Source organism: Rhinopithecus roxellana, chromosome 8 (assembly GCF_007565055.1).
Source record: "Rhinopithecus roxellana isolate Shanxi Qingling chromosome 8, ASM756505v1, whole genome shotgun sequence".
Taxonomy (NCBI): domain Eukaryota; kingdom Metazoa; phylum Chordata; class Mammalia; order Primates; family Cercopithecidae; genus Rhinopithecus; species Rhinopithecus roxellana.
The window spans coordinates 124,108,933-125,262,365 of record NC_044556.1 but is presented as its reverse complement, the minus strand read 5'-3'; the positions used below and the strand labels follow the sequence as shown (position 1 = coordinate 125,262,365).

Here is a 1,153,433-nt window from a genome sequence, read left to right as displayed (position 1 = left end):
TGGTGCTTTTCACTTCCCGTAGTGTTTCCAATGTTCACCCATATTGCAGCATGTACTTGATTCCTTTTTACGGCTGGTTAGTATTCCATTACACAGATATTCCACATTTTCTCTAGTCACTCAACAATTGATGGTCATATGAGTTGTTTCCACTTTTTGGCTATTATGAATAATGCTCCCATGAACATTTATGTATAAGGTTTTTATGTAGAGATAAGTTTTTCTTTCTCTTGGAAACATACCGAGGAGTGGAACTGGTGGGTTATATAGCAGCTAACAATGTTTCCAAAGTACTTGCACTATTTTACACCACCAGCAATGAACGAAGGTTTCAATTTCTATACATACTCAGCAACTTTCCTTATTGCCCTGCGTTTTTTATAATTGCCATAGTAGTGGGTGCAAAGTGGCATCTCATTGTAGAAATTTACATTTTCCTAATGACCAATGATGTCGAGTGTCTTTTCATGTGTTTACTGAGCACTTGTATATCTTCTTTGGAGAAAGACATATTAAATTATTTGCCCATTATTAATTGGGTTATTTGGTTTTTTGTTGCTGCACTGTAAGTTCTTTATATTCTCTCCATATTCTCATTCATACCTTTATCAAATACACTATTTGCAAACATTTTCTTTCATTCTGTGGGTTGCTTTTTTGCTTTCTTGATAGTTAGGTTTGAAGCACAAAAGTTTTTAATTTTGATGAAGTTCAATTTACTTTATGTTAGTTGCTTGTACTTTTGGTATAGATTTTGTCAAATGCTTTTTCTGCAACTATTGAGATAATCATGGGACTTTTCTGCAACTATTGAGATGATCATGTGATTTTGTCCTTTATTACCTTGATGAATTTTCATGTGTTGAAACAAGTCTGCCTTCATGGGATAAATCCCAGTTGATCATAGTGTATAACCCCTCTGTATATGTTGCTAGATTCACTTTGCTAGTATTTTCTTGAGAATTTTTATATCTATTATCTATTCATAAGGGACATTGGCCTGTGGATTTTTTGTGTGTGTCTGTGATGTCTTTGTTATGTTTTGGTATTAGAGTGATACCAGTGTCACAGAAAAAACTGGAAAGCATTTTCTCATATTTTTATTTTGGAACAGTTTGTGAAGAACTGATATTAATTATTCTTTAAACATTTGGTAGAATTCATGAGTAACTTATATGGGCCTGGCATTTTCTTTGTAGGAAGGTTTTTATTACTAATTCGATCTCTTGACTTGTTATATATCTATTGAGATGTTTTATTTCTTCTTTAGCCAGTTTCAGTAGTTTGTGTGTTTCCAGGAACTTTTCCATTTCATCTAGGCTATTGAATTTGTTGGCATACATTTTTCACAATATTGTCCTAGAATCTTTTTTACTCTTGTAAGACCAGTAGCAATGCTTTCTCTTTAATTCCACATTTCAGTAATTTGAGTCTTCTCTATTTTTTCTCAGTCTGGCTTAAAGTTTGTCAATATTGTTGATATTTTCAAAGAAGAAACTTTTAGTCTCATTGATTTTCTAAATTTTTTTATTCCATATTTCATTTATTTCTGCTCTACCCTTTATTATTTTCTTCCTATTCCTGGTCTGGGGTTTTATTTGCTTTCCTTTTCTTGATTCTCCAGGTGAAGTTTAAGTTGTTGATTTTAGATCTTATTATTATTTAGTATAGGCATTCACCACTGAAAATTCCCTCTAAACACTGTATTAGCTGCATCTTTCAAGTTCTGGTATGTTGTGTTTTCATTTCCATCCAATTCAAAGTATTTTCTAATTCCCTTTGTGATTAGGTCTTTAAACTTACAAGGGATGTAAAGGACCTCTTCAAGGAGAACTACAAACCACTGCTCAGTGAGATAAAAGAAGACACAAACAAATGGAAGAACATACCATGCTCATGGATAGGAAGAATCAATATCGTGAAAATGGCCATACTGCCCAAGGTTATTTATAGATTCGATGCCATCCCCATCAAGCTACCAATGAGTTTCTTCACAGAATTGGAAAAAACTGCTTTAAAGTTCATATGGAACCAAAAAAGAGCCCACATTGCCAAGACAATCCTAAGTCAAAAGAACAAAGCTGGAGGCATCACACTACCTGACTTCAAACTATACTACAAGGCTACAGTAACCAAAACAGCATGGTACTGGTACCAAAACAGATATATAGACCAATGGAACAGAACAGAGTCCTCAGAAATAATACCACACATCTACAGCCATCTGATCTTTGACAAACCTGAGAGAAACAAGAAATGGGGAAAGGATTCCCTATTTAATAAATGGTGCTGGGAAAATTGGCTAGCCATAAGTAGAAAGCTGAAACTGGATCCTTTCCTTACTCCTTATACGAAAATTAATTCAAGATGGATTAGAGACTTAAATGTTAGACCTAATACCATAAAAACCCTAGAAGAAAACCTAGGTAATACCATTCAGGACATAGGCATGGGCAAGGACTTCATGTCTAAAACACCAAAAGCAACGGCAGCAAAACCAAAATTGACAAATGGGATCTCATTAAACTAAAGAGCTTCTGCACAGCAAAAGAAACTACCATCAGAGTGAACAGGCAACCTACAGAATGGGAGAAAATTTTTGCAATCTACTCATCTGACAAAGGGCTAATATCCAGAATCTACAAAGAACTCAAACAAATTTACAAGAAAAAAACAAACAACCCCGTCAAAAAGTAGGCAAAGGATATGAACAGACATTTCTCAAAAGAAGACATTCATACAGCCAACAGACACATGAAAAAATGCTCATCATCACTCGCCATCAGAGAAATGCAAATCAAAACCACAATGAGATACCATCTCACACCAGTTAGAATGGCAATCATTAAAAAATCAGGAAACAACAGGTGTTGGAGAGGATGTGGAGAAATAGGAACACTTTTACACTGTTGCTGGGATTGTAAACTAGTTCAACCATTATGGAAAACAGTATGGCAATTCCTCAAGGATCTAGAACTAGATGTACCATATGACCCAGCCATCCCACTACTGGGTATATACCCAAAGGATTATAAATCATGCTGCTATAAAGACACATGCACACGTATGTTTATTGCAGCACTATTCACAATAGCAAAGACTTGGAATCAACCCAAATGTCCATCTGTGACAGACTGGATTAAGAAAATGTGGCACATACACACCATGGAGTACTATGCAGCCATAAAAAAGGATGAGTTTGTGTCCTTTGTAGGGACATGGATGCAGCTGGAAACCATCATTCTTAGCAAACTATCACAAGAATAGAAAACCAAACACCGCATGTTCTCACTCATAGGTGGGAACTGAACAATGAGATCACCTGGACTCGGGAAGGGGAACATCACACACCAGGGCCTATCATGGGGAGGGGGGACGGGGGAGGGATTGCATTGGGAGTTATACCTGATATAAATGACGAATTGATGGGTGCTGACGAGTTGATGGGTGCAGCACACCAACATGGCACAAGTATACATATGTAACAAACCTGCACGTTATGCACATGCACCCTAGAACTTAAAGTATAATAATAAATAAATAAATAAATAAATAAATAAACTATCGACTATTTAAGAATATGTTGTTTAATTCTCATGAATTTGTGAGTTTCCCAAATTTCTTTCTGTTTATTGATTTCAGCTGTAGACAGGGAATACATTTTATAAGATTTAAAACCTTTTAAATCTATTAAGACTTGTTCTGTGGCCTGGAGAATATTCCATGTACCCTTGAGATACTGACTTTTCTGCTGATTTTGGATGGAATGCTCTATAGGCATCTGTTAGACCTAGTTGTTTCACAATGTTTTCAAGTCTTCTGTTTCTTTCTTGATCTTCTTACTGGTTGTTCTATGCATTATTGAAAATGGGGTATGGAATTCTACAATTATTGTTAAATTGTCTCTTTCTCCTTTCAATTATATTATTTTGTGATTCTGGGCTCTGTTGTTAGGTGCACATATATTTATAATTGTTCTATTTTCTTCATGGATTAACCCTTTTGTCATTATAAAATATCTTTGTCACCAGTAGCAATTTTTGCCATAAAGTCTATTTTGTCTGATATTAATGTAGACTCTTCAGCTTTCTTTTGAGAGATTAGTTTGCATGGTACAGCTTTTCTCATTCTTTTACTTTTAGCCTATTTTTGTCTGTGAATCAAAAACATGTCTCTTACAGACAGCTTGTTACATCATTTTTAAAAAGCTATCCCACCAATTTTTTCCTTTGAATTAGGGTGTTTAATCTTTTATATTTATAAAACTACAGATAAGGTAGGACTTGCCTATCCCATTTTATTCTTTTCTACATGTCTTCATGTCTTATATCTTTTTGTTCTTCTATTTCTTTCTTTTTTTCTTTCTGTTTTTGTTTTTGTTTGTTTTTGTTTGTTTGTTTGTTTGTTTGTTTTTGTAGATGGAGTTTCAATCTTGTTGCCCAGGCTGATCTCGGCTCACCACAACCTCCACCTCCCAGGTTCAAGCTCAGCCTCCTGAGTACCTGGGATTATAGCTACTCAGCCTCCTGAGTAGCTGGGATTACAGGAACCCACCACCACGCCGGGATAATTTCATATTTTTAGTAGAGATGAGGTTTCTCCATGTTGGTCAGGCTAATCTTGAACTCCTGACCTCAGGTGATCCACCTGCCTAGGCCTCCCAAAGTGCTAGGATTATAGGCAGGAGCCACCGCAACCTGCCACTTATTTCTTTTACTACATTTTTTAAGCTATTTTCTTTATAGTTTCCCTGGGGAAAGGAGCCTAAAATGAGAAGGTACTGGGAGAAGAGGAAAACTTGGGACGGTGTGCTATCCTAAAACCCAAGTAAAGAAAACATTCAAAGAAGAGGGAGTGATCAATTGTGTTGAATACTGCTGAGAGAAGACGTAAGGTAAGAAGTTTATTCGTGACCTTGACAGAGGACTGATAGTAGTGGTGTGAAAACCTGACTAGAGCGAGTGAAACCCCTAGAGAAATATGGGGAGCAGCAGGATGGGGGTCTATGTTCAAGAGAAACCAAAAAGAAGTCAGATTGAAAAAGGAAAGGCATTTCAGATTCTCTGCCTCTTCTTTCTCTAACAAATCAAATCAAAGTGGAAAAAAATGTGTGTGTATAAAGGAGGAAATGGATTCTGAGGATATTCTCAATAGTCTGAGTTCTCTCTTCTTTGTCTGAGAAGCAGTCATACGGACCTCTGCAAATATTTGGGCATTTTATTTCAGGATGTATAATAGTTTGCGGAAACTATTTGGAAGGCCTTATAAGTATACAGTTGGCTTGGTCACAATATTCAGCTACAGAACTGGAAGCCAGAAAATCACTGACTACCTAATAATTCAGGGACACTATAATACTTTGATGTTGTCCACCTACATAACAAACAGAGACTCTCTTAAAAGAAAAACAGTATTTTGGGGAGGATACCACTTTACAATTGGAATACACATGCCATAGTAAACTATGTGCATAGTTGGGAAGGTAAAGGAAGACAAAGATCTTTAAAGGAAAAGTGAGGAGGATTACATAATTGTTTTTGAGATTATTATCCTTGACTACAAGGATCAGCAACAAGGGTGGTGACAATTCAAGGTTAAACAGGTAGTTGCTGGGCAGTGTTCCTACAGAAGTATTTTTCTGTGTGTGCGTTTAAGATTACAATGGCCTTTGTGCCATGTTGTGATTTTTGCAGTCTTTTGTGAAAGTTTTTGTTTCAGCCTTTTATGCATGAGAACCTACCCATCATGGCCTTCCTTGGCTTTGTCAGTATTTTGTTTATTTGTTTGTTTGTTTAACACAAGGGACTTTATTTTGATTCTGAAAGCTTTCACATTTCCCCTTTTTGACCAAGATCTTTCTCCAAAAGCACCAGTGATCAATCATCCTGTAGTTAGGTTTTCATTGTCCCTGGATGCTGGGATGGACCTATCCCAGATTGTTGGCCTGGTCCCTCATGGGAAGGAGTGAATGGCACCTAGGAGCTGTGTCAAAATCCTTTTGACCACATTTGAGCAACAAGGGAGATTTGAAGGGAGTAGCTCTCAGGCTACATCTACCCCAAGTTCATTATTAAGTTCAATTTTGTCTGTTCCATAGTCTTTTGCCAACATCTCAAAATGCTGGGCCTGCATTATTTTCTCAGGAGTTATATGTCTGAAAATTTTAACAAGCAACAGATACAAAGTTTTAAAAATAAAAATACAAAGTAAAATTAATTGTAATATGCCAATCCCAGTTTGCATAACAGTTTTGAGCCATGAACCTAGGCTTAAAAAGGCAACCAATTAAATAAATCATATAACCATTATCCTGCCAAATGAAAAAGGTAGAAATTAAGAGGGGTAAGAGTCTCATTATGATAGGGAATCTTGTTCTAGTATCTTGGGAAAAGCTGTCACAGCATAAAAACATCAACTTCTTTTACTGGTTTGCAGTTCGAATATCTTTGTTTATGGCATCAGACAGTTTGATGAACTTTGTATGACTTGTACATCAACCCTGAGACTTGTTCCTTAAAATGTATCTATTAATAACTTCAGTGTATAGGACTTCCAGAACAGAGCATTTCTTATTTTTGGTAATTCTGTGGAAGAAAATTCAACTAGAGGAAACTAGAAGAGTTTGGGATTTAGTCCAGTCTATAGATAGATAACAAGAATTTGGAAACAATGCATACAGCTACAGTTTAATACCAAGAGTATTCTAGTGTTTTTAAAACATAGAAAGTACATAGGAACTCAAATCTGAATTTCCTATGTAATCAACATATAGATAAAAAGTGATAAAAAGAAATAAAAGCCTCAAAACTTCTTCAGGCTAGAAAGCCACATCAAGGAAGACTTTAGATTTCACTTGGAGTCTGAAGGTTCTTGGGCCTGCCAGGAAGTGACAGTTCTTATTCACTCACTGTAAGTGTGAGACTCTTTGAAGTCAGGCATTCTATGCACATTCTCAAATACGACATTTCAGTCAAAGCCTTGGTAATATAACCAATGATTTCTATTGTATCTGGTTATATTTTTTGCTGGTTTTATAAAATTTTTATTTGATGTAAAAATAGGTAACTTGGTTTCTTTCATTGCATGGATGCCTTGGATAATCCATTTAAAGAAGATCACTTAGTCCAATTTAATGAAACCTATATCCTTTACCTACTGATGGAAACACCAGTGGCACCTATTTGAGGCCACATTTCTGGATCAGACTATGCCAATTTGAGCAGATGCAGCAAGAGTGCAAACCCTGGCTGAATTTTCTCCAGAAGAGCTGCTGGTGACCCATCTTGCTTTCAGGAGTATAATGAGGCAAAGGCATATCCTGCATAAAGAGAGTAGATTCTTACTGAATTTCTGCAAGTAACCATATTGCAAAAAATAACAAGAAGAAGAAGAATACTCACAAATAGTTTTCAAATTTTGGAGGGATCAAATAAGAAGAAAAGCAAATGTTTTCACCTTTGTTCACAGAATACCAAATAGCTGTAAACTATAGATAGCTTAAGAGATAAAATTTCCTTAAATCTGAAAAATAAAGCATTCAAGTAAAGAACCAATGATGTTTCAAATAAAAGTCATAAAAACATTATTTTTGGCCTGGTGCAGTGGTTCACATCTGTAATCCGAGCACTTTGGGAGGCTGAGGAGTGTGGATCACTTGAAGACAGAAGTTATAGACCAGCCTGGCCAACATGGCAAAACCCCATCTCTACTAAAAATACAAAAAGTAGCCAGGCTTAATGATGTGTGCCTGTAGTCCCAGCTACTCGGGAGGCTGAGACATGAGAATAGCTTGAACCTTGCAGGCAGAGATTGCAGTGAGCTGAGACCAAGCCACTGCACTTCAGCCTGGGCACAGAGTGAGACTCCATCTCAAGGAAAAAGAAAACAAAACAAACGTTTTTTCCAACAGTTTTCCAATATCATTGATTTTGTTCAGCTTTGTCTTGATTAGGATCTTCATGAATCCATCAGTATTTTTATTATAATTCTAGGAAATTTTTATTTAGTCCATTGACTTTAAAGCTATTGGAAACCTGTATTTAAGAATACTTGTTAGTATCTTTTCCATGAATCTGATTACAAATGCTTTTAGAGAAAAATCAAGACAACAACTGTGGATGACAGACTTAAAATAGCCATGTTAAAAATCTGATGAAAGTTCATTACAATCAGCAATTGACAAGGGAATTTGTTTTTGTTTTTGTTTTTTTTTTCGTGGCATGCAATATAATAACCAGAACTATTACAGATGACATATTACACTTTTAAGAATTTTATAGGGAAGGGCGCGGTGGCTTATGCCTGTAATCTCAGCGCTTTGGGAGGCCAAGGCAGGCGGATCACCTGAGGTCAGGAGTTTGAAACCAGCTTGGCCAACATGGTGAAATCCCGTCTTTACTAAAAATACAAAAATTAGCCTGGCATAGTGACAGGCATCTGTAATCCCAGCTACTTGGGAGGCTGAGGCAGGAGAATCTCTTGAACCTGGGAGGCAGAGTTTACAATGAGCCGAGATCACACCATTGCACTCCAGCCTGGGGGACAAAAACGAGATTTCGTCTCAAAAAAAAAAAAAAGAATTTCATATACAGTTTTGAAACATTTTTATTAGTGACATACCCATAAATGTAACTGGAAAAAGATCTAGTATCACTTCTCATTTGACAATGTTTCCCATATAATTTACCAAATAAGCCTAATCATTTAATATCTCTACAAGATGAGGAATACATCCTTTGAAGCTCTCCAGGGATACAACTGAAAAATCTAAAAGTTAATTTTAGGTCAAAATTACTTAATTTAGAATTTTGATATGGGGAAGTCTGTCAAAGATACCCAAAGGTTTAAAATACTTGATCAAAACAGGATCACAGGTCATTGTGATAATCACTAGGGTGATAATCAAAAGACTTCAAAAGCAATACAGAAAGTTACATGGATGCAAAACCCTTAACCTCATCAAAACCCAGTTTCCCTAAGTAATCAAAAACCTAATAAATACAACATGAAATTATCTTAATAAAATACACAATCTTTGTTTCTCAGGCCAGTTAACAAAAGGATTTTGTTTTTATTAAAATCTTCTGGCAGTATGATTGCTTCTTTTTATGGGAAACCCATTTAGATATCCTGTAGTCAAACCTGATGAAAAGGCACTTGAATTTAATCAGACACAGGAAGAACGTGGTCAAAGCTATGAGTGTACACCGCATTACAGAGGAACATAAACAGGAAAACCAACACCTTGAGCAAGGTAATCCATGGCTTTTAGTAATAGCATGGAAAGTTTTCTGGCTACATGAAAAAATTAAGACACATCAAGAAAAGCCAAGAATAGAAAGTCAAGTTATACTGGAGGAAAACATTGCTTTGCTAGGCCTTCAAGGGAAACATTTCAGTGCCAGACCCTAACAGTAGGGACAGAAATAGAGAAAACGTTATAGGAGCCGGCCAAAATGTTTAAGGAGAGAGTTCTCATTCTAGACCTTCTCAAGGAGAGAAAGGAGGAGATCAGAAGGCAATGATATGTGACCTACAAATCCCATGCAAAGAGATACAGCAAAAGCTGAACTTCGGATACACGAATCTGAGAATCTTCAAGAGGAAAACTTTACCTTGATAAGTGAAATTACCATTCTAAATGAGGAAAATAGCATTTCTAACCAGAAACTAGGAAAAACTAAATGAATCTCAGGAAGAAATGTGGCAGAAACATAAACTGTACAACAGGAAGAAACTGCAGTTCAGAAGATAATTGAAAACTTAAAAAACAGATTTCAGAATCAAAAATCAAAACATCTTGCAACTTCTACTAAGAGAAGATCAATACTTCGAAAGAAACTTGGTTGTGCTAACACAGGGAACCAAAAATTTTTAGTTATATATCAAAGTTCAATCTTTTTAATTTTTCATATCAAAAGCTTAATTTTTATATCAAAGTTCAATCTTTAGAAAGACATAATTTCCTTCTAATTATAGCCAACTTGATCACAGACAAAATTTCTTTCCTAAATTCATCCTTCACAAAACTTACCACAACTTACTCAGACTGTCAATGGCATGCTTCAGCCTTTTGCTTTGTCCTGTGTTTCCTCTTTCTTAAATAACTAGTCATTTTACTTTAGGAAAAAATTCACTACACAAAAGTCTTTCCCATGCAAAATTTTCTTTTGTTCTTTTTTAAAATCTTCCTTACCAAAAATACATCTTCATACCTATACTTTTCTTCACATCTCTCACTCTCCTACTTACTGGTTCCTTTCTATCTTGTTCTATGTCTTCTCTAAATTTACTTCTGGAAACAAGCCTCTAGATTGAGACAAAATTATTTTTTTCTCAATGAGGAATACATTTTTATGGCTCTTATAATTTTTCTCATTAAAAACACATCTTATTTTGTACACTTTCTGAACAGAATTATATATTACTTAGAATTTTTGACTCTTAGTAACCTCAATTTCTAGTGAAAACCTAGGAAACAAGAAATTTTGAACTGTCTGCTACATCTTGGTATTTTATCTTACTTGTAAATGACCTAGATGTTAATACCTATCACTTAATTTAACATAATTTTAAGACTTTAAATTACATGAAAAGTTCATTTATAAACATGTATTTGACTTATTTTCTATTTTTTTTATTTTTTCTTTTCATTATTGCATTATTTAAATTATACTTTAAGTTCTGGGATACATGTGCAGAATGTGCAGGTTTGTTACATAGGTATACACGTGCCATGGTGGTTTGCTGTACCAATCAACCCGTCATCTACATTAGGAATTTCTCCTAATGCTATCTGTCCCGTAGCCCCACACCCCCCAACAGGTCCTGGTCTGTGATGTTCCCCTCCCTGTATCCATGTGTTCTCATTGTTCAACTCCCACTTATGAGTGAGAACTTGCAGTGCTTGGTTTTCAGTTCTGTGTTAGTTTGCTGAGAATGATGGTTTCCAGCTTCATCCATGTCCCTGCAAAGGACATGAACTCATTCTTTTATATGGCTACATAGTATTCCAGGGTGTGTATGTGTGGGTTGCCTCCAAGTCTTTGCTATTGTGAATAGTGTGGCAATAAACATACGTGTGCATGTGTCTTTATAGTAGAATGATTGATAATCCTTTGGGTATATACCTAGTGATGGGATTGCTGGGCCAAATGGTATTTCTGGTTCTAGATCCTTGAGGAATTGCCACAGTCTTCCACAATGGTTGAACTAATTTACCTTCCCACCAACAGTGTAAAAGCATTCCTATTTCTCCACATCCTCTCCAGCATCTGTTGTTTCCTGACTTTTTAATGATTGCCATTCTAACTGGCATGAGATGGTATCTCACTGTGGACTTGATTTGTATTTCTCTAATGACCAGTGATGATAGCTTTTTTTCATATGTTTATTGGCCGCATAAATGTCTTCTTTTGAGAAGTGTCTGTTCATATCCTTCACCCACTTTTTGATGGGGTTATTTTTTTCTTGTAAATTTGTCTCAGTTCTTTGTAGATTCAGGATAATAACCCTTTGTCAGATGGATAGATTGCAAAAATCATTCTGTAAGTTGCCTGTTCACTCTGATGATCCTTTCTTTTGCTATGCAGAAGTTCTTTAGTTTAATTAGATCCCATTTGTCAATTTTGGCCTTTGTTGTCATTGCTTTTGGTGTTTTAGTCATGAAGTCTTTGCTCATGCCTGTGTCTTGCATGGTATTGTCTAGGTTTTCCTCTAGGGTTTTTATGGCTTTAGGTCTTATGTTTAACTCTTTAATCCATCTTGAGTCAAATTTTGTAAGGAAGAAGTCCAGTTTCGGTTTTCTGAATATGGCTAGCCAGTTTTCCCAACACCATATATTTAATAGGGAATCCTTTCCCCATTGCTTGCTTTTGTCAGGTTTGTCAAAGATCAGATGGTTGTAGATGTGTAGCATTATTTCTGAGGTCTCTGTTCTGTTCCATTGGTCTATATATCTGTTTTGGTACCAGTACCATGCTGTTTTGGTTGCTGTAGCCTTACAGTATAGTTTGAAGTCAGGTAGCATGATACCTCCAGCTTTGTTCATTTTGCTTAGGATTGTCTTGGCTATACAGACTCTTTTTTGGTTCTGTATGAAATTTAAAGTAGTTTTTTTCTAATTCTGTGAAGAAAGTCAATGGTAGCTTGATAGTGATAGCATTGAATACATAAATTACTTTTGGCAATATGGCCATGTTCACAATATTGATTCTTCCTATCCATGACCATAGAATGTTTTCCCATTTGTTTGTGTCCTCTCTTTTCCTTGAGCAGTGGTTTGTAGTTCTCCTTGAAGAGGTCTACCACATCCCTTGTAAATTGGTTTCCTAGGTATTTTATTCTCTTTGTACCAATTGTGAATGGGATTTCACTCATGATTTGGCTCTCTGTTTGTCTATTATTGGTGTATAGGAATGCTTGTGATTTTTGCACATTGTTTTTGTATCCTGAGGCTTTGCTGAAGGTGCTTATCAGCTTAAGGAGATTTTGGGCTGAGATGACAGGGTTTTCTAAATGTACAATCTTGTCATCTGCAAACAGAGACAATTTGACTTCCTCTCTTTCTATCTGAATACCTTTATTTCTTTCTCTTGCCTGACTGCTCTGGCCAGAACTTCCAATACTATGTTGAATACGAGTAGTGAGAGAGGGCATCCTTGTCTGGTGCCAGTTTTCAAAGAGAATGCTTCCAGCTTTTGCCTATTCAGTACGGTATTGGCTGTGGGTTTGTCATAAATAGCTCTTATTATTTTGAGATACTTTCCATCAATAACTAGTTTATTGAGAGTTTTTAGCATGAAGGGGTGTTGAATTTTATCAAAGGCCCTTTCTGCATCTATTGAGATAATCATGCGGTTTTTACCATTGGTTCTATTTACGTGATGGATTACATTTATTGATTTGCATATGTTGAACTAGCCTTGCATCCCAGGAATGAAGCCGACGTGATCATGGTAGATAAGCTTTTTGATGTGCTGCCGGATTCAGTTTGCCAGTATTTAATGAGGATTTTCACTTCGGTGTTCATCAGGGATATTGGCCTGAAATTTTTTGTTGTTGTTGTGTCTCTGCCAGGTTTTGGTATCAGGGTGATGCTGGACTCATAAAAGGAGTTAGGAAGCATTCCGTCTTTTTCTATTGTTTGGAATAGTTTTAGAAGGAATGGTACCAGCTCCTCTTTGTACTTCTGGTAGAATTCAGCTTCGAATCTGTCTGGTCCTGGGGTTTTTTGATAGACTATTAATTACTGCCTCAATTTCAGAACTTGTTATTTGCCTGTTCAGGGATTTGACTTCTTGATTTGGTCTTGGGAGGGCATATGAGTCCAGAAATTTATCCATTTCTTCTAGATTTTCTAGTTTATTTGCATAGAGGTGTTTATAGTATATTCTCTGATGCTAGTTTGTATTTCTGTGGGATCAGTGGTGATATCCCCTTTATTGAACACCACTTTTTATTATGTCTACTTGATTCTTCTCTGTTTTCTTCTTTGTTAGTCTGGCTAGTGGCCTATCTATTTTGTTAATCTTTTCAAAAAACCAGCTCCTGGATTCATTGATTCATTGATTTTTTGAAGGTTTTTTGTGTCTCTATCTCCTTCAGTTCTGCTCTGATCTTAGTTATTTATTGTCTTCTGCTAGCTTTCAAATTTGTTGCTCTTGCTTCTCTAGTTCTTTTAATTCTGATGTTAGGTTGTCGATTTCAGATCTTTCCCACTTTCTCCTGTAGGCATTTAATGCTATAAATTTCCCTCTAAACACTGCTCTACCTATGTCCCAGAGATTCTGGTATGTGTGTCTTTGTTCTCATTGGTTTCAAATAACTTATTTATTTCTGCCTTAATTTTGTTATTTACTCATTTTTTTACCTAAATTATTTATTTTTTAAAAATTTACTTAGACCACTTATGAAAACTGAGATATTGAACAAAGCAAGTCATCATTTCAATTTATTTCCCTGTTAATCATTTTTATAGGCCGTGAATATTTGGTGTTCATCTCAACATCAGCAGAAAAGTTAGAAGTAGGCTGGAAAAAATAAATAAATAACGCAAGAACTTAGAAGGCTGTATATATTAACTTTGTAGTTGCAGTTTTTAATTCAGCTCCAAGAAAAACAGACTTGACGAGTTCAAATGATCTCCACGATGGCCATGAATTTAGAAATGTGTATGAGAAAAGCCATGTAGTCTGTTGGGGCCACAGAAAAACTGGCACAGAAAAACTCAAGGAATTTTGAGAATTCTTCTCTTTCTTATCAGTTTTTCCAGAGTAAAGAAAATCCTATAACTTTGATAGAGGAATACCAGGAGTTTGGACTGGTGTTTATATGGTGGTGACTGTCTTAGTGGCTTTTAACTGGCCATCTTGCATCCACCATTTAGAATGTTCTTTTTTGCTCTCAGAAAATTTTCAGAGATAAGCAAGGGAAGAGTCAAATCATTTGTAGACACACCTAACCAAGCCAAAATGAAACCGAAATCAGTGTGTTCACAAATATTTTAAATCAGGCATACAGTACAGACCACACACAATATTAAATTAGGCACACAGAACCAAGATGAATTCACCAGAAAAGATATGCCTCATAGAGAATGTAAATCCTGTAGAAACCAAGCTACTCAGACCAGGACACTTGTCTTTATACAAGAAAGCACTTTCAAAGAACAAAACAAAAACCAAAAAAGAAAAACTTTCATGGTCCCAAGAGAGATAGAGGCAAGGTTTTTTATTTAAGACAGCCTTATAACAAAACCAAATCCCAAATAAATTCAAAAAGCCTGTGCCAAAAAGAAGGGGGTTTGACTTGAGAGAAGACTCCTAATGCAGAAAAGGTGAGCCATGAAGGAGAGAGCCCACAGGGCTCAGGTGAGTACTGCATATCAGTTCCAGGAATCACCAATTCCTTCCAAAAGTGATCTTATGTCAGATACCACTGCTGGACACCATTTCTATCAGAGAGTCTGTACAGAAGAAATGATGTTTATTTGGGGATACAGCATTGCAATGGGAACACACACACTGTAGTAAATTACCCTTGACTACAAGGATCAAGAACAAGCAAAGCACTAGCTCAAGATTGGACAGGCAGTTGCGGGGCAGCTGTCCTCATAGGAGTGTTTTTTTCATAAGATTATAATGGCCTTTGTGCAAAGTTTTTTTTTTTTTTTCAGTCTTTTGTGATATTCTTGTTATCAGTCATTTATGCACGAGAACTTTCTCTTCATGGCCTTCCCTGGATTTATTTGTCAAGATGTTTTTTTTAACACAAGTGACTCTATTTTGATTCTGACAACTTTCACTGTCCACCTAAGAGAGAATTTTCTTTTCCTTTCACTTCGGATACTATCATACTTATTCAATCCTTAAAATATTCAGAGGCAATCAGCAACATTTGAATCCTTTTCTGTTCCTAATGAAAACTGTCTTCCCAATTTCCTGAGTGGGAATTGAGGCCAAATAGAAGACAGTTTTCCACAGGGAAGGTCTTCCGATAGACCAGAAATGGGGAAAAGTATATGTAATAGACTTAATACTTGCCTGCCTCTCCAACATCTATTCCCTTTATTCTTGCTAAATTCCCCCAAATTCATTCAGATATACACACCTTCCCCTAGGGCAGTTTCTCAATCTTGGCACTACTGACATTCTGAGCCAGTTAATTCTTTGTTTACGGGTGGAGGGATGGACCGTCCTGTGCACCATAGCATTGCTAGATGTTTAGCATCTTCCCTGGCCTCTACCCACTAGATACCAGTAGCACACCTCCCTTCCTTCAGTTGTTCCACGGAGGCAAAATATTTCCCCTTGAAAACCACTGCTGCAGGGATAGAACACAGTTGTTCAGGCCTAAGTCAATTATTACAATCCCATTCTGGCCCACAGTTATCTTTTCAAGGGAAAACACACATCCCAATTCAGTTCAAGAGTATTACAGCAAATGTTTCTTTGTTAGCTTCACGAAATGAAATTCTCACTCTCTCTAAATTTTGTAGTGTATGAACGAAACTCTAAGAACCAGTGCTTTCATTTGCCCTGCACTAGGGAAAGAAGCCAGGCTTAGAATGAAAAAAGCCAGGCTTAGAATGAAGCTGACACCACATGAAGCTAAACAGAAACACTGAAAGAAACTGAGTTCTGATTACATTTTCAAATTGCTAAGTCAGTTCTGACCCGGAATCATAAATGTATCTCCTTTTTTTGTTTGTTTGTTTAAGACAGTTTCAGTTGGGTTTTCTGTTATTTGGTACTGTTAAAAGGAAAGCTTTAGACAAATTAGATTTAGAAGTTTAATTGAGCAAAAAAAAAATTCGTGAATCCCTCAGAAGCAGCAGAGGTTCAGAGAGCTCTGCTCCACAACGTGGGCAGGAAGCATTTATGGACAGAAAACAGAAGTGAGGTACAGAAACAGCCTTATTGGTTACAGCTCTGCGTTTACCTTTTTCTAACATCACCTGATCCGTGGGCTGCCTGCAATTGACAGAAGCTCCACTGTTGTGATAGGCTGAGCCTCAGCCATTTGTGACAGAAATTAGGCTTTGAGTTAGTTTATGTACTAAGTTAGGTTGCAGTTCATTATGTAAGGATTCAAAGTATGGAGGCATCCTCAGGCCAAATTTAGTTTAATTGAACACTATTAAAGGCATCTTACCTTGTAAAATATGGTAAGTGTATTTATGACACTTAGACATCAGGAAAATTTTGACCCGTTCTAAAAAGAAAAACTCTATTATTAACTTCTAGTTCTGAAAAAAAAGTTAAGGAGAGTTGAACGTAATTTCTGTCTGTCTTTGAACTCACTGCATCCATTCCAGTCATGTCAGTTGTGCAGTCAAATGAGTTATGTCAAAAGAACTCCACCATATAGAGCCCATTAAAATGCCCTGATTACCATTTCAGGCAGAACGGTCCCAAGAGACCTTATGGCAGAAAAGAAAGATGAGGACCACATGGATTTTAGGTGTTTCTATTATTGCCTTGTTGACATCAGCAAAATCACCCCTCTGGGTCAACATTTGTCAAACTGTAGTCCATGGATCCTTAGGAGTCCATGAGGCCTTTTCAGGGGACCCACAAAATCTACATTATTTTTATAATAATATTAGGGAAAAATTTCATCACACATTGACAGTTGCACCAATGGTTAGCAAAACTGCAGGGGTCTTTGCACAAATCAAGGCAGTGGCAGCAAACTGTACTCACAGTAATTATATTTTTTACTCCCAGTAAAACAAACAAACAAAAAAAAATCACTTAAGAATGTCCTTGACAAAAGAGTAGAAATTATTAACTTTAGTACATCTTGATCGTGCTTGCATGTCTTTTTAATTCTGTGTGACTAAATGGAAAGAATGCTTAAAGCACTTCTGCGGCATATGCAAGTACAATGATCGTCTTGAGGAAAAGACCTTGTGTGATTGTTCGAATCACCAGCTGAACTAGTTGCTTTTTTCATGAAATGCCATTTTTACTTGAAAGAACAACTGACAAACTATAGTTTTCTCAGACTTGGATGTCTGGCAGACATTTCCTCGAAAATGAGCAAGTGAACCTGTCACTTCAAGGAAAACAATCTTGATAAAATTTGAGCTCTCAAGAGAAAATTATAATTTTGAAAAACTTGTATCTACCACAGTAAGCTTGACAGCTTCCCAGCATTTAAGATCTTTTCTGATGAGATCAGTAGTGATGTTAAAAATGTAATTTTTTGATATTGTATAATAAGATATGTCAGATTTGAAAGATCTGCATAACTCATTGAACCATTTTTCTGTTAGGCTGTTTGTCATTTTCTTATTGGTTTTAGGAGTTTTTTAATATATTCTAGATAGGAAGCATTTTTCAGTCATGTGCATTTAGATCTTATCTTGTACTATTTGCTTGTCTTTCCACCCTCTTTATGATGTCTTCAATAAAGAGATTTTTTTGGTTTTTATGTAGTCAAATTTATCAATCTTTTCCTTAATGGTTAGTGTTTGTTGGCCTTGTTTTCTGATCCTGAGACACGAATATATTCTCCCATTTTATCTTCAGAAACGTTATAGTTTTACCTTTCACATTTAGGTTTTTAATCTACCCAGAATTTTTTGTTAGGTTGAATTAGATTATTATTAGGTTTCATTAGGTTGAATAAAATTGCCTATACTTGACAGCTTTTGACCTACAAAATTGCAATTCTATATCATTCAACACAATATATGATGTGAGGCTGGAATATATTTTTCTTTCTTCCCATATGAGTAGCAAATTTCCCCATTACTATTTATTTACAGGTCTGTCTTGCCCACTGATCCATAGTGCCATCGTTCTAATGTAGTTCTTTTTGTTGATCTCTGTTCCAATACTACACCATCTCAATTATTATGGTTTTAAAATAATTATTAATATCTTTAGGGCAAGACCTCCCACCTTGTTCTTTCTTGTCAGTGAATTTGGCTATTCTTGACTCTGCCTTTCCAAATAAGTTCTTTAATCAGCTTGTAAGTTTTCAACAACAACAACAAACAAACAAACAGTGAGAATTTTAATTGGAATTGCACTAACTCTATACATCAACTTGGAAGAACAGGCCTCTTCACAATGTTGGGTCCTCCAGTCAATGAACACTGAATACCTCTCAATTTATGTCTTATTTAATATCTTTCAATAAAAAGTTATAATTTTCATCTAAGAGGTTTTACATGTCTCTTATTAGATTCCCTGCCAGGTACTATTTTGGGTCTGAGATTTAATTTTATACTACTTACAAGCTAATAAGTTGACCTATTATTGTTTCACGAATGCTGGCAGAAGACACAAGCCTCCTGAAGAGATGAAAACTCTATTACTTACGGCATAACAAGCAGCATGTGCATTGGTTTTCCTCAGCCCGAGTCCCGTGAAGGAGCACAGGTGGATGCTATGCACAGAGGGGGTTTGCCTGACAGCTGAGGAACACTGAGCTTGGGAAAGCCATTATTCCATTGCAAGCAAGAAGCAGGCTTGCTCTCTTCTCCAGAGGAAGACATTATCTTGTCCTGCAAGATTTTTCACTGCAAAAGCAACCCCTTATGGCCTGTATGAAGAATTGTTGGGACCTTGCATTCTTGGCATACACAGCAAGAAATGTAAGAGTATAAAAGACTCATGGGAAAGTATCCCCAAATTTCACAGTCGAATAATCTTATAAATGATTACCTTTGTAAAAATTTCATTTTCTAACTCTCTGTTGCTGATAGAAATATAATTTAATTTTGTATACTAATCTTTTAATATACATACCAAACTCATTAATTCTAATCATTTATTCTTCCATTCTTTTTTTTTTTTTTTTTTCTAGAGAGAGAGTCTCACTCATTCTATCGCCCAAGCTAGAGTGCAGTAGTGCCATCTTGGCTCATTGCAACGTTCATATCCTGGGTTCAAGCAATTCTCCTGTCTTAGCCTTTTGAGTAGCTGGGATTACAACCATGTGCGATCACACCCAGCTAATTTTTGTATTTTTAGTAAAGACGAGGTTTTACCATGTTGGCCAGGTGGTCTCAAACTCCTGACCTCAAGTGATCCGCCTGCCTCGGCCTCCTAAAGTGCTGGGATTACAGGTGCGAGCCACTGTGCCTGGCCTATCCTTCCATTCTAGAAAATAATATCTTGTATGTTTTCTTTAAAAAAAAAAAAAAAGTAAATTGCGTCAGTGAAAATAGTATGTAAATCATATTTTAAATAATCAAGTGTTTTTTCTTTGGTCCTAAACATTGCATCTTTTATTCTTTTTTCCTGCTTTATTTCATTGGTTAAAATCTCCACAGCAATGTAAGTGGTGAGAGGTAGCACTCTCATCTCATTTTCTTTTAATCTCAAAGAGAAAGTTTTCAAAATTGTATCATTATAAATGATGTTTTCTCTTCTTCTCTCCCCTTTTATTTTTATAGATACCTTCTATTAAATTAAATAATTCTTTTCTACTTTCACTTTGCTAAATGTTTAAAATGCTTAGATGTACATTCATTTTAATTTTTTTCTTGGAATTTGTGGAGTTTTGAATCTATAGTTTTTACTCTAGCAGTTATCAAAAATTATCGTCTATTATCTCTTGAAATATTTTTCACATCTTATTCTCATCATTCCTTCTGAATTCCAATGAGATGCTTGTTAGATCTTCACAATCTGTTCTCCTTGTCTCTGGATATCTCTTTCTTATTTTTAATATTTTGTGTTTCTGTGCTATATTCTGCATAATTTAATCTGATGTTAAATCCATCCATTAGGTTTTTAAATTTTATTATTATAATTTTTATTCCTAGAAATTATATTTGATTCTTCAGATCTGCCTAGGCCTTCATTATAATTTTGTGTTTCCTACAGATATTTTAAGGTTGTCTTTTGTTTCTTTAAACATAGTAATCATGTTCATTTTGGATGATGAACCTGATTATTACAATGTCTACTTCTAAAGCACAAATCTAGTTTGAGACTAGCCTGGCCAATGTGGCAAAACTCTGTCTCTACCAAAAAGTACAAAAATTAGTCAGATGTGGTGGCACAAGCCTGTAGTCCCAGTTACTCGGGAGGCTGATGCACAGGAATCGCTTGAACCTGGGAGGTGGAGGTTGCAGGGAGCCGAGATCGTGCCACTGCACTCCAGCCTGGGTGACAGAGCAAGACTCTTTCTCAAATAAATAAATAAATAAAGTCTAAATCTAAAGTCTAAATATCTAATATCTAGAGTATATCTATAACGAATAAACTAATATCTAAAGTTTATGAAGATCTGTTTCTTCTATGTATATACTTAGTAAATTTTCCTTGTTAGCTTCAGTTTTTCCTTTTCCTTATGAGAATTCTTTGAGGCCTTGGATGAAAGTGAATTTCTTCAGAGAGGATTTGTGCTTACTTTTACCAGATGCTTGGGCATTGCCATTCTGGGAATACTTTAAAATTTGACTTGAAGATTTTTGGACTACCCAGGTCACATGAATTTTATTAACATGTTCAGATGAAGATCAGCTTAAGATTTTAACTATCAGGGAGAGTTTTGGGGGTTTTCCCCCCCTGTTTTGTGTGGTGTTTCAGCTACTTGCCTTGAAATTTCCTGTGTGTGGAAAGGTTGAAGTTGGGTTTAGATCTCACTCACATTTACGCTTAGCTTGTGACACATTGGGTTTATAGAATTTGGGAATCGACTCTGAACTTTGTTTTCTGTCTCCGTCTCTTTCTCTCTTTTACACATACACACATGCACACACACACACCATACACACAGAGGCACTTGTCCTAAAACAATGTGAAAATTGAAGCTCGGGTTCATCATATTCAGCAACAGCCCTCAGGGTAAAACCTGTTTCAGAGTTTTGCTTACTTCTCTTCGTTCCTGCCTTGCCTTAGATGTTGGACTGATAAATCCTTGCTGCTATGTTTTACTAGTTCTTGGATGTCTTTAGGAAGTTTTTAATATATGCATTAACTCACTTTTTTAATACTAGCAAGAAGATTGTTGCAGGTACCTAGCCATTATATTACCAGAAACAAAGCAATGCATTTCTGAACAAGCATGTTTACAGCAAGAGTATTCACTGTGAATTCCAACTAAACAGGACAAAACAGAGATCTGTGACTTGACAGTTTTTCAAAGGAAACTTAGAGAAATATGATAGTATTACTTTTACACACACACATATATATACTAAACTAGAAGTTTCAGGCTGGTGGGGATTCTAGGTTCAACCTCTGTCTGTGAGGCCCAGCCAAACTAGTTCTTCTTTAAAAAGACAGATTTCATTAATTCAACAAATATTTATAGTGCAACTATTCCACATACTGGGGATATAGCAGTGAAAGAAAACCAAGTCCCCATCCTCATTGAATATAAATTCATATGGAGATTCATGTCTGTGACTTTTTCAGTACTATGTTCTAAACAGCAGAGTTATGCAGCACAGTTGGGATAGAACTATCAGTGTCATGTTTCCTGAGGCCAACTTAGCAGGTGAAAAAAAGAAACACTACAGTGAAAAGGAGTTTTTTTTTTTTCCTTTAACAGCCCGTGCTCAATAAATGATCCATTATTTTTCATTCCTCTGAGTTAAGTCTTCTTAAATCTCTGCCCTTCCACCCTGGGCATAATTGAGAGCAAGGAGGATATTCTTTGTCCATTTACATGGCAAACCCTGCTGTAGTCAGTTGTGCTTAGGTCTGGAAAATCAGGTTTCTTTTCCTCCTTTATAGTCCGTGTAAAATCACTGTAGAGGTCTCACTCTTAAGCTTGGGAAGTGAATGGGATGTTGGATATGCTTTTTAGTGGAAAAGTATATCTCAAAGCATTACTTGGGAAATACCCAAGTAAATTAAATTTATTTCAGGATTAGGAGGTCTTGGCCTTAATTTCAAGGCCTGACAATCTGCTTCTACAAGAGTACACAAGAGCAGAGACTATGTACCAAGACGCCATCTGCTAGCTCAGGGCAGGGATTCCTACCTTCTCGCTTGCTGCTGGATCATCTCAGGTTCACACTTACAGACCCCAGAGACTAACGGAGAGAATGTGCTTCTACACAAAGCCTTGTCTTCAAAGTCCCAGGATAGCATAGAAGAAAGCAGGGAAGAAAATTGCACATGCCTTGTACTTATCATGATGTAAATCACTTGGATGTGCAAATAGAGCAGAAGGCAGCATTTTGCAGCATGTGTTCCTCAATATCCCTTGAAATGTTCCCAGGGGGAAAAATGTAGTCGTTTATCCTTTTCTTGAATCTTCTTAAAGTGCATTACCATACTAAAGATTTTGAGAAGTTATGCAACAAAGTAAAGAAAGCTGTGTAATATTATCAGAACATTTCTCAAATTTCTGAAATCATTTTATGATGGAGCCTTTTTTTGTCCACATGACATCCAGTGTTTTATGAAATCCTTTTGGGAGGGTGCCCTGAGGGAAACATAATGGTCAGTACTTTTGTGTTCAAGCGATAAGGTTATGGGGCCTTTTTCTTCCTTTCCAAGCATGTTGTAATCCAAATTGTTTTGATGATTTTGTTGGTTTATTTATTTTGGTGTCAGGGTTCTTAGTTGCAAACTTGTTACTGGAAAAGGGTTCCAATCCAGACCCCAAGAGAGAGTTCTTGGATCTTGTGCAAGAAAGAACTTGAGTCCACAGATTACAGTGAAAGCAAGTTTATTAAGAAAGTAAATGAATACAAGAATAGACAGAGCAGGGTGTTCCCAAAAATAAAAGGAGGAATGCACCCACCTTAGGTACAATACTTGTTTATTTATCAGATAACCAAAATCATGAGGGAGATGTACTCTATTACAAGGATTTGGGATAAAGGATTGCTGATCTTTGTGTAACTACCACCATTCGCAAGAGTCTATATTATTATCTTTAAAGCAAAACTTATTCTTAAACTAGGAATGGTTAGTTCTCAACGTATCGGGACATCAGGACATTTCCTGGGTCTGTTAGGTCTTGGGTATGTTTCTGTTTCCTTATGCAAAAATATCTTGTGGCTAAGAATGCCTAACCTTTCAGAAGTGCTGCCCAGCAGGCCTTGGCCTCATTTTACTCAGTCCCTATTCAAGATGGAGTTGCTCTAGTTCGAATGCCTTTGACATTTCCCCCCTTCCTTTTACAAGGAAAACCTTAATCCTAAAAGTGGCAGAGAGATGAATATCCATCTTCTGTAGCTTATTCGTGCTGAACAGAGGCAGTGATGTTCCCATCTAATCATTAGGGTCTCTTGTCTTCAGGGTGTGGAGGAGCTCAGTCAGAAAGCGTTGGTATGGTGAGGGTCTTTCACAACTCTGAGTCCTGATAACAGGTGAAATCTGGAAGATTAATAAGTATCCAATTTATGAAAGCATTGAGTAAGCTTATCTTGAATTTCTACACAAAGAGTACCACTGCACGATATTCCACAACAGCAAGGCAATATAAGTAAAAGTATTCCAAGTAAACTAAGCAAGAAGGCTTTCCAAGAACTGGACAATTGCTGGAATCAAGCCAATATGGGGTCAACCAGCGGCACATCAGTGGCAGACATGTGAATGTCTAAAGCCTTTATAGCTTGGCTGATAGTATGTGAGTAGTTTGTAACATATACAGAACATTCAGTTTTGATCAAAGCACAAGTTCTCCCTTGAGCTGCTATTAAAATGTCCAAACCCATGCAGTTTTGTAAGGCTAATTTGAGAAGTTTCCTCAGTTAGGAGGGTAAAGGCATGATGTGTATTATTGAAAGCTGCAAGTGTGAGTTTGGTGAGTTCAATATCAATCGTGGCTGCCTGTGGGGAAACTATAGCCATCAGGTAAAACCACAAAGATGCTTTCTTTTGTCATCTATGGTGAGCCTTTCCAATTTCCCAGTTAGATGGCAGAGAGTCCAATTTAGTGAGCATATGTCCTGGGAGATAAGGACAACCCCATGTACACCTTCCAATCCAATTTTAAGGTAAGTATGGCTAGCCATGAGTTCCACAAGCCCATAACCATCCCCAAGGATAAGGGTAGACACCTATTTTTGGTGAATTATGTTGCCATCCCATCCACATTTGGTCTGTTAAAGAAGGGTCTGATTACATTGTTGAGGTGGCAACCATCCCATGTCATGGGTCCCTGTCTGGTGGTGACTGTTATTGCACCTTTCAAGACATAGAGACACTTTGCTTGATACCTGTCATCCACCCAAGTCCATCCTGTACAGTATAACCTAAGTTGGGATGGAATTTAGCTGTTTCCTAGTTAGACTAAAAAAAAAAAAAATACCTTTTTGTCTCTCTGTATGAGAGGAAAGGGGCTTAGGCCTGTGTGGCTATACTGTATAGGGAAAGAGGGTGTATGTTTATTATTTTCAGTTTCCCAATCGTAATACAGTCCCCATAAACTTAGGTTGGCTGGTTGAATATGCCAGGGCAATCTGGAAGTGGAGGAAAGTGGTAATTTTCCACATACCCAACATTTGGTCTGATTATGCAGGGAGGCTAAGGTCTGTGCCCACTCAGCAAATAAGTTATTCTCTGTGTGATTCTAACTTATACCCAAAAGTAGAATGCCAATCCATATTTTTATGTTATCCATCCCTTTCATTTCTTCTGAATAGGAGCCAGACGTCACTGGTTGGCTCACAGGAATAAGTAGGATCAGTCTCAGTCTCCAGTGGCCTGTGGGGCTTCATAAGGGACAGGTTTAGTTCAAGATAACTGGACCCAGCTATTTATTTCTAGAAGTTTAACTGCAATTGGGGTACTAAGGAGGACTTCATAGGATCCCTTCCATTTTAGGGAAAGTTGATCTGCTGTGAATACTTTTTTCCAAGTTTTTAATAGGACCCAATCTCCCCACTAGGTTATAATAAGATTCTCTTCCTAAGCAGGGAAAAGAAGTCTTTGATTTCCATATTTAAGGAGTGCTTTTTGCATTTGTCCTAAGTTTATTATATAATTTTGGAGCTTGAAAGTATCTATGTCCATTAGGAAATCTGTAGTTAAGAAAAGGCTTCCAAACATTATTTTAAAAGGGCTGAAGTGTAGGTTTCCTTTAAGGGCAGCTCAAACCCGCAACAAGGCCATAGGCAATAGAGTCAGCCAGGCTTCTGATGTTTCCTGGCAGAGTTAAGCAACCATCCTTTTCAGAGTTCGATTGGCTCTTTCTACTTTCTCTGAAGACATGGCCTCCATGCTGAATGAAAGCAGTACTGAATTCCTAGGGCTAAAGATATGTTTTGGGTTATTGTTGCAGTTAAATGTGGGCCATTATCACTCTGCAAGCTTTAAGGCAGCCCAAACCTAGGAATTATTACATTTAATAAGAGTTTAGAAATCTTGATTGCCTTTTCAGACCAGGTAGGAAAAGTCTCAATCCAACTAGAAAAGGTATCAACAAATATTAATAGATATTTAAACCCATTTCATGGGGGCATCTGAGTATAATCTATTTGCCAGTCTTCACTGGGAAATGTTTCCCTATGCTGAACAGGACTTATTGAAGGAGAAGGTAAAGCTGGGTTATTTGGATTATTTCAGGCACCAAGTTCACAGGCTCAAGTTACCTGCTTTACAGTTTTACATAAGCCTTTTACTATAAAAAGATGAGACATTTATTGAAACAAGGAATCTCTTCCCAAGTGAGTAGAGTCATGCAAATGTTTATTTTCCTTTAATTAGCATTTGGTATCAGTAGTCTTCTATCACTAATCAGCCAGCCAGAAGGATCTTGAATTAAGCCATGACAGTCAGCCTATTCTTGTTCCTCTTTAGCATATCTCAGTTCTGTTACTACTGGGGAAGTGGACACTAACATACCTACAAGTTTAACTGGCTCCTTTAATGCAGTGACTTTAGCTACAGCATCCGCAAAGGAGTTTCCCTTTGTCACACTGGAGTTCCCTTTCAGATGCCCTCTGCAATGGATTACAACTACTCCCTTGGACCGCAAAATGGCATCTAATAGATTCGGAATTTCCAAGTGATGTTTTATAATGGAAACCTTAGCAGTTAGGAGTTCTCATTCCTTCCAGATAGCAGCATAAGCATGAAGCACCAGAAAGGCATACTTAGAATCAGTGGAAATGCTAACTCTTCCCAACTGTAGGGCTCTAATAAGAGCCACTAATTCAGCCTCTTGAGCTGAGGTAGAAGCCAGTAAGAGCTGAGATTCAATTATCTCATGTTGACTGATGATAGCATACCCATCTTTTCTGTTTCCCTGGTGCACAAAGCTACTTCCACGTGTAAACCACTCTACCTCAGGATTATCTATAGGCTCATCCTTTAAGTACAACCAGTTGGAATAAACTTGCTCCATAACTTGTATGCAAGAATGATCTAGGGTGCCTATGAATTCAGGCAGATAAGTAGTGGGGTTTAAAGTCTGGCAAACTTTAAGAGTTACATCAGGAGTGTCTAGCAACAAAACCTGATACTTTAATACATGTTCTCCAGTCATCGTCTGGTGTTCTTTAGCTTCTAGTACTCCTTGTACTTGGTGTGGAGTGAAAACCTCCAGATGTTATCCCAAAGCCAGTTTATTGGCTTCATTTACCAAAAGAGCCATTGCTGCAACTGCCTTGAGACATCTGGGACATCCCAAAGCTACATGGTCTAATTACTTAGAAAAATGTGGTACTGGTCAGGGATGCCTCCCAGTTTCTGGACAAGTACTTCCAGAGTGTTCCTTGTTTTTCAGCCACATAAAGGAAAATGACTTATCAAGATTGGGGATCCCTAGGGCTGGAGCTATTCCCAATTTCTCCTTGAGGGTATTAAAAGCATGTTTTACAATTGCTACTGCATTCAAAAGGATCTAAGTGTGCTCCTTTTAGAGACTTACATAAAGACTTGGCCATATGCCAAAATCCAGGCACTCATTAAGAGCAGAATCTTTGCATCCTTAGGAAAGCCCACAACTGCTTTCCTGGGGTTCCAGGATTCCCAAGATCACTTCCTTTTTTTCTGGGGGCTATTGCCCAGGTGCCAGGGGTTAAGACATATCTTAAATATTTAACTTCTTGAGCTTAAACATGGGCCTTATGCAGTGACACCCTATACCTATTAGTGCCCAGAAAATTTAGCAACTTAATGGCATTTTTATTTGAGCCTCTTTTGGTTGGGCTAGTTACCAACAAATCATTCACATACCGAATAATTGTGGCCCTCTTCAATTTTAACGTCTTTAATTCTCTAGCCAATGCATATCCAAATAAATGTGGGCTGTCCCTAAACTCCTGGGGAAAAACTGTCCAAGTTAATTGAGAAACCAAATAACTATCAAGGGTCAGTCCCTCCAAAAGCAAAGATAAATTTTGAATCAGGGTATACTCAAATGCAGAAAAAAATAAATCCCTGAGATCTAAGACTGTAAACCAACTGGTATCTCCAAGGACCTGGGCTAACAGCATGTAGGGATTGGGTGCTACAGGATGTTTGGGAATGACAGCATTGTTGACAGCTTGAAGATCTTGAACAAATCTATAGTCTCCATTTGGCTTTTTAATTGGCAATATTAGAGTATTGCAAGAAAACTCAAAGGGTTTTAACAAACCAAATTGCAGAAACTTAGTTCTTAATGGATGGATCCCTCTTTATGCCTCTGGCTTTAGGGGATCTTATCTCTTTCAGGAGTACAGGGCATCAGGCTTAAGCTAAATGCAAACCAGAGGAACATTTAATGCTTTGCCTGGAACCTCAATGTCAAATGCTTTAGGATTTATTTGAGAGGTTACTTCAATAGGCAAGCTAGATAAGTCCCTATTGACTTTCCTCTCCTATCACGGAAAAGGAGAAGAAGCAATCCCTTATCTGCCTTGTTATCTCCAAAAGATGCCACTGTTTGCAGCTGAGTCAACAAATTCCTTCCTAACAAAGCAGTGGGACATTCAGGCATGATAAGAAAAGGCATATGAGAAAGCTGAAGCCCCTAAAGAGCAGCTTAACAGATAGGTAAAATGGTATCTGTGAGTTTGTCCATCTATCCCCATGACCACACAGTTTTAAGGTGACAGTGGCCCATTATAATGGTTCAAAACAGAGTAAGTAGCCCCTGTATCCAGAAGAAAGTTAATAGTCTTATCTGCCACTTCAAGGGTTACCTGAGGCTCCTCCAAAAGAATGGTTAGTTGTCCAATGGGACTGGTGGCTGAAGGTCTGAGGCCCCATCACTCATGGACTTGCTTGGCTATTTTGGCCATCATTTCTTCAGGTGCCAATGGCTCCCTTCAGAACACTGGGAATTCCCTCTTCCAATGACCAGTTTTCTGACAGTGTGCACACTGATTTGTGCCCAAGGCACAGTGACTTGGAAGCCCAACTCAGGGCTTTTCACCTTCTAGCTTCCCTTGTCCAGGCCAATAGCCATAAGGGCAACCCATGCAGGAGGTGCAACCAAAAGCTGCACTTTGTGGAAGTTTCTTTTAGCTCTTTCTGCTTCCTTTGTTTTGTCCTTGTTATTAAAAATTATCAATGCCATATCCAAATGCTGATTCATAGGAGTCCAGGGACCCAAGGCTGCTTTTTGTAATTTCCTATTAATATCAGGGGCAGATAGGGTTATAAAATACACTCCCAATAAAGTCTGTTATTTATTTGAGGCAAGATCAGTGTTACATATTTCCTGATTGTCTTAACTTGACACAACACTGGATTCTCATCTTCACCCTGAATATTTTTCTTAACCTTTTCATAATTAACAGGCTTTTTCATATACTTCAGTCCTTCCAACAAACAAATTACCATGTGATCTCTCTTCCTCAAGTCCTCACTGCCCCTTTGATTGTTCCATCCTGGATCTTGATCAGGGACTGCTGTACCTACTGCCTGGTAGATATTATGATTAGGGTTATGGGCCAATATCTCATTTTCATAGGTCTGAGCCATTCCCAGAATGCATTGCTTCCCTTCCACTGTACACCAAACAGACAACAAAACATACAGATCCTGCCAGGTCAAGTTATAGGTCAGAGTTAATTTCTCAAACTCATCTATGAATTTCCCTGGATCTTCAGAGAAATGACCAACTTTCTCTACACAAAGCCAAATCAGACATAGAAAAGGGGACATGTACCCTTACAGTGTCTTCTTCACCATTTGCCACTGCTCTAAGCAGACAAAAATTTCCCTTTGGGAGTTGATAAGAGGCTCCACTACAAGTAGTACTAGCAGGACTAGGTTTCTTAGGGAGTGGCAGGTATAGAGTGGGATTAGACAGGTAGGGAGGAGGGGACAAAGGAATCTCAATAGGACTTCCAGATAGGCTAGAAGAGGCCAATAGACCTGAAGCATCAGACCTGACATGTTTCACTCAAAAGTACCTGTCGAACTGGTTGGCAGGGAGGGGTCTTGCATCAAGTGATCATCTAATATGTCTAATTATTTTTCTTCCTTTCCTTTCATTAAACATGCACATACCTATTGCAGAGTTTTATTCTGACTGGGCAATAAAAATGCTTGAACATATTGGTTTCATCCCATTTTCCCTCACACTTACAAAACAAATCAAGTTGAAGTATAGTATTAAAGGCCATATTTCTGGTAGGTGATGATTTTTCTTATTTTTCCAAGTACAGTAATTTGAGGCTAGACAGTATTATATGAAACTACCAATTTTCTTTTCTTAAGCCCATTTGGTTTAAACTTGTCCCAATGTTCAAGAATACATCCTAGTGGTGAGTCCTCTGGGATCGATGCTGTATTCCCCATAAAGGAGGCAGATGACATTGAAAGAAAAGTTCCAAACCTGCAAGACTGTATTGCCATTGGCCAAGTTCCATTAAAAAGGACAAGAGAGTTTTTAAGGCACGCTGCATTATGATGGAAAATCTGCTGAAATTTTTTTTTATATTTTATATATCCTTTATTTATATTGGCCAGATAATTTAAACAGGCTGAGCCACGGGCCCTAGATAAACCATGACATGGAAGCTGACAAAAGAAATATCAAATAAGGCAAAGGAAATGAGAAGGATTTAGGTGGAGATGACCAGAGAGAGCAGGTTCCAGGCAATAGTGGCAGCATGGATTGGACAAAGCCGATTTGCCTGAATTCAAGAAAGAAAAGAAGTTTTGTTAGTGTACAAATGAAACAAAACAGCAAGGAAAATTCCCTGATTTCCATCCTGGTACTTAAAATCCCAAGACCAGTTACATGAGGTCTCCTGAAAGTGACAGTGAAACAAAGACAGTAACCAGGAAATTGATTCAGGAAGCAAAGAGGACAAGGTGAATTAATCCAAAGTTAATAGTGATAAACATCCTGTAGAGTCAGATCTATTTTTAACCAAGAGGTGGCTTACCAAGGGGGATCTCTAATGCCCTATGTCTTAGGAGGGACTCTAACCCCCCTAAGTTGGGCCTTTAACCCAATTTTGGACAACCATCATTGCTCTTTACCAAGAGGAGTCTTTAAGCCCCTATGTTTTAGGAGGAGCTCCAGCCCTTCCAGGTTGGGTCTCTAACCCAATTTCATTCCTCACCTGGGATAGAATATACCCCCACCACTTACCCAGAATTGGCCAATTGGTGCTGCAGTTTATTTCCTTTGGGTCAGGGGTCTCTTCAGTAGTCCCTTTGTGGTTCACCAGCAGGATGTTACCAGAAAGTGGTCCCATTGAGACCCCAAGAGAGGGTTCTTGGATCTCGTGCAGGAAAGAATTCAGACCAAGTCCACAGAGGAAAGTGAATACAAGTTTATTTGAAAAGTAAAAGAATGTAAGAATAGATACTCCATAGACAGAGCAGGGTGTTCCTGAAAGTAAGCACAGGAATGCACCCACCTTAGGTACAATGCTTGTTTGTATATAACAAAAATCATGGGAGAGATGGGCTCTACCACAAGGATTTGGAATAAAGGATTGCTAATCTTTGTGTAACTACTATCTTTCACAAGAGTCTATATTATTATCTTTAAAGCAAAACTTGTTTTTAAACTACGAATGCTTTTGTTCTCAAGATAGCAGGACATCAGCATATTGTCTGAGTCTGTTTCTGTTCCCTTAGCTGTGAATACCTTGTGACTAAGATACTTAGCCTCCTGGGAATGTGGCCCAGCGAGTCTCAAACTCGTTTTTCCCACTCCCATTCGAGATGGAGTTGCTCTGGTTCAAATACCTCTGACAAGCTGAGTGATTAAGGCAAAAAGGGAATTATTGAAAGATATTGTGTTACTCATGGAAGTTCCACGAGTGTCAGAATCAACTTAAATGCCTCCCATCCAAGGAAAACATTCAAAATTATCAAAATTCCCTCATATAACTGATTCTGTGAAGGCACAGCTGTTGATTTTACCAGGCACAGACTCAACTGCTTGTCCCACTGACAACACTGATGCTGGACACTGGACCCTGCTAGCTGCTGGAACCATTACCATGAACCCTGGAAACTGGATCTAGCCACCACAGACACCATTAACCTCATCATGATAGCTTTCTGGTGGCCCTGGCTCTTTGGACTCCTACCTTCTAAGTTACAATCTACCTTGGATGGAACTGATGGATCATCATGTATCTTGAGTCATATGCCTATAATCTAGCTCTAAGGAAGGTTAGAATGGCATGTGACTTCTACTGAGTGAAAAGGATTCTGCTCTCTGCCAAAAAGGAGAATGTCTCAAAGACAAAAGGTGAAGAGTTGAGTAGTCAGCCAAAAATAATGACAAGTGTCCACTTTTCCAAAACATTTTTTATCCTCTCCAACTTCCTTACTTCATATTCAGTTAGACTTTGCTCTCTCATCCTCCTACAACACATACATTCCACCTCCTCTGTCTAGTACAAATGTTAAGGCAAAATGAAAAGTTTCAGAAACTAATCTACAAATAGCTGAGACTCTCCAGCAAACATTATAATAGCATGTTATTTAATGAGCTAAACTCACTCAAACCTGTGGAGCTACCACTGCTGGCAATGGCTCAGGTTTGAAAGTTACAATCAAAACTTCATGTGTGTTTTTTGTTTTTTTTTTTTTTTTTTTTTGGGTTTTGAATGCCCACTTCACCACCCCCACCCCAAGTAGCCATTCTACGCATTAATATCCATGTTTACATTTTTAAAGATAATTTTATTAGTTTTCTCACACTTAAATAAAAAATGTGCCTCCTATCCTAACCTCCCACGAACCCCCACACACAGCTGGCTAGGTCAGTGTTGTGAAATGAGGCAACACTTTCTTCAAGAAATTCTTGGAATTCCTTGAGCACGTTTAGGGAGCTTCTTAACTGCCCAGAAATACTAAAGGACTCTAAAGTAGCTGCCCAATAACAGCCCTGCTATGCCTAATGGCCAAGAACAAAACAAACATATAAGTGAGGTTAGTGGTAGAACAGGCCTGGGATTTGGAGGAGCAAAGGTTCCACGGGAGTGTGATGTGGAGTCTGACATCACCCAACCAAACTCCTCTTAGCTGAGCTGTCCACTCTGGGAAGGCATGGGCTGTAAGGCAAAGGAGAGACTCTGTTACTGAAGTTCAACAGCTGTGCTCTGCAAAACACTCCAGAAAAAGCTTATTAGAAGAGAAACACATTCCCCATGGACCCAGAAGGAGAAGCATCCTGAATTCATCAACCCAGCTGGAAGAATACACAGCTTCCCTGGCTGACCAGTGGCTGTGGAAGTCAGAACTGCTGGCAGAGGCTCTGCTGACAACTGTGAGAAACTGCTAGCCCCCCACAAATTCCAACTAGCATAACCCCAGGAAACCAAGGGAACATTTGAGACGCACAAACATCTGTGAGAGCGGCCCCAGAAATATTTAGGAAGAGAAACTCCTGGAAACTAAGGGATCTCTGCCTGTCAAGGATAGCTGGGCTCTGAGCATTGATATTTGGGGTATTACCGTAAATCTGATTTGACTTCATAGCCAAAGATGAGTAAGATCTGGGTCTTTCAGTTACAAGTGTTGAGGTTCCTTGTTTAAATTTTGATACACTCTTTGAGCACCCAGCAGATCAGGAGTATCACCTAACTCATGCACCCCAGTGTATAATTCCTTTGTAGGAAGTATGCTATTGTGAAATACATATTTGGTCTTCATCCTATTTCCTGACATTCATCTCCTAAAACCCTTGGAAATCTCTGGTGTGGTGAGTGTCTTTTGTATGCTGAGATGCCTGGTAGCTGGGGGCACCTAGAGAGCTTCAGGATGGGGGCTGGTCACCTGAAAGACCATGGCATAATTAGAAAGTCAGTCCCCTTAATCTCTGGGAAGAGGAGGGAGCACTGAAGGTTGAATTGGTGACCAGTGGCCAATGATCTAATCAATCATGCCTACTTAATGAAGCCTACATTAAAAACCCAAAAGGACTGGTTTCAGAGATCTTCAGGATAGCTGAACACATGAAGCTTCTTGGAGGGTGGCACATCCAGAGAGGGCCTGGGAGCAATGGTCAGTGCCCCTTCTTCTAAACTTTGCCTGTGCATCTCTCTACTAGCTGTTTATCTGTATCCCTTGTAATACTCTTTATAATAAACGGGTAACATGAGTAAAGTGTTTCCCTGAGTTCTGTGAGCCACTCTAGCACTCAAAGAGGGGATTATGGGAATCCCTATTGAAAGCCAGGTGATTAGAAGCAAGAGGCCGTGCTAGTATCTCAAGGGTGGAGGCAGTCTTGTGGGACTGAGCCCTCAACCTGTGAGATCTGGCGCTATCTCCAGGTAGATAATCAGAATTTAGTTAAACTGTAGGGCACCCATCTGGTGTCTACTGGAGAATCTACTACAGAATTGCTTGGTTGTATGTGAAGAGAAATCCCCACACATTTTGATAAACAGAGGTGCTGTGTTGTATTGAATGTGAAAGTGGAGAGTAGGAAAAACTGTTTGTTTGTTTGTTTGTTTGTTTGTTTGTTTGTTTGTTTACTATCCTTTGGGCAGGGAGCGTTATAACAAACTCCAAAAACAAGCTTCAGATGGAGCCTCCAATTCACCCTCTCTTTGCATATGAGGCACAGCTACACTATTTGAAAGCAATCCTGTAGGTTGAGAGTTCACAACCCATACCACTTTGGAAAAACTGAGGTAACACTTAGGTTAAATGAGGGACAATGTCAAGGCAAAACAATACACTTCCTAGGAGACCCCACCCCACTTTAGTCCTCCCATGTATGGCTGATTTGGATAGAAGACCCTCCAGAAGAAGAACGTTCTCTAGCCCTTTTTATCTTGTACCAGTGCTACTTGGGCTCATGAACCATCCCTTTGCTATAAACTTCTTGAGAGCATGATACATATTTGCTCCATGTTTTATCTCTGTAACTCCTAGGATATAGTTTTTCCTTCTCTGCAGTTTTGCTCTCCATGGCTTCAGTATTACCCATGATCTGAAAATATTAAATGGAAAATCCCAAAAATAGATAATTCATAAGTTTTAAATCACATGCCATTCTGAGTAGAGGGATGGAATCTAGCCTTGTCTCCCTCCATCCCACTCAGGACATGAGTCCTCCCTTTGTCCAGTGTATCTACACTGTGCATACTACCTGACCATTAGTCCACTTAGTAGCTGTCTCAGTGATAAGATTAACTGTCTCAGTATCACAGTGCTTGGGTTTAGGTCATTCTTATTTTACTTATAATGGCCCCAAAGTGCAAGAGTAGTGATGCTGTCATACTGTTATAATTGTCCTATTTTATTATTGTTGTTGTTAATCTCTTACTGTGACTAATTTATAAATTTAACTTTATAATAGGCATACATGTACAGTAAAATAAACATTGTATATATGAAAGTCCCTTCTATCCACAGTTTTAGGCATCCATTGGGAGCTTTGGGACTATCCCTGGTGAACAAAGGGGAGACTACTGTATTTGAATAAATGAATGAGCAATAAATAATGACAGATATTTGGAGCAGTAAGGTCATACCACCCAAAGTTTCAGTGACAGATGAATAGCACCTAGTCTATTACAGGGAAGCTCTTACTTTTCTAGCTGAAGTTCTTTACCCATGCTGAGAGATTATTTAAATGACAAGGTAATGCAACACATTCTTCCCCTGGTCAGTTTAGGACTCATCCCATGTCAGCTTTCACGTTAAAAAAATAAAAAGAAAAACAAAAACAAAAACATGAAAATAACCAATCTAAAGAATGCAAGAATAAGATTGGCCAGGGTTCATGAATCCCTAGAAATGCTCTCATGAATTTGTTGTGGAAACCCAATATTTTGTGTGTAAGTGGTCTCCTGGGTGAAAACGCAGTTCTCTCCTATGTGTGACTTAGAGCATGAATGAAGTGTTAGCTTCAGTTCAGAGATGGGCATTAAGAAACAGCTAGTTTCAGCTGACTAATTGCTGGGTTCCAAGTACACTGAAATCTGGCTTCCGAATACCAGCTACTCCAACAAACTGCTTCAACTAAGGTCACTCACAACTTCCTTACAGGTAAAAATCAATGGCCCCCTTATAGTCCTTACTTCATGTAATTTCTCTGCAGCTGTTGGCACCTCCCAGGTACCTTCTCTTTCAAAATCCCTTCTGTATCTTCTAGTTGCCATGTTCACTTGTATTTCTTATTACTCCTTCATCCCTTTGTAGTTTCCTCTTGCCCTGCCCATCTCTAAACTATTAGTGTCCCCTAGCAGTTATCCTTGGCCCTCTTCCAGTTTCATCTACTCCCCAGACAATACAGACAATGACTTCAAACTCTATTTCCCACTGTATTGATCAGCCCTTCTCAGTTGCTTCTGCAAGGACATTAAGCTCCAGTGCCCTTAGGTATGACTTGTATATCATTAACGGACTTCTCTCCTATGTATCTAGAATGTGAGTAGTTATCAATCATTCTGGGAAATAATTGAGAAAAATCGTCATGCAAATAATTTTATGTAGGACTTAATTCTTTCTAAGAACTCTTCTTCAGGCTGGTTGGCACTGGACCCATAAAGCAAACTGCCTAGTAGACATCTCCACTTGGTTGTTTCACAGATATCTCAAAACCCACAATTCAACAATACATCTTATTACAGCCCTCATAATTCCTCTCCCCTGTGTTTCCTATCTTGATAAAGACCATCACTATATTACTACTTCCTGATTTTTCCATTATTAGATGTAACCTATTGATTTTCTACTGTAGGAGATGAGGATAGGATGTTCTCTTTCACATATATCCCTGTTCCTAGCATATACTTTCCATGCCTCCATCCTACTTGTAATTTAGAATTTTGGTAGCATAAATATTACTTGCTTATATCACGATGACTATGTAAACGTGTTTTGTAACTGAGCCATGTAATGTACTATAATGACTTCTCCTTTCTTGCACAACTTTCTGGTTTCTTTGGAGTTAGTTGTCTTTTGTTTATTTGCTTAGATTTTTATGAGCACATCTTTAGTTTTTTCTGTATACTTACCAGTAATTCAGCTGATTGGAATCTCTATGTCTAGGAGTAGACTCATGGTCTTCATTCATATTTCCACCAATTGTATAAACCCTCTTGGTATATTAGGTGTCCTATCAATTTTCTATCAATTTCTCTTTCTTGAAGAAACCATCCTGAAGCCTTCGAACCAGCTCCATCCTGAGCTTCCAGCTCTCCAACTATATTACAAGACTGTTCATCCTGTTAACTCTGCTCACTATCATCATGGGGATGCCACTCATCTCTCTTTGTTGCTGGATCCTTTTTAGCAGGTTTTTTAAATGTTTCATGTCTCAAAATGTCTTTATTTTACCCTAAGTAGGAATTTGGCTGGTATAGAGTTTTAAGTTGTACTGCTGTCCCTCTGTATTTTGGAGGCATCATTCCATTGCCTTCCAATTTTCAGTGTTGATAAGGAGAAGTCTGATGTAATTCCAAATCTTGATCTGTTGTATGACATCTTTTCCCCATCTCAAAAATTGTAGATTTTCATTTTCTATTTGTGTTATTCTGAAATTGCACAGTGATGACTTTCTGTGTAGTTTTATTTTCATTCATTGCACAGAACTCTGGTACTCATGTCTTTTGGTTCTAAGAAATTTTCTGATTTAATTATTGATACTTTCCTTCTCTTCAGTTTATCTTTTCTCTCTGTCTGGAAATTTTTATTCGGATGATGGATAGTTTTTAAAATCTTTTCTCTCCTATTTCCTTTTGCTTTTATGTTCTTCTTTCTGGGAGAGTTCATTAACCTTATGTTCCAAAGCTTCTATTGAAATTTTTATTTCTACTTTTGCATCTTTAATTTCCAAGAGCTCTCTTTTTGTTCTCTGGGTGTTATTTTTATAGCATCATATTCCTGTTTCTTTGAAGCAGTACCCTCTTTTGCCTCTCCATGGATATTAATAATAGTATATTATTTAAGTTTTTCTTCCTTTGTTCTCTACCTTGTCTAAGCTGCTTATTTCTGTTTGTTTTTATCTCTATCTTTTATATTTGTAACTTTTCTCAGCCAATCCTTGGTGTTCGAAGAAGTTGATTGGGAGCTCTCAGTCTATGGATGAACTTATAATCTTCATTTTTGGTATCTCACTGGGATCCCTGGGGAAGCCCTGATGTTAGTAACTTTAGATCATTTTTCTTGGGTTAGTCATATTTCCAGAGAAGGCTATTTTAATCTCCTTCTCAAGTATAAAGATATCACTATTAAAATTCTAAGAGCCTGTTAGGAGATGAAGACTTAGGGTGTCTCAATTTCAATATGTAAACTTTTGCTAACTCACCACATTTTCCATATGATATTCCCATACCCAACTCTGCATGGCATCTAATTTATTCCCTTGAGAAAATAATCCTCCAGTCTTCTGTCCAAGTGGAAGTGAGAAGTCATCTTATTATACAAAGGAGAAATGATTTGGGAGTCCAAATCTTTCTTTATAAGAATTTGAGGCCAGGTGTGGTGGTTCATGCCTCTATTCCCTCCCTTTGATAGGATGAGGCAAGAGAATCCCTTGAGCCCAGTAGTGCAAGACCAGCCTTGGAAACAGTGAAACCCCATCTGTAAAAAAAAAATTAAAAATTACAGGGTCATTTTCAAGATGGCCATATAGGAACAGCTCCAGTCTACAGCTCCCAGCAAGATCAACAGAGAAGATGGGTGATTTCTGCATTTCCAACTAAGGTACCTGGTTCATCTCACTGGGACTGGTTGGACAGTGGGTGCAGCCCACACAGGGTGAGCTGAAGCAGGGTGGGGCATCGCCTCACCTGAGAAGCACAAGGGGTTGGGGGATTTCCCTTTCCTAGCCAAGGGAAGCCATGAGTGACTGTACCTGGAGGAACAGTACACTTCTACCCAAATACTGCATTTTTCTCATGGTCATCACAACTGGTAGAACAAGAGATTTGCTTCAGTGCCTGGCTTGGTGGGTCCCATGCCCACAGAGCCTTGCTCACTGCCAATGCAGCAGTCTGAGATCGACCTGGGATACTGGAGCTTGGCAGTGGGAGGGGCATCCACCATTGCTCAGGCTTGAGTAGGTGGTTCTATGCTCACAGTGTAAACAAAGCGGCAGGGAAGCTCAAACTGGGCGGAGCCTACTGCAGCTCAGCAAGGTCTGTTGCCTTTCTAGATTCCACCTCTGAGGGAAGGGTGTATCTGAGCAAAAGGCAGCAGACAATTTCTGCAGAATTAAACTTCCCTGCCTGACAGCTCTGAAGAGAGCAGTGGTTCTCCCAGTATGCATGCTGTTCGAACTCCGATAACAGACAGACTGCCTCCTGAAGTGGGTCCCTGACCCTCATGTAGCCTGACTGGGAGGCACCTCCCAGTAGGAGCCAACAGACACCTCATACAGGCAGGTACCCCTCTGGGACGAAGCTTCCAGAGGAAGGATCAGGCAACAATATTTGCTATTCTGCAGCCTCCACTGGTGATACCCAGGCAAATAGGGTCTGGAGTGGACCTCTAGCAAACTCCAACAGACCTGCAGCTGTGGGGCCTGTCTGTTAGAAGGAAAACTAGCAAACAGAAAGGAATAGCATCATCAACAACAAGGACATCCCCACCAAAACCCCAACCATACATCACCAACATCAGAGACCAAAGCTAGATAAAACCACAAAGATGGGGAGAAACCAGAGAAGAAAGGCTGAAAATTCCAAAAACCAGAACACCTCCTCTGCTCCAAAGAAACACAACTCCTCTCCAGCAAGGGAACAAAACTGGATGGAGAATGAGTTTGATGAGCTGACAGAAATAGGCTTCAGAAGGTCAGTAATAACGAACTTCTCCAAGCTAAAGGAGCATGTTCTAATGCACCATAAGGAAGCTAAAAACCTTGTAAAAAGGTTAGACAAATGGCTAACTAGAATAACCAGTGTAAAGAAGAGCTTAAATGACATGATGGGGCTGAAAACCACAGTACAAGAAATTTCTTGAAGCAAACACGAGCTTCAATAGCTGATTCGATCAAGCAGAAGAAAGGATATCAGTGACTGAAGATCAAATTAAATGAAATAAAGCAAGAAGACAAGATTAGAGAAAAAAGAGTGAAAATAAATGAACAAAACCTCCAAGAAATATGCGACTATGTGAAAAGACCAAATCTACATTTGATTGGTGTACCTGAAAGTGATGGAGAGAATGGAACCAAATTAGAAAACACTCTTCAGGATATTATCCAGGAGAACTTCCCCAAACTAGCAAGGCAGGCCATTATTCAAGTTCAGGAAATACAGAGAACACCACAAAGATACTCCTTGAGAAGAGCAACCCCAAGATACATAATTATCAGATTCACCAAGGTTGAAATAAGGAATAAATGTTAAGGAAAGCCAGAGAGCAAGGTCGGGTTAACCACAAAGGGAAGCCCATCACACTAACAGCGAATCTTGTTGGAAGCAAGCCACCCAAAATCTGGCCATAAACTGGCCCCAACACTGGCCATAAACAAAATCTCTGCAGCACTGTAACATGTTCATAATGGCCCTAACACCTGTGCTGGAAGGTTGTGGGTTTATGGAAATCAGGGCAAGGAATACCTGGCCCGCCCAGTGGGGAAGACCACTTAAAGGCATTCTTAAGCCACAAACAATAGCATAAGCGATCTGTGCCTTAAGGACGTGTTCCTGCTCCAGTTAACTAGCCCAACCTATTTCTTATATCGGCCCATCCCTTCATTTCCCATAAGGGATACTTTTAGTTAATTTAATATCTATAGAAACAATGCTAATGACTGGTTTGCTGTTAATAAATATGTGGGTAAATCTCTGTTCAGGGCTCTCAGCTCTGAAGGCTGTGAGACCTCTGGTTTCCCACTTCACACCTCTATATTTCCATGTGTGTGTCTTTATTGCCCCTAGCGCCACTGGGTTAGGGTCTCCCCAACCAAGCTGGTCTCGGCAAGTGGCGTCCATTCGTGGGGGCTCAAATCCAGGTTGAAGGGTCGCCGGAGCGATGGTTGGAATGGAAAACTAGCTGGAGGATACCCAGTACTCTTAAAGCAATCCCCATGGTGAGTAAGAAGGGGAGCTTGGAAACATCAGGGTAGCAGTGGGACAGGTATGGGGACTGGTTCATTTCACCTTGCAACTTTTTCACACTGATAATGAGGAGGAACAAGAGCATAGCAAAGTAACAGAAGAGGTTACAGAGTATGTTTATTTACCAGCTAAAGCTAAAGTGGCAAAGGAAGGAGAGGTTCACCCCTACCCTTCTGCACCACCTCATTATTATTTTGAAGAAAATAACCCCCCAGATCTTTCTTTTCTGGAGGACACTGGGTGAAAAGTAGTTGCCCCAGTGACTGTTCGAGCAGCACCTCGAGCGACCGCTCTTAGTTTTATTCAGGCAGGAATTCAGCAAGCTAGACAAGAGGGTTATTTAGAGGCTTGGCAGTTCCCTGTTAGAATACACCCCCCAGATCAACAGGGAAATATTTCAGCTACATTTGAGACTTTTCCTTTTAAATTACTCAAAGAATTAAAACAAGCTATAAGTGAGTATGGACCAGGTTCTCCTTTTGTAATGGGACTGTTAAAGAATCTTACTGTTTCCAGTCAGATGATTCCTACTGACTGGGATGCTCTTACTCGAGCTTGTCTAACTCCTGCTCAGTTCTTACCATTTAAAACTTGGTGGGCAGATGAAACTTCCATTCAGGCTGCTCGCAATGCCCAGGCCCAGCCTCAAATTAATGTAACTGCAGACCAACTTTTGGGGGTTGGTGACTGGGCTGGTTTAGATGTACAACTTCAGGTGGAGAACAATACCCTTCCTTTAGTGCTATAAAACAGGGATCCAGAGAACCATACATTGATTTTACAGCTCAGTTACAGGAGTCTCTTAAAAAGATGATTGCAGATTCGGCTGCTCAGGATATAGTGTTGCAGTTATTAGCTTTCGACAATGCTAATCCCAATTGCCAGGCTGCTCTGCAACCTATCAGAGGGAAAGCACATTTACTTGATTATATCAAGGCCTGTGATGGTATCGGAGGTAGTCTGCATAAAGCCACTTTGTTGGCACAGGCAATGGCAGGACTGAGAGTGGATAAAGGAAATACCCCATTTCCTGGAGCTTGTTTTAACTGTGGGAAGCATGGTCATACTAAAAAAGAATGTAGAAAAAAATCAGCAAGTGAGGTCGCCAGATTGGGGAAAAAAGAAAACTGATCATCCTGAAATATGTCCAAAATGTAAAAAAGGAAAACGTTGGGCTAGTCAGTGTCACTCTAAGTTTGATAAAGATGAGAACCTGATTTTGGGAAACGCCATGAGGAGCTCATCCCAGGCTCCATTCTAAACTGCAGCATTTCCAGCTCAGGCCATTCCCTCACCCCTGTACAATATCTGTCCCCTGCCACAGTCAGTAATGCCACAGTAGATTTATGCTGCACAAAAGCTGTGAGCCTTCTGTCTGGGGAACCCCTGCAAAAGGTCCCAACAGAGTCTGTGGACCCTTGCCAGCAGGAACAATAGGATTACTTTTAGGAAGGTCTAGTTTGAGTTTAAAAGGGGTACAAATACATGCAGGAGTCATTGATTCAGATTACAATGGGGAAATTCAAATTGTTGTATCTACTTCTGTTCCCCAGCAAGCAGAGCCAGGAGAACGCATAGTACAGCTCCTGACTGTGCTGTACGTGGGAATGGGAAAAAGTGAAATTAAATGAACAGAAGGATTTGGAAGCGCAAATAAACAAGGCAAAGCAGCTTATTGGGTAAATCAAATTACTGAAAAATATCCTACCTATGAAATAACTATTCAAGGAAAGAAATTTAAAGGTTTGGTAGATACAGGAGTGGATATTTCAATCATTTCTCTACAGCACTGGCCATCCACGTGGCCAATTCAATCTGCTCCGTTTAACATACTTGGAGTTGGTAAAGCCCCTGAAGTATATCAAAATAGTTATATTTTGCATTGTGAAGGGCAGGATGGGCAACCTGGCACTATTCAACCAATTATAACTTCTGTACCTATAAATTTATGGGGAAGAGATTTAATACAACAATAGGGAGCACAAGTTCTAATTCCAGAACAATTATCTAGCCCTCAAAGGCAAAATACAATGTATGAAATGGGGTATGTCCCTGGTATGGGACTAGAAAAAAAAATTTGCAAGGTTTGAAAGAACCACTTCAAGCAGAAAAAGAAAGCTCCCGCCAAAGAGTAGGAAATAATTTTTGATGGCGGCCATTGTTAAGCCTCCAGAACCTATACCTTTAAAATGGTTAACACATAAGCCAATTTACATAGAACAATGGCCAGTAAGTAAAGAGAAACTGGAGGCTTTAGAGAAATTAGTTACTGAACAATTAGAAAATGGACACATAGTTCCAACATTTTCTCCTTGGAATTCTCCAGTTTTTGTAATTAAGAAAAAATCAGGAAAATGGAGAAAGTTAACTGACTTAAGAGCCATCAATTCAGTTATACAACCTATGGGAGCATTACAGCCAGGATTGCCTTCTCCTGCTATAATTTCAAAAAAAAAAATAGCCTTTAATAGTCATAGATTTAAGACTGTTTCTTTACTATCCCTTTAGCTGAGCAAGACTGCAAATGGTTTGTATTTACAATTCCTGCAGTAAACAACCTGCAGCCTGCTAAGCATTTTCATTGTTTTACAGATGGGTCTAGTAATGGTAAAGCTTCTTATTCTGGATCAAAAAGTAAAGTTTTCCAGACACCTTATACTTTAGCTCAAAAAGTGGAGCTTGTAGCTGTAATTGAGGTATTGACTGCTTTTGATATGTCTATTAATGTGATTTCTGATTCTTCATACATGGTTCACTCCACACAGCTAATTGAAAATTCTCAGTTATGATTTCATACAGATGAACAACTGATGACTTTATTTACCCAATTGCAAAGAGAAGTTAAGAGTAGAATGCACCCTTTTTACATCACTCACATTAGAGCTCATAAACCTCTTCCAGGACCTTTGACTGAAGGGGATCAAATGGCTGATCATCTAGTTGCTCACGCAATATCTAATGCCAGACACTTTCACAATTTAACCTATGTTAATGCCTCTGGTCTCAAACGCAGATACAGCATTACCTGGAAAGAAGTTAAAGCTATTATCCAGTGATGCCTAACTTGCCAAATGGTACCTTCCTCATCTTTTATAGGAGGAGTTAGTCCTCGAGGATTGGAACCTAACTCTATTTGGCAAACGGATGTTACACATGTTCCCTCGTTTGGGAGACTAGCTTATGTACGTGTATGTGTGGACACCTTTTCTCACTTTGTCTGGGCTACACGCCAAACAGGAAAGTCTTCTGTCTGTGTTAAAGATAATCTTTTGCAGTGTTTTGTGGTGATGGGCATTCCAGCTTTTATTAAAACAGATAATACCCCAGGCTATACTAGCCAAGCTATAGCTACATTTTTCTCTATGTGGAATATTAAACACATTACTCGAATCCCATACAATTCTCAAGGACAAGACATAGTGGAAAGAATGAAGTTCTCCCTAAAACAACAGTTGCAAAAGCAGAAGGAAGAGAGAGAATATGGAACCCCACAGATGCAACTGAACCTAGCATGATTAACTTTAAATTTTTTTAGCCTGCCCAAAGGCCAGATGCTATCAGCACCTGAATAGCATCTACAGAAACCAGCTGCAAAGACAGAAACAGAACACCTGATTTGGTGAAGAGATCCAATAACAAAAAGTTGGGAAATAGGTAAAATAATAACTTGGGGTAGAGGTTGTATTTCTCCAGGCCAAAATCAACAGCCGATTTGGATACATCAAGACACCTGAAACCTTATCATGAGCCAGATGCTGAGGAAGAGACTCTGGGAGGATCCTGAGGACCCCCCAGTTGCAGCTATGTCAAGACTGGCACTGAGGAGGACCCCAACTGTCACAAACAACACCCGTTGAACATAGCCACCCACCTGGGGACAGATCAAGAAGCTGTCACAGATGGTGGAACAAAACTTGAGGGGAGCAGGATAACCAGTCACAATGAATAATTTAATGGTAGCTATGATAATGGTTATCACCACTGCCGTGAGTATTCCTTCAATAAGGGCTGGTAATAATGCCAGATGCAATCACTCTATGACACAGTTACACATGCTTTCTGATCTCAGTATTTACTATAATAAATCTGCTCCTATAATTGAGGCATACCACTATCAAAAACCTATTTATAAACAGGATTGGACCCAGTTAGAAAAAATAAACATACTTGTTTAGGAAAAATGCTTTGTAGAACAGGCAGAGGTGCTGCACAATGATCCTATGGAATCATTAATAATTGGTCCCCTAAGGGGATGTTGAGTTTGAATTGAACCTCTCAGTCTGCCTGCCATGGTCACACTATGTTCAGCTGATCTGAACAAAATGGTCAGAAGGTAGATATAATAAGAAGTATGGCAAAAGTTCCTATTATCTGGAACCATGGCTGTATAGTGGCACCTCAACCTCAGATGATATGGCCCACTCTAGGAGCTTAACATAAGGATTTGTGGAAACTATTAAATGTTCTCAATAAGATCAAAATTTGGGAAAGAATAAAAAAGCATTTAGAAGGACACACTACAAACTTGGTTTTGGACATAGCAAAGTTAAAGAACAAATATTTAAAGCATCCCAGGCACACCTGACATTAATGCCAGGAACTGGAGTGCTTAAAGGAGCTGCAGACAAATTAGCAGCTAGTAACCCATTAAAATGGATAAAAACACTTGGAAGCTCTGTGATTTCAAAGATGACTGTGCTTTTAATCTATATTGTTTGTCTTTGTATAGTCTGCAGATGCAGATCCCAACTCCTGTGAGAAGTAGCTAACCGTGACAAAACTGCCCTTTTATCTCTTTGCTAATCAGAGAAGGGGGACATGTTGGGAGCAAGACCCCAAAAATCTGGCCATAAACTGGCCCCAACACTGACCATAAAAAAAAATCTCTGCAGCACTGTGACATGTTCATAATGGCCTTAACGCCCATGCTGGAAGGTTGTGGGTTTACGGGAATGAGGGCAAGGAACACCTGGCCTGCCTAGGGTGGAAAACTGCTTAAAGGCATTCTTAAGTCACAAACAATAGCATGAGCGATCTGTGCCTTAAGGGTGTGTTCTTGCTCCAGTTAACTAGCCCAATCTATTCCTTTAATTCAGCCTATTCCTTCATTTCCCATAAGGGATACTTTTAGTTAATTTAATATCTATAGAAACAATGCTAATGACGGGTTTGATGTCAATAAATATGTGGGTAAATCTCTGTACAGGGCTCTCAGCTCTGAGGGCTGTGAGACCCCTGATTTCCCACTTCACACCTCTATATTTCCATGTGTGTGTCTTTAATTCCTCTAGCACCACTGGGTTAGGGTCTCCCCTACTGAACTGAAATCCGCAGGATCTCTCTGCAGAAACCCTACAAGCCAGAAGAGAGTGGGGACCAATATTCAACATTCTTAAAGAAAAGAATTTTCAACCCAGAATTTTATATCCAGCTAAACTAAGCTTCATAAGTGAGGGAGAAATAAAATCCTTTACAGACAAGCAAATGCTGAGAGATTTTGTGACCACCAGGCCTGCCTTACAAGAGCTCCTGAAGGAAGCACTAAACATGGAACAACCAGTACCAGCCACTGTAACAACATGCCAAATTGTAAAGACCACTGATGCTATGAAGAAACTGCATCAATTAATGGGTGAAACAATCAGCTAACATCATAATGACAGGACCAAATTCACACATGACAATAATAACCTTAAATGTAAATGGACTAAATTCCCAATTAAAAGATACAGACTTGCAAATTGGATAAAGAGTCAAGACCCTTCATCCATCTTGAGATAATTTTTGTGTAAGGTGTAAGGAAGAGATCCAGCTTCAGCTTTCTACATACGGCTAGCCAGTTTTCCAAATACCATTTATTAAATAGGGAATCCTTTCCCCCATTACTTGTTTTTGTCAGGTATGTGTGCTGTATTCAGGAGTCCCATCTCACATGCAAAGACACACATAGGCTCAAAATAAAGGTATGGGGGAAGATCTCCCAAACAAATGGAAAGAAAAAAAAAAAAAAAAAGCAGGGGTTGTAATCCTGGTCTCTGATAAAACAGACTTTAAACCAACAAAGATCAAAAGAGACGAAGAAGGCCATTACATAATGGTAAAGGGATTAATTCAACAAGAAGAGCTAACTGCCCTAAATATATATGCACCGAATACAACAGCACCTAGATTCATAATGAAAGTTCTTAGAGACCTACAAAGAGACTTAGACTCCCACACAATAATAATGGGAGACTTTAACACCCCACTGTCAATATTAGACAGATTAGTGAAACAGAAAATTAACAAGGCTATCCAGGACTTCAACTCAGCTCTGAACCAAGCAGACCTAATAGACATCTACAGAACTATCCACCCCAAATCAACAGAATATACATTCTTCTCAGAACCACATCACATTTATTCTAAAATTGGCCACATAATTGGAAGTAAAACACTCCTCAGCAAATGTAAAAGAACAGAAATTATAACAAACTGTCTCTCAGACCACAGTGCAATCAAATTAGAACTCAAGTTTAAGAAACTCACTCAAAACTGTGCAACTACATGGAAACTGAATAACCTGTTCCTGAATGACTCCTGGGTAAATAACAAAATGAAGGCAGAAATAAAGGTGTTCTTTGAAATCAATGAGAACAAAGACACAACATACTAGAACCTCTGGGACACACTTAAAGTAGTGTGTGGAGGGAAATTTGTAGCACTGAATGCCCACAAGAGAAAGTGGAAAAGATCTAAAATTGACACCCTACCATCGTAATTAAAAGAACTAGAGAAGCAAGAGCAAATAAATTCAAAAGCTAGCAGAAGACAAGAAATAACTAAGATCAGAGCAGAACTGAAGGAGATAGAGATACAAAAAACCCTTCAAAAAGTCAATGAATCCAGGAGTTGGTTTTTTAAAAGATCAACAAAATAGATAGACTGCTAGCCAGACTAACAAAGAAGAAAAGAGAGAAGAATCAAATAGACACAATAAAAAATGATAAAGGGGATATCACCACCGATCCCACAGAAATATGAACTACCATCAGAGAATATTATAAACACCTCTACACAAATAAACTAGAAAATGTAGAAGAAATGGATAAATTCCTGGACACATACCCCTTCCCAAGACTAAACCACAAAGAATTTGAATCTCTGAATAGACCAATAACAGGTTCTGAAATTGAGGCAATAATTAATAGCCTACCAACCAAAAATGTCCAGGACCAGAGAGATTCACAGCCAAATTCTATCAGAGGTAGAAAGAGGAACTGGTACCATTCCTTCTGAAACTATTCCAATCAACAGAAAAAGAGAGAATCTTCCCTAACTCATTTTTTGAGTCCAAAATCACCCTGATACCAAAACCCGGCAGAGACACAACAAAAAAGAATTTTAGGCCAATATCCCTGATGAACATCGATGTGAAAATCCTCAATAAAATACTGGCAAACAGAATCCAGCAGCGCATCAAAAAGCTTATCCACCAAAATCAAGTGGGTTTCATCCCTGGGATGTAAGCCTGGTTCAGCATATGCAAATCAATAAATGTAATCCATCACATAAACAGAACCAACGACAAAAACCACATGATTATCTCAATAGATGCAGAAAGGGCCTTCGACAAAATTCAACAGCTTTTCATGCTAAAAACACTCAATAAATTCGGTATTGATGGAACATATCTCAAAATAATAAGAGCTATTTATGACAAACCCACAGCCAATATCATACTGAATGGGCAAAAATTGGAAGCATTCCCTTTGAAAACTGGTACCAGACAAGGATGCCGCCTCTCATCACTCCTATTAAATATAATATTGGAAGTTCTGGCCAGGGCAATCAGGCAAGAGAAAGAAATAAAGGGTATTCAGTTAGGAAAAAAGAAAGTCGAATTGTCTCTGTTTGCAGATGACATGATTGTATATTTAGAAAACCCCATCGTCTCAGCCCAAAATCTCCTTAAGCTGATAAGCACCTTCAGCAAAGTCTCAGAATGCAAAATCAATGTGCAAAACTCACAAGCATTCCTATACACCAAGAAAAGACAAACAAAGAGCCAAAGCATGAGTGAACTCCCATTCACAATTGCTTCAAAGAGAATAAAATAGCTAGGAATCCAACTTACAAGGGATGTGAAGGGCCTCTTCAAGGAGAACTACAAACCACTGCTCAAGGAAATAAGAGAGAATGCAAACAAATGGAAAAACGTTCCATGCACATGGATAGGAAGAATCAATATTGTGAAAATGGCCATACTGCCCAAGGTAATTTATAGATTCAATGCTATCTTCATTAAGCTACCATTGACTTTCTTCACAGAACTGGAAAAATCTACTTTAAATTTCATACAGAACCAAAAAGAGAGCCCGTATAGCCAAGACAATCCTAAGCAAAAAGAACAAAGCTGGAGGCATCACGCTACCTGACTTCAAACTATACTACAAGGCTACAGTAACCAAAACAGCATGGTACTGGTACCAAAACTGACATATAGACCATTGGAACAGAACAGAGACCTCAGAAATAAGACCACACATCTACAACCATCTGATCTTTAACAAACCTGACAAAAGCAAGCAATGGGGAAAGGATTCCCTATTTAATAAATGGCGTTGGGAAAACTGGCTAGATATATGTAGAAAGCTGAAACTGGATCCCTTCCTTATACCTTACACAAAAATTAACTCAGATGGATGAAAGACTTAAATGTAAGATCTAAAACCATAAAAACCCTAGAAGAAAATCTAGACAATACCAATCAGGACATAGGCATGGGCAAAGACTTCATGACTAAAACACCAAAAACAATGGCAACAAAAGCCAAAATTGACAAATGGGATCTAATTAAACTAAAGGCCTTCTGCAAAGCAAAAGAAACTAGCATCAGAGTGAACAGGCAACCTACAGGATGGGAGAAAATTTTTGCAACCTATCCATCTGACAAAGTGCTAATATCCAGAATCTACAAAGAACTCAAACAAATTTACAAGAAAAAAAAAAAAAACCATCAAAAAGTGGGCAAAGGATATGAACAGACACTTCTCAAAAGAAGACATTTATGCAGCCAACAGACATATGAAAAAGTGCTCATCATCACTGGTCATCAGATAAATGCAAATCAAAACCAGAATGAGATACCATCTCATGCCAGTTAAAATGGCAATCATTAAAAAGTCAGGAAACAACAGATGCTGGAGAGGATGTGAAGAAATAGGAAAACTTTTACGCTGTTGGTGAGAGTGTAAATTAGTTCAACCATTGTGGAAGACAGTGTGGTGATTCCTCAAAGATCTAGAATTAGAAATGCCATTTGACCCAGCAATCCCATTACTGGGTATATAGCCAATGGATTATAAATCATGCTACTATAAAAACACATGCACCCGTATGTTTATTGCAGCACTATTCACAATAGCAAAGACTTGGAACCAACCCAAATGTCCATCAATAACAGACCGGATAAAGAAAATGTGGCATATATACACCACAAAATACTATGCAGCCATAAAAAAGGATGAGTTCATGTCCTTTGCAGGGACATGGATGAAGCTGAAAACCATCATTCTCAGCAAAATATCACAAGGACAGAAAACCAAACACCACATGTTCTCACTCATAAGTGGGAGCTGAACAATGAGACCAAGTGGATACTGGGAGGGGAACATCACGCACCAGGACCTGTTGCAGGGTGGAGGGTTGGGGGAGGAATAGCATTAGGAGAAATATCAAATGTAAATGACGAGGTGATGGGTGCACCAAACCAACATGGCACATGTATACCTATGTAACAAACCTGTACGTTGTGCACATGTACCCTAGAACTTAAAGTATAATAATAAAAAAAATTAAAGATTAGCAGACTGTGGTGTCATGTGCCTGAGGCCCCAGCTACTTGGGAGGCTAGATGGGAGGATCACTTGAGCTGAAAAGGTCAAGACTGCAGTGAGCCATGACTGTGCCACTGTACTCCAGTTTGTGCAACAGAGTGACAGAGTGAGACTCAGTCTCTCAAAAACAAACAAACAAAAGAAGGAATTTGAAATAATCTTCCTGGTTTTACATCTTCCTTTAGATCTAGTTCCACAGTGTCCATTATCTCTGTTTCTTGAGATTTTTGCAGGGCAATCCCTGGTTCAAATCAGCTTCCCACTTAGTTTGTCCACTGCTTACTTAAGGTTCAAATTCCACTTTCTACAGTATGCCAAATCAGTTGACAGTCTTCCATTTATGGCTTAGCTTCTAAAAATTTGGTTACTATTGTCTTTTTCCTGTTTGTTCCTATATTTATATATTTTCTAAAAAATCACACTATTGGCCTGGTGGGATGACTCATGCCTGTATTCCCAGCACTTTGGGAGGCCGAGGCAGGCAATTCACAAGGTCAGGAGTTTGAGACCAGCCTGGCCAACATGGTGAAACCCCGTCTCTACTAAAAATACAAAAATTAGCCAGGCATGGTGGCACACACCTGTAATCCCAGCTACTCGGGAGGCTGTGGCAGGAGAATTGCATGAACCCGGGAGGCGGAGGTTGCAGTGAGCAGAGATCATGCCACTGCACTCCACCCTGAGTGATAGAGCAAGACTCCATCTCGAGAAAAAAAAAAAATCCTATAATCATCACTTTAATAGAGTTTTGTCAGGGATGAAAGATAATGCATGTGTTCAAATTTTATTCAATCTCTTGATGCCCTTCCGAACACACTCAACTTGCAGTTTTCAAAATGTGTTAGATTCTCCTTTGCACTTGCACTCTCCCTCCCTCTCTCTCTCTGTCTATCTCTCTCTCTCTCTCTCTCTCTCACACACACACACACACACACACACACACACACACACACTTGCCCTTCTGAACCTCTCCCCCATTCCCATCTATGCCTGAGGAACTCCTACTCATCTCTTACCAGGAGCTCTCACCTCCATTTGGACACTTCCAAGACCCCCTCCTGTGATCCCACAGCTCCTTGGATAACTCCCTATCACAGCATATGTCTTCCTAGATAATAACTGCTTGTTTACTTTTTTAATCTTACCCACCGGACTATAAAGGCACACTTACTGCTCTCTCACGAAGTCTTCCTCCTCCAGGGATGCTTCTGGAAAAGAAGTCTTTTCAGTAAATCTTTTCACTAAGGAAACTAGAGACTGTATAAGATGCTCCTCTAAGGCAATGTTCCAGACCAAGAGAAGGCTCCAGTCCAAATCATGAAATAACCATTATTATTATTTATATTATTACTGTAAAAATCTCTTTCCCAAATTGGTCCTCATAGTTAGACCAGATATTAACTGCCTTAAAATTATGCTTAGTGCTTTGTTTAGTCAGACACTTTAGCATTAATTAATTAATGATGGTAATTTATGATGGTATTAATTAATGATGGTAAATTACCATCATTAATTAGCTAATTAAATTTGAAACTAAACCTCCAGAGGAGAAATGCCAACTTGGAACTCACTCCAGGCAGATGTCCATAGGCCCAGCTCCTTATTTCTTGACCTTCCACTTAAAAAAAACAGTGAGCTCTGGGATGAAGCTGGGTCAAGAAATGATCCCATGGGACCCTCTTCCTCATTATGCAGTCCAAACCCAGTGCCAATCCTCTCCAGAGCTTTCACAACAAACAGCTGTGAGAGTGTCCTCACAGGTGTCATACACATCCAACATTCTTATTTTCAGCCCAAAACAAGAGGCTATTTCTAATACAAACAACATACCAAATGTAGAGCTCCTCTGGCCCTTACTATTGTCATGAAAAGAGTAATAAAATGGCTATAGCTGTAAACAAAGCAAGTCCTGCAGTGTTTAGGGGCTGCTTAAGAAGAGGTTGCAGTGGACTGAAGGCTCATGTCTTCCCAAAATTCATATGTTGAAATCCTAACTCCCAATGTTATGGTATTGAGAAATGGAGCCTTTGAAAGGGAAATAGTTAAAACTTTCACAAATGGGATTAGTGTCCTTATAAAAAGGACCCTGAACCACAAAGAGCTCTCTCACTCTCTTCCCATCCTATGAGGATACAACAAGAAGAAGGCAGTCTACAACCTAGAAAAGGGCCCTCACCAGAACCCAATCATGCAAACACTCAGGTCTTGAGCTTCCCAGCTTCCAAAACTGTGAAAAATAAATTTCTGTTGTGTATATGCCACGCAGTCTGTGCTACTTTGTTATAGCAGCCTAAAAAGACTGACAGTGGTCTTGTCCAGGGGAGCAGGGAGGACAGAGCTACTTTGTTATAGCAGCTTGAAAAGACTTACAGTGGTCTTGTCCAGGCGAGCACGGAGGACAGAAACAATGAAATGGAAGAAAGCCCTTTAAAAATCTCTACTTAGGGAACTGCTGCTTTCAGCAATACAGTGCAGTTGGGCTCCTAGATATATTTCTTTTCCATGCATCAAAGACATGACCATTCACCTGAAATTTGTGAGCTCTCCACTTCTCAAAGCAAAGGAAAATGGAGGGAAAAGTTACCTGGTTTGTGTTGCAACCCTACATATGTGTGTGAAATGCTGGAAATACTCTCATGGAACATTAGCCCCAAAAGCAATCTGATGAGCCCCCTTTCGCTTGTCAGGAGATGTTGCTTTCATATTCCATTGAACTCCCTTCATTCCAAACTATAGCCAGCCTGACTTTTTGTCGTGCCCTTAGGAGAAAGGGGAGGTACAAATGTCTCAGGATGCAGTAACTTTCCTGGAAACAGAGAAAGACTTGAAAGCAGTCTCACTGCAGATTGCTTATGATGAAGTCTGATTATGGTGCTGTTATTCTTATATAACATGTAATAGTAATAAATAGAATAGTAATAATAATAATTTTCAGGTGTTTTTATATTTTATGTTAGAAATTCTACCTTATAAAGTATTTTTATAAGGAGTTAGGCTCTTGGAAAGAAAATAACTTATTCAAGGTTGCAAAGCTAGTTGGTGATACAGTTGAGATTTCAACCCTGGTTGTTTGATGCCATTTATGGCAGAGTGAATCTCAGTCACTCTATATTTGTTGGGATGCTTTTGGCTGCTAATAAAAGAAACCCCAGATAAAATCTGAGGGAAGAGCAGTCCTGCATTTGGTTGATTTGGTGCCTCAGTGACATCAAGAACCCAGGTCTTTTCCCTTTTTCTTCTCTACTACTCACATTGTATTAAATATATTCTCATGGTTCCAAGTTCCAGGCATCACCTGTAGTAGGCAAAGTCCAGAGAAAGAGAAGGGAATATCTCTGTAATGTGTGCCATTTTGAAAGCATAAGCAACATCCTTTCATGTCTCATTGGCCACAATTTCACCATATGCTCTCAGTTCAACAGTCATTTGGCAAGTGACTATATTAACTAGCTTAGATCAACTAAGATTCAGTGCCCTAAGGCTAAGAAGATCTCAGCCTCTGCTGAAGGAAGCAGATTCTCAGAGGAAGACAAAATGTGTAGGCAAAGAAGAAAGAGTAAATGTTCTAGGACTGGCAACCAACAATGAGTCACTCCCACCAATATGGGAGACCATTTACTTTCTACAACATTTTGCTATCAAATAATGAAACAAAGCATCTTGTAAATATATAATCATAATGAATACAAAAGGTTAGTGGAGTATTTCAGAAAAGTCAAAGTTCAATATACTTAAATACATGTGGTGCTAGGTACATAACACTGTAGAGGGAGCCCCACTGACTGGGGATGAAGAGACCTGAGATCTCTTCCAACACTAACTGACTGAGTTCTACCTCCAACACTAACTAGCTGGATGGTCTCAACCTGCCTAATATTGATTTCTTCCTTTTTTACATTGAATCACAATGCTGCCTTTATAAACTCCATAAAATTTTTACTTAATATCCAATGATTACTAAACATTATTGACATGAACCTGAAGTTAATGTTTCAATGAATAGATGCAATAGGGAAGATTTCTGATTTTGAAGGCATTTTGAGTGTTTATCTTGCTGTGTCCTATCAGGGGAACCTGCCCCCAGTAGTTAATGTGGGTTCTTTTCTATATCCCTAAGCATCTCGGCTGGTTTTAGAAATAAAGGGAAAGAGTACAAGAGAGAGAAATTTTAAAGCTGGGTGTCCGGGGGAGACATCACATGTCGGCAGGTTCTGTGATGCTCCCTGAGCCATAATACCAGCAAGTTTTTATTAGCAATTTTCAAAAGGGGAGGGAGTGCACGAATAGGGTGTGGGTCACAGAGATCATGTGCTTCACAAGGTAATAGAATATCACAAAGCAAGTGGAGGCAGGGCGAGATCACAGGACCACAGGATGGGGCAAAATTAAAATTGTTAATGAAGTTTTGGGCACACATTGTCATTGATAACATCTTATCAGGAGACAGGGTTTGAGAGCAGACAACCTGTCTGATCAAGATTTATTAGGCAGGAATTTCCTCACCCTAATAAGCCTGGGAGTGCTACAGGAGACCAGGGCTTATTTCATCCTTTAGGCTTCGACCATAAAAGATGGCTGCCTCCAAGGGGGCCGCTTATAGACCTACCCTCAGGGTGCATTCTCTTTCTCAGGGATGTTCCTTGCTAAGAAAAAGAATTCAGTGATATTTCTCCTATTTGTTTTTGAAAGAAGAGAAATATGGCTCTGTTCCATCCAGCTCACCAGCAGTTAGAGTTTAAAGTCTTAAAATCTTATCTCCATTGTTCCCTGAACATTGCTGTTATCCTGTTCTTTTTTCAAGGTGCCCAGATTTCATATTGTTCAAGCACACATGCTCTACAAACAATTTGTGCAGTTAACGCAATCATCACGGGGTCCTGAGGCGACATACATCCTCCTCAGCTTACGAAGATGACAGGATTAAGAGACTACCAAGTAAAGACAGGCATAGGAAATCACAAGGGTATTGATTGGGGAAGTGATAAGTGTCCATGAAATCTTCACAATTTATTTTCAGAGACTGCAGTAAAGACAGATGTAAGAAATTATAAAAGTATTAATTTGGGGAACTAATAAATATCCATGAAATCTTCACAATTTATGTTCTTCTGCCGTGGCTTCAGCTGGTCCCTCCATTCAGGGTCCCTGATTCCCCGCAACAGTGTCCTCCTCAGCTTTTTCTTCCCCTCCCAAGTTCTCAGACAACACTGAGACCTGTGTTGTGGATCCTCTACTCCTGGTTTTCTGGCCTTAAACCAAAGACTGTCAGTCAACATCTGAATGGCTCTTCAGAATGCTCTATAATGGGTTTACAAATGAACTCCTTTTCTGTCTTTGCATTTTAGAGAAACTAAGTGATTTAAGGGGAATGTCAAGGATCACAGTGACAATATGTTCTTCAAAAAAAGCTAGGAGACTGAGAGGGAACTGATAGAGGCCTGACAGGGCTCTGACTCCTTCTGCTCCTTTGCAGTATAAGGGATGCTTCATTAAGGGCTTTCAGTCGCACAGGATTCCTAAGTATTCCATTGATCTTCCCTCTCTCTGGTCACATTCTTTGGACTGAGATTCATTCCCTGATTTTACCTTGGCTCTGCTTCTCTTACTCACTGAGTCACTGAGTCAAACTTAACTGCTAGATCCATCCTATTGAGAGCCCACATTTCTTGATTTTTTTCTTATTTAGTACAGTAGTTCTTGTCATTGTTTTTCCTTCGCTCTTATAATACAAAGTTTTTAGCTGATTGCTTGTGAAAGAGTATATTATAAAACCAGGTTTAATTCAACTGGAAGAGACATGGAGATCATCTAGATCCTCACTATTCAGAGTGTGGTCCACAGAACAGTAGCACTGGCCTCACCTCATTAGAATCTCAGACCAGTCCCAGACTCTACTGAATCAAAATCCACATTTTAACAAAAATCTTCAGGTGACTCATATGCATATTAAAGTTTGAGAAGTGCTGAACTAGAACAGCCACCCCATTTCACAGAGAAGCTAAGTGACTTTTCTATGGTCCCTAAGCAAATAGGCTGTCCCCAAGTCTCCTGATTATTAAAACTGCATTCACTACCTCTGAAATACCATTGATTGATTTTTATACTTAGCTGGTTTATCCAACTTTATTTCCAAATAACGTGTTGAGCACTGACATAAGGTATGCCAGTATTTGGCATTCAAATTCACTTATCTGACCCACTGCTGCCTATTATTCTAATAACATAGCTTCATAGTTGTCTGCAACCTTCTCTTTCATTTCTTGATTTAATTATCTCACCAGGGCATGCTCTAGTCCAAACAATGAAGTGAGTAGAGCTTGTCTTTAATGTCTTTGTACTCACCTCTTTATTCCCACGCCTTTTTGGATTTCCTTAGCAGATTACAAAGTGACCCTCCATCTGCTAATATTTTATTTACAATCCCTATACTTCTATCTATAAATGGAAATAGTCTAAAGCTTTCTTTTTATTTTAGTTCTTGGTTAAAACCTGAGGTTAAAATTATGGTTGCTTCACAAAATGGATAAGAGAGTTTGATCATTGCTTTAAAAACCTACAGACCTTCTCAGTGAGGGATTAATTGTGTGGGTCATAATCCATGACTTATCTATATTGTTAACACTTTTACAAGATTATCATAGTTACAGAATCACAACTTCTGAAAATCAAAGCAGAATATTTTCTTAGACAAAATACGCTGCCATGTTTGCACCATTGAGATTTCTGGTACCTCTTAAGAAGACTGGGGCAAGAAAGGGTGCAGAAGGGGAAATATGTCCCTCAAACCTCCAACTCTACCTCTCCTTCACTGCCCCAGTCCTGAAGAACACAGCCCCATGTATCTATAACTCTGTTCCTCTAACCACAGCTTACATACACAATGCCTCCATTGGCATTCTTCTGATCCCTTTTATTTAACACCAAACAGCTAAGTACACGAGGCCTAGGAACACTAGAACCCACTGCAATACATTCTTGGGATTTTCCATTTCAATGCTCTAACAGTAGGAAAAGAGCATTTAGACAGCTCACACTCAGGACAACTGACAGAGCACATCTGGGAGCATTTTGGGGTGACTCTGAGGCCCTCCCTAATCTGGAAAGGTTTGGTCATGACTCATGTTTCTGTAGCCAATGACAAGAAGAAGAATAGTATCTGTCACTTATTGGCAAGTGTCCTTGCTGTTCTTGTCCTCACAAACTGTCTTTCCTAGTTTAGAATTTTTTCTTAACCTCAGGAACAGCCTGTGTGTGTAAGTTCCTGGGTAATGAAAAAAAAAAGAAATCTATAATTTTATCAATACCACCCCACCCCCTCAGTTTGAAGTCTTTGTGATTGGAAGAAGTTAAGGAATTTATAGGAAGTCTGAAGAATCTTAAAACTTACTCGTCAAAGATAAATGTTACCCTATTCTGATTAACAGGTCAAATAGGCAATTGCCTCTGTAATGTGGCCTGAAGACATGAATCAACAAAAGGCCTGCCTACCCCATATAGTTCCATCTCTCTGGCCTAAAGTTCTGCCACTGATTCACTGATGATGGTCCCTTCTTTTCTCTCTGTGTTGCAGGGAGAAAAGGAACAAAGGACAGTGCATTTAAATCTGTGTATTCCACAGTGTGCCCAGGGCTAGCTTTCTTCTACATTTTTCACATATGGCCAGTTGAGTACAGAGGCTTCCAGGTGGGTATTTGGGAAACAGCATTTCCCAAATGGATGGTGGAGGGAAAGTAGCATTCATGGAGAAAGGAGCGTTTCTAAACTGGAAAAGACATTCATGCAATGGGCTATAAAATCCAGGAAGAAGCAAAGTTCTCAGGAGTCACTGCTTTGTTTCTCAGTCTCCTCCAGCTCTAAGAATTTCCTTCTTTTGACAGGGGATCTCTTCATTCAGCAGTTCTGAGGTAACGAGAGTGGGAGAATAAGGGGGGGAAGAAAATAAAGAAAATCAGAAAATAATGTCCTCTATGTTAGCTTGAAAATGAACCAAACAGTTTATGTATGTATGTGTTCATGTTATACAAATAATCCCAGAATCACAAGTTGTTTTTACTATTTCTTGCAATGTGGACCCATGGAGAAATCTTTCTATATTCCAACACCAGAACAATGACAAAACAATCTAAGAATTACAATAGAATGGGATATATGGGAACTATAACAAGGTAATCTCAGATGTATCTGTAGACACAGTTCTTAGTTCACTCTACAAGCTCTGAGTTGAAGGAACAGAGAAGCCCAATCTATAGTCAAATCCAGGAAACTGAACTCCCTAGAGGATATACTTATTCATCTATGTATTCATTCAACAAATATGGAATCCTTACTCTGGGCTAATCACTGGTAACCCAGATAGTAATAAGACTATTCTTAAATGACAGAGTCCTATGATAGAATTGTAAAATGGCATCCAACTTAGAGAATTAGATAGACAAAGTGGTGTGTGTGTATTCATGTTGTGAGACATAATACTTTATGCATAGTGTATTAGGGTTCCCTAGAAGGACAGGACTAATAGGATATATATATATATGTGACATATATATATGACATATGTATCAGATATGTATACGTATATACACACACACACCAGATTAAGGGTGGGTCTGCCTTCCCCAACCCACTGACTCAAATGTTAATCTCCTTTGGCAACGCCCTCACAGACACAACCAAGGTCAATACTTTGCATCTTTCAATCCAATCAAGTTGACACTCTGTATTAACCATCACAAGTTCACCCGTTTTAACTTGAACCCATACACATCTCCTGAGATCATACATAATCTTCAAATAAAGACAATAAGAAGGTCATAATTATGCCTAACATAATACAACTATCCTTCATACAACCGGAAACTCACCAACCCTAACCCAAATACTATTACATAAAGTTAACAATATTTAAATGCTGATATTAAGTCAATAAATCTTATGTCACATGATAAAGGAAGAGGAAATAGAATGAAGATATTTTCTTAGTACAAGTGTATACACGCACTTTTGTTTTTAACTAAAAAAGGAGGAAATACTCATGACAGTTATAGTCCTTGTGTCTGCAGCTGTTCGCGAGGTCATAGCTGGTATTGATGACCACCTTCTTCTACTACGCATTCTGTATTCCCTTTGCCTTCAGCAAGCACCTTAGCAGGTCGTGGTTTTTTTCCTAGTGGAGTTATCCAAACCTTCATTCTTGAGGGAGCTGGACCATTTATAGTCCTGCCTGGATTGGACTGTTGTAGTATCCCACTGACCTTAATCACAGGGCATGGTAATACTAAGAGATGTCCTGACGGATCTCCTGTATTCCATGTATACTCTTCCTTACCTCCGTTATGGAGTAGTAGACTGATTTCATCTTGATAGACCAGGTCAATCACCCCAGCCAACACTGTAACTCCCTTCTTAGCCTGTTGACTTAAAAGTAGGAGGAGCTCAAAGTGTCCAGTTGGCAACCTTAACTTCCAGTTTAATGGAATCATCATCATGTCTCCTGGTGGCAGTGTTCATTCCTCTGGAACTAAGACCTCTAGGCCAGCAGAATGTAATGTAGCAGGAACAGGAAGCAAAAATTTTGCTAGTGGATCACTGGAAGTGATGGTGAGTGGTGCCACTTCCACTTCGACCCCTTGATTCCTGGACCCATGAATCCTGGCTATGGGAGAAAGAGTACCATATATTGGATGCTGATTCAGAACATGCACGGCCTTCTGGAGAACTTTGCCCCAGGCTGGCAAAGTATTGTCACCTAGTTGGCATTGTAATTGTGACTTCAAAAAGCCATTCCACCATTCTATCAATCCAGCTGCTTCAGGATGACAGGGAACATGGTAAGACCAGTGAATTCCACGAGCATGAGCCCAGTGCTGCACTGCCTTAGCTGTAAAGTGAGTGCCTTAGTCAGACGCAATGCTGTATGAAATACCATGACGGTGGATGAGGCATTTTGTGAGTCCACAGATGGTAGTCTTGGCAGAAGCATTGTGTGCAGGATAGGCAAACCCATATCCGGAGTAAGTGTCTATTGCAGTGAGGACAAAGCTCTGCCCTTTCCATGATGGAAGATATCCAATATAATCAACTTGCCACCAGGTAGCTGGCTGATCACCCCGAGGAATGGTGCCATATGGAGGGCTCAGTGTTGGTCTCTGCTGCTGGCAAATTGGGCACTCAGCAGTGGACGTAGCCAGGTCAGCCTTGGTGAGTAGAAGTCCAGGTTGCTAAGTCCATGTGTAACCTCCATCCCTGTCACCATGGCCACTTTGTTCATGGGCCCATTGGGCAATGACAGGGGTGGCTGGGGAAAGAGACTGAGTGGTGACTACAAAACAGGTCACCCTGTCCACTTCATTATTAAAATCCTCCTCTGCTGAGGTCACCCATTGGTGAGCACTCACAGGGGACAAAAATATCTTCACAGTTTTTGACCATTAGGAGAGGTCCATCCACATACTTCTTCCCCAAATTTCTTTGTCACCAATTTTCCAATCATGCTTCTTCCAAGTCCCTGAACATCCAACCAAACCATTGGCTACAGCCCATGACTCAGTATATAATCACACATCTGGCCATTTCTCCTTCCATGCAAAGTGCACAACCAGGTGCACTGCTCGAAGTTCTGCCCACTGGGAAGATTGACCTTCACTGCTGTCCTGCAGGAATGTCCTAGAAAGGAGCTGTAGTGCTGCAGTTGTCCACTTTCAGGTGGTGCCTGCATATCGTGCTGAACCATCTGTGCATCAGGCCCTAGTCTTCTCTTCCTCTATCAACTGATCATAGGGAACTCCCCATGAGTGCAGGCTGGGTAAGAGAAGGCAGGGTGGCAGGGGTGACCATGGATGGGCATTTGAGCCACTTCCTCATGTAACTGACTTGTGCCTTCAGGAGCTGCTTAAGCCCGATCACATATACACTACTCCCATTTGATGATGAAATGCTACTGTGCCTGACCCACTTTATGGCTAGATGGGTCAGAAAGCACCCAGTTCATGATAGGCAATTCAGGTTACATGGTGACTTGATGATCCATAGTCAAATGTTCCATTTCCACCAAAGCCCAGTAACAGGCCGAAAGCTGTCTCTCAAAAGAAGAGTAGTTATCTACAGATAACAGGGCCTTGCTCCAAAATCCTAGAGGCCTCCACTGTTATTCACCTATGGGAGTCTACCAAAGGCTTCAAACAGCATCCCTATCTGCCACTGACACCTCAAGCACCATTGGATCTGCTGGGTCATATGGCCCAAGTGGCAGAGCAGCTTGCACAGCAGCCTGTGCCTGTTGCAGAGCCTTCTCCTGTTCTGGACAGCACTCTAAACTGGCAGCCTTTCAGGTTGCTTGATAAGTGCATCAGAGTAATGCACCCAAATGAGGAATGTGTTGCCTTCAAAATCCAAATGGGGTGCCTTTTTCTTGGTTATAGGAGGGGCCAAATGCAACAACTTATCCTTCGCCTTAGAAAGAATATCTCGACAGGCCCCACACCACTGGACTCCTAGAAATTTTACTGACGTAGAAGATTCCTGAATTTCAGTCAGATTTATTTCCCATCCTCTGGCACACAAATGTCTCACCAGTAAGTCCAGTGTGTATGCTACCTCTTGCTCACTGGATCCAATCAGCTTAATGTCATCAATGTAATGGACAAGTGTGATATTTTGCAGAAGCAAAAAGTGATCAAGGTCTCTTGGAATAAGATTACAACACAAAGCCAGAGAGTTGATACATCCCTTAGGTAGGCCAGTAAAGGTATATTGCTGGCCTTGCCAGCTGAAGGCAAATTGCTTCTGGTAGACCTTATGAACAGAAATGGAGAAAAAGGCATTTGCCAAGTCAATGGTGGCATACCAGGTACCAGGAGATGTGTTAGTTTGCTCAAGCAATGAAACCAACTCTGGTACAGCAGCTGCAATAGGAGTCACCACTTGGTTAAGCTTATGATAATCCACTGTCATTCCCAAAGATCCATCTGTCTTCTACGCAGCCCAAATGGGAGAGTTGAACTGGGATGTGGTGGGAATCACCACCCTGTCCTTGATGGTGGCACTAATCTCCACAATCCCTCCAGGGATGTGATTTTTTTTTTTTAATTTACTGCTTTTCTAGGTACAGGCAGCTCTAATGGCTTCCATTTGGTCTTTCCCACCATAGTAGCACTCACCCTACCAGTCAGGAAGCCAATGTGGAGGTTCTGCCAGCTGCTAAGTATGTCTATGCCAATTATGCATTCTGGCACTGGGAAAATGACCATAGGATGAGTCTGGGGACCCACTATAAGTCAGATCTGAGCTAAAACTGCACTAATTGCCTGACCTCCATAAGCCCCTACTTTAACTGGAGGACCACAATGACGTTTTGGGTCCCCTGGAACCAACGTCAGCTCAGAGAGCCAGTGTCCAGTAGTTCCTGAAATGTCTGGTCATTTCCTATTCCCCAATGCAGTTACCCTGGTAAAAGGCTGGAGGTCTCCTTGGGGAAGGATGGGAGAAAGATTCACTGCATAAATTGTCAGTAATGTAGTGGGGTCCTTGCTCAAGGGGACCTGGGCTCCCCTTCATTCAAGCAGTTCTGGGTCTGTTAACTGGCTCAAGTCTGGAAATTGATTGAGGGGCTGTGATTCTCTATTTTTATAATTCAAATTAGTCTTTTGTGTATTTGACCTAGAAGTTTTTTGTTTGTATAATTTAAGTAGGAATGCAGTAGGCTTCCTATCAATTTCATTTCTAGGATGTGATTAGCCAATGTCAGAGCTCTACATGAGTCATACTATTCTGATTTCCACTTTGCCTCTGTTCTCCATTACATAGCTATGCCCACCTTACCTTTGACAGTTGAGTGCTGCCACTTGGCCCGTGCCACCACAGGATCCAATTATTCCCATTGTACTTAAATTTTGTAGTTGAGTGACTGCCGTTCCAACCATTAGATCTGACATACAAAGAAGAGCAATTACAGGGCTCTTCAAAGATGCAGGTGCTGCCCTCAAAAATCCACTTCACAAGGTATTGGTCAAGGGTATATCTTCTGGACCCTCCCAGCTGGCATGAGTAGTTTTAAAGTGACTAATCTACTCCACCATCCCAATCTCCTTAAGCCTTCAGATCCCTTCCTCTACGTTAAACTAAGGGAGATCAGGTATTTCAGCTCACTCACAGTGGGCCATCTTTTAATCCTTATTTCAGCTAACCAAGCAAATAAACTATTAGAACCTTTTTTAACTCCCCAAGCTGCAACATTAAATACAGAGTCCCTACTTAGTGGACCCAAATCAATAAATTCACCCTGATCCAACTCTATGTTCTTTCCCCCATTATCCCATACCCTTAATATCCATTCCAATGCATGTTCTCCAGATTTCTGTTTATGCAAATTAGAGAACTCAAGCACTTCTTTTCCAGTGTAGTGCACTTTCTCATGGGTGACACTGTAAACCTCACCTCTAGGGACCCGCCAGGACTTTAGTCTAGTTCTAAGTCTAGAAGCAAACAGGGGTTTTGGGGGTGGCTCCTGAGGAGAATCAACATTATTTTGCCTGGCAACTGCCTCAGGTGAGGCTATCACTGTTGACTCAGGCAGCACTTGGGTTTATCTCCTCAGACAAAGGTAGAAAGGCTGATGGCAGCATGGATCAGGGAGAGGGTGTTGCCACTACTGGGGATGGGGAAGCTGTTCTTTCTGGCAAAAAAGGTTCATCAGAGTTTAAAAACTCAGTGTCCCCTGCTTCATCAGGGTCCTCCCACACATCTCCATTCTAAGTTGCAGGGTCCCATTTTTTTTCCAATCAACGCACTCACTTTAACAGTAGACACCTGGAGAGGCTGTCCATGCACCTTTCATTATAGATCAGCCACTCACATGATAAGAGCTTGGGTCTGTTTTTCAACAATTTCAGCTCTTTCTCTACAGGAGATAAGATTCTTACTCAGGGCAATCTTAGCAGATTTGAGGCTCAGTATCTGCTCCTGAACCTGGGAGAAAGAATCCCTGAGTCCATCATCTTCTTTCATCACTTTGCCCACTGAACTTAGGAGCAACCAACCAGTTTCATTATGTTCCTTGATTCTCCACGTATGGTTGAAGGTATTATGTATAGTATCACTAAACTCCTTGCCTCTCATGAGCAGTGAATCAAGAGTGTCAAATGCATTTATTTTGCGTATGTCTCACAACAGTTTATGCTAAGGACTATCAATGTTCTCCACACTATTAAAAGTAGAATCCTTAGCATTTTGGGGTCTAATCATATTAAGCACTCAACTCCAGAAACCCCCAAATCAATGAAAGAATCCATCTTTAATACTTTTTTCCTCTAGAACCACTCCTGTTACCAAAATCTATTTGATTTTGTATTACATATAGATTATATTAGTAATAGATCATATTACTATTGGATTTTGTATTACATATAGATTTTGTATTACATATATATTACATATAGATTTACATATATATTACATATAGATTTTGTATTACATATAGATTACATTAGGGTTCCATGGAGGGACAGAACTAATAGGATATATATATACACATACATATAAGGGGTAGTTTATTAAGTATTAACTTACACTATCACAAGGTCTCACAATAGGCTGTCTGCAAGCTTGAGGAACAAGGAGAGCCAATCTGAGCCTCAAAACTGAAGAAAATGGAATCAGATGTTTGAGGGCAGGAAGCATCCAGCGTGGAAGAAAGATGTAGGCTGTGAAGCTAGGCCAGTCTCGCCTCTTCACGTTTTTCTGCCTGCTTTATATTCATTGGCAGCTGATTAGATTGTGCCCACCAGATTAAGGGTGGCTCTGCTTACAGAAAAAAAGTAGTCAGAAAGATGTTAATAAAATGTGAGGAAAATGGAGTGATCAAGGGACAGGAAGTGCATATAAGGTCAAAGTGTAATGAAAGAATATTTTAAGGACCGGACACTGGGATCAGAGGGAAGGATCCTGGAGTACTGCCCAAGTAGAGGTTGGTTGATGGGGAAAGAAATAAAATATACTGGAGTCAACAATGTCTGGCAGTTTGGAGACTGGGTTGTTGGATTGTCTGACAAATGTTAAAATATCCTAGGACTATGTCTGAAATAAATGGGGACAATGACTGACAGACATTCCAAAATCATCTATGAAGGAAAGGAACTGTAATGGTTAATACAGAGTGTGAACTTGATTGGATTGAAGGATACAAAGTATTGATCCAGGCTGTGTCTGTGAGGGTGTTGCCAAAAGATATTAACATTTGAGTCAGTGGGCCAGGGAAGGCAGACCCACCCTTAGTCTGGTGGGCACAATCTAATCAGCTGCCAGTGAATATAAAGTAGGCAGAAAAACATGAAAAGGAGAGACAGGCCTAGCCTCCCAGCCTACATCTTTCTCCATGCTGAATGCTTCCTTCCCTCGAACACTGGACTCCAGGTTCTTTAGTTTTGGGACTCAAACTGGCTCTCCTTGCTCCTCAGCTTACAGACAGCCTATTGTGGGACCTTGTTCCTCAGCTTGCAGAGAGGAGGCTGCAGAGGAAATTGGGTCTTCAAGAAGATCTAGGTCTCAGTTAAGAAAAAGGAGTTGCGAAACCCCGTCTCTACTAAAAATACAAAAACTTGCCAGGCGTGGTGGTGCAGACCTGTAATCCCAGCTACTCCAGAGGCTGAGGCAGGAGAATCGCTTGAACCCAGGGGATGGAGGTTGCAGTGAGCCAAGATTGTGCCACCTCACTCCAGCCTGGGCATAAGGATGAAACTCCCTCTCAAAAGTTTAAAAAAAAAGAAAAGAAAAACGGATTGAAGAGTCTCACTCTTCGGGGACATAGAGGAGTGTATGTTAACAATGGAAGAAGGGCTAAAGGTCACCAACACCCCTGAAGAATTCTCAGGTCCTTGGTAGGGGTAAATGACAGTCTGACTCAAACTCAGTTTATGTTTCAATAAATATAAGAATCCTCCATCTACTGAAGGAGGATTTCAATGTGACCATGACATCTACACCCTATAAAACATTAACAGTATCAATACTAATGCAAGGAAAGCTTTTTATGCCAGAATAAATAAAAATAAAGGTATGAGTTTACATATGAGACAATGTGACTCTCAGCAGGAATGCATAAGTTTCCTCTAAACTTGCTCTGGCTCACTCATAGTCTTTCATTTGCGTTTCTGGTTTCTTTTCTCATTATCGAAACTATTTACTTGACAGATGATAGAACCCCAGCTGAAGGTGGAGTACAATTAGCATATAAACAAGATTTTTAAAGTGCTGGAACAGAGATGGACTTTAGAGCCTTATGCTCTCTGGAGACTTGATCCCAAAATAATCAAGAGAGATTGTGCTTGGGCGATCCCCAGCCAGCCCTAAAAATGCCTGTGCCTTGCCTTGGGTGATCTAGGGTGCATCATCATATAACTTGGCTGCAAGGTGCTACCAGATCTTTCATTTGGCTTTAATACTCTAAATAAAGACTTAGTAACAAGTACATAGTCCTTGAAATAAATGTGGTAGAGTGGAAAAAATGAAGATATTAAAACTCAGATAAGCCTGGTTCTGAACGTCAGTTACCATGCCCAACTTTACTTCCCTTGGCAAGTTACTTCAACTCTGAATAATAATAGCAGAAGTCACCATGTAAGATAAGTCAGCAATGGTCCAAGTATTTTATGTGCAAAATCAGAATATCCCCTACTCTACTAGTATCCTGAGGTCAGCCTCCCCTAACAAAATAGCCTGAGCCCCTAGGCAACATGACACATCAGAGAAGTCTAATATTTTCTCCAGTATTTCTTTTTTTTTTTTTTTTTTTATACTTTAAGTTCTAGGGTACATGTGCATAACGTGCAGGTTTGTTACATATGTATATTTGTGCCATGTTGGTGTGCTGCACCCATCAACTCGTCAGCACCCATCAATTCATCATTTATATCATGTATAACTCCCCAATGCAATCCCTCCCCCCTTACCCCTCCCCATGATAGGCCCCAGTGTGTGATGTTCCCCTTCCTGAGTCCAAGTGATCTCATTGTTCAGTTCCCACCTATGAGTGAGAACATGTGGTGTTTGGTTTTCTCTTCTTGTGACAGTTTGCTAAGAATGATGGTTTCCAGCTGCATCCATGTCCCTACAAAGGACGCAAACTCATCCTTTTTTATGGCTGCATAGTATTCCATGGTGTATATGTGCCACATTTTCTTAATCTAGTCTGTCACAGATGGACATTTGGGTTGATTCCAAGTCTTTGCTATTGTGAATAGTGCTGCAATAAACATACGTGTGCGTGTGTCTTTGTAGTAGAATAATTTATAATCCTTTGGGTATATACCCAGTAGTGGGATGGCTGGGTCATATGGTACATCTAGTTCTAGATCCTTGAGGAATTGCCATACTGTTTTCCATAATGGTTGAACTAGTTTACAATCCCACCAACAGTGTAAAAGTGTTCCTATTTCTCCACATCCTCTCCAACACCTGTTGTTTCCTGATTTTTTAATGATTGCCATTCTAACTGGTGTGAAATGGTATCTCATTGTGGTTTTGATTTGCATTTCTCTGATGGCGAGTGATGATGAGCATTTATTCATCTGTCTGTTGGCTGTATGAATGCCTTCTTTTGAGAAATGTCTGTTCATATCCTTTGCCCACTTTTTGATGGGGTTGTTTGTTTTTTTTCTTGTAAATTTGTTTGAGTTCTTTGTAGATTCTGGATATTAGCCCTTTGTCAGATGAGTAGATTGCAAAAATTTTCTCCCATTCTGTAGGTTGCCTGTTCACTCTGATGGTAGTTTCTTTTGCTGTGCAGAAGCTCTTTAGTTTAATGAGATCCCATTTGTCAATTTTGGCTTTTGCTGCCGTTGCTTTTGGTGTTTTAGACATGAAGTCCGTGCCCATGCCTATGTCCTGAATGGTACTACCTAGATTTTCTTCTAGGGTTTTTATGGTATTAGGTCTAACATTTAAGTCTCTAATCCATCTTGAATTAATCTTCATATAAGGAGTAAGGAAAGGATCCAGTTTCAGCTTTCTACTTATGGCTAGCCAATTTTCCCAGCACCATTTATTAAATAGGGAATCCTTTCCCCATTTCTTGTTTCTCTCAGGTTTGTCAAAGATCAGATGGCTGTAGATGTGTGGTATTATCTCTGAGGACTCTGTTCTGTTCCATTGGTCTATATCTCTGTTTTGGTACCAGTACCCTGCTGTTTTGGTTACTGTAGCCTTGTAGTATAGTTTGAAGTCAGGTAGCGTGATGCCTCCAGCTTTGTCCTTTTGACTTAGGATTGTCTTGGCAATGCGGGCTCTTTTTTGGTTCCATATGAACTTTAAAGCAGTTTTTTCCAATTCTGTGAAGAAACTCATTGGTAGCTTGATGGGGATGGCATTGAATGTATAAATAACCTTGGGGAGTATGGCCATTTTCACAATATTGATTCTTCCTATCCATGAGCATGGTATGTTCTTCCATTTGTTTGTGTCCTCTTTGATTTCACTGAGCAGTCGTTTGTAGTTCTCCTTGAAGAGGTCCTTTACATCCTTTGTAAGTTGGATTCCTAGGTATTTTATTCTCTTTGAAGCAATTGGAAATGGAAGTTCATTCCTGATTTGGCTCTCTGCTTGTCTGTTACTGTTGTATAAGAATGCTTGTGATTTTTGCACATTAATTTTGTATCCTGAGACTTTGCTGAAGTTGCTTATCAGCTTAAGGAGATTTTGGGCTGAGACAATGGGGTTTTCTAAATATACAATCATGTCATCTGCAAACAGGGACAATTTGACTTCTTCTTTTCCTAATTGAATACCCTTGATTTCTTTCTCTTGCCTGATTGCCCTAGCCAGAACTTCCAACACTATGTTGAATAGGAGTGGTGAGAGAGGGCATCCCTGTCTTGTACCAGTTTTCAAAGGGAATTTTTCCAGTTTTTGCCCATTCAGTATGATATTAGCTGTGGATTTATCATAAATAGCTCTTATTATTTTGAGGTACGTTCCATCAATACCGAATTTATTGAGCGTTTTTAGCATGAAGGGCTGTTGAATTTTGTCAAAAGCCTTTTCTGCATCTATTGAGATAATCATGTGGTTCTTGACTTTGGTTCTGTTTATATGCTGGATTACGTTTATTGATTTGCGAATGTTGAACCAGCCTTGCATCCCAGGGATGAAGCCCACTTGATCATGGTGGATAAGCTTTTTGATGTGCTGCTGAATCCGGTTTGCCAGTATTTTATTGAGGATTTTTGCATCGATGTTCATCAGGGATATTGGTCTAAAATTCTCTTTTTTTCTTGTGTCTCTGCCAGGCTTTGGTATCAGGATGATGTTGGCCTCATAAAATGAGTTAGGGAGGATTCCCTCTTTTTCTATTGATTGGAATAGTTTCAGAAGGAATGGTACCAGCTCCTCCTTGTACCTCTGGTAGAATTCAGCTGTGAATCCATCTGGTCCTGGACTTTTTTTGGTGGGTAGGCTATTAATTGTTGCCTCAATTTCAGAGCCTGCTATTGGTCTATTCAGGGATTCAACTTCTTCCTGGTTTAGTCTTGGGAGAGTGTAAGTGTCCAGGAAATTATCCATTTCTTCTAGATTTTCTAGTTGATTTGCGTAGAGGTGTTTATAGTATTATCTGATGGTAGTTTGTATTTCTGTGGGGTCGGTGGTGATATCCCCTTTATCATTTTTTATTGCATCTATTTGATTCCTCTCTCTTTTCTTCTTTATTAGTCTTGCTAGCGGTCTGTCAATTTTGTTGATCTTTTCAAAAAACCAACTCCTGGATTCATTGATTTTTTGGAGGGTTTTTTGTGTCTCTGTCTCCTTCAGTTCTGCTCTGATCTTAGTTATTTCTTGCCTTCTGCTAGCTTTTGAATGTGTTTGCTCTTGCTTCTCCAGTTCTTTTAATTGTGATGTTAGAGTGTCAATTTTAGATCTTTCCTGCTTTCTCTTGTGGGCATTTAGTGCTATAAATTTCCCTCTACACACTGCTTTAAATGTGTCCCAGAGATTCTGGTACGTTGTATCTTTGTTCTCATTGGTTTCAAAGAACATCTTTATTTCTGCTTTCATTTCGGTATGTACCCAGTAGTCATTCAGGAGCAGGTTGTTCAGTTTCCATGTAGTTGAGCAGTTTTGATTGTGTTTCTTAGTCCTGAGTTCTAGTTTGATTGCACTGTGGTGTGAGAGACAGTTTGTTATAATTTCTGTTCTTTTACATTTGCTGAGGAGTGCTTTACTTCCAATTATGTGGTCAATTTTGGAATAAGTGTGATGTGGTGCTGAGAAGAAGGTATATTCTGTTGATTTGGGGTGGAGAGTTCTATAGATGTCTATTAGGTCCACTTGGTGCAGAGATGAGTTCAATTCCTGGATATCCTTGTTAACTTTCTGTCTCGTTGATCTGTCTAATGTTGACAGTGGAGTGTTGAAGTCTCCCATTATTATTGTATGGGAGTCTAAGTCTCTTTGTAAGTCTCTAAGGACTTGCTTTATGAATCTGGGTGCTCCTGTATTGGGTGCATATATATTTAGGATAGTTAGCTCTTCCTGTTGAATTGATCCCTTTACCATTATGTAATGGCCTTCTTTGTCTCTTTTGATCTTTGATGGTTTAAAGTCTGTTTTATCAGAGATTAGGATTGCAACCCCTGTTTTTTTTTTTTTTGTTCTCCATTTGCTTGGTAGATCTTCCTCCATCCCTTTATTTTGAGCCTATGTATTTCTCTGCGTGTGAGATGGGTCTCCTGAATACAGCAGACTGATGGGTCTTGACTCTTTATCCAGTTTGCCAGTATGTGTCTTTTCATTGGAGCATTTAGTCCATTAACATTTAAGGTTAATATTGTTATGTGTGAACTTGATCCTGTCATTATGATATTAACTGGTTATTTTGCTCGTTAGTTGATGCAGTTTCTTCCTAGCCTCAATGGTCTTTACATTTTGGCATGTTTTTGCAATGGCTGGTACCGGTTGTTCCTTTCCATGTTTAGGGCTTCCTTCAGGGTCTCTTGTAAGGCAGGCCTGGTGGTGACAAAATCTCTAAGCATTTGCTTATCTGTAAAGGATTTTATTTCTCCTTCACTGATGAAACTTAGTTTGGCTGGATATGAAATTCTGGGTTGAAAATTCTTTTCTTTAAGAATGTTGAATATTGGCCCCCACTCTCTTCTGGCTTGTAGAGTTTCTGCCGAGAGATCTGCTGTTAGTCTGATGGGCTTCCCTTTGTGGGTAACCTGACCTTTCTCTCTGGCTGCCCTTAAGATTTTTTCCTTCATTTCAACTTTGGTGAATCTGGCAATTATGTGTCTTGGAGTTGCTCTTCTGGAGGAGTATCTTTGTGGCGTTCTCTGTATTTCCTGAATTTGAATGTTGGCCTGCCCTACTAGGTTGGGGAAGTTCTCCTGGATGATATCCTGAAGAGTGTTTTCCAACTTGGTTCCATTTTCCCCCTCACTTTCAGGCACCCCAATCAGACGTAGATTTGGTCTTTTTACATAATCCCATACTTCTTGTAGGCTTTGTTCATTTCTTTTTCTTCTTTTTTCTTTTGGTTTCTCTTCTCGCTTCATTTCATTCATTTGATCCTCAATCGCTGATACTCTTTCTTCCAGTTGATTGAGTCGGTTACTGAAGCTTGTGCATTTGTCACGTATTTCTCGTGTCATGGTTTTCATCTCTGTCATTTCGTTTATGACCTTCTCTGCATTAATTAGTCTAGCTGTCAATTCTTCCACTCTTTTTTCAAGATTTTTAGTTTCTTTGCGCTGGGTACGTAATTCCTCCTTTAGCTCTGAGAAGTTTGATGGACTGAAGCCTTCTTCTCTCATCTCGTCAAACTCATTCTCTGACCAGCTTCGATCCGTTGCTGGCGATGGGCTGCGCTCCTTTGCAGGGGGAGATGCGCTCTTATTTTTTGAATTTCCAGCTTTTCTGCCCTGCTTTTTCCCCATCTTTGTGGTTTTATCTGTCTCTGGTCTTTGATGATGGTGACGTACTGATGGGGTTTTGGTATAGGTGTCCTTCCTGTTTGATAGTTTTCCTTCTGACAGTCAGGACCCTCAGCTATAGGTCTGTTGGAGATTGCTTGAGGTCCACTCCAGACCCTGTTTGCCTGAGTATCAGCAGCAGAGGTTGCAGAAGATAGAATATTGCTGAACAGCGAGTGCACCTGTCTGATTCTTACTTTGGAAGCTTCCTCTCAGGGGTGTACTCCACCCTGTGAGGTGTGGGGTGTCAGACTGCCCCTAGTGGGGGATGTCTCCCAGTTAGGCTACTCAGGGGTCAGTGACCCACTTGAGCAGGCAGTCTGTCTGTTCTCAGATCTCAACCTCCGTGTTGGGAGATCCACTGCTCTCTTCAAAGCTGTCAGACAGTGTCGTTTGCGTCTGCTCAGGCCTCTCCTGCTTCCCCTGTTGTTTTTTTAGCTAAGCCCTGCCCCCAGAGGTGGAGTCTATAGAGACAGGCAGGTTTCCTTGAGCTGCTATGAGCTCCACCCATTTCGAGCTTCCCAGCGGCTTTGTTTACCTACTGGTAAACAAATGGCGGGCACCCCTCCCCCAGCCTCTCTGCTGCCTCGCGGTTAGATCGCAGCAGACTGCTGGGTTAACAATGAGGGAGGCTCCGTGGGCGTGGGACCCTCCCGGCCAGGTGAGGGATATATTCTTCTGGTGTGCCCGTTTGCTTAAAGCGCGGTATTGGGGTGGTAGTTACCCGATTTTCCAGGTGTTGTGTGTCTCAGTTCCCCTGGCTAGGAAAAGGGATTCCCTTCCCCCTTGCACTTTCCAGGTGAGGCGATGCCTCGCCCTGCTTCAGCTCTCACTGGTCAGGCTGCAGTAGCTGACCAGCACCGATTGTCTGGCACTCCCTAGTGAGATGACCCCAGTACCTCAGTTGAAAATGCAGAAATCACCGGTCTTCTGTGTCGCTCGCGCTGGGAGTTGGAGACTGGAGCTGTTCCTATTCGGCCATCTTGCTCCACCCATTCTTCTCCAGTATTTCTAAGATGGGCCCAAACGTTCTTCAAATTTCTGCTGTCAGTTCACCTCTTACCTTCTCTCTCCCTCTTCCTCCTGAGATGTTGTCCTCTCTCCTCTCCTTTTTCATTGAAGGTTAAATAAGGCTCCTTCTCCTTAGGCCTCCACATAATACAACACAAAGTTTTTCCCAATGGTTTGGTGATATGGAAGCAATTACAGAAAAGGAAACAGGCTGGAGTTTAATATCACAGTCTTGCCAACCCTGCTACCGCTTCTAGAACCTAGGCCTAAGGCTGCCATGTACCTGGGATCTCAACCTCCCACTGTGAGCTTTCTCTCATTCTCTCAGCTACAGGGCTAGAAAACAGAAATTTTCTGTTACTTTGTTATGCAGGGCACTTTTAGACCCCCTTAGTCTTATTTCATGCTCCTGGGCTTTGCCTTCAATAACCACAAACAGCCCTTTAATGTGAGTTTTCTAGGCTGAATGATATGAAGCTTTGAAATGGCAATTTTTCTTGCACTTCTGATCAGAAACCCCTTTCTTATCAATAGTTCTTGTAAGTGGAAAGGAAGTAAATAGAAAAGTAATTCTCACCCTGTCCCTAGCATAGGGGTCATGAAGTTCTGGGATTCCATTCTCCTCTTATACAGATATCACTTTAAACCTATGAGTAAGTTTAAGCCTAGAGAATTGAAATAATTTTCCCAGTGTCATAAAGCTAGTAGGTAATATTTTGGAACTCAGTGCGTAGACTTCTGCTCCCTCTTGGAAGTCAGTTGCCATGTAAAAAGTCCAACCACCTTGAGACCACCATGATGTAAGGAAGCCCAGTTAGCCATGTGGAGAAAAAAAAAAAAAAGCCTTGTAGAGAGCATTGAGGAACCAGACATACGAATGAAGCCTTCTTGGATCTCCCAGCCCATGTTAGGCACCAGCTGAATGCAGATGAATGAGTGACAACAGCCAGTGTCATATGAAACAGAACTATCTGGCCAAACCATATCCAAATTGCTAACTATTCCTGTTTATAAACCCAAAAGATTAAAGAAACAATAGATTAAAGACTATTTGATTTGACAAACAGTTGCATTCCTTCATTTATTCATGTACAACACATTCATTAAGCATCTACTATGTGCCGGGCACTGCTCTAGGACCAGTGGATTCCACCACGGAAGGGGTAAACAAGGCCTTTTCTCAAGGAACTTCAATTCTAATGCTAGGAAGACAGACAACACATAAAGAAACAAATCAATAAAGTATAAAATGTTGGGGGTAGGTCGGGCACAGTGGCTCATGCCTGTAATCCCAGCACTTTGGGAAGCCGAGGCGGGCGGATCACAAGGTCAGGAGATCGAGACCATCCTGGCTAACATGGTGATACCCCGTCTCTACTAAAAATACAAAAAAAAAAAAAAAAAAAAAAAAAATTAGCCGGGCATGGTAGCAGGTGCCTGTAGTCCCAGCTACTTGGGAGGCTGAGGCAGGAGAATGGTGTGAACCCAGTAGGCAGAGCTTGCAATGAGCCGAGATTGCGCCACTACACTCCAGCCTGGGCAATTGAGCAAGACTCTGTCTCAAAAAAAAAAAAAAAAATGTGGGGGGTAATGGTAAAAATTATGAAGAAAAATAGTGTGATCCAGGGATACAGGTGGGAGCAGGGAAGGATGTTGGTCAGGAAGCAGTGTCTATTTTTAAAGTCCTCTCTGAAAAAGTGACTTTTGAGCAGTTTTGAATGAATCGAGAGGGTGAACTATGTGAAGGAATGAGGGAAGAACATTCTAAGAAGAAGGAAAAACAAATAAAAGCCCTGAGGAAGAAACAAGCTTGGTTACTCAAGGAAGAGCAAGAAGGGCAGTGTGGCTGGAGTGACAAGAGAAAGGGGTAAGATTGGAGAGACTCACAGGGGTCACACACTGGAGGGTCCACATGCCTCAGTGGGGAGTGTGGATTTTATTCTAGTGTGCTCTCGGAAGGCACTGGAGGTCTTTGAGCCATCCATCCTGGCTGCTGCATGAAGCACAGACAACAGAGGGGAAAGCGTGTAAGCAGAGAAATTGGGAGGTTATTGTAATTGTCCAGATGAGCAATGATAGTGGCCTGAACCTGGGTGGTAAGAAGTGATAAGACACGGGATTTAGTCTGAACAGAGTACCTCAATTTCACATAAAATTATTATTCAGAGTGAATCCTCAGCTCTGAGGTTTGGAAGCATTTCCATTTTTTTAAACTGATGATTGAAAGAGCTGAGCTGAGTACTTCATCAATGCCCTAGGAGGCAATGCTTGGCATTCCAAGCCTGTCCTTTGAGTGCAGAGAGGCCCAAATCACCAAGACAGCACTCAGGTGGGCAGAGCAGAGATTTTATTGGATCCAAAGGGAAAGCCCCATGTAAGCATGCATCAAAGTGGCCCCTGCTTCTCTTCCTAGGTGAGAGATCAGCTAACTTTTCAGTCAGTCATACAACTATCTATTGTGGCTGTCCTCTCTGACACCTTAGAGGAGATCTTAGTTGTTTGGCACGTTCCTTGGAGAACAATGGAATTAAACCTTTTGTAGCCTAACAAATATTCCTCAATATGCAGAGCTGATTTCTGGGGAAAAGAAGGATCAATTGGCATATGGCATTCGGAATCTTCTGGAAAGGAAGTAAGCTAGACTCCTACTCCTTTCTACCCAACATTTAAAATTACAGAAGCAGGAGTGGCCTGATCATGTTTTGTTGGCAGGAAGGATCCTAAAGGCCCCAAAGACAAGAGGGGTGAAGGGATGCCATGCTGGGGACTCAGGCTTATCACTGGGGCCTGAGGCTTGTGGGTTTGAATCAGCTCTGGGACAGTGTATGGCTGAGGCAGAAAGAGGCTCACAGTGAAGCAATCAGAATTCAGGGTATTCCTTTGGGAGCAATGTTTAAGAGTGAGAGTGTGAAACTTAGGGAGCTGTACCCTTGCAGCCTAAGTGTGGGTTCAACATACTGACAATAGCCTAGAACTTTGAAGATGCCATGGGATTGGCAAATAGTTTTCAACAGGGATACCATGTGGCAACAGGAAAAATAAGCTGCATTGGATCAGACCCTGCTTTGTCACCTATTGTGTTTGAGCCAAAAGTCTGGCTCCCTTTGGACTGAGTGACTCCCTGGTGTTCAGAATAACGGAAGAGAAAAGGGCATCTCATGAGATCTTGGATTTCCTACAAATAAGGATAAAAGTGCACCCTGGTGATTAACTGAAGAAATGAAAAGCACCATCTACTTGGTAGTGGCCACATATGCAGTATGGTATATGGTACAGCATATATATGATAAATAATATATATACCTGATATGTATGGATAAGACATGCTGCCTTACAATCATGAAAATTTGGCACAAGCTGTCTTTTCTGGTAGGACAATGGGTGTTTTTATTTATCTTTTTAATTGTATGGACTTTCAAATACTCTAAAAATTTTCTACATGCATTACTTTTTCCAAAAAAAGTAAATCAAATATAAAAGAAGGGAATGTTTAGCCCTCATCCTGCCAGACAAATGCCCCTGCGGGTGACCCCAGGAACTTATCACCAATGATAACTTCCACGTCCTTTTGTGGCTCCTGTGATAGCCATAGGTGGTGATTCCTAGGCCAGTGAGTGGCCAGGACCTGTGCTCCCCTCAGCAGGAATCCTGGCCGGCCTGTCTTCCCCAGCCCAGAATAGGACAAATAGGAGGACCTTCCTGGCCTCCTGTTACTGATCAGGCTCCTTCCCTCTACCGTTCTGGGGACGCTAATGAGGTGACCACTCATGGGTGTCAAGAAGGGGTTTCCCACACAGGCTCCTTTGTACCACATGTGGCTTTGCAGAGTTTCACTTCAGGTGCCAGGTGGCACACCCACACAGAGACAAACAGACCCTCTCTCATGTGATTTGCATGACCCGGCCTATCCTCCTGGGGTCACTTCATTGTCACTAACATTTATATATGGCACTCACCTGGCCAGAGCTCTGTGCTGAAGGCTGAGAGGCACGCAAAGATGAAAGCTCCGACTGTCTTCAACACATCTTCAATCTAGGTGGGACCTGGGGGACATAGAAGAAAGAGTCGCTGACACAAAGTAGAACATGCTGAGGGTTAAAATAGGGATAATCTCCTGATTGACTTCCTCCCATGCCAACCAAAAGTACTCCTGTTATCAGGTTCTGCCCTCCAAACCTCTCCAATGAGTGCCTTCGTATCCATTCCCTTCGTATCCATTCCCACCGCCTCTGCAATGGTTCAGTCCTCATCCAGCTGTTACCAAGGCTCTTGTACTGGCCTCTGACCACCATTCTTCCTTCATGCATTTGCATTGCCAGAAGGCAATCCTTCATTGCTGTGTTAGTCAGCATTCTTCAGGGAGATAGAACCAATGGGCTATATAGGGTGAGTGTGTGTGAGTGTGTGTGTGTGTGTGTGTGTGTGTGTGTGTGTGTGTGTGTCCTGTCCTTAAAAACATTGAATAGCCCCCCATTACCTTCACAAGAAGTTTTAACTCCTTAGCACAACACTTTCTTCTATGTCCCCCAGGTCCCATCTAGATGCCTTTCCCAATGTAACTGTAACCTATCTTTCCCATCTGAGCTCTGTCTTTAAATTTTGTCTTCTCACGCTCCAGCCCCAAGAAGAAGGCCCCTATAGCCATCCCCCTCCCCACTTCTCTCCCCACAAACACAGCACTTTGGGAAGCCAAGTCGGGTGGATCACCTGAGGTCAGGAGTTTGAGACCAGCCTGGCCAACATGGTGAAATCTCATCTCTACTAAAATACAAAAATTAGCCAGGCGTGGTGGTGGGCTCCTGTAATCCTAGTTATTCAGGAGGCTGAGGCATGAGAATTGCTTGAACCCAGGAGGCGGAGGTTGCAGTGAGCCGAAATCACGCCACTGCGCTCCAGCCTTGGTGATAGCGCAAGACTGTCTCGAAAACAAACAACAACAACAAAAATACTCTAACAAGACCAGATTTATCAACATTCCTCAAATTCGACACAGCCTGAAATATCCTTTTCTTTAACTTCTGCTTTTCTTTTTTCTTTTTCTTTTTTCTTTTTTGAGATGGAGTCTCACTCTGCTGCCCAGGCTGGAGTGCAGTGGTGCGATCTCAGCTCACTATAACCTCTGCCTCCCAGGTTCAAGCAATTCTTCCTTAGCCTTACGAGTAGCTGGAATTACAGGCACAAGCCACCACAATCAGCTGATTTTTGAATATTTAGTAGAGATGGGGTTTCACCATGTTGACAAGCTGGTCTCGAACTCCTGACCTCAAGTGATCTGCCCTCCTCAGCCTCCCAAAGTGCTGGGATTACAGGCTGAACCACCTAAATTCTGCTTTTCAAAATTCTGTTCATTCTTCAGGGTATAATTCAAATGTTTTCTTTTCCATGGAGACTTTTTCAGACTCCAGCTGGGAATTAATCCCACCTCAGACCACAACACTTGGCTTATGTCTTCTTAAACGCATTCATTGTGTTATGCTTTGCCATCATCAACTTAACCTTGAGCTCCCAGAAAACAAATACCACATACCACATGTCATTTCCCTTTGTGTCCTCAACAACACAGGGCATTGCACACAGCAGACACTTCTCCTCCTCTTTGAATCAAGAAGCAAGTCATTCTTATCTTATTTTCAATACAAGAAATATTTAAGAAGCCCCATGACTAAGGGCATGGTCCACAGATGCCAGGTGACTGAGAGGTACTAATTGATCCAAGGATGGATATCAATCTTCATAAATTAATTTTGTTCAGTGAATTTACTTACATTGGTGTCTCTTTCCCTCCCCAGTACTCCCTCTCTCTCTGTACACACACACACAAACACACACTCACGCTCACACACATCTCCTATATATCCCATTGGTTCTGTTTCCCTGGAGAATCCTAATATGGCAACGAACTCTTAATGGGCCAGAAAATTAAGCCACTCCTGCCAGCATAGAGAGCCTGGTCCCAAGAGAAGTTGCATGTCAATACGATACAGTTTTTCATATAGGAACATGTTTTCCCTGGCTCTGACATTTCTCCCACGTGAAGGGACGTCCGTTCATGTGACATTCCTGGCCCTTCCCACCCTTCACCTGGTTGGTGAGTTGGAGGGAAGCACCAGACAGAGTCATCCAGCCCCTTCCTCTGTTTCTTCTTATTCCCTTCTGCCTTCTTATGCTCAAAGTCTTACCTGGAAAAATGTCCCCTGCTGGGACAGGGTAGGCAGGTCTGCCCAATCCTGTGCTCAAATAGCAGGGTCATTTGTTTCTCACTGTAAGTTGCTTCTTCCCATGTAGCTTCTAGCAGTAATAAAGATAATATTTTTGTCTCCCTCTTTACTGTTGTGTCTCCTGTTCAGAATCCCAGGCAGGGTGGAGGCCCCCAGGCAATGCATGTATCTTGACTTCACATCTTCTGAAGTGTGCCTACCTAATGAATAGCCCAAGGTGGGCCCTTGGACAATGCCCAAGAACGCTGGAGTGATGGAGCTGAAGTGGTCTCAAAGGTGTCAAGTCCAGCCCCGCTTGGTACTGAGGAGGATTATTACACTTGCTTCTACCACATGGAAGGTCATGAGGAGCAAATAAGAACATATATGTAAAAATTACTGTAAAGTCCATTCTGGTATAAAATGCAAGGCGGAATTACTATTGTGGCTGACATAATCCTGTTGATGTGGGATCCCAGATACCCACCCCACCAAGCTCCACCCAAGTCCCCCTAAGGCCATTACATTCATGCCCTCAACAAAGACAGTTTTCCCAATCTTATACTTGGTTCCTGGCCAAACCGCTTCCAAACCTGACTTTGAGGCTTCCCTCCCTCTCCTTCCTACTCCTCTCCTCCATCCCCTCCCTCTCCTTCCTTCCCTCCTTTACTTATCCAGGACAAGGAGATGAGGTTAGAGGGGCGAGATGTGGAGAAAGGCACAAGCATGACCCAACCTGAGGGTATTTTTCCTCCACTGCTCAAGCAGATAATGTATTTTATAGTCTGCCAGTCCCCAGAGAAAGTTGGGAGCTTTTTGGTTTTATGCCATACTTGGGTGCTGTCACCTCCTTTGGGGAAAAGGAAAACATTCTAGCAGCACAGAGCAGTCCTGCCTGCACAGAAAGTCCTGCAGCCTTAACTCACAAGCCCTCAGAATTCCTGTAGGTGGGGCCAGGAGACTGGTGAGTCTGAAAGGGACGGTCCACCTTGCTGCTGCCCGCTTAAGCTCTCTGCCAGAGAGCAACTCTGCTTCCGAGATGGCAGCAGCAATCCCACCTCTAGCTCCCAGCTCCCATTTGGTGGAAAACTATCTGAGCAAAAATCTCACCCTGAGCCAGCTGGTTTCCTTCTCTCTAGGTCAACCTCTAGAGAGAAGGGTGAGGGAAGAGGACCGAGGAGGAGAGGGGTATTTAGAACAAGAAAAGGGTCAAGAAGGGTTTTGTTCTCTTCCCAAAAGGACTGTGCTGCAGAGCCTAAGAATTCCTCTTTACAAGCTAGGAGGATTGAGGCCACGGCCGACCAAGGGATGCCATGCATTTGGCACTGATCATCCCTCATCTGGACCATAAGAGGCCTGTGATGCCTCAACCTCACCCCTGCTGCCAGAACATATGTGGCAAATGCTGTGACTGCAAATTCCTAAGGAACAGGGCTTTGGAGCAAGTGAGGCCCTTACTCTGGGTGGAGGCACCCTGGGACTAGGAGCCTGTGTCAGGGCACAGTTTGATGTTATACTTTCTCCCTTCCCAGCTGTCTTCCCCACTTTGACAGAAACAAAATATCAAGCACTATGAATGAATATTAGTCCACAAACTTGGTTGTACAAGAAATAGAAATGTCCTACAGCTTTATTTACTTTCATTTTAATGTGCCTCTGAGTTCCATTCCCTCCAGTCTGGTGGGAAATCCAGTCCGGTCATTACTGCAGCCCCCACCTACCCACTAGGGTTATGCAAAGGGCCTGGGCATCAGGTTCTCTAAGCAAGCTTGGGCTGCATGAGAAACTTCCTTCCTGTGGAGCTTGCAGGAAAAGCAATGCAACCAAGTAGAAGAGGGGACACACTGTCACTCTGGGAAATGTTTTTAGGATCTTAATTATCATGGTTTTGTGATAACTCAGCAAAGGAAGTTTTTGAAAGAAGGATTTTGTCTTTCATTTAGAGATCCAATTCTAGTCTCCCAAATATGGTATAGATTTTGCTTATCCATTCATTCAGCAGATGCTCTTCTAGGTGCTGGGGATGCATCAGCAATACCTGCTTTCATGAAGCTCGTATTCTAGCAGGTGATGACAGAAAATAAATAATAAAGCATAATAAATCAACTAGATGGTATGGTAGAAGGAGATAAATGCTTTAGAAAGAAAATGTAGAACAAAATAAGAGAGATCAGCAGTATTGGCAAGAGAACCAGTCACACTTTTAATAGGGAGATCAGACAGTTGAGTAAACACTGAAAGAAGTGAGGGAGATGAACGACCCAGACAGAAGTAACAGCCAACGCAAAGACCCTGAAGTGGGAGTGTGCCTGGGTGTTATAAGAACAGCAAAGAGGCCAGTGTGTCTGGGGATGTCAGAGGGAACACAGGATAAAATAAGGGGAGTTGGAGTGGAGAAGTAACAGGGTCCAAGTCAGATAGGGTCTTGTAAGCCTTTTTCCCAATTTGTAATCCACCACCTGGAATAGCAATTGCCATAAGCTCCACTTTCATTTCTGTATCCCCAATCCCTGGCATATTACCTGCCCCCAGTAAATACTTGTCAAGTGGATCATTGCAGGTGCAACACACTCATGATGTCCTACTGCATGCATCAGTGCTGAGTCATCACTGCCAACCAACAGGGGATGCCATTTCCCCTCCCCAACACTTCCATGTCCCCCTCCAACCCTGCAAGCATCCCTGATGCAATATAAGACTTAGTGTAGTCACAGCCTGTGTCTTCACCCACTCTGAAGGGGGACACCCCAGTTCTCCAGAAACCATTTTATATTAGATTCTTGTAGAAAAGGGCTGAGAATGCAGGTCGTGAGACCAAAGAAACAGGTCAGCATTCTTAATCGTCATAAGTTAACTTATCTTCTGGCCCTGTACTTCCACCTTTTATGGCTCTGCATCAGCGTCCCCCTTCCTCCCTCCCTCTTCCAGAGACCATTCAAAGAGCACTAAAGATTTCCCCAGGAAGGAATTCCTGTGCAGAGTCAAAGCATGTATAAGACACACTAATAAGCAAGGGAGATGAGGTGTACTTAGTCTATTTTCACTTGAGACAGCGCAAGTCAGCATACCAAATTTATCTTGGGGCCCAGCCCTGTCAGCCAACAATTGAAAGAAGAAAGGAAATATCACGATCCACCCCCCTTCTACTTTACCTCACGACCTGACAAGACCTTGCTTCTTGCCCCTCAAAAGTCAGGGCTCTACATTTCTGGGAGAGACCAGGGATCAGATTAGGTCAGCATATCCTTACAGGACATTTCCTCCCAGAAAAAAACTAAAGCATCACCTTTGGGCGCCAGGGCTGTTGCACCTGGGAATTAGGTATGATGAAACTAGGCACCTTCTAATAAAGCTTTGAAATGCTTTTCAAATTTTCAGGCCCCACCAACGTTTTTATTTGACTCTCAGTGCGGCATTAATCTTGTCTCTCCCCACACGTTCTAAAAGTGCTCTTGCATTCTCTCTCAGTCACTGCTTCCTGGGGCAGGTGCCACCTCACAAGACTAAGAAGGCAGGCCTCTGCCAGCCCCGCAAGGACTCACAGACAAAGGAGAACAATGGGAATGAGTATAAAGGTGCTCTAGAAAGGTAAAAGCTTTAGACAAATGTTACTCAGAGGTCAGTGCAAGTCGCTATGCTCTTTAAAATATACATCTGTTTGGCTCAAACCCCTATATTATGTCCAAGGGAAAAAATCTAATGCCTCCCTTGAGATTTCTGCAAATTAAAAGGGAGCTTATATTCTCCTCTCACCTCTGGCCCCAATTTCCTGCCCTTGCTGAATTCTTATTCTCTGTTCTCCATAATTCTGCACCTTCTTCATCCAACCCTATCCTCTCACCTAAAAGCAATCATTTTTACAAGCATTGCACGTTAGCAGAATTTTTGTTGATGGTTTGTAGGTCATGAGGGATGGGTTACATTTTCTCACCACACAGCAAACAACCTAACATCTGATACTAGATGTCCCATTTCTTGAACATTCTCCGGGGATTTCTCACTGGCCATGCCTTAATGTGCAACACCACAGCTCCTCTCTCCTTCTCTCCCCTGAGAATTCTTCCTACTTCTGGCTGAGAGCATGGTAGTTCTCTCCCCTGCCTTGCATATCTGAAGCGCATCTAGGTGTGCAATGGAACCAAAATCCTTTGGCTCCTTTAGAAGCATCAGCTTTCAAAGACAGCTGCTTTCAATGTTGATCCTTTTTCTTCATTTTGCCAATATAATGACGACTTTAATTCTAATTCATTAGAAAGCAAAGAAAGAGTCTTTCATTTCATTTATAAGCCCACTCTCTGATTTGTAGCATTCTCTGCCCTACTATCCTTTAGGCACTGAGCCTCTAATTACATTCAAGGCTAATCAAGTGAACTTTCTACCACAATCTACCTGCCCAAACAGCATCAGCACACTGCATCTTGTAAGTAATCCAAGACATTATTACTATGTTATAACTGCTGCAAATGTTTCTGCCACCAAGTGGTCTTAACCTGGGGTCATGGAAACCCTAAGGAAGCTAGGCACAACTTCAGGATGTCTGTGACTCTCCTAAAACTGTAGGCATTTAAGTGCATTTTTTTAAGGACAGGGCTTGTAACTTTAATAAGATATTTACAAGCATCTTCAACCTAATAAGATATTCATAGGCATTTCCAACCCCCTCTCCACCCTTAAAAGGCTTTATCCACTATTGATAGCCAGTGAGCAGGACTGTGTCGAGCTCTGCATGAACATTACAGCCTAAGGTGGTAATGTAGCCTTAAACCAGGTCACTCTTTAATTGGCAATCTGGGAAAAGGAAGAAATCATTATGAAAAGATCTAAATTTTCAAAAATGCCTGCTATGGAAGTTGTGGAAAATCAATAGGAGTTAAAAGCAGGGAAAATAAAAATATTACAAAAATGTTAAGACAGATCTTTTAAAAAATGTAATTCAATAAGCTGATGCCCAAGAGCTAATGCCTTTTCTCAGACATTGACAGAGTAATTCTGGAATGCAGAGACTTACTCCTGTATTTCACACTCTGAAGAGTCTGGTTTTATAACTTAAAAATATTAACCATAAAAACAAAGATGAACCAGATACAAAGATTTATTGTATCCATTGGAGATGGGCTTAGCTCATATAAAACAATCGACACAAAGGTAAGGATAGATGGAAGCCTAGAGCCAATTAAAACTAAATGAGAAGGAGATTTAAGTCTGAAAACTGGAGATAAGGGCTGGCAATTATCCTGTCATCTAGCCAAACACACAACTGCTACTATTCTGGGTGACTTGATGTACTTTTAATTATCATATCATGCGTTTGAATCTAGCTTTAAAAAATTGACTGTTAAAAAATATTAAGCTCTTTTCCCAATGAATTTGGGGGAGAAATATTCCTTTCTGTCCACATGGTTTCTTTACACAGAGACACAGTGGTGCAGTGCCATTAAAACTGTATCATAAACTACAGAGAAAGAACTCTCACCATCTCCTGATCTGTGTTTACCTAATATTAATTCTCAGTTGAATGTGGAAATGGTTAGTTTTGCCTCATTTATACTGTTGATAGTCTTATACCAGATTATAAGAAAATAGATGAGAAAGAAGGCCCTTAAATGGTAAGTAGTTTAAAAGTCTTAATCAAACTTGCCAGTGGGATACAGCACTACCTTTATGTTCTGGGCAAGAGAGTCCCTGCCCCAGACCTATGTGTTAGAGGGTCTCCCATTTCTCACATTATACACACATACACTTATTGAAGATAATATGAACACCTCTGTCACTTGGGATCTGGTGCTTGACTCTGATGCAGAGCAACCCACAACCCTAAACATTCACTCTTGTTTCTAGGACTCTTTGGGCCTCAGGGAAACATTTCGCATCTCTTGCCCATATCCTTGAAACAGAAGGCAACTGCATCTGAATGTCATGAAGGTTTGTAGGGTTTGTCCTGCGGTGAACCATAGGGACAGTTTGAGCAGCAGAAGCACTTAGGTGTAAAAGACAGATTAACTTGTCAAATTCTTCCTTTCAGTTTAAATGCAATACTTCTTGCATGGCAAATCATTGTTTCCTAATAGTGCCAGATGTCTATTTTCTTCCTTCTCTTTATATTCTAATTTGAGGTTCCAGAAATATTCACAAATTAACACAGTATTTGCAACAGATGCAGGTAGAAACTGAGGTGTATTTTGCAATATTAAACAAATCATATTGCCCTTAAATTTGTATGTAGGAGTGATCTATATGCTACCAATATTTTTATTGTCAACTAAACAGATTTTGAATACTAAAACTATAAATTGTTTTATTTCTATAAAAACACTTAAAATATATAATTAAACTGTTTAAAGTTAAGTTAAAATTCAGCTTCATACAAAATTTTTATTTAAAGTATTTGCATTCAATACTTCTACTTCCAGGAAGATGGAATAGACATACGTAGACATATCTACATCTCCCATTAAATACAACCAAAAACCTTGGAAATTACATATAAAATGAAGGTAAGAAGATACTGAAAAGTACAGTGAGGAAAGCAGACTGGCTAAAGACTCCAAAGCCCAAGGAATAACAGAGCAGTGAGTTCTCTGGATTTCTTTTTGCCTCATGTATCTCAGATTTGGAGCTAAACAAAACAACAACCCAGAAACATCAAAAGGCATGGACCAAAAAAAAAAAAAAAACCCACAAAAGGAGCAGTGTAGCATGACAGGAAAATTTTACATAATAACCACTCCTCTCTCACCAAACACCACAGAAAATAAACAAACAAACAAACAAAAGCCTGTGGCCCACTCCTACCTGTGACAGCAAAGTCCAAGTAGGAGCCATTTCTCTACTGTTGAGAGACTGTAATGAGATGTCTAACACATCTACTGGAGTGGTGTCAGAGAAGGTCACATAGGCAGCTGAGACTTTCATCTCCACTTGCCAGTAACAAGCTTCCCAATCCACCTCTCACCATGGTGTCCATGGAGACAACATTGGAAGCCTGAACTTCTACCCCCTCATCCAGAAGTTACCAAGAAGCTCTTTTCCTCTCCTCTGAGGTGGTGCTGGTGGAGGCCACATAAAGAGTCCAAACTTTCATGACTACCCAGCAGTGAAAGAAAGCACCTTTACTGCAGAATCAATGGAGATGACATGGGGAGCCAGAGCTCCAATCCTCACCTCACAGTAATGAGAAGCAGCCCCCTCAGGTGTCAGTTGTCAACAGAGAACAAAGTAAAGAACATGGTCTTTACCTTCATTTTGCAATAATAAGGTGGTGACCCTCACCCCTGTCCCCTGTACAGTGGTACCAAAAAGGCCAACAAAACAAGAAAGTTTAAATGAAATAGAGTCTAAGACCATGATATGAAAATGTTCAGGTTTCTATTGAAAATCTTTCCTCATACCAACAGCCAGGAACATCTCAAACTGACTGAAGAAAGATAGTCATCAATAAATGCCAATGCTGAGATGAAATAGATATTAGAATGGTCCTACAAAGATTTTGGAGCAAATTGAAAAGTAAGAAGTTAAATTATCCTTGTTTGCAGACAATAAGATCTTATATTTGGAAAAACCTAGACTCCACAAAAAAACTATTATAACTGATAAATAAATTCAGTTTGCAAAACCAGGATACAAACTCAACATATAAAAATCAGTAGGATTTCTATATGCCAACAGTGAACAATGTGAAACATAAATTTAAAAAGTAATCCCATTTACAAAAACCACACATAAAATTAAAAACCTAGTAATTAACCAAACAAGTGAAAGATCTCTATAATGAAAACTATAAAACACTGATGAAAGAAATTGAACAGGACACTTCATGGATTGGAAGAATCGATATTGTTAAAATGTTCATACTACCCAAAGCAATTTACAGATTCAATGCAATCCCTATCAAAATACCAAAGACATTCTACAAAGAAATAGGAAAAACAATCTGAAAATGTATATGGAACCAGAAAAGACCCAGAATAGCCAATTTATACCAAGCCAAGGAAAAAAAAAAAAATGCAAATCACATTACCTGACTTAAAATTATGGTACAGAGCTATAGTAACCAAAACAGTGTGGTGCTGGCATAAAAATCAACACATAGACCAATGGAACAGAATACAGAACCCAGAAACAAATCCACACACCTACAGTGAACTTATTTTCAACAAAGGAGCCAAGAATATATGTTGGGGAAAAGGCAGTCTTTTCAATAAATGGTGCTGGGAAAACTGGATATCCATATGACCCATATGCAGAAGTTGAAACTAGACCCCTCTCTCTCACCATATACAAAAATCAAGTCAAAATGGATTAAAGACTTAAGTTGATGACCTCAAACTATGAAACTACTACAAAATATTGGGGAAAATCTCCAGGATATTGATCTGGGCAAAAATCTCTTGAGCAATGCTCCATAAACACAGGCAACTAAAGCAAAAATAAACAAATGAGATTGCACCAAGTTAAAAAGCTTCTGCTCAGAAAAGGATACAATCAACAAAGTAAAGAGACAACTCACAGAACTGGAGAAAAGATTTGCAAACTACCCATCTGACAAGGGACTAATAATCAGAATACATAAGGAGCTCAAACAACCCTGTAGGGGGAAAAAAAATCTAATAATTAGATTTAAAAATGGGCAAAAGATTTGAACACACATATATAAAAAGAAGACATACAGATGGCAGACAGGCATATAAAAAGGTGCTCAACATCATTGATCATCAGAGAACTGGAAATTAAAACTACAATAAGATATCATCTCACCCGTTAAAATGGCTTATACCCAAAAGACAGGCAATAACAAATGCCAGTGAGGATGTGGAGAAAAGAGAACTCTTGTATGCGGTTGGTGGGAATCTAAGTTAGTACAACCACTATGGAGAAAGGTTTGGAAGTTCCTCAATAGACTAAAAATTGAGCTACCATTTGATCCAGCAATCTCATTACTGGGTATACACTCAAAAGAAAGGAAATCAGTATATAGAAGAAATATCTCCACTCGTGTTTGTTGTAGCATTGTTCAGAATATCTAAGATTCAGAAGCAATCTAAATGACCATCAACATAATTTGTATGTATTTTTAAACTTTAATATAGAATTGTAAATTCTTTAGAAGAAAACTTTTCAATAATGTACCTGAAATATAATGTTAACTCTGCCCCGTAACCTGTACATTGATCTTGGTACCTAGCAGTTGCTTCTGTGTCTTTCTTCCTCTTCAAATCTGCAAATGACTTGGGGGTTATTAGACATCTGTGTATTATACATCTTTGCATTTCCAGTACTTTAAACACTGCCTGGCACATAATAGGTAGTTAATAAATATTTGTGGAATGGCTGAATATCCAGCTTAAATGATTCTTCCAGTCTGTTGATTTCCTTGCTCTCCCCTTTTCTCATCCTTCCTCCTATATATTTAATTTCTTACTCTCCTGAAGTCCCTTAGACTTTTTTCACATAACTAATATGGAATTAATATATCATCTTGCAGTCAGCTCTGTGCATACTTGCCTAAGAGTTCCTCACAGGTGAGTAGTGTGCATTTTTTAGGCACTTTCTAGACACATCAAAGGGCACAAAATTGATTGACAAATGAATTAACAAATGAATGACCATGCAATGCCTTATATATTATACAGTATTGATAATTTTTTTGCTTTATTCCAGGGCCTTTTATACATATACACAGACATACAAAGAAAGAGACAGTAAGACAAATAGAAACCACATAACCCACAAGGAAGAGCCCTGTTTAAGCAAAAGCACAAACAAAATAGAATGAATATACGGTTGGAACCATTGTACAGCTTTTGAGTTTGGGGTTAGTTCCTGCAGATTATTCTTTGGGACTGATAGAAGGAGGGGGAGGTGTGAAATCTTCATATCATGCTGCTTAGAGAGAAACCCCAGTATGAGTCCTATTTTTCACATACCGGGAGAAAAAGAGACACAAACATATGTTAAAATCACCAAATGACACATTTTAGTTTTATTCACAGTCCCAGCCTTGACAAATTTACAATCTACTTTCAGCTGTAATCATTTCAAACATTTGCCTTTAATAAAATTTGGCTAGTTCAATGTAATAAGAAAATAATATGTGGGAAAGAGTGTGAGCTTTGCTTCAGATGGGCCTGAATTCAAGCCCTGGGTGGTCCTTTCTAGTTATAGGAACCTGCCATCTCTGAATCTGTTTTCTTAGCTGTAAAATGTAATATTAGAACATCAACCTGTGGGATGGGTGTGAGAATTAAATAAGATAATGTATGTAAATTGTGAAGCATAATGCCTGGCACATAGTAGGCCAATAAATTATAACTGTCCCTTTCCCTGTCAAAGGCACCAATCTCTGGGTTATCAATTCCAAAACACCTTCACATGAAACATTTTTCTCATTTAAACCATATGAGAAACCAAAGTTATAACACCAGGAAAATACTTAAGAAAAGTATGATATGCTTAAAAAATGTTATGTTAGATACCCCACAGGGCTCTCAGTAAATACTTGTTGACTGACAAATGTGTAGTCAGAGCATAAAATCACATAGATAGAAAGAGATAAAAAGTAATTTGGAATCTGCACAGGATAATGATTATACTTCAATAAGTATTTGATTTTTTTGAAGCAAAGTAAAGGAAACGGAAAATCATTTTTTAAAAATCAAGTTTTCTTTTATAGCCACAAGTTTATATAAACACCTATAGGCACAGTACCGAAAATACTGGCACCTTATTGGAAAAAACTGCTGCATTAGAAGCAAAAGTGTTCCAAATACAGAGGGACATGTGTATTCACGACATGTGACCACCTCTTTCCAAGTGACACTGAAAGCACCACCCTATGCACCCATGACTAAAGAGCCTGCTAGAACATTTCCTAGAACATCATTGCCCTGAAGACAGGGTTTACCTAACAAATAGTTATTAAGATTCCAGGTACCATGCTAGGCTCTGGAACACCATGATGGACAGGTCATGATCCCTGTTCTCAATTAGAGAGATAGTCCAATAAATAAATAATTGACAACAGAGAGTGATTAATTGTTCCGAAGGCATGTATGACGACACATGGTGGCACAAAGAAAAGAGTGGTCTGTTTTACCTGAAGGATTAAGAAATATTTCGCAAACACAGTAACAATTGAGCTGGACCTTCTTAAAAGATAAGAAACTTGCCATGCCAACAGAAGGAAAGGGTAGTCCATGCAGGGAGAACCTCTTGGAAAAGGCTGAAATTATGGGGTAAAATCGGGGAACTGTGGATAGTGCCATAATAATTGGGACATTTATAAAGCATACATTATGTATGTGTATATATTGTCTAACATGTATAGTATAAACATATCTTAATATACTTGTGCACTCAACAGCAAATAATTATTCTCATTTTGTTGATGCATGCACCATACCCTTTCCCTCCCTATTCTGTGATTCACCTAATCACTCATCAGATTCACCTTATCATGTTAGTTTTAACACCTGAAATGTAACCAGTTATAGATCATTAAATGGCCCTCAGTCATCAATACCTTGTTTTTCACAGGTTCTTAAATTCTTATGGGACAGACCACCCATAATTATGATGACCATGGGAAGGGATGGGAAGGAAGGGGGCTGAAAGATAAAGGGATACAACTTCCCAAAGTGTGCATCTCCATGGCCCAAAAAAGCAACCCAATGTCCTAAAGGAATACAGATTTTGGAATTGTTAATAAAATGATAGAGCTACGAGTAGTATGTAAGTCAGCTATGTACACAGTGAAACCTAAGACATAGGTTGTTTATTCCACAAAACAGAAATAGAAAAATTTCCTCCAAGATTAAAAATAAAGACAGTATATGACAATTTGTGGGGAGACCCAAAACACCCTAGGGTTTTGTGCTACTACAGATTACCTGACATATGCTGCAGGAATAGCCAGCGTGTTATGCATGGGCCTCCACTGTGGAAGACATCACTAGATGATCTCAGTTGTTTCCCCACTGAACCTGAGAGAAGGGGATACTCGAGATCAAAGCAAAGAGTGAAATTATTCATTGTGCTCTTAAAAATAGTGCTTTTTAGGTGTCAACCTAGGCCCTGTGGTTGAGTTTAAATTACCACTTCAAAATATCATCTACTCAATTTTATGTCCCACATCTACCACAAAGTGGCTATGTGACCTTTCTCAAGGTCATATAATTTATCTGGGCTTCTCATTCCTCTTCTGTAAAAGGAAGAAATGAACCAGGTAACCTTGAAAGTCAGCTCCCTTTTTGACAGTTTGCCATTCTTTCCTTTTTCCCTTTATATCTAGTTATCTCAAGGCTTGGTCTGTATCAAGAATCAATTGTCTTGGGCAAAAGAAACCCAACTCTACATGAGTGGATTTTTGGCCCAAATGGTATAGTTCAGCTGAAGTGCTCCATGAGCCTAGAAGGTCTGTGCCTTTGCCCCCAAGCTTGGGCAAATGTGTGCTAGATGTACAGCTGCCAAAATACTGACTGCTGCCCCAAAGTGGTAACTTGAAAATCAAGACCTCACTTGTACCCTGTGGTTTCATTTCCTGCCCGGAAATGGAGCTCAGTGTTGCAGATGTGGCCTTAGAAGATAAACACTTCTAAGCTAGGTTCTGCATTCAGCATGGTTTCCTTTGCTTGGAGATATTGGTAAACGTTCACAGAGCCTCTTCTTTTCATGGGGTCAGGCAGAAAGGACAATTTCAGTTACCCTCACCTTGGATTCCCTACTTGTGGATGAATGAAATGAGTGTGAAGCACACCCTGGAATGTGAAGGGCACCCTGGTGTTGTGGTGTTGGCTGGGGATCCCCCAACAGTGGTTTCAGGCTCCGAATGGGGAAAAGAGCTCTTTAAGTGTTCCAGCCAGCAGGCAACAGGTGCAAGGAGCACAGCTGCACTGAGTGCCCCTCCAGGAAGACCACAGGGTTGCCCTGGGCAGAGACCTCCCCCAGCTCAGCAGCACTGGGGATGGCCTTCCAGGGCAGTGAACTCTGTACATTTGTAAGAACATATACAGCAATGTTTAAAAGCATGAATTATAAAGCCAGAGACCTGAATGCAGGTCCTGCCACTTACAACCTCTAAGATTTGAGTTTTCCAAGCCTCAGTTTCCTCATCCACTAATAGTAGAATCTAAACACAAGAATCATTGTGAGGATTAAATAAGACAATGAACATAAACCCGCAAGGTATAGTCTCCAGCACACAGTGCCGTGCTGAGCCTTACTGGACCCTGAGACGAAAGGAAAGTTCCATAATAATGATCCAATCTTTCTTTAAGATTTTGATATTTTGTTCAGCATGAAATTTTTGCATTTTTAAAAAATATTTTTCTTTTTTAAAATATTGCATTAAAATATTACTTATCTTGATTACTGAGGCGGTTTTTTATGCTCTTTAAATTTTGCACACTTGCTAAACAAGTAAGGTAGTAAATGTCAGTTGTTACCATTTTACAACCACCACACAATAACTACATGACACAATTTAGCATTTAATTATCTAATGTCTTGTATTAGCTATTGTTCCAAATTCTTAGGTCTTGTTTTCCCAACTAATTTGTACACTGATTAATGGCAGAAATTATGACACGTGTCTTTTATCCCTAAAACTGCTGAGTACATAAGAGGCTCAAGTGAGTACTTATCCAGTGATTGCTTATAGCACATGGTAGACAATTTATGACTCTACTGTTCTCTAATTGCTTCATGTGTTTGAAGGTTTTGGTTTACGATCCTTGAGGGCAGGAATGACATCTGGCATTTTTCCTGGGCTATGTCTGACACAAAGCTGGGGGCACAGAATCAAAGAACTGGCAGGGACCTTTCTGTTCACCTAATCCCCCCTGCTCATTTTACAGATAAATCATCTAATGCTCAAAGAGGTTGCATCATATGGCCAAACCAATCAGTGAATGAGCTGGGGTGAGCAATTAGATCTCCCAGGATATTTCTCTTCCAGTATCTTGTTAATTTTCTTTGATTTCTCTATGCCCTTGATTATCAAGCAGAGGGTTCTGCATGTAGAAAAAATTTTTTTAAATGATGTAGATTATTGAATTTTGGAACTTAAGTAATCTTTGCTTAAAAGGGGTAGAGGGAGTCATTGCTTGGAAAAGTGTGTGTATATTTACCAACTATCCAAATATCCTGGTTCTGTGTGACAAGGTGGTGAAGAGAACACTGGGTTTGGAGTTGTTAGAGGGTTCTGTGTTCAAGTCCTGGCTTCCCTATTTCCTATTTATGTGACCTTGGATGAAATTAAGTTTTTAATTTAATTTTCCTCATCCAAATCATGAACATAATAACGGTACCTGCCACACAGAGTTATGAAAAATTATACAAAATAAAAACATGTAAATAATATAGTAGACTACCTAACACATAGTAAAAGCTCAACAAACATTAGCAAGTATCACTATTCTAAAAGTAAGCCCTAAGAGTTAGGTGGACTACAAGGCAGATGGATAGATTTATATGTATGATTCAATAATACGTCCACATTTTGCTATTACTATGTATGGTTCTATAATACGCTCACATCTTTTGATAATGGTTGGGAGTGGAGCGTTAAATTATCAGTCAAGCCAGCACTTACGAATTATGCTATATCTATTTCTTGAAGTCTCATAAATAACTCTTATTAGAGTTATTCTGTGGGATCTCGGTGCCTTATAACCAGGAACTCCCAGCCACCTAGCTCCTGAAATTTTTCAGATTTCCCAAAGCACCAAGAGTCCAGGTCAGTAGAGTATAAAGAGGGACCTGCCATAGACTCAAGAATATTTAACCATAATTTCATTTTTAAATGCCTCTCAAGAGAATATAAACTATGTTAGCAAGGATGCCCACTTAATAAGCAGAAGCCCAGACAAATATAATAAGACGTTTCATGACTTGGAATATTGCCAGTGCAAAGTCAGGGCCAAGAACAATGGATTGGGTAACTCAGAGAAACCAATTGCACAAATGAGATCACACCACACCTCACCTGCTTTAATTCTCTTTTGGCCTCAGCACAAACCAAGGGTCCAAGTCCAAACTTATATGACTCCACAGGAAGATGTAAAGAGGAAGTCTGTGTGAAAAGCATCCTGTTGTTTTAAGACTTGGAACTTGAGGAAAAGAAATAGACCTGGATATACCAAATTTCCAAAGACCACAATGTTTTGCACTTTTGCAGCTTCTTGATTCCAAAGTCTTCAAATCATTTCAACCTTATTAATAATAACAATAAATTATTGTTAATATTATTAATTGATTATTATAATTATTTATTATTAATTCAACCTTCAACCTTCAACATTAACATGTCAATGAAACAGCTAAGAGCCCATTGGTGTCACAAAGCTTTAAAAAGCACTTAATATTCAAAGCTCTTTGGTAAAGAAGACAAGAGAATATTATAAATAAAACTTGTTTTTCATCCTGAGTCAAACCCTCCAGTGGCAATCTGAATGTTCTCTTAAAATGCAAAGTGTCCCAAAAGCAATGTGGTATCCTAAATTGAGTCCTAAAATATCAAAAAAGGATATAAATGGATAAATTGTTTAAATCTAAAAAACGACCATAGTTTAGATCATAGTTTAGTTAACAGTGTTATGTCATGCTAATTTCTCAGTTTTGACAAATGCACCATTGGTTACATTGGATGGTAATATTAGGGGAAGCTGAATGAAAGGTAGACAGGATCTGCACCCATCTTTGCAACTTTTCTATAAATCTACAAGTATTCCAAAGTTTAATTGATTGTTTATTTTTAAAATCACACAAAAAATAGTAAGTTAAGGTTTCTTTGCTGAAGAACTTTTATTTGGTGAGTGGGAGGGATGGGAATTATAATTATTTCTCTCTAGAAAAAAGTATATTAAAAGGACAACTAGCTTCAGCTTTTTACTAGACGTTAAAAAAAAGATGGTGGCCAACTTCTTTTCCCATCAAGATATTATGTTGGGAACGTAAAGAGAATTGGGAATTGGGCTCCCCAGTCTGTAAAATGGGGATAGTAATACCTCTCACCAGCGCTACTGTGGAGAATCAAAGAAAGAGTGAACATAGAGCACTCCACACATCTGGAGCTAGGTAAGGGGCCTTTCCCTTTGCTCCTTCTCAGGCCAACCCCACAGACCCTCCTGCCAGCCTCTCAAGGGAGTTTTATAAATCAAAAATTAAATTCTATACCCCCTAGTCATCTGAACAGACCCTCCCCTCAGCCAAGGGCATTCCAAAGTTAATCTGAAAAACTAGTTCAGGCCTTAATGGGAAGGGGGAGCCAGACATATCTCATTATACCCTCCTCCCTTTTAGAATTACTGATAGAGCAAACTCTTTAATTCTGATAAGAAACATTTATAATTTATTCTCTCCGAAGCCTGCTACCTGGAGGCTTCATCTGCATGATAAAACTTTGGTCTCCACAACACCTTATCATAACCCAGATATTCCTTTCTATTGATAACAACTTTTTTTATTTTATTTTATTTTATTTTATTTTATTTTATTTGAGACGGAGTTTTGCTCTTGTTGCCCAGGATGGAGTGCAATGGCGCAATCTCAGCTTGCTGCAACCTCCACCACCCAGGTTCAAGCGATTCTTCTGCTTCAGCCTCCTGAGTAGCTGGGCATATACCACCATGCCCAGCTAATGTTTTTTATTTAGTAGAGATGAGGTTTCACCATGTTGGTCAGGCTGGTCTCGAACTCCTGACCTCAGATGATCCACCCTCCTCAGCCTTCCAAAGTGCTGGGATTACAGGCATGAACTACCGTACTTGGCTGATAATAACGGTTTCAACCAATTAACAATCAGAAAACCTCTGAATCTGCCTATGATCTGGAAGCTTACTTTCCCCACCCCCATTTCCAGTTGTCCCATCTTTCCAGATCAAATCAAATGTACATCTTATGTATATCAAGGGATGTCTTATGTCTCCATAAAATGTATAAAACCAAGTTGTAGCCTGACCACCTTGGGTGCATGCTCTCAGGATCTCCTGAGGGCTGTGTCACAGGCCATTGGTAAATCATATTTGGCTTGGGATAAATCTCTTCAAATGTTTTACAGAGTTTGACTCTTCATTGACAGCGCTCATAGGTGGGCCCTCTGGGCGCAGCAACTGCTCCTCTGTCTCATCAGGCAGGGTCCCCTGTGTTCCTGACCTCCTAGGGAACTGCTGGATGGCTTAGCCTCTTGACAGTGAGTAGTGGCCTCTCAATAACACTTCTAGGGACCAGCTTGCACTCTGCTGGCTCCTGCCAAGCCTGCTGGCAGCAGCTCTGTCCTTGCACCACTTTTTAAAGAACAGCCCACCCATCACTCTGCTGAGATAGGGAGACAGAAAAACCTACCACATACTTGCTCATTTACTTTAGTTGAAAGTGAGAAGGAAAACAATGAGCCATGAGCTGAGGCTAGGGCCCAGCCCCTGCTCACTGAGTGTTACTTTCTCTACAGTACTACACAGCGGCTCATTTCCAGAACAACACTTGCTCCCCTTGGCTCAGCACAAACGTTAAGTGCATCCACATTGACTCACTGTCCTTTGCTTCAAGGAAACTCTTAAATTAATTAGGCCTTGTCATTTTGTGACAGTGTAGAGCCCATCTGCTCTTCTTGGCTTTGTCTGGTCTTGTGGATAGAGAATATTTAGTGAAAGTGCCAAGTTTCTTTGTCCTACCTCCATGCAGTGTGAATTTTCTTGAATAATCTCTATTCCAAATATTCTGCCTTATTGTTACTAGAAACAATCCAAATGTCCCAAAAATTAAAAATATTTCAGCATGTAAAGTATGGTCTCCCAGACAGTCTCATCTACCTAATGGTGGCCACATATTCTATACTAGCCCACAGGCATTTTCTAAAATGGTCAAGATACCCATTGGGTCCGTGGGTTCTGTCAAGAATGTTTGTCATGCTTTTTGGCCACTTGGCATCTGAACCCCCTTCCTATGTTTGGGGAGTCCCTCTCCCTGTTAGATAGAGCTGATCTCCCTCTATGGAGGCTAGCAATCACAGATACTTGTTTCACCACTTTCCCTTGCAGCTGGAGGGCTGACCATGAGCTAGGCACCACCAATCAAATGCACCTAACCAAGACTTTAAATTGGTAACTAGTGATACATCAAAGCAGGAGTCACTCTGGCAATGGGAACAACTCCATCCAGCTTGCTGATGCATCAGTGGCAGCAGATTCAAGGCTCGTTTCCAGCATCTACTCTCAGTGTGGCATGAGGACAAGCTTCCGTATCTGCACCCAGCAGGAGCAGCACTGGGTTTTCACCAGGTCAGTTCTCCAGGACAATTTGCATATTGTTCGTGGCTTCATAGCCCCTGAGCCGGGCCCCTGGACCTTTCTGGAAATTCTGTGAGCCAGGGCCAGCTTCATAGCTACGCAACCTGTGCCATCACACAGGGCCCCAGGTTCAGCAGGGCCCTGTGCTTGGTTTAATGCTCTGCTGTTGCCATCTTGCAATTCTTACAGTTCTTTTAACAAGAAGCCTCACCTTTCCATTTTGCTTGGATCTTGAAAATTGTGTAACCAATCCTGCTATGAGCTAGCTAATATGCTTTAAGTCAAGGAGTTCTTAACTTCTTATGCTCATGAGCCCTTGGTAGTCTGGTGAAACCTATAAAGCTTAGGAAGAATGTTTTTACATGCACAAAATGAAATATATAGGAAACCAGTTATATTAAAATATAGTTTAAAATTAACAAAAACAAATATAGCATCATGTGTGCCTTTTTGTATTAATGCTTTAAAGAAATCTAATGGCAGATTCAACAACTTCTGTTACTACAAAGTAGTAATGAGCATAAACAATATTGGGAATGTCTACAACAAGTGAAATATGACTTGAAAATATCTATGATGTCCAAAGATGACAAAGTCACAGGTACCTGAATTGTTGTATACTTTCATAACTTAAGGAAATGTTAAAAACAGTGAAAGACTATTGAGACAAAAAAAAAGGATCCATCCAAGTCACAGAGACCCTACATTTTAAGCAAGAAAAGCAAGAGCCTGGATTCAAATGAATTTCTTTTCCATTTATATCATCCAACGCTGTTATTTTCTGGCTTACAATCAAGAACCCTGTCAGATACAGGGCACCAGGCACCAGGACCAGCCTAGATATGGCCTGATTCTCCATGCAAACACAATAGTGATAGTGGGCTCCGGGTGATTCAAAGACATAGCCAACACAGCCCTGCCCTCAGCTGTTAGGATCCTAGAGGGGAGATTAAGTGTCAGTGACTCCACTGACTCCAAGTTTCCAGACTCCAAGACGATGTCTGGAAAACATGTCATAGGTACAACATGTGTGGTATGAACTGAGTAATCTAGAAGGCTGAGCAAGTGGAGGTCCCTTCCAGCTGGGACAATCAACTATTAATAATGGCAGTACACAATGAAATGGGAAATAAGACACATAGCAATATAACTGTTACTCCAAAGCCCACAGCAAGCTAACAGAATGTTGAATATTTCCCCTGCTCTAATCCAGGATCATTTATTAAGGCCTCAGTCACCTCTCAGGTATTTCTTTTTATTTTGGGGGGGAGGGGAAGGGGCTTGCTTTTTTTGTTTTTTTTTGTTTGTTTGTTTGTTTGGTTGGTTGGTTGGTTTTGGTTTTCGGGGTTTTTTTTTAGATACAGAGTCTCACTCTGTTCCCCAGGCTGGAGTGCAGTGGCCTGATCTCGGCTCACTATAACCTCCTCCTCCTAGGTTTAAGCAATTCTCCTGCCTCAGCCTCTCAAGTAGCTGGGATTACAGGTGTGCACCACCACACCCAGCCAATTTTTGTATTTTTAGTAGAGATGGGGTTTTGCCATGTTGCCTGACTGGTCTCGAATTCCTGACCTCAAAGGATCCACCTGCCTTGGCCTCCCAAAGTGCTGGGATTATAGGCGTGAGCCACTGCGCCCGGCCAATTCTCAGGTGTTTCAACATGAGTTTGTTTCTAGCATATTTCATGGAAATATCAAAATATGCTTCCCCAGGTACTATTTTCTTCTCCCCCTTCTACTCTTCCTTTTGGGAGAGAGGGAGTAAAGAGCCCTCTGGGGCAAAGGAAGTATCTATCTTTTGGACACACTTGAGAAACTCAGATTTAGCGAAAGTAGACAATAATCCATCCACTTATACCTTGAACTTCTCAAAGTTGTTTCATATCCATTATCACACTTGCGTTCTAGGCATATGTTGTTATCCCTATTTTATAGACGAGGAAACTGAGGTTGAAAGAAGTTGTGACTTGCTCAAGGTCGCAAAGCCAGGTAACAAAACTGGAAGAAAAACTGAGGCTTCTTGCCTGTTAGCTCAGTGCCCTCTCCTCTGGCCTTGCCTCCCCTGTGAATACATCATAAGTAAGCGGAAGGCCGCATCTGAAAGGGAAGTACATCCAAGCAGATCCTCTAAAAACCAAGAAACACACACGCTGCTTTCTGGACAGCAGGTATCAGCTAGGAGAGGAGAGGCTCAAAAAAGAAAACAGATCACCAAATCCTCTGGCCCCTAATGACTCAATTAGATCCCTCGACATAAGATAGAATGCACTTGGCCAGTGACCAGTGCAGTCAATCCCCTTCCTGCCTGGGATTACACTCATAACAACAGCAACAGCAGGAAAAGGGCTTCATGAACATAAAATAAATAAACTTTTCTATTTTTAGCAGGGCCGCAGCTGGGAGAGCTTCATTCTTTGCTCTTTAGCTGCAGCATTCTAAGGGAGGCAAGGGTTGAGGGGTTGGGGGATGAGGAAAAGTAGGGGCAGTCACGCTGGGAGCCACATTTTCTGTTGCCGAACTAGTTACATGCAGGCCACAGAAACCAATGTCCAGCCTGGAAGTCTCTGGAGTCTGCAGATCTGGAAAAACTGGAGAGCGTCAACCAGGAAGCCAGCCCCTGTGACTGGGCTATTTTCTGGCCATATATAGAAATAAATAATATTTTGCCCGCACGGTTTTTAGCACCACTGAAAACTGTTGCCTAATGACTCTGTTGGAGTGGTGGAAGATAAGCTTGTAGATTTTTTCCCCTCTTCACTTAGGCTCTAGTTGGAACCTGTGTGATTCTCACAGGAACTCAGATCCAGCATTTTCAGACTTACACTCTGTGTCCAGAATTCCTGATGAGCCTGCAGCAATTATTCCCTGCCCAGCCCTTGCCAACAGCTGGCAACATCAGGAGCCCAAGACAGAACACTGCAATGCTGGAAGTGGGGAATAATAGCAGCTGCAGTGTCTTCTTTCTGTTTGTCTGAAACAGGATTGGATGTTTCAAGAAGGGAGTTCCAAGGCAAAGAAGCAGCAGAGAGGTTCTTTCCTAGAATTGGCACAGAGGCTTTAGGAAAAGTGTGCACCTGATCTGGTTTCAGAAGTGCCTCTTAGCCTTGCCCTTGCCATACTCTGAGCCCATGTCACCTTTAATTATGTACTTTTCCCTCTCATGATTTTTTTTTCATGCATAATTCCAATTATACTTTCCGTCTTTCATGAGGACACAGAACTGCAGACCCCAGAGCCATACTGAGGAAGGAAAGAACTCAATGCTTTGGCCCCTCACAAGGAGGTAAGTGCACAAAGAAGAGCACCATGCTCATCCCTGCTCAGAGAAAGCTTCTAAAGCTCCCAGATCTGGCCTTGTGGCCAAGAGTCTTCATTCACTAACAAATGTTGACCAACAGCTTACCATCTGCCGGACACTCCCTGCTCACAAGAGCTCACAGTGCAGTGTGGGAGACAGAGAAACAGGCAATTTCATTACTGTGGGGCAGGCTTCATGCTGGGTCAGCACAGAGTCCTGTGGGAATACAAAGGAGAGGCTTCTACCTCCGTCTTGGGAAGTCAAGGAGGTGGTGGCTGAGCTGGGACTCAGGCAGGTAGAGACTGGATAGAGGTGAGAGCTTCTCCTTAAATGTTTCCCATGTAAGGGCAGCTCCCAAATAATAACACAGCAGTGCTAAAATCCATATGAGCTTAACCCAAGCCCCTCAAAGTTAGTTGATTTCTAGTGCCCAACAACATTTACTATGTTACCCAATAATATGTAGTAAGCAAAGCAATTGCTGTCAAATCATAAGAAAGAGGAGAGAACTCATAATTTATTTGAATATGAAATTTCCACAGCTAACAATATAAGCCCTGGAATCTTGGGATTGAAAGAGGTCATATGGACTACTGAATCCTCTCTCCAGGTACGGCAGTCCCCTCCACAGCACCCCTCCAGGCGGTCATCCAATCTCCGTGTGAATTGCTTCAGTGATGGAGAACTCATCATTGATCAAGGCAACTAGTGAGTTAGCTAGTTAGTTTTAAAGGCAGGAGCTAGAGTATATGGTGGCCTTTTACTAGGTTGAAGTTTCTGACTTCAGTCTCCCAGTCGCTCCCTACTCTAATAAATCCTGCAAAAGGCTACCAGATGAACTGTCTTTGAGACTGGTCAGCCCACTATTCAAACTTTGCAGTGGTCAAAATTACCTACGTACAAATTCTGATCTATTTCTAAAAGACAAAAATAGCCCATACCAAAATGCTACATTTTAGTTACCAGAATTATGGATGTTTTGCTTTTCTCCATTGTTTTGAGTTTTTCCCTAGTTTTCTGCATAGACAAGAAAGAGGTGGGTGAAGAGAAGAGGAGAGAGAGAGAGAATGAATCATCAAATAATTAACATTACTTACCAAAAGAGTCCTACCATGTTTATTCCTTCTCCACACCTTTGTTCAGGCTGTGGTCAACTAGAAACTATTCTATCTTTCCCTATCTTCAAATTCTTCCGCACCTCCCACATTCTGGTCAACTCACCTCCACCAGGAAGGTTTCCATGAATGCTCCAGCCCTCACTGCACTCAAATCCAAATGACACAGTTTAGCACTTCATTATAAGCAGTTTCTACTACTGCTAATCATTTCAATGGTCAGTTCCACATTAGATTGTAAATTCCTCAGGAGCTTCTATATCCTATCATATCGTATCATAGTGCCTACCCAGCACAGTGCAGAGGTTGTGGCAGGTTCTTCATAAATATTTTTCAGTGGATGGATGGATGGATGGATGGATGGATGGATGGATGGATGGATGAAATTCTATGGCTGTATTTATTAGTTCAGTTGGTTAGGGCACAGTTCTAATGCAGTTTCATAGGTCATCTGATACTATGCTTCTCACACTGTGGTGCACACATCCCCAGAGGTGTATGAAAATGTGTGTCAAGTGTATGTGAAGCCACAAGATATCAAATAATGTCTTCCTAAGGCAACAATTTCCTATCTTTTAGGGATACTTCAGTGTGGAATTTGAAGCACTTTTATAGCCATTTTATAGCTTTCCCAAGTGGAAGAATTCCCTCCAAGGCTAATGTCCATACTCTGCATGAGTTCAACAGTCTGAGCTTTGATTCCAGTTACTTTCTGATGACCATTTCAGTATACTACCAAGAGATATTCCTGGAATGTGTCTCTCCAGATACATTCCTGCATTCTGCAAGTAGAGATTTTTGGATTAGAAACCAGACCCCCTGGTTTTAGTCCGGTCATGCAACTACCATGGGCAGCAGCCTCTCCAGGCCCCAGCTCCTCACTGACCTTGCTCCCTTAACAAAGGTTGGATCAAAGTAAATAATCTACGTGAAACATCTCTGAAAACTTACAAAGCTCCAGGTATTATGATTGTCATCATAATGTCATTATTATTATTATCATCCCAGAATCAGTAATTTAATTCTGCCCCATGGACATCCCACACCCGTCCAGCTGATTAAGGTGAGTAGCAATCAGGCTCTGAATTCAGAAAATTCTGAGTTGAAACTTTAGTTTCACTAGACCAGAGTCCCATTCATTTTTGCAAATCTAATATTTTGCATAGTACTGGGAACATATCTGTGCTGAATAAAAGTATTTCTCACTACTATTTATTGAAATCTCTGTCTGCCACTTACTGATCTTTAACAAATTTTTAAATTTTCCAAATCTCAGTTTCCACACCTATTAGATTGGTATTATAACAGTACCTCACAGTGTTGTTAGAAATTTAAAGGCAATATGTATAAGCAGTTTAGCTCAGTGCCTGGCACAGAGAAAGTCAATAGTAATTAAAACACAGAGAGTCAGTGTACTTTTGCAACTTGATAAATGAAGGCTATCCCATTGTTCTGTGATGTTTTTGTCAGTCCTTCCTTTGAGCTGTTATGAACAAGCCAGTCTTGGAAGAGGAAGTTTGTTTGTGGCAACTTTGATGTTCTGAGTCACTGAACTAGTTAAGGAAGTAAATTTCAAAGCCATATTACTTTGTGGGCCCTCAGGGCAAGAGGAATGAACAATTTCAGCCTTCACAGAAACTTCTGCCAGAATGAATGCACTGGGCAGGGCAAGCTGGGGTTTCCCAGGAATCTGTTTGACAAAGTGACAAGAAGTGTTCTACCCAGACCATGTAAATGCTACTACATGAAACCCACATGATGGGCTCGCTCAACAAGTTGATATGTAAACCCATCCCCAAGGGAAAGGCAGATGACAAGGGAAACCACAAAGAGAGGCAAAATGAGAACTCTGTGAGGCTCTCCCCCTGGCCCGAGACCCCAGCCACAAAATGGAATCCAGAGGCCTGTTGTTTACATCTGAACAAAGCCGATGCTGAATCCCAACAAAGGGTCCTGAAGAGTAGCCCTGGCCAGTTTATGACTGCCAGTGATAGTGCTATAAAAATAGCTTTAAAGACACAACTTGGGGCGGGTGGCTGTGAGCCAGAAACAGAAAATGGAAACTGAGCCCTTTCGTGCCCCAGAAGTATAAACAAAGGGCTTTCTAAGCCACCAGCCCACCCTGACGCCCATACTGGAAGAGGTGGAGCATGGTGCACTATCTCTAGAACTTATAGGAGTGCTCAAGAAAGCACAGAGTGCACGGAGCAGTGGGTCATGTGTGTGGAGGAAGACAGGTAGATTATTAGAGGAGACATTCAAGAGCTTCCTAAAATTCCTCCAGTGCCAAGATTTGGAGCTACAGCTGAAAAGTAACACTTTGCCAGGCATCCTGGATGTAGCATTGAAGACATTTTGGATGCCGCATTAAAAAAACAGGCTCCCAAGGAAAGTATATTGTTAACTCCGGGTTTTTTTTGTTTTTTTTTTTAAGGTTTCATAATTAGAGTAACTTATGTCAGAATTAGATAATTTAGGAGGAAGACCTGGACAGAAATCTAATTGTAAGAGCTAAATATGATAACCAGTGGAAGCAGACACTCAAATCTGTTTAGAAGTTGAAAGTCAAAATAAAGAAGCAAAGCATTTTAAATGGGCTGTAAGACTCAGGTAAAAAGAACATGGCTTTCCTGCCTTAAGGCAAAAGCCACAGAGGCTGAAGAATTAGGGAGGTAGTGTTTGTGCCGCCCATCAGCTCCAATCCAAGCCCTGTGGAGGCCAGGACTCTTTTGACCACAAAGACCCCCAGGTACACACTGTGTAAGGCCCCATTGGGTCACCCTGAACTCCCCACCACATGGAGTATATCTCTGCTTCCTGCAGCTTTCTTTATGCCTCTGCCATTCACCCTTCTGGAATCCATTTATGTTGCCAGTTTGTACCACCTCTGAGAGATAATTCATTCCATACATTTATTACCTGCTACATGAAGTAGTATTTCCGCTGACTTGTCCTGAACTTGCCCCACTTGTGGTTCCAAAGCACTGCTACATTTCAGGATCTGATGAACAAGTCTGTGCTCATCGTATCCACACCATTTATAGTCTGATCATTTCCTCCTAACAGGCTTCTCCTTGTCAGCAGCCCTGTGACTTCTACTCAGTTCCTCAGAGCATCCAGGTTGCTGTCTGGGGACTTTCCCTATCCCCGTTTTAACCTTCTAGACCCTCTCACAGTGTTGCAGGCAAGAACACACCACAGCTATTGGTAAGAGTAAAATAATGTTCCCAACTTAAAATTTCCCATGCCTGAAGAATGTGTCCAATTTTGTGCAGCACTGTCCTGGGTGCAACCACATTATAAAAGACATAGTTTCTAGACTCTGAGTTTGCTAACTCACAGGTAACTGTCTCCAGGCAGCACAGGTGGATCAGTACTGGCCAATACTGCAAGTTAACCTGTCTGAAATAGGGGATTGCCAAGAAAGAAATCCAAGTGTAGTCAGTCTTAGCTTCAAAGCAGACTAAGTTCAATACTTAGCACTCCACTGATTTTCACAGTATCTGAGAGGGAGGCAACACCTGTTTTCTGCAACATATTGATGTGAAACCAGAGATCAGAAGGTGCTAAAGCTAGTGAGCAGTGGTCAAAAGGGGTTTCCAATTTCCAGTCTCAGTGCACAGATCTGCTTATTTTGGCTTCTTTTTTTTTAAAAAAAAAAAAAAAAGTTAATATTTTATTCCACTCCATTTAGTGCCCACTAAGCTCTTGACCACCTTCAAATATCCTTACTGAAAACAAGAAAAATAATAAGGATTAAGCAAAACGTAATAGCCCTGTTACTGCCTGGGGCTGTCCATGAGTTCATAGGAGTTGGGATTTTACTGCCAAGAGAATAAAATAGTAGGTGGGTGCTCCAACCTGCTTTTTCATAAGGAACGCATCATTCATCCAGGGTGAAAACATCCTGGCCAGATGCCCACTTCTTTTCTTCTGCATAATTACATCTTCTAGTAGTGTCAATACAGCAACAGACTTTGCAGCCTTGGCAGTCTAGTGTGAGTAAATCCACCATCCAGCCCACCTATAAGTCCCTGATTTCTCTGCCACAGAAGTTGCTGGTTTTCAGCACTAGACTTTTCTCCTTACGAATTGAGATAGCTAGAGATACCATCTTATGGATTGCCCCTGGTTTCCTTTCTACTATCAGACAACCATGTCCATGAAGCCCTGAGCTCAACTCGATTGCCCCTGTTTTTCTCATTTAGTTTCTTCCTCTTTTCTCTTAAAAGCAATCCTACATACCCATCACCCTGGCCAAAACCAATCTGTAATGTTGCTCCGGACTTCCAGGAAAGTATTTTCTATGGCCTCCCCGCAATAGGCATCATTCAAGACCTGCACACTCTCCCTGCTCAAGTGTGGAATTCCTTCACAGAAGGCAAGTTCCTCCTCTACTAGGTGATATGGTGGTAAAAGGATGCACTGGGGGCGGGGGGGTGGGGGGGGGGTTGGAAACACCTGGATTCAAGCCTGGCTCTACCATTTATTAGCTATGTGACCTTGAGGAACTTCCTTAGCTTCTTCTCAACCACAATTTCCTCACCTATACAATGAGGATAATACTACATCTCATAAATGTGTTGTGAAAGGTTGAATGATACACTGTGTATCAAAGTGTCATTACAGATTTGATCTTCTCCCAGCTTGCAAATCTAGTCTTCCTCAGTAAAAAAAAGAAAGAAAAAAAACTTTTATTTTCCTCTTTTTCTAACCATTTTTGGCATTTCAGGCTGGATGGTGGGTTTTCTCTTTGGCCTTTCAACTCAGAACCACGTGGTTTCTACTGAATAAACAGAAAGGAATCTCTTGAATCTCAGTTGTGACAGCTGGTTGCGGTAGGCATTTTAATGCCCACTTACAGAAGCCAAAGGACCCCCATACTCAGGCGCAGTGGATTAGGGGCAAGTCCCGGCTCAGCACCTGGCACCTGGTACCTGTGTACCCGACAAATACAGTCGAGGGAACAGCATCTCAGGCCCTTGTCAGGGAGGACCTCCCAGGATGACACTGAGGAGGCCCCTGAGATGCTCCAGAGCCAGGTCCTGGCATCCCCCTCTTTTCCCACCCACAGTATCCCTGGAGGCACTGAACAAGCCGTGAATCATCAGAGCTTTGTGTCTGCAGTCCCCTATTCAACCGGGCGCAGGCCTTTTCATTTCCTAGCATCCCATGTGCTAGGAACTAGAGCCAAGAGATCTGAATAAAAAGTAGATGGAGAGCAGCTGAGGATGAGAGGAAGGAACCCCTGAGAACTTTTTGAAGTCAGCTTTCCCCTCCATCATTGCTTGTGACAGCTCCTGGAGCCCAGTTTTCCTTAACGCCTCCAGGCGTTAAGACTCTTCAGAGACTCTTCTGAGATGACTCAGAAAGACTCTTCTGAGATGTCATCTGCACCCCCTGGAGCAACCGGTGTTGGTTAGAGGGGACTGTCATGCTCATTTGTCCCGATAAGACATCGGAGCCTTCACCCAACCTGCCGCTTGGTATTCCTCTCCAACGCCTCCCACCCCTTCCAGGAAGGCCGCTCTATTTAGGAAGCTGTTTTCCCTGAAGCCGGGTTTGCCCTGAGTTCCATGTCCCGTTCCTGGAACACTGGTGCGTCTGTGAAAGACACTGGGGCTGGCTCCGCAGCGGCTGTGCCCTGAAGGAGGCGTGTTCCGGGGCTGATGGGGCAAGGACACGTAATGACGGGGGGCGGGGAGTGGGGAGCCACTGGCGGGAAGACGGGAGGGACAGCGCGTCTGGGGAGTGTGCGCCCAAGGCCAGAGGCACCCGAGGTGGGCTGGCCCGGGGTGGAAAGCTGGGCCGAGCCCCTGGAGCCGGCGGAACGGCGAACCAGATTCAGGAAGTTGTGCCTGTGACATCAGGGGCAGGACAGAGTTGGAGCGAAACCTCAACTATGCCAGGCATCGGCCCGCAGGAGGGCAGGGAACACAGAGGGCGCTGTCCTCGGCTGCAGCGGCAGGTACGCGCGGGGGCGGGGCGGGGCGGGCTGCTCCCACGACCTCGGCTGACGCCGGGGCCCTACACGCCAGACCTGGCTAGGAGTGGGAGTGCAGAGGCAACCAAAAAGGAACCCACACCTCGCTCCAGGGCCCGGGGCGCTGTCAGACGGGGCAGCACCCAGGAGATTCCCTGGGCAACCACGCCTGCAGGAAGCCCCTCCGCGGACCGAAAGGTGAGTTTCAGGACTTTCTGTTATGTTTTTTAAAAATACATTTTTAAGCTCCTTCTGTTTGGAAGGGGACGCCCACTCAACTGCTGTCTTTAGAAGGATGAGACCTGCCCCAGAGATACAAGGAATTATTCCTAAGTAGCCTCTTGCGCCTTCACAACTTTGGTTCTGGTGTGTTTCCCTCCTTCTTGAGGACTCGCAGGAGTCTTCCCCTCTGCGCCTGGGCTGAGCCCACATGAGCTCCTCGGAGGTCGGCGGTGGAGTTACCTTACTCCAGCTGCCGGTAGGAGCGCTTTGAAGGGGACACATGGATATTCTGTTTTTTACCGAGAAAGGCCAAGGCCTGAGACCCTCTGGAAAGCATCGCGGGCTTAGGTGTTTCTAAACCATTCTAGGTGAAGCCAGATTTTCTCTGGGGCTAAGGAACTAGCCAAAACGAAAATATGGCCTGGAGCCAGGGGCGGAGAGGAAACCTGTTTGCTATTCTGAGTTTCCGGGGAGCTTGCTGTGACACAGATTACTTTCTAACTTCTCTGACTCTCAATGGTCCCACTCCCAGACCCCCCATCCCACCCATGAAAGTAGAATGGGGGACATATTAGGACCTGTTTCCCTAACATTATGAAGAGCTTTACGGGGATTCTTCATATAATAGAGTTAAGTAAACTACAGATGATAGCTAGTGGGAAGACCAGTCCTGTCTAACCGAAAGGGAAACTGAAGCACAGACAAGCACTCATCCTAATTTAACAGAGAACACTGGCAGCCAGCATGCCATGCTAGGTAGTGGGATTGTGCCACCGATTGTGTTGTACGAGGAAGGGAAGGAAAAGACCACTGGAGCATCTTGGAAGCACCTCCCTTCTAAAGCAGTTGCATTTCATTTGCTCAGCTACAGCTCATAAGGACCTGAAGCGAATTTTAAGGTACCCTCATTCTGAAGTTCTGTTAGATAATGGGAGAGCCTTGAGTTACAAAGAGCAGGACTTAAAAATAGCATTGATGTAACCTGTTCCTAACCCTTTTGCAAATGGTTTGCAAGTTCTACCTAAAGACTTCTGCAAGGGTCTTACCAGCCTTTAAGCTGGATCAGTTGCATCAACCACTTAGTGTGATGTGCCTGCCCTTCACCCAGTGCTGGGTTGTAGAGGCAGCTGTACAGGAAAATCTGACCAAGTCTTTCCTTTTGTCTGAAATTCTGCCTCTGTGTCCCCACCCCAGATACAATTTTAGGAAAGAGATGTATTGTAAAACAAATGTTTCTTTGGCCTCCATACATTGTCAATATTTAGCCTGTGGAATGAGGATGACTTCTATCCTCTTCCCTGAGACTAAACCCAAGAGAATAATAAACACTCAACAAGCTAAGTTATTGATTTCACCAAAGAGGGAGGTACATCCATTCCATACATTCATTCAACATTTACCAAACCTACTGTGTGCTGGCCAGTATACCAGGTCCTTGGAGTCCAAAGATAATGAGATGGTTTCTGCTTTTGAGGAGCTTCGGTCTGGTAAGTGAGACAGATACAGAAATAAACTACAGTTCAGGATAATATACATTATAATAGCAGTAGCTACAGGGCACTGACTAATCCAGGGGAGAGGACAGGAGATTCTTCCCCAGAATTATCTGTGAAGTCCACACCACAGAAGTGATGGATGAGCAGGTCCTGAAAATGACTAGGAGTTCCCAGGGAAAGGTGTTTTGAACAAAGGAAAGAGGGTATGCAAAGTCAATGGCAGGTAGGAACAGCATGTAATAGGAATTACACTGCTAGACTGAGAAGGGTGAACTCCCTCCTATGGGAAGCAATTTTAGTTTTTAAGCAGAGGAAGGATCCCGTCAGATTTGTGTTTGGAGAAAGAATCATTGGCCAGGTGGGGGCTGGCTTAGAGAGATGGGAAGCAGAGATAATTAAGATCTCAGCTAAGACAACAGCAGTGGGAACTGAGGAAAAGGAATGGATTTTAGGAAGTAGAATCTAAAGTACCTGGTGACCAAGTGAATGTGGTAAAGGAGGAATGAGTTGAACAGAGGGTGATTATAAGGTGTTGAGTGGGATAGGCAGGAGAAGGTACCTGGTGGAGCCATTAATAAAAATCATGTAAGGTAGAGAAGGAGTGGACTTGGGAAGCAGATTGTGGAGAAGGCAGTGATGAACATTTAGACATATTAAAGTTGAATATGCCCAGGAAATGTCCAGATGGAGATAAGCAGTTGGGTATACAGGTCTGGAACGTAGGTGGAGGTGGAAGGCAGTTAAAGAGGCCTGTGGTAGCACCACATTGGTGCTGAAGAGTCTTGTATTTGTCAGTAGTGGCCTATAGATATTATTTGCATATCATATGGTGACTTCCAAATTACTTTCTCCAAATGCTCAAGGCTTTCTCAGGATACCTTCGAGGATAATTCCTAAAATGAAGGAGAGAATTCTGGGTTCATGGCACATAGACAGTAAAGATGCATTTAATTATCACTCCCCCATGTGAAAAATTAATGCTTAGTTCAGTTGTAAGATCTGTGAAGACCTTTCCAGAACTCACATTCCAAGTCTTTAGTTACCTACCCCTGTGTGGGAGAGTCCTGACTTCATAAAAACAAGAAGGATGACCTGCTTTGACTAATTTCAGACCGTTACAGAGTAGGTCTGGCTGCCAATGCTCAGCTCACGATCTTGTGTGACCTGCATGGAAGAAAAAACCTTGAGCTTGGAGCTAGACATTCATGGGTTCAGGTCCTGGCTTAACCACTTATTAGCTGACCTTGAATAAGTTCTTGAATCTCTCAACTTCATTTCCCTTATATTTAAAATGAGGATAATTATTACTCACCAGGGCAATGGTTAGAATCAGAATCAAATTGAAAAAGAAAGTGCATTTAATGTTCTGCATAAATTATAAGACTCTATAAAAATGTGAGGAGTTTTATTATTATTTCTAATCTTGCCTCTTGAAACTACCAAAATTAGATAGACTGTGTAGGTATAGGCTCTGGGCAGCATCTTCATCTCAAAATTGCAGTTTTCTTATTGTATGACATATTTTAAAGCAGTAATTATAAGTCTCCTTCCATCATATCAATGACATGCATCTACTCTGGCCTCTTTTGTCCTCCTTAGCTAAAGTGGTCAGAGCCCAAAGAAGTCAATGCTCTGCTATTGCTTATGCAGGTTGTGTACTGCACAAGGACTCCTGGGAGTCTATGAAGCTGAAAGCACCAGTATTCCACCTGCTAGACCTTAGACCCACCCCACTTGCAGTTGAGTCCACATGGAGGGAATGCTTTTTTCTAATTCTCACCAAGGTGCTGGTTTAGCCCATTTAATCCAATGGCCCTGAATCTGAGCATCAGTTAATGGTTTGGATATATTTGTGATTTTTCCCTGTCCCGACCAGGGAAGCCTGACTTATTCCAACCCCGTGAAGTTGGAATGATATGCCAACATCAAAAACCTTCAAGTAAACAGAGTTCTAATAGAGGCTAAACTGTTGATGAAAAAAGGAAGTAACCACAGATTCAGAGACTTCAAATGGAAAAACACGTGTGAGAGGAGCCAGCCCCACCCCTTCACTTCACAGATGTGCAAACTACAGTTCAGGGAGGGGAAGTGTGAGCCCAGTCACACAGCTGGTTAATGGAGGGACCAGAATTCTATCTGCCTCTGCCCAGGAATACCCAATACCATCCTGGGTCTCTATTCCCTTTTGTATCTCGCACACAAGGACACAGCTAGGCATTCAAATGCCTGCGGAAAGGTAAAATGAAAGGATTGTACCTGAAGTTCGAATCCTCCCCCAGTGGCCTCCGGGGCGAACTAGGAGCAGACCCTCAAGGGATGCAGGTAGTTTTCCACTTTTAAGGCAACCTCTGAACCACCCTTGTCTCTTCTGTTTCCTCAGTTTCAATCCTTAAAGTTTTCTCAGGAGTTCCCAAAGACCCCTCAAGAAGATAAACAACACCGGGTGCCTTAATTAACTAAAATCCTTTCAGCGTTTCCTCAAACTTGTCAGGAAGAGTGTTTGCCTCAGAGATAAGAATGAGCTAGAGACCAGTGGATGAGTCGGAATTACACATCCAATATTGATATGTCATTTACCATTCAGTGAGAAGGGTTCCAGGTAAATAATAGGCATTCAGGAGACTCGTCACAGGCACAGTAAGGGAGCTAAAGACAGTGGCATGATAGACTTTTTCCCTCCCTGGACAGCAAAAGGAAAATTGAGTGCAAATTCTTTGAAAGACAATCCCGAAGGCCAGAGCCCAGGCCAGGTTTCTGGCTTTTCCCCCACATCAGTCCGAGCCATCTGAACAGAGCATCATCTGGGGACATGAGTGGACATTTAGTGGAGACCAGGAAAGGGCAACTAAGTTCCCAAATGAACCTCACACAAACACAAGATTTCTTTCTCAGGGGCAACTCCCAAGGGACATGGTGGCATCCAAACCCAATCCCCACCCCTGGGAAGAGACTTTCTGCCACGATTGTGAGCAAGCTGCTCCATGGAGTTTGTCACTAAGAAATAAAACAAAACCTAACCATTGCTGTAGTTCTTCGTCAAAACTGAAGAGATGATCGTATTTTGAAGCCACTGCAGACATGCCCTTGCTCTTGACTATAGCTTCCTCCCAGTGGGATGTTTTTCAGTTACGTTTTACTTTCCTCAAATACAACCCTAATTTCAAGCTGGATCGTCTTCAGAAAAGCCCTGCAGCATTTTTTTTTAGTTTCCCAGGCAAGTCATAAAAAGAAAATTGGCAGAAGAGAGGAAAATAATATACAAATATAACAATAAGGATAGTTGCATGTGATAGTGTGTTTAGTCTTCAAATTGTCCTGACAGGGAAAAGAGCTGTGGGCCACAGGTTCAGAGGTGGTGTAGGGGCAGGGAAAGAGGGGCAGGGTCAGGGAAGGAGGCAGTGGGAACAGGGAAGTCCCATGAGCTTAGTATTATGGAAACAGAATAGTACAGTGGATATGCTGTGTATTAACCTGAATGACATGTGACAGTGGCCACCATAAACAAGAGAAAAGAACGCTGCACTCTGAGTCAAGAGCTTCTTGTTCCTCCCCAAGCCAAGTAAGATACTGAGTGTGCATCCATCTGTTCATGGTTTCTAACCTGTGATTCCTCTGCAGCCCCATGGGCCAAAGTGCCAGCTTTCAAAAGCCCCTCTGCATGTGATCATCATGTACCAAAACCCTTGCTGTAGCCTTCACGCTCCAGTCAGCCACTCACGCACACTGGCCTGAAACCACCCAGGAACTAACGCTGGGGTCAAAGTGCCCTTCCCAGTGATTTGGAACCCAGAGTAAACAAATGTCCATCCAAACTTTCTTGGCTCCCACAAATTTTCAGTGTGCATGCTAGGCTCTCAGTAACCACTTGTTAACTGGTGGTGCTAAGAATGTAAGGCATACATTCCTGCCCACCCCCACCAGAAACATATGTAGTTTTTTCAACATTATGTTAGGGAAATGTGTCAATAACAAAAGAGAGTAAGTTACTCTTAAGGCCAGTCCTGCAGACTTAGCTTATCTATGAAACCCCTTTCTTGTAAATGACTGATGGCTTCCACCCTCCCTTCTCTTTCCCCACCTTCCACTCCTGACCTGAAACTTCCCTCCTGCCCAAGGCGCACAGTCTGCTGAGTAGCAGTTGCCAGCACAGCACAACAGTGGCCTAGATAAAAGCCTCCCAGCTCATTACATGGGTGACCCACACCGTTCCATAATGAAACCTCCACTGGGAAAAGGGAACACACTTGCATACCACCCCACCAGGTGCATCCTGCTCAGAGCTTTCCTAGTTTCCAAATTAGAAACTCAGATCTTGCCCTGCAAGATACTTGGACCAAAGCCTTCACGAGTACAGGAAGAAAGCAATGCGTTACCGGGTGCCTTGCTGATTTCCAAAGACTGTGCTTCTCTTGGTTTTGCATAAGGACATCATTGACCCCTTTGAGGAAAGAGCTGGGTTTTGACTATTTTCAGTGGGTGGATAGCACAACTTCCCAAAGCTGGCCATGGAAAGAACACCTCATTTCCAGACAGAAGCACTGCAGTCCTCCACACTGTCTGGAACAAGGGAGGAGACACAGTCACAAAGCATGTGTCACAGGGGAAGAAGGTCAGATGCTCCTGACTGACATTTTCCAGGAATAAGATTTTGGTGGCTTATAAAATATTATTCCTTCAAGGTAGGGCCTGAGGGTAAGGGGAAAAGTACTTAAACCACTGGGCATGTGGTCATTCAACACTTGGCATTGGAATTGATGAATAAATACACACTGAAGAGATCACAGACAACATTTTATATTTCTCAAACCATTAATAAGTGAAACTCTGCCATTCTTTCCCATGTGACATCTATTAGTTTTCCAGAAATTTTGTTATTTCCTCTTGCATTTTTTTAATTGAGGTGAAATTTATGTTACATAAAATTAACCAATTTAAAGTGAATAGCTTAGTGGCATTTAGTACATTCAGAATGTTGTGCAATCGCCCCTCCATCTAGTTTCCAAACATTTTCATCACCCCAGAATAAAACCCCATCCTCATTAAGCAATTTCTTCCTATTGCTCCCTTTTCCCAGCCCCAAGCAACCACCAGTCTGCATCCTACCTCTATGGAGTTGCTTATTCTAGATATTTAATATTAATAGAATTATACAATATGTGACCTTTTGCTACTGGCCTTTTCCACTTAACATGTTTTCAGGGTTGATGTATGTTGTAGCATGTATTGGTACTTCATTCCTTTTTATGGCTGAATCATATTCCATTGTGTGCATATACCATAATAGTTTATCTATTTATTTGTTGACCAACATCTGAGTTGTTTCCACCTTGTGGCTATTGTGAATAGTGTGCTGTGAACAAGGATTTGTTTGAATACCTATTTTCAGTTCTTTTGGGCATAAACCTAGGAATGGAATTGGTGGATCATATGGTAATTCTTACCTTTACCTTTTTTGAAGAGTTGCGAAACTGCTTTCCTTTCCCCCACATTTTTATCAACATACTTATAAATTCATTTTCCTTTCTTGAAGATAATACACATATTAAGTGGCATATCTTTTCCTGTCTGGTCTCTTATTTGATGCATTTGACCTTATGCTTTAATAAAAGATATTAAATACTGCCTCTCATTGCCCTAGAGATTTGGGAGTATTTGGATGTTCAAGATAGAAAATATTTGGGGGTAAACTAAAGCCCCAGAAAATATTTGGGGGTAAACTAAAGCCCCTTCTTGGTATAACTGAGTAGGAAGCAACAGCTAGCAACAGCAATATTTATGGGGTACTTTATCTGTGCTGGGGATAACATTAAGTGCTTTACCTATTTTCCCTTATTTAACCCTCACGTCAACTCAACAAAATAGGTACTACTACAGGTTGAGTATTTCTTATCCAAAATGCTTGGGACTATACATGTTTTGGATTTCAGATTTTAGAATATTTTTATTTTACTGGAATTACCAGTTCAGCATCCCTATTCAAAGTCCAATGTGCATTTCAGTGTCCTATCAGCACTCAAAAACTTTTAGATTTTGGAGCATTTGGGGTTTTGGATTTTCAGATTAGGGATGTTCAACCTATAACGTCCCTATTTTATAGAAGAAGAAATTGAGGTCTCCACCAAGAGCTAAGTGCTCTTCCCCAGCTCCTACAAGGGAACTCTGCAGCTGCCACCACTGATGAATAAGAAGCCATTCTGTTTCTCAGGGGATTGCAGTCATTTTGGCAGACAGATAGGTCAAGAGGCAGTTATAACGCAGTGTTACAAAAGCTATGATAGGCATCATGACAGGGACACAGAGGTAGAGCACTTATGCTGGCCCTAAGCTGTAGAATTTTCAAAGGAGATGAAATCTAAGTCTCTTATTTTCTTGATAACCCCGTGGGACCCTAGGTAATGTTTGACCCTCCCCAGGCGCCCTTTGACTTCATTACTCCATCATTGCATTGCCAGTGCACAGTGTCTGGTACACAGTTGCCACTTATTAAACATAGGTTCATAAACATGTGTGCTTCTGTAAAAGGAACTCCCAGCCCTGTCACACTGTCATGGAACTCCTATGCCTGGGTCCTATAATTCAAAACTCATAGGCTTTCTCAAAACAGATGTGTCCTGGGATGGGGAAAGGAGACGAGAAAAGGCCTCCAATGGCTTTGGCTGTCCTTTATCTCTGAACAGACACTGTGTGCATGAGAATAAGACAAGGGAAGAGAGAGAAGAAGGGTAGGGAGCGGGGCAGGAGGCCTTCCAGTGGCACTGTGTGAGGTCGGCCCATGCCCAGGGGAGGAGACCCTGTAATGTGACATGAAGTCCCAGAGAAGAAATGAACTGGGAAACCTCTTCCCTAAACTCTAATTTCTCCTTTTCAATTCAAGGTTTATTATTGCCTCAAAGATTCGTAGTGTATGGCTATACATATATTTGCCAATTCATCTCAGCTGGCAGGTACAAGAAGCAGTAACTTCATGGGAAGGTCTAGACTCTGTCCAGTTGGTAATTCTCACTCCTCTCTCCCAGGCACTGTCAGGGTGTATCACTTACTTTTGGTCAGTCATCTGCAACTCCTCTTTGCATAAAGAGAATTTCAAGGACTCCTAAGAGGCCTGGTAGCTTTACTTTACATGGCAGAAGCTGCCCGGACATGACTCTGGCTGCTTCCATTTTTTTCCCATACACAGTTCCCAAGCTCTTCTGTGTGTACCTGACACTATACTAGAGGCTGTGGAGAATTTTTAAAAAACAAAACAAAATGCAGGCACAGATTCCACCCTCAAGGACCTGCCACCTACCACCCAGGAGCCTGCAAGCACCTTGCTGCAAGCCATGCCCCTCTCATGGAGAGCTGTGAGAAAAGCCCGTTCCTGGGATTAGTCTATCCTGGGATCTCTGCTCGCTAGTGCGGCCATCTCTTCACCCACTGCTCAGGCTGTGGCTGTGCCATTCTGGAATCCCTGAGTCCTGCTTCACCCTTGTTCAGCTGGCTCCCCAGATGTCCGACCAACTTACCTGAGCCATAAGCTGCTGCTGTGAGCTGCAACCCCAACTGTGAAAGTTCAGCCCATTGCAAGATCTTCCTGCTCTGCCCAGGCCCGAGTCCTGGCCCCCTTACCCTGCTGGAGGCCTACCCTGCTATCCCACCCCATCACCTGACTCTGCAGGGGCCTACAAGAAGCTTGCATAGGTATGAGAGCTTGGGGTGCCAGAAGTGAATGTGGGCTTCCTGGCCCATGGAGATAGCATAGCCGTCATAGAGATACTCTTCACTCTGGTTCTTTCTCATCCCCCCAGACCATAACCAGTCAGTCAGTTACTTAATCAAAAAGCATTTATTGTACATCTAATATGTGCCAACACTGAACCAGACCCTGGGGATACCCAAAGGAGAAAGCTCTGTAATAGCTTAATGTCGAGTGGGAAAGCAGACAGGAGCAGCCTCTGTACTATCAGTGAGCAAGCATTGTCAGGGAGGTGAGGTGGTAGAAAAGGAAAGAAATTTTCAACTATGATATCTCTGCGCTACACATGATTCCAGCAAATGGCCCCGGGGCTAACAAATCCTCCTTTTTCTCGCCTATTTAGAGGGTGCTTTGTCTCAGTTTTATAGGCCTGAGCATTCCTCACTCGCTCTGAAATATTGAAACAGTGGTGTCTTTCCATGATGCACACAGGATTCATCACTGTCATCCCTTTTGCATACACAAGCTCCTCAGCTTTGGGTCCCAGCAGAGGTCACAAGCTCAGATGCCTACAGGGTGCCTGACAGGTAAAGCCAACATGCACTGAAGATGTGCTCTGTGCCAGGCACTGTTTCAACCACGTCCACGTCACACAGAGTATTTAACTCCTCTGATTCCCACAACAATCCTACGAGAGAGGGTCTATTCTTATCCCCCTTTTATAGTTGAGGAAACTAAGGCACAGAGAGGGAAAGGGGCTTTCCATGTTCAGAAGCCAGTGTGTGGTAGGACCAGGCTTTGACCCAGGCTAGTCCATCTGAGAGGGTCACACAAGCTGGGTGAGAGCATAGACTGAGAGCTGCAGATCAAACACAATCCGCTCTCTGGTGGGAGCTGCCTCCTGGGCTTCCATTGTACAACCTCTGACCATGGGCCGATCTAGGCTTGACTCTTAGGGCAAAATGTCATTTGGTTTCCACAAACTTTGTGCTAAATGTTGGCAGGCTGAGTGTGGGGGAGGAGGCAGGGAAAGAGGGATCCCTTTGAATGTGAGCCAAGTGGAACTGGCTTTGGTTACCCAGGGCCTTGTGACACCCGATTTGAAGTCAGAATTATCATCAAATGTAAGGATATGCTGTATGAAGAGATAAAATGTGGTTGGGGTGAGGGTGAGGGACAGGGAGGAGGCAAAAAACTCACTATACACTCAAGTTTCCTTAACACAGTAATCTGCCTTCATAGTCAAATGTGAAAACAATTTGAAATTGTAGCCCTGAATGTCCTTAAGCCCAGTATGTCATCAGTCACTCCTGTCCACGGCCCTATCCCCGGACACTCAAGTCATAACATGTTATGAGGTATGGAGGGAGAGAACATCAGAAGCAGCCTCCTCGTAGGGCCAGAACCTTGAAGAATCCCCTTCAGGTGCTGGGCTGGTCCCTGGAATGCCATGGCAATTAAAGCAGTGGCTGCGAGAAGACCCTGGTAGAGGGGGTCAGGTGGAGCGAGCTGTTTTAGTGTTGCGGCCATAACATCAGGAGGTTGGAGGCCTCTAGAGCTGAGTTGGAACATGGGCCACTTTGACTGGATTCTTTCCCTGAGCCAGCTCAGTTTCTTGAGCAGCCTGGAATCACCTTTCTTTCCCATCTATGCACCTTGCAGGTGCCAACTCAAATCACACTCTCATCGAAATCTGCCCTGGATTCCTCATTGGAATTAACGGCTCCCTCCTTGCTGCTTCCATAAGCATTTGTTTGAATTTCCCTTGGGACACTGAACCAGTCATGCCTTATGGTACTTTGCATGTGCTTGCCCAGTTCCCCAACAAAAAAACTAAATTCCTTGACTTTATTCCTAAAGTCTCTATCAAAACAAGAAAAGTTCAATTTTGATTTCCTTACGCAGATAGCTGGCAAGTTTTTTACTTCTCACTAGGCAGCATTATCTGGGAATGCACATAGTAGGTACTCAACAAATGTGAGTTGAGTTGAATAATTTGCTGCTGTACAGCAGAGAATGGAAATGGAAGTTTTTGGCTTCCTCGGCCACAATGGTGTCAATAACCCAGAATCAGTGAAGGAAGAAAAAGCCAGCAAAGGAAGTTCCTCCCTCCAGGAAAAAGCAGGGAGGTCTTTTTACAGTAATAACAGGGAGGTAGTGAGCCCCCCTACGTATACACATACTCTACTCAGTTGACTTTGCAGCCAGAAATTACCAAATGAAATCATATCAATTGAAGAACACACAGAGGCCAAGCACAGTGTCTCACGCCGGTACTCCCAGCACTTTGGGAGGCTGAAGCAGGAGGATAACTTAAGGCCAGGAGTTCAAGACCAGCCTGGGCAACATAGGAAGACCCTGTCTCTACCAAAATAATAATAATAATAATACATTAGCCAGGTGTGGTGGTGCATGCCTGTAGTCCCAGCTACTTGGGAGGCTGAGGCAGGAGGATTGCCTGAGCCCAGGAATTCAAAGTTACAGTGATCGTGCCACTGCACACTAGCCTGGGTAACAGAGTGAGACCCTGTATCTTTTTAAAAAGTAAAAAATTAAGAACACCAAGAAGTCAGAAACACAGCCAGTCAGGGCTTTCTAACAACATGGGGGTAGTCTCACTTCCAAGTGATGTAATCTTGATATTCAACATGGCACCCCATGAAAACAAAGCTTGATGTCCATTTGAGACCAATGTTCTCTGGAAGTCGAGCCTCAGCTGCTCTCATCTGTTTCTTAGTCCTGACAGCCTCACTGGAGATTAAAAAGTAGCCAGTCTCCGAAAGAGATCTGAGACTCAGGAGCACCCAAGAATACCTGGTATTTGAGCATACTGCCCAGGCTGAAAGAGCTCTCCAAACCCAAAATATTGACATTTCAACTGGCAGACTTTATTTTCCTGGGTATCTCCTTCTAACTGACCAGCATGATCTGTGTGAACCTAGAAACTAGTGTGGCAGAGCAGAAGGAAAACTGGCTATTTAGAGGTAGAGGAATTGGCACATGATCTTTTCTTAGGTATGAGACCTTAGACGAGTCATTTAATTTCAGTGAACCTCAGAGCTTCTTCATCTATAAACATGTTCATTTGTTAATGCAGCACATATTTCCCAAGGGCAAAATATGTCGCAGATGCAGAGGATGCCATGATGGGAATAGATTCCATCTAGAAAGGAAGAACAATGATTAAACAATTATCCTACCACAGATTATGGGTGGTAGCGACAATATAGATATGGCGAAGGGCACAGAGCAGGGGCTCTGACCTGTAATGAGGTCAAGGAAGGTTTCCCCAGGGAAACAATGTTGAATAGAGGCCAGGAGATGGGGTAGGGGGCAGTGGATGGGGGTGGGGCGAGAGACAGCTACGGTTGCATAAGGATCCAAAGCTAAAGGGGAACCCCATATCTCACAGAGTTTGAGAAATGGGAGGCTTTGTAAACTGTGAAGGGGATTGGTTGCCACTGCTTGCTGCCCTAGTTGTTGCATTTTAGGAGTTACTTTAGTGCAGAAAGCATCTCACTGGGGAAGTGGAAAACTAGAGCCCTGTGTGCCATTGGCTACTAACCAGCTTTACAATTTTGAACAAATTTGGAACAAACTTTTACTGTGAAAAGACTATTCATCTGTGAAATAGGGCAAGAGATCCCTCCCCTCTACAAATTACAGTAGATTGAAGGAAGCAATGTTTTCAGGAGCCTTCAAAAAACTAAACTAAGTTATCAGTGTAGGATATTGATCGGACTTTCACCAATCATAAATAAACCCAAGCCCATCTGGGTGCCAGTTTGAAGGAGGGAGAACTGATTGCATCCTGTTTTTAATCCCTCGCCCCCTATTCCCAAGGGATCAAGAGATAAATAGCCATTTCCTTCTGATTGGTTTCGTGATATTTCATTTCAGTTTGTAATTAGATTTTTGTCTAAGGGAGAACGGATGCTATTAATAAAAGTTTTTTTTAATTGTGGTATCTGTGATTACCCTGCCTGACTAGTTAGGGCAGATTGCCAGTGAGCCCATGACTAGGAGCTTAATCCTGCATAATCCCGAGCTCTGGTAGGGTGTACTTTCCATCACAAGCAAGATCAGGTAAGAGAATGTGGCCACTGAAACAGTGAGGCTGTTAAGTCTCCTCTGCTCACAACTTTCAGGGCCTCCTTGAGGCTGTTGCACCAGCCCCATGTTAGGCTTTCAAAGCCCCCTGTGATCTCACCAAGCTTGCCTGTGCCGCCTCAGTTCTCACCCTTCCTTAGAAGGCTTCTTCGCTGCCATCCCCATCTCGAACTCTGTACCTGTTGGCCTCTGTACCTCTGTTCTGGCTTTTCCAACCTATGTAGCTCACCTCAACTCACCCTTTTCCCCACCAGAATGTCCAGCCCTCCATGTAATCACACAGCCCAGGAGCTGGCACAGCCTCCCTCTCCTCCATGATGTCCCCTGCCCCCTGTCCCCTGCTCTGATAAAACCTAAGCCAGCATTGATCTCTCTCCTTTCTAACGGTATCTGCATTTTGTCACTTTCTGATATTTAGTTTAGTATTTAATTACTATTATTTTTGAAAATTCAACTTTGCAGGACGTTTTCAGTTTACAAAGAGCTCTCATATATGTTATCATTTGACTTTCACAACCACACTGAATAGTGAGGGCAATTGATGTTATCATCATTGTCTTCCCGCCTTAGAGACCAGGAGCCTGAGGCTCATGAAGCTCTGTGACTTGCCCTAGCACTTGGCTAAGCAGAGCAGAACTTCAGTGCTCTAAGGTTCATGAAGAAACTCTTTTAGGATAAGAACCAGTTGGTACAGTTCTTTTTCCCCCTCCAGCACTATGTCAGTTAACTAGTAAATACTTAACTAATACTTCTTGACCATGAAATCCACATGCAACTACAGGAAGCATCATTCAAATGGCATATTTTATTGATGCAAACAGTTGTTATTAGTGCTATTAGCCTCTTCATGTATAAAGAACAATATGCTTGCAGCATTATTTTTATTATAGGGACTCAGTAAACAACCTAAGGGAGACTCACACACATTTTATACAAAGCTCTCCCCAGCCTCAGAGGCCAAGCAAAAGGCAGCCACAAATGTAGGTACCATTCCCTCTGCTCACACTGAAGGTGCTGCCCCCTGCCTCCTGGCAGTGGATGGAATGTGCTTGTCTGAACTTGCTCGGCAGAGTGGACATGCTGACTAGCCCTTGGAAATCTGGGGTCATTTGTACACATGGAGGATACAAGTTACCCAGCAACGGCCTCAGCTCCACTACACAAGTAGGTGAAGGGGCTGGCCTGGTTGTGGAGGGGGTTTAGGAGTGGTCTCCATCCAACCATTCTGGGTTGGAGGCAGGAAGACCTCCCAACATTGGACCAAATTTCCCAAGAATTTCAGGCCACTTTGACTACCTGGCGGAATTGAGGAGTGACTTTTTTTTTTTTTTTCTTTTTTGCCATACCCCTGCAACTGCTGGGAATAATACCAATTATGACTCTAAATATTTGTACAGTTCCTAACAGCCCAGACACGCATTACATGCACTATGTGCTTTTACCTAAGGACCCTGTGAGCAGGTACTCACTTCCAGTTGTTGGTTTAATTTAGAAAGTGTATGCATGTGATCAGACATTCGGAATGGTACCAAAGGAATGAGAGAAAAAGCCAGTCTCCCTTCCAGGGCTGCCCCCAATTTCCCTCCAAAGGGGCAGTACATGCTATCATTTTCTTGTGTATTCGTCTAGATTTTTCCCCATTTTGGAGGTGAAGAAACTGAGACTCAAAGCAGCTGAGTGACCTTCCCAAGGACACACACTGAGTGAGTCATAACTGCTTCTCATTCCTCAATCCATTAGCTTCCTGTGCACTCAAACTACCCTTGAGCCAAGAATTTGGCTCCTAGGGCAAGTTACGAGAATGTGAATAAGTAAAATCAGATAAAAGTCAAAGCCAGAACAGGGGGCCTAGGCCCCACAGATTCTCCATTGAGAAGCATAACTGCCTTCCCCTATGAGGCACTACAAGGACATTCACTTTCTTCTCTGGCTGCTCTAGGCCAACTGCCATCCCTAGGGCATCTTCTGCCTTCTAACTGTCATGGGTAGAGTCTAACATTCAGAATATCTTGCTCTATCAAAGCATTCCCACCTAACGTGTTACTTATTCAAGACCCTGATACTTTGAGGGTTGGTCTGATAAAACATATGTCTGGGCTGCTAAGGGGAGATAAAGCCTAAAGTCTGGTGGGCAGCCTGCAGATAGCTCAGCCCTGAGGCCACACCATGGAGGGCTCAGAGACAAGGGCTGAGTTCCCTGGCCTCTCTGACCATCCCCACCAACTTCCAGTGGCCTTAAGTGCTTTCCAGAGGTTCTCCCACAAAGCCTTGAGGTCTCCAGGCATGGATGGAGCAGAGGTGGTGGACGGGAAGGAATGAGGGGATGAAGCTGAGGGAACCCTGTGTCGAGAGTGGGGAATATGGGACACCCCCCTGCAATCCCCAGCTTAAGCAGTTTCTTCCATACATACTCCCAATTCAAGAATTTGCAGTACCTGCCATCTCCTTTGGGAAGGGCATTTCAAGGATGGAGAGGAAAACGTTTGGGCATGCTGAGGGCATCAGGGAAGAGGTGACGGCTGTTCTCAGGGACAAAAATATCTGCACTCAGGCAACTAAAGCTGCACGTGATGAGACTAAGCATATGTCATCTGTATCAAAGAAAGAAGGCGCTGAAGCAAAAAAAAAAAAAAAAAGTACGCTACTTAACCTGATACTGGATGGGTATTCAACAAGTATTTTAGCTCACTTATATATATTCTCTGCATTCATCAACCATTATTTATCAAAACCATTAAAAAAGAACACTCCCTGCAACGTTAGGAATGCAGATTTAAGCCCTTGCAGAGAGGAAATAAAGATTTCTCCTCAGACACATGAACTCCTCTGCACAGCCCACCCTCTGGGGCGGAAGCTGCACCCCAAAGCCTGGCAAATCTGAAATCCACCACACTGAACATTCCACAGAGGTGAGTTATTTGTAATGAGAATATTTATGCTCACTCCCTCTATGATTTGATCTTTGCATTTTAAGACTTAATATTGCAGTAAGGTAGCTTTTGGCTTTTAATTGCCCAGAAATTTTGTTAACATTAAACAAAGGGACAAAATGGAAAGGAAAATAGAACCATATCTGTATCGCTTTTGAGTTGCATAATTGTATATTTTTGCCACTCCATTAGTTTTCAGCTATTCCAGCCTGTAAATGTCTCCCCCACCACCACTAACGAAAAGAAATATGTCAGTCATTCTGTTATTGCCACAAAGTTTGCAGAACTCTTAAGTTCCCGTCTCTAGTATTAAAGAGAATTATGCAACTTTTAATTACCACCTGTGTGGGAGACCCTGAATGACACAAGTGTTTGGTTGTTCTCATGCTTTTTCAAAAAACACCTTTTCCTTCCAAGAGGATATGACATTTGAACACTTAAGCATCAGTTATTGGAGTCGGCCAGAAGCAGAGGTTTCCCTTTATTTGTGGAACAGAAAAGGCAACGCCCAGCTAAACCGCTTCTAACTCACAAATGACCTCAGAGCCTCGGCTTCTGGCTCTCCAAAAACAAAACTTCACCTAGACACTTTACCACACCCACAAACATTGGCTCCAAAATCCTTTACCAAACTATTTTGAAAAATGAAAATGAGAACTGTATAGCCAAGATAGTTCACTGTAACCATGGCTACAGGTTTTATTAGCACTAATACCAGGATGTGGTCAGATCATGTGTGTTTGTATGTGTGTGTGTGTGTGTGTGTGTGTGTGTATATATATATATATACACAGATGACGAACAGAAGTGTGAGTGGTATTAGAGTTCCCCTATGAATTCTACATTGGAAATGTAGCTTCTAATAACTACAGACTGGGGGGAAGAGAGGGGATAGGAGGGTGGAGGACTGCATCAGTAAGAGAAGTTCAGTTTTCTACTTTGAACTTTAATTCAGCCTTTTAATATAATCCCCTGTAATACCACTACCCTGCATTGAGGTTGCAATTTTCCCTGCTCAGTGTTCTTCCACATGTCTTGTCTGTTCTTCACAATAATCTTGAGAGATATCCAGGTTGAGTGATAACCTCATTTCTCAGATGAGGAAAGGGCTCGGAAAGCTTAACTGATTTTGCCCAAGGTCAAAGGCCTGGAGGACAACTGAACTGGGACTAGGAGAGGGTCCTCTGACTCCTCGCTTAATTGCACCCTTGGGCCAACTGTTTGTATTGTGCCCAGGGGCGTTTTGATATGCATTAATTCCTCTTGCACATATCCCTCATCCTTATCATTTGTCTGATTAACCACAGATCAGGATCAGTCTATCAAACCAGAGGTTAAATCTGCTATGTGAGGCTTGCCTTTTGTCCTCATTTATATTTTTTAAGCCCCCTGCATGGCTCTTCTCTACACAGATGACAGCACAGAGAACATGTACCATAGTCCCTACTCCTGAGTGAGTTAAATCCAGGGGAGGTGAGCTTAAAATGCTTCCAGGGACCAGGTGGGTGAACAGGACTGGGTGAAGCAGGCAGGATGGGGACTGGGGTGTGGGGTTGGGGAATGGAGAGAACACAGGCCCTTTTAAAGCTCCAGCAGATTGTGGCCATGTGGGAGGTTAATGTGGCCAAATCTTAGGACAAGCTGAAGATTGAGAATTTGGTATGAAACCAAAGGAAGCAGAAAAATAATACAAAGTAAAAGTGCCTGTGGGTTGGATATAGCTCCCAGACTGCCAGTGAGTGCTACGCCTATTTAGTGGAGTTTCATGCCTTGGGGCTCCAGCATATATGGGGTGGTACATGTTATGTGGGATGTTGTATTGCACTTCTATTCAACATGTTTGGTCCTATTAAAACATGAGCTCCTTGAGGTCACAGAAGGCATCGTAATCAAGAGTGCACCCACAGGGTGTGACGCACGTGGCAGGCTTTTACATGTTGATGGATGAATAGTTGGATGAACACCCCATCATCTTAGAAGATCCAGAAATTAAAGTCCTCAGCATTCTGAGAATGGTGGTTACAGCAGGATCTTTGGACTCAGAGAGGACTAGAGTCAAACCTCTTTCTGTGCTTGAGTAGTTCCATGTCTTTGGGCGAATCACTTAATCTCTCTCAGCCTCAGTTTCCTCATCTGTAGAATGGGCATAGGAAAAGCCTACCTCTTGAGTTGTTGAATGAGAACATGTCTGTAAACCCTTGATTCCACACACAGAGTTGCACACTTAGTAAGAACTCAGCAAATGGTGGCGTTTTGATTCAACAGATCATTTTCCGTTCCTGTGAAAGGTGATAAGACTTTTGTCAACCCTCTGTTTTGAGATTTTGGCCTCCTGAAGTATTTAAGTCAAAAGAGGACTATCAAAAGAAAACAAATGAGCATTCTAGCTGAAATGAAGAGGAGAAAACTGATAGTGATGGACAACACAAGGCTGCCTGAGAAGTGCGATCCTGGAGGTCAGGAGGGCTGAGAGAGGGAGAAGCAACTAGGAGTGAATGGAAATAAAGTTAGCAGGAAAGCAGGGGAGAGGCAAAGGTGGCTGCCCTGATTGACTAGGGGCTGATTAACTCATTCTCTACGCCAATTCAGTGAAAAGCTGATCAAACTCTAATTAGAGCAAAATAATTCTTTCACAAATGGATGTTTTCACCTTTCACACAATGTGAATAGTATAATAATAAATATAGTGTTTTGCAGTTGTCAAGGCAATTTTAAGGCACCCACTGTGTGAAATATACTTACACAACATGCTTCACACACATTATCTCATTTACTCTGCCCAGCAATGCATTAATTCAGTCATCCATTCAGCGAGTACTTACTGCCAGTCCACTTTCTACCAGGCCCTGTGCCAGATACTGAGAGTAAAATGATGTAACACAGTGAATAAAACACCTAGCCCTCTGAGAAAGATGGTAATATCTTTGTTTACAGAAGAATAAATGGAAAAAACACTTAAGTGAATGTTCCCCAGACCCTACACCATGTTAGTGGTGGAGACAGGTTTTTTTTTTTTGGTTTGTTTTTTATTTTAGAGACAAAGTCTCACTCTGTCACCTGGGCTGGAGTGCAGTGGTGCAATCACTGTAACCTCAAACTCCCGGGCTCAAGTGATCCTCCTGCCTCAGCCTCCTGAGTAACTGGAACTATAGGCTTGTGCTACCACACTTGGCTAATTTTTTTAATTTTAATTTTTGTAGAGATAGGTTCTTGCTATGTTGCCCAGGCTGGTAAAATTCTTGACTACAAGTTATCTGGCATATGAGAAGAAAATTTAGGAAATTTCCTTGATCTTGAGGAGGTAAATATGAGGAAGTTGACTTGCTAACAGACTGGAGAAACTATATTTACTCACATTTAGTACAGCTGGAATTTTCAGGGAATCAGACATAATTTCACATGATTAATCCTAAGGGTAACATGAGGAGAACTAACTATTCTTAGAGTATATACTCTGGACCCTTTGGAGAAAGATAATTAGGGATGAAAAGAGAGAAAAGGAAGGAAAGAGGAAAGGGAAAAGAGTAAAGAAGTATAAAGGAACTGGAGATTCTAGACCTTCCATAATAGAAAATCAAAGAAAGTCCACATGAAGCCTTTTTAAAATTCTTTTCATTGTTCTTAAATCATTCTCTAATTATTTCCCTGGTATCATCCTGGAGACAAGAGAGGATGTCTTTTACCTCCCCCGTATTTCCTAGCATGTCTTAATTAATACTTGATTGACTGAAAGATTGACTCATTTGAACCCAAAGTGAAATGGAGCTTTTTAATTTTCTTTTCTGCTGAACCTGAAATAGAGCGTATAGTAATTAGGAAAGAATCCCTTGTTATCAGAAAGTCCCAGCTACAATGGGCTCTTTGTAACTGAGCAAAAAGAAGGTAGGTGATTATTTAGGAGCTGATAAAACACTCACCCCTGCCCCCACTTTCTATTGCTCTCAGTGATAGGAGATTTTCTTGATCATTATTTCTCCCTCCAGTGAGTTTTTGTGGCTGGAAGATCTGGCTGGACAGCACAATCTGCGGGTGGGTAATTATCATCAGAGTCCAGGCACAGTGTGACTGATGGTCACTTTTCTATGCCCTTTGGTGCTTCTACTCTTTCTCCCCAGTGACCTGGTTTGCCTGACAGATGATTATTCAAGATCTTATTTTTTTGGAACCCTTGAATACACTTCACTCATTCATTCATTCATTCATTCAGCTACATGCCAGACTCTGGGCATCCAAACACAACAGGACAGGCAGGGCCCTGCTCTCATGGAGCTAATATTCTAATGGAGGAAGACAGGCAGTAAACGTGGAAACCAGCATGACAGCAGCATTGTAAGTGACAGAGAAATTTCAAAGTGAGGACTATCACCAAGGCAGTAGGGCAGGATGGTGAGATGGGGTTGGCTGGGGGTTGGGCGACATTAGATTACCATACTCCATTAGAAAAGGCCTCCTGATGAGGTAACGCGGGAGGAAATTTGTATGAAAATGTATTTGAGCTGACACAATTGTTGTGAAGCAATCACACCAAGATCTGAGGTAAACCATACCAGGCAAAGGGACAAATAGGGTCCTGAGCGAGCTGACAGTCCAGGAGTAGGTGCGTCTAGCCCACAGTGAATGGGAGAGAAGAGAATACCAGATGAGGTCCAGAGGGGGCAGGGGCCAGATGATGGCAGGGCCTGGGGATATGAGAAAGAGTTTAGATGTCATCCTTCTAGTGACAGGAAGCCATGAGGCGTGAGCAGGGCCTGGGGGTGATATGATCTGGCTCTAGTGGGGAGAACAGGCCACAGGGAGGGAGGAGCAGAACCAGAGAGATTGGTTAGAAGCTGCTGCAGTAATCCAGGTGAGAGGTAGCAATGGCCTCACCATGGAAATGGTGAGAAGTGAATGGAGTCAGGACACAGAGAGAGAGCAGGTAGGACCAGCTGATGAGATAGGGGTGGGGAAGTAAAGCCCAGGAGAGAAGCTTAGTCCAAGTGTTGAAGGAATTCATTTATTTGTCCCATGTTGATTAGCACCTATGATGTGATAAACAGCTAGGGTGGTGGGGGTGGTGGAGGAAGGCGAGGCTGGGGTAATAGGAGAGTCGGATCATCAGCGAGTCTTCCTTGCTAAGGAGGTGTGATTATCATACAAGTCGTGAGCAGCCAAGCGAGGGGTGCGCAGGGAGTGCACATTACATCCAGATTTTAGAAAGGCGAATTGAAAGAAGGAAAAACTAGAGGTCATTTGAAGGCCTGGACAAATGAGGTAACAATGGGGATAAAGCGGAAGGCACCTTTCTGTGCCTTTCCATACCCACAGGGCCCAAGTCCCCCTCACTGAAGCCCTGCTTTACTTACGATGCTCACCATGGTTCCGCCGCACTGGCTGCCCTCTCTCACGGATGTGCCATGCTCTTTCCCACTTCAGAGCCCTCACCCTTAATGTTCCTGCTACCCATGGTCCTGCCCTTAGCGCTATGGACACTTGGTCCTCGGCACCCTGAGATCTCAGTTCAGAGTCACCTCTGCAGAGGCCACTCCAATTATTTCCTTTATTGCACTAACATGTATACTTTCTACCTGGAGAAGAGAGATAATAAGAAGTGCACAAGCAAAATGTCTGTCTTATGCATGACTATACCCACGGTACCAGGACAAGAACTGACACATCCTAGGAGCTCATTAAATACATTGGGGGAAGGAAAGAAGGGAAAGTAGGAAAAAGACAAAAGGGCAGTTTGGTGTGGGGGTAAGGAAGGAGGTTTCTGTGTCCTACTCCACACAATCTTGGGAGAGCCCTGCCGAGAGGGGAAGGAACTGTATCTAAACCCTTATAATTCAGCTCCTGAGTGGTGCTTATCCATATTTTCATTCTGAAATGGTCGCCTTGAAAGAGAATGACGAATGAACTAATTTAGTCTACCGCAGGAAAACTAGAGAAAAGAGAAAATATCTTATAAAGGAGACCTACATAATCAAAGTCATGACTCCAGAACTATCTCACATTTGAAAAAGACAAACAAAACCATCATTAGCTAAGGAGTCAAGGGATGTTTACTTTGGCCAGCCTATTTGTTTGGGATCAAACAATCAGGACTAACTTTTATTGCCAGGCAAGGCTCTGAGGCACTCTACTTCTACTGACTCGTTTCATTCTCACAACATCCTATTATTGTCAATGCCATTCTACAAATGAGAAAACAGAACCCCAGAGAGAGAGGTTAACTTGCCCAATGTGATACAGCTAGTGAGTGGGAGAGCCAGAATTTGGACCCAGGATATCTGGTCCCCGAACCACTGCTCAAAAGCACTAAGGTAAACCCCTCTTGGGCAAAAGCTGCCCTATAGAAGAATTGTTGAACACATTGCACATTTGTTATAAGCAAATCATTCTAGGGATTATATATGCAATGGTAATTAATCATTACCAACATTAGCTTTTTTGTCACTTGTATTAGGCAGGATAGGCTAACTGCTATAGCAGAAAATCCCCAAATCTCAGTGGCTTCACCCAACAAAAGTTTATTCTAACCCATTTCATTTTTCACTGTGGTCAGCAGGGGTGCTCTGCTCCATGCAGTCATTCAGGAACACCTCCCATCTCTGCCATCCCCGGGGCTCTTGGAGTCCTCCCCTGGATGCTCTGCATCTGGCCAGCCAGTGAGCAAGCAGAGAGAGAACAGGGAGGTCCCACGAGAAGATTTCGGGAGCCATGTTTCCTTGGCTGGAACTCAGTCACATGGCCCCACAGAGATGTAAGGGGCTGAGAAGTATGGTCACACTTGTGCTCAGAAAGAGAATATGGTGGGCATCTTGCAAAGCACTGTGTCAACGCTTATTTTTAAGGATGTTTGTAGAAGAGAACTGGCAGGAAGGTAACCTGGGCCTCAGAAGACATTGGTTCTGGCCCTGGCTCTACCAGCCACTAGCTGGGTAATCTCCCGCAAGATGCAGTCTCTTTGGTCCCAGATTTCCCATCAGTAAAGTAAAGTAATCAACCAGATGGCCCATTTCAGGAGCCTTCTAATCCAGAATGTTTACACAGTAAAGCATCATTTTATTAAATAACCATGGTGCCTTAATCATTTTTCTATTGATGCTCTATTTGTGCTTTTGTTCAAAATTGCAACCATAGTTGTAACATCAATTCTGAGGGAAAATTCTATCTGTTTTCCTTTAATACTCAATATCTAGTTACGCATCATATATACTCTGGTGGGAAAAAAAAGCTTCCGACTTTGTATTAGGACTAGTTATTTGAAGCAATTCATTAAATTAGGGAAAATGTAGATACCTGTTTCAAAATGCTTAGAGCTGGGTCTAAGTAGTAAATGTAATGTTCTACAAGCAGATCATTTACCGTGATCAGACCATTTTTGTACAAAACAGTACTTACATCTATTAGAGGGCACCTGAGCATGCCGGGTTAGCAAGGTGAGAACCATCAAGCAAATATATATCCAGAACAGCCGAGTTAATAACTACTGACTGAGGTTCCACTTTGTGCCCTCGCTGCCAGAGATCCTTGGTTTCTGAAGTGTGTGATATTATCGTAACCACAGGAATTTTGCAAGGCAGTATGGTTTAAGGGCTGGGGCAAGGTTTGAACAGGCAGGGTGGAGAGGCCTGGGGTTGAATAAGATGTTTTAAACTCCCAGGAAAGATGGTGAGGAGTCAGGTAGAGACTGATGGTTTTCCTGTTTTGGAAAGAAAAAAAAAAGAATATCCATATACAGTCCAGACTCAGAGCCCTCATAGGAGACTAGGGTTAGAAGAAGGAAAGTTGGGCCCACCCAGGGACACCTCCTCTCGTGTCCCTCTGCCTGAGAGTTCTCCCACCCACGTCTGCTGGAAAACACCTGAGCTACACCATCATCCCACCCTTTCCGGCCACCATCACCCTCGGCCCAGCGGTCACTTTCCCTGGACAACTGTGATCATTTCCTCCCCCTACACCCTCTCCCATCTGTCCTCTCACACCTCAGAGAGAGTGTTCTTTATTAAATACACATCAATTATGTCCCCTCCTTGCTTTAAACCCTGTGGCTCTCACAGCAAACTCTAGCCCTCCACGTGGCTTACAAGGTCCTGTGGTGCGGGGCTGCCATTCATGGGCCCTGCCATCCACGCTCACCCCACTACTGCTGCTGTCAGCTACACTGTCCCTTTGGGTCCTTTTCAGGGACAGCAATGGGTCTAATTTGTTCATCTAATAAAAAGCACAATACACATATTATTTGCCTATGTTTCTAGACTTTGGGGGGACACTTTACGGTGTATTAACAATTGAACTCATTTCTTTAAATGTAGAGAACTTCACCTGAAAAGGTACTGGAGGATTGAAGAAAAGCCTATCAAGCATATTACTTGGAAATGCTTTAAAATAAGTTTATTTTGTGTTTCAAGATTTTTCAGACACCCTAGCCGTGTGTTTGCTGTTTTTGTCATTCAGATCTTAGCTCAGTCATCCCTCATCAGAGCCTTCCTAACATCCCTGTTACCCCTTTCGTAGCATCATGGGGTCTCGTTCGTGGCACTCACCATAATTACACTTTCACACCTGCCTGTATGGTTCTTTGATGAATGTTTGGTTTGGTTCCCACACTAGACTTGGAGCACAGAAAGGACAGGGATCTGGTTTGCTTGTTCTGGATACACAGTTCCCAGCTGGAGTAGGTGCTCAGTAATTAGACAGTGCATGATGCCTGCTCAGACACCCATCCTGATGGTCATTTCTTTTCATCACCTTCCCTCAACCCTCTCCAGGCAGCACTGCTGGCTGCTTCTGCCATGCTGCTCCCATGTCCCCCCTACACAGAACTTGACCACAGAACTCATCACACTATACTTCTGTTTTTGTTTCTCCCCCTTGCTAGACTGGGCAGTGATCAGGATCTGAATGCACAGGGCTGGTGTTCAGCAATTGTTTACTACGTTGAACGTGACCTCCAGAAAAGCAGTTCTGGCTGAGATCCCCTGACAACACAGAAGAAGAAGTAACGTGGAAGGAGGCTCCCCAAGCTGGCCATTGTGCTGCTGTGTGTGGAGGTAAACTTCTTCCCCCCTCTCCTCACCCATGATTCATTCCCTCATCTAGCACATGGCTCCTGTGCTCATAAATGAAGGTCGGCTGCTCAACTTGCTTATGCAATGGGTCTCAAACCTGCCAATTGTCCAGAAACACTCGGGCTGCTTGCTACAAACATAAATTCCTGGGCCCATCCTAGACCCGACTGAATCAGGGTCTCCAGGAGCAGGATGCAGGAATCTGTATTTTTAACTGCTTAAATGACTCTTCGTAGCCAACAGTCCATCCTGCTGTCACCTGGGATCCTGGGCAGAGGAGCTAAAGCAAGCACAGTGATCAGCGCAACCCAAGGCAGAAAGCTCAATGGAGCCATTTGAGCAAAGGCCCAAGGGGAGGTCTTTGCTCCCAACTGTCAGTTATAAAATGGCCCCCCACACAAATCCAGGAGTCAGCAGCCGCAGAAGAGAGGCCTCTTAAGGTTCTCATAGAGAACTGAACCTCCCACCTCCCCCTACAAGAAGGGTGACAATTTGTACCATTTGGAGGTCACTCTGGAGTTGGTCTCAGGGATTCTAATTGGGTGCCAATGTGATCCTTATTATTAACCTTTCCAGAAAGTATTTACTGTCTCACAGACACTGTTCTAGAGCTTTACATGTATTATTTTATCTAACAAACAAGAACAGTGAGAGGCTGATGCAGAATAGAATGTCCTGCTCCCTTCTTGGAGAGCATGGGAAAGAACAGTAGTGTCAGGGCCAGCCCTGAACATAGCCTGCAGTAGCTTTTGGCTCTCAGAGATTGAAGCAGACCTCCCTGTGGAATGACCCACCCCTGTAACACTTCCAAGGGTCCCAAAGCCTGGGAGGGAGGCTGGGGCCTGTAGATGGCCAGCTGTTCTCCTCCACCTCACCTATGAACTCAGCAATCCTCCAGGCACCTTCAAATGTTCCCCAAGCGACCGCTCTCCATCCTATTTCTGGATGCCAGAGTCTAGAGCAACAGCCGCAGACCTACAGACCAGCCATATCAGGGAGATTACTTGTGAAGACCTTTTCATTTCAGTGATGTGGGGGCCCATGATTCTTTGGCAATAGGGATTGACTTGGAGGTGAGGAAGGAGGAAGAAAAGCCCTGCGCTAGAATTAGTCCATTATTATTTCAAGATAACTCACTTTTTATGGATTATATTTGTTTAAATATTTTACAGTTTACAGAATGCATTAAATATATTGAACCCTTTTGATCCCCACAATGTCTCATTACAAGGGAAGCTCATTAGCTTCATTTTGTAGCTGAGGTCTGGTAACTCGCCGAGGTCTTGCAGGTTGACCCAAGGCACAAAACCAGACTTTCTGGCTCTGGGATCACTGTTTCCCATTGACACCTCATACGTGGGTGGATAGAAGCTTGTGACAGAGGATATAGAGGTAAATAATATTTGGTTTCAAAGAAATTTAAAGTAACTTTTCCCCTCTTCTCTCTCCTCTCACCCACCCCCACAGTCACAATCAGACAGATGAGGTTGGTTGGCACCTATTGTTGGTCTTACAAAAACAGATGAATTACTTTTCAAACAGTGTCAGTGCTATTCAAAAGCCAACAAAAGGCTAGAGTGTACTTCCAGGGGCCGAAGTGTGTCTTCTTTTGCATTCCATGGAAGTTCTCACTTTTAATTCATGCCACTGAGGAGATATTTGATTGTTTTCTGGAAATGCTAATAATGCAAGACTCATAAATACTAATGAAACGCTATAGATTAGCAGAGCTCAGCAAGTAACCTAGGGGGTGCCTAGAAAAGAATTCTTAGATTAAAAAATATAAAGAATACCTTTTAATCGAATTTTCCCCAGACTGGCTTCCCAAATGTTAATGAATACTCTTTGGCTGTATGGAGAGCAGCCTCAGATAAGTCCCTTAGGAATCCAGAAGTGAATTATTGACTTAGCTTTAGCTTGAAAAGAAATCTATTTATTCAAAGGCCATTTTAGGTGCCAAGGGATGGATGAGTTTAAGGCAAAAGTTGGGAGGGGTGGGAGGGCCCGAGACATTTAGATAAACATATAATTCAAATACATGCTTCTACTTCAGCCAACTAAGCAATCTAGTTTGGAATTTTCTTATTATACTTGGCTTTTCTGACTTGATCTATCAATAGTAATAACTCCCCTGGAATGGTCGAGGCTCCCCGATGTCCGAAACCATATCTTTGTCATTCACTATTGAATCCTTAACACCCAACAGTGCATGCAACATATTAGGTGCTCAGTGAGTGTTTGATAAACAGATAAGGAGTTTTAAAGAACCTTCTTAACACATTTTCCAGAGTTCTTCAGATCTTGTTATCTTTTCCTGAAAGGCAGCTCTGATCACAACATTCTCCTGTTATAAAACCCCCAAATAAGCGCAAACGCTATGACAGCCTCTCTACCCTGGCCATGCCTACCTCCTCTCTTCTCCCTTCTCATCCTCTCTCCCCCCACTCTGAACTCCAGGCTCACCAGAAGACACCCTGTTCTCCTGCTCATGTTCTAGAAGTTTCTCTGCCTGGAATGTTTGAACATCTTTTTCACTTATATCTTTCTGTCAAAATACTACGCATCTTCAAGGTCTTCCCCAAGTGGCTCCACCTTCATGAAAACTGTCCTGATGTTCTCCATGGGCTTGCCCTCCTTCCTCACTGGCTGAACGCAGAGGGGCCCCGATACCTGTCTGCTCCCTGCAGGAACAGCACGACCCCTGGCACAGAACAGTTGGTGAACATTTGTGGTGGTGGTGTTATCTAACATGAATAGGAAAGCTGTGAGTAGGATCAAATTAGAGAAAAGCACCCAAAGCCTTTCCACAACAGAGCAGAAAGATCCCAACAGACAGGGTCAAAAACCCACCCAAGACTGAGGTAAAAGCAAAGGTCATGGCAAAGGGAGAAGGAAAATCCAGAAGAGAGATGAGTGGCCTGAGATACAGTGTCACCAGGGCTTAGAAGCATGCTAAGGGCTGCTTTTCTCTACAGAGAACCTGGCAGCTGGATGGTGTGTGGGCAGATCCATGGCATGGGCTGTTCCCAGGCCTCAGAGGGGCTTGAGCAGAGCCTTGGATGAGAGGACATGACTCCTCAGGATACTTTTCTTTGTTGCATGTTAAGTTTAAGTTCGGGCAGCCATATGCTTTCTATAAACCTGCACTTGGGCAGGACTTGGTTTTTATTTTATGTATCTTCATGCATTTGGGAAATATTTAACAATGAGAAATAAATCTTTTTGCAGTCTTTCCTATAATAGACTGGGATAAGCATTTAAGTCAATCTGGGGAATAGCCAAATATTGTAAGATTCTGTAAATCCCGGGCTGCTTGCCAAAAATGGGTTAATTCCACACAAAGGAATAGAAGGCCACAGAGCAACGCCTGTGAACAGCTCACTCCTTGGGGATCTGGAGCCAAACTCTCCAGAATGAGGGAGACCGGCTCTGGCACTCACTCACTATGTGGCCTGAGCCTCCATCTCTTCAGCTGCAGGATGGGGGAATCACAGTACCTACTTCATAAGGGTGTCATGAAGATGAATGAGTTAATAGAGTGCCTAGAACAGTGCCTGGTATATAATTAGTGCTAACTAAAAGTTGGCTAAAGTTATTATTGTCATCCTATAGCATTTCTTCAGGCTCCATGGACCAAATGGCTCAGTAGTAGGTGCCAATTTCTACACTTGTAAAAACTATGTAAATAATGTCATGAGAGGGTGGGATTACATGCCAGCAGACCAGGACTGAGGTCAGCTGGGGCTTAGATGGGCACATGGGCACTGGGATCATGAGACATTGATAGAGCATGCTATCCAAGGAATTAGAACTCTGAGGACAATTGCTGGGGCATCAGGTAGAAAACATCACCCAGGAGGGCTGCACATGTATGCAACGAAGCCTGAGCTGATCTTGAATTCCAGGCCCAGGTCCCCAGTGTTCCCATCCCTAGGCACGGCACCATCCTGTTTCTCACACAGAAGATTAAATGCAAATGGAAATGATTAGAAAAGTATCAAGTGAAATGCAAGTATAAAGTGACATCATTATCATCCTTAGTTTCTCTGCTCGCCTGGCAGCCTGGGGAGAGTGCTGAACCCATTGTCGAGGTCTGGGTGGGTCTGGGTGGGCCTGTCTGGCCTGGGTGGGTCTCCGTGGCCTCAGACATGTCACCTCACTGCTCTGGACCTCAGATTCTTCATACTTAAGTGAAAGAGTTGGTTGTGATGATTTCTAGAGTGTCCATCCTGAAAATCAACCACTCCTTAATATTTGGGTCCTGGGGAATGTCTTACACCAACAGGCCTCTTAAATTTCCTTGAATCATGCCTATCCTTGAAGTCTTATTTGTACATAAGAACCTGTAATTCCAGAACTGAAGGCAGCCTCTAAGACCTTATGCTTGAGAGCTGAGCTTTAAGATATATGTGGAGGGGTGACCAGGGAAGAGGGGTAGCTCTGTACAAGCAACCAGGAGAATGGCCCCAGCTATATGCTGAGTTCAGAACAGGAGCAGGGAGGCACCCAGGAACCTCACCCTGGTTTCTAAGCACCATCACTAAGCAGCCTGCAAGGACTCCTTTCCCATGGAGAAGAAAGAGAGCAGGAGACTTTGGAGTATTTGGTCGAGGAATAGAAAACAGAGACAAGGGTAATGAGGGAGAGGAAGGTGGAAAGTGGAAAGGCAGCAAACGGTCACCTCTGGTTCTCTCAGCCTTGGAAGGAGAGGACTTTTCAGGCACAGGAATGGGATGTAAGGAGGGGAGGAGACATGGAGCAGGGAAGAGATCATGAGGGGACAGCAAAGAAAGCAGGCATGGGGCAGGATGAGGAGTGATGACCTCTTAGACCAGAGGAGACCCAAGTCCGCTACTACAAACAGCAAGACATAGACATCTCACCTCGTGCTTAAGCTTCAATAAGCTTTGAAAATGGCAAGTGATGTTAATAACAGGTTACATACAGATCTGTCCCGTGGGGAGTGTGTGTTCAACATCTGTCAGTTGAGCTGCAGTGGAAAAAAGATTGAGAACTGCTGTTGCAGAAGGGTTCAGGGAAGCAACCCCACATCAGAACACTGAACACACACATTGATTCATTTATTCAACAACTGCTGAGAACTTCCTACGTGCCAGACCTGATATACTATTCATTTTTATATCCTAAGCCCAATATAATGTGTGTACATAGCAAGAATTAGTTGATGCTTATTGATTACATGCATGCATTTATCTTGTTTATTGAGTCTCAGTACAAGTTTACTGAACCCTGGAAATCTTCAATTCCTTCTCCTTTCCTAAGCCTAAAATCTATGAAACTATTAAAATTGTAGGCCAGTCTCTCTGCATTTCTCTTCAGTTGTCTGTTTTAATCCTTCAGGTGCTGTCAGTGGCATGCCCAAACCCAAAGCTGGAAGAGGAATAAATTACAAGTGGTCAAGGTTGCATCCTTTTGAGCCCAGGACGTGCTAGTAAGCCGAGAGGGTTCTCTGGCCCTAATCTAGCCAAGCACCATGGAGAGAATCAGCGCCTTCTTCAGCTCTGTCTGGGACACCATCTTGACCAAACACCAAGAAGGCATCTACAACACCATCTGCCTGGGAGTCCTCCTGGGCCTGCCACTCTTGGTGATCATCACACTCCTCTTCATGTGTTGCCATTGCTGCTGGAGCCCACCAGGCAAGAGGGGCCAGCAGCCAGAGAAGAACAAGAAGAAAAAGAAGAAGAAGAAGAAGAAGAATGAAGAAGACCTCTGGATCTCTGCTCAACCCAAGCTTCTCCAGATGGAGAAGAGACCATCACTGCCTGTTTAGTTAGGCAGGAAGCAGAGGTGTTTCCTTTCTGGGGCTAAGCCTCCTTCTGACCACACACAGACATTTCAGGAACCCCTGAAATGATGCACTTTGTCCACAGAGTAACTACTCAACCAAGGAACAAACCTCAGACTAAGTGTCCCAGTGGAGGGCAGTCCCAGGGACCACATGGACAATTCTTGGATACTGTCTTGGCAGCTATGTGTCCAATAGCAGTGCTCCTTACTGCAGACCCAGGCATGCCTCCCACCTGTCTCTGGCATACCCCATATGCAAAAGCACAAAGAACATTTATCCATACATCTTGATATGGTTTCCAAGTGTGTGCACATGCACATAACACACACACACAAATTCAGGCAACAGGTACATGGGCAAGTATATTCTGCTCATCAAATGGTCATTGGCTATGTACTTTGTTCAGGGAAGTACATTATCTATAATCACAAAAATGTCTCACGGGAAAGCCTTGCCAGATTCAGACACATGTATACAAATTCATAACCAGCAAGGCCCCCATACACCATCTATTCCATAAACCACTCAGGTTAGATATGCATGCTTTCCTATTTCTGTCTCTACACATAAACTTTTACTAGAAGTACTCATAATTGGACATTCCAGCAACCTGCTACAGTCCCCACCCCTGTATGTCTTGATACAGACACACCAAGTTTATGTGCCTCTGACCCCTCACTTGTGCCAAGATGTTTAAAGTGTGATGGTTCAAAATTCATTGAAAGCTCTTTTCTTGTAACTCATGACAAGGTCCGTCCTCATTGTCACTGAGAGGTGTTTAATGTGGTCCAAGACCTCTCTTTGAAACATGACCCCCCGAAACCACTCAGCAAAGTGCCTTTCTCCAAGCAAGAACAAACAGCTCTTGGTAGTGACTACTAGAAAGCTATGGAAGCCCACTCATTTATGTCAGTGGACTGCAATTGTGTACCTGTGCAATGTATGTTTTACAGATGGAAAGGGTAAGGAGATGCTACACCTGAGCTAGGTATCTCCTATATAACCAAAGTTTCCAGCAGGGAAGGAACTAGACAATCATCAGGACAGTCTCACAGAAGGCAACACTGGAAGTGATGTCATAAGGTTGTAATGCGTGCATGGTATGGCACAGGTGGGATGCAGAGGTAATGGAGTTTAAATGAAAGTAGGATGAAGCTATAAAGAGGTTTATTTATATTTATCTTGAAGCTCAGGCAAGTGCCTTGCACACAGTAGGTACTTATAACTGTCTGTGGTTACTGTTGGATATGTGATGTTGTTAAGGGTAAGCTTGTAATACCTCACCAATTCTCCCCAAGTGATCTTCTCTTCTAAGTGAGCCCACTAATTGCTGCAATGAATGAAATTGGGTGTTTAATGCTGCAGGAGGGTACATGTAGGTGACACGTGTGCCCTGAGGTATGTGAGGACATGTAAATTAGATCCACAGTGAGCTGAGGAGGGCTTTGCCCACCAGAGAGAGGCTGGGAAGCAGAGTTAATCCGCTTATAGGATGAACTGGTTGGTATTTTGATTGTATTGTGACTGTATTGCAAAGATGGACAATTCACTCCTTGGGAGCAAGTTGTGCTCTAGAAGTTTATTTGCAAATATGCTGGGAAGCTCTCTTGAAGTATTTTCCCAAGGAAGCTATTCTACACAGTGGCAAAATTGCTATCTAATTAATAATGTAGCTACACTATGATATTTATAGTAGCAAAAAACTAAATTCTATAAGATTGCATTAAAGGAAAGATATATTCTATTTGCTCACTTGGGCTGCCTGGTACTCACCTGCACTCCAGGTGTACTTTAGGCCCGTGGAGGGTGGGCATTTAGTGGTGACCCTTGCACCAGGGTTTTCTAACAGATGACCCTGTGAATCATCATTCAAACCTGCATATATTTTACAGCCAGTCGCATTTGCCCTCTCACCATATATGGCTGTAAACTGCCTGAGCGCTCAGGCCTCCCACTCATCAACCCCTTTGACCACAGAGAGAAGCACTCTGGTTCTCTATCCCCTTGTCATATAGAGAGGTTTTCATGGAGCCTCTGGCTGTGCCCTTCACATAACAGAATGACTTGCCATCTGCCTGCACCAAACCCAGGGATGTGGGAGATGTCTCCCCACATCTCCCACTGCTCACCAGGACAAGCTGCCCTTCCTGTCTCCACCTCTCAGTCCCCCTAAAATGGATGGCTGGGGAGACGTGGAGGCTGACAGCTGAGACATGGTGTCAGATATGATCTAGGAGGGCGGATCACCGGGATCCGGGACCATACAAGTAACATGGTTTCCATGGCAACTGCTTGCTCCTTTGAATTAAGACAGCAGTCAGTTGTCATTGCCATGACAAGGCCTCTATCTCCAGGCACAGTGTCCCTGCTATCTTCTAATCCAATGGACTTGCTGTCACCCCAGGCATGAAACACCCAGGACCTCACTTCTCAGTCACTTCCACAGCCTGTGACTCAGAAGAGCCAAACCCAGAATGGGGCCTCTCTTTTCCTCACCACAGCCTCCCCTGACGACATTTCGTGGTGTGACTAGAGGAGTCCCAGCGCAGGATCGGCCTTAAAGGTTTTGTTAAATAAACAGGTGCATGAAAGGAGCCTAAGGCCATTTGTGGTGTCCACTCTCTTCTTTCCACTTCCTTCTCATCGTTTTCTCCATCTTTTATGCTTCTCTGATTCCCTCTTCTGCCTGCACCAGGCCAGCCCCAGCCCTTTATTCCTCTCCATTTTCACTCCTTCCAGCCTCTGTCCCTGAACTGCCACTGGCAACCCACGGGACCTCAGAACCAGAGACTGCTTGACTCATCTGGGAAGGTTAAGTTCACGGGGGACAAAAAAAGGGTTCCTAAAGAAGAGGCTTCCTAGACCAGCACAGGCTCGAGAGATCCCCTAGGCCTGGACTTCTCCGGCCGGCGGCCAGAGGAGGCCTTTCCCCATTGCTCAATGGATTCCATGTTTTTATTTCTCAGGGGGAGCAGGGAGGGAGAAAGGTAGAAAAATGGCAGTCAACTTTCCAAGAAAAATATAAATGGTCCAAGCTGTATAGTATTTGTCAGTATTTTTTTTCTGTAAAATTCAAACACACACAAAAGAAAAATTTATTTAAATAAAACACTTTGAAAATGAAAAGTCTTGATGGAGTCAGATGGTTACTTTCTCAACATTAGGTATTACCCCCACTCAGACATCACTCAGAAATGATCGATGCAGGGACTCTCTGTGACATAAATGTCCCAGCCCTCCCTGGTCACTGCCTTCACCATGGTAGAGTCATAGGTCTGAGGACCAGGAATGTGGCTGTCTCACCCTTGCTTGCAAAACAGATGGCCTTGGAGACCAGACTCCCTCAGAGGTGCCAGCTACAGGAAAAATACACTGATGTTCCTTGGCAACACTTAGAGAACTTTCCGTCAATGAGGTCCATCAATGGCTTCTTAAAGGAAAAGGGGGGGAAATAGCAGAAACCTGAGGAAAAATGGATCTTTGAGTTAAATCCAGTGTTGGGAAGGAAGGGATCAAAAACCTCTATAGTAGCCACTAGGGCAAAACATGTGTGTGTATGTGTGTGTACACTGTCCAATATGGTTCAATATGGTACCACTAGCCACATGTGACTATTTAAATTCATTGAAATGAAATAAAGGTACACTAGCTCAGCTACGTCTGCCATATTTTTTTTTTTCCTGAGATGGAGTCTTGCTCTGTCACCCAGGCTGGAATACAGTGGTATGATCTCAGCTCACTGCAACTTCCACCTCCTGAGTTCAAGGAATACTCATGTCTCAGCTACCTGAGTAGCTGGGATGACAGGCATGTGACACCATGTCTAGCTAATTTTTTTTTTTATTTTAGTAGAGATGGGGTTTCACCATACTGGCCAGGCTGGTCTTGAACTCCTGGCCTCAAGCGATCCACCTGCCTCAGCCTCCCAAAGTACTGGGATTATAGGCATGGGCAACTGCGCTTGGCCATGCCAGCTACAACTCAAGTGCTCAGTAGCCACACGTGGCTAGCGGCTGCCATCCTGAACAGCATAGGTCTATGATCTTGTTGGGGGCAGGGTCAAACACCTGGGTAAAACACCCATGCTGACTGGATTTCAAGGAGGGCTTAGGAAGGAAGGCCTAGAGCACAGGTGGACTCTTTGCCTTATCTCCCCCAAGGCAGATTATGTCTGTAGTTCCAGATGAGTTCATTGCTGGGCTCTTCCCCATCACCACACAGTCATGACAACCAGAGAACAGAGACTCCTCATTCAGCTCCCTGTTCATCCACCCAGAACATTGCTAAACTTTTCAGTGCAGAGGAGGAACTGATGCTCAGAAACCATCTGAGAGGGGAGCAGCTGCTGCACACCTGAGGGGATGCTGGTGCTCAATGCCCGCAGCCCCACCCGCCCTGGCTCCATCCTGGCCTTGGGGTATAATATGGATTTGGACAATGCCATCACGCCATTAGCATTCTCAACTCCACAGCACTCTGCGCTGGCCCCTTGCCCTTTGACCTTAGTAGTATTTCCTAATTCAAAGCCACAGGTTTACAAGACTGAAAAAAAAATCCCTTCAACCTGCTTTCTGTCTGTCATAGAAACAGACACTCAAAGGGGTGTTTTCAAACACCTGTGTGTGCAATGCCACACTATATTTATTCAGGAATGGCTGTGACTGTGTACCTCCATGAGGCTGTTCATCCGATTAACATTTCTGACTGTTTACTATATGCCAAGCACACTAGGTGCCAGTGATACTAAGTTGTCCTAGAGGGGCTCAGAACCTGGTAGGGGGGCACAGACAAGCAAACAGACCATTACAAGACTGTGGTCATTCCTTCCTTAGAGGGAAGCTCCCAGGCTGGCTTCAGGACAGGCCAGGGGAGATCGCCAAGGAGGTGTCTAGAGACTTGCACAGGAAGAAACTGAGAAAGGAGGGCCCCAGGTGCACAGTCTACAAAGTGCAAGTGCACCCTGGAGTAGTGATGCAGGCAGACAGGGGGACCCTTCAGAAGCCATCGGGGCTCTCTGGAGGCCATAGGTGCAGTGGGCTAGGACTCAGGACTAGGGTTGTCCCAACCCTGATGCTAACTCCAATTCTCACTAGTTATGTAATTGGGACCCATGGCTTAATCTCTCTGTAAGACTTACCTGCTAAATAAAGCTAATGAGAGTAACTACCTCATAGAGAGCATTACATGATCGTGTGTATAAAGCATTTAGCACAGGACCTGGCTTATATTAAGTGCCCAATAAATGTTACTTATTATTATTAAGGATTGAAGGAAAATCATGAGACAGCTGTGTCCTAGGAGTCAAAGGAAAAGAAATTTCCAAGAAGAAAGCAACAGTCCATCGAGTCAAATGACGCAGTAAATCGAATGAGATAGGGATCGAAAATAATTTGCATTTTCTATTCCCCATGCTGTGATGTGTTCCCTAATTTCACCACATACTGCACTATCTACAGGATTACCAATACTGCATGGATTAAGGTCTCCAGATTTGCAGTGACAGGCGAGGCTGCCTAATTATCTGTCCCGCCTCTGCCCACAACCAAGTCGCCCTAGCGTGACAGTGCCATCTGGTGGCCAGATCAGGAGAAAGCGTGAGTCAACATCTTATTCACCTTAGAAGTGTTTCCTACATCCATCTAGCTAGTTCACTTGTTCTCAAATTAAATGTGCAAAAGAGTCACGGGGCTTTATGTGAAATTCACAAATCTGTCAGGGTCTGGAATGCCGTGCTCATGTGACATATGGGGGATTTCCAAAAATCATAGGTCTCAATTGTCGTTACAAACATATTTTGGTGAAGTGTTCCCTATATAGCCTCACTACAGTAAAGCTCCCTAACCACACACGTCTTGCCCATTGCAGTAAGACCAGACCACATTATAATTGTGTGTTTCTTCTATTCCCAGCACCTCACCCCTATTTTGACCCCCATTAGAAATAGCCTTTATGAGATTATAACTGTCTTATTCACTATTATATCTTCAACACCTCGCATGGAGCCTGGTACATACTATATGCTAAATAAATGTGTTGATTGGGGGAAAATAAACACTGAGGTGTTTCTTAAAAATGCAAACTCCCTGTTTCTCCTGCCCTTCTGGCTGATTATTAAGTCTAGGGTGATGCTAGACAACCTGCTCTAATAAACGCTAGGTCAATGCAGGTGGTCCCTGAACCACACCTTGAGAAATACTATCTAGATATTCAAAACAACAAAAGAAACGTATACGGTCAAATAAGTTTGCAAGTACTGCATAGTATAACTTTCCGACTTCACGCCCTTGGGATCTGCAATGCATTTATCACATTAAAGTTTCTAGCAGGTGATATAATAATTTGGTTTAACTCCACTTAAAATTTCCCCAAATTTATTTAACCATAAGCCTTTTTTTTTTTTTTTTTTTAGCACATCTGGAGGAACAAAGGTTCCAGGGGGCACCATTTGGGAAATGGTGCCACGGAGGGCTAGTGCCCACTCCAGGCATTTTCTGCTCCTGTCTACCATGGAGGGCTGGTGCGCACTCCACGCGTCCTCTGCTCCTGTCTACCATGGAGGGCTGGTGCGCACTCCACGCGTCCTCTGCTCCCGTCTTCCATGGAGGGCTAGTGCACCTCCGGCGTCCTCTGCTCCCGTCTTCCATGGAGCGCTAGTGCACACTCCAGGAATTCTCTGCTCCAGACTTCCATGGAGCGCTAGTGCGCACTCCACGCGTCCTCTGCTCCCGTCTTCCATGGAGGGCTAGTGCCCACTCCATGCATTCTCTGCTCCTGTCTACCACGGAGGGCTGGTGCGCACTCCACGCGTCCTCTGCTCTCGACTTCCTTGGAGGGCTAGTGCTCCTCCGGCATCCTCTGCTCCGGACTTCCACTACAGCCTCAGTTAATATCATCTCCAGAGGAAACTCTTTCTGCAATGTACACAGATTTTCACTAACCTTTATGAACCTTTCTCTTTTACTCTTCCCTTTCTCTTTCTTCCATTTGCAACCCATAATAATCCTGTTGGTGACTGTTCATAGCAAATATGCTTTAGAGCTGCTAAAGAGACATCTCCATCAAAAGGAAAAAAGAGAAAAAGATTTAAATGAAAATATGAAGACTGAAAATCCGAGCCCACTATTCTACCATTCCAGAGTGCCTTCATACATAAAAACCACTTTAATTATTTCACCTGATTCTCGCTTTATAAGTGAAGAAAACAAGGCTCAGAGAAGGTAAGCCAGTTTACCCAAAACTGGAATAGAAACCCACGCCTTCAGACTCCTACCCCAGTGTTCCTTCTGCATATCAGGCATCGAGATCCAGGTCAATCTGATCCTGGCTCTTAAAAGACTGTTGAACTTGTAGACGCATCTCCCTTGCGTTGGAAACTTACAGAACACAATCAAGGGCCTGCCCATAAGCCTTGAAAGTGCCCAAATGTCTCCTTTATATGTCACACAGCAAGCCTCATCTGCCTCTTTCTCCTTCTCTAATTAAACCTAACTTTCTTCACTCACCAAAATAAAGAACTGTTTCCATTCCATTTTGTTTCTTTCTTTTATTTAAATTACAGTACCACAATACTATTCTTTTCTATTTTTCATTATATATACACAGCAACTCATCTATGTTGTAGAGTAAACAGAGTTTTATGGGCTAACCTGAGAACCTACCTTCTTTATATAGTATTAGAATTGGAACTCAAATCATTTCACCCACAGAAACAGCCAACTTACAGAAGGAATTGGAGAAGTGAATTCATTTGCAAATTAGGAGCTGCCTGAAATCCCTCCCAGGGGTGCTCCCCTTCACCTTTCATCAGGCCGACAACCTCCATCCGCCTTTCCTCCCCAGTAGCCCACTACGCCGGGTCTGGGGATAGTCCAATCTCACCAGGCAATCTCCTCAAGGTTGTTGGCAGTTATTTTTTGCGCATTAGTCCAGCAAGAACCCTGCCTAGAAACCACCAAGTGCAGGCCCAATGCTAAGCTGTACCTCACCGATTGACTCTCCAGATAGCATCACCCAGGAAAAGAGAAAAGTGGGGACCTAGCCCCCAGACCTCCTCTTTATAGAAGAGAGAAGTGGCGCTGAAATGAGAGGCTCCCGACAGCACAACACTGCCATCTCCTGGCCATGCTGAATATAGCAAGCCTCTTGCGCTAAGCTGCACAATACCGTCCCAACGGTATTGATCAGCTCCGTATTGACATGAACTCTCTCCTGATCCCCTCCACCACCCTAGCGATGAGCTTGAGGTAATGACTTATAATTTTTATTTTTTTTTTGAGACGGAGTTTCGCTCTGGTTGCCCAGACTGGAGTGCAATGGCTCAATCTCAGCTCACTGCAACCTCTGCCTCCTGGGTTCAAGCCTTCTCCCGCATCAGCCTCCCCAGTAGCTGGGATTAGTGGAGGGCCTTTTCCATCAGCTGGCTAAATTTCACCAAGAGTTTCTCGCTGTTATACTTGTTTTTCCTTCTGCCACGCCATCCCTTCATCTGCATGTTCCCTGTCCACATCTCTTCACACACCACACCTGGCCTTTTTCCTTCCGTGATCACAATTTCTGGAGGCATTTTCTATCTTTCTCCTCAGCTCGTTCAGCATTTCCTGGCTTTAATCATCTTGAAATCCCTGAGAATTCAAATTTTGAACGCAGAGCTTTTGATCTCATTTGACAAACATTAAACTCTGGGGCCCTATTCCCAGAGGAAGCCACTGTCAGGAACAACCAGTTCTAAGCTCTGACATGAAAAGACCCATCTCTTGTCTGTACCACCCATCCTCCTCCAAGCCCCCCATTCCTTCTTCCTGGATATCTCACCAACCTAGGCCCTCCTCCCCTTCTCACCACTTCTGCCACAGGCCAAGGAAGTTATGACCACTTGCCTGAACTATCACAGTAGCACTCAACTTGCCTGTGCGTCCTTATCCTTCCTCCAAAACTTCCCTCAACACCCCCAGCCCTGTTCTCTATCCTATCACCAGACTGATATCTCCAAAATATGCATCTGACCTTGTCACTCTGAGGTTTAAAAACCTGTGTGTTCCCCACTCTCCACATGCTTTCGTCTGAGCAGTGGCTCTCAACCGTGGTCTATGTTGGAATCCTTGGGGGCACTTTAGGAAGCTCAGGTGCACAGAACTCACCTGAGACCCACTGGAGCAGAGCCTGCGGAGGGGAGGCGAGCTTCTGTACCCATGGAGGCCCCCCCACTGACAGGCAGTGGGCACTGAGAACCACAGTACTGGCCTGGCAAAGGAAGAATCCCCACCCATCTCACCAGCCTGTCTCCCCACCAAGCTCTCCTCACCCCAGTAAGAAACCACTTTGCCCCCCTCAGACACGCCACACTCCACACTTTCTCTTCCTTGTTGCCAAGTTTCCTGTACCCGATGGGCCCCACCCCCTTGGGCCTCTGGTTTCCACCCCCCGGAACTCATCCTTCCAGACTTAAAGCCGACATCACATCCCCGTGAAGCTCTCTCCCTTGGCACCCCTGGCACGATGAGTCACCCTGACTCTGCCCACAGTGTTCAGTCCACCTCCCTGTGGATTCACTCTCCCCAGTTTGTTTCCACGGCTGCCTCTGCCACCACTCCAAGAGCTGCTGGAGGGCTGCATTCGTGTTCTGTTCATCACTGTCTTGCTCGTGTCCTGCATAAAAGGCAACACTTTGGAAACTTTACCAAGACTTCTGTCTTTGCATCTACCCTAGTGCCTGGCTTGCAGCCTGTCCCTTCTATGAGAGCTTTTGTTTGCTTTAGTTTGTCCTAAAGGGTAGAAATCGTTCCTATTAAGCTTCAAAACCTTGATGGCTCATAAGGTTTCACCTGGTTCTAAGAAAATGGACTCTCTCTAAAAAGCAGGTCTATCCAGAAACTCATTCCACGGGCCCATATTCAGCTACCAGATGGGAAGTTGTGAGCACTGGTCACGTCAAAATGAGGTTAGGCATGGAAGTTTCCAGTTGGAATGTTCTCCCCAGTCAGACAAAGTCCCCTTGAAAATGAGTTTCTCCCAACTTCCTTCCTGGTCCCCAGCAGAACCTTTGAAAGGTCAGCTGAGGTTTTCGTCACCCGCTCCTTTGTGCACCATGGGTCCTACAGGCAAAACAATGTAAGAAATAGCTCCTGTTTCCCAAAAGTCCTCCTCTTGGCCAGTGGTGGAGAAACCCTGGGGTCAATGAACACAGGGGTGTGCATTTTGTAATTTGCTACCATCACAGACTCCTCCAAAGCAAAAAGACCACCAGCAGCTCCCTCACGCCAGAGCTACTCAGAGTGGACACCACTCCAGCAGCAGCCCTCAGCCCAGACCCACTTAACTAGAATGTCTGGGGAAGGGACCCCATAATCCCTGTGTTAACAAGCATGTTCAAAGTTGAGAAGGATTGCCAACAACCACCATCCTTGGCGCAAAGTTGATCTCTGGGATTTGATCCATTTTGCAAAGGAGGCAGTTTTCTAAAAAGCCTGGACCACTGTGATGAGCCCAAAGCTTCGGAATCACGAAGTTGAGTACCCTACATGCAAACAGGATCATGGAACAGCAGAAGGGAATTCCAGCCAGGTGCGGCGGCTAGCACCTAAAGTCCCAGCAACTTCCCGAGTCGAAGCTGGAGGATCATTTGAAGCCAGGAGTTCAAGACCAGCCTGGGCAACATAGCGAGAGCTGCTATATATCTATAGAGACAGATATAGATAGATATAGATATAGATATAGATATAGATATAGATATAGATATAGACGTATAGTTGGGCATGGTGGCACTCACCTGCAGTCCCAGCTACTTGGGAGGCTGAGGTGGGAGGATTGCTTGATTCCAGGAATTCAAGGTTACAATGAGCTATGACCACTCGCCTTTTTAAAAATTCCCTTTATTCTTCCTTACAACACCAGAAATTAAAAGGGAGAGATTTACACTGCTTTCCTCACACAGCCTGGGTGACAGTGAGACTCCATTTCTATTAAATAAAACCATAAAAAACTAAAAAAATGTTTTTAAAAGAAGAGAATTTGAGGAGAAGACTTGGAACTGGCAAGTTGTGCAGACAGACCTTTAAGACAGATGAGGAGACCAGCCTGGGTAAGATAGCAAGACTCCATCTCTACAAAAAAGTTAAAAAATTAACTGGGCACAGTAGCATGTGCCTGTAGTCCCAGCTACTCAGGAGGCTGAGGCGGAAGGATTGCTGGATCCCAGGAGTTCAAAGCTTGCAGTGAGTCTTGGTCATGTGACTACACACAGCAGCCTGCATGACAGAGGGAGACCCTATTCAAAAACAAAAAAAGACAGACAAGGAAATTAGCTCAGGCTTAGGCCCTGACAAAGCTAGATCAAGACTAGGAGAAATCTGGTCAATCTCTGTAAACATCTCCTCCTCAGAGAGGCTTCATAGTCCAACACCATGCAACACCCTCATCTTCTCATCCTACTTTTTCTTTCATGACACTTCCTACTCCTTGTAACTACACATTTTTTTTCCTTTTTGGATGGAGTTTCACTCTTGTTGCCCAGGCTGGAGTGCAATGGCGCGATCTCGGCTCACCACAACCTCTGCCTCCCAAGTTCAAGTGATTCTCCTGCTTCAGCCTCCCTAGTAGCTGGGATTACAGGCATGTGCCACCACGCCCGGCTAATTTTGTATTTTTAGTAGAGATGGGGTTTCTCCATGTTGGTCAGGCTGGTCTCAAACTGCCAACCTCAGGTGATCCGCCCACCGAGGCATCCCAAAGTGCTGGGATTACAGGCATGAGCCACCACGCCCAGCCGTAACGACACATTTATTTGTTGTTTAATGTCAGCCTCCACCACGAGAATATTAGCACAAGGACGGGATTATGATGTTATGTCCTTGATTAACACCAATGCTTAGAATGGAACTTGGCACATAATAGGGCTTCATCTCTATTTGTTGAATGAGTGAATGTAAACAAATGAATGAATGACAGCACACAAGCTCCATTAATACAAGGATAGTGTCTATCTTGCTCACCTCTGTTTCCCCAGGCACGCTGCCTGATACAAAGCAGACAAACACTTAATAAACTCTTGTTGAATCAATTAATAACATGCAGGTACATTTTTTCATTGTCAGCATCAACACTAAAACTGTATTTCACTGAGACCACTCATTGTCAGAGCAAGCAGTCACCATGGCACTGCTCAATGTGTGTGTCTGGGGGAGGAAGGCAACAGAGTGGGTGCTGAAGACTTTAAAGGTTGACAGACACGGTTTCAGGAGTATGGTTTGACAGTTACCCAGAGGTTAAAACGTGGAGACACCTAGGCAATAGACTACACCCTTGTCCTGGAGGGGTATGGCAGCTTTCAGGGCATTGCCTTCCTTCCCATTCACTCACTTCTGTATTCTAAATACCATTATTTCCCATCATGCAAATCAGAGTCCACAGGCAACCAAATTCCATTACAATGCACAAATTGTACCTTCACTTGCACTTAGGTTCAATTTAGAATTCAAGGGCACTTATGTGGGGGGAAATAACACAAGGCAATTTTTTTTTTTAATCAAGGGGTTTATTATTTTTTTCTTCAATAGGAATTTAAGTTACTTCATTGATCACTTACTTTGCTACAGAAAACCCTCCAAAATGATAGAAAATAAGCAAAAAGGATCTGATCTTGCCAACTGCTTGATCAAACAGTAAGACTCACGGTGCTGAGCACTCCCAGAAAACCCAGGGCTCCAATAGTGTGGGGCGGGGAAAAGAGAGAGTCTGAAGCCTGGTAGGCATGAACGGGAGTTGCAGAAGAGTCTTTGGGAGGAATCAATTATCAAGAGAGTCAAATTATTCAAAGTTGAAATGAGTGAGAATTTATTCACAACATATGCAGTTCGATGGGTGCAATTATGCAAATGACTGAAAAGAGGGCGTTTAAAAATAGCAGTAAGGCGGCAGCTTTGGTCTCCAGCATGCTGGATACTAGTCAGAACTTAGCTAAACGTGAGCCCATCTTAGCCCCTTTTATTCCCTTTATTCTTCCTCATAACACCGGAAATTAAAAGGGGGAGGTTCACACTGTTTTCCTAAAAACCCAGTGGGAAAGGAGTTGACAAACGTCCGGTTGCCTCAGCCCCAACCCCTGGGTCATGAGAACCCCTCCTCTATGCTTCTTTCCAGGGAAAAGATTTGCATTAGCAGAGCTTTAAATACATAAATGTAAATTTCCAGAGATTTCCAATTGGTGAAGTGCTGGGTGATTCCTTCTCTTGCCCTAATCCAGTATATTTGTTGCCGAAGATAAGCTGAGAAACCTTGCCGTTCCAGTACTGTCTTTCCTACGCATACTGTGTAACTACTGTTTTGATTTTCAAGACCCTCATAAAGACGGGCAAAAGTGCAGGTGAGAGGGAAGGAACCTCCATGGCTTGAAGCTTGGTGACATGATTTGTTCTCTGGGTTATCAGGCGATTCCAGAACCCAGAGGCTCTGAGCACTCCCAGACTCCAGTCACGACTACCCACCCCGCCCCAAGCTCCCATAGCTGGTGGTGTCTCCGGCGAGGACTGCTCACATGGGCCATCAGAACGTTCGCAGCCTTCCTCCCAGCGTCCGCTTCTTTCTGCCCAGGACAGGCTCCTTGCTGTAGCCATGAGGGCGGATTTTCAACTCCACGTAAGGAATGGAGAATTCATGTCCTTTCCAAGGTTCCCAGTTCACCCCCTACATAAAATAAATAAATAAATAAATAAATAAATAAATAAATAAAGCCACATCAAGAAGAGGCTCTTGGGAGGAGGGCAGGGTGGGTTATGGTACAAAGGAATTAATTATTTACCAGTGAAACCACTCCCTCTCTGCTCAGGGGAAAGAGACAGGGATGATAAGGGAAGGGAGGGCAGGAGCCAAACACATGCGCCCTCTGCTGGGCAGCTGGGGTTAGACTGGTTGAGGACTTGGACGATTTGGAAGCTGGCGGTCTCTACGGTGGGAGCAAGGGGGTGTGAGCCCAGGAGGTGGGTGAGGCCAGAGCAGCCACAAAGACAACACAGGGGTCAACCGGGCCGGCAACGGGCAAATTATCTTTGCTTCTCCCTTTTCCTTTCCAAAAAATTAAAGGCAAAAATAAACATATTAATTGGCCAATTGTGTAAAATCATTTTCAATTTAGGCTGTTTAGATACTAGCTCTGGAGTAACAAATAGCCTGCTGAACACTAAATTTCATTTTATGTCTTTTGACTGGTGAGTGCAATAATATTTAATTCACTTAATAACCTTGCAACCTGGCCAATAAAAAGCCCAAGTGACCAATTTTATGTATTTTAATTTGTGAGGTAAATAATAAACAAGAAGCTAAATGCCTTGCAGACTGTGAAAAGCGCATTAACCAGATGAATGTCTTTTATTAGCAAATATGGGATGGTTCAGGGCATCCTGGTTGCTCATTTCCAATATTTGATCTCCTATCCCAGGCTTCCCTGAGTCAGCCCACACGCTGCCACCATGATTCATGGGCCAACCTTCCCCAGCTTCCCTGGGGGCAAATTTCTTCTTCCCTTTGAAAAATCACATAAAGATTGGAAGTCCCTGCAGCCTGGTCAGAGCCAAAGTAATCAAAATGTACCTGGACTTTGGATGTGCTAATATTTACAGTAATATTGGTACAAGGTGAGTTCTGAAGAGGTGGCTTCCTGGAGGCTTAGGATCAGGGCTGTGGATGGGAAATTAGAAACCTAGGATGGGGACTCAGGGTTTGTGGAGGGGAGAGGATTAATGATGAGCAGAGACAAAGATGCAATTTTCAAGAAACTGTGAGGGAGCAGGCAGGAAGTGCCCTGCAGCTGTCAAAGAGTCAGGATGATGCACTGGAGCAGAGGAGGCTTGAGAAATAGCAGGTGGGACAGTTTCAGAGCAATGTGGGGAGAGGACCCCTCCTGGACCCCTGGGCCCTGGGTACACACTTCCAATGTGGAGAGACTGGGCAGGCTTTGGGTGAAGTGAACCCAAGAGTAGGTCTGACCTAAGGCACAAAATACTGTTTTCGTGGTGATCAAAGGACTTGAGACAAACAGTTTTTTTTTTTTTTTTTTTTTTTTTTTTTTTTGAGACAGGGTCTTGTTCTGCCACCTGGGCTGGAGTGCAGTGGCTTCATCATGTCTCACTGCAGTCTCAACCTCCCAGGCTCAAGTGATCTTCCCATCTCAGCCTCCCTAGAAGCTGGGACTACAAGTGCACACCATGATGCCCAGCTAATTTCTATACCTTTTGTAGAGATGGGGTTTCACGATGATACCCAGGCTGGTCTCAAATTCCTGAGCTCAAGCAATCAGCCCACCTTAGCCTCCCAGAGTGCTGGGATTACAGGCATGAACCACCGTGCTCGGCCAAAAGAAATAGCTCTTGTTCAACTAGGAGAAAAACTAGAAAAAAGTAGGCAGTGTTTGTTATAAACTGAATGTTTACATCTCTTCAAAATTCATGTAGTAAAGCCCTAACCACCCCCTACCAACATGATGGTATGTAGAGGGGGCCTCTGGGAGGTAATAAGGTTTACATGAGACCATGAGGTGGAGCCCCCATGATGGTACACATGCCCCTATATGAAGCAGAGATCAGAGCTCCTTTCTGTCCACCATATGAGGACGCACAGCCACAGTCAACCATCCACAAGCCAGCAAGGTCCACCAACAAGAACCAAATCTGCCAGCACCCTGATCTTGGACTTCCCAGCCTCCAGAACTGTGAGAAATAAATGTCTATTGTTGAAGCCACCTGGTCTGTGGTATTTTGCTAGAGCAGCCGGAGCTGACAGTGTCCATGTGTGAACTAGTGAAATGAGACAGTGTGTGGAGCACATCATCTGTCATTACATGGCAGTGGGCAGCCCAAGCTTTCTCTGCACCTGCCCCTAGGCAAGTGTGCAGCACTGGGAATGCAAAACAAGAGGGCCGTGGCCATCAGGAAGGGGAGGCCACAACCTCAAGGCCATGGAGCCTGGAGGAGAAGCTCTACTGCTTTGACTGGAAGCTTCAGAAGGAGAGGGGCTGCCAGACTGGCCTGGAGGGTGTCCCTTTGGAAGCTGAATGTGGGCACACCCTGGGACAGAAAAGACATTCACCTGTCACCTACCTCACTGTGCTTGGTCTCCCCATATCTGCCATTGGGGTTGGCCAAGTGGCAGTTCTTATACCACCAGCCACCATGATGTGTCAGGGCACAGTTGCTGAGTGCAATATCGTTGTCTCTGTCAAAAGTTGTAAACTTCCATCCATTGTGGTAAGTAAGAGCATCCCCTGCAGAAGAGAAGAGACAGAGGTGAGAGCCCAGGGTTAGCCACCAAGGAGATGATCAAAAGAGGACCCAGCAGGAAGATATCTAGGCATGAAAATGCCAAGGATGCAGCTAGTCACGTCACAGGTAGTCATTGCTCTCTCAAAACAGCCCAAATGGGAACATGACACATGTGAACAGGCTCTTTTTCCTGGCCTGTACCCCAACTTCAGGCCTGTTTCTCCAACAGTCCTCATAGCGTTTTTACTTGGAAGCTCCACAGTCAGATCAAACATCCAAACATAACAACTCTCCCCAAGTCCCTGACCACGCCACACACAAGAGCACCACTCTCCACTCTCCCCCCTCTGCCTTGGGTCCACTCTTCTCCCCACCACCCAGACCTGGAACCTGGAGCCATGTTTGACAATCCCTTCATACCCTTTCTCAAGCCCTCCCTCCTGCAGATCACTCACATACACCCCTACGTCTCTGCTCCCATGACACCCACCCTCGGCCTTCTCTCATCCTGGGTCTGTGTTAACAAAACAGCCTTCTCTCTGGCTTCTTGCCTGCCAGCCCCTCTGGAGTTTAGACGTCCATTTTCATCACCTCAGGCCTAACAGTCTACTTCGTACCACAAGGAGGTGAATTCCTCTTCCGTGCCTTGCAGGCCTGTAGGTTGGCTGTGCCCTGTGCACAATCTTGCATCCCACCATCTCCACCACGCACCCTCCAGTATGGACCAGCCCACCTTCCAGGGGATTTCTCTCTGCCCTCATCTGTCCAAATCCTAACCATCCTTCAAAGCCTAGCTCAGGCCCACTTGTAAGGAAGATTCTCCTTGTTGGTCCTCCCATGCACCCTCCTAACACACACACAAACACACGCACACACACACACACACCCCTACACACAAACATCCCTGAACTTCCAGAGCCCTTCTGGAGACACATGTACAATTCAGTCCTTCATTACATCCCATCCGGAAAACTGCTTTAATTATTTTGCTTGTGTGTCTCCTGTTTCCCTATCATATCTGTCATCCTTTTATAAACTTCCTTTTCCTGCTCATAAAAGGCAATAAGGGCCCACATCAATCACAAGCTTCATCAAGCTTTGTTCCTGCAATAAGGATTCTTACATTTGTATCTCAGCTCTGAGTTTCGCAGTCTTCTTCACATGTGCATTCTCATTTCACTCTCACAGCAAACCTGTGAGGTGGGCAGGGCAGCTCTTGGTCCCATGAGGAAACAAATTCAAAAAGGTTTGACTCTAGGAACTTATTAAGGTCCCACAGTCCACAAACAGCAGAGCTGGGACTCAAATCTCTGTCCTGAGATTCCATGTCCAGGGTTCTTTCTGACACACCAATCCACCTATGGCTTCCTTGTTTCACTGGGGGGCTTCATCTATCAACGGTTGTTCAAGTGGGGTTCCCAGACCAGCAGCGTCCACATCCCCTGGGAACTTGTTAGAAATGCAAATTGGCCAGGCACAGTGACTCACACCTGTAATCCCAGCACTTTGTAATCCCTGCAAGGCCGAGGCAGGCCCATCCCAAGGTCAGGAGTTGGAGACCAGCCTGGCCAATATGGTGAAACGCTGTCTCTACTAAAAATACAAAAATTAGCCGGGTGTGGTGGTGCATGCCTGTAGTCCCAGCTACTCTGGAGGCTGAGGCAGAAGAATCACTTGAACCCGGGAGGTGGAGGTTGCAGTGAGCCGAGACCATGCCACCACACTCTGGCCTGGGTGACAGAGCGAGACTCCATCTCAAAAAAAGAAAAAAAAAAAAAAAAAGGAGAAAAGAAAAGAAAAATGCAAATTATTTGGCCCCAGCCCAGACCTACAGAACAGGAAACTACAGGGTGGGCCCTGGCAATCTATACCTTGATAAGCCCTTCAGATGATCTGACGCAGTACAGTGTGAGAACCTCTGTTCTACAACTTCACTCATTTGATTTTAGGGAACATTTTCTGAACACCTGCTATGGAGCAGCACATGCTTGGCTCTGTGAACACAAAAATGAGGAGGTCCTTGCTCTCAAAAACGTTTTTGCAGTGAGTTGGGTGAATATGCAGAGTTGGTAGTATATGTTAAAAGGGAAGGTCCTAATTTGCCCCTCCAAGTCTGCAATCTCACCAGCAGCTCACTTATACCTCACCCAGAAAAAGCATGAGAATTCCCAGGCCACAGAGGCCACTTCCACGCAGACACAGCAGATGGGTCTGTCTCCAGTAGTTTTCTCCAGTCCAAGAAAGTTATATTGTCATGCTAGTCATACACATTTCCTCCTCCCTCCAGACTTCCTACAGAAAGTTACCCACAGCTTGAAATAATGTGCAGTGTCTCCCTTAGTAACCTTCTTTAAATGAGCACAGCTTACCCAATTTACATAGAAGGTTCCCAGGGCCGCTTTCTAAGAATCTGTGCGGAGGCTCTCTTAAAGACATGTTTGTGATTATCTAAATCTGGGCACTGGGATAAAGAAATGTAAAGCAAGTGTTCACCCAAATGTGGGAGATCTTTTTCTGCAGAAGGATTTTCTACCTTTTAGAAACTGAAGCCATCCTAATGTTCAGAGTGTAGAGAGTGAGAATGAGGACTGGAGGGGTTCGTGGCAGGCCCATGAAGGGTCTGCACCCAAACTCAGAGGGGATCAAGCTGGTCACCATCCATCTCATCAAGATGTCCCTCTGAGACCCACTCTCCCCCTCTAGGATTCACCAGGATGGGAAAGATGGCCCAGGCAGCTGCATCTTCAAAGATCAGAAGAAGCCATTAACATCACATCCTCTGTCAGTCACACACAGACACAGTACTGTGTGTCTGAACCTTGAATGTCTTTTATTTCAGGATTAAGAAAGGATGATTACAAATGATTTGTGCCATTTCTAGCTTTCCCTTTTGTCCATGTACCCATTTTTTTTATTATTATTTTTCAAGTGCCAGCATTTAAAAATCCATCCCTGGCCCCAACCCACTAAATGTTTCCAGAGCTCCCCAGTCACATTTCCAAGTGCCCCCAGGGTGGGACCCATCCCTGGTTGTGCTCCCACTGTGGCCCATGCAGGTGGGACTTGAAATCAGCTGTAAATAATTGGTTAGCCCTAGAATTCATTCTGCACCATTCTGAATGCCTAGCTCTTTATGTTTTCATTATGATTTCTAAATAGATGAATAGCATCTTAAAGGTGGAGCTCATAAGATGCTCCCCGCCCCCACTCAAAGACTCAGAATCAGGAACTAAATTTACACATCATTACCTTGCTGGAATTTGCTTCATGAAGGGAAAATGGGCTTTCTGATAAGACTTGAGTGGAAGTCAAAAGTTGAGGGCCCACCTGGACAGTCTCAGCCTTAAGCCACACATTCCTGCCAGGCTGCATGCATGTCAGTTCTAATCAGAGCTAAAATGATGATAGAGGCTGGGGAGAGCTGGTGCGTGCAGGGAGGTATCAAAATGTTCACCTTCCATTTGAACGCCATGTCCTCTAAACAGTGCCTCAGCACTCAAGACATGAGTAGCCAGGAGCTTTCTAAATTCTGAAACCCTCCTCACAGACGATCAGCGTACATAAGGAATGTTAAGACTTCACTAATGCTACCATTGTAATTCAGAATTTAAAAGCGGGAATGACAGTACACATGGGAAGATTAGATCGCTGCCTAAATGCTGTGTGAAAGTCTCCTATTAAAAAATAAATTCTATTAAAAAATACATCCTCTACTGGCTGGCACTGTTGGCCTGAACAACCTTAGAACAGGAATTATCCCCTCACTGCAGGTAACATGCAGATTACCTGGGAGGAGAATTAAAACAATTCCCAAACATGTTGACTCCCTTTCAGTCTCTTTCCCATTGCCATCAGTTCATTTGCTGGATCATTTTAGCACAGGCTTCAGAAAAGGCAAATGGTAATGGCCAAGGGAAAGGAAATGTGCAGCCTGGAGGACAGGCCTGAGTGAGGCTCATGACCAGGAGGCCAGGGAGGGCACTGGGTTTCAGGGAGAGATGTGGAGCACAGGGGCCAAAGAAAAACACCCAACTTCATATTTTGTACAGGGAGGGTCCCACACTCGGAGCTTATGTAGACTTCTTTAACCTGAGAAGGAAAAGCTGAGGCTAACTGATGGCCATGATGAAGGGCAGACAACAGGGTACTGGAAACCAAAGAAATGATCAGATGGACTCCATGCTGACTGAAGAGGCCCAAGGGTTCTGGGACAGACTGGAATGTGTATACTCTGTTATACCAGAGGGTTGGAAGAACCTGGAATAAGCTGTCAGGAACATAGTCTGATCTCATTTAGAGATGGGGTGGGAGGATATGGGCAGTGTGCTTAGTCATACAAAAGAGCATCTTTAAATCCCCTCTCATTCAGTTAATATCCTCATAATCATATGAATGTCCATCTATGTTTCCCAATTGTATTATAACTGTCTTTTTCTATACCTGACTTTCATGTTTTATACAGTCATGCCCTGCATAAGAACATTTCAGTTAACAAGGGGCTGCATATACGACAGTGGTCCCATAAGATCGCAATAAACCTGAAAATTACCCAGTGACATCACAGCTGTCGTAAGGTCACAGACCAATGCATCACTCATGTGTTTGTGGTGATGTTGGTGTAAACAAACCTACCAGTCATACAAAAGTCTTGCACATATAATTATGTACAGTAAATAATACTTGATAATGATAAAACAATTATGTTACTGGTTTATGTGAATAATACTACACTTTTTATTGTTATTTTAGAGTGTATGACTACTTATCAAAAAAAAAAATCCTGTAAAACAGCCTCAGACAGGTCCTTTGGGACGTATTCCAGAAGAAGGCATTGTTATTACAGGAGATGACAGCTCCATGTGTGCTATTGCCCCTGAAGACCTTCCAGCGGGACAAGATGTGGAGGTGGAAAACAGTGATATTGATGATCCTGACCCTGTGCAGGCCTAGGCTAATGTGTGTGTTTGTGTTTTAGTTTTTAACACAAAGGTTTAAAAAGTAAAAAATAAAAATAAAAAATGTTTAAATAGAAAAAAAACTTACAGAATACGAACATAAAGAAATAAAATATTTTTGTACAGCTGTACAATGTGCTTGTGTTTTAAGCGAAGTGTTACTCCAAAAGAGTCAAAAAATTGAAAAACATGTTAAAGTTTATAAAGTAAAACAGTTACAATAAGCTAAGGTTAGTTTTTACTAACGAAGAAAGAATATTTTTAAATACATTTAGTGTAGCCTATGGGCACTGTTTCTAAATTCGACAGGAGTGTACAGTCATGTCCTGGGCCTTCACATTCGCTCACCACTCACTGACTCACCCAGAGCAGCTTCCAGTCCTGCAAGCTCCATTCATGGTAAGTACTCTGTACAGACTGACCATTTTTTATCTTTTATACCATATTCTCACTGTGCCTTTTCTATGTTTACATATATTTAGATCCATAAGTATTTACCATGGTGTTACAATTGCCTACAATATTTAGTAACAAGCCATACAGGTTTGTAGCCTAGTAGCAATAGGCTACACCATATACCTAGGGCTATAGCAGGCTCTGCCATCTACGTCTGTGTAAGTGAATTCCATGTTTGCACAATGATGAAATGCCTATCAATGCAGTTCTCAGAATGTATCCCTATCGTTAAGCAACACATGACTATGTTATGCTTCAAGTGCATGTAGCACAGCCTGTCTCCAGCCCATGGAGACCTAGGACTACTGAGGACAGAAGTGACAGTATCCAAAGGCAGCAGGGATCTTCTAGCTGCAATGCTTGTTTTTCAAGGATTGTCTTTTCCCTGAAATAATTCTTTGCATGCTTTTTCTCACCCAACCCCTACTCAGAATCCTGGAACAGTTTCCTCATGTCTGTAGCCAAAATGCCTCATACTCTGGTAGGTGCCTACCCCTCCCTCTTTGTCTCCTCCCATGTCACCATGTCACCAAACTCACACTTTCATTCACCCCTATGGAACCTATTTGGGTCTCAGGGACTATTATGTAAGATACTAAACATCCGTAAGATTATGTATATAGAAAAGTCCTGCTAGCAATTTCATTTTTTAACTCTCCTACTCTGTACCAGGCTCTGAGATAGGCCCTGGGAAGTAAGAACAAATGCAAAATTCATTTGACTATTGTTTAAATGAAATTATAAGATCTCAAAGAAAGGTTTGCATTCACAGTTGGCCACCCCAGATCATGGCCCCAGACACTCAGAAGTTCTGTTCACGGTCTTCTGCCATCAGGGCTCCTTGAGTAGACAATCTTGAGAAGTCCAGCAAGGCTGTGAGATAAACTCCAGCGTTCTTTCCTCCACTCAGTTCCCACTCACCCCGAAGCCCCCAGGCCTGGAGAGCCCTCTCTTTCCTCCCACTCAAGTTACCCCCGTTTTGCAGATCCAACTCCCTCCAGTTGTTTCATCCTCCGTGTGCCCACCTTCTCCACACTCCTGTAGCTCTTTATGTTTCTTAACCCTTATGTGACTGTCTGCAAAAGTTACTTTCTTTTGTTTTCACCTATCTACATTTAAGTCTAAGGAGAGAGACCGCCATGTCTTATACAGTCAGTCAATCTGGCTGGTAACACATTCCTCTATAAATACACCAAAGTCAAAAACATGCAAATGTCAAAACACAGACTTACTTGTTAGGGTTTAAAAACCATAAATACAGCTTTTAAAATATTAGTATTAAAACAATAACCACACCTCCCCCTCTTACACAAAATATTTAATTTACTGGTATCATTCCAGCATTTCAGTCATGTTGCTTAATTTTGTTCTTTTTCTTCACAACCAAACACACCAGCAACTGGCTTAGCCCCAATGAGCAGCTACTAGAGGATAAAAGTTCCCCTACTTTCCACTGAACTGCTCATTTCTGTGTTGTCACAATTGAATTAAGTTAATGAGACCCATACTTATTATTTGAATCATCACTTTCATTGTTCTGTTTTTATAGCAAAGTGCCACCAAAGGCTCAAATAATCACACACACACACACACACACACACACACTACTGTGCAAAGATGACAGCCACACTGCTAAAGCTGAATGAAAGACTGACAAGCATCAATAAATTGTTCAGAATATGGGCTCATCAGCTAATGTACAACAGCCTGAATAAGAGGAGCACAAGAGGAGGGTTTTTATTGGGCGGGGGGGGAGGGGGTTGTGACATATAACATACACAATTTCCAATTTTATGGTGGTCAAGGATTGCTTTAACTGCTTGCTCACTCCTGACCCCCTGCAGAGAGTAGGGCCTCCACTGTCAATGAGAACAATTCACCTCCACAGAATAATATTCCACCCCCCAGATCAGTGGCATACAGCAAACCAACCCTTATACAACAGACAGCAAGAGACCTTTGCAGTAAGAAAACATTTTTTCTCACCTGCTGTGCCTCTGTATTTCCCAACTGTCAGCTTATACCGCTCCTTGCTGGAGGCCACTTGGAAGAAATCATATATAGCATAGGCGGATTCATTGGCAGTCTGTAAATCCACTCTCACCTCATACCGCGTTGGAGTGCCGGTGGTGAGGTTGTGTAGCTTGTCAAGTCCTAAAAATAAAAAACGGAATTCCAACACCCAATCCACCCATGTGTGCGACTGAGTACTCAACATGTGCGTCTGAGGCTTTCAGGACCTAAAGTCACTTTAGTCTTTACCTTCTCTGCTAATAAGGGGCAGTCTCAGCACTTTCTCTTTCGGGGACTCGTAGTCACGCTAAGGAGTGTGGAGACCATGTTCTATGGAAGGAAGCAGTGAGGGGTCAGGGTAACCCCAGAAGGAATCTGCCTCCATTGGCTCCATCCCTCTAAAACAGAAGCAGTTGTATTTATCATCCATTTATCTCACCAAGTAGGAGGGCGGGTCAACGACTCATCCTAAGATCCCCTAAGAGATTTTATACTGAACAAACCACAACATCATCTACTCTATTAGACACTGGGTATCTGAATCATGACTTTTTCATTCCTAATTTCCCAATTCATGCTTTTGGCTATTTCCCTCTCTGTGAACATCTGCTCCAGAGGAGAGCAGAGGGAAAAGGGGGAAAACATTGCCCATAATGCCTGGCCACACCAACAGAATTTTAGAGACTGCTACAGTGACCTTCCAGTAATGACCCAGCATCCCAATCCCTGAACTTTTTTTCTACTACTGTGCCTTCTAAGATCTTCAGGCTGCAGGCAGGTCCTGCAGCGCTTAAATCAGCATAAAACCCCTGTGACCACCCTACCTTTCAGCAAGTTCAGAGTGCAGGAGAGCCTTCCCATCAACACGCCCACCAAGACCCTGCTCGGCACAGTCCTCTGTCTCCCTGCCACTGGGGCCTCTCTGTGAAGGTGGTGAGCTTCCCTAAGCCTCCTAGCTAGCTTGTCCTGGGAGAAATCACCCCCTACAGCCCCAGCCTCCTGGATTCTGAGATCATACCAAGCCAGAACTCCTTCGTGGGGTCCCCAAAGCCTTCCACATAGGTCCTCCATCGCTTGAAGAAATCCAGCTGCCCAGTGTTCCGCCTCTGGAAGACCTGAGAAGGGAGATGAACACTTCACTCCGACCCTCCAAACAGATATACGTGCTGGGAGACAAGAGAAAACCAAGAACTTGCTCATACACTGCCTTCCTCCAGCTAGCATGCCTTTCTTTTTAGAGAGGCTTTTTATTTATATGTCAGTAGATTCACTATATTAATAAGTATTATTTATATGTACAGTAGTATGTCAGGTACTAAGGCGTGTAGAGCAAAAGCAGAGAAGCTTCCTGCCCTCAAGAAATTTCAGTTCTTTCCATTATTTGTGTGATTCAGTTGCTAGTGTGGATTGCCTAGGGCAAGACATTCCAGACCTCAGCCAATTCTCACATGTAACTTTCAACACCCATTTGACTCAATTGGGGCACATCACATTTATAGCATCTTTTTTCCCCTTTTCTCAAATAGTTTGAGAGTAGGAATTATTTTTTAATTCGCCTGATTCTTAGCACAGCAATTAATACTTATGGAGAAAAAAGTTCACACAACAAGTATTTACTGATCATCTACTATGCACTAGGCAATATGCAAGATAGCGTGCAAAGTGAATAAATCAGAAACGGTCCTTTCCCTCCTGGAGCTAATAGTTCAGTAAATACAATTACTAAATTAAATAATTTTAAAATGCAGTTAAAATTGTAATAAGGGCTATGAGGGAAAGATGCAACAGAACTGCAAGAGCGTAAAACAGGAGGACCTGACCAAGGAGCCAAGAAACCACCCTCAGGACATGGCTGAGCTGCAGGATGAGTAGGAGTGGTCAGGCAAGAGCACGGGGAGCAATGTTGGGGCTGCTGGGGGCTGAGGAAGGGATGGAAACGGAGGCTGAGAAGATGGCAAGAGTCAGTCCTGGTAAGCTTTTAAAAGAGATTGTTGAAGACATTGGTCCAGGTAAGAACGATGGAAATTATTGCAGAGTTTTAAGCAGGAAATGAGATCCGATCAGATTCATCTCTAGCTGTGGTGTATGGAATGGACTGGTCAGGGGTAAGAGTGGAAGTGAGATGACTAGTTAGGAGACCACTGTAGAGTGCAGATGAAGGGGGACAGTAGCTTGGATGAGGGATGCCCTGAGGATAGACGGAAGTGGATAGAAGGTAAAGTTGACAGGGCTGGTGACAGAATGTGGAACTGAAAGAGGAGGAAGTCAAGGTAAGATAAGTTTCTTATAGTTTGGGCTTGCAGATGACTCTTCCCTCAGCTATTCACTGAGACAGGGGATTCAGAGAGGACAGGCTGTAGCTTTTGGGGTTTTTGTTGTTGTTGTTTGTTTGTTTTTTGAGACGGAGTCTCACTTCACTGCCCAGGCTGGAGTGTAGTGGTATGATCTTGGCTTACTGCAACCTCCACCTCCCAGGTTCAAGTGACTCTCCTGCCTCAGCCTCCCGAGTAGCTGGGATTACAGGCACATGCCATCATACCCAGCAACTTTTTATATTTTTAGTAGTGACAGGGTTTCACCATATTGGCCAGGCTGGTCTTGAACTCCTGACTTCATGATCCACACACCTCGGCCTCCCAAAGTGAAAGTGTGAGCCACCGTGCCCGGCCGAGTACAGGTTTTATGAGTGGGTCATGAGCTCATTTGGGGATGTGGTAAGTGTGAGTTATTTCTGAGGTATGCTGGTGAATGAAAATATCACAGAGCAATTGGATGTAAGGGCTGGAGTTCTAAAGAGAGGTCTAGGCTAGACTTATTAAGGTAGAGTGTGTCTCAGGCAATGCTAGGAGTTCACCGAGTCCCAGTTCACTTTCTTCTTCCCAGGAACACAGGAGGATGTCCATTTACAGCTTCCCCTGCATTCAAGTTGGAGCCATGTGACTGTTTGCAGCCAAAAGGCTGTCGGTGGGAGCCTTTTCTGTGTGGGTGGGTTCTCCACACTCTCTCTTCTACTGCCATGCACCACAGGGCCATGGGAAAGGCCACACACTGAAACAGCAGAACTATGAGATGGAAACAGCCTGAATCCATGAGTCACACTTGTAACTGGCTGCCAAACCTGCACAACACATTGCACACATGAGGAAAATACATTGTGTTTGTTCAATTGCTGGAATTTAGAGTTGGTTTGTTACTGCAGCATAGCCCATTCTATCCTAGTTAGTGCAGAGAAGCATGGGACCCAGAGGAGGGTAAAATGAAGTCATGGGAAAAGATGAGACCACGTAGGAAGAAAATGGGAACTGAAAAGATAAAGTGGCCTAGAATCAAGCCTTGAGAACATCCAATATGTATAACGAAGAAGGACAAATCCATCAAGGAAAGAGAAGAAGGGGCAACAGAAGTGGAGAAAAAGAAACTAGAAAAATATGGAATCACAAAAGCCACAAAGAGAAAGGTGTGGTCAGTAGAGTAAAGTACCGATGAGAGGTCAAGGAACAGGAGGTCAAAACCATCCCTAGAATTTAGTGGCACAGAAATCACTGGTGATTTTACCTAGGGCTGTGTCAGTGTGAGATATGGACAGAAGCCAAACTGAAACGGACCAAAGAATGAGTGAGAAGCAAGAAAATGGAGGCAGAGTTGGGTGCCATTCACCAAAGTGTGGACTGCTTTCTTTTCAAAAATTCCTCTGTTTGGAGAAGGAAGGCACTGTTCCAGTCACAGTAAATTGGATTCTTTTATAGGAAGTAAATCTGAAAAGTACCTACACACACCTGTGTACACTATTGAAATTGATAACACATGTAATTCCACATGACCTTGAGAACCAAGCTGAACGCCATCCTAGCTAACCTCAGGAACGATTCCCACTAACCAAAGACTGGAATTGCATTTCTCTCTCTGCCTATTTTTCTTTGCATTCATTCAGATGCAGAAGCCCCAACACAAAATCTAATCTCCCTCCTTTCCACTAGACTTCACAGCATGTGCCCTGAAGTAAAACACATTATCTTGAATTTATAAGGTAAACTGCCTGACATTTGTGCATTCTTTATATTTTTCTCCGGAAAGAGAAAGGGAGGGAGGAGAGAGTAGGTTACCCTGCAGCAATGCTGAAAGCTCCACATGGGAATTTATATTTAACTCCTTCCAAAGCACCCATCCATGTTTGCTGGCCAAGGAGTGGGGCACCATGGATGCAGAAGGCTCCAGGCTCCAAGTCAGACCACAGCCACTTCCTGGGCAGGGGACGGGTGGGGATTGCTGAGGCAGCCTCTTCTATTCCTGACCCTCGGCCAGCTCATGGTAAAACAGGAATGGACGGGAAGAGAAGAGCCGACCTCATAAGACTGCTGGGAGGACTAAATGAGACACCACATAAAATGTTCTATAAATGGGCAAGAGCTGCCGAACAGAATATAGGAACGATCACGGCAAACAGTTAACGCCGCGTTAACATTGTTGCTCTCTTTCCCCTTTGCTCAAGGATCCATCTTTTAAAGATGCCCTATTTCCTTCTTGGCTTCCTCACTTTTTTTCACTCATTTATTCACTTAGGCGACAATCATTTTGTGAGCATCTGTTGAGTGCTGGCCCTGGAGCAAGTATTTATGATGCCATTTGACAGATGTGAAAGTCCAGAAAAGTGAGTATCCAGAGTGCTACAGCTAATCACTGATACAGAGACCACACATAAACCTTATCTTTCTGTCAGAACGTTCAAAAATACCAGCCCTACTGAATCTGTTTCGCAAACAGCATTTCCAAAGACTCTGAGAACTTGCTAATTTCCTAACAAGGTGCCTGATCCCACCCCTTCCTTGAGACTCTTGTTGTACCGTGGACAGTGGAAATTTAGGACAGATGTAGCACTGATGTATGGCTCCACATACATCAGGTCAAATCACGTTCCCACCACAAGGTCAGGCTCAAATCCAATCCAGCCCTCCTAGGATGCATTACAAAGGTATTTGGTCTCTATCTCCAATCAATGAACCCAGTGCCCAAGCTTGATAGGAGCTTTCCAGCGATGTGTGTGTGTGTGTGTGTGTGTGTGTGTGTGTGTGTGTGTAACAATACTTCATCTGGGCCAGGGAAGTTTCCAAAAATGATTCTGGTGCTCTTTGCATCACTGTTTTGAACCAGAACCAGCTCTATACTTACTAGCTGTGTCCTTGGGCAACCTTGACAAGCCTCACTTTTCCAAACTGTTAGATTACCATGTTAACAGCCTCTCTGTCACAAGCTTAAATCAAGGCTTCAGCAAGGTCATTAATCATAGTAAATCATAAAGTAGTTAAGCCAGACCGTGGCACATAGAGATATAAGAAGTTGTTATGATCTCTCAATAAATGTTGGTTTGCATTTTATTATATCCGTTTCCAAATGAACGAACCCACAGGGACCATTGATGCATCTGGATCAGGCAGCCTTAACTGACTCACTCAGAATCTAAGCCACTCTCATTTGATGAGATGAAAACACCCTATAATGAACTATTAGGGTATTATCATAAAACCCCCTTACTAAATAAGTTTCAAAGGGGGAAAAAACCCTCTTCATGTCTGGTTCTATACTAGAGTGGTCATTGCATTTTAGAACTTATTCAATGCCCTGAACGACTAAATACAGAGAAAAAAAGTCAAACTTGCATTGAAATGTCTGTGGAAAGAGCCTCTAATGCAGCCCTTAAGACTTTCAAGATGGAAAACAAAGATGGAAATATTTGAGACATTAAGTGTTCCCTGATGTTCTTTCCAGCCTCCCACCAGCGGCAGAGTTTACCTCAGGGCACAGTTCTTCTGGTCTGTTCTTCAAATTGAGTTCCTGCTGCTTGGGATGGAAGAATTACCATAAAAGGATTTTAAAAGTTCAATAAAACAGAGAAACTGACTATGGGTCATCCTTCAGTGACAAAGGACTCTTGAAATCCCCCCAAAAAACTATGACAACTGTGAGTAAAATGTTTTGTGGGGAAGTTTTCAGGACTCCATGTTTTCTGGAGCATGGTGCCTTTAAGTAAAACCCTGCAGAACCTCAGTTCATGCATGACCCCAGGAGTCTGGCTCAGAAAACAAGACTTGGGGTGGGGTTGGGGCTGGGGAGGGTCAGAATGCACAGTGGTTTTATTATTTCTGGAACCAATCTCTGTGTTTGAGGAGGGGTCATTTCCATGAGCAGGATATAAATGGCAAGCTCCTTGGGGGCAGGGATTTCCATTGGTTTGGTTCACTGCTGGATCTTGAGTACATGAAACAGTGCCTGACACATAGTAGGCACTCAATAAATATTTGTGCAGTAAGCCATGACTATTTCAGGGCAGACAGACTGACAGATCTCTTTCTAAATGTTGCCCCAGATAAATGCCTCTTTCTCTGTGAGAGCTTGGCTTACAAAAAGGCCACACTAGACAATACAAACATCCTGCCAAAGGTCAATTATGGGCACAAAGGCAGGAAATTGGGTTGCAGGCCTGAAGGGACAGAATGCTTAGCCTTACAATGGTGCTGATGAAAAGCAGCAGGTACAGCCCTATGGGTCTGGTCGGGCAGAGGACCTCCCAAGTTACATTCTGTTCTGTTGTTTTTTACATCAATCGGGAATTTCCCCCAACCAATCCAATTACTGCCTTTCAACCGTCAGATGCCGCTGTGCAGATAATAAGTTTTCTTCATTGAAGCTCATCAGATGGCATCTTTTTATTCATGGCTGCTCAAGTGTCTTTTGTTTCCCAGGCCCCTGACTGAATGCGTAAATGAATAAGGTTTGAGCACGATGAGATCATGCTCTCTCTTTCCCACAGTGAGTTGCGGAGGCACAGCAGGTTAAGGCTGCTGCAAGGTAGCTTGGAGCAGTGAGAGTCTTTATCATTCAGGCACAGGAAGAAAAGGGGCAAGGGGAGATGGAAGGATCAGATTGCAACCCTCAAAAGCAGCTCATCATACAACTGGATCAGGCTGCTGCAATCAAAGAAGCTGCCATGTGGTTTAGGCAGACAATGGCCCGAGAGAATAAAACGTCTACACAGAAGAGGGACAATTAGAGCATTGCTCGAGTTTCCGTCTTTCAGGCTTTAGTCTTTCCAATCAAAATTTCAAAGGCCTTGTTGCTGTACTGTGGAGCCAGGGTATAGAACTTGGACAACAGACTCCAGTTCAGAGGACTGAACTCCCCAGACAGGCTATGCATTTGCATTTTGGATGACCTGAGATGAACTCACTGAGAAGACCAATGAGTTAGGAGGCTGGAGTCTTGAAATCTGGTCCCAGCTTTGTCATTCTTGTATGACTTAGGTCAAGCACTTCTTTCTGTGGGCCTCACTGTCCCTATCTGTAAAATAGGAAAAACAATCCTCTCTCACTTACTCTAAAGCTGTTGTGTGAGGGTCATGTGTTCAAAGTGCTTTGAAGAAGGTAAAATATAGGTAATACATACATGTAAGGCATTACTAGATGATGATCAACCCACAAGCCTTCATAGTCATCAGCCTTAGTCTAACCAAGCCTGTTCTAGGACAGGGAATAAGTACTAGGCTCTATCCTTACAGTGGGTTGGTGTCAGAGGCATTTGAACCAGAGCCATCTTGAGTGAGTGCTAAGACAATGAGGCTGGGACTTGCTGGGCTGCAGTCCCAGAAAGTTAGGTATTCCGAGCCTCCAGATGTTTATGGTTAAGGGAACAGATTGACAGTGTTTACTAAACAGACCCAGACTTAGGAATGTCCTGATATCCTGATATCTTGAGAACAGAAGCACTCCTAATTTTGCTTTAAATATAATAATATTGATTCTTGCAAAATACAGTAATTAAGAAAATTAATCCTCTATCACAAACCCTTGTAACAGAGCACATCTCCTCAAGATCTTTTTTTATCCTATATATAAACAAGTATCGTACCTAGGGTGCATGCATTCCTCCTTACTTTCAGAAACACCCTACTCTGTCTATGGAGTAGCTGTACTGTCACCACTTTACTTTCTTAATAAATCTGCTTTTGCTTTGCACTGTGGACTCGCCCTGAATTCTTTCTTGCATGAGATCCAAGAACCTTCTCTTGGGATCCGGATGGGGACTGCTTTCCTGTAACATTGAGATCTCTCTAAAAACAGCAACAAGCCACCAAAACTCCTCTCTTCCATGGGTGGAGAAGAAATAGGGCTCCAAACACTCTGTGGAGCATCCATGACCGGCATCCTGGGCTGAGAAGCAAGGCCCTACACAGAGCTCCCCCAGGTTCTGCGTGACTCACAATCCAGCCACCTCCGTCCGTGTCCATGTCGCAGTACACCTGCAGGGGCCGGCTGGCATCGCCGTGCAGGTAGATGGTGTACAGACCACTGGCGGCATTGCTGTTCTGCTGAACCTGACTGCAGTCCGAAGGGTGTGGGAAACGGGCACCAACTGGGAGCCAAGCAGAGAGAGTGTTGTTAGGAGCAGGGCAAGGAGGAAAGAGGTGGAGTTTCTCCCTATGTTAAGGCAATTTATTTTGTTTGGAAATCATTTCATAACTTCCTACTTTAGCTTCTTCCAACTCTTCACTCATATCTTATTTTTCTCTTCAACTCCCCAAATGTACCAGGAAAAAGTCAAGTTCACATCACCTCCTTCCCCAACTCAACTGCCCCACAAAATAACACTCTCTTTCACTCCTCTCTTTAGCCTCCCCACTGTGGGATGGATTTCTTTTGAACACATAACCCCATTTCCACTTCCCCATGCCTAGAGAAATCAATAGTTCTGCATCCACTTGCTCCTCCCTGGACTGCTTTGCTAGCCTCTCCAATGCTGGTTCTCACTGCATGGTTGTTCAGAGCACAGGATTCTACATTACCTGTGGAGAGGGTGGTAGATACATTTCTGCTCCGGAGACCACCCTTAAAGGCAACAAGGGAAACAGGGTAGGTGGCACCTTGCTCCAGGCCTTGCAACTCAAACCTCTGGTCTTCTCGTCCCAGCTGCATCTCCTACCAAACAAGGCAGAGAGTAGACAGCTAGTGACTCCGTTTATCACCCACTAGCACCCTAGGTGTCAACAGCATTCCCGGGTACTAATGACAGAAGCTCTCTGAGGGCACAGTCTTTTGTCTCTCTGAAGCCTCAGTGGCAGCCCAGAATCACAGTGCGTCCCAGCCACTTCTCTGGAGAGCCATGCCATGGAGAATCAGCATCACTGGGAGCATCAACTGAGAGCCAGTACCCAGGACTGCAGCTTCAGGATTACCGGCCAAGTTTCTGGGAGACTTTGGCCTTCAGATACACACAGGGGCTCTAACTATAGCCATCGTTGGCAGCAACAGGCCGGCAATGCTGGGCTAAGAAGAAATTAATAGGGGAGGTGAAACTGGCCACTGATATCTGAGACAAGGAGATAGTTGGTATTTCAATAAGCTTCCTTCTGAACCAGTCTTACTTCCTCTATAAACATAGGGCTAATCTTCCTAGTGGTGCTGTCATAAGCACTAATTAAGATAACAAATAAACCTAAGTGTCCTTCCTGTTTTTCCTTCCTCCCTTCTTTCTTCATCGGCAAGGAGGGAGAATAATAATTTTCCATTGGGACAGGTTTTGAAAATTTGCTGGCCTGGCCGGGGGCGGTGGCTCAAGCCTATAATCCCAGCACTTTGGGAGGCCGAGACAGGCGGATCACGAGGTCAGGAGATCGAGACCATCCTGGCTAACACGGTGAAACCCGGTCTCTACTAAAAAATACATAAAAAGCTAGCCGGGCGAGGTGGCGGGCGCCTGTAGTCCCAGCTACTCGGGAGGCTGAGGCAGGAGAACGGCGTAAACCCGGGAGGCGAAGCTTGCAGTGAGCTGAGATCCGGCCACTGCACTCCAGCCCGGGTGACAGAGCGAGACTCCGTCTCAAAAAAAAAAAAAAAAGAAAAGAAAAAGAAAATTTGCTGGCCTTCAGATTCTAAGGGGAGCTATAACCCTTGAAATAAGGGTTAATCAATTCGTTCAATAAATATATATCAAACACCTACCATGCGCTAAGCACTGTCCTATGCACTTTAGATATGGTGATAAATGAAACAAACATAGAGCTTACATTTATTAAGGAAGACTAACAATAAACAAAATAACCCGGAGCAGACGTACAAGCAGCAATGTGATCAATAAAGATCAGCAAGCTGCCATGAGGCCAGCAAATGAGCGGATTGGCCCAAGTTAGTTGCTTCACACAGAAGAGAAGGCACCAGGAGAAAAGACAAGGAATCCCCCGTACCTTAACTGTGCCGTCTGGGAACTGGTAGGTCAGAATGTAGCCATGGATCTGAGCAGAGGGGGGTGTCCAGGTCAACACGCCACCAGACTGCGTTACAGCAGATGGATGAAGGTTTCTGGGAGGGTCAATTTCTGTACATAGAAAGTCAGGTTATTGTTATTACTAAGATACAACTGAGGCAAGGTAATTTTTGAGACACCAGTTTATATTTTCCCCTTTCAAACCCTCCCATTTCTCCTCCTTCTTTCAAGCAGTTTGCAGACTCTCTTCCTCCCTGCCACAGGGCCTTTCTGACGTTTGTTTCTAACAGTACAGACCCATTAGAGACAAGAAGAACAGGGCATTGGGTGGGTCCCAGAGGAAGGGAAAGAGAAAGAAAGAAAAAGAGAGAGAGAGAGAGAAGGAAGGAAGGAAGGAAGGAAGGAAGGAAGTAAGGAAGGAAGGAAGGACGGAGGAAGGTGGTAGGACAGGGACGTACGGACGGAGTAGAAACGGAAGGATTACCCGGATTGCGTCACCGCTCCGTAAGGTCAGGCCGTCCCTACCTTTCATTCTGCTCTCCTTCCTTCCTCTCTCCCTTTCTCCCTTTCTCCTTCCTCCCCTCCCTCCCTCCTCCCTCCCCGCCCTCCCTTCCCCTCCGGCCCCTCCGCCCTCCTCCCTCCGCCCTCCCGCCCCCTCCCCCCGCCCTCCCCCGCCCTCCCCCCCTCCCTCTCCCGCCTCGCCCTGACGCCCCGCCGGCCCCTCCTTCCGCCTCTTGTGGTGGAGGGAGGCGGGAAAGTGAAGGTATATAGGAAGAGCAGAGCTTTTCTTCTATGTACTTCCTCACCCAAACACTAGAGGGAAAGCAAGTGTGTAAGCAAGTGTGCACTGTAGACCAGGAAAACGAAAGCTCAGTAAAAATACTAGTCAACATCATAACTGGTCAGAAGGCTCTTTTTTTTTTAAACAAAGAAGATATGAATGGAAATTTCTCTTTTGAAAAAGCATTATCACAGAAGGTTATTTTAATTTAGAACTTCCCAAAAAGACGCCTCCAGGCTATTTTCTACCCAGTAGCATTTCAGTGAGAACTGAATTGCAGTATTTTAATAGAAATCAGACAGCTGTTGTTTTGAATTAGTATGTTTTGACAAATTTTGAGTTTCTGTAATATTAACTTGGTTTGATTTTCTAAAGCATAACATCTGGCATGGATTTTATTCTAGTCATCTCACAGAAAAACTGAATTTCCTGATTTCATAATCAAGGCAAAACTGTGGCTATTTTAATATCTTAAGCAATCTCCTGCCACCTCTTTGCCCACCACCCCCTGGTTATGGACTAGAGATGTCTGTCTTAGTTACTTTCACATTTCTATGGAGCAGGAAAATAAGAATTTTTTTTTATTGCTGTCTTCAAAAATGGAGAAGGTGAAACCAAGAGAAGATAAAGAAGAAAGAGGAGAAGAAAGGAATAAGGGAGAAAGGAACAGAGAAAGGAAGGGGAGAAGGAGGTAGGAAGTGGGAAAAAGGAAAGGAGGGAGAACTGGCTACTGTTGGCATCTGGAGAGCAACACTGCGTACTAGGGAGTCCAGGACAGAGAGAAGAATTGTTTGTTTGTTTGTTCTTGAGATGGAGTCTCGCTCTTGTTGCCCAGGCTGGAGTGCAAGGGTGCAATCTTGGCTCACTGAAACCTCCTCCTCCTGGGTTCAAGCAATTCTCCTGTCTCAGCCTCCCAAGTAGCTGGGATTACAGGCACCTGCCACCACACCTGGCTAATTTTTGTATTTTTAGTAGAGACGGGGTTTCTCCATGTTGGTCAGGCTGGTCTCAAACTCCTGGCCTCAGACGATCCACCCGCCTCAATCTCCCAAAGTGCCGGGATGATAGGCATGAGCCTCCGTGCCCAGACATTTTTTTTTTTTAACACATCTCTGTTTAGTTTGAAAATATTTACTACAAGCATATATTACTTTTTAGATTAAAAATGCAAGTTAATTTTAACTAATAAAGATCATAGAGAAATTCAAGACATCTCTAGGTCCCGTGGCAACATTTGGTGCATTCAACCATGGATGGAATGGACAGACCTTGCCCGCACTGCCTGAAGAGGCCCACAGACCTCAGGGTGGGCACAGTGCTGTCTTCCAAGTGCTTCTGGGTTCTGACCTCCCTGATGCTCCGCCAAGACCAGAGGCCCCATCACACACACAAAATACATGCAGTTCAGGTGCCTTTCCTCATCAACTGAGGATGGAATGGAGAAAGATGCACCCCCTTTGACTCCATTGTGGAAGATGGAAACAGAAGAGGCTCCTGCCTCTATCTTCTCCCAACTGCAGCTAAGGCCCAACCATTTTCTCCATAGCAAGTGTGGAGAGTCTGAGCGCTGGGCCAGGTGGAGGGGTGAGGGAGGCCGCCTTTGACACCAGCACTCCCTCTACACTCTCTTAGCTGCGCTGTTGGGTCAACTTAATTATCTCAAAGACATAAAAAAGGAACCACTTTGAAGAATGCCCTCGGGTAAAGCAACCACCCTCCTGCTCCCTTCCCCAGCCCATGGAGGAAGGTTCTCTCCTGGTAAGTGTAAGGGGTTCCCCTGGCCTGGTCCCTCTCAGTACCTGTCTGGGCCTTGGTGTCGGCCTTCTTGCTCTCCTGGTCCCCCTTCTGGGCCCACACGTGCACCATGTACTCCATGCCTGGTCTCAGGCCCGTCAGGACGGTGCTGCTGTGCTCCTTCCCCACGGGAACCTCCCTGGTCTCTCCGTCCGCAGAGGTATAGCGCACCACATACTTGTCAATGGTGGCCTGCACCGGGTCCCAGGAGACAGTGGCCATATTCTCTGTCACCCGGTCAGTCACCAGGTTTTTGGGGCTGTCAATTTCTTTTTAAAAAGATTTAGAAAAGACTGAACTTTAGAACAAAGGAGGGCATCCCATCTTACCACTCCATCACCAGGAGCTCTCCATCATGTTATCATTAATAATGGTAGAATTCCACTTAAAACACGAGTCAAAGGCCCCTGGTCTCCATTTCCAAGGAAACAAACCACTGGACAGAAAACTGGAAGGAATCAGATCTTCTCCCAGTTTTTATATATAAAAAACTTCTGTCCTTGTAATTCTCATGAAAATAACAATAAAACTTGCTAAGCAACAAGACGAGCCACCAAAACTGCTGTGGATATAACCTCTTTTCTGATCTCCCTGGTATCTAGTTACTTTGAGAGCCGAGGTCATATCCTCCAACCTTTCTGACTTATACAACGGGAGGAGAGTGCAGGCCCAGGGAAATGGAGGGTACAGGCTAAGTTCCTGTTGACATCTTATGTTAAAGCCAAGACTCTTCACTCTGAATTTTGGGCCCTCCCACCCTCTCAAGGACTTTGCTGTGGATCTGCCCTTTCTCTCCTGTGTCATCAGTCTCTTCTTCTCTGTCATCAGTCCCAGACAAGCAAGGTCTAGAATCCCCCATCCTCCCCCATATCATTCCATTTCTCTGCAACCCTAAACTGACAGATTGTCTCAAGATAAATGTCTACATAACTTAACTTCACTGCTTACTCTCCAATCAATCGTGTTTGCATCTTTCTATGCCACACAACTAAATCTGCTAGTCTAAGTCACCAACAACATCCGTATTGCCACCTCTAATGGATACTTGCCATTCTCAACTTTACACTGCTTCTGGGTGGCATTTAGCAGAGCTGATCCACGCCCTCCTTCTTGAAACACTCTCAACCCTTGGCTTCCATGACTATACACTCCCTTGATTTTCCTAACTCACTGGCTCTTCTTCAGTCGTTTGTCAGCAACCTTCAAACATTGGAGCACCCAAAGCTCCCTTTCTTTGTTGTTTGCTTTGTTTTGTTTTGTTGATACAGAGTCTCGCTCTTTCACCCAAGCTGGAGAGCAGTGGTGCCATGATAGCTCACTGCAGCCTTGTCCTCCCAGGCTCAAACAATCCCCCCACCTCAGCCTCCTGAGTAGCTGGGAATACAGGTGCATGCCACCACACTCAGCCAATTTTTGTATTTTTTTTGTAAAGACAGGATTTCACCAGGCTGGTCTTAAACTCCTGAGCTCAAGCAATTCACCTACTTCAGCCTCCCAAAATTCTGGGATTACAGGTGAGAGCCACTGCACCTGTCCCAAAGCTCCCTCTTTTCCTCTCTCTGCTTTTCCGCCTAGGTGATCTCACTCATGCCCGTGGCTTTAAATACCAACTAGATGCTAATTGCTCCACAATATCTATTAATTCTGAGCCCCTCACTAGTTTATACAACTGCATCTCCACCACAGTGCCTGGCCTGTATTAGACACTCAATACATATTTATGTAATCAATAAATGAATCACTCAATTAACAAGGAATCTCACAAATATCTTGAACTTAAATATTTAAAAGTCTTGATGTTCCTCCCCAAACTTTTTATTTCTCAGTCTCCCCTCTCAAGAAATGGTAGTTCAATCTCCCATGTTGCTCAAATAAATAACACAGGTCATACCTGAGTCCTCATTTTCTTCCTACCTCAAATCTATCAACAGGTATTATCATCCATACCTCAAAAATATATTCCAGACATCCCCTCTTCTCTATCTCTTTTGCCATCACACTTACCTAGACAATCAGCATTTTTCACCCAGACTTTTCTAGCAGCTTCTCTACGAATCTCCCCACTTCTATCCTTGTCATTTTATCCATTTACTCTCCTCACTGTGGCCTGGAAAGTGTTTTTTAAATGAACACTGCATCATATCACTCTTCTAGTATTAATAAATATAGCCCACTTTGTCCTCTAAGCACCGCACGGTCCTGGCTGACCTGCCCCTGCTCCTCCCTCCTCATCTCAGGCTACTTGCTCTCCCACCCACTATGCTCCAACAAAACCAGCCTCTTCTCATTTTCCAACCATCCCTAGTACTGTTCCAGCTGAGGGACATCACATATACCCTTCCCTCTGCCAGAAATGGCTAGTTTTCGCCAACATCCATTCTCCCCCTTCTTCTATAAGCATACTCACTGTCCAACAGATCTCTCTGCAATGATGAAAGTATTCTATAATCGGCACAGTCCAATACTGTAGCCATTAGTCACATGTGGCTACTGACCATTTGAAATGTGGCTAATCCAAATAAGAAAATTTTTTATTTTAATTATTTTTAATTAATTAAAATTTAGGCTGGGCATGGTGACCCATGCCTGTAATCCCAGCACTTTGGGAAGCCAAGGCAGGAGGATCACTTGAGCCCAGGAGTTCAACATAGTGAGACCCCATCTCTAAAAATAATTAAAAATTAGCTAGGCTTAGTGGCATGTGCCCATGGTCCCAGTTACTTGGGAAGCTGAGGTGGGAGGATGGCTTGAGCCCAGGAGGTCAAGCCTGCAGTGAACAGTGATAATACCACTGTACTCCAGCCTAGCTAACAGAATGAGACCCTGTCTCTGAAAATAAAATAAAAATAAAAATAATTTTAATAGCCACATGTAGCTAGCAGCTGCTGTGTTGGACAGGATAGCATAACTGAAGTAAAGCTGGGCACAGGGCCATCCAGCTAAAGACCTCATTTCCTAGCCTTTTGTGCAGTGAGGTCTGTCTGGGATCTGGCAATGGAACATGAGAAGGGCTGATGTGTACAATGTCCCAGTGATGCCCTGACCTTCAGCATGCCTCTTCCCACTGGCTACACTGCAGACAGGGTGGTGACTAGGTAAAGGAAGGCAACTTGCTAGGGATGACTAAGCAACAATCACAGAAGAAGCCTGGGTCTCCTGGATGAGGAGCGACCATATCAGCCCTGGCCATTCTTCAGAGAGGAATACACTCCTTTCCTGCTGAAGCAACTGTTGTTTGAGTGTTTCTGTCAATGTATAGCAATAGCATAGCAATCCTATTACTACTCACCCTTCCCATCTACAAGACATCCTTACCCTGTAATTCTCTATACCTATACCACGTTCATCTCCTTCACAGAACTTAGCACAATTTATGGGTTTAAATGTGTTTTCTTATTTATTGTCTATCTTCACACTAGACTTCAAGAGAGTAGAGATATTTGTTTTGTTCACCACTGGTCCCCAGGCCTAGCACTTAGACGATGCTCATTAAAAGTCAGTTGCCTCCTGCAAGGAAACAGGGCTCCAGCCACCCAGGTGAATACTTGCTCCTTTCTATCACACAGCGTCTATTCAGTCAAACCTACACAAAACAGCTTGCCACAAAACAGGTTTTTAATCAGTGGTTTTGAGAATTTTATATTGGTTTTACATTATTTTCTATAATTGTCTATAGCTGAGAGACACAATGACTGAAAACACAGGCTTTGGAAAGAGTTCTAAGACATTCGTGGGAAAAGACATTCGTGGGACTGCTCCCACTGGGTCCATTATTATAGTTTTTCAGACACGCTTGAACCAGAGCAACTCCATCTTGAACAGGAACTGGGTCAAATAAGGGTGAAACCTACTGGGCTGCATTCCCAGACAGTTAAGGCATTCTAAGTCACAGGATGAGACAGGAGGTCGGCACAAGATACAGGTCATAAAGACCTTGCTGATAAAACAGGCTGCAGTAAAGAAGGCAGCCAAGACCCACCAAAACCAAGATGGCAATGAGAGTGACCTCTGGTCATCCTGATTACTACACTCCCACCAGCGCTATGACACTTTACAAATGCCATGACAATGTCAGAAAGTCACCTGTATGGTCTAACAAGGGGAGGTATGAATAATCCACCTCTTATTTAGCATATCATCAAGAAATAACCATAAAAATGGACAACTAGAAGCCCTCGGGGCTGCGCTGCCTATGGCTAGTAGCGATTCTTTGATTCCTTTACTTTCCTAATAAACTTGTTTTCACTTTACTCTATGGACTCGCCCTGAACTCTTTCTTGCATGAGATCCAAGAACCCTTTCTACGGGTCTGGATTGGGACCCCTTTCCTGTATCCTGTAACACTTTGTTCTTTCTTTAGGTGAATGAAAGTTTTTGTTTTGTTTTTTGTTTTTTGTTTTTTTACAGCAAACTCTCCTAAAACACTCTGCAGCCCTGCGGTTACAGATACCAAAAGCAGCTGCATCACCACTCAGCTGCAATAGATCAACCTGCATTAACTACCCCGGTTTGCTCTTCTCTTCACTCCTATTACCTGTCTGGGCCTTGGTGTCAGCCTTCTTGCTCTCCTGGTTCCCCTTCTGGGCCCACACGTGCACCGTGTACTCCACGCCCGGCCTCAGGCCCATCAGGACGGTGCTGCTCTGCTCCTTCCCCACTGGAACCTCCCTGGTCTCTCCATTGGCAGATGTGTAGCGCACCATATACCTGTCAATGGTGGCCTGCACCAGGTCCCAGGAGACAGTGGCTGTATTCTCTGTCACCCGGTCAGTGACCAGGTTTTTGGGGCTGTCAATGTCTGGAAAAAAAAAATGCTGATCAATATGCACTATGAACAGGTCCCGGAGTGCAGAAACTCAAGACCATTTTGCGTGGGGTGAAACCCTTTCATGTTTTATGGGGTTTCCGCCTCATATGCTCTTGTTTCGTTTTTAGCTGTTTCATGGACATCATCTTATCCCCCGAGATACACCTGGCTCCTCAAGTAGAAAGCAAAATAGATCAGAACCTGAAAATCCAGGCTGTTACCTCTACCAAGTCTTTAGCAAAACAAATCTTTTTTTTTTTTTTTTTTTTTTTTTTTTTTTTTTTTTTTTTGAGACAGAGTCTCACTCTGTCGCCCAGGCTGGAGTGCAGTGGCCGGATCTCAGCTCACTGAAAGCTCCGCCTCCCGGGTTTACGCCATTCTGCCATTCTCCTGCCTCAGCCTCCCGAGTAGCTGGGACTACAGGCACCTGCCACCTCACCTGGCTAGTTTTTTTGTATTTTTTTTTTTTTTTTTTTTTTAGTAGAGACGGGATGTCACTGTGTTAGCCAGGATGGTCTCGATCTCCTGACCTCATGATCCGCCCGTCTCGGCCTCCCAAAGTGCTGGGATTACAGGCTTGAGCCACTGCGCCCGGCCAGCAAAACAAATCTTTTATTCATCTAGAAAGGGTATATCAAGCCCCAACTCTGTGCACGAAATGTTCTAGACAGTGTGCAGAATTCAGAGTTGGGAAATACATGGTCTCTGCTCACAACGAACTAACAATTTTGTGTCTGGCATCATGTCAGTAAAGACCTCCTATTTCATACTAGAAGATTCTAAAAGCCACCCCTAAATGTAAGCCCCTGGAGGAAAAGGGCAGCATCCTATTCTCCTGTGTTCCCAGTGCCTAGTAGTGGGCAGGACACATGGAAAGTGCTTACTATATATTATTAAATAAATCAGCAAAAAGTAAAACCCTGGCTGAATATTCTCTAGTATATCATAGATTCACTCATCATGCTGGTTTGCTGATTAAATCACTGTACAAAATATGGTTAGATATCACTTCCACTAAAATAAGAATATAACGCAAGAGCTGTCCTTATCCTCAAAACTCTGGCCAACGTATACTCGGCTGTTCCACAGAGGGGAACATGCTCTTTTCTTGTTTAAGCAACAGTTATTTGGTTGTTTTGGTCATGTGTATCCTATTGCTATTTACCCATCCTATCTGAGAAACATCACTACTTCATTATTCTCTATATCTCCACCGTGTCATCTCCTTCATAGAACTTATCATAATTTCTAGTTATAAATTTGTTTTATAGTTATAATATGATTCATTTGTCATAAACCAAATGATATACGTCTCCTTGCTATGGCAGATGTGACGTCTACATTCTTAAAGTCAAATTTTCAGCATACTATTATTATTGACAAAATTTGATTTTCATTTTCTGTTTCCACTCACAGACTCACTAAGAGACCCTTGATACTGTCTACAGCAAAAGATCCATGCAATCAGAAGAGGAACTGATGGACATGACCATGTAATCATAGCTTGGAGACTGCCATGTGGCCCTGACTTGCAAGGAAACTAGTTAAAGGAAAATGAGGGATGGTGTGTTCAACCTGTCATGAAAGAATGGACGCCATCCCACTCTTCCATTAATCATTGATTCCTGCCAATGTCGGAGAAGGAAAACAAAACTTGTCATCCATTGACTTAGCATGAAAGCTCTTATATTCCCAAAGAACAATGCTCCTTACCTGTCTGGGCCTTGGTGTCAGCCTTCTTGCTCTCCTGGGCCCCCTTCTGGGCCCACACGTGCACCGTGTACTCCACACCAGGCCTCAGGCCTGTCAGGACAGTGCTGTTCTGCTCCTTCCCCACCGGAACCTCCCTGGTCTCTCCATCCTTGGCAGAGGTGTAGCGCACCACATACCTGTCAATAGTGGCCTGCACTGGGTCCCAGGAGACAGTGGCCATATTCTCTGTCACCCAGTCAGTCACCAGGTTTTGGGGGCTGTCAATGTCTGAAAAAAAAATTGCTGATCAATAAACACTATTAACAGGTAGCAAAGAGTGAGATCTGGGCATTTCACTTGTGGTGAGGCAGTTTCCTGTTCTTATGGTTTCTCCATATCACATGCTGGTTTTTAGTCGTTTCATGGATGTAGACCTTACCCCCACAGCTGGATTCTTGGATTTTCAATAAAGCAGCACAGGAGAGTGGTATGAGTACTAAATCCAAAGTCAGAAGAACTGGGTTCTAGTTCCAGCCCAGAGAGGCAGAGTAGAGGTGCAGGGTGGAGCCAGGTTACTAGCAGTCTAATCCCAGCTCTGCCATCTGCCAGCTGTGGCCCTGGACAGTTCAGTTGCTGCTGGCTGGGCCTCAGCTTCTTCATCTGTAAAATCTGAGGTTTGGGTTTGATAAACTTTTAAGATTCCTTCAAGCATGAATATTCCATGCATGTAACTAATTTCATAACTTACTAACTTGTTTTTGTGACTTTGGGCAAATTGCTTTACTTTACTTCTGTATTTGTTAAAAGCGGTTGTTAATGATTATTGCACTTACCACTCTGAGTAGCTCTGTAAACCAAGAGAAAAAAATGTTATGTAGCAAAGGGGCTTTGAAAATGTTAAAGTATTACAGTGTTTACCACTCTGAAGCCACAGAATATTTACTCTATAATTTAAAACATAATTAAGGGCAAACTTACCTCTCTGCCTCAATTTTCTCCACAAAAGAAAAAAAGGCAGGGAAAAATAATATTAGTACATATTCTACAGAATTACTGTGAGTATTATATGAGTTAATAACATGTTTCCTAGTGTGACGTCAGCAAGATGGCCAATTAGAAATCCCTGACACTCATCTTCTGCACAAAAACAACTACAAGAAAGAATAAACAACAATATTTTTAAAAAACTAAAGGAGAGTGCAGGATTGTGTCAAAGGAGAAACAGAAACTCTGGTAAGCACAGAAACTCAGGATAGCCACATAGAGAACACAAGGAAACCCTGGGATCCCAGCACTCCATTGCCCAGCTAAGGGCAGCTGGAAACCAGGAAGAACTTCTCCCTACAGCAAAAGGTAAGCAAGAAGATCCCAGTAGCCCCTATCAGCACCTTGTACATCTACCATCATCATCATTGGGACCTCCTACAGCTCTCACAGGCACTAAGCCCAGCTGAGGGAGCTGCCTACAGGCACACAACTATGCTCCTTAGAGATGGAGCCAACACTGTGCCCCATCCTCTGTGGCCTGCATGGCTACTGTGCTACACCGTCTTGGCATCTTGGAACCGGGACTACTGTTGGAATGTGTCTTGCTCTGGGGGTGAGTAGCCATTCACCCCTTCATCCCTGAGGGTAAACTGCTGCTGAGACATCACCACTCAGTGACCTGACATCTCCAAGCAGAGCTGTGAGCAACTGTTACACCTTTCCCCATGGGGCCAAGCAGCAGTGGAACCACTCCACATCCCCATCGCCTACCCACTCATTCCAGAGCTGAAGCTGTACACTCTTTCCTGGAGAATCAGTACTTTGGTAAAACAGCTCCACCCACTTCTCTCACACTAGGCAGCATCCTACCCATAGGGGCCTGAGCTGAAACTGCACTAGTTTCAGTTCCTAAGTGAACAATGCTTTTGGCAGAGCCCTATATCCCAGGAAAATGGTGTTGAGGCTATCCAGAATAGTCACATCCCTCAGGACTGAGCTGGAGTGGCACATTGCCTGGTGGGGAATCAGTGCCTCAGCCAAGCTGAGCAGCTGCATGTCCTAGGGCTGTGCTGACATAGTACCCTAGGTCCCAGGGAAATACAGCAGTGGCTGGCTGAGACACCCCACCCTACTGGCCAGACAGCTTTAGTATTCTGCTTCTTTAGAGCTGGACTAGGCCCCTTGAGTCTGAGCTCCTGAGACACTCTTCTCCCAGGGAGTAGAGTCATTGCTGTGCTGCTCCCTGCCCTGGTACAGACCAAAAAACAGTGTGCTTGATTATTTTGGGGAGCTTGCTGCTGCTGCATCTGGCCTCACAGAGACTGGGATACTGTCAAGTCCCACCATTGCAGAGTCTAGAATCACCACTACAGAATTCCTCACCCCTAGGGATCCAAGTTGCCACTGAGCTCTATTGGTGCAGGTTCCAAAATTACAGCCATATCCTGCACACTGGTTTCACACTTCCAGAGCCCTTCTTTCTCTTCCAAGTTAAACCAGGGCTGCACCCTGCCCACCAGGGGTAGAATTACAGTTACAACCTGACCCCCTGAAGCCAAGCTGCTAGGCACCATGGGCAACCTATATCCAGCCCTGACACAGAGACCACTCTGCATCCCAAGACTGAAGTGCTACTATAGGTTCACAAGACCCTGAGCCTAAGTAAGAACTTGCCCCACAGTTGCTTTGAGCACCAGTACTTGAAACCCAGTGCCATGGCAGCTGATTCTATGCCATGTCAGGCCTGACACCGAGAGAGCCCTTCAGCTAAGTCTTCCTATTATGGGGAAAATAAGAATAGAATAGCCCTTGCCACAACAGCCCTTGCCACCAAGGACATTAACAACCTATGCTGCCACCACCACTACCACAAACTTCTGTAGTCTAGGCCACTGATATGTTCATAGTTATTGCTGATGTCAAACACAGCCAAAGAAGCTGCACAAAGACTATACCACTGAACTTACACGAACCACCCTTCCCAACTGGCGCATTAAAATTCAACCAAAGTAAAAGTATTTCTCTAAGAAAGTCACTCTAGAAAGTTTGGAAGAGGCAATTGTTCCACCAGACACACAGACCTCAATGCAGGGACACACGGAACATGAAGAAAGCAAGAAAATATGACACCACCAAAGGAACATAATAACTCTCTAGAAACAGACCCCAATTAAAAAGAAATCAATACATTGTCAGAAAATGAATTCAAAATAATTATATTAAGGAAACTTAATGAAATTCAAAAAATACAGATAGACAATTTGATGAAATCAGAAAAATAATACATGATATGAATGAGAAATTCAATGAAGAAATAGATATCACAAAAAAGAAACACAGCTAACAAATTCAATGAATGAAATTTAAAAATATAATGAAGAGTTGCAACAGCAGATTTGATCTAGCAGAAAAAAGGAATCTCTGAACTTGAAGATAAATTGTTTGACATTACCCAGTGAGAGAAAAAAAGAAATAAAAATGAAAAAGAGTAAAGAAAGCCTACAAAACCTATGGGATACTATTAAGTGAATAAATATTCATATTATAGGAGCTCCAGAAAGAAAAAAGATGTAAAAAGGTATAGAAAACCTACTTAATGAAATAATAGCTGAAAACATCCCAAGTCTGGGGAGAGATATGAATATTCAGATCCAGGAAGCTCAAGTCCCTAAACAGATCCAACCCAAAAAAGGTCCTTCCTGAAGTATATTATAGTCAAGTTGTTAATAGTCAAAGACAAAGAGAAAATTCTCAAAACAGTAAAAGAAAAGTGTTAGGTCACATATAAGGGAATTCCCACTAGACTAACTATAAATTTCTAGCAGAAATCTTATAGACCAGGAGAGAAAGGGATGATATAGTCCATGTACCTGAAAGGGGGGAAAAAAACTGTCAACTGAGAATACCATACCCAACAAGTCTATTCTTCAGAAATGAGGGAGAAACAAAGTCTTTCCCAGAAAAGCAAAAACTGAGGGAACCCCTCACCACTAAACTGGCTGTACAAGAAATGCTCAAGGGAGTCCTACATCTGGAAGCAAAAAGATGATAATCACAATCATGAGAACACAGAAAAGTATAAACTCACTGGCAGAGCAGATACACAAAGGAGAGAGAAAAGGATCAAGTCTCAATACTATAAAAACCTACCAAACCACAATAATAAACAATAATAGAAGAAGAAATTAACAAAAGATATACAAAATAATCTAGAAAACAATTTACAAATGACAAGAGTCACTCCCGTCCTATCAATAACAACCTTGAATGTAATGAATTAAATTCCCCACTTAAAAGATAGACTGGCTGAGGCCGGGCACAGGGTTCATGCCTGTAATCCCAGCACTTTGGGAGGCCGAGGCAGGCGGATCACTTGAAGGTCAAGAGTTTGAGACCAGCCTAGCCAACATGGTGAAATCCCATCTCCACTAAAAATACACACACAGAAAAAAATTAGCCAGACGTGGTGGCACACGCCTATAGTTCCAGCTACTTGAGGGGTTGAGGTGGAAGAATCACTTGAACCTGAGAGGCAGAGGTTGCAGTGAGCCGAGATTACACCACTGCATTCTAGCCTGGGCAACAGAGTGAGGTTTTGCCTAAAAAAAAAAAAAAAAAAAAAAAAAAAAAGACTGGCTGAATGGGTCTTTAAAAAATGACCCACTTGTGTGAATCTTCCTTCACCTGTGGAAACACATACAGATGCAAAGTGAAGGGATGGAAAAAGATATTCCATGTAAACAGAAACCAAAAGCAAACAGGAGTAGCTATGCTTACATGAGATTAAACAGATTTTTTAAGTCAAAAGTATACAAAGAGGCAAAAGGGGGTTATTATGTAAAGAAAAAGAGATCAATTCAGCAAGAGGATACAAGTGAGATTTATCCCAGGGATGCAAGAATAGTTCAACATACACAAATCAATAAATGTGACACACCACATAAACAGAATAAAGAATAAAAATAATACGATCATCTCAACAGATGTAAAAAGCATTTGATAAAATTCAACAAGGTTTCATGACAAAAACCCTTAACAAGTTGGATATAAAAGAAGCATACCTCAACACGCTAAAGTCCATATAAGACAAACCCACAGCTAACAATACACTGATTGGGGAAAAACTGAAAGCTTTTCTCTAAGAACCAGAACAAGACAAGGATGACCACTCTTACCACTCTTATTCAACATAGTACTGGCAGTCCTAGCCAGAGCAATTAGGCAACAGAAGGGAATAAAGAATATCCAAATTGAAAAACAGGAAGCCAAATTGTCCCTGTTTGCAGATAATATGATCTTACATACAGAAAACCCTAAAAAGCTCTACCAAAACACTCTTAGAACTGATAAATTCAATAAAGTTTCACGATACAAAATTAACATGTAAAAATCAATAGTGTTTCTATACACCAGCAAAGAACTAGCAAAAAAAAAAAAAAAAAAAAAAAAAAAAAAATCAAAGAAGCAATCCCTTTTACAATAGCTACTTTTAAAAACACACCCATAAATAAATTTAACCAAAGAGGTGAAAGATCTCTACAAGGAAAAACTATAAAACACTGATGAAAGAAATTGAAGACGTCACCAAAAAATGGAAATATATCCTATGTTCATGAATGGGAAGAATATTGTAAAAATAACTGTACTACCAAAAGCAATCTATAGATTCAATGCAATCTGTATCAAAATATCAATGACATTCTTTAGAAAAAACAATTCTTTTTTTTTTTTTTTTTTTTGAGACAGAGTAAGACTCCCAGGCTGCAGTGGAGTGGCATGATCTCAGCTCACTGCAACAACCATCTCTCCTGGGTTCAAGTGATTCTCCTGCCTCAGCCTCCCCAGTAGCTGGGATTACAGGCGTACACCATCATGCCCAGCTAATTTTTTTGTTTTTGTTTTGAGGCAGAGTTTTGCTCTTGTTGCCCAGGCTGGAGTGCAATGGCATGATCTTGGCTCACTGCAACCTCTGTCTCCCAGATTCAAGCAATTCTCCTGCCTCAGCCTCCCAAGTAGCTGGGATTACAGGCACCTGCCACCACACTCAGCTAATTTTTGTATTTATTGTAGAGACGGGGTTTTGCCATGTTGGCTAGGCTGGTCTCGAACTTCTGACCTCAGGTGATCCACCCACCTTGGCCTCCCAAAGTACTGGGATTACAGGCATGAGGTACCGTGGGAAGCCTTTTCTTTTCTTTTTTGTATTCTTAATAGAAACGGGGTTTTGCCATATTGGCCAGGCTGGTCTTGAACTCCTGACCTCAAATGATTCGCCCTCCTTGACCTCCCAAACTGGTGGGATTACAGGCATTAGCCACTGCACCCAGCCTAAAAAAAAATTCTAAAATTCATATGGAACCACAGAAGACCCCAAATAGCCAAAGAGCAAAAATATCCTGAGCAAAAATAACAAAGCTAGAGGCATCACATGAGCTGACTTTAATATGTACTACAAAGCTATAGTAAACAAAACAGTATGGTACTGACATAAAAGCAGACACATAGACACAATGGAACAGAATAGAGAACCCAGAAATAAATCCGCATGTTTAGAGCCAACTGATTTTTGACAAGTAACCAAGAACATTCAGTGGGGAAAGAACAGGCTCTTCAATAAGGAGTTCTAGGAAAACTGAATATCTATATGCAGAAGAATAAAACTAGACCTCTATTTCTCACCTTATTCAAAAATTAAATTAAAATGGCTTAAAGAATTAAATGTAAGATCTGAAACTATGAAACTACAGAAGAAAACATTGGGGAAACACTTTAGAACATTGGTCTAGGCAGATATTTTGGGTAAGACTGCAACAGCACAGGCAACAAAAGCAAAAATAGACAAATGGAAATACATCAAGCTAAAAAGCTTTTGCACAGCAAAGGAAATAATCGAAATAATGCAGAGACAACCTACATAATGGGAGAAACTATTTGCAAGCTGTCTGTATGATAAGGTATTAATAAACAGAATACATAAGGGATTCAAACAACTCAACAGCAAAATAATAACAACAATCATCATCATCATCTTATTTTAAAATGGGCAAATGATCTAAAAAGACATTTCTCAAAAGAAGACATACAAATGGCCAACAAACATTTATGAAAAAATGTTCAACATCACTAATCATCAGGGAAATGCAAATCAAAACCACATTGAGATATCATCTCATCCCAGTTAAAACTGCTATTATCAAAAAGACAAACAATAACAGGTACTGGTGAGGATGTGGAGAAAGGGGAATACTAGTTCACTGCTGGTGGGAATGGCAATTAGCACAGCCACTATGAATAAAAGCTATGGAGTTTCCTCAAAAAACTAAAAGTAGATGTACCATATGATCCAGCAACCTCATTGCTGAGTATACATCCAAAAAAAAAAAGGAAATCAGTATATCAAAGAGCTATCTGCATGCCCATGTTTACTGCAGCACTATTCATAATAGCCAAAATACTGAATTAACCTAACTGTCCACTAGTGGATGGATAAAGAAATTGTGATATATATATATATATGTATGTGTGTGTATATATATATAAAATATATATATACATATATATGTTATAATATATATTTATATATTATATAATATATATAATATAATATATATTATATATAATATATATTATATATATAATATATAAATATATTTTATATATAAAATATATATATACACCCCCACACACATACATACACAATGGAATACTATTCAGCCATAAAAAGGAATAAAATCTTTTCCTTTGCAGCAACATAGATCGAACTAGAGGTGATTATGTTAAGTGAAATAAGCGAGGCACAGAAACACAAACATTGCATGTTCTTACTCATATGTGGGAGCTAAAAAAATTGATCTCATGGAAGTTGTGAATAAAATGATGGTTACCACAGGCTAGGAAGTATAGGGGTAAGGGGAATGAACACAGGTTGGCTTAAGGGTTTAAAAATACAGTTGGATAGAAGAAATACATTCTAGTGTTTGATAGCACAGTAGGATACTGTTAACAACAATTTATTGTACATTTCAAAATAGCTAGAAGAGAAGATTTGACATGTTTCTAACTCAAAGAAATGCTAAATGTTGAGCTGATGGATATCCTGATTACCCTGATTTGATCATCACACATGGCAACCATGTATTAAAATATCACATGTACCTATAAATATGTATATTATTATGTATCAATTTTTTTAAAAAAGACAAGTCTATTACGAGTTCTTAGCACTGAGTAGATGCCCAATGATCATAAGCTATCATTATTAACACCAGCTTGTTGATACATTATAAATACAAGAAATTATGCTCATCCATACCACATACACAGAAGATATTTAAAAATACATTCACCAAAAAAAAAAAAAAAAAACCTAGCATTTCTTTGTTCTAAATAATTCATTACAGAAGTCATTTTCCCAAAGTCACTTGCTCATACATCCTATCACACTTGTTGGTTTAGGCTGTAACCCCAAGAAAATGGATATCTACATTCCAACCTGAGGGACCACAGTCAAAGCAAGATCAACAACAGTTTTGTGACCCTTGGCTGACCAACAATTTTCACCCTATAAAAGATGTTGGAGAAGTCAATGAGGTGGCACTTGAAGAAGGGATTTATTTGGAAAAAGATACACTGTGAGTCCCATGGGTGAGGCCCAAGCCTTGAATAAGCAGTTTTCAATAGAATCCCTTACAGACTTTGTTTTGTATACCCTAGAGCAGCGGTTCTCAACCAGGGGCAATCAGCAATGTTTGGAGACACTTTTGGTTGTCACAACTCAGTGTGGGATAGGGGGAGACATCAGGGATGCTGCTAAACATCTTACAATGCACAAGATAGACCCCTGCAACAAAGAATTATCCACCCCAAAATAGCAATAGTGCCAAGGGCGAGAAGCCCTGCCCAAAGCTTGGGGATCCATATGGGCTGGTGTCTGACATATGCTAAAATATCTAAGAGGTAAGGAAATAGCTGGTTGCTGCCACACAGAGCCAAGACAGGCTGTAGCACTGCAAGAGTTGCGCATCTGGTTGAATGGACAAAGGATGCATGCAGGTTCTCCATGGACCAGACTTGGGCCCAGCACAGCAGGGTAGGCCTGGGGTTGTGTTAGAAGCTGTCCAAGAGGATCACCTAGAGGGGCAGGGCAACCCCACTAGAGAGACGCTGGGGGAACCTCTGATGTATTGGCAGAGGAAAGGAAGTAAGAGACCAGTGGAAGACAGGCATTTGCCTACAGTGAGAGACCCACAGCGGAAGAGGAGCACAGAAGTGCTTCATGACGGAGTCAGCTTTAGCACTCGTCAGGCTCCAGGGCAGGCCCAAATACCTGTTACAGTCAGGCATGATCTTCCACGACCCCCGGCTCCCTCCTCCCTAACCCCTGGCCTCTATTCTCTCTTGACCCCTCACTTCTCTTCCTCCTGACCCCTCACTTCTCTTCATCCTGACCCTTCACCTCTTCCCCTCCTGACTCCCTTAACTCTTCCCCTCCTGACCCATCATCTCTCCCGTCCTGACCCCCTCACCTATCCTCCTCCTGACCCCTCACCTCTCCTTCCCCTTGACCCTTCACTTCTCCTCCTTCCTGACCCTTCACCTCTCCCCATCCTCACCCCTCACCTCTCATCAGTTTACCTCTCCCCCTCCTGAACCCTCACCTCTCACTAACCCCTCACTTCTCCCCCTCCTGATCCCTCACCTCTCCCCCTCCTGACCTCTCACTTCTCCTCCTCCTAACCTCTCACCTCTCCTCCTCCTGACCCCTCACCTCTCCTTCTCCTGACCCCTCACCTCTCCTCCTCCTGAGCCCTCATCTCTCCTCTTCCGGGACCCTCACCTTTCCTCTTACTGACCTCTCACTTCTCTTCCTCCTGACCCCTCACCTATCCTCCTCCTGACCCCTCACCTCTCCTTCCCCTTGACCCTTCACTTCTCTTCTTTCCTGACCCTTCACCTCTCCCCATCCTCACCCCTCACCTCTCATCAGTTTACCTCTCCAAGTAAGGCCAAAGATAAACGGGTGAGAAACTGCATACAGCAAGCTAGAATAGCAGTGCTTGAGGTACACAGCAGAAAATACAAGAGAAACTGTGCATGTCCCCTGCCTGGAGCAGGCAGCTGGCCCACAGGTGGCCCAAGCCGAGAGAGAGGAGATTTCATGTAGGGAAGTAGGGACTATTGCATGAAAATGACATAATTATCAAAATGATATATCTGGGGGACTAAAAATGACTGGATATTTGTTTATTTTTAGCTAATGAAACACTGTTATTATTTCTACCTAAAACATTCATTCGGAGGGCAGGAACAAAAACAAGCTTGCAAAGGGTTTAAACAGGTGAGGAATGTTTTTTTTAAGGTGTTTTTAAAATCTCAATCCCTAAGTCTGGCTCCCTCAGCATGATAGTTACTTCTTAATATTTATTCCTTGTCAAGGTGAAGCAGTTAGTGTGTTAATGACAAAGGTACTCAGGCAAAGAAAGAACAAAGAACTAAGCGCAGTGGTCAGCCATCTTTAAAGACCAGAGTTTGGAGACCACCCCTTAGGCATTCTAAGAGAGGCCAGTAAAAGGAAGTGAGGGGTACACAATGTATCATGGGAGGATACCAACCTGCTCTTCCATAAACCCCCCCTTTATGCCAAGATTAGAGAAGAAAACCCCATGTAGACAGACCCTGAGCATGGCACCGGTACAGCGATAATGCACACTCCTTACCTGTCTGGGCCTTGGTGTCGGTCTTCTTGCTCTCCTGGTCCCCCTTCTGGGCCCACACGTGCACCATGTACTCCATGCCCGGTCTCAGGCCCGTCAGGACGGTGCTGCTGTGCTCCTTCCCCACCGGAACCTCCCTGGTCTCGCCGTCCACAGAGGTGTAGCGCACCACATACTTGTCAATGGTGGCCTGCACCGGGTCCCAGGAGACAGTGGCCATATTCTCTGTCACCCGGTCAGTCACTAGGTTTTTGGGGCTGTCAATGTCTGGAAGGAAAATATTTGGAAAGGTTTAAGCTCTGAAGCCATGGAAGACATATCCATCCCTTCATCTTCATCATTTTCATGTTCCCGAGCTCTTTTAGAACAAGGCAATGGCATTCTCATCCTGAGTCTCCGCTGGGAATCTAAGGAGAAAGTAGCCCTTGGTTCTGAAGTTCAAAGGAGGAATCATTATAAATGAGGCATTCTTTCTCAGCTTTCAGTTCCCTAAAATGTGGGAGGAACGATGTCCTCTCAGCAGCACATGGCACATCACAACCTCCAATTAAACAGATGCCATGATGTTTAGGGTTCCTAACTTAACATTTAATCAAGGGCTGCTGCACTGATGAGCATTCTAAAAGTATTATCACAAGCATTGCAATGACCAGATCCTGTACACATCTTCTGCTAAAAGCATTGTTACTATAAGACTTTACTTCTCCCTTCCAGTGGGCCAAGTGGTCTCATGAACAGCTCATCACTGTCAGGGAAGATCAGCCCACTGCCATCACCACGAGAGCTCAGTCTTTCTTTCATCTTTAAGACTTCTAATTGCAAAGTCTCTCTGCTCAGGCCACATCCTTTGATACCATACCCATTCAAATCCACAAGCTCAAAACTCAATTCCAACTGACCATCTCTCTTTTGTTACCTGTTGGGGCGTTGGTGTTGGCCTTCTTGCTCTCTCGGTCCCCCTTCTGGGCCCAGACGTGCACTGTGTACTCCACACCTGGCCTCAGGCCTGTCAGGACAGTGCTGCTCTGCTCCTTCCCCACCGGAACCTCTCTGGTCTCTTGGTTGTCAGCAGAGATGTAGCGCACCACGTACTTGTCAATGGTGGCCTGCACCGGGTCCCAGGAGATGGTGGCAGTATTCTCAGTCACCCGGTCAGTCACCAGGTTTGCTGGGCTGTCAATTTCTTTAAGAGAGAGATGAAAGAAGAAGGTAGACTTTACCACCCTCTAATTCCATAAAGATAGCACATACACAGTCAAAATCATAACCTCAACAAATGTCAGTCTCTAATATGTCAATGATTGAGTTAACGTAAAGGTCTAATTAAGCAAATGGTCTGAAATTCCAGTAATAGGCTAATAACATTTAATAAGAAGTGGAGTTTTCAAACAAAGCCAGCATCTTTATCAACTCTATAAACTTTTCCCTTAAGTTGCTTTGGAATAAAAAGAATTGGTCTTCACATTCAAATTTCTCCTTTACCCTGGATTTATATAATATATTCTTCTAGTTCCTGACTCCTTGTACTAGAAAGCAATTATACTGAATAAACCTCTGCATCTGCTCTAATATGTTCTTTGAGAAGAAAAATATCCTAGAAGTAGTAGCCATCAGTTCTTTCCATATAAAACATTATATCTGTGGCCAGGGAACCAGGAGACTTTTTAACTGATAGTATCCGAGGTCTGGGCTAATAAAAAGAATCAAACTTGTAGAATCTGTCTGGGTTTCTCTGTGATTAAACTGGGTTAGAACCTGGGCTCCATCTCTTCCTGGTGGCTAACTTTGGACAAGCCATGTAATTTAAGTGTCTGTCTCCTCAACTCTATGAAGAAAGAAATACCAGTACCTACCTCATAGGTTATGGTGAATAGTAAATGAGATATTGCATAGCAAATGCTTAAATATAAGTTGCTATTATTAATGGCATTTGAGGCATGAAATACCACTTTCTCCTCAAAATGTACATCTTTTGGGAGTCAAAAATCCAAGCAATTATGTGTGTGGTTAGCATGCCTTTATTATCCTCTTTCAGAAACTACTTCCTCAAAAAAGGCTGTAGTTTTTGTGACAGTACCTGCATTTCATATCTGCACAGGACCACTTGCCAAGGGGGACAGGCCAGCATGGTGGAATGCACAGCCATGTGAGGTGACTCACCCTAGGGAGCAGAGTTCAGCAAGCACCACAGACATCTGACATGAGGACAAATGATTTGGCGCCCAGGATTCTGAGCTGGCTTCACCCTTCACTAGTGCACCAAACACACAGACCAGCCCACCATAAAAACCCCTTGAGATGGACCTAACCTGTCATATTCTCACACCTTAGCCTCTGCATATGCTGCCTCCCCTGCTAACTCCCACCCATCCTTCCAGGCTTTGTTCAGGTGTCACCTCCTCCCACAACCTGCATGACCCCTATCCTGTCCCAGTCTGTGGTAGGTCCCCTTTCTTCAGTTCCCCATAGCTCCAGGGACCTTTGTTTCCTCTAGAACATAACTCACTGTCCTTTATCTTTTTTACTTGTCTTCTCTACCCAGAGGATTGTGAATGTCATACGGGCATGAAACATGTCCTTCATGTTTGTGACCCCAGAGCTCAGCTCTGGTCTGACCCCTTCCCAGTGGCAATGCCACCCCCCAGAGGTTACCTGCTGCTCACACCATCCCTGCCTAAGAAAAGGGAAGGTTCTTCTCTATTCCAACTTCCTCTGTTTCAAAAATGGGCCGGGCGCGGTGGCTCACTCCTGTATTTCCTAGTACTTTGGGAGGCCAAGGCAGGTGGATTGCCTGAGCTCAGGTGTTCGAGACAAGCCTTGGGAACACAATGAAAACCTGTCTCTATTAAAAATACAAAACTTAGCTGGGCGTGGCAGTGGACGCCTATAATCCCAGCTACTTGGGAAGCTGAGGCAGGAGAATTGCTTGAACCCAGGAGGTGGAGGTTACAGTGAGCCGAGATCGCGCCATTGCACTCCAGCCTGGGCGAGAGAGCAAGACTCCATCTCAAACAAACAAACAAACAAACAAACAAAAAGTGCCAACCCAAGTGCTCTTTCTTTTCATGACACTCAAAATCCTAGTAAAAAAAGAGAGTCAAGTGTAACGTGAACCAGGAGCGGCAATCTACAACCCACAGGCCAAATCTGATCCGCTGCCAATCTTTATCAATAAAGTCTCATTGGAACACAGTCACACCAGTCCATTTACACATCATTGTCTGTGGCTGTTTTCACGCTCCAATGGTAGAGTTAAGTAATTGCAATAGAAACTGTTGGACCCCCAAAGCCGAAAATATTTACTATCTGGCCCTTTACAGAAATTTGCTGACTTTGACTTTAAACAGATTTAGATATCACCATCCTTACTGTCAATATCTTCTCTGCTCCCCTGAAGAAAAGGTCAACTATTGAGGCCCACATGGATCTAGGAGACTGTGCACCACGAAATCTTTCAAGGGCCCAATACTGACTAACATTCTAAAAAATCATTGCTCTCACTTACGCCATAAGAAACAGCAACGGAAGTAAAGTAACTTGCCCAAAGCCACTCAGCTAGTCAAAGGCAGAACTGGGGTTAAAACCTGGACAGTCAAGCTTCTGAAACTATATTCCTAACCACCTCTCTGCTTCTCTGAGAGTCTCTGTACTCAGTGACTGTCCAGAACAGAATGCAAACAATAAGTGAGGCCTTTCCCTCTGATTTTCTGCCAGGTGTTTTGGAACCTCATATGGGCTCCAGGATCAGGCTGCTCTAAATTCAGAGAAGCACCAGGAGAAGATTTAAGCAGAAAGAATGGCTGGGCTATGTCCCAGTATAGTCCCAGGACCCCTTCAGGCCCAAACTGAGCAGAATGACTGGGTGAAGTATGAGAACCCTCGCAGCTTCTGAAAGCTTAAAGGAAGAATTGGTCCATTTAGTAAATGTTGACTCAGGATGCAAACTATTTCCACGGTCTAAAAGAGAGCTCCAGATTATATGCAAAGTGCCTGTACAGCCACTGCAAACTGAGATAAGCATTCAAATACACTGTCAGCCCAATGTTTTGAGTTTTCACGCTAAAAAATGAAAATTGGAAAGTGTTACCCTATTCTGAGGGGGTTGCATACAGAATTCCAACTCAAATAAGTATGACCTTCTGCATCAAGTGAAAAGGCTGATCTCTTTTGTTTGATGTCAAAAAAGAAAAAGAATATATAATTATGAAAATCAAAATTGGTTTTGCAACCCTCCTCCCCACTCCTGCAAACAAAAGAGCTGAGGCCAGGTGAGCAATGACCTCCTGATTCAAAAATCAACCTTCTCCCTGCCATGAGAAAACTTTATGTTCCCGTCCTTCTGTTACCTGTGAGGGCATTGGTGTCAGCTTTCTTGCTTCCCTGGTTGCCCCTTTCAGCCCATACGTAGACCTTGTATGCCTCTCCTGGCTTCAGGCCCGTCAGGACAGTGCTGCTCTCATCCTTGTGCACTGCTGTTTCCTTGGTGTCCCCATCAGCAGAGGTGTAGCGCACCACATACTTGTCTATGACAGCCTGCACTGGTTCCCAGGAGACAGTTGCTGTGTCTTCAGTCACTCGATCAGTGACAACATTGGTTGGACTGTCAATTTCTTCATAAAAATACATGAGAAAGAAAAATCAAAGAAACCAGTTGGTTGGTCAAGGTCACAGATTGTTAAAGATCTAGTTCACCTGGGTGACCTAGTTCAATGGTCTGTGCAAGGCAAGGGGGTCTCTCTATCATCAGTGACAGGTGGACAACTGGCTTCTGCTTGAACCCTAAACTGAGAAAGGACTCTCCAATGGATAACACAATCCATTCCATTTTCCATTTTCAGACTACTAAACATATTAGAGAAAACTCCTTCAAATGTAACTCCTTCCAATAGAATACATCTAATTCCCCTTCCAGGAGACCAAGCATTCAAAAAGAGTCATCATTCCCCTCCCTAGTTCTCCTCAAATCAAAACAACATCACCTCCCGTATTCATTTCTTCCAATTACGGTTTCCAGACCTGGCACTTATATCTACACATGCTCCTCTCTCTCTTTTCGAATACAAATCTCCAAAACTCAGTTCATTCACTCAACAGCACTTCACTGAACATCCATTATGTGCCAGGGAATGTAATGACATTTAGGAGTTATCAATGAGCAAAACAGTCAGAAATCCCTGCCAATGTGGAGTTTATATTCAAAAAGAACTAACCCAGAACAATACGCCAGCTATGTCCTAGACTCTGCGCTTCCCAAGAACATATCCTTAGCCCATGACCTTAGAAAGTCCCTCATTTTTTCTTTTACACATGTCCCTGCTAACCCAACGTCCTGCTTCATGTATTCAGGAAACAGCAAGGATGCCAGTGCATCTAGACAGAATTAAGTCAAGCGGCTGGAGGGGAGGCCAGGAAAGTGAGGGGGACAGTGGACTATGGATGGCCTTGAAGGCCATTGTAATGACATTGTCTTTTACACTAAGTAACATGAGAAGTCTCTGGGGGCTTTGAAAAGAAGAATGACCTTATCTGACTTGAGCTATCAAAGGATCCCTCTGGATTCTGGGGAGAATACTGACTCTAGTGAACCAAGAGTGAAGGTCACCTAGGAGGCTGCTTCAATGGTATATATGCAAGATGGCAGGGGTGCAGGCAACTGTGGCAGTAATGAAGGTCATGGAGAAGGCTGGCTTTGGAGCTTTCATAGGTAAAACTGTCATAATCTGCTTATGGATTCAATGTGGGATACAATGAATGATTTGTTGGCTTGTGGCCTGAGTAATTTGCAAAATGGGGTGGCCATTTATAGAGACATCTATATCTCTATAGATACAGATATCTGAGGGATAGCTGAGGGAGGGAAGTGGTTGCAGTAGGGAGTCGGGAGAGGAAGAGGACCAAGAGTTTGCTTTTGGATACATTAAGTGGTAGAGCCAAGATTTGAACTCATTCTTATCTAACAAAGACTATACATTTCCACTTTTTACCTCTATGTCCTAAGCAGCACTATCAATAGCATTTTCCTTTGAAACTAATAATAATAATAAATTATAAATAAAGTGTGATCTGAAAGGTTACTGTGACCTGAAATCCAGCAGCAGTAATGGACAGGAACTAGAGAGAGAAACTGGTCTCGAACTATTGCCTTGTGAGACAATAGTCTCACTGTGACTGTGAGCTCAGAGCCAATAGTCTCACAATAGTCTGCCACTCGTGGGCCTCCAGGAATGACAGGGCGGACAATTAGGATGCAGGCACCCACCGTCTGACCCCATGGCCAGGGCCTCTGGAGGCTCCAGCAGGCTCTAAGAGGAGAGTCAAGGAAAACAGTGCAACGATAGAGAGAACTCTCTCCGCATCCTGTTACAACTTTCGGTGCAAGATATGATCCTGCATGTCATAGGGAAGAGATGACAAGAGCCATCCAAAACCAACATCTCAATCTGGGGAAATTAGTGACAAGGTGGAAATGGAAAACTAAGGGTACAGGAAGAACATCCTAGTAGTCCTGCTCTTGAAGTTCATGGCCCTCACCTTCTCAAAAGTGTCCACATCTGTACAACCCCATGTCCCAGCAGTGCCTCCCACCCCATCTCCGTGCCCCAGATCTGTGCTTGCTACCATTGTTTCTGGGACCCACAGCAGAGGTCTGTGGCTTTGTGGGGTTGGTGCTGCCTGTGTGTGTTGAAAGATATATCACAGCCAGGCACAACAGCTCATACCTGCAATTCCAGCACTTTGGGAGGTCGAGCTGGGTGGATCACTTGAGGCCAGGAGTTGGAGACTAGCCTGGCCAACATGGCAAAACCCTGTCTCTACTAAAAATACAAAAAATTAGCCAGGCAGGGTGGTGCACACCTATAATCCTAGCTACTCGGGAGGCTGAGGCACCAGAATGGCTTGAACCTGGAAGGCAGAGGTTGCAGTGAGCCGAGATCACACACCACACTCCAGCCTAGGTGACACAGCAAGACTCGGTCTAAAAATAATAATAATAAATAAAAATAATAAATAAAAGTCAATAAATAAAGGAAAGATCCATCACGTCCACATGGGTGGAAAGAGGAAGCAGCAACCAGCCCTGTAGCTCCTTTCTCCCCCACCAGTCCCAGAGCTCTCAAGGGATGGAGAAGAACCAGGAAACAGCATCTTGGGCATGAAGAGTAGGAAGGTAAAACTGAATCATATTATGCTTAAGGTTATAGGAGACCTGGAGGTTTAAGGAGGTTTAAGAGAGGAGATGTGACTTCTCCAAGCTCACAGTGCCAGTACAGCTCTCAGCCCCCTGCCTTCCCTTTTCTCTCAGCTCCCTGCCTTCCCTTTTCTCTCAGTTCCCTAACCACAGTAACTCAACTGAGAGGGGGTCTTCACAGAGCTTGCTCTCCTCAACCATTCCAATGATTGGGATCAGGTGCTGAGACACAGGAATGGGAGGAAGGCCTCAGAGATGGGACCCCCATGACAGGACACATTGCTGGAAGAGGCCAGCTTTGCAGGACTGAAACCTCTCTCTACCAAAAAGGGATCTGGAGATTATGAAATAGTTTTTCCATGCAAGAAAGCCTTTCAGCAGCTGCAGCAGCTGGCTAAATCACAGATGAGCCATAGCTGTAGCCTCTACTACAAGACAGGCTCTCCCAACCCCAGCCCAACATCCTCCCCAGGCTGTAACTTCCCAAATGCTGGACACCAGCAGCCCTGGTGGGACCTTTCTCAGGGCCATTCAGGGTCAGAGAGATGTAAGGTAAGGTTTATAAAACTGGATAGGTGGAACTCGCCTATGAATACATACGTTGGTTAGAATAAAGGTGCACTTTACTTCAAAGAGATCTAATTTGCAAAACCTAAACACAGTATATGGAGGAGGTTAATTAGGAGCTCTGTTCACATCAGGAAAGCTTATTCCACTTTATAACACGATTCGCCACAGGGTTGGGTAGGGAATGGCTGTCTTCAGTCTAGGCTGTAACATCCAACAGCCCATGTCCACCCTTGAGTATGTAGTCACAGGCATTAGGAACAGGTTTCTCCACTCACAATGGCCACCTGTGAATCTCCCAGCTGGTGCAGTAGAAGATGGCACCGACGGGATGTAAAATCTATGAGAAACGAGCCTGGGGGAGGAAGACGCAGGGGCAGCACCTGTGTCATTGATTTGAAGGTGGGTTCATGGAAGAGGTGCTTTGAAACCACAATACCTACAAGTTCTGCACTCCTGTTTACACATACCTCCTCTAATATCTTTCCATTGTGGCAACAAAATTATCCAGAAGGCACCGTTTGTATAAAATGCACTCAGAGAGGGCAACCCTTCTTCCTGCTGTCCTCCAGCTTTTCTTCTAAAAACGTTATTGACTTTGATTTCAAGTGAACCTGAGTTGTGCCAGCTAGCTATTCACTAGCTCACCCTGAATCTCCTAAACTTTGTAGGCCTCAATGTTCTCACATGTAAAATGGAAATAATAATGCTTGCAATCCTATTGATATTATAAGGACCAGACATCATATTTACAAAGTCTCACAGTGTACAGAAGCCCACTAGAATACAGTGGTCACGCAAATGATAGAGATTGTTGCTGTTGTCCAGATGCTGAATGTGTGTGTTGGTGGCTGTGTGTGAGACAGGAGTTCTGAATAGTGACAGGAGCTTAGCTTAGGACATGAAGGAGTTTCCAAAGTTTTAGGGGCTAAGCCATTTCAAACGGAACACTGTGTTTGGAAATCCGTAAGAAGTGAAAAAGATATTAAGAAAAGCAAAACTGCTATTTCACAGCATAGTCTAAGGAGGAAAGTTCTGAGAAAATGGATGACAAGTGAATATTCTAGGCTATAAGCTCTGCTGTGCATGGGAGCCTGTGAAATTATAACAAAGCAAGCATGCTTTGTTTTATACACACCAGGGAAAAGCATGAAGCTATTAACAGAATACCATCATCGTAAGAAAAGAGAAAGGACTTTAAACTCAATTTAAACTCAACTTAGTCCAATTCTTCATTTTACAGATAGAGGACAAAAGAATGACATCACCTCTCAGTTGGTAGCCTCCCTCTCTTCTCATTCGATGGGAAGCATAGCTGTCAGGGTATGATGCAGAAATCCAGGGACCTTCCCCCTCACAACCCCCCACAGATACCGGCCTGGCCTATGCTTGCTGCTCCTGAAGCTGACGTGCTTCTGAGGCCAGCCTTTCTGGAAGGTGTTCCAGTGCACTTTGAGTGTGTTCGGTTAACAGGGTGAGGAATTTCAGTCAACCATTTCCCTGTCATGGTATTAGTTACACTGGGTGCCTCATTAAATGAAAAATCCCTGAATTGTGTCGTTTCTCCCCTGCACATGCTTAGGCTGTTCTTAAGTTCCAGCATCCTTTTCCACCTGGTGGGATGCAAAAGGTTTGGAGAAAACAGCGACTCTTCTTTTCCCTTAAATTACTTAACAGTCTAGCCAGGTTTAAGAGTGTTTCCTGACCCTGTAAATTACAGTGTCTTTTTCTTTTTTATGCTGGTAAAACACATGACACAAATTTATTTGCAATCCAATAAAATATTCTATCCTGGTTTTAGGATATAATTGACAATAAAAACACTTTTGAGTAGTAACATTCCAGTATACGTGAAAGGCTAGCTAGCAATTCAAGGCCATATGTGATTAAATGCTCTCAGTCCTCAGAGGCAAATCTGGCTGACATTTAATGAGGTCATAGAAGGCTGCAGTGGAGAAACTCAGCACAGCCTGGAAGGATACCTCACGTTATTGCTGTGATCCCCTGAAGGACAAGGACCATGGCTTATCAGCTCTGGAAATTTCTAAAGGGACCAGGTCTCTTTGGCCCAGATACATCCTGCAATAAACATTTGTTGAATTAAATTAATTTGTGGCTAGAAATAATAGCAAGGGTTTTCTAGGCTGAGTAACAACAGAAACCCACTTGCAGAGATAAGTCTTCTGTTAGGAAACCCCAAGAACAGTCTGGCTACAGGAAGGCTTTCCCTGGGGAAGCAATGAGAATAACAATGGCCCAGGCTGCATGGACCATGGAGGCCAAGATAAAAGCATTATGCTTCCTCCTCAGTCCGTGAGGAATCATAGAAAATTTTTCAGTTAGGAAGCAAACAGTATGAAAATTAACCAGAAATAATGGGCAAGAAGGATGGGAGGTGTGGTATTATGATTTATAACAAGAAACACATTTGGTCTTGGTTCCCTGATTCCTGGCACACAGCTCCTAAAAGCCTTGGAATCTCCAAAGTGAGGTGTCTTTTGTATGTTAATGAGATGACTGCTGTAAGGGGTTGGAGGGTGCTCCTGGATAGCCTTAGAAAGGAGGTGGTTGCCAGGGAACCAACCTTGTGATTAGCGGATTGGAACATCCAGCCCCACCTGCCCACGCTGCTAACAAGGGGGAGGAGAGAGGCACTCACAGTTGCTAAAGGTTGAGTTAATCACCAGTGGTCAATGATGTAATCAATCATTCCTATATAATGAGGTCTCCATGAAAACCCAAAAGGACTGGGTTCAGAGAGCATCCTGGTTGCTGAACATGTGGAGGTTTGGGGAGGGTGGCACACCCACAGAGGCCATGGAAGCACATACCTTGACCTATGCATCTCTTCCATCTGGTTCTTCACCTGGATCTTTGTAATATTCTTTATTATAATAAATAAGTAAATGTAAGTAAAGTGTTTCCCTGCGTTCTATGAGCCGTTCTAGCAAATTAATGGAACCTAAAGAAGGGAGTCATAAAAACCCCCAATTTATAGCCAAATGGTCAGAAGTACAGGTCATAACCTGGGGACTGTGACAGGCATCTGAAGTGAGGAAAGTCTTGTGGTCTGGGCCCTTAACTTGTGGGATCTGATGCTATTTCCAGGGAGGAATGTCACATATGAATTGAATTATAGAACACCCAGTTGGTGTCTGATGGAAAACTCCCTGGTATATGGGGAAAAATCACTTCCAGAGGTGAAATATTCTGTGTTGTGTTGACTGTGTAAGAGAAGAAAAAGTGTTTATCTCTTACAGGAGGGTAAAAGTGGGAAGCACTTTAGCTTTGTAACGTGAAAGGAAAATAAAAAACTCGGGACCCCAAATCACTGTGCCAAGAGGAAAAAATAAAGCTGAAAGCTGAGTTATGCAAGAAGCTGCCTTTCCTTTTGTTCCTACACAGGCTACAGATAAAAGGTTAAATATCTCCACACGTAGCTACTCCGTGTTCACCTTATCCTATGAAAAGTGCAAATTTACTTAACACACAATTGACTATCCCCCTACCTGCTACTTTTCTCTTCCAACATGGGAGTTAACATACCCTCCCTATTTCCTTTCCAGCCCACTTTTCCCATTTAAATACTGAAGCCCTCAAAATCATCTCTGGAGAAAGGTACAGACCATAGATAGTTTCTGTGATTCCATGTTTCTTTCTCCCAGGCATGTCCTTCCTTAACCTTAGAAAAATAAACTTCTAAGTTGATTAAGGCCTATCTCAGATACTTTTTGCTTTACAGTAGCTAAGCCCAAAGGCTTACACTTGGGTATCCTGGGTTCAAATCCCAGCTCTGTCCTTTCCTGGCTGGGCAATCTTGAGCTTACCTTCTCCAGTTTTCTTATATATGGCAGAGAAATAATAATAGTATCTACTTCATTGGATTGCTGTGAGAACTAAATGAGATATTCATAAAAAGTGTGTAGTGATTATAATGCCTGGCACTCAGTAAGCTCTCAATTAATTCACAGCTACAGGGAATGCCACTGGAGGCACAGGAGTACTTACCATTTTCCAGCTCATTAAAACAGTTCACTAGTCCACTATTCAAGCAGGCTGTACAGTCCACATTGTCTAGTTTGTAAATTAAGTTATATGTTCTCCACTATAATTGCCCAACTCTTTCATACTGCATATAAGCAATCTGTTAGGCAGCTGAAATAGTGAATTCAATTCTCACAGCATCTCACCCCTTATTCTCTCCACCATAACCAGCTATTTCCAGGACTGAATTGGAAAGAACTAAAAAACTTTTCAAGAAAGACTCAAAACTCAAAGACTCCTTCTTTACCAGCTCCAAGGACTGATCTCCCCAAGTGGCGCTATGTTCTAGATCACGGGTTTCCAGCATGGGGAAGGCAGCGGCACAGAGTTAATGAGGAAGTTCACAATTTAATATGGAATCAATTATTGTTCAAAAACTAAAAGTTACCTAGGATGTCTCGTGTGTATGCGTACCATGTTTTCAAATTGTTCTGATTAATGAATTACAAACTTATTGTCAAATATGACTGATTTGTAACCTTTTATCACTATATATTTTCTGAATACACAGATGACAACATACCGCTATTCCCATGTGAGGGTTTTTATTATCTTTTGACATTTTAGAGGAGTCTACTAAGTGTGGTCATCAAGAAAAAACACAGATGTGGCAAGAAGAAAATTATAGATCACTTGTCTTTAGGGAAAAAGGAGCTATGTGCCTATATCCTAGATAATAAATGACTTAAAAACAATACAGCGATAGAAGCTATTAAAATAAGCAGAAGGGTGTCAGATACGGTCTTGTCCTTTGACTCCAAGACCCTGGGAGAGATTTTCAATGGCAAGAAAAATTTGAAATATGAAAAGTTTGCATCCCTTTCCCTGCCTAAAAATAGACATCAGTAATAAAGGGATAGACTCTCTCTACATGCAAATCCCAGAAGTTTTTTTTTTTTTTTGAGATGGACTTTCACTCTTGTTGCCCAGGCTGGGGTGCAATGGCACGATCTCGGCTCACCACAACCTCTGCCTCCCAGGCTCAAGCAATTCTCCTGCCTCAGTCTCCAAGTAGCTGGGATTACAGGCATGTACCACCATGCCCAACTAATTTTGTATTTTTAGTAGAGACAGGGTTTCTCCACATTGGTCAGGCTGGTCTTGAACTCCCGACATCAGGTGATCCGCCCACCTTGGCCTCCCAAAGTACTGGGATTATAGACGTGAGCCACCCCGCCTGTCTGAAAATCCCACAATTCTTATCCAGAGAGGAGTCAGCAAAGAAAAATGTGAGAATGCAAACATGATTAAACGTCCATAGTGCCTCCAAGTAGCTCTCACCTGTCCTGCCATTCAGGAGGATCGGCTTGCCTTCCAGCATTCCTCGCATGGGCACCACTGTGATCTTATATTCGGTCCCCGGGTGCAGACCTGGAAACAAGCAGGCAGTGCAGGACATGAGTGCAGGCTCCAGACCCCTCTCCCCAGCACGGCTCCTCCCCAGGATTTCTCCCATGAGGGAAGATGAGGGGTTATGCTTCCTCCTCCAAAGACGAATCTGTATCTGCAGGCGGCAAATAAAGCCCCGCAGGAGCAGTGGAACATGAGGAGTCACTGAGGAGGCTTACTGGCTGGGGACAGGAGTAGGGCATCAGAGCAAATGAGAAGACGCCAATTGAAATGCATTTCAAATGCTCTCTGGTTCTTCATTGGGCCACCTAGCACTTATTTCCCAATTTTATTTATAGGTCCAAATGTGTTTCTGCTCCCAGCATCCCTTTTCCTTCCAAAGTATCTCTCCTTCTCAATGTAATATTTAGCCTAATTTTTTCCTATTTATTTATTAGAGACAGGGCCTCACTGTGTCACTCAGGCTAGAGTGCAGTGGTGCAAACACGGCTCATGGTAACCTCAACCTCCTAGGCTCAAAGGATCCTCCCACCTCAGCCTCTTAAGTAGCTGGGACCACAGCCCTTTAAAAAAATAAAATTATTTCTCTGTAGAAGCAACTAGAATTATTGTTCCTTGGGCACAAATATTCAGACTCTAATGGTAAAAGGCAGACAAACAGCAGCTTGTGTGAGGCACACACCCTCATTCTTCACTCCGCAAACACTAAGAACCCCAAAATGTCCTGTCAACACAGAACTCAAGGAGTGGACAGCAGAACAAGGCTCCAGGAGGGAATTCACTAGGAAGCTAATAAACCCCACACTTTCGTGGGTCCATTCCAAGGCCTTGTACCTGATTGGGTATTCATGATTGTGTATTACTTTTCTTAAAAAAGAGCCCTGGAATTGTACAAACTTCAGGCACTGCCAAACTTGATCCATCCCTGCAGCCTTGTCTCCTTAGCAGCCATTTGAGCTCCAGCTCTTGGCAGCATTAGCTCAGAAATCTGAAACAGGGAGCCATCCCTGCTCACTGCACCCTGCCCTCCTCCACGCCTCCCAACACAACCCCTTCTGTGCATCATGCTCAACAAACCAATCTCAGTTTCTCTCTCTCTCTCTCTCTCTCTCTCTCTCTCTCTCTTTCTCTCCCCTCCTGCCCGCAACACCCAAATACACAAGTTCCTCCAAAAGGAATATCTATACACCATCAAATCCATTCTGAGACACAGACAGGGTATTCAAGAGAGTTTGCTGACTTGGAGAACATCTCACAAATATAATCTGTTGACAAGGTGCTCTGGGATCGAGTTCTGGAATGCTGGGACAGAGTCTACAGGCCTCCCGGGTGGGCTTACATCTGGCAGATTCAAGGATCAGATTCAAGTGTGATTCCTAAGGCCCCTGGACTCTCTGTGCACACTTGAGCAGTGCAGATGCCAGTGCTCTCTGCACACACTATCCCCACCTCTGCATCTACAGCAAACACCCCACACTCCAGTGATGGCTCTTACCAGTGATGTCATATCGGCTCTTGGGGTCATTGCTCTTCGGCACAGTGACCTCAGTTATCTCCTGCCCTGTCATGGGGCCGTATCGCAGCTTGTAGTAGTCCACCTCGGTCGAGGGGTTTTCCCACTCCACGTCGAGGGAGTGCTCAGTCTCCTCTGTCACCCACGCAGTGCCAAGCGCAGCAAGGTCTAGGGCAGGGATGAGGGAGGCAAGAGAAAGTGGTGAAGAGCAGAGGTTCTGAGATGCTGTGACAGGCTGTTGGTTATCAAGTCAGCTCCCTTTCTTGACATCTCAAGAGCTGGCTTCAGTCCCAGGACACAGTTCTTAACAGGTGTCTTTGAGCTACCAAGCTGCTCTTTTTCACATACTCCACAGACAGACTGTCTTTTGGGAAAGCCTCCACTTCCCCATCCCACCAGAGGCCATGTGGTCTTCCCTGTCCACATTGACTTTGGTCAAGCCCAGACTGTACCTCTCAGGCTGGCCACCCAAATCACTCAGTCCAGAGCTCAGACAGCTATAGCCCTGAACTAACGGCCCACTCTTCAGCTGCAGAGCCCCTGCCCTCTAAGACGACCTCAGGATAAGAAGCTCAGGCACTTCCATGGAAAGTGGAGAGAATCCATTTCAAACTTTCTTGAGAACAACATTGATGATCCAACAAGCTCCTTCCTTCATCTCCCAAATTGCAGCCCTTGCCTCTCAGATTCTCCTCTAAGGATGAACCCTAGGCAAAACTATAAAGTAGGTGAATTTTAACTAGGTCCATCTGAGTGTCCTTCCTGCTCTTTCTACCAAATTTTAGCACTTCCATCAGGTACCTGGTATTCTCATGCTGCCCAATCTGTCTGTCCTGTGAAGGAAGAGAGTTATTGCATATATTTATTTATAGTGAAGTATTAACGGCTAAATGTTTACTCTTCTACTCAGAAAAAAAAAACATGAAATTACAGTGATTAATACAAAGGAATGGCTCATTGCTATGGCTCTAAGGGGAGAGCTTTCCTAGGGGATGGGAGGACTGGGATCTTTGAGAAGCAGTTTGAATTCCAACAGCCACATCCCAGGCTGAGGGAGCCTGGCCTTCTAAGCTTGGAACAGAAAAGCCAAGGCCCCCCCAGTTCTCAGGCTTCCCCTCTTCATCAGTCACGCCCCCACCTTCACCTCCCTGGAGGTATCTCCACCCAAGCCAACTGATGGATGATGCAGGACAGAGAATTAGTGCATCAGGCCAGGTGTGAACTCAGTGATCTCAAGGTTCCCGGGCTCTGAACATCCCCGATTCACTCAGTTATGGATAAATAGCCTCACAGAGCCTTTTCTCTGAAGCTTTTCCTCTCACCCACGGGCTTCCATCTGCCAGGTGCTGTTTTTAGACTTCCATTAAAGATGGAATTCCCTGAAGGACAGGTCAAGAGGCAAGTAATAAACGTGACTTGAGGCTTATAGAAGAGTTCCCACATGGTGTAAAAGAATTGGGAGGGAGTCACAAAAGAAAAAGCAAGGACTTAATGAGAATGTTCCCGATTATGGTGGGGATGAATACCTCTTGTCTTAGGCTCCCCTGAGGAGCAAATAAGAATGTGTTTAAGCTGAATCAGATTAGAAGGAAAGAGAAACTTCACACTAGCAGAATTTTACAAATCCCGAGAGCAAGATGTCGCGACGAGTTGCTAGGACTTTCAGAACAGACATCTCTATGCTGCACTGGGGAGGCTTTGGACATAGTGCTAGCTGTACCAGAGGTAGCCATAGACAAAATGGGGAAAAAGAGAAAAGCAGAGTCTGCCAGCCACAGCAGGCCTGGCTCTCGCAGTGAGGACTTGGTGTCTCCTATTGAACATAAACCACTTCACAGGACATCACTGTCAGGTCACTCTTGACCATGTAGATCAAGACAAAAGCAAGACCCTTAGATGATCAACTCTGAACACAGACAAAAATATGACCATTGTCCCAACCACACAAATAGCTAAACACCCACTCTCCAGACTACTATGAGTAATGACCACTTCTGTTACAATCACCAACTTTAGCCTCTCAGAGGGGAGAGGTTCTCCCCACTTCTTGACAGCACCCAATCCCTGCTTCCTTACACCTTCCCCCAAATTACATAACACAGGCCCAAATTCTCTAACCAGTCCTTTCCAACACTGTCTACTGAGACACCCCTGTGGTCTCCCATAGTGTGCAGTCATCCATGCTAGAACAATCAAGACACCCAAGTTGTTTAACTACAGGGGTGCTCCTGGGGGTCTTTAGCTTGAGGGCACTGACAAAGGCAATCACATGTGGTGCCCTCATGATGACCAAGTCTCTCACAGTCCTTTCCAACACTGACCCATCCCCACTTTCACCCTAGTCCCACCGCCAAAAAGGACAGGCAGCTTGATGTCTCTGCAAACACAACTGCATGCCAAAGTTCCATCCATCTGTATCTTCCTAGATATTTCCCTAGAAGTTTAGGGCAGGATGGAGGCAGTACATTTTTATCAGTACCTAGAACAGTGCCCGACAAATGGTAAGTGTTCAATAAAAATGTACTGCGTGAAGGAATGATTCAGTCATTCAACCAACTACGTTTCTCCAAATCCTTGAAGATCTAAGCTGCTTTAAGAATGTTCACAAGGAAACAAGAATGTTTAAAGAGTAAGCAGTGATGCTTATCCTTCTAAACATTCTGGTGGCATTTGCTGGTGCACAGGAGGTTCTGTTTCTCCATACCAAGCCTCCACCATCCTCCATCTTGTTCTGTACCCCAGGCTATGATCTCTGTGAATTGAGTCAGCCATTTTCCCTGACCCTCTGGCTTCCAGGTTCAGCTAGCAGGAATCATCAGCAGATCAGAGGGCAGAAGACAGAATTCTGTGGAGACACGGTAGATTGCCTGCATCCCTCTACCAAAACCATCCCACCAGGCAGCTCTTTTCTACAGTTCTCTCTGGATCCAAGTACCAACGTCTATCCCTTGCCCCTTCAGGCAGGAGTGTATCCTTATTGATGCAGGTCTTCGTGTTTCACTATCCAACCCCCACCCACACCTTTGTGAACAACTTGTTAGTTAAACTTTGAAATTTAAATTACCCCATTGGTGTCATGTCTTTCCCACCGAGATGAATCTAACTGATACAGGTGGCTTCAGCAGCCTCTCATCCATACCAACTTGAACTTTCTGAATGGCTCTGGGGGTTCAGTGAGGGACTGGGGATGCAGGTCTACCCTTTGACTGCTTATGAGAAGGTGCAGACCCTACTAATCTCAGGGACAGAGAAGACCCCATGATCCCCCATCTAGCAGGTCTTCATGGGCTTAGAGGACCCAGTAATCAGGGAGCAAGGAAAGAAGAGAGAGAACTGGGACTCTTCAGAACCTAGGATTGTGGCAGCTGTGTTTTTCAAACTTCAAGTCAAGGCAACTGCCTGACGGGTATTTGTGGGAATAATGAAAGAAAACATTTAGAATGGGGCCTCTCCTGGGAACCCTGGGGCATCAGGTGGCTTCCTCACCTGTGGTGGCAAGCAGATGCTGTGGGCTGCTAAAAATGTCTTTCTTGACGTTACGCAGGGTGACTATGTACTTGGTTCCAGGCAGCAAACCGAGAATCTCGTAGCTGTGCTGCTCCTTGGGCACTCGGATCTGCTTCCCAGAGAGCTCCTTCCCCAGGGGGTAGTAGTTGAGGAAATAGTGATCCACCTGGCTGGAGGGCTCCCAGCTCACCAGCAGAGAATCCTCCGTGCTCTTGAGCAGCTGCAGGCCCTGTGGGGCGACCACTGCAGGCAGAACAGGAACAGGGAAGACAGGGAAGAGAGGGTGAGCAAGGGAGGCAATCCAGACCCAGTCAGTATTCCCTGAGCACTATAAGGGTGGGTGTGCAGGAGGCAGACCTGTGTAAGGCGCCATTCCTGACCCGCAGAAGTTATTATCCGAACGACAGGTAATTAATACTAACCCCCTCACCGCACGCACACACTCACACACAGCCATTAGATCACAAGACCAGCGGTCCTCAAGGTTAGGGCCTCAAACCAGCAGCATCAGCATCACCTGGGAACTTGTTAGAAATGCAAATTCTTAGGCCCCATCGCAGAATCAGAAACTCTGGGATTGGGACTCAGTAACCTGGGTAGGCTAAAGGAAGACACTCCCAAAGGGAACAACGTGTAATTGACAGTTAAATGCTGCATTGGAAAGAAGAGTCCGGCGGCCCAAGGGCACATCTCCGCTCTCACCCTGGGCACAGTCCAGGCCTGTGAAGCCCTCCTCGCAGTAGCACTCGCCCGTGTCGCAGAAGCCGTGGCCGCTGCAGTCGCCTGGACAGCGTCGCTCGCTGCAGTCCTCAGACGTGAAGTCTTCGTGGCACTGGCACACGCCGCGCACGCACTCGCCGTGCCCGCTGCAGTTCTCAGGGCAGGCCGGGTAGCCGCAGTCGGCACCCACGTAGGGCTCGTGGCACAGGCAGCGCCCGTCCACGCAACGCCCGTGGCCGCTGCACGCCCCGGGGCAAGCCAGCTGCTCGCAGGCGGGGCCCTCCCTGCCCTCCTCGCAGTGGCAGCTGCAGGTTTCCAGGGAGAAGGTCCCGTGGCCGCTGCAGCGGCGGCTCAGATCTGGGAGGGAGAGGTAAAACAGTAGGCTGGGTTGAAGGGTTGTGTGAGGGGATCTCCTTCCTTTGAGATCAGCCACACAAGACCCAGAAATCACTAGCCCCACTCTTAAGGGTCTGGTGATTCTGGGTCTTGCACGGCTCTTTTTTGGAGGATGGGGGAGCTCCACAAGGTAGAAAAGGTGTTGGCCCTTTCCAGCCTGGGCCAGGCTTTCTAATCTGTGACATCTGCAAACGTCTCCTCCTTTCTCTGCCTGCAAAGGCTGCAGGACCCACCCTTCTTTCCTTTTCCTTCCCATGTGAATTCCCCCTGTTCCTTCCTCTCTACATGGTGGTCATTATTTAGTGCCTTCCTATGGAGGGGCCTTAAATGCTCCACCCTGGCCAGCTGTCACTGTGGGGCAGGACTCCTGGGGGAAAGTGAGATCCAGGCAGGTTGGAGTTTGCTGGAACTAGCAAGGCTGGGACCTTGTGAAATGAGTCCAGATTGAAGCCTGGAAAAACGAAACTGCAGAAGCCACAAAATAGCCTACTCTTAACTATGGGTACTGTGGAGAAGGGAATTAACCAGGCTCCCCTCTCTGACCCTACACAGCAAGAGGCAGCTGGAGGGCAGACCGGTCAGTGCAATCTCCTCTGCTTCTCAGAACACCTTCTCTCCTTCCTAAAAACGCTTCCAAAGTGGGGGCTCCTCAGAGGCAAGTCCATGCTGGTTATTCATGGCAGTGTCCCTGGCCGAGTTCTGTATCTGGATCTGAAGGTTAAGGTGCTCTTAACCGTAGCAATTCCTTCAGGCATGAAATCCTATGCCAAAGTACTGTTCATTATCATTGGATCAGCCTGGGCAGTTTATGTTTAAAAGTGACGGGGGATGGGTGGGGGGAGAACCTTCATTATTTGGAAAATTAAATTGTAATTATTTTACAATTGTAATTGTAATTATTTACTAATAAGATAATTATAATTTACTGATTTGTAAATTCCACTAAGGACCAGGAATCTTCTATGCATCATCTCTAGTTCTCAGAACTATACTAGTTGATAGAATTATCCTTGTTGGACAGTTGAGGAAACGTAAGGGATTTGCCCAAAGTCACACAGCTAAAAAGTGGTAGAACTGGGATTTGTAAACTGTCCTGTCTAGCTCCAAGGCCCTATCTTTCCTGTGTATCTCATCGCTTCCTCTTTGAATAGAGCTTTGATTCACAGGCATGACAGCCCCTAGAAGCATTCCCATCTGGAAGCAATAGGCCAGGAGTCTAGACTCTCTGCAAGAGATGCTGGTCCCTCCCTGCTCAGCTTCCAAATGCTCCCTGGAGCTAGTACCAGTGAATAAATGAATAAATAGCAGGGATGGGCCCCCTAGAGAAATCCTAGAATGAGAAGTAGGAGCATGCCAGAGTCACAAAGTGCTCATGAGGCTAGTGGAACCCCTGGCACATAATAGGTGCTCATCAAATGTTTGTTGAATGAATACCAGGTGGTGAGCTCACCAGTAGCTCCCTGGCAGCAGCGCTGGGCACTACACTGTTCCTTCATCTCCACCATCTCTTCCTCCAGCTTTTTCACCCGGGCCAGGAGGTCCTGGACACTGCCTGCCAACTCGCAGTCCTTCTGTGGCGTCTGAAGGCGGATGTTGTGCCTGAAGACGATGTTCTGTTCCTCCCCAGCCTCACCCAGGGCCAAGAGTGAAGCCCCATCGTCACTGAGGGGCTGAGGGTCAGCCTCCACCTGAACCAAGGCAGACTTGGGCACATCGATCTTGTAGGTGTGGCTGACAGTGACCTGTTGCTCCTTGTTGCTGCAGCTGGGAGGCTCCAGAGTTGCTGGGGCGGAAGCCACCAGGAGCACAGAGCCAAGCAGGAGCCCCAAGGGGAAGCGGAACATCTCCTGGAGACTCATCCTTGGAAAGACAGGGAGCAGACCCTCCAGGATGCCTGTATTTAGAAACATTGCAAAAGAAAGCCATGGAGATGTGCTGAGGGAAGCTGGCTTTTTTACCAGATTCTAAGAGCCCACAGGAAGCTGAGAAACCAGCAGAAAGAACTCATTCTATTTCTCCCAAGGATCCAAACCAAATTAACTTTCTGTTCCTGCCTCACAGATTGCATATTCCTGCCTCCTGTCTTTGCTTATTGTTCACACTGCCCAGGATGCCCTTCTCTTCACCTCTCATTCTAGGCTCACCTGCACTTACTAATATGAAGAGCAGCTCTCTTATGTTGACAGCCTATTGTGTGTCACGCTTTGATCCCCCTAATTCTGGATCTTTACAGCAACCCTAATATTATCCTCCCTCTTAACAACATCAACAATAAGAGCTGCACATAGAGCACTTGCTGTGTGATAGGCACTATTCTAAATGTTCTAAGTGTTTCACATTTATTAACTCATTCCATTCTCACAATTGTTTGTGGAATATACTATGATTACCCCCATCTTATAGATATGGATACGGAAGCACTACTACTTTAAATGACTTGCCAACCAGGATTTGAACCTAGGCAATCTGACCCCAGAGTCCACGCTCATCCCCACAATACCATGCTGCTTTGCACAGATGAGGAAGCTGAGCAAGTTGTCCTGAGTCCCACAGCCAGGAAGAGCAGAACCTGTACTCAGACGTAAGTCCACTGACTGCAGGGCCAGCGTCCTGCTCATGACACCCACTTGTGTACCAGTAAAATATAAGAATTTCTAATAAAATTACCTGCTCCACAAAGTCTTCTCTCCTGTCCCCCTGCCTCATCCAGCTAGAGACTAGCCTCGCTTCTGCTAAGCATTCAGAGAAATGGACCTGTCCCTCACTGCTGGTCTCTTGAGTGTTGACCTGGTATTACAGTTACTCTTGTATGCAGCTTGTCTCCCCACTAGGCTGTGAGCCTGTTAAGGACAGGACTGATTCATCTTGGGGCCCTCCTGGGGCAGGAGCACAACCACACATGCTGAGAGGTTTGGTCACTGTTTCTCAAATCTATCCGTGCATGGGTGGCCCGGTTTGTCAGTCAAGCAGATGACCTGAGATGGGGCTGGTGGTTAGGTTTTGCCTCCTCCCTCACCAGGAGGTGGTGTCTTTACCACTGTCAATGGGCAGAATAACTCCTCTCTCCAGCCATTTCCCCTTGCGCCCCCAACCCCCATCTGGGATGTCCCATTCTTTGCACACTAACAAGTTGAGGCAGGACAGACCACAAGAGACCCCACTTTCACCTCGCATTTTGCTTACAGGAACCTCAGTCACTTGACACATCCCAGTTGGCCTTGCGTAGCAGCAGTTATCTAGAAACTGATCTGCAGAGCTGTCTCTTGACAATGGGTTTCTGTAACCAACCTAAGACCTGCAATTATTTATGCCAAAGTTTGAAGTCAGGAAACACAGTCCTTTCCTGTGGTCTGTGTTTTGCTTGAGCCCAGGCTCTCTCTGCCTGTATGGAAAGGCACCTCAGACAGGCTCTAGGATGTGCATCTCTAAAAGTGCTCCTCATCCTGAGCCTCCGCCTCCTCGTCTGTAACGTGGGAATGACAGCACATCACCCCTCTTGGATGTGGACAGCAGTGAGCACCATGTCTGGCACGTGAGGAGGGCTCAGTCAATATTTTGAGATTTATTTTGTTTTCAATCAAGTACTGAATGTGACTTCCTTTTCTTCCTTATGTTTTTTACTATAAAGAATAATGCTGGCCAGGCATGGTGGCTCACGCTTGTAATCCCAACACTTTGGGAGGCCAAGGCGGGCAGATCGCTTGAGGCCAGGAGTTCAAGTCCAGCCTGGCCAACATGGTGAAACTCTTTCTCTGCTAAAAACACAAAAATTAGCCAGATGTGGCAGTGCACTCCTGTAATCCCAGCTTCTCAGGAGGCTGAGATACAGAATCGCTTAAACCCGGGAGGCAGAGGCTGCAGTGAGCTGAGATCGTGCCACTACACTCCAGCCTGGGCAACAGAGCAAGACTCAATCTCTAATAATAATAATAATAATAACGCCTAGGTTGAAAGGCATCTTTCAACTATATTGATCATAAAAGGAAGAAATATTTCTAGCCACTAAGCCAAATTCTGGTAATATGTAAAATATTTTACTTTTAATAGTCATAATTCATTTAGTATCAGGAAGTTGAGGAAACAGGGGGCAAAGAGCCCTGGGAGAATAAAAGAAGAGGAAGAATCTCAATAGTATTAGATGCTAAATGTTATTTATTGAGTTGCTGCTACGTGCTAGGCATTGGCTAGGTGCATTAATCCGTGTAATTAATCCCCAGAGCTGCCATGTAAGCTCAGTGTTCCTCTCCTCACTCAAAAGGTAAGGAAACCAGATCTGAGAGGTAAAGTCATTTGCCAGCGGGTGCCCAACTAAAAGTGGCAGAGCCAGGATTCAAACGCAGACCCATCTGATTGTAAGCCTATGCTTGCTCTGCGTCAGTATGACGTTCTGATACAAATGACAAAAGAGAGCAGTTAGATACATGTCCCTATGCAATGCTTTCATCTGTTATACATGTTGTACCCAAGGGATGTGCCACCACTGTGAATTAAACAGAATAGTACCTATGAAGAGATTTTCTTTGTATTACCCCTTTGCCCTCCCACTCCTTCTTGGCTCTTCCTATCACCAAAAGCATGTATTGTTGATAATAATAAGAGCTCACTTCTTCTGAGCACTGAGTGCATTTCAGGCACTGGACTCAACACCCAGCAGATGGAATGAAATAGTCAATGGGACACTTCTTGCTGTCTTGCAACTTGGACTATGGGTAATAAGTGCCTGCACATTTCTTTCCTTTTCTCTTTTTTTTTTTTTTTTTTGAGACAGGGTCCCATTCTGTCACCCAAGCTGGAGTGCATTGGCGCAATTACGGCTTACTGCAACATCCACCTCCTGGGCTCCAGTGATCCTCCCACCTCAGCCTCCTGAGTAGCTGGGACTACAGGTATATGTCACTGTGCCTGGCTAATTTTTGTGGGTTTTTTGTAGAGATGGGGTTTCACCATGTTGCCCAACCTGGTCTCGAACTCCTGGGCTCAAGCAGTCTGTCCACCTCAGCTCCCCACCATGAGCCACCACACCTGGCAGTGCCCACACATTTCAAAGAGAGTGTGCTACTGGAGGTTTGGGGTTTGGGGGTGAGGTCGGGGTGAATTAGGTGGAGTGGCAGGCAAAAAGACCAGTGCCTGATTCTGGCCCAGAGGAATTCACAGAGGGAAGCGTGGCTGGAACAGGCTGCATGGCAGACAGAGGAAGGGGGCTGCAGTGTGAGAGGCCTGAAACTCAGACTTTGGCAAGGCCAAGTTGATGTCACAGAAATGAGGCATGTTAGAGCTGCCAAGAGGGCAGTTGAGGGCCCGAGCTGAGGTGCATGTCCACCGTTCAGCAGGAGTGTGCCACCCCAAGGGGGCGACTGCAGGAGGACATGCTCAGTGGGTGGGAAGGGGAATATCTAAAGATCCCACAGAAGCTCCCCACAAAGGAGGGGTGGCCCAGCACTGGGAGCATTCGCCATAACAAGGGCATCCAACGAAGGGAACCACAACAGCCCCAGTAAAGTAAAAATGCCTCTTCTTCTTTTCTAATCCCCACCTTGCCCCAGGCAGCAGCAACCTGGTGAAGCCAGAAGCAGCCATGCATGTTAGGGAGAGAGAAATGGAGGGAGGAAAGCACCAAGCCCCTTCCCTCCAGCTTCTCTGCAGGTTCCAGCGTCAGGTCTGAGCTGAGAAAGAAAAGATGTGACCTGGATGACAGACTGAGGCTCAATACTGAAATGGACTTGCCTTCCTTCATAAAAGCAATTCTCTTCTAAGACCAAAAGCTACCAGAAAAGCTCTGGAAGCTGCTTGAGATTTGTGTCAGAGGATGGAGGGAGTGGGAAGCCAGGAGAATGAATTGGAAGGCAGGTGTAGGATAAAAATAATGATATTTCACAATGGCCATCCTTAAACGTTCATTGCAAAGATAAAAGCCACACACTTTTCTCCACTTGATCCCCAGGATAGGAACTGAGGCTCAGTGGCATCGAGCAACATGTCCTGATTATGCAATTGATGAGCACACGGCCACAGATGCAACCCCAGGTGCACAGTTTCCAGCAATGGAGCCATTAACCCCTGTGCACTTCTGCCGTTCCCCAGTAACAACTCATATTGATCTCTGAAGCACCTACTGTGTCCATGGCAGCATATGAGTTTCCACTATCCAAAAATCTTCTTCCTGGGCAAAAATAGGGCTGAAAAAGCAGACTTCCCTGCCCATGCTTTCTATCCCACCCCCCACCCCCAGCCTGAGACACAAATGAAGTGCAGATGGTTTTCTGAAGAAGTTCTCAACGAACGCAACAACAAAAAAAAGCCATGGACTCTTGCCATAAACCACAGCAAGGCTGCCCAGAGCCCAGGTCTACAGCATTTGTTTTTGTAGCCTGGAATATGAGAAACCCCAGAAGTCCCTGTTGGAGCCCTTGGTGTTGCCTGTCCTTCTGATTTGTAACAAGATGTCCTCATTAATTACTGCCTCTCAGATTCCAAAAGTTGCACTCAGATTTTCCTGGGTAGGTTGATTGTTCGAAAGGAGATGAGAGCAAGGGAAATCCTCAACCTAACACTCTGTCAAGAGTAATGAGAAACAATAGAAGCCTGCTGGCTCTCACTTCAACACGTGGCAGGAGAGAGACTCCTTGTTTAACAGCAGAAGGGAAGGATGACTTCATCAACTCTTTCAGTATGCACAGCAAACCACAGGCTGAGCTCTGCGACGGTGGGGAGGGGGCAGAGAGGGCAGAAGATTTTTGTGAGCAAAATGCAGGATGATACATTTCCAAATAGGGAGGATTATTCTACTGAGGGGTATTTTCCCATGGAAAGTTGGGTAAATTCTTCAGGGATGCATGAAGCAAAGGGCATTTACATGCAGGAAATGTGTATGCAGGAACCACAGAAAACCAGTTGTCCCCAAGAATCATTGTCTTACAGAGGCTAGTCATGTCTTTAATTCTAACTGCAGGAGAGGTGTTGGGTGGTGTGGGAAGCTGGGAGGAAGGGATACATTAGACTCAGGAACAAATGCTTCATTGTATTGCTTTTACCAGAAAGGCTCTTTGAGGGGTACATGACTGACCACAGATGGTCCCCCTACTTCTGCCTTCAGATGTTGCAGGGCTCTATGCTTCTGTTGTGTTCTCTCTTGGTATCTGCATCTACCCCTGTGGCTTTAATTTCTAGCCAAATATTGACAGCCACCAAATCTGTATGCATGTTCCTAGCCCAGGCATCCTTGTGAGTTCAGAGATGACAGAGATGGCCATGACTGTGTTGATCCCCTCTGTATCACCAGCCTCATAGCACAGTCCTGTGAAAGTAATATTTTGTGAAGTAAATAGTAATAGCCACTGGATTTGTGTGTGTGTGTGTGTGTGTGCTTATTAGATAACGGACATTGTGCCAAACGCTATAAAAATTATCCTCATTTAATCCTCAAAATCCTGAGAGTCAGTTGATATCATTATTTGTGACAGGTCCTCAGAGAAGTTAAGTTATTTGCCAAAGGACACACAGCTAAAAAGCAGCAGAGCTGGGATCATACACCAGGTCTGTCCACTACCCACATCTGTGTTCTTTATCTCTCTGTTATATGTCCTGTATATATAAAAAACAAACAAATAAACAAACAAAAACACCAAATGTCCTCCGTTCTGCCACGTGTTTTTAAGAGAGTGCCTTCTTTCCTTCTCTCCAGGAAAAATGATACCAGTATTGATACTCTATTTTTCCTGAAAATAAAAGAAACCCAAGGTATAAATTGGGTTTTCAGTTAAAAATTAATAAATCAATAACTAAATCCTGTGCCTGTACTTCCTCTGAGTGGTGCCAAGGATGATGCACTGGGAACATGAATTGTATTTCCTTCATATGGAGGTTAAGTCCCAGTCACTTCTCATGAAAAGCTGGAGAATTCCCTTCCTAGGAAACACCAAAGTGCACGGAGACTTCTGTCTGCAGGGGCAGATGGCATCTAAGCCTTGGCCAAGGAAGGAGGATAGCCCCTGAATCCTGATGGTCCTCTCGGACCCCAGGGGTGGATGGTCTCTGTGTCACCTCATTTTCCCCAAAGAAGGACACACACCCTGGGTCAGGAAAAAAAATACTACTTACGCCAAAGAAGAGAGGCAGCCAATTTCTAGCCACTGTTACAGACCTTTATACTTAAATTCAGGGCTTTCTCTGGTTCCCTTATTATCTCATCCTGCCTTGACAGTTAACCACAAGAAAATGAAAGCACTGCTTTGGGTTTTAGAAAGAGTGTATCATCGTGGATTTCTAGCAGAGTCACTTAAGAAGATATTCTGTCCCCAAATAACAGGGTGGATATCATTAAACTATGAAGGAAAATGAGGGAGATGAGTGGCTAGGGATGCATCAATGTCACAAACACGGGCAAACTTGTCACTGCTTTCTTAACTCTCTTAGGCATATTTTGCTAATGATCTTCAGCTTGGGCCCTGGGTGACTCAGGGGTCTTCCTTGTACTTCCCAAGTAACCTGGTCCAGGACAGCAAGTTCTCAGCTGGCTGAGGAATCTACCCTGGTTCAACTCACCGTGAACTGGAGGCTTAGGCAACAGATTTCACCTCTGTATCTCTTTCTCCTTCAGATCCAAGAACATGGATATACAAGGGAGGTCTGTCTCTCCTAGGTTAAACTCCAGGGGAAGCAAGTACATACAAACGTTTTTATTTCTAGTCTCTGTGACGTTGAACTCTGTGCAAGCACTGCATATAGGATACAAGACAGCTAGGTGTGGACAAGAACGGAAATTTGGTTTTATGTGATAGGGCTTAGTACGGTCACATTCTGGGCATCACTCTGTCCCCCCATTCTCCTAGTTCTGTGGGACACCCAGAGAGTGCCCAGGAAGTCCTTGGAGATGACTCTCACACCAGCGTGCTAGAACCCTTTTCCTGAAGAGCCATCCCATCAAGTCTGCCCACCCACCTGAGGTTTGAAAAGATCAAGGATGGTGTCCTGACCCAGCCTCAGCGCTCAATCACTTTTTCAGGGGTGCCACAGGCTAATTTTGTTTTCTTTTGACAACTGACTCTTAATCTGCCTTGTAAAGGCTTAAATGGGTGATGATAATGGTAGCTACCATTTTCTATGCATTTATTACATGCTAGGCTCTGGGCAAAACACTTTAAAATCGCCTCTTAAACATCAGGCAAAGATGTTCACTTACCCCCAGAGGATGAATCACTTTTTCACAGCAAGAACTTCCTTTAGCTTTTGTGGGACCAACGTCGTGCACAATAACAAGATAAAATAGACCCAGGACCTAAATTCAGGAACCTTTCTCTCCCATATTCAACCAAACAGCCAGTTTCCAGAATGACTAAGTATTACTTTGTATACAATTAGCCCTAATATCCGTGGGTGTGAGAGGCATCAGATTAAAACAAAACAAAACAAAAACTCTGCAATTTCTTTCTTTAGCTGTGGTTTTTTTCCACATATTGAAGTAACTTTAAAGTTCCAGCCTTCTAGCAAGGAGGAGAGTGTTTGCTAATTTCCAAGCATTTGCACTGTTCCACTCACACGGGCTGGGTACAGATTCAAACGGTGGCTGGGCAGCATTAGCAGTGAGTCCACTGTGGCAGAAACAGCAAAGTCCCTGTCCATCCAGGGATCAGGCCTGAGATCTTAGCATCCTCAGCTCACAGACTGGTGGCTCCAGATGCTGCTACAGGACCTAAACCATGATCTCATGTCTGTATCCAGATCCTATAGGAGCCAAGGCTCTGGAATGAGCAGTGAATGGACAAAAGTTTCCACTGGGCCTGGGCACAATTTCTTCAGGCATCTTCTCAGAAACAGAGCTCTGCCCACCCTACATTTCAAACCACAGAGCAGCACTGGACTGGAAAACCAGAAGCCACAGGATGATTTGAAATTTGTTCTATTTTCCCTCCTTCGGGAGTCAGCCGCAGCCTACAAATTGGGGACAAAGCAGTACTTAGAGTTGTATGAAAGAATGCCAGGTGCCTTCTTTCCTTCTCTCCAGGAAAAATGATACCAGTATTGATACTCTATTTTTTCCTGTGTCTGACACTGTCATCTTGATTCTGAGTCTGCAACAAATGTCTGAATGTCAAGAGGCCAGCTATCAATATGTAGCCCTGACCGAGCAAGGTACCATCTGATGCCTTGGTGACACCTCAGCTTTTCCAAGAACCAGTGGATTTTAGGCACTATGGCTAATCTGTGTCCAGATGTGGGTAGTTTGTTACTTTTATGTTGGAACTTGTTCTTTTCTTTTAATGCTTATATAAGCAACACAGGTTTCATGCTTTTAAGTGAAACCCTGCCTGTTCTCATTCATTCTTTCTCCATCCTTCCCCCAGATCTCTCCCAAGCACAAAAATTAATAAATAAGTAAAAAGTAAGACCTCCAAAAACTAGTGTGGTTTTTTGTTTGTTTGTTTGTTTTGTTTTGTTTTGTTTTGTTTTGTGACGGAGTTTTGCTCTTGTTGCCCAGGCTGGAGTGCAATGGTTCGATCTCGGCTCACCGCAACCTCCGCCTCCCGGGTTCAAGCAATTCTCCTGCCTCAGCCTCCCGAGTAGCTGGGATTACAGGCATGTGCCATCACGCCCGGCTAATATTTTGTATTTTTAGTAGAGATGGGGTTTCTCCATGTTTGTCAGGCTGGTCTCGAAATCTCAGCCTCACGTGATCTGCCCACCTCAGCCTCCCAAAGTTCTGGGATTACAGGCGTGAGCCACCGTGCCTGGCCAAGTTTTTGAGATATCTTGAAATGTTTTCTTTGAGGTATTGTGAGGGTAATAGTATGGGGATTTGAGAAGTTGTCGTCTAAACAAATAATAATTAAAACCTGTAAAATTAAACATCTGGATATACTTCAAAACTGTTCAAATGTGTTTGCAAACATCCCCTTAACTGATTCACACAAAATCCAGAAAATGGGAAAGTTATCCCAGCTTCCTAATCCTAACTAAAATAACCATTCTGTTTTAGGATTTAAAAGAATAATGAGATATAACAAATACTAAATTATCCAAAAAGAGAGAGAGAGAAAGTTTTGACATTGTAAATAAGTTAAAAAGAAAAAAAGATGAGAAGGAACATCTTAAAGGAAACATTTTATACAAAAATGTTACTCCAGGTAGAAACTGATACAACACAGACTGCATCTGGCCAGGAAAGAAGATAACTATGCTTAGCCCTGACTGAGATTGGAGTATAATACTAAGGACGCAGCACATGGGTCCTGAAAGGTACCTCCCAATTCATTTCAACTCTTCGTGGAGTGGATAAGAGACTAATTACACTGCCCAGATTTTCAGGCTCGGGAATGGAGACACCTGAGCCACCACTTTTGAGCTCATCCGCATTGGCCACCTTCCTCCCTCCAGTAAGTAAAGCTTGGGCAACTGGCACTCTTACCTGGGAGGCTGCTGGGTGCCTCTTCCAATGCTGCTGCTCCTGTGAGCTGGTCTCCTCCTGCCGCAGACCTTGGTACTTGCTGGTCGTCCCTCGTTCTCGTCTCTCCTTGGCTTCCCTCCCTGGGTTTAAATCCTGTCTAGGCCAGAGGAGGAGCAAACGGAGACTCCTGGTGTTTTCCTCCCTTCCCAGCAGGGACTCTGCTAAAAGATAATGGGCAATTCCTTCTCTTATTCTAACTAGGAAAGAAAAATATATACATTTCCTTCTTCTTTTTCACTTTGATTACACAGCAGCTAAAAATACTGGAGGCTGTTTCCATTTAAGTGAATCCAGAATAAGGATATTAAAAGAGTTTGCTGTCTCCTGGCCAGGAGCTGGGTCTTGGGGTTCAAAAGTGCATTTATAAAGTTTCTCTTTTTCTTGTTTCAGGCATTCTGGGACTTATTGCCTACTGCTTTCAAAATGGGAAAAAGTCTTTAGCACAGAAAGAAATGAGCGGAGACCCTCAGGGACAGAAGCTCTTCTGACTTCCCTCCTCCTTCATCCATCGTCTCACACTTGTGAGTGGCAGGGCTCTGAAGTGGGGGCAGGAGTAGCAGACTGGGGACATTCGGTCCCACAAGTCCACTCCGACCCTCACCCCATCCCAAATGCCTCCCACATGCCAACAGCACAAGAGTTCCAAAACCAGGAAAGAATAGTCGTGCCCCTTTCTGGCTGCCCTTCCTCTTTTGCCCTCAGATGGACAGGCCTTCATCCTTCCAATGAGCCAGAATCATTTCAATAGGGCATGGGCTGACACCTGCTGCCCTTCCTTACACCCCATCCCTCTCCTGCTCTGTGGGAAGTAGATTCTGGAGTGCAGATCCACAACAAAATGAAGGAGACCATATGTTTCCAGTTCACCTATGTCAGCATCAAATGCTGCTGGAGGGAAAGGAGACGGAGAGACGGGGGACCAAAAAGTGGCCCCCAGAAATTGGAGGGGGTGCCCCGAGTCAGCTTGCCTGTATCTGAAGCTTGTGTCTGCTACTTGCAAATGACCTTTGACAACTTCTCTGTGGCTCAGCTTACTCATCTGTAAAATAGGAAGAGTGTCTTATGGTTATTGTGAGGTTCAAATGAGTAGATGGGGTAAAGAACTTAGACTAGTCCCAAGACATAGTGAGGACTCGGTAAAGATTACCTGCTACCATGATTATTGTAATTTTTAAATTCTCCTTATGTATCCCACTAAATCATATTTGATCATCTCCACCTCAGTCCAGGTGGGTTCATAGTTCTCTGCCCTTCACTTACAACCATAAATAGTTCTGCTATCTGGCCCTGGAATCCAGGCCAGCCATACACAGAGGTGACCAGTGGGGTATGAACCAAGGTCACCAGAAAATTCTCCAACTCCCAAACATCTCTTTTCTCCCTTGGACTTTTTTCTCTGCTCCTTAAAAGGGAAAATCTCTTCTAGAGGATCCTAAGACTCTATTGCACCCTCAAGGTGCTCTCCTATTCTTAATTTCCTTTCACCAATTCTCCCCAAATGAGTGGTCTTCACCAACTCTCTCCATGACCCCATTTTCCATGCCTTCAATAGGAATAACTAAACCAGTGCACCACGCTCCCAAGAAGCCACCTTCTTCTAGCCTCTCCTTATTACAGTCGGTATTAGTTAGTTCCCTGTATTAGTTAGGACATGTAGCTGTAGCAAAGAGACGCTCCAATGCAGTGGCTTAACAACATAGATGATTTCTCTCACATAACAGTAGAAGACAGTGGCCCAGGGCTGGTAGGGAAGTGCCGCCATCCACAGCACACACCCACTACGCTCTAGGGCCATCGTCTCTCAGCCAATAGGAAGGGCAAAGGGATGAGGGCAGATGGAAGTGCATGCTCATTCCTTACAAATACAAAAACAAAAACTTTTTATACTTACTTCAGACTTGCAGAAAAATTGCAAGAATATTAAAAGAATCCCTGTATAACCTTCACTCACATTCTCCAAGCATTAGCATTTTATCATATTTGCTTTATCATTCATTCTCTCTTAATAATTTTCCCCAAAAACATTTGAAAGCAAATTAAAGACATGATTTATCTCTTTACCCCCTTATGTCTAAAAAACTGCAGTATGGGGTGTTTCCCAACAACAAGGGCATACTCTCCCATAACCTCAATACAATGATCGAAGTCAGGAATTGATATTGACATAATACTATTGTCTAATTTACAGACTATATTCAGATTACATTGATTGTTTCTCTAATGTCTTTTATAGCAAAAGAAGAATAATTTACTGGCCCAGGATTCAATTCAGGATAATTAATTGCATTTGGTTGTCCTGTCTTTAAAATTTCCTTAAATTGGAATAGTTCTTCAGTCTTTGTCTTACATGACCTTAACATTTCTTAAAGAGAAAACGTCAGTTATTTTGAAGAACGTCCTCAGTTTGCATTTGTGTGGTGTTTCTTCAGGCCTAGATTTAGGCAATGCATTTTTGGCAGGCAGCGGCAGAAGCGTGTCTTTTGATCCATCACACCAGGGGACACTTGATGGCAGTCTGTCCTCATGTTGGTGATGTTACCTTGGACCACTTGGTTAGGGTGATATCTGCCAGGTTTCTCCACAGTAAATATTTGCCCCCTTTTATTTAACAGGTATATTGTGGGATGATGTTTTTAAACCATGTAAATATTCTGCTTCTTTTCCTGTTTTCACCCACTAGTTTTAACATCCATTGTTGATTCTTGCCTGGAATGATTACTACTATGGTGGCTGCCAAATGATGATTTTCCTAATTTCATCTTTCCTTTTATGTTTATTAGATAGAATTCTATTATAAAAACTAATTTTTCTTTCCCCACCTTTATTTTATCAATTACTTTATATTCAAAGTGACTCATATTCTTTTTTTTATTCTATGGGTTATATTCCTGTACTATCATTATTTTGTTGCTCAAATTACCCCAGATTTGGCCAGGGGAACCCTTCAAGCTGGTTCCTGTGTGCTTTTAACACACTCCCATCATTCTTTGAGTGTTTCTTTACTTTTGGCACAGCAAGATATTCCAGGCTTATCTTGCACTTCTCCTACCCAGTCCTTTAAAAGCAGCCATTTCTCCAAGAAGCTTTATTTATTTCTATTAGAGAATTATGCACTTTTTGGATAACCCTAGAAAAGGTACACATCACTTCTCCTGCATCCCATTGGCCAGAATTTAGCCAGTGTGCACATAGAGCTGCCAGAGAGGCTGGCACAGTGGTTGTGTTCAACTAAACCTCAGGAGCTCTGAGTAAAGAAAAGGAAGAAAGAATAGGGGTTGATGGGCATCTTGAAGTCTGCCACAGAGCCTACCCAATCACTACTGGCAAAATGTTCTCCCTGAATTCCAAAATCTAATCATATCATTTCCCTGCCCCAAAGAGTTCCCTGTCCAGAAACTCTCACTTACAGGATTAAGCTTCTAAAGTTCTCTGTAACTGCCCCATCATGCCCCTTCCTATGCACCTCCATATCCAAATTATTCCCCTGCTATTTACAAATACAAACCATCAGGTTTTTTATTTTTTAGTTATTTTGTGAGACAGAGTCTCACTCTGTTGCCCAGGCTGGAGTGCAGTGGTGAGATCTCAGCTCACTGCAACCTCCAACTCCAGGTTCAAGTGATTTTCCTGTCTTAGCCTCTCGAGTAGCTGGGATTACAGGCACCCACCACCACACCTGGCTAATTTTAATTTTTTCAGTAGAGGCGGGGTTTCTTCATGCTGCCCAGGCTGGCCTCGAACTCCTGACCTCAGGTGGTCCACCTGCCTCGGCCTCCGAAAGTGCTAGGATTACAGGCGTGAGCCACCACACCTGGCCCAAACCATCAGTTTTAACCAACTCAGCCTCCTCTCAGTCCCTGGTAAACATGATGCTCCTCCCCTTTTCCAGACGCTGGTCATGCAGCCCCGACTTCTTGAAGTCAATCCCATCTCCACATCCAAGAGATCTGCTCAGATTTCCCCACTACAATCGCCCAAATCAATGTGAAATGTTTACTTTTTTAACACCTGACTTCAGAGTTTTTCTTAGAGAGATAACTCTCTTTGTTCAGGAAAATACTTAGGATCCTCAGGACAAGTTTGCAATGAAACAAACAAACAAACAAAAAAAAAAAAAAAAAAAGCAAAACTGCTTTGCATGAAATAAATAGGAACTGGCAGTGGGAAAACAGAAAAGATTGTTGAGATTATGAAGGTCGTGAGGCTAAGGCCTGGGGAGGAGTGGGGCAGGTGAAATAGGAAAATCACCTTTAAGAACAAGAATGTCTACTCAATATTACATGGTTTGCTTTGCTTTTTTTTTTTTTTTTTTTTTTTTTTGAGACAGGGTCTCACTCTGTGGCCTAAGCTGGAGTGTAGTGACGCAATTTTGGCTCACTGCAACTTCTGCCTCCCAGGTTCAGTGATACTCCTGCCTCAGCCTCCCAAATAACTGGGACCACAGATGCAAGCCACCATGCCTGACTAATTTTTGTATTTTTAGTAGCGACAGGGTTTCACCATGTTGGCCAGGCTGGTCTCAAACTCCTGGCCTCAAGTGATCCACCTGCCTTGGCCTCGCAAAGTGCTGGGATTACAGGCTTGAGTCACCACCCCTGGCTTGTTTGCTTTGTTTTCTATAAATCCCTCTTCCTGGTTCCAAACCTTAAGTTAAGTATTCCACCCACACAAATACTTTTTTAACTCATGTGATGGGGAAAGACAAACCAAAAGACAGGAGTTACATCACACATCTGGGTCAGCACTGCACAAGGAAATGTCCGTAAGATGTGAGGCATAGTGCAACAGACTTCAGAGAAAGCAGGAATTCGGGTCCAGGCATGACCCCTGGGATGTAAGCCCTTCAACCTGCCCAGGACAGAATCCAGAGGAGTTGGTGATGGATGTGGGAATGAGGAGATCTTGGATTTCTCACAAGTTGTAGGATTGAGATTGGAGCCAATTTTATTTAATTCCCTAAGAAAGCTGATCTTGGCTGACACCTGAGCTATAGGATTTCTTCTCAGAATTCTTCATTTAGAGACTTTCAGTAGTGGCTAGCTGTTAGTTGTGTCCACGCAGAGGCTCCTTAACTTCAGTATGAGCTCATGGAGAATGAGGACTGTTTTCTTTTATTGCCTTCACTGCCTATGGTATTGTAAAGTAAATAACAAGCTACCCGAAATTCCATCATGACAGATTTATTCCTCAAGATGCCCAAGAACAAGGCAAATTCCCCAAACATATGGGGCCTACACCATGGTAGCAGGTTCTATTTTGCCTGCCACCCTGACAGCCTTGCCCTCCTTCTTCTTCCCCAAGAACCCTAATTTTATTTTGATGTCTACTCACTGCCTCCTGATCTTGGTTGGGTTCAAGGAAGGGCTCTGACTGATCTAAGCCAATCAGGGTAATTTCATCACCCTTGCCAGTGACTAATTTAGGCAAGAACATGCAGTGAATTTGGGGGTTGGTGAGACATAAATGGAGGACATCAATGGAGATTCAAGGAAAGGTTCCTTCACTCAAAAAAAAAAAAAAAAAAAAAAAAAAAAAAAAAGACCAGGCGTGGTGGCTTACACCTGCCATCCTGGCACTTTGGGAGGCCAAGGTAGACAGATTGCTTGAGCCCATGATTTTGAGACCAGCTTGGGCAACATGATGAAGCCCCGTCTTAAAACAAACAAACAACAACAACAACAACAAAACCCACGACAACAAACACAAAACACATACACAAAAATTAGCTGGGCATAGTGGTGTGAACCTGTAGTCTCAGCTACTCTCGAGGCTGAAGTAGGAGGATCACCTGAGCTCAGGAGGTCAAGGCTGCAGGGTGCTGTGAACATGACTCTGGACTCCAGCCTGGGCAACAGAGTGAGACCCTGTCTCAAAACAAAACAAAACAAAAAAATTCAAAAGAATTGGATATTGTCACATCTACAAAGAACACCTGGAACTGTGGCAGACACCTTATAACCAACCGTAAGGGGTGCTAGCCAAAGACAAAGAAAACACACCAAGGATGTCGGAACAGAAAATGGAAGAAATCCCATTTTTTTATGATGATGCTATCCTGCTGAATTAACCACTTCTCAAGTTTTCCTACTTCAGAACCCTCTTGAATCAGGAATTTGTTTTTTAGAGCTGCTAGCATTCTAAGGGATTCAGATTTTTTTTTTTTTCTTAGTAACATGTAAACGGAAAAATGATACAACAGCCTATACTCAAACTAGGGGAATAGTTTAACATGAAACTAATTTCAACTCATTTTGTCCAAATAGTATATACCCCATTCCAGAACAACCCGGAAAAAAGTCACTGATTCTAATGATGGTTCAACCAACATGTTATTATGTTTTATTTTATTTGAGAAACATGTAGGAGAAAGCATTCCAACTTCAGTCATCTGTGGTCATCTCTAATTGTATTCATCCTAAGAAATCATCAAAAACCCAATAGGCCAATGTGCTGGCTCTAACGGAACCTGAATCCGTTGTCTAGTTTGGAGACCTAGAGCTGCTCTCAGCTGGTTTTGATCTGTTTGAGCTGGCTGGAAGATATGTCTTCGTATCTTTAATTAGGATTCTGCTGAATCTAAAAGAACTGAAACCAAAGCTGAACAGACATCTAGGGTCAAGATCTTGTGTTGGCTCTGTCTCTCTCTGTTTTTCTCTCTCTGTATGTGTGCGTGTGTGTGTGCGCACGTGCGCCATAAATTATATTTATTATGCACCCATAGGATCATTTTCTTCTTATTCATTCTTTGTAATGGATACTGAATTCAAATCTCTAATAGTGCTTACAGAGATGCGCCATCTTTGACTTTAGATGTGTGTGCCTGTAAAAACAGAGAAGAGAATGTGGGATTCAGCAAAGAAGGTTTATTACTCCCTTCAAGGCAATGGAAGACCTTGATTCTTTTCCCATCAATATTTCCTTCTCTTGGGTCAATATATTTTGATATCCGTCTCAGTAGAAGTCAATATCTTCTCATTCCAAACCTCTTTTAGCAATAGCAGTTGCTGTGAGCCAATGACCTGGTGTGTGAAATTAGAAATCTGCATTTGCAGCTAGGGACCCGGAACCTAGGGGATGACATTTCGATCCTTAGAAGGCTCTTCATGCATTACTTGCCCATATGTTGCTATTTTGTAAATATCATTATTTTCATGATAAAAGTAACTTATTATTGTAGACTAACCAGAAAATGTATAAAAATATAAAAAATTAACATTTTCTGTAATTTTCACAACCAGAAATAACCAGTAATTTTTTTCAACAAATGTTTTCATATAAGGAGGGACATATAATATCTGTGCACATACATAAAAACAAGATTAAACAATTAAGATTATATTATATAGGGAATTTTTTCTGCTGTTTGTTCTTTATATAGTAACTTTTTTCTCCATTTTCTTACATTTGCTTTAAAAGACATGCTTTTTAATGTTGCTCAGCATTCTAGTATATACATCAAAGGTACGGGGTAAGGGATTGGTTGCAGAGGGACACAAAGAAATTTAGGGGAGTACTGGAAATGTTGTATATCTTGATCGTGGTGGTTGTCATAGGACTTTATACTTTGCCAAAACTCATTGAACTGTACATTTTACAAGTATAAGTTTTAATATACATAAAAATTATATCTCAATAAACCTGACTTAAGAAGAAACAAATGAAAAGACTTGCTGAAGGATCCCCACATAATCTGACTCAGTGTTGCCCAGGTCTTGGTCTACCCTATAATTCTCTCAGTCTTGGCAGCACATGGTAATCACTTGGGAAGTTTTAATAAAAGAAATTGGCAGTGTTGGGGTGGGGAAGAGAACCAGAGATTTAATTGGCCATGGGTCAAACCCAAGAACTGCATTTTGTAAACGTTTCCCTCGTGGTTCTAAAATGCGCAAGTGCGTAGCCAGAGTTCAGAACTACTGATCTACACTATAAGTCATTTAGATCAGGGAGGCAGGAGGATAAAAAATGGAGGAAGTAAATTTCACAACCATAATATCATTTTATATAATAAATTTCATAAATTAAACATTTCTTAGTTCACTGATTTTCTGTCTTATTTTCCCCAAAGCCCTGAGATAGTCATATATATATATGTTTGTTTGTTTGCTTGTTTTTCAGACAGTTTTGCTCTTGGCTCTTGTTGCCCAGGCTGAAGTGCTGTGGTGAGATCTCGGCTCACTGCAACCTCCGCCTCCCGGGTTCAAACGATTCTCCTGCCTCAGCCTCCCAAGTTGCTGGGGTTACAGGCACAGTCCACCACACCCAGCTAATTTTTTGTACTTTTAGTGGAAACAGGGTTTCACCATGTTAGCCAGGCTGGTCTCGAACTCCTGACCTCAATTGATCCACCTGCCTTGGCCTCCCAAAGTGCTGGGATTACAGGCATGAGTCACTGTGCCAGCCATTATATATGTTTTGAGATTTACTTCATATACCATAAAATGTATGCTTTTAATATTTTGATCTAACAGTTCTTAGTGTGTTCACAAGGTTGAAGAGCCATCAGCATTATCTAATTTGGGAACATTTTTATCAACTCAAAAAGAAACTCCACACCTATTAGCAGTCACTTCCCACTTCCCCCTCCCCCAGGCCATGACAACCACTCATCTACTTTCTATCTCTATGGATTTGTCTGTTCCGGACATTTCATATAAATTGAATCATGCAATATGTGGCCTTTAGTGTCTGGCTTCTCTCACTGAGTGTAATGTTTTCAAGATATATCCATGTTGTAGCATATATAAGAATTTCATTCCTTTTCATGGCTAAATAATATTTTATCATATGGATATACCACATTTTGTTTACCTATTCATCAATGGATGAAGATTTGGGTTGTTTCAACTTTTTGGCTTTTATTAATAATGGTGCTAAGAACATTTGTGTTGAAGTTTTTATGCAGATAAATGATTTTATTTGTCTTTGATATTTGGATATTTAACTAGGAGTTTCTGGGGAATGTGGTCTCTCTATATTTAATTTTTTGAGAACTGCCAAATGGTTTTCCAAAGTGGCTGCACCATTTTATATTCCCACCAACAATGCATAAAAATTCCAATTTTTCTGTGTCCCCACCAACACTTATTATTATTTGTCTTTTTTTTATAGTGGGTCTGAAATGCTATGTTACAGTTTTTATTTTCCTTTCTCTAATGATTAATGATGCTGAACATCTATTCATGTGCTTATTGAACATTTGTATATCTTCTTTGGATAATTCTTTGCCCATTGTTTCATTTGGGTTTTGGTTTTTGTTTTTGTTTTTTGGTTTTTATTGTTGAGTTGTAAGAGTTCTTCATATATTCAGGATACTAGACTTTTAATAGATAGATGGTTTGCAAACATGTTCTCCCATTCCTAGATTATCTTTTCACTTTCTTTTTTTTATTATTATACTTTATGTTCTAGGGTACATGTGCACAACGTGCAAGTTTGTTACATATGTATACATGTGACATGTTGGTGTGCTGCACCCATTAACTTGTCATTTACATTAGGTATATCTCCTAATGCTACCCCTCCCCCCATCCCCACCCCACAACAGGCCTTGGTGTGTGATGTTCCCCTTCCTGTGTCCAAGTGTTCTCATTGTTCAATTCCCACCTATGAGTGAGAAAATGCGGTGTTTGGTTTTCTGTTCTTGCGATAGTTTGCTGAGAATGAAGGTTTCCAGCTTCATCCATGTCCCTACAAAGGACATGAACTCATCCATTTTTATGGCTGCATAGTAGTCCACGGTGTTTATGTGCCACATTTTCTTAATCCAGTCTGTCATTGATGGACATTTGGGTTGGTTCCAAGTCTTTGCTATTGTGAATAGTGCCGCAATAAACGTAAGTGTGCATGTGTCTTTATAGCAGCATGATTTATAATCCTTTGAGTATATACCCAGTAATGGAATGGCTGGGTCAAATGGTATTCCTAGTTCTAGATCCTTGAGGAATTGCTACACTGTCTTCCACAATGGTTGAACTAGTTTACAGTCCCACCAACAGTGTAAAAGTGTTCCTATTTCTCCACATCCTCTCCAGCACCTGTTGTTTCCTGACTTTTTAAAGATCACCATTCTAACTAGTGTGAGATGGTTTCTTGTTGTGGTTTTGATTTGCATTTCTCAGATGGCTAGTGATGATGAGCATTTTTTTATGTGTCTGTTGGCTGCATAAAAGTCTTCCTTAGAGAAGTGTCTGTTCATATCCTTCACCCACTTTTTGATGGAGTTGTTTTTTTCTTGTAAATTTGTTTGAGTTCTTCGTAGGTTCCTGATACTAGCCCTTTGTCAGATGAGTAGATTGCAAAAATTTTCTCCCATTCTGTAGGTTGCCTGTTCACTCTGATGGTAGCTTCTTTTGCTATGCAGAAGCTCTCTAGTTTAGTTAGATCCCATTTGTCCATTTTGGCTTTTGTTGCCATTGCTTTTGGTGTTTTGCCCATGCCTATATCCTGCATGGTATTGCCTAGGTTTTCTTCTAAGGTTTTTATGGCTTTAGGTCTAACATTTAAGTCTTTAACCCATCTTGAATTAATTTTTGTATAAGGTGTAAGGAAGGGATCCAGTTTCAGCTTTCTACATATGGCTAGCCAGTTTTCCCAGCACCATTTATTAAACAGGGAATCCTTTCCCCATTGCTTGTATTTGTCAGGTTTGTCAAAGATCAAATGGTTGTAGATGTGTGGTATTATTTCTGAGGGCTTTGTTCTGTTCCATTGATCTATATCTCTGTTTTGGTACCACTACCATGCTGTATTGGTTACTGTAGCCTTGTAGTATAGTTTGAAGTCAGATAGTGTGATGCCTCCAGCTTTGTTCTTTTGGCTTAGGATTGTCTTGGCAATGCGGGCTCTTTTTTGGTTCCATATGAACTTTAAAGTAGTTTTTTCCAATTCTGTGAAGAAAGTCATTGGTAGCTTAACGGGGATGGCATTGAATCTATAAATTACCTTGGGCAGTATGGCCATTTTCATGATATTGATTCTTCCTATCCATGAGCATGGACTGTTCTTCCATTTGTTTGTGTCCTCTTTTACTTCGTTGAGCAGTGGTGTGTAGTTCTCCTTGAAGAGGTCCTTCATATCCCTTGTAAGTTGGATTCCTAGGTATTTTATTCTCTTTGAAGCAATTGTGAATGGGAGTTCACTCATGATTTGGTTCTCTGTTTGTCTGTTACTGGTGTATAAGAATGCTTGTGATTTTTGCACATTGATTTTGTATCCTGAGACTCTGCTGAAGTTGCTTATCAGCTGAAGGAGATTTTGGGCTGAGACGATGGGGTTTTCTAAATATACAGTCATGTCATCTGCAAACAGGGACAATTTGATTTCCTCTTTTCCTAATTGAATACCCTTTATTTCTTTCTCTTGTCTGATTGCCCTGGCCAGAACTTCCAACACTATGTTGAATAGGAGTGACAAGAGAGGGCATCACTGTCCTGTGCCAGTTTTCAAGGGGAATGCTTCCAGTTTTTGCCCATTCAGTATGATATTGGCTGTGGGTTTGTCATAAATAGCTGTTATTATTTTGAGATACATCTCATCAATACTGAATTTATTGAGAGTTTTTAGCATGAAGGGTTGTTGAATTTTGTCAAAGGCCTTTTCTGCATCTACTGAGATAATCATGTGGTTTTTGTCTTTGGTTCTGTTTATATGCTGGATTACGTTTATTGATTTGCATATGTTGAACCAGCCTTGCATCCCAGGGATGAAGCCCACTTTATCACAGTGGATAAGCTTTTTGATGTGCTGCTGGATTCGGTTTGCCAGTATTTTACTGAGAATTTTTGCATCGATGTTCATCAGGGATATTGGTCTAAAATTCTCTTTTTTTTGTTGTGTCTCTGCCAGGCTTTAGTATCAGGACGATGTTGGCCTCATAAAATGAGTTAGGGAGGATTCCCTCTTTTTCTATTGATTGGAATAGTTTCAGAAGGAATGGTACCAGCTCCTCCTTGTACCTCTGGTAGATTTCGGCTGTGAATCCATCTGATCCTGGACTTTTTTTGTTTGGTAGGCTATTAATTGTTGCCTCAATTTCACAGCCTGTTATTGGTCTATTCAGGGATTCAACTTCTTCATGGTTTAGTCTGGGGAGAGTGTATGTGTCCAGGAATGTATCCATTTCTTCGAGGTTTTCTAGTTTATTTGCATAGAGGTGTTTATAGTATTCTCTGATGGTAGTTTGTATTTCTGTGGGATCAGTGGTGAGATCCCCTTTATCATTTTTTATTGTGTCTATTTGATTCTTCTCTCTTTTCTTCTTTATTAGTCTTGCTAGAGGTCTACCAATTTTGTTGATCTTTTCAAAAAACCAGCTCTTGGATTCATTGATTTTTTGAAGGGTTTTTTGTGTCTCCGTCTCCTTCAGTTCTCTGATCTTAGTTATTCCTTGCCTTCTGCTAGCTTTTGAATGTGTTTGCTCTTACTTCTCTAGTTCTTTTAATTGTGATGTTAGGGTGTCAATTTTAGATCTTTCCTGCTTTCTCTTGTGGGCATTTAGTGCTATAAATTTCCCTCTACACACTGCTTTAAATGTGTCCCAGAGATTCTGGTATGTTGTATCTTTGTTTTCATTGGTTTCAAAGAACATCTTTATTTCTGCCTTCATTTCGTTATGTACCCACTAGTCATTCAGGAGCAGGTTGTTCAGTTTCCATGTAGCTGAGCGGTTTTGAGTGAGTTTCTTAATCCTGAGTTCTAGTTTGATTGCACTGTGGTGTGAGAGACAGTTTGTTATAATTTCTGTTCTTTTATATTTGTTGAGGAGTGCTTTACTTCCAACTATGTGATCAATTTTGCAGTAAGTGTGATGTGGTGCTGAGAAGAATGTACATTCTGTTGACTTGGGGTGGAGAGTTCTATAGATGTCTATTAGGTCCGCTTGGTGCAGAGCTGAGTTCAATTCCTGGATATCCTTGTTAACTTCCTGTCTCATTGATCTGTCTAATGTTAATCTATCTAATAATGGGTGTTAAAGTCTCCCATTATTATTGTATGGGAGTCTAAGTCTCTTTGTCTCTAAGGACTTGCTTTATGAATCTGGGTGCTCCTGTACTGGGTGCATATATATTTAGGATAGTTAGCTCTTCTTGTTGAATTGATCCCTTTACCATTATGTAATGACCTTCTTTGTCTCTTTTGATCTTTGTTGGTTTAAAGTCTGTTTTATCAGAAACTAGGATTGCAACCCCTGCCTTTTTTTGTTTTCCATTTGCTTGGTAGATCTTCCTTCATCCCTCTATTTTGAGCCTATGTGTGCCTCTGCAAGTGAGCTGGGTCTCCTGAACACAGCACACTGATGGGTCTTGACTCTTTATCCAATTTGCCAGTCTGTGTCTTTTAATTGGAGCATTTAGCCCATTTACCTTTAAGGTTAATATTGTTATGTGTGAACTTGATCCTGTCATTATGATGTTAGCTTGTTATTTTGCTCATTAGTTGATGCGGTTTCTTCCTAGCATTGATGGTCTTTACATTTTGGCATGTTTTTGCAATGGCTGGTACCGATTTTTCCTTTCCATGTTTAGTGCTTCCTTCAGGAGCTCTTGTAGGGCAGGCCTGGTGGTGACAAAATCTCTCAGCATTTGCTTGTCTGTAAAGGATTTTATCTCTCCTTCACTTATGAAACTTAGTTTGGCTGGATATGAAATTCTGGGTTGAAAATTCTTTCCTTTAAGAATGTTGAATATTGGCCCCATTCTCTTCTGGCTTGTAGAGTTTCTGCTGAGAGATCCACTGTTAGTCTGATGGGCTTCCCTTTGTGGGTAACCCGAGCTTTATCTCTGGCTGCCCTTAACATTTTTTCCTTCATTTCAACTTTGGTGAATCTGACAATTATGTGTCTTGGAGTTGCTCTTCTTGAGGAGTATCTTTGTTGCATTCTCTGTATTTCCTGAATTTGAATGTTGCCCTGCCTTGCTAGGTTGAAGTTCTCCTGGATAATATCCTGCAGAGTGTTTTACAACTTGGTTCCATTCTCCCCGTCACTTTCAGGTACACCAATCAGACGTAGATTTGGTCTTTTCACATAGTACCATATTTCTTGGAGGCTTTGTTCGTTTCTTTTTACTCTTTTTTCTCTAAACTTCTCACTTCATTTCATTCATTTGATCTTCAATCACTGATACCTTTTCTTTGAGTTGATTGAGCCAGTTACTGAAGCTTGTGCATTTGTCACATAGTTCTCATGTCATGGTTTTCATCTCTATCAGGTCATTTAAGGGCTTCTCCACATTAATTATTCTAGTTAGTCATTCATCAAATCTTTTTTCAAGGATTTTAGTTTTTTTGTGCTGGGTTCATACTTCTTCCTTTAGCTGGGAGAATTTTGATCCTCTGAAGCCTTCTCTCAACTTGTCAAAGTCACTCTCCATCGAGCTTTGTTCCGTTGCTGGTGAGGAGCTACATTCCTTTGGAGGGGGAGAGGCACTCTGATTTTTATAATTTTTCACTTTTCTGCACTGCTTTTTCCCCATCTTTGTGGTTTTATCTACCTTTGGTCTTTGATGATGGTGATGTACAGATTGGGTTTTGGTGTGGATGTCCTTTCTATTTATTTTTCCTTCTAACAGTCAGGACCCTTAGCTGCAGGTCTGTTGGAGTTTGCTCAAGGTCCACTCCAGATGCTGTTCGCCTGGGTATCAGCAGCAGAGGCTGCAGAAGAGTGAATGAATATTGCTGAACAGCAAGTGTTGCTGTCTGATTGTTCCTCTGGAAGCTTCGTGTCAGAGGTGTACCCAGCCGTGTGAGATGTGAGGTGTCAGTCTGCCCCTAGTGGGGGATGTCTCCCAGTTAGGCTACTTGTGGGTCAGGGACCCACTTGAGTCTGTCCATTCTCAGATCTTAAACTCCATGCTGGGAGAACCACTACTCTCTTCAAAGCTGTCAGACAGGGACATTTACATCTGTAGAGGTTTCTGCTGCTTTTTGTTTGGCTATGCCCTGTCCCCAGAGGTGCAGTCTACAGAGGCAGGCAGGCCTCCTTGAGCTGCAGTGGGCTCCACACAGTTCTAACTTCCAGTCCACTTTGTTTACCTACTTAAGCCTTCCCAATGGTGGGCGCCCCTCCCCCAGCCTCGCTGCTGCCTTGAAGTTCAATCTCAGGCTGCTGTGCTAGCAAAGAGGGAGGCTCCATGGGCGTGGGACCCTCTGAGCCAGGCATGTGATATAATCTCCTGGTGTGCCCTTTGCTAACACCCTTAGTAAAGCGCAGTATTAGGGTGGGAGTGACCCGATTTTCCAAGGGTTGTGTGTCACGGTTTCCCTTGGCTAGGAAAGGGAATTCTCTTCCCCATTGCGCTTCCTGGGTGAGGTGATGCCTCACCCTGCTTCGGCTCTCACTCATTGGGCTGCACCCACTGTCCTGCACCCACTGTCCGACATGCCCCAGTGAGATGAACCCAGTACCTCAGTTGGAAAATGCAGAAATAACCTGTCTTCTGTGTCTCTCACACTGGGAGCTAGAGGCTGGAGCTTTTCCTATTCGGCCATCTTGGCACCAAGTCTCACTTTCTTGATAACATCTTTTAAAGCACAATAATTTTTAATTTAATAAGGTAAAATTTTTTTTTCTTTTGTTCGCTGTGGTTTAGGTGTCATATATAACAAACCATTGACTAATCTAGGGTCATGAAATTTACAAGTTTGTTATAGTTTTAGCTTTAACACTTAAGCCAGTGATCCACTTTGAGTTAATTTTTGTGTATGACATGGGAAAAGAGTCCAACTCTATCCTTTTGTATGTGGATATCCAATTGTCCCAGGAGCATTTTTGGGAAAGACTCTTCTTTCCACATCAAATTGTCCTGGCATTCTTTCCTGTTGAAAATCATAGTCACACGCATATTTTTAAGTATTTAATTTACACTCCCATCACAATAGTGTAAAAGCGTTCCTATTTCTCCACATCCTCTCCAGCATCTGTTGTTTCCTGACTTTTTAATGATCACCATTCTAACTGGCATGAGAAGGTATCTCACTGTGGTTTTGATTTGCATTTCTCTAATGACCAGTGATGATAAGCTTTTTTTCATATGTTCGTTGGCCACATAAATGTCTTCATTTGAGATGTGCCTGTTCATATCCTTCACCTACTTTTTGATGGGGTTGTTTTTTCTTGTAAATTTGTTTAAGTTCCTTGTAGATTGTGGATATTCATCCTTTGTCAGATGGATAGATTGCAAAAATTTCCTCCCATTCTGTAGGTTGCCTGTTCGTTATGATGCTAGTTTCTTTTGCTCTGCAGAAGCTCTTTACTTTAATAACATCCCATTTGTCAATTTTGGCTTTTGTTGCAATTGCTTTTGGTATTTTAGTCATGAAGTCTTTGCCCATGCCTATGTCCTGAATGGTACTGCCTAGGTTTTCTTGTAGTGTTTTCATGGTTTTAGGTCTTACGTTTAAGTCTTCAATCCATCTTGAGTTAATTTTTGTATAAGGTGTAAGGAAGAGATTCAGTTTCAGTTTTCTGCATATAGCTAACCAGTTTTCCCAACACCATTTATTAAATAGGGAATCCTTTCCCCATTGCTTGTTTTTGTCAGGTTTGTCAAAGATCAAATGGGTGTAGATGTGTGGTGTTATTTCTGAGTTCTGTGTTCTGTTCCGTTGGTCTATATATCTGTTTGGGTACCAGTACCATGCTGTTTTGGTTACTGTGGCCTTGTAGTATAGTTTGAAGTCAGGTAGCATGATGCCTCCAGCTTTGTTCTTTTTACTAGATAGTGTGGTGATTCCTCAAGGATCTAGAACCAGAAATACCATTTGACCCAGCAATCCCATTACTGGGTATATACCCAAAGGATTATAAATCATTCTACTATAAAGACATATGTACATGTATGTTTATTGCAGCACTATTCACAATAGCAAAGACTTGGAACCAACCCAAATGTCCATCAATAATAGACAGGATAAAGAAAATGTGGCACATATATACCATGGAATACTATACAGTCATAAAAAAGAATGCGTTCACGTCCTTTCCATGTATATGGATGAAGCTGGAAACCATCATTCTCAGCAAACTAACACAAGAAGAGAAAACCAAACACTACATGTTCTCATTCATAAGTGGGAGTTCAACAATGAGAACATATGGACACAGGGAAGGGAACATCACACACCAGGGCCTGTCGGCAAGTCAGGGGCCAAGGGGAGGGATAGTATTAGAATAAATACCTAATGTAGATGATGGGTTGATGGGTGCAGCAAACCACCATGGCATATGTATACTTATGTAACAAACCTGCATGTTCTGCACATGTATTCCAGAACTTAAAGTATAAAAAAAATAAAAATTAAAAAATTAAAGTATTTACCTCTGCTCACCTGAAAGAAATGTTTATGTATTCTATCTGTTGGTTAGAGCTCTAAGTCCAATTATTTATGTCTATACACCAGTGGGCCTGCTTCCTACTAGTCATGGCTTCTACGTGTCAAGTTCCCATAGCTCCTAAATAAGTACTTTTTAAATAAATTGATCTTGAGGTCAATGAATTTAGTAAACATAGCATAATTTATTTTTGATCAAGTTGATTATTCTGATTCAAGTGGATCTCTATAATCAGCCAAAAGGACCAAACCAACTTGTCAAGTTGACAGCCTTAGAATTGAAATAGTGGAAGAATTCTTGGGAGGACAGTTGCTTACCAAGCAGGACCACAATTTTGTATGGTTGTTTATGCCTCTTCCATGTGACTTGTATTAAATCCTGATTTATTCTAAGCCAATCATAGTAATTCTAGCCTCCCTGACATTGTTTGATGTAGAAAAGAATGTTTGACCCAATTCTGTCAAATGAGGCTTCTGGAACAGTTTTCCAGTATAGGAAAAGTTGGTCCTTCTCCTTCCATTGGTGGTTGTCATCCTTGCCTGGAATATGGCAGCCATTTTACAACTATGAGGGGAGCTAAACATGACAAAGGATGACAGAGAAGAAATATGGGAGGAATCTGGGTCCTTAATGACATACTTAATCCTCTAAGTTAATCAATCTTGGTGCTTTCTTACCTTGGGAGTTTTCATTCCCTGAGTATTTATTTCTTCATCATTTAAGCAAATTGGGTAAGGGTGCTGTCTTACTTGTACTCAAATCATTCTAACCAACATGGACCCCCTAAGTTTTCACAGAAAATGCCCTTCAGACTGCAAAACTTCAAGAGGATGGTAAACTGGACACAGTGACATGGAAATTTGAAATTCTCCAAGAGTAGAGTTTCCAAACTTAGCCCCAGATGAAGCTTCCCTGAGATTTGCAAACAGTCCTGCCCTCTAGACTGAGGATGATGGGAGAAGTATCATACATAGGTTGAATTTCTTGCACTGAGAAGGAGCTGAGAGAGGCCACAGATATAGAGGTCTCCTCCCTGACAGTGGCCATCCTCCCTGCTGAGACCTCTTGCTGGGGAGCTCAGCATCCTGCAATGAAGGAAGCTCCAGCAGTATGTTGCAGCCAGCATGTATGGCTTTCCAAAGATGATTATGCTCCGTGATGTCACACTGGTAGCTTAAAAATCTGCCATTGTGGGAGTATTCATACCATGGAAATCAGCAAATGCATTCTCCCCCTGGAAAGCCAACTGTTAAATATTACCAACACACCACTAGAAATTCCCTCTACATCGCTTCTGGGGATCAGAGGTTTCCTGACACAACCAAGGCATCCTAACATCTCCCAAATTTCATGGGTGTAAATCAAAAAGATGAAAGACCCCACTGTCCCTTCCTGAAGATGACTAACTGCTTAAAAATGACGGGAAAATCCACTTACTTTCCTTTCCTACTGAGTGGTAGTGGTAGTGTCCTGTCTCAAATTTTCCTCCTAAGGCCATGCTGTTCAGGCTTTAAAAAACAAAACAAAACAAAACACAAGTTTGATTCACCCTAATAGCCTAACTGCCAATGTTTAGGCTTTATTTTTCAGTTTTCTTAATTGTTTTCTCGGCGGATGGTATTACAGCAAGTCTACTGTGTGGGCGACTGTTCCATTCCATAAAAGGGCAAAGCCACGCGTAATGACAAGGTCCTCTTGTGGAAGTGCTGAGGTCACCCATTTCAGGCCATCTGTGGTCCCTGAGAAATGAGTATATAGGCAGCTTAGAGTGACTGGGGAACAGGATTCCCACAGGCACCTCTGCAGACCACCATCCCTCTGCCTCCTGCCTTCCCATCTCCCTCCAGCTCTACTCTCCTGTGGCCATTCCTAGCTTGACCTCACAGTCTCTTCTTCTGCCCACACTCTTGCCAAGTACAGGTCTGGAAAATGTTGGGAAGGGGGCAAAATTCGTTGTCAACACAGCGTCATCCCCACTGGAGCCTAAAGCTCAAGACAGATATTTTTTTAAATTATGGAATATTTCAGGCAAACAAAAAGATATACAAAAGGGTGTTATAAACCCTCTTGTATCTTGTAAGCTGGGTAGCCCAGCTTAGGAAAGAAAACACATTACAAACACTTCCTGTGTATGCTTCTCTGATACTTCCCTCTCTCCAAGAAAGAAACAGTTTCCTGAAATTGGGATTATCATTCCAGTACATATCTTTATATTTTTATTGCATATGTCTGTAGGTAGATTTAAACAGCACATAGAATTGGTCTGAGTGCTTTTAAGCTTTATGTAAATAGTACCATCATATGTCTCTTGATGCAACTTGCTTTATTTCTGTCAATATTATGGAATTTTTTGTTTTGGTTTGGTTTTTGGTTTTGTGTTTTTGTTTTTTGTTGTTGTCTGTTTGTTTGTTTGTTTGAGACAAAGTCTCACTTTGTTGCTCAGGTTGGAGTGCAGTGTTGTGATCATGTCTACTGCATCCTCAACCTCCCTTGCTCAAGCGATTCTCTCGCCTCAGCCTCCTGAGTAACTGAGACCACAGGTGTGCACCACCATACCCAGCTAATTTTTTTTTTTTAATTAGATGGGGTCTCCCCATGTTACCTAGGCTGGTCTCGAACTCTTGGCCTCAAGTGATCCTCCGGCTTTGGCCTCCCAAAGTGTTGGGATTACAGGCATGAGCCATTGCACCTGGCTTATGTTTTTATCCATGTTTGTGTTTATTTCTTATTGCTGCATAACAAACTGCTACAAATGTGGTGGCTTAAAACAACACACATTTATTGTCTCACAGTTTGTGTGGCTCAGAAGCCCAGGTGTGGCTTAGCTTGGTCCCCTGCTCAGGATCTCACAGCTGCAGTCAAGGTGCTGCCTGGGCTCCATTCTCATCTGGAGAAGGTGGCTGGGGAAGAATTCACTTCCAAGACATTCAGGGTTTTGGCATAACTCATTTCCTTGAATCTGTGTGGCTCAGGGTCTCAGCTTCTAGAAGTTGCTCACAGTTCCTTGCCACGTGGCCCTCTTTCTAGGCAGTTCATGTCACAGCAGCGTGCTTTTTCAAGGCCATAAGAAGTCTCTCTTGGCCGGGCGCGGTGGCTCAAGCCTGTAATCCCAGCACTTTGGGAGGCCGAGACGGGCGGATCACAAGGTCGGGAGATCGAGACCATCCTGGCTAACAGGGTGAAACCCCGTCTCTACTAAAAAATACAAAAAAACTAGCCGGGCGAGGTGGCGGGCGCTTGTAGTCCCAGCTACTCGGGAGGCTGAAGCAGGAGAATGGCGTAAACCCGGGAGGCGGAGCTTGCAGTGAGCTGAGATCCGGCCACTGCACTCCAGCCAGGGCGACAGAGCGAGACTCCGTCTCAAAAAAAAAAAAAAAAAAAAAAAAAAAAAAAAAAAAAAAAAAAAAAAGTCTCTCACTCTAGTCTGCTACAACGGAGTCTTATATAATATAAAGACCTATCCCATCACTTTTGTCATATTCTACGGATGAGCATCAGCTTACAGATTCTGCCCATGCTCAAAGGGAGGGGATTACAAAAAGTATGGACACCAGCAGGTAGGAGTCATTGGGTTCTGTCTATCTGCCTGGATCTGTCTGTCAGCCTAAGATCTGTCTGCCACACTGTTGATACATGTGACTCTAGTCAATTTATTCCTGTTGCTATGTTCTCAGCATGGAGCAAAGACCAGGTGAGGACAAAGAAAGTAGCTGGCCATCTACATGCCAAGGAGAGGCTTCCAAGGGAATCAACCCTACCGACACCTTTATCTCAGACTTCCAGCCTCCAGAAGTGCAAGAAAATAAATTTGTGATGTTTAAGTCACACAACCTGTGGTACTTTGTTATGGCCTCTCGTACAAACGAATACGGAGAACACTGGTGTATCAGTCAGAACACTGAGTTTTCTTATCTGCAAATGTGGGCTATCTCTCCTTTTATTCTTTATTATATCTCCATTTAATATTGTTTATTATTTTCTACTGGCAAGGTTCTATAATTTTCTCCATAAGCATCTTAATATATCTTTTGTTAGATTTATTCTAAGTTATCTTATATTTTGTTACCTTATATTTTTATTATCTTACTAATTCTAATAACTTTTTAATAGATTTTCACAAGTTTCTCTAAAAAATAATAACATGTGAAAATGACAGTTTGATTCCCTTCTTTTCTATTCTTACATTTTTGCACAAAATTGAATAGGAATACTGAAAGCTGCTATCCTTATTTTGATCTTGATCTTCAAGGGTATGCTTCTAAAGTTTCAAGGTCATATGTTTTTCTGAAGGGACTTTTGCCCCCTAATATTCTGCAGCAGATGCTGAGTAAATCCACCCCTATTTCCCCCTTTCTCTGACCCCTTCTCTCTCCTCGACCTCCATTACAATCTATCTGTTCCGAGCTACACATCTTGAAAATAAAGTTAATTGATGTGGCAATTGACACTGAGATGCTTTTGGCTGATCAATGATCAAATGACACATACACATTTAGAGGGGGAAGTCTAGATCCAGGAGATAACTACTGCTGGGGCCTAAGTATAAACATCTCAGATCATAGCAGTCATGGAAAATACCCACAGACCCACTTTACAACTACCTCTTAAAGTTATCATTTCTTTGGCACTTACTCTCTGGGCAGCCAGATCAGACTAGCTCAGATGGAACCAGGAGAAATTCCAGAAGATGGAAACTTAATTTCTCCCTTAATTTTGATCAGACTACCCAGATTCACACTCCAGTCCCACCATTTATTGATGTGGCCTTGGACAAGGTTCTTCTCTCCTGCCCCAGTAGCCTGACCTGTCAAGTGGGGATCATAGTAGTACCTTTCTACCCACAGGTGTTGTGAGGATGAAAAGAATATTAATACAACTCACTTGGAACAGTGCTGGGCACACAGTAAACCCTCAGGAAACGTTAGCTAAACCCATGGGATGGCCACCTCTGCACCTCTTCAGTTACTTAGTAGATTATATATTTCTTTCCTTTTTCCTGAAAATCTCAAAATATAGTATTTAAATGTTATTCTATCCCCTATATGTTCCACCCTGCAGCCTGGCATAGAATACTACTCTAGTCTTTCTGTAAAATTCATCCAACCCCACCTTTCAACAGTCACATTACCACTCTCCGTGCCTTCTTTTTTTCCTTTTTCTAATACATTTAAGGTTGGATGCCATGAGCTTTTAGGCCAGCTTTCTGCAGTAAATGAAGTGCGGAGCAAGAAGAAAGCAATCCTGAAAGGACCATGCTGACCTTGACAATAGTCACGGAGGCTACAGACGCTGGCATGCTGGAGGGAACCCCAGACAGGGCCTGGTTCACAGCCCTGTCTTCTAGAAACTCTAGGGGGCTCAGTAGACATGGTGACTTCAATGCTATCTGGGCCAGGGTCACAGAGAGTAATGGTGGAATGGGGAATGTCCAGCCTTACTTCTTTTCAGTAAGACCCATCAGATATTGAACTTGCTAGACTGTAACCTCTTGGTGGGCAGAGAGCTGCCATGCTCATTCACCACATTATCTCAACATCTAGCACCATGCCTGGTACTTAATAGGCACTTAGCAGTTGGACACAAGTTTATAGTAATTTCCCCTGGCATCCAACCCCATCAAAGCCTAATGCAGTTCTAGCAACACAATAGATGGTTAATAAGTATCGGTGAGTTCTTCAAGCGGTGGTTGATTGTGCCGCAAAATTAGTGCTATTACTTTGGTGAGCTGAGTTACTGGCAGGTATTCACCTGTCTTGCAACACTCTTCTGTTATATTGCACAAGTGCACACATCCTCAGTAAGCCACTGTAGAGGAGAAAGTTAAGTCACTAGAAAGATGCAGCTCTGTCCACTAAGACAGGCATTTTGCTGACAGTAATGAAGTATTGGATGTTACTGTCTTTCTCAGCAGCAGCAGATATGTATTGAGGAACAAAGCCAGGCAAAGCACTGTGCCAAATAAGTAGATAAAAAGAGGGATAGGACACAGCCCTAGCCCATAAGGGAGTTCAGATGAGGCATCAAGAGAAAGAAGCACTAACACAGAATGAGATAGAAAGGAACAAAGGCACAATGGTCAGACCTCAGATTTGCCTCTTTTAGAAAATCCAGAGTTTCTAGAACTGCAGAAAGCCACCACTGATGATTCCAGCTGTCAACAACAGCAAAGCAGAAAAATTTCAGAGGAAACCCCTGCCACACACGTGCCTCCTCAACCAGAAGAGAGATGAAATGCTTCTGCTGCCTTTCTCACTTCAAATCTCAGGTGAATGCCTCTCATTGGTGGAATCTAACTGGGAACACTGCCAGCAAAGTATTCAGGGACATGTGGTCCTCCAGCTTTCAACCCCTGAGATATGGGTGGAGTGCAAAAGGAACGGCATGATGTTGTCCACAGACAATTATGCACAAAAGACTTCTAAGTGTAACTATAGAAAAAAAAAAAAATCTAAGGCAGCTACCCTTTGCTGAGGATCTGAGGAGCAATACAATCTGTGCTTAAAGATAGGTGTTGTCATGAGAGTTGGGGCCTTTGAAAAAGGCTTTGGGTAGAGTCAGGACCTAAGACAAGGCTTTGTTAAGTAGGGAAGGAAAAAGAAGAGTGCATGGAGATGAATACTCAAGCATTTATTCTGTCGCTCACTCATGCAATTAGCCTGACATTCAGCAAACATTTACTGCTAAGCATTAGACTAGGTAACTGGAATCCTAGAGAGTGAGAACTCACTGAGGCTTTTTAAGAAAGGAAATAATTTGATGAGATTTTGAGTGTAGAAAGATCATTTTAAAAATGTATATGAGCTTAGAAAAAGCTGAAAGGACGTGCACCACGATGTTACAATGCTTGTCTCTGAATGGGAAAATTGTGAGTAAATGTTACTTTCTTTCCTGCATGTCTCATATTTTTTAAATATCATACAGTGAGTGTGCATTACTTTCTAACAGAAGAAAAAAATTTTTTCAAGTAAGAAGATAGAAAGATCAAACTTTTCACAGCATGGAGGAGGCTCATCACACATTTTGTCAACTGATGGTTCCACAGACTTGGATACCCTACCCTTCTCCTCACCTTCTCCTTCTCCTAATTGCCTCTTACTCATTCCTCAGTTTTCAACTGAAACTTTGCTTCACTGAAAAGCTTTGCTTGACCCCTAAGGCTAAGTTAGCTCTCCAGGTTTTTGCATTCTTGGTCCCTGGGGTTCTCGCACCATTTGTGATACTTACAAGTATGGATTGTCTGTCTTTCCCACCAGAACATAAGCCCCATGAGGGCGAGATCCGAAGCACAGTGGTCCCTCCATTAAATATCATTGGAATGAATCAATATGGCTTTACAGGGTATAAGACTGGAGACAGACAGACCAATAGGAAGGCAGTTATGGTCATCTTAACAAGGGATGGAGAGTATCTATACTGAATAAAGGGCAGAGCAATGGAGGGGAGGAAGAGCTGTGGAGATGTCACAGAAAAGAATCTGCAGAACTGTGGGGTGCGGTGGCTCACGCCTGTAATCCCAGCACTTTGGGAGGTCAAGGCGGGCAGATCACTAGATCAGGAGATCGAGATTACAGTGAAACCCCGTCTCTACTAAAACCACAAAAAATTAGCCGGGCGCTGTGGCGGGCGCCTGTAGTCCCAGCTACTCGGGAGCTGAGGCAGGAGAATGGCGTGAACCCAGGAGGCGGAGCTTGCAGTAAGCCTAGATCGCCTACTGCACTCCAGCCTGGGAGACAGAGGGAGACTCCGTCTCAAAAAAAAAAAAAAAAAAAAAAATCTGCAGAACCTAGTGACTACTTGGATTCATTCAACAAGAAACAGAGGTTTGGGGAAAATTTTGGAGATAGAACTGATAGGGCTTGCTGATGGATTAGATGCTAGAATGACAGCAAAAGAGAGAGATAAGGAGACTTCAAGAGTTTTGTCTTGAGCAGCTGGATGTACGGTGATAAAATTTTCTGAGATAGAGATGGTAATTGTTAGAGGGAGGGATAAGAGTTGCAATTTCAGATGAGAAGTAAGGAGTGGGAAGAAATGCAGGGTGAATCCCAGATTTTGACTTATGGGTCATTCTTTTAGGCTAAAAATACAGAAAGTGAACTAAGCTCAAGGAAAAAAACTGAATTCAGGTTTGGACAAGTTGAGTTCGAAGTGTCCATTGAGACATCAAAAATATATGCAATTATCCAGGTCTAGAATTCAGTAGAGATTTCTAGATGTAGATAAAGATATGGACTTGGTGATTATAGTAAAGTCATCCAGATAAATAAGAACATACATAAGATGAGAAGGGCAGAAAAAGACCAACATCAAAACTTTTGGGAAACTGATATTTATGAGGAAGAGGTGCCCTAAAAGGAAATTGAGAAGGAATTGTCAGAAAGGTAAGAATATTGGGAAATTATATGAAACCAGAAGCATCATTTTAATCAAAGCAAGAGTTATAAGAAGTGAGCAATATATTGAGTGACAAGTAGGAGCCAGATGCTGGAGGTCCTTAAATGCCAGGGAACAATCATCCACTGAAAATAAAGGGATGAAAAAAGATACATGTCAATGGAAACAAAAAAAAGAGCAGGAGTTGCTATACTTCTATCAGACAAAATAGATTTCAAGAAAAAAACAACTATAAGAAGAGACAAAGGTCACTATACAATGATAAAGAGGTCTCAGGAAGTGGAGGTTGCAATGAGCTGAGATTGCACCACTGCAATCCAACCTGGGTAACAGAATGAGACTCTGTCTCAAAAAAAAAAAAAGATAAATAATCAATTCAGCAAGAGGAGATAACAATTTTGAATATATATGCACCCCACACTGGAGCACCCAGATATATAAAGTAAATATTATTAGAGCTAAAGAGAGAGATAGACCCAGATACAATAATAGCTGAAAACTTCAACACCTCACTTTCAGCATTGGACAGATCTTCCAGGCAGAAAATAAACAAAGAAACAGCAGACTTAATTGGCACTATAGACCAAATGGATCTCATAGATATTTACAGAATATTTCATCCAATGGCTGTAGAATACACATCCTCCTCAGAACGTGGATCATTCTCAAGGATAGATCACATGTTAGGTCACAAAACAAGTCTTAAAACATCTAAAAAATTGAAATAATATCAAGCATCTTCTCTGACCACAATGGAATGAAACTAGAAATCAATAACAAGAAGAATTTTGGAAACTATACAAACACATGCAAATTAAACAATACGTTCCTGAATGACCAGTGGGTCAATGAAGAAATTAAAAATGAATTCGAAAATTTCTTGAAACAAATGATAATGAAAACACAGCATACCAAAACTATGGGATATAGTAAAAGCACTACTAAGAGGAAATTTTATAGCTAAAAGTGCCTACATCGAAAAAGAAGTAAAACTTCAAATAAACAACCTAACAATGCATCTTAAAGAACTAGAAAAGCAAGAGCAAAACAAACCCAAAATTAGTAGCAGAAATGAAATAATAAAGATCAGAGAAGAAATAAAATTAAAATGAAGAAAACAATACAAAAGACAAATGAAACAAAAAGTTGGTTTTTTGAAAAGTTAAACAAAATAGAGGCTGGGTGTGGTGGCTCATGCCTGTAATCCCAGCACTTTGGGAACCCAAGGCAGGAGGATCACTTGAGGTCAGGAGGTTGAGGCAAGCTTGGGCAACATGGTGAAACACTGTCTCCATAAAATATACAAAAATAAGGCCGGGCGCGGTGGCTCAAGCCTGTAATCCCAGCACTTTGGGAGGCCGAGACGGGCGGATCACGAGGTCAGGAGATCGAGACCATCCTGGCTAACACAGTGAAACCCCGTCTCTACTAAAAATACAAAAACTAGCCGGGCGAGGTGGCGGGCGCCTGTAGTCCCAGCTACTCGGGAGGCTGAGGCGGGAGAATGGCGCAAACCCGGGAGGCGGAGCTTGCAGTGAGCTGAGATCGGGCCACTGCACTCCAGTCCGGGCGACAGAGCGAGACTCCGCCTCAAAAAAAAAAAAAAAAAAAAAAAAAAAAAAAAAAAAAAAAAAAATATATACAAAAATAAGCTGGGCGGGGTGGTCCATGCCTGTAATCCCAGCTACTTGGGAGGCTAAGGCAAGAAATTCACTTGAACCTGGGAGGCAGAGGTTGCAGCAAGCCAAGATCACGCCACTGCACTTCAGCCTGGGTGACAGAACAAAACTCTGTTTAAAAAAAAAAAAAAAAAAAAGGCAAACTTTTAGCCAGATTAAGAAAAAGAGAGAAGATATCCTAACAAATAAAATCAGAAATGAAAAAGGAGGTATTACAACTGATACCACAGAAATTCAAAAGATTATTAGTGGCTATTATGAACAACTATATGCCAATAAATTGGAAAATCTAGAAGAAATGGACAAATTCCTAGACACATACAACCTCCCTAGGTTGAACCATGAAGAAATCCAAAACCTGAACAGACCAATAACAAGCAACAAGATCAAAACCATAATAAAAAGTCTCCCAGTAAAGAAAAGCCCAGGAGTTGATGGTTTCACTGTGGAAGTCTATCAAACATTTAAAGAAGAAATAATACCAATCCTATTCAAACTATTCCAAAAATAGAGGAGGAGAGAATACTTACAAACTCATTCTGAGGTTAGTATGATACCAAAACCAAACAAAGACACATTAGAAAAAGAAAACTACATGCCAATATCTGATTAATATTGGTGCAATAGTCCTCAACAAACTACTACCATACCAAATTCAACAATACATTAAAAAGATCATTCATTGGCTGCGTGTGGTGGCTCACACCTATAATTCCAACACTTTGGGAGGCTGAGGTGGGCAGATCACGAGGTCAGGAGATCAAGACCATCCTGGCTAACATGGTGAAACCCCATCTCTACTAATAATACAAAAAATTAGCCGGGCATGGTGGTGGGCACCTGTAGTCCCAGCCACTCGGGAGGGTGAGGCAGGAGAATGGCATGAACCCAGGAGGCAGAGCTTACAGTGAGCCGAGATCGCACCACTGCACTCCAGCCTGGACAACAGAGAGAGACTCCTTCTAAAAAAAAAAAAAATCATTTACCATGACCAAGTGGAATTTATCCCTGGGATGCAAGGATAGTTCAACATACACAAATCAATCAATGTGATACATCATATTAACAGAATGAAGAACAAAAATGATATGATCATTTTAATTGATGCTGAAAAAGCATTTGATAAAATTCAACATCCCTTCATGATAAAAACCCTCAGAAAACTAGATATAGAAAGAACATACCTCAACATAATAAAAGCCATGGACAACAGACCCACAACTAGTATCATACTGAATGGGGAAAAACCAAAAGCCTTTCCTGCAAGACCTGGAGAACGACGTGGATGCCCACTGTCATCGTTGTTATTCCACATAGTACTGGAAGTCCTATCTAGAGCAATCAGACAAGAGAAAGAAACAAAAGACATCCAAATTGGAAAGGAAGAAGTCAAATTACCTTTGCTTGCAGATGATGTGATCTTACATTTGGAAAAACCTGAAGACTTCACCAAAAAACTATTAGAACTGATAAATTCAGTAAAGCTACAGCACAGAAAATCAATATACAAAAATTTGCATTTTAGGAGCATTTCTATACGCCAACAGTGAACAATCTGAGAAAGAAATTTAAAAAGTAATCCCACCTAATGGTAGCTACAAATAATATCAAATACCTAAGAATTAACCGAAGAAGTGAAAGATATCTATAATAAAAACTATAAAACACTGATTAAAGAAATTGAAGAAGACACCAAAAAATGGGAAGATAGTCTATGTTCATGAATGGGAAAAATCAACATTGTTAAAATGTGCATACCACCCAAAGCAACCTACAGATTCAATACAATCCCTATCAAAATACCAAAGACAGGTGCAGTTCCAAGATGGCCAAATAGGAACAGCTCCAATCTACAGCTCCCAGCATGAGTGACACAGAAGACGGGTGATTTCTGCACTTCCAACTGAGGTACCGGGTTCATCTCACTGGGGCTTGTCGGACAGTGGGTGCAGGACAGTGGGTGCAGCCCACTGAGCGAGAGCCAAAGCAGGGCGAGGCATTGCCTCACCCGGGAAGTGCAAGGGGTCAGGGAATTCCCTTTCCTAGACAAGGGAAGCTGTGACAGACAGCACCTGGAAAATCGGGTCACTCCCACCCTAATACTGCGCTTTTTCAAGGGTCTTAGGAAACGGCACACCAGGAGATTATATCCCACGCCTGGCTTAGAGGGTCCCACACCCAGGGAGCCTCGCTCATTGCTACCCAGCAGTCTGAGATCAAACTTCAAGGCGGCAGTGAGGCTGGGGGAGGGGCGCTCACCATTGCTGAGGCTTGAGTAGGTAAACAAAGCGGCCTGGAAGCTCGAACTGGGTGGAGCCCACCACAGCTCAAGGAGGCCTGCCTGCTTCTGTAGACTACACCTCTGGGGGCAGGGCATAGCCGAACAAAAGGCAGTAGAAACCTCTGCAGACTTAAATGTCCCTGTCTGACAGCTTTGAAGAGAGTAGTCGTTCTCCCAGCACAGAGTTTGAGATCTGAGAACGGACAGACTGCCTCTCAAGTGGGTTCCTGACCCCTGAGTAGCCTAACTGGGAGGCACCACCCAGTAGGGGCAGACTGACACCTCACACGGCAGGATACCCCTCTGAGACGAAACTTTCAGAGAAATGATCAGGCAGCAACATTTGCTGTTCAGCAATATTCGCTGTTCTGCAGCCTCCGCTGCTGATACCCAGGCAAAGAGGGTCTGGAGTGGACCTCCAGCAAAATCCAACAGACCTGCAGCTGAGGGTCCTGACTGTTAGAAGGAAAACTAACAAACAGAAAGGACATCCACACCAAAACCCCATCTGTATGTCACCATCACCAAAGACCAAAGGTAGATAAAACCACAAAGATGGAGAAAAAACAGAGCAGAAAAGCTGAAAATTCTAAAAATTGGAGCACCTCTCCCCCTCCAAAGGAACGCAGCTTCTCGCCAGCAATGGACCAAAGCTGGATGGAGAATGACTTTGACAAGTTGAGAAAAGAAGGCTTCAGATGATCAAACTTCTCCTAGTTAAAGGAGGAAGTTCGAACCCATCGCAAAGAAGCTAAAAACCTTGAAAAAAGATTAGATGAATGGCTAACTAGAATAACCAGTGTAGAGAAGTCCTTTAATGACCTGATGGAGCTGAAAACCATGGTATTAGAACTACATCATGCATGCACAAGCTTCAGTAGCCGATTTGATCAACTGGAAGAAAGGGTATCAGTGATTGAAGATCAAATGAATGAAATGAAGTGAGAAGAGAAGTTTAGAGAAAAAAGAGTAAAAAGAAATGAACAAAGCCTCCAAGAAATATGGGACTATGTGAAAATTCCAAATCTATGCCCGATTCGTGTACCTGAAACTGATGGGGAGAATGGAACCAAGTTGGAAAACACTCTGCAGGATATTATCCAGGAGAACTTCCCCAACCTAGCAAGGCAGGCCAAATTCAAGAAATACAGAGAATGCCACAAAGATACTCCTCGAGAAGAGCAGCTCCAAGACACATAATTGTCAGATTCACCAAAGTTGAAATGAAGGAAAAAATGTTAAGGGCAGTCAGAGAGAAAGGTTGGGTTACCCACAAAGGGAAGCCCATCAGACTAACAGCAGATCTCTCAGCAGAAACTCTACAAGCCAGAAGGTGGGGGAGGGTGAGGCGGGGGCAATATTCAACATTCTTAAAGAAAAGAATTTTCAACCCAGAATTTCATATCCAGCCAAACTAAGTTTCATAAGTGAAGGGGAAATAAAATCCTTTACAGACAAGCAAATGCTGAGAGATTGTGCCACCACCAGGCCTGCCCTACAAGAGCTCCTGAAGGAAGCACTAAACATGGAAAAGAACAACCGGTATCAGCCACTGCAAAAACATGCCAAAATGTAAAGACCATCGATGCTAGGAAGAAACTGCATCAACTAATGAGCAAAATAACCAGCTAACGTCACAATGACAGGATCAAATTCACACATAATAATATTTATTAACCTTAAATGTAAATGGGCCTAATGCTCCAATTAAAAGACACAGACTGGCAAATTGGATACAGAGTCAAGACCCATCAGTGTGCTGTATTCAGGAGACTCATCTCACATGCAGAGACACACATAAGCTCAAAATAAAGGGATGGAGGAAGACCTAACAAGCAAATGGAAAACAAAAAAAGGCAGGGGTTGCAATCCTAGTTTCTGATAAAACAGACTTTAAACCAACAAAGATCAAAAGAGACAAAGAAGGCCATTACATAATGATAAAGGGATCAATTCAACAAGAAGAGCTAACTATCCTAAATATATATGCACCCAATACACTGGCACCCAGATTCATAAAGCAAGTCCTCAGAGACTTACATAGAGACTTAGACTCCCACACAATAATAATGGGAGAATTTAACACCCATTATTAGACCAACATTAGACAGATCAACGAGACAGAAAGTTAACAAGGATATCCAGGAATTGAACTCATCTCTGCACCAAGTGAACCTAATAGACATCTACAGAACTCTCTACCCCAAATCAACAGAATCTACATTCTTCTCAGCACCACATCACACTTATTCCAAAATTGACCACAATATTAGAAGTAAAGCACTCCTCAGCAAATGTAAAAGAACAGAAATTATAACTGTCTCTCAGACCACAATGCAATAAAACTAGATCTCAGGATTAAGAAACTCACTCAAAACCACTCAACTACATGGAAACTGTACAACCTGCTCCTGAATGACTAGTGGGTACATAACGAAATGAAGGCAGAAATAAAGATGTTCTTTGAAACCAATGAGAACAAAGACAAACATACCAGAATCTCTGGGACACATTTAAAGCAGTGTGTAGAGGGAAATTTATAGCACTAAATGCCCACAAGAGAAAGCAGGAAAAATCTAAAATTGACATGCTAACATCACAATTAAAAGAACTAGAGAAGCAAGAGCAAACACATTCAAAAGCTAGCAGAAGGCAAGGAATAACTAAGATCAGAGCAGAACTGAAGGAGATAGAGACACAAAAAAACCTTCAAAAAATCAATGAATCCAGGAGCTGATTTCTTGAAAAGATCAACAAAATTGATAGACCTCTAGCAAGACTAATAAAGAAGAAAAGAGAGAAGTATCAAATAGATGCAATAAAAAATGATAAAGGGGATATCACCACCGATCCCACAGAAATACAAACTACCATCAGAGAATACTATAAACACCTCTATGCATATAAACTAGAAAATCTAGAAGAAATGGATAAATTCCTGGACACATACACCTTCCCAAGACTAAACCATGAAGAAGTTGAATCCCTTAATAGACCAATAGCAGGCTCTGAATTGAGGCAATAATTAATAGCCTACCAACCAAAAATAGTCCATGACCAGATGGATTCACAGCCAAATTCTACCAGAGGTACAAGGAGGAGCTGGTACCATTCCTTCTGAAACTATTCCAATCAATAGAAAAAGAGGGAATCCTCCCTAACTCATTTTATGAGGCCAACATCATCCTGATACCAAAGCCTGGCAGAGACACAACAAAAAAAGAGAATTTTAGACCAATATCCCTGATGAACATTGATGCAAAAATCCTCAGTAAAATACTGGCAAACCGAATCCAGCGGCACATCAAAAAGCTTATCCACCGTGATCAAGTGGGCTTCATCCCTGGGATGCAAGGCTGGTTCAACATACGCAAATCAATAAATGTAATCCAGCATATAAACAGAACCAAAGACAAAAACCACATGATTATCTCAATAGATGCAGAAAAGGCCTTTGACAAAATTCAACAGCCCTTCTTGCTAAAAACTCTCAATAAATTTGGTATTGATGGGATGTATCTCAAAACAATAACAGCTATTTATGACAAACCCACAGCCAATATCATACCAAATGGGCAAACACTGGAAGCATGCCCTTTGAAAACTGGCACAGGACAGGGATGCCCTCTCTCACCACTCCTATGCAACATAGTGTTGGAAGTTCTGGCCTGGGCAATCAGGCAAGGGAAAGAAATAAAGGGTATTCAATTAGGAAAAGAGGAAATCAAATTCTCCTTGTTTGCAGATTACATGATTGTATATTTAGGAAATCCCATCATCTCAGCCCAAAATCTCCTTCAGCTGATAAGCAACTTCAGCAAAGTCTCAGGATACAAAATCAATGTGCAAAAATCACAAGCATTCTTATACACCAATAACAGACAAACAGAGAGCCAAATCATAAGTGAACTCCCATTCACAATTGCTTCAAAGAGAATAAAATACCTAGGAATCCAACTTACAAAGGATGTAAAGGACCTCTTCAAGGAGAACTACAAACCACTGCTCAGTGAAATAAAAGAGGACACAAACAAATGGAAGAACATTCCATGCTCATGGATAGGAAGAATCAATATCATGAAAATGGCCATACTGCCCAAGGTAATTTATAGATTCAATGCCATCCCCATTAAGCTATCAATGACTTTCTTCACAGAATTGGAAAAAACTACTTTAAAGTTCATATGGAACCAAAACAGAGCCCGCATTGCCAAGACAATCCTAAGCCAAAAGAACAAAGCTGGAGGCATCACGCTACCTAACTTCAAACTTAACTACAAGGCTACCATAATTAAAACAGCATGGTACTACTACCAAAACAGAGATATAGACCTATGGAACAGAACAGAGACCTCAGAAATAACACCACACATCTACAACCATCTGATCTTTGATAAACCTGACAAAAACAAGAAATGGGGAAAGGATTCCCTATTTAATAAATGGTGCTGGGAAAACTGGCTAGCCACATGTAGAAAGCTGAAACTGGATCCCTTCCTTACACCTTATACAAAAATTAATTCAAGGTGGAATAGAGATTTAAATGTTAGACCTAAAGCCATAAAAACCCTAGAAGAAAACCTAGGCAATACCATTCAGGACATAGGCATGGGCAAGGACTTCATGTCTAAAACACCAAAAGCAATGCAACAAAAGCCAAAATGGACAAATGGGATCTAATTAAACCAAAGAGCTTCTGCACAGCAAAAGAACTACTATCAGAGTGAACAGGCAGCCTACAGAATGGAAGAATATTTTTGCAATCTACTCATCTGACAAAAGACTAACATCCAGAATCTACAAAGAACTCAAACAAATTTACAAGAAAAAACAAACAACCCTATCAAAAAGTGGGTGAAGGATGCGAACAGACACTTCTCTAAAGAAGACATTTACGCAGCCAACAGACACATGAAAAAATGCTCATCATCACTGATCATCAGAGAAATGCAAATCAAAACCACAGTGAGATACCATCTCACACCAGTTGGAACGGCAATCTTTAAAAAGTCAGGAAACAATAGGTGCTGGAGAGGATGTGGAGAAATAACACTTTTACACTGTTGGTGGGACTGTAAACTAGTTCAACCATTGTGGAAGACAGTGTGGTGATTCCTCAAGGATCTAGAACTAGAAATACCATTTGACCCAGCAATCCCATTACTGGGTATATACCCAAAGGATTATAAATCATGCCGCTATAAAGACACATGCACACGTATGTTTATTGCAGCACTATTCATAATAGCAAAGACTTGGAACCAACCCAAATGTCCATCAATGACAGACTGGATTAAGAAAATGTGGCACATATACACCATAGAATACTATGCAGCCATAAAAAAGGATGAGTTCATGTCCTTTGTAGGGACATGGATGAAGCTGGAAACCATCATTCTCAGCAAACTATCACAAGGACAAAAAACCAAATACCGCATGTTCTCACTCATAGGTGGGAATTGAACATTGAGAACACTTGAACACAGGAAGGGGAACATCACATACCAGGGCCTGTTATGGGATGGGGGGAAGGGGAAGGGATAGCATTAGGAGACATACCTAATGTAAACGACAAGTTAATGAGTACAGCACACCAACATGGCACATGTATACATACATGTTGTACACATGTACCCTAGAACTTAAAGTATAATAAAAAAATTAAAGATTTTAAAATAAACACTGAGTTGAAAAAGACCAAGAAAGAAAGCAAAAACAAAAATCCTTATGTGGAGAACTGCAGTCAAGAGCATGTAGGAAAATGCAAAAGAAATGAAGATACAGCTTGATTTAAGGGATAAGACCTAGTGTTTGATAGTAATAAGACCTAGTGTTTGAAAGATCAGTAGGGTGACTATAGTTTACAATAATCTATTTTATATTTTAAAATAGCTAAAAGAGAATAATTCAGGTGTTATAAGGAAAAGATAATATTTAAGGTGATAGATATTCCAATTATACCTATTTGATCTCTAAAAATTATATGAATGAATTAAATGATTACATGTATCCCCAAGTATGTACAACTATTATGCATAAATAAAAAATAAACTTACTTCAAAAATCAGAAAAAAAACCAAAGACATTCTTCACAGAAACAGAAAAAACAATCATACGCTTTATAAGCAACCACAAAAGACCCAGAATAGCTGAACTATCCAAAATAAAAGGAACAAATCTGGAGGAATCACATTACCTGCCTAAAAATTATACTACAAAGCTAAAGTAACAAAAACTGCACGGTATTGGCACAAAACCAGACACATAGATGAATGGAACAGAATAGAGAACCCAGAAACAAACTGACACACCCACAGTGAACTCATTTTTTACAAAAGTACAAAGAACATACTGGGGAAAAGACAGCCTCTTCAATAAATGGTGCTGGGAGAACTGGATATCCACATACAGAAGAATGAAACTAGATCCCTATCTCTTGCCGTACACAAAACTCAATTCAAAATAGTTTAAAGACTTAAATCTAAGACCTCAAGCTATGAAACTACTACTACAAAAATAAATAAATTAATTAATTAAATAAAATAAAACACTAGGGAAAATGTCCAGGACATTGTATTGGGAAAAGACTTCTTAAATAATATCCCACAAGCACAGATAAACAAAGCAAACATGGACAAATGGGATCACATCAAGTTAAAAAGCTTCTGTGCAGCAAAGGAAGCAATCAATAAAGTAAAGAGACAACCCAAAGAATGGGAGAAAACATTTGCAAACAACCCATCTGACAAGGGATTAATACTTGGAATATATAAGGAGCTCAGACAAGTCTATAGGAAAAGATCTAATAATCCAATTTTAAAAAGGGCAAAAGAGCTGAATAGACATTTCTCAGAAGAAGACATATAAACGGCAAACAGGCATATGAAAAGGTGCTCAACATCACTGATCATCAGAGAAATGCGAATCAAAACTATAACGAAACATCATCTCACCTCAGTTAAAATGGCTTATATCCAAAAGACAGGCAATAACAAATGCTGACAAGGATATGGAAGGAAGAGACCCTTGTACATGGTTGGTGGGAATGTAATTTAGTACAACCACTATGGATAACAGTTTGGAGTTTCCTCAAAAAACTAAAAATAGAGCTTACCACTGCTGGGTAGATGCCCTAAAGAAAGGAAATCAGTATTTCAAAAAGGCATCTGCACTCCTATGTTTACTACAGCACTGTTGACAATACCTAAGACTTGGAAGCAATCTAAGTGTCCATCCAACAGAATGAATAAAGGAAATATGGTACATATATGGAGTACTTCAGCCATAATAAAAGAATGAAATTCTGTTATTTGCAACAACGTGGATGGAACTGGAGGTCATTAAATTAAGTGAAATAAGCCAGGCACAGAAAAACAGACATTGCAAGTTCTCACTTATTTGTGGGATCTAAAAATCAGAGGATGATTAATGGGTACAAAAAAGTTAGAAAGAATGAATAAAGTTGAGTGCAGTGGCTCACACCTGTAATTCCAGCACTTTGGGAGGCCGAGGTGGGCAGATCACTTGAGGCCAGGAGTTTGAGACCAGCCTAGCCAACATGGCGAAACCCCGTCTCTACTAAAAATACAAAAATTAGCCAAATGTGGTGGTAAACACCTGTAATCCCAACTACTATGGAGGCTGAAACACGAGAATCACTTGAACTCAGGAGGCAGAGGTTGCAGTGAGCCAAAATCACACCACTGCACTCCAGCCTGGGCAACAGAGAAAAAAAAAAGGATAAGACCTAGTATTCGATAGCACAACAGGATGACTACAGTCAATAACAATTTAATTGTACATTTTCATATAACTGAAAGAGTATAATTGGATTGTTTGTAACACAAAGGATAAACATGTGAGAGGATGGATACCCCATTTTTCATGATGTGACTATTATGTATCATATGCCTGTATCGAAACATCTTATGTACCCTATAAATATATATGCCTACTAAAACCCACAAAAAATAAAATAAAAATATTTTTAAATTAAAAAAAAATAAAATAAATCCCAGGGAAGAGGCTGACTCTTTACCCAGCTCCTCCATGATGAGTAGTGATGATGGATGTATTGGATGTGCTGGCTATTGCCAGCTGAGCCTCCCAGCCCAGTAGGGGAATTAAAAAACAATGTGGACCAAGGGTCCAGAATCTGAGATTTGGAGGAAGGAAGTAGAGAATGACCTTTTAAGAATATATTTCTCATCAAAAAATATGTCATATAAACCAAATCACCACTGACTTGGATAAGCTGAAGAGTAAAACCCAGAATTTCAAGATCTGTCATTATTTTGCTTGGTTCTTCTAATCAGACCTTCAGCAATGACAGAGGACAAAAAACATCCCCCAGGAATCCTGCTGGTCTAGCCAAGTCCAAAACCAACCGCAGTTCATCCAATAGCCTCTACCATGAGCCCCTGTCATAGAGCTTTGGCACCACATGGACCATGGAGCTTTTCATTTTTGTTCCAGAAGGAGCCGTCAGGCCAAGTGCGGAAAAAGATCCATCCACCTTTCCATTACAATGTTCCACAAGAAGAAGATGGCCTGAGGCAAGGGGAAAGCAGACATCATGACTCTCTTAAACTTTGGCAGCCTTTACCTTCTACCATGCCACTGTGGTTTTGGGAGAGGTTTAAAGCTAAGTTTCAAAAACAATTACAAAGGAAGGATCTGGCTAAACATAACCACAGAGGGAGACAGAGATGAGGCAGGTCTGTGCAGAAGACATTGGGGTGCATGGCGAGTGTGTGAACATGAACGTGGGGGAAAGCACCTCGGCTGACGGCTTAGTGGATAACGTGTATTAGGGAGTCTGCATGTCACCAGAGTATGTGCCTCTCAGTTTGAATTGGAAAAGCAAATAGCAATTCAGACTGACAGAAAGATGGTTGGTAACTGGCAGCGTGTTTATAAACATCTGCATGAAACTGTGCTTGGCATAAACACGTAGCAGACACACAATGTGTGGTTGCTTTCAAACAGTTCTAAAGTTCCAACCACTGACAGAAGCCAGAAGCTGCAGAGACTCAACCGAGGGAATGACTGGATCCATCTGCTGCCCCAGGAATGGTGGCCTGAGAAGTCTGTGCTTGAGAATCTGGCTGGGGAGACAGGGAAGAAGGAGCAAGGTAAACACAGCTGATGGGGAAGTTCTTTGATCAAAGCTTTGGCCAACTTTCCACCATGGCCCCCAATTTCACTCCATACTGGGTTCCTCTTCCCAGTGGAAAGTGAGTGAATAGGCAGAGAAATCTTAAAGAGAGAGACCACCTCCAGGGATGCAAAAGCCAGAGCTTGCACAGCCTTGATGTCCTGAAGCTCAAGAAGCTGTGGGTGAACTGAGCCTTCTACACTTCCTTCCCAGTGGGAGAACATAGACCTCTTATTTCTCTTGGCTTGGCAGTGAGGCTTAGTGTCTCCAGTGGGATCAAAGAGGCAAAGAAAGAAGGTCACAGGTGAAGAGGAACCAAGAAGGGTTCAAGGATAACAATTAGTCCTAAAAGTAAGGTAGGTCTAAGGCTAAAGGTGTGGCACCAAAACCAATGGAAGAAGAGGAAGATCCACACCAGAGACAACCTCTGCTAGTTCTGTCCAGTCCTGCCGTGTCCAGCGAACTATTGCTGGGTGCTACAAAAGCTAAGAAGTCATGATTCATAAGCTCGTGAAGCTCACTGGTTTCTAGACAGCGGGTGATTACAAAGCCTAATAATATATGAGTGCCAGAGGTGAGTGCAGGGTGCTAGGAGCAAACAGAGGAGCAATCCTAACCTTGCCTGGAGTCCCGAGAAAGGCTTCCTGGAGAAGACGGGTATAGGTTCTTTGAGGGCAGAAACAATATTGTGTACTTGCATGCACACGCATGTACACGTGTGTGATATGCACCCTTCACATCCCTGCACAATATTTTGCATATGGCAGATACTTAATAAAGGCAAATCCTAATTCTTGAGTGAATTCAAGAATTAATTATTTTTTCTACTATGTCTGTGAACACTCCTCTGCTTTCTTCCTAAGTCTTGTTCCTCTTCTTTTCCTTTGCTGGAAATATCCAAAGAGCTTCATTTGGGGGTAAAATCCAGCAATCTGAATGTCAAAAAGTTATAGAAATGGCCATTTTATGACATGAGACAAAATGAGAGAAAAGTATACTTGTTGCCCCCAGTTAGAATGGGAAATCACAATCGTTATGCTCATCATAGAGCATTTGTTGAATACGCACTGTGTGCCAGTTACTATTCTAAGTGCTTTAAGTATGAATTGTGCTAAGTCCTTTAATCCCCACAGCAGCCCAGTGAGGTGGGGAGTATTGCAGATTTAGACTCTTTTTTTTTTTTTTTTTTTTTTTTTTTAAGTAGAGACGGGGTTTCACCGTATTAGCCAGGATGGTCTCGATCTCCTGACCTCGTGATCCGCCCGTCTCGGCCTCCCAAAGTGCTGGGATTACAGGCTTGAGCCACCGCGCCCGGCCGATTTAGACTCTTAAACACAGAGGGGTCGTGTAACTTGCTCAAGGTCCCAGGGCAAGCAGATGGTGGAGCCAACATAGTCTGGCTCCAGAGTCTGTAACTTGTACTACATCCCACCCTCATGACTGAAAACTTGAAAATTCAAGCATCTGGAATTTACACTCTAATGTATAGACCAGAGATCGCTCGTTATTTAAAAACCTTTTGAGGTCGCATAATCTCCACCAGTTCATTTTTCTCTAACGCCCTCTGTTTCCCTGTAGGGACTGACAAGTCCTAAATTCAAAGAGCTTTATAGTTGGTCTCCTTTGCCTAGGCTTTTATTCCAGTGATAATAAATGTACAGCATAAAAAAAGATACTGTTAGAACCATGGGACTCATCCTTTTCTTCATCAGATAGTAGAGACAAGTCAAAATCCTACTGCATTCTGGTAATAAGAGGTCAAGAAGGCCTGGGTACGAGGATAACAGATCGTAATAGCAGAATAGGCTGTCTTGGCCCCAGGTAAGTGTTTGTGCTTTGGTCTCACCATCTGAAAAATAGAGCTGATGATCTTTCAGCCTCAGTGTACTGCAAGGTTAAAGAACCCATGTTTATATCTGAGAGGTCTATATGTTCTCAGAGGAAACGAAGATGACTAAGATGTAGTAACCCAAAAAAACATCATTAACAGTGACTAGTGTCAATCTTCTTTGATTCTTTCTAAGTATCAAAATCAACATGGGCCAGGCACAGTGACTCACACCTGCAATCCCAGCACTTTGGGAGGCTGAAGTAGACAGATGACTTGAGCCCAGGGGTTCGAGACCAGCCTGGGCAACATGTAGAAACCCTGTCTCTACAAAAAAATATACAAAAGTTAGCCAGGCATGTCCCATCTACTTGGGAGACTGAGGTGGAAGGATCACCTGAGCCTAGGGAGATTGAAGCTGCAGTGAGCCGTGATCATGCCGTTGCACTTCAGCCTGGGTGACACAGTGAGACTCTGTCAATAAATAAAATCAACATGAATCAAAACTCAAATTATTACTATAGAGGGGTAAAGAATAACTAAGTGAGGCAAAGGGGAGAAAGAGGATACTGTGAAAGGCCTCTGTGGTAGCTATGGACATCCACATACACAAATGTATTCAGTAGGGAAGTATCCACGTGTGGGTCTGTTCCCTCATCTCCATTACATCAACTTTTCCTATGGGTCACCATTTCCCTTCATTACTGAAACACTTCTTCTCTTCCAGAAGCAGACCCTGTGGTTACCTAAAGCATGGGGCTGAGGTTTTGTACAGAATCCCAGCTCAAACCCAAGTGGGAGTCACAGTCTGATGTCAAATGCCAAGGACAGATTTCAGACATATGAGATGAGTCTAATTTCTACTTTGCTGATTACCATAATCTGTAAGATTATACCACACATAACATAAATCCTATTCAGTCTTTCCACAAATATTTATTGAGTGTGCATACCATGTGCTAGGGATTGTTCTATGAACTGTGAATACAGAACTGAACAAAATAGCATAGACTTTTCATCATCATCCCTGCCCTTATGGAGTTTACATTTCTAGAGGGAGAGACAAATTAGCACTCCCTGCAATAGAAGGTAATATGGTTTGGCTGTGTCCGCATCCAAATCTTATCTTGAATTGTAGTTCCCATAATCCCCATGTGTCACGAGAGTGACCCGGTGGGAGGTAACTGAATCACAGGGGTGGTTACCCTCATGTTGTTTTCGTGATAGTGAGTGAGTTCTCATGAGATCCGATGATTTTATAAGGGGCTTTTCCCCCTTTTGCTCGGCACTTCTTCTTGCCATCATGTGAAGAAGGACGTATTTGCTTCCCCTTCTACCATGATTGTAAGTTTCCTGAGGCCTCCCCAGCCCTGCAGTACTATGAGTCAATTAAAGCTCTTTCCTTTATAATTACCCAGTCTTGGGCAGTCCTTTATAGCAGCATGAGAATGGACTAATACAGAAGGAAGTCAATATTAACAAAGTATTGATCTGTAGTTCTATGAGAGGAGTAAATGCATTCACGATAGTTTGTCTTCTTCATGTATCAACACTAGATTTCTCAGTGCTGTACAGGATTCTAATGAACATTAAAACATGACCCTGCGGCTTGTGTCATAAGGAAATTGAGTGATATAGGTAGTTACCATCATATTTTTTTCCTCTCTTCTCCTCCTCATGTAGAACAAAGACACCAAGGGTATCAGTTCACTGTGAATTATATCCAAGGGAGGGGGAAAAAAAAGAAACCCAAATGGAATACTGAAAGCAGAGGTCCCAGCAAGTAGAACTCAATCCTGTAACTTAATCATTTGATCAAAAAGGGGTTTAATGAATGCTGAATGCCTACTGTGTGCCTAAGGCTTGTGCTGTGTACTGTGAGAAACCCCAGAAAGTGTCATGGTATGAATTCCACTCTCAGAGACAAAACAGGAAACAATTAGTGAATAACACAGAAAAATTATTTTAGCTCTCTATGACAGCACAAAGCAAAGGATACAAAAATGCATCTAGAGAGAGTTTTCATTTCCTTTTCTAAAGTAAATCGGGACAAAATGCTAATTCACCTGGTTTGACTGACAACTGATACTCCCAGCAGACCAGCCATATTCAGGGACATTTTTCTTACTCTAACAGCAGTTAGCCTGAAGGCAAGGGATGGGTGGAACTTAAGGATCTCTGGGTTTTCTAGATCAGGCCCTGGGAGAAAGCTGTGGAGAGGGTCTTTTTGGCAAATGTGGAATATAAACGGAGCATGCTGTCCCTGGCCCTTCCCAGGCCCCAGCATAGACTACAGACATAATAACACGGTACACACTTCTACTGCTCTAAGGCTGCCAGGTGACCTGCAGGCTCGCCTGCACTCTGTATCCTCTGCAGAAAAGGGACATCAGCTTTGTGCTGGTATTATCAGGATGTGCCCTGTAGCTTTGCAGAAGTTTTCTACCCTTGAATCCTATTAACTTATGGCTCTTTGATATTTTTGTCCCCATGGCTACTAAAAGCAATGCATTTAAGCTAAATTGCTATTAGTAAGAGTTTCCCTTTTCATTAGATGGGGTTGGAATTTAGAAAAACCAGGAAGAGGAAAAAGAAAAGAGAATAAGGAGAAATGATGTGAAAGAAAAGGCTGCTTTCCTAACAACTCTTTATTTTCCCCAAATGAAAATTTGTTAAGGATATTGCAAAGAAAATGGGTGTGACCTCATCCCTGAAACCACATGAAACACTGTGTTTCGGCCTGGGCCACAGGCAGCTGGGAGGGAGAGCCTTGAAGGTCACTGAGTCAGATTCAAAACCTCAGAGTAAGTGTAGGCTTACCTCAGGCAAGGGATGAGAGAGGCATCCACACAATGGGAGAGGCAGAAGTGAGCAACAGAATCAGCTGGACACTCAGACCATTGTCTTGAGCACCGAGGCAGCAAGAAAAGAGAGCGCTGCTGGGGCTCTCCTGGAGCTCAGCTGATACAGGAGGTCTGGAATCCACAAAGGCCAGGTAGCCCTGGAGGTCCTCATCTACTCAGGTAGCAGGCAAGGGCTCTCTTGGGCCTTCCAGAGGACTGAGAGTGAGCATGTCTGCTTGGCTTTCAGCCCGCTGTTGAAGATGTTGGTGAACATCACCTTACAGACATCATCCAAAGTTTGCCGGGTGTTGGTCCTGGGCAGGGCAGCATCCTTGATGTTAGAAACACAGAAGCTGGGCTTCACCTCTGGCCTCTGGACTTGCCTTTCTTACTAGAGGGACAAGACATATGCTTTACAACTGTGCTTTATTTATTTTTATTTATTTATTTATTTTTTTGAGACAAAGTCTCATTCTGTCACCCAGGCTGGAGTATAGTGGCGCAATCTCGGCTCACTGCAACCTCTGCCTCCCTAGTTCAAGTGATTCTCCTGCCTCAGCCTCTCAAGTAGCTGGGACTACAGGTATGTGTAATTTTTGTACAATGCTAATTTTTTTTTTTTTGTATTTTTAGTAGAGACAGAGTTTCACCATGTTGGCCAGGCTGGTCTTGAACTCCTGACCGACCTCAAGTGATCCACCCGCCTCGGCCTCCCATAGTGCTGGGATTACAGGCGTGAGCCACCATGCCCGGCCACAGCTGTGTTTTAGAGAGGCTCATGAAAGCCCTTCACGCCCCCTGTTGTCTTCTTGAGAATGCTCTTGTTCCTCTCCTCTGGAAGACAGAAAAAGTTATCCCCATCATCACTGTAAGTGTGGTCTTTGCCATTCCTGAGAAAAGTGAGATCAAAGTGCATTTTCTTCTACAATACTAGACTAGCAGGTTGTATCCATAGAGGCTGGACTTGAGGCGCAAGTCCATGAGCAATGAAGAGAGAATTTTGTGCCATTCCAGTCCTTTCCCATTTATTTGGCAATGTTTGGTTAGGACACAGTTAAAGGTAAGAAGCTGACTCATCTCATTCTAATTTATGAGCACCTACTACATACCAGACACGCTGCTAGGAACTTGCATATTAAGTTGAAAACCACACATTTCCTTAGGGAACTTTCAAATGGGTAGAGGAAATTAATACAAATACTAAAATAATTGTATATGAATAGATCAGTCCCTCCTTTCCTGACTTTGACTTCCCTCTAATTCTACATGAAATTCTAATAAATATGTGCTTACCTTTGTACATCTCTTTGGAAATGCAGAATAGTCAAATCTTGTGCACACAAATTATAAGTCATTCTTAAAGGGGTAAATGAGGAAAAGAGGAACAGGGAGTTGAAAATAGGAAAAGGAGGTAAAACAGGGGGTGTAAGAAGTAGATGTGCTTGCATCGAAGTCTTGATAAAGTTAAAGTAGATGAGTGTGGTGGGGTGAATGGCATCGACTCCAAAGTCATGTCACTTACAGCCTCAGAATGTGACCTTATTTGAAAATCAGGTCATCAAAACATGATGAAGGTAAAGATTGAAATATGATCATGCTGGATTAGGATGGGCCCTAAATGAGAAAGTTCTATTCAGAGACAGGAAAGAACACAGAGTCACACACAAGAAAGCAGGCTAGGTGAGGACAGAAGCACAGATTGGATGCTGCTGCCACAAGTGAAGGAACATCAACTGTCACCAGAGGCTGGAGGAGGAAGAGGCAAGACAGGGTTCTCTGCCAGAGCCATTGGAGGGACTGCAGCCCTGCTGATAACCTGGCTTTGGACTTCTGACCTCCAGAAATGTGAGAGGATACGTTTCGTGACAATTTGTTATTGTAGCTGCAGGAATCACAAGGAGGAAGGGTAACCAGGTCCTTAGCACTGGGAATTGGTCTGAGAGGAAGGAGGTTGCTAAGATGGGAAAGAAGAGTTGACAGGTTTGTTTCTGCACACAGATACCAGGGCCATGCCTGAGGCGATAAACCCTGGGAGATGGGTAGAAGGGCTGACAATTACCCGTTGAGCTGGGCCTCACTGGTTAAATAAGATTATCCTAAACCTTTCTATCTCAAGCACCAACTTACTTAACATCTCTGAATCACGACAGAATTATAAAAATGTAATGCAGCCACAAGCCAGGGAGTCCAACCTGGCAAACCTCATGGGCTGAGAGTCAGAACCATGTGCCCCCTTGGCCAGTCACAGTCCTTTGATCCCAACCTGCACACTGTAGCCAGTGGCCCAGCGGGCAGAACTAGAGGGGTGGAAAATCAACAATCCTAAGTCTGCAAGTCAAGAAGACATTGAATATGTGGATGGAAAATGAGACTCAGAAAAGGAAAACCTCTCTGCATGCATATTATCTGCAACAAATCAAAACAAATAAGCAAGCATCTCCTTGAATCTGCTGGGAAGAAAATTTAACACTTCTTTTTTTGAAGCAGGAATGGTAAGTGAAAATTGAGTGCTTTATCCACTACTAGTAATTTAAAATGTGCAAAATCTCAATCACATTGTCTTTATTTAGACATCAGCTTTGATGATTAATATAAAGATGACTTTCCATAAATTTACCCCCCCTTAGGATCTTATTTTTCCACACGATCTCAAGTTCTGCAAAAGAAAAATGTCCTTTCTCCTTACCAAAACCCCTGCAGTGATTCTAGCCTGATGAAAAAGTATATTCAGGTCCCTAAACTGGGGCAAACTAACTAAAACATTTACATGGGACTGTGTTGACATGTGACATATTCTGCAACACTACCTTTCCCTATCTTGTCACCTGCTCCTCACCTCCTTGGGTGACAGGAACTGGTATGTGCCTACGTTCAATTAAGCATTTGATAAACTAAAGCGGACTGAATGGAAAGGTTGGCAGAAAGAAAGGCTTCGAGAGGAAGAACCACTGAAGGGGAAATGACAGATGAACAATCCAAGGTGGTCAGAGGTGTTTCTGGGGAGAGACGGAAAATCACGATGCTGCAGGCATTGACAGCGATCATAACATCATGTTAAGGGGTTTAAACTTTATTTTGTAGGTGATAAGGAGGTACCAGAAATGAGTAGTTGTAGTGTCTTAGAAACTTCACTCTGGTAGCAGAAAAGGATGAATGCTTTTGTGGGAGAGATGATGGGTTAAGTTTAAAAAAAAAAAAAGTGGGGGGGGTGGGGGAGAGGCAAAAGAGCAGGTAGGAGTCCAGTTGGTCCTAGTACAGAGAAGAGATGAAGAGGGTCTGAAGGGGAGTAGGAGCAGGAATGGGAAAAATTAAATAAACAATTTGAAGTAGAATCAACAAGATTTGGATGATCAGTGGGAAGGGATATTTTTTATCTGAGCCTGATTTATTCCCACCACCCACAAAAGGAGAATCCAGGACAGAGGTGTATGTGCAATTTATTTATTGGGAGCAAGAGTGAGGGATCAGGGCAGTGGAACAAGAACGAATGAGAAAGAGAAACAAGGACGCCACTAAGTGACTACTAAGTTAGCCACTGCTGCGGGTGACTGGAGCTTGATGTCTCGCTAAGGCCTTCCGAGGAGCCTTATGAAATGTGTTATCCCTAGGCTTCCATCTCCATGGGTTCAGGGTGTCCCCACAGGCATCACTCCCCCTGCACTTGAAGCTATGCATACATGAGAGCTGAACAGGCTCCTGGCTCCTCAGGTGTCCACACTAACACCAGAGAAGCTCCAGGGCAAGACATGAGAGGTTCCTGGTGTGAACCCAAGGTACGTGTCACTGCAGCTGGACTAAGCTGGTAGCACCCTGCCCGGAAGTGGTCAGCCAGGCAGTAGCTGCAGCAAGAAGTCGGGCTAAAGACATGAGAGAAAAGGAGCCGAAGGTGACTCCCATTCCCAGTGAGTCCATTCATCAAGACATAAGGCCTTTAGAAGAGAGGAGGCAATCTAGCGGAGACCGTTTTTACTGAAGCTTATGTGGGAATGCAAGGCCTTACATGGGCTCCCCCTGCACCCCCACTGTTTTGACCTCACCTACCTTCTTCCTCTCACTCACTTGGCTCCAGCTGCTGCCTCCCTGTTCCCCCTCAGACACACCATGCACACCCCACTCACAGCCTTCATAGCTGCCATTCCTTTTGCCTGGAGGTCCTTCCCCCAGAACCTCCTAGCTCACTCCCTCACACCCTTAACGTCTCTGTTCAAATGCTGGCTCATCAGAGAGCCCTTCTCTGACCACATTAGGTAACAATATCTGCTACCATAATGCTCTTTTGACTCTGCTTTTCTCTTCATAGCGTGTCTCCATTTGACACATATTTATTGATTTGCGAATGGTTCTTCCCCTTTCTCCACTACAGTGTAAGCTCCATGAGGGCAGGGACTGTGTACCCTGCTGCAACCCCAGCTCCTAGAAGAGTATCTGACATGTAACAGGAATGCTCAATAAATGTTTGCTGAAGGAATGGATGCTCACTAGCTCAGACTGGTACATGTGGGGTTGAAGGAGCTCTGGCCCCTGGTGAAAACACTCATTGGAGATATAAGTGTGGACTGGGAAAATGCAAGTGGCTGAGATCATGAGAGCCTGTGACCTGGGCTGGCTTTGCAGGCATGTCACTCGTGTGTCACACAGCCCCTGCCGTTCTTACTTGTGTGTTTGTGTGTGTCTGTGCATGTATCCCCGTGCATTCAGGAGAGCCCTGTGCTTGGTTTAATGCTCTACTGTCACTATCTTGAAATTCTGAATCACTATGTTTTTGAATTTGTGTCTGTAAGTGAGGTCCAATGGGACAATGGAACATCCGCATGAGCAGAGGGGACACATGCACCCATCGTTCCTTGCTGCTCCCTTTGCATGATGCCCCATCCACATGGAATTCTGGTCCCCCATGATATATGGGGGATGAATGGGACTCAAAGTGAGTCCAAGGTAAGAGTACTATGTTGATGACTGAGTCAGCTGGGGCACTGGCAGTCCCAAGAGGCCACTAGCATTTGCTTCCTATACATGAAGGCATTGACATTCTAAAGGGACAATAGTTCCTTTTCCTTTCAGTCCTCTCTTACTCATGAGTAAGCCAAAGGCAGAAGGTGCTGGTAGAATGTGCATGGATCAAGAAGTAAAATAAAAGCAACTGAGTTAGTTTTATGCAATATTTTCACTGTTCGGGTAAGAACAAAACACATAGTCATATAGAAGCAACAAAATGCAAATTGTATAACTTCACTGATTCTGCCTATGAGTTAAATGCTCTTACATTTGCACTGTGAACTGGCATTCCTCAATATGATGGTGAGTGGTAAAATTGATGCTAATGATTTAAAAGTACATTTAACGATTTTGTTTTTCTTGACTTAGAACATTAATAGCAAATAAAAAAATCCTATAACAAGTCAAGAGTCCAGGAAAGAAAGGAAAAGGCTTTATATTTTACTACCTTTAACAGCACTTTTTTCCCTGCTTTTTGAACAAGAGGTCCTACATTTTCCTTTTGCACTGGGCCCTACAAATCACATAGCCTGTGCTGCCTTTGACCCCCACGAAGGAGGCAAATTCAGTCTCAAACACAGGTCTCACTTGATGACAGGCAAAGTGTCACTATTTTATTTGTGGGACAGCTCTGTGTGTGTGTGTCCAGTTTGCATCAGGCCCTGTGTGTGGGAACCAAGGACAGTTGGGTGTAGGAACGCAGATGTAGTAATACTGCCATCTTGTGTTCAGCATGGTGCACAGCACATAGCTCCATGGGAGGCTCACAGGCATGGGACCTGTGGCTGCTTCCAGAAGTGCTAAGGCCATCCACATTCTATGACCAAACTGGTAAACCAAAAGGATTGCCATTCCGCTGGTGGCCTTTAATGAAGGCAGATGTGTAATGAGAACAGAGGTTTCACCCACTATCCATCACACAATTTCAGAGCCAGGGTTGAAATGCGTATTTGTAGGCCGGGCGCAGTGGCTCAAGCCTGTAATCCCAGCACTTTGGGAGGCCGAGACGGGCGGATCACGAGGTCAGGAGATCGAGACCATCCTGGCTAACACGGTGAAACCCCGTCTCTACTAAAAAAAAATACAAAAAACTAGCCGGGCGACGTGGCGGGCGCCTGTAGTCCCAGCTACTCGGGAGGCTGAGGCAGGAGAATGGCGTAAACCCGGGAGGCGGAGCTTGCAGTGAGCCGAGATCCGGTCACTACACTCCAGCCTGGGAGACAGCGAGCCTCCGCCTCAAAAAAAAAAAAAAAAAAAAAAAGAAATGCATATTTGTGTGTGTGTGTTGTGTGTGTGTGTGTGCATGTCGTGCGTGTGTCCCCGTGTGTGTGTGCGCGTGTGGCGCATGTGTCCCCGTGCCTTTCGCTCTCCTTCCACAGGTTCTTTTCCTTTATTCTCACTTTCTTCCTCTTTGTATTTCCCTCTCACAGCCCAAGAAGTCTGGTTCTTTTGAGCCATATCCAACTCTCACGTGGAAGGCCCATGATGAGGCACCAGGGCAGTGCATTGGGGTGGGTGTTCAGGCCCAAGGATGCCGGTGACTCAGCCTAGGCCAGCTCAGAATAAGCACACACCAAGTAAACATTCTTACTGTGTGGCACCAGGGGCTGCAGTCAAGTTAGTTCTGTAACTTACCAGTTATAAAATAATGAAAAGGAATAATTAATTAGTCCTCTCAGAAAACACAGAAGTTAAGGAAATAATCATTCCTGTATTAGGTACAGATTAGACACCAAAAGGACAGTCTACGTGATGGCATACACAGAAGCCAGAGAAATGAAGACAAAGGGAAGAGTGAATGGCTTGGTACTAAATATGAATGAAGCAAGCATCCCTGAATTCTTAATTTCTTGCTGCTTTGGTCAGGGTTCAGCCTGTGCCTGTCCCCAAGGATAAGCAAAAGATACTGATGGGGACCAGGAATGAACCCTTCCTATATGCCCCTTGAAAAACAGATTTTTCAAATAGTTTGGGTGAAATAATATAAATATAAAAAGACGAGAGCAGGTTACTATTTTTAAATCAACGTCAACACATATGTGAATCTAATAATATAAATTATAGAGAAATTGGAAAATTTTAAAGACCATAAGAAAAACTAGTAATCTGCTCGCTCATCTCCACTCTTAATATTTGAGGGTATTCCCTTCTAGTCCTTTTTAATCTATCTATCTATCTATCTATCTATCTATCTAATCTATACCTACACCTGTATCTGTAAATACATATACATTTTAAAATGAGAAACCCATCAGATTTTTAAATTTAGGATTATAACTTGATTTCTTAATTCATTGAACTCTCCCCGCTCTGTTATTTATTTGTTGTTATAGATAAGCCAATGATAAATGACCTTTTATATAAATTTTAGAGTTTCTCAGTATTTCCTTGGAATAGATTCCTCAAAGTGGCATAACTGGGTCAATAGTTACAAACTTTGAAAAGACTTGCCAAATTGCTTTGCAGACAAGTTATGCCAATTTATATTCTTATCACTCGACTATGAAATTACCTATTTCCTCACACCTCCGACAATGCTGAGTTTTTTTTAACCTTTGCTAATTTTCTAGCTTAAATAGATCTCATTATTTTAATTTGCATTTTCTTGGAAACTAGTGAGGTTGAACACATCTAATGTAGTTGGACAGTCTGAAAATTGTCTACTAAGATTTAAAAATGTAAAAAACAGATTCAGCTAGGCATGGTGACTCACATCTGTAATCCCAGCACTTTGGGAGGCCAAGGCAGGCAAAATGCTTGAGCTCAGGAGTTCAAGACCAGCCTGGGCAACATGGTGAAATCCCATCTCTACAAAAAATACAAAAATTACCAGGGTGTGGTAGCCCACACCTGTAGTCCCAGCTACTTAGAAGGCTGAGGTAGAATCACCTTACTAGGCTGAGGTAGAATCACCTGGAGCCCAGGAGGCAGAGACTGCCGTAAGCCGATATCGTACCACTGCACTCCACCATGGGTGACAGAGCCCATCTCAAAAAATAAAAATAAAATAAAACAATAAAAATTAAAAATATATTCATTTTTATTTTCTTCTGTTTTTTAAGCCTTTGCTAGTCTTTAACTCTTCATCTAAAATTTGATATGTGGTAAGAGATGAAGACATAATTTTTAGTTTTCCCAAATCTTTACCCAGTTGTTCCATTACCACTTGTTCAACAATTTTTATGCTTCCTTTAATACACAACCAAATTCTAACTGCACTGGAGTTTCTCTCTGGCCGATCTATTCTATTTCACGTACCTGTCTGTTGATTTTGGTGCCAGTACCACATAAGCTCAATCACTATGGCTCTATAATGTATGAAATATTACGATCTGGTAGGGTAAGACCATTCGGTATTTTTTTGTTTTCAAAAATTTCATGGGGTGTGGTAGCTCACACCTGTAATCCCAGCAATTTGGGAGGCTGAGGCAGGACGATCTCTTGAGCTCAAGGAGTTTAAGACCAGCCTGAGCAATATGGCAAGATGAGACTCCATCTCTACAAAATATACAAAAAAATTAGCCAGGTGTGGTGGCGCCAGCCTACAGTCCCAGCTACTCCAGAGGATGAGATAGGAGGATTGCTTGCACTTGGGAGGTTGAGGGTTCAGTGAGCTGTGATCCAGCCATTAAATCCAGCTTGGGTGATAGAGCCAGACTCTGTCTCAAAAAATACAATAAAATTCATGGTTTTCTATGAGGGAGTTTCTACCTCTCTTCCATCCACTCATCCTTATATATATTAATAAATATACAAATATTTAATATAAATATATATTTATTAAATATATAAGAATATATATAGATTAAAATATATATTTATCTATTTCAGTATTTCCTTGGAAAAATTCCTCAAAGTGGCACAATTGGGCAAATATATATCCTTATTAAATATAGAAAGGATATATATTTAATATATATTTATAAATATAATATATATATTTATACAGACTATATATTAATAGATTATATAGTACATATATTTAATATATATTTATTTTGAGTAATATACTATATACTATATATTTATAAAATGTTTATTTATATATTAAATAAATATGTATTTCTATATTACAGTATATATTATGTATTAATAAATATATTTATAAATATATATTTATATTTAACCTATATATAACTTAAATATATATTTATATATTTATTACAAATACATATTTATATAATATATAGAAATATTATTATATATATTGAAGTATTCATTAGAATGGCATGAAATCCATACATTAATCAATTGATATATTTTATAAGTAAGAATTCTGTGACAACAGTCAGGCCTTTATCCTGAGCCATCACTCCTCCATAGGACAACATGGAGAGAGGATTAAGAGCATCTGCCTTAATGTAGGCCGAGGCGGGCGGATCACAAGGTCAGGAGATCAAGAACATCCTGGCTAACACAGTGAAACCCTGTCTCTACCAAAAAATTCAAAAAAACTAGCCTGGCAAGGTGGCGGGCACCTGTAGTCCTAGCTACTCAGGAGGCTGAGGCAGGAGAATGGCGAGAACCCAGGAGGCGGAGCTTGCAGTGAGCCGAGATCGCGCCACTGCACTCCAGCCTGGGTGACAAAGCGAGACTCCACCTCAAAAAAAAAAAAAAAAAAAAAAAAAAAGAGCACTGCCTTAATGTTCTTAGCTCAGCTGGCTTAGCAAGTTACCTAACCTCTCTATGCCTCAATTTCATTATCTATGCAATCATTTTTATAATTTAATTAGGACTAGAAAATAGCAACTATAAACATCTCTCACAATCACACTTAAAAATAATTAACTCTTAAATTTTATTTTATCCACCCAAAAAGTACTTTTAAGCCTCCAAAGGAAAGAATATAAGGAAAAAGCAAAGGTAATATAACCGTCCTTGGTAGATAGCTCCACTCGTGTCTCAATCTATAATCCCCAGTGGAATTACAAGTATCAGAAGGGCTGGGATGTTTTTTCAGTCTCCGACCTGACACATACTTACACACTCGTACATAATAGGCATTTAGTAAATACTTTCTGAATGATTAAGTGAATTATGATGGTTCTCCTGATTCTAATACTCCAGGACAGTAAAGACAACAGCCTTTCCCACATCCTGTTAAGTGGCCAGAGAGAATCAGAGACTCCTTGGGAAAATTCAAGGTAAACCGAGACTTCTTTAGGCCCTGCCAAGTGGCCCACACACTAAGGGAGGAGTGCACATTGTGGGATCTGGGGGGAAATCTTAGGCTGTTTTAAAACACCAATTCAATTAGTTAAAGAAGACCCTGGAGTCTTGTCTCAGCATCTCAGAGTTTCCTGCCTCACTCACACCATTAGGTTGTTTTAATCTCTTCTTAAAGCGAAAAATGGCCTAACAAGATCTGAGTGCTATTTAAGGTATTTTTTCATAGCATTATTCACAACAGCTAAAAGGTGTAGGAAAAGCAAGTGTTAATGACAGAGAAACAAAATGTAGTGTAGCCAAACAATGGAATATTACTGAGCCATAAAAAGGAATGAAGTACTGAGACGTGGTGCAGCATGGATAAACCCTGAAGATGTTATAAGTGAAAGAAGCCAGTCACAAAAAGACAAAACACTGCATGATTCCACTTATATGAGCTATGTAGAGTAGCTGAATTTATAGGGACAAAAAGTAGAATGGTGGCTGCCAGGAGCTGAAGGGAAGGGGGAATGGGGAGTTATTGTTTAATGGTACAGTGTTTTAGTTTTGGAAGATACAAAGTTTTGGAGATGGGCGGTGATGACGGTTGCGCAGCAGTGTGAAGGTACTTAATGCCACTGAATTGTACACTTAAAATGGTGAAGATGGGAAAATTTATGTTATGTATATTGTATCACAATTTTTAGAAAAAAGTTAGTAATGCTGTTTAAAGATGTTTTCAGAAGTTGTAGATAGCTGAATATGTGGAGGTTTCTGGAGGGTGGCCCCACCAGGAAAGGGCATTGAAGCTCCAAGTCCCATCCCCTGTACCTTCTCCTACACATCTCTTCCAACTGACTGTTCATCTGTATTCTTTTTAGTACTTTTTTTTTTTTTTTGTCTTGCTGTGTTGCCAAGGCTGGAGTGTAGTGATGCAATCTCGGCTCACTGCAACCTCTGCCTCCTGGGTTCAAGAGATTCTCCTGCCTCAGTCTCCCAAGTTGGTGGGATTACAGGCACCTGCCACTGCACCTGGCTAATTTTTGTATTTTTAGTAGACACTGGGTTTCACCCATGTTGGCCAGGCTGGGCTTGAACTTCTGACCTCAAGTGATCCACTTGCCTCAGCCTCCCAAAGTGGTGGAATTACAGGTGTGAGCCACCATGCTCAGCCCATTTTTAATATGTCATAAAACCAGTAAAAAGCCAGCAGGGGGGCACCAGCAGCTTCCAGGGCATGAACATCTCCACCACCCAGAAGAGTTCTGGATCCTGGGCTACCTCTTCATCCAACGGTATTTTGCCATCTTTGAAAGGGCAAACCATCAGATTGGCCTAACTCCCGTGGCTTAAGTCTAAGTCTTTCTGACCACTTTCCAGGAAGATCTGGCCTAAGTCCTGTGCCCACTGTAGATGTCTATAATTCTCCTGTTCTTCCTATGAGATTGTAGAGGTGGACTCTTGCCCCTGTTCCTGGTCACACCAAAAAGGTAGAATTAAATCATAACCTACAACAGCAACAAAAAAGATGCTTTCAGAACTAGTTTTCCAGAAAGGAAGAAAAGACCAGAGTGCACAGAGCTAGCTCACCTATTTCATGACCTAATTATAGAAGATGAGCCCAGCTGTGGGGAGGGAGAGACGGGTATTACACCTGCTTGAATTATGAACAGATGCCTACCTGAGGCCAGTCTAGTTTTCTGATTCTATCACAACAGGGACTCATGTTATGTTTACCCACCAGCTGGCCTGTCAGAGCCTCCCCATCCATTAGATATGATCCAATACATTTAAACCTCTAAAGAAAAGAGTATACATTCAGCTCTCCTTCCTCCCAGAAGGCTCCTGGGTAGCAATGCAGATGTAATTAGCACATAGGCATCGCTCCACTTCATCCACCAACACATCGAAGATACGGGTACTTGCCAAGCTAATATATGCTCCTCCACACTCTTCTATCAGAACGGTAGGTGCGTGGTACTTGCCTTACATCCACACAGAGGAAAGTGGCCCCTCTAAGGGTTCATCCCAGAGGAAGGACAGCGGCTCTAAAGATGACCTGAAGGTTAGTTTCCTGCACAACAAAGTGAAAACAGCAGTTTTTAAATGGCAATGCCTCTACCAAGGACAAACATAATGTTTACATCCTTTTAACCTAAAATCCCAATACAGATAATATATATACCCAGATATACCAATGAACTATCTTTATCATTGCCATCGTCAACATCATCACCACACCACCATTATAGTTGGAGAAAAGGGAGAGATTTGCAGGATCTATAGGAGAGATGGCAGAGGAGGAGGAGGTGGCAATAATTTCTAGGTTTCTACCCTAAACCGAGTGGAGTATATAGGAGGTGCATGTTGAGCGGAACCGAGAATGCAGTGGAAGAGAAATTGGTGACAGCCGACTAGGTAAAGGCGGAAGGAAAGGAGGAGGGCAGAGACACAGGTAGTTTAAGTGGGTGTGTAAAACGCAAGGAAGGGCTGCAACACAAGAGGAACGTCGGCTGCGCCATCACCATCAACGCGACGCCTTCGGATTTGTCATTTGCCCAAGTACCATGAAATATCGCGAGAGCTCAGATCCCAAAACTAACTCCACTTTCCTGTAGGCCGCATTCCCACCCGCCTCCTCTCCTCGCCCCGCCGCGCCCCGCCGCGCCCCGCCGCGCCCCGCCGCGCCCCGCCGCGCCCCGCCGCGCCCCGCCGCGCCCCGCCGCGCCCCGCCCCGCGCGACCCAGGCCCCGCCCCTCGTGTCCTAGGCTATTCGGTAGTGTCAATAAAGTTGCAGCGCTTTGTAGTTTGCGGCGGACAACATGGCGGCCTTCATGCTGGGTTCGTTGCTTCGGACGTTGAAGCAGGTCAGGCTCCTACCTTTATCCACACCGCTACCCCTCACCCCTGAATCTCGTAACCCTCGGGTCCCCCACGACTCTGCTACCTGTAGTGCTCAGTGAGGACCAGTCCAGGGGTTCTCCCTCCGCCCTCTTCCCCGGTTGGGCTTGGTTCAGGGGAGGTCCGAGCTGCAGATGTCAGTTTGGTTTTCGTAAGCATATAACTAACTGGTATTAAAAGATGTGAGCTTGACTCCGATTTAGAAGAGAGTGAGTAGATGGGAGACGAGGTACGAGGATTGAGCTTTCAGAGACTTCTAACGTTAAGAGATGAGACCCGTGCAGAGGAGATTGAAAGGGGCTGTCAGCTAGGGAGGTGGAAAACTAGGGGAGTGGGATAGCCGGGAAGCAAAGGATGACAGAATTTCAAAGTGTAAGGAGTGGGCAACTCTGCTCAAAGTTGATAAATCAATTAAAAAGAAGTGCTGAGAATTGGCTGACGAGTTTAGCAGTGTTGGAACCTTAATCACAGGTGCGACGAGTTTAGTTGTTGGAACCTTAATCACAGGTGTGACGAGTTTAGTTGTTGGAACCTTAATCACAGGTGTGACGAGTTTAGTTGTTGGAACCTTAATCACAGGTGCGACGAGTTTAGTTGTTGGAACCTTAATCACAGGTGTTCTGAAGATGTTATGGGGACGAAACCCTTATAGAGAATAGGAGGAAAGAAATTGGAGTATAGATAAGCCTTTAAAGGAGGTTTGCTGTAAAGGAGAGCAAAAAAACTGGGTCAATAACTGGGGCGGCGGGGGGGTTGTTTTAACATGGCAGGGAAAACAGCATGTTTGTGTATGAAAGGGAAAGATCCTGTAGTATTAAAAATTGATGATATAGAAGAGGGAAGAATTGCTAGAGCTGTACCTTTAGGCAAGAGGCAATGGAGGCTGGTTAGACTGCAGTGGTGTTTAAAACTAATTGATCACAACCAGATACAGATTTATTTGTTCCTTCTCCACTCCCACTGCTTCACTTGACTAGCCCTAAAAATACCAAAAACATTAAAAAAAAAAGAAAAAAAAAAAGTCGATGGGGTCTTGTGCATGAAGTCATGAAGTTTGGTCTTAGGAACCTGGACAGTTCATCTGTAGCAGTTTTGTCCATAGAAATATAATGTGAACCACATGTGTAATTTAAAATTTTTCTAGTAGCCACATTTAAAAAGTAAGAAGTAGATGAAATTAAGTTTAATATAATATTTAACCAGGTATATCTAAAATATTGTGGTTCTAACATGGAATCAATATAACAATGACATATGAAATAGTTACATTCTTTTTTTCATACTAGATTTTCAAACACTGAAAGCATATCTCAGTTTGGATGATAAATTTCCCATAATTAAAATGGAAAATATAGTTCTACCAAAATAATAAAGTTGTTTAATGTTTACAATGCTTTGGTTTTTAATTTTAAATTAATTAAAATAATTACATTCCCCAGTTGTACTAGTTATATTACAAGTGTTTAATACCCCTATGTGGTTAGCGGCTACTCTATTGGACAGAGTGGATCTCTGATAACAGAAGGGAATGTAGAACATATGGTACAGATGCTAGTAAGTGAGTCACTGTGATGGTGAGCATTTATAGAAATGCTCTTTTGATTTCTTCTAATTTTATAATTAAGGAGAAGGTGAAGTCATCAGCTGAGTGTGAGGATGTGGGAGCAAGTGTCAGAGATTTAAGGGGAAAGAGACCATGTAAAAGAGTTGGAAATGGACAGAAGGAATGGTCAGGAGAATTGGAGTAAGTACAGAGAAGTGAGAGAGGGGCCAGAGAGTTGATGGTGTATTCAAGAGAACATTGTATTTATAGAACAAAGGAATTCAGGCTGGGTGAGAGAGGACGAAAGGAAATCAAAAGCTGAGTGAAAAAAGTGAAAAATGGTAGGATCAATGGATTGAAAGTCCCAGAAGCATTGTTATTGGGGTGTTACAAGGAGCAAGCTAGAAAGAAGTGATAGAGAATGAGATATACAAAGTGAGATAATAGAGAACTTGCACTTATTAATAATAAAATACCCACGACATGGGCATGGAATTGAATAGTTAAACAAGAGTGACAAAAATCATTGAAGGAGAGGCGTTAAGACAGAGTGATTAGGGTATAATTTCATGTATATTGAAATCACCAGGAATTAAGATAGCAAGAATATTGGAGAGAGTGACAGTAAGCCAGGATCCAAAATCGTGGAAAAATGAAAGGGAGTAGTAGGGGCTTTGGTAGATGACTGTAATGATGAGAGGTAGTGGAAGGTAGTAAGCCCAATGGCATGAGTCAAAGCCAGGAGCTTTCAGGAAGGAAGGAGAACTGGAAGTTGCAATGAAGAGCAAGGAAGACACTTACCTATCCCATCTCTAGGCCCAGTTATGGAAGAAAAAGGAGCTACAGGAAAAGCTGTGAGGAGGGATTTAAAATTTGGCCAGAGCGAAAGGTGAAGGAGATGTTAAGAGAAGTTGAGAATTTAAAAGATTTTGATGGTAGACCATGGATTTGGAGGGCCCAGTGGAAAGGTTTTAGGAGCTGAAGAGGGGTAAGAGATTGGGGCAGGATAAGATGTGTACAGAGCAGAATAGATGCAGCCTTAATCTATAAAGCACCATTATAAGCTGGTAAGGAAATACACCACAGTAGAAATGCAAAGGACATAAAAGCATTCACAGAAGAAATAATGTAATAGGCCAATAAATATTTTATTTTAAAAGTGTATTACTTCCCGATTTCAAGACCAGCCTGACCAACATGGAGAAACCACATCTCTACTAAAAATACAAAATTAGCCAAACGTGGTGGCGGGCGCCTATAATCACAGCTACTCGGGAGGCTGAGGCAGGAGAATCGGTTGAACCTGGGAGGCAGAGGTTGCAGTGAGCTGAGGTCATGCCATTGCACTCCAGCCTGGGCAACAAGAACAAAACTCCCATCTCAAAAAAAAAAAAAAAAAGTGTTATTACTTTTCTAGTAAGAAAACAAGGTATGCAAAATAGAATGAAAGACTGTTTTTAAAAACTAATAGAAGTGTTCTAGGAGAATTTGATTAGGAATACTTTGAAAAAGAATTCAAAGACGAAATGCTTAATCTTGTTTTCTAAATCCCCTGTACCCTCAATTTCATAGGTAAAAGCAAACCTCACATTGCCCCTCAAGGTGAATGGTTTCTTTCAGCCAGAATGATTTCTCCTTGATCTTATGAATGTATATTCTTTTCTATGTTTTGTTTGGACAAACTAGCTTTTCTCCCCTCCCCTGTCCCCACTTTAGTAAAAATTCTATCAACATTTCAAAGCCCGTCTTTCTGGGACAAGCGTTTCCAGCCATGGTTACCAAGGCATTCACTGGACTCAGTCATATGCCACATCAATATTCACATTCTATTCCTGCTTATCTTTTTTCCAAAAGGTGATTGCAGAATTGTTATATTTCCCCATGGAACTTTTGTTTAGTAATGTGAGCACTGAAGATGTTCAGTTTATCTTTTGTCAATAGACTGAAAAAATGTTGGCTTTCTATTTATAGTATTCTTATTTTCAGTTTTATATTTTGCTATACATATAAGTTTACAAACATCACTTATCAGAAGCCATCATTTTTCTATAGGGGCAATTTAATTAACATGTAATATTTCCTCTGGTTTGAGAGAGACTTACGTTTCTTGCGATCTATACTCCCTTTGCCTGTACTGTGAGTCAAAACTGTAAATTATCACCACGAAAATATGAGACTACAAGGAATATACTGTCTTATTACTGGACAACTAGTGCTGAGAAGTATTAGGTCAGTGATAGTTTTAAAGTACCCTTTGACCTAGCAGTTTTGCTCCCAATAATTTATCCTCGTTGGGTACAGTGGCTCATTCCTATAATCTCAGCACTTTGGGAGGCCGAGATGGATGGATCACTTGAGGTCAGGAGTTCAAGACCAGCCTGGCCAACATGGTGAAACCCCGTCTGTACTAAAAATACAAAAAACAAAAAACAGCCAGATGTGGTGGCAGGCACCTGTAGTCTGAGCTACTTAGGAGGCTGAGGCATGAGAATTGCTTGAACCCGGGAGGCGTATGTTGCAGTGAGCCGAGATTGCACCACTGCACTCCAGCCTGGGTGACAGAGCTAGATTCCATCTCAAAAAAGTAAAATAAATAAATAATAATGTATCTTTAAGATATATAGAAATACATATGAAATGATTTCTAAGACATTATTCACTGCAGCATTGTTTATAATGATAAATAGTGAGGTCTGTCCAGCAATATGTGGCAGGTTAAATTATGATGCTTCTATATAGTGGATTATGCAATATGAAGAAAATGGGGAAGCTTTTTACATTCAGATATTGAAAGATCTCTAACGTATATTGTTAACTGAAAAGAGGGAATGAAAAATGGGAGGGGAGTGTATACAGACAAAAATCTCTGAAAGATAAAAAAGAAACTGGAAACAGTGGATACCTGTGGGGCATAGGAGTCACTGGGCAGGTGAGGAATGAGGTGTGGGGAGACTTTTCACTGTGTGTCTTTTTATACCTTTTTGATTTTTGAACCATGTGACTATTGGCCTAAGTACAGGTCGAACAGAATAATAAAAATTTCTGAAAATCTGTCTTTCACCTTCCAATACATATGTTATTGCATTATATTATGATTTTGACTTAATATACATCCATAAAACTTATTTATTCTGAATTAGGAAGTCTATTATCTTAAATTATTAAACTGATCTAAAACAACTCTTAAAAGAATACTAGATCATAAATGGTGGCAGAAAGAGAATTGCAGGATTGAGGAACACTCAGAATATGGGCCTGGCTATCCTTCACTGGTCCCTTGTCTCTGTCTTTCAGATGGTTCCTTCATCAGCTTCAGGCCAAGTTCGAAGTCACTACGTAGACTGGAGAATGTGGCGCGATGTGAAGAGACGAAAAATGGCCTATGAATACGCAGATGAGAGGCTACGTATTAATTCACTCAGGAAGAATACCATTTTGCCAAAAACTCTTCAGGTTAGCTAATTAAGATGAGTCCCTTTGTACCACAAGATCCTTAACTCACATCAGATCGCTTTTGATACTGTTTGTTGTGACTTGGTATCAATATAATTTCTGGAGAATAAGATCCACATCAATGTAAACAAATAGCCTTGAAACTGATTTTGGTGAGTTTCAAATTAAAGACTATTCACTCCTAACTAGCCTTTCAACTGTTTCATTATGCCAGCCTTAGAAAGTACTGGTAAACTGGGTATTATTTTCACCTAAGGTCTCTCCCTGACTTCATCCCAATCTTGTTTTTTTTTTTTTTTTTTTTTTTTTTTGAGATGGTGTCTTGCTCTGTCCCCTGGGCTGGAGTGCAATGGTGCAATCTCGGCTCACCGCAACCTCTGCCTCCCAGGTTAAAGCAATTCTCCTGCCTCAGTCTCCTGAGTAACTGGGATTACAGGCGCATGCCACCATGCCCAGCTAATTTTTGTATTTTTAGTAGAGACGGGGCTTCACCATGTTAGCCAGGCTGGTCTCGAACTCCTGACCTCGTGATCCACCCATCTGGGCCTCCCAAAGTGCTAGGATTACAGGCGTGAGCCACTGTGCCCAGCCTCATCGCAATCTTTTAACTGACAAGGCATTGGGAGGCATTGCTGATGTTGATACTGTTCCTTACCCAGTACCATTCTGAGCCTGTCTCCCTGAACTCCCTTGCCCACCTCTGTGTGCTGAAGTGCCTTTCCATTAAGGCTTACTTTCTTGTCACACTGCTTGGGTTGAATAAGAGGATGTCCACCTTGCTTGGCTTTCTGAAGCATAAAGCCCTGCACCTAAGTGGTGATGTAGCATATCTGCGTTAAACAGGCTTATTAGGGAGCTATAAATTAAACTCAAGGCCACTCAACTTATTGAGAACTCAGATTTTTTAAAAACTACATTTAGAGAAGTTGACAGAATGATATACATCCTATTTATTACTATGGTTTCTTTTTAGTCTTGTCTAGATTAAGCCAGATGAGCAGAAAACTGAGGGCCTTGGACCACTGGGTTATGGCTTACACTAAAGTGGCATTAAGCTACTTTCGTACATTTAGGGAGTAATAAGAAGTGGCAGGCCAGGCACAGTGGCTCATGCCTGTTATCCCAACACTTTGGGAAGCTGAGGCGGACAGATCACCTGAGGTCAGGAGTTCAAGACCAACCTGGCCAAACCCTGTCTCTACTGAAAATACAAAACTTAAATGAGTGCAAATGGCACATACCTGTAATCCCAGCTATTCGGGAGGCTGAGGCAGGAGAATTGCTTGAACTCGGGGGGCAGAGGTTGCAGTGAACCGAGATCATGCCACTACACTCCAGCCTGGGTGACAGAGCAAGACTGTGTCTCAAAAAAAAAAAAAAAAAAAAAAAAAAAAAAAAAATTGTGGGGCCCGGGAGAAACTGAGCTCAAGACGTTGTTCATAGAGGCAGGGAAGCAGGATGGTGGCTGCTTGGAGCTAGGAGGACTAGGGTGTATGGGGGGTATGGGGGGCAGGGGGAAATCAGGAGATACTGGTCAAAGGGTGTACTTTGTTGTAAGATGAATCAGTTCTGTGGAGCTAATGCACAGCACCGTGACTATAGTCAATAGTACTGTATTGTGTACTTGAAATTGCTAAGAGAGTAGATCTGAAGTGTTCTTAACACACCCACACACACACACACACACAAAAGGTAATCTTGTGAGGTGAAGGATGCATTCATTAGCTTCATTGTGGTAATCATTTCACAATGTATATGTTCAACAAATCATGACATCGTATGCCTTAAATATATGCAATTTTTATTTGTCAATTATACCTTAATACAGCTGGGGGTGTGTTGTTTGAGTACCTTTATGAAGACACCCAGAAGAAGTGTCTCTGGTATGACTAGCAGCAATAACTGTGCAGAGTCTGAATCATGTAAACTGATCATGGTTCTCTGCTGCCTGCTAAGTTTCTTACAAGTCAAATTTATGTCCCAGTTCTAACAAACTCAGGCTTTTACAGCATGCACTTTTGTGTTCCTGAGGCTTTTATCTTTTCTACTGTCATTTCTCTTTGCCCCAGTTTCCTCATTTGTAAACTGCCTTAAATCTTTCAGGGAACAAGGAGGGGTATGTATCAACCAATCAATCAATCAGTAATTTCTAGCCATTCTTTAAAGTCCACCTCCATGAAACCTGGCTTCAATCTTCCTGCCCAGTCATTTCTTCTCTCCAGTTCCTTTTATAGCATTTATTGTTTACTACTCAATGGCTCAGTCATGTTGTTTTTTCATTTTGTTTTGTTTTTGAGATGGGGTTTTGCTCTTGTTGCCCAGGCTGGAGTGCAGTGGCACGATCTCGGCTCACCACATCTGCCTCCTGGGTTCAAGCAATTCTCTTGCCTTAGCCTCCCAGCCAGCTGGGATTACAGGCATGCACCACCACACCCAGCTAATTTTGTCTTTTTAGTAGAAACGGGGTTTCTCTATGTTGGTCAGGCCGGTCGCAAACTACCGACCTCAGGTGATCCGCCCACCTCAGCCTCCCAAAGTGCTGGGATTACAGGCATGAGCCACTGCACCTGGCAATCATATTGTTTTATATAATTCTGTTAGTTCATAATGGTAACACATGCAATAAGCTTTTGTGTTAATTTTTGGTTTGTATATACTTTCATTTAATTTGTGTTCTCTTAATGTGTTATTTTGCTTGCATGACAGTCTAGCACAGGGTCCATCATACTTGTCAGGACACTTATCAGATTAAAGTGAATATTATGAACACTCACACTCTTGAACACATACATAGGAAGAAATCTCTACTGACAAAACCTGAGCCCTAGCTACTGCTGTAATCCCTCCTTTTGTCCCCTCAACCACTTTGCCCTTACCTGATTCATCCTCTACCTTGCAAATGATTTTTTAAAAATATAAACCTCATCTGATCTCTCCCCTTTACTTCTCCAGTTGTCAGAATCTTTACCATAGACATCAGGGCTCCATGTGATACTCTCCTTCCTCCTTCTCTAGTCTTATCTCAAGCCACATTCCTTCCTATTTGATCATCAGCCCAGAGGTTTCAAACTTCTGTGATTCAAAACACGTGAGGAGGCAACAGAAATACATTCACATACTTTACCAATGACTTAAACAAAAGTATGTAGCTGTACTATTCATATTCGCTCAAATCGGAAGATGACCCAGATGACCATCAAAGGTAGGATGGATAAATGAATTATGGTACTCATGCAATGAAAATTACCTGCCAGTGGCCGGGTGCTGTAGCTCACACCTGTAATCCTAGCACTTTGGGAAGCCGAGACAGGCGGATTGCCAGAGCTCAGGAGTTTGAGACCAGCCTGGGCAACGTGGCAAAACCCCGTCTCTACTAAAAATACAAAAAATTAGCTGAGTGTGCTAGTGCACACCTGTAATCTCAGCTACTTGGGAGGCTGAGGCAGGAGAATCACTTGAACCCAGGAGGCAGAGGTTGCAGTGAGCCGAGATTGTGTCATTGCACAATCTGTCACCCATAGCCTGGGTGACAGAGCAAGACTCTGTCTCAAAAAAAAAAAGTAAGTTACCTGCCAGTGAGAAGGAGCAAAATACATGTACAACAATGTAATGCGATCTGTGTAATAATGTGATTTCCCTTAGGACGTGGCCGATGAAGAAATCGCTGCCCTCCCACGGGATAGCTGTCCTGTTAGAATCAGAAATCGGTGTGTTATGACGTCCCGTCCGCGTGGTGTGAAGCGGCGCTGGAGGCTTAGTCGTATAGTCTTCCGTCACTTAGCTGACCACGGGCAACTTTCTGGGATCCAGCGAGCAATCTGGTAAATGAGCTCCAGAACCTATTGAGCTTGCAGGGAAGCCAGTTCCAGCAAGAAAAGATTTTTTTAATAGACCAAACCCTACTCTACAGGGGCCCAGTGCAGTTGTTTGGCCTACCTGATGCTATCTCTAAACTACTTTTAAAATGAAGAAATTTGGGTGTTTCATGTCAGTGAATTATCTTTTCTCTTGGACTTAATAAACATACTGTTCCATACATAGTGCAAAGAGTAGTATAATAAATATTTTCTGTGAATATGTTTTTTATACCCTCCTTTTAAGTTTAATCTTTTAGTAACATATAAGGGTTTTTGTTTTTAAGAGCATTATTTCATAAAATGTTATACATAATCCAACTAATTGACATGTAGCTCATTTATGGCAGTTTGTAATCCTGGGCTAGCTTTCCCGACCTGCAGAGCTCCCCTTCCTATTACTGTTGGATAAACAGTAGATTGGATAGCAAGGCTGCTATTCTGGATTATCTAATGCTCCACTTCTTTGTGTGATGGCTGAAGAAAAGAACCACTAAATGTTTTCTTGTCCATCCTTAAGGGACTTTAAAACAAATTATGCCTCTTTAAGTCCTTGAAGGTTTCTATCCAAAGAGGAAAAGTTTTGTTGGAACAGTATATATTCCCTATTTTTATGTTTATTTAATTCATAACAGAAATAAGTAAGGCTAGCACAAAGTTCTCATTCAGTAACTCAACAGTGTGATCAGCCCAGTGATAAAAATACACATATTGAAGTACCTACTTAACATCAGGAAAATATTCCTGGAGAACTTACTAATAAATGAGGAGGTGAGGGGTGAGATTTTTTTCTGCACACAGAGGAAACAAAAGCACAAAGAAGCAAAGGCACTCTAGCATCAGAGAACCACAGTCACTTCAGTGGATCAGATATATGAAGCACAAGACAAGGCTCATATAGTGGAGGATCTCACAAATCATGTGAAGGAATTAAGACTGACATACCAGGTATTAGATAGTTTTAAGCACAGGAATGACATCATCAGTTTGTAACACAGGTAAGTGACGGCTGTGTGGCAGATGGCCATGAGAGGAAAAGGCTACAGGCAAGACAACCAGTTAGGAGGATGTCTTAATTGTTGAGGAAGATGAAGGCCTGAACTAACATTGTGGTATTTGCTAGAGAAGACAGGACAGATTTTTAAAGTTTTAGAAAAGAAAATTGGGCAAGACTTACAAGACTGATTATATCTAAGAGGTAAAGATGGCTCTCTGAGTTCCTGATAAAAGTGTCTAGATAGATGGTAGAGGGCAACTCCAAGATAGAAAATTTGAAAAAAGAACAGATTTAGGGGAAACAGAAGATAAGGAAGTTCAGGTTCCAGTCATGCAGTGTTGGAGACGCCTGTGTCATCTGATGAAGACTAGTATGCAGCTGGATAGCAGAGCCCGAAACTCAGGTAGAGGTGAAGTTATGAGGGAATTATCACAATCTAGTTTGGATTCATATTTCTTAAATATGTATGACAACTTACCAACTGGAATGTTCTAGCTAATAACTAGTAACTAGTGTTAATCAAATCAGATTTACTGATTTCTGGCATATCATTGAAAGGACATCCCACATCTTTTTGGTTTGTTTGAATGAGTCCAAGTATGATCCATGTATTTCATTTGGTTGCTACATCTCTTAAATCCCTTTTGTTCTATAAACCTCTTCACTCCTTTATGTCATTCATTTGTGGGAGGAACCGGGCCATTTTTCCTGTAGAATGTCCAACATTTAGCCGTTTGCTTCTTTCGTGTGTTTTTAAATTTATTCCTGTCACACAAATTCCCTATAAACTGGTAGTTACATTGAGACTGACCTAGATTCAGGCTCCATGTTTTGGAGATGAATTTTCATCAGTGGTGCTGTGTACTGTTAAACCAGAAGGCACGTTATCTGTCTGTCCAACTTTGAATGCTGCTTGACCAGTGGGTGCAGGTGGGATCAGCCTGGTCCCTGCATTTGAAGTTAACCATTCATTAACCTGCCACTCAATGGTTTTTGCTTTTTTTTGTTTTACAGCATTTTAATACGCTTCACAAATTTGCATGTCATCCTTGCACAGGGGCCATGCTAATCTCTGTATTATTCAATTTTAATATATGTGCTGCTGAAGCAAGCAAAGTTTTTGCTTTTCATTGGTGATTGTTACTCTGTTGTTTTATTGAGGTTTGCAATTGTAGTTTTCTAATTCCATAATTTTTCTGTATTGGCTAGAATTTTTCTGTCAAGAACTTTTCCTTATCAGTAATTTATTTTCCTGAAATATATTTCTTCAAGATAAATGCATGATTCTTTAACAATTTTTAGAGTAAATGAGTTGGTGCTCTAGCCAATGAAAATGGTAACAAATCATTTATTTTTCACTGTAGTGAACTTGCAAATTTTGTGTATATTGTTTCAATCTATTCCATTCATTATTTCTTGATGCTCAAATTGTCCCATTACCAGTGAGAGCCCCTTAAGTTGTTTCCTGTATCCTACTGAATTGGTACAGTATTATTCAGTATTTCCTTGCTTTCTGACATAAGCTAACCCAGGTCTACTTTGTGCATTTCTTGCCTCAGACATTTTTTCCAAGGGTTCATGGACCTTTTTGTAGGAAATAGTGTTTAGTTTAGAGACCACACTGAGCACTAGGCAGTGCTGATGGCTATTATCATCATTGCATTTAGGTCCTTTCAGCGGGTCTGCCTAGGCAAGTCTTTTTTTAAAAGGTAAAAACAGACCGGGTGCGGTGGCTCACGCCTGTAATCCCAGCACCTTGGGAGGTTGAGGCGGGTGGATCATTTGAGGTCAGGAGTTCGAGACCCAGCCTGGCCAACATGGTGAAACCGTCTCTACCAAAAAATACAAAAATTAGCTGGGTGTGGTGGCGCACACCTATAGTCCCAGCTCCTCGGGAGGCTGAGGCTGGAGAATCCCTTTGAACCTGGAGGCAGAGGTTGCAGTGAGCTGATACTGCACCACTGTACCCCAGCCTGGGCAACAGAGCAAGACCCCATCTCAAAAAAAAAAAAGGTGAGTTTTTATTGATTTTAGAATGTATTTAATACAAAAATCTTAGCTCCTAATGACATCAGCCTGTTTACCTTTATCATAAATTATATTTAAAGTTTCAATATAATTTTACTAACACTAGTGATTATAGTTTTAGATTCACTTGTGGTTTTGTACTTAGAATCCATCTCACTACCAATGGGCAAACACTTGTGTTCTAAAGTTATTTGAAAGTAGTTTATACTACCAACTTGATGTATATATATGCTGTAGTTTGAACATTTGTGTACTTCTGAAATTCACATTGCGATCTAATCCACAATGCGTTGACATTAAGAGGTGGGGCCCTTAGCGGGTGATTAGGCCAGGATGGCTCCACACTCATGGATGGGATCAGTGCCTTTCTAAGAGGGCTTGAGGGAGAGTTTATCCCTTTTACCCTTCCGATACTGCAAGAAGGCACCATACTGGAAGCAGAAAGCAAGCCCTTACTAGACACCAATCTACTGGTGCCAAATCTTAGACCTCCCCAGCCTCCAGAAGTGCAAGAAATAAATATTATTTATAAATTCTTAGTCTGTGGCATTTTGTTACAGCAGCAGGAACAGACTGAGACAATGTGTTGGTAGGTTTAGGGTCATTTTTTACTTTTTCAATCATGTTAAATTTTAGATAGTTCTAACGTCAAAACTCTAGAAAAAAGTTACATTCACAGAGTAGCTTCCATCCTCATCTCCTTCCTTCCCCTGCTAACAATTTTTATTAGCTTTGGGTTTACTCGAGTTTTTTTTTGAAACATAAGCAAATACACCTATGTGCATACATTCACATTTCTCACCCTTCTTACACAGACCCAGTGGGTATACCATAAATGTTCTGCACTTTGCTTTTCCCCTTACTCTATCCTGGTGACCATTTTACATTATACAGAAATCTTCATTGTTTTGTGACTCCCTCATGTGGATGAACCGTAATACATTCCTGTTTAATACACTTGGGTATTTCTGGTCTTTTGCATATAGCATTCCAAATTTTCGTAAATGCACCTTTCAGAGCCCAGAAAGAAGTTAAAATTCTGAGTCAGAGGATAAATGCATATGTAATTCTGATGGTTATTACCAAATACTCTTTTTGAGACAAGAGTCTTACTCTGTCACCCAGGCTGGAGTGCAGTGGCACAGTCTCAGCTCACTGCAAACTGTGCCTCCTGGGTCCAAGTGATTCTTGTCCCTCAGCCTCCCAGGTTCAGGTGATTGTTGTCCCTTGGCCTCCCAGGTTCAAGTGATTCTTGTCCCTCAGCTTCCTGAGTAGCTGGAATTACAGGCATCTGCCACCATGCCCAGCTAGTTTTTTTAATTTTCAGTAGACAGGATTTCGCCATATTGGCCAGGATGGTCTCAAACTCCTGACCTCAAGTGATCTGCCCGCCTTGGCCTCCCAAATGTTGGCATTACAGGTGTGAGCCACCGCACCCACCCAAATACTCTTGAGTGTTAACCAGAGTTTTACTTTTTCATTCCATTCCCAAATATGTGTCCTTATTTCTCCACAGCCTCAACACTCAATATATTTGTTTTTAAACTTTTTCCAGTGAAAGGTAAAAAGAAACTGTGGTTTATTCTCTTCTGAACAAGGTAAGCATCTTTACAGGTTAAAGATCATTTACATTTCTTTTTGTATGAAGTATTCTTAATTATTGGAATCCTCTCAATACATTGTTTGCTTTGGGTTGTGGTGGGGTTTTTCTTGTCCTATAAACATTTTTATGTAGTTAAAACTGATCAAGTTTTGTTTCTTCTAGGTTTTAAGTCACATATAATGTAGTTTTGCCCCATTTTCTTCTAGTATTTGTATGCTTTCATTTTTTTTTTTTTTTTTGAGACGGAGTCTTGCTGTACTGGCCAGGCTGGAGTGCAGTGGCCTGATCTCAGCTCACTGCAAGCTCCACCTCCCGGGCTTATGCCATTCTTCTGCCTCAGCCTCCCGAGTAGCTGGGATTACAGACGCCCACAACCTCTCCCGGCTAGTTTTTTGTATTTTTTAGTAGAGACACGGTTTCACCGTGTTAGCCAGTATGGTCTCGATCTCCTGACTTCGTGATCCGCCCGTCTCGGCCTCCCAAAGTGCTGGGATTACAGGCTTGAGCCACCGCGCCCAGCCCATATGCTTTCATTTTTACAATTAGATCTTCAGTCTGCTTGGAATGTATCTATATGCCTATTTTCAGTTATCTTACTGTCATTAAAAACCCATCTTTATCCCACTTTTACCATATTCTGTAACTTTCATATGCATTGTGTCTGCTATTCTGTTCATGTATAAACACCAATTACAGAGGCATAATGTGTTTCAGTATTTAGTTACAGCTATCCTATACATAAGCTGTTTCTGTATTGTATGTCCTACCACTTTTTCCAAATTCCCATATTAATTGTAGCTTTAGTTTACCCTTCTGGATTTTTCCTGTGTGTCTAATGGCTTTTTTTTTTTTTTTTTTTAATGAGACAGGCTCTCAATCTGTTACCCAAGCTGGAGTACAGTGGCATGATCATAGCTCACTGCAGCCTTAAACTCCTGGGTTCAAGTGATCCTCCAGCCTTAGCTTCCTGGGTAGCTGGGATTATGGGCACCAGCCTACATGCCTGGCTTCAATTGCTTTCTCTGATCTAACTGTGTTGGTTAATACCTCCAGTAAAATATAGTAATGGAGATCACAGGCACTGGTCCTGACTTCAGGGACAATAGGAATAATTCCTACTAGAAGCCTGGTTTTTCTGACATACTCCTAGACAAATAAATCATAAAACTGTTCTAATGAAGAAAAACTTCACTTTATTGAGCATAGGAATAGACGGGCTTTCAGATTATTTTTTGCTTTATGGTTATTACTTTCATAAACCATCTGATCCACAGCAAAACTAATTGGTACCATACAAAGATGTGTGTCTATTACTGTCATGTTTAGATTTAGTTTCTATTCCATATTCATTGACATATTTCAATCTAGATAGAAACACCTGTGATTGAATTAATGCATGGTAATGCATGGCACACACATTGCTTAAGGTGGTAATAAGGGGTCAGATGCTCTACAGTAACCTTCAAGCACAGGTACCGATCTGCATTTTATGCAAAACTTCAGGTTTTACTCAATTTTTACACTGGTGGAAGCTGATGTCAGTAACTTAAAGGCAAGCAAATACTTCTCCAATTCTTAGCTGAACAAAAAATACACACAATGTAGCGTTTTTATTGGGCAAGACTTGCTTTTTATATTTCACATGAGAATGCAATTATAACCCTTCCTTGAACAAAATGACCAGGGTACTAATAAAACCATCTTTGCAGGAGTGTTTAATAAGCATATTTTATTTAAATAAATCCTCCAGTAGGAAATGGAGAATTCACTGCCTTTACTTAGAAGGCTATGTAAATAGCTATCTGTCAAATTTATATATGCAGCTCACCAATATTCCCTTACTGGAAACATCAGTATTTCCACATCACATCACAGTTCCCAAAAGGACCTTAAAGTCTCAAAATTCCGTGTCTCCTTTGGCTTGCTTCTCTCTTGATTCCACCCATGCTTTATTAATGGTTCTCTTCATATCATCATCTCCATCTTCATAAATTTTCTTTAGAACATTCATCAATCCCTCACTAGGATCTGTTTCAGTGTCATAGGAGGGCTTCCTTTAAAAAGAAAACATATACAACAATGGAGAAATGAAGGCACGGGGGAAGATACTATAATTCAGGTTGTTAACACTGGCAGGAAGTAGAGGGATAAGAGGGAAGACAGTGTATCCATAGAGATTCACAATCAAAACGGCACGCCTAAGTTCATCTTAATGAAAACAACACACACCTACCAAGCATGCACACACTTGGTGCATGAAAGAGGTCATCAAAATAGTAAGGGGCCATTTTTAGGCACAGGGATTTCCCATGATTTTTTTTTTTTTTTTAGACAGTCTTGCTCTGTCACCCAGGCTGGAGTGCAGTGGTGCAATCTTGGCTCACTGCAACCTCCGCCTCCCAGGTTCAAGCAATTCTGTCTGCCTCAGCATCCCAAGTAGCTGGGATTACAGGCACGTGCCACCATGCTCGGCTAATTTTTGTATTTTTAGTAGAGACGGAGTTTCACCACGTCAGCCAAGCTGGTCTCAAACTCCTGACCTCAGGTGATCCACCACCTCAGCCTCCCAAAATGCTAGGATTACAGGCATGAGCCACCCCGCCTGGCCTCATTTTTAACAGGTAAAATAAGTAAGGATTTGATTTTCTAACTTTTCATTTTTTAAAAGCATGTTTCCTCATAATTTGGAAAAAAAAAATTGATGGAAAATCACAAACATTACACATGGATGTACCCTGAAGCTCATGTATTTTATAATTAGAAAAGCTCTCCTCTTAAGCCTGAGATACACAGATCTGGACCTGAGTCTTCAATTAGTACCTCTAGAAGATGAACCGACCTAGAATGCAAGTATCATTGAATAAACATTTTTAAAAGGTCATTATTAAGAAGGATAAAAATATTTTATCTTTTTCACTCTAAACCAGTGACAATGAAAACAACTACTATCACAAACATCTGAGAAATTTAAAACATACAGGGGTATCTGAGCCTCTCTCGAACTACCGAAACAGAGTATCTGGGAACGGGCACAGTATTTGTATAGAAGTGCCTAGGGTTAAGAACCACACTAAAGAGCCAACTGTTAACTACAAGACCTTAAAAAGCAACTGGCTGGACGCGCCCTCTTCAGGTAGTTTCTGACAGTTGAAAGCAGAAATATATTATCCATAAAGAAAAACTTAAAAATCCATGATCTCAAACAATACACTAGAATTCTTTAAAAAATGAAAGTAGACTCACTCTTTTTCTTTGCACTCTTTTTCAACCTGGGTCAGGTAATCCCACCTTGTGTTTTCCACTTTCTTTCTACACAGTATAAGAACTGTATCAGTCTTGACCTGGAAGAAAAGCGGGAAAACAAATACAGCTTAGAAGACATGAAGATTAGCATGAATATTTAGAAAACAATTATTTAATTAATCAAGTCCCTAGTATGTATAGACTTATTTGGGGTGCTAGTAATACTTGTATGAATAGGCCAAAATCTGAACATTCATGGCGTGAAAAGACCATAAATAAGTAAAACTTGAATACCGTCATATCCTAGAAAGTGCTGGCAAGACAAAGCAGGTGTTAATGGGGGTGGGAGCAGGAACTTCATTAGGAAGGCCTCCCTGAGGCAAAATCTGAGCTGAAGCCTAAGGTCAGGAGAAGGCAGTTGGCAGAGCCATGTAGACTGGCTCCAAGATGGGATGATCTTGGTGTGTTTGAGAAGCAGGAGGAGTGGCTGGATTTTAGTGACAAAGAGATAGTAATATAATAAGAGGGGTCGAGGATAGGCAAGAAACCAAGTCACATAAGGCAGTATGGAGCAAGGTGAGGCATTTGGAAAGTGTGAAAGAAGGGCAACGTACAGGTCTTTAAACAATGATCAATACGACTTCTAGGGATCTTTTGGTACTCTATGTACGGGACTAGTGGATGCAGAAGGGTGCAGGAAGACGGCGAATCCAACTATATTTGAGTATCACCTGTAAGCTGTTAATTATGTATTATAAAAACAGATGGCAGAATGGCATGTCTATATACCTAATGCATTAAACTTCATTTATTCAAATTAGGCAGAAAAGAGGGACTATCTGATTTAGTAAAAATTATAAAGGGTAGTTTTTAAAAGACAGTTTCCTTATTTTTATAGCTGCTTCTAACTCCAAGGAGGCTAAGTGCTTAAGACCTCCTTTTATGTATAGGAGTATTATGCACAATGCTAACACTACCATTAATTTAAGCACTTTACATATGGTATTGCACTTCAGTGTATCATTTCAACTTTGTGAAATAAATTATTACTATTGCATAAATGCAGAAACTGAGGCACAGAGTGATTAAGCTGCCAAAGGTCACAAACAATAAGCAGTAAACCTGGCATAAAACTCAAGTCTCACTCTTAACTACCTTCAAACGTTTACTTCCTTCCTGATCTTAATGGAATATTCTTACAATAGCCTATTCTTCTACAAAAGGAGTTGGCAAATGTTCTCTGTCAAGGACCACACAGTAAATATTTAGGTTTCATTTAGGGCATTATGTGGTCTGCTGCAGCCACTTAACTCTGCCATTGTAGCACAAAAGCAGCCACAAACAACACACAAACAAATAAGCCTGGCTATGTCCCAATAAAACATTCACAAAACAGGCAGTGGTCCCTGTTACAGGACAAATTCATTCCAGTTCATCTCAATTCTAAATCAGCTAGGTTCAATCTGGTAAGGTTTCAGAATATTACGACCAAAAAAAGCACACTCACTTTTTTTGAACTGCCTTCCACAGAGATGGGTTTCAAGAGATTGTTCACAATCATGGAGTAACTCTTCCCATTTAGATTCTTTACCAAAAGATCAAATGACCTGCAACACAATGGTGAATACATCATCTTTCTAGTTCTATGAAAGGTATTCTTACTCCGTAAGAGTGGAAAAAAAGCTGCTGGCTTTATTTCAGGGTGTGCATTTGGCCAGTTAATGCTCACCTCTTGAAAGTAGTTGTAAAGGATAATTAATTCTAAATTTAAGAAGAATTTTAAAAACTGCTAAGAAAAAGTCTCAAGATAAGGCAATGTTGACTGTTAACGATCACCGTCTTTCCCAACATAATGAGAACTCACCTCTCTGTGAAATGCACCTGCACATTCTCAGTGGGAACTTGATGCACTCCACTTAAGGTAATGTAGATTTTCACAAACTTATCTGACTGATCCCATCCTGGCAATGACAACAAAAGATGGGACATAAGTAAGTCTCTGAAACTATCTCTAGAACAGCAAACGCACATGGCTCATAACTCAGGAAAGTAAAATTATGAAAATCCAGTCATAAAAAAATTTGAAACCCAAGAAATTTTCTAGGTTGAGAAATGGAGCCTCAAAGCAGTTAAGTACTCTACCCAAAGTTAGGCATCTAACAAGTGATAGAATTCAGATTCAAATCCAGGTTTCTGAATACAAAGCCTATGTTCTTTTTGTCCCTCAGAATAAAAATATGATCACTAAATACATAAGATTAGTTCATTTACTGCTTTTATGGAAACAGTTTTGTCCTACATCTAAATATCGGTAGCTCTCCACTAAGGTGGATGGCTAAGTATCAATACTGTCTAATTCCATAACCATTTCTACTTCTCTAAGTAGTATAACAAACGGAATCCTAGCGCTCTTACTTCCTTTCCAGGGCAAAGCAGAATGTAAATGACTCCAATTCTTCATCCAAATCTGACAAACCTACTGATATCTATTAAATGCCATTTCAGTATGTATTATCAAACTACCAGCAAGTCTCTAACCTAGAAGAACTCTGTCAACATACAAGACATACACACTTCACAAAATACCATCATATTTGTAGAAAATAAAAAACATCACAAAAAGCATCTTCTGTTTATCAAGAATATATACATACATACATATCCCTGACTCTTCCTCACTTAGTCCTATGGAATAGAAACATGCCCCATCCTCCATGACGTGTTTTCACACTGCATGCCTGTATCAAAACATCTCATGTACCCCATAAATACATACACCTACTATATACCCACGAAAATTAAAAAGAAACATAGTGTTGATCAAAAAAATGCCCTAGAGGGTTCCAGAGAACTTCATTTATTAATAGTTTCTTTCCAGTCAGTACATCCTCCGGATTGACAAGTTTCTCCCTCAACACAAATCTATGTTCCTGGTTAAAATGCCATAATCCTAAACATCTTCAGACCAGTTTCCCATACTCAACTGAGTACACGGTGCAATTTCATATAGTACTATATAGTACATCTCTTAAGCACGACATACACATGCTTTTCACTATAACAATACTCAAAATAGATCATGCCTTCCAAGTCTCTATTCATGTCCTCTGCTCATGCTGTTCCCTTCCTTTTTGACTTGCTGAACATATAACTCACCCTTCACACTCAAATCTCTCTAATTCTCCCTGTTCTTCACCTCCAGAATTATTTCCTCAGCTATGTTACCTATTATGTGCTAGACATTATTAGCACAAAGAAAAACCAGCCTGTCCTTGCTCCAGTGAGAGCTCATCACTCTCATTCAAGTTGCACTGCCGCTAAAACAAAAAAACTATATACACCATTGAAGGAAAACAGTTTTTGCTCATACTGTTTTGCTAATACATTGTTATGTTAGGAGTTATACGTCTATGTCCCAACCACACCATGAGAAAGGATTGGGTCTTTGTCACTGTTGTGTATCCGTAAGTCTAAGCACAATAGTGATATACATTAGGTGCTCAAAAATATTTCCTGAATTTAACTGGATTCCTCTCCTCAGTTAATTGTAGTGGTTGGCAAAGTGAAACATAAAACATGATTAAACACCACCACCACCACCAAAGCGGTACCTCATATATACTGAATAATTTCAGAATAAATTCCTTCCTTGTTGCTACTCCTCATCTTTGTAGTAAATCACCTTACTCTTGTTAACAGCTTCTAGAATGTATCCTTTCCTATTTAAAGAAAGTTTTATTAAATAAAAACTGATGGGTCTTCCTCCAAGCCACCAAACACACAGACTCAAAACTCATTTAAAGATGAATTTGTTAGATCACTATGAGGAATAGGTTGCTCGGAGGCAAAACTGGCTATAGGGAAGCAAGTCATACCATAATTACTGATTTTCACTGTATAGCCCGTTGTAATGGGAGCAACCACAGCAGCTGGTTTTTCATTATCAAGAAGTTCTGCTTTCTTCTGTGATTTCTGTTGCATCTTGTTCTTGATTTCTGTCTCAATCTTGGACTTTTCAGCTGTAAGGGCATCACGTACTCTTTTCCTAGTAGCCTTTTCCAGCAATACCTTTACCTCTTCTAGATCTTTCTGTAGCTGTGTTAAGACAAAAAATAAGTTAGCTATGATCAATAAGGAAATGGCTTGATATTGTGCTTATCACTCTTTTCAACTTGCTGAAATAAGCACTAAGAATTAAGAGGTTCATCTAAATTTTCTAGGATTGAGTTGCAACTTCAGTTCTTCCCTCTGGCTTATTAACTGTAATTAACTCAAGCTTCCTTTTTTTTCCAAAAGGAAAACTTTGAACAATCTTGAACAAACAATAAATAGGTAATCAAACCCAAATTTTCCAGTTTATATTTGCTTTAAAATATTTACAAGAAACATCTGCGACTTAAAAAGTAAAACAAAGACTTTTTTTTTGACAAGGGATTCATAGATTTCCTTTAACATCTAATCCGAGTGTCATTAGATGTTAGACACTTTTAAAATATTTAAGAGATGAGAGAACACGCAGTGACCATGGCAAAATGCTATATGGCAAACTTTACTGAGGTAATGAATGCTCCATTTTCTGTCACTGATTGGTCTTCATTGATCTTCCCACCTCAAATACCTCAAATAAAAAAAGTCCGAATTTTTAAGACAAAATATTTTTAAAAAAACAAACAAAAAAAACCAAATTTCTGCTTTTGAGGAAAAGTCTTGCTCTGAAGCTGGGTCAGTCTTACAGTCAGAAGTGTAGGAGTTGGTTGCATAGAAGGTGACAAAAGACCCAAAATGCAACCTACTCTTGGAAATTATCTTTTGAAAAAGCCACCACGTTCTCATTTTCTTCTCATGCCAATCCATCATCTAGTAAAGTCTACTTCTTTTTACTTTCTAGAGATAGAGGCAACATTTTATGAAATTCAAGAAGACAATGTTAGAAAATTATTGAGCCTAAGTTTTTTTCCCCCAATTACCCTCTTGACATACTGCAAATACACAAGATCTTTCCAAACAGCTGTTTCACTTCTTACAGTAACTTTACACTCTAGCTTGATACTAGCAACTTGACCAAAAAAATCTTGTGTCACAGCTTGATTATATCAAAAGCTCAATTTAAAAGTCTTTTAGTGCTTTATAATTCAGAATATCAGACGCACAACAGAGTCTGAAAGCCTTTGTTTCTTAATAGTCTTATAAAATGCAATAACAGAACTAATTCTTTTCTTTTACTACAAGTCTTTTATTATCTCATTTAACTCAGATGCCCTAGTTTTGCCTATCTATAACAGATGACATGGTATAAAAAGTTCAACTCTGGCCCGATGCAGTGGCTCACACCTGTAGTCCCGGCACTTTGGGAGGCCAAACGGGTGGATCACTTGAGGTTAGGGGTTCGAGACCAACCTGACCAACATGGCAAAAGCCTGTCTCTACTTAAAATTCAAAAATTAGGCGGCCATGGTGCCATGTGCCTGTAATCCCAGCTACTCAGGAAGCTGAGGCAGGAGAATTGCTTGAACCCCGGAGGCAGAGGTTGCAGTGACCCAAGATTGCGCCATTGCACTCTAGCCTGGGCAACAAGAGCAAAACTCAGTATCAAAAAACAAAAAAGTTCAACTCTGCCCAACCCTCTTGTCCACACTCTCCCCTTCCAAGAACAGCTCATATTACTATGACAAAAACTCTTGCAAACTCGTCTTTTGAGCATAGAACCAAGATGTTTCAGTTCAAAATAATACTTTTATTTTAATGGTTTCAAAAAAAACGCTGATTCTACAACTCCTAATTCATAAAATACTGAAATATAAAATGAAATATAATAAGTCTAAGCACGAGGTTTTGCTTTTTGACTGAAATAGGAATGCTTTAGCAGAAAAAGAAAAGTAATTCAAATTAGGCAAGGGATTCCCCCAGTGGCTGAATTCCCAAGCCCTCTTTATTGCCAGTTTTGGCTCTAAATTACTCTTTTCATTATAAAGTATCCACTGAAAAAACTTAAAACTGAGACATTTCCTCAGTTCTGTTGTTGGCAGACTTGAAACCAGCAAAGATCTGCTTTTTCTGCACAAATACTGTAAGATGTCCTAGATAGTTTCTTATCTAATTTATCATGTAATTTTCCTTGCCTTCTTGGCATGTATTTGTTTTACGTATATAAAAATTTTATTTCCCTTTTATCCCTACCCATAACGCATTCAAGCTCTATCTTCCTATTTCCTAATTTTTCACTAGGAGGCATTAACACCAATGTGCCTCAAAAATGGGCAAAGGAATTCAACACACGTTTCTCCAAAGATACAGAAATGGACACCAAGAACGTTAAAGATGCTCAACATCTTCATCATTGGGTAAACGCGTATCAAATTCCCAAGATACCACTTCACACCCAGCAGGATGGTGTTATAAACCAAAAAAGAAAAATAGAACTCAAATGTTGATAAGGATGTGGAGAAACTGGAAGCTTCAAACACTTCTTGTGGGAATATGATGCAACCACTCTGGAAACAGTCTAACAGTTTCTCAAAAAGTTACCATATGAACCAGTAATTCCACTCCTAGATACATACCCCAGAGAACTGAAAACACATCCACACAAAAAACTTGTACACAGCACTCGCAGCAGCATTATTTTTATGTTAGTCAGGAAGTGGAAATAAGGCAGGGCGCCATGGCTCACACCTGTAATTCCAGCACTTTCAGAGGCCAAGGCGGGCGGGCAGATCACTTGAGATCAGGAGTTCGAGACCAGCCTGGCCAGCGTTGTGAAACCCCGTCGCTACTAAAAATACAAAAATTAGCCGGGCATGGTGGCGCGCGCCTGTAATCCCAGCTACTCAGGAGGCTGAGGCAGGAGAATCCTTTGAACCCGGGAGACGAAGATTGCAGTGAGCCGAGACTGCGCCACTGCACTTCAGCCTGGGCGACAGAGCGAGACTCCATCTCAAAAAAAGAAGTGGAAATAAATGTCCATAAACGGATGAAAGGATAAACACAATGTGCCATACGCATATAATAGAATATTATTTAGCCATAAAGAGCATGTGTACTAATACACACTACACCATGGATGAACCTGAAAATGTTAGTGCTAAGTTGAAGGAGCCAAAAAACAAAAGGCCACATACAGCGTGACTCCATTGATATGAAATGCCTAGAATAGGCAAATTCACAGAAAGTATAAGATGAATAGTTGTCAGGGGCTGAGGGGGGAATGGGAAGCAATTGTTTAAAAGACACTAAATGGTTTCTTTTTGGAGTGATGAAAATGTTCTGAAACTAGACAGTGGCGATGGCTGCACTACACTGAATATACTTAAAACAATACCTGAATTATACACTTTAAAATGGTTAAAAACTTAAATTTTATCTCAAACAAAACAAAAATGAAGTGCCCTTAAATGTCTACTTCTAAGTACCTAAACTGAGAACATTCCCTACTCTCAAGAGGACTAATACTGAGCTATCCACCTGCATGACTGTGAAGTTCTCTCCTAGGGGCGCATGTACCCAAGACCTACCTTAAAAGACTTGTCACAAGATACCTAGATTAAGACTATAACACACAAATCTCATAGTTTTTCCTCATTATAAAGAAAAGATTTTGAGTTAAAAAAAAAAAAAAGGCTTGGGATTTCCCACTACTTGTTTTCATAAAGCAAATCTAGTTAATGCACACCCAACACTTAGCTGTGAATAACTGTCCCGTCTTCACCTCCCACTTAGGCCAGGAAATGAGCAATACAAGTACTATCATTCCCATTTTCTAACTGAGCAAACTAAGTCTCCATAAAATTTAATTCTCCAACGTTCAGAGTTTACGGAGCTTTAACACAGGCCATTGGGTTTCTTACTATTAATTACAACTAACTTTCCAAGTTATTTATTTTAAAAATCACATACAGCAGATTGCTATTTGCCAATCACTGGTTGAAACACCTAGAAATCATACTTTTCAACAACCCTATGAAATGGATGCTACTGCGACACTGAAAAGCTAAACAACTTGCCCAGAGTAACACAGCTCCTCGTGTGTAGAGAAAACATGACTAAGAGAATTCAAGTGCTAGCACCGAAAACTTCTCACCCTCCAACCGCCCTCTACCATAAACGACACTCATGTTTGCACCCAGCTTTGCTTGAATGAAGCGTCCTGTCTTCTGCCTGGGAAACCAGCGCAGAAAGGGCCTGAGGAACACGCGCAGGGGGCCGCTCGCTCAGACCCACTCCCCGCATCGCCTGCACGGAGAATCGCCGCACACCCCTGCTCCGGCCCGGCAGGCGGGTGGGGTGCGAGGCCGAGATGAAGAGCGGGGAGCCGACCGCGCAGGAAGGGGCGAGTGAGGCGTCCCCAGGGAAGGCGGCGCGCCGACTGCCGCGGCAGCGGGTCGCCGCAGGGCGGCTCAGCCCACGGAAACAGCGGTGGGGCGGGAGGATGGCGCTGCAGCTCCAGCCGGGGAGCATGAGGAAGATGGGGCCGAACCATTTACCTCTTCTGAAGCCATGGGAGGCTGGATCAGGCCGAAGGCCCGAGCTGCAGCCGCGCAGAGGAGGGAACAGGAAACGCCACGCCGAGCCCTCAAACCGAGCGCAGAAGCCCACTCGCACGAGTCGCGGCGCCGCAGCCCGCGCGCACACCGACCTTGCGCGAGATCGCGGCCCGCCTCCCGCACGCGACGGATCTGGAACCTTCGCGAGGCCGCCGCCGCCACCGCCCACCGCGAGCACGCTCCACCCGCCAAGCCTGGCCCCACCCCTCCCCGCCTCACAGAGTCTGGCCCCGCCCCTCCCCGCCCCGCCGAGTCTGGCTCCGCCCGCCTGGCGAATCTCCTAGCAACGCTCAAGTCTCGCGAGCGAGCCGGCAGTCCGAGAAGCGTAATGTCTTCCTCTCCGCCCCGACAACTTTATGTATTGTAATTTGACCGCGCTAGGCCAGGCTGCGCAGTCGCAGCTCGGAACCGCTGCCTTAACCCACCCCGGAAATAACGTACCAATTTTCGGAGTCCAAGTCGGAAGTTGAGTAGAGAGTCACCTGCTTCCGTCCGCTCTAGGACACCAGACACACCAGGCAGCCATGTTGTGTAAGGCTAGTCTCTCAGCCTCCGCGAGAAGGCAAAAAATGGGGAGAAGGAGCAGCCTGATTATGTTCAAACGAGAAAGAATGGATATGTTAAGCGTGGAGGACTCCTAATGGTAGCGGTTTGATTTTCAGTGAGTCCGCCGCAGTGGAGACGTCACCGCGGTCTATCCGCTCCGACCTGGTGGCGTCATCACTGGCCGCGGTAGGAGGTGGAGCTGCGTTGGCCACGTGACCCGGCCCCGTGGCGGAAGCCCAGGTCAAGGCCCTAACCATAGGGCCGTGTTTGGCCCCATTTTCAGACCCTCCCTTCTGTTCTGTCGTGGACTGTTGAAGCATAATTTCCTGGTGCTTTCGCCCCTTTCACCGACCATTTCAAGAGTCCGTAGCTCTCGCCTGGGTTTGGATTCGGTATAAATGAGCCTGTTTACCGTCAAAGAAAATGGTGAAATGTTTTCTGGGAACAATGTTCTCTTCTGGTTCTAACGCTATCCCTTGGCGAGACCCCAGAGAAGCCTAGTTTTCGGGTTATTCTAGTCCTTGGCAGGCTCAAGATGTCAACAACACGGTTGGAAACAACCCCTGAGAGATCACATAGCCCGCGCTCGGCTTTATTGATCGTCCAAGGCGGCGACCCCTGAGAGGTCACTTAGCGAGCACTCAGCTTTATAGATCGCCCAAGGCAGCGATTAGAATCAGCAACTCGGAGAGGAAAAAAAAGCTCTTAGCAAAATGGAGGCTGACCATTATCTGTAATAAAGAATCGGAAGTCCAGTAAAAAAATAAATTACCCAAGCGCAACATGCGTGGATTTCACACAAAAAATGACATTAAGGGAAAGAAGCCAGACACAGAAGAGTTCATATTGTGTGGTTCCATTTAAATGAAGTCTAAAAACTAGCCCATGGTGTTAATGAGCATAGTGGGAAGGACAATGACATGGAAGAGCCACCAGGGGGCTTTTGAGGTTCCGGTGATGTTACTTGATTTAGACACGGATTATAGATAGGTGGGTTCACTTTAGAAATTAAGTTGTAAACGTATTTTTATGTACGTAGTTTCTTCTATAGATTATACTTAAGGCCCGGCGGGGGTGGGGGGGGGGGAATTTGCCAAGGTAATAGAAATATTACACCCATACATACAATTGTTAAAGTTCATGGGATGAACTCCTAAGAGCTGTGTATTTTATCGTATTTTTTTTAAAGTGGCCAACCAATAGCCTGGAATTATTAAGTACATAATTAAATAAAAACAAATATCGCACTGTACCGAGTGAAAGCTTGACCTAATGCAGTGAACAGTCACCTCATTCTCTTAATTGCTCAGGCTAAGGAGTCACAGGTGAGTCTTCTATCTCAGGCCTTACATCTTATCATATAGCAAGCCTTACTGGCTTAATCTTCAAAATATGTAGCGAATTAAACGACTTCTCACAACCTCTGTTTCTACCACCTGACGAGGTTTGGGGCATGCTACCCACAAATATGGCACCTAGACGTATTGAATACTTTAAACTGAAGGAATTTGAGAAAGAACATATGCAGGAATGTCTCTAACTTTCTTGCACCCTTCTGCCCTGAAGCAGGACGTAATACCCTCATGTGAGAGTTGCCCTGTCTATACCTAGAATAAAAGTAATATCTTTATCTCTGAAAACACAGGAACGTAGAGATGAACCTGAACATCAGGCCTTGCTAAGTTTCCCCCAGTTTATTACCCTTAGATCACAGTCTTTTAGCCCCATCACATTTTCCCACAAGTCTTCATTCTTCTTCAAACCTACTCTAAAGAACACTAAGGTTAACTATTTATTTGGGTCTTCATTTCTTTATGAAGTTTCCATGTTATGTCAAACTAACAATATTTATGCTTTTCTCTTGTTAATTTGTCTTTTGTTACAGCATCCCAAGCCAATGAGCCTAAAATGGGTAGAAGGAAAAAATACTTCTTACCCTACACACCCAGGTCCAAGCCATCATTATTTTGTCTGAAATTTTAGCTTCCTAACTGGTTACTCTGCTTCCCCATTGTGCCTTTAGTTTTCCACAGAGCAGCTTGCAATATATTTTCAGGTCATTATATCCCTTTGCTTAAAAACCTCTAACAGCTTCCTATTAGGCTTAGAATAAAGTACAAACTCCTTACTGTGAACTTGAGTGTTTTACGTATCTTATCTCACCTTTATGAGCTTGACATCCGAACCCATCTCTCACCACTCTTCCTTCCCCCCTCCCTCATTTAAACAGTCTGGCATTTTTCTTATTCATTGAACCCACTGGGTTTGCTCTTGCCTCCAAGTCTGTACCCAGCTTTCTCTCCACTTGTAATCGTCTTCCTCCAGTTCATCACACAGATCATTTCTTCACTCTATTTAGGTCTTTCAGAAGTAACACTAAGGGAGGCTTTTCCAGACAATATTATGCAAATATAAATGGACATGTGATAAATACTTTATTCAACTCATTTGTTGAGAGTGTATTTGAGTCGCCAGGTATTTATAGGCAATTTAACAATGTAATGTTAGTATAAGGTGGGAAGGTTAGATACAAACCTGTTAATGTGTCACAGGGTAATAAACTAACTGTTGGTGTTATCTGTTCCACTGGAAAGGAAGTAGGCATTTGCATTCTTATTGGACAGAAATCTAGAAGCTACTGTATAGATTCAGTATAGGACTTTTAAATCAATAGTAAACAATGAAATGAACAAAGTACAATCCCCTAGTCCTTGGTTTGACACTGAAAGGACATGCCACTCACCTTTTTGCCTTGTTTCCAAAGCTTGGAATAATTTTCTTTCCAAAATGAAATTATTTCTCATTCAGTTGTCCTATTGCAGGCAGCCTTTCTGCTTCCCCCAGTTATTGTACCTGTCAAGCTTACTCCTGATTTCCTAACTGCCAAATTCAATGGATATTTTGAATTTTTAATTTTTTTTGCTATGACTTATACTGTTTTCTTGGGGCTTGTCAGCAGATAAAGAAATGACCTTCTGGAGACTGTGCAAAATATGGAATGCTTAATTAACTTGTGTGTCATTCTTGTGCAGGGGACATGCCAATCTTCTCTGTAGATTACAGTTTTAGTGTATATGCTGTTGAAGTGAGCACTTCTGAATAATTTTTATGTAAAATTTCACATTGTTTAAAATACCAGAGGGGGCCAGACATGGTGGCTGATGCCTGTAATCCCAGCACTTTGGGAGGCTGAGGCAAGTGGATTGCTTGAGCTCAGGAGTTTGAGACCAGCCTGGCCACATGGCAAAACCTTGTCTCTGTAAAAAATAGAAATATTAGCCAGGCTTGGTGGTGCTTGCCTGTGGTCCCAGCTACTTGGGAGGCTGAAGTGGGAGGCACTTGAGCCTGGGAGGTGGAGATTGCAGTGAACTGAGATCATGCCACTGCATTCCAGCCTGGGTGACAGAGCAAGACCATCTCAGAAAACAAACAGAAAACACCACATGGCCAAACGAAAGATGTCTGTGGTCTGAATTTGGACCAAAATCTGTAATCTTACAGTCTTTTATTATTTTTTAATACATGCCGAATTCCAAGAGGAGCTGACCAATCTCTTGGTATTTCACTTGGGTTCCGTGGATTCCCAGAACAAAATGCAAGTGCAAATGAGATATGATTGGGATTCTCTGCACACAATCTCCACTTTCATAAGTGCCTCTGAAGTTTAGTTTGAATTATGTATCTCCTACCTTGCTGTACCTTAAAGGACCAACAGCAGCTACCTAACCCAGGATTAGCCAATCATATTTTTTTCCAGAATTTGTGATTGGAACAATTGAGATGGCAGTCTTCTGCTGGTAGTTTGAAGAGAGGATATGTAAACTTGGTAGCTGTGTACTTAGAAGCAGAGAAAGCCTGTTTTCAGAGAGAAGAATGAAGCAGGTAAGTGTCATCTGGAAGGACAAGCAGAAGCACAATTATGGGAACAATTGCTTTCAGGGTCCTGATAGCATTCCAGCCCCTTGTCCTAGTGCCAGTTCAGGCCCAAGTGTTTGGCCTTTGGGACCTATGATACAGATATCCTATTTCCTTTTGGTTAATTGCCTCTTAAAATTACTATTATTAAGCTAGCTTGCAAGGATTTCTGTTACTTGGAATCAAGGAACCTCAGTAGAGATGAAAATAAGGCACTTTGTGGTGGTGCTGCACAGGATATCATTTTTGCAGAGTATAGTTTTCTAAGTTGACTGGAGTCTAGTGTCAGGTGTAAAAAGTGTTACATAAACATTGGGTTCAAATGAGTCAGAATAAAGTCAACTAAAAAAATTAAAAAGACATACATGGACTTCAGAACAAATGTTTATTACTGCTTAATGGGGCCAAAGGGGCAACACAAAGCATTGAAAACATCACTGGCTCACAAAAACAGTCACCTTGTTAACCTTCTCAGTTGCATTTGTTTATTTCACAAGGCTTCATTCACACATAAAAACAAAATACTAATCCAATTCAAGTTCATAACAATTATAAAAGTAAACATTTGTTGGGACAATGTACAATAAATTGCACCTTTTAGACAAGCATTACATTTACATTTATAGAGTGTACTATACATAATACATGGAATTATGGAAACATCTAATTGGTCATCGTTTATAGAGGAAGAGGCTGATCACTAACTTTTTTGTAGTTAATTAGTACTGTTCAGACTAATCAACTCCTTTATTCTAGAACCTGTTTTCATTAGAGATGCCATGGACAAAATAATAGAATTCATAAAAATAGATAATTCAGAATCTCTACTACCTCCTCTGCAAGGGAAAGGTAGGAGTTGGAAAGAAAGAAGTGGGGCTGACTGAGAAACTGTGTCCCTCATTTGAACTAAGGATCCATGCATTATGCAAAATACCAAAAACAGAGAAACTGATACAAAAGGCTTTTAGGACATCTTGGATCTGGGACCATCTCCAGCCTTATTCTTGTGCTTTCATGACACCAGAGTCTCTCGATGCATTTATATTCTCACAATTCAGTCCATATATTTTATCCCATATATAATATATAGTTATTAAAAGTTATACAGTTTAATGGAAAAGATTTTACATGTTAACCAATTGCCAGTGAAAAAGGAAAATAACTTAAAATGTTCACTTTCTACTCAATGATTCTTTTTTCTTAAGCTTTTCAGAATACCACTGATGACAAACCAGAGATGGAGGTAGGAAGAATGGGATATGTTAATGAAATGTTTTTATAGCAGGCAGCAAATTCAGGTGGAGATAAGCTTGACATATTGTAGTCTTCTAGATGCAAACTGAGAACGGAATGCCAGAGAGCTGATTGCACTCACTAAAATCTATATGTCCACTGTTCTCATTACAACTCAAGATGAGCATCTCTATTGAGGAGCAACCAAGGTTGCTTCAACTTCAAGGTTGAAGTCCTCATTTTGGTCACTTTTGAAAGATAAAGAATTTGCTAAGGTAAAGGGCTTTGCCTGTGTTAAATGGAAGCCACTATGAGAGAGGAAGTATGTGTTGGGACAGTTCTAGTTCAGTGTGACTATCAGCATGGTAATGAGAAAGAGTTTCATATCTGGTGGTAGGAAACAGGCTGCAGAGCTGTGGTCTGGCCTTCTGGCTTTCATCATTATTTCCTGAAATCTCAATGTGTATTTGGTTGTGTGGTACCCAGGGAAACAAAAGAAGCAGAGATACTCTATATAAAATTCTTCCAATTAAACACATATACAAACCTAATAGTGTTCAAATCATAAAACAGAATTTCTTCACTCTCTCACTTGTAATTGGAGCAAAGGAGTCAGTATTTTGGAGTGTTATCAAGGGCAAGTTATACAATATAATCATCTTGCTAATCAAGTAAAAGTATTCTTTCCCAGAAGATGAAACAAAACCAAGACATTTAATTTTTAAAAAGTTTTTTTTCCCCCTTCAAGGGGCCCCCTACTAATCAGGCAGCTACCTAAGTGTTTGATGCAAAGGTTGGTGGAAGAGTTAGTAGACTGATTTTAGTGAAAGTAAAAGAAGGCTTAAACCCCTACATCAGTTACACATGTGATTCTCCTTCTGGGTGACTGGCTGACTCCTTTAAGGATCTAACTCTATCTCCTCTGCCCAAATCTGTGTTGTTTTCTCTTGGTTTTCTCACTTCAGCTGGGAAATACAGCAACTAACTATTAACTGGAAAATATTTTAAGAAAATGGAGCAGGCATTGGAGAAAAATAAATATTAATACACCCTAGAAAAAAATGAAACAAGATACATAGTATTAAATATCCCCACATCCATACAAAGGTCACTTTTCTACTTTACTCAGGACATTTCAGAAAGCCAATGAAGAAGAAAGTACTAATTTAACAGCTGGGAGAGGGGCAGGAGAAGACACCGGTTGAATGGCATTCCTATTAGTGTTCCTGATAGGCACTCATAAATAAACAGAACATTAAGTAACTGAGAATTTCTTTGCATTAAATTATATGTAACTAAATATAACCAAATTTTGACATGGTTCAGGATGTGGGAAGCTAGCAAACATATGCACTGCAAAATCCAGCTTGGTTTCTTTCAGATTTAAAGAATGTGTTAAGATTCTCAAGATATAAAAGCTGATGAACTGAATTATGAAGTTGAATTTCATTCATTCATTTTTTCTACAGAATTTTTTTTTTTTTTTTTTTTTTTTTTTTTTTTTTTGTTGAGACGGAGTCTTGCTCTGTCGCCCAGGCTGGAGTGCAGTGGCCGGATCTCAGCTCACTGCAAGCTCCGCCTCCCGGGTTTACGCCATTCTCCTGCCTCAGCCTCCTGAGTAGCTGGGACTACAGGCGCCCGCCACCTCGCCCGGCTAGATTTTTGTATTTTTAGTAGAGACGGGGTTTCACCATGTTAGCCAGGATGGTCTCGAACTCCTGACCTCGTGATCCACCCGTCTCGGCCTCCCAAAGTGCTGGGATTACAGGCTTGAGCCACCGCGCCCGGCCCAGAATTTAATGAAAATAGAAATGCACAATTCTTAGATATTACAAATACTAGATTTTCAGAGGAATGTTTTATACAGAGCACATCCTAGGAAAGGATGAAAAACACTAGAATATTTTGAAACTTTCCTGGATATTTGGCTGGTTCATCTCTTCTAAATGAAATTCAATAGAAGAGATGCAATTCTCAAATATATCTCAAAATAAGTGAAATTAAAACTAGTAGTTAACTTCATGCTGGGATGCATGAGTTTTCAAACAATAGACAGTGAAGGACATATTGTTTGGAATATTGCTATTATAACATATTGTATGAACAATCATATCACATACCAAATTCTGAATTTTCTTTGTTTCTAGTCTTTACTATTGCTGCTGACTCAAAGGCATGGCAGTGAGGGAGAGTTTAGGCTTATGGTACCAACAGGCATATCCAAGTATGATATGGGGCTGGAGAATAAAAAAAAAAACAACTATGTATTGCCCTTACAATCTTTTGAAAGAGCTAAAAGAAAACTCAAAAGATGGACTTATCAAACTTGAGAGGTATGTACCTTGTGATTTTTCTTTTTTGAGACAGAATTTTGCTCTTGTTGCCCAGCCTGGAGTGCAATGGCGTAATCTTGGCCCACTACAACCTCTGCCTCCTGGATTCAAGCAATTCTCCTGCCTCCACCTCCCGAATAAGCTGGGATTACAGGTGCCCGCCACCACACCCGGCTAATTTTTGTATTTTTAGTAGAGACAGGGTTTCACCATGTTGGCCAGGCTGGCCTCAAACTCGTGACCTTAGGTGATCCACTCACCTTGGCCTCCCAAAGTGCTGGGATTACAGACGTGAGCCACCATGCTTGGCTGGGGGAGGATTTTTCTCTTCAAAAGGAAAGGGACTATGAAGTTGAACAAGGTCTCCAGATAAGGGATTAACCTAGAGCCATTATGTTTCTCCCTCACCTACTATTATTTAAAGAAAATTATGCACTTTAGGCATTCTGTGGAATGTACTTATTTTTGTAAGTTGAAACAAGCTCTGTACAGAACTATGAAATTCACAACACAAAAGAGCATCTTTAATTTAGCTGGCCATTTGATAAGGCAACTGCACAGGGCTTCTTGGAATCAAAGCGTAAAGTACCAGTAAAGCTAACAGCCTATACTAAATGATTTACAAAAACAAGTGCCAAGATAACATTTTCTAGCTACTATATTTTACAAAAAAAAAAAAAAAAAAAAAAAAAAAAAAATTAGCTTCTCTAGACCACCATGTAGAGAATATTAAAGTCAACATAGACACCTGGAATGCTGGGTTATGTTCCTTTTTGGTAAGAAAATAAATTTTGTAATGAAAGATGTCAGAACAACAAAAGATTTATGTAAGAAAAGTATTATCTGATGAGTATAACATAATAATCACATCAGTTTTATGGGCTGTAGATAATATAAACACAGAAAAAGGGGATTTCACTTTTTAGAACATAAAAGATCATTTTAGAGGAAAAGATCCACCGTGAGCAACTTTGTGTATCCTACTGGGGTGGAGATGGCTCTTATTTGATTTTTCTAAGGGTGTGTTACTTTTAATTGCAACATATGGCACAGATGAAAATCATTCTGGCACTACAGAGTTTAAGATTCTTTGCAAATAATATGTTCAACAACGAGGCCAATGATGTATATCGACAAATGTTATTGTACATATCTAATAGTAGTTTGGTTAGTGTGAAAGGAACAGAGGCCTCCAAAATAGTTTATAAAATAAAAATAGTTTTGCTCTTATCAAATAATTTCCTGCAAGGACTATTTTTATAGGCATGTTAAATATAATTGAAAAAATATTTCCACTAATTTTTAAACAATAGCTTTACCTTTCCATGAGATAAGTATTTCTGTAAAGGTTTTATATTCAATCAAAAATGTTACAAATGCATTTGTATCTCTTTATGGGTAGGAAGGACACATTTTCAGGGAACTACAGAAATCGGAAAAAGTTGCCCAACATTGAGCTAAGATGATGTGAGCCTGACCTCTATTTCCCATTTCAATACTATGTCCTTTAACAAAGTTACAGTATTGTTAGTGTTTCCTTAGCAAGTATATATCAACGTTAAATGAAATACTCTGTTCCTGGTTCTGTATTCCACTCTATTCAGCACAATGGCTGAACCTGGGACTTTTTAGGCGTCTCTGGTAAAGGCTCCCTAAGTCTGTAAGGCTCAATATCCACCTTTTACTTTGTAAGTGCCAGAAGTCACATCTGTGTCCATACTTAGGCATACTTAGGAACTCATAAGTCCCATGTGGAGTTCTTAAAAGGATCTGTTAGAATACCACAGCCCAAATGATCCTAACTTACACTTATTAAAATCTCAGTTCCTTTTACCTAATGTATAATCTGAATAGCCCATCTATTCCTGGCACTTCATTTCCAGATAATGAAAGTAAACCAATGATCGCTGATTGGTTCTTTCCTTTGGACAGGATTATCACTCCCCTGGGAATCAGGCTCAGGAGGAAACCTGAGAGTGGTCATGCCTGGCCCCACAGTGTGCTTTATCTGAATAAATCCTGAAAAGCTAAGAGGTTTAGGTTTCAATGTTTTTTTTCCTGTGACAAAGATCTTCCTATCACTTCACTTCAACCTTGGAATAACAGATGTCTCCATTTTTATGTAAGATAAAAATAATTATGAATAATTAGTTCTAAATAAAAGAGCATTTAGTTCTGAATTACTTATTTCCAACTAAACATCAGGCAAACAAAATAATGTGTTAATACTATGATGGATCTGAACATGGCCTTCCATGAAGAAGCTGGAAAATAGGTATTCAACATAGAACAGGTCAGTTTAAATAACATCCCTTTGAAAAGTGTCATACAAGAAAGAGAGCTACTGAAAGATTCTGGCTTGTTTTCTGGCCTCCTTGACTTTCCTTCAAAGGGACACCAGGAAGAATCCTCCCAGATTTCCACGGTTTTGAACATTGTGCTCTTGTGCTTGGGTAAGGCTGGAACTATGTGCTTTCCTTGGGTGGCTGGGTGACTGGCGCTGGCTGCAATGGCTGGGTGCCCGTGGCCGTTTTGATGGAGTTCAGGGTTTTGCTAAACCAAGAGTTTTTTGCAGCTTGGATTTCATTCATAAGGGCTCCTCTCTGATGTTCAAGTTCCTAATTAAAGCAAGAAAATAATCTGAGTTAAATAAATGTTTTCTTTTTGCCAATAAATAAATACATTCATTAATTAATTTTTTAAAATGTGCAGCTTTTTGGAGTCTCAAGGTATGTGCTGCCAATTTTCCTCCCACAAAACCCAGGAGAGATTGAATTGGTTAGTACAAGGATAAAGTTAAGAGCTAAAAGATTTATCAAAAAACTGGAATCTGTACTTTCTCTCAACAGAGAAAGAAAACCTCATTTTATTCTTTTTTTCCCTGCAAGTTAGGTCCAAATTTAGGTTTAGGTTGCAACCCAAGATAACAGGTTTAAAAACCACAAATAAATGTAAACATATGGATGAATTTTTACTGATAGTATAAGCATGAATGAATTCCAGTTCCAAAGAAATAGGCTTTGCCCTAAGAATGTCCAGGCTCAATGGACATGGTGGAAGCTGGCTGGTGTAGTGGAGGCTGGTGACATGGCAGCCATGGCGCTGGTAGGGATCACTGGGAAAATGAAATGAAGAAGAGTCTATCAGAAGCCAGGACTATTTCTAATTATATTATGCTCCAATATGGAGAAAGATAATGGGGAAAGGGGTTTGACAAAATGAGCTAAAGATAAAAAGAAGCTCCAAAGAAAAGAACGGGTGTCAGCCAATGTGTGGCTCTCAGGGTAGACACAGCAGAGGGGGTTTGGTTTTTCATTTTCAGAATCAGCCACTGAAGTGACCACATTCTGTGAGAAAGGATGTAAGCAAAAAATCTCAGGGTAAAAAAAAAAAAAAAGCATACGCTTAATTAAGTTCTCGTAAGATATACTTTTAATTATTAAAATTTCATTTAAAATTATGTATTTGTTTATATCAGTGTTAAGAATACATGATATAAAATGTGATTATGCAGGACACATTAGCAGACAGAAAACGTATTCATCATGCAATTCTGACCTAGATAGGTATATTCTGAAGTACCAGAGTATCTTGGACCATTAATTGTTTATTCTTTCTTCCTGTTCTTTTATCAAATCACCAACCTGAATTTTACATTTGGCCTCCACCAACTGCAGTTTGGTTTGTGCCAGTTCCAGTTCCATCTCTCTCAGCTGCTTCTTAAGTGAGTCTTTCTCATCGTCCGTTTCAATTCCCTGGTCCTCTCTGCTTGTGGCTGCTAGTTTCAAAGCACCCTCCTTGCTGAAAATGTCACTGCAGTGTTTGCATGCCATCATCTTACCCTAAAGTATCCAAAAGAGATAACCAACATCAAACTGTATTCCATAGGCTAAATCACTTTCTGAAACAATATATTACTTTTTTAGATGCTGTTTATTGTCATGAATGCAGGCCCATTTCTGAAGGTTATTTTTCTTGTGCTGCAATCAAAATCATTAATCAGCCCGAACCCAACTATCCAAGACGGGTGCTCCTTTTTCCTGAAGTATCTCTAGAAATACCCTAGAAATAGGAAGTATTGTAGCATCTCTTTGAAATCTGTTCTAGAAATTTTATGCTATCATTATTCTTACTAGATGCCAAGCACCACACCAAATGCTTTACTTGTAGTATTTCACTAATCCTAGAGCAACTGTATAACTAAGCACTATCATCATCCTCATTTCATAAAGAAAGAAACTCAGAGTTTAAAGAATTTGCCTATAGTAGACTGAGGACGGTCATCATGACTAACCTAAATCTACCCTTGCAACAAAGCACATGTTCTGTTGTTGAGTTTTAAGCAAAGAGGACCCCTATTGTTTAAAGTAATAAAAGTAACTCCGGCCTGGCGCAGTGGCTCATGCCTGTAATCCCAGCACTTTGAGAGGTTGAGGCGGGCGGATCACAAAGTCAGGAGATTGAGACCAGCCTGGCTAACATGGTGAAACCCCATCTCTACTAAAAATACAAAAAATTAACCAGGTGTGGTAGCATGCGCCTATAGTCCCAGCTACTCGGGAAGCTGAGGCAGGAGAATCACTTGAACCCGGGAGGTGGAGGTTGCAGTGAGCTGAGATTGCACTACTGCACTCCAGCCTGGGCGACAGAATGAGACTCCATCTAAAAAAAAAAAAAAAAAGTAACTACCACATGCCCAGATTGCCAGTTGGGCACATAGCACTTAACAACAGCAACTGTTTTCCAGACAGTAGTGCTGTTGTTTTCTTCAAGTATTTTAAAAAATAATTCAGTAGAGGTAAAAGATACTACACGCTATTTCTACTTTGATGCCCTACTGCTACAACAAGCTCCATGTGTCCATCACCATGCCCATCCTCCTCTCTTCACACACAAAAAGCAACTCTCCACCACACTTCTGTGCCACTGGGTATGTCTCCACCATTTGGGCCTGAAGACTTTGGATCATCTTTTCATTAGCTTCTCTTTCATCCTATGTCCAGCTGACCATTAATTTCTTCCTCTTGGGCTGGGTGCGGTGGCTCACGCCTCTAATACCAGAACTTTGGGAGGCCGAGGTGAGTGGATCACAAGGTTGAGATCCAGACCATCCTGGACAACATGGTGAAACCCCGGCTCTACTAAAACTACAAAAATTAGCTGGGCATGATGGTGCACACCTATAGTCCCAACTACTTGGGAGGCTGAGGCAGGAGAATCGTGTGAACCCAGGAGGCGAGAATTGCAGTGAGCCGAGATCGCGCCACTGCACTACAGCCTGGCGACAGAGCAAGACTCCGTCTCAAAAAGAAAAAAAAAAAAAAAATTTTCTCCTCTGACATGTCTGAGCTCTTGCCATTCCAGGCCGAATCCCTAAGGGTCACCTTCTCAGTACTCACTGGCTTCCTTCTCATCCCATCCATAATCCACTCTTCGTATTCCTGTTCATTAATATTCATTAGACATGAAAAAACAAAACTTGTCATTCTCTTACTTAAGAACCTCTGAGAATAATTAGCCCAGTATAGGCATATTGTAAATATTTGTTGTGTGTTTACTGTTGACTAAAAATGTTAAATAGCTTTTGATCTGAGTCTTAAATGATTAAAAGTTTACTGAGCTGGCTAAGTAATTTTATTAGGTTGAAGCACATGAAGAAACAGATTGATCACATAAGAGGGAGGATGACATTTCAGCAAAGAGACCACCTCTATGTGCAAAGACATAGCACCTTCAGATAACTTCAAAGAATTCAAAATGGCTTAAGCAGAAAGTGATACAACAATGAGCGAGATGAGAGATCTCTGTGCCCGGGTCATAAAGGTCCTTAAATACCATGTTGCTGAATTCTGATTTTATCCTACAGAAAATGCATTCATTTACTCTACCGAGCCCAGTGCTACATGTCAAAGATAGAGCAGTAAGTTTGACAGAGCTGCAGTTTGGCAGACCTGCTAAAATGTGGTGGATACTGCTGATTCTCACCCAATATCCATTTATCCTTCTTTCTAACAGACCCTGAGTTTATTTGAGCTGGCAGTGTGTCTAGATAAAAGGTGACACTCCCTAAATTCCCTCAAAGCTGCTATGTAAGCAGAAGTTTAGAGGGGAGCTTCTAAGAAGGCTGCTTAGAAAGAGCTCACCCAGGGGAATGAGGCCTTTATATCCTGCATCTCCTTTTGGACTAAAATTCTGCCCTAGAGTATGGGTGTGATGGTGGGAGCTCTAGTTGAAAGGATTGGTTTTGGGCTGGGCGTGGTAGCTCACGCCTGTAATCCCAGCACTTTGGGAGGCCGAGGTGGGTGCGACACAAGGTCAGGAGTTCAAGATCAGCTTGGCCAACATGGTGAACCATGTATTTTGTATTTTTCTACTAAAAATAAAAAAATTAGCTGAGTGTGGAGGTGCGTGCCTGTAATCCCAGCTACTCGGGAGGCTGAGGCAGGAGAATCTCTTGAACCCGGGAGGCAGAGGTTGCAGTGAGCTGAGATTGTGCCATTGTACTCCAGACTGGGTGACAGGGCAAGACTCCGTCTCAAAAAAAAAAAAAAAGAAAAAAAGAAACAAAAAAAAAAAAAAAAGAGAGAAAGGATTGGTTTCTAGGTGACTTTGAGGATAGAAGTCCACATGAAGATGTGGGTCACTAATGACTGATTAGCTTGGGTTACTAATGACACCAAGGGTATACCTTTCTAGTCCTAGGCTGCTTTTATGTAAAATAATCAACACCTTTTATGGTTAAGCCAATGCTATTCTGGGTTCCCTATATGTGGCCAATCTAATTCTGCATTGATACACAGAATGATAGTCAAATATCACTTTATATTTGGGAACACTCATTCTGATTATAGTGTAAAGGATGAACTGGGGTGTGATCATGACAAAAGAAGGTTATTATAGGAAACTGAAAAAACCAAAAGCTATTTATCATACCAAATGAGATAGGAAGAAGCACTAGAGAAAGGGGAGGTGGTATAGTCTAACGGCTAATGTTACTGACTTTAGAGTCTGACTTCCAGGCTTAAATACTGGTTCTACTAGCTGTGTAACCTTGATCAAATGAATTACCTGTTTGTGGCTTTATCATCAATAAAAAAGAAAATATACTGTCTTTTTTATTTTTTTTAGTCTTGTACCAGGGTCTTACTGTCACCCAGGCTGGAATGCCATGGTATGCTCACAGTTCACTGCAGCTTCAGCCTCCTGGGCTCAAGCAATCCTCCCACCTCAGCCTCCTGAGGAGCTAGGACTACAGGTGCATGCCATCACATCCAGCTAATTTTTGTATTTTTTGTAGAGATGGGGTTTCACCAAGTTGCCCAGGCTGGTCTTGAACTCCTGGATTCAAGTGATCCGCCCACCTAGGCCTCCCCAAAGTGTTGGAATGACAGGCGTGAGCCTAGTTGTTCTTTATTCTGGCTAAGACAAGTTTATATTCCTCTTCTTGAATGTCATGGACTTTCATTAGGCAGTCTCACCTACTTAGCCAATATTTTCCTCTGTTCCTTAATACACATTCTAACCACATCAGTCTCTGTAATGAGACACTGAAACACTCATTCCTAAAATGAGTATTAATACTCATTTATAATTAAATGATTAATGATAATCATTTATCATTAATATAATTTTTTTAAAAAGACAGTATATCTTCTTTTTTATTGATGATAAAGCCACACTCATTCCTATGTTTGGGTCTTCACTCACATCATTTCTTCTATAATGTTCTTTTTAAACACTTCTCTCTAACTAATTTCTATCCACCCTGCTTTTTTGGTCTATAGTTCTCATGATTTTGTTTTCTCTACGACGCTGATTGTCAGTGTGATCCAGCTTAGCACTTTTTTTTGTTTTTTGTTTTTTTGAGATGGAATCTCACTCTGCTGCTCAGGCTGGAGTACAGTGGCACAATCTTGGCTCACTGCAACCTCCGCCTCCTGGGTTCAAGTGATTCTCGTGCCTCAGCCTCCCTAGTAGCTGAGATTATAGGTGTGAGCCACTATGCCTGGCTAATATTTGTTATTTTTAGTAGAGACAGGGTTTCACCATGATGGCTAGGCTGGTCTTGAACTCCTGACCTCAGGTGATCTGCCCATCTCAGCTTCCCAAAGTGCTGGGATTACCGGTGTGAGCCACTGCACCTGGCCCAGCTGAGCTCCCTTGAACTGCTTCCTAAGTTCTTAATTTGCATGTGTAACTTGTCCTACAGGAAAATTTTAAGCTCCTTTTCATGTGTAATTTCTATAACAAAATGGTAGTCTAATAGCTATGCACATAGTATATGCTCAATAAAACCTTCAGTGAGTAATCAATATAAATTCTCATTTTGTTATTTCCATAAAGATTTCAGTTCAACATTGAGAACACATGGGCACAGACGAGGGGAACAACACTCACCAGCGCCTGTTGTTGGGGATGAGGACTGAAGGGAGGGAACTTAGAGGACGGGTTAACAGGCACAGCAAACCACCATGGCACACGTATACCTATGTAACAAACCTGCACCTTCTGCACGTGTATCCCCCTTTGCTTTTTTTTTTTTTTAAGAAGAAATAAAGAAAAAAAAATCACTTCAGGCTAGTTAACCCCTTTACACCACGACACTTCATCAACTGAATCTTGGTCAGTATGCCTATAATGTACAAAGAGTGATAAGTGCTAACTAGAAAGAAGTGCAAAGGTAGACCAGAAAGGGAAGATACAAACATGAAATTTTATCTCATCAGAGAGGGAGACCACCAAACCCTATACTCACTAAATCTCTGATTGATATTTTGTAACATGAGTAAGAAGAAAATACTTTTGGAATACAAGGTTTTGTATGTCAGGTACTAATCTAAGCACTTTATATACACCATATACTTTATAGTCATTATCTTATTTAACATTCAGAATGATTTTATGAGGCAGGTAATGTTATCTCCATTTTATAGAACACAAAATGAAGCTTAGAAAGGTTAAATCACTTTTCAAGATTGTTAAATTATATGCTAAATTACTTAATACACATTTATTTACTACTATGAAACCTGAACATATTCAAATAAGATGATGTCAGGTTTCTGTAACACTGGTCCCAAAAGTTGACTGTGACAACACTGCCTCTTAAGAATACCAATTCATTGGTTTACTGTTGTTTCTATGGAATAAGCAATCCGTTTTTTTCAAATAGAGCAGCAACATAATGCATTTTACCACCAGGGGGCAGCAAGTAAACAAATGCCACAGGTTTTCTTAAAAAATAAACCTCTAAAACTTAGTGCAAGAATCAGTTACCCAACACATGTTTTTCCAGCTAAGTTCTACATTGCCCATGGTGTTTACTTATAAAGAGAGTGACGGGATGATCCTACTGAGTCCCATACTGAAGCCACATCAATGCAGGCTCAGTCAGATGTGGGCTGCTGAGGGTTCTCAGGTTCACACCACCAAAGAAATCTGCATGGCTCATCTCAAGCTCTGGGGCTTCTTGTGACAATGTCAAATTCCACCTCCTTTCATGTTAGCTGCCTCTGACAGTCCACATGATTTATAGCAGCATCATAACCTTTCAGCTGGCAGGGAAGACAATCACACCCAGTCAGAAGAGAGGTACCCTAGTCTCCATAATTCCTATTAATAAATCCTTTAATACAAAATGGTGGTGTTGGGGATTCTTTCGGGTACTTACAAGCCTGTGGGACTTTGAAATAAATGTTATCACAGGACGATTTCAATCCTTACCTTTACCACTTCCAGCTCCTCCTTGCTGGCTGCTTGCTGTTTCTCCAGCCTGGTACTCAACTGTGAACAGATCTAAGGATGAGAAAAGAGTCTTTTACTAGAAAACAGAACTCTTGCAGCATGTACACATAACTACTTATCAATTCATATGTTACTCTAGCACATCTGATCCTAGAAGGAATTTTGCAAATGAATAGCACTATAAATGCCAGTCATTTTGGAAATGAGCAGCAGAAAGCTGGAACGTTCCATATGTAAAGCATATTCTACCTTAATTAGTAGAAACATACAGTGGGTAGATTTGGTTTCTTTCTGTCACTAGCCTTCTGTGACTGGTTCAAGTGAATTCCTGGCTTCACTTTTGGAATTAACCTATAGAATCTTTGCTGAGTATTCACTTTCTACAAGTTAGTATGCTGAGAAAATCTTGATGAATTCTAGACAGAAATGTCTCCTGTCTACTGTCACAGAAAGAACTCGTTTTCAATCACAAAAGTTTCCTTAAGAAGTGGCAGAGTGATGTCCTCACTCATAAGTGGGAGTTGAACAATGAGAACACATAGACATAGGGAGGGGAACATCGCACACCGGGGCCTGGTGGAGGGGTAGGGGACTAGGGGAGGCATAACATTAGGAAAAATACCTTAATACAGACTAAAACTCTTATTAAGTAGGTTTGGCAACACAGCATAGAAATTAAAAGCTTAGCTGCTGGAGTGAAATGTGAGTTTAAGGCAAACGCCATTTCTTTATAGCTTTGTGAGCTTGGGCAAAGTCATTAATCTTTCCAAGACTCAGTTTTCTCATGATTAAAAAGTGCTGTGCTATAGCAGTCAAGTGGAAAAAAAGTATGCAAAGGGGTTAGCATAGCACCTGGCCAATAGTAAGCGTATATTAAATAAAATCTACTATTATTATTTTCGATTCTGAAATAAGGTGCTAACAAGTATTAGAAATGATAGAAAAAAAACGAAATGGTAGAAATAGGCGCTTTTAAAGGAAAAAATCTAGATAAATAAGTATTGGATGTTCAAATCCATTGCCTGAAATAAGAATCTTTTATTTTAGAAAAGTGGATGAAAGGTGGGAGGATAGCTTGAGCCCAGGAGGTCAAGGCTGCAGTGAGCTGTGTTCAGGCCACTGCATCACTGCATTCCAGCCTGGGTGACAGAGCAAGACCTTGTCTCACAAAAAACAAAACAAAACAAAACAAAACAAAAAAACACGATGGAAAAACAGGGCATGTGAAATTTTAAAGTACAATTTTGGCTAAAAACATATATGGTTTACCTCTATTATCAAAACATACATTAAAAAAAAATCCCAATTTACTCAAAAATAGCTCTGGAGATGAGGGCTTGCTTGCTGAGTTTAGTTTGTTGAGTTTCATTCCAATTCTCCAGATCCAAGCCTGAGGAACCATTAGTAGGACTGTACTGACTGATGTTAAAAAGAAGAGATTACCCTGGTAGATTCTGCAAACCTTAAACCCTTTTAAATAAACCAAAACATTATGCACAGAGCCAGTAATAGCTATATTCCAACTATAGAATGCATTTAGATTGTGTCTTATATACTAATTATCTTCAAACAGATGGGTCTGTTGCCTTTTGCATTATTTCAAGGGCTTGCCAGATAATATTCAAGAATAGTCCCCAGGATTACTTTTGGAGAGGGTTGCATTTGGTGGCCATCCATGGCATAATCTAGCAATGAAAAACATGCAGCATTTGTAGTGATGGGAAATTCCACAACACATGGTCTTTAATGTTCCTTATATTGGTCAGTGTCTACCACCTCTTCTCCTAGATGCCCCACATTCAACATCTCAGATCACCTTCAAGGTTTTCTCTTGTCTAGCAAAACAAAAACAAAAACAAAACAAAACAAAAAAAAAAACACTGTCTTTTGTGATTTCAGGGACCTGGTTTTTCTTACTTGGACTCTGGTATTTGTGGTCTCTCCCCTTGGTTCCACATTTCTTACTGGGACAGATTAGTGCCAATAATACGTCTTTGATTATGCCACTTTACTGCTCAAAAATGTCCTACCACAAACAAAATAAAATCCAAGGTCCCAAGCCTAGCCCCAGATCTTTCCTTGATCTGGACCCTAACGTCCCTTTGCTTCTCTTTTGTACTGGAATCTCTTACCAAATGAATTATTTTTCTCTTCACTAATCTACTTCCATGCCTTTGCACATCCTGTTCCCTCTTTTCTACCATTTCCATCCTCTTCTTTGTCTTCTTTATCTCTACAGATCCAAGTCTCACCTAGCCTTTGAAGCACAGCTCAAAAGGATTCATTTCCCACACGTCATAAGTTTCCTTTCCTCTTATTTCTACATAGGTATTATCTCCACATTATATGATAAGCTTCTAGAGAGGAAAAGTTGAATTCATTCATCTTTTTGTCTGTCAAAGTATTAAGCCTCACAGAGAGCAGGCATTAAATAAACATATGTTGATCATCACAGAAGAGTAAAATAGCTCTAAAGTTTTATTTCTCAGTCTTCCGCGAATATGCAGATTCCTTATGGAAAGATGTTCATAATGTATTAAGTGAACTAAAGCTAGTTACAAAAAAATAGGATAAACAATACAATTCATCCTGTTTATATATATTATAAATTTATTTATAAAGCATTTGTATAGCAACAATGCATATTCAATATATTACAATGATTATCTCTAGCTAGAAAGATTGAGGGAGATTTGTTTTCTTTGTGCTTCTCTGCACTATTCTAATTTTCCACAAGAACACAAATTTAATTTATAAGCAAAAAACCACATTTTAAAAAAAAAGTATCAGACTTTCGAGTCCTATGTGAAGTAGAAGACCCCAGGGAAATCCTTAGATGAGAAGATGGCATATGGTACTTTAATTAATTCTAGAAACCTGGAATTTGAACAGATCACTCAGAGTCTCAGCAATGAGAGGAGTCCTTGCCATGTCCAGCCAACAGGAAGGACAGGAAGGTACCAGCAGATACCAGGAAAGGGGGCTTTCTGACACCATTCTGGTGATGGGGCCAGAAACATCCTCAAGAAGATGAGCCCTTTGTTAAAAGCATTTTAAGGTTCACAATAGAAACCTTCCTGCTAGCACTGGCCTGCAGAGGGGAAGGCCACATAGCCATGTGGGAAAAAGAGTGCCCACTACATTCTGTACTATGGTAGCAAAGGATACACTGATCCCCCTGCTACTGCCATTTAATACAATAACTAAACTTTGCAAAGAGGCAGATGTTCCGAGTGTCATCTACTGGAAATTAGCATCTGAGTAAGGCAGAAACAGGATCTCAGTAGTCATCAAAAGGTTTTCCATTCCTCTAAATCTACCCAACATTGTAAACAACCAATAGATTGTTTTGGTCAGTGAGACCTTCCAAGTTAAGAGTTATAAGTAATAAGCTATAAGTAGTAAGTATGTCCAACCACTGCTTCAAAGGAGAGAGTGAGTCACTAAATTTAATAAATCTGGAAAACTATTCTGGAAACTTTAAAAACAAAAATATTTCTTCCCCAAAGAAAAACAACAATATTTATTTATTTATTTATTTTAGAGATAGGGTCTTGTTCTGTTGCCCAGGCTGTAGCGCAGTGGTGCAGTCATAGTTCACTGCACCCTCAAACTCCTAGGTACAAGTGATCCTCCTGCCTCAGCCTTCCAGGTAGCTGGGACTATGGGCACACGCCACTATGCCTGGCTAATTAAAAAATTTTTTTCTTTGTAGAGATGGGATCCTGCTATGCTGCTCAGGCTAGTTTCAAACTCCTGGCCTCAAGCAAAAAAAAAAAAAAAAAATTACTTTTATAGCAGCAAACTATAACTAGCTCTACGTGCCACAGAGGTACATTACCTGTTTATACTCAGCAATGATAGCTGTAGTCTTCTTTATTTCATATTCTGCCTTCTCTAGCTGTTTTCTGAAGACTTCTTTTAGCTAGAAAGAACAGAATGAGAAATATCAGGATTCAGCCAAAATCTTAATAAATTTTCATAAACATCTATATTCAAGTCTGTCTGATTCATAGTAACAATGGTAACAATGTTAACTATGTAAATTATCTTCAAGCTGCATCTTAATAATCTGAAAAAGTCAATCATCTCCAGAGATGCAGAAACCTTACTTTCTTTTCTGTAAAATATGAGACATATGAGCAACACCATTATAAAATTGCTTATGCTACTTCTAAACATATTGCCAAATAAGTGTCCATTCTGAAGCTATCTTTATCCTTATAAGAGTCTAAAACAAAACATCAAGGCAATACTGCATGCTAAATTTGTTACTCTTGACGTTATAAATTACTGAAAAAAATCATTGTAGGCCTCCTTATTTAGAGTCTACCTTTACTGCCGTTACCTCTCTGGAGACAGAAACAAGAGGCTTTGGGGACTAGAGTTAGAAAAGACAGAAGAAGATAAGAGCTTTTAAGAAGGACAGGAGATTCGGGGACTAAAGAAACTGACTTTAGAAGGAGCTAAAGTGACACATAATGAAAGGTACTTGTTACAGTCACTGAAATGTTAAATTATGAATGTTATAGTTATAACCACAGTTATTTTTGTGGCCCAGAAGCTCTAGAATTCTAGGCATAGAGGAAAATGAAGGTGATGGAAAAGCTCAGGTGCTACCAGATACAAAGGAAATAATTAAATTCTGCAAGTTGTTGAACAAACAACTAATGAAACAAACAAAAAACAACTCTGCTTAAACTTTAAGTGCATAAATCAGAATAAAGAGATGCACTCTGCAGTACAGCATCGCAAATTATTTATGGCGTATACTCTCTAATTGCTAGTTCATAAATTATTGCAATTTATGACTGCACTCCTCATTAGACTTCTGAATTTCTTCATATCTGTTAGATTCTAAAATTCTAAAAGCAATTGGTAAGTTACACTGATCTAAACTCCGTTGTTTATATTGATCTTTATTCTCTATCTGACCCAATTTAAGGACATAAACAATAACCTTCTTGCCTCCCACAATAAGGCCCCATTGATGTTAGGAGAGACTTGGCTGGCTGAGAGTCTCTGAGCAAGGGTCACTAAATTTATCTAAGCCATAGTTTCCTCCTCTGAAAAGGAGAATAATCCCTATTTTACAAGGGTACCATAATGATTAAAACAGTTACACACACACAGACAGACACACACACATACAGACACACACATGGAGGGGAGGGAGTGTGCAAAGCATCTTGCATTGCTCTTGCCACATACTAGGTGAGTATTCAAATGTCACATTCCTTCCCATTTTAGGTATCAATTGCCTACAGGCTAGTATATGTCTATGGAACCATGGAGCAGGTAGAACCTGGGTTAAGTTCATTTGCCAAGAGCTTTACTCCTCATCTAGAGTAGCTTAAGTGGTCCAAAGATGGCAGGAAGTAAAGAAAAAACAAAACCCATTAAAGAATCTAAATAATCTAAAACTGGGTAATCAGCCCCTGAAAATTTTTGAGTAGGTAAAAAATATGTATCTTGGACCGTTGTAAATGCCAAAGACTCACTAAATCAGATTCCAAGGAAAAAGAAACCATGGAACACTTTTTATAAAGTCTGGAAGGTGCTAAATGACACATTCCTCCACATGTAACTTTAGTGGAACTTTTTTTCTGGTTGCTTGGATGTAGATCTTTGAAATGTTTTATGCTGTGCTTTAAATTTAGTATTACTGATGTCTCAGAATGAAACTCATTAAAATAAGCTAATCACGATTTGAGATGCTTCCTTACTTTATAAGTTAGCTACATTAGTAAAATTGAAACACACTCTTGGCAGAAGACTTCAATTGTTTGTGATGAAACTGACTCATAATCTAATCTGTGTCAGGTCCCTGGCTGGGACTGACAGGGGTAGAAAACATTGATGAAGCGGCATGTTCTTCCTTGGGGAAGCGGAAAGCTCCAGTTCCTTGGGCCGATAGGCCTCTCTGCCCCTGTGCTACACTGCTTTGCACTGGTGGCATTTTCTGGCTAATTAGCCTTACAGCTCCCATGAAGAGTGTAGGGTGCTAACTTCAAGGCTGCTTCTCAAAACGTTTCTTTATATTCCCCCAGGAAATAGGTTTGAAAGCTTTGCCAGGAATACTGATGCTCCTTAAGGTGTGAATCAGGAAAATGAAGTGTGACTGATCGAGGCAGGGGCTGTGTGGCAACTCCCAGCAGAGGTCTCTGTAGGCTTTCGGTTTAACAATGCTCATAAACTACTTCAGAGAAGTCTTTGTCTTGGAGATACAACACAAAATTTGCAGATTTGTCAAAGCTCTTGGATCATAATTCCACGTTACTAAACTTAGAGAAAACTCAACACTCTTGCTAAATATCTCAGTAAAGGCAAATTCCTAAAAGCTGTTCAAGGGTGGAAATACTGCCTCCTCTTTTAACACCTTTCAAAAAAAAAAAGATGTCAGAAATGTTGAACAAAAATGTTGAGTAAGTACACTCAATTACTTACATTACTGCTTTAACATCACCTTTGATTTAGAAGAAATTTAATTTTCCTGATTTTTTTATAGTATTAATCAATTCCCTACCAACATACCTTTACAAAGAAAAGCCTACATATTCCTTTTACCTGGGCAGTCTCTTCCTCTTGCTTCCTCTTTTCCTCTTCAGTCTCCACCAGCCTCTGTTTGGTCAAGAGGAGTTCCTTATTCAACACATCTGCCTTGTCTTCTGCCTGCAAATCATGGTACATCACAGTCATACATAGGGCAAAGAAAGTTGTGGAAATTTTCTCCAAACCCAATCTTCAGTTGCTGTTCCAAAATTATTGCAAGTCATTCTTTTCCCTCCTAGCTCAACCAAGGGATGACTGCTTTCACTGAATACCAACTATGTGCCAACTAGTTGGGGCACATTATTTCTAATCCACACACCAACAATAATTTTACAGATAATGACAGTGAGGTTTGGAAAGATCCAACAAACTGTCTGGGGTCACACATTTAATAGAGTCATGATCTGAATTCAGATTTGAATAACATCAAAGTCCATCCTCTTTCTAAATGCTTCTTACAGCGTTTTAGATGTTACAACAGCACTCACTCTGTGCAGATGGATCTGATGAAGGGGTAGAGCCTCACACAGAAACCTTCAACTGGTGGAGAATAAGGGTTGACTCAGAGAGGAGGAACAGACAGGCTGGTCTGAGGACAACAATTAGGTGATAAATTCAAGGACTAGTTGAGGTAAACCTGCCCACATGGCCACTCACACAGGGCAGTGAGTCTAGTAGGGAGAACTTAAGACCAAAAATCCATAATAGAGAGAGCCATGAAGAAAATGGAAATATGGACCAGGAATCCAGGAAGAAAAGATCGTATTTCTAGAATGATGATGTCTATTTAACATGCTGGGCTCTCACCTTTTAGGCCACGACTTCAAGTTCACATGGCAATGAAGCATGCCCTCAGTCCTGGCTCACTCACACCCATCTAAGTTAGCTCCCCTATCTAAATCTCTCATATTTCCCTTGATAGGACTGTAATGACAACTTACGCATGGGATTTATTTGTCTTGCTCACTAGGCGTTAAGCTCCAGGAGGCAAGAACCGTATCTCTTTTGCTCATCACTCTATCCCAAGCACCAAGCCCAATGCCAAGTACAGAATAGGTGCTCCCTAAGTACTTGTTGAATGAAGAGGTGTGGCTAAATCATTGCAGATGTAGACTGCATGTGGTGGAGATGGCAGAAGCACAGGATGAGTTCAGCAGAGAGAACCCAGACACAGAGGAGAGGCAATTATGTGAAGAAGCTATCCCTGGCTGACAGCAGCAAAATGTTATCCAAGTAATGGTGAAAACTGGCTGGGTGGCCTTCTGTCTGTCTTCTGCCATATCTCCCATATGTCCAGATGGGCCAGGCCAGCCCAGTCTGCTGAGGACTGGCCAAGCGGCCTTCTGTCTGTTTTCTGCCATATCTCCTACACGTCCAGATGGCCAGGCCAGCACAGTCTGCTGGTGACTGTAGAGAAACTGCATTCCAGCTGCTTTGCTTGCCCTGTCTTCTGGCTCCTGATGGCTCATAGCCCAGTGGTTAGAGCTCTGTTTGCAGATAATTTGAAACCGTTGGGTAGTTAAGGCGAAAAAGTCCCTTAAAAGTCTTTAAGACACTAAAAATTGCTCTGATGCATTAGATTTTAGGGGGGAAAATCTAACAGCAAATTAACATACTAAAATGAGAGGTAGACCTCGAGAATGCAATAAGAACACTGCAAGTTAAGTTTTCAGTTAAGCTGTAAGACACTTGATGTACATCATGGAAGTATCTGGCATAAAGTATGGCATTTTAAAAGAGAACAAAAAGAGAAAAATAAATAAATAAACCATGGAAGCACAAAACTTCCATTTTAGAGCCCCAAGCCAGATGACTGACTGAGGTTACTCACAAAGCAGGGAGACCCTCCCCAAAGTCTCTGACAGATGGGCACAGAGTGGCACTTTAAGAGCAGCTGTACTGCTCATTTCAGTGTTCTTAAAAACTGAACCAACTCTCTCCCTGTAACTGCAGCCCACTGGTTCAGGTTCTACCCCAGAATGTTTGAGCCCTGCTAATAAAGAAGACTACAACTAAGCCTTCCTCTTAACAGGACGCACAGCAATTTCTACTTTGTGAAGAGACTGAGCCTTTCATAATGTTCATCATGATACTAAAACAAATGCTTTTTTTTTTTTTTTTTTTCCAGTTTGGTCTCTTGGAGAGCCATCTAAAATTTTAACATTTTGCAAAAATGTTATAAAGTAAACGCTGGCCAGGCGCGGTGGCTCACGCCTATAATCCAGCACTGTGGGAGGCCGAGACGGGTGGGTCACCTGAAGCCAGGAGTTCGGGATCAGCCTGGCCAACATGGTGAAACCCCGTCTCTATTAAAAATACAAAAATCAGCCAGGCATGGTTGTGGGCACCTGTAATTCCAGCTACTTGGGAGACAGAGGCAGGATAATTGCCTGAAACCAGGAGGTGGAGGTTGCAGTGAGCCAAGATCGTGCTTATTGCACTCCAGCCTGGGCTACAGAGGTAGACTCTGTCTCAAAAAAAAAAAAAAAAAAGAAAAAAAAAGAAAGAAAGAAGGAGATAGAAAAGGGGGAAAAGCACTTCCCTGAGGAATTTTTTTCAAAAACACCTAAATGTTTATGCTAAGAAGACTTATTATTTTCATTTGCACATTTTCTGCCAAACAGTCTTCATTAGGTCAAGATTAAGGCAACTTCACTTATTTCTACTGTTACCACATACAATATCTAGAGCAAAAGGCAAATAAACCCCAATGAGGAGGAAACTGCAATAGAGACTCGGTTTTACCGGGTTCCCCAGGCTGGTCTCGAACTCCTAAGCTCAGGCAATTCACCTACCTCGGCTTCCCAAAGTGCTGGGATTACAGGCATGAGCCACCGCGCCCGACAGCCTTCACCATAATTTGACAAGATTGAGAGAGACATTGTCATTATCAAGTCTAAACACTTACCAACATCTTATAATGTCTCATTGATATTGAAAGTTCTAATTGCAATCAAGGCTTCTGCTACACATATATGAGAGAAACAAGCATTGCAATGTGTGATTTAATAATGAATCAACCAATAACCTCAGCAAAGACTCAGCCCTAATATCAGGTCCTATAGGGAAGAGTCCAGTTTTCCAGGAAGCTTAATCGACAGTTTCTCCTATTATGTTGAACAGAAAAGTAGGAGCAATTGTTCTGTTCATCAAATTATGGCCAGATCTGAAATAACCTGAGTATCCCTCTAACAGTGGTCTTTTGAATCTTTGTACAGTCAACTACTATACCTCACATAAGTAGGAATTAGCTTTAATGTTAATGAATGAAATGCTAAACACATGGATACTCAAATTCTACCTTTGAGCCCAAATGATAAAGCCTTTCAAATTCTACCTTTGAGCCCAAATTATAAAGTCTTTACCAAAATTTTTTTTTTTTTTGAGACGGAGTCTCACTCTGTCGCCGGGGCTGGAGTGCAGTGGCCGGATCTCAGCTCACTGCAAGCTCCGCCTCCCGGGTTTACGCCATTCTCCTGCCTCAGCCTCCTGAGTAGCTGGGACTACAGGCGCCCGCCACCTTGCCCGGCTAGTTTTTTGTATTTTTTAGTAGAGACGGGGTTTCACAGTGTTAGCCAGGATGGTCTCGATCTCCTGACCTCGTGATCCGCCCGTCTCGGCCTCCCAAAGTGCTGGGATTACAGGCTTGAGCCACCGCGCCCGGCCTAATTTTTTTTTTTTTTTTTTGAGACACAGTCTCCGTCTGTCACCCAGGCTGGAGTGCAATGGTGTGATCTCAGCTCACTACAACCTCCACTTCCCAGGTTCAAGAGATTCTCCTGTCTCAGCCTCCCCAGTAGCTGGGATTACGGGTGTGTGCCGCCATGCCTGGCTAATTTCTTGTATTATTTTTTTGAGATAGAGTCTCGCTCTGTCGCCCAGGCTGGAGTGCAGTGGCGTGATCTCAGCTCACTGCAAGCTCTGCCTCCCGGGTTCAGGCCATTCTCCTGTCTCAGCCTCCCGAGTAGCTGCGACTACAGATGCCTGTCACCATGCCCAGCTAATTTTTTGTATTTTTAGTAGAGACGGGGTTTCACCGTGTTAGCCAGGATGGTCTCGATCTCCTGACCTCGTGATACACCCACCTTGGCCTCCTAAAAAGTGCTGGGATTACAGGTGTGAGCCACCGCGCCTGGCAATTTTTTGTATTTTTAATAGAGACTCGGTTTCACTGTGTTCCCCAGGCTGGTGTCAAACTCCTAAGCTCAGGCAATTTCACCTACCTCGGCTTCCCAAAGGGCTGGGATTACAGGCATGAGCCACCGCGCCCGACAGCCTTCACCATAATTTGACAAGATTGAGAGAAACCTTGTCATTATCAACTCTAAACACTTACCAACATCTTATAATGTCTCACTGATATTGAAAGTTCTAATTGCAATCAAGGCTTCTGCTACACATATATGAGAGAAACGAGCATTGCAATGTGTGATTTAATCATGAATCAACAATAACCTCAGCAAAGACTCAGCCCTAATATCAGAAATGAGGATCTTTGAGAAATGATTTCTGAAAGAACTAACCAGGCCAGTCGTTCAACTTAAAACAAAACAAAATAATTTTCCATTTAGTCCATGTAGCTTCTGGTCTAAGAAAACTTGCTATGGTGAGAGGGAACCTAGACCCCTGGTCCTCAGCAGGACAGTACTAATCATGTCTCTTCTCTTTTGTTCCTTGCAAATAGGGAAGGACAGGAAAGGCTTGAAAGCAGATAGCAAACAGAAACTGAAATGGAGATGTTGTACGTTTTTTCACTTCTAATCACTGAGAAATCTTTCTTTAAGGAATCTGAAAGAGGGCAAGTTCTCAGAGAGGAAGGCTCTGTCAGAGGCAAAAGCTGAAGAGCCTTTGGTGTCCAGGAAGCCCAAAATCAGCACTCAAATGGTCAGAGTAAGGAATGATTTATTTTTGCAAAGTAGCTAATTTCCTAATTTGTGTTTGTTTGCTTACATATTGTCTTAAATACAATCTGCTTTCATATTTGTTTAAAGTTTGCCAGTGTTTTGCTATTTTAATTAAAAGATCTGATTTTCACAAACTGGGAATGGGAAAGTACTGGGCAAACTGGGTGAAGGCCTGCAAAGCCACTCTCAGGCTAGGGCCTTTCCTAGAAGACTGGTGGGACAGGTCACTTCAACTGTAGGGATAGCTTTTTGGTAGGCAAATAAACCCCAATAAGGAGGAAACTGCAAAATCAGAAGTTAGGAGGAAATATGCATGAAATAGCAGTTTTTATTCTTTCATCTAGATTCTTTCATTTAGATAAAAAGCTCCAAAAGGGAGGGCCCAGGTCATATTTACTTTTCTTAAAAGAGAGGGAGAGTCAAGGAGGGAAGAGGGGAGAGGAAGAATGAAGGTCTGATGGAACCTTTTCTTCAGGGGCTGTTCTAGCACTCACAGATGAGCTACCCCGGTACTCAATAACCAATTACTTCAGGAATACCTAATAATGGCAGTCACTCCAGACTGACTCACATAAAGGATTTTCTTGGTGAAGAAATGATTTTTAAGATAATTTTTTTGATTAAAGTTATATATATTATTTAGTAGTATATTCATATATAATATGCATATTATAATGTTCATTATTTTTCTGATTTTTAAAAGTTCTAATCCTCATTTTTACTTAACCTATGTTGGTTAAGTAATTTAAGGCCTTTGTATAAATTTTAAATGGGAAAAAAACGATAAAGATGAATATAAAAATCAGATTTAATCTTATCACCCAGAGATACCTGGCAGTAACATTTTGATGTACTTCCTTATGGGCTTCTTCCCTATCTAGGTATACTATGGTCCCCTTCCCAATAGGATGACCCAGTGCCAGCCAGTAATCCTTGAAATTTAGATGCAAACATTATAAATGTTTATTGTTTACAGAAAAAAAGTATTTTTAAAAAACTACTTTATCATTATTTTCCCATTAAAAAAAAATTATTCCAGAAAGACATTTTACAGTCAAACTGTCATTCTCCCCTACTAGTGAACATAGATATTATAATATTTCTTTTTCATTCTTATAAGTAACACTGCAGTAAACAACCTTGTATATACATTTTTTTACCAAATCTTTTTTTTTTACCTTTACAAGTCAGAGGATCTCTAGTTTCCTCATCTATATAGTTTTCTCATTTATGAAATGGAAGATTAAAATAATAACTGCTTCCTGGAGTCATTAGGGAGATTAAATGAGATGATGTTTATACATTGCTTTATTTAGTGCTTGGCACATAGTGGGTACATAGTAAAATTTAATTTTATTATTGCTTAAACCTTTTAAAGTCTTAACACATATTACCAACTACATTTCCCAAACAACTTTGAAATTCTCCTTAGCTCATTTCACTGCATCCTCACTGAATCCAACTGTTTAAAAATTGTTTCATTTAGTCAGCCATTATAAGAAAATCATTAATGGATAAAAGATTCAAAATGGCAGAATCAAGCCCATTTGGAAAGTTAACATAGAACCAAGACTTTCATTATAGCACTGACTTATCTCAACAGTCTCGAATACAAAAATACGACCGCTGAGGTAAGGCTGAGTTTACCCTGACTGAATGGAAATCCTGCTACCTTCTTTGGTTCTGACTCTCCTAGTCACATATTTCTTATATCACTTCTCACAGCTTCCAAATGGGCGGGCTAAAGGAGGTTTGTAGTTAACAGCGCCACAACTTTTTAAAAAAAACATTCTCTGGGCTGCTTTTTCTACCTTCCATATCGTGTCTCAAGCAACACAGTTCTTGTTTTTGTTTTCGAACTCCTTTAATGCCAGTTCTCTCAGTGTCCTCCTCTCCCAGATACAGCACTGTTTTCCTGAACATGGGTCTTACCTCCAACTTTACTATGGTTAGAACTTTTGAGCCACAAAATTGGCTATCTATATGGGAAAAAAGGAATTGTGGCAGGGGCCATTTTCAGCTGTCCTTTAATTTTAAACATTTAAGCAGATTTATGTTATGAATGAATTTGTATTTTTTAATATTGTCAATGCAAACTTACACCACAGGTAATGACTCTTTCACAGACTCAACAGTCTGAGAGTCAGTTTTTCTGACCCTCCACTATCTGTTGGGAATATTTACTTTGCAGAAGTCAGAAAATAGAGTGGTAATTTTAAATCTGCACAAGACTACTTCCATATTGCCAATTATTTCTGAAAATGCTAGCAAGAAAAAACAGGAAGTCCTAAGACTGTCAGCTTAGTTGGAAAGAACAAGGGAATGCTAAATAGTTTAAGGTCTTCCTAGCAACAGCTAACATTTAATGAACACATACTATTGAAGTGCTTTACTTATTTGTTATATCATCTCTATGAGATAGATACCTTTTTATATCTATAGACAGCTTAAGAACTGCCCGGGGTCATATGGTTCACAAGTGGTGGTGCCAGCCTTCACAACAGGGCAGTCTGGCTCTCAGCCACTCAGATGCCTATCAATTTAACAATCCAACTCTTAATGTAGGTACTTCATGTAAAAGTTCACATTTATTCTGGAGAAGAATTCTTACTGGAACAAAGAGTAAGGTGCCTACTGTTAGAGTGGCATTAGTACAGGTATATTCTTGGTGACTGATGTTCTCAGATAATTATGCTGACAGCCATTGGTTCAGGAAAGGTATCAACAAAGACATAACAGAGTTTAGAGGTATAAAGTAAGTTATGTCACACACGCTATTTAGAAATGACCCAAACCTTTCTCAAAGGCTTGTGTTTTCCACTCTCTCCAATTAACACAAACTGTCCCTGCCACTCCTCCATTCATCAAGCACAAAGTCAAAAACAAAGCAAGCTTGTGAGGGCAGCGGTGAGGGCAAATTGGTCTTTGCCCTGAGGAAGTCATCACAGTCTCATTTCTAAAGTTTACCTGATCCAAGTCATTCCGTAGAGCAATTTTGCTTGTTACTAGTTCATGGGCGAGGTCATCATTCTCTTGTTCCAACCTCATGCTGGCCTCCTGTAATCTTCGGTTCTCCCTCTGCAGAAAAAGAACAACAGCCGGAGGTGGGCATTAGTGTCTGGACATACAGAAATGAATAGAACTAGTGAGGAAAAACAAGCAACAAAGTGAACTTTCAAAGGTGTAAAAAGGAGAAGGCGCAAGTGGCACAGGAAGGCAGGATTGCTGTATGGGAAACAACAGTGAGTTTAGCTAGCAATGCAGATGCGGTTCTCTACCCGGTGAAACTTGTCCCTTAAACTCTCAAGATGGAACTTCATTATAAAACATGTGCCACAAAGAGCAAACTTTCTGAACATACCCCCCCAATCCTGTGAGGTTTTTACATAGATCTAGAACACAGACACAAGCAATTCTTTATTTGAAACATGCACGGTAGTCTCACCCTTGACCTCAAGAGAAACCACAAGACACAGTAGGAATGAAACAGGGGAAAACCACTAGACATTTCTTCAAATTGTTTTTCTAAGACAGGGTTCATATTGAGTATATTTAAGAGCATTAAATCAAGAATCACGACACATGGGTTCATGACTTTGCTAACAGTCGACATTTTTATTCTTTGAGTAAGAATATATTTACTTTTCTGAACACCTACTTCTGGGTGACAGCAATAGTCATATCTAGTTTTGTTGTTTTTTTAAAAAAACTTCAGATTAAAACATTCCAGGTAAAATAAATTACTGAGGATTTCTGCCCCCCACCTTGAAAAATCTGAAACAAAGTTACATGATAAAAAAACAAAAACAAACAAACAAACGAAAGAAAAAGAAAAAAAAAACCAAGTCACTAATTCTTATGAAGTAAGGTCTTTCCTTAACTAAACACTGTGAACTTGGTATGTTCACAACTATTTTCAGAATAGTTATTTCATGTCTTCCATTCCAAAGTATCAAAATTACTTTCTTTGCTACTGTTAACAGTTATAGGAGATTCAAAAGACAGCTGACAGGAAAGACTTATGTCACGAGACCTTCCTGTTTTTCAGATTTACTCTCCTAACAGTGTTTTCTGCAAAGGTAGCAAAAACCTTTTTTTTTTTTTTTTGTCAAAAACCTTTGACAAAGCAGTGATACAAAACTAGAAGACAAATATATGTTTTGGAAGATAGTTTATCATAGCATACCAGGCAATGTGAAGTTAATTTTATCTTCTATATAACAACCTGGTGTTTGCTATATTGAAAGAGAAGACAATTTCTTTCTTTTTCCTGTTTTTTAAAAGAAGGGCTAAGAAACATTGCACCTTGATTAACCAGCCACCAGGGCCCATTTCTGTCTCTTTTTTTTTTTTTGGAAAAAAATTAGAAAAGTTGGAGAATGTTAAAACATTATTGAAAAACATATCAGCCGGGCACGGTGGCTCACGCCTGTAATCCCAGCACTTTGGGAGGCCGAGCGGGGCGGATCACGAGGTCAGGAGATGGAGAGCATCCTGGCTAACACCGTGAAACCCTGTCTCTACTAAAAATACGAAAAATTAGCTGGGTGTGGTGGCGGGGGCCTGTAGTCCCAGCTACTCGGGAGGCTGAGGCAGGAGAATGGCATGAACCCAGGAGGCGGAGCTTGCAGTGAGCCCAGCTCGCGCCACCGCACTCCAGCCTGGGGGAGAGAGCGAGACTCCGTCTCAGAAAAAAAAAAAAAAGAAAAAAGAAAAACGTATCTACCAAAAAAGATAAAAACAATCCCAAATCTCTTTCATACTTTAAATAAATTCACAATAGAATTCGACTCAGTGTTAAAATACTGGAGAAGGCTGGATGCAGTGGCTGGTGCCTGTAATCCCAACACTTTGGGAGCCTGAGACTGGAGGATTGCTCGAGCCCAGGAGTTCAAGACCAGCCTTGGCAACATGGCAATACCGCATCTCTACAAAAAAATTTTTTTTAATTAGCTGGGTACAGCCGGGTGCAATGGCTCATGCCTGTAATCCCAGCACTTTGGGTGGCTGAGGTGGGCGGACCACTTAAGGTCAGTTCAAGACCAGCCTTGCCAACACGGTGAAATCTCATCTCTACTAAAACAAAATAAAAAATTAGGCGGGTGTGGTGATACACACCTGTAATCCCAGCTACTCGGGAGGCTGAGGCAGGAGAATTGCTTGAACCTGAAAGACAGAGCTCGCAGTGAGCCAAAATTGCACCACTGCACTTCAGCCTGGACGACAGAGTGAGTGAGACTCCATCTAAAAAAAAAAAAAAAAAATTAGCTGGGTGGTGTGGTGTGCACACATGATCCCAGCTACTGGGGAGGCTGAGGTTGGAGGATCACTTGAACCCAGGAAGTCAAGGCTGCAGTGAACTGTGATCATGCCACTGCATTCTCACCTGGGTGACAGAGTGAGAACCTGTTTTAAAAAAAAAAAAAGAAAGAAAGAAATACACAATAACAGGAAATGCTTACACTGCCTTGTAGGGGGAAAAAAAAACCCAATAAATAACTGGAGAATCTCATTATAACAATATAAATAATAAATATTGACTGTAGGTAGTGAATTTTCTTTACTGTTGTCCTTTTCCTTTTAAAAATGTTTTCAAGTTTTCTACAATGAATATATATTTGTAATAGGATTTAAAAAATAGTTTTATTAAGGAAAAAAAAATTCAGAATTTTAATTCCATTGGAAGGGATAAGATGCCAAAATGAGAAAAAAAAATTTAAGTCCACTTCTGTTAGAAGGTCATATTCTACACAAAACCATATTGGATCCTCCTTTTTGACCAAGATATAATGTAACCCCTCAGAAGTGGTGCCTTGCTAGGAACTCTTCCCCAGATGTTCCTGAGAAGACTGTGTATGCTCTTGTAGAGGCAACTTGTACTCATCAGATTCTGTCTGTTCCCTCAATCTACAGAAGTTCCACCCTCCCACAGAAACTTAATAAATGTAGAGACTAAAAAACAGATTTCTAAAAAGCCAGAGCTTCTACAATGAAATCTTTCAATCTTTGCCTAAGTAACACAATTTCTAGCAGGGGCTGAAGAGTTAGCCTTTATTTCTGATATATCTATTACTCTTTTTCATGAAAAAAAAAAAACTTAAATACTTATAGGAAACTTAGATTAAAAAAAAGATTTGAGAAGCTTTTTCAATAAATTTCCTACTAGCCAGGAAAGAGTAACAATACCAGCACAATTTCAACATGACATATTTCACAATGCAGCTGCTTAGCGAGGGAAGAGATTTTTCTCATTTCTTGATAAATCTCTTCAAGAAACTAAGATAAGACTACTTCAATAGCTATTCCCGAGTTAAGTGTCCTATTGCTATTGAAATTGTACTTGTATAACCCCAAAGTACAAAAACCTCCCTCGACTATTATGTACATTACATCCATTTGGCACAAGTGAAAATGTTGTCACTACCAGTTTTTCAGGTTACAATTATATGCTTAGAATTGAGTTAAAGTAACCTCCAGGTAAAGTCATAGGATGTTCGTGGAAAAATACTTTGTTCAAGTATTTAGAAATCATGCCAGGTAGCTACTTCACTGTTGATTAGAGATAAATGTCTGATGGATTATCTGTTATATAAGAAAGAGGTGTGAGTTCAGCTGAAATTCTGACTAGTAACTTCTCATTACAGTGACTGTTGCAACTGAAACCCTTCCTTACAGACACACAGTTAAAGGGGCAAGGGCAAGGGTGGGAAAAGATTTGGGAGAAACTGAGAGTCTCGGTCCCTGCAAAGCAAAATAGCCTAGAGGGCACGCCTACTGGCTTTTGCTTTAGCAAGAAGCTTCAATTTAGTGTCTGCAAAGCAAGCAGCACAGTGGGAAGTGTCAGACTCCTGCTCTGCACTCACAGACAAGTGGGAAAGCAAGCTACAGGGCCAAAAATGCAGTATCATCCTCCAAAGTATGAACCCAGGGTGAGTGCTACTGAGCACTACAGTGAGACCCTGCTACTGAGATGGAGATTTTCTACAAAGAACTTGCCCACACTTACCTACTGAGGGCTAAACAGAGCTTATATTACTTGGCTGTCTTTTACAGTTCTTCTCAAGGAGCCAAAACTGTTTTCAATACTGACCCATTCCAGAAAAAGTTTGCCTGTATTCTAGAATGGAGAAGAGAGTTTGGTTTTGATGGTCTTGGGAAAGGTAGTAACCCTGCTTGGTTCATTTTGAAATGTTAACAAGGGTTGCCCATGGGAGACAGACTCAAAGTCAGCCCCAATAACCTTAGTCAGCCCAGAGAAATTCATATGCTCTAAGTTTGCACAAGCAGATGTGCTGACTGCTCAAAGCCTGTAAACAAAACAGGCAAACTGGTTCCCTCTTGCCTTTCAGAAAAGATTATAGGAGACACTGCTTACATAACTCTTAACACTCACATCACACTGTCTGAAACATATACTCCCCATCTCACACAACTGACACCACTTGAATAAAAAGCAGATAACAACTGTCCTCATAGTTTCACCCCTCATGGATACGAGATGTACAGCTGGGAAAGTTTGGTTAGTAACTTTTGGGAGGAGGATACTGCATTTTTCAAAGAGACAGACACCGATGTTACAGACATACATAGATTAAAAAAAGAAACTTACCTCCTCAAAAGTCATAGACCAACTACCGTTTTCAATCATAGGTACAAAGACAATTAAAAAAAAAAGAATATCCAATGAAATTGAACACCTACTAAAATATTTATGAAATGGCAATAACAAAAACAGACACTTCTTAATGCTCTTTTGCTTTTCCTTCGAGTGTCATATAACTCTAAGTTCTCTCTGTGACTGCAAACATTGAATGGAACAAAGTATACTTGAGGCAGCTAGTGGGCAAGTCTCAACTTAGGAAGACTCATATCCTCAAACTCCTCCCTCTCCACACTGCTGTTTACAGTTTGCATGAACGACTAAAATGCTGTACGTGGAACTATTAAGGAACTACGGTGTGAGGTGTTGATACTGTGTTGTTAAAGCTGGGTGGAAGGAACTTCCTTATATGACAAGGTCAGAAATCTTGCAAAACAGTTCATCTTCAGACAAAAGAATGAAATTGCTGGGCAGGGTAATGCAAAAAAAAAAAAAAAAAAGGATCCTGGATCTCACGTGTACCTGGGGGCTGAAGTCTGGGTGAAGCAGTTCAAGGGATTGTGAATGTCATTTATTCCAAGATGAGAAACCAGAGAAATGTGAACTTGTAATTAAAAGTAAAGAAACTAAGCTTTAAAGGAAAAAATGACGAGGAGGGAGGTGGCTTTATAAACCCTAGCTCAATATTTTGGGTGTTGTCTGCTGCTATGATGAATTCTTGGCACATGGTTTTAAAGCCTTTTAAGGGTCAGGAGAAAATGTTTTCCTAAAAGACTCAGTGCAAATTTATTAGCAACACCACACTCAACGCTCACATATTTTCTTTTGGATACCTCTTTTAAAAGAGTTGACAGCTATCATATTCAAGTTTTCAAATGCCTACAGATAAAATGTTTAAATATCTATGTTGTCCTTAAATGAAGATCTGAGAAAGAAAATATGGATATTTGAAGCTTTTTACTTTACTCATCACATCCAATTTTATCTTTGTAGTGGAAAATTTCAAAATTTTAAATGTCAAACTAAAAACAAAATCTTGTCAGTAATAAATGACAGCTGGCCAAACAGACTGCATTTCTTTTAGCACTTAAAAAACTATCTTAGATTATACTCTTGCATAGAGGTCAGCAAACTTCTAGTGTAAATTGCCAGACAGTAAATATATTAGACTTTGCAGGTCGCATGGTCTACGTTGAAATTTCTCAACTCTACCAGTGTCATACAAAACCAGCCATACATAATAAATAAATAGGTGTGGCTGTATTCCAATAAAACTTGGTTTACAAAAACTGGTAGTGAGCCAGATTTGGCCTATAAACCACAGTTTGCAGATCCCTGCTCTACTCTAGCACACAAATCAAATTTTCAAAAAGCAAATGCATTCTAGATGATATAGAAACATATTAGTGTCAGGTAATTTTCTCAGTAATACTTAAACGGAAAAGAAAACTTTCTAAAAATTAATGATTCTTGAAAACTCTGACGATCATCACTAAACATACTAGAAATTCTTAGTGTGCCGAATGCATATTCTTCCCCCAAGGGTTAAGTACAAGGAACTAAAAGACCAGCATTGTTAGAAATCGCCCACTCCTGATTAGCTATATTGCTTGAGAAGCCAAAAGGATTTAGTTTCGCATCTTCACCATCCTACAACAATGAACTCTCTGGGTTATCCAAGCTCAAAGAGAAAGTGGAAGCCTTCTGAAGTTTATCATTAAGTTATCATAGGCATATAGAAAACAACCTCATGTCTATTACTATTCCTTAAAAGCACATTATTTCATAACATAATATTTCCAAAAGCCAACACAGTCTCTGTGATGTGAAAAAATAATAAAATGTAAGTTTATTTGCTCTGGCAGAAAAACGTGTTTTTTTTTTTTTTTTCTGTTTGTTTTTTTTTAGATGGAGTCTTGCTCTGTCACCCAGGCTGGAGTGCAGTGGTGCGATCTCAGCCCACTGCAACCTCTGCCTCCCAGGTTCAAGAGATTATCCCGCCTCAGCCTACTGAATAGCTAAGACTACAGGTGTGTGCCACCACACCCAGCTAATTTTTGTATTTTAAGTAGAGAAAGGGTTTTTACCACGTTGGCCAGGTTGGTCTCGAACTCCTGACCTCAAGTGATCCACTCGCCTCAGCCTCCCAAACTGTTGGGATTACAGGTGTGAGCCAACGTGTCTAGCCAGAAAAATAATTTTCAAAGATGGATTCACTTATCTTGACTCCCCTGAGTAAGAAAGGGTCCAACACCAAAAAGGGCCCAACAGTTTTTAAAAAAATCTACTCCCTCATTTTTATAGGTTAGAAATGTATCCTAATTTAAACTTTTCTTCATTTGTCAAGTTTAAAAGAAATGTGGTAATTGCTCTAAATTACTACATTAGATATGTAAGGATGGCAAAAAAGTACAATTAAGCTTTATTTCAAATATTTCATTTGTATTATTTTTACTATGCATAATAGCTTACTTTGAAATTACATGTAGGACCAACTGCTCTACAAAAACTAGTATGTGCAAGAAAAAAACTGGAAACATAGAAGAATCATTTCCTTTGTTTAAATTACATTTTGATTTTAAAAATTACTATGTTTAATCTCAAGAACGAGGTTAAACATTCTAAATTTAATTGTACTGAACATGGATAAGACACTTCAATTAGAAATTATGTATTCATAATACTATCTGTGTCCCAAACCCACGACAGTGTAAGCATTCCAGATTCTTTTAGTATTTTCCCATCTAGAACAGGTAACCTTTATTATGCTTTGGGAGATTCACTGAATTTAATTAATTAGCTGTGTGTGTGTGTGTGTGTGTGTGTGTGTGTGTGTGTGTGTGTGTGTGTATTTATTTATTTATTTATTTTTGAGATGGAGTCTCGCTCTGTCGCCCAGGCTGGAGTGCAGTGGCGTGATCTCGGCTCAATGTAAGCTCCGCCTCTCGGGTTCGCACCATTCTCCTGCCTCAGCCTCCCAAGTAGCTGGGACTACAGGTGCCAGCCACCACACCCAGCTAATTTTTTTTTTTTTTTTTTTTTTTTAGTAGAAATGGGGTTTCACCGTGTTAGCCAGGATGGTCTCGATCTCCTGACCTCGTGATCTGCCTGCCTCCGCCTCCCAAAGTGCTGGGATTACAGGCATGAGCCACCGCGCCCGGCCTTTTTTTTTTTTTTTTTTTTTCCTTGAGACAGAGTCTGGCTCTGTTGCCCAGGCTGGAGTGCAGTGGCATGATCTTGGCTCACTGTAACTCCCCCTCCCAGGCTCAAGCGATTCTCATGCCTCAGCCTCTCGAGTAGCTGGGACTACTGGTGCTTGCCAGCACACTCAGCTAATTTTTGTATTTTTTAGTAGAAGCAGGGTTTCACTGTATTGGCCAGGCTGGTCTGGAACTCCTGACCTAAGTGATCCACCCACCTCAGCCTCCCAAAGTGCTGGCATTACAAGCGAGAGCCACCATGCCCAGTCAATTAGCTGTGTTTTTTAAGGCTTAGTTCACATTTGTGCAAATAGTTCTTTAATTAAACCAGAAAAGCATATCATTCTCCAAAGGTAGATGAAGGCTAAAGATCTCCAAAAAGTACCATCAACTGACACCATCACTAGAAAACTTTCCTCACAATAGAAACAATTCATCTCTTTAAGATAGAAAATATTTTAATTTCTGAAATTGGTAACTTTGCTTATTAAGGGCTTAGTTACTAGTTTCTAAAATACACTAAAAACAGCTACACATATTGATGAATGTGTGTTTTCTGGGGAACCTGTATAAAAATGAAAACATGCTTACTTCTACAGCCAAATCTTTATCCTAATTTCAGCTTACTAGAAATCAATCACTAAATTTACAAACCAAAATATTAGAGTAGACAAAGAATTTTACACAAATCTGGTCAGGTCCAAGTTAAGAAGGAAGATAAAAGAGATTTGAAATAAATATTCTACATTGTTCTTCCAAAAAAGTTTCCTTTCTGTCTCTTGGAATCTAGTCATGAAGAGAAACAGAAAGAATAAAGGCTATAAAGCAGTCATTATGGTGTTCACTGAGATTAAAATATAAACTGATGCCAAGCCCAGGTAGCACAGGCAGTGCATGTATATGTGTGTATGACCTACGTATATATGTTTATATCTGTGTGTATACATACAATGTACAACATATGTTCTATCTGGAAATTAATGGGCTTCACTAAAAACTAATGTACCACCCACTGTGTTGGCTTTTATTCTACAAATATGAACACATATAAGATCAACAGTCTCTAATTAGCTCTAATTTCAACAGGAAGCTCTCCCTCCTGCAAGGCTTCTAAACAGGTACCTCTGGTGTGACTTAGGGTTCATGAAAGGAAAAGGGTAGCCTAAATGACAATCCTCCTGGAACATTCTGCTTTTTTTTTTGGAGATGTAATTAACACATACTATAAAAGTCATGTTTTTAAAATGTGCAATGTAATGATTTTAGTATATTCACAAAGTTGTGCAATCATCACTACTTCCTAATTCCAGAAGATTTTCATGATATGTCAAGTTTTAAAATTTAAATTTATACTAACATTATTTCATTTCTTTCTTTGTGGTTGAGATTTAAGTGTTGAATAAAGGTGACTATAGCGATATAACCTGAGCATGAAGATATTTACATATGTCATAAAAATAGACATCAAACACATGTTTACATAGATATAGCAAGAAATATGACTGTTGAGAGCTACATCTACATTGTTGGATCTTTAATCCCACCTCCAGGTTCCCTGTGATAGCCCTTTTACATATGCCACCATGTCTAAGAGAAATAGTATTGAACTGAAATACCTCTTAAAATATCTTATTATATAACATATGTGGGCTTTAAAAAATAAATTTCCAGGCTGGGCGCGATGGCTCAAGCCTGCAATCCCAGCACTTTGGGAGGCCGAGACGGGCGGATCACAAGGTCAGGAGATCGAGACCATCCTGGCTAATACGGTGAAACCCCGTCTCTACTAAAGAATAAAAAAAACTAGCTGGGCGACAAGGCGGGCGCCTGTAGTCCCAGCTACTTGGGAGGCGGAGGCAGGAGAATGGCGTAAACCTGGGAGGCGGAGCTTGCAGTGAGCTGAGATGCTGCCACCGCACTCTAGCCTGGGCGACAGAGCCAGACTCCGTCTCAAAAAAAATAATAATAAATAAAAATAAAAATATAAATAAATAAATAAATAAATAAATAAATAAATAAATAAATAAATAAATTTCCCACAACCTTCCTAACTCTCTTGTCATATGGCAAGCTAGGGTGTGGAAATGACTTTTCAAGCAATATAGATTCTAATGTTGAGGAGGGGTTGTCACTGAACTGGTGCAAGTTCTCACTCAATGCCCTTCAAGATGTTCCCAAGTCAGTCTTTAAGAGTTTACATTAACTGGGTTCCCAGTCCAAGATCTATGAATTATAAAGTGCTCATTCCCAGGACAGAGATCTTATTCTTCACAGGATTAAATTTAGAAGATGTAAAAGGTATTTTCTAACTTTGCTACTTTAATTAAGATAATTATAATATGGCTTCTTAAACTACATGTTGATCATCTTTAAAACCAAATATGTTGATGGTTAGAAACTTATGTTGTTGACTGCCACCTTGAAGGTGTAATTGTAATCTAAGAACTATAAATTTGCCAAGTGTATTACCAGGACAAATGCCTAGACATTATTAAAAGAGTATAGAGACATTAGATGAATGTACTGACAAGTTACCACAATAATCTAAAAGAAATAGCGATAGAGGGTATCAGATAAGTGCAAATAAGAAGCAACAATACTTGAACTTAAAAAGTAATGCCTGCTTTCAAAACAAAAAGTTTAATCCTACTTTAATCTCTCAATAAAAACTATACACATTGATAATCTTACATGCTATAAGTAATTTAAAAATAATATACATCTTACTATTAATGTATACATACCTGCTTTGGCACAAAAAATGATTTAAGACACAATAACAAGTTCAATTCCAGCCTGATTTTAAATGTACAAGTTTGGTCTTCCATTTCTCTCTTATTTTAAAGCATTCTTCACAGAATTTATTCACAACAATGGTAGTAATAAGAAAATCAGAATGATGTTAGCAAAAGGAGAGCTTCATTTTGGATGCTTAATAATAGTTTATAATTACTACCTTCCAGCCTTTCTAAAGCAGCATGCCATGTGATTTACATTAAAAGTTGGTTTTATTGAGGGGATGTTGGTGGTGAAAATTAGCTTCAAATGTTATCTGTAAACACCTTATCTGTTAATAATTACCTGCTATAGAAGTATGTGGGATTTTATCATCAGATCTTGAACCACTTCTATAAGCAAGGGGAGATTATTAGTTGGCAATACTTGAGAGAAATGGGAACAATCAATAAGGGACTAGAGGGGAAGACCCACATAAGTTGGCATTATTCTAGTAATAATTGCATAATCTGTAGTAGTAGGCTTCATAAAATAACAGCCATTTATTGAATGCAACTATAAGCTGAGTCCTTAACATACAGCATCCCTCATCCTTGTAATAATCCACCAAGGAAGCAGATACACTATATCTTTTACAGATAAGGAAGAGGTTCAATAACTAGTCCAAGATGCTGAATGGTGGCATAGGGATTAAAACCCTCAATATAGAGTCCAAATCCTGTGCTCTAAAAAAATGAGCAGGATTTGAGTTCAGGTCTGTCTGACTACAAAATCTACATACTCCTACCATGTTCCTCTGTACACATCCTGTGTTATTCAGTTCAGCAACAGAGATAAGATATTCTGTGTGACTATGCTGCCTATGTCCAGCTCTGACCACATAAAGATAACTCTAGTTACAAAAGTGGAAGTCATCCCAATGTGGGTGATTTAATTAATAATGTCACACAGTCCATTTATTGGCAGGACATTTCGGCACTGCTGCTTAGTGCTGAAAATACAGTATTCTTTTATCTTAGTATACTGATGTGGAGGGAGAAGGAGCTATTATGTATCTGTATGAGTCTGAAAAATTAAAGCATGTTGAAGAGAGACAATATTTTACTTGGAAAAAAATAAGTTGGAAATAAGTGTTTCCCAACATTGCATCCTGGGAACAGTGTTGCTAATTACCACTGAAGAGATTCACAATTAATGAACGTATTAAAATGAAATTCTTTTGATTCTGAAACTTCATACTATAAGTCAAATATCACTGTTGTTCAAAAATTCATCTGTGGAAATAAATGTTGCAACAAACACCATTACTGTGCTCAATATACCTTTGTGATTTTTATTTTTCCTTCCAAGTGAGTTGGTATTTTTAACATGTGCTACAGATAGAGGCAAGTTTGAAACATCCTTGTGTCAGTCTTGGAACGGTTCACCTGCTACAAGTCTCTGTGGACATGGCCATGCACAGCTAAAACAGTACTTTGCCATTTTTCCTTTTTGTTTCATTTTTGAAAGTAGAAAGCCACTTTCTTTTTCCCTCTCTTTCTCTCAGCTTCTTATGAAGATTCCCAGTATAAATGCAACAGCTGGAGTTACCTACAAATATACAAACTGAAAGAAAAGAAATATTATGGTTGGCTATTTGGGAATCTCCTGAAATGAAAACATACCTGGACAGTTAGCATGATCAGAGAGTGTCTAAATCAATCGAGGAGGAACAGAGGGAATTGAACTTGCCACAACTGCTGCTTTAAGTAAAAAAAAAAAAGAAAAAAAAAAGGTACTTTACTGGGAATGGTGGCTCGTGCTTGTAATCCCAGTTACTTGGGAGACTGAAGTGGGAGGATTGCTTGAGGCCAGGTGCTCAAGATCAGCCTGGGCAACACAGCAAGACTCAGTCTCATTTAAAATAAAAAAGAAGGTACGTTGATAGGTGCAACATATTTCTCATACCTTGTATCTATCCATTGGGTCTTCCTGTTGCAGCTGACTCTCTCGCATTGTCTGATATTCTTTCTCATATTTCTTCAGCTTCTTGGTTGGTACCTGCAGGGATTTGAGGAAAACCATGTTAGACAAGGGCGCCATTTATGAAAAAAAATTCAGATGTGTTTGCTAAATTTCTGGCATTCTAAGGGAACATGCCCAACTCAAAGTTAGGAGAAAAATACAGACTCCAGAGTAGGGGCTGGCAAACTTTTCCTGTAAAGGTCCATGCAGTATATATTTTAGGCCTTGTGGGTCATATAGTCTAGGTTGCAAAGATTCAACTCTGTCATTATTCCACAAAACCTGCCATGAGTGATACCTAAACAAATGAGTCTGGCTGTGTTCCAAGAAAACTTATTTTACAGAAACAGGCTACAGTTTGTCCACTTCTAAAATTGCTGATGTCACAAACTTCTCTTGTTAATGTATTTAATAGTGCTATTAATTTTAACTTTCTTAAGTATAATTCACTCATATCCTTCTATTATGTTTAAAATGAAAATTATTATGTTATACAAGTAAAAAATTTAGCTACAAGAAATATTCTAAAATGGCCTGGGCATGGTGGCTCATGTCTGTAATCCCAGCACTTTGGGAGGCTGAGGCAGGCGGATCACTCGAGGTCAGGAGTTTGAGACCAGACTGGCCAACATGGTAAATCCCCATCTCTACTAAAATTAAAAATATTAGTCGGGCATGGTAGTGGGCATCTGTAATTCCAGCTACTTTGGAGGCTGAGGCATGAGAATTGCTTGAACCTGGGAGGCTGAGGTTGTGATGAACCAAGATTGCACCACTGCACTCCAGCCTGGGTGATAGAGCGAGACTCAGTCTCAAAAAAAAAAAAAAAGAAAAATATTCTAAAATGGAGTTAGTATACTGAAAGGTTTTAGTGTTTGACAATGAAAACTCAAATATAGAATCATTGTGCTGTATGAGATAATAGAAAGTCATCTAAACAACTCATTTATTTCTTGTGAAAATTATGTCATCCACAAAAGACAGTAGTTTACTCTTTTCTGAAAAAAAGACTAGAATCCTATGGACTCTTCAAATTTTAAAAATAAACAAATAAGCACAGCATAGTATAAAAGCCCTCAATAAACAGATATTTAACCTCTCTTAGGGGACAGTGGTGCACATCTATAGTCCCAGCTACTTGGGAGGTTGAGATGGAAGAATTGCTTGAGTGGACAAGTTCCAGGCTGCACTGCACTATGACGGCCACTTACTCTAGCCTGGGCAACAGAATGAGACTCAGTCTTTTAAAACAAACAAACAAAAAAACTCTCCTAGCCTCAGTTTCTTCGTCTATAAAATAGCAGGTAAACAAAATTTCTACCTCAATGGTGTCAGGAGAATTAAATGAGTTAACAGAGAGGTATCTAAAACAATGCCTGGTTCATGGACATTTTTAAATTTTTTTAAAAACAAGTATTCAGTCAAAATTAAGGTATTAGAAATTATTCTGTTCCATAATACATATTAAATATACTTTTAGTCTTTCTTTGGACAAAGTTATAGAATTCCTTTACTTATTTAATTTTAACTTTTGTAGAGGTGGGGTCTGGCTATATTGCTGAGACTGGTCTCAAACACCTGGGCTGAAGTGATCCTCCTTCCTCAGCCTCCCAAAGCACTGGGATTACAGGCATGAGCCACTGTGCCTAGCCCATGATTCCTTCAAACATCAAAACCTTTCCTTAATGTTTTTGTTTGGTTTAAGATTACAAACATGCTATGTTGCAAACTTCTTGCAGATTCTGAGAAGGAAAGGATGATGTGTTGCCCTCAGTATCTGCCATAATACCTAGTGGTATTTGGCTCATACTAGGCCCTCAACAGATTGTTTCTTGTTGAGTTTAAAATATGGTATTTAGAAAACATATACATATGAGTGAGAGAGCAAAAGAGAATGGAAAACACCTAGCATGAATATAAAATTATCTCACAATTTCCTTATTTTCATTAAAATGAGGACAGTATTAATTCTCTGGCATCTGGCCAAATAATTTGTTACATAAAAACAAAGACACCAGGTGTCATTCCCATCTTATTCTAATTACTTTGTTTTTCCTATCCAGGAACACTATGAAGTACTAGAATTATCAGCTTCCGACCACAATTGGGAAGTTTCACAAACTCAGTTCAAACCTGATAGATGACACAAACCAGTCAACAACCACATTATGAGAATATTCATCTGGCTGATGAGGGAATGTCTCCCCAGCCAAACAATGAGTGAGGACATTTCCCAGGGTGAAACTGAATTGCAAAACCACTGCTGAATACTGTTATAAGAAACACGAATCCTTTATTACTCCATCTCCAGAGACCTCTAACAAGTATACTGTGACCAACTAGAGTGCAATAGAAAGGAAAGCACCAGCTGCCAACTGTGTAGCCTCACAGATCATTAGATAAACAAGGGAAATATACACGATCATATGTTAACAAAACAACAATGACATTATTTTTCTTGGCTTTGATAGCAGTCTCAATTTCTTTCAGTTTTATTTTCTCTATATACTTTAATCATACACTGAGAAAAACCAAAAATAGACTCTGAAGATGAAGTTGTAAATCACTAGCACTAAAATAGTCCTGGAGTTATAGAAAAAGGGGAAGCTTCAAGGTTTTAAGGAGTGACAAGGTGTCTCCAATGTTTCCCTAGGACCAGATGCAAGGGCCAAGGGGAGCAGCTAAAGGTATTGTTAGGAGAGAGCCTACTCCTGGAGTCATTTTAGCACCAGAGCAGAAGTATTTCAGTATTTTTACTGCAGGAATACCATACCACTGGACACCAGGCTGAGTATTAGTTCCATGTGGAAGTATTTTCTACATGGTTCTAAAATGGATCCAGTCACCAGTGACTGAATTACATACTGGAAGCTTGTGCTTAGAGAATTCTGAAACCATATTTTTAAACTTCAAACTATTATATATATTTTTTTACATGTAAGAGAAAAAATATTCTTTTAAAAAGATATTTTTACATGTCCTTTTAAAAGTCACTTTTACTACTTACATTAAGAGGTTCATTTCAAAGTGAAATATTAAAAAAAAAAAAAGGCAATAACACTCTCAATAAGCTAATCCTTTCCCATCTGGCTGAGATTCTAGGATATTTGGCTTCATCTTGTTCAGGGAAACAGAGCAGGTTCCCAGAACAATATGTTGCTAGGAAACCTTCCAAGCTTATTTATCTTGTGCTGTGGGGTGATACTGAGCATCCACCTGTGTGACTGGCACAACATGAAAGGGAGGAAAAGGGTGGAGAAGGAAGAGACAGGAGAGCTGATATGAAACACTTGTTATTTATGAGGTAATCAAAGAAAATAGATTTTCAGTTTTTAAAACCATATTTCAGGACAAACTTGATTTTATTTTAGGGAATACTGAATGGGATACAGAAGTTTGAAATTTTTCTTACTGGAGAAAGAAATTTAAAAACATCTTCAGGGCTGGGCGCAATGGCTCACACCTGTAATCCCAGCACTTTGGGAGGCCGAGGTAGGCGAATCACCTGAGGTCAGAAGTTCGAGACCAGCCTGATCAACATGGTGAAACCCCATCTCTACTAAAAATACAAAATTAGCTGGGTGAGGTGGCACATGCCTGTAATCCCAGCTACTCAGGAGGCTGAGGCAGGAGAACCGCTTGAACCCGGGAGGCAGAGGTTGCAGTGAGCCAACACTGCACCATTGCACTCCAGCCTGGGCAACAAGAGTAAAACTCCATTTCAAAAGAAAAAAAAAATCTCTTCAGTATGTATTTTTAAATAAAAGAACAAAAAGTCACTAAGAGTTATCAGAATTGAAACATCCTGTAAGTAAGGGTGTACCTGAAGAATGTGCTAAGAACCACCAGTCCAGGTCGGGCACGGTGGCTCACACCTGCAATCCCAGCATTTTGGGAGGCCGAGGCAGGCGGATCACCAAGACAGGAGATTGAGACCATCCTGGCTAACATGGTGAAACCCCGTCTCTACTAAAAATACAACAACAACAAAAAATTAGCTGGATGTGGTGGCGGCGCCTGTAGGCCCAGCTACTCAGGAGGCTGAGGCAGGAGAATGGTGTGAACCCGGGAGGCAGAGCTTGCAGTGAGCCAAGATCACGCCACTGCACTCTAGCTTGGGTGACAGAGCAAGACTCTGTCTCAAAAAAAAAAAAAAAAGAACCACCACTCCTTTTAAATGTCTACCTAATGTTGAGGTCCTGTTCCACCAACTGTCCATGCTCTGTTCTTCCAGTATTTCCTAAGTTCAAGAAATGTTCTCAAAGAATATATAACTGTTTTATGTGTGCAACTAATGATGAGCATTCACTACTGTGAAATGGTATTAGTAACGGGCAAACAAACAAATAGAAAAAGAAAAAAAAAAAGGATATCCATTCATGGCAAGACAACCCCTAACAAGTATGATAGCAGTCATTTAAATAATCAACCAAGGCTTGACATTGCAGGCTTGACACTACATTTGGCAGCATTTACAGACAGAACCAGTGTTTTCACCTTTTAAATAGCTTATAATGTTTATATTTCACACTGTGCTTGGCCCTGACATTGAAATTCCTAACACAAATATCCATTTACAGAGAAAGAGTAAATTGGAGCTGGAGGAACCTTTGGAGACTACTTGCCTGGTACAATCCCTTCTTTGGGATGAAGAAACTGAATAAATGTGGCTAGAGTCTTGGACAGAGCCACCTGATTGCAGCAGAGCAAATGGGAGTCTGGGTGGATCCACTGCCTCTATGGCCTGCACTCTACTCCTTCCGGGTACTGGGCCACCTCTCAGGTGCAGGGTTTCCCAAACTTTAGTCATTCGGATACCACTTTCATTATTTTTGCCATAACCATACACATTGTACTATGTTTTTCTTTTTTATTTTTATTTTTTTTTATTTTTTGAGATGGAGTCTCACTCTCTTGCCCAGGTTGGAGTGCAGTGGTGCGATCTTGGCTCACTGCAACCTCTGACTCCCAGGTTCAAGTGATTTTCCTGCCTCAGCCTTCCGAGGAGCTGGGACTACAGGCATGCACCACCACGCTTGGCTAATTTTTGTATTTTTAGTGGAGACAGAGTTTCACCATGTTGGTCAGGCTGGTCTTGAATTCCTGACCTCGGGTGATCCACCTGTCTCGGTCTCCCAAAGTGCTGGGATTACAGGCGTAAGCCACCATGTCCGGTTGTAGCCTATTTTTTCTTTAAGTCAGGGGTCTCACTATGTTGCCCAGGCTGGTCTCGACCTTCTGCCCTCAAGTGATCTGCCTGCCTCAGCCTCCCAAAGTGCTGGGATTACAGGTGTGAGCCACCATACCCAACCAAAATCAACTAATTTTTTTATATACATTTATTTTCCAAGAAAACATTCCATTTGGAATCAACATAGACAACGGTGGTGGGCAGAAAATGGTCTCCCAGAGATGGCTGAATTCTAATCCCTAGAACTTGTGAATGTGTTACCTTACATGGTCAAATGAATTTTGCAGATGTGATTCAGGTTAAGGACCTTAAGATGGGAAGGTTACTTTAGATTATCTGAGTGGGCCTAGTGAAATCACGTGAGTCATTAAAAGAAGAGAACCTTTCGGGACTTCATTCAGATATCACTACTGCAGAAGGATCAAAGAAATTCTGTGTGGCTTTGAGGACACGGGGGAAGATCCATGAGTAAGGCAATGTAGGCAGCCTCTAGAAGCTTGGAAAAGGCAAGGAAATGGATTCTCCCAAAGAACCTCCAGAAGGGAAGGCAGCCTGGCCAACACCCTCATTCCCAGCCCAGTGAGACTCTTATCAGACTTGTACAAAACTATATACTAAAAGATTTATCTTCGTAGTTATTTGTTATGGAAACAATAGGAAACTAAAACAATATATTATAAATAACTACAATTAATTGAGCTACTAAATGTTTACAAACAAAACTCAGTTGAAAGTCTTAACACTTTTGCTTAAGGCAATATAAGAACTCCCCTGCTCTTTATTTTACAACCAACTGCAAATTATGTCAATATAAAGTCAACTATAAACTATTAACCTTATGTTATAAATACCAGAATACTGGGGCTAGGCATGGTGACTCATGCCTGTAATCCCAGCACTTTGGGAGGCTGAGGTGGGCAGATCACAAGGTCAGGAGATCGAGACCATCCTGGCTAGCATGGTGAAACCCCGTCTCTACTAAAAATATAAAAAATTAGCTGGGCGTGGTGGTGGGCACCTGTAGTCCCAGCTGCTTGGGAGGCTGAGGCAGGAGAATGGCATGAACCCAGGAGGTAGAGCTTGCAGTGAGCCAAGATCACTCCACTGCACTCCAGCCTGGGCAACAGAGTGAGACTCCATTTCAAAAAAACAATACATACATACATACATACATACATACATACCAGAATACCAAACTAGACAGCAAGCAAAAAAACAAAAACAACTCCACCCCAGCCCATGCATAGATTCACTCAGTGCCTTTCTGCTTTCTCCCTCAGATCACTAATGGCAACTGGTTGCACCAGCTGTACCCAGTTCCTGCCAAGGATCTGTGTGTCTGCTGGGTCTGTCCCATAGACCCTGGCCGATGGATGAAATGAGTACTCGGACACAGGTATGCAGTGTAAGAGCAGCTAGGTGACTGCCTGGCTCTAGTCACCAGAAAGCAGCCCCGAGAAGCTGGAGCTACTTGCTTTTATTCGGTGCAGGCACAATGCCAAAAGTCTGGAGCAAAAACAACCTGTAGGTAATTAACATTTATTGTTCCCCTTTTAGGGAGAATGTCCCCATGGATGATCAAAGGTCAGTTCTTGGTTAACATAAGTAAAACAGCTTAAGATAAATTCCCCTACACTCTCTTGTACCTACTCCTTGCCCAATGCCTCAGGGTTATAGAAGAGCTGCCTTCAGCTATTCTCCCCTGGGGCTCTGCAGAACCTTCTGATCTTTCAGAAGGTTTGCGTCCTTTCCCTATAGTTTTTCCCCACCACTCTGACTGATCTCCCAGTGTCCACTGATATTTTCTATTATGTTTCATTGTAATTCCACAATTATTTCTCAGACCCTCTAAAATGATTTCATAATCAGCAGTTTGAAGGACACTGCACGAAATGAAATGGGCTTTTTCATCTATTCCCCCCATGATAATACTCAGAGGGTTATAGTTCTAAATCACTGGAGAAGCTTTATTAACTCTACTTATCACCAATACCCTCACCTGTCATTACAGATGAGAGCGGGTCCTTGTCAGCTGTTATCAGGAAATACAAAGAAAAGAGCTTAATGAGTTTGAGGCAAAGGGGAGTGGTAGGGGAATGGCGAGGGAGTGCTAAACAGTGACCTTCAATAACAGTAAAAGAGCACAATAATTACTCATTTGCCTTACTCTTTCTCAGTATTAGTCATGCTGGCCTCAGTTGGAGATATGGGAGGGGAAGACTGAAAAGAATACACCCAACTTTCTTCATTCTCCATGTTTTCTCTCTTCTTCTCATTTAAGGTGTTTATTTCATATTTGCATATATGACTCTTGTAGATTGAATATATATTAATCGTGTTGTATATCAATAATTATTAGATGAATTTACCATAATAATCTTCATCTCACTAATCATATCAACCAGTGATATCACCCTATTTTGCATTTTTACTTTCATATCTGATTTTGAATACTTACTAATATTTGAATTTCACATGCATTAGTTATTCTTTTTTTAATTTTTTTTTGCACGCCACCACGCCTAGCTAATTTTTGTATTTTTATTCGAGATGGAGTTTCTCCATGTTGTCCAGGCTGCTCTTGAATTCCTAACCTCAAGTGATCTGCCCTCCTCAGCCTCCCAAAGTGAGTTATTTCTAATAAAACTTATTTTGGCCAGGTGCGGTGGCTCACGCTTATAATCCCAGCCCTGTGGGAAGTCAAGATGGGTGGATCACTTGAGTTCAGGAGTTTGAGACCAGCCTGGACAACATGGTGAAACCCTATGTTTATAAAAAATGCAAAAATTAGCTGAGCATTGTGGTACATGCCTGTAGTCTCAGCTACTTGGAAGGCTGAGGTGGGAAGATCACCTGAGCCTGGGAGGCTGGGTTGCAGTGAGGTAAAATCATGACACTGCACTCCAGCCTAGGTGACAGAGTGAGACCCTGTCTCAAAACAAAACAAATAAAAACATTTATTTGCTTACATATAAGATTTGGTTAAGTTTCCTGATTATCAAACTCAATCATCTTTTTTTTTTTTAAGAGACAGGGTCTTGTTCTGCTGCTCGGGCTGGAGTGCAGTGGCGCAATCACAGCACACTGCAGCCTCGAATTCCTGGACTCGGGTGATCCTCCCACCTTAGCTTCCTGAGTAGCTGGGACTATAGGGGCACACCACCATGCCTAGTGTTCTTTTTTTTCTTTTTTTTTTTTTTGTGGTAGAGCCAGGGTCTCACTATGTTGCCCAGGATGGCCTCAAAATCCAAGGCTCAAGCAATCTTCCCACCTCAGCCTCCCAAAGGCTGGGATTACAGGTGTGAGCCACCATGTCTGGCCCAAACAAGATCTTTGTACATTTAGGAGTTCAAGGGTTTTGTATATTTAGGAGCTGCAGTGCTTTTCAACACCACAGATCTTAAACTTCGGATCATAATTAATGGAATAATAGAACTCTTAAATAACAAATTTGAAACTCACTATAGTAACTTGAAAAGAACTTATACACAGAAAAGACAGAAATAACAGAATACACATGTAAAGATTTTCCAAGTTGGTCTATGCTCTGTAATATATATGGAATGATCTTTGGCATATCCTGACTTTATGAAACAGTACATTAATTTTGTGAAAAGTTGTTTTTGCATTTAAGTAGAGAAAAGAACCTGGGCACTACCAGTGCTTCTCAAGGTAAGATATTATTGGCATTTTGGGTGGAATAATTTTTGATGTAGACTATGCTCTCCATTTCTGAGCCCATGGCATCCCTGGGCCCATTTATGATTTCACCTATTAAATGTCAGTAGCAGCTGTCTGTCACTGTGACAAACAGGATGCCTACACACCTTTCTAAACCAGGTGTGGATGTTGGGGGCTAGTAGATTTGAGGGGTACATGTTTGAGAAGATATGGGATTCATACTAAAAACCACTGAGCTAAACTATCAATAAAGACAAGAGGAGAGGCCTGGAACAGTGTGCAAGGTTTTTAGCACTGCAATGATATATTCAGACATCCACTTCCCTCTGCTTTGTTCTTGGTTAGCAGTAATTGGCACTAAGTATGGAATTCCTTCATATCAAAAAATTTCCTAACAGTTTTCAGCCTATAATTTAGAAAAATCTGTATTTAATCCTGCCAGCAACTCCATGAGGGAAGTATTATTTGGATTTTACAAATAAGTTGAGGATAGGTAACTTGCCTAAGATCAGAAATAAAATAGTCAGAAATAAATAGTCAGAAATGAAATCTAGTTGGCCTCCAGAACCTGCCCTCTTTAACTACATTGCTCTACTGCCTAGCACCAGATGATTAAAGTAAACCTGCTCAAGAAGCTGACAGTCTAGATACAGTGCCAAATATGTGTCTAGTTATCATCTAGTTTCATAAGTGCAATAACAGATATTTATAAAAGGTACAAAGATGATCAAGGAGAAATTTGTGGGACAGAGGGTTAGAGAGGGAGAAGCACCTCAGTGAGGAGGATTTTCATGACGACTGATTTATGCAAGCTTCCTTGCCCAGTTAAAACACAGAGCATTTCCCCTGTACTCAGTTTTAACATTGGGTCAGTCACTTGTAAGAGCTATCTTTCAGGGTTTGATGAATCTCCTTCTGTAATTCAGAAATGAAAGATACAAAAATATTAATTTATGGATGCAAATACTGGTAAAGTACATCACTCTGTTGTTCTTTTTTAAATGCTGATATGACCCAAGTTAACATTTTCTGAAGTGAAGATTCCTGGTGTTCAGTTCAGGTGCCTAGAAAATTAATAGGCCAAAGGTACTAGCCATTATGTGCTGCTCTTGCTCACTTCAGACAATTTCTTAGGATGAATATAAATGATCTCATTTAATATATTAATCAATGGACAAAGAAAAAATAGATATGTAATATAGTATCACTTTCCTTGGAAATTTGGGGGTTGCTGAGAGTTTCTAAGTCAGAGTCACCGTTATTTCTGAAAGGACTTATCAAGATCTGGACATAAAGTGGATCAGTGGCAACCAAAATTCTAACAGTCAGTATGTAGTAGTATAAAGGACTCAGGAAGAAACAGATGAAAAGGAATCAGGAGACGGCATCCAACAAGAGGAGGGACATATCCTATAGGCTTCATTTAATCCTCTTCATAGTGGTCAGCAAAAGAAGTCACTTTGACTTCTTTTAAGCTTTTAGCACTAGGAGGAGAGAGAACATATTAAATAACAATATTTTGCCCCATGTGTCTTGGGTGTCGGGGGGAACCTTCAGAGAATCTAAGAGCCTGTAAATGATTATCAGCTGTATTCTAATACTTAAGGAGCATAATGGTTTAAGGGGGTGGGGACAAAGGACATACTTATCTCTTGCAACTCTAACATAATTTCCAAGGCTTATTATAGACATCAAATTCCTAGGCATTCTCCTCCTGAATTCATACTAACATACAATCTATGGTGCTGTACTTGCTTTAATCTCATCTGACATGTCTAGCTTTCCCAATTACTCAAGCCTAGTGGTGTGCAGACTTGTGACAGGTTCCTGGACCTTTATTCATGAATAATTACATGACATGAGCCACTTTCCAGTGTTTGTGGCTTACTCCAGAATGTAACATGCTCATTAAAGTATCTTTGAGAGCTTCTGAAATACTGATTTGTACTTTATTTGCCACATTCTCGTATAAGCTGTGGTCCCAATGCTGTAGCAATTTTGGGAGACTTGCATTTTACAGAATCTGCTTACCTGTTCATTTTTAATTCCTCATCTTCAGGCCTGTAAATCTAATCTTGTATAATATTTTTGTGGAACTCCTTGGCACTTCTGCTTTAGAGATTTCCTATCAATAAATAATATCTGGAGGTAGAGGAAATTCTGTACTACGTGCTGACAACTCCTAAATTTATAGTTTTCAGCCCAGAACTTCTAAGCTTAGCCTACATATCCAGTTGTGAACTTCCTATCATCATTTGGATGATTCACATTCAAGACATTTAAACCTGGACTGATACCCCACCTTCTACCCACAATTTGTTCTTCTCCCACTGTTCATCTTACATCTAGAAGCTCAAGCCAGAAACCCACAAGTCACCATTGCCTTCTCCCCCAGCCAGTGCTCAGGCAATCCATCACTAGATTCTATACTGTATGCCTCCAAAATATCTATCTTGTTTTTCTTTGGAACTTCACTGGCAATGCCCAATTCAAGCCATAATCACCTTTCATCACAACTAGTGCCATAAATTCCGAAGTGGACTCCCCATGTTCATAGTTGCTGTACTAAATCTTTTTGCCATCGGGCAGCCAAAGTAATTTTTTTCCAGGATGCAAATCTAACATCATTTTCCTTCCTAACATTTTCCAATTGCTTCCTATTGCACTTAGGATAGAGGAATACTTGGCTCTGCTAGTCCTATAGAATCTAGTCTCTATCTACCTCCCCTTCATTCTCTACGCTTATATTTTGCAAAAGTGTGGTTTGTCCATCTCAGAAAGTACATAAAACTATCCAAATAGGTACAGAAAGCAAAAGGTGATTATGAGAATTTCATGTTGTTTTTAGAACATGAAAACAGTCAGGAAGGACTATTTTTATTTCATCTTTTAAAAAACATTCATGCTTATTTTATTGTAGTACAGGTAGCTAATTTATTTCAAAAGGAATGTACATGTATTGGTGGTATGGGCTCACATGGCTTTCATTCACAAGGATCACAATCAAGAGTTTAAAGACAATCAGTCTCTGCTCCAGCCACACAGGAGTTCTTTTAGTACCTTTACTGCATCATGCCCTCCCCTGCCTCAGGCTTCTGCTGGGATGGATCTAGTACATTCACCCTAAAATTCTGATTCAGAAGGTCTGAGGTGTGATCAGGCACCTCTATCTTTTTTAAAAATCTTAATATTTGTGGATACATAGTAATTTTATATATATATGGGGTACATATATATATGGGGTGTGTGTATATATATATGTGGGGTATATATATATACACATATATGGGGTACAGGAGATAGTTTGAAACTGGCATGTAATGTGTAATAATCACATCAGGTAAAATGGGGTAGCCATCCCCTCAAGCATTTATCCTTTGTGTTACAAAGAATCCAGTTACACTCTTATTACTATTATTTTTTTGGAGGCAGGGTCTTGCTCTGTGGCCTCAACTGAAGTGCTGTGGCGCAGTCACCGCTCACTGTAGCATCAACCTCCTGGGCTTAAGTGATCTTCCCACCTCTTAGCCTGTAACTGGGACTACGGGCACCTGCCACCATACCTGGCCAATTTTTTGTATTTTTTGTAAAGACAGGGTCTCGCTATGTTGCCCAGGCTGGTCTTGAAACCCTGGGCTCAAGTGGTCTGACTTCCTCAGCCTCCCAAAGTGCTGGGATTACAGATGTGAGCCACTGCACCCAGCCCAATTATATTCTTTTAGTTATCTTTAAATGTACAATTAATTATTATTGACTACAGTCATCCTGCTGTGCTATCAAACTCGAGGTCTTATTCATTCTAATTTTATTTTGTTCAAGTACCTTTATATTTACAAAGCTACTCAGGCAATTTTGATGTACTGCCCATCTGAAAAACCACCGAACTAAACCATTAAGTACTAGAAAGGAAGAAGAGACAGGCGACAGAAGCTTTTATGAATTGGTCTGAGAACACAACCACCACTTCCTAAGGGAATATCTATTCTGAGTTTCAAACAACCAATTTATAAATAAATTTTAGGAGAGAAGAAATTTGTAAGATCAGGAAGGACTATTTTAGTGTCCCAAAATATTTCAAGAATCTATTTACATAAGCAGCTTGGATATAAGAATAAAATTAAGTTTTAAAGAAGACAAAAACCATATTCTTCACGCACAATTATTTGAGCAGCAGTTTCTCTTTGATACTCTATTTGGGGTGGTTTAGAAATTAAACAGGCTGGTTGGGCACGGTGGCTTATGCCTGTAATCCCAGCACTTTGGGAGGCCGAGGCGAGCGGATCATCTGAGCTTGGGAGGTTGAGACCAGCCTGGCCAACATGGTGAAACCCCATCTCTACTAAAAATACAAAAAAATTAGCCAGGTGTAGTGGCTCATGCCTATAATCCCAGCTACTCAGGAGGCTGAGGCAGGAGAATCGCTTGAACCCAGGAGGCAGAGGGTACAGTGAGCCGAGATCGTGCAATTGCACTCCAGCCTGGGTCACAAGAGCAAAACTCCGTCTCAACAACAACAAAAAAAACAAAAGAAAGAAAGAAATTTGGCCGGGCGCGGTGGCTCAAGCCTGTAATCCCAGCACTTTGGGAGGCCAAGACGGGTCGATCACAAGGTCAGGAGATCAAGACCATCCTGGCTAACACGGTGAAACCCCGTCTCTACTAAAATATACAAAAAACTAGCCGGGCGAGGTGGTGGGCGCCTGTAGTCCCAGCTACCCGGGAGGCTGAGGCAGGAGAATGGCGTAAACCTGGGAAGTGGAGCTTGCAGTGGGCTGAGATCCGGCCACTGCACTCCAGCCTGGGCGACAGAGCAAGACTCCGTCTCAAAAAAAAAAAAAAAGAAAGAAAGAAAGAAAGAAATTAAACAGCCTTGGCTGAGCATGGTAACTCATGCTGGTAATCCCATAATCTCAGCACTTTCGGAGGCTGAGGCAGGTGGATCACCTGTGGTCACGAGTTTGAGACCAGCCTGACCAACATGGCGAAACTCACCCCCCCCGCACCGCCCGTCTCCACTAAAAATACAAAAATTAGCTGAGTGAAACTCTGTCAAGAAAGAAAGGAAGGAAGGAAGGAAGGAAGGAAGGAAGGAAGGAAGGAAGGAAGGAAGGAAGGAAGGAAGGAAGGAAGGAAACAGGCTTGCATTTGAAAACTTTCTCTGTCAAATACTAGCTATATAATTTTATAAGCAATTTACTTAAACCTCTTACTGAGAATTTCAATTGTTTATGTTTTGTAATAGGGTAACACAAACCACTACCATGACCATTTCCTTTAATTGAGCACACAATGCATGCTGCAGCACTGGCCTAAGCACTTAGCACATATATATATATATATATATTTTTTTTTTTTTTTTTTTTTTTTTTTTTTGAGATGGAGTCTCGCTCTTTCACCCAGGCTGGAGTGAAGCGGTGCGATCTTGGCTCACTACAACCTCTGCCCCCTGGGTTCAAGTGATTCTCCTGCCTCAGCCTCCCGAGTAGCTGGGATTACAGGCATCCGCCACCACACCTAGCTAATTTTTGTATTTTTAGTAGAGACGGGGTTTCATCATGTTGGCTGGGCTGGTCTCAAACTCCTGACCTCAGATGATCCACCTGCCTCGGTCTCCCAATGTGCCAGGATTACACGCATGACTCACAGCGCCCAGCCACCATTTAGCATTTTTTATATTTCTTAAGCCTCACAAAGAAACTGGGTGTTACTATATCCGTTTTATAAATTGAGTAAACCAAGAAAGACTAAGTAACACTCATAGACCCCATAATAATGACAGACTCTACAGGCTTTTGTTTTAACAGACTGGGTCTCACTATGTTGCCAGGCTGGCTATGAACTCCTGGGCTCAAGGAGTCCTCCTGCCTCAACCTCCCGAGTAGCTGGGACTACAGGTACATGCCTCTGCACCCAGCGACCCAAAAGGTCTTTTTGACACCAAAGTTAAAGCCTTAATCATACAGTGTTACGTGACTATCATCTACATTGCCTGTCATCTAGCCAACATGCATAGGACCTTTGATAAGCCTCATCAGTAGCCTGCAGCAGTTAACTGAGCTAATCAACTCAATGATGGAGATGCCGTTACCACACAAATGAGAGATAATGAACCTAAGATACTTGCCACATTACCAGCCATAAGTTAGGAGATTTAAAAAAGAGAGAGAGAGAGAGAGAGAGAGAGAGAGAGAGAGAGAGAGAGAGAGAGAGAGAGATGGCCAAATAGACTCTGGGGTGGTTGAATCAGGAATTTAACTCTGGGAGAAGCCTGCTTAAAATTCCATAAAGTCTTAACTGGGGGCAAACTGAAAATAATATATTTTTCCTCCTCTCACCGCCTTCTGAAAAAAAAAAGCATTGAGAGCATAAACCACTCAGAAGATTTACAGCTTAAAGCAGATCACCTTAAGGTACTGGAATCAGTCAGTGCTTAGATGGAACATTTTTTGAGGCCTACATCTTCACTGAGAGTGCCCTTATTTTCTATTTCCTATTCTTCCTTGTTTCTTTCTGTTCTCACTGCATCCCATACGGATTTGTACAAATGATGCTGGGTTCTTTTCTTCACCCACATGTAACAGTTGCTGCTGGATCATAACCATTCCTTCTATTGGTTTTAAAATCTGTTTTTCTCAGATCCTTTACACTTGAAGGAAAGAAAAAAGGACATTTAGCCTGTTTTTCTTTTAAGCAATAAAAATTCTTCTCTCACTGTATTGATTATTCTCCCTGTGGGGCTAAATTATGGGAATTCTGATTATTTTCCTCTTTGAAAAAATTAAGAAGCAATAATACCAAGTTAGTATATCATGCTGGATGTTTTTTATTACTTTTGGGGGAGGTGCTCAAAATCCATTGTAAATCTCAAGTAGAAATCCATTTCTAAATGAGTTTTTGGTTAGAAATTTATCACTTACACATTTTAGTACAGTATTTGGAGAGGAATGGAATGACTACCAAGCACTAAAAATTAAGACAGTAAGATGGCATGCATTAAATCTGGTTCCATGTTGAATTGTATTGGTCTGATTTCAGGGAGTAGAATAACCAGATATAGTTCCAAAATTGGACCACAGAAAGCTGATACAGCTATGCATTCAGAGTGAGTTAATTAAGCTTATTTAAACAGAGACAATAAGAGAAGAGAGAAAGAATGATGGGAAAACCAAGTAGGTCACTATTCTCTATTATTATCAAGTGCTAACTTCATTATAATAGTACTGGCCTTTCCACCATAAAATGCTAAGAAACCTGAAACATTACTTTTATGTCAGTTGTCGCTGGCAATTAGGTCAAAACCGGGCGCGGTGGCTCAAGCCTGTAATCCCAGCACTTTGGGAGGCCGAGACGGGCGGATCATGAGGTCAGGAGATTGAGACCATCCTGGCTAACACGGTGAAACCCCGTCTCTACTAAAAATACAAAAAACTAGCCGGGCGAGGTGGTGGGCGCCTGTAGTCCCAGCTACTCCGGAGGCTGAGGCAGGAGAATGGTGTAAACCCGGGAGGCAGAGCTTGCAGTGAGCTGAGATCCGGCCACTGCACTCCAGCCTGGGAGACAGAGCCAGACTCCGTCTCAAAAAAAAAAAAAAAATAAAATAAATACATATCGCTTGCTAAAAATACAAGAGGCAGAAGGCTATAGACATTTATGCTCTAAGAAATTTAATTTGAAACTAATGTATAAGACAACCTGAGTAAATATGACTTTAGAGAGATTCAACTTTACTATACCAGACTATATAAAGGACAGTGGAAAAGAAAAATGGGGAATTTTACTGTATTCATCTACCTATAAAGACAGTAAGTAAAACTGGTTAAAAGTCACCACCAGTAATATTAAATTGCATGAAGATTGTCCTGACTTTATTTTTTTTTTAAATTTTTTGAGGCAGGGTTTTGCTCTGTTGCTCGGGCTGGAGTGCAGTGGTGCAATCACAGCTCACTTCAGCCTTGACTTCCCAGGTTCAAGCGATCCTCTCACCTCAGCCTCCTGAGTAGCTGGGATCACAGGTGTAAGTCACCACACCTAGCTAATTTTTTTGTAGAGGTGGGGTTTCACTGTGTTGCCCCAGCTGGTCTTGAACTCCTGGGCTCAAGTGATCTGTATACTTTGGCCTTCCAAAGTGCTAGGACTACAGGTGTAAGCCACTACACCTGGCCTTGCATTGCCATTTTTTTTTTTTTTTTTTTTTTTTTTTTTTTTTTTTTTTTTTTTTGAGGCAGAGTCTCACTCTGTCGCCGGGGCTGGAGTGCAGTGGCCGGATCTCAGCTCACTGCAAGCTCCGCCTCCCGGGTTTACGCCATTCTCCTGCCTCAGCCTCCGGAGTAGCTGGGACTACAGGCGCCCGCCACTTCGCCCGGCTAGTTTTTTTGTATTTTTAGTAGAGACGGGGTTTCACCGTGTCAGCCAGGATGGTCTCGATCTCCTGACCTCGTGATCCGCCCGTCTCGGCCTCCCAAAGTGCTGGGATTACAGGCTTGAGCCACCGCGCCCGGCCTGCATTGCCATTTTTATACATCAACTTTTTAGCTTGGGAAGAAAAGCTTATCCATACAACTTTGCTTTCTTTTTTTCTTTTCTTTTTTTTTTTTTTTTTGAGACAGAATCTTGTTCTGTTGCCCAGACTGGAGTGCAGTGGCGTGATCTTGGCTCACTGCAAGCTCTACCTCCTGGGTTCAAGCGATTCTCTTGCGTCAGCCTCCTGAGTAGCTGGGATTATAGGCCCACACCACCATGCCTGGCTAATTTTTTTATACTTTTAGTAGAGACAGGGTTTCGCCATGTTGGCCAGGCTGGTCTTGAACTCTTGACCCCAAGTGATCCGCCCACTTAAGCTTTCCATAGTGTTGGAATTACAGGCGTGAGCCACTGCATCTGGCCACAACTTGGCATTTCTAAAAATGATTTATTCACTCACTCTTTCAACAAGTATTTATTTACTATTTACTATGTAGCAGGCAAAGCCATCCTGGAACAAAGGCACAGTCTATCCCCTGGAGGAGTTTACAGTCCGGTGGGGAGAAAGTCTTCTTTTTTTTTTTTTTGAGATGGGAATCTTGCACTGTTGCCTGGGCTGGAGTGCAGTGGCATGATCTCGGCTCACTGCTACCTCCACATCCGGGGTTCAAAGGATTCGCCTGCCTCAGCCTCCTAAATAGCTGGGATTACAGGTGCCTGCCACCACATACAGCTAATTTTTGTATTTTTAGTAGAGACCAGGTTTCACCATGTTGGCCAGGCTGGTCTCGAACTCCTGACCTCATGATCCGCCCACCTCAGCCTCCCAAAGTGCTGGGATTACAGGCATGAGCCACCACACCCAGCCTGGGAGAAAGTCTTAAAAGAAATAATCACAATTTAAATAAATACTGTATTTACAAAATAAGTTAAGTACTCTGAGGGAGAAGAAAAGATGGAGGGATACTAATACATGGCTCTAATTTTTATTGCTTCTCTGAGGAATGACAATGAAGCTGAGCCTTGAAGAGTAGGGTAGCCAGTGAGGATTCGGGAGAAAGGGTGTTCCAGGCACAGGGAACAATGAGCACAGGATGAAGAAAAGCAAGACTGGCTACACAATTTGCAGGCTCAGTGCAAGATAAAAATTGAACACAAAAACTAAGAATTTCAAGCTAGTGATAGAGCATTCAACCAAGTATGGGGACCTATGTGACTGCACAGGTCACACACACATTAAGCCAGTTTTGGAAAAAGATGCATGTTTAAGGGACGTAAGGCCAATTGCTGGAGCACAGTGAGGGGAAGGAATGCTAGCTGAAGAGTATGAGAGGTACACAGGAACCAGTCCAAGGTGCAGGGCCTCCACGGACCAACCTCACAGAGGTTCATAGTTTCCTGAAATAGTTAGCAAAGAGCTATTGTGTAAGCAAGGCTGTTATGTAATCATTCTGCTGGGTGCTGAGAGGAAGACAAAGAATATAGTTTCTGTTTTTAAGGAGCTTACAAATAATTATTTAATTTAGGGTAGAATGTGACAGGTTCCACAAGAAAGGTGTAAGTACCAGTATGTGGGGGCTTCAAGGGATGAAGATGACTCAGTTGGAAGTGGAGAACTGCAAAGCACACAGACAGAAGAACTGCACACTGACTGAAATTAGCATACTTCTGCCGTTGGAACTATGATTTAACCATATCACTGCAGAAATAGCAAGCACATCCAGCACTTCCTATGTGCCAGGCACTGAGTGCTATACGCTTTACATGTATTAATTCATTTTAGCCTCACATCTCTGCAGTAGGTGCTATTCTATCATTTTCATTTTACAGAAGAAGAACAAAGGCACAGAAACGTTAAATAGCTTGTCCAAGGCCACACAGCTAGTAAAGTGGGGATTAATTTGAATCCAGGCAGTCGGGGTTTAACATCCTTGCTTTGAACTATTATACTATACTATCATTTTACTAACATTAAGTGTTTTATTTGGCTTTGTTTTTTAAATCTATGTGCTATAATTGCACCTCCTTTACTTTTCTCCTGGTGTACTTGGTTAGTTATATATACTGCTTAAAATTGGCTGGGAAATATAGAATAAGAGAAATAATTGTCCTAAATATTTGTACTTCTTTATTATCTAGAGCCAGAGTTGGCTGAACAGCAGTATGAAATACATTTAGGTGTGAGTTTCTGAAAGAAGACAACATAGACAGCACTACTTTCCTCTGCTGCTGACGTCAGTCCCAGTGTGTCTTTGCACCGATGGCTAACTAGAGCCATGCAGTTATGGACAATTACTACTGACTCCCTTAGAACTATGAACAGTGAATTAATGGAACTCTAAGAACTCACACATTGGCTCCCAGTGTCCCTATGACCCAAAGCTGGATCTGTTCCTTACAGAATTGGTAAGTACATGTATGTGCTCATTATAACAAATATCTACTGTGTACAAGGCACTGTGCCACACGCTATGTGGGATACAAAGAAAGTTATGACACAGTCCTTTCATCAAGAAACTTACAATAAATTTTAAAATTTTGTTAATGCCATAATAGAAATATAAGCCTCATTCTATGATGGTGCAGAGGAGAATGAGTTCACAAATCCATCAGGAAATTTAGGATAGACCTTAAGGAAGAGATAGCATGTAAGCATTGTCCCGGAGGGAGGTTTTGTTATTGACCATTCCGAAGTGTCAGGGGATTTTTTGTTTTGTTTTGTTTTGGTGGGAGAGAAGGAGGGTATATATCAGTGCCTCCAAAGACTGAAGACAGGCGTGGCCATAGGTCTCCTCACTACCTTTCTACCAGGTAGAAAGCATCCTCTGTTAGGTGATAGTCAACAGGCCCAAACAGTCCTCTGCCTCGGGTGGAGGCATTAGGCTATCTGGCTTGCTAGAATCTTATGTGCAATTCATGCAGCGCCAGAGGAACTGTATGGTATTTCTAACCAGTCCAATGTGAAATTATTTCTGGCATCCTTTATGATAACTAGAAAACCCTCTGGTGTAGATTTAAAGATAAGCAGGTTAAATTTACAGTAGTTATCTCCTGATTAGGGTCTTTCCAATGCCAAACAACTACCCTTACACCATGTATTCCCGTATCAGTGTGTTTGAAATGTTAATCAATCATGTCCAAGGTGTAGACTAACTAACACGTTGTGTAGACTGGGGTGTTTTAATGTAAATTACAGACAGTGTTACAGTAGGGTAGGGCTATGAGAGGGGTATAGGGAGGGACAAGATGTTTCAGATGGAAGCAACAACTCATTATTGCTTCTATCTTTCCTCATTCCTAAAGGAAACTTCTGTAAGCAAAGGCATGGAGCTACAAAATGTGGGCCTACTAAATGTGCTAAGCAGTTCTGTTTGTTTGGGTGAGGAGCTACATGACCTGGCACAAGGTACCTGCAGAGTAGGCCGGAAAGAATACACTGAAGCCAGATTGAAGACTGTCTAGGTTGCTGCCAATCGCGGAAAGCATGAACCTATTTTGGTAGTTGCTAGCTCAGTGACCATATTTTCTGAAATAAAAACCAGGCAGATGGTCTTAACAGATGTTTGCATCCATTCTGGATATGAGAAGCAATTTGGAATATGAAAGAACCTAAAATACTAAAAGTTTTTGGATTGTTTTGGTAGCAGGCTTATGAGGCAGAATATTTGACGTTAGAACTGTCTTTTAAAAGAAAAGTCTTGTCACAATGATGTGAAGAGATCACTGAGGTTTTAAAATAGTAAAAGGATCAAGACTGTGTTTTTACAAATATGAATCTGGAAATCATGTATATGCTAAAGCAGAAGAGAAAATAAAGCAAAGAAGAAAGCGTTAGGTGCAGTGGCTCATGCTTGTCATTCTAGTATTTGGGAGGGTGAGGTGAAAGGATCACTTGAGCTTAAGAGTTCAAGACCAGCCTGGGCAACAAAGTGAGACCGCATCTCTACAAAAAATTTTTTTAAAAAATGAGCTGGGCATGGTCAGTGGTGTGTGCCTGTAGTCCCAGCTACTCCAGAGGCTGAGGCTGAAGAATCCCTTAAGCCCAGAAGTTTGAGGTTGCAGTGAGCAATGATCGTGCAACCGCATTCCAGCCTGGGTGACAGAGTGAGATCCTGTCTTAAAAAAAAAAAAAAGAAAAAAGAAAGAAAGAAAGAAAGAAAAGGAGAAAGGTAGCAATTGAAAGGACATTTAGGAAGTCAGGAAAATAAATCAGGAAAAAGGAACTTTGTGAAGAAGGTGACAGTAGAAAGGGAAAAGAAAGAAGTTTTCCTAGTCTTGGGAATCAGTCTATGTCACTCATGTAATAATCACATATGGCTGTCATGAGCTATTCCTGGGGTATGAATTTTCCAAACTCCATTGGGATGCCTTAAGGCAAAAAATCCTGCCTTACTTACAGTTGGTATCTACTGCAACCTAACACAAAAAGCCGAATACTTAGTAGATGCCTAAAGCAGATTTATTCAGTTAAGCATATTCTTACTGTCTCATGATTCTAATGGAATTTGTTAATTAGTTAACTGTTAGAATAAAAGAAACAGATGAAGACGATGCCCATACATTTTCCTCAAGTACGGGTGTTATGGGAGACAGGTGATGACACAGAGCTGATAAGTGGAAAAACAGAGAAATGAACTTAACATAGGATATTCCTGTTACCTAAATGAGAAAACTGATAACCAATTAAATTTGGCAGTTTTCTCTGATATGTTTAACAGAGCCAATAATTACCTCTGTTCTGTGGGACAATTTCTAAAATAATGCATAAGAGTAAGACTATTTGAGAAGACTTTTTATACTATACAATTGCAGCATTCCCTAAATCAAAACTCATTTTTTTGTGTGTGTGTGTGAGACAGAGTCTCGCTCTATCGCCCAGGCTGGAGTGCAGTGGCACAATCTCAGCTCACTGAAACTTCCGCCTCTTGGGTTCAAGCAATTCTTCTGCCTCAGCCTCTCAAGTAGATGGGATAACAGGCATGCGCCACCACACCCAGCTAATTTTTGTACTTTTTTAGTAGCGATGGGGTTTCGCCATGTTGGCCAGGCTGGTCTCAAACTCCTCACTTGAAGTGATTTGCCCGCCTCAGTCTCCCAAAGTGCTGGGATTACAGGTGTGAACCACCACGCCTGACGCAAAATTCATTTCTTTAATCTTGGATAGAACAAACATGAGAGGAAAGTTAGAACACCATGTTTGCTAGATTTTTAACACATAAACAACAGATCTATACCTACCAATCAATCAAAGTATGTTCAAGAGAATTCTCATTTCAGAAAAAAAGGTAATATCAAACTTTCTAAAAACTGGTTACAAAATATCTAATCATTTTTTATGTACAGAGTAAATCAAATGAGAATCTATCTGAAATTAGGCTTGGTCAAACACAAGTAAAGGAAAGACCCTAAGATTAGCTTATTTTGTGTACCTCTTTAAGGTCCATCTACTGCAGTTTACACATAAACGATCGCTCTTCAAAGTTTGGGCTGGGGTGTTATTTATGTTCCCATTTCTATGGAAACTGTGGGGAGGCATGAGAAATATGGTATAGGAAAATGTGTATTTCAACCCTTACTTCCCTTCTACCCGTCCAGCCCAGTCCTCCTCATTTCCAGGGGAACAGGATTTGAAAGACCTCTGGCAGCTAAAGGTAAAAGCTCACTAACAGATTGCAGCTGTTGGACTGTCAGCTGAGAACTGCAAATGACAGCTTATCACAGCCGTCAAAATTTTTAAATGATGTTTTCCCTAATAAATCCCCCACTGTAATAATTTACAAGGGGGATCTGACTATATAGCTAGTGCAAGGAAAAACACTCAATGGGATCTTTTGAAGCTGAGTCCGTTGCTGTCTTTCATAATTCCAGTGTCATTGATCATTTTTCAGAGAATAACTGCAATAGGAAATACAGTGAAATCAAAAGTACCCTCATCAACTCACTGTATCACAAACTTCCTCCAAATGGGGCATGTGGAAAAAGTACTGGGTAACTAATTAAACTAAGGATGGATGGAGAAAAGGAAAGAGAGGGAGGAAGAATCTAATTTAACATTTAAACACTATTTAATTGTATTTTATTACAAGAAACTATGTGAAGATTGTCAGCTACCCACAGAGGGGGAACACTGAGCCTGGTGAATGTAGTAAAATCTAGACATAAGCCTTAGCAGAGAAATCTATAGACATACAGTATTGCTATCCAAATCACCTGAGTTCAAGTAGTGAGGTATACCTGTATTTCTTTAGTAATTGAAAAGGACAGGCCAGAACTTGCTAAAAATTATCCATTTCCCTTCTACATCCAAGGGCTTTGGAATACATATGTAAAATTATTTATAGATAGAAATCTGTGTTACATGCTTTTAGCTCAAGGGAAATATCCTCATTAATAACCTGAAATGTGACGGGGCACAGTGGCTCCCTACTGTAATCCTAGCACTTTGGGAGGCTGAGGTGGGCAGATCACGAGGTCAGGAGTTTGAGACCAGTCTGGCCAACATGGTGAAACCCCATCTCTACTAAAATACAAAAAAAAATTAGCTGGGCTTGGTGGCGGGCGCCTGTAATCCCAGCTACTTGGGAGGCTGAGGCAGGAGAATCACTTGAACCCAGGAGGTGGAGGTTGCAGGGAGCTGAGATTGCGCCACTGCACTCCAGCCTGGACAACAATGTGAGACTCCATCTCAAAAAAATAATAATAATAATAACCTGAAATGAATGCCCTCATATAAAACACATGCAAAGTTTGAAAAAGAAAAAATATGTAATTCTTTTTGTTTTATATTTACATAGGTCAACTGTGTCTCTGAGCTACCTTTTCATTGTTTTTGGAGAGGTTGCTATCTCAAATTCTTCACTCTAAGTTGGCTTCTACTCACACATGCCTCAGGCAAATACAAAACCTGAACATTTTCTTTTTTTTCTTATTGTTTTTTTGAGACAGAGTCTCATTCTGTCACCCAGGCTGGAGTGCAGTGGCCGATCTCAGCTCACTGCAATCTCTGCCTTCCCAATTCAAGCAATTCTCCTGCCTCAGCCTCCAGAGTAGCTGGGCCTACAGGTGCGTGCCACCATGCCTGGCTAATTTTTGTATTTTTAGTAGAGCTAGAGTTTCACCATATTGGCCAGGCTGGTCTCAAACTCCTGATCTCATGATCTGCCCTCCTTGGCCTCCCAAAGTGTTGGGATTACAGGTGTGAGCCACTGCGCCTGGCCAAAACCTGAACATTTTCTAATGTGATTCAACAAAATGGTGCCAAGAGTATTAACTAACAGGATAAGGGGAAAGTATTCTAACAGACTTTTGGGGCCATTCTTCTTATTCTTACCAAAATCTCTAAGGTGATATTTCCAAGGTAAGAACAAACTGGAGAACAAATGGAGGAGCTCCAAATTAGGACCTCTGGTTTTTCACTGTTGATTTTAGTCTGATTCTGTTTACTTCAAGAAGCACATGTTGAAAACCTACTTATCAACCAGCACCAGGCTGGGCACTGTGGCTCACGCCTGTAATCTCAGCACTTTGGGAGGCTGAGGCAGGTGGATCATTTGAGGTCAGGAGTTTGAGACCAGACTGACCAACATGGTGAAACCCCATCTCTATTAAAAATACAAAAAAAATTAGCTGGGCCTGGTGGCATATGCCTGTAATCTCAGCTACTCAGGAGGCTGAGGCAGGAGAATTGCTTGAACCTGGGAGGTGGAGGCTGCAGTGAGCCGAGACTGTATCACTGTACTCCAGCCTGGGTGACAAAGCAAGACTCCATCTCAAACAAACAAACAACAAAACAAACCAGCACCAGGCACTGTAATACATTTATGACAGTTTCTAACTGCAAGATATATATTTTTTTAATGAAGTACTGCTATTAAAAATTAATCTTGGGCTGGATGCGGTGGCTCATGCCTGTAATCCCAGCACTTTGGGAAACCGAGGCAGGTAGATCACCTGAGGTTAGGAGTTTGAGACCAGCCTGGCCAACATGGTGAAACCCCGTCTCTACTAAAAGTGAAAAAAATTAGCAGGGCCTGGTGGTGAGCACCTGTTATTCCAGCTACTTGTGAGGCTGAGGCAGGAGAATTGCCTGAATCAGGGAGACAGAGGTTGCAGTGAGTTGAGATCACATCATTGCACTCCAGCCTGGGCAACAAGAGTAAAACTCTGTCTCAAAAAGAAAAAAAATTAATCTTGGCCGGGCTTGGCGGCTCATGCCTGTAATACCAGCACTTTGGGAAGCCGAAGCGGGTAGATCACCTGAGGTCAGGAGTTTGAGGCCAGCCTGGCCAACCCGGTGAAACCCTATCTCTACTAAAAGTACAAAAATTACCCAGGCATGGTGGCAGAAGCCCGTAGTCACAGCTACTCGGGAGGCTGAGGCAGAAGAATCGCTTGAACCCAGGAGGTGGAGGTTGCAGTGAGCAGAGATCGTACCACTGCACTCCAGCCTGGGCAACCAGAGCAAAGCTCCATCTCAAAAAAAAAAAATTAATTAATCTTATAAAAATTATGGTCCTTCCTCATTATCACTACAGACCTTGATGTATATGAAGGTTGTCCTAAGACAATCTTTTCAAATGTCACTTATAGTGTAACATATAGTTATATAATTGAAGCTATAAAATGCAGATTACTAACTGAAAAAAATTAAAGTGACTTATATAAACATGGGATCAAAGTAATAAGCTTTGGTACTCTTTTGTTTTTGAGGCGGAGTCTCGGCTTTGTGGCCCAGGCTGGAGTACAGTGGCGAGATCTCGGTTCACTACAAGCTCCGCCTCCTGGGATCACGCCATTCTCCTGCCTCAGCCTCCCCAGTAGCTGGGACTACAGGCGGCTGCCACCGCGCCCGATTAATTTTTGTTGTATTTTTTAGTGGAGACACGGTTTCATCATGTCAGCCAGGATGGCCGAGATCTCCTAACCTCGTGATCCCTCCGCCTTGGCCTTCCAAAGTGCTGGGATTACAGGCGTGAGCCACCGCACCCGGCCAAGCTCTGGTACTTTCTAATTCTTAGTGAAGTTTCATCTTTTCATAAGCAAATATTTACTAGCTAACATCATGATTAGGTTAGTGTTAGGGAGCACTTTGTTGTCTCTATAAGGTGTACAGTAATTTAGGTTCATAATATAAATCTGCCAATTTAAAGAATGCTTCAGTTTATTTATTTTTTGAGACAGCGGCTTGCTCTGTTGCCCAGGCTGGAGTGGTACAGTGACATGCTCATGGCTCACTGCAGCCTTGACCTCCCAAGTTCAAGTGATCCTCCCACCTCAGGAGCTGGGACTACACGCATGTGCCACCATACCAAGATAATTTTTATATTTTTTGTGGAGTCAGGGTTTTGCCATGTTGCCCACGCTGGTCTTGAATTCCTGGGCTCAAGCAATCTGCCTGCCTTAGTCTTCTGTATAGCTGGCACCACAGGTATATGCCAGCACTCCCAGCTAATTTTCTTATTTTTAGTAGAGACCGGGTCTTGCCACATTGCCCAGGCTGGTCTCAAACTCCTGGACTCAAGTGATTCTCTTATCTCAACCTCCCAAAGTTGTGAGATTACCAGCGTGAGCTACTACACCCAGCAGAAGCTGCTCTTTCCTTGCTAAATATCATCACGTCCTTGGACTTTGTGTTTTCATCAATTCTAATATCAGCACTAGTGGTTGTCTTTTTTTCTGCATACATTTTCTACCCAGAAAAAAAGTTAAATTTAAAACTACATACTGAAAAAACAGCTGTGCTTATCAAGACTTACTCTTTTTTTTTTTTTTTTTTTTTTTGGTGAGAGGATTACTCTTGTTGCCTGGGCGGGAGTGCAATGGCGCGATGTCGGCTTACGGCAGGGCATCCTCTGCCTCCCAGGTTCAAGCGATTCTCCTGCCTCAGCCTTCCGAGTAGTTGGGATTACAGGCATGTGCCACCATGCCCAGCTAATTTTATATTTTTAGTAGAGACGACGTTTCACCATTTGCCCAGGCTGATCTCGAACTCCTGAATTCAGGTGATCCGCCCGCCTCGGCCTCTCAAAGTGCTGGGATTACAGGCGTGAGCTACTGCGCCCAGCCAAGACTTACTCTTTTCGAACCCTCATTGGGCATATATTGACAATCAGGACTTTTACAAAATTACAAAGTATTACAGTATTAATCTTAAGGTAATCTCACAAAAATGTTGAAATCACAAATGATAATGAATTAAAAAGTCTACTATGTTATAATTTTCAGAATTCTAAGTCTTTCATATTTCCTTTTTCAGTGTTAATGATTTTCTGAGACACATTTTCAAAGGATTATTTATAAGAACCAGACAAAATTAAGCCGAAGTCCGTATTATGTGAAACTTCATCTCCTAGGCTTTGTAAATGTGAGTGGGTATATGTTTACATATCTTGTTTCTTGTCTAGAAAAAGTCAAAAGTACTCTATCTAGATATTCTCAAAACCTTAATCACATAAACTCAGAAAAACAGAACCCAAAGATACACACAAAAATTTTGCAGTAAGACAATAAAAATCTCCTTGAGAACAAAGAAAATGAAAAATCATAAATATCAATCACCTTTAAGAAGGGAATCAGCTGTAATTCAAGGGAATCTTTAAACTATTTTAAAATTCAGGTTCTGTGTCCTAATTATACCTTTTTGCTGACAGAAAAGCTACCAGATACAGGACATATCTGACCCAGGAATCTAAGCAAATAGCATACTACCTGGCTAATCCAGTTGAGGTGAAGGTCACAATACTGAATTTGAATATGCTGTGTTCTCTACTGTAAATAAAGTTTTTTATCTTTTCATGCCACTCAAGAAAAAGAGATAAAACTTTCTTACTCTCAAATTGCTTTATACAGAGCCTATCTTATTTACCTGAAATGTAAACCTCCATGTCTATATATAAGTAAAATTTGTGAAGCATATATATTCATATACATATATATATGATATATATATACATATATATCCATATACATATATATATATAAGATAGGGTATCACTCTGGTGCCTAGGCTGGAGTGTAGTGTCAGTTCACGGAAGGCATGACCTCCTGGGATCAAGCCAGTCTACTGTCTTACCCTCCTGAGTAGTTGGGACCACAGGTGCATGCTACCACTAGCAGCTAATTTTTGTATTTTTTTGTGGAGAGGAGGTTTTGCCATGCTGCCCAGCTGGTCTTGAACTCCTGGGCTCAAGCAGTTGATCCACCTGCCTCGGCCCCCTAAAGTGCTGGGATTACAGGCACGAGCCACCATGCCTGGCCTTGAAGCATATTTTTGATACTGTAGAAAAAACGGCCAGATTGGAGAGTAATAGTTCATTAATTGTACATTCTTACATCAGATGTGAGCTTAAAATAAGTAAAAACTGTACAACTTTTGGCCAGGCGTGGTGGCTCATGCCTGTAATCCCAGCACTTTGTGAGGCCAAGGCAGGTGGATCACCTGAGGTCGGAAGTTCGAGACCAGCCTGACCCATATGGTGAAACCCCGTCTCTACTAAAAATACAAAATTAGCTGGACATGGTGGTGCATGCCTGTAACCCCAACTACGTGGGAGGCTGAGGCAGGGGAATTGCTTGAACCCAGGAGGTGGAGGTTGCAGTGAGCTGAGATCGTGCCATTGTATTTCAGCCTGGGCAACAGAGTGAGACTCCATCTCGAAACAACAACAACAAACAAAAATGAAAACTGCAAAACTTTTATTTCTTTGATATTAATTTCTGGTCCTTCCTTTAACTATTTATTAACTGTAAGACTTTAATTAAAATGTTTCTATGCCAAAAAGACAAAGCACAGTTTAATTCTCGTATAATTCCTTGATTTTCCCTAGAGGATTGGGTTTTCCACGGATGGTGAGTTGAACTGGATAGTTATTCCAGTCTTGATCCATATGGGAGGACTTCATTTCTAGGATGGCTCCAAAGCCCTAAAAAATGGTACCAAGACCTTGACAACCAGGGAGTCTTCATTATGCCAGAGATAACCTAGATGCAGGATAGAATACTAAGTTGAGAATTTATTTCTACTTTGGATAGTGGGTCTCAAACACTAGCATGCGCCAGAATTCCCTAGAAAGCCTGTTAAAGCACAGATTGCTGGGTCCCATACCCAGAGTTTCTGATTCAGATCTGAGATGGAGCCTAAGAATCTGTATTTCCAAGAAGTTCCCAGGGGATGCTGATGTTCTGAGTTTAGAGATCACATGTGGAGAACTTCTGCTCTCGTTTCCTCCCTTTAAGGTAAACTCTTGAGTACTTTTCAGTCATTCAATTTTCTTTGGTATCCAAACCCATGAAAACAGTACAGTTTTTCATGTGCTTGGGGAGACTTGGCCCAAGCAAGGTAACGAGGACATTTATGAAAAGTGACAGCCTGACACGGATGTGTTGGAGCCCAAGCAGAATGTCAGAAAGGCATCCATGGAAGGGTGCAATCTGGCATGTAGCATTTGAACAGGGTGAAGGTGGCAATCACACAATTAAAGAGGTGGCTACTTGGCAAACATTGGGGGATTTATCAATAAGTTCAGGATCCAGAAACATAAAAAACTAGAATGAGCTCTGTGGGGTTGTAGAAATACAGGTGCAAATGCATATAAGTGTATGTATGTATGTATGTATGTATGTATGTATATATATGTTTACTCCCTAATTCTGTCTACTGAGAAAATCCAGAAGCAATAATACATATCCAAAAGCAATGAGCAAATCTACTGCACAGATCTTGGTTGCTATATATCAGTGTCTATTAAAAAGAACCAGGGCTACTTGGAGAAAAACCTAATTCTAGGGCTAGTGCCAGGAATGTACAAAAAGAGCCTGGAATATCTTGCTTTTCCAAAAGCAAGTTATGTTTGAAGAATAATGGGAACATGTCAAAAGGACACAAAAGCCATCCTGAAGGAGTTCCCAGTGGCCAAGTAGGGGATAATTTCAGCATTAAAATAAATGGTAGTATAAGAGATAATACTGAATAAATAGGAAATCATGATTCTATACATAAATGAAATAAACTGAAAGTTTAATTAGCAATTGGATATTTACATAATTTCAAAGTACTTCTCCACAAAATTCTTATTAGTCATGAAGGGGAATAGAGCAACTTTACATAAAGAACCTTGCAGAAATCACTTTGGTCAAATGATCAGAGTGAGCATCACCAGCCAACGAGACAAATTAAAAACATACTCCATCTGATAGAATGAATGGGATGAGAAAAACAGCATCATTTCTATAATATCTTGCGCATGATACATACCCTAAATCTAATCTAAAGGAACCATCAGACAAACTCAAATGGAGAAACATTCTACTAAATAACTAGCTTGTCATCTTCAAAAGTATCAACATTATAAAATTCAAAGACTGAGAAACTATTCCAGGCTGAGGGTGACTAAAGAGAGAGTTAAACACAGCATCAGGCTCAGAATTCTTTAAAAAAAAAAAAAGTATTAAATACATGAATAAACATCCCTCTTTGAAAACTTTAGAGAAAAGGATCACTTCCTGGAGTGGTTTCCTTCATCCTACATGAAGGAAAAGTACCAGATGATTCCTCTGGGTCCTTTCTAATTTACCAATGCTACCCTGTTTACTATCTAACTGCTTATCTATTATTCAGAGCTCAAGGTATAGTCAGAGTTTTGAGCAGGTATAGCTCAAAACTTCCCTTGGACAGGCAAAAACAAACAAACAAACAAACAAAAAAAAAAACCCAAAAAAACCACGTACCAAAAAAGCAGTCTAAGGAAATTTTATACTTTAAATATTATTTTAATGGTAAGCAGGCAAGGCTCAAAAATCTACCCCTAGGTACAAAATGGAAGGCAAACAATGTCTTCTACCAGAGAAGCCAACATGTACAATCTTTCACATGGTATTTCTCCACTTGACTGTAGGTTCAAACAGGAAGTAATAAAAGGCAATATATTTAATTTTTTAGGTGAAATATTAACAAAGACTTCTGGTATAAAATAGAAAGTCATCTTTTGCTTCCTTTAGTGCACAGGAGACCGATGGCAAGTGGTAAATGCACATCTAAAGTACCATCAGTTTATTCTATAACTGAACTTGAGATGGCTACAGCTTACAAATTAATTAAAAATTTTAATACCTTTAGGCAAAGAGCAGAACAGAACTATGTGGCTGAGATGACTAATTCTGGTTTAGTATATAGCCTAGTAAAACATATGACAATAACTGTTTCTTCCCTAGTCTCTTTTTTAAAAAACATGCAAGTCTTTCCAGGGCTGAAGTAAGGTTTAATTTGGCTCAGAAGTACTGGCATCTATTTAGCTTGAAAAGCCGCACAAAGAAAATCCCTGAAAGAGGATCAGTGAAACAAAGCATTGTCTGTTGGAAGTCATAAGGAATGACTTCCCTTATTCAAAGCATTCAAAGCTGGGCTTAGAACTAGGGTATTAGAATATCAGTCTCACCACTAGCAGCAGGGATTCTGATTTTTATTTTCAGAATATAATGCAAAGGATATCCCATCAACTTTGGCTTTTAAATAAAATGGCAAATATTCATCATATAAGAAAATACCAAGTTTTGCTGGACACATATTCATTCCCATCACCCACAGTATATTGTAAAATACCCTGAGAACAAAATTATAAATTAAGAGCATTCACTCTGCTTACTTTGTTACTGTGTTTTAAAAGAAGGGACAGGGGAGGGGGGAGGGATGGCATTGGGAGTTATACCTGATGTAAATGAGGAATTGATGGGTGCTGACGAGTTGATGGGTGCAGCACACCAACATGGCACAAGTATACATATGTAACAAACCTGCACGTTATGCACATGTACCCTAGAACTTAAAGTATAATTTAAAAAAAATTAAAAAATAAAAAAAAAATAAAAGAAGGGACAATGATGGGATGATTTTTAAATGTTTCTGGCTAAAAAAAAAAAAAAACAAAACACCCCCCTAAATCTGGGGTTAACAGCCAAACTCCCCCTCCTTGGTAAATTAGAACATGCTAAGTTCCTTTACTTGGACTCTGGTTGTTTCATATTCATTTGAATTTTAAAAACGTACCTACTATTACATTATTAATTTCAGTGGGTATGATATCAATATTATGGTTATGATTTTAAGTCCTTATGTGTTAAGATATATACTTAAGTATTTATGAGTAAAATGATATGTCTGAAATTTTTACTTAATACGCCTGCAAAAACAGTTGGGGGAGAGATAAAACAAGAAAGGCATGAGGCTGAAGGTTACTGAAGCTGGGTGATGAATACATGGATGTTCGCGGTGCTTTTCTCTCTACTTTTGTGTATGTTTGACAACTTAAAAATGGGTTTGTAGGCTGGGTGCAGTGGCTCATGCCTATAATCCCAGCACTTTGAAAGCCAAGGTGGGAGGATTGCTGGAGCCCAGGACTTTAATACCAGCCTGGAGAACACAGTAAAACCCCATCTATACAAAAAATAAAAACAAATTAGCCAGGCATAGTGGCATGTGACTGCAGGCACAGCTACCAGAGAGGCTGAGGTGGGAGGACTACTTGAGCCCAGGAAGCCAAGATCCTGCCAAATGCCACTGTACTCCAGCCTGGGTGACAGAGCAAGATCCTGTCTCAAAAAAAAAAAAAAAAAAAAAAAGTTTGATCTGGGTGTGGTGGTGTACACTTGTAATCCCAGCTACTTGAGAGGCTGAGGCAGGAGGATTGCTAGAAGTCAAGAGCTCGAGGCCAGTCTGGTCAACCAAGTGAGTTCCTATCTCATAAGTAAATACATAAAATAAAAATTTTTAAAGGATTTAAAGAAATTATTTTTAGCAGCCAGCCATGGTAGCTCACACCTGTAAACCCAGCACTTTGGGAGCACAAGGTGAGTCAGCACTTTGCATGAGCCCAGGAGTTTGAGACCAGCCAGAGAGCAACATGGCAAAATTCTGTCTTTACAAAAAAAAAAAAAAAAAAAATCTGGCATGGTGGCACATGTCTGTAGTCCCAGGTACTCAGGAGGCTGAGGTGGGAGGATCACTTGAGCCCAGGGGGTTGAGGCTGCAGTGAGCTGAGATTGCATCACTGCACTCCAGTCTGGGAGACAGAGCAACACCCTATCTCAAAAAAAAAAAAAAAGAAAGAAAAAAAGAAAAAAAAAATTTATTAAATTTTGCTTTAAAATCACTAGAGATGAACATACTTCCTAAATTTCTAATTTTTTGAGTTGTTTTTTTTTTTTTTTTTGGTAGAGACAGTGTCTCCCTCTGTCACCCAGGCTGGAGTATAGTGTAGTGGTGTGATCATAGCTCACGGTAGCCTCAACCTCTTGGGCTCAAGCGATACTCCTGCCTCAACTGCCTAGTAGCTGGGACTACAGGCGCATGCCAATATACCTGGCTGATTTTTAAAATTTCTTTGTGGAGATAGGATCTTGTTATGTTGCCCAGGCTGGTCTCAAACTCTGGCCTAAAGTGATCCTCCCAGTTTGGCCTCCCAAAGTGCTGGGATTACAGTCATGAGCCACTGTGTCTGGCCCCTAAATTTTGAATTTCTAACTAATTAAAGCACATAAACCAGTCATATTTTTTACCTAACTGAGGAATACAATCCTTCGATACTGACAGTTGAAAGTGAGGAAGAGAGTAGTAAATAAACCAGGAGAGAAGCATCTCAGACAATTTCCTTTCAGCATCCTATCCTCAATTACTTCCAGTTATTCTTTTGTTTACCAAATACAACGGTTAAAACCCCAATAAATAGCCAATCTTCTTCACAAGGTGGGGTTCACAGTGGAAAAACATGACAAGAGAATTAGGATATTTAAAAATCACTGCTGTATTTGTTTGTTTACATGTTTGTACCCCAGCCAGCCAGAGAGATCCTCCAGGGTAGAGACAGGCTCTAACTAGTTCCCAGCACTAGCACTGAGCCTGGTATATAGCAGGTAATCAATAAATATTAACTGACTGAATGAATTCAAAAGAAAGAAAACCCCCAAAGAGAGGAAAATAGAAAAAGCTTCTTCATAAAGAGAGAAAAAAAGGCAACAAATTTGTAAAATATTGCAGGTCAGGGAATCTGTTTCCCTCAATCAGTAGACAATCATTGGAATCATTTCTGGAGTTCCCTAATGCTCCACCCAGGACTCAATGTAGATAATGAAATTAACAGTTAACAAGGCTTTTGTTTTCATTATTTTCCTTTTGGAATAATCCCTTTCTCTTTTATCTCAATCACTGCCTGTCTGCTTGTTCTTTTGTTTATTCATCTATCCCTCATATGTAAACTGAATACCTTCACTGTGTCAGGAATACAATGGTGAATAAAATAACTAGTTACAACCTTCAAGATACTAGATACAAGTCTAGTAGATGAAATAAATACATAAATGAATAAAGACCATACAATTTCAAAAGATTAACTAGGTTTGTATGGCATAGGAGGGTGTACAAAGATTCAACCGTCTATTCTAACTGGAAGTTAGGACATATATTATAGAGGTAGATAAGGCTTGGTTGGGCCTGGAAAAATGAGTAACTGCTGGACAGCTAGACAAAGAGAGGCATGCTAAATAAAGGCCCCAAGGAATGACTGATTTGCTGGCGAATCAGTGGGAAGTAGAGTGCAACAAGAAGGGCCTGCAAGGCTGGAGAAGGAAGAGCCAGATCTTGAAGGGCCTTATAGGGCACAGTAAGAAGTTCAAATTTGTGAAGGCTACAGATTAGGGAATCACTGAAGGATTTTAATCAAAGGAATTTCCTGCTCTGGCAGGTATATGGAGAATAATTAGGCAACAAAGAAAGAATAGCGAGGCAAGGACAATATTGAAAATGACAGGATCTGGTCACTGAGCAGTTGTGAGCAATGCCTAGACTAGCTCCTGAGATTTTAGGCTGAATGGTACCATTCTTGAAACAGGGAAATGAGATGAAAGAGTAGCTTTAGAGGTTCAATTTTACATTTCAGATTTTTTCTTTGTTTTTTTGTTTTCTGAGTCAGAGTCTTGCTCTGTCACCCAGGCTGGAGTGCAGTGGCGTGATCTCGGAACACTGCAAGCTCCACCTCCCCAGTTCACGCCATTCTCCTGCCTCAGCCTCCCGAGTAGCTGGGACTACAGGTGCCCGCCACCATGCCCGGCTAATTTTTTGTATTTTTAGTACAGACGGGGTTTCACCATGTTAGCAAGGATGGTCTCAATCTCCTGACCTTGTGATCCACCCGCCTCAGCCTCCCAAAGTGCCGGGATTATAGGTGTGAGCCACGGCGCCCAGTCACATTTCAGATTTTTTAACAGCTTCATTTTACTATTTAAAATATTATTTTAAAAGAAGAAACATTATCCGGCTGTGGTGGTATGCACCTATAGTCCTAGCTACTCGGGATGCCGAGGCAGGAGAATCGCTTGAACCTAGGATTCAGTGCTATAGTGTACTATGATCACGCCTGTGACTAGCCATTGCACTCCAGCCTGATCAACATAGCAAAACCATGTCTCTAAAACGTCTTTAAAAAAAGAGGAAATATGGCCTGGTGTGATGTCTCATTCCTGTAATCACAGCACTTTGGGAGACCAAACAGGAGGACTGCATGAGCTCAGGAGTTCAAGACCAGCCTGGGCAACACATTGAAACCCTATCTCTAATTTAAAAAAAGAGGAAGAAATATTACTATAATTCACATATTAAAGGAGAAAAATCACAAATTCATCAACAGATACACAAAAAACACTTGACAAAATTAAATATCTATTAATATTAGGTTGGTGTAAAAGTAATTGCAGTTTTAGTAATTAAAAACTTGGCAAATTAGTATAATTTGAATAGAATAGAATAGAATAGAATAGAATAGAATAGAATAGAATAGAACAGAATAGACTATTAACTATTAACCCAACATAAATTATCAGTCTGAACCTTGAGCACACATAATCTTCAACAGTGAAATCTTAAAAATGTTCCCTTTAAAATCAGTAACAACATAAGGATGCTTATTGTCACGGCCTTTTTTTTTTGAGACGGAGTCTTACTCTGTCACCCAGGCTGGAGTGCAGTGGTAAGATCTTGGCTCACTGAAACCTCTGCCTCCTGGGTTCAAGCGATTCTTCTGCCTCAGCCTCTGGAGTAAATGGAACTACAGGCACGTGCCACCACACCTAATTTTTGTATTTTTAGTAGAGACAGGCTTTCACCATATTGGCCAGGCTGGTCTCAAACTCCTGACCTTGTGATCCACCCGCCTAGGCCTCCCAAAGTGCTGGGATTACAGGTGTAAGGCACCGTGCCCGGCCGTCATGGCCCTTTTAACAGAGAAGTTCTTGTTGATGCAGTAAGATGATGTAATAAATATAAAGTTAAAAATTAGAAAAGGCAAAAATCTTCATTTTTTTACAGATGATTGTAGTCATTTAATTAAAAACAATCTAAAACAATACATTGATAAAACAAGAAAACCATTTAGAAAGACACTAACAAGTTTGTTAGATACAAGATTAATTTACAAAGTTAATAGTATGTCTACACACTAGCAACAACCAATTTAAAATGTAATAAAAACAGAGCCCATTCATTCTTGCTACAAAAACTTAAGGTCTTTGGAAATAAATCTAATGATAAAACCTCTATGTGGAATTTTCTAAAAACTTCTGTTAACGTAAAAGAGGGCTTAAATAAAATGGATGGGAAGACTGAACAATATTAAGGTATCAATTATTCAAAAATTAATCCATAAATTCAACACACCTCTATTCAATATCTCAAAGGATTTTTAAAATATGAGCCTTGACAAAGTGGTCAAAAAATTTCTTACTGAAGAGCAAAGGACCAAGAATAGTGAAACAATAATAAAGGAAAGGGCATCTGCTCTACTAGACATCAAAGATTGATAGTAAATTACTAATTGAAACTGTGATATACTAGCTCAGGAACAGATCAACAAATTGGAATTAAAGAGCCTAGACACAAAACTAAGGTGGTATTATTACAAATTGGTGGGGAAAAGATAAGTTATTTAATAAATGTTGGTCAGACACCTGGCGATCAAAATGTGAATAACAGGCAGTGTGTAGTGGTGCACACCTGTAGTCCCAGCTACTTGGGAGGCTGAGGCATGAGAATCACTTGAATCTGGGAGCAGAGGTTGCAGTCAGCCAAGATCACATCACTGCAGCCTTCACAGAACAAGAGTCTGTCTCAAAAACAAAAACAAAACAAAACAAAAAAAAAACCCAAAAAGCCCAAATAACAAAATGAGAAAAATTAGGTTTTCTATCTCACATTATATTTTTTTAATTGCACAAAAAACTAAAAACTGAAAAAAGAAAAACAAATATTCAAAAAATTTACATATACAACATTTTCATCTTTATGAAAATCTATAAATTCAGTTTTTAGAAAGAGGATAATTAACAATTCTTCTCCTCCTCCTGTAAGTCCTCATCATCTATGATTCATGAGTAAGGAAGAAATTTAAAATAAGAGACCAAAAGCACAAACCATAAAAGAATTACAGACCAAATGCCTTCCTATGGCCTACAAGGGCCCTCCCCTACCTGACTCACTTTCTTCCCCTGCTATTCTCCACCTGGTCTCCTCCACTCTCGTCTTGTCTCACCATGCTCCAGCCTCCTTGCGGTTCCTCCGGTACACCAGACATGCTCCTGCCGAGGTTTTTTCACCAGCCGTCTTTTTTTACTTTTTTGTGAGGCGGAGTCTCACTCTGTGGTCCAGGCTGGTGTGCAGTAGCACGATCTTGGCTCACTGCAAGCTCCACCTCCTGGGTTCACGCCATTCTCCTGTCTCAGCCTCCCGAGTAGCTGGGACTACAGGCGCCCCCCACCATGTCCGGCTAATTTTTTGTATTTTTAGTAGAGATGGGATTTTTAGTAGAGAGCCAGGATGGTCTCAGTCTCCTGACCTTGTGCTCCGCCCGCCTCAGCCTCCCAAAGTGCTGGGATTACAGGCATGAGCCACCGCACCCAGCCCACCCGCTGTCTTTTCTCCTTTGAACATTCTTCCCTCCATCTAGCCATGTGGATGGATCACTCCCTTGTTTCAGTCAAGTCCTTGCACAAAAGTACCTTTTCAGTGAAATCTACTCTTACCACCCTATTTAACATTGCACTCTTCCAGCACTACTGATCTTCCTGACCTTGTCCTATTTTTTTCCCTATTAGTTATTTTCTAATATACAGTACTATATATTTTTACTTAGGTATTGTGTTTATTGCCTGTCTCTACTTAAGCTCTACTAGGTAGGGAATTCTCAGGGTCTGTAATGTGACTGGTTTTTCTTAATGAGAGAGTTAACATGTCCCAGGCTTAAGGAAAGTCATCATAAGTTGACACCATCGTGCCAGTTGAGATTATCCTTTGATGCAAGGCCCTGGGGAAGATGGGAAGGACCAGATCTAAAGCAAGGTTGAATAGATTAGTGTAGAAGAGCAGGGGGACAAATCTTTTCTGAGCCTGGAGAAAAGGAACGCATCTGAGCAGAATCCAATTACCCTATATGCTCTGGGAAGTAGGAAGCAAAGTCATCCTTTAGAGTTCTCCATAAATGCCATTTATTTCATGAAGTCCTCCCTTCTGATTCTGCAGTGAGAGATGCTCATTCCCCTTTTCTAGATTTCCATAGTACTTTGTATTTTTTTTTTTTTTTTTTTGACAGAGTCTCGCTCTGTCACCACGTTGGAGTGCAGTGGCGCAATCTTGGCTCACTTCAACCTCTGCCTCCCGGGTTCAAGAGATTCTCCTACCTCAGCCACCCCAGTAGCTGGGACTACAGGCACATACCACCATATCTGACTGATTTTTGTATTTTTAGTAAAGATGGGTTTTCACCATGTTAGCCAGGATAGTCTCAACTTCTGGACCTCGTGATCCATCCACCTCAGCCTCCCAAAGTGCTGGGATTACAGGCATGAGCCACCATGCCCAGCCAGTACTTTGTATCTTTCTTATGAAGCTTACCAGACTGTCCAGTAGTTTGAAAGTGAAAGCATACAAGCCCTGAACCAGGTGTAATAGCTTAGTCATATTTGCATCTCCTAATGAAACTACTCAGCAGTGTAAGTTTTGACTACTTTCCTGATTAAATCTTAGAGGCGACAAAAGCTCTAATTAAACAAACTGACTTTTTCTTTTCTTTTTTTTTTTTTTTTTTTTGAGACAGTCTCGCTCTGTTGCCCAGGCTGGAATGCAGTGGCATGATCACAGCTCACTGCAACCTCTGCCTCCCAGGTCGAAGCAATTCTCCTGCCTCAGCCTCCCCAGTAGCTGGGACTACAGGTGTGTGCCACCACACCCAGCTAATTTTTGTATTTTTAGCAGAGATGGGGTTTTGACATGTTGGCCAGGCTAGTCTTGAACTCTTGACCTCAAGTGATCCACCCGCCTGGGCTCCCAAAGTGCTGGGATTACAGGCATAAGTCACTGTACTTGGTCAGCAAACTGACTTCTAAATGTTCATTTATATACAATATCCTCAAATAATTAACATTATTATATAATTTGGCTATATGTCACTTATCCAGACAGGGCACTAGGGTAAGGCTTTGAGCTCCAGTTCATTGAGGAGGTGCTGAAATAAACTATTTAAAACATTTCACTGTTTTTGAGAAATAGTAATCTATTCAATAAAGCCTCCATATACACTTTATATGTCTTTACTACCCAATAAACATTCACTGAATACCGGCTGTGCTTTACACAAATCAGTCTTAAGGATGATTTCAGTTTTCTCCAATATGTAGATAGCGAATAAATAATGGTAATAATAATGACTAACATTTACTGAACATTTCCTATGTCCCATGTGCTGTTATAAGCATATAACACACCCTACCTTATTTACTTCTCACAACTCTATAGATATGCTTTACTTTTTTTTTTCTGAGATAGGGCCTTGTTCTGTTACCCAAGCTGGAGTACAGTGATGTGATCATATTTCTGCAGCCTCAATCTCCTTGACCCCCCAAGTAGCTAGGACCACAGGCATGTGCCACCACACTTGGCTGTTTGATATTTTCATAGAGACAAGGTCTCCCTATGTTGCCCAGGCTAGTCTCAAACTCCTGGGCTCAAGTGATCCTTCTACCTCAGCCTCCCAAAGTGCTGGGATTCTAGGCATAAGCCACTGTGCCCAGTCTATCCTCTATAATTGGCCACGTTTTATAGAACAGGAAATCAAGGTACAAGATTAAGCTGATTTGCCTAAAATCACACGGCTGGTAGTTGGCACAGAAGGGATTCGAACCAAGACAGAGCCCACATTTTTAACCACTACACTGAATTTCTTCACCAGAAAATGAAAAGTTTTAGTATACTTGAGATGTGAATATGCATGAGTTTCAGTTTTAGAAATGTTATCATTGCTCTTTCAGATAGAGGAGACCATGAATATCTCACAAAATGATCAAATGCCTGGTCCTTATTCAGAAACATTTATCTTCCAATACATTAATAGGTTATGTTCTTAAACCCCAGGGTGAGAAAACAGTGCTGGGGGAGAGAGCCACTGTCTAAAGAACATGTCAGGAAAGAAGACTGTGGTTTTAAAAATTGAAAGTCAGCTCTTGGGTCCTTGCTTCCAAGATGACAAATAAAGAAGGAACAATGGTCATGCCAAAAAGAGCTGCAGCCATGTGCTGTCTATTTGCTGCATAAACTGCGCCTGATGCGTGCCCAAGGACAAGGCCATTTTAAGAGCTCATCATTTGAAACATTGAAACATGTAGAGACTACAGCTGTCAGGGATTATTTTTGGAGTGTCTTTGATGTCTATGTGCTTCCCAAGATGTATGTGAAACTTCGTTACCGTGTGAGTGGTGCCACCTATAGCAAAGTAGACAGGAATTGTTCTTGTGAAGCTGAGCATGACTAAACACCCATTTTTAGGCCTCTGGGTGCTGCCCTACTATCCCTACCAAGCCTGTGTAAGAAGCTGAGTTTTAAGGACTGAAGAAAAGCATCTTCTGGAGAAAAATAAAATGGAAATTATACTTTAAAAAATTGAAGAGCAGAGTCAATGTATGAAAACAGCATCCCCCATATTGATTTCAATAGTGTTTCAAAAGTGGAGTTTAGAGGGAAACTGTACACAAAATACCTAAATCTGAAAATCACAATTCAGTTTAATAGCATTTAGTGCTCACCTACAAATGCATTCATTACATTTTACTGACTAAAGAGGATTCAAAAATATGCATCTTTAGGAAGCTCATTAGGGAGGCAAGATTTATATATATAACACAAGACAAAAAATTCAAACATGACAGACCATAATAAATAAATACATGGTTCAGAAGGTAAGTGCTATGTGATAAAGTTCAATTTTCAGCATATTTAGGCGGTTCATTAGCAGCCAATAACTAGCTTTATAAAACCAGAGATTTCCACATTGATTTCCGGATTACTTTGAAACAATCGTAATTCATCTTGATCTTTGCAAAAATAATCTCCTTAGGAGCTATTAATTGATACTTGCATCTCAAAAGAGGGAAGAACTCTAATTTTATCCTATAGGAAAGAGTATGCCTATGTGGAGGTATTTTTACCTTGAAGAATTGTACACCTTTATTATATGTCTCAGCATGTGATAATGGTAAGAAAGTTTGTAGATCTATTAAAAAAAATGTATCTGTCCACAATATCTTTGTGAGAGAGAGGGCAATCGGAAGGACAGCACTAAAGTAGGCTGATTAAAACAGGTTTAAAAAAAAAAAAAAAACCCAGGTATGCACATTAGTAATGTGACATCATTAGTTTGCTAGGGCTGCCATAATAAAGTTACCATAGACTAGGCCAGATACAGTGGCTCACGCCTGTAATCCCAGCACACTGGGAGGCTGAGGCAGGCAGATCACAAGGTCAGGAGTTTGAGACCAGCCTGGCCAACATGGCAAAACCCCATTTCTATTAAAAAAATACAAAAATTAGCTGGGCATGGTGGCACGCGCCTGTAATCCCAGCCACTCAGGAGGCTCAGGTAGGAGAATCGCCTGAACCCGGGAGGCGGAGGTTGCAGTGAGCTGATATTGCTCCCCTGCACTCCAGCCTGAGCAACAGAGCAAGACTCTATCTCAAACAAACAACAACAACAAAAAACAAAGTATCACAGACTGGAGGGTTTAACCAACAGAAATTTGTTTCCTAACAGTTTTGGAGGCTAGAAATCCAAGACAAAGGTTGTTGGCAATGCTGTGTCTTCTGAGGCCTAATTCGTGGCTTACAATGGCCATCTTCTCCCTGTGTCCTCACATGATCTTTCCTTTTTGTGTGTCTGTGTCCAAATTTCCTCTTCTTACAAGAACACTAATCATATTGGATTAGAACCTTCCCCAATGACCTCCTTTTACCTTAATTACCACTTTAAAGATCCTACCTCTAAATATAGTCATATTCTGAGATGCTGACTATACTCCAAATATAGTCATATTCAACATATGAATTAGGGATGGGATAAAGACAATTCAACTCATAACAGTAGTTGATATGGTTTGGCTGCATCCCCATCCAAGTCTCATCTTGAATTGTAACTCCCACTTGAACTGTAATTCCCATGTGTTGTGGGAGGAACCTGGTCAGAGGTGACTGAATTATGGAGGTGAGTCTTTCCTGTGCTGTTCTCCTGATAGTGAATGAGTCTTAGAAGTTCTGATGGTTTTAAAAACAGGAGTTTCCCTACACCAGCTCTCTCTTTGCCTGCTGCCATCCATGTAAAATGTGACTTGCTCCTTCTTGCCTTCTGCCATGATTGTGAGGCTACCCCCGCGAGGTGGAACTGTGAGTTCTCCATTAAACCTCTTTCCTTTGCAAACTGCCCAGTCTCAGGTATGTCTGTATCAGCATGTGAAAATGGACTAATATAGTAGTTAAGCCACTAATATTGGAGTTAGATCTGTTTTGAGTCACAGTTCAGCCACTTAGTATTATGACCTGGACAAGTTGCTTAACTTCCCTAAGCCTTGGTTTCTGTATAAGGCTGTTGTGAAGAATAAACCACATTATAATCCAAAAAAGTGCTTAAGTATACTTACGCCAAGCATACAGTATACACCCAATAAATGCCAGTTTTAAGTTCCTGGTGACCCCAAATAAACTTTTATAACTCTACCTACCTGATACTTAATACTTTTCATCACTTTGGTTTTAATAATTCTTTTTTTTTTTTTTTTTTTTTTTTTTTTGAGACAAGGTCTATGTTGTCTAGGCTGGAGTGCAGTGGCATGATCATAGCTCACTGCAGCCTGAAACTCCTAGGCTCAAGTGATCCTCCTGCCTCAGCCTCCCAGGTAACTGGAACTACAGGCATACACCACTGTGCCCAGATAATTTAAATTTTCTTTTTTTGTAGAAACACTGTGTTGCTTTGTTTCTCAGGCTGGTCTTGAATTCCTGGTCCTCCCACCTTGGCCTCCCAAAGTACTGAGATTACAGGAGTGAGCCACCATGCCTGGTTTAAAAATAATTCTTAATTTTTTTATTACACTAAAATATTTTTAATTATTTTATAAGATAAAAACATTCTCTTGGAGCACACTAGTTCTGAGAACCCTGAGCTGCCATGTAAGACACTCATGTACCATGAGTGTCTTACACCATGGTACCATGCTGTGAAGAAGCTCAAGACATATGGAGAAGCTGAAGTAGGTGGTTCAGTTAATGGTCCCAGCTGAGCCTTATCTTTGAATCATCCCACTTCTGGTGCACCATGCTGTGAAGAAGCTCAAGACATATGGAGAAGCTGAAGTAGGTGGTTCAGTTAATGGTCCCAGCTGAGCCTTATCTTTGAATCATCCCACTTCTGGTGCCTGACACAAGAGTAAAGAACCTTAGATTGTCTGGGCGCGATGGCTCACGCCTGTAATCCCAGCACTTTGGGAGGCCAAGGCAGGTGGATCACCTGAGGTGGGGAATTCGAGACCAGCCTGACCAACATGGAAAAACCCTGTCTCTACTAAAAATACAAAATCAGCCGGGCATGGTGGCGCATGTCTGTAATCCCAGCTACTCGGAAGGCTGAAGCAGGAGAATCACTTGGACCGGGGAAGCAGAGGTTGCGGTGAGCCGAGATCGTGCCATTGTACCCCAGCTTGGGTGACAGAGCGAGATTCTGTCTCAAAAAACAAAAGGAAAGAAAAGAAAAGAAAAAAGACAAGGTCTTGCTCTGTCACTTAGGCAGATGCAGTGGCATGATGAGAGCTTACCGCAGCCTCTAACTCCTAGGATCAAGCAATCCTCCCACCTAAAGCCTCCTGAATAGCCGGGACTACAGGCACATGCTACTGTGCCAGACAAATTTTTAAATTTTAATTTTGTGTAGAGATGGGGGCGGGGGTCTCACTTTGTTGCCCAGGCTCTGAATTCTTTTCTTCTTTTTTGAAACAAGATCTTGCTCTGTCTCCCAGGATGGAGTGCAGTGGCACAATTTTGGCTCACTATATCCTTGACCTCCTGGGCTCAAGCAACCTCAGCCTCCCAAGTAGCTGGGACTACAGATGCACAGCAGTATGCCTGGCTAGTTTTAAAATTTTTTTCTAGAGACGAGGTTTCACTATGTTGCCCAGGCTGATCTCTAACTCCTGAGCTCAAGCAATCCTCCTACCTTGGCCACCCAAAGTGCTGGAATTGCAGTCGTGAGCCACCATGCCTGGCCCTGTGTGAATTCATGCTCCGTGGATTCTGTGAGTATAACTGCCATTGTTTTATGACACTGTTTTGAGGTGGTTTGCCATAAATACTCGAGGACTACAGATTAAAAATAACTGGAGCTATGGAATCATAGAAATGTATAGATTATAGATAAAGTATATTTCACATAAATATACACATTATAGATAACTAGGGCTACAGAATCATAGAAACAAAGGAGACTGTAGAAACGAAAACATATAATAAACTTCTTCATTTTAAACGTGAGGAAACTAAGGTCAACCCACAGTTGCCTGATGAGTGACAGAACTGGAACATACACTTAAGTCTCTTCACATCCAGTCCTGGGATTTTTCCAAAACATAATTACTTCATAATAAGTTCTAAATTATAAAGGTCTCTTATATTATTATTCAAACTGCAATATTTCAGGATGAGAAGACTCTGCTTTCTGTTCAAGGCCAAACATAATTGTATTTCTGGTTACAGACAACTTACCCCTGTATCCCTGACCCAAGACAGACACTCAATACATGCATACATGTTTTTTGGGCTTTTTTTTTTGAGACGGAGTCTCACTCTGTCGCCCAAGCTGGAGTGCAGTGGCATGATCTCAGCACACTGCAAGCTCCACCTCCCAGGTTTCAGTGATTCTCCCACCTCCGTCTCCTGCGTAGCTGGGATCACAGGTGCTCGCCACCATGCCCGGCTAATTTTTGTATTTTTAGTAGAGATGGGGTTTTGTCATGTTGGCCAGGCTGGTCTCAAACTCCTGACCTCAGGTGATGCACCCACCTCAGCCTCCCAAAGTGCTGGGATTACAGGCGTGAGCCACCACGCCCAGCCTCAATAAATATTTTTTGAAGTAAATAATTACTATATCAAAGTAGCTACAAAACTGTAAATAGTGCAGCTTAGATCTGCAGTGGTTGTGTTTGGAAAATTAAAATGGCATTTTCAGTTTAGAAATAATATTTATAAAGTCATAACACTATAACTGCCTCCCCTCCCACCAGTTGTTAAATTCACTAAAGGCAGTCTTTGCAATCACCACAACAGTGTCTCCAATGTAAGTCCTCAATGTTTGTCTTCTGATGTATACATAATATCAACACATACATACATTATATATTCTGATGTATACATAAACTCATATTTATAAATCTATAATACTGATATAATTGGAAGCATAACCTGCCAATTTCCTCTAAGTATGCATTTTCCCTGATATGAACTGAATGTTTATGTCTTCCCCAACCCACTCCCACACTGAGATACTGAAGCCCTAATAGCCAACATGATGGTATTTGGAGGTGTGGCCTTTGGGAGGTAACTAGGTTTTGATAAAGTCATGAGGGTGGAGCCCCCATGATTATTAGTGTCCTTACAAGAAGAGGAAGAGAAACCAAAACTCTCCCTCTCTGCCATGTGAGACTGTAACAAAAAGGTGGCTATCTGCAAGCCAGGAAAAGAGTTCTCACTAGGATCCAAATCTGCTGGAACACTGATCTTGTATTTCCCAGCCTCCAAAACTGTAGACATAAATATTCATTGTTTAAGCAATATTGTATACGCTGTTTGGTTATGGCAGTCTGAGTTGACTAAGACACCTGCTTGTTATTTAGTAACGTAAGTCTTAGTCGGGCACACGTCCTTCACACGTCCTTCAGCTAAAGATTATGCTTCCAAGTGCTGTTTGCATCTAGGTATGGCCAGTGACAAGTTTTCACCAATGGAATGAATGAAATTAGTATGTGAAACTTATTTCAAAGGAAGAGATATGCTCTCCTTTGAGATGGTAGAGAGCGTTTGATTTCCTGATTTCAACGCAGCCACCGTATCAAATTTGGATTGTGTATACTCAAACTGATACTCAAAGACAAAAATGAAGATCTTTCTTGTTTAAGCGACTGTTTGGTTAGATCTCTTTGTTAACTTGTTTCTTAATACAATAAAAACTTCATATTTGTGACTATCATATTTTCCCACCAGTTTTGGCCCTTTTCCCCTCTGGGTTGACATGCTTCTTATCTTCTATTTATTTATCTGGCTTATGAATATAAAACTCTGTTCAGCTTCTGGATCACTCTTTTCAGTGATGTTTAAGTGTTGTGAGGTCATTTCAGGTCCCATCATTGACAAGATTGCATGTAAAAGCAAGAAGGTAAATTCAGAAACATTACTGTGAAAGTCTTAAAAATCTAGCCAGGTAAAGAGAGACATATAGATTAACAGAACAGAACTGAGAGTTCAGACATAAACCCTTACATTTATGGTCAACTGACTTTCAACAAAGTTGCCAGGGAAATTCAATAGGGGAAAGAATAGTATTTTCAACAAATGGTGCTGGGATAATTGGATAGCCCTATACAACAACAACAACAAATGTATGTAGACCCTTATCACACACCATACCAAAAAAAAAAAAAAACAAAAACTAAACTAAAGCAAAATTTATTAATATACTTAAATATAACAGCTAAAACTATAAAAAGTTTAGAAGAAAACATAAGAGTAAGTCTTTGCAATCTTGGATTAGGCAAAGATTTATTAGATGACACCAAAAGCATAATCCATAAAAGAAAAAAACTGTTAAGTCATTAAAGCCTTTGCTCTTCAAAATACACCATTAATTTTTAAAAAACCACAGACTGGGAGAAAATATTTATAAACCATATATGTGATAAAGGACTTATTTCTATAATATATAAAGAACTCTCATGACTCAATAGGAAGATAAATAACACAATTTAAAAATGGGCAAAGGCTGGGCATGGTGGCTCACACCTGTAATCCCAGCACTTTGGGAGGCCGAGGTGGTCGGATCATGAGGTCAAGAGATTGAGATGATCCTGGCCAACATGGTGAAACCCCGTCTCTACTAAAAATACAAAAATTAGCTGGGTGTGGTGGCAGGTGCCTGTAGTTCTAGCGACTTGGGAGGCTGAGGCAGGAGAATCGATTGAACCTGGGAGGCAAAGGTTGCAGTGAACCGAGATCGCGCCACTGCACCCCAGCCTGGCGACAGAGCAAGAATCTGTCTCAAGAAAACAAACAAACAAAACAAAACAAAACAAAAAACAAGGGCAAAAACTCTGAACAGACATTTTACCAAAGAAAATATACAAAGGGCATGAAAAGAGGCTCAACACCATTAGAAAAATATAAATAAAAACCTCAAATGAGATACTACTATACACCCACTAGAATGGTTATAGAAAAGGATTGACATGAAGTGTTTTGAGGATATGGAGAAACTGGAACCCTTATACATAGCTGGTGGGAATGTAAAATGTTATAGCCGCTTTGGAAAATAGTATGGCAATTTCTTAAAAGTTAAACATAAACTTACTACACTCAGCAATTTCACTCCTAGGCATCAAACCAAGAGAAATGAAAACATATGCTCACAGAAAAACTTGTGGGTGAACGTTCATAGGAGCATTATTCATAGTAGCCAAAAACTAGAAACAAGCAAAAAGTCCATCAACTGGTAAATGGATAAACAAAATGTGGGCTATTCATACAATGCACTATGCAACAAAAAGGAACAAGCCACTATTATGCAACAAAAAGGAAGAAATAACTCATTTACTATAGCAGAGATTAACCTCAAAATCATTATGCCAAGTAAAAGAAGCCAAGTACAGAAGACTAAGTATTGTATGGTTCCATTTGTACATACATGCCATTTATATAAAAGCAGATGAGGGTGATTGGGTCTTGGGGGTAGGATGAAGGCTGACTGCAAACGAGCACGAAGGAATTTTAGGGAAGTGTTAGAAAAACTCTAAAACTGGATGTGATGATTGATGCATCATTCTATGAACTCTCTACTAAACTGAACAAACAGGTGAATTTTATACTATATAACTTATACCTTTATAAGGCTGCTGAAAAAGTAAAAAAAAAAAAAAAAATCTAGCCAGAATCTTTCTGCAGACAGTAAAGAAAGGGAAACCACCACTGTATATTAATGTAAAGCTTCACCAGTCCTTTGTAGGACTGTGCCTGCAGACTTATATGTCTGCATTCAGAGTGCATTGTGGCAGAGACTACTGAAGTTGTACCTCAGCATCCACTCTGCTTCTTCCTTTAGTAATAATCCTTTCTGTCAATTGGGCTTGTGGTTATCCATCTAAAGATGATCTTTCCCAGCCATCCCTGCAGCTTGGTATGGCCATATGATTAGGTCTGGTTGGTAAATAAAAGTGATAGATGTCATTTGGTACTTGTGCCCCTAAAAAGGGAAGGGATGTGTTCTCTCTTCCTTTCCCCTGTTGGCAGGGAGATGGTAAAAGCTCTAACAAATCCCTCAACCCATCGATGGAAGCAGAGGCACCCTAATGGCCTTGGACCTCTCAATCCTAGACCGTATGTGAGAAAAACCACTGGATTTTAGGATAATGCAATCACAGTTCAGAAAATAAAGAATGGAGTTCATCCTTCAACATTTGTCAACTGTTAAGTATGATAGGCAGCAACTATCTTTATGGACTGTTTGCAGACCAGCCATAAGAATGTTCTTATCTAATTGCAGAAAAATTTATGCAACAACTTCTGTTAGTTTTCAATATTTAAGATCTGTTGTAGATAAATATGCTGGGAAATCTATCCTGGACAATAGTACGTATCTAAAGTCTATTTATTTAAAGAGTGTTCCTCAAAGTTATTAAAGTTTTAGAATTTGTTTCTTTTGAGTGTTAAGATCTATTTTCTGAAACAATGAGTGGCCAGTCATTTTCATTGAATACAAACACTGGCATTAACACAGCACTAAGTAAAAATCTGTTCTTTTTCTTATCCTATAGTTACTCCATTGAAACTTTAAGACAGTCATCTAGTACAAAGAAACCCTTTGCAGACAGCTCATTTATAGAGAGAAGCTAAGTATTTACTTACTTGCTACTCAATTTAAAATACAACCATGGCAGGCAACCAACCAGGAGAAGAGCTAAAAGTCTGAAAGCACTGCCCTTTTCTCTACTATAGAAGTTACGGGGTTGAACCTTGGAAAATTTCCACAAAATAAGGCTTTGCTAAACACATTTACCTTATCAGAAAGATTGTATCTCAAAAAAGGTATGTTGTTCTTCAGGCAAGACAAGAAAAACTGCCTGTCCTAATCAACAGTACACAAGGACAGACTCCTATCTCTAGAAACACAAGGTTTAGTGCTGCTACCCTTCTCACACAGCAATGATACGCAAGGCAAAGGCTCTGGAGGAAACAACCAAAATCTGTACAGTTATATTGTTTTATTATATAGCTCTTAGAAATAAGCATGTAGAGGTCAGGTGCAGTGGCTCACACCTGTAATCCTAGCACTTTGGGAGGCCAAGGTGGGCAGATCACTTGAGGTCAGGAGTTGAGATCAGTCTGGCCCATGTGGTAAAACCCCGTCTCTACTAAAAATACAAAAATTAGCCAGGTGTGGTGGCATGCACGTGTAATCTCAGCCACTTGGGAGGCTGAGGGGGGAGAGTTGCTTGAACCTGGGAGGCAGAGGCTGCAGTGATCTGAGACTGTACCATTGCACTCTAACCTGGGCAACAGAGTGGGGCTTTGTCTCAAAAAAAAAAAAAAAAAAAAAAAGAACGAAAGAAATAAGCACATAGTAAACTATGCTGGATACCCCTACTTACACCCAAGGGTACTGTCTGTGCCATCTATAATAAAGAGACAAAAGTTTTCACACAGTGCTATACAATAATTAAACTCTGATTACTGGTGCTGCTTAATGAGGAGTATATCACATGATGATGGAATAAAAGCAATCAGAAGCTGATACTATTAAAATGGCACATATTTCAATAATTTTCAAGGTTTAAAAAGTCTAAAAACATATGACTACATATATCTGGATTAAATTTTACTGTTAAAAGAATCCCTTTCTGACAATCTAGAAGAGACCAGAATTCAGTTATTTTCAACAAATTAGCCTCATCTAAGATTGACAAACGTTTTCCATATGAAATAAACTTATCAGATTAGACACAGCTGACACTCTATCAGATTCAGTTTGTGCCCTATTAATATGCACTTGGTTATACTTTGCTTTTTAAGTCATCAGACATTTCTAGATATGATTATGTTCTTTTCTGAGAATGTTGAAACTTCCTCAAATTGGCTGAGTGCAGTGGTTCATCAGGCCTGCAATCCCAGCAGGTTGGGAGGCCAAGATGAGAAGATCACATGAGGCCAGAAGTTCAAGAACAGCCTGAGCAACAAAGTGAGGCTCCATTTCTACATGCCGGGCATGGTGGCATGCACCGGTAGTCTCAGCTACTCAGGGGGCTGAGGCAGGAGGATTGCTTCAGCCAAGAGTTCAAGGCTACAGTGTGATATGTTAGCACCACCACTGTACTCCAGCCTGAGTGACAGAGAGAGACCCTGTGTCCAAAAATAAATAAATAAATAAAAGAAGGAAAAGAAACATAATGAAATCAAAGACTATATATTTGTTTTTTTCTGATATTTCTTGTGATAAGGCATGATACATCCTAGCCACTTATAGACAGTTCCAGCTTATCCAATGATGAAACAAGTATCCAACTCTTTAGGCATATCTTTGAGTTACTTTAACAGGGCAATAGATGTAAGCTGATCTGTCCAGATTCTCTTGCTTGGTTCCTATTGTGTGACAAATTTGAGAGGCTACTGGCAGAAAAAAGTAGTAAAATCTACAGAACAGAACACAGTCATCTGTTTCATTTGGATATGGAACATATCCAAAACTCTGAGAGGAGTTTAAAAATCACTGTTTCCACAGTCATCTTTAATCTACGCCATCAAGGCAAGCATAGTGCAACTCTGGAAGCAGTAAGCACCTCCTACTGCTCAGCCATGTGTCTCTACGTTCAGAAGCTTAGAAGAATCACAGGATCAGCAAGCGAGCTTTAACTTCTATAACAATAATAATTAAATTTCATATACGAGTATTTGAATGGTGTATATTTAACACCTTGAAATTTAATAAGATGGTGTCATTACTAACTAGATAATAGGATCACAAAATTTATCTTGTCTTCTAAGCACATTCTCAGATTTTATAAGTTTTAGTGAAAAATCCCAAAATATCCTTTATAGGTGAATGCGACCCTATTTCATAGAAAGATAAAGCTTTGAAAATGTAACAAAGTTATTCAACTCACACAAATTTGCATTAAATTGAGCTATTATTTCCGTAAGTGTCAACAAAGCCGTTTGCACTCAGTATTACATAAAGGTTTGCTTTCTTTAAAAAAAAGCAAAAATAGACTTCAAGAAAGTTTAAAACTTTTTAACAAAAACACTTTCTTGAAAGTGAAAAGACAACTTGCAAAATGGAAGAAAATACCTGTGTCATATAGCCAATAAGGATTTGCTGTCCACAATATGTAAAACAGCTTACTTGACAAAAGTTTAAAAAAATTAAAAAATAGGTAAAAAATCTGAATAGACATTTCTCCAAAGAAGATACACAAATGGCTAATAAGCACAAGAAAAGGTACTCAACATAATTAGTCATTAAGGAAATGCAATCAGAATCACAGTGAGATACCACTTCACACAAACTAGGATGGCTAGAATCAAAAAATGGAAAATAACATATGTTAGGGAAGAGTGGAGAAATTAGAATCTTCTATATTTCTGGTGAAAATGTAAAATGGCTGAGCTGCTGTGAAAACAGTTTGGTGGTTCTTTTTTTTTTTTTTTTTTTTTTTGAGACGGAGTCTCGCTCTGTTGCCCAGGCTGGAGTGCAGTGGCCGGATCTCAGCTCACTGCAAGCTCCACCTCCCGGGTTTATGCCATTCTCCTGCCTCAGCCTCCCGAGTAGCTGGGACTACAGGCGCCCGCCACCTTGCCCAGCTAATTTTTTGTATTTTTTAGTAGAGACGGGGTTTCACCGGGTTAGCCAGGATGGTCTCGATCTCCTGACCTCGTGATCCGCCGGTCTCGGCCTCCCAAAGTGCTGGGATTACAGGCTTGAGCCACTGCGCCTGGCCTGGTGGTTCCTTAATAAAATATAGAATTATGATTTAAGCAAGCAATTCCACTCCTAGGTATACACCCCAAATAACTGAAAACAGGGGCTCAAACAGATACTTGTACAGATCATCTGTGACTAACAATTACGATTTTTGTATGTTGATTTTGTATTCTGCAACTTTACTGAATTTGTTTATCAGTTCTATCAGATTTGTGGTGGTGTCTTTAGGTTTTTCTATGTGTAAGATCATGTCATCTGCAAACAAGGCTAATTTGACTTCTTCCTTTCCAATCTGGACGTCCTTTCTTTCTTTCTTTTGCCTAATTGCTGTGGCCAGCACTTCCACTGTTATGTTGGAAAAAAGTGGTATAAGTGGGCATCCTTGTCTTGTTCTGGCCCTAGGAGGAAAGGCTTCAACTTTTCCCCAGTCAGTACAATGTTAGCTGTGGGTTTGTCATTTACAGTCTTTATTATTGAGGTATAATAATTCCATTATTATTGAGGTATATAATCATTCCTTCTACTTCCATTTTGATGAGGAGTTTTATCATAAAGAGATGCTGAATTTTACTAAATGCTTTTTTGGCATCTATTGAAATAATCAAATGGTTCTTGTTATTGGTTCTGTCCATGTGATGTACCATGCTTATTTATTTGCATATAGTGAACCCTCCTTGCATCTCCATCTCCTTGATGGGAGACTTTAAACTACAGCTTTGATCTCACTACTTGTTATTGGTTTGTTGAAGCTTTCTATTTTTCATGGTTCAGTCTTGGTAGGTTGTATGTATCCAGGAATTCCTCCATTTCTAGGTTTTCCAGGTGGTTCATAACAGTCTCTAATGATGCTTTGTATTTCTCAGGTTTCAGTTGTTATATTTCTTGTTTCTGATTTTATTTACTTGGGTCTTCTCTTTTTCTCAGTCTAGCTAAAGTTTTGATTTTATCTTTCCAAAAAAAAAACACTTTCATTTTATTGATCTTTTCTATTGTTCTTTTAGTTTTAATTTATTTTATCCCAGTTTCATTTGTTTCCAAAAATTTTTAGGATGGGCACAGTGACTCATGCCCATAATCCTAGCATTTTGGGAAGCCAAGGTGAGAGGATAGCTTGAGCTCAAGAGTTCAAGACCAGCCTGAGCAACACAGTGATACTTCATTTCCACAAATATTTTAAAAAATCACTCAGGTATATGGTGGCACACACCTATAGTCCCAGCGACTTGGGAGGCTGAAGTGGAAGGATCACTTGAGCCCGGGAGGTAGAGCTTGCAGTGAGCTGAGATCATGACACATGACCCAAGATCACGCCACTGCACTCCAGCCTAGGCGACAGAGTAAGACCTTCTCTCAAAAAACAAAACAAAACAAAACAAAATCTTTTTTTTAAATTTCCTTTTTAGTCCTTTTATTATTATTATTATTATTTTTTTGAGATGGAGTCTCACTCTGTCGCCCAGGCTGGAGTGCAGTGGCGTGATCTTGGGTCACTGCAACTTCCTTCTGCCTCTGCCTCCTGGATTCAAGCAATTCTCCTGCTTAGCCTCCCAATTAGCTGGGACTACAGGCATGTGCCACTACACCTGATTTTTTTTTTTTTTTTGTTTGTATTTTTAGTAGAGATAGGGTTTCATCATATTAGCCAGGATGGTCTTGATCTCCTGACCTCATGATCTGCCCACCTTGGCCTCCCAAAGTGCTGGGATTACAGGTGTGAGCCACCGTGCCCGGCCCCTTTTTAGTACTTTCATTGACCCACTGGTTGTTCAAGAATACGTTGTGGCTGAGCGTAGTGGCTTGCGTCTGTAATCCCAGCACTTGGGGAGGCAGAGGTGGGTGGATCACCTGAGGTTCGCGAGTTCGAGACCAGCATGACCAACATGGTGAAACCCCACCTCTACAAAAAATACAAAAATTAGCCGGGTGTAGTGGTGGGTGCCTGTAATCCCACTTGAGTCCAGGAGTTTGTGACCAACCTGGGCAACATGGCAAAACCATGTCTCTACAAAAAAATACAAAAAAAATGAGCCAGGCGTGGTGGCACACACCTGTAGTCCCAGCTACTTGGGAGGCTGAGGTGGGAGGATAACCTGAGCCCAGAAGGTCAAGGCTGCAGTGAACCATAATCATGCCACTGCAGTCCAGTCTGGGTGACAGATGAGACCCAATCTTAAAAAATAAAATAGACAACTTATCTTGGATCACAAATAAAAGAACAGAACCAGGCAAAGTAAAACAACATGACAAAATTCTACTCTGCCTCTCCCTTTTGACTTTCAGTTGCCTCATTTTATATATTTTTCATTATCTATCCCTTAACAGACTGCTGTAGCTATTGTTACATTACAGTAACAGAGTATTTTGGGTTTATCTGTATACTTAATTTTACAAGTGGGTTTTATATCTTGAAACCTTTTTTTTTTTTTTTTAACCCATTAGTGCTTTCTTCTTTCAAATGGGAGAGCTCCCTTTATTTCTTGTAAGACAAGCCTGGTGGTGGTGAATGACTCAGTTTTTACTTGTCTGGGAAAGATTTTACATCTCCTTCATATGTGAAGGATAATTTTGCTGTGTACAGCATTCTTGAATGTAAGTTTTTTTTCTTTGAGCACTTTGAAAATGTCATTTCATCCCCTCATGGCCTGTGTGTTTTCCATTGAGAAGTCTATTGCCAGCCAAACTGGAGATTCTTTATATGTTATTTACTTCTTTTCTCTTGCTGCTTTTCTAATCCTCTCCTAATCTTTGATCTTTGAGAGTTTACTGTATCCCTTGGGATATCTTATTTGGGTTGAATTTGTTTAGTGATCTCAGGCTTTCTTGTACTTGGAAAGTTTTCTATCATTATTATTATATTAATTTTTATTTTTTGAGATGGAATCTCACTCTGTCACCTAGGCTAGAGTGCAGTGGCACCATCTCAGCTCACTGCAACCTCTGCCTCCTAGATTCCAGCAATTCTCTTGCCTCACCCTCCCCAGTAGTTGGGATTATAGGCATCTGCCACCACACCCAGCTAATTTTTGTATTTTTAGTAGAGACAGGGTTTCACCTTGTTGGTCAGGCTAGTCTCGAACTCCTGACTTCATGTGATCCACCTGCCTTGGTCTCTCAAAGTGCTGGGATTACAGGCATGAGCCAATGCACCCAGTCTATTATTATTTTTTTGAATAAGCTTTCTAGGCTAGGCGTGGTGGCACACACCTATAATCCCAGCACTTTGGGAGGCTGAATTGGGCAGATCACTTGAGGTCAGGAGTTCGAGACAGCCTGGCTAACATGGTGAAACCCCATCTCTACCAAAAAATAAAAAAATTAGCCAGGAGAGTTGGCACACGCCTTTGGTCCTAGCTACTCAGGAGGGTGAGGTGGGAGAATGGCTCGTATCTGGGAGGCAGAGGTTGCAGTGAGTGGAGATGGTGCCACTGCACTCCGGCCTGGGTGACAAGAGTGAGATCCTGTCTCAAAGGAAATGAATACGCTTTCTACCTCTTTCTTATTCTTGCTCAGCTCCCTCTTGAACACTAGTAATTCTAAGGTTTGGTCTTTTGAGGCAATTTTCTATATATTATAGGCCATCTTTTTTTTTTTTTTGAGACGGAGTCTAGCTCTGTCGCCCAGGCTGGAGTGCAGTGGCGCGATCTCGGCTCACCGCAAGCTCCGCCTCCCGGGTTTACGCCATTCTCCTGCCTCAGCCTCCCGAGTAGCTGGGACTACAGGCGCCCGCCTCGTCGCCCGGCTAGTTTTTTGTATTTTTTAGTAGAGACGGGGTTTCACCGTGTAGACCAGGATGGTCTCGATCTCCTGACCTCATGATCCACCCATCTCGGCCTCCCAAAGTGCTGGGATTACAGGCTTGAGCCACCGCGCCCGGCCATATTATAGGCCATCTTTATTCCTTTTCATTCTTTTTCTTTATTCTCCTCCATGTATTTTCTTTCTTTCTTTTTTTTTTTTTTAGACAGAGTCTCACTCTGTTACCCAGGCTGGATTACAGTGGCACGATCTCAGCTCACTGCAACCTCTGCCTTGTGGGGTCAAGTGATTCTCCTGCCTCAGCCTCCTGAGTAGCTGGGATTTCAGGCACCTGGCACCGTGTCCAGCTAATTTTGGTATTTTTAGTAGAGATGAGGTTTCACCATGTTGGCCACGCCGGTCTCGAACTCCTGACCTCAAGTTATCCATCTGCCTCGGCCTCCCTAAAATGCTAGGATTACAGGCATGAGCCACCACACCCAGCCTCCTCTGTGTATTTTCATACAGTCTTCAAACTCACTGATTTTTTTTTCCCTCTGTTTAGTCCTTTCTACTGTTGAGAGCCTTTAATGAAGTCTCCTGCTCAGGAAATGTATTCTTTAGTTCCAAGATTTCCATTTTATTTTTTATTATTTCAATCTTTGCTAAACTTCTCGGATAAATTTCTGAATTGCTTTTCTTTGTTATGATGGTGATCACTGAGTTTCCTTAAAACTGCCATTTTTAATGCTAGGCCGTAGATCTTACAAATCATCACTTAAGGCCACTGACAGAATTTTTGCTCTGTCTCTTTGGAAAGGTCATGGTTTTTGCACCGAAGGATTAGTTATTTATTCTAGTATTCGCATTGAAGGATTAGGTATTTATTTCAGTATTTTCTGTCTGGCTTGTTTTGGTTTTCATTAGATATAGTTTCTTAGCAAATCTTTACTACTAGGTCACTTCCTCCTTTTTGGCTCTCATGGCACCTTAAAGCCCGGGTTCACCTTGGCTCTAGTGCATGATTGGAGTGCTGCCTGTCCCAAACTAGGGAGTTCCCAAAGAGATTATCCCAGCGGTGTGGGAAGGCTGGCTAGAGGTTCCTGTTCAAGGAACCTGTGAAATATACCTCTCTCTTCTCATGCCTGTCATCCCAGCACGTTGAGAGGCTGAGGTGGGAGGATCCCATGTGCCCAGGAGTTTGAGAACAGCCTTGGCAACATGGTGAGACCCTGTCTCTACAAAAAAAATTTAAAAATTAGCTGGGCATGGTGGCACCCACCAATACTCAGGAGGCTGAGGTAGGAGGATTGCTTGAACCCAGGGGGTTGAGGCTGCAGTGAGCTGTGTTCACGCCACTGCATTCTAGCCTGGGTGACAGAGAAAGACCTCCCTCCCCCCAAAAAAAAGAAAAGAAAAGAAAAGAAAGAAATGTGCCTCCTATAGAATAGTTCTACTGAATAGCCACTTTTATGTGGCATCTCCTTTGGCCTAGTTACAAAGCAGAGTTTTCAGAGCTAGGGATGATAGTCCCATTTCTCCCCTTTGTCTGCCCGTCCTTGGGGGAATATTTCTCCCTTTAGGCAGTTATGATGTTTCCTGTGGGTTAAGGCAAGAACAGGTCTCCTGCCAGGTAACCCAGGATGGTGGAAAAAGATGGTTGATCACCTCAATCTCTCTTTTTGTTTTAGAGACATGGTCTTGTTCAGTCACCTAGGCTGGAGTGCAGTGGTACAACCATAGCTCACTGGAACCTTGAACTCCCAGGCTCAAGTGATCTTCTCACCTTGGCCACCAAAGGACAGGGATTACAGGCATGAGCCACTACATCTGGCCTCAATCTCACTTTTTCTAGTGTAGAAACCATAAGTTAGGGAAAGATTTTCCTCAAGCTTATTGCCAGGCAGAACGGGGGAGAGAGTAGCATGGTGGATATGGAAGTTCAGTTCTCCTACTGACTGCTCAGAGTTGTTGCTAGCAAAAATCTTGGCACTATGTATTTGTTTTTGGTTTTCTGTCCGGGTAGGGGAGAGTGAAGGCACCTTGCTTCCATTGCACCATTTTAAAATCAGAAATCTCCCTAGGAATTTTTTTTTTTTTTTTTTTTTTTTTTTTTTTTTTGAGACATAGTTTCGCTCTTGTTGCCCAGGCTGGAGTGCAATGGCGCGATCTCAGCTCACCAAAACCTCCACCTCCCGGGTTCACGCGATTCTCCTGCCTCAGCCTCCCAAGTAGCTGAGATTACAGGCATGCACCACCATGTCCAGCTAATTTTGTATTTTTAGTAGAGATGGTGTTTCTCCATGTTGGTCAGACTGGTCTCGAACTCCTGACCTCAGGTGATCCACCCACCTCAGCCTCCCAAAGTGCTGGGATTACAGGCATTAGCTACCACACCTGGCCAGGAAATTTTTTTATCCACTTCTTATCCACCTATATCCAGTGCTATATGGCTTTATATGGTTTTATATTCAAACCCTAATGCTATACTGCTTTATATTCTAATTCCAACTCATTTGCTCAGAATTCTCTTTCTCCATCCCCCACATGAACATTGTATTTTCCCATATGCAGTGTCATACATTACAAAGTCCATTGTCAAATACCCAGATAGAACAGCAGAATATGTGGAAGGTCTGTGATAAAGAAAAATGCATTATCTGTATTAAAAGAAGTTTCTCTTTATATTATACTCAGACACACATTCTACTCACAATCGGAAGACAAAAGCTCATGTATTTCACCAGATGCACATTTCATAAACCCAGAGTTTTAATGGGATAACTCCAACTACAGAATGATCTGTATTTCTATGGCATATCTGGGCCTTGAAGCTTTAGGCACCCAGGTGAAGGCAAATGCCTTTGGAAGGATATTTACACTTATGGTACTTGTGTGTCTTGGAATTCTAGGAAGTTTCCCAAACTCTCCAGGAAACAAGAATTGTTCTGTTGCCTCTATAACTCTAATATACAGGAGAATTTTAGAAGATGCAGACAACGGAAAAAAAATTTACAGCTGTTGTAATCAGAGACTGGAATTTGGAATATAAATCCCAGCTTTGTCACCGAGTCCTGATGTCTTAGCCAGTTTCCTTAACTTCCCATAACCTTAGTTTCCTCACCTTTAAATTAGTTTCAGGAGGCTGGACGCAGTGGCTCACGCCTGTAATCCCAGCACTTTGGGAGGCCGAGGCAGGTGGATCACGAGGTCAGGAGATCGAGACCATCCTGGCTAATACGGTGAAACCTTGTCTCTACTAAAAATACAAAATATTAGCTGGGCGTGGTGGTGGGCGCCTATAGGCCCAGCTACTCAGGAGGCTGACGCAGAAGAATGGCGTGAACCTGGGAGGCGGAGCTTACAGTGAGCTGAGATTGCGCCACTGCACTCCAGCCTGGGTGACAGAGTGAGACTCCGTCTCAAAAACAAACAAACCACAAATTAGTTTCAGAGATCAATCCAAGATGGCCGATTAGACGCAGCTCTGGTCCATTACACTCATGGAGAGGAATGAAAAGGGACGCATGAATTCAGCACTGAAATATCCAGGTGGTTACACTGGGACTAACTAGGCAAACAACCTGACCCAGAGAAAACAAAGAAAAGCAGCGTTGGGCAGGCAGGGCAGCGACGGCCCACCCAGAAGTGGCATGGAGCCAAAAGAACCTCCACCCCCAGCCAAGGGAAACAGTGATTGTGCAACCTCACCTAGGAAACCACACTTCTCCCACAGATCTTTATAACTCACCGATCAGGAGTCCCCTCATGAGACCATGCCACCAGGGCCTTGGGTTTGATACACAGAGCTGTGTGGAGTCACAGCACAGTAGCCACTCAGGTATATGCAGAGACCCAAGAATTTTAAACACTCCAGCCCCAGGATTCCCAGACAGGTGAAAAATCCATCTGTATATATCCCTAGGAAGGGAGCTGAATCCAGGGAGTCAAGCAGCGACATTCTGTGGGCCCCACTTCCACAGCACCTCACAAGTTAAGACCAACTGGCCTGGAATCCCAGTCAGCCAATGGCAGTGGGTTAGAGTCCATCAGAGACAGCTCTGAATTCCTGGGGGGAGGGGCAGCCACCATCTCTACAGTTCAGTCAAGTCAGTTGCTCTAGTCCGTTAGCTGTGGAGAATATTGGTGGTCCAAACAAGGAAGGGACCTCCTCCAACACAGCATACCTGCTCTACCAAAAAGCAGCCAGACTGCTTCTTTGGGTGGGTCCCTGATACTGTTCCTCCTGACTGGGTGACAATTCCCAATGTGGGTCTTCAGACACCTCCTACAGGTATGTGTGGGCTGGCAAAAGGTCAGTTTCCCCTAGGATGGAGCTTCCAGAGGAAGGAGCTGGCTGCCACCTTTGCTTTTTTGCAGCCTACACTGGTGATACCTCCAGGTACAGGAAAAACTGAGGCAACTGGGGTCTGGATTGGACCCCAGCAAACCACAGCAGTCCAACGATAGAGTGGCCTGATTGTTAAAAGAAAAACCGAAAACTACAACAAGATCAACAAAACCCCACAAAAACCTCACTCAAAGGTCAGCAACCTCAAAGATCAAAGGTAGATAAGATGAGAAAGAATCAATGCAAAAGGCCGGGCGCGGTGGCTCAAGCCTGTAATCCCAGCACTTTGGGAGGCCGAGACGGGTGGATCACGAGGTCAGGAGATCGAGACCATCCTGGTCTACACGGTGAAACCCCGTCTCTACTAAAAAATACAAAAAACTAGCCGGGCGAGATGGCGGGCACCTGTAGTCCCAGCTGCTCGGGAGGCTGAGGCAGGAGAATGGCGTGAATCCGGGAGGCGGAGCTTGCAGTGAGCTGAGATCCGGCCACTGCACTCCAGCCTGGGTGACAGAGCGAGACTCCGTCTCAAAAAAAAAAAAAAAAAAAAAAAAAAAAAAAAAAAAAAAGAATCAATGCAAAAATCCTAAAACCTCAAAAAGCCAGAGTGTCTGTTCTCTTCCAAATGACTGTTAGCACTTCTCCAGCAAGAACACAGAACTAGTCTGAGGCTTAGATGGCTGAAATGACAGAATTAGGCTTCAAAAGGGGGGTAGTAATGAACTTCACTAAGCTAAAGGAGCATGTTGTAACCTGATATGGTTTGGCTGTGTCCCCACCCAAATCTCATCTTGAATTATAGTTCCCATAATCCCCAGGTGTCATGGGAGGGATCAGGTGGAGATAACTGAATCATGGGAGCAGTTTCCCTCATCCTGTTGTCATGATAGACAGTTCTCATGATATCTGATGGTTTTATAAGGGGGGCTTCCCCCTTTACTGGGCACTCATTCTCTCCCCTACCATCATGTGAAGAAGAAGGTGTCTGCTTCCCCTTCTGCCATGATTGTAAGTTTCCTGAGGCCTCCCTAGCCATTCTGAACTGTGAGTCCATTAAACTTCTTTCCTTTATCAATTATCCAGTCTCGAGTATGTCTTTATTAGCAGTGTGAGAACGAATTAATACATAACCCAATGCAACAAAGCTAAGAATCATGATAAAACAATACAGGAGCTGATAGCCAGAATAGCCAGGTTAGAGAGGAACATAACTAACTAACGGAGCTGTAAAACACAACACGAGAACTTCACAATGCAATCACAAGTATCAATAGCAGAATAGACCAAGGGGAGGAAAGAATTGAAGAGCTTAAAGACTATCTTTCGGAAATAAGACAGGCAAATAAGAATAGAGAAAAAAGAATAAAAAGGAATGAACAAAACCTCCAAGAAATATGGGATTATGTAAAGAGAACAAACCTATGACTGACTGGGGTACCTGAAAGAGATGGGGAGAAAATAACCAAATTGGAAAACATACTTCAGGATATCACCCAGGAGAACTTTGCCAACCTAGCAAGACAGGTCAACATTCAAATTCAGGCTGGCCACAGTGGCTTACACCTGTAACACCAGCACTTTGGGAGGCCGAGGCAGGTGGATCACTTGAGGCCAGGAGTACAAGACTAGCCTGGCCAACATGGTGAAACCTTGTCTCTACTAAATAGAAAAATTAGCCAGGTGTAGTGGCTCACACCTGTAATCCCAGCTACTCAGGAGGCTGAGGCAGGAAAATAGGGCCTGGAGGTAGGGAACATAGGCCAATCCACACTGATCTCCTACAACTAAATCAAGTGAAAGCACTTGAGCAATGACAGGAATGTGAATGGCTTTGTAACTTCACTTCATCCTCTCCACACATTTACACTTTGTAACTTCACATCCATCCTCTCCATTTACATAGACCACACACACCAAGTAACATCCTCTCCATTTACACTTCGTAGCTTCACATCCATCCTTTCCATTTACCTGGATCACACACACCAAGTAACATCGTCTCCATTCAAAATAGGGCGCAGTCTGAGTAAATGACTCTGTGACTCTCTCTGTTCTCTTCATTTACATAGAATATACGCCAAGTAACCAATGAGAAACCTCTGGAGTACTGAAACTCCAGAAAATTCTGTAAGCAGGGCTCTTATGCTCAGGCCCACTCCCACACTGTGGAGTGTATTTTTGTTCTCAGTAAATCCATGCTTTCGCTTTCCTCATGTTGTGTGTGCATTTTGTCTAATTCTTTGTATGAGATGCCAAGAACCTGAACACCTTCTACTGGCAACCTTCGAGTACATGTAGTAATTTGCTGGAATACCTATGGGCATTCAGAGGAATTCACTAATTTTCTGGTGGACAGTTCTAATTGCTAGTTTTGTTTTTCCAAAATTGAGTTAAAATCTGTATCTCTAGTAGCTTCTACTCAGCAACCACAATTCTGTCTTCTATTCCAACTTCTGCACTATAGTCCTTCAGGAATCTGAAGATTATTCTACCCCCCAAACATTCCCCTCTCCCAGTAAGTGCTCTCTGCTCTCATGGGATTTGCTTTACCAGCCTGACTTCCATTCTAGCTATATCCCAAGGGTTTCAGTATCATGACATCCATGATTATGACTGTTTTCTTGTTCATTTCCTATGCTTAAACATTTTTTCTATATTACCTTTATAATGACAAAATGAATTTTATTTCAAAAAAACATACATAGGAGTCATTAGAATACCTTCTCCAAAATACTGACCAAAATATGCCTCATGACAAAATTGATACTGAAATCTGAAAGGAAAAGGAAAAGAATAGAGAGCAGGATGGATGAGGACACTCTGTTACTTCTTTCTAGACATGATACTCTCAGGGTGCATAAACTCACATTAGGGATCTTTGATCTGAAAGGGCTAATCCAAGTCCCCTGCCCTAAAAATGAGAAAATTTAGAACTGGGAAGATCAAATGAATTGCCCAAGTTTAAATAATTGGCCTAATGTTTTTGATAGAGCCATGAAATTAATGAAGGCCCTGCTAAAAATCTTTTGAACAGTTTTCCACTGCCCTTTGCATAAAGCCCAATTCCTTATCATAAATAGCAGGGTTCTTCGTAATTTAGTTCCTAACGTCTTCTCCAGCCTAATTTCAAGCCCCTCCTGAGCTCTTGTACTCTATGATCCATTTATTTAATTTCTTTAAGAGTTTTTTGTGTGTGTGTTTGGTTTTTTTTTGTTTTCTCCCCAAAGTCTCTGCAGTTTAAGTTCTTTGATGCACATTTCTGAGGCTGAATGTATTTCTCTTCTTCCTAGAACACTCTTCCCCCTAGCTTCATTCTCTTCAGCTGATTAAATCCTACTCATTCTTCACTTCTTCTCTGACCCCTAACTTGGATTAGTTCTTGCTATATGTTCCCCAAGAACCTAGGGCTTCAAATTTAGATGAGATCAGAGGATGCTCCCAGAGGATTCAGCACTCCCTCTCTTTACAAAACTCATACCCTTTTATTGAGTACGTGTTTAATATCGATCTTGCCTGCTAGACTGTAAGTGCTGTGAAGGCAGGAATGGCATTTGCTTTGTTCTTTTATTTAGTCTTAGCAGTAACACATTACTAGGCACAAAGTAAATAATAAATAGTCCAGTTTAAAAAGGCTTAAATTGGCTCATAATTGCTAAAAATATTTATTAACACATTGTTAACATGCTATACTATACAGTCACTGTTTAGTATCCTTGCAATAGACCAAGGCTCCCTTTCCACGTATAAAGCACAAAGCCCAACAGAGAACTGCTGTTATTCAGGCAACCATGATTACTTTATTATCCAAACATCTAAAAGAAAGTAAATAAAAATCTGATAACAATGTCAATCACTGTTAATCATTCACCTTCAAAATCCATGCTCCAATAATAAAAGAAACTCCAATTATAGATTTGACGTCTAAATTATCACCTTCCTAAGAAACTGCAAAAGTTTAGAAAAGTTCAGATTCTGATCATCAAAGGGATATATAATCAAAGGAATATTGTCTGGAACATCTAATGAGGGAGTACAAAGAACAAATGCCATGCATTTGGAATAATGATTAAGAGCACAGCCCTAGAGCCAAAAGCCTGTGCTCAAATCCTGACTTTACCATTTTCCAGCACTGTGACCTTGAACAAGTAACTTAATCTGTGCTTCAGATTTAACACCTATAAGACAGGCCTGAAAAACTGTACTTACATCATCAAACTGTCTTTTTATTTTGTGTCTGTATTAGTGCTATTAAGATGAAACCTAGGCTATCATACCGCAAGATTTATGGACTCTGCCTTTTATGTTCTTCTTATGTCAGTTCTGTTTCATCTCAACTTGTTCGTACACTAATTTTCTTTTCCTATTCCAAGTCTCCTCATTGAAGTCAGTGAGAACCAAGAAATGAAATTAGTTATTTCTCTTTTTTTTTTTTTTGAGATGGGGTCTCACTCTGTCATCCAGGCTGGAGTCCATGATACGATCTCAGCTCACTGCAACCTCTGCTTGTTGGGTTCAAGAGATTCTCCTGCCTCAGCCTCCTGAGTAACTGGGATTACAGGTGCCTGCAACCAAACTGGCTAATTTTTACTAGAGATGGGGTTTCACTATGTTGGCCAGGCTGGTCTTAAACTTCTTACCTCAGGTGATCTGCCTACCTCAGGCTCCCAAAGTGTTGGGATTACAGGTGTGAGCCACCACGCCAGGCCAATTCTCTCCCTTTGAAGAGTATCAAACACACTAACAGGCAAGTACATTTTAGCATTTATGGGAAAGTCTCTAAAAGCAGAGTAAGACTGAATCTGCAGAAGCAGATGTGCCATGGAGACATTTAGAGCAATGTGGTCAGTACAATGTCAGCAACACTGTTGCCACAGTCATCATGGCTTTTATCTTAGCATAGGTGGGCACAGGCTCCTGAGGTCAGAAACAGGCTGAAATCTACTGGCTTGGCTTAGATAGATCAGAGGCAAGTGAACATTTCAGTATGAATTAATAACGACTTCATATAGTTTTTGTACATGTTTAATATATAAGCAACTACAACATAGATTAAAGAATTAGAGTAGGCTGAATGCCATTTCACCCAGGATGGAATTATTACTTTTGTCTTACATTGTTTTTCTTTGTTTGTCCCTTCTAGATTATTTAGGGGAATGTAACAAGTGGCACTTAATAGTGGGATACTAATAGCACTTCAAATTTGTATAGCCTATACATATTTTAAACACTTTATTCTCAAGTTGAACAGTTTCCATTATTTTCTCTAAACAAACTTGAAAGAATGAATAATTTTCATTCACTTATTCCATTTACTTATTTGACCAATTTTAGTAGAACATCTACCACGTTTTGACCCGATAAGGGTTCAGCGGAAGTCCTTGTCTTTTGGCAGGTGTCTGTTAACAAACAACTTGGGGCCAGGCGCAGTGGTTCACGCCTGTAATCCCAGCACTCTAAGAGGCCGAGGTGGGCAGATCACTTGAGGTCAGGAGTTTGAGAACAGCGTGGCCAACATGGTGAAATCTTGTCTCTACTAAAAATACAAAAATTATCTGGGCATGGTGGTAAGCACCTGTAATCTCAGCTACTCAGGAGGCTGAGGCAAGAGAATGGCTTGAACCTGGAGGCGGAGGTGGCAGTGAGTCTAGATCATGTCACTGCACTACAGCCTGGGCAACAGAGCAAGACTGTCTCAAAAACACACACACACAAAACAAAACAAAACAAACAAAAACAACAAAAAACCCAACTTGGTCCTGGTCTCAACAGTCCTCTCCTGCACCACAAGTAGCGCTCCAAGCTCCATTTTGATCCACAACAGGAAATGTGAGCACACATTCTAACATAATAGGTGAAAGTCATTCCTGGCCGGGCGTGGTGGCTCAAGCCTGTAATCCCAGCACTTTGGGAGGCCGAGACGGGCGGATCACGAGGTCAGGAGATCGAGACCATCCTGGCTAACACGGCGAAACCCTGTCTCTACTAAAAATACAAAAAACTAGCCGGGCGAGGTGGCGGGCGCCTGTAGTCCCAGCTACTCTGGAGGCTGAGGCAGGAGAATGGTGTAAACCCGGGAGGCGGAGCTTGCAGTGAGTTGAGATCCTCCACTGCACTCCAGCCTGGGAGACAGAGCCAGACTCTGTCTCAACAAAAAAAAAAAAAAAAAGAAAGTCATTCCTAAGAGAAAAATGAAATTGAGAGCTTAGCCAACTCAGTCATGCCCTCTTAGATAAAATATATTTATGTTCCAGCCTTCTCCTTCCTTTTTGCACCCTTCCCAACACCACAAAAGGAAGTCATTGAAAACAGTTAATTCTTGTGTAACAATCTTGAGTGCTAAAGTTAAACCTTGTTTCTCAGATCTTTGGAGTTCAAGTCAATAACAAATTGGACTACACATTTACAGATGCCATTAACACTTTAAATGGAAGATATATTTCCTGCCTCTTTAGTAAGAAGGAAGTTGAGCAGCCTACACCCAAGCAATTTGTACCTTTCAGGCAGCAGCAATAAAAATGATCCTTTTACATGAAGGAATAAATTAATGTGTTAGGTTGGAGAGCACTGTAGAGCTTCCGGTTAAATGTTAACTATTTAGAGGAATTATCCTGATTCTATCATTTATCACATATTGTGTAGTTTTAACACTGCCTTGCAGATATGGAATCCCAAATCATCAACATTGTGGTCACAGTCTATTAGCTTGGTGGACTTTGATAGATAGCTCAGTAAATGCACCTTCCCTCCATCCTGGCCCTCCCTCCAGTGTAATTTTAGGATGTAATTACGGAGGAAAAAAGTTTTGAAGGTACCTTAATGCATTTCCCTAGCAGCAGGATGCATGTGCTCAGAGTAGCAGTGACTTGGAGATATTAACTCGTATACTCAAAGAACAGTCTGGGAAGGGTTTGTCACAAACTGTTCCTACAAGTGGAAGACTTGCTATTAATAATATTAGGATTCTTCCAGAAGAGGGCTTTTGAGTATGAAAAGTTACCCTCCTTCCAAGTATTCTATATGGCTGATAGTTGTTGAGATCCTGATTAGGAAGTACCTGCTAGTGAAGTGTTACAAAGAGGGAAAGTAGCACATGTGATTTGAATCTATCTAAAAGGCTTGTCGTGAGGCCCTTAAAGAAAATAAAACAGTTCTTTCTGTCTTTAAAAGACATTCATCTATTTAAGAGAAGATCTTTGTTGTATAGCTCTACGTTAACAATTATGCTGTAATTTATGCAGGTATATGCATCACTTTTGTTTTTTTTCTTTCTTCCTAGAAGGAATCACAAGAATTTCTTAACAAGTGATTGTCTTTGGAGACCACTTTGTATTTCCTATTTTATTTTATTTTATTTTAAAGGCATAAAAGTCCAAAGAGAAAATAATATTCACCCCACATAATTAAACATTCAGCTTGCCAATCCACACAGAGCCAGCCATTTGCTAAGCCTGTGATTTCAGGGGCCGAGAGAATGGAAGCAGTTTTTAAAACATTTATAATTATTTATATTGTGATTCCAAATGGGTGATCTGGAGAGATGTTTTGATACATCTGATTCTTGAAGAAATTATGCCAAATTAGAATTCACTAATATCAGTATAAAGTAGTACGCATACAGGGCCACATAATGATGTATTATAAAAAATTTGTCACCAATCACGTTCCAATACAAAATGATAATGGACAAATCAGAAATGAGGTAGCCTGGCTGGGTGTGGTGGCTCATGCCTGTAATCCCAGCACTTTGGGAGGCCAAGGCGGGCAGATCACCTGAGGTCAGGAGTTCAGGACCAGCCAGGCCAACGTGGTGAAACCCCGTCTCTAATAAAAATACAAAAAAAAAAAAAAAAAAAAATAGCTGGGTGAGGTGGCGGGCGCCTGTAATCCCAGCTACTGGAGAGGCTGAGACAGAAGAATCGCTTGAACCTGGGAGGCGGAGGTTGCAGTGAGTCATGATGGCACCCTTGCACTCCAGCCTGGGTGACAAGAGCAAAACTCCATCACCAAAAAAAAAAAAAAAAAAAAGAAAAGAATAAAAGAAATGAGGTAGCCTGAAGCAATAGCAATATTCACTTTTGCAAGTGATGGACCATCCCAAAGTGGATCAGCTTTAGTAGCCTCATCAAATAATAAAATGTACAGGCCAAGAACACCAACCACCAAAGAATGGCATGTAAATACTACCCTTGAGTTCCATCCAATCTTCTTTTCAAAGCTGAGACTATTGAAACTTGGAGAAACTTTTGTGAAAACCAGTAACTTACAAAGTAGAAAAGAAGCTGAAAGGTGAAAAAGCTGGCACAAATAACGCTGATGAACAATCTCATGTTGATATTCATATTTCTTCAAAGAGGGGTTACAGTGGTGGAGCTGGAAATAGAAACTAATTTCTCCCTCTGACTCTCCACCTGGTTCCTTCCGTCTAGACTTTTCAGCACTCGTGGCTAAAAATGGGACCCACTTGAGAAGTGTGCTGTGTCCCGGGGTGAGTCGCCCGCGGGTGGCGGCTGAGCCCAGGCGGAAGAGGGCAGTGGGTAGCTAAAGGCTTCTGGTCATCCGGCCCGACCGAGTACTGGAGCCAGCCAGAGCCACCATGCGAGATGCTTGCGGGATCCAGGGAAGCCGCGGGATCCAGGGAAGCCGCGGGATCCAGGGAAGCCGCGGGCTCCGGGCCGGTTGGAGATGTAGTCGCAGAGGCTACCGCCGCGGCCACCGTGCCCACCCGGACTGTGGGCGACTTTGTATTTTCTAACCCACCTAATACATATATTGGTTTTCTTTTATTGTTTTATAGACAATAGGAATTATTTGGATAGGGAGATTACCTCAGAGTAGTAAACTTATGAGTAACTTCTGTATTTTCTTTCTGTGTTTCAGTTTTTATTTATATGTGTTTTCAAAATCTTCTACAGTCAACGTATTATTTGAATCCTTAGTAAAAAGAAAAGCTCATTTAAATCCAAGAAAAGGCTGAGCGTGGTGGCTCACATCTAAAATCCCAGTACTTTGGGAGTCTGAAGCTGGAGGACTGCTTGAAGCCAGGAGTTCAAGACCAGCCTGAACAACATAGCAAGACCCTGTCTCTACAAAAAATGTTTTAAAAATTAGCCAGGTATGGTGGCATGTGCCTGTAGTACCAGCTACTTGGGAGGGTGAGGTGGGAGGATCACTTGAACCTGGAATTTCGAGGCTGCAGTAAGCTATGATCTGATCACCACTGCACACAAGCCTGAACAACAGAGACCCTGTCTCCAAATAAACAAACAAAAAAGGCAAGAAAAATCTTTAGGGACTACACCTTTTTGGCAAACGTCAATTTAAATAAATACACACAAATAGCTATTCGTTTAATAAAATTCATTAATCAACCTTATTATATGATTTCCCCACTCAAAACGTTCATTTATAGAATTTAAAATATCAGTTATTCAGCATTACATAAAAAACCTATCATGATCAACTTCCACTCTCTATTTCCTGGCCTACCCCCCACATTTTAGCCAGATGGAACAAGTTAAAGTTCCTCTTGTGCCACCTTTCTATCCTGTGCCTCTTAAAGTGCTATTCCTTCTGCCTGGAACATCTTTCCCATCCCCTGACAACCTGATAAATTCCTATTTTTTCTTAGAATCCTGTTCAGAAGTTTCCACCTTTAAATAGGCACAGGTATACACTGCTGGTGGGTATATTAACTAATATAACATTTAAGGAAAACAATTTGGCCTTATCTATCAAAATTACAAATGAATGTATCCTTCAACCCAGCAGTTCCACTCCTAGGAATTTAATCTACAGATATACTCACACACTTTTGCGAAATGTTATGTAAGATTATTCACCGCAGTATTGTAGGAGCAAAACATTGAAAACAACCTACACACTCACAGAGTGGGAGGGAGTTGGTTACACATATTATAGAAATCTATACAGTGAAATACTAAGCAGCTTTCAAATGAACAAGGACACCCTTTGTGAACTGACATTGAAAAATCAACACATACTGTTAAGTGAGAAAAGCAAAGTACAGAACATAAAAGGAACACCAAAAGCTCTGTAAAAAGAGAACACATATAAATTTGCTTGCATGTATACAAATATTTATAGAAGGATACTTCTAAAAAAAACTACTAAAACTGCTAGGAAAACAGGAATAGGTAGGTAGCTTCACTGGATATCATTTCATATTTGTTGAAATTTTGATACTGTGTGCATGTATTATTGATAAAGTAAAATTGTAAGAGTTTAAAAATCAAAACCTGTACTTTAAAACATCTTTATGAAAATATCTCTAATTATCTCCACCATTCCTTTATTCAATAATTAGAACCTTACTGGCTGCTAACACTATGTGCCAGGTACTATGGTAGGGAGAGAGAGAAGAAATAAAACAACCCACAAGGAAAATGAACTTCAGTGTACAACTCAGAAAAGCAGATAGAATATCCCCTTTCAGTGAGTGTGCAGGGTGCAAGGTATGACAGGAGCATATAGGAGAAACAGCACCTACACATTTCTAACAGTGCTCACATCACTGACTCACGCATGGCTGTTTACATGGCTGTCTCTCAAACTGGACTGTTATCTCTTTGACGATGTCTCAAAGCTTAACATAGTGCTATGCACATAGGAGGTATACATGGTTAAGTGAACCACTAAATAAAGGTATAATAGAAATAATCACTGCATTGTTTTTTGTTTTTTGAAACAGTTAAGAGCTAATTAAGGGTGGGAGTGATGGCTCACACCTGTAATCCCAGCACTTTGGGAAATCAAGGCAGGAGGCTCACTTGAGCCCAGCAGTTTAAAATCAGCCAAAACAACATAGTGAGGCTCCCTCTTTACAAAAAGAAAAAGAAAAGGAAAAAAATAGCTGGGCATGGTGGTGTATGCCTGCAATTCTAGCGGAGGCTGAAGAGGGAGAATCACTTGGGCTCAAGCATTTGAGGCTGCAGTGAGCCGTGACTGCACCACTGTACTCCAGCCTGGGTGACAGGGTAAGAAAGACTATCTCAAAAAAGAATAGAAAGGCTGGTCACAGTGGTTCATGCCTGTAACCCCAGCATTATGGGAGGCTGAGGTGGGAGGATTGCTTGAAGCCAGAAGTTCAAGACCAACCTAAGCAACAATGTGAGGCTCCCCCCATCTCTACAAAACACACAAAAAAATTAGCCAGGTGTGGTGGCATGCACCTGTAATCCCAACTACTTGGGAGGCTGAGGCAGGATCATTTGAGCCCAGGAGTTTGAGGCTGCAGTGAGCCATTATCATGCCACTGTACTCCAAACTGGGTAACAGAGAGACCCTGTCTCAAATAAAAATAAAACAGGGTTGGATGTGGTGGCTCACGCCTGTAATCCCAGAACTTTGGGAGGCTGAGGCGGGTGGATCACAAGGTCAAGAGTTCAAGACCAGTCTGGCCAATATGGTGAAACCTTGTCTCTACTAAAAATACAAAAATTAGCCAGGCGTGGTGGTGGGCATCTGTAATCCCAGCTACCCAGGAGGCTGAGGCAGGAGAATGGCTTGAACCTGGGAGGCGGAGCTTGCAGTGAGCCGAGATCATGCCACTGCACTCCAGCCTGGGTGACAGAGCGAGACTCTGTCTCAAAAAAAATTAAAATTAAAATTAAAAAATAAAACAAAAATTTCAAAAAAGAAAACAAAAGAGCTAATTAAGTACTCAGCTACATCATCATAAGAACTTAGTATACGGATCTAAGGATAAAAAGATTTAAAAATAAATTCCATATCGTATGCATACACACACATGAATGTATTTAATTGTCACAAACATACTGAAGGTTATGCTTATAACTATGTGGGATTTCATCTCCCCCCAATATATTAAATATGTACAGAGTGTGTATAATTCCCATAGGCACAATGCTGGGCTTGAAATACAACGGTAAAAACAGAAATAGCTGGCCGGGCATGCTGGCTCACGCCTGTAATCCCAGCACTTTGGGAGGCCAGGTGGGTGGATCACTTAGGTCAGGAGTTTGAGACCAGCATGGCCAACATAGGGAAACCTCATCTCTATTAAAAAAACACAAAAATTAGCTGGGCATGGTGGTGCGCACTTGGAATCCCAGTTACTTGGGATGCTGAGGCATGAGAATCACTTGAACTCCAGCCTGGGTGACAGAGTGAGATTCTGTTTCCAAAATAAAAAAAAACAGACATAGGGAAGTTATAGGTTACTGAGAGATTCACTAAATAATCACAAAAGTAATTTTCTATACCATTAAGAAGAAGAGAGAAAGTGGAAGGCACGATCAAGATTTCTCCTAGCCTGCAGTAAGGAAAGAAAAGACTTGTAAAAATCTTTGTGTCTCAGACAGTATCAGATAAAGGTTATATTAGGGGTATGTGGAGGGAATTCATTGAATTGAACTTAGATGGAAAAAAACCCTTTATTTTCCTGAACCGCTAACTGAAATTTATTAGTTCCTTCTATTATAAATGTAGCCAATAATCCACTGTGTTATTTGTGATTCTACCACCGATAGATATATCACAGATATTTTCATTCACATTATATGTATTACATATATCTCAAAATTATTTTGCAATTATATTAGCCTCACTACCATTTCTTGCTATTTAATGTGTTTAATAAAGAAGTTCTTATTACTGTATCATAAATCTGATTTCTATCTGTTTTTGTAATTGTATTTTTTTTCTTTTGAGATGAAATCTTGCTCTGTCTCCCAGGGCTGGAGTGCAGTGGCGTGATCTCAGCTCACTGCAACCTCTGCCTCCCAGGTTCAAGCAATTCTCTTGCCTCAGCCTCCCAAGTAGCTGGAATTACAGGTGCATGCCATCACACCCAGCTAATTTTTGTATTTTTTTGGTAGAGACAGGGGTTCACTAGGCTGGCAGGCTAGTCTCGAACTCCTGACCTCAAGTGATCTGCCCACCTCAGCCTCTCAAAGTGCTGGGATTACAGCGTGAGCCTCCGCACCTGGCCTATTTTAGTGTATTTCAATACAATTGATTTCCTTTGTAATCTTATTTTATGCATTTAAAAACATTTTTTTCTGATAAGGGGTCCATGGACTTAACCAGACTGCCAAAGGAACCCATGATTCCCCCCAGATTTCTGCAAATCCCTGGGCTATAAATATGGATCAGGTTGAGATAACAATGTTGGCATACCCTAGAAACATTGGCAAGAGATTTCTGTTTCTATTTACCTTTGGAAGGGATGGGGAAAAAAAGAGTGCCAATTCACTGTAAAGTTCCAAGTAAAATGAATAATGGTAAAAGACTGTTTGGTAAGTCTGTATTTTCAATTTTACTGCATTTTTCAATGAGTATATGTCATATTTTGATGATGCATCTGTGGATGTACAATTTTTGTGAATATTATGTAAGTGTGCTATTGAGAAACACAGTGCTTATATATTTTACACAGCTACCCTAACCATGGTGATCATATGAAGGGTCAGTTAGGTCAATTCTATATGTGGTAGATTATTGTTCAGCAAATATTCACTTTCCCCTCCCACAACCCCTATTGTGGAGTACACTTTCCTTCTCCAGTATGTTGGAAGCGGCCTTTTGATTTGTTTGGTCAATGGAACATGGACAAAAACCAAAGTGTGAGGCCAGGCATGGTGGCTCATGCCTGTAATCCCAGCACTTTGGGAGGCCAAGGTGGGCAGATCACTTGAGGTCAGGAGTTTCAAACCAGCTTGGCAAATACGGTGAAATCCCATCTCTACCAAAAATACAAAAATTAGCTGGACATGGTGGCACATGCCTGAAATCCCAGCTAATCAGGAGGCTGAGGCAAGAGGATTGCTTGAACCTGGGAGGCGAAGGTTACAGTAAGCCAAGATTGCACCATTGCACTCTTGACAGAGTGAGATCTTGTTTCCAAAAAAAAAATTAAATGGTGGCAATGCTGCCATAAAAAATGTAAAAGTTATGAAAATATCTATCAAATTTGCCCTTAGACTGCCTCACACATTTATTAACTTACTGCCCCTCTTAAGGAAACTGAAACTAGAAGGCATATGGATTTCAGAATTCTGATGCAGACCAAGAGCATTAAAGGCCTTAAAATTGATAAAAAAAAAAAACTGTTTAGGTTAGTATTTAGCATTTTTTATCCTTCTTCTCCTGAACCAACTTTTTCTATTAACCAACTACAGTCCTGACTGTGTCGGATAAGAGGGCTTCTATATTTCAGCCTACTAGAAATCCTATTGTGGGCATTACAATTATAGGGCTATACTGTTTTATTTTGTTTGCTGTAAATCCTGTTTGTAAATAAGCTTGAAGTCCTTGCAATGAGTTTGAGTACTACAATTTGATTTCATGTTGAGCTTGCGCACTGTGGTGAGTTTTGATGTAATATTGGTTTATTGCTGGGTGCGGTGGCTCATTCCTGTAATCCCAGCACTTTAGGAGGCTGAGGCGGGAAGACCACAGGATATGGGGGGGTTGAGACCAGCCTGACCAACATGGAGAAACCCCGTCTCTACTAAAATTTCAAAATTAGCCAGGTGTGGCGCATGCCTGCAATCCCAGCTACTCGGGAGGCTGAGGCAGGAGAATTGCTTGAACCTGGGAGGCAGAGGTTACAGTGAGCAGAGGTCATGCCATTGCACTCCAGCATCGGCAACAAGAGCAAAAACTCTGTCTCAAAAAAAAAAAAATTGGTTTCTCTAATAATTTAATCATGATTTTATTTTTATTGTTTCTGAGATGGAATCTCACTCCGTCAGCCAGGCTGGAGTGCAGTGGTGCAATCTCGGCTCACTGCAAGCTCTGCCTCCCAAGTTCATGCCATTCTCCTGCCTCAGCCTCCTGAGTAGCGGGGACTACAGGCACCCACCACCATGCCCAGCTAATTTTTCGTATTTTTAGTGGAGATGGGGTTTCACTGTGTTAGCCAAGATGGTCTTGATCTCCTGACCTCGTGATCCACCCGCCTCAGCCTCCCAAAGTGCTGGGATTACAGGTATGAGCCACCACACCTGGCCTTACTCATCATTTTAAATTTCTGTTAACCAGGCCAGGTGTGGTAGCTCACCCTTGTAATCCCAGCACTTTGGGAGGCTGAGGTGGGAGGATCACTTGAGCTCAGGAGTTCCAGATCAGCCCGGGCAACATAGTGAAACCCCATCTCTACAAAAATTAAAAATTAGCCAGGCATGGTGTCATGCACCTGTACACCTAGCTACTTGGAAGGCTAAGGAGACAGGATCACCTGATCCCAGGAGGTTGAGGCAGCAGTGAGCAGCAGACTTTGTCTCATCCATTCATAAATAATAAAAGAATCAATTTGGAATAATAACATACACATGCTACTTTCTATGTGCTAGGTATCCAGTGCTTTACATATATTGACTGAATTAATTTTCTTAAGTGCTTTATATAAATTACTGATTTAATTTAAATTTAAACTTAATTTTGATATAATATTACAGGTACTACTAACATGGTTCCTGTAAGAGTTACAGAAAGAGGAAAGAAACATGAAACACAGCTTGGCAGTTAAAGATAGGTTTACTTTAGATAAAACATGAGAGGGGCTTCTGGCCGATTTTTGGTTAGGAGCACTTTCTCTTACAGACTCCAATTTTACAGATGAGAAAAATGAAGTTTGAGACTAAGTAATCTGCCCAAAGTCATAGAGCTAATTGCGGGTGAGGTAGGATTGGACACAGGCAGTTTAGTTTGAGTGTGTGCTCAGGGGCTCTGCCCTATACTATCACAAAACTCACCTAACACTATTCAGTCAGATTCTCACCAACGAAATCTGGAGTTGTGATTCAGATGGTAGAACTATAAATGTGGATGCTGTGTAGCAGCAATATTCTGCCATAGAAATAAAGAAGCCGAGAACTTGGAGACAGAGAAATAAAGTAGATGTCAAGAGAGAAGTTTTAATTAGATGGCAAGAGATAGGGAGAATGGTTGCCAGCGTCAGTCCAGTACCAGCTCTGTTGCCTAGACGAACTGCCCTTGTATTTAAAGGAACACACCTTGTTGTCCACGTGATAAAATTCCTTTCTTGTTTAAGATAGCACAAGATTTTATTACTTGTAACTATAAGAACCTTAACTCATCAGAACTGATCAACCAAATGATTGGTTGGATGCTTGAACTGAACTGAAATTGATAAAGTAGTGCCAAAATATGTACTTGCTATGTAACAACAAGAATAAAAAATATTCAGATAACATTTTTAAAAAATACGGATGAATCTTAATTGTTACGTTTATTCTAATCAAATAATAGTATTAATTTTATTGTTTTCCCCATCTCTGACATATGGAATTGCTCTGAATTTTGTTTTTTAATTTGGCATGCTTGATGAAATCTGTGCCAATCCGATAAGGAGGAAGTAATTACAGAATGCTTACCCTCACCTCCCATTTATAGAACAGAGAAACTGTAGCTCCAAGAAAGAGCTCCCTTCCTTTGCTGGCACAGTGCTGCTATTTTTGTTTCTGTCAGTTAAGAATATCTATCCAGGCCGGGCGCGGTGGCTCAAGCCTGTAATCCCAGCACTTTGGGAGGCCGAGACGGGCGGATCACGAGGTCAGGAGATCAAGACCATCCTGGCTAACACGGTGAAACCCCGTCTCTACTAAAAAATACAAAAATCTAGCCGGGCGAGGTGGCGGGCGCCTGTAGTCCCAGCTACTCCGGAGGCTGAGGCAGGAGAATGGCGTGAACCCGGGAGGCGGAGCTTGCAGTGAGCTGAGATCCGGCCACTGCACTCCAGCCCGGGCGACAGAGCAAGACTCCGTCTCAAAAAAAAAAAAAAAAAAAAAAAAAAAAAGAATATCTATCCAGTGCCAATATAGTATAGCCGTGTGTTAGTCTGGTTAAATGGCTTTTGTTAAAGGACAGTGTGCTAACCATTGGACAATCAATTATCTTACCATGATACTGTGACCTTGAATTTCTAGACATGGAACATGGTAAAGCCAGAATAGGTCATTTTTCCTCCATTCTATTCTTGATAACCTAGCTTTCCCATTCCCAACGACTGTTGACACTACAACAATCTCCACTTTTGTATGGCTGGAAGCTTAATTTTCAACTTATCTCAATCATTTACTCTTCTCATAACATCAGTTGCTGCTTCTTCCTAAATAATATTAATGTATATACCCTTTGTGAGAAATAACCAACATGTGTAGACTAATTTCTTTCTTTACACTGCCACTGTCAAGTGTCTAAGTCCAGACACTTGTCATCTCTTTTCACTTGCGTTGCTCTACTGTCCTTTACATTTTTTTCCTTTGTCAGTGTGGGCCCTGCCAGTCCATTACTGCAAGATTCCTGCTGCAGTAATTGATCTCATCTACTCATCATAAGGTTTGGCCTATATATATTCCCTTCTATTGGTTCTACATTGCCTTCCCACCGTCCTGAGCTCAAACCTAAGATCTTCAGCACCATCTTCAGGGCAGAAGGCTTCAAGTTTCCTGTAGGACTGATATCCTGATAGTGATTCCCTAATCAAGAAAAGTAATTCTCCAGGGTAACCCAACTAGTCCATTTTCTCCTTTTGTCCTCCCCATTCCTTCTCCTGCGTCTCCAGGGTGCCTTATCTATTCATCCCACTTCTTCCTTTAGACCTTCTCCAAACAGTCTGAGTAGCTCCTCCCTTATTAGAAAAGGAGACAATTAGTGACAGCTTTCACTGTGCTAAATATTTTACAAGTGCTCTCAAATAACCTCATGGTAATCCAGTGAGGTAGTACTATTATGTCTCTCAGTTTTCAGATGAGAAAACTAAGGCTGCGAGAAATAAGTAGCTCACTGGTAAGTAGTGAATCGAAAACTTGAACTGAGAACTATGTAACTTTAAAAGCTGGTGTGGTGGCCCACGCCTGTAATCCCAACACTCTGGGAGGCCAAGGCAGGTGGATCACCTGAGGTTAGGAGTTCGAGACCAGCTTGGCCAACGTGGTGAAACTCCGTCTCTACTAAAGACACAAAAATTAGCTGAGCATGGTGGTGTGCACCTGTAGTCCCAGTTACTCAGAAGGCCAAGGCAGGAGAACTGTTTGAACCTGAGAGGTGGAGGTTGCAGTGAGGAGAGACTGAGCCACTGCACTCCAGCCTGGGTGGCAAAGCCATACTCTGTCTCCAAAAAAAAAAAAAAAAAAAAAGTTCTTACATTCTGCTAGTAGTGACTAGGCTTTTGTTTAGTTTATCATAGTAAACAATATTGGTCCAGGTAATTTCTTATTTTGCTTGTGTGTGTATGCTATGGAAGACCTAAGAAGTTATGCTTGGCTTCCTTATTGTTTTTTTCTTACCAGTAATTTGTGTAAAGGGATCTGTGATTTTCTTGCATCATCATTCATTTTAAGGACTCAATAGGATATAATCATCTTTTCCAAAGTGTGGATAGAGAGATTTCTGAGTTCAATTTAGTGGGTCATAAACAATTAAAGCCTTTAAACATTGAATAGAACAGAAAAATCCCTTTCATATGTAATATATGGCAACAGTAGGTATTGTTTAGTCAAATTTTCTTTCGGTTTTGTGTGTGTAACAGCTTGCAATGTATGTTTTACTACAGATTCCTATCAAAAACATAAAAAAGACACAGGGTTACTTATGAATAAGAAAAAAATCCAGTATCCACACCTGAGAACCACTGTATTTAATGGGATTTTTACCATTCAAGGAATCAAAACACCTCCCATTATGAAACAAAGTCGAATTACAGAAAGGTATTTAATTAAGCCTGTACTAAGAAAGTTTCTAAATACCTTTAATAATAGTGAACCCAAACCTAAGGAGGATTTTATAAGTTAGCAAGAGTGTAATTTGCTTCACAGTGCAGTTATCAGATTGAGAAGCAATTTTATACAATAGAAAATCTGAGAATTTCTTTTATTTGATTTAAAATGTTCATCTTGGCCAGGTGTGGTGGCTCACACCTGTAATCCCAGCACTCTGGGAGGCCGAGGTGGGCAGATCACCTGAGGTCAAGAGGTCAAGACCAGCCTGACCAATGTGGAGAAACTCGTCTCTACTAAAAATACAAAATTAGCCGGGCATGGTGGCACATGCCTATAATCCCAGATACTAAGGAGGCTGAGGCAGGAGAATCTCTTGAACCTGGGAGGCAGAGATAGCCATGAGCCGAGATCGTGCCCCATTGCACTCCAGCCTGGGCAACAAGTGCGAAACTCCATCTCAAAACAAAAAAAACAAAATGTTTGTTTGATGAAAAAATGTTCATCTCAGAGCAAAAAATCCAATATGGAATTAAAAGCAAATGAGGTTGGATATGGTGGCTCACACCTGTAATCCCAGTACTCTGGGAGGCTGAGGTGGGTGGATTACTTGAGGTCAGGAGTTCAAGACCAATCTGTCCAACATGGTGAAACCCTGTCTCTACTAAAAATACAAAAATTAGCTAGGCATGGTGGCGTGCACCCGTAGTCCCAGCTACTCGGGAGGCTGAAACAGGAGAATCACTTGAACACAGGAGGCGGAGGTTGCAGTGAGCTGAGATCACGCCATTGCACTCCAGCCTGGGTGACAGAGCGAGACTCTATCCTAAAAAAAACAAAAACAAAAAAACAAAAAACAAAAAAAATTAGCCAGGCATGTTGGCAGGTGCCTGTAATCCCAGCTACTTGGGAGGCTGAGGCAGGAGAATCGCTTGAACCCAGGTAGGCAGAGGTTACAGTGAGCTGAGATCGCATCACTGCACTCCAGCTTGGGCAACAAGAGTCAGACTCTGTCTCAAAAAAAAAAAAGTCATAATATTAATGCACAAAAAAATTACATAATTCTCTTAATATCATTATTAAATACCTAATGAGTGGTCAAATTTTTCCAAATTATCTTATAGATATTTTTATACTTTGTTCAAATTAGCATTTAAACAAGGTTGATTTATTGCATCTGCTTGACATAACCCTTAAGTCTTTTAAAATCAATCTACAGCTTTCTCCTTTATTTTTTTAATTTTATTTTTTGTAATTTGTTGTTTCAAGAAATAGCCATGTTTTTAAGGTTCCTGTGCCTTAAAAATAGAGAAGTAGGGCTTCATATTAGTTAGGTTTAAGTGTTATGATACACTCTTTTGTTCTGTTGTTTGTGATGAGTCCTATTAAACATAATAAACAAGAAGTTACTACAATTGTAGTTAAAAAGTTGATTCTGGGGACCAGGCGTGGTGGCTCATGCCTGTAATCCCAGCACTTTGGGAGGCCAAGGCAGGTGGATCACCTGAGGTCAGGAGTTTGAGACCTGCCTGACCAACATGGAGAAACCTCGTCTCTATTAAAAATACAAAATTAGCCAGGCATGGTGGTGCATGCCTATAATCCCAGCTACTAGGGAGGCTGAGGCAGGTGAGTCGCTTGAATCCAGGAGGCAGTGGTTGCAGTGAGCCAAGATTATGCCATTGCACTCCAGCCTGTGCAATAGGAGTGAAACTCCATCTCAAAAAAAAAAAAAAAGTTGGTTTCAGAGGTATAAATCGTTGACATCTTAAACTCAATAGCCATTATAATGATGACATCTAAGAGAAGAAAAAATAAACACTTGCAAGAACTTCATTTTTTGATTATGCCAGGACATGCACACACACTAAGATTCTTAGAGAACGGTAATTTTTTTTTTTTTTTTTTACAAATAGTAAAGCCAAACTAAAATTGTACTGTTATTTTCCTAATAGTTCTTCTTAGTAATAATTTAAGACCCTGAAAGTTACCTGATTTTTAGGTAGCTCAATTCTCAGTTGATGTTATGACTCCCTGGTAGAAGTCTTCCACTTCTATGAGCCCCAATTGTATGCTATGTAAATATAAGTAGCCCCTACCTGATAATTATATACATATTTACAAGGCAGAAACTTAAGACAAAATGATATTTGGCACTATAAAATTCCTCTCAACCTCATTATATATGAAAGCAGCAGCCTAACATTTTAAGTGTGTTACTGTTATATGAGTGTTTAATTATGTAAATAAATCTTTGAAAACCTGCAGACACAACACAAAGCCAACAGCAAGTTTGCCTCAGTTGCTACAGGAGTATAGATACCAAGTTAGAAAAGAAAACAGTCCCAGAGTAGTGTGCAAGGCACTACCTACCATAGACCTGGGCTTGCTGATGGCCACCAGACTAGTGAGGAAGTCTTCATCGTGCAGCTGGCTGAAAACATGGGCGTCATAGGCTACCATAATGGAGATTTCTTCCATCATCTTGCCAGCTGGCCTTTCCACAGCAGCAGCTGCTGTCCCAGCTCCAGACCAGACTATCCAAGGAAAAATCCTACTGCAGCTCAGTGCCAGTGTACACACCCACCTGAGTTCGAGGGGGTGGAGTGTCAAAAATCCAGAAAGAAAGAGAGAGAAAGAAAAAAAAAAAGCAGCTGCTATCACAGGCTTGGCTAGCAATTCACCCCCAGTAGGAAACTGAAGGAGGTTTCTTATCTATGCAGGAAGTATACACTATAAACACCTTCTGCATTCATAACAGAGAAGCTGGAAATTTTAATTTTTGGAAACCTTTAAACTTCAAAAAAGAAAAAAAAGTTTCCTAACTAGAAATATCCTATAGCAATAATAACAACAAAAAAACTGATTTGTGTTATGTTCTTGGTAATTAAAAATTTTCACAATAGCTCATCTTCTTACTGCAGTATTATTACATGAAGATTGTTCTTGGAGGAGAAGTAAATTTTCTTAGTGTTCTTACTGCTTATTTTTTCGTAATCTTAGAAAATAAACAGATGAAAACCATTTTAATTTCTCAGAATTTAAAGAAGTCATAGTACAGTTACAAATGATCTCCTGAAGTATGAAAAAAAAATTGTTTTCCCCTCGGAGTATTTCTGTTAAAGAAAAAAAATGCCAAACCATAAAAATGAAACAGGGACAGCAATATCAAGTAATAATCATTACTTCCTTTTCCTACTTAAAAAAAATAGGTATTTTAAGCATAATTTAGTTTTGTGTTGTTATTCAGAAAGCAATACAAGGGTCTCATTTATAAACTGGTTGTTTTGCTCCCACAGATGAAAGTCCTCTTTAAGGTTAGAGGTTTCTTTTAATTATTCAAATCAGTAGATAGCATTAACTGTTGGTATCTTAACCACCAGTAGTAATTTTTAAAATTACAGCTGGAGACCATAAATGAACTGCCATATTTCCAGATGAAAAGTTTGAAAGCTGCCCATAATCACCATTACAAAGTTGCTTGATCAGGAAATATAATGTATACTAATTTCATGGAAAAAGAATTAAGCAAATAAAAATGAGGGGAAGACAGATAAGGCTTCTCTGAAGTTGTTTTTCAATATTCCTCATTAAGCTAATCTCTTCCCTGCCTTTTCTAGATCATGACACTGCAGTACTATGAGACATATTATTTGTTAGAACTAGAAATCAATTTGGCAATGTTTGTCTAAAAATAAAAAGAAATAAGCTACTGGTTGAAATGTTTAGTCTTCATTACCAATAACAGGATTATGTTGTCTAAATTTGTTTGCTTTTCAGAAAACAAAACTCAGAATGAGATCGATAGTGTCTATTTTCCCATGTTTTCCTAAAGTATTTTTTCATCTACAGTAACATGATTACTTATATAACACTTGTCCCATTTAAATGTAATTAGTAGAGTTTTACAACTGCTATAGCATTCTAGCTTATAAGAGCGAGCACAAGGAAGGAGGGAAAAGCACCTTATTGCTAGGAAACAAGCAAATCTAATAAGCTTATTTAAACAAAAAAATGAAATATTTTAAATAAATCCGCAAGATTAAAACAGCTCCAAACTGTGTTTGACCCTTGCTGGAGTCAGTAAAGCATTTTTACTTCATTTTTGTTCGACAGTGCTGCTTTGTCTGTTAAGCATTATTTTCGTTAACATTTTTTTCCTGCACACTTATCCTGATGCTGACTAACCAGGTAAAAATTAAACAATAATCAGGAGACAAGGCATTATAAGGTGTCCAGGCAGTTCATACCTTTTAAACTCCTTATCTTTTCAGAAGTACTTTAAAAGATACTGTGAACCTCTTCATGCATTCACTAGCACCAGAAGATTTCAGATTATCTTGCAACATTTTCTAGATGTGAAAGCAATTCCTCTTGCTTTCATATTTTTCTTTGCTACACAGTGACTCAGTGCTTCCACACACGGATATCTGAATAAGGTGTACTGACAAAGACACCTGTTGTGGAAGGTAAAGAAAGTACTTCCCACAATGCCTTACTCCCTGCTGGCAACCATCCGGGACAAACAAGAGTTATAACCGCAGCTGAGCAGCTGCCTATGCACCCTGGGAGACTGCATTCAGCCTAACTATAGGTAATCTTCTTGGTTACGAAGAACCCGTATAACCCAAAAGAAAAGGACCAGAAAAAACAGTTTTAAATAGCACCTAGAGGTGCTGTACATTAAACTCTTAAAACATTTACGGCATCAGGCTATAAGTGTGCAAAACCATTTTTAGAAAAATAATCAAAGGCGTAAAAATAGTTTAAGTTTACATACACAGAGACTAATAACTTCAAATAATTCAGTCCTTTTAGAATTCTACACAGGTTCTTAGATAAATGTTTTTAAAAACTTCTATAATTTATAACTTTCAACAGATTGTTCTAATTAGCCACAGTGACTAGAATTATTAATAACATGTCATTTCTAAACCCAAGTGGTCCTCTATTAGAGCTGCAGTGCACAGATTTTCTTGAGCAAGCACACTCTAAGTTTGATTTGCAATCTTCACCTTTTGTGATCCTTAAAATGTTCCTTAAAGTTTACTTTTCAGAGTCTGGGAAGGAAAAATTCAAGGTTTCGTTTCCCCTTATTAAGTGTACTATATTTGTGGTTCCAACGAAAAGCATGCTCTTTGAAAACTGATGATTAGAGAAACTGTCGCTCTACTGTCATTTTCTCCAGTCTCAGAAATAACAGCTACACCAATACCCTCCGAAACTTCAGAAGCTATTGTACACAGTCATGTCTACAAACTCTTGTTTTACCATCCCCCCAGCCCATTGATTCCCCGGGTTATTTACACCTGAGTTTCTGAGGTTATCGCCTTCACACCACGCAACTGCATTGGAAAAAAAAAAAAAAAAGAAGGCAGTGGTGTGGAGAATTACCTGAGATCAAGGGCCGTGGTGTGGACAACACCATTTGCAGCTAAAACTTTCCAGAAGAGTATCAAACAGGCAACAGAAACCAACCGCACTCATGGTAATCAAATAGATGGTCCCCAGTTCAAGCAGGAACTAGCTAGCTGTCTGTCCCCGGGCAAGTCATTTAACTTCACTAGGTTTCAGTTTCCTCATGGTCATGTAAATTGAGAGGGAGAGAATAGATCCCTGGTTTCCACATGGGTGCAGAAAGTCAAAAGCAATGTGTCTTATTCCTATTTCCTTCCATCAAATAGGTTTATTTGATAGAAGATAGAAATAGGTTTATTTGATAGAAGCTATCAAATAGGTTTATTAGGTTTATAAACCCTTTCTGGATCTTATGAAGAAAATGTTTACAAATAAAATATCTACAATGATTTTTAAATGTTGTTCTGAGATTTTACACTGAGAGAGTATTCCATACTAGTAGCCAATTTTGCCCCAACAGTCATCCTTCTAGAACTGTTCTTTTTAACAAAAGCATACCTGGGTCATACTATGAGTCAAATAAACCATCTATTCTCAAGTGTCAAATTTAGAAACAGCCGAAATAAAAATCAAGAAAAGCTTGAATAAGATGTGGCTATTTTTCTATTGTTGTATTCTCTGCAATGCAGCAAAGCAGTTTCATTATGGGAGTAGCATTTTTTTATTCGTCAAAGCAGCAAGTATAAAAATTATCTCACCTCACTGGGCACAGTGGCTCACACCTGTAATCCCAGCACTTTAGGAGGCTGAGGTGGGTGGATCACGAGGTCAGGAGTTTGAGACCAGACTGGCCAATACGGTGAAACCCGGTCTCTACTAAAAATACAAAAATTAGCCACGTGTGGTGGCGCACGCCTGTAGACACAGCTACTTGGGAGGGTGAAGCAGAAGAATCTCTTGAACCCGGGAGGCAGGGGTTGCAGTGAGCCAAGATTACACCACTGCACTCCAGCCTGGGCGACAGAGCGAGATTCCATCTCGGGGAAAAAAAAAAATTATCTCAACTCAGGAGAGTAGCAGTCAAGACCCTTTTCCTATATCTCATATTCTACTTGTTGAATATTCTCATCACGTTAGCCATAAAATCAGGATCAGATGGAAAGAAGGACAAAACAACTATAAGAGAAATATGGTTTAGGCCAGGCACGGTGGCTCACGCCTGCAATCCCAGTACTTTTGGAGGCCGAGGTGGGTGGATCACGAGGTCAAGAGTTGGAGACCAGCCTGTCCAACATGGTGAAACCCCGTCTCTACTAAAAACACAAAAAAATTAGCTGGGCGTGGTGGTGTGTGCCTGTAGTCCCAGCTACTCTGGAGGCTGAGGCTGAAGAATTGCTTGAATCCAGGAGGCGGAGGTTGCAGTGAGCCAAGATCGCACCACTGCACTCCAGCCTGGGTGACAGAGCGAAACTCCATCTCAAAAAAAAAAAAAAAAAGAAATATGGTTTAGAGGGCAGAAGGTCTTTTGCAACCCCCACATAGATGAGTGGCGCCCTGAAGAAACTCTGCTCCTCCTGCATGACTGGCCCTCCTCTAATCTTTCATGAACATTCTTCCAGATGTTCCTAAATCATGCTATGTAAACATTCACAAAGTATACATGACTCAATGTTAAGCATCTTCAAAATGACAAAATGTTCACAGTGTTCACAGACAAAGAACTATGAGAAAGGCTGGTTGTGGTGGCTCACACCCATAATCCCAGAATTTTGGGAGGTCAAGGCAGGAGGACTGCTTGAGCCCAGATCTCTACAAAAAATTTAAAAATCAGCCAGGCCTGGTAGCAAGTTCCTGTAGCCTCAGCTATTTGCGGGGAACCCAGGAGGTTCAGGCTACAGTGAACTGCAATTGTGCCACTACACTCCAGCCTGGGTAACAGAATAAGACGCTGTCTCTTAAAAAAAAAAAAAATAGAACTATAAGAAAGACAAAATTCTATAAATACATTCTTAATTACAGAAAATCAATATTCCAAGCAGGTTTCTATCTACTCTTAGCAGTGTGCATTACAAAACCCATGTGCTCTAAGTGAGGTAACAAAAGAGAAAATATGAATGAGAAACCATAGAAATATCAGTAGAAGAAAGCTTTTCAGAATTTGTATTTCAGAATAGTCTAGTAATACCTACTGAGTTTTTACAATGGGAAAAGAACAAGTAAAAGTTAAGTAAACTTGTTCTCTTTAAAATTATGCAAAGGTAAATAAAGAACACCATTATTCTTGTATTGAATACCAGCCATTCAGCTCATTATCTTTCCTATCTCTCCTAGCAGTTGCTAGGAAAATTCAAAACCTCAGAAAACAGATTGTTAAAAAAAAAAAAAAAAAAAAAAAAAAAAAACCTAGCATTAAACTAAAAAAAGAAAAACCTGTGGGACATAAATACTTGCTTAACAGGTATGCTGGGTATCTTGCTGCCTCATTTGCAACTCACCACAAAGAATGAGGGTGAGGTAGATTCCAGACTATGAAAGAATAGATGCAACTCTTTAACAATTCAGCTTTTTACCTCATTTGAAACTAAAATCCACCGCCAACACATTCACATTAAATTTTACCTAACCAAAAGTAAATGTTTCAAGTGCTTGTAAGCATTCACTGCTATTTGTTATCACCCAAAATGAAGATAGTTTCATACATACCTGAAAACATAAGTAATGCTTCACTTTGCCTCATTTTAAGCAGAGTGCACAACTGAATTCTAATTACAAATAACAATACAATAATTTCTAAAGCATTCAAATAATTATTTAAAAAATTTCACTAACAACCAAATGAAACCATTTCACATGATATTCATTTTTTCATAAGATCAGAGGGTAGGTTTAGGGAACAGCAATAGGATTTCATGCAAGTGCCCATTTCTCTCAAGTTTTTCTCCTAGCCTGGATAACTCCCATTCCAATGGGACCTCACATGCCTTCATTATGTTATACACCGGCAGCTTGCAGCAGGGCACTTGGCTAAAATCCTGCAGTTAAAACTTGACAAGTTTGATGGTATGTGAATTAAATCTTAACTTATTTTAAAAAAGCAACTCAGGCCAGGCACAGTGGCTCACGCTTGCAATCTCAGCACTTTGGGAGGCCAAGGCAGGCAGATCACACGGTCAGGAGTTCAAGACCAGCTTGGCCAACATGGTAAAACCCTGTCCCTACTGAAAGTACAAAAATTAGCTGGGCGTGGTGGCACATGCCTGTAATCCCAGCTACTCATGAGCCTGAGGCAGGAGAATCACTGGAACCCAGGAGTTGAGATCGCGCCACTGCACTCCAGCCTGGGTGACAGAGCAAGACTCTGTTTCAAAACAAAAAACAAAGAAACAAACAAAAAAACTCAACATTTACTAAATGCTTATAATGTGTAAAAGGGTGATTACAGATTTTGTAATATAGTAATACAAATAATCTATAACAATGAATATTTACTGAAAATGTTATAATTGTGGCCACTAATAAGTATTCACTATGTCCTAGACACAGAATCTCATTTAATCTTCACTGTGAATCAATAAACTAGATACCATAATTTTCCTTTTTTGTAGATAATTAAAATATGGAGAAGTTTTATAATTTGACTCAATACCTACAGCTAGAAATAGAGCTGCTAGGATTAAAAAACAAGTGTGTCTGTTTCTAGTGTGCACGCTAAAGGATAAGGAAAGTAGGCAAACGTATACCAGAATCAGTCATGTGCCAAACACTGCTGCTTCTCAAACACTGATGTCTCCTTGACACACATACGTAGGTTATAGACTATAAAAAAAGCTATGTCTGTCATGTAATACAATAATTAGTGATATAGGACTGTGATAGAATGAAGTCCCTCTGCAGATGGGGAAGACTTCATGGAAAAGATGGATTGAATTTAGATAGGCAAAGTGAAATAATTTTTTACAGGGAAAAATGAATTTAGAATGACCAGAGTGGTAAACTGATACTGGACACAGTAGAAGTTTCAAAGGCAGATTTAAATTAGCCTATGGTAGTTTGCAAATATCAGGTCAACAAATAGGCCAAAGCCAGTCATCGAAGATTATTAAATTTCTGCCTTTCTATCTTCCATTTATGCCATTAGAGAAAGGAAGTGTGGGCTCCAGAATTTAGAATAACCTGGTTTGATACTTGGCTCTACCACTCACTGGCTATGTGACTATCTTAGTCTGTGGGGCTGCTACTGGAATAAAACACCATAGACTGGATAACTTACAAACAACAGAAATATATTTATCACATTTCTGGAGGGTGGAAGATTAAGGTGCTGGCAGATTTGGTGTCTGGTGGGAGCGTGTTTTCTAGTCACAGGCAGAGGTCTTCTCTCTCTGTCCTCACATGGTAGAATGAGGAAGGGGTCTCCTTAGAGTCTTTTTTATAAGGGCACTAATCTCATTCAAGAGAACTTAACCCTCATAATCTAATCACCAGTCAAAGGTCCCATCTCTTAATATCATCACATTTGGGTATTTCAACATGTGAATTTTGGGGGGATACAAACATTCAGTCTACAGCAGTGACCATGAGCAAATTACATAATTTGTCTCACTTCTTGGTTTTCTCATCTGTATTAGTCCGTTTTCACACTGCTATGAAGAAAAACCCCGAGACTGGGTAATTTATAAAGGAAAGAGTTTTAATTGACTCACAGTTCTACATGGCTGGAGAGGCCTTTGGAAACTTAACAGTCATGGTGGAAGGTGAAGGGGAAGCAAGGACCTTCCTCACATGGCAGCAGGGGAGAGAAGGGAAAGCAGGAGAAATGACAGACACTTATGAAACCATCAGATCTTGTGAGAACTCACGATCACAAGAACAGCAAGGCAGATGCTGTTCCACTCACTTCCCATAATCCACTCCTCCATGATCCACTCACCTCCTTCCCTGGACATGTGGGGATTCCAATTTGAGATGATATTTGGGCAGGGACACAGAGCCAAACCATATCATTATCCAGAAAATGAGAAAATAGTAACAGTGCAGTGAAGTACCTGACTCTGGAAAGCATTTGATTGATGTCGGTTGTTATTATCAATATTAATAAAAATGATGTACAGAGGGGCAAAATTATTTGAAAAAAAACTAAAGAGAAGATGGAATTGTAACCTTTAGATATGGGGCAGGGAGTGAGGTTCTCAGTATATAAGAACATAACCAATGCCTCCATTTTTTTTTCCGTATTTCCTTGTCCAGGAGGGACGAATAACAGTGTCACACAATTTCACTCCTCTACCAGTTTTCCATAAACAACTAAATATTTCTGGATGCTGATTTATTTGGGAGTAATTTGGTAATTTACATGAGTCCTCTGTCAGAAATGATTGAGACAGGTTAGTGGAGGTGAAGTCTTTTTTTTTTTGAGACGGAATCTCACTCTGTCGCCCAGGCTGGAGTGCAGTGGCGGGATCTCAGCTCACTGCAAGCTCCGCCTCCCGGGTTTACGCCATTCTCCTGCCTCAGCCTCCGGAGTAGCTGGGACTACAGGTGCCCGCCACCTCGCCCGGCTAGTTTTTTGTATTTTTTTTTTTTTTTTTTTTTTTTGAGACGGAGTCTCGCTCTGTCGCCCAGGCTGGAGTGCAGTGGCGCAATCTCGGCTCACTGCAAGCTCTGCCTCCCAGGTTTACGCCATTCTCCTGCCTCAGCCTCCCGAGTAGCTGGGACTACAGGCGCCCGCCATCTCGCCCGGCTAGTTTTTTGTATTTTTTAGTAGAGACGGGGTTTCACCGTGTAGACCAGGATGGTCTCGTATTTTTTAGTAGAGACGGGGTTTCACCGTGTAGACCAGGATGGTCTCGATCTCCTGACCTCGTGATCCACCCGTCTCGGCCTCCCAAAGTGCTGGGATTACAGGCTTGAGCCGCCGCGCCCGGCCAGTTTTTTGTATTTTTTAGTAGAGACGGGGTTTCACCATGTTAGCCAGGATAGTCTCGATCTCCTGAACTCGTGATCCGCCCGTCTCGGCCTCCCAAAGTGCTGGGATTACAGGCTTGAGCCACCGCGCCCGGCAGGTGAAGTCTTGATAGGTAGGCCTGGGTAGGGCGGTGGGGCAAAATCTCCTATAGTTTGCTGCCCTCTCCAGTTTCCTGACTACAATGCAAACAGAATTTAATCAATTACCTCTTATTAAATTGAGCAACTATGAGAACAGGGAAAAAAGAACATTTGTTTTATAATGATATTAATCTATTGTAATCTGATCAACAAAACACCATTACTATGGGCTATCACGTGAAAATAAATAATCCTTCTTCATAACTGTATTATAGTAAGATTTTCCACAGTTCATTTTTATCTTGAGTCAAAAGAAATACCCTGTGCAGTGGTTTAGAGTAGCAGTTAACTCAGAAACTAAGAACTGACTAACCACTTCACCTCAAAGATGTCACCCCGTCTCTACTAAAAAAATACAAAAAACTAGCCGGGCGCGGTGGCGGGCGCCTGTAAGTCCCAGCTACTCGGAGGCTGAGGCGGGAGAATGGCGGGAACCCGGGAGGCGGAGCTTGCAGTGAGCCGAAATCGCGCCACTGCACTCCAGCCTGGGCGACACAGCGAGACTCCGTCTCAAAAAAAAAAAAAAAAAAATGTCTAACAAGTTTCTATCAGAGGTAAATGTGGAAGGGGAGAGAAATAACACCTATTTAAAACCTAGTGTGCTAGGGAGGAGCCATAATTTCATTATCTCTTTTAGTTCTAACACAATACCTCATAGCAGGTTTTATTATCCCAATTTTACAGAAGAGATACTTGCCCTAAGAGTTTAAGCAATTTAGGCTGGGCAGCGTGGAAATCACGCCTGTAATCCCAGCACTTTAGGAGGCCAAGGTGGGTGAATCACCTGAGGCCAGGAGCTTGAGACCAGTCTGGCCAACATGGTGAAACCTAATCCCTACTAAAAAGACAAAAAAAATTAGCTGGTCGTGGTAGTGGGTGCCTACAATCCCAGCTACTCAGGAGGCTGAGGCTTGAACCCAGGTGATGGAGGCTGAGGTGAGCCGAGATTGTGCCACTGCACTCCAGCCTGGGCGACAGAGCAAGCGAGACTCCATCAAAAACAACAACAACAACAAAAGAGTTGGAGCAATTTAAAGTCACACTACTTTGGCCAGGCTCAATGACTCATGCCTGTAATCCCAGTACTTTGGGAGGCTGAGACGAGAGGATCACCTGAGATCAGGAGTTCGAGACCAGCCTGGACAACATGGTGAAACCTCGTCTCTACTAAAAATACAAAAATTAGTGAGCCTGGTGGCATGCACCTGTAATCCCAGCTACTTGGGAGGCTAAGGGAGGAGAATCACTTGAACCCAGGAGGTGGAGGTTGCAGTGAGCTGAGACAACATCACTGCACTCCAGCCTGGGCAACAGAGCAAGACTCTGTCATAAATAAATACATAAATAAATAAGTCACACTACTACTAAAGGAGAGTTATGATTAAACCCAAACATGTGATTACAAAGGCTCAGGTTTTTTTCCCACCTACATTAGGTTTGTCACAAATGAAAGCAAGAGAAAAGACAGGAGATTCAATTCACTTTTGAATAGCCCATTTGGAAACCCTGAAATAGAAGTTTTAAAATTTCTTTTTTTTTTTTTTTTTGAGACGGGGCTGGAGTGCAGTGGCCAGATCTCAGCTCACTGCAAGCTCCGCCTCAGCCTCCGGAGCAGCTGGGACTACAGGCGCCCGCCATCTCGCCCGGCTAGTTTTTTGTATTTTTAGTAGAGACGGGGTTTCACCATGTTAGCCAGGATGGTCTCGATCTCCTGACCTCGTGATCCGCCCATCTCGGCCTCCCAAAGTGCTGGGATTACAGGCTTGAGCCACCGCGCCCGGCCAGAAGTTTTAAAATTTCTAATGGTAGACTATATTTCTCTTCTCTTAATATTTTGCTCTTAATATTGTATCCTTATATAATGAAAATATGGGCTGAAAACTTCTATTGCATCCAATAGTATCTATCTATCTATCTATCTATCTATCTATCTATCTATCTATCTATCTATCTATCTATCTTTTTTTTTTGGTGTGATCTCAGCCCACTGCAACCTCCACCTCGCGGGTTCAAGCATTTCTCCTGCCTCAGCCTCCCAAGCAGCAGGGATTACGGGTGCATGCCACCACACCCAGCTAATTTTTGTACTTTTAATAGAGACAAGGTTTCGCCATGTTGGCCAGGCTGGTCTTGAACCCCTGACCTCGTGATCCAGCCGCATCGGCCTCCCAACATGCTGGGATTACAGGCATGATCCACTGTGGCCAGCTATCTATCATTTTTGAGACAGAGTTTCTCCCTTGTCGTCCAGGCTGGAGTGCAGTGATGCATTCACAGCTCACAGCAGCCTCAACCTCCTGGGCTCAAGTGATCCTCCCACCTCAGCCTCCAGAGGAACAGGGACTACAAGTACCACCACTCCCAGCTAATTTTTAAATTAAAACTGTTTTTTTTCTTTCTTTTAGAGACAGGGTCTCATTATTTTCCAGGATGGAATGCAGTGGCACGATCATAGCTCACTGCGGCCTCAACCTTCCAGGCTCAGGTAATCCTCCTCCCTCAGTCTCCCAAGTAGCTGGAACTACAGGCATGTACTACCAAGCCTGGCTAATTTTTTGTATTTTTAGTAGAGAAGGGGTTTCACCATGTTGCCCAGACTGGTCTCGAACTCATGAACTCAAGCCATCCACCCATCTCAGCTTCCCAAAGTGCTGGGATTACAAGTGTGAGTCACCATGCCTGGCCTGTAGTAGTACTTATTATATAAGACATTTGCAAATATGAAGAGAAAGAAGACTGAAGGCAATTTATCAATTTCTTCTCAAGTTACTGATGAATGCAATATACATATCAACAGACTGCTGTAATGGAAAATATCATGTGAATTGAGGCAGCATTCTTGTCAGTGATGACTTCCATGATGTTAAAAGTTGGCTTTATGCATGCTTTTAGAGCAACAATAAATTGCTTAATGGTCTAAAATAAAATAATAAAAAGATTTTCATAATTTTAAAACAGTTGTCATAGTGGTGGCAGTGGCAATGCTCAGAACATTCTAATTTCATTCATTTGAATGACAGTTTATTTTTTATGCTAAATCTAAAATATGTTTTTATATTTCTATAGATAGAGAGGGAAAGATGAGAGAAGGAGAAAAAATAAATGTTATGGTTGAAGTTTAAACTATTTGAATATTGGCAGGCTGGCATCTCTCTCTCTCTCTCTTTCTCTCTCTCTCTCCCTCCCTCTCCCCTCCTCTCCTTCACTCTCTCTCAAACTTACATATCTCTTAAAAATTATTTTTGTCCTAAACTATTTGGCAGATATTGTCTTTGTATCAGATAACTTACTAAGTATGAATCTTTAAACTTCACTCTAGTTATCCTACATTGTTCTCTTTGTACAGTGGTTGACAATGCAAATGAGATATGAACACAGATGAGATGTGATCATGATACATACAGTCTTATAGATTGCAGTTTATAAATAAGCTCTACATTAGTCAATTGTAGATGAAATGTTCTATTGTTTATAGTTACTATAGCTACTAATAATCTAATATTGCCTTTTTTAAAAAGTTACAGGTTCTTGCTATGTTGCCCAGGCCAGACTTGAATTCCCAGGCTAAGCAATCTTCTCACTGCAGCCTCCCGAGTGAGTGGGACCACAGGCACAAGTTACTGTGCCTGGCAATATTGCTTTAAAAACACTTTATTTTATGATAGGGTAATGTCTTCCTGAAGATACTCCATTAAAACAAAAAATGTCTGATATGTATAAAGGGTAATTAATCATTATACAAAATGATATCTTAGGAGTTCTTGCCTGTGAAAGAAAACATGCTATAAATTTGCCCAAAGCCTCTCTGCAAGATAGAATTCTAAAGCAGCCATTTTGTAAAGCAGTTTCATTCTGAGACAAAAGTAACTCTTTGAAAGCACAGTTTCTCTTTAATGTAGACTTGCTTAACACTATTAATATAAGTTGCCTGTGTTCTTTTTTGAGAGGAAGTCTTGTTCTGTCACCCACGCTGGAATGCAGTGGCACCATCTGGGCTCACTGCAACCTCCACCTCCTGGGTTCAAATAATCCCCCGCCTCAGCCTCCCAAGTAGCTGGGATTACAGGCGTGTGCCATCATGCCCAACTATGTGTTCTTTTTACTGCTAATATTTTTGTACAAGTGGCAAGTGGTCTTCTTTTTTTTTTTTTTTTTTTTTTTTGAGACAGGGTCTCACTCTGTCGCCCAGGCTGGAGTGCAGCGGCATGATCTCTCGGCTTACTGCAGCCTCAAACTTTCCAGGCTCAGGTGATCCTCCCACCTCAGCCTCCCAAGCAGCTGGGACCACAGGTGTGTGCCACCACATCCAGCTAATTTTTCGATATTTTGTAGAGACATGGTTTGGCAATGTTGTCCGGGCTGGTTTCAAACCCTTGAGCTGTGGTGATCCTCTCCCCAGGCTTCCCAAAGTGCTGAGATTACAGGAGTGAGTCACCACACTAGCCTGGTGCAAATGGTCTTTAATGTCTCAGAACCACAGAATGCAAAGGGTGCAGTAAGCAAATTTGCTGGTATTTTGTTTTTACTTCAGGGCAGCTGAACAGAATCACAGTTGATATGGTTTGGCTGTGCCCCCACCCAAAGTCTCATATTGAATTGTAATCCAAATTGTAATTCTCATGTGTTGGGGGACGGACCTCATGGGAGGTGATCAGATCATGGGGGTGGTTTTCCTATGCTGTTCTTGTGATAGTGAGTGAATTCTCATGAGATCTGATGGTTTTAGATGGGGTTTTTCCCCATTTTGCTCCCATTCTTCTTCCTGCCACCACGTGAAGAACATGTTTCCTTCCCCTTCTGCCATAATTGTAAGTTTCCTGAGGCCTCCCCAGCCATGCTGAACGGTGAGTCAATTAAACATCTTTCCTTTATAAATTAACCAGTCTCTGGTATGTCTTTATTAGCAGCATGAGAATGAACTAATACAAGAGTGAAGAAAATAGGTCTGAGATCTGGATAATAATACAACTTTATATGTCATAGTGGGGAGACTTAACCTCAGACAAGTAGACACACCAAGGCTAAATTAAATATGACAGGACATTGCAAAATGACAGCACTACTCACACCCTCAAACCTAGAACACCCTTAGCTCAGACGACGCTTCTGAGGTACTTCTGGGTCAAACAACCAAAAGTAAAACTATCATATGTAAGTAATAGCAACTACTTCAATTAAATTTCTAAATTCCTTCTCCTAAAACCTTAATATATTTCCTCTAAAAGAATCAGCTTAGCATTAAAAAGAAATATTACAGAATTCTGTATCCAGAAAACATTTTCTTTTCTTTTCCTTTTTTTTTTTTTTCTGAGACGGAGTCTTGCTCTGTTGCTAAGGTTCGAGTGCAGTGGCGCGATCTTGGCTCACGGCAACCTCTGCCTCCTGGGTTCAAGCAATTCTCCTGCTTCAGCCTCCCGAGTAGCTGGAATTATAGGCACGCATTACCACTCCCGGCTAGTTTTTGTATTCTTAATAGAGACAGGGTTTTGCCATGTTGGCCAGGCTGGTCTCGAACTCCTGACCTCGTGATCTGCCACCTCGGCCTCCTAAAGTGCTGGGATTACAGGTGTGAGCCACCGTGCCTGGCCAGAAAACACTTCTACTCAGCAAATATCATTGATAGGGTATTCTGTTAGAAAAGATTAACTAAAGTAAATGACAAATACAGCAATGCTACTATGAGGCTGAAGGGAGAAAAAAGAAGTTCCCATAAAACATACTTTTTTTTTTTCTACAAACAACTCATGTACAAATTAATTATAAAAATGCAGGCCAGGCACAGTGGCTCACCCCTGTAATCCCAGCACTTTGGGACGCCGAGGTGGGTGGATCATTTGAGGTCAGGAGTTCGAGATCCTGACCTGGCCAGGATGGTAAAACCCTGTCTCAACTAAAAATACAAAAATTTGCCAGGCATGGTAGGTGTGCCTGTAGTCCCAGCTACTTGGGAGGCTGAGGCAGGAGAGTCACTTGAACCCGGGTGGCAGAGGTTGCGGTGAGCAGAGACCAAGCTGCTGCACTCCAATCTGGGTGACAGAGCAAGACCCCATCTCAAAAAACAAACAAACAAACAAACAAACAAAAAAACAATTAATCATATAAATGCAGAAATCAGAAGAAATATCAAAGTGAAACAACTTCCTCTTGGATTTGATGGTTAATACACAAATATATAACTTTAAAATAAGTAAATCCTTCAAGCCTTTACTAGATACCTAGGTCTATTAGTTATTTAGGCAGTTGCTAAGCAACATCCTCTTCCGTAGGGTTAAAGTGCATGAAATTAGCAGGTTTTTGGGAAAACATAAATTGAATGAAAAATTAGGGAACAGCCAAAAGGAAAAAGCATGAACTTGCTAATTAGGCTGTAAGAGAGGTTTAGTGACTTTTACCAATAGTTTTTATGTATTTCATTTTCTACTAGTACCAAATGAGATGGTACTTTAACACATTAATATTTTAATTTTATTGAAACAGTGATCATTATACCCACTTCTACACTTAAAAACTTAATTATATAATTAAGGTATCAGATCAGGATACTGGGGTATCCTGCCCAGTAATGCCCCAATTACTACTACTAACAATGATCTCCATAAGATCCCTTTCTCTAACAGTACTGCTTTTCAAATCACCAGTTTCAGGGTATGTCACACCCCTGGTTTTGTGCTTAAAATTTTTTGTTGTAACATGAAATCAGTAAAGCTACAGCTTCATGATGCTGCTTAGAAACTACTAGATCTCGCTTTGACAAGGGCGCCGAGGAGAATACACAATGGGGAAAGGATAGTCCCTCCAATAAATGGTGCTGGAAAAACTGGATCTCCACATGCAAGAGAATGAAACTGGACCCTTATTTTATACCATAACAAACATTAACATGAAATATTTAAAGACTTAAATTTAAGACCTGAAATCACGAAACTCCTAGAAGAAAACTTAAGGGAAAAACTCCTTTACACTGGTTTTGGCAATGATTTTTTGACACAAGCACAGGCAATAAAAGGAAAAATAAACATGTGGGACTACATCAAACTAAAAAGCTCTGCACAGCCAAGGAAGCAGTCAACAAAATGAAAATGCAACCTAGAAAATTGAAGAAAATATTTCCAAACTATATATCTCATGAGGGGTTAATATCCAAAATATTTAAGGAATTTATATAACTCAACAGCAAAATACCAAATAACCCAATTAAAAAATGGCCAAAGGACCTGAATAGATATTTTCCCAAAGAAGTCATAAATATAGCCAGCAAGTAAATGAAAAGGTGCTCAACATCAGTAATCATTAGGGAAATACAAATCAAAATCATGAAATATTACATAATAGCTGTTAGGATGGCCATTATTTAAAAAAAAAAAAAAAGAGAGAGATAAGTGTTAGTGAGGATATGGAGAAAAGAGAACCTTTATACACTTTTGGTGGAAATGTAAATTGGCCTAGCTACTATGAAGAATAGTACAGAGGGTCTTCAAATATAAAAAATGGAACTACTGCAGCAATCCCACTTCTGGGTATGTAACCAAAGGAAATGAAATCAGCATAGTTTCTTGAAGAGATATTTGCACTCCTACATTCACTGCAGAATTATTCATAATGACCAAGATATAGAAATAACCTAAGCATGTGTTGATGGATGAATGGATACAAAAAAGGTGGTGTATATATTTATATTTATACACATGCATAATAGAATATTATGTCATAAAAAAGAAGGAAATCCTGCCATTCATGACACGTGGATGAACCTGGAAGACATTACGCTAAGTGAAATAAGCCAGACACAGAAAGACAAATATTATATAACTTCAGTTACAGAAGGAATCTAAAAATGTCAAACTCACAGAAGCAGAGAGTAGAATGGTGATTGCTCCTTGCTGGGGGATAAGATAGATGGAGAGATGTTGCTCAAAGGGCCCAAATTTCAGTTATAAGATGATAAAGTTCTGGGTATCTAATGTACGGTATGGTGACTACAAGTTAATGATACTCTACGGTATACTGAAGTTTGGTAAGGGAGATTTAGATTTGCTAGATCATAAGTGTTCTCACTCACCACACACATACACACATGTTAACTATATGGAGTATTGGATGTGTTAATTAGCTTGACTGTGGTAATTATTTTACAATGTATGCATATACTAAATCATCATGTTATATACCTTAAATATAAATAATTTTTATTTGTCAATTAAATCTCAATAAAGCTAGGAAGGAAAGAAACTATTAGATCCCTAAAAACTTTGTTCTTTACTGTTAGCATTTTGGAATAACTTTTTTTTTTTTTTTTCAGATCTTACTATATCAATTCAATAAGTAAAGAAGAATGTTGTTTAATCTACTGGGTATAACAATGGAAACTCATTAAAAAGGAAATAGGCAAATAACTGAATGGAAAATTACTGTGGAATTTCAAATGTTGTGAAGGAAGGAGAAAGTGGAATATAGACTTTTATCATTTTGAGGATTCAAGGGAAAATTCCCCACCCTACCTCTCTACTTGTCCTCTTCTTCATTTTTAAAAAAATCTTTTATTTTTTATTTTTTTTGAGACAGGGTCTTGCTGTGTTACCCAGATTGGAGTGTAGTGGCGTGATCACAGCTCACTGCAACCTCAACTTCCTGGGCTCAAGCAATCCTGCCTCAGCCTCCCAAGTAGCTAGGACAGTAGGTGTGCACCACTGGGTGTGGCTAAGATATATATACATAAAATATCCTTCCACCTCCACCTCCCTAGTCATTTTTTAATATTGTTTTGCAAGTTGTGTAAATGGTGCCAGGATGCAATTTCTAATCCCTTTATTCACTAAATCATTTCCTCCCTGATTTTTGTAAAGTTCACATTGAGCAAACCTTGATGCAAAAGCTAGTGAGGGCCATAAAAGAACCACATAAAGAACCTACATTTGTGATGAATTTTGTCATGAAGGAGGTGCCTTGTGTATGGATTGTGATCATGTAATCATGCTTCCTTATATTAATCCTGCAACCAATATACCATGTGAGCTTAGATAGTGAGGCTCTTACTTTATTTAAAAAAAAAAAAAGCACTGGACTAAATGATTGGTCAAGTCTACTAAAGTTTAACAGTCCATGATATCATTTTAAAGCATACTGCCTTATAAAAATTGTTATTTTTAATTTTCTTTTTTCTTTTTTTTAAGTTCAGGGGTACATATGCAGGATGTGCAGGTTTGTTACATAGGCAAACATGTGTCATGGGTTTTTTTTGTACAGATTATTTCATCACCCAGGTATTAAGCTTAGTATCCATTAGTTATTTTTCCTGATCCTCTCCCTCCTACCCTCTGCCCTCTGGTAGTCCCCAGTGTGTGTTGTTCTTCTCTATGTGACCATCATTTAGCACCCACTTGTAAGTGAGAACATGCAGTATTCGGCATTAGTTTGCTAAGGATAATAGCCTCCAGCTCCATCCATGTCCTTGCAAAGGACACGATCTCGTTCTTTTTTATGGCTGTATAGTATTCCATGGTACATATATGTATCACATTTTCTTTCTTTTTTTTTTTTGAGATGGAGTCTCACTCTGTCTCCCAGACTGTGGCACAATCTCGGCTCACTGAAACCTCTGCCTCCTGGGTTCACGCCATTCTCCTGCCTCAGCCTCCCAAGTAGCTGGGACTACAGCTGCCCACCAACAAGCCCAGCTAACTTTTTTTTGTACTTTTAGTAGAGACGGGGTTTCACCGTATTAGGCAGGATGGTCTTGATCTCGTGACCTCATGATCCGCCTGCCTCAGCCTTCCAAAGTGCTGGGATTACAGGCGTGAGCCACTATACCAGGCCTCACATTTTCTTTAAACAGTCTATCACTGATGGGTGTTTAAGTTGATTCCATGTCTTTGCTATTGTGAATAGCATTGCAATGAATATACGCACGCATGTGTCTTTATAACAGAATGATTTATATTCCTTTTTGTATATACCCAGTAAAGGGATTGCTGGGTCAAATGGTATTTCTGTCATTAAGTCTTTGAAGAATTGCCACACTGTCTTCTACAATGGTGGAACTAATTTACACTCCCATCAACAGGCTAAAAGTATTCTTTTTTCTCAACAATCTCACCAGCATCTGTTATTTTTTGACTTTAATAATAGCCAGAATTGTTATTTTTCAAAGACTATTTGATCTTTAAACCTGCTCAGATGAGATATTTATTACCAGATAGTAGGATCTTTTGCTTTCCTTTTTGTTTTCCTGTAGTAATAACAAGTGTCTCAGGCCAGACTTAAGAATCCATTGTGAGGCTGGGCACGATGGCTCAAGCCTGTAATCCCAGCACTTTGGGAGGCCGAGATGGGCGGATCACGAGGTCAGGAGATCGAGACCATCCTGGCTAACCCGGTGAAATCCCGTCTCTATTAAAAAATACAAAAAACTAGCCGGGCGAGGTGGTGGGTGCCTGTAGTCCCAGCTACTCGGGAGGCTGAGGCAGGAGAATGGCGTGAACCCAGCAGGCGGAGCTTGCAGTGAGCTGAGATCCGGCCACTGCACTCCAGCCTGGGCGACAGAGCTAGACTCCGTCTCCAAAAAAAAAAAAAAAGAAAAAAAAAAAGAATCCATTGTGAAGGTCTAATAGTCTAGGTAAGGATAAAAGGCCAAGAGTCAGCAAGCAGTTGGTAATGGTACACATGGCTAAACTATAACATTATAATGACCTTCATTTTATTTTCACAACCTCTAGAATTAAATATGAGAAGACTCTCCAAATCATAGAACTCTTATGTTGAGTCACAGAGTCACATACGGAAGTGTTTTTCAATCTTGGCATTATTAGTGTTTTGGAATGGGTGATTCTTTGTTGTGGGGAGACTATCCTGTGCATTTAAAGATGCTTTGCACAATCATTGGCCTCTGCACACCAGACACCAGTAGCATCTCACACCCCAAGGTTATGGCAACCAAAATATTTTCCAGACATTGCTAAATGTCCCCTCAGGGCAAAGCAACTCCCTGTTGAGGACCATGGATATACAGTGTGTGGCTTATACCTATAATTCTAATACTTTGAGAGGCCAACGGCAAGGGGATCACTTGAGCCCAGGAGTTCAAGACCAGCATAAGTAACATAGTGAGACCCCATCTCTACAAAATTTTTTTTTTTTTTTTTTGAGTCGGAGTCTCGCTCTGTCGCCCAGGCTGGAGTGCAGTGGCCGGATCTCAGCTCACTGCAAGCTCCGCCTCCCGGGTTTACACCATTCTCCTGCCTCAGCCTCCTGAGTAGCTGGGACTACAGGCGCCTGCCACCTCGCCCGGCTAGTTTTTTGTATTTTTTTAGTAGAGACGGGGTTTCACCATGTTAGCCAGGATGGTCTCGATCTCCTGACCTCGTGATCCGCCCATCTCGGCCTCCCAAAGTGCTGGGATTACAGGCTTGAGCCACCGCGCCCGGCTTAAAAAAATTTTAAAAAATTAGCCAGGCATGGTGGCATATGCCTGTAATCCCAACTACTCAGGAGGCTGAGGTAGGAGGATCATTTGAGACTGGGAGGTCGAGGCTGCAATGAGTGCCACTACATCCCAGCCTGGGTGACAAAGTGAGACCCTGTCTCAAAATAAACAGTAAAATAATTAAACAATTTAACAATAAAACAATAAAATTAAAACAGTAAAATAAAATACAATTATAGACAGGAGCTATTTTTCACCACAAATTAACTTTTAACTATTAGACCCTTAAAAATATTTTTTGTTGTTGTTTTATGAGACCAAGTCTCGCTCTGTCGCCCAGGCTGGAGTGCAGTGGCCGGATCTCAGCTCACTGCAAGCTCCACCTCCCGGATTTACACCATTCTCCTGACTCAGCCTCCCAAGTAGCTGGGACTACAGGTGTCCGCCACCATGCCTGGCTAGTTTTTTGTATTTTTTTAGTAGAGACGGGGTTTCACCGTGTTAGCCAGGATGGTCTCGATCTCCTGACCTCAGGTGATCTACCCGTCTCAGCCTCCCAAAGTGCTGGGATTACAGGCGTGAGCCACCACGTCCGGCCATTAGAAATATTTTTTATGGGCTGGGCGCGGTGGCTCACGCCTATAATCCCAGCACTTTGGGAGGCCAAGGTGGGGGATCACCTGAGATCAGGAGTTTGAGACCAGCCTGGGCAACATGGTGAAACCTCGTCTCTACCAAAAATACAGAAAAATTAGCTGAGCCTGGTGGCAGTCGCCTCTAATCCCAGCTACTTGGGAGGCTGAGGCAGGAGAATCGTTTGAACCCAGGAGGCGGAGGTTGCAGTAAGCCGAGATCGTGCCACTGCACTCCAGCCTGGGGGACAAGAGTGAGACTTCTCCCTGCAACCAAAAAAAAAAATTATGACTTCAGACTGATCTGATATTGTTTCTGACCTTACTAAAAATTGTCAGTAAATGAGTCAGTGAATTAGTATCTGTGAAAAACTCTTTCATTTTGAGAAGGTTCTTGCTCTTGTAGATTACAAGAATACACACACTCTTAAAATTAGGAAATCACAAATCAGTTACTGACAAGTCATCTGGGTGTCTCATTGTTATCAATATTATCAATACACATCATTATTAATTATATGTTGGTATAGATAACTATTGAAATTCATTAATCAGTTCCATATAGCAGTATCTGTGAATTTCAGAGATAGGAGGGTTATAAAGGGTTTTCAGATTCTTATGTTTCCAATCCATGGTTTATTGATGAATCTATCATCAAAAAGATAACTATATTTACTCATAAATATAAGATACCATGACTTCACAGGGTATTGGAATTGGCTTCAGAGATTATTATCTAGTGCCTGATTTACAGATGGGGAAATGAAAGCCTAAGTCTTAGACAAATGAAAAAGCAAAAATAAATTTCATTTTTAAAAATGAGGAAAATAGGAAATGGAGAGGGTAGCAACAGAAGGAAGCAGATACAAAGCCGAGAGAGGAAAATAATGTCTCTAATGGTGTATGCAGGGTGTGACAAACCAAAGTGTCATAAATGGCAGCTCTTAGGCCCTAGGACTCATACAGAAGAAGACAACGGAGGTGCTGGGTATAATTTTACAGCTCTGAACAAAGTCAGTACTTCCTATCAAGGGAAGTTGTTTCTGGTGTAGACCTGTAAAAGCAGGTGACAGTGGGCAGACAGAACTTCCCTGGGGCAGTGGTAGAATTCTAGGTTGTTATTTTATACCACTTGATTTAACTTAAGATGTTGTTGTTTGGTTGGGTGGGAAGAAGGGTGTACTGAGCACATTTTAAACTTTTAAATTTCGAAAGATTTTTTTCATGTGTTTATCCTGGGGCTTTTAAACCCAAAGGTCTAACTTTTTTTTTTTTTTTGAGACAGAGTCTTGCTCTGTCTTCCAGGCTGGAATGCAGTGGGGTGATCTCAGCTCAAGTGATCAAGGAGATCAAGTAATTCTCCTGCCTCAGCCTTCTGAGTAGCTGGGATTACAGGCTCGTGCCAGCAGGCCCAGCTAATTTTTTTATTTTTAGTACAGATGGGGTTTCTCCATGTTGGACAGGCTGATTTCAAACTCCTGACCTCAGGTGATCCGCCCACCTCAGCCTCCCAAAGTGCTTAGATTACAGGTGTGAGCCACTGCACCTGGCCTCAAAGGTCTAGCTTTTAACGTAAAATACATAAAATAGAAAACTAAAAGGTATGTCCAGTTAAACAGTGTTTGACCTTTGGATGCTTCTGTTCAAGTTTAAGTTGTATTTTAAAACTGTCCAGGTAATCCAATGTGTAATTGGTGAGTCTAATCTGAAAGCATTTGTATGGGGCTAGAAGTATATAATATTTTAAAAATAAGAGCACAAGTTGTCTTTTTTTTTTTTTGAGATGGAGTCTTGCTCTGCCACCCAGGTTGGAGTGCAGTGGCATGATATTGGCTCACTGCAACCTCTGCCTCCTGGGTTCAAGCAATTCTCTGCCTCAGCCTCCCGAGTAGCTGAGATTACAGGTGCCTACCACGACGCCCGGCTAATTTTTTGTATTTTTAGTAGAGATGGGGTTTCACCATCTTGGCGAGGCTGGGCTTGAACTCCTAACCTTGTGATCCATCCACCTTGGCCTCCCAAAGTGCTGGGATTACAGGCATGAGTCACCGTGCCCAGCTTGTCATTCCATTTTAACTGGCCAACTGAAAAAGCTATGCTCTGCCAGTACAAACAAAAATAAGTCATTGCATGAACACCAAGCCCTCATTAAAAATAGGCTTAAAGAAACTTCAAATACTAAAAAGTAGTTTATATAACTTTACCTTTTTAAGTGGTACTTCAGTGAAATTCAAGAGAACACACAAATTGCTAAGTGCTTCCTATGTACAAAGCAGAGTACTACACATCTGGGGTAGCAGAATGAAAAACTCAAGAACTCATATTTCTATAAATAGTCTATAGTAACAAACTGAAATTTCTATATGTAATGAAAATAAATTAGTTAATCCTACATTCTCCACACACACAAAAATACCTTTTAATCTCAATCTGTTTCAAAATTTATTTGACTTGAGCCTTTTTTTTTTCAAAAACCTGCTTTTAACAGGCTCTCAAGAGCCATATCTTTGTTTAATAGGGGCAGAAAACGAGGCCCCATAGAAGTGGAATGCTAACTTAAGGATCCTATGAAATCACAGGTGGAATTTACACTTATGTGATGTAAGAGCTAGACAGGCCCTCTGGAGTCCTCTAACTTAACTGCTTATGTCAAAGGCCTGGTATCACATAGCTATTCAGTGGCAAAATTAAGATGTGTAGCAGCCCTTCTTACTCTTAAGCAAAGGCCCTCATGGAAGCTAAAACCATGTCTTGCCCTTGGTTTATGTCTAGGATACAGTTATTCCGAGTGTTCCAAAGAGCACAACTGAACTCTTGGAGCTAAATAAGGTGAGAAGAAGCTTCCTCCAGTGTCTTTCAGACTGGAGAAGCTCTAAGCTTGAATGCGGCCATCAGAGTGGTCTACCTGGCTGCCTGGTTCAGACTTGCTATGACCCTCCAGAACAAGGCAGCAAATAGATTGGTCTCTGCTACTAGAATATATGACCTAGGCTCAATGGTAATTTGACATCCTACACTTAATATGAAATCAGGATTTCTGATTTTATGTAATTTGTTCCTTATTGAGAATATCACAGGGAAAATATAACTTGAAAAGGGTTTACATAGGAAAGGAAGATGGCGCATTAAAAAAGGCATTTATGGGCTGGGTGTGGTGGCTCACTCCTGTAATCCCAGCACTTTGGGAGCTGAGGCGGTGGATCACTTGAGGTCAGGAGCTCAAGACCAGCCTGACCAACATGGCGAACCCCCATCTCTACTAAAAATACAAAAATTAGCCAGGTGTGGTGGTATGTGCCTGTAATCCCAGCTACTCAGGAGGCTGAAGAAAGAGAATCACTTGAATCCTGGAGGCAGAAGTTACAGTGTGCCAAGATCATACCACTGCACTCTAGCCTGGGTGACAGGGTAAGACTTTGTTTCAAAAATAAATAAATAAATAAAATAATTTTTTAAAAAGCACTTACATTGAGTCTACTGCAGTTATAATTTAAAAGGCAAAAGATTTTTTTCAAATTCACTGGTGGAATCTATAAATCTATCACTCATTTCCTGCTTGCTTACGCCCTTAAGGGTCTAACTGATTTCCTGAGCTGAAACTAGGTAATAGAAAAATATTTAGAGTAATAATCATCCAGAGAGATGGGCATTTGGCATCTATGAACCCAAAATATATTCTTGCTCATAATTCCCTTCAGTAATTTATATGGTTTCTAAAGAAATAATCTCACTTTTACAATGAAAGGTCTTCACTTAATAAAATATAGTAAGGCATTTCCCCTAGTGTTTTATGAATAAGGGCATGCCTCTGTGACATTCTCTAGCCTCAACACCTATGTATTATAAGGTCTGGAAGTGTATTACCTGCTTTCCTGCCATACGATTCATTCATGAAGTCAATGAACAAAAAACATAAACAAAAACATGAGGTCAATATTATTACTGTGACAAATCTGAGATTTTTATATTTAAGTGATGGAAATCTGTTATTTAAGCTTATTATACTACCTATTTGCAATACTGTCCCAAAGCTGCAGAGGCCCAAATTAGTTAAAGCAAACTACAGTGTACTGATGATGCTGGATGTACTATGGGCAGCCTGCAATCTGACATTCATTATACTTCTCAAAGCCTCATTCCCACCAATTTCTTTATCTCTGTGGACTGTACATCGTCATTGATCATAAGCATTCCTCTGTCACATCTGTTATAAGATGGAGGGTTCAAACTCTATTTAGCCTAGGAGGAGCATTATTCAGAAGATAAACACGCCAGAGGAAAACCCCAAGTGCAGAGAGAGCCAAACAGGACTTTGAGATGATCTGTACCATACCTCCGCTTCCTTTAGCAAAACTCGTCAAGAGTTATCTTAGAAAATAGTCTACCAGAGCCAGGTTTGGGCTTTGAAACAAAGCTGGCCTTTTTTCTTTTTTTTTTTTGAGACAAAGTGGAGTCTCGCTCTGTCACCCAAGCTGGAGTGCAGTGGTGCCATCTCGACTCACTGCAACCTCTGCCTCCCAGGTTCAATCAATTCTCCTGTCTCAGCCTCCCAAGTAGCTGGGACTACAGGTGTGCACCACCATGCCCGGCTAATTTTTTGTATTTTTGATAGAGACAGGGTTTCACCATGTTAGCCACGATAGTCTCCATCTCTGGACCTCATGATCCACCTGCTGCGGCCTCCCAAAATGCTGGGATTCCAGGCATGACCCAATGCAACCAGCCCAAATTTATGAAATGAGACCTAGGTGTATGGCTTTCAAGGAACTCACCTCACATGGCTCACTTGTGAGTTATGTATAACTCTGAAACCTAAGCCCAGAAGATTTAAATTTCTTTTAAAATAATATCTGGAAAATATGGTTTATACAGAAAACAAAGCTCAGTATAATATATAATTTGACTAGATGATGTCAATCATGTTTTACTGGATGTAAAAAAAACAAAAAAATAAAAAAAAAACTCAGCCTCCTTTCTTTCAAGTGGCATTCTTATCATATTATGCAAATTATTATCTTTTTATAATTGAGACACCAGTGATAAAGTCATTTTATGTGTTTTGGCACAGAGCATTAATATAATTTTTGCTACTCTCAATGCCTCAATCCATAACAGAATCAGCAATAATACAGTTTCATTCCTTTTAGAAACATTAAAAACAAAACAAAGTAAAACATTTAATTTCATTTCCTAAAGATAAATAACAAACTTCTGCTAAAAATGATCAATATTATCTTTAAAGAAACTTGATTACACTAACAATATAGAAATATTTTTCTACTAGTGACACTCCTTTACAGTCATTAAAATCAGTTGTTTAAATTTTTCTTCATGGGTTCTACTTTTATTGTTTTTATTTTTTTTTGAGACCAAATCTTGCTCTGTCACCCAGGCTGGAGTGCAGTGGCATGATCTCAGCTCACTGCAGCTTCTGTCTCCTGGGTTCAAGTGATTCTCTTGCCTCAGCCTCCCGAGTAGCTGGGATTACAGGCCCATGCCAACACACCCGGCTAATTTTTTTGTATTTGTAGTAATGATGGGGTTTCACCATGTTGGCCAGTCTGATCCCCAACTCCTGGCCTCAAGTGATCTGCCTGCCTCAGTCTCCCAAAGTGCTGCGATTACAGGTGTGAGCCACCACACGCAGCTGGGTTCCACTTTTATTATAGATACATCTTTGTATAATACACTGTACATGAAGCAGAAGCATTCCCTGACCTTAGCAGGCTTACAAGTCCCTGAAGTCATCTAAGAAAGAAAAAAACTGGACCATGTAACTTACTGGCAAAAAGAAATGGCAGCACAACTCAGTAACAGAAAGTCATAGCCTTATTGCGCTTAATGATGGATGCTATGGTCTCCTGATGCTGACTTGCAGCATTTCTGTTTTGTGCTTTTCCACTCAGAATGTGAAGTGATGGGAATCAAAGAAGCATTCTTGAATCCTCTGACACTCTTCAGACACCTTAACCAGTATGTTTCTTCATACATGTGGGCTTTCAGAGGCTTTAGAGATAGGAGCCTCTGACACTCTTCAGAGACCTTAACCAATATGTTTCTACTTTGTGGTTCTCAAAGTTACTTTCTTCAGGTAAAAGTTTACAAAAGTACAATCAATTAAATAAAAAGTAAATAACAGCTTCCCACACTGCTAAATTAAAAGAATTAATTGAAAGGTAAGTTCTCGTGTATAGCAACTTAAAAGGTAAACTACCTTTATTCAGTCTTGGATAAAACTGCCAATGAAACAAAATTGGGTTAATTTAAGTAAAACTCTAGAAAAACTAAAGTAGTCAAAGAATTCCAGTGTTACTCGATTGCACTATCATATCAGAAATTTCTCTCATGACCATTTAAATCCAGGTCACATAAACCCAGGAATTTTTAGAAAGGTAGGAGTTAATTTCCTAAGACATCCAAAGAAAAGGCCAGGTGTGGTGGCACACATCTGTAATCCCAACACTTTGGGAGGCTGAGGGGGGAGGATTGCTAGAGCCCAGGAGTTTGAAACCAGCCTGGGCAACCACAGACTCTGTCTCCATCAAAACAAACAAACAAACAAACAAACAAACAACAAAAAAAAAAGCTGTGCATGGTGGTGCACATCTGTAGTCCAAGCTACTCAGGAGACTGAGATGGGAAGATTGCTTGAGCCTGGAAGGTCAAGGTTGCAGTAAGTGGTGATTGCACTCCAGCATGGGTGACAGAGCAAGGTGCTGTCTCAAAAAAAAAAAAAGAAAAGAAAAGAAATGGCAACCTCTTTATTGAAAATGCAAGATTATTTAAAACAGAAATGCCAAAAAATTGCTTCTAAGACTATAATCTGAAAGAGGGAAAGACTGAGACAGGTATACAAAATTCATTCTCTACACAATCGGAGAAAGTAATGAAAAGACAGCAGAGCATATTCTACTTATGGCACCAATGGAAACGACGTAGCCTCTGGCTGTCAATGACACTGTTCCACGGGTTCTGCAGCTGCTTTGGCACTACTCATCACACCCAGACTGGAGGGAATATGGCTCCCATCTCTAAAGTCTCTGAAAGCCCACATGTATGAAAGTTTTAGAATGTAATTTTGCTCTATTGGTTTCTATTCCTATATAACAAATTTAGCAGTTGAAAACAATATCCATTTATTATCTCACATCTCTGCAGGTCAGGAGTCCCAAGTGGGCTCTGCTCAGGGTATCATAAAGCTGAAATCAAGATGCCTGTTGGGCTGGACTCTTATCTGGAGACCGGGGAAAATCCACTCTCAAACTCTTTCAGGTTTTTGACAGAGTTAGCTCCTTGAGGTTGCAGGGATTTGGCCAGTTCCCTTGCTAGCTGTCAGCCGGGAGCTGCCCTCAGCTCCTCAAAGCTACTTGCCTTCTTTCTTAAGTGATCTCCTCCACTTTCAAAGCAGCTATTGCACACTGAGTCCTTCTCATACTTTCAATCTCTTTGACTTTCCCTCCTGCCATTAGCCAAAGAAAGCTCTCTGCTTTCAAGGCTCATATGATTCAATTAGGCCCACTCAGATAATCTAGGCTTGAATCTCCCTAAGGTCAACTGCGCCACATGGCAAAACATAATCACAGAATCAGTAATACAGCATCATATTCATCATGATTCCAGGAATTACGGTGGGACATCTTTGGGGAAGGGAGATATTTAAGAAATTACGCCTACTATATTTATTGAAAACTTAAGGTAAACATAATAACAACAGCCAAATAGTGTTGTCAACTTGTTCAAATGTAAAACAAAGATGTTCTAAATTCCTCATACTTGGATAAGTACCATATGCAAATGGCACAAAATACAAAAGTTATAAAAGATATACAGGAAAAAACAAGACTTCTTTCTAACAATGTCTCTCAGCCCCAGTTCTGTTCCCTGTTAATAATAACCGTTTACTAGTTTCTCATGTCCTTCCAGAGATATCCACATTTATTAAAGCATACGTATTTGGGAGGACTGGATTGATTTATTCCTGAAAGGTTTGGTAGAATTCCCCTGTTAAATTACCAAGGCCTCAGTAGAAGAAAGTTATTCTAGGGTACCCTGGAGGTTTCCTGCACCAGTGTTCCCACGTGTGGCGTGAACCTGAGGTCATCATGTTATGAGGAGATGGGGGCTGCGGTGACTCGTGGGATCAGGAATTTCAACCTAGAGAACCTAGAGAACTTTCAACCTAGAGAACAACCTAGAGAATTTCAACCTAGAGCAGAACAGAAAATCAACAAGATGAAGCCCTCTCCTGCTCCCAGGCACCCCACTACCAACAGCCTCCTGCGAGAGCATATTAGTCTCTATCCAGAAATTAAGGGAGAGATTGCTCGTAAAGATGACAAGCTGCTGTCATTTCTAAAAGATGTGTATGTTGATTCCAAAGATCCTGTGTCTTCCGTGCAGGTAAAAGCTGCTGAAACATGTCAAGAGCCAAAAGAATTCAGATTGCCTTTCGGCCATCACTTTAACATGATAAATATTAAGACCAGTCCCAAAGGCAAAATTTCCATTGTAGAAGCATTGACACTTCTCAATAATCATAAACTTTATCCAGAAACATGAACTGCTGAGAAAATAGCCCAAGAATACCATTTAGAACAGAAAGATGTGAATTCTGAAATCAAAATCTTCCCTCCTGAAGACAAGAAAGCAATATGATCAAAATGAAGAAAAATCACAACAGTTTCCTATGTGTACTTCTCATCCTGTATATTTTCTCATTTTTCACATATTAAATTATGCTAATTACCAAGTGTTTAATGCTAATTGTGAGAGCATACTCGTTAATATTTATTGAGCTCCCTGACTTTTCAGGATTGCCATAGAATGTATTTTGTTTCCTTTTAATTTGGCATAGGCATATTTTATATGCACATGTCAGCATGACTAATCAGTACATCTGTACCTTTATTATAAGTAAAAGAGTGAGCGTGTTATTTTAGGCACATCACACCAACTTTTAAATTGGTCATATGACCCCTTGGGAAATATCCTGAATCCCTCATTTAAGTTTTATTTTCCAGTTTAGGTGTTTAGTTCATTTTTCATATGTGATAGTGAAAGTAAAAGCTTTCCTGACTCTTAAGACTGTGATATTTTCTTGTTAGGGAAAGAGACTTGATAGTGAGGCAGACTAACAGTATTTCCCAAATAAAGGCACACAGGAAAAAATTACAAATCACTAGAATCTAATTAAAATTACTACTCCAGGGAATAAGAAGTATCGAGGATTTATTTTATTTTGAATTGGTTTTAAGTATGAAATAATTGTTTTTACAGTTATAAAAAGTAATTAGTGGTGTTTACAAAATGTTGAGAATTTTTGCTTTGACAAACAAATAGGTAAGTCTCATGGCCTTCAGACAGGCAGGCAGCAGTAGAAACTTTTGAAAAAGTAACATTTCTCTGGATTTAACATGGAAATAGAAAACTTTAAAGAATAATTAAATAAAACCATGGTAAATGAAATTTGGTGATTATATATAGTTTTGGACGTTAACGTTAGTTGAGAGAAGAGAGAAAAAACAGCAAGTAGAAGCAGAGAACAGGATCATTGGAAGGGACCTTAGAAATTGCTGCTTCATCCATTTTAGCAAACTATGAGTACACCATGTACCAGTACTAGGATTTTGAGTGAGATTGTGTGAGTTTAGCTCTGCCTGAGATATTATTATTGTGGGATCTTTGGGAGACTGTGTATCCTCTTTGAGAATGAATTTCTTCTATAAAATGAGCATACTGCTACCTTACTTAAATTTAAGGGTTATCATGAAGATAAATGAAACAGTAAAGGACTACAAAGGACCAAGCAAATATGAATCATATTTTGCAGTGGAGAAACAGGCACCTGGGGAGAATATATGATCTATGGTTCTATAGTTTATGACCCAACCAGGCCCAGAATTTAGGTTTTCAAATCCTAATAGTGTGTTTTTTCTGTCGTGCCAAAAACTAGCACGCCTCAGGAGAGGGAAAAGATGTGAACTGTGGGTATATTGGTGTTATCAGTGCTTCTCAGGGAAGACAGGCATCACTACTTCCCAGAGATGCCTCTGGAAATGATGTGGAAGATGCTGAAGAATTCAACATGATGACGGAAAGAGGCATTTGTAGTAATGCTAAGAACAGAAAAATAGACTAAGTGGAAAATTTGTAAGCATGTCTTTGAATGTAGATTTGTTATGTGAACAAACTATACCTAGTTTATTTTTGGTTTAACATAATAATTCTTTTGAGAAACCATGAAGTAACTACTCAACATAAAATGCATTTTAAAACTCCTGTAAATCAGTCAAAACTTTATTCATTTTATCATAATGGTCACTATTTGAGTCACTAGTGCTATTTCTGAGCCATCTTCTGTTGATATCTACACATTGTGGTTAGGCAGCTGTTATATGGTTTCACATGACAAAATAAAGGACTTACCATATATATATAGATATGTATATATATATATAGATGTATATATATATAGATGTGTATATATATAGATGTGTGTATATACATAGATGTGTGTGTGTATATATATATAAAAGACAGTTATTCTGTGATAATAGTTTAGATTTTCTAGTTATCTAAGGTTAGTATTGATCTTTTCAACTTTCCTAGAAAATCATCCATTTCTTCTACATTCTCAAATTAATTTGCACAGGATTGAGCAAAATATTTTCTTAGGATTCTTTTCTTTTCTATTTTTATAATTTCCCCATTATTTCTTGGTTTATGCTCTTTCCTGTCTACTTTTTGTTTTTAAAAACTTAATATCCTATTTAAAAACATAATCAGCTCTTTTATTTAGCTGATCAATTTTTGTCTAATTTATTAACTCTTATTCCCTTATTTTGCTGTTTTATGTTTATTGATAATTTTTCTAACTTTGAGTTAGATATTTAATGGAGTTATTTTCTTTCTTCATTAAGATAAGTGCTTCTGAAATCTAGTTTAGCTCCATCCCACAAGTTCTGATATGTAATGTTTTCATTATGCTTTTGTCTTAGATTTTCTATAACTTGTTTGGTTTCCTCTGATCTAAGAATTGTTTTAGTAGAAATTTTAAAATGTCCAGGTGATGATATTCTTTTTCCTAAGTTCTAGTTTTATTGCAATGAGATCAGAGAATGCTGTATATATTTACTTTGCCTTTTGAAATTCTTTGAAATTTTCTTTATGGTCTGTTTTTGTGAACATTTTATTTGACATTCTTAGTTTTCAGGATACAAAGCTTGACAAATATCATATATCTCCTTCATTCATTATTTTGTTTGGGTTTTCTTTCTCTTAGTTGTTGTCCACTTGATCTCTTATGAACTGACAGAAGTGAATAAACATTCTTATCACTACTCTGTAACTATTATTCTTTATATTTTCTGTAGTTTTTGCTTTATGGATGCTTAATGCTATACTGCTGCCTTGAATTATTCCTCATCGCCTTACTTAAAGCTTTTCCTCTAAATTCAATCTTGTCTAATAGTAAAGATATAATCTCTACTTTTTTCTTTTTGTTTTTCCATGTTTTCCATCTTGTCTGTGTGATTCCTCATTGAGTCTGTTCTTCTTCTTCTCCTCCTCCTCCTCCTCCTTCTTCTCCTTCTCCTTCTTCCTCTTTTTTTTTTTTTTTTTTTTTTTTTTGATACAGGTTCTCAGTCCATCACCCAGGCTGGAGTGCAATGTCTCAACCTCAGTTCATTGCAACCTCCACCTCCCGGGTTCAAGCAGTTCTCCTGCCTCAGCTTCCCAAGTAGCTGGGATTACAGGTGCCTGCCACCACGCCCAGCTAATTTTTTTTTTTTTTTTTTTTTTGTATTTTTAGTAGAGACAGGGTTTCGAGCTCCTGACCTCAGGTGATCCGCCCGCCGTGGCCTCCCAAAGTGCTGGGATTACAGGTGTGAGTCATCGTGCCTGGCCCCTGCTTCTTCTTTATACCCTAGGAAGGCCAAGAAAGCTCCTGCTGCCAGTTCACAAATCCTATCCCATAGTCTAAACAGGGCATTACTGGTTTTGCCCCCTAGAAAGTTCTGCCAGCTTTGTGTGAGATCTGCAGCCATGGGCACTTTTAACTGCATTTATCATTCTTCATCACATTTTGTAGTCTGGAGTTGCACATGTATCTTTTTTTGAAGATGGGGTTCATGTTTCTACCATTTTGCTCTCCTAGTGCAGTTGGATAATTTGTAAGGGAGAAGGAAAATAATACTGTAATCTTTGTTCTGTCATTTTAAAAATCAGAATCTAGAATTTATTTTTTGCCAATTCTCCTCCTCTATCCCATACTCTGTGTCATGCTTTCTGGCCAAAAGCTATGCTGTTCTGTGCTCTGCAGATGTTCTAGATAACAGTATGTTCTGGTCCTTAGTCCCCTAAATTTGAATGGCCTATCTAGTATAGTATAATAGTTAAGCTTTCGTCAGTTCTGATGACCAACATTATGCATATATTATCTGGTTCCTTGAAATTCCTCCCACGGTTTCTTGGCTGTTCTACACTGTCTATATCTATCTCTCCCAGAAATTTCTGGATCTCTGACTCTTGTCTCTAACTTGTGTCTCTCTCTTCAGTTCAGTTTAGTCTGCCTGAAAAAATGTTTTTACCAGGCAGTTCAAAGCTGCTGCTAAACCTTAAGACAGAACCATAGCTGGGCCACATGATGTACTCAGTTGTGTTTCACCTATTATATACAGAGCCCTCTCCTGGGAATTGGTGACGCATAGGTAGATGAGTGCTTCAGGAACTCATAATCTAATAGGCGAGAAAGAAAACATATTGTTCTGAAGCTATTTTGCTAAATGCACATTTCCATGTAGTCTCCTCAATGCCAATGTGTGCTATTAGTGTTAGCCATCTTTCTCTGAGCCCTCCCTGTAATGCATCACTTCTCTTAAACAATTAGGATTATATACATTGCTTTTTCCTATTCAAGGTCAATATATTCTTGGGTGGCCACAAAACTGCTATTGTTCATCAGTCCTTGCCTTGGTTACAGAGCCAAAATAATAAACATTGAACTCATAGAGTAGTTGTATAAATTAGGATCCTTTGACCACAAAGAATAGAGACTCACTAAAGTTGTCTCAAGTATCTGTGTGGATGTGTGAGAGGGGTAACTGGGAACAGTTATTATAAGGTTTCACATGAAAACAAGGAACAAAGGTATGTTTTGTGGCTAGGCCTTATGCGAACTCATGGAAAGTATTTTAACCAGGTCTCATGAAAAGTATAGGAACATAGATGGAGAATTTTAAGTTGTAATTTCAAGTTGTTCAGAATCCAGTAGATAAGTAATGATGTAATTAGTTCTTTATCCCCTTGGCAGCAATAATTTGTTGACCATCGTCTTCCCTCCCAGATACAATTTAAGTATGTGTATCTACCCTCACCCCCACCAACACACACACACACACACACACACACACACACACACACACACACACTTGTAAAAAATTTCATGACTTAGCTCCTACTTACTTGTCACTCTTGCTTACTCATGGCTTCTACTGACTCATGTCATTTTTGTCTGCCTCTTTTTCTGGTTAGAGCAATTGGTGTTTGCTCTTATCAAATAATACTCTCTATTTCAAATTAAAAATTTCTTAAGAAAGAACATCTAATCAGTCCACTATGTCACTATCATCAGTTAGATAAAACACTTGTACTAGGTTGTTAAATCTGTCAGCCTTCAAGCTACCTAAATACTTCAGGTCAAATGTTCTGAGATGTGGTTAAGATGGTAAAGTCATGCAATATAGAACATGGCCACCTATATATATCTGGCTAGAGTTGGTATCCTTAGCAAGAGGCTACAGGTAGGACCCCTTAGGAAAGGACTCCGGGTATACAGATACTCCTAGATTTGGCCTATCCAATATAGTATAATTGTTAAGCTTTCCTCAATTCCGATGACCAACATTATGCATTTTATCCTAGGTTCTCTATGATTAGCAAGAAACATTAGTCTTGTGAAACAGATAGATAGGCTCATTTTATTGCATTTTAAGTATTTCTTTTATACTTACACATAATCACTGCCAAGATAAATGTCCATATGCTATACTACCAAAAGCATGAAAACTTAGTCTGGCCAGCTAGAAACTTTTTGGAAAGAGCTACTACTGCTGGTTTTCAAGGGGTTAAAAGGATTAATATATCTACTTCTATAAAGAGACTATCGTTCACTGAGGTCAAGCACTAGTATATCTAGAAGAAATTAGGGCTTACTTATAATTACATTTCTGCCACCTAAGACCACACAGACAGAAGTTTTTTTATTTCACTTTTGACAAATCAGAACTGAATTTAGGTCTGCTCATAACAATCCCTATGAGAATAGGTTTTATTATCATTCTATAAAATGGGAAAGAAAATAATTCTAGATGCTAACAATGCCATCATTCTAGATTAGGGGGTACACTAGATTAAGAGAATAAACTCCTATTGTTTTAGAATTTCAACCAGGACACAGCTGTAAACTTCAGTCTGGCCTGGTATCTGAACTGAGGCAATAAATGCCATATTTGGCATAGCATCTGTTTGCCCAAATCTAACCATATGCCATTGGAATTGAAGAGGAGGCAATTCTTCACAGGGCCAGAATGTATTCCTTTAAGGCTCCCGTGGGGGCATGTTCTTCCACCTGTCCCTGTGTGTGAGAAGTGCACAATTCTTGCAAAACTATAAACTCTACCAATCATAAAAATAATCTGATAATTTTTTAGAGTACACAAGTTGAAGATATATTCATCAAACAAAGGTTATATAAACTTAAGATCCTTACACAATAAACATCATAATGAGAAGTTTCTCATAAAAATATTTTCAATTTCCAGGTAATGACCTATATCTTATGGACATATTACTGATGTGGTTAAAAAGAAATTCTTTATAGTGAATAATACAGAAAATTCATTCTATACAGAGCCTTCCTTCCTTCCTTCCTTCCTTCCTTCCTTCCTTCCTTCCTTCCTTCCTTCCTTCCTTCCTTCCTTCCTTCCTTCCTTCCTTCCTTCCTTCCTTCCTTCCTTCCTTCCTTCCTTCCTTCCTTCCTTCCTTCCTTCCTTCCTTCCTTCCTTCCTTCCTTCCTTCCTTCCTTCCTTCCTTCCTTCCTTCCTTCCTTCCTTCCTTCCTTCCTTCCTTCCTTCCTTCCTTCCTTCCTTCCTTCCTTCCTTCCTTTCTTTCTTTCTTTGAGATCGAGTTTCGCTCTTGTTGCCCGGGCCGGAGTGCAATGGCATGATCTCGGCTCACTGCAACCTCTGCCTCCCGGGTTCAAGTGATTTTCCTACCTCAGCCCCCCCAAGTAGCTGTAATTACAGGCATGTGCCACCACACCCAGCTAATTTTTGTATTTTCAGTAGAGACGGGGTTTCACCATGTTGGCCAGGCTGGTCTCAAACTCCTGAGCTCAGGTGATCTGCCCACCTTGGCCTCCCAAAGTGCTGGGATTACAGGCATGAGACACTGCGTCCGGCCTGGAACATTATTTTTATTAGTCAGATATATACCACACTATTTTCAGCATTCATTTGGTTTTCATCCAAGGAGTTACAGAGCACTTGTAATATCATTTTGCCAGAAATCATGCTGGGTATTCAGCATATGGAACTGAATTTACCTCATGCTTTCCCTCAAGAGATGGAGCCATGAAGCCAATAATGCAAAAAGACTGATAAGTAAATATAACAGAGAACAATGTCAGAGTATGTCTAACTGGCTAATCCACTGGCCAAAGATACAGAGGGCACGTTCTGGCTTCAGCATGTCCTATCAGAGATATGTCACACTTTGCATGCTCTCAAAAGTGTTTACCTCAAGAGATATATGAAATCTACTATCAGATGTACAAAGGAAGAAAACATATTTCTCAACTTTGATTTATGATTATTTTGTATTCCAGTGTAAAAACTTGATTATTAAACTGGGCAAGAAGAGAGAGATCAAGATTGTCATCAAGTCTTGATGACAATGAGGGTGCTATTAGCAGGTGGAAATAAATAGCTATAGAAGAATACATCTTTGAAATGAATTACTGGGTCAGACAGAGGGAGAGAGAAAAGCAGGGTTATCTTATATGGAGCACAGAAAGGAATTATATCCTTCAACTTCTCCTTCATACCTCAAGCATCTTAGCTTCCCTCACTCCTTGAACAAACATGCTAACATCCTAATCTACTCAAATTGCCTGGTCATGTATGACAGAAAATACATATTAAAAAAACAGAGAGAGAAAAGAAATGAATGGGAATAAAATTATGTTCTTGATACCACCTTGAAAGAAAATTAACATCTTTTAATGTATGTTAGCTGCTGAAGCAGTTGAATTACAGAATCCGAATGATTTAAAATAATAGTTTTTTTTTTGTTCATGCAAAGTTTAGATGGCAGAAAAGTATGCATGGGGATTCTGAACCATGCAGTCATTTTAGGAATTTCAACTGAAGGTGGTTCTGTCACCCTCAATGTGTGGCTTCCAAGGTTACTTTGGGGGCCAATATCCAGCTGACACAAGGGATAGACAGCGTGAAAGCTGCATAAGGAATTTTTTTTTACGTAACCAGACCAAAGGAAGAAATGGTTATCACTTTTATTCCCATTCCTTGGCCCAGTCTCAGTCACATGCCAATACTAATAAAAACGAATTTTTATTTCACTTTTGACAATTCAGAACTGATTTTAGGTTTGCTCATCACAATCCCTATGAGAAGAGGCTTTATTATCATCTTATAAAATAGAAAAGAAAATAATTTTAGAAGCCAGAGGAGGCTGGGAAATATAGTCCAGCTGTGTCAGCAGAAAGAAAAGAAAATAGATTTGGTGAACACAGCCAATCTCTGCCAAAGTGTCTCTCTCTGAATATTTTACTTTATCTGCAAATTTATCCAGCTCTTGTGTCCTAGGAATGTGAATTTAAATAAATGGTGTATTTATTGCAATGAAATTCTACTACTTAAAAAATATGCCTCTCAGTGAAATTTACTGTAAATTGAATTGCCTGCAAAAGGTAAATTTGCATTATCATTACATCATGACTTGTTCGATTATGAGTTCAACTAAATAAGAATATTTTAAAAACATCTTTAGTTCTATTATATCAAACAGTGGTACTATATCCATTAGCATTCTTTACTTATCAAACTTAATATTTCTAAAACTGAACTCTTGATCATTCCTCTCTCCAAATTTCCTCCTGACTTCCTCAGCTCAGAAAAAAAGACTTCTGGACAAGCAGTTTTTTAAGTCAGGTGCTTAGGAACAACCCTTCATATTTTACTCACTCTCAAGTCTTTCATCTAATTTATCAGCAGTTAGATATATTTTACCTTCAAAATGTATCTTTATTCATTTCTTCCAGTTTCCTCTAATCCAAGTCAGATCTCCCTCTCACCTGGATTACTGCTACAGTTTCCTCTCTCCTTCCATCTTTAGAGAGGAACCCTTCAAAAGATTTGCACTATACTTAGCATACAATTCAAACTCTTAACCAAGGCCTTCGAGAACCCGCATGAATCTGGTGCCTGGCTTCATCTCCAACCTCATTTTCCAGCCCTTATTTTGTTCTATGTCTACCAGCCTTTTATTATTTTGAAAAAGGCTAAATACCTTTCTTACTGAGGGCCTTGCAATATAGTATTGCTTGTCTAGAGAGTTTTATGTTTTTCTTTTTATGATGAAATGTATTTGCATATACAAAATACAATTGAGATATATATATATATATGATTCCCACCCATTCAAGCACTAAGGCCAAGACATGCAATTATCCCAACAGCATGTCTGTGGGAAGAACAGGTTTATGGAGGGGAATGGGCTTCTTTCTCCTAGTTCACCTATTGACAGAGAAGTCTTTTAGAGTCCTGGCTTTGCCTTTTGTCTCCTGCACAAGGTCTATTAAAGCCCATGGTTTTGGCCACCAAGGATTGGCAAATGCCCAGAGAAAAAAACGCAGGTTTAGAATTTACTTCTCTTTTTTTGAGACGGAGTTTTGCTCTTGTTGCCCAGGCTGGAGTGCAACCGCGCCATCTTGGCTCACTGCAACCTCCACCTCCCAGGTTCAAGCGATTCTCCTGCCTCAGCCTCCCGGGTATCTGGGATTACAGGCATGCACCACCACACCCCACTAATTTTGTATTTTCAGTAGAGACAGGGTTTCTCCATGTTGGTCAGGCTGGTCTCGAACTGCCAACCTCAGGTGATCCGCCTGCTTTGGCCTCCCAAAGGGCTGGGATTATAGGCATGAGCCACCGCACCCGGCTTAGAATTTACTTCTATATCAGGATTCAGGCTTTTTCATAATTTCTGGCTTCTAAAAACTCTCTTTATTTTCTTACTGAGCCATACATTAAAAATTTTTAATTATTTTAGGCAGAACTTATATTGACATCTAGTCTACTATTTTTCCAGAAATACAAGCTCCTCTAAAAGCATACTTAACTATTCCTCTTCAGCTGGTTAGCTCCTATTGGTCTGCTAGGGCCTCAACTTAAAATGTCACTTCCTCAGAAAAGTTCGTGATCATCATTCCTCAATCTAAGTTAGCTTCCTACTATTTTCTATCTTATGACAACTTTTTGTTTCCTTTTGTAACATTTATCACAACTTGCAATTATATATTATTTTTGTGTTACCTCTCCTTTCCATTATCCCAAAAGCTTCAGGAGGATAGGAATATTTTCTGTTGTGATCATTACGGAATGGAATGCCTACTGCAGTACTAGGACCTAGTGGGTACACAATAAGTGGTAATGATTAAGTGAAAGAATGAGTGGATGCCATGTAAATGATCATACTGCATTAGTTTTAAATTCTGTTACTGGGCTGGGCGCGATGGCTCACGCCTGTAATCCTAGCACTTTGGGAGGCTGAGGCAGGTGGATCCCTTGAGACCAGGTGTTTGAGAACAGCCTGGGCAACATGACAGAACCCTGTCTCTATGTATGCATACACACACACACACACACACACACACACCACACAAATTAGCTGGCTGTGGTGGCACACGCCTGTAGTCCCAGCTACTCCAGTAGCTGTGGTGAGAGGATCTCTTGAACCTAGGAGATTGAGGCTGCAGTGAGCTGTGATCACACCACTACACTCTAGCCTAGGTGATGGAGTGCCACCCTGTCTCAAAAAATAAATATAAATACATTCTGCGACTGATAAATACCGGCAATAATAATCCACTTTTAAATTTTGATTGCCTTCAAAAACTATGTAGAAAAGTGTAAGACTAGTACAAAAATAGTGAGTAAAAGAGAGGTAGCAAAGCAAAGACTCTGAAACCACATTGCCTGGATTCAAAATTTGGCTGTCTTTTATTAGCCAAGTAGCCTTCATTAGGGACTTACACATTCTAGACCTGCTTTCTGATCTATAAAATTGGGTCAATAAGAATATTTACTTCATGGTGTTGTGACAATTAAATGATAAACATGCCAGGCATACAAGGAAGCAGGATATAATTGCTATGGTGGTTGCTATCATTACAAAGTTATTGTTAACCAATACACAGATTTCAAACAAAAATGGCAAACAGCGTAGAATCATAAGGGAAAAATACGTTGGAGTGGCAAGCTGGAGAAAGGGACCTAGGGCTACAGATGTGCCAGCAAGAGTTATGAACACACAGAGACAGCCAGGAGGAAGGCAGCTGCTAGTGGCTTGTGCAGGTGCCTACCATCAGTACATGCATGTAACTGACATAGAGGTCAGGGGAGAAGGGGCTGCTGGAGGGAGCCTGAACTGGGTCTGTGATCTCCTTTTGCAACATGCTCATAGCACTTAGTTCCTAAGATTCATCACCAACTCTCTGTGGGGAAGGATATCTTTGGATCTGTTTTTGGGCTCAGTTCATCTAGAATAGTGGGGAATATCAGCCAAAGAGGCAAAATTAAGTTGTGCACCTTTTGACAACAGCAAGTATCTCTGGGCATTAAAGGCAAGTTTTGTCTAATGTAGTATTTTTCCTAACAAATGCAGTACTCTACTCATGGATCTCTTTTTTCTTTCTTTCTTTCTTTCTTTTTTTTTTTTCCTGTTTTGAGATGGAGTCTCGCTCTGTCACCCAGGCTGGAGTGCAGTGGCATGATCTTGGCTCACTGCAACCTCCACCTCCCGGGTTCAAGCGATTCTCCTGCCTCAGCCTCCTGAGTAGCTGGGATTACAGGTGCTGCCACCACACCTGGCTAATTTTTGCATTTTTTGTAGAGACAGGGTTTCACCATAATGGCCAGGCTGGTCTCGAACTCCTGGCCTCAGAAGATCCATCCGTCTTGGCCTCCCAAAGTGCTGTGCTAGGATTATAGGCATGAGCCCCTGCCCCTGGCCTGGATCTTATTTTTCAAAAGACAAAATACTAGATCTTTTGAATTTTCTTTTGTATTCTTTCTTGTTTCCACTGCATTTTTCTCCAAAGAATGTATTACATAATACCCTCTCCTGTGCTTACCCCCAACTCCACTCTCCTACCTTAGGTCTTAGATCAATCTAAAGTTAAGCCACTAGAATTTGGATCTTGTGATATTTCACTGACTATATAGGTCTGATTATTTATAAGGAACAAAGTTGTACCCTTTTATCTAGATATAAAGCTAGTTCTTTTTTAGTCACCTTGAGACCATCTACCCATGAACCTCCATAAAAAATTTACATTAAGATGAGTCTAACTATATTATCCATAGAAATAATCTAAGGTTATATCTGTTGGGATAAAATGACTAATGCTGAACCTTGAGATGAATTAAAACAAGAACAGATTAACTAGGTCCAATCAAAGAGTCTGTCTATAGCAAAACACTGAATAGTTAGGTTGATATTATATGGAAAGCTTTTATTTGGTTCTCTCATATTTTCAATTGGTCAGTGTCAGAGAAAGAATTTCCGGTTGTCCTTTCTTTAAGACAAGGTGGACTTATCCTCAGGAAAAAAGGGACAACATTTATTCTGAAAAACCAATTGTAATATTCGACTTTAACTTCCTATTTAAATTGGAATATGTGAATTTAAAGGTCAGCTGCTGCTCTATCTTGGCTAAGAATGTAGGTACTTTGGGAGATTCAGAGTACTCTCTTAGACTTTGCAATATTCTCATGTGCTATTTTCTTAAGAAAGTGTTCATGTTCATTTTGGCAAATGTATTCTCTTCCTCCATTGATTTATGCTGTCTAAAACATTCTTTTTAGAGTCAACATTGTTCGACAGAACAATGAACCAGCACAACCAAAAGATACCAAAGTTTTGTCAAATTAAAATAAAATTAAATAAACAAAATTTCCCTCAAATCTCCTACAAATTATTAATAACCATGAGGTAGACAACTTAAACAATTTTGAGCCTCCTCTGAACTCTGGAAACCCACCTTTCTGATGTATGATAGAATCAGTATCATAGGTTAGATGTTCCTTGTAATCAGAGTATTTCTACTCAAATGTTTTTACCAATTCGTAAGCATCTACTGTTTCTGCTATCAGAGACCCTAAACTGATGCCAGTTTCACTCATTCATTGGTTTTGTGAAGTATTTTTGTTTTGTTTGAAAAATAACGGCTCGCCAGGTGCGGTAGCTCATGATTGTAATCCCAGCAATTTGGGATGCTGAGGTGGGCAGATCACCTGAGGTCAGGAGTTCGAGACCAGCCTGGCCAACATGATGAAACCCTGTCTCTACCAAAAATACAAAAATTGACCAGGCATGGTGGCACAGGCCTGTAGTCTCAGCTAGTTGGGAGGCTGAGGAAGGAGAATCACTTGAACCTGGGAAGCAGAGGCCGCAGTAAGCCGAGATCATGCCACCGCACTCCAGCCTGGGAGATAGAGTGAGACTCTGTCTCAAAAGAAAAAAAAGAAAAATAACAGCTCCTGGCAAAAAAAAAAATAAATAAAATAAAATTCAAATTATATAAAAGGAAATTATTAAATCACATTATAAATAAAAATAGATTAAATTAAATAAAAACTATTAACAAATAAAAGTAAATTTTACTGAATGGCAAGGAAGTCTCCCTTCCACACCAGATTTTCAGCTCTCTCCTCAGAAACTAAGTTAATTTTTTTTTTTTTTGTATTCAAACACAAATTTTCCATGCATGAATGTGACAGATTGTTAAAGGAATGGCTTCTAATCAGTCATGACTCCTGGTATCCCTTTCCCTTGTGGTGTGTTTGAAACAGCTTGATAAGTGTTTGTGCACTGGGTCTTGCCTTCTTGAGAACATAGATCACAGTATTGCGAAAATGCTGAGCATGAATAAGCATGTGGAAAGAGAGGCCCCGTTCTAAGCTGTTCCAACAGTTGAATGCTACCACATGAGTGAATCCAGGAGATACCAACAGAAGAACCACCTAGCCAACTCACAGAATTATGAAAAATATTAACTGTTGTTTTAAACCTGTAAGTTTTGGGATGGTTTGTTATACAGTAATAGATAATTGACACAATGTGCTACCATAAATATACAGATATACTCATGACAGTCTTCGAATTTGTAAAGAATAAAATAAATAGATAATTATGAAATGCATAAAAGAAATTGTACATCAAAATATAAAATGTGATTATAACTTCATACATAAAGATGGAACTAACTAGTCTGTCATTTGTGATCTATTAGTAATTGTATTAGTAATCTTTTGATTATAAACTCTTTTAATCTGACATTCTACTCTGTTTTAAAGTCTGTGGCATATACATCTTAGCCTCAATTCTTTCAACACAGATATTTTGATCACACACGACTAAGAAACTTATGCAAATGAAACTTGAAAAAACTTTTAGTATCCTAAAATCACTGCATAATAATCGAAAAAAATCTAATAGGAATGAGGGAGGGCATCTGGTTATCTACAGCATCAAGGAAGAATGATGACCTTCTATGTAAGTCTTAATGGTCTGGAAAGGTGGAAAATTCACAAATTTATATCGCATGATCCCTCTAAGCTACATAGTATGATAAACATCACTCTTAAAAGCAAAATTCAGACAGATTTCACTTTTTATTTCATTTTTCTATAGGAATAAACCTGGAATACCACTCAGTGTAACACTTGAGGATTTTCCTGTTTATTACCAGAAGTATTTTCAGGGAAAATACAAAGCCCAATATTCTTTATCTTTTAAAAACAGGGTTTATTATCTCAATAAATATAAATAAATAGTAGATGGACTTCTTTGATTCATCTACTATGCTAGGTGTTGGTTCAGGCATCTAGGGAGGGGCAAGGAAGAGTCACAGCTTTGCAGACCTCACAATGAGAGAAACTAGAGTCATAATGACTAACTTGGTTATACACTAATTATGGGCTGCATTGTGCTAAGTTTCTTATTTATATTATCCTATTTATAATCTTGATAGCAATCCTATTTCATAGATAATATTATCACCATTTTACAGAAGAGATAACTGAGGTATAATAAATAACTTGCCAGAGATCAAACAGCTATTAATTAAGTGGAAAAGCCTAAATTTAAACTCCAACAGCGTGGCTTCAGAAAACCATGTTCTTGGCCGGGCACGGTGGCTCACGCTTGTAATCCCAGCACTTTGGGAGGCCGAGACAGGCGGATCACGAGGTCAGGAGATCGAGACCATCCTGGCTAACACGGTGAAACCCCGTCTCTACTAAAAATACAAAAATCAGCTGGGCGCGGTGGCAGGCGCCTGTAGTCCCAGCTACATGGGAGGCTGAGGCAGAAGAATGGCGTGAACCTGGGAGGTGGAGCTTGCAGTGAGAGGAGATTACGCCACTGCGCTCCAGCCTGGGCAACAGGGCGAGACTCCGCCTCAAAAAAAAAAAAAAAAAAAAAGAAAACCACGTTCTTAACACCAGCAGTGGTGCTCTAATGTAGGAATTGCCAGAGTCAGAATAAATAACAGCCTAGGTTTCCAGAGCGGTGATGTTTGACCTGCATCCTAAAGGGTAAATAGGAGTTTGCTTGACTGCATGGCTACAACAAGGAATTAATTTAGTCAGTGCTTCACACATGTGTTTAATTTAATTAATTCTTACAACTATCTCTGTGCAGTAGGTATTAGCCTTGTTTCACGATGAGGAAACCCATACTCAAGGAGATCAAGCAACTTTCTCAGGATCACTCAGTCAGTAAGAACTGGAGCCAGAATTCAAACCTAGCCTTGTCTACCGGCAAAGCCTCTGCCTTCTCCAGACACTCCACAGATGGAAAGCAACCTAGGCAGAAGAAACAGGATGTGACAAGGCCATGGCATACTGGTATGAGTGAAAGGGAAGTGTGCCAACCTGAGGTGTGTGGGATTGTCTTGCAGGTAACAGGGAGCTGCAGTGTCCTCTGAGGAGTGATAAAATGAGGTTGGTTTTCCAGACAGATAACTCAAATGGTAGTGTGCAGAGGAAACTAGAGGGGACAGAAACTAAAGCTGGAGAGACCAGTTATGAGACAGTTATAGCAATCCAGACAAGCAATGTCAGGAACCTGAAACTACAAATTCTGATGGCTCTAAGAAGATCCTACCATGTCAGACAATCTTCAAAATGTTTCCTTCACAGAAGCGATGTCTGCCATCTGACTTCTTAAACAATGGCCATCCTGAAATTTGGTCAAAATTTAGGGATAAAAGTTTTTATGTAAATAATTCTAGAAAGTAAACTAAGTCTCTGTGTCCTATATAGTATTCAATATATGTTGTTGCTTAAAATATTCTATTATAATACAGTATAGACTTTCTTCTACCACTGGACATTATACAAAGATATAACTTACTTGCACAATTCACTCCTCTCTTTTAGGAAAAGAGAGGAATGAGGGAGGTTATGGTCTGCATAAGATAGGATACAATATAAAGGCAGGATTATAATAAAGTTAATGCAACAAGACCATACTAGAACAGGGTATATAAGGTAAGTTAGAACTTCTAACAAGCTATCATGTATGCCAGAGAAAATTCCTTGCCAACCAAGTGGGCTGATAGAAGTAGAGGGTGGAGCTGTAAAAAAAAAAAAAAAGGTTTTAGATCATCTGAGAGTTTAGGAGAAAATGGGCGATGTTGGGTATGCTGACAAAAATAGGAAACTGTCATGTGTTATAAGATATTGGAGGTATAGCTCAGAGCTGCCAAGCAAGATTCACGTTCAGAAGAGAATGTTTTCAGAGAAATTGAGAAGAAATGTGCACTCAGTTACTATGAGAACAACACTGTTGTGGGCTGAATTGTGTGCCCCCCAAATTAATATGTTGAAATCCTAACTCCCAGTACCTCCAGTATCTGTATTTGGAGATAAGTCCTTTAAAGAGACAATTAAGTTAAAATGGGTCCTTAGGGTGGGCTCTAATCCAATATGACTGGTGTCCTTATAAAAAGAGATTAGGCCGGGCGCGGTGGCTCAAGCCTGTAATCTCAGCACTTTGGGAGGCCGAGACAGGCGGATCACGAGGTCAGGAGATCGAGACCATCCTGGCTAACACTGTGAAACCCCGTCTCTACTAAAAAATACAAAAAACTAGCCGGGCGAGGTGGCGGGCGCCTGTAGTCCCAGCTACTGGGGAGGCTGAGGCAGGAGAATGGCGTGAACCCGGGAGGCGGAGCTTGCAGTGAGCTGAGATCCGGCCACTGCACTCCAGCCCCGGCGACAGAGTGAGACTCCGTCTCAAAAAAAAAAAAAAAAAAAAAGAGAGATTAGAGCTGGCCAGAGTGGCACATGCCTATAGTCCTAGCTATGCAGTAGGGCTAAGCCACGAGGATCGTTTGAGCGCAGCAGTTCAAGATTGCAGTGAGCTATGATCACACCTGTGACTAGCCACTGCACTCCTTGGCAACATGGTGAGACCCCATCTCTTAAAAAAAAAAAAAAAATAGATATTAGGACACAGATAATATAGACAGAGGAATAATCATGTGAGGATACAATGAGATGGTGACCAACCCATGTGGAAGCCAAGAAGAGAGGCCTCAAAAGAAATCAACCCTGCCAACATCTTGATCTTGGACTTCTAACCTTCAGAACCGTGAAAAAGCAAATCCCTGTTGTTTAAGCCTCCCAGTCTATGCATCCAACCAGCCTAAACACATATGAAGAAATGCTCATCATCACTAATCATCAGAGAAATGCAAATCAAAACCACAATGAGATACCATGTCACACCAGTCAGAATGCTTTTGTTAAAATGTCAAAAAATAACATGTTGGTGAGGCCGCAGAGGAAAGGGAATGTTTATACATTGTTGGTGGGAATGTAAATTACTCTAGCCACTGTAGTGAACAGTTTAGAGATTTCTCAAAGAAGTAAATGTTGAATTACCATTTGAACCAGCAATCCTATTACTGGGTATACACCTAAAGGAAAATAAATTGTTCTATCAAAAAGACACATGTACCTGTATGTTCACCACATAGCTATTCATAACAGCAAAGACTTAGAATCAAGCAGGTGATTATCAACGGTGGACTAGATAAAGAAAATGTGGTGGCCGGGTGTGGTGGCTCACGCCTGTCATCTTAGCACTTTGAGAGACCAAGGCAGGTGAATTACCTGAGGTCAGGAGTTCGAGACCAGCCTGGCCAACACGGTGAAACCTCGTCTCTACTAATAACATAAAAATTAGCTGAGCATGGTGGCACACACCTGTAATCCCAGCTACTCGGGAGGCTGAGGCAGAAGAATCACTTGAACCCAAGAGGCATGAGCCAAGATCGCACCATTGCACTCCAGCCTGTGCAATGAGAGTGAAACTCTGTCTCCAAAAAAAGAAAAATGAAAACGGAAATCACGTTTTCTGCAGCAACGTGGATGCAGCTGGAGGCCATTATCCTAAGCAAACTAATGCACAAACAAAAAACCAAATATTACATGTTTTACTTACAAGTGGGAGCTAAACATTGAGTACACACGGACATAGAGATGGGAACAACAGATACGCGGGACTACTTGAGGGAGGCGGGAAGTAGGCAAGAGCTGAAAAACTACCTATCTGGCTCCAGCCTGGGCAACAGGGCGAGACTCACTATCTGGGTGAGAGATTCATTTGTACTCCAAACCTCAGCATCCTGCAATATACTCACGTGACAAATCTGCACCTGTACCCTTGATTCTTTTTTTTCTTTTATTTTTTTGAGATAGAGTTTTGCTCTATTGCCCAGGCTGGAGAGCAGTGGCACCATCTCTAGTCACTGTAACCTCATCATTGTCCTGCCTCAGCCTCCCGAGTTGAGATTACAGCTGGGATTACAGGCATGCGCCACCACACCTGACTAATTTTGTATCTTTAGTAGAGAAGGGGTTTTGCTATTTTGGCCAGGCTGGTCTCAAACTCCTGGTCTCCAGTGATCTACCAACTTGGCCCCCCAAAGTGCTGGGATTACAGGTGTGAGCCACCATGCCCGGCCATACCCTCAATTCTAAAATAAAAGTTGAGTAAAAAAATCCTTCCAGTGTGTATTTATTTTGTTAGGGCATCCCTAGAAAATGAATGCAGATGTGAAACAGCAGACATGAGAAACAGAAACGAAAGTATGACCTCTTCAGGAACCAACTTTGTAAGAAACTTCAGCTAAAACTTTTCAGGATAAAAGTAGCAAGAGTTAGTAGGAAGTACAGTGACCCTACGGGTTAGGGATAACAGGGAATAAGGCAGTGCCTGGAAAGGCTAACACACTGATAAATCTGTTGAACCTGTGCCACAATGAATACGTGATGCTTCTCCTAGCCTAAACTACTATCCAAACACTATGTTTTACCACCTCTTCATATCGTTTGTACTCCAAGATTCCCTCACATTATAAAAATCAAAAAAGCAAAACCAATAATGAGTATTTAAAAGAGACTATATTAACCACATATACAGTAATGATTTGGGTAGGAAGTGCCTCAGGCTGAGAAAAAAGGCAAAAGGCAGATGTTCTAGATGAAAGAAATAGCTCTCTTCCTCTCACAGGTTGAAGAAACAAAATCCCCAAGCCAGAGGGTTTGGCAATGAGAAAAGATTGCCCATTTAATCACAACTATTAACTACAGCAAGGAATATAATTTCCTCCTTAGTAGTTTGTTTGTCTTTAAGTGGAACTTCAGAAGGCTTGACAAACAACAGTTGGAGATATGTGAACAACATTTAAAATATTTCGCTTTTTTTGGTTGCTATGGTCATTTACATGTTGCTTCCACCATTTCAAAAAAAAAAATTTTTTTTTAGGAACAGTAGGGGAGAGAGGAGAGAAAAAGGCCTAAGAGTAAAATAAGCAATTTCTCCGGAATATTAATTTGATTTAGATATTTGCAAGGTAAATGGATCTGAGTTGGAGAAATGAAAATATGAATAATTACTCAGTAAATCTAATATAATTCTATTTTATATTCCCTAGAGTAGAAGCATTGGTATCTGAAACAGTTGTGTTTTAAGTGTTTAGAATACTAAACCCTCAGGATCCAATGGCCCAGCCTTTCTAATGTAACCTATTTGAAACACCTAAGACATTCATTTCTTATTTATTTATTTATTTATTTATTTATTTATTTATTTATTTATTTAGAGACGGAGTCTTGCTCTGTAGCCCAGGCTGGAGTGCAGTGGCATGATCTCAGCTCACTGTAAACTCCTCTTCCTGGGTTCAAGTGACTCTTCTGCCTCAGCCTCCCAAGTAGCTGGGATTATAGGCAGGTGCCACCATGCCCAGCTAATTTTTGTACACACACACACACACATACACACACACACATATATATATATATATATATATATATTTTTTTTTTTTTTTTTTTTTTTTTTTTTGAGACAGAGTTTCACTCTTTTGCCCAGGCTGGAGCAAAGTGGAGCGACCTCGGCACACTGCAACCCCTGCCTTCCGGGTTCAAGAGATTCTCCTGCCTCAGCCTCCCTAGTAGCTGGGATTACAAGCACGTGCCACCACACCCAGCTAATTTTTGTATTTTTAGTACAGACAGGGTTTCACCATGTTGGCCAGGCTGGGCTCGAACTCCTGACCTCAGGTGATCCACCCATCTCGGCTTCCCAAAGTGCTACGATTACAGGCGTGAGCCACTGCGTCTGGCCTAAATTTTGTATTTTTAGTAGACACAGGGTTTCACCATGTTGGTAAGTTTGGTTTCAAATTCCCGACCTCAAGTGATCGGCAAAGTATCCCAAAGTATTGGGAGGTCAAGGCAAGTATTACAGGCATGAGACACTGTGCCCAGCCAATTCATAATTTATTTTTATGGATACATAATAATTGTACATATTTATGGGGTATATGTGATATTTTGCTCTATGAATGCAATGTATAATGATTACATCAGAGTACTTAGGATATTGATCACCTCAAACATGTATCAATTCTTTTTGTTGGGAACCTTCTGAATCTTCTATTTTGAAGTATACAATAAATTACTGTTAACTGTAGTCACCCTAATGTGCTATTGAATACTATAACTTATTCCTTCTATCAAAGTATATGTTTGTGTGCCCATTAACCAATCTCTCTTCATTTATTTTTATTGCTGCCTAAAAGAATGAAATTAAATTATTTCCAGTGAGAAGCAACAAGGGTACAGAGGAATGTTTTATTTTCTTCTGTAAATCAGATCCCCAAACACAAACTATGAAGCACACTTTAACTATAATCTTAATATGAATTCAAGTGATATTAAATAAATAATTCAAAGAAATGTGGAATCATGGTAAATGGTTGTGGAAAAATTATTGATTACTGCTGTTCCCAATCCCAACTCTGATAAATATAAATCACAACTACTGGATAAAAGGCAAAACACTTCAGAAAGGTAAACAAAATATGGAAACTCCTATTTAAGAGCATAATCATTAGGTTTTGATCCATTAGAAGACTGCTGGGAGTGAATTAGGTACAGGGAAAAAAGAATACTTAAACGTTTTGAAGAAAAAGAAATGACTAGGTGAGACAGCAATTCTGATGTTCTTTTTGTTGTTAATCATGCATGGAATGCACATAGTTCCAATTTTGGAACGTCTATAAAGGCATAATGCTCTATTAATATGGTTTACTATTTCTTTTTCTAAGAAAAGAGTTGACCAAATATAAATCAATGTTTATATCCATTGGTTTACCCATCAAGTTAATTTTAAAATGTATGCATGGCTTTCTTTTTAATGAACTGCCAGAAAATGATTGGCAGAAGTAGGTATAGGGTAGAAATAAAATGGCAGAAGCAAATAAACAAGACAGATGTGTTCTAGCTCAGGGGCCCCTACTACCAGGCAGCAGACCAGTACTGGTCATTAGGAACCAGGCCACACAGAAAGAGGTGCCTGGTGGGAGAGCAAGCATTACCGCCTGAGCTCTGCCTCCCGTCTGATCAACTCCTATGAGAATAGGAGCATGAACCCTATTGTGAACTGCACATGCAAGGGATCTAGGCTGCTCTCTTTAGGATAATCTAATGCCTTATGCCTTCCCCCTCCACTATGGAAAAATTGTCTTCCATGAAAATGATCCCTGGTGCCAAAAAGGTTGGAGACCACTGTTCTAGCTGATTAGGAAGGGCCACAAAAGCTGAGTTTTTTAAATGTGAAAGGTGCCTGATGCCTAAGCATCTGGAACTCTGACCTGTTTCCTCTGCCTGTTATCAACTGTTTCAGAACATGTCCAACATTAACATGTTCCCTGCTCACTGGGAATAAAACAAAACAATAACCCAATCTAAGGTGCACTGAGGACTATGAGTGTTAATAGAAGTCTCAAAGGCAAACAGTGGCAAATGCTTTGATATAGAAACTACTTAAATACCAATTTGTGTTTTTTGAGACACAGTCTCGTTGTGTTGCCCAGGCTGGAGTGTAGCAGTGTAATCTCCACTCACCACAACTTCCACCTCCTGGGTTCAAGCGATTCTCCTCCTCAGCCTCTCGAGTAGCTGGGACTACAGGCGTGCACCACCATGCCCGGCTAATTTTTGTCTTTTTAGTAGAGACAGGGTTTCACTATGTTGGCCAGGCTGGTCTCCAACTCCTGACCTCGTGATCCACCCGCCTTGGACTCCCAAAGTGCTGGGATTATAGGTGTGAGCCACTGCACCCGGCTTCATTATCAATTTGTTAATTATCACATCTCTGTATCCTATAACATAACATTTCTCCAGCAGAAGATTATGACACTTTAAACCAAACAACTCAAATGTGTTTGTCAATATATAGAGGTTTTTATAGAAAAGGAACACAAGATGTGTTTTAATCAAAAATGAACCCTTTCAATGGTGTACATAAAAGCACACATTTTAGATCCAGGAAGTTGACAAAAACTTCTGTAGGACCTCAATGCTAATTCAAAGAAAGCCTCTATTTCAGAGAGTACATTCTTGTTCACATACAGCAACAACAGCCAGCAATAAATAGCAAATGGCATGAAGAAATTAGAGGTAAATTGCTTTTAATGCAATTGTTCTTTACAGTTTTGCTCTACTATGAAAGTTATTTTCAAAAACATTCAAATCCAGTTATGAATATGGAGGTCTTAGAAGAAAAAATATTAAATTCTAGATAAAGGAATCTACCACTGTCTCATTAAAAATATGATTTGTGAGGGGTACGATCAAATTGTATTTGCAACTTTGGGAGAGTAGAAAATAGTCCAGCACAATATATAGGTAATTGGGCTGGAGCAGAACCTAGAATTTTCTGAGGCAAGTAGGTGATAAGTAACATCTTATCATTGGTAGCCACTTCTCTAGCATGGGGTAGGAAGACAATTTTGGTGTGTGAGAAGACGCCAGGTCAGGATTCTGTTTTTAACCATGAGTGCCCTTCCTCATTCCCTCATTCCCTCATTCCCCCTACCTGCATTGCCTCTGCCATCTTTGTCTACTCCTCCTAAAATGCATTTCCAACCTTAAATCTTGTGATCAGAGTAAAATGGTAGTGATGGTGGCAGAATTATTAGGACAAAGAGAAGCAAATCATAGGAGGTGGCTATGAATGCCAAAATAGTAATTGGCATGTTTTTGCTGCCACTAATTAATCTGAGCTGATCACTGGAAATCATGAGCACAGGGTATTTTTTTTTTTTTTTTTTGAGATGGAGTCTCACTCTGTGGCCCAGGCTGGAGTGCAGTGGTGCAATGTCAGTTCACTGCAACCTCCGCCTTCCAGGCTCCAGCAATTCCCATGCCTCAGCCTCCTGAGTAGCTAGGATTATAGGCACGTGCCACCATGCCTGGCAAATTTTTTGTATTTTAGTAGATATGGGGTTTCACCACGTTGGCCAGGCTGGTCTTGAACTCCTGAGCTCAGGTGATCTGCCCGCCTCGGCCCCCCAAAGTGCTAAGATTACAGGCGCGAGTCACCATTCAAGGCCCAGGGCAGTATTACTTTCTAATATCAGAAAGCTCTCTTTAAAATACAAGACTTTTTGAGAAAAAGATGCTTTTTATCTTGGGTAACCACCAATAAGTGAACTAATCTCCTCTTCCACCATTTTCCCTGAGTCCAGTAATTCTTTGCTCCCTTCTCCCAGGCCCTTTTCTTGCAGTCTTTCAGTCCCATCTATCTTCACTCTCTTTTCTATTAATTAGACTCCAATTCCCATCATGTCAACCACTCTCCTGCTACTAGCCTCATCTCCTCAACCCTGTGGTGTACCAGTGTCAGCAACTACCAGCTCAAAAGTGACTCTTAAGACTCAGAAATTGAGTGGGGCAGTTAAGTCATTGGTAGCTTGAAATTTGGCCATGGTGGGAGTATTCATACCATGGAAATGGGCAAACGCTACAAATCAGGCATATTTCTTTCTCTACTCCCTCTTACTCCCCAACCCAAGATACAGTTTACTAGCACAGCACTGCCCTGGTCCCACGTCCTTCCTTTGCCTCATGTTGGCAAACCTCAACTGTGGTTAAAATAATTGTCTGTCTTCATATATACATTTGGACTACTGAATGTTTCTAGAGAAAATTACAAAACACTGCAGATTTTTGCCACTATGAACTCATAGTCTACAACAATATAGACTAGCTGTTCTTTTGAGTTTTTCCAGTCTAAAAGCTCTTCCATATTTCTCAAAGCTGTCACTTTACTGCATTCCCTTCATTCTAGATCCTGTTTAACAGAAATAATAGAAAACTTCAAATGAAATATCCTCAATTTCTTCCTCACCAAACTACACATTCACCATTTTTCCCATCTTTCCCTTGCCTATTCCCTCCAGCTTGTAATGAAAGAAAGGTCCATTCTTTTGAGGTTAATCCCTTACCTCTTCAGAGTCCTTTTTCTGTTAACATATTTCCCTTTCTTTATTTAATCTTTAACTTTGCTCTTTCTGTGGGCTTTTCCTTCTTATTGGTAGATGAAGTGATTTGGTCCCTGGATATCAACCGTCATCACTCTCTGAACTACAGTCACACTGGCCTTCTCCTAGTTTCTACAACTTACTATATTCTCTCCCTCTTCACAGGATTTGCATATGCTGCTTTTCCGTCTGGAATACCTTATAATCTCAGTTTAAGAATGCATTCCCTAGATCATTGAGTCAAAGTCAGGTTCCTTTGCTCTTTGCTCTCATATATCTTTATATATCTCTTCTGAACATTTATCTCACTCTGTAAGTATACATTTATTAAGGTGATTAAATTAACACTGTGAATTCCATGAGCTCTGACAGCATATGTGCCTTTGCTCAATCTCATATTCCTGGGGTCTATCTGGTACAATGCCTGGCATATAGTAGGTGCTCAAAGAAGAAATTAAGATTCATTGAACATTTTTTTGCATTAAAGACTCATCTTTCCCATCCTCCAAAAATCCATCTTGGTCTCAATATCCTCTTATCTCTCTCGCCTGTACTTACTCATCTCTCTCTCTCTCTCTTTCTCTCTCTCTCTCTCTCTCTCTCTCTCTCTCTCTCTCTCTCTCATACTTACTCTCAGGCTTGCTGGCTATGTCTCTCTCTTTTTTTTTAGAGACAGGCAGGGTCTTGCTTTGTCACCTGGGCTGGAGTGCAATGACACAGTCATAGCTCACCGCTGCCTCCAACTCTTGGGCTCAAGCCATCCTTCCACCTCAGCCACTCGAGTTGCTAGGACTCCAGGCATGTGCCACCATGCCCAGATAATTTTTGGGGGTATTTTTGAGACAGAGTCTCACTCTGTCACCCAGGCTGGAGTGCAGTGGCATGATCTTAGCTCATTGCAACCCACGCCTCCCAAGCTCAAAAAATCCTCCCATCTCAGCCTCCTAAGTAGCTGAAACTACAGAGGCATGTCACCATGCCTGGCTAATTTTTCTTTCTTTTTTTCTGGTAGAGATGGGGTTTCTCCATGTTGCCCAGGCTGGTCTTAAACTCCTGGGCTCAAGTGATCCACCTGTCTCAGCCTCCCAAAGTGCTGGGATTACAAGTGTGAACCACCGCGCCCAGCCTTTTAAAATATTTTATAGAGATAGGATCTCACTTTGTTGCCCAGGCTGCTCTCAAACTCCTGACTTCAAGTGATCCTCCTACCTCGGCCTACCAAAGTGTTGGGATTACAGGTGTGAGCCACTATGCCCAGTCCAATTACTGGTTAACTCTTCCATTTTCCATCCTCTCCCCATACTAACCTTCTTAGAAAAACAGTCTCATCTTCATTTCTCCATTTACTAACCTGCTATTTATTCCTTGAATCATTGGCTTTTATTTGTCATAACTTCACTGAAACTACTTCCATTAAGACCACTGAGGATCTCTTTTCATTAAATATTGCACAATAGCCACTTTCCACTTCTCAGTACCTTATACATGACCTCTAGGTACCACTGGCACTCGTTCAACTCCTTCCTTCTTGAAAACAAACACCTTTTCCCTTAGTGTTCACATTCGTACTCTTCTGGGTTTCTTCCTGCCTTCTTAGTCTCACCAGCTTCTATTCCCTTGTCGGTATTTTACATGTGAATGCATCTATCCTCCAACCTTCTCTCTGCTCATTGTATATACTCCTCTATGAGAATTCACCCACTCCCATGGTTTCAATGCTGATGACTCCCAAATGTCTACTTTTAGCTCAGATCTCACTTCAGTATCCACCTGCCTATTGGATATTTATATCTACTTGGATATGAGTTGTGGATATGTACCACAAACTTAACATATTCAAAACTTAACTCATTATCTTTAGTGTTTATAATTTGTTCTCTTGTTTGTTTCCTTTCTCAGTGTGATTTCCACCAAGTTGCTTAAGTAAGAATCCTAAGTGCTATCACTGGCTCTCTTTATCTGCCCTGATGTTCACATCTAATCACTAAAATCTGTTAATTTTATGTCTTGAATATCTCTGGAATTCATCCATAATTTCTTCAGCCCATTGCAAAAACTCTGGTCTCTTCTCACCTAGATGACTGCAACAGCTCCTGAAATGGTCTGTCACCTATACTGAATCTTAACCCTTTCAATCCATTCCCACACAGCAACCAGAATGACCTTCCTAACAATAACCTGATAATTTATGTCTCCTATTTTAAATCCTTCAGTGCTTGTCACTCCCCTCAGGATAAATTCCAAATTGTTTACCATGGTTTGGAAGGCTCTGCACAAGCTGGCTGGCTCCTACCTACCTCTCTAGTTTTTTCTCTATCTACTCTCCTAACTCCCTCTCCCTCCTCGCATTCTACTCTCCAGTCATGACCTACATTCAGGTCTTGGGCAACTCCATATTTTTTTACCTATGGGCTTCTGCATATTCTCTGCATGAAACATCCTTCTCCCTGCCTTGGTATACTCCTTAACTCCTAATAATCTTTCAGGTTTCATTTTAGCTATTACTTCCTCTGAAAAGTCCTCTTGGCATAGTTCCTGGGACACAACAGGCACTCAATAAATAACTTTTCTTTCCTAATTTTCTTCCTTTAGGTTAATGTCAGATTTTGCATTTTAATTTTGCTCAAATTATTTTACTAATAAAATACAAGTGAAATAAGCTAACACATTTTAAAATGCTCTATTATAAAGCTCTACCAACAGAAAATTTGGGATGATTGTGCTTATGAACTTTGCTACTACTGAAGTCCATTGTAAATATGGTACTTGGAACATTATTCTAAATAAAAATCAACTTTAAAAAAAAAAAAACAACTAACTGAGTGCAGTGGCTCACGCCTGTAATCCCAGCACTTTGGGAGGCCAAGGTGGGTGGATCACGAGGTCAGGAGATCGAGACTATCCTGGCCAACATGGTGAAACCCCATCTCTACTAAAACACAAAAAGTTAGCCAGGCATGATGGCATGCACCTGTAGTCCCAGCTACTCGGGAGACTGGGCAGGGGAATAGCTTGAACTGGGGAGGTGAAGGTTGCAGTGAGCAGAGATCATGCCATTGCACTCCAGCCTGGTGACAGAGCAAGACTCCATCTCAAGAAAAAAAAAAAAAAACTTGTTTCTTAACTTTTGGAGAATAATTATCAGGAAAAGTTTGCATGGCCATAGAGCTAAGCTACATATGCACCTATCTGAGCTGTAAGGAGGCATAAAATACTGAATCATAAACAACCATCAAATACCTGACAGTTTCTGACCAACAGGAATGGTAATTTCATCAATTCAACCTGATACAATATAAATGGTATTGAATAAAAATATGTAGAAAACAGGTAATCAGATCAAGACTTATGAAGATTATGGGTACATGCACTTAATAAAGCTATGTATTATGAGGCCTGGTGCGGTGGTTCACGCCTGTAATCCCAACACTTTGGGAGGCCAAGGAGGGTGGATCACCAGAGGTCGGGAGTATGAGACCAGCCTGACCAACATGGAAAAACCCCATCTCTACTAAAAATACAACATTATCCGGGCATGGTGGTGCATGCCTGTAATCCCAGCTACTCAGGAGGCTGAAGCAGGAGAATCACTTGAACCCAGGAGGCAGAGGTGGCAGTGAGCCAAGATGGCACCATTGCGCTCCAGCCTGGGCAACAAGAGCAAAACTCTGTCTCAAAAAAAAAAAAAAAAAAAAAAAAAAAAAAAAAAAAAAAAAAGGCTATATATTATGTTACCAAGAAAAACAAAATGCTCATACGTTCATACAAAGAAATTCAAATTTCTGGTAATTCAGAGTCTCTGAAGCCAAAATCCAAATTTAAGAAGCTCTGCAATGACAGAATTTTCAACTATAAGGCAAAAATCAAATTATGATATTTAATACAAACTGACTCCCTGGGAAAGTACAGGATATTCATATTAGGCACTTTAAGTATCTTTTATTTAGGTCTTGCTTTCAATAATGAAAGTAACCAAATGACTATTCAAAGTAAAGCCTGATGGGTCAATATGTTTTCTGATTTTAGCCTAGTTGAAACCATAGGAACAGAAGTATATTAGAATAACCTGGAATCACATTAGTTAAATTACCAGTTTAGAAGCTATTGAAAATGTTCCTGATATTTAATGTCATACAAGTTTTAGAAAAATAAAATTATTTATCCAATCTAATGTGCTTTATTAACAAATCTTGTTGGTACACTCACAGAAATAAACCACATACAGAGCTAACAAGTTATTTTTTGCTTGCAACTGCTGCACTATTTTAAAGCCAGTTTCAGTTTCACTGAAATCACTGGTTACAGTTCCTTAAAATTAAAGGAAAGTGATTATTTTGGGGGGTAATTCAATGGGAACATGTCCAATTCAAAAAAGATACAACTATATACAACACCAACTTTGAAAATAATTTTAAAATTTTAAAAACTTGATTACTTTTGGCAGAAATTCTATCTTTAATCTTAAACAGGCTATGGATACAGAGTTTCTGGCCTATTCTGTGCCTGCAGTCACCTTTGTCCATGAATGCTTTGTCTAACACATAAGTCTCAGTCTATAAGTCCATCATCTCCTAAAAGTTCCAACTGCCAGCACAAGCTGCTGTAATGATGGCATGATGACTCACATCCTTATCCACACATGCACTTCCATCATTTATTGTAACACCTCGTCGTCTACAGCCTCTCATGAGTTGTGGTAGATCAGACTGGGGAATGGGGAGGTGGTAGGAACAGTGGGATAGGTCTTGGTGTTTTTTCAAAACTGCAAGCTATTGTAAAATGGATTTAGTGGGTTTTGGTCAGCCTTTTGGTTTGGGGATTTTCTTGGGATCTGGGGAGAAGTTTAAAATAGAATAGAATACAATACAATAGGCTGGGCAATGGTGGCTCACACCTGTAATCCCAGCACTTTGGGAGGCTGAGGTGATGGATTACTTGGGGTCAGGAGTTCGAGACCAGCCTGACCGACATGGTGAAACCCTATCTCTACTAAAAATACAAATATAGCCGGGTGTGGTGGCGCATGCCTGTAGTCCCAGCTACTTGGGAGGCTGAGGCAGGAGAATTGCTTGAACCTGGGAGGTTGCAGTGAGCATAGATTGTGCCACTGCACTCCAGCCTGGGCAACAGAATGAGACTCTATCTCAAAAAAAAAAAGGAAATACAATACAATAGAACAAAAAGCATCAGAGTCCCTCAGTGTAAGGGTAAGTATCTCTTCAGTTATGTTTGTATATAAGTATGTACATATAGTCACAGTCTTGACATAAAAGCAACCAAAATATAGGTCTTGGTTTAAAGACAATTTTAGACCTTTGGATTGGAGACCTACATTCTAGTCCCAGCACAATCCCAGCCCAATACTGGACTACTTGTGTCTTCCTTCTTTCAGTTTCACTTCATATCTGCCTCACAATCATTCACTCTACAATTGTATGTTATAAATGAAATGGGTGTCCTGTGGATACCATCTTAAATACCCAAGAAAAAGGCATTCTCCTTAGATAATGCAAAGAAAACCCTACAAAAAAACTATTAAAACTTTACAAATTATTAAATTATTAAACATTTTAAATTATTGAAACCATATTAAAAGCTTTAAAAATATTCATATTTACCTATTCATGTCCAAAAAATTTATTCTGGTTGTACCCAGCACTTCCCTTCCAGGAACAGTCCATTTGGATTGTATTTTGAACTGTTTTCTAACATTTTATGCTTCTCCATCTCTCAGATCCCACGTTTCTGGACTGATAATAACTAGCCACCTCCAGGAACTTCAAAAATTATATTGGAGAAAAAATTTTTCCCTATACATTTCATGTTTTTCAATTGTTTTCCTGTTTTTTTTTTTTTTTTTTTTTTGTCCTCAGTGACTTGTCAATGCTCTGAGATTTCCCTTAAAAACCTTTAACTTTTCACCTTACCTGTACCTCTTATTTCTCCACTCTTATATTCTTAGAAATAAATATTTTATTTTAAAGGATGCCTACAGCATTGACCCAATTTACAGTACTTCTCTCTGGCATCTCTGAAACAATCAGTTGGCTGAAGCCTACCTTTCAAATTCACCACCCACAAAATTCAGTCAAAGGCATCATGCCCACTAGAATATACTTTCTTTTTAAAAAATTTTTTTTGAGACAGAGTCTCACTCTGTCGCCCAGGCTGGAGTGCAGTGGCCGGATCTCAGCTCACTGCAAGCTCCGCCTCCTGGGTTTACGCCATTCACCTGCCTCAGCCTCCTGAGTAGCTGGGACTACAGGCGCCCGCCACCTCGCCCGGCTAGTTTTTTGTATTTTTTTAGTAGAGACGGGGTTTCACCGTGTTAGCCAGGATAGTCTCGATCTCCTGACCTCGTGATTCGCCTGTCTCGGCCTCCCAAAGTGCTGGGATTACAGGCTTGAGCCACCGCGCTGGCCTAGAATATACTTTCGAAGTTACAAATTGATGTGGCTTAGACTTTGGCCAAATAAAACAACCAGTCATGAAGGCTTTAAAGAGTTTTCATTTCAGAATGAAAACTTCAGAAATCCATCTTTCTTATGATAGCTTTGGAAAATGATCTCCTTGAATATAAAGCTCACTTGAAAGACAAAATAATTTTTTTCTGCCCAGTTACTTACTTTCAGTGTTGAACTGTACTTTTTAACATTTATAATTTGCTTTAAATTCAAAATAATTGTGTTACACAAAAAAAATGTTACAGTGGCTCTGGTGCCTAAAAGAAGTCTGGTCAAAGTACCTTTTAAGTAATATGCTTAATACGCTGATGGTGACTCTTATCTCCTAGTTGCATAGTTCAAAATTTGTGCAATCATTTTAACTCTTCTTTTCTTCTCACACTCACATTTAATATATCATGAAATCTTATTGGTTCTCTTTCAAAAATACCCAGGTTCCAACCATCTCCATCTCCACTCCATCTCCATCTCTATCTCCACTGTTAACATCCTGGTTCAGTCTATCATCTCTCAAGAGGATTACTCCAAAATCTCCTGTCTGATGTCCCTACTTCTCTTACCTTCCTATGGTTGTTTTTAACAAAATAGCCATTGTGATCCTTTAAAAACCTCAGACAGATCTTATCACTGCTCCACTAAAAACCCTGCAAGAGCTCCCTGCTTCACTCAAAGTAAAGCCTAAATGCTTACAATGGCCTACATTTTCTGGCTCTTTGTGAGCATTCCTACTACTCCCATTTCATTGACTTCACTCCAGCTGCACTGACCGTGCTGTTCCTCAAGCCCATCCAGGCATGAGACAGTCTCTGGGCCTTTCAACTGGCTGTTTCCTCTGCCTAGAAAGCTTTTCCCCGGGACATCTCCATGACTAATGTCTCATCTCCTTCCATCTCCTTCATTGACTCAGTGAGGTCCACACTGACTATCTAATAACAATCATAACCTTTGCTCCCCCACCAATCCAATCTCCCTTTATCTTCCCCTACTCTTTTTTTTTTTTCATAGCTGTTTATCACCTTCTAACATGTTAAATAAATAATGTATTTATTATGCTGCTTATTTTCTGTTTCCTTCTGCAAGAAAGTAAAGTCCCTAAGACCAGGATCTCTTGTTTGTTTAGGAAAACAATTTATATTTATGTTATGGTTGGGTAAAAAGATACCCTGGCATATTGTAGAGGTATAAGAATTAACATCAGTAAATTGGTTCCAAATATTTTAAGAATGCTCTCTCACCCATGGAAAGAGTTTTTAATTTCAAATTGATTTATAAAATGTGTTTAGTTTTATCAGACATGTGACAATGTATCCAGAGATATTTGGCAGTTGTGGGATGGGAATGGGCAGATCAAGACTCAAACTTTCCATGTCCCTTAGAGAAATGAAAGCATTGCCTAAGAAATCTTTTCTTGCTTTGTCCTAAATAATCTTAAAACAGATGGCAAAAGCTAAATACTAAGTCTGCTTCCATGGAAACCACTATCACAGCAGCCCACTCTAGAGCCCCACCTATGAGATAAATGTTTGTCTTCCTATTGTTATAATCTGAGCCTGCCAACTTTCACTCTAAGTCCTACCAGAAAGTACAGCTACTATACACATATTAGCCTGGCAAACACATCTGGGAGAAACCAGTTCATACACAATCTAACCTTAAACATAATCAAACCTTGCAACATATAAAAATTGTTTTACATAATTTGCTGTATTATTCTGCACTCATATTTTACCTTTATTATATAAAAACTCAGGTGTCTTACTTTAATATTGCAAGCCTGCTCCATCAGTCTTCTTGCATTTTCCTCTGCCCTGTATCTCTTTGGAAGCTGAACTCTAAAGAACTTTAAAGCACCTTCAAAATCAGCCTGCAGAAGGTCTTCCTTTGAAGTCTGCAAAATAATAATCAAGAATCGTCATTACATTTCATCCTGCTTTGAGGACAAATATACTTCACAAAGAATTTATATTTTCTTGAATATACTTTTATAGCTAAGATCTAAGTTAATTCAAACATTTTAAGAAGGTATTTCTAACATTTCAATATTTAGATGATACTGCTATAAGCTGAAATAAATCACCATAAATCATAGAAGCAATCTAAGAGTTAATTAACAAACTAACATACTGAATTTATATTACCTGAAAATTAGAATGATGGTTCCTGGCAAAGCTTACCAAGTTATAGTTCTGAGAAAAGAATAAATCTAAAAAAGGAAAAGAAACTGAACTCAAGGACTAATCTGTGACTTCAGCTCAATGAACATTTTAAGGATATTATTAAAAAGCTGGCTGAAGACATAGAAAGTGTAATCAAAATACATCAGAATTACACAATAAACACCTAATGGGAAGATGGCTTTTCAACTAATGACAGCAGCAGTTCAAGTGAAAAGAATAGGAAACTGATCCCATACCTTGAAGAAGGCTACGAAAAAGTAAATGAAACAAAACACCTAACTACTGAACTCTTATGAAAACTATTGTTTACCAAATTTTACTTCTTCAAAAAATAAAAAACCACTTGGAAATAAATATATCTGTGTGCAGAAAAAAGACTAAAAAGAAAACAAAATGTTTATCTGTATAGTGGAATCATGGGTTACCATTTATCTTTACTTTTTTTGAGACAGGGTCTCCTTCTGTTGCCCAGGTGGGAATGCATAGTGCAATCATGGCTCCCTGCAACCTCAACTTCCCAGGCTCAAGTGTTCCTCCCGCCTCAGCCTGCTGAGTAGATGGAACTACAGGCACACACCACCACACCCAGCTACTTGTAATTTTTTTTTTTTTTAATAGAGATGGTCTCACTCTGCTTCCCAAGCTGATAACTCCTGGCCTCAGGGTATCTTCCCACCTCAGCCTCCCAAAGTGCTGGGATTACAGGTGTGGGTCACTGCACCCTGCAGGTTATTTTTTTCATTATATTTTGTTATACTTTCTGTATAACGCTTTTATAATAAGAAAAACAATAAATATTTTAATAAACAGTTATAAACAACTTTCACAAACACTGTGATACATATAGATTTAGGAAGATGAGTATACAGAAGTAAGCCAAAAACAAATTAGATGTTTTATAGTCAGTAATTAATAGTCAAAAACTTCAACAATTAAAAAAAGCACCCAGAAACCACATAACTATATGCTATGTCAAAATATTACTTTATTTAAATTTAAATGTAAATCTGATTAAAGACTGCACTGAAAAAGTAGGCAGCAGGCCAGAGAAATTCCTGCTTCTAACAGGGTCTCAGTTTTCGTCATCACCACCCTGGTCCAAGTCATTATCATGACTAGCAAGACATGTAGTCCAATCTTAGCAACATCTTGTAATCTACATTCTGGCTCAAATATAAGATCTGAGTGAGACCTTCTCTGAGCACTTAAATTCTTCCTCCCAGCCCATTCCCCACTAATTCACTTTCCAGTTTTACATCTGTTCCCCTTCTTCCCCTCTTTGTCTGTCTTTTTCACTGCTATATCCACAGCAACAAGAACAATGACCAGAATATAGGAGGCACTCAATTAAAATCTGTAACAGAATAAATGAATGAAATCTACTTTTTTTTTTTTTTTTTTTGAGACGGAGTCTCACTCTGTCGCCCAGGCTGGAGTGCAGTGGCGGGATCTCAGCTCACTGCAAGCTCCGCCTCCCGGGTTTTTTACGCCATTCTCCTGCCTCAGCCTCCCGAGTAGCTGGGACTACAGGCGGCCGCCACCTCGCCTGGCTAGTTTTTTGCTTTTTTGTTTTTTGTTTTTTGTTTTTTTTTTTTTTTGAGACGGAGTCTCGCTCTGTCGCCCGGGCTGGAGTGCAGTGGCGGGATCTCAGCTCACTGCAAGCTCCGCCTCCCGGGTTTACGCCATTCTCCTGCCTCAGCCTCCCGAGTAGCTGGGACTACAGACGCCCGCCACCTCGCCCGGCTAGTTTTTTGTATTTTTTAGTAGAGACGGGGTTTCACCGTGTTAGCCAGGATGGTCTCGATCTCCTGACCTCGTGATCCGCCCGTCTCGGCCTCCCAAAGTGCTGGGATTACAGGCTTGAGCCACCGCGCCCGGCCTGAAATCTACTTTCATCTCTCTTTTGCTACAGTTTGCTTCCCTTTTCCCCTGCCCTTTAAACTGAAATGTGAAAGAAAAGAACATATTCATACTAGACAGTTTCACAAAGGTCCACAAATTAGTAATTAAACAATGGAGCTAGGCTAACAGTAGTAATGAAAAAACAAAAAACTCCAGTATATCTCAGATTTCTCTTTCCTCATAAATATACAGATGCGATAGCAACAAGTGGTGGAAAATGCTTAGCATGCTCTCAACTCACCTTAACTTAGTTGGAAAAGGCAGTTACTGGAAACAACTTCAGTCTGAAAGACAGCCTTTCTAACTAAAATACCAACTGCTGAATTATGGGGGAAAGCATCCAGCTACCAATTCTACCAGACATACCACACATCCCTAGCCTTCCTTTTTCATATGTAATACCAGTGCTGACGATTAGTTCTCTGGTAATGGTTTGGACAACTCCAGACAAACTGCTTCCAGGGTTTGTAGAGAAGCAGGATTAACCCTTTCTTCACTACTGAAAGTCCTCTGAAGGCACCTCTTCTATTTTTAGTAGACAGTAGCACAGTTATCTAATTTTCTAATATTGCCAAGGCCTAATTTCAAATCCAGCCTTTTAGCACACACAAAGGCAGATAGATTGGGATCAAGAATGAGGAATCCTATGTTGTCACACACTGGACCTCTGGTCAAGCAGGGATGGCCATGTAGGCAGAGATGCTGCTTGGGAGAGGCTAATAGTCTCAGGGAGGGTACAGCAATGGGGTTTCCACCAGGGTGGGGCTGAAGCCCAACTCAGTTTAAGTCTCTGGACACAAAAAGCCAGAGTTCCCTGTGGCTGTCCTTTCCTAGTCATTGTTGGTGTTGATATTCCTGCATATCACATAGATCGCCCAGCTCAGTTAAGCTCAAGAAGAGAGATCTGGCAACCACGGGGCAGGGAGGCTCAAATATACAAAGGTGTGAAAACTTCATCTTATTCAATTTGCTAACCTCGGCCTCTGGAGTACTTGACACATTAAAGGTACTCAAGGCTGGCCGGGCGTGGTGGCTCAAGCCTGTAATCCCAGCACTTTGGGAGGCCGAGACGGGCGGATCACGAGGTCAGGAGATCGAGACCATCCTGGCTAACATGGTGAAACCCCGTCTCTACTAAGAATACAAAAAACTAGCCGGGCGAGGTGGCGGGCGCCTGTAGTCCCAGCTACTCGGGAGGCTGAGGCAGGAGAATGGCGTAAACCCAGGAGGCGGAGCTTGCAGTGAGCTGAGATCCGGCCACTGCACTCCAGCCAGGGCAACAGAGCAAGACTCCGTCTCAAAAAAAAAAAAAGATACTCAAGGTTGCAAAGAATGTAATAACTTCATTTTAATTTCAATTTTGGCAAACTTGTAGTGCTATGTAAGTTTTCCTCTTTTAAAAATGGGAATATCTTTAATCACAAGTATTTGAGAATGAGGCCGTGCTTGGTGGCTCACACTCATAATCCCAGCACTTTGGGAAGCTGAAGCAGGTGGATCACTTGAGGTCAGGGGTTTGAGACCAGCCTGACCAACACGGTGAAACTCCATCTCTACTAAAAATATAAAACAAAATTAGCCAGGCGTGGTGGCTCATGCCTGTAATCCCAGCTATCTGGGAGGCTGAGGCAGGAGAATCACTTGAACCCAGGAGGTGGAGGTTGCAGAGAGCCGAGATTGTGCCACTGCATTCCAGCCTGGGCAACGAGAGTGAAACTCTGTCTCAAACACACACACACACACGCACGCACAAACACACACACACACACACACACAAGTACTTGAGAATGAAATAATTTAAGGCATAAGAATGCATCTTTTGAGCTCCAAAAGAAATATAAGGGGTGATAGTATCTGTGTTGCTCAAATATGCTCAAAAATAGATAGCTTCGTGACTAAAAGCAGTACCTTGCTCTCACTGATTTTTTGTTTATTTTTTTGTTTTTTGAGACAGGGCCTCGATTTGTTGCCCAGGCTGGAGTACAATGGTACAATATAGCTCACTACAGCCTCAAACTCCTGAGCTCAAGAGACTTCCCGCCTTAGGCTCCTGAGTAGCTAGGACTACCTGCGTGGGCCACCATGCCAGCTATGTATTAATATTTTTTTTTGGCTGGGCACAGTGGCTCACGCCTGTAATCCCAGCACTTTGGGAGGCTGAGATGGGCGGATCACGATGTCAGGAGATCAAGACCATCCTGGCTAACACAGTGAAACCCCATCTCTACTAAAAATACAAAAAAAAAAAAAAAAAAAAAATTAGTCAAGTATGGTGGTGGGTGCCTGTAGTCCCAGCTACTCGGGAGGCTGAGACAGGAGAATGGCGTGAACCCAGGAGGTGGAGCGTGCAGTGAGCTGAGATCACACCATGGCACTCCAGCCTGGGCGATAGAGCGAGACTCCATCTCAAAAAAAAAAAAAAAAAAAAGATTTTTTTTTCGGTTGTTGTTTTGTTTTGTTTTTGGTAGAGATGGGGGTCTCACTATGTTGCACAGGCTGATCTCAAACTCCTGGCCTTAAGCAGTCCTCCCACCCAGGCCTCCCAAAGTGTTGGGATTACAGATGTGAACCACTGTGCCTGGCCTCACTGATATTTTTAATTCCATAAAGTGGGCAATCTAAATTGCAAGAACGTATGTTCTTCTTATGGGCTGCAATACAGCTAATTTCATTGTGAATGAAAACAAAAATGCCAGTAAGCAAAAAACACATAAAACAAAAACCTTGCTTGCCAGTATTCTAGAAGACAACCTGTGGTTAGTCCTACTTTGATTCTAATGGGTTTTTTCCTCCAATTTTCTATCTTCGAGAGACTTCCATAATCATTAAGTATCACCTCAAATGTCTTTGTAATGCCATAAGCAGATTATAAGCTTACAGAGATAACTCTCCATTTGCTGACAACTGTATCTAAAAGGTTTTTCCCTCTACAATCCAGGGATAGACACTTCTTGTTCTGAAAAGATTTGGATGTTTCACTAAGAACTTATCAAAAGTCGTTTGGCTTTTTTTTTTAAAGAATACTTTTTCAATCATAAATTGTACATATGTATGTGTATTGTCCACATGGTGGGGTCATGTACTTTTTCTTGATTACATATTCATGGCCCAAAATAAAAACTTTTTTAAAAGCCTAACATAAGGTCTGACTACAGAGATAAACATAATTAATATTTTATTACATTATTTGTAGTCCTTTCCCCCATCACTACATACATATCTTACACATATTTAACAAAATTTGAATCATCCTGTACATATTATTTTGTTAAATATATGTGCTTTACAGACCGGGCACAGTGGCTCACACCTGTAATCCCAGCATTTTGGGAGGCCAAGGCGGGTGGATCACTTTGAGGTCAGGAGTTCGAGACCAGCCTGGTCAACCTGGTGAAGCCCTGTATCTAAGAAAAATACAAAAATTAGCTGGGCGTGATGGCACGCGCCTGTAATCCCAGCTACTCTGGAGGCTGAGGCAGGAGGATTACTTGAACCCGGGACATGGAGGCTGCAGTGAGCTGATATTGCACCACTGCACTCCAGCCTAGGTGACAGAGTGAGACCCTGTCTCAAAATAAATAAATAAGTAAGCTTTATGAATGTCAAGCATTAATGTAATGTTGTTAGTCTAAAATATAAGTAGCAGTGCTGTTTATGAAAATAAAACATGGCTTCAACCAGGGTTCCAGAACCAGTTCTCACCATCCTAGTACTACTATCTCACCATCCTAGTACTAATTATTGTTATTATTGTTATTACTCTTTTAGAGACAGGGTCTTGCTCTGTCATCCAGTCTGGAGTGCAGTAGCACAATCAGAGCTCACTAGAGCCTCAAACTCCTGGGCTTAAGCAATCCTCCTGCCTCAGCCTTCCTAGTAGCTTGGACAGCAGGCATGCGCCACCACACCTGGCAAATTTGTTTTTTTGTTTGTCTGTTTTACAGATGGGGTCTTGCTATGTTGCCCAGACTGGTTTTTAACTCCTGGCCTCAAGCCATTCTCCTGCCTCAGCCTTCCTAGTAGCTATGATTACAGGAGTGAGTTACCATGCCTGCACACATACTAATTATTAATGAGCTGGCTATGCAGATAATTAGTGCTTATAATTGAGTTTATAACTGTAGGAATACTAAGCCCTTACCCTGACAATGAAGAGGCTTAACGCATGATCTTGTGATCACAAGATCTATGTTTTAAAAATGTACCCCTAAAGGGCAAACTAACACTTTGAAAGCCAAACCAAGTACTTAAAATAGGTTGTGCTGGCTTCTGGTTTACAATTATACATCTGTGCTCACTGTACAAAATCCTTTCAGGCTAGAAAAACTGATTTAAACTGGAAAGGCTGTTCTAACTGAAATTCTTAGAGCTTTTCTATATTGCTTTCAGAACAATGGCGAGGGTAGAGTAAAATAATGAAAATGCAACTCATTTCCCAACATTAGTTAAGTAATGTTAGCCAGAAGATAATATGAATAGGATTTAGACAATTTGAATAAGCAAAGGCATGTTTTCTTCCCTTGGAAATAAAGAAAATAACTCTACCAGCTTTTACATAAGAACTAACAGGCCGGGCGCGGTGGCTCACACCTATAATCCCAGCACTTTGGGAATCCGAGGAGAGTGAATCACTTGAGGTCAGGTGTTCGAAACCAGCCTGACCAACATGGCAAAAACCCCATCTCTACTGATAATATAAAAATTAGCTGGGTGTGGTGGCACATGCCTGTAGTTCCAGCTACTTGGGAGGCTGAGGCAGGAGAATTGCATGAACCCAGGAGGTGGAGGCTGCAGTAAGCCGATATCATACCACTGCACTTCAGCCTGGGCAACAGAGTGAGACTTTGGCTCCTAAAATAAAATAAAATAAGAACTAATAAAGGATAACTTTTTGAAATTAGTGGCTCTACTAACAACCATCTTTTTGCTCCCTGAGCTTTCTGACAAATCCTTTTAAATAATATGAACCATGTTTACCAATTACATTTCAAAGGTGACATTACTTCTTTCTTCATTTGAATAGAACTATATAAAAAGATAAAAGTAAAGTCATTTAAACAAGTCCTACTTCTTTTTTCTTTCAAGTAGGTAGGATGATATATCCAGAGGGAAAGGTAAGTAGAATGTTAATGTAAGTATCCTTTGCACTTACCCCAGTAATATGAATTAAGCAAATTGCCTGGCACACAATAGATATCGACATAAATTTGTACTATGAATTTATTAAGGCTCCACTTAAAGCATATCCAGTATTCAAAAGTCAAGATGTATAAAATGGAAATTATGGAGTATATTTAGGACTTACTTTTATATAAAAATTGATTTTTAGATTTTTGGGGGGTATCAGAAGTATACATGGCAACTTCTGCATTTGGGTTTTTAACTTCTGTTATAAGTTGTAATCTCTCATTCAAGAGCAATCCTTGCAGTTGTTAACAACAGAGGTAAAAGGGGAAGACATAATTCTCCTCTGCTCTTTCATCCTTCCTTAAAATTAATGTTTTAAGAAAGTCCACAAAGTTAAAAACAAACAAGATTGCGATGCAATTTATCAGCATAAGAAATCTGATCAAAACAAAACCTTAAAATGGCTACTGAAAGGAACAGCTAGATCATTTGCGTATATGTATAATCAACCCTCCTTCGATTCACTGTGGAAAATGAGTAGCTGTATTCAAACTCTAGCTAACACTAATTTTAACGTATAATGGTCTGATAACTTCTTATGGCATATAAGTAGCAAAAATTAAAAATCCAGAGGGAGGCCAGGCATGGTGGCTCACACCTATAATCCCAACACTTTGGAAGGCCAAGCGGGAGAGACTGCTTGAGCTCAGGAGTTTTAGAGCAGCCTTGGCAAGAATTTCCCAGGTGAAGAACAGCCTTTCAAATTTTGTAGAGATGAGATGAAACCTCATCTCTACAAAAAATACAAAAATTAGCCAGGCATGGTGGTGGGCGCCTGTAGTCCCAGCTACTCAGGAGGCTGAGGTGGGAGGATTGTCTGAGACTGGGAGGTGGGGCTTGCAGTGAGCCAAAAATCACACCACTGTACTCCAGCCTGGGTGACTGAGACTCTATCTCAAAAAAAAGAAAAAGAAAAAAAAATCCAAAGGGAAAAGGGGAGATTTTGAACATGAGCAAAGTCAAAGTTTCTCCTCCTCCAAATATCACACACTTACAGAGTATGGACTCCGGCCACATGCCACTGCTGATATCATTTTCAATGTGTTTTTCCCACTGAAAAATTCAGTGCAAGAGTATCACATTTTAAGGTGATATTTATTTATTTATTTATTTATTTTGAGACGGAATCTCATTCTGTCACCCAGATTGGAGTGCAGTGGTGCAATCTCGGCTTACTGCAACTTCGGCCTTCTGGGTTCAAGTGATTCTCTTGCCTCAGCCTCCCAGAGTAGCTGTGATGACAGGCGCCCACCCCCACATCTGACTAATTTTTATATTTTTAGGAGATGGGGTTTTGTCATGTTGGCCAGGCTGGTCTTAAACTCCTGACCTCAGGTGATCTGCCCATCTCAGCCTCCCAAAACGTTCTGGGATTACCGGTGTGAGGCATTGCGCCTGGCCTGATTTTTTTTTGAAAGAAGTAGGATGGGTGGAAATAGTTCCACTGTGAGTATTAGCTCCAGATGCTTCTATTCCAAACTTCTCTCTATTCTTGAATAAATCTTTCTTTAAGGGCCTCTAATAAGCAGCAGATTCTAGGTTTGATTCTTTTAGGGGACTATTTGAAAAAAAAAATTCTAACTGTGATTCTATTTCTTATCTTCACTATCTTTACCCTAAATGGCTTGTTTTTCCTTTAGTTATGGTATCTAACAGAATTTTTATTCAGGTAAAAATTTTTGGAGCTCTGAGAATCATTTGAAAGTACAGGCTTTAGAAAAGGGAAATACCACTTAGCTGATGTCTAGGATATTTGCATCTCCTGTTTCAGTATTTTAATTTCACACACAAAAAAACATGTTTGGTGAATCTACACATAGAATTTAGGCCTTGTGGTAATATCTAAAATGAGATGCTTGTACCTGATTAATTAAAGGAAAATTGTCCTTTACTGGGTGTACCTTTGAAGGCTAACAAGCAAAAATTCCAAATGTGCATCCTCTATTATATCAGTAACCTTCTTACAGCTGAAGGTTATAGAAGCCTAGAGTTCTAGTAGTTTGATGATCCCTCTGTGAATCAGGAAACAATAAGTAATAAGGCTCAGAGCCCAAATCCACAACACTGTCTTGGAAAATCTTCATTTATTTGATTTTTTAAAAAATGACTTGTTTTATAATGAAAAAAATACTGGGGTCTTAAAAGTAAAATAAAATACTTGTATGTGCTTAATCCACAAGCATTCATGTTTAAAACATAACTAAAAAGGTAAAGAGATGTTTTAACTTTAGTACTTTCTCTTGACTAGAAATGAAAAGATTGCAAAACCGCATGTAGCAGGATTCCTCTTAGGACTGCCCTGTGCAGATTAGCCATTGATCCCACATCATTAGCCAGTTCAATAACACAAGACTGAACAACCTCCCCCAGTACACATGTTAAACTTTGAGCGGTAACTTACTGAACAAGCAGATCCTAACTCACAGCCATATTGCTAATTAAAGAACTTGTAATTTCCCAAAATGTAGAGTACCCTGGTATTACCAATACTTTTTCAAGTGCAACTGTGTAAAACAAAGCCAGAGATTTTCAAGTAGCCCCAAAGATAAATCAGCATATGCTTTCTTTTTCTTTTTCTGTTTGCGATGGAATTTAGCTCTTGTTGCCCAGGCTGGAGTGCAATGGTGCGATCTTGGCTCACCACAACCTCTGCCTCCCAGATTCAAGCAATTCTTCTGTCTCAGCCTCCCGAGTAGCTGGGACTACAGGCGTGCACCACCACGCCCAGTTAATTTTGTATTTTTAGTAGAGACGGGGTTTCTCCATGTTGGTCAGGCTGGTCTCAAACTCCCAACCTCAGGTGATCTGCCTGCCTTGGCCTCCCAAAGTGCTGGGAATACAGGCATGAGCCACTGCGTCTGGCCTAGCATATGCTTTTCACACATAATGCAAGTGGCATTATTACTTAGGCTCTAACTGATAGAGCCTAAGTAATGTCTCAAGACCACCTGAGAGATGTGCTACTTCAGATGCCTAATTTGGCAACCAAACAGAGTTGGTACAATTGCCACACACAGATATACATCACCTCCGAAGATCTCAAGCTTGAGAGCCCAACTCCCTGTGGATTTTATTGCTAATTAATTTTTTCAAACTAGAGGCAGTTTAAATTCATCCCTAATGCAGAGTTGAATACCCAAAATATTCTTAATTACCAATTTATGTTTTCCTTCAAAACACTGAAAATGTAAATGCCAAAGATAGTTGGTACCAAATTACTGGAAAGTTAGCACTGAAAGCCTTTGAGTCACAAAGTTGAGTGGTCTTTAGGATGCAGAAATATATTAGACCAATCCTGATTCCTCTGAGATGTAGAGAATTTGTTGAAATATGGTTTAGCATTTCACAATATCAAAACTCCTGAAATAAAATGCTTATTTCACTTACAAAAAGAAATAATAATTTTAAAAAACCCTTTCTAATAGAATCATGAATCCTTCTCCTTTATTAAGAAAAAGATGGGGTTCAGGGAAATAATGACCTCACCTGGACATTAAAACACATGTCTTCAGCTCTTTTTATTTCTTATTTAAATGACAAAGGAATTATATTTCTCAAAAACACCCCCCCCCATAATTGTATGCCAGTCATTGCATCAAACTTTGCTTTGCAATGACAAATGGACTTTCCTTAGGATGGGAAATTTTTTATTTACATGACTACCTAACATGTCTGTTATGATTGTACAGAAGAAATTATATTTGCATGTAAATACATACATAAAGACTGAACTAGTAATTGTAAAGCTAAGTATAAATAGAGATGAACTATAGTGAAGGGAGATATGTGAGAGAAAAGAGTTAAATTCAGTCATGTAAATACTGTACTGAAAAGACTTTAATATGAGAGAACCATAATGAGGAAATAATCTAAAATGGTATTAAACTCCATTCTATAAAACAGACAAGGCTAAATTATTCTTATTCCATTACCACATAATGGTATAGGACTACTGTAAACCAATTACCTTATGGAATAGTTGCTAGGTATAGTTCTCAAGCCTGCAACAGCGATTGTGGGTATTTAATTTTAACCCTTGGTAGGAAATGAGGAAAGGTGATTTTTCTCTTATTCAGGAAGCCAAATAACAAGCAAGTCAGACTTCCCAGATTCACAGCACAGAAGCCAGCAGCTTTAAGCTGTTTCACAGATAAACAGTTCAATCATTCTAGGAGAGAAACCTACAATTTCCTACCAAAGTATTTTTAGGTGGTAAAATTCTCTATCAGAAAACAAAACAAAACAACAATCAAATTGGCAATCAAATGGGGAGGTTAGAAAGCAAACCACAAGCAGTCTAGATAAGTTGCTATGTTTGTTGTAAAATTTAACCCTTTGGAGATATAAATAACAGAATGCCTACATCAAGCACTCGGGTATTCTGCTTTATTGCTGAGCCTAGCCAGGCAGAAAACCATTTTTTTTGCTGCCACAGAGATAATGCCACTAATGTGACCCTGGGCTCTGAGAAAAGAGCCATGATCTCCTCTAACCAATTAAGGGGTGGTATGGACCAGGCTCCAAATGAGCTGCATAGCAGTGGTCACTCAGTACTTCCTTCTCGGCAGAATGGGGAGAAGGAGAAGAAAACCAGAGACCACAAGCCTCTTTCAGAGATACAAGGAATTTTCACAGAGGAAAGCAGATTCCCTACAAATGAAGTTCAATGAAAAACAATCTCACCGCCAGAAGCCGAGGCACAAACAGACGATGCCCCATCCCCAGAAGTTCCAGCACTCGACACGCATACTCATTCACCAGCTTGCTCCTCTCGTCGTGCATGTCCTGGGACTTTTTGACAGGAGGTGTGAGCTTAGCAGCTGGGGCTGGGCAGGGCACCCCTTCTTCCATGAGCACTAAGTAGGTATCCAGAATGAGAAAGATGGATCTCTTATCCACAATTTTAAGAACTGCGGTGGGAGGGGAGCCAGGTTTAGGTCTCCCTGGGAGGACGTACAAGCCAGTCTGTAGTGGGAATTGTCAGCTAATGTCTCCACAAGAAAAACATTTTGGCTAAATTATCCACTGTGAGAACCCCAAAGTAGACTGGAAAATGAAAATGAAATCAAGTACTGATCTAAATAAAAAACGGCAAAAGCAATCGAATGCAAGAAAATGGCCAAGAGTGATGCAGGAGAGTTCAGATACATGTGTAAAAACGGACAAGCTGCTTAGAAGGGTCTAGCATGTGAGAATGTGTGAGTGTGTGTATGTGTGTGCGAGAAAGGGTGTGTGTGTGTCTATGTGTGAGAAGACAGCAGCAGCAGTAGCCAGGAAGCCAGGGCAGTTGTGAAGCTGCAAGGAGAAAAGGATGAGCTCATTGCAATCCTCGATTCGTGACAAGCAGCGCTGCTGTTGCTGCTGCTGCTGCTACTGCTGCTGCTGCTGCTGCCTCTCGCTGTGAATCAGTAATGAAGGGGTAGGAAAGGAAGGGGAGGGAAGAGGAGGAGGTAGGTGAATGAGCATGCAGAGTGTGTCTCAGGGGAGAATGCTGTAATAAGAAGCCAATGGCGAGCCATTGGACAGATGCGCTTCCCCCTCTCAGTCTACCTTCAATCAGTGTTAGTCTGACAGCTTATGCTGTTGAATCCTAAGCCACAGAGAGATGAACTAGCTTTTTCTAACATGTGATGCCCACAGAAAAAAATCAGACAGCCAGTCATCTGAACGGCTGACCTTTATTCACTCTTGCTTTCTAACAACAAGAACAGATCTTGTATTTAAAGTGGGATGTTTCAATCCTTATTAGATGACTGAAACTGCTACAGAAGAGAGGTATTGGGGTGAACTGATAGAGTATGGACAGAAGAGCCAAAGACCAAGCATCCAAGAAATGACACACCCTCAAGTTGAAGTGTTTATGCAATAATAATGACTTTTTGCAATGCAAATACAAGAAGCATCTCAGGATTCTGGGAAGGCTGACCATAATTAAAAGGAAGATTTTTGTAAACAAGCAATATGATAAATAATAAAAACCTACCACATATTAAGAGTATACATTTAAAGAACTATTAAAATTGAAATTCTTTTTTTTTTTTTTTTTTTTTGAGACGAGTCTCACTCTGTCGCCCAGGCTGGAGTGCAGTGGCCAGATCTCAGCTCACTGCAAGCTCTGCCTCCCGGGTTTACGCCATTCTCCTGCCTCAGCCTCCCGAGTAGCTGGGACTACAGGCGCCGGCCACCTCACCCAGCTGGTTTTTTGTATTTTTTTTAGTAGAGACGGGGTTTCACCGTGTTAGTCAGGATGGTCTCGATCTCCTGACCTCGTGATCCACCCATCTCGGCCAAAATTGAAATTCTTAAAGCAAAAATAACTTCTGTATGCCATAGACCTTGACAAACACTCAGCTAATAGTTGAAAACATGTTATGGCAGGGCGCGGTGGCTCAAGCCTGTAATCCCAGCACTTTGGGAGGCCGAGACGGGCGGATCACGAGGTCAGGAGATCGAGACCATCCTGTCTAACACTGTGAAACCCCGTCTCTACTAAAAAACCACAAAAAACTAGCCGGGCGAGGTGGCGAGCGCCTGTAGTCCCAGCTACTCAGGAGGCTGAGGCAGAAGAATGGCGTGAACCCGGGAGGCGGAGCTTGCAGTAAGCTGAGATGCTGCCACTGCACTCCAGCCCAGGCGACAGAGTGAGACTCCGTCTCCAAAAAAAAAAAAAAAAAAACATGTTCTGATAATCTCTGATCAAATTAATCCTTCCCCAGTAATAATATAAAAATTATCCATAGTTCAAAATTTTACAGTCTTAGTGCTAATGTGTTATATTAACTTACTTGTTGTGAATAAATAATCAGTTGTAGCCAAATGAAGGCAAAATGACAAAATCACCGTAGGGACAGTCTCTTAATTTTATCCTAACAATTAACTAATCCATATTCAGCATCTTGATTCTGTGGTTCTGTAGTTGCTCTCTTAAGTACCAAGTTGGTTTCTCCATACAAATTATAGCATGGTACAAAGAGAAAAAAGGCTAAAAGAGCCAGAGCATGTATTTTGTGAGTCTTAGTTTCCTACTCTGACAAATAAGAGTTACATATCCACAAATAACCAAATAGACACATATTTGTTGACGTATGTCTGTAGGCCTAGTTAAAGAAATTGATTAATTATGAAAATGAGCTTGGCCGGGCGCGGTGGCTCAAGCCTGTAATCCCAGCACTTTGGGAGGCCGAGACGGGCGGATCACGAGGTCAGGAGATCGAGACCATCCTGGCTAACACGGTGAAACCCCGTCTCTACTAAAAATACAAAAACTAGCCGGGCGAGGTGGTGGGCGCCTGTAGTCCCAGCTACTCGGGAGGCTGAGGCAGGAGAATGGCGTAAACCCGGGAGGCGGAGCTTGCAGTGAGCTGAGATCTGGCCATTGCACTCCAGTCCGGGCGACAGAGCGAGACTCCGCCTCAAAAAAAAAAAAAAAAAAAAAAAAAAAAAAAAAAAAAAAAAAAAAAAAAAGAAAATGAGCTTAAAGAAATAGGAAGGGAGATTCTGCCTCTCTTAACAATATATTATTTGGTTTCGTTTTTCCAAAATCTCAGAAAAACAAAAATTTTAAGAAATTTAACATTTAAAGTATTACTTAGCAAGTAATTTTAAATGAAATATTTATATGTTGCTGTCAAGCCTTTTATTTCTTCCAAAAATGATGTCTTTTTTTTTTTTTAATTTATTTGTTTGAAACGGGGTGTCGCTCTGTTGCCCACACTGGAGTGCAGTGGCAGCATCTCAGCTCACTGCAAGCTCCGCCTCCCGGGTTCACGCCATTCTCCTGCCTCAGCCTCCTGAGTAGCTGGGACTATAGGCCACACTTGGCTAAAATTTTTTTTTTTTGTGTATTTTTAGTAGAGATGGGGTTTCACCGTGTGAGCTAGGATGGTCTCAATCTCCTGACCTCGTGATCCGCCCATCTTGGCCTCCCAAAGTGCCAAAAATGATTTCTTAACAAACTATATAAAGTAGAGCTAGGCACAGTAGTGTGTGCCTGTATTCCCAGCTACTCCAGAGGCTGAGGTGGGAGGATCCTTTGAGCTCAGGAGTTCCAGGCTGTAATGTGCTACGGTCCTGCCTGTGAACAGCCATTACACTCCAGCCTGGGCAACATAGTGGAACCCCATCTCTAAAACCAAAAACAAAAAACTATGCAAAGTAAAGATCTTAATGTAAAATGATCATAAGCATAGAATATTACATATATACAAGTAAATTTCAGGTCCCTAAAGTTTTGGAGTAAATGTTTGATGTACTGCCTAGGATGAGGATAGGTTCAGCTGGAAGAGGAAGACCATAAGAGGGAAGAGGTTCTGGGCCTTTCACACTCTATCCCTAAACACACATGCACACCCATACACACACAACACACACACCCCCCACACACACACATCCCTCCACACCTCCCCACATCCCACACACACCACACACACACTCCCCACACCCCACACACACCCCACACACCCACACTCCCACTCTACACTATACACACCCCCCTACACACACCACATACACCCTACACATCACACCCCCCACACCCTCCTACACATACCCGCAGACACAACATACATACACCCCCTGCACACACATCCCACACACCACACACACACACACCCCCAACACCACATACACGTACACACACACGCACACTAGACACACACACAACCCCCTCAGCTCCATTTTTACCTTGTATACATACTGGTGTTCTGCATTAAATTTTGTTTGATAGGACTATGCTACATAGCAGTGCTACTACTATGAACAGCACTGCCATGGACATTTCACATTTAAGAACAAGGGAACATCCTGAATTGCTCTTAAATGTGAATGAAGAATTCAGTCACTTCTTAGGTTATAGGATATTTTTCTAGTTGACTTTTTAAAGGGTAGGAAAGATGTTTCCACTCAACTAACTGGGTCTCGAAAAGTACTAGCAGAAGCATTTTTTCTTATATAAACCAGAAATAGGACTTGCCCAAAAAGAATCCAGTAAAAATAAGTAAAAATTAATCAAATGATTTTGGAACTGTATGGTTTGGCTCTGATGCACACAAAAAGAAGTTAAAATCATACATACTATGTATTAAATGTAGTAATTAAAATATGACTTTTTATTATTTTTTTTGAGAGAGAGTCTCACTCTGTCGCCCAGGCTGGAGTGCAGTGGCGCAATCTCAGCTCACCGCAACCTCCACCTCCCAGGTTCAAGCCATTCTCCTGCCTCAGCCTCGCAAGTAGCTGGGATTACAGGCACGTGCCACCACGCCCGGCTAATTTGTGTATTTTGAGTAGAGACAGGGTTTCACCATGTTTGCCAGGCTGGTCTTCAACTCCTGACCTCATAATCTACCCACCTCGGCTTCCCAAAGTGCTGGGATTACAGGCGTGAGCCACTGTGTCCAGCAAAATATGATATCTTAATGAGCAAACCAAATTTCACTTAAAACATTTAGGTACATTTAACAAAATGCTGTGTACAAGGCACAACCACAAGTGGTCATGTATTTCAGTTTCCGCATCAAAAATCCCTCATGCTTCCTTTATGCTTCCCCTCAAAAATCCTTGCATTCAAAATTTCCATCATTTCTGCCCTGGTCCTTTTTTCAGGATATTCTTTCAGAATAGAATGTCCATCAATATCAAGTAAAATGATTCTTCTAGAACAGTACTTGGTGAAATGAAAAAAGAGATTCTAGGGATTTTTGAAGCCCTAAAAGCATCATTCATTTCAGTGAGCTTTTCAAAACTCCTCTTCCTCCCCAAATCCCAAATACTTTTTTTTTATTGTTGTTGAGATTCAGTAATAAATCACAGAACACTCTTCTTTTCAAATGGGGTCTTGCTATGTTGCCCAGGCTGATCTTGAACACCTGGGCTCAAGGGATCTCCTACCTCAGCCTACCGAGTATCTGGGATTATAGGCATGCACCCAATAGAACACTTTACAGAAGACATTTTTGAGTTATAAAGTAGTCCATAAAATGGAATAACAGAAAAGAAACTCTTCTGATTTAACTAATTAATAATGCATGATTTCTCACATTTCTTTTGGATGAATCACCTATAGAGGAGAAAAACTTATTCCCTCTATTCTCCTAGGTTCTCTGCCTGGGGCCCTGCAAATAAGTCTGAGAAAATACAGGTTAGCAAAAAAAACATAAACAGAACTTTATTAATACATGCAGTATGCACATACATGGGAGAAACTCAGTAATGACTAACTCAAAGGAGTGGTTAGAACTGGGGGCTGAGGCCACGCACAATAGCTCACACCTATAATCCCAGGACTTTGGGAGGCCAAGGCAGGCAGATGGCTTGAGCCCAGGAGTTCAAGACCAGCCTGAGCAACATGGCAAAAACCTTGTCTCTACAAATAATAATAATTAGTCATGGTGGCACACACCTGTAGTCTGAGCTAACCAGGAGGCTGAAGTGGGAGGATCACTTGAGTCTGGAAAGCTGAGGCTGCAATGAGTCACTATTGTGCCACTACACTCCAGCCTAGGAGACAGAGTGAGACCCTGTCTCTGAAAAACAAAAACTTGTGACTTGGGGGCTATCAGCATATTAAGAAGGAACAATACTTTCGTAGAGAAGCGATAAAACAAAGGAAAAGGACTTTGAGCTTCTAGGGTGACAAATTATAGGAAGGCAAATATATGGGGAAACTAATGACAGATAAAGACTAGTTAATAAGGTTTGTTTGTATAGACTCTTTCTTGGTGCCATCTCATTTCCAGTTATAAGGTTGCTATCTCTTTCCTGGTATGGAAAGTGAGTGGGGAGGTACCTTCACAAGAGGAATTTATGTTTGACTTTCAGGCACATGGGGGATGGCAGAGAGCTCATCCTGTGTCTGCTTTTTCTCAATTGCCTTTACCTCAAAATAATCCTTATGCCAAAGTGATATATTGGGGGATGACATACTCTGAATCCTTTCACACCCAATGAGAGAAAGTAAGGGAAAAAAACCAGGTGATGGTCCCAAAGCCATGGTTTAATGACTGGAAGTGTCATTCTCTTGAGTGCTGGAAGCAGGTGGTCAGTGCTGCTATCCCAGTTAGAGCCTTGCACTTGAGAATGCTCTTCCTGAACCACTCCACTGTGTCATGGTTATCAGACATGTTGAGGATACACATAGATTTCCATTGTAAAATGAAAAGCACATTTGACTTAATTCATGGACCTATAATTAAGAAAACTGAATGTAACAAAACATGCTAGTTAGTTATTTCAGTAGTTACAAAAATGAAAAAGGAAACACTTTCTGACCTGCAGGAATTAAAATCAGGGAAGTATCCAAATACAAAGATAAAGCAGGGTGTGATGGACACTATAAAAGGAGTGACACACTGTGTGCTATGAGGTAGGCATGTCTTTGTTGTCCACAGTAGATGCAGACAGAAGTGGGTTTATACTACTGGGATGGGCCCAGACAAAAATCCTAGAGTAATGAGAATTAAATATATCTCTAAGACCAAAACAGGACATTGCTTATTACGTCATCTTTCAGTCACATTTACTAGCTGTAGGACATGAATAAATTACTTAGCCCTCTGAGATTCTGTATGACAACATCACCTAGCTGGCAAAGCTGCTCTGAAAATTTAATAAATTAATGCATACAAAGGAATCTCTCATAGTGCCTAGCACATGGTAGGTGCTCAATAACTAGTAGTTTTTTTCATTCTTTTCAGGAAGTCATGTAGAAGAAAAGAAAATGTGTAAAAATACATTGTGTTTATCTGGGTTAGGGTTTAGAAAGACAAAAAGAACTTTGGATATATTCACAATAGAAAGAGAATTAGTCAAACACTGAAAAGACATTCCTGTCAGATCACTTGCCTCTTTGGTTCACTAAGTCACAGACACATCAATAAGTAGCAAAGGATCCATGCCCTTCTTGACTAGGAGAGCGAAACCTAATTCTCTAGCTATTCTTTGCCTGATTGACTATTTTTAAACACATGAACCTTCAATAATTTTGCAAGTTCCTAAGATCCAGCAAACAGGTCAAAATACAGGTGACACAGTGAGTAGTAGTGCCATTGTGGTACTATACAATCCTGCACAAATCACACTCTTTCTTTCATTCCAGTCTTGATTCTGGGCTGGGCGCGGTGGCTCACGCCTGTAATCGCAGCACTTTGGGAGGCTGAGGTGGATCGCTTGAGGTCAGGAGTTCAAGACCAACCTGGCTAACATAGCATAAACCTGTCTCTACTAAAAATACAAAAATTAGCTGGGTGTGGTGGTGTGTACCTGTAATCCCAGCTATTGGAGAGGCTGAAGCAGGATAATCGCTTGAACCCGGGAGGCAGAGGTTGCAGCGAGCCAAGATCATGACACTGCACTCCAGCCTGGGTGATGGAGTGAAAATCCATGTCAAAAAAAAAGTCTTGATTTTGCTCAACACTGTACTATATGCTTCTGGATATAGAAAGACAGATCAGATGCTGCCTTCTAACTTTATGGATTATTCAAGCTACTTAAAGAAAAGCTAAAATGAAATGTAATGAGACTGAGCTTACAAGTCATATCACAGGGAAATGAGTCTCATTATTTTATAGTTGGAACTCAAACATCGAAGAATTAGAGTACAATATAAAAGATACTGTGCAGTTACCTGACATTTTGGTGGGTGGTTGAGGTCACATGTTTATAGCATCTCTGTAAAATATTGTAGACTTACCTAGTTTGTAAGGAATGCTCTAACCTTGTAAAATTTAAGGCACCACACCCGGCTAATTTTGTATTTTTAGTAGAGATGGGGTTTCACCATGTTAGTCAGGCTGGTCTCGAACTCCTGACCTCAGATGATCCACCCGCCTTGGCCTCCCAAAGTGCAAGGATTACAGGTGTGAGCCACTGCACTGGCCTGTTTCTACTTCTATGTCATTATTGACATGTAGCTCAATAGGCTGCGTATTTTATTACTGGATATTTAGGAAAGGACTATACTGTACATACTAAGCCAGACATCTGAAACTTCTAGTAACCAGGCTCAGTTATATAAAAATGGTTTTAATTGCTTTATTGAATATGGCTGACATACAGAAAGCTGCAGATACTTTATGTGTACAATTTGATGTACTTTGCCATAAGTATACACTTGTGAAACCATTATCACTATCAGTGCCATAAACTTATTCATCATCTCTAAAAATTTCCTCCTATTCCCTTTTTTTTTCCTTTTGTGGTTAGAGCACTTACTATAAGAGTCACCTCAATTAAATATTTTATAGCAACACAGACTGTCTATTTTTTTTTCATGTGACATTAATTAAAATATTCAAAGAGAATCTTAACTTTCTTTTCTCTAAGCTAATCATCCCTGCTGCTAACTGGGTCTCCTATGAGCTGGTTTCTGAACCATTCTAGACTATCCACAATCATGCTTGCTGCTTCAAGAACACGCTTTGGACAGTATCTCTCATAGGGCTGCCCACACTGAAACAGATACTCTAGATATAACAGAATAATAAAGTAATGAAACCTTGTTAGACCCTAGAAAACACCAAGGTCTAACATATTTATCCTATTGAAAAGACTGAGGCAGTAGATAAGTGACTGCTCATGATCATAAAACTTGTCAGAGGGAGAGCCAGGAAGCCAAGATCTTCAGAGCACAGATGCACGGCAGGGAACCTAGCATTTCCTGCACTGTAATTTGGTCTTTCAATTAATGTAGCCCATAAAGAACCTATCGTATTAGAAAGATTATGCTTCACCACTTTATTCCACATGGAATTGATCCGGAGCCTGAGCCTGCCATCTGGTATGAAAGCATCTAAGATTCTTAGGTTGAGTTGAGAAGGGGTATCCACAAGTCTGCCTTAAGAACTGTCACTTCTAAACACACACTTGTTATAATAAAGCACATCTGCCTTCTCAATTTTTAACTGATAAGCACTCTCTTTTCCAAATGAACAGTTCAAGGAGCTACATCCTTGGCAGCTCAGCCACAGCGTCTCTGTAAGAGCTGCTTTCTTGAAGCCATGTTACTGGCACACAGACTTGAAAATGGAATGCTATCTCAGTTCATTCATCCCCTTTCCTGGGCAGTATGGATAAAGCTCATATTTATTTTCAAGCTTAAGCAGAATGTATAAACATATGTTAGCAGAAGCCTGTTTTTAAATTGTGAATTGATCAGATTAAAATCATCGTGTATAGAATCTAGACTATTCCCTGATCCTCTCAAGCTAGACCAGCATTTTTTTATCTTTACGTGTGTGTATTGTCACTGTTGTTAAAAAATAATGAGGTGTTGTATTCATCCTAGTAAGTTGTGAATTGTCTCTACCTTCTTCCTATGGTCCATCTCCAATTTCATATTAAATTTGCAATCTCTAACATCTTCATCTTCATGTTACATAGAATGCTAAGTATAGTTTAATAGCTGTCACTGTAAAAAATCATATTTTCAATGGAGCAGTTATATGGGCCAACCCATGTATTAGCAAGTAAATTTATTTCCACAAAATTAGTATGTCAAGATAGGGACATTCATTTTCTTCTTTTTTTCTTTTACTTTTTGAGACGGAGTCTCTCTTCTTCACCCAGGCTGGAGTGCAGTGGCACGATCTTGGCTCACTACAACCTCTGCCTCCTGTGTTCAAGCAATTCTCCTGCCTTAGCCTCCCAAGTAGCTGGGATTACAGGCACGTGCCAGCATGTCAGGCTAATTTTTATACTTTTAGTAGAGATAGGGTTTCACCATGTTGGCCGGGCTGGTCTCAAACTCCTGACCTCAAGTGATCCACCCGCCTCAGCCTCCCAAAGTGTTGGGATTACAGGTGTGAGCCACTGTGCCTGGCCTCAGTTTTTTTCTTGAAATGGACAAGTCCATGTTGTGAAACAAAGGTGGTAACAGATTGCACAGCCTCCTCCCATTCTAGCTCTCCCCACATACATAAACACTTACGGCCCCCCCCCCCCGCACCCCCCCCCCCCCACAGACACACACTCATGGCTTCAAATAGATTCAGCAGAATTTCGGAAGGGCCCTGCACTGTTTTTGCTGCAGATCTTCATACGGCTAGCTCTACTGCAACATTGGATTCCAATGTCATTTTGCTCACGAGGCTTTCTCTCTCTCTCTCTCTCTCTTTTTTTTTCTTTTCGCTCTTGTCACCCAGGCTAGAGTACAATGGCACAATCTCAGCTCACTGCAACCTCTGCCTCCTAGGTTCAAGCAATCCTCCTGCCTCAGCCTACTGAGTAGCTGGGATTACTGGTGCAAGCCACCACACTAGGCTAATTTTGTATTTTTAGTAGAGACGGGGTTTCGCCATGTTGGCCAGGATGGTCTCAAACTCCTGACCTCAGGTGATCCACCACCTTGGCCTCTCAAAGTGCTGGGATTACAGGCATTAGCCACCAGGCCCAGCCCAGAGGCCTTCTCTCTTACCATCTTTATCTAATGAAGGGCAGCAAAGAGTTTGTATTATTTCTTTTATGACATTTATCACTACTTGAAATTATTTTCTTACTTCTTTGTTATGTATTCGCTCTCCTTGTCTCCTTTTTTTTGTTTGTCTGTTTTGAGACAAAGTCTTGCTCTGTCTCCCTGACTAGAGTACAGTGGTATGATCTCGGCTCACTGCAATCTCCGCCTCCCAGGTTTCAGTGATCCTCGTGTCTCAGCCTCTCATGTAGCTGAAACCACAGGCACGAGCCACCACACCCAGCTAATCTTTTTGTATTTTTAGTAGAGATGGGGTTTCACTATGTTGGTCAGGCTGGTCTCGAACTCCTGGCCTCCAGTGATCTGCCCACATCAGCCTCCCAAAGTGCTGAGATTACTGGCATGAGTCACCACTCCTGGCCAGTTATGTATTATCTCTGTACCCAATTAGAAAATATCAGGGCAGGCTTCCAGTGGAGAAAAGCAAGAGATTCAAAAAATCTTAATTGACAAGGGTATGAGAGGAAAACAAACATAAAATAAGATCCCTGTCTCAGCGTCTTCTATTCATTCATTTTCACTTTGAAAGATTATAATTTTACAGGACCTTTGAACCTCTGTTTCCTTTAGCAACCAAGAGTCAACTAAAGTGACCCCTTGACATTTATAGATTTAATATTTATCATTTCTGTTCTCCCCAGGAGACCCCACAGAGACACAACACAGTAACTTGTGGGTTTGCTGAGCAATGAACTGAGTCACTCCCATGTAGCAGATGGTGAGTAAAATTAGCTTATAGTCTTTGCCCTTCTCAGTTATCATACATTCTTATGACAAGGCAGTTATTTTATATCAATTTCATAAGTAAAGGAAACTGTTAAAAAACCATAGCAGTATTGAAAAATCAGGGAATGTAAGAGCATCTGAAAATACATTCTTCATGAATGTTGAGTTGTTTTCATCCCCTGAACCCATGTTTTTACATACTAAAAAAAAAGACCACAGTCCAACTAAATTGGTCTACCTGGTTAACAGTCCAACTAAATTGGTCTACCTGGTTAACTGCAGTGATTCCTTAAGATTGTCATGATTAATACCTAATATTATGCTTCCAAAAAGGCTGTTACTGATCTATAACCATCATAAAGACTAGCCACAGAAAAATGCAGAGACCATTTTAGACATGCAAGTAGCTGAGTCACTGTGGTTTTTGGTAAAGAAGAGAAAGGTTTCTATATTTAAAAATAAAGATATCATAATATTGGTATTTAGAGTGTACTGTGAACTTTGGATAATACATGTTATATAACAGTCAACTACTTTAGGAAGGAGAAGGAAATTAAAAGCACAAAACAGGCTGACTGCAGTGGCTCACACCTGAACCCCCAGCACTTTGGGTGGCTGAAGAGGGAGGATGGCCTAAGCTCAGGAGTTCGAGACCAGCATGGGCAACATGGTGAAACCCCATCTCTACTAAAAATACAAAAAAAAATAGCCAGTTGTGGTGGTGCATGCCTGTGGTTCCAGCTACACAGGAGGCTGAGGCACTAGGATCACTGGAACCTGGGAGGTGGAGGGTGCAGTAAGCCGAGATCACACCACTGCACTCCAGCCTGGGCAACAAGAGTAAGACTTCATCTCAATGTGTCCAACAGGTACATTTGAGGCCAGTAGGTACATCTGAGGCCAAATTATGATGCAAATGGAATGCCAAAAGGATGGGCACTGGACAACAAGCAGGTGAGGAATGCTATGAAGATAATCTTTTAGAAAGATTAATCTAGTAGCAGAGGGCAGGACAGCTTAAGAGAGGAAGAGAATGAAGGTAGACAAGTCAGAAAGCTCTTGTAGTCAATCGAATGTGAGAAAATGAGAGCCTGGACTGGTGTGCTATGGAAATAGAGCCAAGCTTGCATCTGAGAAGTACCACAAAGAAGAAATACCCCTTCGGTGTTTCTGTGTTAACTTTCTAAAGTACAGGTGGTTTGCTATGACGTCCTTTATATAACTCACTGATACAAAACTGCCAGAGAGACAATACTCTTTACCCAGTAAGGGAATGGCACACCACAGAGGAAGCAGAATGCCTCCTGATAAATGAACACAGTCGCTCTCTCAAAGTTCCGGATGCTGAGACACAAAGTTGATTATAAGATCACTTGAACTGGTTATTTTCATTGCAAGTCTAATCACTAATGAAGCTCAAACAATAACACATTAAAGCTGCACCATGCAGAAGCTGGTCTGGTATCACTACTCAATTGCTTAGAGACACCCTGGTTATCACTAAATGAGCCATAAGTGAGAACATATAAGGTCTAGTAAGCTTCTTTCTCTATAAAGCACACATTTTAGCAGCTCTTTTCCTTAAAATTAAAGAGAAACCAGGACAGGGAAGTTTTTAAAAGGAAGATAAAAGAAAAGCGGAGAATAATAATGACTCACTATTCATTGTCTCACATATCCACTGTACTCAAGTTCCCTACAGTACCTGGGAAATGCTGCTCAGTTTGCCCCTCTACATCCCTATTGTTGCAGCCTTGGTTAAAGAAGTCTTCACTATTTCTCCCCCAGACTATTCTAGTAGTATCCTAACTATTCTCCATATGTATTACCACTACCTTCACATTTCAGTCTTTTTGCCTCCAAATTATCTTCCTAAAACAAAATATTTCATCATGCAATTGTTTGAAAGTATCCATATCCTTTGGTCCACAGGTTCAAAGCACAAGACATCCTTCAGACAAGCTAGATCTATCCTACCTTTCCAATTACATCTGTCACCTTGATCCTTCATGCCCAATGTCCTCATGAAATTTCTCATTATTTCCCAAATATGCTTTTTAAAAATGATGCTTCTCTTATCTACATATATTGCTCTTGTTGCCTAAAACATCATTCCTTGTTTTCTCTTGCTAATCTTTCAAGAGTCAAATGTCACTTCTCTTTATTTTATTTTATTTTACTTTACTTTATTTTTTGAGACAGAGTCTCACTCCGTCACCCAGGCCACAGTGCAATGGTGCGATGTCAGCTCACTGCAACCTCCGTCTCCCAGGTTCAAGCGATTCTCCTGTGTCAGCCTCCCAAATAGCTGGGATTACAGACGCGCATCACCATGCCTGGTTCATTTTTGTATTTTTAGTAGAGGCAGGGTTTCACCATGTTGGCCAGGTTGGTCTGGAACTCCTGCCCTTGGGTGATCCAACCACCTCAGCCTCCCAAAGTGCTAGGATTACAAGTGTGAGCCACCACACCCAGCCTCACTTTCTCTTTCAAGTCAGCCCTGTCATTACCTCCCTCCTCTGTCTTTGCATCCTGTCCCATTTATGACCCTACAATGACAACTCTTCTATGGCAATTATTTGTATGCATGTTTCTCTCCCCTACTTCCCAGTGAACCTCTAAGATTAACCACACAACATATTCATTTTTGCACCTCTAGTATGCAACAGTTTTTAGTCACTGTGGTCATAGATCATTTAAATAAATATTGAGTAAATAAACAAATGAATAAATGATGCTCACATGAAGAAATAAAATTAAAGTATGAGCTTAACTTTTAAAAATATATATATTAAACTTGGGGATAATAAGCATATATATCTCTTTCATTTAATGTCTAAATTAGTAAGAAGAAAGTTCAAAATGAAAGTAAGTGCAATGTTTATGGATTTCTAAAATAAGGGAGGGATACTGACACATAGTAAAACAGGATAAAATCCATAAGAAAATAAATAAAACTCAATGTTATTTAGCAAAGTGCTCACTACCATCTGGTGTTCCTTCAGAAACATGTAAATTTGATTTGAGGAATGTGGGGGTTCTCATGATGATGGTCTAGTTCTCTGGAAATGAATCAGTGAACAAACCCATATGCTTTGCAGGATGGACACAATTAGAGTTCAGAAGTTACTGGCTTCCGTTTGGATTTTACTGTGTACAATATAATGAGGAGGGGAGTGTCAAATAAACCAATATTCTTCATTTCACGTAGAAACAGAGTATACGTATTGATGAAAGTAGCAGCATACTTAGCTATAACAAATAAAGTATTATAAAATGTAATCATTAAAGTTCTCAAAGATTTTTAAACAATGTTCACATGAACCTAAACTAATATTAACAAAAAATATTCCTTTTAGAAAATATCTGACTGACAAGTTTATTTGCTCAAAAGGGCAGATACTTAGAATTTGTCAGTCACAAGACTGAAATCAAACTCAAAAAAATGACATAGAAATCACTTTGGTAAATGGAAGACTCTTCCACATGCTTCCACCACAAGTTATTATATTTAGAGAAGATAAAAACTACAAGTAAATGCATAAGATGTTTGAAATGGAGTCAGCCAGACGGTATACATGCATTAGTCAAATAATTGAGTTCAAATTTCCATTTATTTTTACATTTACATATTTATATATGGTATTTTACTATTTCTTTCCTATCAATGATACTCCAGGTTATAATGTTCTGATCATGTGATGCTACAACATTTAAATGAAAGTTGAAATATCTAGCCAAGATTCAAGAAATAAAAGTCTAATATATAGGCATTCTGCTGTATTTAAGGCAAAGGGGCCTAAAAGCAGCTGTCACCACTATAGGGCTTATGGTCTGCACATAATGGTGGAGAAGCAGCGCGGGTTATAGACATGAGAGTGAACAGTTGAATACACATGCTCAAAAGCTCCTACAGGGCTCGAATGGTCCTGTTCTTAGAAATATCACTCATTTAGCTCTCCAAATACCAGAGTCAGCTTTGCTGTCTTTGCTCTGAAATGAAAGCGCATTATTTTCCAACAAGAATGCTTAACCAGCACGTGTGCTAAGCAAGAGCTTTTGATTTCTTCTCTTTACGCTAAAATTGCCTAAACATTGCATAATATACCAAGTCAAGATAACTACAATTATTGTTCCTTTACTGGAATTATTTATTTTACTGAAATGGTAGCTGAACAATAAGCTAACCCTAATCTCAGAACAAGACAATTCTCTAATTTTAAAATCACTCAGGGCAGGTGCGGTGGCTCACACCTGTAATCCCAGCCCTTTGGGAGGCCAAAGTGGGTGGATCACCTGAGATCAGGAGTTTGAGACCAGCCTGGCCAACACAGTGAAATCTCATCTCTACTAAAAATAGAAAATTAGTTGGGATTGGTGACGCATGCCTGTAATCCCAGGTACTGGGGAGGCTGAGGCAGGAGAATTGCTTGAACCCAGGAGGCAGAGGTTGCAGTGAGCCGAGATTGTGTCATTACACTCCAGCCTGAGCAACAAGAGTGAAACTCTGTCTCAAAAACAAAAACAAAAACAAAAATAAATAAAAATAAAATAAAATCACTTATATGGAAATATTTTATTGTGAAATGCTGTAGTATATTCTCTCCCCCAAAACATACCTTTTCATTTAAATGCTACTGAAAATACAATGGGTCCTATTTAAAATATGCCATCTTTCATTATTTTTTAATTAAGGAGGAATTGCTTATGATTTAATAATCAAGAAGAAACTGACTGGTGGCTTCTGCTCCAATACTGATTCTTCAAAATGGAGCTTCCTCAACTATGCAAGGGCTTGTAGAACATGCAAAAGCCTAGTACCAGGTAAACACCCACGTTGCTCTCCACACAACCCCATTTCTAGGCTGCCTTCCTTTACACTCATTTTGATTTTGCTTTCCAGCAGTTCGGTCTATTTTTGGCTTGGTACTCTGATTCCTGACATGTCCCTCAGGCAAGCCTTGATGGATGGCCCATGCTTGTGTCAGTTACCTCCTTCAGTTCATCTACTCAACTCAACCTTTACAAAATAAAATATTACCATGTCTAGGTAGAAGATGTTCCCACTACCAGTCCCAGGCCTGCTCTCCCACCTCCCACCACAATATAGGAGGGACTGCAGACTGGTAATATAAAAGAAAGAAAAGAAATATGAGATAAGATAAATATAATAAATTGACAACAGAGCACTAAAGAGAAGGAAGAATAGAGAATAAGTAGGTAAATCTATAGTTATCCAAATAAAATCTACAGTTATCCAAATAAAAGAAGAAAACTTGGCCGGGCGCGGTGGCTCAAGCCTGTAATCCCAGCACTTTGGGTGGCTGAGGTGGGCGGATCACGCGGTCAGGAGATCCAGACCATCCTGGCTAACATGGTGAAACCCCATCTCTACTAAAAATGCAAAAAAGTAGCCAGGCGCTGTGGCAGGTGCCTGTAGTCCCAGCTACTCGGGACACTGGGGCAGGAGAATGGCGTGAACCCAGGAGGCAGAGCTTGTAGTGAGCTGAGATCGCGCCACTGCACTTCAGCCTGAGTGACAGAGTGAGACTCAGTCACAAAAAAAAAAAAGAAGAAGAAGAAAAGAAGAAGAAAGAAGAAAGAAGAAAGAAGAAAGAAGAAGAAGAAGAACTCAACGCCTGTAATCTCAGCACTTTAGGAGACCGAGGCAGGCGGATCATGAGGTCATGAGATCGAGATCATCCTGGCCAATATGGTGAAACCCCGTCTCTAGTAAAGATTAAAAAATTAGCTGGGCATGGTGGTGTGCACCTGTAGTCCCAGCTACTAGGGAGGCTGAGGCAGGAGAATCGCTTGAACTCAGGAGGTGGAGGTTGCAGTGACCCGAGATCGCACCACTGCACTCCAGCCTGGTGACAGAGTGAGAGACTCCCTCTCAAAAAAAAAAAGAAAAAAAAAAAAAAAAAGAAGAAGAAGAAGAAAAAAATACCAAAGATGCAAAGATGTTCAGTAACCTCTCAATTATCAACAGAGAATGGCAGTACTAATTTCAAATTGAGGATGAACACAGATTTGAATAAGTTGTAGCAATTCTATTTGAATATCTCTTATGTATTAGGCATTATCTTGAATAATGAAGTCATTTCAAATAGAACTGGCTCAGGATGAGCTAGGAATGTATTTAGATTTCTTATCTGGTACTCTCTCATACTGTTAAGTGGGGTGTGTCTTTGTTCTTAGAGCTCTCAAGATGGTGGCGGGCCGCTCCCAAGATGGCAGCAAGCCTCTTGTTCTCTGACTTGGGGTTCTTGGCCTCACGGATTCCAAGGAATGGAACCGTGGGCCATGCGGTGAGTGTTACAGCGCTATTAGAAGCCGTGGGTCACGGAAGAGAACCGTTGAACCCAGCCACTAGTGTTTGGATTGATTAGGACGAACCTGGGCATTTAGCCATGCAGGAACAATGGCGAGCCTTTAAGCCCCATTGGGAGCGGCAATGGGCACCTCACTGGATCAGGAGTGCAGGGGACACCCTGCCGGATCCAGAGGGGTGGAAGTCAATGGCGGGTCTGCGATGGCAGCTTTCGGCAGTGATGGACCCTGAGCCAAAGCTCAGCTCGAGCCGGAACAAACACAGACCAGAAGAGTGTGCAGTTGCAAGATTTAATACAGTGAAAACAGAGCTCCCCCCATACAACGGGAGGGGACCCGAAGGGGGTTGCCCGATCCCAGTTCAAATGCCTAGGATTTGTATACCAATCATTGTCCCTACCCCTGTGCTCTCAGATGATAGATGATTTGACTATTTCTTTACCTCCTGTTTTTACTCTAATTTGTATTTTAGTGAGCCCTCTTTACTACCTGATTGGTTGGGTGTGAACTGAGTTACAAGCCTTGTGTTTAAAGGTAGGTGTGGTCACCATCTACAGCTAGGCTTAAGAATTCTTAGTCGGCCTCGGAAATCCAGCTAGTCCTGTCTCTCAATATCGCTACCTCAATCCACTGTACCTATGAAATGTCCATTCTCTCCTATGATGCAAAGTGCCACCACATGTGGAAATGCAGAGGTGCTCCAGAGAAGAGTAACAAATGAAGAAAAATTTCAGAGCTTTCACCAAGTTCTTTAAATAACATTTAAGTAAAGCATGTATTAAAATTCATGTACTTTAGCAAGTAAACTATAATACAACAGTATTCCCTGTGAGTTATCTCTATTTAGGATGATAACGTAAAAATAGAGGAAGGTAACTGATGATCAGGGATTAGATACCAGCTAGACTTGAAAAACATGAGATTTAGGAGGGCTGGAGGAAGGCTATTCCCAGACAGAAAGGAGGCAAGCCTAAGGTATGTGTGGCTAATCTTGAGTCCACTTCCAGTTTAGGTAGAGCAGAGATCCATGATGAGCTTGGAATCATCCATCTGAGCAGAGTATGGAGGGAATATTTTGAGGAATAACTATGTATTTGAACTCCATTTTCAATATTTAGGAGTCAGTGAGGGCCTATTAAGTATGGGAAAAGCAGGATGGAAACAATGTGAGGTCATACCCAACACTAGTAATATTGAGGGAAATTTTAATTAGGGCATAATTATGTATTTATGTATGTATTTATTTATTTATTTATTTTGAGATGGAGTTTCACTCTTGTTTCCCAGGCTGGAGTGCAGTGGCACTATCTCGGCTCACTGCAACCTCCCTGTCCTGGGATCAAGCAATTCTCCTGCCTCAGCTTCCCAAGTAGCTGGTTTTACAGGTGCCTCCCACCACACCCAGCTAATTTTTGTATTTTTAGTAGAGACGGGGTTTCACCATGTTGGCCAGGCTGGTCTCAAACTCCTGACCTCAGGTGAGCCAGGACATGATTATTTAAATAAAAACTAAATTTGGGAAATATGGGACTTTTGTATTCAAAAGAAAGGAGTTCAGTATACATAATCTATGTGAAGAGATCTGTATTTACCATAGAAACAATTAATAAATATTAATCAAATGAAGTAAGGGTTAGTGTGGTTTCTTTCTAATACAGAACTTCAAAACCAAGCAGAAATCAAATCTTTAGAGAAAAGTCCAAAGTACTTCAAACCTTGCTTTAGATGGGGTGTAGTTTGCTTAAATAGAACAACTGAAAAAAAGCGTAAGGTTAATAATCCTTTGGCCTTTTGCTACTTTATGCATCAATTCTGGAATTAGGGATGCTTGCTGAACATGCACAACTTCAATTGCTCTCCTAGGAGATAAACAGCCTCACACTGTCTTTCAAAAATAAACAGTTTAATTGAAGAATTCAAGACAAGACACACACATATGAAACATGGAAATAACAACAAGACAGCATTTTGGTGTCATAACGAATGACACATGGTATAATCATAGTAGATGTTCATTTTGGGCAGAAAGAATTTAGAACCATCCTTTAAAGAAGATGGGGCTTAAGCCACAACATAAGGGCTAGGAAGGCTCAGTATTATACAAATAAAAGGGGAGATGATATAAGAGATAAAGATGTTTTTAAGAAACAGTGCTCGAGTTCAACTCAAATACTTTTGATGGGACAGTGAAAAGGTGAATGCAGTGTTATAATCAGAAACATGATGTACAGATGTACAATCATAGTCTATGGGAATGGTATCCCTGAAGTTGTGCTGTACACAAGTTGCCTGGTCCACTGAAGATTTTATATAGAGTTACTAAAGTTATTAAATTGGAACTTGAGTTAGGACAAAAATTAGAAATTACTTTTTTTTGAAAAGTGTATTTACGACTTCTCCAAAGGCAAGAATGCAATATAAAAATGCAGAAGGTGGCAGAGTGCAGTGGCTCATGCTGTAATCCCAGCACTTTGGGAGGCCGAGGTGGGTGGATCACAAGGTCAGGAGTTTGAGACCAGCCTGGCCAACATAGTGAAACTCCGTCTCTACTAAAAATACAAAAAATTAGCCGGGCAAGGTGGCAGGCGCCTGTAATCCCAGCTACTCGGGAGGCTAAAGCAGGACAATCGCTTGAACCCAGGAGGCGGAGGTTGCAGTGAGCTGAGATCGCGCCATTGCACTCCAGCCCAGGCGACAGTGTAAGACTCTGACTAAAAGAAAAAAAAAAAAAAAAAAAAGCAGAAGGTTCAAGGACTTATTGTTGAAAACTACAGAGGAAGAGAAACCCACAGAAGTGATAAGCAAAGAAAGGACCTGAAGAATACAGAATTATATTCTTATTATATTTTTACCCACATAGGTACCATTTGCCGTGCTCCCTAATTCCTTTGCATAGAGTAGATTCATATTTCTGTGAAGTATTATTTTTCTTCTTCCTTAGGACTTCCTTTAACATTATCAGCAATCCAGATCTCCTAGTGATGAATTATTTTAGCTTTTGTATGTCTATAAAAGCATTTCATCTTAGTTTTTGAGGGACATTTTTGCTTTTTGTTCTGTTTAGTATTTTTAACATGTGGTCCCACTGTCTTATTGCTGGCACTGTTTCTAAGGAGAAATCTGCTATCATACTTTTTCTTTGTTTCTTTATACATATTATCTTTTTTCCTTTGGATACTTTTTAAGATTTTATATTTATCAATGGTTTTGAGCAATTTCATCATAACATGGCTTGATGTAGTTTTCTTTCTTTCTTTTTTTTTTTTTTTTTTTTTTTGAGACGGAGTCTCTCTCTGCTGCCCAGGATCTCAGCTCACTGCAAGCTCCGCCTCCCGGGTTTACGCCATTCTCCTGCCTCAGCCTGCCAAGTAGCTGGGACTACAGGCGCCCGCCACCTCGCCCGGCTAGTTTTTTGTATTTTTCAGTAGAGACGGGGTTTGACCGTGTTTGCCAGGATGGTCTCGCTCTCCTGACCTCGTGATCCGCCCGTCTCGGCCTCCCAAAGTGCTGGGATTACAGGCTTGAGCCACCGCGCCCGGCCTTGATGTAGTTTTCTTTGTGTTTCTTTTGCTTGGAATTCACAAAACTTCTTGGGTCCATAATTTTCATCAAATTTGGAAAAACATAAGCCATTATTTCTTCAAATGCTTTTTGCCCACCGTTCACTCCCATCCTTTCCTTCAGGTCTTCCAATTACACATTCATTAGGCCTTTTGAAGGATTTCACAGCTCACTGATGTTCCTTTCTCTCTTTTTTTAAATTTGCTTTTTCTTTGTATTTAATTTTGAATAGTTTCAACTGCTATGTTTTCAAGTTCACTAATCTTTTCTTCTGCAATGTCCCATCTGCCCTTCATCCTATTCAATATATTTCTTAGTTCTATCAGACATTGTAATTTTTACCTCTTAAAGTTTAATTTGGTTCCTTTTAAATATCTTGCATTTCTGTACTTATTTTTTTGAACATATGGAATAAAGTTACAATATTAATGTCTTTGTCTGCCAATTATAAAATCTGGGGTGATTTCGAATGATTTATTTTACTCTTCATTATGGATCAAAATCTGCTTTGATCATGCAGATGAAGATGAGATCCTAGGCAACTATACAGCAATGATTCTGAACCAGGGGTGATTTTGCTCCCAGGGGAACACTGGAGAATGTCTGCAGATGTTGTTTGTCTCAAATGAGCATGTCCTATGGGCATCCCTGTAGAGATGAGGAATACTGTTGAACATCCTGTAATGCACATGACAGCCACCTATAACAAAGAATTAACTGCCCCAAAATGCCAATAGTACTGAGTTTGAGCAATACTGCTGCAGAACACTAGGATGAAAAGAACACAAGTCTGTGAATGATCTCATGGAGCTGAGATGCATAAAGTTCTAGACCATGTGCTATCTCCACATACTATCACATAAAAAGAAAAAAATTTCTTATTGAAGGTACTGTGTTTTAGGATAAGTAACCAGAATTGATATACTGCCAAAATAAAAACTTTAAATGTCAAATATGTTTCTTGGCTTTGTGGCTGAGTAAAGGTCAAGGCGAAAAAATAAATATTGCAGGCTGGAAAACTAATGATCCTTTTTATGTCATGTCACAATATTTAGTAAAACTATTGCCTTTGATAACTTGGAAGGTAGACTGTGTGCCTATGATAGCTGTCACTTCAGAAAAAGTGCTCTATAATCTAAACTGATTAAGTACAGTAATTTAAGGATATAGGATTAGAAAATCGAACTACTTGTACCCAAACAGAAGGGTTTAAAAGGATCTACATTTTTCATAAGTATCTCTCACTAAGACTTCTCAGCCAAAACATACAGCCAGCTAAGAGGCAAAGATCAAATTAATGGTATTGCCTTCTCACTCAAGTTTGTGGTTTTAGCTAGCCTCAGGGTAACCACCATTAAAATGGAGGGAAAAAGGATGGGCCATTAAATGCAAACAGGTACACAAATGAAACAAGAAGACTTAGGAACTATGTTTAGAAAAAATCTTTAGATCTGTTGACTCAGAAGGAACTGAATGGAAGCAAAAAGACCACAAGTCAACAAAAGTATTCAGAGAATTATTTCCCAAAAGAAATCAAAATTGGTCTAAAAAAGAGTCATTTGTTTGCTAAAACAGCTCTTGGGCTTCCAAATCTCCACAAGTAGCAAGTTTTTGAAAGTGTGCAGCTCCCTAGGAGGATGTACTATTCTTTAACAACAACTTTATTATTATTATTTTTTTATTTTTTAAGATGAAGTCTCACTGTTTTGCCTAGGCTGGAGTGCAGTGGTGTAATCTCAGCCAACTGCAACCTCCACCCTCCGGGGTTCAAGTGATTCTCCTGCCTCAGTCTCCCGAGTAGCTGGGATTACAGGCGCCTGCCACCACAACCAGCTAATTTTTAAAATACTTTCAGTAGAGATGGGGTTTCACTGTGTTGGCCAGGCTGATCTTGAACTCCTGATCTCAAGTTATCTGCCCGCCTTGGCCTCCCAAAGTGCTGGGATTACAGGTGTGAGCCACTGTGCCTGGCCTCTAACATCAACTTTAGATATGGCCATGGAGGACAATGGAAAATGGTGTAGTTCCTAGAAATTAGAACCAAGGCACAGCTACACAGGCTAATCAAGAAATCTCCTCTACTGAAATAGCAAGAATCTTGGAAGTTCCTATGGACTGACTGTGACATGCTCCCCATTCTTCCATCTTCTGAATGACAGCTTTTACTGCAGTATACTGGATGTGAGATGAACAGAAAACATGTTAGTGAACTGTGAGGGACCATCACAGACCTGAAAGTCAGGAATGTGCATCATTCAGGTATCCTTGACTTTGAGCAGATGAAGTAATCCAAGGGAGCCTTGGAATGTCCCCCTTGGGAGAGAGGGAGTATCTATGTGTGAGAATAAAGGTAATCACAGACACTGAAAGGTCAGTAGTGTAGACTATGATAGACTGCTGATTGTTTTCTTTAAAAGTTTTCTCCTGGCCAGGCACAGTGGCTCACATCTGTAATCCCAGCAATTTGGGAGGTCAAGGCGGGTGGATCTCCTAAGGTCGGGAGTTCGAGACCAGCCTGACCAACATGGTGAAACCCTGTCTCTACTAAAAATACAAAATTAGCCAGGTGTGGTGGTGCATGCCTGTAATCCCAGCTACTCGGGAGGCTGAGGCAGGAGAATCTCTTGAACCTGGGAGGTGGAGGTTGCAGTGAGCCGAGATCACGCCATTGCGCCATTGCACTCCAGCCTAGGCAACAAGAGCGAAACTCAGTCTCCAAAAAAAAAAAACAAAAAAAAAAACAAGTTTTCTCCTGGTTCCATAGATACAATAATTTTAACAGGGCACATGGCTGCTGAGTTGCAGACAATTATTTCCTAGTTCCCTTGCAGCTAAGTGTGGCCGTGGACAACATTTTTGTCAATGGAATGTGAATAAAAGTGATGTATGCAACTTCCTCAGTATTTGCTTAAAAGGAAATTGCGTTCCCTCCACTTTTGCTTGAAATTTCCCTCTTCTTCTGAATTGAAACATGTCTCTGACTTTAACTATGTACATGAGGACAACATCCTAAGAGATAATTGAACAAATTCATTATAGAACCTGAGTCCTTGAGTGATCTTATGTAATTGAGCTATCTGCCTTTTGGGGCCAGTCCTTTTCTCTCTAGACTAATATGTGTGGGAGAAATACACCATCTTTTTAAAGCCATTATATTTTTTATGGTTTCTTTCTTTTTTTGAGACAGGGTCTTGCTCTGTTGCCCAGACTGGAGTGCAGTGCACAATCATGGCTCACTGCAGCCTCAATCCCCCAGGCCCAAGTGATCCTCCCATCTCAACCTCCCAAATAACTGAGACTACAGGTACGTGCCATTGTGCTTGGCTAATTTTTCTATTTTTTGGAGAGATGAGGTCTCTCTATGTTGCCCAGGCTTCTCTCAAACTCCTAGGCTCAAGCGATCCTCCTGCCTTGCCCTCCCAAAGTGCTAATATTACAGGCATGAGGTACTGTCCCTGGCCTATGCTTTCTCTTTTATGCACTCTCTTTCTAAAAAGAAATAAAAATCTTCCTTTGTTTTTTTGAGACAGGATCTCACTTTGTCACCCAGGGCTGGAGTGCAATGGCACGATCACTGGAGTGCAATGGTATGCCACTATGCCTTGCTATTTATTTTTATTTCTTGTAGAGACAAGACCTCACTATGTTGCCCAGGCTGGTTTTGAACTCCAAGACTCATGTGATCCTCCTGTCTCAGCTTCTCAAAGTGCTGGGATTACAGGCATGAGCCGTAGCTCTTGGCCATAAAAACCTTCTTAATCAAGCTTATGTATGACACAAATAAATGACTTTATTCTAAATTCATTTAGCTTTGCCAAAACCAAATTCTCTTAGTCAAGGAAAAGCAATAAAAGATAAAAAAGATCAAGGCTATGGGGGTTTTAGTTATTATATTTCCAGCAAAAGGAGCATATTTCAGCCTTTTCTTAACCTGCATAAACAATATATCAAATAAATCTGTATATGCTTCAGTTACATTTCCTCTACTGGTTATATTATTCTGATAAGATCAATTGATTCCCACAGTGAGTTATCAAACTATCAACACTGTAATGGACAAAATTAGTCTATTTCATTCTAAAAAGCAATACCAGCAACTCTTACAGATAAAAAGGGTCACAAAAACATATTGGGCAATGACATCCTCTGACAAGTCTCTCGATAATATCTCCTTATGATCAGCTCACATACTCTGATTGGTCAGAGTGAAATGGAGTTTAACCAGAGCATTAAACAGTATTCAGGGATGACTTCATATATCTCAAAGATTATGACAGAATAAGTGGAAAGGCAGAACTCAGGAATCAAATATTATTCCAGCCAGTCAAGAGCAGAGAATATTTTAATTTCATGATCATTTTTGACAGTGAGTTCATTTTCATTAGCCTAAATTCAATTATTTGTTGATACAGCAATGGCTCTTGGTTGCTCTGGCTCTGCTTCTGTCCTATTCAACCAAGGACATTTTTAAATTGGGACAACTATCTTTGAACATACAACAGAATATGTTTAATTCAAACAAACTGAATTAAAAAACCTCTTTTCACTCATAGTATGATGTCAACATGGAATGGAGACTGATTTCACTATAATTTAAGGGTCTCCTACTGTATAATGTAAAAAGGCATGGAATTTTTAGTGAGAGCCACCTGGCTTTTATTTATTTATTTGTTTATTACTTTTTAGATAACAGGTCTCACTACATTGTTCAGGCTAGTCTTGCACTCATGGGCTCAAGTGAGCTTCCCACCTTAGCCTTCCAAGTAGCTAGGATTACAGGCATGTGTCGCCATGTCTGGGCTTTGAGTACCAAGTGGGATATAATCTCTTCTTCACAGAGCAATTGTAAGGTTTAAAATAAACACACACACACACACACACACACACACACACACACACACACCCACAGCTTAGAAGTTAAGAACACTGCCTCTGTAGTAAGATAGGCTCAGTTGTGATTGTGGTATGACATTTGCCTGACTGAATGACTTTAACCAAATTTTTTAACTTTTTATAAGTCTTAGTTTCCTAATCTGTAAAATGAGCATATTGATTCATACCAACAGTTAATACAGTATTAATAGTAATTGAATCACTGATAAAACAGTAATACAGTATTAACAGTAATAGAATTATTCTTAAAATTAGGATTTCTTTTGATTAATGTCTGTAAAAAAATTAAGGGTCATACGTTATGCTAAGTGAAATATGCCAGAGATAAGACAAATATGATATAATTCCACTTACATGAGGTACCTAGAGTAGTCAAATTCATAGAGACAGAAAGCAGAATGGTGACTGCCAGGGGCTAAGGGGAGAAAGGAATGGGGAGTTACTGTTTAACAGGTGCAGAGTTTCAGTTTTGCAAGATGAAAAAAAGATCTGGAGATGGATGGTGGTGATAGTTCCACAACAATGTCAATTTACCTAATGTCACTGAACTGTGTACTTAGGAATGGTTAAAATTGTACCTTTTTTTTTTTTTTTTTTTTTTTTGAGATGGAGTCTCACTCTGTTGCCCAGGCTGGAGTGCAGTGGTGTGATCTCGGCTCACCGCAACCTCCACCTCCTGGGTTCAAGCAATTCTCCCATCTCAGCCTCCTGAGCAGCTGGGATCAGAGGTGCGTGCCACGACACCCGGCTAATTTTGTATTTTTAGTAGAAATGAGGTTTCTCCATGTTGGCCAGGGTGATCTCAAACTCCTGATCTCAGGTGACCTGCCCACCTCGACCTCCCAAAATGCTGGGATGACCCACTGTGCCTGGCCAAAATTGTATATTTTATGTTATGTATATTATACTACAATAAACAAAAGTAAAGGTAGTGAAGATTAGTTGGTTTTTTTTTGTTGTTGTTGTTATGTTTTGAATCAGAGTCTCCCTCTGTTGCCCAGGCTGTAATGCAGTGGCGTGATCTCAGCTCACTGCAACCTCCGCCTCCCGGCTTCAAGCAATTCTCTGCCTCAGCCTCCCGAATAGCTGGGATTACAGGCACCCACCACCATGCCCGGCTAATTTTTTGTATTTTTAGTAGAGATGGGGTTTCACCATCTTGGCCAGGCTGGTCTTGAACTCCTGACCTCGTGATTCACCTGCCTCGGCCTTTCAAAGTGCTAGGATTACAGGCGTGAGCCAACATGCCCTGCCGTGAAGATTAGTTTTAAAGTGCTTAGCACAGCATCAGATACATTTTAAGTGCTCAATAAATGATAGGTGTATTACTATTAATTTTATTTATTAAACATTTAAAAAATGATTTGAGAGCTCATTACAAACTGTTTAAATGCTACACAATTATATTGTTATTGATGGTAGCTGTCAAATTTTTTTTACATAGATCCAACACATTGCTTAGATACCTGGAAATACCTGATAGAATGATCACAGTGCAGAGGTGTGAGGGCTAGACACATACCCCTACACACACACAAATACACAAACTAACATTTCACTCATGCAGAACAAATGAGTTGTTTATATTCAAGCATGGTTATAAAGAGATTTTTAGTTGAAATGAAAACATTTTGGTGGTATTCATCTTGAAGTATAACAAATAAAATATTCCTTTGCTCCTAATTTTATTATATTGTTCTGTAAACACTTTTGTGTGTGTGTGAAAGAGACGAGAAATTTAGCCAAGCACTTAAACAACAAACATGCAAATTATACAAAGATTCTTATCTATTCATTAAAGGACTGAAATGAAAGACATACACACATATACACACACCTATAGCATAGATTGACACAGCTGGCATGACAAATTTAGAGCATGTTTCCCTGTCTCTTTATTTTATAAATTAGGAAATTAAGTGTTAAAAGGTTAGATGATTTGATTAAAATCCCACAGTAAATTGATGGTAGAAATGTAATTAAAGCCCCTCAGAATTGTATCCTGCGCATCCCCCTCAAATGTGCCATGGCAAAGGACTTGCCTCAGCCATTCTTCCTCATTCCTCTTCTACATGCTGTTCATTCTCACGCACTATTCTCAGATTAGATGCCACCTTTGGAAAATATTTCCTAGTTTTCCCAGAATGAATCTGGCATCCTGCCTTTAGGCTCCCAAAGTTCCCCTTTAAACCCCAGGATCAATCACACTGAACTCTAACTGTCTGTGTGCCTCCTCTATTAGACGTGACAACTTCAGGACACAGAATGTCATCTCTGTATCCCCTGACACCTAACCCAGGGACTGTCAATAGTGAATATCTGTTGAATAAGTGAACTAACAAACCATCACAGGCTTCTCCAAAGAGAGGCAGGAAGGATGGGATCAAGGACATAGTGAGGAAATTAGCCTTGGAATGGGGGCAGAATAGACCTTCATCAAAGATAAGAGCAAAGCAGAGGAGGATGAAGACGGAGAGAGATTTTTAAGTAAAAGGGATGGAAGCTTGAATGAGTACTTATTTTGCTCACAAAAATAGAACAAGGAGGAAACTGGATTTTATCGTTCTGTTTGTTCTCTGTCAAGTGAGCTCATATTTCTTAGGGTACATTAAGTTCAATTTAATCACTGACTACTTGGAAATGGTGTGATTTATTCAACTGTCTTCCCTTCCTGATATTTTGGATTGTTTCATGTGAAATAAGTAATGAGAAATTGCTTCAACAAATATAAGGTATTATATAATACATGCATAGTACTGTGATATTTTCCTGATACAGATCCCTATTTCATAAAATGTATTATTTCTGAAACTTTAAAACTTTAAAATTCCTTGAGTATCTTATTTAGAAGCCCAGTATTTGTGTTTGTTGGTTTGTTTTAGCATTTACTAGATAGCATCTTGAATCTAACCTATCATCAAACTGAAGATGTACCAGAGAAAGTTAAAAACAAACTAATGAAATATTCAAGTAACCAAAAATGTTGGTAGAGGAAACTGAAATAAAGGAATGTCAATGTCACAGAATTCAAAGTGCTGCATCATTATAGGCCATTTCCATATCCAGGAGTGGTGTTTTACTGCCACCAACAGGACAATAGGCATTACTTCATGAACATTACAAAACTAATGGAATATACAAAATCATTGCAAATGCAAAAAAAAAAAAAAAGTTTATGAGTTGTTTCATTTTTTTTCAGGTGTTTAGACTTCTATTTTTGTAACACAAATATTAACTACAGAAACTACATTCCCAACTTCAGTTCTTCCTTAAGTCACTATCTTCAAACACAGAAACAAGAACTTTTAACCCAAGTTGGTACATCAAAGACCAGGCAGAACTGAAATCCATTTTCCAGTTTCAAGGTCTTTTGCTTTTCAGTTCTCTTCCTTTAACCCTACATGGCATTCCAATAAGGCCCTGTAGGGAGAGTAGCAGGTTGAGCCTCTTGAGCATGAATTGATCCTTTTTTCCAATGCCAGCAGAAAGGGAAGGGGGAATTAAAATTTTATTTTAATTTAATTATGAATGTTTGATCATAATATACTAGATGTTGAGTTGTACGTTGGGATTACCTGGGGAGTTTAAAAATAATGGCCGGGTGCGGTGGCTGACACCTGTAATCCCAGCACTTTGGGAGGCCAAGGCGGCTGGATCAGTTGAGGTCAGAAGTTTGAGACCAAACTGGCCAACATGGTAAAACCCTGTCTCTATTAAAATTACAAAATAATTAGCCGAGTGTGGTGGTGTGAGCCTGTAATTTCAGCTACTTGGGAGGCTGAGGCAGAATTGCTTGAACCTGGGAGGTGGAGGTTGCAGTTGGGCTGAGATCACGCCACTGCACTCCAGCCTGGGTGACGGAGGAAGACTCCATCTCAAAAATAAAAATAAAAAATGAGTAATAACAATAAAAATAATACTTCAGTCCCACCTACATATTCAAAAGAAATTAGTCTGGAGTACAACTCAGGAATCAGAAAAATTAAAAAACTGATTATAATACACAAATAATTCTAATATACAGTTAAGGCTGACAATCCCTGCTCTAACCAGTACATGAATATTCCTACTCTTTTTGTTCTGCAACTGCCAGCTTTAGAATATGGGGGTGGTGGTTGGAGTCGGGGAGAATGAGGCATTTAAGAATTTTAATTTTAAACAAACTCCTTGGGATTTAGATGATTATTAAGTATACCAATGGTTAAGAATCACTTTCAGTTCTACTGCTCTAGGGACTTACTATGACGTAACTAAAATAAGTTGGGACACTCTCTTTTTGTAGACTGGTGGGCAGATTTTTTTTGGATTAAGAAGTAAGAGGAAGATGTCTTATTTGCTATTATGTATTACAAGGACTGCCAGATAGTACTTTTTTTTTTTTTTGAGACAGTCTCACTCTGTTGCCCAGGCTGGAGTACAGTGGTGCCATCTCAGTTTACTATAGCCTCCACCTCCCAAGTTCAAGCAATTCTCCTGCCTCAGCCTCTGCAGTAGCTGGGATCACAGGCGCAGGCCACCACACCCAGCTAATTTTTGAATTTTTAGTAGAGATGGGGTATTGTCGTGTGGGGTTTTGTTGTGTTGGCCAGGCTGGTCTCGAACTCCTGGCCTCAAGTGATCGGCCCACCTCAGCCTCCCAAAGCGCTGGGATTATAGGAGTGAGCCACTGTGCCCAGCCAGATACTACTTTAAACAACTCAAGGAAAGGGACTATATTTCTTCCTGTATCTCCCTATCATGAAACATACTGCCTGGCTCATAACTGGTCCTCAAAAGTCATTGCTAAATGAATAAAATAAATGAATGTTAATATATAATGCATTTCATGGGTCCTAGGAGAGTTTTGAGTAGGAAATGACAGATGAGTTGCTGGACAGCAAGTGAAAGATTATGAAATAAGAAGGTTATTAAAGGTACTAGGCCGGGCGCGGTGGCTCAAGCCTGTAATCCCAGCACTTTGGGAGGCCGAGGCGGGCGGATCACGAGGTCAGGAGATCGAGACCATCCTGGCTAACACAGTGAAACCCCGTCTCTACTAAAAAGTACAAAAAACTAGCGGGGCGAGGTGGTGGGCGCCTGTAGTCCCAGCTACTCGGGAGGCTGAGGCAGGAGAATGGCGTGAACCCGGGAGGCGGAGCTTGCAGTGAGCTGAGATCCGGCCACTGCACTCCAGCCTGGGCGACAGAGCGAGACTCCGTCTCAAAATAAATAAATAAATAAATAAATAAATAAATAAATAAATAAATAAATAAATAAAGGTACTAAAAGGAAATAGCGGGAGGTTATTTTAGCCGTGGAAGGGACACTTAACTAATAAGCAGAGCAGGATGGGACACACAGAGTGTGGCTTAGGAGAGAGCTTCCAGCCCAGTGACAGTAAGTTGGAAGGTTTTCGACAGGGGCCAAAATGATGAATATGAAAGGCTATTTATCCTAGGAAATTCCAGATAGATTCTGAGGCATGGAAACCAGGCCTGTAGTAGCAAGCTACTGACATGAGGAAAGTTTAGATCAAGAAAGTTTAACTGTAAGTTTGGTTACAGTTAAGTATTTAGATTCTACTTGAAATACAAATCAGAGCCACACAAACATTACTTCTAAGCCCCTCGGCTAAGATCAACTGTAGTACCAGACAAGCAACATGGAAAAAAAGATAAACAAATTAGTACTGTAATATAAATATATTTCTTGTTTTTTATGTAGAGACCCTTTCTTTCTAATAGCTGAATACTAAAGTAAGTGAAATAGGCAGAGACAAATGAATAATATCTGATAGAAAAATTTCAAAATTAAGCAAGTAGATAAGGAGGTGGTGGTGATGAAATCGCCTTTGCAAAAATTATAACAGTGAGAAAATTATGGCAGTGCGGAAGATATGATCTAGCAAACTCCCCTCTCACCTTTAGCCTTCAAGCTGCCATTCATTAAGCCAAGCTAACTTTGGGAAACATTTTGTTTATAGTTTAAATGATAAAAGCCTTTCCCCAAAACTCAACCAACGTTGTAAAGCTAATGAGAGACCATCAGGCTAGAGAGATAGAGGAGCTTGAATTCTGCTATGGTGTGGACATGACTGTCAGCCATTATTCTGGAGGTCACAAGATAGGTAACTTCCCCAATTACTCCTGTAGATAACATCACTATTATAGAACCTAAGATTGGCCTTTTGGGATATCTTTTCAGGTTTTTTGCATGACACCAATGGCTCCACCTAGACCCACCAACTGCTCCTGTGGCTCCACCCAGAAGTAACTCAGCACACAAGATGACCGTTTTCCACACGCCTATGATTGCACCTCCAACCAATCAGCAGCAAGTATCCATTGTCTAGCCACCTCCACCCCTTCTTCCAAACTACCTTTGGAAAATCCCTAACCCTCAATGAGATTGATTTGAGTAATAACTTCATCACCTGCATACTGTGGCTGTCTTCATATCAATTAATCTTTCTTTACTGCAATGCTCCATGAATTGATTTTGTTTGTGCAGTGGGCAGGAAGCACCTGTCAGGTGGTTACAGTGATAATGGTGATAGTAGTAATCCAGAAATTTGGCCGGGCGCGGTGGCTCAAGCCTGTAATCCCAGCACTTTGGGAGGCCGAGACGGGCGGATCACGAGGTCAGGAGATCAAGACCATCCTGGCTAACATGGTGAAACCCCATCTCTACTAAAAATACAAAAAACTAGCCGGGCGACCTGGCGGGCGCCTGTAGTCCCAGCTACTCTGGAGGCTGAGGCAGGAGAATGGCGTGAACCCGGGAGGCGGAGCTTGCAGTGAGCTGAGATGCGGCCACTGCACTCCAGCCTGGGCGACAGAGCGAGACTCCGTCTCAAAAAAAAAAAAAAAAAAAAAAAAAAAAAAAAAAAAAAAAAAAAAAGTAGTAATCCAGAAATGAAGTTCTAAGGAAAACAAATTTTTTCTGAAAGAGAGTAAAAGAGATCAGGAACAAGACACTTGTTCTTGCCACTTCCATTCAACTTACTGTTAGCAGTGAATTTTTACAGGTCTGCAGCAACTTGATTCTTGCCTCCTCGATAAGAAGAATTTGTCCAAGAGGGCATAAGGCAGAGTGAGAGATCAAGGCAAGTTTCTGAGTAGGAGTGAGAATTGATTAAAAACTTTCAGAGCAGGAATGAAAGGAAGTAAAGTATTCTTGGAAGAGAGCCACGCGGGCAACTTGAGAGATCCAAGTGTACTGTCTGACCCCTGACTTAGGGTTTTATACATTGGCATAATTCCAGGGTTTGTGTTTCTTCTCCCCAGATTCTTCCCTTGGGGTGGGCTGTCCACATGCACAGTGGCCTGCCAGCCCTTGGGCAGGGCCACATGTACAGTGTGTTTACCGAAGTTATGTGCATGCTCATTTGAGATATTTTTTCCCTTACCAGTCAAGTGTTCCCAGAGGAGGGTCATATACCAGTGAAACTCCACCATTTTGCCCCCTAGTGGGCATGCTTGAGCCTACTCACCCACATCCTGAGATCTTATTAAGAAGCTGCTGATCACTAGCTTCAGGTGTTTTCTATCTATTGGGAGACAGCCTTTCCCTGGCAGAAGCTACAACCAACTATTATCTTAGGTAGTTTAACAACTGCCTGACCATTACCTGATGGTGACCTGACATTCCAGGGGAGGAGGGCCCTCTCCTGTCCTGTTCATGTCTGCCTAGTTACCTATTCTAACAGTACTGCAGGTTTTAGTCAGAGGAATTAGGCAAGAAAAAGAAAGAAAAGGCATCCAAATCAGAAAGGAAGAAGTAAAAATATCTCTACAAGATGACTGATACAATTTGGCTTTGTGTCCCCACCAAATCTCATCTTGAATTGTACTCGCATAATTCCCACGTGTTGTGGGAGGGAGCTGGTGGGAGATAATCCAATCATGGGGGTGGTTTCCCCCAAACTGTTCTCAGGGTAGTGAGTAAGTCTCATGAAATCTGATGGTTTGGTAAGGGGAAACTTGTTTCACTTTGCTCTCATTCTCTCTCTTGCCACAGTCGCGTGAGACGTGCCTTTCACCTTCAGTCATGATTGTGAGGCCTCCCCAGCCACGTGGAACTGTAAGTCCAATAAATCCCTTTCTTCCGTAAATTGCCCAGTCTCAGGTATGTCTTTATCAGCCGCATGAAAACGCACTAATACAATGACATCTTGTATTTCAAAAATCTTGGGAAACACACAATACACATACATGAATATTCAAACTGAAAATGAGTTCAGCAAGGTTGCAGGTTATAAGATCAATATAGAAAAGTCAGTTGTATTTAACCCAGGAGGCGGAGCTTGCAGTGAGCTGAGATTGCGCCACTGCACTCCAGTCTCGGTGACAGAGTGAGACTCTGTCTCAAAAAAAAAAAGTCAGTTGTATTTTTGGATACCAGTAATGACGCAGTGAAAATGAAATTAACAAACAATTCAATTCACAATAGCATCAAGCAGAATAAAAGTCAGAATTAAATTTTAAAAAGTGCTTTAAGACTTTTGTATGCTAAAAACCATAAAGTATCATCAAAAGAAATTAAATAAGACCTAAATAAATATGAAAACACCTCATGTTCATGGATCAAAAATCTCAATATTTTTAATGTTGATGAAGAGTCAAGCTCTGTAAAATATTTGAAGAGGTTTATTCTGAGCCAAATATAAATGACCAATGGCTCACGACACAGCCCTCAGATCATGAAAACATGTGCCCAAGGTGGTCGGAGAACAGCTTAGTTTTATACATTTTAGGAAGACATGAGACATCAAATACATGGAAGATGTACACTGGTTCAGTCCAGAAAGGTGAAACAACCGAAAGTGAGGGCTTCCAAGTCACACGTAGATTTAAAGATTTTCTTTTTTTGAGACGGAGTCTTGCTCTGTCGCCCAGGCTGGAGTGCAGTGGGCTGGATCTCAGCTCACTGCAAGCTCCACCTCCTGGGTTCACACCATTCTCCTGCCTCAGCCTCCCGAGTAGCTGGGACTACAGGTGCCCGCCACCTCGCCCGGCTAGTTTTTTTTTTTGTATTTTTTAGTAGAGACGGGGTTTCACCGGGTTAGCCAGGATGGTCTCGATCTCCTGACCTCGTGATCCGCCCGTCTCGGCCTTCCAAAGTGCTGGGATTACAGGCTTGAGCCACCGCGCCCGGCCAATTCAAAGATTTTCTTATTGGGAATTGGTTAAAAGAGTTAAGTTGTTTTCTAAAGACTTAGGAATGTCTGGGTTAAGATAACGGGTTGTGGATACCATGGTTTTATCATGCAGGTGAAGCCTCCAGATAGCAGGGTTGGAGAGAATGGATTGTAAATGTTTAACAGACTTAGCAAGTCTTTTCTATTGGTAATTCCAAAAGGGAAGATGGCATAATGGGGCATGTCTGACTCCCACCTTCCCCCATCATGGGCTGAATTTGATTTTTCAGGTTACCTCTGAGATGCCCTTCTCAAGGGGCTGAGGTAAGAGGATGGTCAGGGGGCTTAGGATTTTATTTTTGGTTTACATTCAGATGGCATTACTCCTCAATTGATACAGATTCAAAGCAATCCCTATTAAAATCCTATTGCCTTTTTTACAGAAACTGACAAACTGATCCTAAAATTCATATGAAAATGCAAGGGACCTAGAAGAGCCAAAACAATCTTGAAAGGGAAGAACAAAGCTGAAGAACACACACTTCCTTATCTCAAAACTTATTACAAAGCTACAGTAATCAAGACTGTGGCACTGGTGTAAGAACAGACACGCAGATAAGGGAACAGAGAGTCCAGAAATAAAACTGTGTCTATGGTCAACTGATTTTTGACAAGGATGCCAAGACCATCCAAAGGAGAAAGAAGAGTCTTTTCAACAAATGGTATGGGGACAAGTAGACAGCCATGTGCTAAAGGATGAAGGTGTATCCCTAGTGTATTGGTATGCTACGGCTGCCATAAAAAGGAATCACAGACTGGGTTGCTTAACAACAGTGATTTATTTTCTCACAGTTCTGGAGGCTAGAAGTCCAAGATCAAGGTGTCAGCAGCGTTTGTTTCTTCTGAGGCTACTCACACTTTGGCTTGCAGATGGCCGTCTTCTCCCTGTGACTTCACATGGTCTTCTCTCCATACATGCCTGCGTCCCAATCTCCTCTTAAGGATATCAGTTATATTGGACTAGGGCCCACCCTAATGAGCTCATTTTAACTTAATTACCTCTTTAAAGACCCTATTTCCAAATACTGTTACAGTCTGAGTAACTAGGGGTTATGACTTCAACATATGAATTTTGGGGGTGGGGGGAAACACAATTCAGCCATAATGCCCTGCCTTACATCATATACAAAAATTAACTCAAAATGCATCAAAGACCTAAATGTAAAAGCTACAATTATAAAACCCTTAAAGAAGAAATTTTCATGACCTTAGATATGACACCAAATGCACAAACAACAAAAGAAAAAATAAATTGGACTTCATTAAAATTAAAAATGTTTGTATTTCAAAGGACATTATCTAGAAAATGAAAAGACAGTCCACAGAATGGGAGGCAATACCCAGCACATATAAAGAACTGTTACAACTCAGCCTGGGCAACTTAGTAAGATCCTGTCTCAAAAAAAAAAAAATTTGCTGGATGTGGTGGCACATACATAGTCACAGCTACCTGGGAGCCTGACGTGGGAGGATCCTTTGAGCTCAGGAGTCTGAAACTGCAGTGAGCCATGATTATGCCACTGCATTACAGCCTGGGCAACAGAAAGAGACCCTGACTCAAAATATATATATATATCTGTTAAAACTCAACAATAAAAGTGCAGTAAACCGGCCGGGCGCGGTGGCTCAAGCCTGTAATCCCAGCACTTTGGGAGGCCGAGACGGGTGGATCGCGAGGTCAGGAGATCGAGACCATCCTGGCTAACACGGCGAAACCCCGTCTCTACTAAAAAATACAAAAAACTAGCCGGGCGAGTTGGCGGGTGCCTGTAGTCCCAGCTACTTGGGAGGCTGAGGCAGGAGAATGGCGTAAACCCGGGAGGCGGAGCTTGCAGTGAGCTGAGATCCGGCCACTGCACTCCAGCCTGGGCGACAGAGCGAGACTCCGTCTCAAAAAAAAAAAAGTGCAGTAAACCAAATTAGAAAGTGGGCAAAGTATCTGAACAGCCATTTCTTCAAAAAAGATATACAAATGGCCAATAAGCACATGAAAATATGTTCAGATGAGGTTGCGTGCATTTGGGGTGGTATGGCTATAGACTTGAAAAGATGTTCAACATCAGGAGAATGCAAATCAAAACACAACAAGATGTCACTTCATGCCCACTAAGGTGGTTATAATAAAAAAATAAGGTAGACAATAACAAGTGTTAGCAAGGATGTGGAAGAATCAGAACCCTCATTGTTTCGATTGTCTCCTATTCACCCTGCTAATACGGGAGGAATTCCTGCCCTACAGTTGCAAACATGGTCAAACACACCTGATATAGACAGATAAGATTGACAGGAGTTTATTAGTAACATGTATTCACATCCCCAAGGGAGGAAAACATCATGTAAGGCCTGGATTAAAACACAGTGAACAGTCAGGGGTGTGGGAGGCAGCCTTTATGGTATCAAGAGAGTGCAGTGCCCCCTAGCTCCCCTGGGAGGATGTAATTGGCTTGCTTCAGTAATGACACAGGCTGGCAAGGAACTGAAGCTTGCTACTCAGGGATAAGAAAGAACAGTGCCACTGGGTATAGTGGCTAATGCCTCTAGTCTCAGCTGCTTTAGAGGCTGAGGCAGGAGGATTGAGTCCAGGAATTGGAGGTTACAATGAGCTGTGATTATGCCACTGCACTCCAACCTGGGCAACAGAGTGAGATCTCAGCCCTAAAAAAAATCAAAGAAAAGAACAGTGTCTCATCCTTTGGTTAAGGAGGGTTGTTTGGCTAGGAAACCTTATCCACAGGAACACAATAAGGAGGAGACCTTGCACTTAGGTGATTGGAGACCTTCCTGGTTTCTGCCAGATGTTGAGGCAGCACATAATATTGGGCTTTAATTTTAGGCCTTACAACATACTTACACGTTGCCTCGGGGGATGTAATGGTGCAGCTACTTTGGAAAACAGTCTGGCAGCTCCTCAAAAAGCTAAACACAGAATTACCATATGATCCTGGAATTCTGTTCCTAGGCATATACCCAAGAGAACTGAAAGCATATATTCACAAAACCTTGTACACAAATGTTCACAGCGGTTAACAGTCAAAATGGAAACAACTGAAATGTTTATTAACTGATTAATGGATAAATAAAATGTCGTACATCTGAATAATGGAATAGTATCCAGCAATAAAAAGGAATTAAGAACTGATACATGCTACGACATGGATAAACCTTGAAAACATTATGCTAAGGAAAAAAAGCCAGTCACAAAAGACCACTTATATGATCTCATTTATATGAAATGTTCAGAAGAAGTAAATCCACAGAGATAGAAAACAGATTAGAAGTTGTCAGGTGGTGACAGGATGGGGAAATGAGAAGTGGTTACTATGCTCATGGAGTGATAAGAATGTTCTAGAATTAGATAAAGGTGATGGGTGCACAAGTTTGTGACAGTCCGAGAAACCACTAATTGTACCTTTTTAAAGGGCATTTTATGACACACAAATTATATCTCAATAATGAAAATGAGAGAAGCTAAATACTGGGGACAAGAGCAATTAATTTCAAAGCTTTGAAAAGCAAAGGAGGCCAGGCACGGTGGCTCGTGCCTGTATTCCTAGTACTTTGACAGGCCAAGGCAGGTAGATCACTTTAGGCCAGGAGTTTGAGACCGGCTTGGCCAACATGGTGAAAGCTTGCCTCTACTAAAAATACAAAAATTAGCCAGGTGTGGCAGTGTATGCCTGTAGTCCCAGCTATTCCGGAGGCTGAGGCACAAGAGTCGCTTAAACCTGGGAGGTAGAGGTTCCAGTGAGCCGAGATAGAGTCACTGCACTCCAGCCTGAGCAACAGAGCTGCAATCTATCTCAAAAAAAAAAAAAAAAAAAAAAAAGGAAAGGAGACCTAGGTTGAAAAAAGCTGCTATCCTGGCAGAATTCTTATTCATATACACATAGGAGGAATTGAGGGAAAAGAAAACCTATGCTTTCTCAAGTTGACTCTAAGTCAGTTAGTCAATAAATATTTATTAAGTGCCTACTATGTGCCAGCAACTCCAATATAAAGGCAAACTAGTGGGCAGACCCCATATAGAGATTAACTACAAGGAGGAAGACAACCAACCAACCATTTAATCAGGTATCAGTCCCAGGTGTGCAAAGGACTGACAAATAGATGTTCTAGAGCCTGTGTTTTCACTGTCTAACCTAAGTTTGCAGAAGGCACAGAAAGTCCCTAATGTAGTGAAGCTAAATGGAAATTAGCTTATTGAAGAGAGGGAGAAAGAGCATTCCTGGCAGAGGAAACCAGTACATGTGATGGCTCTTAAGTGAAAGACAGATTGGTCTATTGGGAAGACCTGAAAGAAGTACATTATGTCTTGATTGAGAGAGTGCAAATAAGAGAGAAGGAAGGGGCAGTTGAGGATGGAGAGGTAGGTTGTGCCAGATCATAAAAACTATGTGGACTGTGTCAAAATTGTGAACTTTAGCCTAAGAGCAATGGAGGCCTTTGAAGGACTTTAAGCAAGAAAGAAGTTACTTCTCTGACCTCATCTCCTACCTCCCTTCCCTCACTCTCTTGTTGTAGTCTCGTTGGCTTCCTTCGGTCCCTCAACACTCAGTCAACACTCCCAGCACAGAGCATCTCCTCACTACCTTCAGTCTTTGTCCAAATCTCACCCTCTAGTTGGGGCCTATCCTGACTACCCTATTTAACATTGCAGCCTACCCATAACTTCCCCTACCCTGCAGTACTTTTCCTTTTCCCCATAACACTATAATTTCTAATATACTGCATTCATATATTTATTATGTTTATTGTTGATATGGTTTGGCTGTGTCCCCACCCAAACCTCATCTTGAATTCTAACTCCCACAATTCCCATGTATCGTGGGAGGAACTCGGTGGAAGGTAATTAAATCCTGGGGGCGGGTCTTTCCCATGCTGTTCTCCTGGTAGTGAATAAGTCTCATGAGATCTGATGGTTTTTAAAACGGGAGTTTCCACCATCTGGGAAGTGAGGAGCGCCTCTGCCCAGCCCCCGCACCGTCTGGGAAGTGAGGATTGCCTCTGTCTGGCCACCCAACAGTCTGGGAAGTGAGGAGCGCCTCTGCCTGGCTGCCCCACCCTCTGGAAAGTGAGGAGCGCCTCTCCCTGGCGCCCGCACTGTCTGGGAAGTGAGGAGCACCCCTGCCTGGCCGCCCCACCATCTGGGAAGTGAGGAGTGCCTCTCCCTGGTGCCCGCACTGTCTGGGAAATGAGGAGCGCCCCTGCCTGGCCGCCCCACCATCTGGGAAGTGAGGAGCGCCTCTCCCTGGCCCCCGCACTGTCTGGGAAGTGAGGAGCGCCCCTGCCTGGCCGCCCCACCATCTGGGAAGTGAGGAGCGCTTCTCCCTGGCCCCCGCACTGTCTGGGAAGTGAGGAGCGCCTCTGCCTGGCTGCTGTGCAACCATACAAGTATGAAGTGGCAGCCTTGTGTGTGATCTTTCTGGCCTCCTCAGGTTTGCATTTTCGACATTAAAGTTCACTTTTAAGTTAAAATAAATAAATAAATACAAACGGGAGTTTCCCTACACAAGCCCTCTCTCTTTGTCTGCTGCCATCCATGTTGGATGTGACTTGCTCCTCCTTGCTTTCCTTCATAATTGTGAGGCCTAGCCCAGCCACGTGGAACTGTACGTCCATTAAACCTCTTTCTTTTATAAATTGCCCAATCTTGTGTATGTCTTTATCAGCAGTGTGAAAACGAACTAATACAATTATCAACTGTCTCTTGCTAGAACATAATTTCCACAGAGACAAGTAGCTTTGTTACTCTAGTTCACTGATCTATTCAAGTACATAGAACAGCATCTGTCTCTAAATAGGTGTTTAGTAAATATTGTTGAATAATAACTAAAATCTGCTTTAATAGTATTAAAAAATCGAAAAACAACAGACCCTGGGTGAGGTTGCAGAGTAAAGAGAATGCTTATACACTGTTGGTGAGAATATAAATTAGTTCAGTCACCATGGAAAGCAATTTGGCAATTTCTAAAGAATTTAAAACAGAACTACCATTTGACCCAGCAATCCCATTACTGTGTGTATGTCCAAAGGAATATAAATTGTTCTACCATAAAGACACATGCACATGTATCTTCATCGCAGCACTGTTCACAACAGCAAAGACATGGAATCAACCTAGATGCCCATCAACGGTACACTGGTTAAATAAAATGTGGTACATAAACACCATAGAATACTATGCATCCATAAGGAGAATGAGATCATGTCCTTTGCAGCAGCATGGATGCAGCTGGAGCCATCATCCTAAGCAAACACACACAGAACAGAAAACCAAATACCACATGCTCTCACTTATAAGTGGGAGCTAAACATTGAGTACACATGGACACAAAGAAGGGAACAATAGACATGGGGCCTACTTGAGGGTGGAGGAGGGTAAGGATCCAAAAACTACCTATTGGGTACTATGCTTATCACCTGAGTGAAGAAATAATCTGTATACCAAACCCCCATGACACACAATTTATCTATATAACAAACCTACACAAGTACCCCTGAAATTCAAAGTAAAAAAAAAAAAAAAAAATCTGCTTTAAAAAGACTACTCTACTGGCAGTGTGGCAATGGACTGAACAACGGTCAAGAGTATATGGGGAAAGTGCGGTCACCCACTTCTGTCAGTTCCACTGCTAACACTCAAATTCAAGCCACCATCTTCTTAAACTTACCTCTTTCATAAACCTCGGCATGATCTAAACTAATCATATTGATATGGTTTGGATGTTTGTCCCCTCCAAATCTCATGTTGAAGTGTAATCCCCAATATTGGAGGTAGGGCCTAGTGGGAGGCGTTTGGGTCACAGGGGTAGATCCCTCATGAATGGCTTATTGCCATCCCCTTTCTGATGAGCTAGTTCTCACTCAGTGGATTCACATTAGATCTGGCTGTTGTAAAAGAGTCTGGGACCTCCCCCTTCTGTCTCTTGCTTCTCCTCTTGTCATGTGATATATAGCTCCCCTTGCTTTCTGCCACGATTGTAAGCTTCCTGAGGCCCTCACCAGAAGCAGATACCAGTACTATGTTTTGTGTAGAGCCTGTTAAACTGTAGGCCAAAATAAAACCACTTTTCTTATCTTTCTTTCTTTTTTTTTTGGAGACAGAGTCTCACTCTGTTGCCCAGGCTGGAGCACAGTGGTGCAATTTCAGCTCACCACAACCTCCGCCTCCCAGGTTCAAGCGATTCTCCCGCCTCAGCCTCCCGAGTAGCTGGGACTACAGGTGCACACCACCATGCCTGGCTAGTTTTTTAGTAGAGACAGGTTTCACCATGTTGGCCAGGCTGGTCTCGAACTCCTGACCTCCAGCGATCCGCCCACCTTGGCCTCCCAAAGTGCTGGGATTACAGGCGTGAGCCAATGTGCCTGGCTCAAACTTCTTCTTCTTCTTCTTTTTTTTTTTTTAATAAATTACCATCCTCAAATGTTATCTTTATAGCAATGCAAGAAAGAACTAACATATATATTCATTTATTTGTTTAATTACTATCTTTCTTTCATTGGAGTGCAAGTTCCATGAAAGCAGGGTCTTTCCTGGTTACTACTTTATCTCCAATGCCTAGAACAGTGCCTGGCACTTCATAGGTATCCAATTTTTGTTACTACAGGAGGTCCTGCAATAATCCAGGAGGCCATCATTTTCCTGGAAAATTTGGTGGCCTAAAACCTACCTAAGTAAGAACAGGAGGAAAGTGGGAAGATTCTAAAAATGTTCAAGAAGTAGAATCCACAGGACTTGGTGATTGAACGGATATGGGGTATTAAGAAGAGAGTTAAGGATAACTTCTAGGTTTCTGGTTTGAGCAGCTGGGTGGAGTCCTTACTGAAGTGGAGGTTACTAGAGGAAAATTACATTTGGGAGGGCACATTATTTCAGTTTTGACTTTTGATGTGCCTGTGAAACACCCAAGTCGACATGTTCAGTTCACAGCCAAATATGTGGGTTTGGATTAAATATAAATGAGAGTAAACATCAACCTAAGTGCCCATCAACTGAGGAGTAGATGAGAACATGTGATATATTAATATATACAACATGGAATACTACTCAGCCTTAAAAAAGAATGAAATAATGTCTTTTGTAGCAACTTGAAAGAGGAGGCCATTATGCTAAGTGAATTAACTCAGGAATGGAAAATCAAATATCGCATGTTCTCACTTAGAAGTGAGAGCTAAGTTATGGGTATGCAAAAGCATACAAAGTAGAAAGTGGACACTGGAGACTCAGAAGGGGAAAGAGTGGGAGCAGAGTGAGGGATTAAAAAAATAAAAATAAATGAGAGTAAACATTTATAGACGAAACCAGGGGAATGAACAGGATCAACAAAGGAGAAACAAGAAGTGACTTCCTAGAGGCTGGAAATATGTAGAACTCCAAGTTAATGGCTAGGGAAAAAAAGGAAACGAGGGGAAAAAAAAAGATAGAAGTAGCAGAGGGGGAGATAAAATAAAGGAGAGAAGCCGAGGGAAGATGTTTCTGAAACATAAAAAAAGAAGGGGAAAAAAAGGAAGCGTTATGTCTGTCATTATGCTTTTTGACAACTGTTGAAGGATCAAGTAAGATATCAAAAAAGCTTCAATGGAATGGTAAGGAAAAACTATACTGGAAAGGGCTCAAAAGCCAAAAACATCAAAGATATACTTCAGAACTTTTTTTTTTTTTTTTTTTTTTTTTTTGAGATGGAGTCTCACTCTGTTGCCCAGGCTGGAATACAATGGTGCGATCTTGGCTCACTGCAACCTCTGCCTCCCGGGTTCAAGTGATTCTCATGCCTCAGCCTTCCAAGTAGCTGGGATTATAGGTGCCCACCACCATGCCTGGCTGTTTTTTGTATTTTTAGTAGAGATAGGGTTTCATCATGCTGGCCAGGCTGGTCTCGAACCCTTGACCTCAGGTAATTCACCCACCTCGGCCCCCCAAAGTGTCAGAACTTTTATATAAGCCCTTCCAAACTAAGAGAAGGTCCAGGCTTCTAGAATTTAGCCATGATTCACTGCTTCCCTAAAGAAACTGGATATTCTCCCAAAAAAAGAAAATAATAGTGGACTCTTCGAAGCTGACTGAAGAGCTTTATTTATATGATTTAGTAATAAAAAGATTACTAAATCATTACTTTTAAACTGCTTTGCTTTATATTTATATTTATTACATTTACATATTTATGTATAAATATGTAAATGTATATATTTGTTTATATATTATATTTATACTGATATTGATAACTTGCTTTCAATTTCCTTAAAGGTGCTTGTTTAGCAATTCTGGTTTTTTTGAAGAGTATAGGAAAATGCATTCTCACGTTGCTGGCAGAGAATTTTGTAATATGTATCCAAAATCAAAATTTGGTTACAGTCTGACCTAGCAATTCCATTTCTAGAAATTTACCCCAGAGATATCAGATAAGTACGCAAAGATGAAAGTTTAAGGATATTTGTTACGGTTTTGTTCAACAGGAAATTCTGGAAACAAATGTCCATAAAAAGTAAATATAAAATTGGTTAAATAAATTATGGTATAGGGGAAAGTTCTAGTGGCTTGAGCGGACGGGTGGCAGGAGGAACCATTATGAGAACTGAAGCTGACGATTAAACCTGAACAAGATCAAGATTACAACCTCTCAAAAGCACCAAGACTTTGTGGCAGAGTCCGTGGGGAAAAAGCCAGGAGGAAGCCTGGATGGGATTGGTAAACTTATGGACAAGAAGCTGCAGGAAAAGGGCTTTGACAAGGCCTATGTTGTCCTTGGCCAGTTTCTGGTGCTAAAGATGAAGACCTCCTCCGAGAATAGCTGAAGGACACTGGTGGTGCCAATGCCAAGCAATACCAGGACTGCTTCGGACGCCTTCGAGAGTGGTGTGACATCTTCTTGTGGTGCTTTCTGGGAAGCCCTCAATCCCCAGCCTCAACCAGAGTTTGCAACCGAGTAGGGACTCCTCTCTTGTCCTCAACAAAGGAAAAGACTACTATTGTCCTACTCACCTACAATGTACTCCAGGGTCTTTTGGGAGTTTTCTCTCCTAACCATTTTAACTTTTTTGGATTCTCGCTCTTGCATGCCTCCTGTCTTCCTTTTTCCCCTGCCAGTTCCCTGGGGACAGTTACCAGCTTTCCTGAATGGATTCTTGGCCCCGTCCCTTACCCCCACCCTCACTTTCAGTCCATTTGATACCATTTGGCTCCTTTTTTGGCAGAAAAGTCACTGTCCTTGTAAAGTTTTTTAGATCAATGAAGTCAGTGGCTTTCAAAAAAAAAAATTATGGTACAGGGCAGGGTGCGGTGGCTCACGCCTGTAATCCCAACACTTGGGGAGGCCAAAGTGGGTGGATCACCTGAGGTCAGGAGTTCAAGACCAGCCTGGCCAACATGGTGACACCCCATCTCTAGTAAAAATACAAAATTTAGCAGGACTTGGTGGCTTGCACTTGTAATCCCAGATACAAGGGAGGTTGAGACAGGAGAATCACTTGCAACCCGGGAGGCGGAGGTTGCAGTGAATCAAGATCATGCCACTGCTCTGCAGCCTGGGCAACAGAACCAGACTCCGCCTCAAAATAAATTATGGCATATACAATAGGATAAAAACAGTCAAAAGAAAATTCTGTCTCTAACAGAATTTAGAGACAGGTGCTAAATAGCACCTCAGTACACTGTAGTACTGAGTGCTAGGCATCAATCATATATTAACTCATTAAACTCTGACAACAATCTTATGAGACTGGTATTACTAATATTCCCCCATTTAAAAAATGGAGAAACTGTAATTTACCTAAGACCATTGGATAAATTGTTTTTAATGAATCTGAACTTAAGTAGTCTGGCTCCAATGTCCACATGCTTTTAACCATTACATATGTTTAGTGAGATGGAAAGATATTCATGATATACTAAATGAAAAAGAGTATTGTTCAACAGCACTTTTTGAAAGAAAATAAATTTATGTGCATCCTTTCACACTGTTCTTCTGGATTTTCTCCCACTTTCTCATCTTATCTCAAACCCAGATTAAAAATATACATACATACATACATACATATGTGTATAGGTACGTAATGCATACTTATATAATCATAGACCAAAGCATGGGATAAAGGCTTTATACCAAGTTTTTATTATGGTTATCCCTGGGAATGGGATTATGATTGGGCCTTATTTATCTCTGTAGTGTTTGCATATACACGTAGGACACGAAACAAGCATATAATACTTTGGGAAGGCCAGAGAAAAACACTCTATCATTTGCTTTTAACCACGGTCAGCAAACACAAAACCTATTCTGACTGAAAAATTTCTGTGCCCAACATGAAGTGGCTAAGATCAATTCTGACTCATCATCTCCAGTCTATTAAATCTATTGAATGTATTCTATGACTACCTAATGTTTCATGTAAGTAAATAAATTACATTTGGAGGAATATATCTGAACTACCTACTGGACACAAAATGATTTCATGATGCTGCCTAGTATTGTGAATCATTCTTTTAGCTCAGTAGCTTTCTAGCTACCTGATAGGCTATTACTAACCAAAAAGAAGCTGATCCCATTCAGAAAGTAGGTGTCTTTAAAACCAAACTGAGCAACAGAGAATTCATCCTGTATCTATCCCATTCAAAAACATTATAAATCCAATTTTCCCACTACTGAGACAAAAGTCTTTAGGTGGTCTTGGGCTTTGATCTCTCAATCATCAACTAGGGACTGGGGGAAGAATTAGATGTTTCTCTCTGGCTAATACCATTAGTCTTCCACAAATATAACACCTAGACATTTAATATATGTTAATGAGATAATCTGTTAGTACTTAACACAGAGTATAAATGTTCAAGAAATGTTAGGTCTGTCCCCTCATCACAAGAAATGCTTATAATATAGAGATATCTGAAGTCTCTCTGTAGCTATACTGAAAATTCGTTAGGCTCAATTCATAAGCACTTTGAAGGCCAGGCTCATTGGCTCACACCTATAATCCCAGTGCTTTGGGAGGCCAAGGCAGGAGGACTGCTTGAGTCCAGGAATTTGAGACCAGCCTGGGCAACATAGTGAGACCCCTGTCTCTACAAAATTTTAAAAATTAGTTGGGCATGGTGGCATCTACCTGTAATTCTAGCTCCTCAAGAGGCTGAGGTGGGAGGATCACTTGAGCCCAGGAATTTGAGGCTGCAGTAAGCTATCACCACGCCACTGTATTCTAGCCTAGGCAACAGAGTGAGCAGAATGAGACCCTGTCTCAAAAAGCAAAAAACAAAACAAAACAACAACAACAACAACAAAAACCCCCAGCAATTTGAAGTTCTCCAAAGTTTTAAATGTTGATATAAACAAATACATATAATTTTTCTGATATACTATACTAGTTTGGGTATTCTTTTTTCCAAGTGGTGGCAACAGATGATTAAAGTACACTTCAGTTTAGTCCCATATATACTTTGTCTATGGGGGGGGTCAGCTTCAGGATTCATATAAGGAAGTTACATAAATATAGGGCACTAGTGATGAGAAGGCTCTTTTTATCTTCTCTAACTAGTAAAATTCTCTAAGATGATGCTAGAAGAGTGCCCACGTATTGCTAAAGAAGACAGAAAAAGCCTTCCTGCCCAGTGGCCAGAGAATGTCCTCTGTAGAGGTCTTGTCTGGGTTAACATGGACAAAATAAATGAAAATAATATGAACAAGTCAACATGTCAATCAAGAAGATAACTTACTAATGTATATAGTATTAAGTTGACACAGGGTATAGGTCTGATATCCAGAGAGGTAGTCCTGGGTTACTCAAAACACAGATTAAACATGCAGTGAAAGCACTGGTAAAGATGAGTCACCAAAAAAATGAGGAAAGGCATTTTGGGAAAGACATAATATCTGAGAGTTTAAAAAATTAGATATAATATGAGAAATCAGAACTTTCTTGGACCTCCTTATACTTACTTTATGTTTTAATATTGTTTTTAGTCTGAATTACATACACTTTCAATGCTTAGGCATTCTAAAAGTCTTATTCCAGCCCTGTTGAGAGGACATGTTGGAAAGTTTCGGCTTGGATTTGTTTTAATAAAAGAAAAAAAATTAGAGGTCAAAACCCATGACTTCATTAAAGGACACAGCAAATATGTTTGTGTTATTTTATTTAAAATATTTTTCTATTTTCTAAATAGCTTTGGCATAAAAAATATATAAACACAAATGATTTAATTTTAAAAAGTGCATGTTACAAACTTTACAAAGAGCAAATGTGTAATGGAATAAGAGATGAGGAACAGAAACCCACTGACTGAGTTGCAGAGGGCCTGTACTATTTCATGCCTTTGTTTAGAATCAAGCCTATGTTAATGTGATTAGGTATAGTTAAGGCTCTCCTAACATATCAAGAGGTCCTATGATACCACATCACTATCTTTTGAGGGATTCAGAAGAATGATAAGGGATCTAGGAACATATTCTGAGTCACCTTGTAAAGAACAATAATAATGACAGCTAACATTTACTAGGCAGTAAAATGTTCTAGATACTACATTAAGGACTTCTTTGATCATCTCAATTCTTTTAACAATCTCATATATTAATTTCTATTATCTCAAAACTCAGACTCTGCGCACTTAGAATAATTTGCTTAAGGTCATGCGGTAGGGCTGAAATTAGAAGCAAATCTGGGCCGGGCGCGGTGGCTCAAGCCTGTAATCCCAGCACTTTGGGAGGCCGAGACGGGCGGATCACGAGGTCAGGAGATCGAGACCATCCTGGCTAACACGGTGAAACCCCGTCTCTACTAAAAATACAAAAAAAAAACTAGCCGGGCGAAGTGGCGGGCGCCTGTAGTCCCAGCTACTCGGGAGGCTGAGGCAGGAGAATGGCGTAAACTCGGGAGGCGGAGCTTGCAGTGAGCTGAGATCTGGCCACTGCACTCCAGTCCGGGCGACAGAGCGAGACTCCGCCTCAAAAAAAAAAAAAAAAAAAAAAAAAAAAAGAAGCAAATCTGTCTGAGTCCAAGTCTGCCATTTTAACCACCATGTTATACTGAGGAAAGGGTAAGCCTGTGCCTTTGAGGCAATTATCACCTTTAATATCAGAATGTCTTCTTTGACTGAAGGACAAAAACCAGCTGGGTTATTTTCACCAACTCTGCAGCAAATGTCTTGCAGTTACCACATTATTAAAGCTGTATGATATGTTGACATAACCAACAAGGTAATTACAATAGAATTCTAAAGTGTTTTATAAATTTCTAACTATCATAGAAAGAACTGCAAATTGAAATGCAGTAGTTCCTGTTTTAGTCAGCATATTATGGAAACTTTAATAATTCAATTACATGTTTAGGTACCTCCAGAGATGTTACAGTAAAAAGTGTTTTAAGAAAAAAGAAGGCATCATTCTGACAGAAAACAATTTTTAACTTTTTCTCTTACATCATCCAACTCATGATAAAAAGATATTTTATGTTACTGGAAAAAACACTATAATAGTACCATTAAATACATAGATTATAAGAAAAAAAAAAAAAAGACTCCAAATAAACAACAACAGAAAAGAATGAGAGGAGGGAAGAGGATCAGAGTTTCTCAGAGAAGTCATCTTTTCTTGTGTGTCTGAGAAACTAAAATGAGTCAAAGATTGTAAATTGAATTATTCCAGTCCCAAGGGCAAAGAGGTAAGAGAATTTGGTAACTTAAGATTAAAAAAAAAGACTTACCTTTAGGAGAGCCAAAGCTACATGAAAGATTATGTTCAAACCCTGAAATAGAAAAAGAAAGTGAAAATTAGTAGTGCCACATATACCACGATTTTATTATTTCCCCAAGACTTCCATATATCTTTAATAAAATTTCTAATTGCTTTCATCTTCACAAACAATAACTAAACTATGAGTTTTTCTTTAAGGCGTTTTCTTTCCCTGAGTGGCTTGTTGTAAATTTTAGGTGCTATTTAATCAATGTTCACATAAAATTGTTTTTACAATAAGTTATTTCCCTTCCATCAATTTCTGGATTATTTGCATGTGCCTAAGTCTTGTGAAAGTCAATTCCTTGCTCAAGCTGGCATAATGATGCAGAAGTCTAAAATTATTAATTGAAATTCCTAACCCTAATCTGGACATCTCGGTGTTACAGTTAAACTACAAGTAGCAGAGAGAATAAAATAAAACAAAACAAGGCAATGTTGCCGATAAGTGGGACAGATTGTGTACTGGAGGCTTTAAGTATCACACTGCATTTCCACTACTGTTCTTACTGTTTTCTTATTTGTTTTAGTGATTGCTTTCAAGTATTATTCGTATAACTAGAAGTGGTCATTAGGGGCTATCTGCCAGACTTCCTTTTCTTTTCTGAAAACCATAGCAATATTTCTTTAGAAATAAACAAATTAAATTTTTCCCGAAGAAGCCATTCTAGAACTGAATTTTGAACTCTGGGTTCTGCCCAATTGCTCTGAAGAGATGCTGAGTTATTAAATTCAAAAGATAGAGAATCTTATATGATAAAGATAACAATCAGAAATAAGTTTGCTACAAAATGTGCTGTTTCCTTGCCATGCAAGTCATCATACATAAGAAAAAAGATATTTCAAGTATGAGTTGGCATAAGACCCGTAAGTCCAGGGTCTATTTCACGTGCCCTCTTCATCATAGTCACTGATACACTCTGGCTGGCTTTTGGATATGGAGCTGTACCAAATGTACTACCCAAAAAGCTTACAATAAACCATGCTTTTTCTGTTTCTGAAATAACTCCAGAAGCAAGGATTAGGCCCAGATATTTAGAGTGTATTCCTGTTATGATTTGCTAACATAACCTTTCACATTCAGCTACCAGAAATATGACATAATGATGGAAGGAATGAATGATAAACACAAATATTCAGTTGGTTAAAATATAAACCAAATATTTTTAGTTTTGGGTTTACTCAGTTAATTCTTTAAGAAACCAAAAGAAGTAGGAAATAAGTATAATCAGGCCAGGAGATAAAAACAAATGAACGCAGTTCATAACCATACTAAGAAATTATCCTAGACTGGTTTTGATCATAATTTGCCAATAGAGAAAAGAAAGACTATTACAGATGTTAAAATGTGGGTTACAATTAAGCAAAATTTGCTTTCTGAATCAAAATTTGACTTCTTACCCACCAGCTGCTGCCCACCTGCCAAAACTTAAAGGCCAATATAAAAAAGACCTACTGCCCTGTTCTCCAACTCTGTCCACCACCACCACATCACAACTGCTAGGCAACAGTGAATTCTCACAACCTGAGTGCTTATCAGCTTGCCATCAGAACCTGATCCACTATTTCTCTGGTTCTTGTTTTTCCAGGCACTGCTCAAAATGTAAACCCCTCTCATCTTTGTTTTCTCATCTTCATAATGCTCTGGTCCTTTATCCTAAGCCAGTTTCCTACTCCTCCTGTCCTTCCCAAATCCTTTCATGGTAGCCTTTGGAAACTCCACTCCATGTTCAGCTATCGTGGCTGTATTCTTAACCTCCCTGTCAAACATTCCCCCCAAATTCCTAATATTCACAGGAATAGTGAAATTTCATTGATTCTTATAACAACCTATAAAATGATTCTCATTTTTTAGAGTATGAATGTGACTAGCCCAATATTATACATGTAAAAACCAAAAAGAAAATTCTAAGCCCTCCAACTGACTAAATGGAGGACCAAAGGGACCCAACTAAACCTGAAAAAATTGTTCAGAACATGACAGCAAGGTGGAATCAGGCATGCCTCATTATACCCTCCTCCCTTTGGAGTTCAGGCACACAACTGACCAGAATTAACATTAAAAGAGAGATCCTAAGACAGACAGAAAAGACCCTGTAGCAATAAGATACCAAATTCCAACCTGACGCTAAGCATAGCATCACGTGGCAGATAGCAGGGCCCTGAAAGAAACCAAACTGTTTTATCCCAAAATAGATTCTTTTTTTTTTTTTTTTTTTTTTTGAGGCGGAGTCTTGCTCTGTCACCCGGGCTGGAGTGCAGTGGCCGGATCTCAGCTCACTGCAAGCTCCGCCTCCCGGGTTTACGCCATTCTCCTGCCTCAGCCTCCGGAGTAGCTGGGACTACAGGCGCCCGCCACCTCGCCCGGCTAGTTTTTGTATTTTTAGTAGAGACGGGGTTTCACCGTGTTAGCCAGGATGGTCTCGATCTCCTGACCTTGTGATCCGCCCGTCTCGGCCTCCCAAAGTGCTGGGATTACAGGCTTGAGCCACCGCGCCCGGCCCCAAAATAGATTCTTTAACATATTTTGAAATGGTTCTAAAAAGCTATCTCTTGTGGGGAAAATTTACATTCTATAGAGGATTCCCTTCTCTTTCCAGGTCATTTTATGATCCTGAAGACAGATTGGCTGAGAGTCTAGAATCTTTTAAGGATCTCTAAAGGAAACATTCGCCATTTATTGCCTCTGGGAGTGGTTACTTAGGAGACTTCATATACATAATAAGAACCCCAGTCTTTACAACCCCTTATCTTAACCCAGACACTCCTTTCTATTGATTCCAGGTTTTTAGATAATAACAACTCTTTCAACCAATTGCCAATCAGGAAATCTTTGCCAATCTGGGCAACAAAGTGAGACCCCCTCTCTACAAGAAAGTAAAAAAAAAAATTAGCCAGGTGTGATGGTGCACACCTGTGGTCCCACCTTCATGGGAGGCTGGGGCAGGAGGAATGCTTGAACTGAGGAGGTTGAGCTGCAGTGAGTCAAGATCACACCATTGCACACCAGCCTAGATGACAGAGCAAGATCCTGTCTCAAAAAACAAACAAACAAACAAAGAAAAAAAAAGATAACATTTTTGAATCCACCTGTGCTCTGGAAGCCCCAGCTTTGAGTTGTCCTGCCTTACTGCACTGAATGAATGTATGCTTCACATCACATGTATTGACTGATGTCGTTTTTGTTTTTTGAGACAGAGTATTGCTCTGTCACCCAGGCTGGAGTGCAGTGGTGCAATCTTGGCTCACTGCAACCTCCACTTCCCAGGTTCAGGCGACACTTATGCCTCAGCCTCCAGTGTAGCTGGGGCTACAGGCTCTGCCACCACACCTGGCTAACTTTTGTATTTTTAGTAGAGCCGGGGTTTCACCATTTTGGCCAGGCTAGTCTCAAACTCCTGACCTCAAGTGATCCACCGGTCTTGGCCTCCCAAAGTGCCGGGATTACATGTGTGAGCCACAGCACCCGGCCTGATGTCTTTTTTTATTTTTATTTTTAGAAGAGTCTCGTTCTGTCACCCAGGCTGGAGTGCAGTGGCACAATCAGAGCTCACTGCACCCTTGATGTTTTGAACTCAAGTAATCTTTCCACATCAGCTTCCCAAGTAGCTGGAAGTACAGGCATGTGCCACCACACCCAGATAATTTTTTTTTTTTTTTTGGTAGAGAGGGTTTCACTATATTGCCAAGCTATTCTTGAACTCCTGGTCTCGAGCAACCCTCTGCCTCAGCCTCCCAAAGTGCTAGGATTAAGGGCATGAGCCACTGTGCTCGGCAATGGATTAATATCTTATGTTTCCCTAAAACATATAAAACCAATCTGAAACCCAATCACCTTGTGCACATGTTCTCAGGACCTCCTGAGGCTGTGTCATGGATCATAGTCTATAACTTGGCAAAATAAACCTCTAAATTGAATGAAACCCGTCTCAGATGCTTTTTAGTTTACATATATGTTTAGTCAGGCTAGAATCACCCCCTCAAGCCACCTGATGTCTAGTCTAGTGAGATTTTCTCACACAGTGCTGGTATAATGTGCATAGTAAATGCTTATTTGAAGACTGAATGATTAAACTACAGTAGATTTCCCAAATTTTCTGGGGTTGATTTATTTCCCTGTGGACCCAACTAGACCAATTTACAGAATTATCATCAAATTACAGTAAGAACCCCTTTCTTCAATTATCTCAAAATCAAACAATTAGACAACCAAGCTGTGCAAAACACAAAGAACTTACAAGCAAAAATTAAATAAAGATCTCTAAATAGCCAAAATGGCTCTCACAAACACCAAGAGAAATCTTTGCTCAACTTTTTATTCTATACATACTTCCAGTTAGTTTGGTGATATGATTTTGAAGTTTGTAGATATTAGAAGTAGCAAACCTCAAGATAAAGTATGTGCCAGATGGGATCAGGGATAGATAGCCTATAGTGACAGTTGTCAGAATTAAAATATCAGATCTCACAGAAATAGAAGATAAAAAAAAAAAAAAAGATAAAATGCATAGCTCTCTGGGTCCACTTGGGGGAGCCAATAATCTTCAATAGTAACTACTGTTAATTATCACTATTAGTAATGACAATCCAGCAGGATTAATGCATGCTTATATCATGTTATAATACTGTGCTTAAGAAGGGAGGTGAGTGTGTGTTTTAAATAAAAAGTAGATAATGATGTTTTGAAGTTTGGGAAGCTAAAGAGGAAACTTTCAGTTACCAGAAAAATTTATATATGTAAATTCTTTAAACAAGTTCAGAAGAATAAGGTATTATATATTTGCTTATATGAAGCTCTAGACATTAACCCATAAAAATAAAGACTTCATAAGCCTTGAACTAAAGTAAAACAGAGTGGCTCGACAATGCAAACGAATATACTTTAAGACATTGATAGAATTCAGAAAAGAACTTGTTATTCTATCAGGTTTTTTTTTTTTTTTTTTTTTAAGAGATAGAGTTTTACTCTTTCACACAGGCTGGAGTGCAGGGGTGTGATCACCACTCGCTGCAGCCTCAACCTCCCAGGCTCAAGCAATTCTCTCAACTCAGCTTCCAAGTAGCTGGGACTACATGTGTGTGCCACCATACCTGGCTAATTTTTAACTTTTTTTGTAGAGATGAGGTATCCCTATGTTGCCCAAGCTGGTCTCCAATTCCTGGGCTCAAGTGATCCTTCTGCCTTGGCCTCATAAAATGCTGGGATTATAGGCATGAGACACCACACTTAGCCTTGAAATGTATTTTTAAAAGCAAAAGATGTCATACATTTTCAAGATGCCTCCCATTTTTAGGACTATGTAATCCCCAGCAATTTGTTTGTTCTTAAGGGGAAAACATGTACCTAGTAGAAGTCAAAGGGCTAAAAGTGTGGAGAATTATTAAGAGTAAAAAATAAGTAAACATGTTATGGCCACATCATTTATAGTACAAGGTCTAACTCCAAATGCAAAATAATAACCAACATCTACTGAGTATTTTGTATGTGCCAAGATATGAATGAATTACATTAAAGGCATGTCCTTATTTCATCCCACAACCACCTAAAATTCCATTTTATATACAAGGAAATCAGGATTTAAAGAAATCAAAGTAACTTTCCTAAGTCCAACACCTAATAAGTGCAGATCTAGGATTTTAACCTAAGCAGCCTAATTCCAAAAGTGATACTCTAAACAATTAAGTTAGAGAAGATGATTCAATGAATATATGAATGAATACATCTCTTATTTGGATATTATTTAATGTGTCCTCTACTTCCTAAAGGATTAAAGCAATTCTTTCAATTTAAAGGCAGGTAAATTTTGAGAGCAGAGAGTAAAAAGATAACAAACAGGTGACTTCTACCAGAACTAAATTCTATTATTTGTTTCCACATTGAAAACACAAAAAGTAGCTGACTGCTTGCAGTATATGAGGCAACAAAAAGCCAGCTTGTTGTGGGAAGAAAGGGTCACCACCTTCCTCTAATGACAACTGATTGAGATCAGCCTTGTATGCATGAAGAAGTAGCTTTTTAACTGATTTGGATACTGCTATTTCAAAATTCAATGACATTCTGGCAACATCTTTGCTTTAAAGAACACCTACAAGTAATTGCCCCAAATTGAATAATTGCTCCAAAGTGCAGATCATGGTGTTCTCGGGTAGGCCAAGGATTAAGCACCCACAGTCTTGCATAAAATAACGGCTGACAGTAGAGCACCCACTGAAACAAAGACATCGAACATTTTGGCTCTGATAAGCAGGCAATCGTGGGTTCAGAGGGAGCTGACAGATTGCGTGAGAAGCTGTCAAAAACTTAAGCTGACAGCACTGAGAACAAATGCTGAAAAGGTAGTGTCAAAAAGTACCAAGTGTGCATCAGCACCTGGGTTCTTAGGAATCAAAATAAAAGGGAAATAATGGAAATCCTAACAACAAGTCAGTAACCCAAATTACCAAATTATCAAACCAAAAATGGCCAAAGTAAATGGAGCAGGTTCACAGACAAAGCTAGAAGAAATGGGGTTCTGTCCTTTCTGACCCATCCAGAAGAAAACATACCACCCTAGGAAGAGATAATGACTAAATGAGATAGCATACATCAAATAAACTGAGTATTTGGTAAATATTCAATAAACATTAGCAATTATTATTAGGTTCATGTATTCATTGCCTAATATATCCAGTATTTTATATTTTTCACTTAATCCTCTCAGTAACTCTATGGCATATGTGTTATTGCCACCATTTTAGAGATGACTAAACTGAAGCTCAGAGACAGAACCCTGTTAGTAAATGGTAAAGCCAGGCTATAACTCAGGTCTTTCAGACTAAAGCAAATCCATGCTTTTTCCCACTAATTCCATATTGAGTGCTAACTCAGTGAGGCTTTGGTTAGATATCTGTGATGGATTCAAGAGTCCCAATTCTTTGATGCTTCTCCCATTGAGAGTTAAGGTCTCTGTTCTCTCATTTCAACCTGGGCAGACTATGGTACTGCTTTTGCCAGTAGAATATGGTGGAAGTGGTGCCATGCTAGTTTATGTGCCCAGTCCTTGAGATATTGACAGCTTTCATGTCCAGTCTCTTGGAACACTCACTCTTAGAAGCCAGCTACCATATAAGAAGTGCAATTATACTTACACCCCCTTGCTCTCTAAGTAACCAAGCAATCACAAGAAGGCCTGGAGGACCAGATATCATCAGTAAAGAAGAAAGACCAAGAATCACCAAAGTGGTAGATATGTGAGTAAAGAAGTCATCTGGAAGTGAATCAGGTGGTCCAGCCAATGCCAAGTGGATCAGAGATGAACCACATAGCTGAATTCCAAAATTTCTGACTCATGAGATTGTAAGAAAATAAATGATTGCTTTTAATTATTTTTTTCACTTGGAAATAATTTCAGATTTAGAAAAAATTTGCAAAAACAGTACCAAGAAGTTCTACATATCCTTCACTCAGTTTCACCCAAACATTAACATCTTACATAACCACAGTATAATGATCAAAACCAAGAAACTATTATTTTTATCAAATGCCCCACTAATGCCCTTTTTCTGGTCCAGGATGCAATTCTGGATTATATATTGAATTTGGTTGTCATGTCTCCTTAGTCTCCTTTCATATGGGACCGTTTTCAGCCTTTATTTTTCATGACCTTGATGCTTTGGAAGAGTATCGGCCAGTTATTTTATAAAATGTCTCTCAATTCGATATGTCTGCTGGTTCCTTATGATTAAAGTCAGAATATGTATTTTTGGCACAAATACCACAGAAGTGATGATGTGCCCTTCTCAGTGCATCCTTTTTTTTATTATTATTATACTTTATGTTCTAGGGAACATGTGCACAACATGCAGGTTTGTTACATATGTATACATGTGCCATGTTGATGTGCTGCACCCATTAACTCATCATTTACATTAGGTATATCTCCTAATGCTATCCCTTCTCCCTCCCCCGACCCCACAACAGGCCCCGGTGTGTGATGTTCCTGTTCCTGTGTCTAAGTGATCTTATTGTTCAATTCCCACCTAGGAGTGACAACATGCGGTGTTTGGTTTTCTGTCTTGCGATAGTTTGCTGCTTCTCAGTGCATTCTATCAAGAGGTTACATAACATCACTATATGTCTCGCTATAAAAATCACTGTCCCTTTAAAGTCACTCGGTTTTCATGTAGCTTGTTATATATTACAGGTAATCAGAAGAAAATCCCTTTGACTTCTCTTTGATAAATTTCTTGCTGCTATGATCTATAAAGCAATGGATTGTTTCAAAGAAAGTAGTGAAAGTGACAGATAATTAACAGGCAAAAAGAAATAAGTTAATACTAGCTGCTCTTAAATATAGGTTCTACAGCAAGAATATTTAGAATATTAGCCAAAAATTCTTTTACTTTATTCTGCTTCTCATGTTTTAAGCTGTTTATTTTAGGATGGCTAATGGTGCTTGATGGGGTAACGAAATAAAACGATGTGACGTTTGGGTTTTTGTTCTGAATGTCCACTAGAGGTCAGGATTACAGCACTGAAAATCAATCGCTTTTTTTTTTTTTTTTTTTTTAAGGATTTCACAGACCAACATAGTAGCCTTGTATACAAATTAAGACATGCTGTTTTACCTAGGTAATACCATTCAGGACATAGGCATGGGCGAGGACTTCATGTCTAAAACACCAAAAGCAACGGCAACAAAAGCCAAAATTGACAAATGGGATCTAATTAAACTAAAGAGCTTCTGCACAGCAAAAGAAACTACCATCAGAGTGAACAGGCAACCCACAGAATGGGAGAAAGTTTTTGCAATCTACTCATCTGACAAAGGGCTAATATCCAGAACCTACAAAGAACTCAAACAAATTTACAAGAAAAAAACAAACAACCCCATCAAAAAGTGGGCAAGGGATATGAACAGACACTTCTCAAAAGAAGACATGCATACAGCCAACAGACACATGAAAAAATGCTCGTCATCACTGGCCATCAGAGAAATGCAAATCATAACCACAATGAGATAACATATCACACCAGTTAGAATGACAATCATTAAAAAGTCAGGAAACAACGGGTGCTGGAGAGGTTGTGGAGAAATAGGAACACTTTTACACCGTTGGTGGGATTGTAAACTAGTTCAACCATTATGGAAAACAGTATGGCGATTCCTCAAGGATCTAGAACTAGAAGTACCATATGAGCCAGCCATCCCATTACTGGGTATATACCCAAAGGATTATAAATCATGCTGCTATAAAGACACATGCACACGTATGTTCATTGTGGCACTATTCACAATAGCAAAGACTTGGAATCAACCCAAATGTCCATCAGTGACAGACTGGATTAAGAAAATGTGGCACATGTAAACCATGGGATACTATGCAGCCATAAAAAAGGATGAGTTTGTGTCCTTTGTAGGGACATGGATGCAGCTGGAAACCATCATTCTCAGCAAACTATCACAAGAACAGAAAACCAAACACCACATGTTCTCACTCATAGGTGGGAACTGAACAATGAGATCACTTGGACTCGGGAAGGGGAACATCACACACCGGAGCCTATTATGGGGAGGGGGGAGGGGGGAGGGATTGCATTGGGAGTTATACCTGATGTAAAGGACGAGTTGATGGGTGCTGACGAGTTGATGGGTGCGGCACACCAACACGGCACAAGTATACATATGTAACAAACCTGCACGTTATGCACATGTACCCTAGAACTTAAAGTATTAAAAAAAAAAAAAAAAAAAAAAAAAAAAAAAAAAAAAAAAACCAGACATGCTGTTTTAAAACCCTCCTGGCTAAGTCCTCCCTTATTTTTACTATTAATTTACTAACATATACCAAAAAAAGGATGATTCCCACCCTTCCTTTCCTCCAACTTAATTATATATTTTCCATTTTATTATAGAGTTATTTGTTACACTTTTTTTTCATAAATGACTAGTGAATGAGAAAGAGTTCAAGAATGGGTAGGGATGAGAAATAAGTTTAACATGAATGCATCTGTTTAGTCATAAGTAATTTTAAAATATTTTCTTGTTACTTGTTTGTACAGATTCAGTAGTAAAATATCTACAAAGTCTAAAAGTCTTTATCATAGGTGACTCTGAGATTTTTTTTAAAAAAACATAGTTTTGCTATTACTTATTTATTTATTCATTTATTTTAAACTGTTATTTTAGGTTCAAAGGTATATATTCAGGTTTGTTATGCAGGTAAACTTGTGTCATGGGGGTTTGTTGAACAGGGAAAGAATATTTAGAGGTTTGTGACATCTGAATTAGATAAAACTTTCAGAAACAAGGCAGGTAAAATGAGATAATAAAATCAAATTCGAGGTTTTAACATGTGTTTCAAACTGACCCAACAGTCCAATAGATAGTTTTTTGGATGAACATAGAAATTGACCTTTTTGGTCTTGAAGCTTGAATCTTAACATTTGTTTTATCTGATTCCTTACTCAACAAAGGACTTTCAGGTCTCTCAAAAAAAAAATATGGAAGAACTGAAACTCACCAGATCACCATATCCAGACAATGAGATAACGGCCCCTCATTCATCTTAATTGCTTCCTTGCCCCTCCCTAGTTCCTGTTTCTTACACATTGTTATATCTCTTCCCTGCTATATAAATCCCTAGTTTTAGTTTGTCAGGGAGACGGATTTGAGACTGAGCTCCCATCTCATCTCGTCTGCTGCAGCCCCCAGTGACAGCCTTCTTCCTTGGCAATAATCGTCATCTTAATCATTGGCTTTCCGTGCTGTGAGCAGCAGGACCTAGACTGAACCCCTGGTGTTGTGGTATATTCATCAAATCTGTATGTCAAGCATTTTGAGGACATTTACAAAGATGCATAAGTCATCCCTACACTCAAAGGACTCCCAGATTAGGATAGCAGATAAAAATATAAACAGAAAACACACCACCCAGGGAATGATGGGGAGGTATGATCTGAACATTAGAGCACTGAAGTATTGCTATAAAGTCCCTATACACATGTTCCATTGGCCACTGAACATTGGCATTCACCTTTCTGTTCTCAAATTCTCTTAAGTCATGATATACATCGGATTATATTGTTTTCCAGTTACAGTTATCAGTCAACTATCCCAGGCTGCAGGGATGCTTTTGATACTCTTGATAATGACAAAGGACTTCTTATAAATTGCCATTGGCTGATCTTGACCTTCTCCTTCCACCAGGCTTCTGCCAGTTTTCCATTAACCCAATCCATCCAGAAATCATTTGCTAGAGTTCTTGTGCTCATACCCCTTTTCTTTCTTTCTTTTTCTTTTTTTGAGATGAAGTCTTGCTCTGTTGCTCAGGCTAGAGTGCAGTGGTGCAATCTCAGCTCACTGCAACCTCCGCCTCCTGGGCTTAAGCTAATCTCCTGCCTCAGCCTCTCGAGTAGCTGGGATTACAGGTGTGCACCACTATGCTCAGCTAATTTTTGTACTTTTAGTAGAGATGGGTTTCACCACATTAGTCAGGCTGGTCTCGAACTCCTGACCTCAAGTGATCCACTCGCCTCGGCCTCCTAAAGTGCTGGGATTACAGGCTGAGCCACTGTACCGGGTCCCCTTTTCTTTCTTTTTTTCTTCTTCTTTCTTCTTTCTTCTTCTTCCTCTTTTTTGGAAACACGGTCTTGCTCTGTCACCCAGGCTGGAGTGTAGTGGTGCTATCATGGCTCACCACAGCCTCAACCTTCCAGGCTCAAGCCATCCTCCCACCTCAGCCTCCCAAGTAGCTGGGTCTACAGGTGCACGCCACTATGCCTAGTTAATTTTTCTCTCTCTCTATATTTTTTTTTAATAGAGACAGGCTTTTGCCATGTTGCCCAGGCTGGTCTCAAACTCTCCACTTAAAAAAAAAATCTATAAAAATGCCACAACATGGTATAAAAGTAGGCACATAGACCAGTAGAACAGAACAGAGAACTCAGAAATAAAGCTACATAGTTACAGCTAACTGATCTTGAACAAAACCAACAAGAACTTATACTGGGGGGCGGGTACAGTGGCTCACACCTGTAATCCTAACGCTTTGGAAGGCTGAGGCAGGAGGACTGCTTGAACCCAGGAGTTCAAAACCAGCCTGGGCAACAGAGCGAGACCCCATCTCTACAAAAAATAAAAAACTAGTCAGGTGTGGCAGCGAATGCCTGTAGTCCGAGCTACTTGGCTGGGTGAGGCAGGGGAATCGTCTGGGCCCATAAGGTTGAGGCTGCAGTGAGCCGTGATCATGACCCTGCACTCCAGCCTGGGTGACAAGGCAAGACTCTGTCTCAAAACAAAAACAAAAACAAACAACAAAATCTTACACTGGGGAAAGGATAACTTCTTCAATAAACGGTGCTAGGAAAATTGTATAGCCACATGCAGAAGAATGAAACTGGACCATTATCTCACCATATACAAAAATCAACTCAAAGTAGATTAAAGACTTAAAAGTAAAACCTGAAACTAAAGAAATATTAGAAGAAAAAATCTAAAGAACCCTCTCCTGGTTGTTGGTTTAGGCAAAGAATTTGTGACAAAGGCCTCAAAAGATCAGGCAACAAAACCAAAAATAAGTGATAGGGACTTTATTAAACTAAAAAGCTCCCACACAGAAAAACAAAACAAAACAAAACAAAACTCAACAGAGTGAAGAGATAACCTGTAGAATGGGATAAAATATTGGCAAATTATTTATCCAATAGGGACTAATATCTAGAACAGATAAGGAACTCAACTCAACAGGAAAAAGACAAATAATCCCATTCATATTTGGGCAAAGGATATGAATAGACATTTCTCAAAAGAAGAAATACAAACAGCCAACAGGTGTATGAAAAAATGCTTAACCTCATGAATCATCACAGAAATGCAAATCAAAACCACAATGAGATAGCAGACCTCAGCCAGAATCTCTATTATTAAAAAAGACAAAAAGTAACCAGATGTCGACAAGGAAGTGGAGAAAAGGGAACTCATATACACTGTCAGTGGGAATGTAAACTAGTACAGCCACTATGGAAAACGGTATGGAGATTTCTTAAAAAACTAAAAGTGTAATTACCATTTGACCCAGCAATGCCACTACTGGGAATCTACTCAAAGAAAAAGAAGTCAATATATCAAAGAACTCACAGTCAAATATACAGTTAGGAGGCTTTAAAACACCCAAGAAATGGTATGTAATTTTGCCTGGAAACAGCTGATGAATTGAGCAAGAGGCTGTACGGACACTGACAAACCAGGAAATGCTATGCATAGTAAACTCTCATCCCTCCAAGGGGTGAAGTCCTAGGTTTATATCATGCTGGGAAACCAGTAATCAGTGTATTCATCTTCGGGGACCCTTTCTCTTCTGTCCTCATCCATTTATGTATAGGTAAATGTTAGTGAAGTTTAAACACTAGGGAAAGCAGAGACAGAAGTGATTTAAGAGAAAAACATTGAAAAACAGTACACAAGAGAGGGTTTGTAAAGTTAAATCATATAAACGACTCCACTGCTACCAACCATGTCTCTGTGAAGATGTAAGAAGGATGTTACTAATTATATGAACTCACAATTTAAAAAAATCACCAGCAGGGGCAACTCCACCTTTCCTCTACCTTTTTCCCCCTGCCACCTAAAGACACTAGCAGCCTGGTACACATAAAAACACAGAGTGAACTTTAAGAATCATAATGATATACCCTGAGGATCACTAAGGAGCCTAAGTTTCTCTCTGCCTTTCAGGGGATCTAGCATCTTTCTGCCAAGAAGTACAAAAGACTAAACATACCACTTCACAGTAGCTATTGCGTGGTAAATCTTAATTGCTATGCTACCATCTGTATAACACTTTACTGCACAGAACTTTTGAGTATACAGTTTCATTCAACTGTAAAAATATTAATCAGGCATATAGGCCATTATTAATTACCTCCATTTTACAATGCAAGCTTAAATATGTTAGATGATTTACCTCAGTTCACAGAATTAAGACTGGAATGACAAGTTTCCTGATTATAATTCAGTTCTCTTTCCATTAGACCATTGGCTCTTAACCATGGTTGCTTATTAAAATCACCTGGGGAGCTTTTATAACACACAGAGGCAGGAGATCCATCTTAGGTCAAATAAATAGAAATTTCTCAGGAGTAGAATGCAGTCACTTGTATTTTTAAGAACTTCCCGGGAGTTTCTAGTATGAAACCAGACTGAGAACTGAGCATTACCAAGTTTTCAAGCCAATTATTCATTAGAATCACCCAGGAAGCTTTAATAATATCCCAAAGTTTAATTTAACTGAACTGGGGGAGGGCCCAGACTCTCCAGGTGATTCTAATACCCAGCTAAGTGTAGCAATCACAGCATAACACCTCTAACAAGCACATCTAAAAATTCTTTAACTTAAAATCTCCTTACAGTTTTAGTATTTAAAATGTTTCTAAAGGTCACTTGTATAATCACTAAAAATAATGTGAATTTTAGATTAATTCATTAAGGGGTATATAATTAAGCAGTAAATGATAACAGCAGAAGGAACTAATATATTTTTAAAAATAAGACTGATATTCATCTGTACTTAGAGGAGTGTACGGCTTCTTTTAATTGAGGTGGGGCAAATGAAGATATTACACCTCTCTGGAACCTGTTAACGCAGATCATGGAACATTATCAAAATGTAACATACTAAATTCCCTAATAAATAGTTAGGAAATAGCTTTCAGGTAATATTCATGTAGGTAATAATACAGTAAGAAAAGGTAATTGATGTTTCCCACAGTGAGTAAACTAGTACATTAGATCTTATTTGAATCATGCAAAAAATCTCCTAAAGTATCTAATTTATTAAGGTAATATTACATGTTATATATTTGAAAATGAATATATATCACAAAAATGAATATTAAAGTTGGGATACACTGTAAGCTAGTCTTTATATTCTCCAATCATTTGCCAGCAGCAAAAAATGATGAGTGACCACTTTGAAAGTTGTTGAAAATAGGTTATTTGTATCAAATTTCAAAAGTGTCTTCATTGATTTATGTCTGTGTGCATGTAAGTACACATGTGCATACAGGTGGTATTTCATTTTAATAGGGAGTTACACAACACATTACTTGAAAAGCTACAGGAAGTGTAATGGGTTAAGCTTAATAAATATGTGATAAAAGTTTGAAAGATTAATGGTGGAAAAAACCCCAGCATATGATGAAAGCTAAACAACAAAAAAATTCAACTCAGCAGATTAATTTTATGAAACTGGTGACAGAAGAGATTTCAGAGAAAACAAGCTATCAATATTGTTTAGTTAAAAAATTCCATTGTCCTACTACTGGGTATGTAGCCAAAGGAAAAGAAATCAGTGTATCAACAAGATACCTGCACTCACATGTTTATTGCAGCACTATTCATGATAGTAAATATATGAAATCAATCTAAGTGTCCATTAACGGATGGATGTGTAAAGAAAATGTAGTATATACACACAATGGAATACTATTCAGCAATAAAAAAAAGAATAAAATGTCATTTGCAGCAACATAGATGAAACTGGAGGTCATTATGTTAACTGAAATAAGCCAGGCACAGAAACACAATTATGTTCTCACCTATATGTAGGAGGTTAAAAAGTTGATCTCATGGAGATAGACAACAGAATGACAGGGCTGGATGTGGTGGCTCTCACCTGTAATCCCAGGACTTTGGGAGGGCAAGGTGGAAGCATTGCTTGATTTCAGGAGTTCAAGACCAGCCTGGGCAACACATTACTAAAATTAAATTTTTTGTTTTGTTTTGTGTTTTGAGACAGTCTCGCTCTGTCGCCCAGGCTGGGGTGTGGTGGCATGATCTCAGCTCACTGAAGCCTCCACCTCCCAAATTCAAGCAATTCTCCTGCCTTAGCCTCCAAAGTAGCTAGGATTACAGGCGCCCATCACCACGCTGGCTAATTTTTGTATTTTTAGTGGAAACAGCGTTTTGTCACGTTGGCCAGACTGGTCTTGAACTCCTGACCTCAGGTGATCGGTCCGTCTTGGCCTCCCAAAGTGCTAGGATTACAGGTGTGAGCCACTGTGCCTGGCCAAATTTTTTAAAAAATTAGCTGGGCACACTGGTGTACACCTGCAGTCCTGGCCATTCAGGAAACTGAGGTAGGAGATTGCTTAAACCCAGGAGGTTGGGACTGAAGTGAGTTATGATCATGCCACTGTACTCCAGCCTAGGTGACAGAGTGAGATCCTGTCTCGAAAAGAAAAAAGAGAGAGAGAGAATGATAGATACCAGCGGCTAGGAAGGGTATTGGGTAGGGGAATGGAGAGAGCTTGGCTAATAGGTACAAACATACAGTTAGATAGAAGATAGAAGTTTTAATGTTCGATAGCAGAGTAGTATGACTATAAGTAGCTAGAAGAAAGAACTTGAAATGTCCCCAGACACAGAAAAGATACATACTCAAGGTGATGGATACCCCAAATACCCTAACTTGATCATTACACATTCTATGCATGTAACAAATACTCATATGTACTCCATATATAGGCAAAATATTATATGTCAATAAAAAGGTTCCATTGAAAATCAATGTTTGCTCATAAATTATAAGTTATGTCCACAAATTTTAACATAAATATATATTACTTGGCTCCCTAGAAACTACATTCCTTACTAGAAGAGCCAAAAATACATGCTTTTGTAACTACTATTAATTTCTTACTATAATCTGAAAATGTAAAATGTTTATAAAACACAACACAAATGATATAAACTGTTTTTTTTTTTTTTTTTTTTTTTTTTGAGACGGAGTCTTGCTCTGTCGCCCGGGCTGGAGTGCAGTGGCCGGATCTCAGCTCACTGCAAGCTCCACCTCCCGGGTTTACGCCATTCTCCTGCCTCAGCCTCCGGAGTAGCTAGGACTACAGGTGCCCGCCACCTCGCCCGGCTAGTTTTTTGTATTTTTAGTAGAGACGGGGTTTCACCGTGTTAGCCAGGATGGTCTCGATCTCCTGACCTCGTGATCCACCCGTCTCGGTCTCCCAAAGTGCTGGGATTACAGGCTTGAGCCACCGCGCCCGGCCATAAACTCTTAAATATAACAAAATATTCCAATTATTCTGATGAGCAATTGATTTTTCTTGAATATTAACTATATATAAGTTGGTTAAGGTCTTATTTCTATAGCTTTATGACATCCCTATTTAGGCAAAAAGCACAGTAATCATAATTTAAGAGCATAGTTTTCCTATTTGTACTTATCCATCTATACATTAGGGATATGTAAAATCTACAACTTCTAACCAGTGAATTATAATTATCCACTTTTTTAGAAAGCATAAATAAGCTTCTAGTATATTTTCAGTTAAGTAATTTATCTAGCAAACCATTTTCTATTAGTAATTAGCTTTTATGGAACAAAATATCCACAACTTTGGGTACCATAAACTATATCTAGTCATATTTAACCGTAAAATTTATTTAAACCATAAAATGGATGAGAGTGCTTGTTCCTTTATCAGGAGCCAAGCAAGAGAAAGGTACTTATCAAATGGAGGCAGATAATTAAATCACTCATGCTGAAACTTCTTTCCCAAGTAACCCTGTCCTTACATCATGAAATTTACTGGAAATCACAGATTTCCATAGTGAGGAGGAGATGTCTCCATTTAAAAAAAGACGGAAGAATTAGTTTAGTTAATTGCTCTGAGATCTACTAAATGACAAAACAAAAACAATTTAAAAGTGATAGCTACAAGGCAAAGAGACCTAATTAGCAAAGAACAATGTAGCAACAGTAATACAGTGGTGGCTGCAAAAATTTTATAATTATAGGGAAAGGCTCTATAAGCCCTGTGAAATTCATTCCCATTTAAACATATTATATTAAGCCTAACATTAAGCAGTCTGCAAGTTCACAGTAGAAGTTCATTAATACTATGCTATAAATCAAAAGCTTTAGAGTAGGAGTTAGAAGATCCATATCACAGTTCCATTTCTGCCACCAACTAGCTTAGTTAAGTGTCTCAACCTCTCCCATGTGTAAGATTGCTAAACAATAAATTGAGGAGTATCAGTTAAGAATAACAAAAGAGATTTGTTAAAACTTCAGATTCCTGGATCCCACCCTGGATAATTCTGATTCAGTAAGTCCAAGATGGGTATTAACATCTGTATTTCAGTGCCTCTCACCTCAGTCTGCAGACCCTAGAAACCACTGATTTCTATGTCTTTTACAAGGTAAGAGAAGTCAAATAAGAAAAATGTAGAAATACTGGTATAGGTCAACCGAGGAGGGCCTTATACAACAAGAAGGCTTGAATTCCAATTCCTCATTTCACCATTCCTGCTACTGCCCCTGAAATTCATCGCAGTGAAACTGCTGGGGTGAAAAATCACTAGTGAAGTGTCTTTCTGATTACTTCCTGAGTGTCTTCCTATTTCTCTACCTGGGATTTAATTTCCCAGGCTCCTTGTGGCAGGGACCCCATTTCTTTCTCTCAGGTGGCCAACTGACCAGGACAGAAGCTCAGTTCAAGGTAATCACCTCCTTGAAACATCTCCTAACTTCCAGCCCCATTAAAGAGATGTATTAATGTCAGCCTATGATACCACCTAAAATGCTTGGGATGTTTGTCCCTTCCAGATCTTATGTCAAAATGTAATCCCCAACACTGAAGGTGGGACCTGGTGGGAGGTGTTTGGATCATGGAGGTGGTTCCCTCATGAAAGCCTTAGCACCTTCCCTTTGGTGATGGGTGAATTCTGGCTCTGGTAGTTCATGCAAGATCTCGTTGTTTAAAAGTGTGTGGCACATCCCCCATCTCTCTCTTGGTCCCTCTCTTGCCATGTGATATGCTGGTTCTCCTTCACCTTCTGCCATGATGGTAAGCTTCCTGAGGTTCTCACCAGGAGCTGAACACTTCTGAGTTCCCTGTGGTCATACCTGGTCCTCAGCTACCTCAAGTCTTGTGGCTTTAAATACATAACATACACTAATAACTCCCAAATTAACATTTTAGCCTCAATGTCTCCTCTGAACTCCAGAATCATATATTCAACTATCTTAAGATCTCTACCTGGATGTCCTAATAGGAATCAAAAACATGTCAAAGTATGAATTCCTTATTTTCCCCATAAACCTGTTCTTCCTTCAATCTCTTCTACCTCAGTTAATGGTAAGTGCACTCCTCTAGTTGCATAAGCAAAAAATCATAGAAGTATCCTTTCTTTCTCTCACAACTCACAGTTAACCTATCAGCAAATCTTTTCGGATCTACTTGCTAAACATATCCCAAATTCAACCACTTCTTACCATTCCCACTCCTCCCATCCTTACCTAAGCCATCATCACCTCCTGATCTGGATTAATACAACAGTTGCTTGTTCTCCTCACTCCTACTCTTGACCCCCCACCGCCTATTCTCCAGAGTGACTCCTTTTCTCTAGAGTGACAGTAGCTGCAGTGATCCCTTTAAGAGAGACATCAGATCCTATCATTTCTCTTCCAAATCTTGCTTTTCTTCCCCACTTAGATATTATGTTTTACCAGGTCAGAAATTTGGACTGACTGATTTCCTCAGTGTCCAGAATAGTGCTTGGCACATAGTAGTGCTAAATAAATAGTTGTCAAATGAGTGACCAAAGTACAAAAATAGGAGGGACATAAAGGGCACAGGGGGAGCCCAAAGGTAGAAAGATCAGTACTTCTTGGGTAGACTTGGAAATGTTTCACAATGCAGTAGATGCTTACAAAGCAGTTTTGCCTGAATGAGGTAGAGAAATAAATACAAATTGGTCACATTAAAGTATTGGGAGGAAAGCAGTGCAAACCAACAGCACAGCATCTGTAAAGGCAGAGAGAAACAAAGCAGCCAGAACTGCTGGTGATCTGGGAGGGATGAGACCAAGAAAGTGCATGTGAGGGATGAAGCTGGAGAGGGAGGCAGGTGTTTTACTGCTTGCTGGCTCTCCTTGACCCCTGCAGCCTGCTGTATCTTGGTCCCAGCTGTTATCAGATCTAGGGATAGCTGGGCAACATAAAAGAAATTTTATTTCCCTTGAAGTCTGACCCATTCCTCCTTTTATTCTTTTTTGGAGAGGCAATAAAGCATGGTGGTTATGAGACAGACTCAGAGCCAGCCTTCTTAGGTCTGAATCAACTTTGCATCTCCTCCTAACTATATGACTTACAGTTATTTTAACTCTCTCTACCTCAGTTTCCTTATAGACACCTCAGAGGGTGTTTTTAAAAGAATTAAACGACTTATTATATGAAAAACACTTAGAAAAGTGTCTGACACATAGTTAAGCACTATATGTCCGGACACATTATCATGTTAAAGTCCCCCAAACAGTTTATCAGATAGACCATGAAATATCACTAAACAGGACAGAGTCTGGGGAAGTGCATCCATTCATGCCTTTGGATGCCAAATCCCAACCACTGTAAACAGATATTGATAATAAGCAGAGAATTTGAGGAAAATAACCAGGAAGGCAAATATCCCTCCTGTTGTAGTATTTACCAGCTTCATTGTGTGAATATGCCTCACACCTAATTGCTACTATTCTTTTTACTATAGTATGCCTTTACTTCCTTTTGTATTATCCTAAAAAAAAAAAATAGAGTAGATAACACTTGGCTGAATTTTTCATGTTACTGAATATGCCTTTGAAGGTATCCTTTTCAGGGAAATATTCGTAATTCCTTTGATCTGTTCTCATGCGAACTAATTTTAAATTCATTTGTTCACCTATAAATTATCTTCAAGACTCTTATAAATCATCTAAAAAATAAAACTAGACAGAATTCTGTAGCATAGGTCCAAATACCACAGTCTATTATTAAAGAATTACCTAATCTACTTAGAGTAATAACTTTAAGCCCTAATGCTAAGCTAAACTATCTACTCTGGCTTTCAGCTTGAGATCAGTCATGATTCTTTCAACCTTTACTGTCATACTTAAGTCCTCTTCTTTTAAACCAGGGTATTGGCTTACACTACCTACAGGGTTCCTTTCAAGTCTAACAATCCGTGATTTTTTTTTTCCTTTTTTTTTTTTGAGATGGAGTCTCACTCTGTCTCCAGGCTGGAGTGCAGTGGTGCGATCTTGGCTCACTGCAACCTCCACCTTCTGAGTCCAAGCGATTTTCCTGCCTCAGCCTCCCAAGCTGGGACTACAAGTGCGCGCCACCACACCCAGCTAATTTTTTGTACTTTTAGTAGAGACGGGGTTTTACCATGTTGGCCAGGATGGTCTCAATCTCTTGCTTGACCTTGTGATCCTCACGCCTTGGCCTCCCAAAGTGCTGAGATTACAGGTGTGAACCACCGTACCCAGCCCATGATTCTTTATGATTCGAATATAGTAGAAAGATAGTCCCTTGTTTTTTCTGATTTTAAAAGAACAGATTGAATAGGCGTACAGAGCCATGGAAGTCTTTAAGTTCTAGTTCTCAGAAGATGTAGCAAGGAAGGCAACAACATTACCATGAAACAGTCTGAAAACCAAGATGCATTTACAGAACATGCCTATAGAATCTAGCCTTTTAAGACTGGAATAATTTCCAGAGATCTTGCAAAGTTAAAGAGAGGGTGAGTCTACGAATGACAGTGAAGATGGAAGCCAGGAATGGCAAAGAAAAGAAAATTCTCAAGTTAGGAGTTCCAGGGTATAACAGGGTTTTTTGTTTGTTTTGTTGGTTGATTTTGCATTCAGATTATCCATTAGAAAAAAAATACCTCAAAAGTATTATAATAATCTATTTTTCACAGTTGTAAAAGCAAGAGAATTAAAAATCATGAAAAAGTTATCAAAGTACACTGGGTAAGTTCCTTTTCTAGATATCTTAAACATGACAAGTATCCAGATAGGATGACAGTGCAAGCTGTCCATACAAATCCTAGCAGCTCTCATGACATTTGTCTAGTCTCACAGCAATGCTTGTGAATGCACTGGGCTACACTAGATAAAATCAAGACACTGGTTAGGCGTAGTGGCTCATGCCTGTATTCCCAGCACTTTGGGAGGTCGAGGCGAGTGGATCTCTTGAGGTCAGGAGTTCAAGACCAGCCTGGCCAACATGGTGAAACCCCTTCTTTACTCAAAATACAAAATAGCTGGGCATGGTGGTGCGTACCTGTAATCCCAGCTATTGGGGAAGCTGAGGCAGAAGAATTGCTTGAACCCAGGAGGTGGAGGTTGCAGTGAGCAGAGATTGCACCACTGCCCTCCAGCCTGGACAACAGAGCGAGATGCTGTTTCGAAAAATAAAAATAAAATAGCAAGATACTCCTTAGCATCACTTCAGGGGAGGTAGGAAGAAAGGGTAATATTATCCTTATATATAAGAGTTCATTTGGAAAAACTTTCTACTCATTAAGTTTTTTTCTAGGCCACAATTTTTACTTTTTAGTCAATCTATACATTTCTGAGAAGTCATTTTATGCCTCTTTTAATTTCCTTTAGGACCCTGAACTTGTGTGAGGCTGGATGACCCCTCAGGTGTGAACAACTAACTCTATGACTCTCTGGCTAAAACTAAAGGATTCCTTCTCAGAGAAAACTGTGGATAGACACTTTATCCTGTTGAACCCACACTGGTGCACTGGACACAAGAGTATTCAGTTTTAAATATAATCAACCAGTGTTGGGGAAAATCCAAACATCAAGAGAATAGCATTCTCACCCAAAAAAAAGGTCTTATTGGAGTCAAGTAATTACTCTAGAATTTACAGAGAGTCATTGGGGCTAATTTGTTTGGGGTTTTTTTCTGACTTTTATTTTAGATTCACGGGATACATGTGCAGGTCTGTTACCTGGCTATATTGCATAATGCTGAGGTTTGGGGTGTGAATGATCCCATCACCCAGGTGCTGAGCATAGTATCCAGCAGTTAGCTTATCAACCCTTGCCCCTACCCTTTTCCTCCCCTCCTCTATTAGTCTAGAGTTGTTCCAATGTCTATTGTTGCTATCTTTATGTCCCTGAGTAGTCAATGTTTAGCTCCTATTTACAAGTGCAAATATGAGGCATTTGGTTTTCTGTTCTCGTATCAATTCACTTAGGATAATGGCCTCCAGTTGAATCCATGTTGCTTTAAGCGACATGATTTTGTTCTTTTCGTGACTGCAAAGTATCCCGTGGTATATGTGTACCACATTTTCTTTATCCAATTCACCGATTGGTACCTAGATTGATGCCATTTTTTGGTACTATGAATAGTGCTGCAATTAACATGTGAGTGTATGTGTCTTTTTGGATAGAAAGATTTGTTTTCTTTTGAATATATATCCAGTAATGGGATTGCTGGGTCAAATGGTAGTTCTGTTTTAAGTTATTTGAGGAAATCACCAAGCTCTTTCCATAGTGGCTGAACTGAATTTACATTCCCACCAACAATCTATAAGTGTTTCCTTTTCTCCACAGCATCATCAGCATCTGTTATTTATTTTCACTTTTTAGTAATAGCCATGTTGACTGGTGTGAGATGGTCTCATTGTGGTTTTGATTTGAATTTCTCTAATGATTAGTGATATGGAGCATTTTTTCATGTTTTTTTTGTTTTGTTTTGTTTTGTTTTGTTTTGTTTTTTTGGCTGCTTGTATGTCTTCTTTTGAGAAGTGTCTCTTCATGTCTTTTGTCCATTTTTAAAATGAGGTTGTTTTTTGCTTGTTCAAGTGTTTACATTCCTTATAGATTCTATGTATTAGACTTTTGTCAGATGCATGGTTTGCAAATATCTTCTCCTATTCTGTAGGTTGTCTGTTTGTTCTGTTGATAATTTCTTTTGCTATGCAGAGGCTCTTTAATTTAATTAGGTTCCACTTGTCAATTTTTTGTTTTTGTTGCAATTGCTTTTGAGGATTTAGTTTCTTTCCCAAGGCTGATGTCCAGAATAGTGTTTCCTAGGTTTTCTTCTAGGATTCGTATAGTTTGTGATGTCACATTTAAATCTTTAATCCTTCTTGAGTTAATTTTTGTATATGGTGACAGGTAGGGGTCCAGTTACATTCTTCTGCATATGGCTGGCCAACTATCCCAGCACCATTTATTGAATAGGGAGTCCTTTCTCCACTGCTGATTTTCGTTGACTTTGTCAAAGATCAGATATTTGTAGGTGTGCATCTTTATTCCTGGGTTCTCTATTCTGTTCCTTCGGTCTAGGTGTCTATTTTTGTGCCAGTACCATGCTGTTTTGGTTACTATAGCCTTATAGTATAGTTTGAAGTCAGGTAATGTGATGCCTCCAGCTTTATTCTTTTTGCTTTGGATTGCTTTGGCTATTTGGGCTCTTTTGGTTCCATACGAATTTTAGAATAGTTTTATTTAGTTCTGTCAAAAATGACATTGGTGGCCGGGTGTGGTGGTTCACTCCTGTAATCCCAGCATTTTGGGAGGCTGAGCCGGGTGGATTACTTGAGGTCAGGAGTTCAAGACCAACCTGGCCAACATGGTGAAACCCCATCTCTACTAAAAATAAAAAATTAGCTGGGCGTGGTGGCATGCGCCTGTAGTCCCAGCTACTCGGGAAGCTGAGGCAGGAGAATCTCTTGAATCTGTGAGGCAGAGGTTGCAGTGAGCCAAGATTGTGCCACTGCACTCCAGCCTGGGAGGTTGCAGTGAGCTGAGATCGTGCCACCGCACTCCAGCCTGAGCGACAGAGTGATGAGACTCAGTCTCAGAGAAAAAAAAAAAGAAAAAAAAAAGACATTGGCAGTTTGATAGGAGTAGCATTGTATCTGTAGGTTACTTTGAACAGTATGGCCATATTAATGATACTGATTCTTCCAATCCATGAACAAGAAATGTTTTTTCATTTGTTTGTGTCATCTATGATTTCTTTTAGCAGCATTTTGTGGTTCTCCTTGTAGAGATCTTCCACTTCCTTGGTTAGATGTATTCTTAGGCATTTTGTGTGTGTGGCTCTTGTAAAGGGGATTGCATTCTTTATTTGGCTCTGAGCTTGAACATTATTAGTGTATACAAATGCTACTGATTTTTGTACATTGATTTTGTAACCTCAAATGTTACTGAAGTTGATAATTTTAGCTTTTCATATTTTAATGCTGTAAAAATTTAAAGACAATTTGAAGAGGAAAGAACTAGGTAACAAGTTACAAATAGAAATAAAAGTTGTAGTTGAATTTTAAATGGATCCCAATTAAATATTTGTAGGTCATAATGCTTGGACAATAAATAACTGGGTTTTGAATATAATTCTCTTTAATAATTTCTCTCAGCAATGTTACTGCTGTTTAACATTGGTACAAATAACAAAATGTAACTGCTGACTAATAAAATTTAGTGCTGAGAGTAAAGAGTAAGAAATTAGTCTGGAATATCTTCTGCAGACAGACTCTGGATTCCTTTCCTCTTCTACAAAGAAATACAGTTATAATGATTGGCACATGAGATTACCCAAAAAAGAAAATCAGATTTTGGTGGATTATTTTTCTTTTTTTTTTAAAAAATTATTTTAAGTGACACACAATAATTGTACATATTATTGGTTACAATGTGATGTTTCAAAACATATACATTGTGTAATGTTAAAATCAGGCTAATCAGCATATCCATCACCTGAAACATTTATCACTTTTTTGGGGGTATGAAGACACAGAACCTTTTATTCTGGTCATTTTAAGATATACAATAACTTGTTGTTGACTATAGTCACCCTACCATGCAATAGAATACCAGAACTTGTTCTTTCTTTCTAATTGTAATTTTATGCCTTTCAGTCATCCTCTTCCCATCCATCTCTTTCTTTACTAGTTGTTTTTCTGTTTGTTGTTTTCCAAAGCTTTGCTAGAGAAAAGGCATTCTGTGGGGGCAGTATCAGCATTGCTTAAGTGTAAGTTACATGTGCAGGCTATCAGGTTCCATATCCTATAACCACCAACAAAATCCGAATCAGCATTTAAATAGGATCACCATGTGATTCAAATGCGTACTAACATTTTGAGGCCCACTTACTATAGTTCCTCTGGCTCAAAGAGTTTATGATCCTATAGCAATGAAATCTGATTCTTAACAAAGGTGTCTTTGAAATAAGGTAAAAGGGAAACTCACTGGACCTGGAAATAACATTTTAGTGAAAGGAAAGGATTGTGCTATGCATATGACAAGTGTTATTTAATCCTCACAACAACCTTAAGCAATTGGTATTATTATCTTCTTCTTACAGAGAAGAAAACAGAAGTGCTACAGAGCTGAAATTATTTGCCTAAGGTTGCATAGACTGTAAGCAGCAGCTTACAAGAAAGGTGGCTGAGTAGTCACAAAACACAAACCAAATGAGTCAACCAACAAATGTTTACTGATTACTTGTATTTTCAGCAAAAACAAAATTAAGACAGAATATGATAAGTACAAAATCTTGTGATTCATGTAAGTACAAAAATAATCAGATATAAAAATAATTTTGCATAAAAAAGAAACAAATAAGCCACAGGTCACAAAGTTTCAAATGGGCCACACTTCTGCTTTTTTCATTTCATCTATTTTGGCATTTTTCTTTTAGACACTGTATTTCTATTACGTATAGTGTTTCAAAATATAAAATACTTCCTACAAACAGCAGATGGCACCATGCATCAGTGAAGGAATGACAAAAAGTCAGAAAAATCAAGCTGTCTTATTTCTATCTTTCAGAAAATGACTCAAATTTTCTAACTAGCCTTATAATAGTAACAGATAATTTAAAATACCTCATTTTGATAATTCACTAATGATGAAGTTATTTTTTCCCTCTCTTTATCCTAGCAATTAGACCACCAGGAAAGGAAGTTACTTTTGATTCAGACTTGCTGATAACAAAAACAAAATTATGTGAAAAAATAAAAGAAGAAAGAGGTATGCTAATATATAAAAAGTCTGCCAAGGCTGGGCATGGTGGCATACACCTGTAATCCCAATGAGTTACTTGGGAGGCTGTGGAGAGAGGATCGCATAAACCCAGGATTTTGAGACTGGTCTGGGCAATATGGAAAAAAAAAAAGAATCTGCTGAAAATTAACTAATAAGAAGAGCTACAGAGATGTTAGCCCAAAAGTCACAATATGAAAACTCCAACCCTGCAAAGATTTCTGGAAAAATAAAAATTCAAAGAGAAAATTCAAAGTGTTAAATTATTAAGCAAACACAAATCTAATGCAAAAGAACCATAAAATAATTATTATACCCTCAGAATTTATTTCACTCAATAAAGATAATTTATTGTATTGAATTATCATGGGAATTTTATTTTTGTGTCACTCAAACTCATCGCAATTCTTTTCTTTAACTCCCAAAGTTCATAAGTACTGTCCCAGAACACAGTAAAAACCTCAGAGGCATGTTAAATCAAAACACTGTTACAGTATAAATAAGCCTTTCCTTTTATTTGACTCAGCAAGCCAGCAAGCTATCAAGCAAATAGATAGTACTTCAGAAACTCTTTCATTCTTGGACACATAAGGCACCTGCACTCTTTTTTTCAAAGACAGGAAAGTTATAGAAGTAAAAAAAGAAAGACTAAAAATGAAAACAAAAAGTAAAGTGAGGCAAAAGTTATACATTAATTCTTTCAGTTTATGATTCCACTAAATCTCTTATCCCAAACAGAAAACTTGTGGGGGAGAAAAATGGAAACCATATTTTGGAAGTAAACAACAACAAATAAACCTCACCAAAAATTTCCCTGCAATACATTCCTCTTTCTCAACCTTCACACTGTGTATTTAGTCTTTTGGGGATGATGTTTCCTATTTTCCTAGACAGGTATTTTTCTTGGGAGACATACCACCAATAATATTCTTAAGAGTTTAATTTATAGTTAGCTTTGACTTCAATTGCAAGTTCATTGCTGAAACATTCAACTAACCACCATCAACTCTTACCCGAGCAGTAGCTCCTAACTGGTTTCCCTGGTCTCCTTATCCCCTTCAATGCATTCACAACAGCCATAGTCATTTCTGAAACACTTAAGTCAGTCCATCCAATTCCATGCTTAAAGATCTTCCATGGCTTTTTCCTGCAGAATGAAATCTCATGTCCTCCTCAATATGGCCACCAAGCTCTGGTATAATTTGGGTCCTACCTACCTCTTGGCCAACTGCTCTTATGTTCTAGAAAGTCTGGCTTTCTTTTAGATCCTCCCACCCAAGAACCTTGAGCATGCACTTCCCCTACTCATCACCACAATTTCTCCTACTCATCTCTTAGATCTCAGCTTTAAATGTCACTTACTCAGAGAGACCATTCTTGAAACCCTAATCTAAAATAGATTTCCTTGTTACCAAATCTTGAGGTAACTTGTAGTTTCCCTTTATAACATTTATTATAATATATAGTCATATACATTTTTTGTATTTATCTGTCTGCCCATTAGTGTATTAGCACTATAGATGCAAAGACAATGTCTGTTTGTTAACCACGGTATGTTAGGATTACCTCAGTGTCAACACATTAAAGTGTGTTCAATACTTAATAAATGAAAGAATAATTGAATGAATAAAAAACATTCCTTTCAGTGAATATTCTCTGATCCTCTAGATGTTAAATTGATAAGATATTAGCTATTTTTCTAGAGACAAGACAAAACCTCACTTCAAAACAATTTGGAAGCATATGCTGCTCCCTTTTTGGCTTCCCTGGCATCTTCCTAACTGCTATAAGTACTAGTCTGTCTCATATTCATATTCTCATATCTGGAATTAGATAGTCACCCACTTTTTCACTCCTTTCAATGCCTTTAAAAGTAATTACTCATGAGTCTTTTTAGATTTCCATGTAAGCCTTTAATAACTTAACCTTTAGAAATCTAGTTATCTGCTGACATCATGTAACACATTAATGTATTCTATGAATTCTTTTTTCCTCCAAATATAAAAAGTCACATCATGTAAATGGCTATAAAAGAAAATCTAATACAAAATTTTAAATATATACGATCCCTCCCTCAAAATTCCACAAAAATGTAGCACTGTTAGACAATTTGGTGGTATACCATGTACTCTTAAAACGCATACTTAATACAAAAGATAAAAAGCACAAGTGCTAGAGGACAGATGTACAAAACAACAAATAATCCACAATGTCAGCATTTATCCTTAACGTTCAGTTTTTAATGCACATATGCCAGCTGTTGTCACAACACAAATTATTTTGACTCTCTCAGAATTACTTTTCTCAAACATCAATTTCACCATGGCATTATCTTGAAAAACTTTCAGCAGCCTCCCATTTATATAACTATGCATCCCAAACTGTGGTATGACAAACCCCTGAGGTACAAAGAGCTGTGTGTTTAAGAAAAGGGAAAAACAAGGCAAATATGCTATACCTCTTCGGACAAGTTTTACTTAAACATGTGAAAAAAATATTTGTACTAAGACAACTATGACTCTATTGTGCAGCAAAATGCAAAATTTACATGTATTTTAAATATATGATATGCAACTTCAAAGAAGCTTTGAGATTGGGAGACTACTAGACACATAATACACACTGAATATATGTGTCAAAAAGACATCACAGAAGACTTCACTCATTTATTATATAAACAGTGACTACTATGGCCCAATAGTGGGATTGAACAGTAGTTATTCTCCCACTTTAGATTAGTTATTACCTGTTCTTATGACCTTATGTCCAACATATCACTACTCTCAGTATAATATTAGGATGCACCACAGGAAACTGCCAATATTCAAAAATTTTTGACTTACAAAAACAGCAAATTCTGGACAGGCATGGTGGCTCATGCCTGTAATCCCAGCACTTTGGGAGGCTCAGGTGGGTGGATCACCTGAGGTCAGGAGTTCAAGACCAGCCTGGCCAACATGGTGAAACTCGTTTCTTTTTCTTTTGAGACGGAGTCTTGCTCTGTTGCCCAGGCTGGAGTGCAGTGGCATGGTCTCAGCTCACTGCAAGCTCCACCTCCCGGGTTCACGCCATTCTCCTGCCTCAGCCTCCCAAGTAGCTGGGACTACAGGCGCCCACTACCACGCCTGGCTAATTTTTTGTATTTTTAGTAGAGACAGGGTTTCACTGTGTTAGCCAGGATGGTCTTGATCTCCTGACCTTGTGATCTGCCCACTTCGGCCTCCCAAAGTGCTGGGATTACTGGCGTGAGCCACCGTGCCCAGCCGGTGAAACTCGTTTCTACTAAAAATACAAAAATGAGCCGAGCATGGTGGCAGACACCTGTAATCCCAGCTACTCGGGAGGCTGAGGCAGGAGAATTGCTGGAACCCAGGAGGTGGAGGTTGCAGTGGGCGGAGATTGCACTATTGCACTCCAGCCTGGGCAACAAGAGTGAAAACTCCATCTCAAAAACAAAACAAAACAAAACAAAACAAAAAAAGAGCAAATTCCTATGGGTCAACATAATGCAAGAGTCTATCTTACTTGTATTGAATCACCCCAACATGCCTCCTTTTGAAAATGTTGATCAGTTCTGTGTCTCCATCAAGTACTGTGACTTGCCTAATATAGAGCACAATATATTGGCTGAGGCCAAAATAGAGCCAAAATATTGGCCAAGGGTGCAGCCTTGGGCAAATATCTGAAGTTCCATATTTTGGAAGAAAGAAGATTGGTAATGGAACCCATCTCCTTCAGGTTAAGGCATAGAAGATTCCTGCTAGCCATTTATCACTACTGGTAGAAGCTTGAGATAAAGGCCGAGTGCAGTGGCTCACGCCTGTAATCCCAATACTTTGGGAGGCTGAGGCAGGTGGATCACCTGAGGTCAGGATCTCATGATCAGCCTGGACAACATGGTGAAACCTCATCTCTAGTAAAAATACAAAAAATTAGCCGGACGTGGTGGTGGGCACCTGTAATCCCAGCCACTTGGGAGGCTGAGGTGGAAGAATTGCTTGAACCCGGGAGGTGGAGGTTTCAGTGAGCCGAGATCGCACCATTACACTCCAGCCTAGGCAACAAGAGCGAAACTCCATCTCAAAAAAAAAAAAAAAAAAAAAAAATGAAGAAGAAGCTTGCGATAAAAAAACAAAAATGGGAAAGGCTAGTCATGATATTCATATTCCTAGACCCTAATGAAGCAAAGTACTTGTCCTACAGCTTACATATAACAAAACAATATACCATTCATATAAGTGTAGAATCTTTTAAGCTTGATCATCTATTTCTATTGTGAAAGAAATAGGATTAGCCAAAGTAAGTAACTGGCATCAACCATAAAAAAAATTGAGTATCGGCCAGGTGCAGTGGCTCATGACTATAATCACAGCACTTTGTGGGTGGGGAGAGTGGGTCACAAGGTCATGAGATGGAGACCATTCTGGCCAACATGGTGAAACCCTGTCTCTACTAAAAATACAAAAATTAGCTGGGCTTAGTGGCGCTTGCCTGTAATCCCAGCTACCAGGGAGGCTGTGGCAGGAGAATCGCATGAACCAGGGAGTCAGAGGGTGCAGTGAACCGAGATGGCGCCACTGCACTCCAGCCTGGCGACAGAGCAAGACTCCATCTCAACAACAACAAAAAAATTGAGTATCAAATCCTACTTTCTCTTTAAATAAAAAGGGTATTTATGAATTTGATGTTTTAAAACCTTTGATAATTTAGAAAAAGGAGTAATTTTAGATTTTCAAAAGAGACTTAGAGTTTAATATTTATAGAATACTATTGATGATCATATACCATTTATCAATTCAGTGCAAGTAAAAATCTGAATAAGCCCCCAAATACTTTGTATTGGGAAATTGCAGATCTACCTACATTCCCCTATTTGGTAACTGTTAACTCTAAAAAGTTCCATCTTGTTCTTCCCCTAAATCTTCACGAAATAAAATACTTGCCTATTTTTAATTATAATTTATCCTGCTACAACACTGCTGTGAAACAAATCTGATCCACATACTATCGCTGAGGAAGTTTAGTTATTAAAATATGCATCTGTTCTCTGTCAACTTGGCTTTGTTGAAAGGCCCACAGTAACATCTGACCAAGAAAGCCTTGAGAAAAATCAACACACCAAGGTTTTCATCCCCAAAATAAACACTAAAAATACAGCAACCACAGAACATTGCTGGATATTTCCCTTAAGTTTTGTGCTTCTCTGAATTCATTACCTTGAACTATTATCTTTCTTCCCAGAATTTGCCAAAGTAACAAATTCAAAGAAATGAAAAAGTATACATTTCATGCTTCTGTATGGCTATCTTCTTGTTCCTCCAGAGAAAGCAACATACCTATATCATTTGATAACTCTCATATGGAACAGAAAGTAATACCACACAACTCTTTGCTGCTGATGATTAAAATGATCAAAAAGCACATGTCCTTTAGCCTAAACACATTTCAATGTACAAGTATACACAACTGTTAAATCAGTATTTCTTAGTTTAGTCATTAGGAAATAAACTTGAGTATATTTGTAAAACCTGTAGATTTCTAGAGCCATATCTTCAAAGAAGCTTGAGTCTAAGATGAGCTCTAGAATTTTTATGTTTAATGAGCAATCTCTCCTGCTTCAAGTTATTTTGTTAAATTGAGACGTAATTCAAACACCATAAAATTTGTTCTTCAAAAATGTACAGTTCAGTTGTTTTTAGTATATTTGCAAGGCTGTACAACCATCATCACTATCTACTTCCTGAACATTGCATCATCTCCAAAAGAAAACTTTTTCCTATAAGCACTCACTCTTCAATCTCTCCTCTCTTCAACTCTTGGAAACTAATCTACTTTCTATCTCTATGGATTTGTCATAGAGGTAGGGGTACAACTTCATTCTTTTATAAGTCAATATCCAGTTACCAGCTGGGACCGGTGGCTCAAGCCTGTAATCCTAGTACTCTGGGAGGCTGAGGCAAGCAGATCACTTGAGCTCAGGAGTTTGAGACTAGCTGGGCAACATGGGAAAACTCTGTCTCTACAAAAAATTAAAAAATTAGCCAGGCCCATGCTGGCATGCACCTGTAGTCCCAGCTACTCAGGAAGCTGAGGTGGGAGGAGCGCTTGAGCTCTGGAGGCACAGGTAGGCAGAGGTTGCAGTGAGCTGCGAACATGCCATTGCACTCCAGCCTTGGCAACAAAGCCAGACCCTGTTTCAAAAAAAAAAAGAAAAGAAAAAGAAAAAACTATCTATCTATCTGTCTGTTTATCTCTCTCTCTCTCTCTCTCTCTCTCTCTCTCTCTCTCTCTCTCTCTCTCTCTCTCTCTCTCTCCCCCCAGTTATCTCAGCAACATTTGTTGAAAAGGCTATTCTTTCCTTACTGAATTGTCTTGGCATCCTTGTTGAAAATCAATTGCCCACAAATAGGTGAGTGTATTTCCATTCTGTTAATCTATAGATTTACACCTATGCCATTACTATGCAGTTTTGATCACTATAGCTTTGTAGTAAGTTTTGAAATAGTCCCTCTCCCACCCCTCCCAAATTATTCTGGTGAAAGTTGCTATGAACTACACTTGGAGATATACTGTGTTATGCTTCTAGGCATAATTATACTCTTTCATCAATGTATTTTATAGCCATCATAAATACAACTCTTGCAATATGGGCTTCTAAAGTACAAATATATTAATTATGATTTGGAGTCACTCCTACCACCTCCAAAAATCCCAACCAAAGAATAATATTTCATCTTGCTATGTAAATCAGAGGTCACAAACGGCAGCCTTTGGCTGAATTTGTACTGATGATACATTCTATTTGGCCTCATAGTATTTTTGTAAAAGTTGAATTTGAGTTCCTTTACATGAATATGTACTCTGCAGTTCATCCCAGTCCTCAATACTTCACATTGTGTTACACCTAGCACATTTCACTCATTTTTGTGCATTTGAGTTGGCCATATCTGACCAAAATAAGCCTTAAGTAGCTTAAGTAGCCCCATGAAGGAAAAGTAGAAAAAGTGTAACCAACACCCAGTTTTTTCAAGGGTTTTATTCAAATGCTAGATTAAATTAAAGGATCTTTTCTTGAACTTAGAAAGATTTAATAGACGCTTGTTGACTGAGAGTAAGTAGTTCTACACTTGAAAGATCAGGAAAAGGTTGTGAAACTCCACAGGGTTCAAAATACTATTTGATATCAAGTCTATTATAGATTTGAAGGTTGAAGATAGGAAGACAGTTAATATGTTAGGTAACATGTAATTCAGGTTTATCGATACATTTCAAATAAAATCCAAATTTATCTTTAATTATTAAAGATATTTTTTAAAGCAGCTAATAATTCTTGGAGAAAAATAGATTTAAAAAATCTTAATTCTGTCACAATTTTAAAAATTCATTTTTAAAACTGGTATAAAGAAGGCCTCAGAAAACCTACCACACTATAGGCTGGGTACAGTGGCTCACGCCTGTAATCCCAGCATTTTGGGAGGCCAAGGCAGGAGAATAACCTGAGGTCAGAAAATCAAGACCAGCCTGACCAACATGGAGAAACCCCGTCTCTACTAAAAATACAAAAATAGCCAGGCGTGGTGGCACATGCCTGTAATCCCAGCTACTTGGGAGGCTGAGGAAGGAGAATAGCTTGAACCCGGGAGGCAGAGGTTGCGGTGAGCCGAGATGGCACCATTGGACTCCAGCCTGGGCAACAAGAGTGAGACTCTGTCTCAAAAAAAAAAAAAGAAGAAAAAAGAAAGGAAAAGAAAACCTGCCACACTATAAAGGCATTCTCCCATCTGAGGGAACACTGGTACTTCAGTCCACCATTCTGCCTGTGGCTGTAGCTTCATCCTGACTTTCTCTCCTCTCCTTCCCATGGAGGGTTTCATATAAACTGCTTTGGTTCTCCACCATCCCCCGACTCAGCCTGATATAGCTGGAGAAATGTTTTATTGTCATTAAAATAGTACACGATGACAAATGATGCCAAGGGTCTCAAAAATAAATGGGCTTATTAAACATTAAGAACTGGGTAATATCCAACCAAGACATCAGATGAGCCAAGACAGGATTTTTCTTCCTCTATCATCCTTTCTTGGGGCACAGCACATCCCTTCTTTTCCTTTTGAGCTTGCGGACTTATTGACCCAGGATACAAATACTATTTGATATCAACCCAGGATAATAGAAAGGGGTCTTTTATAAAACAACTCTAAGCAGGGAAGTGAGGTAGAGATTCTTAGGAACAAAGTTCTGCAAACAGGTAAGTATTCTGGCAGAGGAGAATGTCTGTTTGGCTTATATACGGTAGATCCTGAGGGACTAGTGCAAGTGGTTTTCTTTCCCTTTCTTCTTCAACCTGATTGGATCTCAAACATTTTCCCAGGTGAAATTAGGTGGGGTTGAATAACCGAAACCCAAACTAAAACCTAAAAGGAAGGAAGACCACAGGGCAAAGGAATAAAAGAAGAAGACAACAGATGGAGAGTCTGGAGGGATAAGTAAAGAGAAAGAAAGCTTCACAGAGGTTTCCTGAGGTACTGAGAAAGGTGGCTAAGAAGACTCAGGTGTTACTGTTGAGGAGCAACTGGGACAGGAAGCAGCAGACAGACGAAGCCCACGCCATCTGCCTCCCTACCCAAGATTAGTTCTGTGTGAACTATAACAGTTTGAAGTTTGGAGAAAATAATTACTTGATATGTTCTTCAAGATTCACTGGTATAATCAACTAATGTACTTCCTTTTTCTTTCAGTGTTGGACTGTTTCCTCATGCTCTTCTGATTGATAGCAAGAAAAAGACTCTTATAGAAACTGCAGTACTTGTAAAGTTATCATGCGGTTCACTACCAGACATAAACAGAAAGCAACTATACCGATTTTGGGGAAAAAAAATGTAAGGTCTAAGACAAGAATTAGATCATACATCTAGATTGGTGAATAGGCAAAGTAATACCTGGCACCTAAAGGCGACCTGTTTTTTGTAAAAATTTGGAATGTTTTAAGGTTGACTCATATTAGCTTCAACCTTAGTCACTTATTTTAAACTGTTTTTCAAGTTGAAAGCTTATATATTATTAGATAAAATGTGCTTTGATTCTATTTAATGGGAACAAAACAGGGCACTTAAATGAGAGGTTTAATCAGTACTATTGAATATTTATCTTTCATTCTTTTACAGTCATACGTTTGTTTTTGAGACAGGATCTCATTCTGTTGCCCAGGCTGGAGTACAGTGGCACTATCATAGTTCACTGCAGCCTCAAACTCCTGGGCTCAAGTGATCCTCCGCTTCAGCCTCCTGAGTAGCTGGGAGAACAGTTGTACCCACCATGCCTAGCTAAATTTTTTAACTTTTGGTAGAAACAGGGTCTCACCACGTTGATCAGGCTGGGCTGAGCTTTCTGACTTCAAATGATCATCCCACCTCAGCCTCCCAAAATGCTGGGATTACAGGCCTGAGCCACTGCACCTGGCCTAAAATTCACATGTTAATATTAATGACGGATCTTTTACGTATATTTGCAAGGTAACAGAGATGGTAAACACTCAGAATGCACTAATTCTTCTCTGTATTAAGGATTCTTATGGACAAAATGGATTCTTGCCTGTCAATGAGTATAACTAAGAATCTTTAGAGTCTACAAAGTAGGATGTACCTACTTCATTGGGATATTAGGAGAACAACTAGACGAAGTAAGTAAACAAACTACCAGGTGCTTTAAATGCCTTAAGAAATAATTTCCAGACATGATGTGGTCCAAGCTGAAATCCAATAGGTCAATGAGCCAGTGGACCAGCAGGAAATTGTTCTCTTCAATTATGAAAAGCTTTCTGGCATATTCCTAAGAAGAGCAAAATGGGCTATACTACTAGGATGAGGATAAGAAGCAAAATGTCAAGTGGACTTCTAAAAAATAACAGTTTTCATACCAAAGGTATTGAAAGAAAAAAATAAAAATAAAAAATAAGAGCCTCTGAAAGCCCTGGTGAGACAACCCAAAAAGTGGGAGACCGGAAAGTCCTATTATGCCTCTTTTTAAACAAATGCAATCAGCAGTCCTAGTACTGGAAGCTAAATATTTTATGTCTAGATATGGTTAAGAAGCCCTGGATCAATAAGGAAAAGGTAAAACTACTGTTTGGTTAAAAATGCCAAACAGCTGGGCACAGTGGCACGTACCTGCAGTCCCAGCTACTTGGGAGACTGAGGTAGGAGGCTCACCTGAGCCCAGGAGTTCAAGGCTGTAGTGCGCTGTGATGATAGGGTCTGTGAATAGCCACTGCACTCCACTCTCGGCAACACTACAAGACCCTGTCTCTAATGATAATAATAATACTAAATGCCAAACAATGGATGCAGATAATTAAGTTCAGTTGCCCTCCCTATCCATGGATTCTGCATATGTGGATTCTAACAACAGATGGAAAACTGCAGATGGAAAATATCTTTAAAATGAAAATAATAACAATAAAAATAACGTAAACTTAAAAATTATATAACAACTATTCACATACCATTTACATTGTATTAGGTATTATAAGTTATCTAGAGATGATATTTTAAAGCATATGGGAGGATGTGTGTAGGTTATATGCAAATATTATGCCACAGGGAACTTTAGCATCTTCAGATTTTGGTATCTGTGGGGAATGAGGGGGTCTTTAAACCCTGTGGATACCAATGGAAAACTGTGCCTGAAAAGTGAAGCTGGAAAAGAATACCAGGAGCATCAGGTGAAGGAATTTAACATGGAGAAGTCTTGCCAGACCACAGAAATACCTGGGATACAAGATCAACAGAGTAGAGTTTTGGACTGAAAGACCCAAAATGATACTGGGAATTGATTACGACTTCTGTCTTAAAATGACAGTAGGTAATGAGGATGTCTTAAAAGAGACAAAGACCATCTGTTATTTGCTAAGGGACATGAAGGACAAGGATAATCACAGTGTCTGCCCATGTGAATTGAAAAAAGTTGAAAAACCTATTTCTAAATTGAGCAACTATATGAGGGGTGTGAAGGGCTGCAGTCTGTTTGGAGAAGGTAAGAATAGTGTGACAAGGTATGTAAATCTTTTAGTACAGTGTGTGGCCCAGAAATACTCTCCAATAAAGGCTGCCAGTATTCTGTCCTCAAATATTTGAGACTTAAACAGTAAGCCTGAAAGTGTATCAGCTAAAATTGGGTATTTATAAAACAAGATGATAAAGGGAAATAAATGCAAGGTCTCTTCAATGCAAGGTCTCATTTTTAATCCACTTTCAGCTGATACTGTTTGAGTTCCTTCTCTTTGGACAATCTAGATAATTTATAAACTGAAAGAACGTTGTTACTAATAATTGCAATGGAAGTCTCTCAACATTTATTACTTAGAATATGATTTCCCAATACAGTTTCTAGACAATGGGAAGCATTCAAATCTTTCACATACTTTTGCCAGTAATCATTAAAATAATTTATATGGGTCAAAATTGCACACTGCTTTTACTTATAACCTCACTTGCAAATGTATACTATGAAAATGATTTGGATCCAGCTATCACTTCAACCCTGAGGACCAAATTATAATTTTAAAGATTATGCCCTATATTAAAACTATGCTACGCTGCACTCTAATTAAAAAATAAATTCCTATGCCAAGCTAATTCCTATGCCACTCTAATTAAAAAATAAATTCCTATGCCAAGCTAATATATAGCTTGTCTTGAGACGCATTAGAATTTTACTTAATATTACATTTATCAAATGTCTACTTTCAATACAGTCAACATTAAGAATTTTAGTCTTAAATTACATGCACACTAGAAATACATTATTGTATAAGATCCATCAGTGGCCCTTCTCAGAAATCTGCCTCCATGTACAATTTCTGTTGAATGGATTATAGGTCATGTAACTCACCCAATCCTATTCCTTGACACAGCACAATGGATGAGAGATTGACAACTGGCCTAAGGTGACCTATGACTATGCAGACTTATTTTAAAGCATGTGCAAAACCAGTCAGGCTCTCCCTCAGTAATTTTATCTAAAAGACACATAGGGAGATTATCAAGAGCTATTGGTATCAGAGTTAAAAGGTCATGTAGACTTTTCTGAGATCTTTTAGGCCCTGTAAAAAAACAAAGCTACAGGCCAGGCGCAGTGGCTCATGCCTGTAATCCCAGCAGTTTGGGAGGCCAAGGTGGGCAGATCACGAGGTCAGGAGATCGAGACCATTCTGGTAAACATGGTGAAACCCCATCTCTACTAAAAATACAAAAAATTAGCCGGGCATGGTGGTGGGTGCCTGTAGTACCAGCTACTCGGGAGGCTGAGGCAGGAGAATAGCATGAACCCGGGAGGTGGAGCTTGCAGTGAGCCGAGACTGAACTCCAGTCTGGGTGACAGAGCAAGACTCCATCTCAAAAAAAAAAAAAAAAAAAAAAAAAACAAAAATAAAAACAAAAGCAAAGCTACAAAGAAGTAGGTCAGGAAAGAGGGGAATCTGATTCATAGAGATTGACAGAGAATTACAGATGAGTGTCTAGGTTAACTTTGGTGCCTGTCCTCCCTGAAGTCTGCTTGCTCAACTTTTCCCGGATTTCCTCTATCTTTACAATAAACCCCCACTGTACTGGAGCTACTATGTCTAGGTTTCTGTTTCTTAAAATATCTAAACTAAAACAACTTATTTTTTCCTCTTAAAACTCAAGAGCAAAGTTATTTTTCAGCCTGTAGAATTTAAATGAAGATGATAAAAATAATTACGTCCATTACTTCTTCATTCCTATTTTCCTTCAACAGATACTTCGAGTATGTCTACCATATGTGAAGTTAGATACTAGGTATTCAGCTGCACACAAAAATGACAGAGCTCTTCCTTTCAGAAATTTATAATCTAGTGGGGGAAATAGGCATTTTAAAAGTAATACAAAGTAAGTCAATAAATAAACACCAACCACAGGGTGCTAACAGAGAAAGAAAAAGGATGTACCCATTTAAGAACCGGTGATCAGGGAAAATTTCTTAGACGAAGTAGCTAGCAAGGTAGAGTGAATAGTTCATTCCAAGCAAAAGGAGGAAAAATGTTTTTCTTTTTTTAAAATTAACATTCCTGCTGTTCTAAAAAATATACAAATGTTTTCAATCTGAAAAGACCTTAAGTGTTCCAGAAACTAAAAGACCAGTGTTCCAGTACAAAGAGCAGGAGAAAGGCTGACCTTTGGATACCACTGGGGAGGAAGGAAGGGAATAACTGCAGGCCAGTTGAAACAATGTGAGTTTTATTTAGTGGGAAACCACAGAAGGGTTTTCAGTAGAGGATTGTAATCTGTTATGTGTTTTATAAAATCCTCTCTGGATGCTATGGAGAATAATGGGAAAACAAATGACAGGAGGACAAGTGGGAAGAACAGTTAGGAAGTTACTGAATAAGAGACAATGCTGACTTGGAGAAAGAATAAAGGTTCAGGACCTATTTTGGAGGTAAACTTGATAAACTGGTGAGTACGTGAGTATGTGTTAGTCTGTTCATGCATTGCTATAAAGGAACACCTGAAGCTGGGTAGTTTATAAAGAAAAGAGGTTTTATTTTGGCTTACAGTTCTTCAGGCTGTACATAAAGCATAGTGCTAGCATTTGCTTCTGGTGAGGGCCTCAGGAAGCTTACTATCACAGTGGAAGGAGAAGGCGGAGCCAGCACATCATATAGTGAGAGAGGGAGCAAGAGCAGGGTTTGGGGGAAAGGTGCCACAGTCTTCTAAACAACCATATCTCCCATGAACTCAGAATAAGAACTCACTCATTACCAAGGGGATGGTGCTAAACCATTCATGAAATATCTGCCCCCATCATCCAATACCTCCCACAAGGCCTCACCTCCAGCAATGGAGATTACACTGCAACACAAGACTTGGAGGGGACAAATATCAAAACCACATCAGACTGAAATAATATTTTTCAAATATTTTCAATTATAAATTGTCCAGAGATACATACATATGTACTAAAAATATAGACATGCATGGGAATTATTTAACACTGAAATCTTTATGGTTCCAAGGAAGGCCAAAGAAGGTGTAGTCAGGAAGAGGTATATATAAAGCTGCTAATCTCATTGACATTGTTTTACTTCTAGAGGTGAGATACAGAGCACTTCAATGTATATTTTAATGACACAGGATGGGGGCAAGGAAGTGCTGGGAGGACAAGGGTGGGGTTCCTGGCAAGGGCTCCATCCCTGGGCCTGTGCCATTGGACCTAAATGAGGACAGGCATTTCTGTTTTTGTCCCCAAATATTGCATTTCCCAAGACCACCCTGGCCCGCCATGCCCCCATCCTGTGCCTATAAAATCCCTAAGACCCTGGCGGCACAGACACAAGCGGCTGGACATTGGGAGGAACACACCAGCAGAAGAGCACACCAACAGGCACGGGCAGACACCAGCAGGCCATCGACTGATGGAATGACGCCAAGTTTGGCTGGGGAGGTTGGAGGACAGCCCAGCTGCTGGGCAGCCTGACTTCAGGGGAAAACCACCACCTTCGCCTCTGGTCTCCCCATCCACCTCATTGAGAGCCTTGTACCCATCCTCCCAAGTCCATGTGTGATCAGATTTTTCCAGTACACCAAGGCAAGAACCCCAGGATACAGAAAGCCCTCTGTCCTTGCAATAAGGCAGAGGGTCTAATTGAGCTGATTAATACAAGCCGCCTGCAGACAGCTAAACTGAAAGAGCACACTGTAACACACCCACCGGGGTTTCAGGAGCTGTAAGAATTCATCCCTATATGCTGCTGTAGGGTCACATCCCCATGACCTGCCTGTCTGCATGTACCCCCTAGAGGTTTCAGCAGCGGGGCACCGAAAAAGTGAGCCACACTCCCATCACATGCTCTGCGAGGGGGATAAGGGAACTTTTCCCATTTTAACAATGCTTTCTTGTATGTTTTAAATATTTAATCATAAATTTTTAAAAAAATTGTCTAGTCATTTTATTCAATCAATGTACACAGTTTAACTGCTATGGGTTTCTCTGCACCAAAAAAATACTATGAAGTAACTTTAACGAGATTGCTGGGTCAAATCGTATTTCTAGTTCTAGATTCTTCAGGAATTGCCACACTCTCTTCCACAATGGTTGAACTAATTTACATTCCCACCAAAAGTGTAAAAGCATTCCTATTTCTCCACATTCTCTCTAGCATCTGTTGTTTCCTGACTTTTAATGATTGCCATTCTAACTGGCGTGAAATGTTCTCATTGTGGTTTATTGAGTTATTCCAACTCATAAGGAAATGGACAATTTTTATTAGGAATAAAAATCTTATAACTTGAAGTCAGTGATCCTTGTTCTGATCATGAGAACGAAACACACAACAACTGAATATAGTGAAGGTTGTTTAACAGGTCTAAGTCTTTGTGAATCTTCAAAGTAATATGGATCTGGTTTTATTAGAGCAAAATATCACTTCTATTTTTAGAAATATACCCTTATTTAAAAGCATTAGTTTTGACATGCTTACTCTCCTGTTGTTCATCTTCCATAATTATTCCGCTCTCTATTTTTTATTTAGAGATGCAAATATTGACCTTAAATATTCCCACATATCCAAACCTGCTTCTAGAATAAACACTGCAGAGCTATTGCAATCTGAGCATTGCCAGAATAAAGCAGATAACAATAACATTCTCCAGTCACTTCACAAAATCATCTGTTTACAAGATGCTCCTGGAAGGGTAGAAACCACAAAACCAGCCACCCTGCTCTGTCACTACCACATTAAATGAGAACATGTAATTAATAAAACGTACCCCAGCTGATCCATCAATCCTGTTGCGGCTACCTTTGAAACTTGTCCAGAATCCAACCACTGTCACTACCTTGGTCCAAGCAACTATCTCCCACCCAGATTACTGCAATTGCCTCATACCTTGTCTCCAACTTCTCTCCTTTAACTCCCCACAATCTTTGTTCAACAATGAAACTGCAGTGTTCAGAATAAAATTGTATCAGTGTATGACACTCCTATGCTCAAATCCCGCCAATGGTTTCCTATCTCAGATCAGTAAAACCTAGTCTTTACAATGGTCAAAAAAGGTCCTGTTATGGTTGGGTGTGGTAGCTCATGCCCTGTAATCACAGGACTTTGAAAGCTTAGTCAGGAGAATCGTTTAAGCTCAGGATAAATTAAGGACAACTTGGGTAATATAGGGAGCCCTTGTCATTTTAAAAATAAAAATAAATTAGCTGGGCATGGTGGCGTACCCCTGTGGTCCCAGCTGCTTGGGAGGTTGAGGTGTAAGAATCACTTGAGCCTGCAGTGAACCATGATCGTGCCACTGCACTCCAGCCTGGGCAACAAAGTGAAACCCCCATCTCAAAAATAATAATAATAAAAATTTAAAAAGGACCTACTAATATTTACTGTATCTTTTCCTTCCGTTATTTTTCTCTATAGCACTTTTTATTTCTGGTTATATATTCTACTTAGTCATTTGCTTATTATCTGTCTCGTCCACAAGGTCAAAAATATTATGAGGGCAAGAATTTTACAAAAAGTAAAAAACTTTTTGTTTATCCCTCAACTGCAATGGTGCTAGGGACTTGGTTAGATTTAAGTTTATGTAAATTTATTTATTTCAACAAATGTTAAATGAATGAATGGATGTTCCTCTAAAAGTCATAAGAAGCACAGACAATGGTTCTGCCATTTTGAGATTTCTCCCTTTCTCTGTAATATCAAAATTAATAAAAGCACAAGACAGAATTATAAGTCAACTGATGTAAGAACCATAAGGATTCTTGTAGGTGGGAAAGAGTTGGGGTCCAGAAATGAGATTTTAGAGAGACTTTTGCTGGCACTGAAATTTCTGTTAAGTATAACTTTATAATAGCCTATATGGTTTTTAATGGTTTAGTCAATGCATATTTTTCTCTACATTTGTGGCCAACTACAACTGCTAAAGTTTTCAGAAACATTTATATTTATGTCAGAGACTTTAAAAAAATTTTTAGGCCGGGCGCGGTGGCTCAAGCCTGTAATCCCAGCACTTTGGGAGGCCGAGACGGGCGGATCACGAGGTCAGGAGATCGAGACCATCCTGGCTAATACGGTGAAACCCCATCTCTACTAAAAAATACAAAAAAACTAGCCGGGCGAGGTGGTGGGCGCCTGTAGTCCCAGCTACTCGGGAGGCTGAGGCAGGAGAATGGCGTAAACCCGGGAGGCGGAGCTTGCAGTGAGCTGAGAACCGGCCACTGCACTCCAGCCTGGGCGGCAGAGCAAGACTCCGTCGCGGAAAAAAAAAAAAAAAAAAAAAAAAAAAATTTAAATTTAATTGATTTTTATTATACTTTTACTTTAAGTTCTGGGACACATGTGCAGAATGTACAGGTTTGTTATATAGGTATACATGTGCTATGGTGGTTTGCTGCACCCATCAACTCATCATCTACATTAGGTATTACTCCTAATGTTACCTCTCCTCTTGCCCCACACCACCTGACAGGCCCCGGTGTGTGATGATCCCCTCCCTGTGTCCATGTGTTCTCACTGTTCAACTCCCACTTACAAGTGAGAACATGCGGTGTTTGGTTTTCTGTTCATGTGTTAGTTTGTTGAGAATGATGGTTTCCAGTTTCATCCATGTCACTGCAAAGGACATGAACTCATTCTTTTTCATAGCTGCATAGTATTTCATGGTGTGTGTGTGCCGCATTTTCTTTATCCAGTCTATCATTGATGAGTATTTGGGTTGGTTCCAAGTCTTTGCTATTGTGAATAGTGCTGCAATAAACATACATGTGCATGTGTCTTTATAGTAGAATGATATTTAATCCTTTGGGTATATACCCAGTAATGGGATTGGTGGGTCAAATGGTATTTCTGGTTCTATTTCCTTGAGGAATCACCACACTGTCTTCCACAATGGTTGAACTAATTTACACTCCCACCAAAAAAGTAAAAGCATTCCTACTTCTCCACATCCTCTCCAGAATCTGTTGTTTCCTGACTTTTTAATGACAACCATTCTAACTGGCGTGAAATGTTATCTCATCATGGTTTTGATTTGCATTTCTCTAATGACCAGTGATGATGAGCTTTTTTCTTATGTTCATTGGATGCATAAATGTCTTCTTTTCAGAACTGTCTGTTCATATCCTTCGCTCACTTTTTTGTTTGTTTGTTTGTTTGTTTGTTTTGAGACGGAGTCTCGCTCTGTCACCCAGGCTGGAGTGCAGTGGCTGGATCTCAGCTCACTGCAAGCTCCGCCTCCCGGGTTTACGCCATTCTCTTGCCTCAGCCTCCCGAGTAGCTGGGACTACAGGTGCCCGCCACCTCGCCTGGCTATTTTTTTGTATTTTTTTAGTAGAGACGGGGTTTCACCATGTTAGCCAGGATGGTCTTGATCTCCTGACCTTGTGATCCGCCCGTCTCGGCCTCCCAAAGTGCTGGGATTACAGGCTTGAGCCACCGCGCTGGCCTCTTCGCTCACTTTTTGATGGGGTTGTTTTTATCTTGTAAATTTGTTTAAGTTCCTTGTAGATTCTGGATATTAACCCTTTGTCAGATGAATAGACTGTAAATTCTCTCCCATTCTGTAGGTTGCCTATTCACTCTGATGACAGTTTCTTTTGCTGTGCAGAAGCTCTTTAGTTTCATTAGATCCCATTTGTCAATTTTGGCTTTTGTTGACATTGCTTTTGATATTTTAGTCATGAAGTCTTTGCCCATGCCTATGTCCTTAATGGTATTGCCTGAGTTGTCTTCTAGAGTTTTTATGGCTTTAGGTCTTATGTTTAAGTCTTTAATCCATCTTGAGATAATTTTTCTATAAGGTGTAAGGAAGGGGTCCAATTCCAGCTTTCTGCATATGGCTAGCCAGTTTCCCCAATAGCATTTATTATATAGGGAATCCTTTCCCTGTTGCTTGCTTTGTCAGGTTTGTCAAAGATCCGATGGTTGTAGATGTGTGGTGTTATTTCTGAGGACTCTGTTCTGTTCCATTGGTCTATATTTCTGTTTTGGCACCAGCACCATGCTGTTTTGGTTACTGTAGCCTTGTCGTATAGTTTGAAGTCAGGTGCCATGATGCCTTCAGATTTGTTCTTCTTGCTTAGGACTGTTTTGCATATACAGACTCTTTTTTGGTTCCATATGAAATTTAAACTCGTTTTTTTCTAATTCTGTGAAGAAAGTCAATGGTAGCTTGATGGGAATAGCATTGAATCTATATACTACTTTGGGCAGTATGGCCATTTTCATGATATTGATTTTTCCTATTCATGAGCATGGAATGTTTTTCCATTTGTTTGTGTCCTTTCTTATTTCCTTGAGCAGTGGTTTGTAGTGCTCCTTGAAGAGGTCCTTCACATCCCTTGTGAGTTGTATTCCTAGATATTTCATTCTCTTTGTAGCAATGGTGAATGGGAATTCACTCATGATTTGGCTCTCTGTTTGTCTGTTATTGGCCTATAGGAATGCTTGCAATTTTTGCACATCGATTATGTATTCTGAGACTTTGCTGAAGTTGCTTCTCAGTTTAAGGAGATTTTGGGCCTAGATGACGGGGTTTTCTAAATATACAATCACATCGTCTGCAAATAGAGACATTTTGACTTCCACTCTTCTTATTTGAATACCCTTTATTTCTTTCTCTTGTCTGACTGCCTTGGCCAGAACTTCCAATAATATGTTGAATAGGAGTGGTGAGAGAGGGCATCCTTGTCTTGTGCCAGTTTTCAAAGGGAATGCTTCCAGCTTTTGCCCATTCAGTATGATATTCGCTGTGGGTTTGTCATAAACAGCTCTTATTAACATGTTCCACCAATACCGAATTTATTCAGAGTTTTTAGCATGGAGGGGTGTTGAATTTTATCAAAGGTCTTTTCTGAATCTATTGAGATAATCATGTGGTTTTTGCCATTGGTTCTATTTATGCGATGGACTGCGTTTATTGATTGCATATCATATCAATTTGAACCAATCTTGCATCCCAGGGATGAAGCCAACTTGATCGTGGTGCATAAGCTTTTTGATGTGCTGCTGGATCCGGTTTGCCAGTATTTTATTGAGGATTTTCACATTGATGTTAATCAGGGATATTGCCCTGAAATTTTCTTTTTTTGTTTTGACTCTGCCAGGTTTTGGTATCAGGATAATGTTGGCCTCATAAAATGAATTAGGGAGGAGTCCCTCTTTTTCTTTTGTTTGGAATAGTTTCAGAAGGAATGGGACCAGCTCCTCTTTGTACATTTGGTAGAATTCAGCTGTGAATATGTCTGGTCCTGGGGTTTTTTTGGTTGCTAGGCTATTAATTACTGCCTCAATTTCAGAACTTGTTATTGGTCTATTCACGGATTCGACTTCTTCCTGGTTTAGTCTTGGGAGGGTGTATGTGTCCAGGAATTTATCCATTTCTTCTAGATTTTCTAGTTTATTTGTGCAGAGGTGTTTATAGTATTCTCTGATGGTAGTTTGTATTTCTGTGGGATCAGTGGTGATATCCCCTTTATCATTTTTGTGTCTATTTGATTCTTCTGTCTTTTCTTCTTTATTAGTCCAGCTAGAAGTCTATTTTGTTAATCTTTTCAAAAAACCAACACCTGCATTCAATGATTTTTTTTTTTTTTTTTGAGATGGAGTCTCAGTCTATCACCCATGCTGGAGTGCAGCGGTGTGACCTTGGCTCACTGCAACCTCTGCCTCCTGGGTTCAAGCAATTCTCCTGCCTCCGCCTCCCAAGTAGCTGGAACTACAGGTGCCCACCACCACGCCAGCTAACTTTTTTTGTATTTTTAGTAGAGATGGGGTTTCGCCATGTTGGCCAGGCTGCTCTCAAACTCCTGACCTCAGGTGATCTGCCCACCTCGGCATTCCAAAGTGCTGGGATTTCAGGGGGTGAGCCACTGCACCTGGTCAGATTCACTGACTTTTTTGAAGGGTTTTTCATGTCTCTAACTCCTTCAGTTCTGCTCTGATGTTAGTTATTTCATGTCTTCTAGCTTTTGAATTTATTTGTTCTTGCTTTTCTAGTTCTTTTAATTGTGATTTAGGGTGTTGATTTTAGATCTTTCCTGCTTTCTACTGTGGGCATTTAGTGCTATAAATTTCCCTCTAAACACTGCTTTAGCTGTGTCCCAGAAATTCTGGTATGTTGTGTCTTTGCTCTTATTGTTTGAAAGAACTTATTTATGTCTGCCTTAATGTCATTATTTACCCAGCAGTCATTCAGGAACAGGTTGTTCAGTTTCTACATAGTTGTGTGGTTTTGTGTGATTTTCTTAATCCTGAGTTCTAATTTGATTGATTGTAATGTGGTCTGAGAGACTGTTACTTATGATTTCCATTCTTTTGTATTTGCTGAGGAGTGTTTTACTTCCAATTTTGTGGTCAATTTTAGAATAAGTGTGATGTGGTACTGAGAAGAATGTATATTCTGTTGATTTGGGGTGGAGAGTTCTATAGAAGTCTACTGGGTCAGCTTGGTCCAGAGGGGAGTTCAAGTCCTGCATATCATGGTTAATTTTCTGTCTCATTGATCTAACATTGACAGTGGGGGTGTTAAAATCTCCCACTATTATTGTGTGGGAGTCCAAGTCTCTTTGTAGGTCTCTAAAAACTTGCTTTATAAATCTGAGTGCTCCTGTTTTGGGTGCATATGTATTTAGGATAGTTAGCTCTTCTTGTTGCATTGATCCCTTTACCATTATGTAATGCCCTTATCTTTTGTGATTTTTGTTGGTTTAGTCTGTTTTATCAGAGACTAGGATTGCAAACCCAGTTTTCTTTTCTTTTTTTTCTTTTTTTTTTTTTTTTGCTTTCCATTTGCTTGGTAGGTATTCCTCCATCCCTTTATTTTGAGCCTATGTGTGTCTTTGCATGTGAGATTGTTCTCCTGAACAGAGCACACCAATGAGTCTTGACTCTTTATCCAATTTGCCAGTCTATGTCTTTTAATTGGGGCATTTAGCCCATTTACATTTAAGGTTAATTTTGTTATATGTGAATTTGATCCTGTCATATGATGCTAGCTGGTTATTTAGTCCATTAGTTGATGCATTATCTTCATAGTGTTGATGGTCTTTACAATTTGGTATGTTTTTGCAGTGGCTGGTACTGCTTTTTCCTTTCCATATTTAGTGCTTCCTTCAAGAGCTCTTGTAAGGCAGCCCTGGTGGGGACAAAATCTCTCAGCATTTGCTTGTCTGTAAAGGATTTTATTTCTCCTTCACTTACGAAGCTTAGTTTGGCTGGATATGAAATTCTGGTTGAAAATTATTTTCTTTAAGGACGTTAAAGTCCCCACTCTCTTCTAGCTTGTAGGGTTTCTGCAGAGAGATCCTAATCTGATGGGCTTCCCTTTGTGGGTAACCTGACCTTTATCTCCAGCTGCCCTTAACATTTTTTCCTTCATTTCAACATTGGTGAATCTGACAATTATGTGTCTTGTGGTTGCTCTTTGCAGGGTTCCACAGAGGAATAGTATCTCTGTGGAGTTCTCTGTATTTCCTGAATTTGAATATTTGCCTGTCTTGCTAGGCTGGGGAAGTTCTCTAGGATAATATCCTGAAGTGTGTTTTCCAACGTGGTTCCATTCTCCCCATCACTTTCAGATACACCAGTCAAACACAAGTTTGGTCTTTTCACAGTCCCATATTTCTTGGAGGCTTTGTTTGCTCCTCTTCATTCTTTGTTCTCTAATCTTGTCTTCTTGTTTTATTTCATTAAGTTGATCTTCAATCTCTGATATTCTTTCTTCCACCTATCAATTTGGCTATTGATACCTGTGTATGCTTCACAAAGTTCTTGTGCTGTGTTTTTCAGCTCCATCAGATCACTTTTATTCTTCTCTAAACTAGTTATTCTAGTTAGCAGTTTCTGTAACCTTTTGTCAAGGTTCTTGGCTTCCTTGCACTGTGTTAGAATATGCTTCTTTAGCTCAGAGGAGTTTGTTATTACCCACCTTCTGAAGCCTACTTCTTTCAATTCGACAAACTCATTCTCTGTCCAGTTTTGTTCTCTTGCTGGCAAGGAGTTGTGATCCTTTGGAGAAAAGGAATTCTGGTTTTTGGAATTTTCAGCCTTTTTGCGCTGGTTTTTCCTCATCTTCATGGATTTATCTATCTTTGGTCTTTGATATTGGTGACCTTTGGATGGGATTTTTACGTGGGTGTCCTTTTTGTTGATGTTGATGCTATTGCTTTCTGTTTGTTAGTTTTCCTCCAACAGTCAGGCCTCTCTACTGCAGGTCTGCTGGAGTTTGCTGGAGGTCCACTCCAGAACCTGTTTTCCTGGCTATCACAAGCGGAGGCTTCAGAACAGCAAAGATTGCTGTCTGCTCCTTCCTCTGGAAGCTTCGTCCCAGAGGGGCACCTGCCAGATGCCAGCCAGAGCTCTGCTGTATGAGGTATCTGTCACCCCTCCACAGAAGTGTCTCCCAGTCAGGTGGCATAGGTATCAGCGACCCACTTGAGGAGGCAGTCTGTCCCTTAGCAGAGCTCATGTGCTATGCTGGGAGATCCACTGTTCTCTTCAGAGCTGGCAGGCTGGAATGTTTAAGTCTGCTGAAGCTGCGCCCACAGCTGCCCCTTCCTCCAGGTGCTCTGTCCCAGGGAGATGAGAGTTTTATCTATAAGCCTCTGACTAGGGCTGCTGCCTTTCTTTCAGAGATGCCCTGCCCAGAGAGCATGAATCTAGAGAGGTGGTATGGCTACAGCAGCTTTGCTGCACTGTGGTGGGTTCCACAACTAGTTCGAATTTCCTGGAGGCTTTGTTTACACTGTGAGGGGGAAAACCACCTACTCAAGCCTCAGTAATGGTGGACACCCCTCCCTGCACCAAGCTCAAGCATCCCAGCTCAACTTCAGACTGCTGTGCTGGCAGTGAGAATTTCAAGCCAGTGAATCTTAGCTTGTTGGGCCCCATGGGGGTGGGTTCTGCTGAGACAGATCACTCAGCTCCCTGGCTTCAGCCCCCTTTCCAGGGGAGTGAACAGTTCTGTCTCACTGGCATTCCACGCACCACTGGGGTAAAACAAAACAAAACAAAACAAACAAACAAACAAAAGAAACCTCCTGCAGCTAGCTTGTTGTCTGCCCAAGTGACTGCCCAGTTTTGTGCTTGAAACTCAGGGCCCTGGTGGTGTAGGCATCCGAGGGAATCTCCCAGTCCGTAGGTTGCGAAGATCATGGGAAAAGCGTAGTATCTGGGCTGGATAGCACTGTCCCTCATGGCAGAGTCCTTCACAGCTTCCCTCGGCTGAGTGAGGGGAGTTCCTCAACCCCTTGTGCTTCCCCGGTGAGGTGACGCCCCACCCTGCTTCTGCTCACCCTTCATGGGCTGCACCCACTGTCTAACCAGTCCCAATAAGATGAACTGGGTACCTCAGTTGAAAATGCAGAAATCGGCCGGGCGCGGTGGCTCAAGCCTGTAATCCCAGCACTTTGGGAGGCCGAGACGGGCGGATCACAAGGTCAGGAGATCGAGACCATCCTGGCTAACACGGTGAAACCCCGTCTCTACAAAAAAATACAAAAAACTAGCCGGGCGAGGTGGCGGGCGCCTGTAGTCCCAGCTACTCGGGAGGCTGAGGCAGGAGAATGGCGTAAACCCAGGAGGCGGAGCTTGCAGTGAGCTGAGATCCGGCCACTGCACTCCAGCCTGGGCGACAGAGCGAGACTCCATCTCAAAAAAAAAAAAAAAAAAAAAGAAAATGCAGAAATCACCCGCCTTCTGCACTGTTCTCATTGGGAGCTGCAGATCAGAGCTTTTCCTATTTGGCCATCTTGCCAGCACCCCTATGTCCGAGTCTTAATCTTGCCTGTATTAAGCTCATTCTGATGAGTTTTTTATGGGGGAGAATGGGGATAAAGAGGGAGAACATTGTGTAATAAATAATGAATCTACTCTTCAGATAACAACTTCTGAAAACTGCTTTGAAAGAAGAATTATCCCTGGTGATATTTAATCAAATATCGTAGTACTGTCATTTTTTCATCATCCCGAGAGGAAAAGAGAAGCAGAATATACACTCTAATTTGAAGGGTCAATGATTTCCTTAAATTTCATGAAAATACCAAGTTACTATATAAAACTGAACATATTTGGTACTCTAAAAATTGAACTATCTGGGAAGAGTCAACTTCAAACACTGGCTGTCAGTTATTCTGTGAAGACTAAAAGAAATACCGGTATTTTCCTTATGTCTTTTGAAAGAATGCGGAGGAGAAGCAAAAAACACTTCTAGAGAAGTACTTGAATCACTACTGAAAAAGGAAATAGAATGAAGCTCCCATTAAGGTCACTCACTTAAAATTTTGCTTTCACCAAAGAAGCATCTCAACCACTGGGTGGTGGAGGGGAAGGTGATTAGAAACCTAGATAATTGAAGAAATTAAGAAGCAACTAAACAGGCTATACAGATGAATGGAGCAGACTGCAGGGCAATGTTATTATTAATTGAATATTTACTGTATAGTAGGCATAGTACTTAAGTACTTGATACCATAATCTCATCTAATTCTTACATTAAAGCTGAGAGACAGGTATTGTTAGTCTCATTATACAAATAAAAAAAATGAGATATACATAGGTCAAGTAACTTGAACAAGGCTGTCTAGGAAAGGTTGACTAAAAAGTCCAATATCCTAACCCAAATATCATACTGTCTCTACATTGCTCTTTGTAAGACTGAAAATACTTTGCTGGATTTTCCCCATCATAGTAACTTCTCTCATAAAAGCACTAAAGGGACTCTGCTTTTAGGTCCAATTCTTAGTTTTCAATCTGTCTGTATGCAACTTCAAAGATGAGTTTCATTTTGTTGCATACTCACAGACTCTAATCTGACCCATTATCTGTGATCTAAAAACAAAACAAAACAAAACCTTGCCCTTGATCACAAGAAAGATCTTTGTTGAATAAAAACAACTCAAAGTTAATGCTCATGCTACCTTAGAAGACTGTTTGACAGTATCCATTAAAGCTGAATGTATGTACATCCTAAACCAACAATTCTGCTCCTTGGTGTGTACTCACAGAAGTGCATAGGTACATTAACTAAAAGACAAGTTCAAGAAAGTTCACAGGATTCACACGGAGCCCTATTCATAATGGCCTTCTGCAAACTAGAAACAACTCAAATAACCATCAACAATAGAATGGGAGAATGGAAAACCAAACTATGCCTAAATGCAATGATATGGTTGAATCTTACAAACATAATGATGAGTGAAAAAGGTTAGAGAGAAAATAGTTCATATTGTACGATTCCATATACATAAAGTTTCAAAACAAGCAAAGCTAAAGTATGGCATTAAAAGTCAGAAAAGTGATTACTCTTCAGAGTGTAGTTACTGGAAAAGTGCAGTGAAAGGAAAGAGGGTTTCTGAAATGCAGATAATGTTCCTTTTTGTTCTTTTTTAAATCTGGGTGCTAGTTACTTTATTATGTTCATTTTTTGAAAAATCATTAAGTTCTACATTAATTTTTGCACATTTTCTTTTATCTGTTGTTATACTTCAATAAAAAGTTATTTAAAGCTGCAATGTTTTATTCTTGGTAGGTTAATAGCATAATATTTACACTATAAATGTTAATACTATTAGACTCTTATCTTGCTAACCAGATAAAGGCAGATAATAAGATATAGGTTTGTTTTTTTAAAAATGATTTTTATTTCAGTTACTGACTAAAGACAATCAAAAGAGATTAATTAGCAGTTGTTCACTCAGGTTGCATTGTCAAGGTCTATAAAATTCTTCTCTTTTCTGCTAAATTAGCTTTATTGCTTAACCTCAGAGCTTTTCCTATTTGGCCATCTTGCCAGCACCCCTACGTCCGAGTCTTAATCTTGCCTGTATTAAGCTCTGAAGAAAACTTTAAAATAATATAGCTTAGGAAAGCATGTCATGATACGTCTTCTAAGCATAAAGTTTCAAACTCAACGTCTTTCTTTTTCACTTTGCAACGGGATCTTTGAGTAAACATGTTGCACGTGTTAAAACTCAGAATGTAAAACTCTGAGAAGTCAATACTTTTCTACCTGAGAGTTTCCTGTCCTTCCATTTATAACTAAACATTGAGTCGTAACTTCAAAATTTAAATTGTTTTCTTAAAAACAGAGAATATGGCAAAAACAAATACCTATGGATTATCTATTTAAGACTGTGTTACCAATTCTTAGAATATGTCATCACATATGAAATAATAGCTTTTGATATAAATATTTTATTAACTACAAGAAGGAAAGGGGCAAAAAGAAAACACAGACATGCAGGAAATAAAAGTTTATTCAAAAATTTCCTTTGTAAAATAATTCTTGACAAAGATGAGTTAGTGGAAAGAATAAATATCCTGAGGCACACTACAATATTGTTTCCAATAGGTTATTCTGAAAAGCAATTTTACTGTTAAAGGATGTTACCATTTACTTCCCTGAATATCATGATGCTATGATTACAATCTATGTTTTGAAAAGTTTTCCAACTTCCTTAAACAGCTATAGAGTACAGGTTTAAGGGGAGAAAAAGTAATAACTATGATGTTCTTATTAATATGAATGAACGTTATGACCTTTCAAACTCTGATTATAAGTCACAGTTGACAAGTGATGGGAAGGCTAATAAATTTACTTATCTTTTCTGCAGCATAAACGTTGCTAGTTTTCTTAACTGACATTAGAAATTCATGTATCTTCAAGATAAAATTTGAATATAGGTTCCAGAAAACCCATGGATAACGTTCCAATGCCATAGGTGCCACCATTCAGGCAGACAACTTTAGAAAGTCACCATCCCAGTGAACTGAAGGGCAGAGATACCACTCTATGAAAAGTGATTGAGAAATCACATTTAGTTGGTTATGATTAAGCACATTAATTTTATTCCCTTTTCTATAATGAACACTATAGAACCAATCTAGTATGAAATTAATCTCTTTCTGCAAAAATTGTGAAGCAATAATAAATATTTGCAAGCTCATACTATATATAATTCAAAAACAGTTACAATGTCGTATCCCCACTTTCCTATTTTTATGAAATACCATGAAATACTAAACTCAGCTCAGTACATAAAAAGTCTATGAATATTTATCAAAACTTTTAGCATTAGCTTATTTTAATATTCTAGAACTCAAAGATGTGAATTTGGTTTATACTTTCAAAGAGTATTGCCCTATAAAATAGCGGAGTTGGAACTGTTCACTATACCAATTTTGATAATCAGGTAGAGCTTTTGGTACAAATGACCAAATATGCTTTGTGAATATTGTGATCACACCATGTTGACTTTGAATAAAGTTTTAGCTCCAAGTTCTGAATTCTTCCTTTAAGATACATTTAGAAATGCACTTTACAAATTTGTAAGTAAAACAAGTCGGAGAATTAACATATTATAAATCAGATTCTCTAACTGTTATGTATTCAGGATTTGGAAACCTATTCTGCGAGCATGGCAAGTCACTGAACCCTTCTTTATCAAAGTACAGTACAAATGATTAAAACTCTTACATGCTTACAAATGCCCTGTGACCTTCAGGTATTATGCAAGTACTAACTAAAGCCATTGAAGAGCAAAAGACCAGCCTTGCCTGCATATATAACTGTTACTGTTTTAGTAGGTTGAGAAATAACATTTTTATGCTTTATATAGCTTATACATTGCATCTTTTAAAATCTTACGTTTAAATTTAAACTTCCAGTTCCTAGTGTGAATAAACTCATTAGACTTTCCCTTTAAGAAAGAGGAATCTGGCAGGACTCAGTGGCTCATGCCTGTAATCTCAGTACTTTGGGAGGCCAAATTCGAGACCAGCCTGGCCAGCGTGGTGAAACCCCATCTCTACTAAAAATACAAAAAATTAGCTGGGCATGGTAGTGTGTGCCACTGAGGCTGTGGCAGTGCTACAGCTGAGGCAGGAGAATTGCTTGAACCGGCAGGTGGAGGTTGCAGTGAGTCGAGATCGTGCCACTGCACTCCAGCCTAGGCGAGACAGTGAGACTCCATCTCAAAAGAAAAGAAAAGAAAAGAAAAGAAAAGAAAAGAAAAGAAAAGAAAAGAAAAGAAAAGAAAAGAAAAGAAAAGAAAAGAAAAGAAAAGAAAAGACAAAGACCAGAACAGACCAGAACAGAAAAGAAAAAAGAAAAAGAAAAAGAAAGAGGAATCTTTAAACAACTCAATGACAACAGAAAAACCAGCTAGCCCCATTAAAAAGCGGGCAAAGGACATAAACAGACATTTTTCAAAAGAAGATGTACAAATGGCCAATAAGCATATGAAAAAATGCTCAACATCACTAATTATCAAATAAATGCAAATTAAAACCATAACATGATATTATCTTATGACAGTCAGAATGGCTATTATTAAAAAGTCAAAAAATAACAGATGTTAGTGAGGATGTAGAGAAAAGGGTCCACACTGCTGGTGGGAATGTAAATTAATACAACCTCTATGAAAAACAGCATGGAGATTTCTCAAAGAATTAAAAATAGAACTACCATTCCATCCAGCAATCCCACTATTGGGTATGTATCTGAAGGAAAAGAAATCATTGTATAAAAAAAGAGCACTTGTATGCTTATCACAGCACTATTTATAATAGCAAAGATACGAAATCAGCGTAAGTGTCCATCAGTGGATGATTAGATAAAGAAAATGTGGTATATACATACAAGGTAGTACTATTCAGACATAAAAAAGAGTAAAATTGGCCAGACATGGTGGCTCAAGCTTGTAATCCCAGCACTGTGGGAGGCCGAGGCGGGCAGATCACGAGGTCAGGAGATCGAGATCGAGACCATCCTGGCTGACATCACGAAACCCCGACTCTACTAAAAAAAATGGTGGGCGCCTGTAGTCCCAGCTACTCGGGAAGCTGAGGCGGGAGAATGGCGTGAACCTGGGAGGCAGAGCTTGCAGTGAGCTGAGATCGCACCATTGCACTCCAGCCTAGGCAACAGAGCAGGACTCCGTTTCAAAAAAAAAGAGTAAAATCATGTCATTAGCAGCAACACGGATGGAACTGGAGGCCATTATCTTAAGTAAAACAACTCAGAAAGTCAAATACTGCCAAATAATGTGTATACATGGACACAGAATTTGTAATAATAGACATTGGAGACTCACAAGGGACAGTGAGAAGGGGATAGGCAATAACAAACTAGTCAACAGGTACAATGTGCATTATTCAGGTGATGGTTACACTAAAAGCCCAGACTTAACCACTACACAACATATCCATGTAGCAAAACATCACTTGTACCCCTTAAATTTATACAAAAAAAATTTTTTTTAAAGGAAGGATATTTACCTTAAGAAGCATAGTAGTACAAAACTGTCTAGAGTATATATTAAGCTTATAATCACATAGATAAGCTTATATTTTTGATTAGTCCTGCTTTTTAAGATAGCTATATTTTATACACATTTATACTGTCATTGAAAATATACACTTCTTATCTGGCAAATTCGCTATTACTGCTAAGATTGTCAAACATTTTGATGAGCAATATAAGCTGTATACATGCATAATACTGTTTATTTCTTTAAAAGAGTAAAGTAAATAAATATAGCCACCTAAGGAACTAAACGCAATAAAATACACAAATATAAACACCTAAGAAATTCTGCAAACTAATTTTTGAAATATTCTACTGTATAAAAATATAATTATGTGACATAATAGCTTTAGTTTATCATTTGTCTCATCATTTGGCAGCAGTCCCAAACAGGATAAACAGAAAGATATCTGATGAATTGAGAAATTAGTTATTATAAAAATCTTATTTATATTCACTCTTGGAGTATAATTCATTAATATTAAAAAAAACACCCAATTCCAAATTCATTTATTTAACCTTAAAGGCACTGTATACTGGTAAAACATTATTATACAGATATAGAATTATTATGAATTTCATTATGCAAATTTAATCACCCATTTTACTTTGCAGGAATTATATATGCCTTAATATTTTCATTCCTCAGAAATAATAAAATTACAATTAAAATAGTTTTTACTGAAAATTCAAATACAACTTTTTGGTCAGTGAGTATTTATGGCTTAATGTCATAGGCAAAAACAAAAGGAAGAAAATTGTAACCATCTTTAGTAGAAACTACTTTCTATTTTGGCTTAGTGAAAGATGGGAGTCACTCTACCTCACAAAGCAGTAAGTCAATGATGTGGAACACCATGCAGAGTGGGAACTTGGCAGTAAAAAGAGTGAGAAACCACTGGGATGCATACATATGAGCTTCCAGGTTCAGATCACAAAAATGGCTATGCAGGTCCGGTAGCTGTTCCTAAAAGTCAAAGTGGAAAATTTAGGAAGAGGAGCAATGAGAAGCTTGCAGCAGAACAACGAAGTTCCTGCCACAACTACAGCTTTCTGTGATCACTGTAACTGTATTCTAGTATTGGTTGTCTTTTATATAACTGCACAGAAGTGAAGATAGCAGATGAGAATTAGGGATATGACAGATAATTGAGGAAAATAAAAAGAGACTTAAGAAAGACTATCTCTTGCTCACTTGACTGTTCTTGTTTCTTGCAAAATGCTCATTCTACAAGAGCATCTGTAGTCTAATGAGTATCTTGACTCCAGGGTCAAGTCATAGCATCCCCACTCAGGGTTAAATTTTTTTTTTTTTTTTGAGATAAGAGTCTTGCTCTGTCATCCAGGTTGGAGTACAGTGGCACGATCCTGGTTCACTGCAACCTCTGCCTCCCAGGTTCAAGTCATTGTTCTGCCTCAGACTTCTGAGTAGCTGAGATTACAGGCACCCTCCACCAAGCCTGCTTATTTTTTGCATTTTTTACTAGATACAGGGTTTCACCATATTAGCCTGGCTGGTCTTGAACTCCTGACCTCAAGTGATCTGCCTGCCTTGGCCTCCCAAAGTGCTGGGATTACAGGTGTGAGCCCCTGTGCCTGGCCCAGGGTTCAATTCTTAACTAGCTAGAAAAGAAATGTATCTTCTCTTTGGAAATCATCTAATGCCAACATTATCTGGGGTCTATGATGTTTCAGTATATTTTTTGAACACTTAGAAATTTCCAAAGCATGACAAACTATTTAGAAATCTGTCTCCAACATATTAAAAATGGCAAAGCAAAGAAAGTGTGCAAGGGTGTAACACATAAAATTGGATATCTCCTAAAAATGTCTTTATGGTAACTTTATTTTTCCCCAGTTTAAACAAGCAAATGGTTTTCAAAAGCATGAACAGCAAGGTACAAAGTATTAGCATAGTTATTACCATAACTGAAAGACAAAGGCAAAGTCATGTAATAGCTCACCTCCATTTTGTTTTCATAAATAGACCACAAAAAGAATAAAAAAAAAATAAATAAACCATTTGTTGAACTACATGCGCTCTTTGAAAAATAGCCAAATGTGCCCATTAGGTACTTCAAATGGAATGTCCAAATGCTCATTCAGTTAACTGAAAAAAAAAAGTGCTAATAGAAAACTGTGGTTGAGGTTCTTCATAGTACCACAGATTTGTTATTAGGTATATTTACTTGATTCTCAAAGCCCTTAGGAATACTGACCTTTGAAAATATATGAACTTTTTTGTAAATAAAAGGCAAAAAGTGAATAATCCCAAATATTTACTTGGTAGAATTAAATCGTTAAAAAGGAGCTTATTGCTTTTAATATCCATACTTACCAGATTCTTCTACACATTCTTTTTCCTCCTTAATGCCCATTTGTCATTGTACTTATGGCTCGTTTTACATCCCTCCCTCCTTTTATTTCTTTCCAATTTTAAAGTCTTCTACTACCCTCCTACATTCCCTTCTCTGAATAAATTTTTCCTTTAACCTCACTGCAAATTCATCTTCTACTGCCCGGTTCTTCTAATCTTTCAGTCTCCTATTTGCTTCATTTCCCTCTTTAGACACCTACGGATCCCCTGGCAGTTCATATCAATGAGTTCCTACTAGCATCTTCTGCTCTCACATTCTACTAACCTCCTTCCTCAACCATTTTACCCTTCCCCAAGATGGAATCAATCCATCCATGTACTTCCTTCACATTTCTCTTGGATTCCCAACACCCCTTTTAGACAAAGTCACATAAATATGCCACACAGACCCATTATAAATTTAAGATTATCAACTTCGGGTGGAACTCCAAAGTTAGTTAAAAATTCCTTTTGTCGGCCGGGCGCGGTGGCTCAAGCCTGTAATTCCAGCACTTTGGGAGGCCGAGGCGGGCGGATCACGAGGTCAGGAGATCGAGACCATCCTGGCTAACACGGTGAAACCCCGTCTCTACTAAAAAAATACAAAAAAACTAGCCGGGCGAGGTGGCGGGCGCCTGTAGTCCCAGCTACTCGGGAGGCTGAGGCAGGAGAATGGCGTAAACCCAGGAGGCGGAGTTTGCAGTGAGCTGAGATCTGGCCACTGCACTCCAGCCTGGGTGACAGAGCAAGACTCCTTCTCAAAAAAAAAAAAAAAAATTCCTTTTGTCAGCTCTGGTCAATCACTTTGCCTGTGGTCACAATCTTTTTTACTATGTAATATTTGGTATATATAAAAGGATGTATATTTCTCACACACATTTATAAATACGTATTATAAAGCACAACAACGAGATTAGGAATTATACTTAAAAATTTTTAAATATATTCCTACAGTATTTCAGATATGTTTTATTCTCTTATGAATATCTTTCCGGCTTTTCCAAGTGTTCTATGTAGACCCAAATAAGGAAGTGGTGCTAATGAGTATGGAGAAAGCTCTTAGGTATTTCAATTTTTACTCTGTAAATATCTTCATTCCTCTACAAACAATACTTGGCAATCTCTTAATGATTAAACTCATTAGATTCACCCTTCAAAGTATGTTTAATTTGAACATTTAAAATGTGAGATATTTTAAAAATAGTAAAATGGCTAAATACACATATTATGATAGACCAATGTAGATGCTGGTCTGAAACTAAATCCATTTACATTTTCTATAATATTCCATTAAAATTCTATAATTCATTATTGCTTACCAACTCTATTAGGCTTTTTCTATGACTCAACAAATCCCTGAGTGATAAAAGTTCCTAATTTTTATGTACCTGCATTAGTCTCTCCAACTGGTAGAATTTGCAATGAAGATCTTCAAAGTTGTTTTTGTAGAGGTCTCTCAAACCATAGTCGTACATGATTTTCACCAACACACAGAATGCTTGTTCCTCTGGCATCTACAGAAAAACATATACATATACAACATAAATAAGTGGCATTTTGCCAGAATGTCAGAAAAGTTCCCTCATGTTATTAGTCCTCTGCATAAGTAGCTGAAGTCCTGGAGCGAATGAAGTCCTTCAGAGCCAGTCTTTGGCAGAGTGACATGACCTCCTTACTTGAGATGAATTATCCTCTTTTGTTAATTTTAATCATGTTGTCATTCATTCATTAGGCCATCTTTAAAAATAGGCAATACACTCATGATTAAAAAACCAAAGCACACTTTGGGAGGCCAAGGCAGGCGGATCACTTAAACTCAGGAGCTCCAAACCAGCCTGACCAACATGGCAAAACCCTGTCTTTATAAAAAATTAAAAAATCAGCCAGGTGTGGCAACATGAGCTTGTAGTCCCAGCTACTTGGGAGAATGAGGTGGGAGGATCGCTTGAGCCTGGGAGGTGGAGGTTGCAGTGAGTGAAATCACGTCACTGCATTACAGCATGGGCGACAGAGTGAGACCCTATCTCAAAAAAAAAAAAAAAAAAAAGAAAGAAAGAAAGAAATCAAAACAATGTAAAAGGATCTAAAGGTAAAAGTCTCACTCCTCCCTATCATTATACATACACTAATCCCTGGTACCTACATCCCCCAACCTCTTTTGCATAACCTCATATCTACTCTTAATAATTTCTCCTGTATTCTGCCACTGATTATCCATGCAAATAAAATCATTACATTTCTAATTTTATTGTGTCCCATCCTACATAAAAGATAATATTCTATATACACAGTTACACATCTTGGTATTTCTTTAACAATGTAAGTTGGAAATCTTTCTATCTCAGTATAAAACAAGTTGTCTCTTTATTTTCTTAAAAGCAATTACACAGTATTCCATTATATAGAATATACAGTACTATAGTTCATTTAACTAGTTTCCTATTGATACTTGAGATGTTCCTAATTTTTTAATCATAAAAAGCTTCAATAAACCTTGCATATGCATCATTTTGTACATATGCAAAAATGGGGTGGGGTAGAGCACATTCCCAAAAGGGGGAATGCTGGGTGAAAAAATAAATGCATTTTAAATTTTGGTAAATAGTGTGAAACTATCTTCCCTGAGTTTTCTTGATGCTGCTACTTTCTGTAAAATACAGTTTCAGGGAAATGGTCAGTAAACTCTAACATACTAGTTTTCTAAGAGGTATTTTTATCTGAATAGGGAATAAAGTCTGAAGTCAAAGGAACAAACCTCTCAACAGTGGTATCAACAGGTGAAAGAATATGGAAAGGGACATATCTAATATTCTAGAAATTACACCAAACATACAGAAAAAGTTGTACTTACTCAACATCCTAGGATGTAACTATTATATAAACATCTACTTTAAATATTACTTCCTTGAAAATTTACATTTGGTTGATTATAGTATTTCACACATTTGTCAGACTAACTTCATACTTCAATAACTGAATCAGGTAGAGCTCCATTTATCCACTTAGAAATGCAGTTGTTTATTTAAAAGTTTATACAAATCAGCCACTTCTATTTTCTAATTATAAACCATAAAACACCCAAATTTGTTAAACAACATCTCCTAAAATTAAATAAATACACTATAGTGTTTTCATTTTGATTCTTTAAACATTTGCTTATTTTCTTTTTATCTATGAGTTGTTCGAGACCTTTTCAAAATTTCTGGCCACTGACCTCAGCTATTCAAGTTAGCAGCTATTTTTCAGTTTCCATTTGGTTATTTATGATACAATTACATTGTATTCTTTACTACTTTGTCATCAATACTTCAAGTGACACTAACTTGAACATATATGGCCAAGAATACTTCTCTTAACAAGTTGTAAGCCTCCTCATCTTCCTCTCAGATCTCTACTCAAATGTCTATACAAAATAGCTGCATGTAAAATAACTGTAGCCAGGTCGGGCGCAGTAGCTCACGCCTGTAATCCCACAACTTTGGGAGGCCAAGGCAGGTGGATCACCTGAGGTCAGGAGTTCGAGACCAGCCTGGCCAACATGAGGAAGCCCCTCTCTACTAAAAATACAAAATAGCTGGGCATGGTGGTGCGTACGTGTAATCCCGGGTACTGGGGAAGCTAAGGCAGAAGAATTGCTTGAATCCGGGAGGTGGAGGTTGCAGTGAGCTGAGATCGCACCACTGCACTCCAGCCTGGAGTTTTGAGACTCTGCTCAAAAGAGGAAAAAAAAAAAAAAGATAACTATAGCCAGTCCTAGAGACACTAATTCACTTAAGTCTTTCTCTTTCTAAGTAAACGACAATTAGTTGAATGTCTTACCATCTGGTATCTTATAAAGGGAATATGTTTTTATTTCTTTGAATGTGGTAAAATCATTAGGGCAAATAAAAGGTTTATGTGCCTTTTGGCATTCATACATATAGTCACTGAACAGATGAGGTGCAGGCACTGTTCTAGGCTTTAGGGATACAGAGATAAAGGTATAGTGCCTCCCTAGGGGACGAGTAAACAGGCAACTCAGCTTGAGTTTCATAGGGATGCAGAAGTCCTGGACTAGGGAATGTTGAGTGTTGGAAGTAAACGTAAACACCAGAGACAATTTTGGAGGAGGCAGAGCTAGATGGCCAAATAGCAATCATCCTTCAGCAATCATCCTCCCTCAAGAACACCAAATTGAACAACTATCCACGCAAGAAACACCTTCATAAAAAACAAAAATTCAGGTGACTGATCACAGTACCTGGCTTTAACATGATATCAAGGAAAAAGGCACTGAAGAGGGTAGAAAAAACAGTCTTACATTGTCTACACCACACCTATCCTATCCCCCCAACATGTGTAGAGAATGAATCCATGCACTTGGGAAAAGGAGAGTGCAGGGACTTTGCATTGGTACTCAGTGCTGCCCTGTCACAGCAGAACACAACACAGGACAGAATTTAGCAGGCACCCAAGAAGGAAGGATTTAGACTGGCCCCAGTCAGAGGGGAAGCCCCCTGGCAGACTAAAGTGCCCTGGTGTCCTGAACAAATTGAAAAGCGGTCTAGGCCACAAGTATCACAATCTTTCGGCAAGTCCTGGTGCTGTGCTTGGCTTGAAGCCAGTGAACTTGGGGTACATACGATCCAGTGAAACACCAACTGGGATAGCCAAGGAATCAAATAGAAACAACAACAAAAAAGCAAGCGTGGCCACACATACACCCCTTCCCCAACTCCAGGCAGGGCAGCCTGGGAGATACCCCTTTTCTGCTTGTGGAAAAGAAAGGAAAGAGTAAAGAGGACTTTGTCTTGCAACTTGAGTACCAGTTCAGCCATAGTAACATGAAGCAGAGTCCTGAATCCCCTGAGTCCAGACGCTAGCTCCTGAACAGGATTTCTAGATCCATCCTGGGCCAGAAGGAAGCCTGCTACCCTGAATGTAAAGACCCTGGGGCCTTGAATAAACACCAGCAGTAACCAGGCAGTAGTCACCAGGTACCATGCTGGCTTCAGGTGTGACCAAGTACAGTCGCAGCTTAGTAGCCAGTCCTAGCTGTAGTGGCTAGTGCTTGTGTCACCTGCTCCTCAACTCCAGGAAGCCCAGCATGAGGAGAAAAAAAAACTCCATTTATTTGGGGGAAAGTGAGAGAAGAGAAAAAGAGATTCTAGGAATGATGGAATTCTCTCAGATCTTACCCAAGCCCACCAAGCCTCAATCTCTGCGAGTCTGCAAAAATTGCAGCATTATTTGGCTTGGCTCATCCCCTAATGCAGATATGACTTCAGTGACTTAAGATTTAGATCACAACACTTAACTCCCTTTAGAAAGCCTTCTCAAAAAGGATGGGTACAAATAAGTCCAGACTATGAAGATTAAATACCTAACTTTTCAATGCCCAAATATCGATGAACATCCACAAGCATTGAGAATACCCAGGAAAACATGACCTCATCAAACGAACTAAACAAGGTACCAGGGACCAATTCTGGAGTGAGAGATATGTGACATTTAAGAGAATTCAGAATAGCTACTTTGAGGAAGCTCAATGACTTCAAGACAATACAGGGAAAAAAAATCAGAATCCTATCAGATAAAGTTAACAAAGAGACCAAAATAATAAAAAATAATTAAGCAGATATTCTGAAGCTAAAAAATTCAACTGACAAACTTAAAAATATATCAGAGTCTCTGAACAGCAGATGATCAAGCAGAAGAATTAGTGAGCTTGAAGACAGGCTATCTGAAAATACATAGAGAAGAAACAACAACAAAAAGAATAAAAAGACATTAGGCATGCCTGCAAGATCTAGAAAACAGCTTCAAAAGGGCAAATCTATGAATTACTGACCATAAAGAGGAGGCAGGGGAAGAGATCAGAGTAGAATGCTAGAAAATAAATTGACTGGAGTTGAAAAGTGATGCATAACAGTAGAGTTGCAGCACACCATTATATACCATTTTTATCATACAGATAAAACAGACAATGTAAATAATTTCAAGAGCACAGACAACAATAAAAAGTGGTAACATAACTAAGAAGTGATGAATTTTGAGTACTTATTACTTTTGTTTTTAACGTGAGTTATTTAACTGTAAGTTTTTATCATTTAATTTTTGACAACGGCTGTGCTTAACAACTGGTTCACAGAATTCCTGAAAATTTAACAGTTGGCCCTCAAAAGTTGGTATGATCTGGCTGTACATAGCACTGATATGACCATGATAAAGAGTTAGGAATGTATTCTAAGTGCAGTGGGAAATCAGTGAAGAGTTTACAGCAGCGGATCTGATTTTTATTTTTAGTAAGGTCACGCAGCTGCTACCAATTCCTCATTAGTTCTCAATACTGAGGGACAACTATATTTTGGTTTAGTGAGAATCTATCACTTTTCTTTTGTATAAAGGTATAATCTACAAGAATCTATATTCAATCATTCCCCTCAAAGTTTTGCCCAGAAACAGATCATGAATATACAAAAGGCATTGCAGGGGAAAAACATGATTTTGGAATTATACCAATAGATGTTAATTTCAGGTAAGGTTTTAATTACTTGCTGGGTGATCTTGAGCAGGTAACCTCTTTTAATGCCTAAGATTTTTTTACTTCTAAAAAATTAGAAATAATAATACCTATGTCATAGGGATGCTACAAGTATTAAATGAAATATATTTAAGAGACATATGCATACTGCTGGCAATCACTAAATGTAAATTTCTCTTCTCTTTCCTTCCTTAAAGACAGAGACTCTGTCTTTTACATCGACAATTACCAAAGTGCTTTATACAAGGATACTCAAAAGAATAAACATGCATAGGTAAAATTTTTACTCTAAGATCTTTCTGTTAAAATGATTTGCTGGAATTTAAGTTCTTAACATGAAGTAGCAAAAATGTGCTGCTTTTCATATAAATGACAGCATTTCTTGTGTATCAGTAGGAATAACGTCCCCCTCCTCCTCCCTATGCTTTTTATGACTTAAATAGTGACAAGCTGCACTTTCAAGGTTCTCCACATAGTTTTGCATACAAGCTCAGAGGGGATAACTGGGGTGGGGTATACTCTATAGCACAGCTCTGCCTTTAAAATATTACTGATCTTTTAAAACTGATCATAAGTGGCACTTTGTTATTTCCCTTTAACCTGAGGAGACTCTTGCTTTCTCTGAATCCCAAAACTTTGTTGTATACCATTATAGTTATTTGTGCGCTTCTAAACTCTAAACACTACTGTAATGTTGTACTCCCCACTCCACAACTCTTAGCATAAAACCTTCAATAAATATCAAGTGTTAAATATTTCTTTAAGATAAACTAGCTAAATTCTGAATACATCTGCCTTTTTAATGAAGTCAAGCCACACAAGTAGGGCAATCTGTTGGTAACTGCCAACAAAAATGTAGAAGGAAAGTATTGGTGTGAAGGCTAGAAGCAAGCGGCAGCCAAATGCAACTATATTCAAATTTGATTTCTTATAATTCTATTCCAAATGCTAAATATGAAAAGCTTTCATATTATCTATATTTTGTATTGACTATTCAGCTTATCCCTCAATCGGCATAAAGAACATCAATCGAGATGTGAGATGCAATGCTAGGTTATACTATCAAACTTCACCTTAGTACATGCAGTTCCTCCACTAGGTAGTATGGTGGTACCTACCTACTTAAAAAAAAAAAGCACTAAAATGACTATTTAACTTATTACAATGATTAATGCTTCATAGAATAAGATAATCCAATTTATCCAATTTATGCAATTCGTCTAAAGTTACAATAAAAATAAATAATTGAACAACACATCTTTAAATAAAATATTAAGATGTTGGAATATGGTGGGTCTCTAAGACTGAATGTCCATTTTTGCTGTGTACAGAAACTTTATTAACAGTGTTATTTCATTAAGGAAAAGAGGGGATAAACATTAAAATATTATAATTTAAGATGTCAAAGTATCATCCATGGCTTTATGAAATACAAAACAAAATACCTGCCTCACATGCATAATTGAGAACTGAGTGATATAATCAGTTTGTTAATAAATGTTGATAATGATCTGACACTTGTACTAATTGTGATGACCACTGAATGGAGACTATCTCCAAGCCCTCACTACTTCTCTCCACAACAAACTATAAAACAAAGCAGTGCTAAGTATTTCAAGTCTTTAAGATGCACCTGAAATCATTTATATCAAGGTATTTTTTGAAGTAAAACTGTATTTTGATAATTTAAAGGGATCCCCATAGTTAGTGTAAAACTAAATTTCCTACTTCACATGATGTGTTTCACATCTTTTTGGAATGATCTACCTTTCTCTATGAAGAAGATGAACACTCTACTGATATTCCAAATTTTCTTCAACAATAACGAATGGGTCCAGCATGGTGGCTCATGCCTGTAGTCCTAGCACTTTGGGAGGCTGTGTGTGATCACTTGAGGTCAGGAGTTTGAGACCAGACTGGCCCACATGGTGGAACATCATCTCTACTAAAAATACAAAAATTAGCCAGGCATGGTGGCATGTGCCTGTAATCCCAGCTACTTGGGAGGCTGAAGCAGGAGAATTCCTTGAACTCAGGAGAAGAGGCTACAGTGAGCCAACATCTCACCACTGCACTTCTGCCTGGGTCATAGAGCAAGACTGTCTCTCAAAAAAAAAAGAAAGAAAGAAAAAAGAAAAAAAGATGAATGCTAGTGACTATTTTGAAACTCAAGGTTATTTATCATGTCTTCATTTTTTGTTTACATATTAAAAAGCAAATAGAATGAAAACTTCTAGCCATTTATCTATTTTCCCTTTAAATCAAATAGCTTAATACATTTAAACTGAATGTAAATTTATAAGCCATAAAATTCTATCATTGTATGATATATTAGATTCCTATGTGTAATTCATTCAAATTAGTTGGACCAGGGACCAAAAGAAAATTGGCTGGGCAAATAATTATTAATTTAAAAGCAAACAATTATTAATTTAAAAAAATAACAGCAAAAAATAAAAATTTAAAAAAATTAAAAATACAAAAATAAATAAATAACAGCAACAGTTAGCATTATTAGACATATTCATTCATGACCCCATTTGACCCTCGCAAAAATCCTGCAAGGTAGGCATTATTTTCACATTGTAAGTATAATACTAGTGAAGTTCAAAGAAGTTAAATGACTTGCCAGTAACTAACTATAGGTCTATAAAGTCAAGCCTGGTTTTAATCTCATAACTGCACTATTTTTGTGCTAGGTACAAAATATGTAAGACTCTTTATGCTCATCATAAGGTACGCAATACTCATAATAAGCTTAGAAGCATGGTAACAAGAAACTAAAGCTCAGTTGAAGAGACTTGCCCAAAGTCATGTAACTAACCACAATCCAAATTCACAGTTGTATTTTTCAGTATCCCTTGAAAGAGTTCAGCTTCAAAAGGCAGAGAGATGTAAGATAGTAGTTAAATATTTTTTAAATAGGTAAAATGTTTGTGTATATTAGGACATAGGGAGATGTTGGAAAATGGCTCAAAAGAATTTGATAAGAATTAACGCGGAATAGAAAAATGAATGCTTCTTTCTATTGAACTAGAAAGAAAAGTGATTTGGAAGTATAGGACTCATTTTTTAAATACACTAAAAACCTTGTAGTAAGTATATCACTCAAGATGATGTGATGTGCCTGTTCAGCACCCTATTGTCCCATCATCTAATATCAAAACCCCTCCTCCTATAGGAAGATCATTCTGTTGTTTAGGATGGGGCTGATGGGGTTCACCGATCTGGACTAAAGACCTGGGCTGTGACAATCAGAATGCCCTACCCAACCAGGCCAAAGTCCAACAGGAAGAAAAACAGAGTGAGTTGTTGTTGTTGTTGTGTGTCATTTTAAATAAATGCAGGAGCTATATAGTAAGACAGTCCCTTTTAAACAAGGTAGCAAAAAATGTCCCTTTTAAATGAAGTTGTCCAGATCATATGAATCCAGGCGAGCCAACAGTAATTTTGGCCACTTTTTTGTCTACTAACATAATGAAGACAATAAAATTCAAGAAAAGCAGAGATACAAACAGATTATTGATGACAAAATGTGAACTCTGGAGTCAATCATGTGAAAAATCATCTCTGACTCTAGATTTCCCAGTTATATGAGTCAATTCTGTCACATGCAGCAGAAAGAGTCTTGAATAATATAATGCCACAAATGCTTAACTTATTTTTTTTTTTTTTTTTTTTTGAGACAGAGTCTCGCTCTGTCGCCCAGGCTGGAGTGCAGTGGCCGGATCTCAGCTCACTGCAAGCTCCACCTCCCGGGTTCACGCCATTCTCCTGCCTCAGCCTCCCGAGTAGCTGGGACTATAGGCGCCCACCACCTCGCCCGGCTAGTTTTTTGTACTTTTTAGTAGAGACAGGGTTTCACTGTGTTAGCCAGGATGGTCTCGATCTCCTGACCTTGTGATCCGCCCGCCTCGGCCTCCCAAAGTGCTGGGATTACAGGCTTGAGCAAATGCTTAACTTATATATATATATATACACACACACACATACATATGATAGAGACTTCAAAATGAAGCCTTTATCTTGTCACTTTGGACTCTGGAATCTGTAATAGGTAATTCTGCTTCTTATTTACATCCATTGGTTAAATCTTATCCCAAACCTGTCTTTTTGGGGAGAAATATTTTTAAATTTATAATTTTTAAATTTATTTTACTCTGAAATACAACAAGCAGAAAAATGCATAAAAGTTAAATGTACACTTTAAGGATGCATGTAACCACTATCTATGTTAAGAAAGAGAACACTGTCAATAGCCCTGAAAATCCCTGTGTCTCTTTTCAGTCATGGTTCCCAGTTTCTCCCTGAAGAAATCACTTTCCTAACTTTAACAGTTATCACTTCATTGGTGTTCTTTATAGTTTTTTCCATCTATGTAGCATCCTAACAATAGAATTTAGTTTTGCCTGTTACTGAACTTTACGCAAAATGGAATCATACCAAATGTAATGTTGTACTTTGCTTTTTTTTTAACTAAATCTTATGTTTATATGATTCATTTGTATGAACCAATGTAGTGTAAAATATTCATTTCCATTGCTGTATGGCATTCATACTCTAAGAATACCATAATTTAGCCATCTTACTGTCTAATTACAATTCTAATATTGGACATTTTAGTAGTGGACATTTGAATTGCTTCAGTGTTTTGACTGTTATAAACACTATTAGGACAAAAGTAATACAAGTATTTTAATGTACAAGTGCATAAATTTGACTAAGGTATGTCTAGGAGTAAAACTTCTGGGTGTGTATATCTTTATTAGATAAAGCCAAACCAGTTTCCAAAGGAATTGTGCCTAGTCATAATTTTTTTTAAAAAAAATTCAATAGTTTTAAACATGCTAGATTATTCAAACATAATCCTTCCTGAGTTGGAAAGCTTCTATAAATGCCAATATTAGTATACATACAGTAATTTAACCTTAACAAAGAACATAATCTTCTGAATGTCTAAAAAGGTACATGTTCAATTAAAAAATTTAAAACTACTAACAATAAATATGGTAGAACATATATTTGGTTACAAATTATCTAAGGTATTTTCTATAATTTTTAGAGTAAGTGAAATATAATCAGATCATAATTTATTATGACTAAGAGATAAAGACTAATATTATTATTATGAAATTACAAATTATTATTGTATATTTGATTACAAATGCAGTTGAACATTGTAATGGTTGCAGGCAATCTGTACTATAACATTCTCCAACTGTAAATGACAAATCTCTTGTAATTTCATAAATGGATGTATAAGAGTCTACTGTGATAAACATTTAATTCTCACTGCCTAAACTACTACACGTTACAAAGCTATTGTCAAAGCATCTAGAAATTTCCAAGTACAAGAGGAGGCTAATTAATTCTTTAAACTACTTAGACATGAAAAAAATCCTAAAAATTCAAAACTGTTTTTGAACATACTTTCATTTTTGGTCTTACTTTCTTCTCAAGCAATGAATGTGAAATATAAATGACTATGGGTGAGGAAAGGACAGCAACCCAAAAAGAAGCAGGCTCTGACAGTGATTAATATGGAGCTTCCAAAGATGTCTGGCAGCAAAAAGAAGCAATAGCTTATGTAACTGATAACAAATTAGTCAGTAAGACCCTAATAATGTATCTCCCTGGAACCTGAGATAGTGTGTTTGATGAATTGTTTAAACCAGTCCGTATTCTTCCATTTGTTTAAACCAGGGAGACAAAAATATAGTAAAAAATAAATTACAGTTAACTTCTGTTATTCAAATTGGTTGAATGGATGGGGTGGTTAGTTAATGGAATATACTAATTAACAGAATCATCAAACACACTGCCAATTAAAAATTAGAATATGATATGTTTTTCATTAACAGAATGCTGAATATTAGTTCATCTTTCTCTTAAGGATTCTAAAAGGATTTCTATATTTCAAGTTACTTTTACAAAAGCCATGACAACACTGAATAATTCTATTAATGTAGAAAGTGTGAGATACTAGACCAAATTTCTGTCCCTCTTGTAACATACACTGGAAACTATCTTGTTGCATTTCACAAAGGCTGACTCATCACATGGCCCTTATAATAGTAGAGTACATAATGTAGAAAAACATTCTAGGTATTTGAGCTCTCTAGTTATTTGAATCTCTCTCTTTCTCTCTTTGGGGGCGGGGGTGGGGAGGGTGTTTCCAAATAATTATGAACTTACAATTAACCCAAACTCCTGTAAAATCCAAAACAGATTTCTCAGAGAGATATTCTTCTCACTGAACATTTATAAATATAATATGTTAAACAGGGCTAAAATGCTAAACTATGGTAGCATTTAATGTAATATGTTAAACAGGGCTAAAAATGCTAAACTACGGTATGTTCAAAGATTACTTTGTGGCCGGGTGTGGTGGCTTACGCCTGTAATCCCAGCACTTTGGGAGGCTGAGGTGGGAGGATCGTGAGGTCAGAAGATCAAGACCAGCCTGGCTAACACGGTAAAACCCGTCTCCACTGGAAAAAAAAAAAAAACAAAACTAAAATTAGTTGGGCATGGTGATGCACGCGCCTGTAGTCCCAGCTACTCTGGAGGCTGAGGCAGGAGAATCACTTGAAGCCAGGAGGCGAAGGTTTCAGTGAGCTGAGATCACACCACTGCACTCCAGCCTGGCGACACAGCGAGACTCCATCTCAAAAAACAAAGATTACTTTGTTCAAACCAAAGCTTCATCACCCATGTCTTGAACTTCAGCTTCTCATCCAAGTAATTATAAAGGCTTCCTTTAGAAGAAAGATGGCTCTGAACCTTGAAGAAAACATCCATGTCACTGGGTATGGTCTCCAGCCTCTTAGGGTAGGGACCTGACTATTCTAGATTCTACTGGGTTTAGAAGGGGAACAAGGGCCCCTGAGAATTTGTGATTATAAAGTAACTGGTCATCACAGGAAGTCCCAAAAAGGTGAGATGTAGAGATATCAAAGAAAGAAGAATAACAAGAAGATAGAAACTGTCATAAACAGACAATAACGCAACAGAGGAAAAAAAATCAATCTCAAAGAGAGACAAAGTGAAAATCATAATAGAACTATTATAATTAAAATCAGGTTTTCAGAATTAGGACCATGAATCTATTATAATTGCTCTTCACTTCCAGAATGCTAAACAATGCTTTCCTTTTAAACTTGTTGGACCTCTCTGTTACATTTGACACAATTCATTGCTTCCTCCCTATTGAGAATCTGAACTTCTTTAAGGATTTTACTTCCTCATCATCCCTTCTAATGTTTGCTGTTCCTGGGATTTAATCTTTTTACTCTATTCATTCTTCTAGACAATCTGATGTAGTCTCATGACTTCAGCTTTCATTTCTCCTCCAGCATTAATCTCTAGTATGCAACTGGCTGCTGAACATCTATCTCCACATAGATGTCCCAGGAATAACCTCAACTCAGATAATTGGAAACAAAACTTATCACTGGACGGGTGCAATGGCTCCTGCCTGCAGTCCCAGCACTTTAGGAGGCCGAGGTAGATGGAACACTTGAGATCAGGGGTTCAAGACCAACCTGGCTAACATGGGGAAACCCCATCTACTAAAAATACAAAAATTAGCCAGGTGTGGTGGCACATGCCTGTAATCTCAGCTACTTGGGAGGCTGCGGCAAGAGAATCACTTGAACCTGGGAGGTGGAGGTTGCAGTGAGCTAAGTTTGTGCCACTGCACTCCAGCCTGAATGACAGAGCAAGACTTCATCTCAAAAAAAAAAGGCCGGGCACGGTGGCTCACGCCTGTAATCTCAGCACTTTGGCGGGCGGATCACGAGGTCAGGAGATCGAGACCATCCTGGCTAACATGGTGAAACCCAGTCTCTACTAAAAATACAAAAAAATTAGCCAGGTCTGGTGGCAGGTGCCTGTAGTCCCAGCTACTCGGGAAGCTGAGGCAGGAGAATGGCATGAACCCGGAGGCGCAGTTTGCAGTGAGCCGAGATGGCACCACTGTACTCCAGCCTGGGCGACCAAGCGAGACTCCGTCTCAAAAAAAAAAAAAAGAACTCATCAACTCCTAAACTTTTTCCTTCATTCAATCTCAAAATACAACATTCATCCAGCCACCAAAGCCAGGAAACTAGATATGTCACCTCTGACTGCTCCTTTGCCAGTCCATCCACAAACCTAACAATTTTGCTCCCTGAATGTTTCTTAATTCTGCTTTTCTCTGGGCTCTCAACATCTCTCATTTAAATTGACATTTACTTTTCCTTTTTATTATTATTATTTTTTTGAGACAGAGTCTCCTTCTGTTGCCCAAGTTGGACTGCAGTGATGCAATCAAGACTCACTTCAGCCTTGACCTCCCAGGCTCAAGTGATCTTCCCACTTCAGCCTCCCAGGTAGCTCAACACCACTACGGGTGCTGACCACAACTATGGGTGCTCACCACCATGCCCAGATACCTTTTGTGTGTGTGTGGTAGAGATGGTGTCTCACTATATTGCCTAGGCTGGTTTCAAATTCCTGGGCTCAGGTGATCCTCCTGCCTCAACCTCCCAAAGTTGTGAGATTACAGGTGTGAGCCACTATGCCTGGCCATATTGATATTTTCTACCTGGTCTCTCTGCTGCTGTCTGTTTCCTTTAATTCTGCCCTTTACACAGGTATGAAAATAATTTATCTAAAATGATCATATGACTGTATTATTCCCTTGCTCCCAAGTGATCAATGGCTCCTCATTAGCTCTAGAATAAAGTCTGCATTTTTGACATATTACAAAGTCTTCACAATTTCCCATCTTACTATTTTTACATCATACCACTCCCTGTGTACAATTGCTATAGTAAACTGTAATTTCATATTGTTTCCTTTGTATACTGTGCCCTATCATATTTCCATACATTTTCTATATTGTGACTTTTGTCAATAATTCTTTTCCCTTCCCTTTCCCCTCTCACCTTCTCCAATCTCATTTATGTCTTGACAAAGCTGCCAACTCCTCCAGAAAGTCTTTTCTGAAAGTTCTGGCAGAGCTTGGTTGGGTAATTCTCTTCTCTATTCTCTTAACCTGTGTATCACTTTCCCTTAGCATACTGTAAGTTATTTAATGAGTATGTATTATTTTTGTCATCAGAAAAATAAAGACACATAAAAGAGAATAAAAATTGTAAGTGCATGCCTACATTATCTGTGCCCCATCTTGGACTATGAAGCCTTTGAGAACATAAATTATAAATGATTCATCTTTATAACCCCACTTCATAGCCCAGTACCTGACAATTGATGCTCAATAAATGATCTGTCAAATGAAGGTAACTGACAGGAAAGAAGATATATAAAAATACATCGCAGAAATGATAAAGGACTTTTTTGTCACAGTACAGTGGGTCTTAACGGTCCAGGTCCTGATATTTGGGCAGTTACACCGACTTCTTTAATTCCAGAGAATTCTAGTTAAAAATAACTCCAAATAAGCAATTTATCCTTTTCTAGCCAACAAAACTAATTCCATTGAGAAACTGTCCTATTTTTGACATAATATCTCTTATTTTATCACCTAATGTACATTTTTAAAAAGATATGCCATATGTAATCTCCATCAGGTAAATGGGAAATAAGAAGGAAGAACAAAGGCAGTAGAAAGTAAAATAAACTTGGCAGCACTGTGCTATTTATCACATGGACCGTTACTTACATGCAGCAGTAATACAGCAGCAAGAAAAGACTGCCCTTGACAGTAACCAATGTCTTCATCATATACAGAGTAGGCCTAGAGAAAAGATGAAAAGAAAGAAATATCATAAATAGTCACAGATTTTAACTTAAATGTTAGCTCATACCAGGCTCCTGCTTGTTCCTGTCCCTGGGCTGTCCACCACAATTCCACTGGTCTTTCAAACTTGAATGTGTGTATCACTAGCACAGTGAGATCCCGAAAGAGGCTGTGTATTTCCTAAAGCAGCTCTATGTCCCTTTATCCCAGGTTAATCTTTAAAATTTTGAAATAAAGAGATGCTCAGGGGACCTAAGTTAATTTTAAAAGATCCATTATGGTTTGAGATCAGCTGTATGAGACCACAGGAGGCAGAGGCAAAGGGTAGGAGAGAGTAAGAAGATTCTAAGGTTGAAGTGTGAGTTCAAATGCACTAAAAGGGGGAAATTTTGATATTTCTGAGACTGTAGTGCAGATTTGCTATTCTGACAACCCCACGCCAAAAAAAAAAAAAAAAAAAAAAAAAATCCCTTTAGAACTTCCAAAATTTCTCAAAGACCTTTTAAACTATCCTGCCATTTTTCATGAAGGCTGAAGAGTAAAAATGTTTCCTCCAATCTATACCACCGGGGTAAACCAGAAATATTTAGCATTGCCCCGTGCTTTTTGCAAAATGGCTAAGGGCCTCACGCTACATATATACCTGCTATTTCAGGTGCTTTGGCTATTCCACAGCTTTAACATCATCTGGAATACAGCCAAAGAGGCCAATTTATAAGAAATACAGCATTCCTTGGGAAGTAAGTATCATATCATTCAACTTAACATTCTCTCTTAGTTTTCAGAGGAAATGAAATAAGGCTGTATGCTTAGTGTATACTAATTAGTACTACAAACATCTAGGATTCTCTAATGCAAAAAAAAAAAAAAAAAGACATTAGTTTTTGAGAGGCTGAATCAGTTACAGCAGGTAGAGTGTGCAGATCAAAGGGCAAAGAATAGGCATTAGAAAGCTTTTTCTGCAAAAGTTCAGAAAGTAAATATTGTAGACTTTGAGGGAACACTTACAGTACTGGTTGCTTTTTTTTTCTTAAGGGATAGGACTTTTTTTTTAAACAACTTTTTAAAAGGTAAAACCATTCTTACATTGGGGCAGTACAAAAATAGGCTTCACGGTCTAGTCACTGAACCCTGAATTAGATTTTTAAAATTTAGATGTTGCGATATGTGTGTGTGCATGTATATATTTTATATATATATAAATATGTATATATATTTTATACACACACTATATATATTTTTGAGACTGAGTTTTATCACCTAATGTACATTTTTACATTGTGCATTGGAGTTGTACAGATTTGTACAGTAGGTTGGAGTGCAATGGCATGATCTCGGCTCACTGCAACCTCTGCCTCCCAGGTTCAAGCAATTTTCCTGCCTCAGTATATACACACACACACACACATATATATATATATATATTTGAGACTGAGTTTTATCACCTAATGTACATTTTTACATTGTACATTGGAGTTGTACAGATTTGTACAGTAGGTTGGAGTGCAATGGCATGATCTCGGCTCACTGCAACCTCTGCCTCCCAGGTTCAAGCAATTTTCCTGCCTCAGCCTCCTGAGTAGCTGCAATTACAAGGGCCCACCACCACACCCAGCTAATTTTCATATTTTTAGTAGAGAATGGGTTTCACCATCTTGGCCAGGCTGGTCTTGAACTCCTGACCTCAGGTGTTCCTCTCACCTCAGCCTCCCAAAGTGCTGGGAATACAGGCATAATAATCCACCATGCCCAGCCTGCCAAATATATTTTTAAAAGACTCTCAAAGAGTCCAGGATGTGTATCTCATCCCATGTATTCCATCTATGTGTTGTACTTCATTTTAGTGAGGAGATTTCCATTTAATTTGCCTTATAGAATGTATTTTTATTTTGTCAGTATAAAAATTGTCTCTGTCTAGGACAAGGCTTATCAAAGATAACTAGGAAGGCTTCACTTATGGAGGGTAAGTGTAGTATTCCCCATATGCCAAAGTTGTCAGACCACAGAGTCTGGAACTCCCTTTTACTAAAAAATATAAACTGTATTGATGTATAGCTTATATTCAGTGAAAGGCACACATTTTAATTGTACAGTTTCTTGAGCTGGGGCATTTATGTCGCCCTGCCATTATAAATATTTCCATCACTCCAGAATGTTCCCCCATGCCTCTCTTTAATAAACACCTCCACTCCAGGCAACCACAGATCTGAATTTTATCATAATATATTAGTTTTGCGTTTTTAAAATGCATTTTTAAAAATTTCATATAAATGAAATCCTACAATAATGTACTCATATAATATGTATGCTTTTGTGTCTAGCTTCTTTTACTCAGCATAACATTCCTGAGATTCTTTCATGTTGTGTGCGTCGGCAGTTCACTCCTTTTCATTGGTGAGTAGCATGAATATATACTGTAGGAATATACCACGATCTGTTTATTCATTCCTCTGTTTCCAGCTTTCGGCTAGTATGAATAGGGCTGCAAATATATACATGGTATTTGTGGATACAGATTTTCATTTTCCTTGAATAAATACCTAGGAATGGAGGTTCCAACTTCAAATATTAAGGGTAAGTTTATCTTTATAAGAAATTGCCAAATTGTTTCCCAAAGTGGTTATACAATTATTACACCCCTAGCAGCAACATATGAGAGTACCCCTTGCTTCACTTCCTTGTCAATACTTGATATTGTCAGTCTTCTTCCTTTTAATTAATTCCTATAGTTTTGACTTTCATTTCCCTGGTAGCTAATGATACAGAAAATGTTTTCATGTACCTTTAGACAATTGATACATATTATTTTGTGATTGTTCAATTTCCTGCCCAATTATGTGTTGTTGGTTTTTGTTTTTTGGTTTTTTTGGAGGCAGGGTCTGACTCTGACACCCAGGCTGGAGTGCAGTGGCATGATCACCACAACCTCCACCTGCCAGGCTCAAGGGATCGAACTACCTCAGCCTCCTGAGTAGCTGGGACTACAGGCTGCCCCACCACACCCAGCTAAATTTTTTTCTATATTTAGTAGAGATGGGGTTTTGCCATGTTGCCCAGGTCTGGAGCTCCTGGGCTCAAGTGATCCACCCACCTCAGCCTTCCAAAGTGCTGGGATTACAGCCTGCCCAATTGTTTGAGTTGTTCATCTCATTATTGTTGATTCATAGTTCTTCATTCTGTATATGTTCTGTATACAACTCTGTCTGAGTTCATTCTGGATGCTATAACCAGAATACCACAGACTAGGTAGCTTATAAACAAAAGAAGTTTGTTTCTCATAGTTTTGGAGGCTACAAAATCCAAGATCAAGGCACCAACCAATCCAGTCTGATGAGGGTCAGTTTCCTGGTTCACAGAAATGGTACCTTTTCATTGTCTCCTCACATGGTGGAAGGGGCAAACAAGCTCCTTCCGGCCTCTTTTATTAAGGCATTAATCCCATTCCTGGGGGTTCTGCCATCATGATGCAATCACCTATCAAAGGCTCCATCTCTTTTTTTTTTTTTTGAGAAGGAGTCTCACTCTGTCGCCAGGCTGGAGTGCAGTGGCACGATCTCGGCTCACTGCAACCTCCACCTCCCAGGTTCAAGTGATTCTTCTGCCTCAGCCTCCCAGGTAGCTGGGACTACAGGCATGTGCCACCACGCCCGGCTAATTTTTTGTATTTTTAGTAGAGACGGGGTTTCACCATGTTGGCCACGATGGTCTCCATCTCTTGATGGCGTGATCCACCCACCTCGGCCTCCCAAAGTGCTGGGATTACAGGCGTGAGCCACCATACCCGGCGGCTCCATCTCTTAATAGTATCACTTTGGTGGTTAGGATTTCAACATACGAATTTTGAGGGGACACAAACAATGGGACCATTGCCAAGTCCACTGTCAGATATACATATTACGAATATGTTTTCCCAGTCTATGGCTTGCATTTTCATTTTCTTAGTGCTGTCTTTCAAAGAGCAGGTTTCAATTTTGACAAAGTTCAATTTAATAGTTTTTGTCATTTATGGTTCATATTTGTGTTTGTACATGCCCTGTTTCTGTGTCATGAATATTTTTTCCTATGTTTTCTTTAGAGTTTTTTTTTTTTTTTTTTTTGGTGTTTACATTTAGGTCTGTAATCCACTTTGAAATAAGAAGTTTTAAAAACCGGATAAGTCTATGTTCTACAACTTACATCTTTTGCAAAGCAGTTTATTCTAGATTCCTTGCATTTCCATATACATATAGGAAATAATTTATTGTCTTCCTAGGAATGCCTACCATGATTTTGACTGGGATTGTGTTGAATCTGTAAGTAAATTTGGAGAATGATATCTTCACAACATAGAGTCTAACAGTCATGAACCTGGTAAATCTATCTCCATTTATTATTTCTTAGGATTTTCTACATGCATAACCATGTTGTTTGTGAATGTGTTTTACTTCCTCTGGCCATATGCCTTCTTTTCTTGCCCTACTGCACGGACTCCAGTACTATATTACAGTGCATGCCAATACAATGATGAATGTAAGTGCTGAAAGAGGAAGGACATCTTTGTCTTCTTCCAGATGCTAGGAGTCAAACATTGTCTTTCACCATGAAGTATGTTAGCTACAGATTTTCCATAGATATCCTTCATTAGGTTTAGAAGTTTCTCTCTATTCTTACTTTGCTGAGCATGTTTTATCTTCTGTGGGTACTGAATTTATAAAATGCCTTTCATGCATCTATTACAACTGAGAGACGGGACTAGCTGGATTTCCTAGGCCGACTAAGAATCCCAGAGTCTAGCTGGGAAGGTGACTGCATCCACCTTTAAACACGGGTCTTGCAACTGAGCTCACATCCGTACGCCAGACCAATCAGGTAGTAAAGAGAGCTCACTAAAATGCTACTTAGGCAAAAACAGGAGGTAAAGAAATAGCCAATCATCTATCGCCTGAGAGCACAGCGGGAGGGACAATGATCAGGATATAAACCCAGGCATTCGAGCAGGCAGTGGAAACCCCCTTGGGGTCCCCTCCCATTTTATGGGAGCTCTGTTTTCACTCTATTAAATCTTGCAACTGCACACTCTTCTGGTTCGTGTTTGTAATGGGTCAAGCTGAACTTTCGCTCACTGTCCACCACTGCAGTTTGCCACCGCTGCACACTGGCTGCTGACTTCCATCCCCCCGGATCAGGCAGGGTATCTACTATGCTCCTGATCCAGTGAGGCTGTGCCCATTGCCACTCCCAATTGGGCTACAGGCTCACCATTGTTCCTGCGCAGGCTAAGTGCCCAAGGTTCGTCCTAATCAAGCTGTATTTAATAGAGCTATAACACTCACCACATGGCCCAAGATTCCATTTCTTGGAATCTGTGAGGCCAAGAACCCCAGGTCAGAGAACCAGAGGCTTGCCGCCATCTTGGAAGCAGCCTGCCACCATCTTGGGAACTCTAAGAACAAAGACCCCCAGTAAGACAATGATCATATTACTTTCTCCTTTATTCTGTTAATGTGGTAAAATACATCGATTTTCAAATGCTGGACCAACCTTGTATAACTGGGTCAAGAGTTATTATCCTTTATATTACTGGATTAAGTTTGTTATTCTTTTTGTTTTGTTTTGTTTTGTGGGGTTTCTTGGAGAATATTTTATGAGGAATATTGGTCTGTAACTTTTTCGGTAATGCCTGACACATTTTGGTATAGGGTTATGCTGGCCTTATAAAACAAGTGTGTCAGTGTTCTCTCTCACTCTGCTTCTGAAAGAGTTTTGTGTAAGACTGGTATTAATTCTTCTTTAACCATCTGGGCCTAGAGTTTTCTCCTTGGAAAGGTTTTTATTATGAATTAAATTTCTTTAATGGAAATAGAGCTATCCATATTTTCATTTTCTTTTTGTTTCAATTTAAATAACTTGTGTTTTTCAAAAAATGTATCTAAATTGTTAAGGTTACTGACATAAATTTGTTCATAAAAGTCCCTAATTGACATTTTAATATCCGTCTCAAAAAAGAAAAAAAAAAAAGAAAAAGAAAATCAATGAAATGAGTTGTTCATTTGAAAACATAAAATAAACAGCTAGACTAAGAAAGAGTGAGAGAAGACTGAAAACCAGAGATAAAAAAGGAGACATTATAACTGACACTACAGAAATTAAAGAATCATAAGAAATTATTGTGAACAATTATATGCCAACGAACTAGATAACTTAGAATGGATAAATCTGTGTACATATAAAACTGATCAAGGATGAATTATAAAGAAATAGATGAGTAAGGAGACTGAATCAGTAATAAAAAGTCTCCTATCAACAAAAAGTCAAGATAGTTAAAAAACTACCAAATATGTAAAAATATAGCTGAATTCTACCAAATATTTAAACTACTAACACCAATTTTCTCAAACTCTTCCAAATAATTGAAGAGGAGGAATAATTTCCAAACTCATTCTGCTAGACCAGCATTACTCTGATACCAAAACCAGACAAAGGTACAACAACAACAACAAAAGAAAACTACAGGCCAATATCTATGATAAACATACAAGCAAATATTCTCAACAAAATACTAATTAGCCAAATAGAACACCACGTCAAAAAGATCACCCACCATGATCAAGTAATTAATCCCAGGGATGCAAGGATGATTCGCTATATGTAAATCAATAAATGTGATACATCACATAAGAAGAAGAAATGATAAAAGTCATTTCAATAAATGCAGAAAAATCATTTGACAAAATTCAGCATCACTCCATGATTTAAAACTCTCAAAATTAGATATAAAAGAAATGTACCTCAAAAAGGTAATGGCCATATATGACAACCCATAGCTAACATCATGCTGAATGAGGAAAAGCTGAACTGGAACAAGATATGGATGTCCACTCTCACTTCTATTCAACACAGTACTGGAAGTCTTAGCCAGAGAAATTTGGCAAAAGAAAGAAATAAAAGGCATCCAAATTGGAAAGGAAGAAACTGAATTGTCCCTGTCTGCAGATGACATGATTTTATATATAGAAAACCCTGAAGACTGTACCAAAAAACTTAGAACTAATAAATGAATTTAGTAAAGCTGCAGAATATAAAATCGACTTATAAAAGTGTCTTAGTAGCATTTCTGTGCACTAACAGTGAACTGTTGGAAAAAAGAATCAAGAAAACAATTCCATTTAAAATATCTACAGGTTTATATCTGAAAGACAGGCCATAACAAATGCTGGCAAAAATGTGGAGAAAAGGGTACCTTTATACACTGTTGATGGAAATGTAAATTAGTATAACCACTATGGAGAACAGTTTGGAGGCTCCTCAAAACACTAAAAATGGAACTACCATATGATCCAGCAATCCCATTGCTAGGTATAATCAAAAGAAAGGAAATGAGTATACTGAAGAGATATCTGCATTCCCATGTTTATTATAGCACTGTTCATATTAGCCAAGACTTGGAAGCAATGTAGAGTCCATCATCAGATGAATGGATAAAGAATATGTGGTACATATAAACAACAGAGTGCTATTCAGCCTTAAAAAATAATATCCTACCAATTGCAACAACACGGATGGCACTGGAGATCTTTACGTTAAGTGAAATAAACCAGGCACAGAAAAACAAACATCACATTTTCTCAATTATTTGTGATATCTAAAAATCAAAACAACTGAATTCACGGACATACAGAATAGAAGGATGGTTACCAGAGGCTGAGAAGGGTAGTTGTTGGGAGAATGCAGGGAAAAGGTGGGGATGATTAATCAGAAAAAAAGAAGAAAGAATGAGTAAGACCTACTATTTGATAGCATAACAGGGTGACTAGAGTTAATAATAACGTTATTGTACATTTAAAAATAACTAAAAGGGTGTAATTGGATTGTTTATAACACAAAGTATAAATGCTTCTGAGCATGAATACTCCATTCTCCATGATGTGATTATTTCACATTGTGTGCCCATATCAAAACATCTCATGTAGCCCATGAATATATATACCCACTATGTACCCACAAAATTTAAAAATTAAAAATTAAAAATGAAATAAAGCTATAAAAACATTTAGGAATAAATTTAACCAAGGAAGTCAAAGATATGTATACTAAAAACTGTAATATATTGATCAGATAAATTGAAGAAACAAATAAATGGAAAGATATTCCATGTTCATGGACTGGAAAAATTAATACTGTTAAAATGCCCATACAGTCCAAAGTGACCTATGTATTCAATAGAATCCCCATAAAAATGCCAATGACATTCTTTACAAAAACAGAAAAATAAAACTTTAAGATTTATATTGAACCACAAAAGACCTTGACTAGCCAAAACAATCTTGAGCAAAAAGAACAAAGCTGAAGGCATCACATGACTTGGCTTCAAAATATACAACAAAGCTATAGTAACCTAAACAGCATGGGACTGAGATAAAAACAGAAAGCTAGACCCAAGAAACAGAATAGAGAGCCTAGAAATAAATTCACACATTTAGAGCCAACTGATTTTCAACAGAGGTACTAAGAACATACAATGTGGAAAGAACAGTCTCTTCCATATATGGTTCTGAGAAAACTGCATATGCAAAAGTAGAATAATAGAGTTAGACCCTTATCTCTCACCATTTGCAAAAATAAACTCTAAATGGATTAAAGATATTAAGACTTGAAACTATGAAACTACTAGAAGAAAATAAAGAGAAAACGCTCAAGGACAGTGGTCTGGGCAATGATTTTTTGGATATGACTTCAAAGGCATAGACCACAAAAGTAAAAATAGAAAAAAGGGATTGCACCAAACTAAAAAGCTTCTGCATAGCAAAGAAAACAACCAACAGAGTGAAGAGACAACCTACAGAATGGGAGAAATTATTTGCAAACTATACATCTGATATGATTTGGCTGTGTCCCCACCTAAAATCTCATTTTGAATTGCAATCCCCAAAATCCCCACGTGCCAAGGGAGAGACCAGGTGAAGGTAACCGAATCAGGGGAGTGGTTTCCTCCATGCTGTTCTCATGATAGTCAGTGAGTTCTCATGAGATCTGATAGTTTTATAAGTGTTTTGTAGTTCCTCCTGCATTCGTTTTCCTTCTTGCCACCCTGTGAAGAAGGAGCCTTGCTTGCCCTTTGCCTTCCACCATGACTGTAAATTTCCTGAGACCTCCCTCCCATGCTGCACTATGAGTCAATTAAACCTCTTTCCTTTATAAATTACCCAGTCTCAGGCAGTTCTTTTTAGCAGTGTGAAAACAAACTAATAAAATATCTGATGAGGGGTTAATAATGAAAATTATATGAGGAACTCAAACAACTCAATAGCAAGAAAACAAACAACCCAATTTAAAATAAGCAAAAGACGTGAATAGACATGCCTTAAAAGAAGACATACAAATGGCCAACAGGAATATGAAAAAATGCTCAGTATCACTAATTGTCCTGGAAATGCAAATCAAAACCGCAATGAGATATCACCTAACTCCTTTTAGAATGGCTATCAAAAGACAAAAGATAACTGTTGGCAAGGATGTGGAGAAAAAGAGACCTTTGCACATTGTTGGTGGGAATGTAAATTAGTAAAACCATTATTCAAAACAGTATGAATGTTCTTCAAAAAATTAAAATTCGAACTACCATATGATCCAACAATCTCACTACTGGGTATATATACAAAAGAAATTAAATCAATATATTAAAGAGAGATCTGCACTCCCATGTTTATTACAGCACTATTCACAATAGCCAAGATACAGAACCAACCTAAGAGTCTTATCAGCAGATCAATGGATAAAGAAAATGTGATATATATATATACACACACACAATGGAATACTAAGCCATAAAAAAGACAATCCTGTCATTTTCAACAACATGGATGAAACTAAAAGATACTACATTAAGTGAAGTATGCCAGGCACGGAAAAACAAATACCACATGATCTTACTCATATGCAGACTCTTAAAAAAAGCTGACCTCATTGAATTAGAAAGTAGAATGGCGGTCACCAGAGGCTGTGGTGGTCAGGAGGAAGGGGGTGTTGAGGAGATGTTGGTCAAAGGATACATAATTATAGTTAGATAGGTGGAGTAAGTTTAACAGGTCTACTGTACAGCATGATGCTTACAATTAATGGCAATATAGTATATTCTTACAAAATGCTAATTCTAGAATCTAGGTGGCAGGTTTTTGGATGTTTACCTTGTAATTCTTTCAATTTTTCTGTATATTGGAAATTTTTCATAATAACAGTTTTGGGGAAAAAAATTCTTTGGTTGTACCCAGTCCCTCTTCCTGCTCTGGACTGCAGACTACTTTTCTGGCTATGCTCCCAAAAGTAATTTATACCTTCATTCAGCAAGTGAGTATTTACTGAGCACCTACTGTATATCAAAAACTGTGCTTAGTAAGACATATACAAAGTTGAAAAGACATAGTCCATGCTCCTAGCATTTAGCCCTCTGGAGGAGGTCAACATGTAAAATGAAATAGTGCACAGTGAGAGAAGTGCTGACAGTATATGGAAGCTCAGAGAGAAAGAGTAAATAACCAGGTCATAGCACAGGGAATAGAGGTAAAGGCAAGGAAAGCATCACAGACAAGGTGATGTTGTCTTAATTTCAAAGAAGATGGCATGACCAGAAGTGTTACAAACTTGACCCCATGTTTTTGAAGGAAGACTATAGAAATTATTCAGGCATGCTGCAGAAAAAAGGGCATGTACAAAGGCATGAAAGAACTTGACATATTTGTTATGTGCCAGATGGAATGCTAAGTTATTTTCAATGTTTTCATTTAATCTCACAAGTCCTGTGAGATGCAAATAGGTTTACGGAAGGTGCCTAACTTGGGCAAGGTCATATAGCTAGTAAATGGTAGAATCAGCATTTGAACCCAAGTCTGTTTCAACACAAAGCCCATACCCTTAGTACCTTCATTATATCACTTATATTCTCTCTGTGCTGAATTACGCTTCTTAGATATTTGTGTTCGTGTCCATGGAAGATGGGGGGTACCTATGTTCTCATTTGCCTTGGGTTTCAATAGAGATGGAGGATAGAATTACCTATCCTCAAAAGGAAAAAGTAACAAACTGATCAAGGGAGGCTTAATCCTGTCTTCTGGGCTTAGAAAGGAGGACTTTTAATTTCGTTATGTAACATATTAATTATCATGCTGACCACAGGATAAAACTTAGGAAACATAGAGAGTTGATAAGGCTTAATATTTCTGGTGCTAACATTTATACATAATGTAAGTGCTCCTTAATAAAATAAATACGGAAAATATTTGACTTTATTTTTTTTTTGCCTTGTAACTGTTATCCATTGATAAGAATGCTAACTTTGAAAATAAATTTTCAGCCGGGCGCGGTGGCTCAAGCCTGTAATCCCAGCACTTTGGGAGGCCGAGATGGGCAAATCACGAGGTCAGGAGATCGAGACCATCCTGGCTAAATGGTGAAAACCCGTCTCTACTAAAAAATACAAAAAACTAGCCGGGCGAGGTGGCGGGCGCCTGTAGTCCCAGCTACTCAGGAGGCTGAGGCAGGAGAATGGCCTAACCCGGAAGGCGGAGCTTGCAGTGAGCTGAGATCCGGCCACTGCACTCCAGCCTGGGCGAACAGAGTGAGACTCCGTCTCAAAAAAAAAAGAAAATAAATTTTCACAGGGCAGTAGGGCTTTCTTGGTTAACCCGAAACACACAATGACTACTACTGCTCTTGACTTACCTTAACATTATTATAGGAAGTTTTTAGTTTTCCAACTAGATTATACCTAAACATTTATCTACCAGTCTCTTTTCTCCAAAATGCTCCCTCACACACAAACCTTAACTGGGTTGCTACAAGAAATACAGAATGGTATTTCTCTTTTGTCCCAGGAATGGGCAACATGCAGTACTATTTGATAAGATAAGCACATTTATAGGTAAAAAGGAAAGCTCAGACTCACAAAAAGGGAAATCAAAAGATGTTCTCTAACAAGATAAAGAGGCTGCCATGTGAGAGTGCAAGAATGGGTCAAACTTCTAAAACATTCCCATTCAGCTTCTTGGTACTGCTAACATAAATGACATATTTGCCAATTTACTTGCTATTGATAAACAGTGGCAAAGTTCATCAGTTTTAACTCTGACACATATTTCTCCAATGTCTAATGTAAATACTGAACTGTCATGATTTTTTCAGTACAGATTGAATAGCAATGTTGAGAACAGACAATACTAACACAGACCTCCTTTTTTACTTTAACAGGAGCTTGATAAAGCAATTTGCCATTTATGGATAAACTGTTTCATCTATAACCTACAAAGAACTTCTGCCAACATGAGGCTAAAACACATAAATGAGCCTTTGGATTATCATTTTTGGCAGCAGTAGCCCTTAAATGAGTATGTCAGGGGAACAACCAAGTAAAAAATATGTGGAATAAATTTATTTACAAACTGAAAAGAAATCTGTTCTCACATAAGCTGGGAGACACAAAGAGATACCAAAGAAAGCCTAATTTTAAGTAATCCCACAATCAGCTGAATAAAAAGAGGTCATAGAGTGACAAAAATCATAAGACACTAGTTGTTTAAACGAAATTACAGAAACATTTAAAGAAAGATTACGCAATATAGTATGTAAGAATTCAAGCAGCTTTCAAAGAATTCTTTGCATTAATTTCTCTACCTGTTAAATAACTAACATTTATTTATTAGTTACTACTACTCTACTGTTCCATTTATTTACATATATTAATTTATTTCATCATTGTAGCATCCCTCTGGGAGTAAGTACTCTTATTATCCTCAATTTTATAGATAAAGAAGCTAAGGCCAGGCACAGTGGCTCACACCAGTAAACCCAGCACTTTGGGAGGCCAAGGTAGGTGGATCACCTGAGGTCAGGAGTTCAAGACCAGCCTGGCCAAACTATGGCCAACATGGTAAAATTCCGTCTCCACTAAAAACACAAAAATTAGCTAGGCACAGTGGTGCATGCCTGTAATCCCAGCTACTCGGGAGGCTGAGGCAGGAGAATTGCTTGAACCCAGGAGGCGGAGGTTACGGTGAGCTGAGATCAGGCCACCGCACTCCAGCATGGGCAACAGAGCAAGAGGAAAGAGGAAAGGAAAGAGGCGAGGTGAGGCGAGGTGAGGCGGGGCAGGGCTGGGCAAGGTGAGGTGAGGTGAGGTGAGGTGAGGCAAGGCGGACAAGAAAGGAAAAGAAAAGAAAGAAAGAAAGGAAAGCAAAAGAAAAGGAGGGAAGGGAAGGGAGGGGAGGGGAGGGGAGGGAAGGGAAGGGAAGGGAAGGAGAGGGAAGGCAAGGGGAGGGGAGGGGAGGGGAGGGAAGGGAAACTAAGGCACTAAAAAATTAAATAATTTATTCAAGGTAGGTTAAATAATTTGTTCCAGTTAGAATGCAGCAGAGCTAGAATTCAAACTCTGGCAGTCCAGCTCCAGAGCCCAGGTACTCAGCCACTGTCACTATTTGGTCTCTGGATCTCATGACATTCAAGTGAATGACCATAAAACCTAACTATAAAATGCCATTTTTTCTTTTTAATGTGTGTTTCATAACTATTCATAAACCAACCAGAAAAATGACTTTAGTTGAAGAATGTAGAGAAATAGGGCAGTGGCTCACGCCTGTAATCCCAGCACTTTGGGAGACCGAGGCGGGCGGATCACCTGAGGTCGGGAGTTCGAGACCAGCCTGACCAACATAGAGAAACTCCATCTCTACTAAAAATACAAAATTAGCCGGGTGTGGTGGCGCATCCCTCTAATCCCAGCTACTTGGGAGGCTGACACAGGAGAAATGCTTGAACCTGGGACCCCGAGGTTGCAGTGAGCCGAGATCACACCACTGCACTCCAACCTGGGCAACAAGAGTAAAACTCCATCTCAAAAAAACAGAAAAGAAAAGAAAAGAAATAACCATAATCACAAAATTCACTAGGGTGGTTTACTGTGGTAGGGGAAGACTGGATATAAGAGGAGCACCTCGAAGGTATTAAAAAATATTGGTGGCCGGGCACGGTGCCTCAAGCCTGTAATCCCAGCACTTTGGGAGGCCGAGGCGGGCGGATCACGAGGTCAGGAGATCAAGATGATCCTGGCTAACACGGTGAAACCCTGTCTCTACTAAAAATACAAGAAAATTAGCCGGCCATGGTGGCGGGTGCCTGTAGTCCCAGCTACTTGGGAGGCTGAGGCAGGAGAATGGCGTGAACCTGGGGGGACGGAGCTTGCAGTGAGCCGAGATCGCGCCACTGCACTCCAGCCTGGGGCACAGAGCAAGACTCCGTCTCAAAAAAAATATATATATATATTGGTAATATTTCCTAAGTTGTAAGTTCAAGGATGTTACTTCTGCTACTTTTTCAAATAATACATTATTTTTATTCATTTGAATGAATATTACACCATTTAAAAAATTAGTTAAAATATTTTAAAAATTACTCATTAGTAATCATCCATTCAATGGTTTGTGTTAAGATTTCAATTTGGGTGATTTTCTCCAGAATATAAATATATTGAAGACACATCTCAAGGCTTCACTGGAGGTTAACGTAAGATTCAAACAGTGAAGTAGATAATAAATGACAACTATTCTTCTTGGGGATAATTGTACAAATTATACAAATTGTACAAACTGTATACAGATATATACAGTTAATTCTCATTGTTCTTAATAGTTATGTTCTATAAAGGTACCCCAACACTGATTATAAACAAATACTGAATTACTACCCCTAGGGGATAATAGAGGGTTGGGCTCCTGAGAACTTCTGGTCACAACATTTTCAGCAACCAATCAATACACAAAGTTGTTTTAAGTGTATTTCTGTTTAAAGATACCTTATTTAATATATATTGTTGATTCATTAGCATTGAACTCATGGCCAGCATTACTGTAATTCATGCCTCAATGAAGCTTATGTAATGTGTATTTTCTTTGCAAGGCACATCACAGCCTCTGAGTCCCTAGAAACAGGAGACAGCATTTCAGCACTGCACCTAGGGATCGTTTCAAACAGAAAAATCACCAAGAAGCACAGAAATGCAAAAAAACATGGCGATAAATATATTGCAGGAGAATACTTGTTTACAGTATGAGAAATGAAATAAGAAGACAGAACTCTTATTCCACCTGAACTTGAAATGTGTGTATCAGGTGACTCAAATTTTTTGACACTGCATATTCACATATCAGTGAATAACCATAAAAGTATTGAGAGCATTGACTTTGTGGTTACAAATAAATTTAAGTAAGTAGGTGAATTGGCAAATGTGGAATCTGTAAATAATGAGGATCAACTACGTGTGTGTGTGTATGTGAGTACATATACATATATGCATGGGCATTCCCTTTCCTTAATGACAGGAATACATTCTGAGAAACGTGCCATTAGGCAATTTTGTTGTTGTGCGAACATCATAGAGAGTACTTACATAAATTTAGGTGATACAGCTTATTACACACGTAGGCTATATAGTATAGCCTATTGCTTCTGAGCTATAAATTTGTACAGCATGTTATGGTATATGCTATTTAGTCTTATGGACTGAATAGTAGGCAATTCTTTACTGGGTTGATACAAGAAACCATGGATGTGCTATAGTCTTATACAACAGTATGATAATTATTTGAGTGTCTAAACATAGAAAAGGTACAGTAAAAATGTGGTATAAAAGATTTAAAATGGCACGCCTGTATAGGGCACTTACTGAGAATGCAGCTGGCAGGACTGGAAGTTGCTCTGGGTGAGTCAGTGAGTGAGAGATGGGTGAATGTGAAGGTCTAGAACATTACTGTACACTAATGTAGCCTTTATAAACACTGTACACTTAGGTTACAATAAATTTATTTTAAAAATATTTTTTCTTCAATGACAAATTAATCTTAGCTTACTGTAACTTTATTTTATAACCTTTAATTTTTAAAACGTGTCAACTTTTGTACTTTGCTCAAAACTACATTGTACAGCTGTACAGAAATTCTTCAATATGTTCTTTATTTCCTTGTTCTATAATATTTTTCTACTTAAAATTTTTTCATTTATTTGTTTTTACTTTTTAAGCTGTTTTATTTAAAATGAAGACACAAACACCCACATTAGCCTAGGCCTATACAGGGTCAGAATCATCAATATCAGCATCTTCCGCCTTCACATCTCGTCCCACTGAAGGTCTTCAGGGACAAAAACATGCAAGGAGATGTTATCTCCGGTGATAAAAATGCCTTCTTGGCTGGGCACAGTGGCTAATGACTGTAATACCAGCACTTTGGGAGCCGAGGCAGGCAGACCATTTGACATCAGGAGTTCGAGACCAGCCTGGCCAACATGGTGAAATCCCATCTCTACTAAAAATACAAAATTAGCCAGTTGTGGTGGCAGGAGGCTGAGGCAAGAGAATCACTTGAGCCCGGGAGGTGGAGTTTTGCAGTGAGCTGAGATTGTGTCACTGCACTCCAGCCTGGGCGACGGAGCAAGACTCTGTCTCAAAAGAAAAAAAAAAAAAAAAAAAAAACCAGGCCAGGCGCGGTGGCTCACACCTGTAATCCGAGCATTTTGGGAGGCTAAGGCGGATGGATCACCTGACGTTAGAAGTTCAAGACCAGCCTGACTAACATGGTGAAACCCCATCTCTACTAGAAATACAAAAATTAGTTGGGCGTGGTGGTTCACATCTATACTCCCAGCTACTTGGGAGGCTGAGGCAGGAGAATTGCATGAACCCAGGAGGCGGAGGTAGCAGTGAGCCAAGGTTGCGCCATTGCACACCAGCCTGTGCGACAGAGCCAGACTCCAACTCAAAAAAAAAAAAAAGCCTTCCTCTGGAAGCCTCCTGAAGGACCTACCTCAGGCTGTTTTATGGTTATTTTATAAGTAGAAGAAATACATCCTAAAATAACAATTAAAAAGCACAGTACAGTAAACACATAAACTAGTAATATAGTTGTTTACTGTCCATATCAAGTATTATTTACTGTACATAATTGTATATGCTATACTTTTATATACCTGGCAGCACAGTAGGTTTTATAGCAGCATCAACATAAATAGGTGAGTAATGTGTTGCGCTATAATGTTATGAGGCTGTGATGTCACTGGGTGATAGGAGTTTTTCAGCTCCATTATAATCTTACGGGACCACCATTGTAAATGCAGTCCATTGTTGACTGAAATGTTGTTAAGGGATGCATGATGGTATATCTTACTAGATACACACACACAGCCATATCCAGAACTAAATCGAAAGAGTTTATTGTTGCATTAGCCTACAAAAATCATAACAAAATATTTTTAATTAATAAAACCAAAATTGCTATTGATTATAACAATGAATTATTAGTTTTAGAAAGGCCCACAAGCACTGGAAAAATTAAGTCAGTAAAGTATTAACATAGGTATATTCCCAGACTACAATTTTACATTTAAAAAATTGGTTCTAAATAAATATTTTATTAAAATTTTTCAGTACCCAATATTCCTCATGTTCTTTTTTCCTCAAGCCTTTAGAATCATTATCAACTACACGTTTTCTTACTCCTTTAGTGTTCAGTACAGGTAGTCCACAGTGATGAACAGATCATTTTCTAAAAGTTCTTTACCAGTTTTTCTTTGAAACTCAGCATGTATTTTCCCATAAAATCAATATGGTTATGAGGTTCTTAGATTAGTCTAGATCATAAAATTAGCCCCTAAATATACAGCCCAGAACAGTAACTAGTTGGCAGTACTTTAAAATCACTCTTTGTTAATAAATTTACTTAAAAGTTTTCTAACAGTAGCTCTGAATGCTAAACATCTCAAATTCCAGCTCTGCCACTAACTAGAATTACTTAACTTCCCTAAACTTTTATTTCTTTGTCTGAGGCAACACATATTTATTATCTATCATGTGGAAGGCTAGGGTAAACAATGAACAAAATGGACAAAAAATTGCTCTTATATAGCTTATTTTCTAGTGGAAGATGATAAACAATGGCCATAATAAACAAATAATGTATATAGTATCTTTGAAGGCAGTAAGTGCAATGGTGACAAAAGCAGAGAAAAGGGCTGAGGATTGCTGGGCTAAGAAGAGGTTCCAACTTGAAAGAGTGGTTAAAGCAGGCCATATTGAGAAAGTAACCCTTGAGCAAGGGATTTAGAGAGGTTAAAAAGCAAGCCATGTAGATCTCTTGGATAAGTGTTCCAGGCAGAGGGCACAGTCAGGGCAAGGGCTCTGAAGTGTGAGCAAGGCTGGCAGTGTGGCTGGCACAGAATGCATGATAGAGAGAATAGTCATACATGGAGTTTACAGCCTGGTAAATCACTGTAAGAATGCTGGCTTTTATACTAAATGAAAAAGAAACCCACTGGAAGCAAGGTGACCAGGTAGGAGATGTTAGTTTAGACCAGGGTAGTTACAGTGAAGTGGTGAGAAATAATCAGATTCTGGCTATATTTTGAAGGTGGAGTCAGTAAGATTTCCTAAAAAATTGGTTGTGTGGTGCTGGGCAAGGGAATCGTGTGCAACCTGTTGACCATTCCACGGTTGCAAAAGAATATGCCTTGGGCCTGGAATAGTTTCTTACATGAAGATCAGGAGCCATCACAGCATACCTTTTTTAGGAATTTCTTTCCCTCTTCTGAGTTTGATTTATACTTCTTTGTTCTCCTTAAGTGTGTGTCATATGGCATTTGGCTTACCCCATTGCTATTTCTGTCCCTGGTGGACAGCGAACAAGGTCCTTCACTTGCAGCACAAGAGAGGTGTATACAGATCACTCCCTGCCACGGCTGTGAGACAAGATTCACTGACACTTACTACTGATGCTGTTGTTCTGTTTATTCTCTTTGTGAGTACAGTGTTGTTCCATCCAGTGCCTCTGTGAGTCATGCTTTTCTTGGCAACCCTAACACCTGCAAACCGTGTTGTGGGTTAATATCCTGCGATTGCTCTTCTGGTGGTAGGCAACAGGTATTACCTAGTCAATATGTAGTGTAAGAGGAAGAAATTAGCATCAAGGATGATTCAATGTTTCTGGACTGAGCAATTCAAAGAATGGAGTTACTGTTAGCTGAGATGGGAAAAAAAAAAAAAACTACGGGTGAGCAGCTTTTGTGAGAAAGATCAAACATTCAGTTTTACATAGGCTGTATTTGAGATATCTGTTAGAGCTCTGGAGGAGAAATCAAATAGGCAATTGAATACATAAGTTTGAAGTACAAGGAATTGGTTGGGGTCAGATATATAAATTTGGAAGTTATCAATGAAGGCATGTTATTTAAAGCCATGGGACTGAATGAGGCTTCCAATGCAATAAGTGTAGATGGAAAAAAGATGTCTAAAGACTGAAATGAAGAAGCTGAGAAAAAGAGAAAGCAAGAGCAAAAGTGACTGCAAGACAAAAACAGAGTAGTAGAAGCCAAGTGAAGAAAGCACTTGAAGAACAAGGGAGTGGATCCACAGTTCAGGATGGTGCTGACAGGTCTGGAGGAAGAAGACTGATGTTTAATAATTAGAGTTATGATGTGGAATACATTTGTGTACTGACCACACCATTTTCAGAAAAGTGGTATAGGTGAAATCCTAACTGAAAAGGGTTTAATAAAAAGTAAGAAGAGAGGAATCAGTAACAGCAACTATAGATCAATCTTTTGAGGATTTTTGTTTTTTTTTTTTTTTTTGGTAAAGTAAAGCAGGTATCTTCATCTGTAACACACAGGTAAAAACAGAAACCACCATACAAACTTAAGGATTAAACACAATGCCTAGCACATAGGGATGTGCTGACTAAATGGCAATAATGACTGGCTGATGTCAAGGAAAATTACTATGTCTTTCTTTCAAATAACCCATTTGATTTATCATCAGTGATAAATATGGAGCTGCCTGGATAGGGTCTTAATCATTGTTAAAATTCGTATGGATTCTTAGATTCACTGCCTTCTTGAAAATAATCACTTTTTTTTTTTTTTGTAGGTGGCTAAAACAAAAATCAATTTGTTTACCAGTTTCTTGTACCTTCCTTCCATTCTTGAAGCCAGACATACCAATTTAGGTCTAATACACCTTTGCAAACTCTCATAAGTAAAACTCATGAAGAACAGAAAGGGTAATACAACTCATCTTTAAAAAGTAATTAACCTTCCTGTTCCCTTCCTGAAACCATTAGGCAGAGCAAGATAGAACATTCACACAGGAGTGGCCTAGTGTGGAGTGTCAGACCCTAAAAAGAATGACAAACCCACCCAGGTGGGGACGTGGGTGGCCAAAAATGGAGAATCAATGTATGACAAGATGAGGAGGAGTTCATGGAGGGTGACATCCTGGTACAGGGTGTTAGAGCTTACTATAGTAAGGAGGGCATTTGCATACCAGAGGACTGACAGCAGTAATAGGAGACTGACTATATAGAGAGATATTGCTCAAAAAGATAAATATATTAAGGATAATGGGAGCTACATTTCTCCCTGTCAGAGAAGTTAGTTACAAATATAGGAAAGGAGAACACTAGATTAATCTTCTGGTGTTGGATTGGAATTGGAAATACTGCTATGAATCCCTAGTTTTCAACACAAATGGTTATGTATGGAAACAGATATGGGCAGTGACATCAGCAAAAAGGCAGAGCAAGAATCGCCAAAAATTAGTTCCTCCACAATAGCAGCAAATATCACAAAAATAATCAGAATCAACTTTTTCAGAACTCTAGAAATTGATCAAAGACCTGCAGCTGCCTGGAGGGTAATTATTCCAGAAAAATAACTGAATCTTGGTAGGAACAGGGAACTTTGTGGCATTTTTAACTTGCTTTGGTGCCATCTCCCACCCTCCAGCTCCATGATAACCTTGAAAACTAACAGCTTGCATTTGCAATGACAAGCAGTCTGGCAGGCACCAGAGACAGTGAAATGCAAAGCCTTATTCCCAGAGAATTATCATTATTTGACCTGAATGATGGTTTCCTGGAACACTCCACTTGCAAGACTCACCCAGTATGAAAAGCCTTTTTCCTGGGGGCATTTGTCAAAAGCAATTACAGGCAACTGTTTAATTTTGTGGCTGTCTGAGGAGATAGATACAAATTGGGGCAAACGACTATGGAAGGAGTATTGAGTTTCTTTAAAAAACTACAAATAGAACTACCATATGATCCAGCAATCCCACTACTGGGAATTTATCCAAAGGAAAGGAAATCAAGATGTTGGAGGGATATCTGCACTCCTTTGTTCACTGCAGCATTTACAATAGCCAAGATATGAAATCAACCCAAGTGTCCAACAACAGATGAATGGATAAAGAAAATGTGGTACATATACCAAATGGAATACTTTAAGCCACAAAAAAGAATGAAATCCTGTCATTTGTGGCAACATGAAAAAGGAGGACATTATGTTAAAAAAATAAGCCAGGAACAGAAAGTTAAACACTGCATGTTCTCATTCATATGCAGAAGCTAAAAAAGTTGATCTCATAGAAGAAAGAAGTAGAACAGAGGATACTAGAGGCTTGGAAGGGTAGGGAGAAGGGGGTGGAGAGAGAGATTTGTTAAAGGATACAAAATTACAGCTAAATAGGAGAAATAAGTTCTAGTGTTCTATAGCACTGTAGGATGACTATAGCTAACAATAATAAATAGTTTCAAATAGCTGGAAGGAGGATACTGAATGTTCTCAATGCAAAGAAATGATAAATATTTCAGATGGAAATGCTGATTACCTTGATCTAAGTACTTTACATTGTATGTACCAAAATACCACTATGTAACCCTAACTATACACAATAAAAAAATGTGGCAAATACACTAATCAAAAAGCTTAAAAGGAAATGCTGGGGAATGAGACATCCATAAAGGCTTTGAAAGACTCAGATATATTTCTGAGAACTTAGAGAGCAATGTTCATATGCAGGGCTATGTACATGCTCAAGGCTTTGTGCATTAGGAAAGTCCTGAGAACACTCTATACTCTTGCCTTTGGCTGACTTTGAAGTTCTATACAAGCAGGAGGTGAATGCAAAACAGAGTTTTCAATTGAATGGTTGAGTAATAGAAACGCACGTTTGAACACACACAGAACTCCTTGGCAAAGACTGGTAGACTTACTGGTTCCAGAAATTTAGGGAAATGTCTGTTCAATCATTAGCTGACCACTAAGCAGAGATTTCAGAAGACAGACATGACAAAGAATACAAACTCTACAGAATTAGTTCACAAAAGTTAGTAACCAATCAAACAACTACCACAACAAACAATAATATCACCAGACAAATCCATAAAAGCAGAATGCAGGTTAATGATTGCCAAGGGTTGAGGACAGGGGTGATAAAGGGTGAGTGACTTTTAATGGGTATAGGGTTTCTTTTTGGACTGATGGAAATGTTCTGAAATTAAACAGTGGTAATGGTTGCACAACCTTGTAAATTCTAAAACTCACTGAATTGTACATTTATTCTATTCTATTCTATTTTTTTGAGATGGAGTCTCACTCTGTTGCCCAGGCTGGAGTGCAGTGGCATGAACTCGGCTCATTACAACCTCTGTCTCCCAGGTTCAAGTGATTCTCCTGCTTCAGTCTTCTGAGTAGCTGGGATTACAGGCGCCCACCACCATACCCGGTTGATTTTTATATTTTTAGTAGAGACGGGGTTTCACCATGTTGGAACAGGCTGCTCTCAAACTCCTGATCTCAGGTTATCCACCTGCCACGGCCTCCCAAAGTGCTGGGATTATAGGCGTAAACCACTGTGCCCAGCCTGAATTGTACATTTTAAAGGGGTGAATGTTATGTGAATTATATATTAATAAAAAAGAAAAAATATGGGCACAAATATATGTTTGTATGCACACACACACGCATATATGTATGTATATACATATAGATTCCTTAGTTACGTACAATGAGATGACTTGTAAGTAATGACACCCTTATAACAATAAACATATTTACCATCCAGATCTTGGTTTCTTAATATTTTGACTAAAGGAAACAAGGCTCTTTGGAGAAAGATCTAATTCTAGAGCTGGGACACAGAAATAAGCCTGGAACATCTTTTTGAACCATAAAGAAAGGCAAGGCTCAAAGGATGATGGAATACATTGAAAGTACACAAAAACCAGCTTGAAGTCTTCCCACTGGACAATATGGGGAAAACTTCAACACCAAAACAAATAATGATAGCAAGGAAATACAATCCATTGAATAAAATGAGAATTCATGAGTCCATATTGATATAACATATAAATAAATGAATAAATTGAAAGTCTGATGAGAAATGGGGCAATTAAATAGTTACAAAGTATATCTACACAAAATACCTATTCATTACAATGGGTAAAAGAGTAATTTCATAGTGTAGTAGCCTGGTAGACACACCTTATTTATGTAATCAAACTAATCATCACCAATAATGGGAAAAAACGAAACTGCATACATATTACCTGTAGGTAGAAATAAGAACAGATTATTCTTTCTGTGTTGTTCCTGCCAAAGATGTATGACCCGAATCTAACCATGACAAAACATTAGACATGCACAAATTGAGGGATATTCAAAAAAATGACCTGTAATCTTCAAAAGCATCAAGGTCAAGAAAGTGAAGGAAAGAGTAAGAAATGGTTCCCGAGTGAAGGGAATTATAGACATGAACACTTAATGAAATGAGCGATTCTGAACTGGATACTTTTTCTATCCTATCAAGAACATTTGGATGATTAGTAAAAACTGAATGATGTCTATAGATTAGGTAGTACTGATTTGGATGTTGCATTATGATTATGTAGAAGAATATCCTTGTTTATAAGAAAAATATCCTAAAGTATTTGGGGGTGATGAGGCATTATGTTGGCAAATCACTCTTTTGTTAGGAAAACAAAATTCTGTACTTGCAGCTTTTATGAGTTTGAGGTTGTTAAAAATATATAAAAATCTGGAAATATATGTATATATAAATTTGACAGTATCATTTTGTCTGTTGAATCTAGTAATAAAAAAATGAGTCTAAAAAGGTTATTACATTTGTCCTATATGCTGGGGAAAAAGGAGAGTATCAACATAAGCTCTAAAAATAGATTCACTGATGTGAAATAAACACTGGAGACGATAAATGTAGAAAACGAGATGTACTCACAAACATTCACTCACAAAGCAATTTTCTTATCTAACATAGTTGGCAAAATTCCTATATGTAAGCTTCCTTTTATGTAACATTGTAAAGAAAAAAAGGCCTTTGGCCACAATTTAAAAGTGAATTCACATACTTTTTTATTTAGAAACAGAAATGTAAAACAACTAGAACACCATATTCTTTTTTAAAAAATTATAACGTACCCATTACAAGTAAACTACTATCTGAATACGGTAAATTACTCAGAGCATTCAGTTTACATTCTTGGACTTTTGATTTTTAAATAGGGTCTAATACAGGACACCACTCATGAACTATACAAAATGAAGAAAAGCTATAGCCCTGCCCTAAGGAATGTAGCCTGAAAAGTTTTTGTGAATAAAAGTTCTTCACAGAAGAAGTAAGTGATACAAATAGAATGCTCTTTTAGGGTTTATATGCATTAAATTTTCATTTAAAATATCTGTATTCTGGCCATAATCTCCAATAGAAGAGACTGTAACTGAACGAGGGCCCAACTGACAGCTATGCCGTAAAATCTTTCCTGCCTCTGCACCAAGGCCATAGTTCCTATGAGGTTCCCAGGAGCTATGACTGAGCACAGCAGGAATATTAAGGTGGGCCAGCTTCTGAAGAAATGAGACCTCATTAGTAACTTTGGCTGATGACTCACTATTGGTCTTTTCAAATGTTCCTTAGAAATGAACTACAATCTACAATATTTGCATCTAACTTTCCTTTCTTCTTCCCTCGGAGTCGGACTTGCGTTGTGGTCCAGTGGCTCTCTGGGCCTCTCCCAGCTCCTTCCCTAGTTTTCCCTTACAGGCATTTCCCATAATACATTTCTTACACACTTAATCCTGTCTTGGTGACAGGCTTCTCAGAGGATCTGAACTAACATACTCATTTTCATCAAGTCAAGTTCACAGGGCTAATTATATTGACACAATGTAACTAGTACTACACTTGGCTCTCTAGGACAAAGAAAATGTCAGATACCTTCTTCCCTCAAATACTGAACACAATGCAGAGAAGACTTAAATGAAACTAATCAGATATTGTTCAAATTATGACACATAGGGCTGGGAAGATGGCCAAACAGGAAAAGCTCCGGTCTGCAGCTCCCAGCGAGATCAACACAGAAGGCGGGTGATTTTTTATTTCCAACACAGGTACCAGCTCATCTCATTGGGACTGGTTAGACAGTGGGTACAGAGGTCCAAGCCAAAGCAGGGTGGGGTGTCGCCTCACAAGGTAAGTGAAGGGGTCAGGAACTCCCTCCCCTAGCCAAGGGAAGCCGTGAGGAACAGTGCATTCCAGTCCAGATACGACACGTTTCCCATGGTCTTCGCAACCCACAGACCAGGAGATTCCCTCGGATGCCTACACCACCAGGGCTCTGGGTTTCAAGCACAAAACTGGGTGGCCGTTTGAGCAGACACCGAGCTAGCTGCAGGAGTGTTTTTTAATACCCCAGTGGCACCTGGAATGCCAGCAAGACAGAACCGTTCACTCTGCTGGAAAGGAGGCTGAAGCCAGGGAACCAAGTGGTCTAGCTCAGCAGATCCCAGCCCCACAGAGCCCAGCAAGCTAAGATCCACTGTCTTGAAATTTCACTGCCAGCACAGCAGTCTGACGTTGGCCTGGGATGCACCAGCTTGGTTGGGGGAGGGGCATCCACCATTACTGAGGCTTGAGTAGATGGCTTTCCCCTCATAGTGTAAACAAAGCCTTTGGGAAGTTCAAACTGGGCGGAGCCCACTACAGCTCAGCAAGGACACTGTAGCCAGACTGCCTCTCTGGATTCCTCCTCTCTGGGCAGGGCATCTCTGAAAGAAAGGCAGCAGCAGCAGTCAGGAGCTTATAGATAAAACTCTCATCTCCCTGGAACAGAACACCTGGGGGAAGGGGCAGCTGTGGGCTCAGCTTCAGCAGACAAACATTCCTTCCTGCGGGCTCTGAAGAGAGCAGTGGATCTCTCAGCACAGCGCCTGAACTCTGCTAAGGAACAGATTGCCTCCTCAAGTGGGTCCCTGATCCCTGTGCCTCCTAACTGGGAGACACCTCCCAGCAGGTCGACAGACATCTCATATAGGAGAGTTCCAGCTGGCATCTGGCAGGTGCCTCTTTAGGAAAAAGCCTCCAGAGGAAGGAACAGGCAGCAATCTTGCTGTTCTGAAGCCTCTCCTGGTGATACACAGGCAAACAAGGTCTGGAGTGGACCTCCAGCAAACTCCAAGAGACCTGTAGCAGAGGGGTCTGACTGTTAGAAGGAAAACTAACAAACAGAAAGGAATAGCCTCAACATCAACAAAAAGGACGTCCACACCAAAACCCCATCCGAAGGTCACCAGCATCAAAGGCCGCAGGTAGATAAATCCATGAAGATTAGGAAAAACCAGCGCAAAAAGCCTGAATCCAAAAACCAGAACACCTCTTCTCCAAAGGATCACAACTCCTTACAAGCAAGGGAACAAAACTGGATGGAGAATGAGTTTGACAAATTGACAGAAGTAGGCTTCAGAAGGTGGGTAATAACAAACTCCTCCGAGCTAATGGAGCATGTTCTAACTCAATGCAAAGAAGCTAAGAACCTTAAAAAAAAAAGTTACAGGAACTGCTAACTAGAATAACTACTTTAGAGAACATAAATGACCTGATAGAGCTGAAAAACACAGCACGAGAACTTCGTGAAGCACACACAAGTATCAATAGCCGAATCGATCAAGCAGAAGAAAGAATATCAGAGATTGAAGACAAACTTAATGAAATAAATCATGAAGACAAGATTAGAGAAAAAAGAGAAGGAAAAACAAACCCTCCAAGAAATATGGGACTATGTGAAAAGAGCAAACCTACACTTGATTGGTGTACCTGAAAGTGATGGGGAGAATGGAACAAAATTGGAAAACACACTTAAGGATATTATCCAGGAGAATGTCTCCAACCTAGCAAGACAGGCCAACATTCAAATTCAGGAAAAACAGAGAATAATACCACAAAGATACTCCTCAAGAAGAGTAACCCCAAGACACATAATCGTCAGATTCACCAAGGTTGAAACGGAAAAAAAGTGTTAAGGGTAGCCAGAGAGAAAGGGCAGGTTACCCACAAAGGGAAGCCTAACAGACTAACAGTGGATCTCTCTGAGGAAACCCTACAATCCAGAAGAAAGTGGGGGCCAATATTCAACATTCTTAGAGAAAAGAATCTTCAACCAGAATTTCATATCCAGACAAACTAAGATTTATAAGCAAAGGAGAAATAAAATCCTTTACAGACAAGCAAATGCTGAGGGATTTTGTCACCACCAGGCCTGCCTTACAAGAGCTCCTGAAGGAAGCACTAAATATGGAAAGGAAAAACTGGTACCAGCCACTGCAAAAACATACCAAATTGTAAAGACCATCAACACCATGAAGATACTGCATTAACTAATGGGCAAAAGAACCAGTTAGCATCATAATGACAGGATCAGATTCACACATAACAATATTAACCTTAAATGTAAATGGGCTAAATGCCTGAATTAAAAGACACAGACTGGCAAATTGGATAAAGAGTCAAGACCCATTGGTGTGCTGTATTCAGAAGACCCATCTCATGTGCAAAGACATATATAGGCTCAAAATAAAGGGATGGAGGAATATTTACCAAGCAAATGGAAAGCAAAAAGAAGCAAGGGTGGCAATCCTAGTCTCTGATAAAACAGACTTTAAACCAACAAAGACCAAAAAAGTCAAAGAAGGGCATTACATAATGGTAAAGGGATCAATTCAACAAGAAGAGCTAACGATCCTAAATATATATGCACCTAATACAGGAGCACCCAGATTCATAACACAAGTTCTTAGAAACCTACAAAGAGACTTAGACTCCCACACAATCATAGTGGGACACTTTAACACCCCATTGTCAATATTAGACAGATCAACAAAACAGAAAATTAACAAGGATATTCAGGACTTGAACTCAGCTCTAGACCAAGTGGACTAATAGACATTTACAGAACGCTCCACCCCAAATCAACAGAATATACATTTTTCTCAGCACCACATCGCACTTATTCTAAAGTTGACCACAAAATTGGAAGTAAAACACTCTGCAGCAAATACAAACTAACGGAAATCATAACAGTCTCTCAGACAACAGTGCCATCAAATTAGAACTCAGGATTAAGAAACTCACTCGAAACTGCACAACTACATGGACATTGAATAACCTCATCGGAATGTTTACTGGGTAAATAACAAAATTATGGCAGAAGTAAATAAGTTCTTTGGAACCAATGAGAACAAAGACACAACGTACCAGAATCTCTGGGACACAGCTAAAGAAGTGTTTAGAGAAACATTTATAACACTAAACCCCCACATCAGAAAACGAGAAACATCAATAATTGACACCCTAACATCACAATGAAAAGAACTAGGGAAGCAAGAGCAAACACATTCAAAAACTAGCAGAAGACAAGAAATAACTAATATCAGAGCAGAACTGAAGGAGATAGAGACATGAAAAACCCTTCAAAAAAAAAAAATCAATGAATCCAGGAGGTGGTTTTTTGAAAAGATTTACAAAACAGATATACCATTAGCCTTAGCCAGACTAATAAAAAAGAAAAGAGAGAAGAATCAAATAGACACAATAAAAAATGATAAAGGGGATATCACCACTGATCCCACAGAAATACAAACTACTATCAGAGAATACTATAAACACCTTTACACAAATAAACTAGAAAATCTAGAAGAAATGGTAAATTCCTGAATACATACACCCTCCCAAGACGAAACTAGGAAGAAGTCGAATCCCTGAAAATTCCAATAACAAGTTCTGAAAGTAAGGCAGTAATTAAAAGCCTACCAACCAATAAAACCCAGGACCAGATGGAGTCACAGTTGAATTCTACAAGAGGTACAAAGAGGAGCTGGTACCATTCCTTCTGAAACTATTCTAACAATAGAAAAAGAGGGACTCCTCCCTAATTCATTTTATGAGGCCAGTACCATCATGATACCAAAACCTGGCAGAGACACAACAAAAAAAGAAAATTTCAGGCCAATATCCCTGATGAACATCAATGTAAAAATCCTCAATAAAATACTGGAAAATTGAAGCAGCATATCGAAAAGCTTATTCACCATGATCAAGTCGGCTACATTTATTAAATGATTAAAGACTTAAACATTAAGACCTAAAACCATAAAAACCCTAGAAGAAAACTGAGGCAATACCATTCAGGACATAGGCATGGGCAAAGACTTCATGACTAAAACACCAAAATCAATGGCAACAAAAGCTAAAATTGATGAATGGGATCTAATTAAACGAAAAAGCTTCAGCACAGCAGAAAAAAACATCATCAGTGAACAGGTAACCTACAGAATGGTAGAAAATGTTTGCAATCTATCCATATGACCAAGGGCTAATATCCAGAATCTACAATGAACTTAAATTTACAAGAAAAAAACAACCCCATCAAAAAGTGGGCAAAGGATATGAACAGACACTTCTGAAAAGAAGACATTTATATGGCCAACAAACATATGAAAAAAAAGCTCATTATCACTGGTCATTAGAGAAATGCAAATCAAAACCACAATGAGATATCGTCTCACACCAGTTAGAATGGCGATCATTAAAAGTCAGGAAACGGCCGGGCGCGGTGGCTCAAGCCTGTAATCCCAGCACTTTGGGAGGCCGAGATGGGCGGATCACGAGGTCAGGAGATTGAGACCATCCTAGCTAACACGGTGAAACCCCGTCTCTACTAAAAAATACAAAAAAAAAACTAGCCGGGCGAGGTGGCGGGCGCCTGTAGTCCCAGCTACTCGGGAGGCTGAGGCGGGAGAATGGCGTAAACCCGGGAGGCAGAGCTTGCAGTGAGCTGAGATCCGGCCACGGTACTCCAGCCTGGGCGACAGAGTGAGACTCCATCTCAAAAAAAAAACAAAAAAACAAAAAAACAAAAAAACAAAAAAAGTCAGGAAACAACAGAGGCTGGAGAGGATGTGGAGAAATAGGAACGCTTTTACACTGTTGGTGAGAGTGTAAATTAGTTTGAACATTGTGGAAGACAGTGTGGCGATTCCTCAGGGATCTAGAACTAGAAATACCATTTGACCCAGCCATCCCATTACTGGTTATATACCCAAAGGATTATAAATCATTCTACTATAAAGACACATGCACACATACATTTATTGCAGCACTATTCATAATAGTAAATACTTGGAACCAACCCAAATGCCCATCAATAATAGACTGGATAAAGAAAATGTGTCACCATATACACCATGGAATACTATGCAGCCATAAAAAAGAATGAGTTTGTGTCCTTTGCAGGGACATGGATGAAGGTGGAAACCATCATTCTCAGCAAACCAAACACTGCATGTTCTCACTCATTAAGTGGGAGTTGAACAATAAGAACATATGGACATAGGGAGGGGAACATCACACGCCGAGGCCTGTTGGGGGGCGGTGGGCTAGGAGAGGGAGAGCATTAGGAGAAATACCTAACGTAGATGACAGGTTGATTGGGTGCAGCAAACCACCATGGCACATGTATATTTACATAACAAACCTGCATGCTCTGCACACGTATCCCAGAACTTAAAGTATAATTAAAAATATATATAATACATAGTCTAAATTTTATAAAATATTTTTAAAATAAATTTTATTGTGTATACTTGTGGTTTACAACGTAATGTTATGGGATGTGTATTTATCGTAAAATGGTTACTACAGTGAAGCAGAGTAACACATCTATCATCTCACGTACTTTTTTTTGTTTGTGTAACAAGAGCATCTAAAATCTTCTCATTTAACAAAAATCGCTAATACAATACAATTTTATTAACTATAGTGCCCATGTTATACATTTGATCTCCAGATTTGTTTTACTCTATAAATCACTGTTGGTAGAGTGGGTATGACTACCTTTATAAGGGAGATGGGCAACTTAGATTTGGACAGATGGGAAGGAGGAGTAGGGCAATTTAGATTCACATTATTTCTAGGAAGAAAGGACGAAGGGTTCTGGTTAAAGAAGAGGCTTTAAAGGTGAGGGAAGAGGAGTCTTCAGTTATAAAAATATTGTCAACTACACAACAATTAGTAACCAGCAGATACATCCCCATACTTTTGTAACATAAAATAATCCATTCAAGAATAACTACAAGTTTTTGTCTAGGACATTTAAGCCAGTTGAATCTAGTATAGAAATAGATCTCAAATATGAAAAAAAAATCATAATTCAGGAGGTACCATAAACAGAATTTTATTTGAAGGTTCCCTGTGTTTTGTCTTCGCAGGTTAGTTTTTTTTCTTTTCTATTTTAGATAGTAATCTTACTGTCCTTTTCCTCCTCAAAGAGTAATGTTTTTTTAAAAAGAGTGACTATAATCAAACCCTTAGGCTTCACATCAATCCCTTTATTCTAAGTTTATACATTTTTATCATCCTCATAATCCCACCCTTTCTCTTCTGTATCCTAGTAATAGTGTGATGGCTTCAATTAGCCTTTTAGTTGAAAGACTACAGGCTTCACAGAAACTACAAAGCTATTTCAAGGAAAGCTCTTATGGGACTAAGACCATGAAGAAATTTAAACCTCTCTTCAGGCACTCTGAAGAGCATTATAAATCACTCATTCTCTTCCCAGGACTCTAGCTTCACAAACCCTGACCTTTTCATTGTTACAGTCTCTGAAGAAAAATCTGTATTTTAAAATCACATTGTATCATCTCAGATGAGCTGTGATTCATAAAGTCTATCCTACTAATACATAAATTAAAAGGACCAAAAAAAAAAAAAAACCCCAAAATAACCCTTCTGTATAACTATAATGATATTAACAAATACAGTAAATGATTTTGAAGTCTTGTGAGTAAAGGGTAAGTATGAAGTTAGCCCAAAACATACATACATACACACACACGCACACACACACCCCCCCGCCATATAAGTGAAATTTTTCAACTTTGGGTTGCTAAGATTTATTTATATGTGTGTGCATATATTTAGAGTTCTAAATAGATATAAACATAATTGTCCTTGGCAATAAAGCAGAATTGGACAATTCATCTAAAATAAATAATATGAAAAGATTTTTTTTTTTTTTTTTGAGACGGAGTCTCGCTCTGTCGCCCAGGCTGGACTGCAGTGGCCAGATCTCAGCTCACTGTAAGCTCTGCCTCCCGGGTTCACGCCATTCTCCTGCCTCAGCCTCCCGAGCAGCTGGGACTACAGGCGCCCGCCACCTCACCCGGCTAGTTTTTTGAATTTTTTAGTAGAGACGGGGTTTCACCGTGTTAGCCAGGATGGTCTCAATCTCCTGACCTCGTGATCGACCTGTCTCGGCCTCCCAAAGTGCTGGGATTACAGGCTTGAGCCACCGCGCCCGGCCCTGAAAAGATTTAAAGAGGAAAAAACCTAAATCAAACTCTGACTCTAAGAGATTAATATTTATCAGTATGCAAATTTGGTACCTTCTTTATTCTAATGGAGTAACTGTGGGGATCAAATAACAACATGCAAATAAAAAATGCTTTCAAAACCACAGGGCCTTACAAATTTTTACTATTACTGTTATGATTATGTTGATCAACAGTAGGATGGTTCCCCAAGTCTTTCTTGTATGACCTGAAAGAATTCATTGTTCCCTAAGGAAGTTAATTTGCTTTGAGAATATGCTGCTGTTCCTAAGTGTCTGTTAAAACCACTTAATTCACTGCTCATTAGAATGTGCTGGCAAAGCAGGTGGTCCCAGGGGTTCAAAGGATCCCTTGGCAGCCCATATTTGGATCTGCATTAGAAGGTTGCCATAATTCAAAGCGGCTTACTAGGAAATCAAGGGAGAGAGAGCAGATACACAGAGAATAGAAAAATCTGCTTGATTCTCCAAGGACTTCCTGATCCCTCAAAAGCACTGCTCCAAACTAAATCCTTTTGGATCCATCTGATCCAAGAGCACCTATCATCCCACAACAAAGGGCTCTTACTCTGGAGCCCATCCGATTCCAAAGACATGAGTGGAAGGAGCTCCACAGAAGTAGGAGGAGCACTCAGTCAGGGCTATGTAAAGAATAGGGGCTGGGCGGCTGGGCACAGTGGCTCACGCCTGTAATCCCAGCACTTTGGAAGACCGTGGCGGGCGAATTGCTCGAGTTCAGGGATTCAAGAGCAGCCTGGTTGACATAGTGAAACCCTGTCTCTACTAAAAAGACCAAAATTAGCCCAGAGTGGTGGTGCGTGCCTGTAATCCCAGCTACTTGGAAGGCTGAAGTGGGAGGATTGCTTGAGCCTGGGAGGCTGGAGTTGCAATTAGCCAAGATGGCACCACTGCACTCCAGCCTGGGCAACAGAGCAAGACTCTGTGGAAGGAAGGGAGGAAGGGAGGAAGGGAGGAAGGGAGGAAGGGAGGAAGGGAGGAAGGAAGGACGGACTATAATTTGTTCAGTAAATGCTGACATTCAAACTAGGGCTCATTCAGACACACCAAGAAAGAGTTGAATTAAAAGTAGTCAAATGGCTAGAAAATTGTATTGAAAATAATATCAACTAAGTGAAAAATAATTCATCCTCATAATCACAAATATCCCCTATGTCTAGAAAACAATATAAATCATGTATGATTACATGTCATTTTAAGAGTCAGTGATTGCATTCGTCAAAATTATGCAGCAGATAACTCATCATTAGTATCAAAACAATGCTTTAAATGCTCTAGTTTTTATAATAAATCCAATCTTTTTTGATAAAAATATTTGGTAAAATAAGAGTTAAGTTTATTTTGTCCTCCTATAAACCATTATGCTATCAAATTATTAATCCAGATAAACAAAAGTATTGATCTCTCTATAATATATTCAATCTCTCCCATTAAGTTAATAGCAATATCCTCTTTTTTCAGAGAGCATTTACACCAAACAAAAAATGAGAAAAAGCAATATGCACAAATTAAATTGTACACCAAATATCACTTCCAATTCTATTGTTGTGAATAATATTTTAGCTGATTACTATGATTAACTGGTCTTAGGTCTTACAAAGAGATGTATCTCTAAAAGTACACCACTAAATGCACTCCATTGACGTGACAAACCAAACACTGTAACAGAAGGCCAGGTAAAATCTTCAGGTTTAAGGAGAAGACCCTTTTATATCTTTAGTATTGAGAGTCAGAGCTAATAACTGACACAGGATTTAACTGCTAAATTCTGCATTTATGTGTTATATGTCAGGAAAAAAAAATTTAAACAACACTGAGAATCATAGAAAATTGGAACCGGAACAATCTTATCAGATACCACACCCTTACAAGTTTCCCTTATTCTTAGATCTACTGAGTGAAAGAATCAAAACCAGAACCAGATTTCCTGATGCCCAGTGCTTTAAACTGTACCAACCTGTCTCCCAGCTTACAGCAGATTTTTATATCACATGTTAAATAATAAAAATGCAAAATATATTTGGGGTGGTAATATATTCTTCCCTGTCTTATGGACATTCTTTTAAAATATGTTATTGACCTAACCAATAGGAAAAACAGGGAGAGAAACAAGGAAGAACCAAATTTGCAGAAACTTTCATTTGTAGAAATCTATTAATTTGCAAACCTTTTCATCTGCAGAAACCTATGAATTCTACTAATACTTTCAGCTCAACTTCCCCCATATAAGTTTATGACAACAGAAGAAGCTTTGAACCATTTCAATTTCTTCCTACTCTGAAAAAGATATTAAGAGGCAAAACTGGAATTGACAGGGCTATTAAAACATGACAGTGAATTTTTAACAGTCTTCCCTCTAACGTGGCAGTTCAAATCATTTCTCCTTTCACCAGAGCCACAGAAAACTTCTCAACTACAAAGTCAGATTGTCGTATCCTTGAAAACAGAGCTGATTTCTAAACTTACTGTCATTGAAATTCTCTTAATTTCTGCTCAATTTAAGAGAACAGTATATTATATCCCTAGTGTAGGCTCTACTGATGAAGAATTGTCAAAAATAAATGAGGTAATATATGTGAAAGTACTCTGCAAATGTAAAATTATTTTAACATATAGAAAACACTGTATTTTTATTTAAAGGCCTATGATTGTGTTGCTGATGTGAAGAAGACGCAGCTTTCTTAGTGGTTAATCATTAGATGCATTTCCTTTAAAATCAGGAGAAAGAAAAGGTATCTGCTATGATAGCTTTATTTGAACACTATACTAAAGGTGTGGTCAGTGCAATAAGACAAGAGACAAATAGAAAAAGAATAAGGATTGGTAAAGGAAAAGTAAAACTGTCCTTATTTACATATAGCAAAGCAGCTAAGATAAGATCAAGGTGTTATTAATGTTTATTGAATTCTGCACGGGGTGTCCAGAATAGAAACACAAACGTGGATTGCTGAGTGTGAGGTTTAATGCTAGTTATTATTCTAGAACCAATGGTTCTGGAAACAATGTTGGAACAGTTAGACTACACAGTTAGACTACTTTTAAGCCTTAGACTACCTTTAAATGGTTAGACTACCTTTAAGCCTTAAAGGTTACACACAGGTAGCTTTTGGGAATATGGGATGGGAGTCATAAAATAAAACACTGTGGTTCAAATTGGATACAAAAAACAAAGAAAAGTGGATGTGGAACCTTGAGAATAATGCTCCATTCTAAATTACTCATAAGTATGCTATCCTAAATTACTCATAAGTATGCTATCGTATTTGTGAGCTACCATCGAACTTAAGGTTTCCTGGCATGAGCACTGGATTATTAAATAATAGCAAATCAAGAGGGGAAGGAACCGGGTCAGTCACAAACCAAGTGGTCTACAGGGTAGGATGTATACATCTCTGCTCACATCCATTATCAAAGACTGTTGTGAAATTATTTTTATGTATATACAGCTCAGTACAGCATTAAAATCCTTAAAAACTTTTATTACTTTTATTTAATACTATGTCTAGTGTAATTCTGTTTTCTACACCTTCACAAAATTTAGTGTGATTTAAGCTACTTGTCGATAATAAAGTATCTCAGATCTACATTTTACAATATTCTTCATTCAGAAAGAGCTTTAAAATGGTTTAGTCATGTTGTAAAACATATACTGACAATCTAAAATGGCCACATGAGCTCTGTGAATGTACTGATGAATATTTTCGAATAAATTCAAGGTTGCATTATTGTTTGCAACACCAAAGCAAAGTGTATCAACTATTTAAAAGTGCCCATTATTCAACTTTTATTTTTGTGTTTAGTAATGTTTCAGATTATTTGCCCTCTAAATATTACATAACAAGGCAAATACTATTTTTACTACAATGGAGCAAAATTTTAAGTCAGAAGTTGCAAGCACATTAGAACCATCTGTTTTAGCTTTATGAAGAAAGTATCTAGTATCAATCACAGGAAAGCTGAGGGAAAAGTTATTGACTGGCTGAAAATATACTATATGCTGGGGAAAAAAATGTTCCATATGCCATAAACTAGACCCTCTTAAATAAACTTGGAAATGATATAAATTTTCCTAACCTCTTTACACAAGCCAGTGTTAATCAGTTTGCAGAATTTCAAATTAGTAGAAAAAATTTTTAAATAATTACTTTTGTCCTTCACAGGCATATAATGAACATATAACTTTTTTTTGTGGCATCCAATGGTCTTTGATACTTTTCAAAGTAGATGCTACATCATTTTCCAAAGATCAGTATACTCTCAGATTATAAGTTACATATTTCTAGCTCTGAATGACACATTCATATAAAAATAGATTTCTGATCAGCATATATTTATAAGCCTCCGAAATGGTTAGATCAAAAAGTATGAGAGAGAGAAAAAGCAAGGAAAAAGAGACAGGAGTGGGAAGAGGCCAAAACCACCAACATGCAAGGACTTTAATGAAAGCTGTGCCATTTGCAGAATTAAACATTAATCCTACTTGGTTAGAATATGTAGGCAAGTGCTTTTATAAGTGCTCTTTTTTTTTTTTTTTTTTTTTTGAGACGGAGTCTCACTCTGTCGCCCAGGCTGGAGTGCAGTGGCCGGATCTCAGCTCACTGCAAGCTCCGCCTCCCGGGTTTACGCCATTCTCCTGCCTCAGCCTCCTGAGTAGCTGGGACTACAGGCGCCCGCCATCTCGCCCGGCTAGTTTTTTGTATTTTTTAGTAGAGACGGGGTTTCACCGTGTTAGCCAGGATGGTCTCAATCTCCTGACCTCGTGATCCGCCCGTCTTGGCCTCCCAAAGTGCTGGGATTACAGGCTTGAGCCACCGCGCCCGGCCATAAGTGCTCTTTTTAAAAAACAATAAATATAAAACGAAATAGATTTGTGAATATACTTCTGACTACCTACTGGCTCATATTTGCTACTCATTACAAAGGCTAAATTGGATTATTCAGGAACTGATTACCTAACTTACAAATTAGCCATGATGTTTGCCTTTTTCTCCATACTATTACCAAATTTTTGTGCAGTTCATTATTCATTAATCATCTCTTTAGAATGGTAGATATGAACAATGTGAGTATACCCACCACACTTCATTCTGCATTTCTGATAAAATTAATAACTTGATGGCTATTCTATACTGATAGAGACAGAATCTTCTGTATCCAAGCAAAGGACATTTACTGAAAATCAGGAAACAGTTTTTTCCAGGCCTACTAATAATGAGGGAGAAAAAAGATTTCAAAATAGGATATAAAAACCACACAAAAATATATGATGTGATATAACTCAGAATATATCAAAAACATCCAATAACTTGCCAGTATTCAACAATAAGCACACTGATTCTTAGCTTGCCTGTTGTCAGAAAAATGGAGACAATTGCTGCATGATCTTGTCAGAAGGACAGAATCATCTGGGACTCTTTTGAGCTTTTACAACACAGCCTGAGAGGACCTTTTGTTCCTTTCCTGTTAGCAGGAGAGCCAAACGGAGGCTATGCTGCGCCTCCTCCCTCATGAGGAGGCACGAAACATGCAACCAAAAAGTCACTTTCTAGGATCAGTACTGAGGATCTCATAGCGTGTGTGCAAAGCAGAAAACATGGCATAGTGCAAATAAGAAATGAAGACAGAGTAAAAAAATCCTTAAATGGGTTTCTAAAATACAGCTCTGTAAAATAATTTAGAAAAGTGAAGTAGAGGGTCCTACCTTGCAGATCTTATAGAGCGATTCCTGACCATCTCCTCCAGTATCTTTAAAGTAATCATGTGCGGGAAATGTACGATGAATATCTCGAGTAATAACACTCTCCTGGGCTGAGTCCTAGAAAAGAAAAAAAAACAGACCTGGTTATTAAATTTTTTTCCAGTTACGAAATATAATATATGCACATGGTAAAAAACTCAAACAGCAAACAAGTAAACAACAGAAAAACAAAAAAACTTCCCTTCTATCCCAGACCCATAGTCCTATACCCAAGATAAGTGCTACCAACAGCTCCTTTGTATCTTTTCACCCATCCATCTATATATATTTGTGTGTGTATGTATGTTTATATGGGGAGAAGGGGCAGGGATGGAAGGAAGTTGTATACATACATCTCCATAGAGGCAAACTAGACTGTTTCTTTCACTTAATGGGATAACAGAGTGTTCCTTATCAAGACATGTACATATAGTTTATTCTCTGTAGGAGCAGTTACTTTTTAAAAATAAGGTATATCTGGATATAGATGTATCATAATTTAACATTTTCCTATTAGTGACCATATTCTTTGCTTTATTTATATAACAAATAATATCATAAGGAATATTTTATACATATGTCTTATGCACATGTTCAAGGATAAATTCCTTGAGGTTTAATTGCAAAGTCGAAAGTTACATGCATTTCCAATTTTGATGAACGTACTCTCTCTATATAATTTTCATTCCAGTACATACTCCAAACAATAGTAGAGTATGCCTAATACCACAAATTATCTAATTTTTAAATCTGACAATCTGATAAGTAAAAATTCAGACCACAGTCATTTAAAAAGTAAAAATACTATCAATCTTTCCTAGGTTAATTACCCAACAAACTGATTCCACAAAACAGGAAGCTACAGGCTACTATATTAAGATGATCCCTATTTTTTTTTTTTTCTTTTTGAAGTAGAGTCTCACACTGTTGCCCTGGCTGGAGTGCAACGGTGCAGTTTTGACTCACTGCAACCTCTTGCCTCCTGGGTTCAAGTGATTCTCCTGCCTCAGCTTCCTGAGTAGCTAGGATTACAGGTGCCCACCACCATGCCCAGTTTTTTTTTTTTTTTTTTTTTTTTTTTTTTTTTTTTGTATTTTTAGTAGAGATGGGGTTTCACCATGTTGGAACAGGCTGGTCTCGAACTCCTGACCTCATGATTTGCCCACCTCGGCCTCCCAAAGTGCTGGGATTACAGGTGTGAAGGATGATATCTTCTTTAAAGATAAGCCTAGATATTTGTTGAAGACAAATTTAGAAACCAAAATCCCAAATTGAGTCAAATTCTAAGCCTTATAAAAATAATTAAATATTCTCTTGATTTTACTTTATTCCTGGAAATGTTTGTTTTATCTTTGTAATGTCAAGAAAATAGTATGGGACTACTTTTAGCCACGCTGATGGTGAAAGTATTTTGTACAGTTCACATCAGACTACTTATTGCAAATTAAAAGAATTGCTTAATGTCTTATTTCCATAAAGATTTGAAGAAATCCTCTCTTCAGTCTCAAATCAAGAAAGAAAGAAAGTTTAATATATGTTATTTTAATGAATGCCATTTCTTTCTCTCTTTATAGCTGTGAAATATACAAGAAGGGGATGGTTGATTAGCTCTAAGGTAAGCCATTACCTTTTCTTGCTGCCTTCATTTCAGTTGCTATTTCATGCTGGGTGGTAATTAGATCTTATATACAGAAAGAGAGGAAGCAAACCGAAAACTTCCAAATGTGCTAGCAAACAAATTTGCTTACAAGTCGATCCAGAGGAAATTCTGATGGATTACAGGAATGAAATGCTAAACGTGAATTAAAATAGAGCCTTAAAAAATCACCATAACTTAAGCAAAAGGATACAGAGACAATTTACATTTGTCAAGGTAAATGTAGTTTCTAATGATAAAGAAAACTGCAGGGAGGGGTGGGGGTATAGAACAAGGTAAGTATAAAGGTATTGTATAAAGGGATATATTATGAAACATTTGTTTTATCTTGTCTAGAGTCTTGAGTACAAAAATGTGGTAACCAGGCAGACCAAAGTTTTCACTGCCAGGTTTTATCCAACAGAAGAGCCCTCTTTCCATAAGTTAATAGTTTCCACTTATAAACTACCTGAAAGATGAGGAATGAAAATGTTACTACTGCCATTGCTGAACTATTTCAGTGTACTGGGAACCATATGTGCCCAGTGGCCCGCAGGATAACTCTTTTGTACTTTTCAGGACATTAAGAGAGATAAATCATTGGACTGTATTCTCTAGAAACTGATTATGCATTTAGCATTATGCTGTGTTTAAATGGTTCCAACAGTCTGATTCAGGGAAAGAAAAATTGGTAGAAAAAAAAAAAATCTAGAGGGTAAATTTGCATAATACTGAGAATTTTTTTCTATGCACACTTGACCTTCCATATTTAAGAAATAAAGGACAAAATCAAATGAAAATAAAATCACCTTGTCCTTACTTAATAAAATTTCCTGGCCGGGTACGGTGGCTCACGCCTATAATCCCAGCACTTTGGTAGGCTGAGGCAGGCAGATTGCCTGAGCTCAGGACTTTGAGACCAGCTTGGCAACATGGTGAAACCCAGTCTCTACTAAAAAATACAAAAAATTATCCCAGCATGGCAGCACATGTCTGTAATCCCAGCTACTCAGGAGGCTGAGGCAGAAGAATCACTTGAACCTGAGAGGTGGAGGTTGCAGTGAGCCGAGATTGGATCACACGACACTGGGTGACAGAGTGAGACTCTGTCTGAAAAAAAAAAAAAAAAAAAAAAAAAAAATTAATTAAAATAAAATTTCCCTTCCTAGGATTACTTTTAAATGTTTAATACATATGTGTTCCTAGAGTTTTCTTTCTGTATAGTGCTCTCATTTGGCTAAGGGAATAATTTCTAGAACTTCACTTTATAGACTAAATAAGGTATGTTGCTACATTATTCACTGATCAATCTCATATAAGTGAAGGTCAGTAGATTGTAACAGAGTCTCATAAACAGCCTAATAGGAATGAAATTGTGTACTGAACTTGTGAAAATCAAAAGAAAATAATTATGTTTTTGAAGCAAAAGCTAATGTCAACCCACTTTCCAATTACCCATAACAGGTGAGAGTAGGAACAGTTTATATTTCAGGAATGCACATCTAATCATCCAAATTCACTCACTCATTCAACAAATATTTGAGTCAAGAAAGTTACAAAACCTAACATTTTTCAAAAGGAAAACAAAACAATTTTTCTCTTCAATATTAATTCCTTTCTTTTTAGACTTATTCTGATTGTAATGGTCAATTTTTACAAGAAATATAACGAAGAAAGAGGAAGGACAAAAAGAGGCTCAATAATTCATCATCTAAATATCTGGAACTAAGGGCTTTCTTGTGACATTTTATTTTTATATGGCTAAAAACATTTTATAGCACAACCAAAACTGATATAAATTCATTTTCTGAGAAGATTCCCATATATGCAGGGGCTCCCTAAGTCCCGCCAGTTTTCTCCAGAATGAGAAGAGGGAACAAGTCATTCCTTTAGGGGCAGCCACTTCACCAATATCTAGATGCATAAATTGCTCCAGAACTTACTTCTCAGCAGGTGTATCTCCCATTTTGCACCTAAAATACAATATTTTAATGGCCGTGAAGCCAGATAAACTCATTGATTCTATTTCCACTTTTCTCATTTAATTCCTATAGGATCTCAGACAAGTTACTTAATCTTGCTAAACTTCAGTTTCCTCATCTGTAAAATGGGATGATACTATCAAATGCATAATGTTATTTAAAATAACATTATTTAGAATGTATGCGAAGTACTTAGCATATTGCCTAGTATAAACTGAGTACTTGTTAAATAAATAAAATTATTAATCAATAACAAGAAATATTTTTCCCATTTTCATAAGAATCATTATTCAACTGTTTAAAATTGTTGGTGAATATACATTGTAGACATTCTTCTGTATTTGTACACCTAAATAAACAACTCTTTTCTGTTACATTATGATTATGAAACCAATTCCTTTAGAGATTTACAACACAATGGATTCATGCACACATACTCTGTTTAATTTCCAATCATGTATTTTATGTGTCCTAAATTACCCTTTTTTCTATGAATCTATTCATAAAAGCAACAATGAACAACTATTCAGATAAAGTACAGCTTTTATCAACTAATACACACTCTGGCCCCAGCTTTGCATGTAACCCACACAATAAAGATGTACACAAATATGTCCAGAAGGATAGAAAGGATAGGGTACAGTAGAACCTAAATTTGCCAGAGCATCACCATTTCCATCAATACTTTAGAATGTGGCTTCTAAAGATAAAAAGCAGCTGAAGTCATGTATGGAAAGGACAAAAACAACTATCACAACTATATACCTCCCTTCTGGGCCACCACCACCAAGAATGTAACTCATATGCAAAGTCCTTGAGAGTATCCTTTCTCCTGCCTTAGTCAGGATGGTCCATAAACAAAAGCTGACTCAGATCACAAAGTAGAAAGACATTTGTAATAAAGTCTGAAAAATTGAGTTTTATCTCCCATACCCCACGCCCTTGACGTTATCACAGAGAAACTAAATCTGCCTTTCAAGGATTCTCTTTAATTTCCAAACCATTAGGTAGTAAGAATAAACTTATTCTCAAAAAAAGACATTGATCTCTACTGGATAAAATCATAGTCCAGCAGAGAATACAATTCAGCTTGCTGAAGATCAGCCTAAAACCAACTCTGTGAGATGAAAGCAGCTTGCTTAACTTTTGATCAGTTTAAAGTAGGTTCAATTTAGTGCCTGTTATCAAGAGTATTACATGAACTGTTCTCCCAGTATAACTTATATAAACTGACATGTTTGCAATTCTCTTAACTCTTATTCAAAGAGAATCATCACTTACTTGCTCATTGTGAGAAAGAAATGAATGCAGCATTGAAGTGTCAACAAGCATTAGGAGGATAGCTTTGTATGACCACAGCCTATTATTTTTTATGAACCAATTTCTGGGCTGTCAACAACTAGAAAGGTATTTTAGTGAGGAAGACTGTTTTCAAACGAAACCTTAGCAGCGGCAGAAGTGTAAAAGTAATATTCTGTCAAATGAACACTTTGTACCTTGATTTGCCATTATTTTAAAAATTGTGACAGCATCTTTTTTATTAATCCCTATCATCAAATCCAAAGTGTAAGCTATATTTTCACTTTACATCTACCACAAAATCATTTCAACTTTATAAGTATTACACCATACCAATCTTTGAGTGCCATTAAACATGACAATATAGACTGTCCCTAGCACAATCAGTAGGCAGATAAATAATTCAAAGCTGAAAAACTCTTTGACCTCAGACTTTGCCTTCTATTCTTACTCCACAGGGAGCCTCCTTTAGTTCTATGTTGGATGGTAAAACATCACAAACTAGTCTGCTAACATGTTCCTGAAAGCAGATGGGTTTGCAGTGGTCGGTCTGATTTATTCATCTTGACGTTTGCCAAAAATCCAAAGAGGCAGAGATGAAAAGAGAAAATATAAAAGTGTATTCTAGCCGGGCGCGGTGGCTCAAGCCTGTAATCCCAACACTTTGGGAGGCCGAGACAGGTGGATCACGAGGTCAGGAGATCGAGACCATCCTGGCTAACACGGTGAAACCCCGTCTCTACTAAAAAAAAATACAAAAAATTAGCCGGGCGAGGTGGCAGGCGCCTGTAATCCCAGCTACTCGGGAGGCTGAGGCAGGAGAATGGTGTGAACCTGGGAGGCGGAGTTTGCAGTGAGCTGAGATCCGGCCACTGCACTCCAGCCTGGGCGACAGAGCCAGACCCCGTCTCAAAAAAAAACAAAAAACAAAAACAAAAACAAAAGTGTATTCTAGTTTCAAACATGCTACTAAAATCATGAACTGAAACAATAACACAAAAAGGCCGGGTCATTGCCAGCCTTTGTTCCTTGAATATGGGGTGGGGGGGGGGGGGTCTTAAGTGTGGTAATACAGAAGAAAAGGAAAAAAACCTCAATCAAATCATATTGTGAACGCATTGCTTCCCAGTCACTGCACAGAAACGCTGCCAAACACTTCAGAATCAAAGCCAGACACAAAGGTCAAAAATATAAGCCATATTCTAGCTTCAGGTTGAAATAAACCTCTCCAGGGAAAGAAGCTACAATGAGAACTAAAGGGAGGCGGGTAGAGAGGAGAGGAAGAAGCATATTTCGAGAGCAGTCAATATTCATGATGTGTACTTTGTTCTTGAAGGAAGTGCTGGGATTCCAGGGGAAAATATTTGAATACAACAAAGCATTCTTTCAAGAATATAAGACTAGGAAGAACTGAGGCCTATGGGCATAGCCTCGATTTCCCACAGATCTTAAGTAATCTAGGTCAGAGTTCCAGATTACTTTCTGACAAACATGTGGGGTTACTTTTAGACTCCAGATACACCTACCCAATACTCCTGTGGTCATATTTGGATATGCCTTCGTTCTCAGGGTTGCTGACTGCTCATTGTTCCAACTGGGGAACTTGACATTCTTGGAATTCATATCAACAGGCAATAATGAAACCTGCAACTGCTTTTAGGATAAAGCACAATAGCTGAACTCCATGCTGTTATTTTCCAAAGTTATAAATATTTCTCATTTTGCATTATCTTTAAAATTGTGATTTTTATCAAAACAGCTCTTTGAACTCTTTTGAAATACATGCAAATTTTAAGAAAGAGCTCCATAATCATTATCCACTATATAAAAATCATATTCTTTTACTTCTCTGAAAAACTCTTAAGGAATGCCTCAATAAAACTAGGGTTTGATGAACAAACCTATTTTAACCTAATTATTACAGTTTATAATTTTATAACTTTGACCATGTGTGCACCCATATATGGTCAAAGTTAATAATTGTTTTTATAAGCTGAATAATTTTTAGTAATTTTAGAAAACATTCTACCACTTCCAGCTGGGCGCGGTGGCTCATGCCTGCAATCCCAGCACTTTGGGAGGCCAAAGTGGGCAGATCACAAGGTGAGGAAATCGAGACCATCCTGGCTAACATGGTGAATCCCCGTCTCTACTAAAAATACAAAAATAATAATAATAATAATTAGCTGGGCATGGTGGCGGGCGCCTGTAGTCCCAGCTACTCAGGAGGCTGTGTCAGGAGAATGGCGTGAACCTGGGAGGCGGAGCTTGCAGTGAGCCGAGATCACGCCACTGCACTCCAGCCTGGGCAAGAGAGCAAGACTCTGTCTCAAAAAAAAAAAATTCTACCACTTCCTCAATCACTTTAGATGCTTCTCTTTGAAATTCTTCAAGCTGAATTACATTTTCTTAAATTGAATAATACAAAAAGCGACTGTAAGGCCACATGCATTGGCTCAGGGCTGTAATCCCAGCACTTTGGTAGGCTGAGATGGGAGGATAACTTGAGCCCAGGTGGCTGAGGTTCCAGTGATCTGAGATCATGCCACTGCACTCCAGCCTGGGCAACAGAGTAAGGCCCAGTCTCAAAACAAACACACACACACACACACACCCATCCCACAAAAAGTGAACATATATAAAAATTAAGCTTTTTGTTTCCTGAATAGTACAAACTCATTCATGTATTCAACAAATACTTTTCTTAGCACTTACTAAGAATCAGACACTATTCTAGATGTAGAAGATGTAATTGTTAGCAAGAATAAGTCTCTGACCCTATGGAGCCTATAATCTGGTAGTAGGAAAGAAAGACATTAAGCATATAATGTTGATTGGTTAGTAAAAAGTAATATAAAAATAAAGCAAGATAGGCCGGGCATGGTGGCTCATGCCTATAATCTGAGCACTTTGGGAGGCCGAGGTGGGTGGATAACAAGGTTAGGAGCTGAAGACCAGCCTGGCCAAGATGGTGAAACCCTGTCTCTACTAAAAAAAAATACAAAAATTAGTCGGGTGTGGTGGCAGGCTCCTGTAATCCCAACTACTCAGGAGGCTGAGGCAGGAGAATTGCTTGAACTCAGCGGGGTGGAGGTTGTGAGCCAAGACTGCACCAGTGCACTCCAGCCTGGGTGACAGTGTAAGACTCCATCTCAAAAAAAAAAAAAAAAAAAAAAAAAAAAAAAAAAAAAAAGGCAAGATAAAGAGATAGTGAAGAAAGGGCTGACATATTAGGTAGGGTGGTTTTGCCTCTCTTGAGTGAGATTATTTAGAGAAATATTTAGAGAAAGAATATTACAGTCAGAAGGGAAAGCAATGTGCAAGGCCTTGAAGTGGGAGTGGAATGGCAATACTTCTCTTGACATTTTCCAGCATTTTTCTGACCTGTATGTTTCCAGTGTCTTCAATGAATTGTCAAAAATGATTCCAATATTTTTTTGGATTAACTTACCTCAGAAATTTATAAGTATAATTCACATCATTTTTACAAGATGATTTAATTCATATATTTGAATAACATACTCCTATTTGCATGTCTATATGAAAACTTACCGTTGAATATTAATTTAACATTTGTTATGTGCAAGACATTGTAATAGGATCTAGGGGCTCAAAAAAACACAGGGCATAGTCCATTATTTCCTTAAATTGCAAAAGGTTTATGATCAACATGTAAAGACAAGATATAGGTATAAATACTGATGGAAAGAAATAAATGCTAACAGCCAAAAAAATTATACGGTCAATGTTAGCTATGGGAAATCTGTAGAGAATGTCTGCAAAAGTGGTCAAGTGGTGAAAGTGGCCTTCCACAGGAGATAGGGCCTGGGCTGGGTTCAACAAAACCTGCAGATCATGAATGAATATATTAACAGCAAATGTTGTATGAACAAACCCTCCAAAGCAGGAAAGCATTTGGCATGCCCAGTAGATGTGACTCTAATTGACTGCAGAAGGGAATTCATAAAAGGACAAGTTGAGAGAGATCCAGAATATAGAAAGGTGATCTTCAATGAAAACACTTTAACTTAATCCTGTGGACAATACGGAGCCATTTCATCTGTCATAGTCTGTGTAGTCTCAGTTTTGTAAGCCGTTGGTTCCAGTTTGGTTTCATCTACTTTTACTATCTGAATAACATAGAGTGTAGTGAAAAATTAACCTTACTCAAAGAGAAGTTTGGCTTTTGCCATTGGTTAGTAATAGGTGACTTCTAGTCCAAAGAACATCATGCCTGATGGGTCGGGGGGGGGTCTTTGCTTGCATGGGGGCCTTGGCCACTGAATAGTCTAACAATGTTATTTATGACTAAGGTTTCGGACCATGCCATTCAAGTTTTACCTACAGAGAGGCTGGAGAATAAAGGTCAGCCACATAGGTAATATGTGATTGAGCCTCAATAAAAACTCTGGGCAACAAGGCTTGGGTGAGCTTCCCTAGCTGGCAATACTCCAGGTGTACTATCAAACACTGATGCCAGAAAAGTAACATCCACTACTCATGGGGAGAGGACAAAGGAAGCTCTGTATTTGGTACTTCTCCTGGACTCAGCCCTTTGTGTTTCTTCCCTTGGCTGGCTTTAATCTCTATTCTGTAGTTGTAACACACTGTAACTATGAGTATAACAGCTTTCTGTCAGCTCCCATGAGCATATCTAATGAATTATGAACTTAAGGATGGTTTTGATAACTCCCTGAATTTACAACTGGTGTCAGAAGTGAGGGCAGTGTGAATTGTGTTCTCTCTAACTTTCAGTTAGTTAGACTCTCACAAATTGGCCATCAACAAATTTGAATCTCACTATGGTATTCTCACCAGTAAATTTTCTCTATTTAGATATATGTATCATTGTTTGCCTTTTCCTCTGTCATTAACAAAATATTATTCATAATAAAATAGTTCCTCAAGACCGTGTTAATTTTGAAAACTTTTAAAAAATAACCTTTAATTTAGAACTTCCAAAGCTAAATATATTAGAACCACTGTTGACCATTTTACCGCTTGTTCACTGAGGCTGTGAAAAATCTGTATCTAATCAGTGAAAGGAAGAATCCTAAGTGAAAAGTTGATCACATAACTATTAAAATGATCTTGGAATTCCTTTTCATAAAGTATCACCTGAAACTTCAAAGAAGAGTGAGTGCATTCCAGTCTCTTATCCATTTCAAAAAAATTGAATAATAACTACATACCTACAAAAATTTCGGTAATGTATATATTTTAAAAATCCTTCAGGATCAACAGTTATTCTATTTTGGGATATAGATTTTGAAAAAGACAATTAATTTTTATACCAGTTCAGGTTATATAATTGCCATTTTGTTCCTTTTTATAACAGTACGTTTCCATTAACATAAGGCTTTAGTCACCTAAAAGTAGAAGATGCAAGGATCACAACAACATCAATACAAAATAGGAATGCCTAAGAACAGAAGGATTTGTTCCCAAGAGACTATAATAGTTCTAGTTCTCAATTATAAAGGTTACTTCAATAAATTAAATATCCTCATTCCATCTAGTAACTGTATGATGGGGCATTTTTTGTCTTACAAAGCCTGGTTAATATTACAACTTTCTTTTCTGATACTCTACTTTCTTCATTTTTCTCTATTTGAGAGGGTCAGGTGCTGTTTCTGCTACAGATTTGGTGATTATACTTCCTCCAGAAGTAGGCAAAATATTTTGGAGATAGGGCAAAGTTGAAACTTGATTAATCCCTTTTAGAATAAAGCCAAATCATAAGTAGCAGTCTAGAGATTTTTCTTCTACATTTTTTCTCTATATATCGATTCAGAAATGAGGATTGCCAATCTAAGAATTAAAAGACTCAGGTAAATATGCATCCTAGCTCCTGGACACAGTATATTCCTTTTCAGTTTCTTTGCTGGCTCCTTCTCTGCTTACTTCTTGTCTTCCGCTTTGCTTACTCTCCACACTTTCAAGGGAAATCTTATCCATTTCTGTGACTTCAACTATCATTTATTTTCTCTCTCCTGGATCTTTATTAAAGTAGGGGTCATATCTTATGGATTATTAGAATCACCTGAGATGCTTTTTCAGCCCATAGTACCTCCAGGCAGTTTGTATTTTTAACAAGCATCTACGTAGCCACCAGCAAAAGGCCACAAACTGTTACTTGAGAACTACTGGTCTAACAGAACTTCATTCCACATTTAAAACTGAAGTATAAAACTCAATTCAGAATTATCCACATAGTCAAGTATCCTTTTTATTCTCAACCACAATGGAGTGAACTTCCACTCCCATCTCTGAGCTGACATACAAAGAATTACTGTGGAAGTCTTCCCTCCTTTTTCCTCACTTAATCAGTTGGTCCTCTGGGCTTTCACTCTGCTATTTTAATTAACTAGTGTCCATGTATGAATACCCCCACTTGATTGCCAGCTCTAGGTCGACCACGATCAATTCTTATGTGATTTCCTGGTGCCTGAGACTTTAGTAGGCACGAGGCAAATGAGTACTGAATAAATCAGAATTAGGGAAGCAGGTGGGGTAACCATCTATTCCCCAAGATGGAAACAGGCTCAAGTTTTTAAATTTTTGCTTTGAAATTTAAGTTCTCTCCCAACATCATTTTGTCAACAGGAGTAGCAAAAGGTAATAATTTGTGCCATAATCAAAGAAAATGACAAGGATTCATAGACTTCCAAACCAAAATTTCACAGCAAAATGCATACCAAAATGTCATTTCTAATATCAAAGATGATATACAAAAATAATTTTACATATTATATAACCTATGGACAAAACAAAATGGATCTCTATCTTAAAATACAAATGTAAAATCCTACTATTTGATTCATCCAAAATAATTTTTAAAAAAAAACTGTTTGGGGTTTGCTCATTGAGTTTTACTTCATTTTATATGAAAAGAAGTAAAAAAGATAAAGATACATTCAATCCCTGCATTATTTTAAAATCAGTCTTATTAAAGTGACAGATGAATTACATAATGTGTATGAAACACTGTTAGAAGCAAATTATAATAGTTTTTTTCTTAAATCTCAGGTATCTGTCTTAGTTTATGTGTTAACTTTTTCACAGATAAATAGCTTGAAGCAGTAGATTGATAGCAAGGTTAGGTAAGGATCAGAAAATTCCCATTCAGTGTACCTCTGGATTATAGTGCGTAATAGGCTCAGGTTCTTTGCTGTTCTTAATACCATATGAGACAGAAACAGTTTATGGTTAAGGTCCTCGCTTTTAAAATTCCCTTCTACCACTTTAATCAATATACATATTTGCTTTTGATCCGTATGCCATGAGGAATAATTTCTATGTTACTTTCTCCTAAGTGACTCTCATGCAGCTAAGAGAACATTTTTAAAGTCTGAATTTGTAATAAAAAGAAAGAAAATGCAACTGCTGTTAAAATTAAGAAACTGTAAAAGTAACTTCACTTATTCCTTAAGTATTAAGTTGCCATTTGTGGAAGGTATTTTTACTTGATTCAGTGGCTAGTGGCTATAGGGCTAAAAGAAGGTTTCTTTCCAGGAATTTGTCTGGCCTTGCCTTTTTATTTAGACCCAGTTCTACAAATAAAAACTCTTTCATTTTCCCAAAGTTTTAAGTGGTTGATAACAAATTACATATACAAGACTGTTCTTACTTTGCATAGCGATTAGTTATAAGTGTTAAGGTAATTAGGCATAAGTGTTAAGTAGCTCACAATAAGAAAATATTAGTGTTAAGGTAATTCAGTATAAGTGTTAATGTTAAGTAGTTCACAATATGAAAATATTATGAAAAAATAGATATTATTCAATATATTGTCTAAGTACACAAACCAACCATTGTTTGGGCCAGCTAGACCTTGTGTGCTTTTTTGGCACTACCATCTATTAATAGGTCAGGTTATTATCACTTTATGCCTAAACTATTTCAAATAATCAATTCCCTAAACTTTCTGCCCTTCGATCAGTCTATACAGTACCTTTAAATTAATCTACCTGAAGCACTATTTTGTTCCCATATACCATTCAAATCCATCTATAATACTGACCTGTTACCCTCAAATGGAAAAAAAAAAGAATTATTCCATTCTATCTGAATCACATTCCATTCTGCAAAGTTGTGCTTTTCTTTAAGCTTCAAGGCTTTGTGTAATTTCCTCTGCCTGAATGATCCTACATCCCATATGTTCCCCTACTAAAATCCTGCTCATCCATATAGGCTCGTCAGATTCCTTCCATAGTGCTTTCCTAATGATTCCAGGTAAAAACACCTTTTTCCCTTATGTTACTATAATACCAAGTTGTATACACTTATATAACACGTACTCACATATTGCCTTGGGCTAAGACATATCTTACTTCCACTAACTGAAAGATAAGCTCCTGGCCACTATAGGCAGCACCTTACAGTAACACATCTAGTACCCTAAATGTAGTAGGGGCTGAACAAATATTTGTTGAATAATTATTATTATAAATGATCCATATGATAGAAAGAAGAAAATGGTGAACCAAGGCAGAAACGCAGAGGATGAAGAAAAAGGTTATATCGCTGCTTAAGTGGAAGGTGAGTCATGCCTCACACTGAGGCACATATGAAAGCTAGGATGGGGCAAATTTTTCTTTGTTGGGCACTCACATCTGCCCTGTGAAATGCTTTGAGCTGTCTCCCTAGGAAGAGGGTTTATAAAATCCATTATAAGGCAGAATGCTATCCAATGGAACTACTGCCATAATCAATGCCATGATTCACGACATTTTTACCCACATGAAACAAATGATCTCATTGTTCAAAATCACACCTTCCTAAGGGTTGCTTGGAGGTAACTCTGGAGCAAGTCATCACATTGTAGTTCTCAATACTATCTTCCTGATGTGTAGGAAAGAAGAACCAAAGAAGTTTTTACATAGGTTTATAAAACACACATTTTGCTTAAATCTTTATTCAACTCAGCCTCGGCTAAAATGCTTTATGAAGAGGATGTTATGCTCCAATTATCCAAGTAGCCACTGGAAATAGCTCTCTTCCAAGTTAGTATTTCCTGCTAATCATGGCTGTGATATTGTATTCAAGATCATAATGTAAGTGATACAGCCCTGAAATAAAACTGGAATAGTGTAAACCAGATAATTTTTCACAAATGCAGCAAATATGAGAGCCACAGAGAACACAAAGGAGTGGTGGCTGATTTTGAGTCTTTAGACAACAAAGATGCAGCATTGTGATCCTGAGTATCAGCCCAGAGGAAACCTCTGCTTTTGCCACCAAAGGAATGTCTGTAACCCAACAGTTAGGGAGAGATGGAGATGAGATTGGGCTAAGTGGGGCAAAAGAGTGGTCTGGCCCTACCCTCTAAGAGCAGGTGTTGCAACACCACAGGACCACTGCCCATAGAGAATGAAGGAAACTTTGGCAAAGTGATGGGGGAAAAAGATGACATAAGTTGGGGACATAATATTTCATAAAAAGAATTCTTAACTTGTTAGCTCTTTGTTTGTATTTTACTAAAGGATTTCAGTAGGGCAACTATAAGAATTAATGTCCCTATGAAGAAAATTTAGGGGTGGCAGTTAAAATATAAAATGCCCATTTAAAACACATGGAATTTAATACTGCATTGAACATACTGATATTAAAAATTAGTCGTTAATTATCTGAAACCAAAATGTAAGTGGGTGCTCTGTATTTTTATTTGCTACATATGGCAGTCCTACCCAGATTACTAATATCATAGTGTTGGGAAAAGCAACTCCCCAGTATCTGCATAAATGGTTTTATTCTTGATTAAACACGTTTTAATATTTATGTATGAAAGTTACCATATTTGATATAAACTAGTCACATTTTACTTCACAAGCTAGCTATGTTACATTTATTTAATTAAGATGCAAAAATACTAGTTAAAAGCTACAGATACTGCTATGAATAGAATCAGAAAAATCTGAACTCAGCTATAAAAGACTGAGAGGAAATTGAGGACTCTGAGATAACAACGGACAGACATCATCATTAATGAGAATACCAAGCCTGTGAGGCACAGAAAAACTGAATTTTGGCCTGGAAAACAAGATCAAATTAAGATATACCAGACTGGTCTGAGGTCTCCAAAGACACGAAGGCAGAGAACAGATGAAGATTCCCGCTAGTGAATAAACGACAAAGATGCTGAAAATGTCTGCTTTGTCAACATTGTCTCTCCTCTGATCAAATGCCAAATAAAGACCAACCAATTAACATCTGAAAAAATGTTCTGGTCACAGAAGAAAGTAGCTTTAAAATTGGCATAATGAAATAAACCCGTGGTATGCCTTATCAATGGACAGTTTATTTCTCTAGTATTGTCATTGCAAGTATTGATGTGAAGTGGTATCAGGGCACAATCTGAAAGACAGTGGATGTGGCAGGCTGGGGACAAGCACCATTATATATGACTACGAATTCAGGAAAAATCAAAATTTATGAGTTGCATATTTTAAACGAATTATTTTTGAATTAAAAAATGTCTAAGATAATAATTTTTTTTTTTTTTTTTTGAGACAGAGTCTTGCTCTGCCACCCAGGCTGGAGTGCAGTGGCCGGATCTCAGCTCACTGCAAGCTCCGCCTCCCAGGTTCACACCATTCTCCTGTCTCAGCCTCCCGCATAGCTGGGACTACAAGCGCCCGCCTCCTCGCCCGGCTAGTTTTGTTTTGTATTTTTTAGTAGAGATGGGGTTTCACCGTATTAGCCAGGATGGTCTCGATCTCCTGACCTCGTGATCCGCCCGTCTCGGCCTCCCAAAGTGCTGGGATTACAGGCTTGAGCCACCGCGCCCGGCCACGATAATAAATATGAACATCTACACTTAGCTATTCGTAATTATTTTTCTGAAGGGTTTTAAATTTTTATTGAAATTTCATAAACTAGTAGGTACTATATGAAGGGTCTTCAAAATGTTGATGGAAAGTGTACATTATTAAATACAATGCATGAATTTCAAAAACATTTGCACCAAAACAAATTCTCCCTAACTTGTTATAACATGTCTGAATAGGATCTAGTTTGAGGCACTAAAAAGAATAAGACATAAATTTGAAAAGAGTCCCTTTCAGTGCAACATTAATTCCACCAAAACTGAAAGACAAACATCAAATTCAGGGTGAAGATTGAGTGGAAGAACGGTGAAATCAATGATGCTTTATGAAAAGTTTATGAGGACAATGCCCCCAAAGAAATAATCAATTTACAAATAGAAAATTCACTTTAAGAAGGAATGAGATGATGTTAAAGATGAAGCCTGCAGTGGCAGGCCATCCATATAAATCTGCAAGAACAAAATTATCTTGTTTGTGCTCTTATTGAAAGGGCCCAACAATTAGTTGCAGAAACAAAAGCCAACACCACAGACATCTCAATTGGTTCAGCTTATATAAATCTGACTAAAAATTAAAGTTGAGTAAATATTCCATGAGATGGGTGCCAAAACTTAGATCAGCTTCAGATAAGAACAGAGTTTTCAATTAAATGTTGCACAAGTGGGTTCAAGATCTGAAGCATTTCTTTGAAGAACTGTAATAGGAAATTAAAAAGGAAAAAAAAAAAAGCCTTTACAGTATAATCCTGAAGACAAAGCATAATCAAAGCAATGGCTACCAAGAGGAGGAAGTGGTCCAGTAAAAGCAAAAATAAACCAGTCAAGAGCAAAGGTCATGGCAACAGTTGTTTGAGATGCTCAAGCCATTTTGCTTGTTGACTTTCTGGGAGAGACAAAGAATAACATCTGCTTATGAGAGCGTTTTGAGACACTAGTCAAAGATCTAGCAGAAAAATGCCTAGGAAAGCTTCATCAGAGGGTCCCTCCTCACCATGACAATGTTCCTGCTCATTCCTCCCATTAAACAAGGTCAGTTTTATAAGAGGAGTTTTGTTTGTTTTGTTTTGAGACAGGGTCTCACTCTGTTGCCCATGCTGGAGTGCAGTGGTGTGATCTCAGCTCTCTGCAACCTCTGCTTCCCAGGTTTGAGCGATTCTCCTGCCTCAGCATCCTGAATAGCTGGGATTACAGGCATGTGCTACCACGCCCAGCGAATTTTTCTATTTTTAGTAGAGACAGGGTTTCCCATGTTGGCCAGGCTGGTGAAAGCCTGACCTCAAGTGATCTGCCTGCCTCAGCCTCCCAAGGTGCTAGGATTACAGGTGTGAGCCACTGAACTCACCCTAATTTTATAAGAGTTTTGATGAAACATTATTAAGCATCCACTTTACAGTCCTAGTGTGGCTACTTGTGACTTCTTTCTGTTTTCTACTCTTAAAGTAAAGAGCACCCATTTTTCTTAGGTAATAATCTTACAAAGATGGCATTGACATGGTAAATTGCCAGATTCCTCAGTTTTTCAGGGATGGACTAAATGACTGTTATCATCACTTACAAAAGTGTCTGGAGAGAAGGCGGTGGAGCAAGATGGCTGAATAGCATCCTCCAATAATGATCGCCTCCACAGGAACACCAAATCGAACAACTATCCACACAATGAAGCACCTTCATGAGAATCAAAAATCAGGTACACAATCACAGTGTCTGGGGTTTAACATCATATCAAGGAAAGAGGCACTGAAGAGGGCAGAAAAGATAGTCTTGAATTGCCAACACCATCACCTCTACCCCCTAGCATTAGCTGCATGGCACAGAGAGAGAATATGTGTGATAGGCAGAAGGAAAGGACAGTGATTGTGGGACTTTGCATTGGAACTCCATGCTATCTGTCACAGCAAAGAAACACATGGCAGAATTCAGCCAGTGCCAATGGAGGGAGCATTCAGACCAGCCACAGCCAGAGGGGAATCATCCTTCCCTGTGGTTGGTATCTGAGTTCCAGCTAGGCCGACTGTGGACTAAAGTGCTTTGGGGTCGTAAATAAACATGAAATGCAGTCTAGGCCACAAGGACTGCAATTCCTGGACAAGTCTTGGTGCTGTGCTGGACTCTGAGTCAGAGGACATGGGGTATACACAACCTATGAGACACCAGCTAGGCCAGCCCAGGAGTACTTGTGTCAGTCCTTCCCCAACACAAGGCAGCACAGCTCACAGCTCCAGAAGAAAATCCTTCCTTCTGCTTGAGGAGAGGAGAGGGGAAAGTAAAAAGGACTTTATCTTGCAATTAGCACACTAGTTTAGCCACAGAAGAACAGGGCACCAAGCAGAATCCTGAGGCCCCCATCCCAGGATCTAGCTCCGGGATGACATTTCTAGACAAATTCTGGGCCAGAAGGGAACCTGCTGCCTTGTAGGGGAGAACCCAGTTCTGGCAGCATTCATCATCTGCATGGGCCTTAAATAAACATCAGTTGCAACCAGGCAGTAGTTGCTGTGGGCCTTGGGTGAGACCTAGTGCTGTGCTGGCTTCAGATGTGACCCAGCACAATACCAGCTGTGGTGGCCATTAGGACAGGCTCTTTTTACTTGAGGAAAGAAGAGAAAAGAGTGGGAAAGACTTTGTCTGGCGGTGGGGGTGCCAGTTTGGGTGGAGTAGAATAGAGCGGGAGGTAGAATCCTAAGGTTCCTGATTCCTGACCCTGGCTTCCACATGGCAATTCTGGCCTTGAATGAAGATTGGCAATTATCAGGCAGCAGTCGCCTCCGAATTTGGACAAGACCCAGTACTGTGCTGGCTTCGGGTCTGACAAACCACAGTACAAGTGATGGTGGCCACCAGGGTGCTTGTGTCACCCCTTTGCTAATACCAGGCAGCTCAGGATGGAGAGGAAGATTCTGTCTGCTTTGGAGAAAGTAAAGAAAGAGAACAAGAGCCTTTGCCTGTTGTTCCAGAAAATTCTCTTGAATCTTATCAAAGAACATCAAGGTGATCTTGACAAGTCTGTAAAAGTCACAGTGTTACTCGTTTGAGGTGCCCCCTCATGCAGATATAGCTGCAGTGATCAAAGGGTTAGGCCACAATACTCAATTCCTTTAGAATACTTGGAAAGTCTTCCCCAAAAAGACAGGAACAAACAAGCCCAGGTTGCAAAAAATACAACAAATACCTAACTCTTCAATGTCCAGACACTAACAAACATCTGTAAGCATCAACACCATCCAGGAAAACATGATCTCAAAAAATGAACTAAATAAGGCACCAAGGACCAATCCTGGAGAAACAGAGATAGTGGCTTTGCAGACAAGAGAAGTTAAAAAGTGAGAGAGATGAATAAAAGTGTGACTTTTTATTAGTTTTCCTTCTGCTTTTTTATTTGTTTGGTTTTACAAGCAGTGTTAAGTTGAAGTTAGTTTTAAATGATTGGTTACAAAATGTTATTTGCAAGCCTTGTGGTAACCCTGAAATACCTACAACACATACAAACACACAAAAAAAGGCAAGAAATTAAAACATACCATCAGAGAGGAGCACCTTCACAAAAACAACAGTAAGGGAAAAGGAAGGGACGGAGGGAGAGAGAGAGGGAAGGAGGGAAGGAAGGAGGGAGGGAGGGAGGGAGGGAGGGAGAAAGAAAGATCATAAGGCAACCAGAAAACAAACAACAAAATAGCAGGAGTAGGTCCTTAGTTTATCAATAACAATATTGAATGTAAGTGAACTAACGTCTCCAATCAAAAGAAATGGAGTGGCTGAATGGATTAAAAAAAACAAGACCCAATGATCTGTTGGCTACGAGAAATATATTTCACCTATAAAGACACACATAGACTAAAAATAAAGGAATGGGTAAAGATATTCCATGCAAATGAAAAACAAAAAAGCAGGAGTAGCTATACTTATATCAGATAAAATAGAATTAAATATGAAAAACTATGAAAAGAGACCAAAAGGTCATTACATAATGATAAAGGGGTCAATTCAAGAAAAAGATATAACAGTTATAAATTTATATGCATCAGCACCGAAGCACTCAGATATATAAAGCAAATATTATTATAGGTAAGAAAGAGATAGACCCCAATACAATAATAGTTGGAGATGTCAACATCCCACTTTCAGCATTGGACAGATCCTCCAGACTGAAAAATCAACAAAAAAAAAAACACTGGGCTTAGCACTATAAACCAAAGGGACCGAGCAGATATTTCATCCAGCAGCTGCAGAATACATATGCCTCTCCTCAGTGCATAGATCGTTCTCAAAGACAGACTTGTTTTTTTTTTTTGGCTTTTTTTTTTTTTTTTTTTTTTGAGACAGAGTCTCGCTCTGTTGCCAGGCTGGAGTGCAGTGGCATGATCTCAGCTCACTGCAACCTCCGCCTCCCGGGTTCAAGGGATTCCCCTGCCTCAGCTTCCGGAGTAACTGGGACTACAGATGAGTGCCACCACGCCCAGCTAATTTTTTTGTATTTTAGTAGAGATGGGGTTTTCCCATGTTGGCCAGGAAGGTCTTGACCTCCTGACCTTGTGATCTGCCCCCATCGGCCTACCAAAGTTCTGGGATTACAGCCGTGAGCCACCACACCTGGCCTAAAATGTTTTTAAAACCTGAAATCATCGCAGGTATCTTCTCAGACCACAATGGAATATAACTAGAAATCAACAACAAGAGGAATGTTGGAAACTATACAAACACATAGAAATTAAACACTATGCTCCTGAATGACCAGTGAGTCAATGAAGAAGAAGGAAATTTTAAAATTCCATATGTAACAAACCTGCACGTTATGCACATGTACCCTAGAACTTAAAGTATAATAAAAAAAAAACAAATTAAAATGGAAACCCAACACACCAATATCTCCAGAATACAGTGAAAGCAATACTGAGAGCAAAGTTTACACCAATAAGTGCCTACATTAAAAAGTAGAACAAAGAAATAACTAAGATGAAAGCAGAAATAAATGAAATTGGAAAGAGAAAAAGAACAATACACAAGATTCACAAAACAAAAGGTTAGTTTTTTGAAAACTTTTTGAAAAGTTTGAAACGTTTTTTGAAAACAAAATCAACAAACCTGTAGGAAGATTAAGAAAAAAAGAGAAGACTTAAATAAATACAGATATTTTTAAAAAATTACAGCTGATTCCACAGAAATTCAAAGGATTATTAGAAACTACTATGAACAACCATATGCCAATAAATCAGAAAACCTAGAAGAAATGGACAAATTCCTAAACACATATAACCTACCAAGATTGAACCAGGAAGAAATCAAAAACTCGAACAGACCCATAACAAGTAATGAGACTGAGATGTAATAAAAAGTCTCCTATCAAAAGAAATCACAGAAAATGATGGCTTCACAGTGGAATTTTACAAAACATTTAAAGAGCTAATATCAATCCTATTCAAACTATTTCAAAAAAATAATGGATGAGGGAATACTTTCAAACTCATTCTATGACGGCAGAATTACTCTGATGCCAAAAACAGACAAAGACACATCAAAAAAAGAAAATTTCAGGCCAATATTTCTGATGAATATTGATACAAAAAATCCTCAACAAAATACTAGCAAACCAAATTCAGCAACACATTAAAAACACCATTCATCATGATCAAGTGAGATTTATCCCAGGGACTAAGTATGGTTCAACATATGCAAATCAATCAATATAAACATAATATCAAAAGAACGAAGGACACAGACCATATGATCATTTCAACTGATACAAAAAAACCATTCAATAAAATTCACCATCTCTTCATGATTAAATTTTAAAAACCTCAAAAAACTGTATACAGAAGAAACATACTTCAACACAATAAAAGCCATAAAGAAAAGAACCACATCTACATATAGGTAAAACCTGAAAATCTTTCCTCCAAGATCTGGAACAAGACAAAGATGCCCACTTTCACCACCATTATCCAACAGAGTCCTGGAAGTCCTAGCTAGAGTAATCAGATAAGATAAAGTAATAAAGGTCATCCAAATTGAAATGGAAGAAGTCAAATTATCTTTATTTGCAGATGATATAATCTTATATTTAGAAAAACCTAAAGACTTAATCAAGAAACTATTAGAACTGAGAAGTAAATTATATAAAATTATAGGATATAAAATCAATATACAGAAATCAATAGCATTTAAATATGCCAACGATGACCAATCTGAAAAAGGAATTTTAAAAATCCAATCTGCAACAGCTACAAATAAATTATCTAGGAATAACTTAACCAAAGAAGTGAAAGATCTGTACAGTAAGAATTACAAAACACTGATTAAACAAATTGAAGAGGTCACAAAAAAATGGAAAGCTATTCCATGTTCATGGATTAGAAGAATCAATATTGTTAAAATGTCCAAAGTAAAATGCAGATTCAGTGTAATCTGTATCAAAGTATCAAACTCATTCTTCACAGAAATAGAAATAAATAATCATAAATTTTGATGGAGCCCATGAAAAACCTGGAATAGCCCAAGCCATCCTGAACAAAAAGAACAAAACTGGAGAAATCACATTACCTGACTTCAAATTATACTACAGAGCTATTGCAACCAAAACAGCACAGGACTGGCATAAAAAGAAACACACAGACCAATGGAACAGAATAAAGAATCTAGAAGTAAATCCATACATCTACATTGAACTCATTTTTGACAAGGTGCCAAGAACATACATTGCTGAAAGGAGAATCTCTTCAATAAATGGTGCTGGGAAAACTGAATAATCCACATGCAGAAGAATGAAACTAGACCCCTTTCTCTTGACATATATAAAAATCAAGTAAAAGTGGATTAAAGACTTAAATCTAAGTCCTCAAACTATGAAACTAACACAAGAAAACATTAAGGAAACTCTCAAGGACATCAATCTGGGCACAGATTTCTTCAGTAATACCCCACAAGCACAGGCAACCAAAGAAAAAATGGACAAATGAGATCATATCAAGTTAAAAAGCTTCTGCACAGCAAAAGAAATAAGTGAAGAGATAATCTACAGAATGGAAGACAATATTTACAAACTTCATCTGACAAATGATGAACAACTGGAATACATAAGGAGCTCAAACAACTCAATAGAAAAAAATCTAATGGTCCAATTTAAAAATGGACAAAAGATCTGAATAGACATTTCTTAAAAGAAGAAATACAAGTATCAAACAGGTATATAAAAAAGTGTTCAACATCATCAATCATCAGAGAAATGGAAATTAAAACCACAATGAGATATCATCTCACCCAAGTTTTAATGGCTTTTATCCAAAAAATAGGCAATAACGAATGCTTACAAGGATGTGGAGAAAAGGGAACTCTTGTACACTGTTGGTGGGAATGTAAATTAGTGCAGCCACTATGAAGAACAGTATAGAGGTTCTGCAAAAAAAAACTAAAAACAGAACCACCATATGATCCAGCAATCCCACTGCTGGGTATATTCACAAAAGAATGGAGGTCACTGTGTTGAAGAGATATCTGCACTCCCATGTTTACTGTGGTACTATCTGCAATAGCCAAGATTTGGAGGCAACCTAAGTGTTCATCAACAGATGAATGGATAAAGAAAATGTGGTATATGTACACAATGGAGTATTATTCAGCCACAAAAAAGAATGAGGTTTTGTCATTTGTAACAACATAGATAGAACTAGAAGACATTGTGTTAAATGAAACAAAACAGGCAGAAAAAGACAATCTTCTCACTTGTGGGAACTAAAAAAACCAAAATGGTTGAATTCATGGAGACGGACAGCATAATGATGGTTACCACAGGCTGAGAAGGGTAGCGGGAGTAGTGGGGGCAAAGTGGAGATGTTTAATGGGTACAAAAATATTGTTAGATAGAATGAATAAGATCTAGTATTTGATAGGAAAACAAAGTGACTACAGTCAACAATAATTTATTGTACATTTGAAAATAATTAGGCCAGCCAGGGCTTGGTGGCTCATGCCTGTAATCCTAACATTTTGAGAGGCTGAGCCAAGCGGATCACCTGAGGTCAAGAGTTCGAGACCAGCCTGGCCAACATGATGAAACCCCCATCTCTACTAAAAATATAAAAATTAGCCAGGTATGGTGGCGCATACCTGTAATCTTGGTTACTCGGGAGGCTGAGGCAGGAGAATCGCTTGAACCTCGGAGGTAGAGCTGCAGTGAGCCAAGATCATGCCACTGCATTCCAGCCTGGGTGACAGAGCAAGACTGTCTCTAAATAAATAAATAAATAAATAAATAAATAGGCCAGGCGTGGTGGCTCATGCCTGTAATCCCAGCACTTTGGGAAGCCGAGGCAGGTGGATCACTTGAGGTCAGAAGTTCGAGACCAGCCAGGCCAACATTGCAAAAACCTGTCTCTACCAAAAATACAAAAAACCTAGCCAAGCCTGGGGGTGCATGCCTGTAGTCCCAACTACTCGGGAGGCTGAGGCAGGAGAATTGCTTGAACCCAGGAGGTGGAGGTTTCAGTGAGCCGAGATTGTGCCACTGTACTCCAGTCTGGGTGACAGAGTGAGACTCTGTTTCAAAAAATAATAAATCTAAAGAGTATAATTAGAATGTTTATAACACAAAGAAATAAATGCTTAAGATGGCGAACACCTCCTTTCCCCTGATGTTATTGTCACTCACTGTATGCCTGTATCAAAATATCTCCAGTACCCCATAAATATATATACCTACTCTGTACTCATAACTTTTTATTTAGGAAGTGTCTTGACCTTGATGGAGCTTATGTTGGGAAGAAAAGTTCATATTTATTTTATTCTTTTAATTGCATTTTCCCCACAAACTTTTTGAATTCCTTTATAGTGTCTGATAATAATGGTACACAGTTGAACAAATTCTTGGTCTTTCTTTGAATACTTGTATATTATTTAATTGAAAGATGTGATTTTTCTTCTTCTCATATTGCACTTTTAAAAACAGATAATTTGGCCAGGCATGGTGGCTCACACCTATAATCCCAGCACTTTGGGAGGCCAAGGCAGATGGATCCCTTGAGGTCAAGAGTTCGAGACCAGACATGGTGAAACTCTGTCTGTACTAAAAATACAAAATTAGCTGGGTGTGGTGCGCATGCCTGTAATACCAGCTACTTGGGAGGCTGAAACAGGAGAATCGCTTGAACTCGGGAGGTGGAGGTTGCAGTGAGCAGAGATCGTGCCATTGCACTCCAGCCTGGGCAATGAGAGCAAAACTCTATCTCGATAAATAATAAATACATACATACATACACACAGAGAATTTTTAAAAATAATTTCATTTTTTCTTAAGTTCTGGGGTACATGTGCAAGATGTGCAGGTTACATAAGTAAACATTTGTCATGGTCGTTTACTGCACTTAACAACCCATCAGCTAGGTATTAAACTCAGCATGTGTTAGCTCTTTTCCCTAATGCTCTCCCCTACCCACCCTCCCCTGACAGTTCCCAGTGTGTATTGTTGCCCTCCCTGTGTCCACGTGTTCTCATTGTTCAGGTCCCACTTATAAGTGAGAACACAAGGTGTTTGGTTTTCTGTTCCTGTGTTAGTTTGTTGACGATAATGGCTTCCAGTTTCATCCATGTCCTTGCAAAGGACATGATCTCATTCCTTTTTATGGCTGCATAGTATTCCATGGTATATATGTACCACATTTTCTTTACCCAGTCTATCACTGATGGGCATTTGGGTTGATTCCACGTCTTTGTTATTGTGAATAGTGTTGCAATGAACATACGCATCCATATATCTTTTTAATAGAATGATGTATACTCCTTTGGGTATACACCCAGTAATGAGATTGCTGGGTTAAATGGAATTTCCATTTCTAAATCTTTGAGAAGTCACTACACTGTCTTCTACAATGGTTAAAAGAGAGAATTTTAAAGTAGAAATAATTTAAGCAGAATCGTCTTTAATAAATACACATACATAGACACGTACACATGATACACTGCTTCCTTTGAAATAATTTTCATTGGCAATTTTTATCTTTTTGCCTGCAATCAGTCAACCAGCCACTGAAGGAGTATAGCTCCCAAGGCTCAGGTATTGACAACCTGCCATGTCACCACTCCAGGGTGGACTTATCAAGGGCTTGGTGGTCTTTGAAAGTATATCACACAGACTAAGCACATGCTTAGCACATCAGGAAAACAGTGCCTGAAAAGGAGCAAAACTGTCTTGGAAGAATTTGATATTTCAAACAAAAACAAAACCACTGAAGTACTCGTAATGGGAAAAATGTGAATTTTCCTATACTTTCTTCAAGTTGCTTCACAGAATATCCTCAGCAAATCTATTGGATCTGGGTCCTACCAGTCTGGTGTCCCACGCCATCCGAGACCATCTGTTCTCACTTCCAACTGGGGAAAACTCGATTTATTTTTATGTGCCTTACCTGTCCAGTAAAGCACTATATACTCTTTCAAGCTGAGGTAGGGAGTGGACAGGAAGAAAAGGCTGGGCAAAATTTAGCCCTCTTTGGGTAGGGGTTCCTAAAATTAGATAATGAGCTGTATTTCAAAGCATGGCTGGGTAGGGTAGCTGCAGTATTGCCCTAGAATCCATACAGTCAAAAAGAAATATAATACAACCACAAATGCAAGCCAAATATGTGATTTAAAATTTTACTGTAGCCACATTTTAAAAAGTAAAAAGAAACAGGAGAAATTTTAATGACATTTAATTCAATGAATGTGAAATATTATCTTAACATGTAATCTATATTAAAAACTATTGATATTTTACATTCCTCTTTTTCATAGTAAGTCTTTCAAATATAGTATGAAATATTTTACACTTACAACACTTGTTAATTCTAACTTTTCACATTTTAAGTGTTTGATAATACATGTGGCTAGTGGTTATTATATCAGGGCAGGACTGGATTTTAACGGAAAAGCTATATCCTATACCTTAGCTCCCTTTGCCACAAGGTTTTCTCTCTGTAAGAGGGATTTAAACACACACACACACACACACACACACACACACACACACACACATATATCTTTTGAGTAGGGGAGTAAAAACAGAGAAGAAAATGATAGAAAAGAAGTTCTTAAAACCTGCCTCCGAGAGTGTTAAGTTTATTGGCCTCAAAACTAAACATTACAGAGAAAAATGCTCATGGTTTTGCTTCCTCTACCTATCATCTGAAATACCAAGGTTTCTTACAAAGTGGCCAAGCCCATCACCAAGAATTATATATATATATATATTTGACACAGGAGCTCACTCTGTCACCTAGCTAATTTTTAAATGTCATTATTGAGATGGAGTCTTGCTATGTTGCCCAGGCTAGTCTTAAACTCCTGGACTCAAGCAATCCTCCTGCCTTGGCCTCCCAAAGCACTAGGATTGCAGGCATGAGCCACTGTGCCTGACCTAAGAATGACATTTCTTAGCCATGTTTCCCTATCAGTTATAATTAACAAGGATTGATCCTATCACTCCAGGCTAATAGAGAAACACCAGTAAAAAGCACAAACAGGGGCATGGTCCTAAACATTCTTTAGAGACTTTGGCTTAAATGAACTCCACATATGATTGTACAGATCTCAGAGATAATTTTTACCCACAGATTGCCAAAAATTATGAAAGCAATTTTATTGAATCCTGTATTGAGATGGCAGTGACCTGATTATGTTGACATTCCAGAGTTCTCCATTTAAGCAGTGAGAATGCGTAAACGCTAGGCTATCCAAGATGCTTTGGGGACTTCCCCACCCCAGCCCATGTTTCTCAATCTCCTTTAGGCACAACAGGGACAAACACTGAGGCTGACCCTTCATAATGGAATGCCTTTTTCAGAAAGCTTATGGAAGTGAAAAAAAAATTGGGTTTTAAAGCCACCTACACACTGTTTATTCTTAGACAAGTTACTTAATGTCTCCAAGCTTTGTTTTCATTTCCCCTACTAACCCACCAAAATTGTGATGCTAATTCTAATTTTCAAAATTGTTTTAAGATTAGATATTATCTATACCAGTCATAGCACCTGACACATAGTAAACATGTAAGGGTATTATTAAGCCTAAAATTCTTTTGCTCTTTCTCTACAGCACAAGGGCAATAAATCTAGTACCTGGAAATTGGGCGACTCCTAGAGCATTCTGATGTTACAAGGAAGTCAGATCACACCTAAAACTCCTAAGATGATGTCACAGTGAAGAAATTAGGGGTTAGCAAATATATGGCCATTCCTGGGACTCCTGTATGAGCTATGGGAACTTTTAAGTCTCCATTGGTGAATCATGATTATGACCTACCACTCAGCATGCTAGCTCATCGCGGAATGAGAAGGAAAAAAGAGATAGTGAATACCATAGCATCTCATAGAATGATTACTGAAAACTTTTGCGTCTGACTCACAGGCAAACATACATAAATGTACAGGGAGGGTAAAAAAAAGTTTGATCACCACTACCTCAGAACACACTAGAATTTCAAGGAAGCCCAAAACTTCTCACTTCCTAAGAGATGCAGATGGACAGGAAAGAAGAGAGCCTTTGACTCCCTTGAAATGGAATTTTTAGGGCAATCATGAGAGATCTGTAAAAGATGGGCTCTGAAAGGGACATAGAATAAGGATACAATGATCCTAATTTTGGTCAGTATGTCTGTGTTAAGTCCAACTACCTTTTTTTTTTTTTTTGAGACGGAGTCTGGCTCTGTCACCCAGGCTGGAGTGCAGTGGCCGGATCTCAGCTCACTGCAAGCTCCGCCTCCCGGGTTTACGCCATTCTCCTGCCTCAGCCTCCCGAGTAGCTGGGACTACAGGCGCCCACCACCTTGCCCGGCTAGTTTTTTGTATTTTTTTTAGTAGAGATGGGGTTTCACCATGTTAGCCAGGATGGTCTCAATCTCCTGACCTCGTGATCCGCCCGTCTCGGCCTCCCAAAGTGCTGGGATTACAGGCTTGAGCCACCGCGCCCGGCCAAGTCCAACTACCTTAAAAGGACTCTAAGATAAAGTATAGTTTGCTAACTAGATGACATGAAATCTTCACTGAATAAAATACAGTCATTTTTTCCTTAATGATTATTTCTTTATAAAAGCACTTGGGAAATATAAGAGTTAAGGCTCTGGAAAAAGGAATTTTTCTGACTTCACAAATAGAATCTAATATAATCCTTTTTGTGTGTTAATTTAGAGATTTACATAATTTGAGATCCCTAATAAAGTGTATAATACATATGCCATAGTTTGCATTGCTATTTTTGGTTAAGAAAAGAAAAACCAACCTGAATTAAAGCACGTGTGATTTCTAAGCAATGAAGCACCATGGTTTGAAAATGCTTGTATTAAAGGAAAAAGTCCTAGTATTAAAGGCATAAAAGGATAAGGGAAAACAAGTTTGTCTTTTATAAACCTAACAATATCCTATCTTTAAAGAAATCCTACTTTGAACCCTTCTAGATTATACCCTCAACACTCCACTGAAACTGCTCATTAAGGTTACAGTGACCTCTGAATTGTCATGCACAAAGGATGTTTTTCAGTACTCATATTGTATGAAGTGGACAGTGACCGACAAAGCCAACCATTCCATCTCTCTCTCTTTTTAAAGAGATGGGGTCTTGCTATGTTGCCCAGACTAGCCTCAAACTCCAGGGCTCAAGTAATTTCTCTCACCTCAGCCTCCCCAGTAGCTGGGACTACAGGCACATACCATTGCCAGGTTCCACTCCATTCTTCTTGAACCTCTTCCTTCATGGGCTCCTGAATACCTCTTGCCTGCTTTTCATCTCATCTCTTTGCAGCTTCTCATACACAAAGTCTCAACTTCAAGCTGTTCACTAATGATTTTTTTCAAAGCATGTCTCTAGGCTTCAGAACTACATTTTTTTATTTTTATTTTTCTAAGACAAGGTCTTACTCTGTTGCCCAGGCTGGAGTGCAGCGTGCCACTACGCTCAGCTAATGTTTTGCATTTTTTTGTAGAGATGGGTTTTTTTGCCATGTTGTCAGACTGGTCTCAAACTCCTGGGCTCAAACAATCCACCTGCCTCAGTTTCCCAAAGGGCTAGGATTACAGGCATGAGCTACCTCACCTAGTATCAGACCTACATTTTAAATTGCCTACTGAGCATCTCCACCTGGTTGTCCCACAGTTAACTCAAAGTCAGCCTACTAAAAACAACAACTCATCATCTTTTCCCCAAACCATTCTTTCCTTTCCATATTCCTACCCCACTGTGGTAATGGCACCATTCTCTATCCAGCCCTGCTAGCCAGAAATCTAGGAATTACCACATATTCATTCTCCTTCCTGTTAAGTGTCAAAGCAATTTTTAAAATTTTACATGTTCTTTATTATTGACCCTCAAATCCATCATCATTGCTCCACTTCTATTGCTCCTACCTTATTTCAGGACCTGAGCTTCGTCACCCAGAAATATTATAAATAATCTTTTTGTTTAAAAAATAAACTTATTGAGGTAAAATTCACATACCAAAAAATTTACCCATTTAAAACGTACAATTCCATGACTTTTTGCATATTCAGAGTTGCACATTTGTCACAAGTTGAGGTTTAAAACATTTTCACACCTCCAAAATAAACATCATATCTTTTTGTCATCACCCTCCAATAATTCTGATTCTCCTACTGAAAGCAGAGGCCTTTGGTAGCCTCTACTTCCATTCTCTCTAACAAATTTGCCTATTCTCAACATCTCATATATACAGAACCGTATAATATGTAGCGTTTGTGACTCATTTCATTCACTTAGTATGTTTCCAAGGTACATCCATGTTGTAGCATATATCAATACTTCATTCCTTTTATTGCTCAGTAATATTCCTTATATGACTATAACATGTTTTGGATGTGCTATCAATGGATGAGTTATCTCTTCATCACTTTATGAACATTTTGGTTTTTTCCACTTTTTTGGCTATTATGAACAATGTTGCTATACAGATTTGTGTACAAGTTTTTGTGTGGTTTTGTTTTCAATTCTCTTGGCTATATACCTACAAATAGAATTGTTGGGTCATATGGTAACTATATGTCTAAACTTTTGAGGAAGTGTCAGCTGTTTTCTAAGGCAGCTGCAGCATTTTGACATCCCACCCAGCAGTGTATAAGGGTTCCAATTTCTCTACATCCTTGCCAACACTTGACTTTTTCATTATAGCCATATTAGTGGGTGTGAAGTGGTATCTCATCATGGTTTTCATTTGAATTTCCCTGATGACTAATGGTGGTAAGCATCTTTTCATGTGCTAGCTGGGCATCTGTATATCTTCTTTGGAGAAATATTCTCTTTGGAGAAATATTGATTCTAATTTTTCAGTTGGGTTATACTTTTATTGAGTTATAAAAATTACTGATATATTCTGAATACTCAATCTTTATCAGAGATATGATTTGCAAATTTCCTCTTCTCTAGATTGCCTTTTCATTTTCCTGATGATGTCCTTTAATACAAAAAGTCCTAAGTTTTAAGGAAATTCAGTTTATGTTTCTTATTTTGCTGCTCATAATTTTAGTTTCATATATAATAAACCACTATTAAATCCAAAGTCATGGCTGGCCACAGTGGCTCATGCCTGTAATCCCAGCACTTTCCCAGAGGCCGAACCAAGGCATATCACCTGAGGTCAGGAGTTCGAGACTAGCCTGGCCAACATGTTGAAACCCCGTCTCTACTAAAAATAGAAAAATTAGTTCAGCGTGGTGGCACACAACATAATCCCAGCTACTCAGGAGACTGAGACAGGAGAATTGCTTGAACCTGGGAGGCAGAGGTTGCAGTGAGCTGAGATAGTGCCATTGCACTCCAGCCTGGGCAACAGAGTGAGATTCCATCTCAAAAAAACAAAACAAAACAAAACAAATCCAAAGTGACGAAGATTTACCCCTTTGTGTTCTTCGAAGAACATCAGTCTTAGCTCTTAAAGTTCATTTTTGTATATGATGTGAGATAGTGACCTGTGGTCTTGTAGTCAAAATGATCTTTCTTAAAAAGCAAACAACCAACAATTCTTACTCCATCATCACATAATTAGAATCTCTAATTGGATATGTCATATCTACTGCAGTGATTCTTAACTTTGTGGAATTACAGAATCTAATGAAAACGATGAACCCTTTCCACAGAACATGTGTTCAGTGGAGGCAGATGTACAAATGCATATGCATACTAACACATATACACATATGTAATTTAAAGAGATTCACAATGGACTAAAGCCCATTCGAGGACCCTCAGACAAAAGAATAAAATATAAACTCTTGTGGATTCCCCTTTGCCATTCAATGTCCAACAGGAACTGCCCTAACACATCATTTTAGCCTACTAGTCATCTGGTCTCCAACACCCTTCCCAAAGACTAGCATTAAAAACTCTCTGACCCTATCCAACATGCCAGGCTCATTATAATCAAATACCGTTGTACCTACATGCCATTCCTTCTGCTTGAAACACATATCTCTCATTTACAACATTGTATTCAACATTAAATATGATAACTGCAAATGTGTATGGCATATAGAAGGCATAATGTTTGCTAAATCTGAAAAAGGACTTAGCAAATATATTTGGGAAAGCAGGTCTCCATATTTTATTTCTAAAAATTTGAGTAACTTAAATGACTGTCTTCTATATGTATTTTTTTTCCATTCAATAGCTATTATTGGAAAGCCTCATATGTATGAAAACCATACAGTACAAATAAAACAATTTCAAAGTAATAATAAGCCTAAGGCAGAGCTAACTGTTCACAAAACTATCTTACTTTTCTATGTTCTTATAAATTTAAGAAAATCACATTGACTGTAGTATCTATTTTAAGAAAGTGATAAAATTACATAGAAGAATTTATCTTAGAAAATATAATGCTCTATTTCTTCAAAAAATTCAATAGAAAGGTCACTAAATTTTCACCTATATTTTCATTCCACGACATAAACTATCTTTTCTAGGTAACACTTTACAATGGATCAGTTTATTTATATTTGGTTAAAATTAACCTCTTTACAAATGTGTTGCCTCTATTTGCAATGTTCTGTGCGGAAGTAAACAAAGTGATACTACAAAATCATATGGTAAGTAATGGCCATTCTAGACATGAAACATCCTATGTTTCTTATGCTTATTTTCCAGTTAAAAAAAAAGAAAAAAACTTCTGCCTAGGCTTGGTAACTCACACCTGTAATCCCAGCACTTTGAGAGGCCGAGGTGGGAAAATCGCTTGAGCTCATGATTTTGAAACCAGCCTGGGCATAGTGAGACCTTGTCTCTACAAAAATATCAAAAAATTAGCAGGGTGTAGTACTGCGCACCTGTTGTCCCAGCTACTCAGGAAGCTGAGGCAAGAGGACTGCTTGAGCCTGGGAGGTCAAGGCTGCAGTGAGTCCTGATCACATCACTGCACTTCAGCCTAGGTGTCAGAGTGAGACTATCTCAATAAAGAAAAAAGAAAAAATCCTACTTTTACAATGAAATTTTTTTACAGTGTAATTTTTAAAAGTATAGTGAACAAAAGAAAATATTCAAACGGGCACACATGCACTACTTTTCAAAATGTATTTCATTTTACCATTATACTTATTTCAACATATAAAAGAATGGTGTTCCCAGTACTTAAGCTATTTCCAATTAGACAATGTTTTATTCAACATTTAACCAAGTGTTGGCAATTGAAAAAAGAGAAGATCAGTGTGATTGGTTAATTAAGATTTCAAAGAAACTGCTGTTCCCTAGAGGGGTGGTTAATTTCTCATTTATAAGCCCATTTATAACTCTAGCTCTGACGAATGGTCCTAATAAAATTCACAGTTAAGTAGGCCTTCAAATACATACCAGCCATTAACATTTGGGCTGCCTGCTGCTAGCAAAATATTAATATTTGATGCCACAGCATTTTCATTACATAAATCTCTTTCAGAGTCTTATGAAACAGCTTTCTTTATGTGTTAAACAGATTAAGCTCAGGTTTAATGGTTGGTTTTTAGAATGACTTCAAAATAGCCTATAGCTACTAGGAAACTATATATTTTAGATTATTGGCCACATTATTTCCAATAACTGCAAGAGGATATACTATTTTTAGGACAAAGACAACTTATCATAGAATCCTCTGCTGGATCCTTAGTGGTGCTGGTGGCAGTAACAGTAAACACTTAACCCTAAGCACTTTATATGTGTTTTTTAATATTTTTAATAACCCAGTGAAGCTGTATACTTAGGGACCAAAAATGTATGGAAATTCTTCCATTGACTATATATACATATTTATATTGACTATATATATATAAATATATTTATATTGACTAAATTCTTCCACTGTTTGTGTGTATATATATGTATATATGTGTGTATATGTGTGTGTGTGTGTGTGTGTATATATATACATGTATATATTTTCCCCCCTAACAGACAGGGTCTCACTCTGTCACCCAGGCTGGAATGTAATGGTACTATCATAGCTCACTGTAACCTCTAACTCCTGGGCTTAAGGGGTCCTCCTTACCTCAGACTTCTAAAGTAGCTAGGACTATAGGTGCATGCCACAATGCCCAGCTAGTTTTTTTAATTTTTTATAAGATATGGTCTTGTTATGTTGCCCAAGCTAGTCTTGAACTCCTGGTCTCAGGCAATCCCCCCACCTCGGCCTCCTAAAACACTGGGATTACAGGCATGAGCCACTGCACCCAGCCAACAACATTCTTTACCAGTTTTCATTCCTGGAGATAGCTCTGTTATTTAGCAACTAGATTTTTCTACATAACCTTTACAGATCCATGAGAAGACATTTTCAACATCAATGGTTATAATTAATTGACATAGTCAATGAATCATAGGATGTTAAATCGGGAGAAAGCTTTAGAGATCTAGCTCAGTTTTAGCAGTGTGATCTATCAGGTGAGCTCTCAGGGGACCATACTTAAACATAAACAGCATAAATAAATAGGGAAAAAGTTATAAATATAGTAAACCATTTATAATTACTTTGGTGCTCAAATAAAATGTCTTTTAAATATAGATGTCTCTATGCATCACAAACAAGGGAGCAATACAATCGTTATCCTTAGTTGTCAACAACAAAAATACCAGTAATATCTCTCAGCTGCATTTTCTTTTTTCAACAGTTGTCCCATCTACAAAATTTATATACAGGACCCTGCTTAAAATTTCCACATTTCACAAATGATGATGGGTTTTTCAGATAAACAAATCTGGGGATGGAATGAGGTTCCTTCTGGCTTAGTTCCTGCCTTCCATGAATAGGCAAAACTCAAGACTTCCCCCAGTAGTCTCCACGAATAGAGTTGTTAAATAATGAGAAGGGTCAAAACAACAACTGAAATGATATAAACACTTGGGAAACCGTATGCTTTTACCAAATACATTATCCAGGTAAAAAGTGATCCCATCTGGACAAAACTATAAAAACTTTTAAAAGAGGCCGGGCATGATAGCTCACGCCTGTAATCCCAGCATTTTGGGAAGCTGAGGTGGGCGGATTACCTGAGGTCGGGAGTTCGAGACCAGCCTAACTAATATGGAGAAACCTCGTGTCTATTAAAAATACAAAATTAGCCAGGTGTGGTGGCGCATATCTGCAATCCCAGTTACTCGGAAGGCTGAGGCAGGAGAATCGCTTGAACCCGGGAGGCAGAGGTTGCGGTGAACCGGGATTGCGCCACTGCACTCCAGGCTGCACAACAAGAGTGAGACTCTGTCTCAAAAACAAACTAAGAAACAAATTTTTAAAAGAAAGAGGCAGACATATCTAAGAGAAAATCCAGTCTACTCTTCCTCCCACCTGATGAAAAGCTTCACTGATTTCTTAGGTACAATGAAGTCTGAGCCTTAGGCTATTTTCATCGCTGTTTGTGCCATTTAGGTATTAGGAAAGATAACACATGACCAAAAATTAAATGGCCAAACAATCAGTTGTTTGGTAATGATATCTAAGAAGAATATTCTAACAGTTGAGAAAAAGTGCCACATGAATGTGCATAATAATAACTATATAGTACTCTTTTTAAGTTAAAAAAATGCCATTTTAATATCTGATTGTTGTACTCATGGAAAAACAAAATTTGTACCATTTAAATATGGGCATATTCTTTGAAAAAATGGTACTGATATATCCTTTCTGTTAAAAGCTTCAATCTTTTCATCAATAGGAGAGAGAAATTTCTATCTGTTCCATCGAAGAATAAAAAGACTAGACCTAAGACCTAAGAATACTATGTTCACTTTCCTTAAGAACAAGATCGATATCAGCCTTCAGATGTAAATCAACTTAAAAAAAAGTAAAAGGGATTTTAAAGTTTCTCATCAAAATGAGTGTGGAAAAACTAAAAAGGATGATGTTTTCTAATAGAGTCACCATCTTTCTTTTTCACATATCAGTGTCTATTTTGTATTATATATCAGGAAATGTGTGAATATTTGCTAAAAATCAATTGTTTAATAAGGGCAATTCCATGAGAAAATGACTTAAATTTGTAAAATTTCTAATTATAGAATAATTGTAAAGAAAAGCAAATTTATTACTTTCAAGTTCTACTCAGTAACAGAAAGGTCCTGGGAGACCGGCTGTAATGACCCGATAAGGCTGCCTGTAATTAGCATGCCTCTTATGTGTATGTTAATCAGCATTCTCAACTACTGAAGGCTGGCCGCTCAGAGACATTTTGTTCTTTTAACCATTGAAAACATTCCCTTTCTAATCTTGTTCACAATATTATTTTGCACAGGCCATTAAATAGAATTCTGGATCCGAAACTAAATTTCAGTTCAAGTACTGTTCACAATCCTTCTTTAATAGAGTTTAAATCAATGAGGTCTTTACTGGGTTTGGTTTTACTTTTTTCTAAATAATTCTCTATTAAGCACTTACTACTCTCAGCAACTTTTTTTTTTTTTTTTGCATTCAATAGTTTATTATGATAATAGAAGATAAAACAAGTTTGATACCAAGAATGGCCATTTCTTATGATTTCTACACATTATCTACCACATTTCAGAAGCAGAAAGAAAAAAAATCATAATCACTGTAAGGCAAAAATATACCATAACATAGTAATAGATAAAATCTCTCAAGGATAGGATTTTCAAAAGAAAAATCCCAGTGCCTTGAAAAATACCTAACATAAAAATTGGTAGGCAGTAATTATTAATATTTTTTAATCATAAAATACTTCTGTGTAAACCAAGGGCAAGGACCTTCTCTTATATAATCGCAATACAAGTATCAAAACCAGAAAACACTTAACTTTTGATGGTAACACTGTTTGAAGCCAGATTTAATTTCAAATGGTCTCCTGACACTGGAAAATAACATTAAAAGTTATATATATATACACACACACTAGTTTTATATATACATATACACACACACATACATATAAGCATATATTGTGTGTGTATATATATATACTATATTATGTGTGTGTGTATACACTAAAGTCAATGATTTTAAAAATACTGGCAAAGTGAAATAGCCACTAGCTTGGAATTCAAGAATTCAAGAGGTTCTGCCTTTTCTACAGTTAACTAGATAAATGACTTTGGCAAAGTCAATTAATGCCTGGATCTGAGTTCACTTAACCACAAAATAAAGGAATTGGCTTAATTCATCGCCAACATCTCTCCCAAGAGAGATGAGATGATTCTGCTATGATTCTGGATACAGCTGCTAAATGAGAAAAAGCAGTTTGTTTTTAAACTCAAAGGTATAAGATCTTTAACTTACTTTTCTGCCTTAAATGTGGCTGCCAAAGTAGTAGAGAACATTTCAACTTAGTGCATCCATTTTCTTGAGTTTCTAATATTTGACTTGAGAAATAAAGGCTTTTAAAACCATAAGCTCTAACTTTAACGTATTTAAAAACACAACCTTGGCCGGGGGCAGTGGCTCACGCCTGCAGTCCCAGCACTTTGAGAGGCAGAGGAGGGTGGATCACAAGGTCAGGAGTTCGAGACCAACCTGGCCAATATGGTGAAACCCTGTCTCTACTAAAAATACAAAAATTAGCTGGGCGTGGTGGTGCGTGCCTGTAGTCCCAGCTACTCGGGAGGCTGAGATAGAATTGCTTGAACCCAGAAGGCAGAGGTTGCAGTGAGCCAAGATTGTGCCATTGCACTCCAGCCTGGGGTAACTAGCAAGACTCTGTCAAAACAAACAAACAAACAAAAACAACAACGTTTAGAGGCTTTAAAGAAAATTTCAAGATATAAGATGTTAACAAGAACACAGGTCAAGTGTAATAACGTTCAACATTTCTTCCTTAAGGAATGTTCATATTATTTCATTTAGTGTTCTCAACAAAATGGTGAGCTGTTATGTTTCCAATTTTACAAAAAAAGGTCAAGTTCCAAGATGGCAGAAGGACTGGTCTTACTCCATAGTCCATGTGAGACTTCTTACTGGACAGTCCATGCTCTATTACACCATACTATTTCAAATGTCCACATAAATCCCCTGGATTTCAATTAGATTTAGCAGGGAATGTTTTTGAAAATGTTTTATTGTAAGCTGTTATTGTCCCATCAGATGAGGGAAGCAGAGCAAAACTTTGCCAAGAGTACAATATCAAAATTTCTTATATTTTATTTGTGAGGCATTCCTAAAGAAAGATTGAGGATAACTTAAGCATTTGGGACTAATCCTGAAAAAAATAAGAATTTTTGTTTGCAGCTAAAGTAGAGCCACCATGTTGAAGCAGTGTAAACATACTTGATAATTCATTTGGTTCCCAGCACTGAAACTACATAATTTGTAATGAATTTGGAGTTAATCACATTATTTCAAAATTTTATTGCCCTTTTGAGATTCTGCACAAATTTAGACTGTACAAGAAGCTCTTGTCTGAAGAGCTTTGGCATAGTATGTGACTCAGAAAGACCATATGATCTTGAAATCCCCTAGGAACAAGCATTTATATTACATGCATATACCACTGATTACAAAATATAATTTCTTTTTAACATTTTTTTATTTTTAATTTTGTGGGTACACAGTAGGTGTATATATTTATGGGGTAATTGAGATATTTTGGTACAGGCATGCAATGCATAATAATTACATAATGGAAAACTGGGTTCTCATCCCCTCAAGCATTTATCCTTTCTGTTACAAACAATCCAATTATACTATTTTAGTTATTTTAAAGTGTACAATTAAATTATTATTGACTACAGTCTCTGTTGTGCTCTCAAATACTAGGTCTTATTCATTCTTTCTAACTATTTTTTTTGCCCATTCCCCCTTCTCCCCAACCCTGCCTCCCAAAACTACCCTTCCCAGCCTCTGGTAACTATCCTTCTATTCCCTATCTCTATGAGTTCAACTGTTTTGATTTTTAGATCTCAAAAATAAGTGAGAACCTGTGATGTTTGTCTTTCTGTGTCTGGCTTATTTCACTTAACATAATAATCTCCAGCTCCATCCATGTTGTTTCAAATGACTGGATCTCATTCTTTTTATGTCTGACTCGTACTCCATTGTGAAAATGTACATTTTCTTTCTTCATTCATCTGTTCATACACACTTAGGTTGCTTCTAAATCTTAGCTATTGTAAACAGTACTGCAACAAACATAGAAGTGCAGGTATCTCTTCCATATATTCATTTCCTTCCTTTTGGGTATATACCCAGCAGTGGAATTGGTGGATCATATGGTAGTTAAATTTTTAGTTTTTCGAGGAATCTCTTTGTTCTGCATGGTAGTTGTATTAATTTTGTACACCAACAGTATACAAGGGTTACCTTTTCTCCACATCCTTGCTAGCATTGGTTATTGCCTTTTTGATAAAAGCCATTTTAACTGGGATGAGATGATACCTCACTGTAGTTTTTTTGTCTTTTCATTTATTTTTTATAATTTCAACATTTACTGTAGATTCAGAGGGTACATGTGTAGGTTTGCTACAATGGGTATATTGCACGATGCTGAGATTTGGGGTATGATGAATCCCATCACCTAGGTAGTAAGCATGGTACCTAACAGTTCATCTTCAATCTTTACTCACCTCCCCACTTCCCCTCTCCAGCAGTTCCCGGTGTCTATTGTTGCCATATTCATGTCCATGTGTACCCAATGTTTAGCTCCCACTTATAAGTGAAAATACACAGTAGTAGGTTTTCTGCTCCTGTGTTAATTCACTTAGGATAATGCAAAAACAATCTCTTTAAACACTAATAACTAAGATATGAAGCTCTGTGGTCACTCAGCTTGAGGCATAGAGGCAAAATAAAAACCTGTCTAGCATAGAGGCAAAATAAAAACTTAGTCTATCTGAAAACCTCCCTGCATTACTGTTATACCTCTATGCATAGTAATGACGACAGAACTGTTTGCTTTAGAAAGTACTTCAAGTTGAGAATATCTATGAATATATAATGCTGGTAACCTCTTATCAGTTCCAGCCAATACTTCAGGATTGCCTGTCAGCAACTGGTCAACTGGTATAATTTCAACATCTTTTTGTTATTGCTCAAAATAGAAATCATAGAATAACATGCAGCATCTAAAAGCGCATTTACCTTATATAAATGTTTTACAGAATTCACTTCTTTCCAATAATAACTACACAAAATCTTTTTTTTTTTTTTTTTTTTTTTTTTTTTGTGAGACGGAGTTTCGCTCTGTCGCCCAGGCTGGAGTGCAGTGACCAGATCTCAGCTCACTGCAAGCTCCGCCTCCCGGGTTCACGGCATTCTCCTGCCTCAGCCTCCCAAGCAGCTGGGACTACAGACGCCCGCCACCTTGCCCGGCTAGTTTTTTGTATTTTTTAGTAGAGACGGGGTTTCACTGTGTTAGCCTGGATGGTCTCGATCTCCTGACCTCGTGATCCGCCCGCCTCGGCTTCCCAAAGTGCTGGGATTACAGGCTTGAGCCACCGCGCCAGGCCTTACCACTGGATTCTTGAATCCATCTCTGGACATGTGCCTAACTTCAGTAAATTTGGCTGTCTGAGCTACAACACAAGAGTTAGATCTTTACAATTCCTTATAAAAACTGGTGGGTATCTGAGAGTGGCCAAGGTAAAGAGTATACACTGTGGATGAGAGTGCCCTCTGATCTTCATTAGTAAGGATTTGTGTTAGGTGAAAAAGTAAGAGGAAATCCCAGAGAGCAGCTTATTTTTCTTTCTGATGTAAATGCCCAAAGGTTGGCAGTACAGAATTGGTATGGATGTTCCGTTTTCCAAGTTCCATAGGCATCCAGCTTCCTCCCTGCTTTATGCTCTACCATTCTAGGGTGCAGCCCTGGCCTTCATGAAGTAAGATGAGCTATGACTGTCACAGGTCTGTAACAGGAGGAAGGCAGAATAAGGAAGGGAAGAAGGGTCAGAGGGTACAAGCCAGTTCTCAAAGTTCTCCAAAATTATTCACAACTCTTTTTCTGAGGGGTGGGTGGGGTGCACAACACAGTCATACTTCACTGCAAAGGAGATTAAGAAATGTGGTTTTTCACTTGGAGTCATCACGTGACCAGCCGAAAATGTTATCACTATGGGGAAAAGGTGAGAAAGGATTTTGGGGTACTAGCTGTCTCTACCACACTATCTGTGTGACCTTAACCACTTTATGTCCCTGATTTCTCATCTATAAAATGGAGACAATAATAGAATCGTCCATTATAAGGTTACTGTGAACATGAAATGGTAGTAATCAACATAGAGAGGTTAGCCAAGTGCCTAGCATACAATTAAATACCCAACACATGTAAACATTTTTCTTCAGATTTTTTTCTCTTACTAATTTCCTTCTAATTGTTAAAAATTGTATAAGCAATTTTGTTCCCTTTTGTTTATCTATTCTTTTCCAAAACCCAAATTATCTGCATAATGTAAACAGATCTTTTCAAATCACTGCTTTCAGCAAGGCCCCTCTTCTTATTAATGTTCCTGCCAAAATACATGAACATGTACACACACACAAACACACAAATACACACAAACACACACACACACTCATTCTCTTTTTCTCTCAAATAAAACGTTAGTGGCATCCCATTGCCTAAATTCAAGTGCACATTCCTATTTTAAAGGTATGTCATAATCACTTACAACTCCTCTTTCTTTATTTCCCTAATACCTTTCCAAAGGTGTCACCCACTATGAGTCAATGTGGATAATGCTAATGGCAACAACGACAAAAAATGGTAACCACAAAAAGTATTAAATTAATAGAGCCTATCCCTGTTTGAAAGTTTTTTTCATTGCCAGGTAACATGCAAAGTGTCTTATTCCTTTTAATCCTCATAGTAATCCTTTGATGTTAACATCAGTATTATCCTGATATGGTTTATATGTTTGTTCCCTACAAATCTCATGTTAAAATATAATCTCCAATGTTGGGGTGGGGCCTAGTGGGAGGTATTGGATCATGGGGGCAGACCCTCATAAATGGCTTAGCACCATCCCTTTGGTGATGAGTGATTTCTCACTCATCTGAGTTCACAGATCTGGCTGTTTGAAAGAGTGTAGTGCCTCTCCACCCCGCTTGCTCTCTTTCATCATGTGATGCACTGGCTCCCCTTCACCTTCTGCCATGATTGAAAGCTTCCTGGGGTCCTCACCAGAAGCAGATGTCGGTGCTATGCTTCATATACAGCCTCCAGGATCATGTGACAAAATAAACGTATTTTCTTTATAAATTACCCAGTTTCAGGTATTCCTTTATAACAACACAAGAATGAATTAACACATATCCCCGTGTTATAGATTACAATTAAAGCTTAGAAAGATTATATTCCAAGTCACACAGTAAATATATGGCGGTCCTCAGATTGGAGCACAGATCTATTGATCCCAAAAGCTGTATGTTTAACCAGTGTGACATCTTTCTTATTGTAAAAACATACCATCTGCATTCTCTCTACATTTACCTTAAAATTCTTTTTCTAATCAAATCCTGCAGAGTTGCATTAAAGTTTGCCTCATTTGTGATCTCTACTATGAAGCTCTCATCAACTAATAATAATGATAGCAAACAGCAAAATAGCACTTATACTGTTATAATACTACATTGTTGTTAAGACACATATACTAACTCTTTAATCCTCAAAACAACCCCTGTAAGTTAGACCATAATTATCCTCATTTTAAAACTGCTAAGCCATATTACTACTCATTCATCTTCCATAATTCATTTCCCCTCTAACAAAATATACTCTTCCTATATCCCTTATTTAGATATTAAATCACAGCCTTTTATTATGAAACCATTTTATAAATTAAAATATAAGGCACAAGATAAAAGCCTAACCCAAATGTGATCTATACATAAAACAGAATAATATTCAGTCATAAAAAGAAATTAAATTTTGATATATGCTACAACACGGATGGACCTGGAAAACATTATGCTTAGTGAAATAAGGCAGATATAGAAGGAAAATAATGTATAATTATACCTATATGAAGTACTTAGAATAGGCAAATTCATAAAGACAGAAAGTAGGGTAGGTTACCAGGGGCTGTGGGGAGAGGGGGGAGGGTGGGAGTTATTGTTTAATGGGCATAGTTTTTATTGGGGATAATGATAATGTTTTGTATATAGATAGTGGTAATAGTTATGCAACACTTAACATATTTAATGTCACTGAATTTATACTTATCAGTTACTAAAATGATAAATATTATGTTTTACCACAATAAAAAATATCAGGCACATTACATTATAGTCATACTTCATAGACTCTTGAAGGCTGATGAAGATCTTCTGGGACTGGGAGATGCTAGAAAATTTTCTACATAGCTGTTTCATACTCTTCTCAAACCTGTGGCCAATAGCAAATGAAAACTATCATAGCTGTAAAACACCTAAACAATAAATCCACTAACCATGCCTTGCTTTCCTAACACGATCAATAGTGCCTTCAGGAAAAAATCTTGCACATACATACAAAAGACTCTCAGTAAGGTCTTGTTTAATTAAAGTCTATGTTCAAGGCCTCGCAAAGACTCAAATACATATGGAATTTTTGCAATTACTTCAATAGATATTCAAGGACAAGTCTATAATCTCCATTTTATAAATGAAGAATATAAGGCATAAAGAGAAGAAGTGATAACCATCTGAGTCACTCTGTAAGTATACACTGAAAGCTGTGGTTCCTTGCCTAGCAGGGAATTATAAGTTGCTGGATTATGCGGTCCTAAAAAATGCCACAAAATATCAACCATGACACTGATACTATCAAAGAGACTAAAGCAGAGCAGGGTGAATAACAATTACCAACAGCAGTTCTCCTCCACCTTTCCTCCCTATAGCATCCAATAAGCTCTCAAAATTAAAAAAAAAAAAAAAAAAACAAAATTAAAACAAACAAACAAAACAAAACTCTTTGTAGGTGAAACTACAGTTCTCCAGCCAGATCCTTCTCCATCTCCCACCCCTCACTTCCTCTCCAGTTACTGAAAAATGGCAAATTGGAATTTCTTCACTTGCTGTCTGCTTAACTTCTATTGGTGATACAAACAGCTAACAACAATGAAATTACCAAAAGCTTGATACTAGAGAAAAAGGATGCAATAAAAAGTAAAGTATTAGCCTGGGCAACATGGTAAAACCTACTTTCTACAAAAATTAGCTGGGTGTGGTGGCATGTGCCTGTGGTCCCAGCTACTTGGGAACCTGAGGTGGGAATATCACTTGAGCCCGGGAGGTCAAGGCTTCAGTGAACACGACATTGCCACTGCACTCCAGACAGGGCAGCAGAGCCAGACCTTGTCTCAAAAAATATAAAAAAAAAAAAAAAAAAAAAAAGGAAAGGATTCACCAACTGTAAGTATCACTGAGATATCTTTGTATTTTTTTTTGGAATGAATTGTAAAGAAATTTATCCTAATCAGGAATGAGAAATTGTTAATATAATGTTATACCAGAAATCAACACTTACCTGTCTGAAAACACTTATTGCATTTTGCATTTATTCAACAACTAAAGAAAGTTCAATTTTTAGATACCCATGGAAAAGGATTCTACCAAAAGCAGCCAAATCTTCACCACATTTTTCGTGTAGTGAATGGATCTGATCAGCTTCCTGAAAGACACCATTCCCCCACATCTTTTTTTTTTTTTTCAACTGTAGCACTTTACCTGCCTCAAAAATAATCTGTTCCCAGGTTCCCAACACAAAACAACCAAGACATGGGGAAATGAACCTTGGCATAATTTCTTCAATTGTGACTGGTGTTAAGCTATACAAAGCAGCACAACTTTGTTTGGTATTTAAAATTTAACTTCAGATGTGCTAGGAAAATTCCAAACTGCGTCAAGTCCAGACAATGAAAACCTTATAAGTATTACGACAATCAGCTTAATATTAACATACATAAAGGGATTCAGGGGAGAACATAAGAGGATGTGGAAGCCAAGAAACACTACAGACAGGGGTAGAAGAAGAAAGTAACTAGTTGAACAAAAAACAAGTGGGGAAATTAGCTGGAAAGCAAGAAAGCAGAGAATACTGCAATGAACTTATTGATAATTAAAATTTAAGGAAGCAAAACCCCTCTATTGGGAATAGATGATATAGTATGTCAATGTACAGCTGTGCATATTCATTAAGTGTAGTAAAAGTAGGGAGACATGGGGAAAGCCACATTTCATCACACAGGTGTCTTAAGACTAGAAGATATCTGTTAGATTAGAAGAAAATTGATTCCAGCCCTAGCTCTTTTATGTTCTCATGCATAAAACACCTCATGACTTTAGAAAACTCACATATCCCACCAAACCCATCCCATCTAATAGTCCACTCTTCTAATCTATTAAACCACAAATCCCCCACTAAATGTGACCTCTATCTTCAAAGCACACTGCCTACATACTCTATAACAAATACTCTGTCCTTTTAAAAAGAATTATTAAAGTTATGGCAAATATTTGATATTCTAGGAGGAAATGATCACAATACTCATGAAGATACACAGCATGATACTATGTAATAACTTTTTTTTTGTGAGGGGGAGTTGTATTGTATTTGGAAACTAGAAGACAGTTAATCCTTGGTATGTGTTTAGGGTGGCCCACCTTATTCAGGTATACTGCTTTTAAAACGATTTTCCTATCCACAGGATCTAGAGAATTCCAAAAATATTAAGTAAGTTCTTTTCTCCCCTAATTTTACACATATTTCACTTCTCTGAAGTTGACATCTCTAAGCCAGCAAAATGCTTTCTAAGGCACTTGAGCTGCCTGAAATCCAACCACAGTCCCTGAATTACATCTATCTACTCTGCCCAGAGGATCTGGGGTGTTTCAAACAAGTAGGAAAAGAGAACAAGAAGCCAGAATAAGAGTTGTTGAAAATATTAGAATCAGACATGGTCAAGTATAACCCTGGCAGGCTACTTTGCCAGATGTGTGATCTGAAAAAGTTACTTGTCTTCTCTGTGTTTCACCATATACAATTGTAAAATGGTGATAATAATAGTTGTATCTCATGGGTTGTTGCTGTGTGGATTAAACAAAGCAACACATGCAAAGCACCTGGTAGAGCAGCTGATATCCTAAATGGTTAATAATATTAACTGCATACAAAGGAGTTCAGTAATTCGTTGCAAGCTGATCAATCATAATATATGTGACAGATCTAACAGAACCAGTATGTGTCAGGGAAAAAAAAGTGGGAATAAAAATTTTATCTTGAGATTTACCAATCTTCTGTTTTTGGTTTCCCAAAAAGAAAAATATGGAAATGATAACTGTTAGATATTATATGAGATTAAAAAGATTTGTAATCATCTTTGTGCTTTGGGAAAAATGATATACCATAAATAGAAAATTATACTAAAATGTGCATTTCTAAGAAGCAAGAGGAGGCTTGCTGGGGCACACAAACTCTGATGGATACCCCTTATTACTACAAGGCAGAGCTTTGCATGAGCTGGAGTAACCATCCCAGGGAAGACATTGAAAGTAATAAACATTTTGAAAAAGCCATAATTTTTTTAGAGGTCTTTTGTTTTCTACTAGTGGCAAGACCTGAGGTAACATTTTTTGGGGGGACTCTAATCTCTGGCTGGAGTTAAATGTGTAGCCTGGCTAGATGCCAATTCAACAGCTTTCCCCCCCATTCATTCATTTCTGTACAATTTTGCAGACCAGAACAGAAAAGGTATATTCTGTGCAATTGAAGATGCTAGCACTAGGGAAAGAAACAAATTAAGTGAAACTATTTTCCCCCATTTTACTCTGAAAACAACTATTACACATTTACACATTTGTACTTCATTGCTATGTAATGAATTAAAGAGGCCAAAAATTGAGTTGATTTTGGAACCCTTAAGTTATCACAGTAATATTTACTGTTTATTACATCAAAAACATTGTTCTACATGCTTTGCATATGCTAATTTATTTAGCCCTTGCAAGTTTTAATATTATCCTCATTTTATGGTTAAGAGAACTGGGGCACAGAAAGGACAAGTTACTTGCCTTAGATGACAGCAAAGTAGAGCCAGGATTTGAACCAAAGCAGTCTGGCTCCATAGTTTCTCCTCTTTTAATCAATGTACTATATTGTATGTCCATATGGCAGCCAGCACAAATATATGCAATAACTGTTAATTTCATATCTAATTTACATACTTGTGCAAATTGAAATTTTTTTTCATCAAAGCTTTCACATAAAACCAAACATTAAGTTTAAGCACTCACTGCAGCTCACAGCTCAGTGCATAGCAAAGGAGGCTCTGACAAACTCTAAAACACTCTACTATGTTGAAAAACTTTTATGGGAAAGAGTCAGAGAGTAAATATTTCAAGCTGGGTAGCCAGTACTTATGTCTATAGGAATTACTCATCTCTGACTCTGCAGCACAAAAGCAACTATAGATGATATGTAAATGATAATATCAAACTTCATTTTTATTTCTTTTCTTTTTTTTTTTATTATACTTTAAGTTCTGGGGTACATGTGCAGAATGTGCAGTTTTGTTACATAGGTATACACACACCATGGTGGTTTGCTGCACCCATCAACCCATCACCTACATTAGGTATTTCTCCTAATATTATCCCTCCCCTAGCCCCCCATCCCCTGACCCCAGTGTATGATGTTCTCCTCCCTGTGCCCATGTGTTCTTACTGTTCAATTCTCACTTATGAGTGAGAACATGTGGTGTTTGGTTTTCTGTTCTTGTGTTAGTCTGCTGAGAATGATGGTTTCCATCTTCATCCATGTCCCTGCAAATGACATGAACTCATCGTTTTTATAGCTGCATAGTATCCATGGTGTATATGTGCCACATTTCTTTATCCAGTCTATCACCAATGGACATATGGGTTGGTTCCAAGTCTTTGCTATTGTGAATAGTGCCACAATAAACATAAGTGAGCATGTGTCTTTATAGTAGCATGACTTATAATCTTTTGGGTATGTACCCAGTAATGGGATGGCTGGGTCAAATGATATTTCTAGTTGTAGATCCTTGAGGAATCACCACACTGTCTTCCACAATGGTTAAACTAGTTTACAGTCCCACCAACAGTGGAAAAGCATTCCTGTTTCTCCACATCTTCTCCAGCATCTGTTGTTTCCTGACTTTTTAATGATTGCCATTCTAAATGGTGTGAGATTGTTATCTCATTGTGGTTTTGATTTGCATTTCTCTAATGACCAGTGATGATGAACATTTTTTCATATGTTTGTTGGCTGCCATAAATGTCTTCTTTTGAGAAGTGTCTGTTCATATCCTTTGCCCACTTTTTGATGGGGTTCTTTCTTTGTTTCTTGTAAATCTGTTTAATTTCTTTGTAGATTCTGAATATTAGCCCTTTGTCAGATGGGTACGTTGCAAAAATTTTCTCCCATTCTGTAGGTTGCCTGTTCCTTCTGATGATAGTTTTTTCTTGGCAGTAGTTCTTTAGTTTAATTAGATCCAATGTGTCAATTTTGGCTTTTATTGCCATTGCTTTTGGTGTTTTGAACATGAAGTCTTTGCCCATCCCTATGTCCTGAATGGTATTTCCTAGGTTTTCTTCTAGGATTTTTATGGTTTTAGGTCTTACACTTAAGTCTTTAATCCACCTTGAGTTAATTTTTGTATAAGGTGTAAGGAAGCGGTTCAGTTTCAGTTTTCTGCTTATGGCTAGCCAGTTTTCCCAACACCATTTATTAAATAGGGAATCTTTTCCCCATTGCTTTTGTCAGGTTTGTCAAAGACCAGATGTTTGTAGATGTGTGGTGTTATTTCTGAGGCCTCTGTTCTGTTCCATTGGTCTATATATCTGTTTTGGTACCAGTACCATGCTGTTTTGGTTACTGTAGCCTTGTAGTATAGTTTGAAGTCAGGTAGCATGATGCCTCCAGCTTTGTTCTTTTTGCTTAGGATTGTCTTGGCTATGCGGGCTCTTTTTTTGTTCTATATGAAGTTTAAAGTAGTTTTTACCAATTCTGTGAAGAAAGTAAATGGTAGCTTGATGGGGATAACACTGAATCTATAAATAACTTTGGGCAGTATGGCCATTTTCATGATACTGATTCTTCCTATCCATGAACATGGAATGTCTTTCCATTTGTTTGTGTCCTCTCTTATTTCGTTGAGCAGTGGTTTGTAGTTCTCCTTGAAGAGGTCCTTCACATCCCTGTAAGTTGTATTCCTAGGTATTTTATTCTCTTTATAGCAATTGTGAATGGGAGTTCACTCATGATTTGGTGTTCTGTTTTTGGTGTATAGGAATGCTTACGACTTTTGCACATTGATTTTGTATCCTGAGACTTTGCTGAAGTTGCTTATGAGATTAAGGAGATTTTGGGCTGAAACAATGGGTTTTTCTAAATATACAATCATGTCATCTGCAAACAGAGACAAACTTTACTACAAAACACGAGGCAGGCCAGATTTGACCTCAGGGCCTTGTTTGTTCACCCCAGCTCTAAATTTTATTTACACACATAAATGACTCCATTATGTCAAAATTAGACTAACTGCATTACAAGAAGTATGCTTCCTTAAACAATTTATGTGATTTAAAGCATAGGTTCTCTGAAACCATGTACTTTTGAAGCAACATGGATGCAGCTAGAGACATCATCCTCAGCAAATTAACATGGGAACAGAAAACTAAATACCACATGTTCTCACTTATAATCAGGAGCTAAACACTGAGTACACATGGCCATAAAGATGGTAACAATAGACACTGAGGACTACTATGGGAAGGGGAGGATGGTCTAAAATCTACTTATTGGGTACTCTATGTTCACTACCTGGGTGATGAGACCATTTGTACATCACACCTCAGCATCACACAATTTACTGATGTAACAATCTGCATATGTATCCCTTGAAGCTGAAATAAAAGCTGAAAAAAGTAAATGAATAAAGCAGTGGTTCTCAATCAGCTGCAGTTTTGCCCCACAGAATCATCACAATTAACATATGACTTACAGAGTAGATTCCCCTGCCCCTATTCTCAGCTTACTCATTTACTGTGTCACCTACCAGTTCAAATATTCTTTTCTATTCACAGTTCTTAAATTCTTAACTCATAGGATGGGGCACCCACCAGTTGCATAACTTTGATATGGCTGAAAAAAGAACTGATATATGAGACTACTATGAATACTACACTTAAGTATATTTTGGGGGGGTGAAGGTGGAGATACAGTTTAGCACAGTCTGCAGGATAAGGAAACGTGGTAGAAAGTCTTCTTGACACAGAAACCCAAAAGGGAACTCCAACTGTCAATCCTGAAATACAGCTTTCAAAAAAGGAAACCTTTTTTCTTCTTTTTTGAGACAGAGTCTCGCCCTGTTGCCCAGGCTGTAATGCAGTGGCATGGTCTCGGCTCACGGTAACCTCTGCCTCCCGGGTTGAAGCGACTGCCTGCCTCAGCCCCCCGAGTAGCTGGGATTACAGGCATGTGCCACCACGCCTGGCTAATTTTTTCTATTTTTAGTAGAGACAGGGTTTCACCATGTTGGCCAGGCTGGTCTCGAACTCCTGATCTCATGATCTGCCCGCCTCGCCCTCCCAAAGTGCTGAGATTACAGGCGTGAGCCACTACACTCGGCCAAAAGGGAACTTTTCTGGATACATGTGCCTGCTCTATTCTCACAGTGCCAGGGCCACTGGTAGGTGGACTTCTGGTGGAATCAATAACCCATTATTGTTCCCAGGTCATGCTTTTGGCTTTACCAACCCTGTTTCTCATCATGATGACTTCAAAAGAACCAGAACCAAAAGAATTGACCATTTAGGAAAGACATGAAATAGAATGGCTCAAATGGAATTATTTCTTCCACTCAATTCTCTAGTCTTATCTTCAGTCTCACTCAATAGTAGAAGAAAATGGATTTCTACCATCTTTAAATTTAAAATATTTTAAAAAGGTAATATCTCCATGAGAAAATGTTTTACGCATATTCTTAATATGTTACCAGTGCAGCACAGTTTGGTGTCAAGCATTGAAAAAGGTTATTTTAAGATACTCTATCCTAAATTATCAAAGATGTGGATAAGTCCCTTGAAAATACAGTGACCTGAAGCCCCTATGCACTCTTCTTTTTTTTTTTTTAATAAAGTAAATGTTCTGTGTGTGTGTGTGTGTGTGTGTGTGTACATATTTTTATGTGTGTGTCAATGCTTGGTTTTCCACAGTCTGGGCAAACCAAAGTTGAAATTTTTATTACCTTGAATACATAAAGTTCTAAGACTTATGATCATGATAATGTGAGCAATAGAAAACACAGTACCTATTTCAAAAACATATCAATAAAATGATACTTTCAGAGTATAAAACATGATAAAACACATGGTATTTACATTTCAGTGAATACTTAAGTAACAAAAGCATAGCTTGTAAAGGATGACTGACTAGATGACCCATTTCTGGAAAGGATGCCTAGGTTACCCATTCTTGACATTTTGGCAGAATCATTCATTTTAACTTACTCTGACAATAAAACTATACTGAACAGATTATTTCCAGATAGCTAATTCTTTCTTTCTCTGTCATCAGAGAGCTAACTCTTGCTACCTTCAGGTTTCTTCCCTCATTCACTCTGAGACAAATACATCTACATTTGTCTTGAATGAAAGACTCATAATGACTAAGAAAAAACTAAAGAAAGTATCTGCCTGAACCATAAGTCTATAGATTTGTCATGTCTTTGTTTTCTTCTAGCCTCATATAATGCCCACGGGAATGAGCCTCCCACATGGTACTAGTAACTTTTCATTATCAGGAATGAGACATATAAGGTATTAATTAGCATGGTATGGGCAAGCAGCAGCATTTTTGTTTAAGAGACACAGTATGGTTAAAAAATATTCAAGAGTATCATCTCCAAATGTAACTTGAAAGCTTTTATTTGGAGTAGAGGTCCAGATACTTCTACCTTTAACCATTAATTGGTCTTCCTTTGTTCAGAAATATCAGACAAATCAACCATGAAGGTCAATAGAATGATAGATGACACAGAAAGAATATTAGTCTCTCTAGGGTAACTCTTGGCAAACCTTGAAAATGAGACAAAGTTAAACTGGGTAAAGCAGCAAACTTATTAAGCTATATATATTGATTCAATGGCAATTTTAACTTACTCTGGCAGTAAAGTTATAAAACAGCACAAGAATTTCCTTAGGTTGAGAGAAACCATCATGGCCCTTACAAAAAGCACCAAGTGGGCTGGCATGCAGCCCCAAGGTGGACCTTTTGAATGAAAAAGGAGATCAGTACAACTGAACTGTGGGAAAATTAATATAGATTTTAATTGAGATATATCTGTGCCTCAAAAAGTAATAGGGATGCACTGTCTTTGCCTTTATCTGATGACTTAAAATTTTCTCTCTTCAATTTTAAACTCTTCAGGGAAAGAAGAATGTTTTCCTTATCCCATTCCCCTTCAGGGGATAAGGAAGTGGCTGCAAAAGGCTGCAATGTAACTCTTTAAACTGGGAATAGTTAAAATGCAAGGATTAAGCTGGAGTGCTTTCTTTTTCTTCTGAAGAAGAGTGCTCAGGTGGTAGCACTCAAACTGACTGCCCTCTGATAACCCCGACCCCAAGTTGATGTGGTTCATGTGCTTTCCACAGCCACATCATCTTTCTCAATCAAAAAGCAGCAGCCCTCCTGGCAAAGCAATTGTTCTTTTCCAATGTATATCCTGAACGATGTAAAACACTAAGTCCTAAGAATAAGTCTGTACTCCTATAGGGATTTAGACACGCAGTTTAGTCTCCAGAGGCTTAGAATTCTTAGGCAACATCTCTAGCTCATTCAGTCTTGGTATAAAGCTAAAGAAACCACTGGGATCCTAGCTTGGGCTGGCTGCTCCCATTATCTGGTCATGAGAACAACAGGATGATATAATTCAGGTAGTCTCTGATCTGATCTAAATGGGAATATTCAGTGGGGTGCTAGCACCTGCTCTTACATCAAGGTTATAGTGGAGCCACAGTTCCCCAAAGTAGTAGAAGTAGAATGACGGGGATGGGGTAGGTTCACAGAAGTAAGGAGAAGAATTTCTGGAGGATACTCTGGTGGTACATAGCTTATCACTGGTTCAGGCCAGAAATGCTACCTAAGCAAGGGATACACATGGCCATCAGAGTGACAGCAGTGATATTTGTATCCAGCAGATATACACTGGTATCACTCAGCCTCAATCAAGGCATCAGCAAGGCAGTTGGTAATTTCCAAATTGAAGATATTAGACGTGCCATAGTCCTAAAGAGTTCATGGAGGATCTCAGGCTTGATCTTGAGTGGAGCCTCCAAGCTACACTTAGGAAAATCATGGGCAATTCACAGCATTATCAAGCAAGGGCAATGGCAAAGGTTGCTGCACAAGCCAGTCGGGTCGACCTTTCCAGCCACAAAAATTTGCATGCAAATGCAAGTTAGTCCCTTTGCACTAGTCATAAATGTGCCAGTTCATGTCATTCAAGAGTATATATAGATAAGATCCTTTGCAGACATATGGCATTAAAGGATGTGACAACCTACAGCTTGCTGTTAGCCAGAAAGATTCCGTGACATGCTCAATTTTGGGATGGTTGAAGAATTCAGAGATGTGAATCTCCCTCTACAAAAATGCCACTAACTCTTTAGTATAAATCTCCAGATTCATCCTTCTCACCACCAATAATGTTCCCATAAGTTTGTACTTGGAGAAATGTACAGTTATCAAACTGCACAAAGCCATCACCCAAGTTGAACTTACTTCATCAAACTACAAATATTTCCAAATGTCTTGAGCCCTCACTAAAGAACTTCCTCAAGACCCAGGAAAGAAACATAATGTGTAATGTCTATTATTTCAACTGTGTAACCTGATCCCAGAGTTACTATTCAGACTGCATCCTTCTTTTGGCTCTGACTCCTCAAATTTCAAGCTTCTGCCACGAGTACACCCATTTGATAAAAAAGAAGAGTACAGGATAGGGAAGAGGAAAAGAAGACCACCAAAACAGTCTCCTAACTGGCCTCCCACCTTCATTTCATCCATCCTGGATAACACCAAATGAGTATTTCTAAAAATTTTCATTTTGTGTTATTATTTTCTACTTTTTCTTCATCAATATATTCTAATCTTTCTAAAATGAACATATGTAATGAAATATTTTTTCAAAGTCAAAAAAGGCCGGGCACGGTGGCTCACGCCTGTAATCCCAGCACTTTATGGGGCTGAGGCGGGCAGATCACAAGGTCAGGAATTAGAGACCAGCCTGGCCAAGATGGTGAAACCCTGTTTCTACTAAAGATACAAAAATTAGCCAGGCATAGTGGCAGGCACCTTTAATCTCAGCTACTCAGGAGGCTGAGGCAAGAGAATAGCTTGAACCCGGGAGGCAGAGGTTGCAGTGAGCCAAGATTGCACCACTGCACTCTAGCCTGGGCGAAAGAGCAAGACTCCATCTTAAAAAAAAAAAAAAAGGCAAAATAACTCAGCTTTTATATTTCATTCCCACTATACGATCCAAACATAGTCCTACAATAGCCAGTCCCTAATGCCTTTCCTTTCTAACCATTCATTCATCTTCTATAACGAACTTTGTACTCCAAACAAACTGACATAGTCACATTCCCTGAAAAAGAATAGGAGACATATTCTTTCCCGTTCCTATAATTTCTCTCTTGGTTCTCTACCATAATGTAGTCCCGAAATCCTTCCTTTATCAAAATCATCTTTACACAGAGATTCCATCACCTTTGAGACTATCAATATCCACTGCAAACCAAAATTGATCTTTTTTTCTCTTCAAAACTCTTCCCCAAATTGAGAGTCAACACTGATAATTTACTGCCATGAATTATTAGTTGTCTTTCTATGCATACCTATATCTTCACTATTCACAGCAAACATTAAAGAAAGGGATCATACATTTTTCTTTTACATAATAAATGCTCAACAAATGTTTGCTGAATGAATCCTGAGACATACTTACAACACTACATATAATTACACCAGATGATCAATAAATATTTGGTGCTTACATGATTAAGGGAAACAAATGATTGCAAGGGTTTTTGCCATAAAGCTAATGATGGGTATTCTGTCTATATTAAAAACACATTAGAGAATGTTTTAAAGCTTCAAGAATATTGTTATTACTCAAGAGTAGGTTAAGCAGTGATGAGTAACAGCTGAAATTGAGTATGAAAGATAATTTGTACCTTGGCATACATGTAATCCTTTTTAAGTGGCTCTAAATTTATAGTCTATTCCATTTATTTAATTTGTGTTATTACTTTTCAATGTACTTCTCTAAAAATAAGAATTCTCATTTACACAGAAAATATAAAATTGTGAAAGAATGTTCGCTGTTTTCTTTATTTGCTTTAACCACAACTAAGGGAACTCTATCAGGACACACTTCAATGTCATAGGTCAGGCATCCTTTTCCTCATTCTAACTGTTGGAAACCTAATTAAAGAGCAATTCCTTACATGCTGGCCTTGGAAACGCCAAGTGTAAACTTAATTACAACAGTGCAAAAAAGATTACGAAACTATTATCGTTTATTATTACCTCAAGAGTTATTAAGTATCAAAAAGCAAACATGCTTTCTGCTTATGTCACCAACTAAATTTAAAGATTATTTTCACTTTCTTCCTTTAAAGCAAGTATGATCTGTGATATGTGATAAGCCTCACCCCCCACAAACATTTTATTTTCACAGAAAATTATCTCCTTAATTTAGACATTTAGAAAATGTTAATTTTAAACTTCTAGGAATGCGCTTTGCCTAAAACTGAGACATTATTTTAAAAATATGTATTTTCAAAGAAGGTAATATGACATGTAATTATACTGTACAAATAAAAAACAAACACTTCATCCTATAAAGCATATTATGGCATATTTTACTTTGAAATAAAAGTACTGATATTTTAAAATCTACCAATACAAAATTTCAAGGAACTCATTTACAAATGCCAAGGGGACGCAGACATAGTAAGATTATTTTCATTCACAGTGATTTCAGTTTTACAGCCACCAGGTTATCAAGAGGAAAATTTAACCTAATTATGAACACATTGCCAGAAACACTTCTAGATACTTCCTTTACAAGGGAGGTAAACTTCAGATTAAGTAGGTTCAACATTCTGAAAAATAGAAAATCAAAGAAAAGGGAAATAGCCTTTCTCAAAATAGGCAAATGAGAGAAGGCCAAACTTTTTAAATTGCACCAAGAATTTGGTCCAATTTGCAAAAGTACTTATATTTGAAAAACACTGATGACAAATGAAACTGTAAAAACCTACTGAATTTGCCTTAAATCAATTCATTTTCAGACTAAAGGAGAAGTAACTAAAGCAGCACTGAATTGAGGTTGCCGTTAAAGTGGCAGTCTTTATTAATCTTGAAGAGGAGGAATACTGATTGTAATTCCTTCTAATTCTATGCTTCTTTATTTTTTTGAGACAGGGTCTCACTCTGTCACCCTGGCTGCAGTGCAGTGGCATGATCTCAGCTCATTGCAGCTTTGACCTCCCTGGTCCAAATTCTATCACCTCAGCCCTGCCAAGCAGCTGGGACTACAGGTGTGTGCCACCACGTCTCGCTAATTTTTGTAGAGATGTAATTTCACCATATTGCCCAGGCTGGTTTCAAACTCCTGGGCTCAAGAAAGCCACCTGCCTCTGCCTTGCAAAGTGTTGGGATTACATGCATCAGCCATTGCGCCTGACCCTAATTCTATGATTCTTGTTGAGGATTTCTGCATTATGATTCTTACTGAAAATGTTTACGTCTACATTTGTGAGAAATAATGGTCTACAGTTTTATTTTTCTGTACTATCCGTCTGTTTTAGACGAATAATATTAGTTTCATAAAATCAGTCAGGAAGTGTTCCCTCTTCTTCTCTTTTCTGGAAGAGATTTTATAAACTTGAAGTTAATTTCTCCTAAAATGTGTGGTAAAATTCACCAGTGAAATATCTTGGCTGGGATAATTGGCTAGCCATATGCAGAAGATTGACACTGAATGCCTTCCTTACACCATATACAAAAATCAACTCAAGATGGATTAAAGACTTAAATGCAAAAGATAAAACTACAAAAACCCTGGAAGATAACCTATGCAATACCATTTGGGGCGTAGGCACAGGTAAAGATTTCATGACAAAGATGCCAAAAACAATTGCAACAAAAGCAAAAATCAACAAATGGGATCTAATTAAACTAAAGTGCTTCTGCCTGGTAAAACAAACTATCAGCAGATTAAATAGACAACCTATAGCATGGGAGAAAATCTGTGCAAACTTTGCATCTGACAAAGGTCTAATATCCAGCATCTATAAGGAACTTAAACAAATTTATAAGAAAAAAACAACCTCCTTAAAAAGTGGGCAAAGAACATGAAGAGATGCTTCCCAGAAGAAGACATATATGTGGCCAAAAAGAATATGGAAAAAAGCTAAACATCACTGATCATTAGAGGTATGCAAATTGAAACCACAATGAGATACCAACTCACACCAGTCAGAATGGCTGTTATTAAAAAGCCAAAAAATAACAGATGCTGTTGAGGTTGTGGAGACAAAGGAACGCTTATACCCTGTTGGTGGGAGTGTAAATTAGTTCAACCATTGTGGAATACAGTGTGACGAATCCTCAAAGACCTAAAGACAGAAATACCATTCGACTCAGCAATCCCATTACTGAGTATATACCCTAAGGAATATAAATCATTCTGTTATAAAGACACGTGCACACATATGTTCACTGCAGCACTATTCACAATAGCAAACACATGGAATGAACCTAAATGCCCATCAATGACAGACTGGATAAAGAGTATTGGTATTTCATGGTGTATAGGATCTCATTTTTTTTTAATCTCATTCTTTCCATGGTGTATATGTACATGTTCTCACTATATGTTCTCACTTACAAGTGGGAGCTAAATGATGAGAATACAAGGACACATAGACAGAAACAACATACTGGGGCCTTTTGGAGGGTGGAGGGGGAGGGTGGAAGGAGGGAGATAATCAAGAAAGACAACTAATGAATACTAGGCTTAATATCTAGGTGATGAAATAATTTATACAAAAACCCCCAGCACACAAGTTTACCTACATAACAAACTTGCACTTGTACCCTTGAACTTAAATTAAAAAATCATTTATCACATAAAATATAAATCCAGATGAAGATCATGTGCCATGCCAAAATGGAAAGGATAAAATGAATGTTATTAAAGATGTATTAATATCTTTTTAAAAAAGGAAGAAATATCTTGACATGGTGATTTCTTTTTCAGGAGCTTTAAATTACCTATTCAATTTCTTCAATGGTTAAATAGCTATTCAGATTGTCTAGTTCACCTTGGTTGAATTTTGGTAGTCTGTGGTTTTCAAAGAATTGATTCATTTCTTCTAAATTATGGGTATAAAGTTGTTTATAGTGTTTTCTTGAAATTTTTTAATGGCTGCAGGATCTGTACTGATGTCTCCTATTCCATTTCTGATATTGGTGACTCAGGCCTTCCCTTTTTAGATTTTTCAGTCTTGCCAAAGGTTTACCAATGTTATTAATGTTTTTTCCAAAAATAGCTTTTGTTTCATGGTTTTTCTCTGCTGTTTTTGCATTTTCAATTTCTTTGATTTCTGTTTTTGTCTTCATTATTTATTTATTTATTTATTTTTGCTTACTTCGGGTTTATTTTCTCTTCTTTTTCTAGTCTGTTATGGTAGAAACTTACTAGTTCCTCGAGAAAGAAACTTACAGTATTGATCTGAGAACCTTCCTCATTTCAAAAGTGAGCACTTACTGCTATAAACTTCCCTGTCAGCACTGGTTTAACTGCCTCCCACATATTTTGACATATATTATTTTCATTCAGTTGTATGTATTTTTAAATTTCCTTTGAGACTTCCTCTTTGACCCATTGATTATTTTTCCCCTGTTGTCTGTTATTGATTTCTACTTTGAATCTACTGTGGTCAGAGAACATACTCTACATGATTTCAGTTCTTTTAAATATGTTGAGGCTTGTTTAATGGCCCAGGATGGGATCTACCTGGGTGAATGTTTCACTCATATTCTACTCTTGTTGGGTAGAGTCGCTATTTGTTTTTGTTATTTTTTGAGATGGAGTCTCGCTCTGTCACCCAGGCTGGAGTGCAGTGGTGTGATCTCGGCTCACTGCAACCTCCGCCTCCTAGGTTCAAGCAATTCTCCGTCCTCAGCATCCCGAGTAGCTGGGACTACAGGCATGTGCCACCATGCAAGACTAATTTTTTGTATGTATATATTTTTTTTTGCAGAGATGGGGTTTCACCGTATTAGCCAAGATGATCTCGATCTCCAGACCTCATGATCCACCTGCCTTGGCCTCCCAAAGTGCTGGGATTACAGGTGTGAGCCACCATGCCCAGCTGGGTAGCGGGTTTTATAAATGCCAATTAGATTTTGTAGGGTGGTTGTGTTATTCAGATCTTTTATATCCTTGCTGACTTTCTGTCTAAAAGTTCTATCAGGTGCTAACTAGGGATCCTGGGTCCACTTAGATCCTGGCCTCTAAAGCAGCCACATCAGACATACTTTGTTCTTTTGTCCATTGAATTTTTAATGACAAATAATGAGTCAGTATGCAGAACATATAGGAGTAGTCGTTGGCTGACTTTCAGAAGCCTAGGACTATCACTGATTTGCAGATATGCAGAAGATAGTTACTGGAGTGAGGCTGTTGATGACTGGATGATTTTCAGAAGCATGGTCACAGGAGTGAGGCTGTCACTGATTGGCTGATTTTCACATCATGTGTACTGATCAAAAGTGATTTCTAATTACTGGTGATTACTTATTCATGACTTGGGACTTTGTTCAAAGAAGTCTTTTCCTTTCTTGAATGTAAAAATTAACTACTTTTAATTACCAGTCCTCCTTTTGGTTTTTCCTCAGAAAAACCTGCTAGAGACAACATAATGGATTATCTAGATACATATTTGTGGAGGTATAATTCTCAACTAGTGTTACCATTTTAAGTAAGTGAGGTACCAATTACTGTAGCACAAAAATAACTCTAAATGTGAAATTTTAATAATTTATTTTAAAATGTTATTATTATTGTTAGAGATGGGGTTTCACTATGCTGCCCAGGCTGGAGTGTAGTAGCTATTTACAGGCATGATCACAGTGCACTGCAGCCTTGAACTTGTGGGCTCAAGCAATCCTCTCACCTCAGACTCCCAAGTAGCAGGGTCTACAGGGAATGTCACTGCACCTGGCTTACCCTCAGTTATCATAAGATTATTTCCAAAACCTAAGTTGGGGGAGGCTGAAGGAAGGGATTATAAACTGTCTTGTCTTCTATAGCTTGTCTTCTAGCTAGTTTTAATCTCAAGGGTTTCAGACTGTTATAGTGCGCAACCCCTATTTAATGGCAATGTTAATTCTTCTGTACTAATTGTAGGAAAAAAATTAAGCTTCTGAAATTATTCTTGGTTTAGGGAATTCAGCAACAAGTTGGCTTGGCTTTTTAATAGTTTTACTTCTTCAGCTTGTTCCATTTCTTGAGATCTCAAGAGCTATTACTAAAAGTCTCATATTTTTACTTCATCTCTACATACTTCTAAAATTTAGCCTGGAATGGTGGCCAACTTTGTATAGACTTGCAGTGGCTTTTCGCTTTACCAGAATACTATGTTAGAATATCTAAGTAGGACTGCATTCCAATGTTTAAAATCCAGTCTCCTCCTTTAATGCTTTCTTATGTTATCTTTCAAGTACCTACAGCCACCACTTTCCCATCCTCTGAAAGAAATTTTTGTTGAGTTTTACTTTCTGTAATTTACATTATGAAAAAATAGAAATAGTCAAAACAATACTCCACCCTGGGGAAAAAAAACCCTGCTTCTTCTATCTCCTTTTGAGATCTACTAGTATAGTGAAAAAAAATGTAATCTGTTTAAGAAGTATAGGGTACAGGATATCAATAAGTGTCAGCAGAAATTGCTAACATAGTAGCCTTTGGCTTTCCTGTCGTTTTTGAGTAGGATATAACCTATCAGATGAATCTGATGGCATTAATCCAGTTTTCAGTATCCACTTTGCATTCACACAGGACCCAAGGACATGGCTTTAGATACACTGAAAATAACATATGCTGTATCCTATCTACCTATACTATTTCAGGTATCAGCCACTCAATTTTTAAATCTTCATGGGATAAGCACAATAGTAAAACATTTTCATAGTTGAAAAATCATTAAAAACTTCAGATCACTATTGTTGTTTAAAATTATTTTTTAAGTGCTTTTTGATACTTCTAACTAAGCTTATAAATATGCTACCTAGAAATTCAGGTATACTTTTAGTGTTACTTAAACCTATGCAGCTAAAATAACATCAAATAATTACTGAATGTTAAATTTAAAAATCAGAAAAGTGGTAAGTATATAGAATCTGAAGTTTCAGTAGTAAACTTTCCAACCAAAATGAATAATTAAGCAAAATGAGGGGAACCTAGCCAAATACTGAAATACTGGAAGCTGAGTGGTATGCAGAAGCCCTCTGCAAATTTCTGTGGGTATGAAAAAAGTACATGTCACAAAAAATGAAAAACAGTGATTTTACTGTTTTGAAAAACTTACAGAATAATTTCATTTGTACACTGCCATGAGAAAATCAGGTTATAAAATTTATCTCCAATCTTAAGCATATAATATGATATATATCCATATATAAGCAAAAGCAAGTTCAGAGTTTCTTCATTATTTCTATTCATAGTTTTAAATATATGGTAGACAGGACTTGTAATGTAAGGATTATAAAGCACTTTAACAATAAAAGCTATCATTTTACAAATGGATAAATTAAGAAGGTAAACAACTTAATGTTATATAGCAAAGAGTTTAAAAACAGAATCTTAGATTACTTGGCTTCAATTCTGTAGCTCATCCTTTCTCTTAATTACCTTCACCCTGAGAGATTATGCACACAGGTTGTAAAATGAACATATGCAACCTAGGAAATGATCCATAAAGTTGTTTCTAAACTGCAACCTCCCATGCAAAGAAAGCACTCATGCTAAGCTGCCAAGAGCACTGATGCATTTAACAGGCATTAAGCCTCTTAATAAGTTGTTGTTTTAGGATATATTTGTACAGTTAAAGCTCAGGAAAAGAACTAAAACAAAAAGTGTAAGTAATCAGAACATCCAGTCTAATGTCAAATTGTAGCTGATTACAAGGTATCATGGAGACCTTCACAGACCCTTCATATTTAATTAGGTGAATAGTCTGTCTCGGTGTAAGACTAAATTTCATCTGTTGCTAAAGGACAAAATAAATATAATTATTTTCAAATACTATGTAATAGGTAATAAACTGATGCATCTAAGGTCAGTTTAAATACAAATACAATGACTCCATATCCAAACTTTGCAGAGAAATTCCCCATGTCTAAAAGAGCACAGAATTACTTTCAATTTACACATGTTTAAAGAAAGTTAAGCTCTATGGTATAAGATATATTTCTTTGCTTTCTTTTCTTTTTAGACAACACAGTGTCTCACTGTGTTGCCCAGGATGAAGTACAGTGGCACAGTCACAGCTCACTGCATCCTCAACCTCCTGTGCTCAAGTGATTTTCCCACCTCAGCCACCTGAGTACCTGGGAGTATAGGCACGCACTATCACAACCAGCTAATTTTTTATTTTTTTGTAGAGATGAGGTCTCACTACATTGCCCAGGCTGGTCTCAAACTCGTAGGCTCAAGTGATCCTCCTGCCTCGGCCTTCCAAAGTACCAGGATTACAGGTGTGAGCCACCGCACCCAGGTTTACTTGCTCTTTTCATCATCTCTACCACCTTAAAAATAATCAATGCTTATATTCACCGAGAATTGGTCTGCTAAATGCCAGGTGGTAGCAGGAGAAGACTACTGTTATTATACCCCTAACTTTTTACACACAAAGAAACGTCACTGCTAGCAAGATCAAGAAAGAAGATTTGAATACAGATCTGTTTAATTTTAAATTTCTATGTCAAAACTCATTTTTAAAAAGTGAACTTAATAAAATCCCTATTGGTCTTGTCTTAATTTAACTGTTTTATCTTAACGTAAAGGATGCAATTCACTAAAAACAAATAGCTAAACAAATCATTTCTATAATCCTTTTCCTCAATTTTTATAAAGCAATTCTAATGGTTCTAATTCCCTTACCTAACCAGGACTGAAAGAGGCATCTTTAAAAGCACCTCCTATGGAAAAGGATTCAGCGCAAAGTTCCTATTCCCCCTTACCACAAATGGCACATTACAGGAAAGCAAAGAGCTGATAATTTACAGAACTGAGTGTTATCTAAATTATATGAATGACAAATATCTAAACTTTGTTTATACTAAAAAGTTGGCTTAATATAGCCATTCTCTAGAGCAGTGGTTTAATAGTATACTTTTAAAAAATAAAACTGAGTCACTACCTCAATATATTTATACCTAATAGGTTACCTACATGCACTACTATCAACCTGTACTTTATTTATTTATTTATTTTTTTGAGACGGAGTCTCACTCTGTCGCCCAGGCTGGAGTGCGGTGGCCGGATCTCAGCTCACTGCAAGCTCCGCCTCCCGGGTTTACGCCATTCTCCTGCCTCAGCCTCCCGAGTAGCTGGGACTACAGGCGCCCGCCACCTCGCCCGGCTAGTTTTTCCTATTTTTTAGTAGAGACGGGGTTTCACCGTGTTAGCCAGGATGGTCTCGATCTCCTGACCTCGTGATCCGCCCGCCTCGGCCTCCCAAAGTGCTGGGATTACAGGCGTGAGCCACCGCGCCCGGCCTCAACCTGTACTTTAAATAATTTTAGATACAATATATGTAAGTAGGTGGTCTAATATGTTCTCTCACCCACTTGGTTATAGTATACTCTTCACTTTGGACATCATTGATCTAAAGATGTGAAATTTTTCCAGCTTCCACTTTTTTAAGGATTGCCTCCAGACCCAACTTTAGAGCAGCTTAAAGGACTTTTTTTCCTAATACTCAGAAGAGCTAGTGGAATATCAAATTCAAGAGTCTAAAAGAGTTTACAGGCTAGGTCTAAAAAAGCCTTATTTTCTTTAAATTTCCACTTAGATTTATCTTCTTAAGATTCTTTTCTTCTTTATGACAGAACTCCCTTTCTACTTAAAACTTTCTACTTTAATGCTAAAATAAATGCCAAATAGATTGGAAGCAACATGTGTGAAAAAGAGAAATAACAGAACATTGCAAGTATAACCAAAGCTAATATTTATTAAATAATACCATGCACAAAGCAATACGTTGAGCATTCAAAATGCACTATGTCATTCAATTCTCAAAAAATCCAACAGAAGCTTGGAAGCAATTAGGTAACTTCTACAAAATTACCTAGGTAGCAACAGGAAGAGTGAGTATTAAAACCCAGGTTTATCTGATGCTAAGTTCTTTACCACTAAGTTTAGCCTCCAACTAAGCCTCTGTATGATTTATCTATGAAAATATAATAAAAATAATAATGAATATGTATTTACTATGGGCCAGTATTAGATAATTTATTCTTGAAAACTATACTGTAAATAGGAACTCTTATTATTCTGATTGATAAATGAAAACCAAAGCATTAAGAAGTTAAATAACTCGCCCGGGGTCACACAAAAGACTAAAGAGTGATTTGAACGTAGGCAGTCTATCTCTAGTGCCTAGACTCTCAACACACTAAACTAATATGTTTTTCTGTAACAATTTTGTCCTCCTAAAAAATCAGAAGACAAATTTACCATAGCCTACTATCACATTACAAAATGAGGTTATAAACATGAAAGATTACTCATCCATACACATATATACCTATGTGGTATTACGGAACTTATAGCTCCAGATTACTTGGCATTTAAACAAAATTATCTCTAGGTTGTACCATATGTCAGAAGTCAAATTCTATAATGGTTTTCATATATTTGACCATTTTTCTCCCAGGGAATTCAAAGTAGTTCTTTGATAAATAACATAACAATTTTATAGTGCAGAGTGAAATATTGTAACCACCTTGTGGGTTAAAAAAAATAAGAAATAGAAAAATTAAATGCCCGGATGCACTTCAAAGAGTACACGGTAGCACTGAAAGAGAATATAAATGTCCCTAGATTAGTGGTACATCTATACAGTTATACTTCAAAGTTTAAGTTCAATTCAGCAGACATTTACGGGGCACAAACTATACAGGTTACAGAGCAGACAATGTTGGGTTTGGGAATATGTAAAAGATTATTCTTATGTAGTTTATATTCTGGCAGAGAACAAAAAGATGTGTGAAGAACTGTAAGGGAAGGGTTAAATACTAATAAAATGTAGAAGAGATTTACGAAGAAACCAAAAAAGAGAAAAATTACTCCCAGGTTGAAAAGCAAGAGAAAGCCTAAGAGGGACTAGGCATTTGATCCAGACTTTATAAATAGTTCAAATGTTCACAGCAAAGAGAAGTGTGCATTCCAAACAGAAGTACCAACATAAGCGAAGAAATGGTTTTCCCAAAGTAGGGTTCAGACATTGTTGTACCACAGCACGCATGACGAGAGAAATGAGGTCTAAGATTGGAAAGGGAGGTTCAGGGCAGATTGTAGAGAGCATTTCCAGGCAAGCTAAGGACTTCAGAATTTGTTTCTAAGGAAAATAGGGAAAATTGCATAACGATGTGAGCTTCAAGGAGAGTCATCTGGCAGCATTTTTAAAAGGCTGACTAAGGAAGAGAGTAACTAACTGGATGAGTCCTTATTGAACAATACTGCTGCATAGAGGGTATGTGAAGCCACTAGATACTCTTGGAAGATCTTCCTTAAAAGTTAGTTTCACTGGAAGATTTTAGAGTTGAAAAAAATCATAACTTTTTTTGTGTTCTTTAAAAGATCTTGATACATGCATCAGAATCATACTTTCCCACAATGACCACAAACAATGCAGAATAATATGTAAAATTCACACGATGGCAGATCATTAGCGTTATGCTCTAAGGTAGCACCACTCTACACCTCTCTCCATATAACTAGCTTCCTCTTCTTTGCTGGCTGTGGAGAGTTCTAAGGTGGATATATCTGAGAAGTACTGTATATGGTTGTAATAATCTAAGTAGGAAAGTCTAAAACATGGCAATTACAGAAAAAAAGGGAAAGGGAGGGATGAATGGGATAGATGTTAGGGGTAAAGCAAGGGTAGTCAGTCTTTCCTCATCCTTCTGCCAAGACTTGATAAGATGCCTATCCTATCAGCTCCCATAGAATATTATAAACTGTTAGCTCAGCACTTACCATATTATATCATAACTTCCTGGTTTCCTGTTCATGTATAACTCCCCTCAACTCATAGCATCTCAAGGATTGTCTTGGTTATAACTGTATCCCAAGTACTTAACACAGTTTCTGGCGTGTAGACAATAGTCAGTACATATCTATTGACTAAATGATTCTAGCGGCAAATACATGAAATGACATCATAATTTTTCTATTTCTCATTAAGAGAAAGAACTAATCTGTCCATTCTACTTAAAGATCCCATTCTTTGATCAAGGATTTAATTAGGTGAAAAGAGTAAGAATGTGCTCAGAGCCATGGTAACAAGTGCTGTGGGCAGAGTAGGAGATACCCCAACCTTCAAAATTTCAAAAGAATGCTTAGCAGTAGCCTCTGGGTTGTCCTTCTGGTATCTCTAACTACTTCGGTGAACACTACTGAGTTGGGCAGCATGCATGCACTGATGTTGCGTACAAAGCAGTAGCATATGCATGGAGATTGGTAGAGTTACCTTGTGTAAAGTAATGGAGGGACACCAAAGGCAACCCCTGCTGTGCTGATGAGACTGGCTCTGGATTCAGTGGGCCAAAGAGTTAATGTTGTTTTATCTGAATGTGAATATAAATTTCACATTTATATGTTTATGTTTATTTAGTCTAGAGGTACTGGTTTCAAAGTAACATTTCTTAATGAATGGTAAACCACTTACAAACCTAATATATCAGTATCTCCAGATAAGATTATAATATTCAAAAGTCCTCCTTAGGGTCACATTAGTTATATAAAAGTTTTATTTTCAATAAAATCTTTATCAAAACATAAAAATACAGTTCAAAGACTGTATCTTAATAATAAGGGTCATAAATATTTAAAAGAGAATTTTCAAGTTCAACAGGAATTTTTACAACCTAATTACATAATGTATAATTTAAAGTTATAAATAAGATTTAGAGAAAATGTGACTTTTCAAGTTAAATTTAATCATGATGGAGTTTGAAAATGAGGCACCTGTTAAGAAATAATCTTGCTTCTTCTCTTCCTTCCCTACTTATTTCCTTTCTTGAATCATTAAAAACTAAAAACAAAAAAATTATCAAGCAGCTACTTTCTGCCTGTGAGGCATAACAGGGAGACCGGATCCAATCTTCCTAGAATCTAGGTGCTATGGTTTGGATATGGTTTGTTTGTCCCCACCAAATCTCAGGTTGAAATTTAATCTCCAGTGTGGTGGTAGTGAGAGATAGGGCCTAGTGGAAAGTGGATCCCTACTGAACGGCTTCATGCCCTCCTTGTGGCAGTGAGCTTCCACTCTGGAGAGACTGATTTTGTTCTCACAGGAATGGATTAGTTTCCCCTGAGAGTGGGTTGCTGTAAAAGCAAGATGCCTCTTGGATTTGGTCCTTCTTCATACATGCTCACTTTCCCTTTGACATTCTTTCTCTACCATGTTTTGATGCAGTACAAAAGCCCTCACTAGAGGCCAATCCAATGCTGGTGCCAGGCTGCTTGTACAGCCTGTAGAACTCTGAGCTTTCTCTTTTCTTTATAAACTAACAAGCCCCAGGCATTCTTTTATGGCAACACAAAATGGACTAAGACACTAAGTAATGTTGTTAATAATGATGGTAGAGCAAATAATCAAAGTTAAAAGTAATCTGTAAAAAATAAACAAAGGCTATGTATGAGTGGTCCATTAAGTCCTACTAGCCTTTAAGAACACAGTTTTTAGAAGTTTACCACCTCAGATACTTAAAGTGGGCTTCTGGAACTATTTCTTTCCTAGCATGCAGTAATTAAAAGAGAGAAGAACAAAAGCAAAAATGTTTTCTTTGTATGTCATTGTAAAAACTCAGCATATAGTATTTTAAAAAGTAAAAAATGATTGTAAACTTCATGGTAGAACATTAAAAATTATATCCAGAAGTAGTACTCAGTAATAGAAAAAATGTGAAATACATAATAGCCTTATGATAAAAAATTATGCAATCATTATGTTATAGAAAATATTTGGAGGCATGGGAAAATGTTCACAAGGATGTGTTAAACGAAATTAAAATATAGGTTACAAGCAGAATATAGCATATATAAAATATACATGATTGATTAGAGGAATGGTAACCCTACTTCCTCAAGAAGAATCAAAAGCCTTTCCTGTGACTTAGGGAAAATAAACAGAGGTTTCTGTTTCCTCTGTGAAACCTGTAGTTGTTCAACTCTGGTTGTGCATATTTTCATTCTGAACAATCAACATTTTATTTTGAAAGCGTTTATTACAGACAGGAGAATGAAACCTGTCAATTTCTTCTACCCACAGCTCCTCCTAGAAATGAGAAAATAAACCCAATGCTTGTATACTTTCTCCAATATCTGAACTGTCATTATCCAAATAAATTTTATTAGCCATTTCCTAATAAAAATAGAGTTGCCAACTTTCCTCCTTTTAATTCTCCTTTTTCTATTTTTAGTTGCCAGAGTTCTGTAAATAGAAACCTTTTCTTAAAATAGAGGCCAGTGAAATGCTGTTTGCCTTCCTGCTCAATACCAAAGCTTAATGTCCAATGGCACATTAATAATAGACTATTAAAACTGCTTGGTCTACGCACAGATACACTGCAACACTCCAAGCCTCTATTGAGAAATACAGTCCAGGGGTGGGCATGGTGGCTGACACCTGTAATCCCAGCACTCTGGGAGGCCGAGGTGGGTGGATCACCTGAGGTCAGGAGTTCGAGACCAGACTGACCAACATGGAGAAACCTCATCTCTACTAAAAATACAAAATTAGCCAAGCATGGGTGGCATGCACCTGTATTCCCAGCTACTCGGGAGGCTGAGGCAGGAGTATCACTTGAACATAGGAGGCAGAGGTTGCAGTGGGCCGAGATAGCGTCACTGCACTCCAGCCTGGGAAACAAGAGTGAAACTCTGTCTCAAAAAAAAAAAAAAAAAAATTAAAAAAAGAGAAATACGGAGTCCAGAAAATGGCAGAATCAGATTAAGAAAATTCCATAAAGGAAGAAAAAAGTCTAAACTTTCAGGAATAGGAGGAGCAAGAATTGGATGATGGTGTATAGCATTTATTAAGCAGCTCTTCTGAGATTACCTGTAGAGGATGGGAAAATAAGGACCAGACTTGATATTCCCAAGACCTTTTACCAATATCCACAAGTGGGAAAGAGGGGTGTTCCTTAGGAAAATAGGTTCTTAGTAGCAGTAGGATAAGGGTTACAGGCTCCACTGATTTTTCCAGTAAAACTTTTGTACCGTGAGAGAAAGGCATGTTCCTTTCTACCTAGCATAGGTTAAAGAAGGGTAATCATTAGTACTGATATAGCTCTATGTTTCTCAAATTCTGTTAAGCTACTTTGCATTTGGTTCAACCTCATAATATGAACTGTCATAGCAACTCATTCAACTGCCACCCCCATATAAGTTTATAGTCTATTTTTAATTGAAACTTCATCTAAGTCAGAAAAATTAGCAAAATACAAAAGCTCAACTAAAAAGAGGTTCATGAAATTATCTTTATAGTTTGGTGTGGGAGACAGAAAAGGCAACCAACTACTGCAAAGAAACCAATAAATGAGATTGTTGGCCTTTTAAGTCAAACAACCAACTTCAGACGTAGCAAGAAAAATTGTCAGTATCTACTTATGCTCTACAACTTTAAAATTTTGTTGGTTTTACAATTTTCACCCTATTTTTTTCCCAAAGAAGACTGTTTTGAAGTATAAAATAAACATCCAATAACACACAATCAAAATGTGTGATTTTCTCTATTAAAAGGAAAAAATTAATTATTTAAAAGGTCTAAGGTAAAAACATATTTGTCATTAATGCAGGTACTCTACTTTCTGCTGAAAATAATAATATTTCCCTTCCTAATGTTAGAAAATTTCCTTGAAGCGACTATGAAAAATTTTTATTTTAACATTATACACAAAAGATGATTTCCAAAAGATCTTTTCCAAAGATGGTTTTTCCCTTCTAATCAGTGACTTAGGCTATTATCTAAAAGCAGTTATCAGCTTGATCTAAAAATTATTATGTATTTGTTAAAGCTATCATTGCTTGTTTTCATAAAAACCAATTTTTTAAAAGGAAAAAAGCATAATTCTTCCCACATAAAATAAGAATGCTTATTTTTCTTTTTACTTAATTTATCATTCTCAGTTATCCTGGAAACGTGTCAAAATTTCATAGAAAGCACATTTCTCTACTCTCTTTCCCTCCCTCAATCTCCCAACCCTTCCTTCTTCTATCTTTCCCTTTTTCCATCTTTTTTTCACACACACAAACATATACACAGTTGCAGAAAGTTAAAATTGTTTTTACTTTGGAATATTTCACTTTCAAACTGTTCTTTGGAAAAAAAGATATATATACTTAAAAAAAGCCATACATTAAATTTCCAGGGTTTTTTTTTTCCCCCGACACTGAAATTATTCATTTTGAATAAATGCTCCAAGTGCACACTTTATCAATAATTAAAATACCAATCAAAAGATATTTGCAAAGAGGAAAAAAAATGTTATAGTAAAAACCTGAGGTGAGATAAGGACAAGATTTTCTACAGAAAACACAAATCTACATTAATTCAGCAATGATGAATTCCAATAACATGATGCTATCACATTCATTTCACAAATCTTCACCAAGTGCCTACTAATGTGCAGGCACTGTCCTGTAACAGATTAAAACTGAAGAAAAAAAATTTCAAGGTCAAATCTTTTTTGTTCTTATAAAATTTTGAGTTTTCTATTTTAATGAAAAACTAAGAAGCAATTCTGAAAGCTGACAGCCTGTTGTCATTACATTTTTCATAACTACAATTAATATATTTTCCTTTGGAATTATTAATCTTTTAGGAACTGAATGTTTTATAAAACTAATTATTTCCCCTAAACTATGAAAGTGTGACTTGCAGGAAGGAAAAACGTTGAAGAAATTGGGAAATGAAAGGCTGTAAATCTGTAAATATAGAGGATCCAAGATGTCTCCACTGAACTGAACACTTCAGTTCTTTCAAAAGTATTCTGAACACCTAGCAGGCAAAAAGTGCAGCTTCTAGGATCCTCTCTTAATAGTAACTACCAAGGCTGAAAATAGACTTCCCCTGGTAAATCATTCACCAACTAATTGGGCATCTTTGCTTGCTGGCTATTATGTAGCTCGTGCAGTTTATGCCACCAGCAATCATTGCTGATTGAGTACCTACAATATGCAGAGCATGCAGTTCTCAGAGATCCTCACAATCTAGACCTGCAGAGTTTCAGGCCTCCTAGACCATCATGAAATTCCAACATATGAAGAGATTTTCATTAAAAAAAAAAAAAAAAAAAAACATACACACACAAATTCTTTATTTTTTTATTTCACACAGCTCAATTTTGACTCATGACACTTCAAAAGAGAAAATTTTACAGCTATACCTAAAAGATGCATGCAAATTGTCTTAACTGCAACAGATCAAGTGAAAGTTGAACAGTGGCATTCAAAAACTTGTATTTTTTCCTGAGAACAAGGAAATATAAACCATTCCACTTTCATCTTTTGACCATGATGTGAGCATAACCTCAATGAATCAAACCACGATGTATACACTAACCTTTAGGCACCCTCTGGGTTATTCTTCAACTGTCATCAGATCGACTGTCATCAGATCAATTATTACAGTATCACAGTGCTATGTTCAAGTAACCCTTATTTTCCCTAATAATTGCTCCAAAGTACAAAGCACAAGATTAGTGATGCTGGCATACTATTCTAATTATTCTTTTTTTTTTTTTTTTTTTTTTTGGAGACAGAGTCTTGCTCTGTCATCCAGGCTGGAGTGCAGTGGCACGAACTCGGCTCACTACAACTTCCACTTCCCAGGTTCAAGCAATTATCCTGCCTCAGCCCCCAAGTGGTCGGGATTACAGGTGCACAACACCATGACCAGCTAATTTTTGTATTTAGTAGAGACGGGGCTTCACCATGTTGGCCAGGCTGGTCTCGAACTCCTGACCTCCGGTGATCCGCCCGCCTTGGCCTCCCAAAGTGCCAGGATTACAGGCATGAACCACCTCTCCCGGCCTGCTCTAGTTATTCTACTTTATTATTAGTTATTGTTGTTAATCTCCTATGCAAACATTATAAATTAAACCATCATAGGTACATATATATAGGAAAAAACATAATATACACAGGATTTGATACTAATATAGTTTTAGACATCCACTGGGGGTCGTGGAATGTAATCCCCACGAATAACGGCAGGGGGAGTTTAAAAACAGTCAACTTGCTAAATATTGATTAGGGACAGAAATACATACACACACATAATTGACCCCTGAACAATGCAGGGGTTGGGGCACTGGCCCTATGCACAGTCAAAAATTCATGTATAACTTTTGACTCCCCAAAAACTCAACTACTAGTAGCCTACTGCTGGCCAGAAGCCTTGGGGATAACACAAACAGTTGATTAACACATTTTGTAGGCCAGGCACGGTAGCTCACGCCTGTAATCCCAGCACTTTGGGAGGCCGAGGCAAGTGGATCACCAGAGGTCAGGGGTTCGAGACCAGCCTGGCCACCAAAATGAAACCTCATCTCTAATAAAAATACAAAAAATCAGCTGGGCATGGTGTCATGCACCTGTAATCCCAGCTACTTGGGAGGTTGAGGCAGGAGAATCACTTGAACCCAGGAGGCGGAGGTTGCAGTGAGCTGAGAACATACCACTGCACTCCAGCCTAGGCGACAAGAGCAAAACTCCATCTCAAAAACAAAAACAAAACAAAAACACATATTTTGTATGTTATATGTATTATATACTACATTGTCACATAAAGTAAGCTAGAGAAAAGAAACTAAGAAAATCATAAGGAAGAGAAAATATATTTACTATTTATTAAATAGAAGTGGATCATCATGAAAGTCTTCATCATCATCGTCTTCACACTGAGTAGGTTGAGGAGGAGGAGGAAGAGGAGGGACTGGTCTTGCTGTTTCAGGGGTGGCAGAGGTAAAAGGAAATCTGCATGTAAGCAGACCTGCGAAGGGCAAGCCCATGTTGTTAAAGAGTCAACTGTATGTAGTATAAAGACGTATGCAGGAATGTCAAGCATGAACTTTAAAACAGTGGTTACCTTCAGACAAAGATGAAGAGCAATGGTACCAGAGGGGAGCACACGGGAGGATTCCATTATGTTTGTTTGTTTGTTTATTTATTTTTGAGATGGAGTCTCACTCTGTCGCTTAGGCTGAAGTGCAGTGGTGGGATCTTGACTCACTGCAAACTCTATCTCCTTGGTTCAAACGATTCTCCTGCCTCAGCCTCTCGAGTAGGTGGGATTACAAGACTGCGCCACCATGCCTCACTAATTTTTTTTTTTTTTTTTTGTATTTTTAGTAGAGACAGGGTTTCACCATGTTAGCCAGGATGGTTGATCTCCTGACCTTGTAATCCGCCCACCTCAGCCTCCCAAAGCGCTGGGATTACGGGCGTGAGCCACCATACCTGGCCATAATGTTTATTTCTTAAGCTTAGTTGTGGATATATGGATATTTATCATGCTATATTCTATAGTTTTTTATGAATTTTTAGAAATATAACAAAACTTGTTATAAGTAGTATTAGTGGCAACTTGCTTTGCTTACTCCCCATTATGTTTTTTATATATCTGTGATTAACTCCTCTTTGCTGCTTTATAGTATTCACACTATCTGGATGAGATATTTCTATTAATAGAGTCATGCAGTTACAAAACCCATTCATAGCTGGATAATATACTATTGTCTTTCCATTCCATTTCTCACAGTTTCCTCCACAGTTCATACCTATCTTGTTTTTTTGTTTGCTGTTTTCTATGTACTAAAACTCTCCCCCAGTTTTATAAATCTTCTCTGAATGTGTTTAAATACTCTCAATATTTATCAATTTCATCTTCTTGAAAAACATCTGGCTGGGTGCGGTGGCTCATGCCTGTAATCCCAGCACTTTGGGAGGTCGAGGCGGGTGGATTATGAGGTCAGGAGTTCAAGGCCAGCCTGGCTAACATGGCGAAACCCCATCTCTACTCAAAATACAAAACTTAGCCAGGTGCACGCCTTTAGTCCCAGCTACTCAGGAGGCTGAGGCAGGGGAATTTCTTGAACCCGGGAGGCAAAGGTTGCAGTGACCTGAGATAGCACCACTGCACTCCAGCCTGGGTGACAGATCAAGACTGTCTCAAAAAAACAAAAAAAAAAAACAAAACAAAACAAAAAAAAGCTCTTGCGATCCTTCTGACTTCTGATCTAAACTGCTTTCTCAATAGGCCCTCTATTCAGCTATCGAGTTGGAATTTTCCTTTCCCTCTTCCCAAGGGTTCCTTTCATCTCTCTCACTCATACTAGATTTTCTAATTCCTATATCTTATGTCTTCCTTTCTACTTGTTTTCTTATTTTTGGCAGTGAACATACTACAGTAGCTTCTTGAGAAAAGGTGAATGAAGATGTTCATACCTGGTAATTTTACTAGGTATAAAACTGTAGGTTGGAAATAATTTTTTCTCAGATATTGAAGGTGATGCTCCATTGTCTCCTTTCTTCCAGTATTTCTATTGAATAGCAAAATCTATTTTTTTCTCATCTGGAAGCTTGTAAGATCTTTTATTTGTTCCTAGGGTTTCACAATTACTCAATAATATGTTTTGGTATATCTTCCCCCCACCCCCCCCAAAACAGTGTCTCACCATATTTCCTGCGCTGGAGTGCAGTGGCTAATCAGAGGTGTGATTAAAACACACTACAGCCTCAAATTCCTGGCCTAAAGCAATCCTTCCACCTTGGCTCCCCAAGTAGCTTGAACTACAGATGTGACCAGCTGCCCCTGGCTGGTATCTAAGCCACACAGTCATTTTTATCGAATTTTATCCAATATGCTGGATAACTAGTGTGCCCTTTCATTTTGAATACTTGTCCTCAATACCAGAAAACATCCTTGATATATTTCTGCTTTTTCTGCTCTATATTTTTCCTATTTTTATCTAATTCCGAAATTCTTATTGTTGAAGTGTTGCGCATCTTAGACTGATTCTCTGATTTTTCCCTTCTCTATTATTTCAATTGTGTTTATAATACACAGTAAACAAAACTTAAGCACATAACACAAATAATTTTTCCATGTGTATACACTTGGTGAACCACAATTTATCTTCCTGTATTATACCACTCCTGATAGATGTATGAATCAATCTATCTTCCTGTGTTATAACCAACCTGTATTATAGCCATCTGTAATAAGTAGCCACTATGATGGCCATGACCATAGTGTTATCTATTCTTAAACTTCACACAAATGAAAGCATCTACTATATACTCCTTGTTTCTTTCACTCAATAATTGTGTATTCAGATTCACCCATGGGGTTATGTGCAGCAAGTCTCTTCTTTTTACTGCTATGAGTTCTCTAATTTTATTGTCTATCCTATTTCCTATCTCTCTGTACTGTTTTCTAGAGATACCCTCAACTTCATTTTCTAACCCTTTATTAGATTCAATTAAAATTTTTTTCTGATTAAAAAAAATTCCACAAGCTGATTTTAATACCCTGAATGTTCCTTACAGGAACACATGTATGTATGTACGTATGTATGTATGTATAAAAATCTTGGTTTTGATTGTCATACTTGCTTCCTCCACTAAGAAGAACCAAAATAGTGAGTGAATAATCATACTTCAAATAGATCATCCAAGAGAGAACACTGGAATTTAACAGAAAGTGACAGGAAATACCTAAAGCAAGGAAAAAGGAAGGGAGGCAGACTGCTTGGCTGGGATTAGCTGGGAGCGAAGAGCTACTCCCCAATGTGGGGAAAAAGTAATTGAAAGATCCTCAGTAGTCCACATGCCTACTGTGGACTCCTGCAATGCTAGCTTTGGGAGAACCCCTCAGTCCTTACAGGCTCTGAAACTAACAGAGGGTGATGCCATGAGATTGTGCAACAGCACTGCTCCAAGGAGGGGAAGGAGCTCATGCTGGGTCCCAGACACTCCCTGAAACCTAAACAGCTACAGCAAGGTACCATTTTGAATGCTGCCTACAACAGATTATATACTGTCCTGGAATCCAACAGGGCCAGGGCTGAAGCTCAAGAGAAACACGGCAACTGCCTGTGTGGCTTAGAAATGAGCAAACATGGGCTACTGCACAGGAGGCTGAGGCACAAGCACCACTGGGGCTGAGGTGCAAGTAGTACATCCAGTGACAAGGCCATTGTGCTGCTGCCTTGCCACTGGAGAGGCCTAGGCTGCCTGCCACTGAAGGCAGTCCCGCCCTCCCCAGTCACAAGGCAGCAGCACAACTACTTCCTCCCACCAGCTGGGCATTCTGCCAGTAGCACGGGCATTGACCCACTCCTGTGTAACATGGCTGGTACCTACACTCACTATCAGAGGGCCTAAGGACAAGCCTACCTGGCCAAGCTCTGCCTTCTCCGTGCCAGAGCAGAGTCTGGGGGTCAGGGGAGTACCCAGCCCAGTCCACCATTGTTGGCATCTGAACACTACCCCAAGAAGCCTGAAGGTGGGCCTTTCCATCCAACTAATATCACTACATCTAACATCTACAAGCATATGCTGCCTGCGGGCTTGGAGACTGGCCTGTTCATCCCATTGCAGCAACCCAATATGAAAGCATACTTCTCAGGAACCAGAGGGTTGTCCCGCCATTGTCACTGTCATTGCCCATGCCACACTAGCTGCCCAGAGGCCTGAGAACCTGCCCACTTGCTGGAACCTGCCCACTTGCTGGAATCAACACCTGGCTAAGTCACCTGGAGGCCCAAGTATTGGCCCGCTTAGACGTGCCAACATCAGTGCTGGCGTATGCAACTCTGAGGCCCAGGAACAGGCACACCAGACCTACCACTGCCACCACTAGGGCCCAAATACTGAACTATTTGGTATCCAAATCCCCATAAAAACTCCAGCACAACCTCCACTAACAACTACACCCTAAGTCACTGGAAATCACAGATACCACTGATGTTGTTTACAGTTGAAGAAATCATACAAAGATTATACTACTAGTCTGCACCCAGAATCAAGCCAAAGTGTCCTAACCAACCAACATCATAGATACACTTTCAGGAAAAGTCCTCCTCTATAAAGGCCAGAAATTCAAAAAACTGAAAGAAGCAACTGTTATATGAGATGTATAGATATTAATGTACTAACACAGGAAACATGGAAAAGCAAGGAAATATAATACCTCCAAAGAAACACAATAATTCCCCCAGAACATCCCAATCAAAAAGAAATTCACGAAATCCCAGAAAATGAAAATTATCAATTCTAAAGAAGCTCAGTGCAATACAAGAGAATTCTGAAAACAAAAAACAAAAGATAATTCAGGACATTACGAGAAATATACCAAAGAGATAGATATTTAAAAAAAAAAGAACCAAACATAAGTTCTGGAACTATAGTTTCAACAATAGAGTAGAACAAGCAGAAGAAAGGTCTTTTGAAATAACACAGACCAAAAATGAAGAGAAAAGAACAAAAAAGAATGAGTGAAGTATTTGTGATATCTGAGACATCATAAAATTCCCAAATATCTGAATTACCAGGGTCCCAGATGGTGAAGGGAGAATGAAAGGGTTAGGAAACCAATTTAATGAAATAACAGACAAGTATGGCAAGATATTTAGACATCCAGACACAGGACACTCTCAGATCCCCAGACAAACACAACATAAAAAGGTCTTCATGGCACATTATAGTCAAATTGTCTAAAGTCAAAGACAAAGAAATACTTCTAAAAACAAAAAAAGTGCTTAGTCACCTATAATTAAAAAAAAAAAAAAAAAGAACCATCAGACTAACAATGAATTTCTCTGCAGAAACCTTACTGACCAGGAGAAAATGGGATGATGTATTCCAAGTGCTGAAAGAAAAAAAAAATGGTCAGTCAAGGATACCACATCAAATAAAATTATCCTTAAAAAATGAAGAAAACATAGTCTTTCCCAGACAAACAAAAGCTGAGGGAATTCATCACCAACAGACCAGCCCTACAAGAAATGCTCAAGGGAGTCCTAAACCTAGAAGCAAACTGACAACCATCTACCATCATGAAAATATGCAAATGTATAAAACTTAAGCACAAATGAGGAGGAGAAAGGTACAACTACACAAAACCACCAAAACACAATGACAAACAAGAAAAGAGAAAGAAGCAAAAAATATACAAAAGAACCAAGAACAACTGACTACATGATGGAACAAAATGTTATATATTCATAACTACCTAGAATACAAATGAATTAAACTCTTCGCTTACTACACATAGACTCACTGAATGAATTTTTAAAAATGACCTAACTATATGCTGTCTACAAGAAATGTACTTTACCTGTAAAGACACATATAGAATGAAAGTAAAGGGAATGGAAAAAGTCTACTCAAATGGAAACTAAAAGCAAGCAAGAGTAGCTGTGCTTACATCAGATAAGACAGACCTTGAGTCAAAAAAAGTAAAAAAAAAAAAAAAAAGACAATTACATAATGATAAAGTAATTATTCCAGGAAGAGGATAAGAGGATATAGTGGTTCTAAATACATTAATTTATGCACCTAACACTAGAGCACCCACATTCATTAATAAAATATTACTAGATATAAGGAGACAGAGACTCCAATACAACAGTGGGAGACTTCAACACCCCACTCTCAGCATTAGATAAATAATCTAGACAGAAAATCAGTAAAGAAACATTGGATTTAAACTGGACTTTAGACCTAATGGACCTAACAGACATTTACAGAGATTGTTATCCAATAACTGCAGAATAGACATTATTTTCATCAGCACATGGAACGTTATCCATCATGGGCCATAGGTTAGGGCACAAAACAAGTCTCGACTAATTTGTAAAAATAGAAATCATAGGCCGGGCACTGTGCTCATGCCTGTAATCCCAGCACTTTGGGAGGCCAAGGCAGCGGATCATCTGAGGTCAGGAGTTCGAGACCAGCCTGCCTGGCCAAGATAGTGAAACCCAGTCCCTACTCAAAACACAAAAAGTAGCCAGACATGGTGGCAGGGGCCTGTAATCCCAGCTACTCGGGAGGCTGAGTAGAGAATCACTTGAATCCGGGAGGCAAAGGTTGCAGTGAGCCGAGATCGCACTACCGCACTTCAGCCCGGGCGACAGACTGTCTCAAAAGAAAAAGAAAACAAAATAGAAATCATATGTTTTCTCAGACCACAGTGAAATACAACTAGAAGTTTTAACCAAGAGGAATGTTGAAAACCATAGATTCAGGGATGTTGAATAAAATACTCCTGAACAAACACTGGGTCAATAAAAACATTCAGATGGAAATAAAAATATTTCTTGAAAGAAATGAAAATGGAAAAACAACATACCAAGACGTGTGTGATACAGCAAAAGCAGTACTACTAAGAGGGATATATAAAACAATAAATGCCTACATTTAAAAAGTAAAAAGATTTTAAATAAACAATCTGACAATATACCTCAAGGAACTAGAAGAGCAAGAACAAACCAAACCATAAATTGGCAGAAAGGAAGAAATAATAAAGGTAAGAGGAGAGCTAAACAAAATAGAGACTAAAAAAGCAATGCAAAGCATCAATGAAATGAAAAATTGGTTCTTTGAAAAGAAAAAATTGATAAACCACTAGCTAGACTAACCAGGAAAAGAAGAGATATTACCCAAATTTTTAAAAAACAAAAAAGAAGACATTATAATTGATACCACCAAACTACAAAAGATCATAATAGACTAATATAAATAACGATATGCTAACAAACTGGAAAACTTAAGAGAAAATGGATAAATTCCTAGAAACATACAACCTACCAAGATTACATCAGGAAGAAACAGAAAACCTGAAAAGACCAGTAATGAGAACCTGAAGCAGTAATTAAAATGTCTCCCAACAAAGAAAAGCCAGACTGAAGAGATTCACTGCTGAGTTCTACCAAACACACAAAGAACTAATACCAATCCTCCTCAAACTATTCCAAGAAACTGAAGAGGAGTAAATTTTCCCTAACTCATCTCATGAAGCCAGCATTACCATGATATAAAAACCAGACAAGGATATAACAACAACAAAAAAACTATAGGCCAATATCTTTGAAAAACACAGACGTAAAATCCTCAACAAAATACTAGCAAACCATAATTCAACAGCACAACAGACAATATTTGCAAACTATTCATCCAACAAGGGACTAATATCCAGAATATGCAAGAAACTCAATCGACAATAGAAAAACAAATAATCCCATTAAAACATAGGCAAAGGACACGAATAGACAATTCTCAAAAGGACATACAAATGACCAGTGGGTATAGGAAAAAATGTTCAACATCACTAATCATCAGGAAAATGAAAATCAAATAATACACCATGATCAAGTGGAGTTTATATCAGAGATCCAAAGATGATTTAATATATGCAAATCAGTGGGATACGTCATATCAACAGAATGATAGACAAAAACCATATGATTATTTCAATTGATGCAGAAAAAAAGTGACAAAATTCAACGTCCATTCATGATAAAAACTGTCAACAAACTAGGCATAGAAGGAATATACCACCAAATAATAAAGACCATATATGACAAACCCATAGCTAACATCATACTGAACAGAAAAAAGTTGAGAGCCTTTCCTCTACAAAATGAAACAAGATAAGAATGTCCACTATTACCACTCCTATTCAGCATAGTACTGGAAGTTCCAGCCACAGCAATCAGTCAAGAGGTAAATAAAAGACATACAAATTGGAAGTGAGGAAGTCAAATTGTCCCTCTCTGCAGATGACATGATCTTATATTTAGAAAAACTAAAAGAATCCAACAAAAAATCTCTTAGAGTTGATAAGCAAATTCAGTAAAGTTGTAGAATACAAAATCAAGAAACAGAAATCGGAAGCATTTCTAGACACCAATAATGAAATAGCCAAAAGAGAATCAAGGAAATCCAATTTACCATAGCTAAAAGTAAAATAAAATACTTCGGAATACATTTGACCAAGGAGGTGAAAAATCTCTACCAAAAAAAGCCATAAAATACTGATGGAAAATATTGAAAAGGGTATAAACAAATGGAAAGACAACCCATGCTCATGGATCAGAAGAATTAGTATTGTTAAAATGACCACACTGCCCAAAGCAATCTAAAATTTAATTCGATCCTTATAAAAATACAATGTAATTTTTCACAGAGTTAGTAAAAAAAATCCTAAAATGTGTATGGAAAAAAGAGCCAGAATGACCAAAGCAATCCTGAGCAAAAAGAACAAAGCTGGAGGCAGCACACCAGCTGACATCACATTATATTACAAGACCATAGCAACCACAACAGCATGGGAATAGCATAACAGACAAAAAGACGAATGGAACAAAACAGAAAAGACAGAAATAAATCCACCTATTTACAACCAACTGATTTTTGACAAAGACACCAAGAACATACACTGGGAAAAGGACACACTCTTCAATAAATGATGCTGGGAAAATTGGATATCCATATGCCAAAGAATGAAACTGGACCGTTATCTCTCATCACATACAAAAATCAATTCAAAATGGATTAAAGACTTAAAAGCAAGACCCAAAACTATGAAACTAATAGAAGACAATATAGGGAAATTACTTCAGAACACTGATCTAGGCAAAGATTTTATAGCTAAGACCTTGAAAGCACAAAAAACTAAAACAAAAATAAACAAAGCGGACTATATTAAACTAATAAGCTTCTGCACAGCAAAGGAAATAATCAACACAGTGAAGAGACAACTTGTTGAACAGGAGAAAATATATGCAAACTATTCATTCAATAAGGGATTAATATTTAGAATATCCAAGGAACTCAAGAATAAAAAAACAAACATCCCATTAAAAATGGGCAAATGACACAAATAGACAATTCTCAACAGAAGGCATACAAATGACGAACAGGTATATAAAAAAAAAGTCCAACATTACTAATCATTAGGGAAATGCAAATCAAAACCAGAAAGAGTTATCATCTTACCCCAGGTAGAATGGCTATGATTAGAAAAACAAAAGATAACAGATGCTGCCGAAGATCTGGAGAAAAGGAAACTCTTATACGCTGTTGGTGGCAATGTAAATCAGTACAACCACTATGGAAAACAGTATAGAGATTTCTTTTTTTAAAAAAAAAAAAAGATAGAACTACCATATGATCCAGCAATTCAACTACTGGTTATCTGTCCAAAGGAAAAGATGTTAGTATATCAAAGGGATACCTGTGCTTGCAAGTTATCACAGAACTGTTCACAGTAGCAAAGATATGGAATCAACCTAACTGTCCATTGACAGATGAATGGATAAAGAAAATGTGGTACATATATGCAATGGAATACCACTCAGCCATAAGAAGAAGTCAATCTTGTCATTTGCAGCAATGTGATTGTAACAGGAGGTCATTATGGCATGTGAAATAACCCAGGTAGAGAAAGATAAATACCGTATGTTCTCACTCATATGTGAGAGCTACAAAACTTGATCTCACAGAAATTGAGAATAGAATGAGGTACCAGGGGCAGGGAAGACTGTGATGGTGGGAGGTGGAAATGAAGAGAGGTCAGTGAATGGGTACAAACCTACAGCTAGATAGAAGAAATAAGTTCTAACACTAGATGTTAGACTAGAGTGACTACAGTTAACAACAGTATTATATATTTCAAAACTGCTAGAAGAGAGGACTTAAAATGTTACCAACACATAGAAATGATAAATCATCAAGGTGATGATACCATAAATATCCTGACTTGATCATTACACATTTTATGCATGTAAAAATACTTACATGTACCCCATAAACACATAACATACTATGAATCAATAAAAGAAATGTTTTAAAATATTCATTTTGTTTCATTTTCTGTCATCTCCCCAGATATTAATTTTAGTTTAGCTTCTTTTTATGTTTTTTCCCCCTTCCTTGAATAGTCTGTGTTATTCAAGTTGTTTTTATTTTTTTGTTGTGGTCTCTAAAAGAAAGTCAAATGCTGTCTTCCAATGCCTAATGTTATTTGGCTGTATGCTCATATTTAAGAATAGGGCACCAAAAAGCTAAGTGCTTAGCTTTTGGGGAAGTCTCAGGAAACCTACAATCATGGCTGAGGTGAAAGGGGAGCAAGCATGTCACATGGCCAGAGCAGGAACAAGAGAGAGAGAGGTGGGAAATGTCACACATTTTTAAAGGATCAGATCTCATGAGAACTCACTGTTGTGAGGATAGCATGAAGAGGATGGTGCTAAATCATTCATGAGAAATCTGCTCCTATGATTCCATCACCTCCCACCAGGCCCCATCTCTAACACTGAGGATTACTTTTCAACATGTGATTTGGGCCGGGAAACACATCCAGATGATATTAGCTGTCTTTCAATGCCTAATGCTATTTGGCTGTATGCTCATATTTAAGAATCGGGCACCAAAAAGCTAAGTGGAAGGCCAGTAGAACGGATGGGGCTTGTTGACAGTTGTGTTCATTGAAGGATGATGTGACTGAGCTATATCCTTGGGAAACTCCCAGGGAATTTGTAAGTCTTTCTTTCTTAGATGTCTTAAATTTGGCATAGAAAACTCTTCTAGACTCTTGCCTTGATTATATATACTTGATTACCAATATGCTGAGGGCTAACAGAAGACTGAAGTCTCAACACTCAACAGGCAAAAATTCCATATACTATCTCTGATTCAATCTAGTATTCACCAGCTAATATCATGCTTCCTGTTGAACAGCCTGCAGAACTGTAAGCCAATTAAAGCTCTTTTCTTTATAAATTACGCAGCCTCAGGTATTTTTCTTTTCTTTCTTTTCTTTTCCTTTCTTTTCCCTTCCCTCCCATCCCTCCCCTCACCTCCTTTCCCCTCTTGTCTTGTCTTTTCTTTTTGCTTTTTTCTTTTCTTTTCAAGACAAGGTCTCAACCTTCCGTGCTCAAGAGATTCTCCCAGCTAAGCCTCCTGAGTAGCTGGGACTACAGGTGCATGCCACCATGCCCAGCTAATTTATTTTAGAGATGGGGTTTTACCATATAGCCTAGGCTAGTCCCCAACTCCTGGGCCCACATGATCACCTGCCTAGGCTTCCCAAAGTGTTGGGATTACAGGTTTGAGTCACTGTGTCTGGACTCAAGTATTTCTTTAGAGCAATGCAAGAATGGCCTAATACACCCGCCCTCTGCCTTCTGCTCTTCTGCAATATCCACGGTCCTGGCAACCATAGTTTACCCTCTACAGAATATATGCCTTTAGTCTTCTGCCAAACAGGAGGGGCATTACCGTATGATGGCCCAGCTGTATGAGGAGGATGGGATCTTGAAAACCAACTACTACTTTTTTTTTTTTTTTTTTTTTTTATTGAGACAGAGTCTCATTCTGTTGTCCAGGCTGGAGTGCAGTGGCACCATCTCGGCTCACTGTAACCTCCACCTCCCGGGTTCAAGCAATTCTCCTGCCTCAGCCTCCTGAGTAGCTGAGATTACAGGTGCGTGCGACCACATCTGACTAATTTTTGTATTTTTAGTAGAGATGGGGTTTCCCTATGTTGGTCAGGCTGGTCTCGAACTCCTGACCTCGTGATCTGCCCGCCTCAGCCTCCCAAAGAGCTGGGATTACATGTGTGAGCCACCGCGCCCAGCCCCCACTTTAACTCCTAGTTCCAAAAGTCCCTAGTGTTTCCAATTTCTGAGTTGTACAAGATGCTAGTATATAAATCAGATTTTTGTCAGTTTTCCCCCACTATAACCTTATAATTGAGATTCCTCAGGTCTAAATTAGTTAGCTCTCATCCACCTGCCTTCCAACTTCCAAATTTTATTACTTATCTCCTCACTAATTTTCTTTGCCCTTGCAAGTTTATTTAAAAACCTCTTTACTTTTGGAGAGTCATTGCGAAAGACCCGAGCTATATGCATATCTTTGTGTCTAACCAGAAGTCCTTTTTGCTTTTTTGCTATATTTTGAAAAGGAACATAAAATTCATGAAGCAAGAAATCTAATTCTAAATTTATATTGTAGCTGTACCTTTCCAAACCTAGTTTTCTATAAGCTTCTTCTATCAAAGTATAAGCCATTGAAAAAAGGAAAATTTCCAATCAACTAATCATTTCATCTAATAAAATCAATAAACTCACATGACAGATTTTATCATGATTTAAAATGAACAGATGCTTTGCAATAATTTAGAATATTACTAAATAATCTCCTAGATTCCAATAGATCCAATCAAAATATTTTTCTTTAATCACTATGATTGAATCAAATTAATTTCTTTAGCCTACAATTAAGGTTTTTATTTTCTGTGGAATATAAATTTTATTAGCCACTATCATAACTCACTGCTATATTTCAGATTATATGAACTACCTGGGTTCTTCAATAGGGTGTATTAGTTATCAGCACAATGTTCTTGAGACTAAAACACTGTTTTTTTGAGACAGAGTCTCGCTGTGTCGCCATGCTGGAGGGCAGTGGTGCAATCTCGGCTCACCGTAAACTCCGCCTCCCGGGTTCAAGTGATTCTCCTGTCTCAGCCTCTCAAGTAGCTGCGACTACAGGTTCACACTACCATGCCCAGCTAATTTTTATATTTTTAGTAGAGACGGGATTTCACCATGTTGGCCAGGATGGTCTCAATCTCTTGACCTCATGATCTCCCTGCCTCAGCCTCCCAAAGTGCTGGGATTACAGGCGTGAGCCATCACGCCTAGCAGAGACTAAAACACTTTTTAAATCAGATGCCTAGAGGATAAGAAAGTCTAGATTATTCACATGCCATTTTAATTTTGAACACAATGTTTATCTCAACATACTAATTGATATTCTAAAATATTTACTGGAGTTTCAAACAATGAATTTTTTAAAACAATATAAAGAATCAAATGTGAAGTAGAGTTATTTTATGCTGTCTCTATAGCAGTCAAGAAATGATTAGTGAGAAAGTAAAAACAATTCAGTTCATATATTTGATGTTGTTAATTAGTTTTTATCATAAGCCTATTTTGATCTTAACAATTAAAATTCACTCTGCATCAGGTGCTACGGCAGCACAACTTCACCGAACAATGAATTCCTCAAGTTCTGCTGTGAAGTCACTGCTGGCCTGAAGTCTTTACTTTGAGACTAAAGAGTTAAATATATAATTTTCCAGTTCATAGATGTCTACTCAGTACTTAGAACTGCTTTGCAATCTATAGCAAAAGTTTTGCTCTCAGAGTCCTGAGGACTGAGGCTTTTTATTTGGCTTTCATTTCCTATCCCTTTAATAAATGAAAACATTCTTGATAAGAACCATTTCAGCAGGACTCACCTCAGGCAGATTGGCTACAACTATAAATAGTAAAATCTGCCATCTGCCTTTCTATTCTTGTGCTGAATGCAGTGCTGGCATTGTGTTCATACTTTGCTGGTGCCAGGCCTGATGCTGTATAGCCAGCAGCAACAGAAAATAATAGTGCAAGACAGAGATAATGAAATGAAGAACAGAAATGGTACTACTATAATTAACTGCTGTTTTGATATTCACCACAATAAAGAATACACAATGGGGCTGAGAGACTAAAGCCACATTTTGCCTTAGCCTCATTAATGGGTTTGAAATCAAACTGTTGTTAAAGGCCAGTGATTTTTACATCACGGATAATTAATTAAAATGTAAAGAACCTACGCACAGTTAGCAATGTATGTTTGTCATGTTACCAAGAGACTCAATAGATGTACCATGTATTCTTTATTCTAATAGCATTTAATGAGGCATCTCTTTTTACAATCATGGATATTTTTCTGTTCTATTTTAGAAAGATAAATGTTATGGTTAATACTGAGTGTGAACGTGACTGGATTGAAGGATGCAAATTATTGATCCTGGGTGTGTCTGTGAGGGTGTTGCCAAAGGAGATTAACATTGGAGTCAGTGGGCTGGGGAAGGCAGACCCACCCTTAATCTGGTGGGCACAATCTAAGCAGCTGCTAGCGAATATAAAGCAGGCAGAAAAACATAAAATGGTGAGACTGGCCTAGCCTCCCAGCCTACATCTTTCTCCCATGCTGGATGCTTCCTGCCCTCAAACATCGGACTCCAAGTTCTTCCGTTTTTAGACTTGGACTGGCTCTCCTTGCTCCTCAAGTTTGCAGACAGCCTATTGTGGGAACTTGTGATCATGTAAGTTAACACTTAATAAACTCATATATATATATATATGTGTGTGTGTACATATATATTTACACATGGGAGTTTATACAAAAATACAAACAAAAAGTACATACATATATATTATATATAATGTGTGTGTGTATGTGTACGTGTGTGTATATATGCGTGTATATATATATATTAGTTCTCTCTCTCTAGGGAACCCTGCCTAATGTAATCAGCTTTCTATAACACTTCCATAATCAGCAATGATGAAAAAGCTATACTGGACCATTTCCCGTGCTCTTAGTTCTGAAACCTCAAGCAAATTTTAATTTCATACACAGCTCCCATCATTCCTCTTGGGAACTTTGAAATCCTCAGCTACTATAAAATACAGACTTTTTCTGGTCTTGCTGTTATATACATCTGACCAATTTTAAATAAAGAGTTACTGTCAAGGCAATCATTTGTACATTGGAACTGAAGAAGGCTATTGCCATAAGCATATTCCTCTAATAGCAATTACTGAAGCCATTAGCTTATTTTTACAACTAGCAGCCAACTCCAGAAGGCACCATTCATTCCTGAAGGAAGTACCATTCACAGAGAACACAATGTGAATGGCATCTCCTTGAACTATACAACATGGCTGTACTAAATGTATATTTGACGCCCAAGAGGAGATGAATACAGAATACAATCTACCCTCCAATCCATAGGCTCTGCATCTGCAAATTCAATCAACCAAGTGATTGAAAATAATCAGGAAAAAAAAAAACAATACAGCAATCAAAATACAAACAAAACTACAGTTAACAGCTATTGAAATAGCATTTACAATGTATTAGGTATTATACGTAATCTAGAGATTATTTAAAGCATACAGGAGGATGTGTGTAGGTTACACGCTAATACTACACCACTTAATATAAGAGACTTGAGCATCCTGGAGGTTGGTGTCTGTGGGGCATCCTGAAACCAATTCCCCCCAGATACTGAGGGAGGCTGTATATGGATAGTTCAATCCTGTGACTGTCAACCCTGGTCACATATCAGAAACACCTGGGCAGCAATTTAAACATACTCTTGCCTGGACCTTGTCCCAGACAAGTTAAATGAGAATCTCAGATGACCAGAATCTCAGATCCTGGCATTGTTTTCTGGTTTTTGTTTTTTAACGTACATTTCTGTTTGCTTTTAACTTCCCTTAGGCGATTTTAATGTACGACCATGGTTGAAAACCACTGATATAATGATATCAATTCTGATTCAAGTCTTTCAAGACAAAGACAAATGGTTTAATCTTCTGTATCCATTGACATCACAAAATATTTTACCTAAAACTCTTACCTACCTTTAACATAAAAAAAAAAAAACTTAGTAATACGCTTAATTGCCAAATGTTAACATGCATATACATAAAGAACAGTGTCAATGCAAATATAAAGAACTATGTCAAAGCGGCCAGGCATGGTGGCTCAAGCCTGTAATCCCAGCACTTTGGGAGGCCGAGACGGGCGGATCACGAGGTCAGGAGATCGAGACCATCCTGGCTAACACGGTGAAACCCCGTCTCTACTAAAAATACAAAAACTAGCCAGGCGAAGTGGCGGGCGCCTGTAGTCCCAGCTACTCGGGAGGCTGAGGCAGGAGAATGGCATAAACCCAGGAGGCGGAGCTTGCAGTGAGCTGAGATCCGGCCACTGCACTCCAGCCCCGGCGACAGAGTGAGACTCCGTCTCAAAAAAAAAAAAAAAAAAAGAACCATGTCAACGCAAAATAACATCCAAAACAATATCAACTGTGTAAAGGTATAAAATAAGAAGAAGGAATTTCAATGTGATACATTAAAGACAAACATTCGTCAGGAGTGGAACACATTGCTTCATGAAAGAAACAGATGCACTGGGTTGAATGGGGTATATCTGGAAGAGTCTACCATAATCAAATAGCATTTACATTCAATGGCTATAGTTGATTTTTTACCCCATAATAAGGAAGGGAGAAGTTTAACAGGCACAGCTCTGACTTCTACAATATATTTCTACAGAATCTACTTCTATGGATACAGGCATTTTTTAAACTGCCTTTTCTAGAAATTATATCAATAGCACCCTGAGAACTGCAGTGATATAATTTGTTCACTCCGGATCTACAACGTTTTATCACTGGTCTAATCACTTTCCAGGAGAGAACCTGTAGCCTTCTTAAAGATGGAGGCTTGTAACAAAAAATTTTTCAGGGATATAAAAATATTGCAAAAGATGTATTTCTCTCAAATTATGTCCTCAAAATGATTTAACCAAATTCTTTGAAATTTCTCACTACAAAACATATGAAATAAATACTTCACATGAATGTATAACTCATCAATGTAATAAAAACACTTTTAATAACATATGGTTAAGTTACATTCCATCCCCATAATATCTCATTAATGATAATAATCTTATACCTTGGTGAAATATTATTCATGTCTGTATCTGCACTTTTCCCCTTAGTGAAATTTTAGGGACTTTACAACAAGTTTCTCTTTGGAATAATTGGTTAGCTCCACATTTTAAAAGAATTGTGTGCTAACACTTGAATACAGGACTATATTAACAACATACATTTCAAAGCACAATTATTTATTTATTTATTTATTTATTTATTTATTTATTTATTTTTGAGGTGGAGTCTCACTCTGTCGCCCAGGCTGGAGTACAGTGGCACAATCTCGACTCACTGCAACCTGTGCCTCCCGGGTTCAAGCAATTCTCCTGCCTCAGCTTCCCAACATCAATAATTTCTTTAAAATCACTGTTCAAATTCCTGGGTTCAAGTCTCAGTCTGCCACTTAACTAGAACTAGTTATCAAACCTTGGTAAGCCACAGTTTCTCATCTATAAAGTGTGAGTAATTATAACACACTTGTTTTGAGGATTAAATGAGAAAATGCATAACAGTATGTATCACAGTGCTTGGCACACAGTGTGTACTCAGTAAATATTATCTACTGTAATTATCTATTGAGTCTTGATAAACTCTAAATTTGGCCTTTATATTTGAGTAACAGTCATTGATTCAAGGATGTTCTTCAAACTAATATTGAAAAATACAGGGCCAGGCATGGTGGCTCACACCTGTAATACCAGCACATTGGGAGGCCAAGGAGAGAGGATCACTTGAAGCCATGAGTTCAAGACCAGCCTAGACAACATAGGAAGACCCCCATCTCTATAAAAAATTTAAAAATTAGTTGTATTTTTGTAGTTTTTGGTGAGAATTGTAGTTTACTACAATTCCCTATAGGGATAACTCTGGGAATTACATGTATAGGCATATTTGGCATATGTCTGTAGTACCAGCTACTCAGGAAGCTGACGAAGGAGGATCACTTGAGCCCAGGAGGTCGAGGCCGCAGTGAGCTGTGATTGTGCCACTCTGCACTCTAGTCTGGGTGACAGACCGAGACCCTATCTCAAAGCATGCGTGTGTGTGTGTGTGTGTGTGTGTGTGTGTGTGTGTGTGTGTAGAGCTTCAGTTTTCATCCCTTGACTTTCATAATAATCTACATTGTTAATAAAAGTTCTTAAGTTTATTTTGCATTTGAATATTTGCAAGTGATTTTCCAGAAACTATCATTATTACTGTTTTTAGACACTTCTATTAGAAGCTTGGTTCCTATTTTGATTAACAAATAATTAGCAGGTACCTAAGAAATGTCTCCAAGTGATCTAATTACAAAAATCATAGTAGGACCCAACTTAAGATAGGGTGCTCATTCTACAATTTTTATTTTAAAAATAAAAACAATTTCCAGAGTTATGCCTTTACCACCATTATCAGCAATAAGGACTATTTCTATTTATAGTAACCTTTATCTACCAAGTATGCACAGAGCACTTCAATACAATATACCTAGTCATGGTGGGCTATTCCAGATTTTTAAAATACCATCACTGTTATTAAGGAACTTGTAATTCAATGAAACACGTAAGTATGGTTGCAGCAATAACAAACATTTAGAAAGTAACTAACACAGGTAGGTGTATTAAGGTCTGCATGTGGAAACCAACCAATTTGCAAATGTAACAAATCAGTCTTCAAACTACAGTATAATACTTAAGATCTCTCAAAACTTATTAGACTTATTACCTCAAACTGCAGATAAGCTAGAAAATCAACACTCCTGCCAAGTGGGAACAAACCCTGTTTCTGAATAAATTATATTTGAGTGTGTATGCATGTACGAACACAGAGACATACATTTTCAAAACTGTAATAACTCAAGTACCATCTAATCGATTTTAAGATTTTATCTAATCTTATTACAGGAGCAGATAATTTTAATTCCCAAAAGTGGTGGATATTTTGAATGAATTAGAGTTGTTCTTAATATTTGTCCATTTTCCTAGATTAGCTGTAATTATAGTAACTACTTCATAGGATACAAAATTTCAGTTGGGGTAAATTCAAGAGATCTGTTGTACAAAATGGTGACTATAGTAAATAACAACACATTGAAAATTGCTAAGAGAATTTTTTTAATCAGAAAAAATATACACTCTTCTCCCTCAATTATTTGACACTGGAAAATAGTTACTTTTTCAGAAAAATGTTATATTAATATATAATGGGATTAATAATGTTATTTTAAATGTAGTAAAAACATTTTTAAAATTTCTTAGATTTGATTTCTAATATGGAAAATATCAAAAGACAAAACCTACAAAAACAAAAATTATCAGGGTCCTCAATAATTTTTAAGCATATAAAGCAATTCTGAGACTAAAATGTTTGAGAAGTACTGCAACAGACGTATGAATTAGATTCTCAAGGCCCAGCCTGCAAATTTGGATTCAATCAAAAACCCATCAGAAAGAATTGTGATTAAAAAGAGTGTGGTGTGATTGAATACGTTGTGTGAAAACAAAGAAGGAAAATCATCTTGATCTAGAAACCAAGGTTAGCTAAGATAAAAGGACCAGGAAAAGCAAACATTTGCTGAGGGAAAACTCCACAGTGAAACTGAGGCTCCTGAGACTGTAAGTTTGGCCTCAATGTTCTTACGCATCTACTTAGCAAATGGCAAATGACAGTGCAATGTTTAAACAAGTACATATATTTAATTCATGATAAAAATCAGCAAACTGTGTAAGTTACAACTTATAGCAAATTACCCTCCTCTATCTCATGGTGTTTAACTGATATTAACTCTTTCAGGTCAAGCTTCTGGAGGAACTGGTCTATGACTGCTGTTCCACTTCCTCTCCATTTCTTATCTACTTAAAGTCTGGCTTCTATCCCACTCTCCTTACCTAAATTTTTAAAGGTGGAAAATGAATCCTACCAACACAAAGATCCCTCCCCAGGTTTTTTTTTTGTCTTAAAATATAACACATGCTTCATGATTTAAAAATCCAGTATCACAAAACAGTCCATGATTCCACTGTTGTCATGAATCCTCTTTTCAGAAGCAACTTTTTATCTAATAGTAATAATTATTCCTAAATAGCCATATGCTTATATTGCTATTTCTTGATTTATTAATTTCAGATTTTGCCCTTAGGTTCCTGCTTTGATAGCTGAACCTTCATCTTTAAAAGAACAGCAGCATTCAGTGCTATCATTTTTCAGTGTCCATGATACTCTCCTCTTGACTTTTGTGACATTGTGTCATCCCAAAATAATCATGATTTTGTTCGTTTGGCTTTACAATTTCTCATATGGAGTGTGCTTCAAACTTACTGCCTCTTAATTACAGATCTAACAAAGATGTTATTTGCACTATACATTTTAAAGAATTTTATCTAAATAAAACTATTTTAGTAATGTTACTATAACATTAAGAGAAACTCCGTATCAAAATAAGCTGTGAAAAATGTTAAGTTGGAAAAGCGTTTGTTACATTAATCAAAACATGTCAGTAATATGGTATAGCCTATAATAATGATTTAGTCTAGGAAAGTGGCAAATGACAACAGCTACTAGGCTCAAATTTTATTTATTTTGGGGGAGATAGGATCTTGCTCTGTTGCCTAAGCTGTAGTGCAGTGGTGTGATCATGGCTCACTGCAGCCTCAACCTCTTGGGCTCAAGTGATCTTCCTACCTCAGCCTCTGGAGTAACTGGACTAGAGGCATGAATCACCAAGTCTGGCTATTTTTTTTTACTTTATTTTAATTTTTGTAGACACAGGGTCTCACTATGTTGCCCCAGCTCGTCTCAAACTCCTAGCCTCAAGCGTTCCTCCTGCCTCCGTCTCCCAAGTGCAAAAATTACAGGCATGAGCCACTGCATCTGGCCTCAAAGTTTATTTTTTCAGGTAGCAAATAATCCATGAATGGTAGACATTATATTCAAATCAAATAAAAGTAAATAATACTTAAAATTATATTGATAAATATTACTGAGTGATGCTATAGAATCAACATTCTAAAAGCACTTAATAGAAAAAATAAATGAAAGTACTTACTAGATGCTATATGTGCCTTTTATGAATGATTAAATTGGAATAAAAGCATCATGTGGCTATAATATTAGCAACTGTCATGAAGTATTTCCTTAAGGCATATGTAGGACCCTCTAGCATAATGGTACTATAACAGAAACTTATTCTCAGGGAGAACTGCGGTTACCAGAGAGGCTTAATTTCATTGCATTACAGCACTATAGATGAAGAATGTAAGCAAGGGCAAGAAAATTTGTATGTATATCTATTTAAAACATATATTGAATAGCATCTATAATTTTATATATGTACATGTGTAAATAATTTTTCTTCTCTGAGAAGAATAACTTAGGTTAAAGCAATGTATTCAGCATTTGGGGCTCCAGAAAAGTATACATTTAACATGCTTGTCATAGAGGCCTCCCCCAATGCACCAGGTGAGCCATACAAATCCAGATAATGAAAAATCTGATTTACCTGGCAACTCTATTCTGAATGTCTGACCTGTTACCCATGTGCAAATTTAAAGAAGATTAGAGGAACAGTGAAGGCTTACAGTATGGTCATTATGCTTTGAAACATGTCTTCTTATACATGGCAAGATGACACATTTCAGCTGTCCCCTTTACTTCGAAGAAGGTGTTGTGCTAGAGTATAATATGTAAATTTTAGTATGGGCTTAAGCACTGACTTCTTATGTATATGTTTATCTTCCTTATGTTCCCATTTTAAAGTAAAACAGGTTAAAACACCTACCACCATACATTTCAGACATTATGTAAGGTGTTAATTGGAAAATATATAACAAGAACATGTTTGCTGGAAGCCGGTGACTAGAATAGGAGCTATAATAGTGGCAATATTACCACTACTGCTGTCCCTGAGAATAATGTCAGTTATTAGCTATCACCATGAATAGAATACTAGGGTAGAAATGTTTTGTCCCAGATAGTAAGTCTTATCTTCTTATAAGTACCCTTGTGTTGTGCATAAATGTAACGAAGAATTCTTTGTTTTTCCTAACTAGTTAGAAATAAGATCGGTTTATTATTCATTAAAAATCATCCAGTTTGAGAGAATGGATATATTACGCTGATCAGTATACATTATGTGGATCAAAATATCACTATGTACCCCCATGAATATGTACAATTATACTTGTCAAGCAAAATCTTAAATAAATAAAAGGTTGGAAAAAAATCATCTAAAACACTTCACAATATCTAAGAAAATCACATGCTACTGAAAAGCCCACCAGGAGAGAATTAGTTTTAACTATAGGATAGATTGATGGAGAGTCAAAATTACATCAAATGAAAGAAACATGCTCAGTATACCTACAATTACTCCAGTAGTCATGAAAAAAAGCATGAACTTTTCGTTTCTCTTAGGCAGAAATTATGGCTTAATTTATTTTAGTTTCTTGTGTTCTAAATTTGTGCTTCTTAGAGTAAGCTTACTTAATTATAAACATTCAGCATCTCCTGTAAGCCTCTTAGAATCTTTTATAACCAAAGAAAATTGCATATTTATCAGCACCTATGTTTCAGTGCCTCAGTTACCTTATGGACCTTAGAAACACATTTATTTCTTGACTTTGTTTTTAAAATCTAAGCTGTCCTTTATCTATCACAATCTTCCACTTAATTGAAGCTATGTAGTTGGCTTTTAAAGGTGTTTCAAACATCTATTCAAACCTGAAAATGCTTTATCAGGTTATGAATCTAGAGTCCCCCATCTCAGGTCTTGATTCCTTAAGAAACATAACTAGTAGTTAAAACTCCAAAGTTTTGACATCACATTTTCATCATGATTCTGATCTTGCTTCTTGCCTATAGTTTTGGTCATTTATTAAGAAAATGAATGTGGATACAAAATATTGGGGATAGTTTTATTGTGGCCTGACAAACAACCAAATTAGTTTGCCTTGAAAATCAACTAATTAGTATATAAATTAGTATCTTAGGATAAATATGTTTGTAATTAATACATGACTGTCTTATTAAATTTCTTTGTTACATGCAACCAAAAACATAGTATTATTGTTCCATTGAAAGCAGAATGTTTCTTCCTTCAGCACATATTTGGGTTGTAGGATATCTGATCTTTGAGTGGGGTTTTGTTCATTTATACTGTGTGAATGACAAAGCAAAGCTGAGAGAAACCTTTTCAAAATGAAACAGGTCTCTAAACCAAGTCCCTCTATCCAAGTTGCCTTTCTAACTTTTTTGCGCTGTCTCAGTAAAGTATCATTAGATTAGACGTAATATAATTCACTTAAGTTAGCACAAACAAAGAAAACTTACTGAGAAGATAAAGGACTCTTGCTCAGAACCCAAAGTCAGAAAGGAATAGGTGAGTCTCATGAAATATATCTTCCAATTCCTTCTTCTATCCATTTACTAACCTATTCATTCAGCAAATATTTACTGAGTACCTGCTACGTGTGACATATGGGTTTTACTTGCTAGGGATAAAACAGTAAACAATACAGATTAAAAGAAAATCATTGCTCTCATGAAGGTTACATATTATGAAAAGACATATGGATGGAAAATAACGTATCTGAAGGGGAAAAAATCCATTCCATTTTTCTAGAATAGGGCATATGTGTAAAAGGAGGCTAAAGAGCTAAACTGGGACAGGCCTTGCAAATAAGGCTAAAAATTCTGGTCTTAGATTAAGAGGCAGTGAAGGTCAGTGGAAGTCTTTAAACAGAGTAATGGCATTACCAGTCCAGTTCTTAAGAAAGCACATCTATGAACTGTGGGTAGAACGGATTGGTGAAGCAGCACATGAAGATCAAGAGCAACTGCTATATTCCTGGAGAGAGGACACGTGGGCCTCAACCTAAGCAAGGGCAATGAGAACAGAATGAAGGAGATAAATTTGATGATGTTACATAAGTAGAACGGACATGACTTTAGTTGGATGTGTAAAATGCTGCAAGTTATCAAAAGTGACTGATGGTGTCATGAACTGAGATAGTGAAGGCTGTGTGAAGAGGAGGTGGGATGATTAGATGGAATAGAGAATGACTCCTGACTTTGAAGTCATTTAGTTTAAGATGTCATTACATTTCAAATATAGAAATTCAGGCAACAGTTGGAAATATACTTTTGGAGTCCAGGAGACTTGACCAGGAATACATGTTCGGGAATCACTGCATAAAGTGTTGCGGTAGGAATAAAGGTTTACCGAGGCATGGACTATAGGGGGAAAAATGGGACTGAGACAACTCATTGAAAGATGCCTACATTTAAGATATGGGGGGAAAAAGGGGCAAGAAATGATTTGTCAGAGAGTTAAGAAGAACACAAAAAAAATCCATCAATCTCAATTTATGTTACTATAATGTATTATTGTATATTACCTGAGGAAGAAGGAAGAAAGAAGAGGAGGTAGGAGCTAGGAGATTATGTATATAAATATACATAAAGTTGATATAAGACAAAAGAGAAGAAAAATGAATGTTTTTAATGTATAAGCTGTTATGTTTTTAGATAACATGCGTTTTCCTTTTGCAAGGATATAGAATAGGTGTTACAATTTATCTCACTCAGTAGTACTTAACGGGCTAGTTTGATTACATAGAGATTTTATTTGAATGTACGGCATTGAACTTAAATGAAGAAAGGGTATCTGAGCAAAAGGTTTTCATCATTATTCTTCAGGACTTAATTACCTTACTCCAACACTGAGACCAGCTATTTTTACTCAGAGATATTCTAGCCAAAGATGCTCTAATTACCTTGCCTTGAACAGACTCTTCTCATTCCTATTTATATAGTGCACTGAACATTTAAAATTTGCCAGTAGTTTTTAAAAGATGGTATAATACTATACTACCACAAATTAATTAAATGCAAAATGCAGGGGTGCTGGGTTTTTTTCATTTCTAGCTAAATGAACACAACAGGACTTGCTTATTTTACAGAAATAATACAATAGGCATTGTTTGTATATTAGAGTCATAGATCACTAGTCACACAATGTTTTTAATATCATGATTTCCAGGATGAGAAGAAAATAAGTTTACAAATGAAAATATGTGGCACTTGTTCAGAAAGGACAATCATTTCCATGAGATATCCCTGGTCTAGATATGTCTCACAGATACATTACTATGAATAATTTTTCTAAGGAATTATGCTATAACAATTTCTCTAGCACTTCCATGAGAAAACATCTCTCTCAATTCTACCCAGGGAACTGGGCAGAATACACAATTGCAAATGACATACCAATTCATCAAATGTCATCAGATCTTAGCCACTTTTTCTCTGGCTCTGGTACCATTTAGCTAAAAAGCAAGAGTCTCCCAAAAAGAACATGGCAGAAATGATTGAAAAGTATATTGATAAATAAGAAAATAATCCTGACTTTTAATAACAAAGGAAATTGCAAACTATATTGTTCAGAGAAAAAGCAGAAGACTGAAACAAAAGTACGTAACAGATTTACTAAACCCGTTATCTGAGACACATTGAAGGTTGATTGTATAAAACCACATTAAAAAGATGTTCTCCCACAGGATGGTGGAAAATAGAAAAAATAACAAGGAATAGATAAGAGGTCTCAGGGCTTGTTTTACAGCAATAACAACCTGAAATTGTTTGTAAAGAAGATAAGCGTTTCTCTTCCAAGAGTGAAAAACAGAAGGGTCTTTATTATCACTTAGCACGAATCATACACATATGCGAAATCAGGGAAAAGAAATGCTTCCATTTGTTCGAACATTCATAATACTCATATAATTTTTTATTCACTTACAAATTTAAGACTCTTTTGAAAATCAACTAGAACAAGCTACTCAGTAGTGAAAACCCATTCATATTAAAGCATGCCTTTACTGGGCACCTACTAAGTCCAAACACTACCCTGTAGAGGATACAAAACTAAATAAACCATGATTTTTACATTTAAAAATCTTGCTTTACATGAAAAGATAACTCTATTTGGTGAATATAAAATACAGTACATTAGAGATACTTAATAGTAAATCAAAATTCAGCAACATTTTATTATCTACCATCAGCTTTTAGGGTTCACTGACCCCCAGAAGTACTCATCTGATTTACTTTGAGCCAATTCACTACTCTTTTAATTTTTTCTTCTCTGGTTTATTACCATCACCAAAAGAGTGTGACAAGATAGTAAATCAATTTTCTTTGGTTTGATTTTTTTCTTTTTGCTTCTCATTAGTAGCTATGATAAAAAGAAGTTGCTACACGGAAGTTTTGAAACCACTAATAATACTAAAATAAGAGATGGAGGTTTTTTGCATCAATTACCTACTATACTTGTATCAGAAAGCAAATAATAAAAAATTGATACTATAGGGAATAGGGTGTTTGAAGGTACTGGTATTTTTTAACATATATTTTCTTCCATGGTATCTCTGATACTTTCTTTTTAAATACAGTATTGGTGAATTATGCATCAGTATAACATTGCAAACCCCACATCAACAAGCCTGATTCTAATGGCTACCTTTTCTTAATTTTCTAAATTTAATTTTTTAAAATTTTATTAAAGCAATACATGTATATGGTTTTGAAACAGTACTGTACTATGAGGCTTAAATGAAAAGCTGCCGTATTCTATCCCACTCCTCTGCACTTCAGACTCTTACTCACCTTAGGTGAACATTGTCAATTTTTTAAGCTCTTTCTTCTCATATTTTCAAACATAGTTCCTTATTTTTCTTTTTAAATTGACAAGTAAAAATTAAAATTATGGTGTATAAGATAAGTTTCCACCTCCCAGGCTCAAGGGATCCTCCCGCCTCAGCCCCCCAAGTAGCTGGGACCACAGGCACGTGCCTCCACATCCGGTTAATTTTTGTATTTTTTGTAGAGATGAGGTTTCGCCATGTTGCCCAGGGTGGACTCGAACTGCTGAGCTCAAGCAATTCAACCACACTGGCCTTTCAAAGTGCTAGGATTACAGGTGTGAGTTTTTTTGATTTTTTCTTTTTTAAAATTTCAATAGTGTTTGGGGAACACGTGGTTTTTGGTTATATGAATAAGTTCTTTAGTGGTGATTTCGGAGATTTTGGTGCACCTATAACCCAAGCAGTGTACACTGTACCCAATGTGTAGACAACATGATGTTTTGAAATATGCATACACTGTGAGGTAGATAAATCAAGCCATTTAAAACATGTATCACCCTAATATACTTATCATTTTTTTGTTGTATAGAGATCTTTCACCTCCTTGGTTAAAATTATTCCTATTTTTTGTAGCTATTGTAAATGGAATCATTTTCTTAATTTCTTGATCAAACAGTTCCTTGTTACTGTACAGAAACACAACTGGTTTTTTTTCTGTATTTACATATATATTTCTAAATGACATACTGCTATTTCCTGATTTTTTTTTTTTTGTTTGTTTGTTTTAATTATTGTGTATCACAAGGATGTTTTCTGTAAAGGTCCAGATAGTAAATATCTTAGGCTTTGTGGGCCATATAGTCTCCTTCTTGACTATTCTTCTCTGCCATGGTAGCACCAGAGCGGCTGTACACAATATGTAAATATCAAATATACTCTTAGCAATGTTCAAGTATACAATATATTTTCATTAAGTATAATCACCATGATATACAATAGATCTCTTGAACTTGTTCCTCCTATATAAGTGAAATGGTCCCTTGACCAACATCTTCCCAATCCTCCAGCCTCTGGTAATCACCATTTTACTTTGTTCTATGAGTTCAACTTTTTTAGATTGCACGTTAAGAGATCATGTGGTATTTGTTTTTCTGTGCCTCGTTTATTTCACAGAATATAACATCTTCCGGGTTCATTCATGTTTTTGTATATGACAGAATTTCTAACTTTTTAAAGGCTAGGCAGTATTCCATTATGTATTCACATTTTCTTTTTCCATTCATCCACTGAGGGACTCAGGTTGATTCCATTTCCTGGCTATTGTGATTAGTGCTGCAATGAACATAGGAGCGAAAATATCTCTTTGACATACTGATTTCATTTCCTTTGGATATATACCCAGTACTGGGATTACTGGATCCTAAGGTGGTCCTATTTTAAATTTTTTTAGGAACATACATGCTGTTTTCCATAATGGCTCTACCAATTTATATTCCCACCAACAGTGTGCAAGGGTTCCCTTTTCCCTATATCCTCACTAACACTTATCATTTGCCTTTTGCTAACAGCCATTCTAACAGGTGTGAAGTGATATTTTGGTTTTGATTTGCATTTCCCTGATGATTAGCGATGTTGAGCATTTTTTAGTATACCACTTCCTGTGTTTATTGCAAATAATTTTCAGTACAAGCAAAAATTCAGAACATATTTTGTACAAAACAAAAGGTCTTCACAAATGCCCATGTGTTTGCTAGATTTTTGCCCATGCGTATGTCCTGAATGGAATTATGTCCTTTGTAGGCACATGGATGAAGCTGGAAACCATCATTCTGAGCAAACTATCCCAAAGACAGAAAACAAAACACTGCACGTTCTCACTCATAGGTGGGAACTGAACAATGAGATCACTTGGACACAGGGTGGGGAACATCACACACTGAGACCTGTTGTAGGGTAGGGGAAGGGGTGAGGGATAACATTAGGAGAAATACCTAGTGTAAATGATGAGTTAATGGGTGCAGCACACTAACATGACACATGTGTACATACGTAACAAACCTACACGTTGTGCACATGTACCCTAGAACTTAAAGTATAATAAAAAATGGACAAAAAAAGATAAATTATTTGAAAATACACACTCAAAGGACACAATAGAAAAAAATAACAATGAAGCACACCTAGAATTATCTACAGAATAGCCTCAAAAAAGCAAAGCTATGAGTTACTGGCCTTAAAAAAAAAGTACAGAAAGAGATAAGGTTAGAAAGTTTATCCAAAGAGATAATAACAGAGAATTTCACAAACCTAGAGAAAGATATCAAAATCCAAGTACAAGAAGCTTATAGAACACCAAGCAGATTTAACCAAAAGAAGACTACCTCAAAACATTTAATAGTTAAACTCTCAAAGGTTAAGGATAAAGAAAGTACACTAAAAGCAACAAGAGAAGAGAAAAAAATAACATACAATGGAGCTCTAATATGTCAGACAGTAAGCTCAGTGGAAACCTTATGGGCCAGGAGAGAGTGGCATGACATATGTAAACTGCTAAAGAAAAAAAAAAAAAAACTTTTATCCTGGAATAGCAAATCCAGTGAAAATATCCTTCAAACATGAGGGAGAAATACAGACATTCTCAGACAAACAAAAGCCGAAGGCCTTCATCAACACTAGACCTGTTACAAGAAGTGCTGAAGGGAGTACTTCAATCAGAAAGAAAAGGACATTAATAAGCAATAAGAAATGAACTGCAGATAACAACTCACTAGTAACAGTAAATACACAGAAAAAAAAAACCCATAGAATATTACAAAACTGTAACTGTGGTGTATAAACTACTCTTATATTAAATTGAAAGATTAAAATACGAGCCAAAAGAAAATAGTAACTACTACAATTTTTGAGGACAGGCAGTATAATAAGATACAAATAGAAGCAACAAAACGTTAACTAGCTGGGGGATCAAGTTGACATGTAGAGTTTTTAATCAGTTTTCTTTTAGCTTGCTTGTTTATACAAACAGTGTGAAGTTGTTAAGCTTAAAATAATGGGTTATAAGATATTGTTTGCAAGTCTCATGGTAACCTCAAATCAGAAAACATGTAACAGATACACAAAAAATAAAAAGCAAGGCATTAAATCATACCAACAGAGAAAATCACCTTAACCAAAAGGAAGACAGGAAGGAAGGAAAGTGGGATAAGAAGACCACAAAACAACCAAAACCAAATAGGCAGTAGTAAGTCCTTAATTATCAATAATAACATTGAATGTAAATGAACTAAACTCTCCAATAAAAAGACACAAAGTGGCTGAATGGATAAAGAAACAAGACCCAATGATCTGTTGCCTACAAGAAAAACACTTTACCTAAAAAGACATACAGAGACTAAAACCAAAGGAATGGAAAAAGATATTTCATCCCAATGGAAACCAAAAAAGAGTAGGAGTAGTTATAGCTCCAATAGACAAAATAGATTTCAAGACAAAACTATAAGAAGAGACAAAGAAGGTCACTATATAAGGGTCAGTTCTCCAAAAGAATATGACAATTGTAAGTATCTATGGACCCAACACTGGAAAACCCTGATATATAAAGCGAATATTATTAGAGTTAAAGAGAAAGATAAAACCCAATAGAATAATAGCTGGAGACTTCAACACCCCACTTTCAGCATTACACAGATCTTTCAGACAGAAAATCAACAAAGAAACATCAGTTTAATCTGCACTATAGAACAAATGGACCTACTAAATATTTGCAGAACATTTCATCCAACAGGTGAAGAATACACATTCTTTTCCTCGGCACATGGATCATTTTCAAGAACAGACCATATATTTGGTCACAAAATAAGTCTTAAAACATTAAAAAGAACTGAAAAAATATCAAGTGTCTAACCACAATGGAATAAAACTAGAAATTAGTAACAAGGAATTTTGAATACTATACAAGTACATGAAATTAAACAATAGGTTTCTGAATGATGAGTGGGTCAAATGAGGAAATTAAGAAGGAAATTGAAAAATATCTTATGAAAAAAGATAATAAAACTATAACATACCAAAACCTATGGGACACAGTACTAAGAGGAAAGCTTATAGACATAAGTGCTTACATCAAAAAAGAAGAAAAACTTCATATAAACAACCTAACAATGTATCTTAAAGAACTAGAAAACCAAGAGTAAACCAAACTCAAAATTAGCAGCAAAGATGTAATAAAGATCAGAGCAGAGGCTAGACACGGGGGTTCATGCCTGTAATCCCAGCACTTTGGGAGGCCAAGGCGGGCTACAGGCCAATATCATTGATGAATATTGATGCAAAAATCCTCAGCAAGGTACTGGTAAACCAAATTCAATAACACATTAGAAAGATCATTCATCATGGCCAAGTAGGATTTATCCCTAGAATGCAAGGATGATTCAACACATGCAAATCAATCAATGTGATACATCATATCAACAGAGTAAAGGACACAAACCATATAATCATTTCCATTAATGCTGAAAAAGCATTTCACAAAATTCCACATCCCTTCATGGTAAAAACCTTCCAAAACCTGGGGATAGAGGGAACATACCTCAACATAATAAAAACCAACAGACCAACAACTAATATTATACTGAATTGGGAAAAACTGAAAGCCTTTCCTCTAAGATCTAGAACATGACAAGAACGTCCACTGTCACCTCAGTTATTCAACATAGTACTGGAAGTTCTAGCTAGAGCAGTCAGACAAGAGGAAGATATAAAGAGCATCAAATTGGAAAGGAAGCAGTCAAATTATCCTTGTTTGCAAATGATATAATCTTACATTTGAAAAAACTAAAGACTCCACCAAAAAAACTATTAAAACTGATAAACAAATTCAATAAAGTTGTAGCACACAAAATCAACATACAAAAACCATTTTTATGGCCCGGCACGGTGGCTCAAGCCTGTAATCCCAGCACTTTGGGAGGCCGAGACGGGCAGATTACGAGATCAGGAGATCGAGACCATCCAGGAGGCTAACATGGCGAAACCCCGTCTCTGCTACAAAATACAAAAATCTAGCCAGGCGAGGTGGCGGGCGCCTGTAGTCCCAGCTACTTGGAAGGCTGAGACAGGAGAATGGTGTAAACCCAGGAGGCGGAGCTTGCAGTGAGCTGAGATCTGGCCACTGCACTCCAGCCTGGGCGACAGAGCGAGACTCCGTTTCAAAAAAAAACCATTTTTATAACAGCAAACAATCTGAAAAAGAAATTTTAAAAGTAATCCTATTTACAATAGCTGCAAATAATACCTGCAAATTATCAAAGAAGTAAATGATCTCTACAATGAAAACTATGAAACACTTTTGAAAAAAATTAAAGAGCACACACACACAAATGGATAGATATTTCATGTCCATGCACTGGAAGAATCAATCTTTTAAAATATCCATACTACACAAAGCAATCAACAGATTCAGTGCAATCCCTATCAAAATATCAAAGACATTCTTCACAGAAATAGGAAAACCAATCCTGAAATCTACATGACAGCACAGAAAGGCAGAACACCAAAGTTACCCTAAGCAAAAAGAACAAAACTGAAGGAATCACATTATTGACTTCGAATTATATGACAGAGCTATAGTAACCAAAACGGCCAGTTACTGGCATAACAACAGATACACAGACCAGTGGAACAGAATAGAGAACCTAGAAATAAACCCACACATCTACAATGAATTTCTTTTTGACAAAGTTGCTCAGAAAATACACTGGGGAAAGGACAGTCTCTTCAATAAACGTTAGGAAACCTGATTATCCATATGCAAAAGAACCCTATCTCTCACCATACACAAATACCAAATCAAAATGGATTAAAGACTTAAATCTAAGATCTCAAATTATAAAACCACTACAAGAAAATAATGGGGAAACTTTTAAGGACATTAGCCTGGGCAAACATTTCTTGAGTAATACCACTCAAGCACAGGCAACCAAAGCAAACATGGACAAATGGGATCACATCAAGGTAAATACCTTCTGCATAGCAAAGGAAACAATGTAGAAAGTCAAGAGAAAACCCACGGAATGGGAGAAAATATTTGCAAACTACCCATCTGACAAGGGATTAATAATAAGAATCTATAAAGTTCCTAAACAACTCTAAAGGAGAAAAATCTAACAATCTTATTAAAAAATGGGAAAACATCTGAATAGACATTTCTCAAAAGATGACATACAGATGACAAACAGGTATATATAAAGATAATCAATATCACTGATCGTCAGAGAAGTGCAAATCAAAATTACGAGGTATCTTTTCACCCCAGTTAAAAGAGCTTTTATCCAAGGCAGGCAATAACAGATGCTGGTGAGGATGTGGAGAAAAGGGAACCCTCCTACACTGTTGGTGGGAATATAAATTAGTACAACCACTATGGAGAATAGTTTCGAGGCTCCTCAAAAAACTAAACATTGAGCTACCATATGATCCAGCAATTCCACTATTGAGTATATACCCAAAAGAAAGGGTATCAGAATATCAAAAGAGATATCTGCACTCCAATGTTTATTGCAGCACTATTTACAATAACCAAGATTTTTTTTTTTCTTTTTGAGATGGAGTTGTCACTCAGGCTGGTGTGCAGTGGTGCGATCGTGGCTCACTAGAACCTCCACCTTATGAATACAAGTGATTCTCCTGCCTCAGTCTCCTGACTAGCTGGGATTATAGGTACGTGACACAATGCCTGGCTAATTTTTGTATTTTTAGTAAAGACGAGGTTTCACCATGTTGGCCATGCTGTTCTCGAACTTCTGACCACCTCGGCCTCCCAAAGTGCTGAGATTACAGGAGTACAATAGCCAAGATTTGAAAGCAACTTAAGTGTCCATCAACAGATGAATGCATAAATAAAATGTGACACATATCCTCAATGAAGTACTATTTAGCCATAAAAAAGAATGAGATACTGTCATTTGCAACAACATGGCTGGAATGTGAAGTCACTATGTTAAGTGAAATAAGCCAGGCACAGAAAGACAAACATCACATGTTCTCACTTAACTGTGAGAGCTAAAAATTAAAACAATTGACTCAGGGAGATAGAGAGTAGAAGGATGGTTACCAGAGGTTGAGAGGGGAAGTTGTGGCAGGGGGTGGAAGAGAAGTGGGGATAGTTAATGGGTACAAAAATAGAAAGAATGAGTAAGACCTAGTATTTGCTATCATAACAGGGTAATTATAGTAAAACAAAAATAAATTCTACATTTTAAAATAACTAAAAAGGGTATAATTATATTGTTTGAAATATAAAGGATAAATGCTTGAGGTGATGGATACCTTCACTTTCCCTGATGTGATTATTATGCATTGCATGCTTATATCAAAACATCTCATGTAACCCATAAATATAGAACTACCATGTATCCACAAAAAATTAAAAATTAAAAAATGCTAAAAGGGTAATTTGCTTCTTAGAATGAATAAAAACATTTTCTCTTTATTCATCAATTTTATTTTTTCATTCATTCAATACTTATTGAGTTCCTACTATGTAGCAGCCCCATTGAACAATAGAGGTATCTTTTTCTTTTTCAAATTATGAAGCTCAAATAAAAAGAAATCAGAAAGCTGTGTATATGTACCAACCAATTTCTTCTTGTTTGAGAGCATGGTGACTCACGCCTGCAATCCTGGCACTTTGGGAGGTCAAGGAGGGAGGATAGCTTGAGTCCAGCAGTTTGAGACCTGGGCAACATGATGAAACCCCATCGATACAAAAATACAAAAATTAGGTCGCACACTTGTAATTCCCAGCTACTAGAGGCTAAGGTGGGAGTATCTCTTGAGTCGCAGTGAGGCTGCAGTGAGCCCAGATTGTGCCACTGCACTCCAGTCTGGGCAACAGAGCAAGACTCTGTTTTTTTTACGACATAAAAAGAAAGTAAGAAAAATAAATCAATGTATCTTATCAGGGCTCCTTCTTCATTGAGATAACTACATTATATAGAATTCCTTTGTAAAACAACCAAAAAACAGTGTAATAATGAACAAATTACCTCTAAAGGGAATTAAGCAAGTCTTGGAATACTGAATTTTATTTTCCTATTTTACTTATACCATTGTCTCTGAATTTTTAGTATGTATTTTACAATTTGGTAAGTCATAAGTCTGACATAGGTCTCACTAGACTAAAATCAACGTGTCAGCTGCATTCCTTTTGGAGGCTCTAGGGGGAAATCTATTTTCTTGCCTTTTATTTGCCTTTCCTAGTTTTTAAGGGCTTCCCAAATTCCTTGCTCATGGTTCTTTTCTTCCATCTTTAAAGCAAGGGCTGAGATCTCACATGGTATCACTCTGACTCTCTCTTCTGCCTCCCTCTTTTATTTTTAAAGATGTTTGTGATTACAATGGGCCCACTAGCATAATCCAGATTAATCTCCACATTTTAAGATCAACTGATTAACAGCTTTAATTCCAACTTAATTTGACTTTGCCATGTAACCTAACATATTCAGTGGTTTCAAATAATAAGACATGGGCATTTTGGAGTGCCATTATTCTGCCTACCACAGTATATTAAGGAAATCTTTAAATATTTCTGATAATGCACTGGTGAACGTACAGTGATGATCTCTCTCATCCTTTTTTATTTTTTTAACATCTGCTAGAGTAGATAAGAAATGTGTACAAAATCATATTATCGAGGAAACACTCATCCTAAAAGTGCTCCAAGTAAAAATTAGATTAAAAACTACAGAACTGAGGAAACATTTTAGCTCAAATATTTAAAGGGAAGATGGCCTATGAAACAGGCCTTAGAGCATAGGTAGGATCTGTTAATAGGCAGAGACGAGCATAGAGGGTCGGGGCTTTGTGCAACTAAATGGAAGGAAAGTAGAAAAGGAAGACATTTAACAAGTACCATTGAGGTAGCATGAGAAGCACTCAACAGAAAGCAGCATGAGCTGAGAATTTCAAGCAAAAAGTGGTCAACGATTCAATTGTGGCAGAGATGAAGGAACGCAAAGCCAGAGAAGTCACTGGAGTTTTAATTAGTGTATCACTGATGATCTTCAAATAAGCATTCACAGTCAAGTGCTGGTGGCAGAAGCTAGATTGCAGCTGTTTCGGAGTGGGCTGGCATCAAGTGTAAATGACTGTTTTGATAAATTTGTAGTTAAATAAAGTAAAATAAAAAGTTTGAGAGGACATACGGTTAAAGCTTTGGTAGAACACAAAGGTAACTGGACAGAAAAAGAAAGGTAAGAGTAAAAAATCAGGTCAAAGACACATGCAGTGCAAATTGTTTAGGTCTACTTTAAAAATTAGTAGAGTCTTTTCCCTCCCTAAGTACCTTGGTTTTGAGAGGTATGAATATTATGAACTATAAGACACAGTTCTTAAGTTATTAATAAACTAGAAAATTCACAACAGAAAGGCACCCCAAAAAGGTCATTTGGTCCAGTATCCTCACCCATGGAAGGGTTATATGTTAATTGCACCTATGAAATGTTTTTCATCATCTCCCCTTTCCTTCAGACAGAACTAATCTCTCTGTGACCATAAAGCATTTTGTGTGACAGATATCCTTCTCACATAGCACTAACTACATTTGGTCATGATGATCTTCAAATCTATTTTTGATACAAAACTTTAAATCCCCATGGGCAAGAGGGACCTCACAGCAAAGGGGGTGGAACCAAACCATCCAGGGATAGCATAAAGAAGCTTGCTCTTAAAGGTGGAGGAGCAGAAAAGGAGTGATGTAATCACAGCTCACTAATCCCAGGTTTCTGTCCAGAGCTGGCCTTGATTGCATTGCAGTTTGCTTTAATTCAATTTATCCTGTAATCCATTTTTGGGTATACCACTGTTTGCTTAAAATTTCTGAATTGCAAAGTCATATGCAAATTAGTGAATAAATGAGATAATAAATTTAAGCAGATGATGGATTAATCCTAAATAAAGCTTTTAAATCACTTTGGCTGACATTAAACAGTTTGCTGAACCAAGTATTCTAAATGGCACTGTTTCTGACAAGATTATCTAATAACTATAACCTCTATATAACCCTTTTGTTTAAAATACTTTGTATAGAATCAATTAGGAATTATATAAATACCACCCACATCCTTAAAACAGAGACATGAATAGATGAAGAATCAATCTTAAAGTTATTAAAAGATATAATTTTTTAAAATTCACTTTGAGTGACATACTTTTAGAATTTAACTTCTGTCTTAAATGAAAATGACAAACAACTCATGAGTTATCTGAATTCCCTTTAACAAAAACCATGAGAACCAACTCTGTATTTTATATGTGGAACAGGCTATTCTTGTGACAGTAAATATAATAGCAAGTAATCTTAAAGATATAGATGTTTCCGAGAGATAGAGTAAATATCCTGGTCAGAATCCAAGAGAAGAATCAATACTGACCATCCATTCAACATTTAATATACCTACTAATCTACTATTTCTAACCAATTATCCAATTAAGACTCCTCTAGGGTTAATTAGGGAGTGAATGAGCTATGGTCTTCACCACTGATATACTACAATAAATTATACACCTAGTAAATTATATTGCCTGAGGCAAGGGAAAAGAAAAGCATGCAAAATTATACTACTGCTTCCCCATTAACCAAATACTGCACTGGCATTCACAGCAATCTCCTTTCAGATGGGCTTTTCACTGTATCCTTGCTTGGCTTTAACAAGCTGTCATTCCAGAAGGGACCATGAATTTCTATAGCAATTCCAAACTTTAAAGTATCAGTTTCTCAAATTGTGGTGTTAGTCCATATGCATCAAAATCTGAGGAGTTTTCAAAAGTGCAAATTCCTGGGTCCCAAAGTCCCACCAAAATAGACTCTGAGGAGTGGAGCCCAAGCATGTAAATTTAGAGCCAACATTCTCCCAAGTGATTCTCATGCATGCTAAAGTTTGAGAACCACTGCCTAAGAACAAGTTAGACCTGTAACACTTGGCAAATGCATTAGGAAGCACTAGACATATAGACGTAACCCATACTTTCTCCCTAAGGTATGGTACCTAGACCAGGAACAGTGGCATCACAAGGGAGCTTGTCAGAAATGCAGGATCTCAGGCCCATGCCAACCCTGCTTAATCAGAACTTACATTTTAGCAAGATCCCCAAGTGATTGCTATTTGCATTAATGCCTTAAACACACTGATCGACAGCAGTTATTCTTGGATGCAGGTGTTTCTGGGGTATGATTTTACATCGGTCAAACAGCAAAGCATATTAAAGGATATTGTGGCAAACATGTGAAACACACTCTATAGTAAAATAAGCAATCGAAGCTAAGGCCCTGGTGAAATGCAGACAGAAGATTCCAAATATCTTTTGGAAATTTAAAAACACTCAGGCTAATAACATTTCCATTCTACTCTTTCCAGTATTATATTAATGATAATGATGGAAGATGGAAGTTATTCAGAATACAATTGAGAAGAGACAAAAGTTCAAAAAGGTTTCATAGTAGCAATGGTTTGTGAGTTGTATTGGTCTCTAGGACCCACTTAAGATATAAATAATAACCAAGAACTTATTCACTTATAAATTCAACACATTCAAAAAGTTACATTTTCCTCATGTATGAAAGCATTTGAGGTTGGGATATAGTTTTGTATTTAATAAAAAGACTTCCTGAAAAGAATTTAAAAACCAAGGCTGAATGTGGTGCCTGGTTTTTAAATAATCCCAGCACTCTGGGAGGCCAAGCCAGAGGATTAGTTGAGGTCAGGAGTTCAAGATTTGCCTGGGCAACACGGTGAGACACCATCTCTAAAAAATAAACAAATAAATGAATAAATAACTAGCCAGGCATAGCAGTGTGCACCTATACTACTAGCTACTAAGGAGACTAAGGCAGGTAGATTGCTTGAGCCCAGGAGGTCAAGGTTACAGTGAGCTATGACTGCAACACTGCACTCTAATCTGGGCAACAGAGTGATATCCTGTCTCAACCACACCCCTCCGCTCAAAACAAATAACAACAACAACAAAAACGGGAAAAAAAGTTAAGAGACAGTTCCCTTGAATTTCTTTGAAACAAGGTGGGGTACAAATCAATCACAGAGGGGACTAAAGTTCAAAAAGATATACTTGAAAACTAGACAGGGAAAATAGAAGGTAATATGCATATCCAAGATAAATATTATTCTTTGACAAAATATGCTGCCTCATAAATAATACTTTATGTACACATTACAAACTTATTTTTTAACCACAGAGTCACATTAAAGTAATTATAAAACTTATTACTAGTTTATGACATTAGTACCACTCAGCTATGAGAATCCTATCTATATTAGCAGCCTATTTATAAAATATACTATGCAGGTTTTTATATATACTTGAAAAAATCTCTAAAGGACTGATCTCTAAACACTCATTTAAGCACTAATTGATCTCAAAGCACTTACTGGAGATCTTATTAATGTAGATACAGTAAAAACTTATTTTGTATAAAGTCAAATACAAAATAAATGTCAATATCCTCTTAAATATAATTGTACTATTTCACACATTATATAAGTGTTTCTATTGCACACTACAATGTTGCCTGATTACATTAGTTTTAAACATAAAATAGTTATCACAGCTTATGACAATGCTCTCAGAAAAGAAGATGTCCAGATGTCCAGTACTTCTCCCATCTGAGGACCTTGACTTTGAAAACAATGTTACAGAAAGCAAATACCAGAAAATTATGTGAAATAGCCATCACCTATTTGTTGACTTTGAATCAACACTAAACTGAAAATTTTCTCTACTTCCTTTCCTACTTTCTACACTAGAATAAGAAAAAAAATCAATGCTTACTTGATTGCTCAGAAGTCCTAAATGTTAAACATTGATGATTACTATATACGAACATCCTAACAGCAGCCACAACCAAGAAGAGAACAACTCCAAGATGCTAAGAAGCACAGTGGAGTTTATTTGCTTATGAAAAGCATAATGTTAGCTTGCAATGCTATCTGTTCACATACTTTAATTGTCTGGCTGCCATTTAAACATATAGATTAGCTAAGGAGCCTACCCAGTATTAACTTCCAGCATTTTATCTGATACCCAAATAATATTTAATTATAACAATCTGGCTGAGATTACATGCATAACTTTGATATCTCAGCACACTCAGTTCTGCTCCTGGGACTATGGTACACGAGCAGTACCACCCTTAGGTCTAAGAAAGAGGGGACCCTGACACAAACCCTATGTTTCAGAGGGCCCTAGCTATCACAAATAACCCAAATTAAATTTGCTGAAGAACACATGAACGTCTTCTGTCACTGGGATCTGGCCCTCAGACCTACACTGTGTGATCTGTACCCTTGAACATCTACTCTCACAAATAACATCTTCAAGCCCCAAGGAAATGCTTCTGCACATCTCTTGCCCTACGTCCTCAAAATAAAAGGGGATCATGTGTCAGAATGCTCTCAAGGTTTGGTTTGTGCTGCTGCTGAAGACAGAGATAGATACTGCTTTGGAACTTCTGGAGGATTTGAGTGATGAAATCACTTAGGTAACAGAAAAGACTAATTAACTTGTCAAATCCTTCCTCTCAAATATCATGTACACAATAAAGCACTGCTTAACCAAGTACCATTTCCCAATAGTGCCAAATGTCCATTTCCTTACTTTATGTTCCTTACTTTATGTGGTTGTGGAGGTACTCACAAATTAACATGGTATTTGAAAGAGTTACACATAGTGGCTGAAGAATATAATATTAAAGAATTCATAAATCTCTTGTGTTTTGTCTTTTACTTTAATAGATAATTTTGCATATATTAGAAAAAAACCTGAAATTATAGTTTAAAATTTTTTACAAATGCTTTACTTATATTTTTATAAAAATATATTCACATTTTAATGAAATATCTTAGATATTCAACTAGCCAGTAAATTGCTCCAAAATTTACTATTAAAATCTTATTAACAAAATTAATACAATTAAAATAAAAATACCATAGGCAACATTAATTTTTCAGAGCACTTGATAGTTTCACATTTAAACTTTGAATGCTAAAGGTTAGAAAATTATTATAGGTAAGATATTTTCTTACATAGAAGACTGAGAACTTTGTTGAAAAGTTATTTTTATAAAGTATCATGAATGCATGAAAAAGTGAGAATTAACTCTCACCTTTCCAAGGTCACTCTGCTGAGCTTTGTTGGAGCCAAACCCAGAATTTACATCTCCTGACTCCCACCCTAGTGTTCTTTCAACTTTTTTACAATCTTTCTAAATAATAAGTTATAATGTTATATACTGGTATAATGTTCATTATACATATATAATGTTCTAATAAGTTATAATGTTCATCTAACATTGAGGATTTAGGTTTATACTTTTAATTATTGGCCTGTAGATAATTATACAGCAGAAGAAAATGGCCAAAGATCTGATCTTTTTTTTTTTTAAAGACATGGGGTCTCAGTCTGTCACTCAGGCTGGAAGGCAGTAGCACAATCATAACTCACTGCAGCCTCGAACTCCTGGGCTCAAGCATCTTCCCACCTCAGCCTCCCAAAGAGCTGGGATTAAATGTGTCAGCCACCATTCCTGGCTTGACCTGCCTTAATATGCCATAAATCCTTGCTTGGCATCCTTTCAAATTCAATAAATCTATTTACCTACAAAAGTAGATAAGATCATCATGTTTGCCTTAATTGTTTGCCCCTAATATTAGGATATACAGCACCACAAAATATTTTCAAAAATATTGTGTACCTGGCATTGTAACAAAAAAGAAGTTTTCAAAACAAAGCACTGGATGAGTCCAAAATATTATTGTTAACTACCTTAAAAACAGTCACTATATCTGAGAAGATAACAAAATAACTGCCAAAGACAGTCCAACCAATCATTCAACATATGTCAAAAGGAGAAAAACATAACATGGTAATCTTGAATACTCCAGTGCTTGCTACACCAAGTGTGGTCTGTAAACTACAGCATCAGCAGCACCTAGGAGTTTATCAGAAATGAAGAATTACAGGTCCTAACTCAGACCTACTAAATCTGAAACTGCAATTGAACAGGCTCCGAAGGTGATCTTTACTCATGTTAAAATTTAAACACCACTAGCAGGTTCATCACACCTGCTTGTATATGACATCAGCTATCATTTAAATATTTATTAATAAATGATATTTATTGACATTTAAATATTTATTGTAACATACATTACATTTAATATAATCATATATTAAAACACATAATATGTTATTTCATTTACTTATCATAAGGCAGATACTACTTTTCCTGCTTTACAGATGACAGAAATAAGAATCAGAAGGCCAGGCGTAGTGGCTCACACCTGTAATCCCAGCACTTTGGGACGCAGAGGCGGGTGGATCACAGGGTTAAGAGATCGAGACCATCCTGGCCAACATGGTGAAACCCCGTCTCTACTAAAAATAAAAAAATCAGCTGGGTGTGGTGACGCACGCCTGTAGTCCCAGCTACTCGGGAGGCTGAGGCAAGAGAATTGCTTGAACCCAGGAGGCGGAGGTTGCAGTGAGCTAAGATTGCGCCACTGCACTCCAGCCTGGCGACAGAGCAAGACTCCATCTCTCAAATAATAATAATAATCAGTGAGGTTCAATATTATGACCATGGTCAACAGGTAATAAGTGGTAGATCCTGGAGACAAATTCATGTCATTTCAGTTAGACACTGCTTCTTTACATACTGGCCTCATAAAAGAAAGAGCAGAGCACTGTTACTAGTCGACGTCAGGAATATTTTGAGAGGTACTGAGAAGGAAGTAAAGCTACAGTTATCATGCCATTTTCTATGGAATTCTCTTTGGTTAACCAAAATCCTCCTATTATTTGGGTTTCATGCTGGGGAGTAGGCAATAAAGATTTTAAAAGAGCTGACAATGTAGTTGAAGAAATAAACAATCTCAGAAACTAACAAGAGAACCATTCGAAATTAAGACTTCAAGAATGCAAAATGATGCTACAAATTGAGTAATTTCCAAGGAAAGTATTGAATAAATTTATTCATTTTAATGCAGTATTTATTAACTACCTACTATATACTAGGATTACATTAAGCACTGAGGATCTAAAATTAATTTTAAAAATAGACTGAGGTTAGGGACTCTGAGGGAGACAACGCAAACATTTATGTATAAAACAAAATGATAAGCACTATGTTTATATAAAATGTTACAGGAACAGCTACAGGAGAAAATGGGGTTAGTCAAAGAAGGTCTAGAAAAGGGTTTGTAAGGACTTGAAAGAACTAATTGATATAGATTAATTTCCTGATCACTCATTTTCTCATCTCTACTACAAGGAAGTTAGAGAGGAGAAGCATCTCCAAGAGCTTGTAACATTCTCTGCAGGAGCTTTAGGCGTGAATGATTGCAGGACTCCTCAGCCTGCTTCAGCTCAACCTGCTCAGCAGCTCAGCTTTTACATGTTTTACATATGTGGATTCTAAACAAGATTTGGTTGGCATTAAAAGAAAGTTTGAAAACTTTTAAAATTTAATATAATGTAATTATATGTGCCAGATGATGCTTATCTCAAACCATAATTAGGAATTTGTGGTCTGCCCCAAAACTATCTTTCTATTAACTAGCAAGAGAAACCTCTAAGGTAACATCCTAAGGAAAGAAAGGACCATACGTGGTATAGGAGAGGAAAACACTGTCAGGGCATCCTGTTTTCTGGAAGCTCCTGAACCTATGCTATTTCTCCTTCCCACTTCTAACTGAGACTCATCCAGTGCTCTGGGCAGTAGATGCTATACCAAAATCAAGAAAATAAGATGCTGCTTTGAAAATCTCTTTGCACCTGAAGTACAAAGTAGGAAAGCTTTGGGATTGTGCACCTGACATATGAGGAATTCTGCACACCAGCAAGGTTTATAGAGATCCTATGTCATCAAGAGATGGTGCTTTCAGCAAAGACATCTTACCTCTTTGAGCTCTCAATGTATTTATTACTAAAGATACTGTGTATATAACTCTTACTCTATAGGAGAATATAACCTAAAAATTCTGTTCCACGGTTGACTTTAAAGGCATGGCAACATTTCATTGTATTCAGAGTTGTTTTTCTCTTCCTAACACTTCTCAAAAATATCCTTCTGTGTGGCCAACTGAAGACAATAATTAGGGTTAAAATTTGTTTCCATTATGCATAAACTTCATTAAGAAAAACAGAGTGACTATATTTAATGTTCCTTTTCTAGTTTAAAATATTACTGTGCAAAAAACAGTTAACATTGCAGGTCTGAGACTGCTATTCTTAGAATGAAATGCTTGAAAGGTTGGCCTTTTGCTGGCATCTGGAAACTTGAATTTCAGGAGAGTTGCCATTATTCCCTGATAAGTGTGGTTTATTGTACCTAAACTGTTGTACAAACAATGTGATTCATGCTAAACTCCTTCTGAAAGTCTGAAATTTTGGTACATTCTAGGCAAAGGGTGCCTATGTGATGGGCTCTTGATAAAAACCCTGAACTCCTAGGCTCAGGCAAGCTTCTCTGCCACATAACACTTTACCATACTTTCACAACTTGATACTAGAGTAATTAAGCTCATCCTGTGCAACTTAACTGGGAGAAGATTCGGAAGTGTGTGCCTGGTTTCCTCCAGACTTTGCTCCATGTGCCTTTTCCCTTTACTGATTTTGCTTCGTATCTTTTCACTGTAATAAATATAGCAGTGAGGACTATATGCTGAGTCCTGTTAGTCTTAGCAAATCACCAAACCTGGGGACCTGGAAGGCAAAACTCTCAACAAAATTAGACCTAAAAAACTTTTCCCCACTTTAGGAAATACAGATAATACACGTCATCCTTTGTCTCCACATGCTGTCAGCCACTAGGTCCCATGGACTCTTCTCTTATACCACTTTTTTTCCTTTCCCACCATACCCGTCTCATTGCTGTCTTTCCTGATGCCACTCCCCTTACCACCTCAAGCGTAGATTATGACAGTGTTCTCTGTCTCAGTCTCAGTCTGCCCTAGCTGCAACAAAAACATACAGTTGGGTGTCTTAAACAACAGAAATGTATTTCTCAGTTTTGGAAGCTAGGAAGTCCAAGATCAAGGTGTTGGCTGATTCCGTTCCTGGTGAGGACTCTTCCTGGCTTGCACACGGCTACTTTCTCTAGCATGGTGGCTTATACATAGCATGCATTACACACTTCTCCATTGTCTCTTCACATTGCAGAGAAAGAGAGCTCTGATGTCTCTTCCTCTTCGTATAATGGAATCAGCCCTATCCAATTAGGGCCCCACACTTATGACTCCATCTAACCTTTATCACCTCCTCACAGGCCCTGTTTTCAAATATAGTCACATTGGGGATTATGGGTTCAATATATGAACACCAGGAGAGGGGGACACACAAACATTCACCGTAACAGTCTCCTATCTGGTCTGACTCCTGTAATAAATTCTGTACTCTGCAGCCAGATTAAGTAAGATTCCTAAGAGAATGCAATCATTATGAGGTTCTACTGTTTCAAAGTCCACCAAGGAGGGGCCTCCAACACCTACAGTATACAGAACAACTACTTCAGAGCCAATAGCTAACACCTGAATGTGGTTTGCTTGAAGATGAAAAAATTAGAGCTATTTGTGACAGTATTTAGCTCCGATTTGGATATGTTCAATTCCTTTAAAAAACAATTTCCTAATATTAAATTCTGATAAATATTGACTTTTCAAGATTTTGTTTAATGTGGCAAAATTTCTAATATATGAAGAGACCATTACCTTCCTAAATAAATTACTAACAGGTAACTATTCAAAAGCAAGTTGAATAGTTTTACTTTCCCTGTTGAAGGGGATGAACACTGTCTTAATACTATCACTGTATCATCAGCCTGAGTCACATCATAGGCTTGAATTAGAAAGAAATACTAATTCTTCAAAACAACTAATACACCATCAATGCAATAACCACATTCAATCAAAAGGGAGCTTCAGCAAGAAAATGGGTAAGTGATAAGTATGACTGAACTCAAACACAGAAACATACAAGAATATATAAATAGAAATCATAGTAAATCCTTCCCAAAGAAATCCATGCAAAGTAGCTGAACTGCCCTTGTATTGAAACATAATCAATATCAATAAATCAAAGTTTTTTTTTTTTTTCTAAATACCTGCTATGTATAAGCCACCATGCTAGTTAGTTACCCCAGGGGGTACAAAAAAGCTTAATACATAATGTCAGTACTCTTAATTCTTGACTAATTAAATGAAACAAACACAGAGGCAAAATCCAACTTCTTAGGCTAATTTGGCTAGGGCAAAATGCCAGTCAGGCAATGGATTTAATTTATGTAAAAATTAATTGGTATGGTCTCTTCTCTAACTAAACACTGTATTTTGTTTTATTTTTGATTTTGATTTTTTTTTTTTCCCCAGACAGCAAAGTCTTGCTCTGTCCACCCAGGCTGGAGTGCAATGCCGCCATCTTGGCTCGCTGTAACCTCCGTCTCCCAGGTTCAAGCTATTCTCCTGCCTCAGCCTCCCAAGTAGTTGGGACTACAGGCATCTACTACCACATCCAGCTAATTTTTGTACTTTTAGTAGAGATGGGGTTTCACCATATTGGCCAGGATGGTCTCAAACTCCTGACCTCAGGTGATCCACCGTCTCGGCTTCCCAAAGTGCTGGGATTACAGGCCTGAGCCACTGTGCCAGGCCAAAACACTGCATTTTAGAATGCCTCTGAATTCAAGGAAGGCCAGAGATTACAACATGCATGCATGAATAAAAACTCATCATTACTTCTGGAAATTTAATTCAGTATCATCATCTTTGTATATAAAAGGTAGCATTACCACCTCTCTGATACAAACAAATTTACATAGAATGTACATATGTAAAATTACATTTTTTCTAAACTGGCTTTTGAGTGACTAGAAAGTAAGGGTTCCTGATTTAAACCCTGAAATTCAAAATCAGTTTAAAGCTGATGATAGAGAAGTGAGAAAAACATGGATCAATACACGGAATGATATCTATTCTGTGAGATGGGGAGATGCATTCGGTACCCTGCCAAATGCAGTAGCAGCCCTGTGCAAGCGGTAAAATATTCAAGACGGGTCATGGCTGTAGAGAGGATTTGATCATATAGTCAAGATCTCACATACAAAGAATTTTTAGGCTGAAATTCTCATAGTACCAGAGAAAGCTCTGCTCTTGTAGACCTGAAAAAAGTAGAACTTTTTTTTTTCCCCCTCCAGTCAGCTGAGTTCTGGAGTGCCTAGTTCCCCATTAGGCTTTAAAGGGGTAAAGCGTTTTTGGCAGTGACAATCCCCAGTGAAGGCAGCTGAGACATTTCCTGGGATGTTGTCAGGAACTGGAACTGAGTGCAATTTTGTCTGCTTTCAGTATTGGTCTAGTGAGCAATTTTGATGTTCCTGTTTTGTTCCAGTCCAACAGCTTTTGGAAATAATGTACATTTGGTTGTAATTCAAACTGACACAATCAGTGTCTCAAGACTGACTATTTTGGAACTTAAATGGGCAGAGAGCTTATAGTGAGGGATTCTTTCTGTAGAGCTTCCAGGATGGAACCCCTCCCAAGGGCAAAGACACTTCCAGGAAAGTTTCATACTATGATTCTCAAACTTCTGAGTGCACAGAAATCACCTGCAGAGCTTGTCACAAATTCAGAGACTCACATTCTAGATATTCTGATTTAGGGGAACTAAGGTAGTTGCTGAAAATCTGTAACTTTAATATGTACTACCAGTGAATCTGATGTAAACTGTCCACAGTTTATACTTCCGAGAAATGTTGGATTAGTGGCTTAAAGGATTAATTCACATCAGAGAAAATACCTGATTTAATAGAAAGTAGTGACCTTGTTACCAGAAAGATACAGGCAATAATATGAAACTTTCTGATATTTGACAACCAAAATAATTTCCCTTATCAGCAATATATTCATATACAATGATATATAAGCACAAAGATTTAAACCTATTATCTGGGACTACAAATCAAAGCAACACTTAACCCTTAGCAATTGATGACAGACAAAACACAGTAACAGCTGCATTTTTCTATTACTAGATAAAAAGACATGAACATAAATATACATAAGCACATACTTACCACAAATATAAACATTCTGTTCTTAACTTTTGTATAAAACATTCTGCTAATGGCATCTAGAAATTCAGAGGGGGAAAAAACATAAACCCTCAGAAATATTCAAGCAAAACTCTGAAATGATTACCAGTATAATCTACTCAAAAGCAAAAACATTTCCCTCATTTTTAGTATAACACTTATCTGCAAAGCCAACACAGTCTGCCCCCAAATATTTACTGAACATCTACCATGTATGGCATCCTGCACTAGGTGGTAGAAACAGTGGGGAATGTGACAAAGTCCCTGCCCCGTGGAACTTACTGTTCTAAGCAGAAGAAACTGGAATGATTTTACAGAGAGACAGACAGACAGAGAGACAGAGACAGAGACAGAGAGAGAGAGAGGTAGAGGTAGATATAGATGTAATGTCTATGATTTCTTCTCTGGGTTTAAAATTTTTTGTCTTTAGGGATATTATGCTCAACACTAGTTTAAGAAATTAACTACTATTTGAAATTCACTGTTTCATATTACACAAAAATATCTGCCCACGGTGTCATGTGAAATGCTTAATTTTACCTCATCAATAACATTTAAATTTGAAGTGGAAAATAACTATAATTTATACTACAACACCAGCACAATCACAAAAACAAGGTAGAATGTGAATCCATTATTGAACAGTGATCAGGATGAATTCTTATAATACAGAAGAATTGTTTAATATGAAATCAGCCTATTTGTATACACGTTTTGCAAGCAAAACTCTCTTCTAGTATTTCAGTATAAGCCATAACAATCCCTCCGTTATAAACTAGAGCACTAGGGCATCTCTTACATGTGGAATAATTCTGAAATCTCTATTTGTTTATCCTAATTCACATATATCATATTTGTGTAACCATTAGACTATACAATATAAAAGAAACTTTTAAAATACAAAGTGTTATAAAGAAGTAAATAAAGTAAATAAATAAGTAAACAAAAGCAACAATTTATCTTAAATCTCAATCAAAATATTACAGATACAGCAATAATAAAATTAATTCTTTATAATATAATCCCACATATATAATTGCTATGTGGCCAGGAAACAAAACTCATAATCAGGAAGGTTTCTTCCAACCTTAAGATTTCATGATTTTATAATATTTCTAAAATGCTAACATTTTCCTACTGAGGGAAATTTGCTGAGTTTACTCATGGATCCTCATCAATTCTCTGACTCTAGAAGTATCTTCTAGAGTCAAAAGAAAAAAATCCTTTATTAGCTTCTCTTTATTAGTTTCAGTTTAATACATCTCAGTATAATGTTAACTGCCAAATGGTAGGGGAGGTAGCATATATTAGGTAGAAAAGACATGGTTTGGTGTCAGACAAAACTGGATGCAAATTCTATAGATTCTGCCACTTAGTAAAAGTGTGATAACCAAGATATTTAAATACTGATGCTCAATTTTCTCACCTATGAAAAGGAGTTGCTAAAAGGATTAAACATATTATATAATATGAATATATAATATATATTTACAGTACTTGTCACATAGTAGCTTTGTTATTTACTATTTATTAGTGATTACTTTTACATTTATTTAGTAGAAATGTTATTTCTCTTCCCTGGTATAGATAATTTTACTCTTTGTCTAACAAAGACCTGAGAATCATGGCTAACTGAAATACCCAGGCAATTCTCAACTTTATTTTCAGCCTCTCATGCCCATGTCTTATTTTTAACTAGGCTCAAACAAAGAAATATCAAAGAAGCTACTAGAAGATCTGGTAGTATTATTAATCTTTGAGAAATTGTAGACCCCTGAAAAGATGATAAATGACTAGAGAGAAGACAAATTTTAAGCTTTCAATAAGAACATATGGATTTCAGAGATGGTAACATTGATGCTTCATCCAGTAAAACTCTAGACAGATGGCATATAAGACTTAAAAAATAAAGATGTTTTTACTGTGTCTATCCCTAAGAATAAATAGCAAAAAAACTAGCTGTGTATATATTTGTGTGTGTGCACATGCATTTAAAGAGTTTTTAGATCTAGAAAGTCCAAAATAGACTATATTTAATTTCTGTGGACCAGGAACAACAATGACTACAGCTGGTATTGCTGACATTTATTGGACTTTTCTATATGCCAGACACTGACGGGCAATTTATATATCATTATTTCACAAACCCCTATAAAGCCAATACAATTACTAGGAAACCAATGGTCAGAGATGTTAGGTAACATGCCCAGTATTACACAAGTAACAGGTGACAGAATAAAAAATTTCAATTTGACTCTAGAGAGCAGGCTAAACCATTATGCTTCTCTCTCTCTTTCTCTCTCTTTCTTTTTTTTTTTTTTTTTTTTTGAGACAAAGTCTCACTCCCTCGCCCAGGCTAAAGTGCAGTGGTGCGATCTTGGCTCACTGCAGCCTCTGCCTTCCAAGTTAAAGCAATTCTCCTACCTCAGCCTCCTGAGTAGCTGGGATTACAAGCGTGGGCCACCACACCTGGCTAGTTTTTGTATTTTTAGTAGAGATGGGGTTTCACCATGTTGCCCAGGCTGGTCTCAAACTCCTGACCTCAAGTGATCCACCCGCCTCGGCCTCCCAAAGTGCTGGGATTACAGGCGTGAGCCACCATGCCCAGCCTATGCTTCAGTCCCTTTAGCAAACATTTCATAAAATATTTTAAACAAAAGGGAAAAAATGGGAACTAGGTATTAACATGTTTAGGTAGAGTTTGAGGTAGACATATGGCCTTACTCAAAATGTGCTAATTAAATAAAGAAAAATCAATTTAGAAGAAAGCTTTTTACTAAGTTCTGCCTAGGCACTCTTCTGTTTATATCATTTTTGCTACCTTTAAAGACAACAAAGAATGTAAGCTTCCCAAATCTACTAAAAACATTAGAAAAGATCACATTAAAGTAAAAGGAAGTGCTGAGTAAGTAAGGAATGACTGCAAAGCCCTGCAACTATGTTCAATAAACTGATTTTCCAAGTTCCAAACAGGTGAGATCCAGACCTAAAAAAGTTCACTACAAAGCTAGGGTGACCTGTTGTTGAAACAGCTGCACTAAGGGAAGTGGGGAGATGCACTAAGGGAAGCACATTGTCCAAATATGGCAACTACTCATCCCACTGTAAGAAGAGCACACTGACAAAGAGAATACTGCGTCTAACAATAACTGCAAAAGGTCTACATTTTTGTGTCTCCTTCTTTAATAGTTCCCTCACTGATGTAGTTCAGACAGCTTCATTCATCTTCCACGTAACTAAGAAGCTCCATACTTTCCTATGTACATAGAGGACATTAGCAGATCAGAAGTCTTTCATCATAAGAATGTTAAAAGTGCTAAGTTCATTCATGTTGTGGTGGAAGGCAACCAAAATGATGAGATATTTGTAAATCAAGGTTCATGGACAAGCTGCCTCCCATCTCTATTACCTCTCTATCCTAATATCCTGTTCTATTCTTTTCATGGCATTAATCATAATCTGAAATTATCTTATTTTTTTTTACTTGCTGACATCTTAATCTAGAATACTTTTTATCTCTATTTGGATGTAAGCTCTATGAGAAGAGTTTATCATTCCTGTTCACCATATTCCAAATACCTAAACAGTGACTTGCACATAAAACATGCTCAACAGGCTGGGCATGGTGGCTCATGCCTGTAATTCCAGCACTTTGGGAGGCCAAGGCAGGCGAATCGCCTGAGGTGAGGAGTTCGAGACCAGTCTGGCCAACATGTTGAAACCCAGAACCTACTAAAAGTACAAAAAGTAGCCAGGCATGGTGGCGTACACTTGTATTCCCAGCTACCCTGGAGGCTGAGGCAGGAGAATTGCTCAAACCCGGGAGGCAGAGGTCACAGTGAGCTGAGATCGCGCCATTGCAGTCCAGCCTGGGTGACAGAGCCAGACTCCGCCTCAAAGAAAAAAAATGCTCAATAAATATTTGCTGAATGAATGAATTAGCAATGTGTTAAAGAAATAAAGATGCTTAAACTGAGAAGAGAAGGCAGATATAACAGTAGCTTTCATATGCCATAAGAGCTACATCATAAAGGGAGACTTATTTCTGTGTTTCCACAGAGATATGGTGGACATTTGATCCTATGTCAATAGCATCAAAAGGAAGATTTTGGGCTCATAATTAAGAAGTATCTTCTAAGTCACAGAACTTTATAATAATTGAAGAGGCTACCTTGATAGTTATGAAAGGAATTTTAGCCATGGTAGGAGGCTGTATTCCATAAGTTATCAGTTAACCAAAAGTTCCTATGATTCAAAGTACATAGAGAATATAATAAAACTACACATAAAGATTAAAAAAAATAAGGTAATCTTTCTATGGAAGAAGGGAAAAACGTGATCTGGTTACCCAGAGAAGGTATCTTAAAAGACAGTGAAGAACGAAGTGTACAAACTAGATTCTAAATGAAATAGTGATTAAGGTAGAAGAAAAAATCTGGATAGTCTTTTTTTTCAATTAACATTTATTAAACAGACAGGGCTATGAAGTGGAAATATAAGAAGGCAGTGGTACCAATGACATTAACAATAACAGCAACAACAAAAAGAGATGAGCAGTACAAGGAACAAGAAACGGTAATAATGATTTTCCTTTGAAATTGTTCAGGTTTCAATTTTTATGAAAAATCCAGAATAAGAAGGCTCATTGAAGGCAGCATAGTACATGTTCCTGAAAAAAAGGTACAAGGCCAGATTTGGAGAGTTCTATTTTGGAATACTTGGCAAAAGGATGATAGTTTAATCCCAGAGAGTAGATGGGCTTTCTGTGAAAGTAATTAAAGAGAACAATTAATTAAGGATGGGGAGAGCATCACAAAATTATAACTCTGTAAGGATTATTTTGAAAAGTCATCCATTCATTCATTTGTCCTTGGGCAGAACTACATGAAACCCCAAAGGTTATTATCTTTCATTTTACAAAACTCCACTAAAAGGCATTCTTGAAAACCTTTCTGCAAAATATGTCCCAAATGCTAAAGGTATCTATATTAAAATCTTCCTGTATTTTAAGTGTAGTTATGGAATACAAATGGTAACATTTCTCATAGTAAATGCTATCAAATAATCACACATCAAATTATACTTTGGTTGCTTAACGGGTAAATGGAAGGACTTAAAAAAATTTATAATCCAATATGTAGTATAAGCTTAGGAAATAAATAATTCTCATCTGACAAATCCAAATATCTGGATTATATCAAATTAGATGTTATAAAATAAGCACTAACAATATATAAGTGTTCCCTTTTCTCTGCAACCTCACCAACATCTGTTATTATTACTATTTTTTTTATTTTTTAGTAACAGACACTCTGACTGGTGTGAGATGGTATCTCATTGTGGTTTTGATTTGCATTTCTCTAATGATAACTGATGTTGAGTATTTTTTCATATCTTTGCTGGCCACACATATGGCTTCTTTTGAGAAGCATCTGTTCACGTTCTCAGATGTAGGTAGAGGCCATTATCCTAAGCAAATTAACTCAGGAGCAGAAAACCAAACATCACATGCTTTCACTTACAACAGAGAACTAAACATAGGTACACATAAATATAAAGATTGGAACAACAGACACTGGGGACCACTAGAGGGAGGAGGGAAGGGGGGGAGGGTTGAAAAACTACCTATTGGGTACTATGCTCACTACCTGGGTGATGGAATCATTCCTACCTCAAAGCTCAGTGTCTTGAAATTTCCCCAAGTACTAAACTTGCACATGTAGCCCCTTAACCTACAATAAAAGTTGAAAAAAAAAAAAAGTGTATCACATTTGCAGAAGTCAAAAGTTTAATGACTGTATTAGAAATGGAACAAAGGTTTCAGAAATGCTGGAAAAAGTGAGCCAACTCTAACAAGATGAAGTTGAAGGGAAATAACAATGTAAAATTAGTTTTAAAAAACAAAAACCATTGTACGTATATGGAGAAGGAATATAAATTAAGCAGGTGTAAAGCAGACATATGGATTTATTGAAAATAAACTCAATAAATTAAAGGACAAAATGTAACTACCAAAAATATGTAACTTATTTCTGGCCTGAGTAAATCGCAGAATAGTTATATAAACCAAGGGAAAACGATAGTCTCACTCTGATCTGTTACTAGTCCCATCACACACGTAACATTTTATTCAGCTCTGAGCACCATTAAAAGAAGTATTATCAGAGCATATTCAGGGAAAAGTTGGTGATGAGTTTCAAAACCATATTTTACGAGAATGGTTCAAGACCAGGAAAAGCCTGGACAGAAACAACGGTTCTACTAAGATATATAGAAGGTTCTTGGGTAAAACAAAAATTCTCATTCTTCCTATATAATCACAATGGGAAAAAGCCAAAAATACATTCATTTCAGCTGAATATAAATAAACATTATGGAAAAAGCCTGAGCTACTCCAAAGTGCATTCACCCCCCTTTAAGACACATATTCAAGAACAGCCTATAAGTTCACTGAATGTCAATTTTGGAAGGAAAAATTCAATTAAAGTGGGAAGTTATATTAAAAGATAGGTATATTAAATCATCATTCAACTCTCCTAAAATATTCTTTTCCATAACTTCCCCAGTCGGTAACAGCAAAGCACTGGGGAAAAGAATCTTGAAGTAATCTTCAGTCCAACCACATCAAGTGAGTCGGAGATGAAAGAACTACTGGAAGAGACCCAAGAAATACTGTTAACCCTAACAAATTCAATTCGGCTCAAGAAATAGATGACTTACTATATACAGAGCACTCTGTAGTCAGCTCAATAAATAATTCAGTAGCCACTATATACAAAGCACTCTGAGGAGCCAGAGAGATGTAAAAGACATAATGAAGAGAAACAGTATGGACCTGCAAGCATGCTTGCTTGTTAGACAACCACACCAGGTGTGACTTTTCTAATGTGAAAGCTGATTTGCTTACCATGGCTCTACCACTATATGGGAATACATACTATTCCCATGGTTCTGCAGGTTAGGGAAATCCTAAGTATCAATACCAGGCCTGGGGTCAGCGCTTAACTACTGAAATCTTCATGTTCACAAACTCTCCAAGGACACTGGCCTCAAAATTTTCTGCTTAGGAAAATATCCTCCCCTACCTTGAAAGGCCGGTAGAGATATCACTGCAACAAAGGCAGAAGAATAGAAAAAAATTTTGAAGCCTTTCTCAAACCCATTATCTACATGGCTGTGTGGCACACACAAGATACAACGAAACAGATAATGCTGAAGATAGCAGTAATAATAGGAGAACAGCATTGACAGAATTCAGTGTTCTTAAAATAATGCATGGCCTTAAACAACAAAGCAGTAGCAGCACGAAGTAAATGGTGAGATAACAATAGTGAGAAGATTATCTGAGCTTAAAGACTTCTGGAATACATAATTTGAGACAATTTGGTTTAAAAGAGGCTCAGCAGATCCATCCTAGTTCATCCATCCGTCGATCCATCCATCCATCTACCTACCTACCCACCTACCTACCTACCTATATGTTTTAGTGTAGGGAAGAAAAAAAAATTGCAAAGAAGTAAACAAATTCCCTATGGGGCTGGGAAGAAATAAGTAAAAAATCAAATTCCTTTAATTTATTTATTAATGTAGAATTGCTGCTAGCAATTTTGCAATGAATCATCATAGTTTGACACATTATTAGTGTGAAGATAAACTGGATCACTCCTTTGGGAAACCAATTTGGCAATATATATAAATAATCGTAAAATACCTTCATACTGTTTGCTTCAGTATTTCTCCCTTAAAAGTTGTAAGAAAATAATACTAAATGTGGAAAGGCCTAATTTATAAAAATGTTCATAAACAATATGCAATAATATGGAAAAATGTTATAAATTGTTCTAAAAAAGTTATAAATACCCACATTTAAAAATCCTTTAGAAAAAGCTCTAATCCGGCCGGGCGCGGTGGCTCAAGCCTGTAATCCCAGCACTTTGGGAGGCCAAGACGGGCGGATCACGAGGTCTGGAGATCGAGACCATCCTGGCTAACACAGTGAAACCCCGTCTCTACTAAAAAATACAAAAAACTAGCCGGGCGAGGTGGTGGGCGCCTGTAGTCCCAGCTACTGGGGAGGCTGAGGCAGGAGAATGGCGTAAACTCGGGAGGCGGAGCTTGCAGTGAGCTGAGATCCGGCCACAGCAGTCCAGCCTGGGAGACACAGCGAGACTCCGTCTCAAAAAAAAAAAAAAAAAAAGAAAAAGCTCTAATCCATAGGGGGGAAATGGAAGAAAAGAAAACCAAAATCAACTGTCATTATCATCACACCTAATTATATCTGGGTAAGAGAACTATGTGTAATTTAGTCTCTTTTTATCATTTTAAACATTCCCTAAATTTCCTTTATGAGCAAATATTTCTTTGACAATTAAAAATAAAAATAACTAAAATGAATGAGGAGGAATAAAAGGAAGTTAATTATGTGGAAGGGATGAGAATTAGAAACATTTGAGATAACTTAATAGTGATTTGCTATAACTCATCCTTTTACAACATTGTCAGAAATTAAAAGGTGCCAATTATGGAAGGGCAAGCTGGTGGGTACATAAAAAAGTGGAAACAATACTTTGTCACTCAAATTATCTCTATAAGAAATCCCTGAGGTCTTAAGACCCTTCAGTCCATTGATTGTTCTAAAAAAGGCAGAAGGACCTAATGATTCTCTGAATTCTTTCTCTCAAAATTAAACTAATGGAAACCTGACCATTTACAATCTTTTAATACACAATTTTACATAAAATTATTCTATTCATTTGTTTGGGAAAACATACAATAAACATTATTAAGGTATTCACTCTGACTATATGGGTTATAGTGATGGCTCTACTATCTCAATGACTTTAAACAGTACTGAAAGCATAAAAGCATATACAGTCAGTCCTCCATATTCATAGGTTCAACTAACCACTGCTTGAAAATATTCAGGGGAAAAAAAATGCATGGTTGCATCTGTGTTCAACATATACAGACTTGTATATGTACTTGAAATGTGTTTGTACATTTCTTGTCACTATTCCCTAAACAATACAACGAATTACACTGCATTTACATTGTATTAGATATTATAAGTAATTCAGAGATAATTTAAAGTATACGGGAGGGTGTGTGTAGGTTATAGTATACGATTTCACAAAAGGGACTTGAGCATCTGTGGATTTTGGTATCCTTGGGATGTCCTGGAACCAATCCCACACAGACAATGACAGACAACTGTTTAAGTGTCTCCTTTATTCAAACAGATGTAGTGAACTGTATTTTCAAGAAAAACATCAAGATCGTTTATTCATTTTCTTACTGATTTACTAAACTTGAAGAAAACCAAAACTTCCCAATGGATTATTAATAGTTTAAAACAATAGTACTGCCAAGGCAAATATTATTAAATAATGTATCAAATACCTGTGATTAACTGAAACATCAAGATTTTTAAAACGGCTTAATTTTGTGTAAATATAAATTGTGGCTCATTTAAAATTGCTTTGTATTTTCATTCATTAGTTGACAATGACAAAAAACATAAAACTCCTAGCACTGCTATACATCTTAGCCAAGTGTAGGACTATATCGATTTATCTTCTAACTTATATATTATCAAGAGCTTATTAAAAATGTCACACATTGGTGCTGAATTATAAATTCTCTTAAGTCGTATATGTTTTAGAGTTGCATGTAAATTTGGCTCTTATACAGCTAGATCTTCTGTTTTGTAGTTTTTTGTTTTACTGCCTATCAGAGTACTACAAAAAAGGCATGCTTACTTATAAGTAAATTAACTCTTTTAGACTATGAGATTATCATTTATTGATGAGAAGTTTAACAAATGCTTCTGAAGTTTGAAGACTACATCCAATGTTAATAATTACTGACTCCATGCTTAAAGGTAAAATATGATTATGCTTTATTAGTAGTTAAGAAACTAGACACTAAGTTTGATATGCAAAGAACTTTACCTGAGACTAATTATATAATAGTAAGAACTAATTAGAAAAAGTAGATCTGTGTTTCATTTACAGACAGGTATACAATTGACAAACCACTGGAATCATAGAGGAGGAATCAATATCTAGGTTTTTACTCATATGCTAGAAATTTTCCTGATGCCTGACTGAATCAGGTTGAAATCACTCCTTCATATGAGATCCTTTAGCAAACATAAAAGCACAACATTCTATTGCGAATAGCATACAAAAGGCATTATAATGTCTCATACCAGGGGGTCAGCAAATTTTTTTCTATAAAGGGCCAGACAGTAAATATTTAGGCTTTGTAGGACATAACATCTCCATCACAACTACTCTCTACCATTGTAGCACAAAAGCACCCATGGGTAATATATAAATGAATGAGTGCTGCTATGGTCCAGTAAAATTGTATCTACAACAGTCAGTGGACTATAATTTGTCAACTCCTATCTTGCCCTATAGTTATCCATATAAAGTCCATATAGCCCCTTGCAGTCTAAGTGCTCTTGGAGAACTGAAAATCTGTTTTACTTAGAAATTTCCTTATCTTACATAGCATTAAGAATAGTCCCTGGCACACAGTAACAACCTGATAAATACTTAAATGAAAGAATGAGTGATTCTATTATTCAAAAAATATTAGGCCTACATCATATGATTAACTTGACTGACACAGAAGCTAAAACCTGCCTGTCATAATAGCCTGCATATAGTGACATACACTTGTAATCACAAGACAAATATTAGGAAAACAACTCTAGAAAAAGTGGTCTAAGAAGATGCCTGAAGCCAGGCATGGTGGCTCACACCCGTAGTCCCATCACTTGAAGACCAGGGCAGCTGAATCACTTGAGTTCAGGAGTTTGAGATCAGCCTGGCCAACATGGTGAAACCCAGTCTCTACTACAAATACAAAAATCAGCGGGGTGTGGTGGTGCACACCTGTAGTCCCAGCTACTTGGGAGGCTGAGGCAGGAGAATCACTTGAACCCGGGAGGCAGACACTGCAGTGAGCCAAGATCACTCCACTGCCTGGCTGACACTGGTGATCACTCTCTAGTCTGGGTGACAAAGCAAGACTCCATCTCAAAAAAAAAAAAAAGATGATGCCTGAGTTGGTATAACATGTCCTATGTGCAATTCCTCAAGCTACTTCTACCCATGTTAATATTCCTGTCCTAATCTCACAGCTTATAATTTATACCTAAAGTGATGATTTTACTCTAATCAGATATAATCCACATAAAGGATATTTTCTTTTTCTTACACTGCATTCCAAAGTTATGGTGTATTTCTCCCCACAACACTTTTGTACTAATCTGAACACTGAACATTTCCTCTCCTTTCACTTTAGTAATTTCTCAAATATCCTGTGGTATCCTTTAGAACTATAACATCCAAACACATGGCTAAATACTGAAGCCAATTCATATTGTAAAATGCATTAATCCCTCTAATGCTACAATGTATTGCATAGTTCCTATGACTTTTCTGCAATCTCTCCCTCAAATTCTAGAAATTAATCTTCCTGCTTATTGGATTCACACAATTCAATGAGTTACTCTTAAGAATCCAAAACTACTATAGAACCACAATGTATGCCCTTAACATAGCATAATCGATAAATATTTACTGACCTAATTTGTTGATTTGAAATGCAAAAATATCTGGTTAATTCAGATTAAAATCCAAATTTGGACTTTGCAATGATTCATCCTGCAAACTCTAAATAAGTAGCATAAATTAAGTAGTTATAAAATTGTTATGGAAATTTTACATATTTAAGAAAATAAACTTTTCAAATAACTCAATGGAACTCATTTTTATTCAACTGATACACACACTAGAAACTACTTAAAGATTTCCTCTAAGGACATTTACAAGGCAATCATGTGTTTGCCTAATTTGAGTCCCTTTAATTTTTCTGAAACTACATTTATTTCATTGAAATAAAACTGAATTATTTATTTAAAAGGTTTTATTTAATATATCACTAATTCAAACTAATCACTGATTCCATGACTGATATGTTAGATCACAAACATACAAAAGCACTATAGCCTGAAACATCAAAATCTTTTCCATCATAATGCTTGAGAAAAATCCAACCTATAGTGACTCAACAACATTGCAAATCTATTACAAAAAAAATTCAAAACATAAAGTACATGACTATGAAATTAGTACTTTCCAAAAGTAAGTACATTAATATAATGTGATTTTGATGTCTTCATCTTTTATTATTATACTTTAAGTTCTAGGGTACATGATGTCTTCATCTTTAAGGTTATAGTTTTTAGAATACACAGCAAACACTGTTCAATTTATTCTACATATCTCAATATATTCAGTAGATGACTGCTGTGTTTTCAAAAGGAGAAGTAAATTTTTTGTTACCCTCTATAGATAAAAAACTGTTTTAAGAAATATTAAAACACCAATCAAGGCTGATAATACATCGCATCAAAAATTTCTATGATATCAAAAATCACATCTCCAACATAAAGTTAATTTTAAAATAATTTTTCCTGCGTCACGAATTAAAAGAAAAAATTTCACATAGAATTTCTTCTATATCAAATAAGTAAGTCTTCATTTTCTTTTCAAGAAAGAAAGATCAGGTCACTCTATTACCAGTCATCTATAAATACATTATTCAAGAACTTTATCACAGGCAACATTATTGTCACACAAAACATGTGGTCAGTAGTATCTTTGTCAAACGACATGATCTTGTTAGGGTCACTTAAAATCTTATGTCAGATTTCTATATGTGAAATGAGATAGTGTTTACTCACAGAAGCTTTTAGACTAGACCTCGTTTATAATGTCAAGAGCATTATATATTTTCAAAAACATTATAAGCATTTCCAAATTTCAACTTGCAGTGTTTTCCAATAATTTCTTACCAATTTAGCATTCTTAATTATATAATTCCTGAAAAAGTAAATGAATAATTGTGAAGAGTTTATTTGTATAAAAATGTGCCATCCACTAATAATTATATTAAACTTCAAACTCTATTAATAACATAAGTAAACGTCTTAAAGCTATACTTTACAGAGTATGTACATAAACATTCTTTGTGTCATGTATAATCTCAGACAAAATTACTGCACATATCTTGCTACAATCCACATTTTATTCAAAAATAAATTACAAAATTTTAAAGAACAGGTCGTACAACTCTGTACCTTGTTTGTGCCTTGCAATTAAAATAATTACATTTATAATATATATTTTGCCATATTTTAACTGGCATCAACCTTATTTACAATTGCTTAAGTAGAAAATAAAATAAAACTGGGGTCAAATGTTTAAGTCAATGATAGGTATTTCTTTTGTATAAAGTATCATTTTTGGAAGTTTGCAAATTTTTACAAATTATTTTCATTTCATGAATTCTATTATTATGTACTATTTATCACTTTAAACCTTAGAATTTTAGAATCTCAAAAACTAATTTGGCTCCATTTACCATAATGAAGGTGGTGATATGTGCCTTTCGTGTTAAATATTTATCAGATATAACAGACTCCTGCTAAATTTATTAGTTATTTTCTTCACCTTTGTAGAAAGTCATACATAAAAGCAGAAAAAAGTTACCCTTAAAAATTATAAATATGTTCTTTGGAGAATTCTGCCTATGTAGGAAATGCAGGTAACGTACCAGCTAGAGCCTATTTCCTAATGCAGGGCCATCTTTTTGTTGTTTAAAGATGGAAAAATGCAGAAAGGTGCCACCAATGATGCATTTAAAAATCCTACTGTGGGCCTAGCGCAGTCGCTCATGCCTGCAATCCCAGCACTTTGGGAGGCCGAGGCGGGCAGATCACGAGGTTAGGAGATCGAGACCATCCTGGCTAACAAGGTGGAACTCCATTTCTACTAAAAATACAAAAAATTAGCTGGGAATGGTGGTGGGCGCCTGTAGTCCCAGCTACTCGGGAGACTGAGGCAGGAGAATGGCATGAACCCGGGAGGCAGAGCTCACAGGGAACAGAGATAGTGCCACTGCACTCCAGCCTGGGAAACAGAGCGAGAATCTTGTCTCAAAAAAAAAAAAAAAAAGAAAATCCTACAGTGATTGAGAACCATTTCAGATTCATCAAGTAACACCTCAAACTGTTTACATTAAAACAAAAATAAGTCAAGAACATCTCATATTGCAAGAAGAAAGTTGTCAAGTTTATTGGAAAAACCTACCTGAAATAACAAATATTACAGAACTCAGAAAAACTATATAGCCTATCTTTATAAGACAATATTGAGACATTATTGGATAGTGTTATTTGTAGGATCAACATAAGCTGTTTCATGAAATGTTAAAATATTTTTAAAATATTCAGCATTCTTCTTCTTTTTTTCCCCCCTCCGAGAAGGAATCTCACTCTGTCGCCAGGCTGGAGTGCAGTGGTGCGATCTCAGTTCACTGCAACCTCCACCTCCTGCGTTCAAGTGATTCTCCTGGCTCAACCTCCCAAGTATCTGGGACTACAGGTGCGCGTCACCACACCCAACTAATTTTTGTATTTTTAGCAGGGGCGGGATTTCACCATTTTGGCAGGGATGGTTTCAATCTCCTGACCTCGTGATCCGCCCACCTCAGCCTCCCAAAGTGCTGGGATTACAGGCGTGAGCCACCACGTCCAGCTTTCAGCATTCTTTTAAACCAAATATTAATTATCCGGATTATAAAAGAAATTTTACCAATGCTCATTGTAAAAATTAAAACAAAATAGTCATGAAGGAAAAACTTAATTACATCATGTTAATATTTTAAAAAACGCTTTTACTACTAAAAAAAGTTATCAATATTTTAAAATACAGAGCAAGACTAACACTGAATCAAACTTCCATTTATGAGAAATCATAAAATGGGAACTGTTTTTTCTATTCTAGCCATTTTGTTTTCCTCAATATCTATATATTTGGTTATAGGATGTACCACTTTCTACATACCCCTCTTAATCTAAAATAAAGTTAAGTTCTGCTCAAGGAAAAGAGCATCTTTTGGAACCTACACATCAGAGTATAGCACTGACTCAGTAACACATACATGCTCCTATGCACCAAAATGGCCCTACCTGCACATACATGATACTATCCATGCTCAGAATGTTACACCAGCAGATTTCTCACATCTAAATCTTTTTTATCTACTTATTATATAATTGTATCTTTTTCACATCTAATGATTACCTTCTAGGGTGGGGAGGAAAAGAGGAAAGGTCCTTTAAGGCAACCTCATTTATCTTTAAATTCACATAATTTATGGTATCTATGGAGCAAATCAGCTTATTAATCATTGTTTCTCCCAAGAAATAGATACATGACAAAATACTTCAAATCCCATTTTAATAAATGAGGAAAATTAAAGTGCAAAGACAAATGACAAGACATCCCTGGATAATCCTTCCTATTATTACTTCCCTAATGAGAATAAAATGTTTAAGTGTACTTAGTGTAATAAAGTAAGAGGTAGGTTAACCTCTGAATCATGCCTGACTGTCTCATCTCAACATCCGCTTGCTGGATATCTTTTATCTCAAACGATGTGTTCATGAATAACCATTCCTGGGAAATGAGCTTTCAGAAATACACTTGAAATATCTGAGTTTAACCCAAAATTTGAGTTTAAATTGATTTACAGAAAGAAATGCTATCTTAGAAAACCCTAACGCTCAATGGATTATTTCTGTTTGAATTCGGATTAGTGACCTTTAAGTTGTGATGTTAATAAATATGGCACCCACAAAGATAATAAAACAGCAGCTACAGGCCAGGCACAGTGGCTCACGCCTGTAATCCCAGCACTTTGGGAGGCCGAGGTGGGCGGATCACGAGCTCAGGAAATCAAGACCATCCTGGCTAACACGGTGAAACTCCGTCTCTACTAAAAATACAAAAAATTAGCCGGGTGTGGTGGCGGGTGCCTGTAGTCCCAGCTACTCAAGAGGCTGAGGCAGGAGAATGGCGTGAACCCGGGAGGCAGAGCTTGCAGTGAGCTGAGATCGCACCACTGCCCTCCAGCCTGGGCAAGAGAGCAAGACTCCGCCTCAAACAAACAAACAAACAAACAAAAACAGCAGCTACCATATTCTGAACATTTTTTTTGTGCCAGGTGCTGTTCTGGGCACACATACTACAAATTTCCATTTAATTCTCAAATTCAGCTGAACAGGGAGCTACAAGTCTCTGACTTAATATTTTTTAATCAATGCCAAAACTAAGGTTTTAGAGCATTTGGTATCTTACCTAAGGCCAAGCAGTTTATGAGGGCCTGGATCTCAGCCCAAGTTTCATATACTAATAGTGTAAATTATTAAGCTTTCCAACACTCTATAACTCTAGAAACAGCTATGCAAATAATAGAACCCTTAGGAAAGAGAGTACAGAATGCATTATTTTTGGGCTGTCTTTTACAACCAAGCCAGATAATTACCACAAAATACAATATAATAATGAGAAAAATGGTTATGCTTCCTATTCTTAAAACACATTACCTAAAAAGAGAGGTTTCAAAATAAGTATTATCTTATTATATAAACACATTAAATATGACAAAAGGAAGTTAAGTGGTTTGCCCTAGAGTTGTATATAAAAACTATAGTAAATTTAAAAACTAAACTTAGAACTTGCCTCATTCAGCCTCTTTCAGCCTATGATAAAGCTTTTCTTTTCTACTCTTCCTCTTCAAAACAATTCAATTTCAAAAAGAAATTGATAGAGATTTCAAAAAGTTATTCAAGGGAAATAACAAAAGTAAATGAAAGTAATATTAAGAATTTCAGTTTGATTACAGACTAAACTGGTAAGTTTGAGCTTATCAGATTGCTGTTTTAATAAAAGAAACTTGTAAGATCAAAGAAAAAGATCACAAGACAAGAAAAGAACTCAAGCAAAAGACTTATGATGAGAAAAAAAGAAATAAAACTCAGAGAAATATTGTAGGGAAAAGGTATAGACAGAGGTACAAAAATTTAAAGGCTTTTGAAATGAAAGCAGTGTAGCCTACTGGTGAAGTAGGCAGGCTTTGGCCCAGGCCTACTGGATGGGCGGGAACCTCTGCCATTGACTAGTTAACTGATGAATAATCATTTTTCTTTCGTTTCCTTATCTTTGGAGTGGGAATAATAACTATTATCTCAAAAGGCTGTAGTGAGGATTAAATGTATAACACATGTAAAACTGAACAGTGAGCCTGGCACATAATAAGGATAAAATGCAGTAAACATGGCCTCAGGCTTTCTGTACATAGAATCCACTGGGTCTTTTCTAACTATATTTATTCCTTAAAGAAATTAAGATACGATTACCAAATAATATGTACAATTTTGAAGATCTTATATGTGATATCTGAAATGTCAGCAGTACTATATTTCCTTGAACTTTATGTTTTCCTTGAACTGGTCTGAATTTAAAAGGCACATTTAAACCAAGATGCCACTGGCAAACAGGGGACAAGAATAAATATAAACCCAGGCTACAGAAGTACAAAACAATTATTTTTTGATTCCCAAAAAAGTAAACTCTTGTCCTAAGTGTTTTATTAAACTGAAGCAAAGTCTGATTTTGATATATAGAATATTGTTTTATTCTTTATTTTAAATTTTTCTTACATGTTTAAAAATATACAGGGGTTCAGAACAACCTCAATAAAATGACAACATTTCTACTAAAAGACCTTTGAAGCCAAACCACCAGGGTGCAAACATGGTTGGCTTCTAATTTGAAGAGTCATAGGCACATTTTATTAAATGCATTTCATAAAACAAAGAAATCAAAAATGCTGAGAAGAAAAATACTCAGTAGTTTGATATAAATTTTAAAATATCTTTCAGGCAAGAAACTTATGGTAAAAAAGTAATATTTAGATGTTTTACTGCTCATACCTGCTTCACTAATTCCCCAAAATGCTACTTTGCTACATCTAAACCCCTGACAATTTATTACACAATCCCATGTAGCACGCAAAAAAATAAGTTAATCTCTGCATTTGAAAACAGATCATTACAAAAGAAAATACTGTCAGCTCTTACCTGTATTTGATAATTAAGTATATTATATTCTCAGCAGCACTAAAAATGCAGCTTTGTCTAATATAAATATCTAAATAACAGTTACACAAAAGTATTCTTCTCTTAAAATAAGTTTTTGTATATACTTTTTCCAATGTTGACAACTTAAACAACATTGATCTATATATTTTGCTAAGAAAACATTAGGCACAGATAATATAATTTACATTTTCTTTGCTGTAAAAAATATAATATGTGCAAATGCAAATCACACAAATGACTGACTAGTGGACACAACAGTAAGCTATCATAGACCTAACACAAAAAAGATTCATGTTTTATTTTATTTACTTACTTTTTAAAAGGGCATTCTAAGTACCCTTAAGAGTAATGCCTCACTGCTAGGTGAGTATCCTGCATCTGCATTAGAATTACTAGTGGGTTTTCTTAAAGAAAAACAAAGCTTTACTATAGCAAAAAAAGACATCACTTTTAAGCAGATGAACTAATTTAAAAGGAACCAGATAAAAATGTTTCAAAAAGCCATTAAATATATTTAATAAGCTACCAGATTGCTTTGCTGGAAGAAATACATTATTTAACATTATGGATGCTTTATACAGTAGATTCTTTCAATAGCTAAGACACTTCTAAAGTAAGGTAGCAATGGATGCAGATCAAGAAAAAGAGACAAAAAGAAAAAAAAAACAGGAGACTGTTAGGAAAAGGGGGAAAAGCAAATGTCATTTCACCCAGAAGAAACAAAAATACTGTTTCTGTTTGTTTGTAGCAGAAAAATTGTGCTGCAGAGAAGATTATAAAAACACAAGCAAAGGGGTTGTTTGGCAAGTAATAAAATGCAATGCTTACTGTGCATCCTCCATGAAGAGATCACTTATGGATTGTAGATTAGTGTGATTAAAGGTACACTTTGATGCAAAAGATTATACTTTGCCACATATATAATATGTAGCATTTTTCTATAAAGGGCAATTTATGTAAGTAATAACTTCCACAAAGAGTGAGAGAAACAGACAAAGTGAGAAAGACAGAGGCACGGTACAGTCAGACAGAAAGACAGAAACGCCAAGCCAAGGAGCTTGCTCATGTCCTGCAGAAGATTTGAGATATTATTTTTCATCTCAGTGCTTAATTTTTCCTATTACTGCACACAAATACTCACATGCTGTAATTATTTCATGAGATAACCCTCTATACATCCTTCCCTTTAGTTTCTTCCATGAAAAAGAAAAAAAAAGAGAAACCGTTAGTCTCATACTTCATTTTATAGTCAACTATTCAAGTAAATATTTCTCTGATGGCAAATTTCCAGATGAATCTAGAATATGATCCAAAACCACTGTCAGATTACATTTGATTTACTATGTAGCTCTCTTCAAATGGAGCAAGAATTAGCCCGTTTCCTAGGTTTGGGGTCTTGTGCTTCCTGATCCTTCACACACATACAGGATGTGCACATTGTCTCAGACAGTCTTCGGAGGCCTAGCCGGAAAACGCTGTTGGAGAGGCTGTATATTACACAGTTACAAAAACTATTACTTATTGCAAGCCAGGTTGTTAAGAAGGACAGAGTTGGATTGTCCAAGACCCGGGAGCTTTCTAGAAGAAAGTAAATTATATAGGGAAGCCACAGCATATAAAATACACTGGTTATCCTAAACAAAACCATGGCGTAGCGACGGTCAGGGCTGTGTCCAGTCTCTCTGGAAGAATCTACCTCATGGCTAGGGAATCGGGCTCTTCGGTCATTTATCTCTTTGGTGTGCTGACGGCAAATTTTGAAAATGTGGAAGTAAGTGAAGCAGACAACAAAGGCAGCAGGAGCATAAAGTAAACAAACAATAAAGCCAGTAAAATAGGCACTGGTGAGCCAAGAGGTGGCACACCATTCAAAAATGTCACCGTGGTAACCAGGTTTCCCCCAGCCAAAAAAGGAAGGCAAGAAAATTAGGCAGGAGTAGATCCAGATCAAAATAATGCAAATTCTCAGGCGACATGGGGTGACCAGTTGATTGTAGGAAAGAGGCTTGGTTATTGCAAGATAACGATCCACACTGATGCAAGCAAGACATGCCATAGAAACACTTTTTAGAACTGAGATGATATATCCAAAAACCTGGCAAGTCAATGACTCGTGGACACCTGTGGAGTAGTGGAGAAGTGAGAGAGTAGGAACCAAGCAGCTAACTCCAACGAAAAGATCAGCATATGCCATCGTCTGAATGAAATAGCTGGTAGTATAATGATGTAACAGTGGAGCACAATGAAAGACAAAGATAACTGTTAGATTCCCAGCAATGATCAGAAATGTCAGCAACACAATAACCACTGTCTCGAAGATGCAGACATCCACCACACTGTAGTGGCCAAATCCAAGTGGGCAGGAGTGATGCTCGGACACATTTACAATGCCACTGCTCATGTTCAGGATCCTCCATTCAGTCCACCTGGATTCATTCATGGCTTGGAAATTTAAAGATACCTGCAGACTTGGCCACCGCAAGCAGGTGCCCTGTCCAGCATCTGTTAAACACTGCACACGAGTGTTTCAGAACCTGCTTCAGTAGACAATGTCTGTGCTTCTGTCACAGCTGAGAGTCCCAGAGAGTGCTCAAGTCTCTTCATCAGCCTCAGTTCAGCAGTGACACACCTCAGCTTTCGGGCGGGGGGTGGGGGGGGGGTGGGGGGGGGAGAGAAGGGGGTAAGCTAGAAAGGAGGTGAAAAGAGGTCACTAATTAGTTTCCTTTGCCCTCAAATAACTTTTTGCAGGCATAAGGCACTTCTAGAGAAAATAGACTTATTATCTTGCACTATGAAAAATTAAAACTGTAAAAAGCAAAAAAAAAATGAATTGCCAAAGGAAGAAAAGCTTCTGTGGGCTGTTCTCCAAGAGAGGCAGTTTCTTAGGGAGCAACTAGGAAGAATGAGAAAGGAAAACTCTTAAACCATCTCAGGCTTCCTGCTTTATCTATGATGAAAAATGCATTCGTATTTTAGATTTTAAATATTTAAGACCTCAAATTTGGTTGAAAAGCTGAGAAAAAGTTCATTGTGGAAAAGAGTGTCTTTGGCCTTAGTTCAGGGATTGATGTTGGGGGGTCAAATTTATAATCTATTTCTCATTTTTCTAAAATCTAAGAAAAACAACTCTATCAAAGTTAATTTGAAGATTCATCTCTACATGGGCAGAATAGAGGTAACAGACTACAGATTGCCCTATAACTCTCATGAGAAAAAAGTATTTTCCAATAGAAAAGATAATATACAATGAATTAATGAATTAACACCTGACAAAATATAATAAACTTCTAAAGTTTTAATTCTGCATGCATTTTTAAAGCATTTAGATGAAAGCAGTTTTAGTTCATTACAGTTACTGGTGATACTAACAGCAATGTAACTTATACCTCTTCCTTTTCAAAATGAAATCATTTTTGGTATTAATTTGGCATCTATAACTTAAAATAACATTTGTTATTTGATATACCACCTTCCTTATAATAGAGCATGAAAATAAAATATGTAACTCACAGTTACTTTTCACCTTTGCAACTGTACACTCATATCTCACATATATATGTAAATCTAAAGTTAGACAATAATAAAACTTTCCAATACACTCTGAGCTTATTTGACCAGAAATGCTGCCATTATTTATTACTTAGGTATTTCTAATAGGCTTCATATTCTATTTTGCTATACCTTTTCTATTTTTGGTAGATGATTAACATATTAAATCATTACTTCAACTATATCTTCTGAAAGTGGAAAATTACCTTGTTTATTACATTTGCAGTTATGTAGCAGCCATATGTTAAAAAATGCCTCTTCTATTTCTGTATTCTATTTTGAGCAACTGCTCAATTAACACAGGGGCCATTAGGTAGGTTGCAAGTTAGTCTTATTTTAAAATACCTCTAAAGTATCAAGATGAGTTTAAATCCTAGAGTTTGAAATATTGCAAGGCTGGCAGGATAGAATCCATCCAAAATGCTTCCAAGGTCATTTTGATATCAGGTTAACATTTGCCAAAGTATTTTTTAAAAGTAAAGTCATTTCAGAGAGTCTCTTGTCATTCTTTGTTATCCTATCTTTTGAAGAAATAACATGCATTAGAAATAACGTTTCCTCCAGGAACAATGCAGCAGCTTAATAGAAAGCATTCTTCTGAAAGTTATTTTCTGATGCACCACCAAGTCATTCAGGGAAGTCCTTCTTCTTTTATAATAGCCACAGGATATTTCTTCTTGTACATTCCTAGTTTCACTTATCACAAAACAGTTCTCTTGTTACAGGAATAAGGTAATGCTTCTCACCTACATTCACTCTTATCAGCTGCTAGGCTGGGCTGCTTGATTCAGAAGTCCGATTTACTGTGATGCAGTTACAAGGATGCTCTCAGTATATTCTTCACAATCTCTCAGCATCAATGCCTCCACCTGAGCCCAAGCCCTCCTCCTCCTCCTCATCCTGGGCTGATGCAGAAAAACTCACCATCAGAAAGGTGACTCGGCCCTCCTGCCCCAATCAACAGCACAGCCAATGGCTACTGCAGCTGAAACTGTCACTAGGTAACAGTTGCCAGGCACATGCAGGCTTATAGACTTACTCGGCAAGCTCCGATCAAGACTGACAAAAGAAGACAATGGAACTGACCGATCTTTATAATATATTAAGGTATTTATGAACTTCTCAAGGTATTCTCCTTATAGCATTTGTAAAGATTATTTTGCATGAACAGGACAGAAAAAATAAACTGGCATACTCCTGTAAACGCTGTAAAGAAACTACCACAAGGTACTATGACACTAAAAAGTCAGCAGTAATCTAATGCTCATTGGCAGAAAAAACTTATTAATTATTAAAAATCTGCCAAGTCTTCATGAACTAAAGTGATTTGACTACTAATTTCTCTCTAAAATATATAGTTATATTTGAATTAACAGAAACTATAAATCATTTACTAATCTCTCCAATCCCTACCACATCCACAAAAAATTGCTGAGTTTGATGTATTTAACTGTACAAACAAATCAACACAACTAGCACTACTGTACCAAAATCTATTCAGAGAAATAATGAAGGTCAAATATGATCTCGAAAGAACACAGAAATTAGAATAAATAGAAACATTGCTTATCCACTTTTTATCCTAATATGAAAAAAAGGTCAAATGGTCAAAGAAATTTGTTCTAAGTGCTCGAGCTACACATACCTAAACTAGAACAATGCAAATTAAACTCAAATATTTGATGGACATTAAAAACATTTCTGATTATTTTGACTTACTACAGACAAACATTCACTATTTTAAACATACTTCTTATGGGATCAGCACTTTTCTTAAAAGTGACTTAGCACTAATTTACAAATTATTTCAGAATTAAAATACACCAGGAAAATTAAGATAAAAATGGAAGATAACTAACATTTGTTGAGTATTTTCTATATGTCAAGCATTGTGCTGTGTGCATTATATACTTCTCCTTTATAAAAATCTTAAAACTCTATGAAGTAGGTACCATCATTATCCTTTTCCAAACGAAGAAAGCAGATACTAGAGATAGTAAGTATAACTTGCCTATAATTACAGACTTGTGAAACTAGGACTGAAATAGGTTATTATTATTCTTAAGACTAAAAATTGCAAATCAAAACCACAATGAGATACCATCTCACACCAGTCAGAATGGTTATTAAAAAGTGAAAAAATTACAGATGTTTGCAAGGTGGTGGAATTAGTTCAGCCACTGTGAAGTGCAGTTTGACGATTTCTCAAAAATGTAAAACAGAACTACCATTCAACCCAGAGGAATAGAAACCATTCTACCAAAAAGATACATGCAGTCATGTGTTCAATGCAGCACTATTCACAATAGCAAACATGGATCAATCTAGATGCCTATCAACAATGGACTAAATAAAGAAAACATGGTACATATACACCATGAAGTACTATGCAGCCATAAAAAGAACAAAATCATGTCCTTTGCAGAAAGACAGATGCAGCTAGAGGCCATTATCCTAAGTAAATCAATGCAAAAACAGAAAACCAAATACTGCATATTCTCACTTATAAGTGGGAGCTAAGCCCTGAGCACATATGGACACAAAGAGGGGAATAATAGATGCTGGGCCTGACTCCACAGGAAAGGTGGAGGGAGAGAGGACTGAAAAACTACCTATTAGGTACTATGCTCACTATGCTCACTACCTGGGTGATGAAATCATTTGTATACCAAACCAGTGACACACAATTTATCCATGTAACAAACTTGTACGTGTACTCCCTGAACCATAAATAAGCAAAAATACAAGAATAAAACAAATAAAACCCCCACTCTCTTCTTTCTTCTGATGGCTGCTGGTCAGAAAATGTCTTAGAATAATTTCAAATTTTATAAAAATGATTTCTATCATATCAAGTATCTTTTCTTACTGCAATGGAATAAAACTAAAAATCACAAGAGGAGCTTTGGAAACTGTGCAAATACATGGAAATTAAACAATATGCTCTTGAATGACCAATGGGTCAATGAAGAAATTAAGAGGAGAATTTTAAAAGTTCTTAAACAAATAAAAATGGAAACGCAGCATACCAACACCTATGAGATACAGCAAAAGCAATAATAACACAGAAACTTATAGAAATAAATGCCTAATCAAAGAAATAGAAAGACTTCAAATAAATAACCTAATGACACACCTCAAAAAACTATAAAAGTAAGAAGAAACCAACCCAATATTAGTAGAATGAAAGGAATAATAAAGAGCAGAGCAGAAGTAAATGAAATTGAGACCTAAAAAACATACAAAAGATCAAGAAAACAAAAACTTGATTTTTGAAAAGATAAAACAAAATCAACAAACCCGTAGCTAGACTAAGCAAAAAAAGAAGACCCAAATAAATAAAATCAAAGATGAAAAAAAGACATTACAATTGACTCCATGGAAATACAAAGGATCATTGGAGACTATTGTGAAAAATATATATGCCAACAAACTGGAAAACCTAGAAAAACTGGCTAAATTCCTGGACACATACAATCTACCAAGATTGAACCATGAAGAAATAGAAAATCTGAACGCCCAATAATGAGTAAAGAGACTGAAGCAATAATAAAAAGTCTCCCATCAAAGACATGCCCAGAACTTGATGGCTTCACTGCTGAATTCTACCAAACACTTAAAGAAGAACTAATATCAACTCTACTCAAACTATTCTTAAAAAGTTAAGAGGAGAGAATACTTCCAAACTCATTCTATGAGGCCAGCATTATCTTGATACCAAAAGCATACATGGACACATACAACAAAGAAAATTATAGGAGACCAATATCCCTGAGGAACATAGATGCAAAAATCCTTAACAAAACACTAGCAAACCAAACAACACATTAAAAAGATATGCCATGTTCATGGATTCGAAGAATTAATATTGTTAAAAGGACAATACCACCCAAAGCAACATACAGATTTACTGCAATCCCTTTCAAAATACCGAAGACATTCAAATAAATAGAAAAAAAAAAAAAAACTAAAATTTGTATGGAACTACAAAAGACCCTGAATAGCTAAAGCAATCCTTAGAAAAAAGAACAAAGCTAGAGGCATCATTCTACCTGACTCCAAATATACTACAAAGTTATAGTAACCAAAACAGCATATTAGCATAAAAACACACAGACCAATGGAACAGAACAGAGAACCCAGAAATAAATCTACACATTTATAGTCAACCTAAATTCAGTAAAGGCACCAAGAAAATACACTATTGAAAAGACAGTGTCTTCCATCAATGCTGCTGGAAAAACTGGATATCCATATGCAGAAAAATAAAACTAGACTCCTGTCTCTCACCATATACAAAAATCAAGTCAAAGTTGATTAAAAACTTAAAGATAAGACCTGAAACTATGCAGCTAATACAAGAAAACACTGGGGAAATGCTTCAGGACATTGGTTTTGGCAATGATTATTTGAGTAAGACCTCAAAAGCACAGGCAACAAAACAAAAATAGACAAACAGGATGATATTAAGCTAAAAAGCTTCTGCACAGCAAAGAAAATAATCAACACAGTGAACAGGCAACCTATAAAATGTGAAAATATTAGCAAACTATCCACCTGACAAGGGATTAATAATGAGAAAAAAAAAAAACAATTAAAAAGTCCGCAAAAGATAGGAATAGATATTTCTCACAGGAGGACAAACAAATTGCCAAGAGGTATATGAAAAATTACTCAATTTGCATCTGGCAAATGCAAATCAAAACTACAATGAGATATAGTCTCACCTAGTTAATATGGCTATTATCAAAAAGACAAAAAGTAACAAGCACTGGTGAGGATGCAGAGAAAACAGAACACTCATACACCATTGGGGGAATTAAAACTAAAATAGTCATTATGGAAAACAATATGGAATTTCCTCAAAAATTTAAAAATAGAACTATCATATGATCCAGCAATCCCACTGCTGGGTATATATCCAAAAGAAAGGAAATCAACAATATCAAACAGATATATGCCCTACCATGTTGTTATTATAACACTATTCACAATAGCCAACATATGGAAACAACCCAAGTATCCATCAAGATACGAATAGGTGGGGGGAAAAGCAATATGTATATACAATAAAATATTATTCAACTATAAAAAATAATGAAATCCTTACATTTGCAGCAACATTATTGGAACTGGAGGACATTATGTTCAGTGAAATAAACCAGGCACAGAAAGACAAACATTGAATACTCTCACTCATATGTGTGAGTTTAAAAAGTTGATCTTATCAAAGTAGTGAGTAATATGATAGTTGCCAGAGGCTGGGAAGGGTAGGGAAGAAGGAACGAAAAGAGTTACAAAATGGTTACAAAAATGCAGTCAAATAGAAGGAATAAGTTCTAGTGCTTGTAGTAAGGAGATTATAGTTAACAATTTACTATATACTTCAAAATAGCTGAAGAGAAGTTAGAATGTTACCAACACCATAAGTCATAAATGTTTGAGATGATAGATGTCCCAATTTCCCTGATTTGATCATTACACACTGTATGCACGTATCAAAATATCACATGTACCCCATATATAACTCTTATGTATCATTAATTGTAAAAATGATTTCTACTCCCTGATTCTAAAATAAAAGTTTGAAAAAAAATATTTCTAAAGAGTAGAAGGCCCTATTCTTTCCTCCATGTTGAATTGCCTTTCAGAGAAAACCATGTTACTGCCAAAATCTTTGGAGGTTTAGGTGAATATAGAATGGTAAGTGTATTTCTCATTACCAGAAATGAGATGTTTGTAAGACACATTAGAATAACAATTTTCACATGAATACTATGTTTAAGGATGAAAAGGCAATATTTAAATTTTATACAAAAGGCTAGAAAGTCCTATTTTATAGGGAAATATTTTGACTTTTAGAGATAAAAGTATTAAAATCAAATTCAGATCTAATATTCTCTAGTACAAGAAAAATAAATATTTAAAATAAAATTATATTTGATAAATATTCATGAATGTAGATAGGTCTCACATTCCTTGTAAAGAAAAGTTAAATGCTAAGATTCACTACCAAACCATTGAAAAAGTATAGCCATTACACATATTTGAAACAGTTTTGAATCATAATATTTCTAAAATTAGGAAAATGGCAAAAAATACCATTCAGAAAATTTCACATACTAAATCCCTTTAGTTTGTTTCCAAAAAATAATCACTGGTAACTATTTGAATCTAGAAATACTGTAAATAATCCATAACTGCACATGCTTCTAAAGGGAGATGAAAACATGAGATAAAGTTTCAGAAGCAGTGCCTTTGACCTACTAAGCCTCCCTCTTTCTTTCCACCAACTTAAAAAAAAAAAAAAAAGCTTCAGCAGCTCAAACAAAGTAGTTTTTTTCTTTTTAGCAACTGACTGTACTAGCTCCTTGTTTTTTTGTTTGTTTGTTTTTGTTTTTGTTTTTTTGAGACACAGTTTCAATCTTGTTGCCCAGGTAGGAGTGCAATGGCATGATCTCGGCTCACTGCAACCTCTGCCTCCCAGATTAAGCAATTCTCCTGCTTCGCCTCCCAAGTAGCTGCGATTATAGGAACGCACCACCACGACTGGCTAATTTTGTATTTTTAGTAGAGATGGGGTTGCACCATGTTGGTCAGGCTGGTCTCGAACTCCTGACCTCAAGTAATCCACCCGCCTTGGCCTCCCAAAGTGCTGGGATCACAGACATGAGACACTGCGCCCAGCTGACTAACTGTACTAGCTTCCTTACTTTTCTTCCTTTCCATACTTTTTTCCAATCGGATTATAGTATGAACACATTTATAACATGAAGCTTTACTGACAAAAGAGTACTAATATATATTTACACAGTTTCCTATATAAAGCATGCTTTGTTTTCAAATTAGGCATAATTCTTTTCATTTTCGGGGTCATTAGGTATCTTATTATTGCCATTTTTTTCCACAATCATCAACTGCCTCCTCCTGCTTTCAACTGATGAATGCTAATCAGAAAATATCTAGGAGGAATCATTATACGGAATTACTTGTAACAGCCCAAACTGTGTAGCTTTATTACATGATACTTCACAGGCATTTGATTTTTTATTTATACATTAGATATGTTTTATTCTTTTATATTTATCAATATTTCATTATTAAAACATCCAGTCAATAAAAACTACTCCTCAAAAGAACTTAAGTAGCAAAGCAAGAAAGGACCATTAGCCATCAATGGCAAATAGGATAAATAGTAGGCAATGCCTATCAAAGAGAACTATACAAGCAATATAGTATCAAAGAAAGTAAACAAATAGAGGCCGGTCAAGGTAGCTCACACCTGTAATCCCAGAACTTTGGAAGGCCAAGGTGGGCTGATCAACTTGAGGTCAGGAGTTCAAGACTAGCCTGGCCAATATGGTGAAGCCCTGTCTCTACTAAAAATACAAAAAATTAGCCAGGCATGGTGGTGCATGCCTATAATCCCAGCTACTCAGGAGGCTGAGGCATAAGAATTGCTTACAGTGAGCAGAGATAGCACCATTGTGCACTCCAGTCTGAGCAACAGAGTGAGACTGTCTCAAAAAAAAAAAAAAAAAAAAAGGTAAACAAATACAGACTAAAGTAAACCTGTTGTCCTTTAATAAATTTAAAAACGTACCAAAAGGCAAATGCATTCAAAATTTACCTATTTCCTCTGCTACTTCTCCTACCTGGTAACTTTTCTCGATCTTCCCTATCATTACCCTAGCAAACCAGCATCATCTTGTGCTTAGACACCTGTAGTGTCTTCCAGTGTGGCCTTTTTGAGTTGTTTGTAGTCTCTCTTCAAATCATTACTCACAAAAGAGACAAAGTATTTTTTTTCCACAATGCAAACCAGATCACATTACTTCTGTTTTAAAATACTTCACTGGTTTTATATTGCCCTTATGATAAGATCCTAACAGGTGCTACAAAAACTGGTCTCCATGCATCCACCCAGTCTCATTTCTCTTCTATGTTGTTTAGGATTAACTAAACTACCTCTATCTCCCCCACCAACTCATATCCCTCACCCAACAGTCGCAAATATACTTGCTATGTTCCCTACGGTCTCAGGATATTTGTAACTGCTGCTTACTAAGCCATCACACTTCTTTTTATTTAATTCAGATGCAATCTTTAGGTCTCAGTTTTAATAACACTTCCTCTGGGAAATCTTCTTGAGTTCCCACAGGGAACCAGACCAGATTCAACACTTATTATGGTTTATAATTATTTACTTCATTCAGCTTTGTCTTCTTGACTAGACTACAGGTCTCATGAGGGAAGCAACATCTGCTTTGTTTGATGTTGCATCTCAAGTGCCTACACTGTGGTGCTAGACACAGAATAGGTGTTGAACAAATAAGTATTTAACATAATTTTAATATAAAGCACATAAAATAGCTAAAAGAGTCTATCAAAGGACTGAAAAACACTAACATCCAGTCTATCTGAAGCTCAGAATCCACAAACTTCACAAGAAAAAGCTAGAAAATGTATTTCCCAATTGTGGGAGGGGGGAATTAACCTCCTAATATATTCAAATGAAGGGCAGTATTAGTCATCTATAAATCTCCCTACACTAAACTAAATATGAGTATTTCACTAGCGCTTTGAAAAGTCCTATCTAGCAAGACAATGATTAATTACTTATCATCTAAACAATGCCAAATGGTGCAAAATACAGTATCAATGCACAGTAAACATACTATCAAATGTAGTATTAAAGCAACTTGATCTAAGTGCCAAGAATCAAACCTCTGAAGTGATACATATCACAATCTACTGATTTAGTTACCTCTCAAGGTAGGAAAACAATTTCATGTTGTCAATTTCATTTCATTATGAGACAAATTATTAGCAACTAAGAATATTTAAGAATAAGTTAATTTAGTGGCAAAAGAAAGAAAACTTCCTCAACCTGACAAAGACACTTTATGGGAAAACCTACATCTAGCATAATATTTAATGGTGAAATATTAAATGCTTTTTTCCCAAGACTAGGAAAAAGGGAAGGATATCTGCTCTTACACATCTGTATACATTGTACTAGAGGTCCCAGCCAGTAAACAGGTGAGGAAAAAAAAAAAAGCCATACAAGAAAAGGAAGATATAATTGTGCACATAAGAAATACTAAAACGTCTTTCCAAGAGCCCACTAGAATTAATGAGTAAATTTTGTCGGAACATAGGTCAATATATAAAAATCATTGCATTTCAATACACTTGCAAGAAACAGTAGGAAAAAAATTTTAAAAACAATAAATCATTTAAAATAGCCTTTAAAAACAGAAAGGAGGTGAAAATGTAAAAAACCTCTACTCTGAAAACTATAAAATGTCATTTGAGAAAAATTAAAAGGTCCTATATAAATGGAGATACATATATGCACTATCTTTTTTTTTTTTTTTTTTTTTTTGACAGTCTTGTTGTGTCTCCCAGGCTGGAGAGCAGTGGCATGATCTCGGCTCACTGCAAACTCCACCTCCTGGGTTCAAGCAATTCTCCTGCTTCAGACTCCCGAGTAGCTGGGATTACAGGTGGCCACCACCATGCCCAGCTAATTTTTGTATCTTTAGTAGAGACGAGGTTTCACCATGTTGACCAGGCTGGTCTCAAACTCCTGAACTCAAAAGTGATCCACCTGCCTCGGCCTCCCAAAATGCTGGGATTACAGGCGTGAGCCACTGTGCCCGGCCTACTATCTTTATGGAATGGAAGAATCAATATTGTTAAGAACGTCAATTTTTCTCAAATTGATCTTTAGATTCAAGGCTATTGCAATTAAAATCCAGGCAGTTTTTTGTAGAACTGACAGGCTACTAATTCTAACACCTATATGCAAACATAAAGGATCTAAGATAGCTAAAACAATCTCGGGAAAGAGAAAAAAAAAAAAACAGAAAACAAAAAACAAAGTTGAAAGACAGGCACAATCTGATTTCAAGACATATTATAAAGCCTTAAGAGTTAAGATCTTGCATAAAGGATATACAAAATGATCAGTGAGAAGAAGAAAGTCTAAAAATAAACCCACACTTATATGGTCAACTGAATTTCAATTAAAAATTCTAAGACAAACCAAGGAAAAAGGAAAATTTTCTCAGTAAATGGTACTAGAAAAATTTGAATAATCTCCTGGGGAAAAATTAACTTAGACCAAGTCCTCACAACATATAGAAAAATTTAAATGAGATGGATCATAGATCTAAACAAACAAACAAACAAAAAAACTGAAACTGCAAATATATAGCTTCTAAAGGAAAACATTCTAGAAGAAGAATATCTTCACAACTTAAGAACAGACAAAGATGAACAGGTGTAGTGGTTCACACTTACAATCCCAACACTTTGGGAGGCCTAACCAGGAGGATCACTTGAGTCCAGGAGTTCAAGACAAGCCTGGGCAACATAGCAAAACCTTGCTCACACCAAAAACAAAATTTAGCTAGGTGTGGTGGCGCACACCTGTAGTCTCAGCTACCTGCAAGCTGAGGCAAGAGGACTGCTTCAGTCCAGAGTGCTAAGCTACAGTAAGCTATGATCATGCCAACACACTCCAGCCTAGGTGACACAGCAAGACTGTGTCTCTTAAAAAATAGACAAAGACTTATTAGGATACTGGAAGCAATAACTATAAAAAAGTTTAATAAATTATACTTAAATGTTCTGCTTAGCAAAATACATCATTAAGAAAATCAGCAAGCCGAAGACAGTATTAGCAAAACATATATCTAACAAAGCACTTGCATCCAAAATACATAACTGACACCTACAATTTGTTAATATGAATACAAATAATCCGATGACAAATGGTGAAAAAACTGGAAGACACTTCACAAAAGAAGATATAAAAATAACCATTAAGAAAATGAAAAAGTGCTCAGCATCCACAGTCATCAGGAAAAGGCAAAGTACATGAGATACCAATATACACCCACAATGAGATACCAATATATACCCACTAGAATGGCTAAAACTAAAAGACTGACAGAACAATGTTGGTAGGGATATAGAACAACTGAAACCATACACTGCTGGTAGTAGTGTAAAATGGCTCAACTTTGAAAACTTTGACGAACAGTTTGGAATTTTCTTACAACATTTAAAAAAACTACCCTATCTCTCCCATCAATTCCATCCAATAGAAAGGAAAACACATTGTCCACAAAAGACTTGCATTAAAATGTTCACAGCAGTATGTATAAAAATGAAATAGCCAAAATCAGAAACAGCCCACACACATCTATCAACAGAGGAATGAATAAACAAACCGTGATATTTCCATACAATGAAATACAGCAATGAAAAGGAACAAAACTAAAGACACACACAACATGGATGAATCTTAAAACTAAAGGAAAGAAGCCATACATTGAAGAATACACATTGCATGATTTTATATGAGGTTCTGAAATGGGAAACACTAATTTTTGCTGAAAGAAATCAGAACCCTAGTTGCTTCAGCAGGGTGTGTGTGTGTGTGTGTGTGTGTGTGTGTGTGTGTGTGTGTATGCATGCACTCATGTGCACACACGTATCAGTCAAGACTGGCAAGAGGTATGAGGAAACTTTCAGGAATGAGGGAAGCATTCCGTATCTTGATACATGTGGTTACACACATGCATGCATGTCAAAGCTCATTAAAATGTAATATTTAAGACCTGTGTAAGTTATAGCTGAAGAGCCTGAAAAGGCTGTGATGGCATTTGCATGTAATCAAGTGTTCGACTTCTGTGTAAAGCCACGAAATGAGAGCCCTAAATAATTTGAGTGAATTTTGAGGCATTGCCAGGAAATTATATAGTATAATGATATTTAAAAAGAAACATACCAGAATCCTTTGTAGCAATGTGCCATAAAGAAGGAGAGCTACTAAAACGTCTAAAAGAACAGATACTGGTGGATGGAGTAAGTATATCCAGCCTGCGCGTACTTTCACACTCAATCAGCATATCTGACTCATGGCTCAGTGTTTGTACTCAAGACACAACAGCCCAGCTGCAAGTGAGACACTGAGAAAAGACATATTAAATGCCAGTTATACAACACTTTGAGACTGCCCTAGCTAGCTAAGATCTAAGACAATGGGCTAAGTAAGCAAAACCTTTGAGAGGTTCCATTATGTTTCATCGATCATAAAGAAAAGTGGAGAAAAAAATACCAATTTACATGTATATTTACCACCTTCTTAGTGGGAGAAAGTCTCAAACATAAAATATGTGTTTAAAACTCAATTAATAGGTCAAAACAGTATGCAGAGCAATAACATAAAACCATACACAGTATGATCTTTTTTCTCATATTTTCCCCTAGGTATGTTATTACCTTTAATAAACATTTATTAAGTTTGAAGACAAGGAGATACTATGACTTAGAGGAAAGAATGTAGGCTTTACAATCAGACAGACTTGGGTTGGCATGATGGCTGTACCAGTTAACTATGAGGCCTTGGGTATATCTTTCCATGTATCTCAGCTTCCATCTTTAAAATGGAGATAGTAAATACTTAACTTTAAAAGTTGGTTATGAAAACTAAAACCTTAAAAACAAAGCATGTAAAGCATACAGTGGCTATTCATTCAAAGCTCACTGATAGTAAGATAAGCATATTATTTTACCATCAGTAAGCTTTTTGTTCAATCGTTTTTCCTTCAGAAACTACATCCACAGGTAACATGCTGAGTTTTGGAAATTAATAATAACACTTTCTCATTTCTATTGACTGCCAACTCCCTCATCATTCCTTTTTTTAAAGTACATTAACGAAAAGAAATATCGGCCAGGCACAGTGGCTCACGCCTGTAATCCCAGCACTCTGGGAGGCCGAGGCGGGCAGATCATGAGGTCAAGAGATCGAGACCATCCTGGCCAACATGGTGAAACCCTGGCTCTACTAAAAATACAAAAATTAGCTGGGCATGGAGGTGAACGCCTGTAGTCTCAGCTACTTGGGAGGCTGAGGCAGAAGAATTGCTTGAACCTGGGAGACAGAGGTTGCAGTGAGCCGAGATCGCACCACTGCACTCAGCCTGGTGACAGTGAGAGACTCCTTCTCAAAAAAAAAAAAAGAAAAGAAAAGAAAGAAAAGAAAAATCATTGTCTGAACTTGACCATGCTTTTCAGGAAAACCCTGTGATTAGCAATAAAATAACACAAAAATTACCAAGCCTTAGTCTATGAAAACCTAAGGTACGTGGATCTTACATTTCCCAGATAAATGAGGGTTTTTTTTAAATTGTTTTTTAATATTATGTTTTATGCTAGTGGACTGGATAAAGAAAATGTGATACACAGACAACATGGGATAGTACATAGCCATAAAAAAATGAAATCACATCTTTTGCAGCAGAATGGATGCGACCAGAGGCTATTATCCTAAGCAAATTAATGCAAGAGTAGAAAAGCAAAAACCCATGTTCTCGCTTGTAAGTAGGAACTAAACATTGGGTACTCATGGACATAAAGATAGCAACAATAGATGCTGGGAACTACTAGAGTTGGAAGGGAGGGAGGAAGGTAAGGCTTAAAAAACTATTGGTACAATGCTCACTACCTGGGTGAAGGGATCAACCATACCCCAAACCTCAGCATCATGCAGTATTCTGATATGGCAAACCTGCATGTGTATCCCTGAATCGAAAATAAAAGTTGAAATTATTTCTTTAAAAAAGAAAAAGAAAAATGACCCCAAGTTTTAAAAAAATTTTGTTTTACCTATTACATTAGGCATCTCAATTCTTATAAGATGTATTATCTATTCCTCTGTCTTTTTAAACCAAGAATTCTGACATAATTTCATATTTGGTAGCCTAAGATCATCACTATTAACATCAATTTGAATACTGTCTTCTGATACAATCATACCTTTGTAGCTGCTGGATTTGTTTGATTTCCATAAGAATTAGGTACCTTAAAAATAATACTCAGCTCTCTATATTTTATGAATCTATTTGCATAGCAAACATAGCAGTAGCCCCTCCTTCCTGTTCTAATTTGCTGTGCTTATTTTCTAGAGGCTTCAGTATCAGAAACCAAGCTTATAACAACTTTTTCTCAAAGAGAGTAAATAAAGGTAACTGCTCTATGAGTAAAGTGCCATAGCTCAGGCCTAAGCTGTCAGTTCTTTCTAGGTAAGTGAGGAGGTACTGTTTTAGTATGCAGCAGGTATGAAAATACACTGAAAAATAACATAGGAGAAAAGGAAATTTCAGCGTTTCTTACATCTCCCATGACTTACAACTATCCATCAATCATGATCTTTTCCTGCTTTATAAACTAACAAATCTGGAAGTTAAATTTTTTATATCATTTTTTTATCAATGAAATCTGATAAAAATTAGAATTATCTCATAGAATTTGGTTCAAAACAGCTGTATCCCTTCAACTTTTGTACAGTAAAAACAGAGAGAGAAAAGTTGAACCTTAAGACATTTCCTACAAAAGTTTGTTAAAATTATATGAAAACAGAAGAGCACAAACCTATTTTAAATAATGGGTTCACATTATAGGAAAGAAATGTTGGTTCATATTCATTTTTAATTAAAAGAAAATTTTCTCTTATAAAAGAAAATTGCTATTTTTTAGGATATCTTATTGTTATGGCAACTGAAGTGCTAAAAATAATAAAGAAATATCAAAGTTGTTATAGCAACTAGAATTTTAAAAAGCCATGAAGTATAGAATGATCAAACCTTGGCTTGAAATGCAACATCTATGACTCAGTTTTCAAAAGAAAACTTGAAATACTCATGCTCTTGTCTTTATAAGTTGTCTCTGCAGTCCAAGTTAAAAAACAAAAAACAAAACCTTAATCATAAGACTTGTTTTTTATATCACTTATATCTTTCATCATTCTACACATATCCAACAATGTGGCTTTGACAACCCTACATATTACTGACTTCCAAGAATAGTGGGAAATGTTGAGCACTCAATAAATGTCTGTTAAACTGAACTCTAACTATTTGGTTTGTGTGAAATTTGGATTTTCTGCTCTTCTAACTTGCTTCCATACCTCCAATCTTGAATGCTCTGCCCTAGAATACACTAAAAATGGAAAAGATTTACTTACTGCCAACATGTGGTGCCCAGATTCGTGCAATTAGAGTTCAATTAAATTAAAATGTTAATGAAGGTCTATTGCATGCTAGGTATTGTTTGAGGTCTGGAACCCTACTCTCACAGAAAAATAAAATCAAGAAGGTGCTATAAGAAGTGGTAAGGCCTTTGAATTTTTTTTTTTCTTTCAGACAGGGTCTGGCTCTGTCATCCAGGCAGAAGTGCAGTGGTGCGATCTTGCCTCCTCCGGGCTCGTGCAATCCTCCCACCTGAGCCTCTGGGACTATAGGCATGTACCACCTCACCCAGTTAATTTTTGTATTTTTTGTAGAGATGGAGTTTTGACATGTTGCCCAGGCTGGTCTCACCCTGAGCTCAAGCAATCTGCCTGCCTCGGCCTCCCAAGGTGCTGGAATTACAAGGGTGAGCCACTGCATGCAGCCCTTTGAAGGACTTAAGCTGAGAAGTAACACAAATTAATTTATTTTCCCCAAAGATGCCTTATTGGGAAATACAATTTTAAATTTACATGCTTTGTATCAAAAAATCAAGAAGCGTCTTTAGTTTCATATGTTCCTTGCTAATAACTAGTGACCAAAATTCAATAACAAATGTAATATATGTTGCTAACATAGCACATTCCCCCAGCATTTATAGACAAACCTGGCTGGAAATAGACTCCTATGTATGTCTCTCCATACCTTTCTGCTTTATTTATACCCTCTATCTGTCTCCTTTGTTTCCCCCTAAATCCACTGGTGTGTCCTTTTTTTTTTTTTTGAGATGGAGTCTTTCTCTTGTAACCCAGGCTGGAGTGCAATGGCACAATCTCGGCTCACTGCAACCTCCGCCTCCCAGGTTGAGGCAATTCTCCTGCCTCAGCCTCCCGAGTAGCTGTGATTACAGGCACCCACCACCATGTCTGGCTAATTTTTGTACTCTTAGTAGAGACAGGGTTTCACCATGTTGGCCAGGCTGGTCTCGAGCTCCTGACCTCGTGATCGCCCGCCTCGGCCTCCAAAAGTGCTGGGATTACAGGCATCAGCCACCGTGCCCGGCCCTCCATTGGTTTATCTTATGAGCTAGTAAAGAAGACTTGAGAAGCTGGGCTTGGTGGGAAAGAGTGCCATGGATTTTCCTTAGACCTAGAAAGGGACTTGCTGGTTAGGGAAAGCCTGTTATATATATTATAGATCCTCATAACTCCGTAGAAATATAATGCCTTCAAAAAACACAAATGCCCTTCCTTTATCTTATCCAGTAAAGAAGATGACTAGTGATGACCACTACTATTTTAAAGCTAGCCTAATATAACTATATTGCCTTTCATTAAAATAAATATTACTGTCCTTTAGATTAATGATTTACAATACTTTGCTTTATTCTACTCCATGCTTACCTGCATCATAAAACAAAATCTTAATTGTCCTAGTTTTTAAAAAAGGAATTGCGAGCCCTGAAAAAGCACCAGAAAAGGAACCTAATATAATTTTACATAGCTCTAATAGTGCTTTTTAAAAAAAAGCTCAAAAAAAAATCTGTATTATAGCTCTCAGTATCATATTCACACTGTCAGCAGTAATTTATTTTCTGGAAGACAACCTAATTTATAACATTAGATTAATATGGCAAATAAACATTTTCATTGATTTTATAGTTTGCTTCTAATAGATTATGGTCATGAGAGTTAAGGGTATAGTTTGTATTTAATTGTATATCTCCATATATTTAGATAACACTGAATAAAATACAGACACACAAACACACACACCCAACACTGGTGAAAAGAGGGTCTGTGAGGACTTTTTTTCTCCCATGAAATGGTTTGGCATGTTATTCAAAGTTGAAAACCCTGACACAAATAGTAGAAATGTTAAAAAAAAAATCTCTTAATAATGATTAATTACTCTGGCAATATAAGTGAAAGTGAAGGCAGCTAAAGAACACTATTTAAATAAGTTGATAATAAACTAACTTAATTTTTTAGTTTACAGTGCCCATTAAGCTTTGGAAAATCTCCAACTACAAATCATTATTAACAGATAAAGAGTTACAGAGAATACAGTTAATAATAAGATTCTCATTTAAACATACATTTGCTCTTTACAAGAAAGCACTAAAGAAATGTCTTAACTGTTATGCCCTCCTCTATACTTCCCCCATACCTCATTTCCATCCAATACACTGCACTGCCAGCTCCTAGACCTAGATAATTGCCTCACTTATCTCTGTATCACTCAGGGAGCCTAACACATAGTGCTTCAATCATAGGTACTCAGTGCATGTTTGTTGAAAGGATAATGTTTCTGTTGACTCTGCATTTCTGTCCCAAAGATCTCACAATATGTTGTAACAGACATTACTAACTTTATAAAAATGATGTATGATGAAAGATGAAAAGCCAGCAGAAAGAAATGGTATGAAAACCTTCTAACTCTCAGACCAGGGATGTATTCACTAGAAGATCAATACGATCCTACTGCAGGGACCTGAAATAATTTACTAAGCAATCCAATTGACTAATCCACAAAGGTCTCAGTGTGCTTGATCATCTTCTTCACTAGGCAATGGAGCTCCTCTGATAAAATACTTCATTACTGATATCCTCGGTGGCAAGCACAGTGCCTGGCACACAGTAGAAGGTAACAACATTTGCTAAATAAATCAGGTGGACTGATTAGTGTCCCTTTCCTGTTGAACATCAACATAAAATATTATTTTATATAGCAGGTGTCTTATCTAGAATAAACATCAGGATTCTTTTAAATTATCAGAAATTGGGGTGACTTAAAACCACCCAGAATATAAAGCTGTTTAAAAGAAAGCTAAAAATATTAAACTTTCTCATCATTCTATGTAGGGGAATAAGAAAAATGAGAAATTAAAGGAATTGACCTATATATGCCAGTACAACTTCCTTTTTCATCAGGCAGTTTCAAAGCTAAGTGGCTAAAGTGATTAGGTAGCATAGGGAGCAGCTCAGAACACTGAACCTTTGACAGAAATCCCTTTTTAAGAGACAGAAATTGGGAAAGTAAAGAATAAATATATTAGGCTGTTTCTAAGGCATGCTTAAGAGAGAAATGAATGTTGCTAAACTGGCAGAAACCCAGTAAGAAATATCTCTATTGAGAAGTAGTCAAAATCAAAACAAGAAAATTTGATTAAAAACTGAATTAAAAGATTGAAGTTGGGATCAGCAATCATCTTGGGTAATTTCTGGCCCACTAAGCAGCACAATGCAATAATGTTTATAAACTACAGACTTTAGAAGTAAAATCAATGTTCACAAATACACACACACACACACACACACACAAACACAAACACACAGAGGTTTATGTTAAACAGAGGTTTCATAGAGGTTTATATTACAGAGGTTAAATGTTACTGTTAATCTAACACTAACATCTCCACCATGCCAGCTTCAAACCAGCAATGCTCTAGATTTTTTTAGTGATGACCATAACACAGGCTAAAGCTTTGATAAGTGTGGCTCTGCAACATAGACCCATATTACATATTGTTATGATTCACTGATCTTCCCATTCACTTTCTGTTACGTATCTGTACTTTCAGATGCTAACATAACTAAGTACACACACAGCATAAAATAGAAAATGACTCATAGCAATATTTATTCAAAGAGTAAAGCTTTTTTAGAATAAATATAATTTTTTTTCAGAGAAAAATACGACTTGGGTTAAAAGTAGATTCTCATAGGATCAAAATGTACTAATAAAATGGTAAACTGGGTATTTAAAAATCAGAACACTAACACCAAGTAACTTGTAGTCAACATTTACTCCAGGAAAAAAGTGCTCATAAAATTTTATTCACTATCCAATATTCTGATGTTGCTTATAAGATAGATTGACTTCTAGTCCTTTTCTTCTTTCATTATATATAAAGTATTTCCAGTGCTATGCTTTTTGAATAATATCAAGATCTTGGGGTCTCAACTCCCCAGTATTTTATCAGTTTTCATAGCGCAAAGACATATATTAAGACATATTTGTAACAAAAAAGTTTTGGAAAATTTTAGGAAACCATTTATCTAATATCTATATTATGTTTTTATACTTGTAGACTTGATAGCCTTAATAGCTTAAATGCTTACATATGCAAATATTATCGGGCTACCAAAAGACAGCTTCAGAAATGTGAGAGAATCTAGTTACAGTAATGAGTTGAAATGACATTTTCCTTAATAACTCCTTTTATAAATGTACCGCCCAAGCTGAATGTCATTACGGGACTATTTATAATTTAAATCTTTCTGTCAAGATAATTTTATGTCCTGACATGGTACTGAGTAGGCTGGAAACAGCTGTATGCCCTGAAGGGAAACAAAATTATTGGTGGTGTTCAAGTGTAAAGGTATTAAATAGGCAGTATTTCCTACAGAATTTTATGAGAATAATGATTGATTGTAACACAGCAAAATTACATCACTCAAGTAATTACAACGACGATATTCAACAAATAACTTTTCTTCCCTCTAAATAGAAGAAACTTATTTATAAATATAGTTCAAATGCTTTGAACTTCCTAATAAATTAGATGCATGGTGGTTACAACTAACATTTGTTTATATGTGTACGAAATGGGTGTTTAAAAAGTTTTGGAAATTTTTGGAATAACCATTTACCCAAAATCGCTGGAATGTCTTTATATCTGTAAATTTTAACTTTACATAAAAATGGTTTTAACCAACATAAACAGAGTTAAAAGAAACTTCAATTATTAAGTAACACAGGCATACACTGTATTCACGGAAAATACGTCTAAACTTCATCATTAATAAAAGATAACAGACAAGACAGTGAAACTAAGGTGTTTGTTTCTGTCTTGTTTTACTTATCCGGTTTTAGAAAACTCTGTTAGTATAAAGACCATTAAGTCTAATTTGTTCCTTACATTTTGGGGGATTTCATGAGAATCTAAGTTTGTGACAAATTCTAAATTCACTTGTTGCAAATATTCTTCATGTCTTAGCCAAACACTACTGGAAATAACAGAAGTAAGTTCTAATCCACTTATTCACTGGAGGACAGGGAGAAACTCATGACTTCTCCCAGTCCTAAATGCCTATCTGTCTCATTTTTTAAAATGACACGCTTACCACCTGAAGCATGCAATAGCAGGATTAGATGTCTTTAAGTTCTTGAGAGCTCTGAAATGTTTACATTCAAAAGAGTGCCTGTTAAGATGTATAGATATCATAAATGTAGGCTGAGACACAAAGACTGTATACATAATAGTTACAGAAAACTACTGGTAAAGCATAACATCCTACACTATCTGTTGGTTATACAGGTCAAACCCACTTACAGCAAGTGCTACAACAAATTCCAATGAAAAACCTCGGCATGACCAAAAGATTCCCAATGCTGTAGTTTATGATCTACACATCTCAAATAATATTTGTTATATAATGATGTTCTATACCAACCAAAACCAGCAACAAAATAAAATGTAGAAAATCCTATTATTTGGTTGTTCTGACCAATAACGACAGTTTAACCCATTCTGCTCTAAATGCTTAATGATAATCTTATTGTCGGCTTATTTTTAATTCCACAAAAATTTGGATCCAATTGTATATTACAATCTTGTAATAGTAATAATGCCAATAAAGTGTTAATCATGTGCACAAATAAAATATGAATTTGTGTCATGAATGATGTGATATACAAGTCAATTAAATGTGTTAAATTCAGCTTCAATCTTTCTCCGGAAAAAAAAGAATAAAGGTGTTAACAACTAAAATTTATTCCTGTTTTTCATAGTAGCAATAAGACAATTCAGAAAGTGTGCGATTTCCAGGTGATTACTACATTGCATGTGGTTAAAATTACTCAGCACCTTCTTACAGCACCTTTTCAATTTCTATAAAGAAAACAAAAAGCCAACTGCTGCCCAACTTTGTTTTAAAATATGGTTATTGTTAGAGGTCCTAATTAAAGTTTGAAATATATATGACAAAAATGTTCCTAAAAACCAATGCAATGTGTATTTTTATCATATTATCAAAAAGCATTTAATAACTACAGAAATACAGAAATGACTTACATTCGAAGGAAGAAATAAAAGTCTGCATTTCACTAATTTTGAACATCACACTGAGAACAGAAAAGTAGCAAGACTTAAAGCTATTAGCCAATATCTCTACTTAACCTAAAGGCACGAAGTCTGAGAATAAGGCACATAAAGGTTGATATTGTCATACCACAGTATGTCTTATTTTAGGTCAACACGACTGAAGACAGGAATTTTATAACTCTTCTTTGGCAGTGGGTCAGAAAAAAAGAAGATACATCCTATATTCTACGTAGGCCATAAAAACCATAGACACATACTTTCCTTCATCATTCAGTAAACTTCTTTCTTGAAAGTCTAGTGTATGCTATGCTTTCTTTGTGATCTCCTTTGGTCTTGGTCAACTTCTTGGCCTTTATACCACTCTTACAAACTGTGGTAATTTTTCCTTTAGAAACAAGGGGCCTAACTTGTCAGATCATTTGCCTCTGGCCTACATATCCCAAAATAATTTTTTTCTCTGTTTCTAAAAACAGAGAAAATTTGGTTCCAAACAGATGTCATATATAAATCAAAAGTAAAATGAACATTAAATCTATCTTCTGTACTTAAATTACCTACAGAAGTTGTTGTTCCAAAATTAGATTTGAGGGTTTGGCAGAAGATAGAATATAGCTTTTACAGAATAGCATTCCCTATAAGAAAGGGAGGAAAGAAGGGAGGGAGAAAGGGAGCTAGGAAGGAGCAAAAAAGAAACCTTCAAAAGACCTCCAAAAGGGTTTATAAAAAATTGGTTAAATATAAATATTTATAATGTGTTTTCATCCCAAGGCATATTACTTAGCATTTAAACAGCCCTTTTGGCCCAGAAGTCTTTTAATTTTTTTTATTAGTTGATTCATAATTCAAAATACAGGTATATGGCATTTTGGAAATATTATGCAGTTCATTTTGAGATTAGAGATAAGGCAGTTTTACTCATAGTACATTTTCCAGAAGAGAAAAAAGAAGCAAAAGTCCAAAGGACATCAGATATTGCCCAAAGATATTTTTTACATTCATTATTTGTTGATTCAATAAAGTGTTGAGTGCTTCCTGCATCAGATGCAATCTAAAGACACAAAGTAAAAATATTGGTGAGCTGATAATAAATGTATATTGTATATTGTTGAATTCATCTCTAAACAACAAAAAATAGTGCAATATTTAAAAAATGGACACAGAATTAGAGTTAGAGATTTGGGCTATAGCTTTAGATCTTACATTATTACTTAAGTAACCCATACAAATAGTATTTTGTACCTTGAGATTTTTTTCATTTCAGAAAAGGGAACTACACCGACGATATTGCTTGTATCAGACGGCTACCTGAAAGGTTAAATGAGATTCTATTTATGAAACATTTTGGGAAAAAAATTATGAAGTGTGCTAAAAAATGTCACTATTCACTATTTTTAGCTATAATGGTTCAAGAAAAAAAAATCTTTTTTTTTTTTTTTTTTAGATAGAATCTCACTCTATCACCCAAGCTAGAGTGTGGTGGCTTGATCTCGGCTCACTGCAACCTCCACCTCCCAGGTTCAAGCGATTCTCGTGCCTCAGTCTCCCAAGTGGCTGGGACTACAGGTGTGTGCCATCACATCAGCTAATTTTTGTATTTTTAGTAGAGACAGGGTTTCACCATGTTGGCCAAGCTGGTCTCAAACTTCTGACCTCAGGTGATCTGCCCTCCCTGGTCTCCCAAAGTGCTGGGATTACAGGCATTAGCCACCACGTCCAGCCAGAGAAAAAAAAATCTTAAACTAGATTTTAATCAGAGAAGAATGGTTATCCGACTGATTTAAGATTAATTCATATAACTTCTCTTGGGCCTGTATCTGCATATCAATAAAAGGGGATAGAATTATTAATGGCCTAACTAATAAGGCTTTTATAAGGATAAAATCAGAAAGTATTTGGAAATAACCTTATAAACTATAAATGTCTGTGAAATATAAATGAGTATTCTTATTATTATAAATTGTATTTTCTATTCCTAAAAACTGTTTTTGGAAGTTGGTGGAATGTTTTAAAAAAATCTACTTAAATCTTGATGATCCCTATTAATCAAGCACAGGCAGCCTAGATACAAGACAATTCTTACCCAATAAGCAGAGAAGAATTTCTGGATTGCTTCATGTATAATATATATAAAATGGAAGAAACCACAGAATCAGTGCAAAATGAAAATACAGGGCCCTTGTTCAAAAGTCATTAAGCATATCAAGACAGCAATAGCAGAACATTTAATGAAACACAAGATCTTTCTAAGTACGGGTCCCTATGCAATCGCATAGGTCACATGCCTATGAAACCAATCCTGGAATGATAATAAACTTTCACCAGAGGCTGGGCGTGTTAGCTCACACCTGTAATCCCAGCACTCTGAGAAGCTGAGGCAGGCAGATCACCTGAGGTCAGGAGTGTGAGACAACCCTGGCCAACATAGCAAAACCCTGTCTCTACTAAAAATACAAAATTAGCCGGGCGTGGTGGCACACGCCTGTAATCCCAGCTACTCAGGAGGTTGAGGCAGGAGAATTGCTTGAACCCGGGATGCAGAGTTTGCAGTGAGCCAAGATCATGCCACCACACTCCAGCCTGGGCAACAGAGAGGGACTCCGTCTCAAAAACAAAAACAAACAAAACAAACAAACAAACAAAAATCACAAATTTTCATCAGAAAGTATGAAGACCAGAGGGCAGCGGAATGTTTTCAAAATGCTGAAAGCAAAAACTGTCAACCCAGTAGTCCAGTGAAAACACCCTGCAAGAATAAAGAATAAGGCAAAACAGAGACATGTTCAAAGAAAGGAAAACTAAGAGAAGTTTTCACCAACAGACCTGAACCATAAGAAGTGCTAAAAAAATTATTTTAGGCTCAAGAGAAATGACAGCAGAGAGAAACTCAGATCTTTAGGAATGAATGAAGAACACTGAAAATAGTAAAAAATCTGGATTTTATTCTACATCCTGAATATGTCACTGAAACATTTTTAAAAAGGGTTCTTTGGCTGCACTGTAGAGAACAGGCTATAGGGAAGGAGTGTGTAAAAAAACAAAGATGGAAATGTGAATACCATTTTGAAAGCTGTTGTTGCCTAGGAAAAAGATGTACCTAAGACTCTTAACAGTAGCAAAGAAGATGGAGAAAGCCCATGTTTGAATCCCAGTTGTAACATAAGCCTATGCTCTTTCCAAACACAGTGGAAAAAAAATACCAACATAAAAAAAAAAAAAATATGAAGTATCATCTCAGTTTGTGATAGTAGCAGAAGATGAAGCTTAGCTTATCTTCATTCTGTCCTAGAAGGGTCCCTAGAAACACATTCACATCATTAAATACTTTTATAAAATTTGCACCCACACCCACAAAAGGTTCTTATCCTTAAAGAGCTGTTGCCTACAAATTATATAAGTTTCACGTCCTATAAAACCTGAATCCACACTGGATACTCAAACAAAACTAAGCAGCATAAAAGGCATATTAGGAATGATGTTAAAGGCTAGTTTATAAACTCTCTTGATAATTTAGAGTAATACTAGAGATGTCTTAAACGATGAATGTCATTTAAAAAGCACCCCAACAAATTAAATTAGTTAACATTCAACCTAATGTTCTCTAAGTCAACAATCTAGATTAGCAAATTGTATGTTCAAGATTCATATCATTATCTCAATGTCAGTAATCAACTATATCATGAATAACATCTTAACTCTCTTTCTTCTTGGGAATGATTTCTAAAAGATAGTGCAAATAAAGAGGCTGAGGTAAAGCTTTTAGTATGTGCCACTACATTTCCATAGCAAAAACACTGGCCAGTTTTCCCAGAGGGCTGTTTGTCACAATACCTTTCTAGGTTTCTGGCTACATCTCTATCCATTAAAAAAAAAAAAAAAAAAAAAAAAAAGGAGGCTGGGCCTCTAAGAACCTTAAACTCTGTGTTAAACTACTAGCTCCATGATAGAACATTTTAAATTAATGTGGTTGGCTTTTTCATTAAAGCCCTCTTCTCTCAGTATAACCCGAGAGAAGGAATGGGAAACAAAACTTATCTTCCTAGGAAGTAAAATGTATTATGGTTTTAACTGTGTTGAATATTAATAGTATAAGAATGAAGATTCATGGAAGTAAAATCTAATTCTTGTTTCTTGGGCTCAAATGGAAAATCTAAATGCCTCTATACATGTGAAAAGTTAAAGAAGCCTGAATCAAAAATGAAAGTGGACAGCCAAAACCTGAGAGAAAAAAACATTCAGAAGAATCATCTTCTACTTCTTTGATTCTCTGACTTTTCTTCCTACTTTCACATCACATAAAAGACAAATGTCAGATGATTTAGTTGTTACATAAAGCATAAATTAAGAAAAAATAACTTAAACCTTATAAGGCAAGTATCTTTAGCCCACTTTCATAGTTCATTTTATATTTATTTACATAAAATTCTTTTGATAGTGAACTGTAACTATTTTAAGTTTTAAATTATATTATCTGTCCCTCTTTTTACAGTAACAAATTATGCCATGAACTCTCTATTACGATGAAAGCAAACCATAGTTACAGAAAATTTTAAAAACTGTTTTATAGAAAATAGTAAGATATAGTGTAAATTTTTAGCCTATTTATTTTCTTAAAACTAAACTGAGCGAGAAATAATCTCATGAATTCACTGAGCTAATAATAATCCAAAAAATATTTCAGAAACATTCTAGAGTTTACAGTCTATGATCTAGACCCTTGGTTCAAAGTGAGATCCATAACTAGTAGTAGTGTTGACATCGCCTGATAACTTGTTCAAAATGAGAATCCCAAGTTCTACCCCAGACCTAGTGAATTTGCATTTTAACGAGATCCGTAGGTGGTTTTAATGCACATTAAATTTTGAGATCTGTCCTAGGTAATGTTTCTGACAAATAAAAGGTACCAGTAAAATTAAAACTGAATGTAAATAAACCAAGAATAGATTATCAAAAACTAAGTGCTCTAATCATTAAATCAAGACTTGAATGAAGGGAGATATGGAATTGGTACCTTAGATTGTATTCTTAATTAATTTATTTATTTAGAGAAGGAGTCTCACTCTGTTGTCCAGGCTGGAGTGCAGTGGCACAATCTCAGCTCACTGCAACCTCTGCCTCCCAGGTTCAAGCGATTCTCCTGCCTCAGCCTCCTAAGCAGCTGGGATTACAGGTGCATGCCACCACACCTGGCTAATTTTTGCATTTCAGTAGAGACAGGGTTTCAGCATGTTGGCCAGGCTGGTCTTGAACTTCTGATCTCAAATAATCCACCTGCCTCAGCCTCCCAAAGTACTGGGATTATAGGCATGAGCCACCGCACCTGGCCTGTATTCTAAAATTTAGACACTAAACAGGATTAAAATGACAAAATGTTGGCATATCATTTTCCTGCCATATTTTCATGAGACTAAAGACTCATTAAAAACTGCTTGGAGTACCCCTGAAGCATCATAGAATCCTTAAAGAATCTTTAAGATTACCAAGGTAAGACATGTGTTTCCCTCAAATTTCAAGGACACTCCACTGCTGCAGGCATTCTTACAGAGTATCTCTATCCAGGATAAAAAGACATCATCATCATTTAACTGTAACCATTCTATTAAAGCATTAATGTGCCATCACAGGAACCTTACATTCAAGAATTATCCAGTGACTTAAGACACCACTGAACTGGTCCAAACTGGATAGAATTTAGCAACAAGATAATTTTTCCTCTTATACGGTAAAAAATCATTCTACATTGAGTTCCATAAACAATATCTGTGGAAATAATATCTACTACCACACTGAAACTGAACATGACATGTTACCTTAGGAAAGGAGGTAATTCAAGTATCAAACAGGAATCAGTGCAGCATCATTTTGGAGTGATGTACAGCTTTCATTCATTGCCTCATGTACACCAAGGAAGACAGGTACTAAGCATCAGTAAGCAACACAACCAACAAGCAAAACAAGTTCTGCATATGTGCAGTCATGCCTCAGCATTCGAAATTTCACCTCTGGAGAGCCAATAAGTTGCCTCTTAGTGTTTAGTCTGTGGAAGGAAATACTATTAATGGAAACTTTGATAAGCTTGCAATTTTATCACAATATAAAAAAACTCTCTAAGATATTATGCTCCAAGTAATGTTCAGTGGAAAACATTAAAAAAAGAGTTAGAAATCACAGATAAACTATTAGTAACTCCCATTTGTATTTCCAGTTCTAAAACACATTTTCTATTTGACTTGGGCGGGGTAATTAAGCTTTTAGACTTCTATGTTAACTGTAACATTATTATTTGAAATCAATATAGTCCACTAATGAGTCACAAAAGTAAATTAATATGTGATTCTGAAAATGACTGTGTTAAATACACACATAACAACACTTCCAGTAAGGTGAGTATTTGAGTAATTAAGTTATAGCAATTAATACAAATCTATATACCCAAAGTTTAAAACAAACTATTAAAAAAGATAAGCCCAGAGATATAAAACCTGGATAAAACCCATGGCTTTAACACTGTTCTGGTTCAAGATACTGTCTTGTTTCCGTTAGATGCATCACATATAAAATAAGTTGGGCATTTAATAACTTTCTTCCTTTGTTTAAACAAGCCAATAGAACTGCATCCACCTATTAAAAAGCAACTACCTCCAACATTCACAAGATTGTTTGCCCTAGCTAAGAGTGCCATGAAGTCTGTAAACATTAGACTGTGTTGCAGCATCATTTGTACAAGATTTAGCACCTTAAACTATAACTGATTTGAAATATTACAATAGCACAGAATAAATCCCCAAAAGGCCACAATTCAGATTGGCTTCATAAAAATATGCTCAGAATGTATGCATTATGTGTCAGTGGTTGGGGACAGAATGGTGGGAAGGATACAAGAAGAATAAGTTACAATTCCAGTCTTCACTGAGAATAGCTTTCCAGTTCTTACTAGGTTGGTGCAAAAGTAATTGCGGTTTTTGCCATTGAAAGTAATGCCAGGCCGGGCGTGGTGGCTCAAGCCTGTAATCCCAGCACTTTGGGAGGCCGAGACGGGCGGATCACGAGGTCAGGAGATCGAGACCATCCTGGCTAACACGGTGAAACCCCGTCTCTACTAAAAATACAAAAAACTAGCCGGGCGAGGTGGCGGGCACCTGTAGTCCCAGCTACTCGGGAGGCTGAGGCAGGAGAATGGCGTGAACCCAGGAGGCGGAGCTTGCAGTGAGCCGAGATTGCGCCACTGCACTACAGCCTGGGCGACAGAGCAAGACTCCGCCTCAAAAAAAAAAAAAAAAAAAAAAAAAAAAAAAAAAAAAAAGTAATGCCAAAAACCTTCCTAATTCATCCAACTACTTGCTTCTTTTAGAAACTAATTAACTTGTGATAGTGTATATGTATTAGGATAAATATCAAAAAGGAAAAGGTAAAATTAACAAAAGCAACATCAAGAACAATTATAAAATTCTCATTAATAGTTTATAATCAATTCCCATTTGGTAAATTAAGAAACACCTCAAACCCTAGATACAATAATCATCTTACAAACACAAACCAGCTTGGGAAATAACACATATAACAGATATGTAATGCATATACTCTTGTTAAGTTAAAATACTCTCTTATATAGTAATTCTCTAAGACTTTAGTTAAGTCAAATAAACTAGTAAGTTAACATAAATGTCAATATGATGCACTTAAAATAACTCACTAATAGTTACATTTTTAAATTTTCATCTTGCATGACAAACACGTTTGTTTATATATATTTACATACACACTCAAATGCTGTCTACTAGGATTATATTTAAGCAGCATGACTTGTTCCAGGATTTAAAATGTGGTAAGATTAGAAGTTAAGAAGCCTTCCAGACTGACCAAAATATTGTAGCCCATTATTATTGTTTTTATGTTAATTTACACTCAACAAGTCCTTTAATATTAATTTAATATTACAGTTTATCACTACAAAATAAGGTCTGCTAAAAATCCTTAAATTACTTCTTTTAACTGGAACATAAGCAGTTAAACAATGATGCTACAAGATGGAGTCCAAGTAGCCAGGTCTACAGTTTGTTTCTATGGAATAGCCCAAGCAGGCAGCTGCTGAGCAGTGTCCTTTTCAATAAGAGTTGTTTCCTGATTAATTAGTCCCAGAACACTTAATACAAGACTACAGTGTGCCACTGGGATGAACAATTATTCTCTTCATAGTAATAGTTAAGCATAATCTTTTTCCTAGTATTAAGCTCAAACTATTTTTTGTTCAAATGGGATACGGTCTGTCACAGCAGAAGTGAGTTGGAAAAACTGCAGCTCACAGCAAGAGACATATAATCAGGCCAAACAGGAAAAAAAAAAGTGTGTAGATAGATGTATATGTAAATTATCTAGGGATATTCCTTAAGTACTTAATTTAAGGTTCTGGTATAGTTTATGTAGAAAATCTTGATTTTAAATAGTATAAAAATAAAGATCAATAAGCATTTTGAATCCAAGGTCAAATTCATAGGACTGAATGAGTCAAAAATTGTGTGAACATACCCACATCACCCCTACAAATACTTGAGCTTTGAAAATAAGATCTGAGGTCCCTGGAAAGTAAAGAAAGAAAGCTACAGTAACATCGATTAAAGAATCCCTATGAAGAAATGGAGCCTTACTTAGAATATCTAAATACCAACTAGACAGATGGGTAGAAAAATTAAGATAAGCTTTCAATCCAAAATTGCCATGCTACTTCACACCAGAACTGAAGATATAAAGAGAAAAATGAAAACTGTTCCTTTTCACATCATTTTTGCAGGTATCAAGGTAGAAGCGTCATGATGCTGTCTTCAAAAAATTTGTCACCTATTAAAAGATTAAGCAGTTTTCATAAACATGTCAGAGAGATCAGCTTCTCAAAGTGCAAAAGTGACGGAATTATCCTGACTTCAGTAACAATTAAAGCTCTCTCCTATGAAAAAAAGCATGCATATCCATGATACTCCAATCCAGCAACAAAAATATTCTTAGCAACTTTTACTGAGCCTATTTATCACTTATTAGGAATAAAAATGTTTGTATGTAGAAAATTGAAGTCTATTACGTGCACTTAATGGAAGTATTACTGATAAAATAAACTGTTAATCTAGAAAACGTAAAGATTTAACACAGGGAAAAAGGAACTGAATAAAGAATCCTAAAAAAAAGGTATAATTATTATTTTAACATTGCAACGTATTGAATTAATTGAAATAGTTTGAAATGATCTAATGAATCATGTTAAAAGACACATCACAAGCCAGTTTATGGAATAAAGCTTTAAAGTCTAAAAAGATTTTACAGTATCAATAATATCCCCAACATGGTATTTACACAGAATATTTTTAATGAAGCTCAAGAAATTTCACAGAAGAATTGAATTTTTCCAAGGCCAACAATAATCTTAAATTTACTCAGTGGCTTTCCATTAAATGGTTTTTCTTTTTTTTTTTTTTTCTATTTGACAGAAAAAGGCAGTAAAAACTAGGAAACTAGTTTTCAATAGATGTATGATAGGTCATATTTTGAGGTGTGCATATTAGCAACTATGTTTCTATTTCATAAGTAATAAGTAAAATGAAGTAATTATAGTGAAAAAAAACTAGTTTGCATCTGGTCCCTAGTAACTACTCATTAAATGTGGTGGAAAAAAGTAAGACTTCAATTAATTAGCTATGGTATATAACTTAAAAGTTTTCTACCAAAATTCATTATCACTTCAAATCAAAATCAAATTTTTCAATTACAGTGCCATAGAAAATTAACTTCTCCTTTAAAAAAAAATCATGGAGCACTAAGTTTAATTCATATAGTCATTCAATGCTTATTTATTAAGGGCTAGTACCAGGCTCTGGGCATATAAAGTACAAAGAAAGAACACAGTTTCTCTGTGACGACATAGCCTACTATCCCGTCAATTTAAAAACCAACTAAAAGTCATACAACTGAAAAGCAGACTAATCTGAGAAATTGAAAGGGAAAGTAAAATCCAGCAAATAAAAAACAACACATAATGAATATCACTTTTCAGAACTACAGTTGACCCCTGAACAACATGGGTTTGAAATAAATGCATCCAATTATATGTGGATTTTTTTCAAAAACTATTATTGGAAAATTTTTTGAAGATCTGTGATAACATGAAAAACATGCAAACCATGTGGCCTAGAAATATCAAAAAAATTAAGAAAAAGTTATCTGACGAATGCATGAAATACATGTAGCTACTAGTGTGTTATAATTCACTGCCATAAAAATATACAAATCATTAAAAATTATAATTTATAAAAACTTACATATGCAAACACAGACCATACATGGTGCCATTCACAGTTGAGAGAAATTTAAGTGCCTGCCATCAGGGGACGTTTGGGCAGATGTGCTGGTCTAGCTCTGCCCTTCATGGCATCTGTCCTATGGTAGCTAAGCAGGGAGCTCAGACCACTGTGGATTCAAAGAATCAGTACACTGCCTGACACAACAGAGAGCTTCTGAAAATAAATAAGAATCAAATATATACCCAACTGCATTGGCCGCCTAGCGCCATCTACTGGCTTGTACATTAAACTGCACAGCCCCATATAAAACCTGCCCAAAGAAGAGCATAGGGCTATAGAAGCAAAGCCAAAAGACCCCTAACCAGAATTCTCTGCAGTCTCACCCATAGAGAAAGGGTGGGGGGTGGGGGGTACAGAAAAAATAAAATAACATTATGGGAAAATGAAGAAGGAAAAAAATCCTATCTGCGAGAAAATAATGACAAAAATTAGAAGTGCCAGTGTCTTCAGATGAGAAGGAACCAGTACAAGAATTCTGACACCATGAAAAATCTCAATGTAGTGATACCACCAAAGGATTGTCTTAGAGCTGTCAAGCAATGGTCTCCAACTAAAATGGAAACCCAGAAATGACAGAAAGAATTCAAAGCATGGATTGCAAGGAAGCTCAATGAGATCCAAGACAAGGTTGAAAATCGACACAAAGAAACGTCTAAAGCAAGCCAGGAAATAAGAGAAGAGAGAAATATCTTCAAAAATAAACCGATGAGAGCTTCGGTCATTAAAAAATTCACTTAAGGAATTTCAAAATACAAATGAAAGTATTAGCAACAGAAGAGACCAAGCTGAGGAAAGAATCTCAAAGCTTGAAGACCAGTGTTTTGAACTAATATAGTCAACAAAAATAAAGAAAACAGAATTTTTAAAAATGAACAAAGTCTTTGATAAAAATAGAATTATGTAAAATGACCACATCTATGAATTACTGGCATTCCTGAGAAAGGAGAAAAAGTAAACAACCTGAAAAACATATTTGAGTGAATAATTCAAGAAAACTTCCCTAATCTTGCTAAAGAAGTAGACATCCAGATACAAGAAATCTAGAGAACATCTGCGAGATACTACACAAAATGAACATCACCAGGTTATATAGTCACAAGACTGTCCAAGCTCAATGCTAAAGAAAAAAATTTTAAAGACAGCTAGAGAAAAAGGTCGGATCACGTACAAAGGGAATCCCATCGGGCTAACAGTGGACATCTCATCAGAAACATTACAAACCAGGAGAGATTGGGGCCTATTTTCAGCGTTCTTAAAGAAAAAAGAAATCCAACTAAATATTTCATATTCTGCCAAACTAAGCTTCATAAGCAAAAGAGAAATAAAACCTTTTCCAGACAAGCAAGTGCTAAGGAATTCATTACCACTAAACCAGTCCTACAAGGGATCTTTAAGATATTTCTATACATGGAATTGAAGGAAAGATACCTCCTACTCAAAAACACACTTAAGTACATAGCCCACAGATTCTATCAGGAAACAACACAATAGAAACTACAAAGCAACCAGCTAACAACTTTATGATAGCATCAAAATCTCACATTATCAATATTAATGTTGAATGTAAATAGTCAACATACCCCACTTAAAAGGCACAGAGTCACAAGTTGGATAAAAAGATCCATACATCTGCTGTCTTCAAGAGACCCATCTCATACATAATAACACCCAAAGCCTCAACATAAAGGGATGGAGGAAGATCTACCATGCAAATGGAAAACATAAATGGGCAAGGGTGGCTATTCTTGTATTAGATAAAACAGACTGTAGGCCAACAAAAGTAAAAGTGAACAAATAAAGGTATTACATAATGATAAAGAGTTCAATTCAACAAGAAGACTTTATCTTAAATATATACACGCCCAAGTTTGGGGTATAAACAAGTATGTCTATTTCTACGAAAAGACTTAGCCACACAGTCAGAGTGGGGAACTTCAACACCCCACTGACAACATTAGACACATCATCAAAGCAGAAAACTAACAAAGAAATCCTGAACTTAAACTTGACACCTGTCCAACTGGACCTAATAAACATCTACGGGATACTCTACCCATCAACCACAGAATATATATCTTTCTCATCTACACGGAGAACATACAACAAGATCAATCACATGCTCAGCAACAATACGAGTCTCAATACATTTTTTTAAAAGTCATGCAAACCATACTCTTGGACCAGAGTGGAATACAAATAGAAATCAGTATCAAAAAGCTCTCTCAAAATCACACAGTTACATAGAAATTAAATGACCTGCTCCTGAATGACTTTTGGGTAAACAATGAAATTAAGGCAGAAATTAAAAAATACTTTGAAATAAATAAAATGAGAGTCAGCATCAACCTGACACCAAAATCTGGCAAAGACACAACAGAAACAGAAAACTACAGCCCAATATCCCCAGTGAATACAGATGGAAAAATCCCCAACAAAATACTAACAAACCAAATTCAACAGCATATCAAAAATTTAATAAATTTGATTGAACACATAAACAGAATCAAAAACAAAAACAAAAGCCATGTGGTCATCTCAATAGATGTGAAAAAAGCTTTTGATAAAAATCCAACACCCCTTTCATGATAAAAATACAAGAAACTAGGAATCAAAGGAACATACCTCAAAATAACAGGAACTATTTATGACAAACCCACAGCAAACATCATACTAAACAGGTAAAAACTGAAAGCATTCCCCTTGAGAATGAACGAGACAAGGATGCCCACTCTCATCATTCCTATTCAACACAGTAATGGAAGTCCTAGCCAGAGTAATCAGGTAAGAGAAAGAAAGGCATCCAAATTGGAAAAGAAGAAGTCAAATGATCTCTCTTCACTGATGATGTGATCCTATACTGGAAAACCCTGAAGACTCTGCCAGAAGGCTCCTGGAACTGATAAATGACTTCAGAAAAGTTTTAAGATACGAAATCAGCATACAAAAATCAGTAGCATTTCTATATAGCGATATCGTTGAAGCTGAGAGCCAAATCAAGAACACAATCCCACAATTAGCCACACACACACACACACAAAATATACCTAGGAATACATCTAAACAAGGAGGTGAAAGATTTCTACAAGGAGAACTACAAAACATTGCTCAAATAAATCTGAAATGACAGACACAAATAAAAAAATTCCATGATCATGGATTGCAAGAATCAATTTCATTAAAGTGGCCATACTGCCCAAAGAAAGCAAGAGATTGAATGCTATTTCTATTCAACTACGAACATTAGTTTTCACAGAACTAGAAAAAAACTATTCTAAAATTCATATGGAACCAAAAAAGGGCCCAAATAGCCAAAGCATTCTAAGCAAAAAGAATAAAGCTGGAGGCATCACATTACCTGACTTCCTACGATATATAAGGCTACAGGAACCAAAACAACATGATAATTGGTACAAAAACAGATACATAAACCAACAAAATAAAGAACCCAGAAATAAAGCCACACACTTATAGCCATCTGATCCTCAACAAAGTCAACAAAAATAAGCAATAGGGAAAGGATTCCCTATTCAATAAATGGTAAAAAGACTTAGCCACACATTATCCCTGCTATTACGGGATAGCTGGCTAGCCATATGCTAAAGAAAGAAACTGGACCCTTATCTGTCACCCATATACAAAAATTAACTCAAGATGAATTAAAATTTTAAATGTAAGACCTCAGCCAGGCACGGTGGCTCGTGCCTGTAATCCCAGCACTTTGGGAGGCCGAGGCGGGTGGATCAGGAGGTCAGGAGATCGAGACCATCCTGGCTAACATGGTGAAACCCTGTCTCTACTAAAAATACAAAAAAGTTAGCCGGGCATAGTGGCAGGTGCCTGTAGTCCCAGCTAATCGGGAGGCTGAGGCAGGAGAATGATGTGAACCCAGGAGGCAGAGCTTGCAGTGAGCCGAGATTGCGCCACTGCACTCCAGCATGGGCGACGAGTGAGACTCTGTCTCAAAAAAAAAATAAATTAATTAAATGTAAGACCTCAAACAATAAAAATCTAGAAGAAAACCTAGGGAACACCATTCCAGATATCAGCCATGGGAAATAATTTATCGGGGGAACCCGCCCCTAATATTTCACCATAGGTTCTTTCTATTTTCCCTAAGTGTTGGCCAGTCTGAGAAATAAAGAGAAAGAGTACAAAGAGAGGAATTTTACAGCTGGGCCTCCAGGGGTGACATCACATATCAGTGGGATCGTGATGCCCACCTGAGCCGCAAAACCAGCAGGTTTCTATTAAAGACTTCAAAGGGGGAGGGGGTGTACAAACAAGGAGTAGGTCACAAACATCGCATGCTTCAAAAGGCAAAAAGGAGAACAAAGATCACATGCTTCTGCAGCCAATACAGATCACAAGGCAAAGGGCAAAGCAAAGATCACAAGGCAAAGGGCGAAATCAAAAACTCATGATAAGGGTCTATGCTCAGTTGTGCATGTATTGTCTTGATAAACATCTTAATCAACAGAAAACAGGGTTTGAGAGCAGAGAACCAGTCTGACCTCAAATTTACGAGGGTAGGGTTTCCCAATCCTAGTAAGCCTGAGGGTACCGCAAGAGACCAGGGCGTTATTTCAACTGCACAAGACAGACACTCCCAGAGCGGCCATTTATAGACCTTCCCCCCAGGAACGCATTCCTTTCCCAGGGTCTTAATTATTAATACTCCTTGCTAGGAAAAGAATTCAGTGATATCTTCCCTACTTGCACATCCATTTATAGGCTCTCTGCAAGAAGAAAAATATGGCTCTATTCTGCCTGATCCTGCAGGCAGTCAGACCTTATGGTTGTCTTCCCTTGTTTCCTGAAAATTGCTGTTATTCTGTTCTTTTTCAAGGTGCACTGATTTCATATTGTTCAAACACACATGTTTTACAATCAATTTGTACAGTTAGATACAATTATAGTGGTTCTGAGGTGACGTACATCCTCAGCTTACAAAGATAACAGGATTAAGACATTAAGACAGGCGTAAGAAATTACAAGAGTATCATTTGGGAACTGATAAATGTCCATGAAATCGTCACAATTTATGTTCAGAGACTGCAGTAAAGACAGGCATAAGAAATTGTACAAGTATTAATTTGGGGAACTGATATATGTCCATATTAAAATGAAATCTTCACAATTTATGTTCCTCTGCCACAGCTCCAGCCGGTCCCTCCATCCGGGGTCCCTGACTTCCCGCAACAATAATTTATGACTAAGCCCTCAAAAACAATTGCAAGAAAACAGAAATTAACAAGTGAAACCTCATTAAACTGAAGAGCTTCTGCACAGGAAAAGAAACCATCAACAGAGTAAACAGAAAACCTACAGAATAGGAGAACATATTCAGAAACTATGCATCTGACAAAAGTCTAACATTCAGAATCTATAAGGAACTTAAAAAATTCAACAAGCACAAAACAAATAACACCATTAAAGAGCAGGCAAAAGATATGAAGAGACACTTCTCAAAAGAAGACAAACAAGCAGCCAACAAACATGGAAAAATGCTCAACATCACTAATTTGAGAAAGGCAAATCAAAACCACAATGAGAAACCATCTCATACTAGTCAAAATAGTTATTATTAAAAAGTCAGAAAAACAACAGATGCTGGCAAGGCTGCAGAGAAAGGGGAATTAACACATAGACGCTGTTGGTGGGAATGTAAATTATTACAGCCACTGTGGAATGTACTTTAGAGATTTCTCAAATAACCACCCTTCTACGCAGTTCAACCCAGCAATCCTATTACTGGGTATATATCCAAAAGAAAACAAACATTTCTATCGAAAAGACACATGTTCGCATGTTCACTGCAGCACTATTCACAATAGCAAAGACATGGAGTCAACACAAGTGCCCATCAACAGTGGATTGGAAAAAGAAAATGTGGTACATAACACACCATAGAATACTATGCAGTCACAGAAAAGAATGAAATCATGTCCTACGCAGCAACATGGATGCAGCTGGAGGCCATTATCCTAACCAAATTAACATAAAAACAGAAAACCAAGTACCACATGTTCTCACTTATGAGTGGGAGACAAACATTGGGTACTCATGGACATAAAGATGGCAACAACAGACAATGGAGACTAACAGAAGCAGGAAGGAGACAAGGGATGAGAAACTAAGTACTGGGTACTATGCTCAGTACTCGAGTGACAGGATCATTCACACCCAAATTTCAGCATCATACAATACATTTAGGTAACAAACCTGCATATGTACCCCCTGAATCTGAAATAAAATTTGAAAAACACAAAACAAACATAAAGATGCAGTATTACATCAAAACTACATAAAGTTAAATGTAGTACATACTATGCAACTGCAAAATTTTCAACCCCATCTCGGGTTGCTCTTGTGGTGACTGTATCTGCTTGAAATGGGTAATGCTAATCATCTCCATGTGAGCAGTTCATCTCTCCAGTACATTTTATCTTTGTAAAAAGTGATCACATATTTCTCATTGTTTAGTGCAATACCATAAAACTTGAATAACACCATGGGACCCATAAGAAGTGCCACTAGTGAAGCTGAAAGTGCTTTCAAGAAGCACAGAAAAGTCACATTACAAGAAAAAGCTGAATTCTGAATAAGTATCACAGATTGAAGTCTGCAGCTGTGGAGGTCCACCACTTTGAGATAAACGAATCCAGCAAAAGAACCACAGTAAAAAATAATGATAATAATAATAATTAAAGAGGAAATTCATGAAGCTGTCAATGAAGCTACATCAGCACATGCAGAATCTTTGGACTTTTTGCATAATACAAGATACATGTTAACTGTCTATGTTATTGGTAAGGCTTCCACTCAACAATAGGCTATTAGTAGTTAGGCTGAGGGGAGCAAAAGGTTATGCACAATTTTTCAACTGCCCTGAAGTGGAAGCCAGCCGCTAACGCCTGCATTCTTCAAGAGTCAACTCTACATTTTGGACAATTAAGAAAGGGAGGCAGGTAAAAAAGAAAATTGAAGACATAATGGAGAGACAAAAAAAAAAAAAACATAGACACAAAGATGAAAGAAGATAATGAGAAACAGATTCATGAAGCAATCAAATAAGAGGCTGCAAAATGGAACTGTTACCAAAACATGTGCAGAAATGTGTAACATGTTGGGGCAAGAGGTAGGAAGACAGACTTTTGATACCTGCCTCATGGGAATCAGCTGCCTATCCCTTTTTTCACCTCAGCCCTAATCAATAGTAAACATATCTAAACATAAACTTCATAAACTGAAATGGAAAAGTAAATAAAAGACTAAGCAAAATCCCTAGAGAAAACTCACCACATCATATTACCCAATGAAACATAAATTAAATATGTTCCAGAAATATGTGCTAACATCAATAAAGTTATTATGAAATTGGAATATAGGAGTGTAATCCCAGGCTCTTGAAAATATGAGATTAGGTTGGTGCAAAATTAATTGTGGGTTTTGTCATTTAAAATGGCAAATGGCACAATCACAGCTCACTGCAGCCTCCTGGGCTCAAGTGATCTTCCCACCTCAGCCTCCCGAGTATCTGTAACTACAGGCATGTGGCATCACACCCAGATAATTTTTGTATTTTTTGTAGAGACAGGGTCTTTAACTCCTGGACTCAAGAGATCTTCCTGCCTTGGCTTTTAAAAGTGTTGAGATTACAAGTGTGAGCCACCGTGCCCAAGCAAGTACTGATTTTATTACTGATTAATGCCTACCAAACTACACAAGGTGATGACAAAGAACAGAGCAGTCCTATAATTAAGCAATCCTCTGACTTTCAGTGAAATCTAGTATTGAGTGTTATTTGACTAACACTGTCTTACATTTTTAAAAAGTAGAATTTCAGGGGTGGAGCAAGATGGCCGAATAGGAACAGCTCCAGTCTCCAGCTCCCAGCGCGAGCGACACAGAAGACAGGAATGCAGCTCATCGCAAGCAACGGATCAAAACTGGACGGAGAATGACTTTGACAAGATGAGAGAAGAAGGCTTCAGTCCATCAAACTTCTCAGAGCTAAAGGAGGAATTACGTACCCAGCGCAAAGAAACTAAAAATCTTGAAAAAAGAGTGGAAGAATTGATAACTAGAATTATTAATGCAAAGAAGGCCATAAACGAAATAACAGAGATGAAAACCATGACACGAGAAATACGTGACAAATGCACAAGCTTCAGTAACCGACTCGATCAACTGGAAGAAAGAGTATCAGCGATTGACGATCAAACGAATGAAATAAAGTGAGAAGAGAAACCTAAAGAAAAAAGAAGAAAAAGAAATGAACAAAGCCTGCAAGAAGTATGGGATTATGTAAAAAGATCAAATCTACGTCTGATTGGGGTGCCTGAAAGTGAGGGGGAAAATGGAACCAAGTTGGAAAACACTCTTCAGGATATCATCCAGGAGAACTTCCCCAACCTAGTAGGGCAGGCCAACATTCAAATTCAGGAAATACAGAGAACGCCACAAAGATACTCCTCGAGAAGAGCAACTCCAAGACACATAATTGCCAGATTCACCAAAGTTGAAATGAAGGAAACAATCTTAAGGGCAGCCAGAGAGAAAGGTCGGGTTACCCACAAAGGGAAGCCCATCAGACTAACAGCAGATCTCTCGGCAGAAACTCTACAGGCCAGAAGAGAATGGGGGCCAATATTTAACATTCTTAAAGAAAAGAACTTTCAAACCAGAATTTCATATCCAGCCAAACTAAGTTTCATAAGTGAAGGAGAAATAAAATCCTTTACAGACAAGCAAATGCTTAGATTTTGTCACCACCAGGCCTGCCTTACAAGAGACCCTGAAGGAAGCACTAAACATGGAAAGGAACAACCGGTACCAGCCATTGCAAAAACATGCCAAAATGTAAAGACCATCGAGGCTAGGAAGAAACTGCATCAACTAACGAGCAAAATAACCAGTTAATATCATAATGGCAGGATCAAGTTCACACATAACAATATTAACCTTAAATGTAAATGGACTAAATGGTCCAATTAAAAGACACAGACTGGCAAACTGGATAAAGATTCAAGACCCATCAGTCTGCAGTATTCAGGAGACCCATCTCACATGCAGAGACATACAGAGGCTCAAAATAAAGGAATGGAGGAAGATCTACCAAGCAAATGGAAAACAAAAAAAAAGCAGGGGTTGCAATACTAGTCTCTGATAAAACAGACTTTAAACCATCAAAGATCAAAAGAGACAAAGAAAGCCGTTACATAATGGTAAAGGAATCAATTCAAAAGGAAGAGCTAACTATCCTAAATATATATGCACCCAATACAGGAGCACCCAGATTCATACAGCAAGTCCTTAGAGACTTACAAAGAGACTTAGACTCCCATACAATAATAATGGGAGACTTCAACACCCCACTGTCAACATTAGACAGATCAACGAGACAGAAAGTTAACAAGGATATCCAGGAATTGAACTCATCTCTAGAGCAAGCGGACCTAATAGACATCTACAGAACTCTCCACCCCAAATCAACAGAATATACATTCTTCTCAGCACCACATCACACTTATTCCAAAATTGACCACATAATTGGAAGTAAAGCACTCCTCAGCAAATGTACAAGAACAGAAATTATAACAAACTGTCTCTCAGACCACAGTGCAATCAAACTAGAACTCAGGACTAAGGAACTCAATCAAAACCGCTCAACTACATGGAAACTGAATAACCTGCTCCTGAATGACTACTGGGTACTTAACGAAATGAAGGCAGAAATAAAGATGTTCTTTGAAACCAATGAGAACAAAGATACAACATACCAGAATCTCTGGGACACATTTAAAGCAGTATGTAGAGGGAAATTTATAGCACTAAATGCCCACAAGAGAAAGCTGGAAAGATCTAAAATTGACACTCTAACATCACAATTAAAAGAACTAGAGAAGCAAGAGCAAACACATTCAAAAGCTAGCAGAAGGCAAGAAATAACTAAGATCAGAGCAGAACTGAAGGAGATAGAGACACAAAAAACCCTCCAAAAAATCAATGAATCCAGGAGTTGGTTTTTTGAAAAGATCAACAAAATTGACAGACCGCTAGCAAGACTAATAAAGAAGAAAAGAGAGAAGAATCAAATAGACGCAATAAAAAATGATAAAGGGGATATCACCACCGACCCCACAGAAATACAAACTACCATCAGAGAATACTATAAACACCTCTACGCAAATCAACTAGAAAATCTAGAAGAAATGGATAATGTCCTGGACACTTACACTCTCCCAAGACTAAACCAGGAAGAAGCTGAATCCCTGAATAGACCAACAGCAGGCTCTGAAATTGAGGCAATAATTAATAGCCTACCAACCAAAAAAAGTCCAGGACCAGATGGATTCACAGCTGAATTCTACCAGAGGTACAAGGAGGAGCTGGTACCATTCCTTCTGAAACTACTCCAATCAATAGAAAAAGAAGGAATCCTCCCTAACTCATTTTATGAGGCCAACATCATCCTGATACCAAAGCCTGGCAGAGACACAACAAAAAAAAGAGAATTTTAGACCAATATCCCTGATGAACATCGATGCAAAAATCCTCAATAAAATACTGGCAAACCGGATCCAGCAGCACATCAAAAAGCTTATCCACCACGATCAAGTGGGCTTCATCCCTGGGATGCAAGGCTGGTTCAACATATGCAAATCAATAAATATAATCCAGCATGTAAACAGAACCAAAGACAAAAACCACATGATTATCTCAATAGATGCAGAAAAGGCCTTTGACAAAATTCAACAGACCTTCACGCTAAAAACGCTCAATAAATTCGGTATTGATGGAACGTACCTCAAAATAATAAGAGCCATTTATGATAAACCCACAGCCAATATCATACTGAATGGGCAAAAACTGGAAAAATTCCCTTTGAAAACTGGCACAAGACAGGGATGCCCTCTCTCACCACTCTTATTCAACATAGTGTTGGAAGTTCTGGCTAGGGCAATCAGGCAAGAGAAAGAAATAAAGAGTATTCAATTAGGAAAAGAAGAAGTCAAATTGTCCCTGTTTGCAGATGACATGATTGTATATTTAGAAAACCCCATTGTCTCAGCCCAAAATCTCCTTAAGCTGATACGCAACTTCAGCAAAGTCTCAGGATACAAAATTAATGTGCAAAAATCACAAGCATTCTTATACACCTGTAACAGCCAAACAAAGAGCCAAATCATGAATGAACTTCCATTCACAATTGCTTCAAAGAGAATAAAATACGTAGGAATCCAACTTACAAGGGATGTAAAGGATCTCTTCAAGGAGAACTACAAACCACTGCTCAGTGAAATAAAAGAGGACACAAACAAATGGCAGAACAGTCCATGCTCATGGATAGGAAGAATCAATATCGTGAAAATGGCCATACTGCCCAAGGTCATTTATAGATTCAATGCCATCCCCATCAAGCTACCAATGAATTTCTTCACAGAATTGGGAAAAATTGCTTTAAAGTTCATATGGAACCAAAAAAGAGCCTGCATTGCCAAGACAATCCTAAGGCAAAAGAACAAAGCTGGAGGCATCATGCTACCTGACTTCAAACTATACTACAAGGCTACAGTAACCAAAACAGCATGGTACTGGTACCAAAACAGAGATATAGACCAATGGAACAGAACAGAGTCCTCAGAAATAGCACCACACATCTACAGCCATCTGATCTTTGACAAATCTGAGAAAAACAAGAAATGGGGAAAGGATTCCCTATTTAATAAATGGTGTTGGGAAAATTGGCTAGCCATAAGTAGAAAGCTGAAACTGGATCCTTTCCTTACTCCTAATACGAAAATTAATTCAAGATGGATTAGAGACTTAAATGTTAGACCTAATACCATAAAAACCCTAGAAGAAAACCTAGGTAATACCATTCAGGACATAGGCATGGGCAAGGACTTCATGTCTAAAACACCAAAAGCAACAGCAACAAAAGCAAAAATTGACAAATGGGATCTAATTGAACTAAAGAGCTTCTGCACAGCAAAAGAAACTACCATCAGAGTGAACAGGCAACCTACAGAATGGGAGAAAATTTTTGCAATCTACCCATCTGACAAAGGGCTAATATCCATAACCTACAAAGAACTCAAACAAATTTATAAGAAAAAAACAAACAACCCCATCAAAAAGTGGGCAAAGGATATGAACAGATATTTCTCAAAAGAAGACATTCATACAGCCAACAGACACATGAAAAAATGCTCATCACCACTGGCCATCAGAGAAATGCAAATCAAAACCACAATGAGATACCATCTCACACCAGTTAGAATGGCAATCATTAAAAAGTCAGGAAACAACAGGTGCTGGAGATGTGGAGAAATAGGAACACTTTTACACTGTTGGTGAGATTGTAAACTGGTTCAACCATTATGGAAAAGAGTATGGCGATTCCTCAAAGATCTAGAACTAGAAGTACCATATGAGCCAGCCATCCCATTACTGGGTATATACCCAAAGGATTATAAATCATGCTGCTATAAAGACACATGCACACGTCTGTTTATTGCAGCACTATTCACAATAGCAAAGACTTGGAATCAACCCAAATGTCCATCAGTGACAGACTGGATTAAGAAAATGTGGCATATATACACCATGGAATACTATGCAGCCATAAAAAAGGATGAGTTCGTGTCCCTTGTAGGGACATGGATGCAGCTGGAAACCATCATTCTCAGCAAACTATCGCAAGAACAGAAAACCAAACACCCCATGTTCTCACTCATAGGTGGGAACTGAACAATGAGATCACTTGGACTCAGGAAGGGGAACATCACACACCAGTGCCTATCATGGGGAGGGCGGAGGGGGGAAGGATTGCATTGGGAGTTATACCTGATGTACGTGACGAGTTGATGGGTGCTGACAAGTTGATGGGTGCAGCACACCAACATGGCACAAGTATACATATGTAACAAACCTGCACGTTATGCACATGTACCCTAGAACTTAAAGTATAATAATAATAATAATAAAAAGTAAACCATGTAAGCCATAAAATGATCTATGCTCAACAATAACCTCTAACTTCTTTCTTCAAAACAGTATAATCCTACTCTAATTCCATAATACGAAAATGAAGGTAATATTAAAAAGTTATACCTTCCTTAATTTACCTGAAAACTATTAAACATATTTGAAGGATAACAAAAACATAGAATATATCATTTAAGTACATGAAAAGACTTAAGAGTATATTTTAAAATTTTTACACAGTGTTGGAGAGTTGAGAAAAAAACTGTTCTCAAATTCACATATAATTATAGTTTTTATACATGTAGACATCACTATAGACAGACAGTAAATGAAAGATCTCAAAGGATGAGGATCAAGAAAATTTGATTTAAATCATTCTGTAAAAAAAAAACCACAAGCAAAGGTATAATTATGCAAGAAAAGAGAAAATAAATTGTATATTTTCTTAAAGAATCTCTTTCATTAATTCTTAGTTTCTTTTTCTTTTCTTTTTTTTCTTTTTTTTTTTTTTTTTGACATAGGGTCTCACTCTGTCACCCAGGCTAGAGTGCAGTGGCATGATCTTGGCTCACTGCAACCTCTGTCTCCCAGGCTCAAGTGATCCTCCCGCTCCAGCCTGCCAAGGAGCTGGGATTACAAGCATGTGCTGCCACGCCCAGCTAATTTTTATATTTTTTGTACAGACAGGGTTTTACCATGTGGCCCAGGCTGGTCTCAAACTCCTAGGCTCAAGCAATCAGCCCACCTCAGCCTCCCAAAGTGCTGGAATTATAGGTATGTGCCACTGCACCCAGCCAATTCTTAGTTTATTTTAATAAAGACCTTCCAGTACCTACATATTCAAGGCATTCACATTACAACACAATGAGTACTCTTTATTCTCCTTGCCTGTCTCATTGTTTTGGTTAGTAAATTTTTAGTAACTATAAATTTCTGATGAGATCTTTGTAAATTTTATATTTATATCAATAATGTGGTTTTTATACAACAGCCTGTGGTTTTTATAAATACCAATGGTACAGACACAGCTGGAATAACCTCATTCTATCAAAAAGCTCAATGCCTACACCTAGACAAGGTGATGACAGAGAACACAGCAGCCATATAATTAAGCAATGTCTCTCAATGAAATCTAGTATTGTTATCTGACTAATAAACTGCCTTAATTTTTAAAAAGTAAACCATGTAAAGAAAAAGCAAATATTTACGTGGCTACATGACCTACAGGGTTTAATTTAGTTTTGAAACTTATCAAATAAAAAATGATGTAACAGATACCATAATTTGACTTTTCAATTAAATATTCACTAAAGGTTATTCAATCAAAAGAAAAATATCAAATTAAACACCCCCTCTTGAGAATTTGCAATATTATCATTATAATACATTCCACCAACCCAGAGTAAGAATTCTTCTTTAGCTAAATGTTTTATTAAAAGCCATCTGCTACAATAATACACTGGAGAACAGAAAGAAGACAGGCTTTACTCTGAGCAGTACCAGTAATCAGATGTGAATAAAGGGCAGGGAAAATTTATCTGTCCATATAATGATCAACAAAGCAGAGAATATTCAGAATCTTAAAATGAGCCACTCTTGCAGTTTTTTTTTATTTCAAAAAGAATTTTTGACAGCAACTACCAAATTAATATTTGCAACTATTGCCCTTTTTGCTCTCTGGAGTTTATAAAACAGTGCTGCTTCTTTGCAAGTTTATTTTGTTCTACTTTAGTCAATCAATATTTTTTCAGTTAATTAATTTTAAAAATTAATATGTATTATCATCCTAGCACAGTACCTGGCACACAATAGGTACTTAAACATTAACTGAATAGATGCTTTAATAGGTTAAAATCTTATTACATCAACCTTAGATCACCAATTAACTATTCTTTTGTGATATCATTTTGACATGACATATTTCCCAAGGCTAATCATGATATGTATTTGTTCTAACAAGAATAAACTTATATTAAGTTTCTATTTAACAAGGAGACATGCATTGATGCATAAATAGATGATGCCAGCCAACTAGGATGAGAGTAGGCGAAGGAAGGAACACATTGATTTAACTCTCAAAGGCTTCCTGGATAACCTATCCAAGCTAACTCATTAAATGGAAGCTGAAAAACTACATAAGCCACTCCCTATACTACATGCCCTCTTCTATCCTGCTCAGAAATATTCTTCAAGTCCCACCTCAGATATTCTCTCCTCTGTGAAGTCTTCCCTGGCTCACTCAAGCAGAGCTGTCACTATCTCTTCTGCATTCTACATATTTGATTAAGACAGTTATTATAACTTGTATCATAAAAAAATTATCTATCAGTGCATAAGCCTGGTTTTCCTAGCTGGACTCCTCAAGGGTGTGAAGTCTTTTTATCTACATAATCCTAGAAACAATAGAGAGCCTAGCCCATAAAATTTGATCAATCAAGAGTTAGTGAATAAGTGAATGAATAAGTGAATGAGATTAATACCTGCCTTCCAGTCTTGATTACATCACACAGTATTTAGGAGTGATTTTTAGAGAGTATCATTTGACTTTACTATATAGGTGAATTTGCATAATCACTAAAATAATTCATATAGCCAATACAAAGTCAAATTTTAGAATGCAAATACTCCATGATATTCACCAACCAGAAAAAAAACCCCAAACCAGAAAAATACAAACCTGACACTTCCTATTTCAGTTTAACCAGCTGTTATACACATCATGTGCTCTTATAAAAACCGTGTAACTGGAAGTTATCTAACACAAGTATTAAATTAGAAACATACCCTGACACCAATATCCACTATTAGTATTAACATTACTATTACTGTTGTTCATGATGTAATATCATATTGATAAAGACAGCAGAAACTTATCATGAGTACTTACTATACGCCAAGTACTTACTATACGCCAAGTACTTGATCATTTTATGTAATTTACACAAAAATCCCGGTAGATACTACTATTAAGCCTGCTTTAAAAATGATGAAACTGAGGCTTAAAAAGTTGGGATAATGTTCTAAGATCACAAATTAATACATGGGAGAGGTGAATCTTAAATCCAGGTCTATCAACCTCTAGCACTTAAATATTTTTAAAAGAATAAGCTGCAGTGCGCTATGATCACACCTGTGAAGAGCCAGCACTCCAGCTTGAGCAACATGGTGAGATCCTGTCTCTTAAAAAAAAAAGAAAGAAAAAAAAGAAATGGTACACACACACACACACACTCATATATAAACACACTTTTGAAAGAGAAGATTCATTTGGGAGAAAAACGAATTCAAGTGGTAGAGAGAAACAGCTCATGGCGTTATTTCTAAAAGCTTATCAATTAAAAGCTTATTTTGATTTTAACAAAGTATGTGGTACAAATGTTACATAAAGATCATTTTTAAAAGAGAGCACACAACTACAATGTAATATTTGCTATGTTATATAAACCAGCAGATGTGATAGGTAAACTATACCATGTATGTCATATAATTACTGAAAGTACACACACAGTTCTGTTATGCTACATAAAATTTGAGTTGCCCTAAAACATACACAATCACCATTTCAAATGACTACGAATATGTGAAAATGTGATCATTGCTTAGTGGGTCCTCAAGCCAGCAATTAAGAAATACTCATTTCAGAAGCTCTAAATTCTGTTTGCTTGTTTCTACACAGGAACAAGGTCATGTTCTATTGTCCTTTCAGATCACCTCAAAGGTTATCAAAAATGCAGCTTAATAGGAATAATAAAAACATCTCAGTGATAAACAATAAAGGACATAGGATTTCAGAAATATGTGGTAAAAGTCTTCCAGTGATTCATCTGCATCAGTAGTACCCTATGCCTCAGTGGCAGGACTCATATAACAAGAGACAATGGTTGAAGGCTCAAGACTCATTTTAAAAGAGATGACTTGAAGTTAGGTGCTTTAGAACTCGTTCTTACTCACTGACTTGTACGGTTTATACGTGTTTCCTAATAGAAACAGAATAGTTTCTAAATTATAAATTTTCATTTCCATACAATGAACAGTATATAGAAATGCGATAGCATTTTTATTTCTTCAATCTTTTCTTTATGACTTTTTTTTTTTTTTTGAAACGTAGTCTCCCTGCATTGGCGCAATCTCGGCTCACTGTAAGCTCCGCCTCCCGGGTTTACGCCATTCTCCTGCCTCAGCCTCCCGAGTAGCGAGGACTACAGGCGCCCGCCACTACCTGGCTAATTTTTTGTAATTTTAGTAGAGACGGGGTTTCACCGTGTTAGCCAGAATGGTCTTCATCTCCTGACCCCATGATCCGCCCGTCTCAGCCTCCCAAAGTGCTGGGATTACAGGCGTAAGCCACTGCGCCTGGCCTTCTTTATTACTCTTAATAATTGATGGTCAGAAAAATATAAAGAGTTTTTCCTTCTAAAGGATCTTTACAAGACGAAAAGTAGGGATGAGCTGTCCCTTTCATTCTAGTTTTGGGTTTTCGACTTTACGGATTCTACTATTTAGTAACTATGTGACAGCTTTCTTCATGGTAAAAATGGGAATCACATCACAAGTTGTGAGGCTTATATGGAAAGGATATATGAAAGCACTAGACATAATGTCTCCCACATACGCCATTAAATCTTTCAGGAAGAGTTTATCTAGCATCTACTGAAGGGCAGTCCTAGCGTTGAGTACTAAAGTTAGAGCAGTGAGCAAAACCCAGATACCGTCTTTGCTCACTTTAGACGGTCGAGTCTAGAATACCCCCATGGGTCATACCGAACTTCTCACTCTCTGACCATGGCGGGACCTTGCACAACTCTGTGTCTTTATGCATGGCACTGCCTCAGCCTAAACACATACTCCCATTCTGTGCTCTTAGGCAGAAATGGCTATATCCAGTCTCTGTCCTCACTTGTCACTTTGCTCATACCTGTGTCACAGTGCTTAAACATATTATCGCTGCTTCTTTGCCTTTTTGACTATCTTCCCCCATTGGGCTGTAAACTCCTCAAGGATAGGGTATAGGTGTTATTCTTCTTTACATGTCTAGTGCTTAGCATAGCCTGATACAAAAGAGATACTGTTTGATAAATAATGAATGAATTAGTGGTACAAGTAGATAACAGGGCGCTACACACTTCCTGTTTTCTCTCTCCCCGTTTCTCAGATGAATGTCCTGAAACCTGCACAGATCTCAAGAGCCCACAGTAATCTCCATATTTCCTATAGCACTTTCTGATGACGTTATTTCTGAAAGCTTACTTCAAACTTCCTTTAGGCATATATTGCTTTATAATTTTCCTCATTCCCTATCACTGGTGAGTGCTTATGGATTAGGCATGCAACTGAGTGCTTTATATAAATTATCTTAATAAATTCTCACAACAATCCTGTAAGATACATATGATTATGCCTATTTTACAAAAGAAGGAATTGAGACTGAAGATAGTTAAGGAGCTTGCCCAAGGTCACAAACCAGTAAGTAGCAGAATTTGAGATTCAAACCCAGGGTCTTCCTGCATAGTAAGCACCAAAATCTCCTCCTAAAGCGAAGCTACCACTGTTACCAAGGCAAGGTGTGCCTGAAAGTTCCTTCTGAAGTGGAGAGTGACTCAACATGATTCTCCATGGATTTACATATAACAGCTCTTCTGACTGGTCCTGCTTGGTCCTTGGTTCCAGATTGAGGTTATCAGTTGGTCTACAGCTCCTAATCTGCTTCATTTTCACTTGAATCTCATCCAGAGATTTTTCACCCTTTTTTAAACTTTGGTCCCTACAGTCATTTCCTACCAGTCAAAATGATATGAAGAACTTTATTTTCTGTAGATTATAAAACCAACAAGACCATATAAAGTGTAATTATTCCACACTGTAATCCCGGCCCTATTCTATGCTCAGTATTATTGTCTACCCTACCATGGTAGGCCAATCATTGACCTACCATGATTCAAGGTGACTCAATCTACATGACCCACTACCACTGCAAAATTCTCTAGGGTACTAATTCTTAAGGGCTGCCACCTCCTTCCTGGCAAAAACAGAAGAGGTTAGTTCACCAGGAACCACCCCTTAAATTGACCCACTGCTTATAGCTCTCCCCAACGAGATGAATAGGTTTCCTGCAAAAAAGACTTTGCTTCATATTTAAAAGCTTTATCCAGGACCTAACAAAACATAAGGCTATAGTTCATGGAAAAGAACAAAAGAATAAATAACTATACAAATAAGTCAACTATGACCTTATGCTCCCCCCCTTAGGAGGGACAAAAATTTTATTTATCATCTAGAATGTGTCAGGCAGGCCCTATGCCAGGCATAGGATATCTCATAAAGAGTAATGCAGTTGTGGTCTTTGCTCCTCTGGATTTTAAAGTCTGCTGGGGAAGTAGACATTAATCAATTGCAAGTACACTGTGATAGCCCCCTCCTCTGAAGCAAGCAATGGCTGCTGACATAGTCTAATAATAGAGTCACAAAATTGAATATATTTGAGGCCCAAATAGGTATTAAAATGTATAAAAGATAGATAGCAAGTAATAGAGTAATACGCCCATAGCAAAAAGAAAGTACAAATTTCATCCATAGGTGTATACCATTCTTTGATGTCTTGATAGCTATACAAAGCATATTTGTAGGCTCTACCTAGCCTGCTGGTTGTATGTTTGCCACTCCTGAAAGAATGCTTCAGAATGTGCACTTCTACTATAGAATTAAATGGTAGACTACTTTTTCATGGAAGCCAAACGTTAAGTTTTCTGTAAATATGATATGGTTTGGCTGTTTCCCTACCCAGATCTCATTTGAATTGTACTTCCCATAATCCTCACGTGTCGTAGGAGGGACCAGGTGGAGATAATTGAATCACAGGGGTGGTTTACCCCATGGTGTTCTCCTGATAGTGAGTGAGTTCTCACAAGATCTGATGGTTTTATAAGCATCTGGCATTTCCCCTGCTCATTCTTCTCTTTCCTGCCACCACGAAGAGGATGTGTTAGCTTCCCTTTCTGCCATGACTGTAAGTTTGCTGAGGCCTCCCAGCCCTGTGAAACTGTGAGTCAATTAAACCTCTTTCCTTTATAAATTGCCCAGTCTCAGCTAGGTCCTTACAGCAGTGTGAGAACAGACAAATACAAAATACTTTATATTCCTTCTTCCCTGTGTAATCTGAGGCCTCTGGTAGGGTTTTTATAAAGCAACTGTTTGTTCAAGCTGAACCATTTCATTAACTAACCTTGAAATCTTGCCATTCCCTTAATAAGACAGGAAAAATTAACTGGACCAAAAGAAGGACAAACAGCTGCTGAACCATGACCAACAAGTGTCAAATATGCAGGCACTTCTTACAGAAAATCCTCTGGGTGTTCATGCCCTTTGCACTTAGTGACTAGTAAGCTCAGATGTATTCACCACCAAAGTACCTACATACACTCTTGGCTACAGGCACTTGTTATCTCATTGCTACCCCAAGGACAGTAAAAGGAAAAAATCATTTTTAGAAAAAATGACATTATTCATCTTACTATAAATGCAAGGAAGACAATAAAATTAAATATACCACTGTACTTTATGTCAAAGAAGTCTTATGATTTGACCCTGTTTATGATTTGAATAAACACATGATTAGAGTCACATATTTCTATGTATGAAAATGTTTTGGATAACTGTATTAACAATAGAAATAACATTAAAAACTTTAAGCTGTCATAGATTTATAAACTGAATGTGAAAATATTTATTATACTACCTGAATTATACGTTGATAGTCAATCTCAAGTGGCAATTAGTAAATATTTACACTATATATAGTGTAAATATCTAAAATAAACCAAATTTACATATATTTTTAGAGTAATTTATTCCATAATAGATCTCAACTAGTGCCACTATTAAGAGGCAGTTGGGAAACAGAAAGGTAGTTCTCTACTCAATACCTATTTTCTCTTTCCTCTTTACAAAAAGCCTAGATTTGGAGGGGGTGCGGGGGTGAATCAATGTGTCTATTTTTTTTTAAAAAAACATTTCTAGTTTTCCATGAAGATAGTAGCCATATAACAGAATTCTGGTCAAGAATATACAGATGGAACTGTTGTTTGGTGCTTAAGAAAAATTCTTTAAAAGGGTGATAGACTTGGTTCAGAAATGCCAAAGAGAGGTCTAGCCTTTTTTCCAGCTCGTGGACGGTAACCTTTAAACCCTTGAAATTTCCTGAATAACAGGATTGTTATTTGTGGTAGGCCCCTCTAACCACATCTGATAGTTTATGTTAATCAGATGATTCATGGTAAGCCCCCAGATAGTTTACACTAAGAAGAAGACTTATGATGTAGGCTACCCAAGCCACAGAGACCAACCATGGGATTAGAGCATTGGGGCTTTGAGCCATGCAACAGCCCCAATATGTTATGGTTTGGCTGTGTCCCTACCTTCTTTTCCTCTGGGGAGGAAAGAAGGGAAGCCTAGAGATTGAGTTCTACCAGGTAGGTGATGATCCAATCAATCATGCCTATGTAATAAAACTCCAATAAAAACTCTGGACACCAAAACTAGGTGAGCTTCCTGATTGGCAATACTCCAAATGCGTATTGCTACATATTGATGCTAGGCAGGTACTGAGCCCTTGAGGATGATGCCAGGAGGGTAACATATCCTTGAGAATAATGGAAGCTTCACATTTGGAATTCTCCTAGTCCCACATTCTGCCCTATACATCTCTTCCTTTGGCTGGTTCAGATTTGTATATTTTTGCAAAAAAAAAAAAAGAAAGAAAAAAACCCCACTAAACTACAATTGTAAGTACAGCACTTTACTGAGTTCTGTAGGTTATTCTTGCAAATTATCAAACCTGAGGAAGTCTGTGAGGATCTACAAGTTTGAAGCTAGTTGGTCTGAAGTTAGGGTGGCACTAAGAACCCACAAATTGTGGCTGATGTCAGAAGTCTTGAACAAAGTTGGCAGTCTGGAGGACTGGGCTCTTAGCCTCAAATCTGGCCACCTTGAATTGACTTTGTTTTTCTTTTCTTCTTTTCTAAATGTAATGCTGGATGTAGAAAAGCCATCTTGTGAAAACAAGGAGACAAATATATGCCAAGTCTATCAGACAGGGTTTAATCAGGTAAACTACTTCAAAAATGATGTAATGCAGGAATGAAGGTCCTTCATTCCTGAAAGAGCTGAAGGGCAAAAGCCTGAAGATCCTGCTGTAGCAGTCTTTTGCCCTTCCAGCTCTTTAGGTGTGTCACCACAGCTATTGTCCAGAGAATCAGGAGGTTGCTGTGGCCACTCAGGAAAGGAAACCACAAGAAACAGGAACCCCAGAGTGAAGGCAAGTGATTGAGAATGAAATGCTCAGAGGCAGATGCAAAAACCTCACAATTGGTGAAGCCAGGGTATCTGCCAACCACACTGCCAGAGAAAATATGGCTTTTGCCTCCCTGCAATCTTCACTGGCAGAAAATAAATCACAGCTAGAACTCCAGAGGGAAGAAATCTAAAAAATGTATTTTATCAGCCTCCAAGTATCTTCCATATATTTTATTCAATGAAAATGATTTTTGCCATTCTGTTTTTTGTGGTTTGAGACTAGGTCTTACTCTGTCACCCCAGCTGAACTGAAGTCTGATGGTACAATCACAGCTCACTGCAGCCTCAATCTCCTGGGCTCAAGCAATCCTCCCATCTCAGCCTCTCAAACAGCTGGGACTACAGGTTTGTGCAACCACGCCCAGCATTTTTTTTTTTTTTTTTTTTTTTTTAGAGACAGGGTCTCACTATGTAGCCCAGGCTGGTCTTGAAATCATGGGCTCAAGCCATCCTCCCACCTCGACCTTTCAAACTGTTGGAATTACAGGCATGAGCCACTGAGCCGAGCCCTATCTCTTGATCTTAAAGTTTTTTTTGCAAGTTGTCTAATTAAAACTACCATGGTGTTTGGTATAAATGATAAAAATTTTCTCACTATATGAACATACACTGTTTATCAAGAAATCATAAATAATATCATGGGATGGTATTCTTTACATTTTTCCCTTGAAATTTTTAAAGGTATGAATTATGAAAGCCTCTTAGTGAAAAAAAGGGGAATGGCAGTTACCTCTTACCCCATGGCAGCCAATAAAAGTATATAATTTAGTTTATTATTTACTTGAAAAAGTAATCTGATGCCCAGAGTTATGATCTCTGAAAATTTCAATCAGATACTCCATCGATAAAAACTTCTAGGCATAAATATCTAACATACATATATTTATCATGTACAAGTGCTACTATACTAATATAGATATTATAAAGCACAGAAATTTAGATACGATGCAAAAAAGACAATTAAAAATGCTATAAAATACTATTCAATATTGAATATGGATCATTATTTTTGTGTGTGAAATTTTTCTATTGTGTTAAACATAACATAAAATTCACCATTTAGAAGTGTACAATTCAGTGGTTTTTAGTATATTCATAATCTTGAGCAACTGTCACCACCGTCTAATTCCAGAATATTTCCATCATCTAAAAACAAACCCCATATATCTGTTAGCAGTGACTGCCAATTCCCTTTTCCTCCAACCCCTGGCAACTATTAGTCTACTTTCTGTCTCTATAGGTTTGCCTATTCTAAACATTTTATATAAAAATAATCATAAAATATGGGTCACTATTTTTAATATGTTTGTTATAGCAGTTTACAAAACAACCATGAAAACTTGTTTCCACATCAGTTTTTTGATTCATGGTTCTGTTATCATATCCAAAAAAGACTTGCAAAGATCCACACACCCAAGTAGACATACATCATTTTTTTCAGTCCCACTCACCAATCATTTTGTTGAAATTTGACTAGGAAATATCTGCTTTCTCTAGGCTTTCTTTTTTTTTTTAAGAGACAGGGTCTTGCTATGTTGCCCGAGCCAGAGTGTAGTGGCTAGTCACAGGTGCAAGTTCCTGGCTTCAGGCGGTCCTCCCACTTCAGCCTCTCAACAGCTGAGACTCCAGGCATATGCCACCACACCAGCTTCTAGATAGTTATATGAATAAATCAGAAGGTGTTGTGTTTATATGCTTTTAACTATCAGTTCCAAATTCTCTGCAACTACTTGTATAAGTTTTAAACATATTTAAAATTTCTGATTCCAGGTTAAGTGTGAAGATGTAAAAGTTTTTATAGTGATGCATGTTTTTTCAAAGAAAAAAATCACAGAGGTGTTTAAATTGCCATATGTTTCAAAATGTCCATCTCTGTAACCTGAGTTTGTTTCCAAAAGTAGTTGCTTTGTCATTCATTATCATAATATTAATTATTCACTGAAGGAACATATTAAATTAAAAAAAAATTTGACATGCAGCATCCTGTGATAGCAATCTTTTTAAGCCAATCACACATTTTATGAGGATTAAGTTACACCTAGATAACCTGTAAATCCATTTAATCTAACACATGCAAAATGCAAGAAAACTAATATTTTGGAAGTTAATATACAAGTGTGAGCCCCACAAGGATTCCTCCAAAGTGTGCAAGTTCCATTCTTCCCTAAGGTCACTCCTGAACCATGTGGGACCAGTGGCCACTGGATCCAAGGACCTCATAAACCCTCAGTACTATGGCACACCAAATATTAGTACAGCTTAGTATCCTTTGGTGTAATTATTTTTAAAAATATACAAATCGAACTTTGGACATTTTTTTCCACACACCAATGGATCATCCTGCATATTCCAATGTAGAGGCTATCAATCTTTTAAAAAAAAAAAAAAAAGAGGTTAAAGTTTTTAAAAAAAACTGAATTCAGCAGTGATCATTATACTAGGCACTCAGAAAATATTTATGGAAGGAAAGGAGGCAAAGAGGAAAGAAAAGTAAAAAGAAATTATAGCAGATAAAAAGTTCTAAAAGTTCATATAGTCTGAGGAACAAAGTCTTGATTGTAAAAATCTCATTTATGAAGAGAGGTTCTTTTAAATTAAAAAATAAAATTTTACTATTATTTAAAAATCCAGTATTTAGGGTAGACTAAGTAATTAGGTGGTGAGACCTAGGGTGGTGGGTCTAGGATCAAGGCCAACACTTACCTTTACTTACGCTCTAAAACCAGGTATTTAGACATAAGCAAAGGAATTTACAGTGGAACCAAGGGCCCCTGACAGAAAAAGGGCAAGTATCTACATCATTTAAATGTTAGGTGACATAAGCACAGAAGAATTTTTTATTTCATTTTAATGTTATTATAAAACTATACTAGAGTAACTATGTATGATTATAACTATATAAATCTCATAGAATTTTAAAAGGTTGAGAAGTTAGAAAACACTTGAAATATAAATATATTCCAATTTGGTAAACAGCTATTATAAAATCACTTGAATGAAAAGATGAAAACCAAGGCGTACAGTGTTCATAGATGACTAAGTGCATTGTTTACCACCACAAGTATTCAGAACAAAAGGTAGAAGTACTGACTTCACAACCTCAACATATTCATGAAGAAGTTCAACGCATTTATGGCTTATGGGAGCTATGAAAACTAGGATTTATTTAATAGGTCATCCAATGAAAATAATATGAAAATAACTTCCTACCTTTGTGATAAGAATTCGGTATCTATCCAGCATTGTCTGGTTGTCATGGCAGCCTGCCAATAACTGCCATACCTCTGCCCTCAATGCTTCGGGGACACCACTCTTCACCAGAGTAGATAGCCCTTTTGGTCGTGCACCAAGGTTATTGTGCCTGAGAAGACAAGAAAATAATCCATTCATACTCCCTTTACAACTCCTGAACTGCTGTTGCTATGAAAAGTATCCTAGTTTATATAAAAGTATAAGCTTGGCTCAAGAGAAAATTGTTTATGGTGGGGCATTAAACAATAGTACTGCTTAAGTTCAGTTATGTCTTCAACTTTTTTTCTTGATCTCATCTTCTTTATTGGTGAACCAGGTAATTCTACCTCCAGGAAAAGCTTTTTCTTCCTCTCATTTACTTTTAAAAATCATCCTATGGACTTACTCATAATAATGAACGTTTTAGTTATATATTGCTAGGCAACATTTCAAGGCATAAAATGAACCATCTGAATCCCCTGAAATCAATGTACAGCAAGCTGGACAATGATGTGTGGCAGGGAATAGGGTTCAGGAAATGATGTTGAAAATGGATCATAGGCCTATCACACCTTGACTATACCCACTTCTCTGAGGCCAAGCTGAGCTGGGCCAAGTGCCAAAGGCAGGCTCCACAGTATAGGAGACATAAGGCATACATATTACAGTCAAGTTTTATGTGGTGGCCACATCCTGACTCCAAGATCCTCCAGGAAGGCCTATCTCTTGATGACCTAACTTGGAATTCTTTGTTCCAGGATAAACTTAGATATCAATGAACTTCCAAGTTAAAACGACCTAAGATAGGTTTTCTAGTAAGAAGAGTTCATTATTGTTTACATGTCTGATTTGTCTCCCTGACTTGTTACAACAGCAAATGCTCACTAAAGGAAGGACCTAGCCCTTTCCTACAATCACCAGAACCTACACAACAACTCCAACTTGCTGGGGAAGCAACATATATTTATCAGGCTTTACCAGATCCCAAAGTTGTGCGGCGTCAGAACAAAGGCAAAGATCTCTCCTCCTAAAATCAATGATCACAACATAGTAAATATGCTACTATGCACATCTGACCAAGAAACTGAATTGCATATATCAATATTGTGAATGTAATTTCATTTATCATCTTTTTCCGGGTGCCTAGCTTGAAACTATATGGAACTATATTCTATGCCTTTTTGCTCAGACTTTACTTTTATTTGCTGCTCACTTTTTATCTCTTAGAGCTGACTCTGGTGCAACCACTGGGACTCCAAACCCTGACAATGTACTCTGGTTTGATCTAACACCCCAGGCTCTGGTTTCAAGTTTTGAGCCTCAAAAGTCATAAAAGCCACATGTCTATTTTCTAAAAGTGGCCTCCCAGCTACTTCACTAGATTATACACACTGTTCCACCTCTAGCTCAATCCCCAGTATTGGCATACCTTCCACGGAAAATACATTCCTTGCTTTCCCCATACTGTCATAATTGGGCTATCTCAGAAAACAACTAAAACTTTCACAACTGAAGCAAGTTCAAGTGAACTCATCCCATTAATAATGTTAGTAAACCATCAGATTTAATGGTTTATTTTAGCCTTTTCTAGCTAAGCTTTGGTATTGTTGGGTTAGAGAAACTAAGCTGATAATACTGATGGGCTTGAAGCAAAAATAAACTAGAGACAGGTAGAGCTGATATGATTTAACACCTTAAAATAACAGTTATGGTGCCAAGTGACAAAAGCAAGTTTCAAATTAGTAAATAGGTGTTAGTTTAAATACACCTACATACCCACTATTTTGAAACCTGCTTTTAGACATGCCTAGAAAAATAATACGGAAGAACATACTCCAAAATATCTGTGTAATAGAATTAAGAGGGAAAGTAGCCCTTTTATTTTCCTATGCTATCTGAAATATTTATAATGATTTTAAATTCTTTTATAATCATTAAACACAGATAGTCATTTCAATTCTTTAAACTTCTCTCATGGCTTTAAATTAAAACATAATTTCAGTTAATTTGGAAAAACACTATAGATAATTATGTTTCACAAAATATGTCAAGTAGAGGAAGAATATTAATTATTCTTCCGAAGACTTCCACCTGAATAAACTATTTGACAAAGAATATTATGCCACAAGAGAGCCAGGATTAGTTATAAAAGGATCTTTTTGTAATTTAATGTTTGGCTCTGATTATACTTTTGAATAGGAAAAACATATGGGTTAAGGGTATTAGTATAGAAAATTGGGTTAATTAAAAGCAATGATGTACAAAAAGCAAAGTTCATTCCCGCTAAAATTAAATGCAAAATACTTGAATTATGAGTCCAATAATTTATAACATCATGTAAGGGAAATCCAAAGTAGTTAAATATAGTATATGTTACATGTTATATAGAGATCAGCAAGACATCACTGTGTCTCTACAGCTATTAAAACTCCAATAAATGTAATTAATTAAAACTCCATGTCAAAGAATCCTTTCTTGGCTGGGCACAGTGGCTCACATTCATAATCCCAGCACTTTGGGAGGCTGAAGCAGGCAGGATCGTTTGAGCCCAGGAGTTCAGACCAGTTCCAGACCAGTTCCAGACTGGGCAACATGGCAAAACCCCATCTCTACAAACAAACAAACAAAAAAATACACAAAAAACTTAGCTGGACATGGTGGCATGTGCCTGTAGTTCCAGCTACTTGGGAGGCTGAGGTGGCAGATTCACCTGAGCCTCAGAGGTTGAGACCAAATGAGCTAAGATCGCACCAGCCAGGGCATCGGAGTGAGACCCTGTCTCAAAATTTAAAAATAAAGAACATTGAAAAAAATCATTTCTTCAATGGCATGCATAATTCTCCATCATACTCTTACCCTGTGCAACAAATTTCAAGAATTGGTATAGAAGCACTATCTCTATTTCTTCCCCTCCAACTCCTTCCTCAATTCAGTTCAACATGGCTTCTGCATCTCTCCTTGAAAAGTTTTCACTTAAATGATCTATGACTTTTCTCCATGCTCCACTGGATTCAAGACATATTTTCAGTCCTTTCACTGTTGACCAATCTGTTTCCCTTGGCTTCAGTGACAAAGCACTACCTCTTTATCCACCTTCACAAACTCCACTGTTGATTGCTTCTCCTGTGTTAACCTCTTAAGTGCTTAAAGTTCTCTCTCTTTACTCTTGCCCTTTTCTTTCATTCTCTTGTCTGTAGGCATTATCACCTATAAACATGTATCCCAAGTTCCAGAAGCTCAAAGGCACCTCAAAATCAGTATGCCCAAGTCTGAACTCAGTTTCTTCTCCCTAAATCTGGTCATTTTCCAGGGTATTCCACCTCAGAAACTGTTACCACAATCCGTCCTAACTGGAAAGCCAGGAGTTATTTTTGCCCCATCATCTATTACTAATCCATCACCAAGTCTAATATATCTTATTTTCTCAACCTCTACAAAGTTCATGCACTTCTATCTCAACTGCAACCAACTTTATCCTCCCTAAACCTCTGCAATAGCATCCTAACATTCACTGGACCTACTACAACATATTTCCAATATTGTAGGCAAAATGAAAATAACAAGTAGCTTGATTAAATATTCGGTTGGCCCAGACTGTTTTGCATAACAATTTAACTGTAATATTTTATATAATGATATATAATAATATGATTTAACTATAATATTTTAAAGTTTCAGTATCTCTTCCTACACATGCATACACACACACATACACATACTCCTTAAGATTAATAGTCAACAGTCCCCAGTGAATACTTGATCATAATATAATCCAACTCAATTGATTCAGTTTCTAGCTGACCCTCAGCCACTTGTTTTGGCCAGTCACAATGAAAATGTCTTTTCTCCTCTCTTAACAATCGAAGCACTATTTATCTTTAGAGACTAACATTTAAAAAGAACTGGGTCACTCATTACACTGCTTAACAGCCTTATTTTACTGGTTATCCCAAGTAACAGTACAGCAATTATACTGCATGTAGCACCCTATCACTTGAGAGGCACTAATAAATATTAAGCCAGATGTTGCTAGTATATATCTATGACCAGAGAAGATCCAAATAAATAAAACAGAAATTTATAAAAATAATCACTGCTTTCAATATTTCTGATTAAAATGTAACTACACATTGCCATTGCTTTAATACATTAACTGTAGCTATCAGGAACTTGAAAATAGGCAACTAGTTATGATACCTGCTGAACTCTACCCTAGAAACAAGATGGATACCTAATACAATTATTTTTAAAGTCACACATAAATCAAATATCTATTAATCATACAGTAATTGGCTAGGTTTTAATGCATGAATAGAAACTCCACAAGGGCAAGAATCTTTGTCTTCTTTACTTATATATCTTAAGCACCTAGAAACAGTGCCCTGCATATAAAGGCATTTAATACATTTTTGGTAAGTGAATGAATATAATTATGAAATGAAATTAATATCTCAATTACAAAAGCTAAACAAAAAAGAATTTTTTTTTAGAAGCAAACATTCTCACTGAATTTAATAGGATCAAAAAAAGCCATGGACTCATCTAGTGGATTTCCTTTGCTTTCAAAGAGGATTTTCTTGAAACTACTTAGGCATGTAAGAACTCTACTTTTAAAGGTGTCTACTGGGGGATAAAATTTCAAAGGGAAAGAGTTATTTCTAACAAAAACAGCAGAAAAAGCAAGAGATGAGGGGGATAAAAGTCATTGAATATGACCACTGAAAAGTCACCAATGGAATTAGAGAAATTTTGATAGGAGGTGGAAGTAGGTGGCTATTAGATGAGAATATGACACCAGCAGCATGACCCATTTGAAAAAGTTCTCTCCAGAAAAGGAAAGAACTACAACCGAAATTAAAAGATGAGGTGGCATCAAGAAAGGTTGGAGATTTCTCCATCCCACAATAATGAGAAGAACTAGATACGGAGAAGTTATACGACCTACATTAAGAAATGTTTCAGGCCGGGCGCGGTGGCTCAAGCCTGTAATCCCAGCACTTTGGGAGGCCGAGACGGGCCGATCACGAGGTCAGGAGATCGAGACCATCCTGGCTAACACCGTGAAACCCCGTCTCTATTAAAAAAAATACAAAAAAAAAAACTTAGCCGGGCGACGTGGCGGGCGCCTGTAGTCCCAGCTACTCGGAGGCTGAAGCAGGAGAATGGCGTAAACTCGGGAGGCGAAGCTTGCAGCGAGCCGAGAACCGGCCGCCACTGCACTCCAGCCCGGGCGACAGAGCGAGACTCCGTCTCAAAAAAAAAAAAAAAAAAAAAAAAAAAAAAAAAAAAAAAAAAAAAGAAATGTTTCAAGAAAAAGGATAGATTAAAGGTCATTATGAAGATGAAAAGCATACAAATTCTGAATACATTTTCCCACTCTGATGATAAGTAATTAATAGCCATGAAAAATACAGTTAAAATGCCTATTAAATAAGTATCAATTTTATCTTATTCAATAAAAGAGAATGACAGATTTGAAGGTGATTTTACTTGATGTAATAATCCAATACCCAATTTTTTTCCTCCAATGTTCACTTAGTCTTTCTGGTTAGAAAATCTTCTTGTATATTCTTCCTGAAAAAAGTTAACTTATGGCTAAGTATTCACAGTGAGCATTACCTTTTTTGTTGTCTTTAAACTTTTTCAAGTTTTCCATGCATTTCAAAACCTGAAGCAGTTATCCAGATATTATTATTTCTAATCCCTTAAATAATTTAAATAATAGTTAAATCATCATTAGCATTCTGAATATATTCAACATATAAAAAAAATATTGCTACCACTTTTAGTTTTGGTTTTACAAGGTCTCCCATCATAAATGATTTTTCTTTCTCTCTCTCTCTCTCAACCTTTCTTTCTTTAGCTCATGTGCTATTTTCATGTAGCTATTTCTTCAATACACCTTTAACTCCAATCTGCTTTAAAGACCTCCAGTACTGAACTTTTTATACAGTCTGTTCTTAGTTTTCTTTTCTATATTATTTTTATTTTTTCTAATGATTTCAAATTAGTATTGAAATATTTTTCCTTTACATCTTTCTGATAGTGTATTTAATTATAAGAATTCTGACTTTATTCATGTTTTGCTTGTTTAATAGAATGATCTAGCTATTTAAGGGTAAGTTCAAAATATTTTCAAACACATTTAAAATTTCACTGAGTATATATATTGTCTCCTCACTTTAAAAAATATTTCCACAAAGCACAAAGTGTAGGACTCCACATGACAGGTGCTTTACCTACATAAATCACAAAAAAAGTCTGTATGTAAATGCCTACCTATTTTTCCTGAGACTTAGGAAATCTCTAAATCGAATGTTTCAGAAAGAAATTCTGAGCACAATTAAAAATATTTGACAATCCTTGTACAAAAGACATAGTAGTTTAAACTTCTATAGTTTAAGCAAATGTTACCCTTTCCATATCATGACATAATTATAATGGCCCAAATAAAAAAAAATTTGAATTGTAAAAGATGCAACAAGTTTTCTAAAGGTCTAAGAATCAATTATCTTAGTTTTTTAAAACATTTCCCTCAGACCTTTAAATAATTTCCTCAAGTCCATTAATAAAAATATTATTAGAAATATTTTATTTCTGAAAAAAATGTACACTGAATTTCGGCTGAGAAACTCTGTCAATTCTACCTCAAAAGTCTTTTCCCATTTGGAGCCTCCTCTCTGTACACAGGGTCTGTGAGTTTGGTAAAAATATCATCAACCCATGCAATTACCTCCCAATTTGTTTCCTGTTAATCAATGTTCTTCCTACTCCAATATTACCTTCCCCTCCCCCACCAAAAAAAAAAAAAACCCAATGGGATCGCAGCTTAAAGAAATTTGTTAGATATTGTCTTTATTGAAGTTGGGCAGTGGGCGCAAGAGGCTTCATCGTATTATTTTATTTCTGTATACATTCAAAAATGTCCATTGGGTCTACAATGCTTTCAGAAGGATTTATTGATTATATGACAATTTTCTGTTTAAAGGTCTACATGCCTCTATAACATGGTAAACCTTGAGGGTAGAAACTATGTTTACTCATCTTTAAATCAGCAGTGTCTGTTAAAGTCCCTAAGAAAGAATAGATGATTAAGATTTAAAAGTTGAATGAATGAATGAATGAATGAATGAATGACTTGTTTTACAGGAAAAAAAGTGGTCAAGAAATGTGAAAACAGTCTCAGTGTTTCAGTTACTTTGTTAAATAATCTCTTATGAGTATGCATTCCCACCCACATTGATTATAAACCTCAAAGGTAGAAACTAAGTTGTTTTCTATGTATCTCTAAGAGCCTAAGATGATGCCTCATAAATTTTCATTGAAGCGAGTAATAAATCTTGCATTTTAGAAACTGAGTGGAGATCTCTATTTGGCTATTTATTTAGTCATCAAAAGATTTTGTTTTCTTACCCACCATAGTGCCATTCTCATAATCTCTCTTTAAAATCATGACCAGAAGCTTCAAGTACTACCTGGGCAAGGGTATCAATTTTCCTAGTTTATCCATTCACTCACTAGAACTTCTACACGCTCTTATAAAAACTAATCTAGGCCAGGCGCAGTGGCTCACACCTGTAATCCCAGGACTTCGGAGCCCCAGGCAGGCAGATCACGAGGTCAGCAGTTCAAGACCAGCCTGGCCAACATGGTGATACCCCATCTCTACTAAAGACACAAAAAATTAGCCAGGTGTGGTAGCCCACACCTGTAATCCCAGCTATTCAAGAGGCTGAGGCAGGAGAATCGCTTGAACCTGGGAGGCAGAGGTTGCAGTGAGCCTAGATCGCGCCATTGCGGTCCAGCCTGGGTGACAGGGTGAGACTGTCTAAAAAAAAAAAAAAAAAAAAAAACTATTCTAGCAAGGTACCTATATTTATAGAAATGGCAGCCTGGCCACCTGGTTAAAAACGTTCCGGCTCTAATGGCCAGGCACGGTGGCTCACACCTGTAATCCCAGCACTTTGGGAGGCCAAAGTGGGTGGATCACCTGAGGTCAGGAGTTCGAGACCATCCTGGCCAACATGGCAAAACCCCATCTCTACTAAAAATACAAAAATTAGCAGGGTGTGGTAGCACATGCCTGTAAATCCCAGCTACTTGGGAGGCTGAGGCAGGAGAATCACTTAAACCTAGGAGGTGGAGGTTGCAGTGAGCCGAGGTCACCATTGCACTCCAGCCTGGGCAACATGAGTGAAACTCCATCTCAAAGGAAAAAAAAAAAAAAAAAAAAACAGAAAACACACACACACACACACACACACCCTTCTGATTCTAAAACAAGAGTGGTTTAGATTCAAAAACTGGCTCTGTCATTTACTTGACAAGATCATGGGCAAATTACTTACTGGCTGTGAGATCTTGAGCAAGTTACTTACTTGCTGCCATTATGTTTTCTGTATTTTTACACTAGCTACCTAACATAGCTATGCCTCAGTTTTCTTATCTCTAAAATGAAGATATGATAATACCTACCTCAGAGAGCCGCTGCAACAATTAACATGGAGAGTGCTTAGAATAGAACCTGGCACATAGTAAGTACACTGAATTGTCAGTTATTACCTTTGTAGCCACGCCTGACCTTTCCTTCTGTTACAATGAGCTACCTCTGCTTCCAAATTCAACCCCTCCACTAGTCAACATATACATCTTTTCTTGCCTATTCATCAACTTATCCTATAATTATGTCCTCTTTCTCTGACACTATCAAGTTTTCTCTGTTACATCCTTTATAACAACATACAAACATGCTATATTGCCCATTTAATAAAAAACTCTCAACCCACATCCACTTACTAATGTGTCCTCATTTCCTATCACTCCTTTATAGCAAAACTATTTTTAAGAGCTATCTATATCTGCTGATTTCCAATCCAGCTGGGCTTTCATTCCTGCCTCTCCATTGAAACTGTTGTTAGGATCACCAGTGACACCTAAATTGTTGAACCCAGTGGAATTCTAGGCTTCACTGGACTTCACCTATCAGCATTTGATTACTGTCTCCTTCCTGATAGACTTAGTTTACTTGATTTTTATCTTTATTGTCCTCCTACCTCACTGGTTGTGCTTTCTTGGGCTCCTTTGCATGATCCTTCTCATATTTCCAACTCCCAAACACTGGAGTGGTCGAGGGTGCAGTCTTTGGATGATGTCATCATCTAAACTCACTCCCTAAGTAATCTCACCCATTTCATTCTAACAGCTTTAAAAACCATCTATATACTGATGACTCCCAAACTCATATTTCCTTCCCTATCTTTTCCTTGAACTCAATGTTATATGAAAATCACTAATGGACATAGTCACTTGGATGTCTTAAATGCATCTCAACATCTCCAAAATCTTGATTTTATCCTCCAAATCTCTCTTCTTCTATATTTGAGTAAACAACAAGTCTTCTAGTAGCTCAAGCCAAAAACTCTGACATCAGTGGCCAGTTATTTATTTTTCTCAGGCCACACAGAAAACACAAGCAAATACTATCAGTAGTCTCTTAAAATACATCCAGAATCTGATTGCATGTCACCCTCTGCTACCAGCATGGTGCAAGACATAATTATCTCTCCCCTGGATTATTTACAATAGCATTCTACCTGTTCTGCTTGCTTCCATCTTTGTTCCCTTTTAATCCATTTTCACTGGGCAGTCAGAATGATCTTTTTAAAATGTTTAAATCAAAATATCTCACCACGACATGATCAAGACACAAATTATTCAAGTAACATTCCCAGGGTTCAAGATGCAGCCAGATATAAGATAAATGAATCTGTGCATAATCTAATGGAGAATATTACAACTTAGATTTCTTAAAACACTATATAAGATAAAAATAATTACCAAATATAGATCCAAATATAGATATATAAAATGTTCATAAAATTGGACCGAAATCTGTAATGGTGAGAGATATTTCATTCAAAAAATCGGTCAATAAATAAGAATTGAGCACCTACTATACTCTAGGAACTGTAGGAGATGTCTCTAAAACAACGGTGACTTTAAGGAGGTCATGTGCATTTGACATAACTTTGCAGGATAAGAAGAGAAAAGTTAGTTAAGACAGAGTTACCTATAATAAATACTACAAAATAAAGAGAGAAAAATGAGTATGCAAGGTATAATGAAGGAACTGTTGTGACAGGAGAAAAGAACACACTTCAAATAGCCATCTATGTATAAGACATAAATTTCCTTTTTTTCCTCTTTTTTCTTTTTTAGATTTAGTGATACTATTCTTGCTTCAGCACCTACTAGCAGTTAAGACTCTGGGCTTTCTTTCTTTTTTGCTGTTTATTTAAGGCACAATTTATACAGAGTAAAATTCACGTTTTTAGTATACAATTCTGTGAGTTTTGACAAATCCATATAGGTGTGTGACCACCACTGTAACCAAGATATAGGATAGTTCCCTCATTCCCCCCATACCCAAATTCCCTGGACCCTCTTGTAGGCAATACCACCAGTCCTTAACAACTATTGACATGCTTCCTATGACGACAGTTTTGGCTTTTCCAGAATATCATACAAATGGAATAACATAGTATTAAGTCACTTGACTTTGGCATATGTCACTTAACATGATACACTTGAGATCCATCAGTTGTGATGTACATCAGTTCATTCTTTTAATTGCTCAGCAGTATTCCATAGAATGAATATATCACAGTTGGTTGATACATTTACTTCTGAAGGACATTTGGGTTGTTTGCAGTTTGGGGTAATTATGAACAAGGCAATCATAAACATTCCCATATAGGTTTTAATTTCACCTTGGTAAATACACAGCAGTGGGATTCGAATTGCTGGGTGGTATAAGAAGAATCTTCAACTTTATAAGAAAATACCATGCTATTTTCCAAAATGGCTGCACCATTTTGCATTTCCACCAGCAACATATGAAAGTTGCAGTTGCTATGTGATGTTTTCAACATCTCCACATCCTTGCCAACACTTGTTATTATCTGTCTTTGTGATTATTGACATCGTAGTGAGTATGAAGTGGTATCTCACTGTAGCTCTGATTGGCATTTCCCTGATGGTTAATGATATTGAGCATCTTTTTATGTGCTACTTGGCCATTTGTATGTCTTCTTTAGAAAATGTCTCTTTAGATTGTGTGGCTCTATTTCTGAACTCTCTTTTCTATGCCACTAATCTCAATGTCTATCCTTGTATCAATACTCTTTTGATTACTGTAGTTCTATAGTAAACCTAGAAATCAGGTAGTATGTCTTTTCATTGTGCTCTTCACTTTCAACATTGTTTTGGCTATTCTAGTTACTCTGCCTTTCTATATAAATTTTAAAATCAGCTTGTTGGTTGCTACCAAAAAATCTGCTGAGAATTTTATTGAAATTGCACTAATTTTAAGATTAGTTTGGGAATAATTGAAAGCTTAACAATATCGACACTTTCATTCCATGAACATAGTATATATCTTCATTTATTTCTGTCTTCTTTGATGTCTTTGATTATCGTTTTCTAGTATGTCAAAGTATATATCTAGCTCACAATTTGTTAGATTTCTGTCTATTTCATGGTTTTCTTTTATGGTGCTTTTTTGTTTCAACATTTCTATTTTCAATTTTTCATTGCCAGTATATAGAAATGAAACTGATGTGCACATATTGATCTTGTATCTTTTAACACTGTAAAACTCATTTATTAGATCTAGGAGTTTTTGTTTGTTTTGTAGATTCCTTGGAGTTTTCCACACTGACAATCACATCTCTGCAAAGAGACAGTGTTATATTTTCCTTTCCAATCTTGTTTGCCTTTTATTTCCCTTTCCAATCTTGTTTGCCTTTTATTTCTTTTTCTTGCCTATTACACTTGCTAAGACTTCTAGTACTATGTTGAGTAAGACTCATGAGAGTAGATATCCCTACCTTATTCCCAGTCTTGGGATGTGACATTCTTAAGTTAGATGTTAGCTGCAGGTTTTTCATAGGTATCTTTTATCAGGTTAAGAAAGCTCTCTTGTATTCCTAGCTTGCTGAGACATTTTTTTGTTTTTTGGTTTTTTAAAATCATGAATGAATGCTGAATTGGGTCAAATGCTTTTTCTGCATCTATTGAAATGATTATATGGTTTTTCTTCTTTAGCCTATTGATATAAGTGAATAACACTGATTTGTTTCCAAATGTCAAAGCAGTCTTGATTCCCAAAATATGTCCCACATAGTCATGCAACATTATCCTTTTTTAAGTTTACATATTATTGGATTTGATATGCTAGGACTTGTTGAGGCCTTTTTAGTCTATATTCATGAGGGGCACTGGTCTGCAATTTTCATTTTTGTAATATTTTCATCTGGTTTTAAGAGCATGGTAAGCAAATGACATAAATTAGCTGGAAAGTATTGCCTTCTCTTTTGTTTTCTGGGAAGTTTATGTAAAATTTATATACTTTTTTCTTCCTTCCTTCTTTCCTTCTCTTTCTTTCTTTCCTTCCTTCCTTATCTTTCTTTCTTTTCTTTCTTTCTCTTTCTTTTTTCCTTTCTTTCCTTCCCTTTCTCTTTCTTTCTCTCTCTTTCCTTCCTTCTCTTTCTTTCTTTCTTTTCCTTCCTTCCTTTCTTTCTTTCCTTCTTTCTTTCTTCCTGCCAGTCTGTCTCTCTCTCTCTCCTTCCTTCTTCCTTTCCTTTCCTTTCCTCTACTCTTTACTCTACTCTACTCTACTCTACTCTACTTTACTTTCTGACAGAGTCTTGCTCTGTCAGTGGCTGGAGTGCAGTGGTGCAATCTTAGCTCACTGCAACCTCCACCTCCTAGGCTCAGGCAATTCTTGTGCCTCAGCCTCCCAAGTAGCTGAGATTACAGGTGCACACCACCACACCTGACTAATTTTTTTGGTATTTTTAGTAGAGACAGGGTTTCACTACGTTGGCTAGGCTGGTCTCAAACTCATGACCTCAAGTGATCGGCTTGCGTCGGCCTCCCAAAGTGCTGGGATTACAGGCATGAGCCACTGCGCCCAGTCTTATTATTTTTTTCTTAAATATTTGGTAGAATTTGTCAGTTTGGCCTCAAATTTTCTCTACTGAAAACTTTTTAACTATAAATTCAATTTTGTCAACTAATATAGGACTATTCAGGTTATTTATTTCAAGTAAGCTTTGGCAATTTATGACTTTCAAGTGTTTGTCGATTTCACCTAAGCTTCTAAATTTATAGGCAGTGAGTTGTTTATAATATTCTTTTATATCCTTGTAATGTCTGTGATGATCTGTAATGATGTAGCCTCTTTGATTCTTGTATCTGTGTTTTCTTTCTCGTTTTTCTTGATCAGTCTAGTTAGATGTTTATCATCATCAAATATATTAATCTTGATAAAAATTAGCTTCAGTTTGACTGATTTTCTGTAGTGTTCTTCTCAATTCCATTTATTTCTATTCTTATTTCCTCACTTCTGCTCTCTTTGGGTTTTTCTCTTTTTTCCTAGTATCTAAAGATAGAAGCTTAGATCATTGACAGACTTGTTTTCTAGTATAATATGCCATGAATTTTAAATCTATTTTGAAATAAGAGCATGCAAAGGCAAAAAAGAAAAGCATAATTTTTTCTATATTAAATTTTGTTTATCGTTTTAGAATATTAACTACCATGTAGAAAATATTATGAATAAATAATTGAAAATCAAAAGAAACTTGATTGATAAAAAGCCAATGTCTGTCTCTACTTCCCTTCCCAACCATTCTCACCTTGCCATTTCTCCCAATAAGCATGTGGACTTTTAACTAAATTTCATCTAAGAACCAAGAAAGTGAGATGTTTGTACATATTCTCTTAAATGAAAGAGCCCAGAGTGTTATTGTAAATTCCTCATGAATGGTGATATAATCCCAAACCATAAAAAGACAATAAAAATTAAGGTATTTTCTCAATCTAAGGGCTAGGAAAAAGAAAAACAAAACACACAAAAAAACTTTGCAAACATTATTCCATTTCTGAAAGACAAAGCACGCATACATGAGCAAGTTTATAAAAGCTTCACTGGAAAAATGGAACCCAAAAATGTTAAATAACTTGTGCAAGCTACCTATCAAGTTAGCACTACAACTGGAACTCTAATTCAGTTCTGAGTTTTAGCATAATGTATTTTTCCCATTAAACTATATTCCCCTTCCATAGATCTTATCAAGTTGAAATTATTTTGCCTTTGGGAGTAAATTATGGACAAGAAGAAACATCTTATCCAAAGAAAATTAGTTTCTACAATACCTATATATAGATCTCTAAGAGCTCTTTTGCTGATTAATTTCAACTGGAGTATAAGGTATTAGTTTTAGGTGTCATGTATTTTGCTATACTAGAAAGAATGAATGTGTTGGGCCGGTAAAAAGTAAACACACAATTATCAGTAATGAGAGATCCAGTAAGAAGGGAGCCCTTGTTTTATGAAGTGACCACAATGGAATACTATGCCTCTGTTCTTGACCAGAGAATCAGGGAAAAATAAATTCTGGCCAGAGAGTAGAGCTGCCGCAGGAGACACGTTGCTTATTTCTATGGTGCATGGAGGTCCATGTAAATTCCTAAGCCTTCCCCCAGCAAATAACTTGAAGTGAGAAAGGAAAAACCATGTAATAGTAGAAGCCAAGCCGTGGTATCAATGCATATGCTACCATTCTATCCACTGCTGTCAATCACATCCATATGGTTGGACCATAAATGTACACTTTCAGACCAAAGATGAAGAAGATTAGGAAAAGTTGTTGGTGCTGTTTTTCATTTTTTTTCCTTATCAGTGTTCCTAATAAATAAATCTCTATCTAAAAACATTGGATATTAAGAATGCCTAATTCAATTGGCCCAGATAAATGGGTAAATGAGAATTAGACCCAGCTTTTGCCCTTTTGTAGTCATTTACCCACTGCCTATCAACTACAAGTCCACCCTTCCATATTCTGCTCAAAGATATAAGGGCCGAGAATCTGCAGACTACATATCCCAAACTCCTTTACCCACTGGCTTCCAGGTTAGATTCTGCCCATGAGTAATAGACATATACAGGTGGAAGGTAGAAGAATGGAAGAAGGAATTCCATTGCCAGCACCAGCTATACCATAACTCCTGAAAAATACTAATTCTAGCCAGGGCAACAAGTACCAGCACCAATGATGTGGTTCTCCCCACCTGCTCCGATACCCAAGATCTGGATATCTCTTCAGAAGTGTGGAACTAAACAGTTGTCCCCTGCCCTGACAGTTCCTTCTAAACACTAGCTGCTATGAGCATCCTCATAATTCTAAGCAACCAGGATGCAGCCCTCCTCAGAGATTCCTGCGTCAGCTCCTCAGACCTCCTCTGAGTTCCTAGATTCTGGTAACAATATTTCTTTCATTTTATTTCTCCAGTCCTATAGGCCATAGCTATTTCCTACTACTTGGGTCACTCCAGTCATAATGTCTCCTTTCTGCTCTCTCAAACTTCTAACACATTGTAAGCCAATTATCTGCATTAAAATGCTTCTGTTTTAAAAGTTTAGCATGCTTCCTGTTCCTCAGCCTGGACTGAGACTGAGAAAGTCACCTGCCTCTAACTAGAACACACTCTCCCATCTCACTTCCTGCCGCTCTCCATCCCCCATTGAAATTGTCCTAACTCAGGACCATCTAAAAAGAGAACTGTTCATCTTAAAGTAAAGTAAGAGAGTAACCCTAAATAAAACAGATAAAAACATATGAGATAAATTTAGATTTAGGTGGACAATGCTTGCAAATGAGTAAATTAGATCCTGGATATAGTGTGGGGTAAAATTGTATAAGATTTTTGAAATGGACAAAAAGATTACTGAACATCATTTCAGTGGAATGGCTGGAACACCTGGGAATTGTGTGACAACACAGAAGTGTGTGCCTTTGTCTTTCACTAGGCTAGTTTACAACTCTCAACATATATAACATAATGGCAATGCAAAGTTTACTGTCCATAGCTATGCAAAGGATTCCCATTCTTGGTAGTGCAAATGAATTGCCAGGTAAAGAAAATAAATCTCTAAATCAACTCCTTATTTTGACTGGCTCTAACACCTTACTGGTGCCCCATGTGAAAATAAAACCTAAAAGCTATTGGAACAAAAAAAAAAACAACAAAGAAAAAACCCTTTAAGTCTTGAGAGAGATGTGACTGCCCAGACTTTGTAGTCTCCCCTGGACTACCTGCATGCATGTAATCTGATATGCTTATTCAACAATAAATTGAATTTCTATGTCTATATTCGTATGGGGAAGTATTTTGTTGGCAGGATTTTTTCATTACACCGACATATGATAGTCCTTTTAAAAAATGTATTTAAAATAAATATAAAGAGTACTTAATATAATAAATATAAACAGAGTACTTTTTTGTAATTCCACATAAAATACATCAAAATGTAAAGTAATAGTTTTAGTCAGAAAGAATGAAACAAGCTGTGTCAGTGGTAAAATGAGAAATTCTAAACTATACAGCCTATTTTAGTGGTAATAGACTTGGTTTTAAAAAAAATGTAACCCTTTAACAGTAGACATTTAAATGCCTTGGCAATATAGCATAAAATTGACTCTGCTAAATGATGTGAAATAATAAGACAAATAATAAGGTCTGAGTGAAATAATAAGACAAAGACATCTTCTAAAAGCAAGTTAAATAGAACCGTGCTTGGGGGGAAGACCTAGCCAAATATAAAGAGTATCTATAAAATATATTTTGATTTTTAAGTTTTTAAACAACATTAAGATATTAAGATAGATTTTAATATTAATCCTTTAAAACCTATTTTAACACACAGATTTTAATACAACAAATTAACATCAACTATGTAAATGTAACATTTTCAGTATGAAAAATAAAATTTTACCATTTTCCTAGCAATTCTCCCCAAGAATATAAGATCTTCTCAGGACAATCCTTAGACACATCACCTGTTCCACTTGAGAGTTCATTATCACTGTCTGCAGAAGAAACGCAAACACCAACAAACATTACTTTATATATTACAGTAGATACTTTAAATATCATAAAACAAGAAAAATGACTCTGTCTAACAAAACAATCTTCTTTTTACATTATTACACGCATTGCAAAAATAATGGTAAGAACTTTATTAATCTCCAGTGCCTAGATATTTTAAAAGAACAAACTTTTATGAAAATGTCATATACAGTTTACATAACATGAAATTGAAAATACCTACAAATAAATAGCTATATCCAAAGAGTAATGTTTAAAAGCTAGTGGTGGCACAAACTGGTAATTTCTATACGGTGTTCTACGCGACAGATATTCTCAAATTTTATTAATGGGACCAACAAACATAAAAATTAAGGGTAAAACATATATACCTAAACATTACACTGAGAAACATATATATTATGACATGAACATACAAACAACCAGAAATGTTATTAAAAAAAAAAAATAGTTAGGTTTCTTAAGATGTATTCGTAACAAAAAAAAAAAAAGATATTTTTAACTAGAGGAAAATTGAAACTGGCCTTTTTATATGGCAATTTTACAAAACACCTCAAAATGTAAAAGAATATGGGTTGATTTACAGTTTATAATCAGTGGTGAAAATGACCAATACTAAACTCTATAAACCTTTTAAGCAGTAGCAGAGGTAGTAGAGAAAAGAAAGAAAGAACAACAGATACAATTTACCTATTATAAAATATTCTTTGACACAGTACTACATAAGAAAAGGCTGGAGAAATACTATCGGAATAAAATAAGATAGCTGAAAACCTATCTGGCAGATAACAAGTACCAAACTTTTATCAACACTGTGACAGTACAATGGGGATTGGCATTGAGTGGCTCCCACAGGGATCTGTGTTAAGAACAGTATTACTTAGCAAACCACAAAATCCAATGATCCAGTATTAATTAGCATACCACAAAATCCAATGATCCGAGTATATGCAACATCAGAAAACATTAATGTAATAAGTAATGGTTTATTTGGCCAGGTTAAAACATTAGGTCATAGCCATACAAAAAAGATTTGATGACATATTTAATAAAATATAACCAAAATATGTCCACATACAGAGACAAATGTTTCATCATCTTTAAAGCAATACTAGGTAAATAAGAATTATAAGGGACATTTAATGCAAAAAGTGAACATCATTCCTGTAATTAAAATGAAGGCAAAGAGAGTACACACTAGCATAACTGTTCTAGAAATACCTCACATAAGCAACTGTATGAAGCTTGTAATAAGTTCATCATGAAAATAACAGATATTCTAAAAGTTAAAGCAAATGAAATATTACTACTATAGAAGTAATATAAACAGAAACAACTGAATGACATAAATGGAAACAACTAAAGCTTTAGCGTTACAATACCCTGAGGAACTATCCCATGTAAACAACTATCTTTTATAACATTTATAATTTTTTATTTAAACTGAGGCACTTTTTACAGTGAAAGGACACTATTAAAAATTATTCCTGGTCAAGTGTGGTGGCTCAGGCCTGTAATCCCAGCACTTTGGGAGGACAAGGAGGGCTTGAGCTCAGGTGTTGGAGACCAGCCTGGGCAACATGGTAAAACCCTGTCTCTATCAAAATTACAAAAAATTAGCTGGGCATGCTGGCATACTCCTGTAGTCCCAGCTACTCGGAAGGCTGAGATGGGAGGATCACTTGAGCCCAGAAGGCCACGATTGCAGTGAGCTGAGATTGTGCCACTGCACTCCAGCCTGGGTGACAGAGTGAGACCCCATCTCGAAAAAAAATTATTCTGGAAGACAGGTTAAACTTAGACTATGTCATGCAAACAAGGACTGATAATTGGCCCACTTATAAACTATTACCAAGTATAGGTACTTATAAATTGGTATTCAATTAAGCAGGATCCAAGATCATCCCATCTAATACTTTATTCTGATCCACAGTAAATAATAATATGCCAAGGTTTCAGGCTATTTGATGATGTTGTACATGCCAAATTAGAGACTAGAATCTAGGAACACAATGAAAACAAAAAAGGGAAATGGAAATAAACATTCCTGGATATCATAAATCTTGATTATAATAAAAATGAGAAAATAATACTGATGACAGAAAATCTTTCAAATTCGTAATACTCTTGCTGAGAAAGGAATTCCTAAGCATAAGAACAAAATCAAAGATACCATTAAAAAGATTTAAAAATCTGACTACCTATAAATTAAAAACATCTATGACAGTATAAGAGTATGTATATTTTTTAAAAGCAAAAAAATTTCTAACATTTGACAAATGGCTATTTTCACTAATATACCACAATCTTACTAATCAACAGAATAAAGAAAAATCCAACAGAAAATTAAGCTAAGGATATCAAGACAGTACAGGTCACAATATGTAAAACATGACTAAAATAAAAATGTTACAGAAAACCCATTTCATTAATCTTTTAAATGCAAATTAAAACAATGAAACATATCTACCAATTACATTGACAGACAGTATAAAAATTGATAGTACTTAAGTTTTCCTAAAAGCATAAGGAAACAGGCAAGAAGGTTGATATTTAAGAACAATCTTTTTGAATTTATTAAGATGCTAAGTTAATATATCATTTGATCAAATGTATCCTCCAGAAACACATACTCCAAAGACATATGTGTAACAGGATTTTTAGTGTATCACTGCTTGTAACAGTAAGAAACTGAACTATCAGTAATCCATCAATATGTTTTACTAGCTAAATTATGGTATATTCAAGAGTATTCCAGAGAACACTATCAAGTAATTTAAATGAATGGGATAAATTGGTCTATGCTGGCAACCACGGGTGGGAGGACAAGGATGCTGCCCGGTAGTCTGCTTGTGTGCATGCATGAGAGGTGGCAGGTCTCCAACTCTGGCCTTCCCCACTGACTGTTCTAGCACCACGTTTCAAGCTGTAAACCAGTTTGGTACCCAATTGGCAGAAGCCATGGTGACCTTGTCACAGCTGCTAAAAGCCCACAGCAACAAAAACCTTGACAAAATTGATATGTCTTTGGATGGTGTCATCAAACCGAATTGAAAGGAAGGAAAAAAGCAGACTTTTCCAAAACTAAACAGAAGACTCCAGCAATTTAGGATGAGAATACAATGGGTACTCCAACAGAATTCTGGTTTTGGTAAAACCAGTCTAAGCTGTAGAGGAAGAGTAATGCCTAGAAAGAGACATCCTCATGGATAATCATTGGCCTTGCAGTTAGGAAATCATCTGGAATTGGAAAAGGAATTAGTCCTATGAATTGTCCATGTCTAAGTGACAAGAATACAAAACACTATTTTCCAGTGTTAAAAAGAAAGGCAAGCCTTCTGAAACAAAATGAAGTGTGTAGGAAACCAGTTGTAAGTCTCAAGAGACCTAACCAGCTAAACAGAAAAAATAACATGACAGCCAATTTTACCAGGAGAGGAAATAAATTAAGACATCAGAAAGACACTTCACAGGTAACTTTTCTTTTTGGAAGAGGCCTGAAGAAGGTTCAGGCCCAGTTGAACACGGAGCAACTGCTAGGTGATGTAGTAGCAAAGAGAACTAGTGAATGCCAGACTTCTATCAGAAACGCAGGAATCTGACTATATCTACTGACAACCCTGGAGCAGTACAATGCCCAGCAACTGAGAAACCATGATTAATTCACACTGCTGTACCTTCATTCTTTAAAAAACAGCAGCAAAAAAATATAAAGAAAGTTCCCGTGGGTGTTTCCCTACAATCTGACATAAATAGTGTTGGAAAACAGACAGAGAGTTTTGAATGAGCAGTTTGGGATCCTGAGAAAACAAAGAGCCACTCTCACATGTAACAAAGGGGGAAGTCACTTTTTAACTGTGGAATAAATCTCATGTTACAGGGACTATTGAGTAACGACTGTGTTTGAAAAAGTTAGAAGAGTTCTTCACAGAAATTCAGAAACTTTACTTCAAAATATTTATAAAGCTAAGTAACACTTATTTTTCAAGGTTTAAAAAAAAGGATAAAATAATGCCCTGAGAGAATAACAGGGAGTATATGTATCTGTTCTTAGACTTCACAAATGGCTCAGGCAGAACCCATTATCTGTTTGACTTCTTTTGTTCCTTGAGCAGAAGAAAATGACAGAAAGATATTGCTAGTGCTGAACTTTTTTTTTTTTTTTGGAGACGCAGTCTGGCTCTATCACCCAGGCTGGAGTGATAGAGCTCTTGGCTCACTTGGCTCACTGCAACCTTCTGGGTTCAAGCGATTCTCCTGTCTCAGCCTCCAAAGTAGCTGGGACCACAAGGGCCTGTCACCACACCTGGCTAATTTTTTTATATTTTTAGTAGAGATGAGGTTTCACCATTTTGGCCAGGTGGGTCCCAAACTCCTGACCTCAAATGATCTGCCCACCTCGGCCTCCCAAAGTGCTGGGATTACAGGCGTGAGCCACCATGCCTGGCCAAGTGATGAACTTTTAACAAGGAATGTGGTTGCAGGAATTAGTCTCAGTTTAAAATGTTGGTGTTTAAAGGCTGTAAATGCATATTTACAAAGTTGTCCAATAGGGCCTTGGAGGAGAAGGTCCAATTTAAAAATCTGAAAATGTGTTTAGTAAATGAAAGTGTAAGAGGAAGTAGTAAGTTGAAGGACAGATAACTGAGATGAAAAACTCAAAACTGAGGTCCCAGGCATACTGTTTGGATTTAGTATAGTCTTGAGTCTAGTGTCCACAAATAATTCTTCAATTGATGTTTAGAAGAATTATAATTATTAAAATGAATTCACTACCCTGGATATTTTGATAGTAAAATTTATAGCCATAAAGTGCCAGACTTCTTACTTGAGAAGTTAAAATGTATAAGCTTTAGAGCTTGCTAAATTAAATAATTTCTAGCTCCAAAGACAAAAATATACTGGTATTTGTCACCAAAAAAAATTCAAAATTTATAATAGAGTTACATTGTAACCTTGTTGTTTACCTTTCACTCTGATTTCTTGTACGGTATAAATTAAAGTTCAGAGGGCAGAGTAAGATTGCAGAATAGAAGCCTACACGAATCACACTCCCACACCCCCTGCAATACCAAATTTAAACAACCATCTGCACACAGAAAAACACTGTCATAAGAACCAAACATCAGGTGAGCAATCACAGTACATGGTTTTAACTTTGTATTACCAAAAGAGGCAATGAGGAAGAATGGAGAGACAGTCCTGAGTTGCTCATACCACCCCACCCATATCCCTCAGCAGCTGCCTGTGGTGCAGAAAGGCAATTTGTGCACTTTGGGGATAAAGAACACAGCAACTGGGGGACGTCACATTGAATTCAGTGCTGCCCTGTGACAGTGGAGGATAGAGCCATCCTAGGTTCAGCTAGCACCCACACACAGAGGGAGCATTTGGACCAGCCCTAGCCAGCAGGGAAACAACCATCCCAACAGATGGAACTTGCTCAGCAAGCCTCAACACTGCAAACTGAAATGCTCTGGGATCCTAGGTAAACTTGAAAGGCGTCTAGGACACAAAGACTGCAATTCCTAGGCAACTCCTAGCACTAGGTGTGGCTTAGAGCTATTGAAATAGGGTGGCATGTGACCCAGAGAGACACCAACTGGCATGGCAAAGGGAGTGCTTGTGTCATCACTCCCCCAACCCCAGGCAGTGAAGCTCCCAGCAAGAAAGTGTCTCCTACTTTCTGCTTAAGGAGAGGAGAGCAAAGAGTAAAGAGAACACTGTCTTGCATCTTGGACACCAGGTCACTCACAGTAGAATAAGGTAACAGGCAGAGTCATGAGGCCTCAATTCCAGTACCCAGCTCCTAGACAACATTTCTAGATACACCCTGGGCCATAAAGGATCCCACTGCCTTGAGGGAAGAACCCAGTCCTGGAAGGATTTATCATCTGCTAACTAAAGAACCCTTGGGCCCTGAACAACCAACACTGATACCCACAAGTATACCATTGACCTTGGGCTCTGAGACATGCTGGTTTCAGGGGTGACCCAGCACAATCCAAAATAAATAAAATTGGAGATAAAAAAGACATTACAATGGATACTGCAGAAATTCAAAGTATCATTTGTGGCTCCTATGAGCAACCATATGCCAATAAATGGTAAAATCTAGAAGAAATGAATAAAATCCTAGACACATACAACCTACCTAGATTGAACCATGAAGAAATCCAAAAGCTGAACAGAACAATAATATGTAACAAGATCGAAGTCCTAATAAAGCCTCTAAGTAAAGAATAACTTGAGACTTGATGGCTTCACTGCTGAACTCTACCAAATATTTAAAGAACTAATTCCAATCCTACTCAAACTGTTCTGAAAGATAGAGGAAGAGGGAATACTTCCAAACTTACTCTAGGAGGCCAGTATTACCCTGATACCAAAACCAAAGACATATCAAAAAAGGAAAACTATAGGCCAATATCAGTGATGTACACTGATCCAAAAATTGGCAACAAAATACAAGCAAACATGAGTTCGACAATACATTAAAAGGATCATTCATCATGACCAAGTGGGATTTATCCCTGGGATGTAAGAATGGTTCAACATATGCAAATAAATCAATGTGATCCATCATATCAACAGAATGAAGTACAAAAACCATATGATCATTTCAATTAATGCTGAAAAACCACTCTATAAATGTCATCATTCCTTCATTATAAAAACCCTCAAAAATGGGGATAGAAGAAACATACTTCCATATAATAAAGGTCAAATATGACAGACCCACAGTTAGTATCATACTGAATGGGGAAAAACTGAAAGTCTTTCCTCTAAGATCTAGAACAAGACAAGGATGCCCACTGTCACCACTGTTATCCAACAAAGTACTGAAAGTTCTAGCTAAAGCAGTCACACAAGAGAAAGAAATAAAGGACATTCAACCTAGGAATACAGATAATTAGGGATGTGAAAGAGCTCTTCAAGCAGAACTACAAACCACTGCTAAAAGAAATCAGAGATGAGCAAAAACAAATGAAAAACATTCCATGCTCATATACAGGAAGAAGTATTGTGAAAATGGCCAAACTGCCCAGTGCAATTTACACATTCAAGGCTATTTCCATTAAACTACCATTGACATTCTTCAGAGAACTAGAAAAAAAAATTTTAAATTCATATGGAACCCCAAAGAAGCTTGAATAGCCAAGGCAATCCTAAGCAAAAAGAAACAAAGCTGGAGACATCATGCTACATGACTTCAAACTATACTACAGGGCTATGGTAACCAAAACAGCATGGTACTGATATAAGAACAGACATATAGACCAATGGAACAGAATAGGGAACCCAGAAATTAGACCACACATCTACAACTATCTGCAACAAACCTGACAAAAACAAGCAATGGGGAAATGATTCCCTGTTCAATAAATGGCACTGGGATAACTGGCTAGCCATATGCAGAAGATTAAAACTGGACCCCTTCCTTACGCCATGCACAAAAATCAACTCAAGATAGATTGAAGATTTAAATGTAAAATCCAAAACTATAAAAATCCTTAAAGACAACCTCAGCAATACCATTTGAGACATCGGCACAAAGATTTTATGATGAAGATGCCAAAAGCAACTGCAACAAAAGCAAAACTTGACAAATGGTATTCCTGCCCCTCCCAGTAGTTTTTCTTATTTTCTTTTTTTCTTTGACTCTTTTTCTCTCTTTAACATTATGGAATCTAATTTAACTAAAGAGCTTTTGGCACAGCAAAGAGAACAATAACAACACTACAATAACAACAATAACACTTTGATTCCTGAATGTATCGTTTTCTCCAGAAACCCTTTATCTAATGATTCTGAAACCCACTGATGATCTTTATGTAAATTTATTATAATTGGTAGTTGCAAAAGTTATTCTATCCATTTACAGTTTTGAGCTACCATTTTCCTGCCCCTCCCAGTAGTTTTTCTTATTTTCTTTTTTTCTTTGACTCTTTTTCTCTCTTTAACATTATGGAATCTAATTTAACTAAAGAGCTTTTGGCACAGCAAAGAGAACAATAACAACAAAACACTATCAACAGAGTAAACAGACAACCTACAGAATGAGAGACCATTTTTGCAATTTATGCATCTGACAAAAGCCTAATATCCAGCATCTATAAGGAACTTAAGCAAATTTACAAGAGAAAAACAACCCCATTAAAAAGTGGGCAAAGGACATGAACGAACATCTCCAAAAAAAGACATACATGGGGCCAACAATCAATGAAAAAACCTCAAAAACACTGATCATTAGAGAAAAGCAAATCAAAACCACAATGAGATACCATTTCATACAGTCAGAATGGCTACTACTAAAAAGTCAAAAATAACACATGCTGGAGAGGCTGTGGAGAAAAAGAAATGCTTATACACTGTTGGTGGAGTGTAAGTTAGTTCTGCCTTTGTGGAAGACAGTGCGGCGATTCCTCAAAGACCTGAAGACAGAAATACAATTTGGTCCAACAATCCCATTACTGGGTACACTCAACGAAATATAAATTGTTGTATTATAAAGACACATGCACATGTATGTTCACTGCAAAACTATTCATAATAGTAAAGACATGAAATCAACCTAAATGTCCATCAATGATAGACCGGATAAAGAGAACGTGGCACATATACACAATGGAATACTACGTAGCCATAAAAAAAATGAGATCACATCCTTTGCAGGGACATGGATGGAGCTGGAAACCATCATCCTTAGCAAACTAACACAGAAACAGAAAACTGAATAGTGCATGTTCCCACTTATAAGTGGGAGCTGAATGATGAGAACACATGGGTACATAGAGGGGAGCAGTACACACTGGGGCCTATCGGATGGCTGAGGGTGAGAGGAGGCAGAGGATCAGGAAAAGTAATTAATGGGTACTAGGCTTAATACTTGGATGATTAAATAATCTGTACAACAAACCCCCATGACACACATTTATCTATGTAACAATCTGCATATGTACCACAGAACTTAAAAGTGTTTTTTTAAAGGTAGAAATAAAGGGCATCATACTGAAAAGGAAGAAGTCACATGAAACTTGCTTGCAGATGATACCATCTTATATTTGGAAACAACTTAATTCTCCACTAACAAAAAAAACCACTAGAACTGATAAATTCAATGAAGTTTCAGGATACAAAATATACATACAAAAATCACTAGCATTTCTATATGCCAACAGTGAACAATTCAAAAAGGAAATCAAAAAAGTAATCCCATTTACAATAGCTACAAATAAAATTAAATACCTATAAATTAACCAAAGAAGTAAAAGATTTCTATAATAAAAACTATAAAATGCTGATGAAAAAACTGAAGAGGACACCAAAAAAATGCAAAGATATTTCATGTTCATGGATTGGAAGAATCAATATTATTTAAATGTCCAGACAACCCAAAGCAATCTACAGATTCAATGTAATCCCTATCAAAATACCAATGACATCATAGAAATAGAAAAAATATCCTAAAATTTCACAGAAATAGAAAAAACATCCTAAAATTTATATGAAATCACAATAGACTCAGAATAGTCAAAGTTATTCTGAGCAAAAATAACAAAACTGGAGCAATCACATTACTGACTTCAAACTATACCACAGAGCTACAGTAACCAAAACAGCATGGGACTGGCATGAAAAAAGACATAGAGACCAAAGGAACAGAAGAGAAAACACAGAAACTAAGTCCATGCATCTACAGTGAACTCTCTTTTGACAAAGATGCCAAGAATATACATTTGAGAAAGGATAGTCTCTTCAATAAATGGTGCCGGGAAAACTGAATATCCATAGGCAGAGGGATGAAACTAGGTCCCTAACTCGTCATATATAAAAACCAAATCAAAATGGATTAAAGACTTAAATCTAAGACCTAAACCTAGAAAGATACAAAAGAAAACATTGGGGAAACTCTCGAGAACATCAATCTGGGCAAAAATTTCTTGAGTAATATTCCCACAAGCACAGGCAACCAAAGCAAACGTGAACAAATGAGATCATATCAAGTTAAAAAGTTTCTGCACAGCAAAGGACACAATCAACATAGTGAAAAGACAACCCACTGAATGGGAGAAAATATTTGCAAACTACCCATCTGACAATGGATTGATAACCAGAATATAGAAAGAGCTAAAACAACTCTATAGAAAAGAATTTAAAAATCCAATTTAAAAATGGACAAAAGATTTGAATAGACAGTTCTCAAAAGACATACAGATGGCAAAGAGGCATAGGAAAAGGTGCTCAACATCATTGATCATCAGGAAAATGCAAATCAAAACTGCAATGAGCTATCATCTCACCCCAGTTAAAATAGCTTATATCCAAAAGTCATGCAATAGCAAATATTGGTGAGGATGTGCAGAAAGGGGAATTTTTGTACACTGTTGGTGAGAATGTAAATTAGTATAGCCACTACGGAGAACAGTTTGGAATTTCCTCAAAAAACCAAAAATAGAGCTACCACATGATCCATCAATCCCACTGCTGGGTATACACCCACAAGAAAGCAAATGAGTATATTAAAGAGATATCTGCACTCCCATGTTTATTGCAGCACCACTCACAACAGCCAAGATTTGGAAGCAACTTAAGTTGCTTTATCCATTCATCAACAGATGAATGGATAAAGAAAATGTGGTACATGTACACAACGGAATACTATTCAGTCACAGAAAAGAATGAGAGTCTATCATTTGCAACAACATGATTGGAACTGGAGGTCATTTTGTTAAGCGAATAAGCCAGGAACAGAAAGACAAACATCAAATGTACTCACTTATCTGGAGGAGTTAAAAATTTAAACAACTGAACTCAGGGAGATAGAGAATAGAAGGATGGTTACCGAAAGACGGGAAAGATAGTAGGGGGACAGAGTGGAGGTAGGGATAATTAATGGGTTAAAAAAATAAAGTTAGAAATAATGAATAGAGGCCAGGCATGGTGGCTCACGCCTGTAATCCCAGCACTTTGGGAGGCCGAGGTGGGCAGATTACCTGAGGTCAGGAGTTCGAGAACAGCCTGACCAACATGGAGAAATCCTGTCTCTACTAAAAATACAAAATTAGGCATGGTGGCGCATGCCTGTAATCCCAGCTACTCAAGAGCGTGAGGCAGGAGGATCACTTGAACCTGGGAGGCAGAGGTTGCAGTGAGCCGAGATCGCACCACTGCACTCCAGCCTGGGCAACAAGAACGAAACTCTGTGTCAAAAAAAAGAAGAAAGAAAGAAAGAAATAATGAATAAAATTAGTAGTTAATAATACAATAGGGAGACTATAATGAATAATAATTGTACATTTTAAAATAAGTAAAAGAGTATACTAGGATTGTTTTAACACAAAGGATGTTTCAGAGGATAGATACACAATTTTCCATGATGTCATTATTATTCTATGCATGGCTGTATCAAAACAGCTAATGTATCACATAACTATATACAGCTACTATATATCCACGATCTTTTTTTTGAGACTGAATCTCCCTCTGTTGCCCAGGCTGGAGTGCGCTGGTGCGATCTCGGCTCACTGCAAGCTCCACCTCCCGGGTTCATGCCATTTTCCTGCCTCAGCCTCCCAAGTAGCTGGGACTACAGGCACCCACCACCACGCCCAGTTAATTTTTCGTATTTTTTTAGTAGAGACAGCACATTTCTGTGTTAACCAGGATGGTCTCAATCTCCTGACTTTGTGATCTGCCTGCCTTGGCCTCCCAAAGTGCTGGGATTACAGGTGTGAGCCACCACGCCAGGTCATCCACAAAATTTTTTTTTAAAAATAAACAAAATGAATAAAAAAGGTAAATATCAAAGTCCAATATTAAGACAGGAGATGAAAACTAGAAAAACTAATTAATTAATTAATTAAAAATCAAGAATTTATGGGGAGAAAAGAGTTCCTCTCTCTAACTCTGACAGGATGGGAGGAGTTAGTCTGTTGTGCCAAGATACTGCTAAAAGTCATCAGATGTTGTATACTGTAAATTACGGTATAATGCCAAATGCACCAAAATACCACAGCTACAAGTTATATGTTTGGTCATTTTGAAGCTTGGCATATTAGTTTACTATAATGTTAAAAACATCTAAGCAAGCGTTAGTTTCTCTAGATCATATTATTAGTTTTGACTTTTCCTGCAAAACAAAACAAAACATTATCATTCTTATTTTCATAAATAATGTAACTTTTATGACTATACAGATCTTTTTGAAAAACTGTAAGAAATTATGCCAAACTATTACTAGCAATTATGTTTCAGTATCTCCAACAGTATCTTACCACATAGCAAGCACAAAATATTTAGGGAATACTTCTTTTATTTCTGAGTTTTATATTTCTGAAATATTCTAATCTCTTATAAGTATGCATAATGATAATAAGCATGGCAAAAAAATTTTTAACTTCTGAACAATCCCTATTGCTATATGAAACAAAAACCTATTATTATAAACCCCAACAATGAGCTATAAAATCTCACTGTTAACAACAATTGCTGTCTTCCTGACAAGCTCCCAAATTATTTTCCACTACAAAAGGATATTAGAACTATAAAAACCTAGATTATCAGAGGAGAACCACAAGAAAATAAAAGATAATGAGCACAATTTGACCAGACCCCTGATGAACAAGGGAGACGCAACAGCAAATCAGGAGCCAAACAGTTGGATGAAAAAACAGTTCTTGGCCAGGTAGGCTAGGAACCCCAGGCTCTTATTAAATGTCTTCCTTTTTTATCTATAGTCCATTCACTGTTCTAAATTTTAAAGGCATTAACCCATTTAATCCTCTAAAAACCTAATGAGGTAGTCACTATTAGTTTGCCCATTTTAAAAATGAGAAAATTGAGGCAGAGAGAGGTTAAGTAACTTGCCCAAGGTTATCCTGCTAATAAATGATAAAAGGTTAGAAATTCAACCTGTGTTTGAATCCAGAGTCAAACACTACCTTCCCTTATAATTTTTCCCACCACATTTTGTAGAGGAGGCTGTATCTGGCATTCAGCAGATACCAGTCTGTGTGCCAAGTGCCAATATGCAGTAAATGTTGGGCACTCGTGCCAAAAACAGAAAAGCTAGGCACATTAAAGGAACATGCCCAAGAAACAGTAAATTGGGGCCAAGATTTAATTGAGAGACTTCAAGGGGTAAAATTCCCTTGATGTCCAGAAAGAACAAAAATGAAATGAATATCCCAGTCACATCAAGCATATGACCCAGATCTATCTTCCTCTCTGAAGAAACCAATAATCATGAGTGTTTTAAACACTATGGCACCCTGCCAGAGAGGAATAAAGGAGCTGAAGAAAAGTAAATTAAATTTCCTACTGTAGTAGATAAGACAAGTTTCTAGATAGGATGAATAAGCTAAAAAGGAAATAAGAATGAAAAAGACACTGGAGGCCAAAGTACAGTAACAGACACACTGAGAAGGCTTGCAAGTAGAACATGACGAAGAAGAAAACAGAAGGAACAATGCAACAGTGCAGATATGTAAAGGGGTAATTGAAGGTTTTGAAAAAGCAACTGTATCCCATCACACATACAAAAAAATTGGGAGGACAAATAATAGAAAGAAGCTTAGCCAAATCCTACTTTTCCATCATAATTCAGGTTAGGGGTTACCCTCTTCTGGCTGGGTTAAATACTGACCCCTCTAGGCCTATACCATCATAACACTTAGCAGGTCATATTATAATTATCCATTTTCCTCCACATTTTCTTCCATACTATGAGTTTCGTGATAGTAGTGGCCACTTTTATTTCTATATTTGCAGTGCTAGATTAGTACTTGGCCATAAGAATATTCAAAATTTCCTCAATGAGTGAAGGGTGAGGACAAAGGAAAATCCATTAAAACTAGGAAAAATGTATGCCTTGGAAATAAATGAACTTTAGCATATAGGCATTTGTGTGCAGGCATGGGTAAAAGGCAACTAGGTTCATTCAGTCTGTTAAAGTATACCCTATCCAACAGACAAAATGGACTTCCTGTGGCTAATTGAGATGCTCAAAGTTAAGACAGAACCAGGCGGCCATCCTGGGTGAGGGAACAGTCATGTACTCTGTGTTCTCAGAAAGATGTAAAAGTGTCACAGGCCCTCTCTTTCTACAATCAAGCCAAACCAGTTCCTGATGTCTGTGCCAAGATAAGTAAACCAAAAACCCTACACCACCTGCCAGTCATTTGAAAGAAACATCTGACAGAGACCTCTGGTTTAGGGCTTGGAAACTAACCAATCAGGACTCACCTGCCCCAGCCAAGCAGGGCTCAGCCATATCAACGAATCAGAACTCCACTGTGCCAACTATTCGGAACTACATGAATTTAAATCTTTCACTTGCATAAAAGACCTGACTGGGAATTTGGGAAGCGTATTTTTCTATAAAATCCAAACCTTCTCTTTTTTCTCTGAAATGCATTCTTCATTTTACACTGACGGCTATGTTTCCCTGGTTTACAAACTGTTTACTGGGAAAAAAGTCTCTTTTCCCCAAATTCCTTTTTAGAGAATTTTGTTCACAAGTCATTCATAACGCGTAGGACCCAAAGTCAAATGGCCTAAATTTGAAGCCCAGTTCCAACATTTATTAGTTGTGATATGGATCAAGGTATTTAACTTCTCTGTGCTTCAGTTGTCTATATCTAATAACAGTACTCATCTTAGAGAGTAGTTGTAAGAAATAAGCAAGTTACTATATGTGAAACATGTTATTAGGGTGCCTGGCAAAGAGCAAGAGCTCTGTAAGTGTTAGCTATCACAAGCCATTACCATTTAACAAACATGAATGCCTACTGGCACAGGTTTGAGGAATATATGAGAGGAAAGTGGAGATATTAAATGTATACTCTTCTTTACCCAACTCAGGAAATAAAGAAAGATGAGAGACAGGTTAATATAGCTAAAGAGAACTGCACAGTCAATTCGAGCCTTATGCTCCCTTTATCAACACCCATTTCCTGGAAAACTGGCCAGTCCTTCCTTTTTGCTATGTAGACTTCTACTATAATACATATAAAACTTTCATGAAAACATGTTTGGTTTTATTTACTCGTGTGTTTAATATCTACAATATTCGTGTTTACATGTATTTTCTCTTTCCTAGAATCCAGGCTCTTTGAGTGCTGGGACTGTATCTTATTTGTCATTATATAGTAGCTTTTATCACATGACACTCCAATGTGAAATAAAGAATTTTTTTGTTAGTGCTTTATTTTTAGAATATGTTCACATGCTTAGGGTAAGGAAAAACAATAGAGAGACAAAGACGAGGAACTGTGTACATTCCTTAAAAATATGAAAGTGCCCAGATTTGGGGATGTGACTGATCAGGAGGCACTTTATCTTTTGACTGGGACTTTGGGAAACTATGAAGATGTTAAGAAAGGAAATTAAGGGGGGAGGGGGGAGGGATTGCATTGGGGAGTTATACATGATATAAATGATGAATTGATGGGTGCTGACGAGTTGATGGGTGCAGCACACCAACATGGCACAAATATACATATGTAACAAACCTGCACGTTATGCACATGTACCCTAGAACTTAAAGTATAATAAAAAAATATATATATATGACTATCACTTTGCTCCCAATAACAACTTTAGATCTTCTGCAAGGCACATAGCTTTTCTCTATCTGCATGTTAATTATTTAATAAATCAATTTTTTGCCTCCTAAAGTAGTTTGCTAAACAGGAGCAACGTATCATATTTCCATATAAAGTGTTTATAAAAATAAGATGGAATGGAGTGTTTCCAGAGGAGAATGATTATGAGGTTGAGCTTTTCACAGCTACAGTATTAATTTATAAAATTATTTCAAAATATTTCAAATTGTTAACATTGCACTGAAAGTGTTTTCAGCTACTGGCTGGAACTTGACATAAAATGTCTCATTCATAAAGCAATTTCATCTCATAAGCTTTTGTTAAAATGGTCATTTATTAAACTCAGAAAAGGGAGATAAAAAAAAAAAAAAAGAAAGGAAATTAAGAAAATTCATACCTAGCAGTCCCAACTTCCTCTATAAATTTTAACATTAGAAGAGATCTCTGAGAGACTATGCTTAACTTAGGGAGTAGAATTTGGTGAAGTTTCCTTTAATATGCCTAACTTCAACTCCTTTTCATGAACATTTTCCTCATCTATTGCAGTTTACTGTTCTCCTTCAAAAAGCAGTACTACACAGAGTATACAAGATGTCATCAGACCCATACAGTAGGACTACCATTTTCTTCAATCTAAACATGTGTTGAATGGAAATAATAGTCTCAATCACATAGTGTTGTAAAAATTAAATGAAAATATATATGAAGTGCTAAACATAGTACCTGACACACAGTAGTGCCCAAGTGTTAGCTATCATTCTTTGAATTAATATTATTGTTATTGAGTCTTCTGTTTTATGTCTATCACTTCAAAGGTAACTAAAAACACATTCCCAGTTTGTTTTATCTCTTATTATCCACTGATTTTTAACATGTAGAGATCAGTAGCTAACTGTGCAACACCAAAATAAGATACAATAGATGTAAATTTTTAGATCAAACAAAATAAATATGTATGATACTTCAATCAAAATAATTTCAGGGTTGTTTCTCTTAATTTTGGTCACTCCCTGCTTTGAAAAAAAAAAAAAAAACTGTGTTTCTATTAGCAATGCTTTTCATCCTAATAATAAAAGGAAATTTTCAGAATCAGTATTAATTGACATTATAAAAGAAATATCTATACACACAATTCTTTTTTGTTTTCAAACAAAGTTAAAAATAAATCACAAAATTGGGGCAAAAATACACAAAATCTCATTTTTTTCTTTTCTTTTTTTAACCAGAGAATTACTTTAAAAGCCACCAAGTCGAACACAAATAAAATGTGATCGAGGGTCTTCAGAGATTTTTCTCTTAATTTTACTGTTTTTAGTAAATAAATCCTTGCTTAAAATAATACAGGCAACAATAGGTTCTATAAACTTTCCTCTAACCACAACAGGGGAAAAAATCCAAAATCTTATTAATCATGCATGCCTGTAGGAAGCAGCACAGATCAGAAAAGGTAATAATCATACTTGTCTAACTAGAATAATACAAAAGTGATCTATTATCATTATCTCCATGTAAATTAGGTCATTTTGGACTGTGAAAGACTAAAACCACATGTGTATGATCTTAAATGCAATATAATCTCTTGTTTCTCAAATGACAGAATCAGAATATTATACTTGTTCTACAGAAAAGCTGACATACAAATGTAAACCATTAAAGCTAACACAAATCATCTTTAATTTCTTAAATATTATAACATTTCCCACTGTCAAAAGCAGGGTGATTTATTAGAGAGAGAAGATTCAAGGTAGAAAAGACTACAACTCAAATGATTCCTTTCCCAACTTGAGCATCATCACTGTCATTCTGAATCTAATAACAAGTTTGTTTGTTTTTTTTTTTTTTTTTTTTGAGACCGAGTCTCGCTCTGTTGCCCAGGCTGGAGTGCAGTGGCCGGATCTCAGCTCACTGCAAGCTCTGCCTCCGGGTTTACGCCATTCTCCTGCCTCAGCCTCCCGAGTAGCTGGGACTACAGGCGCCCGCCACCTCGCCCGGCTAGTTTTTTGTATTTTTTAGTAGAGACGGGGTTTCACCGTGTTAGCCAGGATGGTCTCGATCTCCTGACTTCGTGATCCGCCCGTCTCGGCCTCCCAAAGTGCTGGGATTACAGGCTTGAGCCACCGCGCCCGGCCGTTTTTTGTATTTTTTAGTAGAGACGGGGTTTCACCGTGTTAGCCAGGATGGTCTCGATCTCCTGACCTTGTGATCCACCCGTCTCGGCCTCCCAAAGTGCTAGGATTACAGGCTTGAGCCACCGCGCCCGGCCTAATAACAAGTTTTTAATTAAAAATCCCTGCAGCTGCTAAGCATAAGTGATTAATAAAAACGTATCATTAATCATTGAGGCCCGTCAACTACTCAAGACCTAGGGTAGTCAATACATCTTATCTGAAGAACAGTTAACAATATTAAGGAAAATGCTTTCTTAATCATAGGGTAGCATGTGGTTATCATTCAATAACTGAGGAATGTCTACTTGAATTTATTATCTATGACTCTTTTTTCAAAGTAAATTGAGAGGTAGCAAAGGAGAAAAGCACTCTGCAGGTGATAGGAAAGGACATACATAAACAGCTACAGAAAGGATTAGTTTTAAACATACATTCAAAGAAAGGCTTTTTAAAAAGCAGCCAATCAATTACAATAAAAAAATTAAGCAAGTGTTGGAGGTAATAGAAGCAAAGCTTCCTTTGAGCTGGAGCTGCAAGGTAAAAATTAATTAATAAAAATTAAATTGAATTAAAAGAAAGAAGCAAAGTGGCGGAAGAAAAGAAAGAACCCATCAAGATAGCTCAAACTTTACTAATGAATGAAAAGGAAGCTTGCTAACATCTGTTAGATGTTAGATGTTAGAGCCCATCTCTAACTGGACAGATCACTGTCTTCAATCAAGCATGGAATTCTAAAAGGTAAAATACAAAGCAATAATAAAAGAGAAAAGCCCACAATACTAGCCAAAACAACAACATGAAATCAGATAGTCAAGGAAGTAACAGTGAGACCAGGTTCATCTCTGCATTCAGATTTTTGTATAATCCCCTCCTTAAGTCTATTTGTACCACTGAAAAGAACCAAACTGAGTCACTGAGCAAATTCAAATACCAGACATGGTAAAGACAGAGTAGCTATCAAGGAAAAAGGCACTGGAGTGAGGAAAAAAGACAGTCTTGAACTGCCTACACCATCACTCCCTCATCCCTGGATGGTGCCTGTGTGTAATCCATGTACTTGGGGGAGACAGAGCACAGTGATTGTGAAACTTTGCATTGGAACTCACTGCTGCCCTATCACAGCGGAAAGTAACACAGGACAAAATTCAGCCCATGTCAAAGGAGGGAGCATTTAGACCAGCCCTAGCAAGAGGGAATCCCAGCAGTCAGTGAGTTCCAGGTAGCCCCACCACCACAGGCTAAAGCACTCTGGGGTCCTAAATAAACTTGAAAAACAGTCTAGGCCACAAGGACTGTAATTCCTGGGAAGTCCTGATGCCGTGCTGGGCTTGGAGCAAGGGGACATGAGGTGCATGTGACGTAGACAGACACTAGGTAGGGCAGCCAAGGGAGTGCTTATGTCACCATTCCTGTAATTCTAGGCAGTGTAGCTTGCAGCTTTGGTGGATACTCCTTCCAATTTGAGGAAATAAGAGGAGAGAGTAAAGAGGACTTTGTCCTGGAACTTAAATACCAGCTGAGCAATAGTAAAATAAAGCACCAAGCAGAGTCCTGAAGCCCCCATTCCTGGCCCTCACTCTCAGATAACATTTCGCAACACACTCTAGGTCAAAAAGGAAAAGGGAATCCACTCTTGGTAGGATTCATCACCTGCTAAATGAAGAGCACTTGGGCCTAAAATAAACATCAGTAGTAGCCAGGCAATAGAGTCACACGCCATGGACAAGACCCTGTACTATGCTGGCTTCAGGTCTGATAAACGACAGTCCCAAAGGTGGTGGCCACAGAAATGGTTGTGTCACCCCTCCCCAAACACCAGGTAGCTCAGCACACAGAGAGAGACTCTCTTTGGAGAAGAGTAAGGGAAGAGAACAAGAGTCTCTCTGCCTGCTAAAGCAGAGAATTTTCCTGGATCTTACCCAAGACCACCAAAGAGGTACCTCTAAAATGCTGCAAGAATCATTAGATGGCTTGGGGTGCCCTCTTATGCAGATATACCTGCAGTGACCAAAGACTTAACTCACAACACTCAATTCATTGAATACGTGGAAAGCCTTCCCAGGAAGAACTGGTACAAATAAATCCAAACTTGAAGACTACAATAAATACCTAACGCTTCAATGCTCAGACACCCAACAAACATCCATAAGCATTAAGATCATACAGGAAATCATCAACTCCCAAATGAAGTAAATGAAGCACTAGTGATCAATCCAAAAGTAACAGAGATATGTGACCTTTCAAACAGAGAATTCAAAATAGCTGCTCTGAGAAAGTTCAAAGAAATTCAAGATAACACAGAGAAGGAATTCAAAATCGTTATCATATAAATTTAACAGAGACGGAAATAATTTTTTTAAAATCAAGCAAAAATTCTGGAGCTGAAAAATTCAACTGACATACTGAAGAATGAGGCATAGTCTTTCAACACCAGAACTGATCAAGCAGAAGAAAGAATTAGTCACCTTGAAGACAGGCTATTTGAAAACACACAATTAGAAGAGATAAAAGAAAGAAAGAATAAAAAAGAATGCACCATAACTACAAGGTCTAGAAAATAGCTTCAAAAGGGCAAATTTAAGAATAAAGAGGAGGCAGAGAGAGAGGGAGATCAGTTGCAGAATGTGTATTCAAAGGGATAATAACACAGAACTTTCCAGCCAGGCGTGGTGGCTCACGCCTGTAATTCCAGCACTTTGGGAGGCCGAGGCGGGCGAATCACGAGGTCAGGAGATCGAGACCATCCTGGATAACACGGTGAAACCCCATATCTACTAAAAAAACAAAAACAAAAAAATTAGCCGGGCATGGTGGCGGGCACCTGTAGTCCCAGCTACTCAGAAGGCTGAGGCAGGAGAATGGCATGAACCCAGGAGGCGGAGCTTGCAGTGAGCCGAGATCGTGCCACTGCACTCCAGCCTGGGCGACAGAGCAAGACTCCATCTCAAAAAAAAAACAACAACAACAAACCAAAAACTTCCCAAACCTAGAGAAAGATATCAATATTCAAGTACAAAAAGGTTACAGAACACCAAGCAGATTTAACCCAAAGAAGACAACATTAAGGTTGTTTTGTAACACCCAAAGGTCAAGACTGTATAACACCCAGAGGTCAATCTAATACCCAAAGGTCAAGAATAAAGAAAAGATCCTAAATGCAGCAGGAGTAAAGAAACAAATACAATGGTGCTGCAATATGTCTGGCAGCAGACTTCTCAGTGGAAACCTTACAGGCCAGGAGAGAGTGCCATGACATTTTAAGGTGCTGAAGGAAAAAAAAAAAAACCTTAGAATAGTATATTCAGTGAAAATAGCCTTCCAACATGAAGCAGAAATAAAGTCTTGCACAAATCAACAAAAACTGAGAGATTCTGTCAACACCAGACCTGTCCTACAAGAAATGCTAAAGGGAGTTCTTCAATCTGAAGGAAAAGGACATTAATGAACAATAAGAAATTATCGGAGGATACAAAACTCACTGGTAATAGTAAGTACACAAACACAGAAAATGACAACACTATAATTGTGCTTTTTAAACTAGTGAACTACTCATATTTTGGGCAGAAAGATGAAAAGAACCTGTTAAAAAATAACTACAACTTTTCAAGACTTAGACCTAAGATAATAAGATATAAATAGAAACAACAAAAAATTTAAAAGTGGGGCAAATGAAGGTAAAGTGTGGATTTTTTATTAGTTTTCTTTTTGCTTGTTTGTTACTAGGTTAGTGCAAAAGTAATTGCAGTTTTTGCTATTGACAGTAATGGCAAAAACTGCGATTACTTTTGCACCAATCTAATAGTATGTTTGTTGTTGCAACCGGTGTTAAGCTGTCATCAGTTTAAAATAGTGGGTTATAAGATGTTATTTACAAGCTTCAGGGTAACTTCAAGTCAAAAAACATACAAAAGATCACAAAAAATAAAAAGCAAAAAATCAAAGCACATCACCAAAAAAAAAAAAACCCTTCACAGAAAGTAAGATAGGAAGAAAGAGAATACAACAAAACAACAAGAAAACAAATAACAAAATGGCAAGAGTAAGTCCTTATTTATCAATAATAATACAGAATGTAAATGGAGTAAACTCTCCAATAAAAACACACAGAGTGGCTAAATGGATTTAAAAAATAAGACCCAACAATCTGTTGCCTATGAGAAACAAACATCACCTGTAAAGACACACAACAGACTGAAAATAAAGGGATGGAAAAGATATTCCATGCAAATGGAAGCTGCAAAGAACAGGAGAAGCTATAATTAGACAAAACAGAATTCAAGAGAAAAATTGTATGGCTCACAACCTGTAATCCCAGCACTTTGGGAGGCCAAGGTGGGCAGATCACAAGGTCAGGAGATCAAGACCATTCTGGCTAATACGGTGAAACCCCGTCCCTACTAAAAAATACAAAAAAGTTAGCTGGGCATGGAGGCAGGAGTCTGTAGTCCCAGCTACTCAGGAGGCAGAGACAGGAGAAGAGCATGAACCCGGGAGGTGGAGCTTGCAGTGAGCCAAGATCACACCACTGAACTCCAGCCTGGGCAACAGAGCAAGACTCCGTCTCAAAGAAAAACACACACACACACACACACACACACACACACAAAGAGGGGTCACTATGTAATGATAAAGCGGTCAATTCAGCAACGGAATATAATGATTGTAAATATATATGCACTCAATATTGGAGCACCCAGATATATAAAGCAAATATTAGAACTAGGAAAAGATCAGCCCCAATATAATAGCTAGAGACTTCAACACTCCACTTTCAGCAATGAACAGATCATCCACGCAGAAAGTAAACAAGGAAACATGGAACTTAATCTGCACCATAGTCCAAATAGACCTAACAGACATTTGTAGAACATTTAATCCAATGGCTACAGGATAAACAAATTCTTCTCCTCAGCTCATGGATCATTCACAAGGACAGGTCATCAGTTAGGCCAAAAAAAAGTATTAAATTTTTTTTAAAAACCGAAATTATATCAAGTGTCTTCTCTGACCACAACTGAATAAAACTAGAAATCAATAACAAGAGGAACTTGGGGAACTATACAAACACATGGAAATTAGACAACATGCTCCTGAATGACCAGTGAGTCAATGAAGAAATTAAGAAGGAAATTTTAAAATTTCTTGGAACAAATAAAAATGAAAACACAACATACTAAAACCTATGGGATACAGCAAATGCAGTACTAAAAGGAAAGTTTATAGCTATAAGCACCTACATCAAAAAAGTAGAAAAACATCAAACAACATAACAATACAACTTAAAGAACTAGAAAAGCAAGAACAAACCAAACCTAAAATTAGCAGAAAAAAAGAAATAACAAATATCACACTAGAAATAAATGAAAAAAAAATACAAAAGATCAACAAAATGACAAGTTATTTTTTAAAAGATAAACAAAATTGACAAAACTTTATCCAGACTAAGAAAAAAGAGAGAAGATCCAAATAAATGAAATCAGAGATAAAAAGAAGACATTATATCAATACTGCAGATATTTGAAGGATTATTGAAGACTTCTATGAGCAGCTACGTGCCAATACATTGTAAAACTTAAAATAAAGGGATAAATTCCCAGACACAGACAACCTACCAAGATAGAACTATGAAGAAATCCAAAACCTGAATAGACCAATAAGAAGTAATAAGATCAAAGTCGTAATAAAAAATCTCTCAGCAAAGAAAAGTCCAGGATCTGATGGCTTTATCACTGAACTTTACCCAAATTTAAAGAAGAACTAATATCAATCCTATTAAAACTATTCCAAAAAAAGGAGTAGAAGGGAATACTTTCAAACTCATTCTACAAGGCCAGTATTGCCCTGATGCCAAAACCAAAAACACATTTAAAAAAGAAAATTATAGGCCAATATCCCTGTTGAACAATTATGCAAAAATCCTCAACAAAATGCTAGGCAAACCAAACTCGATAACACATTAAAAAGATCATTCATCATGACCAATTGAGATTTATCCCCGAGATAAAAGGATAATTAAACATACACAAATCAATCAATGTGATACATCATTATCAACAGAATGAAGGACAAAGACCATATGAGCATTTCAATTGATGTTTAAAAATTTTTGATAAACTTCAAAATCCCTTCATGATAAAACCCCTCAAAAAAAAAAATTGGATACAGAAGCAACATATCTCAACACAATAAAATCCATATACAAAAGACCCACAGCTAGTATCACTGTGAATGGGTGAAAACTGAAAGTCTTTCCTCTAAGATAATGGAATACAACAAGGATGCCCAACTTCACCACAGTTATTCAACATAGTACTGAAAGTCCTAGCCAGAGCAATCAGACAAAAGAAAGGTATAAAGGGCACTCAAATTGAAAAGGAAGAAGCCAATTATCCTTCTTTGGAGATGATATGATCTTATATTTGGAAAAACTAAAGACTCTACCAAAAAACTATTTGAACTGATAAATCCAGTAAAATGCAGAATGCAAAATCAACATAAAAAATCAGTAGCATTTCTATAAGTCAAGAGTAAACAATCTAAAAAATAACTAAATACCTATGAATTAACTTAACCAAATAAGCAAAAGACCTCTATAATGAAAACTATAAAATACTGATGAAAGAAATCAAAGAGGACACCAAAAAATAAAAAGATATTCCATGTTCATGCACTGGAAGAATCAATATTGTTAAAATGTCCATACTACCCAAAGCACTCTACAGATTCAATGTAATCCCTTTCAAAATACCAATGACATACTTCACAGAAATAGAAAAAACAATCCTAAAATTTATATGGAATCACAAAAGACTCAGAGTAGCCATGACCATCATGAGCAAAAAGAACAAAACTGGAAGAATCACATTACCTGACTTCAAATTATACTAAAGAGCTATAGTAACCAAAGTAGCATGGGGTTGGCATTAAATAAAAGACACATAGACCAATGGAACAGAAGAGAGGACACAGAAATAAATCCATACGTCTACACTGAACTCTTTTTTGACAAAGGTGCCAAGAACATACATTGAAGAAAGGACAGTCTCTTCAATAAATGTGATTGCTAGGAAAATTGAATATCCATATGCAGAGAGATGAAACTAGGCCCCTCTCACCATATACAAAAATCAAATCAAAATGGATTAAAGACTTAAATCTAAAACTAAAACCTATGAAGCTACTACAAGAAAACACTGGGGTAACTCTCGAGGACACTGGTCTGGGCAACAATGTATTGAGTAATTCCCCCACAAGCACAGGCAACCAAAGCAAAAATGGACAAAACGGATCACATCAAGTTAAAAAAACTTCTGGTAGGTGGATAATTACCAAGTGTTTCATACATATTTTCCTTATTATTAACTAGAAAGTGGAATTAATTCCATTGTGAATCAGTCACTCAGTCTGTTTCCACAGTGGCCAGTGCACTCACAAGGTATTATGGGGATTCTGTTTCAGAAAAGGGGAAGCAGTAGATGACTCTAACTCTTCTAATTCAAAGATTCACTGAAAATATGCAGGTGTATCACTATCACCATGATGTGTGAATGATCATACCAAGGTAATCACTGAATCATTTTTTAGTCTGAATCCTAATCACTAAATAGGCAGCAAAAGAGGGTAAAATGGCTATGCAAGCACCACTAGACACAAGGTCCCTAAAGAAGTAGGCTTTGTGTAGCTGCAGACCTTCTACAACTACTTATGAGAGTAAAAGTCCAAAGGCCAGAAAGTACTTCCTCACACTATGGAGAACAGATGTAAAATGCTGACAGTAATCCCAGGCATGTGTAAATGCTCAATAAAAGCTAACGCTTATTGTTGTTACTATAATTACAGAAAGCGTTCTCCAGAGATCACCACAAAAATAAGTTTCAAGTACTATATGCTTTTAGATACCCTTTATACCTTAACATTCCTGACAAACTGTAAGATCTCCAGCTCTCACCAGAGATCATCCTCCAGAACATTTAAATTTGTTAGGTCAGTTGAAACATGATTAAGATGTCTTACTCTAATGGCACTACATTTTGATTTGATTTATTGTCACCACACCAAGTAAAGCTGGTGTCAGTCAGGGATGAAACAGGACTAAATGGCCAGCAGCCACAGTGCTGGCAGAGAAGACACTCAATAAACATCTAAGAGAAAGGAGGAGACTTCTAGGGGAAGGCACAAATCCCCTCCCCTCACACAGGATGGATTATTTCTGATTTTCCTAGTAGTTCTGATCTGTAAATCTATAATGTACTGAGATCCCAAAAATATAGACTGCTTAACAGATAAAAATCCAAAAGGAGCACCCACCCCTTTTGAAGGGAAAGAAGGAATGATTTTTCATGGCTCTTCCCCTACTTTTCTGACTTTCCTTTAGAATAATATGGAGGCAGACTAATAAACCCAATCAGATTTTTAAAATTTGACTACAGGTATTGTCAAATTAAATCTCTGACAGAAAGAGCAGTTCTTAGTGGGGTTTTACAGCATATAGGCCACCTAAAAAATCAAATGTATTAGCCCAATAAACATATAAAACTTGCCAAGCCTCACTCGTAATCAGGGAAATGTAAACAAAATGAGATATTTATTGTGAATCAGAGTGGTAAAAATTGAAAAGACATAATATCTACTGTTGGTAAATTTATGAGACAAAGGGTACTCAGATACACAATAGGAAAGAGCATATATCTGCAATCTTTCTGGACAGAAATTTGGTAGTACCTATAAAAAAAGAGATCTCCATACCACAACAATTTCAATTCCAGATATGTGTTTGTGTTTCAGAGTACGTACTATTTGTATATTTGTAATAGCAGGAAATAAAAAGGGAAACTGATTATAGAATCCTCAAAAGAGAAATGGAAAAACAAAATTATGCTACATCCACACCACAGAATACCATGTAATTACACAGTGAGAAATCGTTTAATGTAGTGTTCATAACATTGTTTGAGGTCAAAAACAAGTTGCTAAGCAGGATATAAAGAATATTACTCTTGGAAAACAATATATAAACTGTTAAAAAAATTTCTGGCTGGGCGCGGTTGCTCATGCCTATAATCCCAGCACTTTGGGAGGCCGAGGCAGGCGGATCACCTGAGGTCAAGAGATCAAGACCATCCTGGCCAACATGGTGAAACCCCCTCTCTATTAAAACTACAAAAATTAGCTGGGCGTGATGGCGCATGCCTGTAGTCCCAGCTACTCAGGAGGCTGAGGCAGGAGAATCACTTGAACCCGGGAGGCGGAGGTTGCAGTGAACCGAGAGAGCACCACTGCACTCCAGCCTGGGTGACAGAGCAAGACTCTATCTCAAAGAAAAAAAAAATATTTTGAGAATTAGAATTGGTGGGTAGGGAAGAGGAATGGTTCATTTTACATCTGTTGATTTAAATTTTTATCTACCCATCTGCACACTGATGTTGATTTAAATTTTAAAACAATAAAAAAGAAAAAGAACAGAAATTCTATATATTTTTACTTGTTTTCTAAGTAATACAAAGCTGCTTACTTTCCCAAATCATAAATCTGTGACTAGTTTTACAGAGATGATTTTTATAGTTTTGTTAATTTATTTAAATATCTCAAAGATTTGGTTAAGTACATGATATTCTCAGTCAAAAACTAAGATTAGTTCAGAGAATCATGTTAGCTAATTCATGTGCTTGGGAAAAATGAAATGACAAACATCAACAATACTTACTAGGGAAAAATAGAAAATGCTATTATATTATCAGTTTATCTCAGAGAAAATCCACTTGAGGATTTTATATTACATTTAGTTTATCATTACTCAACAGCAATAAGAACTCTATCCTGTTTCTGACCAATCCCCTCTCTTTATCAAGCTACCATTTAAAATGTTATTAATAACATATTAAACATATTAACATATTAGACTGTAGTCATAATGAATAAACATTCTTACCTCCCTCTTTTAGAATGTTGTATCTAGACAGTCTTCTAAAACACACGCTTTACTGAACAACCTAAGAAAATATACTTACACATAAATTGAAAGATTTTAAAAATTAAGTCAGATTTGTATGAAAAACTGCATAACATTTAGCCAGCTCCACTGACCCTTCAAGGACAGAGTTCAGTTATTCATCATTTAAAGGCTGGCTGTACTTATCAACAAAGATACTTAAATTAAGCCTTCCAACCCTCAGATAAGTATCAGTGTATGATTTTTTTTAGAATACGACTATTTTGCATGTAGATATGTAAGATTTCTCTCCTTTTGAAACATATTTCATTAAGCAAAACAAATTTTCAGGTCATAAGATAATTATTTGCCTTGAAAAACAAAGAAGGAAATTTTGTATTAGCTTAAAACTTTAGAAATCAAATATTTTCACCCAATTCCCAATTATTCTATGAATTACATTAAGTAGAAAAAAGGGATTTTAATGGACATGAAAAATTCCATTTCAGTTCAAACTTCAGGGATTTTAAATAAAACATCTGTGTACAACATGTACTCTGAACAATGTCAATAAAATACATAAGTGGCCAAGTTTTCATCCAAGTTGTTAAATTGAACTTCCCTCCTACTTCTAATATTCTCTCCTATCCAATTTCATCCTATTCTACAACATTTACAGAAGTGTTGAAAAGAAATCATACAACCAGCATGGTGCCAATGTCTCTAAGGTAAGTTATAAATTAATTTTAATCTTCATCTTTCAAGCAACATTTTGTAACATGAAGCATGGTAAAGAAGCATCATATTAGTTGGCATTCAGAATTTGGGGAGTTGAGAAGTGAGGCACTTATCACACTGAAGTTAGAAAAATGATGGACAGCTGCATACACCTTATCATCACATGAAAATAACATGAAATAAGAAAGAACTATCTAACCATCTGACAACAATCTAATATCCAGAGTCCACCAGGAACTTAAAAGAAATTTACAAGAACAAAACCCCATTAAAAAGTGGCAAAGGACATGAACAGACACTTCTCAAAAGAAGACATTCATGCAGCCAACTAACATGAAAAAAAATCAACATCATTGATCATTAGAGGAATGCAAATCAAAACCACAATGAGATACCATCTCACGCCACTCCGAATGGTGATTATTTAAAGGTCAAGAAACAACAGATGCTGGCAAGGTCCTGAAGAAAAAGGAACAGTTTTACACTGTTGAGAAATTATTTCAACCATTGTGGAAGACAATGTGGCAATTCCTGAAAGATCTAGAAGCAGAAATACCATTGACCCAGCAATCCCATTACTGGGTATATACCCAAAGGTATATAAATCGTTCTATTTTAAAAAGACATGCACTGTATGTTCATTGTACCACTATTCACAATAGCAAAGACATGAAATCAACCCAAATGCCCATCAAGATAGACTAAATAAATAAAATGTGGTATATATACACTATGGAATACTATGCAGCCATAAAAAGAAACGAGATCCCGTCCTTTGTAGGAACATGGATGGCGCTGGAAGCCATTATCCTCAGCAAAGTAATGCAGGAACAGAAAAGCGAACACTGCATATTCTCATAAGTGGAAGCTGAACGATGAGAATACATGGAGACATGGAACAACATACATTGGGGCCTGTCTGGGGAGTGGGGAAGGGGGAGCATCAGGAGGAAGAGCTAATGGATACTGGGCTTAATATCCAGGTGATAGACTGATCTTTTCAGCAAACCATGTGTACAGGTACCCCAGAACTTAAAATTTGAAGAAAAAAAGAAAGGGAAAAAGTAAGGATAACATTCTGTGGGGTACTGGCTAATTCAGAACTAATTTCTTAACTTCTGAAAGAAAGAGTTTTAAACTAATCAGAAATAAAGAGAAACATGTTCACTTAATTCGTGGCAATGTCTCTTTACATTAATATTGTTTCGTATCATGTACATGGTATATCTACAAAGTACTAAATGAACTAAATTTGACATTAGTGTGCAAACACCAAAAGAAAAGGGAATAAAAGATCATGAAGAAAAACTAAACCTATAAAAATTTAATAACCAAATAGAAGCATTTAAAAATAAACCTTATTAACTCTTTTCTAAAAGCATACGATATAGAAAGTCATAGTCACAACTCACATTTACTATAAAGTTAAAACTTAAACTTCATATGATATTTTTACATTCAACGGCGCGGTGGCTCACACCTATAATCCCAGCACTTTGGGAGGCCGAGGTGGGTGGATCACTTGAGGTCAGGAGTACGAGATCAGCATAGCCAACATGGCAAAACCCCATCTCTACTAAAAATACAAAAATTAGTCAGGCATGGTGGTGCACGTCCGTAATCCCAACTACTTGGGAGGCTGAGGCAGGAGAATCAATTGAACCTGGGAGGCAGACGTTGCAGTGAGCTGAGATCACACCACTGCACTCCGGCCTGGGAAACAGAGTGAGATTCCATCTCCAAAAGAAAAAAAAAATTAGCTAAAATTGCCTTCAAAGGTATTAACAACACCGAAGACTAATTCTTCCTCAACTAACTTATAAGCAATATAAAAAAAATTCTTATTATCTTAAGATGTACTTTATTAGATTGTCCTCTTATGATAGCCTGAATTACACATTTGGGGCTTGCCAAAATACCCAACTGTACAGTTATAGCCTTGAATACTGACAACTTGTTTAGGCTCACTTAAATGACCAAATGAGAAAACTCGGTGCCTGCCGTCACATCTATATAACAAAATACTAGCTTCACCATGCTTTTCTTTTTCTCGTGTTACTTCACAAATTTCCTTTCATACAGATTTTCTGTTAAGAACAAACTCAATCTATGAAATTTGAGTTTTGCACTAAGACTATTTCAAAATGCAAAGAAAAACTTTAATTTTTTAAAGATATTTTCTACTATAAATACACTAAAACTTTATTATACTATCCATGTAAAAAGTTTTATAAGAACCATTTATTTTGAAGCACGAATCCAAAGAAAATGTATTATATAATAAAATGTACCAAAGTAACATGATATGTACACAAGAAAAGTATAGTAATACAGTACATTCCACAGACTTTCAGGAATTACATAAAACATACTTAAATCTATTCACAAATATGCTGTGCCTACTGGGGTCAGCCAACCTTCCTGTAAAGAACCAAGTAGTAAATATTTTCAGCTCTGGAGCACACTTTTCTCCTTTTTCTATATTACAACCATTCATAGCTCAGGAGTTCTAATTTGACAACCCGAGGCTCCTTTCAGAGTACCAATTCATATTTTATTTGCTTCAAAAATGTTAAAGATGAAATAATTTTTTAAATGTCCAATACTACACTTTTCCAAAGCAACAATTTCATTAAAAGTGAGAATATATTTATAGCAATAAATAAATATTATTATAATAAAATACCAGACTATGTACCTTACAATTTACATAAAATAAAAATCACTTCCCACATACACTAAATAAATAGGTTAAAATCAGATTTCAATCCATCAAATTCAAGAATAGTACCACTTAAAAAAATAAAACACTACGTTTCAGTAAATTTTCCACCAGTTAAAAACAGGATAATAAACTCTCCAGTGACAAAAGCATTGCTACAGGAGTTGATTAAAATATATTCTTTGTCAAACTGAAAGGCCAATTACTCCTTAAAACTGCGTGAGGATTTTTACCGGTAAAACACATACAACCCAGAAACCTGAAAATTTAAGATACTTTCATTGAATGCTGTCTATTGTCACTCTTGAGAAGCTGTTGTATTTTTAAAATACATAATGATTATATGTGATTGAGGCTAGAATAACATTAAACCTTAACAGACTATAATCATAAATTTAACATTGCTATTTTGTATTTCAGAGCTTTAAATCAAATAGAAATCACAGGGGAGAAAATTCACATTAAATGCCTGAATCCAGTTGATATGAGACCCTATCACACTCAAGCATACAATGGATAAATTATTTTTGAAATACCACTGGTTAACTGTAGAGAAAAAGGTCAAGAGTCAAGTAATACTTTTAATTAGTCCCATAGCACTAAGGATCTAAGCCACGCATTTGACACTTACTATATTTGAGTCAAATGCAACTCAAACTGCAATGTTTCACAGTATTCCTTAACTTCTATAATGATTTAAATTGTTTATTCCTATTTAAAATGTAAGCAACCTTAAAGGAACTTTTTGTCATCTCAGAATCAAATGTAGGGCTAAAAATATAGCAGGTACACAAATATTTTTTTAAATGAATAAAATTGATTAATACACAAATATGGCCTCTTCCAGGGCAAGCTAACCCAGAACTGAGTCCTTGAATATGGCAATTAAAGAGAGATCTGACTCAGTCACCCCTTCCTGTCAACAATTTTCTTAAAATCAGTCATTTTCTATTTCTAGGGCCAGTACCCTAGTTCAGGCTTTTATCCCCTGAAATGAGACTTACATGTCATAGGTTCTTCTCTGTTAACTACATTTTACAAAGCTTACTTCCAGCTTAATCTTCCTCACGAAAATCTTTGCTGGTGCTATGTCCTAGCTCAAATCCCTCCAATGATTTTCCATTGCTTTACACAATTCAAGTCCATATTGTTCAACGTTTCTGTGGAGGCTCTTCATGGCCTGCTTTCAGTCTGCCTCTCCAACCTCATACACTGCCTCATAACCATACTTCATATTCTGCTTGCACCTGTAATTCTTGTTTTCACAAATGTCAAAATGTTATCCTTTCTACTTTTCCCTGAGATTTTCTGCTGACCTTAAATATGCAAGTTACCATGGGTTCTAAAGCTGCAAGGCAATGAATTCGACCAACATCATGTGAGCTTTGAAGAGCATCCCAAGCCTCAAAGAGACTACAGCCCTAAATAAAACTGATTACAGCCATCTGAACTCTGAACAGAGGACTCAACTAAGACATGTCCAGACTCCTGACCCATGGAAACTGTGATGTAGTAAATGTGTGATGATTTAAGATGATAAATTTGTTTTTGGTAATTGGTTATGTAGCAATAGAAAACAAATACAAATACACTCTCTCCCTCCACTTTTTCTCAAATACTCTTCCTTATCAGATATATTTTTAATCATTTTAATTTGTCAGAATACATAATGTAAAAATGCAAGAATAAAACAATACTTTAAAGTCCTTCCTCCTCCATTCTTTCTCTCTCTCTCTCTCTGTCACACACACACACATATTCACACACATACACACACACATTTATAAACACTGAAATTATCTGATTGGTAAAGAAACAGCATCTATCATGCCAAGATTATTTTATGGAAACATATTTCCTCATCTGTAAAATGGATATAATAATTGTACCTACCATATAGGGTTGATAAGAGGATTAAATGAGCTAATAGAGGTAAGCAATTTAAACTTTCTCAAAGCATGGTGTTAACCAAGAGCAGTGGCATCCAGAGATTTTTTTAGAAAAGCAGACCAGGCCCTAGCCCGACCTATAAAATAAGGCTTCATTTTACCAAGATCTCCAGGTAATACATATACACATTTAAAGTTTAAAAAGCATTTCTTTAACCAGTGCTTGCCACACATAAGCACTATATGATTATCTTTTCTTTAAAAGTTCATTTCTTTTCCATATCCTCTAGTTCCTTTTCATCCAAGTATAAACAATTTTCAGTCAGGGATGGTGGCTCATGCCTGTAATCCCAGCACATTGGAAAGCCAAGGTGGGAGGACCACTGGAGCCCAGGAGTTCCAGACCAGCTTGGGCAACACAGGAAGATCTCGACTACACAAAAAACTTAAAAATTAGCCCGGTACAGCGGCACATGCCTGTGGTCCTAGCTACTCAGGAGGCTGAAGCAGAAGGTTCAATGAGAGGTTCACGTGAGCCCAGGAGTTCAAGGCTATAGTGAGCAATGATCACACCACTGTATTCCAGCCTAGGCAACAGAGTAAGAAAGACCCTGTCTCAAAAAAGAATCTTCATTTGCAAACTTGTTTCTATAGTAAAAGCTATGACAACTCAGGAGGAAAATTTTTTTAAGATAGCATTTTAGCCAATCCAAACACAAAAACAACAAAAAAAAATGCAGATTTTACTAAACCTAAAAGGTACAACAAAGTGTTAAGCTTACCTAATGTTACCATGAACCTGGACACTTAAAATTACTTGGGCATATGTCGTTTAAGCAATAGAAATAGAATTATTCTGTCATCTCTCAGAATCAAGCATAGTGCTAAAAAATACAGCAGGTACACAAATATTTGTTACATGAATCAAATTACTACACAAATATGCCCTCTTCCAATGCGCACTAACCCAGAACTGAGCCTTTAGGATAGCACACTGTATAGCCATTTGTTCTCTTCAAATAGCTTCTTCCTGTAGCTTACTATCCATGTTACAAGTAACTACATGCAAGTATGAGGCCAACAAACAGAAAGCCAGTTTAAAATTCGCATGAAGCAAAACCAAGTGTCCCTCAAACTTCAACAGAGGCAGTCCAGAACATGTGGAAGTAAATACAGGTGACAAAGTAATTTAAAAATAATCCTTATAAAGCAGTATTGGTGGACTTAACTTTCTGCTAAGATTACTGGCATTCATACCCTTTAACACATTTCATTTTTTGAACAGGATGTGAAAGATAGGTAAAGATACCTTAATCCATTTTACTTTAGATCTCTCCCAGAAAATTAAAAGCAATTTTAGTCATTTTAAATCTGTATCTCTTTTTAGTTAAATTACAGGCTAAGGCAAGACAATTTAGAATGACTTGAACTTCCACTTTTGCTTTGACAGGCAAATTGTTGAAAATAATTAAATAAAAGAATACTCTAATTCCCCACAGCAGGAAAGCATTTTTATGCCACCTCCAGCTCTAACTTTTGATGTTTGCGTTGACAAAATGTCAATTACAGAACTAATAATAAAGTATATTGAAAATGTATGAAACACCTGATCTATAAAAGAAAAGAAACTATTACTTCCTACTCTGTAATTTTTGTAGCTTTTTTTTACATAGGTGATGGCTAATACATATTTCAAAAGACAAGGTGACATCTCAAATAGTGAAAAACTGTTAAGAACAGAAGTGAAAAAATTTTAAGAGAAAAACAGAAATTCAATGACTTGCTCCTGTTTGGACCATATATAAGAATAAGTAATTGAAAATTTTATTTTATGTTTTTCATGTTTTCAAGTGCAATTCCTGAAATGTTATCTCTGCTTTTCTAGCCTTTCTCATTACTGAATAATTTTAAGGTATTTTAAAAGAAAAACATTCATTCACATTACTATCCATTTATTGCTATTCATTCATTCATTTATTATTATTCATACTATTTACTGAGCTGGCAAGATTTCACTGAGAAGATAGCATTCAAAGAAAGACTGGAAAAAGAGGAGGGAAAGAACCATATGCCTATCTGGTGGAAAAAAAGAGCTCCAGGTAGAGAGGGAGGAGCAAGTGCAGTAGCCCAGAGCCAGCAATTCATCTGGTTTGTTGGTTGGAAGAACAGCAAAAGGACAAGTGTACAATTTATGAGACTAAGAGTGGTAGAAAATTAGATCAGAAAAGTAAAACTCGGACAGCAAGATTATGTATGGTTTTGTGAATCATGATAAAAAGAACTTTAGCTAAGTAAAATGAGAAGCCAACAAAGGATTTTCAGAAAAGGAATAATGTCATCTGACACATTTCAAAAGGATGACTATGGCTGGTGTGTGGAACACAGACTGCAGGGGAGGGGACAGGGCTGGAAGTCAGGAAGACCAGTTTGAGGTATTACAATAATCCAGCACAGAAAAGATAGGGTCAGACAGAGGTTGGATTATAAATTCCTATACTTAGAGCCTAAGAGCCGCCACTTACTGACAAGACTGTAGATTTTGTGTGAGAATCAGGTGCCAGTCATTTCTGGGAGCACAGATTCTCTTCACACAACAGAAAAGAAAGAAGCAAAACTATTTAGGAGACAGAATTCTGGAAACATGTCTCCATCGTACACGTGCAAGGTCTCAACATGCACATATGACCAGTTAGGCGGGCCCTCTTTTGTTTCTCCTGAGTGTGTCCAGAGCCTTGCACATATAGAGAGCCTTCCAGATGACCAGTGATAATTGTAGGAGCTCCACTAATTCCTCAGATCTCCATGTTAAAATCCTGGCCAATCTGTAGCTTTCCCCAACCAGGATTATCATCTCACGCTACTTGCAACACCGAGCTTCCCATTCTTTTGCCACAAAAATCACTACTGTTTCTAACAATACTGTGGAAACATAGGGTTGTTCCATGCTCTGCTCCAAATCAAGTGAGCCTTTCCTAGCATCAACAGCAAAGCTACTGGTTTCTACAGGTTGCCCCACCCTAATAAACACTAACATGATAGTAAGTCAATGGTGAAAATGAGCAGAGCGGGAGCAGTCTCAGGGGCTAAAACACCATAGACGTAAGGTTCAGTAGTTTTTCTTGAATAATTGCTTCTCAGTCTGGTGTATAATTTTAGTTGCTTTCCAAAGTTCTGAAATGGCTGTTTTTGACAGTTTAATCCACTTTAATCGTCACTTGGGAATAAGTGGACTTGCTGAGCTCTTCACTCAGCCACTCTGCATTAAATGCATTTTTTATTTTACTTATTTTTGTTGATATGTAATAATTATACATATTTATGGAGTATAATGTGATGCTCTGATGTATGTATACATTGTGTAATGATCATATTATGGTAATTAGCATATGATCACCTTAAACATTTATCATTTCTTTGTTGGGAAAGCATTCAAAATCCTCTGTTCTAGCTATCTGAAATATCCGATGCATTACAGGTAGCTGCAGTCACACCACTGTAAAACTGGAGTAGCAGAATTTATTCCTCTTACCTAAATGTAATATTGTACCCACTGACCAGCCTCTCCCCATCTATCCTCTCCCCATTCTCCCCAACCTCTGGTAACCGCTATTGCACTCGCAACTTCTAAGAGGTCAATTTTTTGGATTCCACATATGAGTGAGATCATGCAGTATTTGTCTCTCTCTGCCTGGCTTATTACACTTTGCATAATGCCCTCCAGGCTCATCCATATTGTCCCAAATAACAGGATTTCATCCTGTTTATGACTGAATACCATTTTATTGTGTATGTATACCACATTTACTTTATCCATTCATCCACTGATGGGCATTTAGGTGGATTCCATATCTTGGCTATTATAAATAAACATGGAAGTCCAGCTGTCTCTCTGACACACTGATTTCATTTCCTTTGGATAAATACTCCAGTAGTGAGACTGCTGGATCAGTTTTTTTTTTTTTTTTTTTTTTTTTTTTTTTTACAATTTTCTGAGGAACCTCCACACTGTTTTCCACAATAGCTGTACTAACTTACCTTCTCACCAATAACATGTAAGAGTTCCTGTTTCCCAGCTGGGCGCAGTGGCTCATGCCTGTAATCCCAACACTTTGGGAGGTCAAAGAGGGTGAATCACTTGAGGTCAGGAGTATGAGACCAGCGTGGCCAAAATGGGAAAACCCCATCTCTACTAAAAATACAAAACTTAGCCAAGCATGGTGGTGCACATCTGTAATCCCAGCTACTCAAGAGGCTGAGGCAGGGGAATCGCTTGAACCCAGAGGCAGAGGTTGCAGTCAGCCAAGATCATGCCGCTGTACTCCAGCCTGGGCAACAGAGTGAGACTCCGTCTCAAAAAAAAAATAGATAAAATTGCCTTCAAAGAGTATAAACAACACTGAAGACCAATTCTTCCTCAACTAACTAAGCAATATAAAAATATTCTTATGATCTTAAGATGAACTTTATGAGACTGTTCACTCATGATAGCCTGAATTACACATTTGGGACTTGTCAAAATATCCAACTGTACAGATATAGCCTTGAATACTGACAACTTGTTTAGGCTCACTTAAATAACCAAATGAGAAAACTGGGTGCCAGCTGTCACACCTATATAATGAAATACTAACTTTACCATGCTTTTCTTTTTCTCTTGCTACTTCACAAATTTCCTTTCAAATAGATTTTCTACTAAGAACAAAGTCAATCTATGAAATTTGAGTTTTAGGTACCACTGCACTCCAGCCTGAGCGACAGAGCAAGACTCCATCTCAAAAAAAAGAATTCCTCTGTCTCCATATCCTCACCAACATTTTTTTGTGTGTTTTTGATAATAGCCATTTTAACCACGGTAAGGCAATACCTCATTATGGTTTTGATTTGCATTTCCCTGATAATGATGTTGAGCGTTTTATCATAAACCTGTTGACTATTTGTATGTCATCTTTAGAGAAATATCTATTCAGATCTTTTGCCCATTTTTAAATCAGATTATTTGGGGTTTTTTTGCCATTGAATGAATAATGTGCAAATATTTTCTCAATATCATAGGCTGTCTCTTCATTGTTGATTTTTTCCTTACTGTGCAGGAGCTTTTTAGTTTGATGTAGATCCATTTATGTTTGCTTTTGTTGCTCTTATCTTTGAGGTCTTGTCTAAAAAAAAATTTGCCCAGAACAATCACATATAGTGTTTCTCCTATGTGTTCTTCTAGCAATTTCATAGTTTCAAGTCTCACATTTAAGTATTTAATCCATTTTGAATTGACTTATATAAAGACAGAGAGGGGGGCCTAGTTTCATTCTTTTGAATGTAGCTATCCAGTTTTCCCAGTTCCATTTACTGCAAAAAATCTTTTCCCATTGTGTGTTCTTGGCACCTTCCATAAATATCAGCTGGCTGCATGAATTTATTTCTGGACTCTCTATTTTGTTCCACAGGTCTATGTCTGTTTTTTATGCCAATGTCATACTGTTTCAGCTACTATACCTTTGTAGTAGATTTTGAATCAGGTAGCATGATGTCTCCAGCTTTGTTCTTTTTGCTCAAGACTGCTTGGCCTATTCAGGGTCTTTTGTGGCTTCACATGAATTAAAATTTTTTTTTTCTATTTCTGTAAAGAATGTCATTGGAACTTTGATAGAAATTGCACTGAATCTGTAGATTGCTTTGGGTAGTACAGACATTTTAAAAACATTAATTCTTACCATCTACGAACATGATATATCTTTCAATTCATTTATGTTGTCTTCAATTTCTTTCATCAATGTTTTATAATTTTCAATAATTTTCTTTCACTTCCTTAAATTTATTCCTAGGTAGGTGTTATTTTTGTTTGTTTGTTTGTTTGTTTGTTTTTTAAGACAGAGTCTCACTCTGTCACTCAGGGTGGAGTGCAGTGGCACAGTAACAACTCACTCCAGTGCCAAACTCCTGGGCCCAAGCAATCCTCTTCCCTCAATCTCCTGAGTAGCTGGGACTATAGGTGGGTGCCACTGTGCCCCATTAATTTTTTTATTTTTATTTTGGTAGAGAAAAGGTCTCCTTATGTTGCCCAGTCTGGTCTCAAACTCTTGCCTTCAAGAGATCCTCCTGCCTCAGCCTCCCAAAGTGTTCGAATTACAGGCATGAGCCACTGCATCTGACTTGTAAACAGGATTTCTTTCTTGATTTTTCCAATAGTTTCCCATTGGTGTATAGAAATGCTACTGATTTTTGTATGTTGCTTTTTGTATTCTGCAACTTTACTGAATTTGTTTATTAGTTCTAAGAGTTTTGGTGGAGTATTTAGGGTTTTCTATATAGGTAATCATATTGTCTGCAAACAGGGAGAACTTGATTTCTTCCTTGTTAATTTGGGTGTCTTTTATTTCCTTCTCTTGCTTAACTGCTCTGACTAGAATTTCCAGTACTATATCAAATAGTAGTGGTAAAAGTGAGCATCCACATCTTGTTCCAGAAATTAAAGAAAAGGTTTTCAACTTTTTTTTTTTTTTTTTTTTTTTTGCAGGAGACCAAAGTTTTATTATTATTCAAATCAGTCTTTTTTAAAAAAAAAAATATTATGAAATTTACCTTGTTTAATATGATGTTAGCTGTGGTTTTATCATATCTAGCCTTGTTTATGTTGAGGTATATTCCTTCTAAACATAATTTGCTGGAAGCTTTATCACAAAAAGATGAAGTCTGTCACACGCTCGCTCTGTGTCAATTGAAATGACCACATAGTTTTATCCTTCAATCTGTTAATGTGATGTATCACATTTACTGATTTGCCTATGTTAAACCATCTTTACATTCCTCGGCTGACTCCTTCAAGATAATGGTGAATTACCTTTCTAATGTGCTTTTGAATCCTTATTGCTAGTTTGTTTTTTTTTGTTTGTTTTTTTTTTTTTTTTTTTTTACATCTATACTCACCAGGAAAACTGGCCTGTAGTTTTCTCTTTTGTTGTGTCTTTGCTTAGTTTTCAAATCAAGAAAATGCTGGTCTCATAAAATGGGTTTGAAAGAGTTCCTTCATTTTCAGTTTCTTAGAATATTTTGTGAATAATTTGTATTAGTTCTTCTTCAAATGTTTTGTAGAATTCAGCAGTGAAACCATCAGGTCCTTGAATTTTCTTTGATGGGAGACATTATTACTGCTTCAATCTTACTACTCAATTATCGGTCTGTTCAGATTTTCTATTTCTTCTTGAGTCAAGCTCGGTAGGTTGTATGCATTCAAAATTTTATCCATATCTTCTAGGTTACCCAACTTGTTGGCACATAATTGTTCATAGTAGTTTCTTATGATCCACTGTACTTCTAGGTTATCAGTTGTAATGATTCCTTTTTCATTTTTAAGTTTACTTAGTCTCTTTTATTTTCTTAGTCTACATAAAGGTTTGTCAATTTTATCTTTTCAAAAATAAATTTTTGTTTCCTAGGGGGTTTTTTGTATTTTTAAGTCTTTATTTCACTTATATTTGCTCTGATCCTTATTATTTCTTTCCTTCTCTCAATTTGCATTCCTAGTTCCTTGAGATGCATTCTTGTTTTCCCAGTTCCTTGAGATGGATAGTTAGGTTGTTTATGTGAGATCTTTCTTCTTTTTTAATGATGGCATTTATTACTGTAGACTTCCCTCTAAGGACTGCTTTTGCTCTTTCGGTATATTGCATTTCCATTATCATTTGCCTTAAGAAACTTTTATTTATTTATTTATTTATTTATTTGGAGATGGAGTCTTGCTCTGTCACCCAGGCTGGAGTGTAGTGGCACAATCTCAGCTCACTGCAACTTCCTCCTCCTCAGTTCAAGTGATTCTCCTGCCTCAAGTAGCTGGGACTACAGGTGCTTGCCACCACACCCAGCTAATTTTTATACTTTTAGTAGAGATTGGATTTCACCATGTTGGCCAGGCTGGTCTTGAACTCCTGACCTCAAATGATTCACCCGCCTCGGCCTCCCAAAGTGCTAAGATTACAGGCATGAGCCACTGTGCCCAGCCAAGAAATTTTTTAAATTCCCTTTTTTCATTGGCTCATTGGTTGTTCAGGAATATATTGTTTAATTTCCATGCATTTGTACAGTTTCTAAACTTCCTCCTGTTGTTGATTTCAACTTCTATTATAGTCAGAAAAAACACTTGATATAATTTCACTTTTTTTGAATTTGTTAAGCCTTGTTTTTTAGCCTAAGATATGATCTATTCTGGAGAATGTTTCATATGCAGTTGATAAGAATGTGAATTCTGAAGCTGGACAGAATGTTCTGTAAATGTCTGTTAGGTCCATTGGGTATAGAGCACAGTTTAAATCCAGTTTTTCTATGTTAATTTTCTGTCTGGATGACCTGTCCACTGTTAAAAGTGAGATGAAGTTCCCTACTATTACTGTATTCCAATATATTCCATTAGATCTATTAATGTTTGCTTTATGTATTTAAGTGCTCTGATGTTGGGTGTATATATATATTTACAACTGTTATCCTTTTGCTCTACTGTCCCCTTTAACACTACAAAATGGCCCTGTTGGTCTCTTTTTCTAATTTTTTACTTGCATTCCATTTATCAGATAGAAATATAGGAATTTCTGCTTTCTCTTGGTTTATATTTGCTTGGAATACCTTTCCCCACTCATAATTTTCAGTCTATACATGTTCTTAAGGGTGAAGTGAGTCTCTTTGGGCAGCATATCGTTAGGTCTTATTTTTCTATCCATTAGCCACTCTGTGTCTTTTCAAAGAAGAATTTAACCAATTTACACTCAAGTTAACTATTAATAGGTAAAGACTTGGTGCTGCCATATTACCAACTTGTTTTCTGCTTGTTTCACAGAACCTTTGTTCCTTTCTTCTTACTATCTTCCTTTCCAGGTAGGAGTTTTCTCTATCAGTACGTTTTGATTTCTTACTTTTTATTTTTATTGTATCACAGGTTTTGTAGTTACCATGAGACTTACAAAAAAACATCTTATAGTTATAACATATTATTTTAAGCTGATAATTTTGTTCAAAAAAAGAAAACACTAACTCCATTGCTCTCCCATATTTTATCTTTTGATATCATAATTTACATCTTTTTATACTGCTTATACCTTAGCAAATTATTGTAGCTGCCATTATTTTTGTCTGGTCTTTTAACCCTTCTTAACAAGGAAGGTTAAACCCTAAGTAGTTTATGTCCCATAATCACTGCATTAGAGTATGCTGAATTTGCCTGGACACTTAACTTTTTCCTATGGGTTTTATATCTTCAGATTTTTTTCATGTTACACAGTAGCATCTTTTTCTTTTTTTTTTTTTTTTTTTGAGGTGGAGTCTCGCTCTGTCACCTGGGCTGGAGTGCAGTGGCCGGATCTCAGCTCACTGCAAGCTCCGCCTCCCGGGTTCACGCCATTCTCCTGCCTCAGCCTCCCGAGTAGCTGGGACTATAGGCGCCCACCATCTCGCCCGGCTGTTTTTTTTTTTTTTTGTATTTTTTAGTAGAGACGGGGTTTCAACGTGTTAGCCTGGATGGTCTCAATCTGCTGACCTCGTGATCCGCCTGTCTCGGCCTCCCAAAGTGCTGGGATTACAGGCTTGAGCCACCGCGCCCGGCCAGTAGCATCTTTTTCTTTCAGTTTGACAAACTCTCTTTACCTTTCTTGCAAGGCAGATCTGGTTACAGGGAATTCCCTCAGATTTTGTTTGAGAATGCCTTCAGATCTCCTTCATTTAAAAAAAATAGCTTTGCTGTGTACAGTATTCTTGGTTGACAGGTTTTTGTTTGTTTGATTTTTTCCCTTCAGCACTCTGAATATATCATTCCACTCATTCTCACCTGTCAGGTTTCTGCTGAGAAGCCTGCTTCCAGGAGTATTGGAATTCCCTTATTTGTTATTTGCTTTTCTCTTTCTGCTTTCAATATCCACTCTTTGTCTTTGATCTTTGGCAGTTTGTTTTTAATATGTCTTATAGTTGTTTTATTTGGGTTAAACCTGATTGGTAAATCTAGTCTTCTTATACCCGGATATTTGTATATTTTTCCAGTTTTCAAAAATTTTCTTTTATTGTTTCTTTGAAAAAGCTTTCTATCCCCTTTCCCTACTCTAGTCCCTCTCGAACATCAATGATACACACATTTGCTCTTCTGATGGTGCCCCATAAATCCTATCAGATTTTTCATACCTTCTAATTCCATTTTCCATTTTCCTCCTCCAACCATATAGTTTTGAAGAGCCTGTCTTCGAGTTGATTTTTCTTCTTCTTGATCAATTCTGCTGGTGATGCCCTCTATTGCATTTCTGATTTTGTTTATTATATCATTCAACTCCAGGATTTCCATTTGATTTTTTTATATGATTCTCAATTTCTCTGATAAATTTCTGAAATATTTCTCTGTTTTCTAGAAGTTCACTGAGTTTTACTCAAAGAGCTATTTTGAATTCTTTGTCCACCAGCTCATTCATCTACATGTTTTAGGATCAGTTGTTAGGACCTTGTTTTGTCCTTTTGGTGAGGCCATTTTTCCTAGGATATTCCTATTATTTGTAGACATGCATCTCTGTTTACTCATTGACAAATTAGATATTTATCCTAGTCTTTGTAGTCTAGGTTTGTTTGTGATCAGTCTATTTTAGTGGGCTTGATTAGGAATCTGAACTGACTACTGTATTCGATTCCAGTGCTAGAAGGCATCCTAAGCCCAGGTTAGACACGAGTCTCACAATGGCTCTACCACTGATGCAAAGGATGGACCCACGGAAGGTCCATGAAGGACCCCTAGGCCATGTGGGAGAGCCAGTCAGGTTCTCAAGTCCAGAGAACCTGTGGAATGTGCTTCTTGCAGCATGATGCCCATAAACAGCCTCTTTAGTGCAGCTCCTATGGCAGGTATGATGAGCCACCTCCAAGTTCCACACACCAGCTGCTGCTAGTCCCACATCTTCTGTTTGTTCCTAGCTGGCCTCAGATAGTTGAGCTCCATCAGGACTTGTGTTGCTCCAATGGGCCAGTGCAGAAGAGAGTCTCCTGTGAAAGGACACGGGATTGTGGGGAAGCCAAATGTGCAGCTCCACCTCATTTTTTCCAGTGCAGAAACCATGAGTCCAGGAGAAACTTCCACATGTGGCACTGTAATGGCTTGTAGAAAGAGGCATCTTGGTCACAGAGAACCAATACTCTTATCCTCCAACTACAGTTTATTCATGTTTGCAGTTCATGGGGGCTTTACAGCCTTGATTGCATGTTCAAGTTCCCTTAGCTTTTATGAAGGTACTTTCATATGTGGATAGTTGTGCAAATTGATGTTTCTGTAGGGGTACTATCAATGGAGAGATAAATTCTGCCATCTTGCTCCACCCACAATGCATTTTAAATAAAATTTGCCAGAGTAACCTACTAAAAAGGTCACAGAAAATATTTTGAAAGATGTCTGAGAAACTGTCACTATGCTAAAATTACTTTCTTTCCCCCACTATTAACATGCCTTTGTTGAAAAAAAATCTAAGCAGAGTAAATAGCAGTTGCTAAGACACAGAAGCATGTCAGGAAACTGTATGGTTAAGTGCAGGGTGGGTGAACTTCTCTCTACTTTTAGTTCTTCCTTTCTAACCACAAAGAAGCTCAAGTCTTTTACACCCTAAAATTGTCCTTTCTTGGACAGAAATAATTCAGTATTTTCAATCTAATCTCTTTCCTCTTCTTGTATTTCTTAAAAGAGTTATTCAAACACTGTTCTCTCCTTCCTCATCTTTAGTCAATCCTCAATGCACTACAATGAGGCTTCTTTCCCATTTTTATTAAAATTGGCCTTATAGAGGTTCCATAACCCCGCCCCCAACTAACCAACTCCAAAGAACAGATTTTGGTCTTGATCTTACTAAACCTCCCTGTTTCTTTGACAACACTGAAGATCACTTCTTCTTTGACAATCTCCATCCCTTAGTCTATCCCTGTCTTGGCTCTCATATTGTCATCATTTTTCTGCAGATCCTTCAGCTAGGGCTTTCTCTTCCTGAGCCTACCCCTTAAATGTTAGTGATGTCTTCACATCTACCTTCACATCACCTCTCCCACATTTTCCTCGAAGGTAATTTCAGCCATTCTCATTGCTTCATACTGATGACTCTCAAGACTTTATATCTCTAGTTGTAAAGTTTCTCTCACAGTTTAAGACTATTTCTAATAACTGAAAAATAGTTCCACTTCAGTGTTCCACAGTGAACTCAAACTCATCAACATTTAAAACTGAATATATTTTCCTCCCACCTCCAAACCCACTCTTCCTCCCCCTGTGTTTCCTATCTCATTTGCTGGCACCAAGATCATCCAGTTACCTAAACCAAAAATTGGAATATAACCTTTGATTCTGTCTCCTCCCTTTTCTTCTGCCACCTATAGCATCCAATTCATTTATGAGCCTCACTAGTTTTATCTCCAGAATATCTCGAATCTATCTCTTCTGTCCCTCATTTCTTATATTTTGAAGTAGTCATTTGAGTGCAACTGTTTCAAGAAAACTGTCAAAATGGCAATGAGAAAAAATGAATATTGATCTAATTTAGCTTTTTGCTAAGACTAAGAAAAAAATGACTTTCCAATGATTCACCTACATGATTTTAAGATCCTAGTTGATGTTTCTGGATAATTTGCAGGTTAATAACATGCCAAAATTGTGGGGTCATTTGGCTTGCCATTTACTTCTAAGTTTATCAGTTTTCTAGTAATGTTGTTTTTCATAAGTAAACGACTCTTCCATTATAGAGCATATCCGCACAACTTTCAAATTTCTTCACCACTAAAGTAATTAACACTGGATCATAAAATACCTTTTCAAACTTTTAATAACATTGAGTAATTTATATTACAAAATGCATGGTAAATACACTAAAGGTATATTTGTTGTCTAAAAGACATTTTGAAGAGAATATTTTGGTTTCCAGTTGTAGATTTTTCTACAACTGGTCCTTTAAAGAAGTATATGTGGCTTCTGGGTGACATAATTTAAAATATTCTATACCTAGAGTTCCTTGATAACATACTAGTTTATTTGCATGCTTGAAACCACTTTGCAAAAATGCTTCCAAATATGATGAAAGCTCCCTAAACAATAGTGTTTAGAAGATACGGTTTCATGTTCTATTTTCACATTATATTCAATTATATCTTTCTATCACAAGTCTGCAATTTCAGACAGATCCAGAATATTAAGAATATATAAGATCTAGAATGACTCATCTGGAAAGGGAACACTAAAAATACTATCTTTTAAGCAATTAAGAGTGAAGTTATATAGATTCAGTGATTTGAAGGAGAGTATCTTTATTTTGTTTATCATGAAAAATCATGGGCTTTCCAGCTGAGATTCACATAGATTTGAATTCTGTATCTTATCCCTATGATCTCAAACTATTTACTTACATTTTTTGAATCTTATTCCTTATATGTAATATGCAGATGATAATAGTTATTTCTCAGGGCTAAAATGAGTAAAATATAAATCTAGGTATATTAAGTATCTAATATATATGCCACAAAACAGATACTTAAACCATGTCAGTTATCTTCTTCAAACATAGTAGGACAGAAGTGATAACTGTTTTTCACTAATTAGAGCAAAAGGCCGAATTATATGATACTGAAGGGTATAATATATTCTTATTCAGTAGCACCTGTCATTTTATTAATTTTATTCTCTCTCAATTCTAGCTCCATGTATTTTTCATTTCCAAAGAAAATGGCATTTTTGTATGCCATTACCTGAAATCTTGTTTTCAAATAACTTTCTGGTAGATGCTTCTCACACCTATTTATTATTCTCCTTGAGCACACAGTTCAATTACATTTCCGAATTGCTCCTGTGGTTCTTGCTTAGCAGAAAATAATGCGCACAGCTTCTAGATCTGCCCCAAAAATCTCCTGCATGTGATCTCTTCTCTTTACCCATTCATGTCAGCTGAGATAGAAATGACCCATCAGTGTTCCTGGAAGTCTTCCATAGAATACAGTAGAATCGCACAATGTAAATAAGGGCTTAACTCTGTGACCTACAGAATACAATGTAAGTAATACTGTATGACTCCAAGGCTAGGAAATATAAGGCACTGAAACTTTCGCCTTGGTCTCCTGGGTTGCTCTCTCTGGCAGAAGCTAGACATTGTATCATAAGGACAACCAAGCAGCCTCTCTGAAGAAACTTACGTAAAGAGAAACTGATGTTACTTTCCAACAACCAGCATCATTTTGACTGCTATATGGGTGAGTCCTTTTGGAGATTCTTGCCCCACCCAGTGAAGAGTTCAGGTGACCACATGCCCAGACAGTATCTGATTCTTCATGAGAAACTCTTAGCCAGAATTGCCCAGACAAGCCACTCCTTAATTCCTAACCTGCAGAAACCATAAAATAAATGTTTTCTGTTTTTTAAGCCAAAAACTACCTGCAATTACACATAAAAACAAATAGATAACAGATCTATATGTAAAACCTAAACTATAAAACATCTAAAGGAGCAAAGAAAAAAAATCTTTGTGACATTGAGTTAGGCAAGGGTTTATTAGACAGAACACAAAAGACATAAATCATAAAGGAAAGAAATTGACAAATTAGACTTCATAAAATTAAACTTCCTCTTCAAAAGACATTTTTCAGAAAATGAAAACAACAGAATGAAAGAAATATGTGCAAAACACATAGAAAAATTTTGTCTAATATATATAAAGAACTCTAATAAATCAGTAAGACAAGTAACAGAATCTACAAATGAGCAACATATTCTAATAGACACTTGACCAAGAAGATATACAAATGGTAAATAATCACATGAAAAGATACACAAAAACATGAGTCATTAGGGAAATGCAAATCAATACCACAATATACCACAACACACACACACTAGAAATAGCTAAATTTTTTTAAACTAGTAAGGCCAAATGCTAACAAGGGTATAGAGCAACTGATTCATCTATTGCTGGTAGGGATGGAAAAGTAGCTTGGTAATTTCGACCCAGTGAACCTATTCGTAGGTATTTTTCCAAGTGAAATGGAAGCATATATTTGCCAGAAAAAAGTAATCAAATTCATTATTCATGGAAACCAGTAGCCAGAAACAACTGAGATATCCATTAACTCACGACTAAACAAACTGTAGCATATCTATACAACAGATTGCTACTCAGCAATAAAAGGGAACCCACTGCTAACACAATGTAGATAAATCTAAAAGGCATTATGCTATGTAAAGCCAGATACAAAAGACTATGTACTAAGTGATACCACTTATATAAAATTGAAGAAAAGGTAAAACTATAATGACAGAAAATAGATCACTGGTCGCCAGGAACCACAAGTGAGGGGAAAGGATGAGTTATAAAGGGCATAAGAGAAAGTTGTTGGGGTGATGAAAATGTTTCATATCATAATTCTGGTGGTGATTTTATGGATGTATAACACTTCTCAAACTCGGTGAACTACACACTCAAAATACGTTCATTCTATTGTATATAATTTATGCCTTCATATTGTTTATTTTCAATGGTGCTGTATCAAAACCCACATCAAAAATTTTAGACTAAAATCAGTCAAATGTCCTGTTTTTGAAGAGTGAGCAAGCTGAAGGCAGGAACTTCAACTGGTGGTTCATATATTAAAGATGCAAAAACATAGTGATCCAAGATTTTTATTTAGGGAACAGATGAAGCAAAATGGCAAAGCATGAGAAAGTAGAGAGTGCGAAATAAATAACCACAGAGGAACACCCAAAATCAATTAATTACTCTATCACATCAACAGCTAAAGAAGAAAAATCCTAAGATCATATCAATAAAAGCAATTAACAAAATCCAATACTTATTCATGATAAAAAAAAACTCCCAGCAGACTAAGAATAGAAAAGAACTTCCTCACCTTGATAAAGAACACCTACAAAGACCTACAACTAACATCTTAATGTTGATAGTAAGAAACTAGATGCTTTTCTGCAAAGATCAGGAAAAGAACAAGTAAGTTCCCCTCTCACCATTCCTATTAAGCATTGTACAGGAAGTTCTAGTAAATGCAATAAGACACTTAGAAAATAAAATGAAAGCTATGCAGACTGAGAAAGAGGAAATAAAACTGTCTCTCTTTTCAGGTGACATAATGATGTATGCAGAAATTTCCAAAGATTTGATAAAACAAACAAAAGCTTCCTAGAATTAATAACCAAGAATAGTAAGGTTACCTGTATACAAAGTCAATATACAAGAAGTCAACTGCCTTTCTACATACTACAAATAAGCCATTGAAATTTTAAATTTAAAACTAAGTATCATTCATATTACTAACAAGAAGTACTTAAAATTAATCCAATAAAATATGTACATGATCTACGAGGAAAACTATAAAACTGATGGAAAAAAAATCAAAGAATATCATGTCACCAGATCTGTCTTACAAGAAATGCTAAAGAGGGTTCTTCAACCTGAAAGTAAAGAATGCTAATTAGTAAGAAAAACACTTGAAAGTGTAAAACATACTGATCTGAAAGTATAAAAGTTTCTGATAAAAGTAAGTACAAATATGCAAATATGTAAAATATATAAAATATGCAAATACTGTAATGGCAGTATGTAAATCACTGACATCTTCAGTATGAAGGTTAAAAGACAAAACTATTAAAAACAATAATAGCTGTAATAATTTTTTAAAGAATACACAGGCTAAAAAGATATAGATTGTAGTATCAAAAATTGTAAATATGGGAAGGAGAGATGAAGTATAAAGTTTTTTTAATGCAGTTAGTTAAGCTGTTGTCAGGTTAAAATAGCCTTTATAAGATGTTTTTCATAAGCCTCATGGTAATCACAATGCAAAAGTATAGCAAATTACATAAAAGATAAAAAGTAAGGAAACAAGGTGTGTCATTACAAAATATTATTAATCACAAGGAAGATTGAAAGAGAGTAAGACAGGAACAAAAAGGAAGGCAGGCAGGCAGGCAGGAAGAAAGGGAGGGAGGGAGGGAGGGAGGGAGACAGACAGGCAGGCAGGCAATCACCAAATGGCAGTAGAAAGTCTTTATCTAAAGATAAATATCTTGAATATAAATGCATTGAGTTTTTCTTTTTTTTTTTTTTTTTTGAAACGGAGTCTCGCTCTGTCGTCCGGGCTGGAGTGCAGTGGCCGGATCTCAGCTCACTGCAAGCTCCGCCTCCCGGGTTTACGCCATTCTCCTGCCTCAGCCTCCCAGTAACTGGGACTACAGGCGCCCGCCACCTCGCCCGGCTAGTTTTTTGTATTTTTTAGTAGAGACGGGGTTTCACTGTGTTAACCAGGATGGTCTCGATCTCCTGACCTCGTGATCCGCCCGTCTCGGCCTCCCAAAGTGCTGGGATTACAGGCTTGAGCCACCGCGCCCAGCCCATTGAGTTTTTCAATCAAAAGACTTAGAGTGGCTGAATGGAAGAAAAACAAAGCAAAACAAAAACACAACACCCCAATTATAGCTCCCTACAAGAGACTCACTTTACCTGTAAGGAGAAAAGTTTACCTGAAACTCACCTAAGACTCACTTTACCTAAAAATGAAGTGAAGAAAAAAGTTATTCCATGCAAATAAAAACCAAAGCAGAGCAGGAGTAGCTAAATTTATATCAGACAACACAGACTTTAAGTTCAAAAGTGTAAAAAGAGACAAGGGGAGAGATAGGCAGAGAAAGATAGGGAATAGAAAGCTCCACCAATTGTCCCCTATGCAAGAACATCAATTTAACAACTATCTACACAGAAAAAAAAAAAAAAAAAAACCTTCATAAGAACCAAAACTCAAGTGAGTACTCATAGTCCTGATTTTCACTTCTTATTGCTGAAAGAGGCACTGAAGAGATAGGAAAAAAAAACAGTCCTGAATTGCCAATATCACCCCTCTACAACCCCTGGCATCAGTGACACAGTGGGGTGAACATCTCTGGGCACAGGGGTAGGGAGAACACAGCAATTGTGGGGCACTGAACTTAGTGCTGTCCTGTTAGAGGAGATAGCAAAACCTGACCAAACTCTTGCTGACAACCGCCCATGGAGGGAGCATTTAAACCAGCCCTGGCCAAAGGGAAATCCCTGATCCCAGTGGTGCAAATTTGAGTTCCTGCAAACCTTGCCACCAAGGGCTACAGTGCTATGTACAAGTAAATGTGAAAGGCAGTCTAGACCATAAGGACTGCAACTCTTAGGCAAGTCCTAGTGATGAACTAGGCTCAGAGACAGTGGACTAGGAGGAAACATGACATACTGAGATATCATCTGGGGCAGCCAAGGGAGTGCTAGTATCACCCCTCCCCTAACTCCAATCTGCATAGCTCGTGGCTCCAAAAGACACCCTTCCTTCCACTGGAGGAGAGGAGAGGAAGAGTAGGGAAGACTTTGTCTTACATCTTGGATACCAGCTCTGCCAAAGCAAGATAGGGCACCTTAAGAATCATGAGGTCCCCATTCCAGGCCGTAGCTCCCAGACAACATTTCTAGACACACCCTAAGCCAAAAGGGAACCCACTGCCTTGAAAGAAAAAACCCAATCCCAGCAGCGTTCATCACCTGCTATCTGAAGAGCCTTGGACGTGAAATAACCAGCAGTGATACCCAGGTACTACATCAAGGGCCTTGGCTGAGCCTCTGAGACTTGCTGGCTTCAGGTAAAACTCAGCACATTACTAGCTGTAGTGGCTACAGGGCAAAACTCCTTCTACTGGAGAAAAACAGAGGAAAAAGTAAAGGGGACTTTGTCTTGCACCTTAGGTTCTAGCATGGCCACAGGGAAGTAAAGCACTAAGTGAGCTCTTGCAGTCCCTGATTCCAGAACTTGACTCTTGGACAGCACTTCTGAACCTGCCCTGGCCAAATGGGGAGCCCACAGCCCTGAAGGCTGAGTCGCAGGCCAGGAAGCATTCACCACAAGCTGACTTCAGAGCCCTTGGACCTTAAAGGAACATTATGGTAGTCTGTCAGTACTCCTCATAGCCTGGGTGGGTGGTGGCTACAGGGTGAGGTTCCTCCTGCCTTTGGAAAGTGGAGAGAACAGTGGGAAGGACTGTGTCTTGTGGCTTGACTGCCAGGTCAGGGGCAGTATGACAGAACAACAGGTAGAATTCTTAGGTCCCTGACTCCTGGATGGCACCACTGAACCTCCAACCCCAGGGTCTGAGGGACTTCCTCACCCTAAAGGGAAGGACACGGGCATGGCTGGCTTTGCCACCTGCTGATGGTAGAGCTCCAGAGCCTCAGTGAACATAGGCAGCAGCCAGGGAGTGGTGACAGCAGACCTTGGGCAAGACCCAGTGCTGTGCTGGCTCCAGGTCTGACTCAGTGTAGTCATAGTTGTGATAGCCACAGGGGTAACTGTGTCATTCAATCTCCAGATTAAGGTGGCTCAGGACAAAGACAGAGAGACTGTTTGGGAGAAACTAAGAAAAGAGAACAAGAGTCTCTGCATGGTAATCCAGAGAATTCTCCCAGATCTTATCCAAGACCATCAAGGCAGTATATCTATGAGTCTGCAACAACCACAGCATTACTGAGCTTGAGGAGCTAGCCCCTAAAGTAGATACAGCTTAGATCATAACACCCAAGTTCTTTCAAATATCTGAAAAGCATTCCCAAGAAGGACAGGTACTAATAAGCCCAGACAGTGAAAACTATGATAAATACCTAACTCTTTGATGCTCAGACACTGAAAAACATCTACTAGCATCAACACCATCCAGGAAAACATGACCTCACCAAACGAACTCAGTAAGACACCAGGGACCATTCCTGAAGAAACAGAGATATGTGAAACTTCAGGAAGAGAATTCAAAATAGCTGTGTTGAGAAAAATCAAAGAAATTCAAGATAACACAAAGAAGGAATTCACAAATCTATCACAGAAATATAACACAGATTGAAATTTTTTTTTAATTAAGCAAAAATGCTGGAGCTGAAAAATGCAATTGGAGCCAAGGAACAGATCAGAGTCCTTTAATAGCAAAACTGATGAGGCAGAAGAAAGAATTAGTGAGCCTAAAGGCAGGTGATATGAAAATACAGTCAGAGAAGTCAAAAAGAAAAAGAATTACGAAACAATGAAGCATGGCTACAGGATCTAAAAAAAAGTCTCAAAGGTGCAAATCTAAGTGTTATTGGCCTTAAAGAGGAGGTAGAGAAAGAGATAGGGCTGAAAGTTTATTGAAATGGATTCCCAAACCTAGAGAAAGATACTAATATTCAAGTACAAGGAGGTTATAGAACACCAAGCACATTTAACCCAAAGAAGACTATGTCAAGGCATTTGACAATCAAACTCCCAATGGCTAAAGATAAAGAAAAGATCCTACAGCCTGGGCAACATGGCAAAACCATGTCTCAAAAAAAAAAAAAAAAAAAAAGGCAAGAAATGAAATCATAGCAACAGCGAAAATCATCTTCACTAAAGAAAGACAGGAAGGAAAGAAAAGGAAAGACCAGAAAACAAATTGCAAAATGGCAGAAGTACATCCTCACTTAGAAATAATGACAATGAATGTAAATGGACTAAACTCTCCAATCAAAAGACACAGACTGGCTGAATGAATGAAAAAGCAAAACCCATTCATCTGTTGCCTACAAGAAACAAACTTCACCTACAAGGATACATATAGACCAAAAATAAAGAGAAGGAAAAAGACATTCCATGCCAACTGAAACAAACAAACAAACAAAAAAAGAGCAGGAATAGCTATACTTATAGTGAAAAAATAGATTTTAAGACAGAAAACTATGAGAGACAAAGAAAGCTGCCATATAATGATAAAGGGATCAATTCAGCAAGGAAATACAACAATTTTAAATATATCTGCCCTCAACACTGGAACACCAAGATAAATAAAGCAAATATCATTAGAGCTAAAGAGAAAGATAAACCCCAACACGGTAATACCTGAAGACTTCAACCCCCCACTGTGAGCACTGGACAGATCTTCTAGACAAAAAATCAACAAAGAAACATCAGACTTAATCTGCACCATAGACCTAATGGACTTCATAGGTATTTACAGAATATTTCATCCCATGGCTGCAGAATACATATTCTTTTCCTCAGAACACAGATGATTCTCAAGGACAGACCATGTTTTAGGTCACAAAACAAGTTTTAAAACATTCAAAAAAACTGAAATAATATCAAGCGTCTTCTCTGACCACAGTGGAATAAAACTAGAAACTGTTAAAAAGAGAAATTTTGGAAACTATATAAATACAGAGAAATTAAACAATATGCTCCTGAATGACCAGTGGGTCAATGAAGAAATTGAGAAGAAAATTGAAAAATTTCTTGAAATAAATGATTAAGGAAACACAACATGCCAAAACCCAGCAAAAGCAGTACAAAGAGAGAACTTTATAGCTATAAATGTCTACATCAAAAAGAGGAAAAACTTCAAATAAACATTCTAATGATGCATCTTTAAAAATTAGAAAAGCAGGAGCAAACCAAACCCAAAATTAGTTGAAGGAAAGAGCTAATAAAGATCAGAGAAGAAATAAATTGAAACTTAAAAAAATGAACAATCAATGAAACAAACCACTGGTTTCTTGAAAAGTTCAGCAAAATTGACAAACCTTTAGCCAGACTAAGAAAAAAAATCAAAAAGATACAGATAAATAAGATCAGAAATGAAAACAGAGACATTATCACTGAGATGGCAGAAATTCAAAGGGTCATTAATGATTACTATGAGCAACTATATGCCAATGAATTGGAAAATCTAGAAGAATATAACAAATTCCTAGACACATAAAACCTACCAAGATTGAACCATGAAGAAATCCAAGACCCAAATAGACTGATAACAAGTACTGAGATTGAAGCAATAATAATAAGTCTCCCACTAAAGAAAAACCCAGGAACCGATGACTTCACTGTTGAATTCTATCAAACATTTAAAGAACTATACCAATCCAAATCAAACTACTGCAAAACAGAGGCAGAGGGAACTCTTCCAAATGTCCAGACTCGTTCTACAAGGCCAGTATTACCTTGATACCAAAACCAGACAAACATACATCCAAAAAAAAAAAAAAGAAGAAGAAGAAAACTATAGGCCAATATCTCTGATAAATACTCATGCAAAAATCATCAGCAAACCAAATTCAACAATACATTAGAAAGATCATTCATCATGACCAATTGAGAGTTATCCCTGCGATGCAAATCAATCAATGTGATACACTGTATCAACAGAATAAAGGAAAAAAACTACGGTCATTTGAATTGATACAGAAAAAGCATTTGATAAAATTCAACATCCTTTCATGATAAAAACCCTCAATAAAAGCTTGAGATAGAAGGAACATACCTCAACATAATAAAAGCCATATATGACAGACCAACAGCTAGTACCATACTGAATGGAGAAAAACTGAAAGCCTTTCCCCTAAGATCTGGAACACAACCAGGATGCCCACTATCACCGCTATTATTCAACATAGTACCAGAAGTCCTAGGTAGAGCAATCAGCACTTTTACCACTGTTAATCAACACAGTACTGCAAGTCCTAGCTAGAGCAATCAGCACTGTTACCACTGTTAATCAACACAGTACTGCAAGTCCTAGCTAGAGCAATCAGACAAGACAAAGATATAAAGGGCATCCAAATTGGAAAGAAAGAAGTCAAATTATCCTTGTTTGCAGATGATATAATCTTATATTTGGAAAAACCTAAAGGCTCCACCACAAAACTATTAAAACTCATGAACAAATTCAGTAAAGTTGCAGGATACCAAATTACAATACAAAAATTGGTAGTATTTACATATGCCAATTGTCAACAATGTGGAAAAGAATTTTTAAAAATAATCCCATTTATGGCCAGGTGCGGTGGCTCACGCCTGTAATCCCAGCACTTTGGGAGGCCAAGGTGGGCGGATCACGAGGTCGAGAGATCAAGACCATCCTGGCTAACCCGGTGAAACCCCGTCTCTCCTAAAACTACAAAAAATTAGCCAGACATGGTGGCAGGCGCCTTGTAGTCCCAGCTACTCAGGAGGCTGAGGCAGGAGAATGGCGTGAACCCGGGAGACGGAGCTTGCAGTGAGCCGAGATCGCACCGCTGCACTCCAGTCTGGGTGGCAGTGTGAGACTCCATCTCAAAAAAAAATAATAATGATAATCCCATTTATAATGGCCATAAATGAAACTAAATACGTAGGAATGAGCTTACCTGAAGAAGTAAAAGATCTGTATAATGAAACCTATAAAACACTGATGAAAGAAATTGAAGTGGACACCAAAAATATGGAAAAATATCCCATGGATTGGAAGAATCAATACTGCTGAAATCTCCATATTACCCAAAGCAACCTACATATCCAATGCAACCCCTATCAAAAAACCAATGGTGTGCTTCGCAGAAATAGAAAAAACAATCCTAAAATTTATATGGAACCACAAAAGGCCTAGAATAACCAAAGCTATCTTAAGCAAAAAGAAAAAAAAAATTGAAGAATCACAACTGACTTCAAATTATACAACAGAGCTATAGTAACCAAAACAGCATGGGACTGGCATAAAAACAGACACATAGACCAATGGAACTGAAGAGAGAACCCAGAAATAAATTCATACGTCTACAGTGAACTCATTTTTGACAAAGGTGCCAAAAACATACATTGGAGAAAGAACAGTCTCTTCAATAAATGGTGCTGGGAAAACTGAATATCCTTATGCAGAGGGATGAAACTAGTCCCCTCTCACCATATACAAAAATCAAAACAAAATGGATTAAAGACTCAAGTATAAGACTTCAAACTATAAAACTACTACAAAAAAACACTGGGGAAAATCTCCAGGACATTGGTCTAGGCAAAAATTTCATGAGTAATACCCCACAAACACAGGCACCCAAAGCAAACATGAACAAATGAGATCATATAAAGTTAGAAAACTTCTGCACAGCAAAGGATACAATTAACAAAGTGAAGAGATAACTCACAGAATGGGAGAAAATATTTGTAAACTACCTATCTGACAAGGGATTAATAACTAGAATATAAAAGGAACATCTCAAACAACTCTATAGGAAAAAAATCAAATAATCTGATTAAAACATGGGCAAAAGATCTGAATAGACATTTCTCAAGGAAAAAACACATAGAAATGGCAAACAGGCATATGAAAAAGACGCTTAAAATCTTTGATCATCAGAGAAATGCAAATCAAAACTGCAATGAGATATCATCTCACCCCAGTTAAAATAGCTTACATCCAAAAGGCAGGCAATCGCTAATGCTAGTGATGTAGAGAAAAAATAACCCTTGTACACTGTTGGTGGAAATGTAAATTAGTACAACCACTAAGGAAAACAGTTTGGAGGTTCCTCAAAAAAAAAACGAAAAATTAAGCTACCATATGATACAGCAATCCCACTGCTGGGTATATATACCAATAAGAAAGGAAATCAGTGTAGCAAAGGGATATGTGTACTCCTGTGTTTGTTGCAACACTGTTTACAATAGCTAAGATTTGGAAGCAACCTAAATGTCCATCAACAGATGAATGCATAAAGAAAATGTGGTACTTATATACAACAAAGGACTATTCAACCATAAAAAAGAATAAGATCCAGTCATCTGTCAGCAGGGCACGGTGGCTCATGCCTGTAGTCCCAGCACTTTGGGAGGCCGAGGCGGGTGGATCACCTGAGGTCAGGAGTTCAAGACAAGCCTGGCCAACACGGCGAAACCCTGTCTCTACTAAAATACAAAAAATTAGCCAGGCATGGTGGTAGACACGTGTAATCCCAGCTACTCAGAAGGCTGAGGCAGGAGAATCACTAGATCCGGGAGGTGGAGGTTGCAGTGAGCTGAGATCGCACCACTGCACTCCAGCCTGGGCAACAAGAGTGAAACTCCATCTCAAAAACATAAAAATAAAAAAAAGATCCAGTCATTTGCAACAACATGGATTGGACTGGAGATCATTATGTTAAGTGAGATAAGCCAGGCGCAGAAAGACAAACATTGTATGCTATCACTTATTTTTTGGATCTAAAAATCAAAACAATTGAAGTCATGGACACAGAGTAGACAGATGATGATATGGTTAGGCTCTGTATCCCCCGCCCACATCTCATCTTGAATTGTAATCCCCAGTTGCTGAGGGACAGACCTCGTGGGAGGTGACTGAATCATGGGAAACTGAATCAGTTTCCCCTATATTATTCTCATGATAGTGAGTGAATTATCACAAGATCTGATGGTTTTATAAGAGGGCTCTTCCCTTTTCTCTCTCTCTCTCTCCTGCCGCCTTGTGAAGAAAGTACCTGCTTCCCCTTCTGCCATGATTGTAAATTTTCTGAGGCCTCCCCAGTCATGCAAAACTGTGAATCAATTAAACTTCCTTTGTTTATAAATTACCCAATTTTGGGTAGTACCCTTACAGCAGTGTGAGAACAGACTAATACAGATGGCTACCAGAGGCTGGGAATAGTAGCGATGGGTTGAGAGGGGGAGGTGGGGATGGTTAATAGGTACAAAAAAAATTGAAAGAATGAGTAAGACCTAGTATTTGACAGCACAACAGGATGACTATAGTCAATAATAACTTAATTGTACAATTTAAAATAACTTCAAAAGTATAACTGGATTGTGTATAACTCAAAGGATAAATGCTTGAGAGAATAAATACTCCATTCTCCATGATGTGCTTATTTCACACTGCATGCCTTTACCAAAACACCTCATGTACCCCATAAATGCATACACCTACTATGTGTCCACAAAAATTAAAATTAAAAAAAATTTAAAGAAACAAAGAAGGTGATTATATAATAAAAGGTCAATTCAGCAAGAAACTATAATAATTGCAAATATATGCACTCAACATCAAAGTACCTATATATAAAGCAGATATTAATAGATCTGAAGTGACACATTCTGCAATACAAAAATAGTAAGAGATTTCAACAACCCACTTTCAGCAGTGGACAGATCATCCAGACAGAATATCAATAAAGGAACATCAGACTTAAAGTACACTCTAGGCTAAATAATATATGAGACATTCCATCTAACAACCGCACAATATACATTCTCCTCAACTGTATATGAAACATTCTCTAGAACAGATCATATGTTAGGCCACAAAACAAGTCTTAACAAATTTAAGAAGACTGAAACAGAATCAAGTATCTTTTTCAACCACAACAGTATAAAACTACAAATTAATAACAGAAAAAACTTTGGAAAATTCACAAATAATGGAAATTAAACAACATGCTCCTGAACACCAAGGAGACGTGTCAACTGATAAAACAGAAATACAAAGAATCATAAAATACTGTTATAGTTCATTATATTCAGTTAAACAACCTAAAAGACATGAATAATTCCTTGACACATACAACATACCAAGATTAAATTATCAAGAAATAGAAAATCTGAACCAACCAATAATGAGTAATAACACTGAATCAATAATAAACAGTCTCTCAACAAAAAAAGAAAGCCCAGGACCTGATGGCTCCATTGCTGAATTTTACCAAAGACTGAAAGATGAATTAATACCAACTGTTCTCAAACTTTTCCAAAAAATTCAAGAGAACAGAGTAATTCCAATCTCATTTTGTGAGGCCAGCATTACACTAATACCAAAGCCAGACACAGACAAGGACACTACAAAAATGGAAAACTACAGGCCAATATTTCTGAAGAACACAGATGCAAAAAACCTCAGCAGAACACTAGAAAACCAAACTCAACAGCACATTAAAAAGATTATTCATCATGATCAAGTGGGATTCATCCAGGAGATGCAAGAATAAGTTAACATATGCAAATCTGTAAATGTAATGCATCACATGAACAGAATGAAGGACAAAAGCCATATGATAATTTCAACTGATACAGAACAAGCATTTGACATAATTCAACATCCTTTCATGGGAAAAACTCTCAATACATTAAGTATAGAATGGATATACCTCAATAAAATAAGGCCATATATGACAAACCCACAGTTAACATTACACTCAGTGACGAAAGGTTAAAACTTTTCCTCTAAGATTCAGAACAAGACAAGGATGCCTACTCTTGCCGCTACTATTCAAAATGAGAAGAGAAAGAAATAAAAGGCATACAAACTGGAGAAGAAATCAAATTGTCCTGGTTTGCAGATGACATGATCTTATTTATAGCAAACCCTAAAGACTCCATAAAAAAACTGTTAGCGGCCGGGCGCGGTGGCTCAAGTCTGTAATCCCAGCACTTTGGGAGGCCGAGACGGGTGGATCACGAGGTCAGGGGATCGAGACCATTCTGGCTAACACAGTGAAACCCCGTCTCTACTAAAAAATACAAAAAACTAGCCAGACGAGGTGGCGGGCGCCTGTAGTCCCAGCTACTCAGGAGGCTGAGGCAGGAGCATGGCATGGACCCGGGAGGCGGAGTTTGCAGTGAGCCGAGATCCGGCCACTGCACTCCAGCCTGGGCGACAGAGCGAGATTCCGCCTCAAAAAAAAAAAAAAAAAAAAAAAACTGTTAGCATTAATACATAAATTCAGTAAAGTTGTAGGATACAAAAATCAGTAGCATTCCTACAGAGTAACAGCAAACTATCTGAAAACTAACTTTTTAAATCACATTTACAATAGCTACAAAAGATAAATACTTAGAAATAAATTTAACCCATGAGGTGAAAGATCTCTCCACTGAAAACTATAAAACATCGATGACAGAAATTTAAGATACAAGTAAATGGAGTGATATACTGTGTACATGGATTGGAAGAATTAATATGTTTAAAATGTCTATACTACTCAAAGCAATCTACAGATCACAACGCAATCCCTAACAAAATTCCAAAGACATTCTTCATAGTAATAGGAAAAAAAAAAAAATCCTAAATTTCATACAGAGCCAAAAGGATCCCAAATAGGTGAAGCAATCTTGAACAAAAAGAACAAAGCTGGAAGCATTACACTATCTGACTTCAAAATCTACTGCAATGCTAAAGTAACCAAAACAACATGAGATCAGCATGAAAAATAGGCATATAGACCAATGGGATAAAGAGAACAGAAATAATTCCATGTGTTTAGAGCCAACTGACATTCAACAAAGGTGCCAAGAACATACAACAGGGAAAGAACAGTCTCTTCAAATAAATGGTTTTGAAAAAACTGGATATCCACAACATGCAGAAGAATGAAATTAGAGATTAGACTTTTATCTCACACCACTATACATAAAAACAAACTAAAAATGGATTAAAGACTTAAACTACTAGAAAAAAATAAAGGGGACCAGCTCCATGACACTGGTTTGGGCAATGATTTTTTGGATACAACCCCAAAAGCATAAGCAACAAAAGCAAAAATAGATAAATGGGATTACGTCAAACTAAAAAACATGTGCAAAACAAAACAAACAATCAACAGTATGGAAGGGCAACCTACAGAATGGGAGAAAATATTTACAAATCACATATCTCATAACAGATATGCAATATATGTGTATGTGTATATATGTATAGATACGTATATTGCCTGTATACATATATACATACATACATATATACACATATATATGTGAAATTCGCACAACTCGATAGCAAAAAAAAAAAAAAAATTCTTTAAAGGGACAGGGGACCTAAAAGACATTTCTCAAAAGAAGACATGCAAATGACTAACAGGTGTATGTAAAGGTACTCAACATCACTAATCATAAGGGAAATGGAAATCACAACCACAATGAGATATCATCTCACACCTGTTAAAATGGCTATTATCAAAAAGCAAAAATAAGTGTTCCCAAGGATGTGGAGAAAAGGGAACCCTTGAACACTATTGGTAGAAATACAAATTGGTACAGCCATTATGAAAAACAGTATGGTAGCTCCTCAAAAAATTAAAAATAGAACTACCATATAATTTAGCAATCCTACTACTGCATATATATCCAAAGGAAATGAAACCAGTATGTCAAAGAGACAGATGCACTCCCATGTGTACTGCAGCAGTATTCACAATAGCCAAAATATGGAATCAACCAGTGTCCACTGAAAGATGAATGGATAAACAAAATGTGGTTTATCTAAACAATTAATTATTATTCAGTCATAAAAAGGAACGAAATACTGGCACCTGCTACATCACATATCAATGTAGATGAAACAAAATGCTCAAAAAACATTATGCTAAGTGAAAGAAGCCAGACACAAAAAGTCACATTTTGCATGATTCCACTTACATGAATTATGCAAAATAAGTAAAGCCACAGAAATAGAAAGCAGATTAGTAGCTGCCAGGGGGAAGGGAAAGGGGAGAACAGGGAGTGATTGCTTAATGGGTATAATATTTCCTCTTGGATGACGAAAATGTTTAAGAACTAGATAGAGGTGATGATTGCCCAAAATTGTGAATGTACGAAAATGCCACTGAATTGTCCATGTTTAAATAGTTAATTTCATGTTATGTGAATTTTACCTTAGTTTTAAAAGTGAATTGTTTTTATGTTTTAATCAACTGACTAACTTGACAGAATAATGTCATAGTTACAAGTACAAATTTTAAAGTCAGATAGCCTGGACTCAGATCTCAGCTTTGCCACTTTGAACTGAGTGAGCTGAGCAAGTGATTATGCTCTCTCTGTCTCAGTTTCTCATCCTTAAAACCAAGTTAATAAGATTATTCACAGGATTGTAAGACTCAAATAAAGTAACATATTTGTAATACTTGGAATGTTCTTAGAATATAGTAATCACTAAATAAATAATAGCTAAAAATAATTATGTTTATGGTAATCAAAGAAAAAAATAGTTTCATACAGAAGAAAGACTGAGAATTCTAAGATGCTTTTTTCAACGATAATAAAAATCAAGAAATTTACTATTAATAAACCATACCCTAGAAGCACATGATACAAAGTCTTAAAGTAAACATCTGTCATTTAGTTCTAGTTTCTATAAAAAGAGTATTGAGCACAGAGCCAAATGATGTGTGCCTTTTGTGAGGTCAGTTATCTCTCAGCAGCAACCAAGTAGCAAATAGAGTAGATACCCCACTATTTCAAAAAAAAGTAGTGGTAAGGGGTGCAGCAACAGCAAAAAACAAGAACTGAATAATGTCAAATGAGAAATAGGACATGACATAACAAACATAAAAATTCTAAAATCACATGAGATCATTTGAAACTTCTCATTAGACACTTCAAAAATAATTGAGACCAGGTGCAGTGGCTCACGCCTGTAATTCCAGAACTTTGGGAGGCTGAGGTGGGCAGATTACTTGAGGTCAGGAGTTCGAGACAAGCCTGGCCAACACGGCGAAACCCTGTCTCTACTAAAAATACAAAAAAATTGGCCAAGCATGGTGGCACACACCTGTATCCAGCTACTCAGGAGGCTGAGGCAGGAGAATTGTTTGAACCCGGGACGCAGAGGTTGCAGTGAGCCAAGGTTTTCCACTGCACTCCAACCTGGGTGACAGGGGAGACTTCATCTCAAAAAAATAAAAAATAAAAATAATTGAAATAAAATAGAAAACAACAACAGCCAAGTGATGCTGTCAAATTTAAATAGTTGCATAAGTGGCAGTGGGGACTATGCAACTTAGGAACCAAATGAACCAAATTCTTTTCTGCATCTTGTAGAATATAGCCTAAGGGTAAGAGAGGTTAGGAATAACCTCCACTTCTCCCCACAACACACACACCTCCTTTGAAGATTGTAAGTAAAGCAGCTATACAGACAGAAGAAACTGAGTAAGTCCAACTTCTTACCCTCTTCTGCTTCATCATCCTGAGGTGACATTGGACCCCCTCCACTAGTAGGAGTGACTGGTTCCTCCTTGTCAGACTCTCGCTGTAGACTCACCACCTCATATATTGCATCTCCAGCATTGGTATGGCCTTTTCCCTCAGACTGAGAAAAATATAACAGTATATCTAAGTATTAGAAATTTGAAGGAAACATTGGCAGATAGTATTGAAAGATATTATTTTAAATAGTTCATTCAAAAGAGCTGCAATGAAGAATGGCATGTTGTGTTTGATCTCCAGCATGTCTGAGATTCTGAAAACTTTTAAGGTGCATTGTCCTTCACAGGATATTCTAAATTTATGTTCCTCTAGTATTATTTTTAACTAATACAATGAAACCTACTCATTATTTTTGGAGAGCTCAATTTCTTTTCATCAGAAAAACCTGAGACACCACAGGTTCTAGGACAGACAGATAAGCAAGTGATGCTAGACTCTTAACTGGCTACGTTACACAAAACTAAAGTATATAGCTCAAAGAATTTTTACAACTGTATACAGTTGGGCAACCACACCCATACCAATATGCCTTCCTGTACTATACCCATCCCTGACAGGTAGCCACAGATATAGCTGTTATATTTTTTGTTAAAGATATATTTGTTATATGTATAAAAATATATGCGTGGGTTACATATAAAAGTATGGATTTAATTTGCTAATCAAATTATAAATTATATATATTAGCAAATCAAATCCAATTTTATACATATACATAAAACAATTTCAAATAAATATTTATTCAAATATATTTCAAATCAAATATATACAAACCAAATTACAAATTTTATACATACACACATACAAAATACATCACAACCAATAGGATTTAGTTGGGGAATGCCAAGCTGGTTCAACACTGGAAAAATCAATCAGCATAATCCACTATATTAATAGACTAAAGAAGAAAGACCATATGTTCATATCAATTAATGTCATATCAAAATAAAGTGCATTTGAGAAAATCCAGCATTCATTCATGTCAAAAATGTTCAGTAAACAAGTAATACAAGGATGCTTCCTCAACCTAATAAAGAGTATCTAAGAAAAATCTACAAGTAATACTACGTTTAAAGGTGAAAGGCTGAATAATTTCCCCCTGAGATGGAGGAAAAAGGAAGAATGTCCACTGCCACCACTCTCATTCAACAGCCCATGGAAGTCCTGTCCAGTGCATTACAGCAAGAAAAAGTATACAGATTAGAAATAAAACTGTTCTTATTTACAAACAATATAACTGTCTTTCTCAGAAGTTGACAAACGTTTTGTATAAACAATTCAACTCTGCTGTTGTAGTACAAAATTCTACAATAGTGGTAAAATATTTCATCTACACTTAAGTTTCCTATACAAGCAGAATCTGAACTACTTTGATCTCATATAGAATCTAAATATTGCACCTAAAAACTGAGTTTCAAATAAAGTATATTTTTATTTAAAAACACTATTTGTTTCCTGGCCGGGCACGGTGGCTCAAGCCTGTAATCCCAGCACTTTGGGAGGCCGAGACGGGCGGATCACGAGGTCAGGAGATCGAGACCATCCTGGCGAACATGGTGAAACCTCGTCTCTACTAAAAAAAAAAAATACAAAAAACTAGCCGGGCGAGGTGGCGGGCACCTGTAGTCCCAGCTACTCGGGAGGCTGAGGCGGGAGAATGGCGTAAACCCGGGAGGCGGAGCTTGCAGTGAGCTGAGATCCGGCCACTGCACTCCAGCCTGGGCGACAGAGCGAGACTCCGTCTCAAAAAAAAAAAAAAAAAAAAAAACACTATTTGTTCCCAATATTCACATATTTTAGATAACTAAAAAATCAATCTGTATTTGTAAAGAAAATTGCCTGGTTCATATTAGCATTCATTACAGCTTAGCAACATGTAAAGAGGAGCTCAATAAATGTGGGTTGGCTAAGTCACATTACAAAGATTCATCACATTTATGCAAATAAACTCTAAAACCTTTTTCAATATGGCATGCCACCATCAACTACTAAATACAAAGTACAATATGCTGATATCTCTAAAAATTCTCTAAAGTTACAAGTCTCAACAGTGGCTATAAATGAGGAAACCAGATCTGAGGCTTTTTATATTTTAAACACTAATGCTTAATCCTTAGGGCAGGATTTAGGAATCTGGATTTTTTTTTTTTAAGGGTCACAAGTTATTCGGATGCAAAGCTGAACTGAGAACTATTGCCTACACGACCTGTTATTTTCAAAAAGAATGTCTATATAAAACACGTAACAGAATCAAATATTCTCAGTAAGCTACAGATACATAAAATCACATGAAAAAAATACATTTCCAAGCAGCTTCTATTTACCTCTGCAAAGGTGACAGTAAAGACGCCAAAGGTAATCAGAAGCACTAAGTTAAAAAAAAAAAAAAGTCCCCAACAGATTATTTTCTCACAACTTTAGAAGTACTCCACAACCTTGTTAATTTTCACCTTTCTGCAATTAGAATAGTTATTCTTATTATTCAGTTACTTTTGGTTATTTACTGACTGATCATACTTTGATTTAAATAAGTTTAAACCAATATGCATCTTCAAATAGGAATTTTCTTTTATGCTTTTTAACTCTGATAGTTGATTAAAAGTTTTGTCTCCAACTAAAAGGAATGTCAAGGCACTCAAAAGTAAAGAAGAGATTTGGAGGAGAGGGCAAGAAAACATTTGATATTTTGATATCAAACCCACACTTAGCACAGATCAAAAAAGTAGCTTACTTCCCTGTATTGAAAGTCAAGTCACAGAAACTTCTGAGAACAGCTAAACTCCTGTCCTGACCTGGAGCCTATCCTTTTCTTATAGGCAAGCCTCTTCCCTCCAAACTATGTCTTGTCTGAAAACAAAAACAGTAAGTTGGCATGTAGAAAACAGATTTGTCAAGAGAAAAGTTTCTGTTCCCCCTTAACTCTTCACCCGAAGTACTATTTCATGTCTTTTTACCATTATAGCTCCTCTCAATTCATTCTAACTTTCCTTCCTCTCTTGTTTCTTGAGACCTCTCTCTTTTCTGAATCCAAATTGTGTCCCAAGCCACACAAAAAGCAAGTAAAGTATTTAGAAAAATGCTCAGCACACAGGAAGTGCTACACAAGTGTTATTTCTTGTTATCGTTTTGTGCTGTTGATGTAACACTACGAAGCATGAGAGAGTCTAACCTATAGTACAATACACAAGTAATGCTCAGGAATAATGAAGCAGCAAAAGTAGCTTCTGTGTCCTAGTCTAGCACTACTCTGGAAATTCTGCAAAAATAATTACTATGGTAATAACAATAAGGATAGCAAGAATTCAATCCTAACAACAATCCAAGCTTGTCCATATCTTAGAACTTTTTCATTAGTTGTTCCTTTGAAAGGTCTTTCCCGGTATCTTTATATTGACAGTGGCAGGAGGCAGACAAATTCTAGGCAGACAGGGGCAGGTCCCCAGTGAAACCCCACCTTCAAGCCAAAAGACAGTTTAAAGCCTGAAAGCCAAGCTACAAGTCAAATCCGCAAACCGGACTGAGAATGTCTTCCCATTTGGCACATTTTCCTCTGATTGATCCCCAGCCTTCACCTATTTTATATATACCTACCCTTCCCTAATTGACTTTTTACACTGTTGTGCCCAACTTTGAGTAGTGCTTTTGTTTTAATCTTTTTGCAGACTCACAAATCAATCAGCATACACTCCCCAATCTGAGCCCATAAAAGCCCCAGACCCAGCCACAATGGGATAGAAGCCACATGACTTTGCGTAGGGGACCACCCTTGCGTCCCCTCTCTGCTGAGATCTGTTTCGTTCCTAAATTAAATTCTCCACCTTCCTCACTCTTCGATTCTCAGCGTCATCCTATTCTTCTTGGACATGGCACAAGAACTCAGGACCCACTGAAAGTGGGTACACAGAAGGCTGTAACATTGTGGCCCTCTGCCCTCTGCTGGCAGAGGGCAGCTGCCCCAAACAACAGAAAGCAGCAGTGGGGCTGAGCCAGGCTGCAGCCATAGGCCAAAGTGGGGCAAGGGTCTGAAAGAGCTGTTAACACATCACCATCCGTTCCAGATGGCAGCGTGTTAACAGCTCTTTCAGCCCCTTGAGCCAATTAACATGCTGTAACACCCCCTCAGGGGCTTCGGAGTCATGGCACCCCTGCCTGGGTACCACCACATTCCTCCATCTGGACATCAGAGACCATCACAGGAGTGGTTTGAGACACGCCTAGTCCAGCAACAAGCACTGCACAAAGCCTGCTTCTGTGCGGGCACTTGGAACAACTGGTCAGACCACATACTTGCTCGCTCACACCCCACCTCCAACCAGGGGTTGAACACACAGTCGCAATGGCCACGGGATCTGTGACAAATTGCAGGCCAGGCATGAACTGGCAGGCCAAGTGGATGGGGCATCTCCTGTGGTGAAACCAGGCCCAGCAAGGCCCAGACAGGGGCATTACCACCCAGAGGTCTCCGACTGGCAAAGTGACCAAGAAAAATCCTGCATCACTATGGTGAGTTCCTTCTTGTCATTCAGTTCTCAGACCATTCATTCACTCATTCATTCATTCATTCATTCATTCATTTGAGATGGAGTCTTGCTCTGTCACCCAGGCTGAAGTGCAGTGGCACCATCTTGGCTCACTGCAACCTCTTCCTCGCAGGTTCAAGCAATTCTCTGTCTCAACCTCCCGAGTAGCTGGGATTACAGGCGCCCAGCACCATGCCCAGCTAATTTTTGTATTTTTAGTAGAGGGTTTCACCCACTTGGCCTCCCAAAGTGCTAGGAATACAGGCATAAGCCACCAGGCCTGGCTTCAAGTGTTTTAAAGCTTGAACATTTCACAGCCTTCCCAAGATCAAACTTCAGTTTCAAAACCGTGTTCCTTGGCACCTTGCTTTTTTTTTTTTTTTTTTTTTTTTTTTTTTTTTTTTTGAGGCAGAGTTTCGCTCTTGTTGCCCGGGCTGGAATGCAATGGTGCAATCTTGGCTCACCGCAACCTCTGCCCACCGACTTCAAGGGATTCTCCTGCCTCAGCCTCCCAAGTAGCTGGGATTACAGGCATGCGCCACCACAACCTGATAGTTTTGTATTTTTAGTAGAGATGGGGTTTCTCCAGGTTGGCCAGGCTGGTCTCGAACTCCCAACCTCAGGCAATCCATCGGCCTTGGCCTCCCAAAGTGCTGGGATTACAGGCATGAGCCACTATTTCCAGCCACCACTTGGCTTTTCAAATACTTCAGGGGGCCCTGAAGTGTCCAGCAAATGAGAGGTAAACAGGATTATTTGACATGTTTAGGTACACAAGATTGCCAAAATGATGTTCAATCTTCTTTAGGTCGTATTTTTGTGAATAATGCTAATATAAGTTCAAAAATCATATGGGATTTCTAAAATTCTAATGTCTAAGTATATGCTGTCAACCATAATTAATGTTAAGTTATCATAAACCACAGAAATAACCACACTTCTTTGTTAATTGTGTTTGTAACTGTAACTACCCTGGATATTTTGCTATTCATAGACAATTGTTGTCTTATTTTAATCCTTTTCAAAAGATGGTTTATAATAAGCCATAGAAACTTTAACAGTTGCTCTCAAACACAGACTTCTAATAACTTTGGAGACTGTAACATTTTAATAAATGAAAATGTACAGGACTCACGAAGAGCTGAAATATTCATGAATATCAAGCAAATCAAGAGTTAACTAAATGCACTGAATTCATAAAGCCGAAGAAACCTTTTTGACTTTTGCTTGGAATACTGTTGATCCATGCTTTGTTTCTCAGAGTCAAGGAAACTCATTTTGAACTATTTATGGCCTTCAATAATTGAGTAAGGTATATTCCTATGATCAAGATTTGGAGCATGTTTGTTTCTCTCTGTCTGGTTCCGCCAGAATTTGGAAACCATCTGTGAGTCTTCTTATGGCAATATAGTTGTTTGCATCAGTGTGGTAAGAATTCATTTTTCTTTCACAACTGAACACAATTGGAGAAAGTGGTTACTTTACTGAGACTGAGTCAATCTCAACTTGCAGAGTCCATAAAAGCCCAGTGGGAAACTGGCCTCCTACCCTTGTCTACACAGTCCCTGTACAGAGTTCATGACTTGTGGTCAGTAAAGAATGTCACTTTCTAATAGGTCCAGAAGCTCCAAGTTTATCTTGGGACCCTAAGAGGAGAGAATCACCCAACTCACAGGTGTTTGAAGATACAAACCCATGATTGGGCTCAGCTTTAAAAGGTCTTATCTGAAATTCCTTGTGGAACAAATTTCCATCAAAGTCAATCCAAAAGGCCTATGTAGAAATAATTATTCTTGATGTACTTTATGTAAATAATCAGGCCAAATATAAAAGTAAAGTCTATTTTGCAAACCACTCAGTCCTATGATGATTGGTTTTTTAACAACATGAGGACTAGACAGAGAGAAATCATGTTTCAAAACTTATATTTGCCATTAAATTCTAAACTCACTAGTTGTTTTTAAGTTTTTGCCTACATTTTAGACTAACCCTGCTTGTTCCCGTAAACCACCCAGCAATTTCCGGCTGCAGCTCAGAAACAACAAAAGGTATGGGTAACGTAAAAGTCTGGATCAGGTCGGGCGCGGTGGCTCCCTCCTGTAATCCCAGCACTTTGGGAGACCGAGGTGGGCGGATCACGAGGTCAGGAGATTAAGACCACCCTGGCTAACACGGTGAAACCGCGTCTCTACTAAAAATACAAAAAATTAGCCAGGCATGGTGGCAGGCACCTGTAGTCCCAGCTACTCAGGAGGCTGAGGGCAGGAACCCGGGAGGCGGAGCTTGCAATGAGCCAAGATTGCACCACTGCACTCCAGCCTGGGCCACAGAGCCAGACTCTGCCTCAAAAAAAAAAAAAAAAAAAAAAAAGTCTGGATCAATATTCTAGTTCAATAAAGTAATAAAAACCATTTTTAAAATCCAGCTAGGCACAGTGGCTTATGCCTATAATCCTACCACTTTGGGAGGCCAAGGCGAGAAGATCTCTTGAGACTAGGAATTCAAGACAAGCCTAAGCAAAATACCAAGACCCTGTCCCTACAAAAATAATTTTTAAAAAATTAGGTGGCTGTGGTAGCTCATGCCTGTTGTCCTAGCTATTTGGGAGGCTAAAGTGGGATCATCACTTGGGCCCTGGAGTTTGAAGTTACAGTGAATTATGATTGTGCCACTGCATTCCAGGCTGGGTGACACAGTGAGACCCTGCACCCTCTTAAAAAAAAATCATAAAGCTGAAGAATACAATCACTGAATTTAAAAATTTTTTAACAGCATGCTTCAACAGCAGACTTGGCCAAGCAGAAGAATAAAAAAATCAGTGAATTCAAAGATGAGTCATTTAAAAGTAGCCAGTTAGAGAAGCAAAAACAAACAAACAAAAAAAGAGTGAAGGAAGTCTACAGGATATCTGGAACACCATCAAGCAAAACAACATAAGCATTCCAGAAATATCCGAAGGAAAAGAGACAGATAAAGAGACTGAAAAATCTATATAAAGAAATAATGGCTGACAAGATCCCAAATTTAAGAAAAGAAGAGGACAGTCAAATTTATGAGACCCAAAGATTTCCAAACAGGTTGAAAAGTCTACACCAGGACATAGTATAATTAAATTGTCAAAAGTCAAAGACAGAGAATTATGAAAACGGCAGGAGAAAAGCACCTTGTCACATACAAAAGAGCCCTTGTAAGACTATAAGTGGATTCCTCAGCAGATACCTTGCAGGGCAGGAAAGAGTGGAATAATACAGTCAATATATTGAAAAAAAAAAAAAAAAACCCTCAACCAAGAATACTATACCTGGCAAAGCTGTACAGTAGAAATGAAAGAGAGAGACTTTCCTCAACAAACAAAAACTAAAGGAGTTCATCATCACTAAGATCTGCCTTATAAGAAATGCCAAAGATCTTCAAGTTGAAATGAAAGGATACTAATTAACAATGTAAAAACATATGAATGTATAAAACTCACTGGTAAAAACAGATAGTCAAAATCAGAATTCTCTAATATTCTTGTGGTGGTATGTATCTCACTTTCAACTTTAGTATAAAAGTTAAAAACAAACATATTAAAAATGATTATAGCTAAAATAATTTTAATGGGCACACAATATTAAAAGCTGTAACATCAATAACCTAAAATATGAGAGATGGGGGAGTAAAAGTGTAGAATTTCTGTATGCAACCACAGTTGAGTTGTTACTGGCTTAAAATAAGATGTAATAATTATATTTTATGTAAGCCTCATGGTAATTACAAAGCAAAATCATGTAGTAGATACATAAAAGATTAATAGAAAGAAATAAAAGCCTACCATTACAAAAAGTCAACAAATATAAAGACAGCAAAAAAGAAAGAAAGGAATGAAGGAACTACAAACCATTTAAAAAATTAACAAGGCCGGGCGCGGTGGCTCAAGCCTGTAATCCCAGCACTTTGGAAGGCCGAGACGGGCGGATGAAGAGGTCAGGAGATCGAGACCATCCTGGCTAACACGGTGAAACCCCGTCTCTACTAAAAAATACAAAAAACTAGCCGGGCGTGGTGGCGGGTGCCTGTAGTCCCAGCTACTTGGGAGGCTGAGGCAGGAGAATGGCGTGAACCCGGGAGGCGGAGCTTGCAGTGAGCTGAGATCCAGCCACTGCACTCCAGCCTGGGTGACAGAGCAAGACTCTGTCTCAAAAAAAAAAAAAAAAAATTAACAAAACGACAATAAGTCCTTACCTACCAATAATTAAAGGTAAAAGGATTATTCGATCAAAAGATATAGAGTAGGCTGGGTGCTATGGCTCACACCCATAAGCCCAGCACTTTGAGAGGCTGAGGCAGGCAGATTACTTGAGGTCAGGAGTTCAAGACCAGTCTGGCCAATACAGTGAAACCCTATCTATAATGAAAATGCAAAAATTAGCTAGGTGTGGTGGTGTGCACCTGTAATCCCAGCTACTCGTGGGGCTGACGTAGGAGAATCACTTGAATCCAGGAGATGGAGACTGCAATGAGCCAAGGTCACGTCACCAGTGCACTCCAACCTGGGCAACAGAGTAAGACTCCTTCTCAAAACAAAAACAGAAAGATATAGAGTGACTGAATGGATACAAAATTAAGATCCACAAATATGCTACCTACAAGAGACTCACTTTAGCTTTGAGAACACACAGGCTGAAAACGAAGAGATGGAAAAACATATTCCATGCAAATGGTAACCAGTAGAGAACAGGGTGGCTATATTTATATCAGACAAACTAGATTTTAAGTAAAAAATTGTCAGAAGAGACAAAGAAGATCATTATATAATGAAAGAGGGGTCAATTCATCAAGAAGATTTAACTATTGTAAATAGTAATACATCTAACATCAAGGCACCTCATTATAAAGCAAGCATTAAGAGAACTGTAAGGAGAAATAAATGACAATATAAAAATAGAGGGGACTTTATTATGCCACTCTTGACAGTAGATAGATCATGCAGGCAGAAAATCATAAGGAATCAACAAATTTGAACAACACTATAGAAAAAACGGACCTAACAGACATATAAAGAACATCCTATCCAACAGCAGCAAAATACACATTCTTGTCACACACACACACACATATTTAGAATAAATATGTCAAGACACACAAAAAAAGTCTTAAATTCAAGAAAATTAAAATCATATCATGTATCTTTGATCACAAACATATAAAACTAGAAATGAAAACAGAGGGAAAAATGGAAAATTCAGATATATAGAAAGTAAAGAACACACTTCTAAGCAATCAGTGGGTCAAAAGAAAATTTAAAATATATCTAAGAAAAAACAAAATGGAAATACAACATATCAAAACTTATGGGATAAAGCAAAAGAAGTTCTAAGTGGGAAAGTTTATATTGATAAATGTCTACATTATGGGGGAAAAAAAAAAAAAAAGACCTCAAACAACTTAACTTTACATCTCAGCAAACTAGGGGAAAAAGCTGGACCCAAATTAGCATACGGAAAAAACAGTAAAGACTAGAGTAAAAATAAATGAAATAGAGAATAGTAAAACAACAGAAAAATGGACAAAACTAAAAGCTGTTTTTTTAGAAAGATAAAACTTGACAAAACTTTAGCTAGAATAACCCAGAAAAAAAGAAAGAAGACTCAAATAAATAAAATTACAAATGAAAGAAGAGGCATTATAACTGATACCACAGAAATACAACAGATCATAAGAGACTATTATGAACACCTATATGCCAACAAAATGGATAACCTGGAATAATAAATAAATTCCTGGAAACATAGGACCTACCAAGATGAAATAATGAAGAAACAGAAAATCTGAACAGACCAAAAAAAAATAAGAAGACTGAATCAGCAATAAAAAGTCTCCCAGCAAAGGAAAGTCCAGGACCTGATGGTTTTACTACTGAATTTCACCAAACATTTAATGCCAATCCTTCACAAACTCCTCCAAAAAAAATGGGGAGGAGGAAATACTTGCAAATTCATTTCATGGGGCCAGCATTACCCTGATACCAAAGCCAGAGAAAGACATCACAAGAAAACTATAAGCCAATAATCCAAATGAACACAGGTGCAAAAGTTCCCAGCAAAACACTAGCAAGCTGAAATCAACAGCACAGTAAAAAGATCATACAACATGATCAAATGGTATTCATCCCTGGGATGCAAGATGATTCACCATACACAAATCAATAAATGTGATAAGCCACATTAATAAAACATAAAAATCATATGACCTTCTCAATAGATTCAGAAAAAAGACAAAATTCAACAACCTTTCATGATAAAAAGCCCAATAAATTGGGTATAGAAGGAAAGTACCCCCAAAAATAAGAAAGGCCATATATGACAAACCCACAGCTAACATCATTCTCACAGGTGAACAGTAACAAGGGTGCCCACTCTCACCACTTCTATTCAACATAGTACTGAAAGTCCTAGCAGGAGCAACTGGGCAAGATAAGGCATCCAAATTGGAAGTGAAAAAGTTAAATTGTTTGTTGATGACATGATCCTATTACATGGAAAATTCTGATGACTCCACCAAAAAAAACTGTTAGAACAAACAAATTTAGTAAAGTTACAGGGTACAAACTCAACATTCAAAATTTGCTTGTATTTCTATATAAAATCAACAAACTATCTGAAAAATAAATGTAAAAAAAAATCCCATTTACAGTAGCATACCAACAAAAAATCCCTTAGACATAAATTTAACCAAGGCAGTGAAAGATCCATACACTGAAAACTATAAGACATCGGCTGGGCATGGTGGCTCATGCCTATAATCCTAGCCCTTTGGGAGGCCAAGGCAGGCAGATCACCTGAGGTCAGGAGTTCAAGACAAGTCTGGCCAACATAAAAAACCTGTCTCTGCTGAAAGTACAAAATTAGCCAGGCGTGGTGGCAGGCACCTGTAATCCCAGCTACTCAGGAGGCTAAAGCAGGAGAATAGCTTGAACCTGGGAGGTGAAGGTTGCAGTGAGTCGAGATCACAGCACTCTACTCCAGCCTGGGCGAAAAGAGCAAGACTCCGTCACAAAACAAAACAACACAACAAAAAACAAAACTGTAAGACACTGATGAAGGACACTGAAAATGACACAAATAGATGGAAAGATATCTCATGTTCATGGATTGAAAAAATATTGTTGAAATGTCCATACTATCCAAAGAAATCTATAGATTCAATGTGATCCCTATCAAAATCCCAATGGCATTTTTCACAATCCTAAAATTCATATAGAACCCAAATATCCATAGCAATCTTGGAAAATAAAACAAAACAAAGCTGGAGGCATCACACTTCCTTATTTCTATATATTACAAAGCTATAATAATCAAAACAATAGTATATTGGCATAAAAACACACAGACCAATGAGACAAAACTGAGAGCCCAGAAGTAAGCCTACACATATGTAGTTCTGTAATAAATGATTTTGGGAAAACTAGATATTCATCTGCAAAAGAATTAAAATTGGACTCCAATCTTTTATCTTTCACAAATATTAACTCAAAATAGACAAAAAGACTTAAATTTGAGACCTGATACCATAAAACTCCTAGGATAAAATACAGTGGAAAAATTCCTTTACACTGGTCTTGGTAATTATTTTTTGAATATGACCCCAAAAGTATAGGCCAAAAAAAGCATAAACAAGTACAACTACAAGAAACTAAAAGGCTTCTATATAGCAAAGGAAATATTCAACAAGATGAAAAGGCAACTTATGGAAGGGGGAAAATATGTGCAAACATATATCTGATAAGGGGTGTGTGTGTGTGTGTGTGTGTGTGTCTGTTTGTCTATCATACAGTTCAATGGCAAAAAAAAGAAAAAACCAAATACTCTAATTAGAAAATGGACAAAAAACTGGAATAGACAGTTTTCCAAGGAAGACATACAAATGGCCAACAGATACATGATATGGTGCTCAATATCACTAATCTTCAAAGAAATAAATGCAAGTCAAAACCACAATGAGATATTACCTCACACCCATTAGAATGGTTATTGTTAAAAGGACAAGAAATACGGCCAGGCACAGTGGCTCATGCCTATAATCTCAACACTTTGGGAGGCCAAGATAGGAGGATCAGCTGAGCCCAGAAGTTTGAAACCAGCCTGGGCAACATAATGAGACCCCATCACAGAAAAAAAAAAAAAAAAGACAAGAAATAACAAATGTTGGTGAGAACAGAACCCTTGCACACTGACAGTAGGAATGTAAACTGGTACAGCCAGTATGAAAAACAGTACAAAGATTCCTCAAAAAATATAAAATAGAGCTACCACATAATCTAGCTATCACACTGCTGGGTATGTATCTGAAGGAAACAAAGTCAGTATCTTGAGATATCTGCACTCCATGTTCATTGCAACATTATTCACTAGACATGGAAATGTGTCTGTCAATGAATGAATGAATATATATTTTTTTGCAGATAATGGAATATGGCTCAGCCATAAAGAACAAGAAAATTCTATCATTTGCAGTAACATGTAAAGGTGGAAAGCATTATGCTAAGTAAAAAAAAGCTAGACTAGGAAGACAAATACTGTATGATCTCATTTTTAACTAGTCTAAAAAAGTTAAACTCATAGAAAGAGAGTAGAATGGTGGTTGCCAGGAGAAGGGGTTTGGGGGAAAAAGTGAGATGCTGATCAAAGGGTAAAAACTTTCAGTTATAAGATGAATATGGTCCATGGTGGCTATAGTTAACAATATTGTATTGTGTACTTGAAATTTGCTAACACAGTAGTAGATCTTAAGTATTCTCCACACACACACAAAAAGGTAACTTACGTGAGGTGACAGATGTGTTAACTAGATTTTGGTAATCATTTCACTATATATATGTATCAAATCATTGCATTGTACACCTTAAGTCTATTCCACTTTGTCAATTATACCCTGAGATGAAAAATTCATGAACTAGGTAGAGATAAATTAAAGTATGTGTAAAACCTTTATACTAAAAGTGACATAACTGCTGAGATAAATTAAAGAAGAGCTAAAAAAAAGAAATGATATTCCATGAGATAGGCCATGTTTATTGAAGACTCACTCTTTTTAAGACAGCAACTCTTAGAGGACAGGTGCAGTTGCTCACTCCTGTAATCCCAACACTTTGGGAGACCGAGGAGAGAGGAACACTTGAAGTCAGGAATTCGAGACCAGCTTGGCCAACATGGCAAAACCCTGTCTCTACTAAAAACACAAAAATTAGCCAGGCATGGTGGTGGGTATCTGTAAGTCCAGCTACTTGGGAGGCTGAGGCAGAAGAATCACTGGAACCTGAGAGGCAGAGGTTGCAGTTAGCTGGGATGGTGCCCTGCACTCCAGCCTGGGCGACAGGTTGAGACTTCATGTCAAAAAAAAAAAAAGCAACTCTTCCCAAAATCATATACATATTCCAAGCATTCTCAGTCAAAATCTGGGAATGCATTTTTCTTTTTTTATTATTTTTTAGAGATGGGGTGTCACTCTGTGGCCCAGGCTGGAGTGCAAGTGGCATGATCACGGCTGACTGAAGCCTCAAACTCCTGGGCTCAAGCAATCCTCCCACCTCAGCCTCCTGAGTAGCTGGGACTACAGGTGTGCACCACCACACTTGGATAATTTTATTTTACTTTTTTTTACAAAGTGAGTCTTGCTATGTTGCCGATGCTGGTCTCAAACTCCTAGCCTCAAGTGATCCTCCTGCCTCAACTTCCCAAAGTCCTGGGATTACCAGTGAGAGCCACTGCATCCAGCCTGGGCATGCATTTTTCTACAAACTGACAAACTCATCCTAAAATTCAGATGGAAATGCAAAGAACCTGCAACAAATAAAACAACTTTAAGAATGAGAAAGGTTGGGAAGCTTACAACACAGACTTTATTACATAATATAAAGTTGTAATGATCAAGACTGTGTGGTACTCACAGAGAAATCAATGGAAGAGAAATAGTGTCCCAGAAACAGACTTATACATCTACAGTCAATTAATTTTAGACTAATTCTATGGATAAAAGAGTCTTTCCAACAAATGATGCTGGAACAACTGTATACCCATATGAGACAGGTGTGGGAAGATGACCTCAAGCCTTCATGCCATACATAAAAATTAACAGAAAATGGATAATAGGCCTGAAACTATAAAGTCTCTACAGGAAAATATAAAGAACATCTTCACAACCTTGGGGTAGGTAAAAGTTCCTTACATAGGACACAAAAAAAGCAAAAATAATAAAATAAAATATTAATATGACTTCATCAAAATGTAAAATTTCAGTTCTTCAAAAGACATTAAGAAAATAAAAAGGCAAGCCACTGTCAGGAAGAAACTATTTGAAATATGCGTATCTGACAAAAGAAAATATATTCAGAAAATATAAAGAACTCCTGCAACTCAGTAAGACAAACAAAAAGTGTACAAAAATTTTAGATAGACATTTTATAAAGAAGAAATATGAATGATTTATAATAAGCACAAGAAAAAAATGCTCAAAATCATTACTCAATGTGAAATACAAATTGACATTGCAATAAGATACATCTACACACCCCTAAGAATAGCTACAATTTAAAAGACTGACAATACTAAACACAATTTAAAAGGCTGGCAAGGATTAGGAGAAATTGGGAAACACATATACTGCTGGAGGGAAAATAAAGTGGTCAAGCACTGTGGAACACAGTTTGGCAGTTTCTACTTACCATACCACACAGCAATTCCAAAAGAAATGTTATCAGCCCAAAAGAAATGAAAATCTATGTACACAGAAAGACATAGGAGCTTTAACCACACTAACCAAAAACAGAAGCAACTCAAATTTACAACAGATGATCTAATAAATTATGGCACATCCATACAAAGGAATAACATTCAGCAATAAAAAGATTAACAACTGACATACAACATGGATGGATTTCAAAAGCATTGTTACACAAAGAAAGCTTTTACATAAAAGAAGCGTATGATTCCAGTTACTGTATATCTAATCTACAATGACAGAAAGCACATCAGTGGTTGCCTGAGGCTGAGGGTGGGAAAGATTAGCTGCAAGGACACGATGGAACTTTTAAGAGTGAGGGATCTTAATTTTGGTGGTGGTTATTCATATGTATAAATTTGTCATCAAAATGTACTGTTAAATGGGTGCATTTTACTGTATGCTAACCACCTCAATAAATTTGATTTAGAAAAGAACTCTGAATGTAGACTGCAAAGTTTCACATGCCCAGGGGCCTACTTGCCTTTCATCATCAACTATTGTGCTTCCCAGTCTTTCTGGTTGTCTGGGCATTTATACTTGGTGTTTCCCACTTACACCTAATTAATGTCTACTCCCATTAGACCTCGGGTCAAGGTGAGAGGTGAAGCCGGCTGGGTTTCTGGGTCCAGTGGGAACTTGGAGAACTTTTCTGTCTAGCTAAAGGAGTGTAAATGCACCAGTCAGCAATCTGTGTCTAGCTAAAGGTTTGTGAACGCACCAATCAGCACTCTATAGAAATGCACCAATCAGTGCTCTGTCTAGCTAAAGGTTTGTAAACACACCAATCAGCACTCTGTAAAAATATACCAATCAGTGCTCTGTATCTAGCTAAAGGCTTGTAAACGCACCAATCAGCACTCTGTAAAAATAGACCAATCAGCACTCTGTAAAATGGACCAATCAGCAGGATGTGGGCGGGGACAAATAAGAGAATAAAAGCTGGCCACTCGAGCCAGCAGCGGCAACCCGGGTCCCCTTGCACGCTGTGGGAGCTTTGTTCTTTCGCTCTTCGCAATAAGTCTTGCTGCTGCTCACTCTTTGGGTCCACACTACCTTCATCAACTGTAACACTCACTGTGAAGGTCTGCAGCTTCACTCCTGAAGCCAGCGAGACCACAAACCCACAAGGCAGTACAAACAACTCCAGACACACCACCTTTAAGAGCTGTAACACTCACTGCAAAGCTCTGCGGCTTCACTCCTGAAGTAAGTGATACCAGGAACCCACCGGAAGGAAGAAACTCCGGACACATCTGAATATCTGAAGGAACAAACTCCGGACACACCATCTTTAAGAACTGTAACACTCACCACAAGGGTCCGCAGCTTCATTCTTGAAGTCAGCGAGACCAAGAACTCACCAGAAGGAACAAATTTTGGGCACAAAAGGACTTTCTCTAGTTTACTTTCCCAGCCTCTAGTTTCTGTCCTCTTGTTAAGTGCTCTCCTTGCTCCCAGTAAATGGACAATGAATGAAATGAAATGCCATTTGGCCCTGAGTGGACACTAAACAGGAACAAAGCAGATTTTCATACATCCCCACTGCCCACACATAAAATCCTGCTATATTTAAGAGAAGAAAGCTGCCAAGAAAAAACAGTTGGGGAACAGGGCATCTCATCTACTTTGGTGTTGCCCCCAGGAGTCTGGTCTAATCCTGTCTGGGTAGAGGACAAGTTCTGGTTTCATTCAATAAGTCCAACACTCTCAGAATGAAAGAAAAAGTTCTAGGTGTCTAAATCACTTAGAACTGAAATCAGTGCATTCTCTCTATTTCTTTAAAGTAGTAATGGCCTAGACCCAGATTTTCAAAGGTTACTTTGAATTGCATTAGGTAATCACCTAATTCATTCTTTCTACTAATGTTGTATAGTGTAGATCAACATCTCCAGATTACCATCAACCACCTCAAACCAACCCACTCTCTGGAGTTGTAGAAAGAAGCTAGTATGGCCTTACAGCAGCATACTCTGGTTTAAGGCAAGGAGTTGTAGTCTCAGGTCTTGCAGTAATTACTCACATGAATTTTAACAATTACTTTAACTTCTCTCTCTCTCTTTCTGGAGACAGACAGTCAAAAGTACTAGAACTGGGAAAACCTAACTTCTTCTCAGATCTCTAGGAAGTATAATTTACATTATAATGTATAATGTATCATCATTAGAAGAATGACAACTTTCTATACAGTTCCAGCTCCTTTATTCACGATTATGCAAGTATGAATAATTATTTTGCTCAAAATGAAGAATTATTGGATAGTCATAACAACTAAGCTATTTTTTTTGCAAAAGGAAGGACAGAAGGATGGGGAGGAAGGAAGACAGAGAAAAAAAATCTCATAATAAAATATTAAAAGATGCTCAGGAGACTGAAGTTTGAATATTGCTCATATAACCTTCATTACAATATGCTATAAAAGCAGTTCACACAGTAATAAAAACTGAGTCAAATAACAGCCATAATAATTTTATGAAAGATTTTTTTAAAACCACAAGAATTTCCAAGTACATAGTATATGAAGCCAAAATGATCCATGGCAAGTTTTTATAATATGAAAATGGGTAAGAGGCTTCTATATTTGTTCCCTGTGCTGGTGCCTTCTTTTATCACACAGCAGTTCACATATTATAGTATATGAAGCAGCAAGCATTTTAAAACTTGGGAGAACAGAAGTTACTAACAAAAACAGCATATAAAAGATGTTCATTATTGTAACAGAGCATTTTCATCCTGATTTTTTAAAAACTCACACGATTAGTATTCAAGTTATTTTTCATTATTATCTGCTTCCTTTGCTATAATACAAAAATTACATATTTTATCTACTAACACTGCCTAATTTGAGGATATCATAGAAGCCATAATTTTGTTCATTTAATATTAAAATAATTTTATAACCTCACTGATGAGTCAAACAAGATGTTCAGGTAATATTGTCTATCTAATATTACAGGTAGAAATAACTATAGAAATTAGGTATTTCTTGGAAACATTTTCATTAAAATTTTATAAGCATATGATATTTCTGTGCACTGCCATTCTGGCATTAAGTAATTGTTTATAAAGGGTAGAAAAGTTGTTTTACATACAGAGTCAATATTTCTGTTAAGAAGGTTCATACATTACAGGTTGCTAGGGGAAAGTATATAATTAAAGTAGCTGGGGTTTTTTAGCTAATATTACCTAGATGTGAATTTTTCAAACACTCTATTGGTTGACTTCAAATATCATTTGATTTATTTGAGGAATTGTATTGTTTTGCAACTTCAGGAATTATCTTGGCATTAAAAAAGTGTGGAAAGAAAAACGTATGTTACTATATGAAGAGAACAAAAAGGTCCTACCTGTTTCAATCTCATGAAGAAAGTCTCTGTGAAAGTCTTTCTGCTGAAATACCAAAATCGCTCATTTGCAGGGTACACACGGACTACTGTCTCCAGGAGAAAGCGAACAGGCTCCACCACCTCTGTGACTACCATATCCACTGCCACAGTCATGTATACTCGCTTATCTGTAGTAGAAAGTTTCTGGGTTTTATGCTAGCTCTATTATTCCTTGACTATTTTAAACAAAGTTTCCTCACTTATGAAAGAATTAATGTTCTTTACAATTGTAATACCTTCTATGTTTATTTTTAAATGTTCTATTAACATTTTGATGAAATAAGTATGCAAGTATTCCAAGCATGTTTCTTAGGAACTAATAATCCTAAGTGTCTATTAATAAATTACCTGACAATTTTTCTTTTTTCATTCCCCAAATTAGGTCTTTAATATAAAAATAAATAGAATACAATAATAAAGCGTATCTTTTACTCTAAAACTATCTGATTTCCCAGAGAACCTCTAGAAAATCACAGAGATTTGTCCCTTCATCTTATAAAAAAAGATAATAGATATTACTAGGTTTGTTTAATGAGTTGCACTGGAAGGACTGTCAAATCAAGAGAGACACTCAGCCTTCTCTATGTTAAACTTGCATACATAAAATGTGACTGAAAGCTGGGCGCAATGGTTTACAACTGTAAAAAACTTTGGGAAGCCAAAGCAGGCAGATTACTTGAGTCCAGGAGTTCGAGACCAGCCTGGGCAACATGGCGAAACCCCATCTCTACTAAAAATACTAAAAATTAGCTGGGCATGTTTGTGCACGTCTGTAGTCCCAGCTACTCAGAAAGCTGATGTGGGAGAATCACCTGAGCTCAGGAGGATGAGGCTGTAGTGAGCCGTGATCGCACCACTGCACTCCAGTCTGGGCAACCAGAGTGAGACTCTTGTCTCAAAAAACACATGTCACTGATATAAATACTTCCATGCTGTATGCTTCAAGAAAAGTCTCCAGAGATTTTTCAGTACCCTCATTGTTGTAATACATATTAACCCTCAGGAAAATCATTAATCAAAGTTCCAAAGAAATAGTCCTGTGTAGTTTTCATATATATATATATATATATATATATATATATATATATTCATATGTGTGTGTATAAATATATATACACATATATCAGAGTCCTGACAAGTGCTTTTAGACAATGATATGTGTTCTCAGCCAAAATTCTAGTTATGATTTGAAATGTTTACTAGGCCACAGCCTTCCTTTAATTTGAATCTAGAATCATCTAGGCCAGTGTGTAGGTTTTCTTCAGTTTCACTATGAGGGGTTGAAACATGAATTTCATTTTATTTTATTTTATTTACTCTGCTTGATATTCATTGAGGTTTTTGTTGTTTGTTTTGAGAGGAGTCTCACTCTGTTACCCAGGCTGGATTACAATGGAGCGATCTTAGCTCACTGCAACCTCTGCCTCCAGGGCTCACGCAATTCTCCTGCCTCACTCAGCCTCTCAAGTAGCTGGGATTACAGGCGCCTGCCACAAGGCCCAGCTAATTTTCAAAATGTTTTTGGTACAGACGGGGTTTCACCACGTTGGCCAGGCTGGTCTCAAACTCCTGACCTCAGGTGATCCACCCCCTCAGCCTCCCAAAGTGCTGAAATTATAAGCGTGAGCCACCACGCCTGGCCTCATTGAGGTTTTTGAATCTATGGCCTGGTCATTCCATACTATTTTGTAATTTCCTCATTCCTTTTTAAATATTTTTTAAAATTTATTTTCGCTACAATTTTTAGTTTTCTGTTAAAGGAAAGTCCAAATAACCAAGACCACCATTAGTGGAAACCCTCAATAGTGTTTTTAAATATTATATAACATTCAGATTCATCAGCTACTTCTCTATTAATATTAAATTCAATAACAATTTTATTACATTCTTACTAATTACAGTCTTACTAAATACACCTCCCAATTCAAGAGAAACTAAAATTTGTTAGACATTGTACTTGACCTGGAGGACCTTAGAGAAAAGAGTAAGAATAACACAAGACAGAATATAACACTCAACTGAATCTTAGTGCAGTGGAAAGATCCAAGACTTTTCATCTCTCAGGGCCTAAACGTCTTCCATAAATATCAAACTTTATTTGATCACAAATTTTCTGAGTAATGTGTAATTTCAAGGACATCATTTAGAAATTTAAAAAATCTGGGCAACATTTTTGTGTGGCATATGAGATAATTTTAAATTTAAAACGTATACTCTGGACCAGAATATTATTATAATATACTATTATATAGTTTATTTTAATAGAATAAATTATAAATTTTCTTTTATTTGTGGACCAAATGTATATTTTATTGCAAAATGAAACTAAACTAGGTGTTACATTAAAAACATAAAAACTATTTTTATAACTTGATATGCAAAATTCTTCTATTTTGTTCTTCAAAACTGTCAACTGGCTTATTTTTATCATTTTCGTGGCTTCCTTCTGAACAGGTATAAGAAAGAAGGTTACAGGTATTTGCAAGCCTATCTCCAGAAATAACAAATTGTGGATCTAAAAATTATTTACTGCTAATAAATGAAAAGTTAAATTTTATATAATCTTTTTTTTCTTTTTAGCCCTCGTTTTTAGACAGCTTAATATGTGATCAAATGCATGTGATTTATATAAATGGTGAATACTCTCTTTAAGGAAATGAAAGAATAATTATCATTTTAATGCCCTTCATAAACATATTATATTTTCATATCAGTATTCACGAATGCTTCCTGTCATTAAGCAAAAGTCTACTGTGGGTATAAACTAAATAATACAAAATTAATGATAAAACAAACTGATCCATTATATTGTAAATATGAATTAACGGTTTAATGACAGTAAAGCATTTAGGATAGGAATGTAACTTACCAGGTAAAACTTTAAATTTAGTTTAAAAGTAGATGATGAAGGGGCAAAAAACATAGGCAATTAACAGCTATCTGGATGAAGTAGGAACGAAAAAACACAATGGAAAAATGAAAAATGTGACTAACATTTATACATTCTGTTCAATACTAGACATGATAAATAATATGAAAATGTAAAAAACTAAGAAGAAACTATTTGCTACAACTGAAATATTTCATATATATTCTAGCATCCCAAAGGCCAAAAGACTGGAGCCAATAATTAATAAATGGAAAACTATAAGTAAACTATAATGCAAAAATAGTTAAAATAATAATTTTAAAATATTCAAAATTCCAAAATATTTCCTTTTCATCATTTTCTTTAATATTTCTCTATCACTAATCTCCACAAATGAAACAACTCTATAGTGGTATATGAAAACCAAAGCCCAAATGCTTTCTCTATAATCTAATAAAATTAATTTAGGCCAGGTGCAGTGGCTCACATCTATAATCCCAGTGCTTTGGGAGGCAAGAAGATCAGTTGAGGCCAAAGGTTCCAGACAAGCCTGGGGAACAAAGCATGACAAAAAAAAAATTTAAAAATTAGCCATGCTTGGCAGCACACACCTGTACTATTTAATAGCTACTAAGGAGGCTGAGGTGGGAGAATTGCTTGAGCATGAGAGTTTGAGGTTACAGTGAGCTATAATGCCGCTATACTCTACCCTGGGCAACAGAGTGAGATCCTGTCTCTTAAAATAATAACAATAATAATCATTCACATATCTTTTGGGAAGGATTTTTTTAAATAGTGGAGATTTCCCCCATAGAAGCATAAAGAATAAAAATGAACCTCAAATTCTCAATAGAAAGAATATGTCCACTTTAAGTGAGTTCCACATTTTTTTAAAAACATGACAAAACAACATTGATCATAATACAAAATGTAAAGCAAACAAAAGGGATCTTTTAAGAAAAGTCACCTTTTGGGGTTTCCTCATTAAGTGCCAGAAATATTGGTGCATTGGGGTTCCACATGCCAGTGATGACATAAGCTCTCCCATCATAGCTCTTTCCCATGGATTCCTATAAAAATTCAAACAGTAATTACTGATAAAAGATATCAAAAAAATCACTACTTTAAATTGTATCTTACTTTAAGCAATACAATGTATTAAAATTTGGATTTACAGTCAAGCAGGAGCTTTATATCCACTGTAAATTCTTTTCATCCTACAAAAGCATTTATTTAAATATTAAATTCTTCTACAGCTTTCTTCAAGCATGGTTTCTACTTAAAGACATGTACCCTGTACCCTTGGGTAAAAGGAGGCATACATTTACATGCTGAATCACAAAAACATAATATTGTTACAAAGTTATATTTAACTTGATCTTGATGCCAACTGTCCAAATCTCATATACACATAGGATATATATGGTTTCTATTAAAGCAATAATATAGAATTAGCTGAAGACAGTTAAACTGAACTAGTAGCTAATCACAGTAGGGAAAGTTATTTTTCTTCTAATATTCTAATTTTTAATGAATTCTTAAAATATTAGTTTTGTTTACAGCCATTAATACCTTTAAAATTAACACTTTTCTATTTTCTGTATGTCAGATATTTGTATACTTTCTTACAATCATAAATTAGTATTAGGAGACTAATTTTGGTTTGTAAGCAACATCCAAGTGTATTAACTCTCTCCCTCTACTGTTACACTTACTCCCTCTTTCTTCCCTTCTCTCCTTCCTCTTCTCCTCCATTCTTTAAGACTTTACTAAGCCAGCTCTTGACTCTCACTAAAAAAGCCAGCAACTCCTATAAGCAAGGCTACTTATAGCTTGTGGATATGTGTGTGGAGAGAGGAGGGGTAGAGATTGTTCCAAGAAAGAACAAGACACAGCATACAAGTATTTCCAAATCCAAATGAACAGTATCTACAATACTTCAATTTTTGTAGCAATTTCCTCACATTATGAATACAGACTGTTAAAAGGGTCAGACTAAAACAAAGAGAAAAATTTTCCTTTTTTCATTATTACCCATTCACAGATGCTTCTCTGAACCCCCTATAAAATTGTGTCAGTCATGTGGTAATTACTATGTATATTTTTCTAGTGTATTAGTAATACTTCACTAATCAGATTGTGTAGCTTGAGTGCAGGGACCATGCATTCCAGAGATGAAATACACTCAAGGTCATTTGTAAATGAAACCCACTCACCAACACACTCATATGTTTACAGTCTCTTTCTCCACCTCTACACACACACACACACACACACACACACACACACACACACACAGGCATGTACACAGGCCCCTATCCTCCATCTCTACTCCCTAATTAAGGCTCCGTTTGGAACAGAAACGGGTTTCTAACCCAAAAAGAATTCAATCCATTTCAAGATCAGAACTTGTGCTGTGCTTGAGTGCTCAAAATCTCTCAATCAACAAATACCAAAGAAAGTGGGCAGTCACCAGTGGAAGCTAAAAGGTTTTCATGAGGAGTCAGGCTATGATAGGCCACATGTAAGACAAAGTTATAACAATTATGAAGTAGGGAAAAAATATATAAAGTACAATGTATTAGAAAACTGTTAAGTGGTAAGAGAAATGGAGAAAACAAACATAAAAAAAAACCCTTAAAAATTATAAATTATACAGACAAAAAACAAAAGCAGATACTGGGAGGCAGTAAGTGGGAGAGGAAGCAAGTGGAAGAGAAAATAGCAGAAATCATCGTACATGTAAAACTGTTTCATGAAACTTTTACTTTTGCTTTTTTGGACATACAACACACATTATGAGTATGCTAGATTACAACATAACATGTATTTTTAACTGTGGGTACAGCTACTGGTCTAGTGTTAATATATGGTTAATTGTAAAGATTCACAAACTTTCTGAGGAATCTCTAGGACTTTAATTTTAAATTTTAAATTATGTTCTGGTTCCAAGAAACCTAGTTCTACTGAGTTTTCTGCTTTTCTTGGTACCTTACTGTTAGGCTTTTCCCAGGAATCCAGGACTATGAATCAAAAATTCTCATTTTTGGCTAGGTGCAGTGGCTCACACATGTAATTCCAGCACTTTGGGAGGCCGAGGCAGGCGGATCACCTGAGGTCAGGAGTTCGAGATCAGCCTGGCCAACATAGCGAAACCCTGTCTATACTAAAAATATAAAAATTAGCTGGATGTGGTGGCACGCACCTGTAATCCCAGCTACTAGGGAGGATCAGGCAGGAGAACCACTTGAACCCAGGAGACAGAGGTTGCAGTGAGCCAAGATTGTGCCACTGCACTCCAACCTGGGTGACAGAGCAAGACTATCTCAAAAAAATAAAAAATAAAAAATAAAATTCTAATTTCTTTATTCCTACAAGTATCTTGACCAAAAATATTCTCATTATTGGAAGAAAATGGAGTCTCTACTACTTGTACTCTCCCAAAAAAACTGTGTGTGTATACACACACACACACACACACACACACACACACACACACACAGTCACCTGTTGCTTAATGATAGGGATACATTCTGAGGTATGTGTCATTAAGTGATTTCTTTGTGCAAACAGAATATACTGTACTTATAAAAACCTAGATGGTATAGGGGCTACACACCTAGCCTGTTGCTCCGAGGCTACAAACTTGTACAGCACGTTACTGTACCGAATAGTATAGCAATTATAACAATACTATTTGTGTACCTAAACACAGAAAAGGTACAGTAAAAATAATTATAATCTTACAGGACGACCTTCAAAGTATGGTACATCATTCACGGAAGTTGTCTTAGTCTGCATGTGACTGTTATATATAAGTAATCTGGCTAGTTCACTGAAAAATATATCTTCATTTATAGGTAGGACTTTCCTTTCATGAGGATCACATGATATTTGCCAAGTGTCATAGAAGGAGTAAAAGTATTAATATCCTGTTCTAGAGGGCAGAATTAAGACTAATTAGGCAAAGTTACAAGAACTATGATTTCAGGTGATTATAAAAAGTAACTTGGTAATAACCAGAACTGTCCCTTAGACTTTAACATAAGGTAATGAGTTTCTTTTCATTACAAGTAGTCTAGCTGAGGTTTAATGTCCACTATGAAGATTAACAACACTGGGTAATAACAAATCACAACTGCTAACCATTGCAAATACAAGCCTCTCATTTGCCCAACTATTTGTTGCAAGTAAGCCCCTTCTCTGTCTGAGAGCATGAATGCTCACAACCCTTTTGATTTAGATATGGACTCGAAGGTGGGGAGGACTGTTCTGAAAGTTAGAGAGACATAGTGAAGGGGCCTCAGAAGTTTATACCAGTTCTGTAATTCTGTAACCAGAATTTAGGTTTTATGGACAAATCTCCGCAGTAATTCATCTTAGTCCTTTAAACTCTGAAAGACCATGATTAATTAGGACCTAGGATCTTAAAAGGTTTTAATACCTCAATCCTCCTAATCTACTTCCTCATGGAATTTTCAGGGCTCCAAAATGCTAATGACTTGCCTTAGGTAAAACCACTTTCATTACTGATATGTGGTTTAAAAAAAAAAAGATGTAAGAGACATAGATCAGTATCTAATTTACGTTTTCATACTCAATTTAACTGGTTGTCCTTACCTGACCTATTCAGGCAGTGCTTCCTCTATATTTCTATGGCTCGTTGTACCACCAGATACTGAAAAGGTTTGTTTCCCACAAGACCATGAACCCACAGATGGTAAGAGCTATATTTTACTCATATGCATAACCTCAGCACTTCACACAACACTGAGCAGACAAACAGGTACCCAAAAGCCTGAATAAACCATTCCTGTACTGCTATAAAATCAATATTGATATTACCATGAAATTACTCAAAAAAAGTTGACCTAATTAGTAATGTTTAACTGATATTTGCAAAACACAGCTGAAAAGAAGAAAGCATATAGTGCTTATTATCACTAAATATAAGAATCTCAGTTCACTAAGAAACTTCACACTTACTCTAAGATGATTATTTTCCTATAACATTTCTAAATCACAAATTAAATGTTTTCACTAATTGCAATATTAGAAGGTATTTTTATTTGAAAGTTAAAATAGCTTGTTACTTTTACACTAAATATCAACTGTTGAATATATATTAACCTTTTAGGACATTCCTTAAATAAATATTACTCCTAGAATAAATGTACTTTGCTAAAGACAGGTAATCAAGAAGAAATTCAGAAGGGGAAACACTTTAAAGAAAACAAAAGTGTCCATCACAAACTCAAATTAATAGCAGGGCATTAAAATAAATGAAAGGCACCATATTCACTCTGGAGATGCTTGTTATAATCATGTACTTGTTACTACAGGTTCAAAGAAAAGACATCTTTCTAAGAAGCCAAAAAAATAAATGGACATTGTCATAACACAATCCTTTTATTTGCTTTCAACTTGCATATGACTGTTTTGGTGGAAACTGTCCTGAATTCCTCTTTCACAATTTTAAGACTGTGTTACCAAATTTAATTATTACTATCACACAGCTGCAAGAAATAATTTTGACAATATGACAAAATTTGTAAACAGAAAATACTTGTAAAATATAAAATAACTATCATCTATACTTGGTTAAGGTGCTTAAGATTATCATTACCATATCCAGTAAATGCATGTCACTGTTCTTCACGTTTCGACCTGGGCTTAATAACATTCCAAAACATCTGAAAATATTGGGGAAAAAAAGGAGAAATAAGGTATCAAGAATATATAGAAGCCCAGTGAGCAAAAAGCCTTTTTACAATAACTATACAATCTGAGCTCTGTATTTATAATAAGCTTTAGTTTTTTTCTAAAAACACTAGAAATAAGTATTTATGAAGATACACAATAAAATCACACACAAATAAGTCATACAAATTTCCAGATCTTTATTTGCATGTAAAAGATTACCAATGATAAGAAACTGCCATAAAAGTGGCCATAAATCGTTCATTGAAAGAAAATATGGTACAGAGATACAAATTAGTTTCTAGGGAGATAAGAGATTTTATTTGCCTTAGACTTATTCCAAACATATAGGTCAAAACCCATTAACCCAGTTAAACCAAAAAGCAGATTTTTAAAAATAAGAAGATGACACTATGCTCTCTTTGCATCAAACCAGATTTAAAAGAAAGCAAACTATTACCCTGACCCTCCACAGTCATGTTAACTAAGTAGCATGTTAATATTATATCCTCTGTTTTAAAAAAAAGTTATACAAATTTTATTACTAAATGTGCTATTAGTGAAGATATTATATCCAACATATTATTAATACACTGTTAACTATTTAATATTGTTCTGTGCTTCTTGATGCCAGAGAAGCTTTAGGAATCCCATCAACACTACCACTTTATTTGTAAAGGATTTGCATAAGCTCAAAAATTCAGCTAAATTGAAGATTTTTATGTTTGTTAGGCTACTATTAACTCCACTTTACATGTAAGCAAAGTGAAGTCCAGAGAAGTTAAGCAATTTACTCAAATTCATATTGCTATATTATAGGTCCCGTAATGTGAGAAGCAATGTAATCTGTCCACAGGGTCCCTCTGCCAACAACGCATACCCACACACAAGAATGTTTTTATTGTAGCTTCCCAGAATTTCAAGATATGCTGTGTAATAATTTATAGAAAGGGTAAAAAATATAGCTACATTAAACATAAGATTTTTTCAATTTCAAAATAGTGGCAGCTAACCACTCAACCGTGATTCTGATCCTTGTTGTTTTTCAAAGGTTTACTCTCCTAGTATCATGGCTAATGCTTACGTGAGCAAGACCATTGGTCCTGTCCAAATGTAAGCTTAGTAAGGAGTAAATATATACTTCCTATAAGTGCTTGAGGATGACTTGCTCAAGGCTTCCTTCTGGCCCCCAAAAATGATCAGGTACATAGCAAAGCTAAAGTTGGTAAGCTCTGAGGATAACTTTTCAAATACAGTGAACAAAAAATATAATCTACAAGAGAAATAATTATACTCTAGTACTCATAATTTCAACTATATACTGCTAAGATCTCTCTCCTATGAATTCTTGTAATAAACACTGTCTACACAAATTAAATGATAATTAATCATGCAATTCACTGTACTATTTCTTATACTACTGCCCTAAATTCTTGCTAAGGAAGAATAAAAGATTTAATTCTTTTTTAGAAATAAAATTTGGTCTCTCTAAAAAGTCAGGTCAATGAGAACAGATTTATCTCACACATCCTTACATACTTTGCTTCAGCTTGCATCTCTAATTTTTTTTGTTTTAAGAACAATGCTCTATATTATAGGGTTTAAATTACAAACCCATTATAATAAGTTAACAATTACCAAAGTATGTAAAAAAAAAAATAAGTTCTCCCTTCTCTCAGCCTCCTTAGGAAACAATGCTAACAGTTTGGAATGTATACTCTCTTTCTTTCTGTTCTTTGTGAAAATTTAAAGGATTTTTTGTTTTTTAAGGCAGAAAAATATTTTTTTTTAATTTTTATTTTTATAGGCATACAGATTACAAGTGCAGATTTCTTACATGTATACATTATGTAGTGTTAAAGTCTGTCTGGGCTTTTAGAGTACCCATCACCCAAAGACTGAACATTGTAACCAAGAGGTAATCTTTCAAACTTCACCCCCCTCTCCCACCCTCCTACCTTTTGTAATCGCTAATGGCTATAATAAAAGTTAAAGTTTAATGCCATTTTTTTCTCAAGCACTTCCAGGTGAATGATAAAACAGATGAAATCTCACATTTTCTTAGCATAATATTTCTATATTACCCTGTACTGCAAAAGGAGCCTTAGAGGTTTGGATTTTTCTTAAGTAGCAATACTCATCACCTTATTTTGATAATCTTAATGCACTAATCTTTTCCTGGCTTGTATTAAAAAAAAAAAAAAAAAAAGGCCTGCCACCAACCAGCATGACCTTAGAGAAAGCACCTAACCCCCTGGGACTCAGCTCCCTCTTCTAGCAAACAGGAAAGGTATAATACATGAACTTTAAGCACCTAAATTACATAATTATTTTCTGTCAAGCTGTATTAGTCATTTTCAAAATTACACTTCATTAAAGCACATCAGGATTCCTATGGAGGCCAGCAAGATCTATTAGGAATAATGTGTCAGAAATTAGATAGATATTATTAGTAACACTAACACCTAATGGGAGTATTAAGTGTTTCACTGGGGAGTTCAAAGCATTCAACGGTCTCTTATTAACTCATAAGGTAAAAAGCAAACTGCTATCCCACCTATTTTCTAGAGGAGTTTACAGTATAGTGGGGGGAAAGTAAGTAAACAGGCAATTAGAATCTGATATTGTTAGTTCTAAAATACCTGTAAGTACACAATATTAACAAAGTATAGAAGAGACATCCAACATAATTTATAATATACTGAATAGGTAGCTGATTTCACTCAAAAATTGAAATCAACCTCCTGAGAATGAGCTGATGATGATGCTATTATATCAATTATTATCGTAATAGTGGACATTATTTATTGAATGTCTTAACTTTAAGCCAGGCTCTACTATACTGTTGCATTTAAATTTCAAAGCAACCTTCATATAACAAATGATAAAACTGATTTTCAAAAAGAATGGCTTTGCCCAAAGCTACACAGCTACTAAGTTACAGGACTGTGATTCATGCCCATGTCTATCACTACAAAACTATATGGTCTTTTACATTACAGCCTGCCAAGGGCTATCAGTAAAAGACTGTAAACTCCTTGAGTGACCGTGGGCAAATCACAAACCTCAAAGTCTCACTTTCCACATTTCTGAAGTACAAATACTTGCTTTCATGTTCATTACGTCAATGTAAACTTGACATGAAAAAACTCATGGTAAAAGTGCACTGTAAGCTATAAAGTAGTTGATAATTATAAATCATTATTATAATTACCATTATCATCAAGAAGAGAAAGCTCTGCCTTTCATAGTAGTACTTAGTGTTTACTCAAAATAGAACTTTAAGCAGCTTTTAACACCAAGTTAACCACCAGAACAAATACCAAAAACTCCATATCACTAATATACTTTAGACTTAATTGCAGGAAAAAGTGAGAAAAACAGATGTATTAATGTCCTGCAATATGAAACTAATTTTTTAAAAACTTTTACCTTTAGTTTATCAAATCATTAGGAATTATATATATCTCCATGAAGATAAAAATGGAAGGTAGGGAAGGAGAGAGAGAGGACAAGAACACTGTCTCTTGCTGTACCAAACTTTTATTATTAAAAATGAAAAAGTGACAGTGCCTGCATGTTGTGCACATGTACCCCAGAACTTAAAGTATAATTAAAAATATATATATTAAAACTTAGATCATTACCCAACTAGTATAAATACACCTGTATAAATCAAGGAGCAAAAATTGTATCTCACAAGAACTGAGAAACACTATTCTAGGACGCATTGTTGCGAAGTAAGCAAGCAATAAACAGTTACTGTCCAAAAAAAAAAAAAAGAAAATTAAGGGGAAAATAGAACTGCAAGTAAGAAAATCTATAATGCAATCATAGTTTTTCAAAACTTTATGCAAAACACTAAAACTAAATAATTTCATAAAAGTTGGAATCTCAGTCAGTCTCCCCAAAGGGGCTAAAGCAGAAAGATAATTGGGCAAATCTTCTATTGTGTCAATGAGACTGTTATTTCCCTTACTAAAAAGACTGAAGTAGAGAAAGATACACATGCATTTGTCACTATGTACGGTGGTGTGGAACCATAAAAATAAACATATAAGCTAAAACTGTATATAAAATGATCATATTTTCAAAGGGAAAAATTATGATTCTCCAGTAACCTTTAAAAATTTTTGTCCAAACTTCAAAAACTCTCTTATTTTCACTTATAAATGTACAGGACAATTGTTAAAAAGTAAAACTATTATCTATTTAGCACTTCATTGTTTGAAGCACAAAAATTAAAGTATTTTAATTATTTGAAAAAAACACTTATCAAGAATATATTGAAGAGTGCTTGCTGCCTTCTCATACAATTTACAATACGAAGTATCTTTTCTATCTTGGCAAGTTGTCATATTCCTTTCTAAGTTTGGATTAGCTTCCAAACTTTATCCTTTGCATGTTCAATGTTGTGAAATAACTCCAAGAGTTCCTTTAATGTGAAAAATTCACCAGAGTCATTTCCCCTGGAAATCACAACCACGTTCCTTATTTACGTTGATAAGTTCATCTTCACAAAGCTCCTCTGGCTGCATATCTAGAGTCCACTGAATAGCAACAGTGTCAACACTCCCACAGACAACTATTTCTTCTACATCTCCATACATGTCCTATTCAGATCCTGCAAATGTACTTCTATAGCGAAGTAAAAGTTTTGCTATACTACAGACATAATATTCATTGTTGCTCCCTGAAATGATGCCTTCAACTGCATGCTTTATGTCATATTTCTCCCAAAATTGAGATAAAGAAATTGCATAATTTCCAGTCTCTTTATAATTACTATTTCCTTTTGATGTGGAATCTAACTTCAATATTTTGACTGACATGCTAGCAAAACTGATTGGAATTTTTGTTTATTACAGTCTTCAATCCAAAGCAGACATATACGCTCCAGTTAAACCATAAGCAACTTTCTGTTCCTTGTGAAACTTAAACTAAAGGATGTTGGAGTGATTTTATCATTTTTTTAAATTCATCATACTTTTTCAATATGGTTCATATCACAGCTTTAAACAGGTCTAGGTGTCAACCTGTCTTCATTTTGCTGTTGTCATTTTCAAATCTTCTAAGACTGTGCATCTTCTAAAATTACATGCAATTTCACTTTCAGCATTATGACTTTTCATTTCTTTGTAGCACTATCTTTGTTGGCCAATTTCCTCTTTGGATTATCCATTTTTGTAAAATGTCAAATGGATTTATTACCAGAGACAAAGAGGCAACACAATCACATACTTTGCTATCTGTAAGTAAAGTGAATAACAGATACACAGTGACCAATCACCAACAGACTTTGGAAGAAGTGACATGATTGGTCACTAATCATGTATGTATATCGTGACTTGTTGACTCAACAGATATGCAATTACTCTGTTAATATACTATGGTAACAGAAATTTGAACCATGTGGTTGGGACACTAGTGTTATAACTGAACCATGGTAAGAGAAAATAATGTATACCATAACTACAAAGCAAGGACTGCCTGTACATACACACAGGTTCTAAAGAACTCTAGCCAAGATTTTGCCTTCTGACGGTGGCAGTCTACTCTGATTTTGCAGGTTACTTACTCCTGATTATCACTCACAAAAGACCAATAGTCTTAAAATTTTAACTGTGGTTGTTGTAATAGGACCACTAATAGTAATAATAGCATGCATTTATTAAGCATTATTGTGAACACTTACTAGCTGATCTTCTCCCCACAATCTTAAGAGGTAAGTTTCATTCGCAATTTACAAATTGGAAACTGAAGCACAGAGAAGTTAAATAACTTGACCAAGATCACTGTAAAACCAAGATTCAAACCCAGATGAGGATACTCCATAGCTATTTATCCTAAAAATTTCACTCTAGTAACTTCAGTGATATCAGTAATAGGAAGAAGTCTCTCCAGTAGGATTTATACTTATCAGCAAGAGAGATTTAAAAATTGGTTACTCTTTTCATTCATCAGGTAGGAAATAGTTTTATCTATCTATGTATCTATGTATCTAACTAACTAACTAACTATCTTAGATTTTCTAGAACACTAGGAAAAACCACCAGGAAAAAAAAATAACCTAAAATAGATCTTAGGACTGCCATAGAGCTGTTACCAGTATAGAGAATTTAACATACACACAGGTTATAAAAGAAAAATATTTTAGGTCAATTTTTTAAAATTTTCAACCAATAAATTTCAAAAAAAATACCAGTACACAGAAAATAACATACAGAAAGAAGAGTATTTTTAGGTCAATGTTTTTAAAACTTTTCATTGAATACATTTCAAAAACAAAAAAACCCTCCTTAGCAATAATGTCCCCATTAATTCTCACATTAATAAAGGGTCAAAATTTAAAATGCAGAATAACTCAAATATGAGTGTTTTCTTTCTTCACTTTTTTTTCCTTTTTTTTTTTTTTTTTTTGAAATAGGCTCCGGCTCTGCCACCCAGGCTGGAGTGCAGTGGCACAAGCTCAGCTCACTGCAACCTCCACCTCCTGATTCAAGCCATCCTCCCACCAAATATGAGTACTTTTCCTTCAAACACAAAATGAGAACTTAGCTACAGTCAGATTTTAAGATATATTAAAAATGATTATAACAAGAAAACCAATAAATTTCAAAGTCTGACATGGTTTAATCCCGGCTTAAAACATTTAAAATCCATTATTTTGCTTCTCCATTCAGTAAGACCAATGCAGGACATTCAGATAGTGATACATTATTTGGACTTTTGCAGATATTAGGTATATGCATCAAAATAAACGGGTGCTAATTTACAAGTATTTTTTCAATTGAATATATTTGTAAACACAATTCAAAAACATCTAAAAGCATAAAGAAAAGAAATATCTTCCCCTGTATAGCTACAGCTAATTAACAAAAGTCCATTTTTCTCCTTCACAAAGGCTGATTTTGCAGGCTACTGATTCCTGATTATCACTCATAAAACACATGTAGATAGGGTTGAACCAAACATGGGCAAAAAATGATTAATTCAATTTAATGAGAAAATTTACAGCAAAAGCGCCTACATTAACTTTTGATAAAATAAGAATCCTAGTGATTCGACTTGGAGTTCCTGTTTCTTTTTCTCTCGATTGTCATTTCTTTTGTTTTTCTTCTAATTTTTTTTCTTTTATCTACAGTCTACATTTTTTCCCAATTCTATTTGTATTTTTTATTTAATCCCTTTCCTCTATAGTTTTATCTTTCTTCACATAGTTGGAAGTAGAACTAATATGATTTAATGAAGAATTAGATGTAGAGTGAGAGAAAAATGAGTTGAAAATGCCAAGTTTTTCATCCACAGTAATTGGAAAGATCAAGTTAAAAATTAATAAGACTGTGAGAAATTACAGGAGGAACAAGTTTGGGATGGTGTCAAACTTGATTTTTTAGTTTGATTTTTGAACATATTAACTTTGAGATACCAGATGAAGATCTGAAGTTGTTGAATATATAAGTTTGGAGACATCAGGTCAGAGATAAACATTTGGAATCATCCACTTATAGATATATTTAAAGTCATGAGACTGGATGGGCTAATCTAACAAGCAAGTATAGTAGAAGAAAGACTGCTCAAACAATGCCTTTGAGATGGCAAAATGGAATAAAATATAGTATGCAAGTAGAAAATTAGGCTTAAAAGCGCAGACATTTCATATTATAAAAGAATTAAGTTTCCTGTAGTACAGTGGAATAATGAAATACTTCACCTAAATATATAAAATTTTAAAAAGGAAATAAAATTTTAAAAATAACAGGGAAATAAAAAGAATGAGTAAACTTATTAAAATATACTGAAAATTTAAAAAATCAAACATTTAAAGTACAAACACAAAATTTCACCTATAAGACATATTTCACTTTTAATTAATTGCCTAAAGTCCTACTAAAAAAAAATAACATTTTTAAGTCCCTCTTCCCTTCAAATGATCCACAGATCTTTAAAGGGGAATAAAACAACTATGCTACTATTACAAATACGGATGAAATATTAGTAACTAAACAATATTTACTAAAGAAATAAAATAAAATAAAATAATCATATCCTATTTATAGGTACTTAACACTGACCCCTGTAAACATCCCCCAGTCCCCAAAAAAGAAAGAAAAAATCATACAAAAGAGTCAAATGAAAAGGCTTTAGGAAGAACAACAAGATGGTCTTGATTCAAATACTTGTGTTGCCAATTATAAGCTAGATTTCATAGCAAGGCAAAAAAAAACATGCTTTAGCTCCCTATTCCCTGTAAAAAAAAAAAAAAAAAAAAAAAGTAAATAAAAGATAATCTACTTTGCAGGGTTCCTTGCTTTAGTATGAAAAAGGCTCTGCGTGGAATGGAAATAAACATTGTAGAAAAAAATCGTTGTTTTTTCCTTGCCGTTATTGTGACAGTAAAAAGATTATCTAAACCACTTTTTGTTTTGTTTTTCCTGGAAAAATATCAGAAACTTTATGGATGGCTTAATATCACTAGATATTAATTCAATTAGATACTGTAAGTCAGAATTCTATTAGGACAGAAAACACAGTAATCTAAACAGGGGAAAATTACTATAAAGAATTGTTAATTGTCATAATAGAGTAACTATAAAGAGAATTATAACCCTAAAGCTAAGGGAGAGTACCATAAAGGAGAACTAACTTGGAAGTTGGGTCCTTTCGCCAAAGCTGGTATTCAGACCTCACTGGAGAAGGTAGGATTACAGCCCAACGAATAGCAAAGAAGTTTGCTGGACCGCCTAGGCAAAGTTGGACCACAGGCAAGCAGGAAACAACCCTCTGGGCTGCAGCCAGCAAAGGCTGGCAGGTAGGTAGGCAAAGGAAATCAGGGCTTCCAGAGCCAGCTCACTGGCAGTGTGGTACGAGGCCTGGGGCACACAATGTCTATGTCAGGAGGGCTGTAGGAGGGCCTCACTGAGACAGAACCAAAGCTATGAGCTCACGGAGGGACTGCATGCACTGGGTGCACAGCTAGGTTGAACCAAAGATCAGCAAAAGCACTGGATCTTGTAGCAAGAGCAAGAAAACAATAAATGTAACACATCAGAAACAAAAGAAACCCCATCTTCCTGCAGTGTCCCTGCAACACCCTCTACTGGCATAATTTAATATTGTGCTTGCTGCAAAGAAGAAATGTTTAAAGCTCCATTAATGCAGATCAGGTAAGAAGACAGATTTGGAGCCAAGGGGTAATAACCTGATAACTGGACAGGATTGGGTTAAAACACCCAATCTCTTCCAATTACTTAGCAGCCAGGCTACATATCCAAATTTCTTAAACCAACAAATTAAATTTTTATATTATAGAGTATACTGTGATTTATAAAAGGATTCAAAAAGAGCTGCAATAGAAGTCTGCAAATTGTACCAATGCCAATTTCCTAGTGGTGATACTGTACTATGGTTATGTAAGATGTTACTACAGGGGGAAATGGGGAAGCATACATGGAGCATCTCTATACTACTATTGCAATTTCCTGTGCATCTACAATTACTTCAAACTGGAATTTTTTTAATGAGCTCCAAAACATCTAGAATCAATCAACTTATGAGAACACATTACAGACAACAATATATGTTTTCATTCCTCATATTTTTAAAGTATTTCTTAAAATACAATGCTGAAAAGGTAATAGTATTACATCCACATTTAATACTTAAACCATAATGCCACCTCTCCTGACTGGGTGCCAACAGAAGCCAGCAATGAAAAGATGCTGAAAATTCTGTACTGATTACAAGTTTCACTTCAAAGGCTGAGAGTCAGATAGAAGCTTCCAATTATTCACTCCCCAAATTATTCACCTGAAAATGCCAATAGCTTTCTATCAATTGTCACATGAAATCATTAACAGAGAACAATGAAAGTACTTTTGTATAAGTAAGTAATGCCTGCTTTCCTAAGGAAAAAGACAGTTATCTTTCTACTGCCTTACAAGAAAACATAAGCGGGACAAGTGAATAAGCTCACAGGGCAGCTTTTCAAACATTATGCAGAGGATGGGTCATCCCACTCATCTATTCCCATTTTCAGGAAGGGGAAGAATGACATCCTCTAAGAGAAATTATTAGAACATCCAAAATTCTTTATTTTGCTGTAAAAGTTTATAAACATACTAATTTACATAAGAGAATAAAACATCCAAATCAGACTAACATCTAGGCAATTTCAAGGCAGTAACTTGAGTTTTTTCCTAAATAAAACGGTAACAACTTGCTAAGGCGAAAGTAAAAATAAGTACCAAGTAAATTCAGCAAAAGACCCTCAGAATGGTCTAACATGAAGTTACAGCAGTCAAAAAATAAGAAACAATTCAAATTCTACTGTCCATCAAATTTCGTGATGGCAAATCACACTAAAAAACTGTTTCGCAAGAAGAAAAGAGTCTCTGGGTGAGTTTTTCAGTACTCCTTGTCTAAGAAATCTTTTCCTCAAGAAAATAACACACGGAAAGGTACTATCAATCACCCATGCTACAGGGTATGGTTCTTATCACTTCAGTTTCTCATTATAAAGTTTGTGCTGCAAGCCAGCAAGCACAAACTGAAAACTGAAACAAAATTGCTACAGAAAGAGGCACATCACTGAACTCTCCAAATGATCAAACTACATGATCTGATATGATCACTGCCTTTTAGAAATGATGTGTTTTTTTTCTAATGTATATATAATGATTGTATCCCCCCAAATCAATGTGAGATAGAAGTGGCTCATGGAAATCCTTCTTTTCCAAAAGTATTGGCCCATGTTACTCACTGCAAATTGAGTTGTGTGCTTATAACAACTCTAATCATTATATTCTGCTTGCTGTATCACTACTTCATTCTGGTTAGCACAAGTATTAATATGAGGGCAGACCCCTGAGAACACAGTGATAGGACAGACATAAAACCCTGGTGCCAAAAATTGCCTCCCGATTACTCTTCCCCAAGGCCTGAAATTACCATTATTGGAACCTCTTCATGTTAAAGAATAATAAAGAGGCTCATTTTCTAAATGTGTATGGTATTATTTGTCTTGAATCATTTTATCATGAAATAAGAAGTATTACTTGGCAAAAAAATCAACTAGACAGAGCACTAACACGGCAAAGACTGAAAAATTTTCCCTTTCTCTTTTCTGACCTTTGGAATATTGAGTATAGCAAACTATTCAAAGCATCCAAGTGGGTGCTAAGTAATAGTGCTAGTAACACTGCATTTAGGTAACAGTGCTAGTAATAATGTATTTTAAACACTATCAAGGCTTTAAAAATACATATCAATGTAATAGTATGCAAGAAATCTCTTGTAATATTTATGTATGTGGTGATACCAAAACCCATAATAATGGCAGCTAGTCAGTGAGAGAAATGATCACCGTTTCTGTTTTGGGAACACCGGAAGACCCTGACCTCATGTGCACAAACTTTAACATCTCAGTTGGAGGCCCTCCATAAGTAAGCTTCAGACTACCACTCCTCACACATTTCATATACAATGATCTTGCTTTCTCCTCTTAGTTGTTAATGTTGGCTTTCTCTTCTACAAAGGCACTGAGGGTTTGAAATTCCTGAGCAATCACTTGAATGCCCTAACATCTAAGTTCACACTTTTAAATTCTGCTGAAAAGATACCAAACAATACCAATTCATTTATCTTCAAATTGGCTTAATTTTAAACCTAGTATATAATCAAGATTTAATTGGGTTTAGCCTTTATGAGTACACACTCAGAAAACAGATGATCCTGGTTTAAATCCTGGCTCTACCAGTTTCTGGCCACGTAACCAAAGTTACTTAACCTGATTAAACCTCTGTTTCGTCATCTGTAAAAACAGAGTAATAGGCCAGGCACGGTGGCTCACCCCTGTAATCCCAGCACTTTGGGAGGCTGAGGTGGGCAGATCACGAGGTCAGGAATTCAAGACCAGCCTGACCAATATGGTGAAACCCTGTCTCTACTAAAAATACAAAAATTAGCCGGGTGTGTTGGTGCATGACTGTAGTCCCAGCTACTTGGGAGGCTGAGACAGAAGAATTGCTTGAACCCAAGAGGCAGAGGTTGCAGTGAGCCAAGATCACACCACTGTACTCCAGCCTGGGCGACAGAGCAAGACTGTATCTCAAAAAAAAAAAAAAAATAGAGTAATTATAATAGTACCTTCCTCACATGTTTAGATAAGTTGTTCAATGGCCATCAAACAGTAAGTGTTCATTAAATGTTGGCCATTATTATTGCTTTTTTATATCCAGTTATTAAATAAAACTTAATATGTGATATCCAACATAGGTAATCAAGAAAAGGAAAAGAATATTGGAAGTTTTCATGACTTGAGAACAGTTTTCATACATTCTCTAAAAAATACAGGATTTTATTGGTGCAATATTCAGTTATTAATTCCATATTATAACAAATTTAGCCAATGCTCTATCTTTATAAAATTTATATACTTTTTATTCATTTATCCAAGTATTTAAAAAGAAGCAGTAAAGAGTAAGAACATGTATTCTAGTACCAGATGTACTAAAATAATAATAATAAAATTATAACATTTTATTATTTTATAAAATAAAAATAATAAAATTAATTTTATAGCCTCCATCAAGTTACGTAACTTTTGTATCTCAGTTTCCTCAACTGCAAAATGAAGATAATAGTACCTAAACCTCATAAATACCACCTAGAACAGTGCCTGGCACTGAGAAAGTGCTAAGCAGGAGTAAGTAGCTAAGTATAAAGCTCTGTGTTCCAAGCACTCTACTAGATGCTGGGGATTCTGGGATAAACAACACAGTACTTGTTATCAAACGGGTCAAGACAGACAACTGCAGTATAATTTGCAAAATATCTAGATACAAACAACCCTTTAGCCCTTGGATGTACACAGAAATGGCTTCTTTCATAATATATTTTTCAAAAAAAAACAGAATATTGGCCAGGCATGGTGGCTCACACTTGTAATCCCAGCACTTTGGGAGGCTGAGGCAGGAGGATTACTTGAAGCCAGGAGTTTGGGACCAGCCCAGACAACTAAGCGAGACCCCGTCTCTATGAAAAATAAATAAGACAAGATAAAATTAGCCCTGAGTAGTGGTGGGCACCTGTAGTCCCAGCTACTTGGGAGGCTGAGGCAAGAAGACAGCTTGACCCCAGGAGTTGAAGGCTGCAGTGAGCTATGATTACAGCACTGCACTCCAGTCTGGGCAACACAGCAAGGTCCTGTCACCAAAAACAAACAACAACAACAACAACAAAAATACTGAATGTTGAACATTTAACATAATTTAAAAAATGATTTAAAAAAATTTTTAATGATACATTTTATTTTCTCCTTCAGAAGATAAGCAAAAATTATATAATTTGAAGGATTTTCTTTCACACCAGTGTTTTGATAGTACAAATTAACTTGTCAGCAGCAGTTATTAAAGATTTCGGTCAGGCACAGTGGCTCACGCCGATAATCCCAGCACTTTAGGGAACCAAGTCAAGATCACTTGAACTCAGGAGTTCAAGACCAGCCTGGGCAGCATAGGGAGACCCCCATCTCTCCAAAAAATTTTTTTAAGTAGCCATAAACGATGGCATGTGCCTGTAGTCTCAGCTCCTCAGGAGGCTAACATGGAAGGATCGCTTGAAACTAGGCAATGGAAGATGTAGTGAGCCAGGATCACACCACTGCACTCCAGTCTGGGTGACAGAGTGAGACCCTGCCTAACAGAAAAGATTCGGAGGTGTTAAGAATTTTCTTGGTAAGGCTGCCACCTGCTGGACAATCTTAAATTCCACTGTTTACAGTCTGATTTAAACATATTAAATACCACATTTAACCCAATGAAATGCAAACTTTTTTTTACCAACATAGAAAAATCCAAGAATTTACAAAATCTTGTGTATCACAGGTAATTTGATCTGTTATGCTGAACAAAGTATTGCTTAGGGAAGAGTCATTCACCTGAGTAAATTATTAGTCAATTAACATTTGGATGTTTACAGAGATTATCTAACAAAATCAGTGGAAAAGGAAGCAACGCAATTTAACATGGATTCAGTAATTACTGTTGGATATACGAGTCCATGGTTGCAAGTGTCAGATATCAGCATCAGCAAAATAGTTATGTTAAAATAAAAGCAATGTAATTTAGCCATTCCACAAGTACACATCTCTCAAAACATGTATACAATAATACAACTCTTCTGTGTCAATTAAAAAAGAAATAAAACCAATATAGTATTAATGTATTCAAAATAATTTTAAAAACAATTGTCCTAATGTGTACAAATGTGTACTCATGTTTTTGGTAAAATATCTAATGATAGTAGCATATACTGATTCAAAAGGCATTTCTCTCAACTCAGGCAGAAGTTGACATAATGTGCTCTGGAAAAAATACCTTAAAATTATTCAAAAAGTAGCTTTAATGATGATGAAGACACTGATATTAAAGATTATGAGAGTCTGATAAAATTGTTTTATGAATATAAGAGTGGGCAAAAAGTAACATTTCTAAGTTATTGTTTTGTGTAATATATTTAAATGTGTGTGCAAATGTTTTACCCAGTTAGCAAAGAACATACATAGAATTAGGCATTCAACTATTTCACCTATGTTTGTCTAGGTTTCTATATTCAAGTTGCTCAAACTTGGAACTTACTGAGAAAAGGAAGGATTGCCTATCTTCACATTTAGGCACAGTTTAGGCATAATATACCACTTAATCATAAAAGTCCAAGATTTTAAAATAACACTTATTCAAAGTTAATTAACTCAATACCTAGTACTTCTTTGTCTGTGTTGCTACAGACTTGTTAAATTGAAAGATGCTTTGTTAGGCTAAAAAGGATGATGATGCTTTAAAAAATGATGGAGGCATGTCATAAAGATAGGGTTTGAAGGGGCTCCAACTGGTTGATTCTGGGGCAATCTGAACACCAAAATAATTAGGTACTTCAATCAATTATGTAGTACTGGGGGGAGGAGGGGGGTTAATTTAGGGATCTGTACCAATAACAAGTAGTTAAATGGAAGAAAAGGGAAAGATCTGGTTTACATCCGAATGCCAAGGACTGAATGCAAAATGTAGAGAGAAGGCAAGAGTTGAGAAATTAATCATTTTGCAATCATCATAGTACAGACTAGATCCAACAAGAATCATAAAAGAATGTTAAATTAAGGAGGAAATTTTGATGAGGAGCAGGATATATTTTCGTGGTTGTTTTTTTTTGTTTTGTTTTGTTGAGATGAAGTCTCACTCTGCCACCAGGCAGGAGTGCAATTGGCTCACTGCGACCACCACTTCCTGGGTTCAAGAGATTCTCCTGTCTCGGCCTCCTGAGTAGCTGGGACTACTGGCGCCTGCCACCATGCCCAGCTAATTTTTGTATTTTTAGTAGAGACAGGGTTTCACCATGTTAGCCAGGATGGTCTCCATCTGTTGACCTCCTGATCTGCCCGCCTCGGCCTCCCAAACTGCTGGAATCACAGGCGTGAGCCACCGCGCCCAGCATATTTTCATGATCTTAATGTGTTTCTTCACAGACTGCTTACCAGTTGCAAGGGAGAAAAAAAGTAAACATAGAGGGAAGAAATCAGACATCTTAACTATGTAATCAAAATTATCATCATCATCAAGGGACAGATGGCTATCAAGCGCCTCCAGATGTGATACTCTGTGAAGGACGCATAACTTATGCAGCAATATATAATCTGAATTTAATCACAAGGAAATATTAAACAAAGCCAAAAAAATGGGCAATGTTATATTAAAAAGAGGAAAAATGGATATATTCTCCAAAAACGTCCACGTCTTAAGAGACAGAGGAAGGCTGTGGAAATGTTCCAGGTTAAAGAAAGCTAAAGACATATGGTAACTAAATGCAATATCTAATCCTAGAATGAATCCTGAACTGGAGGAGGGAAAAGGATATTATTAGGTTAACTGGCAAAATAGGAAGGTAAATGGAAGGTAGATTAAAAGTAGTGTATGAATGCTAAATTCACGTAGGTTGATAAGTATACTGTGGTGACGTAAGCGATATCCCTATTCTTGTAAAATATACACTAAAGCATGTAGGGGAAAAGGGCCATGATGCATTTAACTCACTCTTAAAAGTGTTCAGGAAAACGATTGTATGTGTATAGGGAGTAGCAGGGAGAAGAGAAAGAGAATGCAAGCTGGGCGCAGTGGTTCATGCCTGTAATCCCAGCACTTTCGGAGGCTGAGGCAGGTAGATCATTTGAGGTCAGGAGTTCGAGACCAGCCTGATCAACATGGTGAAACCCCATCACTACTAAAAATATACAAAATTAGCCAGGTATAGTAGAGCACACCTGTAATCTCAGCTACACAGGAGGCTGAGGCAGGAGAATAGCTGGAATCCGGGTGATGGAGGTTGCAATGAGCCAAGATCAGGCCACGGCACTCCAGGAGGGCTGACAGAGCGAGACTTTGTCTCAAAAAAAAAAAAAAAGAAAGAGAATGCAAAGCAAATTAGGTAAAATGTCTCCAATATATGAGATTTTAGTAACATTGGTAACACTGAGATATTGGTAACAATCTTGGTAAAGAGTATACAGGTCTCTCTACTAGTTTGATTGTTTTTAACTCTTCTGTAAGTTTGAAATTACTTCCAAATAAAAAGTTTAAAACATTGCTATATATAATGCTTACCCCTAAAAACTAAAAGGTTCCTATATGTAAAATGTAACCATATTATTTTGGAACCGTAATATTCAACATCAAAAATACCTTATCTTCAACTCTTTTTCATCGATTTTAAGAAAATCATCAATTTTAAGACTCACCATTATTTTTTATATCTCATAAAAAAAAGTGACAACTATAATCATAAGATGCCTCTCAAAAGAAGACATTTATGCAGCCAACAAACATATGAAAAAAAGCTCATCACCACTGGCCATTAGAGAAATGCAAATCCAAACCACAATAAGATACCATCTCACGCCAGTTAGAATGGCGATCATTAAAAAGTCAAGAAACAACAGATGCTGAAGAGGATGTGGAGAAATAGGAACACTTTTACACTGCTGGCAGGAGTATAAATCAGTTCAACCATTGTGGAAGACAGGGTGGCGATTCCTCAAAGATCTGGAACCAGAAATACCATGTGACCCAGCAATCCCATTACCAAAGGATTATAAATCATTCTACTATAAAGACACATGCACACGTATGTTTATTGCAGCACTATTCACAATAGCAAAGACTTGGAATCAACCCAAATGCCCATCAATGACAGACTGGATAAAGAAAATGTGGCACATATACACCATGCAATACTATGCAGCCATAAAAAAGATTGAGTTCATGTCCTTTGCAGGGACACAGATGAAGCTGGAAACCATCATTCTCAGCAAACTAACACAGGAACAGAAAACCAAATACCACATGTTCTCACTCATAAGTGGGAGTTGAACAATGAGAACACATGGATCCAGGGAGGGGAACAACACACACCAGTGCCTGACAGGGTTTGGGGGCAAGGGAAGGGACAGCATGAGGACAAATAGGCAATGTATGTGGGGCTTAAAATCTAGATGACAGGTTGATGGGTGTAGTAAACCACCATGGCACAGATATACCTATGTAACAAACCTGCATGTTCTGCACATGTATCCCAGAACTTAAAAAGTATTTTTTAAAAATGCCATCAATTATAAGACAAACTACAATTTCAGAGATGTTCAATATGAAAACACATGCATATCTTAAAATTGATAAAAGATGGTTTTTACATATGGCCAAACTTTGCAAGCAATTAAAAACACATGCATGCATCACTGTACCAAGATGCTGAATAAAACTTTTCCTGTTGCCTGGCAGAATTCAAAGTTGGGAACAAAGTGGAGCTAGACAGCCTACCTTCTAAAAAAAACTGCAGATAATTGGGGGCCAGATACTTTCTCCCAGATTTAAGAAGAACAGAAATGGCCATGATGCCATCAGCCAGCGACTAAATTGCCTCCCACTCTCATCCCAGTCTAGAGACTATGGAGGTAAGAGGGAAGTGTCATAGTATACAGCAGTCTTGATGAAGAGGCTTTTATTTCTCTTCAGCATCACCAACTTCCCTGGAAATACAGAAATATCTGTATTTCCAGTTTCTGCCACTACAAATAACACTTCAAAGTTAAATAAACATCTTTTGTTGTTTGACTGAAGTACAGATTGACTTCAGTACTTGCCGATAATTGACTGAAGTACCTAATTATTTTACTGTTCAGATTGCCCGAGAAGTAACCAGTTGGAGCCCCTTCAAACCCTATCTTTATGATATGCCCCCACCATTTTTTTTTAGCACTTCCTTTTTGGCATAATAAAGCAACTTTCAATTTAACAAATATGTAGCAACAAAGACAAAGAAGTAGTAGGTATTGAATTAACTTTGAATTAGGTTTATTAATAAACATCCTTACAGATATGTCCTTAAATAGTGATACTTCTATTTCCAATAGCACAGATTTCCTAAAATAAGACTTATGTGCCCAATTATAGGTATTTTTAAAATCTTTATATATGCTGCCTGATTTTCAAAAAGGACATACATATATTTTACATTTCCATTAACAGTATGAGAATTCCTTTTCCCCATACCCCCACCATCACTACGTATTTTTGCAATCTGGTATCTTAAGGTTACTATACTTCACATTTCCCTATATTTTTGTGAATGAGGACCTCTTTACATATGTTTGTTAGCCATCCAATAGCTTTCCTCTCATCTATTTATACTCTGACCTGTTTTTCTCCTCTGCTTTCTGCCAATTGTTAAGAAATTTATGTATATTGTAGACATTAACTTTTCCTATATCATCTATATTTCAAATTTTTTTCCAGAACTATCATTTCTTATTGACTTCATTTATATCTTTTGTTCTACTGTTCCTTTGTTTTCTGAATGGCTTTCCTGTGAATTGACACACAAGTATATGCATATGTATTTATATATTTTAAAAATATGTATCTTTTAAAGTTTCTGAAATTCCAGCAGCTAAGTGGCAGAGTAATCGAAAGTAACTGAAAAAGTATTTATGCTGTAGGTAAATAAGGAACAAGAAAAAGGGATGTGAACAAACCCAGTTGTAGCAGTTATGACTGAAAAACTAAAGCCATTTCATGTTTACTTACCCCAACAATTGAGATTTTCAATGAACCAGTTACATCTAACTTAAAGTAGAGAAAGTATTATTAATTATTCTCATTTTTAATTGGAGAAAATGAAGCACAGTGAAAAGCCACACTGAGCAATGCATCTGAGACAGTAACAATGTCAATACAAGTTTTTGGTAGCATTTAGGAGCAAGCTGCTTACCTTTCAATAGCTAATTCCTTGTTAGAAAGTTGCTGCACTGTAATCACAACCTTCTTCTCTATTCCTTGCTTTAATTTGAAATAAAATTTATCTCTATCCTTAGGCACAGGGCTGAAATATTCAAAAGGAATAGGAATTACCAATAATCTAATAAAATGATAAAATACCTATTCCACGGTTAGAACAAAACAACGAAGTATTTAAGCAACAACAATCTTATTCTTAAGATATACTAAACTCTCACCTTGCCACAGGCAGCAAACTATAAATTTTATAGTCAGTAACACAGCCATTATTATTTTTTAAATTGAGTTTACAAGAGCCTTATATTTTGTCTGCTAACCAAGGTTAAAAGCAAGATCTTAAAAATCACAACATGGCCAAGCGCAGTGGCTTACACCTGCAATCCCAGCACTTTGGGAGGCTAAGGCAGGCGGATCACTTGAGATCAAGAGTTTGAGGCCAGCCTAGCCAACATGGTGAAACCCCATTTCTACTAAAAATACAAAAACTAGCTGAGTGGTGGTGCACGCTTGTAGTCCCAGCTACTTGGGAGGCTGAGGCAGGAGAATTGGTTGAACCCAAGAGGCAGAGGTTGCAGTAAGCCAAGATGGCACCGCTGCACTCCTGCCTGGGCGACAGAGCAAGACTCTATCTCAAAAAAAAAAAAGAGAGAGAGAGAACATGATAAATTTCAGTTTTAAAACAAATTTAGGAATAATGTTTACTTAAAATTGTTAAGACTGTCACATGTCTGGTTTAGCTGGTTGGGTGATCATAAGTGCCTGTAAAACAGTAAAATCCAAAGCAAAGAAAGTGAGAAAAGCATACTTTTAGACACATAGAATTTGAGATGACTGTGATGTATCCATGAATATATAAATAAAAGATGGCAAAGAGATACATAACAGGGACAAGTTAATCAAATTCTAGCCTAGGCTAGACCATTCTTACAAATTAATTCATTAAAATAATCAATGTATAAAATATGGGTTGTCTTATCTAAAAAGAAAAAATATCTTGAGCAACTTTGACATGACCTCAATTTCTATGTCTGTAAAGCTACAGATAAAATACCTAGCTAGCAACTACTCTTAGAATTAAAGGCTCAGCTAAGGAAAAAAGTTGAGCATTAAATAATATAACTGTTTCCTATTAACTGTCTATATCTGAACTGGAGGAAAGCATTCTAAATATACAAAAGAAAGAAATGGTTAATTAAGTGGTGATCAAACCATATATTATCAGTTACTGTTAAAACCAATTTTGATTAGCACACTTAACATAAAGAAAAAAAGGTAAATATATACAATTGTGCAAAAATTCTCCTAGAAATAAACAAAGGGAACAGACCAAAGTTAAAAGTGACTGTGGCTGACAAGATTACAGTTTTTATTCTACTTTTATTATTTTACTAAATTTTCTCAAGTATCAGTATCTTTTAAATCTTTAAGAAAATAAGTATCTGACCAGGCGCGGTGGATCACACCTATAATCCCAGCACTTTGGGAGGCCAAGGCAGGCAGATCACCTGAGGTCAGGAGTTCGAGACAAGCCTGGCCAATATGGTGAAATCCCGTCTCTCCTAAAAATACAAAAATTAGCCAGGCATGGTGGCGGGTGCCTGTAATCCCAGCTACTTGGGAGGCTGAGGCAGGACAATCACTGGAACCCAGGAGGCAGAGGTGGCAGTGAGTCGAGATTGTGCCATTGCATACTCCTGCCTGGGTGACAAGAGCAAAACTCCATCTCAAAAAAAAAAAAAAAGAAAAGAAAAGAAAAGAAAAAAAAAGGAAAGAAATATCTGACAAGCATGAGAATAAAAATATTCATTTGCCAGTCAAATATTTATCAGTTTGAGGCTTTATGCCAACATTGTATAGTTTCTTGAAACTTTGTGTGAACCTATATTATACTCCAGACACAATGCTAATTTTTAATCTTTCCAAATGCCTCACCTGAAGTTTCCTTTTCCATCGTCTTCTTTTACCTCCAAAGAGACACTGAAGGTAAACACATCACTGTCAGGGGTAGGAATAACTGAGTCTTTAACATCAGACACTTGTCTGGAAGACCGTTTGAATGCTGTACAGAAACTATACAAAATTCTGCTTACCTAAAAGAATAAAAAAGGAAATACCATTAGGCAAAGGTTTTAATTACATTCTGATAGCCTTCTCTCCGAACTCTTGAATCTATAATTTTCCATGACCACAATTTTCTTTAGCAGAATATATATATTTATATATATAGTCCAAGTATTTATCAGATGTTTAGAATTACATGACATTTTCATCACTTGTGCATTTAAAAAAAGAGGGTGTGAACAACTTTTGGTGGTAAATGTAGACCATCTAAACTCTAAATTATTACAACCTAAAAACTATCATCAATGTGAAGTCCAAGAAGGGAAATATTGCAGAAATATCGCTTAAAAAGTAAATTAACAGAATTTTTTACTTTGAAATTAACAATGGGGTATCATTTCACTTCACGGAAACTTAAGTTCAAATCTGAGGAGGGCTTTCAAATGTACACAAAGTTCAACAGTAAGCACCACCAGCTTACATACTGAAGACCAGAAGAGAACTATGATTTAGGAGCTGCAACTAGAATCCAAGCATCTTGAGAACGAAGAAAGGCAAGAGGGCCGGGCACGGTGGCTCCACGCCTGCAATCCCAGCACTTTGGGAGGCCGAGGTGGGCAGATCACGAGGTCAGGAGTTCAAGACCAGCCTGGCCAGCATGGTGAAACCCCATCTCTAATAAAAATAGAAAAAAGTAGCAGTGCATGGTGGTGCACACCTGTAATCTTAGCTACTTGGGAGGCTGAAGCAGGAGAATTGCCTGAACCTGGCAGGCGGAGGTTGCAGTGAGCCATTGCGTGACTGCTCTAGCCTGGGTGATGTACGACTCTGTCTCAAAAAAAACAAAAAGAAAGAAAGAAAAGAAAGAGAAAAGAAGGAAGGGAGGGAAGGAGGGAGGGAGGGAGGGAGGGAGAGAGGGAGGGAGGGAGGGAAGGGAGGGAGGGAGGGAGGGAAGGGAGGGAGGGAGGGAGGGAGGGAGGCAGGAAGGAAGGAAGGAAGGTCCTTTCACTTAAAAAAAATTATCTTTCAAATATTTGCTTGCTTCTCTCAACTCTGACATTTAAACATGGTGATAAAGATATTGAACTAATTTAAGTTCACAAAATAAACTATATTTATAGATATTTCTAGGCTTCAAAATATACTATGAAATTGAATGTATCTTAAGATGATTTACTAAAACGATGTTGGTATCTGAATCTTCCCAACACTCTCTCACAAACAAGGTTTTAGCCAAGTCTCCAAGTTCTCTTTTCACTTCCCTCAGTCTCTGGGGGCTAGATACAGAACCACAGAATAAAGTAGATACTGGCTTTATTGCTAAAGCTAGTAACATAAAGAGCTACCGGCATTTTTACTCAATGTTGTTGTGCTATAAAAGTGTTGGGTTCCGGCCGGGCGCGGTGGCTCAAGCCTGTAATCCCAGCACTTTGGGAGGCCGAGACGGGCGGATCACGAGGTCAGGAGATCGAGACCATCCTGGCTAACACGGTGAAACCCCGTCTCTACTAAAAACTACAAAAAACTAGCCGGGCGACGTGGCGGCGCCTGTAGTCCCAGCTACCCGGGAGGCTGAGACAGGAGAATGGCGTGAACCCGGGAGGCGGAGCTTGCAGTGAGCTGAGATCCGGCCACAGCATTCCAGCCTGGGCGACAGAGCGAGACTCCGTCTCAAAAAAAAAAAAAAAAAAAAAAAGTGTTGGGTTCCCAGAATGAATGCTGAAATGGTCTTATTCTTATCTATTCTATTGGTATTAGGCCACTCTACTGACTACTTTTATACATACATACATATATATGGATATACATATGTGTGTGTGTTTGTGTGTATAGCTCATCTTCTTTCCTTAAAGTGAAGAAGTACTCTAAATCCAACACTTCTCCAACAGTTATTCTCCTTCTTGGTTCCAAAAGATGCATCAGATCATCACAAACTTGTGAGCTTGAAGCACCAAAGATTCTCCAAATCTCTCAGCCCACCCACAGGTTGTCAATGAAAACAAGGTGAAATATGATGGGTTAAAAAAATATTTTCAATATGTCACACTGGAAATCATAGGTAAGAAGAATGCTGTGAACATTAATAAATCCCTCACTCTAGATAAAGTGAATTCAAAGTACTTGTTGAACTGTATTAGTCTAGGAATATAATATTTGTAACTTGCTTGAAACAGGAATACTCCCTATAACAGAAGAGTATGTTAACATATGAGGTCTTTCGTTTTCCTTTGTTTCATTCACATATTCTGCCACTTTTTCTTGTACAAGCACACACAGTCTAACACATTCAAAAACTTCCGATTGCCACATTTATACCCATTAATCAATGATTACCCTAAAGTGCCTTCCCAATGCCAAATAGTTTAACTTTTAACAACTCTACAGAAATCCTACCTGCCAGTCTAAAGTTCAACTTCTGCAATAGCACCATATTTATATCATAATGTTCCTAAAATTTCTTCAGTATTTTACCATGCTATCCCCATTTTAATCTTGTATGAGTAAAAATAACAAAAGCAGCAAAGGATTGATGCTAATAAGAACTATAGGCCTCAAATCTTATACAATTAAGACAATGATAAACTCATTCCTTCAACAAATACTATTTGAGCACCTTCTGTATACCAAGTATTAGTCTAGGTGCCAAAAAACACAAGAGAGAACATACAGCCTATACTTCAGCAAATGTAAGCTGAATGTGCTTGGGGATGGATGAGAGGGAATCATTAGGTAAGCTAAAAGCAGAAAGGTTCAGCCTCAGCTGGATACTTACTGGATTTAGCCCAATAATTCAAGTGTTTATAGAGGAAAACAGAACCAAAGAATATGCTAGAAACATGTCATTGAAGACTATGCCTACAAGGTCAACTATAAACAAAGACTTTAAACTACTTTTAGTTCTCTGGGTATTCTCCACTTGCTACTCCTAAATGAAATATAAAGTCTACTGTCTGCTTTTTATACATTTAACTTCAGCATATTTTTGTTTTGTTTTGTTTTAAGGAGTGGGGAGTTTAACAGCAAAGAAAGAAGGGCAAAGAAAAAAAGCAGCAGCTCCCCTACACAGAGACAGAGGGAGAGGGGCTCCAAAGCCAAGAGACAGAACACCACCTGCCACAGATACTAACCAGGTATATATGCAGAGGCTGGAGGAGGCAATGCCTGATTTGCATAGGGCTCAGGGGATGGGTTTGACTAGGCACGTCATTCAAGTAGCAGGCGGAAAAAGCTGGCCCGCCCACCCTAGCTTTTAATACGCAAATACAGGGTGCCATGATGCTCTCCACATGCAAGGATATGTGTGGGCAGCCATGTTGCCAGGAACATGTGGGACAAGGGCAAGAAGGCCGTGGGAATTGCCATGTCGGGTGGACCCAGTTTCTAACGGCTAGCATTTACATATTATAGGTTGCTGGCCTGGCTCTAAGAGTCAGGGCTTTACAAGAAACTTTTCCAGAGATGCTTTAAAAAATGAAAATTTCCCAAGGACCCCTTTTCCTCTCTATATGCCCAAAATAATATCTTAACTCCGACAACATTCCCCACTGTAGAGATGCCACAATAACTGCTGTTAGGCGGTTTTGGGCCAAGACTCTTTCTGGCTACTTCCAGACAAGTGTATTTTTAAGAAAGCACTGTATGTGAAAACAGAGGAACACCTGTATGTAATTTTGTATACACTGGTAGAGTTAGACCCCAGCCATATTTAATCTTTTTTCCCATCTCTTCTTTTTCACATTCTTTATGTCAGATCAGCCAGCTTGTCACATTAGAAGGCCATATCAAAAAAAGTCAAAGAACTTGGCAAATTCTAAAACAGACGGCAAGCCTTCAAGAAATTCTTTATAGAAAGGTTAAGTATACGGAACTGAGCCAGAGTGACAGAGAATGATGGAGAAAAAAAAAATCAGACTCCATCTTTCTCTCTTTTGGAGAAAGAATCTGACAGTACATTGATTGCATTAACAGCAATCAAATTGCATTTAATACTACATCTTACAAGTTGCCATTTCTACCAAGAGTTAAAATAAATTGTGAATTCTAGAGTCTGTGAATAAGCTGAAACAGTAATCCAAGAATTAACAAGATAAACTTCAGAAACAATGACTATCAGTATCTTAGGACAAACTGGATAACCAATTACAGTTGTCCCTTGGTATCCATGGGGGATTGTTTCCAGGACCCCCCAAAACTCCCAGATACCAAAATCCATAGATGTTTAAGTCCCTTATACAAAATTGTATAGTATTGCATATAGCCTACACACATCTTTCCATATACTTTAATCTCTAGATTACTTATAATACCTAATAGAATATAAATGTTATGTGACTGGTTTTTATACTGTATCATTTAGGGACTAATGACAAGGAAAAAAGGCTATACATATTCAGTACAGATGAAACCATACATTTTTATCAAATATTTAAAGCCGTGGTTAGTTGACTCCATTCATGTAGAACCCACAAATATAGAGAGCTGACTGTACAACAAGAAAAGAAAATTAAAAACACATTCCATGGCAAACACTTCAATATATGTCACACTATTAAAACACATACACAAATAGTCTTGAACGGGCATTTTCTTTGCAAAAGGAAAAGGTTTATTGATAAATAATACAATCTTACTCCAGAAAACAGTATCTATAGAAAATACTAAACACAAAACTGTGTATCTGTTTGAGTTTGTTGTTGTTATTTTTGAAGAGGTAGGGAGGACAGCACATGTAGATATCTGGAATGGAGATACACCAAAATCTTAACTGTGGTGGAATTTTAAACACCTTTTATTTTCTTTTTTATTTCAGTATTTTCCAAATTGTCAAATATGTATTTACATCTTAAAGTCCAAAACACTGTTATTAAGTAACAAAGGTATTTATTTAAAATAAATAACATAGCTAGTTTCTCCAAGATGAAGTCTTTTCATTAATATTGGTGAAAGATAACCCACTCGTTTAGAAACACCATATATCAAGAAAATGTTCACTCAAGGCCAGGCATGGTGGCTCACGCCTGTAATCCCAGCACTTTGGGAGGCTGAGGCAGGTGGATCATTTGAGGTCAGGAGTTCAAGACCAGCCTGGCCAACAAGGTGAAACCCCATCTCTACTAAAAACGTAAAAATTAGCCAGGCATGGTGGCATGCGCCTGTAATCCCAGCTACTCAGGAGGCTGAAGCAGAAGAATCGTTTGAACCCAGGAGGTGGAGATCATAGTGGGCTGAGATCTTGCCACTGCACTCCAGCCTAGGAGACTTCGCTTAAAAAAAAAAAAAAAAAAAAAAAAAAAAAAAAAGTTCACCCAAGAAATAAATGTGAAAAATACATACCTTGAAAGGTATGTATTAAAATTTTTAAAACAACTAGCTCAAATACATTATTCATGGGAAGGAGCTAAAATAAGAGGCACATTACCAGGAAACTTTTTAAAAATCATAAAAATCAACTGATTTAAGGAAAACATGGACAAGATAACTTCCGATTTATGTTCCAAAATGAGGCATTTAGCTAACATACCAATTAAATATTTGTTTAGAAATGATATTTTCCACTGGGTGCGGTGGCTAACACCTGTAATGCCAACACTTTGGGAAGCCCAGGCAGGTGGATCACCTGAGGTCAGGAGTTTGAGAGCAGCCTGACCAACATGGTGAAACCCTGTCTCTACTAAAAATACAAAATTATCCAGGTATGGCGGTGCGTGTTTGTAATCCCAGCTACTTGGGAGGCTGAGGCTGGAGAATCACTTGATCCCGAGAGGTGGAGGTTGCAATAAGCCAAGATTGTGCCATTGCACTCTAGCCTGGGCAACAAGAGTGAAACTCCATCTCGAAGAAAAAGAAAAGGAAATTTTCCCATGCAAGGAACAGGTTTTCTTTTATACAGTGTCATATCTGCAACCCCAATGCAATAAGAATAAATATCTTCCCAATGATGCCCTTGATATTTATCAAGAAATATCTCTGAAGGCCTTTAACACCAGATGATAAAAAACATGCTTCTATAATGTAACACTCAAGAGTTTCTAATACTGAATAGTATCCTAAAACATACAAATATCATCAAAATCTGCTTTGAATAGAATGGTTACACTAGCTAGTAGAAACAAAATCTTAAGACTCAACCCTTTAAAAGTATCTTTTAAAAGTTTTATATAATACATCCACAAAGATGCAACAAGAACAGGTGCCTCCTTGTATTTTTTTCACTACACTTTCTGATACCTTGCCTAGTCTGCAATTCTTCAGCAGAAGCCTAGCATATCATTCTCCTTATACAGAGATCATTGACCTCAAGATACTTCTGGTTGGATTGTCCAACTATTTTGCCATAGATTACTGAAATCTACTCCAGCAGGGTCCTGTAGAAGCACAGCAAAGTGTTTGTTGCAAGTCAAATGTGTCCTAACCCTTCTGTGGGACCTCCTAATCCTTGTGTCACAGGTGTCCAAGAGAGTCATCACCCTCACTGGGATTCCCTTCTACCACTGTTGGTGCCTGGAGTTTGGGGGTTTTATAGTGAAATAAGCATCACAGTGACAGTAGTGGCAGCCATGCTGCTACTCCTGCTTCAGAAATCTTCCTTTAACGACAAACCTCTTCAGCTCTCATCCATGAGCTCTGTGAAAAAAAAAAATAATAAATAAATAAATAAATGCGTGGCATTGCTGCACAGCACATACTTAAGCAGTAAGACTGTTTGTCACCTGGTTCCTGAACTATCTGCCAACAGTTTGCGCCCATCAAGAGGGACTGAAATACTAACGACTAAAGGTGCTCATCACAGAACAGAAAACTTCTGGGAACTAGACAATCAGATGGCCAGTAAATATAACTAAAAGACTTCAGATTAATTAAAAGCATAATTATTTTTTAGGGCAGAGAGGAAGATGTTGGACAGCTTCTGTAAAAGGGTCAGATAAAATACAAAACGTAACTGGAATACAAGCTATGTTACCAATAAATCCCTTTATAAAACATAACTAAAATACAAAAATCCATATTTGTGTTTTAGAATATGTAAGCAACAGGAAAGTTGTTACTGAAAACTGAATGGCTCTTCAAAGTCAAAGACTTCAATTTAAAACCCAGCTCTCTCACCCAGTCTCTTAGACACAGGATAAACAAAGGGTAATCATACAATTTATCATCCAAACCACAAGACTTTTGAGAATAAAAATGAGGGTATTAGTAATAACCTGGACAATAAGCATAAAGTAGAACTGCTCCAGGCAAAGAGAAACATAAAGTCACTTGTCTAATAAGACCAACCTGGTCATGGGCTATTATGAGTATCAAATGAATGCTTAGCACAGTGCCTGGCATAAGCTCTCTATTTATACCGGGTTATTCCTCATTTAGAACTGATGTCTCATTCATTACCTGGAGGAGGATTTTTAAATTTTTTTAAAAAGAAATAATGTTTCATAATAAGGTTTAATGACCACTGTCATGTATTTCTCCTTCAAACAATATATTTTACCACTAATGCCCCCATAATGTAACACTTTCTAAAATGCACTCTAAAAAATTTATAATAGATGGAGATAACTTTCTTACAACGTGCAATGGAACAAATACGCTCTCTAGAAATAGAGAGCATTTATTTAATACTATATCCAAAATGGTCTGGCCAAGAATTTCCTACAGTTTTTTTCCACTGCTTACCTACAATGATAAGCTCTCAAAAATAACAAACATTTCCCCTACTCTGAACTCAAGTGAATGCTATAATCCAAAAGAAGACAGTTTCATACCATTAGTTATGGAAACCTCTTGCAGCAATTCAGTTTCCTTCTGCAGCAGTATTTCTCTCTCCAAGCAGCAGGTTCTCCAGGTCTTCAAAGCTCATTTCCTTGCTGTTGAGTTCCAGTGATTCAAAAATCACACAGGTGTGTTAAATGATGGCTGCCAACATGAAATGCCAGGATTCTACCATCTGCTTCCCCACCTCTGTAGTGGAGTTCGTAAGGATCAGAAATAGCCCCCCTCATTCACAAAAACATACATATTCCTTCAGCATATTTATATTCACTATTATATGCCAGGCACACTAGCAGCAAACTTACACTCATTCACTCTCTTATCTATCAGACCATTTTGAATAAGAAGTCAGTATACACATTGATATATAAGTGCAGGGGAAAAAATAGATAAAGCCCCATCTAAAAAACAAAACACAAAACTTCAACTTCTTTCATAAGGCATGCGTTCCGACAGATAATTTCTACAGTTACAATCTAAATTTTATGTGTCTGTGCATGTTCAGTTTAGTGCAAAGCAAACTGATTACTAGGGCACAAGAACTGACATACCCATCATGCTTTGTATCAAACTCAGAGAAATCTACATTTCCATGAATTCCCATTTTGTGGCCAGAAACAAACTCAAAATTCCTGTTAATGGAATGATTTATTCATGTTTCATGATAGAGGCTAGAATAACTTGCTTTCAGCACTTTCTGCTGATAATTTATTTTTTTACAAGCAAACATACCTGAGACATTGCCATCCACACCTATTTATGAATGCCTTTGAAATGGCTGCAAGTACTAAGAGTTTAACAGTGCAACATTTTAAAATCGGGGATAATTCAATAGATGTAGAAAAGAAGATTTCCCTATGCATTTAACAGCATTTAATCTAAACCATTTCTCCTAACAATAATCGACCAATTAATAATTGCTATAAAAAAAACTTACTGGCATTTTCAAAGGACTACAAGTTGTTATACCCGCTCTATGTGAGCATTTGTATTTTTAATTAAGCCAGTTCTCTGGAGCAAAATATAGCCTCTGAGCAAGAAAGCACAAAACAAATAATCACCAGTGAAAACCACAGAGATCAATAAAATAATCTTAATGCAATATCTAAATGAAAGCAATATGCAACTATTAAGCCCATCAGAGAAACAGGTATCGTTATAGGCACTTTTTTAAATCACATGGAACAATCTACTAGGGCAAAGTAATAAGACAACTGCAAAAATAGTCTCCCTTCTGAGCATAAGCAATTCACTACCATGGTTTGGTAGAAAGGCAACATCCAGTTGTATTTTTCTATGACAAGAAAAATAAGCTGTGAGAGTGCCCTACCTACGCAGATATACCGGAATTGATTTTCCACATTCAGTTCTATGTCATTACAAATACTAATTTCGTCTTTAGAAATATGCTCCAAATTTATGTAATGTATTGATACAACAGTGAAATTGGAGCTCAAAAAGGTTACCCTAATTCATCTCTATAGCAAATTGCTACACTATAGTATACTTACTGCCTCTTTAATTTCACAGGAGAAAACATGTATCTGAAACTCTTCTGAACCATGGGAACTCTCTGTAAATGCAAAGCAATTGCTCTCTGTTGTTCCGTCATGTCCACGTGCACAGAATAAAACCTTATAGATTGGAAAAGATGCTATCTCCACATTGCTGGATTGGTCTATGATTCTGTAGAACAGTAATGAAAAGTTAGATAAAATATTAACTATCAAAGAACAAAGACATATTTCCAGTTAGGTTTAAAAAAAAGAAAAAAAAAGAACAAATAGTTAAATAGTTTTACTATGACAATATATGATATATAAACATAACTATCTTTTTTCCCCTTTCTTTTTTTTTTTCTTTTTTTTTTCTTTTTTTTTTTGAAACACAGTTTCGCTCTTTCCCCCAGGCTGGAGTGAAGTGGCCCAATCTTGGCTCACTGCAACCTCCACCTCCCGAGTTTGAGCGATTCTCCCGCTTCAGCCTCCCAAGTACTGGGATTACAGGTGCCCGCCATCACACTGGGCTAATTTTTGTATTTTTTGTAGAGATGGGTTTTTGCCATGTTGGCCAGGCTGGTCTTGAACTTCCGACCACAGGTGATCCACCCTGCCTTGGCCTCCCAAAGTGCTAGGATTATAGGCATGAGCTACTGCACCCAGCCAAACAAAAGTATCTTAAAAATCACAAAAATAAACTGGAATTAACAATGCAAGAGAGAACAAATTATCTTCATTTTCATAACACACACACACACACACACATGCAAACACACAAACACATACACACAAATTCTTTATTATCTTCTAACAATTTCTTCATTCTTGTGTTTCCTATGATCCAACTCATTTACTCCAAAGCTAAGTATACATGCCTGGTAACAACTATATCACCCATCCCTAAAATCTAGTCTTTTTCGGTTATGACAAAATGAATGCCAGTCTAGAACAGTATAGACTATCCCTGAAGAGCCCACTTCTATTCAGAGAAGCACCTATTAGTTTATCTAAGCCCCAGTTCATTGTTCAACTGAGGCCCTTTCTAGCACAGAAAAGGTCAGGTGGTTCCAAAGATGAATTCAACAACAGAATACAACAGCTAAAAGGAGTCTGTGGGATTTGGAAGCAAATAATTCTCTGACTTTCCCTACACAAATCCTAAGTCCTGGCTGGGCACAGCGGCTCATGCCCGTAATCCCAGCACTTTAGGAGGTCGAGATGGGTGGATCACTTGAGGTCTGGAGTTCGAGACCAGTCTGACCAACATGGCGAAATCCCATCTCTACTAATAAATACAAAAATCAGCCGGGCATGGTGACGGGCACCTGTATGCCCAGCTATTCAGGAGGCTGAGGCATGAGAATCACTTGAACCCACGAGGCATAGGTTTCAGTGTGCCGAGATCATGCCACTGCACTCCAGTCTGGGGCGACAGAGAGAAACTGTGTCTCAAAAACAAAAACAAAACAAAAAACAATCCTAAGTCCTGGATTGATCTACACATTGAAGACCCCTTCAAGATCTCAAATTAAGAAACTGAGGGGTAAGGGGACAACCCCAAGAATAAAGAGGCAAGTCAAAACATTAAATCTCTGTCAAGGTGTGTCTGGCAAATTGAAGCTAAACAGATAACATAGAAGACATTTTGAAAACAATTTTTCTTTAAAAAGACATCTTGACATTTTTAGATGCCAACATATAAACAATATACATGCAAAACCCCTTCCTGAAAAATTCAAAGCATTTTTACCAAAATTTTTTAAATTTATATTGCTATTATTTTGGTACTCGGAACTTACCTAAGTTTTCCCACATTCTAAAATTTAGAGAATGAGGCAAATCAGACAGGGTTTTAAAAAGATTAAAGCAACTTTCAGAGAATATTTCAGGCTCAAGGCAAATTCAACCTCATCTCTTTGACGTGGTCTGCTTATTTGTTCATTCAACAAATATTTGCTAAAATCTTGCAATGAATCACTTACTTCCCTAGCCACTGAAGCTACAGCAGGGAAAAATACAAAGAAGTTATTCTCACAAGCTTATAATCTAGTGAGGAAGATATCCAATAAACTAATAAGCAAATAAATATAATATCTATTCAAAGAAAAGTGCTATTAAAAAAAAAAAACAGCCCAGTATGAAGAAAGAGAGTTACATGATACAACCAAGGAAGTCTTCTTACGATAAAATGTTTACTAAGATGAAACAAAAAACATTGGAAAATCAGGGAAAGATTTACTTAGGGAGAATAAAGATAATATGCCAAGGTCCTGGGGTGGGAAGTGTGACTGATAAGTCCTGTGAGAATGAATACAGAGGCTAGGATAACCGGAATGTAATGAATGAAGAGAGAGAAAGGGAGAGGAAAGTGGTACTAATATTGGAAGTAAACAAATTATCTTCATATTCTTGCATATCTTACACACACACACACACACACAAATCTGCATCTTCTTTTGATAAATGAAGAGAGAGAAGGGAGGAGGGAGACAGAAGGACAGAGAGAGAGAAGGGAGTCCTCTTGAATAAGATTAGTATCCTTATAAAAGAAACCCCTCTTACACTCTCTTCTACCATGAGAGAACACATGAACCAGGAAGCAGGCCCTCACCAGACACCAAACATGCTGGAGCTTTGATCTAGGAACTCCCAACCACAAGAACTATGAAAAATAATTATCTGTTGTATGTAAACCACCAGTCTATGGCAGTTTGTTAACAGCAGCACAAACAGGCTAAGAAGAAAGGAAGGAAGGAGGAGGAAGGGAAGAACAAGTTGGAGCAATAGGTCAACAGTGGCTAACCATGATAAGGATTTCAAATATAACCACAAGTGTGACTGAGGCAAAGACTGAATGTAGGAGAAAAACATTATCTGACTTACTTTTTTTTTTTTAATTGAGATGGGATCTCTGTCACCCAGGCTGGAGTGCAGTGGCGTGATCTCCACTCACTGCAACCTCCATCTCCGGGGTTTGAGCGAATTCTCCTGCCTCAGCCTCCTAAGTAGCTGGGATTACAGGCATGTGCCACCACACCTGGTGAATTTTTGTATTATTTTGCCCAGGCTGGTCTCGAACTCCTGACCTCAAGTGATTCATCCGCCTCAGCCTCCCAAAGTGCTGGGATTACAGGTATGAGCCACCACACCCGGCCCTGAGTTACATTTAAAGAAACTAAAGGTTCAGCTGACGTAATGTATTATTCCTAATTAAGCATAAGAGGAAAAAGTCATTTTGCTTCTTTCCAGTCTAATGTAAGTAACTTAAAATCTATGGCTCACTCCTGTTTCTTTCAACCACTATTACTTGACAAGCCGAAGGCAGATTTTTATGCTTATTCAGGATAGAGAAATGCACATTACAAGTATTTTTACAGTTTTATTTCTATTTATAATATTCTAAGCGTAATTGTTGATATGGGTTTGGATCTGCAGCCCCATCCAAATCTCATGTCAAATTGTAATCTCCAATGTTGGAGGTGGTGCCTGGTGAAAGGTGATTGGATCATGGGGGCAGTTTCTTATGAATGGTTTAGCACCATCCCCTCAGTGCTGTTCTCATGATAGTTGAGTTCTCATGAAACCTGGTTGTTTAAAAGTGTGTGGCACCTCCCCCTTCTCTCTCTTGCTCCTGCTCCTGCCAAGTAAAACGATTCTGCTTCGCCTTGACTACTGCCATGATTGTAAGTTTCCTGAGGCCTCCCCTCCTGAGACCTCCCTCCCAGAAGCTGAGCAGATGGCCAGCATCATGTTTCCTATACAGTCTGCAGAACCAAGAGCCAGTTAAACCTCTTCTCTTTATCAATTATCCAATCTCAGATATTTCTTTATTGCAGTGCAAGAATAGACTAACACAATTGTTCAAATGCCCCCTTTCAAACAGTGAACACAGTCTAAGCCTAAACATGTTTACTTTGCATGTCTACAGTGAGTTCACAGCAAGTCCTACACCTGATGATGCTATAACATCTTTGCCACCACCTAAAAGACTTAATACGTGTCTAGAGAAAAAAAAAATTAGAGCTTACCTCACAGAACCTTCTGGAACATTTGGTACATACAGGGTAACAGGAAAGGGGTACTGACTGGAAGATTTCATGGTTGCCATTGCCCGTAAAGCCTCTACTTCATTACGTGGGGAAGAAACCTTCATACATCCTAAGTAGGTCAGTTTATTAAATAAAACACTATCTTCTTCAGGTAGTCCACCTGGAGAAGATGGTCTGGGTGTACAAATTTCTGAAGAAACAAAAAGAGAAACACTCAAAAGTCAATGCAAAACTCCACCATCATTATAATCTTGCCAGTGCCCAAAAAGAAATGAAATATTTCAAATAAAACCTAGGTCTCTCTATTTTCATTTCTTTTATATTTTAACATTTTAGGATTTAAAATCTAGGATTCTAGGATTTTATAATCCTAAATCTTATGTCAGAGTTCCAGAGTCAGCCATTTCATACTTTCAAATCTCTCAAAATATTATCTTACTTAGCTGTAAGTTCTTCAGATGAGAGAAAAAAATTTAAGCTTTATATTTAAAAAAATCAAAAATATAGACTACAAGTATGTAAAAGAAAACAGAACCTCTGGTCTCCAAACTCACTATGCCAAAGCAAAAGACAAGCTTGGGAACCGAGTCACGCAATACTGCCTTCTTTTTGTTCCCAGATAGCTGTAAATTCACAACCCTGTGTCACAGCCTCATCCATATGCCAGGTTTCCACAACGATAGAAGGGCACATATCTCCCCAGATGGCTTCCCTCACAGATGACTCACAAGGAAATTCCTTGTGAGCCCCTAAATCTTTTAAGATATGTATCCTCCCTATAAACTAGCTCTAAAGCTGAGTTCTGTCAAATCTCATCCTGACAATATCAATTATCAGCTTATCTTTACAGACACAGGACAAGACCAGAAATCATCCCTTCACCTACACTAAGATGAATGCATAACTGGCTTTTTCCTCTACTTCTTTTCACATGTAAAATGTAGATTTACTGAGGCTAGTCAAAGCCTCACAAGAAAGCAACCATTTGCCTTACCGCCTACCTTTCCCTCTTTTTTAACTTGTTCTTGCACTTTCCCCTCTAAACACTGAAGTTCCCAAAACCCCTCTAGAAAAGCACAGGTCACAGTTACTCCTGTGGCCTATGTTTTTCCCAGGCACATACTAAACCCTTGACTAAGTAAACCTCTACGGATTGAGACCTGCCACTTTTTGGTTAACAAGTGATATAGAACAATAAGGAGAAAAAAACTACACTAAAGATAGTGTGAATCAGCCCCAAAATAATGAGGACTAAACAAAAGTAAATCAGTTAAAAGTTTCTCTTGACTGTAAAGATCCTTCACTGCACCACATTTATTAAGCAGCCTAACTTCCTAAGCAAAAAAAAAGCAACGTTAAAATGTTACATCTCATACCAACAACAAATGTCAAGCTCCTTACTTCCCTCACTCCTGGTTTGCTGGCTTCTATGAACTATGTAAGTGTTCCAGTGGAATTTTTTTTTCTCAAAATAATTATTTTTGGAGAATGAATCTATGATTGCTTCAACCAATTCCATCCCCATCATAATGAAATTCTTTAAAAAAAAAACTGTTCATTTTATTCTAAGAACAGCAGGCAGCCAAGGTCCAATTGTGGTTAGAGAGCATCCATCTGCGTGTACCAGGTAGTATAACATTCTCCCTTCATGCCCCTACCCAAAATCCACATTCTGCTTGGCTTCCCCTTTGTTACCTACATTCATGCTGCACAAAATTAAGCATACATGTATCACTTGAACCAGGTCCTTGCAGAATTTTCAGACTGCCATTACCAGGATTCCTCTTGTAGGATAGGATTTTAATAAATAAATCACAGAAGCCATTTCAAATTCCCCCACTGCAGCTCCTAAATATTATACTAAAATATGGAACTTCACCACTGACTTTTTTGTTAAGAAACTAAAGCCATTCAAAATGAACTACTTCATCTACCAAGTTCTTCAACCACTGAAACATGTTTTTCTCCCTGTTTCAGTCAGTTCAATATAATGTATTTCAAAAGGGATAAATAAAAACCTACAAATACATTTTAATATGTTTAAATTATTTTGTATTAGATTATTATATACATGTATGTTATTACATGCTTTTCTTAATGTAACAAGCACTTATGCAGCAACAATAAGACTGATGAGCCTGGGTGATTAAGTAGTTCAGGTGGTCTAACATAGTGTAACTAGAGTCTTAAAAAAATAAAAAACATAAGATGAATGGGAACTAGGGAGAAACAATAAAAATAATATTTAAAAAAAGAGAAAAGAGGAGGCCAAAAAGAAGTTGTTTGAAGAGGTATTTTACAAATCTGTGTAAACCAAGATTCATGACTCTATAAATCCCAAATATAAAACAGTACAGAAACTGAACCAAAAATAACAAATGATAGAATTGGCAGATAAGGCCTATAAAACGACTATCATAAATATGATCAAGGATTTAAAGATAAACATCTAACAAAAGAAGAAAAATGAAAGACATAAAAAAGAACCAAAAGAAATTCTAGAGCTGAAAAAATATAAGATCTGAAGTAAAATATTCCCCAGGTGGATATAACAGCAGTTTCTAAATTGCAGAAGAAGAATGTTAAAGGAAGTTCCTTGGGCTACAGGAAAATGATACAGAGAAAACTGAAGCGCACAAGAAGTTAAATATGAGAAAAAGAGCTATTCCTTGCTCTTTAATTTCTTCAAAATATAACAGACTATTTAAAGCCAAAATGAAAAACACCCAGGAGGTGGAGGTTGCAGTGAGCTAAGATCCTGCCATTGTACTCCAACCTATGCAAGTATTTTGTAGAATTTGTAACATATGTATTAGTGAAATGAATGAGAGCAGAAGCATAAAATCTTACAATGTACCTGAAGTGTTATGATAGTATTAGAATGTACATGAGTTAAAGAGTTGGGTTATAAACTCCAGAGCAACTACTAAAATAATAAAACAAAATTATATAGCTAATGTGCCAATGATGGAGATAAAATAGAACATTAAAAATAATCTAGAAGGCAGGAAAGGAGGGGGAAAAACAAAAACAGAAGAGACAAAGAGAAAACAAACAGCAAGACAGTAAGTACACTTAGATCCAAATATATTAAAAATTACATCAAAAGTAAATGGTCAGCTGGGCGTGGTGGCTCATGCCTGTTATCCCAGCACTTTGGGAGGCCAAGGCAGGCAGATCACGAGGTCAAGAGATTGAGACCATCCTCGCCAACATGGCGAAACCCCATCTCTACTAAAAATATATATATATATATTAGCTGGGTGTGGTGATGTGCACCTGTAGTCCCAGCTACTCAGGAGGTTGAGGCAGGAGAATTGCTTGAACCCAGGAGGTGGAGGTTTCAGTGAGCTGAGATCGTGCCATTGCACTCCAGCCTAGGCAGCAAGAATGAAACTCCATTTCAAAAATAAAAAAAAGTTAATGGTCAGCTTTTTCTGTAAAGGGTCATACGATAAATATTTTAGGTTTTGTGCGCCAAGAGACAAAATCTACAATATTATGCAAGTATTTATACAAGTGAGAAAACAACCCTCCACAGATTTTTTAACAAAATTTAAAACTTAATTATGGATACTAAACTTTGAATTTCATATAAGCGTCATGTGTCACAACATTAGTCTCCTTTTGATATGCTTCAGTCATTTAAAAATGTGAAAACCATTTTTACTTTGCAAACCACACCATAAACAAGTAGGAAGTGGAATTTGGCCCACAGATAGTAGTTTACTTACCCTAGTCTAAACCCAACTAAAAGACAGAGATTGTCAAACTGGATTTTCAAAAGGTATCTATGATAAACACTCTTTAAAGATAAAAATAGGTGAAAATTTGTTTTAAAAAAAGGAAAAAGAAAAATATATACCATGCAAACACTAATCATAAGAAACCAAAAGTGGCTATATTAACATAAGAAAAACTAGACTTCAGGACAAGGAATTTTAACCAAAAGAAAAGGGATACTTCACAATGCTAAAACGGTCAATTCATTAAGAAAACACAAAAATTCTAAGTGACTGTGCCCTTAATAGCAGAACTTCAAAATAGCTGAAGCAAAATCAGACTCAAGATGACTGAACTGGACCAGTCAAATTGAAGTGATAAGTCTGTTATAATCTGTTAATCTCTCTCTCCCACTGTTATATCTCTCCCACAGATTATAACTGAAAACTTTTTTTTTTTTTTTTTTTTTTTTTTTTTTTTGAGATGGAGTCTTGCTCTGTCACCCAAGCTGGAGTGCACTGGCCAGATCTCAGCTCACTGCAAGCTCCGCCTCCCGGGTTCACGCCATTCTCCTGCCTCAGCCTCCCGAGTAGCTGGGACTACAGGCGTCCGCCACCTCGTCTGGCTAGTTTTTTGTATTTTTTAGTAGAGACAGGGTTTCACCGTGTTAGCCAGGATGGTCTCGATCTCCTGACCTTGTGATCCGCCCGCCTCGGCCTCCCAAAGTGCTGGGATTACAGGCTTGAGCCACCGCACCCGGCCTATAACTGAAAACTCTTGACAGAATATAAAAAGCAACTACCTGAGGACTCTTTCTTTCTTTTTTCATTGAGATGGGGTTTCGCTATGCTACGCAGGCTGGTCTTGAGCTCCTGAGCTCAAGCGATCCGCCCACTTTGGCTTCCCAAAGCGCTGGGATTATAGGCGTGAGCCACCACATCCAGCCTCTTTTTAAAAAGTAAACAGGAACAGCCAGATTGGAGAGGAAAGTAAAAACCTGAACCTCTGTTACGGTGGTGAGTTTTCCATTTTTCTCATCATCACCTCCCAGCTTTGATCTAACGGTGGCCCGAGTTGCAGAACAGCAGTGAGCAACAAAACAAAGAAATCCAATCTTTCTAGCCAAATAACCGAAAAAGAAGTCCCTGCGAACTAGAGAGTATCTGAGAAATCATGACTTGTTTCTGTTTTGTTTTCTCTCCCAGTTCTACCACTAGCCCCAACCACAGAACTACCTGAAATGCTGGTAGTGGCGGTAGTACTGTAAGCATCTACAACCTGGAGGAAAAGAAAAGTGTCTCAAAGGCTAAAATACCGAAGCAAAGAGGCCCCTATAACCCAAAAATGGAAAAGAAAATCTCTTATCATTTTTTCCTCTCGTTTCTCTCACCACTTTGTCCTAAAGTTAGCTCCAGACATGAGATTCTGCACAACAGCACAAAGCAGCAAAAACTCTAAGAAAGAAACCTGTCTTTCTACAGAGGGGTAGAAGGAAAATGGGCCCAAGGAATGTGGGGAAATCTCAGAGAGGAGAGAACTGAAGAAATTTACACCTAATTCTGTGTGTGAACTAACTGTGTATGCATGTCGAACAGACTGAAGAAGCACAGCAAAGGTTTTGAGAACTGAAAATACTTTGGAACCAGAAAGCAAGACAGATCTTGCAGTCTGGACACAACCAGGTGGAATGTCTGCTTTAAAAAAAAAAAAAAAAAAAAGTCAACATTCTTCAGAGGATTTTAACAAGAAATAGTCTCAAAATAATATTCAAAAAATCTGGGGAACAAGCCAATTACTCAACAAACAAAAAAACACAAAAGGGTGACCTATTCTCAAGTGAAAAAATAATTCACAGACCAATCCCAAGATGTCCCAGATGCTGAAATCATCAAACACTTTAAAATTGATGTAATACTCCATAAAATGTGAAAACACCTATAATGAATAAAAATATTAAAACTATCAACAGAGAAACAAAAAAACTGTAAAAAACCAATGTAAATTTAAAAACAAAAATACAATATCTAAAATTAAAAATTCATCAGATGAGATCTCAATAGCAAAATGGAGATTAACAAAGTAAAGAGTCAGTGAGCTTGAACACAGGGAACAATGAAAAGAGCCTAAGGAATTGTGAAAACAGTATGGAAATGTCTACCATTTTTGTCTACTGAGTTCCAGAAGAGAAAGAGATTCGTGTAGAAACAAAACAATTACCAACAAATAATGGGTGAAAACTTCCCAAATTTGGTTAAAGATATAAAGTTACAGATTCAAGAATCCCAGTGATCCAAAAAAAAAAGATAAACTCAAAGAAAACCACACACAGATAATCAAACTGCTGAAAAGAAAATGATGAAATAAAAGTACTGAAAGCAAAGAAAAATAATACATTACAAATAGGAAAACACTGATTAAAATCACTTCAGATTCCTTGTCAGAAACAATGGAGATGAGAAGACATCGGAAAAGCATTTTTAAAGTGCTCAAGGAAATATATGTATGGCTGTTGAAAGCAAAATATATTAGACTGGTAGGTTTTTCAATGTATGTAAATGTAATACATATGTCAATATCAGGAACGAGAGGATATTAACACACATCCTGCAGACATTAAAAGGATAATAAGAAAATATTACTCTGTAACAGAGAAACAACTCTTTTCCCATACTTAGGTGAAATTGACCAATTCCTTGAAAGATGAAAACACCAAAGTACACTCAAGAAGAAACAGATAACCTGAATGGTCTTTTGCACTTAGATTTAAATTTTTTTTTTTGAGATGGAGTCTCACTCTGTTGCCCAGGCTGGAGTGCAATGGTGTGATCTCAGCTCACTGCAATCTCCGCCTCCTGGGTTCAAACGATTCTCCTGCCTCAGCCTCCCGAGTAGCTGTGATTACAGGCATGCAGGCACCACCATGCCTGGCTAATTTTTGTATTTTAGTAGATATGGGGGGGGTCTCACCATGTTGGCCAGGCTGGTCTTGAACTCCTGACCTCAAGTAATCCACCCACCTTGGCCTCCCAAAGTGCTGGTATTACAGGTGTGAGCCACCACGCCCAGTACAAACTTAAATTTTTCTATAATGATATGCATCTATCTTTTCCTTTTCTGATTTGGCTTTTCCTACCCTGACAATCACAAAAATATACTCCATTTTTCCTTCTTACAGGCTTATTTTTCACATTTAAATATTTGATTCACTAAAAATAATTTTTATGTACAACTAAGGAAATTAATTTTATTTTATTCCACTCAAAGATGCAATTGTCCCAACACCATTTACTGCATAGTTACCATTTCCTCCAGTGATATGTGAAGCGGATTCTGTCATGTACTGAAATCCTTTATATACATAGGTTTGTTTCTGGTACCCTGTTCTAGTGATTTACTTCTATAACAAGCCAATACCACATTGGTTTAATCACTGTACCTCTGTAGTCTATCTTAATACATAACATTCTTTTTAAAAATTTTCTTCCTGTGTACCTCTACTTGTCCAGATATATTTCAGAATTAGTTTATAAAAATAACTGAAAATTTGAAATTCCCACCCAAGTTACAGGCTAATTTAGAGATAACTTACATCTTTTCAAGGTTGACTCCTAGCAATCAATATGGCATCTCTCCCCATTCATTCAGGTGTTCATTTCCTTCAATAATATTTTATAATTTTCTTTATTAAAATTTTACATAAATTTTAGTTTCTTCCTTGATCCCTGTTATTTTTGTTGGTATTATGAATGGCATTTTTATTTTCTACTGTTGCTGCTAACCTTCCTAAAAGTCGTTAAATCTTTTTTTTTTTTGAGATGGAGTCTCACTCCGTTGCCCAGGTTGGAGTGCAATGGCATGATCTCAGTTCACTGCAACCTCCACTTGTTGGGTTCAAGTGATTTTCCTGTCTTAGCCTCCTGAGCAGCTGGGATTTCAGGCGTTCACCACCACGCCCTGCTAATTTTTTTTTTTTTTTTTTTTTTAGACAGAGTATCACTGTCACCCAGGCTGGAGTGCAATGGTGCAGTCTCCGCTCACTGCAACCTCCACCTCCCAGGTTCAACAGATTCTTCCACCTCAGCTTCCCGAGTAGCTGGGACTACAGGCACATGCCACCACACCTGGCTAATTTTGTATTTTTAGTAGAGACGGGGTTTCACTATATTGGTCAGACTGGTCTTTAACTCCTGATCTCATGATCTGCCCACCTTGGCCTCCCAAAGTGCTGGGATTACAGGCCTGAGCCACCCCGCCCAGCCATTTTTGTATTTTGAACAGAGACGGGGTTTTGCCATGTTGACCAGACTGGTCTCAAACTCCTGACCTCAAGTGATCTGCCCACCTTACCCTCCCAAAGTGCTGGGATTACAGGCGTGAGCCACCATGCCTGGCAAAAAGTCTTTAAATCTAACAGCTGATCCATTCCCTTTCTTAAATACTTTACCAATCATGAGAATTTTTTCACTTTTTTTCTAATGACACTTCATTTCTTTTTCCTGTCATCTTGCATTGGCTAGATTCTTTAGTACAATGTCAAAGAGCTATGGTGATAACAATCATGCCCTAACTGTTCCTGTTTCAATATATCTTGATGGTAATGGATTTTAAATTTCAGCATAAAACATAAGACTTTGATAGATATTTGGTTAAGCAAGTTTCCTTCTAAGTTTTCCAAGAACTTTACATGTGCATATACATAAAATGGATTTTAAATTGTATCCATTGCTTGTTCTTTATCTTTTGATACTTTTTCGCTCTTCACCACTTTATGTGGTAAACCACAGTGAAAGATTTTTCTAATGCTTTATCATCCTTGCCATGAAAAGCATTGTGATTACATTCCCTACACAAATGCATCATAGCCCTATTGTGTAACAGTTTGGCTACACCTATACTTACTCTGTACCAAGGTTCATTTGGTTCAGAAATGAATCACGAGTTCCCTAAGCCAATTAGGATAATCCCATCCCCTCTGTCACAGTGACTTATTTAGAGGTTTGAATGTAACCCAGGCCTACGGCTACCAATTCATGTCATTTCCCTCGCCACTAGAAAATGGTTTCACTGGTCCAATCAGAGTGAAACTCACAACTTTTATCTAATCAGTAAAATAGGCCAGGGATGGGTGCAGTGGCTTGCACCGATAATCCCAACACTTTGGGAGGCTGAAGTGGGCAGATCACCTGAAGCCAGGAGTTCAAGAACAGCCTGGTCAACATGGCAAAACCCCACCACTGCAAAAAAAATAAAAAAATTAGCTAGGCATGGTGGTACATGCCTGCCATCCCAGCTACTTAGGAGGCTGAACGACATCACAGCACTTCAGCTAGGATGACAGAATGAGACCCTGACACCAAAGAAATTTTAAAAATCAGTAAAAGAATGAAGACTTTCTGTTTGCCACCAGGCATAAACAGGCCACCTTACCTACTAGTTTCCCTTACCTACCAGTTCCTGCTGGTAGCTACTTTGTAACCAGCTAAGGAGAAAGGTAACATAGAGATCACAGCTGAGTAGTTTACCAAAAAACACCATCAGAGCCTAGATCAAACTATACCTGTGGTGTTTAAGCCAGCTGAAGTTGGAGCTGGTTTTGGTTTTATTTATTTTTGCACCCAAAAGCAGCTTGACTTATAAGCTAGTATTCAAAGTACAAGTCCTAATTATTCATAGATATATGTATTATTTAATATACTGTTGGAATTGATATATTTTACTTAGAGTTTTACTAAATATAACTTTAAATAAGTCTAGTGAAACTGAGTAAGAAGGCACATCATATGAAAGACTATCTCCATTACACTATTCTGTGATGCCCAAGTGTTTACTCACTTGTTCAGTAAGTATCTTGTTAATGACCTACCATGCATGAAGTACTGAGTGTAAAATGAGGACCCAGACATAGTCTTTATTCCCAAAGAACATTAAGACCTGGTTTTTATAGGCAGAGATATAGGCAGAAACATAAGACCACCGAAGTGGAAACTCTCAACAAGAACTGAAAGCTTGAAAAAAGCTAATAATTTTTTCTGATTTTCATCTTAAAATTTTCACCATTACTTCATCCCATTTCTTCAATAGTTTCTAAGAATTCAATACAGTACCTGTGTTAGACGGACCCAAAATTAACTGAAGAGATGGCTTATTTGTTTGGCTGGCTGGAATATCTCCAAATGAATGGTCTGAAATCTCACTGGAACTTTGACAATCAACAAGAAGACCGCTTTGCCTTTTCTCGGAATCTCTCAAAATCTCTTCCATGGCTTTTTCCAATTGTTCATCACCATTAGAAACTATCTACAGACAGAGCAAGATAATTCTATTTCAATTCTATTATAGTTTTGAAGCTAAATTTTATGAAAATATTTCATTTCTAGAAGAAATTAAAACAATCTAAATATTTAAATATGGTTACTAAAACACTAAGAAGTTGTTTCACATATATAATACATTAAAATCCGGATTATAAAACTAAATTAGAGGAAGATTATTAGTTTCACAAAAGGATTCTTTATAAAACACTTAAGGCAGTTTCCAACTACATTTTATATAAGATCCTATTTACAGAGATATATTTTTTTTTTTCCCCCTTTCTTTTTAAAGACAGAGTCTCGCTCTGTCACCGAGGCTGGAATGCAGTGGTGCAATCTCAGTTCACTGCAAACTTCGCCTCCTGGGTTCCAGCGATTCCCATGCATCAGCGTCTCAAGTAGATGGGACTACAGGTGTGCAGGACCACACTCAGCTAATTTTTGTATTTTTTGTAGAGACGGGATTTCACCACATTGGCCAGGCTGGTCTTGAACTCCTTACCTCAAGCAATCCGCCCACCTTGGCCTCCCAAAGTGCTGGGAGTACAGGCTATGAGCCACTATGCCTGGCCCTTCTTTTTCTTTTTCTTTTTTAGGAACACATCCTAAAAATCAGATAACCTTACATTTACATGTCTAAAGGAAAAAATAGGTAAATTTAAATAGGGTCTATTAGGAATATCATTTAAAAGGTTATATTTCTTGTAAGCATAGCATAACCATATTTCTATTTCTTTACCAATTGTTTGCTAGCCCCCAAGATGAATACTGCTAATTTCCTTCCACTTAAGTTGACTGACAGTTTTCTCAAAGGCAGGTGAGACACAAAGCCTAAGCAAATAAATGATGTCTCAAACACAATGCTAAAATACAGGTACCTAAAAATAAAGTCATTGATTAGTTAAACAAAATTATAAAACAATATATTCTCAACATAAACATTTAGTAATCTCATTTTCAGAATATATTTTATTAGACTGATATACTAATACACCTTTGATGCCATAGTTAACACTAAATAAAAGTCATAAATAATACACAGCACTTTTAACTACTTTTCCTATTCCTGTTTCTAGAGGATAGTTATACCATTTTCAAGCCTATATAACTGAGTTTGCTTGCTTCCTTTTCTTTGACTTAGAAAGTGTAACACAAAAGTGAAAAAGAAAAGGGACCATATCTAAATAAAATCTCAAATGCTAAAAATATGAGATACGCTTTAAAAACATTCAGACAAGTCGACTGTTAAATCACACAATGGAACCTAACCAGCTGATTTAAAACATAAAAATCATAATAAAAAAAAAAGTCTCTCAAATGAAAGCAAAACATTTCATTAACTTCTGAAACCCAGCAGAAAGAGAAACAAAATCATCCAGATAAAGTAACGTAAATTTTAACCATTATGTCTAATTCGGCAAAAAATCCTTTCTCTTCTTTTTCCTCTTTTATTCTTCCCCCTAAAATTCCAAATTAAAAGGTAAATAAGCAAAAGCAAGAATTTTTTAAAATATACAAACCAAATAATTAGGGTCTGGATAAATCAAACGTTGATTTTATTCTAAAAGTCAGCACTTGAGAAAAACTTTCGGATTTCACACATCTCCTGAGATAAGTTTCAAATATATATATACTTTTTTAGTTAAAAATTATACCATATGTAGAAAAGAAAAAAATACCTTCAGTTGAGGTTTTTCTTCATGTTTTGTAGAATTATCATCTGCATACTGAGGAACCAAAACAAATTCTTCACTGTTCATTGTAGCCACAGAATCAGATGATCCACTAACCTTCCGTAATGAAGCTCTGACCTCCATTTCAGTTCTGCAAACTTCTCTTCCCACATCCACCTGGAAAAACGAAAGGGATTAAAAAAAAAAAAAACCTACTGATTATAAACATGAACTAACTAAAAACATGAACTAATAAAGCTTTAAAAATGGTTCATGTGACGAATCCTACTGGCTAGATAATTATCTCAAAGTTAGGAAAGCTACCTTCTTGGACTGATCCACTTAATGGAAATGTACTTGCTCTTCATCCTAAGTTTCCAGACTAATAGAGTCATATTGTTACCTAAAAATTTACACAACCAGTTCATATCTCAACCAGATTTATCACTGTTTACTTGACACACACTCTCTCATTTCTCTCAGAAATACTGTTTTCTTTTCTTTTTAATAGAGGAAATAATTAAACGATACTAGAAATACCTACAAATGCACGCACAGACACAAAACCATATTCACTGACACTGCTATATTAAATCTAAATGCTTAAAAAAAAAAAACTTATCTCCTCAAGACCAAATATTGTACCTGCAAATATTTTTTCTGAGTAACTAAAGTTGACTAATACAGAATTCAACATCCTAAGACATATAGCTTCTCTTTTCTGACACATTATCACTTATTAACACCAAAAAGAAAAAGCTTCTATATTGCATTCACATAGCAAATAATGTTTCAGTAATCAAAGACAGTGTAATTCTGTTTTCTCGATAGATCTCTACAGCATAGAAAGAACACTCACTATCATATCCAGAAGTTCATGTACTCACACAACTAAGTTCAACTGAAGACATACACTATGTAACAGACACAAGTCAGCCCTGAGGTAACAAAGCGAATAAGGAAGACAAGTAGCCTGCACTTCTGGGGCTTGCATACTAGTGAGAAAACAAGAAACTGAGCAAATGGTGATTCCAAGTCACTCTAAAGGCTATGCAAAAAATAAACATGTTAATGTGACAAACAGTAGCTGTGGGAAGTATAGGGACAAACTAAGGTGGTAGGAAAAAGCTCTCTGAGAGGAAAATATCTGAGCTTAAAACTGAAAGACAAAAAAGAACCCTACTATTACACAATCTGTTCAGTGACCAAATGAGTAATGTGAGAGGGGGGCAAAACAAGCGGCTAGGGCTAAAGAACACAGGACCTTGTAAACCATGGTAGGTCTACTGATCCATGCCTAAAATCCTCCCAGAAATGTTATTTTTCTTTCTAATTAGGTTACCTTTTTCATTATAGCCTATAAATATAGCTGCAATATTCCATTTGGCCATTTGGTGACACTAACACCATTACTCTTGGCAATAAAAAGACTGATTCCAGCTCCAAGTTACATGTGTATCTTTTAAAAGGTAATTACGCTCCAATGTTATAAAAAATCAAAAATTTCAAGAATATCAAAATAATAACCATACTTCTGGACCAGTGTAATTAGCTAGGCATCATTTATCTCTGTTATGCATGTTAACACCCTTTCTTTTTAAAATCCTTCCAGCAACATTCACCTGTCCTCTAAAGGTTTTTTCTCACTTTGTATATTACGTTTCTAAAACTGCGGAATGTGTTACAAGCCATGTCTTTACTCTTTCAGACTGCACGATGAATCCTTAACTGCCAAAACACCACATATTCCAGATGTCTTTCTTTGGTCAATCCTTCAAGTCCTTCTCAGGTTGCTGTTCCTCTACCTGATTTCTAAATGTTGGCAATTCCCTGAGTTCAGATCCTGACCTTTTCCCTTCTCACACACTCTAAGTAATGTCTCTCATTGTCATGCATGAAAATACCATCTACAGGCTAACAGTCTTTCAAATTTCTACCCCAACTCAAATGTCTTCTCTAAATTCCTGCTCTGAAATCCACCTCTCTACTTGATATTTCCATGTGGGAGTCTTACCAGTATCTTAAATGAAACATGACCAAAATGGAATTCCTAATGTCTCCTCCAAAATTGTTTCCGGTCCCGATTTACCATTTCAGTAAATAATAGCACCATATTCTACAAAGTTACTTGAACAAGAAACCTGGATATCATCTTCACCTCCACTTCTTTACTCCTCACATCAGCAAGTCATGTCAGACCCACTTCCAAAATAAGCCTCACATGTATCCATTTTTCTGTCTACCACTACTACCACTCTAGTCCAAACAATGCTCTTATCTAATATAAAAGCCTCCTAACCCATCTTCTATTTCCAGTCTTCTTCCCTCAATCTATGTCATTGTTCACAAAGCCGCCTGCCTATTTATTTATTTATTTATTGGAAAATAAATTAGATTATATGAAAACTTCAGACCAAAACTTTTTCACTAAAATTTAAATAAAATTCAAACTTCTTCCCAAAACTTACAAGGCCTAATACACCCTTGCCCCATCATTTTCTCATTATAATTCCTTAATCACAGCAAGTTCCAACACAAGCAAAAACCAAGAAAAATCACTGCCAGCACATCTGACTTGAAAGAAAGATTAAAAGTGGTTCTTCAAACACAAAGAAAATTATATAGGTCAAAAATGTGGATCTAGTGATAAAAGGAAGGATTAACAATGTATTGGATGATTATACCACATGGATTTAAAAAATGACAGAAATGGCAAAAAACAAAACAAAACAAAAAGGGAGGGAGAGAGAGGAATCGGAAATATCCTGTTATAAGGTAATGGCGCTACTTGTACATGGGTTATATGCAGTATAAAATTATTTTAAAATCGATTTCTTTTACTCCTTTATTTTTAATTTTTGTGGGTACATGTGTATATACTAATATGTTATATGAGATACTTTTATACAGGCAGGAAATGCATAATAATCACATCAGGGTAAATGGCGTATCCATCACCGCAAGCATTTATCCTTTGTGTTAGAAACAATTCAATTATTCTCTTATTTTTAAATGTCCAATTAAATTAATTTTGACCACATTCACCCTGTTGTGCTAGCAAATACTAGTTTTATTCATTCTTTCAAATTATTTTTTCATACCTGTTAACCATCCCCATGTCCCTTACCCATCCCACCTTCCCACTACCCTTCTCATCTTCTGGTAATCATTGTTCTGTTCTCTATCTACATGAGTTCAATTATTCCACTTTTTGGCAATCAGAAATAAGTGAGAACGTATGAACTTTGTCTTTCTGTGCCTGGCTTATTTCACTTAACAATGACATCTGCTTTCATCCATGTTGCTGCAAAATGACAGGATCTCCTTCCTTATGGCTGAATAGTACATAACATTTTCTTTCTTTATCTGTTCATGGACACTTATGTTGCTTCCAAATCTTGGCTGCTGTGAGTAGTGCTGCAATAAACAAGGGAGTGCAGATATCTCTTCTTTGGAGTATATACCTAGCAGTGGGATTGCTGAATCATGTGACAGCTCAATTTTTAGTTTTTTAAGGAATATCCAAACTGTTCTCCATAGTGCCTGTACTAATTCATATTCCCACCAACAGTGTACCAGGGTTTCCTTTTCTCCACATCCTCACTAGCATTTGTTAATACCTGACTTTTGAATAAAAACCAATTTACCTGGGATGAGATGGTATCTCATTGTAGTTTTGATTTGCATTTCTCTGATGATCAATGTTGCTAAGCACCTTTTCATATGACTTTCTGCCATTTGTATATCTTCTTTTGAGAAATGTCTATTCAAAGCTATTGTCCATTTTTAAATTATATTTGAGTATTATTATTTTTTTTTTTTTTTTGGAGATGGAGTTTCGCTCTTGTCACCCAGGTTGGAGTACAGTGGTGCAATGTCAGCTCACTGCAACCTCCACCTCCCCAGTTCAAGCAATTCTCCTGCCTCAGCCTCCCGAGTAGCTGGGATTACAGGTGTGCGCCACCACACCAGCTAATTTTTGTATTATTAGTAGAGACAGGGTTTCACTATGTTGGCCAGGCTGGTCTCGAACTCCTGACCCCAGGTGATCTACCCACCTTGGCCTCCCAAAGTGCTAGGAGTACATGCATGAGCCACTGTTCCCAATCTAAATTAGATTTTTAATTAGATTAGACTTTTTCTCTATAGAGTTGTTTGAGCTCCTTATATATTCTGGTTATTAATCCCTTGTCAGATGGGTAGTTTGAAAATATTTTCTCCCATTCTGTAGGTTGTCTCTTCACTTTGTTGAGTATTTTCTTTGTTGTGCAGATACCTTTTTAACTTGATGTGATACCATTTGTCCATTTTTGCTTTTTTTGCCTATGCTTTTAGGGTATCATTCAATAAATCTCTGCCCAGTCTAACGTCCTGGAGAGTTTCCCAATAATTTCTCTTAGTAGCTTCATAGTTTGAGGTCTTATATTGGAGTCTTCAATATATTTTAATTTCGTTTTTGTATATGATGAAATACAGGGGTCCGGTTTCATCCTTCTGTATATGGATATTCATTTTTCCCAGCACCATTTATTGAACAGACTATGCTTTCCCCAGTGTATGTTCTTAGCAGCTCAGTCAAAACTGAGTTCACCATAGATGTACAGATATATCTCTGGGTTCCCAATTCTGTTCCACTGGTCTATGTGTTTCTTGCTAGTACTGTTTTTTGCTGTTTTGGTTATTATAGCTATGTAGCATAATTTAAAAGCAAATAATGTGATAGATGCAGTTTTGTTCTTTTTGTTTAGGCTAGCTTTGGCTATTCTGGGTCTTTTGTAGTTTCATATAAGTTTCAGGACAGTTTTTTCTATTTCTGTGAAGAATGTCATTGGTATTTTGACATGGATTACATTTAATCTGTAGATTGCTTTGGGTAAGTATGGGCATTTTAACAATTTTGGTTCTTCCAACCCATGAACATGAAATATCTTTCCAATTTTGTGTCTTCTCTGATATCTGTTTATTCCCAGGTATTTTATCTTATTTGTAGCTACTGTAAATGGGATTACTTTCTTGGTTTCGATTTCATATTTTTCACTGTTGGCATATAGAAATGCTACTGATTTTTGTATGTTGATTTTTTATCCTGCAACTTTAATAAATCTGTTTATCATTTCTAACAGTTTTTCGGTGGAGTCTTTAGATTTTTACAAATATAAGACCATATCATCTGCAAACAAGGATAACCTGACATTTTCCATTCCAATTTGTATGCCCTTTATTGCTTTCTCTTGACTGATTGCTCTAGCTAGGACTTCCAATATATGCTGAAAACAAAAGCAGTGAAAGTATGCATCCTTATTGTGTTATCAATCTCAGAGAAAAGGTTTTCAGCTTTTCCTCCTTCAGTATGATATTAGCGATGGGTCTGTCATATATGGCTTTTATTATGTTGAAGTATATTTCTTCTTTACCCAGTTTTTAAGGGTTTTTATCAAGAAGGGATGTTGAATGTTTTCAAATGCTTTTTTATCATCAACTGAAATCATCATATGGTTTTCATCCTTCATTCTGTTGATACGATGTATCACACCGACTGATATATGTCTGTTGAAGCATACTTGCATTCCTGGGATAAATCCCGCTGATTGTGATCAATTTGATCTTTCTATTGTGTTACTGTGTTTTGTTTGGAAACATTTTTTTGAGGATTTTTGCAACAATATTCATCAAAGATATTAGCCTACAGTTGTTTGTTTGTTTGTTTTTGATGTGTCTTTTGTTGGGTATGAGGGTAATACTAGCCTCTTAGAATGACTTTGAAAATATTCTCTTCTCCTCTATTTTTTAGAATAGTTTGAATAAGTCTCACTCTGTCGCTCAGGCTAGAGTGCAGTGGCACAATCTCGGCTCACTGCAACCTCCACCTCCCAGGTTCAAGTGATTATCCTGCCTCAGCCTACAGAGCAGCTGGGACTACAGGCATGCACCACCATGTCTGGTTAATTTTTGTATTTTTAGTAGAAACAGGGTTTCACCATGTTGGCCAAGCTGGTCTTGAACTCCTGACCTCAGGTCATCCACCCACCTCAGCCTCCCAAAGTGCTGGGATTACAGGTGTGAGCCACCATGCCCGGCTGGAATAGTTTGAATATATTTGATTAGTTCTCTAAACATTTGGGAAAGTTCACCAGTGAAGTCGTCAGGTTCCAGGCTTTTTTTGCTAGGTCACTTTTCATTACAGCTTCAATCTCATTACTTATTGGTCTGTTGAGGTTTTGGATTTCTTCATGGTTCAATCTTAATACATTGTATGTGTCTAGGCATTTAGCCATTTCTTCTAGGTTCTCCCATTTATTGGCATATAGTTGCTCATAGTAACCACTAATGATCCTTTGAATTTCTGCAATATCAACTGTAATGCCTCCTTTTTCATCTCTGATTTTATTTATTTGGATCTCTCTTTTTCTCTTAGTCTGGCTAAGGGTTTGTCAATTTTGATTAACTTTTCAAACCACCAGCTTTTAGTTTTGTTGATCTATTATATTGTTTTCTTCATGTCAAATTCATTTATTTCTGCCCTGATCTTTATTATTTCTTTTCTTCTACTAATTTTGAGTTTGGTTTGCTCTTGCTTTTCTAGTTCTTTAAGATGTACTGTTATGCTGCTTACTTGAAGTTTTTCTTTTTTTTTGATGTAGGCACTTATAATAATAAATTTCCCTGTTAGTACTGCTTTGGCTCTATTGTATATGTTTTGCTATCTTCTGTTTCCATTATCATTTGTTTCAATTAATTTTTCAATTTCCTCCTTAATTTCTTCATTGACGCACTAGTCATTCAGGAGCACGTTGTTTAATTTCCATGTGTTTGTATAGTTTCTAAAATTCCTCTTGTTACTGATTTCTATTAGGTTGATGCAAAAGTAATTGCCTTTTTAACGACAAAGACTGCAATTCCTTTTGCACCAGCCTAATAGTTTCATTCTATTGTCGTGAGACAATGCTTGATATTATCTCTTTTTTTTAATGTTTTAAAACTTGTTTTGTGACCTAAGATATGGTCTATCCTTGAGAATAATCCATGTACTAAGGAAAAATATATATATTCGTCAGCCATGGGATTAAATGTTCTATAAACATCTATGAGGTCCATTTGGTCTATAAGACACATTAAGTCTGATTACTCTTTATTGATTTTTTGACAGGAAGATCTGTTCAATGGTGAAAGTGACGTGTTAAAGTTTTCAGCTGTTATTGTATTTGGGTCTATCCCTCTCTTTAGCTCTAATAATATCTGCTTTATATATCTGGGTGCTCCAGGGTTAGGTGCATATATATGTACAATCATTATATCCTCTTGCTGAACTGACCTTTCAATCATTATACAGTGATCTTCTTTGTCTTTTCTAATAGTTTTTGTCTTAAAATCTATTTTGTCTGATAGAAGTATAGCTATTCCTGCTCCTTTTTGCTTTCCATTGGCATGGAATATCTTTTTCCATCCTTTTATTTTCAGTCTATGTGTGTCTTTACAGGTAAAATATGTTTCATGTAGGCAACACATCAGTGGGTGTTGGGGTTTTTTTTGTACGTTCGGTCACTACTCTGTATCTTTTCATTGGAGAGTTTAGTCCATTTACATTCACTGTTAGTACTAATAAGGACTTACTCCTGCAACTTTGTTACCTGTTTTCTGGTTGTTTTATGGTATTTGCTTCGTTCTTTCCTTTCTGTCATCCTTTTAGTCAAGGTGATTTTCCATGATGGTATGATTTAATTTCTTGCTTTTCATTTTTTCTGTGCTTCTTGTATGTTTTTAGATTTAAAGTTACAATGAGGCTTGCAAATACTATCTTGTAACCCATTATTTTAAGCTGATAACAACACTTTGCATAAGCAAGCAATCAAGAAAGAAGAAAACTAAGAAAGACAATACACCCTAACTTCATCCCCTGCTTAATTTTTTCTTGTCTCTATTTATATCTTTTTCGATTATCTATGTCTTGAAAAGTTGTTCTTTCGACTTAGGACAAGAGTAGTTTACACACCACAGTTACTGTTATCATACTCTGTCTTTTTCTGTGAATTGACTATTACCAGTGAGTTTTGTACCTTCAGGTAATTTCTTATTGCTCATTAATGTTCTTTTCTTTCTGGTTGAAGTACTCCCTTTAGCATTTCTTATAGGACAGGTCTGATGTTCATGAAATCCCTCAGCTTTTCTTTGTCTGAGAAAGTCTTTATTTCTCCTTCATGTTTAAAGGATATTTTCACCAAACATACTATTCTAGAGGAAAAGTTTTTCCTTCAGCACTTTAAACATGTCCTGCTGCTCTCTTCTGGTATATAAGGTTTCCAATGAAAAGTCTGCTGCCAGACACAGTGGAACTCTCTTGCTGCTTTTAGGATCCTTTCTTTATCCTTAACATTTGGAAGTCTGATTATTAAATGTCTTGAGGCAGACGTCATCTTCCTTTAAATCTGCTTAGTGTTCTATAACCTTCTTGTACTTGGATATTGATATCTTTCTGTAGATTTGGTAAGTTCTCTGTTATTACCCCTTTGAATACACTTTCTACCCGTATCTTTCTCTATCTCCTCTTTAAGGCCAAGAACTCTTAAATTTGCCCTTCTGAGGCTATGTTCTAGATCCAGTAGGCATGCTTCATTGTTTTTGTTTTGTTTTGTTTTTCTTTTGTCTCCTCTGCGTATTTTTTTTTTTTTTTTTTTTGAGATGGAGTCTCGCTCTTGTCACCCAGGCAGGAGTGCAGTGGCACGATCTCGGCTCACTACAACGTCTGCCTCATGGGTTCAAGTGATTCTCGTTACTCAGCCTCCCAAGTAGCTGGGATTACAGGCACCCGCGACCAAGGCCGGCTGATATTTGTATTTTTAGTAGAGATGGGGTTTCCCCAGGTTGGCCAGGCTGGTCTCGAACACCATACCTCAGGTGATCCACCCGCCTCAGCCTCCCAAAGTGCTGGGATTACAGGTGTGAGCCAACACGCCCGGCCTCCTCTGTGTATTTTCAAATGGCCTGTCTTCAAGTTCACAAATTCTTCCTTTGGCTTGATCAATTCTGCTATTAAAAGCCTCCAACACATTCTTCAGTGTGTCAACAGTATTTTTCAATTCCAAAATTTCTGCTTGATTCTTTTTAATTATTTAATTCTGTGTTCAATATATCTGATAGAATTCTGAATTCCTTCTCTGTGTTTTCTTGAATTTCTTTGAACTTCCTCAAAAGAGCTATGTTGAATTATCTGTCTGAAAGATTATGTATCTCAGTTTCTCCAGAATTAGTCCCGGGTGCCTTATTTAGTTCCTTTGGTCAGGTCATGTTTTCCTGGATTGTATTGATGCTTATGGACGTTCATCTGTGTCTGGGCACTGAAGATTCAGGTATCTATTGTAGTCTTCTCAGTCTGGGCTTGTTTGTACCCATCCTTCTTGGGAAGGCTTCCCTAGCACTCAAAAGGACTTGGGTGTTGTGATCTAAGCCGTATCTGCATTGGGGGCACTCCATCCAAACCCAGTAACACTGTAGCTCTTGCAGACTCACAAAGGTATAGCCTTGATGGTCTTGGATAAGAGATCTGGGAGAATTGTCTTGATTACCAGGCAGAGACTCTTGTTCTCTTTACTTAGTTACTCCCAAACCAATGGAATCTCTCTCTCTGTTCTGTGCCCCCTGGGGCTGAGGACAGAGTGATACAAGACCCCTATTTCACCGCCACTGAGACTGCACTGAGTCAAACCTAAAGTCAGTACAGCACTGTGTCTCACCAAAGGCCTGCTGTAAGCATGACCTGGCTACCCCCTACAGCAGCTCAAGGCCCTGATGCTCTGTAAGCAACAGGTAGCAAAGCCAGCCAGGTTTGTGTCCTTCCCCTCAGGGCAGCAAGTTCCCCTAGGCCCCAGGTGGGTCCAGAGGTGTCATGTGGGAGCCAGGGACTGGAGTTTCAAAACCTAGAGGTCTACCTAGTGTTCTACTATGGTACAGCTGGGCTGGCACTCAAACCACAAGACACAATTCTTCACACTCATCTCTACCGTTTCCACAGGCAGAAGAGCCTTATCCTGTGGCCACCCACAACACAGGCCCATTGGGTGTACTTCCAGGCTACTGCCAATGTTCCCTTAAGGCCTAAGGGCTCTTCAGTCAGTTTCTGGTGAATGCTGGCTGACCTGGAACGCATTCCTCAGGGCAGAGGGCTCACCTCTGGTCCAGGGCAGGTCCAGAAATATCATCTAAGAGCCAAGGCCTATAAATGGGGACCCAAAGACTCCACTTTGTGCTCTACCTCATCCCCAAGCCTCAGGCCACAGACTGATACTGGTCCCAAGCCTGCTGGAACCGGGCCACACAGCAGGAGGTAAGCAGTGCGTGAGTGAGTATTATTATTGGCTGAGCTCCACCTCACGTCCAATCAGCAGTGGCATTAGATTCTCATAGGAGTGTGAACCCTACTGTGAACTGCGCATGTGAGGGATCCAAGTTGAGTGCTCCTTATAAGAATCTAACTAATGCCTGATAATTTGAGGTACAACACTTTCATCCTGAAACCATCTCATCTCCCGCCCCCATTCGATGGACAACCATCTTCCACAAAACTGGTCCCTTGTGCCAAAAAGGTTGGGGACTGCTGTTCTACCCTACTATGGCCAAGCTGATAAGCTGAATAGCCCTATATTTTTAAAGGAAACACCAAAGATGACTTCACTGGTAAACTCCACCAAACATTTAAAGAAGAAATAACATCAATTTTTCACAATATCCTCTAGAATATAGAAGCAGAGGTAACACTTTCTAACTCATTTTGTGAGACCAGCATTGCTCTAATACCGAAACCAGATTACAAGAAAAAAAAACTATACATCAATATCTATAATGACATTAACACAAAAATTCTTAACAAAATATTAGAAAACCATATCCAACAATGTATTAAAAGAATTATATACCAGGTACAAAAGACTGGCTCAACATTCAAAAACCAATCAATGTCATCATACATATCAATAGGCTAAAGAAAAATCATAATCATGTCAAATGAAATGCATTTGACAAAATCCAACATCCACTCATAATTTAAAAAAAAAAAAAAAAAACCTCTCGGTAAACTAGCAATTGAGGGGAATTTCCTCTGATAAAGAAATTTACAAAACATCACCCTTAATAATCATGAACCAGACACTTTCCCCCTAAGATTGGAAGAAATAAAACGCATACAGATTGGAGAGGAAGAAATCAAACTGTCTTTATTTACAGATTACATGATTGTCAATGTGGAAAACCTCTAAAGATTCAAAAAGACAAAAAAGAAACCCTCAGAACTAATAAGCAAGTATAGTAAGGTTGGAGGATACAAGGTCAATATACAAAAGTCACTATTCTCCCTACATACAATGGACAACAGGAATTTGCAAGTTAGAAAAGCAGTATCATTTACAATAGCAAGGGAAAAAATGAAATACTTAGGTATAAATCTAACAAAATATGTATAGGGTCTGTAAGGAGAAATCTAAAAAACACTGAGGAAGGAAATTAAAGCAGATCTAATAAATGTAGATATATTCAGTGTTCGTAGATTAAAAAATTCAAAGTTGTTAAATTGTCAATTTTTCCCAACTTGAGTACTTTGATTCAAAAAATAACTTGCTGAGACTGAGCACTGAACACTCAACTACAAGTTAGACTCTTTGTCCACAAATTTGGCCACTGAGATGAAGGCGACAAGTTCCTTAAAAGACACAAAGTACCAAAATTCACACCAGGAAACCCAGATAACTTGAATACCCCTATATTTTGAAAGAAATTGAATCAACAATAATTAATAGCCTTCTAAAAAAGACCTATCTGCACATGGGCAGGGACCAAGTCTATTTTTATTTTAGCCAACACATCCCCAGGACAGTGTCTACACACACTATGGGCTCAATAAATACTTCTTTAATAACCAAATGAATTATTTGGGATAGCAAGATGGACTCCAGCATCAGGTAGGAAGTTGGATTGCATGAGTTCTAAAGTCAAGTACTGACTTGACTCAAGATTCTCGTGCTATGTGATTTCTAGAAGAATCCAATCAGTTCCTGACCTACATTCCAAAACGTCCTTTCAAAATATAATTTACTAAGTCTACTATTATGCAGAAGTGTGCTATAACAAAATGTTAACTTTGTCTTTATGTATGGCAAACTGCTATTATTTCAAATCAAAAGAAATAACAGCTGGAATATTCTCAGAGGTCTTTTAAATAATATGAAGCTCACTGTTTTAGTGAATTTCAGATTAATACAACCATTTCAATGCAGTATGTACTACAGAGCACTGTACAAACACAAAACTGCTTTAAAATGCACTTAGTTAAAAGACCGTCCTGTTGCAATCTAAAAATCAGAATATAAAATCTGACAAAAGATTTTTATGTTTCTTCAGATGCAAAAAATAATGGAAATATAAGCATAAATATTTTCATTTTCAGGGCATTTTAAAGATATATGGAAATAAGGAACAGAAGCTTATCAGCATTATAGAAAATCTGGTATGTATGTGTGTTTTGTTTCTTTTGTCCATCCCCTTCTAAAGTCAAAGGAGCTCAATAAATATTTACATTAAATTAAATCACTTAAAGACACACTTCTCCCCCACAACTACAAAAATTCTACCAAGTGAAATAGCTTATAATTCTTACTTTGATGCCACATCATTTTTGCTAAACGAGAAATAATGATATCTAAATTAACACCTCACTTGCACGCCTAAAACTACAATTTTCACACATACACGAAATAGTACAATATTCAGCAATGTCTAATTGAAAGCTATTTTCTTCCCAAAATAACTGAACATATTCGACACTATGCAATCATAGTGCACGTGATCTAATTTCCTTCAGTGCCAAATGTGGTTAGCCTCCTTCTTGCTTTCAGATCACGTGTTTGTGCCTACTAATTTTCAAGTGGCTCCTGAGCTAAAATAGAAACCTAAACATACAAGGGAGAGTCAAAATTGGATAGGCTGCAAAGACTATTAGGCATAAGAATTAGAATAGCTGTAGGAGATCCATTACAAAAATAGAAAGGGAACTATTCTTAACTTACACTAAGAAAATGGACAAATACTTCATAGCACAACATTTGCCAACCAAAATTATTCTGTGCTTTGAAAAACTGAGCCAATCCAGGAAAAAACTACCATGACTTTTGTTTACTAAACAGTCTATCCACTACTCTAGTTCCCAAGCAAGAACCAAACCAATATGTATGCATGTACACAAGTATGTCTCTAGCCCTGAAAACAGCACAAAAGAACTTTATTAATTCACATGACTTTAATGGATACCTATTTTTATCCACCCAACAATAATTCTCAAACATCTTATTCTGCGAATAAGCCGTCGCTCTACTTAAACCACATAGCTTTTATAAAAATATCAACCCACAGCCAAATAAATGAATCAAAGCTGGATCAATTAATCCAACTTCTAAGATTTTTGGACTAGTGACCAGACATGTTTTTCCTCAATGAAGAATGACAGTATGCAGTGAGAGAGAAAAGTAAACCCTAGATAGAGACAAGAAAAAGAAAGAGTCTTAACCAAGCCACGTCCCTCTGAGTCATTCCTGAGGCCTAGCTCCAACTGTCCCCATCCTCAGTCTTAATAAATATTTCCATAAAATATTCCTTTCAAAAAATTATTTTTGCATAAATTAATTTAAATTGGTTTTCCAGAATTAGAGAAGCAAGAAGAAATCAACCCCAAAGCTACCAGAAGACAAGAAGTATTCAAAATCAGAGCTGAACTGAAGTAAATGGAGACAAGAAAAAACAATTAAAAGACCAATGAAACCAGGAGTTGGTTTTTTGAAAAAATTAGTAGATAGATAGGCCACTAGCTAGACTAATAAAGAAGAAGAGAACCCAATTAGAAATAACAAAGGAAATGTTACCACTGACCCCACAGAAATAAAAAATAACCATCAGAAACTACTACAAACACCTCTATGCACACGAACTAGAAAACCTACAAGAGACAGATAAATTCCTAGACACATATGTCCTCCCAAGACTGAACCAGGAAGAAACTGATTCCCCAGAGAGACCAATAACAACCTCCAAAATTGAATCAGTAATAAAACATCTACCAACCAAAAAAATCCCACGACCTGATGGATTCACAGCTGAATTCTACCAGATCTACAGAGAAGAGCTGGTACCATTCCTACAGAAACTATTCCAAAAAACTGAGGAAGAGGGATTCCTCCCCAACTCATTCTATGAGGCCAGCATCATCCTGACAGACACAACAATAAAAGAAAACTGCAGGCCCATATCCTTGATGAACATCAATGCAAAAATTCTCAACAAAATACTTGCAAACCAAATCCAGCAACACATCAAAAAGCTAATCCACCACAATCAAGCAGGCTTCATCCCCAGGATGCAAAGTTGGTTGAACATACACAAATCAGTAAATGTGACTCATCACATAAACAGAACTAAAGACAAAAACCACGTGATTATCTCAACAGATGCAGAAAAGGCCTTTATTAGTCCATCCTCACATTGCTATAAAGAGCTACCTAAGACTGGGTAATTTATGAAGAAAGGAGGTTTCACTGACTCACAGTTCCACAGGCTGTACAGAAAACATGGCTGGGAGGCCTCAGAATATTTACAATCATGGCAGAAGGTGAAGGGGAAGCAAGCACATCTTACCATGGAGGAGCAGGAAAGAGAGAGAGAGAGTGAAGGGGGAAGTGCTACACTCCAGATCTCGTGAGAACACCCACATCTTGTGAGAACTTACTCACTATCATGAGAACAGCAAGGGAGACATCCACCCCCATGATCCAATCACCTCCCACCAGGTCCCTCCGCCAACAATGGGGATTACAATTCAATATGAGATGTGGTTGGGGACACAGAGCTAAACCATATCAAGGCCACTGGTAAAATTCAACACCCCTTCATGTTAAAAACTCTCAATAAACTATGTACTGAAGGAATATACCTCAAAATAATAAGCCATCTATGACAAATCCACAGCCAACATTATACTGAATGGTCAAAAGCTAGAAGCATTCCCTGTAAAAACCAGCACAAGACAAGGATGTCCTCTCTCACCACTCCTATTAAAAATAGTATTGGAAGTCCTAGCCAGAGCAATTAGGCAAGAGAAAGAAATAAAGAGCATTCAAACAGAAAGAGCAGGAGTCAAACTATCTCTGTTTGCAGACAACATGATTCTATATCTAGAAAGCCCCAGTCTCAGCCCAAAAGCTCCTTCAGCTGACAAACAACTTCAGCAAAGTTTCAGGATACAAAATCAATGTACAGGCCAGGCGCAGTGGCTCCCGCCTATAATCCCAGCACTTTGGGAGGCCAAGGTGGGCAGATCACTTGAGGTCAGGAGTTTGAGACTAGCCTGGCCAACATAGTGAAATCCTGTCTCTACTAAAAGTACAAAAATTAGCTGGGCATGATGGCACATGCCCGAAATCCCAGCTATTCAGGAGGCTGACACACAAGAACCACTTGAACCTGGGAAGTGGAAGTTTCAGTGAGCCGAGATCATGCCACTGCACTCCTGTCTGGGCAACAGAGAAATATTCTGTCTTTAAAAAAAAAAAAAAATCAATGTACAAAAATCACTAGCATTCCTATACACCAACAAGAGCTAAGACAAGAGCCAAATCAGAAAGGCAATCCCATTCCAAATTGCCACAAAAAAACAAAATACCTAGGAATACAGCTAACCAGGAGGTAGAACACCTCTACACTGAGAATTACAAAACATTGCTCAAGGAAATCAGAAACAACACAAATAAATGGAAAAACATCCATGCTCATGGATAGAATGTCATTAAAAGGCCATACTGCCTAAAGCAATTTACAAATTCAATGCTATTCCTATCAAACAACAAACAACATTCTTCACAGAACTAGGAAAAACCTATTTTAAAATTCACATGGAACCAAAAAAAGAACCTGAACAGCCAGAGAAATGCTAAGCAAAAATAACAAAGCTGGAGGCACCACGTTACCTAACTTCAAACTATACTACAGGGCTACAGTAACCAAAACAGCATGGTACTGGTACAAAAACAGGCATATAGAACAATGGAACAAAATAGAGAGCCGAGAAATAAGGCCACACACCTATGACCATCTGATCTTTGACAAAGCTGACAAAAACAAGCAATGGGGAAAAGACTGCCTATTCAATAAATGGTGATAGAATAACTGGCTAGCCATATGCAGCACACAGAAGGTGGGCCATTTCCTTACATCATATACAAAAATTAACTCAAGATGGACTAAAGATTTAAATGTAAAACCCAAAATTATAAAAATCCTGTAAGACAACCTAAAAAATACCATCCTGGAACAAGCAAAGATTTCATGACAAAGACATCAAAGCAATCACAATAAAGCAAAAAAAGGACAAGTGGGATCTAACTAAATTCATGAGCTTCTGCACAACAAAAGAAACTGTCAATAACCTACAGAGTGGGAGAAAATATTTTCAAAGTATGCATATGACAAAGGCTACTGTCCAGCATCTATAAGGAACTTAACAAATTTACAAGAGAAAAAAAAAAAAAAACCATTAAAAAGTGGGCAAAGGACATGAACAGTTTTCAAAAGAAGACATACCCATGGCCAACAACCACATGAAAAAAAGCTCAATATCACTGATCATTAGAGAAATACAAATCAAAACCACGAGATACCATCTCATACCAGTCAGAAGGCTATTATTAAAAAGCCAAAGAGTAAGAGATACTGGCAAGGTTGCAGAGAAAACACTTATATACTGCTGGTGGAAGTGTAAATTAGTTCAACCATTGCAGAAAGCAGTGTGGAGAGATTCCTCAAGAGCTAAAAACAGAACTACCACTCAACGCAGCAATCTTATTACTGGATATACACTCAGAGGAATATAAATCATTCTACCATAAAGACAAATGCATGTGAATGTTCACTGCAACACTATTCATATCAGCAAAGACATGGAATCAACCTAAATGCCCATCAATGACAGACTGAATAAAGAAAATGTGATACATATACACCATGGAATACTATGCAGCCACAAAGAAGAATGAGGTCATGTCTTTCCAGAACATGAATGGAGCTGGAGGCCATTATCCTTAACAAACTAACACAGAAACAGAAAACCAAATACCACATGTTCTCACTTATAAGAGAAAGCTAAATGATGAGAACTCACGGACACAAAGAGGGGAACAACAGGCACTAGGGCCTACTTGAGGGTGGAGGGTGGGAAGAGGAAGAGGAGCAGGAAAAATAACCATTGGGTACTAGGCTTAGTATCTGTGTGAAGAAATAATCTGTAAAACAAACCCCTGTGACACGAGTCTACCTATATAATAATCCTGCACATGTACCCCTGAACCTAAAAGTTTTTTTAAAAAAAAGTCATTTCTTTCCAGCCCAATGTGTCCATGGAAAACGCATCTCATGTCTACGAACCCACTTTCTTTATCAGAAAAAATAAGGAGTTGGGCTAGTTTATATCCAAGATCTTTGAGCTCTAAAAATTCCACACATCAATTATCTATTTTCAGAATATATCTATATATGAAGAAATATAATATGGATAAAGATGCTGAGGTCAGGTATGGTGACTCACACCTGTAATCCCAATACTTTGGGAGGCCGAGGTGAGAGGATGACTTAAGCCTAGGAGTTCAAGACTAGCCTTGAACATTCAACTGGATAGTCAACATTCCAGTTGACTATTTCTTCTGCCATCACATAACGCACTCTGTAAAAGTATACCAAAGTACAACAGCAAGCAGAAATAAGAAGGAAAGAAAGTGAATTAATGTTTACTGTGCTTATCCAACATAACTGGCATTAAGTTAACAGAAAAACCATTATCCAATTTGTTGGGTCTGGCACAAAAAGATTCAAGGTAGAAAGTAAGAATTCATGAACTTGGCAAGCGAACATGGTTTCTGAAGCTAAGAAAAACACTAAGAGATTTCCCTGTTATTCTTTTCAACTAACGGATCCAAATAAGATCAGCAGTCAGGGGAGCCTCCGTCACTGCCCACAAAGATATAGTACCAACACAACTAAGGAAGAGAAGTCAAATTATTTTTTTAATTATCTATTTTTCCTTTCCCATTAAAGCCTAAAAGCAAGGATCCAATTTCTGTCTTTGAAGCACAGAGCCTTCTGGGTTTACTAGAACACTGAGGATTTCTGAGATATGCCTGAGTTAATACCTTCTAAGCCATTAGAAAAATCTGAAATACACAGTACTCAAAGGCTTCTTGGCATATAGTGTATATCTGTGTGCATGTTTTTATGTGTATGCATTTATATCTGCCTAGTTTTACAGAATTAGTAAAAATTTGAAAAAAGAGATCCATGTAAGAATTATCGAATTCATAAAATCCTCTCAAATTAACTAGATTTCAAGAAAAGGCATTTTCCTTTGATTTGATAACAATTTATAAGAAAGAAGAGTTTACATTTGAGACTACTTCCTAATATTGTCAGTAAAATGATTCAGCAGGATATTTATGAGGAAACTTATGAAATGTCAGGGGAAAAGTTTTCAAACCCTTAAAAAAGGATTTTCAACCTCTGATGCAGAAGTCACAATTGGCTTGGACAAGATAATCAATGACCAATTAGAACAAACCAAAAATATAAACACACAGAAGAATGGTCTGAAGACGCTAATATTTAGGAAATACTATGACATGCCTAAAATTTCTTAAGTATTTTCTATGAAATAATATAATGCCATGTGTTCAGAAAAGCAAGAGAGAGCAGTTCCTGTTGAGTTGAAACTATTAATACAAAAACTGAGTCACTGGTACTTTGGAAAATAAAGTGAAAAATTGTTCTAGTACTGAATTGTTCTACTTGGTTTTACAATTTTTCACTCTCACAAGGCAAACAAAATCCAAAGGTATTTTACATAATTGGAAATGAAAATTATTCATGCTTTCAACAGAATCAACTAGCCTCATAACCATTTCTATTGAATAGTCCACCTAACGGATATTTTTCAATGCTTTCAGATGTTTTAAACAGGAAAAGCATTATAAAATACCATCATCTATCCAATCTTCAACACTCAGGCTGCTAAATCTGCATCCTGATGTCCATCTTGACATCTGTCATGCCTTTAAATCCTGGGTCACAAGCCACAAGAGACCTGCTGCCTTACTGAGGGCAGAAAGTGAAATATTACAGCCATGGGGTCTCTACTGCTGTTCACACAGAATCCAGTTAATTCATTTTTTTAACAAGAGTTTGTTGGTGATGGTGGTGGTGTCGAAAATTTATTATTTAACAGACATAGTTATAAGGTAGTCTTCTCAAATTAGACATCTAAAAGACATTTCAAACTCAACACACTCAAAAATCTAACTTCTCTTTGTACCTCCAACCTACCCCTAACCTGACACCAACCTCCTGCAGGCTTTCTCATCTCAATTTATGGCAATTCCATCCCTGCAGCTACTCTGGCCAAAAAACTTAAGAGTCATGTTACTCCTCTCTTTCTGTCCTTCCTTAAACACACACGTACACCCTTTACATCTATAGCCAGCAAATTCTTTTGGCTCTACCTTCAAATTATATCCAGAAATCATCTATTTCTCACCATCTCCACTGCCACTAGCCAGTCCCAGTCACTGTCTCTTACTTGGATTATTTTAAAAGCATCCTTAACTAGCCTTCTTGTTTCTTTACTTGCTCTCCTGTGGCCTATTTTCCAAAAAGTAGTCAGAGTGATCTTTTCAATTTAGTTCCTGTCATTGCTCTGATCAAAACCATCCAATGACTCTCCCATTTCACTCAGAATAAAAGCCAAATGACCTTCAAAAGCATTACACACCTGGTACTACAAACTACCTCACCTCACTACTCTCCTGACTCCACTTTACCTCACCTCTGTAACCTGTCTTCTACAATTATCCCCCTTGTTTACTCAACTCCACTTAAAGGATCTCCTTGCTTTCCCTCAAACAACCCTGGTGTACTTGCTCTGGCTGTTCCATCACAACCAACACTTCTCCCAGATAACTGCCTGACTACCAACCTTAGTTTCCTATTCATACCTTTGCTCAAATCTCATCCTCTTGAGAGACCTATCATGCTCACCTTATTTAATACTGCTTCCCACCACCACCAAATTCCAATTTCCCCCTTTATTCTGTTCTACTTACTCTTTCTTGCCAGAGCACTTATTTACTGACATATAATTTATTTTTGTAGTATATTAACTGTTTACTGTCTGTCACTAGAATACAACATTGTCAAAGGCAAAGATTTTTGTTTTATTCATTGACGTAACCCAAGCACCTAGAAGTACACCTGGCATAGAGCAGACAGTTGAATATTTGCTGCACAAATAAATTCCAAGATGAGTAAATTAGAAGTTTCTGAAACTCCAGGAGCCACCCAGTACTCCACAGTCCGATCAGGACTGTGCCATTGAGGGAACACTATAAGTAGACTGATGGGTTTCTTTCAACTGAGTAACTCACCAGTACACACTTGAACTTCTGAAGGTTTATGATATGAGACACCAAAAGATAATTTTTAAAAGAAGGAAGAGTAAATTAAAATGTTGAGATTTCCTCTCCAAATTTCCCATCTATGCAAGAAAAACAAAGAACACAGACTAGATAATGATTTTAAGAAATTACTGCTGACATTTTTAAGAGTGTGAGGATGGTGATATGGTTATGACGGTGTCCTTGCAGCAGTGCATATTGAAATATTTACATATTAAATGATGTGACTGTGTGGGATTTGCTTCATATAATCTAAGGTAGAACTGGGAGGCATAGAGGCATAGAGGAAATAAGATTGCTCCTTATTTGGTAATTGCTAAAGTTGGCAAAAGGTGACAGGAATATTTATATTAGTCTCGCTGGTTTTGTATATGCTTCAAATTTGCCAAAATAAAAAGAATAAAAAAGCCAAGTAAGGCCGGACACGGTGGTTCACGTCTGTAATCCCATCACTTTGGGACACTGAGGCGGGAGGATCACTTGAGGTCAAGAGTTCAAGACTAGCATGGTGAAACCCCGTCTCTACTAAAAATACAAAAATTAGCCAGGTGTGGTGGCAGGCGCCTGTAATCTCAGCTACTCGTGAGGCTGAGGTGGGAGAACTGCTTGAACCCAAGAGGCGGAGGTTGCAGTGAGCTGAGATTGCGCCATCACACTCCAGCCTGGGTGACAAGAGTGAAACCCTGTCTCAAAAAAAAAAAAAAAAAAATCCAATAAAAGCACGAAAAAAAGTTAGTTTAACAAAAAAAAGAAAAATACAAGCATACATTCCCTTTAGAATCTAGCACAGTGTGTGGCATCTAAATAAATTAAATGATGATAGAATAAAGTACATATCACAGCTAAAGAATAGTTTCTAGGCCGGGTGCGGTGGCTCACGCCTGTAATCCCAGCCCCTTGGGAGGTCAAGGTCAGCGGATTACCTGGGCTCAGGAGTTCAAGACTAGCCTAGCCAACATGGTGAAACTCCATCTCGACTAAAACAAACAAAAATTAGCCGGGTGTGGTGGTGGGTGCCTGTAATCCCAGCTACTCAGGAGGCTGCGGCAGGAGACCGTCAAAAAAAAAATAAATAAATAAAAAGCCATTTCTACACTGGGTGTGGTGTCTCACACCTGTAATTTCAACATTTTGGGAGCCTGCAGCAGGAATACTGCTTGAGGCCACGAGTTCAAGACCAGCCTGAGCAATAGAGTGAGACTCTGCCTCTACAAAAAAAGAAAAAATAAAACTAAAATTAAAAAATAGTTTCTATAAACTACCATAATGATAGGAGCAGACTAAAAAATTAATGACCAAAGTGAACACCTCTTTCTGAATGAAAGAAATTGACATGTAAAACGATGGCCCTGGTGGTTGCTACTGCAGGGACAAGAAAAGAAACTTGTTTAAACAGGCGAAGCCACAGTGACTTCAAATGTGGATAACTGGAACCAAATGGGGACACACTGGAAAAGTTTTTCACCGTTTTTCAAGATAAAAGATACTGTACTTTATCCTATAAAGGTTATTTATATAAATGCAAAATACCCACAGGGACAAGAGAACATAGCTAAAATTGTATGTATCAAATAATATTGCAGTATAATTATTAGAAAAACAAGGTTCAATGTGACTAGAAAACAAATATAGCAGGAAACAAACACAATCTCAATCCCAGAAATGTCAAGTAAACAAAAAAGCACAGAAAATGTAAACCTTAGAAGTATTAAAGTGGCATAAACTAAAGATAACAAAATTTGTAACCTTCAAAATACAACTTGTGCCACCTCTGGAAGCAGTTTCAACAATGTCCCCAAGTGATTAAATCTACTCTAGTAAAATATGATTATTCCATAGGTTTATGGCAAAAACATCTGTACATACATGTTTTCTGGGAGCCATCCATCTACCTCATATATAGATTTCTTTTAAATTCTTAATTCACATTCAGGTAACTGTAGATAATAATCTAATGGAATAATCAAGTACAAAAAGGTATAAAATTTTCCTGTCAGGAATAGAAGCTGTTATGCCAGCTTACTTTGCTAATTTGCCAAAGAGTAAGATATATGCTTTTCACATTTTAGGAACACCAGATTGTTAGTTAACACCTACATAAGAACTTATATAGATCCTTTTGTAGTTCATAAGCGTGATAACTGGGTTTTCACACACATATGAGATGTGCCTCCCTCAAACCTTGCTACAGCGTTGGTACATTATCTGTCTAACATGGGAAAAAAAGACATCTCAGGTACTTATTTTAGCTTATTTGATTTTTACTTCCCTTTTACGCTAACTTGTTACAAAAATCTCAAATCTTAATGAAAACAATGGAATATGACTTCTTTAACATTTATTTTCTCTTTAAAGAAATACCTGGATTTAAAACCATAAACCTCATATTTGTTTCCTATGAGTAATCGTGACTAAAGAGAACCTAAGAAAGTATTATTTCAGAGCCAATAATTCTAAGAATAGCTATTACTTCCTTCATGGATTTTTCAATTTTCCCTCAATCACCCTCACTGTTATTTCCCTGAAGCATTGTGCCAAACCACATTAAGAGGGAGGGGAGACAAGAACCATCAACACTGATTTGTGAGTCATGGAAACCCAGAATAAAATTTGCCCTATTTAAGATTTTCAAAAGACCATTAGAGATATTGAATTGGCTCTCATAATCATGAAGGAATACACTATTAAGGAAATAACAAAACAACTGATCTTTTAAAACAGAATGTTTTAGAACTGAAAAACAATGTATGGGCCGGGTGTGGTAGCTCACACCTGTAATCCCAGCACTTTGGGAGGCCAAAGTGGGCGGATAACTTGCGGTCAGGAGTTTGAGACCAGCCTGGCCAACACAGTGAAACCCCGTCTCTACTAAGTAGCCGAGTGTGGTAGTGTACGCCTGTAATCCTAGCTGCTCGGGAGGCTCAGGCAGGAGAATTGCTTGAATCCAGCAGGCAGAGGTTGCAGTGAGCTGAGACCGCACCACTGCACTTCAGCCTGGGCAACAGAGCATGAGCCTGTCTTAAAAAATATAAAAAAATACACGAATAAAACTGCCTCCACTAAAATATATGACTCAAGACCCTCCCGGTCAAGTGGGTAAAATAACATAAAATTCAGGTCTGATATGTCCATAATTCTCATATGCCATAATTTTAAGTGTTTATATTGAAGACACTGAATTTTTTAATTTTCCTCGCTAATAAGAACTTTTTCTTTTTTTGAGACGGAGTTTCGCTTTTGTTGCGCAGGCTGGAGTGCAATGGCGCAATATTGGCTCACTGCAACCTCCACCTCCCAGGTTCAAGCAACTCTCTGCCTCAGCCTCCCAAGTAGCTGGGATTACAGGTATGCACCACCACGCCCGGCTAATTTTGTATTTTGAGTAGAGACAAGGTTTCTCCATGTTGGTCAGGCTGGTTTCGAACTCCCCACCTCAGGTGATCCACCTGCCTTGGTCTCCCAAAGTGTTGGGACTACAGGAGTGAGCCACTGTGCCCGGCCCCGGCCCTCATCTCTTTTCCCATTAATGCTGGCAGGGACACCTCACAAGCCAAGACACCTACGAGTTATTGGACTCACTCACTCTTGATGACCAAGGTGCCTGGCCAGTAATATAAACTTTTAAGTATTACTTTACATCAATTCTCCAGTACAGGTGCAATCCATGCTGCTGTGGATCAGAAAATCTCATTTCCAATGCACCCTGTTGCTGATCAGAAAATCCTCATTTGATTACTAAAAATATTTTCATTTTGGAAAGACTTATTTTCATGTAACCTCAACAATCATCTTAAATCAAATAAATCAAAATACTAACCCAGAATCCAAAGAGCTTAAAAATTCAGCTATTCTCAACTTACTCTTATTAAGTCAACTCCCTGAATTTAGGGATTATTTACTGTGTGTCCTTCTCTCTCTAAAAGCCGAGAGCAATAACACAAATCTGCAAATTCATTGTAAGGCTGGTTTAGTACAGTAAATAACTCCAAAATGAACTAGACAATAATGTATTCATTACCTCAAGAAACTCCTGACAGCCTTTCTCTGTATATTATAAACTAGATCTAAACCATATACGCTATGAATTTGGACATTTTGATCATTACAGCATGAATATTTAAAAATCAAGAAAAATAGCAATTATTGACCAAAAACTATTCAATTACTTTTACAGTCTCCAAATATAATCAACTTAGAACAGTGTTTCTAAGTCATAATAAACATCTGTATTTTGAAAAAGATTTCCAGCTGATCATGATACATACACCCAACTACTTCAAATATGCCCATTTTAGAGGAGTATGATATGTAATCTCCTTATCTAATTTATACAACATTCACACAACCAATAATTAATGGGTCTATCTTCTGTAATAGGAACTATGGTTGACTCTGAAAACACATTCATGTAAAATGGGTTTTTCTGCACTTCGTGAAAAGGTGTCAGCTACATGCCCAGAACTCCAAGAATATCTACATAACACAGACCATAACAGATTTTTTTTTTAATTGAGATGAAGTTTCGCTCTCGTTACCCAGGCTGGAGTGCAATGGCGCAATCTCAGCTCACTGCAACCTCTGCCTCTCCGGTTCAAGCAATTCTCCTGCCTCAGCCTCCCGAGTGGCTGAGATTACAGGCGCCCGCAACCACGCCCGGCTAACTTTTGTATTTTTAGTAGACACAGGGTTTCATCATGTTGGCCAGGCAGAAGAGACTTTTTAAAAACAAGAGATTAGATGTATTGTGCAATGCTTAAGAAACAGAGAAGAATCAAGCAGTGTGACAGAGGGGTTGTGAATGAGCAAAATTAAGGAAACAAATTCTGTGGTTTTCCAAGTATATTACATGGAAACTTGGGGGCTCCTTTCACCAAGAGGGATCTAAACACATCTTCTACTGACCATCATGATTAAGATTGGGCAGTGTATCATTTTGGAACTAAACCTACTTACAAGAGTTCAAGCCCTTTGGGATACTGACAAGAGGCCATTAAAACCTAACTATTTTGACAGTCAACTGCCTGAGTCAGACACACCTAGGTTTAATCCTGACCTTAAATGAGTAAATCTCTAAACTTCAACTTCGTTAAGTTTACAGGAAAAACAGTATCTACCATAGAGTTGCTGAGAAAGAGTAAAGGATATAATTCATATGTAAAGCACTAGGCACAGTGCCTGGCACATTTTAAAAAGCTAAATAAATATTAATGTTTATCACTTATTGTTCTCTTTTGTGATATTATGAATCCCAGATCAGTCATTCCTGGGGCTTCAAGAAATATTGCCATCTTTCATTTTTCTTAAATCAAAGATTTAATATGATCTACATCTATCTTTCTTATAAAACATCTCAAATTCTACCTTATGCTAAGACTAATACCAAGCTAGCAGAGACCTTCCACTATAAAAATGAGCAGAAGACAAAACTGATGTCCAAAAAAATACCATTTATTCAAATTATGGATACTAGCCTAAACAATGAATGCAAATTTCTTCAGAAACAGATTTACTATGAGATACAGGAAAACATGTTTATAAAATTTCCAACTGATGTTCTCAGGACAATCCAAGAGAAGATTACAAACAAGAAACTAGAGCAGGAAGTTATGATGGGCAACAACCTAAGATTTGGAGAAACTGCAGATAAAAAATAATATGACAACAACAGCAGAACTGGCCAGCAGATCAGATATTTCAGTAAATAGAAAAAAAAAAAAGAAAAAAGATTAAAAACTCAAAAAATTTTCCCAGAAAGAATAAAAGGATTAAGAAATATAAATGCTGAGGAAAGAAAAATACGGAGATCATATCCAAAAGAGGCAATCTAAATAAAATAATTCCACAATCAGAAAATAAAAAGAACTACAGGCCAGGTGCAGTGGCTCACGCCTGTAATCCCAGCACTTCAGGAGGCCGAGGCGGGCGGATCACGAGGTCAGGAGATCAAGATCATCCTGGCTAACATGGTGAAACCTCGTCTCTACTAAAACTACAAAAAAATTAGCCAGGCATGGTGGTGTGCACCTGTAATCCCAGCTACTCAGGAGACTGAGGCAGGAGAATCACTCGATCCCAGGAGGAGGAGGTTGCAGTGAGCTAAGAAGACGCCACTGCACTCCAGGCTGTACAATAGAGCGGGACTGTCTCAAAAGCAAAAAAAAAAGAAAACTTAAGAACCCTACTAGTGACCCAAAGTCACTAGTATCATAACAGGAATTGGAAATCAAGCAATCTGGCTCCTCAGTCTGTGGTGTTAAACATATTACACTCTCGAAAACAGTACTAGAAGGAATTTTTTCTAAACTGAAGAAAAATCTGAATCAGAACATGTACAGAGTTTGAGTATATAGGGAAAAATTAATTAAAACATGCCAATATCTAAATATAGCCTAGTAAAAACATGTTTTAATCCTACCAAAAAACAAGAAATCAAAAAAGATTATCTACAAAGAGGGAAAAAGGAGAAATGGAGGGAAGGGCCAAGGGGAATCAAGTTAATCTCAGACTTAGCCCTTTCCTCTGGAAAACTAAAAGCCAGATTATAACAACCCTTAAACTTTCCCAGGGAGAAACATAAAGATCAAAATCTGAGAATCCCACACCTGCACAGGTACATAATCAAGTCCTTCTCAACTAGACAAGAACTCAGAAAAGAGATCACTCATATTACATACTCTTCCTGAAAATAATTATCCAAATATATATTCCAGGTTACCAAGAAAGAGCCAAAATTTTAAAACAAATACTCAAGGAGGGGGAAATTAGTCTATAAAGAACTAACAGTGAACAATAAAATCAATTACACCGTACTAGGGTGAAATAATTCGTGATTCAACGTAAAGACTTCCTGAAAAACCTGATTTTATACACTGGAAAATAATAATTTGTGTCAATCTAATTTCAAAGCAAACCCTGTGCCCACCATCAGTCACTACCCATTCCCCCCTTACCCCGGCTCCTGGCAACCACCTATCTGTCGTCTGTCTCTTCCTGTTGCTTTTTCTTCTTACAACTGTTTAGACATTCCTGACTATTCAAGAGATTGTGGCTAAGGCATGCCGACCCACCAGGTGTCAGGTAACTGATAACAATCTTAGCACTTTTCCTGGGGGCAACACAGAGCTAACAGTCACTTTCTCAGAACTGGTCTCTAAGATTTAAAATCCTACTGACAGTTCCAGGCTTTAGAATTAACTGAAGCCAGCTGGGCGCAGTGGCTCATGCCTGTAATCCCAGCACTTGGGGAGGCCAAGGTGGGCAGATCATGAGGTCAGGAGTTTGAAACCAGCATGGCCAACATGGTGAAACCCCATATCTACTAAAGATACAAAAAATTAGCTGGGTGTGGTGGCTCACACCTGTAATCCCAGCTACTTGGGAGGTTGGGGCAGGAGAATCGCTTGAACCCAGGAGACGGAGGTTTCAGTGACCCGAGATCATGCCATTGCACTCTAGCCTGGGCGACAGGGCGAGACTCCATCTCCAAAAAAGAAAAGAAAAGAAAAGAATTAACTGAAGCCTAATCCTGTAGATTCTCTACCACCACCACCATTAATTACCACAAGGGAGAAGAAAATGGTTACTACTGACTGAGTGCTTAGTACAAATGCAAGTAAAGAGGTACCAAAGCCAAGCAGGTCAGTGTTGACCCCAAGCTGGGCACTAAGAATGCCTGGTTTTGAATCATGGCTTCTACATGGATCAGTTTAATGACCCTGAACACATAACTTGATCTCTGTATGCCTTAATTTTTTTCAGATGGAAGATAAATATTCCCATCTCATAGGATTGTTGTTAACATAAAATGAGTTGCCATAAGTTCTTAGAACAGCACGCATAAGTACTCAATAAATGCTAATTATTACTGATATCTATACTGCCTATTAAAAGATTCTCACATGTGGTCAAAATGATGACTAGAAAAAAATGATGACTATCCATAGGTTGAACCATATGAAACTGCCAGTATATGAAATTTTCTGACCTACAGAAATGGATAAACGTTTGAGATGATGGATATGCTAATTACCTGATCTGATCACTATACATTATATGTAGCATACATCACTACATACCCCATAAATACGTACAATTATAAGTCAATTAAAGAATAAAATTTTTAAATGGCAATTTCACGTGGTTCAACCCAATATACACTGCTCCTAAGAGTCATGCCTAAAACAAACGTACATGCCAAGTTTTTTTAAAGTATAAATCACTATCGGGCAAATTAAACAAAAAAGATACTGAAATTGGCAGATTCAGTATCAGAGGGTGATTCTGGCCAAAAGCATTAAATAGAACAAACAGGTCTTTTTATATTGATAAGTAATACAAGCCAAACTGAAACTCTCTTAGTCAAAAGCCTTTATATACCAAATAGCATAATATCAAACACATACAGCAAAAAGTGTTCAAAAACAATAAAAAATTGACAGATAACACAATTCAAGCAGAAGAAAAATTAGTCATTAACAAATCAAATGCATAAGAAATGAGGATATATAAAGTGCCATTTAATTTTTATGGTTAACTGGTATATACCTAAATATTGAGCTATTGCTTTAACCAAACACAAAGGTTCATTTTCAAAAGAGATCATACCCTCAGCCACAAAAAAATAATAGCAACAACAACAAAAAAAAAACTTTTAATAATTTTCATAGAGATTGCTTAGGATATATTCCCTCACTAAAATATAATAAAACTAAGTATCAATTACAGTTTATATCAAGTAGAGGGGATTCTAATTGCTCACTTATTGTTCAACATTCCCCAGCTTTGAGTAGAACATAAGATGTGTTTCATGCACTGCTGCATCCTCAGCACCTAAACAAGTGCCTGACACACATTAAAATAAATATGTGTTGAATGAAATTAAAAAGCACTATACACTTGGTGACAATAAAGACATCAAAAGTATAATCACAAGCTGCTGAAATTATAAAAATGAAAATACTATATATCAAAACATTGCTGGTTTTGTACCATTATAGTACTATTAATGTGCAAATTGCCACTAGAATCTAAAAGTATCAACTGAAAAACAATTAGAACTAATAAGCAATTTCAGAAAAATAACAGAACTCTTAGGACATATTAAGTACACAAAATAGTGCTAGTCATTTAATTATGTTTTTATAATAAATATATTTACAAATATTTTTAATTATAATAAAAAACATTTCATAGTTTCATGTTTTATAAATACGTAACTCTCTTAACTTGCCTTTCTTATACCACATGCAATTATTTATACTCACGGGACAAATATTATTTCCTATTTTTTTATAGTGACATTATCTGCCCAGAGGAAAAAGGCAAGGTCTCCTCTGCAGTCATGACCATTAAGTAAAATCCCTATCTTCACCACTACCAGGACAGATTATGTGGTCCCATCCAAAGACTTTCAGGCTAGCAAGACAATAAGAAAGTGACTGGAATTCCTCCCCAGGGCCCCTGAAACTGTAGAAATAATCTCAACCAGCTACATAATTAACCTTCGCCTAAAAACAGTATCTGTTTTCTAGGAATTTCATACTTTACTTAGTTACCTATGAATAGAATACAGAAACCCCCCCCCGCAATGTAAATCAATCATCTTACTTTTAGACATTTCTAAAAATTTTTTTAAATACATTTCTTATGAAGATAGGAGATAATCAGTATTATCTCCTATTTTATTAATAAATTAATCAATTTATAATAAATCAATTAATAATATCAAATTTATTAAGCAAGCCTGCCAGATAGAAAACATACTAATTCAGTAATTTTCTTTTAGATCAGCTGTATCTCATTACCCTCCTCCAAACAGGGGTGACAGAAACCTATTTATGATAAAATATCAATAAAGCAGGTATGTAACAATAAAATTATGATATATACGGAACATACAAAAAATACTAGTAAATTTTACTGAAGCGCATAAAAACTCCAACAGAGACATATAATTTTCCAGGAGAGCAGAACTCAGAAAACAAACCATATAAATGGCTAGTCACATCAGCCTAACTTTAAGAAAATGGAGCAACTATGATGTATCATAATTTCTAAAGATGACCCAAAAATAGAAGAAAAATAATTAAATACTTACCCAAAAGATGCCAAATATTTTTTTAATGTGCCTACCATGAATTCATTCATTCAAACACTAACTGGAAGTCTACTATGTACTTAACACCACAAGCTGAGAATTTAGAGATGAATTAAAGTTGTGGCTTCCTCAGGCCCCTAATACCTACAACAATGGAGTGTCCCTGCAGCTTCTCAAATCACCACATATACCTTGTGGATTATTTGACCTCTTTAAACATAAAGGAAAACAAAAATTTCAGCACTTCCAAACAATTCTTCCCAACTCCCCCAAAATAAAGTTTAGTCTCTTAAAGCAAATCAGTTGTCTTATAGGTTCCTGATCTTGAATACAAAATAAAAATGAGAATATCCCAAAACATAAGAATTAAAGGAACAGCACTAGTCACATGTGTTAAGTCCACAAATGAAAGTATCAATCTGACCGGGCATGGTGGCTCACACCTATAATCCCAGAACTTTGGAAGGCCAAGGCAGGCAGTTAACTTAAGCCCAGGAGTTCAAGACCAGCAACACAGCAAAACTCTGCCTCTACAAAAAATACAAAATATTAGCCATACATAGTGGCATGCACCTATAGTCCCAGCTACTTGGGAAGATGAGGTGGGAGGATCACCTGAGCCCACGAGGTCAAGTCTGCAGTGAGTTATGATCGTACCACTGCACTCCTAACTGGGTGACAGTGAGATCCTGTCTCAAAAAAAAAAAAGGTACCCATCTGAAGGAGGTTGGACAGAATCCTTATTTTGGGTTCCTTAAGTTGCACTGCAAGTCACAAAGCATGCAGCTTCTATATAAACAAAACAAACAAAAAAGAAAATAAAGTCAACAAATGAGAACTCATTATTTTATTTGAGAAGTTTATTTTTAATTTTCACTTACCAATTTAATCAATAACAATGACAGTCAAAGTCTCAGGGAAGAGCCCTCATAGTCTGACACTGTTAAGAAGAAAAAAAGAAAATATCTACCACTAAAATCAGTCTTAACTGAACTCAAATACTCAAGGCTTTTACAACTTCAGTCAGCAAAATAACAATATTCAACTCTGTACTTTATTGATTTTTATAAACACAGGATAAAAGACAGACATATTAAAAAAAAAAAAAAAAAAGCTCCAGATAGTTATACTGAGCTATATTTTTATCCTGAAACCAAATCCCACTAAGAATTACAAATTTTTTGAGTAAAGTCATCTACTTGGATCCCAAATGTAACTATTATTACATTTTAAAGACACAGTCAAAACTTGAAATTAAAAAAAGAAAAAAATCCCAACAGTCTAAAAGTTCCAAGCAGTACAAATATATAAAATGGTCAGTCTAACTCTATCAGTAAGCTTAAGACTGGTAAAGAGCCTCTTACATCATAGCCTCATTTATCTGGGTAAGCTGGGAAGATGAATTCTGGTTTTCCAAAGCCGTTTTTATATTACTGTATTGCTGGAAGATTTGAAGTTTAGTTTAACCAGAGGCATTTTCTTTTAATCTAGTTAAATTATACTGAGATAATTGTGAAATAAACAATTATTTCTACCATAAAAAAAACATAGAATAGGCCAGACACAATGGCTCACGCCTCATCTCAGCACTTTGGGAGGCTGAGGCAGGAGGATCACATGAGCTCAGGAGTTTGAGACCAGCCTGGGTAACACAGCAAGGCCTCGTCTTTACAAAAAAATAAAATAAAAATAAATTAGCCAGGTATGGTGGTGCACACCTGTTGTCCCACCTATTTGGGAGGCTGAGGTGGGAGAATCAGGAAATTGAGGCTGCAGTGAGCCATGAATGTGCCAATGCACTCCAGCCTGGGAGACAGAATGAGACCCTATCTCAAAAAGGTTATAAATACAAAATAAAAATTGACTGTTCCTAATAGCTATGAATAGGGCCGGATGGTAAGTATACAGGTATAAACATAGTAATGCTCCCTTATATAAACAATCCCTTCTTGATTCACAAAGTTTACACTTGGGAATTTTACAATAGTAAACCAATACCCAAGAACAATGTAAAAAGTCAAAGGATCCCCCCCAACTAAATTCCCCAGTTATCTTTTTAACTCACAACTAAATAATTGTTTCTCCTAAACGCAAAAAATAAGACATGGATCCTCTCCTGCTTCTGCAAAGAAATTCAGATTAAAAACAATATTTTATAAGAAAATTTTATAAGAAAATTACCACTTTTGAACTATGTTTTGCATATGAGATTTTTTTTCCTTTTTTAAGAGACAGGGTCTTGCCCTGTTGCCCAGGCTGGAGTGCAGTGGTGCCATCATAGCTCATGGCAGCCTGTAACTCCTGGGCTCAAGTGATCCTCCCATCTCAGCCAACACAGGTGCATGCCACCATCCCCCAGTACTCGGCTATTTTTTTGGAGGCGGGGGGAGTTAAAGACAGGGTCTCATTGTGTTGCCCTCGCTGGTCCCAAACTCCTGGCCTCAAGCAATCTTCCCTTCTCAGCCTCCCAAAGTGCAGAGATTACAGGATTTTCCCCCACCCGGCAGGAAAATTTTTTTAATGGCCTTAGCAAGTGAACAAATGGGAAATTGTTAGCAAGATAATCAACACAGAAACCAGAGTAGTTAACTCTACATCTGAACTTCACATTTAAAAAAAAACATCACCAAGTAACTTTCCTCCCAATAGTCAAAACCTCCCTCAGTACCTTAAAATTATTATTTATTTATTTATTTACAGGGTTATTTAAGCAATTTGTACATAATATGCTAAATATTATCAGCCTTTCATAAAAGCCCTAGCACACAACTTCAGCAACACCTGATGCTATGGCAAATCAGTATAAGATAAACGTTTTTTAAAAAATAAAAGGATAAGATCTTCCAAACTTGCCATAATCTTGTCAAAATATATCAAACTTCTATAAGCCAAAAACATTTCAATTTGCTCTATCAAGAGAATGGTTAAACAGCTGGAGGCTTGATGCAGACAACTTAGGACACAGCACATACTTAAATGACTTTCTTCATATACATTTTTAAAACTAAATCAGTAAATAGTAACTGGTCCAAGAAAAGCTCCAGAATTCTCTCCCCAAAGAACAATATTATTTAGTACCAGAAATCCCAGCCCCTTATTACAACTTCTAGCATCAAACAGGCTGAACACAACTAAATGTATGTTTTAGCCTTACTTTATTCCATCGATAAACGAGTATCCTGTTACACATATTCAAATTTTAATGAAGTACCTTAGGATCTTCATTAATGTATCTGACTAAATGAATATACAGCAAGAGGCCAGTCAACAAATATTTACTAAACAATAATTATGTGCAAGTTATCCCAAAGAAAGTTTAAGTCAGGTCAGTATATTCTGTATGTTTTCCTGTGCCCTAAAATAACACTTTTTCCACAATATCAACACATTGGCTCAAATTGAAAGTATTGCTCCTATTACTGTAGTAATCATTTAACTATGCATATGTATATCAAAACATCATGTTTTACACCTTAAATATATACAATTTTAAAAGCTCCTATTTCAAATGACAGGTATTCACTAATGTACAGTTGACCCATATAATACTACCTTCTCCAAAACACATGCAGAGTATTTCTGACATTTTATTTTGACAAGAAAATCAAAACCTATACCCGGCATTCTGTGTAATGTTCCTATATACGGTCAAGTCTTCAATATAAGAGCATTATCAGCATAAAGGTTATTGTAGCCTTTTGTTTCCTGAAGTGAGTAGGTTAGAGAAACAATATTAGTTTAAGGAGACAGGTTTTCAATTTTTGGGAGTTTTTTTGAGACAGAGTCTTGCTCTGTCACCCAGGCTGGAGTGCAGTGGCATGATCTCGGCTCACTGCAACCTCCACCTCCCAGGTTCAAGCAATTCTCCTGCCTCAGTCTCCCGAGTAGCTGGGATTACAGGCGTGTGCCACCACGTCCAGCTAATTTTTGTATTTTTAGTAGAGACAGGGTTTTGTCATGTTGGCAAGATCGGTCTTACACTCCTGACCTCAGATGACCTGCCCGCCTGGGCCTCCCAAAGTGCTGGGATTACAGGTGTGAGCCACTGCGCCCAGCCAAGTTTTCTACTTTTAACAGCACAATTTAAGAATGTAACAAATGTGGCAGTTATAATTTTTAAAGATGCAAACATTTTCAAGGTTTGATTTGTTAAGAATAACTGTTAACAGTTATCCTTTTATTACTATTTACTAAATCAGAAACTACTACTATAAACCAGAAAGTACTGGGCATTTTAGTCATGTTTATGTTTGCAATCATCACTCAAATAACTGTAATCCCACCTTACAAATGAAGGAATACATTTAAAAGGGTTAATTTGTTTTATTTAATATAGCTAATTAAAATACAATATTCAGTCCAGATCTGAAGCAACCAAATCAATCTCACTTTGTGGTGGTCTGTCTCCTAAAGTAACGACAGCATTGTTAGGTGCCCATCTGAAGCCCAATGGTGATATGCCTACCTAGTTTCCTGCCCAAAGTGTTTATCTGAAGGGACTCTGGCAATGCCAGATCTCATTACACTGAAAAGAAAAAACTATTCCTCTGTTCTCCTATTTTCATATGGGGGCTTTCACTTTTCGCTAGGAGTGCAATACTGTAATATTCACACCACATTTTCCAACTCACCTTTACCAGTAATGAAGCTCAATACTTTATTTTGATCCATGTTAGACTTACTGTTTCTCTTCTCTGTTAAGAACTCCGAGGCTGGGTGCAGTGGCTCACGCGTGTAATCCCAGCACTTTGGGAGGCCAAGGCAGGTGGATCACCTGAGGTTGGAAGTTCGAGACCAGTGTGGCCAACATGGTGAAACCCTGTCTCCATTAAAAACACAAAATTTATCTGGGCGTGGTGGCGTGTGCCTATAATCCCAGCTACTCAGGACGCTGAGGCACGAGAATCACTTGAACTTGGTAGGTGAAGGTTGCAGTGAGCCAAGATCACACCACTGCACTCCAGCCTAGGCAGCAGAGTGAGACTCCGTCTCAAAAAAAAAAAAACAACAACAACAACAACAAAAACCTGAGAGGTGGATAAGTGACTTTTATGCAGTTAGAGAAATAATCAAGGTTTGAGATCAAGCAGATACAGTTAATGAAACACACTGAACAACATAAAAAGAACTACAGGGATTAGTATTATCATTTACAGAATAAAACCACTAACATAAATGTTCTATGTTCAATTGTAACATTTCAGAGATAGTCTATTCTTGAACATACTTTTACTTCAATCTATGAAATTTTTAGACCATTCAGTCTAATACTCTAACCACTTTGAAAAAACCTAAGTCAATATCACCTGCTTTTACTGCGGGACAGAAAGCAGACTCTACGTATAAATGCATTCAGTCCTACATTCTAATTCCAATTTTTAGTCTGGTCCCTGTTTCCACTGATTAATGTAGATGTCTTTCTAGACTTTTGCTTATTCTGATGAGCTAAATTTGAACATTTCCCTGTGCACTGACTGCTCCTGAGTCAGTGTGTCTCTATCATTCCAGGAATGTCTCAGCTTATGCCCCAAGCATCTTCTCAAATTATTCTCTACGCAGTGGCTAATAAAAACCAGCAGGGCAGTAAGCAAGCTGATTAAAGCATACCAAGCAGTTATAAGACCTGGGTTAAAGCCAAGAAGAAAGCAACAGGAATGTAGGAGGAAAAGGAGGAAGCAGCTAATAAATGTTTAATTAGTAGTTACTATATGATCCCCTCCAAAAAAAAGTATGGGTACACATTATTGGCCCAATTTAAGAGGGTAGAAGACTCAAATTAAGTAATTTTCCCCAAGACTATACTATATATAAGATGGAGAAAAAGAATGCAATGTTTCATGATCTGACTGACCAATCTTTTTTTCTCAAACTGGTGACGTACATCTTCAGGTACAAACTGAAACATACCAGGGATATACTAAGAAAAAGAAAGTAAGTGCTAAACTTGGTATGTAGTGTCAGCTCTCTTCATTCACCCCAGTTTTCACAAATTAATAGACAAACAGGAAATGATTTTTATTTTTCTTTTTCTGGCAGTAATTCAAATATTTGTATATTTATATTAACACTATGCAATGAAATGCAAAATTCACACACATTCCTGAGATAAAACACAGAATTTAAGAAATTTTCAAGCCATTATAAGGTACAGGCATACCTCATTTTATTGTGCTTTACTTTATCATGCTTTTTCATTATTTTTCTATCTGTTCTGGTGATCTGTGATCAGTGATCTTTACTACTGCAATAGTTGACAGGCGCCACAACTGCACCTATCTAAGACAGCGAACTTCACAGTTTAAAGGCTGTGTGTGTTCTGCCTGCTCCACCAACAGCCATTCTTCCATCTCCTTCCCCCTCCTTGGGCTTCCCTATTCCTGAAACACAACAATATTTAAAATAGGCCAATTAATAATGCTACGATAACTTCTAAGTGTTCAAATGAAAGGAAGAGTTGCAAGTCTCTTACTTTAAATCAAAAGCTAGAAATGATTAAGCTTACTGAGGAAGGCAACATGTTGAATGCAGAGACAGACCAAAAGCTGGGCCTCTTGTACCAGTCAGTGAAGTTTGAATGCAAAGGTAAAGTGCTTTTAAAAAATTTAAAGTGCTAGTCCACTGAACACACAAATGGTAAGAAAGTGAAACAGCCTTATTGCTGCTGAGTGGAAAGTGTCAGTACTTTGGAGAGAACATCAAACCAACCATTGTCTCAAGCCAAATCCCATTCCAGAGCTAGGCTCTAACTCTTCAATTTTAAGCAAGGATGAACCGCAGAAGAAAAGTCTGAAAGTAGCAGACGCTGGTTCACATCATTTATCTTAGTCTGTTTTCTATTGCTTATAAAAAATACCTGAGACTTGGTAATTTACAAAGAAAATGATTTCTTACAGTTATGAATGCTGAGAAGCCCAAGGTAAATGGGCAGCATCTGGTGAGGGCCTTCTTTCTTTTTTATTTTTATTTTTTTTCTGAGACGGAGTCTCACTCTGTCGCCAGGGTGGAGTGCAATAGTGTACTCTCGGCTCACTGCAACCTCCACTTCCTGGGTTCAAGCGATTCTCCTGCCTCAGCCTCGTGAGTAGCTGGGACTACAGGCGCATGCCACGATGCCCAGCTAATTTTTGTATTTTTAGTAGAGACGGGGTTTCACCATGTTGGCCAGGATGGTCTTGATCTCCTGACCTCATGATCCACCCACTTCGGCCTCCCAAAGTGCTGGGATTACAGGCGTTAGCCACTGCACCGGGCCGAGGGCCTTCTTTCAGGTGGGGACTCTCTGCAGAGTCCGAGCAAAACAGCAGAACAGGGAACCACATGGCAAAGAGGCTGAATATGCTAACTCAGGTCTCTCTTCCTTTTTTTTTTTTTGGAAACAGAGTCTCATTCTGTCACCCAGCCCGGGACTACAGCTGGCACTACAGGCACACACAACCACATCCAGCTAGTTATTTTTTTATTTTTTGTAGAGGCAGAGTCTCACTATGTTGCCCAGGCTGGTCTCAAACTCCTGGGATCAAGCAATCCTGCCTTGGCTTCCCAAAGTACAGGGATTACAGGCGTGAGCTACTGCATCCAGCCCCTTTCTCTTCTTGAAGAGTCAGTCTCACTCCCATGATAATCCATTAACACATTAATCCATGAATGAATTCATGAAAGCAGAGCCCTCATGACCCAATCACCTCTGAAAACCACACTTCTCAATATTGCCACAATGGAAATTAAATATCAACAGAAGTTTTAGAGGGGACAAATATTCAAACAATAAGCAAGGTTTAAAAAAAAAGCCATCTCCATAACACGCAACTATAAAGTAAAGCAGTAAGTACTAATACAGTAATAGAAGCTGCAGTAAGTTATCCAGAAGATCTGGCTAAGATAACTGATAAATGTGGCTTCATTAAACAACAGATTTTCAATGTAAACAAACAATCTTCTACTGAAAGAAATGCTATCTGCCGGGTGTGGTGGCTCACGCCTGTAATCCTAGCGCTTTCGGAGGCAGAGGCAGGCGGATCACTAAGTCAGGAGATTGAGACCATCCTGGCTAACACAGTGAAACCCCGTCTCTACCAAAAACATAAAAAATCAGCCAGGCGTGGTGGTGGTCGCCTGTAGTCCCAGCTACTCGGGAGGTTGAGGTGGGAGAATGGTGTGAACCTGGGAGGCGGAGCTTGCAGTGAGCCAAGATCAGGCCACTGCACTCCAGCATGGGAGAGAGAGAGAGAGGCTCCGTCTCAATAAATAGATAGATAGATAGATAGATAGATAGATAGATAGATAGATAGATAGACAGACAGACAGATAGATAGATGCTATCTAAGACTTTCATTGCTAGAGAGAAGTCAATGCCTGGCTTTAAATCTTCGAAGGACATGCTGACTCTCTTGTTAGAGGCTAATGCAGCTGGTGACTTTAAGTTGAATCCAATGCTCACATCCCATTGCAAAAATCATAGGGCCCTTAAAAATTATGCAATATCTTCTCTGCCTGTGCTGTAAAAATGGAACAAGAAAGCCTAGATGACAGCACATCTGTTTAGAGCACTGTTTACTGAGTATTTTAAGCCCATTGTTGAGACCCACTGCTCAGGAAAAAAGATTTATTTCAAAATATTATTGCTCATTTACAATGCACCTGGTCACTCAACAGTTCTAATGGCAAGGTACAAAGCTAAACAGGAAAAAGAGAAGACACAAAAGTGTTAAAAATCCTAATAATTAGACATGTCTGGATTAACAAATCTGTAAACTTTCTCCAACTCTCCCAAAGAGTCAATCACTCCCTCTACAGTGCTTATACAACACTTTACATAATTTATATTCCTACTCTAGCATTTATCGTATCATATTATTTATATGTATCTCATCAATTACAATTATTTCCTCTAAGACAACAACCATGCCTTATTCATTTTTGTATTCCCAGAAAAGTATAAGAAACACACCAGCTAATAACACTTGTTTTATGAATAGGTTAAATTTACACACTTCAAAGACCAAAATAATTTCTATTAGAGAAATTTTGATCTTTCTAAGATCATTTCAGCACAGAGAATTTCAAAAGATTTGAATTAAATTAGCCAACTAATACAAATACCAAATCCAAATTCACTTTACAGAGAATGGAATTTGAAAGGCTAAATTCCTCACCCATAATCAAGAAACCACACTCCACAGACCTAATATAAAGACAAACACTAGGCCGGGCGCGGTGGCTCAAGCCTGTAATCCCAGCACTTTGGGAGGCCGAGACGGGCGGATCACGAGGTCAGGAGATCGAGACCATCCTGGCTAACACGGTGAAACCCCGTCTCTACTAAAAAATACAGAAAACTAGCCGGGCGAGGTGGCGGGCGCCTGTAGTCCCGGCTACTCGGGAGGCTGAGGCAGGAGAATGGCGTAAACCCGGGAGGCGGAGCTTGCAGTGAGCTGAGATACGGCCACTGCACTCCAGCCTGGGCGACAGAGCGAAACTCCGTCTCAAAAAAAAAAAAAAAAAAAAAAAAAAAGACAAACACTAAACACTTACCGCCCAGAGTCTTTATATAAAGTATACCCTGCCATATCAGAGAATTTCTGGTCATGCAAAAACAAAAGTGGGATTAAAGGAGAAAACCTTTACAAATGATGCCTTCCTTTTTGTTTATCCCAGCACACCTTATTAAGGCCAACAGATCTTAAGATATAACAATCAGAATTATAGTATATTAGTTTAGTTTTAATTACCTAGGCTCCAGTTCTGTTTCCATACTGCAAGCTCATTTGGCTCTCCAGAGAGCAAGTATCACTACATTATGCAGGGTCACAAAGAAAACTCTAATTTAGGGGAAAACAATTCTATAATTATTAATAATAGTTCCTATGACCTTCCCAGTTTTTCTAAGTTTCCTACAAGATGATCAGAATTCTCAAGGTAGTGAATGAAAAATAAATGACTATTTTTAAAAACAGAAGCAACATTGCCCCCATGTTTTAAAAAGGGTCCTAATTATTTTAGTAAATTTGCATTATTCTCTCCAGTATTAGCATCTGAGAACTTTTTAAATGTCCCATATTTCATTAAATGTACACTTGGATGTACACAGTTTCATTTTAAAATGCACTATAGGCTATCAGTGAGGTGACTAAGTGGCATTTTACTAAGTAATGCCCCCACAGTACCTGACACATTATATACAAATAATAAACATTTGATTAAGTCTACAAATATTTAAGCTTCTTATTATATAGCAGACACTACTCTAAGCAAAGGCTATTACACTATGGTAAACCCAACATACACGGCCCTTGCCTTCACAGAGTCTTCAGTTTTGGAAAAAGAAAATCACCCTGTTCACTTCCTTCACTCTACTTGCCACACTTGGCAGGTAGAGTGAAGGAAGAGAAAAGGGTGATGTTAGTGGGCTTGTGGGGAGGTTGGGGTTATCCTACTTTATACTAGAATATTATCTAATATTTACGAAGCCTTTCTGAGGGCATTTGAGATGAGACCTCAAAAGATCTGGGCCAGCCAATGATTTAAAGAAATTATCATTCCAGGTTATGGGAACATTATGTGGAAGGGCCCTGAGGCAAGTTCAAGAAACTGAAAAGCCAGTAAAACTTATCACAGAAAACCTGAGGATAAGTAGATTTCAAAGGAACTGGCAAAGAGCCACATAATGTACAGTCTTGTACCACATTTAAAGATTTAAAGTTTTAAATACACTGAAAAATCTACAATGAAGCATAGGGGAAGTGCATGAAAGAAAGACCAAGATATAGAATGCCAGAAGGCCTTGGCCCAACATCAAAATCTTGGTAAATAAATGTATACATCGATTTCAAGTTAAAGTAAAATGTTTAAAGTGTATGTATGTTATGTTTTTATGATTCCTGACTTTAAACAACTTTTTCAATTAACCCATCATTTACTAGATATGATCACATTCTCTCCCTTTCCTTTTACATGTCCATCCTAGTTGATGTAGAACTGAGTAGTAAAAGGTGAAATATGGAGAATAAAAGTACACAGATAATAACAAACTGGTAAATCAGCCTCTGAATAACTGAGCTGACTAGTTTTTCTACAGGTTGGTGTGGAAGGGTACCGTAGATAGATAACATTCTGAACTGTTTAAATTTTAACCACATGCATTCTTTTTAAATCAAAGCATTGACTTTATATTTCTTACTAGAAAGCAGTTTAAAATAACATAACTACTTGCCCAAACATTGCCATATCACTCAGAATCAATGATTATTAGCTATAACTTTGTGAGATTATCCTTGCATCTTTACCATCTACCTGTAATTCAGCTACGTAGAGAATTTCCTTGGGCGTTTCTACGTTCAATATTCTATTTGGTAAACATCTTTCATCTTTATCAAAATAAGTTTGAGCATCAGCGCCCAAAAAGCACTAAAAGTCAACATAAAACTCTGTTAGAATTAAAAGAAAACTTTTAAGCAAATTTTCTCTTTTTTTTTGAGACGGAGTTTCGCTCTTATTGCCAGGGTTGGAGTGCAATGGCGGGATCTTGGCTCACCGCAACCTCCGCCTCCTGGGTTCAAGCGATTGTCCTGCCTCACCCTTCCCAAGTAGCTGGGAACACAGGCATGTGCCACCACACCTGGCTAATTCTGTATTTTTAGTAGAGACAGGGTTTCTCCGTGTTGGTCTCAAACACCCGACCTTAGGTGATCTGCCCACCTCGGGCTCCCAAAGTGCTGGGATTACAGGCGTGAGCCACCGCACCTGGCCTTTAAGCAAATTTTAAAGTAAATGTACACAATGATCCAGGATCCATCTGCAAAAGTCTGTCCCAGGAAACTACTTGCCAATATACGAAAATACAATTACAAGGACACACATGTCGGCATTTCTTTCAAAGGGGGTGTGGGGAGGAGGGATTCTAAACATGTAACAATAAGGAGACAGTTAATTATGTGGTGTTATGCTGCCACAGAAAAATATCCAAAATATACTCAGTCCATTATAAACTCATTTTTTAAAAGACATATGCTTATTAAACAATGTATAGGGAGAAGTAGAATTGCACTTTTTGCTTGCATTCTTCTTTAAATGTGCTACAACTATCACATACTAACCAGCACTTTAAAATAAAGGAGAAAATTTCAAGAAATAAATTTCTTGAATTATTTGAATGTATAATTTCGTATTTATTTAAATAAAACTAAAAAATCATTTTAAATATAAATAAAACCTTCTAAAAGAAATAAAATTTAAAATTACCCTTCACTGTACTTTAGCTCTAAAATTCTCAAAGCAAGCTGCCTACACTTTTCTCCATCTCAGCTGGTATATTTACTTGCTTACTGAATGATCCCTAACTAGTAGATTTTGAAGTTATTAACCGCAATCACTTTTGCACCAACCTAATAGATCTAAAAGATTATAAGGCTTCTTAAGGTCTCCCCATATTTCGCAGATACTGTCACTAGAAACAAAAGGATAGCAGAGAGCACTGACAGATCCCTCCCAGGCTCCTCCTATCCCTAGAAACACTTCATTGAAATCTATAACCCAAAGAGGTTAAGAATCATTGCCCTACAGAGCAAATACGAAGTTAAGCAGGGAAGGGTTGCCACCACAACTGTACCCCAACCTTGAGTGACCTTTAGGAACACCTCCCACACCACTTAGTGGTTGGGCATCTTCTTAAATAAAGTAGACATTGCTAGCACACATCTGCCAAAAGTAAAATCTAATTACCTTTGGCTACTATGAATTGAAGAAATGAATAAAGAGACTAGGTCTTAGTCTGGGAATATGAGTTTCTAAATCCATAGTGTTTACAAGGGATTAACACCGTAGAGTTTCATGAAACTTCTCTATTAGCAGAGACTCTAGGCAAGAACAGCTACCATAAGACTTCATTTTTTAGTTTTATATGGAAGATCCCAGGCAAAGATCAACCTGCAAAGATCAATCTGCGAAGCACCAGTTCGTCTGGGATATTCTGAAAGTACTCTGGAGGTTAATTTCCTGAGCTTAAAAGTGTTTTCTTTCTGTTTTAACTTATAAAAAAAAAAAAAGCTGACAGATTTCATTTTGGACATTTTAAGTTTAAGTGAATTTAAATTTATGATGTTATTTCATTCACTGCTAGTGGAGATACAAAGTAATACAGCTACTTTGGAAGACAGTCTGACGGTTTCTAAACACACACAGTCTTACCATATGACCCCACAATTGCACTCCTTGGTATTTACTCAAATGAGTTGAAAACATATTCATACAAAAACCTGCACATGGATATTTACAGCAGCTTTATTCATAACTGTCAAACCTTGGAAGCAGCCAAGATGTCCTTCAGTAGATGAATAGATAGACCATGGTACATCCAGACAAAATGCAATACTATTCCATGCTAAGAAGAAATGAGCTACGAAGCCATGAAAACACACAAAGGAACAGTAACTTCATTTTACTAGGTGAAAGAAGCCAATCTGAAATGGCTGTATACTCTATGACTCCAACTATATGACATTCTGGAAAAGGCAAAAGTATTGAGGCAAGACAAATTTGGGTCCAGGGAGGGAGGAATAGGCTGAACACAGGATTTTCAGAGCATGAAACTATTCCATATGATACTAATAATGGTGGACACATGTAATTATACATTTGTCAAAACCCACAGAATGTATAACATCAATAGTGAAACCTAATGTAAACTGCAGACTTAAGGTGAAGAAATGATGTGTCAAGTAGGTTCATCAGTTGTAATAAATTTACTACCCTGATGTATGAATGCCAATAGTGGGGAAGGTTGTGCATGTTGTGTAGGGGCAGGGGATATGCAGGAACTCTCTGTACTTTCTGCTCAGTTTTGCTGTGGGCCTAAAACTGCTTTAAAAAATAAAGTGTATCTTTAGGCCGGTTACAGTGGCTCACACAGTGGCTCACACCTGTAATCCCAAGACTTTGGGAGGCCAAGGCAGGAGTATCACTTAAGCCCAGAAGTTCGAGACCAGCCTAGGAAACAAAGCAACACCCCCTGAGCCGTGATCTTCACCACTGCAGGGCCTGGGCAACAGAGTGAGTTGAATAATTTATCTGTTTTTATTGGCATCCATTTTAATAAAATATGGAAGAAAATGCTAATGATAGATCAAGAAAATATACAAATTGTTATCTACAACTCTCGCCTCATCTTTATGTGAAGTACATCGATTTTTCAAGGTATATAAAGATGAACACAATAATATATGCCTTACAGGGGCTCACAGTCTAATAGGAAAGAGGTAATAAGGGAACTATTATAACTCAGTGTTATTATGCATGCTGTTATGAAACTACAGAGTCACACAACTCTGAAACACATGCATATAAAGAAAAAGCTTTAGAAAAATATTATAACATGCTCACAGAAGTTATTTCTGGTTTTCTATAATAAACATAAATAACTTAGTGGGAAAAAAATGTCTTAAGAAACTTTAAATAGCCATACTGAGAAAGGCAACATGAAAAAAATCAAAATAGTTGATGTATTTCTTAGGGCAACACATATTTGCAGTTCTAATTTTTTAAATTCTACACTGTTGTAGAACTGTTTACACGGGGGAAGTAAAAGTCTTAAACGCGGCCGGGCGCGGTCGCTCAAGCCTGTAATCCCAGCACTTTGGGAGGCCGAGACAGGCGAATCACGAGGTCAAGAGATCGTGACCTTCCTGGCTAACACGGTGAAACCCCGTCTCTACTAAAAATACAAAACATTAGCCGGGCGTGGTGGCGGCGCCTGTAGTCCCAGCTACTCGGGAGGCTGAGGCAGGAGAATGGCGGGAACCCGGGAGGCGGAGCTTGCAGTGAGCCCAGATCCGGCCACTGCACTCCAGCCTGGGCCACAGAGCGAGATTCCGTCTCAAAAAAAAAAAAAAGAAAAAAGAAAAAAAAAAGTCTTAAACGCTAACAAAGATTCATTCAAGTGGGGAGAGAGGATAGGCTAGGAGGCAGGACCTTCAGGAGCTTGACTGTGGAAATACTCAGACTTAGAATTATGTCCCGACAGCTTCAAAAATGGCTTAAACTGTAATTTCACTGCTTAAACTATAATTTACGATTTATGGGTCTTGCCTTTTCACTTCATCTTTTGACTGAAACCTACAGCTGGCCCTCTTCCCCTAAGATCCAGTGTTTAATAACCTCTACAGTCGGAAAGCTGTTCTTTACCTCTAACCAAAGTATTTTATTATAATCTCAATTTCCTCTTCTAAGAATTAGAAGGGGTGGGAGAGACAGGAACCATTTCAACTTCGAAATTTTACAAGCTTGAAAACTAGTAAAGTCACTTATTTTCTCTCTACCAACATACAGAGAAATTCCACTAATTCTGGTAATTAGCTTAGAAAGCCTACGCTTCATCTCCTTAATGCATATTTCATTTTCTTTCCCTGAATCTCCTCAGTTTCTTCCCATAGCCCTGAAACTACACAGCTAAACCAAATTATTTAACACAACGCGAATTAGGGTTAAGTAAAGCAAGTGGTTACTCATCAGTCCACCGAGAACACAGTTATATTAATTCATCCCAAAGTTGCTTTTTAACATGATCTGTATTACTTACCCATCTGCATCAGAACTTAGACTACCTAACCACTGTAACTGTCAAATCTCCATAGGATTTCTTCTATCCTGAAATTTATTACCATTTATATTTCTCCCTCATTTATGCTTTTTATTTTAAAATATCTTCTTAAATTAGGGAGGGAGTACAGTATAGTAGTGGTTGAAAGACACAAAGTGGCAGCCACCCTTTGTTACCTATGTAAATAATCGTTCCTACCCACCTCCCTTCTTTCTATTGGCAAAGCCCTTAATTTGTTTGTCTCCCTTACTGGCATATGCTCAGTAATAGTGACCTTACACACACATACTCTCTCTTCACAGCCCTACTAATAATGGTGGTTACAGTCCCTTGGTATCTGTGGGGGCTTGTTCCAGGATCCCCATGGATACCAAAATCCACAGATGATGCTCAAGACCCTTGTACAGGCTGGGCACGGTGGCTCATGCCTGTAACCCCAGCACTTTGGGAGGCCGAGGCGGGCGGATTATGAGGTCAGGAGATCGAGACCATCCTGGCTAACACGGTGAAACCCTGTCTCTACTAAAAATACAAAAAATTAGCCAGGCGTGGTGGCAGGCGCCTGTAGTCCTAGCTACTCAGGAGGCTGAGGCAGGAGAATGGCGTGAACCTGGGAGGCGGAGCTTGCAGTGGGCCAAGATTGTGCCACTGCACTCCAGCCTGGGTGACAGAGGGGGACTCCGTCTCAAAAAAAAAAAAAAAAAAAACCTTATATAAAATGATTAGTAACTGGACACAGTGGCACATGCACATAATTCCAGCTACTCGGGAGGCCAAAGTGAGACAATCACTTGAGCATAGGAATTCAAGACCAACTTGGACAATACAGCAAGACTTCATCTCTTAAAAAAAAATCAAAATAAAATAATATGGCTTAGTACTGGCGTATAATCTATGTACATCCTAAGTTTAAGCTACTTTTCTGGTGTTAACTGAAGCAAAAAAAGAACCTAATAGAAAAGTTTACATCTCAGTTCTGCCACTTATAAACCATATCATATAGGACAAGTTACTCAATCTCCCTGTATCCTCTCTTTTCTCATGTGAATTAAATGTAAGAAAAGTACCCACTTCACATGTTGATCTTAAATGAAATAATGCAGGTAAAGCATGAAACAAGCACCAGGCACAGAGTAAGTGTTTTAAGAAATATTAAATTATCAAGACTGAATACATGAACACAAATAAGCCAAATTTTAAAACACAGCAAGAAATATATATTATTCAGAGGCTACCCGGTACTATTTTCACAAAATAAAAGTAAAATTTGGCCAGGTGCAGTGGTTCATGCCTATAATCCTAGCACTTTGGGAGGCCAAGGCAGGAGGATAACTGAAGCCCAGGAGTTTGATACCAGCTTGGGCAACAAAGCAAGATCCTGTCTCTACAAAAAATATAAAAAATTAGCCAGGCATGGTAGCATGTGCCTTCAGTCCCAGCTATTTGGGAGGCTAAGGCAGGAAGATCCCTTGAGCCTAGGAGTTCAAGGTTGCAGTGAGCTATGATCACACTGTTGCACTCCAAGGTAGGTGACAGAGTGAGACCTCATCTCAAAAAAACGTACAACTTAAGCAAAGTTTATCAATTATGGTTTTCAAATTTTAGTTAATGGAGGAAATAGCAAGTTTCCACTTGTCATAATTACAGGCATCACTATCACTGTATCATTATTCTAGTACTAATGAAAGACCTCAAGAACATATAAAGCAGCAGTAAAGGGTGCTAAGAAATGACAGTGTAGTCACATCAACTTGCCCAAGGTTAAAACAATAGAGTCAGGGTTCAAACCAGGTCTGTCTGGCTCTAAAACAACTGTTCTCTGCTACCTCCAAATCCTGTGTGTGTGTTTTCACTAAACTATTTTGTTGTTTATAGATCTGAATTGGAATCTATTCTTATACAGGATCAGTACCCTGAACTTAGCAACTGATATAAAGGTATCCCTTATGGAAATCTCAACTAATTCTTTACTCCTTTTAGGAAGAAGAGTCTTAAGAATATGCATTATAAAACATGTTTCAATAAAGTTATTTTAAAAATGTTTGCTCCAGCATACTCTTGCTATCTCCAAGGAATGTATTCTGAGACTTTAACAAATATCCAAATTATTGAATAATACTAACGTATTATTTTCTACATTAAATGCATACATAAGATGAAAAAGTAACACTGAACAACAAATTGCTGGGCTTATACAGGGCTTGCTCTATTCCAGCTATTTCCAAAGTGTGGTCCATGGACCCCAGAAGTCCCCTAAGACCCTTTCAGAGAGTTCATAAGGTCAAAACAATTTTCCTAATAATACTAAGACATTATTTGCTTTTTTCACTGTGCTAATGTGATGGTGCAGAAGCAATGGTGGGTAAGACTGTTAGTGTCTTAACACAAATGAAACAGCAGCACCAAAGTAAACTGGTAGTCACCGTACAACCATATATGCTCAGTTAAAAAGTGTGTGTGTATGTGCTGCTTAAGACTGTTTTCAATGAAACAGCAAGAATTACTGTCTCCAACCTCTTAAGCACACATCTTTCTAACATTCTATGTGACAAAGTAGGAAATACACAAAGTATTTGTGCTGCACACCGAAGTATAATAGTTTTCAGAAGAAAATGCACTTGTGCAATTGTTTGAGTAGCAAGTTAAAGTAACCACTTTCTTCATAGAATACCATTTTTACTTTAAAGAGGAACGAACTGACAAGCTATAGTTGCAAGGACTCAGGTATCTGGAAGACATTTTCTCCAAAAGGAACAAGGTAAGACAGTCACTTCGAAGAAAACAACTGATAGTGTCAATGATAAATTTTAAATAGTGCCAATGATAAAATCTTAGCTTCAAGCAAAAATCAGCTTAGGCTGAGGCAAGAGAATCACTTGAGCCCAGGAGTTTGAGTACAGGCCGAGCAACACAGCAAGACCCTGTCTCTTTAAAAAAAAAAAAAAAAAAAAAAAAAAAAAATTAGCTTAGCCTCACACTACTTAAAAGACTTTTCCGGGATTTTTTTGTTTTGTTTTGTTCTGTTGTTTGTTTGTTTTACTTTTGGGATACATGTGCAGAATGTGCAGGTTTGTTACATAGGTATAAATGTGCCATGGTGGTTTGCAGCACCTATCAACCCATCACCTTAGGTTTTAAGCCCTGCATGCACTACTTATTTGTCCTAATGCTCTCCCTTCCCTTGCCCCCCAGCCCCCAACAAGCCCCAGTATGTGATGTTCCCCTCCCTGGGTCCATGTGTTCTCATTGTTCAACTCCCACTTATGAGTGAGAACATGTGGTGTCTGGTTTTCTGTTTCTGTGTTAGTTTGCTGAGAATGATGGCTTCCAGCTTCATCCACGTCCCTGCAAAGGGCATGAACTCATTCTTTTTTATGGCTGCATAGTATTCCATAGTGTATATGTACCACATTTTCTTTATCCAGTCTATCACTGATGGGCATTTCGGTTCGTTCCAAGTCTTTGCTATTGTGAATAGTGCTGCAATAAACATACGTGTTCATTTGTCTTTATGGCATAATGATTTATAATCCTTTGGGTATATACCCAGTAATGGGATTGCTGGGTCAAATTGTATTTCTGGTTCCAGATCCTTCAGGAATTGTTACACTGTCTTCCACAATGGCTGAACTAATTTATACTGCCACCAACCATCTCAACCCAAAAACTCCTTAAGCTGATAAGCAATTTCAGCAAAGTCTCAGGACACAAAATCAATGTACAAAAACCACAGGCATTCCTAGACACCAACAATAGACAAGCAGAGAGCCAAATTAGGCCATTCACAATTGCTACAAAGAGAATAAAATAACTAGAAATACAACTTATAAGAGACATGAAGAACTTCTTCAAGGAGAACTACAAACCACTGCTCAAGGAAATAAGGGAGGACACAAACAAATGGAAAAATAGTCCATACTTATGGATAGGAAGAATCAATATTGTGAAAATGGCCATATGCCCAAAGTAATTTATAGATTCAATACTATTCCCATCAAGATACCATTGACTTTCTTTGCAGTATTAGAAAAAACTACTTTAAATTTCATATGGAACCAAAAAAGAATCCATATAGCCAAGACAACCCTAAGCAAAAAGAACAAAGCTGGAGGCATCATGCTACCTGACTTTAAACTATACTACAAGGCTACAGTAATCAAAACAGCATGGTATTGGTACCAAAACAGATATACACATCAATGGAACAGAACAGAGACCTCAGAAAAATAACACCATACATCTACAACCATCTGATCTTCAACAAACCTGACAAAAACAAGCAATGGGGAAAGAATTCCCTACTTAATAAATGGCGTTGGGAAAACTGGCTAGCCATATGCAGAAAACTGAAACTGGACCCCTTCCTTACACCGTATACAAAAATAAAATGTAAAACCCAAAATCATAAAAACCCTAGGAGAAAACCTAGGCAATACCATTCAGGACACAGGCATGGGCAAAGACTTCATGACTAAAACACCAAAAGCAACTGTAACAAAACCCAAAACTGACAAATGGAATCTAATTAAAGAGCTTCTGCACAGCAAAAGAAACTATCATCAGAGTGAGCAGGCAACCTACAGAATGGGAGATAATTTTTGCAATCTCCCCATCTGACTTTGGTCTAATATCCAGAATCTACAAAGAGCTTAAGCAAATTTACAAGAAAAAAACAACCCCATCAAAAGTAGGCAAAGGATATGAACAGACACTTCTCAAAAGAAGACATTTATGCAGCCAACAAACATAAGAAAAAAAGCTCATCATCACTGGTCATTACAGAAATGCAAATCACAACCACAATGAGATACCATCTCATGCCAGTTAGCATGGTGATTATTAAAAAGTCAGGAACCAACAGATGCTGGCAAGGCTGTGGAGAAATAGCACTGCTTTTACACTGTTGATTTTGTTTTGTTCTGAGAGAAGGTCTCACTCTGTCGACCAGGCTGGAGTGAAGTGGTGTTATCTCAGCTCACTGCAACCTCCACCTCCTGGGTTCAAGCAATTCTCCTCCTTCAGTCTCCCGAGTAGCTGGAATTACAGGTGCCCATCACTGTGACCAGCTAATTTTTTTGTATTTTTAGTAAAGGTTTTCACCATGTTGGTCATACTGGTCCCAAACTTCTGACTCAAATGATCTGCCTGCCTCAGCGTCTCAAAGTGTTGGGATTACACAATGCCCGGCCCTTAGAAGACTTTTCTGATGACATTGATGGCGGTATTAACAAATATCGACTTTTTTTTTTCCCCCCCTGAAAAAGGGTCTCCCTCTGTTGCCCATGCTGGAGTACAGTGGTGCCATGTCAGCTCACTGCAACCTCCGTCTCCTAGGCTCAAATGATACTCCCATCTTAGCCTCCCAAGTAGTTGGGACTATAGGCATGTGCAACCATGCCCGGCAAAGTTTTTTGTATTTTTGGTAGAGAAAGCATTTCACCATGTTGCCCAGGCTCATCTCAAACTCCTGAGCTCCAGCAATTCGCCTCGGCCTCCCAAAGTGCTAGGATTACAGGCGTGAGCCACCATGCCCAACTTGACTTCTTTATATTGTATAATAAGATGTGCCAATATTGTAAAGATCTGCATAAATCAGTGAACCAATGCCTTACAAATGACCAGTTACAAAATTATGCATAGATAAAAGATCCATTCAAACTGCAAGACAGATCAGTGTATTTTAAATGTAACAGGTTACAAAAGGTTCATTAATGTGATATAATATTTCACATGGCAACTAACTACCAACTGTATAATATAATATAATATAATATAGTTTTAATATAAAACTACCAACTGCAGAATTGTGGTATGATATAAAAGAAAAATATTGACATTATCTTAAAAGACTATTAAAATACTCCTCCCTTTACAAGCTACATATGAGATCAGCTCTTCTTTGGATACTTCAACCCAAACAGCATACTGCAATAGGGTGAATGCAGTAACAAATATGAGAATTTGTATGTCTTCTATGAAGCCAGACATTATAGAGGTTTGCAAAATCTAAAACAATGCTGTCTTCTCGCTAAACTGTTAGTAATACGGGACTATTACAAGAATTAAGCAATCCTGGCTGGGCATGATGGCTCATGTCTCTAATCCCAGCACTCTGAGAGGCCAAGGCGGGCAGATCATTTGAGGTCAGGAGTTCAAGACCAGCCTGGCCAACATGGTGAAACTCCATTTCTACAAAAATACAAAATGTAGCCAGGCTGATGGCGGGTGCCTGTAATGCCAGCTACTCGCGAGGCTGAGGTGGGAGAATCACTTGATCCTGGCAGGCAGACGTTGCAGTGAGCTGAGATCGCACCACTGCACTCCAGCCTGGGCAACTGACCAACACTCTGTTTCAAAAAAAAAAAAAAAAAGAAGAAAAAAAAAATAGCGGGGCGTGGTGGCATGTGCCTGTAGTCCCTACTCAGGAGGGTGAGGTAGGAGAATTGCTTGAGCCGGGCAGGCGGAGGTTACAGTGAGCCAAGATCGTGAGACCTTGTCCCAAAAAAAAAAGCCAAAAAGCCTGTAGTCTAATGCAGAAACAGGCAAGCTGCAATACAATGTGATTAGCATGACAACAAAGAGGAAAATAGGAATGCTTTAAAAGCACAAATGAGAGGTTTCTAACAGAGACCACAGTCTCAAGAAAGGCTTTTTAAGATGATATCTATGCTTAGACCTCAACTTCATGACATCCGGAACAAAAAGATGACATGGTTCATGCTCTCTAAAAATTCTTGGTACCCAAGTGGTTAAGAACCATAACTCCGGTATCTTATATAAGTAATTACTAGCTACAGTTATATAATATTGTACTGAACAATGTCTAGTATTCCATAATCTGCAGGTCTATGTCATATACATATAAGAAAATTAAATCTATGGTTATTCAAAGCCTTTTAGAAATCAATCATGCTGAAAAAAACAATTTGATAACTGTACTAAGTTTACCCCCTGGTTTTCATCCTAGTTCATATTTTTAAAATCTTAATAATATAAATACTTTAATACCTTCATATATTTACTCTGATAGCTAGTTTTAGTTGTCAACTTGACTAAACGAGGGGATACCCAGATAGCTAGCAAAAGCATCATTTCCGCGTATGCCTATGAGGGTGTTTCCTAAAGAGACTGCCATTTGAATCAACAGACTGAGTAAGAAAGATCCACCCCTACCCAGATGGGCAGGCACCATCCAATCTGCTGGGGGATAAGATAAAACAAAAAGGCAGAGGAAGGGCAAATTCACTCTCTTGCTCCCTGTTCTGGAGCTCAGACATTTGTCTCTCTTGCCCTCCGACCACAGAACTCCAAGTTCTCCAGCCTTTGGACTCCAGGACTTGCATCAGCAGCCCCCTCGTTTTTCAGCCTTCAGTCTCAAATTGAGAGTTATTTTGCAAAAACCTCAATCACTTTTGCACCAACCTAATACAATGTTGGCTCTGCTGGTTCTTAGGCCTTTGGACTTGAATTGAGCTACTGGTTTCCCTGGTTCCATAGTTTGCAGACGGCCTATCATGGGATTTCTCAGCCTCCATAATTGTGTAAGCCAATTCCAACACATCTGTATCTACACCTAGCTATCCTATTGGTTCTGTTTCTCTGAAGAATCCTGAGTAATATATATACTATACAGAACATACATTTCATATTTTCTTGGTAAGAGAGAGCACAACAAACTTTTATTATTATTCTATAGTATTATAAATACATTTGATACCCTTAAAGCGAATTTAGTTGTCCAAGGATGCTTTCCTTGTATTATCTATGACTTATTCAGTTGTGTATATGTGTGTGTGTATATATATATATTTTTTTCCAATTTCTTCACTGCTACCATGTTGTCAGAAATCTGTCTCGTTATCAGTATGCTCATGGCAGCACCTTGCTGCTTGTAAATTATTCCTCCTTAATCTACTACAACCTTAGAAACCCTAAGTATCACATATAAAGTAAAAATGAACTCTCAGTGACAGCCTAAAGAGCTTTATTTATAGAGAATTTCTTATTAAATTGACAACTATTTGGGGGCTTTTTGTAAAATTTCAGAGAGATGAGGTACTGACACTGGGTCTAGATAGGTAAAGACTTACTATTTCAAAGTTTCATACTATATCTAAAATATCCCTCTTGCTTTCTATCAACTCAGATATTCCAGACAGCCTTACTTGACACCCAGACCAGCTTACATATCCTTCTGAAGACACATCTTGTGGTGCCCCCTCTTTGCTACTCTCTACTCTATTTATCTGTTTCCCCAATAAGACTGTCAGCTCTTCAACAATCTCTCATCTCTGCTTCTCCAGCAAAAAACCCATATTCTACCTGATAAATGCTTGTTGAAAAACACAATGACAGAGAATGAAACCAACTGTATAAAAAGCCATAAACTTATAACACTACAAAAAATTAAAATGATCTTTCATATACTTAATGATATTAAGTTTCCTCTCAAAATGCACACTCAGGAAATCCAAATTTAAGAGGAAGCCATAAGAAACACATTAAGAACCAAATACGTAATAATGTAATAGGAAGCCATTTCACCCACCCCATCCTCTGAAAAATCTTTTTAACGGCCAGGCGCAGTGGCTCACGCCTGTAATCCCAGCACTTTGGGACACTGAGGCGGGCAGATCACCTGAGGTCGGTAGTTTGACACCAGTCTAACCAACATGGAGAAACCCCAATCCACTAAAAATACAAAATTAGCCGGGCGTGGTGGCGCACGCCTGTAATCCCAGTCTACTAGGGAGACTGAGGCAGGAGAATCACTAGAACCCAGGAGGCAGAGGCTGTGGTGAACTGAGACCATGCCATTGCACTCCAGCCTGGGCAACAACAACAACAACAAAAAAAAGATCTTTTTAACTTGGGGGGGAAAAGCAAAACACCATAGCTGCATCTTACTCAGATAATTATGTATTTGTATTCAATCTAAGTGCAACTGACATTTAAAGAATGATGTTTGCTAAAATAGTTTCAAGAAGTAAACATTAATATCTATAATAAAACCTTTAAACCCCTAGAAGAAAACACAGGGGGAAAGCTCCCTGATACTGTTTGACCTTGGCAATGATATTGGTGGATACTACACCAAAGCTCAAACAACGAAAGCAAAAATAAATAAATAGGACTACATCAAACTAAAAAGCTTCTCCAAAACAAATAACAAAATGAAAAGGCAGTCTATGGGCTGGGAGAAAATATTTGCAAACTATATATCTGGTAAAAGGTTAATATCCAAAATACATAAGGAACTCTCACAACTCAACAGCAAAAAAACAAAACAAAACAACCCAATTAAAAAATGGGCATAGAACCTGAAGAGACATTTTTCCAAAGAAGACATACAAAGGGCCAACAGGTATATGAAAAAGCACTGAAAACATCACTAATTATCAGGGAAAAGCAAATCAAAACCACAATGAGCTATCACCTCACACCTGTTTGGATGGCTATTATCAAAAAGACAAGAGACGAAAAGTGCTGGCCAAAGTGTTGGGAAAAGGAAACTCTTGTACACTATTGTTGAAAATGTAAATTGCTACACAAATATTATGGAAAATGGTATAGAAGTTCCTCAAAACATTAAAAATAGAACTGTCTATGATCCAGAAATTCCTCTGCTGGGTATACACTCAAAGAAACTGAAATCAGCACCTCACAGAGATATATGCCTGCACATATTCATTGCAGCATTATTCACAATAGCCTAGATTATGGAAACAATCTAAGAGTCTCTCCTAAGATGAACAGATAAAGAATTTGTGGCATATATATATATATACACACACACAAGGGAATATTATTCAGCCTTAAAAAAAAAAAAGGAGATACTGTCATTTGAAACAACATAAATGAACCTGGAGGACATTATGTTAAATGAAATAAGCCAGACACAAAAAGAAAAATACAACATGATCTCACTTATATATGAAATCCTTTTTTTATTTTTTTATTCTTTTATTTATTTATTTATTTATTTATTTTTTCTTTTTTGAGACGGAGTCTGGCTCTGTCACCCAGGCTGGAGTGCAGTGGCCAGATCTCGGCTCACTGCAAGCTCCGCCTCCTGGGTTTACATCATTCTCCTGCCTCAGCCTCCCGAGTAGCTGGGACTACAAGAGGCCCGCCACCTCGCCCGGCTAGTTTTTTGTATTTTTTAGTAGAGACGGGGTTTCACCGGGTTAGCCAGGATGGTCTTGATCTCCTGACCTCGTGATCCACCGGCCTCGACCTCCCAAAGTGTTATTTATTTATTTTTGAGATGGAGTTTCACTCTGTCGCCTAGGCTGGAGTGCAGTTGCATGATCTCAGCTCACTGCAACCTCCGCCTCCTGGGTTCAAGCGATTCTCCTGCCTCAGCCTCCCAAGTAGCTGGGATTACAGGCACACGCCACCATGCCTGGCTAATTTTTGTACTTTTAATAGAGACGGGTTTTCATCATGTTGGTCAGGCTGGTCTCGAACTCCTGACCTCGTGATCTGCCTGCCTCGGCCTCCCAAAGTGCTGGGATTACAGGCGTGGGCCACCACACCCAGAGAAATCCTTTTTTTGTTTTTTAAAGCTGGATACATAGAAACAAGAGTAAATGGGAATAAGTAGGTCAAAGGGTACAAACTCACAGTTACGTAGGATGAGTAAGTCTGGAGAGCTAATGTACAGCATGTCTATAATTATTAATATTGTATAGTATATATAAAATGTGCTAAGACAGATTAGATGCTCACACCACAGACAATTTTAAAAATTGTGGAAGGAGACGGATAGGTTAATTTGTTTAACTGTGGTAATCATTTCATGATTTTGTATCTGTATATCAAAACATACAAATCATTTCATGATTTTGTATCTATATATGTTTTGTATATGTATAGCAAAAATCACGTGGTATACCTTAAATATATACAATTCTAGAAAAGGACAAAGAATGATGATTATTGATGATCTAAGCTAAAATAAAATTAAAAAGCTCTTTCGGGCACATCTAGCTCATTTGAGGATATTCTAACAGAAAAAAAGTAACCCATAACAAAGACTCATAGATTATTGATGTTGGAAGGATCTTATAGGTCACCTGTTACATATACTCCTCATTGCAGAAAGAATTCAGGCTGCTAGAGATCATATGATCCACTTTTTATTCAATACATCCCTACATTTCTGCCTTCCTCTACCTTTCACTCACAGATCCCTTGAATGCACACCAAATATGTCTTTATAGATAACTTTTCAAATATTCATCTGTTAAACTTATTTTATAGCATTACTGATTACAAACTAATATATGTATACAAGATTTCAAAGATTTCTTTGGTGTCTCAAATATTATCCAATAAAATGAATATACCAGAGACATCTGTGTGTTCTTTTGTACATCTTTATCCTTCTTGATTCTCATAACCACCCTATGAAACGTGTAAAGCAAATATCATCCCATTTAAAGATTGTCAATACAGAGTAGTAGTAGAGAGGCACTGTGAGACAGATTTAGAAGCAAGAAATAACTGCCTCTCACAAGCTACGTGATTTTTTCTTTTTTTTTGAAATGGAGTCTCGCTCTGTCACCAGGCTGGAGTGCAGTGCCGCAACCTCAGCCTCCCTGGTTCAAGCGATTCTCCTGCCTCAGCCTCCTGAGTAGCTGGGATTACAGGCACATGCCACCATGCCTGGTTAATTTTTGTACTTTTAGTAGAGCTGGGGTTTCACCATGTTGGCCAGGATGGTCTCTTATCTCCTGACCTCGTGATCTGCCTGCCTCGGCCTCCCAAAGTGCTAGGATTACAGGCGTGAGCCACTGTGCCCAGCCAAGCTATGTGATCTTAAGTAAGTTACTGAAGTTCTCTAATCCTGCTTCCTCATCTGCAAACTGGAGATGATATTATAATCATTCCTACCTCATATGGTTACTGTGAAGGTTAGCTAGATAATGTACATTTTCTTATGTAATAAATACCCCATGTAAACACTCAGTGTTAGCTCACGGTTAGTGTGCAAAGAGGAGAAAAAAGTTGTGTCTAAATCACTTACTCTCTCTGAATCTCACAGCAGCAGATCAAGAATTAAGGTCCTATGTTCTACCTACACTGTCTCCCACAAAACCAAAAATGTTTATAGTTACTTGCATCTTAACTACTTTTTCCACCCTTGGACAACTGATAAAAATGTCTAAAAGCTACTATGATCCTCCTCTAAGTGAAATTCTCAAAAGGTGAAAAACTGCGCAGGGTTTAGTGGCTCACATCTGTAATCCCAATGCTTTGGAAGGGCTGAGGCAGGAGGATTGCTTGAACCCAGGAGTCTGAGACCAGCCTGGGCAACATAGGGAGACTCCCATTTAAAAAATTAGCAGAGTGTGGTGGTACAGTTTTATAGTCCCACTTTCAGCCCAGGAGTTCCAGGCTGCAATGAGCTATGACCGTGCTACTGCACTTCAGCTGGGGCAACAGAGAGATACCTGTCTCCAAAACACGATAAAAAAAGAAAAATTGTTAAAGCTCTGTCTTTAGAAAAGTAAATACTCGGTAGAACATAATGAAGTTAGCATGCAACACAATGAAATTTATATTCAAAATGGGAAGTAGTAGATTAACTGATAAAGTGGTTTCTCTTTCCTACTATTACTAGATTATCTTTTTTTTTTTTTTGAGACGGAGTCTCGCTCTGTCGCCCAGGCTGGAGTGCAGTGGCCGGATCTCAGCTCACTGCAAGCTCCGCCTCCCGGGTTTACGCCATTCTCCGGCCTCAGCCTCCCGAGTAGCTGGGACTACAGGCGCCTGCCACCTCGCCCGGCTACTTTTTTGTATTTTTAGTAGAGACGGGGTTTCACCATGTTCGCCAGGATGGTCTCGATCTCCTGACCTCGTGATCCGCCCGTCTCGGCCTCCCAAAGTGCTGGGATTACAGGCTTGAGCCACCGCGCCCGGCCTAGATTATCTTTTAAAAAAAAACTTTATCTGGGCCAGGCACGGTCACTCACGCCTGTAATCCCAGCACTTTGGGAGGCCAAGGCTGGTGGATCATGAGTTCAAGAGTTCAAGACCAGCCTGGCCAACACAGTGAAAATACTTCTAAAAATACAATTAGCCAGGCATGATGGCACATGCCTGTGGTCCTAGCTACTCAGAAGGCTGAGGCAGGAGAATTGCTTGAACCTGGGAGGCATAGGTCAGAGGTTGCAGTGAGCTGAGATCAGGTCCCTGCACTCCAGCCTGGGAGACAGAACGAGACTCTGTGTCAAAAAAAAAACCTTTATCTTATATTTTCAAATGGTAGGGATAGCTCATTTATTGTTTGTGATACCAACTGCAACAGAAGAAACCTGTTTCATCTAGCAAAGCTATTGAAAACGTTGAAAAGAACTATAAAATGCATGTCAGAATGGTTTTTACCTTAACAGGCCTACATTATCACATGTAAAATAACTCAGAAACAAAAAGTCAAATGCCGCATGTTCTCATTTGTATATGAGAGCTAAACAATGGGTGCACATGGACATACCGAATGGTGTATACTCAGGTAATAGGTACATTAAAAGTCTAGACTTCACCACATCTATACATGTAAGAATCTATACATGTAAGAAATCTGCACTTGTACCCCATAAATTTTTTTTAATTTTTAATTTTTTAAACTTAAGAGGCCTAGCCTCAGTGAAAATTTAAGCTGTGTAATTCATGCTGAAGAATTTCGTATGTTCATTAGTGTTGGCAAAAAATGCATCCTAGGATTTGAATAACAGTAATATTTAATTTCATTTTCCCATTAACTTTGCCAGGAATCTAACACTAGTGGTAGGGTAACTTCTAGAATACGGAAGGAAAAAAGGAATGGAGAGAAGAGGACATTAACTGAATTACCATTCAATACCAACTTGATAATGCAACTTGGTAATAGATCTTTGCACAGGCAATGGCAAATCAAAACATTAGTCCAAATATGACCACTGACCGCAGGGCAAATATGAGAGATTTAAAATGAAAGAATACAGTTCATGAGATTAAAAAGAAATGGAAAAAAGCAGTAATAAATGAATGAGGTCTGGTGATAAACAGCTGCTGAATAACAAAATTACTCTAAAACAACATCAGAAACCCTACTGTCTGCCAATATATATATATACAACCTCCCTTCAATGGTTGATTTTTCAGTGAAGTAGTACACTCTATTCATTTTTTTTTTTTTTGAGACCGAGTCTTACTCTGCAGCTCAGGCTGGAGTGCAATGGCACGATCTCGGCTCACTGCAACTTCCGTCTTCCAGGTTCAAGAGATTCTTGTGCCTCAGCCTCCCAAGTAGCTTGGACTATGGGTACGCACCACACTAATTTTTTTATTTTTATCAGAGATGGGGTTTCACCATCTTGGCCAGGCTAGGCTTAAACTCCTAGCCTCAAGCAATCTGCCTGCCTTGGCCTCCTAAAGTGCTGGGATTACAGGTGTGGGCCATCACGCCCGGCCATCAATGTATGCAAGATAAATTGACTACAGAAAAATAAACTATTCAAAGAACACCTAATAACCATTTTAACAACTATGCCTTTATACAATGCTCTCAGCAAAAGGTCTCACAATGACAATTAAAACATCTTGAAGCACAGAAAACACTCCACGTAGTTTATAAAAAAAAAACTAGTGATAGGTGTCTCTTAAACCTTCATAACTCAAAACCACAAGTTTGTATTTTTTCTAAAAATAATATTTATTTGCATCGCTTGTAGTAGAAGTCTGATTCAAAGTTCCATAATTTTGCTTACCGCTAATAATGAGGACGGTAAATGGGTGTATGTGTGGGGTAAAGGAGAAGTTGAGAAATTCTTCACTGGTATATGAATGAATTCCATATTTGCCTCTTAAAATGTGCTCCTTTCTTGAAATCAGGCATACAAAAAACTCCCTTTGGGTTTGCATTACTTTCATATTTGTGAATACTTCACATGGTAGTCTTCAAAGAGCCAGAACACTTGTTTTCAGTCATTTGCCATGGGTGGGTGTATTTTCACCACAAATTCCAACAACTAATGATATGTAAATATATATGTATGTAGGTCTACACATACATATACACACACTATGTGTATGTGTGTGTGTATGTAGGTCTACACATACATATACACACACTATGTGTATGTGTGTATATCTTTACAAATGTTTACATAGTTTAAGGACACCATCATCATACTTTTTACCACACACACAAAAAAAATGGTGGTAGAAAATCTGGAAAGATTCTAATAACCTCAATTTGTGAAAACTAACATGCCTCAAAAAAGAGGGGGAAAAAACTTTTAAAAAACACTGTGCTGACATAAGATTAACTTTATCATTTAACTGGTGTGAGGCATCTGGGCTATGCCGTATTTGAACTCTTATCGTGGTGTTTGGGGTGTGCTATGTTGTGGAACAGTTCATATGAAACTGCTGAAACTTTCTAAAATGATAGGACTACAACATTTACATATTAGGAGCTTATTTAACTGAAGAAAATAGTATGGCAATGACACAATTCATATTTATTTTAGAACCAAGGCTCATCTCAAAAACTCTTTATCAACTATGCAGAAGTAGCCCAGCTTTTTACCAACCAGTTATTTACTATAGCAACTTCTTTACCAACATTTCCAAAATTTTCCACACTCTTTCGTGACAAGCTACTAAACAGTCTCTGTATGTGTTGTTACCTGGGCAACACTCTGAGAAGGCTTTTACCTTTACAGAACTGGTGGGTCAAAGAGAACCAAGGCTTCTTCAAATCGACTATACACCATGTAATTAGAAGCAGTAAGTGTGAAATCATCAGCAGACAGAAAATCTTGAGAACTGCTACCAGTACTTCAATTTGATTAACAGACACAACTTACTGGCATTTACCTTCATTTCTAGGCACCCAATTCCCCTGTGAAATAAGGCAAGTTCCATCCAAGACTTCAAAACATCTTCAGTCATACAGGCTGTTAAAGACATAAATACTGAAATCTAAGAAAATTCTTGGAGTAAAGAAGCCATCAATCCCTTACAAATGAATTTTGTGTAAAATACCCTGCTTTGCTGCCCTAAATTCTAAAAGCTACTCAGCTCAGCTGCGGATCTGTATAAACTACCCTTCTGCCTGAACTAAACCTGCCTCCAAAAATTAAGATCCAGTCATTCAGAAATCACATTTTAGAAGGCCCTTGTAAAGACTTTCAAAACTGCTTCCTGTTCTACTCCAGCCAATGTGATGCTATTTGGTGAACAAAAAAAAAAAAAAACTGTATCTCCTTACAAATAAAATATTTTTTACGTTCCAACACTTTTAGGATTGGTAAACTCAAGGTTGCTTCTCTAAAACTAGTAATTTTTCCCTTCAGCTTCTACTCTAAGAATACTTAGGTGCTCTCTGGATCATATTTTAACCACAATAAATAAATCCTGAAATGTTAAGAAGTACCAGATTACTCCAGAGTCAAAAATGAAAGATAAACCAAAAAGCAGAAAGGAAAACTGGCATTCTAGGCTCTGAACCATCTGGTGCTAACTGACTCTTTCTTGCCTAGCTCTTTCACTACTCACTTTCCCCTGTTCATGCTTGTATGCCTTTGATCACCCTGGCCCTTGGCCCAGGGTGATACGAGTTGTCCTATTTCCACACATCCAAATCCTACCCATTCTTCAAAAACATAGTTCAGGGGCCGGGCATGGTGCCTCACAACTATAATCCCAGCACTTTGGGAGGCCGAGGCAGGAGGATAGCTTCAGTCCAGGAGTTCAAGAACAGCCTGGGCAACATCATGAGACCCCATCTCTACAAACAATCAAAAATGAGCCAAGCATGTTGGTGTGTGCCTATGGTCCCAGCCACTCGGGGGCTGAGGCAGAAGAACTGCTAGAGGCCAGGAAATCAAGGCTGCAGTGAGCTGTGATGGCACCACAGCACTCAGTTTGAGTCACAGAGTGAGATGCTATCTCAAAAAAAAAAAAAAAAAAAAAAAAAAAAAAAAAAACAATAGTTCAAATGTCACCTCTTCTCTTATCCTTAAAACTAGAAGCAGGCCAGGCACGGTGGCTCACGCCTGTAATCCCAGCACTTTGGGAGGCTGAGGCGGGTGGATCACCTGAGGTCAGAAATTCAAAACCAGCTGGGCCAACATGGCAAAACCCCATCTGTACTAAAAATACAAAAATTAGCCGGGCGTGGCAGCGGGCGCCTGTAATCCCAGCTACTCAGGGAGGCAGAGGCAGGAGAATTGCTTGAAACCGGGAAGCAGAGGTTGCAGTGAGCTGAAATTGTACCACTGCACTCCAACCCGGGTCAAAAAACAACAACAACTAAAAGTAATCTCTCCCTCCTCTCCAAACTCTTATAGTTCCTTATCTTTTTACCACCCATTACTTTAACTAAAAGTAATCTCTCCCTCTTCTCTAAACTCTTACAGTTCCTTATGTTTATCTTCTTACCACCCATTACTTTCTGCCTTTCATTATCGTTGATGTTTCCATATTTAATCCCCCACCTAAGCATAAAGTCCTCAGGGTCAAGGTCCATCTTTATTCAAACTGATTAACACAATCCCTTACACATACTAAGCGAGGTTAGGAAAGAAGCCCACCAAAAACAACTCCAGATTGAGTCCAGAGCCCTGGCTTTGCTAATAACTCACTCACTATCTAACCTTGGACTTGAGGCTTTTAGTATGTTCCTTCACTTACGAAGGTAAGAGGGTAGGCTAAACTAGTTGTATTTGTTGTTAACTGTAGGCTATAATCCATTAGCTGGGTGTAAAATTAATTTGGAAGTCAAAACACAGCATTTTAAAAATGAAATGAAATAACAGAATGTATCTATGTGTGTTATAAACAACGGGGTGCTATAAATGTTTAACAACTACCTATGAAGAGGGAAGCCCTGAGAATACCATTTGCTGAATTTCCTGGTGTAAATATTCCCACCATGACCAATTTTGAGCTACCAACATGATGTCACTGGACATAGAGCTAGATAGGAAGAGAGATGCACAACTGGTCTTGCAAGCCATTATAGCCAACTCAACAGGGCCCTGAAAAGATAAATATTATTTCACCAAACTGTCAACTTTGTGTGTGTGTGCACTTGCTGAATCAAGAAGTAAAATGTATTTGTTATTGTAGGTCACAGTCAAAAGAGTTTAATAAATGTTCAGATAACCTCCTGATGTCTTTCATGTATACTACCTAATTTGATAAATCTTACTCTTGGTTACAGATGTCTCTTCACCACAATTCATATTTTTCTTCAAAAATGGGAGTAACAAATATCTACTGATATCACCAGAAGGCAAATTACACAGAGCAGGAATTTGGTTTATGGAGTATCAGCCAAGTGCCAAGGTTCCTAGCATTTGTTCAGCCCTACATACCTAAAGGATATAACACAATCCTACTATCAATGGCTCACTTAGCAATGGGTTGCAGGGCAGGTAGGGGGTAAGAGGAGGAAATCCATAGTATATAAAAAAAAAAATCCAGATAATTCTAGTATTTGTGTTCATGTTCCCAACCCACTGAATAGCCAGGTACAGAGAAAATTAGAGCAGTAAAAAGGAAATGTTCCATGCCTGATGTTTCCCAATCAAAATCCCTTGCATCCCTCAATGAGACCTCCGTTACTAAGAATCCTCTACTACAACTAAGCTTTTACCATGGACTAGGGGTGCATAGTTCTTGCTGAATTTAGAATAGCCAAGAGGGAAAACAACACAGCAAACAGTAGTTAGGCTTCATATTCTGGGAAAATCAGGCTTTTATTTTTTAAAAAAAGTCTTATTTTCTTCTTATTTAAGCTTACTAAACTGGATGAGAATTTTCTTAAATATATTTTTGGCTGTACTATGTCTATCACAAAACAGCCTGTAACCTGATTTTTCATGAGTATTTATAAAGAATTGTGTTGCTGTTGGGTTTTGTTTTTTTGAAGCCCAACAGCAATGGCAAAATGTTTTCTATTTTGAAAGCTATTTAGAAAATAAGAATGCTCAGAATTTCAAGTATACTAATAATCTTAGCCCAAATCTAACTCTAAATCAACTGAATATATGCCTAGAACTTTCCCAGGAAAATCCCCAAAAGTACACCAAAAAACACCAAAAGATAACAAAAAAGACTTAGCATGCGCATAAACTTGCTATACTCAATTATGCCATCCTATCTGTTGAATAAGAGCAATATGGGAAGCAAATGAAGTAGAAAAAGGAAATGTTCAGAGATGAAAGCTCTGCTTAATTCATTAACTCTTCCTTATTAGGGTCCACTGAAATTCACAAACTTATACCCAATTCAAATACTGACTATAAAGTCAAAATTATTTCCCATTCTGAAAGTCTAGGAGTCAAACAACGTATTTCTCTATAATATCAACATTAAAACTCTCCTTTAAAAACGAGTATCTTTTAGCACACCTCAGGCTCAAGTCCATACTTTCTCAGCCTCCACTGTTTGTAACGGCAAAATGCTCATCAGATCATCTCCACAAGAAATCCCTGAGCCATCTTTGAAATACCAGCACCTGGAATAGCCTTGGGCTGCTGGTCATCCTCAGACTCAATGGCTGACCCATTTCTATAAGTCAAGAGTTACAAAAATGTAGAACTCATTAAAAGACACAGGCAAGCTCTGTGCCTGGGAATCCCATAGCATTACAGCATCAACCTCATTCTCCAAATCCCCTCTAACCAGTCATAACGATCCATACCCCACTTGAAGACAATGGTAGGTTGGAATACAGCCCCAGTTCTACACCCTCAATACAGAAAATTTTTGCTACTTCGCTACTACTCTCTTCAAAGTCAATCTCTTGAAGCCTAGCTATCTCCTACACATATTTTTACTTGGCACAACAGAATTCCTTCTTTTGATTACTCCAAAAGAATGGATAAAAGGACTTTCTGCTTCAATGCTGTATCATCTGAGAATTCAAATAAATATACAGCGGCTGAGCAAATTCAAGCTTGGGTTAAGGCAAAGAAAAAAATTCAAGATTTTTAAAAGTCACAAATTTAGAACTGGTGAGCTGATCACATAAAAACTACTGTTTCACATGCCTAATAAAATTATTTCATTCAAAGGAAAAAAATCATAACTACCAGGATAAAAAGAAAATATCTAAATCATGAAACAATTATCAAAGAAACAAAAATTCTCAGAACATCACAACTGTAATATATAGAAATTCCCATCAAAGAACTCAGGTGAAAAAAAAAAGGGGGGGCCAAGCATGGTTGGCTCAGGCCTATAATCCCAGCACTTCGGGAGGCCGAGGCAGAAGAACTGCCTGAGGTCAGGAGTTGGAGACTAGCCTGGACAACATGGTGAGACCCCTGACTCTACAAAACTAAAACAAAAAATTAGCCAGGTGCGGTGGCATGTGCCTGTACTCCCAGCTACTCAGGAGGCTGAGGTGGGAGGATCTCTTGTGAGGAGAACTTCGTGGCTGCAGTGAGCTAGGATTGAGCCATTGTACTCCAGCCTGGGCGCCAGAGCGAGATCTTGTCTCTTTAAAACAAACAAACAAACAAACTTCGTACATTTACAGTCACACTTTTTAAAGCTGGTTTGTATATTCACCATATGCCCCAATAGTACTGAGACTTACTAACTTGTTTCCAGCTTTCTAGAGGACAATGTAGATTATATAACATGTTCACATATAAGCTCTGCCCTACTTGATCTACTTCTCCCCAGATGACTTAATAATACACATCAGAGGCCGGGTACCGGGCTCACGCCTGTAATCCCAGTACTTTGGGAGGCTGAGGTGGGCAGATCACCTGAGGTCAGGAGTTTGACCATCCTGACCAACGTGGAGAAACCCCGTCTCCACTAAAAATACAAAATTAGCCAGGAGTGGCGGAGCATGCCTGTAGTCCCAACTACACATAAGGCTGAGGCAAGAAAATCGCTTGAACCCGGGAGGCGGAGGTTGCGGTGAGCCAAGATCGCGCTATCGCACTCCAGCCTGGACATCAAGAGCGAAACTCCGTCCCAAATAACAATAATAATAATACACATCAGAGCAAATGCAGGCTATATAATATGCTAATATATAAACTCTGCCCTGCTTTATCTACTTCTCTCCAAATGAACAATACATAATATCAGCGCATTTATTGAACTGATTTAGTATAGACACCAGTGTAACTCAAAGTCTAGAGCTAACCCCTTAAGCAGGTGTACATTTAATACAATTTGATGATAATGTATACATAAAGTTCAACTAGTCTTTCTCCTTGGAAATCTCACTGTCAATTTCATAAGGGACGCTACACTGAAAAAATGAATCACAGGCCAGTTTTCTAGTACTAGGAGCTTGTGAACCAGTATTTTCCATGAACAAAATCAACTTCCAATGTGACCACAAGCAAACTTCACATCCGTATCTTCTGACATCATAACTAATGGATATTCTATGGAAGATGTCAAATATAAACACTACTGTAAGAAAAGTCAGAAGGTTTCCATGAAACTGTGTTTTCAGAATTTTAACAAGCAACTACTTACCTCCCACTATGCACAAGGAAATTTAAATGTATTAAAAATCCCTAAATCCCTCCAGTGTCAAAAATAAAGGCCTTAAAATCATTTTCCAAACTGCGCTGAAATCTGTCCGGCAAGCAAAAGTTCTCCTTACCATTAAAGTAATAAGGCTGGCATTTCAGTTTACTTGCATGAAACCAATTTTGCAAGTGACCACCCAAGTTTTGGCACATATTCTAACATAACCCTATCTGAGAGATCCAAGGACCTGGACACACTGCCTAGTATCTGAAACCCGTCAGTTCAGCTCCCATGCACCCGGCCATATCCCGCTAGCCGGTGGCCCCTTTCCACATGCTGACGCACTGCCCAGCCCTGTACCGTTGGCGATCAGTGCAAAGTACCAGCCCAGTCTCAGAAACTTTGACTCAGTTATCAGGACACTGAGCACCCACAAGCTGGGTGGGGGCTGGGGGGAGGTGTTTGTTATGGCTCAGGAGGTCAACTCTGAAGCGGGGCATTCCCTGCAGGTAGGGATCTGCCGGGAACGCAGCCCATCCCAAACTACAAAACCACAAGCATCAACAGCAGGAGCCGAGCAAAGTGCTCGGCGGAGGAAGAGGAAGGGCGAGGGAGAGAAACGGTAGAGTACAGAAGCCTGCGTGTGGGTGAGAAAATACTCTAACCACTCGCCCACCGGACGCAGGGCTGCCGGGACTGCGAATCCAGCAGCAGCCACAGCGTAGCAGCGGGCGGCAGCCGCCCAGGCAGCAATGTCAGGAGGGCACAGCTGGAGGCGGCGGCCGCAGAAGCCACTACCCCGCCCCCAGGTAAGGGCGCAGACCCCGCCCGCCCTAGCTGCGAGGGGCGGCCACCTGGGAGAATCGCGGCGTCTGGGAGGCGGCCGACAGCCCTGAACCCGCCCGCTGCCCTCCTTCCCACGGTCCTCCCGCATCCCCGTCCCGGGCCGGGGCCCCATCTCGACCCTCCCCAGGCTGAGCCCGACGCCAACACACCCAGGCAGCCTCGGCCCGTAGATCCGGGCCGCCGGGCCGCCCTCGTGTCCCGAGGAGGCCGCCCTCGCCTCACCTCTTCACGTCTCCGCGGGCGCTGCCGAAACAACAACTCCTTCAGGCGCCCGCGTCCCACCCGCCACCTCGCGCTCTAAGGCCGGGCCGGTGCCGTTCACTCCGCCGCCGCTGGAGCCAGGGGAGGGCGGAGGGAACGGAGAGGGGAGGGGAGAAGGACGGCCAGGCAGGAAGAGGCGAGGGAGGGGGCGGGCCGAGTAGGAGGGGGAAGGAGGAGGAGGCGGTGCGTCGGGAGCGCGCTCGTCCAGGACCCTCGGCACGGCGTGCGCGCTCCTGATGTCGGAGGCGCCCACTCTGCCGGGCGGCGGCGGCGCACACGCGGGTGCACGTCGCTGCATGGCCGCGGTTGCGCTGGGGGCGGAGGAGTGAGGTCCTGACAGAACCAGAGCTGTTAAGGCAGGGACGCGCCAAGGGCGGGAGTACGGGCGGCGCTGGAGAATCTCCGCGGGGGAGGGGCCTGTAGGTGGGACCGCGCCCGCGAGCCCGCCCTGATGGGGGTGAGTTCTGCTGACCGTTGCTGAGTTCGAAGATTAACTCTAAATGAGAAGAGCTTGTTTTCTTGCTCGTAAACCTGGTTTACATATTTTCATTCTTAATGCCCAGTAATCTTAAGGAAAGTCACCTGACAGAATACTAACTTTTTCACCAAGTACTCTTTTCTGCGCCTCTTTAAAGGTGTTTGTGCTTGTGAAGCGCTCCCTTAACAGTTCCTTCTGTGAGACTCGGGGGAGAGTGAAGAGGGAAATCACTGCGGGGAATGAACAGGAAAGCATTAAATAAGCACCATTACGTATTCTATGAAGAAAATGTGCCCTTATTTGCACCTTTTTATCCTTTGGGGTCAAAGATGTTGAGGCATGAACTAGGTAGAGGTAGAATAAACCAACCCTTTTTCGCTACGAAGATTGTACTGATCTTTGAACTGTGGATATCCTTCTTCCTAGATCCTGCATCCAGAAATGACCTGTAAATTTTCCGAATCTCCTTAGCACTTTGTTTCTGTAGCTTCGTGGCACCTAACATGTCAGGCTTATCCAGGTTGCCCTGTGCAGCATTTTATCCCCCTAGACAACCGCTGTGGACCTGCTTCATTCATTTGTATCCTACACAGTGCACCCTGCCTAACTCATAGGAAACACTCAATGAATGTGATTGCATGGATAAATGAATATAGTGTAGGAAGAATTACCTGTGTCCAGTGATTGGAGCCCTAGGATGACGTTAGTTTAAATATCTCCCTTCTATCCCACTTCAATTGCCCTGCCCTCATTTTCCCACCCATATCTAAAAGGTACTCTGAGAAACGTGACGTTTGTCCAAAGGGCCCTCCCTCACAAATTCCTTCCCCCCACCCCTCAGCTTTTCCTGATGTTAATGTCTATAGATGCTGAGACATAGCAAGAGTGTTGTAACTAATTTTTTGTTTCCCCTACCTTCTGAGCTCCTTCCCTTATGAACTTCTCTATCTCAGGAGCCTACCTAGCCCTGGGCCTGACAATAAATGCTGAAAGTTTTTATTATATTAAATAAAGTTAGGGTTAGAATAACCTAAATCATCTGTTAATTTGCTGAGATGTACAGGAACTATTAGTAAATCTGCCAACAAGTAAGTACTAAGAATCTACTCAATAAAGTAGTAGTATATTTACACTGCACACCATGAGGAAGTCAAAGTTGACAAAGCCATAGTTTCTGCCTTCAGGTATCTTCTAACTGGAGTGAAGCTTTTTGACAAAAAAGGACAATAGATGTGGTAATTATGAGCATTCAATAGGTAACTTAGCCAAAAAAAGAATTTAAAAAAAAAAATGACAACTCCAAAACAAGTTCAGTGTTCCCCAAATTCAGTTCCATATGTCTTTGAAAGCAATAGTGGCCACCACTGGCGAGGTAATTCTTCTATTTAAGTGGAGCATGATATCTTCATGTGCCAGCTTGCTACAAGGAAAAAAAAAATCCTGTCCCATGGCCACATGTAACACCTCTCATCAACGGGTCATTCTGTAAAACTGAACTTTTCCTCACAGTACAACATAGATAAGAGACAAGTCACGAGAGAACCTAGATAAAAGACAATTAAGGTGATCTGGTGCAAACTCATCCCTACCACCAGAAAAACAATTGTAAGCACATGCCAAAAAAATTATTAACAAGTCTTCAATCTTTTACTCGAGAAACTAAAAGAAAGCATTCTTCATGTGGTATGTACTGCTCACTTCTCTTCCCACTGTGGCTTCATTTGCATTAAGCGTATCCTAGCACCCCTGGTCCATGAAAGGACTGAAACTCTCACTTTGAGAGACAGTGTTATAAAATACTCCAGCATGATTCATAACATGACAAACTGGTGGTCCAGGTACAAATCAAACCCACAAACATGTTTTTTTTGGCATACATGGTACTTTAAAAAATCTATATCCAAAGTTATAAACCAGAAAATTATACATGCATTTTGGGCCTCTCTTTAAAAAGTGGAAGATTTGGTAAGAGTGAGCTTACTATTCTTACATGACAACAATCAGCTGCAAGACATGCATTCTCTCTTTTGTCAAAGTCTCTACATTCTCTGTTGTATCTTACAGAGTGATGTTTCTCTCATTTATGTCTGCAACTCCTAGTTTAAAATGTAATGTCAAAAATTGGAAACAGACCAGCTGCAGTGGTTCATGCCTGTAATCCCAGCACTTTGAGAGGCCAAGGCAGAATTGCTTGAGCCCAGGAGTTCGAGATTAGCCTGGGCAACATAACAATACCCTGTCTCCACAAAAAAAGAAAAAAAAAATAGAAACAAATTAAACATTGAACAATAATGTAAGAGTTTAAACTGGTATCTAATGGTACAGAATATCATATTGATTTTATAGTGGGCATTATAATTATATTGATTGATTCCCCAGAATATATTTCCACCCCTCTGCAATTGCAAGACAACCAAGGATCTGATTAGGCCCATCTCCTGCTCCAGGTGTGGATAGTGATTGTGATAATCGGCCTAATCCCATCCTCACTTGACCTGTCAGTATTCACTGATAGGCACTGATATGAGTCTAAATTGGTCCCAATCATATGGAAAGCCATATCGTGTGTTTGTTGGGAAATGAAAAGTGCTCTTTTTCTCACTCTGGCTGGTGTGATGGGTAGATGTGAGTCCAATGGTTACTGCAGCCACTTTGCTACCATGAGGAAGCCAGCCTGAGGATGAAGCTGACACATGATGGAAGCGCTCAAACCCAGCTTGAAGCCTACCCCTTTCTCTGAGACAATATATTTTCACAGCTTTTTTCTTTTTTTTTTTTTTAAGACAGAGTCTCACTCTGTTGCCCAGGCTGGAGTGCAGTGGCACAATCTCAGTTCACTACAACCTCTGCCTCCTGGGTTCAAGCGCTTCTCCTGTCTCAGCCGCGCGAGAAGCTGGGATTACAGGCGCCTACCACCACGCCCAGCTAATTTTTGTATTTTTTAGTAGAGATGGGGTTTTACCATATTGGCCAGGGTGGTCTCAAACTCCTGACCTCAAGTGATCCACTCGCCTTGTCCTCCCAAAATTCTGGGATTACAGTGAGCCACTGTGCCCAGCCTGATTTTGACAGCTTTTTAAGAAGGTTTGAGTTTGGCTTTGCATTTCTTACAGATAAAGCTAAATATTTCCATGCATACTATGGGACAAAGAACTTTAGTTACATTATATGACTCTTCCAAGGATACATTTCCAATGATAGAAAGATAACCTATCTGGCAAGATTTTACAGGGTCTTGAAAGGAATTTGACCACACCAAAAAATCCTTCCCTGACTGGGCTACCTGATGCCTGAAAGCCCATCAATACACTTTTTTTTTCACTTTGACTTAAATCCTGTGCCCTATTTAAATCAACTTTGTCCAAGAAGAGCACTTCATGACTTGAATCACTAATCTTGTATAAATGAGTTTATCACATGATTTTTGAATCTTTTTTTATTATTATTAACGGGAAGATTTGAAAAAGGCACTGGCTACTTGAGGAAGGGGGAAATCACAGAGAGAGCGAAAGATATAACAGGTAAAACTGGAGATACAGAAGAAACCCTTTTTTATTTCACGGTTTTATGTAGGGCTGAAATTCAGAGTAATCTGGACAAATCGTACTGAGCCTATATGATAAACCAAACCTGTGTTGCAATCACCCATTTAAGACTAAGAATGCAATAAAACAATATGTATATAGGCAGCAGAAAATATCCTCAGCAGTAGAAGAGGCAGGCAAAGATCTAAATGCCTGTTTTATTTTATTTTATTTTTTGAGACGGAGTTTCACTCTTGCTGCCCAGGCTGGAGTGCAGTGGCGCAATCTCAGCTCACAGCAACCTCCGCCTCCTGGCTTCAAGCAATTCCCCTGCCTTAGCCTCCCGAGTAGCTGGGATTACAGGCACGTGCCACCACGCCCAGCTAATTTTTGTATTTTTTTAGTAGAGATGGGGTTTCACCACGTTGGCCAATCTGGTCTCGAACTCCTGACCTCAGGTGATCTGCCCGCCTCAGCCTCCCAAAGTGCTGGGATTACAGGCGTGAGCCACCGCGCCTGGCCCTAAATGTCTCTTGAGGAAGAATAGCTAACCTACTACTTTTACTTATTTTATTTTTTATATTTTTTTATTTTTTGAGACAGGGTCTCACTCTGTCACCCAGGCTGGAGTGCAGTGGTGCGATCTTGGCTCACTGCAACCTCCACCTCCCGGGTTCAAGCAACTCTCCTGCCTCAGCCTCCCAAGTAGCTGGGATTATAGGCGCCCACCACAACACCTGGATAATTGTTGTATTTTTAGTGCAGACGGGGTTTCACCGTGTTGGCCAGGCTGGTCTCAAACTCCTGACTTCAAGTGATCTGCCCACCTTGGCGTCCCAAAGTGCTGAGATTACAGGCATGAGCCACCATGCCCAGCCCCTACTACTTTTAGAATTTGATACTGAATGTAAAGGACGCCTACCAAAAATGGTTTTTCCCATACCTTGTGGTAGGTGTCTGAAATTCACCTCATCATAGGAGTCCTTTTCTTTTATGTGGGGCAGTGATCCTCTGTAGTGTATAGCTAAATCTTGTTATACTTGGGAGTTTATAAAAATGCATACCTCTGTGCTCAACCCCCAAGAAATTCAGTACCTCTAAGATAGGCCCCAGGACTTGTTTCAACTTTTTCTCATAAAAAATGTTTCAGCACATAAAAAGTAGAGAGAAGAGTATAATGAGCCTTCATGAGTCAGTCATTCAACTTGAACAATTATCAACATATGGCCAATCTCCTTCCCCACCCCTCACATGGATATCACCCATAAATACTTCATCGTATAAAGCTCTAAAAGACAAGAATTCTTGACCAGGCATGGTGGCTCAGGCCTGTAATCCCAGTACTTTGGGAGGCCAAGGCAGGAGGATTGCTTGAGCCCAGGAGTTTGAGACCAGCCAGGGGTGATGGCATGCACCTATGGTCCCAGCTACTTGGGAGGTTGTGGTAGGAAGACCGCTTGAGCCTGGGAGGTCAAGGCTGCAATGAGCCATGATGGTGCCAGTTGCACTTCAGCCTGGGTGACAGCGGTGCCAGTTGCACTTCAGCCTGGGTGACAAAACAATACCCTGTCTCAAAAAAAAAAAAAAAAGATAAGGATTCCTTTTTGCAATCAATAAAATCCAGAATGTGAGAAACTCTATAGGACATACCAGCAAGTTTCTTCAGCAAATAAATTGCATACATATAAGTGAGAAGAAGGATCTGTTGAACTTGCTTGGATGTTGATTTTGTTTGTCCTTTTTAACATCTTCATGAGATATAACTGACATACAATAAGCTATTCATATTTAAAGTGTACAATTTGACAAGTTTTGACGTATGTACACAACTGTGAAACCATCACCACAATCAAGAGAGTAAACATATCCATCATGCCCCTTTGTAATCTCTGGCTCTTACTCTGACTCATCCCCCTCCATGTCCTGAGGCTGTCACTGATCTGATGTTGCTAGAGATTTGTTTGCATTTTCTAGAATTTTCTATAAATGAAATCATATAGTGTGTATTCTTCTTTTGTGTTCTTTTTTTCACTCAGTATAATCATTTCAGGATTCATTCGTATTTTTGTACTTGTCAGTAGTCTATTCCTTCTAAGTCTTTGAGTCTCACAGCATATATCAAGTTCCAGTACTCAGGTGAGCCATTGGGCTTCAGTATATACTTGCCTTCAGCTTCCTGTAATGCTCTGGTTTTTTGTTTTCCTTTTTCTAAAAGCTAGTGATTTCCTTTTGTTGTTGTTGTTGTTGTTGTTGTTGTTGTTGTTGTTGCTGTTATTTCGATGGCTCAAAAAAAATTTCTTTGAGACAGAGTTTTACTGTGTCACCCAGGCCAGAGTGGAAGTGGCATGATCACAGCTCACTGCAGCCTCAATCCCCTGGTCTCAAGTGATCCTTTTCACCTCAGCCTCCCGAGTAGCTGGGACCTCAGGTTCACGCCACCATGCCTGCATTATTTTTTAATGTTTGGTAGAAATGGGACATCTCTATGTTGCCAGGCTGATCTTAAAATCCTGGGCTCAAGTGATCTCCTGCCTCAGCCTCCCAAAGTGCTAGGATTACAGCCACCATACCTAGCTGATTTCCCTTTCTTGCTTTCAAGCTTGGCAAAATATATTTTTTCAATTTTTAAAGTTATTATCCAGCATTTGTATATTTTTGTAAAGGTAGGGAGTCTTCCCTTGTCAGTCTAGCTAGCCATATTAGTCTGAATTATATTAATTTTTTGGCAATGTAAAGAAACTATACAAAAAGGGAGCCTGCCTTTCTATAGATGTGGTATCTTCCTTCCTGATGCTTTCCCTGCACAAGCTTTTCCAAACAGAGCTTTGGCAGTAAACTCCAAGTTCCCTTGAAGTACTTACCACAGACCAAATAAATTGCAGGTTTTGAACATATAAGAAATATTCCTTAAATACATGTGTTTTGTAGAAAAAGTTACTTTAAAAATTACAAATACTTTAATGGTAAAGGGAGGAAAATTACCACTTTCCTCTTCTGAGTCAAGGGAAGTTCACGCCCTCTCCACCACACCCTAACCCTCTCTCCAAGACATTTTTTCAATCCTTTTCCCTTTGCAGCATAAAAAATAAGCTGCAAATTTGTAAAAAGATTATGTCTAATTCTAAAAGACTCTCTAATACAAGAGTAAATGGGAATTATAGAATGAAAATGCCATTGCTTTAGAATATATTAAAATATTGCTAACACTTTGTCTGACACTCTCAATTTCAGGAAAATTCTTACTATTTAATTCTCTGACTTGGTGATGGTGACAATAACCTCTTCGTGGAAGATTTTTAGTTTTTGACATACCTACATACATCGTTACTAATAATTTCAAACTGCTAATAATTTTAAACTGTATGTGAAAATCAGAATTGTATCTTGTAATTATATTCAAAATATCTTGTTTCATAGGTAGATGCGCATAAATTGATAGCCATTGTCTTATTCTCTGTACCTTTTGATGTATTTTAAATTATGTAATCATTTTTAATTGAATTCCACCATCAATGTATGCCTTACTTTGGATGCATACCCTTTAATCTCATTTTTGTAGAATTGATACCTCACTCTACTATACCCCACAACACCAGATACATACATTTTTACTGCACCTATAAGACTTTTATACATTTAAAATTTTTATCACTGTCTTTTTCTACTAGACTGTGAACCCTTTGAAGTAAAAAATTATGTTTTTTTCCTAGTACCTAGGCATTCAGTATGTTTATTGTATGAATAATTGAATGAATGTATTTACAAATTTGTGTTAGAATTTGCTGAGATGCTTCTCTTAGTGAAACAGAGAGCTTAAATAATAGAACAAATCCCTGATTACTGACCATGATTTAATCTTTCTTTGGTTGCAAGTGACAGAAATGTTCTCTACATAGAGAAAGCAAGCATTTAAAGAACACTGAATCTACAGTACAATTAAAGATCTTTACCAATAATTCTAACTTGTTAGTAATTAACGTCAGACCTAACCATCTTATTAAAAGAAATATATTTAAGTCTGTAGGCCACAGACTCCTAGCTGCTTGCCTCAACATCCATTTTTCTCCTTCCATCTTAGTAAAAGAACCCCAAATTTATTCAATATTAAAGTATTCACAGATAAAAGACTATAATTCCTGGCTTCCTTTGCAGCCACATATTCTGGCAAATGAGAAAAATAACTGTGGAATTTTCTTCCAAAAAAAAAGACTGGGCTCTTCTTTTCCCTTTCTTCCCTCCTACTACCTGGAACATAAATGTGATGGTTGAATCTAGCAACCATCTTCAGCCAGAGGATGAGGACCACCCTAGGTATGGTGGCGTGACGAACCAGGAGTTTATGTCCGTGATGACTTTGTGGAACCTCTATCCCACCTGAAATCCCACCTGAAATGCCAATGTCCAAATTTAGAGAGAATGAAACCTTGTGTGTTTAATCCATTATTTATTATTTTTAGCTTTACTCACTTGCAACTGAACTTAATTCTAACTACTATTTTTACTCTTAAACCTTATCTTAGGGTCATATTCCTTTTTAATTGATTCACGTGATTTCTGAATAGATTATAATTTATAATTTATGGAATTATTAAAATAATTTCAGAAAAATATAATTCTGGCACTCTGGGAGGTTGAGGCGGGTGGATCACTAAAGCTCAGGAGTTCAAGACCAGCCTGGGCAACATGGTGAAATCCTATCTCTACAAAAAATACAAAAATTATCTGAGTGTGGTGGCGCCTGCTAGTAGTCCCAGCTGCTTGGGGGGCTGAAGTGGAAGGATTGCTTGGGTCAGAGAGGTGGAGGCTGCAGTGAGCAGAGATCCTGCCACTGTACTCCAGCCTTGGCAACAGAGTGAGACCCTATCTCAAAAAACAAATAAAAATTCCTAGCCAGGCATGGTGACTTGCGCCTTGAATCCCAGCACTTTGGGAGGCCAAAGCAAGAGGATCACTTCAAGCCAGGAGTTTGAGAAGAGCCTGGGCAACATAGCAAGACCCCATCTCTAAGAAAAAAAAATTTTTTTTTTACCAGACATGGTGGCACACGCCTGTAGTCCCAGCTACTATGAAGGCTAGAGCAGGAGGATCACCTGAGCCCAAGAGTTTGAGGTTGCAGTAAGCTATGATAGCACCACTGTGGTCCAGCCTGGGTGATAAGGGAAGACCATGTCTCTAAAAATAATAATAACGATAATAATAATTCCTTTAAAATTGAAATTCTTCACTTAGATACCTCATATCTAGAAGGATAGCTGATATAGGAAATTTAGATAAGAATTTCAGTAATTATTTCATCTTAATAACCATGACTAAAGGGTTGTTGTTGTTTTTTAAGTCCTTTGTGGTTTGAAAATCATTCTACTGAAAGTACACTGCATATTTCCCTGTCTTAGACTGAATTTTTTTTTTTTTTTTTTTTTTTTTTTTTTTTTTTTTTTTTTTTGAGATTGGAGTCTCACTCTGTCACCCAGGCTGGAATGCAGAGTGGCGTGATGTTTGCTCACTGCAACCTCTGCCTCCCGGGTTCAAGCAAGTCTCCAGCCTCAGCCTCCAGAGTAGCTGGGATTACAGGCGTGCGTCACCATGCCCAGCTAATTTTTGTATTTTTAGTAGAGATGGGGTTTCACAATGTTGGCCAGGCTGGTCTCAAACTCCTGACCTCAAGGGATCCGCCTGCCTTGGCCTCCGAAAGTTCTGGGATTATAGGCCTGAGTTACCACACCTGGCCAGAAGACTGAATTTTTTTGTCATTCAAATTTTTTTTTTTTTTTTTTGAGACAGAGTGTCGCTCTGCCACCCAGACTGGAGTACAGTGGCACGATCTCGGCAACCTCCGCCTCCCGGGTTCACACCATTCTCTTGCCTCAGCCTCCCGAGTAGCTGTGACTATAGGCTCTCGCCACCACACCTAGCTAATTTTTTGTATTCTTTAGTAGAGACCGAGTTGCACCCAGTTAGCCAGGATGGTCTCGATCTCCTGACCTCGTAATCCGCCCGCCTCGGCTTCCCAAAGTGCTGGGATTACAGACGTGAGCCACCGCACCCGGCCCATTCAAATTTTTTATTTATTTATTTCATAAATTTTGAATACATACATTTTATTCACTTCGGGACTTAGTGTAGTGATTGGTGAATTAACCTAAGATAGGAATTGTCAAATTTTTTATTTTATAAATTTGAGCTTGCAATGCTCTTTTCCTCTTAAGACGTGTACCTGCAGGTTCTGAAAGGTTTCCACCAACTGTGTAGCAGAAAATCTGTATATTCATTGCATTGAGCTGGTGTGACTTGTAAAATATAATCAAAACATAACTATTCTCTTAAAACTAACTCAGTGGGGTTAGTTTTTTCCCCTGCCACAAAGATGAAAATTCCAGCAAGTCTCATGACTTTCCTGCCCACTTTTAGAAATCATAAGGTCTTAAATTTTTTACATCACAGAATTCAGCCTCATTTGAAAGGGAGGCTTCTGAGAAAAGAAACGTGTTCGGCTCTTCTGTCTTTCCTGTTCGTGTTCTCACCTACTCAATGGCTGTGGTCAGTGACACTCTGGGTTTAAGTGCAGGGAGAGAATAAGGGAAAAGGGACCAGAAAGGTGTTCATTGACTGGAGCTGTAGTGAGGTGGCTTTGTACTCTCTCATATGTTAGCTTTAAATGAACAGATATTTAAAGCTAACTCTTTGTCTTACAGGCACTTTTGTGAGTTCCTCAGAGACTCACATGCTTGGTCAGTCAAGCTACAACTCCTCCACCTTCTGTGATACAGGCCATGTATTCTATTCCTCTTGCTGCCACTTCTCCCCAGCCTCAGATATTTTGTAGAACTCTACACCATGTTCTTGTTTTCTGTTAGACCCCAACTGACATTTCAGGCAGTTGCCTTGTGCAGTAGTCCAAAGAGCTCCAGCCTGGCTCTTTATCCCTTGTGTGGCCCACATCTTGTCCATGGGAAGCATTATGCATCATTTGTGTTGCGAAACTCTGAGTGAGTTGGTTGGTCCTAATGCAACTGGATATATCCTCTCCAATAATGAAGAACCTGCCAGGCATTCTCTTTCTGGCCCTCTAGATTTTTCTGGGAGGAAGGAGTCAGACATCATCCCAATCTTCCCATTACAGTTCTTTGAACAGTTCTGTAAGAAGCCCTGATCACTAGGCCTGAGGTGGAGAAGCAGGCACCCTCCTCTCCTTCACCCTAGTGAGAGGGACATAGGATGTAAAGCATGGCTTTCTCTAAAGAACACCTCTGACGAAAAGCAGTTTCAATTCTACTGTCTGACATTTGCGGTTTTTCAAAACCTTTTAACTAGTGGAAACTTGTTTTGAAATTGCTGCTTATTAGTCTGATACTTCACTGAGAAATGTCACATCTATTGCATTGGAATGCTTAGGCCAAAATTTTCTATGCAATCTTTTGTTATATTTGTTACATCTTCAGGATTCGAATAGCCAGACTTCTCAAATATGTTTTGCCGAGAGATTAGCACAATTTCCCAATATATTATGCTTTTAAAATTAGCCTCCTTTATTAAAACAACAGGAATATAAACTGATCATAATAATCACAAACTAGTCAATAACATGAAAAGTAAAATTGTTATTTTTCTCTCTCATTGGTAAATATCATCCCTAGTTTCTTTTAATTTCTATATCCTCTTCCCCACTCCACCATGAATTCCTTCAGACCTAAGAAACTCTCTCCTAACAAACCCTCAATTCTCCTCAGAGTACAAAAATCTTTCAGAATAGATATTAAACTGCTCTCTTTAAAAATCAAATACCACTTTAAAAATCAAATGCTCTTCTAGATGTATGTAGAGCTGCACCAGTTTGTGGAATAATTCCAATGACTGACTACTTTACACTGACTATTTTACTCAGTATTTTGCTACTGAGTTATGCTTCTGCATTTTAGCTTTCTCTTCTCCAAAGATTTTCCTTGGGTTCTGACTGGATAAGCAGAAAGAAGAAAAGGGAAATGTAGATATATAAGACTTTTGTCCCTGGCGTGATTCCCTTCTTACTCCCTCCCACCACCCCACCACCAGAATAAGAAAAACAATCTTTACTTACCCCCCAAAATTCTTTCTTGCTGGGTACAGGGGCTCACAACTGTAAATCCCAGCACTTTGGGAGGCCGAGACGGGCAGATCACTTGAGGTCAGGAGTTCAAGACCAGCCTGGCCAACATGGTGAAACCCTGTCTCTACCAAAAATACAAAAATTAGCTGGGCATGCTGGCACGTGCCTGTAATCCCAGCTACTTGGGAGGCTGAGGCAGGAGAATCATTTGAACCCAGGAGGAGGAGGTTGCTGTGAGCCAAGATCACACCACTGTACTCCAGCCTAGGCAAGAACAACAAAAACAAAACAAAACAAAAAAAGCAAATCATTCTTTTAAATGATATTACTTCAAAGTCCTCCCCCTTCTCTTTTGATCAGAGCTTACCACATAATTTTCATTTGTTCATAGTAGTGTAATATTAACCATTTCCATTCATTCATTTCCATCCATTCATTGAACAAATATTTATTGAGTACTTCTTAGGTAAAAGGTACTGTTTTAGGTATTGAGGATACAACAGTAAACACAATAGAAAAAGTCCAAGCCCTCATGGGTACTCATGGAAAACAGCAGCAGTAAACAGCTAGATAAATAAATAGATGTTATAATGTCAGGTGGTAATAAATGCAATGAAGAAAAATAAAACAGTATAGAGAAACAAAGTGCCATTTTAGATAGGGTAGTCTGGAAAGGCCTCTCTGGGGAAGTGTGTCTGGATAGAAATTCTAATGAGGTAATGGTTAATTAGTACAAATGGGCTAAGATGACAGACTCCTTGCATGCTAAGAACAGCAGGGAAACCAGTCTGATTGGGGCCAGTGATTAAAAAGTAGTAGGAGATGAGTTTGGGGTAATAACTGGTGGCTAAGATGATAGAGAGCCTCATAGACTACAGATTTTGTTCTAAACTGATGGAGGGATCAGTTTAGAGATCAGTTCCATGGTTTAAAAAGATCAATCTGTCTCCATTGTTGAGAATTAACAACAGGGAAGCAAGAGTAGAAACAAGCAGACCAGTTAGAAATCTAGCTTCAAAGACCAGATAAAAGATGATGGTAACTTGAAATAGAGTGGTAGTGGGATAAATGGAAAAAAGTAATTGAATTCTGGATGTATTTTGAAGACAGATCCAACAGGATTTGCTGAGGACCCAAGAATTAAAGAAGAGCTGAAGATTTTAAGAGTTTTGGCCTAATCAACTAGCTGAATGGTGGAAACATTGGGAAGGAGTAAGGGGAGGTAGGTAACAGATACATAATCTAAAGTTCAGTTTTACATTTTTTAAATTATACTTTAAGCTCTGGGATACATGTGCAGAACTGCAGGTTTGTTACATGGGTATACAGGTGCCGTGGTGGTTTGCTGCACCCATCAATCTGTCATCTACATTAGGTATTTCTCCTAATGCTATTCCTCCCCTATGCCCCATCCCCCAACAGGTCCCAGTGTACGATGTTCCCCTCCCTGTGTCCATGTGTTCTCATTGTTCAACTCCCACTTATGAGTGAAAACATGCAGTGTTTGGTTTTCTATTCTTGTGTTAGTCTGCTGAGAATGATGGTTCCCAGCTTCATCCATGTCCCTGCAAAGGACATGAATTCATCCTTTTTTATGGGTGCATAGTATTCCATGATGTATATGTGCCACATTTTCTTTATCCAGTCTATCATTGATGGACATTTGGGTTGGTTCCAAGTCTTTGCTATTGTGAATAGTGCTGCAATAAACATACGTGTGCATATGTCTTTATAGTAGAATGATTTACAACTCTTTGGGTATATACCCAGTAATGGGATTGTTGGGTTAAATGGTATTTCTGTTTCTAGATCCTTGAGGAATTGCCACACTGTCTTCCACAATGGTTGAACTAATGTACACTCCCACCAACAGTGTAAACACATTCCTATTTCTCCACATCCTCTCCAGCATCTGTTGTTTCCTGACTTTTTAATGATCACCATTCTAACTGCCGTGAGATGATATCTCATTATGGTTTTGATATGCATTTCTCTAATGACCAGTGATGATGACCTTTTTTTGTCGTGTGTTTATTGGCTGCATAAATGTCTTCTTTTGAGAAGTGTCTGTTCATATCCTTTGCCCACGTTTTGATGAGGTTGTTTGTTTTTTTCTTGTAAATTTGTTTAAGTTCCTTGTAGATTCTGGATATTAGCCCTTTATCAGATGGATAGATTGCAAAAATTTCTCCCATTCTATAGGTTGCCTGTTCACTCTGATGATAGTTTCTTTTGCTGCGCAGAAGCTCTTTAGTTTAATTAGACCCCATTTGTCAATTTTGGCTTTTGTTGCCATTGCTTTTGGTATTTTAGTCATGAAGTCTTTGCCCATGCCTATATCCTGAATGGTATTGCCTAGGTTTTCTTTTAGGGTTTTTATGGTTTTAGGTCTTAAGTTTAAGCCTTCAATCCATCTTGAGTTAATTTTTGTATAAGGTGTGAGGAAGGGGTCCAGTTTCAGTTTTTTGGCATATGGCTAGCCAGTTTTCCCAATGCCATCTATTAAATAGGGAATCCTTTCTGCATTGCTTGTTTTTGTCAGGTTTGTCAAAAATCAGATGGTTGTAGATTTGTGGTGTTAATTCTGAGGCCTCTGTTCTGTTCCATTGGTCTATATCTCTGTTTTGATACCAATACCATGCTGTTTTGGTTACTGTAGCCTTGTAGTATAGTTTGAAGTCAGGTAGCGTGATGCTTCCAGCTTTGTTCTTTTTGCTTAGGATTGTCTTGGCCATACAGGCTCTTTTTTGGTTCCATATGAAATTTAAAGTTTTTTTTTTTTTTTTATGCTGTGAAGAAAGTCAGTGGTAGCTCAATGGAAATAGCATTGAATCTATAATTTACTTTGGGCGATATGGCCATTTTCACAATATTAATTCTTCCTATTCATGAGCGTGGAATGTTTTTCCATTTGTTTGTGTCCTCTTTTATTTCCTTGAGCAGTGGTTTGTAGTTCTCCTTGAAGATGTCCTTCACATCCCTTGTAATTTGTATTCCTAGGTATTTTATTACCTTTGTAGCAATTGTGAATGGGAGTGCACTCATGATTTGGCTCTCTGTTTGTATATTGTTGATGTATAGGAATGCTTGTGATTTTTGCACATTGATTTTGTATCCTGAAACTTTGCTGAAGTTGCTTATCAGCTTAAGGAGATTTTGGGCTGAGACGATGGGGTGTTCTAAATATAAAATGATGTCATCTGTAAACAGAGGCAATTTGACTTCCTCTCTTCCTATTTGAATACCCTTTATTTCTTTCTCTTGCCTGATTGCCCTGGCCAAAACTTCCAGTACTATGTTAAATAGGAGTGCTGAAAGAGGGCATCCTTGTCTTGTGCCAGTTGTCAAAGGGAATGCTTCCAGCTTTTGCCCATTCAGTTAGTATGATATTGGCTGTGGGTTTGTCATAAATAGCTCTTATTATTTTGACATATGTTCCATCAATACCTAGTTTATTGAGAGTTTTTAGCATGAATGGGGTGTTGAATTTTATTGAAGGCCTTTTCTGCATCTATTGAGATAATCATGTGGTTTTTGTCATTGGTTCTGTTTATGTTATGGATTACGTTTATTGATTTGTGTATGTTGAACCAGACTTGCATCCCAGGAATGAAGCCGACTTGACTGTGGTGGATGAGCTTTTTGATGTGCTGCTGGATTCGGCTTGCCAGTATTTTATTGAGGATTTTCACATCCATGTTCATCAGGGATATTGGCCTGAAATTTTCTTTTTTTGTTGTGTCTCTGCCAGGTTTTGGTATCAGAATAATGCTGGCCTCATAATATGAGTTAAGGAGGAGTCCCTCTTTTTCTATTTTTTGGAATAGTTTCAGAAGGAATGATACCAGCTCCTCTTTGTACCTCTGGTAGAATTCGGCTGTGAATCCATCTGGTCCTGGACTTTTTTGTTTGGTAGGCTATTAATTACAGCTCAATTTCAGAACCTGTTATTAGTCTATTCAGGGATTCCACTTCTTCCTGGTGTAGTCTTGGGAGGGTGTATGTGTCCAGGAATTTATCCATTTCTTCTAGACTTTCCAGTTTATTTGCCTAGAGGTATTTATAGTATTCTCTGATGGCAGTTTGTATTTTTGTGCGGTCAGTGGTGATATCCCCTTTATCATTTTTTTATTGTGTCTATTTGATTGTTCTCTCTTTCTGCTTTATTAGTCTGGCTAGTGGTCTATATATTTTGTTAATCTTTTCAAAAAACCACCTCCTGAATTCATTGATTTTTTGAAGGATTTTTTTTGTCTCTCTATCTCCTTCAGTTCTGCTCTGATCTTAGTTATTTCTTGTCTTCTGCTAGCTTTTGAATTTGTTTGCTCTTGCTTCTCTAGTTCTTTTAAATGTGATGTTAGGGTGTTAATTTTAGACCTTTCCCACTTTCTCCTGTGGGATTTTAGTGCTATAAATTTCCCTCTAAACACTGCTTTAGCTGTAGCTCAGAGATTCTGGTACATTGTGTCTTTGTTCTCATTGGTTTCAAATAACTTATTTATTTCTGCCTTAATTTTGGTAATTTTCCTCCATCCCTTTATTTTGAGCCTATGTGTGTCTTTGCACGTGAGATGGGTTTCCTGAATACAGCACACCAATAGGTCTTCACTTTTTATCCAGTTTACCAGTCTGTGTCTTTTAATTGGGGCATTTAGCCCATTTACATTTAAGGTTAATATTGTTATGTGTGAATTTGATCCTGTCATTATGATGCTAGCTGGTTATTTTGCCTGTTAGTTGATGCCGTTCCTTTATAGCGTTGATGGTCTTTACAATTTGGCATGTTTTTGCAGTGGCTGGCACTAGTTTTTCCTTTCCATATTTAGTGCTTCCTTCAGGAGCTCTTCTAAAACAGGCCTGATGGTGACAAAATCCCTCAGTATTTGCTTGTCTGTAAAGGATTTTATTTCTCCTTCGCTTATGAAGCTTAGTTTGGTTGGATATGAAATTCTGGGTTGAAAATTATTTTCTTTAAGAATGTTGAATATTGGCCCCTACTCTCTTCTGGCTTGTAGGGTTTCTGTAGAGAGATCTGCTGTTAGTCTGATGGGCTTCCCTTTGTGGGTAACCCAACCTTTCTCTCTGGCTGCCCTTAACATTTTTTCCTTTATTTCAACCTTGGTGAATCTGACAATTATATGTCTTGGGGTTACTCTTCTCGAGGAGTATGTTGGTGGTGTTCTCTGTATTTCCTGAATTTGAATGTTGGCCTGCCTTGCTAGGTTGGGGAAGTTCTCCTGGATAATATCCTGAAGAGTGTTTTCCAAGTTGGTTCCATTCTCCCCGTCACTTTCAGGTACACCAATCAAACGTAGGTTTGGTCTTCTCACACAGTCCCATATTTCTTGGAGGATTTGTTCGTTTCTTTTCATTCTTTTTTCTCTAATCTTGTCTTCTTGCTTTGTTTCATTAAGTTTGTCTTTAATCTCTGATATCCTTTTTTCCACTTGATGGATTTGGCTATTGTTACTTGTGTATCCTTCACGAAGTTCTCATGCTGTGTTTTTCAGCTCCATCAGGTAATTTATGTTCTTCTCTAAACTGGTTATTCTAGTCAGCAATTCCTCTAACCTTTTATCAAAGTTCTTAGCTTCCTTGCATCGGGTTAGAACATGCTCCTTTAGCTCAGAGGAGTTTGTTACTACCCACTTTCTTAAGCCTACTTCTGTCAGTTTATCAAACTCATTCTCCATCCAGTTTTGTTCCCTTTCTGGTGAGGAGTTGTGATCCTTTGGAGGAGAAGAGGCATTCTGGTTTTTGGAATGTTCAGCCTTTGTGCACTGGTTTTTTTCTCATCTTCATGGATTTATCTACCTTTGGTATTTGATGTTGGTGACCTTCAGATGGGGTTTCTATGTGGATGTCCTTTTCGTTGATGTTGATACTATTCCTCTCTGTTAGTTTTCCTTCTAAGGGTCAGGTCCCTGTGCTGCAGGTCTGCTGGAGTTTGCTGGAGGTCTAATCCAAACCCTGTTTGCCTGGGTATCACCAGCGGAGGCTGCAGAACAGCAAAGATTGCTGCCTGTTTCTTCCTCTGGAAGCTTCGTCCCAGAGGGACACCAGCCAGATGCCAGCCAGAACTCTCCTATATGAGGTGTTGACCCCTGCTGGGAAGTATCTCCTAGTCAGGAGGCACGGGGGTCAGGGACCCACTTGAGGAGGCAGTCTGTCCCTTAGCAGAGCTCGAGTGCTGTGCTGGGAGACCTACTGCTCTCTTCAGAGCTGGCCGGCGGGAATGTTTAAGTCTACTGAAGCTGCGCCCAAAGCAGCCCCTTCTTCCAGGTGCTCTGTCCCAGGGAAATGGGAGTTTTATCTGGGTCTGCTGCCTTTCTTTCAGAGATACCCTGCCCAGAGAGGAGGAATCTAGATAGGCAGTCTGGCTACAGGGGCTTTGGTGCCCTGCGGTGGGCTCCACCCAGTTCGAACTTCCCAGCAGCTTTGTTTACATTGTGAGGGGAAACCGCCTACTTAAGCCTCAGTAATGACAGATGCCTCTCCCGCACCAAATTCAAAGTCCCAGGTCAACTTCAGACTGCTGTGCTGGCAGCAATAATTTCAAGCCAGTGGATCTTAGCTTGCTGGGCTTTGTGGCAGTGGGATCTGCTGAGCTAGACCACTTGGCTCCCTGGCTTCAGCCCCCTTTCCAGGGGAGTGAACGGTTCTGTCTCACTGTCAGTCCAGGTGCCACTGAGGTAAGAAAAAACAGAAAACAAAAAACTCCTGCAGCTAGCTCAGTGTCTGCCCAAATGGCCGCCTAGTTTCTGCTTCAAACCCAGGGCCCTGGTGGTATAGGCACCTGAGGGAATCTCTTGGTTTGTGGGTTGCAAAGACCATGGGAAAAGCCTGGTATCCGGGCCAGAATGCACCATTCCTGACAGCTTCCCTTGGCTAGGGAAGGGAGTTCCCCAACCCCTTGTGCTTCCCAGCTGAGGTGACACTCCACCCTGCTTCGGCTTGCCCTCCGTGGGCTGCACCCACTGTCTAACCAGTCCCAGTGAGATGAGCCAGGTAACTCAGTTGGAAATGCAGAAATCACCCACCTTCTGCATTGATCTCGCTGGGAGCTGCAGACCGGAGCTGTTCCTGTTCATTCATCTTGCCAGCCACCCTCAGTTTTACATTTTAAGTTTGACAATGATTAGACATCCAAGTGAAGACTTTTTATTTTATTTTATTTTTTGAGACACAGTCTTGCTCTGTCACCCAGGCTGTAGTGCAGCAGCATGATCTCAGTTCACTGCAACCTCCGGAGGGCCTCCCAGGTTGAAATGATTCTCCTGCCTCAGCCTCTGGAGTAGCTGGGATTAGAGGCACCTGCCACCACACCTGGCTATTTTTTATATTTTTAGTAGAGATGGGTTTTCACCATGTTGGCCAGGCTGGTCTCAAACTCCTGACCTTAGGTGATCCTTCCACCTCAGCCTCCCAAAGTGCTGGGATTACAGACATGAGCCACCATGCCCAGCCTATTTTATTTTTTGAGACAGGGCCTCCCTCTGTTGCCCAGGCTGGAATGCAGTGGTGCATGTTAGCTCACTGCGACCTCAAACTCCTGGGCTCAAGTGATTCTCCTGCCTCAACTTCCCAAGTAGCTGAGACTACAGGTGTATGCCACCATGCCTGGTTAATTTTATTCTGTAGAGATGGGGTCTTGCTATGTTGCCCAGTTTGGTGCAAGTGGCAATTTTGACTAGAAAATTAAATATATGATCTTGGGTTCAGATTCATGCCGGAGAGAGAAATTTGAAACTCATTAACATGTAGTCTTCTTTCTTTTTAAAAAACGGTGTCAAAAATTACAAGAAAGATGCAAGTATAGCACAAACAACGGTTTTCCTTAGTCATTTGAGAATAACAACAAAAACTGACCCAGTAATGACACAATGAGAATGCTGACTCCATTACCCATTACCCCCTGATACTTCAGTGTGTTCTTCCTATAAATAAGGACGTTTTCCTGTATAAACACAATAAACCCATCAAAATCTAGAAATTAAGACTGCTATACTTACCTAACCCTCAGACCTTATCCAAATCATAATGTCCTTTATAATAAAAGGATTCAGTTCAGAATTTACCTATTATGTCTCTTTAGTCTCCTTCACTCAGGAACATTTCCTTGGTCTTTCGTTGATTTTCATGACCTTGCTACTTTTGAAGATTAACAGGCCAGTTATTTTGAAGTATATCCCTCAAGTTTGAATTTATTTTATATTTCATCATGATTAGATTCAGATTATGCATCTCTTTATTAAGAATATAGATAAGCAATCCTATATTCTTATTGCATCCTATCAGGTGTTAGGGACACAATTTCAATTTGTCTCATTATTGATGATGTTCATTTGAATCACTTGATTAAAGTAATATAAGCTGCTCCATTTTAAAGCTTTTTTTTCCCTTTTGTTCTTAATAAGCATTTTGTAGAAAATTACTTTGAAGCTATGTAAATATCCTGTTCTATTTTGTTTTTGTTTTTGTTTTTGTTTTTGTTTTTGTTTTGAGACAGGGTATTGCTCTGTCTCCCAGGCTGGAATGCAGTGCCAGGATCATAGCTCACTGCAGCCTCAACCTCCCAGGCTCAGGCGATGTTCCCACCTGAGCCTCCTGGGTAGCTGGGACTAGAGAAGCAGGCCAGTTTTTTGTTTGTTTGTTTGTTTGTTTTTTGGTATAAACAGGGTTTTGCCATGTTGCCCAGGCTGGTCTTGAACTTCTGGGCTCAAGCAATCCACCTGACTTGGCCTCTCAAAGTACTGGGATTACAAGTGTGAGTCACCATGCCTGGCAAATATCCTATTCTTCATCAAACTTTATTTATTTACTTATTTATTTTTTATGGAGTCTTGCTCTGTCGCCCAGGCTGGAGTGCAAATGGCATGATCTCAGCTCACTGCCACCTCTGCCTCCTGGGTTCAAACAATTCTCCTGCCTCAGCTTCTTGAGTAGCTGGGATTATAGGCATACACCACCATGCCCAGCTAATTTTTATACTTTTAGTAGAGATGGGGTTTCACCCTGTTGGCCAGGCTGGCCTCAAACTCCTGACCTCAGGTGAAACACCCGCCTCAGCCTCCCATAGTGCTGGGATTACAGGCATGAGCCACTATGCCCGGCCTTCAAACTTTCCATGTATTAAATTTATTAATTTATGTTTGTGTTGACTCATTGTTTGTTTTTTAAATGAGTATAATCTGTTTCCACCATTAATTCTCAAATCATCTCATCCCATGATTTGAGGACGTCTAAATAAATAAATAAATAAATATCCAATTGTCCCAGATTTGGTCAGTAGAAAGCCCCTCAGGCTGGCTTCTCTGTCTTTTTGACGTACCCCCATCATTTCTAGAGTACTTTTTTTCCTGGTTCAGCAGATGTTCCAGGGTTAATGTGTACTTTTGCTGCCCCAGTACTGGAATCAACCATTACTCAAAGAACCCTGGTTATTTTTGTGGAGAACGATACTTAGAAATCAAAATCTGGTAGTAGATGTGCTCAGTTGCTACTGGGGTGTAGCTACTCCCAGGCTCTGTCAGTGGTCAGAAATGAGGAATATAGAGACAAAAAAAGAGATACATGAAAACACATACACTTTTACATCTGTATTTATTTCTATATCTATATATCCATATCAATCTGTTTAGATATATAACCATAAATTCACACAAATATCTCCTATTCTAATCAAACATCACAAGGTTTATTCTAGTATTCTTTTCCATCTGACAATGGGGAACCTGACTCTAACTTTTTAATATATTTATTTACGTAATTAAGCCCCCTGTAATAACAGATCGTTGATTGTCACCACCACTCTCTTCTATGCACAAATGTCCTCCTCACCCCACTCAGTCTCTAACACCCATACCTGTCTACCCCTGCCATGTAAATGTCTTTCTCATTCTGCTTAGGCTTTGACTCCTCGTGCATGACCAGTTTTCTGTGTGGATACCCAGTAGCCCATACTATGCTGCCCCTCTGCATGGATGTCCTTCTCACTCTTCTCAGGCTATAACTATCCTTGCTACACAGTCCTCTTATGCAAGCATCCTCCTTTCCCATATTGGACTCCAAAATCCCAATTGGCCTCTGTGATTCTCCCCAACTCAGGCCCAATTCCAACCTTGCTTTTTCCACCTAATGGCTTTGGGATCAAATCATTTAAGAAGAGAAAGGAGAGAAAGGAAAGGGGAAGAGAAAGATATATATATATATCCTTTATCTATATCTATATCTATATCTGTATACCTAGATATCCTATATCTAAAACTATATACAAACTATATATGTGTAACTGTATATATATATATATATATAGTTTTTGAAACCACGAGACTGATTGAAAGGTCCTAGGGAATGAAATGAGGGTAGCTAGAGGAGAACTGAGCTAGCTTTGGGGAACTCCAGCACTTCATTACTTTGACAAGTAATGAAGAGGAACCAGCAAAGTAGACTCCAAAGAAGCCAAAGAGATAAGGGAGAAACCAGGAGAGAGAGGTTTTTTTGGAAGCCAATGTAGAATGTGTTCCAAGAAGATCAACTATGCTGAATACTGCTAAGAGGTCATCCATGATATCATGAAGACTGATAATTCGGCATTGGGTTTAGTGATATGGAGGGCAATGGTATACTTCATGAAAGTATTGCCAGTAGAATAGTGAAGGCAAAAAGGCTTATTAGAGTGGATTCAAGATAGAATGAGAGACGACTGAGGGACAATAAATTGAGATAATTCCTTTGAGATTTTCTGCAAAAGAAGTGGAGCTGTGGCTAAAGAAGAATGTGAGATCAGGATAGAGTTTCTTTTATTAAGTGGGAGATATTCAAATATATATTATATGTTGATGTTAATGATTCTACAGAAAGAGAAAAGTTGATACAGGAAAGAGATGGGATAATTTTGGGAGCAAAGGAGGATAGGACCAAGGGCACAGGAGGGAGGGGTTAGACTCAGACGGAAACACGAATATTTCAACCTTCATAGTAGAAGGGAAGGTAAGATGCAGGTAAGTGAGTAGAATTAGTGGTGAGAAGTTGTGAAGGTTCTCTTCCAGTTGCTTTTTTTTTTCAGTGAAGTATTAATAGAAAGCAAGATCAGCTGAGAGGGAGGAGGAAGAAAGAGGCTTGAGGGGAACAGTTTCATCTGAAGAGTAGAAGAGTCAAATGACTACGGAATTGTAAAGAATTGCTGGGCAACACTGAGAACCCACTTGAGGCTTGAGGTCATAATTTTAAATTGAGTCCAATTAGCATGATAATTTTTTCTTCTCTAGTTGATTAGATGTAGGCATGGAGTAGGTGAGAAGTTGCATTTCACCAGGCTTGTTTTGCCAGGCAAGTACCAAAGGAGAGAAGAGCAAGGGTGTTGAGGGTGTGAATTCTCTGTACAAACCATAGGTGGTTACCTCATGAAGTATTTTATGAAACATTATATAATGCTTAAAATGCATTTTAATAAAAAAATTAAAATAATTATAAAGTAGTTTCATCATAGTGATACATGTATATATGTGTATTGATATTGAAAAATATATAAATGTGTAAATAAAATATTAACTATAATTGCCAGTAACATTTGGAGATAATATTGTTTATGTGTCCAGGAATGACAAATAATAAATTCAGAAGGCAATTTTATCATCATCATCATCATCATCAATATTTTCACTATATGACTATGGACTTTATAATAAATGACTATTGTTCCTTATCTATGAAGTGAATGCAGTTTAGGAAATACTGAGCTAAACTTTTACCTTTGCATCTAGGGGGTCATTAACTTAAATATTTCAATCCTCCTCACCGCTCTGTTTTGTCCCGAGGCACCAACAGCTTAACTATTAGTTCAGTAATTTCATTATCTCTTTCTAAGATAGTATAACTAAGCCAATAGGTGAATACATTAGTTGATATCCAGATGTTCCTTAGGCCGTAATCCCTTTTAGAACTGCGTGGGCCAAGACCTTCATGTGTTCATTCATTTACTCACAATTACTCAAACAACCGCCATATATTTGCTCAGTGGGGGAACATAAAAACTAATGTGCTAAATTTTCTGCCCTCGAGGTTTTCTCAACAGTAGGCCAGATGAGACGATGCACACAATTCTATAAAGCAATATGTGATGAGTGTTAGCTATATTGTTATACAAACTAAATGCTATAGTTATATAGATTGATTGTTAATTCCAGGTGTAACGACAAAGAAGGTATTAAGGAAGACATGGTATTTGAACTGAGACTTGAAAGACGGCAGAGTTTTGAAAGATAGAGAATAGAATAAGAAAGCATTCTAGGAGCTGGGTGCACTGGCTCACACCTGTAATCCTAGCACTTTGAGAGGCCAAGGTGGGAAGATTGCTTAAGGCCAGGAGTTCACGATCAGCTTGTGAAACATAGTGAGATCCTATCTCTACAAAAAATTAAAAAATAAAAAATAAATAGAAAAAAAGCAAGGTAAGCAGAAGGGTTAAAAAGAGCATTTGTATTGTAAAAAATTACTAGAGTTGTTGCCAGGTGCAGTAGCTAACACCTGTAATCCTAGCACTTTGGGAGGCCAAGGCAGGTGGATCACTTGAGGCCAGGAGTTTGAGACCAGCCTGGCCAACAAGGTAAAATCCTGTCTCTACTAAAAATACAAAAATTAGCCAGCTGCAGTGATGCAAGCCTGTTAGTCTCAGCTACTTGGGAGGTTGAGGCATGAGAATCGCTTCTGCCTGGAAGGCAGAGGTTGCAGTGAGGTAAGATCGTGCCTCTGCACTCCAGCCTAGGTGACAGAGTGAGACTCTGTCTCAAAAAAAAAAAAAAAAAAAAAAAAAAAAAAAAAAAAAATTACTTGAGCTAGAATAAAGAAGACCTGAGTTTGACTCTCAAATCTGACATGCATTACCTGTGTGATTTTCTTTGGTAGTGCTTACTCTGTATATGTTGTTGCATCATCTTTACAGCACTGTTAGTGATACTGTTAGTAATATAGGACTGTAATAAGAATTAAGCAATATTGGCTGGGCACAGTGGCTCATGCCTCTAAGCCCAGCACTTTTGCAGACGAGTTGGGCAGATCACTTGAGATCAGGAGTTTGGGACCAGCCTAGCCAACATGGTGAAACCCTGTCTCTACTAAAAATACAAAAATTAGCCGAGCGTGGTAGCAGGTACCTGTAATCCCAGCCACTCAGGAGGCTGAGGCATTAGAATTGCTTGAACCTGGGAGGCAGAGTTTGCAGTGAGCCGAGATTGCACCACTGCACTCCAGCCTGTGTGACAGAGTGAGACTCTGTCTCAAAAAAAAAAAAGAATAAAGCAATATTTATTATGAATACTTATATTTCATACTTATTATGAAAAATTCTTGAAAATTATAGAGCCTTATATAAAGCCCCAGGATTAAGGGAAAAGAAAGTAGTCCAGATTTGATAATTCAGATTTTTAAAAAATATAGTAGACTGCATGATGGATTAGAGCAAAGAACATGGAGTCACTGTTCTTTGCTCTAATCCATCATGCATTCTACTATATTTTTTAAAAATATAGAGATATATTAGGAAGCCCTACAAATAGTCAGTGAGGGTGTGGTACCAGCTTGTAGCAGGGGTAAGAGACAAGATACGCAATAGTATCAGTAATAATAAAATCAGGAGATATTAGTATTAGAAGTAGGATATTAATAGAATTAGATGAGGAAGTGGATATGAAAGTAATTTTGAAACTTTTTGCAATATGAACCATCCTATGCAGATTCATTTCTCTTTTGGGTAATTCTTCAGATGCTGAATAAATCTATGAAAAAGAGAGAAAATGACACTTCATTCAAGAATATCCTTCTGGAACCCAGGAGGGGTTGAAGGGTATTCAAGAATAGCCTTCTGGAACCCAGGAGCAGAAAAATAATTGGGCTCCTTGCATATGAAAGTCTTCTGAAGGAAAGAAGACATAAAAATGTTAAAATAGTACTTTTGAAACAGAATTAACCTCTTGGGAGAAGACAAATTCGTTTGTGAGAAGCACAGTAGATGGCCAAGTATGATATTAACTGGCATAAAAAGATTAACTTGCCTAACACTGTATTCTCCAGCAGTCATGCTATGATGGCCAGTGTTTACTGTTTTGAATTTTGAAATACCGAAGGTTTCTGTTTTATATATATATAAAGGTTTCTGTTTTTTATATATATAACAAATATATAATAAAACAGAAAGTTATATATACATATAAAGCAGAAACCTTCATATAAAAATATAAAACAGAAAGTTATAAATACATATATAAAAGAGAAAGTTATATATATAAAACAAAGTTATATATGTGACAATGGCCTCTCAAAGTGCTAGGATTACAGGTGTGAGCCAGTGCACCCAGCTCCTAGAATGCTTTCTTATTCTATTCTCTATCTTTCAAAACTCTGCCGTCTTTCAAGTCCCAGTTCAAATACCATGTCTTCCTGTGACAATCTCCCACCCTTCACTCCTGGTTGCTATGTGTAATATGAGGCAGAATAATGGGCAATACTTTAGGAGAATTGCTCCCTAAATATTAGGTTCTTCTAGCAGTGCGTGGAACTAGAAAGAGGAATTGTCATATACTGAGATAGGGAAAATTTTAGGAGGAACAACCTCAAGGTGGAAGAAGGGCAGACTCTGGAGTTAAACTTTAGATGCATAAAGGTTTAGATGCCTATTAAGTATCCCAAATAGAGGTGTCAAATCAGCAGTTAGATTTATGAAGTTGGATTTATAAGACTGGAGTTCAGGAGAGAGGTCTGAGCTAGAGACAAAAATTTGAGATTGCCAGTAATAGGAAAGTTATTTAAAGCCATGAAACTGAATGACATCACTAAGGGAAAGAATGGAAATGAAGAGAAAAGAGCAAAGGGCTGAGCCCTAGATCACTTCGACATTTACAGGCTGAGGAGAGGAGGATGAACTCTCAAAAGAAACTGTGGCTGATGATGCAGACAGGAAATCAGCGAAGTATGCTATATAGGAGCCAAATAAGGATAGTGTTTCAAGGAGAAAGGAATGATCAGCTGGTATTGAATGGTTAAGAAGAAAAGAAGTGAGAATTCCAATATCAGTCCTGGATTTCAAGGAAATGAAGATAACAAAGATTTTTTTGTTTATTTGCTAGCTTGCTTTTAAAAATCACAGGTAGGCCAGGCGCAGTGGCTCATACCTGTAGTCCCAGCACTTTGGGAGGCCGAGGCGGGCGGATCACGAGGTCAGGAGATCGAGACCATCCTGACTAACACGGTGAAACCCCATCTCTACTAAAAATACAAAAAATTAGCCAGTCATGGTGGCAGGTGCCTGTAGTCCCAGCTGCTCAGGAGGCTGAGGCAGGAGAATGGCACGAACCCGGGAGGCAGAGCTTGCAGTGAGCCTAGATTGCACCACTGCACTCCAGCCTGGGTGACAGAGCGAGACTCCATCTCAAAATAAATAAATAAATAAAATAAAATCGCAGCTAGAGAGGTAATGATTCTTACTGCCTTTAAGATAGACATATCTTTATGAAGATACGAACTATCGTTATAAAATTATAATCAGATTATTCATTGAGATTACTACACTTCCAAAATAGTTACATTTACTTATTGTGTTTCTTTCATGAAGAAGACTCTGTGCTAGTTGCGGGAGAAAAAAAGACAAGTAAAATATGGGCCCTATCTCAAAAAATAATTATTGCTACCATATTCTGTTACCTATTATACTTGGCGTTGTGCTAGGCACTTTACAAATATTACCTCAAATATATAAACAAATATATAATTACCTCAATATATAATTATATATAACAAATATATAATTACCTCAATTATATATAACTATATATATAATTATATAATATATAATTACCTCAAATATATAAGCAAATATAGGTATTTTTATAATCATTTTAAAGATGAGAAAACTGAAGTACTGACAGGTTAAATAACGAGACCAAGTCATTTGGGTACTAGTAATAAGAGGAGGAACCATGTGTGTATGTGTGCATGGAAGAGACCGTTTATTTGACTCAGCAATTTTATGGTTCAGTAATTTGGGCTGGACTTGGATGGGCAGCTTTTCTGGTCTCAGTTGAACTGGTTTGTGCATCTGCAGTCAATTTCCAGGAACCTAGGAGGTTCTGCTTTTAGAGTTTAGCAAAAAGCAGCTAGGAGATGGTGATGACTGCATTATATATCTGTCATCCTGCATCAGGCTAGCACCAGCTTATTCATATGGACTAGCAGATTTCCAAGCAGATGTCTCATAAGGCCTAGACTCAGAACTGGCACACAGTATTACTTCTTCCACATTGTATTGGTCAAAGCAAGTTACAAGGACCCCATACAAGGTGTGGGGAAACTGCCCAATAAATATGCCCACAACATCTTGAACTTAGTAGATGCTCAGTAAGTGCTTATTGAACAAATGATGACTTCAGTCTTTTTTTTTTTTCTTTTTGAGACGGAGTCTTGCTCTGTTGCCCAGGCTGGAGTGCAGTGGCACGATCTCGGCTCACTGCAACCTCCGCCTCCCGGGTTCAAGCAATTCTCATGCCTCAGCCTCCTGAGTAGCTGGGATTACAGGTGTGCCACCACACCCGGATGATGTTTCGTATTTTTAGTAGAGATGGGGTTTCACCATGTTGTCCAGGGTGGTCTCGAACTCCTGATCTCAGGTGATCCGCCTGCCTCAGCCTCTCAAAGTGCTGTGATTACAGACATGAGCCACCATACCCAGCCCACTCCTATTTTTCATTTCAGAATAGCAAATGATAAGCACAAGAAATGGGAGCAAGAGGTGGCCCTAATGAGGATCACAGTGAACAAGCTTAGCTGACCCCAAAAAAAAAACTCCTCTAAAGAGATCCAGGGCATCCTCAGAAACCTAATATCTGGCCCAAGCCTGGCCACCTGAATTAGAAGCTACATGCCCTTTGTTATGGGTAGAGAAAAACTTCTAGACTTTTGTCAGGGCATGGAGACAGTCTCCTTTGACTCCCCCACCCCCCAGATTTAACAAGTTTATTAAGACATAAATGATGTAGAAAAAATTGCACAAATTTAAAATGTGCAAACAATTTTTTGAGGCAGAGTCTCATTCTGTCATCCAAGCTGTAGTGCAGTGGCATGATCATGGCTCACTACAGCCTCGATTTCCCAAGTGCAAGCCCTCTTCTGCCTCAGCCTCCCAAGTTCCCAAGTAGCTGGAACTACAGGTGCGAGCCACCATGCCCAGCTGATTTTTTAAAAAGTTTTTGTAGAGACAAGATCTCACTATGTTGCCCAAGCTGGCCTCAAACTCCCGAGCTCAAATGATCTACCTGCCTTGGCCTGCCAAAATGCTGAAATTACAGGCATGAGCCACCGTGCCTGGCCTAAAGTGTGTAATTTCATACCTCTTCACATATATAAACACCTGTGAAACTATCACCACAACCAAGATAATGATATCTATCACGCCAAATTTTCTCATGCCCCTTTCCCTTCTGCCTCTCTCTGTCTATTCCTTCCCCAGGAAACCACTAATTTGCTTTCTGTCACTATACGTTAGTTTGCATTTTCTAGAATTTTATTTAAGTAAAATCACACACTTTTTTGTCTAGCTTCTTTCATTCAGCATAATTATTTTGAGATTCACCCATGTTGTTGTGTGTATCAATACTTCTTCCTTTTTATTGCTGAGGAATGTTTCTCTGTATAGGTACTCTTCAATTACAGTCATCCCTCAGTATACTTTGGGGACAGATTTCAGGATTCCCACGTTTACCAAAATCTGCACAAGTTCATGTCCCACAGTCAGCCCTGCAGAACCCTTGTATAAGAAAAGTTGCCCTATTTTATACATGGGTTGCATCTCTTGAATACTGTATTTTCAATCTGCATTTGGTTGAAAAGAATTCATATATAAGTTCACCTGCATAGTTCAAATCCATGTTGTTCAAGAGTCAAATGTTTTTATCTGTGTACTTGCTGGTGTACTTTTTGGGCTGTGGTAGCCAATTTTTTGTTGTTGTTCAATTAACTTATTAATTTATTTTTTTGAAGGAGTGTATCAGTTCATTCTCACTCTGCTATGAATAAATACCTGAGACTGAGTAATTTATAAAGAAAAGAGGTTTATTTGGCTCACAGTCCTGCAGGCTGTACAGGAAGCATAGCAGCTGGCATCTGCTGAATTTCTGGAGAGGCCTCAGAAAACTTACAATCATGGCAGAAGGCAAAGGAGGAGTAAGCGCCTCACATGGCCAGAGCGGGAGGAAGTCGGGGAGGTGCTACACACTTTCAAACAACCAGATCGTGTGAGAACCAAATCACTATACAGTACAAAGAGGGGATGGTGCTAAACCATTAGAAACTGCCCCCATCGGGGCCAAGATGGCTGACTAGAAGCAGCAGTGATTGGAGGCTCCCATCAAAAAGGACCATAATAAGCATGTGAATCCTTCACCAGCAACCGAGGTATCCAAGTTCTCATCAGAACGGACTAGGGGACTAGCGTGACCCACAGAGAGGAAACAAGAGCAGTGTGGTGTGGTGGCCCACCTGAGAGCCACACAGGGCAGAGGAGCCCCCACCCCACAGCCAAGGGAGGTAGTGAGTGAGCATGGTACCCAGACAGGGAAATTGTGCTTTTTCCACAGAACTGTGCGGCCCACAGATCAGTAGATCTCACTCACAAACCCATGCCACTGGGGCCTAGCGTCCCAACCCCAGAGCCGCACATATTCTCAATAACCTCTCAACTGGAATCTGCTTAAGCCTACCAAGCTCCTGAGGGGAAGGGGCGACCAGCACCACGGCTGCAGCTGCCTGCTGTCTAAGCCATTTGAGCTCCTTGTGGGAGGGGCAGCAGCCAGCACTGGGACTCACAACTGCCTGACACACTGAGCTCCCTGGGCAGGGGAAGGATGGCAGCCATCTCTATGGCTCCAGGCCACACTTTTCCCCTGCTGGGGCGAGGAAGGCTGGACAGCTTGGTCCCAAGATGTGTCCCCCACAGCCCAACACACTGGCTGTGACAGACTGTATCGAGTGCCTCTTCAGGCCTGACCCTGACTCATCCTTCCTCACTGGGCAGGGCTTCCCTGCAGGGACTCCAATAACTCCAGCCAGAGGCTCAAGGACATTACCCGGATCTCCCTGGGCCTGAGCCCCTAGGGGGAGGAGTGGCCACAGTCTCTGGACCAGCAGACTTCAGCAGACTTATTAGCCTTTCCTCCTGGTAGTTGTGAGGAATCCGGGCAGCCCAGAGGAGTGGGTTTCCCCCTAGCAAAGCACACCCCTCCACCAAGGGACAAAGTGCTTCATTAAACAGATCCTGTTCCCCATGCCGCCCAACTGGGTGAGACCCTCCAGCAGGGGTTGTCAGACACCCTATACAGGAGTGCTCCTACTGGCATCAGGTTGGTGCCCCTTGAGGTCTGAGGTCCCAGAAGAAGGAGCAGGCACCCATCTTTGCTGTTCTCCTCCTTGAGTGACATCTCCAGGCACAAGAACAAACCAGAAGAATAGGGCCTGAAGTGGACCCCCCCCCGCCCCCCGGCAAATCACAGTATCTCTACAGAAGAGGGACCTGACCGTTGAAAGAAAAACAAACAGTAACAACAGCAAAAAACTCCCACAAAAAACCCATCCAAGGATCAGCAGCCTCAAAGATTGAAACTAGACAAACTCATGAAGATGAGAAAGAATCAACAAAAAAAAAACACTGAAAACCCAAAAGGCCAGAGTGCCTCTTCCCCTCCAAATGATTGCATTGTCTCTCCAGAAAGAGAGCAGAACTGGACAGAGGATGAGATGGATAAATTGACAGAAGTAGGCTTCAGAAGATGGGTAATAAAAAACTCTGCTGAGCTAAAGGAGCATGTTCTAATTCAATATGAAGAAGCTAAGGAAAAACTGCTACCATCCATTGCAAAAAACACATCAAAATATAAAGACTCATGACACTATGAAGAAACTGCATCAACTAGTGTGCAAAATAACCAGATAGCATCACGATGACAGAATCAGATTTACACATAATAAAACTAACTTTAAATGTAAATGGGCTAAATGCCCCAATTAAAAGACACAGGCTGGCAAATTGGATAAAGAGTCAAGACCCATCAGTGTGCTGTATTCAGGAGACCCATCTCAAGTGTAAAGACATACATAGGCTCAAAATAAAGGGATGGAAGAAAATTCAACAAGCAAATGTAAGGCAAAAAATAAAAAATAAAAAGCAAGGGTTGCAATCCTAGTCTCTGACAAAACAGACTTTAAATCAACAAAGATAAAAAAACAAAAAAGACAAACAAGGGCATTACCTAATGGTAAAGGGAATGATTCAACAAGAAGAGCTAACTATTCTAAATATATATGCACCCAATAGAGGAGCACCCAGATTCATAGAGCAAGTTCTTAGAGACCTACAAGGAGACTTAGACTCCCACACAATAATGGTGGGAGACTGTAACACTCCACTGTCAGTATTAGACAGATCAATGAGACAGAAAATTAACAAAGATATTCAGGACTTGAACTCAGCTCTGGATCAAGTGGAACTAACAGACATCTACAGAACTCCTCACCCCAAATCAACAGAATATACACTCTTCTCAGTGCTACATGGCACTTATTCTAAAATCAACCACATAATTGGAATTAAAGCACTCCTCAGCAAATGCAAAAGAACTGAAATCATAACAAACAGTTTCTCAGACCACAGTGCAATCAAATTAGAACTTAGGATAAAGAAACTCACTCAAAACCAAACAATTGCATGGAAATTGGACAACCTGCTCCTGAATGACTACTGGGTAAATACTGAAATTAAGGCAAAAATCAAAAAGTTATTTGAAACCAATGAGAACAAAGAGATAATGTACCAGAATCTCTGGGCTACAGCTAAAGCAGTGTTAAGAGGGAAATTTATAGCACTAAATACCCACATGAGAAAATTTGAAAGATCTCAAATTGACACCCTAACATCACAATTAAAAGAGCTAGAGAGGGCCAGGCACAGTGGCTCACACCTGTAATCCCAGTACTTTGGGAGGCCGAGGTGGGCAGATCACGAGGTCAGGAGATCAAGACCATCCTGGCTAACATGGTGAAACCCCATCTCTACTAAAAATACAAAAACTTAGCTGGGTGTGGTGGCAGGTGCCTGTACTCCCAGCTACTTGGGGGGCTGAGGCAGGAGAATGGCGTGAACCTGGGAGGCAGAGCTTGCAGTGAGCCGAGATCGTGCCACTGCACTCCAGCCTGGGTGACACAGCGAGACTCTGTCTCAAAAAAAAAAAAAAAAAAAAAAAAAAAAAAAAAAAACCAGCTAGAGAGGCAAGAGCAAACTAATCCAAAAGCTAGCAGAAGGCAAGAAATAACTAAAATCAAAGCAGAATTAAAGGGATAGAGACATGAAAAACCCTCCAAAAAATCAATGAATCCAGGAGCTGATGTTTTGGAAAAATTAACAAAATAGACTGCTAGCTCAATTAATAAAGAAGAAAAGAGAGAAGCATCAAATAGGCACAATAAAAAATGATAAAAGGGATATCACCACTGACCCCATGGAAATACAAACTACCATCAGAGAATACCATAAACACCTCTATACAAATAAACTAGAAAATCTAGAAGAAATGGATAAATTCCTGGACACATACACCCTCCCAAGACTAAACTAGGAGAAGTTCAATCCCTGAGTAGACCAATAACAAGTTCTGAAATTGAGGCAGTAATTAACAGCCTCCCAACCAAAAAAAAAAAAAAAAAAAAAAAACCCAGGACCAGACAGATTCACAGCCAAATTCTACCAGAGGTACAAAGATGAGCTGGTACCATTCCTTCTGAAATTATTTCAAATAATTGAAAAGTAGGGACTCCTCCCTAACTCATTTTATGAAGCCAGCATCATCCTGATACCAAAACCAGGAAGAGACACAAGAAAAGAAAGAAAACTTTAGGCCAGTATCCCCGATGAACATTGATGTGAAAATCCTCAATAAAATACTGGCAAGCCAAATCCAGCAGCACATCAAAAAGCTTATCCACCATGATCAAGTTGGCTTCATTCCTGGGATGCAAGGCTGGTTCAACATGTGCAAATCAATAAACATAATCCATCATATAAACAGAACCAATGACAAAAACCACGTGATCATCTCAGTAGATGCAGAAAAGGCCTTCAATAAAAGTCAACATCCCTTCATGTTAAAAGCTCTCAATAAACTAGGTATTGATGGAACATATGTCAAACTAATAAGAGCTATTTTTGGCAAACCCACAGCCAATATCATATTGAATGGACAAAAGCTGGAAGCATTCCCTTTGAAAAGCAGTACAAGACAAGAATGCCTGCTCTCACAACTATTCAACATAGTATCGAAAGTTCTGGCCAGGGCAATCAGGAAAGAGAAAGAAATAAAGTGTATTCAAATAGGAAGAGAGGAAGTCAAATTGTTTCTGTTTGGAGATGACATGATTGTATATTTAGAAAACCCCATCATCTCAGCCCAAAACTTCCTTAAACTGATAAGCAAATTCAGCAAAGCCTCAAGATACAAAATCAACGTGCAAAAATCACAAGCATTCCTTTACACCAATAACAGACAAGCAGAGAGCCAAATCATGAATGAATTCCTATTCACAATCACTACAAAGAGGATAAAATACCTAGGAATACAGCTAACAAGGGATGTGAAGGACCTTTTCAAGGAGAACTACAAACCACTGCTCAAGGAAATAAGAGAAGACACAAACAATTTGAAAAACATTCCAACCTCATGGATAGGAAGAGTCCATATCTTGAAAATGGCCATACTACCCAAAGTAATTTATAGATTCAATGCTATCCCTATCAAATTACCATTGACATTCTTCACAGAATTAGATAAAACTATTGTAAATTTCATATGGAATCAATGAAGTCCCTGTATAGACAAGACAATCCTAAGCCAAAAGAACAAAGCTGGAGGCATCATGCTACCTGACTTCAAACTATACTACAAGGCTACAGTAACCAAAACAGCATGGTACTGGCACCAAAACAGACATATAGACAAATGGAACAGAACAGAGACCTCAGAAATAACATCATACATCTACAGCCATCTGATCTTCAACAAACCTGACAAAAACAAGCAATGGGGAAAGGATCTCCTATTCAATAAATGGTGCTGGGAAAACTGGCTACCCATATGCAGAAAATTCAAACTGGACCCCTTCCTTTCACCTTATACAAAAATTAACTCAAGATGGATTAAAGACTTAAATGTAAAACCCAAAACCATAAAAACCCTTGAAGGAAACGTAGGTAATACCACTTAGGACATAGGCATGGGCAAAACATCATGACAAAAATGCCAAAAGCATTTGCAACAAAAGCCACAATTGACAAATGGGATCTAATTAAACTAAAGAGCTTCTGCACAGCAAAATAAACTATCATCAGAGTGAACAGGCAACCTACAGAATGGGAGAAAAATTTTGCAATTTACCCATCTGACAAAGGTCTACTATCCAGAATTTACAAGGAATTTAAACAAATTTACAAGAAAAAAACAAACAACCCTATCAAAAACTGGGCAAGGGTTATGAACAGACACTTCTCAAAAGAAGATTTTTATGCATCCAACAAACATATGAAAAAAAGCTCAACATCAATGATCACTAGAGAAATGCAAAACAAAACCACATGCCAGTCAGAATGGTGTTTATTAAAAAGGCAAGAAACAATAGTGGTTGGCAAAGTTGTGGAGAAATAGGAATGCTTTTATGCTGTTGATGGGAATGTAAATGAGTTGAACCATCGTGAAGACAGTATGGCGATTCCTCAAGGATCTAGAACGAGAAATATCGTTTGACCCAGCAATTCCATTACTGGGTCAATACCCAAAGGAATATAAATCATTCTGCTATAAAAACATATGCACACATATGTTTATTGCAGCACTATTTACCATAGCAAAGTCATGGAACCAACGCAAATGCCCATCAATGATAGACTGGATAAAGAAAATGTGGTACATATACACTATGGAATACTAAGCAGCCATTAAAAGGAATAAGATCATGCCCTTTGAGGGGACATAGATAAAGCTGGAAGCCATCTTCCTCAGCAAACTAACACAGGAATAGAAAACGAAACACCGCATGTTCTTACTCATAAGTGGGAGTTGGTCAATGAGACAACATGGACACATGGACACAGGGAAAGGAACAACACACACCAGGGTCTGTTGGGGGTATGGGGCAAGGTGAGGGAACTTAAAGGATGGGTCAATAGGTGCAGCAAACCACCATGGCACATCTATACCTATGTAACAAACCTGCATATATTCTGATACTTGTATCCTGGAACTTAATGTAAAAGAAAAAGTTTTTTAAAAAGTAAAAGAAACTGCCTCCATGAGCCAGTCACCTAGGTGTATCTTTTCTTGAAGAGAAGGGCCACAGTTTATATCATATTTTCATTTATTAGGGAGAAATTAGGGTCAGTAATTGGCCCATTTTTAAATTTTCAGTTGGCCTGGACTTTCCTATTTAAAAGCAAAAGAAGGCCGGGCATGATGGCTCATGCCTGTAAGCCCAGCACTTTGGGAGGGTGAAGTGGGCAGATCACTTGAGGTCAGGAGTTCGAGACAAACCTGGCCAACATGGCAAAGCCCCATCTTTACTAAAAATACAAAAAGTAGCTGGGCATGGTAGTGCAACACCTGTAATCCCAGCTACTAGGGAGGCTGAGGCAGGAGAATTTCTTGAACCCAGGGGGTGGAGGTTGCAGTGAGCCGAGATCACACCACCGCACTCCAGCCTGGGTGACAGATGGGGACTCTGTCTCAAAAAACTAAATTAAATAAATAAAAATATAACATAAAAGCAAAAGAGGAGGGTGGAAATGAATTAAAGGCCTAATGCTGTTCACATTATAAGGTAAAGCTCTAACTTCATTGCATACCAGGGCTGTGTTATATAGAATAGTTAGGAAAATGTTTGTTTTCCTCCTTATCGATTCTGCTCTGAAAATTGATGTCTGTCCTTAGGAGATCAATGTGTATATATGTGCCTGATCCAATAATTGTCTCCCAGATCCTTAGACTGCCAAAAGTCTTCCCTAGGCTCTAAACTATGCAACTGGACTTAGTGTAAAGCCCACCAGGAGCTCTATCCCTTCCCTGTGGTATTATTCTAGACTAAAGTGTGCAAGGTGAGGCAATGTGCTCATGAAGATACTCAGATCCATAGACGACTAGGAGAGGGGAGGAAGATGTAGACTACAATCTATGGCTCAAACCATTTGCAGCAGAAAAGTGAAGCGTATCCTCTAACTGGGCAGAGAAGCCATCCTGAGCAGCAGAGTGCAGGTGGGTAAACCGATAACAGATGTGGAGCAACCCCTTTCACCTTCACTTTTCCCAACCCTACCAAGGAAGGAAATCCTAATCGGTGAGAGTATCATCTCGGGGAGGAGGACTGTGAAGGAAGGTTTCCTAAGGGAAAAGACATCTGAGCTACGTTTTGAGCTAATAAAAAGTTTTCGTAAACTATTATGTAAAACTAATAAAAATCTTCATGAGCAGAGTTCAAGGAACTGAAGCATAAGTAGGTGAATATATTGCCCCAAAGAAAATATGAAGCATATGGCTTGGCAGCTGATTTGGCAACAAGACAGAATATCTGAAATTGAGACTCTCCAGAAAGTAAAGAGCATATGGTCACTCACAGCATAGGGTGTAGCCTGGGAAAAGGTTCTAAGGTGTGAGAGGAATGAGCCAAGGAAAGGGTACACTGAGATTAAGCAAATGTCTAATGTCATCAACGTTGATTGCAGGGAGTTAAAAATAGAGCTAAGATATGGAAGCCAACAAGAACCCCTGAAGAGTTTCTCTCCTTACTCTGGTGTGATTGATATTAACAGCCTCCAGCAATGCCCAGTGGGTAGGCTTTAGAAGAGGGTGATGATGGATTTTGAGGTAATATTGGACATGAAGGTCAGCAAAAAACAGCAAAGCAGTTAGGAAACAGGCAGTAAATACTGCTGCAGAGATACTGATTGCACTTCCTCTAAACTCCCACCTTGTGACAAATGCCAGCATCGTAAGTATTTTTATTTAATAGTTTACATATTCTTTAAATAGAAGAAAAGCTGGCACAGTGGCTCATGCCTGTAGTCCCAGCACTTTGTCAGACTGAGGCAGGAGGATCATTTGAGCCCAGGAGTTTGAGACCAGTCTGGGCAACAAAGTGAGACCCCCCATCTCTAAGTAAATAAAATAAATAAATAAACAAATAAATAAAAAGACAAAAGATGTAATTTTTTTCTTTTTGAAAAGGAGAAAATATATTTAACCTAAAGAAAAAACAAATTGATTACATAAATTGCATTTTGGTACCACCTACTTAATTCCTTCCTATTCAAGGTATGCATTCCAAGCATCCATATTTAAAATAAATAATTCACTCTGAGTATGGTACTTTTAGGAGTAAAAGAAAATAAATTTTGAAAATCTGAACACTTCTTGAGAATGAAGTAAAAGAGTGAAAATCAACTAGAAAGCTATTTCAAGGAGGAAATAATTTGTAAAAACCAAATGGCTAGATGATGATGACAAACCATATAATGTCAATTCATGAAGGGGATGATAATTACTTTCAGAATTTGGGTTTGCTTCTCTGCATATCAAGATGGAATTAAGTGGTTAATCTCATATATCTACAATGAAGAAAAACGAACACTTGATGGGAGCAGATAATTCACAAAAGAAGAAATACAAGACCAAAAGATACATTAAAATGTTATCCTCACTTGTAATCAATAAAACAATGAGATATCTCTTTGTTTATCCAATTAACGATGATTAAAAAGAATAATAGTGTTGTTGAGGGTGGAAGTAGACAGTCTCATAGCTCATTAGTAAGAGCATAAAAAAGGCACAACTTTTCTGGGAGGCAATTTGTCAAGATATAAGAAAACCCTCAAAACTGGGCATATCTCTGGTGTAAAAATTCGATTTCTAATATTTATTTTTGAGAAATAATCAGAAAAGTGTTGAAGGATAAATACACAATTTTGGCAGTATTATTTATAAAAACTAACAATGTTTAACAAAATTCAATGATAGCCTGGGAGTGGTGGCTCACTCATGTAACCCCAGCACTTTGGGAAGCCAAGGCAGGAGGATTGTTTGAGTTCAGGAGTTCAAGACCATCCTGGGCAACACAACAAGACTTCCTTTTTACTAAAAATCACAAACATTAGCCGGACCTGGTGGTGTGTGCCTGTAGTCCCAGCTACTCAGGAGGCTGAGACTGGAGGATCGCTTGAGTCCAGGAGATAGCGGCTGCAGTGAGCTATGACTACACCACTACACTCCAGCGTAAAAAACTCAATGATGGTCCAGGCTCACGCCTGTAATCCCCAGCACTTTGGGAGGCCAAGGCAGGCAGATCATGAGGTCAGGAGTTCGAGACCAGCCTGACCAATATGGTGAAACCTCATCTCTACTAAAAATACAAAAAAATTAGCTGGGCATGGTGGCACACGCCTGTAATCCCAGCTACTCAGGAGGCTGAGGAAGGAGAATTGCTTGAACCCAGGAGGCTTAGGTTGTGGTGAGCAGAGATCCTGCCATTGCACTCCAGCCTAGGTGACAGAGCAAGAATCCATCTCAAAAAAAAAAAAAAAAGAAAAAAGAAAAAAGAAAACTGAATGATGACATGTTATGATACTTCTATATGTTGTAAAAGTGTGCAATCATTTGCAATCTAGAAAGAAATCCACAATTCTACCAATAAAGCAGGTTCTGAAATAGTATGCATCATTTGACCCCAAAATTTTTTAAAAATTATATAAAGACATGAGAGTTTATGTCAAAAGAATATCGAAATGTTAGTAGTGGCAGAATTATGGATGCTTATTTCTATTTGTCTTCCAGTATTTTTATTTTATTTAACAAAGATGTATTGATGATGCAATAACATTGTAATAACCACTTTAATGAGCAGGAGTATCTTTATGGAAGGTTTCCTCTCCAAAAGATGGAAAATCAAAGTGCAGGAATATGAGGATGTTAGGAAGGTGAAGCTGGTGAGAGGTAGGTGTGTTCAGGAGAGATACTTGTCAGGAAAAACAACAAAGAACTTTTATATATGGTCCAAAGATGAATAGTTAAACGGGTTTTTTAGGTTACCACTTTCTTCTATTCCCTTGACCTTAATCTTGATAATTAAACATTCATAAATTTGGAGATTATGCAATGGGATGGAGAAAATCTAAGATTTTCTGTCAGCAACTTTATTTTTAAGTAATTTTACATTCTATCAATGTTTGTTTGTCTCATTGCCAGAGAAAAAAATGGTTCATGGTAGTCTCAACCATCAGAAATATCTCAGGATTTCAAGAATACAATAAGAACTCATTACTGATGCTTTTTCAGAACATTTCAACATGCTAAAAAGTTCACTAACATCAAAGAGGGTCTGTAATAACTATACAAGCTGAATTAAGCCAATATGACTCACACGGTCATTGTGAAATGTAGAAGGTTACCAAACTGCTTATACACAAAGGTGTCTGTTTCAGTCAAGGTTCTTGGTAAGAATAATTGAGACCGATTCTCTTTGATTTAAGCAGAGCAGTAATTGATTAAAAGGGTGTTGTCTTAGTTATTTGGGTTTCTATTACAAAATACCATTGACTGAGTACCTTACAAACAACAAAAATTTATTTTTTACCGTTCTGGAGGCTGAGAAGTCCAAAATCAAGGGACTAGCATATTTGGTGTCTGATGTCTGATGAAGGCCCTTGCTTCAGTCGAGGATGGCACCTTCTTGTTGTGTCCTCACATGGTGTAAGAGATAAGGCAGCTTTCTGGGGTCTGTTTTATAAGGGCACTAATTTCATTCATAGTGGCTCTGTTCTTATGACCTGGTCACCTCCTAACGGCCCCACCTCCTAACACCATCACATTGGTGATTAGGTTTCAATGTAAGAATGTGCGAGAATACAGACATTCAGACCATAGCAGATACTGAGTTATACTTCCATTAACTTTTTTTTTTTTTTTTTTTTTTTTTTTTTTTGCCAGATGCGGTGACTCATGCCTATAATCCCAGTACTTTGGGAGGTTAAGGCGGAAGGATCCATTGAGGTCAGGAGTCCAAGACCAGCCTGCACAACATAGCAAGACTCCTTCTCTACAAAAAATTCAAAATTAGCCAGGCATGGTCGTGCACGCCTGTAGTTCCAGCTACTCAAGAGGCTGAGATAGAGGATCGCTTGACCCCGGAGGTCAAGGCTGCAGTGAGCTGTGATCATGGCACTGCACTCCAGCCTGGGTGACAGAGCAAGATCTTATCTCGAAAAATAAAAATTTAAAAAGATATTGGGTAGCTCACAGAATTGTTGAGAGGGCTTTAAAACCAGGCTTGAACTTAAACAGCAATGATAAACCACCCACAAAACTGACACGATGAAGAAGTTGGCTAGTGTTACCAACTGTCCTGGGTTTTTTTAGTGACTCTGTAGTTTCCAAGGATTCTGATCCTTCCATGCCAAAATCTGAAAAGTGCTGGGCAAAGTATGACTGACAATGTGGTAATCTTGCAGCTAGTGCCAGAGACATCAAGCACTAGACAACACAATTTGCCCTTTGGCCACTTGTACAATGGGAACTCACGCTTGCAATAACCTCTACTGCCACTGAGCAGGGAAGGAGGAAGGGAGAAGGGAGAGAGGAAAAAAACTGTTGCTTGTCTCCTCAGCTCTAAGTCAATGGTCTAACACAGATGTCTGGCTGAAAAGCCTAGGTCACATGCCTGCACCGCAGAGAAAGTATGTGACATCTCCTGCTTCCATTATGGGAGACAGTCTTTGCTTGTCATGAAGATTTACATGGTGAGACATACCCCAAACATAGGGAAGCTGTTGAAGTGGCACAAATAATGGCCAATTTCTACTAATTTGTACTAATATCCAAATTACTTTTAATTCTCTAATATTACTTAAACACAGTGAGGCAACCTTTCATTGGATATATAATGGTTTCTTTGATTTCAAAATTATTTTTTTATGTAATAGATGTCTGAAGACCATCAAAATTAATTCTTAAAGTCAGATTAATAGAATGTTACTTATAATATTATTGTAATTATTTTGCCACATAATAGTTTACACCTGTTATATACTATGCAATTGTATGATGGAAATAATACTGTACTTTGTTTGTAAAAGTTTAATTGTCCTGACCTTTGTTCATCATAAAGAATTGCTCCATTTCTATTATTTATCCAGGAAAAAAAAATGCCTATAATTAATCAAAGATATAATTTTTACCGATAGATAGTAAAGAACAAAACACTGGAACAAGAATTCCGGTCCTGCCTTTCACAATGTGGTTTTGAGACCTTGGCCATGTCACTTAAATTCTCATATCTGTTTCCTCAATCTATAAATGATCATAATACCTGCACTATCTGTCTCAAATTACATATGTGAAAGCATTTTAAAGGTATAAAACAAATGCAAAACATTATTATTAAATTATTATACTTTCCAATATTTAATGCTAAAAATGTTGAGTCCTTTGGTTAAATATATAGGAAATATGTCTTGGAAAATCCATTTAAAATGATAGAAGCTAACAGATAAGTCATTTTAAGTGTGTGGTTATCTTCTGCATGGCAGATTTTTAAATGGTAATTATTAATGCAGTTTTCTTGTACTTACTGTTTCCAAGACTCCATTCTTTCCAAGGTTTTCTGAATTATACTTACCATCCCTTAAGTCTTAGGGATGCTCTTCTGAGCTTTTGGGATTTGTTTAATTGATATATCATAGTTGTACATATTTTGGGGGTACTTGTGATATTTTGATACATGTATATAGTGAGTAATGATGAAATCAGAGTAATTGTGATATCCATCACTTCAAACATTTATCTTTGTGTTGGGAACATTAAAATTCTTCTCTTCTAGTATTTTGACATATGCAGTGAATTATTGTTAACTATAATTTCCCTACAGAACTATCAGATACTAAGACTTATTTCTTCCATCTAGTTGTGTTTTTGTACCCATTAACCAACCTCTCTTCCTTCCCTCCCCAGTCTCTGGTAATCACTATTCTACTCTCTACTGAGGTTTTTTCAACCTAAGGTATCAAAAGTAAGCTTCCATACAGGAGACAACAATTAATACAGCAAATAGAAAGTAGAATTGTCCTATGTAAAATAATTACACCCTTTTAGAGGCATAGAATATGACTATTTATAATGAGAGGGAACAAACAAAGAGAATGTGTTGAAAGAGATTTTCTTGACAAATACATCGCATCTACTTTGTGAAATTACCAAGTGCCTAAGGACTAGAAAAGTACTCAAATAGCCCCTATACAGAGGCTCCTTTGTTTCTTTGATCTCTGGCCCTTTAAATAGTGTCTGGATAATCTTAACTCTCGAGAGCTGTGAATTTATAGATTTAAAACTGCTGATGCAGGACAGCTATGCAATTAATCGAGACACCAAAAATACAAGCAGGCAGACAAGATGCTTATTCTGGCAGCTCCACAATTTGGACTCTTCACTAGGAAAAAATATCTCAAGCCTACTCCTTTAAAAAAGCTGTTTCTCAACTTTCAGTGTCTAAACCTAAATAGAATTCCTTTCTATTTTTAATCCCCTTTCAACAAACTGAAAGCTGAATTTACACACCAGTTTTTGTCTTTTATCCATCAACACTTTAGTCGAAGACAAACTACACTGCTCGTTAATCTGAAGTGGGATAAACCCTTCTAACTTTTTCCTCACACCTACTCGGTGTGGTTTTTTTTTTTTTTTTTTTTTTTTTTTTGAGACGGAGTCTCGCTCTGTCACCCAGGCTGGAATGCTGTGGCCGGATCTCAGCTCACTGCAAGCTCCGCTTCCCGGGTTCACGCCATTCTCCTGTCTCAGCCTCCCGGGTAGCTGGGACTACAGGCGCCGCCACGTCGCCCGGCTAGTTTTTTGTAGTTTTTAGTAGAGACGGGGTTTCACCGTGTTAGCCAGGATGGTCTCCATCTCCTGACCTCGTGATCCGCCCGTCTCGGCCTCCCAAAGTGCTGGGATTACAGGCTTGAGCCACCGCGCCCAGCTCGGTGTGTTTTTTTTCACAAAAGTTTAGTTTAGGGTAAATAATCTGAAGAGGTGGTATGCCTGATTCTCTGGGTGACCTTGGCAATCTCTCAGATTCTTTTCCTGGAGAATGTAATATAGTTAATAAACATAGTAATCCAGTTATTAAAGAACTATGTGTACTACCGGATGCAGTGGTTCATTCCTGCAATCCCAGTATTTTGGGAGGCCAAGGCGGGTGGATCACTTGAGCTCAGGAGTTCGAGATCAGCCTGGGCAACCTGGTGAAACCCTGTCTCTACAAAAAAATACAAAAATTAGCCAGGCATTGTGGCGTGCTCCTGTAATCCCAGCTACTCGGTGGGCTGAGGCTGGAGGATTGCTTGAACCTGGGAAGCAGAGGTTGCAATGAGCTGAGATTGTGTCACCACTCCAGCCTAGATGACAGAGTGAGACCCTGTCTCGAAAAAACCAAAAACAACTATTAGGTACTATAATTGATTTTTTAAATTATGTTATCTGTCTTGTCCAAGATAAGTACTCCAAAAAAACTGTTGATTTATCTTCATCCATTTATGCTACTGTTACAGATAGCACAGACTAGGTTATTTATTTATTTATATTTATTTATTTATTTGTTTGTTTGTTTTTAAGATAGAGTCTTGCTCTGTTGCTCAGGCTGGAGTGCAGTGGCACCATATTGGCTCACTGCAACCTCCGCCTCCTGGGTACAAGTGATTCTCCTGACTTAGCCTCCAACTAGCTGGGATTACAAGTGCAAGCCACCATGCCCAGCTGCTTTTTGTATTTTTAGTAGAGACGGGGTTTCACCATGTTGGCCAGACTGGTCTCAAACTCCTGACCTCAGGTGATCCATCTGTCCCGGCCTCCCAAATTGCTGGGATTACAGGCACGAGCCACCACGCCCGGCCAGACTAGGTAATTTATAAACAACAGAAAATTATTTCTCACAGTTCTGGAGGTAGGGAAATCTAAGATCAAGGCAATGGCAGATTCATTGTCTGGTGAGGGTCCAGTCTCTACTTCCAAGATGGTGCCTTGTTGCTGCATCCTCTGGAGGGGAGGAACACTGTGTCCTCACATGGTGGAAAGCAGAAGGGCAAAGGGACCAATTGCCTCCATCAAGCCTTTTTACAAGAGCATCCAATCCCACTCACAAGACAGAAGCCCTCATGGCCCATTCACTTCTTAAAGGCCCTCAGCTCTCAACACCACCACGTTGACAATACCTGAATTTTGGAGGGCATATATTCAAACAACTGCATTGTTGATTTCTTGATTGGGAGGTAATGTTTCGATTCATAGCACGGGAAAAAGCAGATCTCATTTGTAAAGTGAAATATTCCACTCAGGATTGTTCATACATCAACTGAGACTAAAAAGGAATTTGATTTGGTTCTTCTTGAGTCTTATACACACAATATCCTGCACGTTAATAAAAATACAATGCAAATAATGCCACACTGTGTCCTGAAGTATAAGAAAGAAGTATAAGAAGTAATCCCTGATCTCAATTTTACAGACTAGTAATGGCTTATATAACTTCTGACACATTTAAAAGGATTCCATTCAAAAAACAATTAGGTGTCTTTACCATGTACAAGGCAGGGTAAACAAAATAACTAGTTCGGTGTCCTAAGTAATGCCTCTGAAATATTGTGATTATAAATTAACTTTTTGTCTTTATTTTTTAAAGTCAACAAATTTTATGAGATATGTTAAAATAAAGAACAGCTCTCAATTGTTCTTCCACCCATCATTTCCATGTCCAAAGACATTACATTTACCTCTAAATGATTCTCTTCGTATGTACCTCCATACTCTAGAGAACATGTTTGTGTTGCTATGTCATATTCTTTTAGTTGTAGGCATTCCCTATGGTCTTTCCTCTCCACACCACAATTAAACACAGACATACAAAGCAGTTATCATTTTTATCACAATATAGTGATATAATTTTGGTTAGATAAATATATAGTGTTGATATTGTTGTGACTATATGTGCTTTCAGAATGGAGCAATATAGTCAACTATGATCATTTTCCTTTCCTGCAAAATATTTTGCTTTCTCTAGAGTTAATAATTTGTGTGCATGTGTTTAACTTCCTAATTTCTAATTCAACCAAACTCTCTTACAGTTGTTTATAAATTCACATATTCTATCGATTTCATCTTCCTAAATATTTCTGTCTCAGGGCCTCTGACATACCTTAACTTTGACTTGTCACATAGGTGTCATCCTAAGGTCTCCCTTCATAAACATCTTGGAAAATCCTTTCACTTCTCTCCTAGGATAGATCTGTTTCAACGATGCACACCTTTGATAACTTCCTCAGAGACAATGTATGGGAAATAAATTTTTTGCATACTTGCATGTCTGAAAATGTCTCCTCCCTTCTTTTAAAAAACATATGTACTGGGCGTAGAATTCAAAGTTGGAAATAATTCTGCTTCAGAATTTTGAGGCCATTTCTCCTTGCCTTAGTCTGGTATATAAGCTATACCACAGACTGGATAACTTAAAAACAACAGAAGTTGATTTCTTACAGTTCTGGAGGCTGGAAAGTCCAAGATCAAGATGCCAGCAGATTCTAAGTCTGGTGAGGTCTGCTTTCTGTTTCGTAGGTGGTGCCTTTTTGCTGTGTCCTCACCTGGTAAAAGGGGCAACACAGCTCTCTAGCATCTCTTTTACAAGGGCACTAATCTCAATCATGAAGGCTCTGCCCTCATGACTTAATCACCACCTAAAGGCCCCACATCTTAGTACTATCACGCTGGTGATTAGGTTTCAGCATATGAATTTTTGGGAGGACACAAACATTGAGACCACAGCAATATGTTATCTCTCAGTTTCGCTGTGAGATGATGTATTAGTCTGTTTTCACGCTGCTGATAAAGACATACCTGAGACCTGGCAATTTACCAAAGAAAGAGGTTTAATTGGACTTACAGTTCCACGTGGCTGGGGATGCCTCAGAATAATGGCGGAAGGCAAGGAGGAGCAAGTCACATTTTATGTGGAATACCAGCAGGCAAAGAGAGAGAGCTTGTTCAGGGGAACTCCTCTTTTTAAAACCATCAGATCTCATGAGACTTATTCGCTATCACAAGAACAGCAGGGGAAAGACTTGCACCCATGATCCAATTACCTCCCACCAGGTCCCTAACCACAACATGTGGGAATTCAAGATGAGATTTGTGGGGGGACACAGCCAAACCATATCAGATGATATGCCTGGATCATTTGCTAAGGAATCCCTGAAGTGATATCTATAACTTTCCTTTTGGATGGATCTGATCCCCAGAAAAGTTTCTTCCTGCCTAACAGGTTGAGGCTTGGCTGCCAGTGTCTTGGAGCTCTCTTTTCTACTAACTCTGTGTTCTCTCTGCCTTTAGCCATCTATTTCTTATCTAGTGTGTTACTGTCTTTCATTCCTGAAAAATTTGTACCTTTGGTGATCCTGCCCGTATAGGTTGTTGTAGTCTTCCATTGCCTTTTACCTCTGAATATGCCAATAACAGAAGAAGCTCCCAATAGCCACCTGGAGTTCATCTATACTACTCCTTCTCCTATCTTTTTTTTTTTTTTTTTTTTTTTTTTTTTGAGACAGAGTCTCGCTCTGCCACCAGGCTGGAGTGCAGTGGCCGGATCTCAGCTCACTGCAAGCTCCGCCTCCCGGGTTCACGCCATTCTCCTGCCTCAGCCTCCTGAGTAGCTGGGACTACAGGCGCCCGCTACTTCGCCCGGCTAGTTTTTTGTATTTTTTAGTAGAGACGGGGTTTCACCGTGTTAGCCAGGATGGTCTACGATCTCCTGACCTTGTCATCTGCCCGTCTCGGCCTCCCAAAGTGCTGGGATTACAGGCTTGAGCCACCGCGCCCAGCCTCCTTCCCCTATCTTATAGCAGCAGTCCTATTTCCCCTGATATCTGAAATCTATTACCACAAACAATCCCATAATCCTCTTTCTTACCAGTTGTATTGGTGGTAAGAAGAACCTGAAATGACCATTGAATTTCAACTTCAGTGGAATTGCTGTTGTATTCCCTTGTAGAAGTACTCTTCTCTTGCATTCCCAGACCACCAAATAATGAGAGCTCAGAGCTGCAGGGACAGGAAGCAAAACCATTTGAGGAAATCATTATGTATTAGTTTATAAAATATTCATTGACAAATAGCATGTACCCTTAAAACTATCAGTGTTATAAAATAAACACAAAGAAGCTGGGGCACTGTTGTAAATTTCAGAACCTTAAGAGACATGGCATTTAAGTGAAATGCATAATTCCTGATTGAGTCCTTCATTAATTTTTTAAAAACAGCTATAAAGGCCGGGCGCGGTGGCTCAAGCCTGTAATCCCAGCACTTTGGGAGGCCGAGACGGGCGGATCACGAGGTCAGGAGATCGAGACCATCCTGGTGAACACGGTGAAACCCCGTCTCTACTAAAAATACAAAAACTAGCCGGGCGAGGTGGCGGGCGCCTGTAGTCCCAGCTACTCGGGAGGCTGAGGCAGGAGAATGGCGTAAACCCGGGAGGCAGAGCTTGCAGTGAGCTGAGATCTGGCCACTGCACTCCAGTCTGGGCGACAGAGCGAGACTCCGCCTCAAAAAAAAAAAAAAAAACAGCTATAAAATACATTATTGGAACAACTGAGGAAATTTGAATAGAGTCTGTGTGTGTGTATATATGTATGTGCGTGTGTGTATATATAATTGTCAATTATCCTGAATGGTAATTGCATTGTGGTTATGTATGTTTTATATCATAGCTAATGCAGGCTAAATTATTTGGGAGTGAAGGGTCATGATGTCTAAAACTTACTTTCAAATGAAGTCAGCAAAAAAAGTGTGTGTATGTGTGTGTGTGTGTGTATGTAGTGCAACCGAAAGAAATAAAACAAATGTGACAAAATGTTAACAATGAGTGAATCTAGCTGAAGGGGATATGGATATCCATTGTGTTTGCTGTTAAATTTTCTGTAGGTTTGTTGTTATTTATTTATTTATTTTATTATACTTTAAATTCTAGGGTACATGTGCATAACGTGCAGGTTTGTTACATATGTATACTTGTGCCATGTTGGTGTGCTGCACCTGTTTGTTTTTTGAGACAGGGTCTCACTCTGTCACCCAGGGTGGAGTGCAATGGTGAGATCATAGCTCCCTGCAACCTCCAACTCCTGGGTTGATGTGATCCTCCCACCTCAGCCTCCCAAGTAGCTGAAATTACAGGTGTGTGCCACCACACCTGGCTAATTTTTAAATTTTTTTTGTAGAGATGGAGCCTCCCTATGTTGCCCAGGCTGGTCTCAAACTCCTGGGCTCAAGCAGTCCTCCCTCCTTGGCTTCCCAAAGTGCTGCGATTGTAGGTATGAGCCACCATGCCTGGCCTCTTTAGGTCTGAAAATTTTCAAAACGAAAAAGCTGGAAGAGGTTGGGCACAGTGGCTCCTGCCTGTAATCCCCGCACTTTGGGTGGCCAAGATGGATGTATCACTTGAGATCAAGAGTTCAAGACCAGCCTGGCCAACATGGCAAAACCCTGTCTCTACTAAAAACACAAAAATTAGCTCAGCATAGTGATGCATACCTGTAATCCCAGCTACGTGGAAGGCTGAGGCATGTGAATCACTTGAACCCGGGAGGCGGAGATTGCAGTGAGCCAAGATTGTACCACTGCACTCCAGCCTGGGTGACAGAGCGAGACTCTGTCTAGAAAAAAAGAAAGATATTGGAGGATAGGGAGAAAGAAAAATATCTATTGAGTATTTGATGTGTTTTAGGCACCACATTAAATAGACAATAAATGGCTGCTTTCTTGGTAGGAGAGGGGACAGACAATAAACAAAATAAAACATATAGTACGATCATAAGTGTCATGAAGAAAAACAGGGAAAGTAAATAAGAAATGCAGAGGGAATGATGGTTGCAGTTTTAAATAGGGTTTTGGGGTAAGCCCTCACTTAGAAAGTGACATCTGTACAAAGATTTCAAGCAAATAAAATAACCAAATATAGTGATATTTGGAGGTACGGTTGGGATGAGGGGAAATGTTCCAAGTTCAGGGAACAGGATGTGCAAATACCCTTCTGTGGGGACAAGCTTGGCACATGCTAGGAACCCTAAGGAGACCAATGGGGCTGAAACAGAGTGAAGACTTTGGCTTTTACTTTGAATGAGATGAAACTCATTTGAAAGTTTTAAGTACAGAGTGACTTGACCTGAGTATAGAGAACAGATTATTGGGGAGCAAGAGCCAAAGCAGGAAAATCCGCTAAGAGGCTATTGCAGTAATCCAGGAGACTATGGTGTTTTGATCCAAGGGGGCGGTAGTGGCAGTGGTAAGTGATCAAATTTGGGATTAATTTTGAAGCTTGCGTCAAAAGGATTTGCTGGTGGATTAGATGTGTGGTTTGAAAGAAGAGAGTCAGGCCAGGCACATGGCTCACACCTGTAATCCCAGCACTTTGGGAGGCTAAGGCAGGTGGATCACTTGAGGTCAGGAGTTTGAGACCAGCCTGGCCAAAATGGTGAAACCCCAGGCATGGCAGCACATGCCTGTAATCCCAGCTACTCAAGAGGGTGAGGCAGGAGAATCACTTGAACTCAGGAGGTGGAGGTTGCAGTGAGTAGAGATCGCGCCACTGCATTCCAGCCTGGGCGTCAGAGTAAGACTTTGTCTCAAAAAAAAAAAAAAAAAAACAAAAAACAAAAAAAAAAACAAAGAGAGTCAATACTGGCTCCAAAATTTTTGGTCTAAACAATTGGAAAGTTGAAGTTGCAATCAATTCAGAAAGGGAAGACTGCAGGAAGAACAGCCTTAGGGGACAGATCTGAGGCTTTTTGATCAATTAAATGTAAAATGCACATGCAGGTGGAAATACATTCCACTGGATACTTGGGCCTAGATTTTAGAACCAGGCTGCAGATGTAAATGTGACTTGTTAGCAAATTTATCTTACTTAAAGACACAAGACTTGAAGGGATCGCCTAGGAAAGGAAAGCACGTAGAGAAGAAAAGAAGTCTAAAGATTGAGCTTTGGCTGGGCGCAGTGGCTCACGCCTGTAATCCCAGCACTTTGGGAGGCCGAGGAGGATGGATCACCTGAGGTCAGGAGTTTGAGACCAGCCTAACCAACATGACAAAACTCTGTCTCTACTAAAAATACAAAAGTTAGCCAGGCGTGGTGGTGGGCACCTGTAATCCCAACTACTTGGGAGGTTGAAGCAGAAGAATCGCTTGAACCCAGGAGGTGGAGGTTGTAGTGAGCCAAGATCACGCCATTGCACTCCAGCCTGGGCAACAGAGTGAGACTCCATCTCAAAAAAAAAAAAAAAAAAAAAAAAAAAAAAAAAAAAAAAAAAAAAAAAAAACAGAACTCTGGGACACCCCAATATAAGAGGTCAGGGAATTGAGAAGGAACTAGCAAAGATATTCTAAGAAGAAATGATTAAAAACGGAAAATTAAGGAGGAGTGGCACTTGGCCTCCAAGGTATCTGCTTGGCTCTCTTCCAAGTGTACTTTACTTTCTTTCCTGCTCTAAAGTTTTTTTTTTCTCTTTTGAGACAGAGTTTCACTCTGTCGCCCAGGCTGGAGCGCAATGGCACAATCTTGGCTCACTGCAACCTCCGTCTCCTGGGCTTAAGCAATTCTCCTGCCTCATCCTCCTGAGTAGCTGGGTTTACAGGCGTGTGCCACCATGCCTGGATAATTTTTGTATTTTTAGTAGAGACAGGGTTTCACCATGTTGGCCAGGCTGGTCTTGAACTCCTGACCTCAGGTAATCCGCCTGCCTCAGCCTCCCAAAGTGCTGGGATCACAGGTGTGAGCCACCGCACCTGTCCTGTAAAGCTTTTTTAATCAACCTCAACTCCTGCTCTGAAACTTGCCTCAGTCTCTTTTTCTGCCTTATGCCCCTCAGCTGAATTCTTCCTTCTGAGGAGGCAAGAATTGAGATTGCTGCAGATCCATACAGATTCGCCACTAGCAACTCATATTCACCACTGCAAACATATTTTGGTGCCATGTGACTCAGACACATTCCCTAGTGATAAGAGATCTATTTGCCTCGCCCTCTTCAGCTGCAGGCATTTGACCCCTGTGCACGATTTTCTTCTCCCCTTTCTCTCTCCTGCTTACTAACGAACCCCCAGAACAATTCCTTTTGGCCATAAGTGACTCTGCTCCCCCCGGCTGATTTCTCAGCTCACCCTGACAGGTGGCTCGTGGGGGTGGAAAGGACCTTAGGGTCTGCACTGAGTAGATCTGAGGCACTAATGGTTCTCCCGGACAGGAGACTCGCAAGAATATAGGGCCAAAGCCTAAACCATGCAATGTCTGGAGTTTTCTCCACTTTTTCAACTGAAAAAAAAGAGGGGTGCCTTAGAAGTCACTGAAGAATGTGTTTCAAGGAGGAAAGAGAGATGAACTGTGTCAAATGCTCTTGATAAGTCAAATAAGATGCGCATTGAGATTTTTTTTCATGCAGTAACACATCAGGGGCTTAGGGCTTGTTGCTGCTGCTAGAAAATGGGGCACTCAGCAGAGGCAGCCGCCATAGTGGCCTTAGTGAGAGGACATCCATGTTGTTGACCCAACTCATAACCATCATCTGCTGCAATGGCCACTTTATGAGCTCACTGAGCAAGCACTTAGATGCAGAAAGAGGTTGAGTGACATCTATAGTATGTCATTTTATCACTTCATTATTGAGATTGTCCTTTAAAGTAGGCATCTTTTGTGGTCATTCTCATGGGACTCAAATATTCTAACATTCTGGACCCATTCTGAGATCTAGCCTCATACCACCTTTCTAAAACTCCTTGTCAGCAGCTCTTCAGTCCATTTACTCCCAAGTCCCTGACCATTCAGTGAAACCTTTTGTTATTTTCCAGGAATCATTGTACTAATTTATCTAATGTCAACCCTCCTTTTAGATAAAATGGATAATGAGAAGTCTTCCTTAAAGTGTCATTAACCAGGGGATTTCTTTTTTCCATTACTTTTCAGGATCGCATCTGAATTAAACTGTCATCAAGTCCTCCTCCTTGAAATTCGCATTCATATATCCAGCTAAAGAATCTCCGCTTGGGCCGGGCGCGGTGGCTCAAGCCTGTAATCCCAGCACTTTGGGAGGCCGAGGCGGGCGGATCACGAGGTCAGGAGATCCAGACCATCCTGGCTAACACAGTGAAACCCCGTCTCCACTTAAAAAATACAAAAAATTAGCCGGGCGAGATGGCGGGCGCCTGTAGTCCCAGCTACTCGGGAGGCTGAGGCAGGAGAATGGCGTGAACCCGGGAGGCGGAGCTTGCAGTGAGCTGAGATCCGGCCACTGCACTCCAGCCTGGGCGACGAGCGAGACTCCGTCTCAAAAAAAAAAAAAAAAAAAAAAAAAAATACAAAAAATTAGCCGCGTGTGGTAGTGGGCGCCTGTAGTCCCAGCTATACGGGAGGCTGAGGCAGCAGAATGGCGTGAACCCGGGAGGCGGAGCTTGCAGTGAGCCGAGATGGCGCCACTGCACTCCAGCCTGGGGGCAGAGCGAGACTCCGTCTCAAAAAAAAAAAAAAAAGGTATCCACTTGGATTAATGATACATATCTTAAACTTCATTCAAAAATTAAGCCCCTGATCTGCTTTTCCAGCTGAATGAAACGGTAAGCTTTTCAGTTGTCACCAATAAAACCTAAATCTCTGTAACCAAGCTGGATTTTTTTTCCTCCCTATAATCATAGAGAATTCTACACAAAGCCCTTAGGTATGAGCTGAGGAAGAAGCAACAGAAAAAATGCTGTAAATATGAGACACCTTCACATGACACTTACTTGTACCTTGCTTGTGTCTGGCCGTATGTATACACCACTTTCACTTGATGGAATGCTGCTGGCAACATCAGACTATATGGCTAGGTAGGTCATACAACACTTGTTTCATGGAAGGTTCCTCAAAATCCATGGTTCCTTGGTACCTTACAGTCAGGTGCTCAGTTTCTACCAGAAACCAGTATCAGAACAAGAGTTGCTTATCAAAAATAGAATAGTCACTTGCCAAAAAGGGCATAGTTTCCTCCCAAACTATCAGGTACCTCCATTTTGACTCCTTTACTAGAACTTGCCATCATCTCCATGCAGCTCCCTGATCCACCTTTATCAGCCAGAGAAACTTTTTTGCTCTGGGGCCCTCTCAAAGCTGAGATCTTTTGTGTTAACCTGAAAATGGATTACAGCAACATATTCAATACAGTGTATGCTGCCTCCAAAATCCAAGGAAGCTCACAAACCATTGTGTCTCTTCCTGAGTGGTAGGGAGAGTAGAAAAACATGATCATCATTTTAGAGGGAATATCCTAACTCATCCAGGCTGAAGTACAAGTGGTGCTCAAGACTGATCAATTATGCCTTACAGAGAATGTGCCAAGTTTTGTTAGGAGAATAACAGCAAGGATTTGAAGCACTTAGGGGCACTTGAACACTTAGAGGCCATTGTAGGGTTATTAACTGACCTAATTTCAATATTGTTATATCTTAGGGAATAGAAGAATTATGAAGAAAAGAAAAAAGACGAGAGAACGAGTTGTCTATGAAGTACTCAGAACACACATTTTTTACATGAAGCTCACCATCTTTTTTTTTTTGAGATGGAGTTTCACTCTTGTTGCCCAGGCTGGAGTGCACTGGCACGATCTCGGCTCACTGCAAGCTCCGCCTCCCGGGTTCACGCCATTCTCCTGCCTCAGCCTCCCGTATAGCACCTGATCAAGAGCAGTGCTTCTCCATTTGTTTTGCAGAGAAACGTTTTCATTTCCCGTGTGTTCCATTTCCCTCTGAAATTCTGATTTTATCCATTTTTTTAAGGCTCTTCTTTATCTCCTTTCTTAAGGCACTGTTGCTATGGCACTTTTCTATAACCTTTTCATTCCTGTGTACAGTAGCTTAAAATTGCAGTGATTGAGCATAGCCTACTTGTTTGTATAAATTATTGAAATCCATTTGCACCCCGTAAGAATGGACTTAAAAGTACTGCTGGACAGGCATGTGTGCTTAAAGTACATTGATTGCTCAAATATAAAGAAATGGCCCAATGAACATGGTTGTGGGAGGGGAAAGAGGAAACAGAGCTAGTCAGATGTGAATTGTATCTGTTGTAATAAACATGTTAAAACAAAAAACAAAAAAAGAAAAAAAAAGAAAAGAAGCCATTTCCATAACATAAAAGTACAAAGAGAAACCGCAAGTGTTGATATAAAAGCTGCAGCAAGTTAGCCAGAAGATTTAGCTAAGATAATTAATGAATGTGGCTACACTAAACAACATATTTTCAGTGTAGATGAAATAGCTGTCTCTTGGAAGAAGAAGCCATCTGGGACTTTCATAGCTAGAAAGAATACATCATAAGCTACATAAGCTACACCTTGACCTAACGTTTTTGCGTGGGCGTTTGTGCTTACTTTATATCTCTTATTGAGGTTTGCTGAAGATGGCGGTATATAGGCTGAGCAAGAGATGGTGGGGTGTATCGGGGTTTATCGATTATAGAACAGGCTCCTCTAGGGGGATATGAAGCACCGCCAAGTCCTTTGAGTTTTAAGCTGTTGCTTGTAGTGTTCTGGCGAATAGTTTTGTTATTTTAACTATTAAAGTTTAGGGCTAAGCATAGTGGGGTGTCTAATCCCAGTTTGAGTCTTAGCTATTGTGTATTCAGAGTTTTTAAAGCCACTTTCGTAGTTTATTTTACATTGGCTAGGATTTTACAGTTTAGAAAGAGTTTAGCTTTATTTAGTTGGATTTATCTAAAACACCCTTTACGCCGATGTCTATTAGTTTGGGTCAATCGTATGGCCGCGGTGGCTGGCACGAAATTGACCAACCCTAGAATAGCATAGCTTAGTTAAACTTTCGAGTGCCTGGTTTCAAAGCTTCCAAGGACAGGCAGACTCTCTTGTTAGGGGCTAAGGCAGCTGTTGACTTTAAGTTGAAACCAATGTTCATTTCCCATCCCCAAATTCCTAGGGCCCTGAAGAATTATGCTAAATTTACTCTACCTGTGCTCTACAAATGGAACAACAAAGCCTGAATGACAGCACATCTGTTTACAGCATGGTTTACTGGATATTTTAAGCCCACTATTGAGACCTCCTGCTCAGGGAAAAAAAAAAATCCTTCAAAATGTTACTGCTCATTGACAATGGACCTAGTCAATTAAGAGCTCTGATGGAGATGTACAAGGAGATTAATGTTTTTTCATGCCTGCTAACACAACATCCATCTATTCTGTAGCCCACGGATTAAGGAGTAATTTCAACTTTCAAGTCTTATTACTTAAGAAGCACATTTCGTATGGCTGTAGCTGCCATAGATAGTGATTCTTCTGATGGATCTGGGCAAAGTCAATGGAAAACCTTATGGAAAAGATTCACCATTCTAATGCCATTAAAAACATTTGTGATTGATGTAGCCTGAAGATTAATTGTAATGCTGCAATCTCATAATAAAACTTGAACAGATGAAAAGTTGCTTTTTATGGATGAACAAAGAAAGTAGTTTCTTGAGATGGAATCTACTTCTGGTGAAGATGCTGTGAACACTGTTGAAACGGCAACAAAGGATCAAAAAATATTACATAAGCTTAGTTAATAAAGCAATGGTGGGAGGTTTTGAGATGATTATCTCCAATTTTGAAAGAAGTTCTACTGTGGGTAAAATGTTATCAAACAGCATTACATGCTACAGAGAAATCTTTCATGAAAGGAAGAGTCAGTCAATGTGCCAAACTTCATTGTTGTCTTATTTTAAGAAATTGCTACATCCATTCCATCTTTCAGCAACCACCACCCTGATCAGTCAGCAGCCATCAACATGGAAACAAGACTGTCTTCCAGCAAAAAGATTATGACTTGCTGAAGGCTCAGATGATTGTTAGCAATTTTTAGTCATAAAGCATTTTTAATTTAGGTATGTACGTGTTCTTTTTAACATAATGCTATTGCACTCTAGCAATGGACTACAGCATAGTGTAAATAATAACTTTTATATGGATTGGGAAACAAAAAAAATTGTGTGACTTGGTTTATTGCCATATCCACTTTATTGTAGTGGTCTAGAACGAAAACCACGTTATATCTGAGGATGGTATCCACCATCATCAAGTGGAAACTATGTAAATAGGACTAGACCCAACAGGTCCAAAGTCACAAGAAAGTTGCATGTGCAGATGGCTCACACTGCAACATGCCTTTTCTGATTTCACTGCCACACTTTCCATATCCCACTCCTGTGGAATCACGGATGCTTCCTTATGATCACTTGCCTGGGGAGGGAAAAAAAAAAAAAAAAAAAAACTTAACCAAGTTTATAGAAATCTCTGTATGGTATGACAGCTCTTGCCCTAAATGGGTTTCTGTAACATTCAGTTCCATCTAGGTAGACCCTGAAGGATGGTGGGAAAGGGATATCCTCACTGTGGGAGAAACTTCAAGAACTGTAACTCATTGGGCAGTCTGCTCCTTGCAAATGAAAACATCTTATGTGATGTGAATTTTCCATGCAACATTGCTTCAACAAATGAACTCTGTGAGTCAATATTCTGATACCCATTAGATTTACAGGTCTTATCTAACACCCCATTAGCCAGAAGCATTTGATGTTGATCTTAGAGAATAGTGACATGGCTACTGAAAACCCAGTTACATTGCCAGCTATCAGGCCATGCTATTTTGGGGTGTGAAGCTGGGATGTGGTCCTGCAGGATGAGGTAAATGCTCAGAACCTTTGAATAATACATAGTGCAGTTTCTCTTCTCCAGGAACCAAAGGAGTATGAATGGGATTGTGCCTCCAAAAGTTTTATCAGTAGCTCTTGCACAAAATGTTTGTTTCCGGTCTTCATGACTTTGGTCTTTGATAATTTAGCAGTTTTAATAATTAAGGTAAGAGTATGCACACCAGGGATACAGTAATTTTGTGGGATAGACAAGTAGAAATGTCTTTTAGTCAGAAAATACAGGGTCACAATTTAAATGAGAAGACAAGACTAGAGATAACAGTTTGAGAGTCTTCAGGTGTCCGATGTGAAGGTGTAAGAGTAAATTAGTCCTCTCAAGGAGAGTGCAGACTGAGCAGCCAGCCAAAGACTGCACCCTGGGAAATCCTACAGTCAGAGACTGAAGAAATGAACAGAGGCTGAAGCAATCTACAATAAAAATCAGTGAGGCATTTCTAGCTTTAAACAGTATTTGGCTAGCAGCCCTGCCTCAGCATCTCTCAACTGCTGCCTAAAACACATAAAAAGGTAAAGAAAAATGACAAAATTAATCCTAACACAGAGCATAAAGAATGACAAGCTGCTCGCTCATTACCAGGAGGAATTGCCCTAATTTATGAGGCTAATGGAGTTGGATACAGAAAAACAATTGCTGGCTTATCCATACTCTACTTCATGGTATAGAACAGATCCACCCATCTGAAAGAAAGTTTGGCATCTGAGCACCCCTTTCCCAGTCTGCTCACTGAATTAGAGAGCCGGTATCCATCAGAGCTGCAAACTAAGCAGCTGGCCCTCTCTGGCCTCTGTATTAGTCTG

At 39.1% G+C, this 1,153,433-nt stretch overlaps 6 protein-coding genes, 1 long non-coding RNA gene, 2 other non-coding genes and 2 pseudogenes across 25 annotated transcripts; 4 read left to right on the top strand and 7 right to left on the bottom strand.

The window, feature by feature from the left end:
- Window positions 1-108,305: 108,305 nt before the first annotated feature.
- KIAA0040 (KIAA0040 ortholog) lies at window positions 108,306-142,997 on the top strand. 2 transcript variants are annotated; one of them, XM_030935686.1, is made up of 3 exons: window positions 108,306-108,558; window positions 133,870-134,041; window positions 139,421-142,997. In XM_030935686.1, exon 3 carries the CDS (start codon window positions 139,554-139,556, stop codon window positions 139,851-139,853), a length of 300 nt encoding a protein of 99 aa, XP_030791546.1. In that variant the 5' UTR covers window positions 108,306-108,558; window positions 133,870-134,041; window positions 139,421-139,553; the 3' UTR covers window positions 139,854-142,997. The 2 variants fall into 2 exon arrangements, with proteins under 2 accessions (XP_030791546.1, XP_010365690.1); XM_010367388.2 differs by lacking the exon at window positions 108,306-108,558 and adding an exon at window positions 108,598-108,771.
- A 7,804-nt stretch (window positions 142,998-150,801) lies between these two features.
- Window positions 150,802-224,448, bottom strand: TNN (tenascin N). Of its 5 annotated transcripts, XM_030935781.1 has the most exons (20): window positions 224,255-224,448; window positions 214,304-214,747; window positions 212,440-212,814; window positions 211,717-211,980; window positions 208,213-208,398; window positions 206,649-206,738; window positions 197,914-198,177; window positions 194,484-194,750; window positions 193,571-193,834; window positions 182,889-183,155; window positions 180,903-181,166; window positions 176,374-176,637; window positions 173,774-173,904; window positions 172,376-172,508; window positions 171,794-171,945; window positions 164,561-164,657; window positions 163,516-163,683; window positions 155,957-156,120; window positions 153,400-153,548; window positions 150,802-151,134 (listed from the first exon to the last, which is right to left on the bottom strand). In XM_030935781.1, exons 2-19 carry the CDS (start codon window positions 214,710-214,712, stop codon window positions 153,408-153,410), a joined length of 3,900 nt encoding a protein of 1,299 aa, XP_030791641.1. In that variant the 5' UTR covers window positions 214,713-214,747; window positions 224,255-224,448; the 3' UTR covers window positions 150,802-151,134; window positions 153,400-153,407. The 5 variants fall into 5 exon arrangements, with proteins under 5 accessions (XP_030791641.1, XP_010365688.1, XP_030791645.1 ...); XM_010367386.2 differs by lacking the exon at window positions 150,802-151,134 and having other exon boundaries at window positions 152,390-153,548; XM_030935782.1 differs by lacking the exons at window positions 150,802-151,134; window positions 153,400-153,548 and adding an exon at window positions 155,160-155,247.
- An 813-nt stretch (window positions 224,449-225,261) lies between these two features.
- LOC115899107 lies at window positions 225,262-270,789 on the bottom strand. 2 transcript variants are annotated; one of them, XR_004058753.1, is made up of 3 exons: window positions 269,098-270,789; window positions 267,782-268,195; window positions 225,262-225,332 (listed from the first exon to the last, which is right to left on the bottom strand). It is a non-coding gene; the product is annotated as an uncharacterized LOC115899107 (long non-coding RNA). The 2 variants fall into 2 exon arrangements; XR_004058754.1 differs by lacking the exon at window positions 225,262-225,332 and adding an exon at window positions 243,127-243,361.
- A 9,888-nt stretch (window positions 270,790-280,677) lies between these two features.
- MRPS14 (mitochondrial ribosomal protein S14) lies at window positions 280,678-289,930 on the top strand. Its single transcript, XM_010367385.2, has 3 exons — window positions 280,678-280,814; window positions 285,686-285,844; window positions 289,487-289,930. The coding sequence occupies exons 1-3, from the start codon at window positions 280,770-280,772 to the stop codon at window positions 289,667-289,669; spliced, it is 387 nt and encodes a 128-aa protein (XP_010365687.1). The 5' UTR covers window positions 280,678-280,769; the 3' UTR covers window positions 289,670-289,930.
- Window positions 289,931-291,707: 1,777 nt separating this feature from the next.
- On the bottom strand, window positions 291,708-291,806 carry LOC115899374 (annotated as a pseudogene).
- A 3,693-nt stretch (window positions 291,807-295,499) lies between these two features.
- CACYBP (calcyclin binding protein) lies at window positions 295,500-307,076 on the bottom strand. Of its 2 annotated transcripts, none has more exons than XM_030935780.1 (6): window positions 306,551-307,076; window positions 301,445-301,664; window positions 299,434-299,530; window positions 299,077-299,176; window positions 297,570-297,667; window positions 295,500-296,380 (listed from the first exon to the last, which is right to left on the bottom strand). In XM_030935780.1, exons 2-6 carry the CDS (start codon window positions 301,548-301,550, stop codon window positions 296,224-296,226), a joined length of 558 nt encoding a protein of 185 aa, XP_030791640.1. In that variant the 5' UTR covers window positions 301,551-301,664; window positions 306,551-307,076; the 3' UTR covers window positions 295,500-296,223. The 2 variants fall into 2 exon arrangements, with proteins under 2 accessions (XP_030791640.1, XP_010365686.1); XM_010367384.2 differs by lacking the exon at window positions 306,551-307,076 and adding an exon at window positions 306,050-306,493.
- Window positions 307,077-309,642: 2,566 nt separating this feature from the next.
- On the bottom strand, window positions 309,643-309,748 carry LOC115899372. Its single transcript, XR_004059097.1, has one exon. It is a non-coding gene; the product is annotated as a U6 spliceosomal RNA (small nuclear RNA).
- Window positions 309,749-313,593: 3,845 nt separating this feature from the next.
- RABGAP1L (RAB GTPase activating protein 1 like) lies at window positions 313,594-1,094,879 on the bottom strand. 10 transcript variants are annotated; one of them, XM_010367376.2, is made up of 26 exons: window positions 1,094,634-1,094,868; window positions 1,025,861-1,026,031; window positions 1,023,975-1,024,167; window positions 1,014,127-1,014,337; window positions 1,010,111-1,010,285; window positions 1,000,704-1,000,861; window positions 998,746-998,856; window positions 979,355-979,421; window positions 974,696-974,798; window positions 970,821-970,987; window positions 952,157-952,298; window positions 888,262-888,355; window positions 871,401-871,551; window positions 671,926-672,039; window positions 633,607-633,681; window positions 618,805-618,930; window positions 615,884-616,027; window positions 557,884-557,925; window positions 495,535-495,663; window positions 350,820-350,912; window positions 338,304-338,414; window positions 330,448-330,552; window positions 327,722-327,805; window positions 323,860-323,931; window positions 317,781-317,978; window positions 313,594-316,754 (listed from the first exon to the last, which is right to left on the bottom strand). In XM_010367376.2, the coding sequence occupies exons 2-26, from the start codon at window positions 1,025,996-1,025,998 to the stop codon at window positions 316,602-316,604; spliced, it is 3,156 nt and encodes a 1,051-aa protein (XP_010365678.1). In that variant the 5' UTR covers window positions 1,025,999-1,026,031; window positions 1,094,634-1,094,868; the 3' UTR covers window positions 313,594-316,601. The 10 variants fall into 10 exon arrangements, with proteins under 10 accessions (XP_010365678.1, XP_010365681.1, XP_010365682.1 ...); XM_010367378.2 differs by lacking the exons at window positions 313,594-316,754; window positions 317,781-317,978; window positions 323,860-323,931; ... (1 more) ...; window positions 330,448-330,552; window positions 338,304-338,414 and adding an exon at window positions 350,177-350,477 and having other exon boundaries at window positions 1,094,634-1,094,879; XM_010367379.2 differs by lacking the exons at window positions 557,884-557,925; window positions 615,884-616,027; window positions 618,805-618,930; ... (13 more) ...; window positions 1,025,861-1,026,031; window positions 1,094,634-1,094,868 and adding an exon at window positions 507,725-508,449.
- GPR52 (G protein-coupled receptor 52) lies at window positions 811,528-813,419 on the bottom strand. The gene has a single exon (XM_010367382.2). It carries the CDS (start codon window positions 813,260-813,262, stop codon window positions 812,177-812,179), a length of 1,086 nt encoding a protein of 361 aa, XP_010365684.1. The 5' UTR covers window positions 813,263-813,419; the 3' UTR covers window positions 811,528-812,176.
- Window positions 891,309-892,240, top strand: LOC104665541 (annotated as a pseudogene).
- Window positions 1,048,487-1,048,588, top strand: LOC115899479. Its single transcript, XR_004059178.1, has one exon. It is a non-coding gene; the product is annotated as a small nucleolar RNA U13 (small nucleolar RNA).
- Window positions 1,094,880-1,153,433: the final 58,554 nt, after the last annotated feature.

What these genes read in the sequence shown, in the direction of transcription:
- KIAA0040 (XM_030935686.1), top strand. Translation starts at nt 139,554, where the DNA reads ATGGAGAGAATCAGCGCCTTCTTCAGCTCTGTCTGGGACACCATCTTG.
- CACYBP (XM_010367384.2), bottom strand. An exon ending in CAGGTGCATTTCACAGAGAG is followed by an intron (nt 299,177 to 299,433) that starts GTGAGTTCTCAT and finishes ATTGTGTTGCAG; the next exon opens with GTCATTTGATCTTTTGGTAA. An exon ending in TGGAAGGCAGTTCAAAAAAA is followed by an intron (nt 297,668 to 299,076) that starts GTGAGTGTGCTT and finishes CTTTTCTTCCAG; the next exon opens with GTCAAGACTGATACAGTTCT.
- RABGAP1L (XM_010367376.2), bottom strand. Translation starts at nt 1,025,998, where the DNA reads ATGGAGGTCAGAGCTTCATTACGGAAGGTTAGTGGATCATCTGATTCT. An exon ending in ACCGAATTCTTATCACAAAG is followed by an intron (nt 672,040 to 871,400) that starts GTAGGAAGTTAT and finishes TTTCTTTTCTAG; the next exon opens with GACTCAGCCCAGGAGAGTGT. An exon ending in AAGAGGAAGAGACTGCCCAG is followed by an intron (nt 327,806 to 330,447) that starts GTAAAAGGAATA and finishes TGTTCTTTCTAG; the next exon opens with CTAAAAGAAGTCTTCAGAAA.
- TNN (XM_030935781.1), bottom strand. Translation starts at nt 214,712, where the DNA reads ATGAGTCTCCAGGAGATGTTCCGCTTCCCCTTGGGGCTCCTGCTTGGC. An exon ending in GCATCTGCTTGCCACCACAG is followed by an intron (nt 208,399 to 211,716) that starts GTGAGGAAGCCA and finishes TCCCTGCCCTAG; the next exon opens with ACCTTGCTGCGCTTGGCACT. An exon ending in GGGAGACCAAGCACAGTGAG is followed by an intron (nt 153,549 to 155,956) that starts GTAGGTGACAGG and finishes TATTTTATGTAG; the next exon opens with GGGGTGAACTGGGAACCTTG.
- MRPS14 (XM_010367385.2), top strand. Translation starts at nt 280,770, where the DNA reads ATGGCGGCCTTCATGCTGGGTTCGTTGCTTCGGACGTTGAAGCAG. An exon ending in TGCTTCGGACGTTGAAGCAG is followed by an intron (nt 280,815 to 285,685) that starts GTCAGGCTCCTA and finishes TCTGTCTTTCAG; the next exon opens with ATGGTTCCTTCATCAGCTTC. An exon ending in TTTTGCCAAAAACTCTTCAG is followed by an intron (nt 285,845 to 289,486) that starts GTTAGCTAATTA and finishes GATTTCCCTTAG; the next exon opens with GACGTGGCCGATGAAGAAAT.
- GPR52 (XM_010367382.2), bottom strand. Translation starts at nt 813,262, where the DNA reads ATGAATGAATCCAGGTGGACTGAATGGAGGATCCTGAACATGAGCAGT.